Source organism: Arvicanthis niloticus, chromosome 10, assembly GCF_011762505.2.
Source record: "Arvicanthis niloticus isolate mArvNil1 chromosome 10, mArvNil1.pat.X, whole genome shotgun sequence".
Lineage (NCBI taxonomy): Eukaryota > Metazoa > Chordata > Mammalia > Rodentia > Muridae > Arvicanthis > Arvicanthis niloticus.
The window spans coordinates 48,481,055-49,561,157 of record NC_047667.1 but is presented as its reverse complement, the minus strand read 5'-3'; the positions used below and the strand labels follow the sequence as shown (position 1 = coordinate 49,561,157).

The 1,080,103-nt window shown below is 40.5% G+C and overlaps 9 protein-coding genes, 1 long non-coding RNA gene, 1 other non-coding gene and 4 pseudogenes across 40 annotated transcripts; 10 read left to right on the top strand and 5 right to left on the bottom strand.

Annotated features, from left to right (window-relative positions):
• The first annotated feature begins 45,935 nt into the window (after positions 1–45,935).
• Positions 45,936–114,812, top strand: Prrc2c (proline rich coiled-coil 2C). 13 transcript variants are annotated; one of them, XM_034512725.2, is made up of 36 exons: positions 45,936–46,180; positions 62,281–62,446; positions 63,903–64,080; positions 65,535–65,644; positions 66,478–66,603; positions 72,203–72,402; positions 74,772–74,854; positions 75,498–75,631; positions 75,734–75,821; positions 76,640–76,784; positions 77,694–77,747; positions 80,276–80,846; positions 81,624–81,796; positions 82,172–82,424; positions 83,218–83,425; positions 84,587–86,824; positions 88,882–89,090; positions 90,829–90,983; positions 91,535–92,369; positions 93,552–93,637; positions 94,858–95,046; positions 95,158–95,409; positions 96,649–96,741; positions 99,593–99,694; positions 102,919–103,120; positions 104,676–104,879; positions 105,584–105,696; positions 106,043–106,179; positions 106,987–107,218; positions 107,578–107,700; positions 108,843–109,061; positions 109,405–109,508; positions 109,808–109,934; positions 110,770–111,006; positions 112,456–112,508; positions 112,963–113,183. In XM_034512725.2, exons 2-36 carry the CDS (start codon positions 62,335–62,337, stop codon positions 113,033–113,035), a joined length of 8,418 nt encoding a protein of 2,805 aa, XP_034368616.1. In that variant the 5' UTR covers positions 45,936–46,180; positions 62,281–62,334; the 3' UTR covers positions 113,036–113,183. The 13 variants fall into 13 exon arrangements, with proteins under 13 accessions (XP_034368616.1, XP_076797595.1, XP_034368611.1 ...); XM_076941480.1 differs by lacking the exon at positions 112,456–112,508 and having other exon boundaries at positions 93,555–93,637; positions 112,963–114,812; XM_034512720.2 differs by lacking the exon at positions 112,456–112,508 and having other exon boundaries at positions 107,578–107,685; positions 112,963–114,812.
• Positions 114,813–133,273: 18,461 nt separating this feature from the next.
• Myoc (myocilin) lies at positions 133,274–145,264 on the bottom strand. The gene is made up of 3 exons (XM_034513709.2): positions 144,570–145,264; positions 135,849–135,974; positions 133,274–134,550 (listed from the first exon to the last, which is right to left on the bottom strand). Exons 1-3 carry the CDS (start codon positions 145,168–145,170, stop codon positions 133,766–133,768), a joined length of 1,512 nt encoding a protein of 503 aa, XP_034369600.1. The 5' UTR covers positions 145,171–145,264; the 3' UTR covers positions 133,274–133,765.
• Positions 145,265–178,154: 32,890 nt separating this feature from the next.
• Positions 178,155–206,300, bottom strand: Vamp4 (vesicle associated membrane protein 4). Of its 3 annotated transcripts, XR_013112912.1 has the most exons (9): positions 206,124–206,296; positions 202,431–202,549; positions 199,069–199,115; positions 197,027–197,077; positions 189,587–189,687; positions 188,307–188,386; positions 184,392–184,443; positions 182,352–182,500; positions 178,155–180,168 (listed from the first exon to the last, which is right to left on the bottom strand). XR_013112912.1 is itself a non-coding variant. In XM_034513033.2 (8 exons), the coding sequence occupies exons 2-8, from the start codon at positions 202,494–202,496 to the stop codon at positions 182,472–182,474; spliced, it is 426 nt and encodes a 141-aa protein (XP_034368924.1). In that variant the 5' UTR covers positions 202,497–202,549; positions 206,124–206,300; the 3' UTR covers positions 178,155–182,471. The 3 variants fall into 3 exon arrangements, 2 of the variants coding, with proteins under 2 accessions (XP_034368924.1, XP_034368925.1); XM_034513033.2 differs by having other exon boundaries at positions 178,155–182,500; positions 206,124–206,300; XM_034513034.2 differs by lacking the exon at positions 182,352–182,500 and having other exon boundaries at positions 206,124–206,300.
• An 8,854-nt stretch (positions 206,301–215,154) lies between these two features.
• LOC117716024 (eukaryotic initiation factor 4A-II-like) lies at positions 215,155–216,965 on the top strand (annotated as a pseudogene).
• Positions 216,966–230,181: 13,216 nt separating this feature from the next.
• On the top strand, positions 230,182–245,882 carry Mettl13 (methyltransferase 13, eEF1A N-terminus and K55). 2 transcript variants are annotated; one of them, XM_034513636.2, is made up of 8 exons: positions 230,182–230,554; positions 232,083–232,842; positions 234,173–234,372; positions 236,433–236,628; positions 239,865–240,032; positions 241,289–241,504; positions 243,308–243,439; positions 244,843–245,882. In XM_034513636.2, exons 1-8 carry the CDS (start codon positions 230,402–230,404, stop codon positions 245,115–245,117), a joined length of 2,100 nt encoding a protein of 699 aa, XP_034369527.1. In that variant the 5' UTR covers positions 230,182–230,401; the 3' UTR covers positions 245,118–245,882. The 2 variants fall into 2 exon arrangements, with proteins under 2 accessions (XP_034369527.1, XP_034369528.1); XM_034513637.2 differs by lacking the exon at positions 230,182–230,554 and adding an exon at positions 231,568–231,704 and having other exon boundaries at positions 244,843–245,261.
• A 61,709-nt stretch (positions 245,883–307,591) lies between these two features.
• Positions 307,592–765,126, top strand: Dnm3 (dynamin 3). Of its 5 annotated transcripts, none has more exons than XM_076941476.1 (21): positions 307,597–307,942; positions 377,132–377,205; positions 426,153–426,302; positions 427,320–427,523; positions 450,138–450,236; positions 450,807–450,967; positions 453,413–453,555; positions 457,669–457,804; positions 459,874–459,941; positions 463,351–463,489; positions 475,492–475,578; positions 483,632–483,702; positions 494,715–494,766; positions 495,619–495,648; positions 531,072–531,185; positions 626,210–626,319; positions 671,129–671,240; positions 728,061–728,225; positions 736,049–736,275; positions 736,857–737,093; positions 764,987–765,126. In XM_076941476.1, the coding sequence occupies exons 1-21, from the start codon at positions 307,782–307,784 to the stop codon at positions 765,021–765,023; spliced, it is 2,577 nt and encodes an 858-aa protein (XP_076797591.1). In that variant the 5' UTR covers positions 307,597–307,781; the 3' UTR covers positions 765,024–765,126. The 5 variants fall into 5 exon arrangements, with proteins under 5 accessions (XP_034369023.1, XP_034369025.1, XP_076797591.1 ...); XM_034513130.2 differs by lacking the exon at positions 764,987–765,126 and adding an exon at positions 755,792–760,584; XM_076941475.1 differs by lacking the exon at positions 764,987–765,126 and adding an exon at positions 741,584–741,895.
• LOC117716189 (large ribosomal subunit protein eL42-like) lies at positions 491,494–491,830 on the bottom strand (annotated as a pseudogene).
• Positions 684,967–742,820, bottom strand: LOC117716190 (uncharacterized). The gene is made up of 3 exons (XR_013112911.1): positions 742,739–742,820; positions 730,451–730,501; positions 684,967–685,181 (listed from the first exon to the last, which is right to left on the bottom strand). It is a non-coding gene; the product is annotated as an uncharacterized LOC117716190 (long non-coding RNA).
• Positions 765,127–767,627: 2,501 nt separating the features above from the next.
• C10H1orf105 (chromosome 10 C1orf105 homolog) lies at positions 767,628–809,482 on the top strand. The gene is made up of 7 exons (XM_034513141.2): positions 767,628–768,139; positions 782,056–782,141; positions 785,938–786,022; positions 793,274–793,357; positions 797,064–797,131; positions 799,907–799,965; positions 807,682–809,482. The coding sequence occupies exons 1-7, from the start codon at positions 768,119–768,121 to the stop codon at positions 807,825–807,827; spliced, it is 549 nt and encodes a 182-aa protein (XP_034369032.1). The 5' UTR covers positions 767,628–768,118; the 3' UTR covers positions 807,828–809,482.
• Pigc (phosphatidylinositol glycan anchor biosynthesis class C) lies at positions 778,445–781,158 on the bottom strand. Of its 6 annotated transcripts, none has more exons than XM_034513135.2 (2): positions 780,809–781,158; positions 778,445–779,816 (listed from the first exon to the last, which is right to left on the bottom strand). In XM_034513135.2, exon 2 carries the CDS (start codon positions 779,616–779,618, stop codon positions 778,725–778,727), a length of 894 nt encoding a protein of 297 aa, XP_034369026.1. In that variant the 5' UTR covers positions 779,619–779,816; positions 780,809–781,158; the 3' UTR covers positions 778,445–778,724. The 6 variants fall into 6 exon arrangements, with proteins under 6 accessions (XP_034369026.1, XP_034369028.1, XP_034369030.1 ...); XM_034513137.2 differs by having other exon boundaries at positions 780,730–781,130; XM_034513139.2 differs by having other exon boundaries at positions 778,445–779,765; positions 780,809–781,130.
• Positions 809,483–868,205: 58,723 nt separating the features above from the next.
• Positions 868,206–924,665, top strand: Suco (SUN domain containing ossification factor). Of its 5 annotated transcripts, XR_013112910.1 has the most exons (25): positions 868,206–868,572; positions 880,824–880,935; positions 882,320–882,430; positions 884,835–884,989; positions 886,703–886,840; positions 887,230–887,380; positions 889,955–890,078; positions 890,843–890,979; positions 891,430–891,497; positions 895,241–895,348; positions 896,158–896,263; positions 897,929–897,949; positions 898,157–898,212; positions 898,855–898,946; positions 899,677–899,742; positions 904,923–904,991; positions 905,940–906,030; positions 908,477–909,631; positions 910,104–910,191; positions 913,604–913,708; positions 914,634–914,788; positions 915,216–915,307; positions 915,566–915,663; positions 920,991–921,046; positions 922,678–924,665. XR_013112910.1 is itself a non-coding variant. In XM_034513012.2 (24 exons), the coding sequence occupies exons 1-24, from the start codon at positions 868,511–868,513 to the stop codon at positions 923,119–923,121; spliced, it is 3,750 nt and encodes a 1,249-aa protein (XP_034368903.1). In that variant the 5' UTR covers positions 868,206–868,510; the 3' UTR covers positions 923,122–924,665. The 5 variants fall into 5 exon arrangements, 4 of the variants coding, with proteins under 4 accessions (XP_034368903.1, XP_034368905.1, XP_034368901.1 ...); XM_034513012.2 differs by lacking the exon at positions 915,566–915,663 and having other exon boundaries at positions 890,855–890,979; XM_034513010.2 differs by lacking the exon at positions 915,566–915,663 and having other exon boundaries at positions 868,211–868,572.
• Positions 924,666–952,900: 28,235 nt separating this feature from the next.
• Positions 952,901–960,801, top strand: Faslg (Fas ligand). 2 transcript variants are annotated; one of them, XM_034513427.2, is made up of 4 exons: positions 952,901–953,474; positions 954,297–954,342; positions 958,399–958,455; positions 959,461–960,801. In XM_034513427.2, exons 1-4 carry the CDS (start codon positions 953,133–953,135, stop codon positions 959,853–959,855), a joined length of 840 nt encoding a protein of 279 aa, XP_034369318.1. In that variant the 5' UTR covers positions 952,901–953,132; the 3' UTR covers positions 959,856–960,801. The 2 variants fall into 2 exon arrangements, with proteins under 2 accessions (XP_034369318.1, XP_076797875.1); XM_076941760.1 differs by lacking the exons at positions 954,297–954,342; positions 959,461–960,801 and having other exon boundaries at positions 958,399–958,452.
• A 21,044-nt stretch (positions 960,802–981,845) lies between these two features.
• Positions 981,846–986,275, top strand: LOC117716023 (ubiquitin carboxyl-terminal hydrolase 54-like; annotated as a pseudogene).
• Positions 986,276–1,038,277: 52,002 nt separating this feature from the next.
• On the top strand, positions 1,038,278–1,038,384 carry LOC117716691 (U6 spliceosomal RNA). Its single transcript, XR_004607790.1, has one exon. It is a non-coding gene; the product is annotated as a U6 spliceosomal RNA (small nuclear RNA).
• A 7,586-nt stretch (positions 1,038,385–1,045,970) lies between these two features.
• On the top strand, positions 1,045,971–1,046,303 carry LOC117716299 (large ribosomal subunit protein eL33 pseudogene; annotated as a pseudogene).
• Positions 1,046,304–1,080,103: the final 33,800 nt, after the last annotated feature.

Here is a 1,080,103-nt window from a genome sequence, read left to right as displayed (position 1 = left end):
TGAGATGTGGAGGGGCACACATGCCATGGCACATATGTTGAGGCCAGAGGACAGCTTTGCACAGTGCATTATCTTCTACTTTTATGTGGGTTCAAGAGACAGGACATAGTATGCCAGGCTGGTAAGTCTTTACCTGCTGAGCCATCTCACCAGTCTATGAAGTTTTAATATAGAGATCATGTTAAAAAATGTGGAGGGGGGGATTATAGTGAAAAGCCTGCCTCCCAAGACTGGTAACAATGGATTTACTATCTTGGAACCTAAAAGAAGCAAAGGAAGAAAGCAATTATTAAAAAGGAAAATGCCTACATAAAAGAGCCACCTAACACTAGTCATAGCTTTCAGCCAAGTGATAAAGAAGACAAAACATGATGACCCCCCAAAAGTCAAACCCTTAAGGAATAGTCTTTCTTTGCTAATTAATCCCCTGACAATGTTATCCAGTAGCTGAATCCAACCAAAACACAGAGGGTAGGTCCTCCCACTAATATTGTCTAACACTCTCCTATGGTTATCTTACTGTGTATGGGCTTTTCTGAAACTCCAAGACACAGCAGATAACCTTAGCACAGAGATCACAGCTCACACACTACTCTATCATTACTCTTTTATTACTGTGATGTCCTAGTTATTTCTCTTCCTGGGATAAACGACCCTGTCAGAAATCAATTTAGAGGAGGGTTTGTTTTAACTCACAATTCCACATTACAATTTATAGCAGAAAAGTTAAGGTGGCAGAACTTAAAACACCTAGTCATATCACATCCACAGCCAGGTGCACAGAAAAATTAATGCAACCAAATTTCGTGTTCAGCTGGCTTTCTCTACTCTTGTACAGACCATGGCCCAGCCCATGGAATAATGCCACCCACATTTAGAGTGGGTCTTACCACCTCATAGACATACTTAGAAAAGTCCCTCACAGGCATGCCCATAGACCAACCTATTTAGAAAATTCCCCACTGAGAATCTATTCCAAGATGATTTTAAGTTGTGTAAGGCTGACAAATATAAATATTTATCATATATAGAATCACATGACTTTTTGTTTGAGGGAGTTTGGAGTTTTGTGGGGTTTGGTGTTTTGGGAGTATTTTTGTTTCGGTTTTGGTCTAAGATAGGGTTTCAGTATATGGCTTTGTCTGGCCTGGAACTCTTGATCTAGACTGGCCTTGAACTCTTAAACATCTTCCTACCTCTGCCTAACCGCTGTAATATAAAAAGTGTACCACCAAACCCAACTGTCACTTAATATTTTATATCTCATAATAAATGATGGATCCTTCTCAATTGTCATTATTTTATTTGAAGCAACACTTAATACAAAGCATATCTAAGTAAATATTTGATTATTGGATGAGTAAGTAGTGACTTCATTGACTAACATTTTTTCATCTGACTTCATCTGTCCTTATTCTCCTGACAACATAATGCCTCACCTCCAATTAACTTAGCCTTGTAAATAAACAAGGACACTCTACCAAGAGTTACTGTTTAAGTAAAAGACAATCCATGGGGCAATTAGAGGAACTGTAACTGCTGGGTCACTGTGACAAAAGTATGCTGCTTAGGATGACTAATTGGGAGGAATACGAACTAACTGGAACTAATGAGAAGGAGACCTGGATTTTGATCCCAGCTCTCTTATAAGCTCCCAGGCCTTGGCCAAATTCCTTAACCTCCATGATCTCATCTGGAAAATGGTGGCACTAACACCAGTCACCTTACGATGAGCACTACCTGAGGCATGCAGAATATGTCATTCAGAGTAAACTAACTGCAGGATGTTTCAAATATCCCATTCTCTGAATTAAAAAAATTAGAAAACTACCACTATTTCCCGATGCTGTTTTCCTGTGGTATAACCAGGAGGTGTGGCCTTTGCTTCCCATGAGTTCTCCATAGCAACACTTTCCAGCTTGTATTGCTGTCCTGTCCCTGGGTTCCCCATCACCATTCCCTACATGTGCCCTCCACCATGCAACAGCAAGAGAACATTAACAAGGGAAGAACTGTTCTCAAACATTAGAAGCATCCCTTCATTTACAGCTCGTTAATATGTCTAGGTTCTTACTGACAACTCCCCAGTACAAAGGGCACTTAATTTCAAACCTTCAAAACTAATTAAACCTGATCAGCCACAGACAAAAGTCTTTGTCTATGCTATTGATGTCTCTCACTGAGTCCCTTAGCAGAACTAAGATGTCTTTATCAGCTGACCATAACTTAGATATATAATAATATACTATATATTTTTTCCTATGTATAAACTTTTAAATAAGAAATCAAAGTGTCAGAGAAATAATTCTTCCTTGTTCACATAGCAAATAAGAGAGAACCCAGGGATCTGAACCCCTAAAGCCCGGGCTATCTCACTGGCTGTCTTGAGAGACAATGCCTTTGCCTCCAGCCACTTCAGCTTACCTGTCACTGAAGCCCCAACATGAGCGCTGTGGCACTGCCTCCTCCAGGAAGCCTTACTTATTCCTCCTCCTCCTTGCTACTTCTTCACTTTAAACTAATCTTTAAATGTTTCGGGTACCACCTGCCATGACTCCAGCGTTCAGGAAATAGCCATCACAATTGAATGCACCTTAAATGATAATCAGAATCTCATAATAAATAAAAGGCTTGATCAAGACTTCAACATTAGAAATGAAACTAAAAATTATGAAAATAAGTGTGCTTTGTCTTTTATTTAACAACAGTGTGATTGTAATGGGTAGTGCCTTGTGATAATGACACATGACAGCAACTTAGAACAATCTTCAGTCTCACACGACTTGTGATTTTTTTAAAAGCTTTTTTAAAAAGATGAGTGATTTTTTAAAAGCTTTTATTACATTTATTTATTGTGTGTGTGTATACATATGCCATGAGGCACGTGTGGAGGTCAAAGGACAACTTGTGGGAGATGACTCTCCTCATTGGCCATGCAGATTTTAAGGATCAAACTCAGGTCATTGGGCTTGGAGGCAAGCTCTTTACCTGCTGGGACATTTCTCTATCCCAAGATTAGTGACTTTTTTGTTTCTGCTTTTTAAATTTTATTTAATCATTTTTTTATAACCCAGACTTTATCTCCCTCACAGTCTACCCTCTGACTGTTCCACATCCCATTCCTCCTCCCCTGTCTCCACAAAGATGTCCCCACCTCCACACCCCACACCTCAGCAGAACTCCCCACTCCCTGGGGCCTCTAGTCTCTTGAGGGTTAGGTGCATCTTCTCTGACTGAGTCCAGACCCAGCAGTCCTCTGCTATATATGTGTCGGGGGCCTCATGTCAGCTGCTGTATGCTGCCTGGCTGGTGGTTCAGTGTCTGAGAGATCTCGGAGGTCCAGGTAAGTTGAGACTGCTGGTAATTTTAATAGTCAAAATTTGATTTTTTTTTTTTTGCCAAGTGACTCAAATTTTAACTACCTCATATTTTTGTCAATGTCTTTTGAAATGTCTTTCATGTTGGAATGCTTGCAAACTGACTCTATGCCACTTTTTTTTTTTCTATATGGAGTTTCATCCCAACTCTGTAACAGGAAACTCACTGTAGTCTCCCTTTCCTATCTGACCCTGGCCCCCCAAATCACAAAGATCTTCTGCCCCCAACTCATCCCATTATCCCAGCCTCTAGGACAAGCAGACATTCACTAGGAACACAACAGCTAAGCAGAACAGGCAAGCAGGAAAGCTAACTGAAGACCCTTATCACTCCCTCCTCCCTTCCAAATCCAATCCCTGTCTTATCCCCAGCTCTGCAGCAGAACAACCAAGGCAGCCTTCCCAGGTCTCCTGCCCACATTTCCTGTGGATTCCATAGTTCTTCTCTTTCTAACTCTCTCCCCCCTCAACTCACTGCTTTGTGCCAGAACCCCAACCACAGCAAAGATACCCTGAAACCCAAGAGCTACTCCCCCCAGGGCAACAAGTAGGTTCAAGGTGGACCCACACCTCTGCTACCGCTCCTGAAATTCAATCCTCCCAGCCCCATTCCCATCTCTGGAACAGGAAAACATCTGCTACCTCCCTTTTGTCTTTGACCTCATCCCCAGCAGATCACAAAGACCTTCTTCCCCAAGCTGTCTTCCCCCAATAGATGCCAGTCCAGACTACTATACCTAGAAAAGCTTTCAATCACCATAGAAGGAGAAAAAAAGATAAAAATCAAATCTAAACAATATTTATCTACAGATCTAGACTTCTTCTGGGTCTAGAAAGAAAATTGCAACCTACGGACGTTAACCACATACATCAAAGCACAGAAAATAAATAATTTCATAGCATCAAAATTAAAAGAAAGGAAGTGCACATGCATATGTGCAGGCACATGCACACACACCAGTATCACCACCACCAAGTACAACAAAAAAATAACAAAAATCAATAATCATTGGTCATTGATATCTCTCAATAGTGATTGTCTCAGTTCCCCAATAAAAAGAAACAGACTAACAATAATTGCAGAAATAAAATTCATCCTTCTGATGGATCCAAAAAACATGCCTCAACCTCAAGGATAAATATTACCTCGAGAAAGGGGTTAGAAAAGGATATTCCAAGCACACAAATCTAATAAGTAAGCTAGTGTGACTACTTTAATATCTAACAAAATAGACTTTAAGCCAAAACTAATCAAAATGGGTAGCAAAAAGGATACTACATACTCGTCAAAGAAAAAAATCCATCAAGATGACATTTCAATTCTATGTCCTAAATACAAGGGCACCCAAGTTTGTAAAAGAAATACTCCTGTAGCTCAAATCACTTATTGACCTGCATTACTTATAGTGTGAGATTTCAATCCTCCACTCTCACCAAAGACAGGTCATACCAAAAACCTAAACAGAAATACTGGACCTAACAAATGTATAAATCCAATGAACTTAACAGATGTTTACAGAGCTTTTCACCCAAACGCAAAAAAATATACCTTCTTCTCTGAACCTCATGGAACTTTCTCAAAAACTGACCACATACTTGGACACAAAGCAAATCTCAATAGATACAAGAAAACTGAAAGAACTTCCTGCATGCTATCAGATCAGCACCACGAATTAAAGTTGCATATCAACAACAATAGAAACAACAGAAAGCTTAAAAACTCATGGAAACTAAACAACTCTCTACTAGATGAAAAGTGGGTCAAGACAGAAATAAAGAATGAAAAGCTTTCTAGAATCCAATGAAAATGAATAGACAACATACTCAAGCTTATGGGACATGATGAAAGTGATGCTAAGAGAAAAGATCATAGATAGCACTAAGTGCCTTCATAAAGAAAGTAGTGAGATCTCATACTAGCAAATTAACAGCACATATGAAAGCTCTAGAACAAAAAGAAGCACACACGAAGAGTAAATGGCAGAAAACAAGCAAAATAAGGGGTGAAATAAATAAAACAGAAACAGAGGACAATACAAAGAATCAATGGAATGATGAGTTGGTCCTTTGAGAAAAATCATTAGACAAACCATTTTCCAATTTATCTAAAAGGCAGAGAGAAATACTCAAATTAACAAAATCAGAAACAAAAAGGGAAACATAACAACAGAGACCAAGGAAATCCAGAGAATCATAAGGACATACTTTAAAAATCTGTATTCCACCAAACTGAAAAATCTAAAAGACATGGATAATTTTCTTGATAGGTACCACTTACCAGAATTAAATCAAGATAAGACAAAGAATTTAAATAGATCTATAACCGTTGCAGTATATTTGATCATAGTGTGAACCCAAAAATTGTGTTATTTACTGAAACTACTTTAAGATTCCGTCTTACATCTGTCAGAATGGCTAAGTTCAATGACACAAGTTATTTATCATGATGATGAGGATGTGGAGCAAGGGCAATACTCCTATATTGCTAGAGAGAATGGAAATTTGTACAGCCACTATGGAAATCAATATGGTGGTTCCTCAGAGAGCTGAGTATTGACCTCAAGACCCAGCTATACAATTCTTGAGTATATACCCAAAGAAAGCACCATTCTACCACAGACAGTTGCTCAACCATGTTCACTGCAGCTTTATTTGTAAAGGCAAGAAAAGAACAGAAGAAGAGATAAAGAAAATGTGGTATATTTACACAATAAAGTAACTCAGCTATTTAAAACAGGTAATCACTTATAAATGGACATTAGCCTTTAAGTAAATGATAACCAATATATAATCTGTGTACCTAGAGAGGTTAGGTAAAGAAGGGTCTTCTAGAAGAAATACATCTATCTCTCTGGGAATAGGAAATAAAATAGATTTTACCAGTGGCCTGGGGACAGGTAGAGATAGGAGCAGGAGGGATCAGGCTGAAGGGGAGATGGGTTGGAGGGAGAGAGTACAGGGAGAAATGGCTATAAGTGGGAAGCATTTGGGAGGGGGGGCTGCAGTGTGAAAACCTAATGCAGTGGAAACTTCCTGGAATGTATGAAAGTAATCCCAATGAGGACTCAGTAATGGGGGAGACGTCTTACTCAGCTGGCCATCTCTTGTAGCCAGGCAAGCCTTCCAATGGAGGGAATGGGGTGCAATCAGTTGAGTTGTTGCCCAAAGGGGTCCCATGGAAATCACCAAACAACCCAGAGTGTTGCTAAGACAAAGGGTTGCTCTAGAAAAACTGACAGTGGGACCCCATTGCCAAGAACAACACCCATACAATTCATAGAACAAGAAGTCAAGCTGGTGCCTAGGTGGAGCCTTACCCCTTCTCCTTGGTGCAGGAAGATACTCTACAGGCTACCAAAAGAGAAACATGGATACCAACCTAGCCACAAAACATTTGATCTTCAATTTGTCATGCCTGCAAAATATGCTAGAGCAATGTTGGCACAGAACTTGTAGGAGTAGCCAACCAAAGCTTTATTTAACTTAAGGTTCCATGAGAGGGAACCCTCATATAGGTCTTCTGCATCTATATTATAGCTATTGGCTTAGCATTTTAATGGGACTCCTTACTGTGAGACTGAGTAGGTCTCTGACTTCTATGCCTGCCCTTGAGACTCCTCTCCTCTTCTCCACTGTGTCCAAGTTCAGTATAATAGTTTTTGCTTCATCTTATTGTGTTTTATTTTGTTATGTTTCTTAGAAGGTTGTTCATTTCTAATGAGACAGAAGTGGAGATGGCTCTAAAAGGGAGGGGAGGTGTGAGAGAACTGGGAGGAGGAAAGGGGGAGAAACAATAATCAGGATATACTGTGTGAGAAAAAGATTCTATTTTCAATAAAAATGGGGAAGCGTCTATGGTTTGCTTTTGCTAGATTTAAATTCACCAATGGCTTCACAGTTCTCCAATGTCACTGTCATCAATTTTATGAGCTCTTTTCTGTTTTGCTAGCTGTTCTGTGACACTTTGTCAGTGATTGACGTTGTCTTCATTGTCATGCAATCATGACAATGTCAGACACAGGTGACTGGTGAGATACTGAGGACCCAAATCCGTGGCTGTATTAGTAACTAACACAAAATAAATTGTATAGAATTCGCACACTCTCCCATATACTGTAAACCACCTCTGCATCATCTCTAATGCTTAATAAATGTAAGTGTTTTGGGGAAAAATTCTGTCATGAGAGTTGTCCTAAATCACAGACTAAGTCTAGTGTTGCTTTATTGCTTTTTTCCTCACTGCACTCTGACTTTGCATCAAAACCCTTCTTGTACTAACTTATAACCATCAGTTATTTAACTTTTATCACAACCAATAGTCTATAAAGTGCCACTAAGACAAACATCATATCTTTTTTCCTTTCTGATACATTAACAGAATCTGGTTCGGTGAACAAAGACTGAATAAATAGATGTTGAATTAATAAAGCAAATGTGCAACTGAAGATGAATGACGGACAGGCTGGTAAGTAGGTGGGGTGGGTGTCAGGTGGATGCATAAAGAGGTAGATGGACAAATGGAACTATAACATTGTCTTTCTTCCAAACTTCACTATTTTCTTTTTTTTTTTAAAGCAAGGTCTCACTGTGTAGTACTGGCAAGCCCAGAACTTACTATATAGACAGGGATGGCCTTGAACTGAGAACTTACAGAGAGCATCTGCCTTTGCCTCCCAAGTGCTTGTATTAAAAGCTTGCACCACCACACCCAGCTGCACTAAATTCTGACCTCTCCCTTGAACGCTTAGCAAAATTGGCCAAATCAGTATTTTGTAGAAGTAACACATTTGCATTATTCTGATGCAAGAAAACTACACTTGAAGGGCAGATTTCCTTGGTGGCAATCATCAATGAGCCAGATGTCCCAGAGCTTGCTGCTGTTTCAGATGAGTGACAGCTTGCTACTTATGCCTTGAGAGTCAGCCTCTGAAATGAAGACAGTTCTCCAGGGTTTACTTGCAAGCTTGGACCTGCATGCCAATTTTGTTTTCTTCTGCATATATTTCACATCACCAGTGGCACATACATAACGCCTTCTGTCCAAATTACTGAATAACTTGAATCAGTCTCCATGGGTTGGTTGTCATGAAGCAAGGCTGCTTCTTGTTTCATTACTTTTTTGTTCATGTATTTGCCCTTCCACCTTTCTACCATGTAATGGCAGCATTTACATGACTTAATTCTTCATGAAACATATTTTCATTTGTAACTAGAAATAGTTTCTCATAATCAAAATTAGCTTTATTATTATCTTCACATATATCTTTGCTGAGAGTGGATTTTAAAATATGAAAGTGATCTAAATATGTGCGGCATCTTATTATTTGTTAAGAACCTAAGACATCCCCCTCGTCACAGCTCTTTATAGAATTGACTTTAATTTACACAAATCTGAGAGGGGGAATTAAACAGACTAAGGTTGCAGCTCTGTAACAGAATTTTTGCTTAGGTTCTGTCCTAAGCAAGACTTAAGACCCAGGGATCCAATACTGAAACACAAGATAACCTTAAATAAAAGTAATCAGTATGTGGGAGCATCACGGAGACGGCTCGGTTAGTAAAGTGCTTCCCTTGAGTCCCAGGATCCATATTTTAAAACCCAGGAGTGGTGAGTGTTTGTAACGTGAGCACTAGGGTGGTGGAGACTGATGGAGCCAGGGGTCTTCCTCGTAGGCCACCTAGCCCACTTGGCAAGCTCCAAGCCATTATGAGATTCTGTCTTAGAGAAGTACATGAGAGCTCAGAAACAACATTCAAGGTCGTCATTAGACCTCCACACACATACACAACACATGCATGTGCACACACATGCCCCTGCACTCACACACGAAATAATAGAGAAAAAAAACAAAAACAAAAAAACAAAAACAAAACAAAACAAAACAAAACAAAAAAAAAAAACGTTATGAGAGGTCAATTAGATATACAGGCCCATCGCCTAAGTGCAAAGAGGAGAGTGAAGTGATAGGTTTGTAATTGTGCTGTCTGCTGGTGCAGAACTCTTCTGGCAGATTTTTCAATTTCAGACACTTACCACAATGACAAGTAAAGTGTGGCCTGCAGGCCATCTGCTGTCAACTTAAGCTTCAGATGCAGCTTAGGATCAAATTTCTGGAATCCTTTAATCCTAATAACTGAGAAATACTCTCTTAAAGAAACTCAGCTCAGCTCCAGCTGACCTTTGATGATCAAGTATTTCTGAACAGGCCTTGGAGACAGAAGTCAATCAGGCATGGATGCAGGATGTATAGTTCATTGGGAGAAGTTATTATCCAGTCTGAGAGTGAGCCTGGTCTTGGATGCTTATAAAAGATTAGAGAAGCAACTGTGAGCGCTCCCGTTTCCTCATTGAGAATGAAGACTCCCAAGATAATCCACAAACCCACTACTTTATTAAAACCACTTTGTCTCCTGTCAGTGATCACAGAATTCATATAGCTCAGCATAAAAGAATAGCTTAAATAAAATCATGCGCTATCAAGGAGACTAGGAGCCGAACCAGACTTTGGAAGATCACACTCAAGGAAATTAACATTAATCCAGTGTAAAAAAAAAAAAAAATCTCTTGCTCAATATCAAAATACATTCAAAGCAGAACCAAAATGGTTCTTGCAGAGCTCTCTGGTGCAGTTTCTGAAAATGTATCTGCTATAAAGGAAACCCTTCAAGTGAAGGGAAATTTTGTTTTTTAAAATATACTAAGCTTCAGATATTTCATTTTTACATATATATATATATATATATATATATCAATTTGAGAGGAAATAAATTCAGCTTGAAAGCATTTGTTTTTTTTTATCTTTCTGGGACTACACTCTTGCATAGTGGAACTACACATATGCATTCTAACATCTCAGTCTTCCAAACTGAGTTCACTGGATGTGTTCAAAGCAATTCCAGAATCTCTGTAGTAATAGTAATCACATTAGCATTACAGGAGAGACACAAAAATACACACATCTGCAAAAGAGGCACAAACTATACACACATTTACACACGAGTTCACCTGGAGTCATTGTACTTGTACCAGGCAAAGATGTTTCCTTCAGCAGTCTCAAAGAATTTTACCTGGCATGTGACAAGTAGTACAAAAGAAAGATCAAATGGCCCACTTGTGACAGCAAAAAGTACTCAGAGAAGAGGAACAACCAAGAGGAAAGACAGAGAGAAGCAAAGACTAAAAAGACTAAAACAATGGAAACCTCCTGGTCACACGGAAGAATTAAGCCCCTCTCAGTAAAACTTGAGAAACTCAGCAGCAAAAGCAATGCCTGAGGCCAGGTGTGCTGGTGCACATCTATGGTTCTAGTGCTTGGGAGATGGGGCAGAAAGACGAATTTCCGGGCTAACCTAGGCTACATAGTGAATATCAGAACAATCTGGGTTATATGAAATGCTGTGTCAAAGTAAAAGCAAACAAATGGAAACAATACATCGTTAACATCAAAAGAACTATGAGCTATGTATTCCGAGGGGAGTAATGTATCATTGCACAAAAAAAAAAAAAAAAAAAAGGAGAACAGAATGTTCCAAAAGAACAATAGAAAAGAAGCTCGCAGAAAATAAAAATGGGAATGAAAGAAAAGTTCAGGAATCCTACAGAAAGTGAGACCAAAGATAAAATGATGAATCATAAGAAAACGAAGAACTGGGTACCATCTGGGAAGCATAACATGGTTTTTAATTGTCTGTTTCATTTTGTCCTTGGTTTTGGTTGTGATGTGGCTCAAATCTGGAACCTCGCACACACTGGCTGACCTTTCATTTGATAACCTTGGAAATTGGACAGCTGAATAAGAGTTTCCAGAATGAGAATTGGACAGTCAGAATAAAATATAAAAGAAATAACACATCTTTTCCCCCCTCCATCCCCTCCCCAAAAAAAGCCCAGATTGCAAAGTCTTACTGAAAACCTTGCACAATGGGTGAGAAAAGTCTCAAGCTAGCATCCCTGGAGTTCTGTTTCAAACATATGAAGCTTCTAAGTCCCATGACAAGTAACAGTGAGGTGTCCAGTTACAAGAGTCCAGCTCAGAGAAGTCAGGGCTAGAGGTGTGAACTGGAAGATACTTGCATATGAAAAGTATTTGAAGCCAAACGCAACAACAGATGAAGAGTTATGCAGATACAATGGCTGATACCTGTGATCTCACACTTGGAAGACTGAGACAGGAGGATTGCTTTCACTACACAGTAAGTACTGGGCCAGCCTTGGGTTTTGCTTCCATATACTTCCTCCCACAGTCCCAGCACAAAGACTTTGTTCAGTGCTCAGGGCTAAATTTAAAAAAAAACAAAAAAACAAAAAAACAAAAAAACAAAAAAACAAAAAAACAAAAAACCAGGACAACATGTAGAACAGAGAACAAGAAAGGGTAAATATTAGGTGACATGGAAAGACTGAATGCAGGTGATGAATACTTGAATCATAGAATAGGATATAAAACTAATTATTTTTTCTGCTTTTAATTCTGCCAAGATTTTAATATTAGCAACATGAGCTATTCTGAAGGACAATTGGAAATGCCCCACTCAGACAGCACACGTGAACGTTAGCAAACAGCTCCCCCTGCTGGCCTGGTTTTTAATGATGCTCTTGAAAAGTCCTGAGACAGGCTTAATGGACAAGCCAAAAGAACCTCAGATGACTCCTCAAGGCAAAACAACTGTTCTATTCACAGACCGTGCTTATCCCCAGTAGATGTCTACTACTGGGGACTGTGTTACTGTGGAGATTGTTCAATATTTAAAGGGAAAACCCACTCTGCTTTCTGAAGATCATTCATCATGTGTAAGAGCTATATCAAGTCATGCTATTATTGGCACATTGATTGTTCCCAGATGAAATCACCTGAGAAATTAACTTCAGAAAAACTAATTTGGTATGTTCTATTTTGTGAGGCAAGACACAGATTCTTTGGGGAGAGATGCCCTCTAAATACTTAGAATAGTCAACTACCTAGTTTGTTGGAGAAAGTCATACTCTGCTAAAGATTTTTAAGACATCATTGCTACCAACTCTAATAGAAAAGGATTGACTGAGTGAATGTTGAAGGTACCTTGCTTACTGTCATCCCTGGTAATGTTTCCAAGGTCAGATAGCCCGCAGGCAGCTGGATATTCAAATGTGGAGCCCTTGAGAGAAACTGAATACATCAAGAAAGTAGGTGATGGTATACATCACTGAATGACTACAATAAATTTGTAACAGCAACATGCCTTATAATGTGGTTCTGTGTGTTGGCTTATGGCGTTAAGTCATTCAAAGTGATTCTAAGAACCAAAATAGCCCCGTGTGAGTAGACATGCACATGATGGGAAAACTGCTACAGAGCCCTCAGAAGTCTTCCCTGATGAGCTGGAGAGATGGCTCGAAGGTTAGGAGAGCTTGCTGCTCTTGAAGAGAACTGGAGTTTAGTTCCCAACCCCCACCTGATGGCTCACACCTGCCTGAAACCCCAACTCCGGGGACCCAACACTCTCCTCTGGCCTTTGCTGGCTCTTGCATGCATGTGGTACACACAAACTCGTGCAGCCACATAGATAAACACAAAAAGGAACAAGAAAGAGATCAGCCTTGAAAGTTACTCATCTTGGGTGAATGTTTGGGCTGAGTTTGTTCCCTCCAGATAAGTGGTCTGGGGGATCTATACACTGTGACAGTCATTTCTGAAGATGCACACAAAAGCATTTGGAGAACCGTGAGAGTCCAAATTCTCTCCTTTATGCTTTCCTGAAATATCTTAAGCCTGAAAGAGTCTCTGAGCTCAGGATTTCAATTTACTCAGCTACTAAGAATTAATGGAAGAAAAGGAAGAGGAGAAGGGATCTGAAAGGGAGGAGAAGAGACAAGAACTTCTGTGACGTGTTTTCATTTTTGCAATAGCAGTAATGTGGGGAACCCTTTTGAATACTCTAGTTTCTGCCTGTGAAGAGCCTACGTAAATAAAGTAACCTCTTTATTTAGTTTATATAAACCAGCCCAGAACCCATGAAGATGAATGTATGCAGTAAGCTCTATTCTCCTAGTGCGAATATTCAAGTGGAAAGATGAAAATTGAACACATCACCAGAACATAAATAATGACATGCGTGAGACAGGCTTTGAAGGGACCATCCAGCAGGGAACGATCCAATGAGCTAATTGAAGGCAGGGATGTGCTAAGGAATATGTTTGAGGAAGTGAGCCTTGAAACAGAGACAAAGGAGAGATAGCTGCTCTTCAGATATCGACTGGAGGAGTAAGGGTATTCCAAGCCAAGGACAGTAGGCAAGAAGTTCCTGAGCAAAAGATAGTGTGTCACATGGCTCAGGGGACAGGATAAAGAAGAGTGGAAGACCCAAGGTCAAAATCAAACAAGACTTTAGAGGCCCTGTTGCTTCTGACTTGATCTAAATGTAAAAGGAACATGATTTAATTCGTGTTTCTAAAATTTTAAATACTATGTAGAATTTTTTTAAAAAAAAAATCATACTAAGGTAGGCTTGATTTATGATAGAACTCACCCACTTGAGTATACACCCACTTAAGTATACAGTTCGACGCATTTTATAAATTGACTTTGTTGTCATTCGTCCGTGTAGTCACCTCAAAATGTGTCTGGAGTCTTGGTCACCTTTCTTTTCCTACACCTCTCCCAAAGCAACCACCAATTTGATTTTTAACTCCATGGACAGGGCTCAGAAGTAGCTTGCAGGATCCCAGTTTGGGAGTGTTGAAGTGTTGGAATGTTTGAGAAGTTGGGCTAGTAACTGGGAATAGATCATGAGGTCTTTGCCTCTGTGGATTTATCTCAGCAGTGGGTCGGGTGCATGTGCCCCTGGGAACATACAAAACCTTGCACACAAATATACGAAGATGGTGTGATAAATAAACATCAGATTACAACATTATAATTGGAACTTTGCTTCCCATCCATAAAATGTTAGTCTGAATGATATAATAGACTAGGCACACTCAGTAAGAGTATAATTCTCTAAGTATAGGATAGTAGGAAGAATTAGCACAATAACACCCTGAGGGGGAAAATGTTTCGAAATATTTATCTTACAACAAATTGAGAGAAACAAACGGGTAGATGGATATGAGAATAGTATCTACACTCAGGAAGGGGGCGACTTAAAGGCACTCTGCCATTCCCAGCCCACACTCAAAACCTCACTGTCTATTCTAAGAAACATTCTAACAACGCTGATAAAGTAGAATGTGTCAGTAGACAGTGACCCGGAATGGGAGGTAACAGGATATCACTTGCTCTAAAGAACATCAGGAGGAGCCTGAAAAGCAGAAAGCCTTTGTTCAGAGCTCCTAGTGAAACTGTCCCTTCAAAACCTCTGAAAACATACATATGAGTAACATTATTATATAACTGAGCAGGTTATACTTACAAACATATTTGTATATACATGTTCATATGTGCATGTCCAACAATTAGTGAAAAAGGAGGACATGAATAAGAAAGAAAGGAAGGAGGGAAGGAAAGAAGGAAGGGCAAGAAAGGGGGAGAAATTGAGGGAAGGAGGGAGGATAAAAGGAAAGAAAGAGAGAGAAAGAAAGAGAGAGAGAGAAAGAAAGAAAGAAAGAGAGAGAGAGGGAGGGAGGGAGGGAGGGAGGGAGGGAGGGAGGGAGGGAGGGAAGAAGAAAGGAAGGGAGAGAAAGGAAGGAAGGAACAAAGGAAGGAAAGGAGGGATACATGGAAGGTAGGTTGGAGGAGAAAAAGTGATAGGAGAAATTATGTAATTATATTATAATCAACAAAAAGAAAATCTGACCATCAGAAATTTCCTAGGAGTTCAACCCAAAGAATGAGCTACACAGGAAGTGATTATCCATGTTCTCCCAAAAGCTCTCAGGGCTACCATCATCTTAGTTGTTGAGCTTCTCAAGACAAAATGCAATACATCCTTGGTCCTTTCTGCATTCACCTCCCCCATCTATTTCAAGCTCTCCAGACTTATTGATCTCCATACCACTCCCACTTGAGCTAAGGCGTCTTTGCTTCTACTGTTGCCTCTTGAAACCCATGCTCCCTTCAGCCACCAAAAGCGTGCATGTCCCTGCTTAAAACATTAGCTTCCCCTTCCACGTACAATAAATCTGACTCTATCTATGGGACACTGGCCCCAAGACCCTGAGAAGCAGAGGTTGATGACTGAAAGGCATTGTGAGATTTAGAATATACCCAGTTTTCTCCATGTGGGCAGAGCCCATGCCAAGTCTACAGGAGCACCCCTGTGCATTTCCTTCTGGGTTTATACTCTTCTGGTCCCTAAGTTATCACATTTTGTTAATTTTCAGTCTATCAGGGAAATCAGATAATCTATTTGATAGAAACTCAAAACAATCAGGGTGGTTTATCACTAATGGAGCCTGGCACTTGTCCAATCTTTTTAGAATTATCTTTTTGTAAATTATATGAAGGTTTGTCTCTGCCCTACTTCACCTGCCTAAGGAACCTTCTGTTTTGGTTTAATAAAGAGCTGAACAGCCAATAGCTAGGCAGAGGAAGATAGGTGAGACAGCTGAACAGAGATAGGAACTCTGGGAGAGAATCAGGTGCTGGGGACTCGCCAGCCAAATACAGAGGAAAAAACAGGTACTGGGACTGACTGAGAGGAAACAAACAGGTCATGTGGCAGATGTGAACCACTATAAACGACTTAATTAAATTCCACAAGCTTGAGAACAAGCATAAGCTAAGACCTAAGTTTTCATTAATAAAAAGGTCTCCATGTCATTATTCTGGACTAGTGGGTCAAAACAGTTCTGCAATAACTTTCCCTAGTTTTTCCACTGCTGACCAACACTGAAATAGCAAAAGCATGGTGCTGTGTAATTTTTTTTTAATTTTTAAAAATTTTTTTTAATCTGAGTGCTTAAATTTACATTTTTTTCTATTCAGCGAGACCAGAAATTCAGTATATTGTATAGGCAGCAACCAAGATGCCATCTTTGCTTTTGCAAGAAATGACTTTAAGAGCTGGAGAGATGGCTCAGTGGTTAAGAGCACTGACTGCTCTTCCAGAGCTCCTGATTTCAAATCCCAGCAACCACATAGTGACTCACAACCATCTGTAATGAGATCTGATGCACTCTTATGGGGTGTCTGAAGACAGCTACTGTGTACTTACATCTAATAACGAGAAATAAATAAATAAATAAATAAATAAATAAACCTTAAAAAAAGAAGTGACTTTAAAAAAAATAAAAAGCAACATATGATGGTTTGTATATGCTTGGGCTAGGGAGAGTGGCACTATAGAAGGTGTGTCCTTATTGGAGTAGGTGTGTCATTGTGGGAGTGGGCTTTAATACCCTAGTCCTAGCTGCCTAGAAGTCAGTCTTCTCCTAGCTGCCTCCAGATGAAGGTGCAGAACTCTCAGCTCCTCCTGCACCATGTCTTCCTGGATGCTGCCATGTTCCTGCCTTGATGATAATGAACTGAAGCTCTGAGGCTGTAACCCAGTCCCAATTAAATATTGTCTTTATAAGAGTTGTCTTGGTCATGGTGTCTGTTCACAGCAGTAAAACCCTCTTTATGAGAGTTGTCTTGGTCATGGTGTCTGTTCACAGCAGCAAAACCCTAACACAGCACTAAGTTTGTGTCAGGTCTGAACTACATTTAAAGTGCTGGTGGCATGTTAGAGGAAGAGAATCAGAGAAATCTTCACAAAGCCAGGAGGGATCAGTCGCAGTTTTATAGGTGGCAAAGGAAGGGAAGAAATTCCAAGCTAGAGACAGCCAGAGAAAATTGAAAATCAAGTCTAAGATGACTGGGGTAGAGAAATATAAAAAGTTAAAAATAGATTGGCCTAAAAGCCAAATTCTGATTCTTCACCTATCTTGTTAAGCCCTTCTAGGGCTAAGGTAATTTCATTTCCTTATATCTTCAGTAGCTCTGGTACAATACTCGGCACACAGAAGCAGATGATTAAATATTTGTTACGTGAGAAATCAAATGTGCGACATCATACTCACCCGTGCTTGCTGAGTCAGGCGACCTAAATAACTTCGAGGAACCCTGACAGATGGAGGAGGCTGCAAGTCAGAAGGAAATTTGCATATGACTTCTGCTTGATGAGCTCACTAGATGATTCAGGCACTGTTTTCTCAATGTTCCTCTACAGAGTCAGATGGTGATAAAGGCAAAACTGATTTCCTTTAAATAAAAAAGAGGCAGTTATGAAAATAGAGTCTGTTCACTTCAGAAAACTCTGGACACACCTTGAAGCTATGATAACGAGTACTTAAGTCCCTGTGACTTCACCCACTAGTGATGTCACAGTACAGCAGTACCATTTCTCCCTTGTCTGAAACTATGACTGCAGTGATGTGGGTTTTCTACTGGTACATGTACCAATGTCCCTTCGTTAAACTGGACTTCTGTGGTTGGACTTGCAGACAGATGTCATATATTCACTCCACTTCTGTAAATGTACTTTTAATGCATCCCTAATGTGTCCCAGACTCAATGGTCCAAATTCAGTCTTTCAAACCCCATTAAAGACATAAAGAAGAAGGCTGGAAAAGATACACCACATTTATGTAAAATAGCTTACAAGTAGAAATCTCTACTTCTACAACTAACACATCTTCATCACATTCACAATATATTTTCCGTCAAAATTCAAACTGAATTTTGAGGAGTTTTAAGAAACTGCTTCTAATGCATACAAAAATAGTAAAGATTTTAAGTAGCTTATTGTTGGGGGCGGGCAGATATGTAGACATGAAAGTGGAAAAAGGCCACTTCAAAGAAATAACTGAAAGCTAGCGGGACACAAACAAATCACCGGAACAAAGGTAGTCCCAACAAGGCCTTAAGCACATAGTCTTCACATATCATAGGGGTGCTCTGAACTATTCAAGAGGGCAGATATTTAGTAAGGGATGCTAGAACTGGAACCAGGAGTCTTACTGCACCCTGGAAGTTGCAAAGTTAATTATAATCTGAGAGGGAAACCTCTGCAGCTAAGGGACAAGTTGAGAGAGTACCATCATGTACTTGGCAGAGATAAAGAGTCAGGAAAACAGCCTGAAAAGCACACTGTCAGCACAGAAATTTATAGGTTTAAAACAAAAAAACAGAAATTGTTTTTTAAAGGAGGATATCATAAAGCCAGCTGACAAGAGACAGCTGAGAAGAGTACATACAGTCTGCCAGTCACTTTGGAGACAGAGAAGGGAGGATCAGGAAGTCAAGGTTACCCTTGGCTACAAAGTAAGTTCTAGGCCAGACTGGATTACATGAGAGCCTGGCTCAGAAGAAGAAGAAAAAATCTGCCATATCTAAAATTCTATAGTTATATAGAAAATACAGAAAATTTCTGAAAATAAATAAATAAATAAATAAATAAATAAATAAATAAAACAGAAAAGGTAATGAAAATATTACACTGGGAAAATCACCGAAGAATCTGATATATCATCTATGAAAAATAATTTTTAGACACTCTAGTAACCAAAAGCATACAAGTTAAAATAGCAACCAGAGAATTTGGCCATGGTGGCACATACCTGTAATCCCAGCACAAGGAGGATGAAGCAGAAAGACCAGGAATTCAAAAACATCCTTGGCTAGGTCATAAGTTCCAGACTAGCTTGGAAAAAAATTAGCAATGAGATACCACCTCACAAACATTTAAAGCTTTCACACTGCTAAGGATTGTTAAGAATTTAGAAAAATGGGTACTGTCAATACTGTACTTCTAACTGGATGTGGTGGCTCACACCTTTTATATCAGCACCCTGGAGGGCAAAGGGAGGGGGGTGTCTATAAGTTTGAGACCAGCCTGGTCTACAGAGTGAGTTCCAGGACACCCAGGGCTATACAGAGAAACCCTGCATCAAAAACAAAAGAGGCCACTGTGGCTCATCCCAGTGTGAGTGATGTTACATTGGATATGTTTTAGATTTAGTTCACCAGTGTGTTTCTAAGACTGAGAATACCTGCTGACACATGTACTTTCTAAAAGACTCTGCTGGAAAAAGAACAAAATGACTTCAATTCTGTGGGGTTTAGGAAAAGCAAATAGGAGAGAGATGTAGTAAGAAGGTCAGTAGAGTATTAAGGTGACAAATTCCAGGTCTACACACTTTACACTTCAGACTCACAAATGTTATGCAGGTTGTATCAACTGATAATATCAATGCTATGAGTTTTCTAGACTCATGATAAGTTTTTCTTTTTCTTTTTCTTTTTCAGACAGTGTCCTAATGTGTAGCCCAGGCTGTCCTTGAACACTATTCCTTTCTCAGGCCTCCAAGTGGTTTTACAAGCATGTGTTACACCCCCAGCTTCATTGCACACTCGATAACACACCAAGCATATCTTTTAATGTTCCCGTTAGTAAGATGATAACTCAGTTTAAAATGATCCTGGTTCCTTGCAGGGTGGTGGCAATGGTGCAGGTGGATCTCTGTGAGTTCAAGACTAGCCTGGTCTACAGAGCAAGTTTCAGGGGGGGGAAGTCTCAAAAAACCAAACAACAAATAAAAGATCCTTATTCCTAAAAGGTTTTCCAAGTTTTTCAGGAGAAAATGACCTACAAAATATTCTAGAGAAGGCACAAAGTCTGTTTCTTAGAATGTCAACTTTCATTAACGTAAGACCATTAGAAACTACCTCTTACATAAATAAATATAATTGCTGTTTACCTCAAGAAATATATTATTTGATTAATGGTCTCATGTAGTTATAAAACAAACAATGTAAAAGCATGGTATATTCAATTAATAAACTAAGAGAATAGAAAAGCATAAAAACATTACATTTAAAAGTGTTATGAATCAAAAATGCAAATAATCAATTTTGATTTGCATTGGTGGCCCACCAATAATTACAATAAATGAAAAGAGAAAATTGTGTCAACTATTTGATTTAAGAGTACACTTTAAAGCAATACTAGGAGTGAACACTGTGTTTAATTTTAAATTAACTGTGTAACTAATGGTAGAGTTTAACCCTTCTTTAAAAGGTTTTTCTTTTCCACATTTTAACCTTTTCATTGAGTGATTTAAATTATCTTAGCTGTAAGCACCTTTTCTCCCAGCTTTCTATAATGAAAAACCAATAAAACCCAGCCTGAGTAAAGAAGTCTTTGGGGAGCAACATTTTAAGAGCTCAACCTTGGTGTTTTGGTTGTGAGCCTTTAAAAGCTGATGAATCTCTCCAGCCCAATATCTTTTCTTTTTAATGAGTTTCTAAGATGATTCCTTCAGACTAACAAGAGAGGTCTTTATCATATCCTCCTTGGGGTTTCCTTCCAGGAACAGAAAGAGACACACTCATTGGACAACAGTCGGTGGGATGCTGTGCTGGTTTTTCTCTTATGTGTGAACTTCTGTAGGGAAATACACTCATACATGCACTCAGAGACACAAAACACTCACACACACACATACACCCACACTTACATACACACATATTCACATATACATACTCATGTACACACTCACATACACACATATTCATACATACACACACTCACATGCTCACACATACACGCTCACACACACAGTCAGATGCTGCCTTCAATTTAGACATAAGCACCATCCTAACACTCACAGCATGCTATTTTTATACACAAACAGCCCACAGAACACACATAATGACATCCTCCTTCTCTCTCCTCCTACTCCCTCATAAGGGATGAAACACTGAGGAGAATTCCCAAGTAGATAAACCAGTTTAAGAAATTGTGGGTGAAGTTTGAGGTTGTTTAGGGATGCAAGATACCCAAACTATTAGACCCTCAAAATGGAAAACTGAGTCTTGTGTGAAAGTCATGGCACTTGGCATTGATGCCATATTCTTTAACGATGCTGTTAGTCCCTTTCCATCTGAGCATTCACATTGTCTCAGTCTGTAAGAAAGAAGGAGACTTTATTTTGGAAAATAATTAAATATAAATTATATTCCTAGATAAGAGCATCATTGAAACAAAGTGTTGTCTCAGCATCTAAGTGAGTCTTGTAAAGAAGGTTAATAATCATAGTAAATACAGGTCCTTGGGGATATCAAAGTCTGCGAATGTTCAAGTCTGTTATGTAAAATGATGTAGTATTCACATATAACCTGTGCAATTCTCCCACACATTCACAATCAACTCTTGATTTGATCGTCTACCACTCAACCCAATGTAAATGCTGTGTAAATAGGTGTTATGTGGTACAGTTTAAGGAATAATGGGAAGAGATGACATTTGTACACGTTCAATGCAAACACAATTTTTCTTCCAATATGTTGACAACCAAATGGTTGAAGCCACAGCTGCAGAACTCTCGGACACAAAGGGCTAGCCCTGTGTATGTAGTGAGGTTGGCTTGGCACTCAATACACTGCCATCTCAAAATATCTTTATACACGTTCACCTGTTTAGTATCTGCTTCCCACACTAGAATGAAAGATCAGGAACCTTGGGAATATTCTTGTGGCTTATTTCTTTTTCTGTTTTATGCACCGTATCTAGAACATAATAAGGGTTAACAAATGCCAGCTGAGTGACACATGTCACCTCAGCACTGCAGAGGCTGAAGCAAGAGTATCTGCAGGGTAACATTGTTCCAACTTAGCTCCTGATGCAGAGAAAGACATTTTTAAAGAACCACCAACTAGCCACACAATTTTCTCTTTCTCCTTCCTCTAGAAGAGCATTACTGCTCATCACAAAGCTGCCTTCCCCAGCTCTCGGCCCCATTACCTTCTGGAGAAGAAGCTGTAATTCGCTAATGAATTGCCTCGAAGGTAATGGGTGCAGTTTGTTTATGTCATCAAAGTTGTGTTCCTCCTTGGAGGCCTCACTGTACTTCCTAGAAACACATCTAAGACTTTTGCAAGAGGTGAGTTTAAGTTAGCTCATAACTCCTGGAAATTTTACAAATGTTGATGTTGATGGAGTCTATCTTGACTCTGACATAGACTGACTTTGCAACAAGAGCATCAACAGATGCACAGAAGTGCTGAGCTGAGCCTGTGCTTCTCAAAGCAAAGCCAGGCAGCAGCATCCTAAGATGCTCTGTAAAGAGAATTGGGTTATTTTGACACCTGCATTTCATCCTCTCACTGCCTGCACGGCGATTTGCAGAAGCAGGAACATTTCTGACACATAGTAATTAAGAGGACAATGGTTCTTATTTATCTAACCTGCCCATAAGCACCAAACTTTCTTTCTGCCATTAGGGATTCTCCTGCCTACAGACTTAGACTTCTGGGTGTTTCTATGATGAGACCAATGTTATTCTCTCCTGACCTCACTCAGATGGAGATGACAGTACTTTTCAGACTTACCTTGTTATAAAAATTCAGTGAATATCTGTTTTTAATTTCAACTTCCAACCATCAAAAGTAATCCTAGCTGGGCTGAAGAGATTGCCTCGTGGTTAAGAACACACGTGGCTTTTCCAGAGGACCTGAGTTCAGTTCCCAGCACCTTCATCAGCTAGCTCAAAACTGCTTGTAACTCCAGCTCCTAGGGGACCCAACACCTCTGGCCTTGGCAGGGACCAGCACTCGCATGCACAAACAGTCACACAGACATGCACACACATCCCTCTCAATGTAGTTAATAGAAGAATGGGTGCACCCTTGCTGGAGATGACTAAACAGGAAAGAAAAGCTGTTTTTTTTCTCATGAGAGTTTTGATTGTTTGATGGCATGTCCCCAATCACTGCTTTTCAATCAAGTCTGTGTGCTCCACTAGCAACGTGTTTTTTTTTTTACAATATCAGCAAAACCTTTGTCCCAGAAATTGAAGTTGAGTCTACTACTGCATGTATTCAGACTGAGCACTGAGTCTTCCTGAGCCCTCTTTATGTCTGAGCCACCTCAGAAAAATGCTGCTCTCTCGCCTCAGCTAATCCTGGGTGGGAATGCTGTTCCAGACTTCCCCGGGTGTGTACCTTAGTCAACTCCTGATCCAATCAAGATTTAAGCATCACACTGCTTTATAATAACACTTTTTAATAGCCAAGACTTCAAAGTAATGCCAAGTGAACAGTTACATTTTTAAAAAGTAAAGATGCCTTAACATTCCAGCATGACAAAAATAAGAACGCACTAGGTGTGGAGACGATGTTCTGCAGTGGGATCTGTGCTCCAAGAGAAACAATTACCACCCCTTGACATTTTGCCACACTTGGTGAAGCTGGAGAACAAAGTCAATTACACAGTAAATGTCTCAGCAACTGGCACTACCAAGGAACCAGGAGGACTTTGGAAGCAGTGACCACTTATGGTAGAAGTGCCTCAGGAAGAGTTAGATAGCAGTTGAAGGTTATGTGTCCTACAGGATCCACTGCAGATTATAGCATATGCCCAGAAACCTGCTTAATTCTTAGTTAGATCATAGTAACACTTGTCAATAAAAGCTTTACACTCTCAATAAGTTTGCAAAATGCATGGCACTCCAATCCTACATATGAAGTCTTAAACCTGGAAGTGGTACCAGGCACCTTACATTCCAGTACCCAGGAGGAAGAGACTGAGGCAGGAGGATCTCTACGAATTTGGTACCAGTTAGGGGCTACACAGTCAGATCCTGTCTCACAACCAAAATTGTTTTAAGCATTATCAGTTTGCCTTCAGGCAAGTTTTTTCCGTGCCATTCTATTCACTTAAAGGAAATTTGATACTGTGGAACCATCTAGGAGAAGCTAAAACCTAGCAGGTGATCTTCCTGCCCTGGTTCCACCATAGACTGTAAAGCCATGATGGATTTGCTCTTCTAGGCAAAGATAAAGAGATTACATTTGAGGAAAGATTCCTGCTATTATTAAATATATATAGCAATCACTAGGTATTAGCTCACCCTTTTGAGCAGATTTCTGCTGAACAATGAAGATGTGCTGTCTTGTAGTGATGCTATGTAGACAAACAGATCATTGCTTAATTCTTAATGAAGATGCTATAAGAATTCCTAAAATTATACTAGTGATTATTAAGCCTTTCATAATAGGACTGCTATTAAGTCCTGATATTAAAACTGCAATGAGAACTCTGTCAGCCTTCAAGTGTCATGGGCTAATTGCTTCTGAGAAAGAGGCATTTATAACTTAGAACACATTTCAAGAGGTTGTAAAGCGATTAATCAAAGATCATAAAAAGGGGAACTAACAATTTATTGTAGGTGCAAGGACAGAAGATATAATATTGACTGGGTTTATCTACACAAAAGTTCAATGATGACTTAGTTATGGTCTTAAACTGTCCATGAACCTATAGAACTGGTGATAGATAATGAACATCTAGTCTTAATGGATACATATGTAAACATTCTTTGTTGTAAATGTCTTATTCAATTTATGATTTGAATTTATGTTTAAACTTTTAGTGAACATGTGATCTACTCTCCTAGAAAAAAATATAAGAAACTAGGAACAATGACATTGCAAGGGCATTATCACATCAGATCAGAAGAGAGCAAGATAGGAAGGAAAGGGGGAAATTCAAAGGGAACTTAGAAATTAAGAGAACAATACACAGAATGCAGAGAGATGCATAAATATTGATTTTAAAACAGTGGTTCTCAACCTATAGGTCTTGACCCCTTTGGGGTTGTATATCAGTTATCCTGCGTATAGTATATTTATATTACAATTCATAACAGTAGCAAAATTACAGTTAAGAGGTAGCAATTAAATAATTGTATGGTTGGGGTCACCACAACTTGAGGAACTGTACTACAGGGTCGCAGCGTGAGAAAGATTAAGAATCACTAATTTAAAACTTCAGTGTTGCATACCTGTAGCTCCAGCTACCCAGGGAGCTGAAGCAAAAATGATTGTGAATTGAAGGCTAGCCTGTGCTACCTAGAAAAACTTGCCTAAGAAACGAAAAATAAATAAATAAGCTCAACTGCTTGAGTATTCATGGTGTCAGAAAAACATGCTGCCACAAAATATTTTGGTACTTTTTGGTCTTGTTATGCTGCTGAGGAAGAAGGATGCTCTTGAGGACTTCAGCCAGATGCATATGATAAAATATTTATGCCTGAAAAAAAGTTCTTGAAAAATTTTAATACTACTAAATATAATATAGGAATATCTTGATTTAGAAAAGTGTGACTCACACATTCATTTTATATTTTGATCACTCAAAATATAAATTTTGAGTACTGACTATATTTTCAGAAAAATAGCTATTGTAAGCAACATTAAGAAGTCTTCTTGGATAACTCAGTATGGAACAAGTTACAGTTTAATTAAATATTCTGAATAATAACTCTAACTGCTGTATTTCATGGTATCTGTTCTACATGCATCTGCTTAACTGCACTAGTGCACTTTAGCCTTTTGTTCATTACTACATCATGCTGCCAAAATTGCTATATTTGGTTAATATAACTATGAGACTGTTGCCTCGGGAAAGAAAGCTTGTATTGTTATATGAAGACATTAAATACCATTACCAGGTATTTGGTTAATATAACTATGAGACTGTTGTCTCGGGAAAAAAAAAGTCTGTATCTTTTATATGAAGAAATTATATAACTATATACCATTACCAGGGAAACTTGAAAGTAATTTTTCAGTCTCTCTCATAAAATGTATGCAGTTAGTGATTTAGGCAGTGGTGTTATTGTTTTGGTTTGGGCATTTGTAGCCTGAAACTCACTCTGTAGACAAATTTGACTTAGAATTCAGAGATCTGCCTGCCTGCCTCTTCCTCTTGAGAGCTGGGGTTAAACATGTGCATTGTTTGGGAGTTTGTTTAACCCCCTTGAGTATTCATGCTGTCAGAAAAACATGTAGCCTCCAAACTAAAATATATTCTTTGTATTTAAAAAAAACATAGAAAAGATCATACATCAACTTAAAATGCATATATAGTTGATTGGCTGGTTAGTTTAGCTTCCATTTTTGGCATTGTGATTTGAGAAAGGTCTTGCTTATGTAACCCAGGCTAGCTTCAAATGTTTGAGTTTCCTGCCTTATCCTCCCGAGAGCTTAGATTACAGTCCTGTGATACCATACCAAGACAGCAAAATCGTTTAATTATTCTACACAATCCGAACAGAAAGTTCATTATAGTTCTGGTTTCCAAGAAGCTAGACTTAGAGAGGAGTCCGCCTGGATGATTGCTGGGGTCATAGAGTCTGGTTTTCTCACTTTCCAATAAGGAAGTGGGAGATAAGAAATGGGTGTTGGCCTAAGGACTGGAGCTTACCGGTAGGGAGCTTGACTAAGACATAAAAGTTGGGTTCTATGCCCAGCACCACAAGAATAAAAGTAAAGAAATCTTAGAAATGTGACTTGCTTGTGGTCACCAGACCTTTTCTGAATTTTCTTTCATCAGCAGCAATTGCACTAAGTGCCAAGCATACATTATTTAATGAATGCATAATGGATTTATACTGTAAACAAAGAATGGAAAGGATATTGTTGTTTATATGCTACGTGCACTTCTAGAATAAGACATCACGCAGTGCCTGCTAAATATCACTTGTTAAAGCTGTAAGTAACTTCAATGTGGGAGAGCTTGACAGTGAATCTTGGAGAGGCAGTTAAGGAGCTGGTAGGAGCCTTGTGTGAGGATTAGGGCCCCATGAGAAGAACCATGTTCTCTCTTTCCCACATCACTTCAGACACCTGGTAGAAAGCTATCATCAGGAACTGAATTGATCTTTTGTTTTAAAGTTTACCTCATGTATATGAACGATTTACATGTATGTACATCACATACATGCCTGTTGAATCCCTCTGTAACTAGAGTTATGGGTGGTAGTGAGCCAGAGTGTGGGTACTGGAAATCAAACCCAGGTCCTCTCCAAGAACAAGTGCTCTTAACCACTGAGCCATGTCTCCAGCCCCCAGTATTGTTCTTATACTTTCTACCCTCTGAAACTGTGAGAAGTACTTGTCTGTTAATTAAACTTCTGTCTTCATTACAGTTTTATTGCTGTGAAGAGATTCCATGATCATAGCAACTCTTTCTTTTAATTGGATATTTTATTTACATTTCAGATGTTATCCCCTTTCACCATTCCCCCCAACCCAGAAACCCACTATCCCATCCCCCTCCTCCTGATTCTATAAGGATGTGCTCCCACCCACCCACCCACTTCCTACTTCCCACCCTCGAATTCCCCCACACTGGGGCATCTAGCCTTCACAGGACCAAGGACTTCCTCTCCCACCTATGCCTGACAGGGCCATCCTCCCCTGTATATGTAATACAGCTGGGGCCATGGGTCCCTCCCTATGTGCTCTCAGGCTGGTGGTTTAGGCCCTGGGAGCTCTGGTTAGTTGGTATTGTTGCTCTCCCCATGGGGCCACAAACCCCTTCAGCTCCTTCAGACTTCTCTCTAACATCTTGATCATGGCAACTCTTATAAAAAAAATATTGTATTGGGGCTGGCTTACAGTTCAGAGATTTGGTCCATTATCGTGGCAGCAAGCATGGCAGTGTGCAGGCAGACATGGTGCTGGAAAAGGAGCTGAGAGTTGTACACGTTGATGCTCAGACAGGAGAAGGAGACTGTGTGCCACACTGGGTGTAGCTCCAGCATATATGATGTCAAATCCTGCCTCCACAGTGACACACTTCCGCTAACAAGGCCACATCTCCCAATAGTGCCACGCCCTGAGAGCCAAGCATTCAAACACATGAATCTTTGTGAGCCATTCCTATTCAAACCACCACAACTATTCAGACTGTGATGTTTTGTTATGGCCGGCCAAGCTGACTAAGGCAGAAGGTTTATGAAAAGAAAAATTTCCAAAAGAAGGTGAAGAAAAAGTAAGTTGTGAAGTCACAAAGAAAAATATTTAAAATATGAAATTTTTTTAATTCATGAAATAAAGGAATATAATAAACTCACAAGCATTTGTAGGCCCACTTGGAACAATTATCAACATTCTAACATCTTATTTTATGTGTTTCTTTACTTAATTTTTTACTTTTATTTGGTTAGTGGAATTGAGTTTTTAGATTATTTTATCTTTAATTATGTATTTGTGTGTGTTGGGAGAGACATATTCACGTGAATGTGTGTGTTGGGGGAGGTATATGCACATGAATGTGTGGGGGGGTGGAATATATGCATGTGAATGCAGGAATCTGGGGAAAAAACAGAAAAGAACATCAGATCCTCTGAGCTGGAGTCAACAGGCAGATAGATGTAAGCTGTCCAATGGGTCATTGTTAGGAACCAAAAGAATCCTCTGCAAAAGCAGCACGTGTTCTTGACAGCCAAGCCATCATTTGGGACAAATGGGATAGTTTTATAGCAAAATCAAGGCACTACCATTTTACCTACAAACATTTCTGTAATTATCTCTGGGAAATAAAGATTTTTTTTTTTCTAAACAACATGCCCACGTGAACTTTGTCATACTTCATAAAATTTCAAAACTAAAATTTTCAACCTCCTTTTTCCTTCTGTTGTTCTGCAAATATAAATCTGGGTACTCACAGTCCGGAGAATAAAAATAGGTTGTGAATCAAAACCATTAATCATGCCCTGTTATTTTTAGTTATTTGTCTCTTCCTGAAATTTTAACTCAGCATCGGCTCAATATATTTCATCTTTTTTTTTTTTTTCTGGGGAAAAGTGTTTTTGCATCAATCATGGAAATTTTTAACCAAAAAGAAAAAAATTAATCTAAATCTGAACCTGAATGAGTTGTCAGATCCACATCCATTCCCTTGTTAGAGTGACTAGCTCATCATTAAGACCCTTCTATACTTAATAGGTGTGCAATAATATTTGTTAATTAAAGATGAAAGGGAGACAGTTCAGTAAATAAAGCACTTGCTGTGCAGGTATGAGGACCAGAGGTCAGATCCCTAGCGCCTACAAAAATGTTGGATGAGTATCATGGCCACTTTTAATCCCAGCACTCATGAGGTGGAGAAAAGGAGTTCCTCAAACAAGATGGCTTGCTATATTTGTTGAATTAGTATAAGCTAGGTAGAAGCAAAAAAAAAAAAAAAAATCCTGCCTCAAACTGGCCCTGACCCTCACTGAATGCAGCACTCTGGAGAGCTAGCCCCATCTGCTGCTGGCAGCACTTGGAGGAGTAAATAGCGGATCTGGGTCTTGCCAAGGCAACACAATGGAGCTGGCCCTGATGGCAGGTGGGATTGGGGGTTAGCAGGCCCCAAGTGTATGAGTGTGGGAAAGTTGACACCACCAGTCATCTGCCATGGGGTAATATAGGTGGAGAGGTGGTGCAACCCCCAACTCCTCACCGCCTCTGACAGTCAAGAAAGCTGCCCACACAGTGTCATGAGCGCAGAAGAGTTAGCCCTGCCCCTCACCAGCTACAGCACTCAGGAGAGAAAGCCCCACATCTCGAATAGGCTTCACAGTAGTGCTGACCCTGGACGAAGGGCACAGGTGAGCCAACCCTAAAGATGAGAGCAAAGAAGAACTGGCCCCACCATTCATCCACCATGAGGCAGCATGAGTGAAGGGGTCAAGCCCTCCCCCCATTATCCTTCACTATCTGAGCAGAAGGGAGATCTGTCACGAGGGTCATAAGAGCAGGTAAGCTGGCCCTGGCCCTCACCAACTGCAGCACTTGGTAGGGTGAGCCTTGTACCTTACCTGGGCAGCACAGCATTGCTGGCCTTGGTGGAGGAGGTGCCAGTGAGCTGATCCAAGGGTGAGAGCTCAAGAGAGCTGCCCCCCCCCATTCATCTGTCATGAGGTGTGGTAGTTATAAAGGTGATGCCTTTCCCTCTCCCCTCACCACCTGCAGTAGTCAGGAGAGCTGGTCCTGAGGAGATGAGTGCTCCCTCACTGGCTACAGCACGCAGGACAGTGGACCCTAAACTTCACCTAGGAATACAGTGGAGCTGGACCCGATGGTGAAGGCACTGGTGAGTTACCCCTAAGGATGTGAGAGCAGAAGAGCTGCCCCCCACCCCCCGCCTCACTGCTGCAGCACTTGGGAGAGTGGGCCCTGAACCTTGACTGAGCAGCACAGTGGAGCCAGCTCTGGAGGCTTGGGTGTGGGTAAGCACGAGGGCATGAGAGCAAGAGAGCTTACCTTGCCTTTTACTGACAGTAACATTGGGTGTCCTCACTGGAGCAGTGCTGTATAGCCCACCCCAGTGGTGCGGATAAGGAAGAGCCAGTGGGCTGACCAGCTCTGCTACCACCCAGACGTAGATCCATGGATCTGAGATGGCTCACCCCAAAATCTGTAACATCTGCAAACAGTTGGGATGCATGAAAGGGCCAGTCCTGCTGTTCTAAAGATACAGGATTTCCATGACACAGGGAAACAATAGGATAACTGGGAAAAGTCCCAGTGAGGATCCAATATTGATGGTGTCACAGAAGCCAGAGATCTTGAACCAGACCAGTGATTCATTGCAATGAACATTTGCCAGTGAAAATGTGTGGACAGAGGGATATGCTGTGGGTCACACTGTGACACGCTACGCCTTCCATGATGAGATATTTTCTAGCTTTGCTTTTTTATGTTTGCTCTCTCTCTCAATTTCTGTCTCTGTCTCTCTCTCAATCTCTCTTTCTCCCTTTCTGTGTGTGTGTGTATATTTTATTTGGGGGGAGTTGCAAGGGCAAAGGACAGATATAAGGGGACAGGAAGATGAGAGAGATATCCAGCTTTAGCCCTGTGCACACAGTTGTGTGCACGTGTGCACATGCACATCCACACACATGCACACATATACACATTTGTAACACATACACATAGTCATACAAAAAATAAATATACTTGTTGATTAGATTTAATGTTGAAACTAAATTTTTCAACAGAAAAAAATAAGTTTTCAGTTATGCAAAATGCAATTAACATTCATTATTCCACATTCTGGAACTGAAGAAGGAAACAACTTTGAGACATTTTTTATCTGTATTTGTCCGTTTCCTGCTGTTACAAATGTGTATGTACGTTTGTGTTCAGAATTTGTTAGTCTGCTTACCATCACTGTGACAAAATATCTGAAAAAGAAGTCAGAAGGAAAGAAAGGCTCATTTTGGCTCACAGACTGAGTGAGTTCAGTCAGGAAACCACTCTTGGCTTTATGGTAAGACAGCATGTTAACTGGAGTACACTTCAGAGAAGATTCTTGTCTCATGGTAACTAGAAATAAAAAGGAAGAAGTGAAGAAAAGAAGAGGAGAAGGAGAAGAAAGAGCCACCTCTAAAGTCTAAAGGTCTCTTTTTAAGAGCATGCCCCCAATAACCTAACCCTTTTCCACTAGGTCCTGCTCCTTAAGGGTTCTGTTACCTACCAATACCAACCACCATCTACTGGTAGATTTAACCAATGGCTGGGCTTCTAGGAGACAGACCCAGTTTATGGAAGCATTCATACTGCATTTATGTTTTCATGAATGGAGTCATCTTGTATCCTCCACCACAGCTGTTCTTTCCAGGAAGCCAGAGAACTGTTTACAAGGAAGATGAAGTCTAAGAATTTTCTTTATAGAGAGGTACTTCTCGATACGGTTTCATGTCAATGAGGTCTTGATTTTCTAGCCAGACAGCCTATTTGGCACATCTCTCTAAACCAATCCTATTTCGTCCTTTCTTGGCCAGTATTTCGGCCCTCTCCACTCCACGCTTGGCGGCCACTGTTTCCTGGCCCAAGTTGCCGCTCCAGTCTGTGGGTCAGGGTTCAGCAAGAGAGAGAGTGAGGACGAACTCGAAGAATGGAGACCAGACAGAGTGTGATTCAATCCCGTTTATTCTTCAGTCTCTCTTCCTAGTCCAAGTCCCAAGTCCTGAGTTCCTAGTTCCTAGTTGTACTCCTCCTAGTTCCTAGTTGTACTCAATAATTTCTTCTGTCTGTCTCTGCCTTTTATATGTCTCACTTCTAAGCCATGCCTCTAAGTCACACCTTTAATCATGCCCTTAGGTCTTGTCTCTAAATCTGATCTCTAAGTCACACTCTTAAGTCACACACCTTTAATCTCACACACCCAGGGGAAAATCCTGGGTATCTAAAGCAAGATGTCATCAGAGTGTGCTCAGCTGTTGTAGGCTATTGTAATCACATCTCTTATCAGGGTATATGGTTCAAGATGGCTGCAAAGCTGATAGCTGCTCTCTGCTATAAGTCAGCTCCCAACAGGCCAGAACCTCACTAGACCTAAGCAGGCTTTATGCCAGTCATGTATGCTTCCAATGGCAAACCAGCACACATACAAACACATTTTGTCAGCCCATGTATTTTTCTATTGGTAAAATTTTACTGCCATCAACAGAAGCACAAATAAAAATACCACTTGACCCTCCCTTTAAGTAGCATTTTGCAGGAGGATGATATGAGCAAATACATTCATGTCTGTCATCATCAGAAGTTTTTTTGATACATTTCTCTCTATGGAGTCCTGACAAATGCAGCTCAACTATGCTATGGTTGACCAAAGTGTGCGTGTCTTTAGCAAAGAATCCTTCATCATGTGTCCTTTCATGTGTTTGCTTTAGCAGAACATCCTCTCTCCTATATTTGCTTCAGTAAAACATTCTTTCACAAATCTGCCTTAGTCTTTCACCTGTGTCCACTTCAGGAAAATACTCCTTCACCTGTTTGCCCAGCAAAACACCATTCAACATAAGTGACTCTCCAAAGAATCCTTAAAGTTCCCACTTCAGTAATCCTATATAAATGCTTGATGAATGAGTATATAAATGTGTCAAAACCAGAAACTAACAACTCAATAAACTCTGACCACACCCAAGATCTGGCCCAGACGGAAGTTCACTCCCCTCCATCTATGTAGCCTCACTCCAATGTCTCTGCTCAGAAATGGTGGGGTTTTTTTCTCGTAAAGTGTTTTGCTTTATGTAGTCCTTGGCTTATAAAGGAAGGAGACTGCAACCATAAACCCTAGCCCCACAGAAATGCCTACTAATAATTCAACATAATCCTATAAGTATTAAGTAAGAGGCCAGGAAGGCTACAGCACATTGAGTCTTTGTGGAGGGAATAGACGCCAAGAACAATGTGGATAACAAGAGGAGTAAATGGAAACATTAGCTTCATCAGTCAGGAATCGATCCCTAGTGATAACCAGAGACCTTACCCATCATCGTCTGCCAACTAACCTCCTCCACTTCAACCAATCAAGTAGTTTCTTTTACTTGTTCCAACAAACTTTATGAAGGATTTCCTGTTGTGCCTCCTCTGAGGCTCGCTGAACTCCTGTGGTCAGGTGTCGCTTGGCTCATGAATCACAGCACACTCAATTAACCTTGTTAAAAACTCAACATGCCTGTTTGTTTTTTTAAACAAGTGTAAGTAAGGAAAAGTACATCTACTCTGTGACTCATCTACCCCACTTCTCTGTGTATATCAAAATCAAATGAAATGAAACCAGAGATACCCAGGCTCCCGTGTATACTGAAGCAGGTTCACAACTGCTAAGACATGGAGCCAGTCTTGCTGCCCATCAAGGGGCAAGTGGATAAAGAATACGATGCATACGTAATCACAAACATGTAATGTTATTCATCCATAAAGAAGTGTGAAGCCATGTCACCTGCTGCAAAATGATTGGAACTGATGTTAGAATGTTAAGTCAAATAAACCAGACACAAAGAGGCAAATATTGCATGTTCTCTCTCGTGTGTGCAAGCTAGAAAATTACTGCCCCAGATGTAGGATACTAATTACTAAAAGTTGGTAACAGATATGCCTGACATGGTGCTGCGCTCCTATGATCTCAGGATACTTAGGAGGTAAAGAAGGATTCTGAGTTCTAGGTCACTCTGAGTTACACATCAAGTCTCCTTCCTTAAAAGAAGAAGAAGAAATAATGGAAGGAGGATAATGATTACACTCGGTAGAAGGACCGAATCTGGGTGTTGCACAACAGAGCCAGATTGATTAGAGTTCAAAATAACCTGCTGTAAATTTTATAAGAGCTACAAGAGAATTCAAAAAGTGCCAAACAAGGAACTGACGCAGGGAGGGAAACATTAGTTACCAGATCTGAGCAGGGAATGCTCAATGGTGTTGAAATTCTACAGAAAGTCCAGTTAACGTGAAAATTAATACACATTAATAAAATATTATGTAAGCCAAGTATGTTGATATACATTTGCAATTCCACAGACCCAGAAGGCTGAGGCAGGAGAATTCTAAGTTTAAGGCTAGCTTGGGCAACTTTAACAAGATCCTCTCTCAGAGTGATTCAAAGAGCTGGGATGTAGTTTAATGGTAGAATATGTGAGGTCAAAGGAGGAAGGAAGAAAGAGAAAAGAGAAGAGAAAAGAAAAGAATTAAATCATTTTCTTTAGACGTGATCACATGTAGCCCATGCTGCCTTTAAACTCAACGATATGAGCACATGCTACATAGCATGTGCCCATTCAATATCCACACAAGAAGTATATGATATTCATGAGCTATGTCCTCGGTCCTGAGATAGATGCAAGACTCTTTCGATCTCTGTCTTCATACCATGTGAATGTCAAAGTTATATTTTAAGTTTTAATTACTGTGGCTAAGAGATTCATGAGACAAAAATGATTCTGGCCTGTAAGCCCCTTGCCCAAGGACAGATGCTTCCTGAAATCCTGGAGGCTGTTGTTTATGAGATAACAAGCCACAGGTTTTCACTTCCCTAAACAAGTTCGTTTCACTGAACTCCATTGGGTGTGCTTGATCACATGTGGGCGGGAGGCACATATGTAGGAGATATGTCAGCATATATGTGTGTCCCTCATTGGACCTCAAGGAAAGTAAATGCATGGAATTGTGGGTTTTGCCTTTTTAAGCCCCTGCAAACTGGCATTTTCCTGGGAACCCTGGTATGGACCTGTCCAGAGTGCATTCACCTGACCAATATATAACTAAAGCTTGCTTTAAATTTGGTTCTAAATTGTGATTGTGGTCTTATTCTGGACCAGTGGGATTACCAAGAGCTTCCAGTTTTATCAGGAAGGCAAAGCAATAACTACAATGAGGAAAACTAGGAGGTCATACACAGGAGCCTGAAAACAGGACCTTATCTTGGTCTGTTAAAGAGAACATTATCCGGACACTTGTTAAAGACAGTAAGACAGACTTAATTGAGATCTGTCATGATGATGGCACTAAGAGACAACAGCAACAAGGTCTTGGGCCATGGGAGAGAAAGAAGGCTCCACAGCATCCAACAGAGGAAAACAGGGATTCCAGAACAAGAGGAGACTGAATGGGAAACTTGCTGAGAAAAAAAGAAAAAAACTTGCAGATAAGGGGTTTCTAGCTTATCATCTAGATAGGTTTACTACGTAGTTGATGTCAGGCCAAGTGATAAGACTCAGGTACTAAGGAATGGGGGGCTAGCCTGGGTTAACAGAATTTTAACTTGAATTTATTTTGCAAAGACATGGAGGAAAGCCTATTCAAACAGAGGACTCAAGGAAAACTGACAACTGTAAAAGAAGCCTCTTGACAATTGGTAAGGGTTCAAAAGGCAGCTTGTTAAGTTTGTCTTTAACCTTGGGGCAAATGGCTGAGGTGCCTATTTAATCTAACAAAGCAGACCTGACCACCAAATTCTTCCAGCATCCCTCAGTCTCTACCTATTACAGAATATGGCTAGAATATCCTTCTTTCTACCCCTAAACTCTCCAGCCCAGGGGCTGTGCTGCCCTTCCTTCCCCCAGAGGCTCTTCCTTATATAGTCCATCCATTTTGCTCACCCACCCTCTCTTACCTTTCAACTTCTTATCTGCTGCACCCTATTCCCTCTTTTCCATCTCCCTTACCCTTTCCCATTTCCCCACATGGCTCAGGATCATGTCCACTCTGGACTCTCCTAGATGTCCATGCTTCTGACTATGTATCCTTTTATCTATAATAAACCTTCTCCTCCGCCATTACCAGGAGCACTCACGTCCTTTCCTCTTATTTCTTTTATAAAATTCACTGCCAAATCCCCAAAGCAGCGAGTTTACTTCCCACCTAGGTGGTTTGGGGAAAGTAATCATTTACTATCTGCAAATCAAGAGTGACAACATCAACTACAGTTTTATTAGGATTAAGAGAGACAGTACAAAACCCTGGTAAGAAGGGGGTATTTAATAAACTGATAAATATTTAAGTACACAAAAAACCCTGTCTCAACCTAAATAAATAAATAAATATAAAATATTAAATTCAAGATTTTTCCTGAAGAAAAGTTAGGAACATGGAAAATCAGGATTAGAAGAAATGGATTAAAGCCAAAGAGATAGATGGAGGCAAAGGGTCTGAGGCCCAAGAGGAAAGATACCTCTTAAGTTGTTTTGTTTTTGCATAATTCAGGTTATTGCTAAATAGAAAGCCTTGCTGGGGGAAAATTGTAAAGCTGGATAGGGGAACAAACTAAGCTCTGAGAAAACTTGTTTTCTTTATTCAAAGGTAACTGAAGTAGTCAAAGGAATTTAAGAAAGGAAGAAACTCATTTAGATTCTAATTTTAAGACTCTCTCCGCTGGGCGGTGGTGGCGGTGGTGCATGCCTTTAATCCCAGCACTTGGGAGGCAGAGGCAGGCGGATTTCTGAGTTTGAGGCCAACCTGGTTTACAGAGTGAGTTCCAGGACAGCCAGGACTACACAGAGAAACCCTGTCTCAAAAAAACAAACAAAACAACAACAACAACAACAAAAAAAGACTCTCCAAATGAGAAAGGAGGTACAATGTCCATTTTCACTCTTGTAGTGTATATGTGCAATGCACACAAATAGGTCTGTGATTATACATGTTCAACTGGCTTTAAGAATTTACAAAAATAATACTATACTACTGACAGAAACATTTGTTATCCTGAGTGTGGTGTCAGTTACACAGGTATACACACATGACAAGGTTTATCGTGTATACTTTAAACTTAGATGGTATACCATTAAATGCATCACAATAAATCCACAAAACTTAATAAAATTACAAGGAAAAGGCTCTTTCAAATAAAGGTAAAGATGGAAAGGCAAGCCCACGGGCACTCTAGTTGCTTTAGGTGACAGGCCATGGTGACTTGGATTACAGTCACTGCAAATGGAAGAGAAAAGCAAAGACCTGACTGTTAACTGCATGTGGGGGATACTCCATGTGGAGGGGAGAATGGAATCTGGGGGTTTCCCCAGATTTCTGGTCTGAACAAATTATGTAGATGGTGCTACTGCAGGTTGAGTTGCTAGGAAACAGAACTATGTACATGGAGCTTTGGAGAACACTAGCCCAAGGAGAGAAAAAGAAGCAGACTTAGGCTGAGAAGCAGACCTAACATCCAATGCCAGCCCATGAGAAACTCTGGAACAAAGGCAGGCTGTCAGACCTCTACACCGCCACCCCAACCAACAGTGTATATCTCTGGGAGATAAACCCAGAAAAGTCAGCTCCCTTTAAATAATGCCATCCTTTAAACAGGGCTCATAGCCCAGGGCCCTTCTCAACCTACACTCCAAATAGCTAACAAAATAAAACATTTCTTCTCAACAGAACACCTCTCTGCAACACATTCTACTGTTCCCACAACTAGTAGTGCTCTCATCCACACCCAGAACACTCCTTTCTTGAATCAATAATAATTGTATATGCTACAAATTCACAAGCATCAGCCAAGTAGTATACGGGTTTGTTAGGAACGACTGAACTATGACAGTGTATTAGTTACTTCTCTCTGCTGTGACAGAAACAACTAAAGAGAGGCTGGATTGGTTTTGGTTTACAGTGTATAGGGTCCACTGTACACATACATTTTTCACAGCCTATTTAAATAAGGGTTCAACCTCTCCTCTAGCCCACTACCCAGCAGAGGTAGTGGAGAGAAAGGGTATTAGGACACAGGGGAAGTAGACCTGTTTAAGAAATAGTTCTTTGAGGGCAAGTCCAATTCTTCGATGTCAGGATATCAGCAGCTCAGTCCCAAAGCAAACACCAAATATGAACCAGCAGCTGCAGTTCAATCCTGAAGAAGCTGCAAGACTCTCCAACCAGCCTAAGGCTGAGCAAGCAGCAAGAAGCCACGGGAACCTCACAAGAAGTTCTTTGGCAAGTTTCTCTCTGGTGTCACCACTTGTGGAGCTCGGCAATCGCAATGTAAGGTAAACCAATATATGTGTTTCATTGGCAAAGGATAACAAGGTGGAGCAAAGCAAACCAATGCTCAAGATGCCACCGTCTGTGGGGTCACATTAATACTCCTTCATCACACGTCCTTTCACACACCAGCTATAGCAAAACATCTTTTCACTTGTGTCTGCTTCAGGAAAATGTCAGCTGACTTTCCAAAGAAACCAGAAGTTTCCACTCAGTCCACCATGGCAGGGAAGGGTTGATGAAGATGCTTTAGATGATAATGGAAGTATAGAGTAGAGATTGCTCACATGGTGGCCAGACCAGGAACCAGAGAGTATACAGACAGGATCCAGGAACAATCTACTGTTCAGGACCTGCCATCAGTAACCTACTCAAAGTTTCCATATTGTCCTCCAAATATAGTGTACCCTGCTAGAGACCAAGAGTTCAATTTTAGGAAGGGGACATTTTAATCTACAAAGGAATTTTATTTTATTTTATTTTATTTTATTTTATTTTATTTTATTGAAATGGGTTTTTTTAATACAATATATTCTGATTAGGGTTAACCCTCCTGTCCTGGCTAGTTTTATGATAACTTGACACAAGCTAGAGGGAACCTCTATTGAGAAAATGCCTCCATAAGATCCAACTGTAAGGCATTTTCTTAATGAGGGAGGGCCCAGCCCATTGTGGGTGGAGCCACCCCTGAGCTGGTAGTTCTGGGTTCTATAAGAAAGCAGGCTGAGCAGGCCATGGGGAGCAAGCCATTAAGCAGCACCCCTCCATGACCTTTGCATCAGCTTCTGCCTCCGGGTTTCTGCCCTGTTTGAGTCCTATCCTGACCTCCTTCAGCGATGAACATGGGTATGAAAGTGTAAGCCAAATAAACCCAGTCTTCTCCGAGTTGCTTTGGTCATGGCAGTTCTTCAAAGCAACCATAAGCCTAACTAAAATGCCTCCCCCAACTCCTCCCAGATCCTCCCTACTTTCCCATCCACCCAAGTCCATATCCTTTCTTACTTTCAGAAAATAAGCAAGAATCTGATAATAATAGTAGCAATAAGAAAATAAAAACAAACCAGGCTGGGCAGTGGTGGCGCATGCCTTTAATCCCAGCACTTGGGAGGCAGAGGCAGGCAGATTTCTGAGTTTGAGGCCAGCCTGGTCTACATGGTGAGTTCCAGGACAGCCAGGGCTACACAGAGAAAACCAGAAAAAAAAATAAAAACAGAATAGGACAAACAAATGGGGAAAAACAGGCACATATACAGACACAAAGAGACACATGTCTATGCACACAGAAATCTCATAAAACACAAAACTGGAAGCCATAATATATAAGCAAAAGACTTGTAAGGTTAAAAAATGCCCATACAAAGCATTATGAGATAAAAGTCTCCAAAAATATCATTGAGTTTGTTTTGTGTTAGTCATCTACCACGGGGGCCTGCTCCTAAGTGTGGCAAGTATGTAAGTATATACAGTGAGACTCCATTGGAGATAACTAATTTTTCCTTTTGAGCAGTTACCAATTAGAGTTAGATTATGGCGGGGCATCTTCTCAGATTGGGTAGATATCATGGTTAAACATAAACTAATGTGTAGCATTATTTTATTTGATGCTATATTGAAATTTCCAAATTGCACGATTCATATAGGAACCAGTGTGATGGCTCAATAGGGAGAAGCACTTGCCAAGTCAACCTGGCAACCTGAGTGTGGTTTCCAGAACCCACTGTGGAAAGAAAGTACCGACCCCTCTTCTGATTTTCCCATATGTGCAATGACACATGATATTGTAAGAGTGTGTGTACGCATGCAGTGCACACGTGTAACAAGTAAACAATTTTTGTAAGTTTCATAATAGCAGTACTGACTACTGGAACAACTAGTTACAATTGAGTGTAATTTACCCAGGGTATTAGATACTTGCAAAGCTTTTAAATGTCTTTGTCCCCAATCCTATTTTCTCTTCTTTCTTCCGAGACTGTGTGCCACATGAAGTTAACAGTGGCACTGTGCTGAGCATTGAACTAATTCCCATTTGAAGCAATTATCTCAATGAGACTCTAATCAACTAGAAGAAGTACTTCTGAAATAACCATTTAATTAACCCCAGCAGAAATAAGAAGGAGAGTACAAAGAAACTGATAAACAAGGACTAAGCTAGGCGTGAGCTCCGCAGACTGTAGCACAGGAAATTCCCTCTTCCATAAGACCTTGCTCAAAATGCCTGGTTACCATGGAGCAAAAAATAAGATTTGAAACTGGGTAGCTTCGCTTGTGTACTGCATGTACAATAGGCTGGACAGGAAATAAATATAAAGGGTCCTTATACTTTGAAAAATGCTAGAAGTAACAGCCAGGCTTGTAACTTCAGAAATAATTGAGTATTGTAAGTACATTTGTCAGCATTATCTCAAATCTCTATTTTCCGGCCTAAAGATATTTAAAAAGCATTTTTTTTTTCTGTATCTCCAATTACCACCACTTACATTCCCTTTTAGCTGTTTTTCTTTTCTGCATTTGCTGCCCCTGAATCACTTCTTAGTGCACTGCCCACTCAGATCCCAGCCTTACGCTGTGACTCACTTCCTGGCTCAGGTGAACTCATTCAAGAACGCTTAAGGGAAAACTATGACCCAAGTCTTCTCCATCTCCCCTTTCTCTTCTTCCTCCCTTCCCTTCCTCCTCCAGACCTGAGTGAGTAAACATCCCAGATAATGTTCTCTGCTCTCTAACCACACTGCACCCTCTTGACTTGGCTCACCACTCTAAGAACTTAGCTTCTCTCAGCTTAGATGTTATGAATACTTTGAGTGGAGAGTAAATCACAATTACTCCAGAATTTATTAGCACATGACATGACAAAATTTAGTCAAAAGGTACCTTTTATTCAATTGTAAAAAGGGTTTTGATAATTAATAATAGATTGGAAAATAAAAATATCTTACCTTGCATATAATGAAAATGTTTGTTAAATATATATTGTAATATTTCACATAAGACATATGAGTTGACAAAAGGCAGTTTCTTTTTGCACTGTATCTTACTGCATGTGTGAGCATGTATGTTTCTGTGAGCCTGTGTATGCACAAATGTGCCACATGTGCTCTGGGTACTCTCAGTCTACAAGATCCTTAGGAGCTCACACCAAAGTGTATGAACTGTCTGATGTGGGTGCTATAAACATAACTTAGGTTCATTGGAGGTGAAGCAGGAACCCATGGGCCATCTCATCCAGCCCCATAGGTGGTTCCTTGAAGCAATGACAATATTGTTCTTGTCTTCATTTACAGACTTGCAGTATCTGTAGTCATTAATAAGGTTACATTTTCATATAGTTCTTGATTATTATGGCTTTCATTATATCCAATACATCATGTCTCACAGCCTTACTAAGCATGAGACATCCTGGTTTTGTTTGTTTGCTGAAGCTGAGTCTTTTTATAGAGCCCAAGCTAGCCTTCAACTTTCAGCCCTCCTTCCTGTCTCATCTTCCAAGTTTCCATGTGCTGGGCTTCCAACTCATTGTATTATTTTTTTATTTGTTTGCTTGTTTGTTTGAGTTGCTGTTTCTATAAATTGAGTTGTTGATTTGCTGTATGACCTTAGCTGGGACTTGCTACGCTAAGAATGGCTTTGAACTCACTGACAAATGAAACAATCAGTGAGACTGAGAGTACACCCCTTTAGTCCAAGCACTCTGATTGTTTCATTTGTAACCTAATGTCTTATACATTTTTTGTACCTCCAGCTTTCTGGAATCAAAGATAAAGTAAACATCTTAATTAATTAATTAGAATTTATTTATTTTTGTTTTTTGTTTTGTTTTGGTTTTTTTTTTTTTTTTGACAGGGTCTCTCTTTGTAGTACTAGCTGACCTGAAACTCTGTATGTAGGCCAAGCTGGCCTCAAACTCAACAGAGAGTCACCTGCCTCTGCCTCCCAAGTGCCATTAAAGGTTTATGCCACCATACCCAGCTAAGTAAATATTTTTATTTTAAAAACTCATTAGCAAATAACACTGAACAATCACAAAAAATAGATTATATTGTTTTGGGCGTCAGTTTGTTTTCAATTAAAAACTAATTTGCCTGGTTCCATACCACCAATTGCAAATCTAGTGATAGCCTAAAATTGTTGTTTAAACAGCCACAAGTTTTCCTTTTAATTTCCCATGAAAACATTCTTGCTGTGTCAAATTTATCTGGAGTATTGAGGTGTTTGGAGCTGTACAAGCAACTTAAGGCAAAGTAAAGTTTTTTATTTATGTGTATATATGTATACATATGTTGTACATGTATATACGTGTGTATGTGGTATGTGTATATGTATGTTCACATGCATGGACATGTGCACAAGTGTGTGGCATGGATGTGAAATTGTGATACTGACATCAGCGTTCTCAATTGCTCTCCAACTGAACCCAGAGCACACAGATATGGCTAACCTAACCAGTCAGCTTGGCTTTGGATCCTTGTGGATATCTTTTGAGTGTTGGGAACTACAAGTGGCTGTCATGCCTACTTGACAGTTATGTGGTGTCTTATTTAGGGTTTCCACTGCTGTGAAGAGGCCATGCATGTCCTAGGCAAGTCTTATAAAGGCAAACATTTAATTGGGGCTGGCTTACAGGTTCAGAGGTTTAATCCATTATCATCATAGCAGGAAGCATTGTAACATGCAGGCAGACATAGTGCTGGAGAAGGAGCTGCGAGTTCTGCATCTTGATTTGAAAGTAATTAGGAGACACTCTCTTCCACAGGTAGCCATGAGGGGATTGTCTTCTGCACTAGGTAGAGCTTGAACATAGAATGTCAAAGCCCACCTACACAGTGACCCTTTCTCTTCAACAAGTCACGCCTTATAAAAGTGCCACTTCCCATGGGCCAACCATATTCAAACCACCACATATGATTTGTGAGGATCCAAATTCCAATTCTAACTCTTGCATACCAAGTGCTTTACCCACTAAGTCATTAGGTCAGTGCAAAAAAGTGTCCAAAAAGGAACGTTTGCTCAAACAATTTTATTACATTGCATTTCTTCTTTTGTTTGTTTGGTTGGAACTCACTCTGTAGATCAGGCTGGCCTCGAACTCAGAAATCTGCCTGCCTCTGCCTCTGCCTCTGCCTCCCAAGTGCTGGGACTAAAGGCGTGCGCCACCACTGCCCGGCTTACATTGCATTTCTTTATTGTGTTCCTGCCTTTTGCACCCATGGAAAGGAGATGATAACTTGTGGGAACTGGTTCTCCACCATGAGCCCTAGGGACTGAACTCAGGCCATCAAGCTTGATGGCAAGCATCTTTACTCACTGAACCATCTCACCAGCACCAAAAGTAGTATTTGGGTTTGGACATGAAACTAACGCGTGAAGATTTTAGTTGGATTCTCCCTCCTCCCACCACCAAAATAAATGGGAAATAAGGAAAAGAAGACTGCCCTCTGAGAGTTAAACTGTAAGATTGCATTCAATGAGAACTAGTGGAAATGAGTAAACTTACCTTCAAAGCACAAACTGACCTGACTCCACTGTGATTTGATTTTTATTGAAAGAACATTGCTAAGAGGTAGCTATGGAAACAGAGGAAGGAACACGCAGGGACATTTCAGGGTAGGTGGCCATCCAAGTGCTGTCAAGGAGAAAAGAAGCCTAAATCAAAAGCATAGCAGGATGTCCCTGCTACATTGACAATCAATGTAGAAAACTGCAACCATTAGGAACTCAATATATATTTCAAAATCATCCTCTTGTGAAACCAGATAAAGCAAGAAATGTCCTCACATATAACTACTTGTTCTGAATCTATGCTCACCAGGCATCTTCTGACACCTTTCATTTCTTATAGAAAATGCTGTGTCCAGCCAGGAGCGGTGCCCATATCTTGAATCCCAGCATTTGGGAGGAAGAAATAGGCAGATCTCTGGCTCACCCTGGGTAGTGGCCCATACCTTTAATCCCAACATTGGAGGAGGAGTACCAAAATGGGTGGATCAAGACCAACCTAGTCTACATAGTGAGTTCCAGGACAGCCTTGAGCTGGAAGCCTATATAAGGACATTGAAGAAGGTAGCTTTTGCTATTTCCTTCTTGCTCTTGCCTCACTCACTACCAAGAGTCCATTTCTTTACTGGTATTAAAGCCTTCTTCTGTGGGACTCTGGTATATACTGAAGGCCAACTGAGAAATCTAGCCTTGTAGACTGAAAACCCTATTGAATTCTTGGACCTTCTGTTCATTGGCAGCCATTGTTGGATTAGCTGGACCAGAGTCCATAAGTCATTTTTAACAAAATCTTTTTCTATATATACACATATAGAGATTCGGTCTACAAATTCTGTTACTCTAGAGAACCCTAATGCACAACTCTTCAGAAACTCATGAATTCATATTCTGTTTGTACATGTCAGTCTCATAACTGAGCAGATGTTGGAGGTGTCTTACATTGCTCAAGAAAGATATTTCAATTCCAGGATACAGAAGACTGGGTTCTAATGAATTGTGGAAAAATAATCAAGGTGTTTTCTTGGTGAAAAGACAGGCGTTTCTCTGTACTGTTATATCAATCCCATTTTAAATGATCTCTGAAGGGGCTAAGGGTTATAGTTCAGCTGGATCAGCACTTGCTTAACATGTGGAAGGCTCTAGATTCAAGCCCCAGCAATTCAAAGCAAACAAAATTTAAAACAAATGATCACAACTGTCAGTTGGGGAAGAAGTTGCTCGTGGTTACTGCATCGTTATTTCATTCTAGGGTTGTTCTAACGTTGTGGTGTCATCCCATGAACACATACCAGTTACTATCAGAGAAGTTTACTCAGACCAGGATAAGTGACAAGAATCTTTGGATTCATTAAACGCTATAGATACTTCATAAAGTAGGCAAATATCACATACTCCTGATTTTCCTTCATTTGGGCAAAGGAAGATCAAATCTAGAGACTTGCACACATGTGGCAAGGTATTACATGGCACTGAGGTACTTGCTCAGCCCCCAGAAACAATATAATTTTCCTTCCTCACTTCGGGTACTTTCTTGTCTCTACTGTACACTTACCTATACACCTCTGTATAAGTGAATCTTAACTGTTAGTTTTCTGTTAGATAGTTGGTCCAAGAGGTAAACATTGCCAGAGAAGTCAGAAATGCCTTATTTTACACTAAAATTACAAATGCCCAAGGTGGTCTCAGCAAAGCACACCAGTCCCTTTGTTCCTAACACGCGGATAACTTTTTTTCACTCTGAGGTAACTTCAGTCTTCTCAAATTGCCACACCATGCCCTCTCACTTTGCCCCCTACTTAAGAACATTCTGTCAAAGAGCAGGCTGTAAATTTATATGCTCCTCCATCAGTTGTGTCAATGTACAAAGCGAGTCGTAATTTTGGACGACTCAAGACTTTTGGAATCTTTCCAGGTGAAAAGCTTTGTCTCCCAGAGATTGCTCTGATTGATGTAACTCCCTCCTTCCAGTAGGAGGTAGCGTTACCCTCCGCCGCAGTGGAGAGGCCGCGGAGGCTGTCACGTGATCCCGCAGCCTCAACCCCCGGAGGGCGGTCTTGCGGAGATTTGCTTTACGTACGCAACGTCATGACGTAGCACGTAGGGGCTGGCTAGCCGCCATCTTGCGTCTTTTTCTCGCTCGCTCTCACCCTCTCAGGAGGTAGCGAAAGTGCTTTGGCGGTTTGTACGGCCGTGGCTCGGGTTTTCTGGACCGAGCGGCCCTGCGGACGATCTGTCGAGGCTCCTTCCCCTCTCCTGCCCCTCATCTGTACCGGGCGAGCCCCTGGAAGCGCGCAGAGTTGGTTCTCACCCTGGCGGGTAAGGAGAGCGAGGGCGACCGGGCCGTGAGGAGGCCCGATGGAGGAGGTCGGGCGCGGGGCGCAAGGAGGGCCTGGGGGCCCGCGCCTCTACCTGGACTCCCGGCATCGTGGCGTCCGCGGAGATCTGGCGCGGGCCCGCCGCCCATGTGCGCGGCGTGTGCTGCGGCGGGGCGGCCGAGGTGGCCGAGGAAGCCTCCACCCGCGGGGCCTGCGCGCGCCGTTTTTCCACGGCGTGGAGGATGGTGCCCGTGGTACCTCCAAGGGCTCTTGCTGCCTGTGGATGCTCCTGTGATGATGCTGGCTTTTGCTGCGAGCGGTGTGTAGCCCAGGCCGGTCGTAAGAGGCTCTGCCAGGACCCGGGACCAACCCCACTTCCGCTAGGGACAAGCTGAACAACTTCTTGGAGGATTTGAGTAGTCTTTCCTCCCGCTAGGCCGCTCCAGCCCCGCATTTGTGGGAATATGGCTCGGCTGCTGCCTGATTTTCAGAGAGTGTTTAGTATCACTGGTTGCTAGGGTAGAGACCCTATTTAAAACTGAAGAAAATATCATGGGAGTCAGTGAGGACTCTTGCTTGGTTTTGCATTTAAGGACTGCTCTGATCCCTTTAAAGAGATGTATATGTGTTTGAAGTTTGTTCAAGATCTTTGGGGTGGGGGTCCAACTTGCCTAGTAATTCCTGACTCCTAAAACTACCCGGATTTCCGCATTGGCTCGTCTTCAGCCTCCGTTCATAAATTCATACCCCGGCAGGATACTTAGAATTTGTACAGTAAGCGGCTCTCCTTGATAGGGTTTCTCTTTGGAAATGCACCAGAAGAATCGGAAGATGCTTGATTTGTTGAGTGCTTAGTAGTCAGTTCCTGCAAATAGATGTTATAGATAGGGTGGTCTGAAGCGTCCACAACGTCTGACCTCCAGCGTTTTTTAAAAGTAGATTTGAGCTTCCATGTTGGTCATTAAGATGCTGCTTTGGCTGGAGCCATTTTTAGGTGTGTGTCACAGATGCACTGCAGCATCTTTCCTGGCTTGCCCCAAATGTGTTGATTCTCCAAAAATTAGAAATAGATTGAGTTTGTATATAGTAAAGTCGCTATTTGATTTTTCTGGGATGAATTTGTCAAAATAAGCTGTTTGAGTTTTTTTCTTTTTGGTGGAGGAGGTGGTCTGTAGGTGTGTGTGATGAACATAGAATGCAGGCTGCTCTCTCAGTACTTAACCTCTAACTGTATGATCACAAGACCTTCATATACATTATCCTTTTTGATTCCTTCCAGTCTTTGAGGAAGGTGCTCTTATACTTGGTTTATAGATGAGGACAAGATATTTGAGAGATCGAAATAATTTGATCAAGGTCACAAATTTGTAATGGTACTGTAATCAAAGCCATACTTTCTAAACCCAAAGGGGAAGCTCTGAACTATCAAAGTGCTCATTTGGTTTTATACTTATATAATTATTGCTAAAATAAGGCACATCATTAACTGGTATTTTTTCTCTAGCTTGCTTTGGGTGTTTGAACATTGTTACATGTGAAGGTTAAAATGTTCCGGATGTAAACGTGGGTTATATCTGTTTGGTGGCATAGGAAGACTAGGGGAAGACAGAGATGAGTTTGAGGCCAGCCTAGACTGTATAGTGAGACCTTGTGAATGTTTAGTTTTGTTTGAGAAATTATCGTGAGACCATCCCTTCAATGATAAACTAAAGATTATAATATCAGTACCTCTCAGGCTTGCTATAGAATTTAAGACTGTGTAATGGTCTTGTTACTATGGTTAGTGCATAGTAAAAGGACGGCTAAAAATGGAAGGAGAGCAGTAGAATACTGGAAGAAGAAACTAGTTTTCAAGCAGTAAAATCTGTGTTCTCAGAATAGCCTAAGTCATCTTAAGTAGTCATCTTTTTCCTCTTCCACTTCTTACATTTACATACTGAGCTTTATTTCATAAAAATTTCTTCTTTGTGCTCTATGTAGTAAATAACCCTGGACTCAGTTGTAGCTCAGAATGAAGTGCAGAATTTCTTCAGTGTCCTTGAGTATGATACTGTTTCTCTGAGTCTGTGCACTGCCTCCCAACCACCACTTCTGGTTAGGAGTTAGCTAGGTGATACCGTTTTATGCAATTTATGTCGTACTGGTATCTGTAAGAGTTCATCATTGATAAAATGTAAAAAAAGTCAATTACATACATGTTTAGGAAACTGAATTCTCTTGTTTTGGGGGGTGTTTGTTTTGAGACAAGGGCTCTCTACCAGATCCCTGGCTGTTCTGGATCTCTGTAGATCAGATTCTGGCCTCAAATTCAAGAGATCCTCCCACCTCTGACTCCTGGGTGCTGAGATTAAAAGTGAGTGCTACCATGCCCAACAGAAAACATCCTACAGTGAAAGTAGCCCTGCAGTTAATACCCAAGTTCTGACCAGAACACTGACTTCAGTAAAGTAAGACTTGTCTGTTGCTTTAGAGTGGAGTGACAACAGTGAATAGTCTGTTAATTGTTGCTAAGAAGTCTGAGTTAATGTTAGTTTCCCGAGTCATAGCATTTTTAGTTAAGTGGTACCATTGATGTATCAATCCGAGCATCTTTGTGGATCAAAGTATTCTTTAGAGGGCCTCTTGTGTTTTCCTTCTTAAAACTAACTATAAACTTGCCTTTGTGCCTCTTTCTTAGTGTTTTAGAGTTTAACAGGAAGACAGTCATGTTTAGGAGCCTGTGTCTTCCTATTTGCTAGAAGAACCAATCAAATGAGGGGTATTACTGAAGTTCAACAACAACTTTTGTTTCATTGGCAGACATTTTTGGCATATATTACCTAGGATACAAAAACTACTGCCAGGATTTTGGATTCACCCTTAGAAGCACTGCTGGGTGCTGAATATTAAAGTAAGGTACAACTAGCATATATAGAGAGAGCATTACTGTTATTTTAAAGACCTGTTATCTAGGAAGCGAGTTCATGGTAGCCATCCTAACACTCGGGAGGCAGAGGCAAGCTGAACTGTAAGAGTTCAAGGACATCCAGGGCTACACAAAGAAGCCCTGTCTCACAAAACTGCTATCTAGGAATTTTTGTTTTCCCAGTTCAGTCTTCCTTTACTGGGCCTTTTTCATTGTCCTCTCAGTATGGTGGGTGTCATAGTTTATTTACATTATTGAGTGGTTAAAAATGCCAAATAATACATCCACAAATAAGGTTAAGTGAGTCAGTACTTATTGTGAGGTTGATTTGCATCACGTTTTCTGGTTTATGTTTGTTTGAGACTGGTTCTAGCTGGCTTAGAAGTCATTTTGTAGACTAGGCTGCCCTTGAACTCACATATTGGCCTACTACCTCTGCCTCCCCAGTGCTGGAACTAAAGGCTTGTGGCCCCATACCTGGCTTAATTTTCAGAGGAGTGTGGCTTTGTTTCTTATTACCAAGATACTTAGTCTTAAAAATGAATGATTACCGTTGCCAAGAGCTGGGTACGGTGCCTTTAATACATACCTTTAATCCCAGCAGTTCCGAGGCTTGTCAGGGCTACATTAATAAGGTATGTGTTAGTGGGGGTTACCATAAAATTGGAGAGAGCTTTTTGTATGGCATCCACGAGGGCTGCTTAGGTTTGGTCCCCCAACACTGCCCTTCACACCACAAAAGTTCCCGTGTAGTCTTAGAATTAATAACTGAGGATAGAAATAAAGGCTTGTGACTAGAGAAAATTTGGTGTAGAAGAAAATTCACTCACAGAAAAATGTATCATATCTGGTTAATTACTATAAAGAAAAACATGATGACTAGAAGATAATTGTTGGACAGAAAAAGTGACTCACTATTTTAGAGTGCTTGCTGTGAAAGCAAGAGAACCTAGGTTCAAATCCCCAGCACTCATGAGCATGCATTGCTAACAGGCCTTTAACCCAGAGTAGTAAACTTCCAGTTCGGTTAGAGATTGTCTCAAAAACAAGGTGGAGAGTCTTAGAAGATTCCTGATATATTCTGGTCTCTGAGTCTCAGAGGTACATCCACACAAATATCATTAATTGTAATTTTCTTACTGTGTGTGTTTGTGTTTCCTTAAGTTTCACTCCATAGCTCAGTCTTGGCCTCAAACTCCTACCTCAGCCTCCCTGGTGCTAACATTACAGGCATTAGCTATCATCTTTGGCTGAGGTTTTGATTGTTGTGTTTGAGGCAGAGGCTCATTAGTAGCTAAACTGGTCTTTAATTCACATCCTCCTGCCTCAGCTTTTCAGGTACTGGAGTTTACAGGTGTATTCCAGAGTTATGGTTGGTTGGTCGGTTGGTCCAAGTTCTGGGGAGAATCTTCCACATGGCTGACAACTATACCTCTAAGCTATATCCCAAGCCCTATAACTTTAATATTTGTCAAGGATTCTACCCAGCCCTAGGCTAAGATTGTTTGGAAAGGGGGAGCACTATCTCTTTAAATCTGTACTACAGTAAACTTTAGCAGGGGATTCTTTTCTTCCATTACAACACTAGAAAGCTGCTTTTTTAAGTTGTTACTGTTAACCTGGCTAGTAAGTTTTGACTTTGTCTTTAACTCATGTGTTAATACTTAGTTCCCTATTGCTGCACCCCACCTGTGTCTCATTGTGTATTCAAGTTGCTTCAGATTTGTCACCCTGCTAGACTACAGCCTTCAGAGTACTGGAATTACAGGTGAATTTACTTTTAATTAAGTGAAATTGAAATTAAAATGTACATGATTATTTGACGATAGGGCTTGCTTTTTTTTTTTTTTTTTTTTTCCCATCTAATAAACTCCTAAATTCTAACCTGTGGCCACTTCAAATTAGCGTTCCACCAGTCTGCCTTTCCATCCTTGGAATATAACTGCTATAAAAAAAAATGAGTAAGATCATGCAACAGTTGCAGATAATGATGGCTGAAAGTGATTTAAAAGCCTAGAATGGAATGGATTCATGAAACAGGAAAAGACAGCCTTACAGAAAAGGATGCAGACTAGTCCTAAAAGGTGCTTGGCAACCGTACTAGGATGTAAGCAAGAAAATTACAAGAGTGGTTAAGCCAAGTTGCTACAGAAATGGGGCAGAAGGGCATACTATAAATGTAGGATTATTAAAGTTCAATGTAAGAAACATTTCTTAAATCTGGTAAACAGCCTCTGATTTAAATGACATATCCTTGGTGACCCCAAAAAACTCTTAAGTCAAGTACTGGGGGTGGAAGGTTAAGAGGCAGGGTAGTGGGGAAAAGACACCTTGAGTTTCAGTTGTTTCAATACTTGAACTCTGAACTATAAGTATTAGAATAGAACTTAGGTTTAGTTCTTTTCAGTTTGTATCAGCTGTCACTGTTCAGGTCTGGTCTCTTGACTTTACAAAGAGACCATTAATATTCTGCAGTGCCACATGTTATCAGTCTTGGCCTTTATTTATTTGCCTATTTTGGGGATTTTGAAGCAGGGTCTCCCGTAGCCATGACTGTCCTGGAGCTCACTTATGTTGACCAAGTTGGCCTCAGTCTCACAGAGATCTGCATGCCTCTTGTGTGCTGGGATCAAAGGTATGCAGATCTCTGCACTACCATGTCAAGCTTTAGTCAAACTAAAACACAATCATGGGAAAGAAAAAAAATTTGGAGATTGGATTAAAAAATCACTGTAGACTGCAGATGGGCAGGTGGTGCTCTGTGAGTTTAAGACCAGCCTGGTCTACACAGAGAGTTCCAGTTCAGCCATGGCATGCATATTGTGAGATCCTGTCTCAAGCAAGTCACTAAATTTGAGTCTGAAGAAAAGAGATAGTAATACATCTTCTTCCTCTTTCCAGCTGGTGATTTACAAATATAGGACTGCTGCTTGTGGTTCTATGTCAGTGCACTGCACAAAGGTACTAGGATGAAGAAGATAACAGGAACTAAAGTGTAGCCCATATCCCAGAGTTATGTACTCTTTTAGAGCCATCGGCTTAAAATTCCAGCCCCTACTGTAACTCTAGTTATTCCTAGAAAGATACATTTTCCTCAAGGCTTTGTAGAGGTCTTTAGACCATCAGGAACAGGCTGCAGAGATGGATCAGTGGCTAAGAACACTTGTACTCTTACAGAGAAACCAGGTTTGGTTCCCAGCATCTGCAAGTTGGCTCACAACTAAAACCTCAGTTCCATTTTTAATGCATTTTAAAGATATGTTTTAAGGCCAGGCACATGGTGGTGCACTCCTTTACTCCCAGAACTCTGGAGGTAGAGGCAGCCAATCTGAGTTTGAAGACAGCCAGGACACAGAGAAACCTTGTCTCCAAAAACCAAAACACACCCCCCCCCCAAAAAAGATGGGTATTATAACTTACTATAAATATTTTTAGTATAAATGAAAAATGGTGTATTAAATACCATGTCATTAAAGAGGTAAGAGCATTTTAAGATTTAGCCAGGCACTTGTGGCATGTCTTTAATCCTGGCACTCACGAGGCAGAGGTAGGCGAATGTCTATGGGTTTGAAGCCTTGTCTTTTAGTGAGTTCCCAGGACAGCCAGGGCAATGTGGAGAAACCTTGTCTGAAAAACAAAGCAGAAAGAGTCCTTATTTAATACAATTTTAACTTCAAGCATTTTGTTTGAATTAAAGTTTTGATTTTTCAAAATATGGCTGTTTTATGGTAGTCTGTAATTCAAGAATCTGCTTTGAGAATTAAATTTAAATTTTTTAGATCAAATCGAAGAATCATAATATGGGAGGTCTAGAATTACTGTTGAAAGTTAGGAAAGTGGATCATACAAGTTTTAGTTTAAAGTGGGAAAAGAAAGCTGAATGGTGCTGGGCAGTGGTGGTGCACGCACTTGGGAGGCAGAGGCAGGCGGATTTCTGAGTTCGAGGCCAGCCTGGTCTACAGAGTGGGTTCCAGGACAGCCAGAACTACACAGAGAAACCTTGTCTCAAAAAAAAAAAAAAAAAGAAAGAAAGAAAGAAAGAAAGAAAAGAAAGAAAGAAAGCTGAATGGTTCCTCATGCCTGGGAGAGTGAGTGAGTCAGGGAAATTGCTGCTGGTTTCAGGTCAGCCTGGGCTACTTAGTAACTTACTTTCTCTGAAAACAAAAATAAAAGAGCATTTCTGGTCAGAGGTGTGAAGTTTGCTTCTATTGCTGTATTAGTATTTATTAAATGATGTTGTGCTTTTGTTGTATGGTTTTGTGAGTCTAATGCTGAATTTGTGTATATTTACTTCAATTATGGTTAGGTTGTAGAACCATCTTCTAGCAAGCAAGATGAAAAAGGTGTTGTGTAATAAGTATGGCAAATTTGAACATGGAAAGAATGAAAATTAGCAAGTGTAAGGGAGGGGTGCACTCTTTAATGTTGGAAGACCAACATTTCAATGATACTGGAAGAGTTACTAATTTAGGGAAAGGATGCTATGCTTAAAATCCCAGCCTCTACTGTGACCCTTTGGTTATGTGGAAGATGAAGGAGGAGGAGCGGCTAGGAAAGAATTCTTTTCCCCCCATAACTTTCAACATTTTGGCCCTCCCTTACTTACTGAGATCATCTATCACTGACCTCATCAGGCCACTGTTTGACTAGCCAGAAAATTCCAGGGATCCTCCTTTCTGTCTCCTCAGCACTGGGATTTGAGGCACAAACAAACAGCTTCTCCACCTCACCCCACCTATGGTGCATCCTGTTCCTCATATTCTCATTCATGTTTGCAAAGTCCATTTTTTCATTAAACTGTCTCTCCAGCTCTTAGGATAGGGCCTTTTAACCTTTCTACATGCAACTTTGGGGGGGGGGGTCTATAGTTCTGGTATACGAAATATACAAATTAAATATTTAGTGATGATTATGAATTTATTTTAATACAATTCTTTTGGTACTTTACTTTTTAAAAATAAAGGCTTTACAGATGATAGCTTGTTTGTTTTTGCATGAATAATTAAGTTTTGTTTAAGTGTTTGATTTGCCCAATGTAAAGAACTTAAGCAATTTTCAGAGATTTACTGGTACAGTGCTGAGAATGACATCTTACATATCAGAAGTAGGTTAAGAACCGTCCTAGAAATTTGTAAGAATTGTATTGTAACTGGAATGAGCTTGACAAAGTCATCAACTTGAGAAGCAGTTTTAAAATCAAGCAGTATAGCATAATACAGTCCAAAAGTAAACTAATTGGATACAAGCTGAGGAATATTGTTTTCCGTAGTTAAACCATTACGTTTCCATGCAAGCAAAACACTATACGCACAGTAAAACACTGGAATTCATAGCACACAGGCTTTACCAATATTAACCAAGGTGTTACTGGCACATTGTTCCATGCTATAAGGGTATACACAGTGACGTTGTCCAAACAACATGGTTGAGTGCTGCCAGAAATACTTTGAATTCATTGTAGGATTACAAGTTGAGAAGCCTTTTATTGTTACCACATTTTATGTCATGACCTACATAAGAAGCTGACTCTGACTCTTTCAGCAGTGGTTTGGTTTTTTTGTTTGTTTGTTTTGTTTTTTGTACAAAAGATTTGCTAGCTAGATTGTTTTTCTAATTATAAGGGGCTTTCTCTATCCTGGAAACATAATTCCCTTATTTCCATTTCATTTTCATTTTATTTGTTTGAGATGTAGTCTCATAATCTAGATTGGCCTTGAACTCTTGATACTCCTGCCTCCTGTCTTAAGTGCTGGGATTATAGGCATGTACTACCATACACAGTAATGTTGTTTCTAATTATGGCCTGACAGTTATTTGTATTATATTGATGCTGTTTGTGGCTTTTTTAAAAAGGTGTTTATAGTTTGATTTTTTTTTAATATTTTCTATCAAAAATTGGTTTGTGGATTCTGTACTTAATTCATATCTTAAAAGTGATTTTCCACTGTTTATTTGTACTTGGGAGGTATTGTTAAGCCTGGTACTTGAGTAATGTTTCAAAAACAGACAAAAGATGAAAGAATTAAATAGCTTTTTAGAAAGTTTATATTTCATGAATACTGAATTCCTTGAAACTAGGATGGCTTGGGCTGGTGAATGTTTGGTCATAATTAAATTTTGACAATTTAATTAAAATTGTAGTAATAAAATACTGTGTTCTAAACTTAATACACCAGTCATTCCCTGCCCCCAATATAACTAGGTGGCTTAAACAACAGAAATTTATTTCTCAAAGCTATGGAGACTGGAAGTCTAAGATGCTCGCATGGTTTGTCTTGGTGAGGACTTGCTTCCCTTCTTACACATGAGCCCTTTTCATTGTTTTCCCATGGCAGACAGTGAGCTCTGTAGAGTCATGTCATCATCTAGACCTAATTACCTCTCAACTATGTTTCTAAATACCATCACCTCTGGGTTAGGGCTTCATAATTTCAGGTTACACAAATTCCTCTTATAATCTGTGGTGCTCATTATGTTATTATATTTGAAAATAACATTTCTATGCATGTGGTTATATTTAATGGAACCATCACTTTATTGCTCATAATGATTTATCTTTGGTGGTCTATATTATACATTATGAGGAATACATTACGAAGAAAACATCACCTATTTAGAATCTCCTTAACTTTAAATAACATGTTACTTAATTTAAAATGTGTATCTCCTTAATGAAAATTGTTAAAATTTTCTTGGACACTCTTTTGAGGCACATCTGAATTAATATTGATGCCACTGTTTTCTAGCTTTATGGGTATTTTTGATAATTTTCTTCATTTGTAAATTTTAATGATTTAGACTTTTATGTACTTCTGAGACTCAGTTGAGTATATTTTTTATTTTGCATGCCAAAACCTTAGTTTTTTGAAAGGTGGGTCCCAAAATACATTGCTAGATTAGAATATAATTTTTAAAATGTTTATAAGTATGAGAAATAAATACCAGGGGTGTTTTTAAGACTAAAGATAAGAGAAAATACTCTTAAAGAAATTGAAGGAGAAGAACTTATTTTGTGGAGAACATACCACCTTTTAAAAATTCTTACAATTTTTAAAGAGAGGAATAAACTTTGCCAAAGACCAGTTTCAACATGTCAGATACTGAGGGGGAATGTATGGAGTTGGTGACTAATCACTTAACAGACTTTTCTCTGAGGGAGCAAAACTTAATTCTCTGGGGCTATTGAAGATGGGGAAAACATACACACACTTGGTGGATGAAGCAAGGCTCCAACAACTTTTTTTTCTCTTACTCCTTTAAAGATCACCTTATAGCTACAAGTTACATATTCTCCAAAAGCAATCACCACACAAACATATTTTTCAAAAACATGAAAATCATTACACTAAGGGAAATTACATGATTATTAAGTAAAATATTCTTTTGAAACTCACACCTAACTAAACATTTTCCATCTATCTTTCCACAAATTCATCTTAACCTCAAAGCAATAATTCTTTAATTTTTCCCTATGCTAGCTGACAATAGTTTGTATTGACTAAGAAACCAATCATTTTTCTTATTTTTTAAAACCTTATATAAAGGTTTCAAACTGGCTAATCATCTATTCTCTCTTCTGCCTTCTTACGGTGCATACTAAAACCTGTGACCACATCTTTAGATCACAAGGTTAAGGAACTCAGACCCAACCTAGAACAAATGAACGTTTTCTTTGATCATTAACCTGTCTCAGACCTATTTTCCTTTCTACAAGTACCACTATGTGCTTGGTGCTTGGATTGCTTGTTTCCTGTGCTCCTTTACTAGCCTATACAGCCCTCACTACTCTACAAAGCGGGGGGGTGGGGGGGGGGGACGGGGGACACGACGTTCTACTCTTAGTTCTATCTCTGTTACTTCTTCCTGGCAAATCATCTTAAACCATCTCCTGAATCTTCCTTATCAATCCTACTAAATTTCTAAAAGTATTTAAATCAAGTCAGGAATTTTGTAAAATCAACTCATTTAAACAGCATTATTCTATAAAAGTTAATTGGCATTGATCTGCAGAAAATTTGCCCACTAGAATGGGCTATCTCTCATGAAGCAGTTGCAGGCAGTGGGGGTCTTTCCATGCGTATTCACACCATGCTTGATACAGGGCGAATATAGCAATGATAAACATGAAAAGGTGCAGCAGAAGCAAAAAGCAATTTGGGGACAACCCCCTGGAGGGGTACTTTGCCTCTTAGGTACATCCATCACAGTTTTGCAAACACAGTGGAGTGTTTCCAGGAAACTCACTTGCTCACCACAGCCCCTCCAGATGGCATCTGCCACCACTTATTTTTCTAGAAAGTTAAAAAATGGTGGAGAATGTCCATATTTCTTTATCCAGGTGTCCTGCCTGTAACTATTTTGTCTTACTTTCTTTGTCTTCTGTGCAAACATTTACCTCTGCACACACTGACACAGTTTCTTTTGCGCTTGCTTTTTAATGTCTAGGTATAAACACTGTAGTCTGAAAATCATACTCATGTCAATAATTTTCTGAGAGTAGTTCTTGAACTTGAGTTAGTAAATGAGCAAGACGCCCGTAAGTAAGCTTGATTCTCTGTACATAGTCTCTATATTCTTGATTCTCTTTCTTGTTACTGACTCAATATTGTTTGGTGACAGTTGCTGAAGTCACCAGTCTCCTTTACTTTCCTCTCTCTTTATTCCTTTCTGCTTTCATCGGTTAGTGCTGTTGTAACATGCCTGAGACCAAACTTTCTCCCAGTTGTAGTGGCTGGTAAGAGTAGCTGCTTTCAAATGGAGCTTGAACACTGTCTTCACTTGAAGTAATGGTAATGGTAGAAAGACAAAAGATGTTCACTGGTTAGCTTTTCTGTCTTAGAATTTGCTTTTTATACCTTTGCAATCTCAAATTTCTAAGGTCTTGTCTTTGTTTATCGAATGAGAACAATCTTATTTCCTGGTCACGATTTCTCTGTGGTATAAGGTAAGCACTGAGTCAATATTTGTAAGACTGTAAGGGGTAAAACATTTGAGCTTGAAGCTCTGTCTAGAAACTTACATGATATCTTAGTATATCAGCAATTAAAAATTGTCTCAAAGATTGTAGTTTGAAAGAAATTTGGGGCCACACCTTCTAATAGTTCCTTTCCCTGGCCAGGCATATTCAAACCACCACATTATTATTTTGTTTTTTAGATTTGTTTTATGTGTATGTTTGAGTGTTTCATCTGCATGCATGTCTGTGTACCATGTGTGCAGTGCCCATGGAGGCCAGAATAAGGAACGCTTCCTCTAGAACTACAGTTAAAAATGGTTATGAGTGCCGGAAGTCACACCTGGATCTTCTGCAATAGCAGCTTATGTGATTTTAATAGCTGAGACAGGCATCTTTTCAACCCCAACAGGTATAAATCTGTCTTTTTCAGGGGATTTTTCAGGAGATTTACATTGTTGTATAGGAATAATGAGAGGATGGTAAACATCTAGAAACCTTCATGACCAGAAATGTACTTCTGTTGCTTATTTAAATTGGGTAGATTGGATATTATTGAAATACAGGGATTTTTCTACATATACTAAATATTAAAGATTATTTAATGTTTACAGTATTAAAATCTAGGACTTTATACTTGATAAGCTGAGGGGACTTTAGACATAGCTAATCACTTTCCAGTATTAAGAAAGCACTTAAGTGTTTTTTATTTTCTGTATCAGCATTCTAGCTGAGTAGTCATGAAAAATGTCATTGTAGCATCCTTTCATCTCAAAAGGCTTATATTTATATTTTGACAAACTGCTTCCCAAATTTCATTTACATTTTTTGGGAACCAGCTACTTGCTTTAAAAACATTGGTTCACCACATACACTCCATTTATTGCCATATAAAATTTTAGGGTGTTTGTTTACTTTTGGCCAAAATCTGTTAGAAAATAATATACAGTTGTACAAAATCTAGAAAATGCATATGTACCATGTCTAATTTCAGTGAAAAATGCCATTTTTATTGTTTTTTTCTCAGTCGTAGCACCTCTAATTTTAGAGAGAATGATTATTTTTTAATTGGTAAAAGCAAGATTGGGGTGGGTAGCACTTATTTAAAAGATGTTTTTACAGATTAAGTTCTTCACATATTTAGGGACCTTAGTATGACTGATCATATATTGTTAATATACAATTATAGAGGCCTTTTTTAAAAATTATTTTTATTTTACGTGCATTGGTGTTTTGCCAGTGTGTATGTGTATAAGAGTGTTGGATCCCCTGAAGCTGGAGTTAGAGACAGTTGTGAGGTACTGTGTGGTTGCTAGGAATTGAACCCAGGTCCTCTAGAAGAGCAATCAGTGCTATTAACCACTGAGCCATCTCTCCAGTCCAGAGGCTTATTTTATTTTATTGAGAATTTCATATGTGAGTACTATATTTATATGATTTCCTCTCCCTCCAACTTCCCTTCATTCCCTTACAAATCATAGCTTCTTTAATTATTATTGTTACTCATATATAATTATAAGTAGAACCTGCTGAATTCCTTTAGTGCTGCTCCTATGTACGTGTGTTTAGCACTGACTACTTGGGATTGGATAACCTATCGGGGTCTTTGTCCCTGGAGAGGACACATTCCTTCACGTTGGCATGCCAGCTGGTGTTTTTATTGTTTCCGTCTTGTATAGATGATCATGTTTGATTTCCTGGATGCAGCTTTCCTGTCCTATGTAACAGACATTCTTGCAGGAGAGACCTTGGTCTTCTGGCTATTACAATCTTTCTGTCCTCTTGAAGAGGTGTTTTGAAGTTAGTAATGCTACAGATAGAGAATATATAGTGCTTTCAGTCACCATAATTGTGCTAATACATTTTTGAAGTCAGAAGTCAAAAGGCTGAAAACAAGTTTTTGAGCTTGCTGTTTGAAGGGTTTGGGTGATTGCTAATTACATTGTACTGGTTTGTTGAGATATTAATGTCAAATGCAGCCATATAATCACACGGCAGATAAACTAGTTTTCTTCTATTGGCCCTTGGCATGTAGAATAAACACAAGAGCAGTCTTGTCTACCTAGTGAGCTGATTTCTGTCTGCTTCAACTTCATCTACTTCCTTTCTCCTTTAGGCATGAATTTTACTGTTGGCCTTATACTTCTAGGATATATAATTCTGTGGTTTGTAACTGTGGCCATACTATAGAAACATATAGAGGATGGGATGTATTTTAAGGAATACTTTTACTTGGCCTGCTCCTAGCAATTCTGCATAAACTGGTAGTGAGAGGGAAAGGGGTGGGGGTGTTAATTTATGTACAAAGAAACTATTGAGGGGAGGACATTGTATCTTACTCCACACCTGGAGCTAAGTTAACAGGCAGCCAACACACCCTTTGCCCTCCCCTCTCCCCACCTCCACCTGTTAATGTTACAGACATACATGACTGTGTATTGATAATGTGTCATTTTGGTTTGTTTTTTAGTTTTGAGAAAAGATCTGGTATGTAGTATAGGCTGATCTGGATCAGCTTGATTCTACTTTAGCTTTCCAGTGCTGAGACACAAGTATAGTTCACTACTCCAACCATTTACTTTTAATGTTTGTTTTGATGTATTTTATGTCTATGATATTTGTGTTGATCATTACTTTGCTTCTTAGAAAAATTTTAGGTAGCCATATATCTTAGTTAGGGGTTTCTCTTGCTGTGATAAGACACCATGACAACTAAACATTTAATTGTCTGGCTTATGTAACTTCAGAGGTTCATTAGTTCATCGTCATCATTGTAGGAAGCATGCAACTATGGTTGTTAGAGAAGCTCAAAAGTTCTCCAACTTGATCCAACCCGAAGGTAGCAACAAGAGACTGTGCCACCTGGCCTACCTTGAGCATAGGAGAGAGACCTCAAAGCCCTCCACCACAATGACACACTTTCTCCAATGAGGCCACACCTCCTAATAGTGCCACTTTCTATGGGCCAGGCATTCAAACACATGAGTCTATGGGGGCCATACCTATTCAAATCACCATACCATGATTTTGTGATTCATTATAATGATTCAAAAATGAAACTAAATGTTGAGCTCTACCAGCAGCTGAGACAGATGCAGATACTTACATCCAACCATTGATCTGAGGTTGGGGATGCCTATGGAAGAGCTAGGGAAGGACTGAAAGAGCTGAAGTGGATGGCAACCTTGTAGGAGGAAGACCAACAGTGTCAGCTAACCTGGAACCCCAAGGAGCTATCAGCCAAAGAGCATACCCAGGCTGGTCCGATGTAGCAGGGCACTGACTGCCTTTTCTGGCCCCAGTGGGAAAGGATGCTCCTAATCCTATAGAGACTTGATGCCCCAGAGAAAGGGGGTAGGGTGGAGTGGGGTACATTTGGGATGTGAATTAAGTAAAATAATTCATTTAAAAAGCTTAAATCTAGCCGGATGGTGGTGGTGCACGCCTTTAATCCCAGGACTTGGGAGGCAGAGGTAGGCGGATTTCTGAGTTCGAGGCCAGCCTGGTCTACAGAGTGAGTTCCAGGACAGCCAGGACTACACAGAGAAATCCTGTCTCGAAAAACAAAAACAAACGAACAAAAAAAAAAAAAAAAGTCTGGTAAAAAGCTTAAATCTTGATGATACCTTTTTTGAGTTGAGTTCTGTCGGTGGCTGACTTTATTTCTGAACAAGTCAGTAGTATTCTCAAGTGCATGTTGTTTCAATAAAGTTTTTGACCTGATTGAAAATGGAAAGGTATTCCCCAAGCCTTTTTAGAAGCAAAACACTAGAAAGCAAGTAGGTACAATTCAACTTTAATTTTAACTAAACCGATTATTTATGGTGAGGTTGCCCTTTCTTACCTACTTTTCTTTTTTATGGCTGCAAATTATATGCTTTTAAATATTATATTTATACAAGGCCAGACATGGTGATACATACCTTTATCCTAGGCAGAGGCAAGAGGATCTCTGTAATTTCAGTGTTAGCCTGGTCTACATAGTGAGTACTAGGACTATATAGGGAAGCCCTTCTTAAATATTCCTTTATTCAGGCTGGGGAGCTCAGCCATTAAAGGCTATGCTTGCAACCAAAGATATTCCTATATTTTATGTAAATTTGAAAATTTGCTCAAAAGATAAATATAATTAGTCAGTGCAATCTTAAATAATTTATAGTTTTGGATGATCAGTTACTCTTAGAAGTAGCTAATACTAAAACTTTCTTACTTTTTTTTTTTTTTCCTTGTATGTATCACAAAGACTACTTTTAAAGGGTGTGTCAGGAGGTTTTGGACTAGATGAGTGTCCACCGAAATGTCGGAGAAGTCAGGCCAGAGCACAAAAGCAAAGGATGGGAAGAAGTATGCAACACTCAGTTTGTTTAATACTTACAAAGGAAAGTCCTTGGAAACACAGAAGACTACAGGTGAGTAGATCTAATAACCCAAGTTATGTGGTTTGTGGATTTGTTAATGTAGATGGCACTGTATCTAATGTTTAGATTAGAGGCTAGGATGAGCCTGTTTATATTATCCTTTTTGTATGTATTCACATAAATATTTTGCCTTTGAAAATTTGTTATTTTTAAATTATGTGTAGATGTTATAGGAGAGAGAGAGAGAGAATGTGTGTGTGTGTGTGTGTGTGTGTGTGTGTGTGTGTGTGTGTGTGTGTGTGTGTGTATGGGGACGTGAATGCAGGTGCCTGCAGATATTAGAGCTATGGTATATCCCCTTGGAGCTGAAGTTACAGATAGACTTGGAACTTAACATCTAGTGTTCTTAATCTCACAGCCCCTCACAGAACCTTATATATACACTTCTATATTCTCCCTGTGTCTATAGAAAAGAAACCATATTGAGACAAAAGAGCTGTGCATGTGTGTGTATACTACTTAGCTACAGAGAAAAAGAAATCCTGTCTTTTTAACTTGAGTCCCTTGTGCCAGTACATACAGTGAAAAGTAGAACATTTATAGTATTGTGAACATATTCAGGAACATTCTTTTGTTTGTAGGTTTTGTTTGTCTGCTTTAAGTTAGGAGGTATTGAGACAAAAGCTTGTTGCTGCGTATTTTAGTTAGGGTTTTACTGCTGTGAACAGACACTGTGACCAAGGCATCTCTTCTAAGGACAATATTTAATTGGGGCTGGCTTACAGATTCAGAGGTTCAGTCCAGTATCATCGGCAGGAGCATGGCAGCTTCCAGGCAAGCATGGTGCAGGAAAGAGCTGAGGGTTCTATATCTTCTTCTGAAGGCAAACAGGAGAAGACTGACTTCCAGGCAGCTAGGATGAGGGTATTAGAGCTCACACCCACAATGACACACTTGCTCCAACAAGGCCACACCTCCTAATAATGCCACTCCCTGGACTAAGCATATTTAAAGCATCATACTGTGTAACCCTAACTGGCTTAGAACTTAACTGTGGATCAGGCCAGCCTCCAACATAGAGCTATTTTCCCACTTTCACCTTCCAAGTTGTGTAGTTTGAACTTTCTTCTCTTAACATTTTAAGTTTTTACTTAGACTAGATTGCCTGAAAACATTTCAGAACTAGTATCCCCCTCCCCATACTCCCATGCCCATAGTATATAGTGTTCCATATTTAGAAGGTAGGGGGTTTTGGTGGGTGGGGTTTTTTGTTGTTTTTTTGAGACAAATTTTGCTGGGGTCCCAAGATGGCTTAATATATTGAGTGAATTGTTTACATTTTATCTTAAATTAATGTTGCAGGTTTATAAACTGAGTTCATAGAGCTCTACTTTAAGATTAGGGACAAGTCAGGGAGTCCATTGACTCCTGTTCATTTATATTATTTGAGAATAAAATGGATAATACAATAGATGTTCTAAGGAAAATGATGTTACTGATCTTTTAGTTGCAGCTCGACATGGGTTACAAAGTCTTGGAAAAGTTGGTATTTCACGGCGGATGCCCCCACCTGCTAACCTCCCAAGTCTCAAAGCAGAAAACAAAGGCAATGATCCTAATGTGAATATTGTGCCTAAAGATGGCACAGGATGGGCATCAAAGCAAGAGCAACATGAAGAAGAAAAGTGAGTCAAAATCTGTTAAAAGAGTAAAATACTTCTCTCATTGTAGGAAACTGTCACCACTGTGCACTAAGAGTTCAGCCAATGTTATAAAAACACTGACACAATTCAGAGAGCTCTTTTTCAGATGAAAACACGTCAGCTTACTCTTTCATGATCATCCGATGCCTTCTATCTATAAGAATAAAATCTTGTAACTCTCTTAACACTATTACTTAGCAAAAATATGAAAAATGAATCTAATATCCTAGGGACAAATCTACACGCCAGCCAACATCTACTGCAGACTTTATCTGAGGGTGGAACCCAGCATTCTGCTTTATTTTAATAAGTCCTTGATTAATTTGAAGAGTTAAAAAGATATAGTCTTTAGGCTCTTTTGAGTTGAGTGGCATTATCCATAGAACAGATGACAGAGTAGCTAATAAACAGGTTTATACTGCATAGCCTGTACCATACTGCCTCCTCTCCCACCCTGTTCACATCACATTCTCTTTCTAATGGGAGTAAGGAATCAAGTCAGAAAGAAATAATATAAAAAGAGGAAGAAACAAAAATAAGGAATTGGTTTTGTTGCCCAAATTCCATGATGCCTAAGAATTCTAACTCCAACATTTAAACTGCTTGGCTTGGGCATTATTTATAAAGTAAGTGAAAAACAAAAATTGGCACTGTCTGCCTAATTCAGTAAATATTTTGTCTTCTATTTGTTAAGATTTATACTGGATTATTAGTTGAGCTAAATACTGAATAGCTATTGGTCAGTTGGTAGAATTTATATTGTTTGCATAGATCTTATCAAGTTTCCATGTTTCTGCTTAATTTATACAGTATATATGACCTCCTTTATAGAAACTTTAGTTTGTTGGAAAATTATTTTATAATAGAAAGTGAACTAGGTCTGGGTGTACCAAAAGTAATACTGGCATTCTTTAGTTTGTTGGATAACTTTCATTTTTAAGTATTGCCATATTGCAAGGATTGCATAAAACTGCAGACTCTTTTTAATCATATTTTATTCATTAGAATGGATTAGACAGATTGTTATTACATGTTTGAACTGTAATGCAATGATAAATCTATCAACTAACATTGGAGTTTGCCTAGCCTTTGCCCCTAATTATCCCAGAGTAAACCAAATGTCTGCATATACTTACATTTCTGTTAATATGTATTTCTTTGAAATATTACTGGTAGCTATTTTAAGTATTAAGTTGTTTTTTTTTTTTTAAACAAAATGGAAAATAGGCAGCTGTCATCTCTGTTATTTAAAGGTATAGATGAATAGGAGAAAACAGACATAAAGGTAATGATACAGATGCAAAACCGCCTTTGAGAGATCTGTAATTTATAAGTATTAATAAATTTGTAGCCAAACTTAGCACACTTAATTTACATGCATTAAAATGTTTTTTAATGTGTAATATCTGAAATAATGGATTAATATTTTTTTAAAGAGCACCAGAAGTGTCACCAGCACAGCCCAAACCTGGGGTTGCAGCTCCCCCAGAAGTAGCACCTGCTCCCAAATCATGGGCCAGTAACAAGCAAGGTGGGCAAGGAGATGGTAAGTGGACATGAGCTGGGGGATCTGGTGAGGCTTAGTGGTTACTGAACAGCCATGAAGGAAGTAAGAGTAGAAAGCATTGCCAAACAATGTAGTCAAATTCTTGAACTCTATTAGGCTAGTTAAATTTCATTGTCAAAAGTCATATGTGAGCTAAGGAGAGTCTGTAAGTTATCCTCTGCCTTTAGAGAACTACTGTGAATTAAGACACAGTTCAACAGACATGGCTTGTACCCTTACCACTTCGATGAATACAAATACATTGTATATTGATACTGAATTCCTTTCCCTAATTGTTCTAAACGTCTTTTACATATCCTGTCAAGATTTCTGGGTAGTGAAAATTAGAAAAATGTTCATAAAGTACAATAGCTATAATATTTATTTAAAAAAAAATTGACACGTATTTAAATGTATAATGAGTTGTCCTTAGCTGTTTAGTGTTAAATCAAAGTAGTATATCAAATGAAAACATCTTAGCCTTGTTCGGGACTTGGTATTTAGTCAAAGTACATTTCAATAATCCAGTTTAAACTAGTTGTTAAAATATTTTAGCAGAGAAGTTGGTCTTCAGTAGTTCGAGTTATAATAGGAGAGAAACAAAGACTTGTGCAGCATATCTGGAAGGTTCCTCTCAGGTTTTTGTCTCCTCATGGCTGTTCAATAACTTTTCAAAGGCTTAGGTACAGTTCATGAGTTTTATTGATATAAATAATCATTGGATTGTGGAATAATTAATTCATCAGAAAGAAGCAAGAACTCTATCCTGGGAGGGTTGCTTGAATTATCTTCACTATAAAAGTTACCTTAATATGTTTTTGAAAAATGTTTAGGAATCCAAGTGACTAGTCAATTTCAGCAGGAGTTTCCCAGTCTGCAGGCAGCTGGAGATCAGGAAAAAAAAGAAAAAGAAGCAAATGATGAAAACTATGGACCCGGACCCAGTTTACGCCCACCAAGTGAGAATGCTTTCTACATGTTTTGTCTTAAATTGTCACCCCAAGTGTGCTCTCGTGTGCTTACCTGCTTTCCAGAGACTAAAGTTATATTCACTTAAAACATAGGATTTTTGTGCTAACAGTTATAGTACCACTGTAACTATAGAGCTTATTGAAAATGTATAATTATATTTGACTTAGTCAAAATTTGTAAGATACCCAGTTATTTTCTTTGCAATATTTGGTACTTTTGCCCTTATCTTTGTCCCCTGTCCATTCCGTATTCCTTTTCCTCCTCACATGCATGTATCCGCCTCGGCCTTCCAAGGTCTGGGGTTATAATTATAGTAGGCATATCCTCTGGAATTATAGGCATATGCTCTTGTGCCTAGCCGTGTGTGTGTGTGTGTGTGTTTGTGTGTGTGTGTGTGTTTACACATATGTATACATATATATGTGTATGTATGTATTCATGTATATATTGTGTTTAACATGTTTTTCTCATTGGGTAAGATCCTTTTTTTTTTTTTTTTTTAAACTTTTGTTTGTATTTCATGATTTCTTGCTTTCTGGACTCAAAATGAGGAACTATTTTCGATAATGAGGGATACTTTATTTGCATTATAAAGCAGAAACTAAAAATAGAAATGAAGTTTTTGAGACACATGTAAATGTTTTAGCTTCATATTGTCATCACTAAACATTTCAACAGAGACTATATCTATGAGATTTCTCTGACAAAATTTTATAGGTTTATATTTTAATATTTTACATTTTAGCCTATTTCCTGTCAAACCTAAATATAAAGTTTTGTTTAACCTTCATAACGTAATTAATTACTCATTAGTACTTAGGTCATCTCCACTATTTCTACAGTTGGTTAAATTTTGACCCAAAAGTTACATATTACCATCTAATAAATGTGGCAGCTTGAGTCAACAAACTGAACCCAATATATGACCTCCCACTGTTTCTGAAGCATAGCAATCCAAAAGAGGCCTAGTTAAACATGCTAAGTGCTGCCTCATGACATGCCTTCCCCAAAATAAGTGATAGAGAGAGGCTGATAGGAAAGATGGGACTGTTTTCTTTCTTTTTGTTTGTTTGGTTTTTGGGTTTTTGGGTTTTTTGTTTTTACTTATTCATATTTATTTTTAGTTAGTTAATACTTTTCTATTAGTAACTTCTTAAAAAATGTTAATCAAAGGCTTTATAAGTTTGGTAATGCTCAATAACAAGATGCCCCTACAATCAAAAGTGTAACCCAATGCCCAGCCTAGATATACCAACTACCTTTGACTGGCGGAGACATGTGAACATTTGCCTCCATGTTCCCTCCTCCCCCCACCCCCCTTGTCTCCTAGCTCCTCCTCTCCTAGCTCCTCCTCTCCTTACTCTTCTTCTCCTTACTCCTCCCACCTTAGATCCTCCTACATATCACTCTTCCTGTTAAAATTTAAAAAATCTTTTAAAATACAATTAGAGCATAACTATTCCAATTTGGGTCAGTAAGGTACAAGATAGACCTAATATTCAGTCCATCATTTTGTTGACTAAACAGAACCTCTGTCATCTCTCCTAACTAAACTTAACTAAAATATCCAGATTAGTTCTGAACCTGGCTTTTTTCTTGGCTTTAGAATGAATGTCAGCTGAAAAACATCCTCTCAAATCTTTTCTCTCAAAGTAAATAGCCAGGATTGGCTATGAGACTATAAATCTTCAACCCCATCAGAAATCCAGAATGACTGAATTAACTGAAATTATGGGAAACACAAAGCATAGCTTCTAAAACTTGCCAAACACCTAGACAGTCCCTATACTACAAGATGTTGGAGCATCCGATCTTCAGTCTTCTGGCCCAGGATCATCTGACAGACCTAGTAATGCAGAATTGTTAAGGGCTGATTACTCTGTCTTGGCAGATAAAATCAGTCGACTATTCTGCATGTGTGTCCTTTTCTGGACAGTGATTTGTCTGTAGATGGAAAGAGACAATTCTTGCCTAGAGGCTGTCTCACCACAACTGGAGTAACTCCAAAGATGCTCAATTTCTTCTTAGAATCCAAAGACAGGGAAGCTGACAGGGAGCAGACAGGTCTCTAATCAAAATGAATGTTTATACAGGAATGCTTGTAACATCAATTCTGTGGACTTCTGAGGTTTTGAAAACCAACTATCCATATAAGTCAATCTGGACTGTTTGTTAACTCCTCTCAGCTATTTCTAAATAAAATATAGAAAACACCCTAACAATAACTCAGAGCCATGAACTTGCTATAGGCCCTTAACTCACAGGCTAACCATCTCAAATCAGTTAAAAAATTAAAGAAGGACTGAGTCTAAGCCTTGTGTACCTAAATATGTTATATAGGCACAATGCCTATGAGAGTAACAATATTCATCTCACTTCTATATCAATGAGAAACTCATACCAATGAATACCTTAACTTTGAAATCAAAGGAAATTTTGTACCATTTAAGAAATTATAACTTCATTTTAATAACAATTATACATATTTCTACCAATAGGTTATGGCTATGCAATAACTCCTAGCTATTCCTTCCTGTTCCAACAAAACCACTACTTTTCCCTAGAAAGACAGCCCAATATTAACCACCTCAGTCCCCAAGCCCAGGGAATAGGGGCCCCGACTCTTCATTAACTTCTTCAAGCTGATTATGGGTGTTGAGATATTAGAAGAGGGGCAGGGGGAAGAGTAAATTAATAAGCCTCTGATATCTGTGTCTTCACTGCATCCAGCTGGAATTCCAGGACATCAGAGGTTCAAGCAGGTCTGCTTAGCTTGCTTGATATGTAGATACACCAACCAAGGCTGGGTATTCTGCAATATAGAATTCTCAAAACAGATTTTAGTATCAAGATAATTGTTTGTTTGAATTCTGGAATCTAGTCTTCTGGTGGCCTGCCTCTGTCATATCTAATCCATATAAATCTGGGAGTTTCTATGAGGGTGTGCTCCCACCATCCTCCCATTCTGTTCTCGAATTCCCCAACACTAGGGAATCTAAACTTTCAGGCACCAAGACCCTCCACTTCCACTGATGCCTGACAAGGCTACCTACAACTACCTATATGGGTGGAGCTATGAGTCCCTCCCTTTGTGTTCTAGGGCTGGAGGTTTTAGAATGGCTACCCCAGCTTCTTTCTTAGGACTATTTGCTTGAACAATTGTTTTCCAGCCTTTTACTCTAAGGTAGTGTCTGTCTTTGTCACTGAGGTGGGTTTCCTGTATGAAGCAAAATGCTGGGTCCTGTTTATGTATTCAGTCAACTAAGCCTATGTCTTTTAATTGGGGAATTGAGTCCGTTGATGTTAAGAGATATTTAAAAAAACAGTGATTGTTGCTTTCTGTTATTTTTGTTATTAGAGGTGAAATTATCTTTGTGTGGCTATCTTCTTTTGGATTTGTTGGAAGAGGATTACTTTCTTGTTCTTTCTAGGGTATAATTTCCCTCCTTGTATTGGAGCTTTCCCGCTATTATCCTTTGTAATGCTGGGTTTGTGGAAAGATATTGTGTAAATTTGCTTTTGTCATGGAATATTTTGGTTTCTCCATCTATGATAATTGAGAGTTTTGCTGGGTATAGTAGCCTGGGCTGGCATTTGTGGCATCTGGGCTGACAGATGGCATATGACATCTGTCCAGAATCTTCTTGCTTTTATAGTATTTGGTGAGAAGTCTGGTGTAATTCTGATAGGTCTGCCTTTATATATTACTTGGTCTTTTTCTCTTACTGCATTTAATATTCTTTCTTTGTTTTGTGCATTTGGTGTTTTGATTATTATGTGACGGGAGGTATTTCTTTTCTGGTCTAGTCTTATTTGGTGTTCTGTGGGCTTGTATGTTTATGTGCATTTCGTTCTTCAGGTCAGGGAAGTTTTCTTCTATAATTTTGTTGAAGATACTGGCCCTTTAAGTTGGGAATCTTCACTCTCAGCTATACCTATTATCCTTAGGTTTGGTCTTCTCATTGTGTTCTGGATTTCCTGGGTGTTTTATATTAAGAACTTTTTGCATTTTGCGTTTTCTTTGACAGTTGTGTCAATAATTTTCAATGGTATCTTCTGCACCTGAGATTCTCTCTTCTGTCTCTTGTATTCTGTTGATGATGCTTGCATCTATGACTCCTGACCTTTTCCCTAGGTTTTCTATCTCCAGGGTAGTCTCCCTTTGTGATTTCTTTATTGTTTTTACTTCTATTTTTATGTCCTGGATGGTTTTATTCAATTCCTTCACCTGTTTGGTTGTGTTCTCTTGTAATTCTTTAAGGGATTTTTGTGTTTCCTCTTTAAGGGCATCTACTTGTTTACCTGTGTTCTCTTCCAATTCTTTGAGAGTGTTATTTATGTCCTTCTTAAAGTCCTCTATCATCATCATTAGAAGTGATTTTAAATCTGAATCTTGCTTTCCTGGTGATATGGGGACTTCAGGACTTGCTATTATGTGAGAACTGGGTTCTAATGATGCGAGGTACCCTGGGTTGCTGATGCTTATGTTCTTGTGCTTGCCTTTCACCATCTGGATCTCCTTAGTGCTACATGTGCTCACTGTCTCTAACTGGAGCCTGTCTTTCCTATTATCTTGGTTGTATCAGAACTGGGGTGGGTGTTACTACTGGTGTTAGAGCTGGGTCCCAAGATCTGCTCAGTGTTCAAGCCCAGACCGGAAGGAACCAGTGCTCTGGGCCAGGAGTGGATTCCTGGGTCCTAGTGGGTCCCAGTTACTCCCTATTTGGGGCGGGTGTTGCTGACTCTTTCCTTACCTAAGATACTGCCAAGGTTAGAGCTCCTGTGAGGCCTGCTTCCTCTGGATTCTGTGAGATTGGGGCCAGAGCTGCTTCCTGGGACCTACCCAGTGCTTGGGCTCAGATCAGAAGCTGGACTGTTTTCTTAATAGTCTAAGATTTCCTTAAAACCAGAGTGGTTTTACTTGATTAAAGATTTAAACAAGATTATGTCACTGAATCTGCTCATTTCGTCCTATGTAACTTGTAATATTCGACTAGAAGTAAATGGATGTGAACATCTCCATCAGCTTTTCTAACTTGTAGAATTTCATCCATCTTCCTTCCCTCTAGATGCCTATCTGACAGACCAAGTGAGAGTAGTGATTTTTGAACCACTATAGAAGTACTGAGAAAGCTTTATACAAGATCTGGTAACCCTCCTTTGATGGGTTGTCATAGCTGCTTGATGGGTTGTCATAGCTGCCTGACATATAATAACCTTTCTGCTTTACAATCTTTGACTCTAGTCTGCTTTACGAGACTTAGCAGATCCTCACATTGAGTTTTTCCCACTCTTTTCTGTACTTGAGTGCATTTTCTTAAAATGTGCTGAGCTTGGTTTTGCTGTTATATCACTAATACTTTCTTTTTTTTTTTTTTTTTTTTTTTTTTTTTTTTTTTTTTTTTGGTTTTTCGAGACAGGGTTTCTCTGTGTAGCCCTGGCTGTCCTGGAACTCACTCTGTAGACCAGGCTGGCCTCGAACTCAGAAATCAGCCTGCCTCTGCCTCCCAAGTGCTGGGATTAAAGGCGTGCGCCACCACCACCCGGCTTCACTAATACTTTCTTAATCCTTGTCCTCCCTACCAGATGTTGCTTGCTGGAGAGATGGTGGTAAGTCTGCTGGGTCACCTTCCTCTGACCAGGATGAAAGCGCGGCTATAACATCAGAACAAAATGACATTCTCAAAGTGGTGGAAAAGAGGATAGCTTGTGGTCCTCCACAGGCCAAACTGAATGGACAGCAGCCTGGGCTTGCTTCTCAGTATAGAGCTATGATGCCTCCATATGTGAGTATTGTTAAACATGGCAAGCAGTCAAAAGAATTTTCTACTCTGGGACTCAAGAAAATTGGAATGGGGAAGATGTAGGTCTTTGGTCTCACTAACATCTAACTAGAAATTAATTTTGAATACAGTAAGGTAAATAAGTCACATGCCTCAGTTGTACAAGTAGCTTTATCATTAACAGAGACCATGTATTTTTACAGCATATTACATCCTTACTCTTAGGAGCCAAAAGCAGGTTGAGCACTATGAGTTTGAAGCCAGCCTTGTCTACATAGTTCCAGGCCAGCTGACTACATAGTGAGACCTTGTCTTAAAAACAAACACAAGCACAAATGTTAATTGCAATAGCACAACTTTTAATTATTGTGGAAATAAAATTTTAGTATAACAGATCTTTGTATTGTATTAGTGACTATTTTAGATTTTAGATTTAAAACTTTTTTATGATAAGTTTATTGGTTTGCTAAAGTGCCCAACTAATAATAGCTCATGACCAAAAAGTTAAAAAAAAAAAAAAACTAATTGTTAAGAACTGTTTAAATTCTAATTAAGTTTTAAAATCTATATTTTGCTCTTTTATGAGACATGGTCAGTTTGTAGTTTAAGTAGGTTTCAAGATTAATCCTATCTCAGGCTGTTGAGTGCTGAGGTTACGAGCATGCTCTGTTATGCCTACCTAAGTTAAGTTTTACAGAAGAATAGTGGTAAATGTTCATTCTCTATGATTTTAGGTTACTAAATCAGTCCTGGATACAATTTTTCATTTGTGGATATTTTTGGTTGTGTTTTAAAAGGAGAAAAGTACATAGCTCCATTAATGTGGCTAAAATTTTAAAGATGAATTCTTAAATGGTAGGGTCGAGGTAATAATAGACTCCTTAGGTAGGATCAGGTCATACTTCTTAGGGACCTTGTTACCTATATATAGATACCTCTATTACATTCTCTCTGTCTTTTTTTTTTTCTCTTTGAATTATTTGTTTCAAGTTGCTTGTGCTTTGTTCTTTCTTTCAGCCATGTTTTAACCTAGAAAAACAGAGGAAAATCAAAAAAAGAAAAGAAAACTTTATAAACTGACCTGGTCAGTTTGTAATTTTCAAATTGTGCTTCTAGATTTTTGAGCTCTCAGGATATTGGAAGGAGCATCAGAGCAAAGGGAAGCATCAAAGCAAAGGGCTTCAATACCAGCTGCTTCTATGATTCTGTTTGAAAAGGTGTTTTACTAAGTATCAAAACCAAACACCCATTAACACAAGTAAATATTGAGTATTTAGAGATAGTATCTGCAATTAACATTATGACAAACTCGAAATTTTCAGCCATAAACCACATAGAATTAACGTGTCAGAATAATTTAAGGGAGGAGCTAATGTAAACTAAAGACTGCATCTGATTTCACTCCTTCCAGTATAGGTGCTGGGGCCAACCCCAGATTTCCTCAATACTTGATAGTTGACCTTGAACTGGTGTTTAATTTGACCTTGCTTCCACCCTGTGTGGTAGAACAGCCTCTTTAGGCAATACAGTCACACAAAGAGTTCTTTCTAATGTGATTTCCTTATCTAAAAAGATTTTTGTTTGTGTTATAAGAACATTTTTTAGCAGAAGCAAATTATTTTCAGGCTTATGTGTCTGTAAAATGAATAAATACTTATTGAAACTGTCTCCATTCAGATCATAGTTGAATCCTTTAGTTTCCAGTGTTTTCATAATCTGCCCCCCACCCACTTTTAGGCTTGCCTTTTCAAAGGTGAGAGATCTCACAGAAATTACCTTGACTGGGGTTTTTTAGTACTTAATTCATGTCATCTGTATGGAAACTTGACTAAGCACATTTTCTATGTCATTCTTAACATTTTTCTGTGATCCGAAGTGAGTTCTTCTTTATCATTGAGTCTTTCTAGTTAGTTGTCTTACAAATTTGTGGTTTTTACATTGTCATTACATAAATTAAAATTATTGTGACATGGAGGGTCTTCAGTGTCCTAGTTAATATGTTTGTGTCATGATTTCTGAAGGTGGGGTATGAAGGCACATGTCTTTTAAGACAGGCAGATCCCCTGAGTTCACAACCAGCTATTTTTAGCAAATTGTAGGCCAACCAAGGCTACATAATGAGATTCCTGTCTTGAAAACAAAAAAGACTTCCTGAAAAGACTTCTGGAATCACTGTTCTGTAAATGGTTTGTTAGTGAGGATGAGTTAGTGTCAATCTATACTAGGAGATAAAGTTAAATTATTCATATTATTTGCTTCAATCATTCATACTTTATTATATTTTCAGAGCTACTCAGACTGAACTTGTATATCCTAAGTTACTAAATATCTTGGGTTTTGTGGATTTTGTTTTGTTTTGTTTTTTTATCCAGATGTTTCAGCAGTACCCAAGGATGGCATATCCTCCTCTACATGGCCCCATGAGATTCCCGCCTTCTTTATCAGAAACAAACAAGTAAGACAAAGCTACATGGGATGCGTGCTTATTGAGATGTTTTGAATATTGAGGGCTCATTTTTTTACTCTCAAAAGTATAATTGCTTACTTCTTGTAAGATAAAACTAAAACAGTAGCTAGGCAGTTTGGCACACGCCTTTAATCTCAGCATTCAGGAGGCAAAGGCAGGAAGATCTTTTGAGTTCAAGACCAACCTGGTCTACAAAGGAAGTTCCAGGACAGCCAGGGCTATACAAAGAGATCCTATCTAAAAAAAAAAAAAAAAAAAAAAAAAAACCTAAAATAGTTCAGTATTTTTAAAATGTAATTGGTATTTTTTTTTTAAAACAGGAAGTCATAATCCTAAAACCAGTGATAATTATTTTTCTTTTTCTTGCCATATTAATCACTCAATTCTTCTCTCGTCTTAATGTGAGAATTTTAGTATCCTCTTAAGTAATGGTTCTACTTATGTATTTTGAAATGAAAAAAATTTAAGCTACTAATTATATATTAATGATTTCTTTACAGTCATGTCATTGCCAGGATATATTTTGCCATAGAAAACACTAATGTTGAACTAAATTCCAATGTTTTAATACTCTCAACGCAATATAATTAAAACCTGTGCATTTTTTTTCCTCTGCCCTTCCATTAACTAGAGGCCTTCGAGGAAGAGGTCCTCCTCCTTCTTGGGCTTCTGAGCCTGAACGCCCATCCATCCTTAGTGCATCAGAATTGAAGGAGCTCGATAAGTTTGATAACCTAGATGCTGAAGCTGATGAAGGTTGGGCAGGTAAGAAACAGTTTGTTAAGCACTTTAAACTGGTTGAGGTTGAATTTGATGCAATTGGTGGTGTGTTTATGAGATCTATCTAAGTTTTCCTTCATTTAACAGGTGCTCAGATGGAAGTAGATTATACAGAACAGCTGAATTTCAGTGATGATGATGAGCAAGGAAGTACTAGTCCTAAAGAGAACAGCAGGTAATTTGTGACAGTTTTGCTATTGATAGCATGATTTTGTTGATAGAAAATGAGCCTTTGGTACAAAGATGCTTCATTCATAGACATTGTTTTACATAGAATGTCTTTGTTTTTCTTAGATTACTTAATTGTTTCAGGTTCTTGTTTTATTTCTACATTTACTTATTTTCATTTGTTACTCCCTAAAGGCTTAGTAGCAAGCAGCATTAGAGATTTGGGAAATGGAGCTTTTTATTTCTTTGTTACTTTTAGAAGGGTTTCCTAGTAAGGAGTATGTAGGATGATGTATAAGAAAACATTGGGCTTTTACATGCCCAAATTGTAATTTTTTCAGATATGGCATTATAATATGCTATAGTTTCATGATTGATCATCTGTGAGATACCTGTTATGTTGAGATTTTTTTATATATATACTAATGTATCTTTTCTGAACCAGAGTAAATTAGAATATAGTCAATAGTATTTAAAATATCACTTATTTAAATTTAGGTGATATTTTGAAAGGACAGGAAAGAAAAAATGGTATTAGATTTATTTACATCACAGATGAGTATCCAATTTGAGCAGCTGCCATACTGCTATTTTAGTTACACTTTGATAATGTGAACTAACTAGTCCCCAAGACACTACAGAAACATCGTGTAAATTACAGAATGAATTAACATCACTAAGTCACAAACCTGTCATTGATTGCTCTATACATTTTCTTCCCTTAAAATTACATGGAAAACATTATTTTACAGAGGAAAAGTCACTTGCTTGTTAAATACTTTTTGTTTCTTTGCTCCTTTGCCCTTTTCCATTTTGGTTCTTCAGTGAGGATCAAAATTCAAAAACACCTGAAAGCACAGAAAACCGAAAAGAAGTAGATGAAGCTTCCAGCACTAAATCATCTTCTCAGATACCTGCTCAGCCTCCAGTCACAAAAAGTCCTTATGGGAAGGGGCCGCCATTTAATCAGGTTTGTTGGGACTGTGCAGATCCTTATCATTACCAATACTAAGGATGAGTTGATCTTAGAATCAAAATTGGAGTGACTTGAGAAGGGGGTTGTGTGGTTTCAGGGATGCATGGGATGCTGCTTGTAGTTTTGAGTTAGTTTCTTTGAGACAAGGTCTATTGCTGGACTCAGACATAAGATCCTCCTGCTTCTCCTCTTCTGGGTGCTGAACTATCGGACATGTGATACAGTACTTGACTGGGATTGGGTCTTTCTTTGCTGTTTTTATTGCCTATTAAATGAGATTATTGATATGGTTGCTAAAATTATTAAGCCAAAACTGAAGATCAAGCCAGATCAAAGTAGAGGGATATTTTCTCAAAATAAAACAAGGTGCTTTACCATCTACTGAATGTTTTATACATCTTGGTACTTGTGTGGGGGAGAATACACAGTAGAGAAATCTTAATGTGAAGAAAATGGAGGCTTACCTGGCTATTCTGGGAAAGATAGTAACAGGAGAGAAATATATGGGGGAATTTATATTTTGATCTCATGAGTTGAGATTGTATAGCAGTAGCAACATTACAGACTGAAAGAGGCTGTAATTATGTAGGTAGCATTTGAGTTTGTACAAAACAGATGGAAGAACATACCTATTAGTAGGCTAAAAGGAGCAAGCTGGCAGACTTTGACAGGGAAAGGAAATTTTCACTGTTTGTAGTAGGTTTGCTTGTTGCCGTATGGCAGTGTGGTTCTGTACAAAGAAATTTCCCAGTCACTGATGAACTTTTACTAAAATTAAGACAGGCCTTATGGGTTGACTTTGAACAGTTTTCTGTTCTCATTGAGAAAATTAGTACACTGTGGTCATAAGTGTAGGGTAATTTTTTAAAATCTCATATATATATAATCTCTTGGTCTTTATAGGAACGTGGCCCATCTTCACACTTGCCACCACCTCCCAAGTTGCTTGCACAACAGGTAGATTTTAAATAAATGTTGGTGTATACTATGCTGTATTTGGCTTTGGCTTTGTTTAGTTTTCTTTTGTTGGAATGATGCTTTATGTTTATAATTTTAATTAACCAATTGCACACTGTTCACTCTGGCTTTTGCATGTTTTCCTTCTAGTTCATCATTCTTATCTAACAAGCACAGTGTGCATTTCACTAAGGAAAGAAGCACAGAGCTAATGGCTGCCACATTCATACTTGTAGTCTTCCAGCTGCCCTTGCTAAGAGCAGCCCTTTACTTGTTTCCTGAAGACAGGCAGTCCTGCTGCTTACTGCCTACAGAGCACCTGACCCTGCTCTTCATTCTCTTCCATCATTTGCTCTATTTCTTTGTTCTCCATCACAGCAAGATTCTTTTAATAAGTTAAACTAGCTGGATGAGTCATTACCACCACTCCCATGAGTAGTGTGTGAGCGCACATACACATCTATTGCCTCTTCTAATAAATTAGATTTCCAAATAGTAATCTAACAAAGAATTTGTACTAGATTAAGAAAAAACAATAATAAGGCACATAGTTCAGTAAAAATGATTTTTCGCTTCACAAAGGAAAATATGTGAATGTGGTCTAGGGAGATAGCCCAATGAGTAAAGTACTTGTTATGCAAGCATAAGGATATGAATATCCGAATACAGAATTCATAGGTGTTTATGGTGTGCACAGTAATGAACAACAGTGACACTTTAAGTTAAAGAGTAACACCTGAGGTTGTTTTCTAACCTCTTTACACTTATGTGTGTCGATATGTAATGAACACATTTATGTATAGAAAAATCATATACACACATTCATAAGGAAAAAATAGGAATGGTCAGTAGTAAGCATATGAGAAGGTATTCAGTATGTTTAATAACTGCTATTATCTAATAACCATGGTAATACAAATAAATCCCAGTGATACTTTCTTTGTATCCATCATTGCCCCATAGTAATAATATATAGGATAACATGTAGGAAAGCAACTTGGCAGTTTCTTGTTAAGGAAACATAATTGGTCACTGCCCCTATTCAAGAAGAAGGAAAATACGCAGATGTGTGCATTTATACCCCAAGATACACATGTGTCATTGTTTCCTGAACCTATAATGGAATACTAAATGGCAGTGAAATGGTGTAAGCCACCACAAAATAACCTCTGAAGTATTTCAGTGAGCCAAAGAGAATAGCACAAAAGACTCATCTGCATCAGCAAAATTCTGGGACAGGAAAAACAGTGTTAGGATTAAGGTATGTGAAGGTCATGGGTGAGAGCAGAAGTGATGTGATGCAAATGATCTTCGTGTAGATCATCCTCATGTGAAGTCATTTCTATCCTTTCAGCTCGTTTCTGAGGTATAGCTGAAGCCATGAAAAGATGTATGATTTTTAAGCCCTGGTATACATTTACTTTGTCACTGGTATTTGATTTCACTATGCTATCATTTTTCCTCTTTTGGAATTAACTGGACCATGTATGAGTCCCAATCTTTCTTTTGTTTCACTTTGTTATGATTTAGCACTTTGTGCCTTTTCTCATTCTTATCTTTGCATAGTTTCTAGAAGTGTTGCTAAACTTTTAGTGATTATTTGAAAATAATGAAAATAATATCGCTCACATGACCCTCTGAATCTTCATTGTGTTCTAAAAACAGTATAAATCTCTCTTCCTAGACTTAGTTTTGAGATTTCCTTTAAGGCAATTTATCTAGCAGCCATCTTGTTCCTTGCTTCTTACTCTGCTTCTTCTTTATTCATCTCCTTGGTACCCATAGGCTGTCATTTTACATATTTGGGCCTTGATTTTTCTCCTGAGGCATTTTCATTCTAAGGCATTCTGTCTACAAGCTACTACTAAAGCATGCACTTAAATTTCTGTTACCTCAGGTTGATATTTTATCTTAGTATAAACTGAGTGAGCAGTAATACCCAACACAATGAATGGGTATTTGTTCACTCAGTATTTGATGATCCAATTAATTTTTCTCTTCCTAAGTTAGTAAATTGTCTAGACTTAATAATTTAAGAGTCTTATGATGCACATAGCAGAGGTCAAAGTTCAAGATTGAGAAGTCAGTTCTCTATTTCTAAAATTCAGGACCTGGCATTAAACTCGGGTTGTCCAAGTTGGCAGTAGTTACTTGTACCCTTCATCACCATCTTGCTGGCCCTACATCTTTTTATTATCTTTTTTATGTTTTGACACAATTCCTTCTTTCTTTTTCCTTCCTTCTTTTCAACCCTTTTTCTCATCTCTCCATATTTTAAGCTACACAATATCAGTCACAGAAACTTATCAGGCTGATGATGGCTCAGGTGTTAAGGGTGCTTGCTGCCAAGCTTGACAACCTGAGTTCACTCTGGAGATTGCATATATTGGAATAGTAAGAGAGCTGACTCCCACAAGTGTACTCTGACCTCCACATGTATACACATGCACACACAAATAGATGTAAATGTAAAACAAATTATTCCAAATACCGAGTTCTTGTCTTCATCTGGTATCTTACTCCTTCAGCATCCCCCACCTCCAGATCGACAAATACCTGGAAGACAAGGCCCCTTTCCTTCAAAGCCTCCAGTACCTGATAACGATGAAATATGGAAGCAAAGACGAAAACAACAGTCTGAAATATCTGCAGCAGTGGAGCGTGCTCGGAAACGCCGTGAGGAGGAAGAGCGAAGGATGGAGGAACAGAGGAAGGCAGCATGTGCAGAAAAACTGAAACAGCTGGATGAGAAGCTTGGGATCATAGAAAAGCAACCGTCTCCAGAGGAACTTAGAGAAAGGGAGAGAGAGAAGGAACGCGAGCGAGAGAAAGAACTTGAAAAAGAAAAAGAACAGGAACGAGAGAGAGAGCGGGAGATTGAGAAAGAGCAGGAAAAGCAGAGAGAAATGGAGAGGGCAAGACAGCAAGAGAAAGAGTTAGAACAACAGAGAGAAAAAGAGCAGGAACTACAAAGACTGAGAGATCAGGAAAAGGAGAGCGAGCTGAAGGAAAAGGAAAGAGAGGAAAAAGTGGAACCCCAAGAGCCTGTTGTAGAGCCTGCGACTGAAAACCAAGAAAGTGAAAACAGCTGTAAGAAAGGTATGGTGCTCTGCCCACATTTCATAGTTAATTATGTGTTCTCCCTCATTTGTTATGGTGAACAGTGAAGTGAAGGCAGGGCCTTGCTTATATACTTGTGATGTGTCATCCTCTAGAATAGATGGACCTAGTTTTCCTCAGGATAGAAACAGTTATATCTGAAGGTTAGTGGGAATATTGTCCCCCTTATGAATAAATTTGTTTCAGCATAACTAGTGATCACTCTGAGGTTTTCATAATTTTTTTAGTTGGCATTGGTTTTTGTTTTAACAGGTCCTTGCCATGTAGCCCTGGCTGGCCTAAAATTGCTCTGTAGACCAGACTGGCCTCAAACTCAGAAATCTGACTGCCTCTATCTCCAGAGGTGGGGTTAAAGGCATGTGCTACCACACTTGACTTAATCTGTTGGTTTTTTTGTTTGTTTGTTTTGTTTTTTTAAACATACATAGATCACTTGGTCAGTTTCCCTTCCCCCCTCCCCCCCACCCCACCCCCCCCATAGATCATATCCTGTAAGTACTGAGTGTTAATATTTACTGAAGTAAATGGGAAGTATTAGAACCTTGGTTTTTTTGTCAAGTAAATACATTGTATGTAAATGAAGGATTTGAATCTGTGATCTCTATAGAGTCCAGTTTTATGAGAATCTGTTGATAATATAGTTATCTGTTATTGGTGGTTTCCATATTGGGTTACAAAATGAAGATTTGGAGTACTCTTTCCTCTTTAACATGATATTTGATAGAGTTATCTTTCACTTTTTTTTTTTTTTTTTAGCAGAAGAAGAACCAGTTTTCACTAGACAGGACAGCAATCGCAGTGAAAAGGAGACCACACAAGTGGTACAGGAATCAGAACCTGAATCAGGGTCTCAACCCCGACCTGCTGTATTACCTGGCTATTTCAAACAGTTCCAGAAATCATTGCCACCACGATTTCAGCGGCAGCAGGTAATACTAAAGCCAAAGATACTTTACCTCATATGTGTGATTGGAACTACTTAGCAATATAAAATACATAAAGCATAAAAACTTACCTTAGTTCTTTTTTTCTTTGTAGTACATTTGTTGAGAATTGGTTGTTTGAAGTTGACTTGCCCTGTCATGCCTTTTTTATCTTAAGCTTTACTCAGACACATCTACTATGATGAGGTGCTTAGGTAAATTATAGGAAAGTACTATAACTTGTTTGGTACTTTGTCTTTTGCCAAATCTGAGCTAGTTGTTTTTATCTTTAAATATGCCAAAACACCATTGTTTTCTAATATGATTACACTGATTGATTATAGAATAGAAATGCCAATAAGTGTGATTTTGGTTTTTCAGGAACAGATGAAACAGCAGCAGTGGCAGCAGCAGCAGCAACAGCAAGGCGTACTTCCACAGACTGTGCCTTCACAGCCATCTAATGGTTCAGTCCCTCCGCCTCCACACAGACCCCTTTACCAGCCAATGCAACCCCACCCTCAACATCTGGCTTCTATGGGTTTTGATCCAAGGTGGCTTATGATGCAGTCCTATATGGATCCTCGAATGATATCAGGAAGGCCTGCTATGGACATTCCACCCATTCATCCTGGTGCGTTGGTAGTGACTGTGTTACTACTTGCAGGTTTTAAAGTTGCCTTGTCCAGTCACCTCCTTTTTGTCTTAATTCCCTCAATAGCAGAAATCTAGTAAGAACTTAAAATAGAACCTCTAGGTCTTTATCAGGAAGTTAGAGCTTTTAGTGAAGACATTAGTGGCAGTCATTTAACTAAACCAAAGTACTGGCTCTTTCTTTATTGTTTAAAAATTTTAAATTTTTGAGATGCCAATTATTCTTGCTAAAATCTGTTACTAGTGTTTTCACTCTGCCAGATATTTCAAGATTTAAATTTTATCTTCACATATTTATTCTTTTTTATAATCTATTACTTATTATATATAACAACTTCAATTTTGTCATAGATTAACCAAAAAGTAAATGGGACCCATTTAAAATTAAGCACTGTGGAAGATTTAGGAGTGATTAAAAAACTATTCACAAATTGTAGCTCATTCAAAGCATAATGACATGTGCCCATAAACCCAGGACCTAGAAGAGATATCTTGGTTTATAAATCTCACTATTTGGATGCTGAAGATGAATAAAATTTGCTTTAAGAAATAATTTTTTCCAAAACTTAGCCTTGTTGGTATGATTCTGATCTTTATTTTTCTGGCTTTCTTTCTTTCTTTCTTTCTTTCTTTCTTTCTTTCTTTCTTTTAAAATAAAGTGAACCCCCATTTGCCCCTCTTGGTTTTTTTAGCACTCATTTTGTGTGTATTTATCATGGTTTTGTTTCTTTCACTTTCCCTAATTCTCTTTTGTGTGTGAACTTTTCTTACAGGAATGATTCCTCCTAAGCCGTTAATCAGAAGAGACCAGATGGAAGGGTCAGCTAATACCTCTGAGTCATTTGAGCATATAGCTAGATCTGCAAGAGATCACGGTATTTCGCTCTCTGAACCTCGAATGATGTGGGGCTCAGACCCCTATCATGCTGAACCTCAGCAGGCAGCTACTCCCAAATCTGTTGAAGAACCAGGGGATGCAAGGTGATAAATCATTCAAATCATTAAAAGATTAGTAGAATATTGCATCCCTAAAGATCATTCTGGGCGCCAACAGTATCACTCATGGACAAAGGTGTTTGCCATTAAGCCAGATGGCCAGAATTTGATGTTTGGAACCCGTATGGTGGAAGGAGAGAACCAATTCCCAAAGTTGTCCTCTGATCTCCACAGATGTATCATAACACAAGCTCCCATTCTATCAGCACACACACACATTATCACTTTTTAAAAGATCATTCTGATTTAATACCAAACCAGGGATTTGCTTCATTTTATCTTTGTGCATATTTTCTCTTTTTCTTGTATTATATTTTTAAATCAACTAGGGAAAATTACTTGTTAAAACAGGAATTTGCCTCCTTTTTATAGTCTGGCCAGTGGTCTGTCAGCATTCTTGTAGTGCTGAGAAGTGATTGATATGATCAGTCCTTAGAGAAGTTATGTAAGACCACAATTTAAAGCAAAATGATAGTTTATACTGGATAGTGGTGTGAACTCTTAATCTGTAGCCAGATGGCTAGTGTTTCTTTTATGGGATGTATTTTAATGACTATGTTGGATAGTGATTTGTAATTAACAAATAGATAGACTTGCTCTGGTATTAGTTATACTATTATATAAGTGGTCTAAACGTTTCTTGTTTAATTGAGGTTTCAACAGCCATTAAATAAGTATACAAGTCCATATTACTGACTGAAACTTTACCCACTATTTAGAAAAGTATCTCCACATTTCTGATTTCCCTAAGCCCTCTAGTATCTTCATTCTATATTCTGCTTGAATGAGGTTGGTTATTATATTTGCGCCCTTGATACAATTGGTACCTTTTCTACAGCAAAACATTTGTCTGTGTTAGTGTCTGACAGTTATCTTTTCTTATTTTCCCCGAGTAACACTGTCATATTTTCTTCATTTCCTTATATAGACATTTTATGTTCTCCTCTTTGCTAAGTTTTTTTTTTTTTTTTTTTTTAATTCAGGAATAATAGTGCTCTTTTTATACTTAGGATTCATTATTTTATATTCTATGCTTACTAAGTTTGGGGGGATTGTGTTGTGGAAGTAATGCTGCAGTGGTAAGGTATACGTACACATGGGTAAGGTTGTTTTGTTGGTAATACCTTTGACTTCTCATTATCACAGGCCTGAAACTGCAATGGACCACGAGCATATGACTGCTGCTTATCCTGTAGAACATAGTCAGTTGGAAACGCATTCAAAAACAGACGTTGGTAGAGACTCGGCTGAAACCGAAGGACAGAAGTTTTTAAGCAGATCAGTGGAAGATGTAAGACCGCACCATGTTGATACAAATAATCAGTCTGCTTGTTTTGATGTAATTGATCAAAAGAGCTTACCCACTCCTACAGAAGAGCGGATCTCGGCACTAGAAAGTCAACCTGCCCGAAAAAGAAGTGTTTCTCATGGCTCTAATCATGCTCAGAATGCAGAGGAACAAAGAAATGAGCCCTCTGTCAGCATATCTAAGGTTACCGGCAGATGTACTGATTCTAAAGAAACTGTAGAAAAGCCAGAGGAGAAGCCAAGAAAAGATGGCTTTCTGCGATCTTCTGAAGGATCTAAACCAGAGAAAGTCTATAAATCTAAATCAGAAACTCGGTGGGGTCCAAGACCAAGCTCCAACAGAAGAGAAGAAGGTAATGATAGGCCCGTGAGAAGGTCGGGTCCCATTAAAAAACCTGTACTTAGAGATATGAAAGAGGAACGGGAACAGAGGAAGGAGAAGGAAGGTGAAAAGGTTGAGAAGGTCATTGAAAAAGTTGTTAAAGCAGAAAAAACAGAAAAGAAAGATCTTCCTCTACCACCTCCAGCACCAGTTCAGCCACAGTCATTGGTCTCACCACCAGTACCACCAGAACCAGAGAAAGCACCATCAGCAGAAACATCAGCTTTGACTCAGAAGCCATCTCAAGATGAGAAACCTTTGGAACCTGTCAGTAGTGTTCAGGGAGAACCTCTAGTTAAACCTATAAACCAACAAAGTGTTGCAGCACCAACAGTCAAAGAAGAAAAGCCACCTGAGAAAGTCATCAACAAAGATGTTGGAGTAGAAAGACCTCGCCCAGATTCTAGACCAGCAGTTAAGAAAGAATCACCCTTACCCACTAGGACCTATTGGAAAGAAGCTAGAGATAGGGACTGGTTTCCAGACCAAGGATACAGAGGCAGAGGCAGAGGCGAGTATTACTCCAGAGGTCGAAGCTATAGAGGCTCTTATGGGGGTCGTGGCAGAGGTGGTAGAGGGCACACACGTGATTATCCTCAGTATAGAGACAATAAGCCAAGAACAGAACATGTGCCTTCAGGACCTCTCAGACAACGAGAAGAAAGCGAAACACGAAGTGAGAGTTCTGATTTTGAGGTTGTTCCAAAAAGAAGGCGACAGAGGGGTTCTGAGACTGACACAGACAGTGAAGTTCATGAAAGTGCAAGTGACAAGGATAGTTTAAGCAAAGGGAAACTTCCCAAAAGAGATGACCGGTCTGAAAACAAAAAACCTATCAAGCCTCAGTCTTTTAAGCCTGAAAACCATGTCCGAATAGATAATAGGCCTTTAGAGAAACCTTACATAAGAGATGAGGATAAATCTAAACCAGGTTTCCTTCCAAAAGGGGAGCCTACAAGGCGTGGCAGAGGGGGAACATTCAGACGAGGTGGAAGAGATCCTGGAGGCCGGCCCTCACGCCCTGCTACCTTAAGAAGACCTGCTTATCGGGACAATCAGTGGAACCCAAGGCAGGCAGAACCTCCTAAACCTGAAGATGGCGAGCCACCAAGAAGACATGAGCAGTTTATGCCTATACCTGCAGATAAACGACCTCCAAAATTTGAGAGAAAATTTGACCCAGCTAGAGAGAGGCCACGAAGGCAACGTCCTACCCGACCACCAAGGCAAGATAAGCCTCCTCGATTTAGACGGCTAAGAGAGAGAGAGGCTGCTTCAAAGACAAATGAGGTGTTGGTACCCACAAATGGCACAGTTAATAATGTTGTTCAAGAACCAGTTAATCCACCCGCGGACATTTCTGGAAATAAGACACCAGATTTGTCTAACCAGAACTCTTCAGATCAGGCAAATGAAGAATGGGAAACAGCCTCTGAAAGCAGTGATTTTAATGAGAGAAGAGAGAGGGACGAGAAAAAAAATGCTGACATGAGTTCACAGGCAGTTGTAAAGGCTGGAGAAAGTGTTTTGCCTCCAAAAAGGGAAATAGCAAAGAGAAGCTTTTCTAGTCAGAGACCTGGAGTTGATCGCCAGAATCGTCGTGGCAACAATGGCCCACCCAAATCAGGAAGGAATTTCTCAGGTCCTAGGAATGAAAGAAGAAATATCCCACCATCAAAAAGTGGGAAGAGAGGGTGAGTACTGTAATTTAGAATTAAAACATAACTTGAAAGAAGATACACAAGGTGCCAGACTAGATAAAAAGACCCTGTACTCTGTTATCTGTTATGCTAAGACACTTCTTCTAAAAGGACTTTCTTGGAAATTATATATGGAGCTTTAGCAGTTCTTGTACATTCAAAAATGAATGTACAGTTTCTTATTTGGTAAGTGCTCTTGTGCTGATGAGTAGCTCTCCATCCTTAGTTTCTCCAGGTGTGTTTTACAACTTGAATGTGTGAAAGCCACATAACTCCAGCACTTTGTGCTGTTATCTTAGAAATCCTTGGTGAATATAAATTATATTCCCTTCTGTAGTTATATTAGACCCAGAAAGCCAATCCCTGCCTATCCACCAGGCTCGAATGGCTAACATGAGTCCTCTGGCAGTGGGTATTAAGTAATTTTTAAAGAATTTTCATGCCTGGGGGTGTAGTAGCTTAGTTGACAGAAGTGTTTACCTAGCACTACATAAAACTAGGCATGCTGCTTATGTGTCATCTCAGCATTTGGGAAGGTAGGGAGCAGGGCAATCAGAAAGAAGTTCAAGATAATCCTTGACTAGATGGTTCAGAGACAACCTGGGAGATGAGAGACTCTGCTTCCCAAAAACAAATTTTATTAAAGTGTGCTAAGGGTGCTCTTTTATAATGTTAATATTGGTTTCAGTCTTAAGTAGATTAGCTCCATTCAGTTCTTTGACATGTTTATTGTAGAAGATGGAAGCTTTATATAATATGAAGAAAAATAAGAATATGGGATATTGTAGCACATGGTATACCATAAACATTCATGGGGTGATGGCTTATGAGGCTAAGAGCACTGATAGCTCTTCCAGAGGATCTGGGTTGATTCCCAGTACCCATATGGTAGCTAACTCCAGTTCTAGGGGATCCAACTTCCTCCTCTTGCCTCCCTGGGCAATGTACACAAGACTACAAATATAAATGCAAGCAAAACACCTGTACACATAAAATAAAAATAAATCTTAAAAGCATTGTTTAGGAATTAGCACAATATTGCTGGTAATGTCAATTTCTTAGTTGTATGTAATTAGTATTTTCAATCAAAATTTAAGAGTAATGGACCAAGTTTGTTTTCTGAATACCTGCTCAATGTAAGTTTTACTTTGAATGTTCAAGAGTCAGGGTAACAACAACAAAAGCAACACAGGAAGTATTTAGCCAGACTGAATTATTAGAATTTCAAGTACTACTTAAAATCTTGATCTGATTTTTGTGTGTAGATATGCCCTTAAACTTTAGAAATGCCAGTGGATGGTTGTAGTTACAACAGAGTTTGGAAGGGCCCATTTGGAAGGAATGAATTTATTCTCCAACTGTTGGGAGTCATGTCAGCCATTCAGTAATCCTTTATCTTGAGAAATTGTATAGACTAATAACAAAAATTAAACAGCAAGCCCGTTTTTATGTTATAGTTTCATCTGGGAATTTCTTAAAAATAAACCTGGAATTGTTATGTTAGGGAACAAAAACCAGGGATATATTTATTCCTTTGAAGTAAGTTTTCATATTAAAGGTGTTTCTAATATGTTTCCATCAGTACTGATTAAACTTTTATCTGATTCAACTTAAATCTGATTAAACTTTAACGTGTGTGTGTGTGTGTGTGTGTGTGTGTGTGTGTGTGTGTGTATGCCAAACAGTATAAACATTTAGAATGCTGTTTGTATGCTGCCCACATTAGGAGCAGATCTAGTTCTGACTCGATTACAGAAGTTCGTCTGCTATATCCATATTGCTCATTTATAAAATGCCGAACAAACAGATCCAGTTACCACCTGGGGATAATTAGAAGTCTAGACTTTTCATTGTTGGGGAGAACTTAAAAGAGCTGGGTTGCCATATTGGAACATTGGTTCTAATGAAGGTCGGGGGCTTCATTAATTAATAATGAATGACTGGGTCTGTAACGGTGCTGTTGATTCTTAGTTATGACTTTATAGACTGTCAGGAAACACACTTTGCATTTGTTGGAGTATGTCAAAATTATCTCAAATTATTTTCTTTAGGCCATTTGATGACCAGTCCTCAGGCACAGCTGGTGTTGACCCTGTCAGTGGTAACTCTGCACACCACCAGGAAGGTGTGCCTAATGTTACAGGACAAAAGAATTCTAAGGATGCTCCTGGGAAAAAGAGAGACGATACCAAACCAGGTCCTAAAAAACCAAAAGAGAAAGTAGATGCTCTGTCACAGTTTGATCTCAACAATTATGCAAGTATGTTTCAGATTCTTTTGTTTTACTTGGTATATTGAAGCAAATACTATGAAAACTTAAGGAAGGAGAATGTTATACATTTATGTTAGACATAGAGGCTGATCAAAATAATAACTTAAACTAAAAGGAACACTAGCCTTTAACATGTTACGAACATTATGGATACAATTTTTGTTAATGATACTCTAGGAAGATTTCTCTGTTCTCATTGGAAAGGGGTTGAAATTGATTAAACCAGTAAAATTGCAAAACATGCTTGAGAAAGCACAGGAAAACAAACATTAAGTGAAGATTATAAGTTAGAACTGAAGCGAATCTGAACATTTCTTATTTAAAAGAAATAAAAGTCAGTACAAGCAGAGAATAACAGTGGGAGGCAGTGTTATTGTAGGTAAATTAAGGAAGCTGTAAAATGAACACATTGAATATGATCAATAGTAAGCAATAAGGAAATACTGGGTGAAGAAATTAGTACAAATTATCCCAGATGATTTTACTTCTAATACTATATTTGTCATTCATTCAGATGAAACCAAAGCTAAACAGTGAATAAAACTGAGATTTCTTAATGCGGTAGTAATAATGGAAGGTTAGGTGAGGTAGTTATTCCAATATGAGATGTAAGTGTCTTTTCCTTGCTTCTAATTGTGTGTGGTATTTTGGTGTTTGTTTTTATTAAACCCTTATTTATTTGGACTCAGATCTCAGACATTATTTCTAGGCCAGTGGTTCTTGACTATTTGTCTTAGTAGGAAATTCAAATGCAAATTCTTACCTACCAAACTTATTGAATAGGAGAACTAGTATTTGTAATTCAAATGGGGGGAAGTGAGAAAGAGTAACTGAGTGTAATCACATGTTTAAGAATGTCTAGCTGGATTATTTAGAAAAGTGATTCTCCATATAAGTGATTTTCCACTCTGAGACATTTGACAGTTTTAGTTGTCAGAACCAGAGTGAAGTACTGCTTACATCTAGTGAATATAGAGGGACAGGGATGCCACTAAGAATTCTACAGTGTATAAACAAACAGCCAGACCATAGTGGGAAGTTAGAAGGATGCTACCTCTTCTCTCAAAATACCTTGTGTTTTCTTTCCCATTGTGCTGATGTGAGCTGGTTGAATGGTGAGGTGGAGCGGGTGTGCTGTTAGTTACTGCGCAAGACTTCTTCCATAGAGCATTGTGAGTGAGACCACTAGTTGGTCTGGTAAACAGCCACCGAGTAGTTCATGAACAACTGTTACCAATAACCTGAACAAAGAGATGACTTGAGCTTCAGGCAGGATGACATACGTTTTCACTGGATGATGAGTGAGCATTACACATTTCTGAGGCTGAAAAGGCATAATAATATACTTTTGGTTTGGTTACACATTGTAAGGGAGGAAAAAAGTTCTACTGGAAATGGTACCATGTATGTATAGTACCAATACTTGACAGGTAGAGGCAGGATCTGGAGTTCAAGGCCAGCCTTAGCTATACAAGTTTGAGACTAGTATGGGCTACATGAGACCCTGTTTCAAAAACCAAAAGGGTCTCTTCCAAAGCATGCCGTTTTAGATTGGTTTTTTCTTTCTTTCTTTTTTTCTTTCTTTCTTTCTTTCTTTTTTTTAAAATCTTGTCGATGAAACTTTTTCAGGAAGGTAAAATAACTTCAAAATTTGCTAGTCCGTTATGGGCCATCTTACAGGGTAGGAAATAAGTTATACTCTCAAAATCTTTTTCCATACCTGCAGGTGTGGTTATCATTGACGATCATCCTGAAGTAACTGTAATTGAAGACCCCCAGTCAAATTTGAATGATGATGGCTTTACTGAAGTTGTATCTAAAAAACAGCAAAAGCGGTTACAGGATGAGGAGCGCCGAAAGAAGGAAGAACAAGTCGTACAGGTTTAATTAAGCTCATCATTTTATTTCTAGCTTTTCATATTGATGTTCAGAACTTGTCAGCAAATGACCAAGGTTACTGTCTGCCCAGAACTTCAGTAATTTTAAAATGAGATATTACTATAGCTTGCTGTTTTCTTTAAAAGAGGCCATAGTTTATTTAATTCAATAATATATCTTATTTTTACTAATTTTTAGAATTCAGTTTGTTTTAAATTATGTTGTTAATTGAATAAACACAAGTGCCCTGATCCAAAAGTTACTTTTTCTTTTTTTTGGTGAAGGTATCAAATTTACTTACAATTTTATTAGTTATTTCATATTTTGGAAGGAAGAGTAAGCTTATATATAAAGTTATATTTGTCCATATTCTCCATTCTATCTTGACTTTTTCTAGTTTGTAGTCTCATTAGTACTGAGAGTGTCCAGTTTAGAAAACTGAAATAGCTAAGTTAGGAGCAGGAAGTTGTAGAAACAATAGGAAGTAGAAATTATATATTTGCACTGTTTCTTTGGGTAAATTAGTAACAAAATAAATGATCTGTTTTTTAAAGGTCTGGAATAAAAAAAATATAGGTGAAAAAGGAAGAAATCAGACTTCTAAGCTTCCTCCAAGGTTTGCTAAAAAACAAGCTACTGGGACTCAGCAAGTGCAAGCTCCACTCTCAGCGCCAGTCCCAGTCTCTTCCTCAGCTCCAGTCCAGACCTCCCCAGCAGCTGCAGTTCCTGCGTCCACCCCAGCTCCAGTGCCCATTCTGGCATCAGCCACAGCTCTAGTTCCAGTGTCAGCCCCAGCTCCAGTTCTAACTCCATGCCCAGCTCCAGTTCCAACCTCAGCCTCAGCTCCTGTTCCAGCATCTACTTCATCTCTAGTCACAGCGTCTTCCTCATCCCAACCCTCAGTCCCAGCTCCAACACCTATCCTGGCCTCAGCCTCAACTACAGTCTCTGTCCCTATTCTCACCTCAGCTTCAATTCCTATCCTTGCTTCAGCCCTAGCACCAGCTTCTGTTTCTTCTCCAACCCCAGCAGTCTCAACTACAGCTACTCCATCTATTTCAACAGCAGCTGCCCCAGCCTCAGCCCCAACAGCTTCAGTTCCACTTGCCCCAGCCTCAGCAGTATCAACTGCCTCACCCCCAGCCTCAACGGTGCAGACGCAGACACAGACCCACAAAACAGTCCAGAGTCCACTTCCACCTTCAACACTATCTTCAAAGCAGCCACCACCTTCAATTAGATTACCTTCAGCTCAGACATCTAATGGCACAGATTATGTAGCCACTGGGAAACCCATGCAGACTTCACAGTCACATGGCTCTCTAACAGCTGAGTTATGGGATAACAAAGTGGCTGCTCCAGCTGTGCTGAATGACATTTCTAAAAAATGTAAGTATGCACTAGAGAAGTATGGGTAGGAAAAGACATAGGAAGTACTGACACTTGTTTTCTATCTTACTTAAATATCTAATTAAGGCTCTCCTCGCCCCCAGTCATTTGTTTTTTTCTTAGTAGGAAGCAATAGTCTTAGCGTCCTTTATTTTAGTAGCTTAGTTTCCTTTCCTTTATTTCTCTAAAATAAACAGTTAACAGGATACTTTTGTAAATTGAGGTTTCATAGCACTTGAACTAGAATAGCTATTATCAGGAAAACCAACAAATGCCAGTTGAGGGGAAAGAAAAAAAAGAAACCGTTATATACAACTGATGAATTAGATTAGTCAGTGTGAACAGCAGTAAGGAGGTTTTTCAAAAAAACATAAAATAGAATTACCACAGGATCTACCTATTCCCTTTCTGGATGAATATCTGAAGGGATTTAGATTAGCAGAGAAGCTTGTACATTGATGTTAACAGTATGGACAATAACCAAGATAAGTAATCAGTCCAGATGCCCATTAACAGATAAATTAATAATGATTTAGTATAACACAGTGGAATGTTACTCAGTCATAAAGAATGATTTATGTCATTTACAGAGAAATAAATGGGAGTGGAAATCAACATGTTAAACAAAGTAGATTCACGAGAACAAGTATTTTATGTTTTTCTTCCTGTGATCTCTAGGTTGAGTCTGAAGGTAGGGTGCACACACAGGTGAAAATAAAGATAAAGGGGGAAACTAAGGTTAAAAGTGTGGTTTTCGCAAATGGAATCTAATTTGTGTATAAGGATAGGGAAAGAATCATTTAACGTAACTAGAAAGAAGGGCAACATAGGGAAATATGTGTGGAGCATGTGTTTTGTGGAGTAAAGAGTGGTAATAGGGATGTGTAAAACCCTTTGAATTGGGCTGCCTGTTGGGGCAGGCATTTAAGAATCTCGTAGCCAGGCAGTGGTAGCACACTTTTAATCCCAGTACTCAGGAAGCAGAGGCAGGCAGATCTAGAGAGCAAGTTGCAGGACCACTAGGGCTGTGCAAAGAAACCCTGTCTTAAGGGAAAAAAAGAAAAAGAATCTGTGATGTGGAGAATTGTTTGATTGTGTAGCCACCATTGTAGTAAAGGATTGAATGTACTAGTCTTCAGCGTCTAAACTGTAATGGACACATTTCCTCTGGCTTCTCTTTAGTAGGTCCTATTAGTCCACCCCAGCCACCTTCAGTCAGTGCATGGAATAAGCCCTTAACCTCATTCGGATCAGCAGCTTCATCAGAGGTAAGAATAGACTTACTGCATAGGTAGAGATTCAGTGACGTGTAGTATATCTATTATCTAGGACTAACTGAAACAGATTAAATTCATGCCCAGAATTTCTACTCTGTTGGGTGTGGGTTGGGTTTTGAGTACATTTTTATCAAGTACCCAGATGATACTGATGCTGCTAGTTCGCTACATTTACAGGCTGCTAAAGATTAAACATTTGTTTCATTCTAATATCCAGAAAGGACTTTGTAGAGAACATGATACAGTCACTATTTTCCAGGCTTGCCTCATATACCTATCTAATAAGATAATTATAAAAATTTTACAGCTTACTGTTCTATCATTTCTTAACCATCCACATATTGGTCAATGGTTATTCATTAAATGAATGAACATTTATGAAGTATTTTTGATGTGCCAGCTAGTCTCCTTTCTGAGTTTACAAAACTGGCACAGATAATAGAAGCAAAAGGTTTCATGGGAGAAATCAATAGTACACTTTTTTAATCAAGATGATAGCAAAGAATTTTCCCAAAGTATATGGAGGTAGCTTAAAGTGACCAAGATTGTAAAGGCCAAGAGATCCTACTTGTGTATCATTTGTTCATGGCAAAGCAAAAACAAAAAAACAAAGCTAGAAACAAAATCCAAATTTGCTTTGGTCTAAGAAATAAGTTGGTATTTCATATTATTTCTGGCATTGCTTTCCATTGGGGTTTACTCCTCTCCAGCTTTGCTCGGGAATGTCCTCCTTCTAGCACTTTTCTATCTTAGCTTTTCTCAATGGTCCCTATTGAACTTTGTGAAATTGCCTAGCACAGACTGTGTTCAGAAAATTAGCTTTTTAGTTGGTGACTTGACATCATGGGTATGTATATTACCTTTCTAGTCACACAGTACTTTGTTGAGGTTTTATTTTTAAGTTACTATCAGCAGACTTAAAAGAACCTTTGGCCATTTATAGGTTAAATTTAAAGTTGTTTTAATGAGGAAATAACTGGAAGCTTTTTTTTTTTTGTTTGTTTTTGGTTTTTTTTTTTTTTTTTTTTTTTTTTCTCATCACAAAACTAGGACTTTGAACACTTAAGCTGAAGTCTCAGAATATGTAGAATTGCTTTAAACATGCTTCTGTTGGGCTTCTTATATGTGGCGCTGCATAAATCTTTCAGTTAAGTCTGAACTTTGTTTACTGTGATATATCAAGTGTTAAAACACAAACATTATTTTATTAGGGAACAAGAAATGGTCAAGAGAGTGGTGTTGAAATTGGAATTGACACAATTCAGTTTGGTGCTCCAGCCTCAAATGGGAATGAAAATGAGGTGGTTCCTGTGCTTTCAGAGAAACCAACTGACAAAGTTCCTGAACCTAAAGAACAGCGCCAGAAACAGCCTCGGGCAGGGCCCATTAAAGCTCAGAAGGTAAGCACTATTTTTTAGGTAGATGTGATTCTGGAATGGACGGATTGCTCTAAAATTTACTTTTTAATAAACCTGTCATTGTGATATATTTTGTCATAACATTGACTTTAGCTTCCAGACTTGAGTCTGGTAGAAAACAAAGAACATAAACCTGGTCCCATTGGAAAAGAACGATCATTAAAAAACAGAAAAGTGAAAGATGCCCAACAGGTTGAGCCGGAAGGACAAGAGAAGCCAAGCCCAGCTGTGGTCAGAAGCACAGATCCTGGAACAGCAAAAGAAACCAAAGCAGTCTCAGAAATGTCTGCTGAAATAGGAGCAATGATCTCAGTGTCATCTGCAGAATATGGCACTGATGCAAAGGTAGGCATGCACTGACCTTTTATCTGATACACAAGTGAGGTCCAAAATGAATGACAGGGACATTAATAATGTACTCTTTATGCTGAACATTTGATTATAATGGTGGTTGTATCAAGCCCTTGTTGTTTTTTGTGGGTTTTTGTTTGTTTGGGTTTTTTTTGTTGTGGTGGCGTTTGGTTTGGTTTTTTTGGTTTTTGGTTTTTTTGGTTTTTTTTGGTGTTTTTTTTTTTTTTTTTTTTTTTTTTTTTTTTTTTTTTTTTTTTTTTTTTTTTTTTTTTTTTTTTTTTTTTGAGCCAGGGTTTCTTTGTGTCAGCCCCAGCTGGCTGGCTGTTGTAGAACTCACTCTGTAGACCAGACTGGTCTATAACTCAGATCCACCTGCTTCTGCCTCCCGAGGGCTAGGATTACTACTGCCTGTCATACAGCAAACTTACTTTGTGATGTTCTATCATATGATGTAAATATCTCTGCTGAATGGCTTAAATAGAAAACTGTAAAAGATGAGAATTCTTTCCCTTAAGTTTTTAAGCATTTCAAAGTTGTCTCTGTCTGGTATGGTTTTATTTTGCCTTCTACTATAATTCTGAACTTAAAATAAGACACACTTGGAGCAAATCACTGTTTCTGAGGTTGAACACTAAAAGTATTGACTTGTTTTTGGTTGCTACATTGAGTGAAAGACGTATGTCTTTTAAAATGCAGTCAGCTCTCTTATATCCATGAATTCAAATCTGGATCAAAAATATTCTCCCACAAAAATTGGAGATGTTTTGTTTGGGGTTTTTCTTTGTCCTCCTTAAACTATAGCATCCAGTGGCAGAACATTTCACTATATTATTACATGCTATTAGTGATTGAGAGAAAATACTGTAATTTTTTTATATAAGATTTAAGCATCCACATCTGCAGGCCCAGGATGTAACTAGATGTGCCTAGGAAGGCAGGTTATGTTAAGTGACTAGAAACAGATACTTGTGCTTATTTGGGGACATAACTCACAGAAATATTTCGTCCTGTTGAGAGCCTTCTACCTCGTGCAGTGAAAATACATTTTAAATATGAGTAAAAGTCTAGCAGCAATTGGAGGTAGGTCCATGCTTTTTCAGCCTACTGTTAGTTAGTGGATTGAAGTTTTAGGGCATAGTGGTTTATTATTTCCTTTCAAAACAGCTTTACTTGTATTAGACTGTCAAAAAGTGACCTATAAATTCAGCCTTGTTTTCTGTTACTTCTCCACAGGAGTCTGTAACAGACTACACTACACCTTCCTCTTCTCTGCCTAACACTGTGTCTACTAATACTGCAAAGATGGAGGATACTTTGGTTAATAATGTAAGTAATCAGAGATTAGCGGGTTTGGATAGGAACCTGACTCATCTTATACAGCCCTGTATCTTAAGCAAACTGTTGTGAACAATATTTGACTCTTAACAAGAAGTGAGTTGATAAGTTTGTATTTTGAGCAGTGTATAAGTATACATACTTTTAAAATCAAAGTTTAGGCTTCCCTCCTTTCCCCTCCCCTCCTATCCATCCCCACAGCCCTGTTTTAAGTTGTCAGCTTCCAAAGACTTAGGCTGGGACTTGGTTTTTATGAGCACTCATCCTGTTAACCTAGTTTGGTAAAAAGTTTTGGATTCACCTAAAACATTAACTATACAGACTATAATTATTTTAGTTAGGTAATTTTGTTCACAAATAAGACTTTATGATTCAGTGGAGCCATAGTCATTTAAAGTCAATAGAATAAAAAAACCTTCAAATTGAAATATGTAGACCTAGCCTTGCCAACATTGCTTTTGTGGAAATTGAGCTCTAATATGAACATATATATTCCATAATTTCTTAAATTACCTAATATTAGGTGATGTTAAAGTTGTATGGCAGTAAAGTTTTTTCTAGAGTGACCAGGTTATAATTGGATGTTTTACATCAGTACAGTTTATCATTTTGCCTAGTTCAGTATAAATGAAAAAACTAGTCTAAAAAGTAACTTGCTGTGGCCTCATACACAGCATAATTGTGACATTTAAAAGTTTCTTGTATGGTTCTTGCTTTTGAGAATAAGTAGGGAAAAACTGGGTCATCTGATCTCCCTTTTGAATATAAACTAATATAATCAAAAGCTATCATTCAAATGATGGTTGTTCTTTCCAAAAATACTTTTATAGCTTTAAAGATTTCTTCAATAGGACTATCATTTTCAGTATAAAAATCTTGATTTTTGTTTCACATTTTTCCCTCATGCTGTCTATCCATCCCCCTAGCATCAAGTATGTGGAATTTTAGAAAGGTGAGCTACATTGGGGGTCAGTTTATCAAATTATAATCAAATTAAAAGGTTTCTGTACAGCTGAGGAAAAGGAATGGAAAGGAGTCAGTTGTACATGATATTAAGAGCTGATTAGCTTGTCTTGTGTTTCGAACTTAAGGCTGCTTCATGCACCAAAGCCTGGGATAATCCACCACAAGTTTATGAGAAGAATTTCTTGTATAATAGGAAACTTAGGACAAAGAGACTTTACTGAGTTTAAATGCTGATTCCACTGCTAGCTTATCTGTAATGTTACAGTAAAGTATATGCTTTAATTGTGCTATCTTTTCTCATTTAAAAAACATTTGTAAAATGTCCCTTTTTCATTCCCTAAACTTGTAGCATTTTGTCATTGAAAAATATATATGCAGGTGAGCACTTGAGTAGTCTCTGTGTATTCCTAAGGCCAGTTAGCATGACTGTGTGCACTGACAGATATGAGGAAGAAGACATGTAGTCTCGTGTATATGTGAATGATCTTTGTTTGCTTATTAGCAGTATATGTAAGGCATCTATGAATGAAAAAAACAAAATCTAGGTTTGGGCATATTGTGCATTCAGTGTAGATTACGTCAATGTTGTTTCCTTGGGCCAAGTGTGGTAGTGATTCTGTGGTAACTACAAAGTCTTCTATGGAAAAACATTTTAAGGTCTTTTGAGATGTCTTTTCATTTGCCTCTTGGAAACTTTCATTTTAAAATGCAGAACGTTTGTCTTTAAAAATTCATATGTTAGGTTTATTTCTGTTGAAATTTCATATAGGCTTCTCTTTTTAAATGATGTGTTTATGTGTATATGTATGAGCTTGGGTGAGTTTATGTGCACAGCTCGCATACATAAGCCCCCAGAGCCAAAGAAAGCATGCTAGACAACACTTGAACAGTGAGTTACCAGGAACTAAATCTGAGTCCTTTGAAAAAGCAGTGTACTCTGAGCCACTGAGGCATCTCTCCAACCCCGGGATAGGCTTTTAAAATAAATATTCTAACTTGTGTGGTATTTAGTGTTATCCAGTATTAAAATTTTTTGTATTTTGAAGTTCCACAGCGTTAAGTACAAAAGACATTTTTTATTACTATGGTTTAGCTGTTGTCAAGATTTACTTTAAAATCTTTGTTATGTAGCATATGTTTTGACAGATCTCTATTCGATATGTAGTCCAAAGTATCTCAAAGTGGTTTTCTTAAAATCTGAACGCATCCCAGCCATTATTCCCTGAATAACTGAGTGAATCATTAGAAGCAAACATAGAGCAATGCACAGAGTAAGGTTACAACATCCAGGGACTGTGAGGTAGGAGGAATAGTGCATACCGCCTTAAAGTTTCTAACAGTGTTTGCTATAGTCATATCTTTACATAATAAAACAGTTTGGTGTGATGAGGTAAGGGTATATTCCATACTTCTCCCGAGATTACTTTGGTTTTTTAATCTAGTTCTAAGAGGCTGATTAGGGAAGAGGTTTGCACCGTTGAGTTAATACTTTCAAGATAGGAACCTGTACATACTCCATATATGCTAAAAGTTGTATTTCTTAGAACTTTAGAGCACAGAGTATGGCTCTTGTATCGGATCGGTAGTATTGTCATCACCCCACCCTTACCACCAGGAATTTATTTAAGATACAAGATTTCACTTCAAGTATAAAGAAAAGAGTGCTGCCTGGAGTACTATGTACTTTATAGTTGAGACAAGTTACTTTTTTCCTGATAATTTGTTCATATGCAAGTGGTTAGTGTTTCTCTTCAGAACTTTAACATAGTTATCAGCCTCTATAAGCATTGTAACTTAAGTTAGCAGATACTCCATTTTGGGCTGATGGGGCTTTTGTAGCAAACTTAAGATTGTGATATGTTGCCTGCCTTTTCAGGTGCCCCTGCCCAACACCCTTCCCCTCCCTAAGAGGGAGACTATACAGCAAAGCTCCAGCCTAACTTCAGTTCCTCCCACTACTTTCAGCCTCACCTTCAAGGTATGTACAACATCCATCTCTAAGGCTCCTTAATTGTTGCATGCAAGGAACGCCAAGTTCACAAGAATGGTTTCTTTCTCTCTCTCTCTCTCTCTCTCTCTCTCTCTCTCTCTCTCTCTCTCTCTCTCTCTTTCCCCCAGTGACATCAAACTGTACCTTGAAATTGATATTAGCTTTTAACACTGCTTGGCAATGACAAGGTCTATTGTGTGTATGCATTTTGTCATAAAAATAGAGTTACAGTTTATGATTTGTACTCAAATACAAAGTGTTAATTATAATAAGAATGTTCTTTTTTTCTTATAAGTCATTTATAAATGGATGCAGGAATATTTCATGAAAAGGCTGTTAAAACAGGCATACTTTATAAGCAAAACTGAGAATTTTTGGTTTGAAATTCTCAAGATCGAACTAGGCACCTCACATTTGAGGCAAGCACTTTACCAGGACATCCCAGTTTTTTGTTTATTTACACACAGCTTCTTTAAGTAGCCCAGGCTGGCTTTTAACTTCATTGTCCTTCTGCCTACTTAGATAGCAAAGGTTAAAGTCTGTCCTATACCACTAGCTGGCATTTGCTTTGTTTTTCTAGCGTCTTATTTTCCTGATTTTTGACCTATATTAATTCTTTTTCATAAGAAAATTACTTGAGATTATTATGTCTGATTCACCTTGGAGTTAGTAAGTTAATGGTTAAGGGGGAAAAAGTAGAATTGGGTTTTTCTGTGTCTTTATTAATGTTCTCTTTGTTCATAATCCTATTCAGCATGGTATTTAACATCTAAAGGCAGGTTTTCCTGATTGGATTATAGTAAACCTTTGATGTTTTAGTCATTTTGGCCAATGTCCATTTCTAGACTCTTTCTCTATGACCTCATCATTACCTCTGTATAAGAGTGTTAGTAAATGATGTACTGTGCTCAGTCCTTACTGGTCAGCATCAATTCTTGTTTGGCCTTGCTGATTTTCTACTCAGAGAACTGTATCAATCTTGGCTCATTACCTTGTTTTATAATTCAGATGGTTTTTATGATAATATTGATCAAATTTCACATAAGCAAATATGTATGCTTATTATTGAACCAGTTATTAATTCTTTAGAATATCTGTTGGGTTTGCTTTTTTGATTCGTTTTTAACATTCCAAAATTATCATACACAAAGTTAAAGTTAAATAAGCTTAACCTGTCATTTTTTTTACTTTTGTGTTTTCATTACACACACACACACACACACACACACACACACTCTTTCATCTTGGAAAAATATTTAATTGCAGAAAAGGTCTATATGGGCGTTATTGCCAGCATGTAAAATAGTTATATCTTTGAATTTCCAAAGACAGTTTTCTTGCTGGTTAAGAAGTGAAATCAAGCTAGATATATAAATAGATAATAATCTCTAACCTCAAAATGTCAGGTTACTGTTACAATGGTTAACATAACTTCTATTAAGTTCCCAACAAGATGTTTTGTTTAGATTTACAGTTATTATCAACAGACTAAAGATCAAAAGTTGGCATTTCCTAGATATGAGCCGTCTTCCATCTGAAGTTAAGCAGAAATGTCAGCTATTCTTTAAAGGATGGAGGTGATACCACAAACTTCTGGCTGTGGGTTCCATCCTTCAGAGCAACTGATGAACAACTCAGCTAAAATACCAGAGTTACATACATATCCTGAATAAGCTCAAAATAGAGGCCTCTGTGCAGGTGCTAGTCCAGGACTTGGGAAGGACCTTACAAATTGGGGGAATGCAGTTGTGGTTCCAGTCCCACCCTACCTTCCACAGCTTTTATTTTGAAATTAAATACACTTGAATGGCATAGTGAGTGTGAGAAATACATATTTGTTCTTAAACATAAGAGTCTTACAATTTGAGTGTTTAACTATGGTGGTCTGCATAGATGAAATGATGAGCAGTATGGATTTTGAAAAGGAAATGATGAGATACTTATTAAGGTAGGTTAAAAATTTAGAAATTGCCAGGTGATGGTGGCAGTGGCAAGCAGATCTTTGAATTTTAGGCCAGCTTGGTCTACAAAGTGTGTTCCAGGATTGCCAAGACTATACAGAGAAACTCTATCTTTAATGCCTCCCACCCCAAAAAATCTTTTAAAAACAAATTTAGAAATTAGTATTTAAAGGGTTAATAAATTTGTTTGTTATTGGTATTAAAGATGCTACCTAGGAAAAGTGCCGCCGTACAAATCATCTTAGAGATTATCTTGGGTTTACCTTTCATCACAATATTTTCTCTGGTAATACTAAGAACCTTTTTGCCTCCATATGTGGTAGAATCTTGCTCTGTTCTTCAATTCAGAAATCACTAGACACATAAAATTATTCAACATTTGAACAATAGTGGGTCTAAATTGAAATGTGATCTAAATTGAAGAGAAAATGAAAGAGATCTCCATCTGAAATTTTAATCTTAAAAACGGAAATTGATTAAGAAATAGGTGAGGTGACATCTGTGTAAATTTCAGAGATGAAGGCAAGAGTCAGTGTTCAAAGTCATCTTTCAGTGCACAGTGAGTTTAAGGCCAGTCTGTGCCACAGTGAAACAGTGAAAGCAAACTAGAGAAAACTGTCTTAGTGTTATATCAATTATTACTTCAGTTATAAATACATTGTTTTGAATTGTCTGTTAACCAAATTAATACTGCCTTTTTGTTTTTAGTTTTTTAAACATAACAGTTAGAAAAATGTAGTTGCGTGTATGGCGGGCATTATTGTTATCTGAAAGTCAGTGGACACTGCTGCTCCATTTTAAAGATCTAATTCTGTCTTTTAAGACATGAAAGTCCATGTGTAGCAGGGCCACAAATAAGATACTTGCCCTGTTACATCACCATGTGTGTTTGAGAAATAATGGTTTAAAAAGAAGGAACAGGAGGGGGGCAGTGCTTCCTAAGACCATTTCTGACAACAGGCAGAGCGTTAAGTCTGTCCCATGGAGGAACCATTCTTCTTTATTACACTGGAGGGAGGGAAGAGGGGGCCATTTGATTTTTGATAAGTGCTTCAGCTGTGTTTCAATGTGTATTTCCCAAAGCCTTCAGAAAGTTCTGTTTTAAAAAAAATAATAACCTTTTGGGTAGAAAGTTTGAAAACTCAAGCTGACACTATTTGGAATCTATCTACTGGGGTATAAAGGATGTGGTCTGTTGGTTTTTCTTATTTTTTACTTTGTTTGCTTTAACAGAAGTATATTTTATTGCAGATGGAGTCTGCACGAAAGGCATGGGAAAATTCTCCAAATTTAAGGGAAAAGGGGTCCCCAGTAACTTCTACAGCACCTCCGATTGTGAGTGGAGTCAGCAGCAGTGCCAGTGGACCAAGCACTGCTAGTTACAGCTCATTTTCCAGTGCATCAATGCCTCAGATCCCAGTTGCATCAGTCACTCCTACAGCATCGCTGTCAGGTAGCTTGCCTGGTATACCTTTTTGTTTGAGACACTGAGGAGTGAAGCTGGTTGCCTAATGTTTCCTAGACAATCACCATACCACTGAACTGCGCCACCAGCTTATGTGATCTGCTGTTCCCTAAGCAGAAGAAAAATACTTTATGAAAACTCCCCTTTTCTTACTTGTCCTTTTATTTGTGTCTCAGAATTTTAATAATATCTATTTTATTGATTGCTTAGTAGGAAAGATTTTGCCAAATCCTCCCTCATTGAGAAAAATTCTGTCTTCAAAATTTTTATATGAAGCTCACCCTTTTGTAATTTTACTATACCCCAGTAATTAAACACAGTTCAGAATATAAACTCCCATAGCTTTTAAATGATTCTTGTTCAGTTTGTCTGATTTAAAGGTATTAATGAATAAGTTATATTTTCTAATGATAAGTTAGGTAGATAGTGTAACTACTGTTTGAGTGGTGCCAGGGGAAATTTTGTCAAAGATTGGAGTTAGAAGAAACTGTCATTCCTTACTTAGAAGTTTGTAGTTCTTAAAGAATGACAAATGTTTTCAAATGCTTAACTTGTAGGAAGGTTCATCCCTTTCACTCATTACTTAACCATGTTCCTTCTGTTTAAAAACATATTTTATTTCAGGTTTTCACAGTGTTCCCTGAAAATACCTTTTCAGTGAATAGAAGTATACCTTGTTCAGAATTTACTTGCTTTGTTTATTTGGTGATTATGGTGTTGCTTTTGCATATTCTGCCATATTACACTAATTTGAAGAGTCTACCCCACCATTGGTGTTTGGGCTGTCCTGTAGCAGTTTTTCTATTACCTTTAATAGGTATATTTTAGATAGCCCCAAAGTGGGTATGGTAGTGTACACCCATAATCTCATCACTTGCTTGATTGAAGCAGGAAGATTGGAAATTTAAGGCCAGCCTAGACAATTATGAAGGCACTGTCTCAGAAAAGAAAATGAAAGTAAAAACCTTAGAGATGATTCCTGCATTGTAATGTCATACCAGATAGCGCCTTAATTACATTTTTTTTTCTCTAAAACTTGTCCAGTCATTCCCCACTGCCCATTTTTTAGACTAGCTTGAATTCCTCTACTTTAGTGGGAATTGGTCTAAAACAGGAGATCGGTAGGATGATTTGAAAAGTTTCTAGGTCTTTCTTTGGAATCCAGTGACCTGTTTTCAGGTCAAGCTAATTGTCTCCGGTGTATTGTTGACCAAACAGTGACAAGGATATTGACATGATTTTCTCCCCTTCCCTTTTCAAGACAAGGTTGCCTGTGTTCCTGGAACTCTATAGGTGAGAATAAGATTGCCTGTCCTGTACCTCCTGTGTATGGAGATTGCAGTAACATGGCTAGGATGACAGGCATTGCTACCATATCGCTTTATAATGCTAGCCCGAGACACTCCAACCCCCCTCAAATATTTTTGATCTTTGGCTACTTGAAGACTGAATATAGATAAAACCCATGAAAACCATAGAATCAGAAGACATAATAGGTATGAAGAATGAACATGCTATATTTTTCTCCTTTCTTCAAATACAGGAGCTGGTACTTACACTACCTCTTCATTGAGTACAAAATCTACAACCACATCGGACCCTCCTAATATTTGTAAAGTAAAACCCCAACAATTACAGACCAGCAGCCTACCTTCTGCAAGTCACTTTTCACAGTTAAGCTGTATGCCTTCCCTTATTGCACAGCAGCAGCAGAGTCCACAAGTTTATGTGTCTCAGTCCGCAGCAGGTAAGATTTCAAGGGTTGGTTATAGGAATTTAGAAAATGTACATTTGTGTGCTCTTTTCTTCTCTTCTCTTGACTCTTTCAGTGCTTAGATTTTTTTTTTTTTTTCCAAATGTACTTCTCTATGTTTGAATCCTTTCCATCCATGACAAGAATTCTGAGACTTTTAGAAGGGGTGTGTGTGTGTCTGTCTCCACTTTAATCTACTACATTTTTGACAAGTTTAATCTATATTGACTGTAATTATAGATAGGAATCTTGATTCTTATCTGCATCAAAATTGCTTGTTGAAAATGTGTAAAAATATGTTTAAAATCTATACCAAGCATTTTAATCACTAAATGCTAATTGTTTTCAGTGGTTTCCTACTCTACTCCATAGTTTAATATTGGAGTGGATTTGCTGGTTCAGGGGTCAGGTTCGTTTTGTGTGTGAAATGTTAGCAGTACATAGCTAATTGAGAATATATGAGAGCATTTATTTTGTATGACCCAGTGGCACGAAATTTACAATGTTTTATTTACATGCACTTTTCTACTAGAAATTTTGTATCTTTTTACAGTTATACTTTTTCAGTGACTTTCAGAATACTCACATTTAAAATCAACTAGAAAATCTTTTTTTTTTAACTGCTCTAAGTAATTTGGTTTATTGCTTGGAAAATTCTGAGACTTAGATAATACTGTTCGTTTTTCCTAATGGTCTAGCTCAAATCCCAGCCTTTTATATGGATACCAGTCATTTATTCAATACCCAGCATGCACGATTGGCTCCACCATCCCTGGCTCAGCAGCAGGGCTTCCAACCTGGTCTCTCGCAGGTAAACATCCTGATCCTGTATTTTTTGATACTTCTATGGCTTTTCTATCTTGGGCTTTAGTATTAGATAAACTTAAGTTAAAATCCACTTTGAATTACCTCGGATAGGCTATTATTAGCAAAACTCGGAGAAGTTTTTGATTCACGCATTACCAAGCTTAATATACCAATGTATATTGGCAGTAAGTCATAGGTTAAAAACAAAATTGGTTTTAAAGGGTTGCTGATACATACTTATAAATCTTATTTTTATGTCTGGAATCTGTTTTTATTTTTCCCAATCTTGTGATTTGTGTATATGAAGCTCGTGCCTATTTACATGTGCATTTTTTTTTATTACATTGCAGCCAACATCAGTTCAGCAGATTCCAATCCCTATCTATGCCCCACTGCAAGGGCAGCATCAAGCCCAGCTGAGTTTGGGGGCGGGGCCTGCTGTTTCCCAGGCTCAGGAATTATTCAGTTCTTCAATTCAACCATATAGGTAAATTGCCTTAAAAGTTATTTTTATAATTTTTAATAAAACATGAAAGATTATGTAGTATATAGTGCTAATTGCTTTTCCCCAAACCCTATTATTATATTACAAACTAATTAAGTGTGTACATTATAGTTTTCAAGCCTGTGCCTGGTGATTTCAACTATGCCTTGGTTTCTTTTGTTCTTGTACTTTGTTCAGATTAGAATTTTCATGACCCATGAACTATCTTAATTAGAGCTATTCTGTCTTGGTATGGTTACTCACACTTTGAGTCTTAGTTCTCAGGAGGCAGAGGCAAAAAGGATCACAAACAAAACTCTTCCTTTTTGTTGTTTCTGATTTTGGGGAGGGTTTCTCTGTGTAGAACATGCTGGCCTCTGAACTCGAGGTCCACCTGCTTGAACTGAGTTCAAGGCCATCCTGGGTCGTAAAGTGAAATCCTGCTCAAAACAATTAAACAAGAAGCTTTACTTTGTTCAATACTTGTATCAAGACTATATGTGTAATGTCACCAAAAATAAAACTAGGTTTGACTCAGTTTTGTAGAGAACATGTAAAATGTAAATAATTATAATAATTAAAAAGTAACATGTAAGCTATTCGTTGCCAAGAGTGGGCATTTCCCTCAAATGTTTGCATTTGGAGGCCTGTTGCAAACAGGAGTTAATCTAGAAACAAGTGATCAAAGACCTTGTCTTTCCTACCTAATTACTGATTTAAGAGTACTTGGTTATTTGGGGCATAAGATTTTCACATTCTAAATATAATTAATATATAACATGACCTTCTCCTGCTTTATACTTTCTGTAGATCGCAGCCAGCCTTTATGCAAAGCAGTCTTTCCCAGCCTTCTGTGGTTCTCTCTGGTACAGCTATCCACAACTTTCCAGCTGTCCAGCACCAGGAACTTGCCAAGGCACAATCGGGTCTTGCCTTTCAGCAGACTTCAAATACTCAGCCCATCCCTATACTATATGAACATCAGCTGGGACAGGCATCAGGACTAGGAAGTTCTCAGCTGATTGATACACATCTTCTTCAGGTAAGGCTGTGCTTACTTGTGGTGCTCTAAGTTTTTAAATCCAGATTCTTTTAGGCCCATAATTATAACTTACAAAGAAAAAAATCTGCACAAGGTAAATAGTAAAAGATATAATGGGGATAAAAAGCAAACAAAACTCTTCCTTTTTTGTTGTTTGTGGTTTTTTGAAGAGGGTTTCTCTGTGTAGACCATGCTGGCCTCTGAACTCGAGGTCCACCTGCTTCTGTCTCCTGAGTGCTGGGATTAAAGGTGTGTACCACCATGCCTGGCTATGAACTTCCCTTTTAAGATGATAATGTTGATACAAATTACATGGGACTTGCTTCTCAGTTTTTCTTGTTTCTTGTAAATTTTTCTAGGCAAGAGCAAATCTTACTCAAGCCTCAAATCTTTACTCTGGACAAGTACAGCAGCCTGGTCAGACAAATTTTTATAACACTGCCCAATCACCAAGTGCTCTCCAGCAGGTAAACTATGGCATGGTAAATTTCCTCAATTTTCTATATTATTCTTTGTATTGTTTTGTTATTTTGACGTTTATATAGAACCAAGATAAAGGAGGTGATTTTCGAATTTACACTGGCGTGTGCTGGGACTCCCGTTAGGTCTATTAGGAGTGGACGGTGCTTCCACTTGAAGCTGTGTAACAGCCAGCTCCTCCTCACTGTACGTCTGCCTCTAATTCATTCTAGTTTACTTAGTTTTCTTAGCTGGGTTTTTATATAAAAGGAATTCGTGAATATGGATATTTGAAACTCATATATTCAAAAATATAATACATGATATGCCCATGAGTGTTAGAAGTAAAGGTCGACTCTAAGGTGGTTACTGTAATGTAACACTAAGGCAGCATCTTAAATGCATGGGTACGACTGGACTTTGCAATGAAAAGTGAATGCTCTCTTCTGACATTATGTGTGATAGAAGGCTTAGAGAAGGGAAGCAAGCCATTAATCCTTTGGCTTGCTGTTATAAGGAATGATAGTTCCTAATATCATCTTATTGATAAGATGTAAGAGTTGTTTGTGTGAAAACTAAAAAAAGACCTTTTACTTGCAAAACCCCAATTTGACCAAACCTGTAAATAATATAGAAATATTGGTGAGGGGAACTTGAGCTATTTTAAGTGTATGTTTTCTGGTATTTGATTTGTGCTCTGGGTATCTTCAAAGTTAGTGACTATTTCAGTTATACAGTTTCTTCACTATAATTAACATAATGAAGCCACCAAATCCCACCTTTCTCCAGACAGACCTTTGCCTGTTAAGCTATGTAAAGCCACATATTGTTGTTATACCTCTAATACAAGAACAGATAGTTGGGGGGGGGGGGGGCTGGTCATACCTTTAATCCTATCACTTGGAAGCCAGAGGCAAATGAATCTCTGTGAGTTCAAACCAGTCAGGACTACATAGTGAGACCCTCTCCTAAAGGAGGGGTGGGGTGGGAAACAGAGCTAGTTACTTACATAAAGGTTGGTATATACTATATATTTTAAAGTATTTTACTTACATTTTTAATTTAAAAATTATTTGAAGATCTCTCTTGGTATATATGTAGATACATGCGCGCACACAATAATTACATGGAAATGGTTACAGGGTTTTTTTGCTGTCTTTTCTAGGTTACAGTACCTTTACCAGCATCCCAGCTTTCCTTGACTAATTTTGGATCTACAGGACAACCCCTGATTGCTCTGCCTCAGACACTTCAGCCCCAGTTACAGCACACAACCCCACAAGCTCAGGCTCAGAGCTTGAGCCGGCCTGCCCAAGTAAGCCAGCCTTTCAGAGGATTAATCCCTGCTGGAACACAGCATAGCATGATGGCAGCCACAGGAAAAGTAAGTGAGATTTGGTTAGTGTACATGAGGCTGTACAGCTGGTGGGTGTCCGATAATAGAGATAGATGTGTGTATGTTACATCTGTGTTGAAAGGGCTGTAAGATGGCTCATCAGGTAAAGTCACCCACTACCAAGACCTAAGACCTCAGTTTAATGTCAGGAAGCCACATGGAAGAAGGAGAGAACTGATTTGACCTCCATATTGAGGGTGAAGAAGTAACCATTATATATATGGCATTGATTAATCACACCACATTGCTGACAGAATTAGAGGAATGTTAACTTTACTTTATTGGGCTTTTTTTTTTTTTTTTTTTTTCCTTTTTCTTTTTCTTTTTTCAGATGTCTGAAATGGAACTAAAAGCCTTTGGGAGTGGCATTGATATCAAACCAGGAACACCTCCAATTGGTGGACGAAGCACCACACCAACATCTAGTCCATTCAGGTAAGGTGGACATTTAGATTTGCTTTGAAAATTATGGAATAATTTGAAATTTTTAAAATTCAGTTGTTAAAACCCTTAAGGTATTACCAAACCTATGTTAAGCAGAAGTTATTGAGACTTGTTACTTTTATCCAAGATGTTAGCACCGTATTTTAAGAATATTCTTTTGCCGCTCTTAATAGCATTACAATGTTCAGCCACTAAATGTGATGAAAATCCAAAAGTAAATAAATGACTTTGAAGTCTAACAGCATTGTTCACCTGGCACTACTTTACTAACCAGTGACTTCTTTTCCAAGGGCTACATCAACAAGTCCAAACAGCCAGTCTAGCAAAATGAACAGCATTGTTTATCAGAAACAGTTCCAGTCAGCCCCTGCCACAGTGAGAATGGCACAGCCGTTTCCTGCACAGTTTGCACCCCAGGTAGGCAGAACCGAGGGGGGTGAGGACAGTGTTTGTAAATGATGGCTAATCCCACTAAGGCTGTGGCTTTATAACCATAACGTAGGTGAGCAGTTATGGTGTACACCTTTGAGTGAAAACTTGTCTGGTCTTAAAAAGTGAATGTATGATGCTCAGATATAAATAGACAGATGCGATAGTGGCTCAGTTTCAAAGCAGACATTAGAAATACTCAAGATTCCCCACACAGCTCGACTGTTGAAGTCCCATTCCTCTTGTCCTTTTGGAAGAAGTTTGATTTTCAGTGAAGGGTCCCAGTGCTTAAGTCCCAGGCCCACAGTTGGGTTTTGTACCTGCACAGGTGAAGTAAGATTTTTCAGGATGTTTTAAATAATGTGTAGGTATATGTGTTTCGCCTCCCACTGCTGAATCATATTGAAGACTGGTTAAGATTAGTAACTCGCAGACTAGAATTGGTTCCTAAGGAACACATTTGTTGAGTTACTGTAACCGTACCTTCCGAGTATGTTTAGCATAGAAGTGTGCTTTTCTACAATTGTCCCTTTCTGTCTCACCCTTAGAGTTTCCACCTGAAGTGCCATAGCATGCTTTGCCTAATTTTTCTGTTAAACTTTGTAAGCATGGCCCATTTATTCTTTGTCCTTATTAATGGAATGGCACGATCCAAAAACTTTCACTGGCAAAATGGGCACAGATTTACTCTGGGATAAGCCAACCTGGTCTAGTTGGCTTTTTTCTTTTTCTTTCTTTTTTTTTTTTTCTTTTTTTTCTTTTTTTTTGTTTTTTTTTTTTTTTTTAACAGTTCAATGTTGTATGTTTTGTTTTTTTCACTCAGATTCTCTCTCAGCCTAACCTGGTCCCTCCATTGGTAAGAGCCCCACATACTAACACCTTCCCAGCGCCTGTACAGAGGCCACCAATGGCACTGGCCAGTCAGATGCCTCCTCCGCTGACCACAGGCCTCATGAGCCATGCTCGTTTGCCACATGTAGCCAGGGGTCCTTGTGGATCACTATCTGGAGTCAGAGGTAATCAGGCCCAGGCTGCGTTGAAGGCTGAACAAGATATGAAGGTTAGTACAGTGTTGATGGCCAACAGAGCAAGAGTCTGTCTCGAACCCTGTCTGAAATGCCTCTGGCCCACAGCCTTGTATCCAGGAGTTCGTTGTCTTTACCAGACTTAACCAAGCTAACTGCTTTTATTCGTCCCAGATCCCCATTTTTTTTCTCCCTCCATCCTTACCTTTTCCTCCTTTTTATGACCCCCCTCCCATTGCTTTGCCACTATAGTCAGAAAACAAATTAACATTTTAAACTATATTCAAATGAATTGCTTATGAAATAAGTATTTGAGGGAGAGCTGAGTTTGGATGTAGTATTTTTAAATACTAAAGAAAGTAATATGGATGGTTTATTACCAGATACCTTGTTTTTATTTTCTTTTTTTTTTTTTTTCATTCCTCCCTGCCCTCCCTCCCCCACCCAACTTAATACATAATCATAATTATGTGAATTCTGGAATTGGTTAAGACATGTTAGCTACCGTGATTTTTATTCCTTCAGAAATCATTTGAGTAATTTTCATCTTAAACTTTCCACATCCTTTTTTTGCCTGCCACCTGGGGTGGCTATAGTTCAGAATGCAATTATAGATGAAGAACTCAGAAAGGCACTTTGGGATCCTTCATGGTAAAAGGCACTAATAAACATGGGTTTGCTGAGGCCACCAGGAGTCTGTGTGGGGACAGTTCTTAGTATGATTCTCACCCGTCTGCCTATGCAACCAGCTGAGTTTGTTTCTGTATTTACTTTACGGTTGACTTTAAGAATCTTAGCAGTTTTACTTGTTTTATCACTACATATATTAGACTAGAACAGAGAAAAGCTTAGTGCTTACAAGCAGGGGAATATGCACAGTAATGCTTTACTCTGAATTAGAAACATACTTGTGATAATACTATTAAAGAATTTAGTTAACTAACTAAAGTTCCTTTGTGTTTCTAAAGCTGAGTAATCCAATTTAAAGGTTACCCTTTAAGGAGACCTCCTATGACATTTTGTTAGGCTGTGTGCCTAAGGTTTCCATCTGTTTGTTACTACTAAAAAGTACTAGCACTAAAAGCTTTGCAGATTGTGTAGCTAGCCATCTGCTCCTGGCTAATTGCCACTTGATTTTTAAACATTCTTAGGTTAAAAATGACATTAGAACATGATAATATTAATGGGGTGGGAGAGAATAAATTTCTTAAATTGTTTTAGATTTTTAGGTAGTAGAGGTTTACGTGTAGAACATGAAGGAGTTCTTGTGGTTTTTGTTATGTGCAAAAGGAGTAGAAAGTTAAGTTTAGTTGGATATAGTATAACACTATACTATAATGTACAGATTAACGTAAGTATATTCTTTGGGGCACATTGTCATTGAAACTGAGATTATTGACCAGCACAGAATGTGGTAGGAGCTATCAGAACTTAGTGATCAAGTGAAGTTGTAGTTACTAATTTCTGATGCTCTTCCCCTGCAGAAGAGAGCTGTGGGAAGAGGACTCAGCCACAAGACATTTGGTCCTAGGTGTTGGTAATGCCACAATATAAGTGCTTCCTTTTCATTTTATTGTAGACCACATATTGATAACTAGAAGTTTTAAGTATTACATGTATGTTTTCAGATTTTGCAAGCAGCCTCCCCGAATAAAGTTTGGGATTAGTGAGCTGTTCCCAAAACAGATAGGAACCAGCAGCAGTGTGTATTTTGTTGTTGATAAGAGAACAGAAGCTAGAAAGATGGAGGGGGGGTGGTCTTGTTTCAGGTTTCTTTTTTCTTTTTGTTTTTGTTTTTTAAATCACATAGAGTATTTTCAGAGCTAGGAAGAAGCCTATGCATTAAAAACTGAAAGATCAATGGGGCCAAACAAACTTAGGGAAAACTGATTTTTGTGATTGGTACAAAAATTTGAACTGAGATTGATTTGACAGGCTTTGGTAATGGTAATGTTGCAGTATTTTCAGTTCTTGTTTTCTTATTTTTAAAGGCAAAGCAGAGAGCAGAGGTTCTTCAGTCCACGCAGCGGTTCTTCTCTGAACAGCAACAGAGCAAACAGATAGGAGGCAAAGCCCAGAAAGTGGACAGTGATACAAGTAAACCTGAAACTCTGAGTGACCCTCCTGGCACCTGTCAGGAAAAAGTAGAAGAAAAGCCACCCCCTGCACCCACCATAACCACCAAACCTGTTAGAACTGGACCAATCAAACCTCAGGCGATCAAAACCGAAGAAACAAAATCATAAAGGTTGTGGTTTATTGGGGGGGTTGGGGGGGCAGGGAAAGTGAAGTCAAATAATGCCAGCAGCCACAAGGGTAAAGTGATCTGTGACATTATCCTGTGAGACACACAAGGGGCACAGAGCATTTTACATTGACAGAGCTGCTACACCAGTTTCAATGAGGCTCCACAGGCTCGCACCTCCTGTGTAACATTTGCATCTTCAGTCGGTTTATATACAACTGTGCGACCAGTCTGTTAAGTGCGTACAGTTTAGTCCTAAGGAGCAGGAAACACCAGAAGTGGAGGAGAGTGATACCACGGAGTAGCTCAGCTGGACACTGGGCGGTCCCATTAATACATCAGCTGTGGTTCTTTTGCTCCCTCGTGTTCTTTGGATGTGTCTGTGGCATTTCTAGGCTTGAAAGTAAAGTGATGCTAACTGGTGCTGGATAGAGGAGCCTTATTTTTTATTATGGCAGCTTGCTGTTTTTGTAACATGGTGATTTGGTTGAACACAATAAAGTACAGTAGTAACTGATCTCCCCTTCTTCCCGGATGAGTGAGCAGATGATTAAATATTGATGTCATCATTCTTTGAGTATATTCAGATGAGCAACATATGGCTTCTGCTTCTATTTAAAATGATGCTGTTTGATTGTGGTCCGGAGCTTTGAAGTCCTACTTGGCATCTCCTTCCTTGGAGGTCTCACCACATAACAGATTTGATAACGTGTTGGTAAGGTGAGGTCTAGCTCGTCTCCGCTAGGTCATCTTCACATGAATCCAGTGGTTATACAGTTTTGTTTTAGGGATATTTCATTTTTTAATAACGGTTTTTAGCTGACATTCATGGAGAGAATGAGTCCTTAGAACTGTGCCACTAGTGAAAGGAAATCCTATCTAAGAGTGTGTTTCTTCAGAGCTGTGTCACACCATCCTCTGGGCCCTCTGCTGGAAAAGTAGAATCAAGTCTCAAATAATGCCTTTTAAATTGTATCCTCTAGTATTATAGACGTAGGACAGTACTGTATCATACCTCTGTGAATGTAAAATAGCTTGTACCTGCTTTATGATACGTAGTAGTGACTGTGCTTTATCAAAGCTGTTTTTAATGATGTTGCTCAGAATGTTTTCTTTCCAGATGATGATTGAGAAACTAATTTAAAAAAAAAAAAAATGGTGCCAGGTACCACAAGAGTAACAGAACTGTGCTGTTTTCTGGGGTTTTGTTTTTTACTTTTTTTTTTTTTTAATGGAGTGTGCTGGATGTCTCTTCAATTTTGTTCAAATGACTGCAGAACCTTGAAAAGCTGTTGCTGCTATTGATGCATAACATACTGCTATTATTGGTCTTTTTATATAAATATAAATATATATATATACATATATAATTTGAATTTTTGGAAACTTTAGCTGTGCTGTCAACTTTGGAAAAAAGTATCCCAGTTTACTGTGTTGAGTTGGCATTGTACAGAAATTAACAGCCATATTGGTCTAGAAATGTTGAACTTAATTTTTTTTCCATTTGTACAGGGGTAACGCACTGTATTAAATATGTAAGGTCTTATCTACGTGGGTTTGATTACAAAAACTAATAAAGTATTCTCTAAATAATGAGTCTTGGAACTTTTAATTTATTTCAAAATCTGAAGCAAAGCCTGCTAATGTGCCAAAGGCCACGGCCAAGAGCTAAGGACTGCCCTGAGCTTAAGAACCTTAAAATGTGTTCAGTCAGAGGTGGTGTTGAGGAGGGTAGTATTTATGGCTCCTGTTCTCAGGATGATCAGACTTTGATTGCAAGATGGAAGCAGGAGGATGATCAGGAGTTAAAGGTCATTCTCAGCTAGGTAGCAAGTTTGAGGTCCATCTTGGACTGTGTGAGGCCTTGTCCTGGAGAAAACCTAGGGAGACACACATGATAGTGCATGCCTGTCATCCCAGGGGTTCTGGGCCATTGAATGGACAGCCAGGCCTACGCAGAGAAATCTGGGTTAGGGAGCAGCCTAGAATTGGAGAGTCCAATAAGAAAAATCTAAGATCAATCTTGTTTTAAACTGCCAATTGGAAGAACGTCTGAACATTCTTGGATATAAATGGAAAGACCAAAAGTAGACCTGAATGTGTATTTTTTAGTATTCTCATTAGCATGTTCATAGTCATTAACATTATTTACTGAGTTGGCAAAGCTCAGGGAGATTTTAATTGTTTACTCCTATATGTGAGACGGAAGTCTTCCAGTTTTAGGAGAGCCAGTCACTGCATCAATAATGTATGTATCTTTGGATGTATTGTGGTTCCTAAACATTCAAAGACATTGACTAAGCTTTTAGGTCTGTGGTTTTCTAAACGTTCTGGCTTATTCTCGGGAATAGGAGAAGTGATGAGAGGGTTAGAAACCCTGTTGAAGAGCTGTAGTCAATGTCACGTTGGTCTTAGTAAAAGTCACTTTAATCCAACTACTTTCTATATTCCAACCTTACATTTAAATTCTTGAGTTTTAGGTCATTAAAGATAGAAAGCCTATATAGTTTACATTGTCTCTGCATGCCAGTTACATACTATGCTGATGCTAAAATAACACACCACTGATACTTTTGCCTTGTCTGCAGTGGAAATGGTAACAAACGCCTATCCACCGGAAGTGAACCTGAAACTTCTTACCCAGCTCTGTGGTGTGGTAGAACACAGGCACAGGCAAGGAAAACAAGTAACTGAGAACTTGGAAGTAGAGAGTCTCCTTCAGGGCTTAAAGCATGGGAGAAAAATAAAGGGAGACTCAGCAGCTATACCCAGTCCTGGTCCTCTGCTAAAATGTAACTGATGATGAGTTAGTCTCCCTAGCTCACTGGTGCCATCTTAGATGTTACAGCCTCAAAGTGTTGAAGCGTGGGTCTGCACCTTTAATCCAGACTGTATCACCTGAGTCATGCAGTACCACTTGGAGCTCACAGTTTAAGCAGTCTACTGTGACCTCACAGCTCTGGTATCTGACCTAACACTTTGTCAAGTGCACTGTGACATACATACATACATACATACATACATACATACATACATACATACATACTTTATATCATGCAGAATAATGCTACCCCTCAAAGGTAGTAACGGGTCTTTCTTTGTTCTAAAGATTGATCCCAGGTTTCTCAGGATTGCTCAGGAAGAGACTTGCTGCTCTTGTCCCATCACCATCCCTCTTCGTGACCGCTCTCTCCTTAGCTCTCATTCCAACCCTGTCTTGAAAAAACAAAAGCAAAAAGAAAAATCCCATCACGTGTAAATACCCATGTACTATATGTCAGCTTCCCTTTCTAAGCAGACTGCTGCTGTTATCTATTTAACAGATATTTTACCCAAGGAAGTAGAACATACAGAAGCCTCAGCATTTTTATATGGGTTCTAAATCCAACTCTAAGGAATGGCCTCCCTGAAAAATCACTGCACCAAGTTGGAGCTTGAAAACAGCTCAGAACAATTAAGCAATGCAAGATGTGTCCTAGCACTGCAGAAGAAGCATTGTCCATCTGAGAACTGCAGCCCAACCTCTGAAATGGATCAGGAACAGCAGTGAATGACAGGTGGGCCATCAGTCTGGACTGCTTTCTGCATGTACCCTCAGACTAGCACAACTGCTTCCCTAGCATTTACAGCCACAGTATGTTCGCAGAGTGCATCTCTGTGAAGGGACAGCTCCCCTGGTGGGAACAGCTTAGAAGGAGTTCTGTACTCATCTGTGTATGGAACCCACTGGCAAGAATTCTGTCCAGCAGCTTTCATTGTGGCAGAGGGCTGGAAGGAAAGGCAGGACTGCTCCAAATAGCCCCTTCTTGCTGGCTAGTTTGTATCTAGCAGAGAAGATATTGTTTATCTCTCTGTTTCCCCCACAAGTAAACAAGCTAAGGATAAATTGTCGCTGATTGTTCTTCACTTTCATTTTTCTTCCTATACACTTTCCCTCTTTCCTATCTGCAGTTCCCCTTTTTCAGTTCCTAGTCTATCCAATAAATACTTTAGCTGTTTTTCTGTCCTTAGTGTGGGTATCATTGTTTGTATTTAAATGTCTGGAGTACTTTTTCAGTTCCTGTGTTAACAGTGGTTCATTTTCTTCTGAATAATAGTGAGCTTTGAAACCTCAAAGAAAGATATTGTGTGATACAGAAATACCAAGGATGGGCTGTAGATATGAAAGGCTTAAATGAGGCTGGGACAATGGAGGGTCCTTTCACTTACAAAAGGGGAGGGGAATTTGTGAAAAAGCCATATGGAGATCTACAAGTGAATAAGAGAGACTGGACTCTTCAACTTTCCACTAAAAAAAAAAAAAAAAAGGAGGTACCCATAAGTGCCTATCTTCCTGTGGAACTGGAGGCGTAAAGTTTGCTGGAGGGGATTGTTATTTCCTCTAGGGGAACTAGGCAGGAGGAAGAAGTTCAAAAGGAAAGGGAGGGTGTACCAGGCAGCAGTGGGTGTGTGTGAATACAATCAGCACCTTGCATAGGTGCATGAAGAGGGAGAGAGAGCACTTAGTAGAAAACTTTAGTTAAAAAGATTCCATATGAAGCCAAAAAAGATACCCCAAACAACATTTGAACAAATTAACAAAGAAACACAATACATTTGTAAAGGGGGGGAAAGGCAAAAATCATCCCTCCAAAAGTCTATGAGTTCAAGATCTGAATCTAAATATTGAACGAGTGAAATGTCAGTCAAGAATTCTGCCTAATTTAGAAGCTGACTACAGGGGAATGAGGAGTCAGTGGCTAAGGCCTATAGAGGTGAATGAGAAATGTATCAGAGAAAGACTTGGGAGGAAATGAACTCAAAAAATCAAGTTTAAAAGTCGGTGGATCATCTGGCAGGGTTGGTGCATGTCCTTAGCACTTCTGAGGCAGAGGCAAATGGACCTCTTAGTCTAGGGCCAGCCTGTTCTACAAAGTGAGTTCCTGGACAGCCAGGGCAACACACAGAGAAACTCTATCTCCAAGACAAATGAACAAACAAAAACCCTCAGTCGATCAAGTAGGATTGATGACAAGAATAAGGAATCACTGTGCTAGCAATAAAGGAAAGTTGTAACTGCAACTTTCAAGACCATGACTGAGAGAGACCAAGCCTGAGTCTTTGATATAGAAGAAAAACGTATTCAGCGAAATAGTAACAGAAAAACCTTCAAATCTAGGAAAACATGAATACTAAGAGGCATTAAAATCCCAAATAGGGGCAAGAACACTGGTTGCTTTTCCAGAGGTCCTGAATTCAATTCCCAGCAAACACATGGTGGCTCACGACCATCTATAAAAGGATCTGGTGCCCTCTTCTGGCATGTAGGTGTACATGCAGATAGAGCACTCCTACATTAAAAAACAAACTAAAAAAGGGACACTCCAAGCGGTCTCTATAAATTGGCTATGTTTTAGAAGTTATGCTTTGCGCTTCCCATAATCTTAGTTATCTCAGTCATTTTGGATTTCTGATGGGGTTGAAAACTTATAGTCTCATAGCCAATCCTTGCTATTTACTTTGAGAGAAAACATTTGAGAGGATGGTTTTCAGCTGACATTCATTCTAAAGCCAAGAAAAAAAAAAAAAAAAAAAAAAGCCAGGCTCAGAACTAAGTCTTTATTTAGGAGAGATGACAGAGGTTCTGCTTAGTCAACAAAATGATGGACTGGGTATTAGGTCTATCTTGCACCTTACTGACATAAATTGGTATAGTTATGCTCTAACTGTATTTTGAGAAAAGTTTTAACAGGAAGGGTGGTATGTAGGAGGAGCTAAGGTGGGAGGAGGAGTAAGGAGAAGAGGAGGAGAAGGAGAGGAGGAGCTAGGTGATGAGAGAGAAAGAGAGAGGGGGGCCAGACATGGAAGTGGATATTCACATGTCTCCGCCAGTCAAAGATAGTTGATATATCTAGATTGGGTATTAGGTTACACTTCTGATTGATATTGAGCATTACCAAACTTATAAAGCCTTTGGTTGACATTTTAAAAAATTGTATAAAAGCAAAAAGGAGAAGGGGGTATGGGATAGGGGTTTTCTAGGGAGGGGAAATGGGGAAAGGGGATGGCATCTGAAATGTAAATAAAATATCCAATTTAAAAAATAAATAAAATAAAATACTACAAAAGGGGGGGGGGACACTCCATGTTGCACAGTTAGAATTCTGTTGTAGTCCTGATAAGACCATTGAAACCTGCACAGAGATACAATAAGCTAACACAGGCAAATTCACTAGAATTACATTAGTACTTCAGTAGAAACCCTAAAAGTCAAGGACACATAGAATGATTGATTTTTAAGCTGTAAGAATAAGTAGCTGACAAGATTATCATACCCAACAAAGATATTTTGGAGTCTTTAGAAAATAAGAAAATTCCAAGAGAAGGACAAATTAAAGCAGCCCTTGATATCTAAAACCGCACGCAGGAGAGACTCTTGCTGGAAACCTAGACACAGATGAGGAAGAAAGCCCAGGTCATTAGCACTCAGAAAGGATAGATCTCATGAGAAGAATAACCCTAAGAATTAGAAAATAATCAATAAACTGGTAAAGCCAGTGTTTTAGTCAGGGTTCTTTAAATGAACAGAACTGAGAAAATGAATAAATAAATATACATTCATACACACACACAAATATATATATATGTATTTATATGTATATATATACATATATATATACATATATATATGTATAATTTATTAGACTGACTCACAGGGTGGCTCCAGGTAGTCTCACAATGGAAAGGCTAAGAATTTCATAGGTGTTCAGCATACATGATACTGGAGTCCTGGAGGAGTTCTGAAGAGCTCCAGTCTTCAATCTCTACCGGAATCCTGAAGAAGCTGGGTTTACTACCAGCAACACTCATATAAACGAACTTGCCAGAGAGGATAAAGGCAAGCACAAACTGGACTCCATGGCTTTAAAAGGAAAACATGAAGTTGGGAGGAGTTATGTGAATAGCAGAGGGTGAATAGGATTTTTTAAAATGTACATGTGTATGAAATTCTCAAAAACATAATAAAAATGTATAAACCAAGAGTTGATTTTTGAAACAGTGAACAATATTAGTAAACCCTTAACTAACTAACTAAGAGTCATTAATACAATTAGAAATAAACATAAATAAAAAGTCAGGATAAGGGGGAAAGGAAAGGGGATTATTTAAAAGAGCTTCAGAAACCCACACCAAGGAAGGAGGAGGAGGAAGAGAAGGAGGAGGAGGAGAGGAAGAAGAATGAGGAGGAAGAAGAAGAAGAAAAGGAGGAGAAGGAGAAGAATGAGGAGGAAGAAGAAGAAGAAAAGGAGGAGAAGGAGAAGAAGGAGAAAAGAAGAAGAAGGAGGAGGAGGAGGAAGAAGAAGAAGAAGAAAAGGAGGAGAAGGAGAAGGAAGAAGGAGAAGGAGAAAAGAAGAAGGAGGAGGAGGAGGAGGAGGAGGAAGAAGAAGAAGAAGAAGAAGAAGAAGAAGAAGAAGAAGAAGAAGAAGAAGAAGAAGAAGAAGAAGAAGAAGAAGAAGAAGAAAAGAAGAAGAAGAAGAAGAAGAAGAAGGGGAGAAAGAAAGAAAGAAAGTTATTGTTGAAAACTTCAGGGAAACAAAAGAGAGGCCCCAAAGAGAAGTGAACAGAACACAGCCAGCCCCAGCCAGCAGGCTCCCAGAATGCAGAAAGGGAACAGAAATCTCATTTAGAGGGTAAGCCTGGCAGCCTTGTGCAGTTCACCAGATGAGGCTCTGAATACACTTCAAACAGTTGCCGTGCTGCTGCGGAGCGTTCTTTCTGGCAGAATAGTCAACCGTGGAAGGGAGTTCTTGCTCGCAAGGCTGTGACCAGGTGTCATCTTGAAAGGCACCCTGTTGCTTCAAACTGAGCTATCCTAAGGACTTGAGACCAGGGAACAATCACAAGTAGGAAGCCTAAATTATACAGTCTGCCATAGCCTCAGTGTGAGACAGCTCGGAAACAGCTGGGGTTAGGGGTGCTGTGTGCTGACAAGAGGGAAAGTAGAAATCATAGGAAGTCAATTCGGTTTAGCAAGTGCAATGTTTAAGTCCCACCCTCAGTGCCTGGGATAAGACCTCATCCACTGAGAAAACTCTGGAGACTGATCATCCAGAGCTTGACATTAGCCCGTGGATCAGCTACTGGCGCCAGAGAACACTGAAGCTGCAACAGGTAACGTGACATCTTTAGGCCCATCCCTCTAGCAAGGTAAGTAATGCTTAGTGGGTTTTGAAACTACAAAGAAAAGTGTGTCTATCTGTATCTTGGTGCTGTAATGGCTTCTCTATTTCCCTCTCCCAAACCCCCAGGTGGAATGTTAGCTAGTGCTTGTGTCCCTCAAAGGAGGAAATCTACAGGAGGAAAAGGAAACCCAGCCCAGTCCACATACTGCAAAGCCATGTGTGACCAGCAGAGGCCACTAGTACATAAAGGAGGGAAGCTTAGTAAGGATTAGGCCTGTTGAGGCGGTTGTTGATTATTTACCCATTATAGGCCAAATTCAACAGACCCTCTTCCCGGCCCCGCCCCCACCACCACTTTAAATCCAGAAAGAACCCCAACGTTTCATCTGTTATTTTTTTGTTCCTTGTGTTTAAGATTTATTTTTATTTCATGTGTATGAATGCTTGCCTGCCTATATGTATGTGAATATTGTGTCTGCCTTGGTGCCCAAAGAGACTCCTGGAACTGGAGTTACAGATGGTTGTGTTGGTTGTTGGTGATGGGAACAAAAACATTGCTCCCCTAACAAGAGCAGCAGGTACTTTAACTAGTGTGCACCCCTTTCTGTCTCTGTCTGTCTCTGTCTCTGACTCTGTGTGTATGTGTGGGGTGGGGGTGTGGGGGTGTGGGGGTGTGTAAAGATTTCTCTGTGTAGCCCTGGCTGTCCAGGAACTCGATATGTAGACCTGTCTGGCTTCCAACTCAAAGATCCACCTGCGTTTACTGCCTCAGAGCTGGGATTAAAAGTGTGCACCACAGCACCTGGTATGAGCCATCTCTTAAGCACCCTGATAACACCAACACCAACACCAACACCATCATCATCATCTCTTAAGCACCATGATAACAACATCATCAACACCACCATCACCACCACCACCATCATATTTTAAAGGCTCTTATGTTTTCTTTTTATTTATCTTTATACATTTGTCTACTCATTAGTAGGCAAACGTTTTTATTGGTTGTTGTTGTTGTCATCGTCGTTGTTGGGCTTGCTTTTAGTACTATTGTGGCCTTGCCCCACTCTAGGCTTTTAAAATTTTGCTGTTTCTGTTTTGTATTCCCCTTCTTACATTTATGTAATTGAGATTATGGACTTCTCTCATTATTGGGAATTTTTAATTTTTTTTTTTTTGATGTCTTGAGGTTTTTTTTTTTTTTTTTTTTTTTACCATTAAGAGCTTTTTCCACTATGTCTTTTTCATGCATTTGCTTTGTTTCTTTTCCTCCTCTCCCTGCCAGGTTCATTTACATCGCCCATTTACTGGTTCTGTGTCATGTACAATTTGACCTCATTGCTTTTGAAGTCTATTAGGAGCTGACTTTTAGCAGAAAGCGGCTATCATCTTTCCAGCCATCTCAGGCCATACATATACCCTGACTAGAGACTTGTTTTTCAACAGCCTACAACAGCTGAAGTACACTCTGATAAACATCTTGTTTTTCTCACATATCTTGTTTTGCTGTTTAGTGCCCCCAGCTGCATGGTGCATGTGGTAAAGTGTCTTCAGCTGTGTTCCCCTGCTTGTGCTTATAAATACCCAGGATTTCCTTGCAAGAGGGGAGACAGTAAACTAGACTTGACTACACATCCTGTTCTGTGTCCATTCTTCGAGTCTCTTCCCCTTCTTCCTCCACTCTCTTTCTTGGTAGACCTTGACCCGCAGACTGGAGCAGCACAGCAGGCCAGGACATTTTTGCCTCCAAGTGTGGGGCAGCTCGGGTGGGACACAGTGGCGCCAAAGCCGGGCAGTGTGGGCCTCAACAGAAGTCAGTTTATTTCTCTACTCTCCTACTGGAGATTTACCTCTCAAGAGTAGAGTAGGCTACTCCGTAAGAAAAATGCCCAAAGAAGAATGAAGGATATAACCCAACCAACAGATGTGTGAACCACAGAAACACAAGAAAAGTCAGGGCAACACAGCTCCCACAGAAGACCATCATCTCTCTACTACTGAATGAAAGATGCTGAAATATTAAATACTATTGGGTGGGAGGTGAGGATTTCAAATATTTACCAGTGAGAGAGAGAGAGAGAGAGAGAGAGAGAGAGAGAGAGAGAGAGAGAGAACTGGGACTGGAGAAATGGCTCAGTTGTTAAGAGCACTGACTGTCTTCCAGAGGTTCTGAGTTCAGTTCCCAGCAACACATGGCTCACAGCCATCTGAAATGGGGTTTGATGCCCTCTTCTGGTGTGTCTGAAGACAGCTACAGTGTACTCATATACATATAAACAAATCTTTTAAAAAACTGAATAGTAACCTTAAAGTGGATGCAAACAAGAAGATGAATGAAGTCAGAGACATCAACCCAAGACCTGGAGAGGAAAGCCAGCAGAGGAAATCAGGACATGGATGATAAAAATCATCAATGTGGATGAAAAGACAGAAACCAAACAGAAAAACTCAGTGGTGAAACTGAGACATTTTGTTGAAAAACAAAAGAAATGTTGGCATCAAAACCCAACAACTTTAAAACACAACAAAACAAACAAACCACCACCAGCAGCAACCAAAACATGGCAGAACAAATCACCAATTGAGTCAATCAAGCAGAAAACAGAATATGGGGGATGGAGGAATACTAAATTCAAACTTCAATAAAGAAAAAAAGAACACAGAAAAAACTCTGAAATATGATCGAAAGGCCAAACCTAAGAACTCTTGGAGCAGAAGCTGAGATACAAGCTGAAGGCATAGAGGGTCAGTGAGATTAGAGCAGGAAAGTCCTCAAATTTAGAGAACAGGTGGACATCCGAACACTAGAAGCATTTGGAATCCCCAGGAGACATGACCAGAGAAGAACCTGTTGTCAGGATACTAAAACATATTGTTGTCAGGACACTAAAAACACAAAACAAAAGACAATATCAAAAGATGTAATGGAAAATGCTAACTTAGGTACAAAGGCAAATACAATAGAATAATACATTTTTCATCAGCAACTCTGAAAGCCAGGAGAGTATGACATCTTTTTATTCTCTTTCTCCTCTCTTTCTCTCTTTCTTCCCTCTCTCCTTTCCCTCTACTTCTCCATTCTCCTCTCCCTATTCCTCTCCTTTCTTCCCTCCCTCCCCTTCCTTTCTCCCTTCCTTTCCCTCTCCCTCTCCCTCTCTCACCCCTCTCCCTCTTCCTCCTCACCCCTCTCCCTCTTCCTCCTCACCCTTCTCTCTCTGTGTATGTTTGTATATGTGGAGGCCAGAGGTAAGCATCAGGTATCTTCCCCAGTTGCCCTTCACTTTATTTATTTGCTTAGTTTGAGACTATGTAGCCCTGGCTGGCCTGTATTTACAGACACTTGCCTGCTTCTGCCGTCTGGTATTGGAAGGCCCCTGGGATCTGGCTGTCTCCCCACCCGAGTCCCCAGAACTGGCATTCTAGACACATGCTACTGTGCCCAGCTTTGAAGTGGGTGCTGGAGATCCTGACTCAGGTCCTGATGCTTGACAGAGTTAGACAGTGAGTTCTGACAAAATCACGCCCTGCCACAGGTCTCTAGGTGATAGAGGCCAGAGGATAAGGAGTTCAAGGTCACCCTCTGGCACATCCATATCTAAAGGGAACAGTGGTGGTCATGAAGCCAGCACAGCTGCTTGACAAAGAGCCAGCAAAGCTGAGCCGAGTGATGCAATCACTGTCCTTCAGTCTTTCATTTTTCATCTTGGTCTCCGTGTGCTGCACACTGAGGGGCTTTCGATATTTGTACAGCTTTGAGATACTGGATTGATGAAAAATTTTTTTAATGAATCATTTACGCCTTCTCCCAGGAGTACTGCCCCTAAGCTTCCCCAGGAAAGTCCTGTGCATATTACCCCTCCCTCTTTTAGGGAGCTCTCCTTATCTGGCCCTGCTTGAAGGTTTTCCTTACACCCTGAAGGTTGGAACTCAAAAATAAACACACCAGAGATCTCCTTATGAAGCTCGGACTGCAAGATACTCTTGGAGCATCTGCTCGGACTCACTTAGGAACAAGATAATCAGAACAAAGTAAACTTATAAGGCCAACAAGATTCCGTGGACTAGAGGAGTTGGCAGCGGATCAGATTAAAAGCCTCTTCCTACTACACACTCTGAGCATTAAGGGTTAATAATATACTGCTTAGGGCAAGACAATGTGCCCAGGTTGGCTTGGAGATTTTCTTCTGTCTAATTCTCTTGAAAGCACAAGATTCTTAAATATTGGGTTACTCTTAAATATGGGGTTGATGTGAGAAAATAATTGTAAAAGACTATTCTTTTCTGTCAGTGTTTGTCAATGATGACTAAACTATAAACTAACAGCCAGTAATAAGTTAAAAACCCATGTCTGGGGACAAAAAAATGATACGGTCTATGTTTGGAACAACATGAATCTATCCCTGCCTACTGACTTCTGTATAAACAAAGCACTTTGACTGCCAGTCAGTTTGGCTGCAAGACTCCCAGAATCTTATGCCTGACTCCCTCCTCCCTCCCTGACTCCTTATCTCCTCGGCAGGACCTGGCATTGATGGGGCTGGGCCCTGGTAATCCTCATTTACATATTGAATTTGAAGTCAGCCTATTGAATTTGAGACCAGCCCAGTCAGGGATACAGGAGACCCTGTCAAATAAAAAGAAAAAGTAAATATAGAAAGAAGGCTAGGAAGAAAGATTGAGAAATCAGTCCAATTTCTTTGCCTTTCTGAAATTTGCATATAGCAATTGCTTCCAACTCCTTCAACCAAATGAAAATTAACCCCCCCCCCAAAAAAAAAAAAAAAATCCATGCTTTAGAAACTCTTCACATCGTAGATACATACACACTTGGGAAATCACCTGGTTAAAAGAAACAGACAGGAACACAGTGCTAGTTAAGATTCGTGGATTAGGGGATGGGAGTTTAGCTCAGTGGTAGGACACTTGCCTAGTGATCATAAGGCCCTGGGTCTAAGCCTTGCCTTAAAAACAAAACAAAACAAAACAAAACAAAACAAAACATGAAATTTCAAGATTCTGGCTCAGCTTAGTTGTTGCTGTCCCGTGAGTTCAGTTTTGCTAAGCTTTTGAGATACAAGGACGAAGCTGGGCTCCTGTTTTCAAAAATGTTTGAAGTTGTGTTTGGGAGGAAGCAGACTTATCCGTGGCAGTATAGGAGTGGAGATACCTGTATCCACATGTACACGTATTCATATCCACATTCCTTCCTTCATTCCTGCCTGGGCCGAACATGTCTTACATTAGAGCATTTGTTTAAGCATCTTTAAGATGGGAGGGATTTTTTTTAATTTACAAATATTTTCTTGATCTTTACAACTACCCTAGGAATGAGATGAAATTCTTTGATAGATAGGAAAATCAAAACCCAGAGGTTCAGTTACTTACCCAAGATCACTCGGCTCAGAAGAGGAAGCTGGGAATCCAAATGTTGACACCTGGCATCCCAGCAGAGAGAACTTGTTTGTTTGAAGCGGGATCTCACTCTGTAGTCTTGGCTGGCCTGGAGCTTGTTATGTAGACTATGCTAGCCTCGATCTCACAGAGATCTGCCTGCCTCTGCTTCCTAAGTCTGGCAGAGGTAATTTCAAGCAGAGAAAGAAGCACCGATTATCCTAGCTCTGGGGAGACAGATGTTTACGAACCTGCTTTTTAATGTATACTCAAGAGCTACAGATCAAGATCGTTTTTTCCTGGCCAGCTCACCATGGTCTAAGTTGGTGCCTTCCCTGATGCCCAAGTAACATACAGATAGTGTCCTTCTCTATGAAGAACCCCCAACTTCTGCCTGAAACAACCGGGGAGCATTTTGCAATCGGTAGACTCCTTTGGTAGGGAACATTGGTGTCAGCTGCTACGTGCTTCAGGTGCAAATGAATCCCATCAACTCAAGCTCTGGAGACAGAGAGACAGACTCACTCCAGGAGGATAAAAGAGCAAAGGAGATGACGATGCTGGGCATCTGTTGGCCCTTTCCTTCTCTGAGGAGATAGAGAAGCTGTTCTGTGGGTACTAAATGCAAAGCCATGAGCTGAGGTGTGGAGTGGCCATCCATCAGCAGATCTGGGATTCAGAGGTGAGTGCCTTGTTTATCTCTGCAGGAACCAACCTGTTCATCCAGAAGCCCAGGCTGTTGAGTTCAGGCCATTGAAATTCACACTGTAACCTTAGCGTGGAATCACTGGAGTGAGGCACGGTGCCATGTACAGACTCTCGTATTCCTTAAGGCGAGGCAAAACATGAGGGCAGAACCTGCAGGTTGTTTGCCTGTGTTGTAGAGGAAGCTGTCATTTATGACATCAGATAGACACAGGTTCAGGTTCTGTACATCCTGGCGAAGTCTCCTAGCTTCTCTCTTGTTCAGTTACCCCATTTGTCTTGTGGTGATTATGATGCATGAGAAATGATATCTATCAAATAAACACGTGGAACAGGCTGCCCTGTGGTGTAGTATTGGCATCCCATGAGTAGGATACAGTGCCAACCCTCTGGTGTCTAAGCTCTGTGTGCATTGGTGTAAATGACCTAACTCTGTGCCCCAGCTTTAAATCAGTCTTTTCCTGTCCCCTAGAATGCAAAGGCTCTGGGAAGAAAGGTCTACATGCTCCAAAGACCTCTGTGAGGAAAACTATTGCCCTGGACTGGTATCAATGAAACAGGGCCAGTGAACAACCTAAAAAGATTCAGTTCTCTTCTTCAGCCCCATGTTTCCTCTCCCTTACCAGGGCCAGTTATGGCTGATGTGCTTCTTCATTTAGTGGTTGCAATAAGCACACGTGTTTTTGTTTAAATAGTCAGTGAGACCTGGCCCCTTCCCTCATCCACTCCCAAGTTTGAGGGAATATCTGCCTCTTGACTAGGCTGCAGCGGGTAAACAAAGTCTTGAAGGTGTGGTAAATGTGCTTCAGAGCACAGCAAGTTAGACCCAGCTGAGTGGCCTGACACCTAGAACCCATTGCCTGCTTCCCAGGTTCAGCATATCTAAAATCCTCCACTGGACGGATTGAAGCTATGGTCCAGAAAAGCTCTGTGGACAAGATTGACTTCCTGAACATTGACCTGGTCTCTGAGGTGAACAATCGTAGAACAGCCATGGCCACGAGGTACCCAAAGGCTCTTCAGCTTGCTTGTTTGTTAGGTGGGAGAAGAGCAGCCGAGCCTCAGCTAGTTTGGCAGACGCTGTAGGAAGCAGGGGTCCTGTGGGTTTACTCATCCACTGCCCTCTTAGCTGCACCTGAGAGGCAAACGGACACACTTCCACCTACTGTACAGGTCAGAACTTCTTCACAGTTGCCTCAAGAGGTGATGGTATTCTGTGTTTGGCCTTCGTGTGGGTGGTGGAATGAGTTTCAAATCATTGGGGGCAGGAGATTGTATTTATTTATTTATTTTATTTTATTTTACAGTTTATTGTTTTGCATCCATATGTGCGTGCATGTGCCTGCTTGTCTGTCAGTCTGTTCTTAAGTCTGTCTATCTCTATTCTGGGGATTGAACTCAGGTGGTCAGGTCTGCGTAGTCAGCTCTATATCCTAAGTCACCTTGTCTTTGATGATGTGATAGAAGTGTTTCAGCCCTAACAGTCTTCATCTGCCAAGGAGCATTCTTCTGATGGTAGGTTTGGCACATAAAATACAGAAACCTCAGTTGCATTTGAGGTTTTAAGTTTAAATGCATCTGTGTGATTTACTACAAATTGGCCATTTATCTGAATTACATATTTAACTGGGCACCCTATTTTGGTCTGTTTGGTTTTTGTTGTTTGACACAGGGTTTTAGTATATAGCTCTGGCTATCCCGGAACTCACTATGTAGACCAGGCTGGCCTCAAGTTCACAGAGATCCCTCTGCCTCTATCTCCTATGTGCTGGGGATTAAAGATGTATGCTACCACACCCAGCTCTCTCTGCATTTTCGGTTACTTCATTTGGTATGCCTGTGATGTCAGCTTTGGGGGTGGCATGTCTGTGGGGGATGGTGGGACTCAACTGAAATTGCCACCCAGCTAGGCACAGTAGGCCCCATCGTACTGAAGTACAGTCAGTTTTCTCTATGCAAGGAGGAGAAAGAGTCCTTCATCTTTAGCAAATGATACTGTGTACGTTTGTTTAATGGGTTTATACGTTGTATGACCCTTAAAGGAGATGTGATCTAAAAGAAAATCCTTCCAAGAGGACTCAGGTTTAAATAATTCGGATATGGCAAAAAAAAAAAAAAAAAAAAGGGCAGCAGAGTTGGCACTTTGCCAGCAGCACTTCCCACGCTAGCTCTTTGACTGTTAGAAACCTGGACACCCTATTCTTGCTAAGTCTTACAAGATAACGGACCAAAGGAACAGACATTATTATGTTAGAAGGTAGCCTTCCATACAGTATTGTTCTCAGTGCACCTGTGCCCTTAGAAGAAAAGTATTTGTGAATTGATAAGTCTGTGTGCTTTCTGAGTATAGACACCTGTGGGTGTCAAGGACCTTGGCTGATAGATGTGCAGGCAATTGATGCCCGTGGTTTAGACCATAAGGAAGGTATTGTTTACAGAAGGTTGTGGTTATTATGCCCTGGTATCCACCTGAAAGGAGAAGTGCATATAAACAAATTCTGAGGCCTCCCTCTCACTACCAACCAGCCCTACTCATGTCCTGTCAGCAGCACGAGGAAGTTTTTATTAGGATCAGGTGCCCCAGGAAAATTGCCTTCTAGCTCAGCTTCTTTGGCAGATTTAAGATCTTATTGTGGGGGTGAAGTTTAGAATCTGCATGTAGCATGGGATTGAGTTCTAGTTCATAGCTAATTCTCATCCCTGGATGTAGTTAGTGTTCAGGGCACAGCAAAATTCCAATCTGTAATGGTTTAGTATGTCAATCCCATGCCCTTGCAGGCAGGGTTAGCCCAGACCTGAGAAGAATGGGAAAGCCCTAGTATACCTCAGTAGAGAAGGAGAAAGCCTAGCGGGTTGGGAGAGGGACAAGTCAGGTAGAAGGGAGATGAATTTGGAATGAACCCTAAGGAAGCTGGAGATTCAGTAAGAGTAGCCTGGAAGGGTAGAGAAAAGTAAGCAAAGAGATATTTTGCTTTTACCATCAGAGACTCTTCTGAGGAGGAGGAGAGTGAATTGAACCCCATTAGTTCTTGGGAACCAACAGGGACTCATGAGTTCATTCCAAGGAGGGCAGACTCATAAGTAATTATCTTATTTGTTTGCAAGTGGATAGCTATGATGGTATGAACATAGGATGTCCTGTAAAATTGTAAAATATTAAGTAGTTCTCTTTGGTATTGGCACCTGGGATCTGTTCTCTCTTTCCCTCCCTCCCTCTCACTCCCTCTCTCCATACCTCCCTTCCCCTCTCCCTCCCTCACTCCATTAAAAACAACCACTGCATTTCTGTGTGTGATACACACACACACATGCATCATGTTACTCATGTGGATATGAGAGGACAACTTTCAGGTGACAGTTCTGTCCTACCATCATGGGGGTTCTAAGGATTGAACTCAGATAATCAGACTTAGTGACAAGCTTTACCCGCTGAGCCATCTCACCAGGCCCTATCCTGTCTTTACTTGAATAGCATTTAATGTGTTATTCCTCCTAGAGATGAAACAATCACCAAGAAAAGTGGCAAAGGTGGGGAAGTGCTCCCCTGTGTGGGTGTGGAACAAGAGCCTCCCAGCAAAGCCCACCTCATGGTGCCTCCTGCTCCTCCTCCTTCTCCAGCTGATTCTGCAGATACAAGCAAGTACAAATTAAATTGTTTAATGGGCGTGGACATAGGTGCCAACACACAAACTCATTCAGGGTCTCTGGGCTTACTTTTGAAGAATGTTGTGGAAGTCTTGGGCTTCTCTTTTTGTGTTCTAGAGTCATCATTGAATGATGCTTGCCCTGTGTATTAGCTAACATTCCTCACTGCTGACAGAAGTCCCAACAGAAGAACTTACAGAAGGACTTAGGGTTTATTTGGGCTTATGCTCTGAAGTGATACAGTCTAGCATGGCATGTGTCAGGCATGAAAGGTGTGTCATCAGGTAGCTGGCTTCACAGTGTAGAAGTGTGGGACAGCTGCTTGTTCATCTCTCAGCAGACTAGACAAAACAGGCAGGGCAGGAAGCAGGGCCAGGCTAAACCTCAGGGCCTAGCACCCCAGTGATACTTCCTCTAGCAAAGTTCTATACTTCCAGCTAGATTCTATCTCCATAAGTCCCTACAGGCTCCCCACTAATGCCACCATCTGGAGGCCAAGTAGTGAGACACACGAGCCTGTGGGGGCACTTCATGTCCAAACTAGTGCCCCACTGACACACTTCAAGGTAATGGGTTTTCAGGATGAGCCTCTGAGATCGCAGTGTTTGGTTTTGTCTTTGATTTGGGCTACACCGTATAGAACATTGCTGGTTTATCAGCTGTATTTGAGTGTTTTTAAAACTGTTGGGTCTTGTTTATAATAAAGTCTTAGCCAGTTGAAAAATCTAGGCCTCTATGGCAGTGACTCTAAAGGTCTGAGATCTGGGGCTGGAGAGAGGGCTCAGTGGTTAAGAGCACTTGTGGCTGTTCCAGAGGTCCTGAGTTCTATTCCCAGAGGCTCACAACTGACAGTAACTCTAGATGATGAGGACTGAGTGCCTCTTCTACCTCCATAGGTATCCACATAACACTATCTATCTATCTATCTATCTATCTATACAAATACATGTAAATAATTACAAAAATAAATCTTTAAAAAAAAGAGAGAGAGATCTGTGGTCTAGAGAATGCTGAGATGTTTGAGACCCTTGTGATGGGCCTCACTAGGGCTGTGGAGTTTGAAAGTCATTGTCAGTATTTCAAAGTTTACTTGTAGGGGGTTGAAGTGATTTTTTTCAAACTCTGTAACAGAACACACTACCCTTGAAGAAAGGCAACTGTCTGGTGGAGACCAGTACACTTCTTGGATGTCTCACCCAGGCCCCTCGAGAGATCCTGCAGGGCCTCTAATGACTTAGAGGACTTCTCTGAGAGCTTTGAAGGCACTAGGAATGTGATTGGTCCGACTCACACGGGAGAGTGCTTATCTGGCATCATTTATTACATCTCCAGCTTCAAAAAGTTCTTTTTGTGTAAGTGTTTGGATCCTCCTACACAGTCATCCAGGCTGTCCTCTTCTGGGAACTTTGCCCCCCCCCCTCCCCCCGTGTTGGGCAGGGAGGGAGCATACACTTAAACCTGTCATTGCCATCAGAGTACTTGATATATGCCATCTCATTCTTGGTCAAGTGAGAAAATAGACCTTCAGTGTCCCATAATATAGCCATTTGCTATATGTGTGATCATTTGAATATAAGATTGTTCAAATAAGGTCACATTTCAATTGTTCAGTAGCTACCTGTGGCTAATGATTACCACATTTGGATCTTAAAGACAGTGTGTGACTCCTATAGAAATTTCGAGCATATACCACAGAGGTGAAGTGAAAGGTCCAAGGACACACTGCTAGCAGAGATAGGAACCAAGGAGGGGAGAGGGTTGGAAAGCCTCACTCCTGTGTTGGTTTCATTTCTTTTCTAAGCTGGTATCTGTAACAACAGGCAAAACTTAAAATGAATCTAAAAAATTGAGTAGACTGAGGGAAAGACACCAAAATTGCTCAGAAAGAGGCAAGAATACAATCAGATGGAGGTGGGAAGCCATGCAGCCCACTGTTGACCTATCACCATCATGGGCAAAACAGGAAAGGATGGGCACAAGGCCTCAGACAGACACACCCCTACCTGCACGCACGCGCACACACACACACACACACACACACACACACACACGCCTGTAACATCTTGCAGTCATATTAGCCAACCCAGAGGCAAGGCACACTCTGGAGTCTGTGCTTTTGAGCAAAGATTTCCATAGATCTCAAGGACAATAATGTCGTGTAAGAGAACTTTATTTCACAGGGCAAAGAGTAAGTTCTACCCAACTACATGCTTTATAGTAGCATGCTTTATATGTACGTTAGAAACCTGTTGGAGTAAATACACCTTCGGCAGGAGCAGTTCTCACCACAGGAGAGGTCCCCCGTGGAACTGCTGCTGCCTCTCAAGGCTTATGGTAAAGCTTGCAAAAGCAGTGGTTCTATGAAGAAACAACTTACTTCTAGTTTTTCTCTGGACTGCTGCACGATATGATTTTTAAAAGATGAACATCCCTTTGAAAGCTGACAGAAGAGAACAGAGTGTGTGCAACTGTACACGCCCCGAGGTCCTGTCCGTTAGGGGGTAACTGTACATTGACCTGGACAAACACAATCTTGAGAAGCAGGAGAAGCTCCCTGCATCTGGTTGCCTCTCCTTGCAGCTGCTTTACCTGGGAGCCCGGAACTTGACTTTTTTCCTGCCTTTGCTTGTAAGGGATAGAGGCTCCTCACATCTCAGAGAGCTTGATGTCATAGGTGACCATGTTGAAGTTGTCCCAGGCAAAGAGCTTCCTCTCCAGGGGGTTGTAGTCGATCATGCTGCTGTACTTGTAGCGATTCTTGAATGGGATGGTCAGGGTCTTGCTGACCCCGGTGTTAGTGTCATAGGCGAAGTTGACGGTTGCATGGGCTGAGGAGTAGCTGCTCACGGTGTACAGGATGCCACAGATAACAAAGGCATTGGCCACAGACTGTTTACGGATATTGGTCTCCCAGGTACGCTCGAGTTCCAGGTTCTCTGGGTTCAATTTGGAGAGGACTATGGCCCCTTTGGTTTCCTCTGTGCTATAGATGACCCAGAGGCCACTTTCATCCACAGCTAAGTCGATGTCTGTGTAGCCACCCCATGCATATGGGAACTGTCCGTGATAGCCAGCTCCAGGAATTTCCTTCTCTGCCTTCACCGTCTCAGTATTCAGTTCGTATCTGAGCACAGTTCTGGACTCAACGCCCTGGAAATAGAGACTCCCCGCATACACCACAGCACCGGTGCTTTCCAGTGCCCGCGGGAGCACGTGGACCTTTGAAGGGTAGCCCTGCTCAAACTGGTTTATCTGACTGTACTCAAACACCTGGCGGATGTTTGTGCCAACAGTGTCAATCCTCCAAGTGGTCTCCTGGGTGTAGGGGTGGGTAGGCTTGGGGTCTCTCATCCATACTCCATACTTGCCAGTGATTGTTTCAGCTGTCCTCAGGGTGACTGGCTCTCCTACCCAGACTAGTGCTCCACATCCTGATGAATTAAAAAAAAGTTGCCACGTATTTAATACCTATAAGTCTTCCAAATACAGACAGCGGGATGGTAGGAGCAAAGCAGAGAAGGCAGAGACAGAGTGGGTTGACATCTGAGCCCTGCTACCTACTTGACCATGTGACCAGTGAGGTATTTAGCTCTATGAGCCTTGACTTTCTCATTTGGTTTTGTTTTGTGTTCATTGGCTATTTGCCTGCATGTATGTCTGTGTGAGGGTGTCAGATCTCTTGGAACTGGAGTTACAGACAGTTGTAAGGTGCCATATGGGTGCTGGGAATTGAACCTGGGTCCTCTGGAAGGATAGCCAAGGCTTTTAACCACTGAGTCATCTCTCCCCTGGCTTTCTCATTTATAAAGGGGGATAAAGATTTGGGGTAATGAGGTTGTTGTCATTAGGGTAGTAATGAGGTAGAGGTGGTTAGACATGCCCAAGCGCTTTCTCTAGAGGAATGCACAGCAAACACCATGTAATAAGTCTGTGGAGTGAATGGATTGCTCACTCAGGAGGAAGAAGGCTGCACAGAGCTTTGACTCTGTCCAAACTCTCTCCTTGAGCTTAGTAGGGACTGTGGGTATGTATTCCATGGCACTTCATGACTTTCAAATTGAATTTATTTTGTTTAAAAAGAGAAATCTGCTCATTGTAAGTATAATCTATATGACAAAGTTTTTCAAGCTTTACTTGATGGGCCATATACTTGATGCATTCATTTAAATGTCATAAAAACAGAGTGTACTTTTTAATGTAATGAATAGATAGCTAAGAATTTTAGTTTAGTGAATTTAAAATAAATTTCTCTTCTTTCATGTATCTTTGATTTTCTCACAAAAGGCAACAGCGATGCGTATCCCTGAGGGAATCATACTTTAAATGCTTTGGGACACCCCATATACCCTTCAGTGTTAGCAGGGATTGCTAATAACACAGTCAATGTTATTTTCCTTAAACAGCAGCCATAGTCCATGGAACACTTTTTTTTTTTTTGAGGGACAAATGCACTTTTCCTTGATAGACAAAGGTCAGAAAAATACCTTTGTAACAGACGTGCTGAGCTGATTAAATAGTATATACCTAGCCCCTCCAAAGTTGGCTTCCTGTCTAGAAAGGGCAGCAGAGAGATTTCAGCTTCCCTCTCCCCAACTCTGCCTCTTGGGAGTCACCTGTTTTCTTTTCTGGATGAACAGTTGCTCTATCCAAACTGAACACAGAACAAGGGACACATGGGGGTGGGGGGAAGGGGCAGGTAGGCTTAAAAGGGAGAAGTCTAACTTCATACCTTTGTCTCCCTCTTTGCTCCTGGGTTGGCCAGATGGATTCTCCTTCAAGATCTGGGAAGCAGGAACCTCCGTTAACTCTGACTTCAGTTCTTGGAAGGCCAATGTGTCCAAATTCCACTGAGAGACTGTATTCAAAGAAACAAGTGGTACTTGGAGAAGAAAGGGCATAAGAATGGACTCTGTGGAGGGTGACGTTTGGTTTGTTCCCAAACACTTGATATCTGAAATTTGCTTTGGGGGGCCCAGAAAGGGAAGAGGTAACCACTTTGGTAGCTCATTGGAACTGGGGTGATGGCTTCACTGATATTCTTTCTCTTGGGGAATTTGAATAATTAAAAAGCTTACAAATAATATATTGCACAGCTCTCTGTTTAACACTTGGTTGAATATTCAGTACCAAATAAAGTACAATTAGAGTTTTATTTCATTTATATAAATTCCACTAGAGAAATTGATTGCTAGTAAAGTATGGCTTCCAGGAATAGAAGACAGTTATTAGCAAGCCCTTAAATGTTTGAGTTTCAACAGCTAAATATTCACTGCAATTTACGGGTTTTTCCTTCTCATATCATGTGAATATCTTATAAGAACAGATCAATTTTTTAACTATATTCCTATTTCATTTGACATCATTGTGTATACTGATGAGGTAAGGTGACATTTCTGTATACGTTTACATTGATTAGATATCAGCTCAAAATAACTACATATCCATTACCTTAGGTGTTTATTACTTCTTTGTATTGGAAACATTCACAATCTTTTGTAGTTATTTTGAAGTATTCAGGTAATTGTCAGTAACACATTAGGCTTTGCATGTAACCTTTCTGAAGTCAAGTTGCATAAGGAAGAACATGTTTGTGGTTCTTCTAGGAATTCCTAGAAAAGGGGAGAGGCCACCATACGAGGGTCACTATGAGCCATCTTTCCCTGGCATCACTTCTCTTCCTGTTTGTACCTGATAACAACCATTTCATATTTGATGGTAGGATGACTTACTGATGTGGTGTGTATTAAGAAAAGAACTGTACACACTTGTCACTCAGCAGGAAGAAAACAAGACACCCTCCTTATCTTCAGAGACAATAAAGTGGAAAGAAGAGTAGGAAGCTAGGAGTTTTCATGAATGACTTTCCTGAAGATAGCTGAAGTATTGACACAGATACCAAGAAGGGTGCATGTGTATACATGCATGCAGAAAGATGATTATCAGCTATCATTACCACTTTTTATAGTTTAAAAAAAACTACTTGTGCTGCCTCTAACATTTTGGAGACTAAAGTTGGGCTTTAGTACTGCCATCTGGCCTAGTGAGATGGAATTACTGTCTCCACTAACTTGTGCTCTGCCCTGTGTTTATCTCATGTCTCCACAACAGTCCTGAAAGTAACTACTATTCTCCTTATCAGCAAATGAGGAAAGCAAAGATCAGAAGGGGTGGGTAATCTACCAAGTTTTCACAGCTAGTAAGTGTTAAGGCTGGAAGTTGAACCACTGTCTTCTGAATTCTTGGCATTTGTGACCCTTCTGCTTTGGGATTAGGGGTTCTGTCACTACAAAGGAATGTCTTGGTTCTCACAGTCGGATGCTCCTTTCTACAAGCGCTCAGTAGAAGTGAGCACTGTCGAACTGTCCCAGTAGAGGGCGCTACAGCGACGTCGTGTGAGGAGGAAGGTCTGCAGTTCTTCCTTGGCTTCCTGTCACGTGTACTTGAGGACATCCAGAGATCCCTAACGTTGCAGGTGGCTCCTCTGAAATTTCAGCCTTGTGGTACACAGTCCATAAGGAAGTCAGAGCTGCTGCCTGGGGATCTTGATGTTCTGAATGTGCCCATCCTATCTGCTCAGGACTCTTCCATGAGTGCGCGGGTCCCCATTTGCACATGCCGCTGAGGCCAGGACAAACAGTACCTCCTGCTCTTGAAGAGGCAGAGTGTCCCTTCCCTAGTGAAGTCTTGAAGTCCTTCCAAGTCTGTCCGTCCTACCTCTCACCCTGTAGCCCCAGACTGCCATTCGGAGGTTACTTATATATGGAATTCGTTCTATTTGCTTTCTCACCATCATTAATAATTTTCTCTGTGGTTAGGTATAAAGGACTATCAGGGAGGAACAGATCTCCCTTGGGAGTGAAAGTAGAACGGATAGTTTTGGATGGATGGGAATAAAGGGTGTGGGAGAGTCAAAATGGGAGGGGAAGGGAAGAGGGGGTTAAAAAAGGAAATATAGGGGGGAAGAGACCCACTAAATTTAAAATTAACAGAATATTTAAATATTTTAAATATTAATTAAATATTTTAAATAAAAATAAGTATTCAATTAAATATTTAAAATGAACAGAACAGCCATTTGATGAGTTGTATTGGGAACCTAATACATCAGAAGCTTTCTAAATTACATATATATATGAAGGTGATCTAAATGAAATTATCAATCAGCAGGAGAGACAGAGCCCCTAGTGAAAATCTCACATCGCCAAATGAAGTTGTTGGTGAAAGGGATACCCTGTGAACACCCAAACAACTCAGACAGCTACACAAACTGATGACAAGGTCCTATTACTAAAAGTATTACTAAAAGAACAAGGAGAAGTTAAGCTGGTGCCTACCTAAAGCCTTCACCCCTACTGGCTAGTGTAAGGTACCAGAAGGTACTATGCACTCTACCAAAGGAGAACCATAAACACCAACCCAGCTACAGGCCTTTTGATTTACAATGATGTCCTACCTGCAAGATCTACTAGCCAATGGTAGCACAAAGCTTGTGGGAATAACCAACTAATATTTGATTTACAACCTACGCCATTAGATGGAACACATAACTGACTCGACTTAAGTGACCAAGAACCTGAGACTAGATAGCCCAGGGACCCAGGGGAAAACTAAACACTACTCTTCTACAAAAGGACCATAGCAGTAAAATGACTCCTAATGACAGTTTGCTATACTCATAGATCAGTGCCTCTCAGCCATCATCAGAGACACTTCCTCCTGCCAAGGTGGAAACAAATACAGAGACCCACAGCCAGACAATACGCAGAGAATGAGAAGTCTTGTAACATTTGGCCCTAAAGGGGATGTCTCCATCAAATCCCTTCCTTCAGGGTCCAGGAACCCTGTAGAAGAGGAGGCAGGAAGAATGTAAGAGTCAGAGAGGATGGAGGACACACACACACAAAAAACAAGGCCCATTAAGTCAAGAAGACTGACTCACATAGGAAGTCACAGAATCAGCATATGCACAAGGCAGCATGCTGGGGGGGGCCTGCACAGGTCTGCACCAGACGGAGTCCTGGAGCTGAGAAGTGGACCATGCCCCATCTCTAATGCAGAATCTCCAATTGAAAACCATTTGCAACTAAATAATTTTCTCCAAGGGAGTCTCACTGGGGAAACAAATCACTCTTAAGTGTAAGCCACATGCTCTGCAGTAGACAGACAGCCAACAGAAAAATGAGCTCAATGGTGTCTTTGCAGTTTCCTTGTCTCAAAATATCGCAGCAGGCCTCTTTCCCCTGTATATATTTTGCATATATTTTATGCCTTCCAACTATGTGGTGTTTTGGGGTTCACAAATGTTTCTGCATCTGTATTTATCTCTTGTGCCTTTTCTTGGGCTCTTTTCCTTCTGCTCTTTGTTTTGTCCTATCCTGATTTAGTTTTGTTTCGTTTTTTATTTTATTTTATTATTTTTTAGATACCTGTTTGTTCTCTAAAGAGAGACAAAAAGGAGATGATCTGGATGAGAGGGAAGGCAGGAAGGAACAAGGAGGAGGAATGGAAGGGAAAATCAGAATCGGAATACACTGTATAAAAATATCTGCCATCAGTAAAAAAAAAAAAAAAGATAATTCCTTCTGTTAAGCTTCCCTGGGTTGATATCCTGAGTGGCTTCTACATCTTCATTGGGCCCAGAGAGTGGCTAGAGGCTTCAGGAGAGTCAGTGCACTCCCTCCAGTGACCCTCTCCTGGGTTGGAGCTCAGGATGATGGCTCAGTGTACCTGCAGGGCACAGTTACCCATCAGATCTTCGGTCAGAGAGGCAGAGTCACAGGAGTATGGGATTGTGTTCTCATCCTGGTCCCACTGAGACCCATGCCAAGGTTCGGAACAGGAGACCTCAGCTCTGGCTCTCTTCCTGTCTTCCCTTGCTCTTCACCGGGAACCACACCTCATGCACTTTCCTTGTGGTAAACAAGAGCCTTGGTGACCGGGAACATCAAGGGAAGCCTTCCAGAGACCACTTGACTCAGTTCCACTTGGCAGGTGTGGTGGTTGGATTAGGAAACTCCTGGTGACTCCAGTCATCTCAGCCAGGAGCTGCTGGCAGCATTCGGATTCCCAGAGGAGAGCCATCTGGCAACATCTGCTGAAACAGGGAAGTCTGTGCAAAGGGGGCTGGGCTGAGCCAGAAGTTGTAGTTTCCTTCAGTTCCACTGTGTCCCAGCTATGGGACTTCGGGCAAATGAGTCAACCTCTTTGAACACCAGCATTCTGAGCTGTACAAACATGTCGGGTTGTTCTTTGAAGATTATATAGGTACCATGAGCAAATAATCTCAAATAGAGAAATGTCCAAACTCTGATTTTTCTGGAATGTTTAAAACCACTCACATTCAATTTTGAATATAGAAGGAAAACAAATGATTGTGGAAAATAATATCTGCATTGTAGCAGATATCTGAAGCTTTCATGCCTTTTGCTTATTTTGGTCTTAACAGTATCGAGATCCATTCCTCTATTATTAAAATATGTTGAGACTATGTGCCTGCTCTATCCTGAACCTCACACCATAGTGGAGCTGGGCCCATGGACCAGTTAAATCATTAACTAATCTGCATGCAAATGCAAGTGGCATTATAAAGATTTATGTAAATAATGTAAATACTTTCTATTACGGTGAAAAAGACAGAATTATTTAAATGGAGAGAATAGGTTAAAGCAATGCCATAATATTTCCAGGTTGACACAAACACTTCAGGAAAAAGAAAGCTTAGCTACTAGCCTGGTTGTCAGTTGTTCTGGGTACTATCTCTAGATCCAGTGTATGCTACAGAGACTTTATGTTAAGTGTGAGCCAAGGTTCTTGATGACTGCCTGACATTTGCACACAATGGTAGGACCCACCCGGAGGAAAACATTACAATTGCAGTCCATTACCTGGGTGGCCACTCTGTCAGAAGTGGCTCAGGCTGCTTCCTCCTCTCACTACTGCTCAGCATGATAACCCAGAGTCCTGCTGAACACTCTGGTGACTTCTTCCTGCCCATCTTTGCCTAGCAGTTGTTATAGCAACCCAACTCTTAGAGGTATCGACCACATATCAGCTTCCTGCCAAAGCTTCTCTGACTGTGAGGACCAGCCTGGCATCTTATTTCTCACAGATGAAGGACTATCAGATCCAGGGATAAGTGTTCCCCTGGAGATGAGCTTTTTTTTTTTTTCCCTCATGTGGCAATCTATCTGATGGCTCCTCCCCGTCTATTTTCATTCCCTGAATCACTCTCCTCTGTGTTCTATTTCTTTTCCTAGCCTCAGGGCCCATGTAAACCACTACCTCACAGGCCCTCTCTGATGTATGGGTCCTACTCAATCTCAGAGGAAACTGATGTTGCATTTTACCTTTAGGGTGAATAGCACGTTGTTTACATTTGTGTAGGTGTGCATGCTGGAATCCATATGCATACACACGAGTGATGGATTCTGAGGAGATTATTTTTCAATGTAACAATTACAGGCTAAAGTGGTGCTGTCAGTTTGGACTGTGTGGGGAGTAGGAAGAGACCTGCCTTCTCAGACTTGCCTTTATCTGCTGGGACTCATACCCTAGGCCTTCATAGCTCAGTTCTTGCCACTTGAGTTCCAGTCCCTCAGAGTACTACTGATCTCCAAGCCTGGGGCCTGGAGTTGGATTTCATCCCAGCTATTTCTACAGCTCTTTGACTTTTCTCCCTATACCCAACCTTAGACAAGGACTCTCTGTGTAGCACTGGCTGTCCTGGAACCTGCTCTGTGGACCAGGCTGGTCTTAAAGTCACTGTGATCCCCTACCCCTGCCTTCCAAGTGCTGGGGTTAAAGGCATGCATCACCACCACCTGGAGCTCTCTGTCATTTTTAAGGTCTATGAACTTGAAGACAGTAGGAGTCATGAATGTCATCAGCTCTTAGAAAAGGCAGAATTCTGGTTCTCATCATGCTATTAACAGACTAGGAGGGCACTGGCTGGCAGGCTTGCTGGCGTCAGTTTCCACATGTTCACAAATGAGCCCATGGCTGCAAGGTTCCTGTCTGGTTATCTGTTCTGTCCTTATGCAGTTTCTGGCCTGATGATGCTCCACTAGAGAAAGACTCCCACATTTGAAGTTCATTATAATGGGCTGTGGACCTATGTCAAAAGGAGAGTAGCTGGAAAGGAGGATGGAAATAAAATTAACACATCCAATCAATTCCCAAGGCCAAGCATTACCTTTAAACTAAAAGACCACAAGACAGTAAAAATATAAAGCATTGCCTCTATTTTCACATGTACACAAACACTCCAGGTATATAAAATTATATAGGTTTTTGTTGTTGTTGTTGTTGAGAGTGTAACTTCAAGTCTGAAATTTGCATATAACTTTTAGTGATGCTATTTCACCATTTGTCCTTTCAGAGACCAGATGAAGCCTTAGCCACCACTGGGCAGCTGAGCAGCCCCTGGTCCCTTAGCTGCTTAGAACCTCAACTTTTCTCTGTCGTCCAATTTGGAATTGGATTCCTTCCAGCTTAAATATAAATATTTAACTAGGTAACCATTAATGGGAGGAAGAGAGAGCGCGATAGAAGACACACGCTGGCTGTAAAAGCAGAAGCAGGCACCAGCAGGGAAGGTAGACATCAGGAGGGGCGCAGGAAGGGAGTAGGTCTTAAAAAGATCAGGTAAGTCCGTGATTTTGTATCCTAACTTCAGTTTCAATGACAGGAAGCATTGCCCCTCTGTCACGGTTGCTCATTTGGGCTCCACAAAAGTGATGACAGAGTGAATTCTTTGCCATGTTATGGATAAGGAAAAACAGGCAGAGAAGGAAATAGCTTGCCTCCTGCTGAGCTCAGTGTCAAGGCTGGGTCTGAAGCCTTACAGTCATGTAGATCTTACTTTTCAGGTAAGGATCTCTTTCAGAAAATATTGACTCCATCACTCCGTTTTGGAGGTTTTCAACCCCAAGAAGGTGGTAGGATACCTGAGATCATGCTACCCACACACTGTTTACTGGGATCCAGAGTTACTCCACGTTTAGTGTGGCCTCTCTTCCTCTCGCTCTCCGAGAGTAAACTGTATACATAGATCCTGACAGTTCAGCTCCAGGCACACTTGAGTACCTGCTCAGGATTGTCTCCCTCACAACTGCACTGTTCCCTGAGAAATGCAATGTAATATAACAACCTCTAATAGGTGCCATGTTCCCCAACCATCCCAACACCCCCTTCCGCACCTGTCACCTGACTGTGGAGAGCTGGTGGGGGATGCCCACGTGTCTGGTTACCAGGTTTCTTAAACTCCTCTGTTTAAAACGAACCCTTTCCCTCAATTTCCTTGGTACTTGTCATTGACACGTTTAAGGAGCCCAGACTAATTGTCCCACATCTGAATGTGTTTGTTCATGAAACAAGTGACTATTTGGGAACAAAACGCTCATCAAAAGTAGAACAAATACTGTTTTCTAACCACCAAAAATAATGTGTCCATCTCTCAATGTACTCAAAGATCCATCTCCAGGCAGGAGCTGGGACAAACAGAAAAGGCTGTTTGTCAGAAGGACCACTGCAGAGTTCTCTGGTGACCCAAAAGCAGACATTCTTTTTCTTTTTTGGTTTTTCGAGACAGGGTTTCTCCATGTAGCCCTGGCTGTCCTGGAACTCGCTCTGTAGACCAGGCTGGCCTCGAACTCAGAAATCCGCCTGCCTCTACCTCCCAAGTGCTGGGATTAAAGGCGTGCGCCACCACCACCCGGCACGTAGACATTCTTTGATTCGGCAACGAAAGACAAAATTTCCAAAGCTACGCACCAAGGGGCCTGAGAGAGAAATTGTTTCCTCTTTCTTTACCAAGGTGGGAGATTAAAAAAATAAAACACCACCAGGCATAGTGGTGCACGCCTTTAATTCTGGTGCTTGGGAGGCAGAGGCCGGCAGATCTTTGAGTTCAAGGCCAGTCTAGTCTACAGAGGGAGTTTCAGGACAGCCAGGACAACACAGAATAATCCTGTCTCGAAAAACCAAATACAGTAATAATAACAACAAGAGCAACAATAATAGTATAGCAGTTTTCATTGCACAAATCATTTCGCATCTCGTAAATAGGGGTCATTTTGGCAGGAATCACGATTTCTAAGCAAAGATTGAAAAAGAATGAATTACCCAAGGGCACAGCAGGCCATTTTCTCTTGATCATTTACCATAAGTATCTCCCATCTGGCCCTGTATTTCTCATTTGGTTATGGGCTGTGATGATTTTGTCATGAATGGGCACAAGAGCTCAGATCCACTGACCTAAACAAGGAGCCAACTTCTAGGAAACATGGAAAAGCGTTTGCTTTGCTCTCCTTAACGAAACAATTGCATACTGCATTTGCAGTTTCTGAGAGAAAAGACAAAACAGAATGAGAAGCCTGAGAGGTCTGTAATGGGGTCACAAGCAAACTCACTACCTTCTGGGTCAGGCAGCCCCTCCACCCTGCATTCTTACCTTCCCTGGAGCCTGGTAACATGTCCTGAGAGGGGTGCTGGGTTGAGGGACACTGGCCCCTCCTCAGCCTTGCTACCTCCTGGCTGCTGCCTTCTAGCCTCCTGGCCAAATCTTCATTCTCTTGTTCCAGCTGCCTCTTCTCTTCCTCTAAAGCTGACTTGTCTCGCAGGAGATTATTATAGGCTACCTCCAGATCCCTGGTTTGGGTCTCCAGCTGGTCCCGTTCTCTCCTCAGGGCACCCAGCTGGCCCTGCAGCCCCTCCTGGGCCTCCTGGGTCCCAGTAACTCTGCCCAAGGTCATCTGGTGGAGGAGACTCTCCAGGGATCTGACCCGGGCCTTGGTGGACTCTAGGTCTGCATGCTGGATGCTGCTGTCTCTCTGAAGGTCTTGGATGGCTGACATGGCCTGGTCTTCCCTTGGGCAGCTAGATTCATTGGGGCTGGCCACAGTGAAGGTGTACTGGCATCGGCCACTCCGATCATTGGCCTTTTGGAATTGTGCTGTCCTGGCCCCCATTCCCCACACCAGGCAGGCCAGAAGCAGAAGCTGGAGAATTGGCATCTTGGGACCACAGCTGCAGCAGGGTGTACAGAAGGACATCAGTGTGAAGGCTGAGCGAAGTTTCTTCTGGAAAGCTCTCCTGCAAGGGGTCTGGATGAGTGACCCTGCTGGCTCAAGTCTGAAGTCCAAAGAGGTTTATATATCCTGGGGAGCCAGCCCTGTGTGGAGGGAGGGAGAGGTGATCACATGAAGCTGGGTTGGACCAGCCATGGGGGGATAGGAGGATTGCACTCACACTGCCAGCAAGAGCTTTAAAAATAATAATAATAAAGTGCCAGAGGCTATTTTGAATTTACTTTTTTAAATGTGCATGTACCCCACATCCCAATAATAACCCCTAAGTTTCTAGCCTATTTGTATGTATGTGTGCACATATGCCCACCTTGTCTGGCAGGAGTAGCTGGTTGTGTGCTCATTGGAACAGGGATACAAGTCTGTTTTGTGTTTCATTGGACCCTGCTCTGGATCAGCCAGTGCACAAGGAATTGGGGAGACAGACATGCCTGAGCAGACGTGCCCTCTAGCAGAGACAAAGAAGAGCCTGAAGAAGAGGCCATTGTCCACAGGCTCCAGGCTGCTGCAGAGGGGCTGAGAATATGATGTGCACATCCTTAGGAAATCTCCCTAACTACAGCCTCTTGTCTCAGGAACCTGTGCCAATGTTCTGGACCAGGTTTTATGATGAGTATGCCCCCAAAAGTCTGCCGGTGAAACCTGCGCAGCCATCTCTGAAAGATAGGTCCAAATGCATAAAATGTAAAGAATCAAAAGAAACATATTATTAAGTTAGGGATATGAAAAATATTTAAACACCTGAAACATATGCTATATAAGATAGTCAACACAAGGTCTAATTTTAAAGTACTTTTGAATGTATTCAGTATTTCATGAAACCTTTATCAATTGTAGCACAGGAATGAAAAATACAGGTATTGTTAGCAGAACTTTAGGCTTAGGTAGATACCCATGATGAGATGAAATAACTGAGCGAGAAGACTGTGAGAACAGAGATTTAGTTTATTTACTAACTCAAATTCATGGGCTGTGACCTAATAATACCTGCTTTTCAAAGAGAGCCAACTACTTTGAATGTGACATAGGGGGATTGTTAAGTCTCAAAAAGATTTTAAGAACAACTGGACAATAGAATGAGACTTCTCTTAAAATAAGAAATGGTAAACAACAACAAAACACACACACACACACACACACACCCCTTCTTCCAAATTTAAAAAAAAAAAGAAAAAAGAAAAAAGAAAAAGAAAAAAAACCAAACAAACCGAGCAGGAGCACCAAGTGCCAAGGACGGTCAGAAGTTCACACAGGTCAGTGTGTAAGTGGAAGCCTCATGAGAGTCTTTAAAAATGTTTACTTATTGTTATATGTTCACGTGTGCCATGCATGCTGTGTGTGTGGAGGTCAGAGGACTACTTTTGGGGTCCAGTTCTCTCCTTGTGGCATGGGCTCTGGGGATCGAACTCGGTCTGTAAGGCTTGCACCTTCACCCTCTGAGCTGCCTCATTCCCCACTCACGAGAACCTTGAAGTGACATTTGCATTTGAACAAGTTTTGATTCTCAGATACTGGTAATAGCATTCTCGATATCTATGTAATAAATATCTCTGCTGTCCCCTAGCAGCTTCACCTGAAGACTGAACAAGCGCCTCTTGCTCTAAATCCATTCTGTTGTGAGTGGGGTATGTGTGCATCTGCGTTCATCTGGATGGGTGCACATGCACGTGTCAGCCAGAGGCTGGTGTCAGGTGCTGTCTTCTGTCAATCTTCACTTTGTTGTTTTAAGACAGATTCTCTCACTGAGCCTGGGGCTCACTGATTTGGTTAGATTGGCTAGCCAGCAAGTACCAGGTGTCCTTCAGTCTCTGCCTCCCCAAAGCTGGGATTACTGGTATGTCCCTGGCTTTCAATATTGGCACTGGCTATCAAACTAAAGTGGCCATGCTTGCATAGCAAGCAAGCCCTTACACAATGGAGTTATCCCCCTGCCTCCTAAGCTGTTATTGTTATTCAGGATTTCTAAAGTAAACCTGAGCCCGAGATGTCTGGGAATGACTTCTTGTTTGCTGCTGACTAAACAAGTGCTGTTCTCGTTTTTTGTAAATCGGGATTACTGAAAATGATTTAAAAAAAAAAAATCACACAGTCAGCGGGAGTGAGGTTCAAATCTATTTGCCTTTACTCTTAGGAAAATCTATTTCTTCTGAAAGGACTCCGATGATTCTTGTCCTGCCAGCTGCATAGAAGAAAAGAATTCTGGGAAAGAGAAACGTAAGCAAGAGGGACTGCTTTGCTTCTGAAGGAAGAACACAGTACTAGGGTAGGGCTCCTGACTTCAGTCAATTTTCCCTCCACAGCACAGGTTGGGACCCACCATCCATGCTTGCCCAGGCCTTTACAGTCAGCGGGCATTGCCCGTTTTTGATCTGTGCCTCTTTCACTCACCATCGATCTCTCTTCATCGCCTGTAAGCTATAGGCTAGTCTGCAATATCGCAGCCCCGTCCAGCTGTGTGGGTCCTGCCAGGGGTGAAATGAACAATGGTCCCTGGCATTTCCACCTCTCCAGCCCATTTGCGGATACCTAGCACAAACTACCCATCATTCTTTGCTCTCTTCCTAGTTTCTGGCAGGTGTGTATGCTTAGGGGAAGAACATGGGGGTTTCTCTTGTTACTGAGTATGCTTCTTCAGTCACTCCATCTCTCCCCCACCTACGATGGCAGGTAGGGACTGATGGAGCATCCACATTCTTCTGCCTCCATCAACCAACCGTCATCTCTTCGCAGCTCAGTGATGTGAACTCAGCTTCCTGCCAGCTTTCAGCTTCTCCTTCACACAGAACACTGGGGCTGCTGACCCTCTGAGGTGAGCAAAACTAAAGCCAGGGAAGGAGAGAGTCTTGCTCAGGGTCACGCAGCTAATGAATGGCACAGCCTGATGGAAAACCTCCTGATTCCCAAGTTTCACCTTTTCACACCAGCCAAGTCAGAGAAACTACCCACCACTTGCCTCGAAGTCATGAGACCCATCAGTCACTTCTTCCATGAGCCAGTGTGCTAGGGAATGAGCTTGCTTCCTCTATGCCCAGTAAATGAAAGTCTTCAGTGCCGGAAAACTTATAGCACCCTTGAGCTTTTAGCAAATGATTTCATGAAACTGCATCCTTTCATAAGATAGAACCATTCTTTTCTAAGCACAGAAAAGGGCTCTGTGGGAGAAACAGGAGCCTCCCTACTCCACCAACAGCCACGAACATCTGGTGAGATTTAGCCTACCCTTTTCACCTTCCTGTCATTCCTGGCAGGCCAGCGGCCCCACTCCCTGCAGTTCCCACCTCCTGGATTTCTGGACACAGAGACTGTTTTTCCCACTGAGGAAACACTGGCCACTCCAAATTTCAGTTAGACTATATTCCATCTCCATATCCTTTCTGGAGCCAGGAGCCAGGAGCCAGGAGTGAGGAGCCAGGAGCCAGGGAGTCTCCAGCTCAGATGTGCCAGGAAGATGCTCAAGGGGTGTGTCTGGTCAACTGCAGCCCAGTTATTATTGAAAAAGTTTGGAGAGTGCATGCCTGGAGAAGTGAAGGCAGAAGGCCCTCCAGGGAGGTGACATTATTCAGGGGTGTCTTGCACAACCACTCGAGGCTGTATTTGCTTCCCCTTCTTTAGCAGTGAATTTAGATTTGTTGGCTACTGATTTTGTCCATGGGTCTCCTCTAAGAAACAATAACCCCCCAAATGATACACCTACATGGCTGACTTTCTTTCTTTTCCTGTTGCTGATAAAACAGTTGGACAAAAGCAACTTAAGGGGAAAAAGGTCTAATTTAGCTTATGCTTTAAAGATATAGTTCTTCACGCTGAGGAAGTCAAGACAGAAGGAGTTTAAAGCAACTGAGCATAATACACCCACAATTGAGAAGCAGGGAACAGCTGAGCATGGTGATGCATGCTTCTAATCCCAGCAGTCAGGAGGCAGAGGCAGATGGATCTCTGTGCATTCTTAGATAGCCTGATATATATAATGAGTTCCAGGCTAGCCAGGTCTACCGATTGAGACATTGTCATAAATAAATAATAAATAAATACAAAGCAAAAGGAAAATTAAAGAACAATGAATGTTTGCTCATGCTTAGTTCACTTTCCTCTTTTTTATGGAGCCAGGATCTCAACCTGGGGAGTGGTACCACCAATGGTGGGCTTTCTCACTTCAGCCAGTCTAATCAAGATAATTCCCTATTGGCATGAGGCTAAGTCAATTTAGGTAATCCCTAAATTAAATTCATAGGTTTGCCTTGAAGCTTGTCTTCTAGATGATCCTAAATCCTGTATAGTTTGTAGCATTATCACGACTGGTTGCCCAATAAACTTCCAATGGCTACACTGTTGAATGAATGGATGTCAAAAGCCATCTAGGAAAGGCTATGGCAAGTAAGTGAGTTTTCTAGAGATGGCCCACCATTTTGCATGGCTGTGATGGGTGTGCTCTGAGATGCAGGGTCCTTAGAGACTTCATTTCAGGAATGCCTCTTGCTTCTGATATGACAAAGCCTAGTGATTTCCTGCCATTATCACATAGCCTAACAATTTCTGGCCATCAGCCCACACTATTTGGTAGATTTCCTGCAGATTGATATGAAGATGTACTTTCATGTAGTAATGCTGTATAGACGAATTGATGATTTTATAATTCCTGATAATGATTTTATAGAAGTCCTAAATTGATACAAGTAATCTCAAGCCCCCTATAGAATAAAAGCTGTAAATAGAGCTCTGTAAACCTTCATGTGACATGGGTTAATTGCACTAGAAAAAGAAAGCAGGCTTGGAACAAATTTATGATCAAGGAAAACATCCCTTCTAGGTTAGGAATGAGGCCACTATCTGATAACTAAAAGTCATAACTGGGAATGGGAACTTTATTGTAGGTACAAGGACAGAAAATAAATAATAGATTGGTTAATCTAAACAAGACTTCAAAATAATGAGTCATAAGGCAGATGATTTGTCTTGACAAAACTGTGCTAATTTATGAGATAAAAATTATTGCTTTAAACTTTTTTTTTTTTTTTTTTTTTTTTTTTTTTTTTTTTTTTTTTTTTTTTTTTTGGTTTTTCAAGACATGGTTTCTCTGTGTAGCCCTGGCTGTCCTGGAACTCACTCTGTAGACCAGGCTGGCCTCGAACTCAGAAATCCACCTGCCTCTGCCTCCCAAGTGCTGGGATTAAAGGTGTGCGCCACCACTGCCCGGCTATTGCTTTAAACTTATAATGAACTTATGAGGGAGCTAAAAACAGATAATGAAAGGTTAGGTACTAGTCTTAGTGAAAAGACATGTAGACAATTCTGTAACTCCTTAACTATTGCCTTAAGCTTACTATGAACTTATGGAATGTAAAAATGCTTTAAAAACCATGTGGTCAGTTATTTTGAGAAGGTATAAAAACTTTTTTTTCTCTCTGACTCAAAAGAGTTAACAAACTCCAAGTCTCTCACCTAGCCAGTGAGGGGTCACTAAGTCAAAAAGAAAAGAACCCAAATAACTAAGTTTCTTTTCTCCTGCTGCTATTAGCAGGCATTAATGGCCAGAAGCCATTAGCATTTGGCCTCTGAATAGCAGGAAAGAATCAAATTGCCAGAAGCCAAAAGCTTTTGGCTCTAGAATAGCAAGAAAGAGTTAAATGTCACCAAACCCCTCACTGCCTTCCTTAGGAACCTAACTGTCAGAGCAGGACCCTAGCAGACAGATGGATAGATGAATGGATAGATGGATGGAGGGAGGGAAGGATGGGTGGATAAGTTATGCAGACAGTGTGGTGGCCTATGTCTGTAATCCTAACACTCAGGAGGCTGAGGCAGAAGGACTGTAAACTGAAGGCCAGCCTGAGCTTCATAAAAGAACTTTGTCTCAAAAACCAAGATAACATGAGATGAAACAAGATGCGAAATAAAAACAGGCAGGCAGAGATAGAAAAGGGCCCCAAGGGATGAGAACAGGGTGTCAAGTGGTGACATCTTACAGGCTGGTAGGAACACTCTGGACCTCTCTGGTGTTACTTGTAGAGTTCCTGAAGCTGAGGAGGAAACGGAGGGCTTTACAGGGTGAAACACACATGCAATCTCAATACAGGGTGAGTGCCTCCAGCAAACACACATGCAATCTCAATACAGGGTGAGTGCCTCCTGCAAACACACATGCAATCTCAATACAGGGTGAGTGTCTCCAGCAAACACACATGCAATCTCAATACAGGGTGAGTGCTTCCTGCAAACACACATGCAATCTCAAGTGGAATGATTTCTTTTTTTCCTGCTTTTTTTCATGAAGGAGTAGCAAAAGGAGATTTACCATAGAAACCTGGTGAACATAATAGTAATTCAATACCATGGAAATTAGGGCCAGGAAGTAACGTGGCTTTGAACTGGAGTTCCTCTAGTCTATCTGGCAAAGCTCCCTGTGGATGATCACAACTTTCATCTGTCTCCTGGATGAATTAGGGCATCGTTTTTTAAAAAAAATTCAGGTGGTGCTTGGGGTTGGGACAAAGTATTTTTATATAGTCCAAGTTAGCATCAAAGTTATATTCCTCTTGCCTCAGGCTCCTTGGTGCTATTTTCAAGCTGTAACATTACATAAGACTGTTCGCCTAAAGTAAATGGCAGAGAAATCTAGAAGTGGGAGGCTGCCTTTAGACAACACAGGCTTTGAAGGGACAGTGCCATTTGCGATGGAACTGTTAAGATGGTACCAAGGCACTCCCCTTGGAGACTTGACTACAGGTCTACACTGGGCTCTCTACATCTAGGTTGTATCTAAGATCAAGAAATTCAGGGTCCTTTGCAGAGTAAACATGTACAGTATAATCACTGCTGGCTCCTGCCGCTGTAACCCTTTGATACTCTTGAGCCTGCTGCAGGAAGGAAAGGAGGGATTCAAACAAGAGAGTTTTGTACAATCTCATTGTACAAGTGTTTGTTCAGAGGCTACCTAGTGATGATCAGGGAGTCAGACCTGGTCCTGGGTATTGGATATCCTTCTCCTATCTGGAAAACAGAGAGGTTTGCAGAAGTTGAGCTCTGCAGCTGTGGGCACATTTACATAATCCAGAAGCATGATCCTGGTCCAAGAGGCAGGACATTGCAGGGCTGAGTGACTACAGCAAGGATCCTCTCGGCAGAACCCTGAGAGCTCAGATGTCAGGCTGGTACCTCGTCAAAGACAAATCTCACACATGTCATCCCAATGGCATGGCTGGCAACTTAAGGTCAGTGGTTTCTACCCTTCATTACATGAACATCCGAGAGAAGGCGTGTTATGTGGTGTGCTAAATGATATTTACTACAACTATGAATGGGATGTCCACAAGGCACACAGAGAAAAAAATGTCATTCAAAAGACTGAAAAAGGGAGCGCAAAGTTCAGAAAGAGAATCAGGTCCCTGTATGGAGGTCCTGAGGTGTCAGTCTAGAAAGGGTAGAGGGGAGATGACATGGCTTCTAATGATTTCTGGGGGCTGTAACACAGTGTAAAATAATTTTACAAAATTATTACCGCTACTAAATTGATAATGAATAATGTAATATTTATCTTGTACTTGAGATGATAACTGATTATTGTTTGAGAGTTTAATAAGACTCTAGGAAAATGTGGCTTACAGATGCCTTTGCCTCAAGGTCCCTGCAGACAGGCTCTGTTGATTTGGTTTGGTATAATTTCTAGTTGCCTTTTGAGTCTTTTGACTTATTCTGTTTTTTTTTTTTTTTTTTTTTGACCTTTTCTTTTAAAAGCCAGATGTCATCTAAGCATCTGTTTGTGTCTCCTGACAGGAGTGGCAGGTGCCCATGCAGCCATCTGTCCCCTTTGGTGACTAAAGCACCCAGCCACTGCATTGCCTGCCTTTGGATGTGCCGGTATTTTTGTCTCTGCTGACCTGGTCTTTCTCAGCTTTCCTTCTCCTAACAATCCCATATGGCTTTTTATTTTAATTTGTTTAATATATGTTTATATTTATGTGTTTGGGTGGATGTTTGGATATATGTGTGTATGCCATGTGCATGTCTGGTGCCTATTGGAACCAGGAGTGTCCAAAGGAACAGGAGCTGCAGGAGGTTATGAACCACCATGTGGGTGCTGAGACCTGGGTCTTCTGTAAGAGTAGCAGGTAATCCCAAGTAGCAAGTACTGCTCAGCCCTCTCTGTAGCTCCCCCCCCCTTTGGGGTCAATTGTTTGCCTAGTTAGTTTTTGTTAGTTGTTTGGTAGGTTGTGTTGTGTTGTTTTGTTTTGAGACAAAGTTTTACTCGATCACTCTTGCTTGCCTGGAAACTCTCTGTGTAGACCAAACTGGCCTCCAAGCTTATGGAGCTATGTCTGCCTCTGCCTCCCAAGTGCTGGAATTAAAGTTATGCAACATCACACCCAGATTGCCAGATGTGGGTTTTAAAACAGCGATTCAGGGGCTGGAGAGACGGCTCAGCAGTTAAGTACACTGGCTGTTCTTCCAGAGGGCCCAGGTATAATTCCCAGCACCCACAGGGATACTCACACTTGTCTGTAACCTCATTCCCAGGAAATCTGATGTCTTCTTCTGGCCTCCACAGTGCTGCACATATGTGGTGCACAGACATACATGATGCAGGCAAAACATCCATGCATATAAACAAATAAGATAAAGTGGTCCACTTTGGGACATGATCACATTAGATTTTGTATGGTTTACTCATTTTCCTTTCAAATTAGCGTGGAAGTCCCTTACTAAAGAATGGGTACTTGATTCTTGATCTTTTTCTCTGTGTGCTTTCCTCACCAGTGACTGTTGGCTCTCACTACCTATCTACCTATCTACCTACTTTATCTATCTATCTATCTATCTATCTATCTATCTATCTATCTATCTATCTATCTAATCTATTTGTTTACTGAAATTAAAAATAAGGGAAAGCCTTATTCATTCTTTTTAAAACACTATTAAAAAAAACTTTTTAGTGAGCTCAACATCATGCACCCCAGAGCCACTCATCTTCCTGTCCCTTCATATCTGCCCTTTGCCCTTGTAACCATCTCCATAAAATAAAACACACATACACACACACACACACAAGTTTAAAACTTTATCCCCAAACAATATTAAGTTTATACTGTTCTTTTTCTGGGGAGATAATTCATATAAATACTGTTTTCAAAGTGCTATTCATAAAAACCATATACTATAAATATTTAACACATTGCCCTTCCCTGCTTGGAGACAGGGTTTGCCATATAGGCTGGGCTCACTTCAACCTATCTTTGGGCTCCTGGTGCTAGAATTACAGGTGTTTGTTCATGCTAGACTAAAATACTCCTTTTTTCCCCCCTTTGAAGACAAGATCTCTCGCAAAGTTCAGTCTGGCCTTGAACTCACTTGTAGTTGAGAATGGCCCTGAGCTCCTACTACCTTATTACTTAAGTCCTGGGATTACAAGTATATACCACCATCTGCTGACATATATATATGTATATGTCATGTATATATGTATACATATATATATATACATATATATGACATATATATATATACCTTAAAAGTTGTTTTAGTTAATATTGAAGGATTAATAGTAATTTAATTATTATACAAATAATCAATCTGAAATTGTTTAAAGCAAATATTAAATAATTTATTTTAATTTCTTTTTTTTGAGGAATATTCTAGGCTTCTATTTGGTTCTTCCATTTTTTTCCCTTTCTTTCTATTCATGGCCAGCATATTAATTAGAAAAGAGACTCAGGTATCTCCACATCCTCTGCTCACTCCCTGTGTCACTAAAAGCACTGGCTGACTGGCCATGCCTCAGTTTCTCCACATCTAATATGCCTCAGAAAGTTCTCATGAAGGTCAGATGTCACCATTAGAGCTTTGAGAAGGATCAGGACTTTTTCTTACCTCACTTGCATCAGGCAAACAGGCTGAGAAAAAGCCCGGAATTCACTTCCCAAGCGCTGTGGGGTGGGGAGCAGGAGTCGAGAATTGCTCCCTGTTTGAGAATGTAGCTCAGTGAGGGAGAGATTGTCTAACGTGTAGAAGATCCTAGGCTTTCTGATAAAATACCCACTATTTATTTTTGCCTTTGTTAACATTGCTGGCTTTACACACACTGTTGATCATTCATAATAACAGGTGACCTGTGGCTTTCTCCATATTAGTCATAAAGAAACTCAGTTTCTGAGTTCCAAAGACATGTTGGTACGTATGACAGTTAAAATGGGAACAAGGAGTTCACAGCTTGAGCTACCTGAGTAATTCTTAAAGAAACCTTCCACAGACAACAGCAGTTCAGCATGACATGTATGGTAAGGGAAAGGACATCGCTTCTCTGGTATGTTCATCAGTTCATTTCCTCTCTTGGTTATTTAATTCTGCAGAGAATACAAAACCTTTCCCCACAGCTAAGTGACATAACACATTTTGGCAAGCATGACTCAAAGCATTTTAAATTAAGCATTATAACGTATTTTGTTTTTGAACAGAAATTATGACCTTTTACTAGCAAAGTCAGAGGACGAGAGACCTCCAGGGAGGCAGGTGCACACATTCAAAGTCTGGCTTTAAACAAGAACAGCTTGTCCTTCAAAAACCCAGTTCTGGGAGGTTACATCTAATTCTCAGCGGGGGAAATTGCCTTAACAGAAAAACTATCTTCTTTGTGGCCTTTTGGCCTGTGCAAAAGCAGAAAACATCAGATGTGGAAAACCTGATGTCTTTGTGTGACTCTGAAGCATCCTTCTGGGAATTCCACACACTGTGGGTTATCTGTGGATAAAACTCAGGTCCAGCCAGCTCCTAATAAATCTAATCTCCTAGCTACTTTACTGTGCATCGAGCCTGTGCCAGAGAGCTCAGATGATTTTAATACCTGCAACAGCTGGACTAAATTTAAAAGATAAATCTGCTGAAAATAAAACTAGACTCCAACAATACAGTACAGCTCAAATTAAGTAGTTTTTTTTTATTTAGTTGTGTTTGTTGTTTAAGCTTTTCATGATTTTTTTTTTTTTAATCATGACGGTTGGTTCTCCATTTCTTCTGAAATTCTGCCACACTCTTGTTGAAGCAGTACTGGTATTCCTGAGTCTTTAGTTGTTTCTCTGACTTAGTTCAGAGCATCTTTACTTCTGGTCTCTATTGGTGTGTGTCCCATGCTCTTTTCAAATCCATGCATTTCTCACGATATCTTAAGATTACTTGGGGAATTCACCCTTGGTCACCAGCCTCCAAGACAGCCCTTAAAGAATCCATGCAATCCTGCTTCCAATACCTGTGCCCTCTGTAAGTCACCCCTCATAACACACCGGGGCTGGGCTGCATGATGGACAACACTGGCAAGGAGTGAGAACATGCCACTCTGTGATGGGGGATTCGAGAGGCTGAGGCTTCTTTCTTGAACCCTGGGCTTTTCTCCTCCATTTCTGGCATTTGGTAAGCCATCCATGGAGGAACCTGTCTAGTAATGAAGCAACAATATACCATCACCAATGAGCTTGGACATGGGTCCTGCCATCCAGATACTGACTGTAACCTCCTGAGAGATTCCCAAGCCAGAGCCATCTGATCTAAGCCATTCTAGAATCTACAGGAACTATTCAATAAATGCTTGTTTTAATCAGCTAAGTTTTGAAATTTAACAGTAGACAAAAGCATATTGTCGATTCTGTCATTAACTACAACTTCCACATTTAATTTCCAGGTTGGAATTCCTCTTTGCCCTGGCATCCTGGCTTTGTAACTGCCAGGATAGTGCTGCCAAAATCATTTATTTTTCTGATCACTACCCATTCCCAACAGCTCTACTTAATCATTAATCAAACCTTCTCCTCCTTCAAAGTAGCCTACCTACTCTGTTACCAGTCACTTTTTGGGTACCTGAATAGAAATCGTACAATACAATAAGAGACTCTTCAGTCCGGTATCTATTGTGTTAGACAGTAACAAATGGCTGCAACAGAAAAATGAGAACAGCAGCAGGTTGTTGCTTTGTATAGTTCTGGAGTCAGAGATCCTACGTCTTGGGGTGAGGAGTGTTCTCAGGAAACTGGAACTCTCCATCTCTTGATAGCAGCTGGCATTGTAGCTCCGCGGTCTATGCCATCTTGGCTGGTGAGGTGGTGGCAGCAGCAGCAGCAACTTGGCCAATCCCTGGGCTGCTGCAGACCTCTTAGGCTGATTTCGTCGGGGCTGCTGCCCGTTGCTGTTGCTTCTCCATTGCTCTGTTCTGCTGCTGGGTGTACGGCTCTAGCTCTGCCTCTGTCAAGGCCACTGGCAGTTCCCACAGATGTATGTCTTGCTGCAGATGTCAGAGCTAGATCTCCTTTCCTCTTCACTGCCTCCATGGCTCAGCTGCTGGCCATTCGCTGTCTTCAGTGCCATGGCTTTTTTCTTCATCTTCCAGCTCAACCTACTCTGCTGAAAGCACACAGAAAAGGACAACAAACGAGAAGCCTTTGGTGGTGGTGGTGGGGGAGATCTAATGTTGCAATATGGACCTAGGGGCAGCTTGGGGCAAGGATAAAAGATGTCCTGCACACACACTTGACCCTAGGCTCTCTAAATACTCTGTAGATTTCAACTCAGACTGGTTTTGGCTTAGCACAGATATTCCTTCTGTGTCCTTGAGATAGTGACAAAATGGCTCTCATTCTGCTCAAGTCTTTCCTATGCTTGTCTTATCCCTCAACTAAGTTGTAAGCCACTGTGATCCTTATATTTTGTGGCAGCTATTTCTCTGCTCTTCTGTACCATATGGTACTATGCTACTTCTGCCTACAGTATGGTACTATGCCTTGTACTTTATGCTCCTTATCTGTTTAGACCCCACTGGGACCCTGCAAAGCAGATGTTTTTACCTCCTGTGTATTGGTGATGAAGCTGAGATTCAGAAATAACACGAATTGCCCCAAGTTAAATACTTAGGAAACCGTTAAGAGTGGAGGCCTCTGGCTCACACATTCATGCTCTTTCTTCGGTGCCATAGTCCTTGGCTTGGGGTGTGGTCAGGTGGTCATGACTGCCTCCTCGAGCATCATGCTACACTTCATATCTGTGGCTAAAGGCAAAGTGATGGATACGAGGGAAGAAAATGAAAAGAAAATGGCTATAAATAAAAGTAATTACTACAGGTCTATCACATTTTTTTAAAAGGGGGTATAAGAGATCATTTATTTTGAAGGTAAATAAAAGTGACAGGGCCAGGAATACAGATTTGAGTTATTACAAACTTGAGGTCCCTACTACATTAAAAAATTACTATTTGTACATATGTATGTTTTTGTGTGAGTATATGCTGTGTGTGTTTTGTTTTATAAAAGTCCGAGATATGTTTGGTAGAGGTACAGTATGGTGAGGTGAGAGGGGTGCCTTGGCGGGCCCATGCTGAGACATCCCTTCCCCCGAGGTACCAGCCATATGGGTCTAGTATAGAATAGACTTTATTTAGGGACATGGGAAGGGGAGTTGAGAAGGGAATGGAGGGAGGGAGGGAGGGAGGGAGAGAGAGAGAGAGAGAGAGAGAGAGAGAGAGAGAGAGAGAGAGAGACTGGACAGAAACGTGTGGAGAGAGGGGAAGGGGAGAGAGTGAGAAAGTGATTAGGGAGAACAAAGGGAATCAGAGAGAGAAAAGGGGCAGAGAGAGCAAGGAGGGACCAAACAGCCCCTTATATAGCAAGCCAGGCCTATCTGACTGTTGCCAGGTAACTGTTGAGCAGAGCCTAGAAGGAATGCCAACATTTCTCCATTTTGGTTTAAACAAGGAGAAACTAGAAAGAGGTGATGATGAAGCAGGAATAGGGTCATCGGGATCTTTAGATACTTCCTGCTGACTTTGGGGGCACTTGTCTCTGGGAAACCTAAGAAAATGGGGATGGGAATGTTGGTCCAGTCTTAGGACAGTTGGCTATTTTCTTCCTGTCCAGGTTCTGTAGAACCATCTGTGGGTAGAATGGAGCAGGTCTACTAGAAGCGTCTATGTCTGTGAGAGTAGGCTGGGGCATCTGTGGGTTGTTTCTCTAGAGCCGTCCTGGGTGTAGATTTTGAGTAAATGCCTGGACTTGACAAGATGATAAAAAATACACATATATGTTAGAGGTAAAATAAAGTTTAGTAGGTTTGGGAGAAAGATTTTTTTCTTAGACATACATTTGAAACTCTTAGGTCTTGTTGGTTGGGGTGAGGGGAGTCCCAATCCCAGGGAACAGGAGAGGAATCCCACCCTCACATCAGGTAATAGGTAGAAACTTAGGCTATTGACTGGCAGGTATACTTATTCAGAGGGATTCTGTTTGGTCCATGAGAGGTAGCTCTAAGTGCATTTCTTGGAGCTTATAGGTTTATAAAGTTGTTAACAACATGAACAGACTTTAAGGTGAGTTTAGGAAAGATAAAAACTTTTTGTGAAGCAGAAGGAACTATTTTGTCTAAAAGGCTGAAGATAGATAGATAGATAGATATGGCACAGTGAGAAGCATTTTGAAGTATACATTTAAAAGACAAAGGAAACTTGAAAATTTGATGACTTTGTGAATATGATAGTTGGTCACATAGTTTAGCATGAGAAATACCTTAAATCTATGGTTAAAAGATAACTAAAGGAAACTTAAAATTTGAACTTGTGATTAGAAGAGTAGATCGTATAGTGGAATGTTTTATTGCAGCTAGGCTAATTTAGAAGAACTATTTTGGTTAATATTAGGACAGTGGCATAATAAAGGGAGAAAATCTGAAGCATTTAGTTACTGGAAACTGAGTTTAGATAAGGAAGTAGCAGAAGGTTGCATCTGTAAAAGGTTACATATGAACTTGTGTGTTGGGGACCGCACTAGTCCCACGTTGGGGTGGCCAAAAAATGTCTCGGCCTGAGCAAAATGTTGAGGCCTGGGCCGACCCACGTTTGGGCGGCCACTGTATCCCGGCCCAAGCTGCTGCTCCAGTCTGCAGGTCGGGTTTCAGCAAGAGCGAGGGTGAGGGCAGATTTTATCTAATGTCTGATGTGTATGAATCTCTCTCTCTCGTCTGATGTCTGGTTCTGTCTTCTATAGTCTGATTCTAAGCCACGCCTCTAAGTTATACCTTTAATCATGCCCTTAGGTCTTGTCTCTAACTCTGATCTCTATACTTCTAAGTCATACTCTTAAGTCACACACCTTTAATCTCACACACCTTTAATCTCACGCACCTTTAATCTCAAGGTATCTAAACCAAGATTATCGGAGTGTTCTCAGCTGTTGTAGGCTATTGTAATTCAAGTCTCATGTCAGGGTATATGGCTCAAGATGGCTGCAAAGCTGACAGCCGCTTTCTGCTAAAAGTCGGCCCCCAACACTTGTGTATCTTTTATTGTGAGTAAGGCAAACCTGTCTGTCTTTTTGATAAGAGATTTGGCAGTTTTAGCTAGTTAACAGATTGACTAATGAGCTAAGAAGGTGATGGATTACCTGGAGGTAAGGAGCTTAAGGTCTGTTTTCTAGCTGTTAAGCTATAGTTAGCTTAGCTGCCAATGTAATCAGAAATCTGGGAAGAATAAATTATAATCTAGATGTCATATATTAATTAAAATGACAGAGGTTAGTCTATAGTCTGCCACCTAAACAATCCCTGTGGTCTCCATCACAACTTGGGTAGAGTCAGCCTGGCCACCAGGCCCAGAAGATGAGAAGCTTTTTCCTGTGGAGGAGGAACATGGGATAAATGACTTACCTTGTCATAGGCAATATGGGACATTTAACTCTCCAGGTATCCTCTGTTTGTCCAGTGCAAGCCAAGCCCTGGCAGTGGGCAAGACAATGGAGCAGTGTTTCTCAGTGGTTATCATACTACAATCCAGATAGTCTTTTGTTGCTATGCCCATATCTTCTTAGAGACATTGGGAAGGTCACTGTGGGGATTTGGGAGTCTCTCTCTGTCATAATATGCTTAAATATTTAACATTACATTTAGCAGATTTCTGACAAGATTGAGAGCTAGTATCTATTAAGCACATCTGAGTTAAACAATCTGTGTTTGTTTTTAATTACTTGTCCTGGATTGTATCTAGCAAACAAAGAGGGTATATTATAACCTAATGATAGTAGCAAAAACAAGGCTAAACATGTCTTTAAGGTAGTGATCTTTAACCTTTTTATTGCTGTAAATCTTTAAATTAATATTAAAATTATTTACCAAAGCAGGATAGAAAGCATATGAAAACCTTATCTTAAAAGTGTCTTTGGAGACTTTAAGTTGGATTGTTTTACAGTAAGAAGGCCATGATGTAGGAGCTGCCCATAACAAAAATGGCTGATAGTCATGAGACTGCCTTTAACCAAGATGGTGCTATAGCCAGCCATGTGACTCCCCTTAGCTAAGATGGCACTGAAGTGGTAGCTTATGAAAACCTTATCTGCCTATAACAAAGATGGCAGATAGTCTTGTGATTGCCTTTAACCAAGATGGTGCTGAAGCTGTTGCCAGCCATGTGACCACCCTTAGCTAAGATGACATTGAACCCATAGCTCCTCCTGGGAAGGAAAGTCAAGTGTTATACCTTGGAATGGAACAGCAGAAGTGTTGGCTATATATCAGCAGAGACAGACAGACACATTTTTATCTGGTGGATAGGAGGTCTCTCCCTGTCACCACAGGCGGCCTCTGTTGCTGTGTGTATAGGGTTCCCTTCTCCTGGCACACCTAGCTTAGAGCTGGTGCAGACCAGAATGGAAGGAAATCATGAAAATTTCCCAGAAAGTAGAACTTTAAGACTGTTGCCTGTTGGAGCAAACAGCTGGCAGCGGGTAATGGGGGGGGGGGGGGGGGGTACCGAAGGAGCGCAAGAACGGCAGGCAGAGAGAATTAAGTATAAAACAAGATCTGGAGAGTGCTATTAAAAGTCAGAGGGGAGCGAAGGAATAAAGCGGTTAGGATCAAAGGTTGGGGGAAAGCATACATAAAAATCTTTTCAATTTTGGATTGCTGGCAAGAGTTGTAAATGTTTTTTTGTTTTTGATTTTAAAAAAAGCTCTGTTAAGCAGCTTTTTAGAGTAATTATCTAGTGAGTATTGGGGCCAAATTTAGCCTGTGAATTTGGAAGCCTTTAAGACAGGAAGCATCTCAGTAGGAAGCCTGTAAGTAGTGGTGAAGGCACTTCCTTTGAGTGAGGATGCAGGCATCCCAGTGGGGAGCCTGGAGGTACAGACTAAGGCAAGATAGAGGATGTTAATGTTATCACTTTTGGTGTCCCGAGGATAAATCATAGCTAAGAAGAGCAGCCAGGCTAGATTTATCAGGTCATCAGGTGATGACTGAACTGCAAGACCAGCGCCCAAGCTGTAGGGGCAGAGCCCAAGGGAGAATGGTTTACCTGGGCCTAGGATTTTCCAGCAGCATGAGAGAGAAAACCCCAGAGAGAAATCATCTCTGAAATCATCTCTGAAACCATCTCGAGGAGAGAGAATGAGCTTACTCAAGGGCAGGGTCCTAAAATGAATATGGAAAGCTTACTAATTCTGCGAGAGGTTTTTGGATGGAGAGTTTTAGTGATCCAATGGCTGGAAAGTTCATGTGGTGGTGGTTGGGGGGGGGGGGGGGGAAGGTTAGGGTTAGTAACCTGCAAGTTTCTAAATCCGAGTCACAGTACCAAATGTTGTGTTTTATAAACAGACCAGAATGTGTTTTGTAGAGCATGCTATAGTGAGGTGGGAAGGGTGCTTTGGTGGGCCCATGCTGAAACATCCCTTCCCCCTGAGGTACCGGCCATATGATGGCTTTAATAAAGAATAGAGTTTATTTAGGGCATGGGAAGGGGAGTTGAGAAGGGAGTAGAGGCAGAGAAGAAGGGGAGCAGGGAGGAGAGAAAGAGAATAGTTTCTTTTATAGTAAGTCAAGCCTACCTGGTTGTTGCTAGGTAACTGCTGGGTGGAGCACAGAAGGAATGTTAACAGTTAACAGCATTTGTGGATGGCTATGGAACCCAAAAGAGGGCATCAGATTCTCTGAAGCTAGAGTAGCAGGCTGTTGTGAGCCATCTGACTAGAGTGCTGGGAAATGAACTCAGGTCTTGTACAATTGCGGCAGTACTCCTAACCACTGAGATGTCTCTCTAGCCCCAGACTATTCCATTTTTTTAAGATGGAAAAAAACGTAATGTGTTTAATATGCTAGGAGAAAGGGGCCAGCAGGGCAGATTATAGCAATAACAGTAGCCAGTATTTATTAGGCATTTCCTGTGCCAAGAGCCATGCTAAACAGTCTACCAGGATTGCCTCCCTAAGCTTCCACAGCATACTCACCAAGTAAATACTACTAATATTTTCATAATACTTTACAGATGAGGGAAGTTAGTCTTTGTCCAAGGTTATACAATGAGCAGTGATTTACAAATAGGAGTCTGAAACACCATGTCCCCAAATACAAAGGCATAGACTCCTTTCTTGGGTGGAAGCCAAGGCTCTGTTTATGAACACCCAGTATAAATAAATATGTGTGTGTGTGTGTGTGTGTGTGTGTGTGTGTGTGTGTGTATAGACCCATGTCAAAACTGGCAAAAATGAGATGGAATGGCTCTGAATTGTCCAAATTCTTTTTTTAACTAACCTTAAAATATATTTTAAAAAACTTTTTATATATCTTGACCATATTCTTTCCCCTTCCATAAATTCCCTAAGATTCTACCCAATTCATGTTTTGTCTAAAAACAAACAGACAAACAAGCAAAAAACCCAACACTGACAAACAAAACAAACCCTGAACCAAGTAGACTAAGATACCAAACCATAAGAAGAACAACGAAAAGAACACAGTAAAACACGGAGTCCACTTGGTGTTGGCCAACTACTCCTGAGCATGCACCCTGCACAGGAATGTGGTTGATATACTCGGTGACATTCCTTTGGGGAAAATGACTTTCTCTCTCCCTGCAGGTATCAGCTGCAAATAGCTTCACGGTTACGGGTGGGACTTTGTGCCTTTTCTGCTGGGATTTTGTGCAGGTCTTGTATATGGTGACTCAGTCTCTGTGAGTTCACAGGATCATCATCCCTGTTGTGTCTGGAAGACACTATTTCCTTGGAGTCACCCAGCACCTCTTGTTTTTATACTCCTTCTGCCTCCTCTTCCACCTAGCCCCCTGAGTCCTGAGGGGAGGGGTTTAGTAAAGGCATGCCATTTAGGACTGAGTGTTCCAGTCTCTCACTCTCTATCCAGTTGTGAGTCCCTGTGTTAATTCCCATCTATTGCAAGAAGAAGCTTCTCTGATGAGGTTGAGTGATGCTCTGATAGACGTTTTCCAAACTCATTACCTGCTATCTCTAAACAATAATATGGTACAAACCATAACCGACATCTTAGAAGAAATACTTGAAACCCTAAGGAAAAAAATATGATACTACCAAAAAATGGCAGCCATTTGGGGAAAGCATTGAAAAAAAAGAACTCTCAATGTATTACAAAGACAACATCACAGAGAAATTAAGAGACAGGAAATGTGACAGCACAGAGGGTCCTCAGAGACGAGTAAAATAACAGCACCATTAAAATGGGGCCTTTGAGTGTTCTTTTTCTTAATAGGTCGGGTCTATTATAAGTCAGGAAGTTCCTTTATCCATTTTCCAAAACCAAAAGAAAAAAGTCTTGGGAGATATTTGAGTCAGCAAATATAAGATGCAAAGATTCCCAACTAGGCAGAGGATACTTTTCCCGATTAAATCTTTCTTCTACTGAGAAATAAAGAGGACATTTGGATCTTAGCATGCATTTGTAATCCCAGTGCTAGGGAGGTGAGCCCACTCTGAAGAGTGAGTTCCAGGCCAGCAGAGACCTTGTATCATGAAACAAGGTAGATGGTACCAGAGGTTGTCCTCTGCCTCCACATGTATGCACACATGCATTCCATCACCACACACATCTGGACACAAATAAATATACTGGTAACACAAAAGGAATATCAGACGCAATCCTATGATTGTTATTACTTAATTAGAAAGTTAGAATGCCTGGAATGCCAGTTATATGCAGAACATGGCTGCTATGAAGACACACAGGGTACAAACAGAGCCATTTGGACACAGGATACCCAGCTTCAAAATGGAAGCAATTTTAAGAAGCTTTGTGAAGGATAGACAAGCCAAAAGCCAAATGGTAATGGTTAATTCTTGAACTTAAAGGAAGGAGACTTAGCTTTATATGAATGACAATATTTAGATCTGACTTCAAATACTTATTTATAGTAAGCCAACTGTTTAGGGGGAAATGGAAAAGTATGCTTTTCATTGTTAAGTCATGCTTCTGCCTTCAGTCACATCTGGAGTAGGTTTACAAATGGGTCTGCCGGAAGATGCAAGAACCTAATATTTACTTTTCAGTATCAACTACAATCATAAGTTAAAAGCAAAAAGGGAGGTATCAATCTCTTTACGGCTACTTGTGAATCCAATAAATACAGGATAGAGAACATCTCAGCACAAATTTCTTTTAGAACTAATATAGAATATAGAAAGATGGACAGAGGATGGAGATGCTGAGGACTGTAGACCAGAGAGCCCTCAGCAAGAGATAACTTGTTCACAAAACCATGCCTGACCTGAGGGAAGTCATTAAGCCCTGATGGCCTCCAATCCACCCTTTTTACAAAACAAAGAAGGAAGAATCCATCCAATTCTGAAAAGTAGTTGGGTTAGCATTTTAGCTGCATGCCTCTGGAAAGGCTATCCTCTCTCTTCCTAAGCTCCCCTTCAAGGAAGATAGGGCACGATGTTCAGAACCCAAAGTCCACTGGCCACATTCTTAGGATACTCAGTGAGTATCCTAAGATACTCTAGGCTCTAGAATGAGAGGCCTTGAAAGCTGATTAGTTTGGAAAACAGCGAAGAGAGAAAAAGAGCAGCTCTTAAGCAAAATGAATGGTCTTCAAACATAAACAGTGAGCTTGAAAGACCTGGAGTTTGCTCCTGGCACTAAAACATTTCCAGGCAACTTTAGGCACACACAGTACTAAGCCAAATTGGCTAGGTCCACTTGACAGTGGATCTGAAGAAAGCCAAGTATGAAAGCCATCAAGGAGTGGGCTCTGTCTGCAGGGGCTGGTGCAGACGAACAATATGGAGGGAGGGTGGCACAGTGCAGGTGGGTAGGATGTCAAGGGTTTAGGAAAGTAAGGGTAAAATTGACATTGCTTGAAGAAAAGATAGAGAATAAGAAAAAAATTAAATAAATTATATGGAATATAAGGTTAAATATCAGAAGTGGAAAAAAAGGTGTAGTGTTGTTGTTGGAGCTTGCTATTTGTTTAAAATAGAGAAATTTAAACTTTTCTTTCAAACCCGTTCTTTCTCAATCTGGAAGAAGCCCCTCATTTGGAGAAAGCAACATGAAGCTTTCGGTTAAGGGAGTGTAAACAGGTTTCAACTTAGGGTCAGTCAGCAACACTGGAGGTTAAAGATCAAAACATAAAAGAATGAAAATTTCCCAGTTCCCTTATAAAAAGAAGACACTGCCCATTGAGTCAATAACTTTTTATTTTTTTATTAAGGAGATGGTATTTTTACGATGCTAAACCATCTACTTTTCGTTCTTTGCGTGACAGAGGCTAAAAAGTACTTGGCTGTTTCTCTCAGTGCTCTGACACATGTTTCTGGTGATTTAGTTTGATGTATGATGTATGCGAAGTAAAGTTTTTCTTAGTGGCATACGGCTCCCATCCCTACAGAAGATCAGTTTATCTTAAGATTTATCAACCTGAGTCTGTCTGATGCTTTTGGCCAGATAATCCTTAACAAGGGGTCATTCTGTGCATGGCAGGCTGTTAGGAGCTTGAGCACCTAGAACCATCAGCAACTACACTACCAGTGCCTATGAGGACCAAAAATGTCTCCACACGCTGACATTCTATGGGTGTCAATCAGCCACTGACTTAACTTAAAAATGTTGAGATAAACTACTTAACATTTACTATCTGAACCAGGATAGAGTGGGGCCTGCCTGTGATCTCTGGAGGTGAAGGAAGGAGGGCATTTGAGGTCAGCTTGAGCTATACAACAAGACCCTGTCAAAACAATAAAATCAAAATATTTACCTTCTGGTTATAAAAGAAATCAGCGGGCTTGTTTAATAAATTAATTGTCCTTATTAGACTGCTTCTAACAAAGTAAGGGGCATTGGGATATATAAGTAAAGCACACCATTCCTTCAGCACTCAAAAACACTATGTTGTTGATGTTGTTGACGATGGAGATGGACAGGCATGGGGTAGAGGGTGGGGGTAGGGCAGAAAGAGGTGGCAGAGAAAGGAGAGAGCAGAACACAATGTCTGCTGGCCACATTCTTTTGTTTGTTTGTTTTTTGTTTTCTTTTTTGTTTTTCGAGACAGGGTTTCTCTGTATAGCCCTGGCTGTCCTGGAACTCACTCTGTAGACCAGGCTGGCCTCAAACTCAGAAATCCACCTGCCTCTGCCTCCCAAGTGCTGGGATTAAAGGCGTGCGCCACCACCGCCCGGCTACTGGCCATATTCTTGGGATATACAAGTTGGTGGCTCTAGAATGAGCTGCCTTGAAAACTGATTTAGTTTAGAAAAGGGTAAAGGGAGAGAAAAAAAAGAGCAGGTCTTAAGCAAAACAAATGGTCTTCAAATGTAAACAGTAAGCTTGAAAGGCCTGGAGTTTGTTCCTGGCACTAAAACATATTCAGGCAACTTTAGGCTTTCTATGGCTGCTTCTCACTCAGCAGTGGCTCAGAGCTTGTGAATAGGGAGGGTGGAGGAGAAAGAAGGAGTCACGGGGGATAAAGGGATTTGACTGGGTTTTCATCAGACTTTGCCTTTTGTTGGTCCAATTATTTCCAGGCCTTCATTCTTTAATACACAGGGCGTCTTCTGGTACCAATTAAGACCAACTTGGCCTTGTGAGAAGTACACACCCATCAGACAAATAGAATTTATTTCCAGGGAAGACAGAAAAGGAAGACAGCACATTACTTACAGGCTTGGTAATGCTTTCAAGTTTCTCATATTTCATCTAAAGTCAATGCAGTCCACATCCATTGTGCATATACAGTCAATAAATAATTGGTTACTACACTCAATAAGCAGGAACTGGGCAGACATTAATTAGGTTCTTTGCAGGAAATACTAAAAAGATTGTGAGGTAACCACTGCCCTCCACATCAGAGAGAAAATGTAAGACTCAGAAAGGATGAGTTCTCTGCCTGACAGTTTTCTCTAAACCGAAACATTCTCTCTAGGGGTAAAGGAGGTGGATCATAAGACTCAGGAGGTAAATAAATATCATACGCCCTGTGAGAAGCAGCCATAGAAAGCCTAAAGTTGCCTGAATATGTTTTAGTGCCAGGAACAAACTCTAGGTTATTTAATTGGGAAACATCTATAATTGTATGGGCATATTGTTATTAAGCATTACCAAATACATAAAGCCTTTGATTAATATTTAAGCTTTAGAGTCTCATTTCCTACCAGGCCCACGTGGATGGTGTGGGCATACCCCAGCTTTGTGGAGGCAGCGTGGAAGACTGGCAGAGCCATCTCCCACACTGGCATCTCGTGGGTGGCAGGGCAGGTGTCTCTGGCCGCCTGAGCAGGCCTTTGCTGAGCAGCAGTGGTACGCCACCTCAGCTCGTGGCCACAGGCCTAGGCTAGTCGGGAACATGGCAGCTGATTAAGAAAAGCCGGATTGGATGCAGCCGATTTAAATATCTCCCGCAACAGGGGGACCCTCGGAAGTGAAAGCGGGACATTGCCTTGAGCCAGACTCCTGTCAGCCATTGGCTCACATAAGCAGCTCTGCCAGTTATAAATTCTTGAACTCCATCCTTTTTGTTGGTAGTTAATTGCTGCTCCGAGTCCCGGAGAGACACGCCCTGGGGCTGGTGCCTAACAACCACCCCACCCTCTTGCTGCGCCACTTTAAAAAGAGTGTGAATACCACCCTGTCGGAGCTAGTGCTTCAACACTTCCATCTAAGGACCGAGTTCGGTGTACAAATATATTTCATTGAGCTCAAACGCCACACTGCCACACGTACCATGTTAAGGGGATACATGTACGAATCACAGAGTAAATGGTACTAAAAATGGGGAGACGTATAAGAGGAGTAGAGTGGAAATTTTGAAGGACTTTTTCTTTCATTTGATATTAAGGACAACCACCACCATTCCTCATTCTTGACCCACAGAGAAAGTAGAGTGGAGAAAGGAGATGGGAGACTTGAAGAGAAGCGAGTGCCCGGCAGAGATGGCTAGAACATATTACTGACTGACCACATGGCTTAATAAAGAGTAGAAAAACGGCCCCCATGCCTTTGTGAAGATTAAGATAACTAACACAACAGGATACAAAGGTGAATCAAACATTCACTTACTGACCAGAGGCTGCGAATTGACTTATTAGAGAAGGTTGGTACCTGAGAACCATCAGCACCAGGAACGGCCAGAAAGCATGTCAACGTTGTTTCACCGTAGCACTTTTTCAGACAGATTTTTGCTTCCCTTGTTTCTCTCCTCTTTTTCTCTTCCCATCCATTGGCTCCCTTCCCATTTTCATATTACATGTATCCCTTTGCCTGCCCTCTTCTTTCCTCAACATCTCCCTTCTGTGGTCTCTTACCTACTGCGGTGGTTTGAATATGCTTGGCCCAGGGAGTGGCAGTATTAGAAGGTGTGGTCTTGTTGGAGGAAATGTGTCACTATGGGGGTAGACTTTGAAATCCTCCTCCTAGCTGTTGGGAGCCGACTTTTAGCAGAAAGCGGCTATCAGCTTTGCAGCCATCTTGAGCCATATACCCTGACATGAGACTTGTTTTCTCAACAGCCTACAACAGCTGAAGCACACTCTGATATCCCACATATTTTGTTTTGCTGTTTACTGCCCCCAGCTGTAAGGCGCACGTGGTAGCCATGCCTGCAAGGCATGCAGTTCACGTGCTGTCCACGTGCTATCCATGCCATACATGCCTATAAGGTGCACGTGGTATCCACGCCTGTAAGGCTTACGTCATATCAACACCTGCAAGGCCACGAGCCTACAAGGCACGTGGCAAAAGCATATAAATACCCCAGATTTCCCTTCAATAAAGGAGACTTGAGACTTGATCAGAACCTCTGTCTTGTCTCCATTCTTCACATCTCTTCCTCTTTTCTCTCTCTCTCTCTCTCTCTCTCTCTCTCTCCCCTGACCTGAAGACCAGAGCGGCAGCTTGGGCCAGGGAAACAGTGGCTGCCAAGCATGGAGTGGAGAGGGCCGCAACACCTAGCTGCCTGGAAACCAGTCTTTTCCTGTTTGCCTTCAGAACAAGATATAGAACTCAGCTCCTCCAGCACCATGCCTGTCTGGAAGCTGCCATGTTTCCCGCCATGATTGATAATGGACTGAACCTCAGAAGCTGTAAGCCAGCCCCAATTAAATATTGTCCATTTTAAGAGTTGCCTTGGTCACGGTGTCTCTTTACAACAATGGGAACCCTATCTAAGACACATATTTCTTACACTGTGTTCACCCACCCCATTATCTAGATACACACTAACATTCAAAATTAGACTCTGTGTGCAAGAGGGTATTTGTATTTTTTTTCTGAGTTTCCCTCACCCCACAATGTAAGACTTTTCAGATCTATTTTCCTTGTAATTCCATAATTTCATTTTCATTTACAGTTAAGCATAATTCAATTGTGTCTGTGTGCCATGTTTTATTATCCATTCTTTAATTGATGAACATATAGCTTGCAATGTGAATAATTCACCAATAAACATGGATGTGCAGGTATCTCTGTGATAGGATACAGAGTTCTCTGGAGTTCAGGGTTTGGTATAGTTGAGCCACGTGGTGACTTTAAGTTTTCTGAAAGTTTCATACAGATTTCCATAAAGGCTTCACTAGTTCCTATCAGCAGTAAATAAAGTTCTTTGCCATATCCTCTCTAGTATTTATTTTCTTGATATTAGACATTCTGACACAGAGAAATGGAATCCCAAGTGATTTGAATTTGCATTTCCTGGTGGCTAAGGATGACGAACATTCAACTAATAACTAAAGTAATTGACTGTTTGCATTTCTTCTTTTGAGAACTATCTGTTCATTTCATTAGCCCACTTATTGATTGGCACTCGGGCTGTTTTCTTGTTGTTGTTGCTTAACTTCTGGAGTTCTTTATATATTTCTGATAACAAATCTCTCTGTCTGAGGTTTAGCTAGTAAAGAGTCTTCTCCCACTCTGTAGGCCATCTCTGCTGGCATATTCCTTTGCTGTACAGAAAGTTTTAACTCCATGTAGTCCTGTTTGTTGATTCTGGGGACCATGTCCTATGCTATAGGAGTGCCATACCTATAGTTTGAATTGTATTTTGCATGTTTTTCTCTAATAGTTTCAGGTTTTATTTCTCTTTTGGGGGTGGGTGGTTTAGACAGGGTCTTACTATGTCACCTGGAATTTACTATGTAGTGACTAGGCTGGCTTTGAACTGATAGAAATCCACCTGCTTTGCCACCCAAATGCTGGGGATTAAATACATGTGTTACCATGCTTGACTGTGACATCTTCCTTTATTGAAATTAGTTTTTAAAAGAGACTTGTTTTTAATTTGTGTGTATATATATGTGTGTGTGCGTTTGTGTATTTGTGTGTAGGTTTGTGTATTTGGGTGCAGATGCCTGCACAGACCAGAAGCATTGCATCCCCCTAAAGCTGGAGTTACAGCAGCTATGAGTTGCTTGCCATATGTGCTAGGCATTCTACAGGACCAGTATGTGCTCTTAGCTACTGAACCATCTCATTAGCCCCCAGTTTTAGGCTTTAAATTGAGGTGTTTGATCCATTTGGAACAATTTTGGGGGTGTGTGGATCTAATTTCATTCTTCTGCAGATAGAATTTCCAGCACCATTAATTACTGGTTTTTGTTCTTTGAAACACTGATTTATGTAGCCCAGGATAGCCTCAAACTTGAAATAGCACTCCTGCCTTAACCTCCCAACAGCTGGGATTATAGGTGTAGGCCCAGCCAATTGTAGGGGGTTAGCATGACACTGCTTACCTCTGGGTGGGGCCTGTCTTTTAGCATCCATGTTGAAAATCTGTAAATGCTTCAAGAGAGAAGTGTAGAGTCACAAAGAGCTGCTTAAGCTCTTTGTGGTGTCGGGTGGGGAGGGCTGTTAACAGCTCTGTCACTGTTGAATTCTTAATAATTGCTCCTTTAACTTGTGGTTTGCATGTGGCACCTAATGTGGAGCAGGGTGTGAGCAGAGGAGTCCATATGCCTATTCCACACTGCTGCTTGCACAATGCACTTGATCTTGTGTCTTGTCCAACTCCCCTCTGTGGATCCATCTGAATTCTGTGTGCTGTAACTCTCTCATCGGAACACGTGCTTAACCTACAGTGCTCTTTGTTTATTGACACCTGTTCCATGTGCACACATGAACAACATGTCAACAGCAGGGGCTGACAGGCCACAGGAAACCACACTTTCCAGCAGAAGCAGCATTTTCCTCAAACACAGAAGAAGGTATTGAGAATTGTACAAATCAGAAGACCTATTGGCTTATCGAAGCCATTCTTATTTCGGCAACTTCTATTCGTGACCCAATCACTTACACTGAAATTTCAATAGAAAGAGCAGAGAAGATAGGTATATCTATAGTTTTCATGTTACAAGGAGTGCCTTTGCATACTCATCACCAAGCCAAAGACAGGATGCATGCATAGAAAGGTGAAATAAGATGTGTACAGCATTATCAATGTTCTGATGATGAACACCTCATTTTTTGAACTAAAAAGCACAAAAATTTCTTGTAATTCGTCCTTGAAATTGATGAATGCTAAAATTTATTTCATTGTAAGTAAAAAATTTTAAAAATTTCCTCTACTTACAATGATAATTGCTCCTGTTAAACCATTAAAAAATTCCTGTTGTTGAGGCTGGAGAGATGGCACAGAGGCTAGGAGCAGTTACTGTTCTTGCAGAGGACTCAGGTTAAGTTCCTAGCACCCAGATGGTGGCTCATAACTATCCATAACTCCTGTCTCAGGGGATCCCATGCCTTCTGCCCTCTGAGGGCACCAAACATGAACATGCTACACGTATACATGCAGGCAAAACAGTCATACAAATAAAATAAAATCTTTAAACAATTATTACTGTTAACTATGGTAGAACTGACACAAGATTACCATTTTAACCATGAACTGTAGTTTTGTGGCATTACCATTTATTGTGCAGCCTTCACAACCATCCACTCTCCTAAATACCATCCTTCAGAACTGAAATTCTGTGCCCATCTGAACCAACCCTCCCACCAGTCATTGGTAACCAGAGTGCTGCTTTCTGCTGAGACTGAGTATTCTAGATTCCTCATAGGACTTAGGTCTTGTGTATTTTCCTTCTTACAGCTGGCTTATAGCACTTTACATAAAGTCCTCAAGATACATCATGTGGTTATGTGTTAAGAGTTCCCCTCCCTGCTTACAGGCAGCTCCACTCTGGACTCCTCTCTGTAGCAACTGTCATGGTCATATAACCTCATAGGGCAGGGCCCTATGAACCTTAAAATATTCCTGAGCCTCTTTTGTTTCAGGGGCTTCCTTGGTCCTATGAGCCTCTGTACTTTCTCCCAGAGGGGGCATTTTAGCTTTATGTGTATGAGTGTCTTGCTTGCATGTGTGTATGTGTAGCATGTGCATGCCTGGTGCCCACAGAGGCCAGAAGATGGCAACAGATCTGGAGTCACAGATGGTTGTGAGCCACTATGTGGGTGCTGGGAATTGAACCTGGGTCCTCTGGAAAAGCAGCAAGTGCTCTTAAGCACTGAGCTATCTCTCCAGCTCTAGGGAGAATTATTTTAATTCAGGAGAAATAGCTATACGATTGGATCATATGGTAATTCTATTTTTTAATTTTATGAGAATTGATTTAGTGTTCTATTTTTCAAAATTGCTATTGTCAATTTGCATTCCCATTAGCAGGGTACAAAGGTTTAATTCTTCAATGTCTCACTAACATGTGTTGTTGCTTTATGCTCATAGTTTATTGTGGTTTTGTGTTTCCCTAGGGATTATTATTGATGAGGCTGGTAGAATTTATAACTACTAACTAATAAAGAAAATGTTTTATATATTAGTACCTTAAGGTCCCTCTCTCCTTGCTCCTTGAGCAAAGTCCTCCCCATTTTAATTTCACACTGGGTGCTTGAAATGCTGTAGCCAGCTTTGCTAACAGGAATGCAGGAGCAAGATGAAAAGGTCCATGACCTGATCATTTGAACTTGTGATCATCCTCAGAGCTAGGGATATAATAGTGGTGCCATGATTAGAATGTATAAGGTCCTGGGTTCAAGCTTTAGCACCACAAAAACAAAGGATAAAATGTAAATCTGTGATCTAATGACACTTCTCCATCAGGAGATAGTGACCATCTGTTCCTCATCTCTACTGACAACAGAAATAGGCACCGAGAGAATTTGTGATTTATATGGGCAGCTGATCAGCCCATGTAAGTGTTGCAGCTTGAGGGAGCTGGTGCTTGCCTCCACTTTAGGTTTCAGTTTCACCTGGCATGCATCACACATGCAAGTGCTGGGAACATTGTTCAGTCTCTTGAACTTTGATTCCCAGTGATATCTTGGAAGGCATTTGCCTTGTCTGAGGCTTCTGCGGGGCTTTTTAATAAGCCAGAGGCAGGTGGAAAGTGGGACTTTCTTGTTCAGTAAGGGGGAGTTGAGCCAGTTGTACAGACTCTGGGGTTCTGAGAACACGAGGAGTGAAAATTCTCAGGGCCTTCTATTCAGATGTCCCTAGATCCCATTTTTGTCATTCTTTGAGCCCTGCCTGCTCCCTCATTAAGGTGTATATTGGGTGAGGTGAAAGCTAACAAGAGGGCTGACAACAGCTGAGGGAAACAAGACTGGAAGCCTAGTTTTACCATATGTACAATAAGAATCCATCACAGGATTTTCTGCAGAATAAAATGATTGTAACTATGTTTTTATCTCCCTTTTCCTGTAGCTACCGTTTTTCAAGTTATTTTTCCAAGGACAAAGACAGAATATTTCCTATTTTTGAACCTTTCTTTTTGTAGTCAGGATATGTGTACGAAATTCCATGGTGAGATCTTCTGAAAGCTCTATAGATGGTAGCCTAGTGATGTGTTGTCTAGAGACAGCTAAGACTTCAAGTTCCATATCTGTATTCTTGTAGGTACCCTCGGTGCTTATGGGATTTTCTCTTTGATGCTGAGACTCAGGACCTCACACGTGGCCAGTAAGTGCTCTTCCACTGAGCTACACATATTTGAAAAAAATCTTTTTATTTTGGACGATTTTCTCAAACTGAAGCTTTACTCAAAGGCAAACATGAAGCTTTCTTCTGTTCTGCTAGTTTTAGAACACTATATTATCCTCAGTAATTTTAAAGATCCAATTAGCACCCTTTCCATTTAGTTTTGATGTTTGTGGGAACTTCTAGAAGCCCTCTCTAACACCACTGACTTTCTCAAGCAATTCTATCCTCAGCTGCTTTCATGAAGGGCTTACTGTGCACGTTGCAGTTTGCTTTCTAACAAATGACTATTAGTGCATTGTCTGGCATGCATGTACTTGGTGTGTGTGTACATTGGGTATTTTTCTTTTTTGTTCTCCGAGTTATTTCAGACATGGTTTATTCAGGCTAGACTGATGGACCAGTGAGCTGTGGGGGTCCACTTGTCATTGCAATGCTGTGTTGTAAGTACTCATGTTTCCTGGCTTTTTTACATGGTTACTTGATCTTAGATCCTCATGATTGCAGGGTAGGTCTTCTTACTAAGACACTTCTCCAGCACCCTCTACCAAGTTTTGTTTCTCTTATAGCTGACATGAGTTGCTTTCATCATGTATTTAATGATATTTTTCCCTCTGCCTTTCTCTATGACTTTCTAAATCATGGAGACCACATCTTTCATCCTATTACTGACATAATCTAAAAGTCAATTAGACTCCTGTAGTACATCATTTTCAAAATTATGGCCTTCCTTTGTATCTTCAGGATAATGGAGCCATTCAGTCCAGCTATTACTGCTGTTATAGCAAATGATTTGGGAGATATTAGTGAACAAGAGACAAAAATCTTTTTTTTATGAAGGTTACATTTGGAATGAGGGGAAGAGAGGTAACAAGCATAAATAATTAGCTTCTATAAAACGTTAGATGAGTTAGAAGAATGGAGAAGTGCAGAGAATTGGTGACACACTGAAGGCAGCTTTGAGATTATGGGCATGTGCTAACACACTCGGCATCCGAATTGCACTTTGGGCATGTGCAAGGAAATGTGCAAGGAAAGATGCCAAATGGACTACTCCATGAGTCCAACTTCAAGAGGAAAAGGAGACATGAACTTGCGATATGCCAGAACAGAAATGTTTCATAATATTAGGTAAAATTACTAAGGGGATGTGTTCAGAGAGGAGCAAGAGTTGGATCCAGTATTATTATAATGTTAAGAGTTGTGGAGATGAGTACCAACCAGTAAAATTAAAAGGACTTTCAGAAATGGAGCCACAAACTGTATTTATTACATGCTGATATGCAAACATAAAGGTGGAATAGTGACCTCTGAATTTGTCAGCACAGAGGTCATTGGTGACCTTCATAAAACTAAGACTAGGTAGGTATGTACATAAAACTTGACTTAAGTACTTTAAGAGAATAAACAAAAGGCTCCACACAGAAAAGTTTTGGGTAGAAAGTGACAAGAGGGTTACAAAGATGATGGGGTTATGTATTTGTGTGGTGCCAGGATGTCAGTGTGTGGTTGCATGTGTACACAGTGGTCAGAGCAAGACCTCAGGTATCTTTCTCTGGTGTTACCTTATTGTTTTGAGACAGGATCTCTCAATAAACTTGATCTTTTTGTTTAGAGTGGCTGGCTAGTGAGCTTTTAGACCATGTGTCTTTGCTCCCCAGTGCAGGGGTTATAGATACATGTAGTTATGCCTGCTTTTTATGTGGGTCCTGGGGATGTAAATTCAGGTCCTCATGCTTGTAGGGCAAGCACTCTTACCCAATGAACAAATTCTCTGGCCTCAGTTTTTAAACGAAGCGAACAGCAAGCCTTTATGTTACAAGGATCAGTCTAGCACATCCTTCCTCCCAAGCTCAGTGTTACTTGTAGGCTTCATGTGCACCTCTTTATACACATACTTCAGTGAGATCTGGTCCACTCACACAACCGCCTAAGTGTGCTACCTTCCTTTGTACCTACTCTACAGCAGGAAAGTAGAGTGAATGCTGTCCAGCAGCGCTTAGCATCTAAGGGCATGTCTAAGTGTGACTGTTAGATTTACAGAAGACCTTCTGCACTGGCTCTCCCATAAGGTGAAATATTAGATTATATTAAATAGTGTCATTTTTAGAATTTACTTACAGTGAGTGTTTCCTATCTCTATTCCTGACCATAGCACTTTAAAATCCTCTTTGGAATAGTAAAGAGAAGACGCTGGAAACAATGGTCACTATTCAGACTGCTTGTAAAGAACAGCACCACACAGCTGAGGGACAGGTGCCAGGTGTTCTTGTTTGGAACAGTGTGTGTGTGTGTGGAGAGAGAGAGAGAGAGAGAGAGAGAGAGAGAGAGAGAGAGAGAGAGAGAGAGATCTTGTAGCCCAGGCAAACTTCAAGCTATGCAGTTTCAAGCTATGCAGTTCTTGAACTACTTCCTGATAGTCTGTCTCCACTTTCTGAGTGCTGGGATTATAAGCATATATACCACCATGCCTAGCTCTGACTAGGACTGAAGTATTAAAATTAAGTGGACTTTGTCCTCTTTTCTCTCTTTGAAATGGACACCATTGAGGATAAGCAAGAGTATCCCGATCGCTTCTCTGCAGCTGACACAGTGTTGTACATGAGACATTCTTTCTAGATAGGTGCTACTTTCCTCCACGTACTTTACTGGAAACAGGGAGCGATGAAATCGGGTACTTGTATAGGTGCTTTGTTTTGAAGTTAGGTCAATAGGTAACACACTGAACAAGCCACAGTGCTTACTTTTTATTTTCTACAAAACAGTTTATTTTGCTGTTTACTACGGAAAGGCTACAATACAATATCATATGAACACAAAGGACTGAACTTTGTAGCACTGTAAAACATATACCATCACAAGGAATTGAGAAGCCAGGAAATGGGGTGTGGCACCTACATTTTCTCATCTCCCATAATACTCCTTAAGTGTCAAAGGCACTTGCCGAAATGGTTAAATTAGGGATTATAGGATCTAAAATAATGACATACAACTAAGATATAAAAGCAATGTTTGAATTTTCTTATAGATTGATCTCTCACAGTTTAACTAAATCCTCAGACATAGGCAATTTACAGCTTTAAAATATGTGATTTTATTTCATATTCTTTTCAGTGAAAAGAACCGAATGCGACACTGTAAAGCCAGAATTGTTCTATACTAAATCCTAAGAACCCTTATCTCTAGGTTCGACTACTTCAATCCAGTTTCCTCAGCACACACTGGAAATTAACCCTCACTTAGACACCACCAGCACAGTGTGACTTCTGGGGCACAGCCACACACACAGGGACTTGTAGCTGAGAGACACAACATGGTGTGGTCCTTGCTTTATAAGCTTATCCCAACTGGATTAGCAGTTTTTCTTCTCATCCCACTTGTTCTAAGTAGCCTTGTAAGATAAAACAAGACAGAATAAAAGTGTGTTCCACCCTTATTCTGCTTGACATATCAAAATTAATATCCAAGTGAGACTAAGAGCAAGCTTAAAGAGAAGGCCCATCTGCACATGCTGGTGCCCACGTGTAGTCTTAGCTACTTCTAAGGCTAAGTTGGAAAGATCACTTGAGCCCAGGAATTCTTTGATCAAAAAGAAAAAGTCTGCAGGGTGTGGTGGCACATACCTCTAATCCCAGCACTTAGGAGGCCGATGGCTCTCTGTGCATCTGAGGCTAGTATGGGTCACACAGTGAGATCATGTCTCAAAAAAAAAAAAACCCCAAAATCAAAACCCAAACCCAAACCAACCAACCAACCAAAATACCAAGAAACACAAGATAAACTCAAACTCTGTCAGTCTAAGGGAGGGTGCATTTGCGTGTACTAAGATGGCCCCTTCCTGCTTCTTCTGAGCCATTGTCTTTATGCTGTTATTTGGCAAACGGCCCCCACCCCACCCCACCCCACCTGTTTAGACTGACTCATGTTCTTACTATCACTCACAGAAAAGTAAAACTGACTGATAACATTTCTATGTAAGAACACAAAGTCTGATTAGTAGTCCAGTCCCTAACTTAGTAACACTCAATACAACTAAGAACATCTAAACGACATTTGTTTTCAACACTAAAAAAACTTCTTGCATATTTTCTAGCCATAAAATATATATGAGATGTAAATACAAGTCTGTTTGGGCTACAGTGCCAACAGGACACAGAACAGATGTTAAGTGACAAGGACAGAGGTCAGGCTCTTGTCACATATGAGTCTCACCCTGTGTGTGCATTCGCATTTACAGGGCACCCACATGACATACAGAACAGAAAGGTGCTGGTTTCTGCTCTCAAAACGCCAACATTACTTTCTAAGACAGAACCCAGTAGTAAACTGTAGTGATAAGTCTACAGGAACACCATCACAGGTACCTCCGTACCTGATGTGTATTACCGTTTCTCCATTTTAAACAATGTTCTGTCATCAATACTGGCCTTTCTCTTAATCAATAAATTTTCCAGTTTATAAAATATTGGGACAATTCCCAATGAGTTTTGTTAGGAATCAAAAGACCACAAGCAACACTGGGTTATGATGGAGGAGGAACCCATTCATCACAAACTGCTGCAAGGGAAGAGGCTTCTGTTACAGACAAACCACAAGGGCACGCATCAGGCACAGCAGTGGTGACCTGATTTCACTGGGCATCAACTAACATTAGCAAAGCTACTTGAAAGTTTCTGTTGATCTTCACTGTTGTTAAATAATGATAGTTTTGATGGTGGTAAAACTTCATTTTTTCAAGTGCAGGATGATCTGAGCTGAATGAGAAAAAGAATGATTAAGGAGGGAATGAAGGCAGGCCTGGCATCAATCTGACAACTGTGTCTCTTCTGATTAGTTTGCTTGGTTGGTTTCTTTTTTTTGTTTTTTTTTTTTTGAGACAGGTTCTTACACTATAGCCCAGGCTGGTCCAGAACACACCATGAAGCCCAGGATGGCTTCAAAATCAGGAAAACCTTCCTAATTCAGTATTCATAGAGCAGGGATTACAGGTGTGACCCATCATACCTGGCTCTTCTCAGCTTCTTATTGTAGAAGCACCCACATTTCCAGTATTTCACACTAATGTCATTTTAAGTTTCAGGATTATATAAGATCAAAAAGGACAAAGCGATTAACTGGGATTGAAGCAATCACTGCTGTAAAATCCTCAGTCCCATGCCAACAGGGCTTCCTCAGAAGCAATAACTTTAAATACAAACAACTACATATATAAGTAGTTAAATAATATAAATTTTATACTTAATGTTTTAAAATTAATTTTATAATTCTATGGTTTATAATTGTTTCTTTAAAAGTGGAATACTTTATTAAAAGAAGATTGGAAATTTGGAGTCTTTTAAAGAAAAAACCCAACACTTCATCTTCACTAACAGATACTGAGTGAAAGCAGACTTCCACACCAAGCAGTGGAGCTAATGATTTGAGTACAGTTATAAGACAAACACACTGGGATCAGCTTTGCTGATTCAAGGAAACACCTCCATGCCTGACCCACCAGCTGCTGGGATTGAGAACACTCCTTGACCCATCTTTTTCAAAAGGATGTACCATCAGTTCAGATGCTATGCACAGGAACTGATGAGCAGAGTGAAAAGGTCAGAGTTGATTCTCCATAGTATGCAACAAACTGTAAACTCCAGCCATTATATTTCATCTAGGATATCACTTGCTTCCACTTTTTCAAATTTCTTTCCATTCTAAACATTTTGTCTGTTAGTATTCACCATTGTAGAATGAAACAAAGAAAAATCCAAATTGTTTCACACATTTTGAATTAAAATGATCACAAAAAGTAATATCTGTTATATAAGACCATTGCCTCCCACGCCCACCACCAAATACGAGCCACCCCTGTGAACTCTACTTCTAGCTTGAGATGTCCATATGAAGAAGTTCCTGTGGTCTGTCTTCCCCCTGCACACAGGAGGCATCTTCACTTTGACTTGTTTAAACAATAGTAAGAGGCCGGCACTCTTTACAATGAACATATCTTGTTGTAAGACCAGGCTGGAGTCAAGGGTGGTTCCTAAGCATCAGTTACTGAGTGATTGTGTGAGGCCACCTATGCTCCTGACAGTTGGCTACTGCTACTGGCTGTTTGAACATTGTAACATTTATCTCCTCAAGTATGTCAGAGAATACCAGAATACATTAGAAGCACATGACATGCTACCTTCAGCACTTCTGGCACAGGGTTAGTTAAAATCGAAGAGGGAAAACCACTAACAAAAATTAGGTCAAGAAAATAATTACCTGCAGATTACACTTACTCGAATCAGAATTAGTCCCTTTTTATTGTAGTTTAGCCGACAACCAACTGGACCAAGACTGAGAGCTACATATTGCTCGGTTTCAAACACTCCAATGATATTCTCCAATAATTTTATTATCTCCAGTTTTATGGTACCATATTATGATTTTCACACTATTTAAATTTCCCATTTTCAAAATTCAAATACCAAAAAATTACTATGTATTTTCTTATACAGTCAGAATAGATTTACTGGAATGTTTTCAGGTAGAGCTGAAGGCAGAAACATTTACAATGCTTAGCTTTTGTTAATCCATAAATATGGAAATTGCCTGCAAAGCAACTGCAATATGAAAAGAATGACATTCTTGCAAATACTGATAGGATGGTTATGCATCTCTTTCAGCAGTCAGGACTCTACACAGGCTTCCTGATCACCAGATTGACTCTCACTTTGATGTAATAGTGTTTTTAATGCCACTAAAACACGAGTACGGGGTATTGTCATCAGTATTTAACTATATATACAAATAACAAACTGGCAAGTATCTAGTTTCAAATTAGATCCTTGGAATAAAGCAAAATAGAGTTATTTTTGCATCAAATATAATCATTCAAAACACATTTTGATAGTTGGAAAGAGGATAATTAGATATTCTCAATGCTCCAATTTGAATTGGTACTTGCCTTTTAGTTTCTTGAAAAAGAAAATTTGAAAGTTATATACATAGGATTCATTTAAATTATGCAGCAATCTTTAAATATTATTGTCCCAGATCTTGTTTAATGAGGATGTCTGTCATCAAATCAAGTACGGAATTTCACAACTATAAGAACTGTAAGAGAAAAAAGTAAAACAAAAAAAGAAAATAGAAAAGAAAGAAGAAAAAAAAAAAGAAAAAGAATGCATCAAAATTAGAACCATATCACAGCTAAGTTAGAAGCACAACCCTAAGTGTAGGTTTTGGTCACTAAAGGAGAAATGAGGGCCAGACTTTGATCTAAAATAACAACTATGAAATAAGAAGAATGCAAAGATATCATAAACAACCTGGGTGTCTAGCACTGACCTCTTGAGCAAATAAACCATGACAAAATAGTAGCCCGTAGCTTCTAAAATATTATTACCATATTTAATGACATAGGAAAATAATGCATAAAATATTTATTAGAAATACTGATATGATCTTGGCTTTTGAAAATCATGCTTATGTACCAATAGAAAAAGACCAAAAGCATATACTTTTATTAATCTAGTTATATTAGTATAACAATTATATTGACAGCAGCTAGAGCCATAGTGAGAGTCCAGTGGACCTTATGGTCCTTTTTATGTTAGTCTGTATTTTGCATACTATCCACCTTGTTATGTGTTCTACAAAGTTATCATTAACACTGAGCTGGTGAATACTGAACCACTACTCCTAGGAAAAATACAGGGTTAAGTTCCCATGAGTCTTAATACACTTAATTCATACATAATCTTGTTTTAAGTGTTTCTGTTAAAAGACATTATATTTAATAGATATAATTAATTTTAAAAATCACTATGAAGGCAAGGCCAGTAACAATGTAGCTCATCCTTGAACACAGAACCTAGCCTCCATATTTTCTGCTAAGGTATTTCACAGCCAGCTGACACTTAGTAATGGGGACAGCATTTCTAGTTATCCTTGAGGTCCAGTTCAAACCATAAAGTCAGCATATGTGCAGACCATACAGTCTAGGAAAAAGACATGGGTTATGGAATGAAAGCTGAAATCAAAAGGCAGATCTCCATTTGACCCCAGCTAGAAACCAGTGGGTCAAAAGAGTCAAAACTCCTTTTGCTCTGAACACATCTGCACATGACTATGGCAGTAACATGAGCATTAATGCAGGGCTTACAAATACACTTCCCCTAGAAAGCAAATCCATACGACAGCCTAGGTAATGAGACTAGATTGTATTTCTTTATAAAATTCATTTTAAGTTTTAAAAAATAGTCATAAAAATTTTCAATTTTTTTGAGACCCTTTCTAGTTCTTCATAAAATCTCTGTAAACATAAGAGACCTTGAAGAAAGGTCCTTACAAAAAATGATCTGACTTTGAAAAGAATATTAAAACCAAAGAATGAGTTATACTTTCAGATCTAAAATTAAGTTCAAATCTAAATGCACACATATAAAATCATCTGGAGAAGTTAACTGGGTTTGTCTCTCAAATACAACAATAAACAGAAAATTATATTTTGGTCTTAAGTATAACACTTACCAGATTTAGCCAAAAAAAAAAAAAAAAAAAAAACCAAAAAACAAACCACCAAACCAGCTGAGTCCTATGCTGTGTCTGGGGTGTGGCTGAGGGGAAGGAGAGGGAGTATCTTTTGAGAATCTAACAAAAGATATAGACTCCCCACAGAAATGTGCACATGCATAATCACTCAGAAGGTTATACATTTTAAAAGCATTATTCAGAGATTGACAGATTCTAGGTAAAGGCTGGCTCCTTATTTAGGTCATGCCATTATTCAATGTTGACATTTCATACATTAGGTTAACTAAAATTAAACTGATTTTAACATAATACCCTAGCCAGAGGCCAACCTCAGCTACACAGTGGCATTTAGGACAGCCTGGGCTACATAGTGAGACTATGTCTCTGAAAAAAAAAATCAAGACCAAATCAAACCCTAAGCCTTACAAAACACAACAGCCCAAGAAACAGCGACCCAATAAATACTTACTGATAATCATTAGCAAAAGGATGGCTGCAGCCAAAGCCATGATGGCTTTTATCTAGAACACACAAGAGACAAATGAAAGATTTGACTTGTTAATAAACACAAGACGATCTGTCCTGCTATTTACTATTCTATACTACCTCATTAATAAACAGGCACATTCACTGAAGGGTGTCCAATTTGCTATTTCTCACAGGCACAGGATGGCTGTTCTGTACTCTTGTGTAAATAGCCAAAACTGTTGTGTTGGATGTTACTATCTAAGGCTGTACTATGCAGTAAGCAGTCACAATTGAAGCTTTCCCAGGGCTGGGCCTATTTCTAATGTGAGACACAAAACTGTACTTTCTGCAACTCTGTTCAGGACTGGATGGAAAACCACAGGCAGCTAGTCCATGTATTATTTATGTAAATGGTCCTATCTTATCTACAGAGTTATGTCCTTATAAATGTGCTCTAGCCCCATGAATGCCTGGACGGATCATACCAAGTCCTCCACATGGAGTTATCCCTATAAAGGCAACCTATGATAATAAACTGATGAATTATATACAAGAGACTAATAACCAACAGCAAAATGGAACGCATGTATAGCAAGGCAAAGTGAACTTGGTGTTTCTCTTTCAAGAGCCATAATAAATAGTCGGTTTCTTCAACCGTAGCTCACTGTGGACAATCAACAATATGGACAATATGGAAAACAACCATGGACCAGGGACTGCTATCAATATGGCAGCAGGCGCCATGGCAGTTTTCCCAGAGTACTCAAGAGTTGTTTTCTCACCTTACTTCCTTCACAATGTTTTAATCTCCATTTTAGAACTACATTTTCTTTATGAATAACATAATTTGAGAGTATTGTACAGTTTCAAGTGAGAAAGAGAAGCCTTAAGATCATGCTTTAGTCAGCCGCCTGACATTTTAAGCTCATGCTATCTTTCTATATGGAATTGCCACAATCACCATTCCATCACCTTTTAAATTCATAATTATATAAACTAATTTTATTGCCTTGATGAATCAAAAGCCTTGCTTTTATCAAACATTTTCATCATACATAACTAAAAAGGGCTGACTGCCAGGCATGAGTGATCATGCCTTTAATCCTAACACTAGGGAGACAGAGAACTCACTAGAAATCTCTGTGGGTTCAGGCCAGCCAGTGTTGGGAGCCGACTTTAGTAGAAAGCGGCTAGATCAACTTTGCAGCCATCTGGAACCATATACCCTGATGAAAGACTTGGTTGTCAAAAGCCTATAACAGCTGAAGCACACTCTGATAAATATATTGTTTATCCCACATAGCTTGTTTTGCTGTTTACTGCCCCCACCTACAAGGCGCACGTGGTAGTCACGCCTGCAAGGCATGCGGTTCACGTGCTGTCCACGTGCTATCCAGGCCATATGTGCCTGTAAGGCGCACGTGCTATCCAAGCTATAGACGCTTGTAAGGCTTACGTCATATCAACACCTGCAAGTCACGTGGTATCCACGTGCCTACAAGGCACGTGGCAAAAGCATATAAATACCTCAGAATTCCCTTAAATAAAAGAGACTTGACAAGAGACTTGAGACTTGATCAGACTTTCTGTCTTGTCTCCATTCTTCGCGTCTCTTCCCCTTTATCCTCTCTCTCTCTCTCTCTCTCTCTCTCTCTCTCTCTCTCTCTCTCTCTCTCTAGACCCTGACCCTCAGACTGGAGCAGCAGCTTGGGCCAAGACACAGTAGCTGCCAAGCGTGGAGGGGAACAGGCCGCAACATTTTGGCCCACAAAGCCGGGCAGTACGGGCCGAGACAAGCCAGGCTTTAAAAAAAAAAATCACTGTTGCTAGTGGATCAGTGCATAAAAATACACTAGACCATGAAAGTGTAAAGTCCAGTGTGAGCCTCCCTGGCATCAGAGCAGCTGTTCTAACTAGACAGAAGGCCATCAAGATATATTGGTTAATTTTGGTGTGTGATATTTTTTTTATTTACAAGATTCATTTCAAAAATTAAAAAAAAATCAGTATATTCAATATTATAAAGGGTTGATTCATTCTAGTGACAATTATAAATAGAAACAGGAATTAAATGTTTTAAACATAGAATGGCTGCTAACACTTCATGACATTGCAGCCATGATACCAACAAAGCCCAAGGAATATATAAAAAGCTTTGCAATTTGAACATAAAAGCCCGGGGCTTTAATTATGATAACTTAAAAATATAAAAATAGTCTTGAACCTGTACTAAAAAGTATGTCAACTCTATTTCACCTAAAAATATTTTCTAAATAATACGGAATTTAAGAGAAGCTTTCCTAAGACATGTATTAATTTGTCCTATTAATATAAAATTAGGCTGAAGTTTACAAAATTTAAATGGAAATATCAACCAAAGTGTAAAGAACCTGTATTGAAGAGAGTTTTCTTCCTTGGGTTTCCAATTTGGGGCAGGAACCATCTACCTAAAACTGTCATAGCCAAACACATTTCCATGGCTGCTCAAAGCTCCTTCGTCATCAGCTATAGCCTGTCACCACCCTACACCCTTCAGCCAGTGGCAGCCTCCTTGTTTAAACAGCCTTCCTGAATCACTACGATGAAGCTCAATCCAGAAAGTGGGGGCCTGGGAACCTCCCAGATGAACAGGGACACAATGTGGGACTCGCAGTGTAGGAAGAGATGGAAGAAACAGGACTCTGGGAAAGGGATAAGTGAGGTACTTGCTACTTACACAACAACCTTGTTTATTAGACGCTTGATGCTATTAGTGGTCCACAAAGGTAAACTGAGTCCTAGTCTCTTTAAAAAACAATCCTATGTATTTTTAAATCTCTTTAAGATATTAGAGGAGGAGGTAACGAAGAAATTAAAGAAAACACAAAATTTATTCTCTGAAGCAAACAAAAATAAATGGAAATAAGTTCCTTATGAAGGGGACAATGAAACTCATCTTTCTTCTATTTCCGGGAACAGAATATTTAACAGGAATTAAACAAAACTCAGTAAACCAAGACATCTCTTGGAAGAAATCCTTAACATATAGCAAATCCGGCTTTAGAAAATTATTGCTGCCAGGCAGTGGTGGCGCATGCCTTTAATCCCAGCACTTGGGAGGCAGAGGCAGGCGGATTTCTGAGTTCGAGGCCAGCCTGGTCTACAGAGTGAGTTCCAGGACAGCCAGGGCTACACAGAGAAACCCTGTCTTGAAACAAAACAAAACAAAGCAAAACAAACAAAAAAAATTATTGCTGAACCCTAAAATGAGGGGTTGAAAACAGTAAGTCCATGTTTAAGGATTTGGGCAAAATAAAAACACACCAAGATTCAAGAGGAAAAAGGAAATACTTACTTTCATAACAATTTTTTTGTAAAATCTTAAAAAATATTTTTTATGATTACTCATGTTTGACTTAAGAGAAAAATTCATTTCTGCAGAAATATTAGTACGTAGTGATTCCATTTGTCCTTATTAAAATTTAATAATGAAGGAATAAAATGGGATTTTTTTCCTTAATCTTTTGTTAGGAGAGTCTCTGGCATACAAACTGCTACTGTTGTTCCCACTATGAAAAAAATTACACTTTTCTCTAGTTTTTATTCTATTAAGAAAACAAAAAACAAAATCCAAACCCACTATGTACACAGTGAACTGTTCTCCAAGTGCTAGGAAGAAGTAGAAGTGGGTCTAAGAAGGGCAGTATGTTTGTCACCATGTTTGTCCAGATGTGTCCAGATGCTGACTCGCTGGCAATGTGAGCACTTTCATGGAGACAGCTGGGCACATCCTTTCACTCTGTTCCTTTAGATTTCCCAGGTGGAGGAAATCTTTAAGCAAGGCACTTAACAGGGGTTTGTCCTCACAATCTCAGAGACTAGCTGCCTCCTCTCTTCTCATCTTTCTCTGCCCCTCCCCCACCCCTCATTTACTTACTTTGCATCCACGCCACCACATTTGCCTTCGAAGCTGTTTGGATCTGTTGCTGAAAGCAGTTGCATTATCGGATAAGCTTTCTATATCACACAGGGTGGAGAGAAGGAATAAATGACACAGCAGAATTCTTTTATATAGTCATACAAAGATAAACATTAATTTCTACTTCTTAAAATTTGTTCCCACAAGTCTGTTAGTCTACATTAAAAAACAAAGGAAAACACAGTGGAAGGTCAGTTTGTCCAACCGACCCCACCCCACCCTGACATCCACTCAAGATTTCAAGAACCCTTCTTAGGGTCTCAATGCTTATACACAAACTTAATCCTGGTAAGAAAATAGAGTTTAAAAATAGATAGTCTTGGGGAGGCAGGATGGACTCGAAGCCTAAGGACCTTAGTTGGATACACAGGGACCCACGTGATGGAAGGAGAGAGTCAAGCCCCGAGCCCCACATGTATACATGTCCGTGTGCTCCACACAAACACATTCACACAAATTAATGTAATAAAAGTTCTTAAAATTAGGGGCTGGGGTTGCTGCTCATGGGCAGATCCCTGATGGTACACATTGAATCCCAGCACCAGAAACAAAATAAATACTTTGGCACATCTCTAGAAAAAATTTGCACATGGAAAAATTTAATTTTTAGGAAACAAAGATAACTGATTTTGAGTGAAAAAAATATCAAGCACATCTATCAAGAATGACTCTGGCATGCTATTCACCATTCACACAGCATGAATATGTGCCAAGAACCATTACAGACTCAAAGACCAACATCTGCCTGTAAACAAAAGTTGCTCAGTTTCCAGGGAAAGCTTAAGTCATCGTTCAAACAATACTTGACGTCCAAATATGTGCTAGGAATCATGGACACAGAGACTGAGATCTGTTGCAAAATAAAGACTACCTAAGTACCAGAGAAGACAAAATAAAAATAGCAGGCAAGTTTGAAAGGAATACTAAAAAATGGATTAGATTTTAACATCTTGATATCCTAAGAAACACAAAGCCTATCAATATGACAGGGCAAGAGAAAGGAGAGGATTTAACTTTTCAGCAACATTGTTTTAAATTCTCCATTCTTAACTTAGTAAGAAGTAAACAGTAGAGTAAGACCATTCACATTAATAGGCAGAGACTAAGCCAAGGAAATCAAGCTTAAGAACTGAATGTTAATCTCAGAAGCCAGGATTTCTAAACAATGATGAGACAAACGGAAGGCATGCATTAGCTATACACAGTCACAACATCAAGAAATAAGCAAGTGGCTGTACCTGATTTGTCCTGGAGTTCATCTAGCCTCTCTCCTCTTTCAATTACCTTTGTAATGTTCTCTTGCATTACATCAATAACTTCATCCACCTGATTCTGAACACTAGTTTGAAAAAAGATAACATTTATTCTTCTTTTAGAAATACCCACACTTTTAGAACTTTTACTAGATGTGGCAAATTCTCAGAGAACTAAGACATGTCATTAAACTTTAAAATTAAGCATTGTTCTTCCATTTCTGGATCTGAATACCCAAGTAATTAAGGACAATGGATACACTTTAAAGTAATACTTAACTGAAAGCTTATTTTTAGTCTTGATTCAGTCTTCAATGTAGCTCACAAGCAAACAAAACACTGACAGAATGCCCAGTGTGACTCTAAATGTTTCATACTCTTTCAGTAGACTGGTGAAACAGCAAGTACAACTAATAACCACAGTCCACCTTCCTTTGCAATGCATCTCAACCACAAGACTCACCACGGGGCTGATTAGGTTTACTGCAGGCTAATGGAAAATACCTTGTTTCCAAAATGGAAATGTACAGCACCCCTTTGAGGCACTAGTTACCCAATGGATGTAACTCTTCAGTGCTCATTAGTTTTCTCTTGAGCATAGGCAAGATTCAAGACAACCTGGAACACCCAGGAATATTGGGAAATGCCCACCAATAGGCAAAAATTAAAAAAAGCAATTCAGTCTTTAAATGAAGATGTTTTCCTCCTTATGTGATGGGAACCTCTTCTAATCAAACTCAGACTGTTCAATGAAAACTGAAGCTTAAGAATTAGTCAAATGTTCTCAGCTATCTACTGTCATTTAGGAATTACCTCCTATAAAAAAACAGAAATACTTGCATGTCTAGTATTCCTCTGATGTTCTAACTACAGACAAATACCTATCTTAAATTACTTTATATAATAAGTAATATTTAAATAAATATTAAATAAGAAATATTTAAAAAGAGAAATAAAGTGAATCTCTGGTCCTTATAACTCAAAAATGTTTAAAGCACAATGACTATTAGCAACTATATACACAGGAACCCACGTATATTTAAGTAAATAAGAATATATACTTGTCTTTGTGTGTGTGTGTAAGAAAGAGAGAGAGGGAGATAGAGAGGGAGAGGGGGAGGGAGAGGGAGGAGAGGGAGGGAGAGAGAGAGAGAGAGAGAGAGAGAGATCATCTGGGCTTTTAAAAAAATCCTAATACACACTTCTTTTCTGTTCTGTCCTACACTATTTCCTACAAATTAACTGAGTTATGTGCAATTATGAATTAACCTTTATTTGAGCTAGTCAAAGTGGGTGCTTTAAACAAAGTGAGGCCCACTGAGAAATAGGTGACTTAGATGTTGGGAGCCAACTTTTAGCAGACAGTGGCTATCAGCTTTGCAGCCATCTTGAGCCATATACCCTGACATGAGACTTGTTTTTCAACAGCCTACAACAGCTGAAGCACACTCTGATATCCCACATATTTTGTTTTGCTGTTTACTGCCCCCAGCTGCAAGGCACACGTGGTATCCAAGCCTGCAAGGCATGCAGTTCACATGCTGTCCATGTGCTATCCATGCTATACACACCTGTAAGGCTTACGTCATATCCACACCTGTAAGGCATGTGGCAAAAGCATATAAATACCCCAGATTTCCCTTCAATAAAAGAAACTTGATCAGAACCTCTGTCTTGTCTCCATTCTTCATGTCTCTTCCCCTTTATCCTCTTCCCCCCCCCCCTCTCTCTCTCTCTCTCTCTCTCTCTCTCTCTCTCTCGACCCTGACCCGCAGACCGGAGCAGCAGCTTGGGCCGGGAAACAGTGGCCACCAAGTGTGGAGTGGAGAGGGCCGCAACACTTAGAGGCAGTGCCATCGCATTTAGAAGCAATTACCATATCTGATGAACTCATCCTTCACCTGCGTTAGAGACAGTGCGCAGACCCGTGGATTATCTACAGTCTCCAGGACTCATCGGTTTCTCAGTTTCTCCATCCACACAGTATTCTACTGAAGGCTCTAAGACTGACTAACTCAACCAAGCACAGATATGCACAAAGATCTGACATGGCTGCTGAATCTTCAAGAGATGTTTTACTGTTAAGTCCTAGTTATCTAAGCAGAGGGCTAAAGATGTTTATCCTACTAAAGAACAGTGCATAAATATTTATATAACTACTCATATGTACAATTAACACACCTTATTAATCCTAAAGCTAAAATATAGCCAGCTCAGTCACACTTGTTTTTTCATTTAGGGACTAAACAGGAAGGGAGAGTGACTATAGATTTACCTACAACAGGCTTATGGCAGAGTATTTTAACTGTGATAGATAAGTTAACAATTAGGTTGTGTAAAGGTGACCTAGTATCTAGAGAGCTATAAAGCAATGATAGAAAACCCCTCTAACCATTAAAAAGAAAGCAAGTCTGTGTCACAACAAATGTTGGTGAGAATGCAGTAAGGCAAACCCTTATACTGTTGGTGGAAATGTAAATTAACACAACCAATACAGAAATCAACGTGGAAGTTCCTGAAAAAAAAGAAAAATATTCACAGGTATGTTGCTGTCCACCTATACCTAATACCTGAGGTGGCAGAGGAAGATGGGAGTTGAGGGTTGTCCTTAGCTACATGAGTCTGGGGCAAGCCTGCACAGTCTGGGCATTTTCAAGTAGTCATCTGTATGTTACACAAATGTTGACTGGCAGGACAGAAATGAATAAATGTACTATGGCTGCCACACACAATCAGACAGATTATAGTTATTATGGATGTTAATATGCCATACTACACATGATTTTAATATAAAGCCACAAGGTTGAAGAAATAGTCATGGGTCCAAACCGCTGTAAGCAAAAGACTCCATGCGTCAAGGCAGACTGGAGCAATCCCCTGACCCCCCCCCCCCACACACACACACAGAGTGAAATAGGTTTGGTTATGACAATCCCATCAGTGTACTCTGGGCATATCCATCCCCAGTACTGTCTGCTCTCAACCCCTCTCCCTGCCATCTCTCATTTAGTATCCTCCTCCTACCTATGTTCCTTTCACCCACCCCTCCCCCCACCAGACATCACATTTGGCCTTGTCTTTAGGAGGCTAGATGACTTTACTTAATAATCTCCAGTTCCCCCCACCTTTCCACATAAATGTAATTTGTTCTTCTTGACATCTGAATAAAAATTCATTTGCTGCCAGGCGTGGTAGCATGTGCCTTTAGTCCCAAGGCAGCAATAGGAGGGTCTCTGTGAATTCAGGCCAGCCTGGTCTACAGAGTGCATTCCAGCACAGCCAAGGCTACAAAAAGGAACTCTGCAAATCCACTTGCTGATGGGCACCTAGGCTGGTTCCTTAACTTTGCTCTTATGAAGGTTGTGATGAAAGGGTACCACATACTTCTCTGTGCTAAGCTGCCTTTGATTCTTTTCTTGGGGGAGGAGGGGAATTCACACCCAGAAGCACTATAGCTAGATCGTAAGATTTTTTCATAAAATTTTCAACTTTTAATTTTTTTTTTTTTTTGAGATAGGGTCTTAGGCAATCCAAGCTTGCCTCAAACTCAGAACTTATGTAGCTAAGGACAAGCCTGAACTCTGATTCTCCTGTCCTCACCTGCCCACTACTGGGTTGCAGGTGGGTGTCCAGATGTATAGAGTTACTTTTAACCCTACCCCCACCCCTCGCCCAGGAACTTCCAAAGTGATCTCTGTATTGGCTGGAGTAATTTACATTTCCACCAGCAGAATGTCAGGATTCCTTTTTTTCTGAATCCTCTTAAATATTTGTTGTTTCTTTTCCTTTGCAACAGCTATTCTGACTAGTCTGAAGGAATCCCCTCCCCACCTCCCCACCCCCCTGCTGTTGGAAGCCAAAGTCCTAGCAGAAAGCGGCTATCATCTTTGCAACCATCTCAGACCATATACCCTGACAAGAGACTTGTTTTCAACAGCCTACAACAGCTGAGCACACTCTGATAACATCTTGTTTATCCCACATAGCTTGTTTTGCTGTTTAGTGCCCCCAGCTGCAAGGCACATGTGGTAAAGTGTCTTCAGCTGTGTTCCCCTGCTTGTGCTTATAAATACCCAGGATTTCCTTTCAATCAATGGGACTTGATCAGACTCTCTGTCTTGTGGTCCTCCCCCCCCCCCCCCAGACCCTGTTGACTGACCCTCAGACTGGAGCACCTGGCTCCCAAATGTGGGGTAGCACAGACTGGGTCAACTGCTGTCCCCTCAAGCCCTCCCCACACCCCCAGACAAGGTTTCTCTGAGCACTCCTGACCATCCCAGAGGTCATTCTGTAGTCCAGGCTGGCCTCTAACTCAGGAATCCACCTGCCTCTACCTCCCAAGAGTTGGGATAATCACAAGTGCCACCACTGCCCAGCTGAGGTAAAATCTTAATGTAGTCTTAATTTACATTTCCTTGACAACGGAAGACGGTATACATTCATTTTGGGAAAGTACTGGCTATGTGCCCTTCTTCACATGTGTCCTTTAGTAACTAGCTCACCTGCCTTTCACTATTCCTTATTTAATGTGGCTACTAATCCCATACTGGAGGAGCAGCTGGCAAAGATCTTCTCCTATTCTGTTTTCTGCTCTCTGCTGCACGGTTCTTTGCTCTGATGAAAAGCCGTTAGTCCTAGCTTGCTCTGCACATGCTCCCACTGTATTTTTCTCTATCAGTTCCAAAGTCTCAGGTCTTACACACCAAGGTCTTTAGACTCATTTTTGAACTGACTTTTGTGCACAGTGGGAAAAAGGGATCTAGTTTCAGTCTAGCTATCAGCTTCCCCCAGCATCACTTATTAAAGAGGCAGCCATATCTCTAATGCATGTTTTGACACCTTTATTAAGAATGGGAGAAATGTGATTGTGTGGGGTTAATTTCTCTCTGGGTCTTCTGTTCCATTGGTATCTATGTGTCTGATTTTGTGTCAGCACAACGGTTATTGTGACTCTGTAGTACGATTTGAACTCATGAACTCATAAACTTGACTAAAGGTGGAAAAGACCCTATGAAACTCTAGCATGGAAGAACAGCTGTAGAAAACACCAGATAAAAAGAAGACTTCCTGTGTTCAGAGATTATTTGCCGTATTATCAAAGGCAATATATACAGAGCCAGTACAATCAATCCCCATCAAAATTCCAATGACATTCTTCATAAAAATAGAAAAAACATTTCTAAATTCATATGGAAATAAAGAAGCTAAATATCCAAGGCAATTTTGAGGGTAAAGAAAAAACTGGGGCAGGGGAGTGGCAGCTGAGATGGCTCAGCAGTTATGAGCACTTGTTATTTTTGCAAAGAACCCACGTTTGGTTCCCAGCACCAACCTAGTGGATCACAACTGTCCCTAACTTAAGTTCCAGGGGATCTAACACCCTCTTCTGAATTCTGCGGGCACTAGGTATGCATATGGTACATACACATTCATGCAGGCAAAACACTCATACACATAAAATATACTTTTAAATGTATTTTTTTTTTTTTTTTTAGAAAAGAATGAATTGGGCATAGTAAAGAACGTACTGGATTTATCTAGAGAATAAATCCAGTAAGAGGAAGGGTTATTTCAAGAACTAGGTGAACTGGATGTGGCTCGAAGAACTGGGGACAGCAAAGGGAAGAGGACTGTTAGATCAAGAATCTATGTAGCTGAGTGGGAGAAAGATATGGCCACAGCTTAAAGAAAATTAAGAAATTAAACAGCTCACAGGAGAGGTCAAACAGCTTCATGGTCTTAGGATTATACGGAACTAGAAAAGGACATCAGACACACAGAGAGGAAGAGGGTTTGACATTTTAAGCAGTCTGAAGCACCTGTGTTCTGTGAGGTCTCTATTCTAACGATTGCCGGGGATGCAGTTGGTGAACACAGGGCTCAGGTTCTACATCCAGGAAGAGCTGCCTTGCAGTTTACCTGTCACTTACTATGAATGTATGCTACTTGCAAGGAAGGCTCTTTCAACCTTGTATTTTCTCACCTTTAAAATGATGATAATTTGTCTCACTTGTGACAATTAAATGGGATAGTCTTTCAAACACCTTACATGGAACGCAATGCTTAGCCATGTACTTGATAATGTCAATGCTCTTCCATTAAAAAAAAAAAAATCCATGTTCTGCAACACACACAATCTTCCTTATTTTAGAGAGAAAACATGAATTTTCCATTAATACCCCCATCTTGTGGTCTTTTAAGGTACTGTTGACAAAAAGAGGGTTCTTTCGTAGTTTGTTTTTGGTTGCTTTTAATTATGTACTTTATGTATATCCAAACAATTACATAAATCCAAACAATGTTGCTGATCTATGTAGCTGAGAAATACTCCATTGAATTATTATAAATTAAGTGATAACAATGCATCTTAGTTGACTAAAATGACCGATTTGGTGTACTAATGTCAGGGAGTTTTCCTTAAGCATGCGCATGGCAAGTGTGTCAGGTTGTACACACTGGTGAATCCTGTCATGTGAGGTTAGTGTTCATGAGGCTCAGAACTCAACTTCCAATTGCTCATTTGATGACTGACTTCTAACTAAATCCAGCCAGCCTTCAGCTCTAGAGTAAGAGCCACTACATCACTCAATCATTTCTGTTTATTCAAAAATTCTGTGTTGTCAAAATTACAGTAATGGTTTCCATGTACATGTTATTTGTGTGTGGCTCTACAGACACACTGAGCCATATTCTATATTAGGCTCACTCTGTAGAAGCATTTCAGATGGAAACAAAGGATACTGGCTGAACAAAACACCCAGATGTGTCTCTAGATTCCTCTACTCCAGTGAGACTTTAGACATGAGAGATGGATAGATGATGTGGAAGGGTAGAGTCACTGACTCAGCAATGACATACAACTCTTGCAGGCACACTTATATGCAGAATGTCCTGGGAATCCATTAAAATCCTGAGATGATGGCTTGTGAGGCCAGCCTCACTCCACTCCACGTGTACTTTTCAAGACCATCATTACAAGACAGTTTCTTAAAACTTCTAGGTACTGATGAAGTATGCCGTTTCTGCTGGCTACGTATGTAGACTATAAAATCCACTTAGCTGAAGTCTAGTAACAATTCCCTTGTAACACAGAATTCTACAACTGGAATTGAAGTTTCTGGTGCCTTTTGGTATTATCGCTGCGGTAGGAGACAATGGTGCAGGACACTAGCACCTTTGGCCACTTTTTCTTTTCTATATAATATGAATCTAAAGGCATTTTGGGCTATATGATCTCTGCTATTGTAGTTAAGAAACAGCAATGGAGAAACACAAATGGATATAGCCTCAGTTCTAATAAAAAAAACCTTTGTTTATGAAAACAATAGGCAATCTGTTCACAGACTATAGTCTGATAGCTGTGATGTGATACAGTCACATAGAATAATGACAATTATTTAAACAAATGAGTATCTAGAAACTTACTGCTTAATTTTATCATTTCTAGGTCCAAATCTTGGTCCAGATGGTCCCCGTCTGAAAATAAAACATGCAGTACACATTTGTAATATCAGTATTTCACAAATATGAACTCAAGAATTACATCTATGTGTGCAATCGAGCTGGATTCTAAATATGGATCATCATTAATCATACAAAGCTTTATTTTATAGGTGTTAGTAGAACTGAATGATACATAATCATGTATGGACTTCATGATACATATCATTGGCCATAATCTAATTCTTCCAAGTGTTAAAACTTCCTGAGAAGGTACAGATTACATAATCCTAATCTGCGTATTTGTTTGTTTGAGATAGGGTTTCTCTGTGTAGCCTTGTCTGTCCTGCAACTTGCTCTGTAGTGCTGGATGCATGGAATATTCATAGCAGACTATGGGATATACGGTCTGGACCCATGGGTGGTGCCTGTTCACTGCAGCCATGAGTAGTATTCAGTGAAGACCTGCCCAGGGATCAGGAGGAAGCAGCCTTTTAAAGTATCCGTGAAACTAAGTGAACAACTGGATGAATTCCAAATTAAGTTCTTTCAGTAGGGCTGAAGATGGTCAATTTGTCTTGTCTGTCTGTCTGTCACTCTGTCTTTTTCTTACTCTTTTCCTCCCTTAGCTTCTCCCTCTCTTCCCTCTGTGAACTCGAGGAACACACTGTACTGGGGACCTTAAGAGTCACCCTGGGTGGCCTTGATGTGCTCCTTACCCAGGAGATTTGAACCAGGAGGCAGAGACCCCAAGTACTGGATATATGTATGTGACTCTTAAGGTCCCCCAGTAGTGTTTTCCTCAGAGCCCCAGAAGTTCACTGAGGGAGGAGAGGGAGAAGGAAAGGGAGGGAAACATGAGAAAGAAAAAGAGTGATAGACAGACAGAAGACAAGTTGACCATCTTGACCACTTGTCTTTACACCGCCCTGGCCAGAAGACTCCTACAGCAAAGCTGTCCTTCCTAAACACATACCTAGCCCTGAATGAGCAGTCTTCCTGACAACTACAGCCGGATACCAAGGTAACTCATCAGGAAAGAATAATCTCTTAATTAAATGGTTCTGGAACGATCAGATGGTCATATGTCAGGAAAAAAAATCCTTTATCCTTACTTCAGCAATGTACAAAGCTTAATTTAAAATGCCTAAAGGGTCAAAACTCAAAAGTCCATACTATAATGCTCCTACAAGAAAACATAAATTAAATCTACTATAGTGACATTATTTCTTCACTATAATATTTATGATAAAAGAAGTAATGAGGAAATAAAGGAAAGAGAAGGGGAGGGAAAGAGTAAGAAAAAGAAGAAAAAATGATAGTTAGGCAGACAGGTAATGACACACATCTATAATCCCAACATTTGGGAATCAGAGGCAAGGTGATAACTGAGTTTGAGGCCAGCCTGGGTTACAGAGTGAAACCCTATTGGAAGGATGGGAAGCAGGGAAGATACGTAAAAAAAAAAATTGATTTCAATTAAATCAAAGCTCTAATCGTCGTGTGGTCACCTTGGAACACAGATACAAGTGTGCAGCAGCCTTCACGCCAAGGGGTTTGGCCAAGAGAGATTAAGCCTTGTGTTCTCATAAACACCTCCACACAAGCATTTACAACAGTTTTATATGTATGAGCAAAAATCTAGAAACCACTTAAAACCTTCACACACAAGTGAGTGGATACCTGACCTACTGATCCACAGATGGATCTCAAAATAAGCAGGTTGTATAAATGAAGCCAGTTTTAAACATATAAAAAGATGTGTGTGTGTGGGAGGGGGCACGACATATAGTTTCATTTCTATCAAACTCTAGGAAACAAAATCTGCAGTGACAGGAAGGAGTGTAGCCCAGGAGAGCAGCGGCTTACAAAGAGCTGCAGCAAGGCTCTAGGGCAGCTGTGTGCTGGCTCTTTATTTTGATGATACTATAAAGATTTATTTTAGCACATGCCAAACTTACATGAACACTTTAACTAGATGTACTTCCTTGTATGTTAATTACAACTGGATAAAAAAATTAACTTACAGAAAAAAGTCTTCTTCTTCATCTGAATCATCTTCCAAAAGATTTCTCTGTCAAGAAATAAAAAGGCCTTGAGTGTTCAGATACAGAGGAATTGCAAAATCTCAGGGACAAGTTCTAGGCTGCTGACATTTTTTAAAAACAAGTTTCCAGAAAAAGGGAACAGTAAATTACAGATGCCTCCGTGGCAGGTAGAAGAAATGAAGCATTGTTTGTTGATCTTCCAGAGAAAATGCTTTCAATCCCAGAGTCCTATCATTCCCCCCCTGTCTCCACCTTCTCTGTTGGCAGCACTGAATTGTGAGGCCCAAGGGGCTATCCCAGAAGGAGTACAGGGTTGACCTTAGAGCACAGATAAAGGCTTTTCTAGATACTTATCCTGAAATAGTCATGCTAATTTCCAAAAGGTAACTTTACAGTTTCACATTAACAAACTGAGTCTCCCTAAAAGAAGAGCATGAGGTCCTAACAGGAGGTTAAAATTAAGCAAAATCTAGACCTTCACACACAGATAATATATATATTGTAGGCAGAGTAACAGTGCCCCAAAGATATCCAAGTCCCAATACCAAACCTGTGACTATTAACTTGTGAGGGAGGTGAAAGAGACTTGGCGGAGGTAACTGAGGAGTCTGGAGGTCCTCACTGATTACTCGTTTAAGCTACAACTAAGGAAAATGGTTTTTCCAAGAGAGGCATGAGGCAAGAAAGAGACACTATGAAACTGAGATTACAGATGGAGAAAGGGTATGAACCAAGAAAGGCAGGTAGCCTCTCTAGCAGCTTGTTTCAAAGAGCAATTTCCCCACAGAAGAATATAAAATAGTAGCTTTATCATGCTCTAACTTTGTGGTAATTTGCTTCTATAGAAATGGAAAATGAATCACGTATGTATCTTTTCTGAGGACATTGCTCCTCCAGGAATTAGACCAGCCACAAAGAATAAGCCTTAAGACACAGATGGATCTAATCAAAGGATCTAATCAAATGTATAGCCAGATTTCAATGTTTGATGAGGCCTGGGGAGGTGGCTCAGTAGGTAAAGTACTTGCTTCATAAGCATGAGGACCTGAATTTGGACTGTCAGCATCCATGTTAAAAAGCCAGGTGTGGCACCATGCATCTATCTGTATGCAGTGCTGAGGTATGGAAACAGGGGACCCTTGGTGCTCTCTGGCTAGCAAGCCTACTCAGTCAGCAAGTGCCAGGGTCAGAGAGAGACCTTGTCTCAAAAATGAGATGGAAGGCAACAGAGGAAGAGACCAATGTTCACCCGTAGTCTTCATACTTACACACACACATGCACATACATACACACACATTAAAATAAATGATCATCATGTCATTATGAACAATAAGTTAATAAAAAGTATAACATAAAAGAAGTCTCCTAGAGAGCTTAAGACTGTCCTATTAAAGTCCTGAGGTGGAGTGCGGGATGCGACGTGAGGAAGCAGGTGTGGACTGATGTGTTCATCCTGGTGAGCGGTGAGGGCAGGAAGGGGAAAAAAGTACACTAGTGAAGGTCGATCAGTTTATTTAAATATCACTGCTAAAATACTCGTTAATATTTAAAAACAGAGGGAAGAAAAAGAAAGGGAATAAATTCACTAAGGTGCCTAGTGACCCCAAGGACAGGTAAAAGATGAGGGGAAAAATAACCAATCAGGTACAAGTGTGAGGAGATAAAAGAAATGCAAATATGTATGATAGTTGTATGCCTATGTAAAATAATTAATATATAACACATACTAAAGAGTAAAAAAGGAAGGCTCTATGAAATGTTCATTAACAAATACTTGTTAATACTGAGCATTTAACATGTGAGCTGGGCTATGTCTCAACTCTCAAAGTAACGGGTGATCCTGAGAAAAATGCCATGAAGAGAATTCACACAGCGATGGGGCAGAAAGTGACAGATGACTACTTGGGATTTAGATTGTTGTGGAAAATCATTCTGAAGAGATGAAACTTAAACTGAAGTTCACATGACAGTAAAGAGTCAGCCAGAAATCAAACAGGGTATGTGCTGCCCACAGAGAGTGGCCAGCACAGAGGCAGTCCAATGCTCTTACTTACATTAGATACATGACTCTACTAAAAACAAAATCTTATACAACTGGAATGCCACAAAGTCTAGTCAATAGTTTTTTTTTTTTTTTCCTTCTTCAAGAAATTCACCTAAAATAAATGCCAAATAAAGAATAAGGTAGAATGTGGAGAAAAGATATACTGGTAAGTTTACACATAAAGAATATTAGTAATCTAAACTACTGAAAGACATAACCAAGTAAGACCTTTTATGAGACAATTATAAAATGTACCACCTACCAAGAAGCAATGAAAATGACAAAGGGACTGGTTAGATGGCACAGAGGTTAGAACACTGGCTGCTCTTCCAGAAAAGCCAGGTTTAATTCCCAGCACCTACATGATGGCTCATGATCATCTGTCACTCCAGTTTCAGGGGACGTAAAGCCCTCTATGGTTTTCTTGGGTACTGCACACACATGGTGCACAGACACCCATGCATGCGAGACACCTACATACATAAAATATTTAGAAAAAAAGAATATAAAGTACTAATACAATATTCACAAATTTTGAAAACATATGAGTCAAAGAAATCAACCACAATAAGATATACATCCTATGATTTCACTTGCAATGTTCAGACTAAGTCAAACTAGAGTTTTCATTGACTGTGGCTGAAGGAATGAATGGAACATGGATGAGTGGCAGAGAGGACAAAGTCTCCTTCAGAGATACTGATCTGTCTTAAAACTGACTGTGCTAGTAGCTGCCCAACTCTGAAATACCAAACTTCTCTGAACTGTATACAGCTAACTTAAATGGCCATAAAACCTGAAAATATTGCCCAGATTTCCCCTATCTTTTTACCTAGGAACTGATCATAAAAAACATTCTCTTACCCTGTTTGATGATAGGTCTATATCCAGCATGAAGGAACACAGGGGCCAAGGAGAAATGGGGAAACAGTTTCTTCCTCCTCCTTTCTCTGTGCTATTAGATCATACCCTTTTGTCCAATCATGTTTCTACACAGTCGTCCATGCTTCATTAAACCTTAGCATAAAAATGAGCCAGTTCATCCTGCTTTGGGGGTATTCAATCTAAAGGCCCACATGTCACATAAAATAAAAACATGATCAAATAAATAAGTTCTAGTTTGCCTCTGTTAACCTTTCTTTTATTATGGGGCATCAGGCATGACCATGAATGTGACCATAAAGGTGAACAGGAAAAGGATCGCCTCCTTTTCTGTTTCCATACATTTCAGATGCTCTTCCGTCATTTGCAGGGAATGCAACTTACATTCTTTAAAGCTTAAGATTCTAAACTTACCCTCTCACTTTTCACAGACCCAGTGACATCATCATCATTTAGGTGGCGCTTGAACTTGGGAGGCATACTTTCAGCTCACAAATACTCTTGTATTTCCCAACAGAATAAGTATTCACCACCTTAAGGGGAAAAAAAAAACAAAACAATTTATAGCCAATAAGTACACTCTACGTGTACTTCACCCCTCACTTAAATCTCATGTACGAAGCTTCTGTAGAAAGTTTTCTATTCAGTGGCCACCTATCATATGGGGAACTTTGGGGTAGGCTAATGTGCCTAACATTGTACAATGCCCTGTATGATAGGGTCTCCTCACTTCCAACTTTAACTACTCTTGCTCCATTCTACTGACTAAAGTCTATATTCTAGGTCTGAGATTGAAGACGTATTTAAAACCAGATTAAAAATGAATGTTATTCTCCTAAGGAAACATGTAGAGAATATGGTAAATTTGGGATTTTATAACATGAAAGAGCAGATACTGTCAAAGAGGGAGAAAATGGGAACAGTCCTAAATCTTGAAAACGCTTTATGCTTTTCACTTGCAGTCAGAAAACAGAGGCATACTTCTAGTCGCTGCACTTTTAATTGGTTGCTTAAGCAATGACTCAGTTCCTCATCTGTAAAATAGTGATTTCCACGACTCTGCATGAAGTTAGGTGGTCACATAAGATAACACATACAAAAACATTTATAAACTATGGTCCACTGGTGGTCCATGAGAATGGCTAGTTTATAAGTAGTAATGTGACAATCTGGTAATATCAATTTTATTTATATTTATATATTACTAAATATATGTACACACATATTCAAATGTGTGTATATGTACATGTTTTCTCTCTCTCACGTTCCCCTTTTTTCCTGACAGGTAGATCCTAAAGCCCCATACCCATGAGAGATAAGTGCTGAGTTTTTATGCTAATGAGATTGATAGGTCTTTGGCAGTCTATAAGCAGCTTCAGAATGGAGGCTATCACTGAAAAAAAAAAAAAAAAAAACAAGTCAGGATTAAAAGGCTGAGCTATTTCAGTCCACACCACTCCAACCTCTGAAGAAGGCAGAGGGCTAAAGGTGACGTGATTCCTGACAGCTGCTGTTGTAATCTCCTAGTCCCACAAATGAAGCTTCCATGAAAAGCCAAGTGGTCAGGACCCCAGACACAAAAATCCAAGAGGTCCAGATCCCTGGGAGCTTTGAAGTATAAACATGTGACTTTCCTAGAGGGTGAACACCTGGAGGGGCCAGGAGGGCTCTGGGTTCCTCCTATACTTTACCATCTATCCCATCTGATAATTAATCTGCACCCTTTACAACAGTCTTTAAAATAAACTTGCAAACTTAAGCAAAGTGTCTCCCTGCATTCTGTGAACCAGTCTAGAAAATTAATTGAAACCAACAAAGAGACTGTGACCATCACAATTTATAGTCAATCGGTACACTCTACGTGTACTTCACCGCTCACTTAAATCTCATGTACGAAGCTTCTGTAGAATGTTTTCTATTCAATGGCCACCTAAAGAAAGGACAGTTGTGGCTATTTCCTAGTGGTAGAAACAAACTAAGAGGACTGTCAACTGGTGTCAACTGGAGAATTTCTTGTTTTCTGAGGGAAAACATCCTCCTTGCTTTCTGGGTTTACAGACATTTTCTGAGAGAAAATGTGCTTTTTCATATATAAAAACCAAGAGGTTAAATAAAGCTGGGTTCCTGTGCAGTGGAAGCACCTCACAGCCTTTTGTATGTTAATGTGCACTGTGATTTTTCCAGGAAATACTTGAGCATGCAACATAACCAAATTTTTCTAGGGAAGTTGCTGTTATGCAAATTCACATTTCCAGCATTTTGGAGCAGGTGAAGGCTGACTAAAAATCGATAAAAGCCTAAGATGCTTAGTATGTGCGAAACACATAGATGCACCTTGAGAAACAGGAGCAGTTTTAGCATCCAGTGTTACATATGCACTGTCTTTTATTCTTGACACTTCTATAAAGAAAAGTTAGTAAGATAATGGTGTTATGTCATACCACTCAAACAGATCAATAAGTGGCTATGCACTATCAGTTTTAACATTCATTTGGTTATCATCATGTTTTAGAACTGTTTTAGTAAGACATACTTTCTTATAACAACCTACCATCTTCTATAAAAACATCTTTAAATAATTTAGATACTAGTTTACTGATTGTTAGGCACTAAGAGAAACCCAAATCAAAGTACTATCATTGAAATCAGCTTCCTGTTATTTGTGTTCAGACCAACAACTTCACTTATAACATAACTACTACCCATTCATGCCTGAGTGACAGCTCTGGGGTTCTTTATTCCACATTACTTCCGTTAGAATCATCTGACCCATTTTATTCCTTACATCTTAATCTCAGAATAAATTTCATGCAGAAATGCTGCAGAATGCACCGGAAAAAAAAAGTCGATAAAGCAAGAATTGGAGAAAATGAGATTTTTTTAACCGTATCTGGACTATATATTTATATCCTTGACAGCCCAAAAGAAACAACCGACAGAGAACAGGTACTCCAACTGATCTTAGCCAACAGGAAAGAGGGATCAAGCAAATTCACAAAATGTCTTTACAAGGTATGACACTAAACCTTAATGAGGCGTAAACCTCTTATTCAAGTTCTAAAATGCAAGCTATCAGTTTGAGAAAGGAAGCAAAGTCAGGCTAGACAAATAAACAAGCAAGCCACCAGCAAAACAGCAGACAGATAAACGAGCTACCCTTGATTAAACTACCCCCGCAACTAATGATATTTATAGATTAAAAATAAGTATCGGAAATAAACTGTTCTCAGAAGTTAGAGTTGACTACACTCTGCCTACAGTTCCTCCTACCAAAAATATTCTAGTCAGTTAACGCGTCTACGTAGTAAGAGTCATCATGATGTCTTTCCACGTCGTGGATGGAACACTGCGCGGTTCACTGAAGTGTCAACATCGCAAGACTCTTACGTGTACTTCCTCGCTCGCTTAAATCTCACGTATGCATCTTCTGTAGCACGTTCTCTCTTCAGTGGCTTTACACGTAATACACTTCTAACCTGTTGTTTAATCTACGTTGGCTTTTTTACTTGACAAAACAAGCTGTGTATTTCATTTTACTAAAACGCTCGAATCTAGCAGGGCACGGCTTTCCTTTGCTCAGCCTCCATTCCCTTGCCGGTTCTTCCTCATTTCTCATCTGCAGTCCTGGCTGGTGACAGTTCCACGCAATTCGTGACTGGAAACCTTACTCGCAAAACCTGTTACGTGTTAGGATTCACCTCCACCCTCGGTTCATCCTAAGCACAGCGGGGTTGCGCGCTTTCTCCGAACCCCCGAGGAAGGACCTCAGACGAGCCTCCTCGGCCAGTTCCTCGGCTCCCTTCCCCGCCGCCATCCCAGGCCCCGCACCCCGACATCTGCTCGGAACTCTGGCCCCCCACTCCCCGTACAGGTGCCCTCTCCGTAACAGCTCTTCCCCTGGAGGGCAACTCGATCCCAAAGCTCCTCGGCCGCCCCAGCCGCTCCCCAGTCCTCGCGCCCCTTCCTCAGGGTACCCTGGGCCCCAGCCTTCCCCACTCGCGACCCGGCCCTCGCGCAGGCCAGCTCCCAGCCCCAGCGGACGTTGGGGGCAGTAGGCAGGGGCGTCGCCTGGCTCCCTTCCTCCTCACGCGCGCCGGGGCGGGATACCTGAGGTCTCTGAAGAGCTCCCGGCAGCCGTCCCTGCTGGCAGCGCAGGGCGGGCGGGGGAGGGAGCGGGAAGCTGAGGAAGAAGGTGGGAGGGGGAAGGCCGAGGGCGCAGACCCGCCACCGCTCCGCTCTGCTGCAGCGCCCCCGCTCATCGAGCGACTCGGCGCTCCGCCGCCTGGCGCTGGGCAGAGGGGGCGGGCTCAGGCCGGGGAGATCGAACCGCTCGGTACTCCGAGGCTTGGAGAGGGCGGATGGGGGCGGGCTCGTGCAACGGAGATCGAGCCTCTCGGCGCTCCGGGTCTTGTCCTCTGGCGGTGGGGACCAGTTCAGGCAGTGGAGACACTGAGCAGGTCGATCGCCCCGGCCTTTCTTTATTCCCGGAAAATCCCCAGTGGTTGTGACATTCAGATCCAATGGAGGAGCACATGGGTTGTAAAGGGATGAATAGGGAACATTGAGAAGGAGTCTCTCAGAAACCGGCGCTGAAAGAGTGACTAGGATGTATGTGCCTTACTTTGCAGAATGTCTGAAGGAGCTGAGTAACTAAGGGGACACGTGTGATAAAATATCTGTCTGATACCATTTACAAAATTGGTAAGGGTTACTCAGTTTCATTTCCTTTGGTTGTAGCCTAAATGGCAGGATCCAGACATATGGATTCAGGCGGGAAACCACCCTTACACAGCCTTTCCGCCAATATATTCATCTCCTTCTCAGTCTCTGCTTGGCATATTTTTTTAAAATAAGTCTGGTGTCGCTAGACTTATTCCCAAAATGTAGAATTTTGTATTTATTTTGTCTATCTTCCTGTATGTCAGTTAAACAACGGTTATGAGTCCGTTGTTAATAATTTTTTTAACTGTGGGGAAATAAATTGCCAAGTATTTTATAGACACAAAAATAAGGAAAGATGTTCAGAAACCAGAAAACAATCAGGAGGAACATTCCAGGGGGGAAAACTCACTTATCACCTGGTCTGTAGTGTAGGGTTGATGTTGGACTCACTACTTGAGAGTGTACTCCTCCACAACTTGGTTGACTTGGACTGAAATGGCCTGCCCAGAGTGGAAGTATCTTAGTCTGTGTCTCTGGCAGGGCATGGTGGTGAGATTATCACAGAGTCCTTAAGACAGCCCAGATAAGTTTGTTTGTTTGTTTGTTTGTTTCTATTCATTTGATATTTTAAAAAGATTTATTGTTTTATGTGCATGAGTGGTTTTGGCCGCATGCATATGTGTGCCCTGTGCTCTTAAAGCCCAGATGAGGGCTTCAGATCCCCTGGGACTGGAGTTACAGACTGTTGCAAGCTGCCATGCCAGCGCTGGGAATTAAATCTGGGTCCTTAACAAGAACAATAAGTGCTTTTACTCAGAGCCGTCTTTCCAGTCCCTTCAGTCTTTATCTGATATTGATGTTTTTATCTGTATATTTGCTTACTTCCTTGCTTTGTTTCCTAAACTAGTTAATGCCCTTGTCTGTTGACAGCATAAGGAAATATGATCATAGAGCTACAGTAGACACTGTAACTTTAGCTTTAATGAATAATCTGTTAATTTTCTTTGCATTTAGCCATAATGCCTTAATTTGGCTAATTATTTTGATTGCGTTGGGGCCAGGAATGCCTCCACTCTTCTTTAGTAATGTGGAACAGCTCCTTTGACTATCACTAGCATTTGTGAAAACTTAGGAAATGTGACTTCTATGGTCAGTATGAGTCACTTTCTTATCCAATGTTCTTTTGCTGTGATGAGACACCATGACCACAGTAAATTTATAAAACATTTTTATTGGGGCTGGCTTACAGTTCATTTAGTCTAGTTCATTAAACTGCCACAATCACATCTTACCAGTAAGCATGGATAATTATAAATATCTCTGTAACAAGAACTTAAAAACCACTTTCATTAAAAAGCACTGATATTTGAGTCCTTACTTACTTGGGCCCACAGGTAAATCAAAGTAGTATGAAAGCAGGGTTTTGCTGTCTTCATTGTGTCTGTCTTCTTTACTTTGGCTCAGAATCCTGCTTGACTCTACATACACATGTTAATCACTTTAGCGGCTTTCACCTAGAGCAGTGGTTTTCAACCCATGGGTTGTGACCCCATTGGGAGGGGTGTCAGCAACCCTTTCACAGGGGTTACCCAAGACCGTGGGAAAACACAGATATTTACATTCTGATTCATAACAGTAGCAAAACTACAGTTATGAGGTAGCAATGAAATAATTTTATGGTTGGGGTCACCACAACATGAGGAACTGTGTTAAAGGGTCACAGAATTAGGGAGGCTGAGAAGCACTGCTCTAGAAGGTGAAAGGAAAGCACCATAAAGACTTTGGGCTTTGATTCTGGGTCTCACTATGTAGCCGTGGCTGTCCTGGAACTTACTATGTAGATCAATCAGGCTGGCCTCAGACTCACAGAGATCCATCCGCCTCTCTCTCTCTTAAATACTGGGATTAAAGGCATATGCTGCCATGTCTGGCCTGGACAATTAGTATTTCTAGTGGCTACATTAGAAACAGCAGACACAGCCGGAGGAGTAAAGGACACCACAAGACCTACTGAGTCAACTAACCACCTGCCAGAGAGCATACAGGGGCTGGACCTAGGACCGTTACACATTTGTAGCAGATGTGAAGCCTGCTTTTCATGTGGGTCCCCTTACAATTGGAGTGGGGGCTGTCTGTGACTCTGTTCCCTGCCTTTGGATCCCCTTTCTCTAGCTGGATTGCCTGATAGAGCTTCAGTGGAAGAAGCACTTAGTCTTGCTGAAACTTGATATCCCTGGGCCTGGTGGTGCCCAAGTGAGGCTTCCCCCTCTCCTAGAAGAAGGGGAGAGAGTCGTGGAGGGAGGGACTTTTGAGGGTGGGACTGGGAGGTAAGGAGGGAGGGGGTCTGTGACTGGGATGTAAAGTGAATAAGTAAAAATTAATGAAAAATAATACAAAACAAACAATAAAAACACGGCTGTGAGCCACGATGTGGGTGCTGGGAATTCAACCAGTTTTCCTGTGAGACCAGCCAGTGCTTTTAACCGCTGAGCCCCGTCTCCAGCCCCGAGTGTCAGATTCTCAAGTAGACTTTCCATTGTTTCTTTTAGTTTTAGCTCATCTCATGCTTTCTTCCAAAAACTCTCATTCCCATTCCAGAGCTGTATTTGAGGTTTGTGTGTGTAAATCAGGTTGTCTCATGGCCTGCTTAGGATTCCTATTTCTCCAGTCTGCTAAGGCAATTGCTACTTGATTTATTTACTTTCCAGCTTTCAATATTTTGTTGCTACTGTTTCCTAAGGGTAAAAAAAAATTATAAGGATGTGAATAAATGAGAAATAATAAAATGCTGAGTTCCATCTGTCAGCGAAGAGCAGAAGACAGCTCAGCAAGAAAATATGCTGCCTGTTCTTCCGTCATAGAGAAACACTCCTAAGACAGCACAGAAGAATGTGATTTTATAAATATAGAAATAGACTCCCTGGCAAACAAACTTAACAGTATTTGCTTACAGATCAGTTCATATGTGTGGAATTTCTTTAGCAACATGTCCCTGGGCTGAGATTACTTATGATAAGTACATCAGGAATCTGACTCAAAGGATATAAATTACTGGGAAATAGCAGTGTAAATTATGAATTAGCATGACAGTGTTTAACAGCAGTGTCATAGCTGAGTTAGCTCATTCTGTATTAGTAGGGTAACTATACATCTTGCTTAGAAAGCATATATATTTTCCTGGACAAAAAGTGTATCCAAGTCAGGAATTATCTAAGGAGTACTGCGAAGCAATCTAAACCTGTCCCTACTTTGTACTACTTAATCAAGTGAGTTATGTGGAGTGTGGCTTTAAAATACAAATTGACTATGATTTAAAAAACAATCATGTTTGTATTGTAGTGGGAACACCCTGATGACTTCCTCAGAAATCTTAAACATGACAGTATAAGAAAGGTTCATAGAGGCTGGGCAGTGGTGGCACACATCTTTAATCCCAGCCCTTGGGAGGCAGAGGTGGGTGGATTTCTGAGTTCGAGGTCAGCCTGGTCTACAGAGTGAGTTCCAGGACAGCCAGGGGGACACAGAGAAACTCTGTCTTGAAAAACCAAAAAAAGAAAGAAAGAAAGAAAGAAAGAAAGAAAGAAAGAAAGAAAGGTTCACAGAGATACTCTGTTTCTTCTCCAATTCTTTTTTTTTTTGTTATGTATAGACTATTACATAATAAGGAAATGCCTCTCCCTCAAGATGACATCAGAGAAACATATCTAGTTGTATTATATAAGTTTTAATTTACTGTTAAGGTAGAAATGGCCACCATTTGTCAAATGCCTGTCTTTAAGCACCATCCTCATAATAACACATGATATTACTGTACAACAACCTAGAGATAGTATCATTTTCATTGTCACCTTTAAAAGCATGATTCTGGATAAGATTGTGTAGTTTGTTTGGGGTTTAGAGAGTACATGTTAATAAATATTGCAGAAAGGGCTGGAGAGATGGCTCAATGGTTAAGAGCACTGACTGCTCTTTCAGAGGTATCAAGAGGTCCTGAGTTCAATTCCCAGCAACTGCATGGTGGCTCACAACCATCTGTAATGGGATCTGATGCCCTCTTCTGGTGTGTTTGAAGAAAGCGATAGTGTACTCACAAATAAAATAATTAAATCATAAATAAATAAATATTGCAGAGCTATAAGCTTACATTAAGGTGAAATAAATATTTTATCCAAATAGGTCACATGCTTCACCTAAAATAGAAATTAGGCAGTTCTTACTTTCTTAAAGGAGGGATAAAAATGTTTAATTGTGGAAGTGTATTGGTAAATTGAGTCCATTGCAGTGGTGAATAGACATTACATTAGTAAAATTAGGAATTTTTCAGATACTTCACTACTAAGTTCTTTAAAATTGTATAGAATTAACATGCCAGGATGCCATGATCACATAAAAGTAGACTGTGAGACACAGTGGTCATCACATATTTGTATTCAGAAGTCTAGGTGACCTACACTTTTAATCCCAGGACTCAGGAAGTGAAGCAAGTGGATCTTTTAGTGAGATGAGGGGAGGTGCACCGAGGTGCAAGTGTTTAGAATTTGTCTGAAAATGTCCCCTGTGCCAAGTTTCTTCCAATCTGATGAGCAAGCTCTTGGTTATTGACTCATGGTCTTATTTTTGTCTAACATTTATATCCTTTCTTTGATTTGATACCATATCAACAATGTCAGATGACAGGCCAACATAGAATTCTCTTAGTTTCTCCTCTTGCAGTTATCTGTCATTGATTCTTCTGTTTTATTTTTAGCAGAACCTCGGTCTGATCCTGTAGTGGTAGCTGTGGACTTCCTGCAGCCCATCCACTGTTAGTGGGGAAGCCACTCCCCCAGTTTGTTCTTAAACCATATAGAAGCAATCTTTTAAGCTTAGTACCTGGTGATGTTCCCACTTTAAGTAGGAGGCTTTAGTGTGCTTACGGTCAAACACAGCTTTCTTGCTGAAAGTGGTAGTGCTAATTTTGGGTGCAACATCAAAGTGAATCAGCTAATCTTTCAGATATATGTGACAGGTATTCTATTAAAGTTTAAGGATTCAAAAGTGGTGAACTATATACTGTCTTCCAAATACAGTCTTATATAGCAACACAATACTAAATATGTTAGCCTTCTGTTACGATGATAAAATGATTGTGTCGTAGTTTGAATAAGAATCTCCCCCATTGACTTAGGCATTTGACCTCTTGGTCCCCACTTGGTGCTGCTGTTTGGGTAGGTTTAAGAGCTTTGGCCCTGGCTGGAGGGAGTATGTCACTGGAGGTGGGCTTTGAGGTTTCAAAAGTCACAAACCTTGTCTAGTGTGCGTTTCTCTCTCTCTCTCTCTCTCTCTCTCTCTCTCCCTCTCCCTCTCCCTCTCCCTCTCCCTCTCCCTCTCCCTCTCCCTCTCCCTCTCTCTCTCTCTCTCTCTCTCTCTTTCTCTCCTTCCCTCCCTCTCTCTCCCTCTCTACCCCGCCCCTTGGTGTTTGTTGTGATTCAAGCTCCTTCCTTCTGTTGTCATGCCTTTGCTCCACCATCATGGACTCTTAACCCTTTGGAACCATAAGCCCATATGAATTCTTTCTTCTATAAGCTCTATAAGTTGGTTGTGGTGTTTTATTATAGCAATAGAAAAGTAACAAACACAGCATGAGATAGCATTTAAAAAGGAAAATCAATTGAATTAATGAGTCTCAGAGATTTTAGCTCATAACTTGGGCTCCTTGCTGTTGGTCCCCAAATGAGGGCACTTTGAGGAGCAAGCAGATCACTTGATAGTAGCTAGAGAAAAAGAGTCAAAGAGACTGAAGTCCCACAGTTCCTTCGGAGACAAAGTCTCCAGTGGCGTAAGACTTCCCAATAAGCCCATGTCCTGAAGTCTCTACTACCTCCCAATAGCACTGAAGGCTAAGGCCAAGCCTCCGATATATGGGTCTTTGAGGGATCTTTAAGATACAGACTGTAAAATAAGGAATAATTGAAAAGGAATATAGTCAGGTTTAGAGTCAAGTGGACAACGGGACGAATGTATTTGAGTTTAAGAGTAAACTAAACCACAGTAAAGTCAAGTGGGAGTGCTGTCATACCTTGGGGGTAGTAATAAGGGGAAGCCATTACTATGTCTTGGCATAGATCAAGAGTAGGCTCAGTAGGAGAAAGACAGAAATCATGGGTACAGGGGAAGGGTTTATGGTAGTGGCGTACAGCCATTGCTAATCCTGATCTATTTCTCTTTCCATTTCTCTTGCCAACTAAGTGGATTGTAGTAGAAGGCAGGAAGAAAGATTATGAAACCTCTCTTTTCTTCCTTATGCCTTTCTTTTTCAGGGTCATTTAGCATAGGGATCCTCCCAATTTCATCTCTAGGTGAGTCCAAGAAAGAATATTTACAAGAATGTATGTTTTCTATTGATGCATTGAGATATCAGAATTGGGTATTTTATTATTTTTTTTAAAATAATTTATTTATTTTTTTAAATGCATTGGTGTTTTGCCTGCATGTATGTATGTGTGAGGGTGTGGATTTCCTGAAACTGGAGTTACAGACAGTTGTGAGCTTCCATGTAGGTGCTGGGAATGGAATTTCAGAGGTGGGACCTCTGAAAGAGTAGTCAATGCTATTAACTATTGAGCCATCTCTCCATCCCCTGGAGTTGGGTGTTTTATAAGAGGTTCATTTAACTACTACATTTGGGAGGATGAAAATCCAAGATCAAATGGCCCCATCAGCTTGGCCTCTGGTCAGGGCCCGTGTCTACATCATATAGCAGATGGCCTCATGGAAGGAGCACATACAAGATGAAGAAAATAGAAAGGCACAGTGGAGAGAATCGAGTGTTGCTCTTATAACACTTACAAAGGCACTACCTCCAGGGACTTAGTTTCAAGTCTGTCTTCTTAGTCTCATCCATCATCTTGATATTTTGATGATCTAATTACCTTCCTCTAAGCTCCACTTGAAAATTCCACTACTGCCAGGCAGTGGTGGCCCACACCTTAATCCCAGCACTTGGGAGGCAGAGGCAGGCAGAGTTCTGAGTTCGAGGCCAGCCTGGTCTACAGAGTGAGTTCCAGGACAGCCAGGGCTACACAGAGAAACCCTGTCTCGAAAACAAACAAAGATGAGTTAGGCTTGTGGTACATCCCTGAAAATATCACAATACATGAGAGGCTACCAAAAAAGGTCATCACAATTGGTTAGCAAGAATTGACTCATTGGCACTTTTTGTTTGTTTTTATTTTTGTTCTTTTTTTTTGATATTTCAATAATATAAAAAGAAACATGGGGCTAGTGATGTGGCTCAGCTGGTAGAGGGTGTGGCAGGCAGCAAAGCTGATGTCCTGAGTTTCATCCTCAGGATCTATGTGGAATAAGGAGAGAACTGACAGTGTTCACTTGGAATGAATATATATATATATATTCATATATATATTCATATGCATAGTATATGTTGTGTGTCTGCTACTAAGTCATGAGCATAGTTCAAAATACATTATTGCTTTCACCATAGATTAAATTTCAAACAGAAATAAGTACATTAAATAATTATACATTGCCACGGATATTTAGGAAACAGTAAAACAATTATTGACAGTAAGACTAGAAGATAAGTTAATACAAAAGAAAACAAAAAGCTTTCTGAATGAGGTACCTTTGAGTAGGAAACATCTAAGAGGACTTGAACTATAAAAGGCTCCTGTCATGAAAAACAGGGGAGAGAATGTTCCAGGCAGAAGGACAGCAAAGACCACTAGGCAGGAAAGAATGTGGCATTCAAAAACTATTCTGACATTGTAGTTAAAAACACACAAACCCTTCCATCCTCATTATGTTGAAGTAGGTGGTTTTCAGTGTTAAGTACACTCACATGTTGGGCATCAGACCCCTGGCACCTTTATAGCTTGTGAAATTCAAATTGTGTACTTACTTACAACATCCCTTTTGTCCTCAGCTCCAACTGCTGGCAACCAGGATTCTATTTTCCTTTTCTGCCCTTCCTCAGCCCCAGCCCAGACTTCGAGACGGAATCTCATGCCACCAAACTAGCTTCAGACTTTCTATGTAGCTAAGGATGGCATTGAATTCCTGATCATTCTCCCAAGTCCTGAGACAACAGGCATGTGCCACCACCCCCTGCTCACAGGTCTGCCTTATATTTGTATGGGTTGTCAGATACATTATGTAGGTGGAATAATGCGGTATTTCACAGAGTGGTGTCTTTAAGCGTGTGTCAGGATTTCCTTTTTTAAGGCTGAATGCCATATCCTGCATTTTGTTTGTCCACTTACCCACTAGCACTCCACTGTAGATACCTGCCACTTTTGTTGCTTCTGTTAGGAACTCTTGTTTCTCTCTCTTGCCTCTTGAGACTGATGTTCCTGTGAACGCGATATGTAGGTACCTCTTCAGTATTTCCCTTTACTCAGGAGATGTCTCAGCAGGTGCAGAGGACCCAAGTTCAATGACCACTACTCATGTTTGGCAGATCACAATTATCATCTGTAAGTCTAATTCCAGGAAATCCAACACCATCAGCTCAGGGAACTCTCCCACATGTGGCATACACACACGCAGAAGCACATACACACAAGTAATAAGTATGTTTTTAAAAAGACTTTTCTTCTTTTTCAGTAGAGCGCTGAGCAAGTTTTTCAAATCACATCTGGTGGCCCCTCGGATTACAACAGAGAAGAACATGGCGGCCCAAAGGGAATGGACCCTGATGGTGTCATCGAGAGCAACTGGAATAAAATTGTTGATAACTTTGATGATATGAGTTTAAAGGAGTCCCTTCTTCGAGGAACCTATGCTTATGGTTTGGAGAAGCCTTCAGCTATTCAGCAGAGAGCTATTATCCCTTGTATTAAAGGGTATGATGTGATTGCTCAAGCTCAGTCAGGTACTGGCAAGACAGCCACATTTGCTATTTCCATCCTGCAACAGTTGGAGATTGAGTTCAAGGAGACCCAAGCACTAGTATTGGCCCCCACCAGAGAACTGGCTCAACAGATCCAAAAGGAAATTTTGGCTCTTGGAGATTACATGGGAGCAACTTGTTATATGGGATTACATGGGAACAAATGTTCAAAATGAAATGCAGAAGTTGCAGGCTGAAGCCCCTCATATTGTTGTTTTTGCTCCAGGAAAAGTGTTTGATATGCTAAACAGAAGATACCTTTCTCCAAAATGGATCAAAATGTTTGTTTTGGATGAAGCAGATGAAATGTTGAGCCAAGCGTTTAAGGATCAGATCTATGGGATTTTCCAAATACAAGCATTAAATGCAAGCATTCAGGTTGTGTTGCTTTCTGCCACAATGCCAACTGATGGGCTAGAAGAGACCAAGAAATTCATGAGAGATCCAATTCCAATTCTGGTGACGGAGGAAGAATTGACCCTTGAAGGAATTAAACAATTTTATATTAATGTTGAACAAGAGGGGTAGAAGCTGGATACTTTGTGACTTGTGTGAGATTTTGACCATCACACAAGCAGTTATTTTTCTTAATGCAAGGCGCAAGGTGGAGTGGCTCACGGAGAAAATGCATGCCAGAGACTTCACAGTTTCTGCCCTGCATGATGACATGGACCAGAAGGAAAGAGATGTCATCCTGAGGGAATTCTGATCAGGGTCAAGCCCTGTTCTGATCACTACTGACTTGTTGGCTCACGGGATTGACTTGCGACAATTGTCCTTGGTTATAAACTACAGTTTTCCTACCAATCATGAAAACTATATTCACAGAATTGGCAGAGGAGGTCGATTTGGGAAAAAAGATGTGGTTATAAACTTTGTTACTGAAGAAGACAAGAGGATTCTTCGTGACATTGAAACTCTATAATACTACATTAAAGGGAATGCCCATGATGTGGCTGACCTGATTTAACTCCTGGGACGAGGTGGTTTTAAATGCAGTGCTCGCTGTTGCTGAATAGGCGATCACAACCTGCACTGTGCGTCATTGAGAGTATTTGAATCTTGTCTCAGTGCTCATACTGGATCACAAACACAGATTCTGATAGCAAAGTGACTTTAGTCCTGAGCTCTTGTGAGGAGAGGCATTGACTTTATCCTCTTTAGAGTTAGGCTGTTGGGGGTGGGTATAAAAGATGGGGTCTGTAAAATCTTTTTTTCTTAGAAATTCATTTACTAGTTATGTAGAAATGGTTGTATTAGATGTTCTTTATCATTTAATAATATACTTGTGGATTAAAAGATGTAAGTGCTGTATAAAATCAGCCAATTATGTTAAACTAGCATATCTGCCTTTACAGTGTTTGTCATTAGCCTGACTAGAAAGGCCTTTAAAAGTGATTTTTTTCTAAAAAAAAAAATTGAATGCATTTTATTGGTATGGTGTTTATTCAATAAAGTATTTAATTAGTGCTAAAAATGACTTTTCTTTTCATACTTCTGTTCCCCCCTCCCTGCTTTTTTCTTTTCTTTTTTCCTTTTCCTTTCTTTCTTTCTTTCTTTCTTTCTTTCTTTCTTTCTTTTCTTTCTTTCTTCTTCTTTTTTTTTTTTGATATAGACCCTGGGATGAGCTTGCTGGATCACACAAAAACCGTTTTTTAAATTTTTGAGAAGTTTCCCTGACAAGACCATTTTGTATTTCTACTAAACAGTACAGATGGGTTTCAATTTTTCCACATCTGCGGTAGCACTCGGGATGTTGTTTTGATTTCCTGTGCTCATCCTATGGTATGTAATAGTTTTCAATTATTTTCTCTTAAGGTAGGCCTGATTCTTGACATCTTCCTTCTCTGCACTGGTTCCAGGTACGGTTTTGTAAGTTTGGTTTATATTTCCTTATAATAGCAATGTGTAGCAATGTGGATACCCAAGTCCTTTGTCTATTTTTACAGTAGCACTGATGGTGAAGTATATGAGTTGTTCATATGTTCTAGATAATAACCCTAATTAGTTATGATTTTTCTAGATAACCCTAATTGCTTATGATTTATCAGCATTGTATCCTGTCCTGTAGGTTGTCCGTTAACTTTTGTTGAATGATTGCTGTCATGTACAAGAAATTAGAGTTTGGTTTAATTGCTCTTGTCTATTTTTGCTTTTTTAGTTATATCTGAGAACTCCCTGCCAAACCCAATGCCATGTGTGAAGCCTTTCTCCTGTGCTTTGTAGGTTTTGATTCTTTCTTTATTTTGAGTTAAGTTTTGAACGTGGTTAAGATAGGAAACCAACTTCATTCTTTTACAGCTGGCTTCTCAGTTTCTCAATATGTAGGACTGTGATATTTAGGCGAAAAGAGGGGGTCGGCCAGTTGATTGGGGCGTAGTTAACAATGAGCGTAGCAGAATATGAGATTGAGTCATGAAGGCACTTTAAAGCAGCCTAAGAATTTAGCAACTGGAAAGCATCATGATCAGATTTATATCTGAGAAGAAAACCCGATACATTCCATATGGAATACCAAATCACATTAGCATTCTGTGACTTTTCAGAGAGATGATGCATTTGTTTTACTATTACTATTTTCTCTTCTTGCTTTGTTGTTGTTGAAATAATGTCTCTATATAGCCCAGACTGTCTTAGAACTAACTGTTATGCAGACCAGGCTGGCCTCAAACTTACAGAGACCTGCTTGCTCTGCCCAAGTGCACCAGCACTCCCAGCCTCCTCTTTGCTTCTTAGTCTTCTTTTCCTTTTGGCTATTAACTGTGTGAACCTCTTTTTGTTCTATGTAGTTTTACGTCTCTCCTGGCTTTTGGAGGATACTAAGTGCTGAATTTACAATTGGCCTTCTTGCCATAACCAATCTGTGTCCCTCTCTTTACTTCTCAGTCAGTGTTCATTGTGGTAGAGTTTTAGGATTTTCCTTATATAGTGTGTACTGGCGATGGAACAGATTGTAACAATGTCTTGAGAAAAAGTTCATGCCCTAACTTGCTTTACTGGACCAAGCCCATCAGATTTATTCTTTGAAATAATCATGAACACATGATCTAGCAGTCTCAATCCTAGACATAACTTTTTATAAAAAAAAAAAAAAAACAACAGACTTTCATGCAAATACTGCGTGTTAATGTTCACAGCAGCATTATTCATAATTGCCCAGAGTGGAAAGAGTTAACATCCATCTTATTCAGCCATAAAATAGAATGGAATACTAATACATGCTACATAAGGCATGAGCCTTGGAAACAAGCTAAGTGAAAGAAGCCAAACACAAGAAGCCACATGTTATAATTATATATATGCAGTGAAAGCTGGAGGATTTAATGACTTTGCAACTTTAGCTATCATTTTTGAACACTGCAAATCAAGGTACGTTCTATCGCGCCCCCCTAGAGCTTTGCATCCGCGGAGAAATCACGAGACGCAGAGATCAGGTAGTTACTGTAAACGAGGCTTTTTAATCTTTATCACCCACGTGGAGAAACGTGGAGAGACGCGGAAGGGTCGAGCTGAGGAAGGGGTCCCGCTTAAGTACAGTCTAGAGTGACGTATTCACTTTTGATTGGCTGTTCGCTCACCACCCAATATGCCTCGGGATTGGCAGTGACTAAGGAAGCCTATCTGCCTAGCAACTGCGCAGATAACAGCAGCTTCCTACAGTACGTGAGCTTTGTACTCCTTTGTACTGGAGAATGCCACTTTGATCTGCAGCTCCAGTACATACTCAGAATGTATGTATGACCTGAGACATTCAGGTTCAGTGATTCTCCTTCCTCAAAGCCTTCATGTGTACTGGTTTTTGTGGTACTGAGGATTGAACTTTGAGCTGTGTGCATACTAGGCAAACACTCTACAACCATCACAGACATCAGCAGCCCCGTTTCAGAGGCATGCAAGTCCACCATGTCAGGATAGAAGCATGGCAAGTGTTGTCAGCATGGCAGCAGCAGGAAGCCATGAGATAAAACCTTGAATAGCATGCTTGCATCACCTGCACCTGGAAGTCTTGTGATTATATTTTTATTACATGTACAGAGTATGTAAATCTATGGAGACAGAGAAGTTAGGGGGACAGATAGGAGTGAGGTAAGAAATGTCTATATTTTTGAGTTTGTTATATGGAATATATTTCAATTCTTAAAATGTCATTTTAAAAAAAAATATGTCTTTTTCTACAATATCCAGAGAGATGAAGATAAAGACACTATTCAAGCCAGGCCTAGGGGCTTATGCCTGCAATCCTAGCAGGAGGCATAATGTGATTATGGGGCAGGAGGATTGATGTGAGCCTGAAGCCAGTGTGGGCTGCACAGTGAGTTCTAGGCCAGCCAGGATGACAGAGTGAAACCTTGTTAAAAAAAACAAAGCAATAAACAAAGAAAACCAAACCAAAGACCCAACCAGCCAACAATTAATCAACTAAAAATGAACTATCCAGAGATGAGGACCATAAACAGCTTTGGCACCATAATTTGAGATTCTTCTTAGGGGAAGAGCTTCCTTGTGCCCCAGCCACAAGCTGAGCTCTTGCCACCTCATAGCAAGAGGAGTTTCCGCTTCAGAGGATTACGTTGCACTAGAGGGAATTTGGGGTTTATGTCTCTGAAGATGCTGGATCAGAAATTTAAGATGAGTATATTGGGTGGAGCATTTCAATGAATTTTATTTATTGACTTCTATTTTAAAACTGTTCCTTTGGTTGTGGAAAGTATTTTGTTATGAGCTGAGGACAGAGATCACCCCCTAAGATGAGACACTTGAGATCTCTTGGTTCAGAGTGCTGAGTGAGTTCTACAGTTATGGAGAAAAATAAGTTGTTTTTCAGGGTATTTTTTTCCCCTCGCACAGGAACTGGTTTATAATAAAATCGTAAGAGAAAACATTGTTACAGTCTGTCCTTACAATCTTCTCCCAATATCCACACAGCACATAGGATCCAAAAGAAGACGTGTGAGCCTTTCATGTAGGGGCCCCACGCACCAGCTGCATATCACTAACTAACCCTGGGGCCATTCCCTCCTCTCCCCACCTTCCTGATTTTCCTAAAGTTACTGCTCCAGACCTAATGGCAAATGATTTGCCTGTTTCCTTTATGCTGTACTTCCCCCATCATAATGGGTGGGGATGCTTTAGCAATCCATACGTATGAGGAAAATTGTACAGCAACAGATTCGGTTCCAGAAGAAAGGATGGGGAAAAAAAGAGAATCTGGGAGATGAATGGAATACCCATGACTGAACTCAATCAGACTCAAGTAGAATTTCCTTCATTTATTTTCAAGAAGTTGGAGCTTATTATCAATTATGTGCATATGGTTACCGATGTGTTACCATCTAGGATGATGTTAATTAACACCTAACAAGACTGACATGTTCTTCCAGCCAGAAGGGTCAGTTCTGCTAATGTAAAAATTAATGTAGCAGCTCAGAATTCTCTTTCCCATGATTTTAAACCATTGTATAAGAAAAACTCTTGGCAAACTACAAGAGCTTTTCAGACAGAACACAGTATTACTATGAGGAATCCAGTATTAGCTTGCGACTTACTTCTCAGGTCAACAATATCCTCAGGAAAGTGTCGACATCCACCTAATAAAGTGGTATGAAACCACTCCAGGTTGTTATGCCTGCCTTCCATTACTGCAAGACACAGGAGACCATTTAACTCCAGTGTAGAAAACAGGCCCATCTGCTAAGATGACCAGCATGAAATAGTTTCCCTATTACATGAGCCACTCCCTGTCCACCATGGAGAATTGTCTTTATCCAGTTTTATATCACACTGATGGGATGTTTCGGACCTTGGACCAGTGTCTTGCACTGGTTGCACCTAACTGTGAGAGGGCATCAGCTGAGATTGGCACGCGTATGTGTGTGTGTGTGTGGGGGGGTGTCCAGCTTTTGCTTCTCTTGCTCTAGGATTCAATAGCATTGGGGATCTTTTAGTTCCTTTCAAGGAACGGTTCTACAAATGATTTTCTAGTTCTCCAGGTGCTTTCTACAGACTAGTCCTTCATTTATCCAGGTGCCAATGTGGGTTTTGAGTCCCCTAGTCTTTTATTCCCTTCAAGTAAGTTGTAAGAGAAACGGTGGTGGCCATCTCTACGTAAACACTGGGGACCGTGCAGCCACAAAGGCATCTCCTGCTAATATAGTCCTCCTAATTGAGGACTGTATGAGAGACAAGGATTGCTGGTGCAGACAATGCCAACCAATTGGAAACTGCTGTTTAGAAGAGATGCTTTCTTGGGTGTCAGGGGCAGCCTTGCTTATACAGTGAAGGCCTAAAATCAGCAAATAGGCCTAAGTCAGCCTGCTAAAACAAAGTATTGGTCTCTGTGGAAAAACACTGAACAGATGGCTATAGGATCTTATAAACAAGCAGCCTTGGTGGAAATTTACCAGCCTATATAGTCACAGACCTTGTGGATAGGTCGCCTTGGTGGATAGTACCAACTTAGATAAGGACAAGTGAATCATAGGCAGAGTCATAGTAGCCTGTTTCCTGAAACTTCACCCAGCTGATACTCTGTTCTGGAAGATATCTGTACTCCCACTGAACACCTATGCTCCTGTGTCATCCCCTTCCCCACATCCTGCCTCTATGTGCATATAACCCCTGTGTGAAAGAAGTAAAATCAGCAGTTTGATCAGACTATAGACAAGCTGCTCGTTCTTTGTGTTTGCATTTTCCCCCATTCTCTCTTTCAGGTGATCTCCCTGGACCCTGTTCAATACCCTGCTGGACAGGACACTTGGGACCAATGGAGCACAGATGGAGGGTATTAAAGGAGCTTGCAGCAGCATTCAAATAAGCTTGCTACAGCATTTCTCACCTGCTCCTGGCATCTGTGTCATTGACTCTGAGCTACCTCACCTCCAACCCCTAAGGGCAGGTAGAGTCCAGCTGCCAGTAGTCCAGGGCACAGGCAGCAGTAAGCCATCAAACTCTTTGGTCCTTCCAAAGAATATTTCTCAGATCACTTCTTCCAAGCTTTCACGACTCTGGTTCTTTGTTAGCCTCTTGTAACCTGATAGGCTTGAGTTAAGGACTGAAACAGAAGATTCCTAAAGTTTGCTTTTAAACTCAGTTTCTAGTTTGACCTGCTGCTGCTTTCCTCCTGATGTAAACCCTTGCCCGAGGCATACAAGGTTCTCCCTCTCATATTTATGCTCTACTAGTTTTTCATTGCCTCTGCAATGAATGACCAAAATTTTCATTTAGTGTGGTGGACATAATGCAAATGTATTATCTTTCAGTTGCAAAGGTCAAAAACTTGACATGTATTTCTCTAGACCACAAGAAAAGTCAACAGGGCCTGTATTCCTTCTGCCCCCAACAGCCTAACTCTAAAGAGGATAAAGCCAATGCCTCTCCTCACAAGAGCTCAGGACTAAAGTCACTTTGCTATTAGAGTCTGCGTTTGTGATCCGGTATGAGCACTGAGACAAGATTCAAATACTCTCAATGACTCACAATGTACGTTGTGATCGCCTATTCAGCAACAGTGAGCACTGCATTCAAAACCACCTCGTCCCAGGAGTTAAATCAGGTCAGCCACATCATGGGCATTCCCTCCACTTACTTGGCTCCTGGATTCTTTATGTTCAAAGCCAGACAGTGGACTAGGTCCTGTCATGTTACCAGCATTTTGTGCTTGCTCTTTTGCTTTAAAGGGACGTTGGTTATTACCCTGGACCCACATGGATAATCTAGGCTAACCTGATTTTAATATCAGCTGATTAGCAACCTTAATTGTGTCTACCATCTTAACTTCTCTGTGCCAAGTAACTGATTTGCAGGTTCTGGAGCATTAGGATGCAGCCATCTTTAGGGGAACATTATTCTGCCTGCTACATACTCATCCATCCTTTACCTCCCCCCCACCGCCCCCCCCGCCATCCAGACAGTCAGAAGCACATTTAATTTATTTTTCTATTTTTCAGTTAATTGCTATAACAATCAAGTAGTTTTGAATATTGTCAGCAAATCCTCAAGTGTTTATTATAATTAAGTAAGAGTAACATGCAAATTATATATCCAGATATCTTGATTCCTATTTTTGTAAGTGAGCTCTACAGAGTTGAATGTGTTTTTTTTCTAAACCTAGTCTTTATTTTAATTTATTTTAGGTTTATTTATATCATATAGCTTAGTGTTTTATCTGCATGTATGTATGTGTACATATGTGCCTGGAGTCTATGAAGTCAGAAAAGGGCATCAGATCCCCTGGAACTGGAGTTATGGATGGCTACCATGTGGGTTGCTGGGAACTGACCCTGGGTTCTCTGTGAAAGGAGCAGTCACTCTTAACCGTTGAGCCATCTCTCCAGCCTTTCAGTTTTTATTCTAAGTCATTGAGGTAGTCAGTTTGGGAATCCTACTATAACAAAGCATTTTAGCATCTAACTTTAACTGTATTAATGATAGCACACACTTATTAATTATGTATTATAATTAAATCTTGCAAGAAATATTTCAAATAAGTAAAGACTAGTCAGAGTCTGAGCTACAGAATATTGTAAAATTTTTCTGCATTAATGATCTCATTTTAGCAAATGTCTACTACTCTGGCTGCTTTTGCTTTCTTTGGGCTAAAGAAGGGAGGCAGCACAGATGGTAGCAGGTAAGTTGCCTTTGTTTCTGGTGTGGAACATACTGTGAACAGTAATTCCCTTTTGGGGCAAGTATGTAAAGATCCAAGAGTTATACCTGAATAGATAGTACTTGTGTTGTTTTTTATGATGCCATGCCCTTGACAGAAAGAATCGTACAGTTACTGGGGAAAGAAGCAGCCAGAGTTCCTTGGAGAGGCCTCTAGATCAGTGTTTCTCAACCTATGGGTTTGTGACCCCTTTAGGGTCAAAGAGTCAATTTAATGGTGTTGCTTAAGTCCATTGGAAAACACAGATGTTTACATTTCGAGTCATAACAGTAGCAAGATTACAGTTACGAAGTAGCAATGAAAATAATTTTATGGCTGGGGGTCACCACAACATGAGGAACTGTATTAAAGGTTGAGAACCACTGATAAAGAGGGTGAACCACCTCCTTCTCATAATCTCCCTCTTTCTCCTTCTCCTCCTCTTCTTTCTTCTCCTTCTCTTCTTCCTCCTCCTCTACCTATGGCATGCTTTTATTGAAATAAAGTCCAGCATGTAGCACAGACAAAAGAATACTATAGATTCTTTCCACCCCTTTCCCAGGAAAGCTTTCTTTGCCTTCCTTAGACAAGAAAGATGTCTCAAAAGTATTTGCTATAAAATTGTTATATTTTCCTTTTTCCCTACCCTGATTGAAGATGTTTGCAACTGTTTAATGTCTTTCACGTAACTGTCATCTTGTTACTCATTTATATCTTTTAAAAATAGAGTTGTTTATTTATTTTATCTATATGAATACACTGTAGCTATCTTCAAACACACCAGAAGAGGACATCAGATCCTGTTACAGATGGTTGTGAGCCACTGGGTGGCTGCTGGGAATTGAACTCAGTACCTCCAGAAGAGCAGCTAGTGCTCTTAACTGCTGAGCCATCTCTCCAGCCCACTCATCTATATCTCAACCATGCCTACTATAAGTGATAGTTTACATTAGACATTCCGCATACTTTGTGAACTGACGAGGCCTCATGTTGGTGGGTGCTGTGTGTTTTGCTTCTTTGTAGTCTCATAGTATTTCAAGTATGAGTGATGTCTTTGATTCCTAATAAGGGCTTTATGAAAAGCCCCACTTCTCCCTTATTGGGAGCCTTGTGTGACAAAGTAGATAAAGTCATATCAAAGGCTCTTCAGTTTTTAGTTTGGGTAGAGAGGGAGTGACCCAAGAGAGTGAAACAGGAGACAAATAGTCCTTCATGATCCTTGTAGGGGATTTTTGGGTTAACCCTTTAAAATTGTGGAGCTAAAACTATCAGCAGCAGTGAGGAGACACATCCTGGGACTGCCACCAGTGGTCTGAGGAGTTTTGATCCTTAGGAACCCCCACTCAGGTAACACAGATTCTTGACTGCTCTGAAGAAAAGAATGCCAAGACAAGTCAGAGTGAGGCCAAATTAGTGCACTTATTATGCATAAGTGATAGATAGTGAACAAGTTAGATTTGAGTACTTGTTTTTAGAAAGAGATACCTAAGAAAAGACAAAATATACCTAAGTGTAGGTGTGACCTTCTCAAGAGAGTACCACTCAGGTGTCTTTACAATGGCTACACAATGTGACTTTATGGCTGCATTTCATCGCTCAGAGGATGTAATTTACAACAGGATCAACAATTAAGCAGAGCCATAGAATTATGTACAGAAATATAGTCTAGTTTGTTTATTCTCCTCATCTTAAACTTTTTTTTTTATCAAATAAATGAAATTGTTAAGGTAGCTTTATATGGTGTATTGTTTGGGCTTAGAGAAGAGAGAGGACCGCTGACACGGTTAAACCCAAGGCCCTGTGTGAGCAGTTTGTTGTTTTTCTGCATCATTGTTTGGCATTTTAAACAAAACATCTTTGTTTGATATATTTTTAGGAAAACTAGCACAATCTCTGTAGGCAATTCTGGACTTATCAGCTGTGTTAAGGTTGTTGTTGTTTTGTGTTGACTTTTAGCTAGTGGGAAACAGAACTACTTTCTAAGGGGTAGGGCTTCTTTTCCTTTTCTTGTCCCCTTAATTTGTCCCGCCTTTCTATTCCCATCTCACACCAGATCCATTTTCACTCATGACTCAATTACAGTTTATAGCAGTGGTTTTCAAAGTGCAGTCTTGTAGCAATATGACCACAAGGGACATGCCTGCAAGGATCTGGCAGGTGCTCAGGGGTAACATCAGTAAAGCATCACCTGGCGACATGTTAGAAACAGACCTCTGGGTCTCACCACTCAACTAAAGAATCAAAACTTTGCTAGGGGCTGGGGGTAGAGCAACTCATCTGTGGTGGTTTGTATATGCTTGGCCCAGTGACTGGCACTATTATGTGCGGCCCTGTTAGAGTAGGTGTGTCACTAGAGTCGGTGGATGTGGGCCTTAAGACTGTCATCCTAGCTGTCTGGAAGCCAGTATGCAGCCTTCAAATGAAGATATAGAACCCTTAGCTCTGCCTGCACCATGCCTGCCTGGACACTGCCATGCTCCTGCCTTGATGATAATGGACTGAACCTCTGAATCTGTAAGCCAGCCCCAATTAAACTTTGTTCTTTAGAAGACTTGCATTTGTCATGGTGTCTGTTCACAGCAGTAAAACCCTAACTAAGACATCATCAATCCACTGTTTTAAGAAAACTTACAGGGAGCCTTCACCCCAACTGACTAATGTTGAAGGTACTCTGCACACTGCTAGAGGAGAAAGGTAACCATCAACCCAGCTATAAACCCCACAGTCTACAATGGTGATCTGCTTGCAGAATATACTAGTGCACAAATATTGTGAGAGAAACCAAGCACTCTGTGATTAGATTTACGGCCTACTTCATGAGCGGAAACCCATGCCTGACACTGCTGGTGGCAATGAACCTTAGACTGGATAGGTCATGGACCTAAAGGAAAGCTAAATACAAGTTGTTCTGCTAAAGTAGCGTAGCAATAAAATGATTCCTACAGACATTCTGCTAACCATAGAGCAGTGCTTTGCTCAGCCACCGTCAGAGAAGCCTCCTCTTACAGTATATGGGAACTAACACAGAGACGCACAGCTAGACAATGAGCAGAGACAGAGATTTTGGACACTGAGGTGGTTTGAATAGGAAGAGCGCTCACAGACACATGTGTACTTGAGCCAATTCTTGGTGCAAGGAGACTGCACTATTAGGAGGTGTGGCTTTGCTGGAGTAAGTGTGGCCTTTTGGAAGAAGTGTGTCACTGTACTGGTGGGCTTTGAGATCTCATATACCCTAGCTATGCTCAGTGTGGCACACAGTCTTCTTTTGCTGCCTTCAGATCGAGATGTAGAACTCTCAGCTACTTCTCCAGCACCATGTCTGCCTACATACTGCCATGTTTCCTGCTGTGACAACAATGGGTAAACCTCTGAAACTGTAAGCCAGCCCAATTAAATATTTTTTTCTTTATAAGAGTTGCTGTGGTCATGGTGTCTCTTCACAGCAAGAAAATCCTAAGTAACACACAGACACTGAGTCCTAAATGGGATGACTTTATCAAACGCTTCCCCTCAAGAGTCAGGGAGCTAGGCAGAAGAGAAGGCAGACAGAATCTAAGGGCAGAAGGGATGGATGAGTCTAAGGAACCAGTGTATTCCAGACATAATGCAACCGATGCACATGTGAATGACCTCACAGAGACTGTGGCAGCATGCACAGAGCCTGTACAGGTCCGAGCCATGGGGGAGCCCAGTCCTGAAGGTGAGAGTGGGCACTGGCATCAATACCTAACCTAGAAGATACTTGTAATTGATAGCAGCTTGCAAATAAAAAGTTAATTTTCTTTCGATTTATTAACCACACTTAAGGTTAGGCCCCATGCCCAGCTATAGATGGCTAACACAAAACATACTCAAGGATATTTTTGTAAACTTTTAGTCTCATATTGCTTAGTTTGGACACGTTAGCCTTAATGGTCTTTTGCCTGTATATTATGGTTTTTAATCTTAATCTTGTTTTGTTGTTGTTTTGGTAGAAGTGATTTTTAAAAAAGATATTTATTTATTTATTGTATATGAGTACACTGCTGCTGTCTTCAGACACATCAGGAGAGGGCATTAGATCCCATTACAGACGGTTGTGAGACACCATGTGGTTGTTGGGAATTGAACTCAGGACCTCTGGAAGAGTAGTCAGTGCTCTTAACCACTGAGCCATCTCTCCAGTCCTAATCTTGCGTTTTGATGGGTAGTTTCTCTTCGTGTGTTTTTTCTTCATTCATTCATTTTTAAATTCTGTGTGTTTTGGTCTGGAGAGATGGCTCAGAGGTTAAGAGCACTGGGTGCTTTTCTGGAGGTCCTGAGTGTTCAATTGCCATCAACCACATGGTGGCTCATAACTATCTATAATGAGATCTGCTGCCCTCTTCTGGCATGTAGGCATACATGCAGGCAGAACTCTGTAAATATTATTATTATTATTATTATTATTATTATTGGCACAGGGCTTGTGTAATAAGCCCTGGCTGGCCTAGACTCCCTTCGTAGACCAGACTGGCCTCAAACTCAGAGATCCACCTGCTTCTGCTTCCCAAGTGCTGGTATTAAAGGTATGGGCCACCGTAACTGGCACAAATAAATAAATCTTAAAAAAAAATACTGTGTGTTTTATTTAGAGAGAAAGGTCATGGAGTTGAGGAGGTGGGGAAGAGCAGGGACAAGTTGGGAGAGGAGAAACCACGATTAGACTTTATCATATGAAACTTTTCTCAGTAAAAACAAGTCCAGTAGATGATTCTGAAATGTTTGAAGATTACTTTAAAACTTACATCTGTTCAGTGTCTGTGCTAGCACTGTGTGTGTAGGCTGCGAAAAAGAACCTCTGGAAAGGATCTATGTCCTCAAAGTCTCACTGATTGCAACTTCAATGATGTGAAGAGGTTGAAAGGTTGCAATTCCAGAGCCAAATTATCCTAGGACGTCTTCAGGCCCCTTAATAGTTATTTAGTGTCCTCCTCTGTACTTGGCAACATCTTTTGTGATCCTTAGGTAAGACCTTTGGAAAGTATGAATAGACCTCTAGTTTTTCCTGCTTGGTTGTAATCATCTTACAATATACTCACCAATGGATTTACAAGTGTCCCATTTTACTACTTTCTGTGTTGTTACTATAAAAATTTCATGCAATTGCTACCTCATGGGTGCATGGTATTTCAGGAACCTAAATCTGTGTTACTGGGCAATGGTCACTCATATTTGGGCTCCATCTCTTATTCCTTTATCGTGAGAGCTATTTCTTTCATCGTCTTTTCAAAAGCAGTTCTCCACTAGGAACTTCCTCGGCATATTTTCATAAAACGAACATTTAAAAGGATGGTATTGTTCATCAGACACGTAAAATGTGTCTTTACAACTGACATCAGAATGACAATTTTAAAATGAGCATCTTCATAATGGTTACTGTGTTTTGAGGGGCGAGGGAAGGGGAAAAGAGAGGCACTTCTTAATAATCGGTTGTCTTTCCTCCTGAAATTCACCGTTGTTACTGTCTTGATAGCAGAGCCCTGTATTTTGGAGCAGAAAAAGCAGTCAAGTCATTTTCCTCTGAATTGACCAAGAATGTTGGCAAAGTAAGTCCAGGGAGAGGAGATGAGCTCACGTTTTCCTGAACAAGAGATTCTGAGACCCCTGTTCCTGCGCAGGTCAGCTCCCATTGTCTACACGCCCTCATCTGGCGATAGAGCAAGGCCCACAGAGGCTGCGCGCGCAGCCGCTCCCGGCTCCCGGAAGTCATCGTCTTCCGCCCGGAGTCCGGTAGGACGTCCCGCCCACTCCTACCTCTTGGGTAGAGCGCGGCGCCTATGATCAAGTACCAGAGGCAGAGTCCCAGCCAATGAAGTGCCAGAAATGAGACGCAGTGACCAATGAGTTGCTGGCTTGGTTTGGGCACCTGACCAATCACAAGACCTTTTGCCCGGATATGGTTTTTGGGTTCTGAGAGTAGCTGCCGGAGCGTGGGACTGCTACACGTGGGGCACAGACTGAGGGTGCAAGAAGAGGGCGGCGCGTGGCAAGCTCAGTGCTACGTTCGTGCGTACGTATGCTGCACTGGGCCGTTCGGTTGGGATCTGAGTGCAGAACGAATCTATGGTGTCTGTAGTGGATAAGATTCCCGCTGCTGCATCCCGGTGCTTCCTGGGGTGATCTGTCACCAGGAGCAGTCTCGAAGACGCCGCTCACGGTGGGAACATGAATCTCTTGCCTAAAAGCTCCAAGGAGTTTGGCTCTGCTGACTACTGGGAGAAGTTCTTCCAGCAGCGAGGAAAGAAAGCTTTCGAATGGTATGGAACCTATCTGGAGCTGTGCGAGGTGCTGCACAAATACATCAAGCCCAAGGAAAAGGTAAGGCGTGAGGCCAGGCGGCTCTCTGTCGGGAAAGCAATCCTAAATTTAGGAGACAGGCAGGCGTGGGGACCCCACTCAGATCCATAATTTTAGGATTCTGTCTAGCATTTTGGCTAAATGACAACCTTAAAAATAGCCTTTTAAAGATTTTCAGTTAAAATTTCATCCTTAATCCGTTTGGAATGGTGACTTCGTCAGTAGAGTGAAAGGGTGTTGTGTCACGGTGCATAAGTGTGGAATAGGCAGCGTTGTGGGGCTTAATTGGTGTATATGTTTATTAAGTCACTGCAGCGTGCTCATCAAATGTCAGGCATTGTGCCTCCCCCCCCCCCCCCCCCCCGCCCGCAAGCTCCAGGAGCAGGAAGGCATAAACCTCACACACTCTGAAAGTGAAAAGTTTCAAGTTAAATTCCAAGTTAAATAGTAGGTGTGGGGGAGTTGTAGCAGCGGTAGGGAAGTCTGTTATGGGCAGGCCTTTTATTCTCGACAAATTCAGGTGGATATATATATATATATATATATATGAATATTGGAGGCCACACATGTAGTAGGTGGTCAAATGGAGATTTAAAAGCAGGTCTGTCTGGCCCCAGAGCTTACTCACTTCTCACAGAACTATGTTTTTCCTTCTAGAGATGCTAACAACAAAATTTTTGAAGGATAAATGGGAGAATGTGCCACAAAGAGAGACAACAATTTGTAGTTTAGGTTTGGCTTCAGAAAAATAGCTAAATAGCATGAGATGGAATCTGGGATGGGAGCAGGTTCAGAATCCTCACAAACTGTAGTTTATTGTCTGTGGAAATAGGAAGTCTGAGTGGTCGGAAAAACAAAGATTTCCTTATTTTATTTTGTAGATGTGTGTTTGCCTGCCTGGGTTTGTGTGCATCATGTGAGTACAGGAGGTTGTGGAGACCAGAAGAGGCCACCAAATTCCCTGGAAATGGAGTTCTAGGCAATCGTGAGCTGTGTCACGTGGGTGCTAAGAACTGAACTTGGGTCCTCTGCAAGAGCAGAAGTTGCTGTAACCTCCTGAGCCATCTCCCAAGTGGCACATTAAAGCTTTGAATAGTGCACATCACACAGCCTGTTCTCGTATGATCTATATTGTGGCAAAATACTGTTTGGAGTAGAGAATTCCTCTCAGGTGTGTCTGGCTTTTGACATTGCAAGAAGAGGTTGTCACCTATAAGACTCATGCAACCAAGTCACACACACACACACACACACACACACACACACGATTACCAAAATAAAAAAATAAAAAACCCTGCAGTATTTTAAGAACGTTTACCGTTTTGTTTTGGACTCTAGGCGTGGCTATGCTGGGTGCGGTGGATTGTGTGCTGCGCCCGCATTGCTAGTTTCAAGATGGCACCTAGAGTTAACTGGAGTGCTTCTTTCTCCTCACAGTAGTACCTCTGTCTTTGAAGAATATGAAATAGCCAAAGTGAGACTTTAGTCGTTGAGGTATCTGAAGCGCATTTCTTTGCCTTGGTCACTTTAATTTTTTTTTTCCCTCCAGGTGCTTGTGATTGGATGTGGCAACTCAGAGCTCAGTGAACAACTCTATGACGTGGGCTATCAGGATATAGTGAACATAGACATCAGCGAGGTTGTCATCAAGCAAATGAAAGAACGCAATGCCAGCCAACGGCCGCACATGAGTTTCTTGAAGATGGACATGACCCAGATGGAGTTTCCTGATGCCACGTTCCAGGTGGTGTTGGACAAGGGCACGCTGGACGCTGTCCTGACAGATGAGGAGGAGAAGACCCTGCGTCAGGTGGACAGGATGCTGGCTGAGGTTGGCCGTGTCCTGCAGGTGGGCGGTCGCTACCTCTGCATCTCCCTGGCTCAGGCTCACATCCTGAAGAAAGCAGTGGGTCACTTCTCTCGGGAGGGGTGGATGGTGAGGGTACACCAAGTGGCCAACAGCCAGGACCAGGTGTCTGAAGCAGAGCCTCGGTTCTCCCTGCCTGTCTTTGCCTTCGTCATGACCAAGTTCAGGCCAGTCCCTGGCTCTGCCCTTCAGATCTTTGAGCTGTGTACTCAGGAGCAGGGCAAGCCTGTACGGCTGGAGAGTGCCGATCAGCTGGCTGAGGCCGTGCAGGAGAGGCAGCACTATGCTTGGCTGTGTAGTCAGCTGCGCCGCAAAGCCGGGCTGGGGAGTGTGTCTCTGGACTTGTGCAGTGGGGACACGGGGGAGCCACGCTACACCCTCCACGTGGTGGACAACCCCACTGTGAAACCATCGCGGGACAATCATTTTGCCATTTTCATCAGTGAGTTGGGATTGCTCCGCCTCTTTCCCTGGAAGGGCTGTCTTAGTGGGGCTGGGGCTTGCTCCGCCTCTTTTCTCCCGGAAGGGCTGGCTTGCTGGGGCTGGGCTTGGGTATTGGTGAATGGGTATATCATTCCTGTTTTTATCTTAAGGTTAGATTAGCCAGAGTTTAATGAAGAGGGAGTAATAGCTCTCTGGAACCAACTTAGACTTGAACTTGTTCTTACAGTCCTTTCTAAAAGCTTAATGAAGTTTGAGAATGGAGGTTATAGGCGGGAGATGGCAAGTATAAATTTAGACCCATTACACATTACATAGCAAGGTTAGTTCCTTGGTGAAGTGGATTGATGGAGGCAAAGCTGGGCTGGTCGGTGCCAGCTGGGATATCTTGGCTAAGTTCTAGCTAGCATGTGTTCAGAAGGAAAGCCACTCTGCAGCCTTAAGGAGGCAGTATGAGGTAGCAGATGGAGCTCTGCGGCAGACTCTTGGGATCCAGTCCCAGTTTTAGGTACTTCCTGTCGATCTAACACAGCAAGAGTGACTATTTCCTGTGTGCCCTGTAAATGAAATGGAACTGTGACTCTTGTATAGTTGGGAAGTGTAAACTCTCTTAGAAGTGACGTTGGCCGTGTAATGGGTGCTGTATGAATGTCAGCTGTTGCTGTGTAAAGAAGCGAAGGTGCCAGAGGGATGGCGGGATGAGAAGAGTTGGAGAAGTGAAGAAACATGAACATTCTAGGTGAATGCAAGGCGTGGTTATGTTGGAAATCTGTTTCTTGAGAACTGAGCCACCTTTCCAAGTGTTTCATAATCCTTACTGTCCCACGTCAGTGAACAGAGGAGCGGATAGGAGTACGGCAATGGGCCAGACCCATCTGGTTTGAGTTGAGCTTTGCATCCACTAGCGGTATGAACTTAGACAAGTAGTTTAAGTTCCGTGCTTCTCTTTCCTCATTTTCAAAGATGGAAATAGTGCCACGTTCATCTTGGGCCATTGTGAGCATTCCATTATTTGTATTTGTAAACAGCTTGGAGTTAGGCCTGCATGGAAAAACAGCAGTTTTGTGTGTGTGCGTATGTGCCTGTGCCTGTGTGTGCGCGTGTGTGTTCTTTGCCTGTCTCCCCGCCCTTCAGACATACCCTCACATGTATTACCCTTAGTCCTGCTTCATGTTTGATGGGCTGCTTTGCTTTGAGAATTGCTAACCTCTCAGTGGATCACAGAAAGGGAGCTGGTCCTGAGCAGTGACTGGTTCTGCCATGTGGACGTAGTGATTGTGGGGCTTGAACATTTCACCAGCATTCCCTGGAACCAATTTTGTCTATTCCAGTACCCCAGGGTCGAGAGACTGAGTGGCTCTTTGGCATGGAAGAGGGCCGGAAGCAGCTGGCAGCCAGTGCGGGCTTCAGGAGGTTGGTCACAGTGGCTCTTCATCGAGGCCAGCAGTATGATGGCATGGAAAGCATTCAGGCAGAGTTGTCAACCAGAGTCATGGAGCTGGCCCCAGCTGGGATGCCTCCCCAGCAGCAGGTACTGAAACTTTGACAGCAGCTTTCACTGGTTTCTGTTACCCCAGGGAGGATAACAAATGAGAACAAAGTATAATGACGGAGATCATAAAGATCGTTTCATCATAATGATGAAACCCATTACTTTATATGCTAACATAGTTAATTAGAGGCTGGAGAGATGGCTCTATGGTTATGAGCACTGGCTGCTCTTCCAGAGGACCTGGGTTCAATTCCCAGCACCCACATGGCAGCTCACAACTGTTTATAACTCTAGTTCCAGGGGATCTAGCACCCTCATACAGACATATGCCAGCAGTTTATCAGTGCACATTAAATAATAGTAAATCATTATGAAAAAATTAAAGAATAAAATTAGGACTAGAATCTGACCATAGTCTGGAGAATCACTGTCAGGGATGAACCTGTCTAGATGTTGAGGTTGGGCCTGTGTTTATTTATTTATTTATTTATTTTACATTTTTCAAAAAAAGATTTAGTTACATATTTTATGTATATGGATCTTTCCTCTGCATGTATGTTAGCGGTAAATCTCCTGCCCATAGGAAGTCCATAGAAGAAAAGACACAAGTCAATAAATATCAAATGAATGCTGCATGCCTAGATTGGGCAGATTCACCATTAAACTACACTATTCCCCGGCTAAGAGAGCTCTTAACAACTTGCGGTTTCCTAGGTCAGGGTCTTCTTCGTCTTCTCTCTCTCCACCAACTGCCCTCTGCTTCCACCAACTGCCAACTCCCCCACTCCAACGGCTCTTCTCCTCTTATCTCCTTTCCCTGCCTCTGGCTCCTCCCACTCCTCTTCCACTGCCCAATCACTGGCTGTAGCCTTTATTTAACAAATTTGATTGGACAGAAGGTTTACAAGATTCACTCCTCCTTCGCAGCCCCTCCCAGGAGTGGAATTACCATGACAACAAGAGGCTAGGTCTATCCACCACACATGTATGCCTGTACACTATAAGAGAGCATCAGATCCCATTGGACTACAGTTATAGACAATTGCAATCTGCCATCTTGTGGGTACTGGGAACTGAGCCCAGGATTTCTAGAAGAGCAGCCTGTGCTCTTAACCACTGAGCCATCTTTCCAGCCCCTCCTCCCCACATTTGAAATGGTCTTCCCTGGTTGTTTTGTGTCTCAGAAGTATCACATGAGGATATAAAAGAGAGAGGACCCAACCAGTTCACTTCAGGATGTTAGCATTGCTGGAAAGGAAACAAAGTTCTACTAAGAAGTGGTGTTACCAGTTGGCGTCTGTCACCACAAAAAAAGACGGGTCTGCTGTAAGAACTGGCCTCTGGGGAAGTGCTTCCGAGGGTCAGCGTGGTAGTGATGTATCTCTTACGTTCCTAGCCTGTGGTCCTGCTCCACTGGGCTGCCCATGATTCTGATTTTTTTTTTTTTTTTTTTAATTGTCACACTGTGGGATTGTTATCAACTAGAGAGATTCATCTCATGAAGGTCTAGATTCTCTGGAGAGCTTCGCTCATCACTAGATCTGCAAGGGCAGGATTACTGACAGAAAATATGCCAATGATGAGGTCCTTAAGAGACAGAAGTAAGGGTGGGAGGGAGCAAGTTTAGGGGATCTACTCTTCTCCTGAGTGGTGGACAGATGGGCCAAAGATGACACTGAGTTAGGGAATGGAAGGGCTGTTGTTTCCCCAGAGCTTTTGTTTTTCTGTTCTTGTCCAGATTCCTTCTCACACATTACAGCTCCTTCTCCATAGTTCCCTCTCACTCGTTACTGTCCTGGGCTGGGGGGAATCCATGTGCTTACTGATGAAAACCTTACTTCCTTCTTGGGCAGCACCAGGTACAGGTCTGTGGTGGTTAGGGGATGGATCTCTATGTGTTCATCTGAGTTTCTAAAGTAGAGCAGACCTCTCGAGCTCCATCGAAAGGCCCAGGAGGGCACTGGAGTGGAAAGGCAAGTCTTTGGAGCTGTGCTGTCCTTGGCGTGGGGAAGTCCCCATGCTTACACTGAAGCAGGGTGGATAACATTACATGCTTGTTAACTGAGCTGATGTTTTTGTCACATCTCTGTCTCCTTTAGGTGCCTTTCCTGTCTGTGGGCGGGGACATTGGGGTCCGGACTGTTCAGCACCAAGACCACAGTGCCTTGAGTGGTGACTATGTCGTTGAGGATGTGCAAGGGGAAGACAGGCGGTACTTTCGGCGGCTCATCTTCCTGAGCAACAGGAACGTGGTGCAGTCGGAAGCCAGGCTGCTGAAGGATGTGTCTCACAGAGGTAAGGTCTGACAGAAGTGAGGTAGTGCAGATATGAGGTCTGACAGAGGTGAGGTCTGACAGAGGTGAGGTCTGACAGAGGTGAGGTCTGACAGAGGTGAGGTCTCGCAGATGTGAGGTCTCACAGAGGTGAGGTAGCGCAGATGTCATCATGGAACCCAGCTGGATGAGTTTTCAAAAGAACTGAGAACTGAGCCAAGGTGGAGGACAGGCCTGGCTGTGTGACTGGAGGCCCCGGGCTCTTCGGGTTCTACTCTCTCCCCATCAGGGCAGGGTACTAGTGGAGATAAGCAAACAGAAGTGCTGTTTGTGTCTTGAGCACGCCTAGCTTAGAGACGATGGGGAGCAGAGATGGTGAGGCTGAGTAAGCGTGGTAATGGCTTTAGTGCCTGGGGTGAAGGGACTCTGTCCTATAAGCTGCTCCGTGTCCATCCTTTTGTGCCTCTGTAAGATGAAGGAGGGAGGTGCCTTAGCTGCCATCTAGCCCAGCACTGTGAAACTGTGGGCTACGAAGAAAATGCTTACCTTCTGAGCTTCCAGTAACCCCGAATTACGAATGGCTGCAGAGCACGTGGAATGTGGTTGGTGTCACTGATGTCTTTTAAAAATTGGTTCTTGCATGTATTTTATTTTTAAGATAGTGGCACTCTTGAGGGTGGTCTTGAACTTTCAGTATTCCCGCCTGTCTCCTAAGCTGGAATTACAGGCAGAAGCCACCACACTGGCTTGAATTTGAATTTACTTTATATTTTAATGAATGTGGCCACAGCTGTCTAATGTTTCAGTGTTGGCCAGTGAGAGCCAGACTTCCCTCAGGTGCATTCATTTTCTTTTTCTATTATTTTGTTTTTAAGTAAAAAAGTTTTTTTGTGTGTGTGTTTGTATGTGTGCACACATGTGCACACTTGCATGCTTGTGATACAGGTACCTGTGGAGGCCCAAAGAAAGCATTAGGTCCCTGAGCTAGAGTTAACAGGCAGCTATGAGCTGTCTGGTATGGGTGCTGGGACCCGAACTCTGTTCCTTTATAAGAGCAGCCGGTGTTCTTAACCACTGAGGAGAACTCTTAAGTATGTCTATGATGTTACACAAATATCTCACCAATAGAGGAGTCACTAGTTTGTTTTACCTACCCTTGTTCCCTGCTGTGTCTGTTTGTATTATTGTCGCCTGCCTGCCTGCCTGTCTACCTATCTATCTAGTGACCAGTTTAAAATCATACATTGAGAGTAGACAAACCTGGCCTTGATGGTTTATTGCATTAATCCCAGTGCTCAGAAGGCAGAGGATCATTGCAGGCCAGCTTGGCTACAAAGCAGTTTCCACGCTAGACAGGACTACAGAATGAGGTTTGTCTAAAAAAGTTACCTTAGATTAAAAAGTAAATGTTCCTGTTCTCCTCAAGTATAGCTTTATTTTGGTCACAGAGAAATCTGAAATTGGGTGCCTTGATTCCCAGTCATTGCTTTTGCTTGACCCTGCTGTCCTCTCCGCAAGGCTGGAAGAAGTTGGAGGGAGAATTCAGACTCCCAAGGTTCAGGGTTCACCTGTGTCCAGTACTGTTAGAATGGTTTGCCTTTAGAGCTTGTTCCATGCTTGCAGGCTCACACCTGTCATTTGGTAATTCTGCCTGCAGCTTATGATAATCTTGTCCTGTACCTCAAATTGCTGAAGAAAAAAATTTGTTCTTTTCAGTTTGAGTTTCATGTTTTTTCAGATTGTCAAGTTTCTGGGCTTTTTTTGTTTTTTGAGGCTGGCTTTCTAATATGTAGCCCTGGTTTTCCTGGAACTCACTGTGTAGATCAGGCTGCCCTGGAACTCAGAGATCCTTCTGCCTCCTCTTCCTGAGTGTTGGAATTAAAGGTGTACACCACCACTGCCCAACATTGTCACACATTGAACCCCACACATTAATAGTGGGTGACTTCAACATAGCACTCTCACCAATGGACAGGTCATCGAGACAGAAACTAAAGAGAGATAATGAAGCTAACAGATATCTATAGAACATTTCACCCAAACACAAAAGAATATACCTTCTTCTCAGCACCTCATGGAACCTTCTCCAAAACTGACCTTATAATCGGTCACAAAACAAACCTCAGTAGATACAAGAAGATTGAAATAACTCTTTGCATCATATCAGATCACCATGGATTAAAGCTAGACTTCAACAACTCAAAGCCTATGTATCCATGGAAACCAAACAACTCTCTACTTAGTGATCACTGGGTCAGGGAACAAATAAAGACATTAAAGACTTTCTAGAATTCAATGAAAATGAAGGCACAACATGCCTAAAATGAAGGCACAACATGCCTAAACATATGAGATACCGTGAAAGCAGTACAAAGAGTAAAGTTCATAACACACTAAGTGCCTTCTTAAAGACATTGGAGAGTTCTCATACTAATGAATTAAAAGTACAACTGAAAGATCTAGAAAAAACAAGCAAACACACCCAGGAGGAGTAGATAGGAGGAAATAAACTCAGGGCTGAAATCAATCAATTGGCAACAAAGAGAACAATACAATACAAAGAATCAAGAAACCAAGAGCTGGTTCTTTGAGAAAACCAGCAAGATAGGTTTTTATTGATTTCTGTTTTGATGGGCTGGTGTTGTGTGCTGTCTGGGAGATAGTAGGAAGGTGATAGACACGGGAGACAAGCAGTCCCGAGTTCATGTCTTAGCTGCACCACCCAATGACTGGGTACTTTATTGAATACTGGAGATGCTCAGTTTCTTCACAGGCAAAGAAGTGGAAGCAGTGATGAGAGGCGCCAAGAGTAAGCACTGGTGGTATAGTTAACCAGTGTTGAGGAGGTAGTAGTGACTTTACATTTTTGTAAAAGAATGATGAGCCAACTTCCCTCTTGTCCCTGGCCCCACAGCTGCAGAAGGAAGGTCCTTTAATGAATTATTCCAGGTTTTGAATGTGCCTTTGCTGTGCACCTTTTCTGGCCCCTTGGTATGCAGTGTTATGGTGAATGTTAATACAGCTGTGTCTTTGTGGGATGGTCTGATTTATAGAACTTGCCAGTTTCTATGATATAAATATTTCCTCAGTATCCAATTTCAGGCCTTCTGTATGATGTCAACCAATCTGCTTTCTTTAGAATTGGCTCTTTCAGTCTGTTTAAAGCTGTTGCAGCACCCTGTTGCTACTATTACCCTTGATTTCCAAGGACTAGCCTTGGTAGCATGGGACTTCAGTAACGAGACTCTCCTTTTTTAGCCCAGAAGAAACGGAAAAAGGACAAGAAGAAACAGCGGCCTGCTGATATTTCTGAGGATGCCCCGCCTGCCCCAGGGCAGTCCATTGATAAGAGTTACCTCTGTTGTGAACACCATAAAGCCATGATTGCTGGCCTTGCCCTGCTGAGAAACCCAGAGCTGCTCTTAGGTAAGATGCCACTGCCTTCCACAATCAGGGTATGTAAGCCTGCAGAAGTAAGCATGTTGCTTTGTAGCTTAAGCAGACACTACAGACCAACAGATGCCATAGGTTCCCATCCTCCCTCATCTTGGCCGCGGTCCCCATTAATAAGCTTGGAGGTAACTTGTCTCTTGCCATCTTGAAATAGCTGCCCTTGTTGGGTTATAAGGTTTTTTTTTCCCCCTATTATTTTGCTTTAAAATTAAAGTGTAAAATATATTCAGTAAGATACGTGAAGCTTACAGATTTTAAGTTAGCCATAAAATTTTAAGTTATTTGTGAATTTTCACATGTGTATATAATTATGTTAAGTGGATGGCATATTTATCTCATCTCACTTCCAACGGCATTGGGAATTATATGGCTTTTCAATAGTGCCTTATTTGAGCACAAAATGTAATTCTTTTGTTTGGTTGGTTTTTTTTTTTTTTTTCTTTTGTGAGACAGGATTTCTCTGTGGAACCTGTTCCACAGAGTGTAACTCACTCTGTCCTAGGACCCCTAGGCTAGACTTGAACACAGAGAGATCCGACTCTCTCTGTCTCCCAAGTACTGGGTTTTAAAGGTGTGCACCACCAGCATCTGACTCAAAATCTAAATCTTAATTATAGTTAAAATGATAACTTTGTCATTAAGAAGAAGCTTGATGTGTTCACTCACAGGCGTGCGTGTTCACCTGAATTCCCTAACTGTGCTGATTTAGTCTTGGGGTCTAGCCCCTTTAGTTGCCTTGTGTGTTTTCTTTCTTTGGTACTCTTGTGGTTACTGTGGTTCTCTGTGCTTAGGGCTTGGATTTAGGTGTTTATTTTCTGTGTTTTAAAGAACTTGAATGGATTATTTTTACTTTGTTAGGGTGTCTGAAAAGGTAGTTATGGCCCCTTGAGTTACGTTCATAGTGCTTTATGTCTCTGAGTAAGATTGTGCCTCGGTTTCTAGGATGGGAGTAGACCCAGTAACTCTCAAGGAGCTCTTGCCAGTGTGTCAGCCAATTACATAGCACATGCTTCATTGTCCTGACCTGGTCAAAATGAGGCCAGGGTGGAAAGGTCAATGGGAAGGTCAAATATCTGGAGACTTCTCAGGTTCTAGGATGAGGCAGGAAGGCTAGGTCCTTGCGTTTATCATTGGGCAGAACTACAATCATAACTCCCTTTTTTTGTTCTCCCTGTACAGAACTTTTCTATAACCAGATTACAAAATGAAATTCTCTTCTTTTATTACAGAGACTCCTCTGGCATTGTTGGTTGTGGGCCTGGGTGGGGGTAGCCTCCCTCTCTTCGTTCATGATCATTTCCCGAAGTCCCGGATCGACGCTGTTGAGATTGACCCCTCCATGTTGGAAGTGGCCACCCAGTGGTTTGGCTTCTCACAGAGTGACCGGATGAAGGTTCACATTGCAGATGGTCTTGACTACATTACCAGCCTGGCAGGAGGAGAAGGTACTGCTGAGAGCATGTGGAGGAGTGTTAGCTACAGAATGATAATCCAAGGTTGCCAGGCCTGCAGGGGTCTCTCAAGTTCATCTCCAGGAGGGGTCATTCACATCTTGTCAGCCCTTCACCTGTCTGCTCATTTGGCTATGGATTTAGCTTTTCTGGGGGTGTGGCAACCAATAAAACAGACCATTAGTCCTCCCTCTGACCTTGTAACCTTGCCACTTCCTGCCATTTCAAGGAAGTTGGAGTCTGGGGAAGACCAAAGTGTAGGTGCTTCAGTCCTTAGAAGGAGTAACAAAATACTCATGGGAGCAAATATGGAGACAGAGCGTGGGACAGAAACTGAAGGAGGGGCCGTCTGGAGACTGTCCCACCTGGGTATCCATCCCATGTGCAGTCACCAAAGGCAGACACTGATGTGGATACCAGGAAGTGCATGCTGACAGGAGCCTGATATAGCTGTCTCCTTAGAGGCTCTGCCAGAGCCTGACATATACAGAGGTGGATGCTCACAGCTAACCATTGAACTGATCATGGGGTTCCCAATGGAGGAGTGAGAGAGAAGACTGAAGGAGCTGAAAGGGTTTGCAACCCCATAGGGAGAGCAACAATACCAACCAGCCAGAGCTCCCAGGGTCTAAACCACCAGCCTGGGAGCAGATAGGGAGGGACCCATGGCTCCAGCTGTATATGTAGTGGAGGATGGCCTTGGTGGGCATAGGTGGGAGAGGAGGTCCTTGGTCCTGTAAAGGCTGGATGCCCCAATTCGAGGGTGGGGAGGTGAGAGTGGGTGGGTGGGTAGGGGCACATTCTCATAGCAGTAGGAGGAGAGGGGATGGGGTAGGGGATTTCTGGTGGGGGAGAATGGGGAAAGGGGATGTCTGAAGTGTAAATAAAATATCCAGTTTAAAAAAAGAAGAAGAAAAAGGAAGAAAAAGATAGGGCATACGTTGAGATTTTCTTTTCTTTTTTAAATAAATCATTCAGCTGTAAGTGAAGTCAAAAATAGAGTAAAACTGCATTTGCACGAGTCAGTGACTTCCAGCCTCAGGGACATTTGGCAAGATCTGCCAAGAGGGTTGTCACAAATTGGAGGGAAGGTTACTGCCACTTTGGACAGAAAACCTTCTGTTCATAATGTCAGTCATGTGAGGGTGTGGAATGCTCGTGCAGTGTTTCCTTACTCTGTACCTTAGACCTAGGATGAAGTACACATTACTTTTCTAAGTGCTAGATTCTATAGGTCTCTTATTCCTTCTGCAACTTTATCTAGGATCCTGTGATGCTGCGTACAGTAATTGTATGCTTGGTCAGCCCTTAAAGGCCTAGAGCTGCTTTGGCTAGGTGACTGGGTCTCAGTTTCAGTTATCCTTTGAGATTTACCTAGTGAGCCAGCAAAAATACCACAGGCTCCTCAGCTCCTCTCATGTCTTCTTGCCCCACCCTGGGGGTGCAGCCTACATTCTCCAAGTATGTAGAAACTGCCCAAGGTGATACTTATCCCTTCAGCATTAAAAACCTCAAGCGTAGCCTGTATCATTCATGTTGGAATGAGCCTAGTAATATCTGTCTTTGGAAGACGCTTCTAGATTCAGAAGAACGCTCATCTGTACTGTATGATACTTGGAGTTTTGATGAGAAAGACTGGTCTAAACCATGACATTCATGTCTTCAGCAGGCAGAGTACTCACGTCATCTTTCAGACCTAGCTTCTCACAACAGGTTTCAGAGCAGGGTGTGTATAGAACCGCAAATGATGTGGTGTTATCCTTCAAAGACAAGGGTTCACTTTCTTCTCTTTCCCAGCACGACCTCACTATGATGTGATAATGTTTGACGTAGACAGTAAGGATCCAACACTGGGGATGAGCTGTCCTCCCCCAGCATTTGTGGACCAACTTTTCCTGCAGAAAGTCAAAAGCATCCTATCTCATGAAGGTAAGGAACACTAGAGATTGGAAGGGAAAGAAGGAAGGGTCCTTTGAAAACAAATTATGTGGGCTGGAGAGTTAGCACAGCGTTAAAAGCATTTGCTGCTCTCACAGAGGACTCAGGCTCCTGGCACCCACATCAGCTGCCTCCAATTCCAGCTGCAAGGATTGAGGTCCTCTTCTGGATGCCAGGTGTCTGCACTAACAACATGCACTTTCCCCACATACATGTATGCACATAAAAAAAATAAAACATGAATTATTCTTTAATAAAAAATGCATTTAAATATGTGCTTTGCTTAGTTTTCCCAAACTGATTATCTACCAGCACCAAACACAGATGCTTCCCAGATGTTTCTGGGAGTCTACCTCCTAATCTCCTCAGTAACTCTTCCTCTCTAAAGGGTTAGTCTTAAACTAACTGTCATTCTAGCTTAGTTTATGTCCTTGATATAGACAGAGTCATATGTATTATATTCTTAAAAGTGTCTGCTCCCTTTCACTCAGCCTAAGGTTTGTGAGATTCAGTAATGGCATTGTGTTTGTATTGTCCATTTTTACTGCTAGCTGGGATCATGTGACTATGCTAGAGTTCATTTGTCCAGCACCACTGTTTGGGGGTGATATAAGTAGTTTTGCCAGTAATAGTCTAGAATGTGCTACTTGGTAACCGTGTTTGCAGGTGTCTTAGGTAACTGCATAGGGCTGGAGCTGTGCAGGGTTTGTGGGAGTACTTAGCTTTTGTAGATCACGCCAGCCAGTTCACATGGTGAGTGTAGTGGTTCACACTGAAGCAGCCTGGTGACTTGCTAGCACTCGGTTGGTTTCCAGATACCCTGAACTTGGCTTTTTGTTTTTTTAGTATTCACAGAAGCCCACTTTCAGATGAGGGAACTTAGGTTGAGTGACTTGAAAGGGGACAGAGCTGGAGCTCCAGTTCTTTGTCACGTGAAACCTCTGTCCTCACCCCCCTAGGTATCTGGCATTTCTAAAGGCCTCTGGTGTACAGGGTTGATTAGAACCTTGACTGCCAGAAGTCAGGATAACCTTGGCCTTCTCACTGGATAGCAAATACTCATATGGTGTGTGTGTGTGTTTGTCAAGAATATAACATCCTTGTAGAATTGATAAGTTTATCTTTTCTGGAAGGTATTAATTACTTTTTTATGAAAAGATTTCTTAGGCCTGGAGAATATTAAAATATGGTAATACTGTGGAAAACGTCAAGAAATGAGGCTGAAGTTTTCTTACACTTCATGTATTCACAATCTTCATGCTTTTGTGTGCTGTATCTCAGCAAGATTTACTGGCTTTCTTCATTCACCCACCTCCCTGTTCCAGGACTTTGTATTCTCCTTGATGCATGTCTCTGGATCTTGCTCAGTCTTTTCTTCTTTGCCTACTCTACAGGTGTCTTTATCCTTAACCTTGTGTGTCGGGACTTGGGGCTAAAGGACTCAGTGCTGGCTGGACTCAAGGCCGCCTTCCCTCTCCTGTATGTCCGGCGAATTGAAGGTGAAGTGAATGAGATCCTGTTTTGTCAGCTGCATCCAGAACAGAAACTTGCTACACCAGAGCTCCTGGAAATGGCCCAGGCTTTGGAGCGGACCCTGAGGAAGCCTGGACAGGGTTGGGATGACACCTATGTTCTGTCAGATATGCTGAAGACTGTGAAGATTGTGTGAACCCTGGGGCCAGGCAACTCTCAGCTTTCTGTCCAAACTGACTCGAACTCCTGGGCTGCTGGAAGCTAAAGCCCGATACTTTTAGACCTCATGTTTTTCTTGGTCGCATAGTCAGCTACATGCTTCCCACCTTTGAGATGGGAGGCAGCACCTGGGGTGATAGTTTTAATTTTTTGTAAAGTCCTATTATGAAAGCCAGGTGGTGGTAGCACAGGCCTTTAATCCCAGCACTTGAGCGGCAGAGGGCAGAGGCAGATGGATCTTTATAAGTTCAAGGCCAGTCTGATCCACAGAGTGAGTTCAGGACAGCCAAGGCTACACAGAGAAACCCTGTTTTTGAAAAACAAAACAAAAAGTCTGATTATGGCAACAGAGTAGGGTTGGTCACCTCTGCTTCTGGAGGCTGAGGGAAGACCAAGGACAAGTTAGAGTTGAGCACTGGGGAGTTGTGGATATTTAGTGTCTTCCCAAAGGTCACATGTTGAAAGCCGGCTCCCCAGGCCCTGTGGCTCCTTTGGAAGGTGGTAGAACTTTGAGGAGGGACTTTGTAGAAGGAAATTGGGTCACTGGTGTGTCCTGGAAGGAGCCTTTGGGACACTGGCCTGCCTCTTGGCCTTTTGGCTGCTGTCAAGTGAAGAGTTCATACCATCAAATCTTCCCCTTCATGATGCCCTGCTTTACCGTAGGCACAAGGACAGCAAGTGGGTCTGCTCACTGGTAGCCTGGAACCTCCACACTAAGCCAAATAAACTTTCTTCCTTGAAAGTTGGTTTATCTCAAGTATTTTTATAGTAACTGAAAGAGCTTCATTTCCCACACAACGGAAATGTGTACCACTGAGGACCATTGTGCTCCCCAGCTCCTGGCCTTGTACCCAATCTCTTATCTGAGTCCCTGGACACTCACTAGCTTTTGCAGAGAAGGTTTTATGTCATATCTTTCCCACTAAAGAATGGTTTGCTGCTGGCCATGGTGCCACACACGGTTAGTCCCAGTGCTTCAGAGGCAGAGGCAGAGGCAGGTGGATCTCCATGAGTTTGAGTCTAGCCTGGTCTACAGAGTGAGTTGCAGGACAGCCAAGGCACAGAGACACGTTTGTCTCAACAAACAAACAAAACAAGGATGATTTGTTTTTACATTGATGTCAGGCAAATGACTCTCTGTGAATTTTAAAAAACTCGATTCTTTACCTACACATATAATGTTCTTTGATGATATTTCCCCAGCCCATTATTCTCTCATCTTCCCTCTGAACAAACCTGTTTTTCCTAACAAAACTTTCTTCTTCTTCTTTTTTTTTTAGTAGACTACTGCAATTAATTTGTGTTGCTTGCATGACCATGAGTGTGAGTTATTTACTTGAGCAACAGCAACTTAGAATGGTTTCAGCACTGTGGGGCATTATTCCCACCCCCAATCCCACAAACATTAACTGTATAGCTTCTGCAGAGTGGGTGGGTCCTTCTGAGCCCTTCCCCTCTTTGTAAGAATTGTGCCTGACTTTGGGCATAGCAAATGCTGGGGAAGGAAAGTTGTGAACTGAAGACCATTAACAAATTGAAGTGATTTAGGCATAAAACAAATGCTAAGGGAAACACATAGACAAACCAGAGGAGAAACACCATGCAATGGCGCCTGTAGTTCTTGGAGCCCTGTAGATCCTCAGAAAGGTGTCCCTAGTGTGCCTAGGTTTTTACGATGTGTCCTGTAATTCAGAAATCCAAAAATGGATCTCACTGGCTAAAACTGAGTTGTCAGCAGAGTTGCATACAGCAGCGCTGGAAGCCGAAGAGCAGAGAGCCTCATTCTGGTGAGGCCCTGATTACTTTCCTTACATTTCTTAGCTTCCAAAGGCCAACTGAATTACAGAACTGTATGGTAATGTCTGAGCTAATCTAAGCTCGGAGTAGCATGCCACACACAGCCCTAGGAAGCTAAGCTGGGCAGGTTTAAAGGTCACTGAAGTTGAAGACTACTCTGATTGGACATACTCTGGGAACCAGGAACACGGGCAGCGGTCAGCATTTTTACTGGCTGGTTGTATGTCAACTTGACATAAGCTAAGAGTCATCAGAAGGGAGCCTTTGTTGAGGAAATGCCTCAATGAAATTCATCTGGAAAGCATTTTCTCAATTAGTGATCAATAGGAGAGGTCCCAGCCCATTGTAGATGGTACCATCCCTAGGCTGGTTTTCCTGGGTTCTATAAAAAAGCAAGCTGAACAAACCATTTCAAGCAAGCCAGTCAACAGCACCCCTCCATGTTAGCTCCTGCCTCCAGGTTCCTGCTCTGAGTTCCTGTACTGACTTTCTTTGGTGATGAACAGCAATGTGGAAGTTTAAGCTGAATAAACCCTTTTCTCACCAACTTGCTTTTTTGTGGTGCTTTGTCACAGCAATAGAAACAAACCATAACTAAGACAAGTTGGTACCAGCATGATGGGGTATTGGCTGAGACAGGCTTGACCAGTTTGGAGGAGGATTATGGAAGGACTTTAGAACTTTGGGTTAGCAAAGCCATTGAGTGTTGAGATCTCCATGGGATGTTCTTTTAGGAGCTTGGAAGATAAGAATATTGAAAGCTGGGGCTTGAGAGATGGCTCAGTGGTTAAATGTCTGTCCTTCCAGAGGTCCCAAGTCAATTCTCAGCAACCACATGATGGCTCACAACCATCTGTACTGGGATCTAGTGCCCTATTCTGGCATGCAGGTGTACATGCAGATAGAACACTAAACATTAAATAGTTAAAAGAAAAAAAAAGCCTCTGTGGACTGTAAAAAAAATAAACATTAATCTTGTAAAAAAAAAAAATGAGGGTAGTGCAGAAGATGGAGGCCTGGCTTGTGAAATAGTAGAGGAAAATTTAAAGACTATTAGGGCCATTTGCTCTTTTGAATAGAGATTGTGTCATTCTTGTCAGCTGGAACTGAAGAGTCCGTCACAATTAACAAGAGAACAGCACCATTGAAGTGAAACCTTTGCATTACCGGAACAATTGAAGCTGGTCAGAAGTAGCTAAGAAATTAGCAGTGATTGAGAAGAGACCAGAATCACTGAGGTGAAATCTGGGAAGTGTTCTTGGAGCACAGAGAAGCTGCTTCGGTAGCAGCCAAGGTGTATCTCATGTTTGCAGCCAGACTTGGTAATATGTAAGAGTTATCCAGGTAGTACTGGGTTTGAAGGCATGAAGGGAGTCATGGAGAACAGCTGAGACTTGACACTGTGAGAGGCCATTGGTGAAGGTGGAGCCTCAGTGGCACTTGAAGGCCCTGGACTGAAGGGGTTATGTAGAGAAGTTGCGGCTTGGCACAATGAAAAGGCCTAGGAGAGGCTATTGGTGAAAGTGCAGGGCAGTTGCAGCAGAAGACCCCAGTGTTTTGGACATGCCAGTATCACAGGATGACCACCAGGAATAGCAGCAGAGGTGGAGAGAACCCAGTTGGAGCCTATAAGACAAGCTATGTGTGGGGGCTGGAGAAGTGACCCAAGCCCTTTAGAGTCCAGAAGATCCCAGAGTGGATTCCAGACATTGGATGGTTGGAGTTTGGTTTTGCTCTGATTTGATTGTGACTGTGCCCTGATTTTTCCCTCTTGAAGTAAGAAAGTATTTGATTTATTTCTTTTATTTTACTGGGGAGACTGGATTTTAAAAGAAATTGGCTATTTTATTTAAAGGGACTGAATGTTAATGTGTTTGAATTTGTAAAGACTGTGGGACTTTTAAAAAGTTATTTATGTTTTTAATGTGGAATTTGGGGATGAATAAGAAAGGAAGGGTTGAGGCTTCATAGTGATGCTTGTGTGTCAAGTTGACAAGAGGTCAGTTGTACTGGCTGGTTTTGTGTGTCAACCTGACACAAGCTAAGAGTTGTTAGAAAAGAACCTTTGTTGAGGAAATGCCTCCATGAGATCCAGCTGTAAGGCGTTTTCTCAATTAGTGATCAATGGGGGAGGGCACAGCCCATTGTGGGTGGTGCCATCCCTGGGCTGGTGGCTATGAGTTCTATAATGAAGCAGGTTGAGCAAGACATGGGGAACAAGCCAGTAAGCAGAACTCCCCCATGGCCTCTGCATCAGCTCTTGCTTCCAGGTTCCTGTCCTGTTTGGATTCCTGTCCTGACTTCTGATGATGAACAGCAGTGTGGAAGTGTGGGCCAAATCAAACCTTTCCTCCCCAAGCGGCTTTTTGGTCGTGGTGTTTTGCTGTAGCAATGGAAACCCTGACGGAGACAGCCTCCTCCTCAGTTCTTTGCCTGGAGTAGCTGTCCTTTGAGTCAGCTAAGGTCTCGAGCTTTCTGAAGAGGGGCATTTCCTCTGTGAGCAAGCAGCTCCTGCCCCACCATAACGGAACAGCGAGCACATTGTCTGCTTAATGGAGCTCCAGGCTTCTAGAAAACCACTGTCAGTTCACTTTCTCTCTCGTGGCTTGCCTTGCTGATTGGTTCCTACAGATTTGTTAAATCGTGGATAAGAAATAGGATTGGCAAATTGAGTTTCCCCTTTTCATGTTCATTAGGGATTTGTTTGTTTCTTTGTTTGTTGGAAAGGATTTCCCATGCTGTCACGATACAGATATGTAAAGGGAAGAGACATCAGCTCCTGTGGAGAGAGTGGAGCAACTGATAACTTACATGGATGGGTCCTGGAACCAAATGGTCTAGATCCTTTCCTAGGAGTCTCTTAGAGACTCATTAGGACAGGCAGAAAAGGAGCCAGTCTCAAGAAAAGCTGCCTCCTTAAAGTGACTCATTTGTCCCTGCCTTCTGTCCCCCCAACTCCAGACTTTGCTGGTCCCCATGCTTCCCAGTAGATGGCACTAGAGATCACATTTAAGTTCCGTGCTGTCTATAACATTCCTGGTGGAAGAGTAAAACTCAAGACAGTTTCATTTGAACAGTATTTCTGATTCTTCTAGCTTTGAGGACATTCTCCTACCGTGTCCACATACCTCTTGAGTCTTCAAATGCTCTGCCCACTCTCCTCTGGCCTCCCTTTCCCCCCCTTACCCTGTACATGGAGACAGTATATTTGTTTTAGTCAGCCTCTAATCGCGCAAATCTGGGCTATCTCTTTGCTCCACACCTTTGATTTTAGAAGGCAGAGTCATGGGGGGAATGCCAGTAAGAAAAGAAGGAGCCTAAAGTGAAAGCAATGTAAGAAACAAAGCAACACAGGAGGGTCCAAGCTGATGTAACTGCACGATTCTTGCCAAGATGAAAGGCATTTCGTTTTTTAAATGGATATATTATACATATTTATGGGGTACATTATGGTAATTTGATAGTGTGTAATAGGTTGTTAGGTAACCATACTTTTTGGCTACTTTATCGGATTCTTATATCTACCACCCTTCTCCACCCCAGTCCCTTCCAGTCCCCAACAACAAAGACTTGGCAGGCGAGAAAGAAGGTTAGAGGAGAAAGGGGGCATAGATCTCTTTTTAAAGATTTGTTTATGTTTATGAATGCTCTATATGGATGTATGCCTGCATGCCAGAAGAAGGCATCAGATCCCAGGATAGATGGTTCTGAGCCACCATGTGGTTGCTGGGAATTGAACTCAGGATGCCTGGAAGATTAGACAGTGCTTTTAACCCTCGGAGTCATCACTCCAGCATAGATCTCTTTAGATTTACTTCCTTCTGATTATGGGCATTGAGTTCCCTGGGGTAAGTCCAGTTTTCATTGTCAGGATAGCTCCAACCAGCAATCCAGCAAACAGCCAAAGCAATCAGCAACTAGCAATCTAGTGAACACCAAAAGCAGCAGCAGGAACAAGCAGCAGGGGGAAGCAGCCGCTGTTGTCACCGCTTGGGTCTCTGGCATTATTATATCCTCTCAAGAATTCCACGAATTCCAAGTGTAAACTATTTTCAGCTCACAGAATCACACCCCTGCCTGAGCATGTAATAAATCATAGTTAGCTGCTGTGGGACAATCTGAAGTAGCCCCACATCCCACTCCTGGGGTTAAAATAAAAACATATTCATATAACTAGCCTTTTATTTATTTATTTATTATCTATTTATACATTTTATTTCTGCATTTAAAAAGAATGGTTTATTTGATTTAAATTTTTTTTGCTTGCTTGACATCATGTACATAGAATTTAAAGAATACAAATTTACCCGTTTTGTTCCCATTTTAAGAGTAACATTGTACAGCCTCAGCAGTTACACAATACTATTATTCTAAGTAAAATTTCAGTAGCTCATCTAGGCTGAAAATTAAGCAAAATTAAAGCACAAAGAAAAAATATAACTATGGGGCATTTGCTTCCTTGTGATAATTTGGCAAAGTCACACAAAAGCAAAATAGTGATTACAACACTTATTGTCATTCTTTTTTTTATTGGATATTTTATTTACATTTCACATGCCATCCCCTTTCCCCAATTCCCCTCCCTAGAAAACTCCTATCCCATACCCCCTTCTCCCTTTTGCTTTTATACAATTTTTTTAATGTCAACCAAAGGCTTTATAAGTTTGGTAATGCTCAATATCAATCAGAAGTGTAACCTAATACCCATCTAGATATATCAACTATCTTTGATTGGCAGAGGCATGTGAGCATCCACCTCCATGTCTGGCCCCCCTCTCTCTTTCTCTCTCATCACCTAGCTCCTCCTCTCCTTCTCCTCCTCCTCTCCTTACTCCTCCTCTCTTTACTCCTCCCACCTTAACTCCTCCTACATATCACCCTTCCTGTTAAAATAAAACTTTTCTCTCAAAATACAGTTAGAGCATAACTATACCAATTTATGTCAGTAAGGTGCAAGATAGACCTAATACCCAGTCCATCATTTTGTTGACTAAGCAGAACCTCTGTCATCTCTCCTAAATAAAAGACTTAGTTCTGAACCTGGCTTTTTTTTCTTGGCTTTAGAATAAATGTCAGCTGAAAACTATCTTCTCAAATCTTTTCTCTCAAAGTAAATAGCAAGGATTGGCTATGAGACTATAAGGTTTCAACCCCATCAGAAATCCAGAATGACTGAGTTAACTGAAATTATGGGAAGCACAAAGCATAGCTTCTAAAACATAGCCAATTTATAGAGACTGCTGAACACCTGCACAGTCCCTATACTACAGAACATTGGAGCATCCGATCTTCAGCCTTTTGGCCCAGGATCATCTGACAGACCTAGTGATGCAGAATTATTAAGGGCTGATTACTCTGTCTTGGCAGATATAATCAGTCACTATTCTGCATGTGTGTCCTTTTCTGGACAGTGATTTGTTTGTAGATGGAAAGAGGCAATTCTTGCCTAGTGGCTGTTTCACCACAACTGGAATAACTCCAAAGATGCTCAATTTCTTCTTAGAATCCAAGACAGGAAGCTGTCAGGAGCAGACAGGTCTCTAATAAAAATGAACATTAATACGGAAATATTTGTAACATCAATTCTGTGGATTTCTGATGTTTTGAAAACCAACTATTTATGTAAGGCAATCTGGACTGTTGTCTGTTAACTCCTCTCAGCTATTTCTAAATAAAATATAGAAAACATCCTAACAATAAACTCAAAGCCATGAATTTTCTATAGGCCCTTAACTCACAGGCTAACCATCTCAAATAAGTTAAAAAATTTAAAGAAGGACTGGGTCTAAGCCTTGTATTTCTAAATGTGTTATACAGGTGCAATGCCTATGATAGTAACAATAGTCATCTCACTTTTATATTAATAAGAAGCTCGTAACAATGAAAACCTTAAATTTGAAATCAAAGTAAATTTTGTACCATTTAAGAAATTATAACTTCATCTTAATAACAATTATACATATTTCTACCAATAGGTTATGGCTATGTAATAAATCCTAGCTAATCCTCCCTGTTCCACCAAAACCACTACTTTTCCCTAGAAAGACAGCCCAATATTAACCACCTCAGTCCCCAAGCCCAGGGAATAGGGGCCCCGACTCTTCATTAACTTCTTCAAGCTGATTATGGGTGTTGAGATATTAGAAGAGGGGCAGGGGGAAGAGTAAATTGATAAGCCTCTGACGCTGTGTCTTCACTGCATCCAGCTGGAATTCCAGGACATCAGAGGTTTGAGCAGGTGTGCTCAGCTTGCCTGATGAGTAGATACACCAAGGCTATGTATTCTGCAGTATACAATTCTCAAAACAAATTTTAGTATCAAGATAATTGTTTGTTTGAATTCTGGAATCTAGTCTTCTGGTGGCCTGCCTCTGTCATGTCTAATCCATATAATTCTGGGAGTTTCTATGAGGATGTGCTCCCACCATCCTCCCATTTTTGCCTTCCTGCTCTCAAATTTCCCAACATCAGGGAATTCAAACTTTCGGGCACCTAGGCCCTCCACTTCCACTGATGCCTAACCCCTTACCCCATTCCCCTCTTCCAATTACTGTGAGGGTGTGCTCCCAACATCCTCTCATTCCTGCCTCCCTGCTCTTGCAATTTTCCAACACTAGGGAATCCAAACTTTCAGGTACCAAGGCTGTCCACTTCCACTGATGCCTGGCAAGGCCACCATCAACTACCTATACAGGTGGAGCCATGAGTTCCCCCATTTGTGTTCTCGAGCTAGAGATTTTAGAATGGCTACTCCAGCTTGTTTCTTAGGACCGTTTGCTTGAAAAATTGTTTTCTAGCCTTTTACACTAAGGTAAAGTCTGTCTTTGCACTTAGGTGGGTTTCCTGTATGCAGCAAAATGCTGGGTCCTGTTTATGTATCCAGTCAATTAGCCTATATCTTTTAATTGGGGAACTGAGTCCATTGATGTTAAGAGATATTAAGGAACAGTGATTGTTGTCTCCTGTTATTTTTGTTATTAGAGGTGAAGTTATCTGTGTGGTTATCTTCTTTTGGATTTCTTGGAAGAGGGTTACTTTCTTGCTCTTTCTAGGGTATAATTTCCCTCCTTGTATTGGAGCTTTCCCACTATTATCCTTTGTAATGCTGGGTTTGTGGAAAGATGTTGTATAAATTTGGTTTTGTCATGGAATATCTTGATTTCTTCATCTATGGTAATTGAGAGTTTTGCTGGGTATAGTAGTCTGGGCTGGCATTTGTGTTCTCTTAGCATCTGTATGTCATTTGTCCAGCATCTTCTAGCTTTAAAGTATCTGGTGAGAAGTCTGGTGTAATTCTGATAGGTCTGCCTTTATATGTTACTTGGCCTTTCTCCCTTACTGCATTTAATATTCTTTCTTTGTTTTGTGCACTTGGTGTTTTGATTATTATGTGACGGGAGGTATTTCTTTTCTGGTCTAGTCTATTTGGTGTTCTATAGGCTTCTTGCATGTTTATGGGCATCTTGTTATTTAGCTTAGGGAGGTTTTCTTTTATAATTTTGTTGAAGATATTTATTGGCCCTTTAAGTTGGGAATCTTCACTCTCATCTATACCTATTATCCTTAGGTTTGGTCTCTTCATTGTGTCCTGGATTTCCTGGGTATTTTGTGTTAAGAACTTTTTGCATTTTGCATTTTCTTTGACAGTTGTGTCAATGTTTTCTGTGGTATCTTTTGCACCTGAGATTCTCTCTTCTATCTTTTGTATTCTGTTGGTGATGCTTGTGTCTATGACTCCTGATTTCTTTCCTAGGTTTTCTATCTCCAGCGTAGTCTCCCTTTGTGATTTCTTTATTGTTTCTACTTCCATTTTTATGTCCTTGATGGTTTTGTTCAATTCCTTTACCTGTTTGGTTGTGTTCTCTTGTAATTCTTTAAGGGATTTTTGTGTTTCCTCTTTAAGGGCTTCTACCTGTTTACCTGTGTTCTCCTCAAATTCTTTGAGAGGGTTATTTATGTCCTTCTTAAAGTCCTCTATCATCATCATTAGAAGTGACTTTAAATCTGAATCTTGCTTTCCTGGTGATATGGGGAATTCAGGACTTTCTAGTGTGGGAGAACTAGGTTCTAATGATGCCAAGTACCCTGGGTTACTGATGCCTATGTTCTTCTGCTTGCCTTTTGCCATCTGTATCTCCTTAGTGCTACCTGCCCTGTCCCTGACTGGAGCCTGTCTTTCATATTATCTTGGTTGTATCAGAACGTTGTGGGGTGGGGTTTAACTACTGGGCTAAGTTCTGGGGCCCAAAATCTGCTCAGTGCTCAAGCACAGACAAGATGCTTCCTAGGTTAGAGCTCTGGGAGCCCCGTTTCCTCTGGGTTCTTAGAGATTGGGGGCAGAGCTGCTGCCCAAGATCTGCTCAGTGCTCTGGCCCAGACCAAAGGGAACCAGTGCTCTGGGCTGGGAGTGACTTCCTGAGTCCTTGTGGGTCCCAGTTACTCCCTGTTTGGGGTGGGTCTTGTTGTCTGCTTACCTAAGATACTGCCCGGGTTAGAGTTCCTGGGAGCCCTACTTCCTCTGGGTTCTTAGAGATTGGGGGCAGAGCTGCCACCCAAGATCTGCTCAGTGCTATGGCCCAGACTGGAAGGATAACTAGCCTTTTAAAGAAACAAAATTCTCATTGTAAGGGTGTTAAAAAAATCAGGGGTTCTATGTTTCATTCTACTTGCCTATGTATAACTCTATGTAGTACCATGCTGTGCTGGTTAGGATAGCTTTGTAGTGTATTCTCAAGTCAGCTTTGTGTGCCTCTGACTTTGTTTTACTGGGCATCACCTGTATCAGCCCAAGTTCTCTAGAAAAGCAGAAATAGTAGAATGATTATGTGTTATAAAAAGTTTATTAGATTGGCTTACACAGTAGGGGCTGGGTAGCTCAGCAGTGGCTGTTTGCTGGGCAGAGAACCTGGCAGAGAACCCAGTCCCTGAAGCTGGGTGCCCCAGCAGTTCCAATAGAAGATTTTTAGAGATTTGCTGATCTTCAGTCCATGCTAGAAGACCGAAGAAACTGAGTTCTAGTGTCAGCAAAGATAGCTGCAGCATGGACCGAGTCACTACCAGGTCCCCAGTGTCTACAACTCATGTTATAGGTTGTTTCAAAACAGTGTAAGGCTAGAATAGTCTTTTTGATGTGACATTGAGGTCAGTTTTCTGCTAGTATTTTGTTGAGGATTTTTGTGTCCCTTCTCGTCATATTTCTGTCTGCAGTTAAGGAAAAAAGTTTATCTTGACTTAAAATATTTATATTTTGAGACAGGCTGTCATGTATCCCAGGGTATTCTCCAACTCCTTCTGTTGTGGAGGATGACCTTGAGATCATGATCTTCCTGTGTCCACCTCCAAGTGTGGAGATGGCAGGGATGCACCCCCACCCCCAGCTTTTGTCTGTTTTTGTGTCCGGGGTTATACTAGCCTTCTAAAAACTACATTTAGTAAAACACACACACACACACACACACACACACACACGAAAACAAAAAAAAAAAAAAAAGAAAAAAGAAAAAGCATTTCAATTTTAATAGGAATTAATTCTTTAAATATTTTTGGATTTCAAAACTAAATTTTCTTTTCTTTGAGATGGGAGATTTTAAATTATTGCTTTGATTTCAGCATTCATAGTTTTTCTCTTCTTGATTCTGTTTTGTGTGTTCAGGAACTTACACATTTATTCGAGGCAATCTGCTGTCTTCTGTTTGAACCACTTTGTGCTCCATCAAGCTGCTATGTATTTCAGTTCATCCATTTTTATTGCCGGAAGCTTCGCACCGTGTGGCTATTCCACACATTCTTTACCCATCTAAATTTTGGTGAGTATGTAGGTCATTTTCAGATTTGGACCATTACAAGTAGGGCAGTTATGAATATTCATGACCACATTTTGCATGGCTATATACTTTGCTTTCTTTAGGTAAATACCTAACATGGCAATGAAAATGTCCTATGGTGTATGTTTACCTTTTAAAGATTTTGCCAAAGAGCTTTCCCAAGGGCATGTGTCATCATCCATGCGTGTCTATCACTGTCATTTGTGCGTGCTTACCTGTCTGTTGCCTCCTTTTGTCTCCCAACCTCATTTCGGTCCTCTTCTCTCCTCAGAGCAGTCCACTTCTGTTGTCATATTTGTATTTAAATCTGGATTCTGCGTGTGGTAACATGTGATATTACTGTCTCTTATCCTTCTTTCCTCTCCCTTCGAATTGTCATCCTCGAATGTAGACCCCTCACGGGTGACAGAGGGTCTTTGATTTTTAAGGATTCCATTGTAACTTTTTCTAATGTAATATGTTTAGCTGAAACTATGGTTTAAATATTTACCTTAGATGTTTTCCTAGGCTAGTGAGCGAGCATAGTGTCACCACGCTGCTCACAGTGAGCCACACTATCACAGGGTCAATTACCACCAACCCCTAGTGCACCGTCTCGTTGATCTGTGATGTTAGGGGTTCAAATCCATCTCTAGCTACAAGAACTTGATCAGGATGTAACTCCATCACAAGCTCGGGAGCATCTGCATAACGTTTATAATTTTCATCAAATATGAATTTTCCCCACTGTTTCATCAAGTAATTTTGTTTTGCTCTTTTCGTTTCTCATTCTCTGCTCTTTTGATTGCACACACCATAGGATTCTACAGCTCTATAGCTCATTTGTGTTCTATGCATGTTTTCTTATCTTTTCTCCCCACATTTCATTTTATATTTCTGTTGTGTTCTTAAAGTTACTTGTGTTTTCTTCTGCAATGTTTAATCTGCCATTAATCTTATCACTTGTCTGTTTTTTTTCAATTGTATACTTAAAAACCTTGTATCTTTATGTTTTTAAGATTTTTAAAATTATGTACATATGTGTATGTTGGGGGGGGGGGTATGTGCACATGTGTGCAGGTGCCAGCACAGCACAGAACAAAGCATTAGCTAGCTCTCCAGGAGTTGGAGTTACAGGCAGTTGTGAGCCACCCAGCACAGGTTCTGGGAATGTAACTTGGATCTGCTGGAAGAGTATTTCAATACCTACTCTTAAGCTCTGAGCCATCTCTTTAGCCCCTGTTTGTTTTTTATTTGTTTTTTTTGTTGTTGTTGTTTTAAATTTCTAGTATTATAGTTGTCTCCTATCTAGAAGGATTGTGTTATGTATGTAGCAGCTTCCTAGAGATTAAAACATTCCATTTCCCAGGGAAGCTCCTTAAGACAGACTGTGCACAACTCAAAATAGCTTCAGGAAGTCCCTGAAACAGATCAGATTCACTAGGCCCCTCATTCCCAAGAGTAAACAATAAGGGCTGATGAGAGTCACTCTCAGAGGAGCCAAACTGCAAAGAAGATTCTCAGATAAACTGTGTTGATTAGTTTTATGTAAACGTGACTCAAGCTAGAGTTATGTGAAAGGAGGAAACCTCAATTGAGAACATACCTCTATAACATCTGGCTGTAGGACATTTTCTTAATTAGTGATTGATGGGAGAGGGCTAGGTCCATTGTGGGAGGTGCCATCCCAGGGCTGGTGGTCATGAATTCTATAAGAGTAAGCCATGAGAAACAAACCAGTAAGCAGCACCCCTCCATGGTCTCTGCATCAGCCTCTACCTCCAGGTTCCTGCCCTTCTTGAGTTCCTATCTTGACTTCTTTTGATGACGAACTATGATGTGGAAACATAAGACAAATAAAGACTTCCTTCTGCAAGTTGCTTTGGTCATGGTGTTTTATTACAGCAATAGAAGCCATAACTGAGACACAAGGCCAGCTGCCTGGAAGAGACTCAGACCAATTGAACCATCTTCCCCTTGTTGAGAATATTCTTCCCTTTGTTGAGCTGCCTGCAGGCTGTGCGGGTGTTCTGGGTTCTTAGCTTCTGTGAGCTAGAAACAGCATGCTGGGGGCAGGGGGGAGGGTCTTCAGCAGTGAAGCTATCTTTGAGTCCTCTTGTTTTGTAGTCATCCCCACCCACGTTCCTATAGTGACCCCAATAAAACTCATTGGTGCACTAAGTTGGACTTTGGTGATATCTGTATTTTGGTCTGTTACAGGTTCTCTATCTGGGGTGAGTAGATTGTGTGTATGTGTGCTTGTGCGTGTGTGTCTGTGTGCATGTGTGTGTGTGAGATTGTGTGTGTGTCTGTGTGTGTGTGTGTTGCATGTGTCTCCTCAGGAAAAGCGTCACACAATAGTTAGTCATAGATACCTCACCCATGTTCAGTCTTTAGCATATTACACAGTTACAACCATGACTTCAATACCCATCTTCTACTAATTCTGTCAGCCATGTCTTGTGTTTGGTGTTGAATTTTCTTCTCTTTATGGATACTTCTCTTTCTTATGTTTGATATACTTTTTATTATTGATTAGATACTGAATATTGTGCACTCGATATCATTGGATGCTAGATATGTGTGTGTGTGCCTCTGAATAGTCTTGAGCTTTGTCCCAAGGTATAGATCAGGTACTGAAAAATAGTTTAACCCTTCAGGGTCTTGTTCATGAATTTTGCTAGATGGAAATAGGAAGCAGTGTGTAAAGTCAACTTTGCCCCACTTTTGTAGTAAAAACTTAACTTCATTACCTTATGCCTCATGAGGTTTTCCAGTCAGGACAAAAGAGCTACTCCTGACCCTATGTCAACTCTTGGGATTATATTAGTCTCTTCAGGCAGAACAGAAAACTTGGGACCAAAAATTCTAGTTGATTTCCTTGGATGTTCAGTTATGTCTCTTCACCTTATGGTGTCTGCCAGGCCTTGTGTCTGTTCCTATCTCAGGGCCATTGCCTGCAAGCTCATGAGGCACTAAAGCTACCTCGATCACATGACTCCTCTCCCCCATCTATCTCCCATGATTATTGTGTTGTACTTTATTGCCAAATGTATTGTCTTTTATTTCACCTGGGAGAGAAATGTATTGTCCCTGACACTACATATTTCTTGGAAATAAAGTTCACATCATGAAACTTAATCTAGAAAAGAATCCAATTTTACTATGACCATTTTTGTTCTCACTTTTCCTTTGTGATCATGGCTTGTAAAACCGTAGTTTTAAGCTAACTGAGGGAAATACATTCTAAGGAGTCTTTCTTTCCTAAATCTGAGCTTCATCAGAAAAGTATGTAAAGCTGGACACTAGGCCAGTTTCAAATTTCAAAGATCAGTATGATTCTAGTCAAGGCATGTGGTTTCCTATGCCAGGGAACTCCTAAGAATCTTTCAGTTGCTATCTGGTACCTGCTTTTGCAAACCATGGCTGTTTTCTCTTATTCTTTCTTAAGTAATGTAAATTGAGCCCAGTTTTTCATTCCTTCTAAAGACTATTATCTTTTTTCTTTTCTTTTCTTTTCTTTTCTTCCCCTCCCCTCCCCTCCCCTCCCCTCCCCTCCCCTCCCCTCTCCTTTCCTTTCCTTCAAGATAGGGTTTTTATGTGCAGCCCTGGCTGTCCTGGAACCCACTCAGTAGACCAGGCTGGCCTCAAGCTCACAGAGATCCTTCTGCTTCTGCCTCCACAGTGCTGGGATTAAAGGCGTGCCAGCACCACCTGGAATGGATTATTTCCCCTAAAGTCTGCCACCTCCAAGTACTTAGTTCAGGGTTTGGCAAGCAAAATGCTCTTGATAAATAATTAAGCAAGTACCTGAATGGCCAGTTACTGTAAGGTTTTGTTCCTTTTCTGACTTTCTCAAAGAACTCAGCAGCAAAGTCCCACACTTCTGAAATCTCTGAACACCACCGACATTCTATCAGAGATCCAGTGTCTTGCTCCGCCTGTTCCAGCAGGACTCGAAGTTTGGAGACTCTTAATCTCACCACCTTCATAGTATTTTTACATTTAAAAGAACTTCTGGGAAAATCACCATCCCTGACCTCAAGCTGTATTACAGAGCAATAGTGATAAAAAAAAAACTGCATGGTATTGGTACAGAGACAGGCAGGTAGATCAATGGAATAGAATTGAAGATCCAGAAATGAACTCACTCACCTGTGATCACTTGCTCTTTAACAAAGGAGCTAAAACCATCCAGTGGAAATAAAGACCGCATTTTCAACAAATAGTTCTGGTTCAACTGGAGGTCTGCATGTAGAAGAATGCAAATTGACCCATTCTTATCTCCTTGTGCAAAGCTCAAGTCCAAGTTGATCAAGGACCTCCACATAAAACCAGATACACTGAATTTAATAGAGGAGAAAGTTGGGAAGAGCCTCGAACACATGAAACCAGGGGAAAAGTTCCTGAACAGGACACCAATGGCTTATGCTCTAAGATCAAGAATTGACAAATGGGACCTCATAAAATTGCAAAGCTTCTGTAAGAAAAAGGACTCTGTCAATAGGACAAAATGACAACCAACAGACTGGGAAAAGATTTTTACGAATTCTGCATCTGATAGAGGGCTAATATGCAATATATACAAAGAACTCAAGAAGTTAGATTCCAGAGAATCAAATAACCCTATTAAAAATAGGTACAGAACTAAACAAAGAATTCTCAACTGAGGAATACCAAATGGCCGAGAAGCCCCTAAAGAAATGTTCAACATCCTTAGTAATCAGGGAAATGCAAATCAAAAGAATCCTGAGACTCTACCTCACACCAGTCAGAATGCCTAAGATCAAAAACTCAGGTGACAGCGGATGCTGGTGAGGATGTGGAGAAAGAGGAACACTCCTCCATTGTTGGTGGGATTGTAAGCTGGTACAACCACTCTGGAAATCAGTCTGACGGTTCCTCAGAAAATTAGACATAGTATTACCTGAGGACCCAGCTATACCACTCCTGGGCATATACCCAAAAGATTCTTCAACATATAACAAGTACACATGCTCCACTGTGTTTATAGCAGCCTTACATATAATAGCCAGAAGCTGGAAAGAACCCAGATGTCCTGCAACAGAGGAATGGATACAGAAAATGTGGTACATTTACACAATGGAGTACTACTCAGCTATTAAAAACAATGAATTCATGAAATTCTTAGGCAAATGGATGAACTAAAGGTAACCCAATCACAAAAGAGCACACATGGTATGCACTCACTGATAAGTGGATATTATCCCAAATGTTCAGAATACCCAAGATACAATTCACAGACCACATGAATCTCAAGAAGAAGGAAGACCAAAGTGTGGGTGTTTGGTTCTTAGAAAGGGGAACAAAATACTCATGAGAGCAAATATGGAGACAAGGTGTGGAGCAGAGACTGAAGGAAAGGCCATCCAAAGGCTGCCCCACTTGGGGAGCCATCCCATATAAAGTCAGCAAATCCAGACACTATTGTGGATGCCAAGAAGTGCATGCTGACAGGAGCCTGATATAGCTGTTTCCTGAGAGGCTCTGCTAGAGCCTGATAAATACAGAGGCAGATGCTTACAGCCAATCATTGGACTGAGCATGTGGTCCCCAATGGAGGAGTTAGAGAATGGACTGAAGGAGCTGAAGGGGTTTACAACGCCATAGGAAGAACAACAATATCAACCAACCAGACCCACCCCCAGAGCTCCCAGGGACTAAACCACCAACCAAGAGTGCACATGGAGGGACCCATGGCTCCAGCTGCATATGTAGCAGAGAATGGCCTTGTCCGGTATCAGTGGTATCAGAGGCCCTTGGTCCTGGGAAGGCTAGATGTCCCAGTGTAGTAGAAAGCCAGGGCAATGAGGCAGGAGTGGGTGGGTGGGTGAGGGAACACCCTCATAAAAGCAGGAGGTGGGGATGGGATAGGGGACTTGTGTGTGTGTGGGGGACCAGGAAAGGGGATAATGTTTGAAATGTAAATAAAGAAAATATCCAATAAAAAATAATAGAAAAGAAAGACTTTGGGCAAAAAGTAATAACTATAGCTACATCAATAGTAGGTGGCAATTACTCTGTTCCCTGAAGTCAGAAACCTAACTTGGAAGTTCTAATCAGAACTAGTTTTGAACTATAAATGTCATTAGGTAGGAAAAAGCCATAAAACTATTAGAAAGAACTTTTCCCCCTTAAGAGGGATCCATGGCATCCATTGCTCCTGCTGACCAGATGGGATGATTAAAGGTCTCTCCCTAAAACAGCCATCATGAAGAGACTCAAGCTCCTTCTTCCCAGGAGGCCCTCTGTAGCCCAGTGAACTATGGAACAAACGGTCAGAACAGAAAGGTGGTCTCTGGACACACATTTCAGGGACAGCCACACCTTTTGTTGCCCTGATCCACATAATGATGCTTCTGAGGCTAGCCTCTACAGGTAAGTGAACTCAGCTAAGTTTTACTTCTGTTTGTGGAACATATACTGAATGTTCAGGTTGGGGCTCTTCTAGAGGCAGTCCTTAGTGTCCTGTCTGGTGAGAGTCATGCCTTTTTACCTGAAAGAACACTCAGGGTTAACATTTTTGGGCCAGGAGGGTATTTTTTTTTTAACCTGTATTTTACCTGCTGTGGTGGTTAGAATATGTTTGGCCCAGGGAGTGGCATTATTAGGGGGTGTGGCCTTGTTGGAGGAGGTGTGGCTTTGTTGGAGGAAGTGTGTCACTATTGGGGGTGGGCTTTGAGACCCTCTTCCTAGCTGCCCAGAAGAGAGTCTGCACCTGGCTTCCTTTTTAAGATTAGAAGAATCATTTAATCTCAATACAAAAAGAAAATCTTTTTTTCCATCTTTTCTTGGGCCTTTGCTTTGGGGTGATGATGCTGGAAACAGATATGGACGAGTAATATATCCTAATTCTAAGAAGCTGGTGTAGACAGGTGATAATAGTTTATTTATAGTTAGACTAGAAACTTTAGCAGCTAAGTCCTCTTTCATCCATAATAGTTTCAAGGTTAAGTTCTGAGCTTTTTCTTCCTGGGGTTGCTTAAGGGAGCATGGGTACCTTACCAATGGCTACACCACTGAAGAAAATCTTTCTTCCTCTTCCAGAAACCATTAACTGATTATAAATACTCATTTAAGAGAAGACCCCTTTTGCACTGGAAGGGGGAGACAGACAACATAACTTGAAAATACTGTGTTTGGGGAATCCTAATATTGGGTTAGTTTATGTAACAGACACAATCATGTGGTAGTTCTAGGGTGAGGGCACATGAGTTCTAGTCATGTGGCAGATGTTTCTTGTTATCATTTCTAAGTTCATCCTCTTTTGTCTATGAGAAATTTTATTATTATTAATTTACAATTTAAGATATACAGCTTGGAAATACAGATGTCTCTGTGATACAGTTCTGGTCAGTAAAATGTGAGATCAGGTTTCCATCCAAGTGGCTTTCTGAGAAAGCCCATTCAGTAGACGGAGTCATCTCTTAAGTGACTTTTTAGCTTTCACCCTCATTTTCATTTTCTGCTAGGAACACAGTGATGATTCCTGGAGGTAGGCTGAACATTTGTGATAAAATAACCTGCTAAGGATGTCAGTCAGTACACACACACACACACACACACACACACACACACACAGAGAGAGAGAGAGAGAGAGAGAGAGACAGAGACAGAGACAGAGACAGAGACAGAGAGAGAGACAGAGAGACAGAGAGACAGAGAGAGAGAGGTGCAACTGTGGAGCCTCTTAGTCTAGATTTCATATATCAGGCACTTCTGTTATTAAAAATATAAGCCACTCTTTAGTTAAGTCACAGAAGCTGGATTTCTTTGCATACAGTTGCAGAAGCTCATGACCAATATACAGAACATGACAAAAAACTCACGAGGCCTCCACTAAAACTCTTTTTTCATCATTTATTTCTGCGAGGCATTAGGCAAAAATTTTAAATCTCACTTCTGTAAGCATTATTAATAATTCTCTGTCTTCAGTCTGTTTTGTATTATGTTTAAAGCACTCCTCCACTCTCTGGGTGTGCAGTGCTATGATTACAGCTCTTCTGGAGTAATGTTTCAGAGGCCGTCCATTTCCTACTGGGCATTGCTCTGATGGGGATTCTGCATAGTGGCTCCATTCTTGTTACATGTTTCTATGGGAGTCTCTGGATAACATCCTCAGAATTCTAGAAATAGGTACTATGCCTCCAAAGTCCTTGCATATTGCAGAATAATTTTTCATGTGGACATAGGCAAGGCTTAATGTGTGGCCCTATAGGGCTATGAGCTGTATCTGTGCACACTTGAGCGCATCTGGGACATCCAGGAGGTTTGGTGTCAAGGATTGGAGAACAGACACTTGAGGCAGCCCAGGAAAGTGACTGCTGAGGTCCCAAGAATGTCTGCCTGAAACTCTTGTTCCTTTTTTTCCTTCACTTTACATCTGGATCGCTGCCTCCCCCCCCCATCTTCCTCTCACTCAGTCTCTCCCCTCGTCCCCCATCCCCTTCTCCTCTGAGAGGGTGGAGCCCCCCCCCCCCCCCAGTATCACTCCACTCTGGCACATCAAGTATCTGCAGGGCTAGGCATATCCTCTCCCACTGAGGCCAGGCAAGGCAGCCCAGTTAGGGGAACAGACTCCACAGACAACAGCTTTAGAGATAGTCCCTGCTCCTGTTGTTTGGGGACTCACATGAAGACCAAGCTGCACATCTGTTACATATGTGCAGGGTGAGGGGGGAGCTAGGTCCAGCCTGGGTATGCTCTTTGGATGGTGGCTCAGCCTCTGAGAGCCCCCAAGGGTCCAGGTTAGTTGACTCTGTCTTCCTGTGGAGTTCCTATCTCTTTCAGAACCCTCAGTTCTTCTACCAATTCTTCCATAAGAGTTCCCTAGTTCAATTCAATGTTTGGCAGTGGGGCTATGCATCTGTTTCAATCAACTGCTGAGTGGAGCCCCTCTAAAGACAGTTATGCTAGGCTCCTGTCTGTAAGCATAGCCGAGTATAATTAACAGTGTCAGAGACTGGTTATGGAGCATGGGGAACATGCCTTGTTGCTGGTGAGAGTGCAAACTTGTACAACCACTTTGGACATCAACTTGACAGTTTTTCAGAAAACTGGGACTAGTTCTACCTCAAGATCCAATCTATACTACTCCTAGGCATATACCCAAAAGATGCCCCACTATACCACAGGGACACTTGCTCAACTATGTTCATGGCAGCTTTATTCATAATAGCCAGAAACTGAAAACAACCTGTATAGATGTCCCTCAACTGAAGAATGGATAAAGAAAATGTGGTACTTCTATACAGTGGAATACTATCCAGCTATTAAAAACAAAGCCATCATGAATTTTGCGAGCAAATGGATAGAACTTGAGAATATCCTCCTGAGTGAGGTAACCCAGACCCAAAAGGACATCATACATGGTATGTACTTACTTGTAAGTGGCTATTAGCCATAAAATACAGGATACTCACTACATTCCACAGACCCAGCAAGACTAAGAAAGAAGGAAGGCCCAAGTGAAGATGCTTGAATCTAACCTAGAAAAGGAAATAAAATGTCATAGAAGGCAGATGGAGGGTGGGAACAGAGTGAGAGAGGGGACAGAGAGAGAATTGGGAGGGGGTTCAGGATCAGATGTGTGGAGAGACAGGAGAGAGGGCCAGAGTGCCAAGAGAATAAATGGAAGTCTGCAGTGTGGTGCTTGGACATGCTAGAGACATGCTAGAGATCTGGGATGGGGGAGGCTCCCAGGAATCAATGGGGGTGACCTAAGCTGAAACTCACAGCAGTGGGGATGTGGAACCTAAAGAGGCCACCTCCTGTAGCCAGGCAGGAACCCCAGTGGAGTGATAGGGACACCAATGCAACCACAAAACTTTTGACCCAGAATTTATCCTGTCTATAAGAAACCCTTGTTCTTAAGACAGAGCTCTAGCCCAGATGCTGCAGGCAGTTCTCCCTCCCCACTAAAATCTGAGATACAGCTCTAGGGTCTTCTATTCTGGGGTGGTTGTTTTTTTCTTTTCTTTTATTGGATATTTTCTTTATTTACATTTCAAATGTTATTCCCTTTCTCTGTTTCCCCTCTGGAAACCCCCTATCCCATCCCCGCCCCTGCTTCTATGAGGATGCTCCCTCACCAACCACCGACTCCTACCTCCCCACCCTGGCATTCCCCTACACTGGGGCATCGAGCCTTCCCAGGACCAAGGGCCTCTCCTTCCACTGATGCCCGACAAGGCCATCTTCTGCTACATATGCAGCTGGAGCCATGGGTCCCTCCATGTGTACTCTTGGTTGGTGGTTTAGTCCCTGGGAGCTCTGGGGGCAGGTCTGGTTGATTGATATTGTTGTTCTTCCTATGGGGTTGCAAACCCCTTCAGCTCCTTCAGTCCTTTCTCTAATTCCTCCATTGGGGACCCCATGTTTAGTCCAATGGTTGGCTGCATGCATCTGCCTCTATATTTGTCAGGCTCTGGCAGAGCCAGAGATAGGTTTTTTTTTTTTTGGGGGTTTTGAGACGGGGTTTCTCTGTGTAGCCCTGGCTGTCCTGGAACTCACTCTGTAGACCAGGCTGGCCTTGAACTCAGAAATCTGCCTGCTTCTGCCTCCCAAGTGTTGGGATTAAAGGCGTGCCCCACCACCGCCCAGCGGTATTTTATTTTTTGTTTCTTTCTTTCACTAATTCTTCCTTCTTGTAATTTAATCAAGTGTTTCTTGAGCATGAATGTTGAAATGCCAGTGATATGTCGCAATGTCCAAAGGTTGGACATAGTTGCTAGAACATGAACACTGTTCTGGCATGTTCTTTGCTCCTTTATGACCAAGGTCATTTTTACTTGTTTTTTATAGTGTATTCCTTTTCACTTGACAACATACCAGCTTGCCCTTTACTGTCCACAGTTCTACCAACATTCTGATCACGTCACATATGATATTCACAGATACTTGCTGAAGTTTTAAAGTTGGACATCTTCCTACATGAAGCCGTTGAGAATGTTTCATCTAGAGGCACTCACTCTCCATGCTTGGGCTGAACACTGAAGCATACTTGGGAGGAACCCTCACCAGTGCAGCTAGACAATATTATAGATTATCTTTATATTTATTTTCATCTTACATTTATGCATAATATAATTTAAAAGTTCAGCAAGGTACGATCGTGCATAACTTTGATCTCAGCACCAGAAGGCAGAGCAGGTGAATCACGGTTAACTTTGAAGTCGGCTTGGTCTATATAGTGAGTTTCAGGCCAGCCAAGGATATATAATGAGACCCTGTGTTGAGAAATAAATTCAAACATAAATATATAGCAAAAAGGACTTGAAGACAACTTTAAACATTACCTGCACCCTCCTTCTCCTCCTTCTTCTCTTCTCCTTTTCCTCTTCCTCCCCAACATAGATGCTTGTTAGGAAAGCAACTCTGGAGTCCAGAAGGTGTGGAGTCCAGAAGGTGTGACGGCTGCAGGAATGACCCTTACACACAGACTCTTAGGATCAATAACTAGAGGAAATGCTCCTGTAGTAGTAATTTCACCTAGGGTCCAGGGTCTTAATATAGGATTTCCTTCTTCGCAACATATAGTAGCATAACAGTAGTCAGCGCTTGATTAATAATAAAAGTTATTCAGCTTAAAACTCCACTTACATCTATTTGAGTCTAGACCTGCTGAAAGCAAAGTTGGGAAGTTGGTAAAAGTTGTCTTAATTTTTGAGTCAACTAATTCTGCTTTTCCTGAAAGTTCCCTGCACCCTCATAATGACTGGGGTCATAGAGGAGCCTCTTTTTTTCCCCCCTCTCTTTCCTTTCCTTTTCTTTTTCTTTATTTTCTTTCTTTCCTTAAGAGAAATATTTATTTATTTTATGTATTAAAAAGTTATATTTCAATGTGGGTTTTTTGAGATTAAAATAGAGGTACATTATTTTTTCTTTCTCCAGACACTATAAAATACCTCTCTTTACCTTTTTCAAATTTATTTATTGCTTCTTTTTTATTAACTGTTGTTACATGTGTGTTTGCGTATCTATCTATCTATCTATCTATCTATCTATCTATCTATCTATCTATCAATCTATCTGTGTGTGTTCTAAATACCTAAATACAACTTGCTTAGTCTATATAATGTTACTCAGGGCTGACCATTTGGTATCAGACAATCAGTTGGTGTGCTGAAAGGCTGTTTCTCTAGCCCTCAGTTGTCTGTAAGCTGAAGCCTAGTGGGCTTTCCCTGTCCACGAGCGTTTGTCTGTTAGTGTTGTCCTTAGCAGTTCATACTTAGGCAGTCATGTTGGTGAGAATTTATGAGTGTAGCTTCTGGCTCTGTTTCTCTGGCTCCTAAAGTCTTTTTTTTTTTTTTTTTTTTTTTTTTTTTTTTTTTTTTTTTTTTCAGTTGGGACTGACTTTACAATTCTATGTTTTGATTGGTTACAGTTTTCTATAAGGGTCTCTACCAGAACCTTTCCTGATTCATATTGAGGTTAGACCATATCCTCAAAATACAAGTAATTCTTTTCATATTTATGAGCCTTGTGGAACCGTACTAGTGGTAATACTGGTATTTAGGGAGACAACCTGAAACAATGGATAAAAACAGCTTGGGATTTAGAGTCATTCATGTAATAAGTACTCAGAAGCACAAACCAAAGTCTTCTTACATCATCAATACCGTCTTAAGGACCGTGGACCTGAAATTAGAGGGGGAGAGCAGTTTTTACATGGAAAGAAGACGAAGTTTAAGACAGAGAAACACAACCCATTAGATAGATGACAGTTGTAATATGGATATTGTCTTTATATTGTCTATTGATATAAAAGAACATTTCTTCCTGGGTTATCAAGAAAACAAGTTGATTTATCACAGTTCTCAAGTCTGTGAGAGTCTGTCCTTGCTCTTTTTCATGTGACACTCTGCAGTCCTGAAGTCTGATACTGGGTGTAGCATCAAGACAGAACAGCTATGTTAGAGAGAGTTTATTTTACAATAAAGTCCCACTCTTGATAACTCATTATGTTATGAATGAATTAATCTTAGTGATTAATTAGTGATGAATGAGTTAATCTTAGTGCAAGGACTCTGCCAGTCATCTCTCACTGACATATGAATTGGGGGAACAGACATTTAAACTGTATGAGATCCAGGCAACTCATAGGAAAAAAGGGTCTGTCTCTGCTTGGGGAAGACAAGAAAGGGTTTCTAGAAAATCAAGTACATGATTTGGAGGACAAGCTGTTAGCTGAGAAGGGTGAGTATTTTGGACAAATCAGCTTGGCAAAGACTCAGAATGTGAAAGAGCTGGAGAGTTCTAGAAAATTGAATTTTTGTTTTGCTTTGTTTTTATTTGTGGTGGGAGGCTAATAAATATGTCTGGGGACCAGCCATACAAACATGTCTGATGTCTACATTTATATGTTATATATCTGTATTATATCTATATATTTATACCTATTCTTAGAAACTGAGAACCATGAAGAATTTTGAGGCAGAAAGACACCCAAGATTTATGTGTTAAGTCATTCCAGCAGAATGGAGACAGAGTAGAGGCAACAACAGCCTGAAGAGGAGAGGGGAGAGAGAGAGAGAGAGAGAGAGAGAGAGAGAGAGAGAGAGAGAGAGAGAGAAAGAGAGAAAGAGAGAGAGAGAAAGAGAGAGAGAACGCACAATATTGACCAGGTGAGGGATACTGAGAGCCACAGGGCTGGTAATGGGGGTGAAGAGAAGAGGATAGGTTTGAAAAATAGGCACCTCGAATCAGAAAGAGTTGGTGATTGACTGGAGATGAGGAGAGAAAGACTTGAATTTCCAGCTTTAGTCATCAGGTGAATGGTAGGACCTCTTCTCTGAAACAGAGAACTAAGTCATCACTTGACCTTTTCAAGTCTCACTTCCTTGTTTATAAGATGGAAGTACACTGCATCCCAGAGGCAGCCCATTCATGAAGACTAACAAACAAGAACAGCAACCCAAGAAAATCATTCTTCTAAAATATTACAATGCGCAGTTTATTTCCCCAAGTAACACGATGATGAAGACTGCATGGATCTTCAGAGCACACAGAGCCCTGGGGACCATGTTCTGAGGAAGCATAAGCACCCTTTGTAGCCCTCTAAGGGCTGAGGATGGGAGTGTGGGGTGTGAGGAGAGGGAGGGTGTGGGAAAGGGAGGCTGGGGATAGGCATGGGAATATGATTTTCAACACATTTCCTATTTTTATTTTTAAAATTTTCTACCACATCTATATTACTTTAAAGCATTGAATTAAAAAGGCTACATCTCTGGCTGACTTTAATAGTGTAAACTTAGGTACATGTTCAATGGTTCCCACGTAAAGTCTTGAGGTTCTTTTTACCTCCATTCCTGTATATAACTCATGTCCGTTTTTTTTTTTTTTTTTTTTTTTTTTTTTTTTTTTTTTTTTCTGGAAATTTCTTCCCAACTGTCTCCCTTGGCTAATTCTCAGTAATTTTTGAACTACTTACTATCTTCTTCCTATCATACCCTGATCTTTCCGCACTACCCCCATTCATGAATTCTCCTCTCTTGTCTTCTCATGGGCTGTTATAATCGATGCTATGATGTTCTCCTGTTGAGCTATAAACATCTAATTACTTGTCTGACTCTCTCCCCTTTGCACCATTTATAGCCCAGCTGTGTTCAAGAAATGTTTGTTTAATGAATGATCCCTGCTATGAGGAGCAGTAACTTATGCCCCAGACTTTTGGAAATAATTTCTCTTTCAAACTTTTGTATCCTTAAGCTCTGGTCAGGTTATTGTACTGACTTTTTCTCTTTGCTTGACCAATTTTTCCATAAGTGTACCTACAACTGTTCATGTGTTTGGGTCTTAGAGTAAGAAGCAGAAGTCCCTCAGCTTTGATATTTTATATGATATATAAATATTATATACATAATATTTTATATGATCCCAGGTTCCAGAGGAAATCAGTTGCTTTAAAAGAAATTGGTTAGCTTTTCCTCTAATCAGGATGGGAGCTTCTGGAAGAAGAGAACTTCCAGTTTTGTGCTCCTGGTATCTGCACAGCAATCAGTGTATAGTATGTGTTCAGTAAATAAGTGCTAAGCTTAAGTGCCAAAAAATAATAGAGTATATTAATTTGTGATGAAGGGTTCTATCTACAGTTGTAGATATCTGAAATTTAAGTGATTAAACATGTGTAGAAGTGGAGTAATAGCTAAGTGTATAGGTAGGTAAACCTGAACTGAAATTTCTTTTCACTGTTAATCATATGACTGTAGCTAAACCCTTGTCTGAGCCTGTCCTCTTTGGTAAACTATACACATATGTGCTGTCTGCCAGAGTTATTAAGACAATTCAATGAATAAGCAAAAGCCCAGTATATGATAGACACCTGATATATGCACAGTGTTATCTCATTGAACATGCTATGCTCAACATATTATGTGACTCTCACACTCAAAAGCTTGCAAGGCTAGGTCAGTGGTAAGGCTGTTAAATTTGCTAAAGCTGAAGGAGGCTTAACCAAGAGAGGAAGGAACTCAGGATCAAGCTGGATGAAAAGCCAGCTGAGGGGACTTGCCTCTCAAATTGAGTTTCTTGTTAGAGCTAAAATGGAAAGATGGAGAAGTAAAGCTTCAGAGGCGTGGGTACCAAGTACCATAAAATGATTAAAGTAAAGTGGCTGGCTGGCAGGCTGGTGGCCTGTGCTCCTTATCTCAGAAATGCAGCCCTTGTGATTCTCTATCTGATTCATTTTCAGAAATGTCTTTTTTTTTTTTTTTTTTTTTTTTTTTTTTTTTTTTTTTTTTTTTTTTTTTTTGTAGTTGGGGAGAAAAGGAGGGTAACAAAGGAAGCTTGGAGGATTTGAAGGACTGGGTATTTGGGGAGTGGGGAGTGGGGGTGGGGGAAGTGGGGGAGGTGGGGGAACTTCGCATAAGCTTTTATTCTCAGTATTTTTTTTTTTTAACTACTTGATTGCCAGGGACTCACATGAGGCGAAGTGTTGGTTTAGTTTTTATTCAGATCAGTGCTTTGTTGACAGCAGAATCTGTCTGACTCACAGGAGGGTCAAGTGACTTTCAGCCTCTCTGATGACTCATTGCATTGTCTGGCTTCTACTAATGTCCCAGCAGCTGGAGCAGACTTGTTTACTGAGGGAAAGCTGGAGCTGTCTGCAGGTACAGACGTCTGAGCTCACTGGCAGAGTGCAGCAGCCTTGATTCCGGGAGATTTTCTGGGAATTTTGCAACCCTTTACATGCATCAATTAGCAGGAACTGTGGGGCATAATGAGAAGATGGTTCTCTCTTCTAATTTGGTATCAGGACTAGCAAGTATTTGGAGTTGGAGGTCAAATGATGGGGCAAGAGCTAGAAGGCAGAATCAAGACTAACATAGCCCTCAGCATTCCAGCAAGACAGATGGTGTATCTATTATGGGCAATTAAAGAGTACTTGGTTGAAAGAGTATTCACAAAGATAAGTTTTGGGGAGTCAACAAGGAATGGTATGGTGCCCTGGTCCGAGGGGATTTGACGAAACCCTAGGGAAGGGGGCGAAGAATGAAGGGACAAGAGACACAAAGGAGGAGAGCAAGTCTGGGGTTCTGATCAAGCTCTGCAACTTTAATTTCAGGAGGCAGGTTATAAAGACACAGCAAAACAGGAAGTTTAGGCAAGGGTCATTGCTTAGGGCTGTCCCACTATTGAATCCTCATTGTCTAAGACCATCCCACTGTGGTATCCAGCTCCCAGGAAATACCAGACGTTCTTTAAGTTCCTGGAACCTGAGACCCTAGAATGTCCTTTCTTAACCTTGTCTGACTAGGCTTTCCAGTATGGCAAGTAAATTCACAAGGTTCTCTTAGAACAGCAGGTAATTTCATGGGTTTGGCTCCTGGCAGTATGGGGTCTCAGAAAACGCTGGTGAATAGTCGAACAGGCGACGGGTGCTGATGGTGGCTATGTGGGTCAGTCTCTTAGGGAGAAGAGCATAGTGGAGAAAAAAAAGTCTAGTATAAGTTACTAGGTAGGCAGGTAGGCTGCTTGTCATTCTCAATTTTTCCAATAGTAAAGTGGGAACAACCCTCTATTATTTCAGTGTTAAGAGCACCTCACATGGGCAGCACAGTAGAGCTGTCCCTGGTGGCATAGGGATGGGGGATATGGCCCTGCCTCTCACCTTAGCAGGATAGGAGAGCTGGCCCCGCCTCTCAAAAGCTTCAGCACCCTGGAGAGTGGGCCTGCACCTCATCAGGGCAGCATAGAGCTGGTCCTGATGATGTGGGCACTACAGAGCTAGTGCTTAGGGCATGAGAGCAGGAGAGCTTGCCCTTGTCCTGTCCTTCCTAGGACAGGGCTAGAAAGCTGACCTAATGGCTCTGGTGGGCTGACTAACTCTATGTTACTAACTTCACAAAAAATCAATGAGAAATTGAGAGAGAGAGAGAGAGAGAGAGAGAGAGAGAGAGAGAGAGATGAAGGATTTGAAGAGCTCAGAAAGATTTTGCAAATATGGGTTGTGAAGATGCAGAATAGATACTTAGATACTTCTCTTCAAGGAGGGGAGGTACAGTACTGATTACCAGTATAAACTGCTCACATCCCATTTGCCTCACCAGCTGTTCTGGAGACCCTGCTAAGTATGCAGGCCATGTCTTATGCTGTGAGAGGTGGGAATCATAGTGACTGAAGATGGGTGGACTCCACAAAGCAAGGCAGGCAGCACAAATACCATATTCATTTTTACTGATCCAATAACAAATATTTCTTTAGGACCTTTAGAATACATAAAAAGAATAAGGAGTGAAGTTGACATGGGCAAGGCATAGCCACCACTTCCTTCTTCAAAGGCTTGCCATCTGCTTACAAAGAAAGATACGTGTAGTTTACAGATTCCCTATGTCAGTATATGAAAGGAATGTAAGATTCAGAATATCTTTCTACAAAAGGCACCTGTGATAGGGGCTGTGAACAGAAATGTGAGGAAGGATAGAGGTTTGCATTGGAAACCCAGTCTCCAGGCACCTACCATTCTGTTGAGTTGTTATTATCTATTCAGGTTTAGGAATAACTTTCAAAATGAAGGTAAGCTATTGCAGTGCATCCTTTGAGTTAGTATCTATAAGATCTGCATAAGGCTTAGTATTTTAGTAATATCTATACTTAAATACTAAGTTGCTTAATCACTAAATACTTATTACTTAAATTACCGAGAAAACTTAATAATTTCAAGATAGAGCATGACTTTCCCTTAGAGGACATTTGGTTTCTTAAGAATATGTGGCAATGCCAGGAAGTTTTTGTCCTTTGATTTCTGAAGATAAGAAGAAGAAATAGGAGGAGGAGGAGGAGGAGGAAGAAGAAGAGGAGGAGGAAGAGGATGAGGAAGAAGAAGAAGAGGAGGAAGAGGAGGAGAAGGAGGAGGAGGAGAAGGAGGAGGAAGAGGAGGAGGAGGAGGAGGAGGAGGAGGAGGAGGAGGAGGAGGAGGAGGAGGAGAAGGAGAAGGAGAAGGAGAAGAAGAAGAAGCAGAAGAAGAAGACAACAGATATGCTGATAGTCTCCTCCTCAGATAATTGTCATGCATTACAAAGTTTAGAAATAGTGTTTAGCACCAAAGACTTGCATAAATGTTGGTAGTCTAGGCCAGTGGTTCTTAATCCTCCTAATGCTGCAACCTTTTAATACAGTTCTTCATGTCATGGTGAGCCCCACAACAATAAAATTATTTTGTTGCTAGTTTATAACTGTAATTTTGCTACTGTTATGAATCATATGTAGATATTCTTTTTTAAAATTAATTTATTTTATGTATATGAGTACCCTGTGGCTATTTTCAGACACACCAGAAGAGGGCATCAGATCCCATTACAGATGGTTGTGAGCCACCATGTGGTTGCTGGGAATTGAACTTAGGACCTCTGGAAGAGCAGTCTGTGCTCTTAACTGCTGAGCTATCTCTCCAGCCCATGTGTAAACATCTTATATGTCTGATATATATATATCTGATATGTGACCCCCACCACCAAAGGGGTGGTGACCCACAGGTTGAGAACCACTGGCCTAGCTAAAGGGAAAATTAAAGTGATATCATCCAGTTTCTTTGGGTGAATATTGGTGGAAATGATCCCATCTGGGACACTAAAACACTGATGCATGCTCACGTTTCTGGCCTGAGCTCACTGGGCCCAGTTCAGAAGTCAGAGCCCTGTAGACATCACAGACTTCACATTATTTGAGATACATGTCAGTTTGGTAGGTAGCTTGGAATTGATTGGAGTCAGCTGAGCACAAACAACCCCCATCTGAAGACCAAACATATTTGGCCAAATTTCATTCTTGCTACATTGTAGTTTAACTGAAAAAAAAAAAAAAAAAACAAAACAAAAACAACAACAACAACAACAACAAAAACCCAAACTGATGTCCCTTTGTGGTTGAGTAGCAGGATGGAGATGGTGGGCTGTCATATGTCAGCTTTGCTCTCTCTCTCTGAGTCACATGGAGTTGGCTACTACTTCCAAACAGAGCAAAATAAACACCCACAGGAGATGTTGTGAATGTGCAAATAGATGGCGTTTTCTGGAGGCAATATTTATGAAAACTATGCTATTAATGGAACATTTAATTTTTTTTTTGTTCTGAGGTTTTATTTTAAAGCCTGCCCTAGAAGAACAGATGAGACAAGTGGAGTTCCCACACCCCACGTAGGACTCAGCATCTCTTAAAGTGCTTCACCAAAATTCTGTCTTTTCAATCCTGACTTTGTTTCTAAGGAACCTCTGACCTTTGACACCTCTCCCAACTTGTCTTCTGCATTATGATGGCCCTCTCTGCTTGATTTCCATAGCATAGGCTTGGAAGAGGAGGAGCGAGTGTGGAGATTAAAAAAGAAATCTACAAAGAAGCTCGTACTGGATTCCTCCTTCAGTGAAGTCATGACCTCTTTCTGACTCTGGCCTCTCAAGGCAAATGGACGGTAATGTGTGTCCTGTTGGAAAGAAAGAAAACTGGACACCCGCAGAATAGTCTCATATCATAGTTAGGTTTTAGAGCTACAGAAATAGAACTATAATAAAACAGAAATGTGGGAAACAATATGAAACCAGAAACTGCATTGTTTGATACCTTTCTAAATACGTAGGCTGCCTCTCCAGAGTGTCAAGTTTAGTTAGATTCAGAAAATAAACATAGCATTGAGGTGTTTTGCCAAAGTGAGGTTTCCAGTAGAACCCAGGTCAGACTTCCTGATAGTCACATTTTTTTATTTCCTCATTTCTCCCCAATAATTAACCTTTCCTCTAATAATGGGGAACATTCTGAAATGCTTTTGAGAGCCAAGGCTAAAACTTGATTCAAGGAAACTTTCAATTCTATTTATCCAAACTGATAGTTTTAGGACCCAGTCAATCAATCAATCACACTCAGTGTTTCCTGAGTTAGTCACCAATTACTTCTGGCTTAGCTGGAGTCATCTGGTAGCCTGGGAGGTTGTGAGCCTGGATGGAAACAGTCAGACTCACTATTGTTCCTGGAAATAACGTGATGTTAAAATTATTATCATGGTAGGGGAAGTAGACATTGAAGAGGGTTGATAGCTTCCAGGTGGAAAGTTTGAGGGGTCTTCACACCTGCTCTCTCTACCATCTATCTCCTCTCTGCATCATGTGAGGTCAAGAATTTTGCCAGAGAGTAAATGAGGTCAACAAATAATCACCAAATGAATCCACTTGTGATGTTTAAATGGTGCTTTTCTGTGAACAAGTTATAAGTCCTTCCAGATGTGGTCATTGTCTTTAGCTGGACTAGAGATGCCATTGCTTACCTTTCTCAGTGGTTTGTTGCATTTGTGTTTTATAAGCAGATCTTTCCATTCCTTTTTGAATTTATTGGTGCACTCTGCAGTCTTGCTGATTTTGAGTCATTACTAGTTTTGAGCATTCTGAAATGGGTGCTCTCCTAATCTGTTTTGAGCAGCTGTAACGGAGTAATACAGCCTGTGTGATTTATATATAATCAAGATCTATTCCTTACAGTTCTGAAGGCTGGGCATTCAGTATCAAGGTTCCCCTAATTTGTCAAGGGCCTTCTTGCTGTGTCATCTTATGCTGAACAGTGAGATGGCGACAGAGGGCTGAACATGAATTTGTGACAAACTTATTTTTTTTAATAATGAGCCAACTCCCATGATAATAGCATAATCCATTCACAAGGGCTCTGTTCTCATGACCTAATTGCTTCTTAAGGCTTGCACATCTCAACATCATTAGCATTGGAGATTAAGTGTCCAAACATGAGCCTTGTACGATCCATTCAAACTGTACCAGATGCTGTCAAAAGACTGGGATATTGTGATGGTAAATGTTGCCAGCTTGACCGGATCTAGACCAGTGGTTCTCAACCTTCCTAATGCTGCAACCCTTTAATCCAGTTCCTCATTTTGTGGTGACCCCCAACTATAACATTATTTTTGTTACTTCTTTATAACTGTAATTTTTCTATTGTTATGAATCATAATATAAATATCTGTCTTTTCCAATGGCTTTAGGTGACCCCTTTGAAAGTTAAAGGACCCTTTCAAAGGGGTCACAGCCAGCAGTTTGAGAACTACTAATCTAGATTTGCCTAGGAGACAAATATCTGGGCAGGTCTATAAAGCAATTTCTAGAGGTTAGTTGAGGTAGAAGACTCACCCAAAATGTAGATGCCATTACCCCATTGGCTAGAGTCTTGGACTGCATACGAGGGAGAGAGATGAGTACCTAGCTTCATCTTGCTCTGCTCCTGACTGAGTGTGCAGTGGGAACAGCTGCCTCATGCTCCTGTTATCAGTCCATCCTCCCAAGATGGGCTGTAACCTCAACTGTGGACCCGGATAAACCCTGTCTTTCTTAATTTGCTTTGGATAGGTATTTTGATGTTGACAATAAAAAAGTAATTAATACAGACATATTAAAAATATGTAGTGAGGGGGTTGAAGAGTTGGCTCATGCGAAAAATACTTACTGCTTTTGAAGGGAAACCAAGTTTAGTTCCTAGCACCCACATGGCAACTTAAAACTACCTGGAACTCCACTTCCAAGTGGGCTGATACCCTCTTCTGGTCTCTGTGAGCTCCTACATGCATGTGGTACAATTAACTCATGCGGGAACACACACACACACACGCACACACCCCACACGCATGCGCACACACCCCACACGCATGCGCATGCGCACACACTAATATATAAAGTTTCGAATAAAGGACATGTAGCAGTGCTGCTTGTGCCCTGGACTACTTGCTGCCCAACCCAACCTGCCCTTAGGGGTTGGAGGTAAGGTGGCTCAGAGTCAATGACACAGACTCCAGGAGCAAGTGAGAAATGCTGTAGCAAGCTCATCTGAATGCTTCTGCAAGCTCCTTTAATACCCTCCACCTGTGCCCCATTGGTCCCAAGAAAGCATCTCTTCTAAATGGCAGCTCCTGATTGGCTGGCATTGTCTGCCTCAGCAATCCTTGGTCTCTCAAGCAGTCCTCAATTAGATCCTCCGGCAGGAGATAACTTTGCAGCTGCACAGCCCCCAGCATTTACATAGTGGTAGCTACCCCAGATCTTCCTACATAGTGGGACCTCATTCCTCTTTATTTGAACATTCAACAAATATGAATATTCCTAACACATATGAATATTCAACAGAAATGTTATTTTCTTTTAGATAGAATTTCCTGTTTTACATTTTTCAAAGCTCTGGCAATCTTACTTCCTGGACACATAGCTGACTACACTTCCCAGTGTCCCTTACTGGTGGATATGGTCATGTGATCTAGTTAGTTCTTGTTGGGCCTAACATGAGGTCTAATCTCCATTCCACCTTCACCACCCTTCAGTCACATACACAGGTGGAGGGCACGAACAGGCCCCTAGAGAGATTTACATACTAATGAGGTACCTGAAGGCCAGAGGTAGAGCCAATTAAACATTCCTCTCCAGCCCCTCCCCCTTTCTCCCCTCCCCTTTTAACTCAGGTCGATCCTGGGTTTTAGGGGATATGCATCCAGATCCATTCACCATCCGCCATGTGAATAAACCAGTTTTGGAAACCCAAGGGCTTCCTCGTGTGTTGGGGCCGCGCCGCTATGAGGAACCGTGAGGAGCTGGGGAGAGGCTTTTAGTTAATGAGCAGCCGGGCCCAACTTCCAGCTGGAGGAACCGGAAGCGTTCCCAGCCGAGTACCCACAGCATGGCGGGAGGAACCCTGGGATCCCCAAACCTTCTTTTTCCCAACAAGTTCTAATAATGCAATGTTTATGAAATGATTGGTCACTTCTAGGATTATCCCATATAAACTTTCTAAGTGTGCTCCTGAATGTTTATCTCCTCTTTTGGTCAGTTAGAATAAAGAAAACTTTCATGGTGACTTTGGAAACTACATGTTGAAGATAACAATGTATCTCTGGACTATTCTACACACTGCATGGATGAAGATCACAGTGCTGAGCAGTTTTATTTTTATTTAATTTTACTTTTGGCCATTTGACATAGCTAGAGTCATCTGAGAGGAGGGAACCTCTGCTGTCATCATACCTTCTTAAGACTGGGTCACAGGCAAACCTGTATGGCACCTTCTTTATTAATAGTTGATGTAGGAGGGCACAAATTACTGTGGGTGATGCTACCCCTTAGGCAGGTGGTCCTGAAGTAGATGAGAAAACAAACTGAGCAAGATAGGAGGAGCAAGCAGGTAAGCCGCACTCCTCCATGGCCTCTGCATCATCTTCTGCCTCCGTGTTCTCATCTCGAGTTCCTACACTGACTTTCCTAAGTAATGGAGCAGGACCTGTGAGTTAAAGCTGAAATACACCCGTTCCTCCACAAGCTGATGTTTTATCACAGCAATAGAAATCCTAAGAAAACCACTCACTGTCCATGTGTTTATTATTATGTGAGCAAAGAATATGCTTCACTTCTTATAATGTGTTGTGCATTTTATTATCTATATATCTGCTATATAGGTGGCCTATTCAACTGATGGAGATTGAAGTATTTTATTGATGGCTAAATCACTGGGAGGTGTTGAAGATCTAACTCACTAAGATGGGAATTGTTCATAATTTCTGAAAGTCATGTTATAAGGATGTGCTAACAGGCTTTTGCTATGTAATAAGTGACATTGAAACCTACTGTCTTAAAACAAAATCATCTGGTTATCTCTTAGGTTTGTGAGGGCTCTGTGGTCAGGATAATATCTACAGTACAGATCAGTTCCATAGACATGCAATGTGTATGATGGTTAGTTTCTCTTGTAGGCTTGACACTACGTAGAATCACTTAGGGAGTTTCCGTGAAGAATTGCCTGGGCTAGGTTGGCCTATGGACATACTGGTGAAGGATTTTCTTAACTGGCTTAACTGACATGGAAGGACCTACTCACTGATAGGTGGAATCCTTTTCTAGGAAGTGAGACCTGGACTGTGTAAGTGGAGAGAGCTAGCTGAGCACTAACACGCGTATATTAATTAGTTATTAAATGTTAATTTTTCTTTACTCTTGACTATGGATGTGACATGATGAGCTGCTTTAGGTTCTTGTCCCTTTGACTCTCCTGCAATGATGAAATTGTAACATGGAATTTTGAGCCAAATAGGCCTTTTCTCACTAAAATTGCTTTGGTCAGGATATTTTTATCACAGCAACAGGAGAGGAAACTATGATGACATGGAAGGCGATCTTTATGATTTGTGCGGTGGAAGGATGCAGGGAGTTATGATTGGCTACTAAGAAGCTTGTGGTACTGCTAGATCAGGTACACGATAATAGAGACTATTGGTGGTAAAGTGGTGAGTGTAGCTACTGGCCAAGATAATGTAGATCACCTAGCTGAGCTGTTAAGAGTGTCTATCAAAAATTTGATGTCTGTTATATGATAAATACTTACTAGTCACTGGCACTATTGATATGAATCAATCAATTTTCTTTTGATTTCTTTATGGTGTCTGTAGGGAAGAGGCAAAACTTGAAGTTATGCAGGATATTAGAAGGTGAGGGTTATGAAGAAAGACATAATGAAGAACACCAAGTACTGTGACAGTACAGTTTTAAGTGGTGGGTTTAAGTAAAATGTCCCCAAGAAACCAATATTTTGGAAAACACAAAACCTTAAGGGGGTGGTGAGAGCACAGGGCTCATAGCCACCATGGACATCTGAAGGAAGAATGTTTCCTGAAGAGGGAGGAGTGGTGAAAAGCCTTGTAGAGAATGTTCTAGACTTTCCCAGGAGTAAGAAGGAAAGGGGTGGTGGTGGTGGCTATAACAAAATGGATGACCAGCAGAGCTGGAGTGAGTCATAGGGGAACAGGATAAGGGTGAAAAAAGAAGTAGGGAAAGGCCTTATCAGTTTCTGTGTTGACTCTGAGCAAGTGAGGCAAGCACTGCAGGTCTTTGTGGAGAGAGCTAACACGGTGGACGTATGCTCACACATCACTTTGCTTACTGCATGGGGCAGTGAAGGTAGATGCATGGAGGCCAGGTAGGAGACCACTGTCTTAATCTAAATACTAGATGCTATTTGTCTAGACTCATATATAGTAGCAGGACAGCTGAGGAGCAACTGGGTTTTGGAAGTAAAACCAGCACGATTCCTTGGTGGGCTGTTTATTTGGCGTGAAAGAAAGAGAAGTCAAGAATGACCATGTGGGACTAAGGGCACAGGCCTCAGGATGACCCAAACCACGGGACCACTGGCTAGGAAGATCCTTAGAGGAGTTTCAGTAGCTGAACTTGTGGGCATTTTTGGAGCTTAATTTTTGTTTAAAAAGATGAACTCGAGCCAATATTTCAAGCAAATGAGTGAGAAAATTCCCTTCATTTTGCAAGCTCATTACAGATCCATTGAACAGTATTGAATTATGTAGTTAGACTGACATCAAGGAAAATATTTGGAGAGGAAAGATTAAGGCCGGCCATCATGTTCAGTTTCCTATCTCAGCTGTTTGAAACCTCTGAGGAAAGAAGAAAACTGAATTTATCTCACTGTAGACACTAGACTTTGAGGAAGTCCTACTGAGTGTAACTGCAACTTTATGTCTGTGTGGCCTGAAACTTCCCATCCATTGTACAAATGTATTGTTATGCTCTCGTGTTTGCAGTATAAGGTGAGTATTTTTACAATTCAGAGAATATGGAAGAATATTCCCACCTTTCTCCTCCCAGGAACTATACCCAATGCAGTAGCCAAAGTGATGCTTTTTAAAGACTTTTTATTAATACTTAATAATAAAAACTAATAATTATTAATATCAGAAATAATTTAAAAACTTCAATCATGTAAGAATAACTTTTAGCAAACCCATATTTAAAAAAGTAACCAGACTCTCTAAGAAAATAAATTTGCAGTTTATACTTTCTGTGTATGTGGTTTAGACACTTTTAAATCCTATGTGCACTCCAGAGGAGAGATGAAGAAGCTATTTTTTCTTCTAGGTTGTAGGGTAGCAATAAAAGGTCTTAAAAAATACCATCTTTAAAATCAAGGTTACTTTGTATTTCCTTTGTGGTAGTCAGGGTTGAATCTAGTGCCTTGGTGTATGATAGACAAGCTTTCTGTTACTAATAGATTTCTACAGGCAGATACCATTTTAAAAACTTCAATTATAAATTCTGTTAACCTGGTAGTGCATACTTGTAACCCTATTGGTAAGTTATTTCTCTTCTGCCTAAATGAGCCAATTCAAGCCAAATCAAAAGTATAAAGGCCAGTGAAGTTGCCATAGGGAAGGAGAGATGGGAGGGGGAAGAGAAAGAGAGAAAGTGTGCACACAGAGAGATGACAGATGAGAGGTGAGAGACTGAGACAGAGACAGAGACAGAGAGACAGTGAGACATTCAGATACACAGAGTAAGGGGTGGGGAGGACTTGACCATGACACCAAAATGGGGAAAGGCACCCCAACCTGGGCTGGAAAGTTCAGGGTTAGGGGGCAGGGTATACTAAGACTGAGGGATGCTGGGAGAACCTGGTGTCCAACTCTGCTTTGGTGTGTAAAATATGCATCTCAGCTCCTTGTTTGGTGTCTGAAACCAACCACCGATTACTTTGGAGGTAGAGATCAAGAATTCAAAGGTGAGTCTTGGTTACATGGCAAGTTTAAACTAGCTTGGCCTACAAGGAGACCCTGTAAAAATAACAGAAAACAAGCCAAAAAAAAAAAAAATCTGGTTGTTTACTTGCATTATCTTTGTTAGATATAGCATTCAAGCCAATATTACAAAACTTAGGTTCCATATTTTCATCCAGTAAATGGGCAAACTTTAAAAAGCAGAGTGGGAAAGTTATTAGAAAGCTTGGAAAGAATGCAGAACAACTACCATCTTAACTTCGGATACCAGCTTGCCTCCTCACTGGGGATTCCTTTTTGGCTGAAGTCATTGAAAGTATCTACAGCCCCCACAGTCCTAAAAAAATGTGCCTCAATCATTCAATTATAAATCTAATGATTTTGAAAAATGTTGAGTCTCTCAACATGATTTTCTCTAATATATAGTTGAGCACACCACTATGTTAGTCATCTTTTAACACTTTAAGGCAGCAGGCACCCAAAGAAATAAAATGTAAGAGCAAGCACATGGAATTCATTGAAGAACTTTTCAGATGACAGGCTTGCATGCTTGACTTTTCAGATTCAGTCACTGGGCGGAGTTTATCCGCATGAGAAATTCAACAATGTTAGGCAAGATTAAAATCCCAATGTTGACAAGAATGGAGTTTGTAATATTTGAAGCAAAATATGAATTGACAGGTTTCATTCTCTGGGCTTGAAAAAGTTGATTGGAGTACTGTTTATTATGTTATCAAATGAGCTTTTATTATACTGCTGAAGATAATGTATTTATTAAAAACTAAAAAAAGAAGAAAACCAACCAAACAAAAAACAAAAATCAATGACCACATGTGTTTTGGCTTCAACAACTGGGAGAATTATTTTCATCAATGGTGACAGGGAAGAAAAGTAAGAGACAATGTGCTTGGGAGGGTAGTACGCTGGTGTGCAGTGGTACACTTGTGTGCAATGGTACACTGGTATGCAGTGGTACACTTGTGTGCAGTGGTACATGTGTATGCAGTGGTACACTTGTGTGCAGTGGAACAATCCAATGAGAGGGAAGAGTTGGCAGGAAGAAGGAACTAGTTGTACATATGAGGGAGTTAGCCTTAGGAGATGGGGTAGTCCACTTGCAGAAACACTGGACCAAGAAGAGAAGGTGCCACAGTAGTTGGTAAATCATCATTTGAAAGGATAGGAACCAAAAGAATTTATCTTCCAGTTGTTTCTATTTTTCATCATTTGAGAAGAAGAATGAAGAAAGGCACTGGAAGTTTGAGGAGAGAGGAAAAGTAGGAAATTACCATCTAGGAGTCTAAGAGGACATGGATGTGGGATTGCAGTAGTTTTAGGTCCATTTGAAGTTCAGAGCTCTTCAGGCAAACAATTCCTGTCAACATGAATGACTGAATTTGGGCTGAAAAAGAAACAAGAAGTTGAGGCTGTGTGCAAAAGTTTTCATAATGATAGACCATGGCTCTAAAAGAGGGTGAAGCAAGTCAGAGCTTGAAGGGATGAAGGACAAAGAGCAAATGATAGAATTAATGGAGCAGGTCCTTGTGGGCAAAGACTTTGGTGCAGAGGGGAACTGTAGGGAGTGAACTGGAAGGAGCAGATTGAGAGCTGAGCATAGGATGTTTGAGGTGACATATGGTTGTGCATCTTGGAAGGGACAGGACTGGAGGTGGACCATGGGAAGACTAGCAGAGGTGGCGTTAACAAGAATCCATTGGAGGGGAGGACACCAAAGACTGGTGAAGGCAGTGTTCAGTGCATCATCAATATGGAGCTGAAATCAACAGGAACGAAGAAGCATTTTCTTAGTGAGTAGCAGTGAATCGTGAGCTGAAAAGTCTCTGAGACATAAGGAGAGTGACTATGGGGTTGACAGAGTTCTGCAACGAGAAGAGGCAGGAATGATGATAAGGATGATGAGGTTCAAAGCTGGGACATTTTAGGTAAAAGGAGTGAGAATGAGCTAAAAGCAGCAGTGAGGAGCAGATAGGAGCACAGCCCATCAGTTCTGGCCTAGTAGCTTGGGAGGCAGGAGAGAGGTAATAGATGCTACTTGAGACACTCCCAGCAGAAACAAGATTCAGGGCAGAACCAGTTTCTGCTGACTTTGCAGAAGAGCTGGGTATAAAAGAAATCTCTCTCCTCTCCTCTCCTCTCCTCTCCTCTCCTCTCCTCTCCTCTCCTCTCCTCTCCTCTCCTCTCCTCTCCCCTCCTCTTCTCCCCTCCCCTCTCCTTCTCCCCTCTTTTACTTTTCTTATAAATAAATCTTTTGGTGACAGGAGACATACACACAATCTTTAAACCTTAGTACACACACACACACACACACACACACACACACACACACCCCTCACATGTCCATTGACAAATTCACCTCCAAGATATTTGACATCTCCAAATCAACAGCTCCTGAAGCAGACCAGCAGCAGGAAGACAAGTATGAAGCTGCTTATCTCAAATAGCTGGTTTATCTCTCCTTATAAAAACATATTTTCTCCCCATAAGAATCCCCAAACAACTCAGGCTGTTGCCATGCCTAGGTTGTTCTCCACAAACTGACAGCAAGGCCCTGTTACTGAAGACAACACCTATGTAGCTCATTGAACATGGAAAAGTTGAGCTGGGGCCTACACACTGTCTCCACCCCTATGCTCTAGTGTCTTTGGTATAGGAAGGTGCTCTGCAGCTGCCAAAGGGGAAATTTAAACACCAAACCAGCCACAAACACTTTATCTATAATGGTGTGGCATGCTAGATATACTAGGGTAGTGATGGCACAAAGCCCGTGGGAGTAGCCAACCAATAACTGATTGACTTGAGGCCCACTCCATAAGAGGCAAACCATGCCTGACACTGCTTGGGTGACCAAGAGCTTGAGACTAAATAGCCCAGGGACCTAGAGGAAAACCAGATAATACTGGTCTAAAAAAAAATTAAAAGAAATGTAGCAATAAAATGGCTCCTAATAATATTCTGCTACACTCATAGGCCAGTGCCTTGTTCAGCCATCAGCAGAGCTTCCTCCTGCAGCACTTGGGATCAAATATAAAGATCCACAGCCAGGCACTATGCAGACAGTTAGAGACCTTGGGACACTCAGCCATAAGTGAGGTGTCTCTTCCGTTTAATCCCTCCCTTCAGAGTACAAGGAACCCTGTAGGAAAGGAGGTGAAAAAAGTGTAAGCACTAGCGAAGGTGGGGGACATCAGAAAAACAAACCATTAAATCAACATGATCAAAGCTCATCAGAATTCACAGAGACTGAGGCAGCAAGCACAGGGCCTGCCCAGGCCTAAACCAGGGCCTCTGTGTGTATATCATGGCTTCCTGTTTAGTGTTTTTATAAGATTCCTGAGTGAATGAATGAATGAGTCTGACTCTTGTGCCTTCTCTTGGGATCTTTTCCTTCTGATGGTTTGTCTTGTCCTAATCTGAATTCAATAGTTTTTACCTTGTTATGTTTTCTTTTGTTATTTTTTTATAGAATGAATGAATGAATGAATGAATAAAAACCCAACCTCTAGGATAAAGTTTAGCATCTGAACTGCCACTTATACCTGCTGAGAGAGGGGAAACCAGTTTTCTCCAATAGACTCACTGGATATGTCAACCACTCCAGGACAGACTGTATGTTCTGGGTATGCATATGTAATTGCCAACATATAATAGACTCCAAGTTTTCTGTGTGTTTTTATTTGGTTAAAGTTCGGTGATTCTTTTCTTCTTTGGTATAGTTTTATTTTATTTTCTTGTCTGGAGGATATTTGGTTTTGTTTTTTGTTTTTGTTTTTGAAAAAGAACTTAAAGTTGGGTGAGTTGTGGGGAGAGGATCTAGAAGGACTTGGGGGAAGGGCAATATGATCAAAATATATTTAAATTTAAAAGTTATTTTAAATAACCAAAAATGCTGTTGTAAAAAAATATGTTTTCTTTCTTTTTTGCAGGTCTGTAGCTCACGCATGGGCGTGGGTCTTCTTGGGCTGTGTTGTGGTTCCCGAATGTCTGCCATGGCTTAGGGAGGCAGAAGCACGGAAACTTGACTGACTTTCTTCCACATGGCATGGGCCGATGCTAAGCCATGGGGCTCCCCCAGGCGTGGAGAGATCTCAGTCTGAAGTCCTGAGGGGGCAGAGCTCCTGAGTGGGAGTCTCCGGACCGAAGTGGCTGACTGGGAGACTGGTGGTCTCTGTTCTTGGGCTCCCAGATGCTTCTGGGAGCCGCAGAAGAACTGAGACAAAGTGGGCATATAGACTGAACCGGCCTGCAGCCTAGAGGGATGAGGGAGAAGCTCTGGCAGTGACCCGCAGGGTAGAAGACTCTTGGTTATGGCACTCGCTTGGCTGGGTCAGCTAGCTTGCTTGAGTTGGCTGGGCGCGGTGGCTGGAACATAGAGAAGTCTTCTCGTGGGAGATTAAGCAGCAGCTCGGTAGTCAAAGCCCTGCTCCGCGGTTCCCCACGGTGGGGTCCCAAAGACACAAGGAAGTCCATGGTTTTAAAAGGTTTATTGTCATGGTGAAAAGTGGATGAAGCCTACCTCACCCCCTGCACCCCCAGGGTGAGCCTTTGGATAAGTTTGAAAGGAGGAGGGTCTGGGAAGGAATGCTTTAATTGGCTATGCCCTCTGGCCTTTAGGTATCTCATTAATATGGAGATCTCTTGAGGTTCTGAGGCCTACAGTCATGCCCTCTACCTGTGCTAGGTGACACAAACCTCTTTCTTGGGAGGGGCTGTAGGGGCATTGCCCTACGTGACTGAAAGGTGCCAAAGTCTGGGAGTGTGGCAAAATGTATGCCGTCCCTTGCAGGGTGGGTCTCCGGTAATCTCTAGCCAGTGCTCCACCAGAAACCAAGCTATCCTTTCACGGTCCCACACTTTTCCTCTTTGGCTTTTTAAAGAGCTGTTTCTGTTCATGAGCTGGAGAGGTAGCTTGGGTCTCTATCCATGGGCATAATCTCCTTTGCTACAGGAGCTGGGAACTGCAGTAAGACGAGAAATTTTCCTCTTGCCATGTCTTCCATCCAATAGACATGAGCTTTTCAAAGATGTGTATTTCTTACTCCCAGAGGTGCACAATGTCTTGATCTGAACGGGGGGGGGGGGGCGGGGGGGGATGAGAAAATTCTCTCTCAGAGCAGCTAGCACTAGATTGCCTGACGATAGATTTAAACCCGCAGTGCTGAACATTATTGTCTTCCATTTGACTCAGGAACTGGTTCAATTTAAAAGTAAACTGGGACACATTTGCTACAAGAAAACAGTCACTGAAAGCAAGAGAAAGAATTTTCTTACACCACAATCAACAGTCCCCACCTTACCCATGAAGCCTTTGTCATTTTCTTAAAGTTCTGCTGAGGGTCTGCCATACTCCAGACACCACTCCACTGTGCCTTCCATGCCCTGTGTTAGTTACATAAGAAGTGCATGTGATCCCAGCACTTAGAGGTTTTGGCAGGAAGATTACCGCGAGTCCATGGTCAGTCTGGGATACATAGTAAAACCCTGTCAAAGGAAGGAAAGGAGGAAGGGAAGGAAGGAGATAGGGAGGGAGAGGGGCAGAGAGGAAGGGAGGGAGGCAGGGAAAGAAAAGAGAGAAGAGGGGAGGGGAGAGGAGAGGAGAGGAGAGGAGAGGAGAGGAGAGGAGAGGAGAGGAGAGGAGAGGAGAGGAGAGGAGAGGAGAGGAGAGGAGAAAGAGAAGAGGAGAGGAAGAAGTTCCAGAAGTAGGTATTTGGAGGTGCTGTTTATGTTTAAAAGGTGGGTCAGAATGGGAAGATACTAGGTCTTAATGTAGTTCTCATGGACTCTTGTTCTTGAGAAGGCTGTTATGGAAGTAGCTCCTTCTTCTATCTTCTCTATTATTGTTGGAGATAGGACCAATTGCTTCTAATACATTTTTTTTTTTTCTTATTTTTTTGAGGGGAAAGCAGAATTGCCACTCTCCATACAGTCACTGGAAGCCAGAACAATGGGACCTCATCCAATCTTGGGCTTTGAGCCTTTAAAACCGTGTGCTAAATGCCATTTCTTTGCAAATACCCCGAGCTGAGTGTATTGTTACAGCAGGAAAAGCTGCCAGTAGAACGTACGTATGTGACCAGTTCTCACTCTGCAGCATGGTGTATCTGTGGGGTGCCTAATGGAGTCAGAGTTATCTATCTACCCCTGGATCTGGGGCTTAGTCTCCTTAGTTCTGTTTTGGTTTTCAGAACCTGTCTCTTCAACAATAGTTATTTTTGACAGTTTTCATAATAAAATAAATTGAAAAGACGGAGTCAAACGTGTTTACAACCTTTTAAATGCATTTTCTCTTCCTATATTCTCAGGAGCTGTCTGCTGGCATTTATCCTGCTGTAGCAAAGTTGTATGGGGACAGAGGAAAAAGAGAAAACTAAATGATTTCTTGGAGTAACTTTAGAGTAAGGAGATTTTGAAGGCCATAAAGGGGATAGCAGAGACCCTTCCATTACACAGGATAACTGCTGCATCCAATATTTGTGTGGTGCTAACATTTAGGAAGGTTTGAGATGGTGCCTTGTTGCAATGAGTTAACAAATTTGCTAAAGGACCACTTCTTCCAAGTGGAGGCAAGGAGGCTGGTAGGAGAAGAAGCAAGATGCTGAGGGAAACAGAAGAAGGAGGCAGAGGCAGGTAGATTGATGTGAGCTCAAGGCCAGCCTGGTCTACACAGTGAGTTCCAGAATAATGAGACAACGTCTCAAAAAGAAAAACTAATTGAAGGGCTAGAGAAATGGTTCAGTGGTTAAGCACACTTGCTGCTCTTTCTCTTGCAAAGAAACCAGGTTGGCTCCCACCATTCATATGGCTCACAAGGGCCTCTAACTCCAGTTCTAGGGCATCTAATACTCTCTTCTGACCCCTGTGGGCACCTGTGTGTATGTGATGTGTCCACATATCCTTGAGCGCACACACAGAAGATAAAACACATTTTAAAGAAGAACAAAAATTATAATTACTATAGAAAAATCCTTTTGATAATTGATAACATATACTTATAATTCCTGTACAAATTTGGATTATTATGAGTAAATAATAACTTGATAACTTGCAGTAAATGGACTATTTGGTATTCATTACTTATTTGATTTCTCAGTAGTTGTAGGAATTAAGACATACCAACTTTGTAGGTGAGATTAAGGTCTAGGAGAGCAACACATATAACCAGTGAGAATTTGAGTTTCAGTGTCCCAATTCCAAGACTTGGAAATTGAAATAATTTATGTAAAGATAAAACCTGACCCTTATTCATATTTTCAGCACAATAATTTACTATGCATTTTCAACTTTTCATAACAGAGATTGGTTATGAAATGCAGTCTTTTACCAGGTTCAAGGTTTCCCTGTGAAGATGATCTGAATACAGCCCATTGACAAGTATCAGGGAGTATCTCTGAGCGGTCTTCAGTGTACAGTGTTTGCTTCTATCTCCGATCTCTTGGTTTTCCTGTCTATGAAACAGGAATGATGATAGTTCCCACCTCCGTTAGTGACACACAAAGGCCACTGAGTTTACCTAATGACACAGAAGGTGGTTTGTGGATGTAAAGAAGCACCTAACAGCTGTCAGCGTCCTTCACCACCATCCTTGGTCACAGGTCTAGAATGGAAGAGTTGAGTTTAGGGAGGCCTCGCATGGGTGTGCAGGAATGAGTTTCTCTAGCATTTTGAGTCTGAGTTGGAACAGAAGAGATCTTTTTTTTTTTTTTTTTAATTTTTTCTTATTCACTTTACATCCTGCTCACTGTGCTCCTCCCACTCACCCTCTCCCACAATCTTCCCCTCTCCTCTTTCCCTTTGAATGGACAGGAGCCTCCTGGGTATCTTCTCCACCCTGGCACTTCAAATCTCTGCGAGGCTCTGTTCTTACTCTCCCACTGTGGCCAGACAAGGCAGCCCAGCTAGTAGAACACATCCCATGTACAGGTAACAGCTTTTGGGATAGCCCCTGCTCCAGTTGTTCAGGGCCCGCATGAAGCTTAAGCTGTATATCTGCTACATATGAGTGGGGATGCCTAGGTCCATCCCGTGTACGTTCTTTCGTTAGTGATTAACGACTCTGAGAGCTCCAAGGTTGGTTGACTCTGTTGGCCTTCCTGTGGAGTACCTATCTTCTTTGGGCCCCACAATCCTTCTTCCAATTTTTCCATAAGAGACTCTAAGCTCCTCTACTGTTTGACTATGGGTGTCTGTACGTGTCTGAGTCAGCTGCTGGGTGGAGCCTCTCAGAGGACAACATGCTCCTGTCTGCAAGTATAACAAAGTATCATTAATAGTGTTAGGGATTGGTGCTTGCCCATGGGATGGGTCTCAGGTTGGGCTGGTATTGGTTGGCTATTCCCCCAGTCTCTGCTCCATCCCCAGTGCCTGCATTACTTGTAGACAGGATAAATTTGGGGTTGAAAGTTTTGTGGATGGGTTGGTGTTTCTATCGATCCACTGAGGTTCCTGTCTGGATACAGGAGGTGGCCTCTTCAGGCTCCATGTTCCCAATGTAATGAGTCATAGCTAAGGTTACCTCCACTGATTCTTGGGCACCTCCTTTGACCCAGGCCATGTCTCATCCTGGAGATGCCCTGACCTCCCGAACAGGCAGATCTAATGAACCAGTCACAGCTCACCTGAAGATACTCTTTACACTGGATCCTGCACTCATGTACCTGTGTCCACACAGAGACATTCCTTCCATAGATGGCACTGCTCAAAAGTAATTTCTTCTTAGAGAAATTAGAGGATTGTTTGAGTACTTACTCCATTCCTTTGCAAATAATGTTTTGCTGGGAATGTTTAAAGTTTAAAACTTTGATAGGTGTAGCTCAGTACTGGTAGAATTTCGAAGTCATAATAATCTTTTGAAGAGAGGTGGATTTTTCATGCTATGGTTCTTTTTTTGTTGTTGTTTTTTGTTTTTCGAGATAGGGTTTCTCTGTGTAGCCCTGGCTGTCCTGGAACTCACTCTGTAGACCAGGCTGGCCTTGAATTCAGAAATCTGCCTGCCTTTGCCTCCCAAGGGCTGGTATTAAAGGCGTGCGCCACCACCGCCCGGCAAGAGGTGAATTTTTGTTTCAGATTCTCGAAACAGTAGAATTTTAGCTGTTCATTATCAAGTTTGATACTGTCAACCCATATATTACCAGTACATATTATACTAGAGTTTATCTTAAATGCTATAGAATCTTTATTTTTATTAAAGTATGATTTACACAAAATAAAATATAACATTCAAAGTGGATAGTTCAATGAGTTTTGGCACACATGTGAAACCACACTACCATCAATACAGTGAAGATACAGTTTCCATGTATTCTCTTGTAGGTAATCTACTGTCTCCACCCTTTGCTTATTTCTTGTATGAAGAACGCACTTATGAGTCATTTGCAGTTTAGTGAGATGAATCTTAACCACAATCTGTGTGACTGGGCACATGGCATGTCTATTCCTTGAGTCAGAAAGAAATGTCCCAACTTACCATCTTGATTATCTTTTATTAGCTGACAAGTTTATGTGCTCCCCTGACTCTTTGTATTGGTAAGTTATTTTAACTTCATGGAACACTTCTTTTTTTTAAAAAAATTATTTATTTGATGTATATGAATGAGTACACTGTAGCTGTCTTCAGACTCACTAGAAAACGGCATCAGATCCCATTACAGATGGTTGTGAGCCACCATGTGGTTGCTGGGAATTGAACTCAGGACCTCTGGAAGAGTAGTTAGTATTCTTAACCGCTGAGTCATCTCTCCAGCCCAATGGAACACTTCTTTGAAGCTTCTGTTATGAGACTATTATGGCTCAATTGAACTTTCTGAATTATAAAAGGTAAAAAGTCTAATGAATAAAAGAAAAAGGACAATGAAATTCTCTACATTGGATCTCACAGATAATCCTAGTTGTGCAATTATTCATGATTCCTAAATGCAGTGTTTAATATACACATGAAATGTGATTTTTATCTCGTTTTTCATTTAACAGTTTTTTACCTTTGATGAATGTTTATTTTGCATAGCATTCATCTTATGAAGATAAAAATGCCATTGAATGTATACAATAACGTATAAAGTCAAACCTTATAAACGAAAGTCAAATTCATCAGCTTTTATAGTTCTATTAATTTTTATCTTTCATTTATATGAACATTTATGAAACTTTCAAAATGGCTAGTTAAAGCAAGCATAAGTATTATATATATATGTATGTGTGTATATATAATATATAATATATATTTTATATATTGTAATATATAATATAGTATATAGTATATAGTATATAGTATATAGTATATAGTATATAGTATATAGTATATAGTATATAATATAGTATAAAATATAATATATAATATATTATATATATATTATAGTATATAATATAGTATAAAATATAATATATAATATAATATATTATATTATATATATTAATATATATTTATATATAATATATAATATATATAATTATACATATATAACATATAACATATAACATATAACATATAATATATTATATATTATATATTAATTATATGTATTATTATATATAATATATTACATATATATTATATATATAGCATTTGCCTGTTTGTATTAAATTCCAGATATAAAATGTGACTTTATCAAGTAAACAAAACAGAATAAGGATGTGGAGATGTTCCACTTTCACAAAGTTTATGGCTTTATTAGATCAATAGGTCGAACAATTCAATTTATAACATAAGAGAATTGACCCTCTATGACTATAGACAGCTCTGTGGAGTCAGCCAACCACTGCATGCTTCTCACCACCTAGACTTCACATTCAGGCCCACTCTGGTTGGTTTTTTTTTTTTTTTTTTTTTTTTTTTTTTTTTGCTTAATACAGATTATTTTGTCATTATTTCCAGTTACTTGCATGACATTTTCTTTGTACTAGATATTGAAAGTAATGTAAAGACAATTTAAAGTATACCAGAGGGTTTATGTAGGCTTTATGAAAATATTCTTCCATGCACAGAATCTGAATATCTACAGATTTTGGTATCCCCAGGAGTCCTGGAAGCAGTTGCCTTCAGACACTAAGGAGTGATTTATTGGTGAAAATTGCTAAGATAATCATAAAATTGATAGTCTACATGTTTAAAGTTCAAAGTTTTCACACAACACAGATTATTTATATGCTCAAATTTAAATAACTTTAAAATAATTTCAATATTTTGAACATAAAGGGTACTGATTTGAGTATGGTAAATTTAATATATATATTTTTATAAAAACCACAAAGAAAAAATGAATGGAGAAGAAAGCAATAATCTTGTCAGAATCCTATGCTAATGAGAAGGATACATAAAAGTTACTTGTGGGATGTGTTTATTTATTGAGATCATTGGAGAGTTAATAATACCGATCTATGTTGTGGGACACTGTTAAATAGTCAAGCTCTTCCCTGTTGACTTTACACTTTTGGTCAGTGTACGCTCCTGGAAGTAAAGCTGGCCACTGTCTTATCCAGTGCCTTTACATCCAGGTTACTGGCCTGACCACTTCACTTTACATTGTACTTGCACTACTGTTTGACTTTTTGCCCTGACCACACCCATGAGGATACCAGTATGTACTTTCTCTTCCCATGAGAGCTTGGCAGCACCAAGTTAGGATGAGACTTTCTCAGAGCATGGTGCCCAATTCAAGGGAAGCTATGCTGCTTTTGAGTTGTGGGGAACAAATTAAGTTTTTTGTTTGTTTTTGGCTTTGATTTTTCTTTTATTGGAAATAGATTATTTTCTCTCACAATATATTCTGATTATAGTTTTCTCTTGTTCTATTCTTCCCAGTTCCTCCCAACTTCTCCTCCTCTCTAGATCCACTCCCTTTCTGTCTCTCATTAGAAAAAAACAGACTTCTAAGAGAGAACAACCAAACACAACAAAATAAAATATGAGATGAAACAAAAACTATCATATCACAGTTGGACATGGCAACCCAACAAGAGGAAAAGGGTTCCAAGGGCAGGCACAGGAGTCTGAGACCACTTGTTCTCATAGTCAGGAGTCCCATTAAAATACTGAGCTAATAGCTATAATACATACACAGAGGACATGGTGTAGACCTATATAGACTCTGTTCTTGCTGTTTTACTCTTTGTGTGCTCATATTCACTTTGCTTAGTTGATTCAGAAGACTGTGTTCTCCTAGTGTCCTCCATCCCCTTTGTCTCTTATGATCTTTCTGCTTCCTCTTCTACTAGATTCCCTGAGATCTGAGAGGAGAGATTTGATGGAGACCTCCAATTTAGACTCTCGTGGCACAATATCTGGCTATAGGTCTCTGCATCTATTTCCATCTGCGCCTGGTCTATGAGTATAGCAGAATGTCATTAGAAAACATTTTATTGATTTTTTTTTTCAGACTGGTAGTATTTGGTTTTACACTAGGTCTCTGGGCTATCTTGGTTACCTAAGCACTGTCAGGTATGGAGTCTTTCTTGTGGAGTGAGCCTTAAATCAAATCAGACATTGGTTGGTTATTCCTACAAGTTCTGTGCCACCATTGCCCTAGCATGTTTTGCATGCAGGACAGATTGTCAGTCAAGGTTTTGTGGCTGGGTTAGTGTCCCTGTTTCTCTCTTAGTAGCCCACTGAGTACCTTCCTGCATCAAAGAAACTAGAACATAGAGGCGAGATGAGCAATTTTTGGGTATATGCCCAAGCATAGTATAGCTGGGTCTTGAGGTAGATCAGTCCCCCAACTTTCTAGGAACTGCCATATTGATTTCTATAGTGACTATATAAATTTGCACTCTTACTAGCAATGGTCGCGTGTTCTAGCTCATGCTCCTCGCCAGCATAAGCTGTCACTTGTGTTGATCTTTGCAATTCTGACAATGTAAGATGGAATCTCAAAGCACTTTTGATTTGCATTTCTCTGATGGCTAAAAATGTTAAACATTTCTTTAAGTGTTTCTCAGCCATTCAAGATTCTTATATTGAGAATTCTGTTCCGACCCCATTTTTAATTGGATTATTTGTTTTTTGATAACTAGTTTTTTGAGTTTTAAAATATATTTTGGGTATGTGACAACTATCAGATGTAGATGTAAAAATCAATAGGCTACCACTTTGAATGACAGTGTATTTTGCCTTACGGAAACGTTTTAGTTTTCATAAGGCCACACTTATTAGTTGTTTAACTTAGTGTCTGCCCTGTGAGCGGAGTATTCAGAAAGTCATCTCCTGTGCACTCAAGGCTATTCCACACTTTCTCTTCTATCAGGTCAAGTATGTATGGTTTTGTGTTGGTGTCTTTGATCTACTTGGACTTGAGTTTTGTGCAGAGTGATAAATATGGATTTATTTACATTCTTCTACATGCAGACATTCAGTTTGACCAACTTCACTTGTTGAAGATGCTTTTTTCCCCAGTGTGTTTATGGTTCCTTTATAAAAAAATTGGATGTTCATGTATTTAGATTTATGTTTAGAATTTCAGTTAGATTCAGTTTAATTAATGTGTCTGTTTTTATGCCAGTATCATGAGGTTTTTTAAAATTATACCTCTGTAGTACTTGAAATCAGAGATGATGATACCTCCAGCAGTTTTTTTCAACATTGTTTTAGCCATCCTGTTGTTATTGCTATTTAAATTTGACTATATCATGTAATATCTTTTTTTTTAATCTATGGTAATTGAAAGTTTTGCTGGGTATAGTCTGGGCTGACATCTGTGCTTTCTTAGAGTCTACAGCTCATCTGTCCAGGCCCTTCTGGCATTTAGAGTCTCCACTGAGAAGTCAGGTTTAATTTTAATAGATTTGCCTTTATATGTTACTTGGTCTTTCCCCCTTACATTGTTTAAAACTCTTTCTTCTGTATGTTAAGTGTTTTGATTATTCTGTGACAAGGGACTTTCTTTTCTGGTCCAATCTATTTGGTGTTCTGCATGCTTCTTATACCTTTATCATATTGGCATTGCCTTCTTTAGGTTAGGAAAGTTTTCTTTTATGATTTTGGTTGAAGATATTTTCTGGGTCTTTGAACTGGGTTTCTTTTCTTTTCTCTATTTCTATTGTTGTTATCTTAGGTCTTTTCATAGTGTCCCAGAGTTCATGGATGCTTTGGGTCAGGAGTTATTTGATTTACCATTTTCTTTGATTTACCATTTTCTTCTATTGTATCTTTAACTCCTGAGATTCTCTCTACCATCTTTGTATTCTGTTGGTAATGCTTGGTATTGTAGTTCTTGTTCAAATTTCTAAAGTTTCTAGAATTCCTTTAGTTTGTGTTTTCTTTATTGCTTCTGTTTCCATTTTCTGGTCTTTAAGAGTGCTATTCACTTCCATCAAGTGTTTGTGTTTTCTTGGCTTTCTTTAAGAGATTTATTCTTTTTCTCCAATTATTGGTGTTTTCCTGTATTTCTTTAAGGGATTTATTCATTTCCTCTTTAAAGCATCTCTACCATCTTCATGCAGTTAGTGTCAAGGTCCTTTTCTGTCCTTCAGCAACGTTGGAATATTCAGAGCCTGCTGATGGCTCGATTTAGTGGAGACATATTGTCCTGGCTGTTATTGATTTTGTTTTTATGCTGGTGTCTAGGCATCTGGGTTCGGCGTGATTATATATCTGAGTGGTGATTTATGGATTTGTCTTTGTTGTTTAGGTGTTTTGTTTCTTGGTTTCTGTTTCCTTTTTGGATTTTTGCAGAGTGTTATACCTTTGTGTTGCCTGGTAGGATTTCTTTGGATTTGATAGTTGTGGCCCCTGGGGGTTTCAGATAAAATGTGTTTTTGGGTATTGTATGACATCAGGAATAGAGATAGGCTGGGGCTCTGAAGGGATTCAAAGGAGAGAGAAGAGGGCTTGTTTTGTTTTGTTTTTAAATCAGGATCTGCTTATTTTGTCTCCTTGGACAGTGAAGAGAGGCCACCCCAAAGGGTCTGTTAAAGCTCTGGGGAATGAAACTGGGGTTTAGATCTAGGGAACAGAAGGAGAATGGAAAAATCTGCAGATTGGCAGGAGTATTCTATGGGTTAGGAGGGAGTGCCTGCTGCTGTTGGAGGCTGGGACCAAGTATCAAGTAGGAAAAGGAAGGTTAGAAGGGGAAGCCCTGTGGAATTCACAGGAGATGGGAGCAGGGGACAGGGAAGGTTGCCAAGGGTGTGCTGCTAAGTTGGGGATGAGATTTGGGGATTGGGTCTAGGGAAAGAGAGAGGAGGTCAGTCTCCAGTCAACCTAGTTTTCTGATGGACATGACCTGTGGTTTAGCAGGGGTGCCTGCTAGAGTTGGGGGCTGGGACTAGTGAGAATGGAGTTGGGGTTAGGAGGGTATGAGCTGTGGCATCCACAGTGAGACATGGGTATGGGGAAATGGAAGCTGTAGGTGGTGTTCTGTTGTATCACTAGGGAAGAGACTGAGGGACTGGGTCTGGAGGAACTTAGAGAGACTCATTTAACATTTTGATCATCTTTCTGTGTCATTGAAAATTTCATAAACGTAATTTAAATGGGACTTTATTGTTGCGGTAAATCTTTTGCCCATAGGGAGTCCAGAGAATAACGACACAAGTCAATAAGTATCAAATGAATGCTGCATGCCTAGATTGGGCAGATTTACCATTAAACTACACTATTCCCCGGCTATGAGAGCTCTTAACAACTTGCGGTTTCCTAGGTCAAGGCCTTCTTCGTCTTCTCTCTCTCCACCAACTGCCCTCTAGCTTCGACCAACTGCCAACCTGCGCCACGCCGTCTTCTTCTTTTTCTTCGCTCTCCTCGTCTTCTCCTTTTCCTGCCTCTGGCTCCTCCCACTCCTCTTCTACTGCCCAATCACTGGCTGTAGCCTTTATTTAACAGATTTGATTGGACAGAAGGTTTACAAGATTTTATAGCTTCACATACACAAAGACACACAAACACATACACACATAGTATTTACAGGGAGGTCAATTCAACAATTCAATTGTAAATTGTGAAGATACACCTTAATAAGGTTTTGAATCTTTAGGAATTACCAGGAAAGTAGTGACAACATAAATATGAGAGCCATGGAGTGGAACCTACCATCTATCACTGGGGTTGAGACAGGTTGAGGTGACTGTATGTACATTCAAGAGCAGACTCCCCTCCTCAGCTTTTATACATATTGGAAAGGTAGACATTGGCTTTCTAAGTGAGATTTAAAGCACGAAATAGCATTTCTTTCAGAGTGATTCTAGGTGATTTCAGTTGAACACATGTAGACCTGCGTGGCAGAAGGAAGAACAGACAGTGTGCTAAATCATACATGTGAAACGCAGACTGTTGTTCTTCTTGACCTTGCTTTCTCAGTGCTTTAAGCTTGCTCACCACTGTTCTCTGTCCAGCATACATGTCAATTTGACCATGTTTTGAGGAGACTACTGGTGAGTGTCCATCTGTCAGATCTCAAATGAACAGAAGCCGTTGGAGCAGGAACCTGGAGTGGATCTTCCACAGTTGTTTTGATTCCTGGCAGTAGATGAGGAGCATGGGGTAGGGATGCCATACCTTCTTATCAGCTCAATAAGCCAAAGGAGAGAAAGGATGATGTCAGTGTCACACAGAATGACTGCAGCTTGGACAGTCTGCCTGTTTAAATGCTCATTGTGTTTAACAAGCTTGAAAAGACTTCTGCAGTGAGTCTGATTTTCAGAAAGGTCTAAAATCTGTGCAAGAGGAAGAAAAAAAAAAACCTTTGGAGAAAGAAGTGAAGAGCCCAAATAGATCCTAAATAGTATTTGGAGCAGTAGTGTTATTATATTATCCAGCTATTAAATGGATAGCATGGCAAATGCTTACAAGTTTGGTTCAGCTCTGCTTCATAAAAATTTTTTAAATGTTGTGCTGGGCACTATGGGAAATAAACAAGATATGAGTTTGTAATAATGTGGTGGATTTTTAAGAACATGAATTCCTAAAGCCATATATTCAAGTCTGTGATTTTTTGTGAATTTACATATTTTTTCTAGGCATATTTTCATTACTGAAAAAAATTTCTCTCAGGGCATGTTTTCATTCTGAAGTATATTTAAAATACATATCTGTGTGTATACATATATATTTATTATTTATAGATTTAATTTTGGAAATAGCCAGGCTGTGTGGAACTAAGTCCTATAAACAAGGGAGGTGATCAAAATGGAGAAAATTCTGTTTATCTAAAGTGAAGTGTGACTGTGTTTCATGAAGTGTGACTTTTTGGTTTTTTGTTTTTGTTTTTTGAGTTTTTTCCAAAATTTCTTTTTGGTTAGGAATATCTTTTTAAATTTATTTTGTATTGAATATTTTATTTACATTTCAGATGTCATCCCCTTTCTCCATTTCCCCTCCCTAGAAACCCCTATCCCATGACCCCTTCTCCTTTTTGCTTTTATATAATTTTTTAAAATGTTAATCAAAGGCTTTATAAGTTTGGTAATGCTCAATATCAATCAGAAGTGTAACCCAATGCCCAACCTAGATATATCAACTATTTTTGACTGGCAGAGACACCAGAACATCTGCCTTCATGGTCCCTCCCCCACCCTTCTCTCTCATCACCTAGCTCCTCCTCTCCTCCTCTCCTTACTCTTCTCTTTCTCTCTGTACTCCTCCCACCTTAGCTCCTCTTACATATCACCCTTCCTGTTAAAATAAAACTTTTCTCTCAAAATAAAATTAGATATATATAACTATATCAATTAGTGTCAGTAAGGTACAAGGTAGATCTAATACCCAGTCCATTATTTTGTTGACTAACCAGAACCTCTGTCATCTCTCCTAACTAAAAGACTTAGTTCTGAACCTGGCTTTTTTCTTGGCTTTAGAATGAATGTCAGCTGAAAACCACCCTCTGAAATCTTTTCTCTCAAAGTAAATAGCCAGGATTGGCTATGAGATTATAAGTTTTCAACCCCATCAGAAATCCAGAATGACTGAGTTAACTGAAATTATGGGAAGCACAAAGCATAGCTTCTAAAACATAGCCAATTTATAGAGACCGCTGAACACCTGGACAGTCCCTATACTACAAAACATTGGAGCATCCAATCTTCAGCCTTCTGGCCCAGGATCATCTGACAGACAGATGCAGAATTAGTAAGGGCTGATTACTCTGTCTTGGCAGATATAATCAGTTGACTATTCCTCAAGTGTGTTCTTTTCTGGACAGTAATTTGTCTGTAGATGAAAAGAGGCAATTCTTGCCTAGTGGCTGTCTCACCACAACTGGAGTAACTCCAAAGATGCTCAATTTCTTCTTAGAATCCAAGACAGGAAGCTGTCAGGAGCAGACAGGTCTCTAATCAAAATGGACATTAATACAGAAATGTTTGTAACATCAATTCTGTGGACTTCTGAGGTTTTGAAAACCAACTATCCATGTAAGGCAATCTGGACTGTTGTCTGTTAACTCCTCTCAGCTATTTCTAAAGAAAATATAGAAAACATCCTAACAATAAACTCAGAGCCATGAACTTGCTATAGGCCCTTAACTCACAGGCTAACCATCTCAAATCAGTTAAAAAAAAAAAACTTAAGGAAGGACTGGGTCTAAGCCTTGTATTCTTAAATGTGTTATACAGGCACAATGCCTATGATAGTAACAATATTCATCTCACTTTTATATCAATAAGAAGCAATGAAAACCTTAAATTTGAAATCAAAGTAAATTTTGTACCATTTAAGAAATTATAACTTCATCTTAATAACAATTATACATATTTCTACCAATAGGTTATGGCTATGCAATAAATCCTAGCTAATCTTCCCTGCTCCAACAAAACCACCACTTTTCTCTAGAAAGACAGCCCAATATTAACCATCTCAGTCCCCAAGCACACGAATAGGGGCTCTTCATTAACTTCTTCAAGCTGATTATGGGCATTGAGATATTAGAAGAGGGGCAGGGGAAAGAGTAAATGGATAAGCCTCTGATGCTGTGTCTTCACTGCATCCAGCTGGAATTCCAGGACATCAGAGGTTTGAGCAGGTCTGCTCAGCTTGCTTGATGAGTAGATACACCAAGGCTGTGTATTCTGCAATATACAATTCTCAAAAAAAATTTTAGTATCAAGATAATTTTTTTTTGTTTGAATTCTGGAATCCAGTCTTCTAGCAGCCTGCCTCTGTCATGTCTAATCCATATAATTCTGGGAGTTTCTATGAGGGTGTGCTCCCACCATCCTCCCTGCTCTCAAATTCCCCAACACTAGGGAATCCAAAGTTTCAGGCACCAAGGCTGTCCACTTCCACCGATGCCTAACCCCTTACCCCCTACCCCCTCCTCCAGTTTCTATGAGGGTGTGCTCCCACCATCCTCCCATTCCCACCTCCCTGCTCTTGAAATTCCCCAACACTAGGGAATCCAAACTTTCAGGCACCAAGGTTGGCCACTTCCACTGATTCCTGCAAGGTCACCCTCAACTACTTATACAGGTGGAGCCACGAGTCCCTCCCTTTGTGTTCTTGGGCTGGAGATTTTAGAATGGCTACTTCAGCTTGTTTCTTAGGACCATTTGCTTGAAAAATTGTTTTCCAACCTTTTACTCTAAGGTAGAGTCTGTCTTTGTCACTGAGGTGGGTTTCCTGTATGCAGCAAAATGCTGGGGCCTGTTCACGTATCCAATCAATTAGCCTATGTCTTTTAATTGGGGAATTGAGTCCATTGATGTTAAGAGATATTAAGAAACGGTGATTGTTGTTTCCTGTTACTTTTGTTATTAGAGGTGGAGGTATCTTTGTGTGGTCATCTTCTTTTGGATTTGTTGTTCTTTTGGTTACTTTCTTGCTCTTTCTAGGGTATAATTTCCCTCCTTGTATTGGAGCTTTCCCACTATTATCCTTTGTAATGCTAGGTTTGTGGAAAGATATTATGTAAATTTTGTTTTGCCATGGAATATCTAGGTTTCTCCATCTATGGTAATTGAGAGTTTTGCTGGGTATAGTAGCCTGGGCTGGCATTTGTGTTCTCTTAGGGTCTGTATGACATCTGTCCAGCATCTTCTAGCTTTTATAGTATTTGGTGAGAAGTCTGGTGTAATTCTGATAGGTCTGCCTTTATATGTTACTTGGCCTTTTTCCCTTACTGCATTTAATATTTTGTCTTTGTTTTGAGCACTTGGTGTTTTGATTATTATGTGATGGGAGGTGTTTCTTTTCTGGTCTAGTCTATTTGGCATTCTATAGGCTTCTTGTATGTTTATGGGCATCTTGTTTTTTAGATTAGTGAAGTTTTCTTCTATAATTTTGTTGAAGATATTTATTGGCCCTTTATGTTGGGAATCTTCACTGTCATCTATACCTATTATCCGTAGGTTCGGTCTCCTCATTGTGTCCTGGATTTCCTGGATGTTTTGTGTTAAGAAGTTTTTGCATTTTGCATTTTCTTTGACAGTTGTATCAATATTTTTTATGGCATCTTCTGCACCTGAGATTCTCTCTTCTATCTCTTGTATTCTGTTGGTGATGCTTATGTCTATGACTCCTGATTTCTTTCCTAGGTTTTCTATCTCCAGACTAGTCTCCCGTTGTGATTTCTTGATTGTTTCTACTTCCATTTTTATGTCCTGGATGGTTTTGTTCAATTCCTTTACCTGTTTGGTTGTGTTTTCTTGTAATTCTTTAAGGAATTTTTATGTTTCCTCTTTAAGGGCTTCTACCTGTTTACCTGTGTTCTCTTCAAATTCTTTGAGAGGGTTATTTATGTCCTTCTTAAAGTCCTGTATCATCATCATTAGAAGTGATTTTAAATCTGAATCTTGCTTTCCTAGTGATATGGGGGAATTTAGGACTTTCTCCTGTGGGAGAACTAGATTCTAATGATGCCAAGTACCCTGGGTTGCTGATGCTTATGTTCTTGTGCTTGCCTTTCACCATCTGAATCTACTTAGTGCTACCTGCCCTGTCTCTGACTGGATCCTGTCTTTCCTATTATCTTGGTTGTATCAGAACTGTGTGGGGTGGGTGTTACTACTGAGGTTAGAGCTGGGGCCCAAAATCTGCTCAGTGCCCAGGGGCAGACAGGAAGAAACCAGTGCTCCACGCCAGGAGTGACTTCCTGGGTCCTAGTGGGTCCCAGTTACTCCCTGCTTTGGGAGGGTGTTGCTGTCTGCCTACCTAAGATACTGCCCGGGTTAGAGCTCCTAGGAGGCCTGTTTCCTCTGGGTTCTGTGAGATTGGGGGCAAAGGTGCCTACTGGGATCTGCTCAGTGCTCGGGCCCAGACTGGAAGGAACCAGTGCTAGGGCCAGGTGTCGGAGTGTGACTTTTATGGGAGTGCCATATCTGTTTCAAAAAAGTTCCTCTCAGTTTGTGTGGTATTCTCTCATTAAGATCATCTCTTAAAATGACCATGAAGTAAAATACACACTTACATATCAGTGTTCTTATGGGCTTACCAAAGTACTAACTTCTAACACACAGAAGCTGGAAAGGGTTTTAAATCTTTAGGAACTATCAGGAAAGTAGGGGCAACATAAATATTAGAGCTAGGGAGTGGAACCTGCCATCCATCACTGGGGTTGGGACAGGTGGAGGTGAGTGTGTGATACATTCAAGAAACTGGACACTGAGCAGACTCCCCTCCTCAGCTTTCATACACATTGGAAAGGGAGATATTGGCTTTCTATGGTATTATCCCATCTGTTTTTCCATTTCATATTTCTGTTTCCTATTTGTTTTACCTGATTAACTTATGAGTAGAAATCTATGCCTCTGAAGGACCTTGGTTATTTCTGTGTGCCTTCAGCTTCTCTTGCCACCGCGTTACTGCAGAATAATCTAGAAAGGGGAAGTAAAGACGAAAAGTGAGTGGTAAGAGTAATTCTGATTGGTTTCTTGAACTAAGTGAACAGGACTGACTAGAGGTTTCTAATAGCTGATATATTTTCTTTCTAATTCCCAATATCATCATCAGCTTCTACAGTAGAGCTCAAAAGACTTTGGACACAGGCTAGTGTACTCAGCTTACACAGCATGGAGTGGTATGCAATAGGAACCCAGCAAGAGCCATGTCTTCTCAGAAGCTATCTATGACCCTTTGCAGATAGAGTCGTTGCTCCCTGATTTCCATCCCAGGTTCCTTTAAATGAACCCAACATCTGTAGTAAGCTTGGGTTGTATAACAAAATGCCATTGTGTGCATAACTTTAAAAGATATTTTTATCCTGTGTTTTCAGGCCTACAAAGTTTAAGGTCAAGATGTCTGTTGATCTGTTCTAGTGAGGGCCATCTTTCTGTTTGGAAGATGACTGCCTTCTTGTTGTGTCTTCATATGGCAGATGGGGCTGGGTCTCTGGCGTCTCTTATTACAGGAACTCTAGCTCTTTCAAACTAGAATTCTACCACAATGACTTCATTTAACCATAATCGTTTCCTTCTATCAAATACATTGACCTTGGAAGGCTATGACTTGTGATGGTTAATATTGACTGTTAACTTGGCAGGATCTAGAATTACCATGGAAACAAACCTTTGGTCATGTCTTTAAAAGATTATTTAGGTTAGGTTCATTAAGGTGGGACTACTCCACATGTTGGGATTTCGGAGCTTTCTGACTGCATAGGAAGGAAAAAGGTAGCCAATGATCAGCATTTGCTTCTCTCTGCCTTTTGACTATGGATGCAATACAGCAGCCTCTACCCACTTCTGTCATAGGCGTCCCTGCTACCAGCTCCTGGGAAGCAGTTGCCGAGAAAAATATTTCCTCAGGGTCAGTGCTCAGAGGTTGCTGCAACAGTGGTTTAAAGTTTCCACCCCAAACTGGCAGCAAAACATGGCACTGTATGCCTAAAAATCGCAAGAGTTACTTGTCAGGAAATCAGAAAGCCACTGAGTCTAGACAATGTGAGGCTGGGTCAGACTCTGTTCACTGTTGTCCTAGAGGGGCAATAATGCGAAAGTGATGCCTAAGTGACAGTGAAGACCCCAGGCTGCTGGAGATGCAACGAGCTTTCCAATGTAGTCTCTAGCCTTTATGTAACTTAAAGCCATTGGTCAATCATCAGATGGAGGATGTGTGAGACAAGTAAATTCTGCACATTAAATGTGAGAGGTGTCAGTATTCAAAACGCACAGGAAAGAGGACCACTGTAAGGAGGTGAAGAAGCATGGCCATTTATCTTTGTGTCTCCATCACCGGGCACATAATCTTCTCAGTGTGCTAAATTTAACGGACCGAGTGCAGACTGCATGGCTCCACAGCCAATCTCTTTGTCCTGTGTAGGAGCTAAAAGGACAGCTAGTTCAGGCAAAGAATCCCAAAAGCCAGAAAGAGTATGGTAGGAGTAGAGAACACAAAGTTCAAGGAAGTACACTTTAGCTTACAGGAGGTCGAGTAGGACAGACTGGTAGTGTTGAGTACTTCAATAAGGTCAGATAACCCAGTTCTCCAATGGAGAAGAATTGTCTCCAAAAGGTCAGCTTATCTCTGCCTCCCACAGCAATCTGGGGTTTTAGAGTAGAGGGTGAAATGTGAGATTTCCTTTTGGGAAATGTATTCTGATTCGTACAAAGACGGTAGTGGTGCATGGTGAAGCTGATGTCAACGTGCTGTTAGCTGATGGTAGGTAGTAGTGCTTTTCATTGGGCTTCCGTCCGTCTGTGTGATGTAGCTCCTTCAAAAGGAACAGCAATTCCTCTTGGGTGTGATTTTAGGCTATTCCTTGACCAAGTGCAGTACCCTGCCTTTTAGCCTGGGCGGTGGCATCTGGCTGAAGCTGGGTGCGCTGCTCCACTAGGCCAGTAAGGTTGGAAACTGTACGGAGGAGCAGGCGAGGGGCGTGGTGTGGGCGTGGCCATCTCAGGACAAGGCCACGCCTCCTTCGCCTTTCTCGGCTGCGCAGGCGCGCTGTTGGCTGTGAGCTGTCAGGAGCCTAGCAGCGGGAGGCAGGGATCGGACAGCGGTGCGGGGACTTAGCCGTGTGAGCCCCGCGCAGCGACAACCGGGACAAGTGCTGCGAGGCCCGGGCTGCCTGCCAGGTCACAGAGTCGAGCGGGGACCTGTGGGGTAGTTGGCCGCACAAGCAAGATGGGGAACCGGGAGATGGAAGAGCTGATCCCTCTGGTGAACCGTCTGCAGGACGCTTTCTCGGCTCTGGGACAGAGCTGTCTGCTGGAGCTGCCGCAGATCGCCGTGGTGGGCGGCCAGAGCGCCGGGAAGAGCTCAGTGCTCGAGAACTTCGTGGGCAGGTGAGCGCACCGGGAGCGCGGTGGGGGCGCGTCCGTGGTAGCCCTGTGCTTCAGGCCGTTGGAACGTGGAACGGTGTGGGGAGCCCGAGGGTGCACTAGAGGCTGCAGCGGATTGGGGGCAGAGCAGTTGTGTCTCTGGAGCAGGCAGGGTCCTCCTTGCTCTGGCCATCCTTCGTCTCACCATTCTCTACCCGGTGGTGACCCCCGGTCTGCCTTTCATCCTGCCATACAAAGCCATTTCCTCCCCACCCTTGGTGGAGGAGTCGGGGTACGCCCTGGGATCCACTTCCCTCACTGGCTTGGTGCGCGCCAGCCCCTGGCAGCCTGGAAGCGCAGCCCGGTGCTTTCCAGTCCCCAGCTCTCTTTCTCCAGCTCAACATCCCTCTCCTTTCCCTGTCATTCTCCCGGAGGCTCTCAGTTCGGCAGCGGGGATGCACCCCTCCTCCTTCATCACCCCCACCGTCCCCCATCCTCTGGCCCTGGCTCTCCGATCTTCTCAGATGTCTACTGTTTGAGACAGTCATCGCCTGCCCCGAGCAGGAGAGGCGGGGTGTGTGAACCCAGAAATCCCGAGGTGTAGGCTTATCTGGAGATGCTTGCCCACCATTCGCCTTGGGAGCCGAAGAATAAACGGTGGTGTGTTTATGATTGTGCACCCATTCACTGCTCAGGCATGACTGAAAACCCGAGACCTCCAGGGGTGACCGTGGACTTGCGATGTTCCTGTGCCGTGTCATTCCTGCACCATCTCAGAACTGACCAGCATCTTTCTCGCACTCTCTCTATGCCCCCTCCCCCAGCATCCTCTTGCGTTCCTTAAGCTCTTGTTTATCAGCAGGTCTTCAAGCTAACATCCAGAATCCAAATTGTAGTTATAGCTTCATATCTCCCAATTAAAAAAAATAAAGAATTGTTATTGTTTTAAGTCGGGAATCAACGTTTTTTTTTTTTTTTTTTCTTTCTGCGAACAATTCAGGAAGGATTGAGTTACCTTAATGGCCTTGCATGAAGAGTGCATCCTGAAGGCTGGAATCTGTTTCCAGTAGTAAACCAGGTAGAAGGCGCAGCAATGAAAACGGTGGGCTGGAGGGGGCAATCTGAAATTGCACTTCATTCTTTTATTTGGCTGGTGAGCGGCTTGTGATGCACAGGGTTCCTGCTGCGGTTCTCCATCCCCTTCTTTCTTTTTGCTATTGCTTGGCAATGTGTAAACTGTACCGCCGACTATTCTCACATTTTTGGGTGTGAGCGCTGCAAAGTGCGTTTCCCTTTTTCTCGGATGAGGCTCCATCTCTCAGGAGATACTCTTTCATTTTTCTCGCTTCAGTGTGAACTAGGAAGATAAAACCGTTGTAATTGCTCGCAATTGGCAGCTACCCTTGCGTAGTTAGTTCCCTTGATCATTTCTCCTTGGTTTTATAATTAATTTTTGCTCAATAGGAAAAGCAATAGCAAAGCATTTTGCCTACGTCATCTCAGAGCTCTGGTCTAAGGCAAGAAGTTACTTAATGATAGTCATTCCTAAGGATTAAAATTATGTTTAAAAAGCAACAGCCATGCACTCATGCATTTTCCTTATAATTTACTTGGATGAGCATATATTTAAGCATGTTTTGTTCAATGCCCTTGAATTCAATGTAAAGTGTGTGCCCATAGCTCAGTTCTGCCCTCCAGGTCGGCAAATCAGAACAATCTTCTTAATGGTATAACACAAGTGTGTACTTTTCCCCTCATTAGCTAAATTCTTCTTTAAAGAGAATAAAACAGAGGCACAGGAAAGTAACATAGTTAATTCTGAGTATTCTCCCATAATAAAATGAAAGAAAGGGACTATAAAAATCAGAGCACCTATCAGAATGTGTTAGTAATTTCTCCTACTTTATAAAGTTTTACCAATAGTGACTGAAGGGATGATAAGAAAATAATAAACCTAGAAGAATATGTTCATTAAGTACATAAAACCTTTATTAGCTCAGAGTAGCTCTGTCTAGCACAACTTATATATTAAGGAAGAAACTTAATTAGAAGAAGGTCATTTGACTTTAATAAAGATTTTAGTCATTGAATGATTGAGGAATCTAATTTCTAATTATAACTCAACCTTAGGGGAGAAAAAAAAAAAAAAAAAAAAAACCCGTCATTTTCAGAAGTGAATCAACCCAGGTTGAAAAAGAAAAGGTTTTTGTGTTTTAGTGGGATCTTTTAACTTTTATTAAGCAGGAGCTTTATAACCAATATAAAGTTCTTTAAAAGGCAGTCTTTCTCCTCGGCTCATAGTTGTTCTTATTCAATGCTTGACCAATTGTGTAGTGACCTAGTACAGTCAAGCACCAGGATCTTCACTTGTGTTAACAGTTTGCTTCTCAATTAAGCTCGTTCTCTTTGAAATACTGTTGTGTTTGTTTACTGGTTTATTTACCACTTAATCCACCATTAGTAGCTGACCATATCTTTCCATTAAAAATAGTTTGCATATATATATATATATATATATATATATATATATATATTAAATACCATTGAATGTATCCAGATGTGAATGTGTTTATTTAACTGTATCTGTAAAACCAATTTTCGGGTGACAAGTTTGTTATGAATAAAATGTATCATGAATGAACTACTTGTTTGTGATTTTCTTGCTGAAGCGATGGATTTGCATATTAATGTGATATAGTGTGAGTAGCTAGATTGTTGTGATTGTTCAAGGCGAGCCTATATGCTGGCAGAGAGAAGCTGTTTATGGTCTAATACCCAGAAAGTAAAACCCATGGGTTGAAGGAAGACGGGTTCACGACCAGGCTTGCATCTGTCCATTGGCCTGGTTTGTAAATGGAAGAATTGAATTTATTCAGCTGCTTTCTTATTTGTGTATTTATATGAACGTTTGTGCCCTCCCCTCTAGTTGAACTCAGGGCCTTGTGTATGCCAGGCAAGTGCTCCACCACTTAGCCACATTTCCAGCTCATTTTGTCCCCCTCCCCCTACCATAGACCAGAATCATCCTGTATCCTAGACAGTCATTGAACTTGTGATTGTCCTCTCTCAGCTGCTGTTGTAGTTGGGATTACAGGCCTGAGTCACCTGCACACATAGAAAAGATTTTGAGGCCTGGTTCTAAATTTGTATATTTAGAAGGATATATATATATATATATATATATATATATATATATATATATATATCTCAATGGCTAATAGTTACTGAGTGCTTACTACATCTTGGATACTATCTCAGTTCCTTTATATGAATAATCTCATTTAATCTTTATAAAACTCTGAAGACGTAGGTACACTTATTCATTTCATTTTACCTAATAGTAAATTAAAATGTAATGAGCTCAAACAAGTCACTCATGGCTAATTTGAGTTAATGTAAAAACTTCAGTTCAACCTGAGGCATTTGAACTCCTTAATCCAGTCTTCAGAACCTAGGTGCTGTACTGCCCTTCCGAATGGACGTTTATCAGTCCTTTTGGTTAAATACTGGCAGTATCATTCTTTTTGGTCTTCTAACTCTGGGCACTATATTGATAATTTTATTTCCACTATGTTGTGTTCATCTACTGTCTCAGAAGTGTTAATGAAAAGATACACACTTTTATTTATGAGACATTCCTGAAGATAGCTATGAAATGTAATTGGGTTGTTTCCTTAAGTGTGTGTTTAGAGAGCATATAACTTATTTATTGAGGTGCTAAGTGAAAACTGTACAAGCTGCTAATGTGTAAATGTTTGTTAATGATACACTTGTTAGCAGCATTAGTTGCTCAGTGCTAATTATATAGGCAGAAGATTTCATGTTATTTTTTTTTTCCAGTCTGAATGGTAAACAGACCCCTGATTCTAAACAAGTAGAGAAGATTTTGTGGTTACTGGAAACCAGATGAAAGATTTCTAAACAATGACTATTCTGATGGGAGTTTATTTCAGTGTGAAACATCTCAATGATATGTATTTATTTATGAGGTTTATGAAGATGTTGGCCATCTTGTTTGAGAGGAAACTGAGTCATTTGGTGATGCTATTGGAGACGATCAGAGAATTAAGCCTAAAATTTATATTGCTCAAGGACTAACCAACTCAACTCCTTGATGAATTTCATGAACATGTTTCAAAGTGAGTAAGAGTCCTCTAATTGTGAACGAGATTAAAACTTACCAAGCCAGATATGTTTGTATCGAGGAGAACGATTTTGTTAAAATATCAAGGCATGTAAGTTATTGGATTTTTTAAAAAAGAAATGGCTTCTAAGATTATAGTTATTAGGTTAATGGTTGCTAACAATTAAGATGGGATAACTTTTGAAAATTATGCTTAGAAATCTTCAAGGAACTATTCAGTAAAAGATGAAAACCCTGAACTGTTCTTTATTTAATGAGTTGGTAGAACCTGAAATTATGAAGACATTTGTGCTGAATCAGCATTATATAATGCCTTTTAAGGTTATTACAGGTTCACAGTAGGATTTATTCACCACAACCAATATCCTTTATTTAAATACCAGTAATGTCTAAAAAGAAATATGGCTCAGTGGTCTGGTTTCGACTGAATGTCTTTGTTTTGGTTTTACTTATGATTAACCAATATTAAAAAAATATTCTTAATGTTTTAAAGAATGAAGTTGAGGGACTGAGAAGATGGTTCAATGATTAAGAATGCTTGCTTTGCAAGCTCTCACACTATGGTATTAGGTATGGCCTTAGGCGACTGTAACCCCAGAAATAGGTGGATCCCAGGAACTTGCTAGCCAGCCAACCTAGTCAGAACAACAAGCATCAGGTTTAGTGCGAGATGCCATCTCAAAAACTAAGATGGAGAGCAATAGGAGAAGACACCAGACATCTTGCCTTCCTCTGGCATGCACCTGCAACACTTGTCCCACCAACCACAAACCACCACCACGATACCACAACTAAAATTGTCGGGCAGGCAGTCTTCCATAATCTCAGAGGAATGGAAACAATATTAGGCACGTTAGAAAGTAGGGTATTTGGCTCTCTATCAATGAGATATAATATTTGATTTATGTATTAGTATGCTTTTTATTGCTACAGCGAAATAGTGGAGAATGGGTAATTTTATAAAGAAATGAGGTTTATTTAGCTCAAAGTTTTTAGACGCTGGAACTCAAACAGCATTGTATGGTTCTGGTGAAGCTTCCTGGTGGGAGTTTGTATGAAAGAGGTACAGGTCTCATGGCCAAATGGGAAGTCTGAGAGACAAAAAGGAGGGGGATTTCTCGTATAACAACCATCTGGAGAATTTATTGAAGTCCTACAGATGTGCATCAATTACTCCAGAGATCAAAGACCCCAGTGATCTCAGTTATCCTTCTCAAGATCTCTTAAAAGTTCTCTGACCCCTTACCACTGCTGTTAGAACCCAAGCTTCTCAGAAAAACCCTATCCACAACAGAGCAGTGTGAGGCTTTCTGTAGACCTCACCTTTTGCTGTGGCTATTTTTTAAGTAGAGTTAAATCATAAGGTTTTACTTATTATGATGGTCTTATTTATTTTTAAGAGGACCAGAGGCAGGCAGGAAATGGGGACTTTTTCCTCTCCTAGTAGGGTCAAATTAAGAGGGCTGAAAGCTAATGTATTGCATAGAATATCCAATTTAATATTCTATATCAAAACTTTAAATATTTAATGTTCTATATGGACAGAGTTCTTCCATTTCCCCATCTAAGTCTACTTTGCATTGTCTCATGTTATCAACATTGATATAAAAACCACAAATAATTATGACATAGTACTCTTGTTTCAATATTTTTAAAAGGAAGGGCAGACCAACATTTGTTTAGGCCTTACTGAGTATGTAGGCCTGGACTCTTTGACAGAGTCCCCATATCTCTCAGTTCTTATGGTTTTCACATCCAAATGCCAGTGGGGATAAAACTCAGAGGCAGAGAGGAAAGTTATTTGTTTAGATCTCATGGCCAGTAAGCAGCCTAACCTTGACTAAACCTTGGACAAGACTCGTATTGGAATCCTTGAGAAATACAGAAGTAACATTAATGAATATCTATCGAATTCTAAGCTTAGTGGGCATATAAAACATCCAAAAGCTTATATATGTATATATACATATACATATACGTGTGTGTGTGTGTGTGTGCATGTACATATGTGTGTGTGTGTGTGTGTGTGTATGAGGTATGTACACAGAGAGAACTGCCAAGCTCACCAGGTACCTCAGCAGGGAAAGAGGTATGCTCTCTTAGCTTAATGACCTGGCTATTCATGGAATCTATATAAATCTGCTCTCTGACTACCACATAGTACCACGGAACATGTACCCTCCCACTAGTAATTCGTAATTAAAATCAGAACACCAACAGAATAAAGTATTAGACCATAATTTTCAAATGAATATATAAGATAAAAGCTGCCAAATGCACTGTCAATTAACTGGGATAAAAATTTATAGCACATTGCTTTTTAAAATAAAACAGCCCTCCCCAAGCTGCAGCTCTGAAATCGATCTAGGATTTAAGTGGAAAGCAGACAATATATGGGTTACCAGTGTCATTTTAGCTCAAGGCTACATGTTCTAAAGTATCAATGTCAAGCCAGGGAGGTGGTGATCTGTGTCTCAGTGTCTGGCTTGACAACAAGCTATTGAATTTAGACTGTCTTTTTAATCACAAAGAGATACTGTACATTGAAGAGAGGAAGAGAAAAAAAGATACTGGAGAGATTAAAAATACAACTGAGGGTTGATGGGAGTCACATGTACAACCCTGTGTATGCGTGCACGCACGTGTGCGCGCGCACACACACACACACACATACACACACACACACACACACACACACACACACACACACACTTCTGAGGCACTAATTCTGAAGAGGAATTCTATTTTCTTATTTCAAAATGAAGCACTTAAAGTTTTGAAATAAATTGGATCCAAAAATGTTAGAGAACATTTTCTATGGGCAAACCTAAAAACACTGTCTTGTTCAGGAAGTATGAGAGGAAAGAGAAGAGGCTGGCTTTAAATAATGTATATTGCTGGACGTGGTGGCCTTAACCCCAGCACTCCAGAGGCAGAGGCAGGTAAATCTTTGTAAGTTTGGGACTAGCCTAGTCTTCATGTGAAGTCCCAGATTAGCCTGAAGTATAAAATGAGAATGTGTCTTAATACATAAATAAAAATAGTGTGTTTTTCAGAAATCATTTTCAACAAATGAGAGTGTTTATAAATAGTACACTAACGGCACTTTGCACTTGCGTGGCTGTGAATAGTCTAAACTTTTCTTCCTTTACCAGAAGCAAGGACTTTGGCATCAAACAAGATGGATGTAAGAAACCTCCCTCTGGTTTAATTTACACTCATTTCCTGGAGTTAGGATACAGAGAATCCAAGAGATTTGTTCAAGGTCAGGAAAAGTCAGAGAGCTGGCTTTGGAACTTGATGTTCAGAACTCGTAGCCTTGGGTTTGGTTTCATTGTCTGCTTTCCCTCCTCCTATTGTTTTTGAGAGCCTCCCTCTCATCCCCCACCCTGCCTCCTCCTTTTCCCACTCCTTTGTGGTATTAGACCAGACCTTCTTGACACTTTCCTGAATTATTATTCTTGCTAGCACCGACAGTACATTGTTCCCCCCAGCCCGCATACAGGATGGTAGATGGAGACAGGGAATAGAGTTCCTCTAAGATTTAGACCAGACAATTTTCTGAGACGGTAACCCCCTGAGTAAAGTATGAGATTCAGAAGGTCCAAATGACACACTGGATGGGCATCAGCTAGAAGCGGAGCCTGTTATAGTCACTGCCTGTTCTCAAACCAAGCATGCTTCTGAAAAACTGTATATAAATAAATAAGACCAAAAGGGCCACTCCTTAAAGAAAGGGACGAGTTTTTAGGTTAAAACCAAATGCATTTGTGTAGCAAATGATATCCTTCAGTTTGCCTGGTTCATATTCTTGCTTTTATTGTGTTTGCGGTCTTCAAGTGAATTGAGAAGCATTAAGCATCATCAATATCATTATATAAGTTATTTCAATTCCCAGTTTTAAACAAGCCTTAATATTGCTTTAAGTCTTTCATGTTGGAGAGCGATCCCATCACTGACTCCTTATGACAGTATGTCATGTCTCCGCTTTAAGGAAACTATGGAGCTCTGAGTTGCGTATTTAAGCATATTAGAAATGGGGTTTCTGTAGCACCCCTTTGTCTATTGTTTCAGTGGTCTGGAATAAAAAAGATAGATATACTTAAATAAGTTGATGGGTGGCTGTCTTACGGTTACCATTGTTTCAACAAAACACCATGACTAAAGCAACTTGAGGAAGAAAGGGTTTATTTGGCTTATACTTCCACAGTACTGTTCATCATCAAAGGAAGTCAGGGCAGGAAAACTCAAACAGGGAAGGAACTTGGAGGCAGGAGCTGATACAGAGGCCATGGAGGGTTGCTGCTTACTGTCTTGTTCCCTTAGCTTGCTTAGCCTGCTTTCTTAAAGGGACAGCACCACCTACATTGAGCTGAGCCCTCCCTCATCCACCACTGGTTAAAAAGACCCCCCCCCCCCCCCACAGGCCTGCCTACAGCCTAATCTTATGGAGGATTTTTCTTAATTGAGGGTTTCCCCCTCTTCGATGATTTTAGCTTGTGTTTAAGTTGACATAAAACCATCCAGAACAATGACCTATCTTTCCTGTGGTTTGTGGTTTTTATTCAGAGACCCCTGGAGAGCAGCTCTTGAAAAGGGGTTATCCCTCCCATTATAGTGATGGGGCTCCTGCTTGGCTGACTGGAGTAGGTGTTCCATCTCTGACTTTCACTTGTGTAGTAAGGGAACTAGCCTCTTTGGGCTTTAGTTTACACACTGACTTCATATTTGGGGTGTGTGTGGGTGTGTGTGTGTGCGCGAGAAAGACACACACAGAGAGAGAGAGAGAGAGAGAGAGAGAGAGAGAGAGAGAGAGAGAGAGAGAGAGAGATTTCTAAGAAGGTGTCTTGTATCTGGCCCAAAAGATACATTCAATAAAAGATGACACTTTGCTTAAATCTTTTATTTAGGCTAGATGGTTTTTGAATATTAAAAAAGTAAGCCTAGAATGGTTGGGAAGCTGAGGCAGGAGGATTTCCATGAAATTCATGTGCCTGGTTAAGATGGTGAGTTCCATCCAGGCCAATGTGAGACACAGTTCCTGATCCAGATCAAAACAAACAAAACTAAAAATACATGAAAACAAAACAAAACCAAAAACAAACCAAGCCAACAAAAAACAACCCATCCTAAAGAAAAGAAAATGTAGGAGTGACAACGTATAGTTGTAGTCTGGTGTGTGTGTGTGTGTGTGTATGTCTGTCTATATGTATTACAAAATTACAGTTGTATCGAAGTGCACTTTTAAAAAGACCTGACTTAGTGCACATTTGTGACTTCCTGAGAGAAGCATTGGGTGGTGTTACGATGTAACCATTTTCTTTCAATAGATATGTACACAGGGGTATTACAATGTAACCATTGTCTTTCAGTAGATACATACACAGAAACTGAGTTTACATTACTTCTCCCTTCCAGCAGTTTCGAAGCACTTTTTGGTTTATTAATTCATTAATCTCTACATGTTCCCCCAGAGAGTAGTAAAGCATATTTTGCTAATTTATAAATGAAAAGTATTAAGTTGAAAAAAAAATTAAGTGGCGCATAAGGAGTCTCAAGATGAATCCTAGAGACTATGAATGCAGTAGAAACAGAAATAATAGAATGAATTTTGCAGACATTCTTAGCCATTCTAGAGGGTAGATTTTTTTTTTTTAAATCAGGAATCTGACATTAGATTAGAACAAAGAAGTAATTTCAGGTAGGAGTCTAAATATTAGGCCAGAACAAAGAAGTAATTTCAGACAGGATTCTAAATTTTAGGCTAGAACAAGGAAGTAGGCTTCAGACATGAAAATGACTTTGGTCTAGGACAGGGAAGTAGGCTCAGATACTTTGGTCATCCTGATAAGCCTTTAGAAACAGTGATCATGGGAGTGTTCACGTAATTGTGTTTAAGGCCTTGCTTTTTCTTTGACTATTTGTGTTTATTGTATTGCTTGTTCCTCGACTATTTGCATCTATTGTATTGCTAGAGCCTCAACCTAGAACTGACCTTATTAAATGCATGTAATCAAAATGGTATAAAAGCATAAAGGAAGAGAGGGGTGGGATAGGGGGTTCTAGGGAGGGGAAATGGGGAAAGGAGATGACATCTGTACTGTAAATAAATAAAATATCCAATAAAAATTATTTATTTTGTGTGTGCACAAGTATGTGCATGTGTGTGCATGCATGCTTACATATGTTGGTGCTCACGCCACATAGGTCAGAGGACAACTTGTGCAGTTAGTTCTTTTTTTCCACCATGTGGTTCCCAGAGATGGAGCTCAGGTCGTGAAGGTTGGCAGCAGGCTCCTTTCCCCACTGGCTGGCCGGGGAATAGGTTTAAGGGAGGCATTTGACTCTATTATATAAAGCATGCCATTTTAGGGTGTAATTTTTTGTTTGGGTCTCTCTCTCTCTCTCTCTGACACACACACACACACAGAGAGAGAGAGAGAGAGAGAGAGAGAGAGAGAGAGAGAGAGAGAGAGAGAGAAAGAGAGAGAGAAGATGAGAATATGGTAAGTGTCTATCTTTCTGGCCTGACCAGATGTCTAACTGCCATGAGAATTAGGAGCGTCTCTAAGTGTGTTTATGGATTTTGTTTATACTGGTGGCAGGTCCTTCCTGGGTATATGTTGAAGAAATGTCCCAGGTAAGGTGAGGTAGCACATTGGTGTCCTCTACTGCTGCCCTGTCTTCCTCAGGGCCTACCTCCAGTGCCCATGTCTCTGCAGAGTTCACACTATGTAATTGGTTCCCTGCCGATTTTCCCAAGTATTTGCAGCTTCCTGCATACCTGTTATTTTCTATAAAGCAATGCTGGCATACAGCAGGAAATAAGTGTTTTAGCTACCTGATCCTTTACAAGCCATTTATCTAAACCGAAATATACTCTTCATTTACAAAAAATGGTTGTGAGTGGGTGAGGGGAGCATGGGACGACATTAGAGCTTTTCAGAGTATGGGTTGAGTAGAGGTTGGTTTTCCATTGCTGTGCTATCAAAGGCAACCTAAGGGAGAAAAAGGGGCTTATTTTGGATCACAGCTTGATCCATCATGGTGGAGAAGCCATGGCAACAGGAGCTTTTGGAAGCTGGTCACACTGTATCTACAGCTTAGCTAGCCTCTTGCTTTGTATGCAGCCTGGTACACAAGCCTAGGGAGCCTTGCTTTCCTCTTCTAGGGTGGGTCTTCCCACCATAGTTAAAGTCACCAAGATGATTCCCTCATAGGTGTACCTGAAGGCTTGTCTCCAAGGTAACTCCAGATCGTGTTGACAGTAAACTTTAGCCACAAAGGTTACAACCTATTAGTGGGCCATGGTGTCTGAGTAGTTGGTTGTGATAGCCTTAAATAAGGCACTCAGTTACACCTCAGGTAGCAATGACAGACATTTGAAAACATAGGCCAGGCAGCATTAGCCTTTACTTTGGTTCTTCTTAAAGCTGTCGAGTGCATCTGTACCATTTTAAAGCTAATGCTTCTCCAGTCCTTTGTTGATTCTGCATTTAAATGGATAAATTTATCTTTTCCTTATAGTAGGCACAATGCTCTCATTACACCACACTGTCCTATGAAGATGAATTAAAACAGAGACCATTTTAGTATGTTGGAAAAGTAGAATATGTATGTAACAAAATTCAGCCACTCTAAGTGAATATGTAATAAAAACTGCCACTGAGGCTTCTTAAGATATTTCATGTACCTTTGTGACTGCTAGATTGTTTCTGGACTTATGTTTTCCCTGTATGTTCACATGTGTATGTGTGTGCACATGTGGGAAGACCAAAGTTCAGTAATCTATGTATGTCTTTTTAAAATTTATTGTACATTTGTGAGTACATTGTGACTCTCTTCAGACACACCAGAAGAGGGCATCAGATCCCATTACAGATGGTTATGAGCCACCATGTAGTTTCTGAGAATTGAACTCAGGACCTCTGGAAGAACAGTCAGTACTCTTAATTGCTAAGTTATCTCTCCAGCCCTACAGTGTTTTTCTTAATTGCTTTCCATCTTAATCTTTGAGTGAGGGTCTCTCTCGGAACCTAGAGCTCACTGATGTGACTGGATAGCCAATGAGCCTCAGGGGTTTTGCGGTCTCCATCTCTTTAGCACTGTTTACAGACATCTAAACTCGGGTCCTTATGCTTGTTTGGCACACGTTTTTCTGGTTGAACTACTTATCCAGCCTGGAGTTTATATTTTCATTATGTGAAATTTAATTTTGAGGGCAGAGAGACTTTAATACACTTGTTTGTAGGTAGCTGACAAGTACAATGGCGAGTTCTGCCTGAAAACTGTTAGCGGATAGGTTTCTTTGGCAGCTGAGTCCCTTCCTTAAGAATCATGTTTTTTAGAGTCCACTGCACTTTAGAATGGTGGGAAGCTCTATGGGTGTAGTCACCTCATCAGAAATTTGGTACCCAGTAGACTCTGATATACATGGTACTGCTACTATTTGGGTAAGCATGCGATGGAATCTTCATTATCAACTTGATAGGATTGAGAATCACCGAAGTAACATGCCTCGAGGCATGGCTGAGGGTGTTTTCAGAGCCGCTTAGCTGAGAAGGGAAGTGAAGCACTAGGGCTTCACATGGATGGAAACGAGGAGGTGAGGGGAGTGTGGGCCTCCATCTCTCTCTCTCTCTCTGCTTCCTTGCTTCAGAAACGGTGTGACCGGCTGCCCCCACGCTCTTGCTCCCACATCTTCCTGGCCATGATGGGATGGACTGTACTCCCAAACTATGAGCCGGAACGAACAAGTCTTTCTATCCTCTTTGCTTTTGTAAAGTTATTTTGTCCTAGAATGAAAACTGTAATCGATATACCATGCTATCAATCCTTAGGAGAATTGGTTAGAAAACAGTTGTTCTTGGCAGATATTGTGATGTTATTAGCTGAAAGAGGGTTACTCTGGTGCTGACTATCTCTAGTTGGAACAAATGGCCTAAACTTTTGGTGGATACTTCATATCTAAACCATGAGGTAAACAGCGTTTAAAATTATTATTGATGAGTACAGGGATGCAGGAAGACTTTGGCCTCACCTATAGACTTTCAGCATTTCATGTAGAATCCAAGAAGGATTTCACGGGGAAGGGCTGTGATTTAAGATGCATATCAAAGTGTATGAATCTGATAAATCAAGATGGGGTCAGAGGTACCAGGTGAGAATGTTTTTATGGAACAGAGACTTTTTCATCCAGCCTGGATGGGGACTGGTGGGAGATACCTGGCAGGATGAATTGGATCCTATTTCAGGTTGCTAAAATGAGAAACCAGTCTTTAACCCAAGAAGCAGTGAGACCTATGAATACTTAGGAGAGATACTCTGGAGCCAGGTTTTAGGGCGAGTAGCTGACCACACACTGTAATCCTGCACAGATGAAGGAGGTATCAGGGGTACTGCTGAAAATGACCAGTATAATAATAATGTCAGGTAATTGTTTTCCTTTAGTAGAAACAGAATAAAAAGGCTGGTGAGATGGCTCAGCGGTTAAGAGCACTGACTGTTCTTTCAGAGGTCCTAAGTTCAAATCCCAGCAACCACATGGTGGCTCACAGCCATCTGTAATGAAATCTGATGCCCTCTTAGGGGATGTCTGAAGATAGCTACATTGAATGAATGAATGAATGAATGAATGAATGAATGAATAAATAAATAAATAAATACCTTTGGGCCAGAGTGAGAGGGAGAAGGGAAGGGGGGTGGGTGGGAGAAGAAACAGAAAAAAAAGATCATTTCAGAGATAGTCTGTGATTACTCATGTTAAATGAGGAAAAATCAAAGACAGGAACCCCAAATAATTTTGAACTTTGACTGGGCCCCTGCAGGAGTGTTAGTGTAATTTATTCAGATAAGTATATGCGCTGAAGGAAGGAATACATCCTCCCTCTATTCCAACTGATTGAATCTCTCACTGTAGCTGGGCCCGATGGCTAGGCCAATTAGTAATCCCAGCCATCTGGGAAACAGCATACTGGGGATTACAAAGTCAGGTCAACCTGGTTTATATAGCAAGTTAAGGCTTTTCCCGTCTCAAAATTAAAAAAAAAAAAAAAAAAAAGAAAGAAAGAAAGAAAGAAAGAAAGAAAGAAAAGAAAAGAAAAGAAAAGAAAGGAAAATAAGAGAAAGCACGTGGCTGGGTTTATAGCTCTGTGTTCAGTTGTTTGCCTAGCAGGCATGAGGCTGATCCCAATAGTACAAGATAAATAAATATCTGACTCTATTCCATGTTCAGGCTCATCCACCAAGCGCCTTCTCTGACCACCCTGGCTATACTGAGTGTGATCTCCAACAACCCTCCCCTGCTCGCTGCTCACACCGTTCAGCAGTTGACTGTTTCATGTGTCGGCTCAACATCAGTTCCAGGCCACGGAGGTGGCCTGAAGACCTTTAGTTAGCATCTGGTACAGAATCTTGTGTCTTGGATACTACTATTTTAGGTACTGTGATAGACTGGATGTTTGGAATCCCTGGAACTCATACAGAAGTCAGAATCTGCAACGTGACTGTGTTGGAGACGGGTCTGTAAGGAAGTAATTAAGAGGTCATACACGTGGGGTCTTGTGCTAAAATGCTTAGAGATGGTGATTCTCAACCTTCCTAATGCCATGACTCTATACAGTTGCTCATGTGCTGACCCCCAACCATAAAATTATTTTGTTGTTACTCATAACTAATATTGCTACTGTTATGAATCATAATGAAAATATCTGATATGCAGATGGTCTTAGGTGACCCCTGTGAAGGGGTCATTTGACCACCCCACCTGGGGGGGTCTCTACCTACACATTGAGAACCCCTGCCTTAAAAGGCGAGTCATCAGAGACTCTCTTTGCTTCTGTGGGCTCAAGAAGACAAGGTCCAGAAGGAAGCAGCCACCTACAAGCCAGGAGGAGTGCCTCGACCTTGCTCTTAGATTTCTAGCTTCTGCAATAGTCAAGAAATAAATTAGTGTTTTTTAAGCTACCATGCCTGCGGCATTTTGTTACGGAAGCCTGAGCAGACTAATGCAGCTATTTAATCCTTATTGAATTTTCGCTAGTTAAATTGGTGATGTGACTTAAATGGATTGGTACTGAGAGTGAAGACCCTGGCTTTAAGGAAGAGCTCTGGTTTTTTTTTGTTTGTTTGTTTGTTTGTTTTTTTTTTTCCAAAAGAAAATTGGCTCATGAACTCTTGCTCTTGACAAACTAAAGCCCTTAGTCTGTGTTCTGTAGAGTCATCCCTCCTCTGGCCTGAATTTCCTTCTCCTTTTTCTGGATGATACAGACCTAACTCTGAGTGTACTGTTCTAGCCTTTGCCTGCTTCAGTTGTTGGCTTAGTTTTACCCCACCCCTCACCCCACCCCCATGCCCCTTTGCAGCCTCCACACTGATTTGAGTGACAGGGGAAAGTACTACTTAAAAGACAGTCCATCCCAGGACTCCCTCCCCCAAGGCCAGTACATATATATGTACCCAAGGAGCTTATCGATTAATGGCTCCTGGGCTCCCCCCATGGAGGCTGGTGCACTGGCTCTGGAACCAAGCCAGAGCAAGTTGTATTTTTCCAAAGCTCTCTTTGGAAGTGTTTCTGGTAAACAGCCAGATATGAGAGATGCTAACCACCATTTCTATAATTCTCATTATTTCTACAGCTGTGGAAAAGCAATATAATATGTCTTTTCCTCCCAATCTTTACACCAAAATGGCTCTTGTTAGGGGTTAGGGTCACTGATCATCTATAGTAACCTGATTTCCAAATATGTCTGTGCCTAATTATGACTTCCTACTGACTGAGTCAAAGTGACCATCTGAACTATAGTTATGGACTCATAGTTTCTTCTCTATGTGTAATCCTCCAACCTAGCCTCCATACAGTCACACACGATTGAAATGTACCATAGTTTAGATCTGAGGTGTCCTCGAGATGCTCATGTATTCAAGTCTTGGTGGTATTAAAGCCTGGGCACTATTGGGAGGTAGAACCTTTAGAACGTGAGGCCTTATAGAAGAAGCTGAGCCACTGGTGGCAAACCTTGGGTGGAGTATGTATTAGTTACTTTTCTGTGGCTGTGATAAAACAGCATGAGCAAGGCACCCTAAACAAAAAAGACAGCATTTAATTGGGCTCATGGCTCCTGAAGGTTAGAGTCCATGATGATACAGGGAAGGCATGGCAGCAAGAACAATTGAAAGCTTACACCTTGAATTGAAAGCAGGAGTCAGAGTGTGTGGGAATGAGGGAAGCTTTTGAAGCCTCAAAGCTGAATCCTGTGACACAACAAGGCTGATCCTTCCCGAACAGTTCCACCAACCGGGAACCAATTATTCGGACATATGTACCTATGGAGTGGCATCTTTGTTATGGTTAGTATTGCTGTGTTGATACACCATGACCAAAAGCAGCTTAGGTAGGAAAGGGTTGTTTTTTGTTACATATCTTGAGTCACAGTCTATTGAGAGAAGAAGCCAAGGTAGGGCAGGAACCTGGAGGCAGGAGCTGAAGAGGCCATGTAGGAGTGCTGTTTACTGGCTTGTTCCCTGTGAGGTGCTCAGGCTGCTTTCTTATAGAACCCAGGACCACCAGCCCAGGTTGGTACCACCCACAATAGTCTGGGCCCTCCCACATCAATCACCAATTAAGAAAATGCCCTACAGGCTCAGTTACAACCCAATCCTATGGACACATTTTCTTAATCAAGGTTCTCTCCTCTCAGATGACTATAGTTCAGGCCAAGCTGACATAAAAAACTTGCTGACACTGGGAGGTACTCACATTCAAACAACCACAGGCTATATTAGGACCTCATTTTGTTTATTTCCTGGTCATCATGAGATGAACAGGTTTTTTTCTTTCTTCTTTTGTTAGGATATGATGCCTTGATACAGGTCCCCAAAGCAATGGGGCCAAGTGACCATGAACAGAAGCTCTGTAAGTGTGAGCCAAGGCAAACCTTTCCTCCATGGCATTGACTTGAATCAGGCATTTTGTTCATAGTCATGAAAAGCTGCAATGACACAGTAAAAAATTCAAATCAAGTGACACTACGGTAGGTATTTAGATAGCAAGTTTCTTGGCATATCATATAAGTCCTTGAGTGGCTTGGCCTTTCAAGGTCATCTGCTGGTATTCTCGATTGGTTACACCCTGAGCACACTCACCGGCTCTCTTGCTTTTATTCATGTGGATCTCTTTATAGAAATAAAATTATAGCTACTGGCCAATTTATTCTCTACTTAACTCAAATCTTTTTTTTTCTCTAGGAAGCCTCAGTGGCCTCTCACACCCTGTTTCCTGGGTAATTTGTCTCTCTCCTGGGCATCCGAAATTCTCTCTGTGTTTCTTTAATGTTATACTCACTATATTACATCAAATTATGTTTATTGCTTCTACTACTCAATTGTAAAGTCCTTAAGGGCAGAATCTCTTATATTTGTTTATCTTGATTTCCAGTGCCTGGCAACTTCTAAATAAATACTGACTGAATTAACCAAAAAGCAGCATGGAGAGGTTTCTGACACTTCTGATGCTTTATGACACTTGATTTCTTTGCAACGCATTATTCGGGCATTTGGGCATCCCGGAGCTTCAGTCCCCATCTTAAGCATCGGAAAGACTTGAATAAGTAAACGGAACATATTTTTTTTGTGTGTGTTTGTTTTAAAATCAGGGTGTTTTCTGTCTAACAGAGATCTTGAGTTATCAAGTAAATGGGTACTAAGAGGTGGGAGAAACATGTCAGGGAAAGGTGGCAGAAGGAAGTTAGGTAGGCTTTAGTGGAGCTCAGATAGGGTTAGAGTTTATCTAGAGCATTGTGATAAGCACAGAAGGGAGGCTTTTAATCAGGACAATGACATAATCTGATGTACGTTCTAGAAAGAGCACACTAGGTCGGTGTTATTGAAGATAGCAGCAGCTTCAGACCCCAAGGTGCCACTGTAGTTAACATGCCCGAAAAACTGAAATTGCAATTGTACATAATTTTAATAACTTCTTGCCGGCAGTTAGAAGCAATAGATTTAGCTTTGCAAAACAAGAGTGTGATTTGGCACATCAAGCTTCTTTTCCAACTGTAGACTTTATAAATGTTCAGTATCAATCCAGGACACACACACACACACACACACACACACACACACACACACACACACACTTTATGAATGATGCATGTTGGTAAGGACCTATGGAAATTGGAATCCTTACAAATTGCTGTTTGGAGCAGTAGAATTTTGTAGAGCATCTTTTATTTGGTGGGAGGTGTTTGTTTGATTGTGGGAATGATCCAGAAGGGGAAGACATGAATGCAAGAGGGGAGGGTAGCAGAAAGAAGAGAGAGTGTGATGGGATGGGATTCAGGGGTTCTGTGGAGAGATGCCTCATGCGTCCACAGTGCCTGAAAGGCTTAGGTTGTTGAGGGTGAGAGATGTGGTGTGGAGTGTGTGTGCCTGTGTGTGTGTCTGTCCATGGTGTTCAGGGTAGCTCCAGTTTGAGGAGGCAACAGGGAAGGAGAAAAAGGTAAAGTTCAAAGCATGCAATGATGTCCAGGGAAATGGAAATGTGAGCCATAGAGAAAAGTATTGAAAATGTGTGTGAAATTCTTCCTTTTCTAAGTAAAAATATTCACTAGTCTTTCTGAAATGCAGGTTGTATTAGACAGGCTTCCAAAGAGGAAAAGACCTAATAGAATCTACAGATGTTTGTGTGCGTGCTTGCATGTGTATGTATGCATGTGTGTGTGTGATACAGACATATGTGTATAGATCCACATATACATACAACACACACATGCACATGTGCACACACACATAATCAAAGAGGATTTGCTAGGTTGGGTTCATTACACAATCACAGCCAGGGCTGAGTTTGACAACACAGACTTTATGCACAATGGAAGGACAAGGGGCTGGATGCTTCTTCAGTCCCCACCTAGTACTGAAGGCCTGGAGCTCCTTGGAAAACCACTGATCTTCGGTCCATGTCAGACAGCTAGAGAAGCTAGGGTGTGTCAGCAAAGTGTGGCAGTCACAGAGACAGATGCTCTTGCTTTAGAGGAAGCAAAGACAAGCAGGCACCACGGCTCTTCCCTTGAATCTCTTTCTATCTGGGCTGCCTGGTGGGAGGTACTGCCACCCATTTTGCCGGCAGGACTTCTCACCTCTGGAAACGCTACCATAGACATGCTCAGAGTCATGTCTTCAGCTGAGTCTACATTTCTTCTAGTTGTCAGTCAAGACTCACATCACACATGTTGTATTAAGCTTCTCTATAGTCCCCATTCTGCATCTTCTCAGCATGATGCTGTTCTCTTCAGGATCTGCCATCGGCCTCTGTCCATCCGCCTCTCTGTCCATCATCTGCTTTTCTGTCCACAGTCCTGCCTCTCTGTCCTTCTGCCTTTCTGTCCACCCTTCTGCCTTTCTGTCCACATTCCCTCCCACTTACCATAGTGTTCATCCCCCTTGAACTAGAGTTCAGAGAATGTGCTCGCCTTTGTGTGGCTAACTCTACTTACCTCTGAACATACAGCTGTAGGCTCTTCTAGGAAGCCTTCAGGTAGGACTAAATGCCGTCCACAAGACTGCAGGTTCTTAGAGTTCTGTCAAAGGGATGCACTGTTTGAAGGCAGAATCATGTAGAGGTGCACTGGTGTATGTGAAAGACGCAGACAACACAAGAAGCCATGGACTCCTGCATTGTTGTGACTTTCGGAATCTGCAGAACAGAGATAATATATACTTTGTTAATTGCCTTTTCAGTCCAACATGTGAGTGTACAGTAGCTATAGTCCTTAATAAATGATAGGTTAAAAATAATACTAACACAAACATTTGCATGCCCCTCACTGCAAGAACACCAGTTCTATTTAGAGAATTGCATATTCTCATATAATATTTAAGACAAATAATGAAAACCTGTCACTGAAGGCCTTTGATCTTTGATTTCCTGCTTTGGATCTGTGGATGGCAAATGGAGGGACCATTTAGTTTGGAAGGAAAAGGCTGAGATCTGCCTGTACCATCTTCACCCAGGTCTCCATCTTCCTGGGCACCGAGGACCATTGCCAGTGATGGGGAACAAGGCCTAGTAACTGGTTAAATCAAGCTAGCGGAGCTTGGGATGAGGTCTGCCAAGCTGCCAGACAAACTCACAGTTGTCTAGTGAACAGATAGGACTTGTGGAAGCAACGTGTGTTTAGTGGGAGCCCCTGTGCTGAGAGAAGGAGCCTCAGTCTTAAGCTGGAACCACGAGATGCACAAAGAGCTTACAGTATGTACATCTAACAGACATCCCTGTTTGGGATGGGGCGTGTCGTTATCATTGTACTGTCTGTTCTATAGTATCTCCCCCTTAAAACTGCATATGAATCAAATGCTTGCCAGAAATGCTTTCTCACTGTTTTGTGTAATTAGATTAGAGATACTTTAATTTCCAGTTTTGGTTGCCAAAAGTTTCATATTTTTGATTAAATTTCTTTTTCGGTTGTAGAGCTTGGCATTCCTAATTTAGAATGAGAATATCTCTCTCTCTCTCTCTCTCTCTCTCTCTCTCTCTCTCTCTCTCTCTCTCTCTCTCTCTGTGTGTGTGTGTGTGTGTGTGTGTGTGTGTATGCATGTGGGGGCTGGAGATTGGACCCAGCTCCATACAGTTGCTAAGTGTGTGCTGTGTGAATGAGTTTGTATCCTCAGCCCCTATCTTTTTCTTATTGGATATTTTATTTACATTTCAGATGCCATCCCCTTTCCCCATTTCCCCTCCCTAGAAAACCCCTATCCCATTTCCCCTTCTCCTTTTTGCTTTTATACATTTTTTTAAATGTTAGTCAAAGGCTTTATAAGTTTGGTAATGCTCAATAACAAGATGCCCATACAATCAGAAGTGTAACCCAATACCCAACCTAGATATATCAACTATCTTTGACTGGCAGAGACAAGAGAACATCTGCCTCCATGGTCACCCCCCCCCCCCCCTTCTCTCTCATCACCTAGCTCCTCCTCTTTCTCCTCCTCTCCTTACTCTTCCTCTTCTTACTCCTCCCACCTTAGCTCCTTCCTGTTAAAATACAACTTTTCTCTCACAATTAGAGCATAACTATACCAATTTGTGCCAGTAAGGTATAAGATAGACCTAATACCCAGTCCGTCATTTCGTTGACTAACCAGAACCTCTGTCATCTTTCCTAACTAAAAGACTTAGTTCTGAATCTGTTTGTTTGTTTGGTTGGTTGTTTTTTTTTGGCTTTAGAATGAATGTCAGCTGAAAACTATTCTCTCAAATCTTTTCTCTCAAAGTAAATAGCCAGGGTTGGCTATGAGACTATAAGTCTTCAACCCCATTGGAAATCCAGAATGAATGAGCTAACTGAAATTATGGGAAGCACAAAGCATAGCTTCTAAAACTTAGCCAATTTATAGAGACCGCTGAGCACCTGGACAGTCCCTATACTACAAAACATTGGAGCATCCGATCTTCAGCCTTCTGGCCCAGTATCATCTGACAGACCTAGTGATGCAGAATTATTAAGGGATGATTACTCTATCTTGGCAGATAAAATCAGTCAACTATTCCTCAAGTGTGTCCTTTTCTGGACAGTAATTTGTCTGTAGATGAAAAGAGGTAATTCTTGCCTAGTGGCTGTCTCACCACAACTAGAGTAACTCCAAAGATGTTCAATTTCTTCTTAGAATCCAAGATAGGAGGCTGTCAGGAACAGACAGGTCTCTAATCAAAATGAACATTACTACAGAAATGTTTGTAAAATCAATTCTGTGGACTTCTGAGGTTTTGAAAACCAACTATCCATATAAGGCAATCTGGACTGTTGTCTGTTAACTCCTCTCAGTTATTTCTAAAGAAAATATAGAAAACATCCTAACAATAAACTCAGAGCCATGAACTTGCTATAGGCCCTTAACTCACAGGCTAACCATCTCAAATCAGTTAAAAAAGTTAAAGAAGGACTGGGTCTAAGCCTTGTATTCCTAAATGTGTTATACAGGCACAATGTCCATGAGAGTATCAATAGTCATCTCACTTTTATATCAAGAAACTCTTACCAATGAAAAGCTTAAATTTGAAATCAAAGTAAAATTTGTACCATTTAAGAAATTATAACTTCATCTTAATAACAATTATACAAACTTCTACCAATAGGTTATGGCTATGCAATAAATCCTAACTAATCCTCCCTGTTCCACCAAACCCCACTATTTTTCCCTAGAAAGACAGTCCAATATTAACCATCTCAGTCCCCAGCCCAGGGAATAGGGGCGCTGACTCTTCATTAACTTCTTCAAGCTGATTATGGGTGTTGAGATATTAGAAGAGGGGCGGGAGGAAGAGTAAATTGATAAGCCTTTGACACTGTGTCTTCACTGCATCCAGCTGGAATTCCAGGACATCAGAGGTTTGAGCAGTTCTGCTCAGCTTGCTTGATGAGTAGATACACCAAGGCTGTGTATTCTGCAATATACAATTCTCAAAACAAATTTTAGTATCAAGATAAATTTTTTTGTTTGAATTCTGGAATCTAGTCTTCTGGTGGTCTGCCTCTGTCATGTCTAATCCATATAATTCTGGGAGTTTTTATGAGAGTGTGCTCCCACCATCCTCCCATTCCTGCCTCCCTGCTCTCAAAATTGCCCAACATTAGGGTATCCAAATTTTCACGCACCAAGGCCGTCCACTTCCACTGATGCCTGGCAAGGCTACCCTCAACTATCTATACAGGTGAAGTCATGAGTCCCTCCCTTTGTGTTCTTGGGCTGGAGATTTTAGAAAGGCTACTCCAGCTTATTTCTTAGGACCATTTGCTTGAAAAATTGTTTTCCAGCCTTTTACTCTAAGGTAGAGTCTGTCTCTGTCACTGAGGTGGGTTTCCTGTATGCAGCAAAATGCTGGGGCCTGTTCACGTATCCAATCAATTAGCCTATGTTTTTAAATTGGGGAATCGAGTTCATTGACGTTAAGAGATATTAAAGAACAGTGATTGTTGCTTCCTGTTATTTTTTTGTTATTAGAGGTGGAGTTATTTTTGTGTGGCTATCTTCTTTTGGATTGTTTGGAAGAGGATTACTTTCTTGCTCTTTCTAGGATATAATTTCCCTCCTAGTATTGGAGTTTTCCTGCTATTATCCTTTGTAATGCTGGGTTTGTAGAAATTTGGTTTTGTCACGGAATATCTAGGTTTCTTTATCTATAGTAATTGAGAGTTTTGCAGGGTATAGTAGCCTGGGCTGGCATTTGTGTTCTCTTAGGGTCTGTATGACATCTGTCCAGCATTTTCTAGCTTTTATAGTATCTGGTGAGAAGTCTAGCATAATTCTGATAGGTCTGCCTTCATATGTTACTCGGCCTTTCTCCCTTACTGCATTTAATATTTTGTCTTTGTTTTGAGCACTTGGTGTTTTGATTATTATGTGATGGGAGGTGTTTCTTTTCTTGTCTAGTCTATTTGGCATTCTATAGGCTTCTTGTATGTTTATGGGCATCTTGTTTTTTAGATTAGTGAAGTTTTCTTCTATAATTTTGTTGAAGATATTTATTGGCCCTTTATGTTGGGAATCTTCACTCTCATCTATACCTATTATCCTTAGGTTTGGTCTCCTCATTGTGTCCTGGATTTCCTGGATGTTTTGTGTTAAGAACCTTTTGCATTTTGTGTTTTCTTTGACAGTTGTGTCAATATTTTCTATGGTATCTTCTGCACCTGAGATTCTCTCTTCTATCTCTTGTATTCTGTTGGTGATGCTTGCATCTATGACTCCTGATTTCTTTCCTAGGTTTTCTATCTCCAGACTAGTCTCCCGTTGTGATTTCTTTATTGTTTCTACTTCCATTTTTATGTCCTGGACGGTTTTGTTCAATTCCTTCACCTGTTTGGTTGTGTTCTCTTGTAATTCTTTAAGGAATTTTTGTGTTTCTTCTTTAAGGGCTTCTTTCTGTTTACCTGTGTTCTCCTCAAATTCTTTGAGAGGGTTATTTATGTCCTTCTTAAAATCCTCTATCATCATCATTAGAAATAATTTTAAATCTGAATCTTGCTTTCCTAGTGATACAGGGAATTCAGGACTTTCTCCTGTGGGAGAACTAGGTTCTAATGATGCCAAGTACCCTGGGTTGCTGATGCTTATGTTCTTGCGCTTGCCTTTTGCCATCTGAATCTCCTTAGTGCTACCTGCCCTGTCTCTGACTGGAGCCTGTCTTTCCTATTATCTTGGTTGTATCAGAACTGTGTGGGGTGGGTGTTACTACTGGGGTTAGAGCTGGGGCCCAAGATCTGCTCAGTGCTCAGGGGCAGACAGGAAGAAACCAGTGCTCCAGGCCAGGAGTGACTTCCTGGGTCCCAGTGGGTCCCAGTTACTTCATGTTTGGGGTGGGCATTTTTGTCTCCTTACCTAAGATACTGCCTGGGTTAGAGCTCCTGGGAGGCCCCTCCTCAGCTCCTATCTTAAGATTAAAATTTGTGGCCTGGTTTTATGCAAAGGATTTTCGATGGCTCCTCCCAAACCTTTTTCACTGGTGCATTTTCAGCAACCACTAATGGGTGCATAAGGTGAAGTGATAAAGGGAAACAGAAGTGAAGCACAGGACCAAGATGAGCAAGTGATGAATGTAAGACCAAGAAAAGGAAAATAGAAAACTTCCCGAACAGCGACGTCATCATAGTCAAGGCAGCGAACACACATAAGCACTCTGGTGGTACAGGGAAAGTGGGACATGGTTACCTTATTCTGTCATCAGCCTCCTCTGCAGGCCAGTAATGAAGAGGAAGGGCCTCTGTTCTCCGTGACCTCACTCCTTACCAGGTAGGGCTCAGGTGGGCCAGTTGACTGTGATCTTGAGTATTACCATCCATTCTTCCCATGTTGAAGATGAGTATTGAGACTTCAACATAAATGTTTATAATTTCACTAATAGAATCACCATCTCTCCTAATAAGTAATTTCCTATCTCTGTGCCTGTGGCTGGACTTCATTGTTGTATTGTCTTCCCTGTCTTCCCAACTTCTAAACTGTGGGTGCTGCATGAGCGGGCCTTTGTTGTGTTTTCCCATGCATGTCGCTGTGGGTCTGTTCTGATGTTTTCTCCGTCTTGCTCCATATGCTCGGCTACTTATCACATAGGTTAGTTCTCCAGTGTTAATGTACTGCCTAACCACGCTGAGTGCATCGGGCTCTACTCTGAGCATTTTCTTTCCCTGCATAAGAAATCCTAGCTTCTTAGCATGACATTTAAAGCTTGCTACTGTCTGGCTGCCAGCCTCCAGCTACTTTCTAGGGAATCCGCTCCTCCCGCTCACACAGCACTGGCAAGGGTCCTCGAAACATTCCTGGGGTTTTTCTTTTTAGTGTGTGCCGTTCCTCACAGGATTTCCTCACCACATAGAATGCTTTCTGCTCTTTCCCATTTCTCCAATTGTCATTCATTCCATGGAACTTTTCTTCAGTGTTTGCTGTGTGCCTAAGGAGGCAGGTAAAATTGGTTCAAAGATGAGGAAAAACCCCAACCCAGCCCAACCCAACCCAACCCAACCCAACCCAACCCAGCCCAATCCAACACAACCCAGCCCAACCCAACCCAACCCAACCCAACCCAACCAAACCTGTCCAAAGAGCTCACAAGGTATTTGGAGGAACTGGTTAGCTGAAATTTACATATTGCTTTTTCATTTATTTTACCAGCTTAATTTACTTTTTTCATCTCTTTTAAAGCTCTCACTTGTACTTTTCAGCTAGGGTAATGGAGGTCCTAGCTGTGGACTCCATGGTTTGGATAAGTGTCCCCCTAAAATGCTCAGATGCTGAAGACTTTCTGCTATGAACTAGGGGACTCTTTAGCATGTGGGGGAAGTGGATGAAAGCCAGGCTCTTGGGGACATGTCCTGGGAGAGGGTATTGTGTGTCCATTGTTTCCTGTCTTTCTCTTTGCTCTCTACTAGTTGTCTCTCCCTCACCACAGAACCCAACGCAACAGGTCCATTTGACCATGGCTTGAAACCCTCTAACCCTTCCTCCTTATAAGTTGTTCATGTATTTTCTAGCCAGTGGTGACAAAGCCAGCACATGACTTCTTAACACACACCATCTTTCCAGGGCTTTCCTCAGCTTTAGCCATTTCTCTAGTCCCCGAACTTTCAAGTGATATGTGTAACTGTACAGGGAGTATAACCTTTAGCTCACCCAGGGTTCCGCAGATGGGGTACAGAAGAGCTTAGAGTGGCTAGGTGGGTATGAGAGACAGATCTTGTGTCTGGTGTCTATAAGGAACAGAGGAACCAAAGGGAAGGCTGTAAGCAGCTTTAAAATAAACTTGTATCAATGTGGAAGGTGATTGACAAAAACTTCAATATCGTTTTGGTTAGTCCATTTAGAAATGGCTACTGGTTATCAATACTCCTTTTATTGGCCTCACCATAATCAATCCTTCCCCCATTAAAATCGTATATGTCCAAGGATGTTCATGTTTCAGGTCTTGAACATTTGGCATATAGTAGGCTACACTCGTGGTTCATCCAGTTTATAGAATTTCTTTAATAGATAGGCAAGCAACATGTCTTGGGGAGTTGCAAAGAACATGGGGTTACTTTCATATAGTTAATTCTACACTTAGGTTAGATGTATTGAGACCACTTTTTATGTGCTTATGGTATTTACTTTTACTTAGGTTTCTCTATCTTTTTACAACTGCTTTGTGTGTGAGTGTGTGTGTGTATGTGCGTGTATACAAGTGGACATAGAGCTCAGAGAACAATCTTGGGAATCTTTTTGAGAAAGGGTTTCTCACTGGCTGGAACTTGACAAGATGACTGAGCTGTTCATCAAGCCCCAGGAATCTGCCTGTCTGTGTTTCTCCAGTGCAAGGGTTAAAGGTGTGGGCCACTGTTACTGGCAAAAGTTCCATGAGTTCTGGGGATTGAACTCAGGTCATTCTTGCAAGTTAAGCACTTTACCCATTTATCTATCCCCATCCTTAGATCTGTTTTCATTCAAATATAATTCCACCTTGGAATAACGAATGTGTCATATTTAGTGTCTGTTTTGATTGGTAGGCTCAGGACCTACATACTTGGGCACCAGAGTATTTGCCTCCTATGGGTTTGACTTTTGTGTGTAGTGTAGTTCTTTTAGTTACATGTCACACATTTGGTATGTCTATTTAATATCTATATATCTACATATACATTTATATATACACATATCTATATCTATATAAAACATTGTCATAACCTACCATATTTTACCTATCAAAAATACCACAATTTTAGGATATATACTATCTTATATTCAGTTAAAAAATTACTGTCAGCTCAAATAAGACATAATTTTTCCTTAACATTTGAAATTTTAGGTTTATATGAATTGGAAAAACTCTCAGATTATTATTGAATTTATAAAGTATAAGATAAAAATGAAATCAGCTATAGCCAGAATCTCCTCACATTGAATCACTTTTATACATTATGCTTTAGCTCAAAGGGAATATTTATTTTGTCAGACTGTAGAGACTCTCAGTGGAGAAGCACATCTAATTGGAGGGCTTACTTTCCCTTATGTCCTGGCAGCTTCTGCCTTGCCAGGCATCCATCTTCTGTGTGGTTTGCTCAGGCCAATGGTAGAAACCAAGCCTCCCTGAAAGCACTTGGTATCAGGCCAAGTGATTTTTTCCCCCTGTTTTCATCCTCAATGCTGAAACATGTACATTGTATGAATGAGTGGAAAATTTTAAGCAAGAAATAGCTTCATGACAGGGTTGTTTGGAATGCTAGGCCCACCTATCCCATGGCATCTCCTCAGCCATGTGTGACAGAGTTAGAGATGGCGCAGTGTAGGCAACTCTGACAGCACCATTTTTTTTTCTGTCTCTGAAGGAAGCTGTGTGAACACCCCTGGCATGTAGCCTACGCACCGTTTCCTTCGCCCTTCTGATCTGGAGCTTCCTTCTCAGTCCCTAGGCCCTGTCACCTGCTGCCCCCCAGCTTAGCCATGAAGAACCTCAGCAGAGCTCAGCTGTCCTAAGGTGTCTAGTGTGTAGGCTGCATTCATCCAGAGGCATTGTCTTTATGACAGAACCAGGAAGTGAAGCCTGTCACTGTTTGCTGTTAAACAGTGAGGATTTTACTCTGGAATTCTTCCCCTCTAGTTTATAAATCATTCTCCTCCACCCCACACCCTCATGGCACTCGTATCTACAAAGGACTTAAATTCTTGAGCTGAAAATTCCTGACTTTTCACTCATTTTTTATTTTCCCATTCACTTAGTCACAAATAAACTCAAGACATGACTGGTGGTTATAGTTTTCATTGAGATATGATGCTGGGTCACTGTTGCTAAGATAGTTCACTGTTCTGCCTTACTATTGCTTCAAGATTAAACGTGTGCTTACAGGCAATGGGCATTTCCTGTCACCTTAAGGTTACCAATGACTTTCAGTTTAACCTTTTGTGAACTAAAGGTGGAGACTAAGTTCTGGGCAGACTCAAGGTAATTTTTAAATATGGAAAGCTCAAGCATACTCTGTAGCTTTAATTACAGTTCACCACATTAGATATGTACTTCATCCACTAACTCTTTGGGTTGTAGAGCTGTGGTTTTGGGGCCATTGTTAAGAACTATTAGAAGGGCAGAGCTGGTGCAGGTAACACAGGGGCCTGAAGAGCTAGCTGTAACTATGTCTGATGGTTTCCTTTAGGAGTCACTCAAACACTAGGTCCTCTGTTTTACATCTGTTGCTCTGAAAACATTATCAAATAATGGTATCTGCTTGGCATAAATGGCTCTTTAGATTCCTGACTAATTTAAAATAAAATTGTTCCCTCATTTCATGGGTCCTGTGTATATCTTAATGAATAATAGATTACTAAGGGGTCTCACTGGTTAAAAGCACTAGCTGCTCTAGCAGAGGATTTGGGTTCAGTTCCCAGCACCCACATAGTGCTTCACTACTGTTTGTAACTCCAATTTTAGGGGATCTGATACTCCTTATGGCTAAAGCATACTCTGTAGCTTTAATTATAGCAAGGACAACAGGCACATATATGATCTATCTATCTATCTATCTATCTCTATCTATCTATCTATATCTATATATATATCATATATATACATATATACATGTATATGTATATATGTATATCTCATATATATACACATACATATATATGTATATATATATCAAATATTTACACACATAAAATAGAAATATTTATGAAAAAAGAGGGCTGAAGAGATGGCCTTGAGGTTAAGAGCACTTGCTGCTCTTGGAAAGGACCTGGGTTCAGTTTCAGCACATATGCAGTGGCTTACAAACACTCATAACTACAGTTCCAGGGTACCAGATGCCCTCTTCTGACCTACAGGGGCACAATGCATGCATATGGTGCATAGACATAAATGTAGAAAAAACACCTGCACACATAAACTAAAATAATAAGTCTAAACAAGAAGAACACTACTGAAGGTAGGTTTCATGTGAAACCAGATAAAAACTAATATTTGTCTGTTTTCATTGTGATCTGATAACCAGCAAATCTTGCTCATTTGGGACCCCTGAAGTCTGCCATATTATTTTCTTTTTTGGAAAGGGATGACCACAGTTCTTTAAAATATAAAGTCAAGGGCTGACTTTTAATTGAATGCTTATAATCATATCACTTTGTGAAATAGATTATATGTCGAAACAGGCATAGAATGTTCCCCTGTACTCGAAATTCTATCCTTTGGAGAAATCTGAAGTACAGAGTGATGAGCAAACACTACAAGGTCCTGGAAGTAAAACACTAAGCTGAATATAACCAGGCACCCAAGAAGCTTTATATGATTCAGGCATTCAAAATGATACCATCGGCTTTGGAGGGTGGTGCCTAGGGGGTAGTCTTAACTCAAGGGGCACCAGAGGTATCCTTGGAAGTGACAGGGGTTGGGCAAATAGAAAGGTGGAAGGTGTGTGTGTGTGTCTAGGAAAGAAATAGCTTGAATAAACACTTGAAGATATGAGAGAAAAGCCTGTGCTTTTAAGGTATGTGTTAAGCAGGTGAGATTTTAAACGTGCTCAAATGTGCTGTGTCAGAAAATGTCAGAGGACATTGTTAGAAGGATGGCATCAGAGAGGGAGAGGGAGGGAAAGGGGGAGGGAGAGGGGGACAGGGAGGCATGGGGGACGAGGGAGAGGGAGAAAGGAGGTGGGGTGGGGGATGGGATGGAGGACCCACCACACATGGGAGCAAGAGACACCGTGTACAACTTAGTACTTGTTGCTTGCCCCACTAGAGCCTCAAGAGCAGGCATGCTATTCTGGCAGGTCAAATTCCCAAAGCGGCATTTCTGTCATGAACCAGATTTTCGGACATGTTAAACAGTTCTTCATAGTGCTCCAGACGAAACAAAGTACAGTTTTCCCTGCGATTTATGTGACTGTATCATCCCTAGCAAATTCAGTACATTGCCGAAATCCTTGGCATTTAGTTATAAAACAGAGTTTGGCTACAGCTCAGATCATTTGCTCTATATGAATATGCAGCAAAATGTGGGGAAACTGTTCCTATGGGCTATGAAATAACTGTTCAGTGCACAGGGCTGCAGGGCGTTTAGCATTCTTGGCGCCATATCATCACCATTGATCTCTATTCCTCTTCCCCACGACCAGTGCCCTACTGGTATTTCAGATATTGTAAATTATATATCCTAACCCCACCCCCTTTTGTTAAAATTTAGTGGTGGTTTTGTTTATTTTTTCTGCCAAAACAACAACAGCAGCAGCAGCAGCAACAACAACAACAACAACAACAACTTTTAAAGTATTTTCTCTAGGAAGACAGGTTCTATGCAGCTAAGAGTTAGTGAAGTCTTTATTTCTTCAGTTTATCCAACAATTGCTAAGCCCCTTCTGTCTGCCAGGCAAAATACAGGTCAAAGCTTTGGCCTCTGGGCTCTGTAGCCAACTGATAACTTATCTGCAAAGGTATGTGATAAGGTGTGTTGGAAAAATTTGAGAAGCATGACAAAGCACTGCAGAGGGGCAAGGAAAGGCCAGGGAGAAGGATAAAGCATATCACATTTGAGTTAGAGTCTGAAGGATGCTGTTAAGGTAACAGTAGTGCAGGAATGCACTACTTTATGACAGAAAGTCTTCAAGACCCAAATCCCAGAACTTTGCTTGGCTTTAGGCCCCAAAGTCAAAGAAAGCAATGAAAATAATGAGAATTGTGGCCATGCTCCGCTTCTATCATAAAGATAAAATTTTATTTAGGTGTTTTTAAAAGCATCATATAAAAAGCACATTTTAGGAAGTTGAATATTTTAAATAAAAAGGTGGATTAGGTGACCTTTAATCTCATTTTTATTCTTTAATTTTTTAAAAAAATATTTATTTTATGTGCATGAATATTTTGTATTTACATATGTATGTATATATGTATGTATATGTGTATGTATGTATGTATGTATGTATGTATAGCATGTGCATGCCTTGTGCCCATAGAGTCCAAAAGAGGTTATCAGATGGCATGGAACTGGAGTTATAGATGGTTGTCAGCTGTCATATACGTGGGTGATGGGAACTGTACTTGGGACCTCTGGAAGATCACCAAGTGCCCTGAACTGCTAAGCTTCACTTTTATTCCTGGCAGAGGTGCGGCTTTTCTAGAGAAGTAGTTAAGAGATGATGCTAAAAACAAAAAGTGTAATCTGTGAACTAAGTGATCAAGTTCTTGACAAGTCAAAAGCAGGATAATGTGGTCTGAAACCATTTCGCCGTGACTCTTATTTGCCATGGAGACTAAAATAATGCCCCTGCCTCTGATTTCTCCCTAGCTCCAACCCAGCTCCGCTGCCGCCCCAGTGGCATGTTCTCGTTAACCCAATTCCTTGACCTTTAGCTACTGCACTGAAGAATTCAGACTCCCAAACTGTGAATCGCCTCATTCATATCTGCAGGGTTCAGACTGCACTCGAGTTTTAGGTGGGGTGTCTGATTATGAAAGACTACAAGGGAGAGTGGGTGTTCTGCGAATGTACTGACCACTGTTGTCTTAATTACTCACCGAGAGTTCGCAGCAATCAGGGCAGGGATATTCAGCCCAGTCCTCGTTACAGGTCATACCGCCTTTGGTTGGTGAATAGGACTCTTGAGAGAATCTGGAAGCTAAAGTGACACTTTCATCTATGAACATGGTGTGGAGAAGTAGGAAGGAGAATGGGGGCTTGATCATTAAAGATACGGTGCTCAACACGCTTCCAAAAAACGAGGACCAGTGACACCTGGTGAAGCTTGCATGAAATTCTTTTCAATAGAAATTGAAAAAAAAAAAAATAGTGAGCTGTTTTCTCCTTTAAATCCTATTCCTTAGAGACAACAGCCTCATTTCCTAATCTTTTGTATTTCTCCATGGTAATTAATGAAGGGCTCTCCACAAATTGAATAATCCAGAAAGATTAATTTAAAATTCTTTTCTTTGATGTTGGGGGAAAAACTCAATCTGTTGAGAAACTGACCTCTTACATCTTGGTTAGACTGGGAATTTATTCAGGGAAAAAATGTCTGTAACTTACTCCCTTTCTTCAAATGCCTAACAGCTCTGGTAGAAGGGTCTGCTGAACTGCTGCTTTCTTCAGAGTTGGAGAGCAGACATTTGCTGTGACAGAAATGGAGGCATCTTACTGCTCTGCTGCTTTTCTTCATAGCTGTGAAACCAGATTTATCCATTCTTCATCAAAGAGTAACATGGCCATGCGTTTCTTTGTCCTCCCTCCCTCCCTTCTTCCCTCCCTCTGTGCCCCACCACACTCCATCTCTGTGTGTGTAGAAACCAAGGATAACTTTGGGTATTATTTCTCAGGTCCCATCCACCTCACTCCTTAAGACAGGTTCTCTCATTGGATTGTAGCTCTCTAAGTAGACTAGGCTGGCTGGCCAGTGAGTCCCAGGGGTATTGCCTGTCTCTGCTTCTCCAGCACTGGAAATTTGAGCACACAACACCATGCCCGGCTTTTTCTGTAGGCTCTGGGGTATTTAACTCAGAACCTCATGCTTGAATGGTAAGCACTTTACCAGCTGACTTACCACCTGAGCTCTGTTTTCTTTTTCTATCTCAGCTTTACACATCTGCAAAGATTTATTATTAATTTGACTAGGGCCTCTGATTTGTCTTCAGAAATAGTGATATTGTTGGGACCTTGGTCAAGCAGATCCTATAACCTTGATGAATATATTCCTCACATTTAAGGTCAGGTTTTTTTTTTTTTTTTTTCAATATTTTGATGGGAAACTGTAGGAGGAGCTAAGGTGGGAGGAGTAAGAAGAGGAAGAGGAGGAGTAAAAGAGGAGGAGTAAAAGAGGAGGAGGAGAAGGAAGAGGAAGAGCTAAGGGTGAGACAGAGAATGAGAGAGGGGGACATGGAGGCTGATGGTCCCTTGTCTGTAGCAGTCAAAGGTAGTTGGTATATCTAGGTTGGGTATTGGGTTACACCTCTGATTGTAAGGGCATCTTGTTATTGACCATTACCAAATATATAAGCCTTTGATTAATCTTTAAGCACTAGAGTCTCATTTTTCTACGGGGCCTGCATGGTTAGCGGGATGGTCTGGGCAATGCCCAGCCTTGGAGAGACGATGTGGAAGATAGGCAGAGCCATCTCCCACGTTGGCATCTCGTGGGTGGCAGGGCTGGTGTTTCTGGCTGGCTGTTTCTAACTGTGGCATGCACGTGGCCTCTGGCCATGTGGTTGAGCTAGGCAGAGCCGCAGCAGCTTAGATAGTTGGCTTGACCAGTGGCTGCTTTTTAAATAATTACTGCAACAGGAAACAAATACATGGAAAGCTGGAAATATTCAGAGGAAATCATGTATCCGATTGGATCTCTGATGTCATGGAAAGTTATCATACCAGTTCAGCTTTTATAACATGTTTGTGAAATTTCAACACTGAGCCTCCTGCCTTCTGCTAAGTGTGTGTAGTCCTGGAGTAAAATAAATGACTTTTGTGTTACTGACTTTAATTTCCTGGAACATCTTCCTAGTTCAACCTGTGAGTCCTGGTTCAATCAAACATGGCTTCAGCTTACCTACTGGCTTGAATGATCTCTTCTGTCCCAACTCAGTCCATCTAGTGCATAGGCAAAGTCTACCAAGTGGAAAATTCTGCTTTAGTTGCTTAAAGAAGGGAGGGCTAGAGACCAGAGATTCTCCAGAGATTTCTCAAATGCCAAATCATCATAGGTTTGTTTTTAAAATCATTTCAGCATTGAGTATCTGTGTTCCAAGAATCCTTTCTGCTACTGTTTAGAGAAAGAACTAAGAATTGGCTATACAATGTATTTCCATCAGGGCCACTTTAGATTGCTCTGTGTGTTTTAAGGCACAGAAGTATTCAGGTAGTTGAACACTGCCAGGCAATCTTTTTAATAATGCATCATTCAAAGTTCATTTACAGATAATGGGGGAATACTGTAACTATTCAAGAAAAAATAGAATATAAATACAAACATGTTCCATAATGAATTAGGTGCTTACTAAGTAACTGTTAATATAGTTATTTTAAAAGAGGATCAGCTCCTAAGCTGGGCCTCCAGGTGTGCATTTCAGAAAGACATTGTAGAGTCAGAAGAACTGATGCCTTCTTTGCCACCTTTAAGAGGCTGGGGAGTCTGGAAATCTGGACGACAGCTACTAGCTTAAAGATGGCTCCACTTGAGCTATGACTAGAGGCCAGGAGGCAACAGTGGTCTTCTGGAATGTTCTGTCAGCTGTGATTGAGGGATGGCACAGCTATGAGCACTAGGGGCTTTAGAGCACTCCCCCAGCTGCTCATTGCTGATGCCCGAGTGCCTCTTTTCTCTCACTTAATTTAACTCTAAATCTAGATCTCCTGGAAATGCCTCTAATGGGGAAGACTAAACTGTAATCTACCCTCACAGGAGTGCATCTATGGTGAGACCTAAATTGCATCAAGAATGCTAGTTTCAGGGGAGTCTGGGAAAAGAGCATTTTAGTGGTCTAAGCTCTGGAGTGTAAGAAGGCAAATTGAAAGATTAAGAAAAGTTGAGACATTTTGTTCCAATATTGTTCCCCCTGATGGCCAGAAAATACACTTAGAATTTGGCTAAGTGAAGGAAACAATGATCAGATATAAAACGTCTGTGTTATATAGGCCTCTAATTAAGAGTTTTTTCATGTTGGGGTTTGAGCCCAGGGCCATATAAATTTCAGAGAGCTGCTTTACTGTTAGGGTGTTTCTCCTGCCCTCCAAGTCGGGTCTTAAGATAGATTTTGTTTTTGTTTACATTATCTAAGTCTCTAGAAGAACATCTAGAGCCTGTAATTGCACAGGCAGATGTGGCATCTGGAATAGCTCAGGTTTTTCAATGTATTCATGGTCTGAATCCTATCTCTTCAAACTTGGCTATCTTTTCCCACTGGTAATATGCTAGTGTGTTTAACTGAGATTTTTTTGGAACAGAGAGCAGTAAGTAGAGTAAGTGAAGCACAGCAATTTTAGTTTTGTAGTCTGTGAAGTTTAGCTAGCACACTCCTGAGTGTTCTATGGAGTAAAATGACCCCTTTCTGGTGCACATAGTTCTGACAACAAGGCTGATCCAAGGTCTGGAAGGCAGAATAAACCAGGAGAAAGCAGGCATGTGAGGTACACACATCTTCCTGTTCACATCCTGATTTCTGAGGCCATGTTGGCACCTGTATTTTTAGGTTACTCGATTAGGTTCTTATATTTTGACCTCCCTTCTAATCCTTATTCCATCTCAGTCTCTTCCAACTCCCAACACTAGGTAAGGGAGAAAGAAGCTTAGAGGGAAAAGGAGACATAGACCTCCACAGGCTACTTCCAGAGGTGTTGTGTTTTTTGGGGGCCAGTCTAATCTTCATCGTCAGGTTATTTCATTTCTTCTTGTCTCTGCACACAGGCCACTTGTCAAACTGCAACAGCAGCACACAGGAGCAGCAGTCTTCTCAGAGCTCACCTTCGGGGTTCTCACATTTATATCCTAGAAAAAGCTCCTAGAATTCCAAAGTAAACTATCTGCAGCCGGACAAAACCACACCCCTGCTAGTACACATGGTAAATTATAATCACTTGCTGTGAAAGCAGCCTCCTATTCCACACATCTGGGACTAAAAACATATTCACATAACATGACTGTTTTTTTTAAAGAGACCAAAATTTTCACTGCAGCCATGCATTGAATGTCTTCTGTATAGGTGAAAAATTCATTCATTCCATTTCCTTGAAGAACAACTGAGAAGTTTTACTATTATTATTTTTTTTTCTAAAATTGCAGTTTTTTCTAGGATTATGTTCTATGGACTAGATTTAATATACTAGTGTTTACTGCAACTCTCTCTCTCTCTCTCTGTGTGTGTGTGTGTGTATAAGCTGTATATAGAGCTTTTGTCATGTTCATTGTCTTAGAACCTAGACCACAACTTGGCACATAGAGAGCGCTCGATATTTGGATAAATAGATGGATACGCAGATAATGAATGGCAATTGAGTGGAACTCAGGGTATCAGCACTGCAATTCAGCAGGAAGTCAACTGCCTTCTGCATAAGCCCTGTGTGCTCCTTGACAGAAGTCATGCTGGTGCTTCATAGCAAGGCTGACACCCAACACATACATGATTTTCCATAATCTGTGGAATAAATTGACTTACTGTAAATCCGGCCATCTCATGCTTCTGATTTTCAGTTTAAGCTGGAGAGGGAGAACTGGATACCTTTAAGCCTCTTTTAGGTAAGAGCAAAGCACATGGTGAGGTCAGTTTTGTTTAAGATTTATTACTTATAAATTATATATGTGTGTGTCCACATATATATGTATGTGCACATGGATGTAGGTACCTATAGAATCCAGAGGAGGAAGGCAGATCCTCTGGAGTTGTAGATGCAAGTAGTCATGAGCTCTCCTCCCCTTCTTGCATCATGTGAGTGGTGGGAATCGAAATCTGGTCCTCCTCAAGAGCAGTACCCACTCTAAAATTCTTTACAGAGTTATCACCCGTTTTTATTTTATGTGTATGAGTGTTTTATGCATGTGTGTACCACACTTATGCCTGGTACCCATGAAAGTCAGAAGAGGGCATCAGATACCCTGAAACAGGAGTTGTGAACAACATTGTTGTGAACAACCCAGAGGGTGCTGGGTACTGAACCTTGATCCTCTGGAAATGCAGTAAATGCTACTAGCTGCCGAGCTGTCTCTCTAGCCCCTATGGGTGGTTTTAGGTACTATAGAAGGGTTTTTTGTGGTTTGTTCTGTTGAGCAAGATAAGCATTTCTTTATGCATTTGTACATTTGTTATGGACAAAACTTTCCTTTATCTAGGAAAGTTGATAGGAGCAGTGAGACAGTATTTTATTTTCCTTTATAAACATAATTTATTATATAGAATAATATTAGCCACTGTATAGTGTATAGGATTTCTTGTGTACAGAATCACAGAGAAAAGAATGATTTATTGTGCTGTGTGATGTGGCCCCATTCCAGCTGCATTAGAGCTGGTTGAGGATTATTGCCTCAAGGCTGGAGGAAAGCTATTCGTGGCTGTCAAGTCCAGATGTGCCTGCTGTTGGAGGCTCTCTGTGTGTAACAAAGGAGCACTGGAAAATCTGCTCTGGAAAATAACCATCAATATCTGTGTATTTATTAATAGAGTTGTATACGTTAGAAGGCAACAGAAGCAAGCTAAATGTCAAACATTTGGAACATCTCAAAACAGGCTAATCTACAGCCTGTAAACCTGATGGTGAAGAGGTGTGTTTATTGCCAAGAGACAGCTTTATACAGCTAAGTTAGCAATACAAGCTACAAAACCATATGTCGAGTGCGGCAATATTTTTATGAAGATGTGTGAGTAAACATGTCTGGAGAGGTCTAAGACAAAATATTCATGTTGACAATCGATTGGTAGGAGAGATATAGTTTAGTTTTTTGGTTTAGTTATATTAATCTTTAGAATCCAATGAGCTCATAGTACTTTTATGATAAAAGAATGATTACTGTACATTGTCTCTTTTAGTTTTGCAACTAAGATATTATTAAAACATCTGTCCAAAATACAGAGCAAAACATGAATAGTAAAGCAAGAACAGGAAACCAACCAATCAAGTCAATGATACTATGCTGTTTGTTTTTAATTTCTGAGTTTCCATACATTTTTACAATGGGCCCATAATATTTTGTGTAGTTCATTCTAAAGTAGGTTTGGTTGTGAATAGAACTAAGTTTGCTGGCACATGCTCCAAATCTTGAGACACAAGAATACTTATTTTAGCAAGGGTACTTGTGATACTGTCCCGTGACTTGTTTTGTATATAAAAAGTTTTGATCATGTTCTATTAATCTGCCTATTTGCCATTTTAATCAATTACATGTGAAAATTTTCTGGCTTCACTGATTCCTTGCTTGAACCACAAATAACTACTTACAGAGAGGTGAACTTTATGATGGGACTCTTTGAATATCATTAAAACTCTTTATTATGATCATGCTTTTGAATGCACATTAACTCTGATATAGACCAGACTTGAGATAGTCTTTGTCCTTTCAGTAGCTTGAATTGCAGAGATGGACAGTAACTGATGGTACCAAGGAGGAGGGTTGTTCTGCCTGGCTTTGTCTTTCCTTGTTAGACCTGTGTAGAGGGCCTGGGAGGTATGGCTCCCTGTCATTATTGGAGACAGTTTCAGGACTGAAGTTCTCTGGCTCTAGGCAGAAGGCCAGGCCAAGCCAAGTGGCATCTGTCAGTCAGGGTTTGATGGCTAGGGAGGAGGTAGGATGAAATCATTAGTAAGGTATTATTCTAGGTTCTCTGCCACAGGTGTGGACAGGTTCATGCAGAATGGAACTACAAATATCAACACTCAAGACCAGGCCCCAGTATGCTACAGGCACCTTTGACCCCCCAGGGGCTGCTGAGGGGGAGAGTTCCCAGCCTCAGTCCAGAAACCTAGCAGAGAAACAGGGTTCATGAAAGGATTTGTCTTACTTAAGTTCTCTCAGGAAGGGTTAACCAGCCAGCACAGAAATGTTCTAGAACATTTCAGATCCAAATCTTCAAAATGGTGCATTTATAATAACCAAGGAAGTCTTCTTCTTAAGATGAATTCTTACCAGAGTAGAAGAACTATTTTCTATTTTTATTTTGAGGTAGTTTCAAGCTGCCAAAAGTTTGTAAGAACAGTATTAAAACAAATTCTGGTTCGTTAGAATTTTCTTCATCGTTCCATTTCTGTCCCTTCTGATCTCTGACCATTTGACAGCCAGGGACCAGTATCACACCCTTTACTAATAACTGTGTCAGTGTGCATTTCCTAAGAACAGCTATGTCGTCTTGTATAACCACAGAGATGATGTGAAGTCCATGTTCAAAATGTTCCTTTTATCTCAATAGTATTTTGTAGATAACACTTCTTGCCTAAGGGAGTCACAGCCACACATTATGTTTTACTGTAATGTCTATTAATACTTTTATTTAGAATAATTTTTTAGCCTTTGCTTTTTGTTTAATATATATGTATATATATATATGTATATATATATGTATATATATACATATATATACATATATATATATATATATATTTAAATGCTTTAATTAGTTCTTTGAGAAGGAGTGTTGATCATATTCATTCCCTTCCTCAATCCCTCCCAGATCCACTGAATCTTCCCTACCCACTCAACCCTGTTGGGATTGTTCTGTATGTATAATTCTTAATCCAATTTCTGAAATTTTCTTTGAAAAGCATATTTTTATAGCTTTTCACTTTTAAATCACAGTTAAACTATTGTAAAATAGATATTCTTACCATTGAACATCTATTTTCTATCAAAAATAACATTGTAAGGATAAATGCTTTTCACTCAATAAATTACTATTTGATACCTTCTTTACCTTAAAATGACACACGCTCATGCTTTTAACACATAAAACTTACGGTATTGGGAGGCAGAGGCAGGCAGATTTCTGAGTTCAAGGCCAGCCTGGTCTACAGAGTGAGTTGTGAGTTCCAGGACAGCCAATACAGAGAAACTCTGTCTTGAAACAAACAAACAAACAAACAAACAAACAACCTCCCCCCGAAAAAAAACCCAAAAAAAAAAAAAAAAAAAAAAAAAAAGACTTATAGTAGATCTGATACTAAACCAGCAATTAAAGGTGTGTAGGTGTGTGTGTGTTCGAGATCGCACAAATATGCATGTGTGTATGAAGTGAAGTTTATCTCCCAGTTTGACTTTGGGGGCTTTTCTCTAGGTACAGCTTTATTGTACTCAAATGAGGCTGCTGTTCAGCTCAGTGTGCTTGTCACACCATTCACAGTGACAGTGTGTTGTCGTTTTCTCATCCTGACTACTGTGGGACCACAGGATGCTGACTACAGTTCAGTTGACCATTTCTTCAAGGTCTAGGCTGATTCTGGTGCTGATAAACTTCTTGGACTCTGGGAAAGGGTGTGGGCTTTTGATTCAAGGGATAGCTTACAGTTTCCCAGTGGGAAGTAGACTTCTATTTGGTCCCACCATTCTCTTTGGAGACTTGTAGCAAGACTGGTAGCAGGAAGTTTGTTTCCTCTTGGAGTAGTTCCTTGTCCCAGGACACAGCATTATCTCCTATGTGATGCTCTGTCCATCTGTTCATCCGTTCTGTCTTTAGACATGTTATTACTTTGCTTACATTAATTCCTTAGTATTAATTACTAAGTGGCTTCCCAGAAGGCTTTACACTTTCTATCTGTTAGAACTGGTCGCCTTGTGACAAACTACTCCAAACATAGCGCCTATTAATTTGGCTCATGATTCTGTGCGATCAGCAGTTCAGGCTGGGCTCAGCGGGGTTCAGCTGAATCCTGCTGAGAGTCACTCACATGCACAGCTGCTAGGTCAGCTGGGTGCCTGACTAATTCCTGGGCCAGCTCAGTTGTGCTTTCCTGGACTCCTGGTCTAGCTTACACGCATCATGTGATATTGCCAGCAGGGATCCCAAGACCACCAAGAGGGCAAATTCTCTAAGGTACAATGACTTTTCAGGTTTCTGTATCTGCAAAATGAGATACATCTGCTTCTGTCCTATTGTCCAGAGAGAAATCAGGTGGCCACGCCCAGGGTCAGTGTGTGAAGGCTAGGGTCATATCTTACCCATCTCCTTGATCTTCTCATGATGTTTGTCATGGGCTTGGTGCTGTGAGAATGTTGACAGTGTTATCTGGCTTTCTTTAGCACCTCTCAGCCAAAGCTTGGGTCATCTCTGGTGCACAGAGAAGGCATGGAAGGACCACTGTAGCTGTGCTGAGTTAGAAGATGCTTCACGCTCACCTGCTGATGAGAAAAGTCTATATCGAGGACATGGATATAACCCTCAGTTAAAACTGTCAGGAGATTGCTTAGAAGCCCATAATGGTTTCTATTCAAGAACAGTTCTAGTCAAGAACATACCTATGCTGACTATTATGCTGTATCTTCCTTTTTTTCTACATGATGCCCCTATTTATTTTAGTTCAATTTTATTCCCAGACAAGTAGGGAGAGAGCACAAGACCCACCCTAGCAGTCAAGACCTCTGATGAGATCATTGTAAAATGTCACATGACCAGGAACAGCGGCACCTTTGGACTTCCGTCATAGTGTTTTTAAGAGTGCTCTGCTCTGTCTTCTTTGGCTTATGCCTCCTCATGTGGCTAGGTACTGGGGTACGGTAGGTCAAGCTTGTGCCAGGATAGGTCTCCATCTGGATTTCAGGCATTTTATGAAAGCTGGACCTCACAGCTATCTCTAAATAGCCAGCTGCTTTCTGGAAATGTGTGTAACACTGCTTTTCTCCTACAGGTGTGCTCTGTCATGTGACCCTTCCAGCCCCAGAGGCTGAGGAGTAACTGATACATGCTGGGGGCTGCTAGGAAAGGGATGGAGCATGAGTTTTGGTGAGGGGTACTCTAACCTTTCTCTAGATGTCCCAGTAAGAGCAGGTTAGAGCTGGGATTAGGATGAGATATTGACAGGTCTTATGGGAGAGGCTACTGTACCCAGAGCTGCAAAGGTTGGTGAGAGCCTGATGAAGATTCCCACAAGCTATCGAGAGGGCCGGCATTTCTCCAGAGAACGATTTGTTCCAACTTATATTTTTAATGTTTTGCTAAGGCGAGAATGGCTTCTGGAATGCAATGAGCTAAAAAGTGCAGCGTGTGCTCTTCTCTCCCTGGGTCTCCAGGTGAGAAAGTAGATTTGGTTACCATGCTGTGAGAGTATAAACGGAGATGTTGGCTGCTAATGCATGGGAAGAAAAAGTGAACTCAAGGTAGCTTTAAGAAATTAAAGTTGTCAAGATTTCCATAAATAGGTTCTAATAAATAGGTGCCAAGTCCATATGAATTTAATCCTCAAGTAAGGTGGCATCTTAATGAGTATGTGGTTTGGGGCCCAGAATAGGGAATTGTGAGGGGCTGGCACAAGGTAGTGAATGCAGACATATGACCAGAAAGAACTGATAGGTAGTAGAGGTGCTGTAGTTAACACATGTTTTACACATTGTTTTCCTGTCCCTCTGTCACCTCTGTGTAAAGAATGTGTCTGGAATAATTATCCTGGTAAATTACCTTTGGGTTGGTTATTTACACTACTCTTAGGAATTTTAGGATGGTCTGGGAATCTATACTAGAATTAGAATCAGAGCTTATGATTGGTTGGCTATGGTTTGAATTTGGTGTAAGATGGAACAGAATGATGTCTTATTTTTTCTAGCCCGAGTGTTAAGCCAGGAAGTGATTGGTAATGAATGCATGTTTAGTGATTTCGTTTCCAAGGCGTCTGATTAATGAGCACCCTATCAGCATTACTTCAGATGCATGCAGATCTCTGAAAGGAATTTTTTTTTAACCCCACACAGGGCTGTCTTTATTTTCTCCTCCTTCTTGTGAGCTTAATGTTTGAAAGAGGCACCGCACATCTCTTTGCAAAATGTTATTTCTTTTTCTTATTATAGAACTGTATTCTAATGTGATGTGTGATTGAGGACTAAGGTTCTCCTCAAGTACAAGGACAGAAGAAGGTCAATTTGTCAGGCTGCTTAATTATCAGGAAAACCATTGCTCTGTGAAGGGGAAATCAGTTACCTGCTAGATGTGGGTGGGGTGCCTTCTGCAGGGCTCAGAACAGCCCCCATTAGAGATTCAGAGCATTAGAAATGGTGCCCTTACCCTTAAAGTTATGGGATTCAGTGACTGTTTCTTTGCATTTTAAGATTCCTACAGCCAGGCTACATTCCTCTGACTTACAAGTTTTCATTTCTCACTTTTGATATTTTTCTTCTTCTGTTACCTATAGTTGGAAATCAGTTTGTTTATTACAATATAGTATCTAGGCAAAACTAAGTAGTAGAAAATTATGTTTTACTTTATCACTAAAGAATTTACTTGTGAAGTGTATTGAAAAATAAGAAGGGCAGCATTGTATTTACAATGAGTTTGGGAGCCAGATCGCAGGTTATACAATGGACATGAAATGGAAATAGGCATGAAATCATTCTGTTAGGGAATTCTCTGCTAGGGAAAGAGGAAATATTATTTTCCTAGAGAACAAACTCTGCAGCTATTTGAAATACTTAAAAAGGTTTCCCAATATACACAGAGCTGGTGCAGATACAGGGAATGGTGGTGGTGGTGGGGGGGGGGAGGTCTTTTAGCACCCTGACATTAGCTGGAAAGAATTCTGCTGTAAGGAGGAGGCAGTCCATTGACAAGTGGGAGGGGGGGCTCCTGCTACCTCTCTACTTGACCTTCTGACCTGAAGTAATTCATTTAGCTGTTTTCAGCATTGGGGGTAATAAGGCTGCTCCTTGCAAACTTGTCAGATTCCATGAGGATCAAATGTGATAACACAGAGTGTTGTATGCATGAAAGTTAGCCAGATGCCAGAACATCTGGCAGCAACATTTTTCATAAGTGGAGAGAATCACAGTTTTCTATCTTTTAAGGGATATCAACAATATCTTGGTGATGTGGTTTCAGGAGGAGTTCTAGGGAACAGTGGCCACATTAGAGTCCACCTTAATACGAAAATCACAGGCATAGCACAGTGAACCTGTGGAGGTCAGAGGACAACTTGTGGGAGTTGGTTCTCTCCATCATTTGGGTCCCGGAGATAAAACTCAAGTCATCAGACTTGGTGGCAAGTACTCTCCCTGCTGAGTCATCTCACTAGCTCCTGGGCATATATTTTTTTTAAAAGTCATTTGAAAGAAGTTTAATAAAAAGTAGCTATTTTAATAGGCTGTGAGTAGTGAGGATGGTCTATAATAAAAAAATGAAAATATAAAATCAAAGTCCACTATATACAAATAGGAAAATGTCATAAGAGATTATATTGGTTTGTTCAAGTGACATACACTAAGCCCCAGGAAATCTAATAATTTACTTATGTATGATCTAAATAGGAGAGAATGTCACACAAACAAGAACATTTATTTAAAAAAGCTAGTATATTTATTTAAATATTCTTCATATTTACATAAAATGCAGTGACTTTCTAGTAGAAAAACTAGGCTCTAATTTATGCATTTAATAGGACATACTTTAAAATTTGAAGAATAGGTAGCTACTCCTACAGGTTCACAGAAAAAGAACTTAAACATTTTGGCAGTATGGTGCCAGAAGCAGAGAATTAGTGAAGATGGTGAGAAGATTAGGAGATGACAAACATGAGAAGTTAAAACAAGGAGAAAGAGAAAAAGCTCTTTGTTTTCTTCTCGAAAGCACTAGGCTACATCTCTTTATTGAAGACAGACGGAGATAAGGCCACTGTCTCCCGAAGATGGAAAGATCTTTTAAAAATCGATTCTCTATTGGAAATATTTTTAGTAGAGACTGGCTGAACACTCATCTGGGCTAATCAAAGACGCTAAAAGATAGGACGTTGTCTGACCTGGTGTTAATAGTTTCTATATTTAACGTCACTGACGTGCTTCATGGATGTAGGTGGATGTGCTGTGTCATAGTTAGCTTCAGCTGTCAACTGGAGACACCCCAGAGTCACCTGGGAAGAAGGGTCCTCAACTGAGAATGTGCCTAGCTGGAGGTGGGCCTGGGCTGGCTACGAGAGCTTAGCTGAGCAAGTCAGTGAGCAGCATATGGTTTCTGCATCAGGCTCCTGCCTTGAGTTCCTGTCTAGGCTTCATTCTGTCATGGACTGTAACCTCCCAGCTAAAATAAACCTTCACCTCCCCCAATTATTTTTGGTCATGGTGTTCATTAGAGCAAAATAAAGCAAACTGAGATTTTCTGCAAACTCATTTGGCTTGCTCTGGCTCTGACTTTGAAGCCAGGTCTTTAGATTTGAGATGATACCCAGAGTGCTAAGAATTGGGGTAGAAGGAGTTAGGGGAAAAAAGAATTTGCGTGTCTCAGCTTCTAGGGCAATTCTCTTTATTTATCACAGGATGAGTGAGTCAAACGATGATCTTGGGGCCTGCCACTCAAAGGTCCAGGAAATCAGGGGTTGGGGGTCGGCAGGTGAACACTGGCATCACCTTAGAGCCTGTCTGGGAGCCATTTCAGACTTTAAACCCCAGCTCATTCATTGTACTGTGAGAAAGGGACTAAGAATAACTTTCATAGTGAATCTGTTTTCTGGTTTTATTTTAAGACCTAGCTTTTTCAAGCTTCTCCATTCTTGTGAGACAAGCTTATTCTGTAAATCTATGTAGACGTAATATTTCTAGCCAAGCAGAAAAACAAACCAAAAAAAAAAAAAAAAAAAAAAAGATTAGTTCATTTTCCTAGAGAAAAACCAGATGCTTTCCTAGAGCTAAAATGTGATCAAATTCATGCAAACTCGAATTAGTAACCTCTCAGGTGAAGTTAATTTCAAATTGTGAATTTAATGGAATGTATTTACAAGAAGGTAGATGATACACCTACTCCCCAACTCTCTGAATGAAAAAGGAATCCATAGGACGTATTGGATGTCAATGTAATTAGCTTGAAAGCAACTTTCACTGGGGAAAGATATCCTTAGGTTGATCCTTTGAGTACTGCCCCTATGGATGTGTTTGGGAATCATAATAGTCGTAGTTCATGATGGTAGAGTAATAATAATGTTCAGTTCTGTATATGTGGTCTTGTTTATTAGAGGTCAGTGTCAGCCACAATAGTGTAAGCAATTGGACACCAGGACCTCAGGGAAGACAGTGCTGACCACGCCCCTTCATGACTATCTGGCCACGCCCCTTCATGACTATCTGGTCACGCCCCCTTCATGACTATCAAGATGTCTGCTCTGTTCTAGGAGACAGCACTCTCACAGCAGATATCCTGGTCCTCTGGCTCGAACAATCTTTTCACCCTATTTTCAGCGATGCTTCTGGAGCCTTAGGTGCAGGAGTCGTGCTAGCTGTAACTCTAGTAGGCATGTCAATGTGGAAGGAGGAAATCTCACAGGGCCTCTCCCCAGGACAAAGAACTAGAGGAAGCTAAGGAACACTGAAAGCAGGAGGATTAGGTTTCCTCAGAGATGAGACCCTTAATTGATTATCCACTACCAAGTGGTCAGCCCTGAATCTTACATATACAAGCAGCACTCAATGGATTCTTCAGGCTGTATTTATATATTTATGCAAATATATGTGTATATATGTAACAATAATAATAGAAGAAAAGGAAGCCAGAAACTTGAGAGCGAGTAGGAGGGGAAAGGGGGGAAAGAGAAGGGGGAGATATGGTGTCTGTTTTAAGAGTAATTGATTTCTGAAAAAAATTCCCATATAGTTACCATTTAATTAAAAAGTTTTTTTTTTAAATCTTTTTTTGAGACATGGTCTCCTTGTATTGCTTAAGCTGTCTGTGGACTCATGATACCCCTGCTCCAGTCCCAAGTTCTTGGATTGCAGACATGCTAATATCATACCTGGTTGCATCTGCCTCTTAGGTTTTCTTCAACAAAGCTGTTCTTGGATGGGTGCAGCCAACTGAAAACAGGGAGAGGATAAGAATGAAAAGGCCATAATGGCCTCCTCATCAGGTCTGAGCCTCCCTTAGGGAGTGCTCTCAGAGGTGAACTTGGCAGCTATTGGAGTACTTACCCCTTATCTCTTTCTGAGTCATCTTTTAAATAAATACCTTTTTTTTTCCAAGAACAGTTTTAGATTTATACAAAAAAGGGAGAAGTCCTATTCCTCACGTCTGCTCCACTGATTCTTAGGACTTTGCACTGGGGTGGGAATGGACCACTCAATGCATTTTCTTGAGTTGAAGCACATATTTATTTAGGTTTCCATGGATTCTGGCCTTCTTTCTTTCTCTATTTCATATACAGGTGACCACATCACACTTTGGCATTGTGTCCCTTCTGACTTCTCTTAGATGTGACAGTTCCTCAGACATACCTTGTTTTGGAAAATCTTTCAGCAGTTTTGGGAGTCTTGTTTGGACATCTTGGGGAATGCCCCTTAAATGAGATTTTTCTGATTTGTGTGTGTGTGTGTGTGTTAGAGAGAGAGAGAGAGAGAGAGAGAGAGAGAGAGAGAGAGAGAGAGAGGTAGACACGCAGAGACAGACAGACAGACAGATCATCTATGTCTGTGTTAAGCCAATCATCACTTGATACTGTTGCCTCCAGCTCTAATCTATTAACACATCAGTAATTCTAGCCACCTCCTCTTCCTTACCAGAGACTCCCCATTCTGCCAGTGGCAAGCTTGGCTTCTACAAGTCACTATTTTATTTATCTCCTTAATTTATTTATTCTTATATAGGCACACAAAGCTTATTAAGGTTAACTTGTACCCTCACAGGTAATGGCTGTATCAACTGGAGCACAGCAGCTTTGCCTCGGGACTCACCGGTTTTAGGCCTTTGCACTTACTTGACCAGCATTCTCTTACGCTTAAGGTCCTTCAGTGAGGTCATTTCGTGCATTTATAACAGATTTAGATTGTGTTAGTTTTTTTTTATATGTAACATCCTATTCTGAGATCCTCTGATATCCTTAAGGACTTTATAAAAATCGTATAGCTAAAGTGTACCCTTTGTACTCTAAAGCTTTCTAGATTTTGATAATGCACACTGTCATGTGTTCACAGAAAAACTGCCCCAATTACTGAATACTTTTGACCTAGTAATCTCATATAACAAACATAATTTGAGGACTAAGCCTATGTTTTATTTACATATAGCAGTGGTTCTCAACCCGAGGGTCTCGATTCCCTTAGGGGGTTGCATATCAGATATCCTGCATATCTGATATTTACATTCTGATTCATAACAGTAGCAAAATTACAATTATGAAGTAGCAATGAAATAATTTCATGGTTGGAGGACATCACAACCTGAGGAATTGTATTAAAGGGTCGCAGCATTGGGAAGGTTGAGAATCAATGACAAATAAGAACAAATAGTTAAAACTTTTATGTTTATAAACATTTTGTCATCTTAATTATATAGTCACATTTTACATACTTAGTGACCACTCTGACAAAAATTCCTGCAATTTTTTTTTCTGATAAAATACTTACTTTGAAAGTCACATTCCTTTCTCCTCTCCAGATTATTTACATTTTCAAAGTAGAGTACATGTTAGTTCAAACGTATCTGACCTGTGCTGGGCTCTGCCACTCTGAGCTATGAATTAGAAAATTGTAGGTAACAGAGTGAAACTTTGTTTTCTCAAGTGGCCTCCCTTACTTGTGCCTTAATGAATCCCTTCTTCTGGTTTGGTTTTGAACCTCTGAACACTTTAAATATTTTGAGTCATTTTAAAGTGAACTTCTAGCCAGCTACTTCTTCTACATGAAATAGGGTTATGTTTCTTCATTCAACAAATATATTTTTTTGTATCATCCTTTGCATGTGTGACATAGAATTAGGATCTAGAACCTTAAATTAACCATCTTGGGCTTTGACCTCAATGTCAGCCAGCTTTTGGATGGCTAAAATGATCTCAGGACTCATGGCTTCTGACTAGCTGATTTTTATGGACTAGTTTATGTAGCCTTTTTGAATCCAGTTTTACTTGAAGCCTTTTTTTCTTAACAGACTTTAACTATTATAGGATAGACCTTTCTTTAATAAGAAGAACAAATGTCAGGGGTTTGACAGTGATGGATAATCATGTCTGTCCCTTGTCAGTCTTTTGATTTTAGATAAAAAAAAAAACCCACTGTGGAGAATGACTTCTTTGGTTGATGAGTGTATTCTATGCTTTAGTGAATGGATGTGTACTGTACTGGGTAGTTTAATGTCAACTTGCACAAGCTATAGTCATTTTAGAAGAGGGAGCCGCATGTCCTCACCTATATAGGTCCATGGGCTAGCCTGTGGTACATCTTCTTGATAATTGATGAGGGAGGGCCCAGCGTAGTGTTGTGTTGCCAGTCTCTGGGCTGGCAATCCTGAATGACATACGAAAGCAAGCTAAACTAGCAGTGAAGAACAGTTCTTCCATGGCCTCCGCATCAGCTACTGTCTCCTAGTTCCTGTCCTGGTTGAGTTCCTACCTTGATTTCCCTCAGGGATGGACTGTGATGTAGAACTGTAATGAAACTTTTCCTCTCCAAGTTGCTTTTAGTCACGGTGTTTTATCATCACACAGTAATAGAAACCATGACTAAGACACCAGGCAAATGAGTTAAAAACACAAATCTTTCCAAATAATCCCAGCCATTCATGAGATTACGTAAAATCCAGCATGTGTCAGTAACCCTGAGCTTTTGGAAGCCCTTCAGTGGTGAGTCCTACCTGTCTCCATTGTTCTTCCCCTGGTTTGTCTCCAACTGTACCTGAGGGCTGAATATTGTTTTTGTTCATTTTGGCTGGTGAAAACCAACTAGATGAACAGAGAAATACAACCACATAGTTGGATTGTTATTGTTATTTTTTTTGTTGTTGTTGTTCACTAACTGCTGTTGTACCGGACTAACAGAGCTCTGTGCAACTTTCTGTGGATGAATACTTCTGTTTGCATTTTTTATTGACATTCTCATGTGTTTTCTGTAACGTTTTCAGGTAGAGAAGGGCTCAACCCTCCTGAATCTTCACAAGGCAGGTCATGGGCCCATGGCATATGGGAAATAGCTGGAAATTATTTTGCTTCTGCTAAGAACTTCACTTAACATTGCTAATCTGACTTTTCTCCAGTAGACAAAGATATGATATGATATGATATGATATGATATATTCACCCCGATTGGCTAGTATTAACATTTCCTCTTGGTTAACTGACTTTGCTTTAGAAAACTTCTTGATAGGAAAAATAAAAATAATTCTCATTCTTGTTTTCATTTTAACCTGGTTTCTGGAGCTTTAAATTCAATATCTGAAGGTGTCGTGCTGCTGACATACTATTCTATAACTCTTATGGTCGCTCCCATAAACATCAGTAAGACTCATGTAAACATTATTCTGAGCCATCAGAATGTAAACAAAAATGAAATATACGTATAAAAACCTACAGACTCAGGATCTTGTCAGGAGACCGATTTACTTAAAAACCATTATTCTTAAAAATAAACGGTTTTGAAAGAACATTTAGAAAAAGATGTATAAAATACAAGGAAAAGCAAGTCAGCTATAATCCAATCCACTGAAATTTAGCCGCCTTTAACATTCTGGTGTTTTATTATGTTAGACTATAATAGTATATGGTTTAAAGGTGTGTATATATCTACGTGTGTGTGCTTGTGTGTGTGTGTGTGTATTTACATCCTCTATCCATCCATCTATCTACCCTATTGTGATGTCACACTGCACATTTGGATTTTGTTAACTTACCTTTTCAATTGCAAGCATTTTTCCCTTGAGAATTATTCATTTGCCTCTTTCTTGATGATTAATCTTGATTTGGGTGAGAGGGCTCTCCTTTTGGATGTCTATTTGACTTCTAATAACAATTTTATTTTAGTGATAATTGGTCAGGAGGCTATATTTTATCTCTTGAAGAGAAAGGGACCTGAGTGGTATTTGATGGTAATGGGAGCTGGCAGAGCATGGCCACCCTTGGATCGTCCCCCCCGCCCCCCCGGGAGGTTCTGAGCCTTTGGGGGGGGGGGGGCTGCATGAGTCCTGTTGCATGAGAGGCTTATTTCTCTCCAAGCTGAGAGCAGTGGCCTTGCCTCAGTAGAGTCAGCAGGAACACAGCGGGTGGGCTTCATCTCTGTTTTGTCCTGCCTGGTGCAGGGATGCATTTTCCTCAGCGCTGCCATGTGATGGCTCATGAGAAACACCACACAGGGATCTGTAAGGCCTTTTGAAAGCTCTATTGTGGGCTGCTGCCCTGTTTAAATGGAGGGGAGGTTTATGCTGTGTGGGGCTTTTCCTTTCTTCCAAATGTGAATCTGCCTTCCTAGAGAGAGTCCTAGGTGAGCAAAGGACAGGTTCCAAGAGAAATGACAGATGAATTTCCCCTTTCTTCCTGTGTCCCCAGTAGATTAGCAGTATAAAAGTAAGCACCTGCCTTTCCCTCACTGCTTTGCAATTAGGTTAATCATCAGAGGAGAGAGCAGGGATGGGATTGGGGAAGCATTCCTAAGAGAGACAGCATCTGAGGAAAGCGCTCAGTGGACAACGGGTGTTACAGAGGCTCGGTTTGCTCATTTGTGAAAAAAACAAAAACCAGCAGCAACAACAACAACAAAAAACCCCATAAAAACCATTAATCAGAGACTATGATGGATCAGGACATTTACTAGGCTTCAGAAAATCTAGAATGAAGTACACATGGTCCCTGTTCCCTGGGAGTCTGGTTGGGAAAAGAAACAAATAATGCATAATAAAGATGGCTATAACAATGTGGGTATGCAGCATAGAGACATTGTAGACCATCTTAGGTGGATAAAAGATGTCTTAGTGGGGACTGAGGCTGTAGCTGTCTTAAAGGAAAATTGAGCAACTACTTGATCCAGTGGTGGCTATGTTTGCAAAGGCAAGGAGCCCAAGGGGATGCCAGTTGTGGGAGCTGTGAGGAGATCAGTGTGTAGCAAAAGAGGGGACAAAAACGGGTGAGAACTGGCAACAGATGTGTGAGGAGGTTTCAGCTGGGCCAGTAAGGGTTGGGAGGAAGATCAGACTCAAATTTAGTGAGCGAGTGGCCGGGATGCCTTTCACAACCACAGCAACAAACAAGGAGGGCTAGACTCAGAGAGGAAAGAGTATGAGATCCAGTGAGTGTTGGATGCCTGTGATGCCGTGTGGGCTGAACAGGTTTTGTTGACTTGACCGGAAATAATTACTAACAAAGAGGGAACCACAATTGTGTAATCACTTCCATCAAGTTAGCCTGTGGGCAAGTCTGTGGGGCTTTGTCTTTGATTAATGATTGACATTGGAGGGCCCAGCCTGCGGTGATGGTGCTGCCATCCTGGGATGTATAAAAAAGCAGGCTGAGCTTTGGAGCTTCAGCGTGGGGGGAGTCAGCTGGTAAGCAGTGGTCCGCCATGGTCTCTGCTTCAGTTCCTGCCACCAGGTTCCTGTCTCAAGATTCTGCACTGACTCCCCTCAACCATGGACTGTAAACTGTAAGCTGATATAAATCCTCACTCCATCCAAGTAGCTTATGGGAACGTGGTTAGACATCTGGGAGACTGGGGCTGCAGTAACCATGATCAGGGAGGGGGTGAGGGGGAAGATGTAGAAAGCTGAAGAAAACTCCTAGAAGAAAGGAAGAGACAATTGGCTGGGGACAAAAAGTGCCATTGAGGGAGAGGGAGAGGGGGAGGGGGAGGGGAAGGGGGAAGAAGAAGATGAGGAAGAGGATGAAGAGGAAGAGAGAGACAAAGAGACACAGAGACAGAGAGACTGACAGAGATACAGACTGACAGAGGGGGCAATGACTTAACATATTATTTAAAGAAGTGAGATACATTCTAGCCTCCTCCTCCTCCTCCTCTTCTTCCTCTTCTTCTTCCTCCTCCTCCTCCTCCTTCTTCTTCTTCTTGTTCTTCTTCTACCAAGTTTGGAGCGTTATGGAATCAGGAAGGGAGGTGTAGTATTTTAAAATCTTTCATTTGGAGTTCACTGTGGGGGAAGGGTGAGGAGTGGTTGCAGGTGCAGGAGTACCGCCATGCCACAAGGGTGGCCGATGGCCTTTGTTTAGAAGTCAGAAAGCTGGAAAACACACACACACACACACACACACACACACACACACACACACACACAAGAAAAACACCAAAGAGAAAAGGTTGGAAACGGTGAAGAGGTGAAGAGAGTCAGAGTGTGGAAATGACTGGCTGGAGGAGGCTCCCAGAGAGGAGGAGGTGTTAAGTACTGGGATTCTGGGCACAGATGAATAACTGTATTGAGGTCCCTGAAAGGCCTCAGAAAGTGGCACTACCTCTAAATATAGCAGTTTGTAGACTGTGCTCTAATGGGGCCGCATCCTCGTTAATGCTACAGTGTAAGCCATGGGCTTGTGTCTGAGCCACAACTTTTTTATTTCCAAGTAAAAGTGTAAGGTCCCTCGCATTCCAGATCTCTTCTCTCTAGTTTAATACATGATCTACACAAATACTTTTTCCCAATGGAAAAGAATCAACTTCTAGGTAATGGGGGCAGAGGATATCCCTGACACACCCCCTTAAGTCAGTGGGGGCATGCTATTTCCTGATGGGAGACACTTCTTTGGAAAGCATTTCTTTCTTAGAAAAAGAGAGGGGGTGAAAACCAGGATGTCAGGCTCCAGCTCAAACTCTGTACTAATGAGCAGAGGTGTAGAGCGAGTCCCTTGACTCTTTCCAGTCTTACCCCACTTTTGACAGGGGAGTAGTAAGAACCATTATACCTGACTCTTTTACAGCCCAGAGAACTAATATTGATAATGTGTGCATATGATAAATGCTTTGAAATGCCTTGAGTCCTCAGGAAGCTGACACGATTGCAGTCATATTTTACCTAGCTAGAATTGAGAAAGCCAAGCTTTCTGTAATTTTAACAGTTAGAGCATTATGCATTATGTCATGGAAATTGTTTTTACATTTGCAATGTTTCCACATAACCTGAGAAGAGAGCCCTAAAAGGCAGGAAGCGAATAAAGTGGGCACAGAGCAATGGAGATGCTGTGCCAGAATCCTAGTGATGGACTGCTGTCAAGAGAACACTTCTGGCTATTTGCCAGAGTCCAGCCATTCCTAAATAACTCTCAGAGGCCACAGCCATTACCAGAGAGGAGCTGATGACCAGGGGTGAAGAAGGAAAGTGTGATGCCTGGGAGAAGTGGTACCCAAAATGAAGACAGCTTAAGAAGGGTTGGAGAGACGGCCAAATGCCTCCAAAGGAGATAGCAATGGTAGCATAAACTCTACAGGGTTATCAGGCACAGAAGACATCCCTATGCTTTAACATCATTCAGTAACTGGCTTTTCATTCAAGTGAAAAGTCTATCAAGGAATGCTTAAACTCCTCGCATACTACATTTAAATAATGCCAACAATGAAATACTGGCTGCAACCTGTCTTTTCCCAAAGGGTCTCCCTTCGATTTGTTTGCAGGATGCCCACGTCTTGGCGCTCCTTATATAAATTACTGGTAGCAGGTATCGTCAACCTGTTTATAGATGAAGAGGAGACGACTGTCTAGACATCACTGAAGCTTCCATTTCCACAGTGCATCTTCGGTCAGTCTTGTCCTCTGGGGTGATAAGAAGATTTATAAGTAGTCAGAGTATTAATAATAAAACAGCCCTATTCCAGACTCTATTCTGACACTGTAAAGCAAAATATTTAGCTTCGGAGCAGCAAAGACTCACCATTTTTTTTCCCATTGTAAAGCACAGTGTCATTTCCTTTCGGTGTCTATAGTCTAAGAGGCAATCTGTGGCAGAGATTGTTTAAAACCAAATACGAGAGGCCTGCAGTGTCTCTTTCACCTTTGAAAAGGAACAAGTGTTTTAGTTGCTCTTTGGTAATTGCCAATGAACAGAGCTAAACTTCTATGAAATGAAAATAAGAGTGCTCCTGAGTGAGTGGCAGCGACTCTGCTCACACTCAGGCAGGACTAGCTTTGAAACCTTCCAAGACGGTGAATTCTGGCCCTGAGAAATGCTTTTGTCCTTTACAAGCCAGAGTCTGAACTCCAGACAATGGCTTCAAATCAAAGTAGTAGCCTGGAGTGTTGTTGATGCTGCAGAAATGTGTTCCCAAGTGATAATCTTTGTTGAAAAGGAGAGAGAGAGTTTTTATTTAATTGATCAAAGACTTTAGTTATTTTTATTCCCAGTTTGGATAGTGAGTACTTGAGAGAGAGCAGCAGTGTTTGTCTTTTGGTGACTGGCTTATTTCACTTAACATAATCTCCTCCTCCTCTTCCTCCTCCTCTTCCTCCTCCTCCTCCTCTTCCTCCTCCTCCTCTTCTTCCTCCTCCTCCTCCTCCTCTTCTTCTTCCTCTTCCTCCTCCTCCTCTTCCTCCTCCTCCTCCTCTTCCTCCTCCTCTTCCTCCTCCTCCTCCTCTTGTCCATAGTTAAGGCTAGAATTCTCTTGAAGAGGCGCCTGGAGGTATCTGAAGTGGTAATGGCTATGTGGGCATTAAAGGGAGCTGTTTGCCAGGGGAGATACTCATTGCCAGCTCAGCAGAGAGGATAAGCAAAGGATATCACCAATGGAACAAAATCACCTCTAACCAGGCCCTAAGCTACAGACAGTGAACATCCTTAGTGGGGGCTACCACAGACAAGATTTCCTTCTTTTTTTTCATTGTAACACCCTTGAGGTTCTAATACAGTCAGATGGGTCAAAGAATGTAATCTTAGACTTCTAAGCTAAATCTTAGTCTTAGGTATACATTGAATTAAAATTGACAAAAAAAGTGATGTGATATTTTTTACATCTTAACTCTAGTGGGGCAGTTTATATAACCTCATATACATGCATTCTTACCTATGCACATATACATAAACATATACATAATATACATATATACATATTTATATATGTACACAAACACACACACACACACACACATTTTAAATACCTCCCCAGTCTTTAGGCATTCATTCCAGAATGTTCTCAGCCTTACCTGACAACCTGGAAAAGCTTCTTTATCATTCAAAATTCATGTCTCTCTTTTGTATAAGCAGTGATTAGGGAGTCTAAAAATAATTCTCATTTCTTAATTGGCCAAGTGCAGAAAGTCCTACCCTGTTTGAATCAGGTTGGCTGTGTGGACCGAATTAAATCACCTACATTAAAGAGAAGGAATGCAGGGTTCCATTAGCAATCACCATGGAACAGAGGAATCTGGTACACAGGAGACATGTCTTGAGAAAGCTGAGGTTATTTATGGTGTGGAGGAAAAACAGTTTATTATGTCCTCAACATGATCTTGGAGTTAGAGAAAGGTTCTTATAAATTAGAAAGAGGACTTCTTATCTAATGCAATGACTATCAGAAAATTGTCCCTCTCCCCCAAGTGGCAAGGGAGGTACTTTAAGAATATTTTACTTGGACTGATTAAAAACTACCTTTATTATAGGACAAAGAGCCTGGCTAGACAGGACTTGGAGACAGACTGTGAACTTGGAGCAAGTAGATGGTGAAGGGCAGGCACGAGTGGGATTAAAGTGACTGAAGCATGCAACAGACTGTTGGGAAGGTTTAGTTCTAAGGAGGAGCCCGTGGCTGATGTAGGTGGAGTGGGATCTTAGCATGGGAAGGACTGATGCACACAACTATGTGCTTTTTAAGGGAAGGGGCTGTTGCTGGGGTCCTTGACCTCTTCTCTATCTCTAACGCTCAAAGATATGCTAGAGAGATGCTTGTCAAATGTTAGCATGATACACACACACACACACACACACACACACACACGCACACACGTAGTTCTTTGTTTAAAAACACATTCAATTCTTCCTTATTAAACAACTTTTTAAATAACCTATCACAAAGGCCCACAGCTTCTTGTCCCTGAGACCTGTTCTTCATGTCCCACTGCAAATTAGGATTACGACTGAGATGAACCAGTGAGGTAACTTTAGCAAAAATTCTCATTAGTAGTTTACTTTAATTTGAAGAGTCTAATACAATGCTTCATTTACTTTTTTTTTTTAAGTTGAAATGCATTAAAATCTTGCAAGCACCTCATTTGTTCTGGCAACATTATTTTCACCAAAAGATTCTAAATTTTCAGGAAATGTTTATTTGTTGTTGTTTCCCAGGCCTTTTGTACTGTGAATATGTCTCTAATTCATAATTACAGTAACAGAGAAAAGGCTTCTGTTTATGTGTTTTATGCAGGCCATTCGGTTGAAAGGTTCACAGACCTTCAGAGAAATGAGAAACTTCTTCCCCGGATAAGCCCAGACTGTGAACTTTGACTGTAAACACAGCCAGGGTCTGTGAGCAGCAGACTCTACTCTTTCTGAGACTGGTTGCTCTTGTCCTGTTATATTGCATGCGAAGGCAGACACAGTTTTCAACGGTTTCTGCTTTAAAATATATCCTGACCCCGACCATCTCCACCCACTCTGTGGACCACCTCCATCGCTCCTCCTGTGGCCCCAAGTTCTGCACTCTGTTACTCTCACATTTCTAACTTGTTTCTTCTGCCTTCTTCTTGGACTTCAATAGTGTATTCTTACTAGCTGCCACCATCCTTTTAAACTGTAGTTCAGGTCATGTCACCTTCCGCACAAAGTATTTCAGTTTCTCTCCAATTCATAAATAGAAAGCCCGACCCCTTCGATGGCCCATGCTCTCTCTTTTCTCTTTATCTCTCTCATCTAATCCCTAGTTTTTTCCACCCACTATTCCTTCTAGCAGGCGACGTCTTCTACGTCATCACGCAGATCTTATTTTCTCATCGACGCTAACCTTGAACCACTATTTGAAACTTTAGCTCCCGTAGGGCTTATGGTGCCATCGCTTAGGAATGTAAAGCCTTTGATAAAAACAAACAGACAGACAAACAAACAAACAAAACAATTTTAAACCTCTAAAACTCTCTGTTTCTTTCTTCAGGGGTAACCTCTTTATGTTGAAATACAAAATTGGAATAGATGTAAAATACCACAACATATATTTATTCACAAGTGGTATGGACTGAAGTTTTCCAGAGACTTTTAAAAAATGATAAATAATATGTTCTCTGTGATCCTAGGTTTCCACGGGACTTTTTCAAAAGGTCTTAAGGGTCAATTATTCCCTCCTTGTATTTCCCTTCTCTTCCTCTCCTCCCATTCCTGACCTGTCAAACCCTTTCTGCCCTCACTATTCCACCTTTGTCCACTGTGACCCTCCAATGTGTATGAATGCAAAATGGAAACCAAATTCTACAAAATACACAGCTTGTATATGTGTGTGCATATGTGTATATGTTTGTATGTATATGTGTGTATGTGTTTGTGTATGTGCATATGTGTATATGTGTATGTGTGTATGTATATGTGTATATATGTATATGTGTATGTCTGTGTGTGTATGTGTGTATATATGTATGTCTGTGTGTATGTATGTGTATATGTGTGTGTATATGTGTATATGTGTGTACATGTTTATATGTGTGTGTGTTTGCATATGTTTGTGTGTATGTTTGTCTGTGTGCATGTGTGTGTGTACACATGTATGTGTGATGTGCTTGTACGCTTCCAGTGCAGTCTGCTGGTTTTGTATTATAAAACTATGTTGGCCATGATCAATAAAACTGGTCTCATAATTTACTTATTGCCTACGATCCCAAACTTAGAAGATATGGATGTTTTGGATGTTTGTTTTTCAAATTCTCTGAACTCAGAGGATAAGATAGGAATCTTAAGTGTTAACTTCCAGAACACAACTCATGGAGGGTGATGACTGGAATTTATGCCTCCTGAGGTACTGGCACGTGGCTTCTGATGAGAACTGTACATTTGCATTCATCATAACAAAGGTGATTAAATTGTGCAGATAGGTAATTAATTTGACACTCTTAAATTTTGTTGAGTCAATTTGTTAATATTAGAATTCTTGAATGAGGAATATTTCATCCCACATGCTGTGTCAGAAGGTTTTTGTTTTTTCTACCAAATTTCAGGAGTTTTAATTTTCAGTTAATTGGTGTTTATTTTCCTTCAGAGATTGTATTAGTCAGGGTTTTCTAGAGTCACAGAACTTATGGAATGTCTCTGTCTATTAAGGGAATTTGTTGTGATGTCTTATAGTCTGCAGTCCAACTAACCCAACAATGGGCAGCTGTGGATGGGAAGTCCAAGAATCTAAATAGTTGCTCAGTTTTACGAGGCTGGTTGTTTCAGCTGGTCTTCTAGAGAAGTGGATTCCAACAGACGTGCTGGCTAATAAGTGCAAGCAAGCAAAGAGTGAGTCTTCCTCCAATGTCTCCAGCAGAAGGTGTGGCCCAGGTTAAAGGTGTGCACCACCACACCTGGATCTGAGACTTGCTTTGTCCCAAGCTGAACTTGAACTCAGAGATCTCCTTGCCTTAGTTTTCTGGGATTAAAGGGGTGTACTACCTTTCCTGGGCCTAAGCTTTTCATGGCCACTATGGCTCAAGAGCTCCATGCCGACCAAGATCCAGGTCAGAAACTTGTGTCTTCCAGCCTCAAGATTTGGATCACAGGTGAGCCCTCCAATTCTGGGTTGTAGTTCATTCCAGATAAAGTCAGGTTGACAACCAGGAATTGCTATTACAGAGTTACTAAGTATTATCAGTGTAGGAAATTGTGTCGGTTTGAAAAAATGATTTGTGCATCATGATTTTGAAGTAATACACCATTAATTCATTACCCTATATAGATACATAGTTAAAATTTTAAAACATTTTAAATATATGAGCACAGAAAAGACAAAATCAGTAGTAGGAAGCCACAAGATTACTTAGAAAGTACAGTTGGATTCTGAGTATCTTGACTGACGGCCAGCCCCAGAGACGGAAAGAGTGTTAGAATTGATGAGGGTATTAAATGCTATTCCTCTAGTCCTTACATTTTAGAGAGACAGAAACTTGGTGTCTTACAGATTCAAGGGTGTGGTGAGTTCACAGCTGGCACCCAAGCTGACTTCTTGCCCAACGCTTCTTGCCCACACTACCTCCTCCCTCTCTGTTGTGATATTGCCTGTTGTGCACTTACTCATGTGTGTGTGTGTGTGTGGTTTATGCTGTAAGACCCCTTCTCACAATGCACACATTGAACTACACACTTTTACCATTACGGGCTTTCTTTTACTTGCAGTTATAATTGGAACAATTAGAGATGCGTCAGTGGAAAGGCAATGAAAGAAGTCCATTAAGGGGTAATAAATGCCTCTCCTCATGGGAATGGAGACCTTTTCTTTTCTAAGAATCTGAGCTCTTTGCTGTGGTGCTTTTAAGTGGCTAGAAATAACACTTGCCGCACGCGTGTGGAATATTCTGGATACCAGGAGGTTTGGTTCATTCTGTGTTTGAATCAAGCACACTGTGGTTGGAATGTGTGCTGAGGCTTTTGCTAGTTTTCAAGATTATTCCATGTTTTGAATTAACCCTTTATTGTAGGAGGAGGTAGAATGATCTAGAGAGTTCTCAGGAAATGATGTCTTTAGGTAGCTAGGGACTTTCAAGGATGCAGGCAAAATGATTAAAGGTCTATTTTGATTGACTTTTCTTTCACGCTATGCACAAACTTACACACACTGTAAATAACTAGATGCAACTTACCCTTAACCCAAATGCTTGTGGTAGCAAGAGCAGATCACCTTTTACTGATGTGGAGAGATATATGTTTTTAGAAATATGACCAAACAATTACTAAATAAACATCAAGACAACTTATCATGCTTCTGTAAAAACAACCCAGTAATGGCTGTGATGCTGAGTTAACTTTTTCTGACCTCTTGTTGTTTGCTATGTGTTACTATGAGTACTTACATCTCTTCAACAATTTTAAATATGCCGAGTACTGTTAAAAAACAAATACTATTTTTGTAACACATTTAGTAAAACTTACATTATCCAGAACTCATCTATTGGCAAACGCCACCTCAGTGACAAAGGGCCACTCAGTTTGTGTTTATCTCTCTTAGTGAGTATCCATGTTTTGCTACCGAAATACTGACATGTTTGGCACCAGGTGTCATTGCAGATGTATTCACTGCAAGTTTTTATTTTTCCTCCTCCTCCTCCTCCCCTTCCTCCTCATCTTTCCTTTTTATTCTCCCCTCTCCCTCTCTTCCTCCTCTTCTTCCTCCTTCTGTGTGTGTGCATATGCACACATGTATATTTACAACATATGTATGAATATTTACAAACAAATGCAGATATTCACAAATGTGTGTGTGTATGGGGGGGGGGGTCTGAGGTTGGTATAAAAATATCTTCCTCAACCATTTTTTCACATAATTCACTGAGACAGGTTCTTTACTGGAGCTTGCCAATTTGGCTCCAGCCAGCTGGCTCCACAGATTTCCTATCCCTGTTCTCCAAGGCTGGAATTATAGGTGAGCTGCCATGCTCACTTAGAATTTTCATGTGTTCTAGGGACCTGGACTTCAGCCTTTACACTTATTTATTAAGTAGCCAGAAAGAACTATATCTTTTTATTCTGGTATGTTCTATCAGTTACTATTAGTATACTTCAGAGTTTGAAGGTATTGGTAATAGTTTCCAAACACATTCACTTAGAACATAGTTTCATGGATAACAATGATAAATAGTAAAATGCTTATAAATATCTCTGTTATACACACATACATATCTACTAGATACTGAGCTAGCTCCCCCTCTTTTATTCTTTCCTTCTTTAAAATACCAGTAAATGATAAAAGATTATGAAGTAAAAAAATATATGAGATGAATACTTTTAAGGAAAGAAAATAGATAAGTGATTATTATTGTCAATTTCATTGGACTGAGAGATACCTGGGAGATGGTTAAAGTGCACCTTTGGGGGTATCTGAGAGTGTTTATACTGTGATTAACTATCAAGCAATGAAGAGCCACCTGTATGTGTTTGGCATCAGTAATCTTGTGGTCCAGAGGGGATAAAGGGGAAGAAGGAAGATGCTCCATACTCTTCTGCTGTAAGGAGCAGCTCTGCTCCATCACGGACTTCCCACCACAATGCTCTGCTTTACCTGAACCCCAAAGCAGTGGATCCGATCAGCTATGTACCAAGACTTCTGAAACCATGAGCCAAAGTAAACTTTTCCTCTCTCAGGGTCCCTTCTCCCAGATGTTTGCCACAGTTTGGAAAAGCCTGACTAATACAATATACACGAAACAGCTTCCTTCCTTCCTTCCTTCCTTCCTTCCTTCCTTCCTTCCTTCCTTCCTTCCTTCTTCTCCTTTCCTCTCTCTCTCTCTTTCTTTTTTAACCAACTTAATCCTATAAAGTTTATCTCTCTAGTGAAGTTACCAGTTTTGTATGGAGTTGATTGGTTTGCCAAGTCTGTGGCAGGTTATGATATGCTAGACAGTCCTGCCCTAAGAGAGTGTGTCTAGGGAGGAATGTGCTGGAGGAATCTTGGAACCTTGAGAACAGAAGGAAAAAACATCTGGTTATGCTGGCATATCTAGAGATATTTACCATGAGAGGGAGAATCTGGTGAAGAAGGGGACATTGGAGAAGGGCTTCTGTGATAAGCATCAACACTGAAGACATCAGAGCAGCCTGAAATCACTTGAGAGACTGACCTTCTAATGACAAGTTTGAGGAAATAATGGCTGGAGCTTCCAGAGAGGAAGGGCTAGGTCCGAGAACTCACAGGAAAATTAGAAAGTCATTCCCAGTCTTTATAAATAAGCAGGATGTGTGTTCCATCCTGTGGTACTCTGTTCCGTATTTTAATGGTAAAATTAATCTGTGCTGTCCTGGCTTTTAATAGTATATGTCACTTTTCTTTTAAAGTCTTAGAGAAGTAAGAACAAAAATTGCACAGTATAGGCCAGGGAAGTTAGCTCACTTCTGCTTTCTCCTATGTACCTCGCTTCCAGTCCTATTACAAGGAACAGTGATGGACCTTCAGAACCAATGACAGATATTGGGCTACTAAGCCTTTCCATGGAGGGGAAAGGATGTAGTGGGTGCCTGCACCACTCTGCCCGGTCACCCTGTGAATGCTCTTGTGTCCTTGTATCTTCTCACTGACTGGTTTGAATTGGTCCAGGTGGGTTTTGTTAGTCATCACACTGTGGGAATACAAAGGCTTGTGATCTTGGTTTCACTGAAAAAGGGCAATAGAGTTCTGTTAGTCTGCCTACTTTATAGGATAGGTACAGGGTTCATTTCATTCTGTCCATCTTTCCAGTCTTGGAAATGAAATCCATTGGGTTCAAGGCAAAAGCTGGTGGACTTTGCCTTCTCCATATTTATCTCTTTGGGATCTCTGCAGGAAAACATGGCTCGAGGGACTGAATGCTAAATAATCTCAGTTCTCTTATTTTCTGGCCCATAAAATATTATTGATAGGCCTGGTATTTCTCCTGAGGAGGTTAAAATTGTTTTTTTTGAGGAATCTTCTATTTAAGTTTAAAAAACGAATACGTACATCAAATCTTCAGATAAATTTATGATATCAGATTTGCCAAGGGAAACTGTGAGGAGGTAAAACAATCAAGCAATGTTTTCATAAGGAGGCAGCAATGAAAAGCAAATTGCAAACACGAGTCTAAAGCATTTCTTGTTCCCTCTCCTTCCCAGGAAGCGTCAGGTTGGCTCCACTGACTGTTATCAGTGTCCTAGGTTTTCTGTGGTGCATTCTCTCTGTTGTCCTGGGCACACGGCTTCTATCCACAGGATCGCCTTGCCTCACTGTGTGGAGATGGTCACTGCAGCACTGCAATCACAGATAACTGACAGGCAGAGGAAAGAAGAGGAAGGGCAAAGAGTATGTTTGGGTGAAACCAGAGTGTGTTAGGGAAACCACTGGATGGCACTCAGCAATCTCCAAAGACATCTTAGCATGCAGAACACAGTGAGGGGCATGGCTTTTGCAAGGAAGTCTGAGGGATCATGGTTACTATGTTTATTAATGTTAGGGATGTTGCGATCCCCATTGAAGTTTGGGCTGTGTTAATAAGAAAGGAAACATGGACATCGGCTAGGCAACCAGCAGCCAACTTAATAGTCTCTCTTGCAATTTATTTTCATGTTAGTTAAAGAGAGTAAAGTATAATGTGAGATTTCGGGGGAAAGTGATGTATTTCTATTTTGTACCAAGACTCATTGATCCCGTGCTAAAAATTTATAAATAAGCTAATTTTGTAGCTGAGTGTATTCTGGTGGATACAGCATAGTATTTGAAAACTGAGGACTGTCTCCATTCAATTTATAGATCTTGGATACAGAAACTTTACATTCTAAATGCTTTGGTGGGAACTATTGATCATGATTAATTTGGTTGCTTAGAAATTTTGTTTTGTGGGTGGATGTCACTGTTTTCGGATGTATAAAAGCAGCGAGTTTTCTGTCATTATGATCTTGTACTTCCCAAGTGATGTCAGTAACGATCACTTTATAGAGTGGCTGGTGTCAACAACATGTGATCTTTTACAAATAAATAAATGTTAATATCCTTAATGTGGCCAATACGTATGTGGCAGACGGAAACTGCAGTGGAAATTTCCCAAAGAATCAGAGGCTCTTGGTGTTATGACTTCCTCCAGCTGAAGTGGCAGTGTAGGCTGCTGAGGCTCAGGGTTCCTACATGAGAGCACAGAGGCATTTAACAGCACATTCTGTTCAGCAGTAGAATGAGACGCAGGGCCCCAGCACTCCCTGGGGCAGGGCAGGCAGTATTTAGTACTTACCTGCTTTTCTTTGCTTCTGTCCCTGTCTCTTACCTCCCTCACTTTCTTGTGAGGTGTTTTGAGATGTTACCACCACAGGGATTATTCTACAGTACAGAAAATTATACTCGAAGCAATAATTTTAAGAGATTCATTTTTTTAAATGTAAAGACTAATTTTTAGAAGTATGATTTTTCTTGGATTAAAAAAAAATTATTTTCTTCAAATTCTATTCCACGTCTTTGTAGAAGGAGTAATACAGATCAACACTGTGTTCCATACTTCATACTTTGGCGAATGCTTTTTTTTTTTTTTATCTTAAATAAGCATATTAAAATAGCAAATTCAATGATTTCAGCCAATGTTTGATAAATTGCAAGATCCACTGTTCTTTTATCTGTTTAATGCCACTTAGCTGTTTTCCAGTTGAAGAGGCAAATTCAAGACTGCTTCTCATGTGTGTTAAAGACTCTAACAAGCAACCAGGAGCCTCCCTGAAAGGGGAGGTAGACATTTAATGAAATACTTGGACATCAAATTGGCCCTGGAGGAGCACATAGGTCTGAGGAGAAATCTATGAACAGACCAGTGTTTGTTGAGAGCTTAGACAGAGGTTTATTTGGGGGAGCTAAGGAAGGAAGACAGAGTTAACTGCCGAAGTTCTAGTAGGAGCTGGCCAGAGGAAGCTGCTGGGACAGGAGTTCCAAGCACAGGTCATGAGTATGCTTGCCAAAGCACCAAGATCATCTGGTTAATGGGCACTTACCTCTCTGTTGAAGCAAGACATTTCTATACTTATTTGCTGTGCAGAAGGAAATCCTGTGTACCTTTTTGGAGACAGCAGCTGCATTCTCCTGATGGGGATTCCAAAGTCCAACCATTTCCTACTGGAGCAAAAATACTATTTCTTGGCAACCAAATCTGAAAAGGCCAGTAAGAAATGCTACAAATTCCATTCTTTCTATAGGATGATAGAAATTATTTTTTTCCTTTTCCCTTAGGAATTATGAAAGTAGGAAAAGCATGTACTTATTGTCTGAAAAACTCATGCTTAGACTGGAATGACAGGTGCTTTCTTGGTTGGTTGCTTGCATTATTATGTGTGTGTGTGTGTGTGTGTGTGTGTTTTAAATGGGACCTCTGCTCCCTCTTATCTCTTTATGTATGTGAATTAGACTATAATAAAGAAAACATATGTATTAAATTAAAACTACTAAGGTACAGACATTAGCTCTCCTACTTTAATGTAGAAAACTCACTTCCCCATAAGACATGCTGACGTGAGACAAAAAGCCAACTGTCTACTGAGCAGAAGAGATGAAAATCAAGTGGATGATTGCACTCAGTGGCTAATGAATTATTCAAGATTGTTTGTGTCAGTGCCTGGCTTGGGGTGGATGGAGCAGGGATAACAAGCCGAGCATTCCAAACCTCTGCAGCTGGCCTGCACCAAGAGGGTATTTCAAACAGGGTCTGCAGCCCCTCAGCTCAGATTCGATTCATAAAGTGCTAACGTTTTGTAACTAGGGACTTAGAACGTTTATTGCAAGAGACTAGTACAATATTAGGGGGGCACATTATGAGCACAGTGCAGCAATAATTATGACAATATGGATGTGCATTTTTATGGAGCCTGGGTTTTTAACGGGTTGCCATATGCTGCATTTCATTTGAGCCATATGATCCGTGTTTTAGTTAGAATCACTGAAACACATTTAGAGAGAATTTTGCCTGTGCAGCGAAGGAGCTGGTATTGAAACCGGTGATCTTTGTCTCTCCTTTGAGGTCCTCTGCCCCCAGCTCACACAGTGGGCAGGAAGGTTCTGGACATATGGTTCCAATTTTGCTGGGTCATCAGAAGGAGGTGTGTTTTCTGGGGGGCCAGATTGAGCACCTACTTCTTTATTAGAGAGAGATTTCTCTCCAGTGGTTTGTCTTATAGTAGAGGCTCCTGTGAAACGGAAGAGAATTCCAGGCAGCCAAATTCCATCACCCAATGTCTTTATGCTTGGTGAGAGTATGTGCTAGAGGCAGGCTGTGAATAAGGAAGAGGACGGATGTCTGCTCACAATGCAGGGTTCTTTTCTTGCTTGGTGGAGAAAAGCATTAAAATACAGGTTTCAGCCAGATGCCTAAAACCTGTTAGTTGTTGAAAGTATTATTTATGTTTTATGTCAATCATATCCAGTTGGAGTTGCTGCTAAGACTGTATCATGTAAATGTCAGTCGCAAACACAAGCTGAAACAGGCTACTGCATCAGGGTATAAAGTCACCAAGTCTCTTCACCCCCCTTCACTTCCTTTTCCTCTATCCGTCTTTTATTGGAGAACATTTCAGTTTTTAAATGGCAGTATTCAGGCATTTAAGACCCTGCATTTCTCTTTGGCATCTATAAAGCCTCAAACTTGATTCACAGAAACACAGATTTTTTTTTTTCAGCTTTCTACTCTGGTGTTTAGCTTTCCCTTCATTCATTTTGACTTTCAAATGAACTCCTTCCCTTTTGGTTGTAGGCACAGAACATAGCTGCTCTGTTCTGTGTTTTTGTTTCTTTGTTTGAGACAGAGTCTCACTGTGTAGCTTAGCTGGCCTTGAACTCAGGATTCTCCTGCCTCACCTCTCTGAGTGTTGGGGTTACAGATGTACACCACCATGCTCAGTCAAGACAATTTTATTTATGAATAAAAATACTATTTATTTAGGAGGCATTTTATTTTTTTAGTTCAAACACAAACATCTTTTCTCATTCTTCTGTATTTCAACAGCATGTAGTAATTTCTACATGGTTCTTGGCCCTTGGGACTAAGGAACCATCAGCTTAGTTTAGGGACTGTTCCTTATAATGAACTCTTTCAGAATATATTTTAGTACTTGCAAAATAATGTTTATAGAGGAAACTTTGCTTAATTTTATCTTTGTGACTCTCCACTGAGAACATCAGTGTCTCTTATGGTTCATGCTTTGAAACATTTCATCTGAACTGTGTTTATTTAATAAGCTGTTATGTGTTGAAATTTCATTCTTTTGAAGCTCTTTTTGAAGCCTCTGGATTTCTCATATACCAGTGTGACCATGGAGTTGATGAGCAAACCCTGGCAAATGTTAGGGTCTCCTGGGAGTTTACCCCTCCCATCAAGTGTGAGTGTTCACCACTAAGGCTGGGTACTGGGTGTCTCAAATTCTAACTTTTACATGGTCTTCAAACTCTGTTTTGAGACACATCACCACTGAGTCATTGAGTCAAAGGTTTATTTTGAATAGAATTCTGTCACATTCTCTCTATAATTTCAAGGCATAGTAAATATGCTTTAAAACTATGATATAAGCAGGGCCTGAGGCCAGAGGTTTGCAAGTTCAAGACCTGTCAGGGCTACAGAGTAAGTTCAAATTAGTTTGAGCAATGTAGTGAGATCCTATTACAAAATAAAAAGTCACAAGAAGGATGCAGATATATGTATATGATGTATATGTATATGATGTATATGTATATGATGTATATGATGTATATGTACATGTATATGTAATGTATATATGTATATGATGTATATGTGTATATGTATACTTATGTATGTCAGCAGGAAAGTGCTTAGACAATCCACCACTGCCCTCTAAGTTCAATTCCCAATACACAGCAACAATAAGAGAAAATACTAACACAGACAAAAAGCTGATACAAGTGCTTATGACGTTTTTGACATTGTAGAATCAATAATGATGCATGTGATACCGCCTATATAATTTAATGCAATACTTCCTTTGCTGCAGGTTTATTGGTGTGGTTTAGCCTATGTTAACATGTTATTTTCAACACAATTTTTCTTGAAAGTCTCCCACCTGACAGGAACTAAGGACAGCTGAAGTTGCAATATTCTTTCCAGTGTTAATTTCTATGATTTAATGACTGCTCACATTCAAGACCACATTCTGTGAGTCTTTTTATTGGAGAAAAAAATTTAGAAGATTTAGGAAATACACTATCATCCAACCTCTTCATAATGGCCAGATCTTTGGTGGTGCTAATATTGATGTTGAAGCCAAAGCTAATACTGATTTTGTAGTTATCAGAAGTTCTGGGATTAATTTCAGTATCAGACCATTTTAAAAATTCAGATTCTCTAAAAGTGAAAACAAAATCCAGATTCTCTGAAAGTGAAAATGAAAAGGCAACCCCGGGAAACTTAAGCAAGCCTACCTAGGTAAATGACTGGTGTCTTTTGTTGAGGAAACTATGCAATAAGAGATCAGTTGCTCATACAAGCTATATTTCATTTTGAACTTTGCAAGAGCCCCTTTCAAAGATGGGTCTAGTTGTTTTGAGACAGAGAATACATTGAAAGATTGGAGACTTGAAGAATTACCATGGAGCCAGTTTACAATCCCATAATGCCTTCATCTCTTGTTTCTTGTTTGTTTTCAGGGACTTCCTTCCTCGAGGCTCAGGCATTGTAACCAGAAGACCTCTTGTACTCCAGCTTGTCACCTCTAAAGCAGGTAGGTAATTAGTGAGGATGTTTACTGGGTGGATGGCACACCACATGGCAATTGTCATGCTCATTTCTGGGTACTAGAGTCACCAACAAACCACTTCTAAAACCACTGTGAGCAGCTGCCTGCATTTCTCTCTAGAATGCTCTTTGTTCTTTTGATTTCTTTGATTACAGTGAAGAGGAAGTCTTACATTCACATTTATCACTAGTTTCTTCTGTCAAGAAAATATTTGTTTATTGTAATCCACCTATATAAGTTCATAGCACTAAATAATCATAAACGCTCCTTTGGTGTGTACTCTTTCTGCAAGTATGTATATTATATGTGTGACTAATTTGTCATAAAATTAAAGCATTGAGGGAACTAGAAAGATAGCTCTAGTGGTTAAAAAGTACTTCCTCATCTTTCAGAGGACCTGAGCTCATTTCCCAGCACCTAAATCAGGTGGCTCCAACCACCTGCACCTTCAGGTCCAGGGGATCTAATAGCTTCTTCTGGCCTTTGTGACCACTGTATTCATGTGCCCATACTCAGGCACATATGTGCATATAGTTAAAATTTAAATATTATGTAAGGTCCAAGTGCAGTTTCTACTTATAGATAACCAACCAACCAACCAATTGCTGGGCACCATGTGTCTAAAAGACTATTCTTTGTGCCTCATATGTTCTTAGAATCCTTGACAAAATGTTTTTGACTGTAGCTATGTGGGCTTATATTTGGAGTCTCAGGTCTCTACTTCCATCTTTTTACTAATACCACGTTGCTTAAAATACCTTTGTTCTGTGATATATGTTTAGAAAGTGGTACTTCTATTTTATTCTTTTGTTTCAAGACCATTTTAGCTACCCTGAATTCCAAATTCCTTAAGAATCTAGAAATCTATCATTTTGTTTTATCCAAAAAATGTGAGATTATAGTTTTCTCAGTTAATGTAATAGTGCATTGTGTCAATAGGGTTAAAATGAACAAAACCCACAGGATTGTCTTAGTAGGCTCAGTAGAGGGGTGACTCCTCAGCCTAACACATGTGAAAACCCCTCAGCTAACACACCTAACGGTAAAAAAGGAGTGCTTTCTAAGACAGTGCTTCTCAACCTTCCTAATGGTATGACTCTTTGATACAGTTCCTCATGTTATGGTGACCCTAACCACAAAATCACTCTTGTTGCTACTTCATAACTGTAGTTTTGCTACTGTTACGGATTACAATGTAAACATTTTTGGAAATGGAGATTTGTCAAGGCATTCATGACCCACAGGTTGAGAACCACTGCTCTAAGATGAAGATAATCATGTTTGCTCCTTTCAATTCTATTCTATATTTTCTTGAAAGTTTTAGCGAAAGAGACTTGAGAACAGAAAGAAAGAAAAGACTTTTAGATTAGAAAGGATGAAGTAAAATGATGTCTATTTACAGATAGTCCGTGATGTATATGGAAAATATGAAGGAATCACTAATATGCTATTAGAACTAGTAAATGAGATCCAGACATTGCAAATTTCAAGATCAATATGTCAAGCTCAATTATAGTATATCTACTTACAATGAACAATCTACAAATAAAGATGTACCAGTTCCATTTACACTAGCACCAAAAGAGTACATCACTCAAGAATGCATTGAACAAAAGAAATGCAAAAGGGGTTAGGGAGATGGCTCACTGAGTAAGAGTGTTTGCTTTGCAGACAGGAGAACCTGAGTTCAAATCCATAGTACCCATATAAATACTGGGCATGGCTACATTGACCAGGGAGACAGAGGCAGGTGACTCTCATGGTCAATCTCAAGGTGAATCTCTTTCAACAGATGTTCTTCTTAAAGAACAATGTGTGCCACCAGGCAAACTTCACTCCACTGTGGAACTTTCCATGTCAAAATAAGTTCATAGAATGTTAGATAACAAGAAAAAAAAAAGTGATTAGCACTTAGGAGGGAGAGGCAAGCTTGAGGCCAGCTTAATCTATGTAGTGAGTTTTAGTTCAGCCATGGGGACATAGCAAGAGCCTAGCTCAGTGAACAGAAACAGAAGCAAAACAAAGCAACTAACAGAAGTCAAAGAGGAGAAGAAGGTGGAGAAGGAGGAAGAGGAGGAGGAGGAGGAAAAGGAGGAGGAGAGACAGAAAAGAAAGCAAGGGAAGAGAGCGGGCATGCAGTCATGCAGTCATGCAGCCTATGTGCTTGGAGTTTAACTGGCAGGGGTGGGGTCAGTAGGTGTGGAGGTGCAGGGAACTTTGGAGAAGGGCAAGAGGGAATGCAGTAACGACACAGTGCTGCTGCAATAGTCAGAAAGAAGACTGCTGGGGAGAGGGACATCCTTGGCCAGAGGCTGCTCATCAGAGCACAACAGGAAGATTAGAACTTTAAGCAGAGGCCAGGGCTAGAATGACTGAGGAATGGAAGGTGGACTAAGAGAGAACTCCGCATGTGGGCAAGAAGCAGGAACTTCTGCAGTGGGTGGTGGGGGGATGGGGTGGTGGGAACATCGAAGTGTGGAGAGAGGGCAAGCCTGTACTTGGACTGAGTTCAGAGACTCCTTCAATGATCTTCTTGTCATCCGTTTGTTGTCTTCAGGAAGAGGCCAGGCATTTGTTGGTAATCAAAATCTTGTATTCCTAGTTCCCGTAGCTGTGACTTGTGTTCTTTTCAACCATACGCTGCTCCCATTTGTGACAAAGACATGTCCTATGTTTAACTATATATGTATTGTTTACTGCTTGTCCTGGCAGGGAATATATTATTTCTAATTTTAAACAATGAGTAGACATGATTTGTTGTATTCTATTTAATCATTCATTGTGACAGTCATTTAACAACACATACGACCATCCTGTCATGTTTCACCATCTTTCTGTTCCTACCCGACATCTGGTTAGGACTCTTTGCCCCATTGAATGAATTCTACTGATTTATTTATGTTTCTTTCCCTATTCATCTCTTGTTGTCAAGTAACTGAATGAACAACAGACTGATAAAACGAATCCTTGATCTCTCTTGACTTTCTTCTATTGGATTTTAAAATTCTGAGAACTCCAATGATAGATTTTAGTGTTTCCAAATAATGAACAAAACTGACCTCATTTTTTATAGCCTTAGACACAGGGTGCTGAGCTAGCCAGCACAGGTGGGGAAAGTTGGGTAAGATCAGGGCTCGGATTGCACTGGCCCTGCTGGCCAATGGCATGGAACACCAGAGCATTCTGGGAGTTTCCTGACCTATCTGTGCTTGCCATCCTAATGGGGGACTATAAAAGCTACCACTATGAAAACTCTTGGATGGGATTGGTTTGCCCCAGACAGGTGCTCTGCAGAAAACTGTTAGTGACTAACCTTTCTTTTTCCCAAGCCCCTTTCTGCTCTGGACATTTTGATATTTATCACCTAACCTTTACAAGAGAGTTTCTGAGGTAGAACTTTGATTCCAAGTTTGAAAAAAAGAGACTCAGTGAAGTGAAACAGTCTCTCCACAACCCCAGTGCTAGCTGGGGTGCAAATTGTGAATATTCATAGGATAGTATAATCTCAGTGTTTACCAAATGCTGTGATGAAAATCCCTACATACAGTTAACGTACGTTCAAATACAATGCAAAACTAAAGGCATGGGGGGGAGGGGTGTTAGTGCTTGCTTTTTTATTCTAGAACATACCATATATTCGACCGCATATAACATACCATACATTTCATATATTATGTGAAAAGCATAAATATGTAAATATGAAATCGCTTAGCTAATTTATAAGTTCCTTCTAGTTTCTAACATGCTGTCCATTAAGTAACATTTAGCTTCCCGTCTCCGCCAACTGCTGTACTAGTTACTAAACCAGACAACTAATTAGTGTTGTAATCTGTCCTGCATGTCATTTGCTCGAGGACACTTGGTGCTCAGCACAGAAGAGCATTTAGAGAAATCATATACTATGTGGCAAAAGCTAAGAAAAGGACGGCCTGCCCCTTATTCATAAAGGTGAAGATGTGAAGGGGCAGGTCACTGCAAAGCACTGTAGGAGTGTTTCTAAGGTGTGACTCAGGAGGCTGAGAGCCCGGAAAGATATTGATGAGCGTCAGACAAGGACTTCATTGTCAGCTGGGAGGGAGACAACAGGCCACTAGTCACCACCCTGCAAAATCGGAGTATTTTCCAGCCCCACTGCTCTACTCGATCCTGACATCCGACCTTACTGTTTGCTGGCTCACTCGAGTGCCAAACCCTAAGAACAAATGCTTTGGATGATCAATTTAGAGCATGGAACATGTTCCAGTGCCTTTGCTTCCAGACGGAGTCATTTGGAATTTAATATTCTCTGCTCCAACCTGATGCAGAAAGTGGCTTCTTAAGATGTCCGAATCCGACTCATTCTGTGTTAAAGGCTCCTGTAAAGGCCTTGAAAAATAAATTCTGTTGATCATTGGGACAAATGACTGCTTAAGGACCTTTCTATGAAAAATGCCTCTCAGAATGCTGTTATATTGTTTATTCTGCTTTATTTCAATATTAGTATAAAAAATTAAAAGTTGGCAATTACAAAGATGAGTTGACAGCTACTGTTTGCAATATAGAAATATTCTTTCCTTTGTGAGAAACCTCCTGGCTGTGTTCAGCTTTTATGTACTTTAAACATAAAATCTATCAAAAGTTGACCCACCATCTTCAAATTTCAGGTGCTGTACAGTATAAAATGTATCTGTGAAGTCTGGTTTTAATATTTTCTCACAAACTAGAATCACCTGGGTAGGGAGCTGTACCAGAGGAGTTGTGTTGATTACCTTAATGTAGGGAGCCCAACCCACTTTGGGCTGTGCCATCCCTTGGCCTGTGGGCCTGAGCTGTATGAGAAAGCTAGCTGAGCCAGGTGATGGTGGCACATGCCTTTAATCCTGGCACTTAGGAGGCAGAGGCAGGTGGAACTCTGTGAGTTTTCTAGGGCAGCCTAGTCTATACAATGAGTTCCAGGATAGCCAGGGCTGTACAGTGAAACTATCTTAGTTAGAGTTTCTCTTGCTGTGAAGAGACAGCATGACCACAGAAAATCTTATAAAGGACAACATTTAACTGGGGTTGACTAACAATTAAGAGATTTACTTAATATCATCATGGCGGAGAGCTTGGTGGTGTGCACGAAGACATGGTGCCAGAGGGAGCTAAGAGTCAATCTGCAGGCAGCAGAAGGAGACTGTAAGCTATACTGGGCATAGCTTGAGCAGGTGAGACCTCAAAGCCCTCCCCCATAGTGACACACTTTCTCCAACAAAACCACATATTCTAATAGTGCCACTCCCTATGGGCCAAGCATCCACAAACAGGAGTCTTTGTGGACATACCTATTCAAAACATCACACAACACAAACTCTGTCTCCAAAACCAACTAACCAACCAACCAACCAACCAACCAACCAACCAGCCAATCAACACACACATGAAAGAAAGGAAGGAAGGAAGGAAGGAAGGAAGGGAGAGAGAGAGAGAGAGAGAGAGAGAGAGAGAGAGAGAGAGAGATTTGAACAAGCCGAGGGAGAAAGCCAGTTAACAAAGCCAGTTGACATGCATTTCTGAGAACACTTTTTTAACCTCAGCCCTGACCTGATCTCACCCATGAGTTTCTGTGATGGCTTTCCTCAGTGACAGACATAAACTAAAGCTAAATAAAATAAGCCATTTGTTTTTCCAAGTTAGCTTTGGTCAGTGTTAGCGACAGAAAGCGAACCAGGACAACAGCATCCATGTTCAAATAAGTTGTATATGGCTTATAGTTTGTTACAGAATAGGTGCCAGTCAATGTTTTGTATTCTTGGTTGGAGCTGCTATACACATTTTAATAAGAACGGTAAAGGGATTTGAAGCCTATGTTAGAGGCTGATGGAGAGGTGATGTGCTGACTGCATGCAGGGGCTCTAGGAACAGCAGGCCGCCATTGGGAAGATGAGTCACCCTTTTTTGCTCTCAGGCAGGAGTTCTCCTTTGGGCCAGAGGGCATTGTGGTTGGGGTGGTACTGAATAAGGTTTGTTTGTGAGGGTTGCCAAAGGAATCACTACATCTGAGACAAAGCTGGGCCTCCCAAGGCTGCCTGGGGGGACATTGTTAGCCCAGCCTGACTTTGAGCTCGATTTGTTTACAGTGACCAGGAATTTTTATTCTAGTTTCATAAATTAGATGTGAGCAATAGAAATATTAGGGTGACATCACTGAAAATATTTGAAAACTTCGTATCTCAGTACATGTTTAAACATCTGAGTCTGATTGAAGTCGGCCTTCTGGAGCAAGACAACCTGCTTTCTACAAAGGACAGAATGCTAGTTTTTTTTTTTTTTTTTTTTTTTTTTTTTTTCCAGTAACAAATTAACCTCATGGGAAAATAAAACAAAACAAACCATGCATTTCCGAGAACATTCTTTCTTAAGAGCAGCTCTGACCTTGTTGAGCTTCCCGCTGGCTCTGTTGCTCTTCACATGAAGTGCAGGTTACAATTCCCTCCACTGTGGATATTTTTAAAATTCAGTGCACACAGATGCCCTGGGGAGCATCTTTAAGATGTTCAGAGTTTTAATTCACTGGATCAGGGTAGGGCTCAGGAGCTATATTTTATACAGTCACCTTTAGGTGCTTAGAAGCGTATTCTAGGACTCCTGGCAGTTTTGCCCAATCTCTGAGTTCTGATCTTCTCTTCACTTAGATGGCTTCCCCTTTCCCCTTCAATAGGATCATTTTCTTGGGACATACCATATTGTTCTCTTGAAATATGTCTTCCATGTTTGGTCCTGAAATCCACATAGGAATTTCTGCCTATGCGGTAGTGTGGCAGGTGCTCATTCTGTGAGGATCTGGACCCTCCTGCCTCTCAGATGGACAGTTTATACAAGGGCATCCTGACTCAGCATTTAAAGACTCTACGGGCTTCATAGTCTATCAGAGGTTGGGATCCTAAAAGCCCCAAGTTGAGCTGCTTTGGAGTGGATATATGGAGTGGATTAACTGTATAGGGGTAAATGCAGAGGCGAGAGCCATGCTATGGGATCTGCAGCTAATTTGCCTCCATGAGCTAAACTCTGCATCCTTTATTCTTAAACATCCAGAATCTCCAGTGGCCCCTGAGTATCTCATGGATATCAAATATAAAACTTTGTTTCTGGGAAATTTAACTAGGAAAAATAAACCAGAAAATATATTGTGGAGGAATTAAACAGGGAACAACAGTTGAGTTTTCAAAAAGAAATGGAGGCCTATTGGCATAAAAGGAATCAAAGGTGTTCATCTTTTGGAGAGAGCTTTGGAATATTTTCTTTGAATATTGGATACCATGAAGATAAATAAATTCCCAAAGGTTTTTGATGAGAGAACATACTTGTTAAATGTAGAGAGATGTGCGGGCTATACTCACGCTTGTCAGAATATTCTCTTTCATATTTCAAACCCACTTCACTGCTGTCAAAACAATTCTCTTCTGTGAAATATTTCATAAATCTGTATTTTTATTTATGATTATGTGCGTGTATGCTACATTTGTGTAGGTGCCCTTAGAGGTCAGAAGAGGGCATTGGATCTCCTAGAGCTGGAGTTATCTGTAAGGAGCTGACAGAAGGCGGCTATCATCCTTGCAGCCATCTTGAGCCATATACCCTGACCAGAGACTTGATTGCATTAGCCTACAATAGCTGAGCACACTCTGATAACATCTTGCTTTAGATACCCAGGATTTTCCCTTGGGTGTGTGAGACTTAAAGGTGTGTGACTTAAGGGCGTGACTTAGAGATCAGATTTAGAGACAAGACCTAAGGGCATAATTAAAGGTGTGACTTAGAGGCGTGGCTTAAAAGTGAGACATATAAAAGTCGAGAGGCAGACAGGAGAGTGCAGAACAATTTGGAGTGACAGAGAATCAGACACAACTTAAGAGTACAATTTGGAGTACAACTTGGAGTAGGCACTTGAGACTCGAGACAGGCAATTATTATTAGGTAGTAGGCACTTAGCACTTGGAGAAAGAACTTGAAACTTGGAGGCACTAGGGACTAGGAGCTAGGAAGTAGGGACTAGGAACTCAAGACTTGGGACTCGAACAGAAGAGAGACTGAAGATTAAATGGGATTGAATCACACTCTGTCTGGTCTCCATTCTTTGAGTCCGTCCTCACTCTCTCTCTTGCTGAACCCAGACTCGTGGACTGGAGCAACTTGGGGCAGTGCTGGCTCTAATGATTTAGCCCCGAAGGCTTTGTCAGTGCGGGTTCAAACATTGACAGAGTGGTCCGAGATATTTTGGCCCCCAAATGTGGGATAGAGCGGCTCTCAACATTTTTGACACCCAACGTGGGGCAGCTCAGGCCGCAACAGTTATCGGCGGGTGTACTACTGTGGACCCAACGGTAGTCTTCTGAAAGAACAGGAAGTACTCTTGACCACTGGGCTATCTCTCCATGCCCTTTCATAGAATCCTATAAAACTTGTTTATGAGAGTTGGTGTTATTTAGGACTCCTATCCAGATGTACCTTAAATCTGGTTTGACCATGTCATTCTTGTCATTAGTTTTTTAAATATTTGCATTAAGTCAATAAATTCAAAAAGACTTTATTTTGTGCTTGATCTTCCTGTGAATGTCTCCTATATCATGCCCCTCTCCTCCTCCCTCCCTTTTCCCCATCCCTCCTTCCTCTTACGATGTTCTGAAACTGATATTTATACACATTTTATTTTGTTACCTGTTTTCTGGGCTTTCGAACTGCTTACCCATTAGTAGACTTGGAATTTCTAGTAGCCACGGGCCTTCTGACATAAAGTCAACAGCAGTATTTGCCAAACTGTAAGGATTTTCAGACAAGCCAATAAGCCTTTGTAATCGGACAGGCCCAGATCTCACTTGCTCAGACTGAGAAGACTGCCCCTTAACACTTAGTGCATTTCCTTTTAGGGGAGCAATGATTAAGCTAAAGGTATTTTTCCCTAACGAAAATAAAGGAATTAGATACTTTGATAGTCCAGCTGCCCGTGATTGTGAAGTCGAAGGCGCTTTGAATTGGTAATAATTCGTCTCTTCCTGCTTCCCCCTGTTCTCCTGTAGGAGAGAGCACTGATGGTTCCAGCTGTCTTGAGTTTCTACCCTGGACATTCTGTTTCTATGGACCTCTTTGGCCCATGTACTGTTTACTCCAGAACTCCATCAGCTTAAAGTGATTGGAGGGGAGGAGGAATAAGCAACTTAATGTTAGGGATTTCCTTTTCTTTCCACTCTCTTTTCTACTCCCACTGAGACATTAGGTTGTCTTGTAACAATCAGCGTCTCAGAGGTCTAAAATGTATGCTGTCAAGGGGTCAGAAGTATTTAAGCGTGAAAGAAGAGGCATGGGATTTGCTCCTACAGTGAGCAAGAGCACACGGCCATGTCTTCACTTCCCATCATCACCCTCCACACCACCCCTGTTCATCAGTGTTTCTTGTGTCTCAAGTCACGGAAGTCACAGTCCATGGTGCTGCTGGGTTTGCATGTGCTGGATGTGTTGGGAAGCAAGAAATGTGTTTTTTTGGTCGTTTATTTCTTGATGTGTTGGTTTTGTCACAGTCTGCATCCTGTTTCCTAGGAAGCACACACACACACACACACACACACAGAGAGAGAGAGAGAGAGAGAGAGAGAGAGAGAGAGAGAGAGAGACACACAAACACCCACATACAGAGGTATATTTTATGTTATATATATTAATAAAAGATGTAACAAATAAGAGTAGAATCTTGAAAATTTATCTACACAGATTATTATTTTGTGATTTATTTTATTTTAAATTTTATATGTATATGTATATATATATATGTATATATATACATATATATACATATATATATATAAATATAAAACATATAAATATATGTTGAGTATGTGTATTGTGTGGGAACTTGCAGAGTTCAGAGGTATTGGGTGTGCCTGGGGATATAGTTAAAGGCAGTGATAAGCCAACTGAACATGAGTAGTGGGATCTGAACTCAGATCCTCTGTAAGAATAGCATACTCTCTTAAGCCCGGAGCCATCTATCCAGTCCCTACACTCTTTATTGTAGTCTAGATTTATGTTTGCTTAAACACATTTTAAAATTATTTTGTATCTGAGGCAAAGCTGGGCATTCGTAGAGGCAAATGAATTAACATGCTTGGCGATTGCTTATGGATCCCCTTTATTCGCAGGAAAGCTATTTCTTGAGTGTTGCAAATGTATGCATAAGACACAATTCCTATACCAACTCCTGTAGTGTTCAACAGAGGAGAATATGTTTGATTTAAGGATGGCCACATATTCAAAAATGGATATTGAGTTTAGAAGTGGTGGCTTGAGTATTCATTTTTTTCTTTGGGACAATAAGTTTAACCCCTTCAGTGGTTTTATATATAGGGGTAATATGAAGAAGTTATCTGAGCAAGGAAGACAGGTGTAAAGAAACAGCAAAGTGAATAAGGGGGATGGCTGTTTAGTGATATGGCTTGGGGCGTAGTCTGGAATATGAACATTTTAAGCTTATCTCTGACTAGCTTACACATAAATGAGACTCGGACTATGGTTTATTTTATTTGGCTTTGACAATTATTAGGGTCAACCCTAATCTACTTTTCTAACTGCTGGCCTGGCTACCTCCCCAGTGGTATACACCAGATACTTGCTTTCCTCTCCTCTCATGGTAGCTTCCTCCAGAAATTAGACAAATAGGGATAGATTATTAAATTTACTCTTAAACAAATAATTTTATAGCCATGATCTTACATTGGCAGAAATCTAGAATTAGAGTTATATTTTCTTACATTGGTACAGAATTTGCATATTGATACAGGTTTAAAGTTTTCACTAGTATAAATCTTTGTACATTGATATAAAATTTAAAATTTTGTTACTTTAAATAGGTATTGTGCTTATACAACTCATTTAAGAGTGCAAGACTTAGATCCAGTCCCTTAAATAGCTGCTATTACAAACTTTACAATAATTAAGTAATGCAAGTTAATAATCAGTCAAACTCATGGTCTTATTAGATACTAATTTAATTATTTACAATAAAATGTTTTCAAGGTTATTAAAATAGTAAATCCCTAAAAAAATCAATGTTTAACAATTCAGTTATAATATATATATATATATTATATATATATATGTATATATATACATATATACATATATATAATATATATATAGTCTTCAAAAGCATCAGAGATCCACAGAATATGGCATTTAATGTTATTTCATTATTAAAAGATCTTTTGACTACTAGACATGTCTGCTCCTGACAGCACCTCCATTCCTCTTCAAGGAAGGTGATAAGCATCAGTACCCCCATGTGGAGTTGCTTCAATGGTGGCAAGCTAGCCACTATGCAAGAAATGCCCTAATTTTATCTGCAGACAGAATGCTGTTGAGAAAGAATAAATGAATGCAGGATAGTCAACTGCCAAGCTCTACTAAGGCAAGGTAAGCTAGTCCTTCATAATTCTGGCTTCATTCCAAAATTTTGGAAGCTATGTTCCCACTCACTCAAATATATATTTCTTCTTAAATCTCTGATGGAGTTGAAGACTAGTTATAGTCTCACAATTGAACTTAAGTTGTTTAGCATTAAAGAAAATGTTCTAGATTTAAAAAGATGGTTTACAGATGGTAATGCAAGTTAAAATCAAGCATGATTGAGATAAGAAATTATAACCTCATTAAGTTAGGATAGACAATATAATATTTTATTTAAATTGCCAAATATATTAGATAGATATCATAAATATATATCATACCTTATAATTTACATAATTGTTATAATTGTATTTTAATTTATATCTGAGAGAAAAGAGTCTTTTATTGGCTTAAAAAGGGGAATTGATGGGTTTGCTTTTTTGCTGTCTATTGTAATGCTAGGTGCAAACCTTCAAGACCTGGTTGTCCCAGAGATGAGAGTCCACACGTAAGACGCTAAGTGATCCTGCCCCCAAGTTATTTCTGATTAAGAAAAAAATGATACCAACAGCTAATAGCTGAGTAGAAGAGACATAGGTGGGGTTTAGGTTTGGCAGGCTTGTGGTCAGAGGAGAACCAGGAGGGGGAAGAAGACACAGGAGAGGGAGGAGAAGGCACCTTGGGTTAGGAGTCAAGAGATTGTGGCCCTGAGGGCTGGCCAATTGGAGTTAAGAGCAACTCAGATGAAACATAGTAAGTAGTAAATAATATTTGGGGACTATCAATAGGGAAGTATATTCTAATAGCATAGAGAGTAGATATCTGCCCACTCTGTTTAAGACTTATTGTAAATATAAAGGCTGAATGTATTTTTCACCCAGGAACTAAGTGGTAAAAGGCAGGGTAGAAACCCCTGGTTGAGATTTAAATATTTCTACAATGGTAGTCCCCAAGGACAGCTAGCCCTTCTCTTCTTTGTGCTGGCCCACCGTTTATGTGGCTGTATGTCACAGGGTTGATCTTGGTCTATTGTAAACTGGAGTATCTGTGTCTTATCCTACTAAGATGTCTGTTCTCCAGTGTCTGAGACCAAGAGCACAACACCGATATCCTTGCTCACAGAGACTGCACTTGACATAGTCTTTGTTTTGCTATCATACTAATTAGGAAGGAAAATGATTCTGTTGAATGAATCCCTTGCTATCAACACACATTTCCTCTTTTCATGCCAGCATTGTGTGTTTTTCTAATTATCTCCAGGAATAGTGACTTGTAAATATGCATATAACAAAGCCGAGTTTCTATGGCTAAAGAAAAGCCTGAATATATAAACACACACACAGGTTTGTAGTTCGAATTTTGGGGTTTTTTTCTTTTTTTGTATTACAGTGGGCAAATTATTTATATATTTGTTACAAGAGATATTTGTATTGTTAATGTTTGGATTGAAGAAGGATAGGAAGTTTTACATGACACACTATTGAAGGAGCCATGGCTGTCTATTAAGATGTTTGAGTTCCTCTGGATGAGATGCTTTGAAGTTCTGTTCCAATATCTGAAGTCAAGAAAGACATATACTATGCATTTAAAATAGAGTAAAATCAAACATTGTCATCTGAAATCATCACCTTAAGGCAAAGGCATCAATGGCAATGTTAGAGATATATACAAACCTTTGGGCAAAGAAGTGTGCAAATTGAAAGGCCTTTACAATTATGCAAGCAATACAACTTTAATTATGAAATAATGGTGTCAATCTAAGGATAACTATTATCATTAGATGTTGACTGAAACTTTCATTCATTTATGTATTCATTCACTCTGCAAATATTGGTGGTTTGCATGTATGGTCCATAATGATCAAAATAAGGCAGTCTGTCTTGACTCTAGGATGGACTGACATAAGCAAGATTAAGTAATTCATGTGGTATATTATAGAATGTTAAATTATTTGGAATAATAAAGAGTGGGCTTAAAAGGCCTGATTGCATTTTTATGTAGTTTGTTAATGTCATACAATCTTTGAGGAACTGAAAGGGTGATCCTGGTGGCTCTCTCAAAGAATAAAATTCACAAAGAGGCAAGAGCCATTTCAGAGTGTTCAGTCATTTTATTGTAATTTATTTTTACTTTAAACTTACAGAAAATGTTATCTACTACTGTGTATCATGTGAGGGTTTTTTGGCATATATGTAGTGTAGTGTTTAAATCATGTTAAACATAACCCACCTCATCTATCATCTACCATCTCTCCACAGTGAACATGTCCAACATCTTTTCTTTTATCTTTCTTTTGGATGGTCTGCACATACATATTATATGTAGTCATGACCATTCTGCCCTGGTGTGTCTGTGTCAGCCTATGCTGGTGTCTATTCCCCCACCCACCGCTCTCCTCTTTCCAGCCTCTGGTAACAGTCATTCCTCTCTCAAGTTCTATGCTTCCACTGGTTTTAATCTCCACATATGAGTGAGATCATGGTGTACTTGTCTATCTGTGCCTCTGAAGTCGAGATAATTGGCCCAGCAGATGTGCCAGGCTCAACATAGGAGCACAAGAGATAGAAGAAAACAAGAAAACACGACAAGAAGCAGTGCTCCTGATGTTGCCTGATGAACAATTTGAAAAGGATGATTGTGAGGAGGTTCGTCATATGTGCAGTTTATCACTGGACATGTCATACTTGTGCGTGCGTGTGTGTGTGTGTGTGTGTGTGTGTGTGTGAGAGAGAGAGAGAGAGAGAGAGAGAGAGAGAGAGAGAGAGAGAGAGAGAGCACATGCACAGACCCCTGCATGTGCACACATGCACATGTGGACATAGATATCTAATAATTTCTTCATCTGTGATTTTTATGTTTCCTACTGGTTGGATTTTATTCTGTTTATAGGTCATATTTCACTTTTTTGCATGCCTGGTAATTTTGATTTGGCTACTCGGCCACCATAGATTTTATATTGCTCTGGAGTTTGTTTTAATAATTTGGGACTTTGTTGTTAAATTTTTGAAGCTTTTAACATTTATTAAAGCAGTCTTGCATGTGGAGTGAATCTGACTGACAGATCTTGTTTGAAACCCTAGTAGCAGAGATGTTTCTCTTTGGTCATGGACTACCTTGAGCCTGCCATGACCCCTCGGTTTCATTTCTCCTACTCTCTCTGGAGAATCTTTGCACCACACCAACAGTGTTCTCAGACACTAGATGAGGGTCATTCAGAGACTTTTCTAAATGCCTGTCTCTAGAACGTTCTCTCAGAGTAGCTCCTTTCTCTTCAGCACTGTGCTTCACAAAAGAGTCAGAATTCTGACTCGTCCCCTTTGGAGGATCACTGAGATCTGTTTGGCTCACCCTCCATTTGCCAGGAGATTGACTGACATCTCTCTAGAATCTGTGGGAAGAGCTGAAGCTGCCAGCTCCCTTGCCACTCTCTTGTGTTGCCTGTTTGAAAACAATTCTTTCATAAATCTGTTTTTTCCTTTGTTGTTTGGGATGAGAGAGTGAATATTACTTTTGATATTCAATCATAGCTGGAAATAAGGGTGAGACCAGATTAACCTTTAACCCTATTTGTTAATGGTTCCACATTGAAGATCACTTGTCTTTCCGGGTCAGCTCATGAAAATGTTGCTAGGATTGTTTTTGACATTACTTTGTGTCTGTGGTGGTAACATTAACCACAGACTTACCTTCAGTAAAGTTTCTGAGTTGTTTCCTTTTGCTTTTTCCTTTCTTTCATCTATCTGCTCTCATAGGCCACTGAAAAGTACCATAGAATACTGACTGTGTGAGGCATTTTATTCAAGTTAAACTCCAAAATTGCCCAAACCAAACCAAATCAAATCAACTCAAAACAAAACCATGAGAGAAAGAGGGGGAGGAAGGGGAAGAGGGAGAGGTAGGGGGAGGGGAAAGGAGAAGGAGAGAGAGAAAGAGGGGGAGAGGGAGACAGAGAGGGAGGGGGGAGGAGAAGGGGGGAGAGGAAAAGGGGGAGGGGGAGGGGAAAAGGAAGGGGGAGGGGAGGAAGAAGGAGAAGAAGGAGAGAACCTCTATCTGGACTTTAAGCTCACTATTGGCTAGATTGGCCAGCCAGTGAGCTTCCAGGATCCTCTTGTTTGTGTCTCCTGTGCTGGGTTACAGGCATGTGTTGCCACAACTAGCTTTTAAAGTAGGCACTGGGCATTCAAACTGGGTTCTTAAGATTGCACAAAAAGCATTTACCCACGGAGCCATCTCCCTCTCTTATACAAATCAACCTCGAGATGTTTCTGAACTACCTACAGGATGTGGAGCCCAGATACATTAAGGGACAGAGAGATGAGATGGGAGAGAGTTGAAACTGGGAATGGACTTAGGTTTGTGGTTGTCCAGCTCAGACAACTTAAAAATGTACCCGTGCTAGTTCATGGCATGGCTGCCTCCATGTGGTAATTTTTGTCAGGTGGATGGACAATCAGTCTTGAGACCTTATCAGAATTGCTGACTGTTGCTTGCTTTACTGGAGTTTGGCTGTTGCAAAGGCCATCCTAAAACTGGTCTTCTAACAATAATAACAGAGGCAGTAGAAAAAAAGGCAAATTACCAATACATCTACTTTGTCAGGCTAGTTTTACCCCTGAAATTTGTGCCTTGCTCTCAACTCTCCTAATTGGAGTGGGAATTGGATTGTAGAGGAAGCCTCAACCAAGAACTCCACGAGAGTATTTGTTTAAAAGTAAAAACACATCACACAAATATGTGGTTTAGGTCCATAATTTTAAATTAAGAATTAAATTATGTTAAGTACCTTTAAATAACTGAGGAAGTAGTTATGTGGTAGTAGAGAAGGAAGTGAAGGTCCCTGTAGGCCTCAGAAGAGCGCTCTGTGGCCTGGGAGCTGTGCTTTTGGAAGGATGATAAAGTCATTATGAGCATGAGAGAAGTGTGTGTAAAGAGATGTTTACACACACATGCTCCATGTTAGGAAGTTTGTTACATGTAACTTTAATTGGTAGCAGTCATGAGAAGACAGCAATGGCAGCTATCAGAGTAGGATAAGAAGCCAGACATGGTGGCTTATGTATAGAATCACAGTTCTCAGGAGTCTGAGGTAGGAGGATTGGTGTGAGTTTGGGCTGTATAGTGAGAATGTCTTAAAATACACAACATGCACACACATCATATATACTCACCTCATACACACATGTTGTTGCGCGTGCCTCCCGTGTCCCCTTTTCACCCGTGGAAGAGAAATACGAGAGGCAGAATTCGGGTATCACCACAGCGAGGCTTTAATCTGTATCAGCAGACGTGAAAGACGCGGAAGGGCCAAAGACAGGAAGAGGCACAGCTTAAATACACCCTAGAGTGACGTATTCACTTCTGATTGGCTGTTCACTCATCACCCCATATTACGCCCCGGGATGGGCAGTGACTTTTGGCGCGCTTTTGCCTTTTTGCATCTGCACAGTTACTTGTTTACTAGTGGAGAGGACACGATGTCCGCGCCATCTTGGAATGGCGAATATATCACCGCTGACCACGGCTTCCTACAATACATACCACACATATGCATACTCTCTCAACACATTCCAACCCCCCACACCACACACACATATACATACCATATACACACACCATACATACATACATACATACATACACACATACATACCACACACACACACACAATATGCACAAGTAAGATAAGAACAGAGAGACGGGGAGGGGAAGGGGGAGAGGGAAAGGGAGAGGGAGAGAGAGAGAGGGAGGGGGAGGAGAGGTTACTCTGTTGGCAGCTTGGCCATAGGGTTTGTGGTTCCTGTGAATAGGGATTTCACATAACAAACAATTTTTTATTTTTAAGTATATTTTTATTTTTGAAATTAAAATACAATTGCTTCATTTCTTCCTTCCATTCTTCCCACTAACCCCCATCATTTGTGTGTGTGTGTATATTTAATTTGTAGCACATATATATGTATAATATAATACATGTGTATATATGTAAATTCCTAAATTTATAAATGCAACTTGCTTAGTTCATAAACTGTTACTTGTATGTATATGATTTCAGATCTGACCATTTGGTATTGGATAACCCAATCTTTCCTGAGGAAGACTATTTCCCCACTGTCTGCATTCCTTAGATGCTATGGGTCTTTTTCTAGGGGTAGGGCCCTGTGAGCTTATCCCTTCCATGTGACATGTCTATTAGTGTTAGATGGGGGCTTCAATCCTCCTGTTTCTTTTCTGTTCTCTGTGGTTCCTACTGATGAAAACTCAAACTCTTTTTGGTTTCAAAAGTTGAGTTTGAGTTTTAAACAATAGGACTGTCTGTCTGTGTGTCAGTGTTCCTGTCTCTCTCTCTCTCTCTCTGTATGTATGTATGTATGTATGTGTGTCTGTTGAGTGTTTCTCTTTCTGCGTATGTCTTTCTCTTTGTGTGTCTTGGTATGTGTGTATGTATGCCCATATGTGTTTGTGTGTGTGTCTGTTTCTTTCTCTGTATGTATCTCTCTGTGTATCTCTGTGTGTAACTATACATGTGTATCTATGTATAATTATATGTGTATGTGTCTCTGTATGTGTGTGTTCAGGCATGCATGTGTAATATCTGCTATGCTTTCTGTTGGTTACTGTCCTTTGGCAGGTTTGATGTCTATATACGTTAAAAAAGGGATTGTACATCATTCATTGTGGTTCTAAATTGGTATGAATTATGTTTTTTATACATGATTTAAATTTTTTAACATCTCATGAAGGCTGAGGAGAATTCAGTATTGCACAGCAAGTATTGGCATTCTTTTACCTTGATTTTAGCCTCAAAAGCATGTTAGTAATAACTTTATGGTTATGAATAACAATAGATTTCCTTAGTATTTATAAAAAAAAGTCAAGATCCCTATAAAATAAGACCATAAGTTAACTGAGCAAATTAGATTTGTTTCCTAGGATCCCATCCAGTCTTTTCTGCTACATTTCTTACTCAGTCCCTTCCTCTCTCTCTCTGGTGCCTGGTTTTACATCTTCTGTCTTGAAAGCCTTTCCAAGGCATCTGCTGAGTTTATTCACACTCAGTAGAAAGGAACGAGAGGCTCCCCTTACCTGGCACAGGGAATAATGTCTTCCCATGGAGCTTCCTGCAAAGAAAGGACCATTTCATATTTGTTTGTTTTGGTTTGATTTTTTTTTGATTGTTGCTGTTTTTTTTTAAATGTGTAGAGGCCTTCAAAAATGATTTTTAAGTCACCCTGCCCAGGTGACTAGAGCTCTGCTTCTATCCAAGGCTGGCACCTCAAAGTAATTCCATTCCTTCTCTGTGCAGCGTGCCTTATGAATTATTTCTGGCATTTAAAGAACTCGTTCTGCTGTGAGCAGAGGACAATCTAGTCTGTTTGGCAGCTGATGAGACAAACACACATTTTAGAGAAGGAAGTCAACACATTTGAAAACACTTTGAAAAGTATTAGTCTGTGATACAAATACAAAGGATTCTTTGCCAGTTTGTGTAAGATCTGACAGTTTAAGCCAGTCCGCTAAATGTTTAATCAAGGAACTAATTTATAATGGATAAGGAAAGGAGAAGAACTTCTTACTGAGGTGTTGGAAGAGTGAGCTATGGTAAGAATGCCAAAATGTAACACACAGACACACACCACACACACTTATATGTTTATATATGTATATATTTATGTGTATATATATATATACACACACTATATATATACATACATACATACATGCATATATACATAATACATATATGGATATACACATATACACACAAATACACATGTATACACATGTATATTTTTATGTATGTATATATGTATATACTTATGTATACATATATGTATATACTTATGTATACATATATACACTATACGCATACATGTGGATACACACACACAATTATTAGCATTCTGGGTGCAGAGGGTGAGATGACAGGTCAATAGGCAATGCCAAGGTAAAACTGCCCACACTGTATATATCAGCTCCCAGATGAACAAGGTCTGATAGGTCTGATCATGTCAGAGACAAAAAGGAAGGCAGTTCTTCTCTGATAAGACAGTAATCGAAAGAAGAGTTGCCAAGGAAAACAGCTACAGCCCTGTCACTTGGACCCTGTTGACATAGTTCTTCCAACAGGCATTTCCTGCAAGAGCCAAGTTCCTACACTATAGCCCACAGAGAGCCTTGAACAACGCTCGTGGTTGAGACCGAATCCAGGTAGAGGAAGTCCTAAGGTCAAGATTTGTAAGCTACAACTGAATTACAAAAATGATTCTACTTCCTAGTATTCAGGCACTCAGGAGTCCTGAGAAAAGTGCCATTATGTGACTTCCCTAATTATGTAATAATTTATTTAGGTATATTGGTCAGGAAGCAAAAATGAAACTGCCGTAGTGACAAAAAGCACACCACTGGTTTGGGGTAGCATGGAAAGACAATCTGAAGGAAGAGGAGATGGCCAGGGAGTATGGGGAAGCTGTGGAGGTGGCCAGCATGTTTTCCATCTTGATTATGGTGATGGTGTACACATCTGTGTACACATTAAGCTCTGTACTTTAAATATGCTCATTTTGTTCTATATCAATCATATCCACGTAAAACCACTACAATGTTATGCATCCTTCTACCTAAGTGCTGTGTGTTTGGATCTCAGTCAGTTGCAGATGCTGCTGTGTTTTCTCTATTTATTTTTCCCAGGAGCGAAGTGGAGGAAGGGAGATGGGCTGTGCCGCCAGCCATGTTGTGATTTCTAAACTCTGGGTTTCCCAGAGACATTGGGCAATCTCTGCTTGGTCTCTGTCTGTTTCTGTCTCTCTGTCTCTGTCTCGGTATGTTTCTGCCTGTCTCTGTCTCTCTGCCTCTCTCTCTCTCTCTCTCTCTCTCTCTCTCTCTCTCTCTGTCTCTCTCTCTCTCTCTCTCTCTCTCTCTCTCTCTCTCTGTGTGTGTGTGTGTGTGTGTGTGTGTGTGTATGCACATCTATCTCCTCTGACACACATTTTCCTAAGGTTATGTTCCTTTCTGATATTGTGAACCAGACAACTCTATATTTGTTGACTCCTTAGTGGAAGCCAGTGTTGAATTCTGAGTTCTAAGGGTGCCGCTGGTTTATATAATGCCCTTCATTTAAAATAGGAAGATTATGTTGATAGAGATTATGCTTTTTAATCTCAAGGCAGAAAAATATTGCTGATCTCCTGTCCCTAGTACTTTGCATGAATGTGACTTGGCACCTATTTGCTTATCAAGTAGGAGAAGTGTTAAAATATTTTACTGCAATGCTTTGCATTATAAAGACTGTATTTATCACGTACTTGCCCTTCCATGCTTATGTCTTCCAGAAGCACCCCTATTCTCTAAAAGATTTATTTGTAAAGAACTATGCTTCTGCATACGCATATTTCTGAAGAGGCAGATTTTTCGCTCAGGGAGCAAATGAGTACAAGAACATGGTTTTGCTGATTTACTGTGTGACCTTGGCCAGTGCATAGCGTAGTTGGTGTTTACTTATTTTTTCTCTGAAGTGTGGCTGATGGTATACACGTAAGGAAGAATAAGTTGACATTTTAAACCAGGAATCAGTAAATTCCCAAAGGATGCTTTAACCCAGTGGTTCTCATCCTTCCTATTGCTTTAACACAGTTTCTCATGTTGTGGTGACTCCCAACTATAAAATTATTTTATTGCTACTTTGTAACTGTAATTTTGATATTGTTATGAATTATAATGTAAATATCTGATATTTAGGCTATCTGATATGTGACCCTAGGGTTATTGGACCCTAATAGGGATCATAACCCACAGATTGAGAACCACTGCTGATTCCTGGTGAGATTATGCATATAGTCAACTCTTTATTTCTAGTTGGTTTAGTTTCCCCGAAGAAAGGATCTTGTGGGCCCCAGGCTGGCCTGGTCCTTACTGTATTACTGAGGATGACTTTGAACTTCTCCATCCTTTTGCCCAGTGCTAAGATGTTAAGTATGTGTCACTACTATGCCCAATTTATGTGATGCTAGGGATCAAACCCAGAGCCCGTGTGTACTGGGCCAGTTGTCTACCCACTAAGGTGCATCCCCAACTCAGCCCAAACCACCTATCACCCTTTCTTCCAGACATTTTCCTGTCAAGGCAGCTGCGGGTCAGGTGCCATTTCCCCTGTAAGTCTTCTGGGCCAGCTTCTCATCCTTGTGCTGCCTTGTGCTTCTGTACTTCCTACAGGCTTCTCTAGTCACCTGTTCTATCTACTGTTCCATGACTTATCGTTTAGGGCTTGGTCTGATTATTTATTATAGTGTATTTCTTAAGTTTAAGGGCCATACCTTGTTTATATTTGTGTTTCAAGTCCTGTGGTATGGCTCCTGGGAAGGGACAAACAAGCACTGTTGTATCCTTGTCTTCAATGAATGGATTCCATCTCCATCACGGTTTGAATCTAAGATGTTGTTCACAAATTCCTAAGTTAAGCTTTCATGAGCACAAATAGAATCAAAATTTGTATTCCACAAAATTTAATGGCATGAAAAATTTACACAAGACTTAATAAACTGCTTGGCTGTGGTTAGTACCATTGTTTCTCACTGTGAATCACTGGAAAACTATCGGAGCTGCCTCTGCTGCTGTGGGAATCTGTGAACAAATCAAGAAGCACATTTATATTTTTAAAGGATGATTCTTAGGGAGCTGGTATTTTATATTTCTCATCATTAATAGCACAGATCTTATTGCCAACATCTGAATAAAACTCTCTCCTCCTTACATTGTTTCAATATCTCAATTCAGATAGGTAGTTATTATATCATGACTTTGGTAAGAAATGGATGATAATTCTAGTCGTTTACATAATAGTCTATTCTGGGGCGAGAAGGACTTCAAAGCTTTATGATGCTTAAATTCTAACTACTTAAAAACTCTCAAGTGGTGGGAGAGCGAGAATAGAGGGAGAACAGACAATGGGCTCCAAAACAGAGTTACATTAGAGGAATATAAGTTCTACTGTCTTACATTGTCTCACGGTGAATGTAGTTCACAACAACTTACATTTCTTAAAAGTAATAGGAAAGAAGAAATTTAGGATTCTTAATGTAAATAATTAATTAATGCTTAACAAAGAGAATGCTAGCTACCCTTATTATACATGTTATATATATTAAACATTCATAGTCTATCTCATAAATATATATAATTATTATATCAGTTAAAACATTAATAGAATATAGTTTTGGGGGGCCAGTGAGTGAAATGGTTTTGTGAGTAGAGGTGCTTGCTGTGGAAATCTGGTGGCCCGAGTTTGCTCTCTGGGACCTGTGTAAAGGGGGAAGGAGAGAACTGGCTTCATTGTGTTCTGTGTGCTCTGACCCTCCTCCCCAACACATACTGTGTTGTTTTCAATTGCTGTGATAAAATACCATGACCAAAAGTGACTTACAGAAAAAAAAGTTGAGTTTGGCTTCCAGTTTGAGACTAAGCATCCATGATGGTAAAAAGACATGGCAACAGACAGCCAGAGAAGGTAACTGACCAAGATCACAGTTTATCGGCACACTGAAACTAGCACGGGAGGTGCGGTGAGATATACACTGAGATATACACTCTTCAAGCCCATCCTCAGTGTCTATTGCCTCCAGCAAAGCTGTCTCTCCAAAAGGTTCCATAATCTCCCCAAACAGTGCAGCCAACTGAGGACCACATAGTGTTCAAATGCAGAGCCTACAGGGAGCATCTTTATTTTTTGTTGGCCCTCCCCGAACCAGTTTCTCTATTTTCCTATTCCTGCTCATCCCCCCTTAAATGTTTTCACCCCTAGTATACTTTGTGTCTACTTTCTTTCTTTCTTTTCTTTTTCCTTTTTTTCTTTTTGGTTTTTCAAAAGACAGGGTTTGTGTGTGTGTGTGTGTGTGTGTGTGTGTGTGTGTGTGTGTGTGTGTAGTCCTGGCTGTCCTGGAACTCACTCTGTAGACCAGGCTGACCTTGAACTCAGAAATCCGACTGCCTCTGCCTCCCAAGTGCTGGGATTAAAGGCGTGCGCCACCACTGCCTGGCTGTGTCTACTTTCAGATCACAGGTGTTTTACTCTGCCATGGGGAACTTCAGAGGCCCTCCTCTCAGCTCTCATGGGTCCTTTCTTGCTACCTGGCCTCTATTGACATCTTGTTCCAACGTAAACACAGCCTTTGAAAATCCAAGACCAAAATGCATATGAAAGCGAACATATGATATTTGTCTTTCTGGGTCTGTGTTCACTTAAAAATCTATATCTCTATATCTATCATCTGTCTATCTAATCTATATCTCTTTATATAATATCTATACATCTATCATCTACCTAATCTATATCTATCACCCATCAGTCTATTGTGTATATGTATTCAGTTCTGTTTTACTGAGAATTTTGTAATTTCACTTTTTTACAGAGCTGAATAGAATCCCTTGGTGTATCATTTTTATATACTTCAGCTGGTGGATAGCTAGGCCAATCCCATTTCCTTGCTATTGTGAAGATGGTAAAAATGATATAGAGTCAGGACTGAGTGATCCCAAGACTGAATTTCAAGCATTACTTAGCTGTCCCCCAAACAATCAAGCTGGGTTAATGACAAACAGAGACCTCAGTGTCCACAAAACACAGATGAGCTTGAAACTTATATCACAATGTATAGTGATCAAAAGATGCACACATCTCTTTGTAAAAATACAGGCACCATGCAAAAACAAGTCACCACATCTCTTCCAGAGATCACCCATCCAATAGTGATGGAGTCCAATGAGAGCAACATAAACAAAATTCCAGACAAAGGACTCTAAAGGAGAATTATAAATATGTTCAAAGACTTAATAAAAACACAGATAAACACTTATTATGCTTTTGTTTTAGTTTGTGATAGGTGTAGGAGGAGCTAAGGTGGGAGGAGTAAGGAGAGGAAGAGGAGTAAGGAGAGGAACAGGAAGAGGAGGAGCTAGGGAGAGCAGAGATGTGGGAGCATGGAGAATCACTCAGGTATGGAGAGCAGTCTTGGGTAACCTTTCATTTAGGTTAGCTAATTGGGAAACAACTCTCTTTGTATGGGCATATTGTTATTGAGCGTTACCAAACATATAAAGCCTTTGGATAATCTGCATTAGAGTCTCATCTGTACTGAGCCCCTGTGGTTGGTGGGATGGTCCAGGCACTGCCCAGCCTTGCAGAGACAGTGTGGAAGATTGGCAGAGCCATCACCCACACTGGTGTCTCGAGGGTGGCAGGGCTGGTGTTTCTGGCTGGCAGTTTCTAGCTGCGGTGCGCACTTGGCCTCTGGCCACAGAACATGGCAGCTGAGCTAGGCAGAGCCACCGCAGCTTAGTCAGTTGGCTTGACCAGAGGCCGTTTTTAAATAATTACTTCAACAGATAGGAACACTTGAGATGTAGACTTCATTTCCCCAGTATTGTCATCATTGACAATATTCACTAGTGTTGATTGTACTTTGCTGTCTTCACAGGATTTCATTTCCATTTTGACATCAAGAAACAATACACTGGCATGTAGAAATCAAAGAAGGGCCACTTGTCATGAAACAATTGATATGTGTACATTCAGCACTTCAGGCGGGTGTGCAGTCTCTACCCAGCACAGACCAGAAGACTGTTGAAGCTTGAGGTCTGGACAGGAGCCTCTCATTAATGTAGTCTTACATTACAAGATATTTGATTATTGATAGTTTATTATTGAATAATAACAAGCTTATAGTCAACCACAGTTGACAAATAGTTGTTTTGTTTTTCTCACGGTTGAACTTTGACAGCCCCTTGAAGTGGCTTTAGTCCTTGATTCCCCTTTACAACTTGGTTGCAGCACCTCTCCTATGGTCTTAATCTTACCATGGTTGTCCAAATTGTTGGGGTGGGATGGCAAACACTAGTATTCAGAATAGAGTGGTGGGTTTTCTTGAGTAGTGGTGGGCAGCAGCTTGTCCATTCTCACCCAGTTCTGTGATGTTGAAATGAAAATACAACAGCCTTAAGAAGGTAAACTGTCAACCTCAGTGCTCTTAATTGACTACTTCTTGAGGCTAATAAGCCAGTTCCCCTAGACAGTGACATCTTATATCCGATCACACTATGCTTCAGTTAGGACGCTTCCTCATCTCTACAAGGAGCCTAGTTGTTCCTATCAAGTCCAGAAAATTCCAGACCACAGCAGTGGGAAGTGCTGCCAGAGGGAGGATGAGTATTTAATGAAAGCGTGCTTTCACGTGGTGGCCTTTCAGTAGATGGAGAATTGTGAAACTAGGACAGCACTTGGTTATGCAATTTTTCCTGAGAAAGCTAAAAATACGTTGTCAGTGGAGAATTAATGAATTATAGTGACTTGATGCTAAGAAATTTAAATTAGGGATATTTAACTTCCTAATGAAATTTCACCACAGTGTGAAAGTAGAGATAGATATCTTGTTAGAATAGGTTAGGTTGATTAGCTCACTTTAAAATATGTGGCTTGGAGTGCTAACATAAAAAACTGAAGCACACAGAACAGTACTATGATAGACCCTTCTACCTTATACCTCTGGATGGGCAGCCTCTTTCTTTTTATTCTCTTTTGAGTGAGCTATTGGAGAAGTGTTATCTTTTTGCCAGAGAGTTAGGCACCATTCTAACTGCCTGCATGAATATAATGAATAAGGAACTGGCTAATGACATTAAAGCTATGCAAAGCTGTATTTTATAATATCTGACTGATGACTATATATTTACAAAACAAGCTAAAATAGTAACTTTACTTTCATGATGTCTTAGTTAGGGTTTTATGGCTTTGAACAGACACCATGACCAAGGCAGCTGTTAGAAGGACAACATTTAATTGTAGCTGTCTTACAGATTTAGAGTTTTAGTCCATTATCATTAAGGTGGGAGCATGGCAACACCTAGGTAGGCATGGTGCAGGAGGAGCTGAAATTTCAACATCTTGTTCTGAAGGCAAACAGGAGAAGACTGACTTTTAGGTAGCTAGGATGAGGGTTTTAAAGCCCATGCCCATGGTGACACACTTCAATAAGGCCACACCTACTCCAACAAGGCCACACCTCCTAATAGTGCCACCCCCCTGGGCCAAGCATATTTCAAACACCACACATGGATATACAGAATAATCACCCAATAAATATGTCACATTCTTTGTTTCAAGTGCCATGCAGGTAGAGGTCACAGATGGATATGAAATAATTTGGCTTTATAGGAACTCATGAACTGGAAAGTAACTCAGAGGCAAGAACAGTTCAGTGTAGCCAATAAAATCATAAAGCAATTACCTACATTCATACACTCATTCTTGTTTTCCCTTCCCATAGCCATAACCATAGTTACCTCTATGATGGGACTCTTGTTGGAGGTGCACATGATACACAGATGATTCTGTGTTGAGGTGTTTAGACTGAGTCTTAATGAGCAGAAGCTATCCGTATCAAGATACGTGTGTGTATGTGCATATGTGTGTGTGTGGTGGTATCTGTGTATTTGCAGGAACAAAGAAAATGGGAGGGATATTCCTGGAAATAAGTGCAGTTAAAAACCTGGAGGGAAGATAGCCAATGAGACTATATACTGTCTTGTGAATGTGAGATGGAGGCACCTGTCTTGGGGAATATGAGATAGAGGTGCAATGCAAAGCCCACCTTCAAAGGGGACCTATCAAAGCTTTGGAGTGAAGGGCTGGTCCAGGCATTGCTTCATGCTGTTGGATTGCTGTGATGGTGATGAGAGAATAGACTGAACAGAGTTAGTTGGTCAGAATGCAACCATGAAAGAAGATGCCCAGATGAGAGGGTACAAGAGCTTTTCTTGATGGGTGGTTGTGAGAGTGACTTAGAAGGGAAACAGGAAAGCTTAAGGAAGTATAGTCAAAGAGTTAGACCTAGTTATATACAGTTTGTTGGGTTTATATTGTGTGCTATAAAGCTTATCCTAATATTCTCTCTCTCTATATATATATATCATATATATATATCATGTATACATATGATATATATACATATGTATATATATGATATATACATATATCATATGTATATGTATATATACATATACACATATATATGTATATATATATTTAAAAATAGTTTCTCTAGTTAATTATCATAGTATATTATAATAACATTCAAACTCATAAACTGTAGCCATATACATTAACATGGATAAATATTTGAAACATAATGCTTAGTGTTGACTTAGAGTAGGTCCCAGGTGAATTTTTCATTTTTACAAATTTCCAAAGAAGCAAAAGAGATGGTATATGGCTTTGAGATACCTATGTATATAAACCTATGTATATAAGCAATTAATATGGGAAGAGAAGTCATAAAACAAAGGAAAATAATCAAGTTTCATGAGGAGAGGAATAAGGAAAGAGATACAGAAGTGGTGATGGGTTTGGGTGGGGGAGTACCCTTCAGGGGCAAAGGGAATGGGAGATAGAACTCTTGGAGGGGGAATTGGGACAGCGGTCAACATTTGGAATGTAAATAAATAAAACAGTTTTTTTTAAAGTCACCTTTCTGCAAATGGAAAGGAGAAGCAGAGACTGGAGTGCTGAATTCTTAAGACAAGAAACAGCATGGGTTGTTGGCAACCACCTATAGCTAAGAGGATGGCCTGGGGCATATTCTTCTCTAGAACCTTCAGAGAAATGATGGCCTTGCCAACATCTTAATTTTGGACTGCTAGACTACAGAATTGTAAAAAAACATAAAATAAAAGTGTCTATAGTCTTACTCAAGTCAGATTGTAATTCAGCTCCCAGGAAACACATGTAAGCATTATTTACAATAAGTTTTAGCTAGTATGTGATTAGATAAAGGGACTGTATTGTTCAGAGGATGATAAGGCAGTTTATTTTTCAGGATACTGAAGGAATTAAGAGAGGGAGACAACATTAAGATACCCGAGGTACTAAGAAGAGGACAGACTGAAATCAGTTATTTGGATTTGAAATAAAAACACTGTAGTCTGAAGAAATACAGAAAGTTTGAGTGAGACATGAGTTACATTTGTAGGTAAGAGAAAGATCAGTAAGTTAAAAAAAAAAAGAGCATCCTAGATGCTTGTCAAAAGGCTCGTCACAAAGTGATTTCTACTGAGGATGATGATGAAGAGAAAGTTGAGTTAGAAGCAGTGGAAACTTGGAGTATTTACTAAGGACTAGGAAAATGACCAGAGACCACATATGGTTGACAATTAGTACTAGGACTCTCCCAAGTCTGAAAACTGGTAATAGGTATAAAACAATGGGGGTATTATATCTCCAGGGAGCATTCAGACGTATGGATTAATATCAGAAAAAGTGGTTTCTAGAGTTGAGCTAAGGATGTGCAGTGAAGAAATGGTACAAGAGAGAAGAGATGATGTGTATGATCAGGGGTGCTCTCCAAATGATATGTTACATTTCAACATATCAAGCAAGCAAGCAAACAAACAGACAGATAAGCAAACAGAAAAACAACTCGAACATAAGACCCAGCAGTAGGCTGCCCTCTTCTGCTTTCCTTTCAGCTGCTCTTAGAAGACAGACTAGAGAGTAAGCCACAAAGTGAAACAAAGACTGGATGTTAACAATGTAGCAATGTAGGCTCAGCAATCCAGCAAGGCTACCACCATGTTGACGCACAACTGGGGCTAGGATTATATGGGAAATCTCTACATTTGCCCTTCAATTTTTCTGTGGATCTAAAAATGATCAAAATTATAAATCATACACATATAGTATGCCAATACCATAAACATGTAAATCATGTACAATACATGATTATATAGCAAAAAATTCCCAAACCATATTTTCTTCAAAGTTGCTTGCTTTGTTCAAGTCCTCTGATCCATAACATTATGTCAAGCAATTATGAACTGCACTTTGCACTTTTGAACATGTTTCAAGTGTGAGCAGTAAGTAGACGAAGCAGGTTTCAGAAAGGAAGGGGAGGCTCCATTGCAATCGGCCCCTCAGTGATTTCTCAGCCTGGGGAAGTTGCGCGGTGGCACTCTATGCATAACTCACTTCTGTTTATTCTGATTAATGGAAAAGATTTCTGTTTCTACATGGCTTTTTTTTTTGAACAAGGTGAAGTTGAAATATATGAAAAGATTTTGATATAGATCGAACCATCAGCATTAAGGGAGAAAAAAAAAGATATGTAGGAAAAGGATAGTACATTCCAAAAATATTTCTCCAGGCTCTCAAGAGGGAGACAAGGGCTCACACCACGTTTCTTTTCTTTCTTTTTTTCTTTTTTGGCATCAAAGGTGTATATTTTCCATGCTAAACTATTTTTCAATTCTCTGTGGACAGCAGTTGGGTGGTCTCTAATTTAATTCTATCCTGACATGATCTGAATTTACAATGGACTCCAGGGTTAAGGCCTTTATCTCACAAGACTGACCTCAGTTCTGACACCAATCTCCACTACTGGGTCCCAGGTAACATGATTTGGCTTAATGATTTTTTTCCTTAAGAGTTCATAAAATCCAGGGAAAGATTTTGTCTACCTTTACTGGTGATTAGGAAGCACACAAATGACTGGGGTTAGCCGAGGGAAGAGGAGGCACACAGGCCAGGAGTTACTGACTCCATGTAGCTGACACGTCCCACCCTCCCCTCACATGGATGGATTCTCCAATTTTGTAGTCTTCCGACCCCTTTGATTAGGATTATAGTGGAAGTTCTGTCCCATTGGTACTATTGATAAATCACTGGCCCTTGATGATCAATATTAAGATCCATCTCGAAATGTATAGGAGTCCATTAATAAAGTTTCCCCTGCAGCACAAACTTATATATAATAAAAAGAGACTGTTGTGAATAACACTATGTATTCCTCTCATCCTGAGAGACATAATACTATACCAAGGACTTCAGAGTCTACGGCAGGAACTGTGGGCTGATGTGTATTTCTTAGGATGTTTCATTGATTGACCAATCTATATAGATATTGCCCGTGAAGTCTTCATGCTCTCCCAGGTGGACTTCCTGAGCAAGATTTAAGTGTTTTTTCCTGTGTGACCATGTGACTTGATGTTGAGGGTGTGCAGATTGGGCAGGCTCTTACTGTGAGCTGGTGCCTTTTCTAGCTTCAGTGTCTGTCAGCTGCAGGGTTGGAGGCTTTTTGGAAGGTTGCTCACTGAATATCTCCCTGCCCTTTCTCTGTATGATCAGAGACCCTCAGGCTTCACAAATGCTTACTTTCCCCGAGCCTTTTATTGTTATGATCTCAGAGAAGTTACGGGGGTTCAAAGGGTAGGCAAATTGGTTCTTAGATGTTTGCTCTGCTAATTCTAGGTATGGTGCCCATCATGTATGATAGACGTCCCCTGTAACTCAAATGCGCTTCCATGAAGATGTAGTCTGGCATGGTGAAATGACCCAGCCTCATGTTTTCTCCTGTATGTAGTTAGAAAGAATTCATTTCTTATTCCTGTCAATTTCCATGTAAGGCTTTTGAAGCTTGAACAAGACAGAGTGTGGTGGTTAAAATGAAAATGGCCTCCACAGACTCATATGTTTGTATGTGTTGTTCCCAGTTGATGAAGTGTTGGGAAAGGATTAGGATGTGTAGCCTTACTGGAGAAGATGTGTCCCTGGGAGTGGGTTTGAATGTGCCCATGCTAGGACCAGTGCCTCTCTGCCCATTACCTGCAGAGTAGGATATAAAGCTCTTAGCTCCTGCTCTAGCACCGTGCCTGCCTGCTTTCCATCAGGATCATGGACTAACTCTCTAAAACTATAAGCAAGTCCCAATGAAATGCTTTCTCTTCTAAGAGCTGCCTTGGCCATGGTGCCTTTCACAGGGACACTACACTGACACACAATGGGAATGTGGGAATGAAAGAATGTTGGATGTTACATATGTGCTAAACTCAGTTCAAAATTTTTTTTTCTGGTGTTGAAGATTCTAAGAGACATGCTTTTGTGGTCATAGTAACAGAGAATTTTTTTTCCTCTGTCCCTAAAAATGTTGGTTACAAACGATTTTTATAGTGGGAGTGGAAGGCCAGTCTTGTGTTAATATATTTTCTGAGCTATGCTGTGGAAAAAAAATAGGATCACATTTATGGTTATGGCTTATTTTTTTTTCATGAGAACAAACAAACGATCACTACATCAAGGGAAATTTCAAATACCTCAAGCAAAATTATAGTGTCATGTTGTCCAAGTGAGAACTATGGTAGCCAGAGCTGATGTTTGTAGAAATGTCAGAGTCTGCCTTCATTTGAATCGTTATTTCTTTATTTTGAGAAAAGCTGTGGCAGGTTTTGTCCTTAACAGTTAGCTTTATACAACGGTGGCTTTGTTTACTTGTATTTCATGTGCATTGGTGTTTTACCTGCACACGTCTGTGTGATGGTGTCAGACCCCCTGAAACTGGAGTTACCAATGGTTGTGAGCAGCGATGTAGGTGCTGGGAATTGAACCTGGGTCCTGTGGCACAGCAGCCAGTGCTCTTAACTGCTGAGCCACCTCTTGAGCTCCATGTAGCTGGCTGGCTTCTACATGACCACTTGGTACTCACCAAAGCTCTTTGTTAATGCAGACTTGCCTAATCCAAGGCAGATGATGATGATGATGATGATGATGATGATGATGATGATGATTCTCATATAGAAGAGACTGAGGAATAGAAAATTTGTGTCACCCAGGATAATAACAAATATTTATGAAATAATGTGTGTCTATGAATAAAAGCTTGGCATCTAACAGATTTTTAGTCATTTAAACTTTACTGTAAAGTTCAAGGGTTAGTTATTATGGAAGTCAATATGACTTCTGTAAAATCACAGAGAAAATGAGAATGCATTTAAATATTTCAAATAAATATTTAAATAAGAATTAAATGTATTTAAATAAGAATATATTTAAAATAGTAAATTTTTTTTGCATTATACTCCTAATTTTACTTTTATATGAACTATTTTGAAGCACCACAGAAATCATGGCTTAGAGTGTGTTTTAAACAATAACAAACTCATAACTATTAAAGAACAATAAAGGGGAGACCACATATAATAAGCATTCGTAGCTGTGGTGGTTAGTTAGTGTTCTTTGTTAGATGATAGAATGTAGAGCCAACTGACTGATGAGTCTCTGGGCACAGTGCTAGGGGTTATCCTGACTGACCTGAGGGGGGAAGCCCTGCTTGTGGTGGGTTACACCATTCTCTGGCTATGGTTCTGGGCTGTATAAATGGAAGGGAATTAGCAGCAAGCATGCATCTATTCCTTTTTGTTTCTGATCATGATTATGATGTGACCAGCTGCTGCAAGTTCACGCTGCCTTGAATTCCCCTCATGATTAACCCGTCCTTGAGCTGTGAGTTAAGATAAACTCCTCTCTGAGTTGCTTTTGTCAGAAAATTTTTGTCACAGAGACTAGAAAAGGACAGAAGTCCGCACAGAGTAGAGGGGCCTTGCTATGATAGAGCTGACCATGTGGTTCTTAAGTCTTGGAGACATCTGTGGCTGAAATGTAGAAGAGTTTGGTATTATGGGCTAGAAATATTTTAGTGCGTTAGAGGCAGAGATTAACGGGCCAATCCTGGAATTACCTTGGAAGATACTAATGCTGAGAGAATACATAATGGAGGCTTGGCTCATGAGGTTTCAAAAAAGAACATGGATTCTAATCAGAAACTGTAATAGGGGCTATTTATGTGATAGTTTAGATAAGAATATGGCTTTAATCTGCCCCTATCTTGAGAGCATGAATGAAGCCAAATTTAAAGATAATGGATTAACTTCTTTGGCACAGGAAATTTCAAGACAGGAGAATAATAGTCATTTAGTGTTGAGAAAGTAACTGTAATTGTTAAAGAAAACAGTACCACAGAACATAAATTTCTTGTGCTTCACTGAAACACTAGGAAATGTGCCCTGAAGGTAAGATCCCACCCACTGGAGGCTTCCCATCAAGAAGACCCAACTTCATCTAAAGGAAGAAAGCCTAGATGCGAGGGTTCCCTATTTCAGTGAGCACAACTGCTTAGCAAAGTATGTCCCCATATTTAAAATATAGAAGCTGCTACAGTTGTTGCCTAAGAGAGGAGCCTTCATCTTGATAGTGATGTCTGTATGATACTAGTTTAGAAGGCATGGAAGTGGCATGAAAACTATGGAGCTATGTGTGACGCTGTCCTTGAAAAGAGACTCTGAGAGACCATTGCATGAAGCACTGAAGGTGAAGCTCAAGTTGCATTGAGATTCTGGAATATCGGAGATGGCAGAACTCTGAGACATCCATCAAGGAAAGCTTTGGGCATGGAGTTTAGCTGGCTCAGGAGAGATGGATGTATGAGTAGGGCTGGACAGGTGAGGCTATCCACATTGGGAACTGGACTTTTCAAGTGTTGGAATTGTTGAAGACTATGTAGACTTGTAAAGTTGGTCATAATTCATCTTATACTGTGGTAATGATCCTGTGGGGACAAAGGTAGAAAGTTATGGTTTCAGAGTGATGTGTTTATGTGTCAAGATGACAAAGGGTAGAGTTATGACAGAGTCTAGAGTCTCCTGTGAGATGGTCCTCTGGCATGTCTTTGCTGGAGATTATCTTGATTGCTTTAGGTAAGCTGGGAAGACTTATCACTGTGGGTGCTTCCATTCCCCCCAGCTGGGGACCTGAAATATAAATATAAATATAGTATATATAAATATGTATATATATATGAAATATGTGTATGTGTGTGTATGCAACCATGCATCCAATTCCTCTCTGCTTCTGACTGTGAATACAATATGATCAGTTGCTTCAAGCTCCTGCCGCCTTGACTGCCCCATCATGATGGACTGTCTTAAGTTGTTTTTGTCATAGTATTTTATTGTAGGAACAGGAAAAGAAACAAAGGCAAAGACAATGCTTTTGGAAAACACTGTTACTTTTAAGATGTTACATTTTTGCTCATTTCATAGAGGAGGAAACTGGGACACACAGAAGTTACAACAGCCAGGATAAGAATACTCCAGGATTTTGTGGATGTTAACATGAGACAATGTATGGCAAGCTACGCCATGACTTATGGAACAAATGCACCTTAAGAATGTGTGCATAGGACTCTTCTTTAAAGTAATCTTGGGTGATCTTTGAAATGATTGGCTACTCTCTTGACCCAGAAAACCTTACAATATCATGAGTATCAAGAGTTCAAATTTTCATGTTCACTTTAAGAGCACCTTTAAAACAAGGTGTGCATACTTAAAAAGCCACTGAAAGATATCACTTTAAGGACACAGTGTGTGCCATTCTGCTGATATAATATCGGAGCAGGTAGGTGAGCCCAAGCTAAACTGTGGGGCTGGGTGTAGGGTTGAAGGACCCCCAAAGAGTACTGAATTTTTTATCCATGCTTACAAATGTGGAGAATAATATTGATCTTAAAGGCTTGGATGCTGGGTCCTTAGTCAGCGCACATCTCCAAGTGAAGCAAAGACTTGGAATGCACTGCTGGATTACAGCACTCACAGTCAGGGTACCCAACACAGGAGCTGCGCTGCCACACTGGAGTGACCTCTCTGAAAAGGAATCAGTTCTTCCTGGAGAAGAAGAGGCTGTGCAGGAGAAAAAGATAACCTCAGAGGAAACTGGAGAAGCAAAAAGAAAGCACAGGAATAACCTTAGCCAAAAACAGTGCAGATAAAAATAGGTGCTAACTCAGTACTATGATTCCAGTACTCAGGAGCCTGATGCAGAAGGATTGCCATGAGTTTAAGACCAGCCTGGACTACATAGTGAGTTTCAGGCTAGCTGAGCTATAATGTGATATCCTATCTTAAAAAAAAAAAAAAAAAAGAAAAAAGAAAGGAGAAAATGTGCATAAAATAAAACATAAAATTATTCATATTTGTTTGGAATGTGATTTGTGGAACAGTTTTTTGTAAGCTGTGTAATCACTCTCTAAATTATGTTTGGAATGGACTTGAATTTTTTTTTGCATGCAGTGCTTTCTGTCTTATGAGATGACTGCATTTAAAATCAGGAGTATTCACTCTGGGGTCATGAAGGGCAGTGCAGCATCTATGGGTAGGTAACTACCATCCATTCTAAATCTCCCTCCTCGCTGTTTATTAATGACCCCCCAATTAGCTCTTCAACTTGTTCTTTTACGGCATTAACAAAGAAGAATCTGGCAGCTTTTGTCACAATTCAGCTTTTTTCCCCTTCTACAGTAAACTTTTTCATAATAGTTTCTAGCAATCAAATGAAGTGCCAGTCAGACCCCAGCGCTTTCTTTAAGGTTGATCGTTTAGAAACAGTGGCCTCCATGTTTCACATTCACGTACGAATAGGAGATATTGGCTTAAGTGCCTTATCTCATGACATGAAGTGCATTATCTCATGAGGAGTGGCCAGCCCGCCTCTTATGCTCCTGCACAAGGCCTTGTGCCTTCATTTACCCACACCTGCAGCTTTCCTACGATGCTGTTGTTTACTCACTTGGTTTGCTCACAATTCACTTGCTGTTTGTTGCAGATGATTTGATGAGTGACTAACTTATAATATCGAATGCTCTCTTTTCTCTCCTCGCTTCTTTCTCTTTTTAAACTGTGGTGATTTCTGTCTGTGCAGCTCAGGCTGGCATTGAATTCCCAATCCTTTTGACTCAGCTTCCTGAGTGCTAGATTACAGGCACGAGTCACTACACCCAACTTCTCATTTTGGCTCCTCCCTGTTCTGAGTAGCCTCTTGCTTCTAGTCCAGACTCTCCCCTTTCCATAAATCCTGCATAGACCATTTCAGCTTCAGGTGACCTCTCCACTTTGAAAACCTACATAAACACCACACCACATGATCCAACTGTCAGTTACAGCAGTGGCTTGGTTTTTGTCAGACTATATTTAAACCATTGTTAATTACCACAGATTTGTTTTCTTACCCCAACCTGTGACAGTTCTTCAGTGTCACAAAATGGTTTGTACTCCTAGAGTTGTAGCTTCTTAGTAGTTACAGATTTCCATATGGCCAGAAATTTCAGCTCTCAATGAAAAAGAACATTAAATCACAGCATGGAGAACAGCATGAGTTCTGAAAACTTACGTTGTGTTATGTATGATGGAAGGCTTGCTGCTCACCAAGAAAATGCAAAACCATGCTGAAAAAGGCAGAGCAAGCATGTTTTAGAAGACTGGGAATATTTTGTGGATATTAAACTTCTGACTGCAGAGAGCCAGAATGTACTCAGGGGAGTCTCTAGTTAGCTGATAACCAATTGGTCCAGATGGGGAGGAGAAAGCATCCGCTCCTAAAAGGAAGCTTATTGAAAATGTTTTGCTCCAGAGTGTTGTTTTACACCCAACAAAAAAACAAAATTCAGTGTACCTGGAGAACATCCCGAAGGAATATTTAAGATGTCAGAATCTTTGAAAAAAGCAGCAAGCAGCTTGGGTTTATTTGGAAGCACCCACTCATCTGCTCTTTCAATTAACCCTGAGTGCAGAAGGATTGCTGATTTGAAATGTGTCCATCTGACTCTCTGGACACATACAGTACTGGCTACCCATCTGTGGAAAGCGTAAGCGTGTTGTCTAACATTCTCAAACATATATGTAGCTTCCTAGGATTTAATTACCTTATCTATATAAAATGAGAACACTAGCTATAACAAGATTTTTGACGTAGTTTCTACCTATCTAATTACATACATGGTATATTTGCAAAGTTCTGAAAAATTAAGAACAGAAAAGCATTCCTCGTAGTGGAGTGACAGGAGGGTTTTGACAACAATGGCATGTGAGTTGGCCTTTGCTACATTAGCTTTGGTCATGACTGTGACAGTGATTATGTTCTTTCGAGAAGGCATTGGAATGGCGTTGTCTGTGAAGACCCTCAAATTATTTGTAAAATTTTGAGTAAGTGCAAGTTTGTATTTTTTTTTTTTTTTTTTTTTTTTTGCAGTGAAAGGCGTCATTGTTTTGACTTAGTCATCCATGACCCTAGAAATATGACATGGTTTGGAGACCAGGACATGTGCCTCCTCCATAGAGACCAGAACATATGCCTCCTTTACATCTGCAAATGCTCTGGTTTGGGGGGGTGGGTGGAGGGAAGAAGCAACAGTGGGGAACAGAGCTGTGAAGAGATAAAAATTGGAAGCTAAGGATGGAGGGGCATCGAGAATCGAGGATCGGGGGATATAGGGAGGGTCATCTTGTCCTTGAGAACCAGAGTGTTTGCCTTTAAATCTTGGACCTGTGCCCAGAGATGACTTCTGTAACTTCCTTGAGATCAAAGGGTTTGCTATATAGATTTTTCCATGTGTGTTTTAAGCTTTCTTTTTGTCTGTCTGTCTGTCTGTCTGTCTGTCTGTCTGCCTGCCTGCCTGCCTGCCTGTTTATCTTTGTTTTTTTTTTTTTTTGAGACAGGGTTTCTCTGTGCTATTCTGGAATTCACTCTGTAGACCAGTCTAATTTTGAACTCATGAAGATCTACCTGCCTCCCAGTGCTGAGATCAAAGGCTTGTGCCACCATTGCCTGGCCCTTAAGCTTCCTTTTTAAATGAGGGACTTCTTAAAAGTTTTTACTTGTTTATTTGATGTAGTATAAATTTGTTGAGGTCCTGTCAGTAGTCACTGGCTACCTCTGGTGACTGGAGCAGACAAGCATGTTCTGTGCTCACAGCAGCCTGGGAAAGAGACATCAGTTTCCCAGTGAGAGCTGCAGCTTGCAGAAGTTAAAATGACTTTACAAGCTATGTGTTGAAGAAACAGCACTATAATTATGAGGTTGACTCTCAAGCCCAGGCCACTGTAGAACATAGTACAAGTTTGAGTGATGCTTTGAGGAAGGAGAAACCTACTTTTATTTAGGAATGGTTTATGTATACATCAATGTACATCTGGGAGAAATACAATACCAATATTAAATAATAGTCATTAAGTAATAGAGTATATTTCCAATTAATTTTTATATGATGACATATTTAGATGGCAGGAGAGTTACTCCAGTGTTATTGTGCTTCTGTTTTCATTATTACCCACAAGATACACATTAAACTATTTTATTTTTAATTATGAATATATGTGTGAGTATGTGAGCCTTTGTACGAATATGCAGAGAGGCTGGAGGGGCCCTGTCTGATCCCTCAAAGCTCTAATTACAGGCATCTGTGAGCTGCCCAGTGTGAGTGCTGGGAACCAGACTTTGGTCATCCACAGGAGCGGTATATGGTTTTAACTTCTGAGCTATCCTTCTAGCCCAAGACACCATTTTAAAACATGTTCTAAGTTAAGTGCCCTTATTGCAAACAAGATAATATTTTTTCTCATCTTTTCTACTCTTTATCTTTTTTCCAACTTCTATAATTTTTTGTAGTTTGCAAAAGATATTGATTGCTTCCTGTGCTGGAATCTCCTTTAAAGGAGATAAAAAAAAACTCATATTTTTTTCTACTAAGTTTTCATGAAAAACAAAGCAAAACAAAACCAAACAAAACGGGTGACTGTTGTAGCTAAGGACCAATATCCATGCAAGCTGATTTAGAAAACAGTAACACTAAACATCAGATCATGACTTCAGATTGCTTTCACATATTGCTGCGTCACTGCTGTTACAAGCATCATATAACCTGATTTTCATATATATTTTTTCATGCATATATATTAAAAATTAAGTTATATGATATGCATATATCATATAACTTAATTTTTATATAATTTTAACCATATATATGATCTATCTATCTATCTATCTATCTATCTATCATCTATCATGTTTTTACTGAGTACCAGGTATTTTTACAAAAATGTTTTGGAATAAAAAGAACAATAAAACCAACAAAACCAAAACAAGAACTTTAAATAAAAGCCCCAATGGCTAAGTAAGGGAGACTTTAAAGCATTATAAATTTATGTATTTCTATCTAGATGTTTCATATACGTATTGATAGGTCCCACTGAGCTTTGTTGTCCCTGGCCAATACTTAGCTTTTCCTTTTATTTAAAAAAAACTTTTCAAGAAATGGTTCAGTAGGATTTGTGGTCTGAGTCATAAATAATTTTGTTATCTATGAAGCAAAGACATTTGTCAAAATAAGGTTCTTTACATTTTAGGTTTATTCAAGTAATTTCAAATATTCTCAAGAAATTACAAGACAAAATATTTGTATTCTTTTCTTACAAAAATATGTACTCTCATTATCAAGGTATTTTACCTTGACTAGCTAGCTAGTATACAGGGCATAATTGATGAAATATGTCTTCATAAGACCCCGCAACACTGAAGTGGTGGCGCTACTGGGACAGAGTATAGAGGAAGTATAAGGTTTTCTTTTGGAGGCAGGGTCTCATGTAGTCTCGGATAGCCTCAAACTATCAATTTAACTAAAGATAATTTTAATGTTCTGATCATCCTGCCTTTGTGAAGTTCTGCGATTGCAGGCTTGTGTACCACACCACTTATGTGGTGAATACAGTTAAACTCAGTGCTTGATACATGCTAAGCATGCACACCCTGCTAACTAAGATACTTCCCCAGACTAGGATAGTTTTTTAAAATTTAATATATCTTTTAGAAAAGATATTTGCCAAAAAGCCTTATGCTTTTAGCTAACCATCTCCATCCTCCCCTACCCCTGCTAACCACCATGTGCCTCTTAGGCCAGAGAAGGAAACCTTTTCTGAATGTTTTTATGGGTAAAAATTATTTTTTTTTCATAAAAACTGAGAGGCTGATTCTAAAATTTATGTGGAAAAACAAAAAACTCAAAATAATTGAAACACCTTTGCAAAACAACAGTAAAGCTGAAGAGTCAACGTTTGATTTCAAGACTAATAAAGCTATAATAATCAGTAACATGGCATTTGCATGATGATACATAGATCAAAGGACTGGAGTTAAGAATGTATCTACACAGATTTAGTTAAATGCTTTACAACAAAAGTACAAAGGCAATTCACTGGTGATTTTTCAATCAATGATACTGGATAAAGAGACATTTACAATGCAAAACACCCAAACTTCCACTCATATCCTATAACTTTCAGAAAGAAGCAACTTGACTGTATTTTCAGTTAATAGTAACTTCCTGAAATTTATCCTGAAGATACTTGAGGGTCTTATTAAGTATACTGAAGATCTTTACTTAGATGGAATGCTGTTAATTGTGTATAAAATAGAAAAATGGAAGTGTGTGTATGTGAATGTGTGTATGTGTACGTGAATGTGTATGTGTGGGTGTGTGTATGTGAGTGTGTGTATATGTGTATGTGAGTGTGTGTATATGTGTATGTGTGTGTATGTGAATGTGGATGTGTGTAAAACATTTGAGGAATTAAGATATATCCAGCAACTTCCAGGCATGGTGGTACACTCCTTTAGTTCTAGTACTAAGGGAGCAGAGACAGATTTCCAGCCAGGGCTACAGAATAAGATTATATTTCAGCATCATTTATCTATATTCCAGCTGTGCACACTCCACCTCATTATCCTAAGAAATATTTTGACTACATAAGTATAAACTGTTCTGGTTTGACTGCTCCTTAGTCTCAGATATTAACTTTCTTTCTTTCTTTCTTTCTTTCTTTCTTTCTTTCTTTCTTTTCTTTCTTTTTAAAGATTTATTTATTTTATGTATGTGAGTACACTGTCATTGTCTTCAGACACGCTAGAAGAGGGCATCAGATCCCATTACAAATGGTTGTGAGCCACCATGTGGTTGCTGGGAATTGAACTCAGGACCTCTGGCAGAGCAGTCAGTGCTCTTAACCGCTGAGCCAACTCTCCAGCACCCATTAACTTTATTTCTTGCATCTAAGATTTTTTTGGTGAGGTAGTGCTTTCACTTTTCAATCATCATAGTTTCTGTTGTATTTTCTGTCTTAATATCTGATTACTTATTTTCAGGATAGTCTTATTTCACTTTTAATCACTCTACAGATCTGACAGGTCACTTCCTGCTTTGTTAAGAAGCAGCATTGAATCCTTTGCTGCTTCTGAATTTGCACATTCAGTTATTCATGAATAGGGCTTGAATAACCTACTTCCTCAGAACCTTCCTCTTGATTTTCTCAGTTTTAAAATTGAGCTGATGATCGGAAGAAGAAAGAAGACCCATAGGGAGCCAGAAACACAGACATGTCGTAGTCTAAACCTCACAAGTGTGAGAGCATTGGCCTGCCTTTGTGCTCTAGCGTTCTTATTTTAGACTCAGGTCACACACCTTGTTGTGTTAGCTTTCTCGGTATAGAGTAAAATACAGTTAAAATGGGAATAGGGCTTAAAAAAATCAAAGCACTATGGCTTAAGAAATGGCTCAATTTACGCGTACTGATTACTCTCGCAGAGAACTGGGGAGTTCCATGGTGACAAACATTGGTTGTTTTCATGTTTGGCCTCTCCATCAGCTTTGTGAACACATTATCTTCCACCTGACCTGAAGGTTGCATCTGCCCAAGGCTCTTTCTGGAGTCATTTCCTATTCTTCTTTGACAGCCATTGCCATTCTGTGGCTTCAGGACACGTGGCTCTCACAGTCATGGCTCTTGGGCTAAAACGTCAACCCTTATTTCTCATTGAATCCTTAAAAGTCTACTTGGATATTTCAAAAACAACTCCGTCTCAATATACTAGAAGACACATTTGAGACTGCTTTTTCATCTACAACCACCTTCAGCTTTGTCCCACATTTGTTGATTGATTCATTTGATTGATTCATTCACTGATTTGCTCTGTTTATCCATCAATTCAACAAATACATATGTATGTATGTATGTATGTATGTATGTATATGGTGACTTAGACGTATTTCACTAGGAGAAGAGAACAGATAAGACAATGTTTCTAGTTCTCTTGGAGCTTATATTGTAGTAGATGAAGACACTGAGTAGAAACAAACAGACAAACAAACCAAACCACTTCATGTAATGACCAAGTGCACCTAGAAGATAAGTTGGATGAAGTGATAAATATTCAGGCCAGGAAAATCTGCCTAAAGGATTAATATTTTGGATGAGAAACAAATGACAGCAAGGAACCATATATGAATAGGTCTATGGGAAGAGCATTCCCGAAGAGGAGCAACTTGTAGAGAGGCCCTGATCTCCAGATGTTGGGTTTGAATGGATTGAGTGGAACAGGAGTGAGATCAGGAGTATAATTAGGGCTTCTGCATATATGCATGTATGTATCTGTCTCTGTCTGTCTGTGCATGCATGGATGTATGCATTCATGTATGTGCATTTCCATTCTCTCTCCCCTGCTTTCCCTATACCTGATTCCCCCTTCCCATCCTCTCTCCTGCCCAGTTGACTCCCTCTATCCCCTTCAACATCTGAAGTTTTCCTTTTATAAAACTGGCATTCCTCAATGGTATGTGCGAAGTAGATTCCTTTAGAGAAGAAGGAATCCTGCAGATGCTCCTTAACGACCTATAGGAGGCATCAGGGAAGGACAGGCGCATACAATGTAGCCTCTGCCTTTGGGGAAATATGTTTAAAAACACAGTCATACAAAAATAGTCTTTACAACCAGAAAAGAAAGCTAATCGTGTCATGAATGCCCCCTGCGTATGTGATAAACGCATTCTGTTTTCATTGGAGCCCTTTGCTCAGAAAACAGCACTATCAAAACATTTCAAAACCAAGGCTACAGATAAAATGCTGAGCACACAGACCTCGAACAAAGACTGGTGAGTGATTGTATACTGGTTCTCCATAATCGCCGCTTTCTAGTTAATCTTGAGTAATTGAAACATATATATGTTTCCCCTTGGGGGGAGTGCATATTGGAAACATTTAAACTCTTATGGTCATGCTGTGCTTTTCCCAGATAATTGGAACCATGCCCAGGAATCCACCTCGTCACCCTTTCCCCACACCGTTTGTCGGTTGTTTAACCTAGCATAATCTGGTTTTTTTCCTAGCGATCAAAATGATAGTGTGAATTGATGTACAGGGAACTAAAACAAAAAGAGCAGAGGCTCTGTTTTTAAGAATGTTCTCCCATTATTAGTATTATCTGCTATAAATTGAGTCTTATTGTTGCGTTAGTACAGGCTAGTCTACCATTAAGAAAACACGAAAGGTATTGAAAACTAAGGGCTCTGTTTTGTGAAACTGAAGACATACTGCCCCAAATTAGAATTTCATGATGCATTCCCAGGGTTTCAGGCTTATGCACACACAGCCTTCATCCTTTATCTCAGCTCGTGACTAAGACATTGAATATATTGTTCAGATCGATCCTGGGCTGAAGCCTGGCATTGTTGGAGAAAGAGACTAGTTCATGTGACCGCATTTGGAGCTAAAAAGAACATGGGGGATGTAGCAAAAGACTGCGATTTTCTATGAGAACGCATCTCAAAATCATAACACGAGATTGTGCCTCATCGGTCTTCAAGCAAAATAGATTACCATTGTAAACAAGTTGCAGCAGGCACACTTTCTCCAGGCCTTTAAAAAACGCCTCACTATCCAGTGCCTCAAAAACCTGTTCTATGGAGGAGTACAGCTTAGAATCAGTGTTAGAATTTCCTTCACACCCAGACTCACAAACCTTCTCTCCCCGTGTGGTGCATTACTTTTGTGATAACCCTCTCTGAGCTTTTCATGCACTCGTACTGAACAGCAGGGAGGTAAACACGATCCTTTAAGCTCTGCATCACCTGTGAAGATTCACTTGAGAATTGTGACGCCTGATGCTGGCTGATGTGATGTCGATCACACCAGTGGTCAAGTGCACAAAAACGTTCACGCTGCTGCCTCTGCTCTCCACTTACACCTGGTCTTCCTGCTAGGGACAGACATCTTTTAACAGCACTGGGTTTGCTGCTAGAGGAACTCAGCTGCTGAGCAGGCTAACCCTATGGCTACGGACTGTAAGAAAGTGGGACACACGTCTGTCAGTTTTCACCGTATGGTTAGACACAGAGGGGTCCAGACCTGTGAGTCTCAGATTAAGTAGAGGACAGATTATAGACAGCTTCTCTCTGTCAACTCGGGTTTGATGGGTTTAACCAAATATTGCAAATGGTAAAGCATCCTTTTTACCCCCATCCTGTAAAGTTTGACTCCACAGGAAAACCCCCATCCTGTCAGTTTTCCTAAAATGCTAGGCAAATCTGAGCCCAGAGGTAGATATAGGTTAAGCCCAAATCGACATGCTTGCTGTGGTTATTTTGGGTGCTCATTTTGACTTCTACAGCTAACTCTCTCTCTTTCGGTAATTTATGTTGTAGTAGAAATACTATAACTGTGCAATTAATAACCAATGAAAATATATGCAAGCATTTTTATTTTTTTCAATTTAGTTCCATTTAATTTTTAATTCTAAGTTTTATTTTTATTTTATGTGTATGAATATTTTGCCCGCATACATGTACATGCAACATCAATGCTTGTAGAGGCCAGAAGAAGGCACTGAATCCCTGGGAACTAGAGTTAGATAAATGAGTTGCCATGTATGTGTGTATGTGCTGGGAACTGAACCCTGGTCCTCTGCAAGAGCAATAAGTATTCTTAATTACTGAGCCATCTCTCTAGCCAAACCAAACAATTATTTTACATTTATTTCATAATGAGTGTGCATGTGTTCTTGTGTTTGTATTTTTCTGTGTGTGTGTTCTTGCGTGTGTGTATGTGTGTGTGTGGGGGGGGGGAGGAAGAGAGAGGATAATTTGAAGGTGTAGGTTCTCTCCTGCCGTACGGGTTCCAGGATCAAGTTCAGGTCATCAGGCTTAGCAGTACTGAATCATCTTGCTGGCTTCAGAAATGTTTTTAGTCATTGACTTGAGGCAAGCATGACAAGTTCTCACCCTCAAGGGTGCCACACACCCCTATCAGCCTCACTCCATCTTGTTCTGTTTCTTCCTGTTTTACAGGTGAGCTGCTGGGGTTGTCTTGTTCTTTCTGACCTCTCACTGCCTCTCCCCTGAGACACAGCTTCAGCATCTCATGCTTCTTGCTCTTACCTCGTCACCTCTCCTGTGATGCAGGACAGAAGCTGTCAGTGTTAGCTTGTTACATGAACACGCTGTTTGTTTGCGTGTATCACAGGGAGCGCTCTTGACTTCACATTCTGCCCCAGACTCCTGCCATGCTTCTCTTGCTTACACACACACACACACACACACACACACACACACACACACAACCAAAAAACCAAAACAACAAAAAAACCTCCTTAAAAGTGTTGCTGATCAGTGGTCTCTAGTTCCTGGCTTTCTCCCACATCTCCACTGTGACTGACTGTTCTTACTAACTTCCTAAAGGGCCTGGAAGGTCTTCACCTTTCTCTTGGGACTTTAGCTCACCTCTCTTGAGTTTTCTCTCAGCCCTCCATCTCTGTTCCTGATTACCATACTGGGGGCCCAGCATCCTGAGCCTTTCTGCCTGAATGTAACAAGTTCCAAATATATATGTTTATCCAGCTCAGACTTCTCCCTGCATGACAGACCCCAGGAATGTAGCCCAGAGGCATTTCTATGCTAATTAGAAAAAGACTTTTTTTTTTTTTTTTTTTTGGCTGCAAGCACTTGACTGCCATCTTCTGGGGGAGTCTGCAGCATCCACACACACCAGATTAAACTGAATCAACTGCATTGGTACAACCCTCATCAGGAGCAGATAGATGTCGTGTGTGTGTGTGTGTGTGTGTGTGTGTGTGTGTGTGTGTGTGTGTGTGTGTACATGTACGCGCTCGCGTGTGTCCAGAAGTGAATTTAAATCAAAATTGAAAACCTCAGTGGTTTTACAACTTTCTGGAAGGACATCAGTTGGTTTCCTGCAGAGAGAGCAAGTAGGTGCCATCTAGTGGTGACCAAGGAAATCCACTTTGTGCTATGCAATTGTCAACAGTATATTTTTTATTAATTTAGCTGACAATTTGACACAACTGTATAATGTATACTAAACATATTCAATCCTTATGGCTCTCTTTTATCTCCTCATACACCTAAAGAAACTACTCTCCTCAGCCAGTCCTTGTGCTTTAATGTCTTCATTTTACATGTAGGTCTTGTGCATCTACCCTAGCTGCTGGGCTTCACGACTCCGTCAGCCATGCCCCTCCCCCAGCTTCTATGGACTTTCCTCTCTGCTTTTCCGTGATGCCCTAGGTCTTAGAGGGTGTGATACAGGTTTTTCATCTAGAGCCAAGCCTTCAATGGTCATTTATTCTCTGCATTTTGACCAGTTTTTCTACTGAAATTTATTAACAGGCGAAAATGTGGCCACAATCGAGACCCTACGAGCTTTCTCATAGTAATAACTAGGATAGTGCCAAGTCCTATTGGGTGCATTTCCCACAGACTATACCTGACTGGAAAATAAAGGGTTTTATTTTTTTTTAATTACTTTCTTCCCACTTCTTCACTGTTTGGGGTGGGGGTCGCGTATCAAACTCAGGGCCTTGTCTACGCTCAACATCCATACATCACTGAGCCAGGTCCTGGACCATTTCTAATATTAATATTTATTTTTTATTTGAGATCTGATTTTCTTTTTTCTTTTCCTGTTTGTGGGCCTTATACTTACCTTGAAATGCTAACAGTCCTGAAAGTTGAAAGGATAATGAAGTGAAGGCTCCATCTTCTGGAGAGTTCTATTCTGATACTAATGTCAGGTGGTAGAGTAAAGCTGTAGGAAAAACAAAGTGATCTCTCCAGGACAGATGCCCAAACCCTATGAACCCTTACTGTGTGTTTGCCAGCATCCAAAAGATGTGTTGTCTGAGCTAGCTCAGTATTTTGCAGAGAGCTAAATAATTATCATATGGAGAAACAAAGAAGAGGATAGAAATTCTGTCTGTACATCTTGACAGGAAAGACAATATTTCTGCTAGGTTGTGACTGTCACTCTAGCATTTGGGAAGCAAGGTCATTTCAGAACATTGGTGGCTTGAAGCAGAACTCCTTAGTCCTTGTTTTCACTCCCCTTGTTGGGGGAAGAGATGGGAACCGTTTGTCTGTTGATAGGGGGCGGGAACAGTGGTCAGATAAGCCAGGGCAGGTGACAAGAGTCCCAGGAAGGAGGTGACCTCTGAAAGTGGACATTCAGATTAGTCCCTGGACTTTCCACATACCAGGCCCCTGTCTGTTCAGCACTAGAAAGCAAGGGTTGAAACAATGGAATGAGACAAGGAAGCTGATGTATGTCAGCATAAAGAATTATTTTCCAATTAAAACTGGTTTTTAAGCCTTCAAATTAGAGGCCAAACCTTTAGTTCATCCTCAGTGAACAGATCCAGACAGAAGCCTCTGCCAGAGATTTGTTGACGTAATTAAGACTCCAAACTTCTTCCCACACTTCAGTTGTTCCTGCTCCACTTCTTGACCTTTCCCACATCTCTATACCCGCATGTCCTAGCATTTAAAGTGCAGACTTGTGCCTCCTCCACAAAGCCTGTGTTAGCTTTATCATATTACTGTGGCTTCTGAAGTCTATGCTAAAGTGCTTGATGAAGAGGGACCACATTCTAAAACAACCTTCCCACTGGCTTTGGCCCGTTTTATTAGTTGAATTTTCAATGTTTCTGGCAAAAAAAAAAAAAAAAAAAAAAATGCAGAAAAGCTGCCTCTCCTTGACTCAACTCTCCGTTGGCCCCAAGATGGCTGGCATTATTATATGTTTGATGGAACAGTTCTTTAGCTTGGAGACATGAAAATATCTTCTAAGATTTATTTACTATTATGACTATTGTAAAGGTTTGTTCTCATAGATATCTCTAGAAGTGGGTATCAAAATTGCTAGTACAGCAGTTGGGAAGTGTTGGCATGCCTCTGTAATTCCAGTACTTAGGAGGCTGAGGTAGGAGTTTGAGACCATCTTGGGCTACATAGCAAATTTTAGACCAGCTTGGACTGTATAGCCAGACGTTGCTTCAGAAAACATAGAATTAAAAAATTAAAACAAAACAAAAAAGACAAACAACTAATCAATCAAACAACCAACTAATCAAATAACCCCTCTATTTTTTGTTATTTATATAGTTTTTGAAAGAATTCTTTCTTTTGCCTACATAATATTTTTTGACTGCACGTAAATATTTTTGATGTAATACTTTGCCTATATTTTTCTTGAGAAAACTTCTACGTATACAAATTGATATGGTATTTTGAATAGTATATTGCTAAATCTAAAATAACACATTTAAAAAGAGTTGAGAAAATACTGTTTCTAAGTCACCTAGCTCCTGAAGTTGTGTTTGTGTAACAGCATTCCATCCTAATGGGATGGTGATGTTGAAAAAGGAGATGCCAGTAAGTAATCCAGTGTTAGTAAGGAGGCCTTGCGTGCACCCCAGATCTAAAGATATTAATAGCAGGGTGCCATGTTTTTGTTTGGTCTCTCATTCAGGCAGCCACGATTATTTCTTACCATTTGTTAGGCTTGATGGCTCAGGGACTTGGTACAGGACTTAACTGTTGTGTGGTAATTAGCCAATTTGCCATCCTTTAGAGCATCATCATTCTTAGTGGCTGCTGAGTTGTTTTGATAGCTGAGGAACAACATCAGTAATTTGATATTTACTTAAATAAGGCATTGTTGGCTTGATGTAATCCTGACATAAATACATGCATATCTCTGGGTTTTTGTTTGTTTGTTTGTTTTAGAATATGCGGAGTTTCTACATTGCAAAGGAAAAAAATTTACAGATTTCGATGAAGTTCGCCATGAGATTGAGGCAGAAACGGACCGAGTGACGGGAATGAATAAAGGCATCTCTTCTATACCCATTAACCTCCGAGTCTACTCTCCCCACGGTAAGGGCGACTTCCGAACGTGAATGATTCTCCTCAAACTTTCTTCACTAGACCAATTCACATTCATTGCAGAGTAAACAGCAAACAGTCTCTGGGATGTCTGTGCCCTGATGCCTGCTGTACAGTTGAAAGAGCTCAGACTGTCTAGAGAGACAGGGAGGGGCTGACAACATTGTAATTGACTTGGGAATTGAAAAAAGAATCCCTTTATTTTTTTTATTAAAAACTTTCAGAAGTCAGAGATTTCAAGGTGGGCAACTGAAAACTTCTTTTAAAATTATTACCATATTCAGTCTGTGCCAAAAACTTTTAGAGGTATGTGGCTGAATCCTTCCCAGCTGCTCTCCCCACAGTGCTTTTATATTTTATTTATTTCATTCCTGAGGAATCAAGTGTGATTTTTATCCCTAGACTGTCTGCATGAATTCCCATAAGGACTCAGTAACCACATGGAGGAGACAGTGGTCAGGTTGGACTGGAGTCACCTTGCCATTGACTGATTTACAGCACACTTGTTCCATTCAAAGCAACACAAACATGTCATAGCTCCCACAGAGGCAAAATGGCTAGCCCTCTGCAAATAGCATATAATGCTTTAGAAGGGAAGGGCTATTGCTACCCTGAAAGTTTTTAAACCCCTTGAAGGCAATGCACAAGACTGGCAGACAGCATATGCATTTATTGTTTGGTGTTTTAATTATAGCTGCCTAGTTATGACAGCTGGGTATGAAAGCTCTCTAAACAAACTGGTAGGCATGTAAATCAATGCCGTTCAGATTATGTTAAGATGAATGTCTAGCTTAGCACAATCATGTAAAAATAGAGAAAACTAGTGCACTCATTTTGTATCCAATGCTTTCCCTTCTCCACCCTTGTGATGGATTTATTCACAGACACAATATGTAAAGCTGAGCTGAGTGGTAGATGACGCCGTCACCTATGGTGTCTTTTAGATCACCTTGTGGTTGTCTTTTGGATGACGGGTATCGGTTAGACTCTCCCATTCTTTCCCCACAGTGTTAAATCTAACCCTAATCGACCTACCTGGAATAACGAAAGTGCCCGTGGGAGACCAGCCGCCAGATATTGAGTATCAGATCAGAGATATGATTATGCAGTTCATCACGAGGGAGAACTGTCTGATTTTGGCTGTCACACCAGCCAACACCGATCTCGCGAACTCAGATGCACTGAAGCTAGCCAAAGAAGTTGATCCTCAAGGTAAGTGTGTGACCATTCTGATGAAAAAGAATCATTGCAAGGATCTAAGAGTTTTGGTCACACGGCTAGGTGGGCCAAATTCTCATGACTTGATTTCATAAAATTCTGCAAGGTCAATGTTGGTAAATATCTTATAGTCCAGATGCTGATAGATGAATAACTAGGAAAAAACAGTCAAATACTACATAATTAAAAATAACATTAAATGAAAGACAGGAACATAGACACTGTCAAACCTCATGGAGCGCTTAGTTTTAAAGGTTAATAAGATAAACTGTAACAGAAGGATTGTGCTTACTTAGTCATTGTGGGAGTTTGCCAAATGTGCCGGTTAGAACACTTTCTATTGACTTTGTTCACTGTTCACTGAAAGCAGGACATATAAATAACCAAGTGCACAACAGGGTATTTAGTTTGTATTTATTTGATGTATATCTTAACATCAGAGACTTTTTTTCTTGTTATTATAGATCAGAACCCAGAAAAGTCTCTTCCTTTTGCTGGTGTTTACATTTTTCCTTTCTCTGAGCTGAGAAATGACCGTCTTCAGTTGCACACCCTGGTGCGTGCGTGTCTAAAGTAATGAAAGACTCTCGGAGATGTGCGCTCTCAACACGGAGATGTGTGGTCCTCAATTCTGGGACTTTCAGTTTTTGTTCTGGTTAATCCTCCCCTTTTATTTATTGTCTTTGTTTTTAATTCTTACTATTTCTTCTCTTCTCTGAACTGTTCCTCTTCTAATGTACACGCTTCAGTCTTCGTGCTTCACACTTGCATGATTTACTCAATTAGTTCTTCTCTAATTAATTTCTTATTGGTGATATTTCTGAGGTTCCAAGAGCATCTTCTTATTTTATGCATGTTATTTTTATGTCTTACACATAGCAGGTTGCTCTTGCTTTCCCGAGTGCAGTGATTAAGGATTTTAATTAGAACCTTTTCAAAAAAAATTTTTTTTAAATAAGCACTTAAGCATTGTATTCTGGTGGCCTTGGTCTCTGTCTTAGATGCTTTTGTCAAATATGTGATGACTTTCTGCCACCTGTTCCTTGCTGAGGGTGAAACACTGAAAAGCTGATGCATGTGCAGGATTGGAATCCATTGGTTAGTAAACTTTGCACACAGCAACTGGGCTGTGACCTGGTCACGTTTTCTTTTCTGATATTGACTCTGTTTACAGGTGATAGTAATTCATATTATTCTTGCTGTCACCCTCATGATTAACACAAATATAGTAAAAGAAAATACAATGACAAATTATATGTTCCCTGTGCTGTTGTTGGGTTATATGTTCCATGAATGTTTGTTAGGTCTAGTTAGGTTTTGGGTTTTACGATTTAGGATTGTTTAGATTTGCTATTTTCTTGTTGATCTTCTGTGTGATGTTCTCTTATGGAAAGGATGGCATTAAATAATATCTCCATCATTGTTAAATCATTTATTATTTTTCTTTATGTTAGTCTCTCCCCAGGGGAGGGTTGTTATGTTTTTAGATGCATTTCTAATAGTCATTTCTTCTTAATCTTTTATCATCATGTGATGTCCTTGAGAAACTTCTATTTTGTGTCATATTGGTAACCTTCCAGTTCTCATGTGGCTGATGTTTGAGTGGCATATCCTGTCCATTATTTAAATTCATTTGTTTTAGTTATTTTGAAACCAAATATGTCTATTGAAGACAGTACACAGTTGGATCACATATTTTATTTTATTTTTTTTAACAAATGTAGCTTCTTAATATATTAAACATGCTTTATTAGTCAGGGTTCCATAGAGTCCCAGAACTTATGGAATGTCTCTGTATAGTAAGAGAAATTATTGAACTGGCAGTCCAACTAACCCAACAACGGGCATCTGTGAATGGGAAGTCCAAGGATCCAGTAGTTGCTCAGACCCATGAGGCTAAGTGTTTCAGCTGGTCTTTTTTATAAGCCAGAATCCTGAAGAAGTGGGTTCCAATAGATGTGCTGCAAATAAGTACAAGCAGGCAGAGAAGAAGAAAGCCTTCCTTCTTCCACTGTCTGATGTCTTCAGGAATAATTTTTATTAGCCAGTTATTTTCATTTGTATGAGTCACAATTTCTTCATATATATTTTTATTATTGTTGAGTAGTATGTTTGGGCAGATTCTGTCCCCACCCCTATTCATGCCTCTCCTCAAACCCAAAAGTTTTATTTTTTTAAACAGATGTTGTTACTTGCTTGGTTAGCACTTTTCTTGAACCAACATTCTCTGCTGTATGCAGCCTCTCCAGTCTTGTTCAGTTCCCTTCCCAGATGCTAATAACTCTACAGCAATTTCCTTATATCAGAGTCAACAGCTCTCCCAGCGTTTACTGGAGCCCCATTGTAAATGGCACTAATGCTCCAAGTTTACAGCCCCACCTCCGCCTTCACCTTCTGCTAATACAGAGCCCAAGTAGGCGAAAATTTGGGGTTCTCCTATGCCTGTTCTGATTATGCTTATGTATAACATTTTAAAGGCCTTTGTGAACTCCTCATTCCAAACTTCTCTCTCTCTCTCTCTCTCTCTCTCTCTCTCTCTCTCTCTCTCTCTCTCTCTCTCTTTTGGCTTAGATGTTTCTTTGTCACATTTGTTCTCAGTGCCCAAAGCAGCTACAGTTTTAAATAATTGCCATTGATTATTTTTGACAAATACTCCCCAGGGTAGAGGTCTTCCGTACCAAGTAGGCTCTCAGTCAGGTTAAATAGGGAAAAGGTACAGGAAGGCAGCTTTTAGGGAATTGGTCTATAGGTTAAATAATACCAATTGTTTTAAAATTGTATTTCCGGTACTTCCCAGCCCCATCTGCTTTGTCCAGACTAACCAAGAAGCCAGCTTTTACCCTGGTGGCAGAGGTTGAACAAGGATGAATAGAGATCAGGGGGCTTGAGAGGGCAGCAGGACTGGTCCATATACCACCCAGCCTGTTGTTTTTATTGAGATTAATCTGTTTTTCTGGGATAAATTCCCTTCAGATCATTGCAAGACTGTCTTTAATTATGCAGCTTTGAAAAAGTTGATTTTGGCATTTTTGGCCATGTTGTTTCTCAGTGCTTCAGGGAAAAATGGCCTTTTCAAAGGTATTTACTCCAGCATTCCCACAGACATCCTTCACACTGTACAATTGCCATAGCCAGGAGCTTTCCATGTGAATACATGAGTTACATGGTGAGGACAGTCTAGCTGTGACATCTGTTCCCTTGGCCCTCAGGGTTGATTTGCCTGGTCTCTCTTCACCATGCCACATATATCTTTTCTAAAAATTTTCCCTTGGCTAACTAGAAATGTTGACCTATTTAGACTGCAAGAGAGTATTCTCTATTCAAGGGTATATGAACTAAAATTATATTCACCAAGACACCAAATTATACATTTTTTTGAGAGGTAGTCTATTTTAGAAGTTCTACTTCATACTGAACTAAGACTACATGATATAGAGAAGCCATTTTCATCAAAATATGACTGGAGGATATTAGGATATTCAAATATATAATTGGTTAGAAAGTTTATGTTGAAAAGTTAATTATAAATTATGTGCATTATTCTGTTTTAAAAAGACACATCTGGAAAAGAAACACGCTAAGTAGTATGCATAGTTAAGGTGTTATTAAGGATCTTGAGACAATCTTGGGTTTAGGATAGGCGCCGAATGGCAATGACTTGTATCTTTATAGACAAACAAAGAGAAGGATATTTGAGACACAGAGTCAGAATGTTGCCACAAGCAAAAGAATGACTAATGCCATGAGGAATTGGAAGAGACAAGAAAAGATCCTTCCCCTGTTGTAGAAAATATTTTATCTCAACAGGGGTTTCTACTCTACCTTTGATTATCCAGTTCCAATATAAAGGACATAAAATGTTTATTTTTATAATAAAATTTTAAAGCACTAGAGCTGGGCAGATATCTACCCTGTATGCTATTATGTCTGTTACCCTGCCAATATGACTTTCCATGTTCTGCCTTGGCTGCTTTTACTCTGAGTAGCCAGCCCTCATGGCCAGTTCTCATGATTAATCACTTACCCCGTTTGCATCTTTTCTCTCTACTTTCTCACTCCTCTCCTTGCTGGTCCTGCCTTAGTCCCCAAGCCTGGGAATTGAAACTCTACCTACCTCTCTTCTGCCCAGCAATAGGCTGTAGGCATTTTTATTCAATCAATAGTTTTAAATTAAGGAGCAAGATCACATAGCATCACTTGGTGTACATGAGGATCTCCTCATCCCTGGAGGCAACTAGACTTTGGGGGCCAGTATTTACGATTACAACACGTATCGAAAGAGCAAATGTCAACATTCCCTAGAGAGTTTGGAGGGAATGTGGCATAATTAGCATCTTGGCTTTTGACTTAAGTTTTCCAGAGTTTCAGGACAATAAATTCTTGTTGTTTTAAGCCACCAGTTTGTTTCAACAGGCCTCACAAATGGATTTAGGTAATATCTAGAGTCTTGAGCTTTCAGTTGTGATAATTTAGGGCATGAATGTACTTAGAGAAAAGAGGAGGGCCAGAGAAGTAGCCTGGAAGACCTCTAGTGACAGGAGAGAAATAGAAGTCATGGAGAAGTGGCAGAGAACCAAGTAGGCACTATATTCTAGAAGCTAAGACAAAGAGATCTTTAAGAAGGATAATGTTATTGGTTTTGCCAAAATCTATAGCAAGGTTAAGAGTGACATTGTAGATAGGTCAACCAGGTCTACAGCTCAGAACCTCTAAAAAAAAAAAAGCACAACAACAGAGTCAGAAGGAGAGCAGGGGTGCTGGTGGCTATAGAATAATGACATTCTTTTATGATATAATGAAGTGGCCTACATTCATCTAACGACATAAAAGGGAGGGTACCATATTTCTTTGCTTCTCTTCTTTAGCCAAGTCTTCACGGTCTATTTTCAACCTTGGACCAAAACTGCCTAGAAGTGCTGTGAAGCTGATTCTACATGTGAGTGCCCTTATCACTGGATTCATTCCCACTGATAGGCTTAGATGACCCAGTGGTAAACAGAAAGAAAGAGACATTGGAATGGCCTGGTGTCTCACTACTTCTAATTTTGGTGCATATAGCAGAACTTTAGGTTCTCTGCTAATGGAGAAGGGACAGGAGAGTTGGCCATTGAATTTGGCACATAAAAGTCCTTGGTGGTATTAACCAGGAGGGTGTGGTAAGAAAACACTCATGAAATATTCAACATGAGGAAATAGAGACAAGAACTACAGTTAACATTTTTAAGTTTCACCAAAGACAAAAGGAATTTCTCAGTGGCAATGGTAGTAAAAGATTAAGAGGACATTTTAAAGATGTTACAACTTCCTTGTGTATTGATGATGGGAATAGTTGACAAGAGAGAGTTAAACCCAGAGAAGATAAAGAGAAGACAAGTAGACAAGGTAGATAACTGACTTAAGAAGTAGGGGCATGGTACAGTAGCATATCTGTGCAAGTCCTGGTTACAGAAGATTGTATTGTTTTACATCTTAACAATGTGAAAGGTGAGATCTGGAGATAAACCATAGAGGCTCAAAGATTGATTAGTAGGGAGATTCCTTTAAAAGCCACATTAAGTTTATTTATGATAGCTCAAGGGCCACCTCTCTTTGTAGGCTTTAATGGTTGTGTAATAGTGACAGTATGTTTACCTTTCAGCTCAGTGTAGGTTCACAGTGGACATCTGTGCTTTATAGGTTCAGCTAGACCTTAAGTGGGACAATTCATCATGAACAGGCACTCACATTTTGTGTTGGGTATTGATTTATTACTTGGACACAAGTTCATTACCCAGGAAGACTGTCACTGTGCCTTTTTAATCTTTGGAGGACAGCAGTATTTTAGCATTACCCATCAAGCTTGTCATCCACAACAGAGGGCTGTTCAAAGGCCTTGCTGGGAGGTAGATGGGTCTGGAGACTCCTTTCATGTTGATTTATTTCACAGACAAATGAATTTTGTTTCTAAATTTACCATAGCCACACATCTTCCTGGAGTGTAAAATCAGCCCATGAAGAATGTTAGACCTCTGGCTGGCAAAGAGGGAGCCATTTTCCCTTGAGATAATTTGTGAATTGGGCAAGAATTGACCTTACTTAGCTACTTAGCAGGAGGCTAGTTCCCCCCCCCCCCCCGTCTTCTTTTTTAATCTGGCAAAGCTGAATTCCATGGGTGTTGTAAGCCGACATGGCCCTCAGCATTATTTAGCAGGCGTCTCCTCTGTTGTCTCATCACAGAGAACCTTGGAGTGCTAAGCTGAGAAGACACTTCCTGTATCTGGGAATTCAGTCAACCGTCATGATAGAATGAATATATTTATAAGCAACAAATATAGGAATGTTCTAAGCAGAAAACACATCTATTTTCAGGCACTGTGTTTGTTTCTGCATCAATTCTTTCCTTAAAATTTGATTCCCATCTTTACCATGAGATTTTGCCTTAATTATATGATCAAATTATAGACATAAAGACAATAGATATGCCAAACTTGATAGAGGAAAGCCCACGAGGCTTCAGCTCTATATAAAGAACTACAAGCAACTAAAGAATTCTGAGAGTAGCAGAGATCATCTTCCCCTGGCAGGAAGATACCAATCCGTTATCCAATACTAAATGATCACCTGAAGCAGACGTACAAAAAACATTATGTAGTCTGAGTAGGTTTACTAAGGAAACACACACATGAGCGCACACACACACACACACATACACACACCACCACCACCACCACCACCAATTAATGAAAAAAAAGAGGCCATGAATTTGAAAGAGAGCAAGGAGAGGTATATGGAAGGCTTTGGAGGGAGGCAAGGGAAAAGAGGAGTAATCAGATTGTAATTTCAAAAGGAAAAGGAAAATTTAATAAAAATTAATTAGAGTAAGCTGAATATAAATAACACTGATATTAAATTAATAAGTATGAATATGTTTGCTTTTAAGGAGAAATACTGTGTGTAGTATATTGTCGCTTTAGGAATTCACTTTTGAACTTATTTCTAACATGGATGCAAATTATAAAGTCTGATTTTTTTTCTTTTACAAATGAAGAAAGTGCTAAGAATATTGGTTTAAATCAAAAGATTTGTTGTTTTTGAAAAATTGCCTCTATCACTTCTGTCCAGTTACTCATCTTTTTACATTGAGCATTTACCAGGTTTGGTCAAGGCTTTGAAGAAGTCAGGTGTCTCTCTACTCTATAGACATCAAGGGCCACAAACACATAAGGTCTTACATTCCCATGGGAATTTGCATAGGAAGTGGATGGGTTATATCAATGTTATACTCCAAAGTCAGAGTCATGTGACATCTCAATGCATGCTACTACTTTACACTTTACTACTTTATACTTTATTTTTCATGTTTTATTCATGTTATTTGGGTTTTATGTCTATACAATTCAAGTAGATTTATTCAATCTGATATTATCAGTTGACACCTTTACAAAGAGGTAGATCATCTCCCACATAAACAGGCTTGCCTAAGAGCAGGTAAGAACTTTCATCTCAGTCTCAGGAAAACACAACTTCAGGTCCAGCAAGATAGCCCGTTCTCTGCTGTTCCTCAAACCCAAGATGAAATGAGAGAGCCAGTTCTCAAAAGCTGCCTCTGACCTCCCACTTGCACACTATGACGTATGTGTGCACATGTGCATGCACACGCAAACACGCGCACACATGCACACACACACACACACACACACTCACATTCACAACAATGATCCATTTTTTGTTCTGCCCACATTTCTTTCTATCCATTCTAACATCCAGAGGCCCATTCTGTTTTTATGTGCTGCTGTGGAAGACTCATTAGGTGTTTCCTTATCTCTGTTAAAACCAAATATCGATTTTATTAAGTCCTTCCTCGTAAGGGCATTATTATTCAACTAACCAGTTTATTATGTTAATTCTTCATTTCATTTTTCTTTCAATATCAAGTCCAGTCTCCTTAACTGGGCACTCATGGACTTCCTATGCCTTGGACTTTTTCCAGCTCATTGCATTTCTACAATTGCTTCAATAATCAGTAATTCTCCTATTATGGAAGCTGATCTGCCTCTTAATATTTTTCTTATTTGTTTTGGGAACAAGTCAGGGTTAAGAAAGGACAAAGAATGTAATTTGGATATTATTTAGATCATGTCCAGTCTTCATTGTGCACTTGGCACACTTGTGAAAAGGGAGTCTCAACTGAGTGGCTGCCTCCCTCATGGCCTGCAGATGTGCCTGTGGGCATTTCCTTCATTGCCAAGTGGTATAGGAGTGGCCAGCTCACTGCAGGAAGTATTGTATCTAGGCAGGTAACCCAGGGCCAGAAAAGGCAGGTCTCCTTGAGCCTGAGAGCATACCAGTAGGCAGTGTTCCTCAATGGTTCTCTTTCAAGCTCCTGCCTTGCCTTCCTTGCCACGGTTTCTCTTGATGATGGTCTGTAAGTTTTAAACTCAAATAAACACTTTCCTCCTTAAGTCAGTGTTTTATTGCAGCAGCAGCAAGCAAGCTAAGATGTATCATAATAGAGTTTTCCTCAGTGATCCAAATAATGATACATATTCTGTGCATATTCTATTTTTGGTTGGGGGAGTGTGTGTGTGTGTGTGTGTGTGTGTGTGTGTGTATAAGAGAGAGAGAGAGAGAGAGAGAGAGAGAGAGAGAGAGAGAGAGAGAGAGAGAGAGAGAGATTTGGATGATTTTAAAAACTAGAACAAAGAAGCAAAATTTGAGAATGTAAATGTGCTGTTAAAATGAAACTTGTTGTTATTGTCAGTGTAGGAGGACAAGAAGATGTGGGTCACCTACACCAATATATTCATTCATTCCTTTGCCACTGGGGGTCACTGTAAAGACGTGGCTTGAAGAAGTTTAAACCTTCCTTGAGCTGCTTTGTGGAATTAGAATCTAGAAACAATGTGGGAAAAGAAACCCTATTCACAGAAATGACTAAAAGAAAAGAAAAAAAAAAAAAAGAAAAGAAAGCTTAAAATATATTCCTTCTATTTCTGTTGATTTAATTGCAAATTAGTAACATGAATATTTTCTCAGAGCTTACCTTTACCATAATGTAAGTTACAGCAAACTGAAAACACTTAATTAAGGTGACCTTAGTATTGCAGAATAAATGTGCTGTCAGGGATTTTTTTTTCAAAATTCAAATTAAAAATACAGCTAAAACTGGGTCTGGTTTCACAGGCAGGTAAGCCCAACTGATTGGAGGCTCAGGCAAGAGGATCATGTAAGTTCAAGACCTGCCTGGGTGACAGAATGAACTAAAGGCCAGCCAGCTGGTGGAGCTTAGCGAGACTCTGTTTAAAAGTGACAAAGAAAAGGGAAGGGAAGGGAAGGGAAGGGAAGGGAAGGGAAGGGAAGGGAAGGGAAGGGAAGGGAAGGGAAGGGAAGGGAAGGGAAGGAGAGCTGGGGGTATTGCTTAGTGAGTGTATAATATATAACTTGCCTGAGGCCATAGGTTCAACAGCACTGCAAACACACACACACACACACACACACACACACACACACACACACACACACACACGTGTGTGTGTGTGTGTGTATGTGTGGGGTTGTGGAGGAGATAAAAACCAAGAGAAACAGAAAAAGTGCTAATAGTTATCTATGCACGTATGTCTTACTATTGGATAGGAATGTTTGTTTTTAACATTTCTATTAATATACAAACTTTTAAAAATGTTTCTATGGAAACAGTCTGCAAGCCATTTCCTAAATATATAACATAAGTAAATCTACACAGTTGTTTATTCGCAGTATAAATAAAACATGATCCAGACCAACCAAATGAAACCCCACAACTCTTTCCTCTCTGCCTCCTTCCCTCCCTCCCTCCCTCCCTCCCTCCCTCCCTCCCTCCCTCCCTCCAGCCCTCTCTCCCTTCCTCCCTCCCATTCTGTTCACTCTTGTTTATATTCCCAACATTTATTGAGTGCTTGCTGTATGCTGTGGATAATATGGATAGTAAAACTCTAGTTTTTTCCAACTAAGACAAGTGAAGTAAGAGAGCATGTGTGCAGCTATGTCCCTAAATCCTTACTATAAGTATCTGGAAAGATTGTAAATTTAAAATCGGGGTTGAGGGTGGGACCGTAGGATGGACAAGAGGGAGGTGGGTAGTGTAGGCATCTGAGGAGAACTATTTTGAATCCTTCGAGGATATCCTAAAAGTAGTTTGAGAAGTGGACTATGGAAGAAAGGAGGGTATTAAAAACAAAATAAGACCCGTAAATTTTAGGGAAATGAAGTGTTTCAGGGTTGGGGTTCTGGATAAGAGGGGACAATGGCAGTACATTTCTCTAAAGAACACAGGAACTGGAAACTAGGAACTGGGGTTAGAGCTTTTGCTTTATACCTAGGACAAATAATTCCAGGTTTTAACAATATAGGATGTGGTTGTGCAAGGGGGAACTGCCAACAGGGCGTGCAGGTGAAGCATGGGCATAAGGGCTCAGGGATGGAACAGCAGAGAAATGCATACACATTGTCTGCATACATACCAGCTCTGCCTGGGGAGCAGTGCAGTTAAGGGTAGTGAGGAGTACTAGGGTGTTAAAACAGCCTCAGTAAGTGTATGTGCGCATCTGTGTGTGCGTGCATGCATGCATGCATGTGTGCATTTGTGTGTGTGTGTGTGTGTGTAACAGCTAGGCCAGACTAGGAAGCAGCTGCAAGCAGGAACAAAAGCACAAGCTGTTCTGCTAAAATAGCAGACACATTCCCAGGAAACTTTGCCTTAATAAGAGTTTACATTAACGAAACTGTAACAACCCAAGCATTACATATTGAAGCAGAGTGGTTAATAGCACAAACCAAGGAGCCATGCTGCCAGAGTCTGAGTTTTGGCTCTCCCACTTAGTAGCTATGTGAACTTGGTCAAAAAACAAAACAAAACAAAAATCCCAACCAAACCAAGAAAACCCAAACAAACAAACAGACAAACAAAGAAATGAAATGACCTCTGGGAGTCTCTTCCGTGCTCATTTTCCTTTATGTCATAGCTGAAGTAGAAATCGGGATTCTTGCCCTTCTTGAGAGAAATGTAGCTTTCAGTTTCTGCCTACTTCTCATACAAAGGTGAGGCATTAAGTGTGCTTTTAAGGCTCAGTCTTTTTAGGCCTTTTCTTCCTTAACTATCTGCTTCTCATTACTTCTACACATAAACATCTGTGCCTAGAGATTTCTCTTAGACTTAGCTCTTAAATCTGTTTTATTCTGTGTTCATTTGATATAAATGCAACACCTCTACCATCCACCTCTGTCTCTCTCTCTGTCTCTGCCTTTCTGCCTCTGTCTCTCTGTCTCTCTCTGCCTCTCTCTATCTGTCTGTCTGTCTCTCTGTCTTTCTCTGTCTGTCTCTCTGTCTCTCTGTCTCTCTGTCTCTCTGTCTCTCTGTCTCTCTCTCTCTCCACCCTCCCACACCTTGGTTAGCTAAGACTACTGTAGACCAGAGCCTCACACAGAGGTGTGTACATTGTTATTCGTGAAGTCGGAGTCCTCGTTCTGTCTGCCACAACTGAGTTTGAGAACATTTCCATCACCCACAAAGATTCTCTTGAACTAACTCTCAAGCCAGTCTCGACCAGTACACCACACCCTTGGCCTCAGGAAGTCAGGGAAACCTTTTTCTGTCTTTGTACATTTGTACTTTCTGGAGATTTGCTGAAGTGGGGCAGTATATGAACACTCATTATGCCTGGCTTTCTCTTGAGATCCCTCCACTACTGCAGGCCTGGCCAGTCATGTTCCTGGGCTAATTGACTTGCATTTTCCTGTGTCTGCACCATGTTTTGGCGATGCACTTACCTGTGAAGACCGTGTTAGGCTATCTCTAGTTTTGAATAATCACCAATAAAGCTGGCACAACTATCAACGTGAGTGGTTTTTCTATTCATACGTGTTATTCCACTTGGGAAAACAATCAAGAAAGGGGTGTGCGTATGAACACACATTAACATCTGGAGAGCCCCACTAAATGGATATCCAGTTAGAGGCTGCACAGTATTTATCACCAGTATCAGTAGCTGAGTGTCTTGGAGATTGCACATGCTGGCAGACATTACTAGTTTCTGTTGCTATCATTTGGATGCCCTGTGGTGGTATTGCCTTGCCTTTCTCTGGTGTGCAACTCTGACAGTTGTTCTGTGTCACCATTTGTCATTTGCATGTACTGTTTTGTGAAATGTCTATTTAAGCCTTTTGCCTACTTATTTATTTCTCCCCTTTCCCTATTTATGTATTTCGTGTCGCTGGGGATTAAAATGCACATTTTCTAAGCAAATTCTCTCTCCCTGAGCTATATTATTAACCCCTTTACCTATTTTTAAATTAAACTATTGTCTTCTTAGAATTAAGGTAGGTTTTCAAAATAGTTTTTTTTTTTCCTGGAAATTCTTCATCCTACATTGTGAACGTGTTCTCTCACTTTGTAGCTTACTGTTTTTATATTCATGAACCTTAACTCTAGAAGAACACATTTTAATTTTGATGTTCAACTCACCAGTTTCCCTTATGCAGTGCATCCTTCCTTGAATTTTTTCTGCATTTACAGAAACTTTTTTCCTTGCTTTTCCTCTAGAAGTTTTGGCTTAAATTTGTGATCCTTCTCTGTCTCTGTCTCTGTCTCTCTCGTTCTCTTTGTGTGTGTGTTGTGTATACAGTGAAAGGTCAGAGACTCAGTTCTGGGATCATTTGTATATTAAACAAATTACCTCTTCTCTGTTGAATTACACAAATATCTTTGACCAAAACCAATTATACATGTATGTATATGCATATTCATGTATTATATGTTTGATATTTTATTGATAAATTATTATATCTCTATCTATGATTCCAAATTCTCTGTGTTATTCCATTAGTCTGTCTAACTATCCCTGAATTACACTGTTGTGATTACAAGAGCTTTGTAGCAAGGCTTGAAAGACTATATTTACATATAGTCTTAGCTTAGTTTTCATTGCTATGAAGAGACACCATGACCAAGGCAACGCTTATAAAGGACAACATTTAATTGGGGCTGGATTACAGTTTCAGAGGTTTAGTCCATTATCATCATGTCAGGAAGCATGGCAGCGACCAGGCAGACATGTGGCTGGAAAAGGAGCTGAGAGTTCTACATCTTGATTTGACGGTAACCAGGAGAAACTGACTTCCAGGCAGCTAGGAGGAAGCTCTCTTCCATAAAGGGTAGAGTGTGAGCTTACGAGAAGACTTCAAAGCAAACCCCAACAGGGACAGTCTTCTTTCAACAACGCCACCCCTCTTAACAGTACTACTTTCTGTGGGCCAAGCATATCCAAGCCATCATATATACATACATACACACACACATATATTATGATATATAATAAATAGGCTGTGGGTTTTTCAGTTTCTACAAAAAATTTACTAGGTTTTTGTTTGGAATAACATTAACTCTATAGCTCCTACTATCTTATATGTTATCGTCTATCTACATGAGGCTATTAAATTTTAAATTAGTTTAAAGTAAATAAAATTTCAAAATTAGGTCCTTCATCACAGTACTGTATTTTGGTACTCAGTTTCATATGGCTAATAGCTTCTCTATAGGAAAATCTCACACATGGGGAGCATTTTTTTATTATTACAATAAGTTTTATTGGGTTGCACAATGACATATTAATGTAGAAAAATAATCTTAACACTATTGAATGTTCCAATCAACACCTGTGGGGTTTTTTTTATTTAAGTCTTTCTAGCATATATAATTTTCAGTTTATATTTTCCATATGAAATTCATTAAGTGTATCCCTAGTATTTTATATTTTTTTGATTGCTAGTATAAACAAGTGTATAAGTTCTTTTTGTACATTGGTCTTATTTTTGCAGTTTAAGAAACTTACTTGTTTGGCTCTCACAGATTTGTTGGCTCTTTGAAATATTCTACAGAATCATGTTGGGTGTAAATTTTTTTTCTTTCATCTAAAACAAACAAACAGTCCTCCCTTTTCTTCACAACTGTATGCATTCAATTTTCCCCTCTTGCTTTGGCTGATAACTCCAGTAAAAGTTGAGTTAAAGAGTAAAAATAAACAACGTAACTGATCTTTTAAAAACAATGAGCTTTTGGATTTAGTTGATTATTTTTGTTACTTCCTTACACCCTATTCCATTCACTTACACTCTTCATTACTAATGACTCTTACTTTGGATTTAATTTTTCTTCCTCTAATTTCTTAAGATAGAAGCTTAGATTGGCGTTTTTAAAACCTTCATTAGTTGGTGATAGCATTTGGAACCTTCTAAGCTCTAGTGTGGCTACATACCAAGCATTTTGATATGGTGAGCTGTTGTTTTATCCAGTTTAGAGTGCAGATGATTCTTCACATCTAATAAAGCTGCAAACATAACCAGCACAAGTTGAAAATACCATAAAATTTAAAATGTCATCAATATACTTAATATATAGAATAGCAGCATAGCTTAGCATCAAGATATACTGCCAAGAACTGGTTGTTTACTTCTTGGCAAGCTGAACTACAGACTTCTATCACTGATTAGTATCATAGGCCCATATATTGTACCACAGATATCTAGTGCAGAAAAGGATCAAAAATGTAAAATTCAGAATATGGGTGGCGGTGTCTTGCTTTATACTATCAAAGAGTCCAAACATCCTTGGGTTGGTGAGATGGTTCAGTGGGTAAGGATACCTGTTGCCCAGCCCGATGACCCCGGGATCCCTGAGACCCACATGGAGAAAGGAGAGAAATGACACTTGAAGGTTTTTCTGTTACCTCCACATGTGTGTTGTGGACTTTGTGTACATGCCCATATACATACATACAAGTTTACACAAATAAATAATATTTTAAAATCATTCTAAGTTGAACCATAGTAAATAGAGGATTGTCTGTGCTCTAAACTTTCCTTGTGACCTCTTTTATAGACCACAGACCATGGTTATTTCAAGACCTATTGCATAATTTCAAAATAGTTTGGGATTGTATAAAAAGCTTTCTGATATGAGTTTATGTGTGATGTATTTTTTAAAAATGTAGTTTTTAAAAGTATGTGTATGTGTGTGCATCTGTATAGGAATATGTGCATATGAATGTGGTACCCATGGAGGCCAGAAGAGGGCATTGGATCTCCTAGAGCTAATTCTGAACTGCCTGATATAGGTGCTGAAATCTAAACTTGAGTCCTCCACATGGGGAGCAAGCACTTTTAAGCACTGAGCACTGAGCCATCTCCCCACCCCTAAATGTTAGATATTTTGAATTTTACTTTATTGAGTTCTGAGTTTTAGCGTGTGTGTGTGTGTGTGTGTGTGTGTGTGTTTTAATGTGCTGGACTTGGTTTTAGAAAGTAGCTACATTACCTGAAGATCAGTTTGTTTGTTTGTTGTTGATTGCATGATTTTCATGTTTTCAAAGTCTTAGTGTACAGTAGTGTTTCCTGAGGTTTGGCCCATCTGGGGCCTCTTGTTTCTCATCTTCCAGGTTCCATCTGTGTTTGCTGGTAGGATCTTAAATGATTCCCATTCCTATGAAAGCTCTGGGAAATAGTTGCCTTAGAGCATCCTAGATATTTTCTTTTGTCTGCCAGCCACATGGAGTTTTTAACCTAATGTGCCCCTCTGTTTACAGAGACTTGAAGAACCCCTATGAAAATTTCTGGAGCTTTCTTTTCTTGTCTCTTTCTTACCTGGTATTCTGCAAAGCCTAACATCTCAGTGTCCTCAAATGGTAGCCCGTGTCTCATGAACTAAGCTTGACTAATGGTGTATCCTTAGATGACATTCTCCTATTCACAGCCTGAAAAGTGGCACCAGGTAGAGAGTGGCTCTGAAGGTTATTTTGTTTTTCTCCTTTCTCTATCACAGTTCTGTGAAACATGTTGCTCAGTGTCTGAAACTGTTTTCATATTAATGCATGTCGAGTTTCCTAATGTTTATAAAAGAGAAGTGTGACTATGGCTGGGGAGATATACCTCAGTGAATAAAGTGCTCTACATGCAAACATGAGGACCAGAGATGAGATCCCTGGTACCCACATAAATGTCAGGTGGGTGTGATTACCAGTCCACAATCCCAGCACATGGGAGGTAGAGGCAGGAGATACTTTGAGAAGGCTGACTAGCAAATTAGCTAATTCTGGGTTCAAGTGAAAGATGCTGCCTCAGTATATATGGTGGAGAGTGATGGAGGAAGATGCGTGGCCTCAACCTATGATCTCTACATGCATGTGATACATGTGTTTATATATGCTTTCTGACATGTGCACCCATAGACATGACCACACACACACACACACACACACACACACACACACACAGAGACAGATATACACAGATACACATTGCACATTCACCCAAGATGGATATGTTTGAATTCCATTATTATTATGGCTTGAGGCAGAAATTACTGATGATTTACTTACTGAAACATTCTTAATTGACTTTTGTTTCTTCTATTATTTGAGTCATAAGTAATGTGAGATTTTAAAAAATCAACAGGTTTAACTTAAGAGATTTTTTTGAATCTCTTATTTCTATTTACAAAATGATAAATTTCTTGAATGACTAATATGTTTTTGGAACATTTTGTTTCAAGTGGCAAGGAACAATCAAGACAAATGAGCACTCTGGATATCTCCAGTAGTAGCTTTCACAAGTTATCATGTGCTTCCAGACTGCAATCATTTTAGAAAACAGATGAGCTTTCTAACTGACCTGCAGGAATTGTTTCTCTGCCTCCCAGCCTTTCTCTATCATGTGTTCATTACACGGCAGCTCTCCTAGAGGTCTGCCAGAGCCTGACATATACAGAGGTGGATGCTCACAGCTAACCGTTGAACTGATCCCGGGGTTCCCAATAGAGGAGTAAGAGAGAAGATCTGAAAGGGTTTTCAGCTCCATGGGGAGAGCAACAATACCAAGCAACCAGAGCTCCCAGGGTCTAAACCACAAGCCTGGGAGCACATAGGGAGAGACCCATGGCTCCAACTGTATATGTAGGGAAGAATGGCCCTATCAGGCATAGGTGGGAGAGGAGATCCTTGGTACCATGGAGGCTGGATGGCCCAATGTGGTGGAATTTGAAGGTGGGGAAGTGTGAGTGGTTGGGTGGGTGGGGGCACATCATAGAAGTAGGAGGACGGGGAATGAGATAGGGTGTTCCTGGGTGGGTGGGTGGGGGAAATGGGGAAAGAGGATATCATCTGAAATGTAAATAAAATGTCCAATAAAAAAATAAAGATGGAACCTCACATATCAATGCACAGTATTAGTCTGACTCAGGCATAAGTGTAGTCAGCCTAGATGTGCTGCCCTTCTCCATGCTGTCATTCACAGATCCAGGCTCTTTCCATCTTGCCACCTTAACGACCTCATGATCTGTTAGGACTCCATCCAGCAAGGCAAAAGGGAAAGGGACATTTAGGGACAGACGTGGGAGATGCTAGTTCTGTGTATATCCCTTTAGCTTGATCTTAACCACAGGACATAAGACACATTGCTACTCCCTTGTAAATGAGACTTGGATGCTAAATTTAGCCCCATGCCAGGGGAGAAGAGGGAAACCTGGGCAGCTGACACACAGCAGGAGGCTCAGGTGGGGGGGGGGGGACAATTTTCTCTTTTATGCCTCAGTTCTGTTTTGGAGTAAACCGGTCTCAATGTATGCAGATTTTCTTGTTTTTGTTTTTTGTTTTTTTTTTTTTTTTGAAGTAATCCTTTGTTCTTTCTCTCTCCCATTCCCCCTTTCTCATATTTCTCCCACTCTCCTTTTTAGACATCACAATTTCCCAATACCTGACTTTTTCTCTGGACTATTCTAGTGAACAGGAACAACAAACATAGCGTCTCTGCTGCCAGCCTAGATTTTCAATACTTTATACTATGTACTTAACATCTTACTCAATAACACATGAAATAATGTTAACCGATGACTTTGAAAATAAGAACTGTTTTCAGTAGAGTTTGAAGTAAAAAGAAAATAAAACTCATGGAAACCTTATGGAAAAAAATAGGTTAAACCCTTCCTACTCACCACTGGTTGCTTTCAGAAATAAAATATTCAATAACCGTTGCCAAACAGAAAGAGCTACAGTTATTTCACCCCCCGACCTCGCCTAAACCTAAACCATGCACGAACTGAAGGACATATAATTTAATAAGTATGTTTTTAATTTTTCTGTGTATATTTTTGTATTCCTTCTATAATGGCTATTTTTTATTGTTGTTATTTAACTGTGTACTCTGTTCCAGATTGCTTTCCCGGCAACTGATAATGTTGGCTCCGTTCTGTTCCAGTTCTTAATTAGATGTTTAGTAGCACACATGAATGGAAGAAATGACAGCATCCTCGTAATAAATCACTGTGTACTGGCAGTGAGCCTAGGTGGCATGGAAGAATTTTATCATGGAACTACTTCTCTAGAACTTGTATTTCAACTTCTGTATGATCCTGATAAAAATAGATAACTTTGCATTTTCATTAAGTTATTTGGCTCATAAACTAAATTCCCACTGTGTTTACCACCTATATGAGTGACTTAATACACACATATATGCACGTATGCATATGTACATGCATGCACACATATGCATGCCTACAGTGTGAAGCTGTCTTGCTCTGAACTCGTGTGGTTTCTACACTGAAGTACATCGAGCAGTGTTCACCTTTTTCTGCTTCAACACTGAACGGTAGTTTACTCATCTATTGGGGCATCAGTTGGGAAACCAAACTTTATTGTCCTGGGATAATAACAACATTCCCTTTAGCACCCCAAGGATTGCCTTATGGAAGCACACACTAGGTTTCCCCACTTTAAGTCTGATTTCCAAGGAGGTCTCCCGTAAGTGTCTACTTTTGTAAAGTGGAAGTGTTGTTTCTTCACCCAATTCGACAAAACTATTTGGCAGTATCATTCACCGGGATCTTACATCTGACAGATGTGCAAGGAGTTGTTGCCAGGCTTGGCCATTTGTGCTTCTACCTGTTGTGAAGATGGGTCTGAGACGGTTGTCCGCCAGGCTAAACTTCTGCTATTCTAAGTTAGATTACAGAGTCATTATCTTCTCCTTTTTCTGTGATGAGCCAGGCTGCACATAAAACTTCTTTAGAAAGGCTATCTCTTGAGAGTTGGCAAGGAGTGTGTGCTTTCCGGTCCTGGAAAGCAGGGAGCTGTGGTATGTGGCTCCCCAGCTGACAGATTCAGTTTTCTCCTGAGGAAGAAATTAGCCCAGAGCTGAGAAGGGACAAGAGGTCCCTTCTGAAGTCAGTGCACCGAGCCTCCTGACTACCTAAGTAGCAGATTTAGAGATGTCTGTGCCCTCTCAAGTTCAAGCCCAGGGTCACTGGTTCTTAGCATTGTGGCTATCCTTTATTGGAGAAATGCACAGCAGAGACATGATAGTGAAAATTTAAACAGCTCTGAACTTTTTGTTTTATCAAGAGGGTAAGGAGTGTTCTTAACCTGTAACCAGCTCTTCCTTCACCACTAAAGACACCTCTCCATCTCCAGAATTCTGACTTGTAGCTAACTCCTTGTCCTACGCATAGAGAAGTGGGAGTTGATGTAAACTGTTGAAGGACACAACTATTACTTAGAGAATCCGAGAACTGAGGTGCAGAAGAATTAGTCTGATTAAACATGGAACCAGGTTGTTGGATTTAGCAAACTCCAGCTTCACATGTAAAGGCTGTGACCCTCCAGGCAAGTGTATTTTCCTCTCATTCCTCCTCAACCTGTGTCATTGTACCTCATATGGTTTTCGTTTTGAGTTCCTAATGAGACTGGCACAGGATCAGGGATCAACAATGTGTTTTGTTTTATGCAGGTCTTTAAATTCCCAGGGGCATGCCTCGAAAGCCTTTGAAATCTCTCTGACAATGGCTTTTTGAGAGCCATCAATGCAGGCCTTGGTTCTGCCAGCAGGAGTTCATTCATTGATTATTTTAAGCTGCCTATTTGTGGAACCAAATGTGAAGAAAAAGAAAATAGGCCCCTTCTCCATTTCTGGTACACCACCTCACTAAGAAAGGACTTGGCTGACTTTTCAGAAATACAGTAGGAAAGAGATGCTTTATGACAAGTTTTTGATTTAAAAATTAAAATTCTACATATATATTCCTTAAAGTCACACACACATATACACATTTAAGATATAATTTAAGATATATATATATATATATATATATATATATATATATATATATATATGTATGTATTTGACTCCATCCCTTATGATTCCTGATTCCCTGTTTCCTGAAGTACCCACTCAACCTCAGTAGCTGTTGCAGTTGTATTTGCCTCCCTGTCTCTATATAATAGGTTTATACGGCTATCTTCTCTTTGGATTTTTATTTGACTTTGTAGTGCAGAGGAAGAAAACTTAAATGTCCTTACTTACATCACTCTCTCATATTCACATGCACGTAAACAAAGATGCAGATTTGATTCTAAACCCAGATGGAGAGGGAAGAGGAGGGATAAATAACACTATGGGTGTTTGATAAAACCATAGTGAATTATTTTATATTTACATAAAATTACACATAAAACATGCATATATATTTAATTAAAATTATACCACTTGAGAGGACATTGCTCCTCCCCAAAACTATAGACTATCTAACAAAAACCTCAGTGGCAGGCACGAAAAATTCTCTGAGCCACTGGACGGGGAGTTTAAGAGACGCCTCCCCCCAAACAATATAGGCTTTTGCCATTGGCCTTGGTGCCTCCCATAAAAAGGGGGTGCAACCCTACTGCTGAAGATACCACATAGCTCCTAGTTCTCATTTCTTCTTCAAATTACCCCCTTATTTTATAGGGTACACACTTTTCTAGATACCTAAAAATATAAAAGGAGCTTAAATATTCTGGGATTTTGTAAGACTGTAGTAAGCTTTTTTTTTTTTTTCTTCTGTCATATTTATTGATAAATTAGAATCTAGGTTACTTTTTTTCCTTCTGAATTTTGAAACAATTTCTCTGCTGCTTTTGGGTTTCCAGTTTGCTTCTGGGAAGGCTGAGATGGCTGTGACTCCCAGCCGTTTCCATGCGGCTTCCTTTTTAAATGCATCTGGCAGAATTTCTGGAACATTCTGTTTCTAGTGGTCTGAAATCTGACACTGATGTGACAAATTGCTTCTGTTCTCACTTTGTGCTGGGCACTCCCTGAGTTCATCCAACTTCTAAAATCATACCTTTCACTTCTGGGACATTCTTCTTGAATAGGATCTTCTCAATCCCAGACTGTCTCTGCATGGGCTCTCCCCTCTGGGGCACGAATTGTTCAGGCATTATATCTTCATAGGCATTTATTTGGTTTTTAAAGGTATTTTTCTGCAGATTCATCAACCTCATCTTCTGACCACGATGTCACCTCTGCTTTATCTGAGTGTTTCTATGATGTTCGAGTCTTTACAAATCGCAGACTTCTTTTACAGCAAGGATAGTAATAAAAACAATGAAAATTTCTTCCTCTTTCATCCTTTGCTTTGTTTGTGTAATTTGTACAGTTATAAATGCTATATGATAACTTTGTCATTTATGGCGAGATGCATATGTATGATAGTGGTCTCGTGAGATCATTATGGAACTTAAAAATTCTTAGAACCCAGTGACATCATTGACTTCAAAACGCCACAGTGAAACTCCTTCCTCAAGTTTGTGGTGATACTGCTGTGTCACTCCTCTGTCAGTGAAAGGAAGGTATTACACGTTCAATCACGTATTCACATAAAGCTTGGTAATGGTAATAGATGACTGTGTTATTGGTTTATTTACTAAGGCCTATTTTCTTTCTCCTCCTAGTCATAAAAAATGCCAAGGGACTGGGTGACAGTTCAGTTGGTAGGGTACATGCCTTGCCTTACAATTCCTGAGTTTGAGCTCCAAAACTCACATGCAAAAAACCAGGCATTGTATGGTGTGCTTACAACCCCAGTGTTGAGAAAACAGAGATAAATGAATTCCTGGGTCTTGCGGACTGACTAGCTTAGCCTACTTAGTTCTAGGCCAACAAGAGAGCTTATTGGTAGAGAAAAAGAGGGGAGGGTCAATGGTCCCCTAAGAGCAATACCTGGGGTTGTTTCTGGATGTCCACATGCATGAACACACATGAATGTGCATACCCCTACACACATGTGCATGCACACATATCACACATAAAACCTTATCCAGTTTTAGGCTGGCTGCAGTCTCATATCTCAGGCTAGTTGTATCTCTTGCTTACACCAGGAGGCCCCATTGAGACACTGCACTGTGCCACTTACTTTATATAAATGCACTCTATGATGATCGCATAGTGCAGTGATGAATTGTACACATAACGCATCTCTCAGAATGCGTCATTATGATTAAGTAAAATCTGGCTGTATTTAGAAGTACTTTTGTGATATGGCTGATTTTCTCTCTTGGATGGAAAATTATCTCCTGGATAAGTGGATTTGTAAGCACCTTCCCTTATTACACAGATAATCAGCAGACTTGTGTGACCACAGACTGGAAGCCAAGAGAGCTGCAAAGAAAGAGGGATGAGAAGGGCCTGAATTATGAGCCTTACATGTAGTGCTGATACACTTAAGCCCCTAGAATTGGTTAGACTTTTTGCAAACTTGTGTAGTGAGAAATGTGTTTGTTTATGATACAGGTCTGAGGACCATTGGCGTCATCACCAAGCTGGATCTCATGGATGAAGGAACGGATGCCAGGGATGTGCTAGAGAACAAGCTGCTGCCTCTTCGCAGGGGTAATGTACTGTGGTTTCTCCGGGCCTGCCTTTTATAACATGGCAGAGAAATGACTGGCAAGCCACAGGGAGGCTTGGCTTTACTTCTTCCTCTGTTAAAAGGGAATGATTTATTATTAGCTATACTTTATATGGAATGGCACACTGCTCCCAAGTGTTGTATTAAAGAACATTTCAAGAAGAGAACTATGTCTTAAAATAACAGGAATAGGAAAACAGGGAAAGGAAGGAGCTCAGAGGAAGGTTATAAATATTCATCACGGGCTACATAAATATACACCGTTCTGTTTTAAGTCTGATGTTTACTTGCCTGCTATATGATACAACAGTTGAGATACAGTTTCTTAAAGTGTGTAGAGCTATAGAAGGATACTATTCTATTGATGTCAATGATCTATCAATAGCCAAACCAGTGGCATTTATTGAACAGTGAGGTCTTAGATGGAAAGTTGTAAGAAGATGCAGGCTTTAGGCCTTAAAACTATTTTTGCCTGTTAGAGAGCCTTGATGTTTCTCTACAATAAATGGCAGGAAGTGTGCCAAACCTCATGGGTTTGTGTTTCGTTTCAGGCTACGTGGGGGTGGTCAACAGAAGCCAGAAGGACATAGATGGAAAGAAAGACATCAAGGCGGCTATGCTGGCAGAAAGGAAATTTTTTCTTTCTCACCCGGCGTATAGACACATTGCTGATCGTATGGGGACCCCTCACCTCCAGAAGGTCCTGAATCAGGTAAAACTACCCTTTTAAGCAGTAAGTATAATTATGAAAGGAATAGATTACCAGAATGAACATTTCTTATTATAAAACTTTATTTTGCCCAGGTAAGACTCATTCTGCTTTTGATAATAATTTTTAACATTAATTGTTTAGATCCACACCCTTACCATTCTCATTGAAATGAATCCACATCAGTATTGTCGATAGACTCCAAAGGAAAACCACACTCTGATTTAGGAACAGTGAACAGAAGACACGTGTGTGAGCATGCACTCACTCACAGTATGCAGTATCTTAAGTTAAACTTACACAGCCCTGACAAGGTCGTCTCTTAGGATCTGTTTCAAATGTCCAGCCGTGATGGTTATGTTAGATTCTTCCATTAACTGTTTTATGGTTTTATTAAATCTTTATTGGTTTCTTAATTTAAAATATTGAAACAATAAATCTTGATGAAGTAATCATCGATTTTCCACTAACCTAAAACATCTTTTCCAGATAACACACTCACTCAAAATAAATAGATTTGAAATTGGCATTCAGCCTACCCTCTCCTGTGCATCACATGCATCATTCCCAGAAGGCCTCAGTGCACTTACTTACATATCTTCTTTCCATAAGGGAGTTGAACATCTTGGCAAGCATGGGTAGTCATTGAATACAGGCTTCCTTCCTGAGTTTCCATTGCATTGACTTGCACTGTGAGTAGCATCTGTCACAAATATCATAACAGTTTCTATTTGAATTCTTCTTTACAAATGTGGTCTGCCAATGAGTCAGTCATGAATGACCTAATGTTGGCTCCTTGAAGGAATCAGAGAAGTTGTCATGGTAACAGTAGCTGATACTGTATCTGAACTACTTGGACAAAACAACTGAGGAGGTTTTAGAAAATAAAGACCAACAGTATACTTTAAGTGATGTAACAGACTACCATAGAATTCATGCTTTTTAATCAAGGGAAAGTGAGCATTTAGAAGCCACAGGGCAGCATTTGGCTGTATCACTTAAGACACCAACACATTTTAAACACAAGTCGGTCATGTAAGAACCACAGTATTCTTCTACCAGTGGAGCCAGTGCTAGTAACTCTTCCTAAATTACTGCTTCCATGCCTGTATTGGCCTAAATAAACTATAAACAGATTGAAAGTTATCTTAAGGAAAATTCACTAATATGCCTAGAAACATAAAGTTAGAAATAAAGTCGGTTTTGAAGAGTAGAAAACCTGAAGGGCACAATTCCGCTATTTAGGTTGCCAGTGATCAATCAGTAAGTTAGGACATAACTGGATTCTTGTTGGATGAAATTTGACTGGATTTTGTACTGAAGGTTTTTCCTTTCCTATACAAGCACCCTCTGTTACTTCAAATATCTTCACTTTGTTAAAAATTAGGATAACCCTTATTAGTGATTTAATGCCGTGACCCCAAAGAACGGTTGGTATGGGAGAAATGGAACATAGCATGGTATTTTTGATGGTTTGAGAGGACCACCATCATGGCCGGAAGACACGGAGAGCAGGTATCAGTGGAAAGAGACAAAGTTGGGAAGGCAGACAGTGGCTAGGGCCTCTAATGTTCACAAGTGTGAGTTAAGAACTTTTGTTATTATCCCAAGCAGAGAGACTGGTTTAGGAGACCTGATAAAAATAACAAAGGGGTCAGGTTGGTGAGTTTAAAGGAATATTCAAATCACAGGCAGGAAGATTAATGTTACACCATGCAGGATTAAAATTGGGGAGATCAGTTAATAAGAAGGTGAAAAAAATGTGCTAGCTTGGTCTTTGTCAGGGCTAGTAGCTTTGAGAGATGCTGACGAGAGCGGAGAACTTAGTGACACAATAAAGCTTGTGATGGGTGACCAAAATCTTAGGTGAGTAACTAGGTAACTAGATTAACTCTCACGTTCCCAGATTATTGGGAAGTTGGACACCTGCAGGAGAAGTCGGGTGTGCTAGTTATCTTTCACAGATATGAGAAAATACCCTAAACAAACAACTTACAAGTAAAAGAGACTAATTTTGGCTTCTCTTTTTGGAGTTCGGTCCATGGTTATCGGATTCTACTGTGCTGGGTCTTCATAGCAGTGAAGGCTGAAGAGGGAACCAGAGTTTCAAGGGAATGATTCCTGCAACCTAACTTCTTCCCACTAACCCGATATCCTAAGTGTTCTAATGACCTCCCAAAAGTCCAGCAGGCTGGTGACCAAACTTTTGGGTATTTGAAGATAACCACAGATTCAAACTGTAACAATCAGGTAGTTAATTTGGGTGAGTTAAGGCTGGGATGTAATTTATGGATCCAGAAGGAGATGGCTGAATGTGTATGCCCACAGCAGAGACAGGAAGTCCTGTTTGGACTCGGATGATGAGGGCCAGCAGTGGAGGCTGAGGCTTACCCTATGCACTGATCTCCATGCTTAAACGCATGTCTGATTTTGCTGTGTTTTATTTAGCAACTTACCAACCATATCCGAGACACCCTACCCAACTTCAGGAACAAGCTACAGGGGCAGTTGCTCTCCATAGAACACGAAGTAGAAGCCTTCAAAAACTTCAAGCCAGAAGACCCCACAAGGAAGACCAAAGCGCTGCTGCAGTGAGTCGCCTCTCTCTTCCTCTGTTCATTTGAAACTGCTTGCCTGGCCTGCGTATGCTCATGTGTTGTTGTGGGCATGCATGTGTGTGAGGGTCTGTGTGTGTAGGTCAGAGGTTAGCATTAGATGTTTTCTTTAATTGCTCTCTACCTTAATTTTTGAGACAGTATCTTTCACTGAACCAGGAGCTCATCAATTTAACTAGACTAGCTAATAAGCCCAAGAGAGACTCCTCTCTTCCCTGCTCCAATAGTGGGATTGTAGGTACATGGTACTGGGCCTGGCTTTTTATGTAGGTGCTAGGAGTCTGAACTCAGGTCCTCTTACTTGCATGGAAACATTTTAACAACAAAACCATATCCCTGGCTGATTTTGTGGCACCTTTATTTCTTGCATCCCAAAGCAAAATTTAATTTCTTTATTTTTCATTCAACCACTCTGTAGTTGTAATATTCCTTTCTTCCTGCATCTTCACTGTGTGTGTGTGTATGTGCCTGTAAGCTTCATGGCTGGCAATAAGGAAAGACAAGAATTAAACTTGGTCCAGTCTGACTTATTTAGTGTTGTTGGGCCAAACTTCATGGAAACTCATTTCAAAGTATATATTATCTATGGCCTTTCCCATAAAGACGAGTTCTGTCGAGTCAGGAACACTGCTCAAGATAAGGATAAGGGTCTGGGAATGACTGAGTTAAGCACAATGCCCGTGGGAGTCCACATTAGGCTGGCCCTAAGATAACAGAAGTTACCCAGGCTGTATTGTTGTTGGGAACTACAAGTGACATCTCTCATATGGGTTTTATGAGCTGAGAAGCAATGCTTAAGATTTAGGAGCAGTGGGAAGTCTGGGATAAACACACATAATATTTGGGTGAAGCCTGGCCCTACAGATAGCAAAAGATCACCAGGTCATAAACTAAATCCTTTCCCAGCATTCTGTGTGGAATGGCAAACATGGCCTTCCTTTGAAGAGACAAGCCTTTATGGTTAACTTTCCTGGCTTTCCCAGTCCTTATCTGTGTGCACAAGGACCTCTGAGCCACTACACTTCCCAATAGTTTCTTTCTTATATTTGTCTGATTTCTTCCTTACTTGGTGAGATTTGGCTTCCTGTTCGAGCAACTTTTTTCCACTGTTGTCTAGTTTTAGCCTGGTGATAACAGCCTCCTGGGGTGAGAACCCACATAGACAGCGATGCCATTAGCACTTTTCTGCTGTACCCACTCAGTGAAGGTGACCTATTTCTTCTTGTAAACTTGGGCTACTTTTCCAACCTAATGACTTCTGTATGGTCCTCCTACAACTCAAGCTTCATCGTCCTTTCAGACAGGCATAGATCTAACATGACACTACCATCACAGCTCTTTGGAAAGAGTAGGGGACACAATCTTCCTTCAAATGTGAAAGGATGCATCGAAATGCATACTATGGTTCTTGCTTAGGTCAGAAGTCATAACTGGAAGTCATTGAACTGGTGATTTTTTCAGTCTCTTAAAAAACAGATTTCCAGACATTCAAATACTTTCAGTGGCATCTTAACTACACCATGCTGTCTTTCACTTAAAATAATACCATGACAAAGGTGAATTTTTTTTTAAAAGAATAGAATGGCATCCAAGTTTGTTTGTTTCTTCTTGCCTTCAGTTAAAAAAATTCTTCAAATTATATAGAAAAGAAATGTATTTATATTGAGGTCATACATCATTATCTCTACATTTATCTGAAGCTAGGATGCAAAGACTGGTCCTTGCCTCTGTCATTTCATGGATCTTGACTGCAGAATATTCTACCATTAGATTGTTGACTAGCCTGTTGATTTGTCTTCTTTCTGCGTGTGCTCCTGTCTTTCCTGACACGTTTATTTGTTTCTTCTTTCTGCTATCTTTCCATGCACTGTACTCAGACTCTGGTTCTGCATCACCTACCATGCAGTCAACAATGAACATGACACTTTGCACTTAGGAAGAGGATCATCAGGATAAGCATATAAATGATGAGTTGTGTTAGACACTGTAGGACACTAATGAATGCTGTTTATCATAAGTAGAGAATGTTGGAGCCCAGAAGGGGGTTAGGTACATGTGAAGAGAGGTATTAATTCTTAGATAGAAGTGGTGCTCAAGGCCATGAAGTATGAGGGGGTGTATGTTAGGTTTAAGGAGGAAGATAAGAAATAGAGTGGACTCTTCAGGGAACGCTTATTTCAATACCACCAAGTGGAGGGTATGGGAAGAATTAACAGAGGTGAAGTTTGTAAACATTTCTAGTGTTTTAATGCATATACCACAGCTTTCTAGGCATTTAACAAAAACCATTAAAAATAGCAGATACTTGAGCACGGCTAAATAATTTGTGATTACTATAACCCACTGTATCCTATCCTATCAATTTTTGACAATAAAAATATACAAGTTTCAGAAGACCTGAAAATATTTTTCTATTAGATTTTGAATTTGAAAGTAGTAGTTCTAGTATGTCAGAATTAGAATCTCTAAACCAAGTGATCATCACAAATGGGATTTTTTTCTCTCTTTTATTTTCACCAGTTGGCTTAAGATAGTTAATTGATTCACAGGACAAATATTTATTAAGCATTTCTTATATGTTGCCCTACAGTGCATGCCCTCGACCTCCAGGGAGTGACTGACAGGGAAGCAAGCAGCGGTGATGTGGTCTGATAAGTATTTTGTTAGAAATAGACTGAAGAGGCAGAGGACCCCTTCATCTGGGCAGTGGTGGATGGAGGTGGGAGCCGAGGATCACTGATCATGATAGGTTTCTCAGAAGAATTAATACTTGAGCTGAGTCTTGAGAACAGAAGGAAATTAGCCAGGCAGGGGATGGAGTCAGTGGTGCTGTAAGTACTCAAAGTACATAGGAAAATACGGGGACATAGTACATTTGGGGACTGAAGAGTAGATTCTTTGTGTTTGGATTGGATGGTGCATGTCGCTGAACAGAGATCAGCCTCAAGAACAGCCAGGACCACAGCACAAAGAACCCTACAATGATGGGTTAAACCGAACCGAGGGAACCCACTGAAAAGCAAATCAGAACTGGTTTAGAGGCATCTGTGATGGCAGGTTTGTGTGGCTGTGTCAATGTAGGGTCTGTCCTGGACAGAATCCTCGAATCAGGATGGAAGCCTAGAGGTACCTTAGTAATCCAAGAAGGGGTTTCTGAGGGCTGAGCTGAGGTGAGGGAATCAACAGGCTCCAGATTGAGAGAAGGGAAACAGCTTCAGCAGTTCACATTTCAGGTGTTTTGTTCTGAGACAGCTAAGAGAAAATATATGTCCAGCACACGATTGACTATGCTGGCCAGGAACTCCCATGGACTGTGGCATATGAAGGTGGGGGAAACTATATCTTAATGACTTTTGAAGCTCTGGCCACCCTTAGAACACCCAGCACACAGCTGTAGGATGAGGAGGACTGAGGCACCATATTGGAGGGAGAGAAGGAGCCTGTGTGCTCACTCTGTCTGTCTGTCTGTCTGTCTGTCTCTCTGTCTCTGTCTCTGTCTCTGTCTCTGTCTCTGTCTCTGTCTGTCTCTCTCTCTCTCTCTCTCTCTCTCTCTCTCTCTCTCTCTCTCTTTCTCTCTGTGTGTGTGTGTGTGTATGTGCCGTTGGGTGGGTAGATTTGTATGTTGGTGTGTAGCTCTGCTGTGTGTGTGGGGGAGTTGGGTGGGTAGATGTTCATGTAGCTGTGTGGCTGTACTTGGGTGTGGGTGTTTCAGAGGCAGGAGCTGGGAGTAGGCAGGTATGATGTCACAGGAGTGGAGTCTCACTTGACTATTCTACTTAAGATTTATTATATAACTTTTTAAATCCAACTGTTCCTTAGATACTATTTCATGTTATAATCACAATGGATAGAACACATTTAAAGAGAACTTAAAATATTTACTCTAGTTAAAATGTGTAAAATAAATCTGTTCCTGCAACAGCCTTGTTACAGCCGAATGATGCACAGTGCTAACTTAACCAGTAGGTGTCACTAAGAACACCAGGAAAGGAGTCTGAGCAACTCCCTTGGTGAAATCAGGCAAGGGCAGGAGAGCCCTGTGAACTAACTGCTTTTTAACTCCGGTTTATTTCTCTTTCTCAATTCTAGGATGGTCCAACAGTTCGCTGTAGACTTTGAGAAGAGAATCGAAGGGTCGGGGGATCAAGTAGACACGTTAGAGCTCTCTGGCGGTGCTAAGATCAATCGCATTTTCCACGAACGCTTTCCTTTTGAGATAGTGAAGGTTTGTAACCAATGCTCTTTTCTCCTTTGTCCCACCTCATTCCCTGTTCTCCCTTGAAGCTCTCTTGATATACTGTGATGTATCACAGGACCATCAGAGTCCTTGGAACAGAATCCTTTGTACTCGAAATAAGTCTTTTCTGATTTCGGTAAGTTCATAGGGATTACTTCAAGAAACAATACTTCAGTTTTTCATGATCTTTATCAGTTGTCTAATTTAAAATATTTCTGAGACTCTCCTATGGGCCAAAGGTTCCAGCGACCAAGATAGAAAAGGGCCGAATTTATCCAGTGAGGAAAATGAAAAAAGTAGACAACATGAGAAAAATTCAAGTGTTGTTATGGTGACATGATACAGAGATTTCATTTCATGGGATATTTAGATAGGTTCCCTCTGAGCGAAGGGCATAATATCCATGTCCAGCACAGCACAGAGACATCAGTGTTATGAAAAGTCCTGTGAGAGGCTCACTTAGGGAAGAAGCTGTGCATCCATCCAGGGCTATCCTGGCTGCAGTTGTGCACGGTTCACAAAGGAAAGCAAGAGGAGGGCTTTACACAGGGGTTTGTTATCTAATCGGGCTGCTCATCTCCAAAGAGAACTGTGCCTGCTGGATCACCAAGGGGCAAGCAATGGATGTGGTGAAGAAGAGGAGAGCCTGACCAGAGATGGATGGACCATGTTTTCTGCCCGAAACCTCTGTAATCTTGGAAGTCCATTAGAGACAAAGAAAGCAAAATTACAAACACATGGTTGGGCATGTGGTCTTGGAAGGGATCTTGTACAAAGAGGAAGCTCTGAAATGTACATTTTTTAAAGCTTCTCAGTCAAAATGATGTAACGAGGAAGAATGGAGAGAAACAGACGACTGTGGGAATTTAGGGCTAAGGTTGACAGGTTTGGATCGATTCAAGAGACAGAGACCAGAAGGTTCAAAATTACTCACCAAGGCTTGTCTCTTGCCATTGAGTGAATGATGGTGTCCATCAGATGAGGGAACTGAGGGAAAGTATCAGTGTGTAGGAAGGAAACCAGAGTTGTTTGCATTTGCTAAGACTGATCGCTCAGTAAGGCAGCTGAGTAGCTTAGGGGCTGTGCCACTCGCCTCGATATGAGGAGGCGGATGTTTATGTATTGGTGTGGGAAGAAGGTGGATAAATAGATCATTTTATTAAAATGTGCTAAGTAAAGTGACAAACTTCAGCACAGGGCGCTATGGAAACACCACCCACAGGCATGAATCCCAGCCCAAGTATGCAAGGGAGCCAGCCGTCTGAGCTGAGTTTGGAAGGATGGGTAGCTAGTTAAGCAGGAAGAGGTGGGAAAGAAGGTGCAAACGTTCATGACACAAAGAAAGGAATGACAAAGGCTCTGAACCCTGAAGCCACAGCATATGACAGAGGCTTGAGGAAAGTCATTTCTCTGAAACAAGGAGAAGGACAGAGAGCAAGGACGAAATGGCTGCATCCCCGGCAAAGCTGGAGCCGGTGCTCTCTGGATGTGCCTTTCGGGACTAAGTTCCATGACACTTTGATCCCATTTCCAAGTAGATTTGTCGTGCCTAGGACTTCTGGGAAATATTTATATAGCAGTGCATCCTGTGTTGGCTTCGCAAGCTATTATTAATTTCCTCTTATAAAGAGTTCTCATGGTTAGGTGGTTAAAATGTCCAGAAGGAAAAGACAGCTGTGTTGTGGCCACCCATCAGAAGATACTCTCACTTATGCATTCTCCTGTGGCCTCCACTTTAGCCCATTCAGCAAAAAGAATTCTATGTTTCAAACGAGTGGCTGGGTTTATGTCCAGGAGGTATTCCTTATACACAGCACTCCTCATATATAACAGAGTTAAAAAAGAACCTCTGATCCACAGGAACTTCCAGAAATCCCCAGTGTTCCATGTGGCCTTGAACTCCATATAAACAGATGTTTTGACCATCTGGGTTTAGCTTACAAAAGACATGAGTACCCATTTATTAATAACAGTCAGGTTATCCTCATTCTATACTATTCAATAATATTATCCGAAAGAATTAAGTGTCATAACCATGGCTCACTTTGCATCTGCAGATGGAGTTCAATGAGAAAGAACTGAGGAGAGAAATAAGCTATGCAATCAAAAACATACATGGGATCAGGCAAGTGACCCACAGTTTTTCCTGTCTTCAAGCTACCCAAAGAAAATGAGCATTTCCAAATGGCTAGTACTTTTTCATCATAAGAAGAAAGGAAAGTAGAGAGGTAGAAGTCAGAAAAAGAAAATCTTGGTTTTTGACTTAGTGCTAATTTTCTATATTGCTAGAGAGTTTTTAAATAATAGTAATAATAGTAATAATAACAACTTTTCTATACCCATGGCCTATACTTTTCCCAATAAGAGCTCAGCATTCTACTTATCTCTGAGTAGTGAACAAGACTCTGTTTGTGCTCGAGCTGGGGAGGACTTGCTTATGCAAGATGCTCATAGCCATGGAGAACTGGCAGAATAATGTGGGGTTGTGGAGAGAAATGGGAAATGATTAAGAAGAGTATTTTTCAGTGGAACCATTCCTATGTAATGTATAATTTCGATCACAGTGTGTCGTATGCCTATATTTGTGTAAGTGTGACTGTGTGTGTGTGTGTAAGCATGCAGATATATAGGCACATGTTATAAAGAATTTGTGCAGTGGGCCTGAAGGGCACAGTATTGAGGAAGGAATAGTGACAGAAGTCAAGCAGAGAGATGGCTGGGTGCATCTGGTCTTAGTGAAGCTGGGCTTTATGTTTTGGCTGTTGTGGGTAGTGTGGTCGGGAGACTGGAGTGACAGGGGCACGTTTATATGACCCGGAGTGAGCTACAATTTCCCCTCATGGAGAATCCATTCTTAGGCTTTAGATAACAAGTCTTCACAGATGGAGTAGCTTACCAACAATGAAATCTGTCTCTCATGGTTCTGGAGGCTGAAATCACATGTTTAGAGTTCCCTAGCTTGACCTGTTCAGGTGAGGGGCTTCTTCCAGTTTGTATACCACTCAACTCTCAAAGTGCCTGTCGGTGATTGAAGGAGGACCAGCAAGCTCTCTGTTCTCTTTCCATGACACACTAATCTAGTTCCTGAAAGTCTCACTCTTACAATCTCGTTTCTTTTGGATATTTTTATTTATTTACATTTCAAATGTTACCCCCTTTCCTGTTCTCCCCTCTGCAATCCCCTATCCCATTCCCCCTCCTCCTGCTTCTATGAGGGTCTGCCAGAGCCTGGCAAGTAGAGATGTGGAAGCTCGCAGCCAGCCATTGAACTGAGCATGGGGTCCCTAATGGAGGAGTTAGAGAAAGGACTGAAGGAGCTGAAGGGGTTTGCAACCCCGTAGGAAGAACAACAATCTAGTTTCTTGCCAAAGGCCTTACATCATAATCCGGTGATAGCAAGTATACAGATTTTTAACATATAGATCTTAGGGGAAACATGAACATTCAGCCCATAGTGGTATAGTCTAGAATTATGATATCAGTTATTTTAAAACACATTTGTTGAGCCCATGTAGAGTAGGCTAATCCCACAGAGGTTGCTGGTTCATGGTTCATAGGTTACCTTAAATGAAGGAGGGGTCCTCCTGTTGGTGGCCAGTTGTGGATAAGCTTCAGACACATGGCCAGGATGAGATTATGTTGGGAAGGATTCTGAGAAGGACCTTCCCTCATCTCCACCCGCTCCCCATGCTGGGATTATAGACACACACCAGCATCCGTAGCTTCTTAGACACTAGGATTGAGTTGAGACCTGGATATTGGTATGTCAAGTACTTAACAGTGGCACCGCACAGCTGCATTTCCCATTGTTTATAAAACACACATCACTTCTTCTACCTGTGTATTTGCTTCCTTGATTTCCTGTTTCACAAGAGCAAAGCATTATTATGACATCAAATTTGAATTAATTACAGATAAAAAGAAGATTTTGGTTATTCTTTTTATTGATTGATTTTGTAAATTCATCATTTAGGCATTGTGCATCTCTTCCTTCAGCACCCAGGGACTTTGAGCTGAGAGCCAGCTACCTCTCTGTAGTACAGAGGCCTTGCTGGAAAGAGCAGATTCTGAGGCCCCACTGTTTCACCATGCAAAAGGGAAGGCTTACTTGTTAGGAGAGGGCTGCTTTTGGAATCCTTTAGGGATGGTAAACGAAAACTTAGTAAATCACCTCTTGAAATCTACTGGGTGTTGGTCCCAGGACTCCCCAGAGACAGCCAGTCCACAGATGCACATTCTCATAGAAAATAGCACTCTATGTACACATAGCTTTCTCTAGGTTTCCAATTATCTCTAGATTTCTCAAAATACCTAATGCTATATGAAAATAGTTGTTACGTGGCAGTTTTGGAAGCATAATGTCAAAAAATACTTTCTGTAGTATTCTGTATACACAATTTTTTTTTTCTGAAAATTTTCAGACAATGGTTGAATCTACAGGGAAGACGGTGTTAGGGAGGCCTGCTTATGTTTGTTCCTTTGTGTTATTTAAATAGTGAGTTGAGACAAATTACAGTTAACATTACTTTGTAAGTTATGAAAACATGCATGACTGTTTTGTGTGCTGTGCAAGGCATCGAGCCCAGTGCTTGGCTGAGGCTGGGCAAATGCTGTCCTTTGTAATGCTTAGGCATGGCTGTTAGATGGGAACTTGTATCTTAGGGTTATTAAAGGTAGTATTATATATGTGTGTGTATGTGTGTGTGTGTGTGTATATGTATGTATTGTGTGTATATGGATATATACATGTTTCTGTGTGTATGTGTGCCAAGGTGTGTGTGTGTGTGTGCATACAAGTGTGTATACCCAAGTGCATGCATAAGCACTTGAATATGTTTGTGTGCTAGTGTATATATGATGTATGCTGGGGTATGTTTGTGTGCTAGTGTGTGTGTATGTGTGGTGTGTGCTGCTGTGTGTGTGTGTGTGTGTGTGTGGCATGTTCTGGGGTATGTTTGTATGCTAGTGTGTATGTATATGCGTGGGGTATGTGCTGGAGTATGTTTGTGTGCTATTGTTTGTATATGTGAGTATGTGTGTGTATGGTGTGCTGGCATGTGAGCTTGTGTGCTGGTGTGTTGCCAGCGTATGGGTGTGGTGTAGGTGTACTGGTGCACCTCCACATGGAGGGCAGGGGTCAGCCTCAGCTATCATTCTTCTGGATCCATCTACCTTTGATTTTGAAATGGGATCTCTTATTAGCCCTACGCTTTCCAAGCGGGCTATGGAGGCTAAGCAGTGAGCCTCAGAGACCCATTCCTATCTTCCTTCCCTCCTCTGGGATCACAGGCTTGTACCTACAGTCTTGTCTTTTGTGTGGGGGGGGGTGCTGGGGCTCAAATTCAGGTCCTCATGCTTGCAAGGCTAGTACTTTAATGACTGATGTGTCACTTCAGCTACTGCTATGAGGTTAAAACTTGGTAGTAGACTACATGCTTGATTTAGGTTGCATGTCAATTTAAACACCTTTTAAGGGCTATTGGCTACTACTTGACTACTGAAACCTAATCTGCTGCTCTCTTTCTTACATTCAGGACAGGGCTGTTTACCCCAGACATGGCATTTGAGGCAATAGTCAAGAAGCAGATAGTTAAGCTGAAAGGGCCTTCCCTGAAGAGTGTGGACCTGGTAATGCAGGAACTAATCAACACTGTGAAGAAGTGTACCAAGCGAGTAAGTCTGGATTATTTAACTTCCCAGGAAGTTGATTCATTCACCTTTCCTGTCCCATTACATGGCTCTATTTCCCTAGCCCCACTTTGTTAAAGACATTTTGTGTCTGTGCAAGGAGGAAGACTGGCAAATTATAGTGGAAGCTGCCTTTTCAGTAAGCAGAGCCTTTTCTTCCATTGTGCTCTGCACTAACTTTGCTTAGCTCAGAAGGTGTATCTTTTAGCCACCTAATATTTTTCTTTGTTGTCTGAAACAGATAAATATCACCTTAAGACAATTTGATGAATTCCCTAAACTAATTCCTATGGTCTGTGGTTGAAGGTAATTATTAGGGAAGAACATCATTGACTTTGTGTGTATAAATAAAAAGCAAATTCTTATAAATTATTAGTAATTCCACTCTAGCCTGGTATTCTGAAAACAAACACTATATTGGTTAAGAGCCCAGCCTCTGAGGTCTGATGACCCAGATTCAAATATAACTTCTGACTTCTGCCGGTAGGCATCTTCTGATGGATATGCGAAGATATCTGTCTCAACTGCCATTCCTCCGCCCTCCGTGTGCGTGTTTTGCATATTTACAGCAGCATTGTGTCAGGCATCTGGAGACTTCCGGCATTATACTTCTCACTGTTGTGAGTTATCATTTGCATAAACCGATCTCACACATTAGCGTGCGTTGGTGGTATACTGGGAAGCACAGTTGCCTTCCCATATCATACATTAATTAATAAGCCAGATGAAGTAAGTATGATACCTGAGATTACAGAGGAGTAAACAGAATGATGCCTCTGTGGTCTTACAGACATCTAACACACAAAGGCCTCAACAAATGATGGCTGATCCCCAAGTGGCCATTTCCACAGTGGTCTGCACGCTGTACTCTGCTTATATACTGACTCTATGGAGAGCAGTTGAGGAAAGACTTACCAGTTTGTATGGCATCTCACTAAAGAATATGGAGAAAATGCTCTAAATTGCTAAGACCACTAGAAGGCTATTTTGGGGGGAGAGTTCGATAGATGGCTCAGCAGTTAAGAGCGCTCACTGCTCTTGTGGAGGACTGAAGTTTGATTCCTAGTGTGACGTGCGGTAACTCATCACTGCTTGTAATTCTGGCTCAAGAGAGCTGAGGTGTTCTTCTGGCTTCCACAGGAACTTATATGCATGTATGTGCATACAGATAATAAATTTTAAAAACTAAACTTATTTTTATTTCCTCTCTCTCCCCCTCTCTCTTCCCCCCTCCCCCCTCTCTCTCTCTCCATTTCTTTTTGTAGCAGGGTCTCTCTGTGTAGTCGTGGCTAGCCTGGAGCTTGCTATGTTTATCAGGCCAGCCTTGGACTTGCAGAGATCAGCCTCTCTTTGACTCATGAGTGCCAGAATTAAAGGTGTGCCCCACCAGAAAAAAAAATTAAAGAAATCTTTTGTACTGGAAAAGAGAGTTAGTGGTGGTGTTTAGGTGAACGAACTAGTATTTAGGAGAAAGCAGGACTAACCCCTGACAATTGGTGCTGGGATCATAAGCATTTCTGGAAACCATGGTTTTGTTTCTGTTGCCCTTTGCTTTATGTGAGGTCCCTGGCAGTGATTGGTCGGAAGGATGTGAATGTTGGTTTCAGTCTCCTGCAAGAGAAGCTCAGATGAAGAGGATCTGTACATAGCGGATAAGTCAAATGAGTGAGACTTCTAGCTATGAATTCTGAATGAAAAGAAGCAAGGAAAGTAACATGGTATCTTGAAGCTGAGAAGCAACTTTTGAAATGTCCTCTGCTCTTCTGGAAGCCTTGTTATCCAAATCCCATCTCTTCTCCCAAACAAGAGCCCAAAGGGATAGGTCCTGGGCGTAGTGGGGCAGAGGAAGCACACTGGGAAGAAAGCCATCTCTTAAACAGCAGCATTCATTGCCACAGAAGCCAGTGAATAAATACTCCACAAACCCTGCCTTGTTGCCTGTGTGTCTAAAGCACTCTTGATTGGCTTCTTAACTGAGGTGTAGGATTACCTATTTCTGCACCCTGCTCTATCCACCTGGCCTACTAGCTTCAGCATGAAGATGTGACCTGTGGAAAGCCTTCAAACAAAGAGCAGTGGAATTGCACTGATCCCCAGACCCCAGCTCGATTTGATTTTACAGAATGTACTCTGATCAAATGCAAAAAAAAAAAAAAAAAAAGTTTTTTGGTTTCTCTGAAAACTGAGCTGAAGGCTGTGCAAAGCCTCAGTAAATTGATAGCTGTGAGTGCATGCTACTGGTGATGTGTGGGCAGGATAATAGTAAAACAGTGTGTGCTGTGGCTGGCTGCTTGCAAAAATGTGGGGTGTTTCTGCATTCAGATTCTGCATTCAGATTATTTAACAAGTGCGCTCAGGTTCTCCCCCATTAAGGAGAGCCACGCTGGCAAGTGTAGATGAAGGATGCGGTTTATGTAATACAGAAGAGACATAACTCTAATCAGTGGATTCATAAGCAGAGAGTAGGCCCTGGCCTGACATCAAAAGATTGGCATATATGTGTACATTTATGTTTTCAGTTATGTAAAGTGTTTATGGTATGTATGAATCTTTATTTATTTATTTTTGTATCGTTTCCCATTTTAACTGACTTACTGGAAAAGCAACAATCAGCCTGGGACAAGACATCGTGTTCCCAGATACTCTCTGGCTTTTATTCTTACACCTTTCCCACTTCCCATTATACTTTCTGGATCAATCTCCTGTGTATTTTTACTGTCTTCTCAGAACATTCTATATTTTGCTCTAAATAAAATAAAGTAAAGCAAAGAAAGCCCAGATTTTTCTGCTAGGTTGTTTACCCTGGAGATTTCTTTAACGGATGGAAGTTTATTGGTACAATTCTAAAGAAATATCCAAGGGTCTAAGATTAGGCCCTGAGTTTGCTTACCTCTCCTGTCATGGGCCCTACATATACTTTTACCACTCTCCTCAAAAAGACTTCCATTAAGGCCCAAACGGCATCAGTACACTCCTCCAACCCTTACTGCCATTACCAGCAGCCCCTGTCTCCTCCCACGATGCATCAGGATTCTTAGAAGTTGGCTTACATTTTAGTCCCTCACTCACAATTCACCATTGGTGTCCAGTGTCTGTGCAGAGCTCATGTGTAACAGTCAACAGCTACTGTTCTTTGATGTTGTTGATTCCCAGGTCCCTCTATTCAGTCCCTGCTATCCTGCTACCTTGCTCCCCCCGACTTCTTGTGGTCCTTGGCATCATCAGCAGATGTCTTAGAGGATGCAGCCCCTAAGTCTATGGCACTCAGAACACATGCCACCCCTTGGACTTCCATTAAGAATTAATGCAAGAGCTCAGAGGGTATTTGTAAGCCACTGTCGTCTTTGCCTCTGAGATGTAGGTTCAAAAACATAGAGTGGGGACTTTTGATCAGAGAGCCCACTGTCTTGGGGACACATGGGTGAGTGAGACCCTCTTGATTTGCTGACCAGTTACCTAATTTCTGACTGTTTTAACTTTTCTACCAGCTGAAGCTCAAAGGATGGTGAAAGTGGCCATTTGTCTTTACCATAGTTTCCCCAGAAGCTTGGAAACCATGTCCCCCTTTCTGAATGGATGCTGAAGAGCACTGAGTCTTGCACTTTAGAACTACTGAGTAACACTCCTCCTGTTCTTCTTCTACAGGGATGCCAGATTTAACACTCTTCTTCACAGTTTCATAGGACTGTAAAACTGGAGTCTGGCATCTTGTCTTCTAGTCCTCAAACTTTTCTGCACTGAGTGTTTCCCCTACCTTACCTTGAGAAGACACTGGCCCTGGCCCTACATTCCTGCCTCTACTCTCACTTCATAAGAAAATTTACTCTTAGGAGTGAGCATTTTGTTTTCTGCAGGATCACATTCTCTGTCACATCCCTAAGGCTGGCATACACCCATAACTCAGAAAAAAAAAAACAAAAAACAAAAAAAACATTTTGAGCCTATCAACTCCTCCCCTCTCCTTCTCAAGTTAATTCTTCAACTTTTATCTAGCCTGCACTCCTCCACTTTATGGAGACACTCACAACCAATATCAGCTGGGGCCTGACTGCCATAACTAATAGGTCCTCTTATTCCTGAATGTGTCACTCTTGTTGTAATGTGACTAGGTCTCCCTCTTACAGCCCCTCTTCCGCTTTTGTGCGCTCTCCCCCCTGTTCTCAGTGACTGTCCACCTCTGCCAGCCTGCAAACCCTGGGATCCTATCAAGCCTGCTCATAGGCTTTCTTCTCTTGTAGTTCTAGTTGGCAGATCATGTCTTCTATCATTCAACTACCCTTTAAACCTTAAAACGTGGGTGATTCCCAAATCTACCCCCCTCCCCAATAAGCCTTCTGAAATGATCTGTATTAGTAGATTGATGAGAAAAAGTTCTATTCAGCTCATGGTTTTTAGGGAAGATTTGGGTTTTCATGGCCGAGAAAGTGTATGGTGCGGGGCACGTGAAGCAGCTGTTGAGATTACATAAACCAGGCAGCAGAGACTCTGGCTAGAACCCATGGCACATATAACTTTGAGAGAGATCTGTGTCTAACCACTTGGTTCCTCTAGTCAGACCTCATTGCTTCAAAGATACATAGCCTTCAAAATGGTGGTACAAACTAAGAACTGATGGTTTCCAACAGTCTTTGGACAAACATTACAGATTCAATCCAGTACACTGTCTCCCGACTGCTACAACTACATCATATCCTTGCAGAACGTCTGAGGATTCTGCTGGTAGCCTGCTGATCCTTTGACCTCTAAGCTCAATGCCCTCAAATTCACACTGTTATCAAAGTAGCCTTTCTAAATTCAGACATATATTTTTGTCTGTTTTATTAAAATGAATGCCCTTTCAAGCCTTGAGCATAAAGTTTAAATCTCTCAGGTTTGCACTTCACCGTCTAATTTCCAAGTACTTGCTTAGCTATGTTTATTGTCAAACTGCTGGTTACGGCCACTGTTCACTCCCCTCTAAGATTTTTCTTGTCTTTGGCAGTTGTACACGTGATTCTCTTTGTCTGGAATGTCTCCCTTTCCTCTCCCGTCTTTCTCAGTCATTCGTCATTTATAAAGACCCAGGACACTCTTCATCTTTTCCTAACTGCTTTCCTGGAGGGCCTTTGCGAGTCCTTTCCCGGCCCCTTTCTGTACGCCTTTCTCCCCGCTCCAGTTGCTAACTTATGTCTGTTTCTCTCATCATGCCTGAGATGGGGTGTGGGAATTTGTATGTGTTCATTTGTTCCTGCAAGCTCTCCCCTCTTGCTGATAGTAAGTTTGTTTATAACAAAGCTGTGTTCATTTGTCTTTCAAACCCTAGAACCATCTGCAATGACTGTAACTCCCTAGGAGAGATTCTGTAGAAATCCTTGTGAAAAACATGCATGTTCTTAAATTTCCTTGATGCCGAAGAAATACGCACCTCTTTTTGAAAGAGCATTTTAATAGTTTCTTCGAAAATGATGACATATGGACAGGGTTCAAACACCTGTCTTTCTTTATGCCTTGTCTTGATACCCAAAACTTCTGGCCTTACGTCTACCATCAAACTCTTGTTTTAAACCTAGTCTAATTAAAATTAAAAGGTTTTCTTTTTTCAGGTAAGAATTCTAATTAGTGCTACATATGCTAACACTTCATTATTTGACCCCTTTGAGCACATGGCATTGAGAAAGTGACTATATAATTTATCGTTCAGCACAGGACATTCTTGAGAGTTAAAGGGAGCTATTAATACTTTCACCATAATCTGGAGAGTAAAATAAGACTGCTCCAGGCAATGTAAAGTGGATAGTTATTCTGGCTACATTGGAGTTTCATACTTAAAAGCCTTGTTTTTATTTATACCCCTCACATTGATTGCTTCACATATAAAATTCTTTAAAGTTTCCCTCCCCCTTATACCACATAAACATATATTAGCTTAAAACATATGGGGTCTCTGTGTGCGAACACCACAGGGCAAAGCTGTTCCCCTGCCACCCCCCCCGGGGCATGTATTTCTTCCAGATACTTTCTCACTGTTGTCTCTGGGGCACAGGATAACATGACAGCTCTTTATGAGCTATTTGGCCTCTCTCAGGAACATCTCAACTTTGGAATTTTTCTGGTGGGCATCAGTTTTCATCTGCCTTCCTTTATTCCTCTCCTCTGGTGCATCGTCTCAAGGTCCTGAAGCTCTTTGCAGGAAACACAGGGAGGAACAACTTGTTTTTTTGACCACAGTTTAGCAACTGTGTCATTTAATGACCTCTTGGGAAACCACATTTTTGGATCGTATGATACCAATTAATTGATTCCCCCTCCCCCACCGCTTAGAATAAAAAATTTGCCATAAAAAGGATATCTTACTTTAGTTTTCTGTAAGAAACCCAGGCAAGAACTTTGCAATAAAAAAGTACTGTTTGAAGAAATGCCCAATTCTGCGGTATGTTAGGTCAGTCAATACCTGGCCCTGAGTCCATATAAACTAAAGAAGAAACTCTAAAGTCCTGACTGCGGTGTCAATGCCCTATGTAACCTTGCTCCCCTTTTGCCTCTAAATTCACCTTCTCCCTTCTCTTCTCTCCACTGCTGTGCTTGTTTTGTTACTGTGCTGAAGACACAGCACAGAAGAAACTTTGCTTTTCTTTTTGTTCCTTGAGGTAGCTGCAAAGATCAAAACTTTACTTGCTTCAGGTCTGTGTTCGAAGGCCTTATGAGCAGAGTATCTTGAATTTTCTGCCTATAATTTCATAATCTTTCCAATCCCAAATACTCAGGAGACTCTCCCTGTCTTCATCTTACCCCGCTTCTTTTCTTCGTGGCACGCATGCCTGTGTGAATTATACCCCGTATATGTCTCTTGTTGTTAGGCACTGAAGGGACCCTGAGAATATAAGCTCTGACAGTGGGGGCTTGATTTATTGAGCTCAGTTCTATTTCCAACCCTATTCTGTCCCTTTTCCACAATAGTAGCTTTGAATGCATAAATGGAGGGATACTGAAATCACATCTTGTTGATGTTGCAGGTGACAGTCAACATGGCTGAAGCAGGGTGGAAGGAAAAGCCACAAAACATGGAACAGGTTCAGCGTGGCCTATGTCGATGCACTGTGGCTTCTACTCTGTGTAAAAGACTTGAGTTTCCATTTCTCTACATCCAGCTGGTTATTGTTTGAAGCTTTTATTGGATACTGTAGGAAATCTAGGCCCTATGCTTAGCTCTTCCCCCATCTTCTCTTTTTCTTCCTTTCCAACTTAAATGCTCATTAATGTGTCTACCAAAGATAAACCCGGGGTGGCAAAGGAGACAAAAACCCGACTAAGACCTTCAGGTACTGTTTTGACACAGTGTCAACCCACTCTGACCTGTTTGAATGTCTTCTGCATTCCTTCAGAGACCAAGTGCATGCTTTTACTGACAGCCTTTCGGCTTTATTCCATCTGAGGTTGGCCCTTGAAATTTCAATTCCTTAGCATTTGCTGGATAACATGAAAGTTCTCTTTATTTCTCTGTTTGAAAGTTTTACCATCATGCACCTCATCATTTCTCCCTCCAGTTGCAGAAAGCATTTGAGGTTTAGCGATTTGGAATTCGCCCACTTGGAGGAGGGCAGCTAACACATTTCTTGCTTGGTACTCACTTTATCCAAGTTAGCCAGGAGCTGTCTCCTTTCTCTTGCCCCCACTGGCTTTGTAGATTTCCCAAATGCCATTTGTAAAACAGAAAGTATTTCTGTGCCACGAGGAGGAGCCTCACCATTTCCCCACAACTCTGGACTGAAATCACTCCTCACTTCCAGTCCTTTGTGAACGTGGGTAAATGCAGCTCCTCTTCCTTCACAACACTTTCTTTCTTATCTCTTGAATAAATCAAGCAAGACACCACACATGTATAATGGTGGTGATTACCCAACAACCTGAGTTTTTGCTTGAGGCTTCAGACTAGTTACTCTTGAGGCCATAGAAACATTGGCTGGCTCATGCTTATCTCAGGACAAACTGAACAGCCTGCCTCCTATAATCCAATCAATTAATGTTTAGTAAGTTTTATAAGTGTGTGAGTTTTGTTTTATTGGATGGAAATACTTCTTAAGTATTTCTTTTACCTCCAGAGAAAAATGTGGGTTAATACTGAAATTTTTATATAGAGGTTCCCCAAAATAATTATACACAACACTAAATAACACTTAAACTATTGGGCATAATTAAGATGTAGTTTTGTACCTTTTCATTATAATGCTACTTTCTCTCAGAACATGGTTAATTAAAATTTTTCTCAGAGCCAAACACTCAAGGGTTGGATTCTGAGAAAAAGATAAGTTGTATTATTTCATTATTGAATCTTTATTATTTAAGAAAAGTCAAGTGATTTAAGCAAGAAGGAATTTGGAATTAATTTGCCATTTAATCAATGTATAGTGTGACTGGGAGTTTCAGCCTCATTATGAGGGCATTAAATCCTGAGGCATTCTTAGGAAAGATTTAACTATTGGTTTCTTTGTGTTCTCTCTCTTGCTTTTTGAGAACATTTCCCTTGTGTAACTATGCATTTATGCAGTTAATCAGCCACTCCAGATGGTAAGATTCAGTATCAGGTGCTCTGACACATCAGGGAGCATAGAACCAGTAGATGCCAGTTGCCTAGTGAGTGACTGCTATGATACAAATCAAGAAATATAACGTTTCTATAACCAGTAGCAAAATTGTCCTTCCCTGATTCCTTATGAGTAATTTATAGAATATAAGTAATTAATGGGGAATTGAGGTCCAAATATGGTGCTTTGTTGATCAACATTATTTAGGCAGACATGATTAGAATTCTTTGCAATGTACCCTTTTAATTGAACACCTTAAGAGTTATAAGGATTTAAATGACTGTAGAAATTGTAATTGCACCTTAAACAAGAGATATGGCAGTGAGGCAGAGCTGGCAATCAGGACAGAGGATGTTTGAGAGTGGGAAGGAGAGCCACACAAACATGCAGAAATTCCTACTGAGTGAGCTGACAGAGGAATCAGAACCCAATCAGAGATCATCTTAAATGTCAGAGGACTTTGATGCCCCCTTTCCTGTGTGCATCATAAAAACTAGAGCACCACATGTGTAAACCCACCAACATTTTGGCATATTACGCCCTCAGAATTCTTTACAGATCAGGCACATAGCTAATGTAATTGTTTCATTGATGTCTTTCAGTGATTCTCATGGCTAGTGTTGCCTGGTCTTGTTTCTAGTCCTCCACCCATCCCCCATCCCCATACACATGTGAGGTCAGGGCTTTTCTTTCTTTCTTTCTTTCTTTCTTTCTTTCTTTCTTTCTTTCTTTCTTTCTGTTTTCTTTCTTTCTTTTCTTCTTTCTTTCTTTTCTTCTTTCTGTTTTCTTTCTTTCTTTTCTTCTTTCTTTCTTTCTTTCTTTCTTTCTTTCTTTCTGTTTTCTTTCTTTCTTTCTTTCCTTCTTTCTTTTTTTCCTTTTCAGTTTTTTGTTTTGTTTCCTTATAATTAATTTAGTATATTTGTTTTGTGTCAGTTGTTGGTACAAAACTACATGCTGCTCTCATGATAAAATTGTGCTCAGTGGGTAGCAAGCTTAGAAAGATGAGCACACACATACATGCATGCACACATACACATGCACACATGTATACATGCACAAATACACATGTGTACATGAATACAATACCCTTCCCTTTCTTCTCTCTTAGCTCTCCACCACTCTCCTTTGTTCCCTCTCAAACTGATGGCCTCTTTTTCTTTGATTATAAGCCTCATAAAAGATATGCTATAGCATTCTCAAAGTGTCAGAGGATGGTTTGGCTGATAGGCTCTCTGATAGAGTGTTTCTGAAATGGGAAATTTACTTGTATCTTGCCAATAACCCATGAAGTAAGATTTTAAAAAAGTATACATCTCAAGATTCAGATAAGAATGAATTAGTACTTCTCTGTCTCATTTTGTCTATCTCTCTGTCACATCCCCCCCCCCTGTGTGTGTTCATGCATATATGGTATGCATATATGGAGAGGTCAGAGGACAACCTCAGATACTGCCCACTTTATTTTTTTGAGACAGGATCTCTTATTGGCCTGGGACTTGTCATGTAGTCTGCCCTTACTGGCCAATGAGGCTCAGAGCCCCTCCTTTTTCAACCTTCTCAGGAATGAGATAACACATGTGTAGCCACACATGGATTTTGTTTTTTACACATGTTTCCAAGACATCAGACTTGGTCTCCATGCTTGTACAGCAAGTGATTTTTCTTACTAGGTTATGGAAATAGTTGGCTTTCTGTATTTTTTGATAGCTGTATAAATGACTCTACTATAGAAACCTCTGCAAAGGAGTAAATGTATATATATTATATATATAAATATATATATATATATATATTTAAAATAGTCGCTACTGTTAGTATTATATCACGTTTGCTCAGCTTTCTCTGTTCATAGACAGTAGACTTGCAAATGTTTGAAACCCCAGCTCTGAGGACTATAGAGACTTGCTGCAGCTCACTGGCTTCCAGTCTAGCCAAGAGTAAGCCCTAGGTTCAGGGAGTCAGTTTGCTTCAAAGAAATGGGAAGAGTTACTGAAAAGGCACCGACTCTCTGTTCTAGCCTCCAGGCATGTTCAGGTGTGAACATACCCATCCATGCATAAGTACATACAGTTAGTCACATAAGCATACATACATATACAAAAATAAGTTCAAATAAATACATTAATTACAAACATAATTTGTAATGGCCACTTATAAGCGGGTCCACTTTGATTTGTTTACTATCATTGGATACTTAGGGATTAAGTTCCTGTTTGTCTCATCTTGACATTCTGACTAATTTTGAAATAAAAGTCTTTATGATTTTATCTTGGGTTCTGGCAGGTTGTTATATTAAAATGTGTGTATGTGTGTGTTTGTGTGTGTGAAAGAGAGAGAGAGACAGACACAAAGGCAAAAAGGGACATTGTGTATAATTTGAAGTTCTTGACAAATATTTCCAACATTTTCCTCAGGGAGTCTTCCTTCACTGACTCTCAGCTAAACCACATGGGTCTTAGTCTAACTTCACCTGTTGTCTTACAAAAATAATAGCAGCAACTTGACAACATAGTATCTACCGTTTTCCTCTGCAGCATCACTAAGTCAGTTTAATGTTTTCCTCACCCTATGGACTGCTACATATTTACTACTCGAATCTTGTTTTTGCCCATGTGTATTGTGCTATTTTGTTACTATTAAGATGTACATGTTTTCTTATAATTGAAATTCATCATTTACTTGGAATAGCTATCTGCCTGTCCACTCTCTTCTATTGCCTTATATTTCTGTCTCTGTCAAAGCCACTGTTTCTTTCAATAGCCAAAATGTCTTGACAAACCTCTATGCGTTTGCCTGGAGCCTTAGGGTTTCATTTGCTGTGGTAAAAAGCCATGACCAAAAGCAGCTTGTAGGGAAAAGTGTTTGTTTCAGCTTATACTTTCACATTATAGGCCATCACTGAAGGAAGTCAGGGCAGGAACTCAATCAAGGCAGGAACCTGGAGGCAGGAATTGGAACAAAACCATGGAGAAGTGCTGCTTACTGGCTTGCTCCCCATGACTGGATCAGCCTGCTTTCTTATATACCCACAAAGTAACTGCCCATGCGTGAACCCGCCCACAATGGGCTGGGCTCACACATCAATCATTAATTAAGAAATGCACTACTCAGTTGCCTGCAGGCAAATCTTACACAGGTATTTTCTATATTAAGAGCCCCTTTCCCAAATAACTTCAGCATTTGTCCAGTTGATAATAATCTATCCAGGACACTGAGTTTCTGCTTTATTTCTAGAGAACAGCTGTGCTGGGTTTGCGGCGTCTCCTCATAGTTAACAGGGCTGCTGGGTTTTTCTCCTTCAGAAGTTCATGTCTCTCTTTTGCTCTCAGAAAGAGCAGCCTCTGCAATAACACCACACTTCTCTGTTTCTGTTTCTGTGGTACAATCTTTGTGTGGTATTAATACCCAGACGTGTTTTCTTGACAGCTGGCAAACTTCCCCAGACTTTGTGAAGAAACAGAAAGGATTGTTGCTAACCACATCCGTGAGCGAGAAGGGAGGACAAAGGACCAGGTGAGTGAGACCTTGCCTGGTGGCCGGGTCCTTTGTGGGGAGTGGAAGGATTTTACCAAGGTGTTGGCTTTAGTCCTCCATGACAGAACAGTGAAGCATATAACAACTTCATATTTACCTTTTATAAATTATATATGTTACTACTATACTGATACCTCATGCATGCTAAAATATAAACAAGAATCCAATCTAGAAGTCTTAACCGTTTTAAATCAATAGTAGAATTTCAGAGCCAAGTATAGGGGTTCACACACAATTTCAGCTCTTGAGAGGCAGAGGCAGAGGGATTGCTGCAAGTCTGAGACCAGCATGAGCTGCAATATAAGACTGTGTCTCAGTGAACAAATCAACAACTTGTCTCCCAAATAGTAAGCTCTCTTATTTTCCCCTTCACCTTCTATGATCATCATATACATATCATATATATGTATATATATACATATATATGATATATATATGTATATATATATATGTATATATATATATACACACACACACACACACACACACAGAGCTCATAGATAACCAGGAATCCAGAAACATAATGAATTTTTTCTTTTATATGGATTTTCACATATTAGTAGGTGTGCATATGTGTTCCAGTGCTTAATGTTTTACTTATAGGTTGCTATGAACTTTCCTGTGAAATGTACATTGAAGGAAGATGTTTAGGAATGAATCTTTTAAGTATTCAGAACCATCTTGCAAATTCACATGGCTTGTAAGGCATGGCCTTGAAAGCATCTTCTAACCCTAGCTCTCTGCCTCGGAAAGATTATTTTTAAGGGAGGATGCTTATTTGAGAAAAGAATAACAAATTCTTATGTCAAGATGGCTTTTTCTTAGTTACTTATCAACACGATAGTGGAAAATACTGGCTTTCAAACGTCCCTCCACGACACAGCTGCAAGCATCGTGTGGAGGAAACACTGGACTTAGGCCATGTGTTCTCTCTCAAATAACAGCATGTTCTTGTGAAAATCACCTCTTAGAACTGTTGTTTGTGGTTTTCCCCCTGGGCAGAACTGGGATGCCATTCTATATGGTCTCTGAGTGCCTCTGAAAGTATTCCAAGAGTTTTGTGATGGTCAGATGAGTAGAGGAAAGGAACAAAAAGAAAATGAGGAGGAAAACTAAAGAGTAGAAATCACAAGAAGAGAGACATGGCTCTCGAATAGTCAGTGCAGATGGGGGGAGGTGGAAGCAGGAAGTTGAGGGGACAGTGTCAGAAGCTTAGCAGGCTGTGACATTTGCGAGAGACCCCAGTGAAAACCATTTTTCTGCTTAAGCTCAGGACTCATTGTTACTACTTTTTATCAGTGTGCTTTGAAAATTAACTGCCCCACTATTTATAATTTCCACTTGTTTTCCAACTTTTACAATCTTGGAGAGCAGCCCAAAGCAGAGAATAGAGGTATTGTAACTTAGCCAGCATTAACTCACGAGCCAGTGAAACGAAGCCAGGGACCAGATATATAGTCCCAAGCTAGAGGTTCCCTCTCCCCATGTAATGAACCAATAAAATCTAATGCACATGCCTGTAATTGCAGCACTTAGGAAGCAGAGACAAGAGAATTAGGAATTCAAGTTCATTCTCTATTATGCAGCCAGTTCAAGGCTAGGCTGGGCTACATGAAGGCATGTCCCAATTTCATTTACTTTGCTGTGTTAAAATAAGCCAATTGAAAAGCAGCTCAGGAGAGAAAGGATTTCTTTTGGCTTACAGTTCCAGCCAATAGTCTTATCACTGCAGAACTCCCAAGGTGCCTGGGACTGGAAGCAGCTTGTTACATCATGACCACAGTCAAGGAGACAGAGAAATGGCTATGTGTCTCTTCCTTGCTCAGTCTCACTAATCTGATCAGGACCCCAACTCTGAAATGTCCATGCTCAGAGTGAGTCTTTCCACCTCCAATAACCAAGAAATAAATCCCTCACAGACATGGCCACAGGACAACCTGATATATATAGTCCTTCACTGAGACTCTCTCTCTGGGTGACATGAGGTTATGTCAAGTTGACAGTGAAAACTACTCATTGCAGACCTGATCCCAAAGGAATCAACTATACATGTGATCATAAATAAATAAGATACTACTATAACTTGTGTTTTTATCATTTAGTATTCAAATGATAGTATTTAAACTTAATTCATGGGATCCTAAGGAAAAACAATATTGAGAAAAAAGCAATATATTGTTTTAACCATTTTTGTGACTTTACATAGGTCAGGTGTTGACATTTTCACATTGACTCTTTTCATTCTTTCATTTCTTTTTCTGTTTTGCTCAAATGACATGTTCAGTTCAACATTTGTTCTGGAATAACCAGGTCTTAGTGTCTAAGAGCCAACCCCAAAGTTCATGAAATGGAAGACTGAGCAGACAGATCGGTGACTACACAGACTTAAGTTTATACCAGATTTTCTGACTGGAGCATGTCCTGGCTTGCAGTGCCATAAGGTGGAGCTAAGGATTTACATCAGAAGACATAAGCTTCTAAAGTGACCAGGACAAAAGGCACTACTCTGACTGCAATATGCTTACCTTATGCTATGCAAACATCAAAGAGTCAGACACAGTATTGACATTGGAGTCTGGTCCTAATAAGACTAGCTGCCTGATAGTGCTGTGTATTTTGTGTATTTATAACATGCTGAGAAGCTACGTGAGAGTGTGGGGGGTGTAGTCTAGGGTGACTGTAGTGATTATGATTCAAAAAGGCTATGGTTGAGTCAAGGAGAGTCCCTGTGTCATTGTTGTGAAGTATGCCAGGCTCACCCCTTATGACACTGGAGCTCTAATTGTTGTTAAGATAGTGGACTCTGAGCTTAAACTATGTGGACATCAAGTCCAAGCTCTCTTACTTTCTATGTAACACCTTATAAGTTATTTGCATTCTTTTAAACTACTTACTATGTGCATGTGTGTGTGCACGTGTGCTTGTGTGCATGTGTGTGTGCATGTGTACTTGTGTGCATGTGTGCATGTGGGTGCATGTTTGCCATGACATATGTCAGAAGACAATCTGTGATAATCAGTTCTTTCCATTATGTTCGTTGTAAAGATCAAGTTCAGTCTTGATGGCAAGAGTTTTTACCTGATGAGTTGTTTTGGTATCCCAATTTGCATTCTTCATATACATACATACATACATACATACATACATACATACATACACATTTCTGTCAATTTCCTCACCCTGTGGGCTAAACAATAGCAGTTTTAACTTGTGGGCATTTGTAAAGATGAAGTGAAGTAATCCACACACAGCTCTTTGTTCTGGCTACTTACCTTTGCATCACTGTGAACATAATACACAACAGAAACAACTCAAGGGAGGAAACTTGTATTGTTCACTCCCCCCTCCACCTACAGTCCCAATGACAAACCAAGTTACAATTCTACCAAAGTTCACTCTGGGGAACCAGTGAGTTTATTAGGCTTTCTTACAGAGTAGTGGCTCAGTAGCTTTAGGCAGGAGAATGGGTAACCTTAAAGCAGCCACTATAGAAGGTCTTTACCCATTGTGGATGGTGACGCCTCCATGGTTGCATAGATGGAGTCCTGTCCCCTAACCCTTCCCTAGATGTAGCCTTTAGCCCAGTGGTTCTCAAACTATGGATCATGACCCCTTTGAGGTTGAATGACCCTTTCACAGGGGTCATCTAAGGCCATCGAAAAACATAGACATTTATATTACAATAGAAAAAATTACAATTATGAAGTAGCAACAAAAAGAATTTTGTGGTTGGGCATCACCACAACATGAGGAACTGAATAAAAGGCCATGTGCAATTAGTTCAGAGTTGCATACAACTGATTGGAAGGGTTGGCAGGATACTCAGGTAGGGTACCTATGACTCTCCCCACCATCCTTCTAAGAGGGAAAGCCAATAGTCAACAAACCCAGCTGTAATGATCTTTGGTGAGCAGGCACAACCTAAATTCTGAAAACGCAGTGGTTTCGCTCAGAGGGCAGCGCTGCACAACACATGGTCATAACTTTCAAAGATTCACCCAAGGTGACACACTCTTTCCAGCCAGGATCCACCTCCAAAGTTTCAGCAGTCTTCCACAATAGCACCATTATCTGGGGAACAAGCATTCTAAGCATAAGTCCATGGGAGACATTTCAAACCCAAACTGCAGCATTTTAAGGACAATGCCAAGGTGTACCATCTGGCCTGAAGAGTCGTCAGACTCTCTTCGGCTGTGGTTGTAGTGACCTCTGGTCACCTAGGTGGCTGAATCTGGGGAACACTTTCGAATGTGGCCCTTTGTGAGCAGGATGGTCTGGAGGTGATCGCTGTTTATCAAGGAGAAGTATTCTTGAGTTTGAAGTTTTATAGATGGGATCTCTGATGGGTGGGATCTGACCAATACCCAAAATATTCTTGAGGCTCTACTGTTATCTTGTGCAAGCACTTGGATTTTCTCTAAGGGCTCTAAAGACTTTAACAGCGACAGCTGTTTATCTGCCAATGTAAGTGAGCTCATCTCCTTCCTCCAAAGCATTTTGTCACATGTTTTGCTTTTCTTGCTCATGATTCTTTCTGTGAATCTTACTAAAAGCAGCTAGCAATAAACCATACCACATGCCTGAATTCTATGCTGTCTCGTTCCCTCATTAAATAATCAATTGGTCCATTTTTTAATTCAGCCTTAAAATTTTCAAGACACAGGCCAAACATAGACAAATTCTTTGCTCGAATATAATAATCATACAGTGTAAAACATTTGAAGATTTTTTAAAAATCCCGTATCTCTATATTTTCAAATCCCTCCTGCAAACCAGCCCCAAAGGTTGAGGAACTACATGGTCAGTTGAGTCACAATGACTGTATGTCCCTAGTACCTATCTGTGCTCATTACTTTTGCATTATCGAGACTACAGCATCTGAATGAACAACCTAAGGAAGGGATAGGTTAGTTTCAATGGGTTCCAGTTCATCATGATGGGAAGATATGGGGAAGCCTCACAGTTTGGTAGCAGGAGCATGGGGCCGAGTCTGTTCACATGTTAACAAACCAGGAAGCGAGGAGTGAAACTGGACCCAGGGTTGGTTATAACTGTCAAGGGCCCACCCCTAGTGACTCCTGCCAGCTAGTTCTACAGCAAGGTTCCAGAACTTCCCCAATAGCACCATGAAATAAGGGCAAAGATTTGAAGCATGATTGTGTGAGTAGCATTTTCAGGTTAAAACCATAGAATTAACTTGAGCTGTTATTCACTTCTTGAGGCATGGGAAAGGTGGGAAACCATGGCCTGTTCTTACTTCAGGGGAACCTTCCATCTGTGTCTCTGATGTACTAGTTAATCCATTCTCCATGAGGGAGTTTAGAGATGGGATAGGTGTCTCACTCTTTTTTAAAAGTATTTATTTATTTATTTACTTATTTACTTACTTGCTTATATGTGAGAGTGTATAAGCACATGTGTGAGTATATATGCAAGTGTGTGTACAAGTATGTGAATATCTATCTGCATTTACGCAGAGACTAGAGGGGAGAATTAAATATTCTAATGTATTACTCTCTACTTGTTCTTCAGAGGTTCATCTTTAGACCTTTACAAGACTTTCAGAAGTTTCTGAATAGGAGGCTAGTGCAGTGGTTCTCAACCTGTGGGCCATGACCCCTTTAGGGTTGAATGACCCTCTCACAGTGGTTGCTTATCAGATACCCTGCATATCAGATGTTTACATTATGATCTATAACAGTAGAAAATTACAGCTACGAAGTATCAATAAAATGGTTGGGGGTGGGGGGAGTCACCACAGCATGAGGAACTGTATTAAAGGGTCATAACATTGGGAAAGTTGAGAACCATTGGACTAATGCTTTCTTGGCTAGGCTAGAAGGCAACAAGCATCAGTGACCCCCCACCCCCTTCAAGCTGGGTTACAGGCATATGTTGGGTTCCCAGCTAATTATGGGTACTGGGATCCAGATACCAGTCTTCATGATTATGCAGCAAGTGCTCTTAACCATTGAACCCTCTGTCTAGTTTCAAGTTTTCCTCTTAAAAGAATAACCTGAGTGCCTGTTCTGATATTCAGTCACTATCTCTAGGAGTTTGTGGTCTCTCCCAGTTTAGGTTTAACAGGAGAAACACATTTTGGAATCATAATCATGCCATTTGGATAGACACCCATTTACACGCTGGGCTATGTGCTGTCTTGAGCCTCTGTGCTGTTGAAATATCTCATGAGAGCACCCCATTCCCTCAAGTCTCCATGTCTCTGTAATACTTTGAGATATTCCTACCATCTACTTTCTTTAAAAAAAATTTTTAATGGAAGTATTAACCACTCCTGCCCAGGAAACATTGAGGGTGGGGAAGGAATCCTCAAATTAAACACAAGAACTCATAAATCTGTAAGTTTTGTTCTTAAAGGTCTTTAAAACATCTTATGCACCAGCTAGTCTTCTAGCTGTTTCTATACGCCCAACTGCATGTCAAAGCAGTTGTCTTTGTGAGTCACTGCTGCTCTAAGGAGCAGATTTGTTTTTCTTTAAGCATTATTCAGTAACTGGGTAAAACCACAGAGAGAAACTCTGAGAAAGTGAAGGAAAAAAAGTGAGGAAAAAAATGTACCGTTTTCTTCATCCCCCACATGCAACCTGGCCGTTATCCTGGAGTGAACCCAGACTCCCAATTTCCAGGAATATGAATGAGAAGAACCATGGCTTTTATTTTTCTACTCTTTTCCAAACTGCAGTCCAAGTTACTGTGTATCTCTGCCCAGGGTGCTCACAGTAGCTGTGGGTTATGCTGGTAAATATGTGGATATTTCACTCTCTATGGCAGAATAATTTATTTGTACTTAAATGTTATACTTTATAGGTGTGGAATCTTGGCAAATATGTCTGGAGAATATAATATCTAGGAGAATCTTACTTGATTTGTGGGTGAATAGAGGTAACACTATAGGTAAATTAATAATCATTCCTCAGTAGTTTTCAAGAGATAAAATCAGTTTGTGTCTGATATGGAATTTTTTTTTTCATGAACATAACAACGTTGCTGGCCTAACAGTCCCTGGGCTCTAGCTTAATTTTTGAGTAGCAGAATAGACCCAGAGTGATGTTTAAAATCCATCTTTGTCAGGCCCCTTTGTAATTCTCAGCAAGATCTGGTCACATGACTACTTGAGATTAGTCACAAAAGCAAAGCCTCAGGGCCCACGGTGTTAGGTACTGGGTACTACGTACTAATACGGCCATAACTGGCCATGTACTAATTATATGGAAAGAGATTGCTCACATTAAAACATACCATTCTTTTAGCTTCATAGATAGTTTTTAAAAAACCCTAAAACCACAAGCATTTATTTGCCATCTATTTTACATGTCATGCTCAGTTCTGGGGGTAAGAGGAATAAAACAAACATTGTCCCTGCTTCTAAAGACATTGGATGCATTTAGGGTGGTATGGCTGAAGACTGTACCTACTACTGTTGAGAAAAATCACCAAACCAAAAGGTGATGCAAACAATTCATTACATTTGTGGCAAACACATACAATAGGTGTTACAGTGATGTATAGTGCCTGTGTATTCTAGAATCAAATCATGGTGTAATGGGGGGAGGGATTTGTGAGGGTGGACTGAGAGGAGTAAGGGGGATTGTAATCAGGATGCAAAGTGAATAAATAAATTAATGAGGTCTTAAAAAAAGAAAGAGATGGAAAAGGCTAAGAAAACCAAAGAGTAATATTGCTTATATACACCTGCCTTTCTTAGAACAAAGCCTCTGCTTTAGAAGAACAGAATAATCCTAGGTTTTGTGCTATGGCAGCGAGCAGAACCTGTCTGTAAACTACAATGCTATTCTCATCACATGATACTCTGATTTACCCGCCACATAGTGTTTTAACTAACATAGTTAGAGTGCAAAGGACTCCAAAAGGGAAAAACCTTTGTGTTCTTTTAAGCAAAAGATCACTTTTAAAAACCAAATACTGATAAATAACACAAGCAATGACTGAATTTAATTTATGAGAATTTCAAAGATGGGTCATCGTGACAGCGATTCTCTCTGTCTTTTAGGTCCTGCTATTGATTGACATTCAAGTCTCTTACATTAACACCAATCATGAGGACTTCATCGGCTTTGCAAAGTACGTGAGATAACTGATCGTCGTATGTGTTCCTACTGTTGGTTTGTTTTTTTTTTTTAAAAAAAAAAAAAAAACCACACGTTATTAATTTCTACCACAGCAATACTTTGTTTTGAAAGGATAGTCTGGGTCAGGGTAATTCTGAGTCCATCTACCGTAGAGCTTCGTAATTATGGAGCAGGGGAATTTATTATTCTCTTGAGAAAACACGGTAGTTGGGTCTCTTGTACAGTCATGTGTCTTCAATACTTATTATTTTTGGAAAATGATCTTCTTCAGTTTGTACTTGAAGTACCATAGATGAGTAACAATAATCACACATTAAAATTTTAGGGTAATATTCTTTCTTCTATTAATACCAAATACAATTCAAAATGTATCCTATATCAAATAATATCAACTACACTTCAAGGTGGGTGTGGTGGTTCCCATTTGTAATCATAGCATTTGGAAGGTTGAGTCAGGAGGATTGTTGTGAGCTGGATTCTACCAGCTTGAGCTCCAGAGTCAGAGCCTGTCTCAAAATGCAATAGACCAAGCCATATAAAAAAATGCAAACAAACAACCCATAAGATCCAAAATAGTAAGCTGTTTGGACTTCCCTATACCACAATAAAGGAGCCTTAAAATTTCTTTTAAAATTCAGATGTGATCTGTTGGATTGACCATACTACTTTTTATAAAATACATATGATTTACATACCCTCATTTATATATTACTATTCTTCACAGGTCATGCATACAGATAGTTGTTCATTATGTTACATTTTAAGATTCTGAATTTGCTAATTTTTTTTTGCTTGTCAATGGTACCAATATTTGTTATGTTTTAAAAATCTCTATTCTAGCTCTAAGATGGCAAGCAAGTTGTTACAACCTAAAGAGTACAAAGTAGAGCCTATTTTATATTAAGTATAAAATGAAAGAGTTTATGTGCTTTTACTTAAATTGCGTATCCAAGAACAGGGACAAAGGAAAATAAGACACACAAGAGTATCAACCCAATTTATTTTATTACACCTAGAATTAGAAGAAACACACACAGACCATGTGATCTAAACTAAGTAGTGGCCCAGGAGATTTGTAGGTTCATTTTAGGCAGGAGAATCTCAATTACCCAAAGGAAAGCATCTCAATCTAATTTAAGCTGTAGCTTTCATGGCTGAAGTAATGGTGTCAGTCGTTCTTCATCCAGTGGCTCTTACAGTTTCCTGTTTCCTGGCCATTCTTATCAGCCTGATACGGGTGAACATTTCAGAGCTATGTGATAAACATGTTTCCTTACCCAGTTGTCCTTTCAGCTACACTGGCCACTCCTACTTTTATGTGTGTCTACCACATGAGCCTTTCCTGTAGACCTGTGCTCTCCCTTTTGGTCCCATGGGTCCTCCCCATTTTCTTTTCATTTCATTCTGTAAAATCACTTAGCCTTCAGAATGTATGTCACCCTCCTTGGTCTAGAAGGAGATCTGAGAATTTCTCAGTTCTCCCTTCAGTCAGTCAACCCCAGGCAGCTCTGTTCTAATTCAAATAGTGGAGAGATAAAGACAGAGAAATGATCAACTGCCTTACAGGGGGACAGGTATGTAAGACCTTAAAAGGGCAAACTCTTCAATTGTCTCACTGGCTTCTCTGAGGAGTTTAAAAGATGAATGTTAACTTTACATCATTAGAAATAGCAGGAATGCTGCCTTAGATGTTGGTTTCTGAGATGGGAAAACACCAGTTAGGATCTTACAAACATGTGGTATCTATGTAAGTAAGCTAGATGCAGTATGCCAAAAACGAAAAGGTTGTTATGTTGCTACCTCAAGGCATACCCCAAGTCAAGAAGATGGACCAATGCCTTTTGGAAAGACTCAAGGCTTAAAAGTATCACAGAAGCCGGGCGGTGGTGGCGCACGCCTTTAATCCCAGCACTTGGGAGGCAGAGGCAGGCGGATTTCTGAGTTCGAGGCCAGCCTGGTCTACAGAGTGAGTTCCAGGACAGCCAAGGCTATACAGAAAAACCCTGTCTTGAAAAACCAAAAAAAAAAAAAAAAAAAAAAAAAAAAAAAAGTATCACAGAACCATTGTTACAATTTAAACTTTACTGAACATTGTGGGGTTTTTTTCCCCTCCTTGAGATATGGTCTCATTTAGTCCATGTTAGCCTCAGACTCTTTATGTAGCCAAAGATAGACTTGCACTCTTGATCTTCCTGCCTCTGCTTCACCAGCACTGAGATTATAGGTGTGTGCAACCCTATCTAGTTTTACCCCCTTTTCCCAGATCAAAGGCTACCTACCTACCCACCCACCTACCTACCCACCTACCCATCTACCTATTAACCCACCTGCCCGCCTACTTACCCACCCACCTACCTACCTACTTCTCTGTCTTTCAATCTACCAATCACTCTCTGTTCTTTACTTTCTTTCTTTTGATAGGCTAGAGTTTATATATTTTTCCAATAAATTTTAGTATATTTTGCCCCAGAGGCTGCAGGGATACATTATTATAATGATTTTTAGGTTTTCTTTGGTACGGCGTCTCTGTGATCCAGGGGTTCCGCTTGCCAGCGAGTTAGGCTGTATTTTGTTGAGGGAAAAGAAGAAGTGTTGTTAAAACTTTCCCAGGAGATTGGAATGCTGCATGGTTCTCCCCCAAACTTTCTTTTAAAGAACTGGTCTGGGAGACAGCAGCTGGGCCGTTTTTTTTGTTTGTTTGTTTGTTTGTTTGTTTTTGTTTTTTTGTTTTTTTTCCCTTCCTCTTACTGATTTAACAAACAGAGCAGGGAATAGCCTCTATCTTATGTCCCTCTGAGAATTGTCAGATGATAAATCAATGAAATTAGAAATTAGATGGAAATGTGTTAGAAAACTATGGTATAGTCTGTCAAGTTAAGTTTTTCTCTATATGTATCTTCTCTCTCTCCTTCCCTCTCTTCTGCCCCTTCTATCATTCTCTCTGCCTCCCTCCTCTACTTCTCTGTCTGTCCTGTTCTCCTCTCCTGGCTTTCCCTTCCCATACATAAAAACAAAATAACTTGATCACAAGACTCACCGTTCTTTTTTAAAATGTGTGTGTGTAGTACATGTCTGTATGTATATATGTGGCATATAGTGTATTGTGTACATGTGGGACCATGTGCCCATGCACACATATGCAATGCCAGAGGATGAACTTGTCTGTCTTCTATCACTCTGTGACTTACTCTTTTTTCAGACTTGGTGTCTGAACTGGGAGCTTACCATTTCTGCTAGGCTGGCTGACCAGTGAGTTCCAGGGACTCATCATCTGTTGTTGACTCCCAGTGCTGGGGTTACTGGCACCTACAGCCATGAGTGGTTGTGTGAGGTGGCTGAGGATTTGAACTGAAGTCCCCGAGCTTGCATGGCAGTACAGTTGCCCACTGAATAGCTCCCCAGCCATATGGTTTTATTTTGTATTTAAGTTTATAATAACTTATGTATGATTGCCTCCGGAATATGTTTTAGGTGCTAATTTCATTACTCCAAAGACAATACTTAATTTTTCATTAATATGCGTTAACTACGTAGTAATGGATCTCAGCACGCTAGTTCAATACACGCACACAGCACGCTTGATCAGATTTAAATAGCCCCTGTTTATCCCGTCCCTTGTTTTTCTAGTAATGCCATCAAAGATAGTGTTTTGCGCTAAGAATCAAAGGTAAATGTTCTTTCCATTTCAGTGTGATGTGAGGTAATCATGAAGATGGGGAAATGGTCATTTCAAAATCACTTTGAAGGATTGTGGTATTTTCTGTGCTTTTAAAAATTAAAAAAATATGGTTGTAGCTATAAATTTTAAAGTTGGCAGGAGTGCTGTTTCCATCAAGGAAGAAAAACCAAGCCATATTTGAAGATAATTATGTAAGTATTTCTTAGTTCCAAAGATAGAAAAGAAAAGTCTAGGACTGAAGAAAATAGGCTTCTGGTTCCTCAGAGTTTCAGTGAATTATCACGAGAGTACCAGCCCTCAGGTTTGTGGGGCAGCAACATATGTAGGCACGTGCAATGTTTGCAATGGAGCTGACTTTTTGATCTAAAAGGTTTTTTGTATGTTTTTTAAGGAAAAACAAATGCTAAAATTAGACTAACAGAATCTTTACTTATAGATTAGTGATTAGGACATCTCAGGGTTCTTTCTGCAACAGAATCTATTCTCCACTGAATGGTTTTCTTCTCCACCTCACAGTTGTTTGTTAACTGTGGGGCATAAAATATGTGCCATGTGCAATAAGCCTCAGTAAGCTCTGCTGAAGGCTGGCCTTGGAATTTCCTGACTTCTAAAACTTGGTATTTCAACAATATAATTTCTGAACCTAAAAGTTCAACATTTCAGATGAAAATATCAACTTTCTTCATGACTTAAGAGATTAAAAATGTGTCCTTCTTCCTGGTCAGAGGGGAAAAAAATCTCCTAAATTATATTTTCTTAGGTAACCTACCTCGTCTTTGCTATTTGAGAAAATAAGGCCTGGGCCAGTTGTCTGTCAGTTTCTGGCATTCCCAGCAGTCACACTGTTTGAACATAAGGGCAAATGCCTTCGCTGAATGACTTGGGAAGTGAAAGTTCAAATTCTTGTGCCCTTCTTGGATTCGTTCTTGGACACAAATTGCCTCTTGAGTCCCTGAGATTTATGCTGTCCATGGTTTAAGAGAACCAAAGCTCCAGTCATGGACCATTAAAGACACATCCCCCCACTGCAAGCAGCAGACCCCAAGGTCAGTTTAGCTTCCCGTCTGCTGAGGAGATCTGAACACCTGTTTTCTCACACTTGAAATGATACAGTGAGCTTACTTCAGATCTTGTTATGTGAGCAGCATGAAAATGCTGGGGCCTGGGACCCTCACTGTGTCTCTTTCCTGATCCCGAGGAATGCCTCTCCTGCCGTTGATCAAAGGCAGTGAGTTTAAACCTTCCACTAAACACCAGAGCCAGCAGGGCAGGGCCTTTCCTGCTACATTCTTCTTTCATGTTTCCCTACAGCAAAAATAACTCCTAGAGCAAGTATATTCCTTGTCCCTCTCTGCACAAAAGTGTCCCCTCTCCCGTGCAGCCTGAGCTTGGATACTAGGGGATAATAGAAAGGTTTTTGTTGTTGTTGTTTTGGGGTTTTGTTTTGCTGTGATTTTTTCCTTCCATCCTTCCTTTCTTCCTTCCTTCCTTCCTTCCTTCCTTCCTTCCTTCCTTCCTTCCTTTCTTTCCTCTTTTTTCTTTTGACTCATATATAAGTTTAGGAATAAAATATTTGAATGTTTGGTCCCTGACTGGGATGGTTGTCAGACTGAACTCTAAAGTTTGGGCAAATTGAGAAGATATTGAAAGTATCACTACTCTACTTTAGCATAAAGAATACAGAGAGTGGGAGACAGAGCCTTCCTTAAGGAAGAACATACTGATTGGTCACCCAATACCTAATGATCAGCCCTGAAAACACACACACAAATAACATTATGCACATTGAGCAGGTTGTATTTATGTATTTAGAAATATATATGTATGTATATATGTATACACACATTATATATATACATATATATATACACACACACATATATAATATATGACAACAATAATTAAAAAGAGGTCATGAATTTGCAAGAGAGCAAAGAGGGGTTAATGAATGGTTCAGAAGGAGGAAAGGAAAGAAGAAAATGATGTAATTATGTTACAATCACCCCCAAATAAATAATTTTTTAAAAATAAAAATGCATTCCCCATTCAAGTGAGTAATGAAGTCCAATGTTCCAAGCACCATTTTAAAGATAAGTGGGTTTTTATTCTGAAGCCTGTTTTAAAATTTAAATTTTTTATATTATTGAGAATTCTGTATGAGCACTGTATATCATTTCCACCCACCCTTCTGTCCTCCCCAACTCGTCCTGTGCTCCCCAACTCCCTCTCAAACTCATGACCTCTTCAATTGTTTTATACACACGCCCACACTCTTATAGAGTCCTTTCTTCAGCCATTGATGCTTTACCAAAGCTTTTCTTCTCTCACTTGGGTTGCTACACAAGTTTCCCTGCCACTTGTCCTGATCATCTTCACTCTTGTGGGGATTCTCCATTGCTTTCAGGACAGAGTCTGAATTAATTAGCATGACTTCCAAAGTCTTCTATACCTGTCTTCTGCTTATAACCTTAGCTTGGTACATGGTCATCAGCCCTCAACTTTATATTCCAGAAAGTTTGAACTTTTTGTAGTCCCCAAATAAATATTCCTTTACTACATGACTATAATTACGGTTCTTCAGAGTATTTAAACTTCTTTTTGCAGCTAAACATTGATAGTTTGGTAATACATAAACATGCCATAAAAATAAAATACCAAAAATGTTTCTTAAGAAATTGGCAAGATGGCTCAGTAGGTAAAGCTGCTACTGCCAAGCCTGACAACCCGAGTTTAATCCCTAGGACCACATGGTGATAGGAGAGAAGTAAGTCTTACAAATTGTCCTCTGACCACTACACATGCACAGTGGCACAGGGGCAGTCACATCCATTCCTCAGACAAACAAACACACCAACAATGCGGTTCTTAAGAAACTACCTTCAACGTTGTATTTGGTATTATCAATGGAACACTGGTAGAAGAAATAAACGGTATACAGTGCACCATCTGCCATCAAAGTGCCGACATTGCTGGAAAAGCAATAAAGACCTGCCTGTGACACCAGCCTGGTTATCCAGTATGGGCACAAACAGAAGGCTTTAGGGCTCGTGGCAAGGAGAGATAACTGGAGGCTTCTCAGAAGACAGACTCCATAAAGGGAACTTGATTTGATTGTGAATGCTGAGGAGAACTCCAACATCTGAAGAGATGGTCTGGGCTGGCTGCCCCCTCTCTTTCTGGCTTAGGAATCACTACTACTCATTTTGGGGAAGTAATTTTTATGAAAGCAATTCTTTGGCCATACTATTTTCTGGCTTAGAAACACTGAATGCTATCTGCTGTTTTTTGATGGCTAAATTCTCTGTAACTGGCCCCAACATAAACTTATTGGTCTAGAAGGTTTTTAAGGTCATTTACAAATTGAGTCCATGAATTCACCATCAAAGTTTTATGTGCAGCTTCCCTGAATCCTCCCCTCTCCATACCCTGGCTTTGATTAAAAAACCCTCTTTGAGGAATATAGTGGATGTGTTCTTGTGTTACAATTCACATTTTAAATTTTCTATAGAAGTCTCAGGAGAGCAGACTGAAATAGTACTCCTGGTCTCTAGATGTTGCGAGCAGTCCCCATGTACAGGACTTGGCTGATGGGTGGTCATGCACATCCTTGGCACAGTCTTCTGTCTCTGTGCTGTTCATGGAGGAGGACATGAAGGAAGAAGTGACATTATAGCTTTTTTTGTTTAGATGGCTTCTAATGGGCTCTTAAATTTTATAAAAATTTCAATTTCCTATTATTTACTTTAAAAATCATTATGTCTTGAGCATAAGTATAATAGACTGAATATGGTTTTATGCTTCAGTTTCTGGCAAAACTTTGCACAGTGAAAGAAACATTCCCACACATAATAGGAGCTGAGGTAATTTTATTCCAAATCTGAAAACAGGACTCTTTTTTTCTAATATATTCTCTTGTTTTAATAAAGCTTCCTCTTTATTTGTTGTGTTTTGTATTACATATATATGTAAACATATATATTACACACAAATACATACACACACATCTTTTTTTTCAGTTTCTGAAAGCTTTAATTTATTCCCTCCCCAAAGACAATCAAAGAGGGTGAAAGCTCAAGATTTTATTGTCTTCATAACAAAATTGGCTTAGAACTGGATCACTTGGCCCTTTTTCTTCTTGTCGCCTCCCAGTTCAAAATGATTGCACCTCTTTAATAGCCAGCATCCTCTTAGACCTGCAGCTGGACTCAATGCACTCCAGTCACAGCACAAGCTTCTTTGCAGTTTTAGCCTTTTTGCGAAAAATAGGCTTAGTCTGCCCACCATAGCCACTCTGTTTCCTGTCATAACGCCGCTTTCCCTGGGCATACAAAGAATCCTTGCCCTTCATGTACTGGGTCACCTTGTGGGGTTGGTGCTTCCCACATTTCTTGCAGAATGTCCATCGGTTCTTAGGAACGTTCACCATGTTCGCAGGAGCGCTATCAGCTCAGAAAAAGCCACACACATCTTTACTTGAACTCATACTTTTGGTTATAAGGACCATACCTGATTCATTTCTACTTCTTCTTCTTCAAGGTTGCTGCACTAAAAATTTTTGATTTATGTCAAATCAGAACACTGTATGTGAGCATATTTTCTATGATAGCTGAGATAACCAAGTATGTATCCATATCCAAGAATATATCTCAAGACTCAAATTAACTTAAATTATTCACATGTTCTATTATGAACACAGTGTTAAATCATTCAGCAACTTACCAAGAATTACGATAATGAGTGTGTTTTAATTAAATAACTTACTTACTTTTTTATTATTTATGGAACAACTGTGTGAACCCAAGTATGTAATTATCAGCCATTTGTTTGAGTTTATGGGGGAAGTTGCCGGAAAAAAAAAAAAAAGGTATTCATTAGGTACAAAGTAGTGTTAGATAGGACTTATTCTAACACTGGTACTTTAGATTGGCTCATAAACAAATGTTTTCCTCTGAGTAAATGGTAGTAGTTAGCAAGCATTGTTCCCTACAGGAACCCTGTTAGCAGAAAAACCTTTTATCTGACATTGCTAATAAGCCCTGAGAGAAATGTTGGGGCTCAAAGGCATTTGGATCTAGAAGGAGCCTAAGATGGCTGTGCGTGTAAATCAGCAGAAGCCTCCCTGCCTACCACGTAGAAAGTCTTAGGTTCAATCTCTAACACTGTAGATAACCCCAATCAGAAACCAAAACTAACCACCCAGACAGACAAAACCTTGAGTCCAAGAGACAGCTCATCCCGTTCACCTTCCTTCTCTGTCTGAGTCACCCACACCTGAGATGATTCATACCTTCACACTTTGCCACTGAGACCCTGTGGTCCCATGAGGTCACACTCAGCCTAAGGTTAGATTCTGTCCTAAATTCTGCTTCCTTCCTTTTCCCGGTGTTATTTTAAGTGAATCTATACACATCATAAAGTCCACGAGAATTTATCAAAAAAAAAAAAAAAAACTCACTTCTGGGTCTGTTGTAGCTTCTAAGTGATCATGCTCACTCGAGGTTTCTTAAAGGTGTGGCCCCTTAAAACACAAGCACATGTTGGAAGTTGGCCGCAGCCAAGGCCAAGGTCACATTGCAGAAGACATTTTCCTGTTTATTCCTAGAAGATGGGTGAGCCCAGGAGGCCCCTGGAAAGGGGATTTTTGGAGAGACAACGTAGGACAGGGAAGCTCAAGCTCGAGAAGAGTGGTATTTGAGACATCCACTGTGCCAGGATTGGTGGGCAGCCAGAGGGCAGTGTGGGCACGTGGGATCCTGGCCAGACACAAGCTGGCTTTTCCATGGGTGCTTACAAAACACTGAGTACTTTGGGCTAATATTCCTTAAAGGAATGGTTGAAAAGAAAGGAGGGGACTGGTCATTCAGCTAAGAGTGACCAAACTAAGCCAAAGGCAAGAAAGAAACTAAAGTTAGTACATTAGAAGTGAAAAGCAAAAGCACACGAAAAAATATCTCCAGCAACCAGAAATACAGTGTTACTTCTCAGCACCCACTCTGCTCTACCTCAGCCCAATACAGTGTGTGGATTTTATGAGTTTGAGCAGAGGCAAGCAGCTTAAATATGTCAGGGGAGATTGTGAAAATCTGCTGTTTTGAACAACTGTTCTAAGTGGGTTTTTGATTTCTATCTTGCTACTGAACTATAACATCCAATCACTTTAAGCAGACAGCTTGTGGCTTTAATCTATCTCTTCTGTGTTTCAGATCATTCCACTGTTCTCTGAACATAGACTTTAGATGAGCTGACAGAGGGTAGGCAATCGCTACTCCTGCCAGAGTACCTGAGATGAGCTATGCTTTCTTATGATAGATCTACGGATCCATGGAGCCAAAGCCTTCATTCTTCTGAGAGCTAGAATATCATCACACTTAACAGTGTAGGCTCAGGGGCTAAGTTGTTAAGAGTGACAACCGACGTTAACCCTCCCCAGTCTCGAGAAACTTTTCACTCAATAGATAACCTGCTGCCATGTTTGTTACTGGCCCTCTGTAAGCCCTGGGGATAGAACAGTAAGCAAAACAGACACAGAGTCTCCTGTCTTCCAGTTTGATGTGGAAGGGTGTGTGTGGAGAAACAGACACAAAACAAACTTTAGCAGATTGGAAGGTGAAATATCACAGTGAGAATGATAGTGAGGACACAGGGGTGTCTCTGGAGGAAAGCATGGACCCACTTTTATGTAGTGACCAACTTAGGCTTCACTGTAAAGACAAATTCAGGCTAGCACTTGAAAAGACATTAGGGACCTTGCAGAAGTATAGGAGCAATATCTTTAGAGCAGTAAGCCACTACAAAACCTCTTGTGCAGGGCTATGCCAAGTGGCAGGGAGTGGCCATCAGTGGAGTGGGGCCTTGAAACCTATGGCAAGGACCTTGGTTTTGACCTTTGAATAGAATAGTGCTGATGAAAGTAGAGGGTAATGAACAAGAAAATAATACATGTTACACACTGTGTGAATGAAAGTTGCTAGTGCATAGAAAACTCCATAAGCATTATCGGATGCCCAGTCTCCTTATTGTGCACACTGTGAGAAGTCTCCGTAGCCATCACCACATCAGCCGACCCATTGTTACTAATGTAGGTTTTTTTTTTCCCCACATGAGTAATTATAGTTTTTGTTTCTGGTTGCTAATTGCTGCAAGAAATCCAACTGGGTTGTTTTATCTTCCAGAATTAGACGGACCTGGCTTGATGCTGTTACTTCTGCCTCAAGGGTGTTTTGTTTTGTTTTGTTTTGTTAAATGTGTAATGTATTTTAGTATCTGTTACTTGTTCAGAAAAAAGTCTGAGTTTCTTCAGTGCTACTCTCCTTTGCTTTTCTCAGTGCTCAGCAGAGGAGCAGTCAGGTTCACAAGAAAAGCACAATTGGAAACCAGGTAGGAACCATGTAAGCAACCCAGTGCATGCATGCCCCAAAGCATTGGAGCTAAACTGCTTGACTGACAGCTTTTTTATATATATATATAAATGAAAATTAATCATATGTAGGTTTTGCTTAAGGTGCAGCTTTTTGTTTTACTTTTGCTTTTCAAGTTTTTGGAGCGAATTTTGCATTTCATTTTGGCTATTTTTGCAGTTAACCCTACCGCCTCACCTTACGTAAACTCCCGCTACTTGCTGTGCATTTCGTATTAGACTCTTCGTGTCCTCTTTTGCTTGCTTCCAGTTACCACCGAACTTAATTTAACCTTGAACCCCAAGGCAGTTCAAGGTTAAAAATACGGTGAGTAGTTGCATGGGCTTCCAGGTGCTGCTGGCTAGTTCACACATTTGCACAGCTTGGTAACAGTGAAGGGACAGCTCAGAAAGAAGGCAGTGTTGGGTTTAATCTCTGCCACGCCAACTTTCTATTGGCTAAGGATGGTGTTAATTGCTAATGTGATCTGCTCACTTGAGTTTTTTGAGCTTTGGGGCTGACCAGCTGTCTCTGACTAACAGCGCTCGCTCTGCAGAGATTGCATTAACTCCGACAGTTTGCTGTCTCTTCTGTGTTTTATGTGATAATGAATATTTGCATTGTTATTTCTTTTCAAGTCAAAACAATGATGATCTCTTTTAAAGCTTTTTTTTTTTTTTTAACGAAGAGGTACAATTATTGAACAAATTGAAACCTCTGCTCTAGACGATTTTTTTCCCATTGTTTTGAAAGGAGAAGATGTAATAACAGACTTTATTTTAAAACCTTTCTCTTTTTTTGAACTAAAGCATATAATTCTTTGCTATTTCAGGGAACCAATCTTCCGCCTTCAAGGCAAATTGTACGAGCTAAGTTCTGTAAGCTTTACTGTTGCTTTTTTCTTTAGCTTCCCAAGGGCACAGTTTGTCTTTAACTGATTAACTCAACTAGCGCCTGCTACTAATTTTTTTTTAAACTTAGATTGTCTTGTTATTAACACTCTAGCACTGAAATAAAACTCTTCTTTAGAGGGTCATCCTTCACTGCTAATAACTCGCTGTGGTTGAAACGTATGGGCTAGTAAACCCTACAATGCTGTAATAATAAACCCTTCACCTGGTGGGTGCCTGGATGTTTCTCTAATTTTAATGGGCCCTTAAAATCATTAAAATCATTAACGGTCTCCCCCTCTATCCCTTTCTGCTTTATTGTTCTGAGACATAAGCCTTTCTCTTTCCTACATATAATAATTTCAATAAATGTACCTGATGCTTCAAAAAGGTGGGTGAACATTGATTATCTGACTTTGATATAGTTATTTGTCATTTTGCCCAATTTCAATTATTTGTATTTTTAAAGAATAAATCCCAGAGCAAAATTATACTGTTTTTTTAGAATATGGCTGCAGAGTTGAATCTTTTAATATTAGATGGTCTCTCTACTTTTTACAGAAGCATGACCACAGAGGAATTTAGAAAGAAACTGTGTTCTCATTTATGCTATGAAAGAAATAGGCTTGTCCTTCCAGCTGCACAGATGGAGAAGGAGATTTGTGTGGGCCAGTTATTTGCCCCTACTATTTAGGAAAACACAAGTTTTGGTGTTTCTGAGTTCAACTTTAATCATGTTCCTTCGCAACCACAGAGCTTTATCCAAAATGATCCCAAGTTTGCTCAAATGTGTGACAGGAAGAACAGAATGCATCTCTGGAAAGTTATTTATGGGGAGGCATGCAGGAGCATGAGACAGAGGACTATCAAGAGTCAAAGGTCAGCCTGGCCTACATAGTGAGAGCCAGTCCAACTGGGCTACAAAAGAGAATCTCTACCAGGTAATTGTGGATGTCAGAAACAATATGCATAAAGATACTTCCACAGCCAAATACAAGATACATGCACACCCCAGAAAGAGTAAAATCCTTGCTCCCAGAAGCCATGTGCTACTTGGAACTTATATATGAAAACATATAAAGTTTGAGAAAGTTATAGATGTTATAAGATGGAGATAAGGGGGCTAGAGAGATGGCTCAGTGGTTAAGAGCACTGACTTCCAGAGGTCCTGAGTTCAATTTCCAGTAACCACATGGAGGCTCACAGCCATCTACAATGGGGTCTGATGCCCTCTTCTGGTGCCTCTGAAGAGAGCAATGGTGAATACATAAAATAAATAGATAAATCTTAAAAAAGAAAAAGATGGGACTACAGAACTATTTGGAAAATTAGAAGTTACAACAATTACTCCAATACCCACAATGTCTAGATTATAACTTGGTGTGGCAGGGGTTACCTATAAATGTCCCCTCATGGTCAGTAGACACTGGTAGGAAAAACAATAGTGTAGTGGCCTGGAAGCCTATTTTAAATTAGATTTGAAATATTGAAAGCTTGGAATTATTCTCAGTTAGAAAATCTCGAAATGCTGAGATCATAGCTGTGTTTCTGTTGACTTCATTTTTTGCCAAGAACATCGAATCCCACACATAATGGAGGTTTTATAACCCAAAATAACAGAATTGGGTGCATGTTGGAAAACAGTACTCTAAACTTTTAGGGTCACTCAAGTGTTGAAAGTCAAAGTAATGTTAGCTTTAGAAAAAGTTTTAGCTTTATCAGAACTAAGTCTTTTAATTAGGAAGGATGACAGAGGTTCTGTTTAGTCAACAAAATGATGGACTGAGTATTAGGTCTATCTTGTACCTTATTGACACAAATTGGTATAGTTATGCTCTAATTGTATTTTAAGAGAAAAGTTTTATTTTAACAGGAAGGGTGTTATGTAGGAGGAGCTAAGGTGGGAGGAGTAAGGAGAGGAGGAGGAGTAAGGAGAGGAGGAGGAGAAGGTGACAAGAGTGGGGGGGGGGTCGGACATGGAGGTGGATGTTTGCATGTCTCCACCAGTCAAAGATAGTTGATATATCTAGGTTGGGTATTGCGTTACACTTCTGATTGTATGGGCATCATGTTATTGAGCATTACCAAACTTATAAAGGCTTTGATTAACATTTAAAAAAATAGTATAAAAGCAAAAAGTAGAAGCGAGGATGGGGTAGGGGTTTTCTAGGGATGGGAAATGGGGAAACGGGATGGCATCTGAAATGTAAATAAAATATCCAATAAAGAAAAAAAAAAGAAAAACAGTATTTATATAATGTCATGCAGGACCCTACATTCTCTGTGTCCTTCCACCCAACATAATTTATTTATGTACTGAAACAATAGGCCCAGCAGGTAGACTAACTGAAAGTGGTAAATCTCTAATTTCAGGCTAGATTTTGTTATCATTTAAAAGAGTACTGTCAATTTGCAAATATTAGCTTATGAATCTCAATAACTTACTTTCCAGAATCAAATACTACCATTTATAACATATGACCATGTATTTAAGAGGATCCTTTGTGGTTTTTCTGCTTAGCAGATATATACCACCACAACTTAAAAGTTGTTTTCTTTAGAATCTGAGTGTTTTATGTTCACTTGGATCTATGTACAAATAGTCTGCCTAGGAAAAAGTGCAGCGCCTGGGACCTTAGTTCCCAGCCTTCCCACGGCTGCTGCATGCACGATAAAGCTGAAAGGTGCTGCAGCCTCTCTCAAGGGATACATCCACTCTGAAGTCCCCTTAAGGCTCTGAGGTATGAGGTAAACTTGGTAACCTCCATGCAACAGAAATAACACAGGATGCTACCCCACTCGTTTTCATCTGCCTTGACATTTTAGGAGTCCTACAAATCAATGCCAACATGTGCCACCTAAAATTACAATCATGCAATTTGCATAAAGTTGGGCTTTTCACCATTTAAATGGAAGCTTCAGTCATCTCTCTACTCATTTAACATGTATTTAAAATCTAAATGTGCCAAAGACCTGTGGCAATATGTAGGGCAGTAAGATGTATTGATAGTACAGTTGGGGATATTGGTAAGCAAGCACCCCGTGTTTTGTACTAATTCTAGATACGTTTGCTCACCCAAGTCATACTGAAATACCACTTCTAGCTCTGTCCTGTGTGTCTGACTACTTTCCCTCCTTAGGGTCTTACACCATCTCATTTAACTGTTCGAGTTTTCCTTACGACGTTTTGCCTGCCGTTACGAGGATCGGAGTTCCAGCAAAGCTTTTTTAGTTTGCTAAGAGCAAACACTGAGTTCTTAGCACAACCCCACGAACATTTTAGAAGCATCCTGCTGGTTTTGGAATCAGGGGTGGCTTTGGACAGGAGGCAAGGTAGAAAGAGACTAGTTAAGACCTTTTGGATAAGAAATTATGGATATTTCTGAGTTAGTGGAAATGCTGATAAATTTGTAAGTTCAGAAGCTCTGGGGATGAACTGGATACTAGGAAGAGGGTTCAGGACTCCATTGCTCTCAAACTTCTGATTTGGGCACAGGAAAGGAACAAGGAAGGTTAGGTTTTGATTCAGACACAAAGCGCTGGCAGATCTGTTGAATGTGAGTCTATATTCACAACTTGGGAAGCCAGCTAGGAAACTAGATGTGTCTTGATTCAGAAGAGACAGGGACCTTCTTTAAAGTCACAGGAGAGCTACTGATAGGTTTCCAATAGGGAAGGGATATTAGCTGACTTTTGTATCAGGAAAGTCTACAGAATGGTTTGGAAGAGCACAAGTATAGATCCAGGAATTAATGGTGATTTTGAGTAATTTGTGTTAAAGATGCAAATATTGGTATCAGAGAGCAAATAAAAGAAAGAGATTCAAACCAGTTTTAGTCAGGCTTATGGCTCAGAGGATCCACTGACAAAGGAAGGCAGGAAAAGGAGCATGTTAGAGTGGGTGGAAAAGAGTGTGAGAGTTGTCTGTCTCTACCAGAGATATCATTATGGCTTGGAGCTTGGGAGTCATGTAGAATGGAGGGATATGTTTTACAGTTGCTGATCTATAAAGCAGTGATCAAAATAATAGGACAGATGAGATTAACTCCAAAGGCTGACACCATAAGAAGAAATACAGGGTCCAAAGAATGGTGGAGAAAGAACTAGAGCACACGAGAAACTGAAAAGAGGATCAAGAAGTGGTAAGAGAGACTGGACAACCTGGAAAGGAGTGGAATAGAAGACAAAGGCAGAGAACTTTCCAAGGAAGAACAGTCAATGGTAGTGGATGGTCCTCTGAAATGGGGGTCCCAGGAAGCACAGGGGATGTTGTTAGGAGGTAAGGCATCATCTGAAACCTAGTGATATCAGCAGTCCTATTGGCCTTACAGACTGCTTTTCTAGTCTGTAATTCAAAGTCGACATCAAGCTGAAGAAACATAAAACTGAATTGTTATGATCTGAGATTTTCACAGAGTCAGCATGAAAGGGCAGGAGAAAATTCACATTGCAGTTTTGCAGAGAGATAAGTGTGGCAAGACACTGCCTTTTTGGAGTGGTTTGAATTGAGTATAACCTAGGAAACATTAACCAAGCAGCAAACAGCCCCCGAATCTTAGCAGCCATTACAGTGAAAGCCTTATGTAGTGAAATGTGACAGCCCCAAGAAGTCAGGAAGATGAAGACTCTCAAGATGAAGACTCATGTCAGTTTGACCAGATGCTTGAGAGAAACAACTTAAGGAAGTGAGTGTGACTTTGCCTCATGGTTCCCGTCCATACATTGCTGGCTTCATTCTTTTTCACTGTCCTGAGCTGGGACATCTGGTGGAAGAAAGCATAGTGAAGCAAGCTGCTCACCTTGTGCCAGCCATGAAGCTGAGACCAAGGAAGCGTCGGACAGAAGATGCACCTTTCCAAGGGCATCAAGGACACACACTGACCTACTAATGTCATCCAATTATGTATGCATTGTTATACATTGATCTAGCAAGTACCTCAAAACTCTCATGGTCCAGTGGTTTTCTCAGAACTTACCAGCTGGCAACCAGGCCTTGATCCTTGGAGCCCCAAGGGACATTTCATATTAAACAATAACATGACAGCCAGACTTGAGAATACCCTCAGTTGTTTGGGCTCACTGGAAGGCTAGCGCTCCTTGGGGAAGCATGGAGAGGCATGGTGGAGCCTTGTTTGTCTTAAGATGTGGGTAGCTAAAGAGGACAGGGATGAGATTTTCTAGACTTGAGTGTGTTAAAGGAAAAGAGGGATGATTGACATTTAAGTGACCAATAAGTCACATATCAGCCTCTCTGGTGTAGGACAGAGAAGCACCCAGACTGTGCTCACCTACAGCTGTGTGAGTATGAGGATGTCCTCCTGAGGAGAGAGGAAAGCAGCTGCTTGTGTGGGCCACCAGCGTCCCTCAGAGCTGCAGACTATCATTTTTGCATTTCATAGCAATGTGCTCGCTACTGCTCCAATGGTAGATTGGATCGTGACTTCCCAACCTGTGCTGTAAATATTCAGGTAACTGGCTTATTAGTCTTCTGTCCTATAAGCTCCAAGCAGCGAAGATCCTTTGTTTCCAAACAGGATTCCTCCTCCTTTTACTTTTTTGAAAATTTAATTAACATTTTTTCTTAGACTCTCCTTCATGTCTCAAAAAAAAAAAAAAAAAAAAAAATAATTCACACTATCCAATCCTCAAGTTTGGGGGCCAAGGTTCCCATTCTCCAGCTGCTATGGTACACAGCTTGAGTGAAGTATAGCCAGGGTTTAATTTCGTTATTTTAGAACTAGGTTACAATGACTGCCAGGTCCCTAGCTGAAGAAGCTTGTAGCCGTCTCTTCATTTTAATCCCCTTTATCCTGACACTTAACTGATTTCCTGATACCAATATTTACATCAGTTTGGATTCTTTCAGTAAATTTCAGAAAACTCAACTGAAGAGACTGGAAAAATGGATTTATTAATGTATGTAATTGAGATAAGGGGGTAGTAGAATTGTGGATTTTATAATTCATGACGTGGACTGGCCCCTTCCATATTTTTGGTTCCATTTGTTGCTGTTGGGCTCCACTCCAGGGCCCCAAGTGTGACTGCTACCATCACTCAGGGCATTTCCTACCTAGCTGGCATCCAGCAAGGATAGAAGAACCCAGGGTTTTCAGAAAAACCTCTGGAATTTTACTTTGATCAGACTCCTGGAGCATGCGCCCATACACAGCCACTGTGACTGGATAGCAAACTATACTTAACTGGCCTAGGCCTGGAAATGTGAGCACAGAGCTGGCTCCTCACCTGACCAGAAGGCCTGGAGGTGGGGATGGGCCTTCTCACCTGAAACTCAGAGCTGCTGTTCAAAGAAGAGAGCCCAGCCACTCCCGGAGGTACACCAGAGGCTGGTAGGCATTTGCTGAATGTTTGTCATTTGGACAATTCCATCTGGAGAAGTAGATGCTTGGGAGAGTCACCTTCTCAAAGTCATAACAGTGGTTCAACTCCTCCTATTAGAACTCCATAGCTACCTGATGGACTAATTTAATGATTTTTCCCTAATCTATTATCATAATTCCACTCCCTGCTTTCCCTTTCCTTTAAAAATAATTCTGTAGATTAGTGCAAGATTGAGAAGCAGCATCATATGGTTATGAAAATGTAAAGTCACCGTGTAAGCAGAAGCACATTGTTCCTGAGTATCGAATCTGAAATGAGATAACAAGAGTTGCTGCTTCCAAGGACTTTGTAAATATTAAATGAGATAGATAGTAAGAAGTAAATGTGTAAACATAGAAGTGGTTTCAGGTATTCGTGTGTGTGTGTGTTAGAGAGAGAGAGAGAGAGACAGAGAGAGACAGAGAGAGACAGAGAGAGACAGAGAGAGACAGAGAGAGACAGAGAGAGAGACAGAGAGAGACAGAGAGAGACAGAGAGAGACAGAGAGACAGAGAGACAGAGAGCTTGTTAATTCACCCCTGAGATAATCACCCCTATTACTTTGGTATTACCAGTCACACAGCTGAGGCAGAGTTATTGCACCCTGACTCACACAGATTATCAATGAGGTTTCCAAGATTCAAATCCAGGTTATTTGAGTGTAAGCTTGTTCTTTTAAAAAATAAATTTATTTATTTTTGTTTAATTTCTATCTAGAAATTTACATTAAAGAACATACAGAGTTTATTAATTGTACTGAAGTAAGATGGATCTATTCAAACCAGGAAATGAAGACATGAAATAAAATATCACCGTTTTTCAAATAATACAAAAAGTTCCTACCATACATTTAGACCATATTCACCCCTTCTTCCAACTCCTCTCAGATCCACCCCCATTTTTTATTCACCTAGCCCCCCCGAGTTTTCTTTCTTCCTGTTTCTTTTTAAAACCCATTGATTCCACTTTGTGTGGCCTAACTGCTTTTGGGACCAGGGCCTGTCCTGTAGTGTCATCAACCTACTCAGGGTCACACCAGTAAAGAAAACTGATACTGTGTCCCCATAGTCATCAAATGGCAGTGGCTCCAAAACTAGTGGAGGTCCTTCTGGCCTCCCCCTTCCTTCCCTCTCCATGCCAGGCTCTTGTCTGGCTTGAGCTTGTGCGGGTCTCGTGTGTGCTGTCACAATCACTGTGAGTTCATATGTGCAGCTGCACTGCTGTGTTCAGAAAACAATCACTGAAGCCATCTACCGCCTCTGGCTCTGACATCCTCTCTGGCCCCACTTCCATAGATCCCTGAGCCTTGGCGTAAGGAATGTATTGTGAATGTCCCATTTATAACTCTCTAGCTTCTTCTTCTCTCCATGTTGCAGTTGTCCATGTTAGCTGCCATCTACTACGAAAAGAAGCTTTTCTGATGGGGCTCGAGAGATGCACTGGTCTATGGGTATAGTATTATAGTTATTAGCAGATGTTATGGGTAGGTTCTTCCCTAGGGCTGATGACCCATTTAGACATGTTTTCTTAGTCCCATTAATGGTGTCAGGTACGAGTTCCATCTCATGGAATGTTTCTCACAGTCACTCAGCAAGTGGTTGAGCTACATTGTTGCATTTCATAATTTCCATCCATGCCACCATTGTTCCAGTGGACATAGCTTGTGAGGTCAGCCATTACAGTTGTTCACCAGGTTCACAGATGAGTAAGAGTGATGACTGCTTGTATTTCCTGGTAGTGTGAACAGCACCTTCTAACAATGTGGAAGCTAGCCAGTGGAGATGACGCCTGTAGGTCAGAATCCCCTTGATTTCTCCATGTTTTATAACTCAAGTATATAGTGTCTCCAACAAGAAGGTCCTACTGTGAAATTCTGAAGGGAAACTAAGAACAGTGACAATATTCAGTAATGTCTGAGGGAACTTAAGGGACTCATTGGCCAATGACTCAAAAAGAGGTAGCCCATTTCTGATGCTAGGTTTATTTGTTCGCACGGGGTATATTGTTGGGGTATTGATTTCCTGTTATAGGGTGAGTCTATTTAATCACTTTTTATATAAGTGTATGTGTATATATTTAGGATACTTCCACAGTAGTAAGTTTACATATGGCTATTATTAAAATATCAGTACTTCCATCACCCATTCATCAGTTAACAGGCATCTGGGCTGCTCTCATTTCCTAGCTGTCGTGAGGAGAGCAGCAGTGGACATGGAAGGACAAGTGACCATTGGCCTTCTCATAATCCTAGGCTTCCATTGCTTCCCATAGTTGATGAATTACAAGAATCTCACGCCATAGTCTGAATCCCTGCAAACCATCATTATATTTATTTGCTATTATTTCTATTTCCGATGCTTTTCTTACTGCAATGTTTTCTGGAAACAATGAATTTAAGCGATATATAAGTCAATCTAATCAACACTGAGGAAGCAACAGCCATTTGAATTCCTCTTTTATCTCTAAACTCTATAAATTATTCCAAAGGGGCCAGTCAATACCTCTTAAGATGTGAAAAGAATTACTTTACTAAGGAGAGAGAATGGAGACCATGAGACCAGTAGAAAGATGGTTCTTTGTGCAGTTATGTATCTTTTAAATTTAGAATTTTGCTTGGAATATGACTTACTACGTAGCAATTGTGTTTTTCTCTAGATGAGACAAAAAATATGCTTGCCATACTTTTAGAGCCAACTTAAGTCTTAATTAAAGACTTACATGTCATAAAAAGTCAAAGAGAATTCTGTTTATTCAAATTATCTCAAAAACTTCAGTAAACAGAATCTAGCCTACCCCTGGGCTGCAGCTTCCCTTTGGTCAGTAGAAGTCTGGCCTCAGTGGCCACCCATCTCTTCCTGTTCCTCTTTTTCCCCTGCCCTGTCTTTTCCTCCCTTCCTTCATCTGATGGCCTCTTTGTTTTTGTTTGTTTGTGTTTTTTGTTTTCATCTATAAGCAAGGTGAGTTTGATTCCTTACCTGAGTGGCTCTAGCATTTCCTGGAACTTATATAACTTTTTTTTTTTTAAATTTAGCATCTCCCACTAAAGAAGCCATTTTATTAATTGTGATTTTCAGACCCAAGCACTTCTCTGCATCAATGAATGAGTGGCTTCTTAAGATGTTCCAGTCTGTGACTTTAGTATTCATGGACATTGGGATTGTATCAGCTGTTTGATCCCAGAGTATCAAGTCTTGACTCCATATCTTGGAGAAGCTTTTGCTATATGGCACTCAGGCACCTGCAAGGTGAAACACTCTGAGATTGTTGTTCTAGCCAACACCAAAGTCTGCTGCTTATATCTTTCTGATTGGTCCATCATATGCCCAGTCCAATGCCTTGCTCACCCTATACCACCCACCCCTTATGGATTCCTACTTTATCCATCAGGAATACCAGTTTCACTGAAGTTTCACTGTGATTTGATGCTTGTGTTTCTATCCTAACCACCTACCATGAAATAGTCTTTGATGTTTCCATTGCATAGTTGCTATTCTTCCAAAATTGCTGCACTGGTCAACAGACCAACAGTGATACACATACAAGGTTCTAAACCCCAGTTCCAAATAAGTCTACTTTAAATAGGTTTTGATAGTCTGATGCAAAGAGTAATACATTGATGTTTTGACTTTTTTTTCTTTTGCTGGCTTTGAAGCAGCTTTTCACTTTTGTATTCAAAGCTGCTTTTAGATTTTTCTGGCTTTTGAAATGTCTGGTGCGTCCTTTAACCTTCTGCAGGGCACTCGATTTATTTTTGTATTGACTTTTAAGCTTTTTAAAATAATTTAGATATTTTTCATATGTTATAAAGCATTTTCCGCCTCTTTAACTTTTTAAATTATAAAATAATAGGTACTAATTTTGTTTGGATAATTTAAAAAAACATATATTTTGTCTTACTTCTTGTATATGTTTTTTTCCATAGTAGTTTTCTGGATTTGTACTTAAGTGTATGGAAATGATTTTTTTGTCTAGGTCACATGCTTCTGTCCTCTGAAGCTGTGAGAAGTATTTCATGTTTACTGATGAGTATTTTTTTCTAAATGAACTGTTCTTGCCTTCCCTTACTGTTTTTGAATTTTTAAAATATTTTTGCTTCATAACTTAATTTTATATGGTATTTTTGACCTTTTGTATTGAACTTTTATTTCATTTACTAATAGTTTTATTTACTTGTACTTTTTAACTTTTGTAATGTTTTGGTAAGGATTTTTAAAATTATAGTGATATCCGTTATTCTTTTTCTTTTTAACCTTTATTAAAGATATAATATCTATTTTTTTCTACATAGTAAAGTATTTCTGAGGTACAATCTGAAATTCAAATATACGTACACAGTGTATAATGATCAGATTTGTGTAATTGGTACATGTACCTCCTTAGAGGACTGTTTCTTTGTGTTGAAGGCATTCAGAAATACTACTTTGAAATACTGGACATCAGTCATACCTATCCTCCTGTGCTATGAAAAATCTGAAGCTCTTCCTCGCCTCTGCGCCACCCTGCCACAGCACCGGTCCTTACTTCCCTCACTCTTTTCACATGCCTGGTGCCTCTGTGCCACCCCTACTTTGAAATCTGGCAATGCCTTGCTCTTTTTCTTTCCTTTTTTCCACAACATTTATCATTAGAAAGGAAGTTTCCACCCCAAGAGCAGTAAACTATCCACCCATATGCTCATCATATTTAAAAATGATTTTTATTACTTAAAACAATTTTTAATTTCACACATATTTTGAACATAGTCTTCCCCTTCCCCAAGTTTATGAAGTCATTCTGGGCATCTGGCTCTGTAGCCCACCTAGGTAGGGCTCATCCCAGCACACGGTACAAAGTGGGGGACAACTTACAGAGCAGAATGTGGACATTCTGAACATGGATTCTGTAGCCTAGCTGCCAGGTATCTGTCTATGGCTCTGCCCTCACCAGCAGCAGGTATCACCTAGCACCCCATTTCTGTCTCTTCTTTTGTCCAAGGGACACGATTAATGAATCTGTCTCTGAGAGGCTGTTGTAAAGGAGATACAGTTGTGGCATCTAATTCAATTACTACTGCCACCTATCCCATGCACCTGTGCAACTGCACGCATGATGTATTCTATCGCCACTGGTTTGCAATACCCTTGTTCATACATTAACTTCATCTGTGACAGTGTAGTGATCAGAACACACACTGTTCACCACTTCCTGTGTAGCCTAGGCTGCTGCTGGGTTCCCAGTCCTTTTGCCTAAACCCTCTAGCACTGGGCTTCACAGGTTCGTGCCACCACACCTAGCTCCAATTCACACTTCTCAAACACTTTTGCAGGCAGCCGTTGCTTGAAGTATGCTTCTTACATTAATGCATCCGGATCATCAGCAACCCTTGAAGCAGGGGCCATCACTGTTTCTTCTCTTTTATGAGTCATGTAAGTGGTCTTTGGAAAAGCACTACCCTAGGTAGTACAATTGTAGACAAGTGGTGGATCCTGGCCCCAGGCCCAGTCAAGGGTGAGCCTTTGAACATGGCATCTTTACTTAGGTGATTCATCGTGTCCCTCCGTCTGCTGACTTTTGTATAGTGCTGTGTTTCTTAACTACTTCAGCTCTCTCGTTTATTTTAGCCTCTGCCAGCCATTTCCTTTCATTGCCATCCTTTTTCAAACATTCTTTTTTTTATTCTCCTGTAAATTGCTCACTCTTAGTCGAAGATTAAAATCTTGTTATATTCCAACCAGAACATTATTTAAATTGCAACTGGGGAGCTTGCAAAGCTTATAAAATTAATCCAGGACAAAACCTCTTTTGTTCATATGCTGTTCCTCCTTCTGATCAGATGATTGTTTATTCTGTTGATTATATTTTCCATTTTCCTTAACATAGGTACATTCACACTTCTTTCTGAGATGTAATTATAAATGGGATGTTTTGAATTATGTTTTCTAATGATTGGTGTGTGAGAATACTGAATAAGGACATTCTATATTAGGATTTACAGGATTCTCTGGTAGCTTTTTTTCCACATAATTTTAATTTTTTAACTCTTTGCATACTTCTATCTTCTGTTTCTACTTTGATATGTTATTCCTCTCAGAATACTATAAACCAGTAATGGGTTTTATTAACTGTTTTTTTTTTTAATTTTTAATGAAAGTAATCTTTTTATCTTTAATTTTTAATGAAAGTAATCTTTTAATCTGTTAGTATCAGTTTTGAAATTGGGGTTTGATTTAAGAATGTATACAATGATGATAAAAGTACTTCTCCAGGCTTCAGAGACACCATTAGAAAGGATGTTTGATTTCCAGTTACATGATCATGTTCTTCCACCTCAATCAAACCCTGCAACATCATCTACTAATATCTTCACCAAGTATCTGTATTTTCCCAGCATAAGATCTCTAGCTTCTGGGGCAAAGCAACCACTTATAAATCGAATTCATTCTCCTAGTATTCAATTTCAGAGTAGCATATTTTGCTGTTGAAATAAAATTATCATTTGTAGAAAAGGGTATATATATATATATATATATATATATATATATATATATATATATATATTGCTTACCTGCTTGGTATGCCTGGTAGGGAGACAGTAAGACACCCCAGCGCTGTGTGAAGTGCTAGACACCCCAGCTCTGTGTGAAGTGCTAGGCCTTTCAAGCTTTTCACTGATGAGGGAAAAGGGGAGCTTTCAGCTGTTGGTTGGCTGAGAACTTCACCCCCAGTTCATGGGCTGAGAACCCATCACAGTGATGCCAACTTTATAGTCATTAGAAGACCCCAGTCCTTTTAATTCAGTAATTGAAGGGATTAGCAAAAGACACACTGTCAAGCATCATTGATTATAAAGGGACCCAGGGATCCTTCTTAGTGATGACACCCAGGTTCTGTACCAGAATTCTGTCTCTAGGGCAGGAGGCCACTGGCTTGTCAGGACAGTGAAAAGAACAGCCAGTAAAAGCCAAGGCACACTCACATTTTCAGCAGAAGACTTGTGTTCATTCTTGACCATTGCTTCTCATATTGAAATCCAACCCACCAATTGTAAATATTCCCAAATTCACTATGACTGAGGCACATTGCCCTTTCTTTTCCCAGAGCATGGATTTTTTTTCACACCTAGCACAATAGCATCATTGACACCTTTCCTGTATTAGTGTGTTTGACTTGGGAGCATCCAAAGAGGCCATCTTTAACTCAGTCCTTAATTCACCACAATTAGAGAGTTTCACCAAATGTATTCATGGGAAAGGAGCTTCATGCAAAACCCATAATAATAAGGGAGGACCTCTTGTTTAGCCTCATGGGTTTCATTCTTAGCTTCACTGGAATTGCCACTGCTCTAAGGAGTCTCTGGCCAGGTATCTACATGTCAATACATTAATGTCAGTGTAAACCTTGCAAAAATTTAAATATTTTCTAATATGGCAATCCTAATTGAAAACAAGAGCTTGCAGATCCCCCATATGGTAGCTCTGGGGATCAGTCTAGAATTCTATGTGTTATAATTTCCCTGCCTTTCATAGAGCCTCTCTCTCCTCCTTCCCCCAAATATTTGCAATGAACAGGCCCCTCACAGTTTCTGTGGGCTCATGTTTCCTTTTGCGGAAGTCCTGTGATGCAGCGAAATCACGACCTCCCTAGAGTAGTCTGGGTTACTCAAGAGTTAATGCTGCTCTGAGATTTAAATCTAGGAAGACCAAAGTGGCTTTATTTGTCTAGTAGTATGCATTTTTTAATTATGTAAGTTTAGAAAAGAAGCATAGCTTTTAGATAAACTTTTGAACAAAATGTAAATATGTAGTTCTTCAGCAAAACGAAGGAATGAAATGCTCAACCTCAAAATTACTATGAAATGTCTTTGATTCAGAAACCAGCCCTTTTCCACCCCGTGGGATTCCGTTAGGTTAACCTCTCCAGGATGAATGTTCCCCATTCAGGAAATGAGCGCCCTGGTTTTATAATCACATCTTGGTTCCCTGAAGCCCGGCACCAAACCCCCTCCTTACTAAGTAATTGGCTGAAACGTTTGTCCTGCATTCTGGTGACGTTATTTACACAGAGCTTGTGATGGATGGCCCCTGTGGGCAGATTACTAGATCTGCTGCCACTTAGACTGCTTGGATGGATGGAGCAGAGTCTTGGAAATGGTGCACAGAAATACACATGAAAATGAGCCCGAGCAAGACAGATAATAATAGCGTCTTATCACAGTGCAATTCATTTTTAGTGGCCTCTGGTTATTCTTTTGTTCATATGATAATATGCACTCTTTAAGTCCCGAATCTCTGACATATTTTATGGAAAGAACTAGAACATTGGATTAGTAATAGGATTTTTTTATTATTTCCTTCCCTATTTTGCTAAAAAATGACTTTCTTCATTAAGGTAAGGAATTTCCAGTTTACAATTATGTTTTTAGCCATCCTCCCCCCACCTTCAGAAACCTTTTTATTTTTCTAGCATTCTGGCCTTCCTGTTGACCTGTTGTCAAGCGGAGGAGGGGATGGGGAAAAGGAGGATGTGTTTTTGAGAACGCAGCCATCTATAACAACTTCCTCTTGTTTGGTACATCTCCTTGTGGATTTTCATTTTCAGATGTCTGGTTGCAGAATCCATGTCCTGGAGGAAGGAACTGTGTCATCCCTCACTCATCCTGTGCACACAGCCCAGACAGAGCCCAGCCACTCTCAGGATTATCTCCTATCTCTTCTGCCGTTTCTTCTGCTTCTTCTCTTCCTGGGCCTCATAATTCATGTCAGTGATTTCCGGTGCATGTGGAGTCAAGTTTTAGAAACATGAGACAATTTTAAAATTACAGATGCAAAATTCTGGCTGTTTGAGCCAACATCTGCAACTAGTTTAGGGGATTAACAAAATAGCTGTTCTGGATGACTGATATTTGCCAGGACCTCTCCATTTCCCACAGAAATCAAAATGCCTGTTACTTACAGGGGCTTTAGTTTCCAATCGAAATCACAATTTCATCTGCTACATACCTTATTAGGTTTCCTCATGGATTCTCTTGAGTTAGAGCCAAACTTCAATTAGCCATGATTATGGAGGTCAGGGAGAACATGGGTAATTAACATCCACAAGTAAGGGAAAGACTGACTTTAACCAGAAACTCCAACACTCTCCCCTGAAACCCATTGCTAACACTGCAAACAAGGGAAGTACTTGATGTGTTTTTATCATTTTGTTTCACTGAGAGCATGAACAAGAACATGGCCCTCTTAGCTTATAGCCGTTCCCAAAACACTTCTTCATATTTAGGATAAAGTCCAAATTCTGATGTCCATGGCCTCTAATCCTGCCCAGTGCCTGGTCTTTCCTTTGTCCTGCCTCTCGAGGTTCGGTGCTCTGAAAAACACTGGTCTTTAGATAACTTAGCCAATGGCCTAGGCCAGTCATTCTCAACCTGTGGATTGTGACCCCACAGGGGTCAGATGTCAGATATCCTGAATATCAGATGTTTATATTACAATTCATAACCAGAAAAATTACAGTTATGATGGAGCGACAAAAATAATTTTATGCTTAGGGTCAGCGTTATATTAAGGGGTCACAGCCTTAGGAAGGTTGAGAACAACTGGTCTAGGCTCTTTTCCTCCTGGGATTTTGTGTGTGTGTGTGTGTGTGTGTGTGTGTGTGTGTGTGTGTGTCCCTGTTCTTCTGTATGGAGTATCACCATTTTCATTTCTGCCTGAATAGCATCTCTTCATTCCCTTCTACGTAAATAGCTCACCTCTGAGAGCACTGTCACTGACTCCTATACTATCTTCAGTCTATACTCTACGTTGCCATAGAAACCTGTCTCTCTAGGACTGCTTTAATACATAGTGGTAAATGTCCATCTCCTGCAGTTACCCATGGGCTTCGTTAGGTTCAAGGCAGTTGCTGCCACTTTAACTGCTATATTCTCTGCATCTAGCACAAAAATCACTCTAGTCAATGTCAAATAGATGTTGACTAGATAGAAGAGACAGAGCTTTCAACATCTGGAATTAAACGGCCAGATAAGTAAACCATCTATAAAATGGTAGTTTTAACATTCACATTTAGAAGGGAAACTCTCGTGTCTACTTAAGCTCTAAAGTTCTGAACTAGTAAGTTACTTTTCTGTGACTCAAGGTAATAAAGTTGTCTCTTAGAGATTAATATCCTTACACACCGTTCATGTGGAGCTTTCCCATGGTCATTGCTTAAAGTTCTCATCTACATATATCATCACAACATTTTATTTCCCTGCTCTGAAATGCACTTTATGAATATAGTAAATACCACTATTATAAGGACGCTAACTTATGTCTGACAATTAGAATGAGTTATCTTTGAACTCTGACAGATGTTATTGTCATCTTAAATAGCCAAGCTTTTCACTTACCATCTTGAGTTCCTGGACAGTGAGACAAAACAATGTGTCTTTTGTGCATTTACAAATAGCCCTGAGGGTTGGGAATACCCCCCCGACACCCCCCCCCCCCCCGACTTAGAACTGTTATAGCAATCATTGATCAACCTGGGTCTGGGGAGGTAGCTCCATACCTGGGGAGGTAGCTCCATACCTGGGGAGGTAGCTCCATTTGTACAGGGCTTACCTGCTTTCAAGCACTACACTGCAAGCTTTTTTTGGAAGATGGGCGCCCAGACAACCTAACTGCAAGTAAGTGAAGAAAGGAGAAGATGTAAGTACAAAATTCAATGAGCACAACAAATATTCAGAGAGAAAAGAGCCACGTGGGCTACTGAACTGCTTTGCTATTCATGACAGTTATGCCAGAGGTGGGCTCCTTTGTTTTTTACTACGTGGTTATATTACCCAGAATTGTCCATATACTTTTGTGTGTACCTACCACTTTCTACAATATTTTGTTTTCTAATAATCACACTCATAACAATAGCCCCAGCTTATTACTTGGCCATTTTGTATGAGGCAGTGTGTTTGCCCTTTAGTCTCCTGCCAGCCACACAGGGTCATGGTGTCATCTCCATTTTGCCAGATAATGACAGCAGCTAGAATGTATTAAGAACTTACTATATAATGTCCTGCTCCAAGTACTTTTCCACTTTTTTTTTCTTGAATCCTCACAATGCCCAGAAGGTAAGGGTGGCATTGGCTCCATGACTATTTGGTTAGCCAAGGCTCCAAGAAGTTGGGTGACTTGTTTGAGGTAACAGTTATAGTATATGCTAACGCTTGGATTTGAACCCATAAACTCCAACACTGGAGCTGGCATCCAAAGCTGTTCTGCTTTCTTCAAATGATACAGTGGACCTGTGAAGCCTTGGTCCTTCACCCTCTTTAGTTTTCTGACTTTTAAATTGGAGTGACTTTTTCATCCTTGTGACATTGGCCTTGGTCTCTGTGATCTTTCTTTTTTCTTACAGGTTTAACCTATTAAAACATTCAGTTCTTGTGTAAGTTAAAGGTTAGTTTTTATTCCAGGTGGAAGAAAAATATATCCAGGACATATTTTGTGGAAAGAAAAATGTACTGGGGATATAGTTTGTCCCGAAACATAGACTTGGAACCCAAGAAGATGTTGGTTTCAACTTGTCACTTGCGAGTTGAATCTTACATGTCATAAAGTTAGCCTCTTTCTCTGCCTCATGATAGTCAAAGATGAAATAAGAAGAGAGCCACACACACACTGGGTAGGGACAGTGAGGAGATGAAGAAGATGATCCACTGTTCATGGGGAATCTTTACAAGGAATGAGTGTCACTTCCACTACCATTATTAATGAAGCTGTGCTCTTGAATTCCTAGAATTTTGCTCTAAAGTTCTAATTCAACCAATAGCTCTTCTAAGTGGATAATATTAGCAGTTTGAAATACTTCTCTGTCTGGATGAATTAATGCATAATCTACTGTTTACTGAGTATGTGTACTTGGTTGTACAATTTGATGATTAAAGGTGGAAAAGGGGTTTCTTAGCAAGCATGGTCTTATTGATAGAAAGGAGCTCAAAATAATAAGAAGAAAATAAGTTACAAGAACAACCAACGTTACTTAATGGTTTCTCTTGACCAAAGGCCAAACAGCTAATATTATTTAACTCCCTACTCCGTGCCAGGCATTTTCTCCTAGACTGTCTTATTGAGTTTTTACAATTCTTCATGGGGATATACTATAGCCATCTCTTTCTGTTCTATGCTTTCATATTCTTTTTCTCTTTTTGTAGTTGAAGATCAAATATCTTAGTAAGACCCTTGAAGTCCATCTTCCTTAAAATAAGCTTCTAAGCTCCTTCATCAAAATTAACCTACAAAAATGCCCAAAGATTTTACTACCAGTTGTTCAGTGCTTCCTGAGTCACACAGAGTCACTGGTGTACTCAAGCACACTCAAAGTCCCTGGGCTGGTCTGTATCAGGCATCAACAGATCTTCTGAGTCCAGCCTTGTTGAGGAGAATCAGTATTTGTTCATCTTCTTCAGATTAGTTCTCGTCCTCATGACAGTTACAGTCTAGTGATGACTGAGACAGCATAAGAACAAGAAGATGAACAAGGAAAAGGGCAGTTACTATAGTAGTGGAAGGTAGATACAGAAAGAATGAATTGTCAGGACATGTTGGGAAGAGGGAAAGGCAGAGCCTCTTTGAAGAGGAGTGAAGTTCAGAGTGGCAGAGAGGGCAGCCTGTAACCTGGGCAAGAAACACAATCCCGCCCATAGGCAAGGGCAAAGCCAGGAAAAAACAAAACAAAACAAAACAAAACAAAACAAAACAAAACAAAACCCTGGCTTTATAGACACAGAAATTATCTGGTGTTGTGAAGCTCAGTAGTAAAGAAGCAGAAAGGGATAGCCCATGTCCTGTACCATTCCCTTCTTAGTGTGAATAAGAGAATTAGAAGATTGCTTTTTGCCAGTTTCTTGCTCCCAGTAAAGATTCTTTAATTACCAGAATTCCTAAGATTTATGCAGATTTATGTATCTGCCCTACACAGCAATGTGGCAAAATGCAGATGGGGTAGGATGCCAGTTTTAGTGATGAGCAGGGTTCTTTGCTCCTTTACGCACTTGTGCTCGGTCTCCCCTACTGACGCTGCCCTTTATTATGGCTCACTGTGGAGTAAGGAGACGTGTGGTGCTGCGTGTTCTCTGCTTTATCCTTTGTCCTCTGGAACAGATACTACCATCTTCACTAATGGATGGAGGCTCCAAGAGGATCTCTCCTTAAGGGATAGAGCCGGGTCTGGGAGGCTCACAGACCTGGTCTCACCGTGGCATGGGTGGATCATGGACAAGTTTTTTGATACCTTGGAAGCCACGGACATCTTGGAGTCAGTCCAATACTTCATTTTACATTTTATGCACTTCTGCCCACCTATAGGCTAGAAAGTAGAAAAAAATCGTCATAAACGTTATTTAGAAGATAAACCTATTTAAACCACATTAGCAGTAATTCTTATCAAAATGATGTCATCCTCACAATAGAGTCTACAAATGAGAGAAATAGATGGTCACTTTGTTTACCTTGAGTCTGTGTGCATGTGGAATGTGCTTTCCTGTAGTGTTTAATCTACAGCAGTGGCAAAATAGAACTAGATGCATGGGGGGGGGGGTATAAAAAGAGTTATAGGACAATGTTCCTGTACTCTCAGACAGGGGGATCCTGCTTCTGGATCCAGTCAGCCTTCAGGGGGCTCTCATTCATTACACCTTCTTCACAAATCCCATCATGTCTGGAACTGATCGCTTCTCTGTCCACCCATCAATCCTGCCTGACTTGAAGCACTTACTGTCTTTTACCTGGGTTATGAGTCTGTCTGTATCTCTTGGTACACGTCTGTGTTTCAGAAGAGCAGCCAGAGACAGATTTTATTTATTTTTTTATTACACACATGCTTATTTATTTTTAATTATTTACACACACACACACACACACACACACACACACACACACACACACACACACACGTGGGTGTAAAGGCCTAAAGTCAGTTCCTGGGGCCTTTCATCCCTTAGGGCCCCATCCACACCTTTATTTTGAGACTGGCCTGGAACTCACTGGGTAGGCTAGACTGGCTAGTCCAGGACCCCCTAGTGTCTATTTCCCCAGTGTGGAATCACAAGCCTGTGCCTTTTTCACATGGGCTCTAGGTAGTGAGCTCAGATCCTTGTGCTTTAATGGTAAGCCCTTTCTGGACTGAGCCATCTCCCCAGCCCTCAAAAGTCACCGTAAAACAGTCTGATATAATCACTTCTCCATTTACCCTCTCTAATGATGCCCATCTGGATAAGTTTGTCTACCTAATTAGACCTCATAGACATTAAAGCACACCCAGGACCACTCAGTCATGAGGGCTCTGATCAGTAGATACTTCGTGGATACATTCAAAATCTGGGTAGATTATTAGGACTCAGCCTAACTCCAGATAATGGGGCCCAGTTGTCAAAAAGCAGTTGGTGGGTTGGGGGAGTTGGGGGGATGACTTCGAAGGCTACTTCTCATATCTCTGTCCTGGCCTCTTCTTGCTGCTCAGCTTACTAGATGCTGTGAGGTAAGTTAAACATCCTCTTCCCACATACACTTCAGTGGCTGTGATCTTTTGCCTTGCTACAAGTCCACTGACAAAGGGCAAGAGAACCACGGACTGAAATGTTCATAAACAAAGTGCCAGAGAACTGTGGGCTGAGATCTCTGAAACCAAAACCCCAAAGCAAGCCTTTCCTCACTTTCTCAAGTATTTGCTAAAGTGAAGAAAACCCAAACAAAATCCAAACCAACTCACCATCTTACTGAGAAGCCTGAAGATCTCCCAGTGGCATTCCAATCTTACCTGCTTCCTCCTGACCCGGTCCCCTCCCACTGCTCTGAGTCCATTAGCTATTGTATCTTCTGCTAATTACAACACGGGCACTGGGCACTCTTGATGTTCCCACCTCAGGATTTTGATACTTGTTATTTCCTCCCGCTGAAGTGTATTCCCCACCTCCCTACCCCCTCCCCACACTGTTCACGAAGTTTATTCTTTACAATTCTTCAGCTGGGGGTGGAGAAATGGCTCAGCAGTTAAGAACACCTGAGGTTCTTCCCAAAGACCCAGGCTGTTCCCAGCATCCACATGGTGTCTTACAAACTGTCTGCAACCCCCTGTTCTAGGGGATCGGACATTCCCCTTCTGACCTCTGCCAAAACCAGAAGTTTACAAGGTACACATATGTACATGCAGAAAAACACATTCGGGGGGAAAAAAACCTCAAACAAAAATGTCTTCAGCTTTAGGTCTCTGCTGAAACATGATTTTATTATAGAAATTACCAGACTAAGGGGACTCAGTGCTTCCACACCAATTATTGCACTCATTAGATTGCTTTGCGGCCTTTGATACTTATATCTATATAATTATCTGTTTACTTTTTGTTTCTGATGTCTACCCATCTCCCTCCAACATGAGAACTAGGTTACAGAGCTTAGAAACCCTGAGCATATAATCAGGTCGAGAAGTAATGGTTCAAAGTTCAATACAGAGGCACACTATCTATCCCTAGTCTCCTGACTTCACTGATGCTCGCTTCTGAAGCATTGTCAACGTTTGATTCTGTCTGGACTAATTTTTATTGAATGTTGTGTGCCATTCCCGTGATCACTTTTATATAATAATGAATATTTGTATTCTTAGGGAGAGATGGTAAAGCTTTATAGGAGTTGTAGAATTTGTTTAAATTGATTTTTGTGTCTGTCTGAACTAGCATTTCTAATATTAGGATATTCCTATGTAGTCCTGGATTGAGGCCATCTACTACCTCTACGTGTCTCCTGAGGCCCAATGTCTTGTTGTCTTTAAAGCATAGAGTAACTCTAAGTTTTCCTCAGCATGTACAATGTTCTTACATTTCTGTGACCCTGATTCCCATAGGGACCATGTTCGCTCTATATTTAAAAGGTTAAACAGTAAGCTAAGGTGAATTTGGGTATGAGGAAAGAGGAAAAGGTTGTTCACAGGGAGAGGGTTCATCATTTTCTCCCCTTATAGTGAGTAACAGAAAATTCCTTAAAGAATGCTAAGAGGAGATGGAGGGTGTGCTCTTTTTTTCTAGCATTCCATGGTGGAAAGAACTGTATCAGATATAAGTGATTGTGGCACCACTCAGGGAAGATCATAAGCTATGCCCTTGGGTAGTGAGTGGTTCTCAACCTGTGGGTTACCACCCCCTTGGGGGTTGAATGGCCCTTTCACAGGGGTCCCATGTCAGATATCCTGCATATCTGATATTTACGTTATAGTTCATAACAGTAGCAAAATGAAGTAGCAACAAAATGAAATAATTTTATGGTTGGGAGGGTCACCACAACATGAAGAACTGTTTTAAAGGGCCTAGGTCTTGTGTGGCTGGCATGATTGAGCAGATGAAGACTGACTCTATAGTTTTATAAAAGAAGACAATCCTAATAACAGAAAGCTGTTGGCCTTCATGCTATAGATGTTTTAATAGCCTACCCTGACATAATTCATAGAACATTTAATCTCTAAAATGTGAGAAACTAAGGTCTCTAATCTTATGTTGGAAGAAATGAAAAACCAAAATTCTCTGCTGGGTTAACTGATATCTTCCTCAGAGTCCCGGTACCTGTGATGGGACATTATCATCATCAATATATTCTGCTAGTATTCATTTAATACCTGGATTCACTGAGAATCTCCAAGAGTTATGTACTCTTCCAAGATACTATAGAATAAATAGTTTTTTGTAGCTGGACTGGCAACCTCAGCCCTTGGGCTTTGTTAGCAAATTCTCATTACTTAATATTAATCAATTAATGTCTGAGTTCCACCTGAATGTCTGACAGCTAATCTTGTTCGTTGCCTGTAGGGACCACTGTTTCCAGGAACTTCTTTTTAAAACCCATAATATGATCAAAACAGGTTATATCAAACTTTAAAAGAATTAATTTGAAAAGGGGGGAGGGAGGGGAGGAGAGGGGAAGGCAGAGGGGAGAGAAGAGAGAGAGGATATTGGGACAGAACTGACTTACCATATGTGACCACAGCAGTATGGGCAAACGTCAGTTCTATTGTTTACTCTTCTGTCTACCTGCCCCTTAAAGGCACAGAAACATTAGCCAGTGTAGCAAGGTCAACATGTTAACAGAATACATGGTTCTTATGTTGAACACTTTTATATCACTTCTAATGTATCCTTGCTGTCATTAGAGACACTAAGTCCTGTCTTAGAATCTAATCCCTCTGTGCAGAAGTTAAAGAAAGGATAGCGGGCAGACACAGCAGGAGCTTCCAGCGCCCTTAGCTCCTCTACCCACGATTGCCCAGGCTGATGCCCTACTAGAGTAGATATCATCTCTTTGACAGCTTCTGTGTTACCCAAACCAATGAAAATGTTTTCTTTTAATTTGACTTTCCCTCACAGTGACACTGGACTTTTTGATCGCTTCAGTAAAGCATTCTCTTCCAATCAGCTTTGGCACCTGCAATATTCTCTTTCTTCTCTCACCTTCCAACCACCCCTCCCTCACATGTTCATCCTCTTCACCCAGCATGCTTCCTGTCCTGAAGGCTCAGACCAGGGTCATTCTCTGGTCCAGACTCCCGTTTTATCCCCACCACCCCGGATACCTACAGCTTAGTCACTTCTACAAACCAATGGTTTACCAGTCTGTAGACCTACTTACTCTAGGCTACTTTACAGCCATTCTGTTCTGCACATTCCTACTGGGACATGTCGAGACAGAACCCTTGACTCATTCCTTCCTCAAGCACACACTCCTCTCCCTCTGTAGACGTGCCTCTCGGGTCTGCTCAATTTCACAGACTGAACCTCTGGGAGCCATCCCTGACACCTCACCCTCTCTCATCCAGTCTATCTAATTCATCATTGCCATACTGATTTTTCTCCTGGAACATTTCTCTGATCCGTCTACATCCCCAGATGTCCAACTCCCAATGTGCCTGTCAAAGTTATCATCTGTTGCTCTGGGCTCTGCAGCACTCAGCTCTCTCTGTCTCCCACTCTCCTCGATCCTTTTCTGTAATCTCTTCACCAAACTGGAGCTGAAAGGGGATCTTTTATGTGAAGTAAATCTTACATGACTGCTTTCCTTTAAAAGCTCCTCAAAGGATACAAAGCAAATGTTTTTCACATGAGTCGCAGAGCTAAGCGTAGCTAGCCTTCTCTGCTGGCTCATACACAACCCCTTCTTGCTTGATGGCCACACTGTGTGCCACCCCAAACCCCATGTTCTCTTAACTTCCCTCAGATTTTAACTCATGTTCTAAAAGCCTTAAGCATGCTTTTTCTAAAGATCACATGACCACCATTTTTTTTTTCAAGTACCTGCAGCCGTTGGGACTTTGATGTGCTCTCCTGCGTGCTCACTGTCCGTTCCCTTGTTTATCTGAAAGCTCCTCATTAAGATCAAGAATTGGGGCCATTTTTTCTAATTTCATTGTTATTATCTCAGCTAATTCTTAAGTTTACCATATCCATTCTAACACGTATAAGATGCTAACTAGTAGACTATTAAATAATTTCCTATCTGCTAAATTCATTTTTTTTTCTGGACTATTTTTAGTAACATGTCCACACTTTATTCAGGCCCTGCTAATTTTGAGTATCCCTTCTCCTCTGCGTATATGTAGTTTTGTCTTCAAATGTAGAGAAATAGATGCCAGGCTTAGTTCCCACTCTGTTTTGTACCACATTGAGGGCCCAGCAACTTCAAAGGAAACTCTGCACATGGAAAAGATACACGGGAGAAAAACACATGAATGAGAGTGGAGCCGTGATTTTCCATCATAGTTAATGGCCCAAATCTCAGAGAGGTTGAGCTGAGTAAAATATGAGAATAAACAGCTTCAAACAGCAGTGCCTGGGGCAGGAGTGATGCCAAAATGAGCTCCTCAGAATAGCAAGAAAGGAAGAAATTCCCCAGCTGCAACTGTGACTCTAGATAATGCAAAAGCTGAGTGAGCCTCAAAGGTTGAAAAAAACACCTCCTGACCTGGGAAAATCCACAGGAGTATCAGATACCTCCGTAGGGCAGAGTGGGTGAGAGGAATGGAGGCTCCATAACAGCTGTCCTAGGAGATGAGGATATTCCAGAAAATAAAAATGGGAATGGTTGCTTCCCTCATCAGGTGAGATCATCCTATGGAATAGCCACTTGGGTTTCTGCCTGACAGTGAGCTTTATTTATCTATTTACGATGGTAATTTACACCCCTTTAGTGAAGTAGAGGTTGGTAAGGTTTTGGGGAGAAGCCACAGTGTTATCCTTCTGGCAGCTGGGGGTGTTCAAATAAAAGGGAGAGTTGATATGCTTGCGATTGGTTCCTTATTTCCAGCTAGCTTTGACTGCATTGTATTGGTATGTTTTCAGTCAATCAAGTTAGATCTGTATTTAACAGTCAAGTTGCTTTCATCCTGGGACTTTCCCAGTGACAACCCCGGGACCATTTCTTTTTATGTTGTGTGCTTGGGTTTATTTCCACTGTCAGGTTATTTTTAATCCTGCATCAGTTTTTCAACATACTTTGTTCACTGCATACTTAGGACTTCAAGTCAGGGCCTGCACTAAACAAGCATTAGCAGATGTCAGCTTAGATTTTTAATATTATTCATATTATTGGAAAGTAGAGGGGGAGATGCAGGGAAACTGAGGAATAAAGAAAAAATTATATCTTACCACCAATTTACAATTACAATACAATACAATTGCTTCTTTCTATTCTCACGTTAACAAACACAATGGAAACAATCCCATACATACAGCATATATTGCTAGTAGGTATTGATCTAAATCCTTACCATACACTAATTCACATGAGTCTCAACAGCTTTATGCTATGGGTCCTATTATTCCAGATTATATACAAGGCAAACACAGGTCAAGTAAGCCCGGTGCCACCCAGGGTAGCAATGATTGGAAATAGATGTTTTCCCTGACAGTTCGGTGTGGTTTTGATGACTGTTTGTTGTTACCATTGTTAAAATCCATACTGTAGCCAACATCTTCATCTGTGCTGTGGCTTGAGGAATGAATGAACGGGCTCTGGGGCTGAACTAGCAGGGAGAGTTTATTTCAGTGACAGGTTAAAAATATACTTTTCCAAGTAGAGCAAATGGCACATGGCATACAGGCCCTGCAAAGGAGGCCTGCTGGTTAGTAGCTGGTTAGTAGCATAGGCTTGGCCATCAGGAAGGAGCCAGAACTCTGTCTCTTCCTCTGCCACATAAGGAACATATTACCTTCCTCCTAAGATCATTATGTGGATTAAAGGAAGTATCAGGGGATGTGTGGAGCTGTTAGCTCAGTTCCTGGCACAGAGTAAATGCTGGCTGCAGTTGTTGTCCTTGGGTTCCTAGAAATGGGGTCAGAGTTATACTCTGCCTTCCTAGAAAGTTAAAGCCATGAAGGGACACCCAAACACACAAGTGTTGCATAGCCAAGTCCTTCGGAGTGGTGACAGATGTTCCAGTCTGGAACAAAAGGACATCTCCGCAAATATTTCATGTTCCATCTTAATTGGGCTATTAGGCATTTTTATATATGCTTTGCCTCAGTTGTGAGGTTAGACCGTCAGACATTAAAACTGCTTTTGTAAATAGTAAGTCAGTCACTGTTAAGACTTCCCTGGGCCCGGTGTGAACCTTGCTTCAAGGCACCTTGACAGTGTCTGGTTCTTCTATAGGTGTCCAGAAACCCCTGCTCAGCTGACTCAAAGTGAGATATATCCTTGGACTCTTTCCTCTCTTGAACTTGTCTCTCATAGTGGTATTTTCCACAGAAAACAGGGGCAAAGGAAAAGAAGAGAAAGGTGTGGACCACACTTCCCCGTCCCTCTTCCTGCGTGTGCCAGTGTGAACAGTCACTTTGTTCTTACTGGGAGAGCAAATGAGTCAGTTCTTCTACCCCCTAACCCTCAAGGTTCCTCCTCACACTGCTCCTGTCTTCTGTTTCATTGACTTTAACCATCAAGCTGGAGAGGTACTAGTGGCTTGGGTCTTCTTTGAGGAAAGAGGCCAACATTTTACTAGTCTTGAAAACCACTCCTAGTGTGGCTCCCATGTACACCCTCTTAAGACTCTTCAATCATTCAAACAGCACAATGGTCAAAACTCACTCTGAGGCTGTCTTTGCTCAACATTGGATGTTCATTCCTTCAGTGTAGATTCCTAGTCTATTTGTTTCAAATTATATTCCAGCAGTTTTTTTTCATGACCTGTCAGAGATTCTGCAATAGTCAAATGACATCATAGACGTGTTAGAAGATGTTACACATCAATAATAAAGCATCAACTAATAGTCATGTCCTGGATGTGACTATAAACTCCTTCTTAGTTCAAAGTTCTCCATACTTAAAGCCAAAAGATTATATTTCAAAAGGAGTTTACAAAGCCCAGGTATTTGTAGAACAATGAATTAATGATGTCTGTCAATACCTGTTCAACAGGCAGCCTCAGCCACAGGGGCTCTCTCATCCAGGTGACCTCTCTTCAGCAGCTGTACACTGAATGGATCTCCACAGCTAACTTGTTTTTCCTCCACATTTGACATTGAAATATCCCCCTGCTTCTCATTAAGTTACTCAACTTCCCATTGCTATAATGAAATGCTCAAAGCAGTAAATTATCACAAGAAAAAGGTTATTTGGCTCATAATTCTGATAGTTCTATTCCAAGACATTGGGCTCCTGGTGATGGTAGCATAGTGGAACAAACTACTTTTAAGAATACTGATCTAATCCCTCCTACCTAGAGCAAGCCTTAATATGGCTAAACTCTAACTAGTATTCTGTGCACCATGACTCTCAGATGTCATTCAGTATCAACGTGATAAATCCTCTTTCACATGTTGCATCCAGATGCCTGTACATTGGAAAACACTTTTCCCTTATCAGACCTCAGGCACACCTGCTGGAAATATCTCTGCCAGGCAGATTCTGAACAATTGTCAGGGTGACTGGCTTGACTTACAGCTTGGCTGGATCCAGTAAGCTCCCACCGTCTGGCCAGGTAGGCCCTGCAGAGTGTGAACTGTCCTTAGGATGAGGTACTCATCTATGGGGAAATGATGTTCGGGAGCTTTTGTAATCCACTGAGGCCAAACTATTGAATAGCCAGTGTTCTGCAGCCACTTCCCAAGCTGCAGCAGTAAAAGACAGCTGCATAGCTGGAAAAAGAAAAAGAAAAAGAAAGAAAAAGAAAAAGAAAAAGAAAAAGAAAAAGAAAAAGAAAAAGCTTGCATTAGTCTTCCATAAGCAAGGCCAAGGTCAAAACTCCTTGTTCACAAATAAAATTTAAGTCCTTGACCACACTGGAACGTTTCCTTGTGGGCTTTTTTTTTTCTCTCCCAAAAATTTAATTCCTTTTATCATCTAGTGTGCTGACCAGATGTTGGGCTCTGAATGTAGGCCCTTAACATGCAGAGTTTGCCAACCCTGGCAATGTCTGCTTCTTACTGCATTCAAGAATCCCAGTAGAACTCTCTTAGGGTAGGCTTCCATGAGGGGCCAGGGTAAGGCTGGTCCAGTCTCTTGACTGATGATCCTGTGGGTGCTTTCAAACTTTCTGCATTTGCCAAGAATAGCTTGGGAGATACTTGTAGTAGTAAATTTTTTTAAAAAAGTAAAAGAAGAAGTCTCCAGCTAAACAAATGAGAACATGCCCTCTCCACTCCCGAGGTCCCTGCAGTCTAGTAATGAAGGGGCTGCTTGCACTTGTTTACTTGGTAACTCATGACAGGATTTGATGCTCACACACTAAGAGGCATAAGTGGTTATTGCGCTGATTGCTTCTTGTCTCTTGCAGCCTCAAACCGGAATACGAAAGGACGTTGTAGCTCTTCCGATTTCCTTTGCATTCTATTCAAATTCTGTTTATTTTTTTCTTCCTTTCTCCATTAGTACCCTCTGGTTGCTTTCTTACTGATTTTCCCTTTGTATGCATATCCCTTGTGCTCTGAACTTTTTTTGGCTTGTTTTGTTTATTGTCTGAAGCAGGATCTCCTTCACCCCATGGCCCAGGTCGACTTTGAACTTGTGGATGTCTTCTGCCTCAGCCTCTGGAGTGCAGGGATGATGGAGATGAAGTCACCAGGCTTGGTTTGGTCTGCCCATTTTAACAGGACCTTTTCCTATGTCGCTCCCCTATCTTACCTTGATTCCTGGCTTCTCCCTCAGTTTCTCCGTGAAAAGCAATGTCAGAAACAGTTATTTTCCAAACCTGCACGTTTAACCGATTGTCATCTGTGGGCAATGTGTTTGCGTCTCTTTGTAAAGGATAAACCCTCGTGTGTCTCTGTGTAGTGCTGTCAGAGTTCAGTGCTGAGGACAGTGCCATGAGTTCCCCAAGCAGTGACAAGGGATGTGTGTGCCCCAAAGCAGCTACATTCCTCATGTGCTTTTCTCTAAATTAGAAAATCTACTGGGATAGAAATGACAGTAGTGTCATCATCGAGACAATAGTTAATCCATCTTATTTATCTTTGTTTCATGCCTTTGTAATATGCGTCTCTGTGTGTGTATGTATGAGAATATGTCTGTGTGTGTGTATGCATTTATGTGTGTGTGCGTGAGTGTGTATGAGTGTGTGTGAGTGTGTATGAGTGGGTGAGAGTGTGTATGAGTGTGTGTGAGTGTAAGTGTGTATCTGTGTGTGTATTTGTGTGTATGACTGTATGTGTGAGTGTGTGTGAGAGAGTGTCTGTGAGTATATGAGTATGTATGTGAGAGAGTCTGTGAGAGCATGTTGTGTGTGTATGTATCTGTGTATGTCTCTCTGTGTATATCTTTCTGTGTGTGTATATGTGTGAGTGTGTATGTGTGTGAGTATGTGTGTCTGTGTGTGAGAGAGTGTCAGTATCTCTTTCTGTGTATGTGTGTGTGGGAGAGAGTGTGTGTCTGTGTGTGTGTGTGTGAGAGAGTATCTATGTGAAAGTGTGTGTGAGAGAGTCTTGTGAGAGTGTGTTGTGAGTGTGTGTATGTGTCTGTGTGTCTCTCTGTGTGTGTCTCTGTGTGGTGTGTATGTATGTGAGTGTGTGTGTCTGTATGTGAGAGAGTATCAGTATCTCTTTGTGTGTGTATGTATGTGTATGTGTGTGTATGTGTGTGTATGTGTGTGTGTGTGTGTGTGTGTGTGTGTGAGAGAGAGAGAGAGAGAGAGAGAGAGAGAGAGAGAGAGAGAGAGAGAGAGAGAGTATAATGCTGGGGATCCTAAGGTGCCTTACACATGAGGGGTAATTACTCTACCACTCACATTTTCACCATTCTTAGTAACTCATGTTTTTTAAGTAGCTCAATTGACTATATCCACCAGACTAAACAATGTTTAGTAAACACTGTTTCAGCCATAACATTAAATGCGTCTGGAAACAGTGGCGCATGCTTGAGTGATGAATCCAATGGTGCCGGTAACAGCAGGCAATTTATTGCTTCACATCATCTTACAAGTCTAAGCTCTGCTCTTGCCTTCTACTACATCACTGGTCCTTAAGCTTCTTAATGTGTGAGCCTTTAATGTACAGCTCCTCATGTTCCCCAGCATCAAATTCTTTTTGTTGCTACTTCATGACTGTAATCTTGCTACTGTTGTGAATCCTAATGTAAGTTTTCTGAGGTAGGGGTTTTCTAAAGGGGTTACAACCCACAGTACCATACTGAATGAGAACCACTGTCTGCAAACCTCCCTGGATTCTTGAGTTCCCTTTCTTCTCGTTTTCTGTCTCTGTTGGTTGTCCCACCTCCATCCTGGTCCCAGCTTTTCTGCCAGGGCTATTCTATGTGCTTGATCCAGACCTAGTGTCTCATCCCATGTGAGGTATCCACAGAGCCTCTGGGACACAGTAGTACAGCAGTGCTACTGTCCCTGCACATCTGCTTCTTTAGGCTCAGCTTTCACCCTGACCTGCCTGAACCACTTCTATCATCATGCTCACTCTCCTCTGTGACTCAGTGTCACCATTCCAGAGACCTTCCTTTCAACTTCCTGTCCTCACTTCTCTGTCATTGACCAAGACTCTGCTTTAATGGAGGAAAAGATCAAATATGACCTCCATAGGCTTTGAGGAGTTTCCTGTAGGAAGGATGACATGGACCCTTACCGTCTTCCCCTTACTCTTTCTGCCATCCTTCCTGAGGCTCACAAAGGAAGGCAGCCCTATTCAAGGCCAGCCCCTCTCCCAACTCCTCCTCTCCCCCACTCCCATTTTCCTTGTTCGTTGTATCTTCTAGTACCACCAACCCATCTCTCTGATAATTATTTTCTTTTAAACAGTTGCCTAGGTGAAAAGAAAAAAACCACCCCCCGCCCCGTCCAGTCCCTTGATGGCAGGACCTATGCTGGTTTTAACATCTCTGGATGATCTTCAGCTCTTTTATCCATTTTTATTCTTTGTTCTTTCCATCCCAGTGAGCTCTCCCTCCCCATCCCACGACCACACTGAAATGGGCATACCTAAAATCCAAGCATTGGACATCAATGCCCTCTCTATAATGAGCTTGATAAGTTTGAGATTCTATGTGTCTTCTAAAGTATCTCAAATTCTACATGGTCTTGAAGAAGTCACCATCACTCCTACTTTCTAAAATTTGGATCCCTACCTCTGTTCTCCTGAATTTTACTGTGGTTGGCGCTGAAAGAACGTAGAGGCAAACATTTCAGAACCATTCTGCAATGCCACAACCCAATCCCTATCCTTTCCAGTAGCCATGTTAAACTATAAAACAGATGAGTTAATTAGAAATAGATTTTATTTAACCTAATTTATACCAAGTGGTTTTTTATAAGTATTTACATGTTAATCAGGTATTTTCAATTCTTTTTAAAGTCTTGAAATCTAGAGTATATTTTGCTATGCCACATCTCAATTGAAACTGCTCATTGGAATTGGAACCTCATCTGTCTGTGGCGAGTGACTATTGGCTATTCACTGCCACCTCCACAAATCTCCATCTAGCTGTAACCCTGCAAGTCCTTTTCAACTTTCCACATCCTGACTAGTGCACTAGTTATTTCTCATTTGGGGTATTGCAGTGGCTCATAAGAACTCGTTTTAACTAGACCTGGATGGCACTGGCCTATAAATCCAAACTGTTTGGGACTGAGGCAGGAGGCTCACAATTTCAAGGCCTACCTTGCTTATAAGAGTCAGAGTAAGTTCAAGGCTAACTTGGACAGTTTAGTGAAACTTGTTTCAAAATAAAAACTAAAACCAAGACCAAGGCCATGGGTTATTAGTGTAATGTTTGCTGAGCATGTAAGAGCCCTTAAAAGGTGAACAAATAAACCAGACATGGTGCTTTCTCTGTTCGTTGGAATGATGGACAGAGTGAAACATCTACTTATATCTAGAGAATAAGGAAACATCCCAGAGTCATTAACTGTATTTACTACACACATTGAAGCCATCATCCTTGAACTGGGTATCTAAGAGGTCAGCAATAAAATGATCAATATTAAGAAGTTGGTACATATCTCATACAATGTTTCCAAGACAGCTAAAAATATTCTTCATTGCCACATCATAGTTTCAAATTTATTTCTAAGCAGTTTTGATATAATTCATATAATTGATGAATACAATAGTCATATATATAATTTTTTAAAATATCACCTTTATTTATTTATGTACATGAGCAGAGGCCAGAGGACAAATTAAATTATAGGAGTATGTCCTCTCCTTATACTGTAAGTCAGGTCTGGAAGCAAGTGCCTTTATCCACTGAGAAATCTGGTGAGCCCAAGAATTTAAAAATGAGAATACTTGTATCAGAGATATATATACACGTGGGATTTACTTCTGGCGTTTGCAGAGAAGTGAAATAGAAAAAGCATCCTGCCTTAGTTTCAGCCTACCTCCCTTTCTAGCCTTCACTCTTTCTTCTTTCTTTTTAAATGGATTTTATAGAGAGAGATTATACAAGAGCCCTGCCATATATATATACACATATATACATACACATAACATGCACACACATACATCATATACATCATATACATATACATTTTATATATATATATATATATATAAAATATATATGTATATATCATATACATATACATATACAATTGTCTTCTATGGAAAACGAACCAACAAACTAGGTGACCCAATTTTTGGACCCAATTTCTGAATCACCTTCCAGCTCCTCTTTTGGAACCTTCTTCTCAGGGAAAGCTAGCATGCCCTCCTAAATACCCTTTATGTTGGTAAACATCTCTTACTATATGATTATATGGAAACTATGTCTTCCTGGATTTGCCTTACCTGCTGAACTACAAGATCCCTAAGGACACAATGGGACCCTTGTGCTACTTTCATTTTAAACAAGCAAACAAACAAAAAAATTCTTTAAAAAAATTTATAGAATGAAATTCATGGCTCAGCTTGTTGGAGCCAGCCTGTTCTAATAGGTAAAGTAGTCATTTGTTATTGTAGACCTGGAAGACTTTCTATATTCAACGATACTGGAAAAAGTGAAATAATTGCAGTGCTTTCCATGGATAGATTTTAGGCCCTGATAGAATGACACAGTATTAGGGTCAAAATCTTTTAATCTGTTTTACTGAAACCTCGCCATGACCATTTCCTGTAAAGAAAACAGCTTCAAATTTATGTGTTGTATGGACGTGTTCAACAGTCTTCAATCTGAAGTAGGAGTAAGGGTCTCCTTGGAAATATATTAAAATGCAGTTCCCTTAACGTCGTGTGTGTGTGTTCTGATTTACTCAGAGAATATGTAGACTCAGATTCTATGGTGTCTTTTTAGAAAGCATCTGAATGACTTTCATGTGTCCAGTAGGAATTGCACTTTGAAGTACATTGTCTTCTTCCTATAGTAGAGCATAGGAGAAGGAGCTGAAAAATCACCTCAGCGTGGGCTAGGATTGGTGCTCTCTGGGGATATGTAAAGCTAACAAGGCCTTGAAGAGTGAGTTGCACAGCACAGATGTTGAAACAAGGCATCACATATTGCCTGGATGGCAAATGTGCAGGGAAATTTGAAAAATCAGCAGCGAGAATCTTGGTGTATTTCATAATTTTCCCATGGCATTTCTTAAGATTCAAAGTAAAATTTAATAGAAATATAAAACCTTATTATTAGAGTATATTAATCTACCTTCAGGAACCAATAGTCATTCAACAAATAATTAAACCTTTTAGGGGTGTCTAGGACAGTGACTATTTTTAAAATAAGACACGTTTTTTTTAACTTTAAGGTCATGTAAAGTTCCATATAGAATTGCATTTCTGGTTCAGAGACGATAAAACCATCTAGCATACAGGATATGGGAAAGTATTCCATGTGTGGAATAAGTTAACTTTATAACCACTGTGAGGAAAAATGCATTTTCCCCTTAAATTCCACTTTTTAAGTTCTTGTCAAATTTGTTGCCCAGTTGTTAACGTTTTAGAATTTGAAAATCATTGAATAATTTTTCTAAGATGCTTCTGATTTTACTCTATGGCAAGTAACACCCAGAAGGAGGTGGTGGGATAAATCAAGACCATTCAAAGGCCCCAGACTTCCTTTTAGTTCATTGTTTCAGCTTTCTTCCTCAATCAGCCTTATTCAAGACCCTTAACAAAGATCTCATTGGTTGGCTTGAGCTTCTGGTTTTTTTTTACCATTTGCTGACCAGTGTCTGCTACTAGTTTTAATGAGCTTCAAGCAAGGCAGACAAGTGGACCAGTAGCCTGGAAGGAGCGATGAAATAGTGGGCATGGAGAGTCTATTTAATCAATCAACAAAATATGTTTTAATTGTAGCAACACTGCAATAAATAGTCTGGTACAAGTCTGCCGGGCTGCCTCATCTCATTATTGTCTAGTTCAGTCAACTCTGCTTCTGTCAGCCATATGAGTCCAAGATTTTTGTTTTTGCTCACGGATAAGTAAGACCTCCCTCTAGCCATCTAAATTTTTGGAAGATGCGCTTCCTCAGACAGCTCGGTGGAAGCTGAGTGTGTGGGGCCGGGCAATGCCGTTCTTACCACCGTTTGTATCTTGCCTTTACTTCTGCTCCTCATCTACTTGCACTCAATGCTTCTGCTGATGTCTGCTTTTTTGCAGGTGATTCGTAAGGGCTGGCTGACCGTCAGTAACATTGGCATCATGAAAGGAGGCTCGAAGGGCTACTGGTTTGTCCTCACTGCAGAAAGCTTGTCCTGGTACAAAGACGATGAGGTAAGCCACGGAGAATGACGTTCCCCCAAAGTGTTTCTAAAGTAAAATTAGCAGATACTTTGGGATGCTCAGTTCCAGACACCAGTGAGGTCTGTCTGTAAATACTGCTTTAAAGAAGCCCCAGGTTTCCTTTCTTCTTACAGGTCTTTAGTTTTACAAAGTTCCCATTGAATTTCCTTTCCTGCTTATTTCTTAAATATAGTCCTATTTTGCTGACCAAAAGAAATGAATTTCTGGGTCTGGAGTTGGAAACTCTCTCCCTTATATTAATATCAAGTCACTGGTAAAACTTAATGAAAGTAATTTTTAAAAAAAAAAAAATTAATGTGTTGAAAAGATGTAAGGTAATAGGAAAACTGCTCTCAGTAAGGCATGTGGAATCGTTGCTATGGTAACCGCCTCACATGAAAGGCTAGAGGCATGGTGAGATTTCTGGTCTTCACGTTAGTATTAGATCATTACACACATTTTCTTCTTTGAGAATTTGATATGTCTGTAAAAACATAAATGACGATAATCATGGTGTTCTGGCTCTCCTTCAGCATCAATAACGTCACCCTGTGACGGATTGCTTATTTAAATCTGATAGCAACATAGAAAAGTAACATTAGTCTCATACAGCCATTTAGGCATCATAAAATCTTAGAGCCAGATTCAGGAGGACATGGGTTGAAATTGAACTGTGTTTTGTAAATTTTAATAGCCATGTTTTAACCAGTGAAGTCATTGGTGATTGTAATACAGCACACAAGCATTAAGTAAGCGTCCTCTTTGAGAGGAGAACCATGAACAGGTGAGATCACCTTGTTCTCATTGGCTACAAAAGACACATGTGTCAGAGTTAAAAATCCCTCCTACTGTAGCTTGATTGCTTTTGAAAGCATCAAAAGATGCTTTTGTCATTTCTTGGAAGAAAAGCTTTGTAGCTCAGGATTCTTTCCGTTGCTCCGTGTCTTCTGCCTAACAGTGTGTTGGAAAGTATTGGACAATGGCCTGATTCCCATGAAAGATTCTGTGATATGGAAACACAAATTCCATAGAAATGTTAGAACAAAATTTGCCATTCAAGGTACAATTTTCAGATTTTTTCATGTCACCGACCTCAGTAAAAAGTAATATTGGTCATTCTGGTGGTTTGAATCAGAATGGCCCCATATGCTCATCTCTTTTGACTCCTTAGTCAGCAGGGAGAGGTATTTGAAAGGATGAGAAGAATTGGAAGGTGTGCCCTTGCTGAAGTAGTTGTAGCCTCATTGGAGGAAATGCATCACTGTGGGGGGGGGGGGGGAGGGAGGGAGGTTTGAGGTTTGAAAAGCCCATGCCAGCCTCAGGCCCAGGGTCCTCTCTCTGTTTCCCAGCATACAAATTAGAATGTAGCTCTCACCTGCCTGCATGCTGCCATGTCTCCTGCCGTGGTAATAATGTACTAAACCTCTGAAACTGTAAACAAAGCCCCAATTAGATGCCTTCTTTTCTAAGAGTTGCCTTGGTCATAGTGTCCAACCCAAGGATGGTGACCATCTCCAAGGAGTTGGTGTTAGTGGTGCAGAACCCTCTCCGGCATCCTTCATTCTCAGCCCACTACACCTCGGCAGCCACCACTGCCCTTCTCTACCCTGCTCACGGGCTTCCCAGGCCAGAGCTGCCGGCCTCTGCAGATCATTTCTGAGTGTGCAGTCAGGGCTAAGGAGAGGGGGATAGCACTGCTCCTTGTCCTTTGGGAGAGGATCAACAAGTGGTAGTGTCAGCTGGGAGCTGGAGTAGGAAGGAGGGTAAAAGATACAGGAAGTAGGAGGAACATGGGGCTGAGCAGCACACCTCGGACCTTTAGAACCTGCATGGTACTTATCGGGGGCATCACTGTTGTGAATGATGCTTAGGTTTTGAAGGGGCTTGCCCCCAAAGCTCAACTACAGGTTGGCTGAAGGTGACTCTATTGACAACCTTTTAAAAAAATCCCCCAAGTATAGAATATTGCTGTGTGGGGAAAAAAAAGCCATCATTCTACCTTAATTTGTGGATCTAATTTTTTGGTGAGTGGAGTCCTTAGACTGACCCTATATGTACATCAGCACTAACATACGGTGGAAGCCCGATTCAGAAGTTATTATCATCATCATCATCATCACTATTGTCAAATATATGTGACAAGGGAAAGAGTCTTGGATTAGTTTTGTATTCATTAATTTGTTTAATGATAACATATTTACATTTTCATAGAGGATCTCTGTATTATGATTTTTTTTGTCACCATCACATCATGCTTTCTTTTGTAATTAGGCAAGTATATGGTTTCACTGTCACCTCAATAAATAGATTATGTCCTGTGAAAATACATGGTCTTATTTAACTTTTGATAGATTTAGTGGTGGAGGGAGTGTTAAAGATAAATGACTTAAGAAATATACCCACGATTAAGAAACAAGTCCAAAGCTGTTTTCCAGGATGACACTAATGGAACACAAGGCTGTGCAGAGCTGGTGCTATGGATGAGTATGGGCTGGGGATGTGGGTTGGTCATGGCTGCCTATACTGGGTCAAGCCACTCCATTCTTCTGAGCCTCAGTCTTTTCACTGAGCTGTGAGGACCATTGCTGACCCAACTACCTCAGAGGGATTTCATGATTTCCCAGAAAGCTTTCATAAACTATGTGTGAGCCAGAGGCCTTGCTACCAAACTAATATGTTTACTTGTGCTATTGAAAAGTATCAGCCCAGACGCCCTGAGTAGGTAATATCATTCCTTGACTAACATGTCTTCTGATTCCCCATTCACTTTGATTATTTCATGTTATGACACCAAGTATATGGGATCTGGGTTTTCTTAATGAAGAATGGCAAGGCTCGGGTAACAAAGGGAAACTCACGGCTATTAGATTTGCTCACTTAGGTTTTGCACACTGTCTATCTTCTAGCATATGGATGGAGTCTCCTATGTCTTAACCAAAAATTAGGAGTGATGTTATCTAACTGACTCCTTTCCGAGCTGGCACGGCAAGTACAGGACAACCGAAGGGATGAGTATGACTATAGCAACATCGTTTCCTGTTTTCTTCTTGTTCAGAACAGATAGGCACACCCTGCTCTTAAGTTTCACTGGATCTATAAATGAAACCCCCCCCCACACACACACACAAAAGATCCATTGATAGTTTTTGAACCTGTACTTTAACTGTTCAATATACTAACAGTTCACTCATGCCACAGATATATGACTTTAACAGAAAGGTTTCTGCCTGTGTTCCAGCTAACATAATTTCACCATATTATCTTCTTAGGGTTATTATAGTGCAGTGTCTTACAACTGACAGAGTTTATCCACTTAACAATATCTTAGTCTCTAACAAACTCCAAGACTGGAGCTTGTGCAATGTGAAAGGTCATGATTCATCTTTCAGAGTACAACAGTTTCTAAGTCCTTCCTAGGGTGTTTCCTTGGGTCTTTTACTGCTAGATCCTGCAGAAGAACCCCGGACCTGGAGTTTCCTATGCAAATGGTCACAAACATACTTTTTAATTGGTTGCATACGCCCGTTTATGACGTGTCTTTTCCATGTCCCTCTGACAGTGTATGCATGCCAAGGCCTGCAGGATTAGGGGCATCCACTTATTAGGGTGAGCTTAGAGCTCAGACATTCAGACTTGGGATCTGAGATGACTGGCACATAGCTCTTTGAATTCTATCAAAACAATAACATAAGGGTGGTTATAGCACTTGTCTTTGCTGAGTACTCACAGGAGAAATACAGCAACTTTAACAATGTCATGTAAAATATTGTGTCCCTCACTATAGCAGTTATATCAGTGGGTACTCTATGCTGATATGCTTTTGGAAGCCTTAGCCTCTTTGGGCCCATCCCCAGAACATCACACTGGCTTCTGTCTTTCTCTTTACCTTGCTATTTAACCCTTTAATGGTGTCCATCTGGAATAACCCATTTAAAGTTCTTCTTTATATGTATTATATGTGTGAGCACATATACTCTCTATTATGACTCTATATATTGTATATTCATATATCAACACCAGTCCAGCCAAAAAGGTCAAAGTCTTTGACAAACAAATGCCAATTGGCTTTAGAAACGAGGACACTGCCAAGTTAGTCGTGGCAATGGTAAATAGCACTTCGTGTTGCCATCCCAGTTGCTTAAATGCCAGGCCTGCTCTCCCTCCCTGGACTTTCCTGGTGGTGATTGTTTTCATCGTTCTGGGTACCATTTGTGTATTTGCAATGTCCCAGGTGTTGAGTTCAATGAGAGCTTTATGTTTAGAGACCTCTGAGAACAAGGGACTTAGCCAGCCGTGACATGTGAGTGTCACGCCCTTCAGCACCTCAGCATTCCCAAGCGTGTATGTTTTGCAGCCTTGTTATATGTGAGGTACTGCTGTGGTCACTCAGGATAAAACTATTAACAAAGAGGCCATGGTGCCTGACCTTTTGAGGGGATAGTCTGAATAAAGAACACACATAAACAAAACACAAAGCTTGCCCGGTGCTGATTATGGTCCATGAAAAGAATCAAGCCAGTGATGCGTGTGACATGAACAGTGTCTGAGGTGAAGCGATCACAGGAGGCAGAAGCTTTGAGTGATCAGAGAAGGCCATACTAGTGTCCGGGGGCAGAACTGAACTGGAGTTGGAGTGACTGGGACAAAAGAAAAAGTGACTCTAGAGATGAAAAATTTCAACTGCCAGGGTAACAGGAGCCTTGGAAATTTTTCTTAATTGAAGGTCACATGATCAGACTCTATCTATCTATCTATCTATCTATCTATCTATCTATCTATCTCTACATGTACACCTATATATCTATATCTATATGTCTATCTCTATATGTATATCTATCTATTTATCTCTACATATACATCTATCTATCTATCTATCTATCTATCTATCTATCTATCTATCTATCTGAGAATTGATTAGAAGAGGGAAAAACTGGACTGGGGGTTAGAAGTTGTTACCATGACTACATGAGAGGCCATGGCATCCTAGGCTGGCCTGAGCTGATGGTGAGAATTGGTAGACACAATGTAAGAGCTGTTTTGGAAGATGAAAGCTGACAAGGCAACTTGGCGCATGAGGACTGTAAGCACTGTGCACCTAGGGGCTGTTGTTATATTCGCTTCCTGCCACCCATAGATCCAAGAATGAAAAGAACAGATCAAATACTAATGAATGAACATCTGAGATAGTGAGAGGGTGACTAGCTAAGCTATAGTAGAATTTCATCATGTGATCATATTATCAAGGACCACAGGAGAATTATTGAATCATAGAATTTTGTTTATTTTTATCATTGGTTACTGGGTTTTGGTCTCCTGACTATGCATGGCTTCCTGGACTTGAGACCATTTGAGCAAAAGCTGAATTTCTTATTATTAGTTTCCACATATAAATTCTTAGGGAATTTAGTCAAGATAAAAGAATAAAAGAAAAACTCATTTAAAAATTAGTTCTGATAAATTTATACTAATACTTCAATGGCAAACTTTCTTGACAATATTTCTAAGGTGTACATTTTGAGAGAAAGGAATACTTGGATTCAAGAGAAGAAGCTTTCATTTTTCTTAATATCCTCAAGAAACAGGCAAATAGATGGACATCTGAATGTGCAGGATTTCCCAGAGTTACATTAGCCAAAGAGAAGCAACTACTCATTCATATCTAGTGAAGTTCGTTGCCAATTCTTATTCTACATCTGTGGCTCAGCATAGAGATTGAAATAGTAACAGAAACTGGAGTCAGGGAAACAGTGTTTCTAGCAGAACTATACTAACCCTGCCCAACCAAAGGAAATCAAATTCTGCATTGAAACAGGACATTCTTTGGACTCTTAAGAAATTACAGGCCTCATTTTTGTGGGCTGAAATGTTTGGATAGCTTGATAAGGAGATTATATCATCCCCTTATAGGGATGCTTATTTGGCATTGCTTTTATTGTGTAGCTCTAGCAGATGACAAATATAACTTTGAGAATAGGAAAGAAAATGATAGTTGCAGGCTTGGATGTGCAAAACTAGGAGACCAAAGTCACAGTGATGCGTAGCCCAGGGATTTGGAACCCAGGGATGCAGAACTCAGGGATGCAGAGCCCAGGGATGCGGAGCCCAGGGATGCAGAGCCCAGGGATGCAGAGCTCAGGGATGCTGATCTCTCCACCTCTTCATGTAACACTTTCTAATTGTGCCTACCTGAGACAGGAGGAGTGGGCCCCAGTGATGAAGGAGGTCACCCAGACCACTGAACGCTGCACATTCCTTGTCAAAATCTTTCACTCAGCCCAGACTTAGCTATTTTCATTTTTTAAAAGTCCAAATAAACATCAAACACCAACTTATATAACTTAAAAGTCTTCATCTTTATAGTTGTATTTTTTTTTTACTCGTATAGAAAGTAACTTACATTGTGCTTTTAAATATGAGATGGATTATTTTCACATCCTGGCATTCTCCAAAGATTTATGATTTAGGAAATAAAGTAAGTGTTATTTAATACACTGTAATGGTCAGTGCTATTTCAAAGTTATTCAAAGTACCCTTTAACTCCAAACCGACTACTACTGTTTGTTGTTTCCAAAATCTAATGTTGGAAAGTCCACATTCTTTATATGCGCTGTTCCCAGAAGAATGAAAACTCAAGTGTGTCTTATTTTATGAATTTAAAGTGCATATAAAACAGTCAAGACTTTTGAAAGCAGAGTCAGAAATGTTTTAAGGTTTTTTTTTTATGATTTACGGAAAAATTATTTGATACATTATGCTGGATATCTCTGTTAACCCCCAGTTCCTTCACGTTCTGACTGGCACACTGTGTCACCCTGAGAGGGGTACATTCATGTCCTGGAAGGGTACAAAAGAATAATTCCTCACGAGAACTCTTGTAGTGTCTGCTGCAGTTCATGTAAAGCATTTAAAGTTGGGTGGGACTATGCAAATAGCCTCATGAACAGTTTATACTTCCTATTTATACTTCACGTTTTGTGAAGTAGCATTCAACATTCTGTTGAGTGGTCATGGGAGTTTCCTCTAAGGCAAAAAGCCCTGTAATTCTTCACGAGTTTCATAGAGGAGAAAGGAGAAACAGACATGTGTGTGTGTGTGTGTGTGTGCGTGCGTGTGTGTGTGTGTGATATAGTTTCTGTGAGTGCAGATTGTTTACATGCAAGAAATTTAACTTTATTCATATTTTCATGGCACAGTTTTGTCTATGACTTAGGCCTATTTTCTCTCTTAAAGAAAGTATAGTGTCAGATTTAGTACAAATACCATAAAATTCAAAAAATTTAGAAACTGTGGGCTCTTAGCCTTAAGATTAAATCTTACATTTTAAAAATGAAACGCCTGTGGGCAAGGCAGTTTGCTTGAGACTATTATTCCAACCATTGCAAAATAGTTTGGGGCAGCCTCAAATTATAATTTTAAACTTTGATCAGAATATAAGAAAAAGTTAAATTTGAAACATTGATAGGTAAAATATGTTTATAAACCAGGTTAAAATAGAACAATTTTTCTAAATTTACCCATCTGTACATGTTATCCTTATTTGTTTTGTTAAAATGCTCATATACAAAGCTAGCCCTGGCCACTTCTCCAGTTTGTATCAGTACACAAACTTTGAAATTTCCTCAAAAATTAGGGCAAAATACGTCATGCAGGCCTATCTTTGCCCTTTTGAAATTATCAACAGGCCTGAAAATCTTGGGTTAAGAGTTTACGTGACCAGAAACATGGATCCCAAGTAAGAGAATCAGATTTCTATATTTTATCCCTATGGCTGAACTAGAAAAGCTTCCTTAGTTAACCAGCAACATGGTGGCCTATCTGTGTGTACCATGGCACCCAGAGATATTGATGGTTCAATATTCTTGTTTATTATAAGAATAGAAACAATTATTCGAATGTGAGTGAAAAGTCTATTGGAAATATTCCAAAATATCTTTTACCCAGACCAGACTGGCAGTTTGTTAACCTGAAATACTTGATCCTTCAGAATATATTGTTACTTCTTTACTCTGTCCCCTCTCTCCATACTTTCCTTTCCCCTCCCCCACTGCCCCATTTAAAAGTTACAGTACATAAAAACAATCATTTATAGACAAGACCCAGCAGAGTAATTTCTTCTCCAACAAACATCCAACTGGAGCTAAACGGTTTTGTTGAGTTGATTTTCCTGTCAGTGTCAGGAGGCAGCAAAGCTGCAGACAATGAATGGCGAGAGTGTGGTAGAGGAAAGAGGACCATGTCAGACACAGGAACATTTTCAAAAACAAGCTTTATTAGGTTTCATAGGCACCACTCACTTTACTTCAGGTAGGTTTTAATATGCGAATCAAAATAAAAGGATTACATACGAGTTTTTTTTTTTTTTTTAAATAAGCCAACAATTTAAAACCCCAGGCCCCCAAACCCCTCATAGTGGCTGTAGCTCTCGGTGTAGATGCTATGGTGTGAGGACAGCTTTCTTTCAATGGCTGGTTGTCATTCAGGCTGGGTTGTCATGTGACTGCCTGTCTGTGCCTGCTGTACAGGTGAGCGGATGTTCTGCACAGCAAGTGTAGACAGGCAGACACATGACAACTCTGTCCAGCCAGGCCCTTGGGTGCTTCAGGTTTCCTTTGCTCATGGACAGATACAATCAGCCTGTTTTCCAGATTTGGTGATATGGGGGGGTGGGGGGGGAGGGATAAAGGGAAAGGAGAAAAACACACAATAGAATTAAACATTAAAACATTATGGAACTAAAAAGAAGTTAGACGTTTGACTTTATTCAGGAAGTACACTCATACATTTGGTCCAAATGTTGCTAACAAGGATACTTGTCAAAAACAGAAAATTTACATAATTTTAAAGAAAAAAAATAACATAAGGCAATTTTGTTAAAACCCAATTCCTATTATTACTGGCCCTCATGCAGAATTTAGAGTAATTGAACTAGATGTTTTTTCTCTTCACAAGAACTCTGCTTCCCTTAAGAGTGAAGTTAAAGAGTAAAGCTTATACATGTTTCTTACAGTAGGTAAGTACCATAGCCTTGCCCACGAAAAAGTACATTGTCATTTACATGGTAACAGCAGCCATTTTCAAATTATTAATGAGCCTAAAGTGTCTGGCAATTCAGCCAACAGACTTTTAGAGATAAATATATGTCTCCAAACAACAGAAAGATATTCAAACTTTTATTCTTCTTTTACAGTATCCACAGGAAAACCAAACAGTTCGTGAGCTTATATTTACTTGATTAACAAGCAGGCGAGGCCATAAATCAAAGGCATGATCTAGAATGTTCTTTCCCACACTAGTGCTCTGAATGTGTGTGTGATGTTGTTAATACTATATCACTATAGAGCAGGACCTAAACACAGGAAAGGAAGGTTAACTTCCTACCCAAAATGAAAATCTGGATCAATGGTGTTAAGCATACAGATGTAAACTGCAATCCTGTTGAGTCAGGAACTCTGGCTACTTTAATATACTTGGTCAATTCTCATATGCAGAAATATTTAACAACTTCCCTGTCGTTTTAAACACAAAACAGCCAAAGAGTTGAAAGTCTAAAAAGTGGAATTTCTTTAAAAAACAAAACACACTATTATCCGAGAAGTGCACATTAGAGATTAACTTTCAAGAAAGCAAATACTTTATTATTTACCTTTAATTGGAAAAAAAATCTAAAAAGAAAAAAAAGCAGATAGAAGTTTTATGAACAATAAAAATCTTTTTTGAGAACGAGAAGAATAGTTTTACTGCACATTTGAATTTCTGTGCAGTGCCTAGAGATGGTATCCGTTTAACACAGTTGATGAGTGCAATTATATCTGGACTTATTTAACTTCAGGAAAATAAATGTGCTGCTGTCCAGCCCTTCAGATCACAGGAGCTTGGCTGCTATTCAAGTCGTTACAGAGTCAAGTGTAGAAAAATGGAATACCTTGAAATACTATCTGGTTTGTTGTTTCACTCAGCACAACAGAAAACCATAATAGAGTGATTCACTTACAAAGAATGTATTAGCAGCAATTAAAAGTTACTCTAATTCTGCATTCCTTTCCCCTCTCCCATAAGTAATTTGATCCAGTTTACTCTGCTCAATTAAAGGAACGGTACAGCCTGAAAAATACAAAGAAAGGTGAGTCCACGTGTTATCGTCAGTATGAAACAGTTTTATTTATATCATGCTACCCAAAATGTTTGAGCCTGGACGATCATAATGGTTTCTCTGAAGAGAAATAGAAATCAAAATAAGGTTGAGAAGATAATTATTTTATTCATGAGATTTGAAGACATCTTATTTATTTTTCGATAGATTAAAAATATTTATAGTAAATATGTAGCACCATCATAATTTATAACTATTTAAATCTGCTCCAGACACGTTAAAAAAAAAATCAGAAAGACTTCCCTGACCCTGCGTCCCAAGTCATACTTACCTGATTACTACTTAAAAGTCTTGATCTAAAAGATGAAAATACTACCATGTAGTTGTCAAATTAATGTGTTTATGGTGCCGTGTCTCAAGACAGAAATGTAAGAAAAGAAATATATTCTAAATCTCTAGCAGGAAAATTGAACCATAGCAACCTTAGTAAAACAGCTATCATAGTAAGTCAGAAGATACAAAGTAAAGACTTGATTATTTTCCTTAACTTATAGATGATTTAAAAAAAAATAGAAAACTCAGTGTTAAGTCCTTTGAAAAGAGGCTAAACATTTATATCTACATCATCTGCAGGACACCAAGGTAAAAAACAGATTTGGGAGGTTTCTGCCTTTACTTGCCTCAGGCTAGAGTCTGGCCTCCCAGTTATTTCAAACTGGGATCTCTATATGATGGTCTCATAGTTACTATTTGGACATCCTGGTGGTGGGTGGGCTATTGTCCTGAGGTAAGAGAAAAGGTTGATTTTAAAGAGGGTTCCCTTACAGGCCCACTGGGAACTTCAGCTACCTTTACTGACAATGGGCATTTGTGGGTGAGTGACTCTTTTAACTTCTTCAACAACTTGTAGTTTCTTCTTCCCATATCAGCTTTAGACTCCAACCCGGGTTGGGGTAGGGCATTATTTTCGTGGTATCTTTTATGCCTAAGCTTTCTCTTTCCCATAGAGTAAAATACTTGGGTGGTCCATAGGCAAAAGGTGAGGGGAGATTGTCTTTTAAAAACAAACGCATTCTCCAAGCCAAAGGCTCAGTGGCAAGCAGGAAGGAGGGTTAGCATGTTAACTAATTGGACGAGAGCAATCCGTGACACACTCTGTCCCTGTACAAACAAACTTTCTTTGATTTTGAGATCTATGGTTTTTGAAAAAAAAAAATGTTTTGAGAAATTAAACAGACTCTAAAGTGACAGTGTTGAGGCTGTAGCTCAGAATTTCCTTTCTCTTTGATGGTTAAAAAGATCCTTTTGACTTCAGTACCTAGCCTAGCTTATCAATCATCCACTCTGAAATAAGAAACAAGGACACAATTTTCACTAAAGTGAAAGTTGGACAGACCCTGCAGACAGTTTCCTTTTTATGAGCACCTACAATGTTTCAGTTTTCTATTTAGACTTACCATAGTGTCCCGTGGAAGATGCTTGCTGCTGGTTACTCTCTTCTGCACTAGATTCTGTAATCCCTAAAATATTTGTATATCCTCTTTGGAAGTAATATTGGAATAAAATTAGACATTATTCTAATTATTTTGGGACTGATATGGCTATTTGTATCCTAATGTGTCTGTAAGGGCTATATCCACCAGCAAACAGACTTAACACCCTGTCTTCATTCAGTAGAGGGTTATCAAACAATTTTTTTTTGCATTTTTAATGTAACTCATACATTTAAAATTAAGTACTACTCCCCTTCATTCATTTAGAATTTTCCTTGCAAATGGCGTGTTAGAACTTCACCCAAGTACAGTCAGGGACTCCGGGTTTACAAAGAAATTGTTACTTTTTACTGTTGAACTTACAGGAGAATCACCCTTAAGACCTTTATATCTTCGGATTAAAAAGTGTCCCCTGGGAGACATAGGTAAGGAACCTGTAAAGAAAGGTTATTCTTCTTGAAATTAAAAAAAAAAAAAAAAAAAAAAGACATTTAATATGGAAAGAAAATTTTAAATTAAATATACATTAAATAAAAACAAGTTATACAATTCAATTATTTCTAGAGTAAAATAGACCCTCAAAATTAGAGAAATATTAAATAAGACCCACGTGCTTCTTGTCTGTCCTCTTTTGTGATGCATTTAGTCAGGAAAGTGTGTTTCCTGAAACAAACAAACTTCTATAAGTGAACTAATAGTAGTTTTAGCTTTCTGTGTAAACAAAGTGAGATTTTTTTTTTGAAATCTCAACTCTTCTTTTAAAAATAATTAAGATGAGATTCTTCAACTCTCACAGAACAATGAAAGGTGCTTTGCTTGTTTCACCTAAGTGACGAACAGCTAAGTGTCCCCGCTATTTTTCTTACTTAATTACCATAATTCATCGAAAAATTTTTATGACCAAGACACCAGTTTGAGGATGATCTGAAGTATAATTTTAGAAAAAAAAAAGGTTAAAAGAAAACCCAGAGATGCAGCTATGATACAATATTTCACTAAAGAGAGTTTGTACTGGTCTTTGGGTGGTTATTGGAGAATGTGTAACTTAGACAAAGGTTCACACTTTAAAAGACAAAAGAGACTGTATTCGTTTTTCACAGAAAGCTCAAAGAGCAGGTGATATTTCATTCCATGGAATGTGGAATGAAATTTTTTAGGGGTAGAAATAAATGAAAGGTGAGATTTTATGGGTACAGCAGCATTTTCCCCCAGAACTTTCTTTAATGGAGCCGCCGCTGATCCTCAATACAAATCTCCAAGCTTACTTAGCCACCCAGATTCTTCTAGTATTTTCTCTTTCAGTCTTTCATTCAGCCCGAGGAAGGTTTTTTTTTTTTTTTTTTTTTTTTTTTTTTTTTCTTTCCATCTGCTACCTCCCCCACTCTCCTTCACCTCCAGGACAGCTGGAAACTGACCAAAGAAAACTTTTGCCTTCGTTTACAAATTCCTGTTTTATCAGCATCTTTCTAGACGACGGTGCCTTATCATTTCAAAGACCCAGGACAAGTGAGAGCCTTGTAAAAAAAAAAAAAAAAAAAGATGGGCTAGAGGGCTCAGCTGACAAGCAAGTACCAACCATTCTTGGATTTTAAAAGAACAATTTCAATGCATCTAGTCAGCCCTCTAAAGATAGAGCGCTAGTCCCCTGGCCTGCTGAGTTGCTGAGTCAGTAAGTTGTGGCTTTGGCTCTTCGGCCCTCATCTCTGGCTAAGTCCGTCTGCATTGTCTGATAGTAAAAAAACAAAACAAAACAAAAATCAAAAAACAAAACACTGACTGCCTCTTCTTTTATTGTTAGGTACTATTATTTCTGGTGTTTCTATTATATAGGTAAACAGAAAAACTCCCTGTTCATACAGGAATTTTGAAAATTACATGTTTTTTTTTTTCTTTAGGGCAATGTGCATTCATTCCTGGGGTGTTAGAGGTTGCATGCATAGCGCTCATTCATACCCGAGTTTAAGTCTCTGAATTATCAGTTTCAACCATTCAAAATTAAGTCTCCTTCAGTTATTGTTATTTGTCTGGAGTGAGGTTTTTTTTTTTTTTTTTTTTTTTTAATTTTTCATTTTGAAGTGGAAGACCTTTACATTTAAGAAGGCATTTGAACAATCAACATTTAGACTTTTAAAAAAGATACAGAAAGTCACTCTTTACCATCCGACCTTGCTCTTTTGAAAGTTAAGTTCACGGGTATCTGTCATGCAGCTCAGTGCCTCCAGCATCTTCACACAGATGATGGGATCCCTATCTAGCCCCCAATCACAGACCAGGTACGCAATCCCCGAGGCCTTACCCGCTGGTCTTCCCCGGAGCAGTCCTCTCCCCTGGCAGAGTCCCTGAGGGCTTCTTGGTCCCTAGTTTGCAAAACCTGTGAAGAGAAACACTGGATATGAGATTCAACAAAGGAGCACCCAGCTGTCCTCTCCTCGGAAACAGCACATTTTGTCCCCAGCCGTCCATGGCGTTGCTGGCCCTTGCCCAGTCTAACCAATGTGCAGACTACTGTACAACGGCATTGTCCTGAACAGGTAGTCTGAACACTGGGGCGACGGAGCAGGATCTCCAGAAGCTTCCATCCGTGTGTGGAAAATCCTGTCCCAGGGCTGGGGAGAGCCTGTCTTCCTGCACCAGGGTCTCGTTCAGCTTCCCCCCTGAATTCTGTCTGCTGCATTGACTGAGACACACTAAAGGGCTGTGATTTCCAGTCTTGACGTGGCACATTTGCTGCAGACTAGGGAACTGGCAATGAATTTAGGACCAGGAAAAGGGGGAGGGCTGGGCTGGAGAGTCCATATATGGGATGATGTCACCCTGGGGAGGTTTGGGTATGCGCTGTGCCGCTGGAGAGACCGCTAGAATCGCCTGCTCTCAGACATGGGTCTGTGCATAAAATGGTACCAGATGTTTTCGTGTAATGTTAAGCAGTCATTTCATCTTCAGGCCAGATTTTTTTCCTCAACTGGGCAGGAAGTGGGCCCCAGTATGGAAAAGCTGTAAAAAAAAAAAAAAAAAAAAAATCAAGATGTACAGTTCTGCTGTGACCAACTGAAAGTGAGCTGAGAGTAGAAGTACAAATTTGCTGCCTGATCCTGGCTGAAGAAGTAATTTGAAGATAGAGAGATGATAAAACAATAAACAGAAAGTTGAACACTGTTAAGCAGGCAAACTTTGAGGCCTTTTTTTTTTTTTTTTTAAACTTTCCTGTGATACTTTGTTTTCTTGTATTTTACTCCTTAGTGAGGTCAGATAAGTTGGGGTTCCCCCTTTCTCCTCCTCCTCCTCCTCCTCCTCCTCCTCCTCCTCCTCCTCCTCCTCCTCCTCCTCCTCCTCCTCCTCCTCCTCCTCCTCCTCCTCCTCCTCTGCTGGACCTGTCAACGGCTTGCAGGCTGCTCTAGACTTGAGCAGTAATTACAGCAACTTCCTGAAAGTGAAGCCCCCATGAAAAGTCTGGAGAAATGCTCTTTGTCATGGCCTCTCCATGAGTAATTAGTTCCATATGTGGCCTTCCTAGACTCCTTCAGCTATTTTGGCTGGCTCTCTGCTTGCCGTTCTATAGCTTTACCTACGGAAACGTTTAAAAAGTTTAGATTTCAAGCACCCGCAATGCTGTGCTGGCTCTGTTCTGAAAACGTCCCTCTGATAGAGCCACACTGTTATGTACAGTATTGTTTCATCCCACTGGTTACTCCCAATTCTGTTTGAATACTTTTGTTTTGTTTACATGGTATTCTGATGACCAGTTTTATCTCTGGTTAAGTAAATCTGTTGAAACTGGCCAAGCAAAGCTTGACCAGGTTACAAGCTATCAGCTCACTGGCCTCTAGTCCTCTCTCCCAGTTGTTAACTGTTTCAGATTATGTATGCTGTTGAATGTTGTGAACGTGGAGTGCTGCTCTGACTTGTTTTCCACTGAATTCTGATTGATATTAGATTCTCAAATGAGAGCTTTATCAGTTGGCCTTACAGAGATCACAATGTGGGAGATTTTCTAAATTTAATTTAACTAACAGGATGATGGGATGCAGTATTGTTTTAAGAATTAGAGCCCAGACAACTCATTTGTACCTGCCTTCTGGGATACTTTTGAGATGTACAAAACTATATTTGCTGTTTCAAAATGCATCAAGTGAGAACTACCTTAACTTATCTATTTTTTCCCTAACATGGTTTCTTTTAAATTGACATACCACAATGAGTTCAAAAGTGGTCGCAAGCTCTTATGGAGAAGATTAAGTGTGAGTACATTATCTAGAAGCTTATGATAGAGGGAAGAGGTTTATGCCAGGTTAAATACACCAGGTTGACATAGGATTAAATAGTTGATGCAAGCCAGTGAAGATGCTTCCTATCAGTGTCTTCTTACCGACCTCCTTCTTTAGGGATTATTTGAGAGGGATTGGGAGAGCTCAGTGTGACTCAGCTACCATGTGTTTACTGGAAGTGATGGAAGGGTGACTAAGTGTGACCTAATGGTCTGATTGCAGAAGGATGCTGCTGTATCCTCAGCATGTCTGTCACACTAAGTCCTACAGAAGGCATGAGCTGGTGAGAGATGGTTCACTCGGAACCCATCCCTCCGGTTTAGCGGTTTAGCAGTTTAGGCTTGCTCCTGCTACACAGAGTGAAGGCCTTCTGCCCACTTCACTTTCTGTCAGTGGAACAGGACTTGGCAAATGAAAAGTGGTTCTGACCAGACTGCTCCACGATTTCATCTCGGTTTACACAGCTAGGCCTTCCCAATAGTTCTACCTACACCAAATAAAGATTTTACACTGTTTCCGTAAGGGCTTAAATGTATGCTTTTAGTTAAGGCTTTTTAAAAGCATCATAAGTGATTTTCTTCAGAAATTCTTACAAAAATGCATTCCCCATCTACTTGAGCTTCCAGTTGTTTGTGAGTTGTCTTCACTGCAGAGAGCTGGGGTGGGGGTGGGGGAGTCCTTTCTGCTTGTGCACTTGCCCAGTAGCAAGGACTAGGCATAGAAAGGGAAGGAGCTTGGAGGACCACCTCCTTTTACCCCACATATGTTAGCCATGTTAGTGCTCTCACTCAGTGAGAAAAGGCTTCGTGCTATTATAGGAACTCCTGCTTTGGGATTGGCTTGAGGACTTTTCCGTGCCTGTAAAATTACCAGTCAAATACCTGAGATGTAAGGGCCCAGATGGCAAAGCAAGTCATTTATACTGACCTTCTGCAGGATGTTTTAACAGCAGTTACTCAGTCTCCTTGTTTCAAAAGCCATTTGTCTGAGCCATTCACTACCTTAATAGGTCACTTTGAGTGACTATGAAATTTACACAACTTTAAAGTGTCATGGAAAGGGTCCTATTGGTTATCATTCCCGAGATTGGCTAATTGTAATAACTTGAAAGTCTTAGATGCAAAGTAGGTGTCCCTGTACTTGGAACCGAGCAGTTCCTCGTGTTCACAATTACTTTTGTTTGTGATATCTAGACATGCATACCTCAACTATATATGACTTAGCTTGAAATTATTTTATTAGAGAACTTGTGTACAAGTTAGCCAAGGGGATTGATTAGCCCTACAGCTTCAAGCACAAGCACGTAAGGTAAATGCTCTCCCACATGCTCCAGCTTCAAGCTAATAACTCTAATACAGACATGTAAATAAAGCCTATCATCTGAGACTTCCACCTCCTCACCTTGTCTGCCTTTCCACATAAATGGTGTGAGTCTTTCCACTGCCTTTGCAGTGGTCACCTTGTAGTGTCTGTGCAGGTTACAATGTCCTTTCACACAACATGCATTAGTTCGTTAATACACCCTTGAAGTGCAGATGTTATCATTTCACTGATGATTAAATCACGACTCAGATAAGAAGCTTACTTTGTGATCACACTAAATGCCAGAGAACTCAGGTTGTTTTTTTTTTTTTCCACTTCACACACACACAAAAGCATATCTTACAAAATATTTATAATTTTTATATTCCATGCTAATAAAATATCAGCTGTCTGGTGCTCTGTCATAGATTTTTACTGGACTGTTTGCACATACTTCTCTCCCTTCAAGAATATAATCTAGGTGAAGGTAGAGACATCACTTTTATGTTGGGTTTGACCAACACCATGCTAGGTTCTTCAGCAAAGTTTTGATGCAGCAACCAAAAGCTATGGATGGGGTATAAACAAAGTTTCTGACCAAATTTTTTCCATGACAATAGCTTGAGAATTGAAGCTTAGAAAGCATAGTGTGATTCTAGGATTTATGTATGTGTGTACTGTAGCTGTGAGCCACATGACCCTGGTGCTTTTGGAATGTATATGAACATGAGAGCAACCATATTTATTTTGCTTATTTTTTGGCCTTTTAATCTGGAATTACAACTGTGCAGCCATCGGCCCTACAATCTTGTGTTAAAAGAACTTAACCAGGCTGTGGTGTTTCCTTCCCAGTGTGTAGCTGAGATAAAAATCTAGTTGACCTCAGTTCCTTGGAAATGAAGGAAGATAGCCAGACTTAGTCAGGCTTTATGTTGTGCAAATTAGCACTTTGCACAGAGAGAGTTGGAGGTCTAGGATCCTCTAATCTCTATTCTGTTAGGGCTCAAAGCTCTTTACTCTTTCTTTGCCTGACTCCTAAATGAAGTGCCTCTTTCTAATCACTGTACCCAAGTGCCTTTGCAGGCCTGGAAGGTCACTGGTCTCTAAGAAAGTACAGAATATTCAGGAGAATTCAGGTATTCCAGAAGTGACTGAAAACAGAGTTAAATCAGAACAGCTATACATCATAAACTTAATGCAGCCGAATCTGCAGTCTCTTGAGAGCTTATAAAAGGCTAAGATTGTGAGTTGATTTTAAAACATACATTCATGAATGCATGTCTTGTTTAGCCTGTTTCTAGAATTTCCACGGCTGGGTCTGTTTATTTAGAAATCAACCCCTAACCAAAAGCAGTATATATTTTATGAACATTCTTTCCTCAAATCAATTGAGAGAGATAATGTTACATCTTTGAGCTCTACCACTGGCGTGCAAAAGCAGCCATTTCTATATCCCAGTAACACAATACATCCGGCAGGCAAACCTGGAAAGACTGGCTGCCTGGAAACCAGTCCCACGAAGGTAAATATGTGATTCAGAATGCCAGTATATTTGAAGCTCTGTCTTGAAAACCTGTTGCTGGCTTTCTCAGGCAGATTTCAAATGAGAATGTATACTAGGGACGCAATTTGGTGCCTGCTCCAAGCCAAGAGAACTAAGGAGTAGCATGTGAATGCTATGTGCTGTGAAGTCTCCTTGAATTCCATGTTAAAATGAGGCTTCAGAATGAGCACTGACTTTCTTAGACAAGAGAAATGTGGTGTCTCTTGGGTCATGCAGAGTTTGAGAATATTGATTCCTGATATCTTTTGGTATCAGTGTTTTTTATTTTATTTTTTTTTGTTTTGTTTTTTGGTTTGCTTAGTGCTACTCAATAGTGAGCATGCATGAAAACCTAAAAGGGAGGGATTCTTTTAATGTGCGTATGCAAACACACGTGCGCGTGCAGGTATGAGTGTATGGCTATGTACACCCCTGCAAATGTGGAAGCCAAGGCAGGACTGTGAGTGTCTCTCTACATCATTGTTTTGGGATAGGGTCTGTTACTGAACTGAAGCTAGGCTGGTTGGCCCATGGACTCTCAGGTTCTGCCTTCCTATCTCTGCCTCCCAATGCTGGGCTTCCAGACATGGGCAGGTCCTAGCATTTTGCAGGGATTGTGAACATTTGAACTTAGGTCTTCATGCTTGCAGCGACGTGTTCTTACCCAATGAACCATCTCCCTAGTTCCCAGTGATGGCAGTGGTGGTGGTGGGGAATCTATATGTGTATTTTATAAACACTCAGAAGGACACCCCCCTCCCCAAGGCTAAAGTCATCTTCTGCTGCTGAGAATGTATGAGAAACATATTGGCCATGAGGAAAAGAGTATGTAAATCCTGCTTTACCCAGGATCCGTGAGAGTATAGTTGCTCCCTGCAGCGATGCTGCATCTTTAAACAATGGAAACTTATACAAGCATGTTTATCATTTGTATAATACATGGTGTGTTGTTTTTAAGATTTATGATCTTTTGCCATATGCAAAATGCAAAGTACAAACTGCATTTCTAAAAGGCTTTGAGCCAGCATAAGCATATTTAGCTGTGTGCACTATATAGATGCTTTGCCTGGTTTCTTAATTCTGTCCAATCTCCAGAGAATCTATTTAAATTTTCATGTTTTCATTAGTCCATAATAATGCACACCATAGTAATCTGCATAATATACCCTGAGAAACCACTTGGTATACAAACTACATCATATCTACAGATATTCTCTGTGTTATAAATGTGAATGAGGTATGTATCTTTATAAACAGTAAAATTATTTGAATATTAATCCACCAAAAATGGCTTCAGAAGGCCTTGCTAAGTCATAAGTCAGATCATGTTACTTCATTGATGCTCAGGATATCAGCCTGAAAGTAGCCAGAAGGAAAGGCCAGACCTCCACTTTCATATTTAGAGACTTATTTTGTTTCGTTAATGCTTTGATTCATGAATGTATTTTATGCCAGACTCTTTCTAGTGTTTCCCACACAGAGTAAAAATTCAATATCCTTGAAAAGCAGGGTTCTCTGTGGCTTCAGATAAGGGACCGAGGCTTTAGGAAGTAGCGGGGAGGGGGGTGCGGAGCAAGACTGTGTGTGGCTCAAATCCCAAGCTATACTGTTGATCAAGCTGCCTCGGCACATTATTGAACTGTTCTGAGCTCTGGCTTCCTTGGAGGTGATCAGTTTTACTGTTGTTGTTTCTTTGGGGGGAAACTGAATTAATGTATGTAGAACTAAGATCAGGGCCCACAGCTGGGCTGCATGCAGGCAGGCTGCTGCTTGTGGGAGTGCATCAGGCACCTATTTCATCTTGTCACTGACCCTGGGCAACTCTGAGCAACTGTCTAAAGCAGCAACAGAGAGTATAGCTCTTAAAGTCCCACCCCTAATTTTTATAATCTCCAACAGTGAATATACCATCAGTGTGCAAAACAAGCCAAGGGACAAGAAAGTGCTTCATTCTGTAAGAAAGATAATGGGCATCTTAAAACTGCTGTATGGAAATTGTCTACATAAGATGATATCTTGGAAAATCCTTAAATAAAAGTAACAGCCTTCTTTCTGAGTTTATATGCCCTTAAGATATGTGTGTATATATGTGTGTGTGTGTAGGTATATATTATGTATTTATAGTGTATATATATATGTGTGTGTGTGTATATATATATATATATATGTACAATCTATTCACATATTTCAAATGGGTATTAATCACATATCTTTATAAGATATATATATATAGATAGATAGATAGATATAAAACTGTCAGTATATGAATACATATTGGTGTGATTATATGTATATATGCAAATCTAGGCATAGGAACATCTCTGTATGAAAACAACTAGTATCAACATAAAGTCTTTTTTAGTAGCTTTTATGACAATGTCTCATGGTTTGAGATTATAATGCTTTTAAGGGTAAATTACACACATTGGCCTTAGAAACTAGTTTCAGGGTGTGCACATTTTAGCCTCCTGCTTCTGTTTGTGCTGATCAGAGCTTCCCTGCAGGAGTTGAAGGTTAACAAAAGGAATGTAGACAAGCGGCAGCATTCTAATATTGTAAATGTAACAGTTGTTAACTTTTGAGAGATGCTGGCCTCAAACTCTCAACCTCTGCTTCCCAGGCAGCTGGAATCTCAGGCAAGTTCCTTGTTGCCTACAGATGCAACAAAGTAAGCAGACAGGTTTCTCCACAGTGGCATTACCACGGAGGGCTGCAGATGTACACTTACACTGCTGGGGTCCTTTTGTTTGGGGAGCACTCACTGTGGTCCTTTGCCCCCCAATCTCATTACCTCCATTCCCTTTTGTACTTTAATTTTTTTTGATAGAAGTGCTAGTGTTAGATTTCATTGGCTGAATGAATGAATTATTATTTCTTTGGAATTATTTTTTTCTGGAATGCCTCTGTGTGTGTGTGTGTGTGTGTGTGTGTGTGTGTGTGTGTGTGTGTATCCATTCTGTAAGAGAAGCTGCTTTGGATTTACCTTGCCTGCTCTGGCATTTTTCAGAACCCTTTGGAGTTATTACTGAGAAACTCAGTAATTGTTTGAGTTTGTCTTCAAGCTTTCTATCAAAAGAAAAATGAATGTCCATGATCTAAGGTGCTTTTGGACCAGGGGAAACATTTTGAGGACAGTGGACTTTCTTTTCACATGATTCTAGGCTGCAAACTTTTAGCACAGCATTTCAACTGGTTGACTTTTAAAAAGATGAATCTGTTTTTTCTTTCTTTTTTTTTTTTTCTTTTTCAAATTTCAGCAAAGAAAAAGAAAGCCAGCAGGAGTTGATCTCCAGAGATTCTGGCCCTCTGTTTTAGAAATCAACCTTAATTCTGTTCCATGTGAGCCTTTGCATTGTAAATAGCTGGCAGAGGCCTCTGCAGCACTGACACTGCTCAGACAGAGCGAGCCTCACCTGAGCTAAGGTTGAGCCCAGCTATTTCATTCTTTCATTATTACATTGCTTTTGTTTAGATTATCTGTTGTAGCTACGCACGAATGGAGAGGAAGAGCACAGTTGTTATATTCCCTTGCTCTCTCATTGTCTGTACATCTACTCTGTGCGTGTCAACACAACAGTCACAGAGGATATTCACTTGCCATTTGTACCTGCCGTTCTCTCAGTACCCATGTCCTGTCCCCTTCATAGTCAGTGCGTGAGGGTTTCAATGAGTTTTCCTGTGTATGTGGACGTTGACAGAAATGGAGGAGGAAGGCCAGTTAGACACCCTTTTTAACTGTGTAAGGTTTTCATGCTATATGCCTCCTTGGCTTAGCAGTGTACTACATGATTGTAAAATAGAAGTTTTGAATAAACATTCTTAGGAAGAACCCAGAGGCCAGATCTATCAGTGCCTAGCGTAGAGATAATTTCCCATTTGCGTATCCTTAGCTGCTTGGATTTAATGTTAAAAGTTTTTCTCTCTTGACCAGTTTTTATTTCTCTGAGGTTAAATGAATCTCACACTTTCCTGAATTTGACAGAGAGATACAGAGTTGCAGGAGTGGTGTAAGTCACCTCCGCCATTTTATCATCTCTAGTAGATGTAGTGTAGAGACGCCTTCCACATCGGTAGTTGGCAGGCCTGACCAGGTGATATCGATGAAGTGAACTCTGAGGCTTTTGAAAATGACTTGTAACTGCTCTCACGGCAGTCACTTACTGAGCAGTTGTGGCGGTGCCTTGGTGCCAAGAAGTTTCTCAGTAACTTTTGTAGAAGACTAAAAAGTTGTCAAAGGGCAGTGATTGTGTCAGTGTCTGATCCTGGATATCCTAGGTACCTTCATGTCACATCTGTAACCATACACCTGGCAGAGTCAACTTATAGGATGGGTGATTTGGTTTGGATACATTCTACTTTGACAGAGAAGGCATGATGACTTCCAGCTATAAAGGAACATGAGGTGGCTGTTCACATTCTGACTGCCAACCAGAAATCAGGGACCTGCCTAGAAGGCTAGAAGTGGGGCTAGACTCTAGCCCTCTGGATCTGCAATTCCCACCAGTGGCCTTCAGCAACCAGCTAGGCCCTAGACTGCAAAGGTACTAAAACAATCCCAGCAGCTGGAGCCATTTTTCAAACATAGAGGTCTAGGAGGGACATCTGATATTCAAACAACCTTCGGAACAGACCAGAAAGCATTCAGGAAAATAGGTTGCTATTTTGTTCCTTTCCACTATTGTATCCTTCCTTTCAGTCTTTCCATCTTCCTCTCCCTTCTCCCCAGCCCCTACTCATTTGGGTTTCTTCTTTAAAACTTGAAGTGGACTTGCCAGTGAAGTGCTTGTTACACTGTCTAAGAGTTTATGTTTTGGGTTCCATTTTTAGTCAGATAATTGTAACATTGCCTATGCATTATTTGAAAATAAATAACTCCCAAATGATATGAAATTGCTTTTACCCCCTTACAGTAATACAGTAATTCCTTTATGAGCCCACTCCTCCCTCCCTTCCTCCTCTCCCTCTTTTTCCTTGGTGGTGGTGGTGGTGGTGGTGGTGGTGGTGGTGGTGGTATGTGTGTGTGTTTAAAAGAGAGAAGAGGGGTAAGGGGAAGACAGTAAATGCTTTTACAAAGGCGAGAGAATGGTAGGTGTGTATAGTGATTACACCATTTTAGTTTAAGTCAGCTCCAAAAAATACTGTGCAAATATTTCCAGGCGCCTTTCCTAAACCTGACATCTTTTTCATATATTTGCTGCCTATACTATTTAGAATCCTTTTAAACTGCCTTTACTTTTAAAAAACAACAAAACAAACAAATAAAAAACCCTGTTCAGGCTTTTATATCTAACCTTTTCACATTTATTTTTTATTCCTAGATGGCAGAAGTAGCTATAATTTCTGAATGCTCCACAATGGTTTCCAAATGGAGTCTGCAAATAAATATCTATTAGTTAACACGAGACTTTCCTGCATGAGAAAATTCAAAGAAAGGGGATTTCTTAATCAAGGTCACTTTTTAGACTATACAGTACTCCCCGACCCCTTACAAAGGACTTTGCAGCTCCAGAGCAAGGTCCTAAGCGGTGCATGCAGCTTTAGTGCAGTTAGAAGTAGGCTGAAAATGTGCCACAGAAAGCTCCAGATCCCATCTTCCTAACAAATCACTCAAGCAGGAATTTTTTTAGATGAATGTCTGCCGGGAAACCGACGCCAGGAGAAATGGGGAAACCACATGAAGTTCACTGAGTAGAGAAATCTGGTTCCCATTTCGGCATGGCGTTTTGTGCTCACGGGAGGAAGATAAACAATCTGTTTAAAGCCAAAGCAATGGCCAGGGGATTAAATGTTAAAATCCTATATCGTAAATGTATTTTGGAGTTTGGGAAACCTAATCCATCACATAGGGTCCTCTGAGAAGGCATGCTGAGTCTTCTCGGCTTAGGTATCTCTGTGGACCGATGAGTCATCTTGCTTCCTGTTGATGCTCAGTCATGCAGTTTAAGGTTTGTGTCTACTGACACTCAACTGAAAACAAAGGTCTGCTTCCAGGCTGTGGTAGGCAGACACTGATCCGAGAAGAAGGAAGCAAGAAAATATGTTTTGTTTTTGTTGTTGATGATGGTGATGATGTTTTTGGTTACTTTTAGATGGCCCCTTCTAGGGATAGGGAAAAAAATTAACCTAGTATTTTAATGTAGCTATTTAAAACTCTGTATATGAAAACGTCATATGGGTGGAGTTGGAAAATGGTTGAGCTGTTTTGATTTTCAGAAAAATATTCTGAAAGTTTGTTTTCTTTGAAGTTCACCATTTAATGACTCTTTTGCAGTTTAAATATGTCACGAGGCAGGCATTTAAAGTATAGAGTAAGCCCAAGTAAGAGAAAATGTATTTTGAGCAATACATTTTTGATTTGAAGCACAAAGACCACTCACTCAATTGGGGATTTATTTTATTTATTTATTTATTTATTTATTTATTTATTTATTTATTTTACAAACAGGATTGGGTCGTCCAGGCCCATGCTCAGAGTCAATGGACATGTGTTTCTGAATTCAGAAGGCCTTGTGCTTTGAGAAAGCCAGTGAGATGAAGCAGATTATAAAATTAAGTTGATTATATACTTAAGTAGACTTAAGCTTTCCTTCCATAAATTGATTTTCTGTCCCAGTTTATGGTAGAGAAAAGAGGCTGAGTTAACCAAGGTTTGTTTTATGTACTCTAATTTAGCACGTTTTCACCTATTTTATCTCCTAATCTAAAAACTCTGAACTGCCTACACTTAATAATACACGATTTGTCCAAGCCTAGATTCACAGCCCAGGGATCTAATATCCTTGGCAACTGCCATTTTTCTTAGAAGATAAAAAAGTAAACCTCTAGTCATCCATTCTTTTATTATATCTTCATTTGCTCACATCACAAGCATCAAACACACCAGGAACGCTCTTCCATGGATATACAAAGGTAAACACAACCTGCCTGCAGAAAGTTGCATGGAAATGGCTTATCCCCAAACAGTTGTTAGGAAGGAAGATAATGATGTTGACTAATCTTTTGGATAAATAGGAATTTACACAGAAGTTCATGTTGCTCTAAAAGTATCCTTTTGCCTGTTTAAACATGGCTAACCAGTTTCTGCTGTGGTTGAATTGTCTGTATTGTTGCCTGGTGTGGTTGTTGTCTTCAGGCCCAGGGTGAAGAGGTCCAGGACAAAGGCTATGCTTTGAGTCACCCCTGGCTCTGTTGTTATCTGGGGAGTGCTACTTGCTACTTCTTACTTTTCATCTAAAGAGGGAGGGAGTAAACATTAAGAAGCTCAGGAATTACTAGCTTCAAGAATGTTTTTTAAGATATTCAATGACCAGAAAAGCAGGGAACCAACCAGTACAGACTGCTGTTGGGTCTGAAAACCTTCTTTGTCCCCCGACCCCCAGTGTGTATGGTGTAGCCATCAGGCCAGTGTACCACCACTGCAGACCAGTATAGCGCCACTGCAGCTGCTCTTACCACAGACAATTTGGGTACCAGATCTAGCCCCATCCTGTGGTGTGCAACTTCAGCCAGTCTGCCTCACGGAGCATGGGCTTTTAGACACTTAAACTTCTCTTTAATTTTATCTAACTGGTTTTAATAGACTGAGTTTAATGTTCTAAATAGTTACGTGTTTTTATTGGCTAATAACATTTAGGAAGACACTAGAGACAAGTTTGACTTTTCTGTTTATTTTCCCCAATGTTGGTTAATAACTATAGTCTTTCTCCTTTTTTCTTTGTCCTCCCTTCCCTTCCCTTCCTTTCTGCCTCCTCTCCCCTTACCACCTCTCCTCCTCTTTTTCTCCCTTCATTCTCCTTTTCTTTCTTCTGATAAGAGGAAGATAATATCTAAAGCTAATTGCCTCAATTTTTTTTTTTAAAGATTGTATTCTATGAATTAATTCTTTGCTGTTACTAGCTAGTACTTTGTGGTGACAAGGGGGAGTTCAAAGACAGGAGAGATGCAAAAGATGCCGTGCCTTCTAGTCAGAAGACTTGGTTCCCAGCAGTGGCACTGATAAGCCATCTAACCTGGGTTCATTCATCCACTCTGTGTCTCCATTTATAGACTCATAATCGTCACACTTCTCCCAGTGAAATCAGGGCTTGATGGGCACTCTGCAAAGGTTCCAGGTTCCTGTGTCTTGGAACAAATAGGTAAACATTTGGCACACAGGGACAAAAGCAGGAAGGTCATTAGGACATTAGAAAAAAGATTCACTTTCATGGGAAGAAGAAATGGCTAGAACAGAGGGAGGGTCAAGCAGCTCCCGTGGCCATGCTGTATAAAAGGCAGGGCTTCTATGTCAAGCAGCATGGGGCCAGAGGGCTCATTTGCACAGCACAGGCTTCACTGTGTATGCTCGTCTGCCACATATAACTCTATATACAGTTTCATGGGTCATTAGCATCTTTAATATCTACCCAAGGGTATACAGTTTGGCAGTTTGGGTATTATAATGAGCCATAGGTCCCCTTTGACCACTCTAGGGTATTTGTCCCTGCATCAGTGGCTAGCTGCAGTTGGCCTTGGCTGGGGGTTTGCCAGCCTTCCTCCTTGCCAGATGTGGTGTGAACAGTGCCATCAGCAGTCTAGTCCTTGTTGGCCAGCTTTAGGCTTGTGATCAAGCTTTACATGTAAGGACCATTCTCACTCTGTTTTAACTTTGTATTTGTTCTTTGTGAATTTCACATCATAAACCTCAATCTCAATTATCTCCCTGTCCCCTCCTAAATGCCCTCCGCCCTTACAACCTCCCCTACAACAGAGAAAGAAGTAATAGTGGAAACTGTAGTGCGGCACAGTGTGTCCCACCGTGTTCCCTTTTGTTCACACTTCTTCACTTGCAAATGCTCACTGCAGTGACTTGTTGGTTGGCTGGGTACCAGCCCTCAGGCTTCTGCTACCGCTATCAATGCTGAAACCTCACTGAGACTCCTTTTAGATTTCTTGTTGCCCTGTGTTGTGGAGATCCTGTAGTTTTGGATCTGTAGGATTGGCCCCTGCAGATACTGTAGCAGTACCCCAGCGGGTTGTCACTAATGTACCATGCAAAGTGGCATGTGACTAAGTGGCAGGGACACTCACCTGGCATGAACTGGAGAACTTCTTTCTCAGCACTGAAGGTGAAATAAAACAAGGATCAAATAGATAAGAACAAACGACATTGCAGCATTTAAGAATCTGTTTGAAAGTTTATCACGAGTCTAAAATCTACAAACTATAACAATGGTCAGCCTCCGAATATATCCCCAATAGTGTGATAGTGGCCATATTATCTTAGAGGTAACCAACAGCTGTTTAATTAGATACGAGGCCCACTTAATTGAAGGGATTATGCCTGGTATTATAAACCTAGCTGACTATTTGTGGCTGGAGAGGTTTTAGACCCTAGAGGAAAATCTACCACTGTTATTTTCTTGATTCAATTTAATTTCTAACTATATTCTAAATACTTATTTTTCTATGCACACATATGAACAATGATGATTAGAGAAGAAGCCATGAATATGAGAGGGATTCTGGTACATAAAGAAGTTGGAAAAGGACAGAGAGAGGGGTAGAAATTATATCACTACAGTGTTCATGTGTGAAATTCTCAAAACAATCAAAAAATTAATTATTATGTAATTGGGATACAAATAAATACATTGAATGTTTCTGGAATAGGGTAAAGATATGATATAATAAAATTAAGATTAATGGATCTCCCCTGCTTGGCATTGGTTTAGTTAGTGAGCTATGAGCCCATTTCTGCATTCACATTTTACCAGAGAGGTGAAATCGGAAAAGTGTCACAAATGAGCAACAAGATAGCTCTAAATCTGGAGTGTGAGGTGCATGTGGCAGAAGGAGGGGTGCCACCGAAGGTCGAAGGTCGAAGGTCGAGAGACAAAAGGAGGTGCTTCAACTGTGGATGAGGGAAACTTAATATTGACCTAACTGCAATTAATGGTGTTAGATTTCAGAGTAAGGAGAATGGTCAGCAGAGAACAAGCAGAGTGAATTGGTGTAAACTGCTATCAAGGAAAGACTGAGCAAAAAAAAAAAAACGAACCTGTATTGATCACCATGATGCTCCAGGAAGTCTCCTCTCTCTAGCCGCAGACTTGTACTGATTATCTTTGAAACAATGAGATTTACCCTCAGGGCCTGGGTGACGTGTTGTGTTATCTTATTTTCTAAGCATCATTCGCTGAGGCCATAGTTTAGCTAAAGCATATTTACAAGGGAATTGTGAAACCCGGCTGTCATTTGTTAATTCTCATGGCTTTGTGTACTTCAAAACATTTCTACAAAGTATACATTTGTCATGGGACCTTTGTGAGCAGATGTTTTCACAGTGGTGAGAAACAGGCAGTCTGTGCTCTTATTGTCATTGAAAAGCAGCCCGTAATGTTACCCTTAAGCCCTGTGATTGCCTGTCTAGAGCTTTCCATAATGAAAATACTCCAAACCCAGTATAATGTAATGGCATAGCTGTTGTTTTGATGATCAATTTTGAGATTTGCCTTAAAAAATTCATGATTTACAAAGGTCAAAAACTATTCCCCGTCATTTTGGGTTAAATAATACTCATGAGGGCTGCCTTCCAAACATTTGGCAATAAATCCTGGCCTCTTGATTAATGTTAGGTAGCTTCATGTGAGATGTTGTCATGGCGATACTTGCTCAGAAACAAACACACAAAGCAGATTTTAGAGGAAGAGAGAGAGATGGCTTCCTCATGTATTTCTGAAGCTTTAAAAATATTAATCAGAGGTGATAAAGATGGTTTTCCCTTGCATATCTTTTTGCATCTTCTGAATTTTGAAGTACGAATACATTGCTTATTTTAAAATATATAGAATCATATTAAAAAGTTTTAGTTGCTCATTTTGCTTTATTAAAAAAAAAACTTTTAAAAAACTTGACTAAAAATTAGGTTTCCCAGAATTATTTTTCCCAATAATTTCCAAAATAATAACTTGTGCTCAAGTCATTATGAGTGTTTTATAATGAATCCTGTTGGTTCAAGGTTCCTCACAAAGTGACTTCAATAACATATACAGGAATATTTCAAAGTATTTTTAAAATATTTAATCAATGCAGGAGCCTATATTCAGTTCAATATGACATATAATCAGATGCTGGATACACATGTGGACCAATCTTCTCAATAAAGCAAAGGTGTCCCTCGCTTTACACAATTGCCTTTCTCTGCGTATCCTAAGAATTCTTGTCCAGTTCTCTCTCAGCAGCCATTAGATGCTTGTAGCTCTTCATCTTAGAGGTATTCAATCCCAACCGGTCAGCCTTAAATACATACACATATGTGCAGCTCTAAAGGGGCTTGGCAGGCTTATAAATCTATAAATCTATATGTGTATGTGTGTGTAACAATAATAATTAAGAAATAAGCCATGATCCATGAACTGAGAGGGAGAGGAAAACTTGGAAAGGGTTAAAGATCAGGATATATATATATATATATATATATATATATATATATATATACATATACATATACATATACATATACATATATATATGTATATATATATGTGTATATATATTCATGTAGCCACTAAAATATAAATTCAAAGAAGGAACCTCCACTTCACCAATAACACACATACGTACATATATGTAGATTTTGTAAATACAGCAAACACAGGCTTGAGACCTTATGACAATTCTGTGCATCTCCAAAAAAGCAAAGAGGACCTCACTTTTTGTAGTGCTAACACACAGAGCAGTTCATTAATGTTCACTTTATATGTCTCGAGGTTCCAGAACCTGGAAAAGTCCAGTCACAGGTCTTGTCACGACACCACAGGCATGAGGAGGAAAGGCATGAGGAGCTGAGAGGGAGCAGAAGCCAGGAGAGAAAAAAGGTGGGGGGAGGGGGAGAGTCCAGTTCATCTTTTATTAGGGATGTGCCCTCTGGCTACTAACCTACTGCTAAGCCTTGTAAGCAACACTACTCAGTTGCCCGGCCCAGGAGTTCTTCCAGTCACAGACAAAGAGAATGTAAGCTCTGCCGTGGACCTGGATAACAAAAGAGCTGCTCCAGGCACTCCACATGTGAAGGGCTGTCTTGAGGTTCTGGTGCTGTTGTTTGACATGACAGCTTAGATATACCCAAGTCTCCTCACCCAACACCTGCCTACAAGGAAGGCTGGCTGGCTGGCTGGGGTAGACCACCTACCTGGACAGTGGCTTCTAAGACCCTGAGGCCCTTTTCTGGGCCGGGGTACTACCTGAGCCCTTGAGTCTTGGCAAACTTCAACTACATGTTAGAAAGAAGCAAGAAAGGAATGTGTTTGGTCTTCGAGGGTCATGAGTCTTGTCGCTAAAGTACAACCCACTGGAAGATCAGCATACTGGTGAACTGGTCTTTCCCTGTTAACTCCTATTGTAGGAGTGATCCAACTACCAAGCCATCCCCACTCTCTTGGGGGCAGGGATGATGGTGGTGGAATACAGACTCATTGCGTGAGGAAAGTCAGAGGGGTGGGCGGGGGGGGATGACCTAGAAGTTTCTCTCTCCTAAGGGCAACAGCTCAGTGATCCTGGGACCTTCAGAAGCAGATGCACTGCTGCAGTCTTGCTAGGCTCTTGTTTGAAAGCCTGAAGCACAAATCCATCACGCTTATCTGAATGTCACACACGTTGCTGTCCTGAGGCTGAGTACTTGGCACAAAGGCAACCTGTCATTTTAGCCAAGTTTACAAGAGTTTCTCCAGATCTAGTTTCGGTAATTGTCCACTTTAAGTCTATCTATAGAAGCAATCTGAGCGAATTTGCTTAAAGTATGTATGTGTTACAGACCCAACTGTTCTTTAACCCGATTAATCTTTTAAAAATACAGCTTTATTGGGTAATGAGCAAACAGAAATTCTCTGTATTGCTTCTCTAATGCTTTCAGTAAAACTTAAATTAAGTTTTTGTTTGCTTGTTTTTTAAAGTGGGAAATGACTCCGTGGGTAATATTACTTGCTATGTAATGACCAGGACTTGAATTCAAGTCTCAAGCACCTATGCTAAAAAGCCAGACAAGACTGAGCTTCCCGCTCAGTATTCAGGCAGAGACTGGGAGTCCATAGATTGCTCTGGTCAGCTAGCCTAGCTGAAACCACAAGCTTCTGGCTCAATGAGAGACCCTGTCTCAAGGAGTAACACAGCCAGCATCTACTCTGACCTCCACATGCACACACATGGGTGTACATACCCACACACTCATGGGCACGCATCACACACAGCACAAGCACACAAAGCGGGGGAAAGGAATAATGAAAGTCTTACATATTTAACACATGCACACAAATTTAACCTTTATTTTACCACATTACCCTAAAACTCTTACTGATTTGCTATAATTCATAAAATACAGTTTGAGTTCAGTAACTTTGAGTTTAAAAATCTCATAAGTAGAGACCTGTGCTACCTTCCCCGTGTGATAGGGTTCCACTGCCCTGCTCCAAATGTCTAGCCTGATTGTGTCCTCTCCAACCTACAAAGAGATTTCCAACTCTAGGCCAAGAAGTACCTCATTCTTCTGTACTCTTAAAGCAAATATTGCACAAAGCCTTTGGTGTGCACAACATTTCTGTGCACATAATACTCTTCATGCAAATACTGTGTATGTGCCTTCAGTATTTATTGGAAGCCTGTATTATTTTCTTAGTGTTCATAAGACTATCATTGTGCTGTTTGTGTACATATATCATTGTATATATATACACATATACACATATACACATATACACATATACATATACATATACATATACATATATATATATATACACACACACACATATATCATTGCTCTAATTTCCCTTACAGTCCTCCTAGGTCCCCCATCCCACTTCTGTTGTTCTTCTTCCTCCAAAACTAGTCTTCTTTCTGTTTTCTTAATATACATTTCTTGACATTTTGCACATCGGAGGAAGTTTGTGATATTCTTTCTGTCAATTACCCTGTATTGTTCTCTCCTCCCCCTCCCTTTTAGGACCCCCTCTACTATTGGCATGTGATGTGTGCATAAGTCTAGATTCTGCGTACAAGATAAAATATGATATTTTTCTGAATCTGCCTATTTCACCCACTATAGCAAGATCTACCTCCATCCATTTTCTTGAAAATGACTTAATTTCATTCTTTTTTCTGGTTAAATGTAATTCTCTGTGTGTGTTTGTGCCAGGGTGCCTTTATCCCTTTCCTCATCTGTTGATCTGTGTTTGTAACTTTGAGCTCCTCAGCGTTAAGAAAGTGTATATTGTCTGAATTTTTCCCATCGCTTAGAATACATTGTGGTTCCATGAAGCGTCATCAGTTTTCTTTCTTTCTTTCTTTTTTTTTTTTTTTTCTTCATCAGACACTATGCTGACAGCCTGGAATATAAAAACTAGTGCAAAGACTGCTTTAATATAAGATTTACTTTATGTATGTGTTTGTATGCATATCCATGGGAGAATATGTCATGTATGTGCCACAAGTGAGAAGATGCCCACAGAGACAAGAAGAGGGTGTTGGAACACCTGGAGCTTGATCATGGTGCAGGTGATGTTTAGCTGCTAAGTGTGAGTGATGAGGTCATCTGGAAGAGCAGTAGTTGACTCTGATAAGCTATCCCTCCAGTCCCACGCAAAGATGTCTTAAGGAAGACTTCCTTGTTTCCCTCTGGGCAGCTTAGACGCCTCCCTGGCTCTTTTGCATCCTGTCCTTTCTGCTCTTACTTAGAGGTGACATATTGTTGGATGCTATGTCTGTCTCCTCCGGATTTTATTATCTTTGGACACTGATACTTGTTCCTTTCTCCTTGAATTCCCAGGATTTAGAAGCGAGCATGCAGGAATGCAAAGGGCATGCAGGCTGAATGAGTCAAATGTTTAAAAACGATAAAACTGAGCTGCAGTTGAAGGCTGTGGTTAATTTGGTGGAATCCTCGTGGCTGAGGCCCTCACCTAAATGGCTCATTAGCTTTTAAGCAAGATGCTTGCAAATCACATTCTGGTGGTTTCATATTCTCTCATCTGCTTTAATCAGTGGATTTTCAAATCACTAAAGTGTTTCCTGACACACAGTTCACATATGCTTTCCTCGGATTGCATGTGCCACATGGCAATCACTAGCATGGCTTCTACAAGGGTTTCAAATTCCAGGGATAGGCATGTCCTGCCAGCTCCTTATCTCCCTCCAGCAGTGAATATGGAGGCACAGATAGGTTAGAACAGAGTCCCTTGAAGGCAAGTGACCCATTTTTGGCTCGCAAGTATTCAAACACCCAGAAGAACCTTGTATGCATAATAAATACCTGTGTGGTTGATGTGAATAATTGTGATTTCTTTTCACACCCAGCATCTCCTCCCCCTCCTAGTCACTGTAGTATCTTATGGTTTTATCAGATACAGGAAATGGACCTTTCTGGTTTGTGTTTTCTGATACTATTCTTGCCCGTTTCACTCTAAAGTTCTGAAATGGTGAAGAGGGTGGGGGAGCTAAGGCTAAAGGGATAACAAAGACTTACACCCCTGGAAGTTGGTTCTCAGGTTTATTCAGACAGAAAACAAGTAACAAGGAAAAGTGCATGAAGTTTTTTTATTAGATCACTGAGGTCTCTACTGAATTTCTTGGAGCAAACAGGTACATAAGCTTGGCGACAAAAAATTGATCTAAACCAGTGTATTGAAAACGGAGATCCAGCTACAATCGCTTTGACTACTCTGCTCTGAAATATCACAGAAAAGAGCTGGAAGGGCAGACACACACATCTGTGTCTTTAACCTCTGCCTTGATAGCTCATCATGCTACAGAAACTCTTTCTTTCCAGTGCAGTTTCCTGCCAAGTGGAGATTAATCCCCGATGATTTGAGGGTTTAGGTTTAGATAAAAGGCCACCAAGGGAAAGCTTGGACATTTCTTTTCCGGCAGTAATTATGCTCTTTACGTTTCATAGTGATTACGCTGTGTCCCTGAAGAGGAGTACAGCTTTGTTTTCTTTCAGAGTAAAATAAGTATCCTCTGATGCTATAAGTACCCAGATCATAGTTCACCCTGCAATAATTCACGCTGGCTGCTCCACTGGCCGATTCTTGGTTATGAGCAAATGCATGTGCGTTATCAGTTGTTCAGCAGAATCTCCCTAAATTTGTTTCTCAGCCTTTGCCTGCAGTGTTAACTACACTGCAATGAAAGAAAATAAAGGCATACACTGTCTGTGTCTTCATCCTGACCCATCTTTTCTTCCTGTGTATGTTAACAGTGAAGTCAAGATAAAAACGGACCTTGTAGATTACAACAAAAGGCGCGGTGCTCATGGCCGGGTGGATGCTTTAAGTGGGGCTGAGTACTGCAATAGTTTCATTGCGAAGACAATTGCATGATTGAGAGCAGCCCTCTGGAAGCGCTCCAAGTTTGTGTCTGAATTACCACAGGGTGCTGGAATGATTAGAAATGCCCACAAGCAGCCACATGCCATGGCCTGTCTCCACTAAGCAGTCAGAGTGCATGGGATCCCTGGGAGATGCTACATTAGTTAAAAGTATTCTCTTCCCCATCTTGCCTTCTTTTCCTCCTTGGAAGGTCTCTGTATGGGAAGCCCTATGGCAGGCCTTAAATTGACAATGCACCCCTGGCTAGCCCCAGGTGAGATGAGCCCCTCACACAGATATCTTGCTTATAGGAACAGCGCTGCTGCACGCTTGTAGACATTTTAAATTTAGGTTGAGCTCTTTGGAGTCTACATGATGAACAGCAAGAAATCAAAGGCAAACAAACTCACAAAGAACTTCAGGCCATCGTTCTAAGAGACGAAGCTCTGCCTCTGCCAACATTTTTGAGCTGAACATCATTCTTTTGTGTCCAAGCTCTCAAAGGTGCAAAGGTTGACAGGTGACTGTTAAAAAAAAGGCAAGGATAATGAAATGATAGCATTTGGATACGTAGGTTAACTGTCTTCTTTAAAGGTTGCTCGTGTAGCTTTGTGTAGCTCGGGGTTCACATTAGGGCCTTAATGTTCCATTATTGTTTCTACATGCTTCCACCCTTGCTAAGGGATTATCCTTTCCTGTTTCTGCAATCTACCCAGGAGGAAACTGACTTCCATTTTCTTCACTACAGATGCTTTTATTCATTTGTTGCGCAGGAAATTAACCCAGGGCTCTACAATGTGTGCTAAGCACCGAGCCGCCTTTCCACAGTTGAGCATTTCTTACTTGCTCCCCAAGTCTAATCTTACCAGTTGTATTCCTTCGCCTGCTATTTTTATTTTCAGAACAAAGTAATTAATTGTTTCATTTTCAGTGCGCCCATAACCTCTTCTTTGTCTCATCTTGGCTTCAAATCTTAAGAAAAATAGCATTTTGCCTACAGATAGGCAGCATTCAAATGGTCAAGCTATCTCATGACTCGTTGGCTTCTGGTCTCCCTCAGTGTGACCAGCGATTTCCCTGATCTTTGATTTAATTCTCCTTTGACTTATGCTTGGTTGCTTGGTGTAGTGGTGCATGCCTTTAATCCCAGAGTTTAGGAAGCAGAGGCAGGCAGATCTCTGAGTTGAGGCCAGCCTGGTTTACAGAGTAAGTTCCAGGGCAACCATGGATATACAGAGAATTCCTGACTTGAAAAACAAGCAAAAGTAAATATATATATATATACTGGGTAGCTTGGGTCTTTGAACTCAAGGACATGGGAAAGCCTTGGGAAGATCTAGCATAATTTTAGAGAAAGCTTCATAAATTAAGCCAGGCCAACTAGGAAGAGATGTTTGCCGTTATAGATAGAAGCTTGTAATATTCCTCTTACTGAATGGGTGAGGCTTGACTAAGTTGCTGCCTGAAATGAACATAAGTTTCTGAGATGGTGAAATGCTTCATTGTGATGTTTAAATGAATTCTACATTACTTTATTTCTTCCTTCGAAGAAGTTTTACTTTCTGTTTAAATAGCTCATAACCAAATGATAAATGTTTCAGTGTGTGAATAAATCCTTTGTAGGTCTGGTCTGCTGGTAAATGTCACTGCATTTTTTCCTAAGTGTGCTTAAGAAAGAGAGGTGAAAGAAAAACTTCTGTGCACTCTAAGACATTGGTATTTATATGACAGTATGTGACAGTATTTATTAGATTCATTTAAGCATTATTAATTTTTTGATCATGTTAAGTAGAGTTGATTTCTTATGACAAAGTATATAGAACAATGCCCCCAAATCCCATAAATAGAAATTCTCCTTCCCTCCTTCCCAAGTTCCCTCTTTTCCTCCTCCTCCTCCTCTTCCTCCTCCTCTTCCTCCTCCTCCTCCTCCTCCTCCTCCTCCTCCTCCTCCTCCTCCTCCTCCTCCTCCTCCTCCTCCTCCTCCTCCTCCTCTTCTTCTTCTTCTTCTTCTTCTTCTTCTTCTTCTTCTTCCTTTCTTCCTTTCTTCCTTTCTTCCTTTCTTCCTCTCTCTCCCTCCCTCTCCCTCCTCTCACCTTTCCTCCCTCCCCCTGTCTCTCATCTTTCTTTTCTTCATTAATTGCTTGCTTGCTTGCTTGCTTCCTCGAGACCCTTTAGGTGTCTTCCATATACTAGGCAAGCATTCCATAGCTTAGTTACATCCTAGCTTTAATTGCATTTCTTTGAGTCTTTATATTCTCCGTTGTAGGTAAAGGCTGAGAGAAGTGGTAAGGAGCTGTGTTCCAGATACAAGAAATCTGTATGATACAGGCCTTGGGTCACAGTACAGTCTGCACTGTGCTGTGCTCAGCGACCTGCCCTTATGCTCGAATGGGATGAAAAAAAAAAATAGCGCATGTAGTTTGCTGGAGGAGTGACTAATTGTTGGAAGACTCAGCGGGCTGCCATGGTAAGAGCTGTGGTGTATGTGTCTAGCAAGGTAGAGAGCCTGCTGAAGAGTTGATACTCAGATAAACCATTCACACCTGAGCTGGTGCTGCCTTGCAAGGAAACACAATTACTTCATTCTTGCCCCTTCAGTCCTTCCTCTTCGTTACAACTGTGAATATCTACTCTTGTGCCGATGTCTGGTAGCCTCGTGCTAGCTTGGGGGATCTTGTGAGCAATAGAGACAGACATAACTCTTTGCCAATCAAGATAAGAAGGAAGATGCAATGTGATGGGAAATTAACTATAGGACAGTTGGATTTAGGGTTATCAATTGATGTACCTTTCTGTATGGGGCAAGAGAACCCATGTAGGTGGGAAGCATTCCTTTTCACCTGGGGAGTGACTCCTTGCTAAAAAGCTACAGATTTTAGAAGAGTGCACAGGCATTTCCTGCTTCTAAAACTCGGCACTTTTAACCAATTAATGTCTTATAATAATTGCACTTATCCTTTTGACTGTACATATTGAAAAATGGGGCTCTACCGTATCAGGTGGTGAAGAACGTCTGTCTACACAGCTTTCTCGTAGTGGCAGGAGGACATACTGGAAGAGTAAAGATGGAGACAGAGCAATGTGACAGAAGTAACTACTGTTTGTGGGGAACAGAGTTGACACCAGCCTGAAGGCGACAGCCAAGATGGTGGAGAGAGCCTGCTGGTGAGGGAGAGCGCTGATGTCACACAGTGACAAACTGCTGTAGACCATTGTAGGAGCATTTGGCTTCAGCACCATCTTCAAAGCTTGAAATCCTTGAACTCAGGAAAAGTCTAATCCCATGGCATTGGGATAAATTAAAAAGTAGATAAAAGGGTGGAGATGTAGCTCACTGATAGGGTGTTTGCCTAAGATACTCAAAGCTGTGGGATTGATCCTGATGATGTATGCTTGTAAGCCTAGCATGTGGGGAGTGGAGGCAGGTTGATCTGAAGTTCAAGGTGATCTTCAGCTAGCTAATGGGGCCAGAAAAAAGAAGGGTGTGTGTGAGAGAATAAACTTACAGTTAGACTTACTTGCGATTAAAAATCTTAAAGATTGGTATGAAGCATTTTGGTTCTTCTTAGCTTTCATGTCTTTCCTTTCTAAGATTTATTGAAGGTTAATTTTACTGGACTTAACAATTTTGTATTTACAAAGTGGATGTGCAGCCATGGCCAAGACTACAATAGCACAGGACTCATTAGGGGCCACCCGAGAGGGAGGAGATCAGCATCTTTGGTGCTGAGCTTGAACAGATTTTGAGACCACAATTGTATTTCCAAAACACAAAACAACTGCCAATCTTCTGCTTTTATTGATTTGCAAGTACTTAAACGTGGCACATTTTTATACAATGTGCTCACTTGGAAGTGGAGGTGAACATGTTTTTGAATGTTGAAGGCTGTTTCTCAAAAGCGTTGTAGCTGTCCCTTTAGTGATCATCCTTTTTCCTCAGCCATCAACCCAGGAAGGAAACGTAAGTTAGTAAAACGTAAGGTGAAAGCTAAACCCAGGTTTATGCCTCCCACACAGCTGTGGCTTCATTTTGAGTACACTTTGCTCTGAACTAAGCATATCCATCATAGATTTCAGATCCAACCTACTTTTTCCTTGATAGTATCTAAGGCTTGGATGGCTCTTGAGTTTTGCAGTTTGGTTTAGGAAAGACCAACAGGTTATAACGTGGTGCAATATCCTCCTTGGCCAACACTGTGCACAAATACCCTAGTGTTATGTTGAGAGTTGGGGTTGATCTTCATGTCTACTTTTCTAACTGTTTCACATTCCATGTGTGATGGGGTTGGCAGAAATGGACTCCTGTGTCTAGAAAAGCAGCACTAGTCATGTATTCAGACTAAAAGTCAGGAATGAACCTGTAAACAGAGGTTCTTCTATCATGCGAAGTTTGCTTGGCCTCTTTACTTTTTAAGGTGATTATAATAAATTGATATAATGGGAAAACAGAGTTCAGAGCTCTAAGCCCAAGTTATGAGTTATTTGTTAACAATGCTGGCCACTAACAGCTGTAGGTTGGGCCACAGGAACACAGACATAGGTTATGCAGAGAGTGAAAGACACTATCCTTTTTCTTTTTCCTGATGATGGACTATATCAGACAGAGGAGTCATTGTCTATGTTTGACTTCAGTGACTACAGAAATGTGCTGTTGGCTTGATGTTGTGTATCAAATAAACACAAATAAAAGACAAGAGGACAAACAGTCCTCTGAGATCTAACAACATGGAAGAAGGCTATGGGAGCTGAATTACACTTTTCTCTCACATTTGGTTGTGAAAACTCTCAAACATTCAAGCATGGAAAAAATCTTACAGCAAATACCAGCATATCTGGAGCCACACTATCAACATAAACAAGACCTGCTTTATCACATGAGGTATAGACTGCTAAAGCATGAAACTTAACAAGTCTAACTAGAAGGATCAAAGTGTGCACAAGGCTGGGAAAGGGTTGAAGATAGGAATGAAGTAGCAGCCGGCATCCTTGTGTAATCTCTTTTCATGTTTACCAGGGTTGGTGGGAAAGAATGTAGTTGGCTAACTAGCATCCTCCCCAACCCTCCCAAAGATGACTAATCCACGACACCTAATAGTTCTTGTATGGCTGACGTGACTGGACATGTTTTATGACTAAGTGCACGACTTTAAAGTGGGCATTTGTGACTGTGGGGTCCTCTAAGAGAGAAGCAGTAGATTTAGAAAGTGCAAGGTCTGAAGCAGAAATCAGGACCGAGGGGAAAAAAATGTTACATTGCTAGATTTTTGAGTTGGAGGAAAAGACCACAAAGGTAGCTTCTAGAAACCAGAAAGTGAAGGAAATAGATTCTGTCTCAGAACCTCTAAAAGGAATCTAACTCTGCAGACCCATTTCTAAGCTTCCTATCTCTAGAATTTGAGAGTTATAAATTTGTGTTGCTTTCAGCCACAGAATAGATGGTAATTTGTTACAGCAGCAATGGGAAACTAATATATTCATCCAGTTGAAAAGACAGGCTGGGGATGGATAGTTCAGACTTTGTATGCTAGACTAATTGAGTTCTTGTAGGAAACCCTTCAGCGTGTTTGATATCATAATTGAATGATTTGTCCACTGTATATCAGAGGAAGATAAGATTGTAGAGAATAAAATAGGTACAATAATATTGATAGTAATATTTGCTATAACATTTCCAGTCACTGTGAGGATAGGAGGAGAGAGAAAACAGTGGAGAAGTTTACAAAGGAAACACAGCAGCGTGCTAGGTAGGTTTCAGTGGTTAAAATCTTGCCTAAAATGTGTGGGTTTTATTCTAACCACTGTGCTCCCCCACCTCCCTGCAAAGAAAAAGAAAGAAAGAAAGAAATGAACAAAAACCATACAGAAAGCATAACAAAATAAAACATAAAACCCAACTAACCAACCAACCTACCCAAACCAAAAAAAAAAAAAAGTACCCTACCATCATAGGACTTGAACTCAATGACTGAATGTACTCAAAAGAAATTCAAGCAACAAAAATCTTGAATATAACAGATTTTGTGTTTGACAGAAAATATTGTATGATTCTCATAATGAAATATTTGTTGGAGGAACACATGTTTAAATTTTTTTCTTATTCTTTTTGACATTGAGATGAACGAGTGAAAATATTCTGAAAGGGGTTTATAATAAAGCATTCACCATCTGCCCCATGGGACCTTAGGTTAAAAAATAAAACCGAGAATTAAGATGGGAAGAGTAGGGAATACACCGTTAGAATTCCATAACTGCACATTTGAAAGCTCCTATATATATATGTGTTGGTTCTGAATGTACTCACAGCCACCCTAGAGGAAAAACTGATGCTCTATGGTTTGGGTGTCAATGAGACAATGACCCTGAGAGCAATGTCTCTAGTGGATGTCCCAAAAGGTACCCTTGTTCTTAGAATTGTTCTTTATTAAATCCCATAATTAGCTCCCTTGGATATGTTTCTTGATTTTATTCTTCCTTTCTCAATGTATTCAGTAAGATGGTTAGATAAGAATAAAATCAACCCAATTCCTACTCCAAAATACTGCTTTAAAAAATTACATTAAACCTAAGTCTTGGGAGAGCATAAACCCTGAGATAGTATCCACAATTTGACACAGTCACTGAGAGTCAATGACTCAATTATAAGCATTTGCTGATTATTTTCTTATGTGTGTGGGTCTGTGGGTGATCCTGGGACAGTGACAGGTGTGTATGTATACATTTGTGTACACATGTGTGCATCTCCTATTGAAGTGAAGAGGAAGGGGAGGAAAGATCATTTCACTGAGATCGTTGAAGAAAGTGATAGAAATTAGTGATGATGAAGCAATTGGGAAAGCAAAATAGTGAGACAGAACATGCCCTGGTGATAAAAACAGAAAGGAGAAAGAGATGGAGGAGAAGAAAGAAGAGGAGGAAGAGGCGGCAGTGGAGGAGGAAGAAGAGGAGGAGGAGGAGGCAGAGGAGATAGAAACATACAAGGGAGTGGAGAGTGAGAATGTGCCTGTACTAATTGTAATGTCAAATAGATTGATAAGGATATTAATGAACAGAATGACAATTTGCTGAGTCTCTTCATCAGTTGCCCATCAGCAATCTTCAGGATTCCTTTGTCAGTGTGATCAGACAGAAGTAGGACTGTGGTGGGTGGAGCAGTTACCTTCATGGGTCAGGCAGAGTTAGTGGAATGAATGTCACCATCCCACCTCCAGGGACTTGATTACAGCACTTTCTGTCTCAGTTCATGAAACAACATGAAAACCGATTTCCTTCGACCCAGAAACATGAGGACTATGCTGGGTTTCTCAGAAGGGTAGCTGTCAATCTGGATGGCATAAGGGCTGCTGGATGATTAATTTTCCATATTAATGGAAATCATTCTGTGGCCTTGTGTCCAATTGTCATTCATAACTTTTAGATCTTGAGTGATGAGTGAGAATCCATAACAGAGCTTTTCTGACTAACCCCGACACATCATTTGCACCAAGTTTTCTGCTCTTATAATTACACACTGAGTTCAAAATAGCAGTTCTTTCACGAAAGCAAATAACCAAGATGAACATTAATATGACCATTGTCAACATGGCTGAATATTACTTTATTAAAATTACATTGAAGCTACTGGATTTAAGGTGCCATTGGGTATTAGAGGTATCTTCTGTGCTGGCGGACTTCAGCCTGTGTAATTCATAGGAAATATTCAAGAAATGTGTATGCAGAGGTAATTGTTACAGAAATGCATATGTTTGAGTAATTCACTGTTTGATCGTTCATGTGGAGCACTTGAAACCTTATTTAATTCTGGGTGTGATTTCTCAGTTTCATTTGGGGACTGAGGATTAGGCAGTAACTGTAGGGTGACCACCAAATGAGAAAATTGTCTTTTTTATTTTACCTTTTAATTCTCATAATGACTTGGTTAAAGCAGAAGTAGTGACCTTCTCATACACAGTGAAACCAGGCCTACATAGCAAGGATTTCAGCCACCATCAGTAGATAATCAACTCAAGCAAGACAAAAGTGAATTGGCAGGATAAAGCATAATTGTATCAGTGAACATGTTGCTAGAATCATGTGTCAAAGTCAATGCTGTATTTTCTTTTTTGCAGTCTTGTTGCTTCTGTTCCTGACCACTCTTATCTGACTTTGGCATGAACACATGGTCTTTGCTACTAGCAATCAATCTAGACTAAGCGGACTTCTTAGGATACTTCCGGTTAGTCTCAAGATTAGTAACTTAGTGGAGGAACAAACTTTCCTTTTGTACCTTGCCCTTTTACCATTTCAGACCATAAGGCGCCTGCGATGTTTCTCAGGAGTTCAGCATTTGTTCATGTTTTGTGGCTTCCCTGTTGCCTGAACATTTGTTATTATCATCCATTTAAACCCTAGTGTCATCTTATGGAATCCATAGGGCTGACATGATTTTTCTCATTTTGCAGAAGATAAAGCCAAGACCAATGGATGGTGTGTGTGTGTGTGTGTGTGTGTGTGTGTGTGTGTGTGTGTTGTGGTGTGTTTAAATTAGCAGCCTTCAAATATATCTACTTGAGAAAAGATTCTAAGAGTTAAACAGGTTAAAGACAGCAAGTTGACCAATAGGATAACAATGTTTCTTATAGTTCAGCGGCGCTAGATTATGGTTTGACTTGGGTTAAATCTCCCATCACGTAGCACACTTCAAGAAACATAGGAAGTTTCTCTCTTCCTTGTTCTGCAGAGCCAGCATACCAACTATTTGAATCATAATTATTTCCCAGAGGAGTGAGCAACACTTTTCCAAGAGCTGCATGTTTTTGTGTTTGTGCAGAGGGTAAGAGGAGAAGTCCAGTTTCCTTCCCTTGATGATGTCCTTAGTCCTCAGACCTTTGTCTACAACACCCAGCTATTTGTGTACGTGGACATGCAGAGTCTTCTTTTAGAAACACCACAACACACAGCAGGCGTGCTTCCCAGCCATTGATGTAATACACACCAGTATCAACTGAGAATGGACTGCCTGCTTACACAAATTTACAGACCAGTCTTTCCATTGTTAGATGGTGTTTTCAGGGTATCTACCAAGTGTAGGTCCCTTTCTGGGTTCCAGGGGAAACAGCTTGAACCTTCATAGAGATGAGGCTGAGAGGTCTCCACACACCTAGACAAGCAGGTATTAAGTTTCCCTCTTTATATAGCAAGCAGTTTTTTAAGTATAGTAGACTTCTCAAAATACAGCCTAAAACAAGGTTCCTTTTCCACCACTTCTGAGCTGAGTTTGTTTCCTTTCACAGAAGTGATTTTAATTGTTGGCTTGATTCCAGGATGAAGAGAAAGCCTTACAATTCTCAGAACCATCAGATGAAAACAATAAACCTAAATGCTCAGCCCTGGAGTCTCTATTACAGCTCGTGATAAATCCTTTCTTGTATTTGAAACACACACACACACACACACACACACACACACACACACACAGAGGCCTCACTAGTTGGATGTATGTACAGACAGTACTATTTTCTTACATCCACAGTCAGTGCCACAATATTAAACAGAAGTGAACCTCAGGCCCATGCTTTCTTACTTTTTTTTTTCCTAAGTGAATTTATTTCTCCACAGAGGAGTTTTGTAGCTGTCTCGCTAGAGAAGTGGTGCCCAGCTCCAGGCCTGCAGACTGCCGACACACAATTAATCTCACAAATTTATGAATGCCAAAGCAAGCACCAAAATGAAAACAACTGGGGGAATATGTTTAAGGGAAATAACTGGACTGTGTCCAGATGTGCGCATGTGTAAGACATCACCCCTTAGCTCCGCCTCCATATCCTGTCTGAGGAGAGGATTTTTTTTTCCCCCCTCAAAAATAAACTGGGGTTATTTGAAAGAAGTTGTGGTCTCTGACTGAAACCGAATAAGCAAAGCCAGGCCAGTCATGAGTGTGTGTGTGTGTTCCTGGTGCCTTTGTTTCTTAATTAACTCAGGGTACTGATGAATCAGGCTGCCTTGTGGCTGTTCTTGGTAGCTGTCATTCCAAGCAGAGGTACCACATTTCATGGTTGCAGACATAAGTGCTTCTTTCTTGAGTTTTTGGTTGTTATAGACTACAACCTTATACCACAAGAAATGAGCAACATTAACCTGTATAATGTGGGAAAGGTCTTTAAGGCAAGCAGTGCAAGCCAGTCAGAAGTTAGGAGAAATGGTAAAAGCATTTAAAGAAGCTTTTAATACAGTTCCCAGATAGTCCAGGGAGGTAGATGGAGAGATATTTCTTTTTAAGAAGCTTAGTTTAGTGGATAAAGCATACAAATGATGTCAGCCTTGTGTGCATGGAATGAACTTTTGATGTCTGTCACTGCTTATGAGAACCTGTAGGCTATGAGTTGTCATAAAGACTTGCTTTTTGCTTGCTGTACACATGAACAAAAATAAATAGTAAATTAAATGACAGTGGGCCTGCTAAAGCATCTTCCTAAGTGGAGCATAGGACAATCCCGTGGCCTGAGTGCCGGTACCCCTCTTTGCATGTGTGGTCACCAAAACTTCCCCTAGGAATTAAAATTCTATGCCTCCTCAGGCCAGAGTTCTAAGATTAGATTTGTGATGGTGCTAATCATGGCCCTGACGCCTGTTTCATGGACCACAGGCTGGCTTTGAACTTACCATGAAGCCAAGGATCGCCTTAAACCTCTGATCATCCTGCATTTACCATTGTAATGCACGAATTAAGGCATGTGCTGCCCTATCTGGCTCAGGGATTGCTAAGGTTCAGACCCAGAACTTTGTGCACACCAGGCAAGCACTCACCAACTGACCCACGTTTCCAACCACGGACAACAACACAGAGGACTTTGAATACCCAATGTTTCATTTTTGTTTAAGGAAGGCTTATGAGGCCTTATTGCCAATGGCCCAATAGTTTCTGGCTGATGACTGTCATAAAGCATCAGTATTGGAATAGTAATCCCAACTGCACTTTGAGAATGAGTTGACTTTTTTGTATCATTCTAACTGAGCAGGTATTAATTTAATTAAAACTTAACTTTAGTATCACAATCTATGGTTTTATAAAAAAAAAAAAAGTGTCAGGAAAAGATAGTGTCCCATGGCAAGTATTCAGAGTGGGAAAGGCATAAACATATGTTCATATGTGTATATATGCACATGAATGTATATGTACATAAACATATACACAATGAAGAATAGCACTATGTATGTATTGTGTCTATTATTCTCTTCTACATTGTTTCCAGACACTCCCTAGAGAGATTTAATTCAGTTAGAGCTAGGGGCAGGTAGGAGCAGACCATGGTGCGCTGTCGAAAGGTCTGCCTGGGAGGGTTCATGGTAGGTCCGTTGCCATTTATTTATATTTCAAACATAATCATCATTCTGGAAAATTTAAATATATTGATATTTACCCACCATATGAACATGTAACTCTTTGATGTTGAAAACACTTCACGTTATCCAGCTTAGAAAACTGTTAGTATAAATTAAATTTTACTCTCATAAGTAAAGATTTGGTAAGTAAGTACTTAAAATTATTTGTATGGTGGCTTATGAAATATACAGCGATTCTGGGCCTCAAACATGTGTCTAGTCTGTTGCATGGGTAAGACATTGGTTGCTTAAAATGATATACTATATGGTAAGTACATTCAGATGTTTTCTTGTTAGAGAATTAACAATGTAATATATTAGCTCTACTAATAATGAAACATCAGCCATAGTAATAATAGCCATGTCTGGGCCATTGGCTCAGTTGCATCACGTGGTTTAACTAATTCACTTGTGGTGCATCAACTTTCCCCTGTAAAATATGGTCGGTATTGTTCTCTCATTCTTCTGAAAGGTATGGAAAGCATTGTCTTTGTTGCTATATCCTGTAATCACTGTTCACAAGTACCCACTCCTTCCACCCTTCAAAATCAGTTCTTGCTCTAGTGTTCTGCAGCTGAGAACCCGCCTCCATCTATAGAACAGCCAGATGCCTAGGAGGAATCCTTGGTCCTCTCTTTATGTTACACTTTTCAATAATTTCTCAAGGCACGTTGGCTCTTGTATCTCAGGCTCACAGACCCTTTCTTTTGTTTCCCCAGTCCTGTGCCTGGCCTGAGCAGCAGCAGGGACCTCTCACTGTCCCCTTCTCTCCTCAACCCTTACCCTTCAGGCTTTGTCACAAGCAGCTTTCAAGACAGTCTTAAAGGATGACAGATCCTGTTACTCTCTTGCTTAAATCTGCCAGAAGCTGTAGTTGCACGGGGGTTCAGTGTAGTCTTTAATTTGACTCCCACAGCCCAGCCCTTCTCCCACTGCTTCATTCAGGCCAGCTCTTTCCCACCGAGGGCCTACACACTCTCAGCTCGAAGATATAACACAATTAGAACATTTTTTCCCCTGAATGTTCAGAATTCCCCTTCTAGCCCGAAGTCAGACCACTCCTGGAATACTCCCTCATGGCACCTTCTGATTTTCCCTTGGAACACTGATTCCAGTATGTAATCACTTATGTATCTAGGCATCTGCTCCTTAGTGTAAGCCCCAGGAGGCCAGGAGCTTTACTCTCATTGTTCACTACCGACTCCAGAGAGACACACGTATTGCCTGGAATGCATAAGGTTCAAAAAATGGCGCCACGCCAAGCACTGGGAATGCAAAGCTAATTTTACCCAAGTCCCTGGTCTATGTGAACTCACAGTCATTTAATGAGAAAAAAGTATGGACAAGAATTGCTTGGAACCACTCCACAGCTCAGAAAGGGCTTTCAAAGATGACTTATAAAGATCAAGGAGGATAATTTATTTTTCTCCAAGTCGTCCATAGGAAAGTAGCATCAGGACTTAAAAATCTCTCAGTTGGACAGACTGCTCACACACCAGGATTCCATTACCACTGGCATTTGCAGGAACCCTGATAGAGATTTAGAATTGTGTCAACCATTAGAACAGAAAAGTTGCTAGTTAGTTTTAAGACCTGACCCACCACTCCCTGCGCTCTCTCTCTCTCTCTCTCTCTCTCTCTCTCTCTCTCTCTCTCTTTCTCTGTGTGTGTGTATGTGTGTGTGTGTGTGTATGTGTGTGAATTCTTCCTAGACAATAACTTCTTGATACAGAAAAAAATGTGCCCTTAGAGAAAATCCTCACTCTCAGTATACTTGAAGAGGACAAGGGGATGCCAAGTTTAAGAGATACTGAAATCTTCTCTGGATATAGACATAGATGAAAGAGATGGTACTTCCAGCATCAAGCAGGCAGCACACATTGCTCTGTGATAACTTCTGAAATCTTCCTATCAAGGATGTTAAGAACAATTAAGAACCCAAACAATTCCAAGCATAGGGAAGTAGGATTTATACCTGTAGTCTGTATTTAACATCTCATAGTAAGATTTATTAAACAGGGAAAGATAATTGCTTCTTGGTGAAAAGGGTTAGTATATTTTCAACTATTCATATTTCATAGCTTTTCTAAGATGTATTCACCAGATAGACTAGATCACATCTGTAAGGGAATAGTAGTGTTTCTGCAGCTGGGAAAGGGAAAATAAAAAAAAATAAAAATAAAAAAATAAAAAAAAAAAGGAATCTAGAGTTTGTTTAGAACAGTGGTCCTCAACCTGTGGGTCGCCACTCCCTTTGGGGTCAAATGACCCTCCCACAGGTGTTACCTAAGAACATTGGAAAACACAGAAATTTACATTAGAATTTCTAACAGTAGCAAATTACAGTTATGAAGTAGCAATGAAAATAATGTTATGGTTGGGGGTCACCACAGCATGAGGAACTGTTTTAAAGGGTCGCAGCATTAGGAAGACTGGGATCCACTGGTTTAGAAGTTGAAACCTTTTCATTATCACTTTTAAATAATTGCCCCCAACAGCAGTTAAATTAAATAGTAAAATGGAGAGAGTAAAGTCTGACCCCGAGGGGAGTCTGAACCACCCCTTTAAATGAGTTTCACTGGTTTTGTTGGGCATTCCTCTTTTCGCCTTGTAAAGTTTAAAAAGACATTGTTTTGGAAAGTGGAAGCCAGGCATAAGCAAGGATGAAGAAATCAACATAGATTTTACGAAGCACGGGATCTAGGCTTTGGACTTAGTATGTATCTTCCTCTATCTTTAGTGTCCCCTATTTTACAAATATAGGCTCCAAGTTCCTCTCTCTGTAACCTTCCCTAATTTCTTCATGAGTAAATAGACTATGGCACTGAGATGCAGTCTCCCCTTGTCATCTTTCCTTTGCACACTCAAGTAGTCCTTGTCATCTTTCCTTTGCACACTCAAGACCTCACAGGAAATTAATCTATGCACAGCCTTCCTCTCAATAACAGAACAGCCAGAGAAGGCTAAGTATCTGCATTAAAAATAGAGGTGATAAGAGTACCAGAGGGGACAAGGGAGGGAAGAGAAGAGACTGGAAGCTTTGCCAGTCTACACGTGGAGCAGATCTCCGTGTGAAGCGTCCTGGGTCCTAGAGCCGTAAGTTCTGCTTTCCTCCTCCAGAGGCTTTGGTACCAAGGCTAATGTGGAACTGCAAGCCTCACATGGCCTTATGTGTGTAGAAGGCAAGATTGACAGGTCCCCCTCCTGCTCTGAATGCTTAACATGAAGGTTCCTACTATGTGCCTGAGCTCTTTGCTTTGAATGTCTTGCTTCCACTTGTCCCAACTCGATTCTCTCTTTTGGGAAGTTGAATCAGAAGGAACAGAAAAGGGAAGTGTAGAGGACAGAGGAAGAGAAATTCAGGTTTGAAAGAACCCGTTTGCATTTAGGATGAACTGTGGGTTTAAAACATTCAGCTTTCAGTTGGAACCACCGTGGGTAGGGTAAGTTTGTAACTGGGTTTCACCTAATTCATTCTATATGCTTGGCAGAGGCAAGTCTGAAACAAGAGCCAAATTCCAAAGGGTCTCTAAGGGGAGCGAGGTCACAATGTATTGAGAATTAGATAGTAACCTGGTTTGAACAAAAGGGTTTGTTTTTTTAATGTATTGTACTTAGGAATCATTCCTCTGGAATTCTGTAATTGTTTAGCTATTTCAGGAGGGTCTAGTGTAAATATATTGCAAGCGCTACATTATAACTAGATAAGAAAGACTGCTAAGTAATTTAATCAAGTTAACTAAGTTGGTTTTACAGCTTGTTTTGAAACTAGAAATAAAATAATATAGAGACGTTTATTGATTAGTTTCACTATGATAATAAGCTTTCAGAAATGACTAAGGCATATTTTGACTCCTTTCCCCCCCTCATCTGAGGAATTTGGCCCATCCTTAAATAAAAATGGTTCTTTAATTCCAAGCAGTCTTATTGTAAACAGTTGTTAAATTTTCACATTGTTTTACAAATGGCTTTGCTGCTTAATACAATTTAATAGTTTAAAAAAAAAAACTACAAGAAGCAAGAAACTAAGTATCATTAATCAGTGGGGACAATAAAAATAGGAATGAACAGAGATGCCACTTAGGTTACTTTTCTGGGAAGATTCAAGAATTTGAGGTCTTCTGGGTGCTCAGGGCCCAAGGGGAGCAAGGGCTGCAGACTTTTGAAGTTGTTTTTGCTTACAACCAACATTACCTCAAAGTGCAGAGTGCACAAGAGTTAATTTAAATGTCGGTTACAAGTTCCAAGAAATGTGGAGATATAAACCAGAAAGACAGCGTGACCCAGAGAGCTGAGCAAGGCTTTGGGAATGTGGACTCTGGGGCTGACCTGGTGTCAGATTTTTTTTTTTTTTTTTTTTTTTTTAGCTTTGTCGTGATGAAATGCAGTTTCTGCTTGCCTAAGCAGTGTAAAGCAATGCCAAATGCAGGTAGAAAGGAGCTTACTTTCTCCTATCTGGGGAGGGAAATAGTAAAAACTGCAATGGGACACCCCCCTTCCCTCCAAAGATGGCATATAGGGTTAGTACAGGGTTTTCTTCTTTGTGAGTGGCCTGAGACATAGGCATACGGCAGTTCTGAGCTGAAAGGTGCTGTTTCTTGTTCCTTCGAGGGAAGCCTTACCCTTTCCCCATGGCCATCCCAGCAACCCTAGTGTGTACTCTGTTGACACCTGCAAGCTTTCAGAGCTGTGTAACATTGAGAGTCACAGACACTTTCTCCAAAAATGGTGTAAATTTGCAAAATGACTTCCTAAGGTCCTTAATACGGAGGACTGTCTGTGGCTCATGGTTACAAACCACAGTTTCACAGGACATGTGTCTGAAAGCAGTGACATCCAGCTTGTCTCTGTGTGAAAAGCCACTCCCCATTGGCCAGGTGACCTTGTGGAGAGGAAACATCTGTAGAAAATAACAAGTCCTCCTCTGGTCCCGCCTTTCTCTGCCCCTGCTTTCAGGCGTCAACAGAGCTCACCCAGAGGCTCTCGCAACTTACTGTCAGTGTGCTTCCTAAAGTCACATGAGAGGTTTAAAAAGGTTTCTTTTTCTTTCTGACTTGCCCACAGGAAAACCCTACCCATCCCCAGAGCCCACTGCACTCTCCTCTCACCCCTGTGCATCACTGTAGCCGAATGTTTAGAAGAGCAGTCACTGACCTTGTTGAAGGTTAGACACTGAGACTCACTAGACTGCCGGTAATTCTTTTACCAATTCCTCATCAGCCTAAGTGACAGTAATGTGAACTGAGGCTCAGAAGGCAACGGGGACTTCTAGTCACTGCTAGTAACTAATACATGCAGTAGCAGTGATGACATCGTGTAGTTTTATGCCACTTACTTGGTATTGAGACGTATCTAAGCATTTCACACGCATTCATTTACCATTTTAATCTGTGGCATAAACTAACAGCTTCACCGATGAAGAAACCCAATGCATAAATAAAGCTAAGTAACTTTCTTAAAGTCCATCAGCTACCAGACGATGCTGATGAAGGTACAGGAGGTAAAACACGTCTGCTGCCAACATGCACCATGTTTTTGATTTGTTGAGTTCCTCCCACCCCCAGATATGAGTCAAGTCTTCAAAGCTGGTGTCTTTTTTCTTACGCTTCTGGAATCTCCTGCAAAAAATAACTCAGACTCTTCTGTAAAAATAATTCATAAACATTTGTTTAGCTATAAAATATCCAGTTAATTTTAGAGGTTAATTTGAATTGCATGGAAAACTGGCTCACCCTTCAAAATCTTAGGAGATTCTTACTCTCATGGTGTCTTGAGCCCCTTCCCTGCTCTCCCCAAGAGTTGACCAATCTTTAAATAGTCTGTGCTTTTCTAGTTCTAACTCTCCCATGGATTTTTCATTTTTGGTTGTAGATAAATGCATGAAAGTATATTCTACAATCAAGGTATATAATCCAATGTGAAGATCCACAGCTTCTATTCTGAATGTCTACACTAATTGTGTAGTTTATTGAGTTGTATACTTTGGTTAGTGTGATTTTTTACCTGTAAATTTTTATAATACAGCTTAAAATAAATAAAATTTAAAATATATTCTAGTGCTGGGCTAAGTATATGACTCAGTGGTTCAAACACTTGTTGCACAAAAGTGAGGACTAGCGTTTGGATCCTTAGCTATACTGTAAAACTGCGTACTTGTAACCACAGTGTTCTAGAGGTGGAGTGGATTCCTTGAACAAGATGGCTAGCTACACTTGCCAAACTGGGGAGCACAGGGTTCAGTAGGAGACCCCCACTGCAGTAACTAAAGTAGAGGGGGCCTAAAAAAGTCACCTAGTGTCAACCTCTGGTCTTCACATTCACATACATGCACACACACACACACATACACACGCACATGCATCTGTACACACTCGCAAAAAAAAATGTGTATATTTATGTCATGTACCCACATACCCACACACCAAAATCAATTTTTAAAAAATCAGCACTGGAATATATGTTTATACAAACTTACTAGACATTTTGGACAGCTTTAATCTATTAAAAACCTTGGGCAGATGCTGTAGAACCCATTTACTTACAAAGATTGCATCTAAAGTTCCACCATGTCTTTTTGTGGCTTTGTAGCCCCTTCCCTTTTCATTGATGAATAACATTCCACTCTCTAGATGAACCACAGTTTATTTATACATTTCCCCGCACTGGGGCATCTGGATTGCTTACTGTATTTGGGCAACTATGAAAAAAGTTGCTATAAACATTTGTAGGCATGTTTTTGTATGAGCTCATTTGGGTAACAGGAAGAGTACAATGACTAGCTTTTGCGGAGACATCAATTAGACTTGTACAGAAGTGTCAGAGTCTCCTCATGAGTAGCTGTGCCACTGTTCGTCCCCGCCAGAAATAACTGTGTGCTCTTCTTGTTGCCCCTGCCCTTGCTTCTTCAGTGTTACCAGTTTTTCAGCTCCTGGTCATTCTCACTGGTACATCCTGGTATCTCACTGTAGTAGCATCTTGTTTAAATTTGTAGTTCCCCTAGTGATGTTTCATGTTGAGGTCCAGTCATTGGCCCACATGCCATTTCTTTTACTTTCTGCTCATATCTTTATTCAGACTTATTAAGATACTTTCTACATGTATATAAGGTGCTTTGATCATATCCACCCTGTCCTGTTAACCTCTCTTGTCACCTTCCTTCCCATTGATTCTTTTCCTACTCCCAACTACTTTCACATATTTTTAATATTTTTTGATGACCTGAAGATTTCCCTTAGAGTTGCTTATAGAAGTAGAGACAAGGTATCGTTACAAGAGTGTCAATACCCTTGCCAGTACCACTGAAGAAAATGTCTTTCCCTCCCACTGACCATTAGCTGTAACCAAATCTTAAGGAGTGGTGGTGTCTTGGGAACTGATCATGATGGGATGTTGGCGAGCCCAATTCTGTGCAAGTCTTGCACAGGTAACCATAGCCACTTTGAGGTCAAGAGTGCAATGGCTATGTCATGCTCTGAACTGTGTAGCCCAGCACTCCCTACCTTCCTTCACCTCTGACACCCTTATTGCCCCCTCTACCAAGATGTTCCCTAAGCCTTGGGGGAAATAAAATAGGCATCCCATTTTTTTAAATTGGAATCCAGTTGTTTGATTTTGTATTGTTAAAATAATAATGTGTGTGTGTGTATGTGTGTGTGTGTGTGTGTGTGTGTGTGTGTGTGTGTGTGTGTGTGTGTGTGTGTTTATATTTATGTGTTCTTTATTGGATTGGCATTTTCCAAACATTGTTTCCTACGCCAGGTTTTGACTTTTCATTTTCTTGACGGTGATATCGTGATCATTTTCAACTTGTCACAATCTAGAATCACCTAGGAGACAAGTTTCTATGTACACCTATGAGAGATTCTCCTGGTTAAGTTAGCCTCAGGTCATGCCTGTGAGGGATTTCTTTGATTTGGTTCATTGAGTGGTAAGACCTCTCCTTAAACTTGGATCCTGAAATGTATCAAAAGGGGAAAACAAGCTGAACATGAGCAGCGCTTTCTTCTTCCTGTCTGAGGATGTAATGTACAACCAGCTGCTTCAAACTCCTGCTGCTTCGACTCCCACACCATGATGAATTATACCTTATATTGTGATCCAAACACATTCTTCTATCCTTAAGTTGCTTTTGCCAGGGAATTCTAGCATAGCAGTAGAAAAGTAAGTTTTTAAAGCAGAAGTTTTTAGTGAAATGAAATCTGGCATTGTCATTCATGGACTGTGATTGTTACTAGAGTATTTAAATGTTTACCATCAAATCCAAGTTCTCCTAGATTTTCTTCCTAGGTTATTTTCTAAAATTTATTTTGTGAAGACTTTTTTGTCTTGCAACAAATGATCCAATTTTAATTATTTGTGTGTGTGTGTGTGTAAAATGTTAAGTCGGGGCTGGAGAGTTGCTTCAGCAGTTAAGAGTATTTTCTACTTTTGCAGAGGACATGGATTTGATTCCTGGTTTTAAAATTCCAGTTTTAGGGGACCATCTACAGGAACCAGACATGCACATGGACCATAGAATGGATGCAAGCAAAATACTCATACACAGGAATTAAAAATAAATACTTTTTTAGAAAATAAGAAAAGTGTAAGGTACATACAGCTCTCCCCTCTTGCATTTTCATGCACATTTTAAGAATGTTTATAAAAAGACTATCAGTTTCCCCATTGGATTCTATTTGTCAATCATCATTTAGCAAGTTCTGTGGTCCATTTCTCTCTCTCTCTCTCTCTCTCTCTCTCTCTCTCTGTCTCTTTCTTTCTCTCTCTGTCTCTCTCTCTCTCCCCTCCTCCTTCTTCTTCTTCCTCTTCTTCTTTGTGTTCTTTCATCAGTATCATACCATCCTATTTCTAGAAAGCTTTTAAGCAGAGTAGTGTCAGTCCTTCTATTTTTCAGTATTAGTGTTGACTGTTCTGGCTGTCTTTGTCTATGTTTACAGCACTTTGTCAATATCTACAGGACAACTCCATGTGTTGTGAGAGTGATTGGCCTGAATCTACAAATCAAGACAGGGCATGTTGACAGCCAAATACAGTCAAGCCTTTCTTTCTATGAGCAGGAAGCCCCCATATATTTTTCTGTTATTTCTTGCTATCAGCTTATTTCCCTCATACACATCTCGTGCAACATTTGTAAAGAATGTTCTGATTTTCCTCTTTGATGCTAATGTAAATGGTGTGATATTTTAGCCTCACTTTCAGATTATTCATTATTGATATAAGAAGACATAGACTTTGGTTTGTTAACATTCGTTTTAATCTTACAGGTTTTAATATGTACTAGTTTCAGGAGTTTATTTTTCATCTTTTAATCTTTGAGATTTTCTACATAAACAATTATGTCATCTTTGAACAAGCACAGGTTATACAATTCCTCTGTCTCATACAGGCATAACATGCACACACTTTACTTTCTTTTTGTTATTGTTTTGCATCAGCTAGAATCTCCACAATGATGCTGAATAGGAGCTGTGAGAATGGACATCCCTGTCTTGTTTCTAGTCTTAAGGAGAATAATCGAGTTCTCTCTCTCTCTCTCTCTCTCTCTCTCTCTCTCTCTCTCTCTCTCTCTCATTAAGTCCTCAACTATGATGTAAGCTTTAGATGTTTCTATAGATGTCCATTATTGAGTTTAAGAAGTTTTCTCTACACCTAGTTTCCAGAGAGATAGTTTTATATCATTGATGTTAGATTTTATCAATTGCTCATTCTACAAATGCTGACAAAAATTATATAATAAAGGGATTCAGTAATTGATTTTTTATAGTTGAACTAGCCTTATTTATCTAAAGTAAATCATGCTTGGTTTTGATATGTAATTCTTGTCATACATGGTTATATTAGTTTACTGATATGTGGTTGGCAATATTTTTATCCATGTTAACAAATCATACTGGCTTTTAATTTTCATGTTTTCTAATGGCTTTATCAGTTTTTCTTTTAGAGTAAAAAAGTCTTGTAAGTCAGGAGCGTATCCTTGCTTTCATTTTCTGGAAAAGATCACAGAGAACAAATGCAGCCTCTTTATCTATCAAAACTCACTAAGCCCCAAGATGCTCACTCCAGACACTGTTTTAGATTACTCTGAGATAAAGATTACTTCTTTATCTGTCAAAACCATGCATGTCTAGTGTTTTATTCTTGAAGGGTGTTTACTATTGATTTTATTGAATAGATATGGGTCTACTCAAATTATTTCTTTTTCTTTATGCAAGTTTTAGTAGATTGTATCTTCCAAAGAACTATTTAATCCATCTTTTAAAAAATCTGTTTCTGAAGAATTTATCTATTTTATATACCATATTTCCATGCTTTATACTTAACATATTTCCCTTTTACTAAACTGTTTCTTCAAGTACAGATCAGGTTTTCAATCTTTATGTCCCTGTTATTTAACACCATGACTAAGATATTTCAATGAATGTTGAGTGAAATACATTCTTCTACTATATCAACTGGACAAAAGAACTATACCAGAAATACCATAATTGTAATGTGGAAGATATGAGATTATTATTTGTATCATAAGCTTTTAACTTCTAAAAAAGCTTTTCTTGTCTTGTTAATTTAGGACAGGCTCTCACTATGTTGTCTGGGCTAGCTTCAAACTCACCATCTTCTTTATGTATACCCTTCCAAGTGTGTGTGTGGCGGGGGGGGGGAGGGGACCATAGCTGTCCAGAAAACCTTTTACACTTTACAAGGATCTAAGTAATTTCTTCCAACAAGTTAAGTTCTGCACTACATTTCTATTGTTTAAGAGTAGGCTGGCAGACAATGAATAAGGAGAATCTAATCCTACAGAAGAGTTAGTTTTTATCCAAAGTGCAGTATTCATAGAATTATAAACATGTGAGTCACCTCTTTCTCAGTGTCTAGAAATTATCTGTTGCATAAAACAGAACACACCTGAGCAGACACATAGACAAGATAACCATAGAATCCAAACTCTACCGGGGTCAACTGATCATTAAAAATTACAAAACAGGAAGTTAGACTTATAATTTAAGTTTCTGCTTAGTCTTTGGCTATGATTAAATATTATGTTCAGGACAAAGAATGAGCTGGAGGGTCTTTTTAATCTCTGCTCTGATCTGTTAACTGCTATTGTGCAATTGTGGTACCCTGTGTTCCCAGAGGATGAGCCACAAGCTGCTCGCTCCAGACACTGTGTTTAGATTACTCGTGAGCCCTCAAGTGCTACATCCGCTGAGGCTTGGTGTTGCGTTTCATAGATATGTTTGGGCCCTTTTGGTCTGAGAAACTGACGCATAAACATTGTGCTGACAAGTTAGGGTTGAGGAATGCTTTTTGGTCACCCAAGCATGTTTCTAAGGAACTGTTGTTAGTGGCAGCGGCAGCAGCAGGCTTTTTATGACATCTGATCCCCACCATTTTGCATAGGTTCAATGCTACGTGCATCTACGTTTGAAATTTGTGATCACAGTAAAGAACCCAATTTCCTTGTGACTTTGGTTCTTGTATTATTTCTCACAGAATTGATCATCTTACTTATCTGGATTTCTTTGCTGTAGTCTATGAAGTTTGCTTTTGTGTAACTATTTTTAGAGTAGGCAACAAGAGATCTCTGCTGTGTGTCTTTAAAATATTTAACGATGTTCTGAATGGGTTGGTCCTAGAATAAGATGCATGTCATTTTTTAGTTGTAGCTGTATAAGGTACAATGGGCAATTCTAATCAATGTTTGATGGCTGGGTTGTTTATTTACGTAGTATATGGTATCTGTAAGATCAACTTGTTTCTTAAGTTCCATAACTATAAAGAGAGTAAAACTTTGTTACAATTTCTTTACTTTCTTTTTACTTTTTATTGGTTCTTTGTGAATTTCACATCATACACCTCAATCCCACTTATCTCCCCCCCCCACCCTCAACCCTTGCAACCTCCCCCGCAAAAGAGAAAAAATCTAATAGTAGAAGCTGTAGTATATCACACGGTGTCCCACAGTGTTCCCTTTTGCCCATACTTCTTTACTTGCAAATACTCATCGCAGTGACTCGTTGGTTTGTTTCAAGGCCTCTGGCTTCTGCTACATTATCAGTACTGACACCTCACTGGGACTCCTCTTAGATTTCTTGTTGTTGCCTGGTATTACAGAGATCCCGTAGTTTGGGATCTTGGCCCCTTCATGTACTCTAACAGTTCGTTGTTGGGACAAACTTTGGAGCGGGCCAATTCAAATCTCTGGATCTTGGCCTGAGAGGTATCTGAGTTAGTTAGCCTACCAGCTGTCCTCTCACACCCTCGAGACTGGCTCACTCACAAATCCTGCAGCCAGGGCTGGCTCTGCTGCGCTGCCTAGGCAAGGTGCAAGGGCCCAGTGTTCTGAGTGCTGCAGCAGGTGAGGGACAGGGCCAGCTCTCCTGCTCTCATGACCTCAAGGCCAGATCTCTTGCCTGCTGTGGGTGGCAAGGGGCAATGATGGAAGTAGACAAGTTGTGAGGCCAGCTCTCCCATTCTTACACATTCAGGGCTGGCTCACCCACATCCCCTGCCACCAGGGTCAGTCCTACTGCGCTGCCCAAACAAGATGTAGAGCCTGATCTTCTGAGTGCTGCAGCTGCCGAGGGGCAGGTACAGCTCTCTCAGGATGCCCAAGGTGAGGGGTTAGGCCAGTTCTACACAGCCCTCAGATATCAACATGTCCCTGGGTAGTCACCCAGACCGAGGATGTCTTTCTGGTCTTTAGTGGTAACAGACTACTGCTGTTGCAGGGCTACAGACCCAGACATGGTGCTGGGTAGCAGCGCAGGCCAGGACCCCACCATGGTCCTAGGTAGCATCACTAGCTATTCACATCAGCAGTTCCTCATTACCCTTGCCTGTCCAGTTCTAGCTCTTTTCATTGTGCCTACATCTTTCTGTTTGTCTTTGCCTTCCATTTCTCTGTCACTTGCTTGCTTCTCTTAGTGGCACCTGGGGTATCTGAGTGTCTGGGGTCATCTCAGGATTGCTATGCTCTATGCGTGCATTATTGAGCCAGGCAGATAGCTCCCTGTCTGGGTCCCATGGTGCAGGTTTGGTTACCTGGACCCACCCAAGTAGCCTCATGTGAGGGTCATCCATCTTGGGCTCACTCTCACCTGAGGCCCACAGTCCCAACCAGGGTTCTTCATGTCTCCAGTTCACTCCCTGCCCTGGGAATAGTGATAGTGATAGTGATAGTGATAGTGATAGTGATAGTGATAGTGATAGTAATAGTCTCAACAGAAGATGTAAGGGACTGATACAGGTGTTCTAGAATAGATATAAAGATGAATCTATCATTTTCTCTGCATTTTTGACTTGAATTCTATTTATTCCAATATAATCAAATTAATAGTCCTCTCTTAGGCATCACTAGAGTATCTTGCAGGCTTCTACAACTCAGACCATCCAGAACTCATCATAGTTCAAGTGTGTGATTGTCACCTTTACCTCCATGTGTGGTTGTCATCGTTATCTCCACACCCTATGTGCCTATGGTTCTCATGTATGGTCTTTCTTTAGTTAACGGCCTTAACAGCTATACAATAGACTTGCAGGTAGCATGGTGCATACCTATAATCTCTGCACTCACTAGGGAGATGGAGGAAGCCTGGTTAGTTAGTGAAGGATATGAGTTTAAAGATAGTCTGTGCTACCTGAGACCCCGTCTAAAAAGGAAAAAGAAAAACAGCTCAACTTGGTTATAAAAGTGTTTCTGTTTGATGCAACCATTGTGGTCCAATGTGGAGAGGCATTTTGTGTGCACTGCCCTTTTTATTGTATAAAAAGTTAAAAGGATATCTGTTAAAAATTAATATCATATCCTGCTTTGTACAGGATCGGATTAGGTAGAGGTTTTTTATTTTCCCTTTACCACAAATATCTGCCATGGAAGACTTCAATCACCAGGATAGGCTGGTGCCACTGCTCTCCTGACATGTGCTCGGGTGGCTACAGTTTTATCTACCCGTTCTGCACCATCCATAGAAATGTTCCTTATATCTATGAGAATACAACCAATGAATGCACTAGCAGTCTTCATATGGGCCTTACATGTAGGTCCCAGAAATGGTCATGCTGATTTCCAAAGATATGTAGCCACACTTTGACACTGCTGACCTGAAGTAACTCCTTACACCTATTTTGCAGGTGCTTTGTTCTGCCTCCTTGTGTTCTCCAGCTTAGTGTGCCCATCTTCCTGTGCCCACCATTACTCATGTTTTGCTTTGTTCATTATGCACTGCTAATGAGGGCTGACACTCATTTCTGAGTGCCTACAGTGCTGGCAGACACTCAGGATGCGCAGAGAGCAGAGGTCTCTTCATTCTGGCTACATGCTTGCTTCATGCTAGTCTCTCTTGAGTCTATACTGAATTTTCTAGAGAAAGGAGAAATATCTTACTTACATTTTCTTAAACTACTCATGCTTCAGAAACCACTGACATGGTATTTAAGACACCAGGTCTGTATATGAAGTTGATTCCATAACCCTGATGCAGATAATATAAAAATTAACTTCTGCTCACTGTGTACGTATTTCCCTTGTAATACATTGAAATGAGTATTAATAAGTAGGATGAAGAATCAAATTAGGTAATTCCATACTAACTGAAGATATTATTAGGTCTGCTACTTTCAAATCAGATGATTTGATAGGACTTTATCAAATATATTTAAATTTCTACTTCTTATGTAGAAGAAAATATTTAGATTTGACTTTCAGATTGTATTGCTTTGTTTGCTATAACTAAATTTGGTAAGTTATTTTTTGGTTTTTTTTTTTAAGAGTCAATTACATAAATGACAACTTGGAGTATACAAATTGTCTTAGATAGGGTCACTTGATCATCTTCTTGCCTTTCCTTTACCTTACCGCTGCTTATTGTCTTATATTCATCCAAGGGACAAGATGCCGTGTGTGTCTCCCTGCTTCTCAGACTGTCAGGCCTAGGCTCATAGAAACCAAGATAATATCACATTTAAGACCACAGACCACACTTAAAAGCATCTGCATCCATGTACAATTACCTGTTTCTGAAGATATACTTAGAAGTAATGAGGACTCAGATCCACCTGACAAAGAGAGTTGTTGAACTGTGTGACCCTAGAAGAGAAGAGTAACTGATGAAAGAAATAACAGAATAAAGAATTGAGAAAAGGGTCCCAATAGAGGCTGTACCATGCTCTACCCACAAACTGGTACAGCAAAGCTTAGCCCGCAGCACCTCAAGGTACAATTATAGCGTTTCAAGATGTGACTGCTTAAAATGAGGAGACATGGTCTATTGTCTTCTATTGTTATGAGGAAGGGAGATTTAGACCTAGAGAGGGAAGAGCATTGAGGAATCAATGACAAGGGGACCGACCGACTGCCTTCAGGCCAAGGGAGGAGGATTCAAAGGACACCAAGGCTGGCAACAACATGATCTTAGACTTTTAATTTTCAGAGCTGTAGGAAAATACATCACTGTCATTGAGGCCGCCTAGTCTAGGGTGCTGACTGCAGCTGTATGAAGTACATGCAGCAGCATGGCAAACGCTGGTGCCCACTAAACTTTACATAGTGCCAGATATCCCCATTTACCCGATTTACAGCAAGCAAGTGAATTGCAAGAACTGACTTGCAGGGCTGGAGTGATGGCTCAGTGATGAAGAAAGCTTGGCCAAAAGCCAGGAGGACTAGAGTTTGGATCTCAGCACCAGTATAACAAGCCAGGATCCTGCAAATGCCTGTAACTTCAACTCCTAATGGCCTGTTCCAACTTCTGCACATCACAGGCCCACACCCTTACACCTATGTACTTGCTTATGTGTACATTCACACACATACACACACATATACACACGTATGTATACACACACACACACACACACACACACACACACACACGGAACAAACCAGCTGTTCTCTGATTAGTTTAAAAGAGGTTATGGTGACTTTTGCTATTTGTGTTAAAGAAGGGCACAGACCCCTGTGTCAGTTCATGCCAGTTCATGCACGTGTCAACAAATCCAGCTCTGGACAACTCATATCACCTTAGTCTGCCACCTATCATTACAACAGAATTCTGGACACTGGTGACTTATAAATAGCAGAATTGTATTTTAGTTCACAATTCTAGAGGCTGCGAAATCCAAAAGCATGCTTCTAGAATCCATGGCTTCTAGGGAAGGGCTCACACTGCTTCAACTCACGGGGAGGTTACAAGCAGAAGACACGGAGCATGAGGCACATTTTCAATTTATAACAACCTGCTCTCCAGTAACTAGCCCAGTCCTGAGAGAAAAGGATTAATTCCTAAACATCTCCTAGAGAGACGGCACAGTGGGTAAGTTCCTAGCTATGAGAGTGTAAGGATCAAGATCCAGAACTCCAGTATTCAAGCAAATGCCAACTGGACGGGCCGTGGCAGTCTCCCTGTGGTCTCAGCAGAGACAAAGGATCCCCAGAGCAAACTGGCTAGTGAGGCTAACTGAGTTAGAGAGCACCAGGCTCATGGCGTCTCACTGATCTAGTGAGAGAGACTCACAGAGATACCTAGTATGACCCTCCTCCACCATACCTATCCCCGTGCTTGTCCACACACATGTGAATATACACACGTCAACACCACACAGACACACTTGCGAAAATAGATTTACAGAGTCAATCTGAAAAAGACTTTACATTATGGATAGTAAGATACGATCATCAAAAATGTACCAGCTATACAATACAATCATTGTTTGTTTGGGGTTTGCCATTTTAAGAATAATAATTATATGATAATATAATTGTATGGTAATAATACTATACATAACACTACAATATAGTAGTAATTTTCATCTGCAGGGGACACATTCTAAGACTCTCAGTGGAAGCCTGAAATCATGTATAGTTTTAAATCCCACCTGTATTGTGTTTTTATCCTATGCACATATATCTATGATAGCTTATAAAATAAGCACAATTAAAGATTAACAGTAATAATCATGACCACCCGCTATAACAAAAGTTACACGAATATGGGTTTTCCCGCCTCAAAATTTTCTTCTCTTAATTTACTTATCTGCCTCCTCGTGCTGATGTGTGGTGACATGAAGCCTGCATGTCAAGAAGTGTTGTGACTGCAACAGGCGTTGCCACAGGTGATAGGTGATTACAGAAGGGTCACTGAGCACGAACACAATGGTACCTCAACAGTTACGTGATGACCCAGATGACTCAGAGTCGGTCACTGGTAGGTAGTAGGTATAGTATAGATACTCTGCACAGAGGATGGTTGACATCTTGGGAAGACAGGATGCAGAAAGTCAGGGCATGATCTCATTGTGCTGTTTTAAATGGCATGTAGTTTGAAACTTTTAAATTGATTGTCTCTGGAATTTTCCATTTAATGTTTTTGGAATGTAGTTTATGGCAAATAACTGAAACCATGAAAATGATACCTCAGACGAGGTAGGACTACTTTAGTGTAAACTCTCTGCCAAACACAATTACTTGTAATAGTTTTGCTGATGTTAACCGGGTATCTTCCTGACTCAGACTATCTCATTTGTAAAAATGTGAGTTCAGCGAGGCGAGCAAGGACGCCCATGGTTGCAGAGGCGGAGATTAAGGCTCAGGAAATTTTGATGACTTTTCTCAGTGTGGCACAATCTAGTGCTTTAGATTCTAGAATTAATGGGGTTGTTTTCAAACCACTCTTTCTTATAAATGACATCAAATAGTGTGTGTGTGTGTGTGTGTGTGTGTGCGCGCGCGCGCGCGCGCGCGCGTGTGTACACATGCGCTCGTGTGCACATATACACACGCGTGCATGCAAGAGAGGAAGACAGAGACAGACAGAAAGAGACAGAGAGAGAATGGGAGAGGAAGAGGGAGACAAATGGAGACAGAGATGGAGATGGAGACAGAGATGAAGACAGAGATGGAGACAGACAGAGAGGAAAAGCATGCTTCTCTTTCTCTTTAGGTTCTAAACAAAGAAATGTCAGAATCAGTAAGATTAGGAGAGTGCTTGTCATTCTTCTCCCGAGTGGGCCACTACCTCTCAGTGGTTCAGGAAGTGTTGGGAGTGATGGATGGAGTTGGAAGCACAGCCCTTCGGCCTCTGGGTGCCTTGTATGTGGGAAACAGGAGGAAGTTGGGCAGCAATTTAAGATGCCCAAAGAGCAAAAAGGGAATATTAAGTCAATAAGAGAGCAAGAAGATACGAAGTTCAACATGAGCCAATCAGAAAGATTTTCTTAAAGGGAATCAAGACACAACATGGAGCAAAAATACTTGGGGAGAAACCATTGTCTTTCATTTAATTTCTTTCATATACATGGTGAATTAGAAAGGTAAAATGTATATAAAAAGAAAGTTTTGGATTTGTGAGAGAAGAAAGCAATAATCCTAAGACTTGAGCACACATTAGCTCATCCTTTAAGACACAAAGTCCATCGTTTTCTCTCTGCAGATTTTACTTGTACCCACAGGCACACCCAAAGGGAGGGGAGGGCTTAGAGCTGAACAGGATAAAGGGGGTGCCCGCCTCTGGAGCACTTGCACACCCAGCGGTTTCTGCCATCCCCTTTCCTCAAAGCCCAACTGTGGACAAATTGAAGGTTGCTATTATAAGAATACAGAAGTGAGCAGCCACAGCCATATATTTTATTGTTTCCAAACACTGAAAATTGCTATCATAATTCCTCTGGACTTCAGCCCCTGATATAGGAAAAAATCTACCCTTCTGCAAACCAACCAACCAACAAACAAACAAACACCAATCTCCCCCCAAAATATACTCATGTGAGAAACAAGGGAGGATCTTAACTGGTTAGGTTTTCAGAACAGGGGGTTTGGGAGACAAACGAGTTGGGGGACCTTTCAGATTATCGTCACTCCATAGTTACTAGCTTTTTCCAGAACCAGGGCAACTCGGCTGTCTAAGAAACAAATTCCAGCTGAAACTGAACCTTCAAAAGTTTTCCTTCTCTGATGTTTTTAAGGCCTCAAGCAGGATCCCTGTCACCCTCACATCCCTCCTGGATGTCTGGAAAAAGTCTGATAATCTGGGAGGCAGCCCAAAATATGTGCGTGGCCTTCACCACAGGCCTGGACTCCTTAATGTGTTTTGCAGAAGTGTCTGCCGTGGTGAAATTGATGACTGTCTGAAAGGATTTTTTTCCCTCCCTTTCAAGAGAGAGAGAGAGAGAGAGAGAGAGAGAGAGCACAGTTAGCTGATGCTCTTAAGTTTTATCATATTTTTAACTACTTCACATGGGCTAAGTGTAACTGGAGGAGGTTGCCACTCTGGTTTTGATATATAGTGTCTAGTGTAAACCATCATTTTAAAAGATATGATTCATATGAGTGTAAAAGGGAAAGCAAATCCTTTCCACTCACGGTGATTACACATACAAAATTGTTACCGATGACTAAAAACCAAGTTCTGTGCAGTCCTACTGCCAAAGAAACTGACAACAAGCCCAAGAATAAGTGCGATACAATCCATTTGCTTTTATCAGGCACTGGAACTGGAGAGCAAAGCCTAGGTAAACCCGTCTCCAGCAGATGGCATTTACCAGGATGGAGAGGGAGTTGAAGGTTTATTGGTTTTAAGATCAATTTGTTCTTTAGTGGATCTACTCATTGTTGGCATTATGGGAGTGAGCCTATAGCTAGAGGGTGGTGACTTATCCAATGCACATAAATGTAGCAGGGCCACACCAGGATTTCCTGGTGAGCTAGAGAGGCTAAGTGCACCGAAGAAGGATCAGTCAAATAGCAGAGTAAGGGACATCAATTATGTGATTTCCAAATTCTCTCTTCCCTAGCACTTTCCATATCCTTGCTGGAAGCTGGCAAGCCACTCTGTGCCTGGTATCAGTGCCATCTCAGCTAGATGGCACGTCCAGGTCAGCCACTGCTGCTGGGAGACTTCTTCCTGCACTGAGTCAGATGAGCTAAGCAGTCAGGAGTTCTGAAATTCCCCGTAAAGCTGATGTGTGTCTCTTGCTGTTGTGCGGTCACACTTCATGTGGTAGGAAATGAAGACTTTTTCTATCTTCACTCTGCAGAAGAGAGAAGCTGTTCCTCATCTTAGAACTGGGCTCCTCTCCAAAGTGACGTGGCCATTTGTGAGCACCCCATTTCCTAAGTGGTCCATAGCTTATGTGTGAGGGCAGTGAATGGCATGCAGGTTGCCATGGGGACAAGGGAAAGGATGTTGTTTAAGGACATCAAGCCTTTTGCTTTGTGTTGTCCAAAGGGTCTAGAAAGGAGGCAATTGTGTATTTATATTCTGGTTTTAGGAGTAGTTTTCTTTTAACACTGCAAGCTGATTTTCTTTTATTAGCACAGATATTCATAAAGTCCATGGTCAACATAGGATGGATTCCAGACCAGAAATAAGAAAGAGAAAAGTGTAGTCTCCTAGTCAGAATGGTGGAAAGAGAACCCACCCTTAACCTCCTTCATGCTTGTCTTTCCCCTGTACACACACTCATGCTGCCATCTGAAAGTGACACCCCAGCCTTGGAACAAGCCTGAGAAATCCTATAGTCTGTCATCAACTTTCTCCTAGATGAGGAGATCAAGGGCCAGAAAGGAGAGCTAAGTTTTCCAGGGCCAGAGAGCTGTGAAGAGGAAGAGACTCTGAATCCCCAAACAGGCTTTGCAGCTGGCCAAGTGTGACCTTGTATGTTCTCCTCCTACCCACTGTCCTTTCCACTTACTTTGTGCCCCCCAGATACAAGAAAGCCACCAGTAAGGCAAGGCAAGGATCTTCCTTTAGAGGGAAGCTCTGCATACAAACCTAAGTTTTAGGCCAGTGGAGCTTGAAAGCACAGGCCAGCCTTTGCTAAACACCTGCTTCAGAAGCTATTGTTCTGTAGAAATAACAGCAATCAATTAAAGGACATTGTTTAAAGGCAGGTCAGGTGTAGGGGAACTGGCATGGAATCACGCATTGAGTTTGAAACCAGCCTGGGTTACATAGTGATCTCAAGGGGAAGGAATTACATGCTGCTGGCCTTGCCCTAGTCTTCATTCGAATATGTGATACATGAGGACATTCAACTTGTGCAAAGTCCGGAGGCTGTGCATTCCCAGATGCTTTAACAAAACATTAAAAATACAGAACAATTAAAGGCCACTGTTTAGGAGAGCATGTGGCACCAACAAAGTCAAACACCTGTAGATTTTCTAAGCATATTTAATTAAAACAGAAATCATTAACTAAGCATCCTTGTTCCATCACTGTTTGACATGAACAGAGGGTTTTTTGTTTGGTTGGTTGGTTTGGTTAGGTTTTTGTTTTTTGTTTTTTTTTTTTTTTGCTGTTGTTCTTTTTTTTGTTTTGTTTTGTTTTTGTTTGTTTTTACTGTAAAGTGAATTTAACCTGTTCCCCTAAGTGAGAAGTTTGTTTTAGATGCATGGCTCTTCCTTGACACTATGTAACTGATGAAAAGTCACTCAAAAGCAAAAGCTATTACTTGCTTATTGCATTGCATTCTTGGAATGATTCTAAATTAGAGATAGCACAAAGATTTTTTCCCTCTAAATTTCATTAGATTTTTAAATTTGTATCTAAGTACTTTAGAAATGTATTTCAGAATTTCATGGTAACCTGATAGAATCCCTATAGAGAAAAATTAAGTGTGGACATAAATTAAATTGAAAAGTATGTTTTCCTAGCTACTTCACTACTGCTTCAATCCAAGAAGACTCTCTCTGTGTCTCTCATGTACATATATACAAAAGACAAAAGGCAAAAAGGAGGTCTTCGGCATGAGCTGCCTGAGTAACAGACCTTGATCTAATAAAAGCTTGCCTTCCTTGAGATGAGTTAGAAAACAGCTGCCAATTTCTTAATTGGCACACATCTAAAGTTGAAGATAATTGATAAATGTGTTCATAGAACATTTTAGAGTGGTTCTAACAATAATATTGGCTAATATATGTGGACTCTTTTAGTGATACTTATTGCCTAGCCAATCAGGCATGACATGTATCTGCTGTAGTTGAGAGTAGAAAGTTTGAATCATTTGACCTTTAGGACACATGAAATAATGGTATTCTGTAGAATAATACGCTGGCACCTGCTCACTGTAGCTCCGATTTAAATTCTTGGTTTTAAATAGTATATGCATCTGGCCCAGGGTTCTCTCACACAGACAATTGAAGGTATGCTTCCTGGGAAACATGCGGTCTCTGAATAGGCATGACCTCAGGGGATGGCGTGAGCTCAGGGATGTTTTCACCTGCCTGTCTCTATTAAATATGTGTGTTTCTGATTAAGAAACGACCCAAAAGTTGAAACTCGGGATAGTAATTATACCAAAACAAAGTTTGGAAGATTAAAGAACGGGTTAAGTAAAAGCAAATGGCACAGAGTAATAGCAGAAATGATATTTTAAGATGAGTAAGACTGGAAATCCAACCTTTAAATTGTCCATATCCATCAGTCGGGCCAAGTACATAGCCATCTTCTAGTACTACAGCTAAGATTTAGTCTCCAGAACTGCCTGTGAGCTGAGCCAGCTGACCACCCCTTGGCTGGAGAAGCCCACAGCTGACTTCTAACCTTTGAGAACATTGGCTGAGTGTGCTCCTGGACCCTTGCCTCTAGCCCTTACAAGCCAACTGGTAATTTATATATAACACTTACTTTTTCAAGAAAGGAGTCAGCATGGGGTTCAGCTTTGGAGGGGCACAAACCTGAAAGCTTACTTTTCAAACGCCCCATCAATAAAATCGGAGCCATAAAAGAACGTGAGGAAAATCAGGAAATTTGCTTATAAAATGAGATGGAGAATTTCTGACCTAGTTCCCAAGTGGAGTCTCCATTCAAAGAGATGATCCCCACAGGATATTCATACACACGACCCACAACCTACCTTTAAAATGTTTAGAGGAGTATGTGTAAAATGAAGGCGCTCTGACGTCTCCCTTTAGTGACCACGAGCCACATTAACTGGTGGCCAGTCCTGGAAACCTCAGCTCCGTATGGAAAAAGAACAAAATCAGAACCCTGGCTCCCTCATTTGTTATGGGTCTAATGCCTTGAGCAGACAAAGAGCTTCCATTTATCAGGATTCTGAAACCCAAAACCACTTGTTAGTCTCCAGCTTCAAAAGGTCATAGTTTCTTCAACATGCTTACAGTAGATCAGAGACACATGATGAATTCTTTCTAAGGTTTATTTCCTATAAGCGGAATTTACTCCTTGTGAAAATATAACATACTTCTTACTTCTAAAATTACCCAAGATTGTCTAGGATAAATTTAGATAATAAGGCAGTGTGGGAAGGCAGACCCATTTTATGTGTGCGTATCTGTGCATATGTCTATATATGTACATATATTATGTATATAAGCATAACTTTTAATATCAAGTCAACCACCCAAAGAATTTGTTGAATATGTCTGTAACCTTTGTTTATAGTATAATTTTAAGGTCATGATAAGGCAAAGTTTCCCCCCTAGATATTTATAATTATTTAGACAGATATTTAGATGTCTATTACAGCAGTGAATTCTGAAGACATTAAAACTTGATTTTAATGATTAACAATCTACAATTTCTGACTTTCTTCACTGGATCATTCAAAGCTTCACAAAACCCTTCTCTTGAAGTATCTATGATTATTTTTATAATAGAAACATATTTCTTAGAAAAATAATGTTCTAACTCTAATTACAGCTCATAGCAATAAGACTTATATAGTGATACTTGGACAGCGCCGATTATCTCAGTCTCCCAAGGCCTTGAGCTCTAACATCCCCACTGGCCCCTGGCACTGCCCCCTGGCATGTGGAGAGGTACATACTTGTTTCTGAGCTTGGGAACATGGCTGACTTCCTCCCTGGCTATGACCATTGTCTCTAAGTAGAGCTCAGAGAGCTGCCTGCAGAAGGGCATCCAGTGTAGTTCAGGAAACCCTGTGAGTGGCTGGGAAGGCCATGTACTCCTGTTCAGTCCTTTACCCTCTAACATACTTTATGGTCCCTCAGCACCCCAATTACACAGAAGGGAATGAAGATCTAATGGGGCAAAGCGTCAGTTGGGCCGGGGAAGCACTGAGCGCAAGGTAGCTTCTGGGCATTATACCATTGTACTTTGCTGCCTTTTCTGCTCAGTACCTCATATAAAAATTACTTGATCTGCTCTCATTCTTTTTCTCCCCTTCTGGCCAATATTATTTCTGAAACAGTAACTCTGTTTTCTAATAAACAATAGCGTTCCAGTCTCCCTTGCATTTTTTTACTCCTAGTTTATCAACTGAACTTTATAGTCTACTTTCTCTTGGGAAACAGACTGAAACTGACCAAACTCTGTAGAGACATGTATCGTGTTTTGCATGAGAACAGCCCTGAATTATCTCAAGCTAGTTTTGTAGTAAATAACATTTTGTAATTTTTTTGACACTTTTAGATAATGAGGTACAGACTGTTTCCAGAGTATTTTTATTCCTACTGAAACTGTGGACTATTGTAGCTACTAACTGAAATGTCTCCTGAGTGTTTGAGAGCTCTGGAAATAACCCCAATTTCCAAGCCTTGTCTATGGACTTGATCTCAGTAGCATTCCCTTACAGGGAGGGACTTCAATGAGTGACTGTAGAGAAGAAAATTGAAAAGCTACTAGCAGCTGGCATAGTGGTCACACCTGTAATAGGTCCTAGCACTGAGGGTGCCAAGGCAGGGGGATCATGAGTTCAAGGTTAGCCGGGCCTACATAATGAAATCCTGTCTCAAAATAAACAGTTGGGTTTGGTAGTCTGTACCTTTAATCCCAGAACTCAGGCAGCAAATTAGGTGGATCTCAGTGGTTGGGGCCAGTCTGATCTACTTAGTGAGTTCCAGGCCAGTCAGGGCTGCATAGTGAAACACTCACAGACAGACAGACAGACAAAGACAGGTGTATAAGCTAATTACAAATTTCACTGAATTCTTATGAAAAACAGCTAGGAGAGAATAGCTGTGGAGCCTGGTCAGAGTTAAACAGTAGAACCAAGAAAAACTAAATCACTGTGCAGTTTGAGTTTAGAGGATGTGAAGTGAAAGTTTTAAATGTGAAAGGCAATGCATGTTGTTATTTTGGCAGCACTGAAAGCACCTTAGTCAGGGTATGGAGCCTAAGCCACTGAGTCACTTAAAACCCTTCTCCACATTTCTGTTAAGTATAATGTTACATGTGGGTCTGAAAGAAGCCAAAGAAGACAACTTTTGACAAGGTTTTACCAGCAAACCACTTACCTGGGTGTGTAGCACACAACACACACATATTACCTTTGTAAATTCTGAAAACATTTTGAATTCACATGCATACATATTTCCAAGATTGAAAGAGAATTATGGGGCCCTATCACTGTTAGTTATTGGAAGGGGGGTTGCTGTAAGATGCACTGTAAGCAGCTAAAACCTCCTTGTGAGTAGAACTCAGCAGTCATACCTAACGTAATTAGGTCAGAAAAAATACCACATAGAGTTGTGGACCAGAGGACCAGAGAAATTATGAAGAATTTTCTCTTAAGTAGAGAGCTTCAGAATAAAGGAATAGCCTCTTATCGTGCTCACTTCAGAATTCTTTTGAACTGTTATCACATGCATGCATGACTTAGTTGTAAAAGTCAACTAACCAATTTGACTTGAGTTTTTTAATAATATGCTTAGGCACTGTATCTGGCAATGTAATCAAGTCCTGAAGAGTTCAAATATGGAAAAATAAACTTGCATGTGAAAATCTAATGTGCACAAACCATAAGCGCCTGTCTAGAATTATGAGCAGACAAGAGAGGGGTGGCTATTTCCCAGCTAAGTGAAAGTATATACTCATATGTATGTGCAGGTGATGGCCCTGGCAAACTGGGACAAGGATGAGTGGGGGGTGGGGGGCAGCCAGGACTCTTCCTGGTGTTAGACTTGTCAGAAAAGCTCTGACTCCAACTGAGGCAAGAGGAAGGTGGAAAGAGAGGAACGACCTGGAGTGACGATGAAACTTTTTACCATGCAGTCGGGGAAAACAGCCTTCAAAACAAGAAGGTGTTCAGATGTTTGCCCCACTCCCTTTGGGAGTGAAATAAAAGAACATTTTTACCTAGGGAATTTATATTTAATCTCTACTCTCAACAAGGAAGACTGTGAGAAAATACACACGAGCAGGCAGTGCTTTACAGATGTTCGGTATAACATTCGCTCTTTTGTTGTTGTTGTTTTAGATTGCAAGTGAAATATATGGGGTGAGTGAAGCATGAGTCATCGGACCAGGGTCCCAAAGTATCAAGCTAACTAATCTCACAGGTGGTCTTCAAGGGGGCCCTAATCCAGATTGAATCTTCTAAAGGCGTGTACAAATACGATGAGGTCATTGTTTGCTTTATACTCATCTTAGCAGCTGTAGCAGCTGCACTGTCTCTTCAAACACCCAGATTATAGGTTTAACCCTAGGGTTGATCTGTGGAGGCTTAGTAGACAGAAGGAGGTTTCTTGAAACACCACACTTTGATAGATAGGTCAGAACTTATGGCGTGGGAGCTATATGCAAAGAAATTTCAATGAAATGAGGCCAGATACATTACAATTAAATACCACATATGAGAAGTTAATAGAAAGATACACAGAGAATGAGAAGAAAAAAAAAAGCCCCGAAGGGGACCCAATATTCAGTACTTGGAGTCAGTGTCAGATTTAGAGTACAGGGGCAGTGAAACTTGTAACAGGTGGCTGGGAGAGTCAGTTGACAGATGAGTTGATATTCCATGCAAACTCCATCCCTACCTCACTTTACAAAAGTACATGGGAGTGGGACAATCATCAGAAACAGCAGTGCTTTTCGGGGAAGATAAAATTGTAGAGATGGGGACTGTATTACCAAATGAGACAGGAGAGAGTACATGGGGCTAGATGGGACATTGTTCGAAAGCAGCAGACACGAAGTAGTCACGGCACAGTCACTGGCGTCTCATCACTTGAGGACAGCGATGAATGCTTTTTTTTACATGTTAATAATATTGTGCAGTAGAAGAGAAGAAAATTAAATATCTTATTAAAATATTTTCATTACATTCTGTTTATGTGCACATGGGCACCACAACATGATTGCGTGGAGCTGGTTCTCTCCTTCCACCAAGTAGGTCCTGGGAATTGAACTCAAGTTGTTAGGTTTGGCAGAAGGTGCTTTTCCCAGGTGGGTCATCTCATTGACTCTAAACTTTTTCTTTCTGGATACATATTTTATTCTACTTTTTAGTTGGTGGGAGGTTGGAGCTATCATCATACCATATTAGAGAGAACTAAGGTTCAGAGAGGTGTAAGATTATTGGAAATTTGATTGAATGATGTAATAGTGTCACGTATCTAGCCCCTGCCCCTTTCAGTTCTTCTATTCCCCTTATTTCTTCATTTTTATTTTCATAGGCATAAGTGGATGTAATGAAAACTTAACACCAGTATGCAGTGGAAAAGTCTTTACTGTTGCAGGAACACTATTATTACATAAATGTTTATTCGGTAAGAGAGCATAAATGCAGGAGTGGTATTCAGTTACATTTCTGACCCACATAGTAAAAATTCCTTAACCAAAGAACTGGAGTTTGGAAGTAGAAGGTCTGATCTCTGTCTCTGAGGAGCTCCACAGTAGCTCCAGCACTTCAGGCTTCTCTAGCTAGCTGTCTCCTTTTATGGCTTAGAAATACTGGTAATGACATCATGGGTAGGCAGGTGTCCCAGTAAAAGCAAATAGTGTTACAGTAACAATGTGAAGACAAGGATGCCACTCAGAACAGAACCACTTTGATAAAGAAAGCCTCCATACAGAAATGTCTCTTCTACAAATGCTAATAAAGCCCCTGTCATTTCCTGTGTCTAGAAAACACCTTTACCTCATCTGCATCACTTGCCTCTTTGCCTTTCTTAGGTCTTCCCCCAGTCATTGGCCACTTCATTTACTATTTAAAATTGTGTGAGACCCCTGAGCACAAACTCAGTTCAGCAAACACACAAGAGCCTAAAAACACACAGCCTTTCTGTGGCCTTGTAGCCCCTCTTTATGTTTCTCTGTAATACTTAAAACTTTCAAATACTTTAAAATTTTACATATTCATTTTTATGCCTCCCATTTGAAAGCAAAAATCTTGTAGGCTTTTTTTTTTTTCAACACATAAAATAGGCTTCATCATGTAGAAGGGCCTCTTTAGTGCTGTTCAATCTGGATTATCAAGTTCTCAAGGAATTCTAAACTGACGGTTAATATTTTACTAAAGCAGAAAGCTCCAGAAGCCATGGATCCAACATCAGTGATTTTAAAGCATCCTGAGCAACTGGGTTCCTGTTTCATCTGGAAATTTATGTAGAAGCCATATAGAAAACGGTGATTTGCAAATTTAGTTTAGATGAAATGGGCAAAAGGAATATGAACCAGTTTGGTGTTTTTTCCTGTCTTTGAAATGAGTGGAATGGAGTTCCCAAAGAGATTGGACACAGTTTTTCTCAAATTTGCTTAATTACTGGTTAACAACATAAACTCCCTGGCTAGGTTTGTGGAAAGAAGAGAGAATACAGCAATATATTGGTGAATAGACAGATCAGAGAGAGTATCAGAGAGAGTGCCAATAAATAACTGAGAAGGTAAGAAGCACTGTGGGTAACTGAGTAGAGAGACAGGTTGGTAGAAGGATACAGAGTATACTGGCTGAGGTCCTCTTAACGGTGGTCAGTCAATTACACTTGTCATCCACATAAGACACAGCAATTGCATCTTGGTTTGGACTAAGAATCAGATATGTTTAAAAAGAGAAAAACTAAACCCTATTTAGGGGTTTGTTTTGTTGAATTGTATTATTGGCAATGGCGCCAAAGTACCAACATCCAACCACTTGAACTAAATAGAACATTAGCAGAGTTCTAAACATCCAAGCATGTGATGAAGAGAAAAATCCACTGGCCAAAATCTCAAAAGAGGCATCACTTGTTCATTGAGGGTTGGTCCACAAACGATGTCAGTAAAGATATGTTTGTATCTCACATTCGTTCACATAAGTATCCACTCTGCTTTCTGTATATTCTGTGAGACATAACGAAGCAACATTACCAACATAGGCCTGTGAAAATATCCCCACCTGGCATGTCGTTTTACACATTGCTGTTACAGGCCTGTTCATCCACTGACATTTATCTTTCCTCTCAAAATACCACACATTCAAACCATTTCAAACATAGACTGCCTTTTGAGTGATTCCTGTGTCCCTTTTAAAAACCCGCTGTTTCTCCCTGACTGTAAGTTACTACATGACTTACCTGCATCTGTTACTGCCTATCTCAGTGGCATCATCTCCATACCACCTGTCACATGGTTTTCAGGTACACATAACTTCATCTACTCTCCAATCAACTTAGTCTAAGCTACCACCATCGACTGTCTTCTCCCCAGACTGTTTTACTAGCTTCTCACCCACTTTTTTATGACCTCTAGCCATTCTCTTGAGTTCTTGGATTTCAGCTCCAGGTATACTCCTCATCAACCACACCCTTGACCTTCCCACTACAAGCCTACTTCATCACTTTTTATTACTAGGCCACTGGGGCATCCTGCATTTGTACTGTTGGCTCACCTTTGGGTCTGTGCTATCTTCCATTTACACAATATTTTAATTTTAATACCACCTCGATGTCCATGAAACATACATATTTTCCAACAAATGTGCTGCTGCTTGTATTCCATCTGAACTTCTTAGTGTCTCATCACCAGATGTGCCCTCTCCCCTATATCACACCAATCAACATCTCAAGACCTTTTCTCACCTCTTTTGATGCTGATGGTGCCTTCTTATCTTTTGAACTTACATAGGATAACTTGCCTTCTTACTGAAGAGTGTAGAAAGTTTTGCAAGCAAAGGCTTCCCCGCTCTCATTCACTAGACCATGTCTTGCACTGCCCCTAGCAAACAGTAATTCCTTGGTATATTTAATGAATTTTAGTACATTTTATTTGAATGTGTTTTATAGACTTGGAATCTCAGAGGAGAGCTTAGTCATCAAGTTCATTTCAGTATCCTAGAATTCTATATTAATAAAATGAAAACCACCCAGCATATGAAAGCGTAATCATAACTCTGTGTTATTTCAAAGTAAGCCAGGTCCTTTTACTACCAGAGGAGAGGAAAGGGGATTAAGCTGAAATTACTGTTTTGATGAGGACGAGGCAGATGGTAACTAACTGGAGGGAAACAACACCAATAACAGAAAACCTTGCCACATGATTGCAAGCAGATTCCTCGTGCCTGATGTGCAGCAACTTGGAAATTCTCCTCAGGGCACACTGCATTTCCTCTGCCTACTCACATATATTTCAGACCATAGATGAATTTCAGAACAAGAACTTAAAGCAATAAGAAACCCAGCATCAGCTCAGCATGCAGTTCTCGAACTTTCCTCCCTCTTCTTCTGTGCTTGTAAGCATTAGAACCCTTCATTTGCTCACAGTCCCCTATGGAATCCCATGACACGAAATAATTAACAGTAAGGTTGCTTTGGGTAAAGCAGGGTGGAGTCCAGCAATCAGCCCTTCTCACTCCAGGGCTCTGTAGTTTCTGTGTTGGCCTTTGAAGCACATTCAGAGATGCTCTGGTAACTAGAAGGGCCTAGACTCCCTCCGGTTCCTAACAGGGACAACCTATTTCAGTGAAGGCATAAGACATACTTAGACCATGGAAATGGACTGAAGTATGGCCAACAACAAGACTGCTGACTTGTGGCTGATCTAATGTTCTCTTCCATTACTTCCTGCTCTTGTCATTGGTGCTGTGTGCTTCTCTCTGGTCACATCAACTCATGTGCCTCTGAACATTTTGAGTGTTTTGGTAGAATATTTAAAGTGGCCTCTGAACATTTTGAGTGTTTTGGTAGAATATTTAAACTCTAGATTGAACAATGGCTGCATTTTCTGCCACAATCCTTTAGCCCAGTGGTTCTCAACCTTCCTAATGCTGTGAGCCTTTAATACAGTTCCTCATGTTGTGCTGACCCCCAACCATAACATTATTTTGTTGCTACTCATAACTGTAAGTTTGCTACTGTTGTAAATCATAATGTATTGAATGTCTGATGTGCAAGATATCTGATATGTGATCCCCTCCCCCAAAGGAGGTTATGACCCACAGGTTGAAAACTACTGCCCAGCCCATCTATGAATTCTAAACTTTCCTACAAAAATGCATTAACACAAGAGAGATAGATTTTTTTCTGTGCAATTCTAAGAACTTCATTTTATCCTAGTGTCTTACATTTCCCATTGCTGTGATAAAATACCATGACCAAAGCAACTTTGGGAGGAAAGGGTTCATTTGACTTACACTACCATATTACTGTTCACTGCTGAAGGAAGTCAGGACAGGAATTCTGGGCAGGACCCTGAAAGCAGGAGCTGATGCAGACACCATGGATAGGGTGCTGCTTACTGGCTTGCTCCTCATGGCTTACTTGGCCTGCTTTCTCATAGAACCCAGGACCCCTGGCCCAGGGATGCCTCCACCCACAATGGGCTGGACACACCGCCATCAATCACTAAGGAAAATGCCTCACGGGCTTGCCTGCTACTTGGTTTTATGAAGCATTTTCTCAGTTGAGGTTCCCTCCTCTGCAAAGATTTTAGCCTGTGTCAAGCTGACCGAAAACTAGCCAACACACCTAGCCTTCAGGAAAACTTACAATAATTAAAAAAGAAGAGATAAGAATGTTATTTTGAGGCCAGAATAGACAGGTTTAAAATGAGAAGATTCATAGTTCATAGTCACAGGAGCTAGATTGCTCACTTGTTAGAACATTGTAAGATTTACCAAATTCACATTTCCCAGAACGAAAAGGTCTTTTATAAGAAACTTTTCTAAGAAACATCTACAGTAGAAAGTTTCGAAACACTTCAACACTTCTCAATTCAGAGAAAACCAGTATTAATCGGTTGTGTTCCCTAAGTTTGGTCTGTCAACTCCTTCACAAGGTGAAGCTGTAAACGCTACTCCCGCTCAACTGTAGCTGATGACGACACTGCCACAATGTTCTCTGACAGGCTTATGTTGTGAGAACTTTGGGGACACTGTGCTCTGTCCTCTGCGAGACAAACCAGGAGCTATTATTTTGTGGAGTCAAAGTTCCTAATTGGAACAAAATTAAAAATGTGTTTTTCTCCCCTGGGTGGAATTAGGAGTTCGAGAACACACTTGTAAGTCCATTAGCTCACAGCCCTCTCTGCCTCCTGTGGCAGACGTCCAGAGTGTTACTGTTCAACGCAGTCACTTTAGAATTCTACTAAAACTCTGGCTTCTTCCATCTTCCCACAATATGCCAGGAGTTACAAAGGTCTGTATGCTACTTCAGAGGAAGCTATTGCTTCACGGAATATTGTGCAGTAGAGACTCTAGGAAACCTCTACAGTTGCTATCTCAGAGAACAGGAAGAAGAAGGAAAAGTCAGTGTATCCTTGTTTATTTTAGCAACATCAGACTATTCAAGTGAATGCTGTTTCTTACTTGAAGTTTCTTTTTAACTGAAGCTGGAGGTAGAGGTTCCAGGGGGTGCCTCTCCATACTATGTGGTTTGTGTTCCTCTGTTCTCATTCTCTACGTAACTCGGTTAAAACCACTTCCACTTCCATGCTCACCCCCTCCACAGAACACTGCTGATAGTGCTCAGGATTCCACAGCCTAGTGTGGCAGTGCCTACGTTTTAATCTACATCATGGACATTACAAGAACATTCTCCATCGTAACTTCCAATATATCTCATATCTCTCCTCCTCTTCTTTCTCCTCTTCCTCTTCCTCTTTCTCCTCCTCCTCCCCCTCACTCTGCTGCTTCTGCCTTCCTTTCTAGTCCCTCACTCTTCTCCCATACTTGTAGAGGTTAGAATGACCTAGATTTTTCCTTCTCTGTGTCACACTCTCTCTTGACTCCTCTGTCCCTCATCTACATGCCATTGTTACGATATGATGCTACAACTGCATCCTCTACTCTGAACTCTCTCCTTGGCTTCATCTTCCTTACTAACTTTCTGAAACAAATCCACCCACACACCCACACTCTTCTGTAGGCTTAGATTTTTCTCTAATCCTACTTTATTTAGTGTTTGTATGCACTTCAACATCCCTTCTAGCCACTGACCAGAGGTAGGGGAGGAAGGTTAATAGGGAAAGGGGCTTGTGGACCTGTATAGTAGTAGTTCTTTGGGGGAAATTCTACCCTTCGTTGTCAGGGTACCAGCAGTCCCTTTCAATAGTAAACTCCAAGCATGAGTCAGTAATGGAGGCATGATCCAGCAGAAATTCCAAGGCTCTACTGAAAAAGCAGCCAGAATCAGCTAGAATACCATGAGAAGTTCTTTTTTTTCTTTTACTGGATATTATATTTACATTTACATTTACATTTCATTTACATTACATTTACATTACATTTACATTTCAGATTTTATCTACTTACCCCATTCCCCCACACACACCCAGGAACCCCCTATTTCATCCCCTTCCTCCTGCTTATACAAGGATGTGCCCACACCTACCCCCCCCCACTCCCACCTCCTCACCCTCGAATTTCCCCCACTTGGTGTCCAGCCTTCACTGAACCAAGGACCTCCTCTCCCACCTATGCCCAACAAGGCCATCCCCCCCTACATATACAGCTGGAGTCATGGGGTCCCTCCCTATGTGCTCCCAGGCTGGTGGTTTATTTGTATTGTTGCTCTGGTTGATTTGTATTGTTGCTCTCCTCATGGGGCCACAAACCCTCTCAGCTCCTTTAGTCCTCTCTCTAACTCCTCCATTGGGAACCCCTTGATGAGATCAATGGTTAGCTGTGAGCATCTGCCTCTGAATATGTCAGACTCTGGCAGACCTCTAAGGAGACAGCTATATCAGGCTCTTGTCAGCATGCACTTCCTGACATCCTCATCAGCATCTACCTTTGGTGACTGCACATGGGATGGATACCCAGGTGGAATGTTCTGCAGACAGGCCCTCCTTCAGTTTCTGTCCCACACTTTGTTGCCATATTTGCTCTCTTGAGTATTTTGTTACTCCTTCTAAGTAGGATTGAAGCACCCACACTTGGTCTTCCTTCTTCATGAGCTTCGTGTGGTCTGTGAGTTGAATCTTGGCTATTTCAAGCTTTTGGGCTAATATCCAGTTATCAGTGAGTAAATACCCTGTGTGTTCTTTTGTGATTGGGTTACCTCACTCAGGATGATATTTTCTAGTTCCATCCATTTACCTAAGAATTTCTTGAATTCATTATTTTTAATAGCTGAGTCATGCTCCATTGTGTATAGGACAAAATGGCAACCAACAGATTGGGAAGCATACATCTAATAGAGGGCTACTATCCAATATATACAAAGAACTCAAGAAATTAGACTCCAGATAATCAAATAACCCTATTAAAAAAATGGGTTACTGAGCTAAACAGAATTCACAATTGAGGAAACTAATGGCTGAGAAGCACCTTAAGAAATGCTCAGCATCCTTAGTCATCAGGGAAATGCAAATCCAAACAACCCTGAGATACCACCTCACACCAGTCAGAATGGCTAAGATCAAAAACTCTGGTGATAGTAGATGCTGGTAAGGATGTGGAGAAAGAGGAACACTCCTCCGTTGTTGGTGGGATTGTAAGCTGGTACAACCACTCTGGAAATCAGTCTGTTGGTTCCTCAGAAAATTGGACATAGCATTACCTGAGGACCCAGCTATACCACTCCTGGGCATATACCCAGAAGATGTTCCAACATATAACAAGGACATATGCTCCACTATGTTCATAGCAGCCTTATGTATAATAGCCAGAAGCTGGAGAGAAGTTCTTTGATGCATTTCTCTCTACTGAAGTGAAGACCAGCAAAGACCAGTAAAAAAGCAGCGAGACCAGAAAAGTGATGCTTGGTGGTGTAATGCAAGAGCCACCTCTCATTGTCTATGGGGTTCCATTTATAATCTTTCCAAACGTTATGCACTCCCCCAAGTGTCTACTCCAGCAAAACATCACATGCCCTCTAATGTGTCTGGTTCAGCAAAACATCCTCTCACAAGACAGCTTCCAGAAAACATCACATGACACAACTGAGTTTCCTAAGAAACCATAAATTTCTACTTCAGTCTCCTCTGCCTTAGTAAGGGACTCTACCATTGAACTGAAAGCCTATAAGTCCACTCTAGAGGGGTGGGTCTTCCTTTTTTCAGCCCCCCACTGTCACACAACCCATTTTCTTCCTCATTATCCTACAATATGATGCTCTACAGTTGAGACTTTCTTTTGAGCTTTCCTTATCTAACCATGCTCTCAGCAGGTCCCTTTTGAAGCAATGATTCTCACCCTTCCTAATGCTGCAACCCTTTAATACAGTTCCTCATGTTGTGGTGACCCCCAACCGTAACATTATTTTCACTGTTACTTCATGACTATAATTTTGAATTGTAATGTAAGTATCTGTATTTTTCAATGGTCTTGGTGACCCTTGTGAAAGGGTCACTGCCCCCAAACAGGTTGTATCCCATAGGTTGTCATTGCTTTAAAGGAAGGCAATCTCTCATTCTGATCGCAGGCATATTATTTTCGTTCACTATGTCACTAAAGTACATACAAATAGAAAACAAACTTATTTTACATACCTTTGAACATTCAAATACTTTATAGTTATTGTTCAATATAAAAAAAAACAAAATTACAGGTGGAAATCAGCAAAGCAGTACTGTTTAGAAACTTCAGCTGACCGATTATTATGAGAGATGGTGTTCTTTCAGGGAACTGAATCAGCTAACAAGGAGAAAAGTGTTTCAACTGCCTGTCATATGGTGTTTCGAGCTTTGCATGCCTGGCTACCCTGATCTGGCAACCCCACCATCCTCCTGCTACTACTGCAATGAAACCTCAGTCTACCAGGGAGCTGCAGTGCCACTGGAGGAGAGTAGATAACCAATGTATTGATGTCTACCAGGGAGATGCAATGCCACTGGAGGAGAGTAGATAACCGATGTATTGGTGTCTACCAGGGAGATGCAATGCCACTGGGGGAGAGTAGGTAACCGATGTATTGGGGTCTGTTTTGCACCTTTCCTTATCTACATAAGTGAGTTACTAGTTCTCGATCAATGCAAACACATAGACTGACATTGGACAGCAGCACTGAATCATAAAATAACCCCCCTGACAATCCAGGAAGTACTTTATACAAGCTTTATACGCCAACATAAAATTTACTCTAAATGTATTCTAAATTATCACAAGAATTTACAGATTGTGGGAATCAGGGACCATAGTTAAAGAAACACTGACTCAAATGTCTTCCTTTGCTTAAGGCTTGGAAGCACATCAGAATTTTGTAAGCCTAGCCTTGGACTAGGCAGCTCCTTAGCATTGAATGACCTAAGGGTGATGCAAGCCACAGGTCTTGCTTCTTTATCTCCTTATTAAATTTCTTGAACTAGTCAATGCTTTTGTAGGTAGTGTTAGCATTTTGTCTAAGCTCTGCCCCACAGTTACCTGGCAACAACTAGGTGTGCCTGACTCACTATAAAAGGGGCTGCTGGCCCCCTTGCTCTCCTCTCTCTTTTTCTTGCATTCTTGTTCTCCCTCTGTCTTCTCACCCCTTCTCCTCTCTCTCCCCATTCCCCTCCCCCCTCCATGTGCTCATTGCTGGTCTCTCTCTCTCTCTCTCTCTCTCTCTTCCTTTTTCTGTCTCTACTTCCCTCTCAACTCCCCTCCTTATGTCATGAATGAACTCTATTCTATACTATACATGTGGCTGGTTCCTTGGGCTGGGGGGAGGAATGCCTCAGCATGAGCCCTCAGATGCACCCTTTTCTCCCATACCTGACTACATGCCCACCAACCATATTTCTTCTCCCCTTATGTTTGTATAAAACACAACAGGTAGAAGGAAGGATTAAAGAACCCAAAAGCAGGGTATATACAGTATCAGGAAATACTAGTTATTGGCGGTGAATTGTCTAGAATATATTAATACATGACTAGTAAACAACACAGTTATATGTGAACCAAAGCTTGGAGACATGAGGCACAGGGAGCATCCTACAGCAGCATGCACTGAAGCACCTACTGCTATTGGAGCTCCACAGAAGAAAGAACATGGCCCCCACTCAGGCTGCATCAGATCTTGCTGGTACTTCAGAGTAAACAAAGTGTGAAAGTGTGAGAAGAAACCTCTGAGGACACAGCGGGAGAACTCAGAACAAGGCAACAACAGGCGCCTATACAGTCCAGCTTTGAGGGCAGCAGAAATATAAGACCTTCCCAGTCTGCATTGAGACTCTTGTGCACCATCCTTTATGTGTGTGTGTGTGAACATCTCTCTCAGAAAAGGTAGATAATTCTCTAATTATGGAATTATGTTTCATGCCTTTTAAGAGCTTGTCCCCAGGTCCTTTCTTTGATCTCTTCTAGGAGCAAGGGGGATGGTAATTATACCAGACTTAATGTTCTCACTCCTTCACTGTGGCTGTAACCCAGTCCATAGTTCTAGAGTTTTCCCACACCCTCCCAGAAACATGAGGCACTTTTAGGTGAATTGTGGCAATGACTTAGCTGCTTTGTACACTTCTGGCTTGACACTGTTCATGTTTGATGTATATTTATATCTGAACCTGGACTTGACTTTCTGTCCTTGCCTCCTAGTGCAATAGCTTACAAGTATACTGTCATAAATATGTTTGTGGATACTAAATTTCTACGTGCCAAGATGAGTTTTAAAATTTTTTTATTTTTCTCCAAGGAAGGGAAAATTAACATATGTCAGGAGTCCCTAAGTATGCAGCCTACCCCGTGATCTGATTGACCTCATCCCGTTCCTGACACATGAGTTACACACTAGACAGTGATTGGTGAACTAAGTGACTTGGGGATTCACACAGCTGGGATCACTACAAACCACGGATCATTTCTTCTTTGCCCTATCCGTCATGAGGATCCCCTTCCTGTGTACTTGGGCCTCAGAAGTTGAGGATGGATTAGCCCACCTGAGCATGCATGGGAAACAGAGCAGCAGCTCTTCCCCAAGAATACAGCTTTGCTCTTCTGCTCATACTTCTGCCTTTCTTCTGTTCTTTCCTGAGTTTCTGGAGTTTGAGTGTGTGTGTGTGTGTGTGTGTGTGTGTGTGTGTGTGTGTGTGTGTGTGTGTTTCATTCCCCTCATCCCCAAAGCAGTAGGTAGGCTAGCCGTCATCATTAGAGTTGTCAAAGGAGAAGCATCCTGGTTCTTGTCCCCCTTTTCCAAGCCTGCTCTTTGTGGAAACAGGCTTGACCCAGTATTGGTGCAGAGCGAACCAGCTCTCTCGGAACAATCCAGCCAATTGTCCTCTAATGTCCAGGGCCGTATCTTAGAAGGCACTTACAGGGGCTCCTCTTCCCCTGTTCATGAGTCTGACTCCCTTGGAGAAGGGCTCTTAAATACCTTGCCAGGGACAAAGGATGTGGGGCTCACTCAACTCTGCCTTTCCCTCTCAGAAGACATCTCTTCAAATTATGTTAGTATCAGCAGACCAAAAAGCAGACAGTTAAGCACAAAATGGGTAGATTGCAGCCACAAAGCACTTAGAAAGACTTGGTTAGTTTGGATGCCCGCCCCAGCCCTCCCTTTTCTCCTTAGTGTTGCCCCCACCCCCTTTTTAATGTCTCTATGCTAAAATGATAGAGGAGAGGGGGAAAGGAAGCTTTGATGTTTGTTTGCAGCTTGCTGACAAATGATGGAGGAAAATTTCAAACCATTCATCTACTGAGCTCTGGGAATCGTCAGAAGATTTTATTTGTACTATGCCTTCCTGACCCACATTTTCTCAGAGATGTAAAAGAAAAAAAAATGGGCTGGATTTGTAAACAGAGCACTTTTATTAAGCTGTGCTTTTACAAATGTATGGTGCACTCAGCCAAAATAACACTTTTATTTAATACAAGGACCCCAAGGACTGTGTATGAAGAATGTTGTATGGTTACTATGCACTCTGAGCTGCTACGGAGTAAGCATAATTTCAGCTCTTGTGGCCTCTATTACATTCACATGTGATTTAACATGCAGCCACAATAGTCAACATTGAAGTATACTTGTCTTTGAGTTGTAACGCCAGGAATCTGAATCATGTCGGGTACTTTTTCTAGTAAGACCATCACTGTTCCAAACTTAAAAGTTTTTCTTTTAAAAAAAAAAATGTAAATTGCCTTGCCTTAGAACACAGAAAAAAAATGAAAAAAAAAAAAAAAAAAACCAGCAAGCATCTGAAACATGCTAATTTAAAGGGCTTGCAGCATATGGAGCCATGATGTCTAAAAAACTACTTTCCTTCCCAGTAACTAAAAACAAACACAAAGCTCTAAGCTTGGTGCTTAAGCTTGGCTTTAGAAAGTTAACTTACAAGGTTCACTGCTGCTATGGATAGCCTGGCGCTTACGGATGTGCAAGGCTGGGCGTTTTCTCCCTTCCTTATTCATAAGTGTTGTCTTTGGTTGTTTCTTCCTTCCTTTCTTTTCTTTTCTTTTCTTTTTTTTTTTTTTTTCTTTTTTTTTTTTTTTTTTTCATAGCTGGGCAAGTGCTAGCCCTCTCCCTCATACCTTGGATTACAAATCTCAAATACAAGAAGCATGCAAAGACTCTGAGTGGAAAGTCTAGGAAATTAAAAACCATGTGAGCATATGGTACGCACACATGTTAGCATTGCATCATGTAAGTCGTTGTTACTTGTGAAGGATTTGCTTTACTGTCTGTTTTTGCTAAAGCACAAAAATAGAAATTGACTAGATATGGCTAGTATATTTTCAGAATGCTTACTTCCTAACTAGAACCTTCTCTAGTTAATTCAAATACAAAAAAAAAAAATTATTAAGGGGATAAATTGCTCTGTGGACAGCTATAAAGGGGAAAAATTATAGAGGCTAGTTTGAATTTCCAGGAAAGGATCCCCACAGTGAAATCTGGAATAAGGCTCCACCAGTTTAAAGGTGGTGTGTCAGATCGGCCTGATGGACTTCTTGGAGGGAGTAGAGAGGGAGACACATTCTGAACCAGGAGCAAGGCACTCCAGCTAGGGTGGGAGGTGACAGGAGCCGCCGACTTTCTTTGTCTTACCAATGTTGATACACTATGTGTAGTTCTAGTCTAGACTCCAAGTAAGTACAGGTGTGGCCCCAGTGGCCCCAAACCCGATAGCCCAGACACTGCAGCGTTTCCTAGGAGACCCATTCATTTTCCATGGATAGTTTCTTCAGCATCAGAGAATAAATCTAAAGAAGTACATTTAGCAACCCCCTGGTTGACAGATGTTTCTTACCAGTCAAAGTGTAGTTCTGATTAAAACAAGGAATTAAAGTCCATATAAAAAGACAGGCAGTTTATATTATGCACTTCATACTTGTACATCTCTATAATTGCAACTTCTTCAATAGCAATAAACACTAGGTTCTGGTTTTCAACAGCATGTGAAAGCAGCATTTTGGTATTCTCAATATTTTTATAGCCTCCTTTTCTTCCTTTGGTACTTTGAGTGTTTTATAAGTCGGTCATTACTTCTGAGTCCTTACTCTGAGCTAAGCACTGAGCCAGCCCTGAGGGGACTGCTCCTGTGTTTAACCGGCAAGTGTTTGCTGGATATCTGCTACATCACCAACAATAATGAAGTGTTCTCTCTCTCTCTCTCTCTCTCTCTCTCTCTCTCTCTCTCTCTCTCTCTCTCTCTCTCTGAACACACAAATGGCACAGCAGCAAAGCTAGAGAAATAGAGAAGGACAGATGGCAGTGACAGCAGGCTTCGCTCCTCCCTACATGAGTCGATGTCATAGTTAAAAGAAGAATGTGTACACACTTAGACAAAGCATTTGGATACTTAGAACGTAAGAGAGAAGTACAACATAACACACAGTAGAGACCAAGAATGCTAATGCTGCTAAGAGGTCAGACTTAGATACACAAGGAGTCCTGGAAGCAGCTGAGGATGGAAGGCCTGACAGCTGCCTGCTTTCTCCTTCGTCACCAGCATTTCTTGCCTTCATGAGGTCTTAGCAAGTGCATTGAAGTGCCCGATCAGGTAGGCAAGACGTAAGATGGGTAGCTTGAACTTGAGGGTCTGGTGAATAGTCTCTGGAGCTCTGGCAGGGACAGGTGGGCATGTATTTACATAGTCAGAGGTTAGGGCCAGCTTCATAGAGCCATTTCAGTGGAAGGTCTGAAGGGAAGAGTCAAAATTCCTAGAATCTAAAGGGCAGGGGAAGAGTTCTGCTCCCATGACCTAGAGAAATAAGACTGGCAGGCCAGCCAGACTGAGAAGGAAGTGTGCAGAAATCCAGGCGATGTCATGTTCTAGAGGCATTCATAAGAACATCTAAAAGTCAACATCAGAGTGATGAGATGAATATAAAGGATGAATCTTCTCATGACATCAGCTCTGCTAAGGGCAGGGCTTCTCCACTTTTAAACCAATTAATATATTAAACATCAGTGATGGAATCTTTTTCTTGATTGGATTCCAGCCATTAAAAAAGTAAGTCTGTCAGTGAAATGAGGAAAGGACACCTATGATATTGTTAGAAAAACTGTAAGTCAAATCTGAACTCAATGGGATAATGTTTTGTAACACTTTCAAGTCAAATGGAAGCTGAGGGTGACAATTACGGAAATAAATCCCTACTTGGAAAAAATAGTGTTACGGGTGTCCAATTTTTTGACACTGCAAGAGGATGTTGCCATTTACAAGGGTATCAGGCTACATTCCTGGCTATCCTGGGATATATCCAGCCCATGGGCTGCAGGTTGAACATCCTTATATACAAAGACTCAAGAAGATACGATTGGCTATATTGTGCATAGAAAGTGAAAACATTTCATTTGAAGACATTATTGACTACCCTGTAAAGACCATCCTTGGAGATGGTGCAGTGGACTAGGCAAAGAGCTTTGATTCACTGTGACAAGTATAGAATGTCCTTTTCAATATGTGATGGATGGTAGGGAAAGGGTGTGATGAATATGCATGCTTACTCTGTGTTAGTCAATCAAAGCCAGAAGGCTTGGGTTAACACAACTTACCCTGATACCCAGGATAATGTCACTTACATTCTGGCTACAGTGCAACAAAGAAAAAAAAGAAAACTTCACTAGAAAAAAAATATTGATCAACATTATTACATCTTGAGCAGCATGCAAATTGATGTGCCATGGTATCTTATGAGTTTCTAGAATTCTGGAAATTTATTTATTTTGTTAGTTTTGGGATAAAGACTATCTCAACTTGTATAATCTAGGAGCTACTGGCCTGTTTTTGGACCAAGTGCTTGGTGGGACGACTACCTTGTTTTTGGCTGACACAATACTACCACCTCTTCAGTCCCCACTTACTACTGGTGTTTGGTAAGGCCCTGTCGTTGGAATGTCCCACTCATCACCAGTGAAAGGTACAATACTTAGAGAGGACAGATACATATCAGTCTCCCAAGAGGAGAAGGCAAAGGTAAGGATGGTGACAGACACACAGGGACAGTTGCTATGTGAGTCTGAGAAAGAGATAGATGTACTAGAAACTTCTATATCAACGAAGCACTGCTCTTCTCAGCAGCTTGAGATATTCCCCATAAGTCTTGTTCAGACAGCCATATTGTTGAGATTTCGTGGGCTCAGCATACCCTGTGCCTAGAAGACTCTCTGGTCCGTTTGTTCTCACATCTTTTGGGCTCTTCCTGGATGTTCCCTGAGCCTCGGATGTGGAAATGCTACTGTAGATGTACCAACTGAACCTGGGTACCCATAACCACTTATTTTCTGCACTTTAGTCAGTTGTGGATCTCTGTGGTAGCTTCCATATGCTGCAAAAAGAGAAGCTTCTTTGATCAGGGGTGAAAGCTACACTTATATGAGAATATAAAGTTATTTAGAATTCAGTTAGAATTCATTGATTTAGGAAAATGGCACTAGTACATTTTCACCTAGGATCTATCAGGAAACTGGCATTTTTTTAAAGAGCAGAGTCCTCGGGGTCCTTTCATTTTTGCATTTTTATCAAGTTTATTTGGATTGTCATGTGTGGAAGTCATGAGACTTGGGTGAATCAAACTAGGTATATTGATCTAGGTTGGTTAAAACTTCATGTAATAAATTATATATGCCTAGAATAATGTAAAGCCAGTTAAAAATCAGTCTTTGAAGTACCACAAATAAGTGTGAATATCACACCTGAAGAAATGCATTTTAACATAATGGTGTAAGTAGATTAACCAGGTTGAAACTTTATTTGTGACGTATCACCAAGAATCAAGTGTTGACTCAGCAGCATCTGAACACACAGCGATGTGACAGCTACTGAGCACAAACACAAACTAAGTCCTTGTCCTCAAGGGGCGTCACTATACCTACAGAGACAAGATGAACACCAAAAATACTGATAGTCTAGATAGTCCATGACCACTGTGGGAAATGAGAGCGCTAAAGAAAGAAGCATGTTCTGTCATCAGAATTGGCTTTATGAGGAAGGTGGTATTTGGCGAGCTCTTCAGTGCCTCAAGCACCCGTTTCTTTTCAGAAAAGGAGGCATCACTAGCAAATCAAAGCAATGCAGACATGAACAAGGAAATAAACACAGCCTGTCAACCTAAACTTAGTTATAGATTTAGTGGTCAAAAGCCGTGCCAGCCAGGCATCTGCGCTGAGTCTTGATTACTTACCTTGTGTGACTGAGAAGCCTAGGGATGATTAGGGAGGCATGCTTCTGGGTATATCTGTGAGGGCGTTTTCAGAGAAGGTTTACTAAGAGGAAGTGGGAGACCCACCCTGGAGATAGCCTGGATGTCAGAATGAAACAAAGAGAGAAGAAAGAGGAGATCTAGTAGCAGCATGCTTTCTGGCTGTCCCACTGTGAACTTTTGCACTGTGTACTCTCTACCACGATGTACTGATACCTCTGAAACCACGGACCCACCTAAGACTTCTCTTTGAATTATTTTTGGTCAGGCATTTTTGTCAAAGCAACCAGAAGCTAAAACCATACCTTACACCAGTTTTAAAGATAGATTTTTATTTAATTCTTAAATATACGTGACTGTCAAAAAATAAGCACTTACTTACCTTTGTTAACTAACATTTTAAAATCAATTTGACGCTATTATATTATATATGTGAATGTGTTGTGTTCAGTTTTTTTTTTTTTCGAAGCACTGGACAGGAGTGAGAAAGAGATCACAGTCTCCAGTCAATCTCCAGGAAGAGTTTTATTGCCTTATGAGTAAGAAAATCAAACTAAAGCCATTCAAATAGTTTCCAAGTCATGAAGCTTGGTTTGTATAAATGGCTAGGTAAATGCACAGTTCCTCATACTCTGCATAATAGGAACTATTCTTCCACACACAGTCCTCTGCCTGTACCCACTGTATCCCCCTCTAGCAACCAACCAAATGGTGCTTTGCTAGCTAGGGGCCACAACGGGGCACTTAGCAAGCCCACTGATTCCAAGCTCAGGGATTAGGTAGTATGGCCACCCTATAATCTCCACCTCTCTTCATTGTAGTCCCTCTGGGACCACTCACCCTCACTTACTTGCACCTCAGGCCACTCTCTCACAAGAGATAATCTACTTTGGGCCTCTCCTATGTCTTCAAGAGCTTTTGCCCGGTTACTGGGATAGAACACTAGGTCTCCTATGCTCTCTTTCACTTTGAACAAATCATCTCCCTCATCCTGGATACTTCATACAAATAATGCTAGTGACCCTCCTGTGCTAAGAAAATAAAATAAAAAGTACTGTTAAGTATGAAAAAAGAATGATGTCACCAATGTGAAACAGTCCCAGAAGCTTTTGAACCAACATTCGAGAAGCTTCTTTAAGAGTTGGCATTAAAATAAATCTCTAAAATTTTTATATATGCTTCTACCTCAAAATGCCCAATAATGACATTTAAATTTATCAAGTTTTAAGTGCCTTTTATAGCAAAAGTATTCTTTATTTTGCTTTGTACAGGAAGCACATTTGAATAATATAAAGGTTGGATATTCTGAATTCTAAATGAGCCTTACACTAATTTTTAATATAATGTGTTTATAAAATCTCATATAGGATATACTTGCTTGAAATGAATGGAATAAGTAAAAGCTTCTGTAGCCACTGAAACAGGAGAGAAGAGGAGGTGACAGACAGCTATAAACTAATGAACTTCACAGAATAGGACTTGATGTGAATGGTAAATACCATGACTACGGTAGAAAGGAGTTGAAAGGGGAACTGAGGCTGTGTAATCTTGGTGGTGGTGGACTTGATAGCATTGGAATTTGTTGTTGCCTGTGGTCATTAACACGGGATCTCGTTACATCATCCCAGGTTTTGTGGAACTCACAGTGTAGATCTGGTTAATCCCAAATTCTCACTGATACTCCAGCCTCTGCTTCCCAAATGGTGGGATTGCAGATTTTTCTTTAAGAAATTTCTTAAAGAAAGTCAAGCAATCTTTTGATAAATTAGGATGTGGCCAAATTCTAGGTGTTTAACAGTGTCACATCAGTTCAGTGGATGTCCTCCTATAAATAAAGGAAAGCTATTGAAAACTTGGAAGAACTAAATCCTTACCCTGGAGACAATAAAGAAACTAAAGGACAGAGAGAGACAGAGTGTTTCTGAGATGCCAAAGACCTGGGACAGCATGGAAATGGACAAATGAAACAGTAAGAGATGTTTTGAGTTGTGCAATGTGGGAGCCGAGAGAAGAGGGCACACCAGAAAGGTGCTGAGCTTGAGTGGATGGGAGTCAGGAAGGGCAGGGTGAGTGCACGGGGCTCAGAGCTGTTAAAAGAAACTTCATGTGAGCCACATGTCATTTGTATTTGTCTAGCAGCCACCTTCAAAGGAAAAGAAGCAGGAGACAGTATGTTTAATAATACCCTGACATATTCGTATCATTTCAGCTTAATACAAAGATATTGAGGAGATTATACAATTTTCATTTGTTAAAAGTACTAATGAGATGGTTGATTAAAATTATTACTGGTAGGCTGGAGATATGGCTCATTAGGCAAGAGCACTGGCTGCTCTTCCAGAGGACCGAGGTTTAGTTCCCAGTACCAGCAGGGTGGCTTACAACTGTTTATAAACTATAGTTCCACGGGATCTGATGGTCTTGGCTGGCCTCCATGGTATGCATGTGATGGACAGACATACATGAAGCCACAACACCCATACACATAAAAACTTTTAAAATAAATAAGCATGTAAGTAATTATTATTCTTATTACTTTATATCAAATCTTTGGAATCAGGTGTCGGCCTTGCATTTACACATATTGCAATTTTACTAGCTACGTTTCCAGTGGTTTCATGGTGGCCTGTAGTTGGTGGCTATCATGTTGGATAGTGGGTTATCAGAACTGACAGGTTGCATACCAAGTTTCTTAATTAAGATGGTGCTAGCTGTCTCTACATTTTAGAAATTAGAGTTCTACATATTTCTCCCTCCCCCAGCCTTTTGTTTAAGCTATTTGAGATTCAAGATTCTTGCTGTTGTTGTTTTTGAACCACAGCCCCGGAACCACCAAGATTTTTCAGACATACTCATGACCTATCGTTTCATGACTTGGTATTACTGCCCTATTTAGTTCTGTTTAACCTACAATTTAATTACCCAAGCCAGTCAGAAGAAACTGTCTTCTTTGTCAGTCTTAAACTGTGTGATTACGAAATAATCTATTACCATGTCCTCAAAACCCTTAAATAAATATGCCGTTTAATTCTCCTTCTTCAGGAGTGAAGCCTGTACTCTTTTCCCCTTCCCAGTCTGCATCTGAATGTTTTCCCCCAGAGTTTAAAAGCTGATGTAAACTCACAGGATTGTCAGTCTTCCCTATATGCTGAAGAATGCAGTACAAAGGGGGGCCTGCCTCTATAGAACACAAGCCAAGGACATTGTGTTCCATCTTTACAATGAAATGCAGATTTCCTATTAAAAAGGCCAATCCATCATTTCAAAAGGTTGAATAGGATGGTGCATAAAAAAAATAAAAAAATAAAAAAATAAAACCCCAGCTGCTTAAATTTAGGGCATTGAAAACCATCCAATTTAAAAAAAAAAAAATGTTCTCTGGGTCTCAAGCATTTTCATTTGATTATGTATTGGAGAGGGTTTTATTCAATCTAGTCTGGCCTCTTAGAATTCTGCCCTAAAATAGTTTGACAAATGTTTTAACGAAGTTGGACTCTGCCCTGATACCTCATTTACTTGAGTTATATATTTTGCTATTTAGCATATCCATGCATTTATGAATAAATTATTAATTTCACACAGGAAATAGTGGAATGGGCTCACAGTGCTCTGCCCATGCACGCTTTTTTCCTAAGCCGCCTCTACTCCCACTGAGCTCGTGTTATCTTTTTTCAATGCTTTGAAGGCTTTGTTTGCCAGGTCAGCCATTTTGTTTTCCAGCCCCTTCCTCCAACTTTTTGCAGTGGTTCTCTTTTCAAGCTCTTAGTTTTGTGGTTAAGTACAGAGTCTTTTTTTTTTTGGGGGGGGGGGGGAACGGCGTGTTACTCTGATGTACTCTGCTCACTTTTTTTAGGTGCAGAAAATAGCAAGACCAGTGACATCCCTGCAATCCAACACTACACACGCTGTGTGCTCCTGAGCCATGAGCTTTCAAGCAGCCCATATGCTGTAGGAGCAGCCAAGCCCCTGGCAAACATGGGTGTGTGGGGCACGGTTCCCATAGGCAACGATAGATGTGTGTGAGAATTAGAGCTACGAGTACCCTCCACTGCGCTGAGAGATGTCTAGTTCTTCCTCATATAGGGGATTACTGTCTAACAAAAGCCATGCTAATGCGACCTGCTCATAGGTTTTTACTGCGCTTCCTGAACTGAGTATTTGCCTCTTGCCTGTTATATAAGTTAATCTCAGCATTTATACATTGTCCCTGGGCCAGTCTTTAAAAGTGGTCGTGGTAACTCTTTGGCATCGTTTTACCAGTGTGTTTGGTTATACTCTCAACCCTTACCTTTCCAATATTCATATTCTTTATAAAGAATTGTCTGTTTTAAAAGAGAAGTTATGCTAATTAATATCAATCTAATCTTAACAGTTTTTTCTTCTCCAGCGAGCTGGAGCTTTTAAGAGCTGTGTAGAAGGACCCTTTTGTGGACCTATACTTTATCTTAGACCCAAGTGAAGGAAAAGTTTTCTGTGCTTTATCTCAGTTTATGGGGTATTTCATACCAGGGTCCTTGTGCTTCCACACACTCCCCTGCCAATGCTGGCTATCAAAACTGCTTAGGCTGCAAATAAAATGTGAAATGAAATCCATCTGGCATTTCTCATTGAATTAGGACCAGAACATTTTTGTTAAATATTAACAGATGGCTAAATTCTTAATATCAAACTAACATTTCAAAACATCTAAGGGGACCCACATGAGGGGGCAAGGAGAGAGGAGCATGTGTTTTTTCCATCTGAGTCTTTCCCGTACACTCCCCTCCCCCACCCCATGTGCTGAGAAGCCCTGGACTCTCCTGTCTCAGATAACTTGTCTTCCTCAGGAGGTGGTGTAAAAGTAGTGTTTGACAGTATCAAGGTAATGTAATCAAATGTTATTAAGTGATAGCTGTTGCAGACGATGTGTTGCCATTGGTGTGATGTTCTATTAACACCCCCTCTCTCACCTCTGTATACCAGGAGAAAGAGAAGAAATACATGCTTCCACTGGACAACCTGAAAGTCCGGGATGTGGAGAAGGGCTTCATGTCCAGCAAACATGTCTTTGCACTCTTCAACACAGAACAAAGGTAAGAGTGCAGCAACTTTTATGTTAAGAGTTTTTCTCTCACATTTTTAAATTCTTTTTTCTAGTCAGGATATCAGGTACCTCAGGCTAGGCTGGAATTCATTCTATAGCCAAGGCTGGCCTTGAACTCTTCAATCTGTCTGCCTCAACCTCCTGAGTGTTGGGATTACAGGCAAGTGCCACGACACTGGCTTTCCTTAGACTTCGTTTTGTATTTTTAACATCCACCATAGGTTAAGGCTTCAAAAGACCAAAACACAAGTCAGGAAAATCTTCAAATCCTGGTTTCCCAGCAGGCACTAGAATCTTGCCAAATCTTTTCTTAAAAGTACATTTTACTCCCTATGGTCCTCCATACCAGGATTTACTGTTCACAAACTTATAAATCTTCTCTTTTGCTTGTTCGTTCCTTCCTTCCTTTCTCTTTCTTTCTTCCTTTCTTTCTTTCTTTCTTTTTTCTTTTTTTTTTTTTTTTTTGACTGAGGAGTGGGGAATTGAACCAATTGCACAGAAGGTTAAAAAAATAGAGTCTGTGGGTGACCATTTTGTAAGTTAGAAAGCACTGTCTCCATGTTTTTTTGACTTTCTTAAGATCACTTAGGGCAGACCTGGACCCAGAGGTAGCAGCTGCATTTGGGACTTTGACCTCCTCCCCCTTCCTTCCATATTCCTCATGAGGATTTTGTAATCTCTCCCTTCATTGCTGCTGAAGAGCATCAAGTTTTGATTTAAGTGCCTACCACAGACCATCACCAGGAGCTGTGATGTTCACTAAGCCTAATCAGTGGGATTGAACAAATGACACATGGAATTGCGCTATAGTCAGACAAAAATAATGAAGGGAGGGGGTGTCTTTATTTTTCTTCAATTGGAAATGTTACAGGAAAAAAATCTAATTTGTAAATTAACAAGAAGTGAGTCATCTGGTGGCAGGGTCTAATTTTAACCCGTGTTTCCAGGCTACATTATATCTTGATTTAGCAATGAATGAAGTAACTTGATTGGGTTCAGTGAGAAGCCCAGGGTCAATCAGACAGTTAATCAAAACAGCAAAAGGAGACTTCTTCCTACATTCCCAGTCAGTTGCTCAGAGTGACTCAGAATACAAAAATACTTGGAAAAACCACAAGAACAAACCATTTAAAGAATCAAGGGGAAAGAAAATGAAATACCACTCTACAATAAAATATTAAAATGGAATTTCCCCCACTGTAGAGGACATGGTGTTATTTGAAAGTCCCTGTGCAGAAGAAAACAAAACAAAGCAAAACAACAACCAAATCCAAACAGACAAACACCACTGAAAATGATAACGAATAAAAAGACTTGTCAGAACAGTCACGATCCTCTGGAGCCGAGCTCAGTGCAGTCCTAGGTTCTTCTTGGGTCCTAGAGAATCTGAAGAACCCAAGAGTGTGCTCTGTGGGAATTCCGTCATACCGGAAGTCCAACAAATGGTACCGCTCCGCCCACCCGGAAGGTTCAGTTGTTATTAAAGGCTTTGGAACAGAAAAAACTACAACATAGGTATTAGAAAGTACAAGAATCAGCAAAGTAAGAATATTCTAGGTTTTAGAAAACCTGGATCTTCTATCTTCTGGAATCCTTGAATTCTAAAAAGACTGTGAGTTCTGTCGCTTCCCCCAGAGACCTCTGCCAGGACACAGACACCCCCAAACTCTTTATTTGCCATCGTCTTTTTTTCTTGAAATCTTGAGCCCTTTGAATGGATTTTGTGCTGTCTGAGTCTTCCAGGACAGTGTCAATCGTAAGCAGGTATCCCTATTCTGTTTCTGATTTTGAGGAGAATTATTTAAAAGGTTATAGAAAAACTTTCGATATCCTTTGAGGAACAAAACATTCTTCATGTTCCCCGTTACAGGGGATTTGGTGTATGCTTTCAAATCAAGGCAGACGGATCAATTTTATCAATATCTCCATCTAGAAGACTATTTGATTTTTTTTCCCTCTACAATCTGCTTGTGTGGTGAGACACGCTGTTAGGTTTTCTAATGATGAGCCATCCTTGATCTCCTACAGTCAAGGTGAAGCATATGTACCATGTATTCTTGGCTTAAAATTACTAGTGTTTTATTGAAGCTTTTGTAATTATGTTCACAAGGAAGACTGAGCAAGAAATATTCTTTGTGTATCACCCCTAGGCACAGGCAGCTTTGGATATCAAGGTTCTTAGCCTCATACAATCATGTGCCATTAAACTGTAATTGTTATTTGTATCAATTTTGTTTAAAACTGGGATTAACCTGTAATTGGATGTTTGATGGAAGTCACTGCTAAAATCATCTGTATTTTACATCACAAGGATTTTAGCCTGGAAGGTGTTTTTCTTTAAAAAAAAATTTATATATATATATATATATAAAGTCTTAGAGAATTTCATGTAAGTGTTTGGCTGCCCCTATTCAAGTGGGTATGGGGCCGTCTGCTGGAGCATAGTCAACCTACCAGAGGCCACACTTACAAAAACACCTTGTTGTTCTTCCCCCAGAAGCCATCAACTGTCAATAGCTCCTCAGCTGGGATGGGGGCTAAGGAACTACCACCACCAAAAGGTGTTTTTGGCAAGTGGATGTTTAATTCTGACTTAATCTATTTAATTATTGTACATTATAGAGATATTCTATATTTTATTTGGATCAGTTTAGGTAAATTATACCTTTTCTAGCAAATTCGTCAATCTAGTTATTTTAAAATAAATCAGCCCCAAATATCTTACTGTTTTCTTATTTTTAACATCTCTGGTGTATCTGAGATTTGGCATCTTTTATCTCTAATATTAAGCCTCACTTCTTTTCACTTGCTGATCACACTTGTCAGAGTTTTGAGTTATTTTCAAAGGAACAGCTCATGATGTTCTTATTTTTTATTGTGTATATTTTATCTACTTCAATAGTCTCCTTTTCATTTCCTGTCATATATCTTCTTGGTGTTTATGTTGTCAGCTCTCATTTGTATGTACAGTTCATCACCTTGTGCCCTTATTGTCTTCGGCTGCTTGCCACAAATATTGGTTATAATAATTTCACCAGTCTTTGGTTCTGTTGCTAAGTCTCCTTTATGTTTTTCCCTTCCCTTTGAGTTACTCCGAAATGTGTTTCACGTTTTATAACACATAGAGTTTTATTGTCTTGTTGTTGTTTACTTCTAACTTAATTGTATTGTGGTCAGAAAATGTGGTCTGGCACATTCTGAATTTTCTTTAGTATGCCATGCATGTTTGAGAGCATGTCTTTACACGTTAGAAGTGGAGGTCTCTGGGTCACGCTTGTTGATTGCATTATCTGGTCTCTGTTGCTACTATCTTGTTTTCATCTTGACTAATTCAAACACTCAACAAGTGCATTAGGCAGCCACTGTGTATCCTGTTCCTCTAAGCTTTAAAATATAACTGTGAATGAAACTGACAGAGAAGCTTGAAGGTAGAATAATTCCAGATAGAGACTTGACCAGGGAAACAGTTGAAAAGTTAAACCGGGCAGTGGTGGTGCACACCTTTAATCCCAGCACTTGGGAGGCAGAGGCAGAGGCAGGCAGATTTCTGAGTTCGAGGCCAACCTGGTCTACAGAGTGAATTCCAGGACAGCCAGGGCTACATAGAAGAACCCTGTCTCAAAAAACCAAAAAAAAAAAAAAAAAAAAAAAAAAAAAAAAAAGAAAGAAAGAAAGAAAGAAAGAAAAGTTATAAACTAAACAACTACCTACACTTTCCCCTCTTTGTTATGAGTTTGAATAGTTTAACAAGTCTTTCAAATGTCGTTTTATGTGTTTTGAGGATAACCCATGCTTTTATGCATTAAAACTTAAAACTCCTCGTGTGAGAGTGGTTGCTCAGTGGGTAAGAGTACCTATGGCTTTTATAGCCAACATCCATGTCAGGTGGCTCACAACTGCCTGTAACTCTGGCTCTGGCAGATCTGGCACCTTATTCTAGCCTTCATGGACACTGCAGTCATGTGTACAAATTCACACAGAGATACACATATGCACATTCACATAGTTAAAATAAAAACAAGATCGTGACAAACACACTTAGAATGCCTAGTGATTTTAAGGAACGGTTTTGTAATAGTTTTTATTTCTCATAATGGTTTTTATTTCTCATTTATTTCTTAGGATTTGCTTTGTCTGATGTCAATATAGTATATCTTCTGGTTAGTTCTTTCTCAATGTGCCTTTCACTTCTTTTTAGCAGCATATATCTGGATTTCTTTATTTTAAATGTATATAAAAATCATTAGGGGGAGCCTTAGTAATGTTAGCCCATTTATATTTTGTAACCATCACTGAGTTATTCGAATTTAATTTGAATGTCATTTTTAGTCTTCACTGTGCCTTGCTATATAGCGCCCCCCCCCCCCCACTCCCTGACCTCTTGGTTTACTTTTCCTAAGTCTGGTAGTTACACCCTGTGTTTATTCCCTCTTACATTCTTCATACTCTGATATCCTATTCATCTTTAAAGTTTAAGTTAGTCTTTTTATCCTCTTTCTAAAATATCCTGAGACGTTTTGATTCCAATACAACTCTTCTGATTTCTACATTGTTGGGCGAGGATTTGAATTCCACCTTGATTTCCCTACTACTTTAGTCAATAAAACATACCACAAACGTAAATGTGACAAGTGCTTAGATTTACTGGTGTAATTACCAAGCTACTTGTTCGCCTTTATTTTTCTGCATTAAACCTATGTTTTGTTTTCATTGTTCTTCACATGGAAGTACAACCTGAAGAAATCCTGTCTGTAGTTGCTTCTTAGTTAAAATCCTCAGATTGCTATTCTTTTCAGAGTGACTTTTAAGCACTGACTTTGTCAGGTGTTTATACCTATACTGGTGTTCTAAGTGAAATAGAGGTTGTGATTATGTTTTGATGACATTTGCATAGAACCATTGAGTGTACTATAGATTCATTTCCCACTGGTAAGTTAAAAAAAAAAAAAAACAGGAAGAAAAATGTAGTCTAGTTAAGAGACCATTTAGTACATGAAACCAATGGACTGAAATGTTTCTAGTCACATTTAACAAGAGTAAATGACAGTATGCACTCTACTCTGGTGCTTACATGGCAGCGCTGGAACACAGGATGGACTCACAATCAATACCATCAGCATCATTGGCATGGCTCACACCCTGAAGGGGTACAGAGGAAACAGAAAAAGACCGTCCCAAAGAGGGAGTAGCATGGGTCAAAGCAATTGATGAGAGATGCTGATAGTCCACTGCCCACGTTTTCTGGATAGGAAGAAGCTAAACTCAAAGGAAAGGGAGCAATGTGAGGAGATGTGAACATTCCTCGTTTGTTTCTGTAGGGTTTGTGATTGACTTGGGCCTACCTTATAAGCATCTGGGTTTTGATACTCCAGACAAAGCAGAAGCCATGTATTTATTGAAGTCATCTTCATAGACAACTCTTATCAAACACTCTTTGGTCATCTTTTCCCACTTGTAATGATGTTGTGCTGCCAAGCTTGCTTTTTTCTGAAGCAAGACCTCACCACAACGGGAGTGTTCTTTTTTCTTGTCTTTAGATGAATAACTTGGCTAATTTGGAGGAAGGTCTTCTAAGCCCCTCTCTTGTTTTCTATTTTTTTTTTCATCCCTGTTTTCCATGACAGCAGACCACAGAAGGCTTGGGGTTTAGTAGTCCCCTTGGAATGTCAAAGTTAGCAACAGGACAGATGTACTAAAATATTGTGACTTACTAGAGTTTCCTGCGGTTTAGGGATAAGCTTGTTTGTCCTCTTTTCTTCCTCATTAGGTTAAAGATCTAAAATCCATATTAAGATGCTCTGTGATAAGGGAACCACACCCCCAAGTCCAATATCTCCTTGCTTCTGACACTGTAGTTTAAATGTGGGAATGAATTGGAATCCCATCGATGCCTTAACCAGACTTGTCCATGAAGGAAAACAGTGAAAGGTTTTTATCTTCTTGTACAAGCTCTGCAGTTTTCTCTCAGCTCTTACACATTTCCATGGAATGCTTTTAGTCTCAGTTTTAAAGCCCTGTGTGGAGCTGACCCACCTTCCTGCTACAGAGTTCCTGAAAAACCGCTTTAGCCTTTGCTGTTTGTGTTGTGGCGTGATTGCTAGGAGCTCATTCACTTGCTATTTCAGCTTTCCACTGTAAAGTTTAAAACTGTTTCTCTGTGGTCCCACACCATCAGGTGTGTGGGAATTGATACCTTTAACATCCCTTTTTTAAAAGCCTCCAGTGTCCTAGTGAATTAATATGATCTTTATGAGTCTGCTGAGCAGATTTTAGAGCCATTCTAAACGGGGCTCCAGTGCTAAGAGTTTTATAAATGGAAGGATTTGTTTCTGGTCGCAGTGACTTCAGTGCTTGAGGAGAGCAAAATTCACACCCAGGCTGGTTTAATCTACCTAAGCTACAGGTAAGAATATGCAGTTCCCAGCCATCCTGTGGCTCTTTCAAACATGGCATCTCAAATACCTGGGGTCTAGATCCACCCTGTGTCTCATAGGATTTTGGTCTCTCATTGACTGTCTCAGCATGTATTACAAGTTAAATCTGAGTTAGAGGATTCCTGAACTTCATTGTGGCATACTCTAAACCGTGCATTGGAATGTCCCCCCAGGTTTTATTCCACTTGATTTTGCTAGGAATGCCACGCTTCCTCTCAGGGGGAAGTGTGTCTGCATAATGGCCTCACTGTGCTGGTCTTTGCCCTCTCCAGACAGGCCTTCAGCTTGAAGGTCACGCTAAGGCCCATTTGGTCCCAGGTATGTCAGCTTTGGTAGCCAGATGAGATCCATTTCTGTCTAAGGGGTTGGTAGGGCAGCCACGGGGTATTTTCTGAACACGCCTTGGGGTTGTCAAGTTTTGTTTTCTTTTAAAATAAGGCATTCTTTCTTTGACACTGCTTTGTAGCTTGAGTTCAGGATATGGTTTGTTAATAACACCAAATAGTTCCATTCGATTCCCCCTGCCCCCCCCACCCAGCTTTTCCTATAGAAAGCCATTTTTTAGGACGTCTTACTGTTCCACCTTGTCCCCAGCTTGTCGCTGACACTCAATAAATGTCAAAGAATGTTGTCCTGTGGTTAACCGCATACTCTTTAGGTGTTCTGAATAGAATAGGTCTTTATTCTCATTGTTGGATGGTATATTTTTCCACTTGTTAGTTGAAAATGATGTCGGGGTCAGGTTTACCCCATTTTATACCTTTTTGGCTGTGTTTCTGTATTAAGCATGCTTCGGGTTTAAGTTGCTTGTGAAAATGCTAAATTAAACAAATATGCTGGGCAAAAAATGATACCCAATGCCATCCCTAAAAGATTGTGTTCCACGTGGACATGGAAAATATATTAGAATATATGTTAGAATCATATATATATATATATATATATATATATATATATATATGTATGTATATATACATATATATATATATATATGTATATATATAGTCAAACATGATACCATTTGACCTCTGATGTTTCCTCCAGGAGAGAACACTAGTACACACAGTGGTAGTAGTCAGGTGTCAGATGTATCCCTATAAGATATGTTTAAAATCTGGGGAGTCTGAGTAGATATTTTAGCATATGGCACTTCTTTCTGATTTTAAGACAAATGACACAATAAAGTAATTAAAATATTGTTATAGATTTTGTAACTGCCTTCACCTCTAAGCTACTCTCTATAGAAAGGCTGACTGTCTTATTGATTTGATCCTAGGGCTTAGAGCAATCCCTGGTCATTTGGGTGATCAATAGCATGAAGGAATTAATGGATGGGTGCTGTACAGTCCTCTCCTCTTATATGGAGAAGACACAAATGTTGCTACTTGCTAATAAAGAATTCTGTAGGTCAAAAAGCCAGAACTCTAAAAGCCCAAACCTTAGACCCTAGTACACTGAAAATAGAAATGTTGCTTTATACTCTGATAGGAAGTATTATACTTTGAAGACAAAGGTAAATAGTTCTTTTAAACAAAAAATTGGGGCATTTTCAGTTACATGCCATAGAACTGATGTTCGAACCCAAACAAAATCCTAAGATAGTGCCTTAAAAAAAATCCTCACAGTATAGAAGATGTATTATATAAGTTGTCTCAATCCTATTCTTATCACTCTACTTTATTAATCAAAACCGATCTATAAATATTAACATCTAGATGATGAAATATAAAAATTCCTCATTTAAATCTAACCCAGTAGCAAACCTAAGGTTTTCTCTTCTCAAACCCACCACCCTGCGCCTTCCCCTGGGCAGTGCCAGGGATTGAATCTAGAGCCCTGTACACATTAGGCAAGTGCTCTACCACTGAGATACCCTTCCAGCCCTGACGTTTTCTTTTGTCTTTAGAATTTTTAAAGTTTTAGAAGATACCCAAAAGACGGACTTTTCCTTCTCTGACCCTAAACTTTCCCTTCTGCTTTCTGCTGTGACAGTTGAGGCATGAGGCAGAGGGTTTTGCAAACTGTCAGGCTGTGGATGTTGTGAGTGGTCACAATTTCACTGTCAACCTAGAAAGATGAATTCGATGTTTTCTCTTGGTGGGAGTTAGTAACAGTATGAGTGGGAGTTTATAATGGTATAAGCCATCATCCCTTCAAGCCATCAATTCACCCCCACACTCAACACAACTGAGAGCACATGAACTCTGGTCCTGTGCTTTATCATAGTTTCCCAGGTTTTGTTACCACAAAAAGTCCCTTTATGAGTGTGTCTCCGGTTGTGATACTGCATCATTAGGAATTCTAGGTACAGCAGAGGTGGGAGGAAGAGGTTTCAAAGGGGAGCCACCAGAGAGATGAGAGAACCAAAATTAACTGTTCACTTGATATATTCGGTTTACCAACTACCCTAACACAAAAATCAGATAGGATCTGCTGTTATTTTTATGAACCAAGCTGGTGGCAACTGATTTCACAGCTAAGATGAATCCTCACATAAAGTTCCATAATTGCTTGAGTGTGAAATGCCCCTGGCTTGAAGCAATCAATTTAAATTCTTCTCTTATTGGTTTTTAAATTAAAGCCTGAAATAAAATGGGAATATGATCTTCCACTTGGTAACCGTTTCTGCCTTTACTGGGGGGTGGGGAGGATAGTAAGTTTGCACTTTAAGGCTTTTCAAAATGTCATCAGAATGCTTTGGAAGGGTTCTTTGTGCCCGAGACACCTGTGAGTAGTCTGTACCTATTTTTCTAGGGAACTAAGCATTATTTTCCTCTATAGGCACTCTTGTTTCAAACAAAAGAATTGATAGAATCAAATCAGCAACTTAGAATCAGTCTATTTCTCCCAAGGACTTAGAATGGACTTGTTCCTTAAGCTGCTGGAGCCCCAGTGGGGTTTAGGTTGGTGTCTGAGGTACTGACTCTCAGAGGGTTTTCTCCCAAGGGTGGGGTAATGGATGAGCCCAACATGGTTGTGGGACGTTCAAGAACAACAACAAATTATGTCCTTCACAGCAAGTTTGCTTTTCTTCTATAGTTTCAGAACACACTGCCCTCTCCCCACCTCAACTCCCACCCCTCTACCCAAACTCTGCCATCTTCTTCAGATCAGCACTGTGACATGGGACTGGAGTGTCTCTACTTAAGCATAAAACAAGCACCAACCAATGTTTATTAATGATAGGAGAACAATCGCTCGTACACACAGTACAGACTAGTATATGTATGGTTCTAAAATACAGCCTTGACATGGACTGATGTCACTGGAAGCTTCCTTTGAGAGAAAGTCCAGAAGGAAATCATCCCACCTTGAAAGAAATCAATACAGAAGGACCAATCTTTAAACAGGTGACTGTTCATAAATAACACTAGATTCCTAATATTTGTTAAAGATTTAGCCATTGCCACTGCTGCCGCCTCCTCCTCCCCCTTCTCCTCTTTTTCTTGAAAACTCATGAGTCATTCTAAAGGAAAAGAAAAGTCGGTGGAGGGGCGTCCAGGTCTGAACTGACTCTCCTGACTTGTCTTGGACTTTTATTTTAAATAATAAGTCTGCATTCTGGTCATTCATGAGAAGGATGGATTTAAAAGAACTTGTGTGCAGGAGTTTCCTTTCAGGCAGCATGGGTTTGTTGCAGCATGGCATCCCCAGACTAAAGCTGAGGAGTCAAGGTGTTTGAGTCAGTGCTCTGGGCAAAATTAATGGTAAGATTCAAAACATTCCCAAGCTGGGTTGAGCCTGAAGGAATTTTCTTTGAACACCCAAGTCCTTTAGTAATCTCAAAGGCCTCCCAACTAAGGGCATATTTTAGTGACAATTGGAATAATTGGGTTTTGAAGATGACCTGCAGAATACTGTCAAACAGTCCGCCTGTCAATGAGAAGGAAATGGTGTCAAACAGTGGAATAAGCACAAAAGGCCCAAGGAGGGTTATTCTTCAAGACTGCTGCCATTTAAATCCAGTGGCAAGTGAATTATGAGTCCATGGCACTTCTGGCAGACACAGCATTTCCCCTTCTCTCCAGTGTGGCCACATACTGCCCTGGCCTCAATAAGGCCCACACTCGTGCAGGACTCTCCAGTGTAAAAAGAGTAAACAGGATTATCTAAGTCCAGAGTCTGACTTAGATACACAGGGGTGTGTGGGGATCAATGGGCAACCCCCCAGTAAAGTACTTGTTGTAAGCCCAACTTTAAAAACGGCAGTTTGCAAGCCATGGTTCTTTTCCATCATTAACATTTCACATGCAGTCTATTTGATTTTCTGTCAGCTACTTTGTGGTAGAGTCAACATATCCATAAACAACATTCTTAGAGACTATACCTTCTGAAAAAAAAAAAAAAAAACTATGGAAATCCCAACCATATATGTTGCTTAAATGATTATCTTCTGCTTCAGTTTGCTGAATTCTGAGAGTAACCCTTGGCATGTGTAATTAATTTTAGTTAACACAGAGAGCCTCAGCGAAGGCAACTGACATGGCGCACACATACTTTAGTAGAAAATGTTAGTCACATTTTGCAGTTAACTCCGAGCAGATGCATGAAGGTCTCATAAAGAAAATATTTACAAAGTCTAGCTGAAGCGAGCGTTTCCTCCTCTTTTCTTTTTCAGATTTTGAAACTGCCTGTGTTTATTTCTTAGATTCTGGGGAAAGTGCTCTGCACATACGGGAGGACGTTGACACCCCCCCTCCCAATTTTAACACTGAAGAGGAGCTTTGATTATTCAGATCTCAGCACATTTACTTTCAGTGTCAATGTTAAAACCATATCGCACTTACAGGCCAAAGTGTGCCTGATATGGAGTTTATACAACTAGATAACCAACTGGAGCCCTTGAAATATTAAAAAATGGTGCTTTAGAGAGTATTAAAGTGCTTGCAATGTGTGTATCTAAGTCTATGGTGTGTGTGTGTGTGTGTGTGTGTGTGTGAACCAGTGGACTAACTTAGGTTTTTCAGTGTGCTTGATGAATATAAGATGATTAAAAACAAGATCTGTATCAATAATGCCTCAGTGTTTGGTCTGGGGACCTTTTCTCACTCAAAGTTTATTAATGACGCCAAAGGGCTTTTGTTTGTACTTTATGACTTATATCAGGAATACTGTGAGCCTACTGCTTTCACATTGTTACTTGACATTGACCATTGCACACAGTAGGAACATTACATAGCAGATTTGGCAGATGCTGCTAACCCCGGAAGGTCAGTTGACAAACTTCTATCAACACACCATCAGTTATAGCCATCATTAGGAAATAAAAATGAGAAAAATTTAAAATACTTACTAGTTCACTTAAAAGTAGCCATTTGTGTTAACACAACCAGTATGCTTTTAATGGAAAAATATTTTTAAAATTAGTGAGAAAAAGTGGCATTGTTTTTACAATCCTGGAAACCTCTTTAATGTGTAGCTTAATCTAATACAGCTGGAACCTTGTATCTGATTCTGCTTTCAATCTGTTACAATATGTTGTTTCGGTTGAAATATATGGAGAAAATCTGGCCTGATATAAATCTATAGTTGGAAAGTGAGAGAATATTTTAATAACTTTTCCAGATATTTGCCGGTTTTCCACTTTGATACTGTACCAAAAACTCAACAAGTGGTACTTTCTCAAGTTAGTAGCATGGTAGAGTTTGAAATTTCATCAGTGCATTCTGCCTTGTTCTCTGTATCCACCACGTCCATCAGCCTGCCCTGCAATCTAAGCTGATGCTGTGCTTGGGTGTGATTCTGTCATTTCATACACAGCTGTTGCTTGGACAACACCGGCCCACCAGCTTATACACACCCTTCAGGTGTTCACACTTTTTGTCGTACTATATTTAAGAATCCTATTCGTTATCATCTCTGCTGATCTCATCAGTAATGGGGAAGCTGTCAGGCTGTGGTGATAGCTATCAGGTTTCCAACATTTTGATGCCAAACCTTATCACTAGCCACAGATGGTGTTGGGAATTTTCCTTTAAATGACAGACTGATTTTGTTTATTTTTAAAATAATGACTGCCTGTCCCAAGTTCAAGTTTTAAAAATCACGAGTGGGCAGTTAGTATTCTGGGCAAAAAAATGGAAGCTTATCAATAAAGCAGCTTGTCCTGTCTAGTCCAGTCCCACAAGTGCCTTACTGGGGACAATGGGGACACAAGGAGCACTTATTATACACCTAACCCATTTTGTGAAATTTAGTATCACATTTAATCTACAGGACAGATTAACATATCAGTCTAGACATACGAATTCATATAGTTACTAAACTGAATTGTTATTTAGAGTATGTTAATATATTCAATCTATTGATTTGATAGTGGTGAAGTTTTCATCAGAATATCCTTAAGCAAAACTGGGATTCGTGCTATGGCATCCATTATTTTCAACCTAATACAAATGTTACTACATTTGTTGATCAATAAGCCATCACTAACAAAAAACAAAAAAAAAATACAAAAACAAAACAAAAAAATAAACAAACCAACACCTCTACCCTTTGAATATAGGATGTGTGAGTCTTGATGTGCTTTCTCATAAAGGAAGATCTTTAAGTGTTGGTGAGTGAGCAAACTAAGCAGCCATCTTCAAGGTCTGTTCATTTTCAGAGGAAAGTACAATTCTGTAAGGAATACTTTAACTTGCATTTCATGGTAGCACCTAAGTCTCTAATTAGACAACTCAAACTATATTATTAGAAAGTGATGGCGACATCTTCATACTGACCTTTTTTCTTTCTTTCTTTTTCTTTGTTTAATCCAGCAGACACTTAGCTACCCGACAAAGCTTCCTTGGAATGTCAGTTGTAGTGGGCACTTGCCAGCCACCTCACCCACTCTGGCTGGCCCTTTAAGTTCTCTCCCAGTTTTTTCCTTTCCCCTTTACCAAGCCACGTTTGTCATTCAGGTGACATGGCTATGCCTACAATATCTGATTGCTTTATAAAACATGATCTTAGAAGGTCAGCTTCAAAATGATCCTGCAATTTAACGCATCGTAGTAATGTTCGGCAACGTAGGGCAGGGTAAATTAACAACATCTGTGACTCCAAGAGATTCGTAAGGGAACCTGTCCAGGTGCCTTGATCTCGGTTTTGTGTTAGATTGGTGTGTTGGTCCTATTTCTTTTAATATATATTTCCTCTTCAGAAGCAAAGAAATGTTAGGTGAACTGGTCTCCTTTTTAGCATCTTCAGGGGAAGCTGTGGCCACCCAGGGTAGAGAAAACTAGTCTTCACATTATCTTCCCATTTTTAAGCCAGTGAGCCATCATCTTTCAAAGAAAATAAGAAAGTCATAATTTTTATAAAGATGTGAAGAGTAGGGGTTTTAGGTTGAGGTAACACAAAACTAGACAAGAACACAAGCTTCCTGTGTTTCCACACATGCACAAAAGAACTTGTGGAAGGTCACAGGATTTCTCAGATGATCATGAAGTATAAAAGTTGTGGCAAGTACAGCAAAAGTAGCTGTCAAAAGCAGCACAAGTAATACAGGTGAGTCAACCTCTAACACTGTGCAAGCCCATCCTGAAAAGTCCTAGACTTTCAGAGAGTAAGCTTACCTTCTACTGATTGCTCAAGTATGACATCATCACATGCCATATAGCTTTGAGAAAAGTCCCTCATCCACTTAAACAAACAAACAAAAAAGTGAAAAAGCAAACTAAGACTATGCAAAGTCCCCTGATCTTGAAAACCCATGAAAAGGCTTTAGAGAGTCTAGGGAGAGTCAAAGAACTGTTAATCTGTGTTACTATGAAGTGGCACTTGGGCAATCTGTGACATAATGACTTAGTGTCACATCCTTTTAACAATTATCTTCATGTCTTTAAGGGACAGGAAGCGTATTGCATAAGTTAGTCTGGTTTTATTTCTTTTAGTTTTGAAAACTTAAGAATGCATTGGTTACCAAATTGGCCTTTAATGTGTCCCCTAAAGCAGATGGTGAAGTCAGAACACATCTGGAAAATCAGGCAAAGTAGTAGAGGGGTTTATCTTAGCAACCAAAAGCTGATGTTCAAACTCTCCCACTCATCCCCAAACCACCAAACAACGATAGACTTCTCAGAGCCCTTGCTTTCTCTCTTACTTACCACTAGTTACAGTATAATGGGCTCCACAGGCAGAATAACTCAAACAATACACTGTATCTTCCTATAACTGATAGAACTAAATTATTGATGAATTTAGTAAGTATAATTAAATCATACTTAATTATACCCCTGGTTTAAACAAAATCCTTATTTGTGTGAGCAGAGAACTATGGCATGAAAACTTGGAGTTTGTCACTAAAATTATTTTATCAATAGTTATTTTCAAGTGAATTTCATCTTCTTACGATCCATGGGAATATTTGCATTTTTCTGCTGTGACCATGTCCAAGCCATTCGTGAATGAGAACAAAACAATTAAGAAGGCCATGTTACTGATATTCCATCACTCGTGTTCTACAGTCATCTTGCCCTGCTGACTTCTCTCGCCTCTCATCACGGAGCAACTGGTGTTTCCTCTCTAGAGTGTGGCTGGTCTAAAACTCATAAAAGCAAATATCAGTTTCCAACTGAAATCCAAAGAGCACAATGAAGGCAAAAGAGCAGAGAAAGACGAGGGTTATGTTCATCATGGAAAAGGCAGACAGTTGGGAAACTCAATACTCATCACGACAGACCAGGGAGCAGAGAGTGAGGCAGCAGCCAGGAGCCACATAAACCTCCACAGGCTTCCTAAGGACCTACCTCTGTCAACTTGTTCCCACTTCTTAAAGATTCCACACCCTCCAAAAAACAGTGTTGCCATCAGGGAACCGAACATTCAAAACATGAGCTTCTTGGGTTATTTTAGGTTAAAAATATTTCAGGTTTTTTTTTTTAATTGGCTTGGAAATTATCTTGGAGAAAATAAATAGGTTGGAGGTCAAAATTCTGCAGCATCTGAGAGCTTGACTGGCTTGCCTGTCATATCTGAGGATATGCAGTTGAGGATGCTATATCCAGTAAATGCTCCTTACCCTCTGCCTTTATAGCTTGAAGGGTAGAGGAGAAAAATCTGCCTATCAATGATGTGCTACAACAAATGAGATTTCTTAAGACCCCAGTTTCCTAGAATCCCAGTGCTCAGCCCTAGTCTTAACATCTGTGTGAATCATCAGAAATACATCACACAGAGTCCAGCCTTGCAGCTCTGACTCACTTGGGCAGTGAAAAGCAGCCTTGGAGGTTTCACAGGACTTTAGCCGTGATTAGGAAAAATTGCAGAGTAATTTCAAAGGGGAAAACATGAGGTGCCCCATGAGTTCTGTGGAGAGCAATCCAACCTCTTTTTTTTTTTTCTTTTATAGACCCTTGGATTCTGGTCAAGAGAATCCAAGTTCTGGTGTGTTTCGGAAAGGTCTCTAGAATCTCTATAGGCTATCCTTGAGAGAATGTAAGCAACATGGCCAGATAGACATCACCAAAAATAGAAAACCTCAACTTCTGAATGGAAACACTGTGTTTTACAACTTAGGACATTGAACATTAAAGATTTGTCAATCAATTACAATGATAAAAATGATGATGATGATGACGATGATGATAGATATTCTACATAAAGTCATTACATAAAAAATTACAAAGCTAATTGATAAAATAAAATTACCTTCTTGTGTTCTTAGCAGGAAGACTAAAATATCTCATTCTGAAAAGATAAGGCATTTTCAACATGCTAACGTCACTGGATTATGTTATGGTGTTTTGCCCCCCTACGAGATTGTAAACTCCTAGGAGGAAATGTACCTTAGATAAAAATAGAGGCTGTACTGTAGTTCTACCGATTATGGACTTAGAGTGCACTCAGCTGGAGGGTGGTCCAGATAGTACCACGCAGTGTGTTTGAAATGACGGTTGCGGCAGAAGTCGGCCCGATATTGAAGGAAAACGTCTCTGAGTTCAGAGGCTGAGGCCAAGATAAACCTCTTGGCCTTCTCCTTCAGATGTAGAATACAACCGGAGTGATCCCTAGACTGATGTAGAATTAAAATGACAAGGGTTTCCTGAGGAACACTATACAGCCCATTTTCCCCTGGCATGAAATAGCCCTTTCTCCAAAGTCAAGATTCCAAAAAAAAAAAAAAAAAAAAATTACAGATGCTAAGTACTGATGAGGGATTACGGTTTCCAGCAGACCTCATGGTGTTGAGTTGCCTTCAGTGTGGCACTTACCACCCACTCTCCCACAAGCCACAGCAGGGCCCATGATTCACCAAGCCCTTCTCCTTAGGAGCACTCCTCCTGCACCCTGCCTTCAGCATCAGTCGGGAGTCACAGCATGTGACTTGTTACATAAGCATGCAGTCAAAGCCTGTGTCCCCACTGCCTACTGCCTTCCAGCCTGTGGAGCAGTGTTTCTACAACAGAGCCCGCACATGCTGACTGGAGGGGAACCCAGCAGACCACAGTGATCGCTCTAATTTGGAGGTTAAACTGTTCTTTCCCTGGTAGTCTCTGTTGTCACTGTGACTTTTCCCAGGAAGTGAGATCTGTCTGCCTCTGCTTAAGCCATGGAGTTGGGCCAGTTTCTTCTTTTTCTTTTCTTTCCCCCTCTGTTGCTAATTTTTGGTTTGCTTATTTTCACTAGCTGTCTAGTTTTATAAACATTATCCTGCCTGACTGCAGCTCACCCATCCCCCCCACACACACACCTTTAGTGAGGAAATCATGTATGTTATGAAAGAATAGGAACTTTATCACCTTTTAAAGGTACGATCTCTTTGTGAGAAAGCTTGGACTCACAAGGCATTGAAAGCTGATGGAGGATGTTTCAATGTTCTTTTAATATATGTTTATATCAAAAGCTTATATGTTTGAAATGTACAAACTTTAAAAAGTATTTAACTGAGTAGGGAGTAGAATATTCCACCTGACGTGTAGGGTTTTATGTGTGGACATGCATAGAATATGCTAGTGTGTCTGTGTGTTTGCCCTTGAAGAATTCTCACATCAGCACAAGTTAACCAGAAAACACATGTGCCTGGGTGTTCTCATTGTTGCTGTCAGTCTTTGCTTTAAGTCGGTTCCCATATACCCTGTTGAGCAGTGTTGTCATAGAAACATTACAAGAATGTCCTTCCTACACTGGTGTGCTAATGGTCTAACATGTATCCAGCTAATTCTGATAGTGTATTGGTATCTGGGGTGCAACAAATGAGATGTCTCAGAATCTAAGTTACTTTCTCCTAGGTATGAAATTTCTGTCTACCTAAGCTCAGCTTAACTCTGAACCCTGAGTTCCCTGCCCAGATATAATTCTCCTACATTCTCTGAGTCACTCAGACCAAATACATCCAGGTACTTCTTGAGTCCACTCTTTCCCTCCTGTTCCATAGCCAGTTTCTCAGAACTATGCACTGGCTGTCCTTTGGAGTACTTACTTGCTTAGTAATCAACTTTGTCTTTTCATCCCATCTCCCTCCTCATTCTGTTCCTCCCTAGCTGAGTCCTTTCTATATTCTCTGCTCTCCACAGTCACAGTGTTTTTCACCCAACAGTCACAGAGATACTTCCAGAATGCACTGGACTTCATCACACCACTCTCTGCCTGCATCCCTGCAGAGTCTCCACCCCAAGCTCCAGACAAAAGGCAACTCCTTCTCATGTGCTGCATGCTCTCCACATCTGCTTCTCTGAGTTCTCTTCTAACCACTCCATATGTTTCTCCCTACTCCAGGGACGCCCTCCGCTTTGTTTCTTGGATATGCTGAGCCTGACTCTGTCTGGGGACTTCTGTAATTGTCAGGAATGTTCTTTCTTAAAACATTCATGGGTTGTAACCCTCTCCCTTCAGTTCATGTCTCTTTTCAAGTGTCACTGCTTCATGTTTTAAGTAAATATCCCAACATTCTTTCTTACTCCATATTATTCATAACACTACTTATTAATACTGTTGTCATTGTTCACTGTTATATCTTCAGGACCTAGTGCAGTGCTTAAAATGTAGTAGAATAAATAAGCAGGTGAGAACACAAAGTTTGATATCCTGAAGTAGTATCTTAATGGATTTTCCCCTCTTCATCTTAAGCTTCTGCCAACATATTTCAAAGATAGGCCCATGTTATGTAAAGGTATTTATTTTAAAAACTGGTAGCAAATACCATGTAGCACTTCATGTGTTACATTGCAAGTCTAGATACATGTGTGTGTTAAATGTGCAAGAAGTCACCCTGTTGTTAATTACCTGTTAATAACAGGTTACAAGACAATATTTATGAAATCATATAATAAGAGTGATTGAAACTCAGAATCATAAAGTTAACAAGATCTGTGTTTTATGTACACACAATGTGTAAGGGAGAAAGAAGAAGGAGAAGAAGAAGAAGAAGAAGAAGAAGAAGAAGAAGAAGAAGAAGAAGAAGAAGAAGAAGAAGAAGAAAGCACTAAAATGAGCAGTTCAAGCCAAACATCAACAATTAAGTTACCCTGAGGAGTTGCTGTGGAGGCAGGAAGGCTAGGTTAAGAATGAGATCCCACATCTGGAGATTGGAGTAAGGGAGGCCATAGTTAGATAAAAAAGAAAATTTGAAAAATGGCAAGTTTGGTTTTCATGGAAATCAATTATTCAAAACTGAAAATTATGAGAAATGAGTGTAGTAATTGTGTTTGGGGGAGGGGGGATAAGTCTGCAGCTTGACAGTATGGGAAAACTTAAAGCCAAGCGATAGGAAGCCTCTCAGGTTTTAGAAGGGAGCTGACGGTTCTATGGAGAACAGCGTGTTTTTGAACTGGAAGGATGAAGGTAAAGCACACGAGAGAAGCCTGGGAATCCGATGAAATGTCCTTAGAGATGGAAATGTGATGCATTCCGGAACCATCCATTTGAAATTGGTTTCTTTCCTACATGGCTCACAAATTAATCAGCGTAATGCCAGTCTCAAGAGGAAAATCATCAGGAAGGGTCTTTCCCAGTAAACATTGTGTAACATGAGAGCCAATATCCCCTATTTCCTTAGTATACATATGCTCAAAGCATGTTCAACCGGGGTGGAAGGTTGGACACTCACAGGCCGGCTCTTTGCCTCCACAAAGTCCTTCAGAGCCCAAAGTATTGGCATATCATATCATTTTTCTCTATGGATTATTTTGTAGGCAGTAGTTATAAGTAGTAAGTTTTAGATACTTAGCATCATCAAAGGTCATTTTAGGATTTTCTTAATGATCCATACTGGTTGAAGAACAAACTGTCATTTGAAGTTCTGTTTCTGGTGTGAACACTTGTGTTTGATAGTACTATACTTCTCTCTCGATGATGCCCTGAAACATGAAAATACTTTTTGGTAATCCAAGTCCTTTCATTTGAAGTTTCAGAACTCTATAATATCAAAATGGAAAGATTCCAAGAGATGTTACATTTCACCTGTTGGCCAGACCAGTACATAAAATATCAACAAGAAGACAATCTAGCCTGTTTACTTCCGAGATTCCTTATCCCAGCGTTTTAGCCAAGCTTGGAGAAGAGCAGAGAGGACCTAACATTTGTGCTTGGGTGTGTCTACTGCTCTTCTCCGATGCTCAGTCTGCTTACCTCTTCACTCTTCAGTTACAGCCTTTAGAATCTGGCCACGCAAGTTAACATTCCTGTAGAAACACTTGCACTTTGCTAATACCCATCGCTGGACAGTATGTGTATATAATTTCAAATCCTTGCAGCAACTCTTACAGATAGTGTGTCACTACCAGAGAGTGAGTTTCTGAGAATGTGAGGAATTTCCTCCATACTCAAGACTAACTGGCATGTATTTAACAAGTGTGGAGAGGGTTTGAGCACCTCCATCTGATGCCAAAGTGCATGTTCCTTCCATTATATTTTGCTCATTCTGAAGCCCAAAGTTCACAAGACTTAAAAGGATGAAATTGCCAGAAATAACCAGGTACTTACTTAACTGGCTGGTAAGAACTTTGATGGCTGATAAGAACATTTCAGATGGGATCCAACCATTCATCCACTTCTTATATCCAATGTCCTGTGACTTCAGGAAGCATCTATTTTTTAAGACCACTGTGATGCTGATCCTAGGAGAGAGTTTTGAGGCTGGCCTCAAAGTCCATATTTTCCTGCCTCAGCCTCCCCAGCGCTAGGATTATAGCTGTCCATCTCCATACCCTCTTCTCTAGATCATCTCTCTCATCTGGTAACAGAAGCCCAAGCAAAAAGTCACACCTATCCTAATATGAGAAAAGAGTTAGGACAGCGTTCCTGCTCAGGCCTTTGCACAGCAGATGCAACCCAACTGTGTCACACTCCAGGTTTCAGCTGTGATTAACAGCTTTATGGCCTCACAGTTCCAGGGAGACGCTTATCTCCCCTGTGGAGTGTTCCTCCTCAGGCCTAGACAGCCACTGATTATTTTCTAGTGTGACTGTCAGATGCTCAGTGTTATCAAGATCTTCATCATATCCCATTGCCCATTTCTGCCTTTCTTCTGCATTTTCCAGCAAGGTCAACAGCTGAAGTGCAAGAGGCTCTGTAAAAGGATCCATCATAGGTAGCACTGTGCCTGCTACATTCATAGCACATTATTTCTATTAAATAGCGGCTTCATAGTGGCTTTTTCAAAAATGTATACACTTAGACTATCTCCCCTTCAACTCACTTCTTGTCCCCATCCCCACTGTTATCCCTCCCCTCTCTCTCTCCCTCTGCCCTTCCTTCCCTTTCCTCCCCTCCCTCCCTCCTTCCTTCCCTCTCTCCCTCCCTCCCTCTCTCCTTCCCTTCTACTTTTGTGACTTTAAAATCTAGCTACAAGGTAATAAAAAGATGCACAGTGTTTGTCTGGCTTAATATATAGATATATAATTTCATCCACTTTCTAGAAAGTGGCATGGCTTTGTTTGTTTTGGTGGAATAATGTCCTGCTGTGTATGATGCATTTCTTTATGTATTCCCCTGTTGATGGGGGACCTAGGCTGGTTCTATTAACCCAGCTGTTGTGAATGGTGCAGCGGGGAATATGAGAGTCTACGGGTAGCTCTGCTGTGTGCTGACTACATTCCTTCAGGTACATACCCAAGAGTGGAATTGGAATAGCAAGACTATATTATACTTCTAGTTTTAAGGTTGGGGGGGTGTTTTTATCTCTCTCTCTCTGTCTCTCTCTCTCTCTCTCTCTCTCTCTCTCTCTCTCTCTCTCTCTGTGTGTGTGTGTGTGTGTGTGTGTGTGTGTGTTTGCTCCTTTGCCTTTATTTTGAGGCATTTAAAACTGACTTCTATTGTGGCTCAACTAACTTATATTGATACCAACATTATGTAAAGATTTCTACCCTTTCCTCAACACACACACACACACACACACACACTCCCTGACAAGAATTTTTAATTGGTAGTTTCCTTAGTAACAGCTATACTGATTGGGGAAAAAAATTTTTAGACTTATATGTCTTTTATTGCTAAAGATATTGAACATTTTTTCAACATCATGTATTTTTCAGCCATTTGTAGTAGTTTTTTCCTTTTTTATTGGATATTATATTTACATTTCAGATTTTATCCCCTTATCCCATTCCCCCCACTACCCAGGAACCCCCTATCCCATCCCCCCTCCTCCTGCTTCTATGAGGATGTGCTACCCCCCACTCCCACCTCCTTACCCTCAAATTCACCCCCACTCAGTGTCCAGCCTTCATGGTACCAAGGATCTCCTCTCTCACCTATGCCCGACAAGGCCATCCTCCCCTACATATACAGATGGAGTCATGGGTCCCTCCCTATGTACTCCCAGGCTGGTGATTTAGACCATGGGGAGCTCTGGTTGGTTGGTATTGTTGCTCTCCTCGTGAGGTCACAAACCCGTTCAGCTCCTTCAGTCTTCTAACTCCTCCATTGGGAACCCCTTGATCAGATCAATGGTTAGCTGTGAGCATCTGCCTCTGAAATAAGTCAGACTCTGGAAGGCCTCTAAGGAGACAGCTATATCAGGCTCTTCTCAACATGCACTTCCTGAGATCCACATCAGCTCTACCTTTGGTGACTGCACATGGGATGGATACCCAGGTGGAATGGTCTCCAGATGGCCCTTCCTTCAGTTTCTGTCGGACACTTTGTCTCCATATTTGCTCCCTTGAGTATTTTGTTACTCCTTCTAAGTAGGACTGAGGCATCCACACTTGGTCTTCCTTCATGAGCTTCATGTGGTCTATGAGTTGAGTCTTGGCTATTCCAAGTTTTTGGACTAATATCCAGTTATCAGTGAGTGAAAAGCATGTGTGTTCTTTTGTGATTGGGTTACCTCACTCAGGATGATATTTTCTAGTTCCATCCATTTACCTAAGAATATCTCAAATTCATTATTTTTAATAGCTGAGTAATATTCCATTGTGTGAATGTACCACATTGTTTGTATCCATTCCTCTGTTGAAGGACATCTGGGTTCTTTCCAACTTCTGGCTATTATAAATAAGGCTGCTATGAACATAGTGGAGCATATGTCCTTGTTATATGTTGGAGCAACTTCTAGGTATTTGCCCAGGAGTGATATAGCTGGATCCTCAGGTAATGCTAAGTCCAATTTCTGAGGAACCGCCAGACTGATTTCCAGAGTGGTTGTACCAGCTTGCAATCCCACCAACAACACCTCTTTCTCCACATCCTCTCCAGCATCCACTATCACCTGAGTTTTTGATCTTAGCCATTCTGACTGGTGTGAGGTGGTATCTCAGTGTTGTTTTGATTCGCATTTTCCTGATGACTAAGGATGTTGAGCATTTCTTAAGGTGCTTCTCAGCCATTAGTTTCCTCAATTGTGAATTCTGTTTAGCTCAGTAACCCATTTTTTTAATAGGGTTATTTGGTTGTCTGGAGTCTAATTTCTTGAGTTCTTTGTATACATTGGATATTAGCCCTCTATCAGATGTAGGCTTGGTAAAGATTTTTTCCCAATCAGTTGGTTGCCATTTTGTCCTATTGACAGTGTCCTTTGCCTTACAGAAGCTTTGCAATTTTATGAGGTCCTATTTGTCAATTCTTGATCTTAGAGCATAAGCCATTGGTGTTCTGTTCAGGAACTTTTCCCCTGTGCCTAGGTATTCGAGGGTCTTTTCCACCTTCTCTTCTATTAGTTTCAGTGTATCTGGTTTTATGTCAAGGTCTTTTATCCACTTGGACTTGAGCTTTGTACAAGGAGATAAGAATGGATTGATTTGCATCCTTCTACATGCTAACCTCCAGTTGAACCAGCACCATTTGCTGAAAATGCTGTCCTTTTTTCCACTGGATGGTTTTAGCTCTTTTGTCAAAGATCAAGTGATCATAGGTGTGTGGGTTCATTTCTGGATCTTCAATTCTATTCCATTGATCTTCCTGCCTGTCCATATACCAATATCATGCAGTTTTTATCACTGTTGCTCTGTAGTACAGTTTGAGGTCAGGGATGGTAATTCCCCCAGAAGTTCTTTTATTGTTGAGAATAGTTCTCGCTATCCTGGGTTTTTGTTATTCCAAATGAATTTGCAAATTGCTCTTTCTATCTCTATGAAGAATTGATTTGGAATTTTGATGGGGATTGCATTGAATCTGTAGATTGCTTTTGGCAAGATGGCCATTTTTACTAAATTAATCCTGCCAATCCACGAGCATGGGAGATCGTTCCATCTTCTGAGATCTTCTACAATTTCTTTCTTCAGACATTTCAAGTTCTTGTCATACAGATCTTTCACTTGCTTGGTTAGATTTACTCCAAGATATTTTATTTTATTTGTGACTATTGTGGAGGATGTCATTTCCCTAATTTCTTTCTCATCCTGATTATCCTTTGAGTAGAGGAAGGCTATTGATTTGTTTGAGTTGATTTTATATCCAGCCACTTTGCTGAAGTTGTTTATCAGGTTTAGTAGTTCTCTGATAGAAGTTTTAGGGTCACTTAAGTATACTATCATATCAACTGCAAATAGTGAAATTTTAACTTCTTCCTTTCCTATTTGTACTCCTTTGACTTCCTTTTGTTGTCTAATCGCTCTGGCTAGGATTTCCAGTACTATGTTGAATAGGTAGGATGAGAGTGGGCAGCCTTGTCTAGTCCCTGATCTTAGAGGGATTGCTTCAAGTTTCTCTCCATTTAGTTAGCTACTGGCTAACTATATTGCTTTTACTATGTTTAGGTATGGGCCTTGAATTCTTGATCTTTCCAAGACTTTTAACATAAAGGCTGTTGAATTTTGTCAAATGCTTTCTCAGCATCTAGTGAGATGATCATGTGTTTTTTTTTTTTCTTTGAGTTTGTTTATATAGTGGATTACATTGATGGATTTCTGAATATTGAACCATCCCTGCATTCCTGGGATAAAGCCTACTTGATCATGATGGATGATTGTTTTGATGTGTTCTTGTATTCAGTTTGCGAGAATTTTATTGAGTATTTTTGCATCAATATTTATAAGAGAGATTGGTCTGAAGTTCTTTTTCTTTGTTGGGTCTTTGTGAAGTTTAGGTATGAGTGTAATTGTAGCTTCATAGAATGAATTGGATAGTGTCCCTTCTGTTTCTATTCTGTGGAATAGTTTGAAGAGAATCGGTATTAGGTCTTCCTTGAAGGTCTGATGGAATTCTGAATTAAAAATGTCTGGTCCTGCACTTTTTTGGTGGGGAGACTTTTAATAACTGCTTCTATTTCTTTAGGGGTTATGGAACTGTTTAGATGGTTTATCTGCTCCTGATTTAATTTTGATATTTGGTATCTGTCTAGAAAATTGTCCATTTCATCCAGATTTTCCAATTTTGTTGAGTATAGGCCTTTGTAGTAGGATCTGATGATTTTTTTTAATTTCCTCAGTTTCTGTTGTTATGTCTCCCTTTTCAGTTCTGATTTTATTAATTTGGATACTGTCTCTGTGCCCTTTGGTTAGTCTGGCTAAGGGTTTATCTATCGTGTTGATTTTTTCAAAGAACCAGCTCCTGGTTTTGTTGATATTTTATATAGTTCTTTATTTCCTGCCGTCTACTCCTCTTAGGTGTATTTGCTTCTTTTTGTTCTAAAGCTTTTGGGTGTGTTGTCAAGTTGTTAGTGACAGTTTCTTTTTGTAGACACTTAGAGCTATGAGTTTTCCTCTTATTACTGCTTTCATGGAGTCCCACAAATTTTGGTATGATGTGTCCTCATTTTCATTAAATTCTAAAATGTCTTTAATTTCTTTCTTTATTTCTCCCTTGATCAAGTCATCATTGAGTAGAATGTTGTTCAGTTTCCACAAGTATGTGGGCTTTCCATTGTTTTTGTCATTATTAAAAACCAGCCTTAGTCCATGGTGTCTGCCCCAGCCACAAGGACCAAGCAAGGGGCAGAAGGGGCATAGTAGTTCTTTTTATGACTTGTTTGATTTATATTGTTTGATTTTTAATTTTTTGATATTAGGTTTTCTTGAGTCATTTATATATTCATGAGTCACTTGCTCATCAAATACATAGCTGACAAAGATTTTCTTGCATACTGTAGGCTGTCTCTTCATCCTGGCATTTTTCCCTTCTGTGGTAACATTTTTATTGCAAGCAATCCTGTTTGTTGGTTCTTGGTAACATGCCCTGCTGTGTTGGAGTTCCATTAAAAAAATATGCTGCCTCTTCCTTTGTCTTGAGGGGTTTTCCATCAGCACTTTTAAGATTTTGGGTCTCATGTTAAGACCTTTGAACCAATTGATTTGGCTTCTGAATGGAGTAATAGATCTATCTGTGTTCTACCTGTGGATAGCCAGGTCTTCCTGCTGTTTTGCGTTATGCGCAACTCTCCATGGCCTTCTAGAATCATTTACCCCACTTTAGTTATCCCAAGGCATGGTCTGTTTCCCTCCCTCATGAGAACCATCTTATGCCTTGGCACTCTGACATCAGCACTGTGGTTGGATGAATTTTGCCTTATGTACACTCCAAGGCAGAGATTATTTGCATTCTTAATCTGAGTTGATTCTCTATGCTTCTTCCAGAAGCCCTTTCAGTCTCTCCTTGGGTATTCCCATTCCTGTTAAAATCAGAGTCAGTGTGGATTTGATTGATATGTGGGAAGATCCGTTTCTAAGCATGGCAGGGACAAGGTTAAGTGTCATTGGGAAAGTGTCATGTTGTCCCTTTCATCAGATATTTTTCACTAAAGGTTTCCTTTGTGTTTTCTTTGTGGTTTAAAATGTACTGTTGCTTATTATGCGATAATTTTGGTTCTAGGTTGCATACAATTTTCTCATATATATTTATTTTTCACTTAAAATTAAGTCCAGTAAAATTCAAAAGAAAGAGAAGTGAACAACTCTCACAGCTGCTGGCTTTTCCTGGAAGGCAAAGACATCTCAATTTTAAAGTTAGTTTGAAGACATGAAATCATTGTTGTTTGAAACAGCTGCCTGGTCAAAGACTCTTTTGTAGTGTACATATTTAAAAAACAATTTTTTAAAAAATCCACCTGGGGCTTTGTAAAGAAGTCCTTTATCTGAGTCATGAATTATTTTCAGTCTTTTGAGTAACTACTGAGATGATGAAGTTTACTGGAATAAAACAGATGTCTGGTTTCTGTCTCATTTTAGGGGGAAGAGGGATATGTCAATGGGATTTACTTGGTACCTTGACAGCAAAGTCTAAATAAATAATTAGTATCAGCATTCCACTCACTATGGAGCCTCTACCTAAAGCCATTATATATGATTCATGAGAACAAGGAACTTGTCTCTCTTAATCAACAGGTATCCCTCTGGACCTAACATGGTAATGCCTGGTGCACAGTTTCCCAACAAATGTTTATTAAATTAACCAAGAGATAGATAGCATAGCATCTATTATACAGAACATGTCATATAATTAGATGCACAATGTATCCATTCTTCTATTATTTTTTTACAAAGACACTTGGCATGGAAGATCCTTTTAATAGAGACTTTCAGGATGAAGAGATGAGCTGCTATTCCTTTTTATTGGTTCACAATAGATATTTCATCTATAACTTTATATCTCAACTCTAGTCTTTCTCATATGTTCACCAACTTGAGAAAAAAAGATCAACTAAGTAGAAGGTAGTGCAACTCAAGGAGATATATGAGCAAGGCATCAAAAGTACAGAGCAGAGAGAATCATTCATGCAGTTCTTGCTAACTGGGAAAGATGCAGAGGGAAGGGAATTTGAGTGGTCATTGTGAGGGTGGGTAGAGGCTTGCCAAATAGTGAGCTCAGAGAAAGGAGTAAATAGTGCACACAAAGGTTTGAAGGAATTAAAGGCTGTGCCATGGCACTCCTGACTACAAAGCCCCACCACCATCACCAGTGCCTCCAGCACCTGCCTCACAAGACCTTCTGTTTGTTGACATATCATTCATTATACAAAATACAGGTCACCATGGAAATGCTTATTTGGTTGTTGGTGTGTGTGTGTGTGTGTGTTTTTTTTTTTTTAATTAGAGTATGGTTTCTTTCTCTGTCCACTCCCCCCACTTTTTTTTCTGGACCCATTTCCACTTCCATTATATTGAAAACTGGCACACAAAGTGAATTCTCCCCATCACAAATGTTACTACATAGCCAGGCTTCCTGAAGATCCAATTTTACTCAACTATTTGGAGTAAACTTACCAGCAGGTGTGAACAGATGTTGAGCTCTACACAGGCTTGTGTTTTCAGTGTGACATGTTCACCTTCACCCTGGTCTCACTGGTGCTTAGCAGTTGCAATGTGACTCGAAGAGGCCATGGGTCTGACATTCCACATCTGGACACGTGCTAGGCAGCATAGCTATGTATAAAGCTATATAAAAACATACCTCTATATAAAGCTATGTAATGTAAGATCCCTTGGTGCCGTATGTCTTTTAGTAGCCATTCAAGCAGTGATATAAGAATCTATTTTTCCAGGTGATAAGAACTTACAGAAATTTCCAAACTGAGCTCAGACAGCTAACTTTAACAAGAGTTTGACATGATCTCAAGTAATAACAGCATCAAGAATGAATATTTTTTAAAGACTGGTTTTATGGGGAACCATTGAATAAAACCACATATCTCATAACACTGCCAGTCCTGTTCATTCTTTAACAGTGTCTCACACAGACATTTTCTGCAAGCTCTGGGCTCCAAGAATGCTTATCTAACTCTCTTTCTAGGTATTTGGGAGTGAAAAATTAACCCAGACTGTCCATATCGTTTTGAGATTGGCTTTGCTTTATTTTATTTTGTGTTATTGGCTTTTTGACCTATAGTACACTGACTGGGAGATGTGTGATGATTCTTCTCCTTTATTGGTGGTTCTCCATAATTCCCATTCTCTAGAAGCTTTTAATGAGTCATCTTTTGTGCTTACATAATAGTTGCTGTTATTAGTTAGTCATTAACACAAATGGAAGGTGACATAAAAAGCTATCCTCAAATATAACAAATGTGGAAGGGAAGGGACCAGGCAAGCACACCCTGCACTGCACTTTTTCCTAACATGTGATAAAACATGGCTGGCATGAGCCCACGGCCACTCCTCACTTATTCCTCAGATTCTAAAAATTCTCTGCTTAAGCAGGCCATTACGGCGACCTTTTATGACCTAATAAATGAGGCAGACTGTGAATAATTGTGGTTCTTTCTCTGCTTTCTTCACCAGTTGCCTTTATTCCTTTCTAATGTCTCTTGTTGCTCTGAGCTAAATGAAGTTCGGATTGCGACAACGATTTTTTTTATGATATTGTAATATTGGTTAATTTGCCTGCTATTGGTTATGCCCAAGCAGACACATGACCTGTGGCTGTTTGGCTTGTCCTCCAATGGGGAAATAACTTAATGAAGCTAATAAGCTCTATTAAAATAAAATAAACAAATTCACATGGCACCCAGCACTACAGCCACATGCAGTGTGGTTATTGTTTATTAGCCTGAAACACCGGCCCCACATCCCCAACTGCCTACTGGGCATCTTTGCTAAGAAAGCCTTCTATTGCTTCTTCTTTAACCCCTCTGAAACCACAGCCATCAATAATTTTCCCATTAAAGCCCTATCTCCCATGTGGCGTTCCGGGGATGGACCACTTTATCACCTCCTCAACTTCTGTCTCTAATGAAAATCATGGCTGATGCCAGTTTTAGAAGCAGTCAGTATAAAGGGAGCAAACAGATATGGCGTGAGACAAATGGCCTGAGTTTGAAGGCCAAATTTCTTGTTCATACTTGAGCTCTCAATGATCACAACCACAGCTGAGCAACCACAAGCTCTGCCAGAGGCCAGACTCACCAGGACATCTGGAAATGGGAGAGAATGCCTGTGTCCTGCAGGCACAGCTTGCTCAATTTCTCCTTCATAAGTCACCAATCAAACCAGCCAGCTTCCCTCCTCTTGAGAAGAGGAAACAATGAAGACTGAGGGAAAGGCCCAGAAGATCAAGTTCCCACCCATTAGCTACTCCCAGCTTTTCTATTTTTATTTTGGTACCTTCTTAGGACATGAGATTAGCATTTGAGTTTGGGGAAGAATATTTGAATACTAAGCATTTTCTATCATGAGAATTTCTAACAGTTAAACTGTGAAACCTACCTACGTTTCAATCCCCAGTTACAAACTAGACCCATACCCCCAGTTCTTCAGTGATGACTCTGATTAACACTGGCATGGGCAGGCACCATGGCAACAGAAGCCCGAGCAGGTCAGGGCCAGCAGTGACTCATTGACATTGCAGCTCCACTTAGAGTAAATGTGATTTGTGAAGGTTTCCGATTTTAAAACCTTGTCCACAAATTTGATTTTTTTTATTTTATTTAAGAATGTTTTATTATTTATTCATTTATTCATCCTCTTTTGCTTTTATTTTTCACTTATGTCAAGGAAAAAGATATAGTGCTAGTTATATATCAAATCAACTTACACCAAACAAATTTGTCTCAAAGACAATGAACAATGAATCATGATGCTTTTAGACAAAGGTACACAGATGGCCTTGTTACAGAACTAAGAAAGTGACCTTTACCAGTGATATTGAGAAATAAGGAAAATGTGTTTCAAAGGGAACAAGGCTAAGGTAACTCAGACTCCTGTGATCACTGCAGTCTGCCATTTATGAGAGGAAGTTGTTCACTGAACAATAATGCTGTACTACAGTTCCATCAACAAGACAAACATGTTCCCCACTTCCCGGAAATGAGTTATATAATGAGGGACATTAACAGCCAAAAATGGCCATTTAATTACATCTGTTAATTACAGTTTGTACAAGAATTCATAACAGAGAGGCCTCTCCATTCTGAGAATCTAGGGACAGTTAAAATTAACACTAGAAGAATATGTGGAAACAGACCATTACCCTGGGCACCGATGACCCACAAGCCACACAAAGGTTGTTTATTGTCTTGGTCCTAATACCATAAGAATCCACTGAAAGTGCAAAACAGAGTAGAGGTGGATCAAGTACAGAAGTTGAGGTTTTTGCTGTGTTCATGATGTCACACTAGACTAAAGAGATGGAGGAGAGGCTGGGCATCACAAAGGAATTCCTAGGGTGAGGTAGGGGACAGACACGTGGAGAGTGATACCTTGGCATCCAGTACAGATATCTAGGACAATTTGCTAAAGCATGAATCTTGGAGAGAGGAGAAAGCTGAAGGACACCAAGATTTTTTGGACAGGACACATCAAGAAGGCGGCTATAGCTATGAGAAGTCTGACACTGCTGAGTGGTGTGCCAAATGCTGATACCAAGGCACATAGATGGCCTTGTCACAGAACTGTTCAAGCACGTGCACAAGCACAAGCCTGTACATGGTATCAGAGGTTCCTTTCCTGGGATTCATAGAGCACTCTTAGGAAAAATCATAGTTGGTAGCTGTTGGGACAGCAAAGGCAGGCTGATCTCTGTGAGTTCAAGCCAGCCTGGACTATATAACAAGCTATAGGCTAGCTGGGGCTACATAGTGAAATATTCTCTCAAAAATAAAATCATATCTCCATTGAAAGTGACCTTAGGAAAACACCCACTATCTCTGTTGGCAATTTTGGCTTTATAAGTTGTACTGAAGCTTCTTGAATCTCAGCCAGCAGGGAAGACAAAGGCAAGTCCAGAACTAGAGGCGTCTTCCCTCTCATGTCCCCTTACTCTTTCCCATGCTTCTGTCCCTCCACATGTCTGAGAATTAGTGCATAAAAGAAGCTTTCCTGGTACACACACACACACACACACACACACACGCAGACACATGTGCACGTACACACACATATGTGGGGAGGGGTGGAAAGATATAAAACTCTGAGACAAGAACTGCTTTGAATAGTTTTTTCCAATTTATACTCTAGGTTTAATCTCATGATTTTATTATTTTAATTTATGTATGGTTCTTAGAAACCTTGTCCATAATTGACATAATTGATGCTTATAAATTTCCTATCATAAAAGTAGACGTGGCATCTCTGAATCTTCTGTTGAGTTGAATGTCTCATTTCTAATTTTACTTTCTCATCTTTTACACCCCAGTGTTGTTTCATTGCCTGATTCATCCAAGACAGGCTCCTAAGATTTCCCAGGACCTATTTGGTGTTCATAATTAATTCCTGATTTTATAAAGCCCTATATTCTTCTTGTATAGTTTTGTAATCTTCTAACTGGTTAACCTCAATGGTGCCAGTGTAGCCTGTTGTTGTTTTCATGGTTTGTAATAAGATATCCACAGCTACGGATTTTGTTCCTAGATGGAGTTTGGTCGCATGTACTGAGTTCCAATCCAGAGTGTAATGTTTATTTGTTTGTTTAGTAAGTAGTGCATAATTACCATTTTGAGTTGGCATTTGCCATTTTTTTTTTGTTTTGTCTTGTTTTGGTTTTGAGTTATACCTTAATTGATGTGGATTGGTGGTCCTTTTCTGGTTAACTTTTGATCACAATTTCTCATTTAACTGTACTGTTGTTTCCATTGCTATGTGAAATGGGAAATAGTGTCTTAAAAGATAAAAAAGTAATTATTGTCCCAAGCTCATTAAATTTACATTATCGATAGCATAGGTTTAATTTTTTAATTGGTAGCAATTAAGACTATTGTATCACTGATGTAGATGAATGCTACAAAGAGAATGAATAGTGAGAAAACTGAAAATTGTTGGGGGGTGGTCAATGGGTGATCTCAATATAAGTTACAGCAGTGAACTTCAGGGATGGACAGAGTATCATGCAAGAAAAAAGTAATGGCACCTGTGCATCCTGATGAATAGGCAGACCAGTGTGGATGGGGCCATGTGAGCAAGGAAAGAGTGGGGGAGATAAGGATAAAAGAGAGAGCCCAGACTTTTCTAGTCACAGAATGAGGACTCTCAAATAGTCAACTGTGGCTTCTGTGTGGAGAGTGGATCAGGAAAAATGTAAAGGGAAGTAAAGAGCCACCATCATCACCCAGGGGAGAGAAGAGCAGCCTGGTGTCTGGGTTCGTGATAGAGAACTAGAGTTATCTACATGTCAGTGTTTGCCGCCATGTAGCCTCTGGTCACATCAAAAAACAGGCTGTATAGAGAGAAACTGACCAGGGACAGAGTTGGGGGTGGTTTCCAAATTTTTCAATCAAAACAGTTGGAAAAAACAGCAAAAGAGATAACAAAGGTATTGTCAGGGAGGAAAAAGGCAGGATTCTGAAAATGACACACACATACACACATACAAACACACAGAGAGAGAGACAGAGAGACAGAGAGACAGAGAGACAGAGAAATGACTCACAGGAGTCTTGAGAAAATTATCCTCGAAGAGAGAGACAGTTACCAAAATGGCAGTGCTGTGGTACAGCCAGGCAACAGAAGTCAACGGGTTGGCACTTGCTTTGGCATAGATGTAGATGTAGATGATATGGATGGATGGATAGATAGATAGATAGATAGATAGATAGATAGATAGATAGACAGATGAAATATAGAGACATAGAGATATAGAGGTATAAATAAACCCATGACTTGGATGAGAGCTGTATTACAGAGAAGCAGGATCATTTTACTCGTGGCAGTGGGATAAGGGTGGGGGGCAACACCAAGGGAGAAATGGGGAGAGAAAATGGAGGAAAGCATTCAGGGGTCTTTGCTGTAAATTTGTTATAAATAGGGGAGTTCTGGGGAGTGGAGGGGACAGAGAATATGCTTTATGATGGTTGTCTTTAAGGCATGTGAGCATGCTATGCTAGTGATGGAGGAGCACAAAGAAGCAGCTGTTCAGTGGAGATAAAGTGAACAATTATAGGAAGAAAGATAATGTGTGGCAGTAGGCATTAGGATAGGTGGCTCACAGAGCACAAGCCAATGGTTTGGCCATTTCATCATCTAAACTCTGTCATCCGGCAGAGTCTGCAGCTGCAAATGAAAGTGATTGGTGGATTTGTTGGAAAGAGTGGCGATCAGTTTTATCGATAGGTTATATGTTCCTCATAAGGTATGGAGCAAGGTAATCAATTAAGTATGAACAGTGAAAAGTCGCAGGCAAGAAAAGCTGTGAATTGATGATCCTCTGGGACATGGAAAATATCTAGTGCAGAATTATGGCGAGATGTCTGCAAAGGCTGGTGCCAACTTGATAATTGAAAATGTAAGTTTGGAGGGAAGCTAACAGTGTAATTCTGTTTTGTTTTGTTTTTTTACTTGTACATTTAGCACCATAGATGCATTAGTTGAATAAAATAGTATTTGTTTGATGTTTTATTAAAAAAAAATAGTGAAAGGAAACATGAGAGAGGGCGTTGAGGTCTACCAAGGTTGTATCGAGTGTGTGCAGAGACTCAGTTGTAAAGGAAGCAATGACCACTAGGAAGCTTCTAGAATCAGTGATCAGTGAAACCCACACTGAGTTCTCCAGGTTTTATCTTATCTTATCTTATCTTATCTTATCTTATTTTATACTATTTTATTTTATTTTCAAGACAGGATATTTGTGTAGCCTTGGCTGTCCTGGAAATTACTCTGTAGACCAGGCTGGCCTTAAACTCAGAGATCCACTGCCTCTTCCTCCCTAAATGGAGGGATTAAAGGCGTGAGCCACCATCTACCAGCCTGCATTGTCCACATTTTCAAAACGAAGACAAAATTAAATTTCTCACTGGTGATTTCGTTGGTATAAAAATGTACTGTTAGGTAAATGTGTACCTAAGCGGTAAGCTCTGGATTCCGGGAGAGACCATGTTTCAAAAAAGAAGTGGAGGGTGTGGAGAGTAACAGAGGAAGATGCATGATATTTTCACAGACAACATGAGCACACACACACACACACACACACAAGTGAACAGTGCTGACTAGATTGTTAACCAATGTTCATGGCCCTTGCTGTATTCCACTCTGTTATATATTACTGTGTTTACCAAGCTTGTATTAAGAAAAGTATACTGTCAAGAAAATGGTTTTAAACAATTGCATCAAATGCCTTTATTGCATATGTGTGATATTTCATTGAGAAGTTTGCGACAGTTGTTTGCATCTCACTTTCAGAAAGCCATATGAAAGCATAGCAAGTGCACTGAGCCAAGAATGCTACACTGTCTAGAAAATACATCTAAGACATGTTGGAAGAGACTGACTAAAGAGTTGGCTTGGAGACTGAAAGGCTTGGGACACATGGACACACACACACACACACACACACACACACACACACATTTTCTTGGCTTCCAAAGTTTGCTAGATGTGCTTATGAAGCCGTGAATTCTTCTAGTCAGTCTCACAGTGTAGCCCAGGCTGGCCTCAAACTCATGATCCTCCTGCCTCCGTCTTCCATGTACTGATATTGCAGATCTTTTGCTGCCATGCCCATCTTAAGTCAAGTTTTTAAATAATAAATTAAACTTGTCTTAAATTCAGTAGAAAGGTCTATAGTTTACAAGGTTATGTAATGTATGTCTTGTGAACCCTTAAAACCAAAAACTAACAAACACATGACAATATGGTCCAACTTTGCTAGGGGCCAAGAATTGCCAATTAGTCAGCTAGACAACCTGACTGACCTTTCAGAATCATAGATACTGGAAGGAATAGTTATAGCTGGTGGCAAAGAGGAAGCTTGCCTCATTCCTCCCCATGCTAGTCTGTGCAGCCTGCCTGGGACCAGCATGGTGCTGTGTGTTAAATGCCAGCATTATCTGGAGACCTTGGGTCCCAGCAAAATTCTACTCTTAAAAGCATTTATTTTATCAAATAACTCCAAAATTATAAAAAAAAAAAAAAAAGAATCTGTTAAGAGATTATTTTGGAACATCATTCTTAATTGTTTAATAGCTGGTGTTAGATCATTGAAGAGACATGAAAAAGAAATAAGGGAATTAAACTTTATATATTTTTTTTTACAGCCAGAACCTTTCTTTTGACATGTAAGAACATTTTTTTTTTCACATCTAATCAAAACATAAGCACATCCTGCGGTCTTGTTCACTTCAGCAAAGCACTTGAAAAGCCTTTTACCTAAGGGCTGGGCCTCTCTCTCCCTTGCTTTTCAGCACCACAACAGCTTTTCAATTCTTCGAGCTGTGAGATGCATAACTTGGTTTCAGAGCAGAGTCATTCAGAAGCTCATGTCTGCATGATTGCAGCTGAAATAGACTAAACAGAAAATGCAGCCTGTACAAATTGCTGTGGGTTATCTATACAGCTACAGCATGTGGTGAGAACCTGGAAGCTTCCTGGGCAGAATTTATGAGCCTTCCAGTAAATCAGCCCAGCTCAGTGTTTCAGACCTGTGTCCAACTCGCCTTGGCTGTCTAGACACGGCCTAGGATGAGGCTTCAGAAACGGGTAGAGACTAAGCTGCCAAAGCCACCAGAAGCCTTTGACCTTCTTCTAATGTTTCAACCAGATAATTATTTTCCCTCTCAAGAATTTGGCTGTCCTTTAAGGGGGAAAAAATAAGATTTTCCGTGTGAAGAACCCCTGAAAGAAAATACCCTGGAGAAAGGTCAGTGTGATGGAGCCAGAGCTGGATTCCTCAGAGCCGCTCGGAGAATGTGGAAAGTCTGTGCGGACTCTGCTTCTCCTGCTTTCCAGCTGGCCAAGGGCTCTCCAGACAATGGCGTCCAGCTCTGCTCACCCCACACCTTTACATCTGGAAGGAGCCTTGGCAGTGTAGTGGAAAGAGCTCCAAATGGAAGCCTGTGCAGTTAAATTGGAGAAACAGTAGAGGCTTAATTAGATCCTTTAAAAGCCATGTATTCTTTTATTCTCTTTAAATAAACTATCACCCTTTCTGCCCAGGAGCAAAGGTCTAGCCTTTCTAATTTTCCAACAATGAACTTTTATCCTTGGACATGGACAGTATATTTTCTTGAGCTGTATCACAGCCTATTTAAAATTACTCACCCTACTTTATGGCTTATCTTTTCAATGTTTTATATTCTGTGTTTTCTATAAAAGTCAAGATCTGGTCAAAAAATAAAAACAAAAAACTACATGATTTTAAACATAAACGCTCTGTCCAAGTCTGCTCCACCGTGTTTCCATCCATTGGTGCATTTCTTCACCCATACAGCTGCTACATAGACATCATATGCCAAGGACTGTGGGAGCTTCTGGGTCTACTGGTTTGTTGGCCTGTGATTCAGGGAAAATCCCCCAGCTCTCTCTGAATCTGTTTCTTTATCTATGAAAGCAGCTCTTTGACCCAATTTTCAGAGTTGCCTTAGAGGTCTAGTGGGATAGCCTGTCTCATAAGATGGTTAAAAAGAGAGAGGGGGGAGGGAGGGAAAAAGAGAGAGACAGAGAGATACAGAGAGAGACAGACAGACAGAGACAGAGAAAAGTTTTTCTTTGGCTTTTCTCCATCAATTGCTGTACCCCAATAGCCAAAAACACCAGAGATGTCAGTCAACTGCTCGTAAAACTCATAAGCTGAACTGAATTAAAATATATACCAATGACCCATGCATGCTAGCAAGAATGACCTAAAGAAGCCTTGATGGCCCGGCCCACCACTTCATCTGGGAAACAGCAGGTGTTGTGCCCTCCAGAATCTAGACGTCCAGCTATGTTGAAAGAAATGAGTCTGAGGGAAAATGTTCTAAATGGGGAAATCCTGACAATAAATATTTCCTCAAGATAAATATAAAGTTTCTCCCCAAACACTGCTTAAATGGAAAAGAAAAAATAACAGAAGTAAAAATACAGTCAAATGTTTAAAAGACACAGCAGCAGTACTTAAGCCATCTAGGTCGACACAGAGCCAGTGCCCTGCAGTAAAGAGGCAGCTTTAAAATACCTTGCTAAGTCAGGGGTTATTATTTAGTTTATAGATTTATTTGATGTGTATGGGCCTGAATGTATGCCTGGTGCTGACACAGGCCAGAAGATGGCACTAGATCCCCTTAAACTGGAGTTACACACAGTTGTGAGCCACCAAGTGGGTACTGGAAATCAACCCAGGTCCTCTGGAAGAGCAGCCAGTGCTCTTAACATCTGAGCCACCTCTCCAACCCCAAGGAGTAGTTTTATTACTGAATGTCACATATACAAAAATGAACTCAAGATGTGCAAACTGGAAGATGATCAATTTTGCCTAGAACTGAGAACTGCTGACAAACGTCAAAGCCAAAAAGGCCGCTTATTTCTCAACACAAACAAAGGAAATAGTAAAATAAAGGTTTTGGGTTTTTTTTTTTTTTTTTTGCCATGTGCATCTCAGCATGACAAACCCAAAAACCCAAAAGCAAACATACAGCCATGGCAAGAAACAAACATCAGAGAGACTTCTATTCAGAAGTGATAGTTTTTCAGCTTGGGATAAAAAATGAAATCCAATTTGCTATTGGGATTTTTTTTTTCAAAAATAGGTGTTTTGAAAAACAAAATAGGTAAAAGTTGGGGGTAAAAAGCCAAAGAAGAAGAAATGGGAATGTTGGGTAAATGTAAATAAAAGTGAGAAGCCATTGGAGTGATATATAATAAGATGCTGGAATCTGTTTTATACTGTCAATAACAACTTCAAGACAAAGAGCATCCACAAGGTTAACAAAAAGATGATCAATCTCTTTATTGAAAAACAAATTTTAAGGATTTGATGGAGAGGCACTTAGAAATCCACAGAACTATTTAAAGGTGTTGTTTGGTACCTCTGGGTGTTACTGTCTACAGAATGCCTACACACACTAACTTGCCACAGCTTTGGGTACCGCATAATCAAATTAATTATTTCCACACATTTTAAAGGCTTTATTCCTAATATAAATTACATTTCCATTTCAATTTCTATGCTATTGTGAAAATCTGTTGATTTTTGTATATCCTGCCTTTTACGCAGTGACTCATTTAATTATAGTTTATGTATGTGTGTATATAGGTATGTATGCATGCATGATGCATATATGTATTATGTATATATGTATGTATGTATAAGCATGCATGTGTGTGGGGACATGTGATTGCCATGGTGTGCATGTGGAGGTGAGAGGATGTTTTTCTGTAGCTGACTCTCTCCTACCATGTGGATTTAACCTTGGGTCACCAAGCTTGCTAGTAAGTGCCTTTACTCTTTAAGCCATTTCACTGGCCTGTAGTATATGTTTTGTTGTGGTTTTGGATAGTCTAGTTCTGAGTAAATTTCAACAATGCTTATTATTAGAATGTTACTAATTTCTTTCACACTATGATATCTCACAGGTTGCTTAAAACATATGGTCTAGATATTTTCTCAGTTTCTCTTATATTTGTTGCTATGGACCCTCTCTTCTTTGGTAGGGGGCTAATCTTGCACATTTCTTTTCCCCTTCCCCCAGGTTTGGGATTATGTATAGTAGCTAATGGGATAACTAAATACCTGTGGATATGCTTATGTATCCTTTGTGTCATTTTTTGTCTTGGCTGTTTCCTTTTAACCTACATGAATTATCTGCTTTGATTTCTCAATCTTTTAGGATTTCCTAGAGACATTGACTCTTCCTTCCTTCCTTTCTTCCTTTCCTAAGTAGTAAAGACATCTAGGGTCATCCAGTCTCTTGGAGCTTTCCCACTGCCCCACTGTGTAGATGGGAAGTATTTAGACACTGTATTACCTTCTACATAAGTCACATTCTTGCTTCGTTTGGGATATAAGGACCATCCATGATTATATGGTTCATTTGCTTTTTCATCTCTGTATTTTTTGAGACAGGACTTCAATGTACAGCTGTCTTGGAACTCACTCTGTAGACCAGGCTGGCCTCAAACTCGGAGATCCACCTGGTTTTGCCTCCTGAGTGCTGGGATTAAAAGCGCAGGCCATCCATTATGCCTGGCTTGTACACTTCTCTTTAGAAACTCCTTCTTCTTTCTTCTCTTTTCCCTCTTCTTCCTACCATCATTTGTATGTGAGCAAAGAATATGATTTTTCAAGTGTGTCAAGTCTAGCATTGTGTATGTGTTGTCACCTAAATGTTAACTGATTTTGTATATAATGGGAAAATATTTTCAAACATTCTATTTGTTAACGTATCCCACCTCCCCTTTTCTCCATCTATGTTGCTCTCCCTCTCCCATATCCAGGTAAATCTTCCTCCCATCTTTCCCATTTCCCCCTTCAAAGCACCTGTACCTGTCCTTCTATTCCTATCTCTAGAGCTCCCCATCCCCATGTCATGGTCCTTTTTTATTTCCATGGTGTCTTCAGTTACTCCAAGTGATATACTGGCATATGAAGATGCAGAGACAGGATCCACAAGAGAAAGAGCAGCACTTGCCTTTCTGCTCTGGGTAACCTCAGTTTAATATTTTCTGGTTCTATTCATTGCCTCACAAGTTTCATGTCTTCATTATTCTTTGAATAATACACCACTGTGGATATGTACCAATTTCCATTATCCATGTATCAGCTGAGGGACATTTAGGTTGTTTCCATCACTGGATCTTCAAAACTGCGGATTCTAATCTTGGAAGAGATCCATCCTTCTTTCTTGCAGTACCTATTCAACATCTAAACCATCTATATCACAACTTCAGGAAGTCCATCCATGTACCTTGTCAAGTCCTTTTTATTCTTCTGTTTTCTACTTTCCCCAAAGCAGAAAGCATCTTCCTTCTGATGCCTTCCTTCATTCTTTCTCTGACTGTCAGATCCTTTTGTGCTTCTGTTTTCATTTGTTCATTGTGGCAGAGGTTCAGATACGGGTGCTTTGAGCAAACTGTTCCCATGAACATGGAAAGGCAGAGGCAACACCTCATTCACCACGGATGAGAAATAGTCTATGCGCCATCACTCTACGGAGACACAGGGTGGGAGGTGTGTCTTCTGCATTTAAGTAGAGAAATCTTGTTCCCTAAGCCTGGGTCCTTAAAGGCAGAGGATCGAGCACACTGAACATCTGCCATCATTTAAGGGGCAGTACTACTGAAGGTCTGCTCTGTGCTTGCCCTGGAGCACTGGTGTGAGCACAACGCTCTTGTCCAGCTCAGAGTAAGAAAACTCACCCACTCACACACCATTCTCCTGCGCATACACCAATCCTGATGTTGGCATGACTTGAGAACAGCAGATATAGTTCACTTCAGTGGAGAGTGAAGAGAAAAACAGAATAAAATTAAGCCACAAACTTCAAAATCCTCTGGGGAAGTAAAATAATGAGCATAGACATGATGCACTCACCGTCTTCATGATGTGTACTGGATCAATAAAAACAGATGTTCATCAGAATAAATAAAAAAAGATGGTGTTATGAATAATTCTGGGTGTGGGGGGAGCAGGGAGGAAGGAAAGGACAAAGGTTGGAGGAGAGAAAAAAGTTAATTCTGAAATCAGAACTTTGATAAGAAGTAGGAAATAAAAGGAGGTTGAGTAGGATGTGAAAATGCATGATAAAGGGACTGACCATGCAGGGACGTTGAGGAGCTGATGCCTGTGCACATACGGGCTGAGCTGAACCCCCCCCTCATAAAAGGCAACTGCTGTGCAAAGAGAGGTGCAGAAATCAGTATGTGCAGGTCTGTTTGTAGGCTCAGCAGATCTCACACTTTCCAGAAACCTAAAGAGGCATTGTAGCTAGAGAAGGAAGAACAAAGGCAACTCCCAGCTAGGTTTTGTGAGCCAACATAATACCTGTGGTGGTCTGAATGAAAATGGACCCCATAGGCTCACAGGGAATGGCGCTATTAGGAGGTGTGGCCTTGCTGGAGTAGATGTGGCAGGGGTTTTTTTGGAGGAAGTGTGTCACTAGAGGGTGAGCTTTGAGATTTCAGAAGCTCAAGTCAGCCCCACTGGCTCAGTCGCCTTCTCCTGCTTGCTGATCCAGATATACAACTCTTGGCTCCTTTTCCAGCACCATGTCTACCCGTGTGCCGCCATGCTTCCCGCCATGATGGCGATGAACTAAACCTCTTAACTGTAAGCCAGCCCCAGTTAAATGCTTTCCATTATAAGAATTGCGGTGGTTGTGGCATCTCTTCACAGCAATAAAACCGTAAGACAACTCCTGCAGTCTTTATTCCTAAATGCAGATAGCCATTTCAGCAAAACAGCTGAGCCACATTTTAGGAAGCCATGTGGCTGAGTATGTAGAGTGAATGCAAAGGGAAATATGATGCTGGAAGACAGATGAGGAGACCAATGAGGAGGCTGATGACATGGTGGTGACCGATCTCAAAGGAAGGTGCTCGTGGGCGGTAAAATGGAAGTATGGCATGGAAGATATCAAAAGTGTGGTGTGAAGATATCAAAAATATCTGCATCATATCCGGGTTGTGCCATGGCTGCCTGGTTGTGCCATGGGAATGGTAGAGAAAGCCAATCTGAAAATCAGCAGTTGAGTTGTTCAAAATAATGCTTCTCTGAGGTACTCAAGTGGAGAAGCCAACAGGGAGTGTAATACCGGGGAAGCTCTGAACAGGGGATACAAACATGAGCACCTTCTGGGGTTGCTGGAAATGGGGCTGTTAAGCTCAAATGAAAGCAAATCAAACAAGAGTAAGCAGAAACAAAAACAGAAAACCAGTGCTAGGATCCATTGGAATTGAAGTATTTCTGAAAACATGACATAGTATCACTAAGTGTCATCATCAAATTATCATGAGTTTCGATTCTGTAACTGTAGAAATCCTTCTTCAAAAACAAACAAACAAAAAAGAGCAGTAACAGTAATTGTGACCATCATGGGCGACACATCATTATGATGGCAAAAGCAAAAATAGAATGATTTCATTACCCTAGAAGGTTAAGCAAATCATTATACATTCATATCGATGAATGCTATGCCATCATAATTCTATAATACATGGCATAATAAAGATTTAATGCCATGTAAATGGCCATGTGTAACAGTAAGTGAAAAAGAGGAACATAAAATTAATAGAGCATGTACTGGCTACTTTTGTCTCAATTTGATGCAAACTAGAGTCATTTGAGCAGGGGAACCCAAGTTAAGAACTTGCCTACATGAGATCGGACTGTGGGTAAGCCTGTAGGGAATTTTCTTAATTAGTGATTGATGGGGAGGGCTGAGTCCATTGTGGGTGGTGCCATTTCTGAACTGATAGTCCTAGGTTCTAGGCTGGAGTGGAGAAAGTAGCCTGAGCAAGCCATAGGGAGAAAGCCAATAGCCAGTTTTAATGGCCTCTGCATCAGCTTCTGCCTGGCTCCTGCCCTGCTTGAGTTCCTGACCTAACTTCTTTCAATGGTGGACTGCTACCTGGAGTGTAACTTGCTCCCCAAGTTGCTTTTTGTCCTAGTGTTTCATCACACTGACAGAAATCCTATGACAGAACTTGGATTGTCAGGTGCTGCTGTGACAGACCTGACCAGTGTAACTTGCTCCCCAAGTTGCTTTTTGTCCTAGTGTTTCATCACACTGACAGAAATCCTATGACAGAACTTGGATTGTCAGGTGCTGCTGTGACAGACCTGACCATATTGTTTGGGGGAGGATTTATGGAAGGACTTCGAAACTTTGGGTTAGAAAAGCTGCCTGTAAGAGGTTAGCAGATGGCGCTGAAAGAAATGCAAATGATAGAGGCCTGGCCTGTGGAAGAGGCAAGGGGGAGGCAAGGTCTCCATTGGGGGCATTTGATATTTAAGTTAAGACTATGTGGTTCTGGTCAGCTGGGGCTGAAGAATCAGTTATTAACCAGAGCTGTTTTACTAGGGACAGTTATTGATGGTTAGCTAAAGTGGAGAAATTAGTAGTGATTAAAAAGAGACCAACATCACTGAGGTGAAATCTTTTAGAGCTCTTTCCTCAGAGTCAGCACATAGACGCTGTGCTCAAGAGGCAGCCAGGAGTGTACCTTGTGCTGACAGCTGAGCTTTATAGTGTTAGTCTCTCAGGTGATACTGGTTTGAAGCCATGAATGAGTCTGGGAGAGCAGCTGAGGCTTCGTGCTGTGAGAGGCCAAAGCAATGGGAGAAGGTGCAGCCTCAGTAGCTGTTGAAGCCCCGGACTGAAAGGGTCATGCGGAGAGTTGGATCTTGGCGTTGTGAAGAGAGCCCTGAAGAGACTTCTGGTGAAAGTGAAAGTACAGCCCAATTGCAGCAGGAGACCCCCAGCATTCTGGAGACCCCAGTGCCACAAGACTAAGATGGTGCTAGAAAGGAAAGGAGTAAGAGTGAATTTCAGCTGCATCAGAAATGTTCAGAATAGAAAATTATAAAAAACAAGATCATCCGTAAGTAGTGGAACCTGGATGGTTATCATTTTCGTTCTTTTTGTCTAGTTCCAAAATTTCACGTATTGGAATTTATTATGTACTATGTGTTGTTTTGTCATCCAGAAGACAGTATAAAACTCCAGCATTGTCCTAGTTATAAATTGACAACAAGAGGCACCTTGCCTGTCACCACAAGTGACCATGCATGCTTTCTTTTCACACCCTGAGGAGCATCTGTCCTCCGAATCCAGCAAGTTGTAGGGATTGTTTCTTGTTTTTTTTTTTTTTTTTCATGTTTTTTTTAGATTATAGGATCATTACTGTACTTTTCCAAGTTTTCTAAGCTATCTAGTCAACTAGATTTTTATAAGAGCTTACAAAATTGATCTAATCACTGGGCAATGGCAAGTGCTTTTTCCAGAGCACAGCTGCCCGTCAGCACACAGCCCCAGCATCTCCTGTGTGTCTTTGTAAATCTAGGAATGGAACACAAGGTCTCTCTCATGCTGGGTCAGTGTCCTAGCACGGAGCTCTTCCCTCTGCATGCTTGGACCAGGAGAAAGATTTTATTTTCATTTAAAAATTTGATGTTCTCTTTCTACAGACTCTTTAGCTTTAAACCTCAGCCCTGTTAACTAACTGTGAGATCTCCGCTATATGATTTATTTAAAAAGAATCCTGTGAGAAGTACACAGCAGAGCTCATTTGTTATTTTAAAATACAGTGAGTCATTTGCGCTCGCATCTAGTGGTTTTCAGAGAACTACCCCTCCGAACTGTCATCTGCGTCTGCAGCAATCTGAGATCATTTTGAATTTAGCTCTTAGCTAAATGCATATTTGGTTCTTTTTTTTTTTTTTTAACTCTAGGAATGTATACAAAGACTATCGTTTCCTGGAGCTGGCCTGTGATTCCCAGGAAGACGTTGACAGCTGGAAAGCATCTCTGCTCAGAGCTGGGGTCTATCCAGACAAATCTTTAGTAAGTTGGATCTATTTCTTATCTGAAAGAAATTACTACACACTATGTTGAAGAAAATTCACCAGTTTCTGTTAGTGAAGCAAGTATTCTCTTTGTCTTAATTTGTCGCCCTTTAAAGATGCTTCACTGTTCTTTTTCACATCGATACTTTTATGCTTTATTTCTCAATCAGACTTCTTCAAAAGCTAATAAGTATACTTGTTAAAGAAAACTATTTCATTCTTAGTCAACATATGTGCTCTTAGACCAAGAGAAATATTTTAATTTTATTTAAAAAGTTGTCCTCTATACATTATCCTACGGCTGATAAATAGTATGAGCATACCAGCAGTCATCATAATAGCATTTTATATTTATATTTACATTTCAGAGCATACTTATTTCTCTAAAAGCTTCTTTTACTATGTCAGTATTACTTGTATCCATAGTTCTGTCTGATTCAGACTCTGGATACTGTCACTATGAGTGTGAAGAACAGAAAAAATACACAGCTCTCCCACTTATCTTTACTAATATTCTTCAAGTGTCTGGGAGACACTTCTTTCCTTCAAGTTAATAAACAGACCTTGTCTTCATACTCTTCACAAAATGTAATGTTGCACAGGCGCCTTTGAAATTAGACTTCTTAAGTCCCTCCACTGTCTTTGCTCACACCAACCAACATAGTATGCCAACCTTCACATTCTCTCTCTCTGTCTCTCTCTCTGTCCTATCTCTCTCTGTCTCTCTGTCTCTGTGTATCTCTGTCTCTCCCTTTCCAGTCCCCAGGCCACTCCTCTCTCTGTCTCCCTTCCTTTCTCCCTCCTGCCCTCCCTACCCACATGCTGCTCTTTAAATCGTGCCATGATCTGTGTCTCTTCTCAGACCTAACCTGCTAAGGTTGATCCCTGAGGGTTTATTACATACAGCATGGCCTTCACAGTGTCTACTTGGCACTCTGCTTCTCGGGCTAATCGTGCACAATAGGATTTCTCCTATGCTCCCAGTAGTCTTCCAAGACAAAGTCTGACATATAGATGCAATGAGGGACACTTGGAACAGTCAGCATATAGGGGAACTTCATATCCATGGGGTCACACTGGAACTTAATGAAGTTCCAGGGTCAGAATCATGATTTGTACAAAAAAATGTGTTCCCCTTCTATTTTAGCTGAAACTTAGATGCCCCCCTCAATTCTACACCTCTCTAGTTAGAACCTAAAGCAATGAATCTTTTTTTTTTTTCAAGACAGGGTTTCTCTGTGTAGTCCTGGCTGGCCTGGAACTCCCTCTGTAGACCAGGCTGGCCTCGAACTCAGAAATCCGCCTGCCTCTGCCTCCCAAGTGCTAGGATTAAAGGCGTGCGCCACCACTGCCCGACGCAATGAATCTTTCAAACAAGCTCTGTGCCCTCAACAGGGAAATTAAATCTGACAATTTCTTGTCAACAAGGTACCCAGGTATGTCTATGTCATTTTCTGTTGTCCAATTATTTTCATGTGTACACATACAGATTCCCATAGGCAGATCCTTCCCCCAAGATTCTTACATCAACACTCTTCAAAGCTCTGAGTGACACTTGTCTAGATTTCAAATCATTATACTTCCATACACACTGATTGTAGTATGTTTACTTACATAAATATTTTGTATTAAAGTGCACTTTTACTTAATACTTTTAAAACAAAAAATTAGATGCACCAAAGGTTCCAAGCCCATGACTTTCATCATCCTAAGCATCAGGAAGATAGTTGAGCCATAAGGTGTACATATTTGGCATGATTGTACAGCATTATTTAAGTGGGTGGTGAGTTCTGTTTGAAGTAAGTGAGCTACCATGCACCTGCATCTTGAGCTATTTGTGAGGCTGATGCCAGAAAATAGAAAATCTACATTCTTCCCTGGACTACTGGACAAGTTCAAGGACAATCAGTAACTTAGTGAGATCCTGTCTCAACAATGTTAAAATTGAAGACATGGTTGGGGACAATCAAATTCAAAGAAAATCCAGTAAGAGAGAGAAGCTTTACTTCAGAAAAGTACGGCTTTAGTTTACTTTAGCTCTACTTTAGAAAAGAGTAAGATTTCTTTATGCAGGCTCCTTGGGGAAGAAGAGGGAGTAAGTGCTGTGGAGAGAATTTTTGGCAGAGGCAGAACAAATGCCAAGCCAACCATAATGTCACAGAGGAGAAGGAGGATGGGTGCATGTGCCTTGGGCACTCTGAGGAAAGCACACAGTAGCAGCTGGCTTACAAGAGGGTGCTCAGGGACCAGATGATATAGCCCTGAAGTAATGGTGAACAGCTTGGATGTCACTCTAAGGTGAGAAGCCATGAGAGGATATCAGTCCCAATAATGACACAGCATATGACAATAATGACGTATCCTTAAGAGCCCAGTATGGCTGGGTGTAAGAAGCAGGGCATGTAATTCAAGCACAGGCACTAAATGTCAAACCACCTTTGTGTAAATTTCAGACACTCATAAACTTTGAGCGTGGCAAAGTACTTCCCCTGTTTATCTTCCCTGAGTTTCATTTCTAAAACAAAGGTCCCCTAAAGTGTGGTCAGTAAAGCACAGTGAAATGGTGCATAGAAACACAAAATGAGGCAGACACATGCGAGCATTCTTATTTTCATGTAAAAAAATGATTATTACAATCTTTATCATTTTCATTATAAACTTCTGTCTTTAGCAGCTAACAAAGGTTCAAATATTGTATGAGGGCCTGGGAAGACTGTTTAGTAGAGTATGTGCGCCTGAATTAAAATCTCCAGAATCTACATAAAAGCCACTCTTGGTGTTCTGCACCTGTAATTTCACTGTTAGGGAACATGAACATGGCAGGATCCCAGGGGATTTCTGGCCAGCCAGTCTAGCCAAATTGGCAAGTTGCCGGTTCAGTTAGATACCCTGTCTCAAAAAATAAGGCTGAAAGCAACCATAGAAGATACTTGACATCAACCTCTGACCTACACACACATACAGGAACCCACACATGAACATGTACACATACACATGTGTACACACACTGTAAATATTATAGCTTCATGACATTGTAATATTTTTTGTTGATTTTTATTTTCTAGATATAGTTGGTGGCTTATCCAATGTTTGCATGTTTGTATGTCTGCGTGTATATTTTCCTTACACCTAAGTACGTTTTATATTAAGACTTCGTAAATTATAGCCCTTTTAAGTGAAATAAGTATATACTTAGATCATATAATACATGCTTGTGGGGGAAAAAACAATCATGGAAAAGAAAAGTTATTTATCTACCCCCCCATGTACTACTTTGTAAAATCTGATATTTTTATGAGCTCATCCATAGCTATACAACAAGAAAGCAATCTAAGAAACATCTTCTAAGTTTTCTCCTAATCCCCCACCTCAGAGTTGTGCTATGCAGTTTGTTTTGACTCTTTGTGTGGAATGTTCATGTGCTTATCAGTGCACACTTATGACAATCATGTAGGAGATGGAAACAAATAGATCTTTACAGTGGATCAGAAAACAGAACGGGAAACTAAAGTCAGCAGTGCGCTCCAACTGGGGTTTTTCTCAGCCTTCTTCCAGAACAGAGTCGATGTTTCCTGTGCGTTGTGTGGTCCCTCAGGTTGTCTGGAGGTCAATGTCTAATGATAGCCAATTGTTGAGATCCATCAAGGCGGCTGGCTGTTCAGCTATAGATTTCATTTTGTAAACACTCTCAGTTACATCTAGAAGTGATGGTTCTCAGTAGTTCTCCAAAACAGAAAAATTGGATGACATCAGCTTAACCCAAAGACTGATGTCATTAAGAAAAATTTTAGGACTTATGAACAGTGTGTTTCGCTTTCATATCTACAATCATTGACTCCCTAACAAATCAGTTAGTTGGTCCACTAGTAAAGAAAAGTTCTGCTTTCTATACAGGCATCTAAAGTTGACTTAAGGGGAAATCCTTATTTTTAAGCTGTGGAGGGCCTATATGTGGCTGGATAGATATGTGCATTTGTGAGTATATGTGTGTACATGGTGTACATGTATGTATGTACATAGTGTGTCTGTGTAAGTCAGAGGACAACATGGGGAGCCGAACCTCAGATGCCTCCCTCCCTGTCTATGACAGAACACTCATTGGCCTGGTTCGCCAATTAGACCAAGCTAGCTGGCTCTGAGCCACCAGCAGTCTGTCTGTCTCTGCCTTCCATCTTGTCTTGCTAGATTACAGACATGTGTGATACCAGACCTGGTTGTTTACTTGGGTTCTGAGAGATCTGAACTCAGATCCTCATGGTCGTGAGGCAGGTATTTATGACTGAGTCATCAAGCTCCCCAGCCTGGAAAAAAAAATATTTTTCTATTTCCATCATTTTTAAAGAACTGTCTAAGTTTGATATCATTTAGTTAAGCACCTATCACTCAATCTAAATGAAATGATGTTTTGTGGCCGGTTAGTTTATCTATTAAGATTTTGCAAGTACATTTGAAATAACCTTACCACTGTGTTTTCTGTTGCCTCCATATAATAAATTATTTTCTGTCCCTCACATCAAAATGTTCTGGGACCCTGTTTCTTGTCTCCTAAATAGTGGCTCTTGGAATTTTCTTTTTTAAACTATCCTTTTTGATTCCTTTCCTTTCCTAACCACCTTTTGTTCTTCAGAACTTACTAACTTATCTACACTAGCTGGCTCAGTCACTCTTAGGGATCCTCCTGTCTTCACTTCTCCATCTTGGGAATCATAGGGCTATACCACCATACCCCTGTACACCATACCCAGGTAGCACCACACCCCTGTACACTATATCCAGGTAGCACCACACTCCTGTACACCATACCCAGGTAGCACCACACCCCTGTACACCATACCCAGGTAGCACCACACCCCTGTACACCATACCCAGGTAGCACCACACCAACCTTTTACATGGGTGCTTGGAACCTGAACTTAGGTCATCATGCAAACATGGCAAGTATTTTGCCAACAAAGCATTCTCCTTGGCCCCTATTTCTTATAATTCTTCTTCCTTTAGCCATTAAATTGAAGTTATCACCACTCTAAAATTCCATGTTGCTGAGTATACAGGGCTTTGCACAGTTTCAAAATAAAGATTATTTTTAGTGCAATCTCTAGTTAACTGTTCAAAATAAGATATGAATTGCTAATGTGTACCAATGCTTAGGACCTATTAAAACTTTCAAAAGACTATTTACCAACACATGTGTATAAACGTTCCTCCTAAATTTATTATAACTAAGTATGAATCTGATCTGATGTGCATGATATGATAAACATGGCTTTTGAATACCAATCATTGGTTTTCAACACGACATTAAGGAATTCTAAATTCAAACTCTTTGACCCATGAAGGGTGCAGCGGAATAAGGTAGACATGGGAGCAAATCAATTTTTTGTTTAAACCCTGACACTGCTGTGTCCTGTGACTTAGGCAACTTGACTACCTCTCCAGTCACCTCTACTTCTTTCTCTAAGCTTGATTAGCTTCTTCCACAGAGAAAAGGTTCTGGTGCACCACCACAGGCTTCTTGTCTTCAACCGGTGACTGTGCTCAGGGCTCAGCCTTCGTTGGCATCCTGAATGTGCATACAAGGCTGCAATTCTCAGTTGTATGGTTAAATATTCCTTGGAAATTATTAGTCAGATTTGACAGCATCAGAGAGAAGTTTCTTATCTGTTGTCTGGGAAGCCTAGTTGTTTAGAGGGAGTCCTAAGAGTTACTGTGTGACAGGCCATGCTTGAAGGTTGAAAATGGAGGAAAGGACTTAGCCCATGGGCTGTGAGGCAACCCAAAAGTCTCACGCCTGCCTTTAGAAGCTGGCCCTCCAGCCATGGAAAAAGGCAATGTGAGATCCAGGCATGCCCTGGAAATGATTTGGTGTGAAGTCAGTTAAGAAACCTCAGAGCATTTTAAGAGGTTTCTGTTCCCTGCAAAACACCACACACACACACACACACACACACACACACACACACACACACACACACGTCTATACAGAAAGGTTTCTGTTACATATCTTCCTCCTCCAGTGTGAACCAGTATAAACTGCTTCTTCAAAAGCTTAACCTAATGGGACAAAACAAAACAGCTCTGACACCCAGCTTTTCCTGTGAACTCCAGATGCTGCAGCTATAACCGACCTGGGATGAAACCATCTTCTCCTGAGGTCCCTTTGGTACCTCAGAAATGTTATTTTTAGAAGACTCTACAGTGCCTTTTCCTTTGCATCAAGAAAAAAAAAAGTTAAAAGAAAGGGTTCCTATGTTTTCCCAAATGGGAAAAAAAAGGAATGGTCATGAACTTTTGAAAACATTTACTAATACAATTGAATGGGGGAAAAATAAATAACAAAATGAGAGGCTATGAGAGCACTTTGGTATGGCAGAGAAGAGAGTTTATTGTACATAAAAAGGAGACATAGTCAGAGGCAGGCACATCTGGGAGAGTCCAGAGTGGATGTGACCATAATGAGCTGGACCATGTGAAGAGAGGGGAGAGGAGAGAGCAGCTGAGGACCAAGACAGGCAGCCTGGACCAAGAGACTCGTCAGGAGAGTAGACGAGAAAGACCAGGTCACCAAACTACCTGGATAATATAGGGAAGGGCAGCCCAATCCTGGGCTAGAGAAGTTTAGGGTAGGGTGTGATGTATGCTAGCCACGAGGGCCCTGTAGCAGGTAGAAACAGAGATACAGGGAGAACCTGACAGCCAACCGTCTGTGTAGGCATGCGAGGGTCTGAGACTCCACTGCAACCACTACTACAGCAATGCTTTTCCCAGAACTTTGAGCAGCTGTGTGTTCAGTTCCAAAGGTCTTAGTTATCCTTCTGTGGAAAAACACTTCCAAGGATTTAGACATAAGCTATTGTCAACAAGAGTAGTGGAAGGCATTATAAAACATTATCCACCACTCAGAACTGCCATCCATGGCTGCCACCAAATAGATGATTGGGAACTGACTGACTGAAACGGCAACTGGCCAGGCCACACCACGCTCTCTGCTTCCACTGTGTCTTTCGTTTAAGGATCAGGGCATCCTACACAGTGACATCATTGTTGCCGCTACATGAGCCATCTGCCACTGAGCGCGGGGAAGCTAGTCATTCCCGAGTGTAGAGAAATACTTGGTTGAACTCCTGAAACTGATTTGCTAGATCAAAAGCTGCTCTGCTGTGGAATGCAATAAACTCCATCTGTCTGAGGTATTTCCAGCAATATTGTTCTTCTTAGGAGAACCAGCATCCCATTATTCTCGAAAATGGTCTTTTACCCATAGTAAAATCCCCAGTGGGGCCTTTACTGCCTTACTAACAGTTGGCATCCTCTCTAAGAAGGATTCCTTTGGGGTTTTGTTTTATTTTTTTTTTCTTCATTCATTCTTGTGTCATTATTTATGCATCTGATAAACTGGTATGCGAACTGGTGGGCTGCCACGGTGCCTAAGAAACCTCTCTATAGGATTTTATCAATACTTTTATACTTCTCTTGTTAAATACAATGGCTTCAGTGATCCCTAGGAGAGATGGTTTTCTTAAGGTCAGCAGCCAGCATGGAGCTCAAGGAAACCCTCTCTTCAAGGAAACCCTCTCCTGAAGGAAACCCTCTCCCAGGGTCAGCACCTTCCCACTCTCTCAGAATGTTTCCTTGTGTGTTTTCTCCCCTCACACCCTCAACTTAGATGTAAACGGCAGGCCTCTAGGCTGGCCCGGTCCTGCTGCCAGGCTTTCCTCCTGATGCACACACTTGTCTCACAGCTCTCTGCAAACCTCACATCTCAGTGAGGCATTTCTTCTGGGTCCCTGTGAGGAGCAGCTCAGATCCATTCTGGGCTCACATCCATCCCATCACGTCTGCCCCACAGGAACTGACCTCGCAAGGACTCGGCTGCTCTGGGAGCAGTGAATCACCGTTTTATTTTTTTAGGCCATATGTGATTTAGATTGTTTGATGTAAATCATACTCTCCCAGCTTCGGTTCACAACAGGAGAGTCCACTGGCTGCCACTCGCCACTAACCGCCCTGTCTCCCATACACAGTATTGCGTTTAGAAATGTCGACGTTTTTGTGACTAACCTTTCCAGATCCATGTTGCTGAGTGTGGAGTACTGTTTATTTTGGCTGAAGTCCCACTCTACAGTCTTGACTTCCCATGCCAACCCAAGACAGAAACTCATAACTTACCAAAGAAAAGAAAGGCTCAGACGGAGACTGTAACTCGGTCTGCTTCCTCTGTTGCCCCAAACCACCCACTCAGCGCCTCAGTACTTGCTTCTTTTCTTTAGAGAGAGAGAGAGAGAGAGAGAGAGAGAGAGAGAGAGAGAGAGAGAATTTAATTCCACCTTCTTTGAAACCAAGAATGCAGTGCTTGTTTAAAAAAAAAAAAAAAGTAATGGCTGATGAAATTTTCCAGTCCTTGGCGTGTTGGAGGAGGGGCTGTTGGGAAAGACAAGCCAGCACACCAACTTCTCTGCCTTTTATGCTAGCAGTTCACTTATTACTGATTCAAACCAATTCTTTCTGGCTTGGTTCCCATACCCCAAATATTGTGAGTAGAAAGGAAGGGGGAATATTGCCACACTCTTGTAAACGCATGACTTCACTCATCCTACCTACATGGATTCCCTGACTTAGGCATGAGCCCTGGATGTACACAATGAGAAGTCATCAAAGGGTCCGGCTATTCATTCAGATTCTGATATAGCAGGAAAAACCTCATAATTTTGAAATAAATTTGTGTTTAACATATTTCTCTCTTTTCCTTCCTTGTGGCTGCATGCACAGGGGAGCAACAAAGTAAGTTCTCTGTCCCATTGCCGCTCTTCTGTCTCTCCTGTCTCCCCAGCCCCTGCTCCTGCATGCGACTTGACAAGCTTGATTCTGTGCATGTTGGGATGGCCACCCTTTGCTAGCCATTACATGGATTATATGGGGCATGCAAATGTCGGGGGCAATGTGTGTGGATGGCCATGGTGGCTGCTCTGTTTTGACCTTTTGGAAGGGAAATAAGTTATGTTTTCAGAGCCGGTTATGGGACATGTCAGAGGGGTCACTCAAAAGAAAAAGACCAACTCCAAGAGCAAAAGAATGGTGACAATCTGTCACAGAAGGGTTCGCCAGACTGATGGAACTCTGTGTAGCTGAAGATTTGACTCTAAATCAAAGCTTGCACAGTTATAAAAACCCCAAACTGGGGCCTTAAAGGGCAGTATGGCAGGCTTTGTTGGCAAAACTGAAGTAGATCCATGCACTGGCTTTGAAGGGGCCTTAAAATGGGGAAGGAGGGTGGGGTCAACCTTTGACTTGGCTCTTATATAGTTGATGGATTCCAGCTGCCTGGAAGCATGTGAGTGTGGGGAGGCTGGGGGGAGGCTGACCGTCTGTATAACAGGCAACACACAGGGACGGTGAAAGTTGTTTGAACGCTCTTGTTACAATAGATAATGGGGAAGATGCTGCTTCATGGCGTCCCTAGTTTGGTTAAATTTTCATGTAACTTTCCCAAAAGCTTCTTCCCATTTACTTAGAGATGTAAGAGTAATATAGTTGGGGAAACTTTAGCTTTACATTAGGCAGGCTGATTTTCCTTATTGTTGTTTTGGGGTTTCTTGTTTTGTTTCTCCTTCATGTAACGGTCGTTTATCCTACCAGGTGGCCCGCTTGAAATGGCCCTCAGTGGATACAATAGGAATGGAAAGGAATCTGTTATATAAGAGTTGGCCTGCATAGCTAAAGCAGCTGGAATTCATCAAAATTGCTATTCATAAGCCATATGTATAGAATGTAAAACAAATGTGGGAAATATTTTGCAGTTTAATTTGGTGGAATGTGTTATTATGGAGTAAATTGACAGAGATGGCTGGCACTAAAAAATGTGTCACTTCATAAATTTATACTCTGATATAACTGCTCACGACCCAGGCAATGCTATTTAATAATGTTAAAATATTGCCAGAAATGTAAAAGACCAGCATCTGTGGAGAAGGAAAGAGGTGAACTTACATCATTTATAGTACACTTTTAAAAGAAAATAGCAGGTAACTTACAAAAAATTAAAGGCTTCTTCCACAAAGTGAAATATAGACTCTTAGGAACAAATATTTGGATAAAATGTGAAACTCATGTTTTAATTCTTATAGTATTTCAGTTCTTGAATTGGAAGTGTTTTATCCTGATCGTTTGTGCCACAGTAGACCTCTGTCTGAAACTTCATGTGTTGTATATGTTACTTGAAAACAAAACAGCCAACCATCCAATCCAACCATCATCAATGCCCTGGGTTAATTGTGCACACACTAATAGGGAGCCAGCTGCTGACATTTGGAGAGGGGCTAACTCTGCTCACTAGAGGAACATCCATGATTTGTCTCTTTCTCAAGCAGTTCATGGACGGCTTAAGTGCTTATAAAATCACATACATGTCCCCCCACACACACATATATATATATATATATATATATATATATATATATATATATATACATATACATACACACACACACACACACACACACACACACACACACCATGGCAAGAGTCACCATTTGTCATATCTAGTTTTGAGAAGCTCTTTTTGGCACATGGCTGCTACAGTGGATACAGTTCGCTGTTTTTTCAACTCATTAGATTAAGGGATTGAGAAAATATAAAAAAGAAAATTGGGGCTGGAGTAGGGTGGTTCAGTCTGTAAAATGCTTGCCTTGCAGGCACAAATACCTGAGTTCAATCCCTAAAACCTGTGTAAAAAGTTGGACATGGTGGTATGTTTGTAATTCCAACACTCAGGACATAGAGACAGGCAGATCCCTGGGGCTCTTTGGACAGGAGCCTAGTTTACCTGTTGAGAACAGGCCAATGAGAGGCTCTGTCTCAATAACTAAAATGGATGGTGCCTAAGCAATTATATCCAAAGTTGTCCTTTTGGTTTCTACATGTATACATATACATGTACATATGCTACCTACATGCGTATATACATATACACATACCCACACACATGTGCACACATATAGTCTAACACATACACACACACCTCAAAAATTGTACTGTTGTTCATTAAACCTTCTAGAATAGGGCTGCTGCAGGACCTCAGGGCCTCCACAGTCAGCCATGAACAGAATGAATACCAGGTATGGCAGTGTGGAGGAAGCTGGTTGAAAGTAAGGCTCTCAAAAACAAAAGTGCTCACTGCTTTCATTTGTACTTGAAGGTTAGATACTTCAGTGGTGTTGGTCTTTATTACCCCATGCCTTACTTTTTAATTGTTTATACTATGCATAAGTGGTAGTTTGTGAAAAATACGCTAATACTTTTAAAATGCGGTCATACTCCTGACCAGAGACTCTGGCATGAAGCGAGTCTCCTCAAATCACAAGCAGCACATCTGTAGGCTATTTTCCTGTAGCCTAGAATTTCAGTGTAAATGGAAAACACTGCAAGCCAAGCTGCACTGTCTCCAGAGTATAGATCTGGATTCTTTAGAAGGAGAATGTGAGATTTGTCTTTCCCGTTCTCATGTTGGAATGACTGCTCTGGGTTGTCCCTAAGGCAACATACCTGCCATATAGGGGAGCCAGCTGTAAAGTATGGCTCATTTCAGATGTGAGAAGGCTGATTGTTTACTGAGTGCATGACATTTTAGCATTCAGATGTTAACCAGATCCTAAGGGAAGTAAACTCTTTTTAATTAACTCTCTTTATGAGCACAATGGACTCATATCCCTACACACAGTAAGTGTGGCACATACCCATCTCCATGCCCACATAGAATCCCCCCAAATACCTACATAGAACCCCCAACATGCCCACATACAACCCAGCGTGTTTGGAACATCCCTGATGCTCACTTTCTCCGTGACAGATTTGCCCCATTCATCTTTAATTAATGCTTACAGTTTGGGAGCTTATCCTCCATACTGTATCCATATGTAGATCACCAGTTCCCATGAGAGAAACACATATAGCTTACATTTGGGGCACGTGATAGAACAAAACAGTGATACTTATGTTCCTCATTGGATAGAGGTAATATTTCCCTTTATCAGAAAGTCGTAGTTACTCTGGGGAAAATATTCTCTTTTGAATATTACTTATTTTTCCTTTGGAAAATATTCATCTTTGGCACTGTGATATTCTAAATTGCTCAAGGTAGAGTCTCTTTTCCCTTTAGACAAGTTTCTCTTGACCACAGAAGTTCATGTCTTCATTAGGAAGGCCAGAATCCAGGACATGAGTCAGCTTGCAGAATGTGGACAAACAGCAGGTAGTATGTGAGACAGGCTAAAATAGCTTGTTTTGGGTTTGTTCAACTTGTTTGTTGAATACAAATATCAACCAGAAATACCATCTGCAAACCTGGGGTCTTCAGGTAAAATTAATCTCCATGCTCAGTCCTAGAGAAAAGACATTTAATTTCCCTACATAATTTAATTTCTCTCTGAAAGGACATTTCTAGAGATTTGTAAACTTTAAATATCATTTCTTTATCAAAGAGTTTGGTAAAGCATCTCTGTTAAATTTGGAGAATTCAAGGTAGAAAAATTTTAAACGTAAGAAATAAAACATAACAAATGGTGAGAGTTTTTTTAAATGATATTGGTGCAAAAAAATCAAATGGAAATATAGAGAGTTCTAGACCCAATATTAACACTTCTAAAAGTTTTACATTATAGACAAAAAAAGCTTATTGCCCTTTGAAAGAAAAATATTCACTTTACTTTTATTTTAACTTCAGTCTTTTTAAATTAAAGGTGTCTTACACTTCCCCAGGAAGAGTATAGGATTGACGACATTTCATTTGAAAAGGAGAAATTGAATAATATATCTCAATATCAGAATTTTATGTCTGTAGTGTCTGTATTGAGCTCTAGCACAACAAAATGCAGTAACTTCCCACATACTAAAGAGCCTGGATGTGCAAGAAAAGAGAGGAAGGAGAGTCACATCCAAGCACCTGCTCGTTCCACCATTCAACAATACCTTGTCCAGCGATCCCTGGATGCTTGCAGCAAGGCTGATGGACTTGGCCAGCCCCTGTCAATAGGGGAGGTGGTTATCCATCAGGTTGCCTGTTTTGTGAAACTCTGGTTTCTACTGGTCAGTTTTCATGATAGAATTCCCCAACTGAATGGCACCAGGATCTATATTGAGGAACATAGATATTGATTGAAATCAAGCTGGTTCACTTTACCTTCTTCTGAGAGGCCTTTAATCCTTTGTTGTTTCTACCACAGTGAGAGATCATTGGTTGCCACTGAAACTCCATCCTTGTGGCCAGCAGTGTCTGCTTGACAGTGTGTGTTATATTTATTGGTTGATTGAAGGAGAATGGCTGAAAGAACACTCTGAGCTGTTTAGAGAACACCTTCCTCCACTGAGGTTTTTTTTTCAAGTAATGTGTATGATTTCCCTAGTTTTCTGAGGAGCTTGATAATATATTTCTTTGGGATTTCCAGAGAGCATCCACCCAGTTGACTAACCTTATGCATAAGCCAATAAGGATGTCATTAAACTTAAAGGAAGGGATGAAAACCCAAGTGGCCTCTAAGTATTACTCCAGTTCCATGTGACTATGAAAACCCATCCTAAGGTGCCACGACACCACAAAACGTTTGGATTTCCTCTGGCAAAATGACATTAGAAGAAAACCATCAATGCCTAGAGTCTGAGTCTACCAACTTTAATCATAACCAGTTGGAAGAGAGAACAGTCCAGTTGGGGGTAGAACACTTTGAAACGTGATTTAGATTTTTTATTGTGTTTCTGAATGTTTTGATCTTGCCAAATAAACTCTAGAGTTACATAAGACTGGACATTGTTGAAGAACGTAGACACATAGGCAACAGCAACTGCCATCTTCAGAAATTCTAGCTTCCTTTGGAGATGGGATCTTTTACTGGCTTGGAATTCATCATCTGGGTCAGGCCTCTTCATCAGCAAGCTTCAGGGAATCTTTTGTCTAAGAAAAACAGTAGTGGTAATGGGGTGGGCTTCTGAGGGGTCAGGAGGTTATATCGTTATGTTTTCATTTTCTTCTGATGTGTTCAAGATAAAATGATTTCTCTCTAGTGAATGAAATCTCATGTTTCAGACATCAGAACTGTTTTGACATGTTTTTCTCTCTTTGGTATGATTCATGGTAGTTTATAAATGGGGCACTTTAACACTTCTTAAAACATAAAAGCATCTCGTTGTTTCCTAGTAGACACAGGGACTTAACACAGGCTCTAGATGTGAGAGAAACCCTGTGCCGATGACATACCCCTCCATCCAAAATGCAGTTCTTTCAAAATACACCTATTTTGAAAGCATTTTATCATTGGCTATGATTTTGGAGATAACACTGTGAAGAGTATTCTTTTTGAACTAGAAAATAGGCATTTATATTTCTGGCTGATTTACCTTAATGAGGTTATCAAATTATGCAGCAAACACACAACACCACTATAGTAGTCAGAGTTTAAAACCTTTCCCATTGTCTTTGCTCATCCTCTGAACAAAAAAATAAAGGAGATGTACAATTGGTATAATAATTTTGATTCAAAATACATGTAACTCAGTCCCTCATATCTTCAAATTCAGTTACCTATGGCAACCTATGGCAACAGCAACCTAAAAATATTCAGTGGAAGATTTTAGAAATAAATACTTTCCCTCTATATAGCATGATAAAACAGAGTAGCAGCACACTGTTCTTCCTGGTACATAAGTCACTCCTTTATCCAATGTATCCACTGGATACATAGTGTATCCACACTATGTATGCTGACTTCCCATTAGTTACTTAGTAGCCATCAAGTTTATCAGATTATCTGACATCTTATTGCAAGGTATGTTCAAGGATGAGAATGATAATACTCCCAATTCAGGTATACCAAAGACAAGTTATAAAATGCTTCATTTAAGTGGGAAAAGGTTGGTCTGGGGAGACAGCTCATTTGGTAAGGTACTCACCACACAAGCATAGGACCTGAATTTGATCCCCAAAATCCAAATTGAAAATCCAGGCATGGGTTTGTGTGTTGGTAATCCCAGTGTTAGGAAGGAGGCCAAAAGGTTCCCTGAAGCTTGCTGACCAACCAGCCTGACCCAGATGATGAGTTCCAAGCCAGCTTGGAAAGATCCCATTTCAAAAGGAGAACCACATTTCTGAGGATGGCACCTGATGTTGGCCTCTGGCCTCCATATGCAAATGTGTGAATGTGCCTTCCTGTGGCAGTCTGGACAATCTGCCGGGAAGCTAGTTTGTGATGCATGTTCAATGCTGGGGTTAGGCTTTAGACCTTGGAGCCCGGCTATGCCTCTCCTAAACATTTATTTTTATGAATTTTTTTCAACATTTATCCCAAAGAACTTGTCTGAAACTCTTTTGACACATTGTTCATAATTACCAGTGTTCAAAAACAATACCAATGGCCCTCAAAGATAATTGGTTACATAGAATGCTGGGAAGGAAATTAAAGTGTAGTGTATATGGAAATGTAGATTTTTTTCCCCCCATGGGAAATAAAAGAATAAGAGATGTGCTCACCCTGAAGAACACAGCTCTGCTTTTGCTTTGCACTCTTTATATGGGTTGAAGGTGTTTACGTATAGAAATTAGAGAAGCTATTCCATTAGGGTTAGTAGCCTCCGCACTTTCTGTTTTTTGAGACAGGGTTTCTCTGTGTAGCTCTGGTTGTCCTCAAAGTTTACTCGTGTGTCACATTCTCATTTTCCTATGATAACTGCCTTTTGCACAACTTTTAAAGAAAAAGTCTTAAAAAGGCATAAACAAATGTAAATGGATGTTATTTAAATGGAGGCTGGTGAGGAGAAATAAAAACATTTTTTTAAAATCGAATATCCAGGAAGGAAAATATGTAACATAAGAATTAAAGTTCTTAAGAAAATAGACTGTCTGGAGGAAGTCGAAGATGATTGTGGGAAATGAAATAGGAATCGTGATACCAATGGAAGAGTGTCTGGGACTGTAGACTTGACATTAGCATGCAATCCTGCTGATTACAAATATTTTGCAACGATTATGCAGGCTTCAACCCTTAATCCTGCCTGTGCAGATATGTTATTCTCCTCACTGAACGGCCCTGAAAGACCCCTTTGTAACTCAGAAAGGTTGCAGTTCCTCCTTGGCTCTGGGTACCAATAGTGTCATTGTTTCAAATCCCCAGGTTCCAGGGTTCAAAGCCTCCCCCCTTCCCATTTCTGGTCCAATCACTCTTCCTTAAATTCCAGATCTCTACCTGTCAGCAGTGCCTTTGTTCATGATGGCTGTGCCATCCTGGTCTATGAACTATTATATACGTATTATCTGAGGGTTATCAGGAAGCCATTTCATGGCAGCTTATCTTATAGGTGAGTTCTTGTAGGACTGAGAAAAGAACCTTACTCTGTTCAGACTCCAAACTCTGACTGCAGCCCATGCTGCAGTCATGCTACAGTGCCCATTTCATCTGAGAGTAATCTTGATTTTTTTTAACATGTTTGGGCATGGTATATGTGGTGTGCACATGATCGCAGGTGTGCACACCAGTAGAAGCCAGAGGTCAGTGTTAGGTGTCTTCCTTAATCTTGCTCCACCTTATGTGTAAGACAGGGTCTCTCAATGAACCTGAAGCTCTCAGGTAAGTTAGACTGGCTGGCTGGCAAGCTCCTGGGTTCTACCTGTTTCTATGCCTCCTCCCCTAGTTACTGGAATACCAAGGCTCTACTGGTTTCACATGGGTGCTGGATCTGAACTCAAGTTTTTTCTTGCTTGCAAAGCAAGCAATTTAACTAGTGAGCTGCCTCCTCACCCTACAACCCACCCTTTGTTTGGTTATTTTGTCTTGGAAAGGATGACAATAACCATACAAAATTTCCCACTCAGGCGGACATACTTGCATGAGGATTTAAGGGTCAAAGTCTACGAACGTTATAAGGAACCGCCTTTACCAACATGTTTTATGAACATGTGTCTTCTATTAAAAGAGGGGGGGAAAGCAATTTTTGTAAATTTGGATAACTTTTATGTGCTTTCACTAAAAGCCTACTTCAAAATTAGTATTCCATGAAAAAAAGGGAAAAAACACTACGATTTTTCTGTATTTGAGTATTAGAACACACTATAAAAATAGATGCATGAAGGGGCAGCTAATATCTGAATCTTTATCAAGAAAACTTGTTCTAGTTTTCCAGCCTTCCACCATCAATCAATCTTCACTTTCCAGGAGGCTCAGCAGCCCAACTCATGGGTCGCCAGACTGATAACTTTTCTTACTAAGATACAAAATGTATTCTTTGCCAATCATCTATTTGAATATCGTCAATGAGGCCTGGACAGTTGAGACAAGGCTGAAAGATAAAGCCATCCTCATTGATTTGCTCATCTCGACCAGAGGTCAGCTTTTCAAACAAAGCAGCAAAACCTTGATGTTTTGACTTCCTTCAAACGTAACAGAATTCCTGAAGTCTGCTACAGCAGCCGAGCTTACAAAGTCCGTTAATGCCTTTATGCTTCTAATTCACACAAAGTACCGAGAGAATTATGATTCCAAGAGGCTACAGAAGGGAAACAAGTATAAAACTCATACCATTATAGATTTATAGGCTACAAATGGTCGGCATGGATGTGTAAAAAGGTAGCTGCAGCCCAAGGACTGGTCATTAATAGAGAGAGTAGCTACAACTGCCCAACAAGTAGGAAGGCCTCCCACACAGCAAACGGCAGTGTTTAACATTTTAGAGTCGATCAGGGAATAATGAGTGTTAGATTTAGATCGAAACGGAATTTTCTACGCTGGTTGTAACCGTGTTGTTCCCTCAACTGATAATGTTTGAGTTAGTTTGCCTGTCCTATGTCTTTTTAGCTGTGTCTCACACTCTGTGAAGACAAGTCTTGCTCCCTCTAGTTCTGTTAACTTATTATACACCTAGAGATTGGTATATAATAAGGATATTCATGAAACAATCCAATGAGTTAATGTAGTGGGAAGAATGAGCTGTGAACTATGAATCTGCACATAGTCCAAGGATGATGGTTTTGGGCAGCAGCATGAAGGCTAGAAGTCGGGGGACGGGACAGAAAGGAGAAATAAGGAGGCTGAAGCAGGACAAGAAAGCAGACATTTGCCTGCTCAACAAAATTGACTTACTTGAAATTACTCCTACCAGTTGTCTGATGTACATGAAAAGTTTTGTATTTCCAGAATATTAATAATACATCCTTTGTCACGGCTAGGCATCATACAATGTAAATTACTAGGTTTTGTTTGGTTGTTTTCAGGACATGGAACTTAAGTCTGATGGCACTTTATTCTGAGTTCAGTCAGTACAGTCTATAACATAGGAATAAAAAAGAACGTGTGTGTGTGTGTGTGTGTGTGTGTGTGTGTGTGTGTGTGTGTGTTTTGCTTGCTTGCTTGCTTGCTTGCTTGCTTGCTTGCTTGCTTGCTTTCATGCCTTTGAAGCTCTCTGAAAGCTTCATACATGATTTTGGACCATAAAGTTACTCTGACTCCCGTTGGCATCCCCATTCTCCAAATATCTTGTTTCCAAATGCACCAGCAGGTTCATGATGGCCATCAGCTGGGCTTCCTATTACCAAGTAGTGACTTGGCTCTCCCATCCAGGATGGCTCATGCTCTGCCTGCTGTGCCTCCCTTAGCACAATGTTCTCAAATACCCTCCTATTAACCCATCCCCAACCCTGATGGCAAGAGGTCAAATCCCTAGAAACTACACTAAAGCTAAATGCAATAGCGTGTGTGTGTGTGTGTGTGTGTGTGTGTGTGTGTGTGTGTGTGATTTCAGTATAGCCCTACCAGGATACAGGAAGCAGAGAGAGAATGCTGGCCTGTGGATCACGTATAAAACCAAGCAAGTTGTTGAGGAAGGTAAGGACTGACACCCAAAGATGTCTTCTGACCTACATAAACATCATGACACACAGTGTGTCCATACTTAAATATGAACAGACATGCACACATACACAAATGCATACCAGAAAATTATATTATAATTCTCTTACTACTTGTGCTAGCTATTTTTTGTCAATTTGACACAAAGTAGAATAACCTGGATAACCTGGAAAGAGGAAGACTGGACTAATGAATTACTTTCATCAAACTAGATTGTGGGCATAACTGTGGACTATTATTATTATTATTATTATTATTATTATTATTAATCAATGTGGAAATGCCCAGCCCACTATGGGTAGTGCCATATAAGACAGGTGATCCTGGGTTGTATATGAAAGCAAACTGAGCAAACCATGGAGAACAAGCCAGTAAGCAATTTCCCCCCATGGTTCCTGCTTCTGTTTCTGTTGAGTCCCTGTCCCTCAACAGTGTCCTGTGCTATGGATATGCCAAATAAACCCTTTCCTCTGCCAGTTGCTTTTTGGTGTTTATCACAACAGAAAAAAAAAAAAAAAAAAAAAAAAAAAAAAAAAAAAAAAAAAAAAACTATGACACTGCTATTCTAAGTACTGACAGTGACCAAAAGATAGGTTACAAGAACTGTCTGATTGCCTTTGAGACCATTTAGGTCTCAACCTTTTTGTTCTGTTTTACTGCTCCTAGTAAATGATATGATAGTAAGAACTGTCCCAAGTCCAACTAACCAGGAAATTCAGTGTTTGAATTTTGTCCCTCCCAAGTCACGGCCAGCTGTGAGCAACAGCAGATCGTCATGCTAGTAGCTCAGTAGACTGTGAATGGGCTCTGTTCACAGCTGGGACACTGACGGTGGAGAGCCATTCTGCTTTCTCATTAAAGATGACAGTTGGCAGTCCCCAGGCTGAGAGAATAGTCTAGAGAAGTCTAATGCATTTTCTCATGGCACGGGATCAGAGCATCCTCGGCCCACCGGGTCTGCCCCTGCAGCTCATACCAGTTCACCCTTTCTTATATTTGTTTTCTCAGAGAAGCCATTATCATAACTCTTTGTACTTTTTGCACTAAGCGACACTCTGAAAACATACGTGGAGTTTTTCAGATGAGCCTCAGTGTATAACCAATACTTCATTATGGTTTTAAATGTAGAATAACTGCATCCGTTCTTGATATGTGTAAATAAGCAGAAAGTTAGTCTGTGCTCTTGCTTTTCTTTCTTCCAGCACTTGAATTTTTATTATTTTGTGGAATAATATTAACCTGTTTAAGAAGGTTTCGTCCCATTTTTCTCATTGGTAATCTCCATACTTTCCTTCAAGCCAAGGGCGGCCATAATGTTTATTTTACCAAATAGGAAATAAATTTTAACTCATTTTGAAGGAGAGTCAAGGAGAAACTCTGGTTGTGAAATAGTTGTTGGTGGTTGCTATACTAAGTCATTCCTTTTCAAAGTGTTCCTCTGTCACCTTTAAATTATGTCTGAGTCTACGTCTATGTGAGCTGTCAGTTTGACTTCTGAAGGTACTGGAAGAGAACTCAATGAAAATGTTCTTCTTTAAATGTTCTTCTTTTTATCCAAACCGCCTTGTCTATTTCTACTTATTTCTCTTTGCCAGTCTGCTAGGACATTTATGTCAGCTTATATTGCTTTGGGAAACTCACATCTGCTGACACCAGCATCCAAGAATCAGTCACCTGCCTAGGAGTCAATGGTATAATGCCCTAAGAGACAGACTATCTACTCCATCAGAGTGGTACCTTTTGATTTAGATGTTGCCATTCTGTGATTAGAGACCAAAGCCCTCAGCCATTTATCAAATGCTTAGTTTGCTCAGCCATACTGTAGGTCAACATATTCCTGAACTTTCCCCCAACTGGAGGATCCAAAAATGCTTCCTAGGTACCCCTAAGTAACCTCCCAATCTCTGATAGTTAAAGATATGGAAGTCTGGGAACTAGTCTTATCTCCTGCATCATTTCTGCCTTCTCTGTTTGATATATTGCTTGTCTAACCACTTCAATTCAGTTAGACAAGCTTTTATAGAGTGCCTACTGTACGTAAGAATTCAGTGAACTTACTGAATTACTGAACTTAATTCTTACTGGATATAAGAATTAAGCTGGCCATTTTTTTTCTTTTGGAGCTACCAATAAACTTAGAAGAATATGGTGTGCTTGGGTTTTCATAGCTCATGAAGGAGAAATGCCTGGTGCTCAGTGGGATGGGACAGATATCCCAGTGGATGAACCCTGACTCACTGAAACACAAATCATGTTAAGTGCTTCCTGAGAATTAATTTATGGTTGAAGCAGATGCTGACTCGCACATCTGTGTAGCGCTTCCCAAATCTCCTTCCAATTTTATGTCTTTCTACTTCAATTACCTGTGTCAACTATGGTTTAAAAATTTACACAGGAAAAATTGAAAAGTTGAAAATATCTTTTATAAATAATTTATTATACTATATTGTTGCAGTTCTTTTTTATTAGTTTTTATTAACCTCTTATTGTATCTAAGTTACAAATTAATTTGTTATAGGTGTGTATGTATTGAGAAAAGATCATATAAATGAAATCTGGTACTACCTGTGGTTTTAGATATCCACAAAGGGTCTTGAAACACATCCTTTAAGGACTGAATTGTCCTTGTGAGTTGACATCTTCTCCTCATATGGGAAAAACTTTGTGGCTTTCATTGTTTGTTCCTGTCTCCCTTATTGGTCCCCTGCCCAAGTCCCGCTGAGCAGATCTGCTGAGTTCGCCTTGGCCATTTGTGCTGTTAATAGCCACTGACAAAAATGGAATACAGTACAAATAGCATTGTGTCACTATAATGAAAAACCCAGGGCAATTAATAAATACAGAAAAGAAGTTACAACTTAGCTCACAGTTTATAGGTTCAAATCCAAGATTTAAGCCTATTGGCTCAACCTCTGATTGGGTCAACAGAAAATAGTGATGGGAACATGTCAGAGAGAATATTTATATAACAAGAGAAGGAAAGGAGGGAGGGAAGGAGGGACAGACAGACAGACAGATGGACAAATGGATGGAGGAAATGAAAATGGAGGTTCAAGGAGTGGAGAAGGGAATCTCTTCAAGGGTCCTCCCCCAGAGCTTTAGGACCTTCAACTGGACCCTATCTCTTAAAGGTCCACAGAACCTGTGGCCCAGAGATCATGGGCCATGGCCCATGGACTTTTACGGGACACTCAAACAAGAGCAAGAACTCACTGTCAATCCACAGTCAAATGAGAAAAAGTGGAAAATATATTCCCCAGTTTTTATTGATTCTGGACAGTTTCCTATTCACTAAACCAGTACAAGGAAACATTTCTATAGTTTGAAATGTACACGTGGAGCCAGAAGGTGGTTTGGAGAGTAAAGGTGCTTGCTACCAAGGCTAAGGACTCGAGTTTGATTTCAGCATCCACATAATGAAAGGAGAGAACTGACTCTTGAAAGTGATCCTCTGACCTCCACATGCTGTGCATGCATGCGTACGCACACACACATGTGCACACACACACTTTGAAATAAGCATGTTACAGAAATGGGGTGTATCTTATTTTATCTTTCATTGCTTAGTAACCTAGGAGGCAATGTTTTCAACAGAAGTCAGATCCTCTATTTCCTGTTAAATTTCTTCTGTTTTATTCCTATATCCATTTTTTGGGGAGGAGAGAATATCTAAAAGTGGGTAATTGTTAAAGAAACCTATAAGTACATTTTATCCATTGAGAGAGAAAAGAAAAAAAGAAAACCTCCTGCCCTCAATGGTAATAAAGTAATAAACTTAGTTTAAAGCAGTCAGTCTGGTTTTATCAGAGATCAATCCTGCCCACAGCAAGGGAGTGTAGCCAGTAATCTGGGCAGCCTTTGAAGCCCCATACAGATGCAGACTTTCACCTCTGGGACTAACCATAAGTTTAATTAACATAAAGTAATCTAAAGGCATGTTGGTTAGACGCCTGCCCGCCCAGTGCCTGAACAAAGCATTCTAGGCAGAGGCTGCGAAATAGGGAAGCTTGCCTAGTCCTCTTTCCTAAAAACAAGGCTTTCTTTAATCAGGCAGAGAAGATTTTTATTATGCCTAACCTTTTTTTTTTGTTTTTGTTTTTCATTGTACAATGTTCTTAGAGACCAAAAAAACAACAGAATTCCAAAAAGCTTTTGTTAATTAAAAAGAGCAGAGCTGAAACCGTTACAGATTATGTCAGTTTAGCCCCGCATTTTAAAAGCACAGGGCTCCAGATCGACTTTAAAGTACATGATTTACACCATATTCCAGTAAACCGTTGCAGGCGGAGACTTTTCATTCACTCTTGTGTGTCATGTGGAACACACTAAAAGCTGTTGGTTCTCCCCAGGACAGGGCAGAGAGAATTAACTCCAGCCAGCATCGCTTCTAATCTGTGGCTTTGACTTTCAGAGCAATGGAGTACAGTGGGAATCATAGAAGCAACTGGCTGAGAAAATACTCAAGGCCCTCACAGGAAGCAGGCTTCTTTCCATATTCCTTCCAAGAGTTTTCTTTCACATGCAAGTCCAAGACACAAAATCTTCTGGAAAAAAAAAAAATCATCAGGAAGCCACAGTACTTCTTACTGTTTGGGGATTTCCCAGGGAGAACAGTTGTATACACACACACACACACACACACACACACACACACACACACACACACGAGTTTGATTATGTGATCTAAATAGCTGAGAGAAACAGACAATACCATCTCCATTTTATTGTACATGCTATTTACTGAGTTTCCTTAAAGAAAGCTTAAGAATCCTTGCCTTGTGAGTCACTGTGTGTGTGTGTGTGTGTGTGTGTGTGTGTGTGTGTGTGTGTGTGTGTTTAAATATAAACTTTCCTGTCTCTGGTCAGTTTGGAACACAATCATCTCATCCTCTCTTCTCTTCAAGCTTCTTCGCCTTCATCTGTCAATGATCACATCTGAGGCCAAATCAAGCAGCTTGGGTGGAGCCGATTTTTTTTCCCCTTAAATATTTAAGCTTAAGAAATGAACAGTCTGTCCAGGCAAGATTCAAAGAACTCCATCCTCTGAGTATGACCTACATAATTACATTTTCATTGCCTGGCAAAATACATCTCCTTGGTTTAATAGGAGGGAAACTGTATGCTTTTTTTCCCCCCAAGAATCAGTGGTGGTTGCAAATGCTTAGGGTAAGGTCCCTTTCACCGTTAGGCATGGGAGGGAAGGGGCTCTCCATCTGTATCTTACCAAAGAGGGGCCACAAAGGTGGTCTTCCAGAGTAGCCAGGCATGGTAATTTAAATACTCACACCCTGACAGATGTCTCCATACAGATATTAATTATAGTTTTCCCTCCATGAAAAAGGCCCTATAATTGCAATCATCCATTCTGAGGGAGCACTGTTGCTTTACACAGCAATTCCGAACCCACTTTCCCAGTGGCTATAAGAAGCCTGCTGCTGCCAACTGAGTGGTCTAGAGTCCTCGCTAATTACCAGCTTCCACAAGCATTTGATTCTGAGCCCAACTGATGGCGCCAGACACTGAACCACAGGCAGATCTGTAGGCTCTGGATTTGCCAAATGGAATCTATGCAATTTGTTTCCTTTTCTTGGTGTTTTTATGATGATTCTCAGCTCAGACTGACTAGACTAGAATTGCTTCAAAGTACTAATGGCTGAAGATTTAAATATTGAGGAAAATTATCATGAGAAGTCTATGCCCTGTGTGTGTGTATGTCTGTGTGTATGTCTCTCTCTCTCTCTCTCTCTCTCTCTCTCTCTCTCTCTCTCTCTCTCTCTGTGTGTGTGTGTGTGTGTGTGTGTGTGTGTGTAAATCAATGTCAGATGTCTTCCTCAGTCACTCTCCAACTTATACAGGGGCTCTCACTGAACCTGAAGTTCTTAGATTCTGTTAGACCTCTGGGAATCCTCCCATCTCTACTTCCCATTTCTAGGATTACAGGCACACACCAGTGTGTCTGCCATTTTTAAATGGGTGTTAGAGGTGGGCTTTAGGCCATCATGCTATGCAAGACTCTACTGACTGAATCATACCATCCTTGCTCTCTGGATATGCTAAGCTGTCAACTAGAGTTGTGCTAGTTGATTCATTTAAATGGACAGACATTAAGTTAGCACCTTCTGTTTACTCAACATTACATTTGGGAAATAATACATGAAATTATCTCCCATCGTATTATAAAAGACCAACAAAAATATTATGTATAAAATATTTATGTAGTTCAAGGCCTTGTTTTATAATGATGTCAGGAAATAGTCTTTAAAAATAGGCACTTAGAAATGCCTATTATTTTCCATTCAAAGTTGAGGTCTAAAAAATACTTTGTAAAGGGTTTTAAGATGATATTGAAGAGTGTACATAGAATTCAGGAGGAAGGTTTATGAAAATGGAATGGACACCAAGCACAGCAGCTGTCTGATACTGTTGCTACATCAGTGTGCACAGCAGCTGTCTAACTGATACTGTTGCTACATCAGTGTACACAGCAGCTGTCTAACTGATACTGTTGCTACATCAGTGTGCACAGCAGCAGTCTAACGGATACTGTTGCTACATCAGTGTTTGAGGGAAGCTGGGGACACAACCGTAGTTATGTAACACTTGTGAAGATGCATGGAAGAGACTGAGAGGCAAGAAGTTAGAGGAAATCCTGCTGAATCTTATACGCTCTGGTCAAAAGGATTCCTATCCTAAGGGCTATAAAGGCACCAAAGCAAATAAAAACTGCAATCATCTTTACATCCCATCAAGAATAAACAATAAGATAGAGGACTGAACGTTAAGTAGCCTAAGAAATCAGGAGTAAGTTTTAAATGGGGACAGATAGGGCTCTTCTTTGCAACAGAATGGCAGGGCGGATGCCCCTATAAATTGTCACACATAATTAAAATATTGAATGAACCCATAATGATAGCTAAAAAGGATCCCAAGAAATAGAGATAAAGTTTAGGATGCTCGCATCCTACAACTTGGCCTAAGAAGCTCTGAGAAACAAACAGCAATGTCCACAAGGAGGCATCAAAAGAATTACTTTGTGTTGGTCAGGGCATTGGGGGAGTAAAGGTGGCTGTCTTTAAGCCCACATTTGAGTTTAAGATCTGGTTGATGCAGTATGTGAGTTAAGAACCTCATGGACAAACTGGGCCTGGTGGCACATGCTAAAAATCTCAGGAAGGAGGGTCAGGAGTTCAAGGCCAGCCCCAGCTTACATGCCATTTTGGAGGCCAGTCTGGTCTGCATGAGATCCAGTGAAAAATTCAATTCAACCTGGGTCTGTGGTACCTCTGGAAGAACCAGCAGAAGCCATATAACCCTTGAGGTCCACCTAGACCTCTTCTCTCCTAGTTCTCTAAAGAAAAATACCTTGAAGGGAACAAAATAAGGAGAAGAAAAAGAAGCGAGCCACACCTGAGAATATGAGAAACAGTGTTCAGCGAAATCAGTCCTCTAAAGATGGTAGAGACATAAATCATCGAAGTAAAGTTAAAACATTTAATATAGATAAAGAAGTGTAACAGCAAAAGCAATGGAGAGCAAACAGATTTAGAAAACGCTAACTTCTATAAATGACGCTTGGTCACAGAAGTGAAAAAGTACATCAAGAGAGCCAGTGAAGTCGGCTAAAGAATTAGTGAACCAGAGTCAGTGAGATGGCTCAGCAGCTAAAGAAACTTGGCGCACAAGCCTGAAGACCTGAGTTCAATTCCCAGAACACACACAAAAGTAGAAGAAGAAATTGATGCCATAAAGTTGTCCTCTGACTTCCACATGTACACTATAGCACACATGTACACACACACACACACACACAACACAACACACATGTGGAAGGAGGGTAGGGAACAATAATATAAAGTTAGTAAAGTGGAAAGCTGTGGTGAGATGAATTAACTGACCCAGAAAGCACCAACCAGAATAAAACACCAGAAGAGATACTCTAATATCTCGGAGCAGCCTGCGGGCTCACACATTTTTAATCAGAATTGAAGAGATGAGAGAGAATGTGGAAGATGGTGTGCAGAGAAGAGCAAGCACAGTTTTTCTAGAATGTGGTCACAACAGTAAAAACCTAGCAACAGCAGCCTAATTTGCCCTTATGGAGTGAATAAATTATATTCATTTGCATGTTAGAGTTGTATACAGTGTTCCAAATAAGTGAACTCCAGTATATCCAATAGTACTTTGAATTATCAAGACAAGTAACCCAAGTACATTCAATAATGTAAGTGTAAAGATATACCATATCTTTATTATTAAACTAAATATTTAAGTGCATATAAATACACTAAAACTATTCAGAAAATCAAGGAATGATGATTGGTCTCACAGATGGTTACATCAGGTGAAAGAGGCAGGGAAATTATTCCTGGATAGTACCATGTGAGAAGACCAGGTTGTTTTGAAAAGTCCTAGCTTTATTGTAATGAATTCACATGTACTGAACAGATTATGAAATTGGTGGATTAAAATATTAATAAATAAAAAAGACCCATTTATCTCCCAGTGATGATAATGTACTATGAACTAAAAATTATGTCTAATTTTATATTCTCAAAGTACACAGAGAAGGAGTTACAAGGGGGGAAAAAAGAGATATTGACAATTTTTCTAAATTTTCCAATTGACATAGCCACAAAACTCAGCAAATTCCAGATAGTGTCATCATCATCATCTTCTTATCAGCATCATCTTATCAGCATCCTAGGCACAGCACAGTGAAAGCACAGAACCCCAAAGAAAAGAAATAGTAAAAGAATCCAGGAAAATAGGTCACTTAAAATATTAGTCAGTTTCCTCTTGCTGTGATAAAATACCATGACAGAAAGCAACTTATACTCTCATGGCTCCGAGTCCATAACGGCAGGGACAGCCTGGCAACAAGGAGGCTTTATTGGCAGGCGCGGGAAGCTGAAACGTCACATTTCAACCACACACTGAGAACAGAGAATGCAAACTGGAAGTGGAGAGAATCTGCAAACTCCCAAATCAAGACTCCAGCAAGGCACTACATCCTCAGCATTCCATAACTCCCAGAATAGCGCCCCCAACTGGAGACCGACTTTTCAAACACATGAGCCTATAAGAGCCTGTGGAAGATGGTCCTCATTCGGATTACCAGGACCACTCACAGAGGAATACAGCTTAGTTGTTGATCTTTTGAACTCTGTGGAATTATTTAGTGCATAGATGGAGCCAATACCAAGATCCATGCCTTGTCTTATTTTTATGCCTGTGTTCTTAGTTCCACCAAAGTTTTATCATATGTCCTGGTACAGGGGCATTTGTGCACAGAAATGAATGCAAGTCTGAAAAATAGGCAAACTGGAAAATCTGGAAGGAAAGTTAACCACCATCTGCTTGGCATATGAAAAACATGTCAAAACATATTTAGATACAGAAGAAACAAGACAAGTGACATTTTGGTAATTTCTCAATACAGGCCAGGAATAGTGCTGGCACTTAAAATACAACAACAACAAAAAAAAAAAAAAAAAACCCAACAACTTTCTTCTACAGCTAATATTTATTGGTTGGAGTTCTTATTTCCATTTTATGGATCCAGAGACAGATGCTGGGGAGAGTAGATAATTTACCTGGTCTTTTTTTTTTGTTGTTTTTTTTTTTTTTTTTTTTTTTTTTGTTTTTGTTTTTCAAGACAGGGTTTCTCTGTATAGCCGTGGCTGTCCTGGAACTCACTCTGTAGACCAGGCTGGCCTCGAACTCAGAAATCCACCTGCCTCTGCCTCCCAAGTGCTGGGATTAAAGGCGTGCGCCACCACTGCCCGGCTTACCTGGTCTTATAGAGCAGGTAAATGATAAGTTCAAATTCTAGAGGAATGCAGCCAGGACCACCATACCTACTATATTCCCATCAGCATAGTCAACAAATGAATGATGTAAGAGACGTGTGGAGGTTGTCTGCACACACAACACTTTGTGGGTAAACCTGACCCTGCCACTCTTGATGGCAGGGGGTCCAAGGAATATGGAGGAAGATCCATGCTGCACCTCTTTCCTGTTGGGGGTTGGGGGAGTGGCTATCTTACCAATTCATCTACCACTACCTCCCCTATAGTCCATTCAGAGTATTCTATATTTTAGTGTTGAGAGGTTTTAATCCTATATCATAGACGTAAGGACAAATTACCACCTCCAGTAAAGTTTCAATTTCATCTCATGCAAACTGGGATACCAGGGGGATCGTTAAAAGGCTTTACCGAAAAAAGTAATCAATAAAGTTCTTACTTCAGCCTCTGGCACTGAGATTTTCTCAGTAAGTAACTGACTGCTCTGCTATTATTAGACCTTTTACAGCATAGAGAATTTTTATAGCTGGGGTATTCATTGCCCCTTCCTACTTTGCCTAAGAAAAAGTGAGCCATCTCTATTTGGTTCATTGTTGTGAAATGATGTAGTTTGCTGGAGTCTGGTTACCATTCATTTTAACTCATCTTAATAGAAAAATAATTATACTCTGGCCTGACTTTTATATCTAAATAATATGAATATAGCAATTAATTACTAACCAGCCACTTTATAAAATGAAATTTAAAAAAAAATTCTCACTTATCCCCTGAATTAAAGTTACTACAATGTTCTCTAAGCCTCTGAAGCAGGGTTGTCAAACTGTGGGTCGCAGCCTGTTGGGACTCACATATCAGATATTTGCATTAGTATTCATAACAGTAGCAAAATTACAGTTATGAGGAGCAATAAAATGATTTTATGGTTGGGGTCAGCACAACTTGAAGAACTGTATTAAGGGCTCTCAGAGTCAGGAAGGTTAAGAACCACTGCGATCCATATGTTATTTGGGTCAGTTTGACTGGAGTATCTTGGCCTTCTTTGGGATGTATTATTTTGAACTAAGGGATTCTGTGAGGTTTTATGTAAGTTCTCATGAGACAATGATTGTGAGAGTTGCTGTAGTGCTGGGGTCAGAAGCACAGAAGATGACAATCCTTCTGTATGGAGACAATGTTTCCAATCCATCCAATCCAAAAGGAGTGAGGCAGAGAAGTAAACATGACCCTCAGTCAGCACGCGTGCACTGTGCAGTGTGAGCCCATGTGAAGTGGTAATGTGGTACAGATTCCTCAACATAAAAATGACTACAATTATTCCAGATTCATTGGTTTAATATACCTAATAAGCAGGGGGTTATAACATACTATATTTTACCTTCCAATTAATTAGTATTTTTTTAAAAAAATGCTAATAAGCAAAAGCTCCATCAGCAATCTTCCTTCTGGGTGATGAAGGCAGTCTGTCTTCAGGCGCAGTGAGAGCATAGCCACTCACATCTGTCATACTCTTCCATTTTATCTCATGTGTATTTCTTGTAGGCTACTTCTCTGACAATGGTTAAATGTGATTCTGGAGCACTCGGTTTTCTTTTGTGAGCCAGCTATAGACACCTCTTGTTTGCTTCAACAGCATTTGGATTTTTAGAAGATAATGCTTACATATTAAGTTATCATGAGCAGAAGAAAGGAAGTAGCTCACTTCAGGAGGAAACAATTCTTCCAGGAGCCTAGCTATGCAGTAAAACCTCTAGATAATCTTTTTAAAAACCAGCAATAACCGAAAAGGAAAGAGAAAGGTCATGTAAAAAATAGAGTCTGCTCTCTTTTTATACTAGACACAATTCATAACCTCTTTTTGTAACAGCAGGGAACCCTTGTATATGCACATATGTGGAGAGCTCAGCTGTTAACAGAATAGTGTAACACTCCTAAACAGTCTAGTATGCAGAGATAGAGAATATCATTCAATCATTCCAAACTGAAAAAAGCATCAGAAATGTAAACAGGCTGACTAGAATTATCCAAAATGAAGCCTGTCTGAAATTCTAAGTCTTGCAGAGACAAAAGTACCATTCACCTCTTTTTCCTTCTTATAGTAAAACTCATTTGCATCCACTGACATCCTTTGAATTATTACCCTCCCAGGAAAGCGCTCAACCCCTGTAGAGCACTTAAAACATTCCATCGTTTCTGATCCATCGTGTGTTGTCATCCATCCCCTGACTCAGACTTTGGAGCATAGGTAAAGAAAACCCACTGTTAGAAATATATCAAGGTCCGACGTTACATTCCTCTAACAGTTTGGGGGATTCACATTTCACTTTATGCTTTAAATATCTATCATTATTCCGGAAGTCTGACCCTTACTTGACCTTTTAGAGGTGTAAGTCAAGCACATGTCTTGTGTCTCAACAAAAATGCAAAATTAGAAATTAGGAATTTCTGAAGCCTGCACTACAGAGTAATTGGTGGCTTTTTCCTCCAAATATCTGTTAAAATGTTAATAAAATGGATGTTAGGGTTTCTCTTAAAGTAAAACTATTTGGCGACAAGAGTTTAGCATTTTACAAAGCAGCCACGTGGTCTGTTGCCCAGGACTCCCTGAGCAGACAGCCTTGTGAGGCTGGTCAACATCTGTCAGCGTCTTTAGCATACACCATCAGCCCCAAGCATTCTTCAGGCTGAAATTTGAGCTATCAGGTCTCAGCTCAGGAGGTTTTGTGTGCTTTCAGGAAAATGAGATCTGGTTTTTTTTTTTTTTTTTTTTTTTTTTTTTTTGGTGAAAGCCATAATAGAGGAAATGTGATCATAGCATTTCAAGACAACCTTCTGCTCTATACACTGGTAAAGGCAAAACCAGCCTCAACTCAACTGAAAGGGACAGAAAATACCCAAACAAGCTGAGTGTGGTGAAGTTTTCTTCGCACTGCGTTCCTGAAGCAGAATGTCTTCATCCGAGCAGTGTGACCACATGCTTAGCGGGACGGTGTATGGAACTTGGCCCAACTGTAATACCAGAGGTCAGGATGTGTTCACCTCTCAGCAGCTGTGGATGAAGGGCTTAAGTGACAAATTCCGATCCTCCAGCTTCCCAGATATCATACAGGCACAGGAAACTAATATAGCAAACAGTAGTTTGCCAAAAGGTGTCATATCCACTAGTGGATTGTGGTTTTGCACAGTTTCGACATACATACCCCAGTGTCTAAAATTACTTCTCAGAGTACATCTGTCTTTGCAATACCACTGGCTGCTCCCATATAGCCCACTGAACAATAGGGATATACTTTTGAATCTAATGCTGTCACTATCAGTCTCACTGTGGGTGCTAAAAATTCACAGAGTGTTCCAGTTTATTCTTTGTGCAAGAACTTGACTTTAAAGTCAGAGAGATTGGATCTTGAAATTGCCAATCCATTCAAGATGGAAAGATCATTTCTGTGAATGAGGTTCAGATAGCTTTGAGTTCACAACAGAGGCCTCCCAGTCACATAACTATGGCATAAGTTTAATAATGCACTCAGTAGAAACCATACTTGGAATTATGAATTGCACGATTCTCTCAGGCTAGAAGTATGCACTAGGATACACCCCCGTGATATTGGGCAGTGGCAGCAAGCAAGCTCCCCATCACCCACACAAGAGGAAACTGTGATGTGAAGGTTGGGCACATTCTATGAGGCTTGTCTCTATAATTTGAGTTTATTGGGATGTAACCCAATCACAAGCTGAGTAACAGCTATATTTATCACATGAACATCTTTTTCCTTCACACAGGAATACTTATTAGAGATGAAGAGGCAACCTCTAGTCAGTCCTCTGTCCCAGTTGTTTGCATAGAACTTTGCTGAACTTAAGACTCCAGTTCAAATCAGCAAAATCTCAAGCTGCTAGACACCTTGCAACACAGGCCAGTTGTAGCTCACATAATAGTCTAGCCAATAAGGGTGTGTGTTCATGAGGCTATAGAGAGAACTCATCTGGGTGACTCAACTCCAGTTACAGAGGTAAAGAAAACAGTGTTGCCTTTGTCCTTCAGAAGACACTGGCAGAAGCAAACCATACCCTGGTCCTCTGGCTCCTAGTGGACCTGCTCCTGCATTAGACCCCAGGACTCGACCGTTTGTCTTCTCTCTGAACTTGTAGTGATGCCAATCCTTTGAGGGAGTTAAATGAATCAAAGTTAAATGTTGATCAAATAATCTTGATCAAATCTTCTAATCAATACAAGAAATCAGGGAGGAAATAAGGGAGGGAGGGAAAACAAAGCAGGGGACAAAGTAGTGATCTGGCCATTTGACTTCCCTAAAAATGTCCCATGTCTTGTTGGGCAACATAGCAGAGAAGACCTTTAAGATGAGTCTGTTTCTGAAGTAAGCCCCCGCTTAGTCCATTTCTGCTCACCTTCTACTGCCTGCAGTTCTGATTCTCAAACTACCCAGCAGTGGCCGCCACCACCCCAAACCACACATGCATCAGATTCTGTGCCAAGAGGTTTGACTCCATTGTCACCAACTGAACATAAACACACAATCCAACACTGAAAAAAAAATCACAAGTAAGTCAAGATACCAACACATGCTAGAGAAACTGTAGACTCAGCTTTAATGTTTGAAGACATAATTTACCTATCACTATATTTTAAAGGCATATTTTATGAACAATCAAATGAACCTTTTAGAAAGAGAAAAGCAATCATTAAAATTAAAACTATGAATAAATGGAAAATCTGAATAGAATATAAATGAAATGGGTTATGTAGAATGATGTACTGATAGATGTTAACTCTCTATAAGGGGAATAATTACACAAGATTTACAGTGTCAGCCATCTCACCATGAGTGAATTATAGTTACCAAGGCAACGTCGGTTATCACAGTTCTTCTGGGGGGGGGGGGGTGAGTGGAATAAACAAAATCCTCCATGAGAGAGTGAGTAAGAGAAGAGAGGGGAAAAGCAGGTGATAGATAGATAGTAGATGATAGATAATAGATAGATTGATAGATGAATATATAGATGATACATACATACATACATACATACATAGATGAATGATAGGTAGATAGATAATACTCCAGTGCAATATACTTGAGCAAACTACTCAAAAGCAATATAAAACATAAATAGACAGAGATAAAAAAGTATATATGAGGCATAAAGGATAGGAAGGGAAAGTCTAGTATATTTTTAATTATTATTTAAACTATCAGAAGAAAATGAGAACATGGCAGTTTTTCCATAACAGATTATATTTGTTAAAAGTAAAACTCCAGTTCTACTTTTATTCCTACCTATCCTACTTCCTCCCTAGAAGTCCTTTTCCCACATGTGTGTCCTTTTGTTTTGTCTGGTGACTTTGGCCAGAGCTGTCTGTATATCCGTGGGTGTGGAACTGTTCAGTGGGGCCCGAAGGGCTCAATAGCAGGTATACAAACTGAAGATGGCTCAGCCTCTTCCAGTGTCCATCAGTAGCCAGTCACTTCCCATGGCTCCACCACGAGTCCCCGCCCAATCCATGACTGACGGCCGACCAACCCTATCATGTGTAGGCCAAACACAAGCCACCAAGTGTAGCTGCTGTGGATTCATGATTGCACCGGCTGTGTTAGGCATAGAAGATGGCCTTTCATAGCCCTCTCCCTACCACTGAATTCTTTAATTCTTTCCACCCCCTCCTTCCTTGATGCTCCCTGAGCCTCAGAAGATGATGAAGTTATTTCTTGTTTTGTTTTTATGTTTGAACATCCGGGTTTTGCTGTGTAGGCTAGACTGGCACTCTGGCAGCAATTGTTCTCCCTCTACCTCCTGGTTGCTTGGAATACAGATGTTTGCTCCCGTACCCATACTGGGACTAACGTTTATGGCTGTAAAAATGTTTACCTAAAAACACTGAAAGTTCAGGGTCCTTACCCCCCCCCCCCCGCCCCCGGGCCAATACTAGTATCTTTTTGTTTTCTACTGGGAGGATTAAGTACTCACTGTGACTCACAGGAAAAGATAAGATTATTTTATCTTAGTCTCCAATAAAAGAAACCAGCAGTCCTTGGAGACATTCCAAGAGTGGAGCTGAAGAGTACAAGACCGGCCTGGACTATCTCACAATCCCAGAAAACAAGGAAGTGCTCAAACATTTACAGGAGAACACGTGAAAAGGATACCAGAGTCAAACTTGAAGAGGGTTCCTAGTGACTAGATCTGGGATGACTTTATTAGCAAGGTCGCCGTTGCTGTGGATTATGACCCAGCAGCTGTAAGCATAAGCAGCCGTGTAAACAAAGCAGCTGACAATGAAATAGTGGAAGGGAAAGCTCCTGGTCACCAAGGATAGTCCACTTCATAGACTTAGAGAAGTTTAAGAATTCTCATTTGCAACATATCGAAGTTATTAACCATGGATATTAAAATGAGGAGGTGAAAGTTGAATAAGAAACGGGATATTCATACTCTCAAAATATGACCCATAAGATAAGTTTCAAAGAGAGACAAAACAGAAACTTGATAGGGGATAAAACTTGGAAGGCGCCATCTTAACAAAATCACTAACGTTCCTGGTAGTAGCAGGACAGATGGACACCACATCTCCTGACACAGCACTGAGAAGGACAGGTAATTTATTTTCTCAACAACAAAAATACAATTATATAACTTGAAATTAGTACTAACTAAATTCCAACCAAGGGGCACTGTACAAAACAGATGATCAGTCCTCTTCCCAAGTGTGAGTGCAGTGAACAGACACTGAGGAATAGCCACAAATTAAACAGGTATAACATGAGTGGACACCCAGACCAGATCCTAAGTGAAGGTCAGTCAGAACATCAGTTTCCTGTGGGAGCTCTATAAGATGCTCACATTTGGAAAGATGCACAGAAACTGTGGGTTTTGGAGACCATCGATAGGACTGAAGTACTCCAAATGTTTGTTTGCTCGATCGCTTGCTTGTTTACAAATCAAGGTTACCACACTTTCCCACAGCCTCTCCGTCATCCCTCTCAGGAAAGCCAGTTGTTGACTTACTGCCTCTCCAGATCTATCCAGAGACCTCAGCGCATGGCTTCTGTACACAGCCAAGTCAAGGCTTAAGAGGGAGGAAACCGTTGAGTTTCAGTCTGAAACACAAGGTTCCTACTGTGTTGAATGAGTGGGCCAGAGGCTATTAAAAGGCCATCTTTTTCTCCCTCCCACTTCTCTCCTCCCTCAGCTTTCTGCCCACATCCTAGACTGCTTTTAATCTTATTGAGAGGGTACACAGGGAGAAAGAAAGAAAAAAACAATAATGAATTGCTATGTTCCTTGGCATGTGAATAACAGTTCCTTTCCAGGGATTCAGGACTATAAATGAGGGGTTTTAAATCTTGCTAACTTGTGTGTGTGTGTGCGTGCATGCGTGCGTGCGTGTGTGCGTGTGTCCTCTCTTTTCCTCTCCTCTTACACATCACCAGAAAAACTAAAGTTATTTTGACATGTGACATAGCGTTCTTCCCACAGATCTTTCTGCCAAACCAGACACATCCTTCAGGTGTGTGCTTAAAACTGAATTTGCTCTGTAGATCAGGCTGGCTTCAAACTCAGAGCTTCCCCTGCCTCTGCCTCCTGAGTGCTGAGGTTAAAAGCAATTCTCCTTTTCATCTGTTGCCTTTTCCCACCCCTTACCCACCAGCACATCCATCCTAACTTGCTCATCCTACTAAGGGGAGAGCGTGGATAGAGTTCCACTCAAAACAGGAGGCTACACTAAGTACCACATTCAGAGAGTCCTAGCAGAGGTGATGTTTCTGCATCTGCACCAATCACGGGGGGGGGGGTGAGGGGGACCCTCGGAAGTGAAAGTGGGACATTGCCTTGAGCCAGACTCCTGTCAGCCAGTGGCTCACATGAGCAGCTCTGCCAGTTGTAAATTCTTGAACTCCATCCTTTTCGTTGGTAGTTATTTGCTGCTCAGAGTCCCGGAGAGCCACACCCTGGGGCCGGTGTCTAACAACCACCCCACCCTCTTGCTGCGCCACTTTAAGTGTGAATACCACCCTGTTGGAGCTAGTGCTTCAACACTTCCATCTAAGGACCGAGTTCCATGTACAAATATATTTCATTGAGCTCACACACCACACTGCCACATGTACCATGTTAAGGGGATACATGTACGAATCACAGAGTAAATGGTAGTAAAAACAGGAAGCGGTAACACTGCAAGCTGCCACTTTAGAAGGACGATACCAATTTTTAAAAATCTATTAACATAAAAGAAATGATTATTCCTGAATGAACTGTTTCAGGAGCCAGTGAGAAGAGGGGGAAAGAGCCAAGATGCTTGTTTTGTATTATTTTGTTTTGTTTTGTTTTGTTTTGTTTTGTTTTGTTTTGTAGGAAATGCTTTTTGTAGCAAACTCTGAAAAGGTGAGCTTGACTGCCAAGACCGGTTCAGCATTGTCCAAGCTATCTCACAGGATGTGATTGGGTTTAGCTGTGTAATACAGCTTTGTACTTTTATTCTGGCCAAATGTCTGTGTGATTCTCAGGCAGTTCCCTCCCCACACCAGAAAGCAGCAGGCAACAACCTGCGAGACCACACTGCCCTAGGCAGGCCGAGACATTGGCAGGAAGCCTGTCACCATTCAGCCTTGCTTTTAACAGGGAGTCTCTCACACTTGGATTCGTGGTTTCTCACAAGCAGCTCCAGACTGCCTTTATAAGATAACACAAGTCTTAGGAGTGAGAACGGAATCAAACTATCTGTAGCTCCTTCTTTGATATAAAAATAAATAAGAATTTCCACACTCATATCCTCGTTGGGTCCCTTATCCCAACCCAACCCCAACACATACTTCGGAAATGGTGAAAGAGATCCCAGATAGAGCAGTGGGGGTTGAACTCGGGGCTCATGATTCACTGCCTACTGCTTTCATCCCCAGTCTATCTTCTAGACAAGCCTGGCCTCCTGTCACTCCCATTAATCACAGGGCCCAAGCAGAGTCCAGCAGGGTGCCCCTCTTATGGCTCAGGCAGGGTCTGGGGCATCACAAGATTCCCATTAAAAGCGAGATGGGGGTCTTGACTTCTCATTCATTCCCACAATGCACTTCATCAGCATCCAGCTACACACTCCTTCTGTGAGCAACTGGCGCTGCTGGGTGTTGATGTTGGTTTTGGCTTGCTGCCTCCTAGAGCAGCCAGCCGTTGTGTAAGCAAGTCTGTCTGAATCGCTCTGGGGCTAACTGCCTTCTTAGAAGTCCTCTTGCCGCTCATTATTTAGCCAGCGAGCCATTACTATTATTAGCTTTGAATTCCTCTGTCTATACTTTCTGTTCACCAAGATATTGAAGTGTGGACAATCATCGCCCAACCAATTGTTAAATGCCTTTCCCCACCCCTGCTCCCTTTCTATTATTTGGGTTGATTTTCAAAACTAGTATAAAACTCAGGAGCTTCAAAGTGGGATTTGGGAGGGAGGGTTAGTAACTAAACTCCTTCTTGGGTTCTTTCAGAAACCTCTAGGGTATACGCCATCTTACTTTGTGTGCACCATATAGTTTATTCAGAAAAATTAAAAAAGAAAGAAAAATGAACTGCATTAGCTAGTTCTTGGCAGCCGGTGGAAGCCAGCGTTGCAGGGAAGATGTTTAAAAGTCTTTTCAGTGAAGCCATTTGTACAAGCAGCAACTGTGCATTTCTCATGATCAGGGAGGGCTGTTTGCACAGTCTTTCATGGAAATATTTCTAGACAGTTTCTGTGGCTCTCCTCCCTGAGCTCATGTATTTGCTTCTGCTTCAGAGCAGGGCGATTTAATGAGCAGTTTTATAGCCCAACCTGAGCCCCACACATTCTACGGGACTAGATTCCTGCCGCATGTAACCTTTGCCCTATTCACCATTAAAGCACAAGACTTTCCTATAACCAGCTTTATACTATTACCGGGTGTGGGGTGGGGGAGAGGTATGCAACTGATACAGCAGTCCACCCTTCAGCCCATTTCTATCAATGTTTTAAAAATGCTGTTACTTTATACTTTTAAAAATAGGGCACATATTAACATTATGATATTACAAAAGACGCCCCCTCCTTTTGTAAGGTGTTTATTTCATGTCTCATCCTTTGACCTAGACCAAAATGATCACATACTTCAGAGCAAATAACTCATTTGGCCTCACTTCGAGTCCAGAGAGGCATGTTCAAAGATAAACCTCAAATTATTTCAGAAATAGAAACTTAACAAAAAATAAGAGACATCATTTTCTGTCTCCAGTCTTACTGATGATTGTCAGGCCTGAAAAATCCTCTGTGTTTCTGTTTTAAGACATAGGGTCCTATATAGTCTCAAATGAAATAAATATCTAATTGTAAACAAAAAAAAAAAAATCCAAATTTGCCTTATTTTTCCTGTGGGTTCTGCTTTTGGTGTTCCGTTGTTTTTCTTGCTATCTGTTAAACATTTAAACTCTCCCTTTCATTTGAGCTGTGGAGCCCCAAACAGGAAGCAGGGACCCCTGGCTGGGTCTGAGCAGGAGAACAACTGAGCCATTGTCCAGACAAATACCTCCCTCCTGGCCTTGCAATCCCTGCCTCTGCCATTTTTAACTACACTATGGATTTAAGGTAGTCTGCAGTTGCTCAGACACCTGGCTCTTTTTCTGCCCTACTTACTTCAGCCAATCTGTCCTCATCTCATAATCCTGTTTACTTTCTCTTCTTAAGGACAAGGAGGGTACTCTTTAAAACAGAGTGAAGTAAGTTCAGGGCAAACGAAAGGAAATGTACTTCATACAGGCAGGTTATAAACTGGCGGAACTCATTAGTTTCAGAAGGTGGGACTGGCAGGAAGCATAAAGGAATTCAAAAACATTTTAGCCAGATTTATGAAAAAGAGCCATAAATGGCTACTAAGAATACCAGGGCTGTGACCAGCTTTTACAACTGAAATCCCACAGCTGCCTCAAGCCCTCCCATCGTCATCTCTGGAGATGGACTGGAATGGCTGAACTCTGATGCAGCCCACAGCGGGGGGCTTCCTAAGCTCCCTGTGTCTTCTTAGCACTAGTTCTCAGTCTCACTGGATCTTAGAGAGACCACCACCCTACACATGTGCGCACGCATACACACACAGAGAACTGTTCTGAAGAAGGTAACTTTCTTTTTAGAGGAAAGCTTGGTGATTTTTCCTTTTCTGTTTGGTCATCTGCTACCACAGTGCCAAGGTTGACTGTCTGGGAATGGTGACGCCTGTACAGTGGAAACTAGCTGAGATCACATTTGGATCTTAAACCATACATACTAACTTTTATGTTAACTCAGACCCTTCTTTTTCCTGGGGATTTTTTTTTTTCTTCTTTGGCCCAAGACCATAAACAGCAATTTTTATTCCACCCTACACAAAATCTTCAGCAGAACCTCCAGTCACTTAAGCTCTTCCCAGGCTGTCTCCTTACTATTGAGGTTCTCAAACTGGAGCACTTTTTAAAACTGCAGATGTCCCAGGTTTCCTCCGGGCCAGTTAGCACAGCCTCTGTGGATAGAGCTCCGGTATCCTGTTTTCTTCAAAAATCATCTGGGTAATTCTCCCAAAAGCAAAGTTGAGATCCTGGTCTGACAGGTGTTAGGGTTTCGCTCAGAATATCTTGACAGGTCATGGCCAAGGTATGCCAAAAAGATCACACCACACAACAGATTCACTAGGGTTGGGGTGGGGGTTGACCTCAGTGGGATAATAGAGATACAGAGACAGACAGATAGAGCAAGATCGAGAAAATAAGAGAGCAGTCTGTGGTGGCAGGAACCTTTTAAAGGGCATTTGTCAACTGGTGATGATGTAGCTGCTGGGGCTGAGTCACTGAAGGCAGCCTGGGGAGCACGTGATTTCTAACAACAGATAGTTATGACAGTTCCTCAGAAAGCTCCCCACCCTTCCTGGGTCTCAGTGCCATCTGGGGTACCCTTCTCTTCTTGTGTTGAATACTTGCTAGAGATTATGGTGAGGCTTCTTGTGCCTATCAACAATGTTAGGTCTGTATACTGTCTGCTTTCTCTATCCTATGAAAACCCAGTATAGGAAAACTTCCTATGAATACTAACTCATTCCGAAGTCATGGTATCCCATGCTTATAGAACATTTGCTGGCTTCCGTATGCCTATTGGTCATCTGGTCTGTGACCTGCTCCATATACAGCCTTCAATCATGTCAGTTTCTTACTTCCCTTCCAAGAAGGCATGGCATCTACTAGGAAGAACTGAAGCCAAACAGAAGAAACGTACCTGATAGCCTTACGATCACTTCCACTGTGCATTTGGTTTGTTTGTTCATTTGTTTGTTTGTTTTTTCTCAGCACCCTTCACGTGAGACTCATGCATGTTGTTCAGGTACCATTAAGCTATGTCCTGGCTCCTGTGTTTGCTTTTGTTTTTTAAGTTAGAGTCTTAGTCTAATCTTGAACTTACAATTATCCTGCCTCAACTCCCAGGTACTGAAATTATATATACATAGCACTATGCCCGGTCCCACTATGCATTCCTGTACCATTCTCTCCTGATTCCTCCTTTAGGTCTTTATGAAGAAAAACGCTACTGCTACATAAATATGATTGAGTACTATCGCTGTTTGAATATGTCTCCCAAAAGTTTATATGTTGGAGATTCCATCTCCAAATTTAAATGTTAATAGTATTGAAGGATAGAGCTTTTAGGAGATCATTAAGATTATATATATTTGTGGCCCTTGATAGCACTAGTCAACTTATTCTTTTAAAGGTAGAGAACTGGGCTAGTACACTTTCTCTGCCACATCATGAGTTGACTTCTGCCATGTACTTATGTACCAAGAAGGCCCCCACCAGACACTAGGTGCATGCTTTTGAACTGCCCAGCCTCCAGAACCTTGAACTAAACAAAACTCTATAAATGGCCCAGACTATGGCAGTCAGTTTTAGGAACAGAGTATGGACTAAGTCAAATACTGTGTGAAATGTGTTAAAATGTAATCAAAAGGGACCCATTAGAAAGTTAGTGACAAGAAAAGAACATAACTTCCTAATGACAAAAGGAAATGAATGTGCTAAGTATTGAGGAAGGAGAGAGAGATCAGTTCTGGCTTATCTTACTAGAAAAGGCAGTCACGTTGGCCAGATCGTGAATAATGGAAAGATTTCAATAACTACTAGATAACAGGTCATTCAGATTTAAAGGACAAACATGGCCCAAAGTGACAGGTTGTGGTGCATGTAGTTTGATTATGGATAGACCATGTCCTGATGTTATTGGAAAGCGGCATAGGAAGCAAATTCTTGTAACTCCCTCTTCCTAAGCAGCACACTGACAAGTTTTTCATACTGTGTTGGGAGTCTTTACTCTTTTGTCTATTGTAGCCTCTTTGAACTTCATAAGGCATAGATTCCTCACCTAAAAAATTCTTGACCCCAGTATCATGGTATCTGCATGTCCCATGACAACTAAATCAAACCTCACCAATCTTCTTGATAATTGCCTCCTCGTCTGTTTCCTGAAACTTCTAGAGTTCCCTCTAGAGCTCTCTCTCCTCTCTTGGAAAACCAGTTACACCACCCACACTCCTTGTCACTCTTTACTCACTGACCTCATGGTATGTTGCTTTTTTCACCTGTTGATAATCTCCTCCCAAAACAGATGGGAAAACCTGTGCTCGGTTCCCTCCTTTAATCTTCCAGGAAACCTATAGCATATAAAACGTTGAACACAAAGCAAACGTTAGCTGTAATAAAATCTGATGTTCAATAAATTGATTTATACCAAGATAGACTTTACAAGGACAACAGAAAATTCTGTTTCTATGAGATCACCTAGGACTATATTTTTGCCCTACAACATTAGTGGAAGGCTACACTGAAAGATAACCAAAGGAAACAGCAAGGCAAGTCCTGGTGGAGTGATGAAATAGTATGTAATCAATAAAACAAATCATTCTCTCACTGAAAAAAAAAGGTATTTGTGCACCATTGCAGAGTACATTATAAATAACTTAGTATATACATGCAATGTGTTGTGATTTGCATTTCTCTAATGATCAGTGTGGTTAGAGATGGATAGAGATAGATAGATAGATAGATAGATAGATAGATAGATAGATAGATACTTAGCCACTGTCTGTGAATTATTTCAGAAGTTTTATTTAGAATCATTTAAAAATAAGATTTATTGATGTATATTCAAAGAAATAACTATGAGTTGCATAAAGATAGTTTCAGCTTAGTGCTGAATGTCATCATGGGTGATGGCCATGTTCACGCTGTGTACTCCCTTCTCTCTACCTGACTCCTCCTGCTAGAAGTCCTCTCCCCTCCGTCTTTCTTTTGCTTTCATGTTTTGTGAGTGTGTGCATGTGAAAGTGTGTGTCTGTGTAAGACTAATCTACTATATAAAATTTGAGAAAATGTGATGTATTTGTCTAAGCCTGACTTATTTTGTTTAATATGAACTCCAGTTGTGTATATCTCCTAGTAAATTATATAACTTTATTCTTTATTCTTTTTTATGGCTAAATAAAAACTCTATCATGTATACATAACACATTCCTTTTTAACTTTTATTTTATTAATTTATTTTAAATAACTTTATTTTACACATTTTTAATTAAAATATGATAGCATCACTCACTTCTTCCTTCCCTCCTTCAAGCCTCCTCCTTCTAACCCCTCCTTTATTATTGTTACACATATACACACAAATATATACGCACATACACAGAGAGAGAAAGAGAGAGAGAGGGAGGGAGGGAGGAAGGGAGGGAGAGAGAGAGAGAGAGACAGAGAGAGAGAGAGAGATAATATAGCCTTCTGAGTCCATTTTTGTTGTTTGTGTGTATATGGCTTCAGGGCTGACTATTTTGTATTCGATAAACCAGTCAGGCTTGTCCCAGGAAGAGGCCAATTGTCCTCTCTAGGTAGTCATTAGTTTCCTGCAGTTCTCTATGAGTGAGACCTTGTGAGACGCCCACCTCCACGTTAGCATGTCTGCTGATATTGTCAATGTTCAGGTCTTGTTTGGACAGCCCGCTCTAAGAGAGACAGACACACAGTAGAGCTCCCAGACTCTTTCCACCTCTTCCACACGGTTTCCTTTGCCATCACTGAAGATGCTGTGCTATACAGGTATATGTTGGGGCTGGATTCCCCACAATCCACTGATCTTTGCATTCTGTCCAGTTGTGGGGTTTTGTTGTTGTTTTCTCATAGTCGCCATTTGCTGTTTAGCGACATTTCTTTGACATGGTGTGATAATTATATGTCAGGGGCATCTCTGTCTATATACTAAAGGCCTGGAATCAGCCATAGGCCTGAAGACAGTGGTCTTCATAGGCCTAACATGCATGCCTCCTAGCACAAAGTCTTGGTCTCTGTGTAAAAACCTTGAAACAGATGGCTAGAAGCTATTGTAAACAAGCAACTTTGGTGGATAGTTGCCAGGCTCTAGCCATAGACCTTGTAGATAAGTAACCTCGATGGATTGTTGTTGTTATATTATTATTATTATTATTATCATCATCATCATCCCTAACTTAGATAGGGACAAGTGAATCATAGGTGGAGTTGGAGTGACCTGTCCCCTGAAGCTTCACCCAGCTGATACTCTGTTCTGGAAGATATCTGTATTCCCTCTAAACACTTATGCTCCTGCGTCATCCCCTTTCCCCACATCCTGCCTTTTTTGTGTATATAACCCCTGTGTGGAAAAGTAAAACTTGTGATCTGATCAGCCTATAGTCAGGTGATCTCCCCGGACCCCTGTTTGATGCCCTGCTGGACAGGACACTTATACTTACTTGAGGGTGTAAGGATAAGACTTAAAATGTAGATAAGGGATTCTACTGGTCTAGTGAAGTGATGGTAGTAGATTCTCTTCTGAGATCCATGACCTCACTAGTCCCAGGCTGATGGCTAGCTTTCTAATACCAGGCATAGTTTCTCACCTGTCGAGTGGGCCCTAAATCCATTTAGATAGCTGTTGGCTGCCACCACCACGTGAGCGATGGCATTGTACCTTTATGGACATCTTGTCATACCATAGGTCATTGTGATTCATAGGTGTCACAGCTGGGCAGGACAACTTATTGCTCCCCCTACCTTTTCTACTTACATAGTACTTGCTGGTACTGTGGAACCTAGACCCCTGGAAGGATGCTTTCAGGCTAGGTACAGCTTGAATAATCCAAGTCCTCTGTCCTAAGTACATGGTATTTTTAGTAATATGGGCTTACCTTCAACCCTTCTGTCCCCTCTTTGAGGCCATCCAAGGACAACAATAGCCTGTATTGTTTTGAGAGTCATTTGGATCTCTCTGACCAACCACTCCAAAGGCGGTTTCCCATGACTGGTAGTTAGGGGTTTTGTTAGTCTATGGTTCTTGTGGAAGCATTGTCAGGCCAAATGTCTGCCATATATTCTGTATTCTTTCATCTACTGGTTCAATATTGTCTGTTGTGAATAGCGCTGCAATAAACACAGATGTGCAAGGTCTCTGTGGCATGTTCAATTTACAGTCCTTTTTGGCATTTATCTAGGATAGTGGCTAGACATATAATACTTCAGTTTTTGTTTTTTGAGGAAACTTCATACTGATTTTCACAATGGCAACGCCAGCTTACATCCCCACCAACACTGTGCAAGTATCTCTTCCCCCTGCACACTCACCAACATTTCCTCTTACTCGGTTTTAAATGATACTCATTCTGACTGGGATGACATGGAATTTCAGTGTAATTTTAATTACATTTCCTTGATGATACAGATGTTGAACTCTTTTGTTTTTCTTGGCCACATGTACTTTATCCTTTGTAAATGGTCTGTTCTTGTCATTGGGCCTTTTATTGGTTGCACTGTTTGGGGCTTTTAGTATCTAGTTGTATCATTTAGGTAGTCTTGCTGTTAACACCCTGCCAGATATATAGCTAGCAAAGAGTTTTTGTCTCACTCTGCAGGCTGACTCTCCATCCCTTGATTGTCCCCTTTTCTTTGCAGAAGCTTCAATTATTGATTTAACCTCCCAAATCACTAAAAGTCTTTTCAGAAACTCCTCCCCTATCTCTATATCGTGAAGTGTTTTTCTCTACCAGTTTCAGATTTTCAAGACTCACATTAAAATCTTTGATCCATTTGAATTGATATTAGCTCTAGGTGAGAGACAGCAGTGTGGTTTCATTTTTCTACAAGTAAATTCTCAGTTTTCCCAGCACCATTTGTAGAAGAGGCTGTCTTTTCTCAAAGATGTGTGTTTGTCATCTTTGTCAAAAATTAGGTGGCCCTAGCTATCTGGGTTTAACTCTGGGTCCTCAACTCTAGTTCATTGATCTATGTATCTGGCTTTAGTATTGTGATTCTGTAGTATAACTTGAAGTCAGATAAGGGAAATACCTTTACCATTGTTCCTTTTACTAAGAATTATTTTGGATCCAGGGCCTTTCATGAGACCATATAAATTTTAGACCCCTTTCCTATTTTTATGAAGAATGTTTTAGGATGTTGATGGAGACCATACAGAAACTGTAGGTCAGTTTGGTGCTAGCACCACTTTCCCAATACTAATTCTGCCAATCAATGAGTACAGGAGGCCTCTCCGTCTACCAGCTTCATCTTCAAACTCTTGATTTGGTGTTTTAAACATATTGCAGCACAGGAGTCATTTACTTGCTTAATTAGATGCATTCCTACACTGCATGGTTTTTAAGCTATTATGAATGGGCTTATTTTCCTGATGTCTTTCTTAGCAAGTTCATTGTTGATGTAAAGACTCATTTTTGCATGTTGTTTTTACATTCTGATGCTTTGTTGAAAGCATGTATCAGTGTTAAGAGATTTCTGGTGCAGTCTTTAGGGCTTGTATACAAGATAATAGTATCTGTAAACAGCAATAACTGACTCCTTCCTTTGCTGTTTTAATCCCTTTTAGTGTTTACATAGTTTATGTAGATCCAGAGATTCATAGTTATAGCCTTTGGGTGTGCCAATGTTTGGGTGCATATGTTGAGACCTATAGTACTTTCTGGATTAAACCTTCCATCAATATGAATTCACCTTAGGTAGTTCACTAATTTTGGTCTGAATTCTATTTTAACACATATCAATCTAGTTAGAACCTATAGCTCTTGGGGTTCATGTTCTTGGAGTTGTAGGACAGAGGAGCCTTTCCACCAACTCTGAGAATAAAGAGCAAGAGGAACTGGAGCTTGTAGTTTTGATATCTGCTGTCCTAGAGCTGTAAGTGATAGATAATGGAACCCCTCATTTCTAGGGATAAGCATGGATGATGCCAGGTCTTTTTGGCCTCTATCTGCTTTATTCCCAAGAACTTGAGCTAGCAAAGAGTGCCTACCCCTACACCCACTCCCGTGGTGCAAAGGTAGATAGCGATGGGTTAGGCTTACTGACAGCTACATTGTAGAGATAAAGCACATGAATAGAAACTTCCTACCACAAGACAGATCTGAGTAAGCCAGAGCTTTGTTCCACAAGCAGCTTTAGTGACAAGGCTATGGGCTAGGCAGGGGGCTTTCTGTAATTCCAGGTGAGTACCAGTAGAATTGGAGACTTCAACATCTACTAGCCATATCCCTAGATCTTCGAGGTGTGGTTAGGACCATCCCCAACCCTCTAGATAAAGGCAGATCCTTTGGGATCTTCGTGTTTATGACTTTGTACACTGTGTTTTCACACATGGAATTGACTTTACTCCCCTCAAATGATAAAAATGAGAAACATCTCCTGAACACACACTATATGTAGGCATTACATTAAGTGCCTCCAATACAGTATTTAGTTATAGCTCACTTGTTCTGCATAAAATGTGCATGATGCTATTGTAACTCCTTCCCGCAGGCGCAGAAATTAATGCCCAGAGAAGCTAAGTAATTCTTAGTGTTAACTTCTTTAAAGTCACAAAATTTATTAGGGACAAAGCTATGATAGGTTGTCTGATTTTATTTTTCATACCCTATTCTGAATTTTCCTCAAATGAAAGTGGTTCGGACACTCAAGGTTGTTCATCCCAGATGATTCTGGTTGTAGATTTTCCTAAAGCTAGACTTTAAACACATATCTGAAGCATATCTAATGTTTTCCATTTTATAAGTATTCTAATACGTGAGTAGCTTGAAGTCAGAGCTGTAGCTGGATGCTGCATCTCCTGGATGCTGCATCTCCTTTGGATTCAGTGTGGACATCGGTGTGTTACGACCATGCAGTATGACTGATTTGTTATTTTTAAAAAGTGACATTTCTAAAAAAAAAAAATGAACCTAATTTTTCATTTCTCTTTACTTCATAAATCATTTTATTTAGTTTGAATGTATTTATATAAACTCATTATACAAGCTGGAAAAGGGAAAATCATAGCATTCATTAATAATGATACATCTAGGATTCTTAAAGCTTTGCTCAGGGAAAGAGAAAACCTTAGACTTATAAATATATGCAAATACATATTTTTTCTTAGCAACATCTGCATCCTTTTTTTTTTCTAGGACACCATCTCAAATAGACCAGGCTAGCCTTGAACTCACATGTAGACAAAATGACCTTGAATGTCTTATCCCCATGTTTCCATCTCCTAGGTGTTAGGATTACCGGGATCACACACACACACACACACATACACACACACACACACACCTGGTTTAAGTGTACCTTGCTCATAATAGACAAGTGCTTTATCCACTGAGTTATCTAGCCCTGCATTTGTACCTTTAACATTCCCCAGTTACTTTTTTAAAAGTCCTGATCTTGGCCATAACTAATTATTTAGAATTATAAACTCAATATTTGTTACAAGTTACAATCTGTTTCTGCTTCTAAACAGCCAGGACTACATAAGAAAACTAATATACTTTTCTCTTATGCTTTTCAAGTACTTCATTCTTCAAAAGAAAATTAAGATGGGGGTCTCGTCATGTAGGCAAGACTTACCCGGAACCTACTATGTGACTTTTGAAAAACTTTCACCATTTTTTATGAGATTTTAAAAACATTTGAAAATTTCATACATATATACAGTGGTCTTTAATCATACCAATCCCTGATGCCATGCCCTGCTTCTTCTGGACCACCTCTTCCAACACCCCACACTGAACTTTAAATATAAATAAATAAATAAAAATATATAACTTAGCAGCATTTACATCCTTATCTTTTTTTTTTCTGAGACAGCATCTCGAATAGGCCTTAAATGTCTTTTCCTTTATAATTGAATCTAACTAGTGCTGACCATATGTCCACAGGTGTAGGACATCATCTTCTGGAGCATGGGCCACCCAGGAGAGGCCAAGCCACTGAAGCAAACTGACTCTCCCTCCCCTAGTAGCCATCAACTGCCAATAACTCCTCAGCCAGGGGTGGGGCCTCTGAAGACCCTCCCTTGTTGGGGTGTTTACTGACTAGATCTTGTACAGGACTTGTGCAGAGAATCAGCATGTGTTGTGAGTTCATGGGTGCCATGGCCCATCATGGCTTAAAGACACCATTGTAGAAGTCCTTCCCAGCTTCTGGCTCTTACAGTCTTTATGCCACATCTTCCATGATGTTCTCAGAACCTTGGAGAAAGGGATGTATTTCAGACATTTTATTTAGGACTGTGGCATTGACATTCTTTTCTACAATTTAGAGAAAAGTGACTCCATGCCATTATGTATTTTCAATGCATTGCTTTTGAAAAAAAAAAAGTTTACTTTGTCATTTATTCACATCGAAGTCTGAAAAGTAATCTACCTTATAAGGGAAGCAGGAAGTACTACCGACTGCATAGTTCAGCACTGTTTTACCACAGCTCATTCATCATGAGCTCCCATGCTGCTTTCAGAATATTCAGGCTTGTTGTCCTTTCTCTACCTTAAGTTTATGATTAAGTAATGTACATGTCTTAACAGACAAATCAGTTATCAGCTATCAGGCTTTCTTCTACAGCTTATGATTTTTTTCCTTCATTTGCTCACCTTTCAGACTTGGTAACAAGACTGGCTTTTCACTGTACAAAATTATAGCCCCTGAAACCAATTTCTTGATGAGGTTTAAGAACACCTGCTAGCTGGGCAGAGTGGCATACTTAGGAGGTGGAGGCAGGAAAATCAGGAGTTCAAGATCAACCTGGGCACTGTGGGCTATATAACATAATCTTGTCTCAAAAAAAACAAGTGTGTGTGTGTGTGTGTGTGTGTGTGTGTGTGTGTGTGTGTGTGTGTGTGTGTTGAAGAGCATAATGCATCATAATTTAAATTTTTCCTACAATTAAGCATTTTAGATAAAGATGTTGAGGGTAAATTCTTAAAGCACTTGACCACAGTTATTTATTGTTTGTATGACAAGATGTTAATTTGTGGTAAACAAAGTCAGTTCATAAGGACTGATATCATCCCAAAATAAATATTTTCAACTTAAAATACTTGGCATGAGAGTCTGGAGATAAGACTCTGGAGTTAAAAGCACTTGTTCTTCCAGAAGACTGCAGTTGGTCGCAGTACCTGCTTCAGGTGGCTCACAGCTGCTTGAAACTCTAGCTTCAACAGGTCTAGCACACGCACACAGAAATTAAAATTTAAAAAAAAAAAAAAAGCTTGACATGAATTTTTATATCCATGAGCTTATTGAATAAGGCAATAGAAATTTTCAGCTAGATCAGCAGTTCTCAACCTACAGGTTGACCCCTTTAAGGTCAAATGACCCTTTCACAGGGTCACATATCCGATACCCTGTACATCAGATATTTACATTACAATTCAACAGTGGTAAAATTACAGTTATGAAACAACCAAATCATTCTATGGTTGGAGGTCACGATAACATGAGGAGCTGCACTAAAGGGTCGCAGTGTTAGGAAGGTTGAGAACCACTGAGCTAGATTGAAGGGTCTATGGGAATTATATCTAGAAGACCTTCAGGATCCGTTGTATAAGATTTTTAGATTGTCCCAGGACCCCTCATCTCTACCTTTTACTTATAAAAGCAATTTTATTGATTTTCAATGTGAAGGCCATTATAAGCCAAACGCTTCTACCTTACTCCCTCCAGCCCCAATGAGTCACTTCAGCTGTCATCTAAGCTGCCTATGAGACATATCTGCTGGCAGAACACAGAATCAAATATAGTCAAATCAAATCCAATCAAATCAAAAAATCAGGAAGCCTTGGCCTGGAGAGAGTTAAGAAAAAGACACAAAGCTGCTTCTCAGTTTAAAATGTCTCATTATCATTTGTTACTGTTGTTTTCAATTGAATGAATTGAAAATCCCAAAGGATTTTAATTAGCAGTTTCATTCAATCACATAGTTTTATCATTTTTATCATGATGTTACTTAGAAATGTGTTAAAAATTACACAGAGAATAAAAACTAATATTCAGGTAACGTAACTGAAAAGTCTAAGAAGAATGGAAAAGACAGTGGCTGAACCCACAGAGCTTGGCCCAGCCTGCCTTCGAGGATGAGCTGGGTAACATGAGTCACATTAGGCTAGGGTTTTCCCTCCTGTATTGGGGAATGCTTCTTGCAGTCCCAAGTCCCCCCTGCTGCTAGGTGTTTTGACCACAACCACAATTCAAACCTGGGGGCACCTTCAGTTGTAGTCAAGATGCTTGGTTAGCTAAATGTATCATTGGATCTCCGTGGTTTTTTATCTTGTCCACGAAGGGCTCAACAGGAAGAACTCAGTTACAGGAATGCAAAGGTTTGCCTTCATTCCCAACATGCTGACACCCAGCCATTCCAGGCTGTGTCTCAAGACTCTTCTGAAACAAAAGCCCAGTTCCTCAGGAAAAGGCCGAAATGTTCATTAAGCCCCTGCAAAAAAAAACTAGAGGGATAATGATGGCCATGCCCCTGCTGTCACAGTGTTTGAAACCTCACCCAAGTTCTGAGATCATTTTCAAATGTTCTCATCCATAGAGATACCCTATGCCCTAAGCCGCTGTCGCAAACCCTTGGTTGCAGGCTCATAATTTTCTTTATGTCCTGCCTACTTACAGCTCACATGTGGGTCTCTGCTTTTGTACTTTATCCCTTTCACAGCTCCATGCCACACACTAAATGTTCCCTGGTACAGGTCACATTGCCAGACTGACACCTAGACCACCCTCCAAGGCTCTCTGGACTGTGGGTTTTTGCACAGTATGGTTGCATAACTTTAGAGCCTTAACAACTTAAGGGCAATTGATTGGAAGCAGGAAAAGTTTTCAGTGAAAATATTTTCAATAATGCGGGGCTGGAAAAATCCGAAAGTGCATTACCATGGTAACAGTGTTTTCATAATGTTGACTGGGTTCACTAACGACAGGTCCAATCATATAATTTTTGCTTATTGTTTATAGTAATAGTGAACTGTATAACCATATTAAATGTTTTAAAGAGAGCAACTTGGTTATTTGGAACTAAGTGTATATAGATCTATAGGATATTATCCTATGTTCTCCAGTGCTGAGAAAAGACACCATGAGCCCCACGCCTTAGTATCTTTATGTACATATTACTGTTTAATATGTACATATTGCTGTCACCATTACTTTCTGAATGGTTCCAATGGTCCTCAGGCTTATCAAACAATTTAGAAATTTTTCTAAGGAAAATAAAAAGACATGAAAAATAGGTGCTGAGTCACACTCAGCGTTCTATAATGGAGTCTTCAAGATTTAATGAAAATTATCTACCATTTAATATTTCACTTTCTCATCTGTTAGGGTAGTATACTTTACAAGTTTTATATGAATAATTAGGGAGGGAGGCACTAAGATAGCTCAAAAGTTAAAAGTGTTTACCACCAAGCCTGACAACCCAAATTTAATCCCTGGGACTCACGGAGTGGAAGGGAAAGCTGGACTCCTGAAAGATGCCCACACACAGCCCCTAAGATACAGAAATACGTAAACATTTCTTTAGTTAAAAAAAAAAAAGAAAAGAAAGAACAAAACAGTCTGTTTCTTAAATACTGTGTGACTAATTCATTAGAAAGTTATTTAAACTCCATATTTATAGGGTTGTTTTTATTGCTTTAGTTAGATTTCTCAAAAGCTATGTAGAAAAAAAAAAACATGCAGCAAGATGGCCTATCCATTGTGTTTTTTCAGGAAAAAAAAATATGAGTCTCTACAGTATTATTCACATTTTGTAAACAGCATCAATGAACCCGCACATAAAAGGTTAAATGTTTGCAGACCGCTCTTTTTTTGCCCCAAAGATCAGAGACAAATTACTATTTTTATTTTACATTCCCTTGATGAGGATAATGACAAACAGCTGTCACTTCAGCGCTCTGACTGCAAAGAATCCAATCGCCATCCTATAATTTAAACAAAGGGGGAAATACACGTGCTCGTGCACGGCACACAGCTAGAACGAGCGAGAGGGTTTGAGGTGAGGTTGGGAACAGAGAAAGGAGCATTTTCTCGCTGCAAGTTCAATTCTTCCACCTAAGACTCCTTCCTCTTCACCAGACAAACTAGAAAGAACAGATACTGCTTCGGTGTAAAAGCAAGGATGTCGAATTTGCATTCTGGTTTCCATGGTCCCCCTATTGTGACCATGGCATGCCCAGTGTAGCTACAGTTTGTGTGACATCACAAGTCTACCAGATTTCCAAAAGCTAAGTAGAATTCAAGTTGTCTGATTGGCCGTTCTGGAATGCCTTTAACTCTATGTTTCCAGTTTGACTATTTTTTTTTTTTTATCCATGTATTATTTACCATGCAAAATAATCGATTTCATAATGTCCTGTTTAAGTATATCATACACTTTGGCCATGCTTACTCCCTCAACTCCTCTCCTATCCCCTACCCTTCTCTTCCTCTTAATAGTCTCGTGTGTGTGTGTGTGTGTGTGTGTGTGTGTGTGTGTGCCTGTGTGTAAAACTTAGGGTTCTCATGAAAGAAAACGTTTGCCTGGTGGTGTCTGGTTTTACTTCACTTAATGGGGTGTACAATCCCATCCATTTTCCTGCAAAGAGCATAACTTGATTCTATACAATGGAATAAAATATCCATCACATTTTCTCCATGCTGTCCCTTGTTGAGAGACACTGAGGTAAATTCCATAGCTGACCTGCAGTGAGAGATGTTGCATTAAACATGGTTGGGTGGGTATCTCTTTGTTAAAGTGATTTACATTCTTGAGAGTCTATCCCCAGGAGTGGCATAGCTGGCAAGCATGGTAGTTTGTTTTTTAAGGAACTTCCATCCTGATATCCACAGCTACTGATCTTAATTTTATTCCCAGCAGCAGTGTGCAGGTGTCCCTGCTCGTCCTCACCAGTATCTATTGCTGTGGGCTTCGTTGTTGTTGTTTTAAGGACAGCCTTTATGGTTTTAGTCTCGGAGTGGTTTTGACTTACCTTTCCTTGATGGCCAAGGATGTTGAATTTTTCATTTGTGTATCATTTACTTGCACTCTGTTGTTTTAGAAATATCTTCTTCATTTGATGAAGTATTTTAGTATTTGATTTTCTTAGTTCTTTATAGAGTCTAGATATCAATACCCTGTCTGATGTATATAGCTGGCAAAAAATTTTCTGTTTTGCAGGCTGTTGCTTTCCTCTCGCCCCTTTCTGCCCAGAAGCTTTCTTCACATCATGCAATCCCACTTGTTAATTCTTGGTTTTCTCCCATGGGTTCCTGGGGTCCTTCTTGCAACGTCCTAGCCTACCCTCTATCCTGGGGGTTTTCTCTACTCAACCAGTGTCTGTTGCTCATCCTGACACTATATTGCTCCAGAAAGTACAAAGCCATTTTGATAAGCAAGTGTAAATAAAGCAAGGCTAAATCTTAGAGAGTGTGGAATGGGGAGTTATGAAATCAAATAATGTAGTTCCCCTCCCCAGAGGTTCAATGTGGCTCATCGATTCAGCTTTCCTCCTTTGATTCAGTCATTTAATTCTTGAGAATATCAGTGTTTTAACGGCATTTTCCTAGAAACTCTTTTTAAACTCACTACTTCGTGTATACAAATGAATTGGTATAATGTAGTTATTTCATTGTTTTAGAAACCACCTCATTTTACCTCAGTTGGGTGAACTTGAGCACTCCGAGCCCTGTCGGCTCCTATATGGGGTACAGTAACCCCGGTGCCGCTTCTTAGCACTGAGGTGCAGGTCTCCTATACCAACTGCTTATAATGGTATCTGAAACAACAATGAGTGCTGAAAATAGGCTTTGCGAGAGGAAACAGGTTGATATTGAAATGCCATCATGCTCCATTGCTAAATACAATTGTACAAAAGTCTACAATTTTTTTAGGCCAGAGAAACAAATTGGATTGGCCTGTCAGCATTGTGGAGGCTCATGCTCATATTATTTCACATAGAAAAAAAAATTTCTCCATAAAATTCTAGGTTTTGTGCATTAGGACAGTTTTGTAGACTCAGGTAAAGCCATTTGTAGCATGAATCACCTCCCCGTCTCTCTCCCCCTCCTCTGATAATACTGAGATCTGTGCTAAGAATAGAGAGATACAGTCCTAGAGTCTCATAAGAGGGCGAATTTCAGATTAATGGTAGATACAGAAGCAAGTGCAAGAAGGAGTTCAGAGGAAGTGAGGGGGCCTTCAGGGGCAGAAGAAGCTTGTCTGGAAGAGGTAAAGGTAAAGCAGGTTTGAAATATGAAGGGGTCTACATGAGGAACGGTGGGAGGGAGGGAGGGCATCTGGAAAGGGGCTGATGCAGATAAAGAGGGGTGTGTGTAGTAGCAGTAGAAGTAGTAGTAGTACTTTTGCATTTTAAATAAGGTTTTAACTAGAAATGTTTTAGATTCTTTTTTCATCTAAAATATGTGTTTGTCACAAGCCTGTTAAAAAAGGAAAGAACAAAAAGAACAGAACTATTATACCAGACGTAATTCTTTTAGTGACCCAAGACCACTGAAAAAAAGAAAGAAAGAAAAATAACAGAACAGCAGAACCACTAAGATTCTGAGTATCCCAGCCTTCTGCTTTGCTATTGTACCTGGCTATCCCAGAGATCCCCTTATTCTGATAGCCCACAGCAAAGCCTGGGGCTACATTCTCAGGCTAGAAACGGACCACTGATTTTTAAAGTGAGTATATATTTTCAAAGAGACCCTTCTGATACAGAAATGCTTATACATTTTATTGATGATTTTGTAGCCTAAAAAATATGTGGCTTTTATACATGTATGTCAATTCAAAGAAAAGACTCCTCGTCTACAGATCCAGTCAGTTAGCACAGTGCTTTGCCTGGAGCTGATTGAAAACCTGGCAGATCAAAGTACATACATTTCCAAAGGAAAGTACTTCATGCCAATGTCAGAAGCAATAAATTATCCTCCCCCCTTTACATTCATAATTAAATCTTTCCAAATATGAGAAAGTAGCCAGACCACTAACAATATCTGTATGATGTTTTGAGGTTTAGATGCTTCAACCTGACTTGAAATAAAGACCATTTGTTCTAAATTGATTTCAATGCCAAGCCAATAGGTCAGCTCTTAATGATGAAGATGCCATTCCAGCCCAGCCTCTGGGTGGATAAGCCAAAATTAATTAACTCAAGTCGTATAGTATAGAAAACAGATGCCTTGCTCATGTTGCACAAATAAATTCTTTGTGTATGAAAGGGTTCTGCTTTATTCAAAGAATAACACATTGGAAGTTAAAATGGCCCGTTTTTTTGCAATGGAGCCAGTCTTCAATGGTGACGACAGAAGCATGAATTTACACAGCAAATTCCAGCAAGTGCATGAAAGAATGAATTATCTTCCAGATCTCAAATTTGGACTCCTGGCCAGTCCTAGGGGACTGAGTTTTGAGTCTGGGCTGATCCAATCCAGAGCAGAGCCAGCAGTGCCAGAACTACATCAAGGTCACTGTAATCTATAGGGTCCCTGGAGACTCCTCCCAGAGAGAGGCTCGCATCTGCATCATCTGTTTGGACTCAGGCCTCAGGCCAGCTTACAAATGGCTTAACATTAGGTTGTTCTCTTGAGGTGTGTTGTTAGGTGCACTGTTTATTTGATTATTCATCTCAACGTTTATTCGGAATCAGAATGTTTACTTTTGCTAGAACATGGTAAGTTCAAAGTAGGAAGACAGTTGCAAGGTTCTGACTGACTATCCTAAGTGGAAACCAACCATTTGATGTTTGGTATTTTTATTCTGAGAGAGAATATGAGATAATCCACATTTTCTTTCCATTCTATCAGACTGAAAATGATGAAAATGGACAAGCAGAAAACTTTTCCATGGACCCACAGTTGGAGAGGCAAGTGGAGACCATACGAAACCTAGTGGACTCCTACATGTCAATAATCAACAAATGCATCCGAGACCTAATTCCAAAAACAATAATGCATCTTATGATCAATAACGTAAGTGATTATAAACTCTGTCCTTTTAGCCTCTAACCCTCCCATGTCTGGAAAGAGAGCACCTTTTTCTTGAGTGTCGCTGTGATATTTTCTGAATAACTGAAGCACTTACTGCCCAGTATGTAGTTCTGCTTTTATAAGTGAGTGACTAATGCGGAGAGATCATAGAGGAAATTTCCAGCCACAGCATTGATTTGCATCTAACTGGCTGTCTTCTGGAAGGGAGCAAAGACTACCATGTTCATGGCCTTGCAAAGCAAGCAATGAAATCAGATGCCAGTGCTCCTAGGTCTTGAGTTTAAGTCCTACTGTATATGTTAATATGATCATTTTTATCATCTATAAACTATGGAATGTGCTTTTCACCTAGGAAGAGACATCTTACCTTAATCCATGACTTTGTAGTCAGTCATACTGTTTTTTAAAGGGCAGTTTCTTTGAGACATGGTTTTATTGTGTAGCTTGGGATTACCTAGAACTCAAGATAGCCTTTCTGACTCAGCCTCCCAAGTGCTGGGATTCCTGGTGTGAGCCACTATGTCCATCTCAGCCTGGCTTCCTAAGGTAAAGATGCTACAACTGCCAATCTTTCAGAGTTCTACTACTGTAGCCATCCAAACACTATTGGTTTTGTTTGGCTCTTTCCTTCTTTGGTTGGTGGCAGTTTGGATGTGGTACTTTTTGTAAAAAGAAAAAAAAAAAAAAGACAAATTGTGCAGGTTAAGTTCAATTGGCAAAAACAGTTATTAAAGAAAGTGGCTTTTCTGAATCCTGATAAAGGGGAACCAACCATTTTAGTTATATGTATCTTCTCATGACATGTTTTGCTTTAAATATGTTCTGAACATAGCTTGTGATAATTCAAAAATCAAATTGTCAAACTGAAAAGTACCCTAAACTAGAATTCAGGAGAAGCCTGTTTTCTAAGCCTGGTGGCCTGATATGACCAATTGGCTGCTATGGGTTTGTGTCCTCCATATGTAAACCACTCGTAGTAGTAAGTATATCTGTCTTGAAGATTTGTTCTAAAAGAACAGGGTGTGTCAAGGTACTGTGATAAATGTAAGCAATTAATATGGCTATTGGTTTCAAGATTTCTTTCTAAAGTTCATGACAATCTGCTTGTCTATAACCTCTGGAGTTGTATACTCCTTGATGTTAAGAAGCCCTGAGTCATATGACCAAACTTGTTTTTGATTATGTTTGTGTATCCAAGTAAGATAAACATGATGCTTTGAAGTCTATGCAGCAGGTAAGCAATGAGCTAGAAAAGTCAGAACTATAAATATCACTGTGGTTGGTCAGTGGTCAGCTCTCTGACCTGAAGTGAAGCCTGTAGCCCCTCTGAGTTCAAGTCGGTCATTTCTGGAACTTCAGCGGGAATGTGAAGGGACCTCACAGGCCTGTCAGAATGTGACAGATGTGGCTGCAAGCCATTTAGACAAATCTGAAGTACCAAGCAAATAGTCTGTGTGTCTTCAAAATTACCCTCTTAACTTTCCGTCAATAGATTCAGGTTGTTTTGCTGTGGTATATCAGGCACTTGCTTATTTAAACATTTTCCTGATTAAGGGATCATTTATCTTTCCACCGTTTTACCTAGAGTCATTACTCCTGCCTTCGGTTCAAGCTCTGCTTTGCTCTGCGTTATATTAAATCATCAGCACAGGAAATCAGACTTCCTGTCTGTGGCTCTGAGAAGTAGCTTGATACAAATTAGTTAAAAGGAAAGAAAAAAAATCCTACTACACAATCTATTCTACTTTCACTTCCAAAATTAAACAAAACCAGATAACACACATGGATTACTGTGGTCTCCCTAGCTCCTTAGGGCTGGAATCGACTTGCTTTAATGAAATGTCCAAACACCCACCTAACAGAATATTATTCTTAGAGGAGAAGCTCTGCCAGTTATTTTGAGAAAGACCTCACACACAAGTCATGGGAAAGGAGACTTCAATTAAGACCTGATCTCCAGGGTCAGACGGTAAAGCAGAGACTAACAGAACCGTGGAGGAAACCAACCACGCTGCATTCTTCTGAAGTGGCAGTCTGTGCTAGAAAAGTGACTCTTGCCTCCACCAGAAATGAGTTAGATACCTACAGTGATAACTTTTCTTGAGTATTATTACTTTGCTTCTATTTGCTTGTATATAAAAAACATTTCATGTGTATATTATATATTTTTTAAATAGAGTGAAATCTTTTTAAAACAAGGTACTCACATTCTCATGGCATCTCAATGCCTGAGCCTTTCTGTCTGTTCCAGATGTATCCTGTTAAATACAAAGAAACAGACCTAATAAATCAATGAGCCTCTACCATCCAGGGAAGCTGGTTTTAAAAAAAAAAAAAAAAAAAAAAAAAAAAAAAAAAAAAAAAACGAAAAGAAAAAGAAAAAATCTGATTTGAATTGATAAAATGAGAAAATTAGTAACAGAGTCACAACTAAGAAAAGAAGTTTGAATTCCACCTATTCTGCAAACTGCTATTCCTTCAGAATGAGTAAATACTGAAGCTGGCTTCTCTGTCTTCTTAGCCATGGCCTTTCACCCTTGAAGCGGGAATGGCAATCCAGCCTCCTGAAAAGGAATATGTTTCAGCCAGCTTTTCATAAAGTTCGGGAATCGGTGGGCAGTTTCCTTTGAAAGTTTACATTAAGTGTTCTGCCACTCAGCTCGCCATATGGAATTGTTTAAGAAGTTTAAAGCCAGGCAATAAATGCCTGGCCTCAGACATACTGTAAGCCTTTGTCTATTGAAACACAGCAGCTGTTTCGTTACTTAAACACACGAGGTAACAGCAGCACAAAGGAACTGTGAGTTTATGACAGGCGGCTACAGGTTCAAGTCAAAGCACCAAAGCCCTGTGTGGGACTTTAAGACCAGCACACATAACGGCCCATGGCATGCCCCTAGACTTCACCCCACCACAGAATGAAAGAATCCAGCTTTATTTTAAAATACCATGTATGGTAGATGTGGGGGGTTTTTTGTTTGTTTGTTTGCACCCCCTGGACATTTTTTTTTCTCTTCCACTCTTTTCTCTCTTATACATGGAGAACTGGAACACTGAAGAGTGACTTGCCCAAGATGGCACAGCTGTGAGTGTCAGAGTCAAAACTATACTGAGAGGCTTATTCTCGGTCTGATGCAATCTCAAACTCAGCAGCAGATAAGGGCCTGGGGTTGGGAGTGAGAGGAATTCTAAGTCAGCCCTTGCAACCCTGAGGGCTTCTTCCCCCACCCAGTATAACCACAGGGTTATCTCCCCAGAGTTCATAGGACTCAAAGATTTAATTAGCATTGTTCATTTGAACATGAGAAATAGTGTCTCGGTGTCTTCAATTTTAAAACATTCTGACTCACATTCAAACAAACTCACAGAACACAAAGTGAGATGCAAAAATTCTTATAAATTCTTTAAAAAATTAAAAACAAAGTAAACAAAAACCATGAAACCCAAAGGCATTAAACACTTGCAGTGGTACTGCTAGGTCCACAATGGGCCCTCCTGGTCATCCTCTCTTTGGTGGTACATGGCAGCATGTGCCATAGTTTCAAACATATTGTGCAACCTTAAAGAGAATGAAGTAAATTTTTTTTTATTTTCAATGTTTCGGTGAAAAATATGTCTTGATTGCCAGACTGTTATTCTAATCTTTAAACCATGATCTGTTTGTATCAGGCAAACACAGCATATGCCCCAAAAAACTTCCTAAGAGGCTCCCCCATCTCCACCTCCAACCAAGGAACACTCCACTCCCACTCATATTTTGCTCACTGCTGAACTTTGGTTGTTACAACATGTGTACTTATTCCCCTGGCCTCCTTTGTCCAGCATTGTGAGTCCATGGAAGTTGCATTTTGTGAGTCTGTGGAAGTTGTATTTTGCAGAAGGAAAACAACAAAATTAAATCAGCCAGGGAAGAACAGGAGTAGGGAGGACAATGGCCTAACTGTCACATCTCCAGATGAACAAAATGAAATTATTCAGTGAAAATGCTGTACACATGAATGAGCCACACTGCCATTTCCCATGGTGACTACCCCTCAGAGACAGAGATTTTGGGGAACCAGTCTCCCAAGCAACCAAACTGTCTCTCAGTGAAGGTTTTAAAACGGGGCTCAGTCATACCAAGGTTTTAAGAGGCAAGCATCTTTCAGGGGACTAGCGAAGGGTTAAAAGTTGGGAGGAAAACATGTGGAACACTTTTAATGACCTCACATTCCTTTACACTGAGCAGTGGGACATGGTGTAGTAATGCCTGTTTATTTAGCCTGCAGAGTTGGAGGTGGAATGGGATTCTGTGTGTGAGAATTTTTGTGAGCCACACAAAGACGTATAGGTTATAAGGTGTTATAATTAAAAGCATAAATATTGCTCCAAATCTCCCGTTCAAGCATAATTGGTCTGTTCTGTTCTGTTCACCTAAGAGGAGACCCACTGGTGTGTGTGTGTGTGTGTGTGTGTGTGTGTGTGTGTGTGTGTGTGTGTGTGTGTGTGTTGCAGAATCCTTGATTTAAATATTTGTGCCACCGACACCCAAATGGCTCAGAAAGCCCCTAAAGTGTCTGGAAATTCCCCTAAATGTCCCCACCCCTATCAACTGGGGCTGTTGTTCCAAACTCCAGTTGTAGCACTGAAAGATTAGGCTAGGCTAGCCAGAAGACAGCCTAAACTCTTCTTACATTGAAAATAAAATATTAACCCATGCGGGGTCTTTAAGTATGTATCTTGACAACTACACTTTTGCAATAGGTCTCTGTAATCCCCTGCCGCTGCCTACCTACCTAATGCCAATTTAGTCCACTTCCAGGAAAAATGATACAACATGTCTTTCCTCCTCCTATCAACCCTCACACTCTTTCAGAACATTGCCAAATGAACACAGAGTGGACAGCAGGTAAGTTCAGTATGTAATTTCAGGACCCATTATTTCATCCCGTAGTTGAACCATTGATTTCTAATTCAGATCTGCTTTAGAACTATTCTTGGATCTTTCTTTTAAAATCGTATTTAATAGCTCCTGAGTGATACTCCAGCAAGATGTAAAGCTTCAAAAGGGCTCAACCCAACTGATGATCAATGTCAAAGAAACCGGCTGGTTTTGAGTTTTAAGATGCACTTCGTATCCAAGTGCACACACAGATAAATACAAACGCCCAACAATGGAAGGTCTGTGCAGATGTCTCTGCTTCCATGGGTACCTGCATGTGTGTTTAGAAGTGAATAGCTCCTTCTAAGATCATAAAATATTCCCAAGGCTGCATTTCCTACCTTCCCTGAAAATCTGACTTTCTCCTTTGCCATTTAATTTTCAATTCTCCAGCTCAGCCAGATATCAACTCCAGAGACACCTTTCTTTCAACTGTTTTTTTTTTTTTTCTTTCTCATCCTTTTCTATAGACACCACAAGATGACTTTTCTTCTGTAGGGTTTGTTCACATGGATGCATCTTTTCCATTCTTCTGTGGCATTGAGAAACTTCCATCATTCCATGAATAATAGTAAACAATAGCCTCCTATTGGGTCCGTGTCTACTACTAAGCTTGCAAGTTTTTTTTTACCAATTAAAACCAGATTGGTTTTCCTAATGACCTTGTCCACTCACTTGTGAAAAGTCTTTTGTGGTGTCATATTGCCAAGTGAATAAAGTTTAAACAGTTCTCATTAGTACCAGAGTTCTCATATTTTGTCCTACACTTGCTGACCAAATTTACCTTGCACACCCACCAGACAATCCCCTGAATATAGTGTGCATGACATCTCTCCCATGTTTGAATCACTCTTGGCTTACAGAACTGCGTACAGGGGACTGATGATTTCACAAGACTGATCCAACTGATGTTTATACAAATAGAGTTTTTTACATATTTGAAACCTTTACCAAAACAAACGAAACTGGTCCTGTCTCCTGTCTCCCCTTCCCTCCTCTGTCAAGATCTTATTTCAGATCTACCAGTTCTCCCGACTAGCCTTTAGTCCCTGCTCATTCTGGGCAAATAGTGAGGTCAACCAGTTATCTGTCTTCCCAGTTTGGGCTGTGGTTTGTGTGTTTACCCACAATGCTCCAGAGATCTCACCAGAGAACAATGTGCAAGGAATCAGAGTCCTTGCTGTCCATTCCTTATGTGGACCCAGGGATCAAACACAGGTGCTGAGACTTGGCAGCAACTGTCTTTATCTACTATCTTGAAGGTTGTCAACACATATTCTGGGTCAGTCTGTCTGTACAAATCCCCAAACTGCCCTGGAAATTATAAAGGGCAGGCTGGAACAGCACCGTAGAGCTGCACGCAACCCAGCCCACTGTGAGCCTAGCCTCGAACCAGGACTACAAGTTATATTCACAGTGTCTCATGTTAACATCTGATTATTATATACTAGATAAACTGGGTACCTTCCTTCCCATATGAACTACATACCCAAGGGCTACACAAAAAGAACATAGAAGCCCTCCCATCCCCTTGGCCCCGAGACCAATTGACTCCACCTACAGGTACTAACCTACCTGGAGCCCTACTCTCTGCCCTCTTCCAGTGTAAAAAAAAAAAAAAAAAAAAAAAAAAAAAAAAAAAAAAAAAAAAACAAACTCCATTAAAAAAAATGAGACCGTGTTTTAGAGCCTTCTCATTTGAGTAAAAATCTGAGCTACAATCCAAGAATTTTAACTGACAGGTATCCTGTCATCCTTCTGAAGTTTAAACAAATATTCTTGCTTTGGCATTTTATCTAGATCTAAGTAATCCAGATAAGCTTTCTCAAATTACAGAGGAACTGAAAACTTCCAATAGGTTTATTTTCCTTGGTTTAAACTAATTATCATACTTGCTAGCTGCTCTAAACTATCAATGTTAAGCTCAATGGTGCTTTAGCTCAATGGTGGCGTGTATACTTATACAAAAGGCCCTGGGTTACCAGTGCAATGATAAGAGGACAAAGGGAATAAAAGAAGAAGGGATGTAAATTGTCTTTTCTAGCCATTTATATGCATGACATGTTTTCAGCAAATTGAATTAGCACTGGTTAGAAGATTCTAGGTTGATTCCACAGCTGTGTGATCTCTGAATTTGTTTCTGCATTGTGAGGTTTTAATTTTATTTCACCACTATGTGGTGAATTCGATCAGATAACTTTTGAAGTTGGGGTATATATATTTCATTGATTTGTACATTCATTTTCTCACATTTAGTATGAACATGTACTTGCACTTAATGATATCTGGCTATCATTAACTGATATGTTCTCCATAGTTATATAAAGTGGCTGGCTGATGCTTAGATCTGATAAAGTGTGGGGACTGGTCTTCACTCAACTTGCATAGTTTTATACATATATAGTTGTGATCAATATCTTATATCCACTTATACTTACTAATTCTGCCTTTACCATACCTTTAAAACTTTGAGTGGATAATGTTTGATTATTTGGCAACTATCTAGCTAAAGGACTAGGAATGCACAGGAACAGAAAACCTGAACTGCAAACCTTCCTTTGCATCGCCGTGACCTTGTATTCAACACACTGTGAAAAATTACCTCCTGGGGCCTTCCTGTTATATAAACCAAGTGGCCACTGAGAACTTTATAAGGCATCCCCATAGCTGCTGAGCCATATGCTGAGGGTAGCAAAGACTGACCGTTCTTCAGTTACCTCTACATCATTTCTTTGAGGGACAGAAGGCAGAGGGAAAGCTGTTCTCTGTACCAGAAAGGTGGCAAAAACCAAGCAGTCGTGTGGTACTTCCCTTTCCTTGGGGAGGACCTTCCACGATTTTCATGGAGTCTGTGCTTTGACCTCTCATCTGGTTTTTCTTACAGGTTAAAGACTTCATCAACTCTGAACTCCTAGCGCAGCTCTACTCTTCTGAGGACCAGAACACTCTGATGGAAGAGTCCGCGGAGCAGGCTCAGCGCCGGGATGAGATGCTCCGAATGTACCAAGCCCTGAAAGAAGCCCTTGCGATCATCGGTGACATCAACACGGCCACTGTGTCCACCCCAGCCCCACCTCCAGTAGATGACTCCTGGCTCCAGCATTCCAGAAGGTTAGGGAGGAAGCCCAGCAGCCCCTAATCTCCTCTAATGTCAACTTCTAAGGATGATTTCCCAAGACAATGCGGACCCAAAGGGAAAGAGCGGTCAAAGTGCACCAACTCTTTTCATGAACAAGCTTAATGCATCCTTAGAATGAAACTTGATAGTCGTTAAAACAGTAAAATAGTGCCAAGTGTCCCAAATAGAAAGATGAGCTTAACACAAAGGAGTGTGTCAGCTATCATACATATATGCATACATATATACATACATGCATGCATGCACGCATACATACATACATGACAAAATATTCACATACCTATGTTTAAGAAGAAATACCACCAATTGTTATTGTTTCCAGAGGGTGGAATGAGGGAAGGAAACTGAAATATCAACATTTATCTTTTTATGCCTCTAAACATCTTATAACATGTATCTAAGTTATATAGCCAAAAGAGAAATTATTTTAGTTAATTAATTTTAATTAGTTCACTAATTTTAGAAAGCAACCAGGAAGTTACAAAACTTTTATTTTTAAATTAATTTAGACAAGGAGTGAAGTAATTAATGAAAACTTTGTCTTCTTTCTCAGGTCGCCTCCACCAAGCCCCACCACCCAAAGAAGGCTGACTCTAAGTGCGCCCCTCACGAGGCCCACATCCGGCCGTGGACCAGCTCCCGCTATTCCCTCTCCAGGCCCCCACTCGGGGGCTCCCCCAGTCCCATTCCGTCCTGGCCCATTACCTCCTTTTCCCAACAGCAGTGACTCCTTTGGAACCCCTCCGCAAGTTCCGTCCAGGCCCACCAGGGCACCCCCCAGTGTTCCAAGGTAAGCAAGCAGCACTGCATAAGTCCCCTCAAGATCCTCCTTGGCTCTCCTCTCAGAGTATAACAGACAACATTTATTTGAAAAAAATCAAAACAAAACAACAACAAAAAATAAAATAAAAATTTGCAAGCATCTTCCCATCCATGTTTGCAGATTCCACATTGGCAGTGGAAACAGCGGGCACAGGACAAATTGCTGTGCCTAGGCTCACTAAGACCCCGTGTGACCATGGGATCCTCTCCTTTACCAACTGGCACAGATCTGAATGTCTCCTTTGCGTGCCCCAAAGCCAATAGGACCGAGTAAATGGCACTTTCAAAGGCCTGGGTCAGACTCTAGCAACAGGCTAGGAAAGAAAGAGCTGCCGCTGGGTCGTGGCAAGCTGTGTGTAGGTCGTGAGGAGCCCATGAGTCTTGCCTTCTCCATTACCCAAAGAACCTAGAAAACCATTGACACGAGGCACATTATCCATCTGCTCTTTGCACTATGACCCCAGTATCACTAACTTTAACGTAAGCTAAGTAACATCTAGCCAACTAATCTGCAACTGTTTTAACATCCACAGAGATTACAATGTAGACATAAGGATTACATATCAGATAGACAGCTGCTCCATTGACTAATTTTGACAATTATAAGCAGATTTTCTGGCCTAATTGTCACACGATATAAACTTATCAGCAATGAAACTTGAAACATACTAAAGTAAAGCTATATGCTTTCCTTCATTCATGTGGTCGACATACAGTTGGTTTTTTTTTTTTTTTTTCCTTTTTAAAGGATATAAGTTATTGTGGAGTTTTAACCCCTACAAAAATCAGAAAATTTAAAGACAATGAAAATTATCTCCTACGTGAAGATAAGCTTTAATTCACAGAATTGGAATATCCATGTGCCCCACCGGGCAAAACTTGTCTACATCATCACACGCCCGGCTGTTCACACTCCATAGCACCTGTAGGGCTGCGGGGCTCGTATTTTGATCTTTAAAGTGTTAGGGGTAATGGAGAGAGGAAGGAGAGCCCCAGGCTGGCAAACAAAGTGTATACAATAACTTGATTTCGAAGTCACAAGAGCAGGATGACTCATTCACCTCCAAGATATAAGTTCCCCATCTAGGAAACAAAGGAAATCACTTGCAGTATTATCCTCCAGATCTTGAGATGAGACATTACTATTACCGCCATTTTAGTCCTACTCAGAGAACATGGAAATACTCAGTCCCGTTTTTTTTTTCCCTCTTTCTAAATTCAACTTAGCTGAAACTGAGCTAAATTTCTAATAATGTTGCTCTCAATGTTAAATGTTGTCCTAAGATACACACACACACACATTTTTAAGGTTCATGAGTCCAATAAAATAGGCTACCATCTACATGTTACAGATAGACAATAAGGTTAACAGCCTGCCCACTGCCAATCCACTGGCCTCTAATCCCTAGCACCCAGATCTAGGGCCCAGGTTCAGCCACCACAGTAGGGGCCCCCAGCGTCTGACATTTCTGCTATGGCTGGCTCTCCTGTGCACTTGGGGATGATTAACAGCATCCCTGGCCTCCCATCACTAGCTGTCAGTTATATCATCCCTCACATTGTGATCTTCAAGAATACAGACGTGGCTGCTGTCCCTTAGGAAAGTAAAGCCATACTCTACCGGGCAACCACGGCGCTGCAGTGTTCATAAGAATTTCCTTTCCACATCAAAAACGTACATTTCAACATTGAATGTTGCTACAGGCAAGATCAAGTTTATTGTTTTAGAAAACCTCAAATTGACTGGGAAAGTGTCTGCCGCTGTGCCAGGATGGTATGGAGGCTGTGAGAGAAAAGGGGGTGGGGTGGGGGATGTGAGAGTGGGAAGGCAAAGTGCCAGGGGAGCCTTGAACTCTGTTGTTTTGTCTGTTTTGCTCTGAGAAGGAGCCAAAGGGACCTGTGGCTGTGCCGCGCTCAGGAATGAGTGTGCACGTCTTGCCTGCTCGCTTCACTGCTTTTCCTGCTGGTCTCCAATAAGCTAGCTTGCCAACACTCTTCAGAAAAATCAGCTTTCGGATGCTAAACTGATTTGCTAAGCAGGGTGGAGTTAGCTTTGGTATTTTTGAGCTTGCACGCAGGCAGAAGGGTGGGAGTCAGTAAGTAACCCATGTGAATTTGCCAGGGCAAGGACTGAAAAAGCAGGAAGGGGGAGCCACCAGGTTGGGGAATTTGTAGGACAACAGTTGAGCTATTCAAAATCTTTAGAATGCTCTCTCTCTCTCTCTCTCTCTCTCTCTCTCTCTCTCTCTCTCTCTCTCTCGTTAAAACCAGACTTCACTTGATCTGGCTTTGTGTACTACCCTGAATTTAAAACAGAAACAAAGAGTTTGAAATGAAAGAGAGAAAGCTGGTTGTTTTGTGCTGAGCCCTCAATCTCGAGGGCCAGCAGAGCAGGCAAAGAGGGAATCCCTGTGGCGGGGAGGGGGGGGGGGTCACCTGAGCAGAGCTGGAGGCCGGTCAGGGTCCTGATGCCTATTAAAGACTTGCTTTAGATGGAAGATTCTAAACTCACAACGTCTGTTTTTAATAAAAGCCAGAACAGGAATCCAACCAAATGCAAGCCAGAAATGGGGTTTAAGATTTCAAAAAGAGAGAAAGAGAGAGAGAGAGAGAGAGAGAGAGAGAGAGAGAGAGAGAGAGAGAGAGAAGAAAGAAAGAGAAAGAAAGAGAGAGAGAGAGAGAGAAATAGAAAGGAGAGAAAATGAAGAAAGCTCTTATTGAGACAACACCATGTTCCATTTGTTTATATATTCTTTCCCTTCCATGATTTGCTTCCATTTTCTCTATTAAAAACTAAATAATCAAGATGCCCTATCCATCATATCCTGGAAAACAGTGTTTGGCTTCTCCCCAAAGTTCTTTGCTTTGTTAAGGGACCTTCCTCCCTTTGCAATCTGAATCTAGAGGACCTCCCAGGACAACCTGGCACAAAGGGTTTCTATCCCTCTGGGTTCCCTGCAGAGCAACAGCAGAACTTCTAGAGCAGAAGATTTTCTAAGCAACCCTAGTGTGTGCCTGTCCAGTTGTCCTCCCGATACTCTGAGCTAATTAGCAACCAGTGATCACGACTTTTCTTTCCTCCCTATTCCAAGGTCGGCAAAGCGCTCGGCATGGCCCCGGGACCTTGAGTGTTCCCGTCTTTTTAACCAGAATCTTTACCATATCTTTCCATTTCAAATATACAGAGGTGGGGCAAGGTGTCATTTTTGACTCAGCTTTGCCCAGCCACTCGGCTGTTCTGGTGTCTGTGTTTTGGAGCCTTTGGGTGGTGAGAGCAGGAAACACTGCAACCTGCACATCCGTTTTAATGACTTCCACCCGAACTAAGGAGCATCCCAGAGAGACCCATGAACATGGATACTCCTGTCATTAGTAAGCTGGGTATACACAAATCTGTGATCTTTGGAACATTGTCCCCCCATGGTTTGACTATCTGGACTGTCCCATGTTTGAGAGTCCACCCAGCCTTGGCTCTGTTTAGAAGGATGGCCTCGAGCAGACACTGCCTGGTTCTCTCCATTGCAGCTCCCAGTCCTCATCATCAGACACCAACCTCAGAGTTAGCTCAGCTATTTTCAGTTACCACTTCTTGAAATTAGATAATTGGCAAGTGTAGGCTTTGACATTAACAGAACAAATTAGCTGAATCCAAGTGTGTTTTTCCTGGCACTAGCTAAGTCTGGCACTGTTTCTCTTATTTGTCCTTACGCGCCCCCCTTACCCCCGGCCCCTTCCCTAGGACAAAGCTCTTTTGCAATGGTCAAAAGGGATAAGGATGGGAAGAAGGGTCTCTAGCCAAGGGAGAGCAGACTTCACCTACCTCATCACTCAATATTCCACTTTAAAAAAAGTTGAACTAGAGAAGAACTTTCTCCAACCCACCCTTATTCACCATCTCTGATAGTTTCTTTTTAAAATGGCCGAGCCTGGGTCATTCCATTTGGCTTTTGCTTTATCTCAACCCAGCTGACCGAAATCAAGAACTGGTCCTTTAATCGATGTTCTTATGAGCCCTGCAAGGAAGACAAAGCCCCCACATGTGTACACAGCCCCAGGGCAGCACCAAGACTTTGTCCAGAGTTCCTCAATGGTGTCTTCCATGGTTTCTTTGACTTACTAGAACACACAGCTATGCAGAAAGACATGCATGCCCCTTTCCAAAACAATTGATGCCCCATATTACAAAAGTTAAGGCCAATTGGTTTTCATCATAATCTCATTTTAAATGTTTGGTCTCTGATCTTGATAGCCTTGCATTGTCTAACCGTAACCCCGCCTCTTTCATACATTTTATTTGTTGTAACTTACAGTTAGTACAGCATTCTTTCTATTTGGGATATTAAGTCTCCTTGTTTTATTTGAGGTTTTTGTTTGTCTTTGTTAGCCAGTTCTCTAAATTTCAAGGCAAGACAAACCACCAACCCATCATTCTTTTATCTTTGCATCCCTCACATCAAGGTTTGGTGCCATGAAGGAGGAAGCTGTCGAGCCTTGAAGTCGTGGGGCTCAGAGTTCATGGAAATTAAGCAACCCGTGTGACTAGCCTTGGGTGTCATTCCCCTGCGGTCACGCATGGAAACATCCTGACTTACCCTCTCCTCTCCTCAACAGCCCTCTAAAACTGTGCTGTTTTTAGCAGCCAAGTGTCATTTGGACAAAGGGTGAAATCACCTTGTGATTTGTGATGTCAGCTGTGGGCCAGCTCTCTGTTCTCCTGACTATCCAGCCTTCTTTACAGAAAAAATAAAAATCATACTCAGACATTCTGGATTGTCAGGGAACTGTTTTTATTTTTTAGCAACTAGATTTAAAAGTAAAAAAAAAAAAAAAAAAAAAAGAAACTATATTATAGCTCAAAAATATAATTGCTAAAAACAGAACAACTTTAAGTTCTTACAAATTCTTACATTCAAGGCATCTCCTGAGGCAACCATATTATTAAAAATAAATTGGCGCTGAAACCTCCAAATGTAATTAATAATTTGCTGCAGGTTCAACATGAGTTGTTATGAAACTAAAATTTCAACCACTGTTCTCTAAAAAAAAAAAAAAAAGTGTCCACTTTAATTTAAGGTCCTCTATTAAATATACCTCCAGAAGTTCATTCTATCTACATGATGGTTCTTATTCCAGTACACTGTCTCAATTCTTATGACAATGTACTGCTGAAAGGAAGCAATGGTTAATGTCAAAGGTTTTCTTTCACTCTTCAGGTCCTGTTTTCAATATGGTCTAAGTAAAAGTCAAATTATTTTGGTGGTTTCCTCCTTGAGTCTAGCAAAGTAGGGTCGATTTTACACAGACACTCCCATTCAGCCACCGTCCAGATGCCTGGCGATCTGTTTAGGCCAGGCCCACATACAGCACCAGTGTCCCTAAGATCAGAATCTGTGTACTCTGTGGCAGCATGTAGGTAGACCCACGTTTGCCTTTCTCTTTTCATCATGTCTGAATCTTTCCCACATATCCTATGTTACAGGAAAGTAAAAGCGAAAAGGGAAATTCAGCAAGATTCCCATCATGCAAAAAAAAAAAAAAAAAAAAAAAAAAAAAAAAAAAAAAAAAAAAAAAACGCAAATAACATAAATGCAGACAGGAGACAGCTCCTCCTACCGTACGCTGCAGTTAGCCAGGCAGCGGGTGGCGGGCCTTCAGTTAAGCAAACACAACTGCTTCCGTGTCTCGTGTGTCAAGAACGAGTAGCTCTGACATTGTTCCCTTCGGAGCTCTTTAGTCGCTAAGCTCACTGCAGGACAAACCCTTTTGCATTTCAGGGTGCCCAGTTCTGCCCTGGGGTTCACCTGACTGATCGAGGAGGACAGCCAAGGCAGAGGCCCTGGCCAGGGAAAACGCATAGTTGGTGCTGATTATTTTTCCTATGGCCAGTCAGCAGCAAACTGTCACCAGCTGTAATCCACCAAGTGTTCCTATATGCAAGCTGGTGTCAGCTCAGAGAAAAGGGGAAAATACTCTACCACGTGTAAATAGACATCCAGACTTATGGACGCACATAAGCTAGCTAGGGCTCAAGTTTCACCACCCAGCCCTCTCGCTCATCTCACTGGAAGGACAGAGCTATTTTCAAAGAGGCCTTCACGCTCAGGCATTCCTGGTTAGACGATATATTTATCAAAGGCCTCGGAGACTCACGGTGTAAGAATTGCACCTCTTTCATGTCTAATTTGTACCCAAGCAGTGAACTCTTAAGAATAGGCTGCCAGAGGCTCTTTCCCCCTTTTCTTTTCTCCAACTCGCCAGCTACTATGAGAGATTAAAAAGTGAGACTCAGAAAAACCTAACAATACAGACAGAAAATTTGCAATAAAATTGCCAGTGCAGCATCTCCCTCTGTGGATGTGCCTGGGACGCCTAACCGCAAGCAGCAGAGGAAAGGAGGTAGGGAGTTAGCTGAGCCCTTGATGGCTCTGCCTGCTCATCATGCATTTATCACAGCTTGAACATAGAATTTTTAAATGCTTGGCATTGACATTCCTTAGCTTGCCCATGCTAACATATTGGAAGCATTGTCTGGGGAAACCTCTGAACTAAACACATATTTACACCCTTTAGTTGCCAAATGGTTTCCATCTGGCTCACCAATGCTGTTGCCAAAAGGATATTAAACTTCTGGTCAAGCTAGAATTGTCAGTGCCAGAGTAGGGGTTTCTGGGAAGGCTCTGGGCCTGAGAGGCACTACATGTTTATAGATGCCACATTACTTGAGCAGTTACATGTTTAGATCACATGGCAACCCTAGCCCGAAATAGAACTCCAACATAGGGCAGCGTCAACAGCCGTGGGGTATTCAGGAACTCTCTTCATGCCACGGCTCATTCTTTGCATCTGTCTCCTCCTCAGGCTTCAGGGCCACATGATAGGCAAAATCACAAATACCAAATGCTCTAATTTCTTATTTTTAAAGCATTCCCAACAAGCACTGAGAAATATCCACTCTTTGTTTTTTTCTGTCAAAATAGTCAGTTCACATGAATTACATAAACTCATTCCATTCACAAACCCCAGGGTTTGGGGGGGGGGGGGGGGGGGGAGGAGCATAATCAAAATGGCAATTAGCCAAATTCTCCACATCTTGGCATCAGTGGTAGTGTAGAGCCTCTTGATTTCAATTGCTCAGAGAGAGGAAATTGCCCACACAGAGAGTGATCTAAGCACCAGAAAATGAGACAAGGCATAGTTACTCTCCTCAGTGCTCTTATGGAAACCCCATAGATGCACAGGTCAACATAAGGGTCACCGATAAGCAGCATCCTCTCCGGTCTCTTTGGTGAGAAGGCTGATATAGAAACTGAGAGAGAAGAAAATGAAGACTAACCAACCTAGATACTCTACCACAACATACGCAAGGGAACAAGGCTTCAAGGGAAGATCTGAAAACCAAGAGAAGCTAAAATAAAGATGGACATGATGATAGCTACCTACAGCCCCATAAACTCGGGAGGCCGAGCCAGGAGGATCATGAATTTAAGGCCAGCCTTGGCTACAAAGTGAGTTCAGGTCATTATGAGGTACATAGTAAAATCTTGAATCATCTCCATCACTCTCCCTCTAAAAACAGTGCTCAGGGTGAGAAGGCCTCAAGTGACTTTCAGTATAATCAGGGAACATGGTCTTAGTCTGCAACCAAATATCCCTTCTGCCTCCACCATATAAACATTCAAATTTGGTTTTAGATATTCCGAAGCAGCAGCATCTAGATGTGCCCTTCATCTGCATACCTCAGCATAACATTAATTTGCAGGCACTTATCTTGATTGTTTGGCTGTTTTGTTTTGTTCTTAGTTTTTGTGTCAAAGTCTCGAATAGTCTACTGTGTCCTTGAACTTACTATATAGCCACCTCCAGCCTTGAACCCCTAACCTCCATGTTTCTACCTCCCAACTGTTCAGATTACAGGTGTATACTATATTGTCCAATGAAAAAAAACATATAAGGCATTTTATAATCCTTCAGGTTGCTTGCTTGACAATGAATACTTGCATAAGACAAATTCTGGACCATGTGTATTCTTTTAAGTTCATAGTGTGATCTCAAAGATAATTTTAGGACTGAATAAAATTTTTCCTTCAAGTAAACCTTCCTGTTAGTATCATGCCCCAGGTCCTATGCCACAAGATGCCCTTACTTTCTGCCACTACAGTTACATTCACAAGGAAAAGCTGTAAAAATATCTAAGCCAAACATCCACTGGTTTTTTAAAATATTCCCTATAGTGTTGGAAACTGTTTTAATAACTAAAATAATATAACTTCATGTCAGACAAGTTCTATAATATCTTAATTATTGGCTTTGGGGTGAAAAAATAGGGAGACATTAGGAGACGTGTTAACTAGACAAACTATGGCAGGACTTTCTCTCCAAATATCTAGGCCTGACACCAAAATAAAACCCAAGCTCTACAAACCATTAGCAGGAAAGCCAACTTAAAGCTTTAGAACTAACTAATAAATAGGAGCACTCAAAAAAAAAAAAGAAAAGAAAAGAAAAGTCTCTGTAACTTCAGCGGGACACTCCCAATAACCTAACCACATGCTCTTCAGTTCAGTTCAGGAATCCATAGTGAACAGATGTTGATACAACTGTTTGTCCATGGAAGTACAACAGTTAGCGTTCTGCCCTGCAATATATTTAAGTTGCCTTAATTTTTCCAATACTCTAAATGACTCTATCCACATCTTAATATTTCACATTTGAAAGCCAGTATAAGAATTTTTAATCTTTAAAACACGATTGTCTTTGAAAAAGCATATGGATGATGCTTCTTGGTTTTTCTTAAAATCACAATCTTACAGCCTTTCTCTGTGTGTCTGTCCGGCACATACTGTTAATTTGCAGTCTTCTAGGTGAGGGGACAGTACCTGGAGGCACTCCTGCTGGTGCCACTTACCAATCATACTGTACTGTTCCCCAGGCCCCTTCCCTGCAGAGCAGGGAATTTCACTAAAATAGTGTAGAGAGCCACAAGGAGCCTTGGCAGTGTTCAGGAGCTTCATGCTCTCCCTAACCCTTCGTAGTTTTCATTTGATATGCTATTTGGTGGTAGGGGTCATGGTAATTTGCATATTTTACTTTTACTATTTTTCCTCTGCAGAATCTATACCATTGGCTAAAAGTAAAGTGTATCTTCAAGTGAAATGGTGAGAGTAGGGAAGATAGAATTGCTGTCTCTTGTTCAGAAGGCAATGTAAAATTGAAAAACCGGGGCTTAGGACCAGTCCTCTTTACTGCAACCTCCTTTGGAGCCCCCCTCCTTTATTCATCTCTGTCCTGACTTCCTTTGTCTCTCTGGCCCCCCACACACCATTCTATAGAGCAGTCTTCCGCTAGTTACTTATGGTGGACACCTGCCTCTTAGCTGTGTTTGGCAGGCCAGCAGGATGAGGTAATAATCAGAAGAGAATGTTCTGGTTCTTTGGCCACATCCACGTACAGCTTTACTCAAAACAGCTCTCTGCGGGTGAGAACAGAGCGGCTTTGAGATCCCTCTGTCTGACATTCTGTGGAAGCCTGGAAGAACAATGGAAATATAAATGATATCTACCTTGGCCCATCCTTTTAATACTGTTTACGCACAGATGTGCAGGGAAAGGAGGGCATCGTATTTGTAAACATTTTTTGCTCTATTTTCTCTGAGTCCGGCCATCCTCTTAAGCACTCCTCTCCCCATGCCTCTGTAACACTGTTTTTTCCTACGTGTATATTTTCTGAAAGATTTCTCCAGGGCGATGGCAGTCTTTGTAAGACAGACGCCTGAAGGACATATGGTTCCCATACATTTTCTGTCTAGACTGGCTTTACTTAGTGACTCTCAGTCTGAACTGGTCTAGTTAAAGTTTCTGCAGGAACTTGTATAAAACTTTTAGATGTGGGCATACCATCAAGGTGTAAAACAGAAACTTTGCCTTCATATTGGCAAGAGAATGGAAGGGGTCACTGGCTGCTTTTCTTTAGGTGAAGTTGTTCTGATCCTGTTGAACTCCACTCACCCATTGCACCTCCAAACACTGCTCAGAATAGAGGGTAACTCTTAGTCTGTAAACTTTTCACTGTTTTCTTGAGTAAATTCTTTGTGCTCTCTCTCTCTCTCTCTCTCTCTCTCTCTCTCTCTCTCTCTCTCTCTCTCTGTGTGTGTGTGTGTGTGTGTGTGTGTGTGTGTGTGTGTGTGTGTGTGTTTGAAAGCTCTAATTCCTTCTTTACATGGCCCAGGGGACCTATGATTTCTTGCCCTTTTAGCACCAATTTTTACAAACACAGCATTTTTTTTCTGACTTGAAGGAGAAGAAAACCACCCAACAAGCCACTGACTAAGGGACTTAGCCATTTGGCATTTCGGTAGCTCCTTCAACCAACAATGAAAATTCTGTTTTAAAATGTGGTTTCTGAGCCAGTGTTCAAGGCTGCTCTAGAAACAATAAGATCCTTTCAGAGGGAAAGAATAACTTCTAGGCTTGCCCAGAAGTCAGCTTTGCTCCCTCTTTTGTGAGAGCCCCAGCCCTATTTAACTGCTTCACAGCTATGGATGGGCTCATGCAAAGGAGACACTGTGGGCCACTCTGCACGTGTCCCTCCTCCCCCAAGTGCTGTCGCTTGGCCTCTGAGCATTTAATTGGTCTTCCTCACATATTTGTTCACTGGCATGGCAGCCCAAAAGACACAATGCCTCTCTGTTTTTCTGTTTGCTTTAACTTTTTTTTTTCTTTTGTTTTTTAAAAATGTTGAGCTTCAAAGGCATATTAGCGCTCCCCCTGCTGGATGTTTTTGAGAACACTGTTGTGTAAGCCCGCGGTACACGGCAATTCTTTGTCTCCATTTTTGCCACATAAAGGACAAAAAAGTACTGTGTGGTGCATTTTAAACTGGCCTTTTGACTCAGCAGGTGTCATTTGGCACAAGGGAAATGTTGGTGCAGCCTTGTCCTTTCTGAATCTTCAGATTCTGTGTATTTACTTTGTAACAGTAAAACAATTTTTCAAAAAGAATTTGCTTGCTCAAGGTTTCCCTCTCTGAAACAGTTACACAGTTACCCTCTCTGAAAGTCCCCCTTCTTTGTCCTATACTTATGCCTGCAAGAAGGTCTCTCTCATCCTTCCTAAAGTGGAAGTGAGTTCTACTGTCTCACAGAGGTGCAGACTACTGTCTTTTCCTTCCCTGCTCCTGCCCTTTCTTTTCTGTGACTTCAGATGACAGGGAACTGCGTACTCTGGAAGTAGAAGCCTCCACTTGGGATAGCTGCTTCTGGGTACCTCCTTGAGAACCTCACTTCCTTCTTCAGATTTTAAAGTCAAATCCTCCTTCTCCTGGAGCCTGAGGTAGAAGGGAGCTGAGGGCCAGGAAGAAAAAAGGAAGAGGAGACAGAGAATCAGAGAGAATCAGAGGGAAGGATTTTAGTCCCCTACTGTTAATGGGAGTGGGCTCTACAGTACAAAGTCCCAAAGGGAGATCTATTTTTAGTGGAAGGAAAGATAGGCGGGGGGGGGGGGGGGGGGGGCGGAATTCTAAGGAACATGGGGAAATATGAGGATGGGAGGGAGGGAGGGAGGGAGGGAGGGAGGGAGGGAGGGAGGGAGGGAAGGAATTTACTGGAAGGAATGCCATGCCACCTGACTTAATCCAATGGTCATATGCTGCAGATCTCTGGAAAGCCAGGTCCTACCCTTGTTTTCTCAGGCTCTGTTCTTAAGTCCACTTCTCTTCACCTTCATCAGCCCCTTCCTCTCCTCACCTTACCTGTTGTTAGTGATGCAGTACAAAGGCCATTGTAGAAAATAGACTATCACATCTAGTCTTGCAAACATAACAGTTTCATACAACTAAACGTTCTCTAGGTCGTTTCCTCATTTTATCAGGTCCAAACAAGTCATTTGCTACTTGTGACAAAGGGTGGGTGATGCTTGATTTTCTAAACAGCATCACTTGTCCTGGCTTGGTTTCTTTATAGGCATATCCATTCCTATTCCTTGAATGCCAGACCCTCAACTTCCCCTATGCTCTAGAGTCATGCTCTCTCTCTCTCTCTCTCTCTCTCTCTCTCTCTCTCTGTCTCTCTCTCTCTCTCTCTCTCTCTCTCTCTCTCTCCCCCCCCCCCCCCCCCTCTCTCTCTCTCACACACACACACACACACACACACACACACACACACACTAGGCTAGGACTCCAGGTATCCCTGCTACTGTCCTAGCAGAGCTCTATGTGAGCATTTACCTGCTGCTGTCACTGCTAACCTGACTCTGTCCTAACAAGAAAGCCTTCCAGAAAGTGATAATCTGTATTTCCCTATCTTGGTTAACATCATACCCTGTAATACATACAGAGAAAGAAAAACATGCAAAATGAGTTGACCTGAAATGCTTAATCAAAGCTTACTTTGGACACTGGCCCCCAAGCAGTGTATTTTACAAACCAATATGAATTCATTTGTTTTCAGTCTACTGAAAGAATCTAAGTCAATGTTGTAAAATCCCTTTCTGACGTCCTCAATTGAGACAGAGTTAGTGTGACCTATCATTGAAAATCTGGGTAGGATTTGTTGTTGTTGTAGGGATATTGGCATCATACCTGTCAGGGAAACCTAGATCAGATCTATAGAGCAATCTAAATAAACTTTAGCATAGTATATTTTATTTCTATTTACCCCAGAGACTAAAGTATTCAAGTTAGTATATGCTTATGTCATCAAATAAAGATTGTGAACAATTTTCTCCTCATGTTCTCATTTCAAGTCCCACAAGTCGATCCATGTTTTTCATATATATTAGTATATATTCGCATTAATATTATAAAATCAAGTGTTTATTCTTATGGGGGGACTATCTGTCACTTCTTATATTTAGTGAGTTATATTATCTTTAGACCCTTCAAATAGACTCCAGTTTTATATATTTCCAGACATCTACCACAAACTCTTCTTGGATAACAAGGAGCTTGATAACATTCTTTAAGCCACAAAAGGAAAAAAATGCCAGAGAGTAAGCACCTTTGTTATTGTTTATAATAAAATTATAAAATATCTTCCATTTGAACAAAATCATGAGCATCACAATGTTTTTTGAGTTGAGCCCAACTCCATTTAAATATATAATACCTATTTTAAAAATTACCAAAATAAGAATCAAAATATGAGTGGATTACCTACACCGGAAACACTGCATCCTGCAGCTGCTCTCTAGAGTGGACATTCAGAAGAGGAAGTGAGCCTCTGCTCTGTCACTGCCTTTCCGTTTTCCTCAGAGCTATGCTCCTGTCTATTAGATTCAGGCACACACACTCACTCACGGTCGTGATCGCCAAATCTTTGCCCTGTCCCCATCAAGTGCCACATAGTGCTATGAGAAAAAGTGTAAGAGGAGCGCTCACTCCAGGGGAGATGTAGACGAGTGTTCGGACAGAGGGCTGTGGAGAAGGCTCAGTAAAGTGCTTACCAGAGCAAGGATGAGAAACTGCTTCTGGATACCTAGCACCTACACTTAAAAAAGAAAAAAAAGAAAAGAAAAAGAAAAACCAAGCATGGTGGGTAGTGTGAGCCTATAATACCAGTGTTGGAAAGAGGAGACAGGGGGATCCTGGGGCTTACTGGCCAGCCAGTCTAGCAAACTCAAGAAGCTCCCTGTCTCAAAAATAAAGTGAAAGTGATTGAGAAAGACTTCAACACCAACTTCTGACCTGACTACACACACACATACACACGCACACACTCACATACATATATACACACACACACACATACATTCACATAACACACAATTACATACACAAACACAGACACACACACACACACACCACCCCAAAGCTTATAAACAATCCAGTCTGTCCTGGTGGAGCCTCCCCAAACCCATTACAACTGGCCTCACATCATGAACACTCAAGGCTAGATAACAGAAAGATGAACAGATGGAATTAGACTTCTATTCTTAAAAGACAATTGTGTGAGAGAAGGAAACAAATGGTGGCTTCTCAACCTTATCAGTGAAGCCAGCTTCTGCCCCCCCCCCAATGCCACCCACCCAGCAGGAGCATGGAACGTTCTTGCAAAAACTGTCATTGTCCAAAATCCTGTAAATGGGCTATCCCTGCAGCCACAACTTCAAGTCTTACATCTTTCCCTTTGATTTGAAAACAGAAATATGGGTCTTCTATCATAACCATAAACCGCCCACACACAACACAGTGTTTCAATAAATGTTTAAACAATACAAGATGCTCCATTTCAATGTAATGGATTACTTAATGAAGCCCATCGCTTAACAAAGCAACTGAGGAAAATTTGGTACAAAACAAAGTTTGCCCCCAAACAAACTGTCTTGTGAGGTGAATGTCTTTGGCAATAGGAATGGTTAGGAGTTGGGCCAATGAAATAAATTTGAGCAGAAAACCTTTAATACCTTCTTAGTGTTGAAGTTGGCAAACAGCTTGGGTTGTTTAAAAAAAAAAAAAATCACCCTCAACAACTTAGGATCTGTCTTGAGTTGTTTTTTTTTTTCCCCCAAGCACTGTTTTTACAATATGGTTTACTTTTCTTATTGTTTTAGAAATAAAATAATGTTCACCTCTTCCAAAAGAGTAAGTGGGTCAAGGCTCTTTGGGATTTTTTTTAATTGCACATACTACACATATATGGATTCCTTTAATCTGAAAGTGAACATATTCCAAAGATGCCTTAGTCATTCTGAGAGAACACCATGGTGTCTTATCCTTCCGTCTTTCCCTCTGTCATTAATTCACCACACGGGCTACGCAACGGTGTTTTCTGTGTACACCCCTCCCTAGGGACACCCTTAACAAGCTCAACAAAAGTGAAGAGGTTTAACTATGAAAAGAAAAGACTTGCTGTGAACCAAGAGCATATGCTAAATTCCGAGGTACAGTAAACAAAACGTATACCAGGCCTGACCGCTAGTAAAAATGTCTCCGTAGTCCTCTTCTCTGCCTTTGCCCACTACTGTTCATCACTCACCCTGGTTCAAGATTGAAGAGATCAGTGAGAATCTGCTCTTCCACCAAAGTATTCAGTTTTTGTTGCACTCTCCATTCCCACCTCGGAGCTTTCCCTCTGGCACTCATCTAATTCCTTTACATTTCTAGTCCTTTTTGGTTGGCGTAGGTCTACGTTTCCCGACTGTCTGCAAGCCTTGTTACGTAGTACTGAAAACTGTAACCGCACCGTCGCATTTTTCAAGCTTTGTTGGGGTGTACGCCCAGCTGATGAATTGTAGAGCTTCACCCCATTATTCCACATTTAAAATGTAGTGCCATAGTAAAAAACCACTTGGACATTTGTCTTAGGTCCCCTGTCTTGCCACTCAAGCATAGACTTCAGGCTTCTTTTTGTTGTTCTTGTTGTTGGGCGTTTGTTTGTTTAAGACAGGGTTTCTCTGTATAGCCCTGGCTGTCTTGGAACTCACTCTATAGACCAGGCTGGCCTCAAAGTCGACTTCAGGCTTCTTAAAGCCACCTGGCACAATGCATCCCACATGGTAGCATTTGGTGAACAGTGCACAAATACATGAATAAGCCTTGCTACAGCCTCTGCCTGAGTTACAAATGAGAAAAACAAACCTAGAGACATTCAGTAAGAGAAAAAAAATCCCTGCATAATCTAGCAATTAGACCTATATTTGATGTCTTTTTTAACTTCTACACCAGGACTCTTTCTATATGAACATACAGTCTCAGACATAAGCTTCTAACTCAAAAGTGTTATACGCATGGCCTGATAGAACCCACTTACCCTGACTCAGCTTGGATGCCAGCCTTAATGGATGTCTTGCTTAGGCACTTTTCTATATCACTCACTCACCTGTCTATTAATCAGCAAATATTCACTCACTGCTCCTGAAGCTAAATGAACTAAATACTGAACACACCACAAAGCAACATGTGCATCCTCTATTCTCCAGCAGCTTGTGCATCTATGGAGAGTTCAGGCAATAAAGTGTTGGGCAGTGATATTTAAGACAAGAACAAATGGATGAGGAGAGCCTAGGTGCACTCCTTTGTCTCTGGGCTGCAAGCCTTTGTATAACCAATGATATTTGCATAGGACAATTTCCAATCGACCCTGCCCTTCTGTATCCTGAGTCTCCCTCAGTTCACAGCCCTGATGTCCACTCATCCTCTAACCCAGCATGTTACTATGCCCTGGTAGAGTTTCCCTCCATCAAGTTCAAATTCTGGCTCTCAACCCCCATCTCATGACTGTTTAATTACTCAAAATACATCTCCATAGGTTATGCACTTTTCCAACTCCCTGGAGACAGGATGCTATTGTTTAGTACCATTCCAAACACTAAAGAACTAAATAAGAAATCATAGGAATAATCTCCACATCTCAATCCTATACACACATGTATATATACACATACATATGAAATATGGAGGAAGGGGCTGGAAAGAGAGCACAGTGATTGAGAGTACATACTGCTACTCCACAGGACCCAAGTTCTGTTTCCAACATCCACATCAGGTGGCTCACAACTGATTTAACTTCAGCTCTAAGAAACCCAACCCCCACCTCTGGCCTCTTCTAGTACCTACATTCATGTACATACATGTACAGGTACAGGTATGTGAGTGCATGCATGCATGTACACACACAACTTAAATAATAAAATCTAAAAGACAATTTGAAAAAAAATGTGTGCCACAGTCATGGTTAACAAACACCCTTTTTATATAAGACCAATGGATATCACAGCATCATCAGGTGTTTCCCACTTCCAGGATTATTTTTTAATTTACTTAGTTGTTAAACACTCCCTCACTGGAGCGTAAGCAGTAGACCAGGCACTGCAGGAGTACTGATATGAGTAAAAGAGCCCATTTCTAGTCAGTAAAGATGAGACTGTGAGCCTAATCCGAATCCAGTGTGATGACTGACCATATTGTCACTGAAGCAGCTATATCAGGAAGGTCAGAGAAGGCTCACTTCATTGAGAAGTGTCTAGAAAAATAAAAAGTCATTGAGAACAGTACTTTATGTAACACCACGCTAAGCACTGAATGACACAAGTATGACCTCTGACCTCTCTATCAAATGGGAAACTGGTAAAGTTTCAAGACTTGGGATATAAGCTAAAGGAATATGGACAGGTAAGAATATAGTCACAAAAGATAAATCATCTCTGTATAGTCAGAAAAAAAAATATTACTTTTTCCCAGTGGAGAATTGCCTAACAGTTCTGGTAGTCACAGAAGTCTTTCTGCAAAAAGGATGTGTTCACTGAACAACTAGCGTTGATTGTCTGTCCCTTTGTCAATAAGTATCTCTATGCATCCCTTTAAAATCCAGTCACTGCTAAATAGTAAAACTAGTATAGCACATTAAGTTAGAACCTACTATTGTTTCTTAGCCACTTTTCGGGTATAGGAGGCAGAAAGGACTTTCTGTGACTTCATGTTAAAGTGGTCAGTAGTCTTACCATTAATGGTCAGTAGTCAGTCTTACCATTAAATCAGCAATGGTTCTTCTGCTCTGAGTTTTCTCTTGTCTTTGAATTTTATCGTGTAGCTTGTGATTTTTGTTTGGGTTACTTAAATAAGAAAGAAACCTAGGCCTTCACAGTGACAGTATCAACTCTAGCCACCGGGAAACAGGGTGTGGTTTTGAGACACTCCATCACTGTTTTGTGCAACCTTTCCAACGGTGCTGCATCATCCCAGAGAATGGGTATCCAATCTGACCAGCTTAGTGCTTCCAGGTCAGAAAGTGGACTACAGTTCTACAAAGGGTCTTTTGAAAAAAATTTCTGCTGAAAATATTGGTCAATAATATTTCCATTTAGGTTATATGTTGGATTAACAAGTTATAAAAACCATTCCTAAGGTAGCTGTGTATAGAGTCCACACAGAGAAAGCTCATTAACATATTTGTGACATAAATGTATTTCAAGGGATAAATAATGTGCCTTAATAATGTTGAACTTCTCAAGTACAGTAACACTGAATCACGTGGATGGCTTTCAGAAACACCATGGCCAACCAGATAGTGGCCCATACTACTATTCATCTTGGTGAACCCTGAAAGACTCCAGACAGCTGCTGTCATGTAGTTCACCAGGAAACTCACATCCATTGAGCCTGTTCATAACCACTGCAAAAAAAATTTAAAAACAAGACTCTAAAAGCCTTGACTTCTGGTTTTTAATAGTCTGCATTAGAAGCCAAAGGAAGAATGATTGGGAAAAGCCACTGCTAAAGGCAATGAGAAGTGGTCATTCTCATTGGCAGAGACAGGGAAAGGTTGAAAACCAAAGTTGAGACTCAATACACCTTCTTAGTTCCTGGAGTAGGTATACCGAAGTACATTAACTCTCTATAACCATTGTGCTTAACTGTCACAGATCCGTGCAGCATGTTTTACAGTGCCCTCCAAGTCATTCCATATTTGCACTAGTATTGGGGGGGGGGGGGAGAATCTCTTTAGTTTTCCTAAAGATTTGCATAATGAAAAAAATACACAATTTCCCCTGAAAACTGGGTTACCTGGATGACTCAAAGAGGAGAGTCTTAGAATCACTGCAGAGTATGACCACTCTTGCTGGCCCGATTTGCATGTGCATGCGCATGCGCATGATGGCTCTATGGCAGTGTCCTGAAGAAGCAACTACTGCTACTACACCTGTTCCTTTACCTGTCTCTTTCTCTTTTTTCTAGCCGGAGGCCACCCCCATCACCAACTCGCCCCACTATAATCCGTCCGCTAGAATCCTCACTGTTAGACTAAACGAAGTGTCCGGCATGGCAATTAACCACTAATGATTTATGCAAACGCAGCACATTCGGTAACCTTTGCAGCCATGAGTAGTCGCATGTATGGACCTCCATAGGCAAGTAGCCAGTCTCACTAACGTGTACACCACTCATCTTCATTGCTCATGGTATGTCAGACCTTTGGGGTTTGATTCTGAAAACCTGCACCCCTGTAGAGAGGCTTAATATGTTGTATTGACCAAGGTAGTTTTATATAGCAGTTTTATATACTTTGGTACCACTTATCTAACCAACATATGTGGGAAGTTGCTTTGGAGGAGTTTTCTAAGATGTCTACAGAGAAGCTTGTGATGCTTCTTAACAGATACAAGAGTGTGAGCTTGGAACCACACCGACTTTTCCCACATTCTGTTTAGGGCAGCAGAAACTCTGCTGTCCGATAATTAAAGCCACCACTCAGTCTGCAGCTGCTTATTTAGGCTTCTTTCCCTCCTTATTTCATAGGACTGCTAAAAAAGCGAGGTTTAGGATTGCTTAAGATGGAAGCTTTTCAGGAGCGTGAGGCAGTGTGCAAAGGGAAAGTCTCCAGGGTTTGCCCTGGGGAGCTTCTCCTAGTGCCTGTGTGTTTTGCTTCATGCTAGAAACACAAGCAACATCAAGGCAAAGCTTGGGTGGGGGGGGGTGGTAATCAGTTGATAGATTTGGCTACTTTAAGAGTTCAAAGAAGAAGCAAAAGTAAATTACCATTCTAAAAGTGTTTGAGAAAAAAGAATTTATTATCTTATTATTTACCCCTTGTGGGCTATGATGAAGGCTGACACTGAAAGTGTTTAATTTTCCAATTGATTGTGGGGCATGGGTAACTAACTTCATTTGGTTATTATGATTATTATTTTGGCTGGAGAAAATTTAAATCTATGCTAGCACATGATTTCTATGGTTTACATATAAATGATTATACAAAAATCCTTTTAAAATGACTTTAATGTCTCTACCCATTCCAGACTCTCTTAAATCTTGCAATTTACTCTGACACAATTGCATGGGAAGTGTGGCCCCTGGTATGGTGGGAAGGCAATCTATCAGAGATGCCATGATTTAAGAGCACAGCTCACATGTTTACAGATGCCTTGCTCCAGCTTGCTCCTGAAATACCACGTCTTTGCCATATTGAGCTGCAGAACAAGTTTGCAGTTTCTAGGATCTCTAAACTTTACAAGAGCATCCTAGACTAGAGGTTATTAGTTCAGCCTTGAGGCTAAGTTTTGAACTACCTATGACCAGATGGTTAGCATGTAGGAAACAGCTAAAGGCCAAATGGAATTCTGTCTGCTAACTGCACCCAGACAGCAGAGCAGGCTTTCACTGAATTGTAGCATCCTGAGACATTATTTCATAATCACAAAGGTAGATCAGGTTTTACTAACTGCAGCATCTCCTGTTGAAGGCAGTCAACATGATTTGTATGCAAACTTCACTTTCATTTCCTGTGCAGTTTCTACCCAAAGCAAGTGGCTATAAAGTATGATGTAAAACCCTTTAACCATTATTTTAAAAAGTTTTTCCCCAAGTGAAATGCCACTGCATTGAACATATTATAATGGGTTAGATCCCACTTATAATTGGCAAAAATTAGAGAATATGAAACATACAGATGGGGTATTTTTCAACCTTTAAGTGACATAGAATAGCTCTAACATCTCTAGTTTTTTTCCCTGTTGAAAAAAAAATATTTGTGAATAGAACTCATGTAAAACAGGCACACTGTCTTTGAAAACAGTGTCCCAGCTAAATGGAAAAATATCAAGCAAACGTTTATAATCAAACAACTAATAGGCAGTGAGGTCCTCCTACAATACCCTTCCTTTCAGTGGCCCCTTTTACATCTTCCTAAAGTACTCTAAAATAGGCAGATACAGAATTAGATACTTCAGGGTTTGCCTTTGTTCTTCCTGTGGTTTTGCGTCTTGCTGTATTTCAAATTTTTCCTTCTGTTGGAGGAAACTGTTGGAGAAAACCACTGGTGTGTTCTCAAATCAACACAAACCAATGTCAAGGAAAACTGGGGATTTGTCTCTCCAAATTTCTTCCCACTGATCCTAGATGGTCGTAAACAATGCTCTCGTCATCTTTAGCTTTTGCTTCTTGATCCACAGATTCCATGTCCCAAATGTCTCCCTTTGTCAGGACAGTTTTGTTCTCTTTGCTACTGTGTTATATCTGGTGGCAGCCAGAATCCCCTACTCCACCACCCCCCTCCAGCATTTTGACACTGGCACCCCAGAATATTTTCAGATTGCTGCAGTTAGAAGGGTTTGCACTCTGTTAACAGGAGACACCAACATGAATGAAGCCTGAAGTTTCACTGGAGTGTTTGGAGTACATGTCAGGCCATGAGATAGGAATGTAAGCTTGAAGGGCCTTCTGCTTCCCACCCCATTTCTAATCTCTCAGTCAACCTCCTGGTAGATGATGCCAATGTTGTCAGCACAATAGACATAGCTTTATCTTGTCTAGCATAATAATAACTTTAAAAAGTGTTTTTAGGATTTGAAAAGGTAATTGTACATGGTTGATAAGTAAAGCCAGTTTTTCTGTCACATGCTAAATTTTGCATGCAGATTGGCTAACTGGAATAACCAACCATTTGTGGATGGACTGTGAAACAGTATTGATTTAGAACAGATTTATTTCCAAAAATCATCTACCAAGAATACCTTCTTGAATATTGCCTTTAGGTGTGTTTTACAACGTAGATGAGCAGTGGGGTCTATTTATTGGCAATTTCTCTGTTTGTGCAGACACATACTCCATCTATCCGAAAGTGTAACCAAACAGTTCCTGTGATATAAGCATTCTAAATTTAGAATTAAGAAGTAGCAACATAGATTTGTGATTTTCTTAGACTGTAGCCATACTCTAAACTATGAAATGGGACCTGACACCAGTATGTGACAAGTGTTGTTTTCTGTGCACTCATTTTCTCTGCATGCCTCTAGGAAGACACTATGTACATAGTGACCATGTATTTTGTGTCCTTTTGAGTAAGTAGGTTCAAAAGCAATTACTAAAATGCCATTAAGCATGAATGTGATTTTATGTGCACCATATATATATGAATATAAATATCAGTGTAAACCTGTGCTCAGTATGTAAGAGTATGAATATATTTTTAACTGTGCTAATATATGATACATGTTGGGAGGAGCTGCCATAACATGATTATGGTAGTTCATTTCTCATAACATACATGAGAAACACAAGATCTCCTAACTCATACTGTATATATTCTGAGGGGCACAACGCTTATGACAACTGTGATGATCACCATAATTATAACCATGGCAAGGTAGAGTAATGTCTATGATCATCTGTATTGAAGCCCACAGCACTGCTACCTAAGAAGGCATTACTTTTTGGGTGATACTTTGATTTAAAAAAAAAAAAGATTTGGAAGCTTTTATCCAGGGTCTCTAGTTAGAATTGTATTATCTGGGGATTGAGTGGACTCTAAAAAAAAAAAAAAAAAAAAAAAAGCTAAGCTAATCTGTATAGTCGTGAGTTCTCTTCAGTAAAGGTTAAAAGAATAAAAAGTCAGCAGCACAATGAAAGTTATAGGTCATTCTGAACAAAACTGTTAAAACACACAGGGGACAGGATACTCAGTTCCTTGCAGGTATGTTTTCTACACTGTCAGGTAAACCTTTGACATTTGGAAAACTGTGCAATTACTTTAAATTGATGAGAATCTCTGTAGGATGAGTAACAAAGCCTAAACAGACCTCCTAGCTGTCTTAATTCAGTGAGAGATGTCTGTGTGTAAGACTGAAGCGTGAGCTTTGTCGTTTCACCTAGCACTGGTAGCTGTGAACGCAAGAGTTCCTACGATTGAAGCCAATTTTAGAGAAATAACGGATAGTTCACCAGATCCTTTAGTCTTTTCTAAAGAACTCAGTTTGTCTTCTAGATAATAATAGGCCATCTGTCTAGCTGATGTGTTTTAAATTATGTGGTGCTCTGTATGTGAAACTTTTAACAATATTTTTGAAGTATATATAGTCTATGCATCTCTAGCTGTGTATATATACATACATGTAATAATATCTGTGTGTGTGGAGAGCAAGAGACAGGAACCTCAAGGAATCTCCTGTTTAAGACCCGTTAGTACTAGCAGACTGGTGAGACTCCTCATTCCACTGCTCAAGGGCTTCCCGTGTGGCTCAGCTCAAGGCATTCATTTCCTTATGACCCTTTACCTTTAAATCCCTTAAACTTTCCCCATAATGTTTTCAATGTACACAAAAAACAACCCACTGTCTTGTACTGACTGCTGCCAATCTGTGAAAATGACTCCTCACAAACCAGAAACACTATAACCTTGTATGTCTGATTTCATATGTGTACTGCTTTTGTTTCGTGGGCTTGTATGTGTTCCTCTTCTCTCCCAGTTCTGAATCAAACTTCATTTTGCTTTTGTGTGAATGATTGAGTACATAGACGTCAAACCTTGTTTTCTCTGTTGATTCTTTAACGTGAGCCGGAATACTTCCCACTGTCGTTTTTACCACTTTGGGGATTTCTTAATGCTGGATTAATATGGATTCTGTGAATGGGATTTTTGAAGCAAATTCCTAAAGCCTGTATCATCCTTGAAGGTCATGTACCTATTGTGAAAAAAATGTGAAACTGTATTTCTGAACCTGAAATAAATTATTACATTTGAAGGAATCCCCCAATTCCTCATCCTTGTATATATTTGAGTCTGTGCATTTCACTAACACCTGAGAGTAAAGTCCCATTGTCCCTTGGCTCAAATTGGCCCAGTATTACTAAAGCAGGGAATGATAGCATTCTGCACTTCTGTCCTTAAGTTGTGAGAAAAGGATACAGAGAGAGAGAGAGAGAGAGAGAGAGAGAGAGAGAGAGAGAGAGAGAGAGAGAAATCAGGTAATTCCAAAGAAGACAATGGGAGGAGACATTGCCTCTAATTTAAAATAATTGTAGTACTAGAGCCTCAGGCATCAGGATGGTATGACCTTTACCAGGAAGCAATGGGACAGTTTGCCCCTGAGAAGGAAGAATTTGTGGGAATATCTGGGAGTGGGAAGGAGGGATAGTCTGTTTACACATTAGGTCAACAGAAGACAAACACTGCACACTAATCCATCACTGTCACCTGATCGTGGGCATAGAAGAGGAAACGCACCAAGCTGTCCACTAATAAGAAAGTAGAAATGTTCAGTGTGTACAAACAACCCTTTTTTTCTAATTGCGTTTTAGAGAATAAACTATGCCATCTAAATGCAGACAATAGGCAGTAAGATGGGAAGGATATTGGTTTAATTTTCCACGCACAGCCAGGATATATAATTATGGGAAGAAAAGCTGAGCATACTTCCTTCACTGTGCATTTCCCACAAGTGGAGAACCTATGTACTCAATGGAGCCATTGTGGATAGAAATCATGCTGGTCACTTGTTTTGTTTTAATCACATGATTCTAATGAATGGGAATAATATTCAGAATCAATTCTAATGAAAATTATTTAAAAAATTAAAAATAAGACAAAGGACAATGTTGTCTCTCTTTGGAGACTTTCCCCCTGTGCTTTTAAAACACTTCTGCCATCTTTGTAAATCTCCACTTGATTTGTTCTCAAGACTCCCATCTTTCCACTGCAACCTTTTGATTGCACTTTGAGAAATTCATCCAGCACCTGGTTTCACCTACACTCTTCAACCAACTCTTGATAATGTCACATTTTGGGCTATCTATTGGTGCTCATTCATACTGTAGTGACATAATAATCAGAATATATGCAAGAGATATTGACTAAAATCACTGCCTTAATTCAAAGCCTTCCAAAGTGCATCACTTGAGATTGGAATGAGTGTACTCACAGAGACACCAAGAGGTCATTTTATCAGTATACTTGGGAAATGCCAGCTATAATTTAAATGTCTTTTATCAAAGGAAAGTAAATCAAATTATATTGGGAATCTTTGAGAGTGATAGTGTCCAGACTTCCCAGATTTCTTTCATCATAAAAGTTTCATTCATGCAATATTCCACAGAACTGGTGGTTCCAAGGTACCTGCTTTAGGACACATTGCTTTGGGGGACATTAGGCAAGAGGGAAAGCCAATTGTACATGTTTACTTTAGAGTAAACTGTCACTACCAAAAATCTGTGAGACACGTTCAAGTGTAAGAGCAAGATGAACTCCCAACTCAGTCAGGACAGACATCCAGAAGCACTGGTGGCTTTGTGACAATAGCATCTGAGTTCCCTGGAAAAAGATCTTCTAAGATCAGGCACATGGGAGCAGATGACTCTTATCAAACCTTGGTGAGACTCATTGTCTCCTACCTTAATTTCTTTTCTTCACTTCAAAAAAAAAAAAAAAAAAAAAAACCCACAAAACTCCATTGGATCAATAATTTCATTACACTTGTGAGGTGATTGCGAATGAAGAGATTAGGTCTGTTTAAAAATTAAACCTCAGCAGAGAAGAGCTGAGAACACACCCTTCCTGCTGTGTTTCCTTCCCCACTTTCCCACACTTCAGACTCACTCCCCTGCTGTGGGGTGGTAAGCTGCCTACAGGATGGACAAAGCAAGCCAGCAGAACTTGTTTAGTGAAATTTTCACAGGAAAGAAAAAAACACAGAAGGAAAACCTTCCAAGAATTCATTCCATGGCAAGGTCACCACAGACTAAATGCAAAAATGATAGAGAGCTGAGAATGTGTATATAATTCATTCTTAATAACTGAGTCCTAATAATTTTTCATCTCAGAGTTTGGATAAAATTGTATCTATGAAGTTATTTCTCTGAACATTTGAGAAAACAGAACCTGGATGGACATAATCCTGACTACATTAAGCATAGGTGTCTATGAATGCCAGTCTGTTGAGCTTTAAAATTGGTTAACTTGGTACTCCATCCAGTACCTTTGTAGTTTTTACATGTGTAAAGCCTACATATGTTCAGCACTTGCCTTCAAGCACTGTATAAATCATGTCGAATTCTGAAAAGGGAATAGCAAAGGCCCAAACTGTCAGATCCGTAGTGGAACAAACAGGTCTACTGAATGCAGTTATTGTCAAAGCAGCTTTTCTGGCAACAACAGGAATGCTAGATACAGGGTACGTGGAGATGAGAAGGAAGGAGTTGACTGAGGGAACGTCACCACGCTGTTTGAAGCAGTTTCTTGCTGTCAGTGAAATATATTTTAGGACATAATGTGTCTGGATCCTGTTTCTGAATTGGAACACCAAACTAGCTCCCATGGGAAGGTGTTTTTGGCATGTGCTCGCAGAATGTCCCTTCAGCACTGTGGGCTTGCTGTTCATTTTAATGGCTCACCTCCCCACCATGCTGAGGTAATTAAAGTGTTCTAAAGCCCCTTCAGAACTTGAAAATAGTTTCTGTTTGCTAGGCAGGTGATAAATCTCATTCAGCCTGACAGAAATGTAATTACACTTTCTTCATGAAAACACCAGGGATACCATTACCTGGATCTCACAAAGCTCAAGGCTTGCAGACCCCCCACAGTTGAAAGGTCAGGAACTAAGAACAAGTTTTTTCGTCATTTATATACATGGGAGGCCTCCTTAGCTTAGCTAGATTAAATTGAACTGGAGAAAAATTGGTTTAAGACTTTGGAAAAGGCAAGGGTTTTTTTGTTGTTTTTTAGTTTTGGTTTTGGTTTCGGGTTTGGGTTTTGTTTGTTTGTTTGTTTTGTTGTTGTTGTTGTTACCACTGCTCAGAAAAAGCCAAGTCCATTTGGACCCATTAACATCTCACAGAAGATTTAAAAAAGAAAAGTAAAGTTTGGGGTTTTGCTTTTTATAAAGCCAACTGTAGTCTTAGCAAGACAGAGGTGGAAGTATGTTGCTGGACATCTGGGCAGGTGGCTCAGAGTGAAATCCCACAGAGAGGAAGGCTTCTGATGGCCTCAGTGCCATGAGAGTCAGCTCACAGTTAGAAAGAGGGAATTAAAATGCAGACTTCTGCTGGAATCCACTGGCCAGTCTCCCTTTGGCCTGCTGTCTGCTGCTGCACAGCAGTTCCCAGCAGAGTGAAGGTTACCCTACCTTCTGGAGAAGGGAATCAATTCAAATTCTAAAGGCTGATGTCAAGCGGCCACACAGCTCTATTCCTGACTCCACACTCCATGGGCCAGTGAGACACAAACCAGGCTAGGGATTTGGAGACTGATCCAGAGAACCAAGTCTCTGTACCCTGGACCCACTTACCAATAAATCAGGATTTTCATTGCTCCTTACTCTAAGACAGAGGAGATTCTTACAAACCCTGGGGCAATCAAGGACCAGTTCTGGCCTGATATTTTTCCTAGACTTGAGTCTACCCTGCTGGCTGCTGTACCACACAATTACTCACCTCAAACAGATCCTTAGTTATGACTCCAACGCTGTGGATTAACCCCCTGAGGTTTACTGTGTTAGGATGACATTGTTCATTTGATCTTGATACCTTTTAATGTCCTCACTTTGGAAAAAAAAAAAGAAAAAACTTTGCTAGACATGATAACATGTTGACTAAGGTAATAAACTGAGATTTCCTTCAACGGAATTCTCCAAAAGTTCTTTTTCCCTTGAGTCACATCATTCACTTAAGACTTTGGAAAAAATCTGGGATCAGAAAATTAGAGTTCAGAATCAACTATGCAAGTCCAAAAAGTATCTGTAATACTGACCCTAATTCACCCAAATTTGATTGCAAGAATATATACTTCCATGGTGCATTGTGGTAATATTTTTGAGTGGGCACTAATGTCTCAGCATGCTGCTGGTGCCCAGGTGGTGGGCAGGTCCTAGTGGCTACTAACTTTGCCTCCTGGTGTACTTTCATTTCTCCTGCATGCATGCCTAAGTCCTTTGCTTTGTTTTGGGGTTATTTGTTTGATTGGTTGGTTGGTTGGTTGGTCGTTTTTTTTTTTTTTTTTTTTTTGTTTTTGTTTTCTGATTTGAATTAGACTTTTGTGGGATTTTTTTCATGCTATTATTTGGACTTATTTTATAATTTAAACATCGTCTTCTTCCTCTACATCTGTGTTTTTCTTTTGTTGTTGTTTTTTTTTTTTTTTTTTTTGCTTTGTTTTGTTTTCACTAGGAGACCCCCTCCTGCAGTTCCAGGCCGACCATCCTAACCCCATCTCCTTTTGTTTAACAACATGTCTACCCATGGTATTTTTAAAAGCCTTCTGTTTGCACTATATGTCACGTGTACATAAAAACTTTTATTTTTGATCTGTGTCTTTAATTAAAAAATAAAGTTTATTCTATATTTTAAAAATTACATGTGTTCTATTTCTTTTCCTATAGAATAATGACCCAAATTAAAAATAATTTACTTACACTAATGCCAGGTAAGGTGAAATGCATTTGTCTAGCCTTTCTTATTTCTAATGAATATTTAAATACAGGGTTTCATATAGCCAAGGCTGGCCTTGAACTGATCTTGTATCTACCCACAAAGTGCTGAAGTTAGCATGTAACACCATACACAGCTCCTGAAAAATGTACAGTTTAATATATTAGGACTGAAAGGGAAAGTCTTACATTATTAGACCACTGTGATTTCAGATACAGAGACTGATACTGTACTGAATTAAACAATAAGCTAATAAAATTTCTTTCAACAGAATACAAAGAAAGAAAGAAAGAAAGAAAGAAAGAAAGAGAAACATCTAGAATCTAGAAAGGACACAGAAGTCTGAATCCTTTCAATCTGCCTCCAGAAATCTTATCGATAGTTATTATTGCACCAAAATATGTTGTTATTTTTCTAAAACAAATATAGAAGATTTTTTAAAACCAGAATTATTACAGAAGAAACTGCAAGTCTGAAACACATAAGCTCACATATTTGGTTTGACAAATTTAGGGGTATAAAGAAAAATCATACTGCTTAAAATACATGCACAGTAAAGAACAGAAATGTTGGCACCTCAGGCAGTTTCTTCAAGACATCAGTAAAGTGCCAAAGAAAGTAGATAAGTCGAAGCTTGGGGGAAGAGGGAACTTTTTAATGCATCTGTCCTTAAAATAATAGCAATATTAAAATTTTAGACCATAGGAATGTTTTTAACTGTTGCCCCCACCCACAGGAAATTAATACAAATAGATGCTTACTTTTAAAGTAATATAGTGCATTCTGCCAGATGTGTGGTAGCTTTGCCAATGGCTTTTTATTTAATTTGTGATTTTCTGTTTTAGAGATGTACTTGGACCGAGTTTGGATTGAAAAGTAGCTATCTCTTCTCGGATGGGGGCCCTTGTGAAAACGCCTCATTTCATTCTTTAAAATAGAACACTACACATCGAGAGAGCAAGTCAGTCTCTGGGACTCTGTGCTCCATGTACTTTACTAGGATTCCATTTACATCTGACCTGGGGGAGTCCTGGCAAAGGAAGGCATGAAGACAAGCTGGGCAGGACTTCCTTTTTCTAAAAAGAAGACCCCATCATTAAAACCATCTTCTTTGGATCATGAAAACCACTTAAATCATTTTTAAGAATTAAATTCTCCACTCAAAAATGTAAGCCAGCTTCTCAGGTTTCAAGTTGCATACCCTGGGTTACCTCCCTTCTGCTGTATCCAAGGTTGGTTAATGAACAGGGTTACTGGAAAAGAAGTTCAAGACTGCAAACCAGGGCATGCAGCTGGCTGTCCTGTAACCCAGGGTGACAGGGCTAGTGTGAAATAATACAGACTGTGCTCCTTTTGCCTCTCCCTTACCCTCAGTCATCATTTGATATGTATGTATGTATATATGTACGTATGTACGTATGTACATGCTTGCATCTGTGCATCTGTGTATGAGCTCTCAGAAGCCAGAGGACATCCTAATATTCCTCTCTATCACTCTACACCTTATTCCTTCCAGTCACGGCTTCTCACTAAACTTGGAGCTAGGCTGGTGGCCAACAAGGCCCAAAAATCCTCCCATCTCTGCTCTACCCAGCACTGGGGTTCCAGGCAAACATGTGGCCACACTTAACTTTTCACATTGGTGCTGAGATAGGACCTCATGTTCACGTGTTTCTGCAGCAAATACTGTTGGACATTGAACCATCTTTCCAGCCCCTTGAATTTTACAATATTCTTTGCTAGATAGATCCTTACACCAGCAGGCACAATAAATAGTCCACAAGTGTTTTATAACCCTTTGCCAAGCAAAATGTTGCCAGTGCAAGCAAGGTTTTGCTTCTAACTTTCTTCAAGTCCTTGGTTTTTTTTTTCACTTTGTCTAAAATTAAAATGCACACTTACTTTTACATGATGTTTATGTAAGTTGGACATTGACAATTTGAATTGACCTCATCAACAAGAAGAAAGTAGAATTCCAACTATATCAAAATGAAATGGCCTCAGTCTCCTGAAGTGTGTTCTCTTATAAGCAGAAGAAAAAGGGAGGGAGTCTGTGGTAGGAGAAGAGCCTAGAATAAAAGTAGATGCTATGATGATACAGTGGCCTGTGGTTACATTACCACATTACTGTACATGGTTTTCATTTCTTTCATAATATAGTCTTCCTCAACTATCGATAACTTTCTTTCCTCACCTCTACCTTCATCCTCCACGTCATAGAAGAGGAAAGGTATTACAGTCTTCAAGATAAGCTATAACTCGGGATGGTCAAGAAGACAGTTTTCAAGATGGACTATAACTCAGGATGGTCAAGAGGAGTCGGTACTTCTTTTAAAAACCACAATATTCCTCGCATAGTCATCTCACTATGTATCAGATGTCTCTGGGATTCATAATAGTATCTTAGTCAGCAGGAGCATCAGAGAAGTGACAGAATAAGAAGCAGCTTGCAAAATAACCAAATAAGCAGTTATCACATATTGTTATGATAAAAGAAAGGGATTGGTCATCTTCCTAGGGAAAAGCATTAATGATTCAAGTGCTGATACAGCTGAGATCTTGACAGCATTCATCCCTTTGCTCCAACCATGACCTAATATTCCAGAAGGTGGCAATTGTGACTTTGGACAAAGGGACAATGGAATACATTCCAGCCAATCAAAACCCAAAGTTCTCATTCCTAGTAGAATACATGCTGCAAGATTCTAAGTCAACTGTTGGAGACAGGCATACTGGTGTTGAAAGTATGGAGGGGTCTCCTGCTTGTTTTGGTGCCTAACCAAGAGGTACTGTAGTAGTCTCCTCTTGACAGCACAGAGAGGTGCCTGTGTTCTCCAGTTTCCAGATCAAAAAACTAAGAACGTCTGAGAGATGGAAAAAAGAGAGCTAAAGGTAGGAAAAATCAGAACTTCTGATAGCAATAGTTCTCCTGGAGTTTCACCACCAAATAAATGTGTGTCAACCTTGGGAAACATGTGCAAACATGGAAAGGATTGGGTCCAGTCTTGGGTGAATCAGTCCAAGCTTGGGTGAATCCATTGCTCTGGGCCTGAGTTGAGGCAAGACAGCATTAAACTATGCTAAGGCTTGTTAATGTGTCTATACTGTTAATAGTATGTAGGTGTATCATAAGACACACTTCCTCAACTAACTCGCTAATTCTTCATTCCAACCTTCATCTCCCAATGTGGAGACCAGGAAGCAAAGAGGAGGAGGCAGAGGTAGCAGCATATGTCTCTTCATGGTATGTCCCACGATTCCCTCCCTCCTACTCTTCATAACCTTCTATAAGACCATCAGTTAGGAACCTTTCAAGAATTAGCTCAGGATCCAATTATGTCTTCAAATCCCATGACATCCTGGCATGGGATCTCACATGAGCCTGGAGGGAAACTTTCTGTTCAAACCACAACAAAGACTATGAGGAAAACACCGCTAAGCATGTACAGGCTAGAACATTTTAATGAATGTTATAGACTCCAAGGCTTCTTTTTTTCATGGCTTGAAAATAATATTGTCCTCGCCAATATATATCTTATAACACAACAAATAAGGATGATAGAAGTAAGGATGGATGCTTGCCCAACTATAAATCCATTCTTTAGATGAGCCACACAGGGTGTTAAGATTGCTAAAAATGGAGGCCAGGAAAGACGCTGTGCAAACATGATCACTACACTTCTAGTCCTCACAACCCACGTGAAAAAAAAAAAAGATCCAGAATCCCAGCCAGCATAAAGGAAGCAGCAACACCTCTGGGGCTTGCAGGCCAGTCAGTCCAGCCAACTTTTAAGCTCTAGATCAGTGAGAAACCTGCTTTAAAAGAAGGTGAGAGCCAACAGGCAGCAGTGGCACATACCTTTAATCCTGGTGCTGAGGAAACAGAAGCAGGAGAATCATCTACAGAGCAAGTTCCAGGGCAGCCAGGGCTACACAGAGAAAGCCTGTCTCGAAAATAATGAGGATAGTGGTAATAATAATAATAATGTGTGAGAGAGAGAAAGACAGCTAACATTGAGCCTGGGCCTCCACATGCTCATGGAGCATACACACACACACACAAAGATGACTGGAAACCAATTCTGCACTCTCCATATCTTAACTGGAGTCGGCGTGTGAGGAAACCTCAGTGAACTTAGACCACTGCACCATGAAATGAGCCCTGCATTAGAAGGGCACAACCAGCCGCCTTCACACCATACGATGCACCTGCTCATGGGTGCCGTGCAAGCCACTATCACATTTCAGTATCATCAACACCTTAAGAGCAAACAAAAGTTAAGGCAATCAACAGGTGGCCGGCTACAGATGAGCTAAAACTACACACTGCCACGTCCGTTCTTTTTTTTTTTTTTTTTTTTTTAAATCAAATTTCATGGTACTTTATATCAGATCCAGTTTTAGGCTCCAATAACAGCTTCAATGAAACTCATGCTTGTCAGTCATGAGCAAATGCAAGGAAGTCATCACTGAGCACTTGAAGCATGAAAGACAGTCACCAAGAAGACGCTGAGGAGGGTCTGCCTGTGCACGTTTTAAAAAGTGCCATTTTGAATTGCTGTACACTACTGAAAGTTAATCGTTCACTCTTTGGCTCAGGGTTTTCTTCTCCTGCGTGAACACTGTAGAAAGCAACAGAGTGCAAGTGCAAGCCAAGAGACAGTTTCTTCTCTTTTTCTCTTTTAAACATAAAAAGAGTATTTTCAGCTATGTACACAAAGGCTGCCTGAGGCCTCAAGGATCTGTTTATTTGGTAATTTTAAAAGAGTGGGAGGCCCACAGAGTTCTCACCAGAGTCCAAATATGACTTGGGCCCAGCACGAGGCCACAGGCCATCCCAGGGTGGTGAGCAGCTAGCCAGCAAGCTTGGGAAAGCAGAAGCAGCTTTTAAGTGGCCCCAAGAGACTATGTCTTTTTCAGCCCTCGGGAAAATCATGACCAGTATGGGCAAAGAAAACCTCAGGGTAGAAAACCTCAGACTGCTCCTGGATGCTCTGTGAAGCAAGGTGCCCACTGCTTTTCTAAGGTTCCTCTTTTCTTACCTCTCCACTGTGGGGTGAGAGAGCAGAGCCAGGCCTGGGGAGGGGGCTGTGCACATGCTAGGTCATTGGGAAACAGCTGCTTCAATGAGGCTCTAGCTTTCGGCAATCCTCGGTTCACACACAAACGCACGTGAGACAAAAGTGGCGCTCTCATTAGATTGGTAACTGCTGCTGTTTCCCAAAGTAAACCAACATTGATGACACCTGGGAGTTGAGGGCTGAAAAGGGAGCCAAAAGCGCTGGCCGTGGCCTAAGCATATCCCAGCAGACCTTCTGCTGGTTCCAATATGCCACTCCCTGCCGCCCAGCTTGCCTGTGCCCTCCCAGTGATAGAAGAAATGTGTTTCCTCGGGCCCTGTGGTCCAAGGTTCTTCATCAAACCTTGCCTTTCAGCAAAGCTCGGCTCCCTTGCCAGAATCAAGGCTTCTTTAACTGTCAAAAACACTGCTACTGATTTTTTTCACAGTTCTTAGGACGTCTTGGTGCTTAGAGCCAAAGGGCTCTAGTCAAAAATGCATGTCACCCAGAAAAACTAGCCCATAAGTCCCGTTAGTGAGCCAGCATAACATCTCCTTAATATAATCGGAAACTGGACCTGCTTCAGTATGAAGAGAAGGCCCCAGAATCCAGCCCTAGCCCAACACCCTTAGCACAGCATCTACTTGAGATATTTGTACCATTTGCCTTTACTCCGCTTGATCTCAGAAGTCCTAGACACCTAGGTCAACCCGCACTGTAACCTCCATAGGCTTCCATACATTCTTTGTCCCAAACTTTGAAGATTACCGTGCTGTGCCCTAGCACCTAACTCACTGCCTAGGCAATACAACTGGGAGTCTGTGCAGCCTGTTCTCCAGGACATGGCCTCCAATGAGCTTACTTTACATGGGTTTTCTCTATGAGCACTACACCCCGGCAACCTGTCCCCCAAAAGCAGCAGCATGCCCCCTGCACCTCTCCTACAGCTAAGCAGGCAGGCATTCTTCCTTCCTCTTCCTGAGCTTGGAAACCTCAGGATTTTAGCACATCTCAGTGTACACACTGTAACTGTCCATCTCCAGCCCAGCCTCCCTTATTTCACAATGACTTCAGCTCCTGGCTCATGGCTGTCCTCTTTAGTGTCATTTCTGTCTTAATTCTGGGGCCTTTGCATAGATGTGTACGTAATCCACCCCATCCCGCCTCTCATTTTATTGGGCTTCACTCTTCCATCAACCTTGAACTTCACCCTACCTCAGACACTAGTCCTGTAATTTTAACCTTGTCTGCCGATAGGCTAATACTTCTCCTCCCTAGCTACCTCTAGTGTAACTTCTTGGATCTCAGTCTACTGCCTTTCTCTACCACCCTGCAGCCTCTGTCTCTCATTCTACCCTGAGATTCATTTAACTAATCTACCACTCTGGGTAAAACCAACTCTTTACCTACCCTCATTTGCACCATGCAACTGAACATGACCTGGGAAATACAAACAAGTGCACAGAGTGGAAGCTGGCTTTAATTTACATTCCTCACCACCATACCGAAAAGACTTACCGTTCTACTGCTGTGACCAAACAGCATGACCAAAGCAGCTTATAAAAGTATCTATGTGGGATCTTGCTTACAGTTTCAGAGAGTTCGTCCACAATCATCACAGGGGGAAAACATGGTGACAGGCTGGCAGGGAGGGCTCTGGAGCAGTGTCTGAGGGATTCACAGGCAGGAAGCAGGAAGCAGGAGAGGAGAGGAAGATTGACTGGGTGGCATGAAAGGAGCTTTAGAAACCCCACCCCCCAGTGACACACCTCCTCCAGCAAGGGCACACCTCCTAATCCTTCCTAAACCGTCCAGCAAATGGCACAAAGCATTCAAACATATGAGCCTCTGGGGAACCATGCTCTCTCAGACAACAGCGGGAGCACTTCATAGTACCAGGATAACTGGTGCAATCTGCCCTCCCAGTTCCCTCAGCTGTCCCCGTGTGCTCCACTCCTTCATCCTCTTCCTCACTCATAATTCTCACCTGACTCCTTCCTCCGTTCTCTCTAGAAAACTGAAGCAGCTGAGAAAGAATTTTCTCACTTCAGCTTCCGAATCCAACAGCTGTATCCGTGTACCCTACCTCCCCACTTGTTAACGATCGCTCAACTCTCTCTGTCCGACCTTCCCTTTGGGTATCCCAACCCATCTCCTCTCGCCTACTCAAGAATACCGCTCCAGTCGCTGCTCCCGGTCGAGGAGCCTCACCGCACAGCATTGTTTGCTTTCTTAACTTTGCCCTCCTTTTCAGTACCAGTCCTTGGCTGACCTTCGAAGCAAAACTTCCAATAAGCTTCGCTACTACAGTTTCTCTATTTCCAACCCAAATAAGTCATTACTCCATCCACCACGCTAAAGTCCTACTCTGTTCAAGGATGTGGCCTCCTCCCATGCGCGTCCAACGGTGTGCTCGCCACCCTTAGAGTCTGACTGATCACAGCTGCTCAGCCTTTGCCCTTGATTTCTAAGGCAAGCTACCCTCTTGGTTTTCCTCTTGCCTTCCTGGTTTTGCCATCGGAAAGGCTGCCATTCACCATTTCACAGCTGGGGTTGCTTTCTGTTTATATCCATTGTCTGTCTCCTCCTGCTGAACCGTACTAGGCTAAGGCTCTTCATATCGCTATATCCCAGGCACATATAACAATACTTGTCATATAGTAAATGCAAAAAAAAAAAAAAAAAAAAAGTATTTGTTGGCTGAATAAATAAATTCCTAAGGCAAACATAAAATACTAATGGGGAAAAGTGATTAGAGACCATGTCAGTAGGCATTAAATATCTTATTAGATATTGAGGGAAAGGAATATAGGCTACAAGGGATGATGAGGGATTTGAAGCATCCGAAGCAGCTGTCTACTAGCCTTTAACCCTTGAAGCAACTCAGCTGTCAGAAAGGCAGGACATTGGCCTGACCTGTCAACGTTGCCTCAGAAAATTGCCTGCCTCCACTCTGATCTTCCGGCTCCTAAACTGGAAACTGGAAACAACCTCCCTTACAGGATCGTTATGATAATGCATAGCGTAGTGACTGGAACACACAACACGTGCTGTGCCTCTAAGACCTGGATATTGTTATTAATCACGCTCCCGTTTACTATTTGTTTTCTGAATTTATTCAGGAGAGCTCAGACTTATTTCTTGATTCACAAGTCAGTAAGAATTTCAACTCACAAACGCTACTGCAAAAAGGAATAACTTTAACTTCCACAAGAGGGCACTGTGGCCCAGGCCTACTTCAAGGATTTGAAATACCTCATAATTGTGTAACTGATGCCCTCTGCTGACCTGTTTACTTTTTCTTGCTGTTGCGACTTTCTTTGGCTTGGAAGATGTAAATGATAGCCTTGCACCAGTCCTCGTGTTCGCTCAGCATGAACTCTGAAACCCAGAGCTTCCCAAAAGCTTTCTGAGAAGTCCACAGTACTTACGGGCTCATCCAAAGCCAGCAGACACAAACTCACTTTCCACAGGGAGCCCTCATGCTGCTGCAAACACACCTGTGTCTTCTCGCTCTCTGCTTGGTGTAACTAGGCTGCACCACAGCACAAGATTAGCCATCTTTTGTCAACCCTGCAGCCCTGCCCCTCCTTGATCCTCTCCACCTCAACACCAAAGCCTGACACCTGTGTTAGTTTTCCATGGCTGGAAGAAAAAAAAAAAAATCCTCTTGGACTCCGTTTCAGAGGGTGCAGCCCGTGGGTGGTTGGCCCTTTTGCATGGGTGAAGCATGGGGCAGGGAGCCCATGGAGAAACAACTCTGCTCATTTCAAGTCCCTGGGAAACAGAAAGGGTCAGGCCCAACAGGCCTTCAAAGGCATACTCTTAGAGACTTACTGCCACACCTTTAGTTCTCTGAAGGTTCTAGCACTGCCCAGTAGGATTAGGCACTTGGTATGTGAGCCTTTGACTTACAGAGAAGATCTAAACTATACCAGCTACCAGTTCCTTTTGGGCAAGGTACGTAAAACTGCTTCCTCCTCCTCTCCTCCCTCCTCTTCTTCTTCCTCCTTCCCTCCCTCCTCCCCTCCTCTTTTTCCTCCTCCTCCTCCCCTTCCTCCTCTTCCTCCTCCTCCCTCATTCCCTCCCTCCTTTTCCTCCTCCTCCCTCCTCCCCTCCCTCACCCCCTCCCTCCTCCTTTTCCTCCTCCTCCCCTTCCTCCTCTTCCTTTTTCTCCCCTCCTTCATTCCCTCCCCCTCCTCCTCTCCCTCCCCCTCCCCCTCCCCCTCCCCCTCCTCTCTTTGCTCTCACTTACACCATCCATGTAACTTAGAACAAATGACAAGCAGAGCTCAAGAAGTGACATGAAATGGCTGAAGGGCGGTAGCTTTTTCTGTAAACAAGTAATTGACAGGTTGAAATATAATTACAATACTTTTGAACTCTTTCCCCTGGTGTTTCCTCCCAATTACAATATTTACTTTAGAAATCCAAGTCATTAATACGCTGCCCACACCATTCCGGTGGCTTTAAAGCTGAGACTGGCTAGAAAGCTGAATTTAAGTGGTAAACAGTCGTCCCAGCAACTGCCAGACCTGATTAGATGAATCCTTTTCTCCTTGTGAATTCCAATCAATCACAAGCCAGTGAGGCATAGGCGAGTCTTACCATCCTAATAGCAACAGGGAAGAAAGAGCTCAGAATTTCTCAGTATTGAAAAACAAAACATGACTTTTGGTTTCATTCTCCCTAAACTTCTGCAGAATCCATTTCTAATGCTGGCCTGTGAGATTTTTTTTCCCCTGGAGAAAATGCAGAAATTCCAGTAAAATTATATTTTCATTTGGTCCAAACTTACACTGATGCTACTTCAACATTTTGTCTACTGTAAGACATAGTCTAATGAACAAATGGATGTTTGCTTTTACCCTCTGACTTTTTTTTTTCAGAGCTTGAAAAACATTTGGAAATTCCTCTTCTAGTAAACTGTATAGCCCTACCTTTAGTAATGTATAGGCCATGGTCACATGTCCTGAGTCTGCCTGAGTCTGGGCTGAGTTCTAGTATCTACTCCATTTTTTAGAAGGCTGCTTCCTGCCCCTTTGATTTCTATCATTTGGGTTATTCAATATGTCATTCTGTCACCTATTTTTAATTCCTCTGCTGCCTAGTTGTGAGGCAACTAAAGTAAACACACACACACACACACAAAAAAAAAAAAAAAAAAAAAAAAAAAAAAAAAAAAAAAAAAAACCAAGGCCAAATACAACCACACCCTGCACCGTTATGCTTAGACTTTGGGGCCAATGTGCTCTGAGCTCAGGGTGTGGAGCTCATCCTCAGCCCAATCGTAAACCTAGCCCATTGACATTATTTGTTCCCCGCCCTGCACTCATTAGCTAATTCAGGCAGAGTTAATAAACATACAAGTCCATTCACGCTAGAACATCTGCAGCCATCCTGTTTTCCTGCTTCCTCTTCTTTCTCTCTACATCAGTGGTCCTTGGCCCTCCTAATGCTGCAACTTTTTAATACACTTCCTCGTCTGTGCTGATCCCCCAACTATAAATTTATTTTGTCGCTACTTTATAACTGTAATTTTGCTACTGTTATGAATCTGAATCGGAATGTGCATATTCGATATGTGACCCCTGTGAAAGGGTCATTCAGCACCCAAGGGGTCAAGGCCCACAGGTTGAGAATCTCTGCTCTACATGAGATTAGCAAATTCCCTGAAAATTACTATCAATCCACAGGTCCCCCTGCCCACTGCCTACTCTCCATCCAGACCCTCACTTTTCTCCAGTATTGCCCACCAGCACTCTCCATGCTCAGCCTCAAAACTACTACCAGTCTTTAGACTTCACTTGTACATAAGGTTCTGTAATATTATTATACAGTGGCTTAGCTTCTCTCTTTAAAGTCCCTGAGTTTGCCACTGAGGGCAAGATACTGTAACACAAAGTACTCAGCTCTCTGCGACCCATAATCTATTTACCTCATGCTTCTGTTCCTCACTAGGATGCATTAGGTCCCTTTGGAACACACATTGCCATCCACTCTGGATCCTGCTTGTGGTACCCTTCCTCCTCCAGCTCCCTTAGTATCCAAACACACTGCTGCTGTACCTTCCCCCCTCAAACTCAAGTGCATCTTACAACTCCCCATCTCCCCCACCCCCATCACTTCCACACTGACCTTCTAGAATCACAAATATGACTGAGTTAGAGGGTGACTCCAGATAAAAGTGATAGAAAAAAGCTGGAGAGAACAGCAGTCATATTCATTTGCCCCATCATTCTTAAAAGTGGTTCAACACTTCTGGAACACTCTGCTCACTGGCAATGAGTTTTCTAAAGTCGACAACTAGAAACCCACTCAGATAAGGCAATGTAATAAAACATGGAAAATAAAAAACAAACCCCACAACTTTTTTACAATACGTTGTTACATCCAACTGCCATCCGTTGATGTAGACAATAGAATAATTCATGCTACTCTAGAGACACAGCATCCATCGCAGGCAGCAGTGGGTGGATGCTTCCGATCCACAAGGCAGTTTCCTTGTCTTTTTTTCCCCTATTACCAAGTGCCCTTGGGTTTGAGAAAGCAGGGTAAGAGATCTTGGAGAACAATAACCCACCTTTTTTTTTTAATCAGGAAAATCTTCTTCAATAACAGGAAACATTAAAAATGACATTAGTTCAAAATCCTAGTCAAGACGTTTATGAGAAATCAGAAAAAATAAAAAGCATTACTTCACAGCATACTACCCCCTTGATAGTTCTAATTTGAAGTTACAACAAGCAGAGGACAGTATCACTTTCACTGATGGAACCAGCCACTGGGGAAAATACCTCATTCATTTTGTGCCATGGCCTTCCTCAAATTTAACCTACATTCCAATTGTTATGATACATCCAATGTCCCTCATCCCTTAGGACCAAAAACATTTTTTTTTTATTTTTTCCCTGAGATTTTGAAATTTTTACGTAAAGGGATAGCTTGAGAATAGGACCCATCTAAATGCAAGATTTACTTATTTCATATACACCTTATACACAGTATTAAGACAACTTTATATTTCTTAAATAGTTTTGCACATGAAGATTTCATGGTATAGAGTGTGGGATTTTAACAGGGTGTATAGCATGTGCTCAGAATCTTTTGGAGTGAATTCTGGATCCTTTTGTATTTGAGACGATCAGCACTGACCCTGTGCTTCAGGTCAGGCATTCTTACAGATGCCTCACACAGCTTATTAAGATTAAAGGTGAAAACTGAGAACTGAACAATTAGGTAATTCAAGACTTCACAATCTGTCCCATCTTTAGACAAGCTGGATTGTTCATCTCCAGCAACAGACCCCAATTACTGGATCAATAGAGAGCAGAACCGTGACTCAAGCTCCCACTCTTTTTCCTCTCCCAGAGCTCAGTGACCAAATCCCCAATCACTTTCCCATCTTTGTGCTGTGACTGTATCATATGTAATCACATCTTGCCTGCAAATGTGTTTGTAACCTGGATTAAATTTGAGACAGTTTACAAAGTATATTCATATTAAAAATCAGATTCACAGCTACTGTAATACTTTCTCTGAAATGCCACCGATATGAATCCCAAACTGAGTAAAACCAATCATTTTTGGAGTGGCAACAGCTGCCCTCAGTGCGCACACTTGCTTGCTCCATAGTTTTCTATTCCTATTAGTACTACCTATCTGGTTCTCAAAGCCTTTCACAAGCTACCTTCCAAGAGTAAATTAAATGTCATCTCTAGCTTCCTAATTGCTTGAATGTGTCTACAATATATAACTCTCCTTGAGTAAACACTTCTGTGGTATTGAACAACAAACTGGATGCCACCATCCAGGATTCTCAAATTTGGGCTCCAGATATATAAATGTGTCCCTTAGTACACACAGAAAAGACCAAACAACTGATTACACACACACACACATACATATGTGCACATACACCTTCATACTACCTTTGTGTTATGCTCTCATAAAAATCATGAGGCAGGGCCAATGTGATGGCTCAGCTGGTAAAGGCTTGATGCCAAGGCTCGAGTTTGATGTGTGGGACATACATACTGGAGATAGACTACCCGCTCTCTCACACACACATAAATAAAGGTTTTTTTTTTGTTTTTTTTTTTTGTTTTTTTTTTTTTTAAAGTAAGAGACAATGCAATGGATGTTACTTTTTTAATAAGCAGAACCCGCATTACACCATTTGTTATAGGGAATAGAGAACAATAATTCATAATAGCACCAGAAAGCTTTTTCATTCGCAAAATAACTGAAGGACAAACACCTTCCCCTAAGCCCTTGGTTAAATGTTTACTCCTGATCTTAGCTCTACCTCCCAGATCAGCCTGCTGCTTTGAGAGTGGAACCCTGCCTTTAAATGTTACACAGGTTAGGTTCTAAGTCTTTTAACTTGTCTTAATAATGCAATGAAGGTCCCTAGCTTAGCTAAGGAACCTAGACAAATCTTCCTTGATTTCAGCTTCATCCCAAGGCCCATGAATATTTTCCTTAAAAAGCTGCAGGTGAATGAGGTAGTAAGGGCAGAGACAGGAAATGGAAAAGAGCAGAAGAGCAAAGAGTATGGCTCCCACGGCACTAATGGACAAAAGACCTCCAAAAGCTGAAAAGGCAAAGAGCAGAGTGACCCCTACATAGCTTCGTGGTGTATATGCCTTCAGTTTCTTCTGTAACATGGGCCACAGTGCAAAGATCTGGATGGCAAACGTCACCATAATGAAGGCGTGTAGTGACCGGGGGAGGCGTGAGGCCAGGCAAACAGAAGCAAAGATGGCCATGTTCAAGGACAGCGTGCTGGATACGATAGCAGCATTGGCACCATAATCAAAGAAGATGAGATGGCCTAACAGCATAAAAACTGACATGGCGTAGATGGTGTCGGTACTGACAGACTCTGTCAGGGTCTTTAGCACTGGTGAAAAACCATACGTGAAAGTAATGAAGACCAGAGTACTCTTCAGGTCGGCCCACCGGGTCCGCCCACTCTTCTTCCGTCCATCACCTCCATCAATAAGATCAAATAACACATACCCAACCAAGGAAGATGCCAATCCAGTCCCAAAAAGCCACTGGGGAGCCAGAAGACCCTCATCCATGTACCACCAGATTACTACAAAAACACAGACACTACACAGCTGCTGTATCACCACACTGGACTCAAATACCACAGCCCAGTATTGGTATTTCCGGGCATAGATGTTTTTCCGGAGTTCTTCCAGGAACCTTTGGTCAACATAGTTATCAGGGAACGGCTGCCGCTCATATAAAACCTTCTGCCACTTGACTTCTTGGGTGTCCATTACACGTTGAGCACACATTATCTCATTCTTTCCTCAATCCAAATGGGCTCAATCTCCCTCAAAGACGTCCATGGGGTTCTGGTTCTTGATAAAGTTGTAGATTAAGACCTCTCTGGAAATGCCATGGTGATACCCTACAGAACTTCCTTGTTTACAAAGCTAAGCCTGCAACAGATATGAGTTTGTTCTGTGAATCAGGACAACACAGCTAAATTCCTAGAGAGAGAGAGAGAGAGAGAGAGAGAGAGAGAGAGAGAGAGAGAACGGTAAATATATGAAAGCTGGGGAACGTCTTGAATAAGCATCAGTTACAACAAAACAACTCGGCTTACTGAAAGCCTAAATAGATTGTGCCTGGTGACATAATGAGGCATTAAACATTCACATTTTAAAGTATAATCTTAATCATTGATATCTGCATGGCACCACTGACTCAGAATGTTAAATGTCTTATGCACCTTCTTTAACTGTCACAGCCTTACAAGTTAATACCAGTCCCACTTTACCTAATAAGACATCTGAGTTTCAAAACAGTAGAGTAGGTCTCAAGATAACCCAGTGGAGCCTGACCTCCAATAAAAGTCTAGTGTCAAAGTCTGTGCTTCTGGTCATCCTTCTCTAAGCCGGTCTTAATTTGGGCGTTCATACACCCTAAGATATGTACTATTTTTGCATGATTATATTTGCAACTTATGCAAATTGATAGGAACAGAATCCATCCATAGCCGTTACCTGGTTCCTAAAGGTAACTGAATAAGTTATCGGTCTAATGACAACAATAATCTGCACCATACAGAAGGGTATAATCTCTACAGTTTTAGCCCAAACCAACAACTCAAATCTTTTTTGTTCATTAGCTGTGCTCACCATCTTTTAAAGTGCTATATCATCCTAATGAACTGCAACAGCAAAACTTTAGCGCAGGATCAAGAAAACAACCATCCTATCTTCAGAATGGGAAAGTCAAAGTCAGAAACATAAAGGTCATTCAGCAAATTTGAGAAAGAACTTCCGGCTCGTGAAGGGTTTAAAAAGCCATACGCCCTGGAATCGGCCCTCATGCACTGGGACCCCTGAAATTGAAAGGTCCGCATCACTGGGCGGGAAAGGGTCTTGATCTACCACTCACCCAGCCGGCCTGCCCCGCCCGCCGCCGCCCCTCTCCTAGCCTTGGCTCAGCCGAAACGGCGAAGAACACCGGAACCCACCTGCACCAGGCTCTTTAGGTTGTGCACGACCGAGAAGAGCGGCCGCCCAGCTATTTCTACATCCGGGACTCAGGATTGGAGGGGGACTACCGTGGAGGAGCACTTCCGGATGCACCACTCGCCGGCCAAAGCGTCCCGCCCCGAGACGCCACACCGCGATGTCGCTGCTGCCCTCTACTGGTTGCTCCTCTCTTGAACATCTGCTCGAAGTGGAATGCTCTAAGCCTGGGAAGCAAATCCCTCAGTGGCATTTCCTTCACAGGGTGTGGAAGGCAGGAGAAGGTAGAAAGAGATGCGGAGCTGGTGGAAAGTGGTAACAGGAAGGTGGTTGAGCATGTGTTGTCAGGCTCTCAGCCAAGGGACTTTCCACGCATTCAAGCCCTCCTCCTGTAGGTGCCAAACCAGGTTTCTGGTAATCACCAGAAAGAGGGGTAAAAAAAAAAAAAAAAAAATCCCAGATCTCATGTAGCGTTCTGCGCATTGACTTCCACAGAGACGATGCGATCGTTAGTTTGTATTTGTCCAAAGTCAGGCGGCTAGCTGGTGATTGCAAGTAGATCAAAAATATCCAAATGTGGGTGGCTCCAAAGCTAGATTCTTTCCTAGACTTTGCCACCTAAAAGGGATGAGGGTTGAGGGACTTTGGAACAAGAGATTGCTGACTTTGAACTGGGGTCATGTCACGGGGTTTATAAATAGATGGAAGTTCAAAGAACTGAAAATATAGAGAATATTAAATAGAGTGGACAGAAAAGCAGAAAGCATAAACCCGTTTATTAATATGCACACTATCTGTGCTTTGAATTCTTCATCTGTAAAAGAGAGAAGGCACTTAACTTGTTCTTGGCCACTTTATGGAATAGCTGAAGGACTCACGTGTAAAAATATTTTGCAATGTATTGATTGCTTTGTGGTTGCTATGAGCTTACTTCGGTTATTGTAATACCAGCACTGGTCAAGTGTTGTAACTCTTTTTGTAATATTTGTTTTTAATTATATCTACACATGTGCTCCTAAATACAGGTGCCTTGTGGAGGCCAGAAGAAGGTGCTGGATCCCTCATAGGTATAGTTACAGGCAGTCAGGAGCTGACATATGGGTGCTGTGAACTAAACTTGGGTTTTCTCAAAGAGGAAGGAGTGCGTTTAACCACTGAGGCATCTCTCTGGCCCTCTGACTCCCTTTCAGATTTATTTTTCATAAGTGCGATAAACTCTGCAGAATGATCTCTTTCCATTTCTTTTTAGGCTTTTGTTCCAAAATTTGACAAGATTCCTTGGCTTAGCGAGGCCAGCCTGGTAAACAAGCCGCTGGTACTCAGCATCCCTAGAAGGTAATTTCCCAGCTTCTGAGGACAAAACATTTGAGAAAGAGCTCCGTGGTTGCGCTCTCATGGAAGAGAGGTGCATGTGACCTATTGAAAAACCAAGTCGAGTGCACAAAAAATAAGAAATGCCCCCGTGTTTCTCAGACAACGGTTGTGCTGTGTAAGGCCTTGCTAGAAGAAATGAGACCCACCATTACCTTCGTTTCTGCATGAACTGTTCAACCCCAGACACTGTAACTCGGAACACTTCCATAGCTTACCCCTCCCCCACCCCATCCCCTCTTTAGTTTCTAGTTTTTGAATTTGAACTATCAAAAGTCTAGAACTACAACATGCCATCTTACTAGACTAGCAATTGCTGTATTTCATGTGGGGCCTCCTCCGGTTTCATGGGTCCCTCCCCGCCCCCCCAAAGTCAACAGAGAACACATTTCTGTTTTTGAAAACTGAGGATTTATATGTAAGGGCATTTCAGCTTCCACTTAAAATAATTATGTTCTTCATTCAACACCCCCCCCCCTTTTAGTAATTAAGATGTCCCTGGGTGTGGTAGTAAGTCTTCTCTGGAGGAAAGGTAGGTTGTGAGATGATGGGGGAAGTAAGGAATCAGGGGACAAGCAAGGAAGGTCCAGAGGCAGTTCCATAGGCTTGTCATAGTCTGGGAATGGTTGACAGAAAGAGCATACTCTAAGAGTTTCTTTTCCTGTTGATAATCGTCATGCATCCTTAGGTCTGTGAGCAGATGACTACATTAGGGGTATCCATACCTGGATAACATGTCTGCTTTGTCTGCACTTTAAAACAGTTCGCAAAAGGCTGATAGATGGTTTTGTGTATTTTCAAAGCAAACATTTGAGTGCCTGTTGTTCAGTTGTGTGTGTGTGAGAGAGAGAGAGAGTATGTGTGTGTATGTGAGAGAGATGTTGTTCAGTTGTGTGTGTGTGTGAGAGAGAGAGAGAGTATGTGTGTGTGTGAGAGAGAGTGTGTGTATGTGTGTATGTGTGTGTGAGAGTGTGTGTGTGACAGAGTGTGTGTGTATGTGTGTGTATTGAGAGAGTGTGTGTGTGTGCATGTGAGAGAGTGTGTGTGTATGTGAGAGTGTATGTGTGTATGTGAGAGTGTGTATGTGTGAGAGTGTGTGTGTGTGTGCATGTGTGTGTGTGTGAGAGAGAGTGTGTGTGTATGTGAGAGTGTGTATGTGTGTGAAAGAGTGTGTGTGTGCATGTGTGTGAGAGAGAGAGTGTGTGTATGTGAGAGTGTGTGTGTATGTGACAGAGAAAGTGTATGTGTGTATGTGAGGGTGTATGTATGTGTGAATGTGAGAGTGTATATATGTGTGTGAGAGAGTGTGTGTATGTGTGTATGTGAGGGTGTATGTATGTGTGAATGTGAGAGTGTATATATGTGTGTGAGAGAGTGTGTGTATGTGTGTATGTGAGTGAGTGTGTGTGTGTGTGTGTGTGTGTGTGTGTGTGTGTCTGGCATGAGCAACCAGAGGTTCAATAAACTCAAAGGTTTGCTTAGGAAGTAACAAAGTAATATACCCATTAAGAGTTGATAATGCCTCAGGAATCATCGTGAGTAATGATAACTTAGCATCTTTTTAAAAATTCAACTTAGGTCATAAGCTCACATGCTGGTGGCGGTCAGATGGAAGCCACTGCTAAGGTTGGTCAGATGCAGGTGTCAGTGAATGGGAGAGCTGAGCAAAGGTGACACCCCTCTGCCTCAGTCAGTGTGGCTGCAGATGTCTGAGTCTGGGGCCAAGTCTGCTCGGTCTTCTAATAGAAACAGGGACATTTTCAACTGCTAATGCCTGACATTAATAAGCTGGCCACCACCACCCCGCAGTACGCTCTGCCTATTAGCTGTGCCTGTGAACCCGGGGCAAAGCATCCCAGTGCATGCTCATCTTGCCTCCAGCTCCCCTGTTCTCTGTCCAAGCCTCTGTGAAAGGTAGGGAGTAGAGAGCAAAGCAGGGTTTGAGAGAGGCAAGCTTAGTACTCAGCTGGACAGTCATGGTACCTGTTTGTTCAGAGTCAGGATCGGGGTAGTCAGGGAGACTGGTCTATCTGCAGCATCTGGAAAGGCATGCAGTAACACACACACACAGAGAGAGGGAGAGAGAGAGAGAGAGAGAGAGAGAGAGAGAGAGATAGTAGAGAGAGAGAGAGAGAGAGGAGAGAGAGAGAGCTGACAGAGAGAGAGAGAGAGAGAGAGAGAGAGAGACCCACTGGCCAAATTTAGGCTAGTGATGAGAAATTACTTAAGGTAGTAAAATTCTTCCCAATGAAACGCTAAGACTGAGGGAGCAATCTTGGTGTCTGGTTGGAAAAATAAACCTACTTACCTCATAAAACTCATGAGATGACTAAATGGTACCTGTGGAGTACCCTCTCAGAGGGCAGGATAGAAATACAGCTTACTGGGAAAGGAAAGGAAAAAGGAAAAAAAGGGAAAAGGAAAAAAGGAAAAGAAAAAAAGGGAATGATTTATTTATAGCTTTTTTTTTTTAAGGACAAAATGCATTTGTCCAGAGTTCTAGGTCCCAAACTCTTTGTTTGGCAGTAACTTCCCTCAGCTCTTAGGGGATAGTTTAATGCACTCAAAGTGTTACATGCTCTTGGGCAAGCAGATCTAATAGAATGGTCTTGAAAAGGTAAAGGGATGTTTAGTGGAATATGTCTCAGAATATCCCAGCTTCAAACAAGCTCTGGAAACACAGCTGTGGGGATGGAGGTGAGACCACACACACACACACACACACACACACACACACACACACACACACACACACATCCCGCCCCAGGAAGTAACATGGAAGTGCCTGTATGAAGCTTCCAGAAGCACTTTCCCAGCTTGGCCAAACTGTACTGAAACCACACCTGTTAGTGAGAGGTTTCTCGGGAGCAGAACTAAACCAGACTTCTTGCCTTTCCTGGTCGGTTTTGGTAGAATAAATCTGAGGTAGCCCATTCCCATAACCGAGAAGCTTGTGAAGGAATTTACATCCTCCTCAGCTTCCTAGGACCCAGGGAAGTGGCAAGAGAAACGAAACAATAAATCCTTCATGAACACCACAGTCCTTTCCCATGAACAATGAACAATGAAATCCCTTCTCACTAAAGTGGAGAGGTGTTCTTGGCAGAAGATCAGCATTCCGTGTCTCCATCTCTTTGATGGCAGGGATATGCTCAGTGTCTCGCCACCCCTACACCAAGGCCTCAGCCCCGCATTCTTTAACTGAATGATCTTCAGTGGGAGGCTGGGTTATGCTGTGGAGACAACTGGCGTTGCCCTTATCATATCTTCATGTTTCCCAACAACCGGGGAGAGAATGTTCCAGTGAAAGGTGTTCTGTGTGGGAGGACAGAGGTGAGTTCCTTGAGTGTGCAGGGGCATAAAGTCTAGGAAATCCAGCCAGGCATGAAAGGATGGGTTCTTGGTAAGTGTTAAAGCATCCACTGCAGGTGCTTTGATGAAGAAATCCAAGGAGCTTTTCACTCTGTGCACCTCTTCTTTCAGGAGCAGCCCTTTACCCTGACTTACTTGTATCTCATCCAAGATTCTCATTGGTTAGTTGAAAGAAAGGAAAGAAATGGAAAGAAAAGAAAAGAAAAGGAAGGAAGAGAAAAGCCAAGGTGGCATGAGGGGAGCCTAGCCATAAGCCTGGGCTGTGCAGAGCTGGAGAGGAGGCGGTGGGAGTGCCCCAGGCCTTCCCTGGAACAGGGTGGGGGTGGGGAGGGCTGGCTCTCTCAGCCCAAGGTTGGGGTTCTAACTTCCCTTTGCATTGACTGCCTAGGTATCACTCCTCCATTGTTCTGCCTTCATACAAGAAGGACGTGTATTTGCCACACGTGCTTGAAGATCCAGATGTCATATTGAAGGTACTCAGAAAGCTTTCATTGACCCCAGCTGTTAATTCTCTTGCTTCAAGAAAGTAGGATGTTTTGTAGACATTATATCTTTTTTTCCTTTGTCCCTAATAGAGAATGGAGATGTTATTTTCTAGCCTCTTAACTGTGAGTCTGTGTCTGGCACATCATCATAGTTCAGTGAATATTTATTTGTTCAATTAAATGAATTTGTATCTCCACCATAAAACCAGGTTCTACTTGTCCTTACCATGACTCAAGTATTTTAGTGCCCCAGTATATCATCACTAAACCTAAATAATGTTAGAAATACCAAAAGGAGAAAATGGAAGTTAATTTTGGAAGAGTCTGTCAAAATCCTTCAAAGACAGTTTCTTAGCTTGTAGCTGAACCGGTCCTTGTTTCCAGAGACATTAAACCAGCTTCTTCCTCAACCCCATGAATTACTTACGTCTCCTACAGACAAATCCCTACTCCTGTGGAACCTTCCATTTAAAAATCCCACTCTTCCCATCCTGCTTACGGAAATCCAATACAACTGGTTGCTGGTGGCCCCTGGAGGCACTATGTGGCACCTAGGCATCTGAGAAAGGTGCTTGAGCTGTTAGCACTTGTGAAGGGAGGGAAAGGAGGGACACACGAGTGATATTCATGATATTTTTCACTTGTAAAACATAGGGATTCCTGGAGCTGTTGCAAGGCAGCGCCTGAAAAAGAGTTCCCAGGGCACTTGACCCAGTGCCCAACGCGCAGAGCCTGCGTGCCCCCTTTCCATTCATTCTAACACAGTGCAGAAATGAGTAACTCAACTGCAGCCCACACAAACAGAGTGGGGCAAACTGGATGGACAAGACCGGTGATAACCACAGAAATATCAGAGATTGGGGCAAAGTACTTGAGAAGATGGGAGGGAAGGTCATTACAGGTGGGGGAGGGGTGAGAAGCAAAGGAAGACATGGCACCTGGTTGGCTTGAAGGTAACACCTATAATCCAGAGGAGGCAGTTGAGAGAAAGAGCAAAAAGAGACTCAGTCAAAAAAAGGAATGTCAGCCAAGACATGGAACCTGAAGGTACAGGAAATGCTTGAAGAATGTCCAAGGGTCAGAGCCCATAAAGCGATGAATGGTGAGCAGACATACCACTTTCGGGGGGTGGGGGGGAGGCAGGGCGTCAGGGACCAAGCTGGCCTAAGTGTCAGCACATTAGTGTCCCTCACAGCCTGAAGAAGCAAGTTCCTGTGGGAGGCTACCATGATGCATACCAGGTGACTGGGAGAAGGAAAACTGGCCACAGAGGCAAAAAGCTTTCAATCATTAAATATCTAAAATTTTTAGCCAAGCCCTCATCTGCTGTCAAATGTCTGCTGCCAGCGGTGTGTCCTGGGTCTCAGTGCACTGTGGCAGCCTAGACACTAAAACACCAAAGCATCCTGTCATCAACAGCCGAGGCTTTGCTTTTTTATTGGATTTCAGATGTTATCCCCTTACCCCATTCCTCCTGCCCAGGAAACCTCTATCCTATCCCCCATCCTCCTGCTTCTATGAGGATGTGCCCCCACCCACCCATCCACTCCCACCTCCCCACCCTCGAATTCCCCCACACTGGGCCATCCAGCTTCCATGGGACCAAGCATCTCCTCGCCCACCTATGCCCAACAAGGCCATCCTCCCCTATCTATACAACTGGAGCCATGGGTCCCTCCCTATGTGCTCCCAGACTGGTGGTTTAGCTCTGGTTGGTTGGTATTGTTGCTCTCTTCATGGGGCCACAAACCCCTTCAGCTCCCTCAGATTTTCTAAAGACTGTTTAGAAGCCTTCCTCTAGAAGCACTTAGCTTTTTGTGACTGCAGTGCCTGAGGCTGGCCACTAGATAGCAGTTAGGAGCAACAGCTTCCAGAGGCCGGACCAATAGTGGGCGTGAAAAAACAGTCTCTGGGGTAGAACTAAGAGAAACCCCAGATGCACTGCTCTTAGCAAGAAGGAGAAATCCATGAACTGTACCCTCATTTTTCTCTTCCTAGGAACTGCTCCTCCACTGGTGTGTGTCTGTGTGTGTGTGTGTGTGTGTGTGTGTGTGTGTCTGTCTGTCTGTCTGTCTGTCTGCTAGGCACCACGCTGTGCCTCAAGTCAGATCCTTAACTGTCACAGCAGACCTCCACAGTATGCTATGAGCTGTGAGTCCTTGCCACATATATGCTGTGAGGTAAACAGGCTCAGCTGCTGCTCCTTTCAGAAAGAAACTATGTCACACCTCAAGGGAGTGGAATGTTTTGTGGATACTCTATCTCTTTCTTTATCCCTAAACTCGGGACCTGCCAAGAAACTGCTAACCATCCTACAGCCAACTGAACACTCGATAGGTGCAAAGGTCCGGACACCTGGCTAGCTCCTCTTCACCATCAGCAGTCAAAGGGCACAATCTGAACTGTCACATTCCACAGTAACATTCCTCATGTGCCCTGGAGGGGCCTTGCAGCAGCTGCAGGTAGCAAGTGTGCCTGGGGCAGACAGAGGACAAAGAAAGACACTGGTCTGGGAGAGGAAGGCAGACAACGAGAGTAGGCTGCATGGAGGGGTCTAAAATGATACCCACCAGGGGAGGAGGCTGCTGGAGGCCCAGAGATGGTGAAGAAAACTACTGAATGGAGGCAAGAAACAAAGCCTAAACATTTCCTCAAATGCGCACTGAGCAGAGACTTTTCACTAGCAATGCTCTTAAGTAGAAATTGGCCTCATGAATGTTCCGGGAACGTTATTTATTCCACGGAGAGGGAAAAGGAGAACATGGGTGGCCTAGGGAACTACACCTAGAGGCTCTAAACCTCCTTTGGCAACCTGTGGGGCTGAGTATAAACCAGTCAGGACTCGCAGGCTATGCACTGATTATGGGTTTCTCAATCCCTGTCCAGACCCGCTCTTCACTCTCTCTGATCTGATTTTGGTTTTCTGGATCTAATGAAGTCACAGTAAACATGACAGCGTTATTTATTTGGCCCTTAGTAGTCCTGTGACAAGAAGCTTTGGCTGAAGACATTGTTCAGCTTGGAAACAATACAAGATGAATCCCATTTTCTCGCCACTAAGAACTCTTTAGCTAATTATTTCTCATAGATTCTAAATTTTGAAAGTCGTGACCACGTAAAACTACCTCATATGCTCCTAAGCCCTTTTTCTGTTTATATTTATCAACTATATACAATTATAAAAATAATTTTATAATGATGGGTATGATTGTTTTAAAATTATTATGGTCACAGAACTTAAGTTTAATAAATCTGGATGGTAGATGCCTGGTTCTTTTGAGTATGCTTAATATTTTTCCTAGCTAATAGGAGGACTTTTGAAACCATATTCACATTTATTCTTTGACTGAAATCATTGATATTTTCAGATAGGAGGAAGCCTCTATGTTATTAATTCTACATAATTGCTTTATGAATTTTCTGGAATAGTGAACATAGTCCCCTGACTACCCTTTCAGTCTTTAAAGGGTAAAGGGTTAACTATGTCCTCAAGTGGACCCTTAAGGATCCTCTTTTTCCCTGACGGGCTGGGGTTATCTGCCTCTGACCTTTTTATAAAAACAAAGTAAGACAAAAGAATTCTCATCTCAGTAAAGCTAAATGGGTATATTACCAGGCAAGCCTCTTAGTCTTTCAGGGAAACACCCAGTGTTTTCTCACTGGGTTAATTGAGAAAGGAAACCAGGAAGATCTCTGTCAGCTCAGTCAGGAGTAGAACAGGGAAAGGGAAAGACATGGCAAAGGACAGAAATGGCATAGGCAAATTCTCAGTTACAATCAAGTCAAGGTTGTGTGGTCTGTTTTTAAAATTGCCATTTGGTATAGTTTTTGCTATGTAAATGTGTGCGTGCGTGCGTGCGTGTGTGTGTGTGTGTGTGTGTGTGTGTGTGTGTGTGTGTGTTTGAAGAATTAAGTAAACTTTAGGTTCTTTATTAAGCATTTTAAAAAGTCTAAATCTTGGGCCATGAACCAGCTCTTAGGAACTTCAGAAAATACTGTCCTAAAATAAGATCTTCCAGCTGTGAAATATAAAGAGGACCCCTCAACATCTAGGGACTGGTTGACATCTGGTTACACCTCTGCTAGGTCTTCAACAGGTTGCTGTCATTACTACTTGGATCTGCCATCTTGAAAACAGCTGCTTGAGAAATAAGAGACACATTAATGTTTCAGTGTCTCTAGATGGAGAGATAGGAGCTTAGCTATGAGCCTGGCCAGTTTTTGCTGCTGCTGCTGCTGCTGCTGCTGCTGCTGCTGCTATGCTAGCTGTAGGGAAAGAGGGTAGGTAAGGTGGGAATGGTATAGGCAGAATAGACCTTGGTTCCATGGCTGGGAAAGGAAGAAGGATCAGAAGGGGAAAGGACCAGAACCCTACTGAACATGGAATCCAAAATGATTTACACTAACTTTAGATCTGCTATTGCAGCAGCCTTCTGTAACTCTGAGCCTACTTACGCTCCAAATAAAGAGGAATAGAGCAGCTCTCCTTAAAAACAAGACTGGCTGACTGTGAGGCTGAGCTGCAGTATGGCCAAGATTAGGTTCTGCTCACTGGGAGACTGGCCTTTGTCCACTGTATTAATTAAGATGGGAACATCTGTCAATTGTGGGTGGCACTATTTCCTGGGGAGGGGATCCTGAACTGAGCACTAGCTTGCAAGCATTCCTTGAACTGCTTCTTGACTATAATGCCATGTGACCAACTGCTTCATTTCCTGCCACCTTAACTTCTCCGCTATAATTGACTGTGTACCTTGGAACTGTGAGCCAGAGAAAACCACTTAAATTGCTTTAGTCAGTGTATTTTATCACAGCACAGCAATAGGGAAAGGAAAACTGTCTCTTAGAGGATAATGAGTTAGCAAGGACAGATTAAGAATCTAAAGAATATTTTTATCCTTTTTATGCCAAAGGATGGTAGCCACCATTATTATTGGACTATATAAGCATTGCCAGAGTGGTTAATAACTGTACTTTGGAGATTTCACTAATATATTTGCCCCTCAAAAATACGGGTAATGGATGGAGAGTAGGCTACCCCTAGAGAGCCTGGGAAGACATGGCAAAGAGTTGGTTCAGCTCAAACCTAAGGGACATACACAGAAAGCCCTCTTTTCATACAAGCCCTCCTCCCACCAAAAAATCTAGATATTCCAATCACCAGAGGATGGTTTGCTTGCTTATTCTCCCAGGTTATTGCATACTATTTTCTGGACCTGGGACTCCCTCCCATCCTCTTGTTCACACACACACACACACACACACACACACACACACACGCACACACACACACAAGCCTATCTACACATCTCTTGCCATTTTACTCTTCTCAGACCCTGTCCTCTGTTCATTACTCCCAGTGAACTCAGCAATGCGCCTTAACTTTGGCGGTCCCCAGCAGTTATAGTACCTTCAACACTGTTAGAGTCTGAATCCAAAAATGACCCCACAGAAGTCTGTTTTGAGCATGTCATCTGCAGCTATGGTACCAAATGGAAAGCTGTGGGGCCTTTAGAAGGTCAGGCCCAGCTGGAAATAAAAACACTTGGGCCTGGACTTTGAGAGTTATTCCTACTCCTGCTTCTGCATGAGTCTTCAACCTCCTGGTCCACATGCTGCTGCTATCAGCTCTGGCTGCCATGGATCAAATGACACTACCTCCCCCACCAGATGGACTGAATCCCTGAAACCGTAAGCCAGAATAAACCGTTCCCTCCTTGTTTCTGTTGAGTATTTTGTCACAGAACAGAGAAAGGTAGCTAATACAAGTCATGCTCTTGAGATTCAGATTGCTGGATAGTGAGCAGCTTGACATGAGGAGTTGTGTCTCATTTACCTCAGTGTACCTAAAGAATAGACAAGTGAATGAATTTGCACTGGTTTCATATCTTTCTGAGAGCTTTGTCTTATTCAGAGACCCTTAGGGCACCACCTCATATATGGTGGCCACATAGTAAATGCTGGTTGTTAAGTTACCAAATCTACTCATTCACATGCTTATACTTGCCAAACCTCAACAATAACACTGAGTTGATTTTTTTTGTCGTGTCCTATAAAAATGAAGTGTATTTTAACTATTTGTCAGAAGAGTTCAACTTTTGTCAGTATTCAGTCATCAAACTCCAAACACCATGTATCTCACAGAGGATGAAACTACTTGCAGATCAATGTGGCAAAGGTCACCTTCAGTGCACACTAATCATACCAGGTAGACGTGTTCAACCTCTCCTGTCTCCCATACCTCCCAGGGCAACAGGAATGAGTCAGGGCACACATGGGTCAACTGGAAGGAGAAAGCTAAGTTGATAGTCATTGTCTGTTTGCCACTGTAGTGTTCTTGCCTGTGTTCTACATTTTCTGTGGGTGTATCAGATTACTCTGATGTCAGTGTGCATGACAAGGTGTTAGATAAAATCTCCAAATGTAATTCTAGATTCAAGTTCTCATCTCCCTCCTAAGGAATCCTCTGCCAGAGATGTACATTAGAGCCTTCTGTTCCAGGTATACATTCTCTGAGTCTCTCTCCCATTTTGTACAGATGAAGAAAAAAAAAGCAGACCTTACAGTGGACAGAAGGGAGCCCCATCCTTTTTCCAAGCTGTTGCTTTGTCATGGTTGGCACAGCCCTTCTTCCCCAAAGGAGGGGGGCTCAAAAGACATATACCAGCTCTAGTTCAGCTATGGCTTAATGCACGATGTACAGAAGGGCCAGGTTTTGGTGGACCATGGATGCTAGGGAGCCAACGTTGAATAGAGCTAAGTAATTGATACTACCTGGAAGAACCTCCTGAAAGACTTAGAGAAAAGTCTTCATTGACTCAAAGGTTCTCAGGCCATTTGGTGGAACTTATTTGAAAATGGAGGAAACCTATGGGAAATACAGCCCGTCTGCCATGTATGCTCAGCTCAGTGACAGAGATCTTACTGGATTTTAGTCTCTTGTTTCCTTAGCTAGCTGTTCTTGTATATCACTGTATACAGCAGTACTGAGATCATCACCCTGTCTACAGTTGTCCCCTCCTGCTTAATCCCTTTCAGAACCTATAAATGGCAGCAAATCCCAGATTCAGCAACCACCCGGGAGAGCTAAAATCAGAGTATCCATTTTATTTTTGTGAAAGAAAAAAAAAAAAAATATATATATATATATATATATATATATATTGCCTATTTTTAACCTCTCCCATGCCCTGGGTATCGTACCCTCTCCTCATCCATCTCTGTTCCCTTTCCCCATAGGTTAGAAAGAATGAGCGTGAAAACCTGTCACCCAGAAACAAGCAACTGTGCTCCACATGTCGAGGATGTCAAGAAGTGAGAACGGTAGGCAAAGGGCAGCAGACAGGCATATGTGCATTCCCGGGTACAGCGCTGCTCTGTCTCCCCAGGAGCTCTGTGCAAAGAAATAGTGATGGAGCTCTTTACAAAAAAAGCTCTGACAAAGCCTGTAAATGAGGACATGGGTCCTGAGAGCAGCATCTATTGATATAATGTAAGCATCCTTCTCCATTCCAAGGAGCCAAAAACAAGCCAGGGTTGGTGGACCAGAGGTAAAGAGATGAGATGAGCCACTTTGAGGCTTGTTATTAGCTACATACTTAGAGAAATTCCAAGAGCTATGGGGCTTCTTCTGTCACCATGACATCTCCACAAAATACACACACACCAAGTCTTCTCCATTATTATAATTATGAAACAAGTTGCTTCCTTTGGAGTTTGTCATTAATTCAGTCTAAGCCTCAGTAAAAAAGCTGCGGAGAGGTCCTATAGTAGTTTACAGCCAGGAGTGTCCCTTGACCTGGATAACTATAATTTGTAATAGAACATATTAATAAGCCAGGCGGTTGTGGCGCACGCCTTTAATCCCAGCACTTGGGAGGCAGAGGCAGGTGGATTTCTGAGTTCGAGGTCAGCCTGGTCTACAGCGTGAGTTCCAGGACAGCCAGGGCTACATGGAGAAACTCTGTCTCGAAAAACCAAAAAAAAAAAAAAAAAAAAAAAAAAAAAAGAAAAGAAAGAAATAAAGAAAGAAAGAAAGAAAAAAAGAACATATTAATAAGGAGGAATGTTGTGGAAAAAGAAGTCTCTTCGAAGATCTGGAAGGAACAAGGACACAGCACTGCCACATGTCAGAATCACTACAGAAAAGAGGCCTGTTTTAGGGGAGATCACAGGTCATAATGAAGACAGGGGTTAATTTAAGGATTAGGGTAGCATGGCACTAAGGTTAGAGTAAGGGTTAAGAGTGACTTAGCTAATGGTTAAGTACAGGTGATGAAGAACTGCTTTAAGTCTGATATCCACTGAATCTCCTTGGACTTGAGGAGACTGGACAAAGGGTTAATGGATGAGGAAGCTTGGGGACCATTAGATAAGGAGGAGGCTGAGCTGTGTGATCAGTGAAGGCGAACTGAGTGAATTCTGGCAAAAGCTGCCCTCAGTGTTGCCGTCTGTTGGTTTTCTACACAGCAGGGACCACAGTGTTCATTGTGAACATGGTCTGTGGTCTAGACTGGGATCACATGCAGGATACTCTGACCTTGGGGATAAGCTGGCCACAGCCAACAGGCACACTTGGGACTTGAGAAGATCCTTTCTCAAGACCTCTTCCTTGACCTTTGCCCTAGCTCAGGCGTGACAGGAATAGACAAGAAAAACCTGGCTCTTCTTACCTTCCAAAACCAGAGACTAGATCAGTAACCTACTAGAAAGACATGGGAAACATACTTGAGATATTTATATAGGCTGTGATTTGGAGGAGAGAATAAGACACCCAAAGAATAGAAAACAAAAAATATAAATGCATGAGATTATGTGACAAGCTAAAAACCCAAACAACAAAAGAGCAAAGTGAAGAGACAGACATAGAAGGGGCAGGTTGTGAACTACTTTTTTACAGAGGGCTAATGTCTAGAATATATAAGGGACTTAAGTTTTCAATAATTAAAAAAAAAAAAACCCATATATAGAATGAGCAAATGTTATAAGCAGTCACTTCTCAGAGGGAGAAATTCAAATGAGCAAATTTCCGGGGGTGGGGGGGACTCTGTACTTCAGTAGGAAGTTAAGCACACAATTGTCTTCTGATTAGAATAGTTATTATCAAAAAATCCCTAAATAACAGATACTGGCAAAATCTGTGAGGAAATATTTGCATATTGGTGGTAAGGGGAGGGAATTAGTTATTATGGAGAACAGCACAGTGTTTTGGCTCCTAGAATACTCCAAATAGGACCATGTGACCCAACCATCCATCTTCTATTATATAGCCAAAGGAACTGATGCCAGTGTATCAACAAAGCATTTGAGCACATGCGCTGATTACCGTATTATTCACAATAGCTAAGATACAGATCCAACCTTGAGGCCTTCAAGGCGATGAGAGGATAGAGGATGGGTGGAGAATGCATAATGGAATATTACTCAGCAACATAAAGAATAGTATCTTTTCATCGGCAACAAAAATCTTATACAGCCTGATGTCACCGTGCTAATTAAGTGAGATAAGTCGGGTACCAAAGCACACATATTACCTATATATAGATTTTTCTACAAAGGCTGATCAAGATATATAATAGAGATCATTAAAAGCTGGGGGCGGCAAAGGATAAAGTTGACTAGCGGGTACCATAGCATAGCTAGCAGGAATGAGTCCTATGAGTCTTTAGCACAGTGGGATGACTGCAGTTTACGGTAACCTATTATTTTATGTGTCAGTAGAAGCAAGGAACTGAAGAACCACAAATACAAACCAATAATTTGGAAAGTGTCAAGTGTCAAAGTGAGCACCCTGTGCTAAATAAATTAGTACAAACATGTGTTTGTCACATTTTAAAAACTTGCTTAAGGACAGGGAGATAGTTAACTACTCTGATTTAATTATCACACTATACACATATATCAAATTATGACCATAAGTCTGTACTCTCAAAGTTTAAGAAAATCAATAAAGGTGGGAAGAGAATGACGAAGTTCACCCTGATGCAGTTTGTCTCAGAAACAAAAAATGCTCTTGTTGGCAGCTTTGGTCTGTGCAATTCCTAGACCCATCCTTGTGCATAAAATACTACCAGCTGAGGGAGGGGCTTTAAAACAAGGCTCATGCTACTTAGCCAGAGGTCAACAGTTCTGTCCTGCCCTCTTTGGAGCACAGCCAACTCTAGATGACATTTTGGAAAATGACAAGGTCTTTTTCTGGCATCTTCTCTCCCCTTTCATGTGTCTACAAATCTCTCCCCTAGGTTCTCATTGAAGTTTTTGCTGCCCCCCTTTCTCAGGTACTTCTGGTCTCCTGGTCATCTCACCCCCCATTTCCCCCATTTTCCCCATCTTACCTCAGCCAGTGATTCAGAAGAAGAACAATCTGACTAAAAATGGTAGAGCTGACTTTGACTTTTTCCATTTTCAGGCACCTCTAGAGGTGCTGGGCACAGAACAATTTGCAATTGTTTTGGCAAGTAGGCCAAGGGAACACCTGGGAGGGGGAGGTGCTGCGTGAACGTGCACTCTCCTTAAGGAGCCAGTCTGGAGTGCTGGGGTCAAGTCTAAAGAAGCTTAGGGTGTGGTATTTCCTAGCTAGAGAAGTCGTGGCTTCATACCAATTCTAGCCTGGGTGAAAGGCACTCATTTTCAAACATGCTTCAAACTGTCATCATTTGCTAGGTGATTTAATTTTGAAAATGTCTTAAATGGGCAGTGTAGGAGCTAGAAAAACGAGCATAGCAGTGTAGACCTGTATGTGGCACATGTCCTCGTGAAGATGAATGTTGAACAGGAAAGCCAGACATCATTAAGCAAGGAAGTGCACCAAGGTTTTATGAGTGTTCTGAAAGCAGGTCTTTAGACCAGAGACAGAGAAGCACCAGGAGTCACCGCCTGTGGAAGGCACTGATGGCCACCCTGAGAGGGGGAGTGGAGAGTCCCCAGAGGATACTGAATAGTATCAGACACAACTCGGGGTTGCTAAGATCTGTTGTGTAGATCAGAATGTAGTTACAGCCAATGTACTGAATCAGGCTTTCTTTCTCAGGTACAGCCAAAAATTTTCATAATACCCGACCACCAGAAATTATCCTTCCAGAATTCTCTGAATCACAGGTGAGCCGAAGATGTAAGCTGCTCTATGATGTAAGTTCTGGTTCTAACTCTTCAGTACACAGGATTGGAACTTAAAGGACAGTAAACAAAACACCCTGGGCATGAACTTCATAGTGGCTTTATCTTCTGTTGAAACAAAGGAGTCATACTTTGTAAAGAAGTTAGTTCACTTCCTTACATGAATAACTATTTAAGTTACCATTAGCACAACCTTCCTTTCCACCAACCTAAGAACAATCCAAGGAGTAGAGGAGGACATTTCTTCATCACCCTCAGGCAGATAACAATTCTCCTGTAGATGATATATATCTAATTCACAAAATATGAGTGACAGCACACAATTTGTCCCGACTTTCAGGCATCCTCTGTCACCTTCCATCAACTCAAATTCCATTTATCCATTTGATTGTTGTTTGCTACAATGAAACAGAAATATAACAGAATACAACCAATACCACAGAAGTAAAATCTAGTCAAATTCTGGGTTGTGAGGTGTTTAAACCTTTTTCCTGTGTTTGACTATTAACAGTAAAGAATTTACTTCTTACTTTATCTTTTAAAACTCTAGGAAGAACATGGAAGGAGTTGGGGACATGTGTGTGTCTGTGTATGTCTGTGTGTCTGTGTGTATGTGCAAATATAATGTTCTCATTATGAAAATGTCAATTTACAAAAAAACCTCCAGGCCCAAATACAGTGTTATCCATGTATGAAAACATCATAGTGAAACTCCTTGTTTTGTATCCAAAACAACAGCAGTAACAACGATAGCAAACAGGTACTCTCTCTGGCTAAGGCATCAGTGTCTGGAGGCCTTGTGGAATGTAAGCGTAAAGTCACCTTCACAAGGGTGATATATAGGATCCCAAGGCAACACTGAATTCTCTCCCTTATATAAAGAGAAAGGTGAGAGAAACTAATTGGTCTTTCTTATCTAATATGGCTCAGAAGCAAGTGTTCTGATTGATTTTACGACATCATGGCCTTTTGTTCCAGACTACAACACAGTCTGGTGCACTGACACCATGTACCAGTACTGGCTTGGGTACACAAAGGTCACGGAGGAAACTCGTGTCCCAGCAGTTCAAGTTCCAACACTAATCACATTTACTCATACTTTTTTTTTAAAATCATGATTAAAGTAATTCTGATAAACATTCTTTGCAAACTCAAAAAAAAAAATAGAAATCTTTTTGAATCAAGGCTTTCTGAGCAAAAGTGAATTCTTCTGTGAAAGAGACTTTGAAACCTATTACCCTGGTTTATTTAAAATGTTTTGTACTTTGAGTAAAGCACTTAATCCACAAATCATTAATTGCTTTTATTTTAAGCAAATCTCTATTCCTCAGTTCCTTTAAACTGTGGCTAAGAATTGATTAATCTTAAAATTCTCCCGAACCTTTGGTTTTGGTTTCATTTTCAACACAATGAAAGAAAGCCTACCACTTCTGTTTGATGCCTCTTTAGAGTGTAGAACATGGATTTGGCTGTTTGCTGCTTATAAAATCTTCTCTACACTTTTTAGCTCTCACCACACATATAGGCAAAGACATTGTCCCCATCAAAACAATTCCCTTTGCCCTATTAAAAAGATGTATTTTACCTTCATTTTTGTGTATGTCATGGTGGGGGTGTACCTGCAGTGACGAAAAAGGCATCAGATGGTCTGGAACCAAAGTACAGGCAGTTGTGAGCCAAACACAAAAACAGGGAACTGAACTCAGGTCCTTTGGAAGAAACAAACCTTAATCACCAAGCCTTCTCCTCAGCCCTCTCACTTCTAAGTAATTTTAATTAGAGCCGCCACAAGAGCTAATGGTTTATGAATGTCAGAAATGAAGGAGAGAGGAAGAGAGAAAGGATGGAAGCACATGGACTTACTTGTTGAATGGTAGAAAACAAAGATCTTAAACCATTCATTCCTGAAGATACTGCCGATTGTTTGCACAGCATGGATAATAGATTGATTTGCTTCCTCTTTTCTCCACCTCAATGAGACCTCCAGTGACAAGTGAATTAAACTTGTCTAGATCAGCCATATATTTTGGTAACAAAGCAACCTCAGAAGATCTATTTGGAAGTATACACATTAAAATGTGTAGATAGCCTTTCTCGGTGCTTCTCAACCTTCCCTTTAACACAGTTCCTCGGGTTGTGGTGATTTGCAACCATAAAATGAATTCATTTTGCTACTGTTATGAATTGTAGTGAAGATATTCAAAATGCAGGATATCTAATATGCCATCCCCAAAGAGGTCATGACCCATAGGTTAAGAAACATTGCTAGCTAGTTCATCAAATGGTAACAACTTATAATTCTTGAGGAATTAAGCACTTTAGATTGATCTAGGATGTTTTGGAATTAAATGTATTTGGAGCGAGGGTCACCCCCACAGCCTTGGCAGAATGGAGGAACGGAGATGTCACAAAGTCTCTAACTAAAACATTTCCTCTGTTTTGCTTTTCAAGGCAAATTGACTGACTTGGAAGATTTCTTGCTTTTTTTATGAAAATTAAAGAAATATTTCCTTAATCCTCACTAGTTTTAGACTCTACATGTTCTTATAGTAGAATAAAATATGTTTAAATAAAGGTTTTATCAAAACTCATGAGGACACTACTGAGGAAAAGCACCTGAGGTTAGTGGTGTTCGGACAGCTTACTCTCTCACCCTGCCGCAAGGCCACAGTGTAGCTCACCCTGCTCTGTATAAAGACCCAGTCCTCTTTCACTAGGCTCTAACCGACTCATGTGTTTTCTTGATTCTTTCATCAGAGAGGCAAGCCTTCATTCACAAGTGCAGCAGTTACATTCCTGCAATGATATTCCAACAGGTATGTTGTCTTTTAGAGTACTTCCAGTGTGGTACATACTGTGCTTGGAGGCAGAGAATAGAAAATGTAGTTTCTATGATCCCTCTAAATATTTCTAAGCAAATTCCATTCGTTTTTTATTTTGCATATTGTCTTTCGATGTGTTGTGATTATTACACAGCCTTTTCCTCCTCCTCCTCTTTCTCCTCCTCCTCTTCCTCCTCCTCTTCCTCCCCCTCCCCCTCCCCTCCTCCTCCTCCTCTTCCTCCTCCTCCTCTTCCTCCTTTTTCTTCTTCTTCTTCTTCTTCTTCTTCTTCTTCTTCTTCTTCTTCTTCTTCTTCTTCTTCTTCTTCTTCTTCTTCTTCCTCCTCCTCCTCCTCCTCTTCCTCCTCTTCCTCCTCCTTTTTTCTTTTTCTTCTTCTTCCTCCTCCTCCTCCTCTTCCTCCTCTTCCTCCTCCTCCTCCAGCTCATTCTCTCTCTTCTGAGGATCTCATATGTTTTTATGTGTTTGTTGGCCAAGGCCCCTTTAGGTCACACAGTCCCTCCTCCCAGAGTTATTGCCCCATCCTCCCTCCCCTTTGCCTCTGAGATGGGACCTCCTACCCAAAGTATCTCCCCACCCTGGGACATCAAGTCTCTACAGGATTAGGCACATCCTATCCCACTGAGGTCAGACAAGGCAGTCCTCTGCTACATATATGCTGGGAGCTTCAGACCAGCTCTTTGGCTGGTGGCTCAGTCTCTGGGAGTTCCCAGGGTCCAAGTTAGTTGACACAGTTGCACTTTCTATGGGGTTGCCATCCCCTTCAGTTCCTTCAATCCTTCCACTAACTCTTCCATAGAGGTCCCAGTCTACATCCAATTCTTAGTTGTAAGTATCTGCATCTGCCTCAGTCAGCTGCTGGATAGAGCCTCTCAGAAGACAACCATGCTAGGCTCCTGTGTACAAACACAACATAGCATTAGTGATAGTGTTAAGGATTGGCACCTGCCCATGGGATGGATCCCAAATTGGGCCAATCACTAGTCAGACATTCCTTCATTCTCTGCTCCATTTTTGACCCTGTACTTTTTTTTTTTTTTTTTTTTTTTTTGTAGGTGGGTTGTTATCCACATCCCTTCACTGGGGGTCCTGTATGGCTACTGGAGGTGGTCTCTTTAAGTTTCATATCCCCACGGTTGGGCATTTTGGTTAAGGTCACCCACATTGAATCCTGGGAGCCTTCTCACATCCCAAGTCTCTGGGATTTCCTAGCGATTCCCCCCATCTCCCACCCCTGGTAGCTGTGTTTCCTTTAGTTTTCCTGGCCCTCTGGGCCTCTCTCCTGTCTCTCCCCATACCTGGTCCTGTCCCCTATTCCCCTCCCCATCCCCACTCACACCCAGGTCCTTCCCTCCCTCTGTCTCCCATGACTATTTTGTTTCTCCTTCTAAGTGGGATTTAAGCATCCTCGCTTGGGCCTTCTTTCTTGTTTAACTTCTTAGGGTCTGCGGGGTGTGTCATGAGTATTCTGTACATTTTGGCCAATATCCACCTATCAGTGAGTACACACCATGCATGTCCTTTTGGGTCTGCATTACCTCACTCAGGATGATATTTTCTAGTTTCATTCATTTGCCCGCAAAATTCATGATGTCCTTGTTTTTAATAGCTGAGAATTGCATTGTGTAAATGAGCCACATTCTCTGTATCCATTCTTTGGTTGAGGACTATCTAGGTTCCTTCTAGTTTCTGGCTGTTATGGATAAGGCTGCTATGAATATAGTGGAACATGTGTCCTTGTGATATAGTGGAGAATCTTTTGGGAATATGCCCAGGAACAATGGAGCTAGATGTGTAGGTAGAACTATTTCTAATTTTCTGAGGTATTGCCAAATTGATTTCCAGAGTAGTTGTACAAGTTTGCAGTCTCACCAGCAACAGAGGATTGTTTCCCTTTCTCCATATCCTCACCAGTATATGCTGTCCCTTAAGTTTTTGATCTTAGCTATTCTGATTGGTATAAGGTGGAATCTCAGGGTCATTTTGATTTGCATTTCCCTGATGACTAAATATACTGAACAATTCTTTAAGTGCTTCTCTGCCATTCAAGATTGCTCTATTAAGAAGTCTCTTGGGTTATTTGGTTTATTGAAGTCTAACTTTCTGAGTTCTTTATATATTTTGGATATTAGCCCTCTGTCAGTTGTAGGGTTAGTGAAGAACTTTTCCCAATCTATAGGCTGGCATTTTGACTTATTGACATTGTCCTTAGCCTTACAGAAGACTTTAAGTTCAAGAGGTCCCAATTTATCATTTGATGATCTTAAAGCCTGAGCCATTAGTATTATGACCAGAAAATTTTCTCCTGTGCCAATGCATTCGAGGCTGTTTCCCACTTTCTCCTCTATTAAATTCAGTGTATCTGGTTTTATGTTGAGGTCCTGAATCCACTTGGACTTGGTTCAGGGTGATAAATATGGATCTATTTGCATTTTTCTACATACAGACCACCAGTTAGACCAGGTTCATTTGCTGAAGATGTTTTTTCTCCTCTGTACAGTGTTGGCTTCTTTGTCAAAACTTGAGTGTCCACAGGTATGTGGATTTATTTCATGGTCTTTGATTCTATTCCATTGATCGACCTGTCTGTTTCTGTACCAATACCGTGTTTTTTATTTTTTATTTTTATTTTTTTTATTACTATTGCTCTGTAGTACAGCTTGAGGTCAGGGATAGTGATTCCCCGAGAAGTTCTTTTATTATTTTAGCTATCCTGGTTTATTTATCCTGGTTTTTCTATGTAAAATTGAAAATTGCTTTTCTGATGTCTGTAAAAAAATTATGTTGGAATTTTGATGGGAATTGCGTTGAATCTGTAGATTGCTTTTGATAAAATGGCCATTTTTAACTGTTAATCCTACCAATCCATGAGCATTGGAGATCTTTCTATCTTCTGAAGTCTTCTCAGATCTCTTTCTTCAGGGACTTGAAGTTCTTGTCATACAGATCTTTCACTTGCTTAGTTAGATCACACCAAGATATTTTATATTATTTGTGGCAATTGTGAAGAATGTTGTTTCCATAATTTCTTTCTCAGCCTGCTTATCATTTGTATAAACTCATTTCCTTGAGTTAATTTTATATCCAGCCAGTTTGCTAAAGTTGTTTATCAGCTGTAGAAGTTCTCTGGTAAAATTTTGGGGGTCACTTATGTATACTATTATATCATCCAAATATAGTGATACCTCAACTTCTTCCTTTCCAATTCGCATTCCGTTGATCTCCTTTTTTGTTATCTTATTGTTCTAGCTAGAACTTCAAGTACTGTATTGGATAGATAAGAGGAGAGTGGGCAGCTTTATCTTGTCCCTGATTTTAGTAGGATTACTTCAAGTTCCTCTCCATTTAATTTGATGTTGGCTACTGGCTTGCTGTATATTGCTTTTATTATGTTTAGGTATGTGCCTTGAATTCCCGATCTCTCCAACACTTTTAACAGGAGGAGGTGTTGGATTTTGTTAAAGACTTTTTCAGCATCTAATGAGAAGATCATATGATTTTTTTTCCTTTGAGTTTGTTTATACAGTAGATTACATTGATGGATTTTTATATATTGAACCATCCCTGCATCCCTGGGATGAAGCCTACTTGATCGTGGTGAATGATGTTTTTGATGTGTTCTTGGATTAGGTTTCTGAGAATTTTATTGAGTATTTCTACATCAATGTTCATAAGTGCATTTTGTCTGAGGTTCTCTTTCTTTGTTGGGTCTTTGTGTGGTTTAGGTATCAGGGTAATGTGGCCTCATAGAATGAATTAGGTAGTGTTTCTTCTGTTTCTTGTGGAATAGATTGCAGAGTACTGGTATTAGCTCTTCTTTTAAAGTCTGGTCGAATTATGCACTAAAACCATCTGGCCCTAGGCTTTTTTTGATTGGGGAGGTTTTAACAATTGCTTCTATTCCTTAGAGGTTATAGGACTGTTTAGTTTATCTGATCTGGATTTAACTTTGGTGCATAGTATATAGTATATGTCCAGAAAATAACCTATTTTGTTTAGATTTTTCAGTTTTGTTCAGTACAAGCTTTTGTAATAAGACCTGGCAATTTTTTTTTCTGTTATGTTTCCCTTTTCGTTTTTGATTTTGTTCATTTGGATGCTGTCTCTGTACCTTTTAGTAAATTTGGCTAAGAATTAGTCTATCTAGGTGATTTTCTCAAGGAACCAGCTCTTGGTTTTGTTGATTCTTTGTATTGTTCTCTTTGTTTCTAATTGGTTGATTTCAACCATGAGTAACACTATTTCCTGTTGTCTACTCCTCTTGGGCTTGCTTGCTTCTTTTTGTTGTAGAGCTTTTAGGTGTACTATTGAGTTGCTAGTATGAGATCTCTCCAATTTCTTTTATCATCATCATCATTCTTTAATCATTTTTTTTTTACAGTCCAGACTCTATCCCCCATCCCAGTCCACCCTCTGACTGTTCCACATTTCACACCTCCTCCCCTGCCCCCAGGCTCCAAGAGAATGTCCACCCACCACCCCACCAGACCTCTCCACTCCCTGGGACCCCAAGTCTCTCAAGGGTTAGGTGTATCCTCTCTGAGTCCAGACCTGACAGTCCTCTGCTGCATTTGTGTTTGGGACCTCATATTAGCTGGTATATGCTGCCTGGTTGGTGGCTCAGAGTTTAAGAGATCCTGGAAGTCCAGGTTAGTTGAGACAGTTGGTCCTCCTATGGGGTCACCCTCCTCCTCAGCTTCTTTCAGCTTGTCCCTATTTCAACTACAGGGGTCACCAGCTTTTATCCATTGAGATTACTCCAATTTCTTTATGAAGGCAAAATTATTTATTAATTTCCTCTTAACACTATTTTCATTGTGTCCATAAGTTTGGGTATCTTGTGCCTTCATTTTCATTGAACTCTAGAAACTCTTTAATTTCTTTATTTCTTTTCTGACCAAGTTATTATTTAATAGAGAGTTGTTCAGTTTCCATGAGTATGTGGGCTTTCTGATGTGTCTGTTGTTGCTGAAGTAGAGCCTTAGTCCATGATGATCTGATAGAATGCAAGTTATTTCAATCTTCTTCTGTCTGTTAAGGGTTGCTTTGTGTCCAATTATAAGCTCAATTATGGAGAAGGTTCCCTGAGGTGCTGAGAGGAATGTGTATTCTTTTGTTTTGGGGTGAAATGTTCTATAGATATCTGTTAAATCCATTTGGTTTATAACTTCTGTTAGTTTCACTGTGTCTCTGTTTAGTTTCTGTTTTGATGATGTGTTCATTGGTGAGAGTGGGACCTTTGAAGTCTCCCACTATTATTATGTGGAGTTCAGTGTGTGTTTTGAACTCTAGTAAGATTTTGCTTATAAATTTGGGTGTCTTTGTATTTGGGGCATAGATGTTCAGAATTAAGACTTGATCTTGGTGAATTTTTCCTTTGGTAAGTATGAAATGTCCTCCTTCATCTCTTTTGATTACTTTTGGTTGTCTATTTTATTAGATATTAGAATGGCTACTCCAGCTTGTTTCTTGGGATTATTTGCTTGGAAAACGATTTTCCAACCCTTTACTCTAAGGTAGTGTCTATCTTTGTTGATGAGGTGTGTTTCTTGTATACAACAGAATGATGGATCCTGTTTATATATCCAGTCTGCTAGTCTGTGTTGTTTTATTGGTGAACTGAGTCCAATGATGTTGAGAGATATTAATGACCAATGATTATTAGTTCTTGTTATTTTGTTGTTGGAAGTGGTAGTGTGTGTGTGTGTGTGTGTGTGTGTGTGTGTGTGTGTGTTTCTCTTCTTTTTGGGATTGTTGTGAAATGATTAATTTCTTGTGTTTTCCTGGGTATAGTTACCCTCCTTGTGTTGGAGTGTTTAACTTCTAGTATCCTCTGTAGGGCTGGATTAGTAGAAATAAAGTATTTAAATTTGGTTTTGCATGGAAGGAATATCTTGGTTTCTTCACCCATGATGATTGACAGTTTTGCTGGGTATAGTAGTCTGGACTGACATCTGTGGTCTTCTAGGATTTGCAAGACTTGCAGGGTCTTTTGACTTTTAGGGTCTCTGCTGAGAAGTCAGATGTAATTCTGATAGGTATGCCTTTATATGTTATTTGGCTGGGTTTTTTTTTTCCTTTTAATATTCTTTCTTTTTTCTGTATATTTAGTCTTTTAATTATTATGTGGTGGGAGGATTTTCTTTTCTGGTACATTCCATTTGGTGTTTTGTAGGCTTCTTGTACGTTTATAGCCATTTTTTTAGGTGAGGAAGTTTCCCTCTATGATTTTGTTGAAGATGTTTTTTGGCCCTTTGAACTTGGAATCTTCACCCCTTCTATTCATATTATTCTTAGGTTTGGTTTTTTCATTTTATCTCAAAATTCTTTGATGTTTTGTGTTAGGAACTTTATATACTTGGCATTTTCTTTGACTGGTGTATCAGTTTTCTCTATGGTATCTTCTATGCCTGAGATTCTCTCTTCCATCTCTTGTATTCTGTTGATGATGCTTGTGTCTGTAATTCCTGTTCTCTTTTCTAGGTATTTCATCTCCAGGATTGCCTCCATTTGTCTTTTCTTTATTGCTTCTATTTCCTTCTTAGGTCTTGAACCAGTTTGTTCATTTTCTTTACCTGTTTTGACTGTGTTTTCCTGTATTTCTTTAAGGGATTTGTTTCTTCTTTAAGGGCTTCTACTTGTTTGACTATGTTTTTCTGTGTTTCTTTAAGGGAATTATATTGTCTTTAAAGGCCTCTATCATCTTCATGAGATGGGATTTAAGGTCAGAATCTTGATCTTCACATACGTTAGGATATTCAGGGCTTGATGTAGTAGGAGAGCTGTATTCTGATGAAGCCAAATTATATTGGCTTCTGTTGATTATGTTCTTGTGCTTGCCTTTCGCCATCTGGTTGTCTCTGGTGTTAACTGGTCTGGGTGTCCTGGATTGGAACAGGCCTCCCAGGAGGCAGGTGGAGCTGTGTGTCCTGGGTTAGAATAGGCCTCTGGGAGGCAGGCATCTGTGGGGGTGGGGGTGGGGGAATGGGAGAGCTAATACATGGAAAATGCAGGTGGAGGTTCAGACCAGAAGGGAGATAGGCTACAACAGGGCACAGGACAGAGCTCACATCTGCTGGGTTCTGTGGGATCCCAGTGGGTATGGGGGTTGGGGTGAGGGTCTCACCTGTGTTTCTGGTAAGAGCAGTCCTGGGAGGTAGGAAAGGCTGTGAGATGTAGGGAGCAGCAATGTAAACCTTTTTTTTTTTTTTTTTTATAAAAATCAAATCATGTTTGAAGAAGAGGTCAAGATGATAAAGACTTAAGAATTATTCACAACATGAAGTATCTTTTGAAATATTAAACTCTTTCCCTTTTTGTAAGATCATGGCTGTTGTTTTTTTTTATAAGGACAGACCTATGTATTCATGTGTCTTGGAACAGTTTCCTCAAAACTGAACCCTCTTTTCCCTTGAGCTAATGTTACAATTTCAAATATATTTTATTTTCAATTTAAATTTAATTGGCAATATTTTTAACACTTGGGTGTTATTTCTAAATTCCACTTGGCATCTTCGATCAGATTTATAAAAGTCTAAATGTTGTTGCCATGAGATGGTTCTATTAAAGGAAATTCTTATGTGAATTTTGAGTATGATAAGGCTAGACGAGTCTTTGGTGGCCCTTGGTTATTTTGTGTATTCATGAGAACAGTGTTTAAGCCTTTATTCTCTGTTCTTCACACTGTCTTCCAGAGAGCATTCGCTACAGACTGCCTATTTTAGGCCCCAGGACTGCTGTCTTCCACAGGCTGCTGTCAGGTGCCTACGAATCTCCTCAGGATACTCAACACTGTGCCTTTCCCAGAAAGAAAGGAATGAGCAAGACAGTGAAGCAGTAAGTGAGTGGCCAGAGCTCATTACTCCCAAACTCTCAGGGCAAAGGCTACCTCTCCAAGCCAGGCTCTGACACTGGTACCTTCCCCTAATCTTGTATCTCCCGGAAGCTGAGTCACTTTTCCTTCCTTCTGCTGCTTTTCTAGCTCTTACCACTTTCTGCTAAAGACAGAATGGTTTAATTTACATAACTATGAAGATATATTAACACAGAGAATGCTAAGTGTACCTCATGTTGTTTTGCTGAAAATTTTAATGCATGCTATATTACAATAAATGGCAGCCTCCTTCTTATAAGTCATAGGTTTTCCATGTAAGTCATTTAGCCCATTTCTTCAGGTAGGAAGATCAGGGGTGGCTCCTTGAGCCCTCTGTGACTTCATCTTATTCACAATAAGGGAGAAAAGGAAGAAAAATCACCTTTTCTTTTTCTTCTCTCAGTTCATTTTATAGCAAAAGGGGGCACTATAATGTAATAACTAGAAAGTGACAAATAATTACTTATTGCAATCTGTGGTCACAGGAACTATACCCCACACTGCCTTTTTTACTTTCTTACATATTGATCAGGTATTTAGCTAATATTTGCTTAATCATATCCACGCCACGCTTGAATTTTATGATGAAGTTATTTTTATATGATAATGCATGCTTTCTGGTCTATGTTGATCTGTATGTACATCTGTGGAATACAAAGAAAAATTCCAAGTTTGCAAATATTACATATTTGGTCATATATTCTCTGAGACAAATTTCAAGAGGTTTTGTCAAAACAAACAAACAAATGCCCTTCTGTTTCTTAGGAAGCAACTGCCTAGTGGAACCCCAGACCCTAAGTAGATACTAGACCAACCTATAAGATAGCCTCTGTGCTAACTGTTTTTTAAAGAATGGAGTTAAGAAATCTCAGATCAATGACAATGAACTAGTGTCCAAATTTAACTCCACAAAAACAAAGAAACAACAGACAAAACCTGATTTGTCATCTTCTGTCTGCGGCCGGCTATGATTCTTGTTTTCACTGCAATCTGAGTTCCAGAACCTCAAAAACAGTCCCCATGACTCCTATCATTTCAGACAATCGACTAGCATAGACAAGCTTTCTTCTGTTGTTGTTTGTTTATGCATACTTCAGTGAAAGGACTTGGGGGTGCCTACACTCCTGAATTAGGGGAATTACACTCCTCATGCACAGTTATTTGAGGTAATATAAATATTATGTAGCTTAGGAGATAAAGTGCTTCTGAAATCTCATTAAGATGGCCTTATCTAGAATACCCCCAAACTACATCATTAAGAATACCATTTTGGTATTTGCCAGTATTTTGACAGTGGATGTTATGGTTTAGATCCTAAATCCTCATAATGGCCACATAGTAAAGGCTTGATCACTAGCTCACGACACCACCAAGGGGTAGGATAATCTTTAAGAAATGGAGCCAAGAATAGGTGATAGGTGACTCACCTCACCTATATCATACTTTGTTTCCATTCCACTGCACTGTGGAAAGTTATATCATTTGGAGACTTGCCTTGAGTGGGACAATGGGACTCTGTCCTATTCTCCCCTCCTCTCCCTATCCCTTTCTTTCTCTCCCTCTTTCTCCCTCTCTGCATGTGTCTTACACTATTTGGTCTTAGGAACATTTTACATTCTTTAATAATTAAGAACCCTAAAGAATATATAAATGGGAGTATATTTACTGATATCTACCACATTAGAAATTAAATAATTTTCAAAAACACTTTTAAAAATAAATTTTGAAGCACATACATTTGATGTCAGAATATTAAAATTATCACATGCCATTTAGTCTTGGGGAAATTCCTACCATATTTCAGGAAGAAGAATAAGTTGTGTATGTGTGTGTGTGTGTGTGTGTGTGTGTGTGTGTGTGTGTTTGTGTGTAATTATGAACTTGAGAGCTCAAAAGGACTTCAAAGGCTGAAGAGTTTCAATTCTACATTTTAAGACTTCAAGTCTGCAATATATTCTTGAATCTCCAGATCTCCAGGAAAGGGATTGTATTTAACTCATGCCCAAAGTGATATGGTTCCTTGGTAGATGGTTTCGAGAGAAGGCAATGCTAGGTTAGCTTTTAGCAACAGCTTCCCTTTACTACATATGACCTTTGTAATTTTTCTCAGCTAGTGTCCCAGTGAGAACAGAAGTCTGGCTCCCACAGCACTGTCATGTTTCAATTTGAATATGAATGTTAGCTGATTTACATTTTAGTTTGTAGGAAATTTCCCGGGACCTACAGGCCAAACCTGATATCTTATGGCCTCAGCATACTAGTGATGACCTCAGCAGTATTGCTAAGTAGTCAACCAAGAAGAGTTTCCTTGTTACTTTGTACCTACAATCAAATCCCGGAGAGTAATGGCACGGAGGGCAGAATGCCCCAGATTGGGATTCCACCTCTAACACATCTCCATGCATGACTAACCCACTGCTACCATTTTAATTCAAACCTGCAAAGAGATATACTTTGTGGTGGCTTTTCTATGTCAGTAGTAAACTTATTTAAAATAAATCATCTCGCCTGTATCATACTTTGTTTCCACTGTATTGCGGGAGGCAAACGGTTGATAACATCCCTGTTGGCTCAGTTGCCTCTCTCTCCCTTAGAAGTAGTAAATTGAGCCTGTTGTTATTTCACCTCCTGACCATTCTAAAGTGTCATTCAAAAAGCTATCATGAATAGGCCAAGCAATGTCTTCACTTGAAGTAATGTTATTCCTATGCCAAAGTTGTGTGCAGTTCAGATTAAATTTGAAAAATGGATAATCTTGGGCAGGTGTTTTTATTTCAGAGCAAAAGCTTGATTTTGCTTTTTAAAAAAAACTCAATTAAGTTAAAAAAATCTACAGATGTTAGTCATAGCCATTTCTCCTCTCTTACCTTCTCTCACTCCAACAGGGAATTTAAAAACCAATCAATCTGCATAATTCCCTTATGTTAGGAATGGAAAGAAATGCCGCATTTGGTAAAATCCATGCTATGCTTTCTATCCTGTTGTGTTTTATGTAATGCACGGCCATGGTCATGTCTGGTCCCAATATTAATTCTAGGAAGTTGGACAGGCTTCCACTGTTGTGTTCTCTTGTCAGAGTCACTTGTATTTTTCTCTTGATCAAAACCATTGGGTACTGGGTACGGAGAGGGAGAAGGAGGGGGAGTGGTGGCTGAAACTGTTAGCAAGCTGCTGGCTCCTCAAGCCTAATGGTCTTCCACATAGGCCAGCTTCTGTTCATTATTTTAAACATGTACAACACCAGGTAGTCTCAAAGGTGTTCTGTTTAGGTTTCACTTGGTGCAGTTGTTCAGAGTTGGTACTGCCCAACACAGGAAGAACCATGGGATTGCTATCTCTAAATAAACCTAAGGACAGAACTACTGAGAATCAAGATTCAGGGGGTTGAGAAGCTAGTAAAGTGCTTGACTTGAAAAGATTAGGGTGGCAGCCCCCCAAAAAGCTAGCTGTAGCAACGTGAAGCTATCCTGGTACTGTTCTAGAACTTCCTAATGCTGGGAAGGTGAAGACAGGCAGATCCTTGGGGGGTTGTTGGCCAGTCAGTCTAGCCTAATCAGTGAGTTCCAGACCAGTGAGAGACACTCTCACAAAACAAGGCAGATGCCACCTGGATATGCACCTACACATACACAAACTGAGAGGCCGGGGAAGGAGAAAAAATTATCAAGATTTAAGTAAATTATCATACAGGAGGCCATGGGTTCAACCTTGAGGATGGGGAGGAGGAAGACAGTGAAAGAAAGAATAAACTAACCCCTAGAGAAAATTGGGGTGATCAAGCACGTCTTCAACTGTATTCTACTTAAAACCAACTTAATTCAGCATTAGATTACACAGCTCTCTTATAATTGTAATTGTAAATCTGTGCTTTTTCTTCCTTTCTTTTTATGTGTAACCTAATAAGGATAAGAACATCTCATGCTGCACTGTGTCCCTGCAGGAACAACTCAGCTATTTGAGATATATTTCAAATAAAGGCAAGTCTATCCCTAGGTTTACTAACTAATCTGTAAAACCACAAACTAAGATCCATAAATTTGGAGGTTTGAAAGCAGACTTTGTTAGGTATTAGGATTCTGCCTTTGAAGGGGTTATCATTTCATTTAGCGAAACATACACGGATGTGCACTTACCACACACACACACACACACACACACAGAGTGCATGGAACAGGAATTACAAAAAGGAACACCCTTGGGAGTCGGGATTTAGCTCAGTGGTAGAGCGCTTGCCTAGCCAAGTGCAAGGCCTTGGGTTCAGTCCTCAGCTCTGAAGGAAAAAAAAAAAAAAAGGAACACCCAGCAACTTCTGCAATAACACTCTCCGTATCACCAGCTACTCTGCTGTCTGGACAGAAACAAAGAAGCAATTATTGAATCTCATCAGCAAGGCTGATGGGAAAGAAATAGCTATGTGTTATCACTTGTTCTTTGTAAAGCCTTTGGCAAGACATTTTGTCACCTGGTCAGCAAAGTGCAGAAAAGCCAGGTGAGGCATGGGTGGATAATGGCTTTTTCAGGGAACATTAACTGGGTTCATCAGCTAGTAAGAGCCATCCAGTGGGGATTCCAAGCTGGGAAAAAAAGCGACAAATCTTATTCCCTAGATTCGAGAAAAATGAATAAAGAGTACAAAATGTGTAAAACCAAGAAAAAGATCGTGGTAACATTGGTTAGCTCTAAAAAGGCAAACGGAGTGGAGTGGCTGGAGAGCAGAAATGGCAGAGAGGTCTCTGCACACTCCACTCTGACTTTCCTTTTGAACTGTGAACTACTTCAGTGTTTCACTGACTCAAAAACAGAGCCTGGTGAAACAAAAGGCCTTTCTGAAAGTGCCAAGAAGCTAATCTAGCTTTGACATTGGAAACCCAATAAACTATCTGCATAATTGTCTTGCTGACACTCCTGTGGACGTAAACCTTGAGTTCTATCAAGTTCAGGCAAGTGTCCAGTCCAAAGAATACATTTTATCTCTGGCCTTCAGGAAGTTTTGCCATTGAAAGGCAAGTTCTGTCACCCAACAAAAAAATGATTCATGCTAATGCAGCATTTTATAATTGCTTGTTTCCTCTCTCTCTCTCTCTCTCTCTCTCTCTCTCTCTCTCTCTCTCTCTCTCTCTCTCCCTCCCTCCCTCCCTCCCTCAACTCTGCATCTTGCTCTCTTAACGTTGAACAGGAATTACTCATTCATCCTTCCCTAGGGCACTTTACAAAAATTCTTGATTCGCTGACATGGGCATGCCTGATTTTGTTTGCTTTTTTGTCACTGCTGTTGGCTACATGGTTATGGCTAGTGATATGACTCCAGACATCCCATGTGCACTCGGCCCACCATGCCATTCAGGGTGAAATCTACATCCCAGGCTGTGGCTGTGAGAACCAGACACCCTCATTCTAGACATCATACTCCCTGAAGCATGGGATGAAATTGCATTTTTTTTCCCTCACAATGGTCAAATCCCTGATTCAGTCTCTGCCATAACCTTGTCACCAACGGAAGACATCTGTCATTCTAGTGAGAACTGTGGTTCTTACAGTTTTCCTCTGCAGCTACATGTGTGCTTTGAGACAGGGTCTCACTGTGCAGCCCTGGATGGTCTGGAAATCAAAAGAGATCATCTACCTGCCTTTTTATCCCCACGTGCAGGGACTAAAGGCATGCAACACCATAACCAGTGTACTATACTTTTTGAAGGCCTAGGCATGAGCTTGTATTATTCTTTAGCTAGATTCCAGGCAGTATCCATCATTCCGAATCTGAACTTTGTCACTCACTAATCCATGTTTGATTACTTGATCTTCTTTCTCTGTGTGTTACATTCATGGAAAAGAATAGAATCAGAAACTAAACCCTATGATTCACTTCACGGCACTCCTGTTAGATCAAGGATCCCAAAGGCTTTGTGCTTAACCTACATTTAATTATAAAAAAATTTACATATACAGAGAAGCAGAAATAACACATGAGCACTGATCTATTCCCCTACTGGAACCCGCACTACACTTTGTTACATCTACTCCAACTGCCCTGCTTGCTACCCTGTTAGACACTGACGTTTTACACTGAGTGGTACAACTCAAGGCTCCAAAACTAATTCCTTTAGCACATAACACCCTTGTCTTAAGAATTATAAACCAGCCTGTGTTATCTCTCCTTGATCTATATTCAGATTCTTCAATGTGATTATTACACGTGTTGTTAAATTTCCTTTTCTTGGAAAAGTATAAACAGTATCTACCCCCTCTTATTAAGGCCCCAAACCTCAAACCTAGGTATGAGTCCACAAAATTCACTCTGGAGAACCAATGAGTTAGTTTATTAGGCTTCCTTTCCAGAGCAGTGAGTGAGGGGTTTTGGGCAGGACTTGGGTGCCCTTGAAGCAGCCACACTGGAAGATCTGCACCAGGTCTCGATGATGACTCCCCCATGACTGCAGAAGGAGGCCACGCTCCAGGCCTTGGCAGCCTATTCTTCTAGCCACATGTGCACTTAGGTAGAATTATAGAAACCTGGGTGGAAGGAGTGGCTAGCTACTCAGCTGGGGGTCCCAGGACCCTCACTGCCCTTCCCCATGAGGGAGCATCAGTTGTCATCAAACTGGCTTTGATTACCTTTCCAGCTGAACTCCTGAAGACATTAAATGTCTGACATGAAAGATAATCCTTTATAACCGGTATCTTCTTTAAAGTCAGATCAAATTGAAGATGATACATAGTGTATTTGCCTCATTTAATCTAGAACTGTACCCCCTTTCCTTTCCTTGACATTGACTTGTAGAAGAGATCAAGACAATTGTTCTGTAAAATGCTTATGAGAGAGAGATGGGTCATGGAGTACAAGTGCTTGTCCCTCTAGCCTGACTGCCCAAGTTTGATACCTGGAACCAACAGTGGAAAGAAAAATAACTCCCTAAAGTTGTCCTCTGTCCTCCACACACATACATGGCATGCTTCTATCTGCATGTGTGTGTATGCGCACACGAGCATACACACACACACACACACACAAATAATGCTAAAGACCTCTTTAAATAGTACCTTTCTTCATGTGACTATAAAGTTATATATAACTACCAATTAGAACTTCCACAGTGTATGAAACAACATTCTGATAATGAGTTAACACAGTCACAAGGATAACACCACAGTTGTGACTCCTCTTCCTTCTGTGGGATAAAACTGACCACACACCAAAGCAAGCCAAGTCTCATCTTGTTGGTTTTCCCCTGGGTGGGAAACACCACATGCTTGCTGCAGGCAGGCAGAAACCTCCCTGTTCGCTCAGCCTCTTAGATACTCAGGCTTATTGGAATATCTCATGTTTTCGCAATGTGAAGGCAGGGAGGTTAAAGGAAGCCATTGGCATGGTAATTGTCGTTACATTAGACAAGCCTTGAGAGGGGAAATAGGGACTAAGATGGCCAACAAAATGCCAGAGTTAGCTATCATGTCTTTGACCAGTCAGTCAGCTAAGCTTCAGGACTCAAACAGAGTGGAAGGAACATGTGACAACTATGTACATGTGCACTTGAAAGCATGAACAGCAGGAGTTTATAATCTATATACTCCAACTGCCCTGCTTGCTACCCTGTTAGACACTGACGTTTTACACTGAGTGGTGCAACTCAAGGCTCCAAAACTAATTCCTTTAGCACATAACACCCTTGTCTTAAGAATTATAAACCAGCCTGTGTTATCTCTCCTTGATCCATATTAAAATTCTTCAATGTGATGGTAATATATATATATATATATATATATATATAATTTACCTGTAGTATAACCCAGTGTCTGGACAGACTTCAAAAAGGTGGATACTGCCTGGGGTGAGGAGTCTGCTAACGCTAAATAGGAAGCCCAGGGGTTCTTAGTAGGACCATGTCATGATCTATAGGGAAGGACCACATACACACAGTTGTTATGTTCAATGTAAAAATATTTACATACATACTTAAAATTTAGTTCTCATGTTTGTCATATAAAATTATGAAAGTAGCACTTGGGAGGCAGAGGCAGGTAGATTTCTGAGTTCGAGGCCAGCCTGGTCTACAGAGTGAGTTCCAGGACAGCCAGGGCTATACAAAGAAATCCTGTCTCAAAAAACCAAAAAAAAAAAAAAAAAAGTAAATTTGAACAAATTAGTTTTAGCTAGTAAAATGTACAGAAAATGAATTAGAGCTAAAAACTATTAATTGCCGGGCGGTGGCAGTGCACGCCTTTAATCCCAGCACTTGGGAGGCAGAGGCAGGCGGATTTCTGAGTTCAAGGCCAGCCTGGTCTACAGAGTGAGTTCCAGGACAGCCAGGGTAAAAAAAAAAAAACCTATTAATTATTTTTACATAGTAGTATTTTTAAGTGACCTGTGAATATTTTAAAATAACTCATTCAGTTGCAATATTCAGAAACCTTTGATGAGAATAAAGGAAAGCTGACCTAGTTGTCACAAAGGATTTTAGTCTAGAGTTTTTCTCCACCTTAGTTAATTCAGCATTAACTGAAAACCCACTAAACAAGAGGCGTTGTACTGTTGCCATTGGACAATAATGAACGCAGACATTTTCTACCCTCGAGAAGTGTGTGGTTTAATTGGACAATAAAGGTGTATTAGCAGAGAGTCATAATTATATAAGAACTGGCATAATCAAGGCAATGCAGGGCCCTAGAAAGCACTGTCTAACCTGTGTGCAAGGATTAAGGAAAGCAGAACAGATTTCCTGGAAATCCATAAACAAATTTTAAAGAGTACTTGTATTGGATCTGGCTCAAAGGAGCAAGCTATTCAGGGCTGGTGAGCCACACTGGCTACAAGTTTGGGCTCTGTGCTCATGCTAGCTAAACTTTTGTCTAGATAGTTTACTCTTAGGCCAACAACACACATATTGCCTTCATCTATAACATCAAGATGGCAATATAATACCTAGCTCACAGGATTACTGTGAGGATTAAACAAAATGAGTATTTAAAATTTAACGTTTCCATTGTCATGACCAATACCTTGACTCCAACATAACGAAAGAAAAGTTCACTTTGGCTTATGGTTTCAGAAGTTTCTATGGTCACTTGGTCCTCCTTCCTGTGGAGAGACAAAGCATCAAAGTGGATAAAAACTGTCCATCTCATGGTAGCCAGTGTCATGTCCCTAGTAACCTCACTTCCTCCAAGCAGACTCTATGTGCTAAAGGTTTCTGCTAGATCCCAGCAGCCTAGAGAAAAGCCTTCACTTAATCCACAGATCTCTGGGAGAAGTTCTAGATCCAAGCTGTACAGGACTTTAGTACACAACTCTAAATTAATATAAATTATTCACTTTAAATATTCTTTTTTCTGATGTATCTGAAATTGTATTTGGAGGGAACTTAACTGTGATGTCCCTATGCTTAGATCCCCTTCCTGGGTTGGTACCAGGCTTTTAATCTCTTCCTCTACAGGCTACTAGACCACAGGCGGTGTTTTAAAATTTGTCTGGTAACATGTCTTCTTTTTTTTTTAATTGAAAAATAAAACCTGCACAATATATTTTGATCATGATTTTTTTCTCTGAAATCTTCTTCATCTCCCTGCCCATTCAGGTTTATGTTTTGTCCTCTTTTTCTTAGAAAAATACATATACATATGCATACATACAAACCCACAAAACTTAAGGAAAAGATCAACAAGACAGATGCCCCCCCCCCAAGCAAAATGAGACCAAAAGTCTAGGGCCCACCCTGATGTGTACCCAATAAGACCCAGAGAAAATGGATTTTTCTTTGCCAATGGGTATCAACTACAGATAGCTTCTTGGTTAGGAGTGAGACCTCATGTTCACTCCCCTTCTCAATGCTGGGACCCCATCTGGCTTGAAGCTATGTAGGCATTTTTTGATATAGAGTCTCACTCTTTAGGCTAGGCTAGCCTGGAATTTACTATGAAGTTCAAGCTAACCTCAGACTCATGACAATCCTTCCTTGGTCTCCAAAGGGCTTAGGTTATGAACATGAACCACTATTCCTAGCTACATGTTTGTTTTGGTGTGTGTGTGTGTGTGTGTGTGTGTGTGTGTGTTTTAAAGAATCTCTAGCTTTCACCAAAAACCTATTAAGCAACGGGCATTGCATTGGCTGCTATTGAAATTATACGATAAAGAACACAACCATGTTCTATACTTCAGAAGTTGTGTTCTAATGGAACAGGTTAACAAATTGCCACAGTGAAATGGAAGCACTGTGATCAAGGCAGTACAGGGTACTAGGAGAACCTTCTAGCCTGTGCTCTCATTCATTCATTTACTCATTCAGTCAGCATTTGAGTTCCTCAGATATACCAGACATTGCTTCATGGTGGGCCTACAAAGACAATCTTCACGTAATGTTTTTCCTTCGCAGCTGATAGCCTAATGAGAGACATATGATGTGTTACAACATAGACAATATATGAGTGCTTAAATGCTTTGAGAACCCTCCCAGATATGATTAACACTGACAATGAAACTGGCAAGGTTTTATTAAGGTAACCTTCTAGCTAGGCCTTAGGGAAAAAATTCCTAAGCTGTCACCAGTAGGGTGGGAAAATTCCAGAAAGAGGAGGCTGTTGACATAAAGACCGGAAGTACTCATCAAGAACAATATATTCAGGGCAAAAGGCACAGAGACTGGTTTGATTTTATTTTGTAAAGACTTATTTTTTCTGACTTAAGAGTCTTATTCATAGCATGCCCATAGATAGGTTTCAGGAACCAGGAAGGAATGAAGCCAAGCCTGCCCTTTTAGCTCTTGGCATTCCAGCTCCTGTGCCTTACTCATCAGCTTCCCTCTTTCCTGACCCACTTGGCAGCTCTGCTGACTTGGCTTCTGCTTCTAGTATCTCCAGAGGCTTGGACTAGTCCTCATTCAGGCAATAAGTCAGCCAATAAGCATTGGCATGCGTATCAGTCGAATCAGATTCTCCTTCCTTTGTAAGATGGTCTTCTTCCATGTTTCTCTCTCCAGTGAGTTCTCCTCCCTTACCCGTGGCTTTCTTTCTATGTATCCATCTTGCCTTTCATACAAAATGCCCTGCTTTCCCATTAATTACCATGTATTGCTCAATCTAGTATACTGTCAATTAAAACAGGCAGCATTATTTTATGTGCTAATGAAGAAAATGTCCAAGATGAGAAATCTAACGAAAGATCCTAAGTAAAGCTTTAAAAAAAAATCAGAATTCTACACATAATATATAGCCATATATGGATATAATTCCAGAGAGAAACTCAACAGAGGACAGAAAATAACATTTTGTATGTCTCCACCTTGGCATTAGGAGAGAAGGAGGGGAAAAATCGTTTGAGCATTTAAGTTACAAGCTGTCACTCATGGGATAAAGATGGAGCTCAGTAGTAGAATGCCTACCTAGTGTGTTCAAGGCCCTAGGTCTGACTGCTGGCCTAGCAAAACCAAGAGGAAAAAACATCTGGACATTCATGTGGATGGTAAAGTTTATTGTTAGTCTAGGCTACACATCTTCAGTTTGATTTAAAGTGGTCTCAGAATGATGGGCAGACACAAAAGCAAGTCTTCAAAACAAAGGTTTGCATTACCCAAACCATAAATAAACTCCTTCCATTAGCTATAGGCAAAGCCTTTCATGTTTAACACAGCCAACGATACCAGCCATCCATGACACTTCATTGTGGAGAGGTTTAGACTATAATCTCTCTTTTGTGTATTTAAGTTATGAGAACAAAACATTGTCTAGTATGAGCATTCCAAAGCTCTAAAGATCAAAGAATGGAGGTTTAGACATTAACAAATCAACCAGAACACTGGTTTAGTGCTCCCCAGAGCCATCTCTAATTCCCTGACAGGCCAGAACTCTTGTCTGGCAGGTTAGGATCACCCTTCCTGGATGGTAGCATTCAGTAAATGCCATCCTGGCATCTACAGATATGGTCATAAACTGCTGGAGAGATGAGCCTTGAATCCAGACAGAACCATCTGAGAGTGCCTAGGCTAGATCTGGGCTTTGTAACTGGCATTTACAAATTGGCTGGACGTGGCAGTGCACATCTTTAATAGCAATTGGGAAACAAAGGCAAGAAGCTATCTGTGAGTTTGAAGCCAGCCTGACTTGCCTATAGAGGGAGTTCCAGGGCAGCCAGAGCTATATAGTGAGATTCTGTCTCCAAAAAAACTAACAAATTAAACTAAAAAATTAAATGTTGCTGAAGATTTTGAGACCTAGATGAGAAGTATAAAATTCTAGATTTTTTTTATGTAGGAACCCCAAGGACTCTCCAGGAAAGTTCTGGTGACTATCTGGAAGGACTATGAACTCTTTTTATGTGAACATAGCTCATCCCCTTGCATAACTCAGGTACCAGTTACAGTCTCCTCAGAGAAGCCAACTGTCAGCTTTGTTTATAATAGCCCACCCACCTCGAATGCTTCATCCTGTATTCAACTTCTTTTAGTCATAGCATTTATCCCTAAAGCTGCCTGAAGTCAGCAGCTAATTGTTAACTTGCTTCTCAACTTTACCTTGCTCAGCTCTATGAACCTAGTCAAAATAGTGCCTGACCCCAACGAATAGCACAAGAATGGGAACCTTAATTGTTTTAATTTCAGAGAAGCCAAATCTCATGATGTGACATTTACAACCATGATTTCTTGGGTAATTCTTTTTCTCCAAGGGACTGGTGCAAATGCTCTAGTGGCATAGCTGTCAGCCTTCTGCCTACTGTATACACAGCCCTCAGTACACTTGTGCACTCATAGCTCTCAGCCTTCTGCCTGCTGTATACACAGCTCTCAGTACACTTGTGCACTATGGGGATGTCACTGTGCCTTTTATGTCCCTTTATAATCTTCCACTCTGGGGAAAGTGATGTGCCATCATTAGGAGACCTGTGTAATTATTATTCAAAACTAAAGAGAAAGAGAAATAAAAGAGATTAATGATTTAAGGCAATATTTCTCTAAGGGAGAAGGGGGAAGTACACTATTACCACCATTTGGGGTCACTTGTGCTACCAGACCTCAAGCACTAGAAGATAGCTGCTATGATTTGAAAATGCACCTACCACCAAGCAATCTGCTTTGACCTTCCAAAGCTCTGATGGGTGAAGTGGCACACAGTTTTGGATGGAACTGTGTGAGGCTGAGCAGTCAGTACTACATCATGGCCTGGCACTTGTTTGGAAACAGATGAGACAAAGATGACTAAAGCTTTGTCCTGTAAAACAAAAGTGTCATGGCTGCTGCCCCATGCAAAAATGCTGTAAACGGTCTCTTCAGAAAGTCCGAAGGATTCTAGTTTAAGAGCAGCTGAGATTGGCATCTCCCTTTGTAAAGGCTGCCCTCATTTCCTTTGTAAAAGGTACATCCTGTCTTTCCAGTTCAGGGTGACCTGTTACTTAGGGGTTAGTAATGACTGTGGTGCAGGTGACAGTCAAGGAACTGGTTTACTGACTCTTGGGATTATGGAAAAGAGGTCAGTATTACACTCTTGGAGGTGAGCAGAAGGAGGTAGGAAACCAGATGAGTGAATAAGTAGAGAGAAGAAAAGGAAGAAAGGAGATAAAGAACAGAGGAAGGATGTCGTCAATGAAGTCCATGGGGAATTAACTGTGAATCTCACTTCCTTGTGACTCTCCTCGTACTCCTCCACCTAGGAATGAGAAAGCCAGGCTCTGACATTCAGAGAGAACAGACCCCTTGGTGTCTGACACTAGTCACAGCTTCTTCCATCTCCTCTGGCCGTGTCCACTCACTTCTTTCTCTCCTATAGTCATCATTTTGGAAGTGTGGTCTCATTTTATTTATAAAAAAAATGCCTGTTTGGAAATGACTATCTGACTGAGTGAGGGATTTACACCCTCACTTTATTTCCACAACGACTTACCCTCAGGCGTGTTACCTGAGCCCTGAATGTATAAAATCCTAAGAGAAACTCTTAGGTGTGCAGAACAGATGGCACTGGGTCATGAACAAATAATAGACTTTTCAGAGAATCTCTAAAACACTGACATTTCTTTTCGAAATATTTCTGTTCCTGGTTCTTTAAGCACTATAATTCTTCTGAGATCGTGAGAAGCAAAGCTGCTTCCCTTCGATGAGGCAAATTTCCACAGTTCTATAACTCCCAAATAGACCTGCAACAATATGGGCCAGAGAAAGCCTAGTCATTTGTTAGTCAAAGGGGGAGCAGGAGGAAGTGATAAACTGGGAACAAATTGCCCCAGCCAGGTAACCTAAGAACCACATCTCTTTTCTCAGAATGAAAGTAGCTGGCTAGCTGGCACTGGAGGATGTCAAGGGAAATGGTGTTTTTAGGTTACCTACAAGTTGGACTGGCAAAATGGCTTAGCTGGTAAAGGTACTTGCCTCCAAGCCTGATGACCTGAGTTCAGTCTTTGGAATCTACATGTGGAATTGATTCCTGAAAGCTGTCCTATGACCTACACATGTGTGCCCAATAATAGCCCCACCCCCACCCCAACTCACACATTATTCACGGGCACAGATGCGTGGACATGAACATGCACACACACATACACAAATGTAGTATAGAAAATTACCTATAAGTTGACAACCATGGGAAAATGGAAATGTTCAGACTGATAAAATCATTACACACCTGCATTATAAGAATCCCAGTGACATCGAACTTCTCCATTTGGCTGAACTGGAGCTCCCAAGGCTTAATCATGCTTCTGTCTCTAACTAGCAAGGCACCTGGCACATAGCAGGTGTTTGGGCAAATTATCACTGAGTGATTGAATAAAAACATTTGAAATGTGTGACTGTATCTCAGGAGCTAAGGATATCTTTGTGCTTTCTAATGGTGTGGAATGTGCCCTCCAGGAATACAAATCCTTATTTACTTTTTAATGAGCTCTCATTTTAACCGCGATTTGATTTTTCTGAGTTGTGCTTCATATTACCTGGAAATTTACTTCAAAACAACTCGCTCCAAGTGAGATGATATTATTTTTCTATTTCGTTGCCCTCTAAAGGAAAAAGTGTTTATTCTGGGATCTGGAGACTAGGCCTACCTAGGGACACTAGCTGATCCCAAGCAAAGGTTGATGTTGAAGCAAAGGGAAGTGTTAGTATTCTGTCTAAACTCCACCTCCACAGTTGCCTGGCATCAGCCAGGTATGCTCCTCCCCATAGTTACCTGGCAACCGCCAGGTAGATAATCCACTATAAAAGGGGCTGCTTGCCCCCTCCTCACTCTCTTACTCTTATTCTCTTACTCTTACTCTCTTACTCTCTTATTCTCTCTCTCTTACCCTCTTGCCTCTCTGTCCCCTCCCCCACCTTCCTCTCTCTCCACGTGGTCATGGCCGGCCTCCACTTCTCTTCTCTCTTATCTTTCCACCTTATTCTCCCCACCTTTGCCCTATCTCCTGAATAAACCTCCTCCCCCTTGGAACCGAATGGTCTGGAGTGGTCTGTTCTGAACTGCGGTCGGACTCCTTAAAAGAACTAACAGTAAGTACCTTTCAGGGTTAGCCTCCTCAAAGGACCACACCACTGTCACTGAAGGACACAAATGAATTCAGCTCATAAGGAATTTTCTATGCCTTCCAGACACAGAGACTTGAAACCTGGGGGAGAAGGGGATTGCAAAGTCATAGCTCTAGTTTAGGCATGAGAGTTTCTAAACAAAGTAGGTAAAAACTGAAAGACAATAGGAAAGAGGTCAACCCTGGGAATTAGCATTTGCTTGTGAGAAAGCACAACAGGAGACATGCAGACAGATATGCTGGGATGTTTATAGCTTAGTGGTTGAGAGCAAGGTTGGTGGTGGAAGTCTGATGTGGTTTGTACCTTGCTTGCTCTCATACCTCAGTACTACTATGGCTTGGAGCAAGGCTTCTGTGACACAACACATCTTACAATAGGAAAAATGTCTAAAACATTGCCTGGTATGTAAGAAGTGCACAATGAATAGCAACTTCTGTTACTATTTTGAATGTCCTCTCAAGTTCTAACAGGGCTAATATTTGCTTAAAAGACTTCAGTAGTTCCTCATTTGCACACCAGCCCCAAGAACTTCAAGTTCCTTAGCACAGCCCACAGGGGGATTCCAGTCTGTCCCCAGCTCACCATGTCACCCTGATCAAATTCCTTCTCTGATCAGGTTCCAGCTTCATTTAGTGTTCTTTGCAGTACTTTCTCTTACGTCACTAAACACATTCTCTTCCTTTGGAGGGAAATATCCTTCTCTCCATTTACCTGGATAATCCTACTAGTCCATGGGCCAGCTCAGATATTATCTCTCCCAAGAGTCTCCCCTAAGCCGGCTGGTAGTGGCGCACGCCTTTGATCCCAGCACTTGGGAGGCAGAGGCAGGCAGATTTCTGAGTTCGAGGCCAGCCTGGTCTACAGAGTGAGTTCCAGGACAGCCAGGGCTACACAGAGAAACCCTGTCTTGGGGAAAAAAAAAAAAGAGTCTCCCCTAAAATGACCAGGTTAGCTTAGGGACTGTCATGGTTTGTATATGATTGTCCCAGGAGTGGTACTATTAGAAGTTGTGGCACTATTAGAAGTTGTGGCCCTGTTGGAGTAGGTGTGTCACTGTGGGCATGCATGGGCTTTAAGACCCTCATCCTAGCTGCCTGGAAGTCAGTCTTCCACTAGTAGCCTTGTAAAGTGAAAAATTATAAGACCATTTTATGAAATATATGTAGACTTTTTCTTTGCCCTTAGACCTGAGCAGAAAAAGTGCAAGTTCCAGAACGCAGAACTGAAAATAAGATTTCAGGTCTTCACTGCCCTGGGACACATTCCGGGTGGAGGACATTATCCCTGAATCAGAGGACACTTGCTAGATTAACATTCCTCAAGCCTCAGGGAAGAAAAATAGTTAATCTGAAATAGTTGGTAAATGACACGGTGGGGCACAGTGGCGTGGTAAAGCTACATTCTTGAGAGGAATGAGTGTGCAGAGTGATTTTCACATGACTCTGGATCATTTGGGCTGGATTCCTCTGGAATGTTCCACTGTTCTTGGTTACCCCTCCCTCCCTTGGTCTTCCCAGTGGTATGTTCAAAATTTGTAAAACAACCAATCATGTGTAACTGCGCAAAAATTCATTCCTTTCCCCACCCCATGCTATATGGAAAAAAAAAAAAAAAACCCTCAGCTTGCTGGCCTTTTGTCAAAATTCTGTTCCTGCATGGACGAGCAGTTTTGACTGTTGACTAGCCAACTCTCCCCAATAAACCTCTGTTGATTGCATCCAGGTATGGTTTCTTGTGATTTTTGGGTGGTCGTGATTTCTTGAGACTTGAGGAAGGGTCTCCCGAGTTTGGGGGTCTTCAGCCTTCAGATGAAGATGTAGAACTCTCAGCTCTGTCTGCACTGTGCTTGCCTGGATGCTGCCATGTTCCCACCTTGGTGATAATGGATTGAACCTCTGAACCTGTAAGCCAGCCCCAATTAAATGCTGTCCTTATAAGAGTTGCTTTGGTCATGGTGTCTGTTCACAGCAATAAAACCCTAAGACAGGGACTCTCTCCACAGGCTCTAACCTGCTGTGTTCCTTATTTAACTCTGCCCACATGCTTTCCTTCTCTTTTATCCCTATGTCATCTTTCTTTTCTTCAGTAAACATCAAGAGACATGATGTAAAAACAAATTCTTGGACTTTTAGAAACTTAAAATGAAAGCTTAAAAATGAGGAGGCTTTAGAATTCAAGGACAAGGCCAGAGAGATGGCTTAGTGGATAAAGCACTTGCCTGGAAAGCATGAAGGACCAGCGTTCAAATCTCCACATAAAAACTGTCATCCTGGTGGTACGAGGGCTGGAGGGCTGACCAACTCAGCTATGACCCAGACCCAGGGCTTTGGGTTGGCCCACCTCTACATACCTCATCTATGAACTGCTGCTGGTCCTGCAGATCCAAGGCTGCAGATCCGAATAATACAGAGCAACACAGATTATCCTAGAGAAGTCTGGTGAGGATCCAGTATTGAAGGAGCCAGAGGCCTTGAATCAGATCAATGACGCATTGTAATGAACATTTGCAAGTAAAGAAGTAAAGGACAAAAGGGTATTATATACTGTTATATACTGTGGGACACACTGTGACACACCATAGCTTTGTTTTGTTTACTTTTTTGTTGTTGTTGTTGGAGGGGAAGTTGCAAGGGCAGAGAGCAGATCTGAAGAGATGGGGACAGGGTGGAATTGGGGCGCATGATCTAAGAATCAATAAATTTAAAAAAAAAAAAAAAAAAGCTGCATAGGCATGGCAGCCACCTATAAACCCAACGTTTAAGAGACAGGATTCAGGGGAATCCCTGAAGCAAGCTGGCTGGCGAGGCTACCCCATTAGTGAACTCTGGGTTTAACTAAGAGACTATGCCTAGATAAACAAAGCTTTTGATGAAGATACTGGATGTTGCCCTCATACTTCCACACCGATGGGCACACGTGTAGCATAAACTCTCTTACATATACACTTGTACTTGCACACAGGTGAGCACACCATATGCACACACACAAATTTAACAATCAATTTTTTAAAACTGAAAGGTCTTAAAAAACGAAGTATCCTATAAGGATCAGTAAACGTAAAGAAATGAGGCCCAAATAAAAACCTTCTGGGCTTTGTGTCCCACCTCGACCCTCTCCAGAGCCCCTCCCCCAAGCAATGGCCTAGGTCTCACTTCCTTTCTACTTTTCTCCCCAACCGCCCACCCTTGCTGAGCTCTTCTGCAGGGAGTAAAAGACTGTGGTGACCTCGGTTTTGCGGCTGTTACCTGATCCTACTGCCTTTCCTGTGAGCACCCACAGAGTCTGATCTTCAACAGGAAATTCTGAGTAGTCAAGATTTCAGGTCCTAAGAGGTTTAGGATTCTCAGAGGAAAGTGATTCCAGGGTTGTCCATGACCTTGACAATGCAGAGCCTGTCAGACTAGCAGGCTGAGATTACTGTGCCCATTGTCTTTCCCATCCCTCAGTGTCCCACAGGGCCCCAGGTAATCCTTTTAAGTACTTCCATAGATGGAAATGCCAATAAACTACACACTGACTGGAAACAGGATAGTTCAAGGTCAGTATGCACCTCAAGGGCAGAATTAGGAACTCAAGAGCTCCAGCCTACGGGGTGCTGGGGTCACAGATGCTAACAAGCTGCTGCAGAGCAGTTGTCTCCTCCTCCTGTCTCCTCCTCTTTATGTGTGTTTTGCATTCTGACCACAGGCTGAAAATCAAAAGTGAATCAATAAGCCAGCGGAAAAACAGAAATCACATATCTGAATGAGATTTGGCAATAAAGAAGTCATGAGAGGCCTTCATAAAATCTTTGTGAGCGTGTTCCTACAAACTGCCAATCACTTAGCACAAACAGATGCCCCGAATAATCCAAGGGAATCCCCGTTTCTTTCCTTGGCATTTGAAACCCCCTTAAAAAGTCCAGAATTAATATTAGGATAAAAAAAGAGGAAGGAAAAAATCCAAAAAGGTGTTAGGAGGGTGTCTCAGTCAGTCAGTAAACTGCTTGTCCCACAAGCACAAGGACATGGGTTTCGATCTCTATAGCCACATGAAAAGTGAGGTGGTGCATACCTGCTGTCCTATCGATGGAGACGGAGATTAGAGACAAGCAGATAGACCATCACACACACACACACACACACACACACACTCACACAGACTGGTACCCATATATATGAAAACAGAGAGGATTACATTTCCTGAACACTTAGTCATACCAGGAACACTTTGTTTTTTGGTTTTTTTTTTTTTTTTTTTTTTTTTTTTTTTTTGGCCTGGATGGGGCTATAAACATAAGATCATCATTTCTACCCTCCCGCAGTTTTACATCATCCATTAGTTTCAGAAAACAAACAAACAAACAAAAAAGTGTCCATGCATCATGCTGCTAAAGGAATCAGGCTCCTGCTCTGGGATGTTTAGGAAGAATGTATTCTGTGGCATGTGTTCTTGTGAGATACCTTTCAGTGTAGTATGATTCCTTTATACCAGCACATCCTGGATAAACCCAGAGCCCGACAGCCTGTTGTGCTGGCTGTAGATGTCAAGACCACACTGGGGCCTAGATTCTGTTAGTCGTCCGACTGCAGCTCAGAACAGACCACACGGTTCCAAGTTGGGGGAGGTTTATTCAGGAGATAGGGCAAAGGTGGGGGTAAGAAGATGGAAGAAGAATAGAAGAAGAGGAAGAAGAGAAGTAGAGGCCGGCCATGACCACGTGGAGAGAGAGGAACAGGAACGTGGAGAGAGAGGAAGAGAAGGGGGAGGGAAGAGGGGACAGAGAAGCTAGAGGCAAGAGAGTAAGTGGGCAAGAGATTAAGAGAGTAAGAGAATAAGAGAGAGAGGAGGGGGCAAGCAGCCCCTTTTATAGTGGACCAGGCCTACCTGGCTGTTGCCAGGTAACTGTGGAGGTGGAGTTTAGACAGAATACTAACAGATTCCTCCTCAAGCATGTGTTGTGGTTCCTCCTCTGGTAATGCCATCTCTGAAAGGTAAGAGTTTTGCTTAGGGAGGAGTTAGGGGGAGGAGATCGTAACTAGGCCAGCACCTACTCTACTGCACTGACAGGACTGGTATAAAGGCAGGTCTCAGCCTTGTCTTCCACGGATACACTTACTTCTGTACCACTCATTCTGCTGTTCACATGTCCTTGAGCCTTGCTTTTCCTAATGTTCCCTTTGCTAATGGTCCCCCACTCGTTTTTAAAGCTTATTCTTTGGAGTTTCCCAACCGTGTTTGCTTTCCCTCCCTGCCTTGGATTGGCCTCAAACAGTTAGAGGGAAGAGTTGACAACGTCATCTGGTAAGTCAGGTGGTCTAGCTTTGTGCCTTGACTCCCATTGCTGGCTAAATGACATTTAGAAAGTGAACTTGTAAGATTCTGGCAAGCCTTAGCTTACTGGGGACCCCCTGAGTGAACCATGTGGAGCCAGGAATGGATGCAAAAAGCAAGAGGAATTTATTGTTCCAAGGTGTTGGGATAGTCCTGCAGAATGTGTCCCCATCGGCAGGTTGGTTCCCCCTGTGCTCTGAGGAATGTTAATTAGCCTCTCCCTTCCAGAGGGGCAAGTGGTCCATGACCTTTCCACAGTTTCTGAGCTGACCTCTTCAAACTGACCTCTCTAACCTCACCTTCTACATCTACAAGATGAGGTTGCTATGAGTACCTAGCCTGCAAGTATTTGAAAATAACATGTTCTCAGACAATGTCTCTATGATAGACACTTTAATATATTAGCTTTCTACAATGCTACTTTTGTCGTCGATATTATTATCAGTATCAGTAGAAGTGGAGCTCCCATGGCACAATTTTACATCAAGGAACATGGGTGATATGACAACTCTAGCCCCAGCCCATCTGTACCTCCCATGATCCCACAGTTAAGGTCCCTTAATAAAGTATAATGTATAACAAGATACTGAAGAAAATACTGTTAAACCTGCCTCCTAGAAAATAGAACTATGCAATAATTTTTTCTTGTTCCTTGAGATATCCTACAAGTTTGCCTTAGTTAAACAAATCTTTAATGATTTGTTTTCTTTACCTGTTTGAGACCGGGTATTTCTATGTATCATCTGGAATTCATGATCCTCCTGCCTTTGCCTCCTCAGTGCTAGTATTCCAGGCATGCCTCCCATGTCTGGCTCTAATGCCATCTTTAAAATTCTGCTTACTGTATGTTTTGTTACTCTTGCTGACGTGGAGATACGTATAGAAAGTATACATCTTTTCCATTTATATTTGGTAGTTATCAATTGGTTGGCCTTTAGAAATGAATAATAGCCATAGAGATTGTTATGTTAATAAAGTGGCTTTATAGTTTATTTTACCTCTAAGGAGCTAATCCAGAGTCTGGTAAGATGGCCTCTTGCACCTCTTATAATTGAAGATCAGCCTGGAATCATCGAACACTCTGCATTTCTCATTTTTCTCCATGTGTGCTAGGGAAATAACTAAACCCCTAAAATAGGGTAGATGCCATCCATATATTTCATATCTAGGTGTCCTTTAAGAATGCAGACAGACTCATTTGTCAAGATCAAAGGTTTAAGCTTATTTTCAAGGTCAAAAAATGACTTTGACTTCTTCAAGATGCCAGGAATGATGTCTCATTTATGCAATTATGTTTTATCCCACACTTCAGAGGACAAAGCCATGCTTTAGGCTCTCTGAAAATGGACTTCAGAAGCATTCAAGAAATATGAGAAAGGCAAGACACAGGCAGAAATAAAGATCTAGTTTAAGCAGGAGTATGTCAAACATATCCTCAATCCAGTGTTTACCGTAACTGCTGACTGGTCTATGTTTCCTGTTTTTTCCTTTGCCTCAGAAATCAGTTCTTCCACATGCAGAGGCCATAGGCAATCAACAGAATAGCCAAGGCAGGTTGGGCATGCATAAAATACTAATCAAATTTATCGATAGCTTGTTCATGAGGCACTATGTTTGACAGTGGGAAATCGGAAAAGAATATGAAGTTTGTCACTTCTTACTGAGTAAGAAGGAAAATAGATAATCAGACCTTAAGGAAACAATGAGACTTAGAAAGTGGGAGCTATGAGACCAATTTCAGAGCATCTATTCCATCCTGGCTGGGGATGGGGTTGGGTGAGGGAAACTAGAACCTATCTAGGGGCTATAATATACCCAGGGCTTGGCAAGTGCTTACTGATCCAAAGCAAAGAAAGGCACAGCGTGGAGACCTACAGGAGGTCCAGCAGCCACAGTGAAAAGGCTTGGAGGAGAATAGATGGTTGGAACTGAATAATCCCTGTATAAATATTTTACTTTCAGATAGAAATTTACTGTTGGCTACTAAATATCAATTAGTTTATGGGACGTTTACCATTGGCCCTCTGTCCTAGTCTATTAAAAAAAAGAAAACCATACAGAAAAAGCATCAAATGTGTCAAGGTCAGAAAGAGTACTAGCCAAGGCCCTACCCCTGGCTCTCTAGCTCAGATGGAAAAACAAAGGCCACCAGCAAGTGTCAATCATGCAGGAATGTGCTGGTGCAGCTCTAGGGCTGGGCAGTCTCCCAGCTCTCTTCTTTTTTGGTCTAGTGAGTTCCCACACTGCCTGCTTTCTCTTGAGATGTCAGGTCTCATACCCAGCTCCCAGTTTAACCAAGCGCAAGCAGAGCTTCGATTTCACACGCCTTCCTCCCCAGTACATTCTCTCTGCCCCACCCATGATGCCCCGAGGCCCTTAGAACTGCACAGCTCTTTGGAGACAGAAAGTCCCAGAAGGGAGTCCATCTCTGAGGTGGAAGGGTGGGGTTGGGGGAAAGACTGATAGATTTGTTTTCCTCATAAGCTTTAGAAGGAAAAAGATAATTCATCATTTTAGGTAATTCCTTGAAAATTTTCCTGTGAAGAGAGGAGACTTTCAGATCCTTGTTCACATAGAAAGTAAATGACATTCTTAGATGTTCAAGTTAACACTTAGCACACAGATGATATCATCTAATTCACACATCAGTCTTAGAGTTCATTATTGTTCCTCTCTCCCTCTCTTGAGTTTTCTCACTGTAGCACCTATCAGTCATGTAGATCAACAATAATAAATATATTGGTTCTGTGAGTTGCCCATATTAAGGTCTGAGAAAAGGTTATAATTTTTTATCCAAAATTATGGACCACACAAAAGTTAGGAAGTTTTGCCAGCAAAACATAATGAAAAACAAAACTGCAATTAACAGGCTGGTGCTCACATATAACCCCAGCATTCTGGAGGCCGATAAAGGCAATTCTCTGAGTTCAAGGCCAGCCTGGCCTATAGGACAGCCAGGGCTACACAGAGAAACCCTGTCTTGAAAAACTAAAAAAAAAAAAAAAAAAAAAAAAAAAAAGATTTAAAAGAAGGGGGGAAAAAAGGAGAGGAGAGGAGGGAGGGGAGGGGAGGAGAGGGGAGGAGAGGGGAAGAGGGGAGGAGGGGAGGAGGGGAAGAAGAGAGGAGGGAGGGGAGGAGGGGAGGAGGAGAGGAGAGGAATCTGGCCAGAGTCACACAGCAGGTCAAATGAGGCCAAGACTGAATTTAGATATTTGGATCTCAGAATTGGCTTTCCTAATAGCAGCTTTCCCCCATACACCTGCACTACTTTACAAGAGAAACCAAATAGGAACAAGGAACCAATGAGTTTAGGTTGCTAGAGGGACACCAAGGAACCAATGAGTTTGGGTTGCTAGAGGGTCACCTGGGAATCCCTCTGTCTTGGCAAGCCCTCTGGCTCATGTAACCACCGATTCTTCAAATGTGTCTCCTAGTAACATCCCAGGAGCTAGTTAGAAATGTTTGTGCCTAGACTCTACCCAGAGACACAGGTTCCTCCATGTTTCAATCTACCGTGGATTAATGAGCCACCAGGTGAGTCTGAGGAACAGTAATTACCAGAAAGCCCTGGTCCAGGCTTGCCACTCTCTACTTCCTGCTGACCTCACATGAGACTCCACAGGTGGATGTGGTTCTCAGGTTTGTATCCACTGCTTTGTTACTGCCTTCAACCCATCCTCCCTCTGCTTTGGTAAAGGTATCAAAAGGGCTGACAGAGGGCTGACCTCTACTGCTCTGAGTCTTGCTTTGGGAAGCCCCATCAGCCATTGGCTCTTAGGACCCTCAGTTTTTGTTTGTTTTCCATTTATGTATTTATTTACTCACTTTACATCCCCATCCCAGCCCTACCCCTCATAGGGCTCCTCCTTCCATTCCTCCTCAGCCTCCATCTCTTAGAGTGGGAAGGTCTTCCCTGGGTATCAAGCCACCTGGTAACTCAAGTCACTGCAGGACTAGGCTAATTCGTTCCCTCTGAGGCCAGATAAGACAGCCCACTTAGGAGAACAGGATCCACAGACAGGCAACAGAATCAGAATCAGAATCAGAGTAAGTCTCCACTCCAGTTGTTGGGGGATCTGAATGAAGACAAAGCTGCATATCTGCTACATATGTGTGAGGGGCCTAGGTCCAGCCTTTGTATGCTTATTTTGGTTGGTGCTTCAGTCTCCAAGAGCCCCTAAGGGTCCAGGGTAGTTGACTCTATTGGTCTTTTTGTGGAGTCCATATCCCCTCCAGGTAGGAACCCTCAGTTTTTATTAGCCCTTTCCCAGAGACCTCACCAGGGCTGTGTCCAGCCTGGTAAAAGGAACCATTTATATGGATAGAAGTAAGGAGCTTTTTTTCTTCAGACCTTGGTCCAGGCTACAAGAGTCCTTTGTATCCTTACCAGTTTTATTAGACTATCAAACAGGGAAATACATGACTTTTTCCTTCACATATTTAGTTTTTAAAAAATGGCTTAGTGTTGATCGATGAGGAGGAGTTTCATTGCCCAGGGATACAAGTGACCCATGGTTGGTATTTCCACCATTCAGAAAGCAACCAGAGTGATCATGGGTCATGAATCCCCTGTATACCACGAGGTACCCTGAGATCAAGGTCATATGCATAGTCTGCCCCCTCTTCGAAGCACTGACGCAAAGTTCTTATTCTGTAAAGTATGAGAGTCGTTCCTTGTTCTCCACAGACACACACCTTGCTGAAGCAAGATCTGATGTCACCTAAGAACAATTTGCTCTTAGGCAATTTGCCTCTAATCAGTAGTACTTCCACTTGTCAGGGGAGGTGAGCTGGCAGCTTTCTGGAAACTTTGACATTTGCCTTCAAGTCTCCCAGGGAGAAACATAATGACCCTGATAAACCTCCTCCCAAGGAAAACCAGAATCCTCCTTCCCTTTGTAAAATGCCCAAAAGGAAAGACTTGGTGGGTAGCCTCTGATTGTGTGCCAGGAAAGGGTGGAGCAGGTTATACCTGCCTACCCAGCCTCCACAGATGAAATGTCAGCCAGAAAATGAAATACCCCTCCCTGAAGCCACAGGTCATGTTTGGTGCCCATTTCCTCTTGAGAAGGAAGGCAGCCAGAGCCTGAGTCAACTCCCCAGGACCAGTGGGGCTCTGCAATGACTGGATGTGGCTTTGTTTTCTTCTTTGAAATTTATACATTTATACATAACATGTTGATCCATTTACCCGCTGCTACCTAATGCCTTTACCTTATCTCCCTCCCAGTTTCCTGCTCGTCCTTTCTTTTGTTCTTTCTTTCTCTTTTCCTTCCCTTTTTTAGGGTTGGGGGTTGTTATTAATCACAGAGTCTGTGTTCAGTCCTGGCCCTTAGCCTCTGTCTGGGTTAGCGTGTAACAGTGCTGGGAGACTGGACTTTGCCACCTGTCTCTCTGGATGTTCCCTTGCAAAGGACTGAATGTGTCATTGTCACCTGATGGATGGGAAAGCAGTAGGTGCCAAACTCCACCTGGAAGTCCAATGTGGCAGTGTTTGGCTGAGTCAGTGGTGCAAAGTGTCTGGTCATAGAATGAAGAATCACCGTGTGTTGCTGATCAATTGCTCCCGGCAGCCACTCTCTCTTTTCCCTGGATATATGTGGACATCAACCAACCTCACCACCTGTGGACATCCTCCAGCTCTAACACTTGAGAGCATTTGATCCCTTGGAAAAACTTAGTCTCTGAACTACTCAGTGCCTCAATTGCCTTACATCCATCTTTAATGGGATGCAAATAATCTATGGGAATTAAGACAATTAACAAAGGCAAATGAATCATTCCTGGTGTGAGGTTTGTGGTAGGTATACAGCAGTATTAATGACAGTAACACTTCTTACAGTCCTCGGAATGTGCATGTTGCAGACTGAAGAGGAAGAAACACTATAGTAAGAGCAAGGTGCTGAAGGAAGCTATTTAACTGGTTTCTACTCCCATCCACGGCTCAACCTTGCCCCTCTCTGTCATAAAGAGATTGTGTCACTTTTGTAAATATCTTTACTAAATCGCAGAATTGTTTCTGAACACTGTGGCTACCTCACCTCCCCAGTGGGTGAGCTTTGGCGGCCTTGCCTTTGCCACTGCCCAGCACACTCCCATAGCTACACCTCTAAGGGCACAATCCATTTGGTCATTTTAGAATTAGCTTCTTTGGCCTTTGAGCTATGCTTTCCATGTATTTCAGGGGAGTTAATCAGCATACAAAACAAAACAAAACAAAAACCCTAGATGCCAAATCTGTGTTCTCTGTCGGTGACTTAGTGTTTCAGAAAACCAAGGCTTCTACATGTCCACAGGGGCAAAAGTTAATCCGCCTTTGTAGGTATCTAGGAATACCAGTGAAGATAGTGCCCCAAAAGGCTCTACCAACATCTTGATGCTCTGTGGTGCAGGAACACTTGTCTCTGTCCTTGACATAATTGGGCATTTGTGTGGTTAAAATGACATGCATTGTAGAAAGGAATATGCACAGTAAAAAAACATTACACAACAATCTGCCAATCAAATTAGTGAACTGCCAGCACTATGCCTCACCTCATGCAACCAAATTCTACCTTCTCTTAAACCCCATCAAAGAAAGTCCCCGACTATAATCGCAGTACCTTCACTCACATGGCTTACTGTCACTCTAGCTAACCTGTACTATTACTTCACCCTGAATAAGGTTTTCCTGCTACTTTGAAATCCATATGAGCCAGCTGGGCGGTGGTGGCGCATGCCTTTAATCCCAGCACTTGGGAGGCAGAGGCAGGCGGATTTCTGAGTTCGAGGCCAGTCTGGTCTATAGAGTGAGTTCCAGGACAGCCAGGGCTACACAGAGAAACCCTGTCTCGAAAAAAACAAAAAACAAACAAAAAAAATAAGCAAAAAACAAAAAAGAAATCCATATGAGCTTTTATTTAATTCTTAAATAAAATGCCAAGAATCTAGAAACACTGGGCCCAGACCCTGACCACCACTAAGCAAAATATTCCTTCTTACTGAATAAGAAAACCGTATATCCTGTGTAGTAAAACTCAAACCTACCTGCCATGTGGATAGTAAAAGCTAGTTAATAAGCAAGCAAGTAGGAGGAGAGACTACAGAAGTGCCAGGGAGTGTCCCTAAATCATGAAACCAGGCCAAAGACAAATTCTGAACAGAATAATATGATGACAAAAAGCACAAGTCAAGTCTTTGGAGCAAACTGTTAGAGAATCTATCTGTGTAATGTGGAAACAGTCTAATGGAAATCTGGAACTATTTAGGGGGAAGTTAATGGCTACTAGTTGGAAAGTTAACTTTAGGAGAGAATAGAATAGAGCCCTTTAACTCACTAATGCTAAGTCATTTTATTTTCCATAAATCTTAGGTGATTTTTAGTTGTGAGATTTAGTTGTATCGCACTAAAACAGATCCTTATAGATTTCCTGAGTTACTGTGAAACAGGGTCTTGTCTAACTTCAAGGGGGGAAAAAGTAGGTGGAAAAGAGGTATTTTAGATAATCTTTCCACTCTGTACGAGCTGTACCTCTATCCCAAAGATCAGCTTTTCTTCTGAAGTCTAAGGCCCACAAAGGTACTCTATTACAAGAGCAGCAATGCGTGTGGTATGCCTCCTTTCAGTTCTGACTCTTGAACTGAGGTAGCAAGAGAGCGTGTGTGAGTCATTTTCTATCAAAATCATCTTGAAGTATGGGTTCTCTTTCAGGTTGACAGCTTCAAAATGACCTGAGGCAAAGCCTAGCACTGGCCAACATTTCTGAGGCTGAACACAATGCAGTTGGAGACTGCTGCATTTAGGGAACTGGAGATGCAGGAACAGCTAAACGCAGGCAGAACATTGAGTGGTTGAGTTGTTGTTTATTTGTAAGACTCTTGTGTTGAGACCTTAATTCCTACAGCTTATGTCTTGAAGGTGTGGTCCCCAACAGAGCAGTGTTCAGACATAGGGCCTTTGGAAAGTAGCTAGATCACCAATGTTTCCATTACTGTGAAGAGAGACTATGACCAAGACAACTCTTATAAAGGGCAACATTTAATTGGGCTTGGCTTACAGGTTCAGAGGTTCAGTCCATTATCATCATGACAGGACACATGGCAGCATCTAGTGCTGGAGGAGATGAGAGTTCTACTATCTTCATCCAAAGGAAGCCAGGAGCAAACTGTCTCCAGGCAGCTAGGAGGAGGGTCTCAAAGCCTATCCACACTTCCTCCAACAAGGCCAGACCTCTTAATAGTGTCACTCCCTGGGACAAGCATAATCAAACCACCTCAGACTCTGACCTCATTATATGCTTCTGCTATGGCATCCTACCTCACTTTAGGCCCAGAGCTTCTGGTATCCCTGTGTTAAAGCAGGTATTTCTCAGGGTGTTTTGTCACTGCAACAGACAGCTGGTGAACACAGACATATTCCTCAACATAGCCGAATCTTTCTAATGCCCGCTGTGAGAGTTCTAAGAGAACACTTGAGTAAGGCTTTGGCCTCCTGCTAAGGAAAATGCTGAACAAACAGAATGTTATTATCAACATGACTGACAGTCCTTTGAACAGTTCCTTGTGAATGGCGAAAAGAACTAGCTTTGAACCAGATAGGGCTGTGAACTCTCCAGCCACAAAAGGTGAAGGGACTCCTCTAACTAACAAGCAGCCTCAGCCACAGCTCTCTGCAGTTATGGTTAGCTAAGCATAGTTATGGTGATCTCATTAAGAGGTCTGGTTACCAGTAAGTTGGGATCCTCCCTCCTCTACCTGAGTGCCCATCACAGAGTTTTCCAGCAATGACCCAGTGGGAAGTTCTACCCCTCAGAGGTTAGAGAAAAAGAACACAAGGAATACATTTGATCCCAGTTTATTTCATTAACTTCACAGATTGTTAAAAATAAAAAAGTTTTTTTTTAAAAAATTGATTATGGCATTTGGATTAAAGAATGAGTTGAGGCTCCTCGTAAGTGTCAAAATTTGCCTTGTGGACTTCAGTGAATCTCAGTGTGGGAGAGGGGAAGGAAAGAACTGAGTCACTAATAAGGAATGACTTATTATAAGTTTCTGGGTGTGGGACTGTTAAGATTCAAACTCTTATATTAATTGTCTTTTCATTACTAGAGCAGATGCCTGAAATAATCAGTGTGAAAAGTTATCTTGGTGGTTCTGTAGTTGATTGGCCCCTGTTCCTTCTGGGCCTCTGGTGAAGCCGTATAGCATGGGCTAGAACACACATCAGAGCAAAACTACTCATCTCATTGCCAGGAAGCACAAGTGTGGCGGAAGGGTCGGGAGGCCTTTTTCCTGCCCAGGGGCACATCCCTCAGTGACCTCAAGGCCTCTCATTAGACCCCACTTTTCAATGTCTCTGGAGACCAGCCCTTTAACAAACAGGCCTTCGTGGGGCATTTACAATTGAAGCTACAGTACTCTCTCCATGGACACTTGCTGCTGTCAGCAGCTTTGTTCATGGGTCAACCTTTACCTGTTTTCTAGAACATTCACTCTTATCTCATTCCTATGGGACACTAACTGGAATAATAGTATCCTAAAGCTTCTCCTGGGGTAGAAAAGACAAAAAAGACTTGATTCTACAGCCTAAGAGGGATGCAGGGGTTGAGGGGGTAGATGTACAGAACAAGGTCAAGCAGGAACATGATGCATCCACGTCTTGTTGTTTATTTTTAAACCACTTGCTCTAACGTTAAAAGGAAACCTAGCTGTGAGAACAACACTATTAAGATGTGGTGGCCCGCCGGGCAGTGGTGATGCACGCCTTTAATCCCAGCACTTGGGAGGCAGAGGCAGGCGGATTTCTGAGTTCAAGGCCAGCCTGGTCTACAGAGTGAATTTCAGGACAGCCAAGGCTATTCAGAGAAACCCTGTCTCGAAACCCACCCCCCCCCAAAAAAAAAAAAAAGAATTAGCCTATGTCCTTCTTAAAAGCATAAGCAAATTTTTTTTTTTCTTTTCGAGACAGGACCACCCAGCAGCAATAATCTTTTCAATGACTGTATCCCGACAGTGTCTGAATACATGTAGGTCTTCAAGAGTTATTTGTTGATAATGTTTGCTGAATAAGGAAAGCCAAAAGTCGTCTACCTCTTTAAGAATAGGAAAAGTGGAGGAAGAGAAAGAGGAAGACCGTGCCAGGGCTCTGACATAATCACAGAATCAAAGGTCAGGATACTTTGGTCTTATAGTGAACTGGAGGTTCCGTGAGCTGGTGGATCTCCAGATTAACTAATGTTAGTACAGAGAGAAATTAAGGAAGGAGATGTTGGCCAGAAGTTAATGTCAAAATGACCAGCAAGATTCTCCAAGCATGAGTTTTCTATGATAAGGTTATCAAGTAATAATGTCAAAATCATATACTTGCACAGTGTGTGTGTTGGGGGGTGTGGGGGGAGTTTCATTTATTTTAAGGGCCTCAATCCAGATTTTAAAAATTTTTATTTTTATGTGTATAAGTATTCATATATGTAGTAAGTGTACCACATGCATGCAGTGAGTTTGGAACTTAGAACAGGGTACTGGATTCCCCTAGAACTGGAGGTATGGAGTGTTGTGAGCCACTATATGGGTGCTGTGCATTGAACTTGGGTCCTCTACAAGAGCAGCAGGTACTCTTAACTGCTAAGCCATCTCTCCTGGCCTTCAATCCATATTTTTATTATATACTTTTCATCTCAGACATGTTGTGAGGCAGGGACAGAGAGGCAGCAGTATCTTCACTTAATCGAAGGTGGTGAAATTTCTTAATTTGACTTCCCTGTAGTGAGCCAAGTTGGGCACTTGGTCCGAAATGAAGTTACTCTATTTATGCTTCTTCTAGAGTCAATTATTCTTGTAAACATGTAGAGAGGGTCCCAATTCTTACTCAGTATAACTATAGGTGTTTATCTTTTTAAAAACACTTTTAAATTGTATTTTATTTATTTAGTTATTCTATATAGGAGTGGCTCAAGTGCCACTGTTCCTGAGTGGCAATCAGAAGACAACTTCTGGGAGTCACTTCTCTTGCAACATGTGGGCACCAGAGATTGATTTCATACCACAAGGTTGATGGCAGATGCTGTGACACGTTGAGCCATCCTCTTGACCTCTAAGTATTTATCTCTTGCAGGAAATTAAGTGTGATAGATTCAGTCAAGTCATTATCTCATCCCTTGGGAAGGTGGACTGGTTATATGTTATTTTGTGTGTGTGTGTGTGTGTGTGTGTGTGTGTGTGTGTGTCTTGAGTGTTTCTCATGATGCCTAAAATTAAAACAAGTTTAATTCTTAAGAACTGTTTAACAATGAAGACAGAGCCAAATGATACCTACATATTAAAATGGATTTCTATTACAGTACAGATTCATTACTTATTGAAGTTTTCTGACTTTGAGTTACACTAATCTAAGATACTGATTATCAAATCTGTCAAAGGTAGCTGGGCAAGATGGCTTGGTGATTATAGTTGCTTGCTCTGCAAGCTTGACAACCTGTGTTTAGAACCAAGATAAAGATGGAAGGAGAGAGTCAGCTTTTCGAAGTTGTCCTGCATCCTCATGTACACACACACACACACACACACACACACACACACACACACACAGTTTGTTCGTTCGTTTGAATCTGGTGAAGGTAACTGAATGTCTTACAAGATCCTTTAGCTTCTAGCTATTGCCTCTTTACTTCATAGTCTGTTTGGGCTATGAAGTTTGGTAGGAACCTCCTACCTCTGAACTTAGTCTAAGGGCAGACTCAAGACACTTTCCTGGTTTCTCCTGACATGCCAGAACAGTGTTGAAAGGCAGACCAAGAGCTGATCCCTTGAGGAACAGCTAAGATGGTCATAATCCATCCTTGGCAAAGCTAATATTGACTCTAATTGACAGGATGAAGACCTCCTTTGTGTCCAGGCCATTCACATTAAGTCAACAAGCTGTGGTATACAGATATACAATATCACAAAAAAGCACAGTCTCTGGACCCGAGTTTCTCACTGTGAACAGCAAAAACATGTTCAATTATTACCTACAAACTTTGAGTTCATGGAAACATAAAACACAGCAGTAAGTTCAATGCTTCTCTTTCAAGCTATAGGTAGATCAAGACTATTAAGAAGAGACCCCAGCCATAGAAATATAACCTACAGTATAATGGCTACTAGTGTATATATGACCTACTAAAGTCTAATGTCTTTCTTCCTTTGGCTTCTACTAAACACAAGAGCCTCTTTCTGTCTCATGGCATCCTCTCTGTAGTTGAATGATCCTATAGACTTGTCTGGTAGTAGATGCTAGGTAACATTTCTCAGGGGAAATGCTGAAAGAGCCCATCAGAATCTTGTTCTCCCTCATATCTACAGCAGTATGAGAAAGAATGGAAAACTGATGGAGATGGTCCCTAAGGGCTATGGACCACCCAGTTACTTAGACAGGGAGGACATGGTAGAAATACAGCTAGGCAGGCTCTGTGGCCACTGCAAAGATAACGGCACAGCCTCCCCTTCCTCTCTTGTTCTTCTAACTCTTCCTACTTTCTTCCCAAGATACAGACTTACCAATGTCTTTACCATGTGCCCTCAGCATGCTCAGTATTTCTTTTGTACATGCTGTTATTTTATCTTTCTACAATGTCTTTGCCATTTCTGCTCTCAACCCTTCTGGTCCCAGCTGGGTATCAATCTCTTATCTTGTTTAAGTCTTCTTCCTCTTCACGATCACACAGAAGGCCGACCTCCATCCTCAGATGAAACATGTGATATTGTGATGTCATCACTCCCCCTACCCCCCACCACATGATGACAGTGATGATGAATTCTTACCACATTCCAGATATGATACTTAGAACATTAGTTCTCATATCCACGTTGTAAAGGAGTGCTATTATTCCCATTTTATATATGTGATAAAGGAAGCTTAGAAAGGATTTGTATAGGCTTATAATGAATAAAAGTCAGGTTCAAAATTAGAGTTCAGATCTGACTTTAAGTCTGTGATTCTTGCTGACATGTCATAGAACTTTTCTTTCCTCCAATTATGCTGTGTGTGCTGCTCAAAGACAGAGATAACATCTTTTATTTCTGTATTTCAGAGTCCAGCATTGTGCCTAGAATGTATTGGTTAGTAGGTATACAGCACTGTGCTTGAGGATAAGAAATAAGTCAGTGGAGCTGGAGAGGTGGTTCAGGGGTTAAGAGCAATGGTTACTCTTATAGATGCCCTGAGTTTCATTGCCAGCATCCACATGATATCCCGTAACCATTTATAGAATTCCAGTTCCAGGGGAATCTGACATCCACTTCTGAACTCCTCCATGAGGCATCAGGCACACACATGGTGCACATATATACATCTAAAAATAATAAAATTATTTTTAAGAGGTAATAGTAATGAATTGCCACACTTAATCATAAGACTCTCAATGCATCGTTGTTGGCTTTGATGTCTGTTTGGGAGGATTGATTAAGCCTGAAATGGAAAGATAATTTCAAGATGCCAGCAAGGGGATATCCTGGAACTTGCCTGTAACCATAGCAGACATGATTAGATGGGGCTAAATTACTACACTCTCCAAAGAACAGCCATTCAAAAGCAGGTCATACGCCCAGTGGAAAAAATAGACAAATTGTTTTTACTCCCAGGAACTCCCACTAAGGCCTTAACAGTAGTTTAATATTCCACTGGGGTCTGTTTAGACAAATAGGTTGATCTGTTTACAAAGTAAACAAATGATTCCAGTGTGAACTTCCTTGCCAGGCAGGGCTTGCTTAGAAAGCAGGTCTGGACTCAGAACAAGGTGGAAACAGTTCTCTGTGGAGGTGGGAGGGAAGAACAGGCTGCTTTTGATGGCAAAGATAAGGCCAGGGAGAAATTATTAACCCATCCCTGGGCCATAGGCTCAGAAAGGCATAATCCATGCTAGAAGCAGTCAGCTCCTCAAGTGTTCTCCTCACCTTCCTGGGGGCTGTCCTCAGCCGTAGGAGCAGACTACAAGGACCTAGGTTCTTCTCCAGGCCTCTTTTGTGAGCAGTCGAATAAGAGATGCTTCCTTTTGCTCCTGGGGCAAATTTCTCTTACAAAAAAGAAATAAGCTTGTGTTGGTTTGCATGAAATTTGTATTTCCTACGATGGCTGGGGCACGAGTCTCATTTTCAACACCAACTTCTATAAACATCAAGTGCAAATAGAGCCTAACCCAACTCGTAAAAGTGTCATCCCCCTAACCCCCTTGCAAAGCAGGACAACTAGAATGGTCTCACTCTTCTAGGGCAGAAAACACATACTAATAATCTCACAGCTCTCTCCAACTGCCACAGTACCTGCCCTCTCTCTCTTCTCTCTCAGTGGACACTTCTCTGATTTAACGGAAGCATTCTTTATGTTTTCTTATCAGAACTGGGCCTACATGTACCTGTGCCATTGTCTTTAGCAGGTTTACTCTTCTTGTTGTTCTAACCCCAAAGTGCCAGGCTTGACATTGGATCGCTCAGCCTTTCTGCATTACATTACCGTAGTCTTCTATGTGGGTTCCGGGATGACAGGCAATAGTAGAACTTGGCTTGAAGTTGCTAAAGTAGTTAACGGGTGGATCTGTGGGAAGTGGGTGTCTGTAGACAGTTGAAATTGCTCACTTCTTTGCTCAGTATTTACTAAATCTGCAGGATGTACTAGACAGAGTTTAGGGAAACTAAGACTAGATACGGAAGATATATCTATCAAGGAAGGCAATTGTCTGTCTGAGAAGTTTGTAGTTTTAAGATGAGGCCTCTAAATCAGAATAGGTCTAACCACAGTGGTTGACTACTTGTGGGATCCAATTGCTGTTGTGGGGTTTGGACACAAAGGCTTTTATATTAATAAGCCAACTCAGGTCTGAATTTCAGGGAAATTAGGCATCAATTACTGAGGTGTAGAGTGAATATTGTCAGGCAAGCATATCTATTTATGGGGAAGATTGCTTGCTGAGTGGCAGAGCTGGTACCCTGATGGTTCATTTCTGTGCTGAAAGTGGATAATGTAAGAGAAAGTTCCTTTCTGTCTGTTGTTACTCATGGACCTAAAGAGAGCTGCTGTACTCTAAACTCTCTGACCGTGGCAACTCCAGATATCCACAACAGAATATGAGCCAGGAGCCCTGACTGCTAAGATTTTTTTCAGCCACTATCAGAAATACCTCTCAGAATTCTCTTGATCTTTTAAGCTTTAGGTTTCTCTGTTAATAAAATATGTTGTATCTAATGCACTTACCTCACACAGTGGCATAAACCTGCCAGATGACTGGTTGTGGGAGTTACGAAGAATCTGGCAATAAGAAAAGGTCTCTGAATTTGAGAAAACCAAAAACGAAGTCAAGCATGTAATGAGTCTAAGGTGTCTTTGGTGGCACTCACCTCTGTTGCCGCGTGTGCTGTCACTCCAGCCTTGGTTCTGAACACACATTTTGAGCACTGTGTCCTGTGCATGCTGACACGATATACAATAGTTAGGCTGATTGGCTCAGATTTAAGACTCTGGTGGTTATGAATCACAATTTTTTATTGTTTATAATGTTTTAATAAAAGTTATTAATGACAGAAAATGAGTTAATATTTTCTGTCATTCCTCTATATATAAGTATCAGAAATTTTGGACTGTATCATGTTTGTGGGTTCTTAAATTTTCTGTTGGAGTTGTTAAAAAGCTAACTAAAAAAAATAATTAAATAAAAATTGAGTTGAAATTAAGATATAATTTCCAAGAATTTCTGAAGTAGCCATAAAAACTATGTCTGACAGTTTGCATGATGCATCATGTAAAATCACAGCATTTTCAGTGTTGATGATAATAAAATTGAAATCCTCATCAACTCTGAAAAAATGTTGTTCTTAGAGGGCCATATATCCAGTCAAGATTTAATTCTTCATGTAAAAATAAACAAGTACATCCATGTTATTTGTTGTACAAATTTGACTTCATTTTAATAAACTGTAGAATGAAATGTATACCAATTATTTTAAAATAAGTTTATTTATGGTCCATTTTCAGAAAATCTTTGATTTGTATCCCTATTTTAGATACTTGGTACTGTATAAAAATCATTGGGCTGAAGGGGTTACAAGGCTGGGGCGATAGTATAGTTGGTAAAGTATTTGCTTTGCCAGAACAAGGACATGATCCAATTGCTAGAATCCATATTTTAAAGAATAAGCCAGGCATTATGGCATATGCTTCTAATCTGAGAAGGTGGAGACAAGCAGATCCTTTGGGTCTTATTGGAGTGTGTGGTAAGATACTTTGGGGCTAGTCTAGAGTGCTTGTTGTACTGGCTGGTTTTGTGTGTCAACTTGACACAAGCTGCAGTTATCACAGAGAAAGGAGCTTCAGTTGAGTAATTGCCTCTATGAGATCCAGCTGTAAGGCATTTTCTCAATTAGTGATCAAAGGGGTAGGGCCCATTGTGGGTGGTGCCATCCCTGGGCTGGTAGTTCTGGGTTCTATAAGAAAGCAAGCTGAGCAAGCCAGAGGAAGCAAGTCAGTAAGTAACATCCCTCCATGGCTTCTGCATCAGCTCCTGCCTCCAAGTTCCTACCCTGTGTGAGTTTCAGTCCTGACTTCCTTTGATGAAAGGAAATGTGAAAGTGTAAGCTGAGTAAAACTCTTTCCCCACCCAGCCCCAACTTGCTTCTTGGTTATGATGTTTGTGCAGGAATAGAAACCCTGACCAACACACTTAATAAGCTCCAAAGCAGTCTCAAAAGAAAAAAAAAAAAAAAAGAAAGAAAGAAAAAAGGTGGATGGTGCTTGAGACATGGCCCTCAAGGTTGTTTTCAATGCACATGTTCATACTCATGTGCATCTGTATTCATACATGTATATGTACATATGCATACACAGATACACAGTCAAAGGTGTCAGAAGTGGAACAAATTTAAGAAGACCTGGTATAACGTACCACACGAGATAATGAGAATTGAAAATAGTCACTCTTTTCATCCTATCCCAACATTGCAAAACCATTACCAGGATCCCATTTCACAAAGCACATGCTCAGAGAACGTAAAGTGTCAGGAAGGAGGCTTCTCTGCCCAGGAGAACTGCTGTGAAGAAAGAGGAAGGTGAGGTCGGCTTTGGTTTCATCAGCTCAGAGTCCCTCTGCATTGAAGTGGCTCTCTCACCTTTGTTACAATGGAAGCAGGTTTTTCTCAGAATCTCTAAAGCATATATTCCCACTTCAGCCTAGAACTTAAACCATTCATTGTCTACTTCATGAAAGACACTGATTTCAAAGATGAAAAGGCATAGTTTATGTCTATAAGATGGTTCAGGAAGGAATAGATAGATCATGAAATAAAGGAGAGCTTTATTGGTTACTTGTATCAGGACCAACATAAATCAAGAACATTAGAAGTCATGTGTGAACCAAGGCAGAAGTGTTATCCTAACACCCAGCAAGAGGTATCAGGTGACATTTCCTATAGGTGGGAAAAACAGACCACCTAGTGTGGTAGAGACCCTTGGCTACTTTGGAGATGTCTGAAATTTTTCTTTCCAAACTTTCTCAGATGTGAGTTTTTTTGTTGTGACTTCAAGATTTAGGGTGTGAATAACCGAGATTGCAGTGAGATAGAAATAAAACTAAGATTGTAGTGAGAACTAGAAAAAATAAAAACAGATTAATATGAAATCACCGGGTAGTTTATAATTAAAGAAACATAATAAGTGACTATAGAAACTAAAAAATACAACATAAATTCACTTTGGTGCAAAAACTGTCTACCTCTAGTATGGGAAAAACATACAGTTCTCGTTATCAACCAGGAACTGTTCATCTCTTCTTAATATTGTTTCAAAAGTGACAGTTTTTTTCTTTATCTTGGCTAGCTCCCAAATAAATGAGACAGATTATTAGATTTATTTAATAAGCTTGATGGCACAATAACTGAGCAGTTATTGATCTATTCTAATCCTCTAAACTAATCTGGCTACCTCTGAGCCAAAATCCTCTAGATACTTGCATTTTAGTATTGATCTGGCTCTCTCTGCTCCACGCCTCATCTCATGATGTCTCCTGGACCCTCTTCTCTTGGTAAACCTTCTATTCCTCTCTCTTTCCCCTTCCCCTTTCTGGGATTGGAAGTCCAGCCTAATTTCTCCTCTGCTCAGTCATTGGCTGATCAGATTTTTACTGATTAGAGAATCTTTACAATCTGGGAATAACAATAACATTATGCCTACAATCTCTGATTACATGGTACAGGCACTTACCACCCAGTCCCATCAACCTGAATCCAATCACTGAAATCCAAATAGTGGAAGACAATAGTTAGTGACTAGATTATGAACATGACCTTACAAAATCTTGCAAGAAGCTAACATTGGGATGCCTATCAAGTTTTGGTCAATATATCATCAAACGTGAATCTTCTTTTATAATGCCTTACTATAATTTTATCTAATAATATTGACTGCTAAATGGATAAACCCCTTTAGCCCTTTATTCCATCTGTCTTTGAGCCTTGAAAAAAAGTTGGCTTCCTTGGTGACAGTGCTATGGTCCAAACTCTCCCTTCCCTGAACCTGTCATGTATACTTGGGTTCTAGATACAACTGATTTCAGACCCTACTCTCCAATGAAGAAGAGAACCAATGTGGTACCCAAGTGCCCTTAGAGGAATAAGCAGAGAAGAGTTAGATGAGAGATAGAGAATGACAGAGAGAGGGGAAAAGAAGGGAAGCCAAAGGAAAAAAGTAATGCTCACAGAGTTGATGCTGAGTTATGAGGCCAAATGATGAAGATTGCACTTGGACAACTGAGAAGAATTGGTGATCTAGGAAGAATGGGGTAAAAGAGAACTAAAGTAGCATGCTAAAGAAAAGAGCAGTCAAAGAGGAACATAGAGTTATAGTAACAATGGCGGCTGAGGGTATTCATAGTAGCAGTGATGGTTAAGGGTATTTATTGAGATTAGTTGTTTGTCTAATATTCCACTAAACACTGACAAGCATATTATTTTATAGAGACCCCATTAAGTATGTACAATAATAACAATTTTATATTTAATAATAAGTATCTTTGTACTGGTAATTATTAGTTTACAGATTTGTGAATTTCAATCCACACTAGCCAGTAGTTTACAAAGGTTAACTTACTACATTACACAACTAGAATTGATAAGAGTTGGATTCTGAGTTGGATCTGTTCAACAAATCAGTAGATTGTTAATTCTTTTTGGAAGATGCTTATCTGGGCAACAGAAAAAAATAAGTTTATCTTTATTTCATAAGGAGAATGCTGTTAAGGCAGTTTCTTTTAAGACAAAGAAGATAAGAGGATGCATGTGAGCGGAAGAGAATGCAGTGGTGGCAAAGGAGTTAGAAGATCTGAAAAGATCAGTTCTGGTTTGATGGAAACGTCTGATTGGGGAGATAGAATTTCCCAAGGAACTGAAAAGGCTTCCGTTGCTGCCACAGAAAGTGAACTTGTAACACAAAAGGAGGAAGAAAATATCACTGGACTTGATGATTAGGACATAATATTGTTTGAAAAGGAAGTCAGTTATTAACAAATGCTCCGTTGTTCTTGTCATGAGTTTCTTACATGCCCTGTCAGGTGGAGTCAGCAGCACACATTTGTCATTTCTGGTTATTCTATGGAGACTGATCTAACATAGAAAAACAGTCTGCCCCTATTATGGACAGAAAGTGAACCGTGTTCTCTTTTGATGAGGAAATGATTACCTATGAATAGTTATATAACTAGTCACTCTTTATATAAGAGTCAGGATAGGAACTTGAGCTAACTCAGGCAAAGGGGGACACACAGCAGATCCCCAGGTTGGGTAATCTCGGGGAAATGGTGAACCAAACACTTAACTACTGCACACACAAGCACAGTTACTGGTTTTTCAGTTGGGGGAAGTGAAGCATGGGGATGTTAGAAAGTTAATACACAGGCTGTGAGATGGCTCCATGGGTAAAGGCACTTGCTACCAAACCTGAGGCCCTTAATCCAATCTCTGGAACCTACAAGATGGAAGGAGAGAACCAACCCCACAAATTGTTCCCATCATTGTATGTCTTCACACACAGACACACAATAAATCTCTCTCTCTCTCTCTCTCTCTCTCTCTCTCTCTCTCTCTCTCTCTCTCTCTTTTAACAAAAATTACCTCAAAGAGACTTTGAGTCAGACTGATAATAGTCTCAGATTGTTTTTTCAACTTCAGGCCTAAATAGTTCTATGCTAAATGCTCCGTGTTAAAAACAGGATTCAGTTGTAATTGTTGCTGGTTTCCAGTTTGGCTTCTCTGTAAACAGAGGCATCTGATTACAAGGTCATTGGTGATTATACCCTCAAGGAACCGTCCAGGCAGCTCTGACTATATGTTTAAGAGCCAACTTAACCTCTTCTCATATAAAGCAATAGGAAAAACTCACAGCAAATTCACCTTGGGCCAGCAAGTCTCTGCTTGCCACCAACCTGTCTTCACCTGGATTCTTCATTGTGATCTCAGTGAAAACCCCTCCTGTAGTGTCATAATGAGTGAGCAGAAGCAGAGGAATTCGCTGACACAAACCTCTGCTCTATCATTTCCCCTTCCATGCTTGATTAAACAAAGGACCTGCTTCCTCTGTAGCCAGAAGGAAGAATATAGACATCGCTATACATTAACAGATAAAGAGATAGTTTTGCTCTGCATCTCTCAGCTTTAAATTTTGTAAAGGCATTTCTGGGAGTGTGATGGTCAACATCTGGAAACTCAAAACTTAGGAAGGTTGAGGTAGTAGGTGTGCTGTTGAGTTCCAGTCCAGCCTGGACTATAGCGAGAGACTATGTCTCAAAACTGACAAAGCAAAAGCATACAAGAAGAGTAGTCACATAGCTGACATAATGTAAGCACCGTTTTCTCTTTGTTCATGGAGTTTGAAAAAGTAACGGCTGAATGTTTGGATGTAAAGCAGAATTATGGACTTCATCACAGACAGGGGTCTTGGCTATGTGTATAGATGGAAGGAAAGAAATATAAAGAATAACATACATTTTATTATATATGTGCAGATCTTAGCCTAAGGTACTGAGTGGGTTTCTGATTGAGAAAAACTCCTAAGTGAGAACTTAACTACTGGACCCCAGAGTGATGGGCACAGCTTCTAGACACTCGCCTCAGTGAGAATTTATTATTTGACAAAACTAGTCCCATGTTCATTTTCCAGGCAACCATGTTCTCTTCCTCCTCATGAATTTGGAATGAGCCCTTTATTCATTGGCCTGCTCTGTTCTGTCCTGTGTTCTAGATACTGCTATTCCCTCCCTCCCTCCCTCCCTCCCTCCCTCCCTCCCTCCCTCCCTCCCTCCCTCCCTCGAGTCTTCAGCCCCATAGCCATCTCACTAGTCTCCTTTGACAGTCCTAGAGAATCTAGAGAATCTAAGCATTTCCCCAAGGTCACAGAAGTGTGGAGTAGCCAACCTGGGTTCTGGAAATGCTAGTCTGCCATTTAAAAGTCTTGTTACTGTGATTGCATGTATGTATGTATGTGTGTATGTATGTATGTATGTATGTGTCTTAATATGTGCCGTCTTTCTTTTCTGATAGCATGATCTGAGTTCCTTCCACTAACCCTGCTCTTGCCATCTGTCAATCAAAGAGCTGCACCAGAATTCAATAATAAATGACAATAGAGTGGAGAGTGGAGAGAATAGTGTTTTTTCATTGTTTTGATTTTATAAACAGAAAAATTATATACCGTGCCTAGAAATAATAGAGAATGAAGAATCCATAATTGAAGTTGCCGTGAGACAAGATAAATAAAATTTTCTGTTCCCTCTGATGTGTGTGTGTGTGTGTGTTAGTGTAAGCAAGCTCACTGCATTGCAGAAAAACACAAACAGTAAAACGCACTAGTTCTAATTGCAGGATGTACAGGGGCAGCTGAGTTCTCAGCCCTTGGAACTTTGTTTACTCACTGAAAGCTTTATGCGACATGTGTCTGAAAGCAGATTTATCTTGGAAGAAGCACTCATACCAGTGATGTCAGAGTGTCCTGTAGCCGTGTGGGACTTAGAGATAAGCGTTTGGAAACCTTTGCAAAGCTGGTTGAAACCAAGAGCTGTTTGTTAACTTCATGTGAAATATCCTTTTGGCAAACATAAAGTTCTTTGAAAGAAACAGGGTAAAAAACGTGAGAATTGTAACCCAAAATTGAAATAAAGAGGGGTTGTGAAAGAGAAACCAGTAATCAACTATATCTGAACTCATTGCTTTAATAATAAGGCTAATGTCACTTATGTATAGCTGCTTCCCAGAGACATCACTGCCTGGCGTTGATCACTTAAGTCTCTTCTGATAAGTGACCAGAAGGGTTGGCCTGCCTGGCCTTCCACTTTATTTTTAGGACAGTGGCACTCAGTAGCATGACTGTCTTATGCAGCCCCCATGACATTTTAAACAAGCACACATAGACTAGAGGAGCACTTCTCTCTACCTCTGTGATACCCAGTCAGTTTCAGTGCACAAGGAAGAAGGGAGATGTTGCTTCCTGACCCTGCATTTTCAGTTTCTCAAGCAACTGTAACAGGAAGGCCTGAGACCACACTTTATTTCCTAGGATGTGTTGCTTGGTTTCTATCTGCTAATTATTCTTGTCACAATTCAGTTTCTTTCTCGTTTAGGTATTTTGGGTTTTTTTCTAATTGAAAATAGATTTTTTTCATATGAGATATTACAATTACAATTTTCTGTCTCGCAACTCCTTCCTAGGCACCCCTCTTTAAAATAAAAGGTAAATAAGTAAATATATATATATATATATATATATATATATATAAATGTTCACACAAAACTGTCTATTGATTTCTGCCTGCCAAATCCATGGTGACAGAAAACATAGGTAGCTTTTCCGTTGTTTATTGGGCTCCCTTCTGCTTTTCTTCAAGGACCATTCATCTGAGTACATGAATAAAGACAGGGAAATGGCTCCCAGGTCTCTGTTAAACACAAAGCTTGAGGCTTGCCATGTTCATTTCCACAGCTCAGCCATATCTTGTCTTTATTTCCTGTTCATATTCCCCCCTTCCCACTCTCTTTGTATTCTTTCATCTCAATAGATTTCTGGTGTTGTATGAATACTAAGAAATAACATCTGAGCATTCTGACGATCTTCCTAGAAGGATTTCTTTGGGTTTCGGATGATTAATTTCCTCTGCAAAACAATGTGTTCTTTGGACAGGCAACGTGGCTCTTCTCTAGAATTGTGAGCATCCATCAGACATCAGGAGGTAGCATTAGGTATTTCTGGCAGGATTAAAGACTCTGGATTGGTTCCTTGCTAGAGCATAGGGGTGTCATCCCAGGACAAGGAGGAGAGCAGAATTAGTGGGGGTGGTGACATGGAGAGAGGGTAATGGGGTTTTGGGGACCTTTTGTAAAATAACCCCAAATGATTTTTTTTTTTTTCAGCCATGCCCTCTACAACCCGCTGGCACATGGGTAATCTTTTCTTAAACTCATAGCTCACGGTAAATAGATTTTCTTTCTATCCCTTTAGTAAATGGGGTTCTGTCCCCATGTCTTGGCGTGCGTGTTCTTCTCAACTCACTATGCACACGTACGCTGTCTCAGGGAAATGCACCTAGCCATTGAGACTATGTATGAAAGACAGAAAGGGGGTGGATCTGAAGGGGAGGGAGTGGGAAAGAACTGGTAGGAGTAGAGGGAGGGGAAACTGTAATCAGCATATATTATTCGAGAAAAACTATCTATTTTTAACACAAGGGGGGAAAGACTCAGTTGTAGGCCTTCCTCTTCCTCAGCCCTTTTTAGAGTTCAGCTTCCTCTGCCCCTGCTCTCTCTTCTGAGCTTTGTAGCATATACACTGTCAGACACGAGTTAACCTCCTCTGTGAAAACAGATATGATGCAGAAGATAACATTCTCCAGGCTTGGAAGAATAGCCTGTTTGTACGTGTGTGTGAGTGTGTGTGAGTGTGTGTGTGTGTGTGTGTATCTGGAAGCAGAAAGTAGATGATCTGCATGGCAGAAAGGGTCTTGAGAAAAGTTGACAAACACAGAGAAAATCGTTAGAGAAAACCGATGGAAATAAGATGTTACCTTCTGGAAATGACCTCTTATTTCAGAAAAGTCTGTTTTTACTGGCTCTTTCACATGACAATTATCACGTAGTATTTGGCCCTCATCTTCCAGCTATTAACTGATCTTAGATATTAGTCAAGACCTCAAATTTCACTTCAGCAGTTTTGAAATAGTGTGTTTTAGAAGAGACCAACCCCCTATACAAAGAGAGAGAGACACAGAGAGAACTATAGGAGGAGCAGGAGACAGAGAGGAAAGGCACAAAGACAAAAAGTGAAAAGAAAGAGATGAAGGGAGGAAAGGGAGAGAGGGAGGGGAGGGGGAAGGGAAGGGGAGGGGAAGGGGAGGGAGGGGAGGAGGAGTGGAGAGGGGAGGAGGAGGGGAGAGGGGAGGAGAGGAGAGGGGAGAGGGGAGAAGAGGGGAGATGGGAGGAGGGGGAGGCAGGGGGATGTGGACGGGAGAGAGGTAGGGAGGGAGGGTGCGGGCGGGAGGGAGGGAGAGAGAGAGAGAGAGAGAGAGAGAGAGAGAGAGAGAGAGAGAGAGAGAGACTATACTTTCAGTGCCCAGCTGGCTATAGTGTTGGTCAGCTTTCAATTATTGCAACAAAATACCTGAGGCAATCAACACAAGAGGAAAGGTTTCTTTTGTCTCAGGGTTTCAATCCATGGCAGGCAGACCCTGTAGCTTATGGGTCTCTGGTAAGGCAGAACTTTATAGTTGGGAATTCATGATGTAGCCAGCTGCTCTCCTTCAGACAACTGCAAAGGAAAAGGAATAGGAAGGCCTAAGACCATCAAAGCTCCTCCCATGGAGGCCTCCTCTTTTCAAAAGCCTCTTCCACCTTCAACAACATTGACCCTGGAGGACCTAAACCACAGTGTCGACTAACATCCTTTAACCGTATGAATGATGCTGTTTCCATTTCTATTTACATACTTCTGGCTAAAACAATAATCAGAATAGCTTACCCTGAATGTATGTTCTGATCTCCAACCCACTCAAACAAGCCCCATGTCCATGTGTAGACTGCAGCACACCAGACGCCAACCAAATCCCAAAATATTTATTTTTATTTAGCCTCTGTTTTCTTGTCATGTGTGTGTGTGTGTGTGTGTGTGTGTGTGTGTGTATGGTCTCACAGGAGAGTAATGGTACAACCTATAAATAAAATGTGTGTCTGAAAAACAGATTTGAGTATCTAATTTTTCTTCCCTGATAGATTTGGGATCACACAAAAAAATGTAGGCCTTTCAATACCTTTTCCAGACAAAACCCTAAAAATATTTATATTTATTTTTTGATATATTTATACATATTTATTTATAATATATTCATGTAACAAAAATATTTATACATATTTTTATATATTTCTGGCCAGACACACATCACACTTATGACATCTGATAACTTGTGGTTTTTAGATTATAGGACTTTGACATAAACCCAGAAAGTATAGGAAGTTAAGTCTTCCTTCTTTCTCTCTGTTCATTTCTCCCTTCTTCCTTTTTGTTTCTTCTTCAATTAGCTGTCTTTCAAAAAATATCATCTGAAAATCATCATATACATGTACATGTATATTTGACTGTGTAGGTGTCTGGAGGGCCACAGTCCCAGAGCTGTGTCCTGGTACATGGAAAAGCACCTAGGCTCAGGGATACCATGTATGGTATAAATGGCTCTCGTACTAAAGAGAAGTCCAGGTTTATTTTTTAAATAGGACAGTTTATAGCCCAGGGCCTACTGTTTATTTTATTAACATTATGACCAGCATCAGAAAGCTCTGCGGGAGTCTCTGCCTCATTGAAGTTTACATTCTAGGTTGTATATTATAAGCACAGACAGAAAGCTTTTGCATCCAAAAGGGCAGAAACACAGACCAGGGTCCACAGAGGGAGTTAGGAAAAAAGAGCAGAGACAAGAGAGACATAAGACTATAAGGAGAGGGGCTTGGTGGGAGGAGCTTCCTGATAATGTCCTCACCCATTGCTAAGTGAGAAACAGGAGCATTGCTACCTGCTTCTGGGTGGACTGAAGACAATCCAGGCAATCACACAAGGAAAGGCTGTGTCTGTATCATTACTCTAGGCTTCTTACATTTTAACTTATTCACATTCAGTACCATGCAGTTTACATCTATTATGGACCTGTGAGAAGCACAGGTGAACCAGAAAGTGAGTATCTGGCCTAGGACTTTACTTGATGGGGGGATAGACCCAGTAGAATAGCTAGATGGTATAAATATTACAAGACAGTATCATCTAATCTATAATTATGTAAAATCTATATCATGATATGTACTATGTATTATCACAATTTTACCAGATGTTATAATTCCCACAGTAGCATACACTGTGTTCTACTTTTTCACATCAGAATGGAAATACAAACATCCACATTCATGATGGTGACAGAGCTTAAACATTAACTAGCAGAATATAAATTTTTTTTTTTTTTTACCAAATTTCTTACAGCCACACCTTGAATGAAGTGCAAGAGAAATATTTTATTTCCTCTTGTAAGACTAATGCATCAAGGAGCTGGGGAAGAATGTTCTAGAGCAGTTTCTAAACATATCCAACAACAGCAACAACAAAAGGTACAGATCTCAGAATGCTTTCTGGAAATGCTCATTCTGTGGTTACAGTGTAAGAGTAAGAATCTGCATGTGACGATGGATTTGACCTGAAGGGAAATTTTGGGAAAGATGTATTTAGGAGAAGTGCTCTGTGATCATGGGGAGGTGAAAATACAAAGAACACTATATGTGAAGACAAAAGACAATATGATGCTTTGTGTACCTTTCACAATCCAGGCCATGTTGGCAACATTGCAGAGTAGTATGATTTAAAATTTTTAAATATCCTGCCCATTTAGGAAAATATTTCCAGCAGCTGTGTTTGACTTAAAAGCAGACACAGTGAATTACAATTACACAGATACATGTATCATATTTAATTTCTCAGCGTATAAGTAGACCCGGAAAGTGGTGAAATTAAAAACACACCCAAGGTTTAAAATTAGCCAACATGATCTAAAAGACAAATTAGGACTAAAAATTCCATTCCAACTAGAGGGGGCTGGAGAGATGGCTGAGAGCATTTCCTGCTTTTCCAGAGGAGCTGAGTGTGGTTCGCAGCACCTGCATGGTTGGAGGCGGGCGCAACTAACCTGTAACTCCAGTTCAGAGGGATCTGATACCTTCTCCTGGCTTCTGGGAGATCCCTTACTTATGTGGCATGTACGTCAACAGACACATATACATACATAGAATTGAAAGAACTAAGTTATGACTAGAAAGGAAGCTATTATGAAAGGGAGAATGAGGTGCTGAGGAAGCAGAAGTGGGGTGCACATGGTGACAGGAGAGTGGAAAGGAGGAGAGGAGGGCTTGGAAGAGAAGCAACAAACGCACATTCGCTTGAAAGTTGTAGGGCCGTGGGCTGTGAGAAGCAGCTGTGTGCTTGGTCGAGAAATGAGCTTGGAACCCCGGACCATTATTAGACGGCAGTAGTTCCCTCTGCTCCCAGGCCCTGGTTCTTTTCATTTAGCTTCAGCCCTCCAACAACCACTCCCACAGAGAGGTCTATGGGCTAACTGACTGGAGGAACAGGCCTCAGGCCCTAGAGAGATTTACATACTAATGAGGTACCTGAAGGCCAGAGGGTGGAGCCAATTAAGCATTCTTCCCCAGCCCCTCCCCCCTGCTATTTAACTCAGGACTGCCCAGGGTTTTAGGGGATGGGGGAGTGGTTGCGTCCAGATCCAGCCACCACCCACCATGACATTAAAGCCTGTAAAAACCCATGGACTTTCTCATGTGTCATTGGGGCTGTGCCGTGAGGAACTATGGAGCCACAGCAGCCGTGCCTAACTTCACCCTGGAGGAACCCTCTCTGCGATTTCCCTAGCCAATTACCTACAAAAAGCGTCAGCAAAATATAGTACTGTGCGTGGTAATTAAAATTTAAGTTCTGTTTAGTGTTACTAAGTCTCATTCTCATCCTTATACTTCAGTAAAAAAACATTTAATATTTAATTTTTCATTCTGTTTTCTTTTAGGTTTTCTTCTTCTTCTTCTTCTTCTTCTTCTTCTTCTTCTTCTTCTTCTTCTTCTTCTTCTTCTTCCTCTTCCTCTTCCTCTTCCTCTTCCTCTTCCTCTTCCTCTTCTTCTTCTTTTTTTTTTCTTCTTCTTCTTCTGTTTTTGCACCAAGTCTCACACTGTTGCTTACACTGGTCTGAAACTCGCGATGCAACTGAGGCTGGTCCTGAACTTACGGCCATCTTTCTGCCTCCATCTCCTGAGTACTCGGAACTTGAAAACCTCTTCGAATGTTATTTGCTTTCCAATATTATCTTGGAAGATGAAACTAAGTACTGGCAATCATAAGACAAGCCACATGTTTCTGAAAAGTTTGATTTTGCTGTTCCACTTTACAAACAATACAATGGAGATCTTATTGCTTAGCTGAGCTTTTCACTTTCAGTACACTTTAAGGGTACACAAAGTTCTGATGTTATATAGCATATGCTTAAGACACAAACTCATGCCACTTCCTAGATTGCTATCATTGGTATGCTCCTTCTAAGCTTGGTTGGATGCCCCTTTATGGCAGGGATAATGCAAAGCACTGTGGGGAATATAGAGGTGGCTCTACAATCCCTGCCATTCTAGTGAATGTGATGACGTCTCATGGTATGGAAGCTCCCAAAGTAGAGGGACTATAAAGGAGAGCTCTGTCAGAAAAGAAGACCTTCTGGAGAGAGTGGCCATTGAGCTGGCTTGCAAATACCTCCTATAAAAATGCTGTATTATCAACAGCCGCTAACCTTGCTTGGGAGCGTCTCTCTTACTCTTGGCCAATTATTCAGTGATGAGAGATAATTAGTGTGTAATGCTTTCCTATGGAATAGACCTACCCAATGAAATCAATTAAGTTGTTTGAGTCATTTATGTGTGAGTAAAGGATGGCTGTACGGTGGAGGGAAATTGCAAAGTAACTCAATACCAGTTGGCCTTGAATATCCTTTAACGTAGGCGTGGGGACGATTTACAGATGGGCATGCTTTAATACCACATTATCTTCCCGTGAAAAAAGATGAGATGAAATGACTCGATCCATGTAATGATGTTCACAACTCAGGCCTCAAACCATGATAATGACAAAATGACTAGAGTGGAGTGAGTTTTCCTCAATCACTACTAGCTAAGTACTTATGTGTTAGGAAGATATCTGAGATGGTCTCACAGATAATAAGCAAGAAAGGAAACTTGAGGCCAGCAGCAAAAGTTACGTTTTTAAAGTTTGGAAAGTGCACACACAGCAGTGAGAATTCTGTGTCCTAAAATACAAAAGAATGCTTTGGGAAATGTTTTTCATTTACTTCACATCTCTTCTTCATATATATATGTGTGTGTGTGTGTGTATATATGTGTATATATGCATATATATGTATATATACATATATGTGTATATATATGCATATATACGTATATATACATATATATACATATATGCATATATGTATATATATGCATATATATACACATATATGTGTATATATACATATATGTGTGTGTGGTTTAACATATGAACTTATTGTGCCATAAATAGTAAGTACCTGATGACTGTGACCTTAGGCATTTTCCTAAATTCAGTTATATATACACACAAGAATCAAATGTTTTCAGTTAAATTATAAAAATAAATTTCAGACCCTCCCCCCACATCTCCCTGTTCAACTGCTTCCATCTCTTACAGCCAATAATTCTGTGGTATTTACTCCACATCTTACATGGCATGCTTATTATTTCTTGTTTTTATGTTTTGAATTGTAGGCACTTGAATGGAGGCTAAGGATTTGCTTTTTCCTTCATGGACTAGTCCTATGCAATCTAACACTCTCCTCCATCCCCTGCTTTCTTGATGTAGTTATATCACACTTTTGATGCATTTTCAGTGTTTATATTGTGTTGCAGAGTTTGGAGTTTGCCCAGCTGGTTTCCTGTCTTGCTTTAGGGATTACAGCTAAGTGATCGGATGGAATCCCAGAAGAGACTTTGAACTTTTAACATTGTTCAGACTGTTATAGACTATGGGGACTTTTGAAGTTGGATTAAATGTATTTTGCATTATGCTATGTTTAGGTGTGGCCCCCATAGACTTACATGTTTGGACAAGCCTATGGGGGCCAGGGAGTGGAATGTGATGGTTTGTATATGCTCGGCCCAGGGAGCACTATTAGAAGGTATGACTCTGTTGGAGTAGGTGTGTCACTGTGGGCATGGGCTTTAAGACCCTCCCTCATCCTAGCTGCCTGGAAGTCAGTATTCTTCTAGCAGCCTTAAAATGAAGATGTAGAACTCTCAGCTCATTCTGCACCATGTCTGCCTAGATGCTGCCATGCTTCCTGCCTTGATGATAATGGACTGAACCTGTGGATCTGTAAGCCATCCCCAATTAAATGTTGTCCTTTATAAGACTTGCTATGGTCATGGTGTCTGTTCACAGCAATAAAACCCTATCTAAAACAAGTATGTTGTTGCTTTTCACAGACAAACCTTTAGTGCATAGCTGCTTTTGAGATTATGTCTGTTTTCTAAATAGCTACCTGAGTTATCTAAATGTTTTGTTTCCCATTCCATGCTTAGATTTTGAATTCCTAGTCTTCAAGATGATAGTATTTGTAGATGGTTCAATAGAAAGCGATTAGATTTGTTTGTTTCCTTTGGGGGGAAAAAATCTCTTTTCATGGGTGTTGTGTTGCCACTATTCGTGAGAAGAGGTGAGCAAAGATCTATTCACCCAAGAAAAGAAGCCAACGACATGCCAATGAAAGGAGATCACCAGAGTCCAACGTGGTCAGCCAATGGGTTTTATTAGAGTTACTTACAGAATGGTATCAGTGAGGAGTTACTTACAGGAGCAGAAATGACCTAATGACAATGGTGTCACCAAAAGCCCACCCACTATAAAACATGGAATCTTGGAGAGAAGTGAAGAGTTGTCAGGCAGCTCCATGGTTGGAGAGTGTCCTGCCCAGGCAATTCTACCAGTCAGAGACTCTTGTTGGCAGCTTGGCAGGTCTGAAAGTTTAGTCAGCTGGGCTCCTCCAGGTGTGTCAGTGGTACTTAGTGCTTATATTTGCTTGGGAAGGGAGAGCCCTTGTGAACCCAAAAATCAGTAAAAATGCTCTTTGAGTAAATGTGTAACATTTGAATATGATCTCCTCTAGAGAGTGAATAACATCAGATCTCCATGACTCCGTTTGTCTAGCAATGATCATTCTTTCCCAGATAAGACTCTCAATTTCCAACGTAGTCCATGAGTCTGACTACTGATGAAAGATGGTGCTCATCTCCACGAACTTGATGGACATGTAGAGGTCAGAGGAAAACTTTTCTCTTGATGCCTTTATATGGGCTTTAAATTCAGGTCCTCAGACTTGTATAACAAGCACCTTTAGCTGCTCAGCCATCTCCCACCTCCTACAGTCACTAAGACGAGGAGATCTACTAATTACACACACACACACACACACACACACACACACACACACCCCTTTACTCTCTCACGTGCTGACTTTAATCCTGCTATTTTCTAAACTGGTTTTGTGAAGATTTCATGCCACATATTGGATCAAATTTTGTTATGTGCTATTGATAACTTGGAGCTCTGCTTTCGAGTGTCTACTGTGTTGAAGATGACTATATTACTTATTGTGCAAGCCAGAGCATATTTGAAAGTAAAAGTTGGCACCGTTTCTAATTATGTTGGAATTATTAATGGGGTGAAGCAGGCTTGCCAGAGCAGTAGATGGACATTTTAGGGAATCTCCATTTCCTAGTTGTCGTCCTGTTTCAAGGTTTTATTTTTATGGTCCCTTCACCTGATTTTCCAGCCTTGGAACCTCATGGATTAAAAAGCAAAACTCTCCTGTAGTTTTGTGGAGCTTGTGAGTAAACATACTTGCACAGGTTCAATTAAGGCATTTCCCAAGCTTAATTGTCTTTAACTTACTTTGATTTCTTCCTAACTCCTGCATTTTTTAAAAATTTAAATGTTCTTGTCTAGTCTACTAGAAGATGACGTCTTTAAAATCTTCCCATGACCTAAAGTGCACAACAAATAGTTAATCAGAGTTCACCAGCACTAAGTTTTCCCAAACATAAAGTACCAAATAAGTAGCAGGGAAACTAGAATTAAGTCATGTGATCTAGATTATTGATGTTACTTTTTAGTAGGTTTTAGGGCTGACTGTCCCCAGTGTCTAAGACACTGTGTCCTTATCTCTTTGAAAATCCTCTCTCTCTCCCCCAACCATTGTGTGTGTGTGTGTGTGTGTGTGTGTGTGTGTGTGTGTGTGTGTGTCTGTATGTGTGTCTGTGTGTATGTGTGCAGAAGCCAAAGAACAACTTTGGATGTACTTAATTTGGTTCCATAACCATTAAACAAAACAAATAAACCAAAACCAAAACGAAAACCAAAAAGCAATAGAACTTCTCACTGGTCTGAAGACAAGTAGGCCAGGCTCTAATAACATACTGCCCATGCTTTTCCAGTGCTGGATGACAAGCCAGGCCTTACAACTAGTTACTTTAAAAAACATGGGTTGGGGGAGGACGGCATATTCATCCTCATGCTTGAAGGCAAGCACATTCATTACCTGACTTCCTGTATCTTCAGCCTTTCATCATCTCGTAAGGACTATCTCAAATGTATATCTACTTTTCCCCTCAAATACAAAGTGACTTCATTTTCCCCTTAATCTTGTGGTACACGCTATTAATATCATTTGGCCTTTATTCAATATGTCTTGCACATCTCCTTTCTCCTACTGAAGATGCTTTCACGTTATTTTAGTGCAACCCATATTTAGACACATTCTTACACTGCAACCCAATTTCATGAAAAAAAAAAAAAATATATATATATATATATATAACAGAACACACACATGCACACACACAACTGAAATAGGAGTGCCAAGAAAAATCATCCCCATTTATTTATTTTTTTTATTTTTTTTTATTTTTTTTTTTTGGTTTTTCAGGACAGGGTTTCTCTGTGTAGTCCTGGCTGTCCTGGAACTCACTCTGTAGACCAGGCTGGCCTCGAACTCAGAAATCCTCCTGCCTCTGCCTCCCAAGTGCTGGGACTAAAGGCGTGTGCCACCACTGCCCAGCCAATTTTCTGAGATTTAACATCACTGTCCAGAAATATGTTAAGACTCCCTCTCTATGAGTAGCTATCTGTCTCAGTACATTTTACATAAGGAAAAATCAGTAAATATTTTTTAAACAACTTATTTTTCCACGTTACACAAGAGTAACTGGAACTCAGAACAATCAAGTCAGACACAAGTAATATTATACAACTAAATCTTCCTGTGGTCATTAGTAGTAAAAGAGATAGTTGGCTAGGTAGAGCCTCTAGGAATTAGTAACATGTTACTATTTCTAAGAATTTTAGCAGCAGAGAAGAGTATACTAATTTAGTATGATTAGAGCAATGAAGCAGTTAAATAAAAAAAAAAAACGACTTCTTGTACCATTGTTAAAAAAGTTATTGCATTATAAAATGCATGATCTCATAAATTAATGTACTGTTTGTGAAGTCAGAACACAAACAAATGAACTTGAAATAAGGGCCAAGTATTTCAGGACACAGAAAGCAGTTTGCTTTGGTGAGAAATTGAGTTGTGAAAGAAAAAAAAAGGGTAGATAAATCTTGCCTATATGAGATTTTTTTTTTTTTTTTTTTTTAAATCAAAGCCGGAGCAGGATGGAGGCAGTGTTTTAGGAAGTATTTTAGGAAGCTATTACCAGATAGTGTTGTACAGGATCCTTCCTAGAATCATCGGTTGATCCTTGGTCCTCCCTAAGTCATCAATTGATCTTGGATCCTCCCTAGAGTCATTGATTAAAATTGGTCTTCCCTAGAGGATTAATCTTAGACATAACTAGATTTCTAATCTTTTTTTTTTTTTTTTTTTTTTTTTGTTTTTTTGAGACAGGGTTTCTCTGTGTAGCCCTGGCTGTCCTGGAACTCACTCTGTAGACCAGGCTAGCCTTGAACTCAGAAATCCTCCTGCCTCTGCCTCCCAAGTGCTTCCAAATAATTGACACAAAGATCTAGAAAATTTATTAATAAGTTTGAAGCACTATGAGTGGGCAAGTAAGCACCTATTCTAAGCCTCTAGGTTATCTAATACTCAGCCATGTGGTTATCTTCAGTCTGAGTCTCACCCTGTTGCTCTGTCTGTATGTGTTCTCATGTCTCTCCCACTGTGACCTCATAGCAGATCTCTTGGTGACCTGCTCATCATGACTCCTTCTAGACCCGCTGCCTCATGCTTTCTCCACATGCTCTCTCTACCTTCTTTCCTCATGGTCTTTCTCTTACTTTTCTTTGTACCTGGGACCCCTGGCTGGGATCTGAAGTCCAGCCTTCCTATTTCCTCTGCCTAGTCATAGGCTGAATCAGCTCTTTATTGACCAATCAGAGATGATGGAAAACAGTTTTTACATAACATTGAGGCCAGAGATTGTTGACCATGCAATCTTCAGGACCATAGATGTCTGAGCATACAAATCAGTATCTGAGTACACAGTGCACAAGACCAACCCCCAACAAACAAATATCTTCAATTTAAGTAAAAAATACTAAGTATAAAGTATCCTGTTAGAGAAGCCCAAAATTAATGCAGATAAATGGAAATTTCTGACTTTTGCATCCATGTAATTAATGATCCATATTCCCCTAGAAGTTAGGCATCAATTTCTCCTTCTCCATTTTTAGATTTCTTCTACTTACACTATGAGCTTACTAAACCTAGTCAAAAAAAAAAAAAAAAAAAAAAAAAAAAAAAAAAAAAAAAAAAGACATCCCCGTGTTAAACTTGTGATTAAAAGTATAAATTTGGGATCACAAACCAAAAGTATAGATTTGAGGTAGGATGTTGCTATGTGGTTCCAGCTGATTTGATACTCGTAATTCCCCCTGCTTCAGTTTCCCGGGTTTTAGAATTTATAAGCATGCACCACACTTGCAAGGTCATTTGAAAGCTAGGAGTGATTTTGTTATTTGAATTATAAACAGGATTCTATAAGATAGCATTCCCCTACCCAATGAAAAAATGAAATGAGTTCCCAGCTGGCTGGAAATAGAATTGCTTGTCTTATCCCCTTCTCAGTTCTACCTCTTCCTCCCCAAATAGCCAAATGATACATGATGCTAAGGTAGACTTGCAAAGTAATTTTCTTTTTTCTTTTTTAATAGAAAAAGTAGCTAAATAAAAAAGGTACATTAGGGAAAAAAATTAGGTGGGGACAAACAGTAAATTCAGTTGTACTGACTCAAACTCTCTCAACATTTTGTTATCAATAAAAGAAGCAGATACGATTTTAAGTAAATCAAAATACGTCGAAGTCTGCTAATCAAAAAAACACCTCCTTAAATTAGACAAGTAGTTCTCTTCTTGAGTTTCTTAGGTACCATTTATATGGGAGATAAAGGACAAAAGAGATGGCCAGAGGTGCTGGCTGCCTTTCTGAGATCAGCCTGTTCTTTCTTACCAGCAGTAAAGGCTTTCTGATCTTTATCAGGCCCGGGCCTGACCCCTACATAGTTTCTGTGCAGTTAACCTTTCAGGAATGGCTGAGGTTTTGCTCACTGTGCATGCTGTCCCTTTGTAACTTCCAGAATAACCCAAATACCTGCAGGGAACATCAGTCACCGTGTGTAGGTGTGTGGCTAGAGGTTGGAGGTTTTCTTGAATTGAGAGATTTCTGTTGTAGCAGATTCTCTTTCAAAAACAAACAAAACAATAGGCAATCCAATTAAGAGACAAGCGAAGACCTAATAGACATTTCTCAAAAGAAGATATACAATAACTATATGAAAAATTACCATCACAATTTCTTTTTTTTTTTTTTTTTTTTTTTTTTTTTTTGGGTTTTTTTTTGTTTGTTTGTTTGTTTGTTTTTTGGTTTTTCAAGACAGGGTTTCTCTGTGTAGCCTTGGCTGTCCTGGAACTCACTCTGTAGACCAGGCTGGCCTCGAACTCAGAAATCTGCCTGTCTCTGCCTCCCAAGTGCTGGGATTACAGGTGTGTGCCACCACCGCCCAGCTACCATCACAATTTCTTAGGGAAATGCAGATTAAAAAATAACATTATGTAATCTTACTCCAGTTAGAATGACTACTATAAAAAAGACTCCCCCTCCCCCCCAAAAATCTGGTGAGGGTAGAGAAAAATGGGAACTCTTCTATGCTTTTCATGGGAATCTAAGTTAATATAGTTATGTGCTGTCTTAGAGACAGACTGTGGGACTATACAAAGTTGCAATGTTGTATATTGTTATAAAGGTCTTCAAATGAGATCTTGAAGATAAACAAGGAAAGTTTCAGTTGACTAGTGGTGTGTTTGTGTGTCAAAATGGCAAGAAATCAATTGTCCTGGTTTTTTGTCAGCTTGACATAAGCTAGAATTATCTGCGCCAAGGAAGCTCAATAAAGAAAATGTCTCCATCAGATTGCATGTAGAGAAGTTTGTAGGGCATTTCTTAATTAATGATTGAGGAGGGAATGCTCAGCTCACTGTATGGGGTGCTAATCCTGGCCTGGTAGTCCTGAGTTGTATAAGAAAGCCGGCTGATGGACTGATGGATTGGGTCAGTGGTTAAGAGCATTTGCTATTCTTTTTTTTTTTTTTTTTTCCAAGACAGGGTTTCTCTGTGTAGCCCTGGCTGTCCTGGAACTCACTCTGTAGACCAGGCTGGCCTTGAACTCAGAAATCCGCCTGCCTCTGCCTCCCAAGTGCTGGGACTAAAGGCGTGCGCCACCACTGCCTAGCATTTGCTATTCTTGCAAAGAACTTGGGTTCAATTTCTAACACCCAGATAGCAGCTGGACACCTCCCAAAACTATGGGAAAACCCCGTTAATTAAGGTCGAAATCTACCATTGCCCGGAAGGCCTTCTGGACTCAGCACAAAGTGTAGGACTCCCTTTACTAGCAGGGCTTCCCCTTCTCTAGCCTTGACCGTCCTCCCTCGTACCTCTACCTGCAGAATATCACATCACCTTGGTTAAGGTTACAGGTAGAGACTGAGATGGAAGAATTCGGGAGAACCTAGCAGCCAGGTCTGCTTTGATATGTTAAATAGGCACATTAGCCAGCCATTTGTCCTGGGGTTGGGATCCAACAGGAACTACCACTATTTATGGCACTTTAGGAAAACTATAGCTAACAACAACTCATTGATCTTTATTTATTTTAAAAAGTTGATTTGTTTCAAATGTCCGAGTCTTTTGCCTGAACATATGTATGTGTCTACATTTTGTAGTAGTTGATAAGGGTATAGAGGGTCCCTTGGAACTGTAGTTACAGATTCTTGTGAGCCCCATGTAGGTGCTGGCAACTGAACCCTGGTCCTCTGGATGATGAGTACTCTTAACTGCCAAACCATTTCTCCAGCACCAGACTTTTCAAATACTTGATTTCTTCTCCAAGTACAGAGGGTTTTAAATGTACTCCACACAAAGAAATGATATATCCTTTAGATGATAGGTATGCTAGTTACCCCACATGATCATTATATATTATAGACTTGTATTGAAATATCATAGTGTATCCCATAAATATGCATAATTACTATATGCCAAATAGAAATAATTTTGAAAAAAAATGGACTGACTTGTTATTTTGGGATGAGGCAGTTAGAAGGTAGGACAGTAAAATTGATATTTTCCAAGGCTCGAAATGCTTGTGCACACTAAGGAATCTTCCTTGGCTGCAGTCTTTTGAGGATTAGCAGAGGCATAACAGTTCCCTAGTATAGCTCCTTGACTAAGAAAACAAGGAGCAAATGGTGGCGCATGTCTGGGATCTCAGTACTCATGAGGGAGAAAGTGGAGTTCAAGGCTAGCCTGTGCTACATCTCAAACCAAAGCATAATCATTTGGTTATGTTCTTCAGGTAAATGCTGGTCTGCAGTGGGGAGTAGACAAAAGGTTTTTATTATCATATAACTAAACAAATGGCATCAGGTGATTTGAACTGTTAACTGTTTAATTGACAGATAAAAGTTTAGGGCGAACTCTTCCGAGGACCACATTAGCATCTTTGGTAGAATTTCTAACATTCGATTGTATTATTTCCAAGAATTACTCTGTAGGTTATTTTGTTCCCCATGAACTTAACAACTCATTCAACTTAGATTCTTCAGGAAAACACCACGTCTCAAAACCTGGTATTTTCTTAGTAGTTTCCTTGTGTTTTTTTTTTTTTTTTGATGATGGCATGAGTAATTATCGCCACTTTACCCCCGACGCCCGAACACGCACTTTCTTGAACAACTTTCTTGAGAAAGTAGTTTCCAGTCTCATAGGAGGAAAAGGCAATAAGATCAGCACAATTGAGTTGCATATTTGTATTTTGTATCCAGTAAAATATCCGTCAGTAACAACTAGTTTCTGTAAGTGTTAAGAGTCTGCCCCTAGAGACCAGAGGAACGAAGGGCCAAAATGCCTTATCTCTTCCAATTGCTGTCTTTCAGGTTCACACCAACGCTCCCTAAATTAGGATTCTGGGCCTCAGCTTTTTACAGATTTGGGGGTCTCCATGTTGTGAACACCAAACACTTTTTTTCCTGTCCACAGCAAGAGTGTGTAGGAAGTCACTTTCTCTGCTTTAGGACGCGGAGAGTCCGCAGTGTCCTTTCTTCCTTGCAGCAGCAAACCTATAGCCTGAAATTAAAAGAACAAAAAAGAATCCTAAAGCTCTATCTCAGGAATCCCGCGAGCAGGTAGGAATTCTCACTTCAGTGAAAGAAAAGCTCAGGCTCTCAACCCCAGCCAATCATATGAGAGGAAATGTAGACACGCCTCTTTCTACTCTGCATCTGCCTCAGTAAGCCCGACCCACTGCCTCGGTTAGACCGACTTTTAAATTACATTAGCATGCTTTCTTCTGATCCTCCCCAGTCATTCCAGGCCATTCCATGATTGTGCTCCAAGGAAGAAATACGGACGTAACAATGACAAATGACAAAGCCAGTCAGTCCGGATGTGAAAAGTGAAACTATAAAAATTCTAGAATCAAACCCGCAGGTTCTAAGGAGGGAAGAAAAAAAAAAAGGCGGGTTCCGGTAGGAGGACTACAAGCCCCAGATAGCCGTGCGTGGAGGCAGCGCGCGCCAGCGAGAGGGGGCGGGCTATTGAAAGGCGGAAGGCCGAAGGTTACAGGACTTCCTGTTTGAGCGCCAGCAAGTAGGTGGGATCTGCGCAGGCTGGGCGGTGGTTGTGGCGTTTCGGAGCTTTGTCAGCGGAGGGGGCGTGGCCCGCGCTGAGACTGGTAGAGTGCGAGCCGAGAGGGACGTGGGTGACGCGTCTCCTTCCACCCAGCTCAGTGGAGTGTGAGGTGCCCTGGCCAGGCCGGCGATTGGCTGTTGAGAGGCGAGTACGCGGCGGCCGTTGGTCGCTGGCAGCACGGAGCGAGGGCCCGGGCGGGCGGGGCGGGCATGGGGAGGCAGTGGCGGCGAAGGCCGGAGGAGGCGGGCGCGGGCGAGCGGGCGGACACGGCAGCGGCGGCAGTCTCTGGAGCGCTCCTGTGAAGCGTCCCTATTCCCGCTGCTGTGGGCCTCTCGGGGAGGCCGTCCGGGACGCGCGCCGCCGCGGAGCCGCTCCCCCAGCCCTACAGCCCTTCGGACTCTCGGTCCCATCCTCGCGTTCCTGCTCCGGCTCCTCCATCTTGGCCTCGGTAGTAGCTGCTACGGGGAGGATGTGCCGCCTCCTGGCAGGGGGAAGAAGGAGGAGAAGATGAAGAAGTACCGGCGGGCCTTGGCCCTGGTCTCCTGCCTCTCTCTCTGCTCTCTAGTCTGGTGAGTAGGGGCCGGCCTCTGGGGACTTTCCGTGGGGATGAAAGATGGAGTAGGTCGGGTCACACCCCCAAGTCATCTCGGCTTTTTGGGTTGCTGGTGCTTCTGCCCCAAGCAAGGGACACGGCGGCCACCCAGCTCTTCCTCTTGAGGTTTACCGAGTTGTGTTTTGGAATTTGCAGAGTCCAGCAGGGAGAGAAGGGAATCTTGGGGATCACTTTTTGCCTTTGTACTCAGGTACTTCATCACCGCAGTTGGGGCAGTTTGGGTAGTAGTGTTCAGAAAGCTGGCGATTGAGTTACTCAGTTTTACTGGCAGTTCATTTGCTGTGGTTATGGGGTAAGGGCATGGGCGAGTCAGGTGTGATGTGTTCCGGACCTGTGATTTTGAAAACGTGAGTCGTCATGAGGGTAAGAGTAATGTATAAACAGTTGTTCTTCTGGTCAGTTCTTGCACAATCTTAACCAATAGTATTTTTGGAGCTGCTGTTCTTGAAACACGGCGGCGTGGGGCAGAGGGATCCCTTATAAAGTCCTTTTTCGGTTAGCTTGATGGAGAGGGTTATCCCAGATGTAGTGTCAACCATAGTTTTGGGGTATGTCCTTTGGTACTGGAAAGTAAACCATTTTGCGACCTTTTCTGTCCTTTTTCTTTATGGAGTTCAAGTTAATTTTAAGTACATCTCTGGTTTTTGAGGAGTAGAAATAGCTTGGGCGCCAAAGGATTGCTAAATGTGTACTTGGAAAAGCCATTCTTTCTGAAGGAATTCTGATTTTGCTGCTTATATTAAAATGTAAACAAACTTTCTTATTTTGCTTATGTCTTCAAAGTGCCAATAATAATTCCCATTTTTATGGGTGTGTAATAGAGTCCAGAGGCACTGACTTGTAGAGTTGTTGCTCACAGAGAGTAATATATTAATATGGGTGAAAGAAAACACTTGTCTGAGCAAATCTGACTGGAAGGACTGTATTTTGGAGGACAAAATGCTTGGTCTCATGTCATTCTGAATCCTTTAAATACTCTATAAGGGAAATGGGTGCCTGAAACCAGTGTAGGATTAGACAGCTATTTCTTAGAGTTGGTCAGCTTCTCTTACTGGCCTTTTCTTTCTTCCCCTCATTCAGAAATTATCTCCAGATTTTGCTACCCACTTCTGTTTTGTAGATTGAGTGTTCTATGTTCATATTATAATCAGTTTCTAGGGTTTACCCCCTAACCCTATTAATATTACTAGTACAGTTTAGTTTGATCTTAAACTGTCATAGTTGATAGATTGCGATAAAGCCTTTTTGCCTTTGTCTTTCCTGCCTAGTGCTATATAGATTTACCTTAACAGAAAAACAAAATGCATCCTATCCATCTGATTCATTCTGATTGCTATTATTATTATTATTGTGCCCTGCTAATCACAATTCTTAATCAAGTAGTACAGTATATTCTAGGTGTAATTGTAGCATAGCTACAGAACAGCAGTGGTAGCTAATATTTATTGTCATTTGTGGCAAGCATGTGGCATGTGTATGTTTTAGCATCTTTGTCAGTAAGGTCCTCTTAGGTAGGTATTATAAATTGCATTTTGTATTTTATAGATGAATAAGTAGAGAGGCTAAAGTTAGGCTTGTAACAGCAGCATGGCTAAGGTTAAGCAGCTGCTGCATTCTGGAGTTTAGATTTGAACCTAAGCAGCTTGTAATACAGGCTCCTCACTACAGTGGTCCTTTGATTATAGGTTAAATAAGGCCTATGTTATTAGATACAGTACCATTACTTACTAGATATGTCTACTTGGATATGTTATATAACTCTTTTGAACTTTAGTTCTTAGAGCCTCAGTATGATAAAATTGATCCATTCATACCAAAGTTATTTAAAAGCAAATGAGATAACACATAGACTACACTTTGTAAAACAGGAAGAGCATGCTATCTATGTCTTTCATTATAGAAACATTCAAAGGTGTTATTCTTATGTTTACTGTGTATTGAACATTGTGACTCTTGAAAACTTGAGTGGGCAGCCTCTCTTTTTTTTAGTATTGAAATTACTGTGACTAAGAAGCCCCCTTGTGAGTTCCTACTGCTGCTATATAACAAATTACCAGCGATCCAGTGACTTAAACATACATAGTTGTTTTATAGTTGTAGAGTGTGTGTGCAGGCATCCAGAATCAGTCTGACTGGACCAAAGTGTTAAGGTGGCATGGCTGCTTCATTCTGGAGGCCTGAGGAGAGACTCTGGTTCTTTGACTTTTTCAGCTTCTAGGTGTTGCATGTATTCTCTCCTGCCTCACATCACTTCAACCTCTCTCTTTGGCCCTCATCTGCTTATGCCTGCCTTTTTCTTTTTCCTTCAAGGACAGGACTTATTATAGTAGGTTTACCCTTGGTCAGTCTCCATGTCTTAAAACTCCTAATTTGCTGAGGTCTTCAGAGTCTTAGTATATAAAGTACACTATTCAGAAGCTGAAGGTGCAGAATTCTCTCAGTCATTGGCAGTGGGGAGTTGGTCATCACACTGAGGTGGACGATGTGATCTGTGCCTTTCAACAGTTATTCTGAGTATGTTCCCTAATAGTAAAACTTGGTGTGTGTGCATTTAAAGTGTGTCTTAATTATTTGTAAGTTATCTACATGGACCAATATGGCATCAGTATTAGTACATATAATTACATAATTTAGTTGTTTAGGAAAGATAAAAAGTATTTTGTTAATATTACCATTTGTTATCATTAAAGTAGTAATTTTCAGTGAGAACTGTATGATTGAAGAGATTATTTTGTATCAAATGTGGATGAGTGGTTTATAATGGTTACTCTTCTTAGCCTTGCTATTTTGTTACTGGCTTGTGCTTGTAATATTATCTTTGTTAGCTATTTTTTTTTAAATACATGTAGTAAGGGTTTGTTTAGTTAAAACAAAATAATCTCTTCATCTTAGCTGGACATGTGTAAACCACAGTGGATCAAGGTATGCTGGAGGTGAACCCACTGCTTGAGAACTCTGGGCTTCCTTTGCATATCTGGCTTTAGTTCTTGCAGTTTTTGATATGTCTTCAGCTAACCCTTAAGAACAATAAATCCTTACATTAATTTTTTTTTTTTTTTCGAGACAGGGTTTCTCTGTGTAGTCCTAGTTGTCCTGGTACTCACTCTGTAGACCAGGCTGGCCTCGAACTCAGAAATCCGCCTGCCTCTGCCTCCCAAGGGCTGGGATTTAAGGCGTGCGCCACCACCGCTCGGCTACATTAATCTTAATAAAGGCTAATTTTTTAAAAATAGTAGAGGAGCTAATATTTAGACTAATGAGAAAGACTTGAGGTTAAACAACTCTGATCTATATGACATACAATAAAGGTACTTAAAAGGACATTAGATACATCTAATGAAGGATTTGTATTTTAGAGTCTCCTGTCCTCCATTTATCAATCATATGCCTTTGGGTCAATTATTTCTGTGAACATTAGTTCTCATCTATTAATGGTTTTTAGGGTGAATAGTCAAGGTGGGACTTGTGTTACAAGCAGAGGGAACATTTTTGTGGGGTTATTTGGAGTGTTTAGTCGGGGTGGAGAAGAGATGAACAGGATAGGGTTTTGAAGAGAATTGATTATTGTCTAGGCGAACTCTTATTTTAGCAAGATAGAAGATGAACAAGTGAAATAAGTTAAATAAGAATGAAAGAGGCAGGCCGTATAAAGATAGAATGGATTGCCTGACAGATTCTGGAGGTGGTCGGTCATAAGTGGAGATGCAGTAGGAGAGAACTGGGAGCTGTGTAAATCAAGATGATGACCTTTTTTGACCTTAGTCTAGTTTTTATAGATCTTTCCCTCCTTGAGTTGTGGTTTTATTTCTGTATTATTAGTTTTTTTCTCTGATAATCTTTCTAACTTCTTTTGTTAGTTAATATATGAGTAGAAAAACAAGAAGCAAACTATATAAAAACTTTCTTTTTAATTATGAAAGGATTAAAAATTCTTATTCTGTCTTTTACCTGGAAAGTGTGTGTGTATACATATATATATACATATGCTTATGTATATGCATATATATGACTATTGCTTCTGTAAAGACTTTTTGAAAATATGAGTTTATTTTCTGAATAAAATGATATTCAAAATAAATAATGAAATAATCATACTTTCCACGTCATTTGATAACTTTTGTCATTTTTGGAATTTAGTATGAAGAGACTGGGAAAAAATTCAGATTTGCTGAGATGTTTATTCAAAGGATAGCATCTGGTGCCTGGAATGAGTATAGGTGTCATTATGAACAGTACCAGATCCCTTCACATCAGCTGGGTGAACTAGGTTGTTTTAGTGTGAAGAGATCCTTGAAAGAAGGTGGCTTGTATTTATGAAAATCTGCTGTCTGTATCCACACACCAAAAGGCAGGGATGATTCTTTGTACTATCCTTTGAATTGTTTTAGGAACTGGAGATGTGGCTCATGTTGTCCTTTAATGTTTAATGTATTTGAATATGTTTTTGAATGTAAGTAAAAATAGACTTGGAAGACAATAAAAAAAAAAAAAAGACATTAACAGTTAACTCTCTTTGAGCACTATTATCTCATAATTTTGTTATTTGTGACTAGTAAATCATTCTTCCACTTCTCAATCTGAGCAGAGAAATAAATATGTATAGTTAACTTTACACTTGTAATGAAAAGAAATTTTAAAAAGTATTTAATTGCTTTTTGTCTCTCAAGTCATTTTCAGCTATGAACATTATATGTATTAATGCTATGTATACCCCTGTTTAATAGTTTGTGCATATATGGAAATAAATAAAACACCTTACTTGGAACAATGATTTATGTATTTCAGATTTTTCTTTAGTGCCAGCTATATAACACATAGAGCAGAAAGCACAATTTTTACATGCATTACTTGTTTTTTTTTCAAGACCGTATAATATTATAAAGTGTTTTCACAAAGTATAATTTCATATGTCACAAGGGAATGGGAAATTGCTTTTGCATATTTACAGTATAAAAATATCCCTTGGGATATACTTATTTCATAAATTGAGTGCTTTTTACATTTTTTAAAGGTTCATTTGCTTTTGAAGGGCTTGTCTTCCTTCCCTTTTTGAGTGTTGGATATAGAACCTAGGGCTTTATTCTACTATGATCTACGCCCCAGACTCAGAACATTTTTTGTTTTAAGACTGGGTTTCTTTGTGTAGCCCTGGATGTCTTAGCACTCTATCTGTAGACCAGGCTGGCCTTGAACTCACAGAGATCTGCCTGCTTCTTCCTCCTGAGTGCTGGGATTAAAGGCAGTGTTGAGATTAAAGGCAGTGCTGGGATTAAAGGCAGTGTTGGGATTAAAGGCTTATGCTACCTCCACCCAACTTCAGAACTTTGTTTTTAAAATGAATTGCTAGTGAAGTGATTTTTGTATTTTATATAAAAGTATTCAATGTATATAAATATATTCAGTCTTTTATAGTGTTGGCATGGTTCTTAGGTACTAAGCTCATAATATAGTTAAGTGCTATTATATACATTTTGATTCATTCACTCTGGGTACTTTGGCAGCTTATAGAGTAAAGTAGGAAAGGCTATAAGGGTTTATAATAATGTACAATTTATTTTTATAAATTTATTTCTAATATTACTCAGTTACCCACGATGCATTTGATACAGAGAAGGAAACAGTAAGTGTGGGACTGGAGCCTTGTGTGCAAGTTCCTTGTCATAATACAGATAGGTATATCTGTATTAGAAAGGGTCCAGTAGTCATTTTATGATCATTATAACTCTTGTGAAATATACACCCCTTTTAATATAGATTCCTTCATTTAAAGATGAAGAAGAAAGACACATAGACACTAAGCATCTTACAGGGATGGATCCAGAACGTAGGTAGTTTCTGAGCTTGTGTTCTTTTAATCACTGTGTTCTGCCTGTATGCCAGTTGATATCCTTGGGCTAGATTTCTCATTTGAAAATGGTGGGGCCTGGATGAGCCAAGGAAGGATTTAACAGCAAGAGTTAACAACCGGAAGCTTTTCAAGGATTCCTACCTCAAAGAGATTATATTTTTGGATATTTAAAATTTTTTTTTGTATTTAATTTAGTGTTACTGGATTAGATGAAGTCAACTATTTTTATACAGCCAACATTCTAGAAATATGATTAGAATGCTAATGAATCATTCAGAGAGCTGGGTTTCATACTACTTATTAATGGAGAAAACTGGCCTGGAGTTGCGGGAAGGCTTGAAGTGTATGTGCCAGCTATGAACTCTCTGGTGGAAACAGGTGCTGCGCGAGCTGAAGTAAGATGCACTGTTGCTGCTAATATGAGTGATGGCTGTGTCTGTATGTATGTGTCTTGCTGCCTGCAGTGAGCAGATGGCATTTTGTTATCAAGAGGAAAGAGTATGAGTACATCAATGAATAGATAGAAGTGGTAATAAGTAGTTAAACTTAAGAAAAAGTAGCAGATAGGAGATTATGGTTCATTTTATAAGTGAAGCCAAAGCACTAGATGATAAATTTCCAGCAAGGGAAGTTGTTTTGAGAAGGTTATGTTGACATCATTGTTCTAGATGTGTTTCTGAGAAGAGAGACAGACTTACAGAGACAAATACTTGGAAACAGTCAGAGTAATTGAGTTTGCCACAAAAAGAATGTGGTTTTAGAAATGGAGAAAGTAAGACCGTTAAGCACAAACTTTATGGAAGTAAACGATCTGGTTTTATAATAATAGGTTATGGAGTTGGCCTGTAGTGCAGCGGTAGCGCAAAGGTACAGCATTAAGCTAGGACTCACAAGAGCTGTTTAGTTTGTCTCCGGCCTGTTCTTGTCAGCACTGCTTCTCTTATTCATCATCAACAGATCTAGCATGGCTCCTGTGCTGTGTGGTACATTTTTTGTAGGATTCTGCCAAACAAGGAAAGGTAGATACTTTCTTAGACCATACTGCAGATGAGACTATAAATTCTTGTATATTAAATTATCAATTTGTGAAATAGGTTCAAAGAGAGAGAAAATGGTGTTCTTACCTTGTGTTAATAGTGTACAAAAAATGGAAGAGTTTTAAAGAAATGAAAGATGAATGACCTTAGAGTTGGAGGGGGATGGAATATGAGAGCCCAAAATTATATAGATTGTATAGGACTTAGAAGTGTGGGCTTGAGAGATAAGATACTGAAATTTTCTTCAGAGGGAATTTTTGAAGGAGAATGTTTGACTTTTGAGACAGAGCATCGAGTTTCTGCAGATGTTAGGAATCAAGAAAGATGACAAAGAAAGAAAGCTTTGAAGACCTGGTATGCTTCTGCATTTCTGTAATCCCGGCACTTGGCAGGAGGAGGGAGAGGAATTCAAGGCCAGCCTCTGCTACATAGAGGGCAGTCTTAGCTACATGAGACACAGTACAAGGATAGAAAGGAGGGAACTGGAAATAAAGATGGAAAGGTATTTAGAATTACTTTGTCAGTGGTGTAGAGAGTCTGATAGGGTTGAAGCATTTGAAAACAGAAATAATGATTTTTAGAGGGAAGTGTTGATAAGTCATTGTAGTTGAAATAGATGTTTGGGAGGTGGCAGGCATGCACCCTTGCACGGTTGTTTGGCAACCTAGAGGAAAAAAAATACTTACAATAAGAAAGTTAATGGCTATAGTAGCCTTATACTTTTTAATTTTTAAAAAGATTATCTTAAAAGTTGTATATGTCTGCAAGCCTCTGTGTGGATATGTGTATCTGAATGCTGGTGCTTATGGAGACCAAAAGAACTTTGGATCTCCTGGATTTAGAGGCTGTCTGTTGTAAGCTACCTGACTCTAATGCTGGTAACCAAACTCTAGTACTTTTTGTTTTTTTTTTTTTTTTTTTGAGATAGGGTTTCTCTGAGTATCCCTGGCTGTCCTGGAACTCACTCTGTAGACCAGGCTGGCCCCGAACTCAGAAATCCGCCTGCCTCTGCCTCCCAAGTGCTGGGATTAAAGGCATGCGCCACCACCGCACGGCTAACTCTAGTACTCTTGAAAAGTAGTATGTACTCTTAACCACTGAGCCATCTCTCCAGCCCCATACTTTTGATTTTTGTCAGTTTCTTAATGAAATTCTTTTAGATGATCCTGGTTGCCTAAGGATAAAAATCTGAAGGCTTAGTCTCTAACCTACTTTTGCGGGATAACTTTTCATTGTTGAATATGTGGATTTCTGTTTACCCAGACTATATGGTTAGCCTACACTAATTTATTTGAGAACTTTATTTGTATTTTGAACTGAAAATTGCTATAGAAAAAGCACTATGGTTTGAGTTTTTTAGGATAAATACATCTTACACAATTTTTAAAAATATGCCATTTTAAGTAAGATTGGTATATGATTATTTCCAGCAGCTTTAAGGACAGATTTTATTGGCAAAATTAGTAATGGTAGATTGACAGACAAAGCATTGCCTTCATGATGGATCATTGAAATTATTGGCCAGTTTTTAGTGATTAGTCATTGAATAGAAATTGATATGTGGAGTATGGTGGCTGAGAATATCCAAGACCCAGTGTATGTGAGTGACTAGTAATGATCTGAACTACTAAATTGAGAGGTTTGATTATCGGCAATCAATAGGGCTTTCTCGGTGAGACTGAAAGGACACATTGTGCTCTTACTAAGAGACCAAGGAGAAGCAAAGCAGCTTTTAAAAGCTCCAAATTATAAGGTTAAGAAGTTTATATCTATATCTATATATTATTGTTATCAGAAGATTTTTTTTTTTTTGTTTTTTTGTTTTTTTTTTTTGTTTTTCAAGACAGAGTTTCTCTGTGTAGCCCTGGCTGTCCTGGAACTCACCCTGTAGACCAGGCTGGCCTCGAACTCAGAAGTCCGCCTGCCTCTCAGAAGAATTCTTTACTGCTGAAATAATTTCTTTATTATGTTAACTACTGTTCTACTTATTTTAGATGATTAGATTCCTTTACATGCTGCTAATACAGTCATGTCATAGTTTGGTTTAGATTGCTATTTAGTTTTTATATTACTATGGGTAATAGTAGTTACAGCCAAATCATGTTTTACAATTTGCTTCCTTTTCTCTATAGTTTTCCCAGAAGTATTGACTTGCTTTTACTAAATTTGCTTATTTTTTTCTTTAAGTACAAAAATTTTTCGGTTATGTATATTTCAAAGACTGATCAATTTTATAAGTTTCACCTTTTATCAGGCCCATGGACTTGTGATAACCTTCATCTAGACTGGTTGCCCTGTTTGCCCTTGTTTCTAGCTGTTGTGTTTGATCCTCCTGTTTCAGAATTGCTGTAATTGTAGCTTCACACAGTTTTAATCGGTCCCGTATGCATTAGAACCGTCTTTACTATCTCTAGCCTACTTTCTCTCCCTCTTTTTCTCCCTCCCTCTCTCCCTCTCTGCATTTATTTGTTTATCTATTTATCTTCTGGACAGGTTTTTCTGTGTAGCCTTGGCTGTCCTGGAACTTACTATGTAGACCAGGCTGGCCTTGAACTCACAGAGATATGCCCGACTCTGTCTTTCAAGTGCTAGAATAAAAGGCCTGTGCCACCACTGCCCAGCTCTACTTTTATTTTTTTAAAAAACCAAAAGATGGTTTTCAAGTTTTCCTTACACGTCAATATCTTGAGTTGTGTTAAGATGACATTTTTAAAAAGTAAAGTGATTGACTAATATTGGCAGTCTCAAATAGTTTTTATGTTAAGTCTGAATCTCTTATTGCAAATAAGGAGTTATATAACATTTTATAACCAGGAATGTAATTGTTGGTTTTGTTTTGTTTTTTCGAGATACGGTTTCTCTGTGCAGCAGAGCCCTGGCTGTCCTGGACTCAGTTTATAGATCAGGCTGGCTTCTAACTCACAAAGATCTGCGTGCCTCCTGAATTCTGGGATTTAAAAGGCATGTGCCACCATGCCTGCAATTTTTATATCTAACTTATAATAGTTAATATCTTTACATTTTACACTTACAGTTTATCTTTAACACAGATAAGCTCATTTGTAACATAATTTTGCTGTTTTACTTTTCCACTTTGATAACCTTTTTAAATTGAAAATAGATTTTTTTTCACACAAAATTTCTAATTACGGTTTCCCTTCTTTTCCTTCCCAACTCCCCACCCACCCTAATCCACACTTTTTTCTCTTTCTCATTAGAATGCAGTCATACTTCTAAAAAATAATAAAGATAAAATACAAAACAAGCAAGCCAGAATATGATGAAGCAAACAGATTAACAGAAGAGTCAAAGAGAAGCACAAGAAGCACATACAGAGACACACATGTTCACACATACACAGAGGGAGGGAGGGAGGGAGGGAGGGAGGGACGGAGAGAGAGAGAGAGAGAGAGAGAGAGAGAGAGAGAGAGAGAGAGAGAGAGAGAGAGAGAGAGAAAACGCAAGAGAAATCCCAGAAAAACATAACACCAGAAACTGTAATATGTATGCAGGAGACCTGTAAGGAAATAATAATGCAAAGCATTATGAGACAAAGAACCTCCAAAAAAGCCATTGAGTTAATTTTGTGTCGACTATCTACTGCTGGGCATAGAGTCTGTCCTTAAAAGTCGTTTGTATAATTAGTGAGACTCCATTGGGGAAAACAATTTTTTCCTTTAGGAGCAGTTATCAATCAGAGATACCCTCTGGGTTAGGGATGGCAGCTTGTGTTCACTTCCTCTCTCAGTGCTGGGATCCCCATCTTGGCTTAGATCCATGTAGGCCCAGTATGTGCTACCACAGTCTGTTGAGTTCACATGTGCTTCAGTCCCGCTGGTGTTTAGAAGGCCTTGTTTCCTTGGTGTTCTTCACCCCTTCTGACTCTTAGAATCCTTCCATCTCCTCTTCCAATAGGGTTCCCTGAGCTCTGAGGGGAGGGATTTGAAGGCAGCATCCCATTTAGGACTGAGTATTCCTCGATCTCCTACTCTGCACATTTTCCTGTTGTGGGAATCCTTTTTTTGTCCTTAATCCTTAGCATATGATACTACTTACAGTATGCTGATCTAGTTTCAGAATTACATGGGTTATTTTAAAGAAACATTGACTTTTTAAATAGATAAAGAGAAGCACAAGAAGCACATACAGAGACACACATGTTCACACACAGGGAGGGAGGGAGGGACGGAAGGGGAGAGAGAGAGAGAGAGAGAGAGAGAGAGAGAGAGAGAGAGAGAGAGAGAGAGAGAGAGGAAAGAGAAGAAAGAGAAAGAATCTGAATCTATTGATCCCAGCACTAAGGATGCAGAGGCAGATAGATCTCTGAGTGTGAGGCCAGCTTGGTCTACAAAGTGAGTTCTAGGGCAGCCAGGGCTACATTGATAGAGAAATCCTGTCTTAAAACAACAACAAAGACTTTTAGGATTAAATAGCATATATTCCACATTTGTGTGTGTGTGTGTGTGTATGTGTGTGTGTGTAATATGTTTTATTCATTAGAAGAATCTTTATAGCTATGTAATGTATTCAGATGTCATTAGTAGGTGCGGTAATGGAATTCATGACATGTGTTACGAATAAAATAGATTTATATTCAAGCCAGTTTCGATAGCCTGCTTTTTAAGACTGTTAATTTAGAATGAAAGACACTTGAGAAGTACTAGGCTACAAACTTGTGGAGATTTCTGTTTTGTTATATTATGAGGAACTGCTGAGGTAATTTTGACATTAAAATAGTTCATAGATATTTGTATTTATATTTTTGTTGCTTGTTGTTTTGAGCTAAACAATCATGAGGAATTCTGTTCTTCCTTTGTTAAATTTGCAGAGAGGTTTTTGGCCTAGAAAAGTTACATTCTATTTCAGAGTACTATCTGCCTGGAGTGTTTGTGCTTGTAGAGTTTGTTACTTCAGGCTTTCAGTGTCCTTTATGTAAGAATAGCTTACAAGCTTTACTTCCATGCTTTGAAATAGTTCCAGCGGTTTTAGAATTATCTTTAAATATTTGTAAATGTCTTTGGCATCTGGACACTTTCTCAGGAGGCTAACTCTGACAACTTTCTATATCTTCTGTGATAATTATCATGTGTTGCTTCTGTTGGTTTGTTGTACCTTCCAGAAATTTATGTATTACATGATATTGATAGTAATAGAATGATTATCAACTTTTTCCCCTCCTAAGATACCAATACTCTAAAGTTGTGTTCTTGAGCATATTAGGAAAAGAACTTACATTTTATTGCCTGAGGTTGTAGCCCATAAAAAGGATATTTACTTAATTTCCTTCTCTTGTTCACTGTTGCTGGTGGTGGGTGTCTGCAGGCTTCCAAGTTGGCATGTATGCTGTAAAGAGAGTTCTTCAGCTTCAACATCATACTATTCTCAAGATGATAATTGTGCAGTAGGAAGTGAAGACACACAGTTCCAGAAAAAGGTACCTTAAATGGAATTGACAGCCTGTCTTCTAAGACTGTCTTAATTTAGAGTGAAAGTAACTAGAGAAATACTAGGCTACAAATTTGTGGAGATTTCTGTTTTATTGCTATGAGGGCTATGGAAGTAATTCTGATATTAAGATAACTCAGATATTTGTATATTTTTGTTGCTTGTATTTCAAATACTATTTGCTAAGTATAATGTATACTCAATAAAAATTGCTCCTTTATTGCTGCAAAGAATTCTGTTCTTAAAAATTAAAAGCTATCAGCAATGAGGATTGCATGGAGGATTTGCAGTTGGAGTCTTTGTAGTTCCTAAGATATAATTAGGTACAGTAAATAGACATAAAACACCCAGTAGTTTTGATAAAGGTAAGTGCTGATTTGTATTTGTCTTTCCTCTCCAACTTTCTATATTTTAAATTACAGAAATAATTTTGGCTGACTATAAAACAATTTTCTTTGTATATACTTTTCCCATCCCCAAAGGAGCCATGTTTACTGCTGCTTCTTAGTGTTCAAATGTTTTCCTGTCGGTATAGGTACACTTTTAAATAGGAACACAAATTAATATTTTGATTTCCATTACAGTAACATAAAAGTGTTCCACAAAGTGATTTCCTTTCTTCACAAGGATATATGCACATGACCTTTAGTATACAGATAAAGCAGGATGTATTTTTCCCTTGTGAGATTTTTGGGTTGTTCCTTAGCTGTGTGCATGTGCATCATGACAGACTTTTATTTACATGTTTGGAGGTTTGAGATACAATATTTGGAGTGGATTATTTAATTTTTGAGTTGTATAGAATTTATATCTGAGATGGAAGATATAAACTTTTGAAAATTTGTTTAAATGTTTCTTTAAAAAGAAATCATAAAATGTAATGCTTTTATCCACAGTCAGTAAAATTTGTCTCTTTTTCCTTGATGAGATATTTACATACCAAATATTACAAAAAATTTTAAGTAAACAGTTTACTAAGTGGGGAAATTCAGCAAGCATGTCAGTATTTCGTGTGTGCTAGATAAGCTCAGGCTATAAAACGGTGAGTGTGAGCTTTGCTCTTATGAAATGGATACTTTAGGAAACGCAGTTGAAGACACAGGTATAGAAAATATTAATGAGTATGTGTCAAAACATAGATGAAACAAACCATATATTCTAAGTAATAATGGAAGTCTCACTTGGTGTCTGCTACATAATACTTCATATAGGATGTGCTTATTAAGCTATCAGATGAAAATAAACATGTAAATTAAGTTGAGAATCAATTGGTTTATAGCAAAGAAGGAGATAGTTTTGCTAACTGCATTTATTTATTTACTTACTTATTTATATAAAATAATTTTACCATTCATTTCTTTGTCACCATGTAGAATGAAAGAGAGGAACCTAGTAATGCTGAGTTATCAGGAAAATCAAATTCCTATTTAACTCTATCTCCAGAAGAAGATAAATTAAGAGATGACTACACTGTGGATGTAAAAGTAAGCTATATACTGCCTTTGCTGTTAATAATATACCTTATGACTTTCTTTTTGCACAGTATTGATGCCTTTGTTTAGTCAACATGTTATATGTTGTTATATTTTCTTCACCATAAAGTACCATATAATGGAATGTAAAATTATTTGCATGTTAATAGTAGTACAGATTTTACGAAGATTTAAAATAAGAGCTTTAATAATAAATATGGCTATTTTTTTAGAGGTAAAATTTGAGTGCAAATATTTCTTTCTAAGTTCTGTGTTTTTTTTTTTTTTGGTTCATTATAATATATGTTTTTTGATTTTTAGGTACTATATCATGTTTTGATCTGCTTTATTTTGCAACAGGAGTAGTTGTATGTAGCACATAAAGCATTTTTGAAACCAGTATTTAAATTTACATAGGTTATGAAGTTAAAAGACTACATTAAAGTGGTTTGCCCTTTTTCTTCATTCTAAATATTGTTTTCTATTTTATGCACCTGAAATATGGCAGTTATTAAAATTGTGAATAAATACTATAAACTTAGTAGAATGCTGATACATCTGGAAACCATTTAATCTAAGAGCTTGAAAGAACTAAGGATATTTGATATGGAGACAGACTAAGAAAAAACAAAACAATTTACAGATTAATAATGTTCATCTTGGGGCTGGAGAGATGGCTCAGTGGTTGATATCATTGACTCCTCTTCCAGAGGTCAGAATTCAATTCCCAGCAACATGGTGGCTCACAACCATTTGTAATGGGATCCAGTGCCCTCTTGTGGTGTGTCTGAAGACAGCTACAGCATACTCATATACATAAAATAAATAATTATTTAAAAAATGTTTATCTCAGAATGAAGGAGTTTCATTTTACTAGATTTTGGAAAATATTTGCCAAAGATTTAGATATAGACTAAAAAACTGTTCTCTGTCGCCTTTCCAATTACACAGCTACCTTGAAGCTCACGTAATTGAAGTCTAGAACAATGGTTCTCAGCCTTGGGTTTGATCCCCACAGGGGCTGCATATAAGATATTTATTATGATTCATAACAGCAAAATTACAGTTATGAAGTAGTAGCAAAATAATTTTATGGTTGGGGGGTGGCCACCAAACCATGAAGAACTGTATTGAAGGGTTATAGCATTAGGTATATTGAGAACCACTGGTCTAGAAGCTTTTATCGCAAATGTTTTGAAATCTTGTGGAATCTCTTACTCCTATGTTGTTTAGCATAGTAGTCATTAGGCTCTTTGGTTACTGAGTATTTGAAATGTGACTGGTAAGATTTATTGTTAAGTACAAAATACATGTTGAATTTTAAGGACTTAGGTTTAAAAAATGTAAAATACTGCATTTTAAAATTTTGAATATATGCTGAAATAATACAGTATTTGATAATGTCCTTTCCTAAAGATTTTCTACCTTTTAAAAAAAAGCCATTGTTATTTGTAAAAATTTTACTGCTACTAGTTCTCCAAATGATCACTCTTTGAATACTGTTGACATTGTTGTGTGTCTTCTTTTTGCTCCAAAACCAGCTTACCTATTTTTCAAGGCCCATCTCATCTAGTCTGTAATAGTTCATAGGTTTTTTTTTTCCTTGAACTTGGTGTAAATTTTTCTCACTTGTTATTCTTTGTTAGATTTTTAAGTGCATTGTGTGCTAAATACTGGGACTATTAAAATCAAGAGAACATTCTCCTTATTTAATACATTTATATTATAATTGAAAACAAGAGGAAGACAGATAATACCAGTTGAGTATAGTGGATGCTGTGATGAGGCTGGAGAGAATAGTATAAGCAGAAAGGAAGGGAGCAAGCGAATTCTATTATCACCGGAACTGATAAAGGTTTTCAGATCTGAGTAGGCATTTAGTTGATTTCTGAGCGGTGAATGACCTAGAACATTTAGGATTGAAAGAAAAGCAAATTCTTTATTGTGTTGTAATACTTGTACATATCTTATATTGTTATTTGTTGATACACACTTTTCTATAAACTCTTTAGAGATAAAAGAACTGTATCATACCATTTTATATACTCCTTAGTTACTAATAGTACAGTATTAAATAGAAGTGGAATTACTTGTAGGACCTGATACAGCTGTGTCTGCTTTGTATGAAAAATGTGCAAGTTCTGTATTAGAATATAAAATAAAATTCTAAGGGTAGTAATGTTAGAAGAAAGGATTTTGTGTGTGTGTGTGTGTAAAAGTATTTAATTTTCTTTCTTTAGTGCTGGAGAATTAAACCCAGGATTGCAGTCTATGTATATTAATCACTTTGCCATTGGACTAAATACCCTCAGATTATAAACATCATGTAGTCATTTTTCAGCTTTCTATGAATGTCTGCCCATCAGAAGAAGTAAATTATTAATCTTAACCTTTAATATAAACTTTTAAAAAACAGAATTTGGAAACAACGAAGTTAAGCCTACCTGTGGTTGAAGCACTCCCTACAGTTGATATGCATGAAGATTCTTCCAGTGTAGTTGTAGGCAGTGAAAACATCGAAAATAGTTCCAGTTCATCTACCTCAGAAACGACTCCAGTCCCAAAGCTTGAGTAAGTCATTATGAAGGGGGAATAAATAGAGTGGGAGTAAAAGCAAACACAGCAAATTAGAAACATTCTTAATAAAACACCTTAATATACTCACATTTGATATTTGGGCTAGATAGTGGTTATAATTGATTGTATCAATGTCTTATTTGTGTATGTTGAAAATAATCTTAATAGTGATCTTATTTATTCAGCTCAGTAGATGAATAGATTATGGCCTAGCAATGAATCTCTGCATTGCATAGGTTCTACTTAGGAGAAATTGTACATTAAAAAAAATGATCTATATAGTTATTCAAAAAATTAAATGTCAATTTATTTCCATCAAGTATTACTAGCATTCTAGTAATAGTCATGTTTTCGTGTGACTAGCTTTCTTTTTGTAATTTAATAACATTTGAAATACTTAAGTTATCCTTAGTTCTCTCAGTGCTGTGCTTCTGAGTTCCTTAAGTTGTAATGAAGAGAGCAAAGTCAAACATCCTGTCTTAATACTCATTAAGAGTTTACTTTATTATGAGAATTAATAATAGTAAGCATGTAAAAGAGTATTTGACTCAGAGTAAGAATAAGCGCTGCCTTATTGCCACTTTTAGAAATCTTTACTGCGGCAGTCAGGTTTTAAATATCTGTATTCCTCCAGAATGTAAGGGATGGGTTAATGGAGTTTTGCACAAAGATGATATCATTTGGGAATGTTGCTCAGTTACGGAAAAGGGAACAGAAAGCATGTTGAGAAAAGTCAAGATAGTATTTCAGAAACTAGCTAAGATCAGAATACTATTTATCTGAACAGTATGTTCTTATTCTCCCATTTTGTTAAAAATTATTGATTGGAAAAATTAAATTAAATTTTAGAAAAAGCCTGAAAAACTGGAGTGGGGGTTATCCTAAAAGCTGTTAACTGTATGTGGAATATGTTCTACTAGCTGGGCTGCTTTGTCTGGCCTCCACAGGAAAGGAAAATTACCTAGCTTTGCAGAGACTCTCTTTGCAGAGAGCTTTGCAGTATCCCTCAGGTTCAGGGGGATACCCAAAGGGGCCTCTGCTGCTCAGAGGAGAAGTCGGAAGGAGGAAGGGGGAAAGATTGTGTGGGGGAGCGACTGGGAGGGGAGCAGTGAGTGAGATGTAAAGTGAATAAGTAAAAAAATAAAACTAAATAAAAATAATACTGGTAAATTATAAGTAAAGGTAGGAAAATATTGAAATATTGGCACATTTTTAATAGTAAAATTTTAAAAGTGCAGTAAAGCTTCACTGAAATGGCTTGAAATAATTGGTAGATTTTGCTGATTACAACAGTGTTAGATTCAATAGCAGCAGAAATTAAATGTTACAGAAGATACACTTAGAAAAAAAGTTTTTACTTTTAGCAGGCCAAATATTCATTTAATATTTTGTTATAAAATTCTGTAGTGTTTTAGGTGAAGGGATACCCTTAGATCAGTCAACAGTTGATTGTTCATGATTTAAAGTAAATAGCCTAGACTAGTCATGACCTCTCAGTCCTCCTGTTTGGCCTCTTAGATACTGGGAGTAAAAGCATGTTCCATTGTGCCCTATTTAAAAATAATTTTTGAAAACATTCTGTAGATCTTCAAACATTCTTTTTTTTCTTGGGCTTAGGTTATGTTTCAACATCATTATTAGAATTTAAATATATATATATTAAGTCTATTAAGTCATTAGATTATAATTTTTTCTTTCCTCATTTAGTGAAATCGAAAAATCTGGTACTTTATCTATAGCCAAGTCGGGTGAAACAGAGCAGCCTGAAGCTGACTGTGATGCTGGGGAGGCTACTGATGCAGATACTTCAGTGGAACAACCTGCTTTTGTCAGTTCACCAGAGAGGTGGGTATGAATAATTCTTTTAACTGTGGTTCTTTTGGTCTTTATATCATGACAGTATCTTTTTTGTGTAGATCACCCAGGCTAACCTGGAACTTTATGGGTAACCCAGGCTTGCCTCAATCACAGGCTCCTCCTGCCTCAGTCTTCCAAGTGCTGGGAATAGAGGCCTGCACTACTACATCTGATTAGTGATAAGATTCTATAATAACCACAGTGTAATTTTTTTTTAAAAAAGGTGTTTGGTGCAAACTTCACTCTACTTTTATTACTGGAATTTTATCTCATTGTGTTTCTGTTTAGGTGTTTCTTGTGTGTGGTAATCATAACAATTGTATAAAAACTTGCTATCCAGCTAAAATATGTTTACTATATCTTTTGCTTTTAAATAGCCTTGTTGGTCAGCATATAGAGAATGTGTCATCTTCACATGGCAAAGAAAAAGTAACGAAATCAGAATTTGAATCAAAAGTTTCAGTGAGTGAACAAGATGGCAGTGATCCAAAGTCTGCATTGAATGCTTCAGATACTTTAAAAAATGAGGTTAGTATGTGACTTTGGCTGGCTAGTCAGTACTCTGTTATGTTACGTACTTTAGTAGTGCAATCTTGAAAAGAATTGCTAAATATATTTGTTATAAAATTAGGGGTATTGGGCTGGAGAGATGGCTCAGTGGTTCAGAGCATCAACTGCTCTTCCAGAAGTTCTGAGTTTAATTCCCAGCAACCACATGGTGGCTCACAACCATCTGTAACGGGATCTGATGCCCTCTTCTGGTGTGTCTGAAGACAGCTACAGTGTACTCATATAAATAAATAAATCTTTTAAAAAAAAAAAATAGGGGTATTAGTCAAAACTGATGAACCTTGCTTCTATGTATAGTAAATAGTTACTTTGTGATATTCTGACTAGTGTTTATGTATAAAGGTGTTCTGGAATGGATTCTCCTGCGTTTTATATATAATTACAGGACTTTCTGCCCACCATCAGATCTTTGGGACAATATAAGTCAAAGCCTGCTTAAGCAGTGTTTTTGATCTATATAGATGCTACAACCATTAAATTGAAGAATAACATTTAATTCAGTGAGAACAAATACATGCTGCTCAACTAGAATATTATAAGGGCACATTTTTGGTTTCGTTATTTACATGCAAGGTACAACTGGATGCTAAACTACTGTCTTGAAATTATTCTTACAATAAAGATGGACTTTATTATAGTGAAGCAGTATACTTACTCTTTCTGAAATCTACTTTAACTGTATAAAGGAGCCCAGTAAAAAATTGTTGAGGAACTGTTACCCAGTAATTTACGATTTCCCCTCAGGTAAGAAATAACTAAGTGAACGATGTTTTTCATCAACTCGAAAGCAAAATAAATAGAATGAAAGAGTAATTTAAAATGCTAAGCACACCTTTTTATTTATTCCTTTTAGTTTGGGATGTTCTGTTGTTCTTAGTGAATTTTCACTTAAACTTCCTAACTTGTATTACAGAGCTTTATACTATGCATAGGACTAGCTGTATGTGTTGTGGGCTCCCTAGACACACGGGGACTCAGTGTTTTGTAGTCTGGTATTTTAAAAAGACTCATTTTTATTTTCCCAGTTATCTAGCTCAAGAGTTTTTAAGGTTCAGTTGTCAGATATCACACCTGTAAGTAAAAGTAGACAAAATTTAAAACATGTCTCCTTTGGAGCTCTTTAAGTCTCAAATATGAATTGAAGCTTGGCAGCCAGCCAGCTCTGTCTTAAATTTACTTGTTTTCAACTAATAGCCAAGTACAGAACACAAGGCCTTAGACTGTGAGCCTGTGCTACTAAGTAGAAGAATGAAACTTTAATTAAATGTATAATTCCTGAATAAATTAATCTCCCAAAAAGGTTGTTAGAAATAACACATGAGTATCCAGTTCAGAATAAATAATTCTGCCCAGTTAAGTTCGTGTACACAGTACTTTTCAGAATACTTCCATTTGTAGCAGTAAATTGGTTTTATGGGTTTGTTTAGATGTCTTAATTCGTGAGAAAACTTTGTTACCTGGATCTTAGAGTTCTATGTTATTTTCTTTTGTTTTGGGAGGGATCTTTATTATCTCAACCAAGTGAACTTTTGTAATTACTAAATTATTTACCAGAGTTAGTTCTGTAAACAAACGTTATTAATAAACATATTAAGTTATTGTTTTGTTTTTGTAATGTACAAATTGTTGAACCATGAATGAATAGGTAAGTAAATTATTCTGCTTAAGAAAAAAAAAACAGTGTAGCTAGTTAGAGCTCCTCTTCAGACAATGCTGTCATGCATTTGGTGATTTTAAAAAAATGTCTATTTTAGGACTTTGAAACAGTCTATAATGACATTCATGTCTTCATTTAGCTTTTTATTCAGTGTTGACTCAAGAGATTTGTTTTGTTAGTGCTGGATATAGTTATTCTCTTACAATTAATCATTTGAAGAATATTTAAGTTTCTGATTTCTCTATATTAGAAGTAGTGCTGCTTCTACATTATTATTATTACATTATACATTTTTACTGACATTGCACATGGTATGGAATTAGTGGGTGTGTACATCTTACTAATACTGTATTATAAGACTCCTTCAGCAGTAAATCTTAGATTTATTTTAAGGTAGTTGTGCCGCAAGTATACTCACACACACTCTTTCTCTCTGAGTAATGAATTTGATTAGGTATAGCATTTTGTTTGCTTTAAAAATAAGTTATGTTTATATTACTAACAATTTTGTAGTGTTTAGAAGTTTCAGTTCTGCCGGGCAGTGGTGGCGCACGCCTTTAATCCCAGCACTTGGGAGGCAGAGGCAGGAGGATTTCTGAGTTCGAGGCCAGCCTGGTCTACAGAGTGAGTTCCAGGACAGCCAGGACTACACAGAGAAACCCTGTCTCGAAAAACCAAAAAACAAACAAACAAAACAAAACAAAACAAAAAGTTTCAGTTCTTTTATGTAAACTTAAATCAATATTTCACTTTAAATAGTACTCATAAAATTAAATTTTTATTTAGTATTAAAGAAGCATTTGTGCTCACCTTCATTATTAATTTTTTTACAAGATTGAAATCTGTTCTTTTTGGTGGGGGGACATTTCTTTCAGAGCTCTGATTTTACAAAGCCAGGAGAAACTGACCCTACATCTGTCACAAGTTCCAAAGATCCAGAAGATATACCAACATTTGATGAGTGGAAGAAGAAAGTTATGGAAGTAGAAAAAGAAAAAAGTAAGAAAGCATTGGGATTCTTTTAATTTTTTTAAAAAATTATTTGAGGGGGTGGTTTAAATATGTGTTTTCTCTTTCTAATTATAAAATAACATTTCTAAAAACTTCATCAGAGAATTATTACATTGTTGCTGATTACACTACCAGTGGAATCTAGTGGTGTACAGTTTTAATATTAAAATCTATTGTTGGACATTATCTACTAATAGTAAAATCAGAAAGAGTAATAATATCACTCCCAATGTGTGGGGAAAAACTTGGACATGGAAAGTTCAGTCAGAAAGCTTTAAACTTTTTGCATAAAAATTTTGAGATAAGAATTCTTGATGTTGGGGTTAGAAGTAGAAAAAAAACATGAAACCAATAAGGCTGTATTCTCGTGGAATATCTTTATGTTCTGTTATTCCTTACCTCAGGAGATGTGAATTTTTATTCTAGATATTTTAAAGCATTTTGAAAATTTAGTTTATTAGTTTTGAGATAGAATCTTTGTATGTAACTTTGGTTGGCCTTGAGCTGTGAATACAAACTCACAGCTGGCTTCAAACTCATGGCAATCCTCTATGCATGGCATCTCAAATGCTGGGATTATGAGCATGTGCCACCATATCTGTCCGGATTTCTCATGTATTTTAAAGCTATATTTTTAGAAATTAAAACTTGTTCTTTTCTGGGAAGTAGCCTGTTACTTTTGGGATGATTGTGTTGCTAGGGGCCGAGGGTGTACTTTCAATCATAATCATCATATATGTGTTTATAATAAGGTTTGTCTACAGGTCAGTCGTTGCATCCGTCTTCTAATGGAGGTTCACATGCCACCAAAAAGGTCCAGAAAAATAGAAATAATTATGCCTCTGTAGAATGTGGTGCCAAAATTTTGGCAGCTAATCCAGAAGCCAAGGTACTTAAAGTATATGTTTTTGGTTTTTTTTTTAAAGAAAATTTAAGAAACTAATGACTTTATTAAAAGCAGACATTAGTGTGACAGTAACTATTACATTGTGAATTTTTTTAACTTTACTAATTAATACAAGATTATGCTTTTAAATATTTTATAGTGTCAATTTTTTGTTATATTAGTTGATAAGATTATACCTTTAAAAATAATTTAATAATCTGTATGGAGCTTTAAAAATAGCTAATGAAAAGTTATAATGGCATTGTAAGTTTTAAAAGGACAAATTGATGTAAGGCTAATATAATGCTATGGCCTCAACTGGTAAATTTTATTTTTTTCCCCACAAGTATTCTATCTTAGGCTCATTTTAAAAGTCAAAGTGCAGGAATTCCACCACATTTTAGAACTGAAATATTTTTAAACTGCTTTTATTTTTTTTGCCACTTGAAATAGAGCACATCTGCTATTCTTATAGAAAATATGGACCTTTATATGTTGAATCCTTGCAGCACTAAAATTTGGTAAGTAATTAAAATTTTACAAAGTATATTTTATATGTGAACATCTTTATTGTGGTAAGATTGATATATTTCTGTAATTTAATAAGCTTTTATGATTGATGAATATTGATATTACTCCCAAATTAAGAACAAGATGCCTTTTCTTTTAAGGAGATAGAAGGGCTGACAGTTACAGGTCTGGTCAGAAATACTGGTGGATGGATTGTCTACAAAGAGCTTGATATAAAGGAGAATCCTTAGAAGAGGTTATTTCTGGTCTGAATCTTAAAGGACACATAAGAAGTAGCAGATGATGGAGTCACTACATTTTAAGGACCATATTTCTTCTGGATGACTGTGTAGAAGCAGTTTAGTTGTGACAAGAAGGTACAATTAGAATAGTGAGATGATGAGGCTGGAGCAGTAATCTAGCTGTCTAGCTACAATAAGACCATTTGACACCGTAGGTACTCAGCTTGACAATGTGCGTGCATCTCTCTCCTCCCTCCCTCCCTCCCTCCTTCCCCCCCCCCCCCTCTCTCTCTCTCTCTCTCTCTCACACACACACACACACACACACACACACACATGCGCGCGCAGGATGTGCTTGTATGTGGAGTACATGTTTGCTTGTGTGGATGGAGGCCTGATGTGTCTTCTTTGAGCACTCTCCATTTTCCATATTGAGGCAGCGTCTCTCAACTGAACCCAGAGTTTGCTGATTCCACTAGTCCAGGAATTTTCTGGGATTACTGGCAGCTACTGTACTCACTCAGCTTCTACCTTGGTGCTGGGGATCTAAATAGTTGTCCTCAAACTTGCCTAGCAAGCACTTTCCAGTTGAATGTTCTCCAGTTTTACAGTTTTGTTTTAAAGTAGTCTAGCATTTATGAAGAAGTGACATTATCTCATTAGCATTTCAAGAAAGCTTGTCTCCAAAGAATGACCTCTACAAGAAAATGCAGTTGAAGCAGAGAAATGAGATGGAAGACTATTGTCATAGCTTCAGTCTGATATCATGACCTTGAGCTAAATATTTTCAGTTTGGGTACAGAAGAGAGGAATATATCTGAAAGAGATTTAAACAGGTAAAAATGACAGTGCTCAGTAATTAGGAATGTAGAAGAGAAAGACATCTAAGAAATACTGTATTATTTTGGTTTCACTGCTTTATAAGTCTTAGACTAATGAATTCTATAGACATAGGAACAATTTATGGGGGAATTAATACACTTTTATTACACTGTTTTATTGTTCAAAAGTTCATGTTTAAAAGCCAGTTGAGGGAGCTGGAGAGCTAGCTCAGAGGTTAGGAGTGCTTACTGTATTTTCAGAAGACCCAGGTTTGGTTTCCAGCACCTACCTGACAGCTCACAAACATCTGTAACTCCTTTTTGGACTCTGTGGTAAACAGGCAAATAATAGTGCACATACGTATATGTAGGCTTATATACATGTTTGTGTTGCAAGCCCTTTACCAACTAAGCCATCCGCAACTTCTTTATAGTGTCTTTTAATAAAACTTTTAACTTGATTTTGGTATCTCTGGATTTTTTTGTTTTGTTTTGTTTTTTTGTTTTTTTAACATTGTGTGTTAAGAATTCATTTCCATTTGGTGGTTTTCCTGTTGGGGTAATTTTTTATTCAGTAATTCATTCTGTTTCTTTCTTAACTTAAAAACCTTTATTACAAAGTTTCCTTTCATGCACTTTTGTTACAATGCTGCTCTTCATTGGCCAGTTTATTATTATTTGTGTCAGTGCCACAATTTAGTTTTTACAGACTTTCGTATCTAGTAGGATAAATTTTTGTACATTAGAACTTTTTGATTTTTTTTTTGCCTCTGATTGATTATTGTTATTTTTAGACTGTTGCATTTCTGATTTCCATATGGAGATTTTATTTGAGATTGTTTTGAATCTTTAAATGACAGATACTGAGTTTTATTTCCAGTAAAATAAGGTTCATCCTTATTAACATACTTAACCTTTTTCATGTATCTTTTCTGAAATGTATTCCTCAGCAGTTTTTTATGACTGTTGTAAGCACTTCTTTCAAACTGTTACATATAGAGATGCATTTGACTTATACATTTATATGTATTTATGTAGATGTGTAATGCATATATAGAGAGAGCTCCCTCTTTGTATTTTTTATTGCTAATAATTTAGAAGCCAAGTGGCTTCTATGTGGGAATTCTATACAGTGTTTTTATAAAATAATACTTCAAAAGTTTCTAATTCTCCTTATCACATTTACCTTCTCATCAACCTGGTGATCTGTCCTTGAAAACTGTCGAGTAAAAGAATGACATTTTCAACTCATTACATAATTTAAAGACAATGCTAACTTTGCACCTTTATTATTATTGTTGTTGCTGTTGTTATTGTTATTATTATTATTAAAGTTTTTTTATGTATGTTTTGCCTGCATGTATGTCTGTGTACCACATATGTGCTAGGTATCCTAAGTAAGGCCAGAATTGATCTCTTAGAACTAGAGTTAACCTGAAAGTTACAGTTGACAGTTGTGGTTACAACTCATTATCTAAAACCATAAAATATAAAGTCTGTGATAGAAAACCATATTTTAGCTACAGCTTACACGGTTCTGTTATTAAAAGAAAAAAGCGTAAAATACTCAATTAGTATCTGTTAAGTGATTCTGTAGAGATAATATCCTTTGTAGTTTTTGAGGACAGATGTAATTGTCTAATAAAGTATCTGAGCCAGAGTAAGCATTTGATAAATATTACTTGGCTTTCTTCTTCACCTTTTCTGAAGCCTGATTGGTTTTTTGTTTTGTTTGTTTGTTTGTTCTATTTTTCTCCAAAATTAGACAGTTACTTTTAATATTTTTGATTTTATTTGGCTCTGGCAGTATCACTCAGCATGTCAAGAAAGCACTTGTCAAGCATGATAACCTGAGTTCAGACTCAGGAGCCAACATGGTCAAAGGGGAGACCTAACTCTCCTTCCTGCAAGTTGCCCTCGAACTGCCACACACATAACGCACACTGAATGAATCAATGAATGAAAATTACATTTGATAAAAAAATTATTTAAAACAGATTGGAGTGCTGTCCATGAGTTTCTTTTTTCATAAATGTGATGCTATATGCAGTTTTTATGTCTGTGGAAACATTGTTATTATAATATTTTTTCCTAAGTGGTCATATGTGACAACATCTTACATTAGTAGAGTTCACACATAATTTTGTCTGTCTGTCTGTCTGTCTGTCTGTCTGTTGTCTTTTTCTTTAAGTGATAGGAATTGAACTATGGGCCTTAATCTTAATGGACATTAGTTGTTTCATTGTCTGGAAAGACAATTTTTAATCCTTTTGGATGAATATATAAATTGACATTTTTGCTTTTTCTTAGTAATTTTTGCAAAATGTTAATACTGGGCTGGACATTTGGGACAGTTGTCAGATACTTTTAAAGAGATATTTTCATAGTCACTAAGTATAAAGATTCTTTTTGGTATATAACATAGGATGTTTTTAGTAAAATCATTTTATTAAGAAAAGAAAGGTATCATTAAGAAAAGAAAACATCATAGGAACAACTATCAATGTTCTTTTCTTGCCACTAGATAATGCTTGTCTTGATCAAGGCGTTTTATCAGTAGATATGTTAGATTACAAACACTACTCCTTTGTTACATTTTAGTAACTTGTGGATGTCTAGTTTATACAGATGCTTTAATATGAAGTGCTTTGGTTGGTTTATGTAAGTAATTATCTTATTTTCTTTTTGAAGGTTTGTTATTGAACTTTGTGAGCCAATTCAAGTGAAACAATTTGATATTGCAAATTATGAATTATTTTCTTCTACTCCCAAAGACTTTCTGGTTTCTATCAGTGACAGGTAAATTCTTATTTTTTTTTTTTTTTTTTATAAAACTGTTTTATATAAAGTCCATGATAGAATATCAGAGTAAAAATTAAGCTCACATGCCAATCTGTTGTCTTCTATCGTTTTAGTTTTTAATATCAGTTTGTTATAACATTTGGATTATGGGCTCTTGTTAATCACTTATCTTAGCTCCTGTAATACTTAAACATCACAACTATGCTGTTATTCTCTTATAAACTAAAGACACAGTTAGGGAATTAGCTTGTGTAAGTCACATGATTTATTGTTTGGGAGAAACAGGATTCCAATCTAGAACTATATGACTTTGCAGTTATTCTAATCATGCTTGTTGTTTTCAGACAGTTCTTTTAAATGTATTAAAAATGTTCATATATATGTGTAAGTGCTTCGTTTTATATCACAATGTATGTTTTTGGTGAAGTGTTTTAAAAACTTGTTTTACTTGCATGATTGAATCCTAGATTTCCTTTTAAAGGAATTAGCTATGGAAGATGTCTGTTTAAATGTGGTCATGTGTTTTCTAGCCTGCTTTCTACTAGTACTGTATTCATGTCTTTCCTCATCACATCCTGTCACTGCTTGTGTGTAACAGTCTCTTTGTCTTTCTCCCGGTGTCTCATGGCTACTTTTGTTCCTCAAACCCTTGAAGCTGCCTTGCTCCTGCTTTTCTCTTTCCTTGTCTTCTGCTTGTTAATGTGATTTTTCAAGTAAGTCTCTCCTAGTAAAGTGGAACTCAAGGCCTGTTGTATTTAAATGAGAAGAAAAACTGTACATGATAAATTTATTTTTACATTTTCTAGATATCCCACAAATAAATGGATTAAGCTGGGTACTTTCCATGGTAGAGATGAGCGGACTGTCCAAAGTTTCCCTCTGGATGAACAGATGTATGCAAAATATGTGAAGGTAATCTTTATACATATAAGACTATGTTCTGTAATGAAACTATTCTAGTTATTCACCCTGCTCACTTAGGAATCAGAAACTAAGAGTCCTAGCATAACACTAATTAAATACTTCTTACTAGGCTATTTTATAGACAACTGTTATTCTGGCATATTTGTATCTAGACCAAACTATTTATTTTTGGTTCTGATAAACCCCAAGTTACAAGTCTTGTTTTTGAGTTTTGCTCCTTTTTTTGACACAGAGTCTTAGGTAGCTCACCCTGGCCTAACTCAGAAGGTACCACTGCCTCTGTGTGTGAAGTAGTGGTGCAGCACCATGCTCAGTATGCCTTAGAGCTGTAAATTGCCATCTACCTGCTAGTGTGTTCTGTTTTGAAACAAAACATTGCTGCCATCAGAATCTTTTAAGTAGGTCTGATTTTTTTTTAACTCATTAAAATCTTATTCCTAGATAATTGATTCAATTTTATTATCCATTTACTTAGGACTCTCCCTTTTTATAATTAAATGAAACATTATACCCATTTAGCAATTTCAGATAAAACTTTAGAAACTTTAAATATTCCCATTGCTTACTTCACCAACTATTACTCAAGTTGAATTTCTGTGAATAATAATCTATGGAAGTTTCTGTGCCTCTTTTCTAAGCCTTTTTTTCTTTAATAGAAAATAATAGACACATCTTAAAGTATCATGCTGTTAATAATAAGACCTTTTGGAATTGCAGAACTTCTAATTTCTGTGCTTTTTTTAAGTTGTAAGAATTTATAGCTACTTGATTTTGTCTTCTGGGATTTTACTCTCTCTTTTTAAAGCATGAATTAAATTGATTTCTACAAATGGGTAAACTTGTAGTATTCCTAATTTCAGTATTGAAGTGCTGGATTCTATAATGAAAAAATGCAGTTGATATTCTCAATGGAAAAATTGCCATGTAAAACTCCCCACTTGTTTCTCTTATGGAGGGAATCCATAGAATGTTTATGAAGTGCTTTATTTGGGAAAACCCACTTTAGTAGAGACATGTCAAAAAGCTACTTGCTTGTAGTAATGAATGCTATATGTGCATACAAATTCTTACCTGGGTATCTGCTCACCTAAAGTAGCTAAATATAAATATACAAATTACTTTTTAAAACATGTATTTTGTAAGTAAAGTATCTTTCAGTTGTATTAGTTATATATGAAATAATAGAAGACCAGAACTTATGCCTTCCCTGAAACACATTGGATACAATATTTTAAAACTACCAGAAAAACTTAATAAACTAATTTGTTTATTAATATATACATTTATCTGTACATAAATACACTTTGCATGGCTGTAATGTTTAACATAAAACATGGTTTCTGGAAACCATCGTTTTAGAATCTTTTTTTATCTAACAGATGGAAAATAATAAATGCATTTAAAGATTATTCCATTTTATTAGCTTAAAGCTAATCTATTACATGTATTTAGATTGTGCTTTTCAGTTGTTATGGTAAAAAAATGGGAATTACGGTTTTTGGTTTTGCAAAGAATTAGGAGTACTACAATCTTATCTGTCACAGCGTGTTGCTTCTACACTTCATACATGTGGGTTGCAGATACTTGTTACTTATGGCATGTGATCCAGACTTTGCAACTGATTCCTTTTTCTTTTCCTTTCTCCTGCTTCAGATGTTCATCAAGTACATAAAGGTTAGCAACCTTCTCTTTTGCAATATTGAATAACAGACCATGGCATATTAATGCATTGCAAAGATAAAAAAACCAGTCCCAAAGCTTTTTAAGTATTGATTTTGGGGGCAATGATTGTGTCTTTAGAAATGCTATACTGAGAAGACTGAGTCTGTTAACCTTACAGGTGCCCTGCCGACTTCGAGTTCATGTACTTCTGTTTTTCAGGTGGAACTGGTATCACATTTTGGATCAGAGCACTTTTGTCCTTTAAGCCTAATAAGGTAATACAAAACGAGTACTTCCTGCTGTTTATTTTACAAGTGACACAGAAAACCTCATTATTTATTTATTTATTTATTTTTATTTTTCGAGACAGGGTTTTTCTGTGTAGCCCTGGCTGTCCTGGAACTCACTCTGTAGACCAGGCTGGCCTCAAACTCAGAAATCCACCTGCCTCTGCCTCCCAAGTGCTGGGATTAAAGGCGTGCGCCACCACCACCCAGCTACCTCAGTATTTTTAAAGTGAAGAGAGAATTTTCTCTTATGTGAAGTTAATGCTGTAGAAATATAAGGTATTAAGCCTCCAATTTAAATGTGTTTTGAAAAAAAATGTCAAGATAGTTTGAAACATAAACCTTATATTTTAATGTTCTTTTAGCTTACTTTCTGTTTTATGGTATTAATAATACATAGAAGCACAGATGGATAGAAAATTGGTCATTATATTTCTAAATACTTTAAGTTAATTATATTTATGGACGTAGTGAAAAAATAAATGTAAGAAATACTTGTTTTGAAGGGCAAAAGCTAGTGGTCCATAAAACATTACCCTGATTGATGTGACATTTTTGGTCATGTATTGTGAAGAGATGAGACTTAGTAACCTTATATTTTAATGAAACCTGTAATGAAATTGTTACTAGGGTTTTTGGTACTAGCATGGTGGAAGAATATGAAGAAATTGCTGACTCCCAGTATCAGTCAGAACGTCAGGAACTCTTGGATGAGGACTATGGTAAGTGATTTTAAGCAGGTGACTATCAGGGTTTTTTTTGGGGGGAGGGGGGGAGGGTAATCTAATAGTAATTGGTGAGTCATGGGTGGTTTAGCCTGTTTTAAAAATGTATTTTCTAGTATGAGTGCTTTGTAACTTAAATTGTTTCCCAAGCCTGTCTGTGAATTCTTTGTAACTGGAACTCTTCTTTTGTAATACCAATGCTATAAATTATGACTATATCCCAAATCTGGGTCCAACAATCTGTTAAACTCAGAAGATACTGAAACAACAGAAGAGAATATTGATTCTATTGATTTGCCTTGAGACTTGGATCAAGCACATGAAAACCTGAGTCTTTTAAAAGCTCCTTTGAGTCAGAAGGGAGGGGGGTAGTTTTATGCTGGCTTCTTTATTTGATCAAAATGGTATAAACCATAGCTTTAAGAATTAAAGTTGGGTTTTTTTTTTTTTTTTTTTTTTTGGTTTTGTTTTTTGTCACTTTGCTACCAAATATATAAAGATATTTGCTAAGGTTTGGGAAAATATATAGTTTAATATTTTTGGTTAGCATTAATATATTGTCCTTGATTTATACCTGTAAGGCTTCTGAGCCTCCTTATGTAAATGTGTTTTAGGTTTATAGTCAATATTTACTATATAATGTTTTATATGTCAGTTGACTGACAAAATACAGGAACTTTTAAATGCTGTTATTGGAAATCAAAATTTTTTTCTTCTCTTAAAACAGATTATCCCCTGGATTATAATACTGTGGAGGATAAATCCTCAAAAAATCTTCTTGGTTCTGCTACAAGTGAGTATTTGGGGATTTCCTATTTATACTGCTAAAGTCTCAGTCTCTTGTTCTCTTTCTAACAGCTATTTGTTGTAGTATAGTTACACTATAACTATAACATAAGATGCTTATACTCCTAGTATTGACCTGTGGTAGCTTTGAAAGGTGCTTATGTGGAATGGAATACAGTAGGTAGAAAGTAGGAAAATGTAAGCATGGGATGGAATCAGGTTTGTACAGTGTGATCAGTCTCTTTGCAGTAAAGACAGGCCTATGAGTTTCTTGGGGGAAAAATTAAGAATCACATGAGTAAATTCGTTGTGAATGAAGACTTGGTAATTTGTGCATATGCTTAGTTTTCTGTTTAATGATAAAATATTAAAGCTGTTTCCAGAGTGCTAACAGTACCAATACAATAAACTGTTGGTGGTTTAGTTTGTTTTTCTTCCAAACTAGTGTGAATATAGGGGTATGCTGGCTAAAGATAATTCTAGAAAAATACTACCCAACAGGAACATTATTTATTTTTTTTGTTAATACAAAATTAACTAAGTGTTTTCTTTGTATTTAGAGATTAATAACTGAATAACTAGAGGTTATACAAGTGTGTGTATATAAACTAACTGTCACCATGTATGTGTAACTGAGTCACTTTCTTTTTATTGTCTCTTTTCTCCATCTCTTTTCTTCTCCATGGAGGATTATAAGTTTTAGCAGCCTCCTGGAAATGAGAATAAGAGTGTTAAAGTACCCGCTAGAGGAGAACCCGTTATATAATGGTCATTTCTTATTAGTTCATTATACTTGATTTATACTCACTGATTTTGTTTTCTTTCATATGTTAGGCAAGCACTGTAGCACTCAGCTACAACCCAAGTCCCTGTTGCTAATTTTTGGCTTTTTAAATTTGGACAACTACTTTTAGTTAGGACCTGTTGTTATTTTTATTGCTGATATAAAAATAGTGCTGTGGTGAAAAAAATGAGATTTTGTGTTATATATCTGGATTTTGCTATTATTTTCTTAAGTATATATTTTTATATGTTAGATAATAATCATTATTCTTAATGACATTGAGCTAGTTCTAAGGAAACACTTTCTTTTCTTTTTTTTACATGGAATTAGATCCAGACTAAACTGTCTTTAGTTTCTAATGGTTACCAGAAAGGAGAGGACACAAAAGGGAGGTAGTTTCTTACCATAGATTTAGATAAGGAAAAGTCCTGTTAATATTCTGCATTTTACTTTCTTCCTATGAGATTAGTTTATAGATGCTGTTAAAACATAATTATATGTCACTGTAGGACATTTCCCTACTTGCAGTCTTTTTTTCTGACTGTATACTGTTATATAATATATACAGAGGATTACTTTGGTCCAAGTATTTCTTGTCTTTCTCCTTGAGAAATGTGTTTTTTGCTAACACCTTTTTCTTTTTTTCTTTTATGGGTTTTGATGGGCAATCCATTTACCTTTGAGTGTTCTGCGTATTGAAAGAATTTGCATAGAGAAATGATGGGGACAGGGAGATGTTACTTGCTCTATAGTATGGAAAATAGCTTTTGAAATGACATATATCTCTTTTTTATGATACCTGTTTTTTTTATTTACTTATTTATCGATATGCCTCTTAAGGTTTCAAAACAAGAGGTAGTAAGAAGAAAGCATTACTTTGCTGTCATGAAGTTTGCTGATCTGACCTATATAGTCTTCTAAAAATTAGTGGTTGCTTTTGAACTTGACTTAGCCGCATTGTCTGAGATAAGATAACTAATAGTGTAAGGAATGCATACATGTGTAGAATTAGTCTAAATAACCAATGTCTGACCATAGAATGTCCAAGTTTGGCAGTTCAAAATGAGCTTGACATTGGGCTCCTTTGGAACCCAGCACATCGTACTGGAAAGCAGGTCTAGGGCAAGCCCTCTGTTACTGCACTGTTGTTCCCGCTTTTTAGGTGTTTGAAACATCTGTGTAGGCCAGGTAGCTTCAAACTTATCATTCTCTTGCCTCCACTTCTAAGTGTTGTGATTAGAGGTATATATCAACACAAACTTTGCCTTTTATAAAATTGTGTGCATAGTCTACAAGACAGAATTTTGTAATTTTAATCTTAATAAAAACTTTTCCCTTTTTCTATTGGGAATGTATTTAGTATCTTTTAATTGATATTATTGGAGCCAGAAATATTCAATAATTTATATTTCAGAATATTTGCATATGCATAATGAGACATCTTGAGGATGAGATACAAGTTTAAACATGAAAAGTCTCATTTCATAATTTATACACATAGCTTGGAGGTATTTTTTTAATTTAATTTTATTTTTTACTTATTGATTTTGCATGCTTGAAGATAATTATATACAGTATTTTTAGTGTGCCTGAATTTTGACTTATAATCTATCATATGAGGTCATATTTAAAATTTTGTACTTGTGGAACTGTTAGTGCTCAAAAAGTGTATTTTGGAGCATTTTGGCTTTCATGTCAGGTGGTAGAATTATGTAACTTTTTAGAGTAATTTTTTTTAGAGTTTTATAGCTTAACCTATAGTTAGTATTCACAGGAAGTATACATCACCAGAATGTATACATACATACATACATACATACATACCATACATATATGCATGCATACATACATCTAGACATGCTTGTTCCTATGTAATTTAACTATCACCAAAGGAGATAGAGCTGTCTTACAGCAGAATGTGTGCATGCCTGTTCAGTCTTCTGACTCTTGCTTACGTTCTTGAACTAAAACATGTAAATCTTTTTCATCAATAGGAATTCTCCCTATCACTTCTGCTTCACTTGGATTTTGTCTTGTGGAATTTTCAGATGGCTATCTACTTTGATATTCTTATAAGTTTGTCTTTTCTTTTAGATACATGTTTAAGACAAATGCAGTTTTTAAATCAACATATTTTTAGAAAAATAATATATATGTAGTATGTGGTCCTACAGATAGAAAGTAGAAATGATTATCCAGAGGGAGCTGAGAACACATAGAAGGGGTGGTATTTTGGTTGGTTTATCTTGGTATATTGAAACATAGACAAAAACTCTTCCATCTCTGCATCCTAGACAACTAATGTTTTCTGTAGCCCAAGTGCCATTGGTGTACTGAAAGACTTCACTGTAGCATAAAGATGTTTGATTCCTAGGAGTCTTTCTTTCCAGAGGAATAATGTGAGATGAGTAACTTTCTCCACTCAGAGAAATGAGGAAATACTTAATCCAGTGTGGAGTTGTGTTTGACATTACTATTTACCCATTCTAAAGGGATTTTAGTGGCTGTGATGATAAGCTTCCCCACATTTGGCTGTGAATGCAGAACTGTCAGAATAGACTGTTCACAAAGTTGCTTTGTCTCAAAAGACCAAAAAGAAAAAAATTATCTTCTATGAACTAAGGAAATTGTTTCTTTTCATTGGATGAACTAAGAAAATAGAAATCTTCCAAATTTTGCTTTTGTTACCAAACCATCACCTAAAATGATGACAAATAGGTTTTTTAGATATAGAATATTATGTCTTCTTACTGTTGACCTAGTTGCAAAATTAAGTTTCAAATAACACATAAGACAAGTTCTTTGTACAGATTAACATAGGTTTTGGTTCATTGAATAATGATGACTTAAATCTGAAATCTGAAGTACAAGTTTACTTTGAATACAAGAGAATATAAACTATAGATGAAAAGTTTTGAGTTTTGTAAAGCAGGCAGCTTTGCCTGAACTTTATTTAGATGGTAGTATAAGCAGAAGATCATGTCCAGTAGGGTGGTATTATTGGCATTCAGAGTAGGCTTATAAAGAAGCAGTTTCCATTCCTGATTTGCAGGTTTGTGAAGTGATTGCCGTTACTGTTCCTGTCATTACCTCAGGTGAAACATCTCAGCCTGAGTAAAAATCCAGGCTTGTACTTCTCTGTTCATCAGATTGTCACATCTAAGGGCAAGACGTTTGACAGTGGCAGCTTTTGTATTATTCTGATGACTCTAAACGAAGTACTGAAATTATCATATTCAGTAAAACCACAGTTACGTGCATTTCAAAATTACTGTACTTGGAGTCCTCTTTCAAACAGAGAAATTCCCCTACTCTACACACATTTACAGCGCTGGGCCTGTGCTTTGCATTTACATCTTCGTTTTCCACTGAAAGTGTCATGCAAAGTCTATGAAACAGTTTTATCTGGAAACTAAGACAGGGGTAACTTGGGAGGCTTGCAATACAGCCTCTGCCCATTCTTAGTGCTTTAATACAAATGTGTGATAATGAAAAATTGATGTCAAATGACAGTTCAAGGTAGACTGAGGAAACTCTCTGAAATTATAATATATTACTAGGATATCCCCCTCAACTCCCATCCCATGGATTTCTGCCATTCTGTGATTCTTATGTATTTGTAGATGTCTATATAGAAATGGAGGCTTTTACCTTTGTTAGTTAAATGTCTCCACTGGGTGCAAAAAACCAAACAAAACCAAACAAACAAAAAACTCAAAACAACCAAGTTTCAAATTGTTCTACCTATTAACCCCAGTTTTGACTTTGACTTTAAAAAAATCTCTTACCCACAAAAAGATATTGGGCGTTATATAACCCACAATATACTGTTTGCCTAATTAGTTTTAAACATCAAGGAAATTTAATTATGTGTGTTACCAATTTATGTGACTGATAGATATTATATGACAATATAATACTATACAATTAATAGTAGAATTTTTCTACTTTTCTTTGGGTACTAATCTCCCCATTTTATTTTTATCTATAACCACTCACTTAGAAAATTGTTTTGTCTAATATAATTTGATTTTTTTGTTTTAAACTATAGAACCTTCTTAAAGAAAAACTAGAAATATGAATTTTGATCATCTTATGTCCTCCATATTCTAGTCCAGGCTATATGTTAAACTATAATTGAATTTTGTAGTGTGTTAAAGACAGTATTTAGTAAAAGGTAGGAGGAAGTTTTATTTAAAAAAAAAAAAAAGAACTATTCAAAATTCCCTCTGAACCTTAGAATTTCCACTTACTCTGGCTAAAATCTATATCCTGTATTAGACTTTGATAGTCAAAAGAAAATGTCTACAAGACCTTTATGGGTCTTTTAAAAACTACATTAATTATTTTAATGATACTCTTTAGGTATATTGGTATTGTTTTCTGATTGAACTTTGTTTTAGATGCCATTCTAAATATGGTGAATATTGCCGCTAATATTCTGGGAGCAAAAACTGAAGACTTGACAGAAGGTACCTAATCATTTTATGGGTCTTTAAAATAGCTGGTCTTTAAAATAGATGGAACCTTTAAGTTAGAAAAAGGGGGAAAAAAATCTAACAAAATAGACTTTTTGTTTAGAAATGAAGAGACCATTGAAAAGAACTTAGCAACCTTGTATTAGCTATTGTTTATTGAATTTCACACATTTTTTTTAAATGAAAGAACTTCATCTACATAAATTTCATGAATTGATCCTTGTCCCTCCAGATGCCTCTCCCGACCTGGTAGAATTGATTCAACCCAGGATATCATATGTGATATATATAAGTGCTCTTTTTTTATTTTCAATCAAGGTCTCATGAAGTTGCCATGCTGGCCTTGAACTTAACAGTACTCCTATATTAATCTTGTTAGTAGTTAGTATCTGTGTGGGAACAGGTGCTCCCGCCAGCCCTGCTTGATTCTTCCTAGCCATGACAGTAATGATTCTATGCCCTTATCTTTTTACTGAGAATTTAAAGTCCTAGTGGTGCTTTATATTAGCTTTCCTTTTGTGTAACAAATATATCAATATATTAGGCCATTTTATTTTCTTTGAGAATGGCAAATATCAATTAATAAAGAGTAACAAATGATGCCTTTTAGTTTTTGAAAACCACTAAGCCAAGTGTACGCTTCAAAGTTACCCATTTTACTTCCTCATTTTACAGTAACTTTTTGGTCTAGAAGCATATTAATCTTCTAATATTATGTAAAATTTATACTACCAAATAAGGAATAATGTTCATTCTTATTATGATCATGTGCAGTCATATCTTTCTAAGAGAACTTAGATTTAAAAGAAAAAACTCCTCATGAGCAAATGTATTTGACCTTTTCCTTCTGCCCTGAGAGACTAAAGCACTTTGTTATAGTAAAATACTTTATGGTACAGTTTTTAAACATTGAACTCAATGTGGGCATCTTTCTTAAAATAGGAAATAAAAGTATATCTGAGAATGCCACTGCCACAACTGAACCTAAAATGCCTGAATCAACTCGTGTTTCAACTCCTGTTTCATCACCTGAGTAAGTTCTGCTGCGACAATAGATTTTTGTTACAACAGAGCAGAGTGTATTAGAAATAGAAAGAAAAGAGCTTGCCATCTGTATATAGTCATCTTTAGGAGAGCCCAAATCATAGGACAGACATTCCTACAGCTGCTCTGGACACTTTTCAGTTGCTTCTTCTCTTTTGTGTATATGTATATTAAAAACATACTATTCTAGACCACCCATTTGTTGTTTTATATATTACTATCACATATTGAATCTTTTCTAAAGAAAAATATTTCCTTATAGTGAGTGATTACTCTAGGCTTGGCATCAGATTTCAAAAGATTCTTACTGAGTTTAGGTTTGAAAGCATTGCATATGTATATATAAAGTTCCTTGAAAGCCACAGAGGGTACCCAAAATACCTAGTACATTGATTCTTGAGTTGTGTTGTCACACAGCAAACTAACTTGTTTCCTTTCTCGAACTGATTTCTATAGATTTTTTTTTTTTGTATTGGCACACATTGGGCAGTATTTTGTATATAGGTAAATAACATACAATATCTTCATTTTCTGGGTGTTTTCTTACCAAAGGCATTTATATCACAGATACATGTTATCTATAATAGACAATAAACTCAGTGATTTGGCTGATGAGTTATGGTTATTGTGTAAAATTTTAAAATCTTTTTTGTCTCTGAGGACCTTCTGATAGAGAGGATATTTGAATTTGAACTATTTTACAATAGTAGGAAATCAAAATTGTAGTAAGTATGCTTTAAACTGTAATCCCCAATTAGCATACTAATTAAAAAGTAGTTTTGTGCTTTCAAAAGTAGAGTGAGATATTTATATTCTGAAAGTGACTGTGAAGATATTTATTGGGTGGTGAGAGTGAGAAATATAGCATATATGTTACTGATTCTTAAAAGGACTTAAAATATGTATTAGTGATAAAGACATCCTTAGTGTTTCTAATTATCTTGATGTTTACTATTTTTGATTTTATAACTAGGCTGCTTCAGTTAACATAGTTTTTTTTTAAGCAAACTAAGCAAGCTAATTTTATTTATACACACATAGACATGCACACATGCAATTGTGAATATTTTGAAAGAGGACTTCTTTGAGACAGAATCTTCCTAGTCTAGCCCTAAACTTACGCTCTTCCTGTCTCTTTCTCTCACATGCCACCACATTGGGCAAAATCATTGAACAATTTTTACTTAAAGTTTCTTTATTTACTTGTAAGTTTTTAAAATGACTATATAGCAGTCATCTGGTAAGATAATAAAAGTGCAGGACTCCATATTCAAAATCACTAAATGTATAGAAAGCTGTTACTTTCTTTTCCTAAGTGTAACAGACTAGAGTATGTATAACAGTATGTAACTTCATATTTACCAGATTTTTATCTTCTCCTTCCTTTCTTCATATACTGCTCCTATTTACTGTCACAGTTTGTTCTGTAACCAATAGTTGACATGCCACTAGAATATTTAAGAAAGATAATTAGGTTCTAAATGGATCTATGTGGCTATAGATAGCTATCTGTTAAGAGACTCATGACTTAATTGGTTTTTATTTTGTTTTCAGCAAAAATGAAAATCTGCTTAGATGCCCTTTGACTTTGCTTTTGTCATTGTGGCAGACATCTCTACTTGTAAACATTTTTCTGGTAGTAATTTTTAAGGAAATTTTGCATATAAAGATAATTCAGTTTTGGTATTCATATTACCTGAGTTTTTCATTCAGGTTTTTCTTTGTCCTTTAAGATTGTATTCAGAAATTGTCTTTATCTCAGACAGAAGCACAGACATCGTAATTTATAATCCAGTGTCTGCTACTCCACCCCAATCTAGACTCTACCACACAGACCTTCTGTAGAGCTAGTGGTGAGACAGACAGGTTTATGACGCATCAGGATGTTTTATTAAAGTGGTCAAGCATTTGTCTTTTAATAAGAAAACTAGCTCAGATGATGTTAAAGTAGATAGTATGCTATATAGGAATTCCTCACAGCATCTACAGAAATATGCTTTAGAACTTTAGCTGCCTTCTGCAGATGATACTAGCAATCCTGGGTTCTAGGTCAGGCTCTTGGGTATCCTAGTTTCTAATCTGAAAGAGTGGAGGTGAGACTCGCAATGAGTTAGTAAATGTTATGGAAACAAAGGTACAATGTATATACAGGGAAGAGAAGTAATCACAAATTTGATGTAAAATACAGTGGTTTCAGCTATTTGGTTACTTGGTAAGTGGACTTGTGCTGCCATTTCTGACTTAAGTACTCTCCATATAAAATGGAAAAATGTTCTATAGGGAAAACTGATTAAACATATTTGTGTACAGCTTTGTACTCAGCATTTCTTCTGTAATCCCAATCTTTATGTTGTGCCTAATACATTTTCCTTAAGCTTATTTTAACATTAGGTTTCTACCTTAAGTGATATGTAATCATGTATATGTATTTCTAGATATGTAATCAAGGAAGTCTATACACATGATACAGAATCATCAACCTCAGATCCTCCAAAAGAGAGTCCGATTGTACAACTAGTTCAGGAGGAAGAAGAGGAAGCGAGTCCATCTACAGTGACCCTTTTGGGCAGTGGAGAGCAGGAGGATGAGTCGTCATCCTGGTTTGAGTCTGAGGCACAAATGCTTTGTAGTGAACTGACTTCAATTTGTTGTATTTCTAGTTTTTCGGAGTATATCTATAAATGGTGCTCAGTTAGAATTGCTCTTTATCGACAACGCAGCAGGACTGTGAGTAAAGGAAAAGATTCTATGTCACCTCAGCCATCATTACTTCCTGTAGAATCAGTAGAGGTTTCAGTACTGCAGCCTCCCAATGGAGATGTGGATAACGAGAACATGGAAAGAGAAGCTGAAACTGTTGTTCTGGATGATTTAAGTAGTGTGCTCCAGGGTCATTTGATGAATCACACAGTGGATACAATTGAACTTGAACCAAGCTACCCTCAAACTCTTTCTCAGTCTCTTCTCTTAGATGTTACTCCAGAAATCAATTCACTGTCTAGAGTAGAAGAATCTGAGTCTGTTAAATCTGAGGGAGGATATATACTATCACAAGTGATGCCCCGAGAGAGTTCTGTTGAATTTCATGATGAAATGGAAAAAAAGCCTGAGAGCTTTAGTTCTGTTGAGAAGCTCTCTGTTATTTATGAAGCAAGTAAAGTTAATGAGGTAATGGACAGTACTCTGAAAGAAGACATATTCTCCACAGAAGTTGTCACCAAGTTTCCTGAAACAATAGTATCGCCACCTATAAACACAGCCACTGTGCCAGAGAATGAAGGTGTGGAAAGCAAACCTAGTATAGCTGATACACTGAAGCATACAGTAACTCCAGTTATGGACCCTTCATTGCCTGAAGTGAAAGAGGATGAGCAGTCTCCAGAAGATGCCCTTTTAAGAGGCTTGCAGAGGACAGCTACAGATTTCTATGCTGAATTACAAAATTCTACAGATCTGGGATATGGTAATGGAAATCTTGTGCATGGATCAAATCAGAAGGAGTCAGTATTTATGAGACTTAATAATCGTATTAAAGCCTTAGAAGTTAACATGTCTCTCAGTGGTCGCTATCTGGAGGAACTTAGTCAAAGGTAGGTACAATCCATTTTACACCATAAGTTTAGCAGCTGAGTATGATCTGCAAAGACTGTGATGATGTAAGAAGCCAATTTTAACTGAAAAAGATGATGTTCAAAGCTTCCCAGAATTGCTAATTTTTTTCTGTTTTTGTAAATACTTAGTGACATTCAATTATTGGGCTAATACATTTTCTGTGTCTTGTTTTCTCCTTTATAATTTTTGTGTTCTTACCATGTTGCTGAGATTAGTGTGACCTCATTGTCACCATCTTAACTGGCAGTGTAGGCCTGTGCTAATATGTCCAGCTTCATTTCTCTTGATGTCCAGGAACTATTTGGTTATACCTTCTGTATTTGTTACTGTATTGCACAGTACTGAATAGATCATTTTAAGAAAATGCAGATTGTCCAGTCTTAAAATCAGAATTATTTTCCAGTACATAATGAATGAGAAAGTGGACTTAAAGCAATTCTTACTTTGTAGGTACCGAAAACAAATGGAAGAAATGCAAAAGGCTTTCAATAAGACAATAGTTAAGCTTCAGAATACTTCACGGATAGCAGAAGAACAGGTTGGTTTCTTTATTGTATATGTACTTTTCACACTGAGGCATGATACTCATCTTTGTGGAGTGTATTGTAGTTAATGTGCATCTACAGTGTGTAATAGGGTAGTAAGTCATTTCAGCCATTGTTAGGATACTCTGATTTCAAGAATATCATAAATTGTTTTAGATGATAAAAATTTTATTTTACTTCTTATTTCTGATTTTGTTAATCAACGAAGACTACAACAAAATTCTTTTTTAATGAAGTGTATTACTTAGATAATGTAATTTATAGGATATTTTACATTTTTTAGACAGTACCATGTGGCTGAAATGTAGCTTCTCCAGTATCACATATGCCATTTCATACATTTTAAATAGACTGATGGTTTGTTTTATGTGAATATTTAATATTTAGTTTATGGTAACTATAGAAATATTTTTATGTATGAGTACACATGTATTCTTTTGTGGAATACAATTATTCTCTCTGGAGTTACTCACAGAAGTATGTCTACAGTTGCTATTTCTATGTAATTATTGGTAATTTTCTCTAGTTTTCTCATCAGAGAAGAGTGCTAGCCCATACATTTCCTAGTGTTTTGACAACATAACTATCTTCTCATTTCCCTGGTGTCACTTCTGTGGCTGACCTGTATCTTCCTACTCCAACATGGTTAATACCTCTACAGCCTGTCGTTCTTCCCTTAAGGACCCGTTTGGACACTGTCTTGTGTAAAATTTGATGTTACTAAATTATTTATTTACATTCTAGCTTTTGCTCCTCTCCCAGTCCCCCTTCCACAGTTCCTCATCCCACTCCTCCTCCACCTTGCCTTCAAGAGGGTGCCCCCACACTAGGGCCCCCCCGCCTGGGTTAGGTGCATCTCCCACTGAAGCTGGACCAGGCAGTCCTCTGATACGTATGTGCCTGGGGCCTTGGACCATTCTGTGTATGCTGCCTGGTTGGTGGCTCAGTGTCTGGTAGCTCTCTGGGCTCTGGGTTAGTTGAGATTGCTGGTCTTCCTATGAGATTGGCCTCCTCTTCAGCTTCTTAAATCCTTCCCCTATTCAACCATAGTGGTCCCCGATTTCAGTTCAATGGTTGGATGTAAGTATCTGCATCTGTCTCAGATAGCTGCTGGTAGAGCCTCTCAGAGGTCAGTCATGCTAGGCCCCTATCTTAAGTCTCTTCTCCATTTTTGTCCCTGCAGTTCTTTTAGACAGAAACATTTCTGGGTCAGAAATTTTGACTTAGTAACCCCATCCCTCCCCCTTGAGACCCTGTCTATCTGCTAGAGGTGGACTCTCCCCATTGTTGGGTATTTTCTCTAAGGTCACTTCCAGTGAGTCCTGAGAGTCTCTCACCTCCCAGTACTTTCTAGATGGTTCCCCCATCTGCCACTCCCTAGGCTACATATTTTCATTCATTCTCCTGTCCCTCTGAGCTTCTCTTCAGCTCTCCCCCTCATACCTGATCTTATTTCCCTTTTCCCTTCCCTTTCCCCCTCCCACCCAGATACCTCCCTCCCTTTGCCTCTTGTGATTATTTTCATCCCCCTTCTAGTGGGATTGAAGCATCCTCCCTTGTGCCTTCCTTCTTGTTTAGCTTCTTTGGGTCTGCAGAGTGTAACATAGTACCTGTATTTTATGGCTAATATCCACTTTAAAGTGAATACATATCATGCATGTCCTTTTGGGTCTGGGTTACTTCACTCAGGATATTTTCTAGTTCCATCCATTTGCCTGCAAAATTCATGATGTCCTTGTTCTTATGGCTGAATAGTATACCATTGTGTAAATGAACTACATTGTCTGTATCCATTCTACGGTTGAGGGACATCTGGGTTGTTTCCAGCTTCTGGCTATTACAAATAAGGCTGCTGTGAACATAGTGGTATGGTGGAGCATCTTTTGGGTATATGCTCAAGAGTGGTAGGTACAGCTGGGTGTTCAGGTAGATCTATTTCCAATTTTCTGAGCTACTGCCAGATTGATTTCCAGAGTGGTTTTTCCAGTTTGCAATCCCACCAGCAATGGCAGAGTTTTAACTAGTAGTTTTCCACTGTACTAGTGAAGAAATAGAAAACATTTTGCACTTTATTGTGGTGCCCTTTATTGAACTTCTTTTCATCTTTTCACTTTGCTGTCGTTCTGCATAGATTGACTTAATAGATTTCTGCAAATGGGTGAAAATATATGGTCCAGGACTTTCTGTGTGTAGTTCATTTCATTTGAAGTAATAGCCTGTAGTACTCTTGTTGATTATAGAAAAGAACGGCTTTGTTTCTTTTCGATCCTTCCATCTTTTTCTATTTATTTATTGCTTGTCCAGATGTAGATAAGGATAACAGTATGACTAGTAATAAGTTCACTCCTCTGTCTTAATGAAAAATTTTCCAGTATTACACTTTTAAATATGATGTGTGTGCTTTATTTTCTCTATGCTTTATCTATAGTATCTGTATCTTATGTCTCAAAGACCTATATAAGTACTTTTCATGTTCTTGTAATCTGAACAAAAATAAATGTAGTGATTAAAAGTGTCAGCCAGTTTAAGCTAGCTTGTCTTTAGTTGTTTGTAACTACCACAGGCAAATTAGTGTTGTATGTGAGGTGGCTTTCAAAGGAAGTGATTCAGTAAGTCATTGACTTAGCATTTTTAAAAGGTGAACTATATTAGAAAGAGCCAAAGGTTTTTAGTAATAAACCCCATTGTTAGTTTTATACACCCTTATCCCTCACACACAATTGAGGCTTGAAACACTTAGATCTAGAATAATAGAGGGTTATGTAGTTTCTATCAGGTCTTAAGTTAGAGTTTTCAAGTTCTTGAACTTTCTGCCTTTTTTTCTTTCTTCCTTCCTAGATTTATTAATAGACTCAAATTTTAGTATCGTTTGCCTAATACCCAATGAAGGTGACTTTGGTGGCCTTCTTTTCATTGGTAGTAGTGTAGCATCAATTGGATGACATAGGTATGACTTCCTGCATTCCATTGTATTTTGCCACGAAAGGAAAGAGTATAATTTTTTTATATTAAAATCCCTTATACCTAGAAACTAACTTCAAAAAAAATTTCAGCATGTCTTTCTACTGATAAATGCTTTGCTTTAAAAACACTTGGTCAGAGTAGCATGTATGTATCTAGTGATATACTAGTTCACTAGTAAGTTGAAAAGCAGTTCATTAGCTTCTATTGACATGACATTCTACATCCTGGCAGGAAGTGGCAGAAGGAAGATCGAGCACAATCCTAGATTCCTATGTATTATGTTTTTTAAAAACTTTTAATCAAAGTTTGTGCTTCTCTGTTAAGATCTTTGCAAAAATACATTTTGAAAGAACTTAGTGGTTTTTCCAAATCACATGTTTTACTTAAATTTACAATTTAATGTACAGATGAAATATAAAGAAAAGTGATCTTTTGTTATAGGATCAGCGGCAAACTGAAGCCATCCACTTGCTCCAGGCACAACTGACCAACATGACACAGCTTGTTTCAAACTTGTCAGCAACTGTAGCAGAATTAAAACGGGAGGTAATTGTTCAACTACCTGTAAGACAGTGTTCCTTGGAAGGTTGTCAGAAGGCCAAACTTGTAAATATGAACATGACAGTTCAAAGCTCAAATCAAACAAAACTGTTACTTAGGTAGAACTTTCTTAAAACACCAAAATGCATTATTTTATTGTTTGGGAGCTGTGTTGTTGAGAGTTTTGTAAAGCTTGGCTTTCATGATTTGGCCACCCTGTAAGGCAGGTATTATGTGAATTCTGTCAAGTCTTTTGGAAAAAGCTGATTTTTATTCTGAACATTGCAAATCATTGGAAATTACTAAGCAAAGAAACTGTCTGGATCATTTCAATGATGTTTAACATATTGAGAAATTCCTCATTTGCTATTCTGCTGAGAATTATCTGTTTAGGGCAAGAGCAGAAACAAGAAGGAAACTTAGGAGGAGGCATTTGCAGTAACTTGGGTGAAGTTAACTAAGATTTTAGAAGTAGAAAATAGTAGGATGTTAATTGAATTAAATATATATTTAAAGAGGTAGAAAGATAAGCCTTAATGAACTATCGGGTATGTGAGATAAGAAGTGAAGGCTGAGTCTGAGGGGCTTGATACCTGACTATTTGAGTTGTATATGGTTAGAAAGCCTATGTGGTAGTATACTATTCCTAAGGGATAGAGTGCAGATGGAAAGACAGACTAGATATCAGCAGAATGTTCAGTGGTGAGCGCCAATCTAAGGCATAATGTGCTTACTGCACTCACTGCTTTTATATTTCAAGAAAGAATTAGATGGGGAGAGAACAGGAAAAGAACAAATGTCCATAGTTTGTTTTCAAGCAGCATGCTCTGTATTTATGGTTTCAGAGCACTTGGTTTAAAATTACTTGTTTGAATTTTAGGTTCCACTGTCTATTCTTTAAAGTAGTTTGTAATTATGTTTATCTTTTTAGGTTTCAGATCGTCAGAGTTACCTTGTCATGTCTTTGGTCTTATGTGTTGTCTTGGGACTGATGCTCTGTATGCAACGTTGCCGAAATACTTCTCAATTTGATGGAGATTACATTTCAAAACTTCCTAAAAGTAATCAGTACCCAAGCCCTAAAAGGTGAGGTTAACTTTATACTTCACAGTTTTCTTCTATTTTCACCACTATTTTATTTTATTTTATTTTGTTTTTCTCAAAGAAATGCTGAGCAGATAAAGGGACATGAAACCAAAATATTAAAAACATCTTTGTAGCAAGATGGTAACTATACATGGAGATAGTGCTATTGAATAATCAAGAGAAATATGCATCAAACCTTTGAATTATTTTGGTTGAGAAAGATGTTCAAATGTGGAATTCAAAAGTGGAAGAGAAGTAACATTGTAAGATAAGATCTTTGGAGAAGATTTGTTTTATATTAGCAGTAATTATGCTAACTTGGGCTTGTTCTGTATGTTATGCAGGTCTCAAATCCTCCATTTAAATAGGCTACACAGTAAGTTAGATCCCGTAGATTCACTCCTATGTGATGCTGTTTTCTTATTAGGTGTTTCTCTTCCTATGATGACATGAATTTGAAAAGAAGAACATCATTCCCCCTCATCAGATCCAAATCTCTGCAGTTTACTGGCAAAGAAGGTAGATTTTTATGGATATGATCTATGTGTACAAACTGGCTTCTCAAATAAGTATAATGTTCATGCTGTGTTTTCATCTGCAACCAAAAAATGAAGCAGTTATCTTTGTGTTTGTGTTAGTCAAAGCCACTTTATCATTTTCATGCTTTAAAACTCTTCATTCCTTTGAAAGCCCAAAGGGTGGGGAGGGGGACTTAGTGTTGATTAGCATGAGTAGTGTTGTTTGCACATGCTCCTGTTTAGAAGTATTTCTTTTTAGAAAGGGATGTTTGAGAAAGTTCAACAGCTATGGAAAACCCGAATGCTCAATGTGCTCTCATAGCATCCTGTGCTTTTCTGCCTCCTCTTCTTGTGCAGGTAGGACCCTTTTTTATCTCTAGTTTAGGACTTTCGAGGCACTTTCATAGCCCCAGAGTTTATAATTGGGTTCCATTCAATACATGTTAACATTTGGATAAACAGATATATGTTAAGTGACTATTTTCCTATTTTAGTTCCTTTGTAACTAGTGCTTATTAAACTTAAAATTTTATTCTTATAGCAATAGTAAAATAATTATATATTTCATTTAAGGGTGCTTTCTATATAACTAGCTATTTTCCCTTTCCTTAGGATTTTAGTAATTAAGCCAAATGTTTCTGTTATGTCCTTCAGATAGTCTTTCCTGAGTCTCACTAGTATAAGTTTTCATTCCATGTGCCTTTACTAAGCTTTGAGAATTTTTATAAACTCAATATGCCTGTGTAACTCACATCCTAATTAAAAAGTAGAATGCAGTCTAGCACCTCAAAACCTGTTTTGTGTTTTCCTCTCCCAGTGTAGGCAGTATTTTAACATGTAATTATTGTGAGTCATATGCCACTTACCCAGACTCTAGTCCATCTCTCCACTGTGCAAGTGCTGCTCATGAGCACGTTCACCTGTGGCCTGTTACATGTCTTTAAGATACGCGTGCACCTGCCAACAGGAATGGAAGAGGGCGCGCTGGGCCATAGCATGTATGGCGGCCTTAGTGAATACCAACACATGCTTTTCTGTGAATGACCTCCATCAGCTTTGGGTGCTTCCCCCCAGCTTTGTCAGGTGTTCCACATCCTAGTAAACATTTTAGTAATTTGGGTCTTGCAGTCATTCTGATTAATATGTGTGCATTTCTTCTTTGAGGTATATTCATATAGTTGTGAGGTATGTTGAGATTGTTTTTGTTTTTATCAGTTCTCTTATTTTAAATTAAGTGAACTAACATATTTTATTATTTTTCCTCTAACTCTTTAAAGGCATATAGAATAGGCTCCCCGACCCCCGACCCCCGACCCCCAACCCCCCACCCCATATAGAATCGCTTCTGTTTTAGACAATGATCTGATCTTGACTTAACCTTGCTTTTCAAGAAAGCTGAGAACAATAAATAGGGACAGTAAGTAGGAAGAAATTGACTTCAGTCCTGATTCTATCCTTCCTTCCTTCCTTCCGTCTATCTGTCTGTCCTTCCGTCTGTCCTTCCTTCCTTCCTTCCTTCCTTCCTTCCTTCCTTCCTTCCTTCCTTCCTTCCTTTTCTTCTTTTCTTCCTCCTTTCCTTCCTTCCTTTCTTTTAAAATTAAAGTTCTTCTTGGAGCAGTGTTCTTGCTCTGCCTTAAATTTTCCTACCTTGTTGGTATTTTCAGTTCTTAACTTAGAAGGAAGGAACCATGTTAGATTGTTCTTTTTTTTTTAAGCAACAACTAAAAACTTTAAAAAAGGTAGCAGGTGCCTTTTCCCAGTGATCCATCTCATCAGCCTTCTGTTCATCTTTTGATGAGATTTAAGTAGCATCTCCTCTCTGTCCTTCTGCATGTATAAATGAAAATGGGATAGCTAGGTCATGCGACAGTATTATTTTTCTTTGTGTAATCTCCATATTTTCCAAGTTACTGTACTGCTTTACGAGCCTAGCAACAGTGTTCCATTGTTTCCATATCTGCATGTATATTAGTTTTTTCTTTTCTTTCTAATTATAGCTATTCTAATATCTGTGGGATAACCTACTGTGACTTTGATTTGCATTTCTCTAATTGTGTGTGTGTATGCGTGCATGTATGTGTACATGTGAGTATACATACATAAATATAGATGCATACATGTACATATAAATACACATATGCATACACTAGCATATAAAAGTAAATGTAATGCATAATTGATAGGTCTTCCTTTCTGCACATAGCATTTTCACTATCCATTTTGTTTTGTTGTCTGTATTTTCTCTGTCTTATATAGGAAGTCTTTGTGAAGTCTAGAGTCCTAAAACTTACGTTTTTTTTTTCTCCTAGTTTTATAGGTTTAGATCTGTACTGTATTTGGAGTTAAGTTTTGTGTATGACATAAGGGTCCATTTATCTCTGTACAATTTGACTAGATTATCTATTTGTCATTGAGAGTAGTCTAAGCATCCTTGTAAGAAAAAAAATCACTTGACCATATCTCTACATACTGTATTGCCCTATTGTTAAATATGTTAAATGCGTATGACTTTATGATTATTATGTTTTCTTGGAGTATTGTAGTCCAATAATCATTATGTAATTTTGTTCCATGTCTTAAAGTCTCTGTCTCAAATGAGTGTAGCTGTTCTTTCTTTTGCATTTAAATGAATTTTTTTTTTTAGGTGATATATAGTTGGATCTCATTACCTGATTGACAGGTAGACTCCTTAAATTAGTTTATTTAGTCTACTGAGTTTAAAGATTGTTTTGATATAATTAGAATATTATAATATTACTATTTTCTATTTGTTAATTTTTTTGGTTTTTTTGTCCTCTATATTACTTATTTTTACTCTTTTTGATTATAATTATTTTATCTGATTTTTTGTTAGCATATCCAACATAATTCTTTGTAGAGTTAATCTAATTATTGCTTGTTTACCATTTACATTAACAACGATCCTACCTCCACTTTCAAATAAAGCCATACCTTTCCCCAGGTTTGGTTATAGCAGCAAGGTAATTAATATTAAATCCTGCCCATTGCATGCAATATTGTTATCATTTATTCTGTTTATACATATACATACATAGCTTTTACACACATACAAAACCATGTAGATATTAATTTGAATAAACTTATCCGTTAACAAGTTAAGGATAAGAAAAGAATTGTTTTCTTTTTTCTTATTTCTTTTTGAATTATTATTTTTTTTCAAGGCAGGTCTATGGACATAGGATTCACTCAATCTTGCTTATTTATGAAAGTCTATTTCTTCTCTTTTAAAGAATACATAAGCAAGATAAGAATTATATCTGATTTTCCCCCTCAAAAAACCAGAACTTTAGGAAGAAATTTACATCTTACAGTTTCAGATGTCACTCCTGTTTTTTTGTTTGTTTTGTTTCTGTTTTTGTTTTTCTTTTCATTTTCTGTTCTTCCTAAGTTTGTTTATCCTGTTGATATCTGCCATAGTTATGGATTATGGGCTTGCTTTTGAATTAGTAAAACTACATGGGTATAGAATTTTCTTTGTAAGAGTAATTTAGGGTCTTTAGTGTAAGTTGTAGGAATTAAGTTTTCTGGTAATGTTAATTACAATTCCAAAAATTACCCATTTCCCCTTAAATGCTAGAGTGTATTAACACTTAGCCCATCATCTGAACTTTGGCAGAGTTTTGCATTTGATGTAACAGCAGTCTGCGGTGCTCTCCTTCTTCATTGTGTAGTTCAAGTCTTTTTGTTTGGATGAAGGAGATATTCATTTCCCTATTATAATGCTTAGATTGGGAGTTATACACAGTCATTGGTCTTTATTGGTCACTTAAGGAAGGTACAATTACTTACTAATCTAAAGAAGCATTTGTGCCTCTTTCAGAACCAATACAATGATCTTATTAAAGCCTTTTGCTTATTCTGTTTAATTTACATGGTTTACTTATATTCATTTTTATGTTGTTTTGCTTCAGTTGTATTTTTTTTGGCTTAATTCTAACTCAAGATATTATATTTTATATTTATTATTTCTTTAAATTTGTCTGCATATTTACTGAGTTCTTTGGTATGTCTTAAATCTTTTTTTCTAAGATCTTTCATTATATCTCTAAGCCTCTGAATTCCATTTTTTTTGTTTTGTTTTGGTTTTTGTTTGTTTGTTTTGGTTTTTGTTTTTGTTTTTTTGGAGACAAGTTCTCTCTGTGGCCCTGGCTGTACTGGAACTCACTGTGTCACTGTATACTATAGATCAGTCTGGTCTCATGATTCACAGAGATCTACCTGCTTTTGCTGGGATTAGAGGTGTATGCTACCATACCAGCTCCTTGAACTACTATTTTTAATTTACTTTAATCCTGTGTTAGATTTAATGGGTTCTTTAGATATCTAGATAGATATCTTTTAAGTAATGGAAAATTGTAGCTGATAATTTTCCTAGATACATTATCTATCTTGAGTCCTCCATCTCTTAAGTCTCAAATTCCATAAATGTATTAATTCATCTTCATGTGTCCTCTTTATCTTGTAAAGTTTCTGTCTTTTTCTTTTAAAATTGTTTGTGTGGTTGTGTGAATGCAAACGGAAGTGCCTTTGGAAGCCAGCTCATCCCTGGAGTTGTGATCTCTGAGCTGCCTGGCATGGGTGCTGTAAAGCAGACTCAGTCCTCTGCAGGAGCAGCATATGCTGTTAATCCAATCCGCTTTTGCTTCCTTATATAGTTTTCAGTGCTTGTTTTTTCCTAAGCCACAGAGTTTACAGCTGTATCTAATCTGTTCTTAAATTTATCCATTGAATTTTATATTTTACTTACCACATTTTTTGTTCCTAGGAGACCTTTGTGTTTTGTTAAAGTCTTGTTTTGTATTTCTTGAGATATTTTCCAACTTTTTAATATTTAAACACACCTAAATATAGTGTCTTTGTTGCCCATGTTTGAGATCAAAATAATAATACAAGTTGTAATTGATGGGGTCATGTTATTAATATGTTTCTGGTATGTATTGCTTTGTGATAAATTAGTCTGTGTCAGAATACAAGTTGTTTTAACAAGTTGCATAGGGCTGAAGTTCAATAGCTCTGTTTAGAGATCTGTGCTTGTCATTCTCTGAATGTGTTTTTGAGTAACAGAGTTTTTAAAACTTAGAGGTGAATTTTTAGATCTGATTTCCTCATCACCTCAGAATGTTTTTCATGAGTTTGTGCCACATGTACCATGTTCAAACTATTTCTATAGTTTAGAGTTAATAGTTTTAATCAGAGCTATAAAAGATAAGAAAAAAAAATCCTAAATCCCACTTTATGTTCTTCTAACTGACATCTATAATTCCAACACATCATAATGTGCCTGTCTGACACCACTCAACAACACCTGTAGGCTTAGTGATGGTTTGCCCAATAATACCATTTTTCTCATCAGATGGGGAATGAATCTGGTCCCAAAGAACGACCCTTCCTGTATTAATTGATAATTGTTCATTCAAAATGTAAAATGGAAATATACTTATGTAAATGTTGGTTGTCTTCAGCATTGATAACCAATCTTCAAATAACTTTGACCAAATTCAAATTTAGAGCCCAGCATTCTGGCTTACTAATTTTCCACGTAGAAAATAATAGCTATCCTGATACCTGTCATCCGTTTCACTAATAATCACTAATTTTTTTATGGGTGTGTTTAGTCAAAGCATAGTCTACTTTTCATTTTACACCCCTTTTTTTACTTATAGTAGATCCGAATGATTTGTACATCGTAGAACCCCTCAAGTTCTCTCCAGAGAAAAAGGTAATATTCTTTTTCTTTTCAATTCTATTTTAAGCTGGGTGGTCATAATTGAAAAACAAATATTGAAATGTTAATGTTTATTCCTTGGCATTTTGTTTATTTTAATTTTTTGTTTTTCTTTTTAGTTGTTTTGGGTGGTTGTTGATAGTTTTACATTTATTTAGTGTGTCAGTGCCAAAAGTGTAACTTGTAGGAGTTACTACTACACCCTGTGAGTTCTTAGTACCAAGTGTCTTTTCCTGCTATGCCATCTTGTTGGCTCTGCTTTTTGTTCTTTGTTTTTGTTTTTGTTTTTTGGGACAAGGTCTCACACAGACTGTAGCTTAGGCTTGCCTGGACTACAGAATGCAGCCCAGGCTGGCATCAACTCTCCGAAGTCCTGCCTCAGTCTTCCAAGGGCTGGGATAATGGATGGGAGCCATCCTATCCAACCATAGTGTTGGTTTTCTCCCCGCGCCCCTTGGTTTTTTTTGTTTGAGATAAAGTCTTATGTATGCCAGGATGCCTAAACATGCTGCATCCTGAGAATGACTTTGAGCTTCTGTTTGCACCTTCTAAGTACAGGTGCTAGGATTGTAGGCAGATATCCCCCATCCAGTTTTATGCAGTACTCAGGGTCAGACCTGGGGCTTCATGCCAATGGTACAAGCCTTTTACTGACTGAATTGTATTCCTAGGTCCCATTTTCAGTGGTGATAAGGTATAAATAAATGTTTATTTATACCTGTTATCTATTTTGTATGAAATAGGAACCAAGAAGTATATTCCTATTTTTAAAGGTTTGCAGAATAAAACTAAGAATTTATTAAAGAGACATTCATGAGACCTGCAAAGCCTTAAATATTATTCAACCCTTTAAAGAAAAAAGCTTGCTGATCCTTGGATGATAGTCATTATTTATGAGCTGCTGATGCATGCCAGGCACAGTGTAAGCACTGCCTATATAATCCTCTCTGTAACCTAGCAGTGGTAATAGCTCCATTTAAAAAATGAGGACACAAACAGAGGCTGTACCATTAGATAGTAGGCACTGCTTTGTATCTTCCTAGCATTTCCCACCCCGACTCCCTGGCTATAAAGTCTGATTTTCTTTTTTAACTCTCAGATTATATAATATTTATTTTCATTAGCAATAATTGTCTGTAGTAGAATTTCAGATTAGTGCAAAGTAGTTTTGGATTTAATCCTAATTTCAATATTTACTATTTTGTAATTTAGGCAATGAGCCAAATCTTTAAAGTTTGATATATATATTTTTTTTCATGTAGGAGCCAAGGGCAAACTTCTCAGGGTTAACATATATGAAAGTAACCAGTATAACATCTGACGCATAGAGGTATTCAGATATTAGCTGTCTCTACCTAAACTCTATGCACAAGTTGCTGTAAGCTATTGAAACATTGAGTTGAGTAGCGTTTACAAAGGGGGATGTCAGAGATACTATCTATTCACAGCAGTTTTGTGTGTGTGTGTGTGTGTGTGTGTGTGTGTGAGAGAGAGAGAGAGAGAGAGAGAGAGAGAGAGAGAGAGAGAGAGAGACACCTAGTTTTACTTCCCATAAGCAATGCTACTTTCCTAATACATCTCATATCTAATGAGGAATAATTTCTGTGTTTTTATTTCTGTTATAGAAGAAACGTTGCAAGTACAAAACGGAAAAAATTGAGACAATAAAGCCTGCAGATCCATTGCAACCTATAGCAAATGGAGATATAAAAGGAAGAAAGCCCTTTACGAACCAGAGAGATTTTTCTAATATGGGAGAAGTTTACCACTCTTCTTACAAAGGCCCTCCATCTGAGGGAAGCTCAGAAACTTCATCACAGTCAGAAGAGTCCTATTTTTGTGGCATTTCAGCTTGTACAAGTCTGTGCAATGGACAGACCCAAAAGACAAAAACTGAGAAGAGGGCTCTAAAACGGAGGCGATCTAAAGTCCAAGACCAAGGAAAGTTAATAAAAGCTCTTATACAGACTAAGTCAGGGTCATTGCCGAGCCTGCATGACATAATCAAAGGAAACAAGGAGATCACCGTGGGAGCATTTGGGGTTACAGCAGTCTCGGGACATATCTAAAAGGAGCTGAACATTTATACTGAGGACTTTTTTGTTGTTCTTTAAAGAACAGACTGTGGTATTTGAAGGGTTCATGGGGAGGGATAAAATATTAGGGAAAGTATTCAGAAATTATGGTTTTGGGTTTTTGAGGTTTTTTTTTTTTTTGTTTTTTTTTTCCTTTTAAAAAAGTATACAGGATTGTGTCAGTCTTGGCTGATGAAGTACAGTTTTACAAGGCTGATCTCTTCCTATAAGGATGATGATAGACATTTTATAAAGATGTGTTTTCACAGATAATTACTGGGACAAAAGTAATTTGGAAGCCCAGTTCCTTGGGTGGATAGGAATGAAAGCCTAAACCCCTCCTTCAGCTTGGTTCCCGTTTCTTGCACCTTCCCATATTTATGTGCCTTTTGTCTATTTATAATGCCACTGGAAGAGGAGGGAGAACTTTTTCTGTCATTTGATTTGTTTTGTAATTTTATTAGGTTTTTGAAGCTGCAAACACTACAAAGCTTTAAGGTGGTCCATGCCTGAAGCTCAACAATGTGGGTCATTTGCATAAAGATCCTAAAGACTTCCAACTTAGAATCACTCAGTAGTCTCACTGGAAATAAACACTTGCTGAAGTTTTATAAAGGCCTTTCAGATAAAAGGTGATGATTTTACTCTTGGTCTCATTTAATTTAGTTGGATTGGGTTATTTTCTTTTTCCCCCCTGAGTTATTAACTCAGTAAAATGGTAAAATATTTTCTTGAAATTGACAGGTATTTGAAACAAATTTATTATAAATTCACCTTTAAACACACTTAACTATTTGTGATAATTTTCTTTACATTGCTCTAAATGTTCACAGTAAACACTAATCCTCCAAATTTTCACATCACCGAGACCAGGTTTTCCATGGTCCAGTCACTGCCTTTGTACATAGTCACAGAACCAGCCAGTGAGCATGTCAGACCTGATTCAGTCTAATTGGCAAAGTCTAGTAGGATTATGATTCCTTCATGTTTGCTTTTATTGGCTACAATGTGCAGATATGTATATATGTGGTGTCAATGTCTGTCTTCATTTGTTTTTTTCCCCCTTAAGTAATTGGCAGTATCTGTCTGAGTAAATTGATTTCTTGATGTGTGATTGCCCAGGGATGAGTGAAAGTGATATGTGTTTTTGAGAGAGATTTGACCATTTTATGTTGTAAAATTTAAGTTATAACTTATTGAGCACTTTTGTTAATAATTGTTTTTAAATTTGTCTAATACCTTTTTTGGTATTGTTTGTAATGTGATTTATTTAAGGCCTTTTTTGTTTAAGTTGCTGCTTTAGGTTAACAGTATGTTTTAGGAAATGAATTTTCCCCCTTCCAGTCTGCACAATTAGCCATTCAGAGCAATATAGCCTGATGGTCCAGCAGGCCCTTGAGAAGTCCAGATGTGGGCAGAGCTAGAGTGGGAAGTCACTGTGTGTTGTGAAAAGAGGGTTTTAAATATGTAACTACAGAGCTGTAGTACCATTAGAAACTGTGAATTTCCAAATAAATCTGAACACTTGTCTTTATTAATTACTGGCTCTTCTGTCCTTTCAAAGATTGCAAAAATGTATTACTAACTTCTGATTATAGATTTAAGGGTGTTTTGTTTTTTGGCAACATTCAGGCTAAGTATGTGAGCATTGCTCACGTTTCAGGCAGCCACAGTCTACTCTTGCACCTGAACGGTGTATTCACTAATAGTCAGTTTACCTTAGCAGACTTGAAACAGACAGTTCTAATGGTTAATAAAATGCATATCTACCTAGAGAATTATAGCTTTAGTCTTGAATTTTATTTCTCTTCCAGATTATAACTACATGTAAGAGGGAGAAAAAACTAAGCAACAAAAACTCAAACCTCTAATGAGTGAAGATTCTTGCCAGGAGGAGATTTTTGGTTTTAAAAAGTTACAATCAAAACCCAAGGGCTGTAAAATCCTAAACTGAGTTATTGCTCAGTTTTTTAGAGGATTTGGATTTTTAGAGGATAGCATTTTGATTTTAGATTTTGGAACTAAGGATGCCTACCCAACAAATATTATTAACAAAATCCAAAAAATCTTCAAATACTTTTCCCAAGTGTTTCATGTAAGACATACTCAAACCTGTATGTAAAACTAAAGGATTTTCAACACTCCATGGTAGCCAACCTTATCTTATTTGTAGTGTTAAGTAAGATATTCAACCAGAATGAAATAAAACTTACTCAACTCAAGCAAAGCCAGTTCTTTGTATTCTTAATGTATCTGTGGAGGTTTATATATGCATATGATTTGAGCAATTAAATGGTTTCCACAAAGACTGTACACAGATACATTTTCTCCCTCACCTTTCACTGTCCACCATACATTCATCCTGGCTGCATCCATTTTCAGTTCTGTATTTCAAATTTCTGTACTTGTGCCTTATGATGACATTTTTAGTTTTAGATGCATGTCCTATTTGAACACAGACAGACATAAAACATGCTTTTACTCAACTGGTAATCTGAAGAGATTCAGAATTATGGAAAAGTTGAACACTCATGCAACATTACCTGTATTTACTAGTTGTTAATATTTTTAGTTTATATATGTTTACATGTATGTCTGCATATATATATATACACACATGTGTAGTATATATTATAGGTATATAGGAGTATGTGCATATATAAGATATTTGGTAGATGAACATGCTAGGTCATCATGACCCTTCCACCTTGAATAAATTCCTGTACTTTCCTAGAATAAAGATATTTACCTTACATCCTTATATGACTATATTAGTCCGGAGTTCTCTAGAGTAACAGAACTTACCAAATGAATCTCTGCATTTTGGGGATTTCTTAGAATGACTTACAGGCTGAAGACTAGCTAATCTAACAATGGCTGCCTATGAACAGAAGGTCCAAGAATCTAGCAGTTCTTCAGTCCACAAAGCTGGATATCTTAGCTGCTCTTCAGTATAGACTGGAATCCTGAGGAAGTAGGCTCTAATGCCAGTGAAGGGATGACTTGGTAGTGAGCAAAAGCAAACAGGCAAAGACCAAAAGCTTTCTTCTACCATGTCCTGAGGTTTCCAGCAGAAGGCATGGCCCAAATTAGAGGTAGGTCTTCCCAGCGCAAATGATCTAATTTAAAGATGTGTCTTCCCACCCACCTTAAAGATCCATATTAGAAGTGAATCTTCCTACTTCAAATTAAAAAAATCTCTCACACATGTGCCTCTCCCTTTGTGGGTTATAGTTAATTCCAGATGTCAAGTTGACAACCAAGAATAGCTATTGTAAGTTCACCCCTTGTAAACTTTTTGTCATGATTATCAATTTCCAAATTAAAACAATAACTAGGTCATTATTACAGCTAAACATAATAGAACTACCCCAAATAAAGTTGCAGACATTGACATATTTAACCAAATCATACCTAACATGATATAACTATTCCTCATAAAACTATAAATACACTATAAATTTAGACTAAGTAGCAGTGTCCCTTGAGGAATTCTTTTAGTATCTCAAAGCTTAGATAATGATAACCATTGATATTCTCCTAATTGATGTTACATCACATGATAAATTGAGGAAAGAAAACATAAATATCTATTGCAACGCATTCTTAACAAAACACACCAGAAACACCCATCAATTTTAAGCCTCATTTCTACAACTGGTCATATGGCCTTAGTATTTATAACCACCTTTCTCTACAACTTGGGTTTATGTAGCCTAGACCCATTTTTTTTTTTTTTTTTAAGCTTTCATGGTATCCATGATTGTACTTCTATAGTAGCTACATCTGGACACAACCTGGTGTGACCAGTGTGGTGTGGCTCATGTACCAAATGGCTCTTTGCACAGAAAATCCCACATAGGTTTCTGGTTTGTTTTGATCATTCTCTTAAGATGAATAGGATCTATTGGGTTTTGTTTTGGTTTTAAGATTTACTCTGTGTGTGTGTGTGTGTGTGTGTGTGTGTGTGTGTGTGTGTGTGTGTGTGTGTGTGTGTGTGACACTGTCAGAGAGTGTATGAAAAGGCCAGAAGAGGCATTGGATCCTCTGGTGCTGGGGTTACAGGCAGTTGTGAGCCATGCAGTGTGTGAGCTGGAAGCAAACCTGACAGAAGTCCTCTGACAGAGCTGCAGGTGCTCTTAACTGCTGAGCCACACCCTCAAGCCCGTGTGACCCAGAACATATTCTCCCGAGCTCACTGTCTTAATGACTGGTGTGTAACTATGACTAAAAATGTTTGTGATAGTTTGTAGATCCAAATGAATATATTTATATTACAAAATTACTTTTGTCAAATTCCTAAGACTTCCTTTTGGACTTTTAATTAAAATGTAAAAATCAATATGTAGTAAAATGTTTATTTGAAATGTTTAATATTAAAACTAATTCTCTTAGGATTGCTGTAATTTGCAATTCTCATACTTTTATATATTGTTGCTATTATGAATGAGGTACTTCTAATATATTTTCTAACAACTTTCTGATAATATGATAAAAGACATGTTTTATTTAAACATTTTATCATTTTACCTTATTAGATTCTATTTTTTCTCAGTTGATTCTTTTCTAGGAAGTTGACCTACATCTCATTTTCTATTCCTTTACTTCTACCTTTATTTAGAGTTTACCAGGACTCCCTAAACAGTACTAAGCAGGGGTGCTAGCAGGCATAATTTTCCTTTACATAAATTAGAAATTGTACAATGGTTATAATTAATAATAGTGATTAGTTCTAGATGGATACTGTGATTTGGCCACTGTGGCTCATGATAGAATCGTAGCACTTGGTGGGCTGATAGAGAATTGCTGTGGGTGTGAGGTGAGCCTGGGTTATATAGAGACCCTATCAAAAAGCAAAACAACATCTTCATAGTAAGTTCAAATACATTAAACAGAGCATGTCCCATGAAAGTTTTTATTTTTTATTATTTTGGAATACATAGTAGATTTTATTAAAATATTTTCAGCAACAAATGAATTAGCACTTTTTCTGTGATATGTCTTGTGAAATGAAATATTTAATAACAGGTTGTTCGGTATCAAATCCTCCATATTATTTGGAGGAATCAACTTGGCTTTGAATCTGTTATTATGTATTGGCTCTGTTAGTTGGCTAGGGTAAGCAATATTTTTTCATAACAAATCAAATCTGAAAGCTAACACATGAAATGTACTGTCACTTATGTAATGTCTGATAGAGCCTGTTGGCCTTTGTCTGTTAGACTATCTGGAGCACACAGTCTCAAAAACTTAGGCGAAAAAAATCACAGAGACAGCACACCTGTGGGAACACCTCAAATGTGGAATGAAATGTTATTTGTATTCTTACTTCAGTGCTGAAGCCAGTGACATTCCCTCAGGCTAGGAAAACTTGGGAGGTCTTTCTGTTTCTCTACCTAATATCTTTTACCATAATTTTTAATAGTAGAGGGAAAAGGAAGAGGTTTGCTTTAAACATTTTAAACAACTTACCTTACTAAATTCTATTCAGTGGGAGGGACTGTGGTCAACCTTCTTAACTGTCTGTGCTACGGGCTCTGAAACGCTTCCCGTCATCTGTCTTCCTGTTTGTATAGAACGCTTCCATGCCGTGTCCATGGCAGTTTACTGAGGTGCTGCGTTGGGCATTATTTGCCTAAACATTATTTGCATCTGCATCTTTACGGTGCTCCTTCTCTGCAGGTTGTTAGATGTATCTCTCATTTCTGCCGTGTAAGAGAAGGTGTGTCCAGAACTGGTTGTTGGGGATGTTTTCATTGTGTTTGGCACTTCGCTTCACTGTTGACAATGTGTTTCTCTTAAGACTGTGGCTTAGTCTAGCTCTCAAGGCCTTTCGCCACTATTCTTGCCTACCATTTTCCTTCGAGCTACCCGTGTCTTTATTTTACTGCCTGTGTTAACTGATGTCTTTGAACCAATGGAACATGTAATTGTTTTTAATTTCATGATTCAGGATTTACTGCAGGCTTCCTTTCTCTGCTTTTGTCTATATTAATTGTAGGGGCTTTATATTATAGAATGCAGTATCTGTGTACTTCATGTCCACTTATCTCCTGGGACATGCTCTGTTTAATGTATTTGAAAAATCCCCCAAAGCAGCTGCATGACAAAGCTGCCTATTCTATCTCCTGACTAGTATTCTGTCTGAGCCCTGGGACATATAATGCATGATTCACAAGGTACATTTTAATCTTTGTTCTTTCCTTACATAATCTTGTTTCATGGTTCCTATCCACCTAGATGGCAGTAAGACCCCATCTTGCATCCCCTCCTCTCTCCACGTGTGTGTGTGTGTGTGTGTGTATCTTTGGATTCTGATAGTTTATTCAGAGTTATACATCCATACCTATGCATACACATGTATGTACATGTGTATATATAAACATATGATAGTTTATATATAATGTGCATATTGTGATGGTTAATCTCAATTTTATTTTCAACGTAATGAGATCTAGAATCAGATCTAGAATCCTGGAAGACAGGACTCTCTGGGGGGATTATCCTAGGTTAAATGAGGTGAAAAGAACTGCTCCCTAGGAAGGACCTTGAACCATTTGAAAAGGAGAAAATGGGCTGAGTGCAGACATCTGATGTTCTTCTTCTTTCTTATGGATGCTTTAAGCTCTGGCTGGCTTTGACTTTCCAACTATGATGGACTGTGCCTTGAGCTGTAAGCCAGAATAAAATGCTTTTGTATGTTATATGACCAAAGAGGCAACTTGGGGAAAGAAGAATTTGTTTTGGCTCATAATTTCACAGAGAAGTTCTATAGCATAGAAAGGATGTGGCAAAGGCTTGTTTACAGAGCAGCTGTGAACCAGGAAACAGTGGGACCAGAATCTGTCAGGGTATATCCCTCAAAGATCCACCCCTAGTGGCCCATTTCCATTGGCCAGAATCTGTGTCATAAAGGTTCTACAGCTTCTCCAAACAGCGCTATCACATGAGGCCAGGATTTTAAATACATGAGCCTGTGGGGGACATTCTAGATCCAAAACACATTTATATATACACAAAAGCTATCTGTATATGTAATAATATATGTATAACTATTTCTGTATTATGTTTGGTCAGAAACTAATACTTACTCCCATAACTCAAACTGTGTGTGTGTGTATCTACAGCATTTCTGCTGTTTCTTGTGAAGTTATAAATTTAAGTAGCATGTTTAACAAGAAGAACTAGAAATGCAGTCATTGGCCTCTTGGTGGGACTAGTTCTGCCAGTATTTCTGTATTAATGTATGGTTAGAACTCTGTTGTTATAGGTACCATAAGCTATAAAACAGCCTCAAAACTACCATGTAGAGCATCCAGTCCTACCTAGATGAAAGGTAAATACCATTTTATTGAGCTACTCTCTTCCCTTGACAGGGCTGAGATGGGTTAGAACCTGGGTGGCAGGGCTCACAGTGTCTCTTGACCATTGGTTCTCCTTTTCTCCTTTTGTTGGTTGAGTTGAAGAAATCTGTAGGTTGGAATGGGAGGGCAGGGTGAAGAGAACAAGAAAGTTCTAACCTGGTGCTGTGGTGAGACAGGCTTCTGGGTCTGGATGCATTTAAAGATGCACATAAAGATTATCATGCACACTGTTGAGTTTTGGGAGGAAGCTCAAGCTAAATTTTTCTCATCTTCATTTCTGGAAGATACTGGTGACAGACATCTTGCCCATCAGCCTATTCCTGTCCAGCTCCAAGGATCTAGTACTGCTGTGTTAGTCAGGCTTCCCTGGGGGAGCAGAACCAATAGAGTAGCTATATAGTAAAGTGTGATTTATTAGATTGCCTTATCAGATACTATCTGGGTAGTCCAACAATGGCTGACTTAATGCTGGAGAAGCCAAGAACCTATAGATTCGTAGTCCATGGAGCTAGACATGTCAGTAGTCCAAATATTGTCCTAAAGCCTTAGGGGGATTTTGGGAAGCTGCTGGGAAGAAATGCAGCAGTGGCAGTAACAACATAGATGAACTTGTCAGAATGAGAGAAGGCAGGCAGGCAGGCAGGCAGGCAATCTTCTATTTCGCTTCTATCTGATTTGTCACTGGAAGGTGTCATTCACATTTAGGATGGGTCTTTCTACTTCAGATAATCTAATTAAGAAATGAGGAATCACAGAATTCCTGGTAGCTTTCCTTTTAGTTCATTCCAGATCCAGTTAACAGCCAAATAGAACAAACACTGCCTCTAGCCCTTCCCTTTTCTTTCTGGCAGTGTAATTGGAAAGCGCCCAACTAAACTGCCAATAAACTCTACTAGAAAGCTCTTTGTGGAATTGGCATTTTTGTCTTCAGAAGAATGTTTAGTTTTGATACACAAAAATCTGAGAATGCAACCCAATAGCAAACCTTCCTTTTTTTTTTTTTTTTTTTTTGATTTATCCTCTTTAGGGATGGAACTCTGTCCTTTGTGCTATTGTACCTTGGGAATGCAAAATGTTCTTTCTGATACTATAAGGAATCATACTTAAGAGTCTTCCTGGAGTCTCAGGAACTTTAAAAAATGTATTAATTTTTTTTTGAATATTGGAACTTTAAAAACCTATTTATTTTTACTTTCTAAAATTAAAATATAATATCATTTTCCCCTTCCCTTTCCCCCAAACCCAGAAAATATACCTTACACCCCTCAATCCCTTTCATATTTATGGCATCCTTTGTTAAGATGTTTCTTAACATCTTTGTTGTTGTTACATATATGTATAAACATATAAATATAAACTGTTGAATCTGTTTAGTGTTGCTTGTATGTATGTGATTTAAGGACTGACCTTTTGGAATTGGGTAGTCAATTAGGGGATTCATCCCTGAACACAACTAATTCTTCTCTTGGCTGTCATTACTTGATACAGTTCTTTGACTAAGGGTGGGGTCCTGTGAGATTTCTTTCTTTGATGATAACAGCCATATTGTTGAGGTGTCATGGGTATGGCTCCCCTGGCATTTCCAAAAGATGTGATCTTAGCAGACTTCCTGGTCTGCTGGCTCTTACAAGCATTCTTTCCTCTCTTCTGTGATGCTCCCTGAGCTTGGGCTCCAGGATCAGTTGTTCTCGGTATTGAACCAGTGTGGTTTTCTATAACGGTCTCTGTCTGCTGCAAAGAGAAACTTCTTTGATGAGGAATAAGCGCTGTGCTTGCCTTTGGGTATGAAGCTAAGCATTTAGAATGTAGTTAGGAACCATGCTTGTTTAGAAAGTAGTGGTATAAGTTTTCCTCTAGAATATATTCAAGAGACTAGCTCAATGTGTGAAATATCTGGACACGTTTGTCAGCAGGATAGGTGGTAATGGTGTAGGTCACTGTTCCTGACTCATGCCATACAGTCCCATGCATTTCAGAGCTTTCCTTTTAGAAAGGCTGTGAAAAAAAAAAAAAAAAACAAGAAAAAAATCGAGATAAAAATAATATTGAAAGAGCTTTTGAAAGTGGAGCTAGAGGGCCATGACAAAAGGCAGACCTTGGGAGAGTCCAGCTGCTTCCTGGAACTTGAACTTTGGTTTCTTAAACTTTTGACCATAGACATCTGGAATGACCAATTACAGTTTACCCAGAAGCTCAAGATTCATATCAAGAGGTCACTGGACACTTTGTTTTATGACATTTCCATGTTTATACAATGTTGGTTTTAAACCTTCTATGAGTTACTTGCTCCTATTTTTCACATTTCATTAAGAGTTTTCTACAAAGAAATCACTTATCTTTATAGGTCGCTTTCTTTGGAACAATTATTGAAAGACAATCTGGACTGTATCCTCGTGTGGTGTGAGTCAGGAGTGAGCAGCCTTACATGGTACTGTGGCCAGATCCTTCCTTTATAGCCCACAGCTGGAAAAGCAAGCAAACATCAGAATAAGGCTCTAATTACTAGTCAGAGGCAAGGGACCCATATCATCTCTCTCATCCTTGAAGAACATGTGAGATACTGAAAGTCATTAATGGGTGACAGCCCAGCTCCCAAGAGCCCTAGAAGTACTGTACAGCAGGAGGATTTCTGAAAGGAACACACACAGAATTGGTTCTAAGGCTCCTGGCATCCTTAACACCTTTATATAAAACAGCATATTGTTTGCAGGTAGCCTATGCTTCACCTCATACTTACAGTCACTTGTAATATCAGTACGATGTAAATGCTGTGTGAATTCTATTCTAATGTTTAGGGATAACATAAAGGAAAATTATCTGTACATGTTCGGTATTCCATGGCATTTTTGTTTTCAAATATTTTTGAGATGTGGTTAAACCATGGCATTTTTGTTTTCAAATATTTTTGAGATGTGGTTAGTTGAATGGTAAGTGGTTGCTATTTCTAAATCCCTGTTTCTTGTATACATCTATCTGTCCTTCTGTGTCTGTCTGTACATCCATCCATCTGCCCACCTACCTACTTACCTACCTACCTATCTCTTTATTGATTAGTTATTATCTACCTGTTGACTCTTATCAGTATGTGGCACATGGTAAAATATTTATCAACATGTACTTCATTTTAATTCTAGGCACATAGGTTGCTCACACATGCACTTGCCCTTACCTTGCTCTAGCTAGTGAATCACGAAGAGAAGGGATACCTTCTGGATTTGTAGTAGCATTTAAAAGCAAATCATCTGTATTTATATCTTGTCTTCTCTCTGCAGTGACTAGCAATGTAAATAGTGGCTCCTCAGCTGTTCAGGGTACCCCAATGAAGACCCTGTAGTTTACCTATGGTAGACCTCGTAGGAACAAAACTACACAGTTACTGTGGTAAGCCAGTGAGGTTTTGGGATTGATCCTCACTCTAATTTAAGCTTATGAATACACTGTCTTGCCTTGTCCCAAAACAATCTCTAAGAAGTATTAGCACAATAGGATAAGAGAGGGAATCAGTGCCTGACAGGGTTATATACACCTCTCAGCACTGAGAGGTGGATGCCAGAGACTCAGGAGTGTGATGCCAGATTGGGTTTCAAAGGTAAGATCCAGGCCAGCCTTGGCTACATAGTGAGACCCCGTTTCATAAGACAACAATAAAAATGAGTAAGGATAATGTATAATGACATTTGCCTTAGTGAGTTATTGGGGAGAAACATACTGTGTGAATGGGGACCAATATCTATAACAATATAAGACACTGCCTTTTGTGTCTTGGCTCCTCGGTATGTACAACTGATGCTTTGTCTCTACTCAGACACACCTCTCTTCCTTGTGTAACAGGGAAAGCCTTCTTCAGCTTACCTCCTTACAATTACAGCCTGCTTCCCTCTAGTCATCCTCACTCCCACCATTATTTTTGTTTCCCCATCACACCTATCACCTTGGACCAAAACTCTGCGTTTGTAATGTCCCCTTCTGTCTGTTCCCTAACACTAAATTGGAAGCTTCATGCAAGGTATGAGTATCTTTATGTATTGCCACATCTCTAGCATAGAGAACATGACATGTTGTGTCAATCAGTGTTCCATACATAGTTTTAAATAAATTGTGGGTTCATAAATTATGATTTGGTAGAGGCATCTTAGTACAGGATACCAATGGGGTGAGTAGCCACTTGGCTAGAACCTGACTTGGAGATATAGAAACATACACACCATATGAAGAACACTTTTCTCGAACCTAATCTTGCTGAATCTTCTGTCTTTATCCTTTTTTTCCCCGCCTAAATCCCTGACTTAGCTATGCTTCCCACTGAATAAGCTTCAGCAGCCACAATAACGAGAGTCACATAAAAGAATGGTAATCGTGGAGCATTTATGATTTATTGATCCTACTTGGTCTGGCTTCAAGGCTACTTCCATTTATGATCTAATATGAATTTTAATAATCTCTGTAGTCAGTGCTACTGTGATTGAACCTCATTTGTATGAAAAACTGTGCACAGAGGCATACAGATGGTGTGTATGGGTAAGGGCTCATCTTGTAAGTCTTGTCAGTTGCACAGGAACCCTTTAGATTCCATAAACACTTACTGGAGGCATGGCTCATCAGGAGATAACTTCAGAGGCTCGTTATTATGGTGGAATTTTCAAACCTCATGTTCTAAATCCAGGCCTGAAGTTGTAAGCTCTCTTTGTCCACTAGGGATGAGAAAGTGATGCGTGTAGAAGGACAACCTGAAGCAAGACGATCAGGTCTAAGGCAGACTACGGTGACCTGGAAAGCACAGACTATAGTTATGAGACGCTGGTATCTCATCCCAGGACTTTACACCTTCAAGGCTATCAGCTTCATAGTACTGCATCCTCTGAAATTTTAAGGAAACTCATCAATCTAGTCTTTATATAAAACATTCTAGTTTGGAAATATGATATTGGTCAAACAAAACACCCCCTTGACTGACGCATGGGTTGCCAGCTTGTAAACACTGCTTTCCATGCCCAAAGTTATGCTGACATGACACAGCACACAAGGCCCTGGTGACCTGTGGCAGCTATCTCACCTACTCACTCAGGCTCATTCACTCTTCATGTCTACATATTTTTGCAAATGATTACGGATTCTTCCTCTGTGACAGGCAATGTTTTAGGTGTGTAGATACAGCACAGAACAAAACAGAGTCTTTGCCATCAGAGAGCTTATATTCTACATGGGGAGACAGCAAACAAAATTATAGTGTCAGATGACACCAAATACCATAGAGAATTAAGGATGGCTGGGTTCCGGTGTGAATAGCAGAACATTTCTTTCAGCTCTATCATGCTCTTTGTCTACTTTAAATAACCCTTCTTTCCCCCAAGGCTTAGCTGTCTCCTACTCTTTCTTTGCACTGTAGCTTGACTGTCCCATCCACTGAAATGTGTTCTGCCTCCATTTTGCCAGTGCAGGACTGGTGACCTTTCTTCTTGCTTCCAAGTGCCTGTTCCTACACATTCCCCATGGATATAACTTTTAAAAGTTAATGCTTACATTCTATTTAAGTGAGAGTAACTTAAAGAAATCTGAATTTCCTTTTCTGTCTTTCTTGATGGAAAGGACATCTTTCTAAACATGTTCAGGAAGGGCGCCCCTTAACTTGGAGAGAAACTCTGCTGAATTGTTTTCTTCTTTCTTGTCTCCCTAAAGGAAAGTTCTTCCTTCTATTGTTTCAACCCTGCACATTTGGTGATTTGGAAAACCAACTTGACAGCCATTGTGTGTGACCCTCATTTTAGGGAAGGTTCTTCATGAGAGTGAAATCTTGTCTTATTTCTAGTCTATCAGTGGAGCCTACAGTACTGTTACCTGGTTGTGAGATATCAAATGCATGATCATATATATACCATGCACACAAACATGTTAAGCATGTGGCCAATTCATCTAAACATCAGAACTTCATTATGTGCACTTACATTTATGAACTTAGACAAACAGGATGCATTTTTACCACAACAGGAAAGTATAAAAACTTCTCCCTGTACAGTTCTATCCTTGTTCAGTGTCTGCCTGTGCACTGTGGCTTGGTCTGACTCTGGCTGCCTGTATGTCCACAAGTTAAGCCTTCCTAATAGTCTGAGATACCTGGAGACTAGCTTCTAGTTTTCTAGAAGACTGGAGGCCGAGGCTCTGTGGCCTTGTGTGTTGCCACTCCATGGAACAAGATGAAGCTGAATTTCTGTTGTTCTGTGGGGTACGCACATGTTCCACTGTATGCTGGAACACTTGAGCTTTTGAACTAGACCACAGAGTGCTGTGGGCAGATATGCCTTTGATCTCTCTCACCTCTGGAAACCTTGACTTTTAGGCTACTCTGAGCTCCTCTAAAAGAAAGTGGCCAGGGTTGGTTGAACTCTGTTCTAGGACAGCAGTTGCCTCAGGCTACAATTGCCTAGCTGCCTGGGAAGTCTGTGGCCTGAAAGGGTGGCTGGGAAAGAATTAATGGCCAAAAGGTATCTTTATGTACCTTTCCTTGGAAGAGAGGGGTTGTAGGTAGTACAGGATAGTCAAGTGAGCAGGCCAAGCCAGGCTGGCAAGGTTACTCAAATATCACTTACCAGATGCTACACTTACTACAACTTCTGTTCAAGTTTATTTTCTTCCTATAGTCTTTTCAATGTATTGAGTCAAAAGTGTTTGTTGTGGTTGTTGTTGTTGTTGTTTAAACAATTAGAGCTGATGCTTTTCTGTCTTGGAAACAGGGTCTCTCTATGTGGTCCTAGCTGTCCTCAAACTTGCTATGTAGACCAGTCTGGCCTCAAACTCAGAGATCCTTTGCTTTCCATGTGCTAGGATTAAAGACATGTCCACCACACCTGGTGAGATTATGTTTTAAAAGTACCATCTCACGTGTGAATTCCTCCATGAAATGTTTCTTTAGCTTCCAACTTTGTCCATTCCTCCAGGCTTCAGTACAAATATGTTCTTTTCTCTCTACCTAATACTAGCCTGGTGGTTTCTTAGAGTGTTGTTGTTTTTTTTCACTCTAAGTTAGTCTTACAATAATAGTTACTGGCACATGGCTACTTTCCAGCTTTAATGCTGTGGAGAACCCGAGTCCAAAGGTTTGTCTTCTACCTCCTCTAGTGGCTGATGTAGAGCACATCTTAGAAGCACTCAATGGTCAATAATAGGACCATGAGACTTAGCCTCTGGTGGCTACCATTTTGTCTCCTCAGGGACTGTTGTCCCATGTTTGTCATATGCTGGGAAGGAAAAGCCAAGCAGCTCTTCTTGTACCTTTCAATCATGGAGCACATGGTAGGACACAAACTTCAGAAATGTGTGATGGCCTCACTGCCCATGATCCTCATAACTATTTTATGATCAAGGAGCTTCAGATAAAACTTCAGTAATGGTTTTCCAAATAAATTCCTTAAGGATAGGCTGCTTTGCATTCCATTATATTTCCATAGTGGCACATGGGGGCTCAGTAGTCAGTGAGATGACTACGTGAGCATCTTGGCTTTGCAAAGGCCCATCTATGTGTAGTTTGTAGCACCCACCCTCAACCATAGTTGACTAGGATAGACGAAATGATTAGCACAAATCACCCAGGAAATGGCATACAGCATTAAAATATCTACTCATAATAATCCATGAACGTCCAATGCTGTGCCTTGGTTAAAGGGCTGGAGTCTTTCCTGCTTGTGGGTGGGTGAACACGGGAGGGAGGCAGCCACATAGCAAGATAGGCCTTCAGATCAGGCTTGTCCTCACAAATGGAAAAAAAACTCAGGTTTCAGTGATACAGAAAGTATAACTGGCGGTGAACTACAATTCCAGGCATTTTAAAGTGTCTCGAAATTAAAAGCTGTATTCTAAGGACCCAGAAAGCATGGTGGGAATCAAGCAAGCAAGCAAGGCCTCATTAAGAGTTTCATACTCGCACATTAAAACTCAGGGGAGTAGTAGGTGGATGTAGGACTAGGTGTCAGAGGACATGATCCCTCCTCCTGTGGAGGAACTCTGCTATGCTACTGGGGTCTCCTGTTTAGGAACAAGCACCCCATTTTAATGGAGCCAACTTTCTGAGGAACTTATCAGAGATCCCGTCACCTGCCCTTTCACTGAAATCTGTTCAAGCATCCCCAGGGTATTGTTGGTATGTATTGGATGGGTATGTATTGAATCTCTCTCTCATTCATTCTCTCTCTCTCTCTCTCTCTCTCTCTCTCTCTCTCTCTCTCTCTCTCTCTCCCTGCCCAAAAAATCATAGGAAGCCAATTCAAATTGACTTGTGATAAAAAAAAAATAGAAAATTTTATGACTTTCACAATTTATAAAATTGAGGAATAGACTTCTCAAATTGGAATCTGATACCCCAAAGAGATCCATGACTCTTTGTTTCTCTACAGTCTTCAGACTCTCCCACAGAAGTAGTTAGAAGAAGCAGTCCAAGTCTTTGCATCTGCACTATCAACAAGCCCAGAAGCAAAAGATCTTGTTTTCTAGGCTACCCTCACTCTAGGTACCAAAATGGCTCCCTAACGGACCATCTTATGGCACGTGACATTATTGGTGTTCCTAATGATTTGAACACAATGAGTCCTGTGCTTGTGACTGGAGTTAGATGGAAATCATGTTGGGTCATTAGCAACTAGATCACAAGGGAAGGAAAACTGGACTGTTGTTACCAAAGATGGGGTTGTGGTTACAGGACAAATTTATATTACAATGAACATATTCAACCACTCAATAAAGATCTCAACTAAGAGTTTAACAGTATTTCTCTGGGAACATTCATTCTCTTTATCTGATCTTTAAAAGCTGGGTTCTTAAAGTTAGGTCTTACCTTCCCTCTGCCATACAAAAGTAGATTTAATAAAAGATGGGCATGTTCTTGTTGGGAGCAATCATCAACAGGAAAAGCCATTTAATTCTTTTTCAGTCCAGAAAATTAAGAAGTATAATCTCTATGTGTTAACTAAAGAAAACATGTGCCGGGCGGTGGTAGCGCATGCCTTTAATCCCAGCACTTGGGAGGCAGAGGCAGGTGGATTTCTGAGTTCGAGGCCAGCCTGGTCTACAGAGTGAGTTCCAGGACAGCCAGGGCTACACAGAGAAACCCTGTCTCGAAAAACAAAAAAAAAAAAAAAAAAAAAAACAAAAAAAAAAACAAAAAAATAAAAAAGGAAAGAAAAAAAAAAGAAAGAAAAAGAAAGAAAGAAAACATGTAAGTTTCTAAGGCCAGTTATCAGAACAAAATTATTTCCTATAGTTTTAGAACAGAAGCAAAATGCATGTAGTTTGAGGCCTGTCTCCAGCCAGGCAAGGTTCTTGGAATTCCTTTGGACAGTATGTGGTCTTGATGTTGGAAGACTGGAGGTTTGAATTCTTTGTGTCTCTTCACCTGGATTTGTCTGAGTCATCCACTTTCCCCTACTGAGTTTCAGTTTTCTCATCTATAGTATTGTTTTGAACTTCCACTCTTTCCAGTGTAGTACATTTCTTTTCTATATCATTTCATTGTTATTGTCATTGATGACAATAACAGTATTGGCTGCATTGCCAGCCTTCTTACCTCCTCTATGTTCATAAGCAGGGAATCTTAATGCTATAAGGATTCAGTAACAAATATAAAAGGAAAACATGTTTAGTTGACTCAGAGAGATGAGTCTACCAGTGACAGACAACCCTTGCTTCCAGAAAGAAATATTCCTAGCATGTTGTGATCCAATGAAGACCGTACTTGGTTCCTGAGGCGCTATTAACCACCAGAGTCTGCTGATGCTGTGACATGACACTGCTGTGGGGATTTGGATAAGAATGGCCATAGAATTGAATGTTTAGTCACCAGGGAGTGGCACTATTTGAAAGGATTAGGAGGTGTGGCCTTGTTGGAGGAAGTGTGTCACTGGAGGTAGGCAGTGAGATTTCAAAAGCTTATGCCAAATTTAGAGTCTGTCTATCTGTCTCTGTCTCTGTGTCTTTCTCTCTCCTCTTTCTCTGTGCATGGATTAGGATGTAGCTAGCTCTCAGCTACATCTCCAGCACCATGTCTGCCATGAATGTTGCCATGTGCCCTGCCATGATGCTAATGGACTCAGCCTCTGAAACTGTAGCAAGCCCTCAGATAAATGCTTTCCTTATAAGAGTTGCCTTGGTCATGATATTTCTTCATAACCATAGGATTGTAACCGAGACAACTGCTCACCAAAAATGAGCCAATATCCTTAGAATTCTGGAATTCTGGAGGACAGGAAGTAAAAAAGGAGAGATCTGTACACAGAGACACAAAAACCAAATAAGTTTAATGCTTACTATTTTCCTGTTTCACTGAGACATTTCACTGTTGGGGTCAATGAGCAACTGAGCTATAGTGGTAGGTACAGTTTGGGAAGGTAGTTTCATTTCAGATTATCACCTGGATAATGAAAAAGTTATAGTAGCTGATCTTACTGTTGAGATCTAAAAGCAGGTCCTACTCTTAGCACAGTGATGCATTATATTCTCACAGCAAATAAGTGAGTGAGTGAGTGAATGAATGAATGAATGGCCATGTGACCGAATTCTGTGAAGTGGAAAGAAAATGTATACTGCAGAAGAGATTTCTCATGGAGACGCCATGTCACTCACCTTCTGCCCCCAAAGGCTTCTGTGAAAGGAAATGCCTGGTGCCACCTCTTTGACCACTTCCTCACTAACCCACCAACCTTCTGGTGCCCCTGCTTCAGTCTTTGGAGGTGGAACCCAAAGAGGATCATCTGAAAGAGTTAAGGGAAGTGAAATTTGTTCCTTACATATTTTTATTTTCTGTTCTTCTCCATCCCTTCTGTGCGAGCGAGGTGTTGGTTAGGGGTTTTTGAAGCAGGGCAGGCCACACAAGATGTGTGCAAAGGGGCGGATTGGAGATCAGCAGGGACGGGGGAGTGGGGGGAAAGGAGCGATGAGAGGAGTGTGTGTGTGTGGAGCAGTGTTGCAGGGATACAGAAAGTGTAGCACTATGACAGAGATAATTAAGAGGAAAAGGAAACCTCAGCACAGTTGCTCCTGCTGAATCCCATGTCAGAGGAGTGATGGGCTTCAGAGCCAAGGTCTCCTCATTTTTATGATCAAATATGCTTGATATGTGAGAAATTTGAGGCCAAAGGAGGAAATGCATTGCTGGATTCTAGAGTTATTTATCTTTGATGAAGTTATTTATCTGGCTCATCCTGCTGGCAATCATCTTGGGAATAAATTCTGGTGTCTCAATATACGTTCCAAAAGTTTCCAACCAGGGAAGATGGACCGCAGGTAGACAGTAAGTTTTAAACATTCACCTGTGTGGTGATAATGCCTGCGGGTTTCTGATGCTGGCAAGGAAAGTCCAGCAGGCTGACCTCCATATGGCCGCAGAGGACAGCAGGGAGGTAACTTGAGACTGTGACAAGGCATCTCTTAGGGTGTTGCATCAGTAAACTCGGGCAGTAGGTGGTAGAGACTCAGCACGGGTAGGAGGCTCTAGGTCAGAAGACCAGCGTTTGGAAGACTGACAAAGTAAGCTGGGCCCAGTCTCAGGAAAGAGCAGGTGAACAAGGCTTCATAGCAATAAGGAAACAGGATTCTGCTTCTGGGTGGCAGTGTTATGGATGCCAGGGTCAGCCAGGCTGTTTTGTGTTTTGGTTTTTGTCATTTTGACACAACTGAGGGTCATATAAGAAGAGGGAACCTCAGTTGGGAAAATGCACCCATCAGATTGGTCTGAAGGGCATGTTCTTGACTAGTGATTGATGTAGCAGGAGGGCCCAGCCAACTGTAGGAGGCGCCATTCCTGGGCAGGTGGTCATGGGTTTTATAAGAAAGTAGTCTGAGCAAACCACGGAACAAGCTAGTAAGAAGTATTCCTCCAAGGTTTCCCCTTTCAAGTCCCTAGTTCTAGGTTCCTGCCTTGACCTCCTTCCCTGGCTTCAATCTGCAATGGACCCTTAACTGTAAGATGTAACAAGCTCTTTCTTTCTCATGCTGCTTTTGATTTTAGTGCTCACTGAAGCAACAACAAGCAAACGAAGATACCAGGAATTAAATCTTTTTTAAAAAATCATTTTATTTTGTGTGTATGTATATGTGTGTGTGGGGGGGGGTGGGGGGGTGAGGAGGAGCCACATGGATCATGGTGTTCTTGTGGAGGTCAGAGGACAGCTTGAGAGAGTTCTCTCCTTATGCCATGTGGATCCCAGGGATTGAAACTAGACCCTCAGGCTTCGCGTCAAGGACTTCTAACCATTTAGCCTTCTCGCATGCCAGCCTGGGTTTGTGTCCATACTCTGCCATTTGATAGTCGCCTGATAACTTTGTAAAAGTTACTGGACCTTTTGGAGCCCACCCCTCTTCCGCTGAGCAGGGCATTTACAGAATGTGCTGCACTGGTTTATTCTCAAAATTTAACATGACAGTCCAGTGTGAAGGATGGGACTCAGTATCTAGCACTCATGTAAGCCTTGTAACCATTCCTGGAAGCACTGATGGATACTTGGTAAGCACCCGAGTGTGGAGTTGGACCAGGATGGACGACAAAGGTAATCTTCCTGCAGGTTCCTCTTTCTCTGCATAGGTGTTATACTGGTCCCTAGGCATGGGATGGCCTGTGTCTGTGGTAACTTCACATCACCGGACTGTCAGTTGTCCTGAGAATCAATTCTGGTGGCTCGGTGTGTGTTATAAAAGATTCTAATGGGGAGGCTAGACTTGGCGTGTATGGTTAGTTGCAAGGTTCACCTTTGTAGTGACAATGTAGATGGGTTTCCCATGCTGGTAATCAAGTACAGCAAGCCGGCCTCCACTGCATCGATGGAGGTGCCTGAGGACAGTGGCAGAAAATGTGGTAAGCTCTGAGAAAAGAGGGAGTGAGGGTATGCAGCCAGTGCATCCCCACAGCTGGGGGGAGGCAGTTACTTTATCACATTGTTTTTTTTTTTTTTTTTGAGGGCTCCTGCTTCTAAATGGTTAGCTTAGGGTTGGTTAGGGTATGACACACAGAAATAGACTAGGAAGGAATCTTGGGGTGTTCCTACGGGGGGGGGGGGTTACCTGTGTCAAGCTTACTTTCTTTGCACTTTGGTTCCTGTTTGGGTGGGGAAGCCATTATATCTCTTTAGGACTGTCATGTAGTAGCAACATCTCACAGACTCCAGCTTCACTGCCGTGACTTTGTGCCATGGGCTAGAGAGACCCAGGAACCTGATCATTCCCCGTGAGCAACTATTTAGAGGAAGGAGATGGTGAACCCCATTGTCCAACTGTTTTCTTGCCGAAGACCAGCCTCAGTTGTTTTGAGGGTCTGGAGAATGGGAGGATTAGATCGGTGTAAAATCAGAATCTCCGGCAAGGTTACAGGTGGAAGCTGACAGAGGACTCATTCTGAAGCTACACTCAGAGACAACTTTCAGGTTTTCTCTGAGTTCACCTCAGTCTTGTATTGGTCACACACTTCCTTATTATACAATAATACACAATCAAAAGCCTTTTCATTATTTTCCTCAAACCCATTATTTTTTCTCAGAAAACCCCATGTAACTATATCACCAGAAAGCACAGTGCACACATAAAATCACAATTCAGTGCCTGCAAAAGCAAGTTATACATTAACTTTTAACTCTCAGGAAAGCTTCCACATCACAGGTCATCTGGGCATGAACTTGAAGTTACAGCATTAAGCATGAGAACAAAAAGTGCTAGCAGGTCAGAGTAATGTTAATATTTTTAGCTTGTCTAAATTTGCAGAATCTCTTTCTCCGGTTTATTGGACTCATTCAAATTTCTACTTCTACAGTGCTTTTCAAACCCTTTTTCATATGCAATATTAATTCCTCTTTCAGCTTCATCAAGGACTCCTTTACTAGCCTGAATTCTATCGCTTATAATTTGTACTCTAGTTTTTCTAGGCAGGCAATGCCAGGGAGTCAAATCAGTATGTTCCAGTCTTTCCAGGAAAGTCAGCTCAATAATCCAATGGCCTCCTCATGGGGTCTAAACTCTTTTAACCATCCTTTAATATTTATTATTATACGTATATCTTCCAATTTTTCCCAATAATATATTTTTGGATCAGGCTTCCCACTATTAGAGAGATTCTCTCATGGGGGTCCTCACCATTGCTCGCTAATCCAGTAGACCCTGCTATTTTTTCCTCTATCTTGTCCCTTGTTATTCTATGGCCATCTCTGTCCTCAGTGACCCAGGCCCAGTGTTCCTTTTCCTTAAGGGTCTCCAATTCTCTTAACTATGAAAAGTTCAAGTTTCTTAAAACCATTTCCTGCTTCAAATATTTCCTGGTCAACTTAATCATCATGAGTTGGCTAAGATTTCTCAGAGAACAATTAAGGCCACCATCCTTCACATCCAGAACCCCTTGTCCTGTTCTGCTTGGGTTGACTACTTGAGTGGCCAGGGCCAGAGCAGTTTGTTCCTACTAGACATCAGAGAAGTTTTCTTCTCTAATAATGCCCTCAAATCCTTTCCCAGAAAAAAAAATTTTTTTTTACCAGAGTTATATGTGAGAACAAATATGATATGGAAAAAGGCAAGACAGGCAAGCATACAAAAAAAGAGCATAGCCATCTGTATCCCAGAAAGCCAGAGATGCACTATTCAGGTTGATGGCGCTCCGGCAGCCGAAACCATGCAGCCATGTTCCCTACCATGTTGCACCTGACATTTTCTCTTCTCCAATTACCTTTCAATCTCCACTTTTCAATGCCTCTTTCCTCAGTGACTCATCTTTTCTCCTTCTTGGACCTCTTTTCCTTCCATCCACTGCATCTTTTGCATCTTCTACTCACCCTTTACTCATCCTCTCCCCCAACATGGAACCGTAGTCTTTGGAGATGGCAGGGATATCAGAGACCTTTTGTGCAGTTCTGTGCCCTGAACCTTGTCGAACCACAACATCTATGGTCCTTGGCATGTGTGGGACATGGATTGCTCAGGGCAGCTCATTCTCTGTGTGTCATTCTTTGATGACAGTCACAGTGGAGACCCAGTGACAGAAGCTGTATTTCTCCCAGCCCTCAAGTAACTCAGTCTAGTGGAGCTGCCTTTGCAGTCTGGTTCTATAGCTCTATTCATAGCGTCTGTACAAGCCAACAGTGAGTGATAAGTTGTTAGACCTCAGCCAAGGGCTGAGAACAGATCTCAGGAAGCCCTTGTTGGGGATTTCCTGTGAACCAGCCTGCAAGAGATGACAGATTCTAAAATCCACACCTTGAAGCATTCCCCAGGAAGATGCTTGAGTTTAAAAAGGAGAAGAGAGTTCCAGTTACTTTGGGGGTGAGACTGTGGGGCCTTTGAAGTGGAATGTTCTGGAGGAGGTGGTTCACTGTGGGGCAGAGCTTTCATAACCTTGCTCATCTTTCTTGTCTATTCTGTGTTTTTCTGACCGCAAATGTAATGTGACCAACCGCTGTCACCTCTGCCAGGATGGTCTATATCTAACTGTAAGCCCCAAACAAACACAACCAAAACCCGTCTTCTCTTAGGTTGTTTCTGGTCAGGTGTTTGGTAACAGTAAGGAAAGTAGGCAATACTTGGGGAGCTTTACTTTTGCAGGCACCCTGAGAAGATGTGAGACTCTGCAGGGACGAGAAGACAGGCATGAGAAGATGAAGTTAATGGGTGCAATGAGGTCTGCTACAGAGCCCCGAATTCCTATCCAAATCCATCTATCTCATGAATTCTTTAACTTTCCTGAATTATTTGCAAAGTGAGGATAATTACACTTACCCTTGAAGTCTGCTAGAGAGTCAAAGTTGCTGTATATTGTTCCTAGAAAACTTGGTGTGTGGTAGGCACCAAATAAATGTGTCTTTCCACGTTTTCTCTCAATCCAGTCTAAAAGAACATGGCGTTCGTATTTGATCATGAAAACCACAGATGGTCAGGAGAAGTGGAGAGAGTGAGGATGATAGCAGGGACAGGAGCCACTCCAAGCTCCTTAAGACCCTGGGTCTGTCCTGCCTGTCCTTTCACCCTTCGTGGGGGCTTGAGCATTCATCCTAGATGCTGAACACACACGTGGGTGGACTTGAACAGAGAGCAGCTGTTGGGGGTTTTCATTTACAGATATCTCTGATTTTGTGGAAAGGCACCAAGAGACAGGCCAGGTTCTCTTCCTGATTCTTACACTGTCTGCCTGTGGGATCTTGGAATCTTAGGGAAAACTGCTTACGTTTCGGAAGCCCAGTGACCATCTTTGTGAAATAAGGGGCAAGGCAAAGAGGGACTCAGTAGGCAGAACCCACCTGCTATGGTACCCTGACCTTGGACTTCTGGTCTACCGAACTAGGAGGAAATGTGTTCCTATTGCTTAAGTCACCAAGTCTATGTTTTAATCTACAATAGCAGTAATGGCAATAATTTTGAAATTTGGCTACTGGGAGGGATCTTATTTATAAAACAACCAACTACTAAAAAAAGCTCTAGTTTCCCTATTCTTCCAAGGTCTGTAACAAACAGCAAGTAAACCTGTGAAAGAAAGATTAAATGTGTGCTTACAAGTGATTTCTCATGATATTACCCTAAGGTTGGGAAGGTCTTGAAGCATCCAGCTTTATACCCTACACAATATCTGCAAAGTATTCAGAGGAAACAGTGGGTGCCAGAAGCAACGACCTTGACATTTAAGTCAGCCTCTGGTGAGTATGCTTTCCCACAAGCTCACTGTGACTTGTGTTTTTCTAACGAAGAACTTCAAACATCAAAAGGAGTCCCAAAGAAAGGTCCCTCAAAATAGGCAAGTGGGGTGGCACAGGTATGTCATCCCAGCACTTGGGATGTGGATGTGGGGGAAATGGGAATTCAGAGTTACTCTTGACCACATATGTAGTGAGTTTAAGGCCAGTCGGGGGTACATGAAGCACTATCTCAAAAATGGGTGCCCACAAGACCTACATATTTCCAGTTTCACTATATACTTGTGAAGTGTGCTTCATCCCCTGTCTCACTTCCTTACTACTCTAGAGGTACCAGACTCTTCACCCTTGAGAAGCACTTGAGAACAGTGTGTATGAACTAGTCTTAAATATTCTTATGATCATTCTCACATTAGACCCTCTCTGGGCTATAATTTTGGCTCAACTGTCAACTTATGGTGTGACTGAAGCCTAGATATTCCAGGGCCATGTAAGTAAAGAAATTCCAATAAATATAGGGTTCATATTTTATCCTAAGATCAACAAGAAGCCGATGATATGCTATTTGAGATGGTACAGTGACAAGGTATTAAAATTATAAAAGTAACAGAATCATATGAAGCATCTTAGTGAAAGGAAGGGAAAGGTCATGAGGCTCCCCCAGGGAAGCTACCAGGCAACTCCAAACATCTACAGTGCCAATAGGCATGTGGAACACATAGCATTTTTGGCTGATATCCTGTTCCTCACAGGGGACTCTCTTGCCTTCACCAATCAGCCAGGATCTAATCATGAATTCAGTGGTGATGAATAAAAAAATACACAGCACAGCATGCAATTTGTTAATCCTCAGGGACATCTCCATCCTCCCCACCTCTCCCCCACTTCCCCCCCCATTCTCTTCTCCCCCTCCCCCCCCCGCCCCCGCTCCAGGAGGGTAGGGCCAGAGATGACAACCATCATTCCTCTTCTCCATTACAGGTAGGATACTGAGTAGAGTTCACTGGGAAGTGACAACTGAGTGGGGGCTAGAAGATGGAAGGAGAGGCTGCTGCTGTTGACAGTAGCTCATGGGGGACAGGCGAACATAGCAGAGGCCACTGTGGGTGTTTTCCTATAGTCTTGGAGCGCCCTAACTATCACTAGTCTCAATGCTGTTAGGAACTGGAAGTTTTGGTTATAACAAGAGCTCTATCCTTTAAATGGTTTAAAAGTTGGCCTTCATAACCTTAAAAAAAATACTCAACCTTTCATTACATTGTCTTCCATTTTTCCTCATACTAAGAGTAACTTCCATTTCCCTGACCAGCCCTGACTGATATCCATGGGTGCAGAAGGAAAGCAAATAGTTCTGAGATCACAACAGTACTGTCGCATGTGTTATCAAGGTGGAAGAATAATTTCTACCCATCGCCACTGTCAGCACAGCCCTCTTCAGTATGGTGTGATAAGAGAAAAGTTACACTCACCACACCCTCTCTCTTTTTGAAGACCAAACCTATCAAATTTAAAGTAAGACAAGGTCTAGATATTCACCTAATAAGTTGCAGCAAACAGTGTTCTCTGTCTAGTAAATTTTCCTGAACCAATTGGATCATGATGGTGGAAGTAAAGAGGAACCTTACAGCAAACAGTAACAGAAAGATTACCGTGTCACTGGGAAATGATACCCTTGGCATGAGTGAGTTCCATCTCTATCACCAGGATTCTCTTGTCTCTCTGGCTCATCTGAGAAGAAAATACAATCATCTCTGTAGGACCACTGCTCATATTTTAACAATCACAACAATACACTTCTTTGTACAACACTTCTCTCTCTCAGGTTACAGTTACTAGTCTGTGGGATGTTTTTTCAAATATGACTGTTTTTTTCTGCTAACACATGTGGAAGATTAAATATACACAAATAGTTGTTTTTTTTTTTCTTTTAAGAGCAAAGAGAAAGATTTCACCTGACTGTCAAACAGTCAAGACATCTGTAAAGTTGCTGGGCGTGGTGGTGATCATCTGTAATTCCAGAATTTAAGAAGAGGGGGTAGAGGGATTTCTACAAGTAGGATCAGCTTGGTACATACTGAGTTGGGAGTCAGTTTGGGTACGTAGAGACACTCTGACTCTGTAAAGGGGGGGAAAACCCACATCTACAATGCCATGACTATGAGGACTGCATAATTTTCTTACCAAGATAGATGGATAGACAGATCAAACAAAAATCAGACCTGTACGATGTTATCAGTGGAAACCGTGGTAACTACGCCACTGTAATTCAGTAGAAGAAATGAGGGATCGAGTTGAGGAAATTGGTTTATACATAGTACAAAGTTTGCACTTTGGAAACTTTTCCTTCTTATTTTTAAGTATGTACATGCATATGTGTCTTATGTATAGGCATGTGCTTGTGAGTGTAGCTACCTGTACCTGTGGAGTCCAGAAGAGGGCACTGGACACTGGGAGCTGTAGGTAGTTCTGTAGGTAGTTGTGAGCTGCCTGAGGTGGGTGCTGGGACTGAAGTCAGGTCCTCAGCAAGAGCAGGACATGCTCTGAACTGCTGAGCCATCTTTCTGGCTCCTGGTTTGTTTCCTTAGAGCTCAAGCATTCAAGGCATGGTCTCCAAAGCAAGGGGGCCTCTAGGAGCCAGGCAATGGGATCATTAGGATTCTGATCTCATGAACTGACGGGATTCTGATCTCATGAACTGACGAATCCACATATGCCTAATAGGTTTGTGCAAAGGAGCTTTGTTATAAAGGCAAGCCCAGTGCTGGCTGGCCACCATGAGGTGATCAGCTCTGCTCTACAATAAACCCCCTGCTATGATGTTCACCAACCAGGCACTGAACCCTCTCATGTCATGGGCAAAATCAATCTTCTGTCTTTTAAACAGGTTTCTCTCAGTTCTTCTGTTACATACACAGATACAAAAATATAAAGAGAGACTCCGAACTCATAAGCAAAAGTGAGGTCAAGATCTATTAAAACCCAAATGTGATAACTGTATGGGTATGGGATAAGACATTTGCAGTGCCTGAAAGCAGCCATGGGTTTGCATTATGCATATAGTGTGTGTATGTGTGTGTGTGTATGTATATGAAGTATAAGATGATCCTGAAAATCCATATGGAGGAATGTGAGGTTTGAATTGGTTTGTCTCCTATAGATTCATGTGTTTTAATGCTTGACCATAGGGAGTGGCACTATTAGGTGATGTGACCTTATTAGAGGAGGTATGACCTTATTGGAGGAAGTGTGTCATTGTGTAGATGGGCTTTGAGGCCTTCTATGCTCAGGCTTTACCCAGTGATCCTCCTGGCTGCCTTCAGATCAAGATTTAGAACTCTCAGCTCCTCCTGCACCATGTCTGCCTGTATGCTGCTATGCTTTCCACCAAAATAATAATGGGCTGAACCTTTGAACCTGAAGCCAGCCCCAATTAAATGTTTGGCTTTATAAGAGTTGCCTTGGTCACGGTGTCTCTTCACAACAATGAAACCCTAACCATGACAAGGAGGTAAACAACTTTTAAGTGGCAAACAGAAAGATACACATAACAGGAAAGTGGATTGCCCAACAAATATATGACTGATGTTCAAACTCGCAAGAAACAAGTGAGAAAGCAATTCATAGACAGTGAGGTTATTTTCATAGGTATAATGCTGGCAAAAATTGGAAAGGTAGGTGGCATTTTACAAAGCAGAGTTAAAAGCAGAGGCTAGGATGTTCTTGTAACTGCTAGTGGTGTTGGGGGATTGAACTGCTAACTGAGCATCCTGGAGGTACTTAGAGAAGTTGAATGAGTGGGCTTATGTTTGTAAGCACACAAACTCTCAAACTTGGAGTGCACTGTGGTCTTTGTTCTCATTTGATAAATTCCTGTCTAATCTATCTGTCTACTTGGTAGATTGCCTTGGAGGGCTTCCCTAGGCTCATTAAGGTTAAATAGCAGGTTTTCTGGCTATGTGTCACCCTCTGCTGCTCCTCAGTCACCTCTGGAGCTCTGGCCTGTAGTCTATTGAGTCAACTTTAAGGCTGATTCTGTGAGATCATAGGAGTAGGAGGCCGAGAGGACTCAGTGTGAAGTTCCAGGATGCAGGGGCCACCAGCCTGTTGTCTCTTGCACTTCTTTTTCCTTCAGCAGCTACAGAGCTAAGTTCTACATTGAGTGGAAGATTTCTTTTCATTAATAAGGTTCCAGTACCAATACAATGTGTCCCTGACTGTTCACAGGGGTGTTTATTCTCTCTCAGTCTTACCATTACTGCTCAGTATCACTACCAAACTCCAGCCCAGTTTCCAGAAGTTTCTCTCTTGTCTCTTTCAGCTAGGACTCTCTCCCTTTGATCGGTGGACAGTAGGGGTTAGATATTTTGAATCCTCTATGAAAAAAAAAATGAATCAAAAGAAGAAGGACAAAAAGATGTGGAAGACAGAATGGATAGTTACTGAAGAATGCTGGGAGTTGAGTAGAAAAGCCAAAAGAGACTCATCTGAAACAGGGAGAGGAGCCATGGGAATAGGGAAGGAGGGGGAGAGGCAAGAAAAAGCAGGCCCGGATGACCAGGGGCAAAAGGAAAGAGCAGCCTGAGGTTGTCAGCAGAGTAACTTCTGGAGAATTAGCAGCTGGGGTGTGTCAGGATGAAGGCAGCATAAAAATAACACTTTGGCAGTTGTTTGGCATAGGTGAGAGAAGTAAGATGTTTATCCCAGAAATCCCAAAGCATGAGATAAAAAAATAAAACCACTTAAAAATTAGAGTCTGCCAAAAAGGTGGAATATAGGAACTTATTGGGATTTATATGGTTTACATGAGAAAGTGATGGGAACTGAGGTTGCGTTCTTTAAGGTTATTAGACATAAATGCTGTGTGTGTGTGTGGCCCGAAGACTGAAATCAAACCAGGCAGAGTGATCAGTTTTAAGAAATGCATAAGATATACGGTTAAATTTGCTGTAAATGTTGAATAATGTTTTAGTCTGTTCTGTGTGATGGTTAAGGCACACTTGCTTTAAAAAATATTATTTATTGCTTATTCCAAACTCTTCTGAATCAGGCACCTCAGGTTTCATCTGGTGACCAGAACAGAACTTGCAAAGTTAAATGATTGCAGAGTAGAAAGGCCACTTCCCCAGGGGAAGTGGGATAGGAGGCAGGCACAGTGGGGGCAGGGCAGCCTGGAACACCTGCAACACATTCCTGGAGGCAGCTGGCTGACATTCAGGGGATCTGTAATATTCTTCTCTTCCCAAAGTGAACAGAAGTATGCATTTTTAGTGCGTGTGATCTCAATTTTGAAAGTGGGCAACTAATGGAACTAAAATCATTGTTGATAGGAAAGCAGTCCTGTGGTATCACAAGATATATGGGCCCGGTGGTTTGTAACCTCTGATCAATCTGTGGAATGGGAGGGGCGACTTTTACCCTCTCAATTATGAAATGGTGGCGAACTCCAAGGCTATATGGTAGGTAGTATTCGGTAGAGGGAAGGGACGGTGGCAACAGAGGATTAAATTCCCTGTGCTCAGATGTGGAGATAGCTTCCGTAGCCAAACTCCTTGGTTTTTTCCCAGTGCCTCAGCACCAACAGGACTCACAGGACACACCCCACAGTGCAGGCCTTGCAGCTGCGGAATAGCTAATGTCCTCAAGGGGTATCCAGTGCTGTCTTGCTGAGTTGGGACCTCAGGCAGGTAAGCCTGGTTTACCAGCCTTGTCAGTTAGCACAGAGACACCAATTGGAACTTCGAAGACTTTTCGTCAGAAATTTGTGGGCGGAAACTTCCTGGGGTTGCTGTGAGCTTTTTGAGGCTTCTCAGCTTCAGATCAAAGTGAGTGGGTGTCTCACGGAGAAGCAAAGAGAAGAGAACAGGAGAGAGGTGTTTCCCATGACTGTGGAAACTTTATAAAGAAAACTCACCTTCTCTGGAGCAGTCAGCGTCAGAGTCCTGTTCTTGACACTTCAGTCTCCACAAGACTGAGAGAAGGAAAGCCTTTCCTGGGGCTGGGTGCCATGCAGCAGCCCATGAATTACCCATGTCCCCAGATCTACTGGGTAGACAGCAGTGCCACTTCTCCTTGGACTCCTCCAGGGTCAGTTTTTCCCTGTCCATCCTCTGTGCCTGGAAAGCCAGAGCAAAGGAGACCGCCACCTCCACCACCACCTCCGTCACCACTACCACCGCCTTCACAACCACCCCCATTGCTGCCACTGACCCCTCTAAGGAAGAAGGAACACAACACAGATCTGTGGCTACCAGTGATATTTTTCATGGTTCTGGTGGCTCTGGTTGGAATGGGGTTAGGAATGTATCAGCTCTTCCATCTGCAGAAGGAACTGGCAGAACTCCGTGAGGTAAGCCTAGCACATGGGTTAATACGCTCTCGAGTTCCTGGCTGCCACACGACTCTGCTGCGTGGGAGTAGGGACTTGCTTATGGCCCATGTGGGCCACTGTGTTGCTTGCAATGATTTGGTTTTGTTGTTGTTGTTTTGTTTTGCTTTTTAATGGCAAAGATCTTTTTTAATCCCCTCTATTCCAGAAAAGAGTTGTTATTGTGTCTTTTTTTAGAGTTGGAGAATCAGGTGCTCACTCCCTCAAAGAGAGTCGTTCTCAACCTGTGGGTCATGACCCTTTAATGGGGGTGGGGGGCGTCAAACAACTATTTTATGAGGGTTGCATATCAGATATCCTGCATCTGAGATATTTACATTATGATTTGTAACCATAGCAAAGTTACAGTCATGAGGTAGCAATGAAATAATTTCATGGTTGGGGGTTGCCATAACGTGAGGGACTGTATTAAAGAGCTGCAGTGTCAGAAAGGTTGAGAACCACTGCTCACAGGAAGTTATTTTCCATCTTCTAGAGAATTCGAAGCAAATAATTATTCCTCTCTCAATTGTCAAGGGTGTTTGATGAACTTCCTACTGTTTCATATTTAGTGATTCAAGGAAGAAAATCAGTTTTGAACCTTGTTCAGAAGTGTAAAGAAACTAAATCTCTTTGAAAAGACTCAGAAGTCCTACTACTACTCCAGATACAATGGTGTGGCTAAACTCTAACTCAGGCTAGGCGCTGACATACTTGAGTCCTCTTTCTATGGACCGCTGTGACTTCTGCCTCTTTGGCTTAAATGACTTTACATTTATTCTGTGACTCTTTTTCTTTCACTAGTTCACCAACCAAAGCCTTAAAGAATCATCTCTTGAAAAGCAAATAGGTAAGTACTTTTACGTCTGTCTTTGGAGTTCCCAAGGATGGTCTTCAACACTCAGCAAAGTTGGGGGGATGCCTGGGATTCTGTTTCATTCTTGGGCTTATGATTCCTAGGCATGAAATCCTGAGGAACTTTTGAGTCTTTGTTCAGTGTGGTTCTGCAAACTGTGTGAAAATATTGACTGTAGTTTATTGCTCAGTATCAGTGTATCTGAATGAACATTGCACACAACTCAAATGAATTTGGACCTGACTTTGGAAAGAGACACATACAGCTCTGGACCTTTTCCCTTGGCTCCTTCCATGGGCATCTTGGTTCCATCTTTCATTGTGGTGGCTGTCACTCCTAGGGACAGAAGGAGAGTAGAGGCAAAAATACTAGATGCAAAATACTAGACCAGTTAGGTCCAGTGCCCAAGTCTCCTGGTATGAAACTGGGGCTAGGAGCACAGTCCCCTAATGCCTTGCTACCTATTAGGACTTCCCAGTGCATAGAGAAACTTCCACCTCTCAATAATGGCCCAGAAATGAGAAGTAAATACAAAGCTGGTTTTCTTTGCAAGGGCAACATGACCATCTTATCCTAATAACTTTGAAGAAAACCAGACCATCCATAGAAAGAAGAGCTTTCTGTATACTTAGTCAGCTTGGTCTTCATGCAGGTCCTTGAATCTCTTGCCTTCCTGTGGACCCCATTCCCCTAATTAGGCTGCCTTGTTTGGCCTCAGTGGGAGAGGATGTGCCTAGTCCTGAGTAACATGATGTGCTAGAGTGGATTGACCCGAGGAGGAGAAGAGGAGGAGGAGGGACTGTATGTGAGGAGGATGGGGGAGGGGCTTGAGATCCAGCTGTAAAGTGCATAAATAAATTAATTAATGGAAAGAAAGAAGGAAGGAAGGAAGGAAGAAAAGGAAAGGAAAGGAAAGGAAAGGAAAAGAAAAGAAAAGAAAAGAAAAGAAAAGAAAAGAAAAGAAAAGAAAGTGACCAGTCAGCTCCTGCATGAGGATATAAGCTCTTTCAGGGGTCACTGTGGTGAGCTCTGGTTTTCAGCTCTGCATTCAAGTTTCTAAGGACCAGTGCCCACATTACACAGGCACAGTGGAAATAACTTGTTAGAAAAACAAAACCTCTCAGGATTTCTAAAGTGAAATCATTTTGAAAATCAGTGGAGTGTGGCTTGTGAAGCAGATGGTGATCACTCATTTTCACCCACTGGATGGAATCATTTCAGTGAATAGAAGTCAAACGAACAGATGAGTCAAGTCTCCTACCCTAGTGGTTATCTTCAGAAACTGATTAACCATCCCAGAAAGAAGGTCAAGATGGTAACTTTACGATCAAGAGGAGCTGATATAAGGAAAGGAATATTTATTTTTTCCATCAAATTCATAAAAAGAAATAAAAACCAAAGATTATCAAATATGCGAGAGAAAAAAAAGCCACATTTGCCACAAGTTTCATCCAACATGCATAGAAATTGCTGTAAGAATCCTGAAGAACACTAGAAAAGCTCATATCAAGGTCTTGAACTGGTAGTCTACCTTGTAATTGCATTACCAAAGAATTCTTTTAGTTGGGAATATATATGCATATATATATTCCCAACTAAAAGAATATATATATAAGAATATATATACATATATATCTCATATATATGTAATATATATGTGTGTGTATGTGTCTGTGTGTGTCTGTCTGTGTGTTCATCACTTTCTTATAAAACAACAACAGTTTGGAAGAAACTGTACTCTCAGAATAAAGATGAATTGAATACACCATGACACATCAATAGGGGAACATCATGAACAGCAACCAAAGCCACCTTGTGAGACTTTTAATGCCATGAATCTTGTGCACTTAATGCTGTTAGATAAACAGAAAAGTTATCAAAGGCCATTTTCAGTTTAATACTCATTATAAAAGTACATGTGGATGTTTTTAAATTTCTAACAAAATACTTTTTCAAGCATTTATTTATTTTATTGTGTGTTCATATACACATGCACACACATGTGTGTGCCAAAGCTTGTGTGTAGAGGTCAGAGACCGACTTGTGGGAATAAGTTCTCTCCTTCTACCTGTGGGTTCCAGGGATCAAATGCAGGTGCTCAGGCTTGGCAGCAAGTGCCCTTTCTCACTCAGCCATCTGCCCAGCCCTATTTCTTTTTATACTGCTACCTTCCCCATAGTTAGCTAACTGGACATCCTATTTATATACAAGGTCTTTAGAGAGCCTTCCATGACAGAGGCTGAGTCTTGGTTGGTGATTGAGGATGAGAGAGAAAGATAGATGCCTCTTCTTAGCAAGTGTACAACACAGTGGAGAAGAGGGAAAAAAAAACCAAACCAACAATACAATTTCAATCTGTACTAAGAATGATACACAGTAGTGTGCTAATACACAAGGGATCAATCAGATACCTCTTGGTGAGAAGAGGTGTGTATAGGTCAGGGAGCAGGGAGGACATTCCACACTTCACATGCAAGGAGCCTGAGACAGAAGAGGTCTTTCCTTGTATTTCTAGATATTGCTAGAACCTATTGAGCAGATATTTATAGGAGTATATTTTATGAGAATAACATTATGCTAGACTGTATGAGGAATATAAAGATGTGGTTCTCTGCTCCATTTCCTGTTAGTGCATGGCAGAATGCCAGGTCAGCTGCTCAGGTGGTTTGTGGTATATAAAAGGTCTAGTCTTTCCTGTCCTGTTCACTCACTTTTTTCAAGGGGGGCTTGTCCTAGGTGCTAGAGAGGACATGATTGTTTCTACGATGATCTCAATAGATTGGGGCTATTTTCACATCCAGGGTGTGTGTTTTATACTCTGCTTCCAAGCCTGAGGTGGACAAGTCCCTTCCTATAAATATATTTTTTAATGTACCAGTTAGCTGAATTTATGAAGCCCAGTAATAGATTTCTACCTTAGCTGAAATATTTGAATTTAGAGAAATGGTGTTTATTTTTAAGAATATTATCCATTTTAATTATGTCAATGTAATTTACTGATGCTACACTAAACAAGGCTAAATGCTCTTGTGACTTTAGCATATTGTAAAATGCCATTAGGGAAAGACTTGGTGGCCAGGCTCTCAAAGCCCAGCAGTGTTAGTACTAGTTTATTCATAAAGTGTTTATTCCAGAAAGGTACAGTTTTCCTGGACAAGAAGGAAGCAAAGAATTTTTTTTTTATAGTTGCCCCCCAGGCAGGAGAAGCCAGAAGTATCAAGAAAGAAAAACTCAGAGGGACTTTAGGTTTCAAAGGTTAAAGGGTCATAGTTGACTAAAAGTGCAGAAGGGTTTCCCAATGGAAGAGCAGTGAAGATGGTCATTAGAGAATTGGCAGGAATTTAACACAGAGATCTCACTGGGAGGGTGTTATAGACAGAATGAGGAAAGGCCCAGGGGCAGGGAAGAAGGAGGCAAAATCAGGTTATACGACTCATGCTGTGCCCAAGGGCTTAGTGTGATGGAGGAGAGGAAGTAAGGCAAAAGCAACTTGATGGAGTAAAAATCTGGGCAGCCTCGTGATCTGTGAGGAGGTCTTAATAGAGTCGATTTGGGAATAGACTATAGCATGATGCCCAGAAGGTGAATCAATCTTTTCTAGACTCTTATCAGGCAGCAGAATCAGGGTAACGGTCTGGTGTACACTGGTTGTACACTGATTGTCTCCACCATTATGGTCAGTCAGCTTCTAATATCTTTTTGCCGACCATAATTAGGGTAGTAATCTTGACCTAAAGGGGCCAAGGCAAGTTCTAAATGGAGTAACAGAAATAGCAGTCTTGTGCAGCAATGTTTGTATTCACTGTTTTATTACAATGTCATTTGTGTATATACCCGTCTTTCCTTATCTTGTCTTTTAAAACTGTTTTTGAAATACACACTCCTGTGAGTCCCACAGCTTAGATTTTCTCGGTCAGTGTGTACTAGACTATTTCATCTTATGCTCTAAAAATCTTATATTTAAATGAAGGGATTTAGAGTTTCCATCAAGATAGTAGATGGCTTTCATCATAATAATTTTCACATGTTTTTTATCTCTCTATTATGCAGCCAACCCCAGTACACCCTCTGATAAAAAAGAGCCGAGGAGTGTGGCCCATTTAACAGGTTTGTGTCTGGAAGGAGTGGGTGGGGACAAAAAGCCTTTGGAAAACTGTGGACCAACTGCTAAATTTCCATTGCAGCTCTTGGAAAGTATTACTGACAACTGTAGCCATTATTTAAGATCATTCTTATGTCTTAGATTTCATGACCCTAATTTGACAAAATCTGATGCAATAGAATTATGTATGGTTTGATCTTGCCCATGCAAAGCATACTCTTTTCAACTATTATAAGGTCTACAGGGGGAACTGTGACATAGGTCCAACAGGAGTGCCAGAGGGTGAAATGATGAGCTATTTTGAGTAACAAGAGACAGTCTTGTCATTTGTGGGCTTTCAGCCTAAGATTATAAAGTGAAGAAGTGGTTTAGTGTAATACAGTATGAGCACCTTCACTTAGAAATAAACGTCAAAAATGTGGGTAAATATCACAATAAGAGGTCTGCCAGCTCCTGTAATCACTTGGAGACTGTAGAAAAGTTCATCTGGGTCCATAAACATTTATTGAGTACTTGCTGTGTGTAGGTACAATCCTGTGTGAATACAAAGGAAGGGGATTGGCCCAAAAGAAGAGGCCAATGAACCCAAACTAAATGAGGAGATGGACCACATAATCATGAGACTTTGTTCAGATGTAGAACTCCAGAGACCCCCCCTTTTTTTTTTTATGGAGAAGTACCCAAGCCCAGAAGTGTTAGTACTAGTTTAGATTATAAAGTGTTTATTATAGAGAGCTGAAATTATCCTAATAATCTTCCCCAAGTTTTACCTGAGGCACACACTAAATTTGTCCCAGTTACATGGATGATTAAAATGAGGTGGGGAATTTGACAAACACGTTGAAGAAACTCAGTGGTGAACCATGTTTTACCTCCTCAGCCACTTTTGCATCAGCTGTCATTCCGGATAGAATTTGTGTTAAGGGAGGCCCCACAGTTTTGTCTTGGAAGCTTAGCATGTCAGATGTGTGAGCTTTTTTGGCTGAACGCTCCTCTCTGGTTTATTACAGGGAACCCCCACTCAAGGTCCATCCCTCTGGAGTGGGAAGACACATATGGAACTGCTCTGATCTCTGGAGTGAAGTATAAGAAAGGTGGCCTTGTGATCAATGAAGCTGGGTTGTACTTTGTATATTCCAAAGTATACTTCCGGGGTCAGTCTTGCAACAGCCAGCCCCTAAGCCACAAGGTCTATATGAGGAACTCTAAGTATCCTGGAGACCTGGTGCTGATGGAGGAGAAGAAATTGAACTACTGCACTACTGGCAAGACATGGGCCCACAGCAGCTACCTGGGAGCAGTATTTAATCTTACCAGTGCTGACCATTTATATGTCAACATATCTCAACTCTCTCTGATCAATTTTGAGGAGTCTAAGACCTTTTTTGGCTTATATAAGCTTTAAAAGAAAAAGCATTTAAGAATGATCTATTATTCTTTATCATGGGCACCAGGAATATTGTCTTGAATGAGAGTCTTCTTAAGACCAATTGAGATTACTTAAGACTACACGAGCCACAAGGACCTCATGATCACAAGGTCCAACAGGTCAGCTATCCTTCACTTTCTAGAGGTCCATGGAGTGGTCCTTAATGCCTGCATCGTGAGCCAGATGGGAAGACTGTGACTGAGGAACATAAAGCTTTGGGCTGCTGTGTGACAATGCAGAGGCCCAGAGAAAGAACTGATGTTAAATGGCCAAGAGCATTTTAGCCATTGAAGACGACACCTTTAAACTCACCTACCAGGGTGGGTCTACTTGCTACCTCACAGGAGGCCGTCTGTTAGACACTTAGTTGTGGTATGAAAATATACAAGGGTAAGAAAGGAGGCTAGGTTTAACTGATAAGCTAGAGACTGAACAAAGCCAGTGTCCCATTGGCACCACCTTTACTGTTACCTGATGTTTTCTGAGCCCACCTTTGATGCTAACAGAGAAATAAGAGAGATGTTTGAGGCACAAATCATTCTCTACATAGCATGTGTACCTCCAGTGCAATGATGTCTGTGTGTGTTTGTGTGTATGAGAGCAAACAGATTCTAAAGGGTCATATAAATACAATGTGTACATTATGGAGTACATATTAGAAACATATGTGTTACATTTGATGCTAGATATCTGAATGTTTCTTGGCAATAAACTCTAATAGTCTTCAAAATTCTTTTATTATCAGCTACTGATGCTGTTTTCCTTTAATACTAGTATTTATGTTCTGTGCATCTTAATGAAGAAAAGACAAATAAAATTATGTTATAGATTATAGAAATGCATTAAGGACATAGACTTTGGAAATCTGTGAGATGTGCTTATTGTTTCTTTTCTCTGTGGTTTCTTCATTCATAATGACTTTGGAGCACTCTGAGAAGAATTTGCAAAGGTGAGTAGAACCCTGTGACAAATTCTCCCATCTTCGTTGGTTTCTCTTCTCTCCAGTTTCTTTCCTCTGGACCTCACTTTACCCTGAGTTTTGTTTATCAGCATCATGACTAATGTTAAGCAGATCCAACTTTTCATATATTCAATGGCAGCTCATATTTTCCTGGGACAAAGCTATGTCAAAGTGGAAAGGACACATGCTTTCAGCTAAAAGGCTGGAGTTGAGTCTTTGTCCTTTCTTTTAGCTCACTTTGGTTGACCTCTGCTTTGCAGGAAAGAACTGATATACATGTAACATTAGCCCCTTTAATATGTGTGTTTAATAGAACTTTGTATAGATTACAGAATGGGAGTTTGAAGCAACATGTGGGAGAAAAAGTTAAAAAGGAAACAGACACAAGAAACATACACCAATCCATAACACCAGATACAAGAATGATATCATTAAATATCTGATACGTCCAGGAGTTAAATAGGGGAGGAAGAACAGACAGTACAAGACAACAGAGCCCAAGATCTCATCTGAAAGACAATAAATGTTTTCTGAATGAACTGAAGGACAAAACCAAAGGCTCAGGTTGGAAGACCTCAACAGATCTTTCTCAAATTCTGCTGTCATATGCTTTGGGTGGTTTGGTTCCTTCATGGAGAATATCTGAGAGAATTTGGTCTTTTGGTTATAGATTTGTCTTTACAACCATTGTGATGAAACCCTCCTTGGCTTTTTCCTTATCTTTTGATCTCAACATCAAAGAAGCCTACTCCAAGGGTCACAGGACGTTTTCTGGATATTTTTATTTTCTTGGTCAATGGTTATTTCTAGATAATCATACTGCAGCAAAGAAGTAAGTACGGGACAGAGGCATCTTGGGATTGGTGTGTGTTATAACCCAGCAACCAACTACTCTTATATCCATCTCTCTAAGATGACTCTGGAGTTATATTAATTGCTCACTACACTTGAAGTATTCTGATTCTTGGCCTTTTGGTGAAGATCAAATATAGTATTAGTTCTAGTGAAGAGACCTTAAAAATACCTTTAGAAACCTTGAGGTATTTTTCCTTAACTTAAAACATAAGTAATGTGAAAATCAAAACACCTTTGAATGTATTTGTTGAGAATGGGAACACCCATTGTTTCTTAGCGAAAGATGATTAAGCACAAATTTGAACATAGGCCTACACAGAAGTCACTTCTTGTTCAGTAGTTTGAGGTTTTGTTTTCTAACATCTAACACCCATTCTTTTCTTAGCCCCTCAGAGTGGTGGCTTTGTGTTCTCTGAAGTAGGTTTTAACTTACCACTGCTTAACAGGAAAGAGCTCTCCTGTGGCTATCATCTGAAGAGTGTCTCATCTGAGATGCTTTCAGAAGAGGGAAGTGGAGGGGGAAACCTGGCCCCTCAAAACCAAAGTAGATGCTTGCCTTTATGGGCTAAGGCTTAGACATCCCCTGGTCCTTATCAAAGAAGCACAGAGGCTGTGTGTGTGTGTGTGTGTGTGTGTGTGTGTGTGTGTATGTGTGTGTGTGTGTATGTGTGTGTGTGTGTGTATGTGTGTGTGTGTATGTGTGTATGTGTGTGTGTGTATGTGTGTGTGTGTGTATGTGTGTGTGTGTATGTGTGTGTGTATGTGTGTATGTGTGTGTGTATGTGTGTGTGTGTGTATGTGTGTGTGTATGTGTGTGTGTGTGTATGTGTGTGTGTGTATGTGTGTGTGTGTATGTGTGTGTATGTGTGTGTGTGTGTGTGTATGTGTGTGTGTATGTGTGTGTGTGTGTGTGTATGTGTGTGTGTATGTGTGTGTGTGTGTATGTGTGTGTGTGTGTATGTGTGTGTGTATGTGTGTGTGTGTGTGTGTGTGTGTGTGTGTGTGTGTGTGTGTGTGTGTGTAAAGGTACCTGGATAGAATTTCTACATTTTTTCCTAGTCTTCCCTAATGTCATGGGTCATGAGTGATTTAGAAGTTGAGAGGCAGAACACATCACTTATGGGTTCAGCAGTGAGCCCAACTGAGTAGCAATACAGCCTTTGGTAGTGCCAAGGGCCTTCAGGATTCATCTGGAAACCTGCTAGTCATGTAAGTGGCTAAGCAGGCATCTTGTTTCTTAAAGTTCTTTTAGAAGGCAGAAGAATGTCATCTCAATGCAGACCTGCTCACTTCTACCCCAAAGTCTGCCAGAGTGTGACAATTCTCCATGCTTCTGAAAATGCATCTTCAGACTAAGGCAATACAGCTTTCATTCTGTCCCATTCAGAGGTTTCCCCAGAGCCATAGGGTCACCCTTTCTTCTAATTCTATGAAACCATGATGTGAAACTCATGCTCACATTCTATAGGAGCGTCAGTCTTCACATTGTCTAAGACTGTCAATGAGACCCTTATTCTCTGTAAATGGACAGTTGCCTATTATAGGTTTCCTGGCTCTCATTAGAATTCTGTGGATGCTCTCCCAGAGCACTTGCCACTCCCACAGTAAAGTAATTTATTGCCTTCAAGGCATCCCTAAAACACTGTGCATAAACAAATTTTGCTGAAAGTTTAGAGTAATGGTGTGTGTGTGTGTGTGTGTGTGTGTGTGTGTGTGTGTGTGTGAGAGAGAGAGAGAGAGAGAGAGAGAGAGAGAGAGAGAGAGAGAGGATACACACAGTATAGCTACATGTGAAACAGTATTAGAACTCACCATTTACAAGTTCACATAGATCTCCTTGAGTGGGCACTCAAAATGCTGGTATTTAAACATAAAGACATTTGTTCTCCAAGTGGCTTTTAAAAATGTCTTTACTGACAGCCATTTAGATAATTCCATGCACATATTATATGTATGACAATTATTTTCTCCTCTACACTCTTCTTTCCAATCTCCCTTACCCCTCACCAGTCCCTTTCTAAGAAATGTGACTTTTGGTTTTGTTTTGTGACTTATTTAGTTTAACCCAGGTCATCTATGTGAACAATTAGATTTTATCTGTTTGAGCCTTGGTGGGATCATCAGTGGGCACACAACTGAAGGCAATTACTACCTCTCTGTAGCAGGAGGTATTAGAAAAAAGGGAACTGTCTGCCTATCTCCCTGCCTGACCGCCATGTTCCTGCTCTAAGCCCATTTGCCTCGGCAAGCTCTCCAGCAGGACCGGAGCTCCCGAGCTGGTTTCACCAGGCTGCTCTCTCTAGCTTGCTCCAGGAGTGACCAGTCGCTGTGTTTCCAGCTCTGGTTTGCTCATCCCTGGAGCTGCTAGTTCCTTCACAGCCATAACCTTCATAACCACCTGGTTGTCAGAGGACCTACCTCCCGGTAACCCAGGAAAGTAAAACTCTAAAGCTTACAGATTAGCCAATGGGTTTATATTTCAGCAAACTCTCAACACACAAGATGCCCACACAATTAGAATTGTTATCCCAATTACCTAACCTTGATATGAATAACTACTTGAGACTGCTAGAGCCAAGATGGTGACATCCGCAGCCATCTTGCCTCCCCTCCTGTCCTCCTCCTCTCTCCTGGTTTATCTCTCCTCTCAACTCTCAGCTCCGCCTCCCTCTTCCCTGTCCAATGACAGAGCTCTGCTACAAATACATTGGGCAGGAAATTTCTGCCGCACCTCTCTCCATGAGTCTATCAGTGGCAAATAGTTTATCAGTGAAGGGCAGGAACCTATGAGGCACTCCTCTATCCATGTTTGACTTTTATTGATGGGCCTGTTCTTGTGCAGCCCCGGTGCAAACATCTGCAGCTATTTGTGAGTCTGTGATTGCAAATGGCCATGTCTTACCAGATGCTAGCATTTTGGAGCCCTTCTCTCTACTGGCCCTTACATTCTTTCTAGTTCCTCTTTCATAACATTCTCTGGGCCTTAAGGGTATGGTATAAATGTCTTGTTTAGAGCCAAGCACCCATCATCAAAGTTCTCTGCACTTTGTATACATGAGTCTCTGCACTCAATACCTTTCATCAAGAAAAAAAAAGGCTTCTTTGATTAAGAATGAGAGCAACATTTATCTACAGGTAAGATATAAATAGTTACAAGACAGTTGCTGCTATGAACATTTAGCTAGACCATAATATCAAAGTTCCCCTGCTAGAGTTTATGATTTCCCACCAGCAAGGATTTTTTTTTTTTTTTTTTGGACCAGATTATACCAGCAAGTCTCAAATTTAACTGACAAGGTGTTTGTCACACCTAGAACAAAAGTGCCACTATAACACTAGTGGGAACATCTTCCCTGGAAGTTAGCAAGTGTGTAAAAGAAACTTTCGTAGAGGATACAATAATAGGGTCCTTTGTGGAGTTCATTTCACTGGCAAAGTGGAAAACAGGCAATAAAAAATAATTTTAAAAATATATAGGTACATACCTGTTATTTTTATACTTACTAGACTAAGGTAGATAGATTGCAGGTTTGAGGTCAGTCTGGGTTACATGAGTTTCTCTTTTCCAGAAGGATGCAAACACATATGTAATGTCATGTAGTAGTAAGCGTCATGAAGAAAATTAGGTTAGGTGGCAGGGAGGGATGGGAAAATGGCTACTGAAAGGGTAAAAAGCAAGACATACAGATGTCTAGGGCAGAGCACCTCAAGCAGAGAAACTGCCAGTTCCAAGCCTTAGGATGGAAAGTTGTTGGGTTTTATTCTAGCATAATATGGATTCATATGTTGTAAACATAATCCTTGAAGTTTGGGGACGTGGGACCTAAGAGGTGACTAGGTCATGAAACCGAGTCCTCGTGAGTGGAATTATTTTATTTTATTAAGGACTAGGCTAACAATCTGCCCACTATGTTTTTTGGCTTTGCTTTTTAAAACACGTGTTTTTGTCCTCTCACTTTCTGCCAATTTATGAACCAGTTCAAAGACAATCATCAAATGCCGTCACTGTGTCCTGGCCACAGCTAAACCCATGTTATGCCCACAGACTTCCCAGCCCTTACAAGTCCTCACTTGTAAACTATTCAGTCTGTGGTATTGTGATATAGCAATAGAGATCAGAGTTAGAGTCACCCTATACATAGAGATCACAGGGTCCCAGAGGTGTCCATGATTTTCTCTAGCTTCTTCCTGAGAACTGTGAACTCTCTGCTTCCATCTGAACTTCCAGAGCTGCCGCTCTGCTGTCTATGGCAGCTCAGTTGTCTTGAAGTAAGAAAGTGATTGAAGCCAGGGTGAGAAGGCCTGAGTGAGTTCAGCCACTGCTACTTGCTTAACTACGTGTGTGACTTTAAGTCCCACAAACATTGCGAAATTCCTTTTTATAGTCCTCTGTAGAAAAGCTGTGGGTGCCATGAAAAGGAATAGTTCATGACTTGGAAAGACTGCTGGAGGAGGAACAGTGGACTTGTTTTTCTCAATAAGTTTCCTGGTCATTATGTTTAGATAAATTCCTGGGTGAGTGAGATGGCTTGGCAGGCAGAGGCACTTGCAGATGACCTGAGGTCAATTCCCCAGAAAGCATGTAAAGGTGGGAAGAGAAAACTGACTCCACAAAGTTGTCTTCTGACTTCTACACATGTGCTGTGACATATATGCCTACACACACACACACACACACACACACGCACATGCACATGCACCATGCATTTATGTATTATACACACATGTACAAAGTCTACTATGATTAGCCATATTTTAATTAGCATAGAAACTCACATGAGGGGACTCATAACATATCCATACATTCATATCATGTACTTTGCTTATATTAATTTCCAGTTACTATTTCATGTTTCACTCTCTCCTTTCCTGCTGGTCCCCTTACCTCCTTTTGTTTTCTATTCATAAGTATGTACATATATTTAAATCTATGTTCTCAGTCTGAAATGAAACATTATAGTTGCCTATTTGACTTTCTGAGTCTGGTTTATTTTGCTTACCATGATAGCCTACAGTGTATTCCTTTTCCTCCAGATATGATTAGCCATCCTGATGACTGTGTCTTTTCTTTCTGAAATACAATCTTAAGAGATGATATTTAAATACTTAATTTCAGTAAAAGGACATTTTAAGCTTAGTGCTATTTTTGATGGTAGCTGCTTTTTTTTTTTTTCATTAAACCTGGGATCACTTCAGGAGATGAGAACTGCCAAGGGGATCCCCCTCTTTCCAGTACAGCCTGTCATAGAGGGACTAGAACCTCTTCATTCTCATGTTGCAGCCCCACTTTCTGTGGGTGAACCACTTCAAAGACTATGTGAAGCTTTGGTAAGAGACACCCTCGATGCTATCAAGATTTAAAGTGTTCAAATATGTGAGGTATGCAAGACAAGAACCATCGCCAAGGAGACAACGGCCACTTGTGGGAGGCTCTATGGCCTCTATGGGCAGTGGTAGATCTTCTGAGTTCATTTGTTCTAGAGCTTATACTCCATCCTGCTTCAACCCAACTCTGCTCTTGCTCCACTTCCAGTCTGTAGAAGAAAACGCAGACAAATTTTTTTGGAAGGGAATGTTCTAAACGTTGTCTCTCATTGAAAGAGAAGGTCCATGGGAGGAGGTTCATGGAGCTATCAAGAGACTATCTCTGGCCTCAAGTAGATGAATAAGATGCTAGATCTTTACCATAGAGGTTAACGTCTAGACTGAAGTGACCTTAGATTCACTGAGAAGAGACAACGCCCTTTAGACGGCGAGAAAGAGACACAGAGGTGTTAAACAGAACTCTGAAGTGTGAGCTCAAATGGAAGAATTATCTCAACCTCAGCATCCTCTTTGCATCGTTTAGGTGGCCGTATTCTGGTTTCTAAGAAATTCAGAAGCTTTCTGCAGAGGTCTGGACAGGGTGATGAAAAGAAGAAACCAGCAAGGGTTGATTCTGCTAAAGCTTCTTTTAGAGTTGTGCTCTTGGGCCCTGTTGTTGCTGACTAGGCTGGCCAGCCAGCTTTTCCAGCCTGTCCAGTGAATATGAAGATTACTTCTGTTTGTAGCTGAGAAGGTATCCAGGAGTAGAGGTGAGCACATAATAGATCCACATTTAATTAGGAATGCTTTTTCTGCCTTACAGCCAAATTTGTGTTTACGGTTCACTGAATGGTTAAGTATATCACCTTTTAATTTAAAAGTGGTATAACATTTACCACCAGACTTACTATATATTGCCCTCAAATCATGACGTATGTACATAGCAAGATTGCATTGCCTCCCTTTGAAAAAGAGTTACAGAAAGTGCCTGTATTTAGGTCAGGTCATAACCATGACAACCCCCTTAGCCAAACATTACTGACTCCATCTTGTGAGAAAGCTGAGAAGTGGCAACTTCTCAGTGGCCATGGAGTATCAGTTAGGATACTCCAGACTAGGTTTGTCAGATCTGAAGACTGTTAGTCACATATCAGTTTACCTCATGCCTCATTATAATTACCAGTATTCAGCTGTTTAACAACCATTTGTTAAGTACATGCCAGGAGTCAAGCATTGTTTGGAGGATGGAATGGCGAACACAATGTGTGATTATTCTTTTATTAATTTGTATTTTGGGTCCTGGGGAGCAAACCCAGCTCTGCACATTTGCTAGGCAAGTATTCTTTTTTTGTTTGTTTGTTTTTCGAGACAAGGTTTCTCTGTGTAGCCCTGGCTGTCCTGGAACTCACTCTGTAGACCAGGCTGGCCTCGAACTCAGAAATCCGCCTGCCTCTGCCTCCCAAGTGCTGGGATTAAAGTCATGCGCCACCACTGCCAGGCTAGGCAGGTATTCTTATCACTAAGTACATCCACACATTCTCATTCATTCTTATGAAACTTATTCGTAAATGGGGTTCCAAAAATGTGTTTTAAAAAAACTAAACAAGAAAATAAACACATAATCTCAGAAACTGTTAGGCAATGATAAGTCTTATTTTGAGAATTAAAATGGAAAATAAGCTAAAAAGAGACTGGATAATGACATCACATAAAAGACTCTCTGAGGGTGGAAGATAATGGGCCTGTACGTGAGCACAGTCAAAAAGAATGATGTGGATGCACTGAAATGCCTTCATGAAACCCTTTTGTATAGTCAGTATATGCTAGTGATTATGATACAGTATCATTTAAAAGAACAGTTCAAGGATGAAGATGTAGCTGAGAGGAAGAATGCCTGCAGGAGGGTTCCCTCCCTCGCAGTACCATAGTAACAATACTATAAGATATAATAAAAATAAAATAGCAATACAATCACTAGGTAGTGATCACTCTAGAGAACAGACTCTTTTGGACCTGTTTTCAGTATTTTGGATCAAACAATACATTATGGCAGGGGACTGTACAGCACATGGCAATATGCTTTGGAGAGCACCCCTAAGGTTTAGGTAGCAGTGCTTCCACCTTGTCACTGGGACATCAAACATCTGTCCTCATTTCCAGACTCCCCACTGGAGGTGCCTTTCTCTTCTCTTCTCCCTGAAAGCCACTAGGTGATGGATCTAAAACAAGAGTGTGCTTCGTGTGTGTAGGATGAATAGAATGAAGGACGATGTCACTGGACTCCTGGGGATGACAAGAGATGGATGCTGGAGACAGATGTAAGCAGGGTTACAGTTGGGCAGGGTTCTGGAAGCTGCGGTGAGAACTTTCAACATTATTGCTAGGACTAAAGGAAGCTTCAGGAAAGAGTCATCGAAATGGAATGGAAGAGAAATGGAAAATGTTGGTACACATTGTGAGAGCAGGGCTTTCATGTCTCATGATTAGGTGTTGGAAAGAAATGAATCAAGGATTACGCCTACCCTTTCTCTGTTTCCTTTATAGCACTTACCATAATTATTTCCTAGACTTATTTTTCTATATGTCTGTTTCTCCAATTAGATCCATAACTGTTTCTATTCTGGTGCTACAATGAAGTGCCTCAATTAAACAAAACAATAAAAATATCTCCTCTCCACAAAACCAGAGCTTCCTTCACCTTAAAGACTACACAGGCCTTCACACCATCCATCATTTCCCTAATGGTACTTAGGTTGTTGCAAAGTTTTGCTCTTTCAAAAAAATGCTGCAGTGATTATGTTTATGTATCCACATTTCCGCTAGTCTTTCCCTAGGAAAGGAAGAATTAAAAGGGTTAAGCACACGCTGTCTACTCCAACTCCTGATATGTTTGTCAAATTATTATTTAATACGTTGTATCAGTTCATACTGTTACACCCACCACCTGAGAGTGTTTCTTCACTATCCTGTTTTATCATTAGTAAAAAAGAAGAAATTGAAACGGCCAGGTTAAATTAGAATTAGAGTTTACATTTCACAAATATTTGGGAAAATTTGGATTTGTTTTTGTTTTTCTAGTGAATTAGCCAATATAATTTGATCTTTAAAAAAAATTAGGCCATTATGTTTTCTTCAGTGGTACATGACAATTCTTCACATGTTAGTAGAGCATATAGCATCTGTTATATGTGTTTCAGATATTTCCTTCCAGTGTGTCACCTGTCTGTTAATTTTTTTCCATGTAGAAATGTTTAAGTTTTAAAAACACATCTCTTTTGCCTTCCATAGCTCCTGCCCACTCATTCTTAGACTCACCTTGTTTTATAAGTATGTCTTTTCCAATATAGAATTTTTGCTGATTTTTTTTTTTTTAGCCCCATGATGCCTTTAAAGTCTGCAGGGATATGGTGTGTTGGGAGAAATGAACTAGCTTTTCAGAGCACTCAGTTGAACACAGCAGGACCATCTTTGCATCTTCTGCTTTGACACACAGTGACTTAGTCTCCCCTTCCCTTGATGCTGATATCTGGTCTTCCTGTTCTCTTGGCCTCCTTGCACTACTGACTCAGAGATGCGTCTAATTGCAACACATTGGGGAAAAAAAAATCTATCAATGTCTTTTGCACTATCTTTCTTTCAAGGAAAATGTGGTGTAATGGTTCAGCATTTATTTATGTGCCCCCCTCCTCTTTGGGGGAAGTGTTCATATGGATTTTGTTTGATTCTTAATGTTTTTATTAAGATTTTTTATAGTTGTATTTTTATGATCTAAAACAAGTTTAAATTTATTTTGATGCTAGTCTTTCCCTTCCCCAAGTCCTTCCAGATTCTCTCCCCATCCCTATGCACTCAACTTCAAGTTTTTCTCAAAAATCAAACAAAAACTCAATATAACAACAAAACCAAGACATCAAAATATCCAACCCAAGAAAAATACAAACGAAAGCATAAAACTGTAATCAAATAAAAACACACACAAAAAAACCTGTGGAGCCCATTATCTATTGGTCAATTACTCCTGAACATGAGGCCTGTCCAGGAGTAGTAGATAGACCCAATGTCACTCTATTAGCGACAACTGATTTTTCCAGGTTTAAATAACAGTTCAGTTGGTAACCTTTATCCCAGTGGCTGGGTTTCTATTCATTCATCTGCTAGTTCATTCATTCATTTACTTATTCATTCATTTTAAAAATATAATAATAAAAATATAACAAAAACTATCACATCGAAGTTGGACAAGACGAACAAACAAACAGGGTCCAAGAGAAGGCACAAGAATCAGAGACACACTCATTCACACACTCAGGAATCTCATAAAAATTATGGTTTTATATAGGTCACTTTACATGAACCTCTTATTCAACATATTCTATACTTAAACCCTTAGATCTTCATATTTTCCCGAGTATACCTTCTGTATCCTTGACCTCAAACCATCTAGTTCTGCTTCCTCAGGAGCTCGGACTTTCAGTTTGCTGAGGTTACAAATGTGTAATCAAACATTAGCCGTTAGGTAAGATGCTGGTCCCATGGGAAGGGACTTAGTGGGGGCAATTATTTCTCACTCCCCTTGCCTTCAAGTCCAGTGCTTACATCCCTCTGCTCTTTCTCGCCTGCTCTACTGTGCTCACCAGGTTCAGAGGCTTTAGAGGGTGATGGTGGGGAGATGGCAGGTGGAGAAAGCAGTCAAGTGCCTCCAGCCCTTTCCTTCTTGACTCACTTCGCTGCACCAAAGCAGTGAGTCTGTGTTCCAGGTATTTTCCAGAAGCCTTTTGCTATCAGTAATAAGACCCCAATTCATTGCCATTCTGGCTGGTGCTGTCACCATCGCTCATTAACTTCTGTATTCTGTGGTCAGAAGTACAAACATTTGTTCTTTCTTTTTTTATTGGTTATTTTATTTATTGACATTTCAAATGTTGTCCCTCTTCCCAGTTCCCCCTCTGCAAACCCCCTATCTTATCCCTCTATCCTCCTGCTTCTATGAGGGTGCTTACCCACCCACCCACCCACTCCCACCTCACCACTCTAGCATTTTACCCTACCCTGGGGCATTGAGCCTCCACAGGACCAAGGGCCTCTCCTCCCACTGATGCCAGATAATCCTATCCTCTGCTACCTATGCAGCCAGAGCTGTAAGTCCCTCTATGTGTACTCTTTGGTTGGTGGTTTAATCCCTGGGAGCTCTGGGGAGGGGGTCTAGTTGGTTGATATAGTTCTTCCTATGGGGTTGTAAACCCCTTCAGCTCCTTCAGTTCCTTCCCTAACTCCTGCATTGGGGTCCCCATGCTCAGTTCAATGGTTGGCTGGGAGCATCTGCCTCTGTATTTGTCTCCTGACAGGGTCTCTCAGGAGACAGCTATCCCAGGCTCCTGTCAACAAACACTTCTTGGCATCAGCAATAGTGTCTGGGTTTGGTGTCTGCAGATGGGATGGATCCCAAAATGAGGCAGTCTCTGGATTGACTTTCCTTCAATTTCTGCTCCACTCTTTGTCCCTGCATTTCCTTTAGACAGGAGCAATTCTGGGTTAATAGTTTTGAGGTGGGTGGGTGGCCCCAGTCCTCAACCAGGGTGGATCATTTGTTATTTCAAACCCTAGAGTGGTGCCCTTTTTCCTGGTTCATTGAAAATATGTCTTTTCAAATGTGTTGAATTGAGGCAGACATTGAGTAAATCTTACAAAAAGTTTCAAAATATGAGGTGTGGGAGATTTTCAGGTAAGAGATGTGAGGTGACAATGTGGAGGGGAGGAAGGCAATTGCTTAGGCAGTGGGGGAAGAGAGACCCACAGTAATTTAGCACATGGTTTCTAATGGTGGCCATCCTATGTACCTACTAACCACAACGTGTTTGGCAGTCATTGCTTCAACATACAGCTGAGCAGCTCACAGGGTAAGGTTGCTCAGGAAGAGGAACACCATGATAGACCTGCCTACAAAACATCCCTGCTCACCAGAGAGTTTTGCATCTGAAAGGTAAAGAAATGAACAAACTTTGAATCTCATCAATATAATGATGAGATTGGCATCACACACTGCTCCTCTCCTCCAACCTCACAATGTTCTCAAAATGAAGCACTTCCAAGGATCCAGTGTAGCTTTTTATGCTACTGCTCACTGTGACTTTCAATGGACTGTAAAACCTTAACTATGACTATGAAGTTATGTCTCCTGATATCAGTGGTGGGAACCTGGTGTTTTCTGGGAAAATTATTCACTTATATTTGCTTTATCTTTTAAAACATAAGAATGTTATTCTTCACCCATTCGCAGTGAGAATCATTAGAAGTATGTTCTGTGGGGTAGGGTTTTCAGAGGGTCACATGCAGGATGTAGGTATTGGTGGTTGACACCCCCATCCGCCCCCCCTCCCCCCCCCATGAAGTTTGAGCAACATTATGTAACTCCAGCTAACGGGGACTTTTCTGGTATTCAGCTGTGGGAAGGTGAGGTTGAAATTCAATTTTTGTTTCTTTGTAAAGATCTTAGAGATTTTAACTTTTAAATTTAAGCACCCTTCATTTTAAGTTTCCTTCCATGTATTCTATTCTCATAAATTCACAGTTGTGGAAGCAGACTATAAGGACCACCACATAAGAAGCTTCATTAGTATCTGTTATTCTTCACAGATTTAAAAGATGATCTGAATTAGCATATCTGTCTTAAGCATGAAACCAACATGCAGGATGCAAGCCTTGCTCTGTGCTGACTTTGCAGTTCAGAAGCTCTCTGCTAATGTGAAAGGAAAAGCAGACTTATCTCCAAATTCATGGTGACTGAATATTTACATTAACTGTTAGATTTCTCTTTAAGAAGGAAATAGTGTCCTGTGCTCACCCAGGAGTGATTTTTTTAAACATGGATATATATATATATATATATATATATATATATATATATATATATCATATATCATATATCATATATGGTGCAGGTTAAACTGAAAGCACTGACAGCTGATGTGAAATTGAATAGAAACATGTAGCAGTGGGGGATGGGGAACTGGGGGTAGCCACTAGAAAGTCCCAGACTCCAGGGAAGTGAGAGGCTTCCAGGAGCCAATGGAGATGACTTTAGCCGAAATAGCCAACAAAGAGGAGATAGAACCTGTAGAGACCACCTCCAGTAGATAAGCATGGCCCCCAGTTGAGGGATGGGGGCCATCCACTCATCTCAAAATTTTGAACCCAGAAATGTTCCTGTCCAAAGGAGAGACAGGGACAAAAATTGGAACAGAGACTGAAGGAAAGGCCATCCAGAGACTGCCCCACCAAGGGATCCATCCCATCTGCAGACACCAAACCCAGACACTATTGCGGATGCCAAGAAGCACTTGCTGACAGGAGCCTAACATGGCTGACCCCTAAGAGGTTCTACCAGCATCTGAGTAATACAGATGCAGATTCTCACAGCCAGCCATCAGATTGAGCACAGGGGTCCCAATGGAGGAGTTAGGGGAAGGACTGAAGGAGCTGAAGGGGATTGTAGCCCCATAAGAAGAACAATATCAATTAACTGGACCACTCAGAACTCCCAGGGACTAAACCACCAACCAGAGTATATATACATGGAGAGAGACAGGACTCCAGTTACATATGTAGCAGAGGATAGCCTTATCTGACATCAATGGGAAGGGAGGGAGGCTTCATACCTCAGTGTACTGGGATGCTAGAGGGGTGAGGTGGGAGTGGGTGAATGGGCAGAGGAGCACCTTTATAGAGTCAAAGGGGAAGGGGTGAAGGAGGATGGGATGTGGGGGTTGTGGAGGGGTAACTTGGAAGGTGGATATCATTTGAAATGTAAATGGATAAAATGATCAATAAAAAAGTAAAAAATAATAATAACTGATTACAGTTTATCTGGGTGTTTGCAGCTTTGAGAGAAGATGGGGGTCATGGACTGGAAAAAACAGGAGGCTGAGGACTGAACCTTGGATTATACCAGATCTGGCAAGATGATGGACTAAAGTCAATGAAAGAGAAAGCGTATGCAGCTGGAGAGTTGTGACAGTATAGCCACCTTCATGCAAAGGACAGACAGAATTCTGGGAAGGAAAGCGTCATTATGAGAATGCCTGGGGCTGAAGAGAAGGCAGCAGCCTGAGGGGGGGAGTAGAAGTCATGTGACTAGGTGACACAGGCCTCAGAGTCATATGAGATAGTTTCAGTAAGAGGGCGTAGATGGGGAATGAGCACTTAGGATTAGGAAGTGGTTCTAAAGTCGGGGAATGGGAGATAAGAACAGACACTATTTTGAAACATAGGCAGGAACCGAAGAGTGAAAAGACGTCTAGAACACAGGCACTGTGAGCCCGGATAGAAGCTTTGGAGTTTCTCACTGCTCCGGGTCTGCACTTCGTGGTATTTGTGGTATGATCAGGTTTTATTTTTAAAGCGTGCATTGTTACAATTTTTTGTTCTATAATGTTCCAGTGATGCTCGTTTCTATTTACGATTTTCATGTTACACTTTTGTCTTCACTTTTTTCCCTGAAAGTTGATGCCCGAGTTGGCCTAGAACACAGGATCAGCTGACGAGACAGGTGAAGAATTGAAGCTGAGCCCTTGCAGGCTTTTCTGCAGAGTGTGGAAAGGTGCCGGTGACGTCAGGGGTGGGCGTGGCTGCCCCACTGTAGCATGTCTGATCAGTGACTCACAGGAAGCATGTCTGATCACTGACTCACTGTGTGGCCAGCTCTTCCTGTGCTGTAGTTTCCTCTTACTAAGAAAGGTGAAAAGAACTAAAAAGAGCCCTGGGAACTCATACTAAACAAAATAACCCCATAACACTGGTGCTGAGTAAAAACCTTCTGTGGTTTCTATGTTAATAAGCTTGGGCTAAAGTAAAACAAACAGATTAACTGCAAAGCTATTAAGTAAGCAAACAGGCAAGTCTGGTTAGTAAAATCCTTCCTCTCTCTTTCTTCCCCTACTTCTCTCCCTCTCTCTCTCTCTCTTTTTTTTTTTCTGAGGATTGTCATTGAAAGAAATAATTTCTTGAAGGAAAATCAGAAGTAAGCCTCGGGATCACTCACTGCCATGTGGAAACGGAATTAGTTAGACATCCTTTGTACTAGAAATATTGTATTGAAGAACAAATATTGGTTCTGCCGCTCAAGCTGACATGTACCGAGTACCGACCACGAGCTGGTCTCTTGATAGTGCTTAGATCGCAGAGCTGACAAAGGTATATTCAGTTTCAAAACAAGCGAGAGGGGCGAAAGGTACACAGAGTAGTGACTGCACGAGGTGGAGGCTCTGTGTGACAGAAGTAGATTGTAGGTGCGCTGTGAATAAACAGGCCACGGGAGCACAGACGCCGGTGCAGGAAGCTGGCTGGTGCAGCAGCTTCTAGCAGAACTGAGTGAGCAGGTTCTTAGGCACAGACTGCCCGATAGGAAGACACAGAGAAGCAATACACGCCTCTCCTCAAGTCAGACTATTCAAATGACAATCTTGGCTGTGGATTTATCTTTACAAATCTCAGGGACTTTCTCCAGACTTTTCTCCACTGGGAGCCCCAACCAACATCTCTGCTCAATCCTTTTCCTTGTGTAAAATAACTCAATGGCTTGCCATTGATTGTGGATGTGCAAAATGTTCACCAATTTGTGGGCTATGAAGACTTGGGTGTTTGTCACTTGCCCTCAGTTTCCATTCACCCACTTCACCTACAATTGTCCTGTGACTCCTGCTCTCTGGGCATCTGTGTAAAGCCCTCTTTTTGGAGGGTCTGTGTTGGCCAGCTTATCTAGGTACATTTTTCATATTTCACTAAAGTGTTGTCTGTCATTTGTATCCTGCTACTAAAATGCCATTTCAATTGTTATTGAATGCTACTGTGTGTATGGCATTATGCTCATTTTGTAAGTATTGCCTTATTTGGTCTTCATACAAATCTTATTATGTAAGTTCTATTATTGTTATTCTTGCTGCACAGATGAGGAAACTGAAACACAAGAGAGGCCTAGGAAACTGGACCAGGAAACACAGCACCATAACGACAAGCTTAGAAGTCAGAAGGCCTGATCTTAGAATCTGTACTGTTAAAGTACTGTGCTGGCTAGTTTTATGTCAACTTGACACAAGCTAGAGTCATCTTAAAGGAGGGTACCTTAATTGAGAAAATGCCTCTCTAAAGATCTAGCTATAGGGCATTATCCTAATTGTTGATTGACAGGGCAGGCCCCAGTTCATTGTGGGTGGTGCCATCCCTGGGTTGGTGGACCTGGGTGCTGAGTAAGCCATAGGAGTAGTAAGGCAGTAAGCATGAGCCCTCCATGCCTCTGCATCCACTCCTGCCTCCAGGTCTACCTTGCTTGAGCTCCTGTCCTGATGGATTACAATGTGGAAGTAGAAACCAAATAAATCCCTTCCTCTCCAAGTTGTCTTTGGCCATGGTGTCCATCACAGCAGTAGGCACCCAAAACAGGACACACACCCAGCTAATTGCAAATGCTGCCCTCTGAATGTGTTTAATTTTTCAAGGTGTTTAGCAAGTGACTATGCAGTTCTCTCAGCCCAGAGTTGTATTTCCAAATTTTTAAGTGATCTGAAATATTAACCTGGAATTTTTCAAATCACATTCCCTGTTATCACCCATGATATCAGATCCTGGGTCTTTAGTCAAAGAGAAGCCTAAAAGGCTTTCTTGCTGTTTCACTCATCAAATAAAGACATCTAAAGACAGTGTGATACAGTCCCTTCCACTCTGCCAGGACCTCATCCGTCCCCACATTTACTCAGAACTGATGGCCAACTACTATAGTCTCTTACACACCCAGGATTCCAACTGGATCGATTTAATCATTGCTTCCTTTGTATTTGTATTCTTGGATTATTGCTTTTTATAATGGGTTACTAGAATAGAAAGTGAATCTGTTCACTAAACAGTTTAAAGATTGGTGCTGATATGGGGACCATTCAAGGGTAAGCTCTGATTAACACTGTGACCTTGGGCAAATCACATCCCATTTAGAACCAAGGCAGCCCTGGCCTCCCTACGTGCCACATAATCTTCCTGATCAGCCCTGAGCTGGGCTATAGTGTGGGATTCTGTGTGGTACAAGATGGCGCTCTCTTTCTGGATTGGGGGTGTGGGTGAAGACTCCCTTGAAAGAGGGAGGGAAATGATGGACTTGGCAGAGATATTTTAATCAAGGCTCAAGAACCATAATGCTCTCAGATTGTGAAAGAACCAATAGACTGGCCCTTCTGTCTTCAGAGCTGAGCAAGTATTTGATAGACAGAGAAGCTTAGAAAACAAGTTATAAGTGAACAAATCATTTTGAAATCTTATTTTGGTCAATAAAATCAGTTGGTCATTGATTTTTCAACTCAATGAACCTTTGATATTGGGTCACTAAGGGAAAAAAAAAACCAAGAAATTGTTCATCATCTTAACACTCAGTACCCACACTCCTCTGATCCTATATTGTTCTTACAAGGAAGGCATGCACATCATGCAGAGAAAGGAGAGGGCACATAGAACTACTTAGATAGGTGGGCCAGAGTGTTGGCAGGCTACTGTAATTTTAAGAGATTGCTCCTTAGACATTAGCCCTGTCTTCCCGGTTTAACCTGGATCCAGAAGAAAGAAATATTTTTGTAGGTGAGACAAATGTGTAAATGCTTCCACACATTAAGATGCATGTACCATCTTTCAACTTCTGTAGTCTTAAAGTTTGCATAAGAAGAAGAAACAAGAGAAACTTGGTAGATTTCCCACTTCAGAATCACTCAGGCTATTCATAGGTTAGGGGTGTGTGTGTCCCCAAAGCAGAGAAATGTGGTGACAGTGTTCATTGCCCCATCTCCTTGGCCTCTCTAGCACTCTCTTAGTGACCACTTGCTACCCCCTTCCAAGTACACTGTAGATTCCCATCCAGGAAGTCACTACAGGCAAGCAAGCACTGTTTACCCAAAATGAGGAACTGTCACTCATCAAAATCATCCTGGAGGTCTTGAGCTCCCATCCCAGTCTGTCTTTCAGAGCTCTTATTCTATACTGGAAGATAAACAATCCTTTGCTCCCTGAATAAAAGGAGTCTGTAGCAGCAGTCATGTGAGCGTTCCTTAAGACAAGATGCCTCTGGGCAGAGTACTGTGGTTCTGTCTAAGAGTGGGCATTGGTTGAGGTTTAAAAAGTTTTCATACTGGCCAAAGGTGGTGAGTTAGGAAGGCTTAGACCAATGTGGTAAACAGACATGGAGTGAGGGATGATTTATGCCAACATGTCCTGTTGTCATTTTACAACAGTTAGGAGAGATTATGCAAAAGTAGGAAGGCATCACAGATTATTGGAGAAGTCAAATATGAAAACCTTCACCATCTTATTAGGTAGAAAACATGGTTAATTTCGCCATTCTGCAGTGAACATGTATTTAAAACAAATTCTATACAGTAACAATATGAATGTTGTCAATTAAAAACAATTACATACATTTATTAATTCTTTTGAGAATTTTGTACAGTGCTTTTTCATTGTATTCACCATTTCTTCCCCAATTCTTCCCAGGTCTACACCCCACTCCATACTCATCCAAATCTGTGTCTCCACCCCCAACCCCACCACAGCCAATTTGTGCTATCCAAATATTCTTAGAGGTGTAGCCTTTTACTGAAGCATGGTTGAGTTATCATTTGCTACATCCTAACTAACGTTCTCTCTCCCAGCTGCTAAAAATTGTCAATAACTCCATAGGTCTAACTCCCTGCTTTAGGATGTGATTTGGTCTAGCCTGGGCTTGCACAGGTCTTGTCCATGCTGTCACAACTACTGTGAGTCCATAGGTGCAGCTTCCCCTACTGTGTCCAAGAGACATTTTTTTTTTAAAGGATATGTTTTATGTTCTATTTATTTTGATAGATTTCTTTTCCTACCAAGTCATCTACATATATTGTGCTCTTCATCCAGTCCACAACAGAAAGAGAAAGACTACAAAACAAAACAAAATCCTGGACTCTCTCCCCTTAATGTAGAAAATCCCATTAAATTCCAAACCTTGTGTCCCATAAGCAAAGGATGTTCTCTGGAATCCTGAGATACTTTCACATGGTTGGTGGCTGTTTTTACTTTTCAAGGAGACTGTAATCAAGACCATTGGCTTGTGTCTTATATGTGGTGACTATTAGGAATTCAATATTTTTTGTTTGTTTTGTTTTTGTTTTTTCGAGACAGGGTTTCTCTGTGTACCCATGGCTGTCCTGGAACTCACTCTGTAGACCAGACTGGCCTCCAACTCAGAAATCTGCCTGCCTCTGCCTCCCAAGTGCTGGGATCAAAGGCGTGCACCACTACTGCCGGGCAATATGTTTAATAGAGAATATAAACAAATAATTTTCCCTAAGAGGACACATATGATTGGTTGATTGGTTGGTTGGTTGGTTGGTTGGTTGGTTGGTTGGTTGGTTAATTTTGAGGTACTGAAAATCAAATCCTAGGCCTCCCACATGCTGGTTCAATGCTCTACCACTGAGGTCCGTGATAGGCCTATTTACTTTTTTGAGGCACAATTTTACTACTCTGCCCAGGCTAGCCTCCAATTCATGATTTACCTGCCTTGGCCTTTGTAAAATTTGGGTTACAAGAGAATGCCACCATGCCCAGCTCAATCATGTTACTTAATCATGACTAGTGACACACCTACATCGACATGTGAAGAATCTGTGTGAATTTCTGTTGTGTTGTTGCTGCTGTTCCCTTCTGTGTAAAGCTGAATTCTAGGACCAATGAAAGGCTCTGTGCTGAAGTGTCTGTCTGTCTTTTGTGTCCTAGAATAAGCAGACAGTGTGACTTCCATGGAGAGAAATAACCTGAAATGGACAAGTCTGGACAGTGAGGAGAAAAACAGCCTGTTGTGTCTCAGAAAAGCCAATAAATAAGTAAATAAATAAAAATAAAATTCATACATTCCATTTTGAAACAATATTATGATTACTGTCAATCACATACAATCAGTGCCTAGCATTTGTCTCTGAATTAATCTATTCTACGTCTGAATTTAAATGCCCTATCAGAGTCTTGTGGCTTAAGAGACAAATTTTCTTTTTCTATTTTCTGTATTCTGTGAGAATAATAATAAGGCTTCAGATTATTTTCTATGATGAAATATTTAAACTAAAAGGTATCTATGCAATAGCAGCCACAGTGGTTAAGGATACAACAGTGGGAACACTCTCTGGCACATTCTGGTCTCATGGTCTCAGAAGAAAGGAGAAGAGACTTTCTGAAGATCTGGTAGAAAGGACAGAAGAAATTTGGAATACAATTAAAAGGTACTGCAAGGAACATCCACAGCAATCCTACTGAGAACCCAGACAATCTTCTTGACTTCGTGGTGACTTTTCAGTTGTTCAGAGCTTGAGTTTCCCTAGAGGATGATGAGATGAGGCACTAAGAGGTCAAGGAGGAGTGTGCTGGGTTCCCGCCGCTTCCTCCAGTCTTCAGTCCACAAGAAGCATTGTAAAGAGGGCTGAAGAACAAGCTTGGCTTGGTCCTGGATACTATTGACTTGAAAATTCCATCTGTTTCCCCAGGACTTTAGGGAGGCAGTTTCAGCAGTATAGAAGGAAGCAATACTTAAGGACTTTTCTGCATTGGTCATGGGCCAAGGTACATTTTGAACAGTGGGGCAGGTGAAGGACGGCTTTGGCACCTGGATCTAGGCAGACACCTGAATTCCCTGAGTTTACAGATGTGATGTTTGGGAAGCTATAAACTCAGCCTTTCAACCTGAACAGTTTTCTGGATTCATTTTTTTTGAGGACTTCTAGACACAGTTTCCTTACCAAAAAGATATAAAGTCCCCCTTTCCCCCCCACTTTGGGTTAATGTGAACAATAATGTCTTGGAAAAGAAATTACTTTTCTGGAAGCCGAGGTAGTGTTCAAGGGATGTTTGCACCTCGGAGCTCAATGTCTATCGCCCCCAGCAAAGGCCTCAGCAATGAGCCAGGGCAGAACAGCTGCTTCCTCAACAGCACCCTGAAAGTTTTGTGCCACTTGGACATCTTCCACCATAGCTTTCGGCAGCTTACAACTCCCAAGTGCATGGGTGATTCCTGTATCTTCTGTGCTCTCAAGGGCATCTTCAACCAGTTTCAGTGTAGTAGTGAAAAAGTGTTTCCTTCTGACGCTCTCCACAGTGCACTGGCAAAGACTTTCTGGGATAAACATGCTTCCAGCTGGGGATTATGAATGCTGCTGCAGAATGCTTTTGTTTTGCCTGCATGCTGTCTCTACATCACATGCATGTTTGATGCCCACGGAAATCAGAAAAGACTATCAGAGTCCCTGGAACTGGAGTTACAGGCAGTTGTGAGCTACTATATGGGTGCTGGGAATCAAACCCAGGAAAACCTCCTGATGAGAATTCACTCCTATATTGTGGATGAAACCAAAGGGGATATGTGTACTGTTGAATACTGCATTTCCTGGCAGAAATTTGCAATGACATTGTTTGAGCAGTGTGTGTGTACTATACCTGTGGTGCCACTTCTGACCCACTGCTTTTCATCTAGATGGTGCATTACACCTCTACTATGTCCCTTTGTAACCAGGCTATTTGGATCCTGGGAAAGCCAGAGAAACCTTCAGAATGCCAGCACCATGGGAGACCTGTGGAACTATCTGAGCAACTGTGGGGAGAGAATCTGGATGTGTGCTGATGAATGCACCACAGATTATCACAATTGGGCTGGTTTGGGACTCAGACCATTCAGACTTGGCAAAGGATGTCATCCACAGTCTGGGTACCTGCCTTAAGCTGGGTGATCTGTTTTTCAGAATAACAGATGACTGGGCCAAGCAGTCTGAAGTATACTTAGTAGGAATGATCTGTTACTATGGCAAGCATTATTCTACAATCTTTTTCCAAACAAAGATCCAAAAATGAATATATTTTGATGATGCTCGTGTCAAGGAGATTGGTCCAAAGTGGAAGGATGTGGTCACCAAATGCATTAAAGGGCATTATCAGCCCTTGCTGCTGCTCTATGCAGATCCCCAGGGTACTCCAGTGTCTGCCCAGGACCTGCCTCCCCACGCTCAGTTCCTGCCATACACCAAGACATGCTACGACAGTGAAGATTCAGGACACCTGACTGATAGTGAATGTAATCAGAAACATGCATCGAAGAAAGGGTCCCTGGTAGAATGCAGGAGGAGCTCTGGCTGTGTTCAGAGGAAAGGCGATGAGCCACAGGCCTCAGGGTACCACAGTGAAGGAGAAACACTGAAAGAGAAGCAGGCTCCTAGGGATGCCTCCAAATCCAGCAGCACCAATAGGTTAAAGGATTTCAAAGAGACAATGCGCAGTGTGATCCACAGCAGGCCTTCCTTGGCTCTTAGACCAATGCAGGATCTCCCCATGTAGGCAGGGCAGGAGACCAGCTAGACAAGATACCACCAAGGAACTTCCCTTTACACTCTTGGGGCTGGGAAATGAAGAATACCAGTAGTGAGGCAAAAATCGAGTTCTGAATATTGGCAGCATTTTTAGTAGAAAGGAAACATCATGGCTAAACCCAGCTTAGGACCTTTCCTGAAGATTCAGCTAAAGAATTTACCCCAGATGAAATAAGCAAGCCAGCTGCTAACGACATTAAAGGTGGTGGACCAAGCTCACAGCATAAACTCTGGGGAACAGCCTGGCCAGGCTCTCATCTTTTAGAGTAGCATCCAGCGGATGGAATCTGGCTATGAAAGCAGCGAGAGGAATAGCAGCAGCTCTGTCAGTTTGGATGCTGCCCTGCCCGAGAGCTTGAATGTCTACCGGGATCAAAGCACAAAGAGACCTGTTGGGTTTGTTTGTCCCTTCTTGGTGTCATATTTCAGCACTCATGACCGGCTGGACAAAGACTCAACCTCTCTCAGATGGGGAGACCACCTCTAAAAGTGAGTTGGATGAACTGCAGGAAGAAGAGGCCAAGCGGGCCCAGGAACAGGAACTTTGAGAAGGAATCAGAGGCTGCCAAAGGGTTTAATCCTCATCCCAGCCAATACATTGACTTGGATGAACGACAGAGTCAGGTGCTGGCCCTTTCAGGGAGGAGTGACGAAAGGTCCTTGCAGGAGGCAAATTCAGTATTTGAAGAGTCACTGCATCCGGAACAAAAGGGAGACTGTGCTGCAGCTCTGGCGCTCTGTAAGGAAGCTATTTCTAAACTAAGACTTACCCTGCATGATGCCAGCTCTAGCACGCACAGCAGAGCCCTAGTCGGTAAGAAGTTGCAAATCGATATTCAATAAGCACGAAGCCTGCAGGAACACAGGCAGCAACGGCCATCATTGCGGTAGCCAGTGCAGCCCTCAGCCTCTCTCCCATCACTGGGGGTACCCTCCCTCAGCCAACAAGTGAACAGCCTATCCTGCTCCAAGTGTTGTTGAGCCAGGAGGCACAGCTGGAACCCTGCAAGGATATAGAGCTTGGGGCCACTTCCTCTTTGTTCCACTCACCTGCTTCCTGCCCTGAGTTACACTCATCACTCATCCCACACTCACCTGCTTCATCTGTTCCACAGCACAGTCCCCCTAGGAGATCTCTCTTCAAGCTTCGGATATCTTTTGAGATATCAATCGCTCTGCATTCCACAGCCAGGATTTACCTAAAGCAACAGGTAGAACGGAGATGAATTCTCAACATGAATGCCTGCCATTCAATGCTCCTGGAGACAGGTTCCAAGGTCACAGGGAGGACAGCAGCTGTTGCAGCAAATTCCCACCACAAGAAGGAAGAGGCATAGCTCAAGATCAGCTGTTCGGAGAAAAAAAAAGAATCCTGTTGATATATCCATGGGGATGCCTTGGTCACATTCAACAGGAGAAGCCACTTCTGAGAGAGTTATACATAGCCTAAACAGTCCTTCAAGTTCATCAGCTCAGCCTAGTATTCCCCCTTACAGTGCCTGCCATCCCATAATGTGTGCTGCTGCTTCACCTGTGCTTCATGCTACTGACCCCAGGCAGAAACTTAACCACATCTCCAAGCCCAAAGTCTCCAAACTTCATTGACTTCAAAAGTGGTCAGAGGCAGTGAGGAGCCCTATAGGCCAGAGTTCCCCAGTACAAAAGGACTTGTCCGCTCATTGGCAGAGCAGTTCCAGAAGATTCCGAATACTTCCATGAGAGATGTTATAGGTTCCCAGGATCCAAGTTTGCCAAATGGTCTAAGGAAGAGCTCTTCTCCTTCTGACTTTATGCCTCCATTATCCCAGGGTCCAGGAAAAGAACACTGTTGCTGGGTAAAACAACCCCCTTCTCCAGATGACAGGGAAAGACTGGGAAGAACCTGCGGGTCATCCTTTTCTTTCCATGGACTCTGGGCTTCCTAATGGTGAAACCTCGAAGAGAAGACAGCCCAGGTTGGCTGAGCCAGATATATATCAAGGAAAGCTGCCCCAAGTAACAGATATTAGGCCCAAGGAGCTGGGTACTAGTGTCAACCTGGAGACTTCTTTGCCTTTGGATTCTTAGGTAAATGTCACAAGGCTCTGTAATTCTCAGGTTAAACACAGGGCCCCTGGGCCAGGAGTCAAGTCCTCCTCCCATGATTCCCATCCACGTGTAACCTACCCAGAAAGAAATCATATCTTTTTGTATTCACACTGGAACCAAGACACAGAGCAGGAGACCTCTGAACTGGAGTCTTTCTACCAAGCCAGTCTTCAGGCCTCTTCTCATACTGGCCATTCTGATTGGAGGTTACAGGATATGTGGCAGCCACTTAGCCTAACAGGCTCTGCAGATGGCGTGGGGAGAAGACTGCACTCTGCCCCTGGTCTTAATCTCTCAAAGACGCCGACAGCAGAAATGGAGCATGGTCTTTATGAACCGAGCACAGTGCCTGTCTCTCAGGATTCATCGAACATGAGGAAAAAGACTTTGGAAACCGGGCACCATTCTTCCAGCTCCTCTTCCCTCCCTGTCATCCATGATCCTCCTGTATTTCTCCTTGATCCTAAACTCTACCCTCCTCAACTACAGTTCCTGTCCCCAGATGTCCTGATGCCCAGCGTGGCAGAGGAGCCCTAGAGACCCCAGGAACTTTATGTACCCCTTAGGTCAGCTTGGAATTCTGTTCCTGTTCTGGGGTCCTGGACACCTGGCCCTCAAAGAATAGATATGCCCCCAGATAGCAACTGGAGACAGAGAAGTTATCCTTCCCAGTATAGACATAGAAGGACAGGAGAGCAAAGAATTATGTTCGTTCTATCAAATGTTGCTGGCAGAGAGCAGAACAGGGTGAGATTTTTTTACAGCACAGAAGGTGGTAAGGGTTACTCTAACCTGTCCTGGAGCCACACCTTTCTCCTTAGAACTGTGCGATGCCACAGTGACACTTTTCATCCTGCCAGTTATGCTACTCTCATCTCAACATAGACTTGGCCATTTCAGTCCAGGCATCATGTGCCTGTAATCTCAGCAGTTGGGAGGTAGAGGCTGGAGAATCAGCATTTCAAGGCCGGAGACTCTGGGGTAAAAAGAGACTGGGTTTTTTGTTTGTTTGTTTGTGGTTTTTGTTTTTTAACAATAGAACCACCAAAACAAACAAACAAACAAAAAAGACACTGATTTTTTTTCTCCTAAGGGTGTTTGTTTCTTTGAGAGGGAATATTTGAAATTCCAGCTTTAGAGTTGGGGATGTAGCTCAATTGGCAAGAGTGTTTTCCTAATATGCACATAACCCATGGTTATATCTTTAGCAGTATGTGAAACTGGGCATGGTGGTGCACAACTGTCATCCCAGCACTTGGGAGATGGAGGTAGGAGCATCAGAAGTTCAGGTTCATCCTTGGCTACATAGCAACTTCTAGCCTCGTCTGGGCTACTTTATTTCTGGATACTTTTAGCTCCCATCTCCACCACAACCCTCATCTTCTGGTTGGTCCTACTATATTTCCAACTTATACTCTTTGTTTATCTTTGTTTATATATCTTTGTTTAACTCTCTCCCTTCCCTATCTCCTATCAATGGAGAGGGGTATTTATCCCTGTAGTCAGTATTCCGACCATGTCCTTAAGGGAAGCCCAGCTGCCCGGGTATTGTGGCCTGTCAACCTTCCTTGTGACTCAGACTTTAGGCCTTAGAATGTGGAGCTGCCAATATAATATTTGCCCTTCTGAAGAGATGGAGTTGGGCATACCAACACACCTTCCTGTCCTCAGTAGCAGAACCACTACTGCCACTTGCTCATTCACCATTGTAAACTCTCAAGAGTCAGCTTAACTATTTTAGGGCAAAGCATACTGTTTTTGTAAAGTATTTCTCATTAATAAATCTATAAGATAGTTTTTTTTTTAAAAAAAGGAACTATGCATATATGAGACAAGAGGAGGCAGGGAGAGAAGACGACCTTAGCAGTAAAAACAATGGCTAATATTGGGCCTTCACTCAACTGGATTGAGAATGTCTGGGCAAGAACAGATTCAAATGAACAAGGCCCTGGCTTGGGCTTAGCAGGTTTAGAGAGTTTCTTGGCAGAGGTGTGGAACTCAGGTTCCACTGTGGCTTTATTCAAGCTCGGCTCTACCTGCCTCTTTCCCTGCTTCATTTGACTTCAATGTTGTTTCTTCGTTTTCTTCATCATTATTTTTAAACAAGTAAGTGCTGTAAAGACTGGTGGGAATCCTCTGTTTCTTGGCAAGTAAAACTCTTTCCCCCTGAGTGGGAGGTGGGCATTCCCTTGCTCAGCTACAGTGTCTAAGTGAGAAGACCTGCTTCAGCTGACAGGTTGGAGCACACTGAACAGCTGGAGCCTTTTCCTTTGATCTCTCCCCTTGTGCGGTGCTTCCCCACCCCAGGTCTGCTGAACACTGATTTCCACCGCAGATAGGAGGCTTCTGGGCCCCATCACCGTTTCCCCTTATTTGTCAACTTTTACTTTTTGTTTAATCAGGCAACCCCGTGGGGGTGGGATTCATCCATTGTTCCTATGAGTGCACAATAGACCGACTTGAGGTTTTCTGTCTTTGGTGCACAGGATAGATTGGTATCTGGGCCCCTCAGCTTAGCTCATGATCGGTGTTTTCCAGGTGAGCCCTATAGACTGAGCTGCCTCCCCTTTGTGAGGTGAGGCAAATGAGGTGTGGGGGAAGTTGAGAAAGGGCTTTTCCTTCTTTGCTTACCTTAGCGTTTTCTGCTTAAGATACTTGTGAAATGCCTCTGCAGGTGTTCTGACTGTGGGTCTTGTCCTCTTGTCTGGCCTCTTCTCATCCCATACTCCCTGATTCTGAGTGAATCAGTGCAGGGGCCAGGCTGAGAGGATAATTCCTTTTTCATCCTACTTCTTTGAAAGCCCCTCTAGAAGCGTTTTACATTTCAACACTAAAGGCTGTATTTTGTTACTATGCAAGTCGCTGAGTAATTCTCTCTTCTGGTTAAAGAATAAAATTAAATGGCTGGTAAAAGCCCCGCCCATTTCAATGAGTAGAGAACTACCTTTGCTTTCCATTCCCCACTCAAGACTATAAGATTGGCGTGGTAGAGTAAAATTGATATACACAGTTGAAAAATTAAATCCAATCTTAAATATGTTCATAGCTACTAAGGGAGAAACCACATCACAAAATACTTGGGCCCCATCAGTCCATCTTTCTCCAGCATCAGGATGATCTCTTTAAGACATCAGTGCAATCTTATCACTCCAATGTATTATGTGCGACACGCTACCTCGCCGATAAGGAGCACGTCACATTCAAGATTCTTCTGACAGCGTCTTTTATTGTTACAGCTCTTTTAGTTAGAAGGATGTAAGATGGAGAACAAAGGAAGGACCCCAAGCCCCAGAATGTACTGACTTATATATTATCAAAGAGACATGATCTGTCCTCATTGGCTTACAGACTGGGGTCTCATTTACATATCCACTGATAGTACTATCAGCGGGAAAATTCACACCTACGCGTGCGCACAGCTGCAGACACCAAGGCCAAGAAGAACCAGGAACAGGAAGCCAGCACCATCTTCTAATGGCGAGCATATAGCTATTTTAGCAAACGCAGCATGGCTCCTAACAATTATGTTTCTTTATTCCAAGACTAAGAGCATCCTCTGGACCCCATTGGCCAGCTTACCCTGTGTCCTTCCATCTTGCCTGCCTCCCCAACCTTGTCAGATGCCAGCTTCCCCTGCACTCACAGCCACAAGGGAACTACCCTATGACTGCACATTCAGCTCCTGTTTCTTGGAGTGCAGCTCCTCATTGGTATGCTTGTATCTCTCACCTTTTGTGTTCAGCCCATCTTCTTTTTTTTATTCGATATTTTATTTATTTACATTTCAGATGCCTTCCCCCTTTCCCATTCCCCCCACCCATTAATCCCCTATCCCATCCCTCCTTTTTCTTTTTTGCCTTTATACTGTTTAAATTACATGTAAGTATTAAGGTCAGTTCTAGGTTGAGGAACTAACAATACAATCGATGCAAATAGTACAAGAACAAGGAAGACAATAAACCCAGATAATCAAAGAACATGCACAACAATAAACAGAACCCTGTGATCACTCCTGTGATCACTATTTCTAAGGGCTTATCAAGATGATCAAAATATCTGAGCCTACTTCCCTGTCCTAGCCCAAAGTCATTTTCATGCCTGAAGCCTAATTCTTTGTTCTAGTTTAAGATTTAGATTTCTGCCTATAATTACTTCTTTGTTCTAGCCTAAGATTTAGATTCCTGCCTGAAATTTCTTCTTTGTTCTAACCTAGGATTTAGATTTTTGCCTGAAATTACTTCTTTGTTCCATCCAGCCCAATGTCAGATTCCTGCCTGCAGTTCATTTCTTTGTCCTTGGCCTATGTCAGATTCCTTCCAAGCAGCCCATTTCCTTGTCCTTGGCCAATGACAGATTCCTGCCAGGCAGCCTCAAAAGCTCTTCACATCTCCTCCTTTTTATTGCATAAACCAGACTAAGCCTGTCTTAGGTCATTCTGACAAGAAAACCTTCCTTACCTGTCATGGAATATTCAGTCCATCTTCTAAGAAAGGCCTTCTAGTACACTAAAGAGTCTTCCTTATTCTCCTGTGCCCTCATTTGATCATACAATTTATGTTTCAATAATGTTTGTTATCAATTTGTTCATGCACTTCTGGTCTTGCTCTGTCGGCCAACAAAGCCTATCTCTAGTATTTTTTCTTCTTTGTCTATCAGTCTGTCTCTTCTTGTGTAATTTACCTACAATAAAAAAAGAAAGGTTTTTACATGTTTAGAAGCCTTTGATCCCAAGTGAGTTTTCCCATCATTCTCATACAAGTTCCCTCAACTTAGTCTCCAGCTAGTTATTCACACAGGTACCCTGACTAACTTAGGACACTGTACATCACTTTGGCCTGGGCTTGTCTTCTCTCTGCTAACACTTCACTCATGTTGATCTCCATGCCTGAGATCCATTCCTTTTCCTTTCAGTGTATGAATACATCAAAACAATCTCTCCTCAATTCTATGTTCTTGAAACTTGGATCATTCCTTTTTTCTTTTTTAATTATCATGGGAAGGTTGTTATGAAAGTTTGTGTATAAGTCCTTTTGAACATAGCCATTCGTTTGTCTTGGGCAAGTATCTAATAGTGGAATTTCCCAGTTACAGGATAGATGTGTATCTAGCCGTATTTTTAAAAATGACTAAAACATGTTCAGGTTTAATATAGTCATGAAACATTCTTAGTTTCTATTTCGAGATTTGATACACAGTTTTTGACTGTCTTTCTGAGGAATGAGCTAATGCACCAGCTTTGACTGTCATGATCTCTAAGAGCATGACAAAAAAGAGGCATTTGCCAGTTTTTCCTCTTGAATTTTTTTTTTTTTTTTTTTTTTTTGGTAGAAATCATGACTCTAACATAAAACTCAAGCATTTTTTTTTTTTGCTGTATTTTGTTTCCTCCCCATCCTCTCCTTTCTTTTCCTCATCCTTTTGCTATTTTGTAGGTTGAAAGCTTTTTATTTTTTGTATATGCATATATGTGAACATGTATCTGTTTGAGTGTGCATGTCTGTATGCATTTCTGGCTGTGTATGCATGTGAGTGTGTCTGAGTGTATGTGCATGCATGTTTGAGTGTGTGCATGTGTGTCTGAGAGTGTGTGCAAGTGTGTGTGCATGTGTATTTGAGTGTGTACATGTGCATCTGAGTGTGAGTACATGTGTTTGCATGTGTGTCTGAGAGTGTGTGCATGTGTATTTGAGTATGTGTGCACACGTGTGTTTGAGTATGTGTATATATATATGGGGAAGATCAAACTCAGGTGTTGCATGGCAAACACTTTACCAACTAAACTATGTCCCCAGCCTCCATAAAGCCTTTTCTTTTAAAATCTCTCTCTCTCTCTCTCTCTCTCTCTCTCTCTCTCTCTCTCTCTCTGTGTATGTACATGTACATGTGAGTGCAAGTACCCAAAGAAGTCAGAAGAGGGTGTCAGATTCACTGGAGCAAGAGTTACAGTTACAGGCAGTTATAAGCCTTCTCATGGGTACTGGGAACCCAATTTGGGTCCTCTGCAAGAGCAGTAAACATCTCTCCAGCCCCACCAGAAAGCCTTTTCTATTCTTTTACCTTTGGTTCTGTAAGCTTAGTTTCATGTTGATTGTGGGCGTAGCTTTAATTCCCAAAAGGTCAGAGTTCTTTGCAGGAACTTATCTAGCACTTAGGAAACTGCTAAGTAAAACATCCCACAGCTCTACTAGAAGGTCGAGGGCAGAGCTAAAGTTACAGCACTCAGCTCTCCTTATTCTCATTGGGAACTATGAAAACTCATTACTCTCTCACAACTGAGCTATGTCCCCAGCCTTCATAAGCGCTCTCTCTCTCTCTCTCTCTCTCTCTCTCTCTCTCTCTCTCTCTCTCTCTTGCTCACTCTCTCTCTCCTCCTCCTTCCCCTCTCCCTCTCCCTGCCTCCCTGTGTGTGTGTGTGTGTGTGTGTGTGTGTGTGTGTGTGTGTAGTGGGTGCTTTTTGAGGGTGAAGACTCCAGCAACCTCATTCCTGGTTTGATGTTACCCGTAGGAATTATCAGTTCTTTGGTTTTTTGATTTTCTTTGAAAATCTTCCAGAAGTGTCTGGAGGTTCTATTAGATGAGTGACCATGGATAATGGAGAGATGGAAACGAGGTTGGCTGTGGGAGGAAGAAGGTGGAGTGTGGTTAGCAATTACACTTATTTTTAAACACCAGTTGTTGGTGTCATCAGTAACTCCTTAAAAGGCTAAGTCCTCCTGTCTCTCAAAAATATTTGCATAACTGTTAATTAATGCTTGGGAGGACTGAATCATCGGAATGTCATGGGGGCTAGTTATTTCTATTAAGCTTGGTGGAATCTTGTGGTGGGCATAGCTTGTAATATCTGGGTGCAGAGGCTCTTTGCTTGAGGTTGATTAGAATTAGAGTGTTTCTGAGCACTAATGACTCAGAAACTTGTAGCAGTTATATGGGGAAGGGGAGATCCTTTGATTTCCTTTCCTAGGATGGGGGAAGCTTGGACAATATGGAGACAGAAAGGCTTTGATACTGCTTAAAATGTTTTTTCCCCCCAAATCCTCACATTTTCTATTTTTAAAAGTATTTAAAACTATGATTTTTCAAGAGGTAAAAAAAAATATAACAGAAACTGTGGGGAAGGGAGAATTTTATAGTCAAACTAAGAAGATGCTGTTAATAGCACCAAGACCACGGCATGGATTTTACTGGGCAGCTTTAGCCAAACAACCCACGGAACATCAATAAATGAGTGAATAAATAAATAAATAAATAGAATAAATAGAATAAAAGATACAAAAGATGACGTCATTCTTGTTATTTGGTAGAGGGGTTTATAAAAATAAAAGGATGAAATGATGGATACACACACACACATACTCATCACACACAATGTACACATATGGAATTGGTTTTGTGAGAGAAAGTAACTTTGTGAATTTCCTTGTAAGAGAGGAATAAAGAAGTAGACAATGTCTACAAAGGTGCCCTATGATCCTATGGTAGATATCTCTTACATTCTGATGATTTCAAATCTAAAAGGTTGATCTGCATGGGTTTATCCTTACATTTTAGTCTCTTTGGCTTAAGAAGGCATGCTCCAGGTTACAGAAGGAGAAACCTGGACACCAACCCAGCCACAAAGCCTTCGACTTACAATCTATCCAGCCTGCAAGATATGCTAGGGCAATGGTGCACAGAACTGGGGATGGCCAGCCAATGTTTGGTTTAACTTGAGGCTTATGCCACAAGTGAGAACCCGTGCCCTATACTGCCCAGATGGTCAGAAACAAGTGACTGGATAGCCCAGAGACCTATGAGAGATCCAAACATGTAACAGGAAAAAAAGTCAATGAAATGATTCCTAATGATATTCTGCTGTATTCATAGTTGGTTCCTTGTCTATTCATTATCAGGGATAAGAGAGGCTTCCTCCAGCAGCAGATGGAAGCCTGCACATAGACCTACGGTCAGACATTATAAGGAGAGAGTCTAACTTGGAGGTTGTGGGGCAGAAATCTTGCGGGCGGGGGGAAGGGAATCTGGCGACAGAGTCTCAGGGCGGTCCTGCACCAGGGCTTCCCGCGCCGCCAGCGGAGGATGCCACATTCACACAGCTGTTGGTGGGCGGGCCAGCGGCTGCATCGGCAAGGTTCCAGGGTTCCAAAAGCTGGGAATCAGGCGGAGAGGCCATGGACACGTGGAGTCCGGTTTTCCAAAGCTTTTATTGTTCATGGCATGGTGAATGGGCACAACTGGTACACACTTCCCCCGACAAAAGTCAGGGGAGACCAGTCTTATAGGGAAGGGAGAAAGGGGAGGGAACAACTTAATTAGCTATGCCCCTGGCCTTTTGATAATTCATTAATATTTAAATCTCTGGAGGTGGAGACTTGTTAGTCACACACTCTACCTGTCCTACGTGACTGAAGGTAACAAGTTAAATGGAGTTACCTCATCCAAGGCCCAACAGGAGGTCTCCATCAGGTCCCTTCCCTCATAGACTGGGATCCCCACTGAAGAGGGGGAGGAAAGATTGTATGAGTCAGAGATGGAGGACAAAGGGGAGCATGGTCCACTGAATCAACTAAGCAGGGCTCAGATGGGCTCGAAGAGACTGAAGCAGGCAAGCATGGGGCCTGCATGGGTCTGCACAAGGTCCTCCGCAGATATATTGTGCTGTTAGCTTGTGGTTTTGTGGAGCTCTTGTCAGTGGGAGTGGGTGTATCTCTGACCCCTTTGCCTGCTCTTGAGACACTTTTCCTCCTATTGGGTTGACTTGTCCAGCCTTGATACGAAGGCTTTTACCTTGTCTTATTGTATCTTGTTTTGTCCTGTTTGGCTGTTGTCTCTTGGAGGCCTACTTTTTCTGAAGTGGAAACTGAGGGGGAGTGCGGAGTGAGTCTGGGGGGGAGGGGGAGTTGGGAGAGGAGCTGGCGGAGTTGAAGGAGGGAAATTTGTGATTGGGATATATGAGAGTCAAATCTATTTTCAATTAAAAAGCAATAAAAAATTTAAAAATAAATCCAAGATATACAGTGCTAAGTTATTCTCACTGGGGAATTTTAATAGGTGCTAAGTACTAGATTTTTGTTTGGAGATTATCTGATTTGATGCTTTATAGACATTTGTGAACTTATAGCTAGAATTTTTTCTCATGCTATGGCCCTCTGTTTTTGTTTTTGTTTTTTTTTTTTTTTTGTAGCTAATTATACAATCTACCATATTAAATTAATGCCAATCATTTTATATTTAAAAATAGCATCTCTACATGAAAATAAATATAATGTATTAGAATTAGTGAAGATATATATATATATATGTGTGTGTGTGTGTCTGTGTGTGTCTCTCTCTCTGTGTGTGTGTGTGTGTTTCCTTAAATTTAAGTTCCTGAATTGCTGGTATCAACCAGTGAACTTTTGGGATCTATGGATAGCAGTCAAGAAGCAAGGCCTTAGATGGGTGGAAGTATGTAAGGCAATGCATCTTCATTTGTTTCTGTTAAGAGCTTTTAGGAGCCAGTCCAGCATAGTGGCACCACCCACTGTAGTTTAGCATACATAGTACAGAGTGGTGTGTCATGGTCATGTGGTTCTCTGGGAGCTGGGGATCATTACATTGATGCTCACTCTGCATTTTGAGAAGATATTTGATTATAATGCTATGACCAAAGCATAAAAGAACTGCTTCAAAGCTTGAAGAATAATACTGCCAACTGTTGCTTTCGCATCGTCTTTGAGTAGAAAAATGTTCAGCTGAACCTCTTTTAGACCATGGCCATGTATTGACATGGGCCGTTGATTAAGTAAAGACTTTGTTATGAATAGCGAGTGATCGGCCTTAGATAACAGGAAATAAGGTTGCTGTGACATGGGAATTCACGTTTTATCTCTTTTCTTGCTTTTAAATTGCTTCTTAAACAATTCTTTGTGTTTGTATAGGTACACATGTGTGTGGACACTTATCCTTAAGCACGAATGCCAAGGCCAGGGGAGGAGATCCAGTGTGCTTCTCTGTCACTCTCTAATTTACTCCCTTGAGACAGAGTCTGTCCCTGAACCTGAAGCAGGCTGGTAGCTGCATTGGCCTCAATGATCCTCCTGTCTCTGCCTCCCACACTGTTGGGGTTACAGGTATATACATGGCCACATCTAGCTTTTCTGTGGCTGCTGGGAATTTGAACTCAGAATCTCATGCTTGGACAGCAAGTGATCTTATCTTCAGAGCCATCCCTCTAGCCCCCTTCGCCTCACCCCAACGATTCCTTAATAGCAACAACACCCATTTTACTTCATTTTATCTCATGTCTTCACCAAAAGTATAGCTGTTGCTATTTGAATAAGTGAAAGGAGGGAATGGATTTGTCCTCAGGGTCCATGAATTTTAGCTTTACTTCTCCAATAAAGCTTTCCTTGAGCTGCTGACAAGGAATAAGTAAAATTCATTGGTTTGACTTTTCTCTTTTCCATATCTCCAATCTAACTTATGATGGAGATTTCAATACTTTAAGCAATGCTAAAGGTCATGGATCTGTATAACAGGGGTTTTGCATCATCTGTAAAAAGAACATCATCAAAGAGTTACTTAGTATTAAGAAAGTAAGACAAGTAAGCCTTTTTCTTCTGCCCTCCTTTATCTTTTTCATGATCATAGCCAAAAACGAAACGAGAGGAAGAAACCGTGGGAAAGGGGAAGGCAGAAAGGGTGTCGAGATGAGAGAAACACACTTGAGAGACAAGGAGTGGGAGGGACGAAGGGGGCAAGGAGCCTTCCTTTGTGGTGATGAGATACTGTTGCTCTTCATTCTTCAGGATTTTCTGTTCACATTGACTGTAGGGAGCTATGTGGACTTCTAAACCCATATATGTCAAAGCATGGACTGAAGACTACCTATGATAATTGTTCTAAATGGAGATTTTCAGGACCCCCCCCCCAATATCTATCAGGCTCCCTGTGGGACTTGATACTGTACATTTGAATTAACTTGGGAAGTTGAACTAACCACCGACCCTTATGAGAAGAAAAACTCCAGCTAAGACAAAGTGTATCTAATGTCCTTCCCATGTGCAAGAAAGAAAACCATCCCCCTTAACCCACATATACCCAACTGTATGAGAACTGGGAGTTTTGAGAGCATGCTAAATGTCAGATGATGTTTGTGTTAGCCTATGATCTGTTAGCAGACATGGTGAGCAGCACAGTTAACGCACAGGGCTTTGTGTTCTCCTCCTTAGCTTCTACAAAAGTAAGGGATAGGTAAAGGGACAGAGATCTATAATCCCAACACTTGGGAAACTGAGGCAGGGGAATCATGAGTTACAGGTCATCCTGGACTACATATAAAGTTCCAGGCAACTCTAGATTTACAGAGTGAAATCATATTGAATGAATGAATGTAAAAGAAGCAAGCTCTCTTGCTGGCATCAAATCTCCGTGTTATTATTTTTGCCAGTCACTCTCAGACAAAGGGCTTCAGATGTAGAAATCAATATAATGAAATATATGAATATTATTTTCTAGGCAAAACCAGACTGTAATGACAGGTCCTTTCAATAGCATACTTGATTTCAAAAGCTTGGCCTCTGTTGAATTGCTTTTGTTTTGCTCTTACTCACAGTCTACTCTGTGCCACTTGGCTGAGGGCAGCCTTTGTCTCCTGTAGAAATTACCCAAGGCACGTGTCCTTCTAGTTTTTAGTCCCCATATTTCTTTACATCTCAGAAATCACCACACGACACTGAAAGGATCTCTTCCTATCCAGGCCTGTATGCAAATCTATGAGAATATTTTCCTGATTACTGTTTGGTGTGGGAGGGCTCTGCCCTTTGTGGGTCTTGGCTGGTATAAGAAAACAAGCTGAGCAAGCCATGGAAAGCAAGCCAGTAAGCAGCGTCCCTTTACACTGTCTACTTCAGTCTCTGCCTCCAGGTTCTTGCCTAGAGTTACCGCCTTGTCTTCCCTCAGCAATGGACAGTGAAGTGTAAGCTGAAATAAATGCTTTCCTATTTCAAGTTATTTTGGGTCATTTTATTGCACTAACAGAAAATGAAACTAGGATTAGAATGGTACCAGTCTAAATGTACAAAATTCAAAGAGAAGATGTGAATGATCAAATTTCTTCTAATAAAAAAATGGTATTTAAAAAGATAACCCCATCCTTTGCTGTTCTTTTGAAGCCAAAAAAAAGTGACTGTTGCAGTGTTTTCCCTTGATCTTCTTTTCACCTACAAAGTAAGCTCTTGAAATGACCCAGGGCTGGATTTCTCCATCTGCAATCTATCGTCTTCCATGGATTCTCCATATGAAAGTATGTTCTCTGATAGACGCTCAGAGATGGCTGGAGAGCATGAAACACAGGCATTCACCACTCCTGGTTCTCTTGGGACCATTTTGATTTACAGAAAAGGTTTTGGTTAGAATCACCTGTTTCAGAATGACGATGTCTTTGTATCTATCATCCCAATGACCTTCTTTGGTGCTTTTATAGATCAGACTGTGTGCTAAGAACAAGCTTGTCTCCCTGTCTACTGACCTGCTCTGCTGTGGACTTCACAACACAGCAACACTTCTAGAAGAGGGTCTAGTTTTGCATCCATATGGTTCCAGGAGCCAATCTAAGGACCCCAGATGTAAATTGCAGATAGATTTATCTTAAGTATAAGGAAGAAATATGTTTTAATTAAAAAAATATTTTACATATATGGGTGTTCTGCCTGCATACGTGACTATGTACCATGTGTGTGCCTGGTACCTGCCAAAAGAGGCCACCAGCCTGGAACTGGAGTTACAGACAGTTTCGAGCTGCCACATGGGTGTGGGTAATCAGAACTGGGTCCCCTAGAAGAGCAGCAAGAGCCTCTGACTGCCGAGCCTCTTGCTAGCCCAAGAAATATTTTTGACCAATTCTTTGTATACAGAACATTTTGCTTTGGAAGGAAGGCAGTGGGTTCTGTCGGCAGCAGTGAAAATGTATGCTGCAGAAGCAGTTCAATCCAGAGACATGTGATCTGTGTACCTTTAGATTTCTAGTCCAAACCTTGAGATCCTGTCTGAGGAAGTTTAATCTTGTATTTGTGGAAATCTTCCCACATTGGTTAAAGGGAGCGAGCTGTAATAGAGAAACGGTTGGCATAAGTTTTGTTCCTTGGTTCATTAATGCCTGAGCCATAGGTCTCAAGTATAACCAGTAACAACCTCAGCAAAGGAGGGCTCTGGACAGACATGAGACAAGGCCAGCAGAGAAGGTCCCCTGGCAGACACAGGCGAGGCTGATCTGATGGTTGTCACAAAAATTATTGTTCAGATGGTCTGATCTGCCCACATTCCAAATGATAAAGTTCGTAATGGCTTGAGAATTTTATACAGGCATAGCATGGATTCTGGTCCAGTCTGCTGCTTCTCTTCTCCCATCTCCTTCTGCCTCATCCTTTTCCTTCCCAACTTCATAGACTCTATTAGAAACAACAGCAACAATCCGGAGCATTGCAGGGGCTACATCTTCCCCAGCAGCCAGTAGCTCCTCAGCTAGCGGTGGGACTTTAGGCAAAAGCCACTTTGCAAAGAATGTCACTGATTTGAGGATTAAATTCCTGATAAGACCTTTGGACTTTACCCTCAGAGCCATAGCTGAAGTCCAGAGGTTTTCTCCCCCTCTTGTCCTGAGCTATGGTGGAGGCACGTGGAGCGTTACCTCCGGTCTTCCTCCACTGGTGCCTCCATCTCATCCTCCCGCCTCCTCTCCATCTGAAATTTTCTGTCACGTGATGGAAGGAGGCAGCAGAGACATATCATGTTGTGCCATTCTCCTGGGAGACTTAAAGAACAAACAGAAAATCAGTCTGATAAAAAAACATAGTTGAAACTGGCTTGAAAAGCACGAAGAAAGCCAAGCAGCCCAGACCACATCAAAAACCCAGCTGTTGGGGTATACCTTTCAAATTCCACTAGATGCAGAGGCCACATAAGGGGCCCACAGAGTGGAGGCGGTTTTGAAGAAAGACAAAAGGTCAGGGAGATTTTTTTTTTTTAAGAGCTTGAATAACAAGCTTGGGGTGGGGGAGTGAGCGCACTGAAACTCCCCTTCAGTGTTCAAGAAGTGATTTCTTTTCTCTGCTAATTTTACTTCACGAGAAGACACTTTTGCGCTCTCTCTCTCTCTCTCTCTCTCTCTCTCTCTCTGTATCTGTGTGTGAGCTTTTGATTGGTGGATATTTTGATGGCTTTTCCCAACTCCATCTCTGCTCCATTTGTCCTCTTCTTTCCCATCATCCCTCTCTTCCTCTCTCATTAAATCACATCCGCCGTTCCACTCGCGGGCACACTGGTTCTATGGATTTGGCTAAGTTTCTAACAGGAGCAGTGAGCAACTTGGTTATGGTGGAGGGTGGGGGATCTGTTTGGGCCTTTTCCATGTGGACTTTGAGAGGAGAGGGAGTGGTTCTGAATTGGCATTGAGCAGGCACTTTGACAATGCAGTAGTCCCTGGGTCGTCGCCTCCTCACCCTCTTGGCAAGTGTGCTGTAAACAATGTCATTACAAGGCCATTGCCACACTGTTAGCTTTGACTGCCTTGCTGGGCAGTGTCAGTGACTAGACAATATTTTCTGTGATGTCACCAAGGTTCCAAGAATGACTACTGCTAAGCACAGCAGACAAACATTGAAGTCACCTGACTGGATGCTGGGTTTTGAATTATCCTAATAGTTCACACCTGAAAACCATTCTATTCTCATGAGCCCAAACCATTAGAGTACCGTTCGGCAGTTCCGTGGATCTGTGGAGAAGGCTGCTTAAGGGAGTTTCCATAGAAGGCCGGAGAAGTCCCAGGGGAAAGAGGCTAAGCATCAAGTACCTAAAGCCAGAGGGAACAAGAAGCTTCCTTTTTTTTTTTTTTTTTTTTTTTTTGAAAGATATGAAAGTAATCATTTGTGGTTTATAGTTTAGGTTTGAACCTGGCCATGCTGGTGCATGCCTGTACACCTAGTGAAAAACAAACAGACCAACAACAGCAGCAACAACAACAGAAAATATACTTTGGGGCCCGATTTTTCTGGAAAAAAACTTATTTTTACAATTAGTTGGACTTAAGAAAGTTTTTAGATTTTTTTTCATGCTGGTATACACACACACACACACACACACACACACACACACACACACACACACACACACAATTAGTCAAGATATCTTTGGCTCTCAGGAATGGAAACTTTAACTCCAGCTAGCTTAAAGAAGAACTTGGTGGAATTCTGAGCTACACTGAGTGAGCCTCAGGCTTTGTCTGATCCAGAATCTCTAAGAACTCCTGTTATTAGTTTGTTTGTTTTCTCTGGCTGTGGCATCCTTGTTTTGGCTCTGTCATGGGGCTGCTTGGCCCCAGAGAAGTGACAGTGGTCCTGGACTGTACATCCTTACAGGTAGGGGACTTTTCCTCCTGGTAGGAGGAAGAAGTGTCTTGTGATGACTAATATTGTCACTATAGCAGGATGTAGAATGACCCAGAAGATAAACCTCTGGGCATGTCTATGAGGAAGTACCTAGTTTGAGTTAGTTGAGATGGTAAGATCCCTAAATGTGTGACTCCCTGCTCCCCAAGTCCCTGGTCTGTGATCTGGGACTGAGTACAGAATACTAGAATGAGAACTAATCACAAACATTCACTTTTGTCTGGTTCTCATAAATAACATATGGCCAGCTGCTTCCTACTGCCACTGCCTGGCTTCTCTTCCACCGACCCTCAAACTATGAGCTAAGCAAACCTTCCTTTCCTTAGTCTGTCCTTGTCAGTTGTTTTGACAGGGCAAGGCATAAAACAATTAATACATGCGTTGCCTCTAAGAAGCCCTCAGCAAACTCATCTTTGTGTTTCAGGTCCCTGATTTTGCTTTGAATCTAACTCTAAGGGCTCATCCAGTTCCTAGATCTGAGGGTGGAGGTAAGTGCACACAGACCACTTTGTTAAGGGTTTAGGAAAGGTACTTCCTCAAAAGCAAATGTGGTATTCCAGGAAAAAGGCTGGAAAGAAATGATGTCATCAGCAAATACCACCCATGCCCATGGGGTCAGCATCAGGGCTTAGCAGCGAGCCTGATTAGATAAACATCTCTGTGTCCTGAAGACACTGGACTCAGCACCTACCTTCTCTTAACCTTTCACCTCAATGCCTCTACCACATCTGCAGAACCAGATCCTAGCCCCAGCCCTGTGCTGGTTTGCTGGGTGATCAAATCAAGTCCTTTTCTTCCTGCTCACCAGAAAAGAACTTTGGTTGAAATGGGAGCCAGAGTGTCCTTTTTGAGATAAAGTGGCTCTTTTCTTTTTTAGGCTCCCCAGGAAGTGTCACATAAAATAGGTCATTTAATAGCTGAAGGTTTTGAAGTCAGGCAGATTTGGATTTCAACTGTAGATCTATTTGTGGGGAAGTCGAGCTGAGCCTTGGTACCTTTGCATTGCAAAGAAATAAGTGGTGCATATAATGTAATATGTAAATGTCCAGGGTGACATAAACGAACTCAGCAGAGCCCAGGTGAGGCACAAGCTGAGGTGTATGTGACAGAAAAACATAGGATAGGGACTTGTGCTTAAACACATGTGTTGGTGATTTCATCTCCCGTGTTCGATGTCTTATAATTTGATGTCTTACTTTTTCTTCGTTTAATAAGGAGGATATGCATAGATGCCTTATGATGAGGAATCCCAGGGAGCAGTCCTCCCTCCCTCAGCCCCCACCAAGCTGGTGGTGCTCAGCCTATAGACGGTTGTTAAGAACACGTAAGACTGCAACCAGTGTTGCTTATATTCACCCATCCATCTAACCACCTTCCTTTCCTCTCTTCTCCTCTCCTCTCCTCTCCTCTCCTCTCCTCTCCTCTCCTCTCCTCTCCTCTCCTCTCCTCTCCTCTCCCTCTCCCTCTCCCTCCCTCCCTCCCTCCCTCCCTCCCTCCCTCCCTCCCTTCCTTCCTTCCTTCCTTCCTTCCTTCCTTCCTTCCTGCCTTTCTTTCTTCCATCTATCAATCTACCACATCCATCTGTCCACCCATGGATCCATTCACTCACCCATCAACTGTCTACTCACCCATCCAACTAACCATCCACCACCTCTATCCCTTTTCTTCTGTTTCCTTTTCCTCTCCATCATTGAACACACTTCTGGCTCACTGATGCTACCTAGTGACAATTGTAGGCATCACTCAGGCTCAATCTTGGTATCAGTCTTTAAAGGATACTGTAACAGTTTCATGGATTGAGATTCTGCATTAGGAATGGAGGAATTCAAGAGAAACCTGTACCAATAGCCAGTGGTTGATTTTCCTGACACTAGGAAGCTTGGTGAGAAAACCAGATTTCATTCCTGGGGTTGGAAATTTTGTAAAAGTATATCATCAGCCATACCGTAACACACTGAGTTGTGGGTCTGATGATCTGAGGGGAGAAGAGGTGGCTAGCAAGGACTACTGAGCAGGTAGATTTGACTGAGAAGTAGTTGCACTCTCCATGTTGCTGCAGTTGAATAGTCTTTCTATCTCCCTGGCAGCAGCTGTGTGAGTTCCTCACTAGCCACTCCAGTGCTATGGATTCTCAAATGAAACACACACACACACACAGAGAGAGAGAGAGAGAGAGAGACAGAGAGAGAGAGAGAGAGAGAGAGAGAGAGAGAGAGAGCCTCTCCCTCAATACTCCTGAGATATTACTTTCTAAAATCTATATTCCATCTTTGCTACCCCAGACTCAATTTGGGGGGCGCTCTTCCCCAGCTTTTACACGGCTGGCACCCTGTCTTCTGCTGCTCTCAACCCTGCATTTTATCCCCCTCCTCCCCCTGGCAATGGCGATCCTCCTCTTTCTCCTGCATTCCTTTCCCAGGAACCTAAAAGTTCCGCCTCTGTCTCCCTGCCCAACCACCGGCCACTGGCAACTTTATTTATTAATCAAAGATGTCTGGGGCAAGGACCCTCAGCATCTTACATGCAGACATGCAGGTTGCCGTGTAATTTTGGGAGCCCAATTAACACAAGTAGCATTAGAACCAATCTACAACTTCCTCAGTCTTGGAGTGGACATCACTATAAAGATCCTCAAAAGGAGACCTCAGGTTTAGAAAGTAGGTCATGCTATGTTGACATAAACCATGACTAATGTATTAAACCTCCACTGACTTGGGATAATACTTACCCATGGCATCTCTGTCAGTCAAGGAACAGGGACAAATCTGAGCACTTCTGTAAGGCAGCTCTGGTTTTAGAGACAACACTTCTTTGCTTTCTAAGTGGTAATTCCAAGGGAGATGGGTGTTCCGCAGACCCTTTGGCCTGGAATTAATTGTTGTTTTGATGTCGTTCACTTGGTAGAGGTCTGAAGCCAACTGATAATTAAAGTATTGAAACTAGAGATTTGGAGCAGTTTTAATCTGTTTTTCATATTTGACAGCAATGAGGTTGCTGATTTGTGTGATTTCCTGTCAGACTAATCATGTCATGTCATGCCACCTTCAGAGGGCTCTGCTGGTGACAAAACAGGGATATGCCCATATGAAAAGAAACTACAAAAGCCTCCAGTTGAAAAACATCACCTTGGCCTTTCTGGTTCCAAGTAGTTCCATGCACTTGTCCCTGGATAAAGTACATCCAGTCATGTCCCTCAGAGGGAAGACACTAGGATTCTGTACCCTATGTCTCTGCACACTCTTCCTGTTGTCATGGGACCTAAGGTTGTATTGCTCACATCCTGGTGGAGAACTCAGGAGGCAGAAATTAGAATAAGGAGAGATTTGTTCACAGCTGGCCTTGAGAAAGAAGTTGTCTCAGTTCTCCATCTTGGGGGATTCAGGAACACAAAGGAGATGTATGAGACATATACAGGGGAAACAACAGGCAAAGTACAGAGAAACTACAGGCAGAATATTCCTAAGCTGGTGTACTTTATCTTCCCAGTGTGTGGTCTCCTTTGCCCTCTTCTCCTCATTTGTAATAGGACTGGGATTGATTGCATCTGCATTTTCTTCCTAGACTTGTCGGAAAGTGATTTCATATTTACTGGGAATGAGACAAGCATTGCAAAAGCCTTTCTGTAGAGTTAAGTAATTTCAGGCAGGAATCTAAATCTTAGGCTAGAACAAGGAAGTAGACTTCAGACATGAAAATGGGCTAGGACAGGGAAGTAGGCTCAGATATTTTGGTCATCCTGATTACAAACAGTGATCATGAGAGTGTTCACTTAATTGGGTTAATGCCTTGCTTTTTCTTTGACTATTATCATTAAGGTGGGAGCATATCAGTATCCAGGCAGGCATGGCTCAGGAGGAGCTGAGAGTTCTACATCTTAATCCAAAGACTGCCAAGAAAAGACTGTCTCCCAAACACCTAGGAGAAAGGTCTCAAAGCCCACCCCCACAGTGACACATTTCCTCCAGCACAGCCACGCACGCCTACTCCAATAAGGCCACACCTCCTAACAGTACAATTCCCTGGCCAAGCATTTTCAAACCACCACACCACATATACATAAAGATAAAAATAGCAAATTTACTCAGTTTTAATATTATGGTTTAATAGGCCTGAAGAAGGATTTCCAGAAATAGATGTCACTAACTATGTAGATGAGCTGCAAATGTCAGAAAATTCAGGGAATCAAAGCTGTATCAGACTGCATTGAACATCAGGTTCAGGTGTATGAACATACAAGACTGAAAATTTTTCCCAGGAAGGAAAATATTTGGCTTGACATCGGAAGAACCAGAACTTCAGAACGCAAGTCACCTGAGAAGCAGCTTCAAGTATTAATGGCTCAAACTAAAGGCCCGGGACAGTCTCAAGAAAGTTAATCAAGGCATTTAGACGGTGTTGAATCTTGATATTTACTTTTAAGTCCAATCAGCAATTATGTTTATTTCATTTTACTCTTAATCATAAATGTAAATCAGACAAGAAGCTCTCAGAACTTGAATGAACAGGTTAATCAAAAATAAGATATTATGTTATCCTTCTTCCATTTTAGCTTGTTTTTTCTCACACACCTATTATCGTGTGAGGAGAAGGGAGGTGCCTAATCTGTACTTGACAGTCAGTTGGGAGACATACACGCATATTGCCTTGTCCATTTTATCCTAGCAGACATGTGGTGAAGGAGCTCTCAAACCCACCTACACAGTGACACACTTCCTCCAAGAAAGCCACACCTACTCCTAGAAGGCCACACCTCCTAATAGTTTCACTTCCCATGGGCCAAGCATATTCAAACCACCACACTAATACACATAGTTGAATCACTAAATACGCCAGAATCAAAAGGACAATGTTCCCACTAAGGATGTGGTGTCTGGCTAACTAAGAATCTACATCTCAGCTATAGGATGTCTGGGTATACCAGGGCAGGTGGAAACGTTTCTTTTTGCTGGCCTTTTCCTTGACTCAGAAATGAAGGTAACAAACTAAAGGTGCAGAGGTATAAGCCTTTGCCAGACCAGAACAGATGTAGAAAAGATTTATTAAAAGAAAGCATAAGGAGAGACAGATATTTAGAGAGAGAAACAGAGACAGAGAGACAGACAGACAGACAGACAGACAGAAATAAAAACAGAGAGACAGAGACATTTCTGAGATGGAATCAGTCCTTTTGTAATGGTTAAAAGCTATTACTTAGTCTTACCTCCTGTGCCATTTCCGCAATAAATAAGCAGGCATCTTGCTATCCCATTACAGAGTAAGTGTTACTACATCAGCTGCCTTTCTTCAGTCAGGCTATTGAAGGTAAAGGCCATGGGTCGTTACTAATGAAATTCTATGTTTTGTATGTAGCATCACAAGTCATTCAGGTCAGTGTCTAAGTCAGGGGATAACTCTTAAAGATTGGAAATTCCTGCTTTTATTTGGGGCCTTTTGTCTCTACACCTCATCCCTTTAGGCAACTCCTGTCTTTGATGTGTCATTCTGTTTTTTTTTTTTAATTAATTTTTTTTATTTTTTACTGGATATTTTACTTAGTTACATTTTAGATGTCATCCCCTTTCCTCATTTCCCCTCCCTAGAAACCCCCTGTCCCATCTCCCCTCCTCCATTTTGCTTTTATACCATTTTAATTATATGCAAGTATTAAGGTCAGTTCTAGGTTTAGGAACTAGCAATACAATAGATGCAAATAGTCAAGGAACAAACAAGACAATAAACACAAATAGTCAAAGAACAAGTAAGGCAATAAACAAAGTTCTGTGATCACTGTTTCTAAGCATGTATCTTTGAAGACCCAAAGTTGATGTCTGTGTCTTCTGTACTCTGTCTCTTCTTTATTTATGGAGGTGGAGTCTCTTGCTGAACCTAGAGGTGGCCAAATCTTGCAGATCTAAGTGGCCCCTTTCCCTAAGGAAACCCATCTCTATCTCCCAATTGTTGGGATTATAGGTGACCTTCAAACCTACTTGGTTTTGATACGGTTTATCGATATTTCAACTCTAGTACTCAGACCTGTGTAGCAAGTGCTTTACACACGGAGGCACCTCTTGAATAAATACATTAATGATAAATGATTTACGATAGAAAGTACACCCAACACACATTTATTTTTAATACTGGATTCTGATGGAAGTTGTTATGATTATGTAAAGGCTACACATGCATTGTGATCTATTATATTTCAAGGTCCTACAAATATGTAGTAATTTTGGATCACATGATGCTTTGTCAGAAGGATGTGCTGATATCCTCTGCAAATTTTGTTCAAATAAAAGAAGGAATTCCTCAAATAACCTTTGAAAAAATTCTACAGCAGTAACTAGTCATGTGGAAGCACCCTTATGGTTCCTTTGGGCATGTAATTACACAGGTTCTGCTCTGTACAATAAAGATAGATAGCTCTGTTAACAACTTTGTTGTATTTACTTTATCCAAAGTGGTGATGTGTCTTCTTTATCATGTTATCAGTAAAGAAATGGATCATTGATGAGTTTGATATGTCTTCCCACATAGGACTTTTATAACAAATATATCACAAGGTAATTTCAGAGCTGAGATGAACTGTAGTGGCCATGTATTTAAACAAGATTATTTTATTTGATAATGTCTAAGTCCCTCCAAATAGTTTCTAATGATTGGAAACCTCAGTAAATGTAATTATGCTCAACCATACTTTCTTCACTCACGTTTATATTTGCACACATTAAAATTCCCTCCATGTATATGCTGTTCTGAATGTTGGCGAATGCATAGTTAAAGAATTACCACCACAATCAAGTTACAGAATTGTCCTATTACCACCCCCATTGTTCATTTATGGTCAACTTCTTCCATTCCATCTAACACCACCATGCTGTTCTTTTAAGTCTGTACTAAATTACACCGAGATTTGTTAGTTGGGTGAATGAGCAACTGAATAAAAAGAATAACAATGAATGATAGAAAGGAATTAAAAATAGGCAAGAATGAGCTTTAGGCATAATTCTAATATTGGTCACTAGGTGGCAGTAGAAGCCAATACCCGTTTAGAAACCCTTCAAAAATAAAGGCTGCGTTTTTTTGGATAACCTGTTATGGGAAAGACACTTTATTAATGGTCTATCGAGGTGGGAGTGAGGAAGGTTTTTATATAATCTAAAGATAAATGAGAGGAAACCTGTGAGTTCCAACAATTCCCAAGATAACAAGAATTACAAGAATAGAAAGGCTGCCCCTACTATAAACCTGAGTGTAGCAATGCTGTTATAGTCTGTCCACTAAGGACAAAGTCTCAAAGTATTTGGACTTCAGAAAGGAGGACTAAGCAATTGCCATGGGTGAGCATCTTTCCAGGTACTGCCTTTTTGAAGTGCCTGGATGAGCTCAGTGTGTTATCAGGTGGTGACACAGGCCCAACATGACCTTTTTCTTCCTGCTTTTAAAGAGAAGCCCAAAATACAGACTTTAGTAAAGTCTACAGGATTGTTTTTATAAGTCTGTCTACTGTCTACATAAACAAAAAGCAAAAACCAGAAAGTCAGATTAAGATAGCTGCTCAAACAAGCTCTTCCCAACCCCCGAGTCTGTACCTCTCAGTGAACTTCCTGTACAGTTTGAACAGTGAGTCAGAAGCCCTAAGCTTTGTGTCACATTTCATACTTTTCCTGGCTTTTAAAACATAGGCATTTTCATGGTTTAAAAAGTGATGGATGAAGGTTGGAGAGATGGCTCCATGGTTAAGAGCACTTGTTGCTCTTGCAAGTGTCCTGGTTTGGTTCCCAGCCTCACCCCCATGACAAAGGGCTCACAACTGCTTGTAACTCCAGTACCAAGGGATCTGATACCTTTTTTTCTGGACTCAGTTTCTCTCTCTCTCTCTCTCTCTCTCTCTCTCTCTCTCTCTCTCTCTCCCTCTCTCCCTTTCTCTCTTACACACACAGATACATACACTAAATAAATAGATGATAGATATGACAGATAATAGATATAGATGATAGGTAGATAGATAATAGATAGATATAGGTAGATAGATAGTAGATAGATAGATAGATAGATAGATAGATAGATAGATAGATGGTAGATACATAGATGGTAGATACATAGATGGTAGATAGATAGATGATAGGTAGATAGAGAGATGATAGATAGGTAGATAGGTGATAGATAGATAGATAGATAGATAGATAGATAGATAGTAGATAGATGATAAAGAGATAGATGCAAACAAGCAACAAATGAACCAGACAAAGCATCTGAGGCTATAGTGGGCTCTTTGGCTGCCACTTGGTCTGTGTTCCAGAAAGTCATCTGTGACTTTTATTTCTGACTATGTATGACCCGTGACAATTTTACTTAGGAACCTCCACACTAATTCTAATATTGTTTTATTGGTCGGACCAAAAGGGAATTCAGATTTGCATTTTGCTTTCTGATTCCTTCTTATAGCTACCCAGATTAAAGAAGAGGGTGTTCCTTGAGGCCACAGAAGCTGGGCATCTGGTTTGATGGAGCTAGGGTACATGGAAGTGTGGCACTGCATAGCACTCTGGCACCAGTAGTCAATGGGAGGATTCTTGACTTCTTTCCCTGGTTCATTGCTTCAGGCGGCACAGGAGAGTCAGGAGAACAAACCCCTGTGGGGACCTTTTCTCCTGAGGTTCATCTCTTCCCCACAACAGTGGTGCCTTTGCACATGGACACATGGTTTAGCTTTTCTTCACCTTCATTTTTCTCCCCTCTCATTTGTGAAATGAGGAAATACACATACATTTTCTTGGGGAGGGGTTGGAAACGGGAAGATGTTAGTCAAAGACTGTAAAGTTCTAGTTTTAGTAACCTGTTGCACTGCTCAGTGGACCACAGTAGGGATGTACTGTGTCTTTCAAATGTGCTAAAGAACCAGTTTTTACATATCTAGACGCTGTAGCAAGCAACAGGGATTGGGAGAGGCAGAAGATGGGAGAGTAGGTAAGGGCCATCCTACAAGGTGATAGATATGTTCATCAACTTAACTGAGTCTTTCTACAATACATTTTATCCCGTAAATAATATGCATAATTATATACTTACCTAATTATAATATCCACACACTCATAGAGCCATTTGGAAGATTATATTAAATATATGTCCTAATATAAGTAGAAAGTAATCAGCTATGTCTTTAATTTTTTAAATTAAATTTATTTATCTATTTATTGATGTGTGTGTGTGTGTGTGTATGTATGTGTGTGTGTTGTACTCTGGTGTGCATTTGAAACTTGGAGAAATCTTTCTCCCATGAGGGTCTGAGAAATCATATAGGTTCTCAGGTTGGTGGTAAGTGCCTTTACCTATGAAGCCATCTCACTGGCCCTCACGTGTCTTGGACATTGTATTTTTTCATTCTTTTCTTCCTAGATAGAGTCTTGAGCTGTAGCGTGGGCTTGCTCACAATCCTGGCCTCCTGAGGGTTGGGATTACAGTTGTCTACCACCAACTTGCCTTGGATCCACTTCTCAAGACCAACTATAGACAGAAGTATAGGGAAAGAATGTGACTTCCATCTGTTCCGACCTCAGTGAGTTTGCCATAGTTCTTCTAGAGGTCCAGACCCTTTCTTGTCTGATTCCCTCTGCAGTTTCTGGAGGTGCATAGAGAAGGGCTGGGTTCTCCTCTATCACAAGTCTTTCCTTTGTAGTAACTATCTAGGCTAAGCAGACACAGGAGAAAGAAGAAAGGTAAGGATTATCCTGTAATCTTGCCACCAGGCTTCCTCTGGGGGGTCCAGATGCTTATAGAGTGGTCATGGACCTGCCATTTTGTCTTTGAATGATTCCCCATGTGTCAGCCTGAGGACGACAGAAATTTAGTCTGCTAAAACTCTAGTTCTCAACCTATGGGTCATCCCCCCTTGTGGGGGGGGGGGGGTTGTCACACATCGGATATCCTACATATCAGGTATTTACATTACAATTCACAAAGTAGCAAGATTTATGAAATGGCAACGAAATACATTTATGGTTGGCGGGGGTGGGGAGGGGCGGGTCGGGGGTGGGGGGGCACCACAATGTGGGAAACTGTACTAAAGGGTCTCAGCATTAGGAAGGTTGAGAACCACTGCTTAGTGGTGTTTGGTTGTAAGTCATCACCAGGTGGCAGCAGAAAACTGTGAAATGACAAGATTCATACTTCCGCTCCCTGAGTCTTGGAAGGGAAGGGGTACGTGGAGTGGGGTGGATAGTCAAGAGGCATCCATTACCCTTCTTGTTAATATAAATGATTCCTGCTATTTCGCCAATGAAAGCATCAGCCGGGGTTTGTTTTCCACACAATTATAGAATAAAATTATTAAAACATCCTATTGGAATCCGGAAAGGACCCGATCCAGAGCAAAGTTCCATTCGGAATCCCCGCATATCAGCTAGCACAACCTAAGTGAGCAACATGCATTTAGATGTGAGGTGGATATTTGGGGAAGAAAATGTCAAGAAAAGGGGAAGAAACAATAAAACCAAAGCCGCGCTGCTTCCTGGAGGAGCCTTGGGAGGATCACTGTCTCCTGTTTTCAGTAACAGAAGCCGGAGGCCCAGCCTACACTGGCTGCCGAAATCTGTTCTTTGCTCCCAGTCTCTTAGCAAAGAAGCCTGTGAGTTTTCCGGAGGGTGAAGTGTGGAGAAATGCGGATGAGTTTTTTGGCCCACTGACTCTTTCCTTCCTGAGCTGCTGAAGAATTCTGATGTGGTTTTTGTGGTTTTACAGTAAGCGTCCCGGCTCTTGTGGACACAGTACGCTTTCAGTTTCTGCAAGTGAGTCAGATCGACTTTCCTCTTAGGAGTAAGAGTGACCCTTGCTCAAAAGGGCACTATCTCTAGAAAGACGAAGCAGCAGAGGCCACCGGTGCCGCAGCACTTCCCATTGTAGCACTCGCTGGTTTCTGGGTCTCATGTGTAATTTTTTTTTAAAGGTGAACTGTTGAGATCTTTTCACCCATCGTTGCGAGTGATACTGTTGATGCCTTCTAGAAATGGACTCAGAGCTTCATTTGATTAGCTAGCCATGACAAGGATGTTTCTAAGTGGGTTTTTTGCTCTCATTATGTTTTGAAGTCTCACGCCTATTAGAAAGCTCATGATGCCGAGCCAGTTGACCAGAACTGGAAAAATCTTAGAGACCCACTGAGTATAAAAACGGAGCCTGTGAAGAGCCAGCCAGTAAACAGAAGGTGTTTCTTGGGGTCTAGCTCTCTTTCATGGTCCCCTTCCATTGATTTTTTTTCATGAAAATACGTAGGCATCACCTCCTCCTCTGGTAGCTGCTGTGCTTTCCTCCTTTCCTCAGGCATATAAGTGACATGTTATGACATGTGTCGTCACTTCCATAGCCTTGATGAGCAGTGTCAGTTCACTGTGGCATTTCTTCATGTTGAGATTCTTCTCATTCTACATTATGGCCAGGCCAGTGACTCCCACCACACAGGGATGCTGGGCACTCCAGATGAAGCCTCTTTGCATGTCTGTTCTAGAATTTCAGTTTAACTTTGCTCCTTGGAGTCTGAGTCATGGCAGGGCCCCATTGGGCAGACGGTGATTCTCTCTTTAATAGTTAAACCCAACCGACTCTGACTGAAAAGGAGCAAAGGTAAGTACGGTCCATCTTTCCAGCCCGGGTGCAGTCTTTGCTGCCTATGCCTTGCAAAGCCGTGGTGGAAGGGAAGAGGATGGCAAGAGCAGCCCAGTGGGAGAGGAAGACACAGTAAGCAATCACCCAGCTATTCCAGACGTCTACCTTTTATAAGGGTATAAAACTTGCTCCCACCTCACAAAGGAGAAGTTCCCATTACTTTTAGATACTCGGCCCGCCATAAACAGTTCCTATGAACTACACAGTAGCGCATGCTAGAGCACGCTAGTTTCAGCAGAGAGACAGACGGAACCGCTGTGACGTGTGAGATCCAGGATGTGCTAGTTCCTTAAGCCTCTTTATTGTATAAGCACCTGGTATGTGTTGTTTTAGGTGGGAGTCTTGGTTGCCAGGTATGGCATGAACTCTAGATTACAAGCATGAGCAAGGGACTTCCTGGGGAGAGTCTAGAGTAGCTGTGAGATGTGACCAAAAGGCTAGAAAATTTCTAGAAAAATCTAGTCACTAAAATTGTGTCAAGCTGGCCAGGAACTGTGGGCAATGGGATGAAGCCCACAAACCGTTTCTCAGAACAGTGTCACATATAGAGCAAAAGTGCAGGTTTACAAAGGAACCAGTTATACTGAAATACAGTTTATAAAATATCCACGACATATATCTCGTTAGTGCATTAAACAGTGACGGGTGAGTTGAATGCTTGTTGTGACTTCAGTGGTGAGCACAAGTGGATCTTCAACATTATTTGCAAGGATTACAAAACATGGATGAGCGCTGGAGAGGCGCCTCAGAGGTTAAGAGCACAGAGTTCACGAATTCAAATCTCAGCACCACATGATGGCTCACAACCATCCGTAATGAGATCTGATACCATCGTATGTGTGTCTGAAGCCAGCTACAGTGGACTTTGGGCCAGAGCAAAAGGGAGAAGGCGAGGGGGACACCTGAATTTGAGTCCTAGAAAATCATGTAAAAATAAAGTCTTCGTTGTGGGCAGCTAATAATTGTAGTCCCAGCCCTGGGGCGGTAGAGACAGGCAGACATCTGTGACTTGCTTGCTAGCCAGCTTAGCTTACGTTGCAAGCTCCAGGCCAGGGAAAGTCTCAAAAATTTGTCCAAATCCTGAGATCTGAGGTTGTCTTCTGGCTTTCACATGCATGTGTGTGCACATATGTGCACACACAAGAATGAATACAGTTTTTAACTCAGAAAATTAAGCCCCAAACTTATTGTATCATGACTCCATCTATTCATACACACACCTTTTAAATTATTATTATTATTATTAATATTATTAATATTATTATTATTGTTGTTCAGGTACAGAGAACCAATGCTAAAGAGACCTGTGGAGTTGAAACTATACTGAAGATTTGATCGCGGTATCTGTCCAGGCACATCAGGAGCCATAGCCCTCCTAAGCAGAAAAGGAGAGTCCCAAAAGCTGAAATGACTTGGTAGAAGTCACATATTTGAGGTTGACACAAAACTAGGCCTCTGGACTTCTGATTTTTTGTTCAAGTGTTTGTATCAAGGTCAGGTGTGAGTCTGTTTGCACAGTAAAGTAACTCTTAGATCGGTCTTCTATAGTCTCCTTTCAGTTAAAATTCTTAGCATTTATAAAACCAGCAATTTGCCAGGCAGTGGTGGCACACGCCTTTAATCCCAGCACTTGGGAGGTAGAGACAGGCAGATTTCTGAGTTCAAGGCCAGCCTGGTCTACAGAGTGAGTTCCAGGACAGCCAGAGTTACACAGAGAAACCCTGTCTCTAAAAACAAAAAACAACAAAACAAAAAAAACCCCAGCAGTTTTTCTACTGTTAATTTGATTTATTTTTCTGGGAATGAGCGTGAGAGAGAAGCCAGTCTTGCCTGGGCCAGCTGTTTCTAAGACTGGCACTTTAGACATTCTGCAAAAGTGGGCACAGACTTCTCTTCGCCTCTGGTGACTCTATAATTCACCTCAACCAGATTGTCTTTCTAAGGCATTCCCATGTAGGTTTGCTAAGTATTTACTGAGTAGGTGAGACTTGCAGGGTTTAAGCTTTTGTTTATTCCCGGGAGATGTATATATAACACACACACACACACACACACACACACACACACACACACACACTACTTTAATCTTATTATCTTCTTTCCATTAACTTCTTTGTCCCCTTCTCATGTCCCTTCCTCTAACCAGCAAGTTCCCTTCTACCTTCATTTCCTACCATTTTTTTCTTAATTCTCTTGGTATCCCACTACATTTAATTAGGGATGCCTGCATGAGCACAGGGGGGCAATTATTTATTCAACTAAGGGCAACTCAGCAGGGCTACACCATTGAGGAATAGGATTCTTCATTTCCCAGTAACCCTTAACTTCTCAGAGCGCCTCAGGGAGGGGCGGGGCCTATTGAGCCCCTCCCCTGTCCCAGGGCGCTGGTCTTGGGTAGAAGTATAAGTTGGCCCACTGCAGCTCCTGTACCTTGTCAGAGTGTGGTTTTGGTTCTTTCCAGTGACTGTGAGCACACATGCATCGAATGGCTTGTCTTTTGGAAGTAACTGTTTGAACATAAAGAAAAATTGCCTTTTGCGTCCCCCTTTTCACCGCCCCTCCTCCATCACATTCTCTCTTTCCGATATTTGTTTCATTTTCCTAAGAACATTGAGCCCAGACCTAGTCAAGGAACAGACGCGCTCCTTGGATCTGATGTGAATATAACATGTATGTTGCATGAAGGACATAACTTACAGTGTTTGCGTGAAGAACATAATTTCACAGCAATAAGGATTCAGCGCCACAGGATTCAGCGGCAGTGCAAAGTGGGAGGATACTGTAGTGGTTAAGGGAGGCTTACTAAGTGGCTAAAATCAGACCTGGACTTGGAGAATGTTTTTTAAGAGTTTGACGTGGCTTTGCTCACTTATACCTGCAAATCAAAGTTTCCATTCCTCCCCCCCCCCCAGCCAAGAAATGATGACAGATGTCGTGTAGCTGAGCCTTAACCAGACTGCGGCCAGCGGGGCAGGGTGGGGATGTAAGCACAGAGAATCAGACAGTGATAGAGAAACCGGCTCTGTCTCTGGAACACCGCCACTATGAAAATGACCACGCTGTTTCCTCTTTGGTGAACTGAGGTGCTAGTGGGAGTTCTTGATACCCAGTCTCCACCAAACAGCCATTAAGGTTCTCTTTCTCAGTGGGGGGCAACAACTCAGATCTGAAATTGGTAGTTAAACCACAGCTTCGGCTACTCAGCCCCCCAAGACTCTAATCACTCTTGTTAGCTCCCTTTCCTCCCACACAGAAGCTGCCCTTTTTGGGCTGTGTGATGCCAGTAAACTCACCTCTCACGGGACCGGTCGGAATGGGCTCAGAGCCCTGTGAGATTAAAAAGGTATGTGGGGGTGGTGGTGGCCCCCACTGATGCTATGTTCTACGCTATGCCAGCAGGACCTATACCACCCTAGCTTCACCCAAATAGTAGTTTCTTCTCGAATTCACTTGCTGTAAATGCCTATTTATTAGCATACAACTGAACAGTTGATTAAGTTTTGGAGAAATCACACTTTTGGAAAAAAGAGTCAAATGACACAATAAAACTTTTAGGAAATCAGTGCTGAATAAATCCAGTTTCCCCGACTGTCTATTCCTGTACGTGTGTTCATATATGTGATTATGGAGGCTCTGATGGATAATCTGAAAAAAGTGAGCATTGATTTGCTTTATAGTCTTAGATGCTAAAGATATTAAAGAAATAAGAATTAAAGTGGAAAGTGGATTACTATAGCTTAACCATAAAGGGTGTTTGCATTAGTTGTTCTCTTATCGTAAAAATCTTCCCAAAGATTTTATTTAGTTATCTAAAATGAAAAATTTAATTTTTATTACATATGTGTGCATGTGTATGTATGTGTATGTGTCTATGTGTATGTGTGTGCATGTTTATGTGTGCGTATGTGTTTATATGTGTGTGTATGTATGTTTGTGTGTGTTTATGTGTATGCCTATCAGGTATGGAGTGTGGAGGACAATTTAATGCAATTATTTCTCCCCTTCACTGTGTGGGTCCCAGACATCAAAATCTTGTGGTCAGAGGTGGCAGCAAATGCCTTTACCCACTGAACCATCTTTTGCTAGTCCAAAATTTGAAAATTAACTCCCCAAACTGGAAATTATAGAAGCCTTGTTACATGTCCCTAAAGAAAATTTATTCAGCAAGAACAGATATGAATGAAGTCATAATTTAAATTTATTTTCTTGCTAGCTTTTTTACATTGTGTGTGTATGTCCGTGTGCACGTGCATGTGTGCACATGTATGTGAACGTGTGTGTGCATTCATACATGTATGTGTGTGTGTGTGCGCGCGCGTGCGTGCGTGCGTTGTATGGGATAGGCGTGTGACATGCATCAGTATGGACGTCATTGTACAACCTGAGTGATCGATCTCCTTCCACAAGTACATTGCTTCACACCTGCTTATTCCAAAACAAACATCAAGAATTCAGAGGTGGTGCCTAACAAGGCCTCAGTAGCGGGTAAATTCTGGACTAGCAAGGCTAATGCTAAAGAGACACCCCTAGGGGAAGAGGTGCTGCTGGGCCCTGCGTGGCATATAGGAGCTGTGGCAAGGCTAGTTGAGTGGTTCACCGTTTGTTCTGGTTCTTAGGAACAAAGCAGCATTTTGAGGATGAGACTATTTGCTTTTTTGCCTTCTATCCTTTTTCCTCCCTACCCTCCCTCCTTCCCTCCATCCCTCCCTTTCTTCCTCCCTCTCCCAAACTCTTCTCTCTCTTTCTTCCCTCCTCTCTTCCTTTCTCTTTGCTCCCTCTCATTTCTCTCTCTCTCCCATTTCTTTCCAAGGCTTCATTTTGTAGTTTGCTGGCCTGAAGCTCTCGGTTGACCAGACTAGCTTTGATCTTGCAGCCACTCTGCCTCCTAAGTGCTCGAGTAACAGGTGTGAGGCCACCATGCCTAGCTTAAGAGATGAGACTTAATATTTTGCCTGGTCATTCTCTTGACTCTAAACAAGGTCTCACTAGGGGCCTCCTAGAAATGCATGAAACTTGTGAGAGAGGTTGATGGTCCTTTCTCAAATGGTCGCACTTCACCTCTCATTGAAAGGTCGAGTCGCAGTTTCTGTCTTTGGCACTTTTACATAGGACAAAGACCAGCGGCAGCCAAGAGGTACCCAGCTCTCTGTCCGTCTATTTCACTCCTGCACCAGCCAGTCTGAGAGCACTCTAACTGTGGTGTTGTCTCACTTCTTTGCTTCTCAGACTTGGAGGAAATTCCCCAATGTCCCACTCGTCCCTCTTGTCTCCCCTGCACTCGATGTGTAGCTGTCCAGGGCTTCGATTGCTTCCTCTTCTTCCTTCCCTGTTTCTGCAAACACTGTAACACAATGATGGCCCCTCTCCTTTCATGAAACCACATAAAGTAATAATGAGCAAATGGTGACGCTCCAGTGCGAACACCACAAGTCTTTTCTTTTTCTGTGACGTGGTATGGGGGAATAGACATTTAACTTGAATTGCGTTTCTGGTTGGAGCCATGTGATCTCTAGGCATTTATTTATTTATTTATTTATTTATTTATTTATTTATTGTGGTAGAGCTACTTCCTGGACACCAGTGAGAGGTTTTTTTTTTTTTTTTTTTTGGGGGGGGGTGAGGGAAAAAGGAAATAAGTATTTACAAAAGACAGTTCTTTTTTTTTTTAAATGTCTTTAGAAAGAACAACCTTTGTCTTCACGATTATGTCCTTAAAAAAAAAAATCTCCTATCACTGAGATCAAATTTACTCTAGTTTGGAATCGTAAAGTTATTAGGAGACTAAATAAGTATGAAAAAGATGCACTTGTCATAAGCAGAAATTTGAAATTATATGCAACTTTAGGGCTGTTCTTAAAAGTAGAGGCTGGTCTCAGATTAAAGAGAAATTAAACTTGACTAAACGTCAGCAAAACTTTCATTAAGTACACATAGTTACTGACAAGGTCAGGCCTGGATAAACAAGGTAGGATGTATCTATATAGCTGTGCATTTATACGCACTAGTAACAACAATAATCATAGAGAAAGAGGTCATGAAGTTAAGAGGGATTATGGGGGTTATGGGAGAGACTGAAGAAGAAAGAGGAGGAGGAGGATATGGGAGCTGTTTGAGGGAGGAAAGAGAAATGATATAATTATAGTTTAACTAAATATACACCCATCTATAGTCTCAGATGACTAGTTACTGAACTTAGTAAAAAGTTTAACTTGGCATAATACTTTTCAAATTAATCCACTTTATCTTTTAGAGTGCTTTTAGGTTTATAGAAAAATTAAGAAGGCATATGTACATCACTCTCCATCACTCACACATACGCAATCCCGCTTGTTATCAATAATGTTTTATATTGCTGTGGGATATTTATTACATAATAGAGTGGCAAAACACTGTAGTTTTTGTTGTAGATTTTTATGACTTTTGAGAAGTTCATAATGTCACATATTCATTGTTAAAGTATGGTTGTACTGCCTGAAAATTGCCCCGAGTCCTACCTCATCATCCATCTTTCCCGAATCTACAGTACCCACTGACTCTGTCACTAAGTGTAGCTTTGCCTTTTCTAGAGTGTCATGTAGCTAGAATCATATCATTTTAGCTTTTTCAGATGGGCTTCTTTCTTTTATGAAAAAAGCTATGAGATTTAATAGTTCATTTCTTTTCATTACTGGGAAGTATTCTACTTCATGAATATTCTCTGGTTTCTTTATCTATCCATCCATGGCAAGACACCTTGGTTGTTTCCAATTCTGAATAAGATTTCCAAAGAGGCATGGAAAAATTTGTATGTGGCCATAGTATTCAGTGTATTTGGATAATGGCCCATGAGCGCAATTGCTGGGTTATAGTACATGACTATTTGGAGTTTGTCCAGAGATATCAAGCTGTTTTCCAAAATATCTGTGTTTTCCTCCCCTCATTTTCACAAGCTAAGAGTAAACTTTGCCGTGGTTTTCCGTGTTCACTGGCTTTTGATGTTTTTACGTACTAGATGTTTCCTATGTAATTAGTGTGCAGTATTAGCTCATTGTAACTTGCAATTCTCCAGGGACATGATAATCGACATCTTTTCATGTATTTTTCACCTGTTTATCTTCTTTGGGAGAGTATCTGTTCAGATCTTTTGCCCATTTAAAAAATCTGACTTGTTATATCTAGGTCGGTCAGTGGGTTACACCTCTGATTGAACAATTTCAAACTTATAACGCTTATGATTAACATTATTTTTAAAAAATGTATAAATGCAAAAAGGAAAAGGGGGCATGGGATAGGGGTTTTCTAAGGGGGGGAATGGGGAAAGGGGATGGCATCTGAAGTGTAAATAAAATATCTAATAAAAAAAAAGTAAAAAAAAAAATCTGACTTGTTTTTTATTGCCGAAACTTTGGGGGGGGGGTAGTGATGTATTTTGAATGTGATTTTTTTTATTATATTCTTGCTTTTGCATATCTTTTCTTCCTGTCTATGCCTTGCTTCTTCATCTCTCTAATGGACCATTCTTTTAAAATGAAATGTGTTTTACATGTGTTTCTTCATCCCTGAGAATATCCCAGTATAAAATAGTACATGAACAAATCAAGGACACTTAAAATTAAGTTCTCTGGCTTGTCTCATTGCTTGTCTTACAACTTACATTGCTAGTCTCAGCACTGAAGAGGCAGAAGCAGAAAAATCTCTGAGTTTGAGGCTGGCCTGCTCTTGCCAGCTAGTCAGAGACACTCAGTAAGACTCTGTTCAAAAACACACAGAAAAATTCTCTTAATTATGAGAATGCAAAGTGAATTGTTTCTTAGACTAGGGAAAAATTACCAGGACTTAAAAATGTGGATTACCATGTATGTTGTGGGCTTGCTAAGTGTCTTAAGCCCTCCCTCCTTGTAGCCCCACACAGGTTTGCCGCTTCTAATCTTTTAGCCTGATAACCTTTCTGTCTTCTTTCTCCCTCCTTTCTTTAAATGTCCTTCGATCATGAGACATTTTTTTCTTCTATTCATATCTCTAGCCGATCTCTTTCTATGTATTTATGAACTTGAGGCTTACATGCTAGGTAGACTGGGACTCGGTTCTCAATTCTATAGTTTATGGACAATTGGGGGATCTGTTAGCATCTTGGGATATATAAAGATTCAGCATATTGTCTGGCACTGATGAACAGCAAATGCTATTTTTTTTTCTTTTCCTTTCTGCTCTCTCTACATTTACAGCCAATGGCCTTTGCTGTTCTTCTTGGATTTCCAGTTTTCTTGGTTTGAGGCTAACTATCTCCCCTTGGGAGCAGTGATCTTCTTCCCCCACACCCCTGTTTTCCTCTCCCTTAAACATCCCGTGCTCAGTCCCACGTGTCTTTTCTGCTCTCCCCGTGAGTCTTTCCTACAGATATAAGTGAGATTATGTTAGACCAAAGCTTCCCCTTTCCCTCTAATCTTTGCTACTTTTTATACTTCTGTTGATAGGCTATAGAAGCCCTAAAATCAGGAATTTGTAATGTTAGGAAGCACTCAATGATGAGTGTTCCCTTTATTGTGACATGCTCAAGTGACTCAAAGGAAGTCAATAATAGGAATCCTCTTTAAGTAGACTGACTGCCTACTTAGGGAGAACACAAATTCAGCATGACAGAGAGTATGTGGGCAGGTTAGGCAGTCAGAATGCAAGCTACTGGTCTATGGGATTCATTTTCATGTGGCACTCCCATGGTCACTGTTCAGACCTGGACCCCAAGGTCTGACAAAGAGAGACAGATTCCAGCTAAAAGAGTTCAGGGAAATGGACATGGCGTTACTGTGAGACAATGAAGACGATGGTTCAGTGTGGGAGTGGGCTAGGGGCAGGGAAGGCTGGTGACTGCTGGAGGGTTATTAATCAGAAAGCCTAACCATGAGGCACAGGCTCCCAGAACAGGAAACCTCTTTCTCTTCCTTCTTTCTTCCTGTCAGCTTACTACCTGTTTTACAGTCATAGACACATGGTCTAGTGAGAACTGTGTTTGACATAGTATTTAACAGTTTTCTTTGTATTTAAATATTTGAAAATATTCAATGTTCTTTCAAAGAGGATGTAAGCAAGCTATAATAAAGCTTGAATCAAGAAGTAATTGACTAGAAACAACACAAACATGAAAAATTAAGAATGGGCTCCTGAAGAGGGTCCAGGAGTGGAGGCAGAACACAAAATTCATGTTACAAAGGTTGTTGATGTTAAAAAGTTGGGTCTGTTTAGGGACTGAAAAGAGAAGCAAACATTTTTTTAAAAATAATATTTCTAGAATGTCAAAAAACAAACTGATGTAGTAGAAGGCAACCAGTTTTGATGCAAATAAGAAGTAAGGTTGGCACAAGGGGTTAATCCATGAGTGGAACTTACTTCCATCAAAGGTACAGATCTATATTTTAGCATTACTGACTTGTTATTTTAATCTCAATGAAGAATAACTGTGCTTGCTTTCAGACAGTGTACTCACAAGGTCTTCCAAGGAGATGCAGTTGTAGTTGAGACAGGCAAAACAAAAGGACAACAAGAACAACAACAAAGCCAGTCTCATGGAGAGGACTAGGCAGATTCTTAGGTCCTGAAGAATAAGTGTCAGGACTTGTAGAACATTGTGAGCAGGGGCAGGAGTAGAGGTTGCTGAGAAAGGTCAGGGCCAGAGACTGCAGTGTCTGGGGAAAGAATTTCAAGCAGGGAAGTATTGAATTGTGATTTTGAAATCACCATGCTGTAAGGAGAATGTGGATTGAGATCAAGAGAGTGAAAGCATGTCAGTAGGCATGAATGTTGTTTCAGACATTCAGTGTGTTTATTCTGTCTGTCTGTCTGTCTGTCTCTCTGTAGTTAAAAAAGAACATTAAACAAAAATCTGTTGGGCAGTGGGCTGTGAGAGACAGCTGGGTACCTGGTTGAACAGGCTTTGAACCCTGGAGACCCTCAGAGACAGTAGGATTATAGCCTTGCTCCTGGGCCCCTGGCTCCTTTCACATAGCTACAGCCTCCCATAAAGGGGTTTGTGGTCATCGGGTAGCACAGGTAGAGGGCATGACTACAGGCTGCAGATCCTCAAGACAGATCTTCATACTAATGAGATACCTAAAGGCCAAAGGGTGTAGCCAATTAAGCATTCCTTCACAGACCCTCCTCTTTACAAAAGGTATTTAACCTCAGACCTGCCCAGAGAATATGGAGTATAGCTTCATCCATTTTCTGCCATGAGAATAAATACCTTAAGACCATGGACTATCTCTCTTCTTTGGGGCTCACCGTGGGGAACCGTGAAGGTCTTCAACTAAAGAGCTTTGTCTAATTGTCCGGTGATGATCTCTCTACATTCCAGCCATGGAAATCCAGCCACATAAGTCATTGTTACCAAGAGTCTTATCCTTGCGGGATGCAGCCAGAGCACCTCCCACTCCCCCTCAGCTGCGGGTCAATGCAGCCCGTACGCCCCGCCCTCAGCCTTTCCTAAGCCTCTCAGCAGCGCCTGAGAGCCCAAGGGCCAGAGAACCAGTGGGTTCCCTGCTGCCTTAGTCTGGGGACCCCCAACCCGAGATCTCCAGCCCCTGTGGGACCCCAGACTGTGTTCTCTCCACCTCCAGAGCAGAGTCTCACAGCTTCTCACAGCCTGACATGTGCCCTGCACTGGTGTGGAGTAAACACAGCCAAATTTCCTCTGCCTCTCTGAGCCATGGCCCTAGCCCCTTGGAGGTGGCAGATGTGGGACCCAGAATTCAATCCAACAGGACCCATGCCCCCACACACACCACACCCCAACAAAATCTACTGAAGACCCCCATACTCCGGAGACCCTTCCTCAAGCCTCCGGAATCGCGACCACCCAAAAATCACAAGAAACCATACCTGGATGCAATCAGCAGAGGTTTATTAGGGGAGGAGCCGGCGGTCAAAAACGACAAGCTCTTTAGCTCCAAGAGCAGGGTTTTTGGCCACGTGTGGTGGGATAAAGGGTCTTTTATAGCATGGGGTGGGGGAAGGAAGGCATTTTCGCGCGCTTACACATGATTGGTTGTTTTACAAATTTTGAACATAGCACTGGGAAGACCAAGGGAGGGGTAACCAAGAACAGTGGAACATTTCAGAGAATCTAGCTCAAATGATCTAGAGTCATGTGAGATCACTCTGCACACTCATTCTTCTCAAAAATGTGGTTTTCACCATGCTATTGTGTCCTATTCTGCCATTTCAGATTACTATCTTTACTTTTTCCGGCTATAGGGCTATGGTCCCACCTAGGTGGTAGCATCTTTATCTGTAATCAGGAATGCCTTCCTGCCTTGGGCGAGGCTTGGGGAATGTAATCCAGCAAGTGTCCTTCACCTGGAATGTGAAGGCCTGAAATCTTATTTTCAGTTCCGAGTTCTGTAAGGCGGAAAAAATCTACACATATTTCATAAAATGGCCTTTATAATTTTTCACTCTACACTACTACGGTCCTTTCTATGTTTTTTTTTTTTCTCCCTAACTATGATATAAATCCATGTTAAACAAATATGTTTTGCTTAGAAAAAAAATCACCATAATGAGCCCTTTGTTGGGCCTAACAAGAGGTCTAATCTCCATTCCACCTTCACCCTTCAGTCATGTATACAGGTGGAGGGCTCCAACAGGCCCTAGAGAGATTTACATACTAATGAGGTACCTGAAGGCCAGAGGTGGAGCCGATTAAACATTCCTCTCCAGCCCCTCCCCCTTTCTCCCCTCCCCTTTTAACTCAGGTCGATCCTGGGGTTGGGGGGTATGCATCCAGATCCATCCACCGTCTGCCATGTGAATAAACCGGTTTTGGAAACCCAAGGACTTCCTCGTGTGTTGGGGCCGCGCCGCCATGAGGAACCGTGAGGAGCCGGGGAGAGGCTTTTAGTTAATGAGCAGCCAGGGCCAACTTCCAGCTGGAGGAACCCAGAGCGTTCCCAGCAGACTACCCACAGCATGGTGGGAGGAACCCTGGGATCCCCAGCCTTATTTTTTTCCCTACAGCCCTTTTGCTCAGAAAGTAGAACACATGGAGAGAAGTGACTGACTCTATGTGGTACAGTGTTAAAACTCCACTCACATGGAGAGCCCAAAGGAGAGCATTGAAAAGTGAAAGGTGGGGCACCAGTGCAGAGCTGCTCAGGAGGCAGCAGAGGAGCCCTGGAGCACATGGGGGGTGTTCTGTGTGGTGAAGATGGTCAGTAAACTTGAGGATGGCAGTGACTAATACTCCCATGAGTCTGTTAGCTTTTCCAAAATCCCGCTTGAACTTCCCTTTAAAAAAAAAAGATTCACTTTAATTTTTTTTATTTAACAGTGCGTGTGCGTGTGTGAGTATTCCATATGTGCATGGGTGGACATGAAGGACAGAAGAGGGTGTCACATCCCTTGCAGCTAGTGTCATAGGAGGTTGTGACATGCTGCTCACAGTTGCTGGGATCTGAACTTGGGTCTTCTGAAAGAGCAGTAGACACTCTTCCCTGAACTATCTCGCTAGCTCCCTTATAAACTTCCATTAGAATTCTGGTAGGTGCAAAAGCTTAACACTAGTGGTGTTTTAGGGAATGACAGAAAGGTTGTGGAAAAGGCAGTGTTGGAAGGGGAGCACAGGCCCCAAATCTGGCAGTTAAGGAGTCAGAGAGTGACACTACTGATGGAGGGGATGTAGGCACTATTGTCCCAACCTATGTGAAGGAATTAACTCAGTTTGGAGTTGTGGTTTGTATCTTTTTATTTCATTTCACAAGTCTGAAGTGTTTAGGGATATATCCAGGTAGCAAAATGTGATGTGGTATGTGTGTGTGTGTGTGTGTGTGTGTGTGTGTGTGTGTGTGAGAGAGAGAGAGAGAGAGGTGATTGTATACATATATTTGTGTATATATTTGTACATATATGTATAAATGCATGTTCAATCATTGAAAAGTCTTCCTGTGTATTTCCAGTATAGATAATTATGTCTATAGCTGCAAACGTCCCTGGAAGTTTTTTTTAGTAGGTTTCTAAGTATGGAATAACATTCTTGGGAGAAGTTTCTGGGCTATCAGTCATGGTTGCTTCAGCATTTTAAGGGTGGCAATATCCCTGGTGAGTTATGATGGTGAATGTGGAGGCTATCACTCCTTGGAATTTCAGTCTCAATTTACCAAAAAACAAAAACACAAAAAACAAGAACTGGCAAATTGTTACATGGCATTTAAAGTTAGATTTTTTTCTTTTATTCTTTTCAATTGTTGCAATTTATTCATTTGATTTTTTTTAAAAGGTCACTGGAAACTAAGAGTTTAGAAGATGTAGTGTTGAAACTGGAAAAAAAAGGTGCTTTAATCAATTTCTATTCAAACCAAGATTCCTTCTTGCAGTTGTTTCCCCTGTGAAGAGGTTGTACGGTAGAGAGAAGTGGGGAACAAGGAGGTTATTGTTTTTGTGAAACTCTTTGGTTTTAAGTATGACCTTTATCTTACATAGAAGGTAGGATGTTCTGTATTAAGTGGAAGAAATTTGTGGTGAAGAAGTAGAAGAATTGTAGCTTGGGGAAGCTCAGCTGTAAAGGAGGTGAGACCCTACAAAGGCTAGCAAGATCCATAAGCCTACATGTAAAGACTCTTGAGTAGGGCTGGAGAGTGACTGGGTGGTTGCAGCGTTTGTCATTCCTGGGGTGTTTCATAAGCTTGAGAAAGCCAATGTGTCTGGTCAGCTTTCATCAATTCTGCTTTCTCGCCTCTCAACAAATCCTCTTGTGCCCTGTGTCACCAGTTCAGAAGATGATGGCATCTTTGGATACTTGCATTAAAATCAAAACCGCAACAATATAAAAATCAAGTGTGATTAATTAAGTCTGGGCATAGCTGAAGCCTCCTAAAATATGCCTGTTTCACAAGGTCTCCTGTACTGATAGAAGCATAGGAAGATATATGAAAGGTTTTAAGGTCACGTCTCACCCCCAGGGTTATTTATCAAGCTGAAATTTTGCATAGGTAACAAAAAAGTGTGGCTCTCTTCTAGGTTCTAACCTCGGAAAATTTCTGAAGTATTTAGGAGTGTTTTTATATATAATGAAGAATCCTTTGGCATTGGGGGAACTTAATTACTCTGAAACTTTGCTGTAAAATTACCCCAGTCTACCATTGCTCTTTTGATATCCCATTATAGTTTATTAATCTAGGTTCTTTAGTTGCATGCTGGATAATGCAGTTATTTCAGCTCTTTTTTTTTTTTTTTTTTTCCTGGAAAACTTTACTGCACAGGTTGCCTTAGAACAGCAGTTTGTCCTTGAAAGTAATGATTCTGGCAACTTGTCAGAAGGGAAAACCAAATAACCAAGTGAAACATGGTTTTCCCTTTCCTTCAAGCTCAGATTGTCCCTGTGCCTCCCTGAATCCACTGAAGGCTTTGTAAGGTGCTGCCCTTGGTGCAAACTGGGGAATTCCTTGGTTTTTTCCAATTAATATGTTTTTCTAAGAACTGTCAGCACCCTGTGCAGTAATCTAGAGCATTCCAACACTGTGATGTTCAGTGGTTTGCCGGTTTGACAAATATAGAGCCACTTGAAGACTGTAGTAGTGTCTTCTTCAACTCTTCATTTCCAGGGCTAGCACAGAGTGCAGGAAGGCTAAGCACAATGCCTGGAAGTTTTATTTGCATATTGTTTTTAGAAAATCTGCTATAGTAGGAAGGGCCAGGAGTGCTGTTTGCATTAGGGTCACTGGGGCTAATTGGAGACAGACATTGTAGGATTAGTATTCCTGAACAGAGTTCAGACAAAGGAATATAATAGAAAGAAAATAGGAGGGGCCATATTGTTGGGTATTGGCGAGGAGCATCACTGAGGTAGAATTATGGTGACTTAGATGCCTGCTCACAGTCATCAGGTGGGTCACTTTTAGATCGATCCAATTACAACATCACTCTAATGAGCCATAGCTGAGTTGGGGGGAAATATATACCTTAAGATTTCCTATCTTAAGAAGTGATGCATGGAAGGCTTTAAGATCATTTGCCTTTTATTTTCCCAGGCTTACATTGCATATAAATAATAAAAACGTAATTGGATTATCTTCTTGGTTTAATAGTTGACTAAGAGACATTACCAATGAACTTTAGAGTTTTTCCCTAAAACAAAAACAAAAGACAAAGGTGGGAGAGGAGGTCCTTGGTCACATGAAGGCTGGATGCCCCAGTGTGGGGGAATTTGAGGGCAGGGAGTTGGGAGTGGGTGGGTGGGTGGGGACACATCCTCATAGAAGCAGGAGGAGGGGGATTGGATAGGGGGTTTCTGGGTGGGGGGAGAAATGGGAAAAGGGGATGACATCTGAAATGTAACTAAATAAAATATCTAATTAAAAAAAAGAAATAATACTAGTTCATTTAAAAAAGGACCTACTTATTCTATAAATGTGAATGTAAATGTTATCGACCCATGTGGTCTGTGACTTAAGAAAGAAACTGATTTTCTCATTTTATTTGTTGGAATCATAATTCTCCATGCACAGTTATGGGTTGGACTGAATTTTAGGAATAAATAGAAATCTGTGTAAAAAACAAAAACAAACAAACCCAACCGCCCCCCCCCCCCCAAATAAAATAAAAACACCCAAACAAAACACTATACATTAAAATACTAATCCTTCTTTAGGAATAAACCTGGAACAAAAAATCTGTAACACCAGGGATGGAAGAGCAGCAGTCATTATAGTTGAGGGCCTTGTAGCTGCCATGGGAGCTACTTGTGTGGTGTGCATAGGGCCTTACAGTTAGGTGGTTCTCTTAATATCTGTGTGGGATGAGCAACAGCCCTAAGGCTAGAGATCCTAGTTAAATAGGTCCTCATCCATTCAGCAGAGCAGGAGGCCCTGCAATGCTAGAGAAAGAGTCTTAGGGCCTCTGGCGGCCATGTCAGTGCAGTCCAGCAGTTGAGTTAATCAGAGATATCATGGTTACTATTCCTCTTGGGCCAGAGAGCTAGAGTTACAGGTAGATCCCTGTAATAATGACAAAGCCCTTGGGTTACTTGATTTGATATATAAAGTAACAGTTGGCTTTCTCAACAAGTCCCTGTTGCTTCTCTTTTACTAAAAGAAAATAATCTTAGCATTGCCAAGGGAAAAATCATGCTTTGGGTCAGAGAAGCCATCTTTTCTCATGAAGGAGGCGTGTTTGAGCCAGTGTCATCTCTGTGTAAAAGACCTTCTCAGATTAAATCAGATATAACTTGGGGTTTGCGTAGGGGCAACTCACAGGTGAGAAGCACCTCATTTGGTTTTGCGTTTGAGTGGGCTGAGCAAGCGGGGAAGGTTGTGGGGAGCCCAACAGGCTTTAGAACATCAGTTTCAGTCCCGTGTGACTGCTTGGCTGGGTGCCCACCTTTTGCTCCATTGGTAACGAAGTTCCACATTCGACCTCTGAGAGTATTCTCACATACAGACCCTGTTTACATAAGAACTTTGATCAGACACCCACAGTCACACGAGAACTTTAAATGTGTCCTGGAAGGGTGTCCTCCAGACACACTTGTTTATTACTATTTGCAACAAAAATCTTGCTCTGTTTTCAAGACCCTGAATTTCTAAAACGAATTCAGCTCACACTAAAATTCATTATTTAGTGTGCCATGCAGGGGCCAGCTAAACTGTTTTGTATTGCTGCAAGATTTGGTGTTAGTGATTAAACATAAATTTTAATCAAAAAGTAGAATTAGTAAAAGTATATTACTGACTTTTCTACATCAGAATTCTTGCCTTTTTCTTTCGATCTGTAGCCATTTCTATATTCTTCTTTACAAAACCAGAATGAAGTGTTCAACACATTTCTTATTCAAAAATGGGCATGGTGGTTTTCTTTTTCTTTTTTCTTTTCCCTTAATTCCTTTGCTAGACCAGCTGCATGTTTTACTTTGAAGCTCTCCACTTAAAATCCCCAAGAATTCCAGAGTTTACGTGGCACAGAGAAGGACACAACCCTTCACCAGTGCTAAATATAGAAACCACTGGAGTTCACTTCCTCACATCACCACTTGCATGCAGGGAGATTGGGCCTGAACATCTTCCTAGCAGTGTTCATTTGTCCCTTATAGCAGTCGTGTCCATGAGCTCCGGTTTTCTGCAGCATTTTTTTTTTTTTTTTTTTTTTTTTTTTTTTTTTTTTGCCTGTGTTTGGTCCCACTATCTCTAACAGAAAGCTCTTTGGGTTTTTAGGTTCCCACGCACAGCACATCCTGTGGCAGTAGCTTAACAAGGTTGCGATCTGCTTGTATTCTAACTTATCTCCCTCAAAGACTGGACTTCCTATTCCTGTTTATACATGTGCCCATTACCGCCTAAGTGGCTGCACTATCCTTTTCACGTCTTGTCTTTTATGTCTTTTTTTTTTCCCTATAAAAGTATAGCTGTGGAAGATAAAATATTGCTGGTGAAACCATTTTCCTTTTTTTCTGGTTAAGGGAAGTTCTGTTCTCCACCCTTCCTTGTGTCTGGGGATGATAGTGAAGAGATATATATGGAACACATGGGGCCTCATGCCTTACTTTTACCTGGCCTGGCACAGGAAGAGCTCCTGTAAGATCTTCCATGTATTCGTCATGAGGTTGAAAGTGCAGGATTAAAGCATGGTAGTATCACAAGTTAAGTCCATGCTGAACCCTGAGCCATTGTATAGAGTTAAGCTATCTGATCAACCTACCTTGGATCTGTGTAGATGAGAAATGAGTTTTTATTTTGTGAGTTTCTGAGATTGAGGATCCAGCTACTATTATGGCATAGTCTGAATTTTCTATACGAATACACTTATTACTCAAGGCAATTTTCCATCCCTACACAATGCCCTGTAAGTTTCTTCTGCATTTCCAAGTAGACTCTTTTATATGTGTCCAAGTTCATAGAAAGATGTTTGCTTCTGAAAGGCTTGTTTACCACATCCTCATTGTTAAAGAGGTTGCCATGTGCAATAACACCTGTATCAATCCCTTTAGCTAAGTTATGTTTTGGTAACAAATGACACTCATCCTTAAAGTAACTTGAACTCTAGTAGGAGTTTTTATTCAAGTTACATGCCCATTACGGCTCAGGTGAAGTTTTGCTCCAGGTCCTCATTGAGTAATCTAGGGTGACAATGTAGTTTCTACTTGGAGTACAGATAAGGGAAACTGAGCCCAGTGACTGCATGTTGTCTCTTAAAACTACTGCTTGTAAGTGACAAATGTCAATTATGCTTCCGTGTAGTAATATAAAGCAAGCCACTTGGCTAAAGCATGGTATATAAACCTCTGAATGGAGGGATATCACGGAAAGGAGAGCAGCCAGGATATTTTAAAGAATACCCATGTCATCTGTCACAATCCTCTGCAGACATTTCTCTGGCTACTTCTTAAAGATGGAGACCAACTTTATATCTGAATACTCAGCACATTCTCACAGTGCCAGGTGGTAGACCAGATGTTTGTTTTTTTTTTTTTTTTTTTCTGATTTGTTGCTACTCTGGATATAATTGTTAATAAACAAAATAGGTTCAATCGGTCTAACTTGTTTACATTAAGACCTGTATCAGATCTAGAAGTGCCTTTTAAGTAGCCAGTTTCACTTAGTTCAGAGAAATGTCCATCTCAAGATGCTTTAAACCTTTCTTGAATCCATTGTCCTCAGCCTATCATGGAGTACCAGTCCTGAAAAATGAAGTGAAGATGCTTGCATGTTGCTTATTAGTACCAAGCATGAAAGTGTGATGGTTTCTGAAATTGATAATAAAAAAAGTCATGTGGATTCTAATGGGAAATCTCGTTTCACCCTCATTCACATGAAAGGGAAGCCCCGTCTCTCCTTCCATTCTTTCTGGGAAGCACCCAAGGGACATTTTCTTGTTTCTTCCCATTTCACACATATTTCCTACTAAGGGAGGAATAGTTAATTTATGCGTAAGAGTCTGTTATTCTCTGGGATGGGTCCTTTTCCTAGAAGATAAGATAGACATTAAATGAGGGGTTAGAATTCAGTAGAAGGGTGCTTGTCTACTATGTAAGAGGGTGTTGGTTTGGTCCCTGACACCACAAAGAATAAAAGAAATACAACCAGACCTCAGGGTTTTTCCTCTTGTGCTGGCTCTGAAATAGATAAAGAGTGTATAGTCTCTTCTTTTTTGTACAATGGTTGCTGATAGTTAAAGTTTTATATAAAGGTCCTTGTCCTCCTTTTGGTGAACATGAAGCAGCCAGCTGGGCAGGAATTCTTGGATCTTGGCAGATTTAATGCCCCTGCTCTTGACTTAGGAAAACCAGTCTGGCTTCAGGTCCATGCCGAATACTTTAGTAAGTACCTCAGTAATTCCATAGTGTGGTTGAGCCTCCATTAGTCTAGTGAGTCCTCAGTTAGTAATACGGATTACTCTGGATTTACTGAGAGTTTCAGCCTTGAGGAGAGTTGGGGAAAGCGATTAGGCCCATCTTTGTGGGGATTATGTGTAGTCCTATAGTTTCAGAGTACCAGGATTTTTTTTTTTTTTTTTTTTTTTTTATTTTAAAGGGCATGCTGTAAAGGAATTCACACAGGAAAAATGATTTGGCTTTTCTATTAGCTAGACTACTAATCTTCATAGTATTAAAGTTATCCTCTGTATGACAGAATGGAAAACATTTGAAATAGGCAAAATTGTTTAAAAGACTATGTACTGCTAATACATCAAAGAAGCAGGTGAAGAAAATTACTGTTACTCTTCTAATGATATCCTTAGATGATGTGATATGATTCTGTGGCTTTAAGTGCCACTCCAGATGAGGACAATCTCAAGTTTTTATCTCTGGTTCTAATGTTTCTTTAGGGCCCTGGATTTGCATATGCATCTCTTACTGGCATCTCTTCTATAGGGGCAAGTAGTTTTTAAGAAGACAGTTCTATATTTAGAAAAGAACAAATGATGCTTCTGACATTCCCCAGACCTGCTTCTTCTTCCCAGTAGCATTCTCTGGGTGTTTAAAACACTAACCAAAGAATAGCTGTGTCTTGGCTCTCCCTGCCCTTACATACCACACATTCTTCTGAGCCTCACATCTGTATTTCTGGAACCTATCTTCTTTTTTCTTTTGGGCAACTTGCCTAGATTTTCACCACTTCTCCCTCTGTTCTCCCCTGACCCAATTCGTTCTTGTTATATTTATTTGGAGAACATGATTGGAACGATGTGATTGCCCGATTACGGTTTCAGTGTTTCTCTGTTTCATCTGTGGCATTAATTCTAAAGCAGAGACAGATCTGTGTCCAGGTGACACTTGGTGGCAACAGTGTTGCTACAGTGAGGTAGCATGGAAGAGCCAGGCCTCTGCTGGTGTCTCCTAGGCAGAGTTCATGGAGGCTTCTAAAGCCCTGTAATACACTTTACATCATAGGATTATTTGATAAGAAGTGTTAATAGTGCTGAGGTGAAGACTCTGACAGAAAGACCAACTCTATGTCTTCAGCCTTGGGAATACCCACTGCTCCACTTCCTATTCTGTCTCCTTTTCTTTCCCACATTCTTTCTACACGTGAAGAACACTTCTAGAACATGGTGGGTTGCTCCCTTTCCTGGTTATCAATTGTTCATGCCTCATCTTTTTTTTTTTCTTATCATTTTTATCTTCTATAATTTTCTTTTCTTTAAAACATAAAAGAAAAAAGATTTTTTATTTGTTTTTCCAGGGATGACTCAACAAAGTACTACAGACAGGGTAAATAACAGAAATTAATTTTCTCATACTTTGGGAGTTAAAAGTTGGGTATTAATGTGTTGGCATGCTTGGATTCTCTCTGATGTCTCTCCTTGAAATGTGGACAGCTAACTTTTCTCTGTCTTCTTACCGTCTTCCTTCTGTATTGGAGTCTAAATTTTCTCTTCTTATAAAGACACTAGCAATACTAGATTAGGGTCCACCCTAAAGGCTTTATCTTGTCTTTGCAAAAATCCTATCTCTAAAAAAAGTTATATTATTCTGTGCTGAGGGTTAGGATTTCAACATACAGGGAAGAACACAATTCAAAGTTGAACATTCTACTACTAAATGGACACTAGGCTTTGTCTATTTAATTCAATGCTGTATCTAAAGCACTTAGATTGATACTAGGCATATAGATAATACTACATACACAATAAATCAGTCCAATCAGATAGTAACAATGTCTATAGCATTTGGTGGCCAAAGAGTTTTATGGATGGCTTGATGGTTCTTCTTTGGTAGGAGAAGCCCCTAAAGTGGACTCCTTTTCCTTTTGGTGTCATGAAGCTAATGAAACTAAAACTGAGCAATGAGAGTCTACAGTGCACACTCACTCAAATGCCAAAGGATGGAGAAGAGGGAAATCATTGGTAAATCATGGTGTTGGCTCCAAGTCCTTAAGGACTCTCAGGAATAGTGAGAATAACAAGGGAGAGGCCATTGTGAGCAGGGAGAGAACTTGGCATACCTTTTCTTGGAGTACATTGAGATCTTCCTGGAACTCAAGTCTTACCACCCCTTTTATGGTCTAGTGTTTTCTGTCCTGTTGAGGTTTTTTTTTTTTTTCCTTTCTTAGGGAGGAAGAGAAACCAGATGAAAAGATGAGACCTAGTCAATTTGACCTTATTATGGCTCCAGAAAAATTCAAATTATCAAATTATCAACATACCTAAATAAACAACTGTGTTATAAGCTGGTCTCTAAAGGTTCATATAGTCAAGGAGACACAAAGCATAAAAGCAGAGATGCTAAACAATTTAATTTTATTTCAGTTACCCCTTGGACATTTGCATGCTAAATCAAGAGTTGATGTTGTCAATATAATGTGTCTTTGAATTCTTGAAAAGTAATCTAGATAACAGATATTATCATAAGCTGTACATCAGATAATTCATGAACACACACACACATGCACACATGCACACATGCACACATGCACACATACACACACACACACACACACACCTTTTTAAATAGAGTCTCACTATGTAGCACTGGCTGGCTTAGAATTTACTATGTAGACTACGCTGACCTCAAACTTGTGGTATTTCTGCCTTTGAGTCTATATTTTCTTAGAATATCCCCAGTAGTGGAAGATAACCACAAAACACTTTATTTTTGATTCTTCTGCTTATGTTTTTAAAACAGGGAAGCTCTTGACTCTTGGGAGAAAACAGCCTACTCCCAACGTGTCACAAAAGTCACTGCCTTTCAGGAGAAAAGTCTATCGAGGAAATGGTCCATTTGTGGAGCTGCTGAACCACTTATGGTTATAGAATCAAAAGGCCACACAGACCAAATGCTTAATGGAGGATTCTGGACTACAAGCAAAATATTCGAGATGGTCTTATCCACTGGGGAATGAAGGAGGTTGCCCAGAAAAGGTATGCATGCTTTTAATCTTTAGAATGCCACATAAGGAAGAGACAGCAGAGGGAAATTAACTGGGAGGAAGTAAACAGATCCACTGGATTGATCATGGAAGGTTAGGATTAAGAGTAGGCAGAATGGGAAATAACTGCATGAGAGATACAGAGGAATGAAAATCTGTGTGTGAAGAATGAAATGGATGGATGGAAGGTAAATTTGGGGATGTTCTAAGGAACACATGCCTAGGCGGTGACTGAGGTGAGGCGAGGTCCTGTGGTGCAGATTCAGGAGGGTACAAAGTGGGAGGCACAGAGCCATGGCAGTGAGGTGGACTGAAGAGAAATCAAGATCTTTCCATAGCAGGAGGCAAGTGAAGATTCCAAAAGCACGTGGCATGGTGACTGCAGAGTTAAGGAGACAGCTGGCTCCATCTACCCTTGGAGAGATGGCTATGTGTTGAGGTTCTTGTATTCTTCTAAGACTATCTCAGACTGGATGGCTTCATTTCAGGGTAATGTCAACTGCTGAGGGTGCAGAACCCGAACCTCTGTATGTCTGCATTGCACTGGCTCTGTGGTCAAAGTTATTGGTAGTCAACCTTGTACTAGAACAGTTAGTTGAGGTCTTTGCTTATAAAGATCCTCAATTCCTGGCATCATAAACAGAGCAATTATAAAACAAAAACAAACAGAAAAACAAAAACAAACAAACCCCCCACATCATCAGCTAGACTCAAACGCCTCTGTGTTCTCCTTGAGGATTTCGATAAACTTGGTTGGAGGTGAGGATTGCATTCTTGTTTCTATGTGTCCTGTGGAGTGAATGGAGATAAGAAATTGAAAACAGAGAATGGGAGATACTGGTTGTTGTTATGTTGAGCTAAAGGATTGAGCAGGGAACCAATGAGCAGGAGAAAGGAGGAAAGAACAGAACTGTACTTCCCTTCTGAGTCTCTAAACTGAGAGCCCCAAATGAGAGGATTAGCAGGTCATGTGTATGAAAAATAAAGACTGGTAAGACGCAGGCTAGGTCATGGTTGTTAGGGATAAAATAGGGGAGAGCCTGGTAACACAGCTTCTAGTTGTTTGGTAGCTACAGTTTTGCTTTTTTTTTTTTTTTTTTTTTTTGTGCAGAAGCTATGCAAGTCACAAAAAGAAGACAAGAGCAACAAAGAACAGAAGAAAACAACCAAACCACCCAAAACGTGCTATTTTGAATAATTAAGGCTAGGCAACCTTCAGCTGGAGAGATGACCCTGAGTAACCTTAGTCTAGGGAACTCTGACACAGCCAGGTCAAATGATCTCTGACATGTAACAGTTCTACGACTATAATGCCTTTGCTATTTTCTAATTCCAATCCCAGATATTCTCCCCTAATGCTCAGAATTCTGTTTAGAGGCCCAGGTTATACTAAATAGTTCTTATATTTAGGTCAGGCTAGCCCTGTGTGTTTGTTTCCTTTCTAACATTCTGAATTAAAGTCTCTGCAGCTCTTTGGGGGGAGGAATTGTGCATGTATCTTTCTGGAAATCACAAGTGACCTAGTTTCTCTAGAATGAAACGTTACCACATTGTTTATATTTTGTTTGTTTGTTACCAGGCAATAGAGGGGAAGAGTCCTAGGATGCTGTGTCAGATGTCCCTTGTACCTTTAGTGCATCTGCAGAGGGAAGAGTGTAAACACTGCTCTGGAGAGCAGACGTGACTCTAAGGGAATAAACAGTAAAGACGGAGAAGCAAGATGGCAGTGGTGGAAAGGGAACGGAGGAGGCCTTGGTGGTGCAGAGGAGAATCAGAGAGTCTGCTCTCTGCTTATGAAGAGTAGAAGACAATAGTAGCATCCAGCTGATTGTGTCCAGGCCCAGCAACAGCAGACCACACAGCACCTGACTCCTTCCAAATGGTGAGCTTCACAAACGTATGTTTCTATGATCTGGATATTGTACACCCAGCAGATAGATGCCATAAGCATTTCTTGGCAGAAACTTCCTTAACGTAAGATCTAATAGCCTTTAGTGGGGTGCTTCACACACCTGATCCTATGTGCTTTTATCTGCAAGCTAAGCTGGATTTAGACAAGGCTTTGAAGGGTACATTTTTGTTGTTGTTGCTGTTGTTGTTTTCCCCTTGAGAGTTGACTTGGACTGTGTAAACTATTTTCTTCTTGTTTCTTCATTGCCACATGCTTAATTTCTGTCACAAGATGCCTTTTCACTGGATGTCCTGTATGGACAGAAAACAAATCCAGATATAAACCTCAGTATTATTGATGCCATGATGTCATTATAAGATGGCTATCTTATAATGATTAATCTTTATTTCTTGGCAGTAGACACACACACACACACACACACACACACACACACACACAACGTGCATGAGGGAGAGAGGGAGGAGGAGAGGAAGAGAGGGAGAGGGAAAGTGAGAGGGAGGGAGACAGAGACAAAGTTAAACAGAGACAGACAGAGACAGAGGGACAGAGACAGACTTCATAATATAAAAGGATCTTATATTTATAGAAGGATTTGTTATATTTTTTCCCCTGCTTCCTTCATTTCCTTTTTGTAAGATGAAAAAAAAATGACTCTAGGAAATCAGAAGAATGCATTTGACTTTAACTGGCTATTCCTGGGGAACATTTGTACATGCCAGCTTTCAACATGTAATAAAACCTTTCATTATTATATATGTGTATCAGTCCGCTTCATTGAAGAACCGTCTTCTCAGAGGACACCTCTTGTTGGGAAGTCTTTAGGCTGTGATTGTTTTGTAGAAGGGACTGAAGACTGACTATGACTTGTGGGGAGAGAAATCAGAGAAGATTGTAGCCTTTAAAAGATAGAAATAATCTAATAAGGAGAACATAAACTTTACTTCAGGTTGGGGCTATCAATATTTTGTACATTTCTGTGTAATTTTATGATGTTTCTGTGTATTTATTACTACCCGTAATAAATCATTAAGATCCAATGATGTTGCCTATTGTTAACAATGGCCAGGAAAAAATTTTTCATCTGTAAATAATTCTTCAAAATGGAATATTTGGGGAATAATTCTTAGTCAGAGCTGGCCCTTTGACAGTCACTGCTAAGGCCATGATGAATTCAATTCTGTGTCAGGCTCATAAAATTGTTCAAGGTTCATGTTGGGTAAGAACTTTTTCATTTAAGAATTGATATAGGTACCTCAATGATTGATATATAGATTACCAGGCACTATCACTAAATTTCAAAAGAGGTTGCTTGTTACATTTATTTTAACCTAGTAAATATTGTCATTATTATCCAAATTAAAAAAATCATTTGTTATTTTTCTCCCTCTCTTAAAGGCTCAGTGACAATTAAAACATAATTAATCTGCTTAAAATCTCCTTGACCTAAAGAGACCTTCCCTTCTGCATATAGAAATGAAATTCCCCGTGCTCGCTTTGGCAGCACATATACTAAAATTGGAACGATACAGAGAAGATTAGCATGGCCCCTGTGCAAGGATGACACGCAAATTCGTGAAGCGTTCCATATTTTTTGAAGTGTAAATAAAATATCTAATAAAAAAAAAAAAAAGAAATGAAATTCCCAGGCCTAAGGAAGAGGGAACAAAATTATGTTTGGATTTCAAAACTCCAAATGAAAGAAGTCTCTGAGGAATCCAGGAGCTGATCAGAGGCCTTTCTATGATTTTTCAGGCATGACCACAGGCAGTTAGTGTGATTTTTAACTGGAAGGCTTCCAGGGAAAAGCTGCATTCCCCGGCCCCACTTGGGGCCCATTTAATACATCATAGTTTCTGAAGGGCATTTCTGTCAAGGACTCTGCTCCTCCCCAGACCCCACCCTTCACATCACACTTTTTCATCCTTATCTGGGAGCTTTGTTGCCTCCTGAGGCTCAGGCTGGGGAGTTAGGGTTAGTTCTTACCTCTATACTGTAATCTGTTTACAGGATCTGGGAGGGAACCTTAAAGGTAGATTTCCCATCTGACTTGGAACCCTGTATGTGTTTATTCCCAGCTCTTTCTTCTCTTGCCCCTCCCCTCTCTGGGGCTCCTTTTTATCAGTAAGGAAATGAAGCTCATGCTGATGGTGATCCCTCTGTCCCTCAGAGGTGTGTCCCTTCATGAGCACAAAAGAGCAGGGAGGTATCACTTTGCCCACTTTTTGCTTCCTCCTCTTATGTCCCAGCAGGAGGTTTGACTTAACTGACAGGTAATTGTGACACCATGAGTCTTTCTGACCTCTGAATTCCTATGGTTCTACTTTGGTTGTTTGGTTGAGTGATCGATCCTACATGAATTAAGTTTAAGTTTTCTGAGCTTCCATTTCACTGAAAATTGGGACTATACTACTTGTCCCATGAAGTTGTTGTGAAGATAATACATAATGCTGATAGAAAATACCCTAGCCAGCAGGCTGCAACTCAGTTAAGCAGTCACAGAACCTGAAATGCAGAGCAGACCTGTGACCACTTCTCTTGTGCTGTTTAAGCAGAAGTCAGGAGTGTTTCATGGCAAAGCACTTTAAACATCTGTGAAATCCAAGGCTATTAATGACATCTTACTGTCTGATTACTTTCTTTGCTACCATTTTCTAATTAGTTATGGGAGAGAGATGTTGTCTGTCTACCTTAGTGGCTCTCACCTTTCCTAATGCTGTGGCCCTTTACTACAATGCTGTGGTGACCCCCCAACCATAAAATTATTTCATTGCTACTTTATTACTGTAATTTTGCCACTGATATGAATCATAAGGTAAATATCTGATATGTAACCCTAAAGGGGGTTGTAACCCACAAGTTGAGAACTACTGGTCTACCCGATAGACCTTTTCTTTTGACGCTTCTTGCTGGCTCCCTTTTTCTGTGAGAACTGTATCCTGGGGACACTGGTTCAGTTGAACACACTTAGTCACACATGCATTGATCCATCCTTCCTTGACTTTTCTTATCCGTTCTCCACATTTTCTCATAGGACTGAGACAACTTCTCAAATATATTGCCTTCACCTGAGAACTTGATTTTGTGTCTGACTTTGAAAAACTTTAAAAAATATATAATCTTTACATTTTCTCTTTTAATTTTTAAATTTTTTTAAATTATAGCAGCATATGGACTGAGTAGGTTGTATTTATGTATTTAGGAATGCACATGTTTATAATTTGTGTATAGCAACAACTAAAGAAAAAGTCATCAAAAGAGATGAAAATCAACATAACAATGTGATAATACCACTTGAAAACAAAATCAGTGCATTTCTTTTTTTGGCTGGGAGTGGGAGTTGGTAAGAAGAAAAAAAATCATAAATAAAACCCAAAGTTAGATAAATCCTAAATGGTAATTGAATAACACAACCCTGCCCTGATTCAGATTGGTCTAACCAAGTAGAAAACAACAAGTAAAACACTTACTGAAACACAAAGCAAGAAAATAAAATTTCCATATTCTAGGATAGAAATGGTAAGTTAGAAGTTATTGTGAACTGTAGTTGATCGTTTGAGCAGCTTGACTTATGTCTGCAATTCAGGCATTTGGGAAGTTGTGTAAGGAAGATTACTGTGAGTTTGAGGCCAGCATACAAAGTGAGAACACATACACATTATACATTATATATTATACATTATACATATTTAAAAATGAATATGACTAATGAAAAAACCAAGATGTATTGATTCAATCCTGGGGAGATTCAGTACAGTAAACTAACACCATTAAAGTCTGATATGTGAATGTCTCAGTGCTTGTGCCTTGGAGACTGTAAATGGAAATTCACGCTCAGGGTATTATTGTCTTCAGACTGACTGAAGGAATGGCCATGAGTAAAACTGATGGCCATGGAGAAACATATTGTTGTAGAAACAGTCTGGATTTTATTTTTGATAATTAAAAAAAATGAATTAATTTTTGAGTATCATTGTTTATCAACGTTGATAATATTAATTTTGAAACTCCTATCAAAATCAATTCTGATTTAACCAAGAGTATGAAAAGACCTGGAAATGTAACATTGTGTATAGGTATAATAACTTGTTTGATTTAGAGGGGTAGGTATAATAGATATGATCTCTCCCGAGCTGCCTTAGATGCTGAAAGTGCTTCCTGCGGAAGTGCATTTACACAGTGTTAACCAATAGCTCCCTTCCAGCTGTATCAATAGCTTAGTTTATACCTACACTTATTATTCTTGGGCAAATAAGTGCCTTATTTGATGAATCTGATGTCCAAGTGCCTTTCCATACAGCCATCTCCAAATACATACACTGTTTTGTTTCAGGATGGCTCAGTAAAACAAACACTTATATTCTCCAAATTGTGAAGAAAAATTCTTTAAGTTTCCCCTCAAGGCATATTGTTTTTTTTTTTTTTTTTTTTTTTTTTTGATTTTTCGAGACAGGGTTTCTCTGTATAGCCTTGGCTGTCCTGGAACTCACTCGGTAGACCAGGTTGGCCTCAAACTCAGAAATCCACCTGCCTCTGCCCCCCAAGTGCTGGGATTAAAAGCGTGTGCCACCACCACCTGGCCTAAGGCATATTGTTTTTAACTTGATTTTTCTATGTGATCCTTGATGCTAAATTCATATAATATAGTCAGAATTATGAAATCATTAAATTATTGCAACAGAATTTTGAAGGAGTTGCTTTTCTAAAAGAGATAATAGTTTAAGTGAGAGAAGGTAAATGTACCTAGGAAATTAACAGACACAATGTGAGTTTGTACTAATTTAGATACCTGTGGACACTCTATTGGCATAGTTTAGATATTCTGTAAGAAAAGTATAACAACGGTTACCCTGAGTGCTACAAAATAGTAACTCAAGTAATTATGGGGACCAGAGCTGTTACTATTATTGAGTGACATATCTAAAAACTATATTTTTTTCAATCATCAGATAGAGTGGAATGATACCACAAATACTGGCCCCTCCACATTCTTCCTTTTCTTCTATACCACAGCAAGGAATTCCCCATCTCCAAATTTCACAAAAATGCCTGTGGAATAATCTAGTAGCATGTCTGAGATTGTGACCCAACCTTGTGTTTCACTGGTATGTTTCTTGACCACACATCAAAGTCATTTCTGTATCTAGACAAGTATGTGGTTTCCTATCCCAAGGCTACTCTTCGGAGAGAGAGAGAAAGTATAACTGGTTTCTCCTGAGGAAAGTACCCTCTGAGGAATGGATTCGGTGGGGATGATGGATGGAGAAAGTATAGGAAAGCCCGAAGGCCAGCCATCCTGTTCATCTAGAAGCCCTCCCACTGGCCCCTGGCTCTCTCAAGGATGGCTCTTTAGTGAACGGCTCTTGTTCTAGATGAACTAGTGAGTTCTGAAGAAGGACAGTGAATCATGGTGGTGTAAAAAAAAGGAACTTTTGGTCACCCTGTGTAGAATGGATGCTATCTGTTTAGTGTATCATATTAATTGACACGGGAGGATGGTTGCTAAGAAACCTTTATTGACTGACAGCTATCTTTACAGTATGTTTTCATGGGGTGGCAGGGGAATTTTTGAGGGTCATGGGGGAGATAGGTTGGGATGACTAGGTTGGGGAGATTTGCTGGTTATCATTTTCCAAGTGGTGCATCTTGGGAGATGACACAGGGACAGTTTGATGCCAGAACACAATATTCTTTAGTCAATTTAGTGCAGAGACTATTTTTTAAAAAGAACCTGGTAATTTTTCTTTATCTCTTTATGCTCGGAAGGGATCTTAGGTTATATTCTATTAGGTAATTTTCTCTACCTTATGAGAGTATACAGTGATGGTTATTTTGAGATATGGAGCAAGGAAGGAAGTTCTAAAACCTGTTTTTGACCATTAACTAGCAGGGGACTGGGAAGTGTTTGCTCATCTATGTTAGAAACATTAAAAGCATCTGTCTTAGAGTATCAGAGGAATTAAAATGAGTTAAAAGATGGAATGACAAAAAGTCTACTCAATTTAATAATTCTTTCCCACAAGCATGCTGTGCACTCAGATGGAGAGCCCAGCAAAGACAGCACATGGACCTTGCTGTTAAGATGGACATGGAAGCTATCTACCTGTGTTGCATGATATGTACTCTGGGATAAGCTATTTAACTGTCATATTTGCAAATTGGGATCATAGTGACATTTACTTCATAATTCATTCTGAGAAATAAAAAGTGGGTAATGCTTCATGCAGTGTCTGGCATGGGATAATTTTTTAAATCTTTACTTCTTTCTTCCTTTAAAAACAATCTGTTCAAAACAATTACAAATGGGCAGTAGATGTGTGAAAAAAAAATTTCAACATTTTTAGCTATCAAAGAAATGCAAGTGGCAACTACATTGAGTTTCTCTCTCATCCCAATCAGAATGATCGTCATCAATACAAATGGTGTTGAGGATGTGGAATGGAGAAATCTGTATGCACTGTTAAAGATTGGTGCACTCACAATGAGATCTGTATGGAAGTTCTTTTAAAAATCAAGTAGAACTACCATATAATTCAGATATTCTAATCCTAATTCGGATCACCTGAAGTAATCACTAAGGCTTCGTAGTACAGAGTTACCTGCACACATATGTTTATCTGCACACACATGCTTATCTTGGGACTATTCACAACCAAATCACAGTGTCCTTCAGTGTATGAATGGGTAAAAAAAATGTGGTAAACATAAAAAGAAGCTGAAAATCTTGTATCTTTCAAAATCATGACCACAAACTAGTTACTTACGTGTTTTGGGGGGATATACCCTCTTCAGCTTCCCTTGGCTTCCATCTTGTTAGCCTCTGTCCAGAGCAGTATCAAGAGCAGGAGCCAAACAAAACCCATAGAAAACATGCTACAAAATCCAGGAGCTTGGTAGGCAGAAGAACCAAGCTGACATATGTACACCCTTCTTTGTGAGTGTGTGTATGTGTGCACATGCATGTCTGTGTCTCTGTCAGTGTGCCTGTGTGTTGTGGTATAGGCAAAGAATAGAGGTTCACATTAGGCATCTTATTTTTGAGACAGAGTCTCTCATTGAATCTGGGGCTCCCTGACTGACATTGACTAGATTGGTCAGCCATTGAGCTCTAGGGATCTGGCTGTCTCTGCATCTCCAGTGCTGGGTTTACAAGTACACACGGCCAATCATGCATGGCTTTTTAATGTGGTTTCAGGAAGGAAACCAGTCCTCGTGTTTGCCTGGCTCACACTTTACTGACTCAGTCACCTCTACAGTGCCTGTGTGCACACTCCATCTTTTTCTGGATGTCAGCTGAATAGTACAGTTGTTGGATGAAGGGCAAAATGAAAGTTAAGGATACCCAGTTTAGAATTGTGGGAGCAGAGTATAGTGGGATTCCAAGCCCATGGCCTTGGTGACTGGCAAAGACTACATGCCTGTGAAGATGGTCCAGCTGCCAATCCTGGGGCAGCAGATTACAAGATTGCTTCTATTTCTGATGTGAAGCCACCTTGGTTATTCTTTACATCTTAAAGCTGAGGTGACAGAGGTGAGCCATGTTCATTTACTGCTGGCCATAAGCAACACTCTGCTCCTGGAAGCCCAAAGCCTGGAAATATGAGATGTTAGAAGGAGCCCCACCCCTACTCTCTGGGGATGGAGACTTTTGGGGCGCTCTAAAGTTACTCTGTTCCCTTCCATGGATGCTGGGTTGCTGATCTCACAGCATCCGTGGTTTCAAAATTGTAGAATTTTGAGGTTATTATGGGAATTAGAAAAGGGGAGTGAGAACAGGGAAAAATCAAATGTCACAAGAGTAGATGGCCTGACTCATGGGAACAACAAAATCCTAAAGTCACTGAGGGACTTCAGTTAGCTTCCACAGATCTGGGAAGGTTGATTTTAGCATCTCTCAACACTACATATTGCTTTTGTGGAGAGACAAAAATTTGGTGGTTCTAATATTATTGTTCTGGAAGGTTCCTTTTCCCAAATACTTCAAAGCTCCCCCCACCCCTGGTTATAGAAGAAAACTTAGAAAAATCATAAACATTCCCAGAAGTGAAATAAGACCTATCATGTAAAAGGTTACCACCACTTGGAATATCATTCTGCTAGTTTGTTTTCTGCCTTTCCATGGCCTTTGCTGATGTCTCTCTGACTGCAGTAGCCACATAGTGTGAGGACTATACAGTAAGTTTGTTGAGGGGTATTGTACTCAATGTCTAACAAGAAGATAGATTTAGAGCAAACAAGTCTGAGGTAGAAAATGTACAATAATGTAAAAATAAAAGTTAAGGAAACTTTTAATTTCACTCTCTAGAAAAAATACTTGTGGTACAAACCCAGGACATTTTCTTTTCACTTTTCTAAGAATTCTGTATATTACACACTGTATTTGCAGTTACATATATATGTACACTTTATACCTATATATGAGTATATTTTTAATTAAATATCTGTCATATGTTGACTATATTCTTTTTAACATATAAAGACTAATTTTTCATGTTTATAACATTCAGAAGTGCAATATTCCATTAAATATATTTATATATATATAATTTTTTAATTTTATAAACTTCAAAAAAGGTTATATTTTAATCTAGGGTAGCTATGCTATTTCCAACATAATACCAAAAATAATATTACCTCAACTATCCCTGTAAAGACTTTGCATCTCTGATCAGTTAACTGAGATTCTTTGCTGAAAGTCTTTTATAATTTTAAGTTTTAAGGTTTGTAATAAATATGTGCACTTTATACAATGATCAGTACGAAGTTGGAAACCGAAGTATCTAGACATAGTTTCCCTATTTTCATTATAGAAAGAAAATTTGTAACATTGTTTGTTAGATAAAGTATACAAATCACAAGATTGGTAAATTTTCAAACACTGAGTATACTGGTGTGGCCATCATGCTAATCAAGGTCAAGGTGAGGTAGAAAATAATGATAACACAACACTACTGTTCTACTCTTTGTATACCGAGTGAACCTCAAGCTTCTGACACTCCTGTCACAACCAGGTGTGCTATGATTATAGGTACCACCATGCCTATTATAGTAGCTGAGTTAACCAGGATGTACTCTATGAAAAACCATTAAATGTCTAATATTGGGCTTTTTTCATCATCTTGGTGCCTGTGGAGGCCTGCTGGGAGCAGGACTTCTTAAAAAAAAAAAAAAAAAAGCAAGTATGTCTGGAAGACTATGGGGCAAGGCCATTTTTGCTGGCTACAAGCGAGATCTCAGGAACCAAAGAGGGTACATGGCTCTTCTTAAAATTAAAGGTGTTTATGCCCGAGATGAAACTGAGTTCTACTTAGGCAAGAGATGTGCTTATGTGCACAAAGCAAAAAACAATACAGTGACTCCTGGAGGCAAACGAAACAAAACCAGAGTGATCTGGGGAAAGGAAACTTGAGCCCATGGAAATAGTGCTATGGTTCATGCCAAATTCTGCAGCAATCTTCCTGCAAAGGCCATTGGACACAGAATCAGTGTGGTGCTGTACTCGTCCCAGATTTAAACCAGTGGAGAGTAAATAAATAAGAGTGGATTTGTGTTCTTTTAAAAACAATATCTAACGTTAGAGTTGGTCCTGTGCAGAAGGGAAAACCAGGTCACTGAAGTCAGATTCTCCTGAGATTTTCAGTTCTCCCATTTTCTGTCTGGAGCTATGATCAAAAGTACAATATTTACATTTGAGAAGGGTAGCTCAAGTTCCTCATTCCTAAAACTAAAAACAGCAGGGAGTACTTCTCAGTGTAAAATGAGTTGAGCAGAGAGAAGAATGCCCACAACACAGTGAATACCACTTTATTTCTCCCGACGTGACAGGACTCTTTCTTCAAGATGTAGTAAGAGAACAAGGGTTTCAGCAAGTAAAGACCATGCATGCTTAAGTACAGAGTGATACAAAATGGAGAAGAAAAATACAGCTTAGTCTCCATGTGCTGTATTTTTACTTATGAAAAAACATTATTCATGTGTCAGTCATATTTAAAATATATAGTATATCTAAATTAGTATACTATATGTCAAGATCTATGGATCTCTTCAATTTTATAAATGAGACAATTGTTCTTAAGAGACCACCATTAAGTTCTATTTGGTTTATAAATAAACATGGGAATGATTTTGTTCTGTATTGTACTATTCTGTTTGTTGTGACTATAACACAATACCTAGAGACGGGTACTTGTCAATGGAAAGGGTCTATTTAGCTCATGGTTTTGGAGGTTGAAAGTTCAGTATTAGGTAGACACATCTGTTTGGGCTTTGACAAGGGTTCACTTGGCTACAATACATGTTAGAGGAGAGGGAAGAAACAGCACCATGTGGAAGAGTTTAAAGCACAGAGTGGCCTTGCCTGCTCTCTTGAGTCTTTATAAAACTACATCCATCTCTTCTGAAGGACACACATAGTGATCTAATCACTTTCAGTAGGCTCCACTCTTAAAGCTCAACATTCTATTACTGTTAGACTGGGAATCGAGTTTCTAGCTCAGGAATCCTGACTCAGACAATATCCAAGTCGTAGCATGATTTTTTTTCAAAGTGTTATGTCTTTCCTGGATCCAATTTAACCCCATAGCTTCCTCCAGGGACAGTATAAATGTATCAATGTTCTGTTAAACTTTTATTAATATTTATAGAGCAATTATTAGATAGAAGCAATAGTCTTGAGACTATTATTGATCTCTTTCTTCTATTTGTCCCCTTGATTTTTAAGGCACTATGGCCAATACACACCAAAATATTTGTAAAATTTTTATGCATGTTAAAGTGTAGCCATTATTTATAAACAATAAACCCTTATATAGCCACTAAATGTCAGAATACGAGTGGTATAAAATGAATAACATTTTCAAAAGAGATTCCCTCTGGGTCAGGAAAACACAAGGAAAGAACATGTTGAACATTTCATATCTGCTGTCCCTCTAAGAGGCTACAGTATATACATTTTCCTTTCCTGGAATGAAGAAAGTTTGCAGGTGGGGGAAAGAGGCTTGCAACAAAGAGGAAATGCTATCTATAAAAATAGGCATGCTTTCAAAGAATGTGGAACAAAATCTGAGACTGTGTGCTACGGCTATTCAAGAATTATTGTATTTTCTTTTTGTGTAAGAATTTAGAAGTTAAGCCTTATGTAATTCAAGAAGGGCAGAAAGACAACACAACTTAGAAGAAGAAAAGACTGAGACTCTGGAAGAGGAGACGAGGCAGAAAAAGATAAGGGGTGGAAAGATGTCAGGAAGAAATTCAGAAAAATAGGGGTAATTCCACAAAGGGACCGCACAAAGGGCGAGGCTGAACGAGTAAAAAAGAAGCATGAGTGTAGGAAATTGAGACAGGACAGGAAATGTGTGGACCAGGAGCAATAGAAGAGTCAGGGTGGGGTGGAGTGAGAGCACTGGGCTTTGAGGTGATGGTTTAGGACAGAGAAGTTAAGCTCTGTAACTGAAGGAAAACTGTTAGGCATTGAGCTGCAGTGGCTAACAGAGAAAGTGGGCCTTTGACTTTGAGACAGCTCAAGAAAAATTATGTTTGCTTGTTTAGTTGTCAATGTATGACAGGGCTATCCAAGGGAGGAGGCTGAGGATACCTAGTCTCGACCCTGTTGCAGTTCCTTTGGGATCTCTGTTTTACCTAAAGATATGAGTTCTTTCTTCCTGTGTTCTGTAGCATGGATCTGTTACCTTTCTTCTACCGGTCCTGTGCAGCTGGGTACTTGTGGAAGAGAGTATCTTGTAAGAAAGTGGTACATATCTATAGATTGATACATAGCACCTGAGGATAATTTACACAGGGAAAGACCTGGGAGATCTGGGATGGGGTATGAGAAAGCACAATATGAAAAGCTAGGAAGTAACTTTGTTGCCTCTCCTTCTCCTTCTCCTTCTCCTTCTCCTTCTCCTTCTCCTTCTCCTTCTCCTTCTCCTTCTCCTCCTTCTCCTTCTCCTTCTCCTTCTCCTTCTCCTTCTCCTTCTCCTTCTCCTTCTCCTTCTCCTTCTCCTTCTCCTTCTCCTTCTCCTTCTCCTTCTCCTTCTTTTTCTTTTTCTTCTTCATTTGTGTTTTTCATTTGTTTTGTTTGTTTGTTTGTTTGTTTGTTTGTTTTTTCCAGACAGGATTTCTCTGTGTATCCCTAACAGTCCTACAGTCATGGAACTTGTTCTGTAAACCAGGCTGGCCTCAAATTCACAGAGATCTGTCTGCCTCTGCTTCCCAAGTGCTGAGGTTAAAAGCACCACCACCACCTTTAAGAAAAAAACTTCTTAAAATCCATTCTTGTGTTCTGTTTCTTCTCACATTTTACCCAAATATTATGAAAAACTTAAGTTTTTAAAATACTTGTTACCCATCTTACCTACTCCATTTAATATGTTGATTAATACACATGTACTCCTGGTAATAAAATATGAAAATAGAATCTGTATCCCCTCCTGAAATTTGTATGTCTTTCTTCATACAATGAGGGAATTTGGGAGCTGGGAAGAGGCTGTGGTGGTAAAGGAAGGAAAGTGTCCAATGAGGATGCCTCATTGTCCCATATTTTGATACAGTTTGGGTTAAAACATTTCTGATCTGGCAAAATGTGTAAATAGTGGCCCACAGGACTCTGTGTTTGGATGAGGTGTCTAAGAACACTAAGAACACATGTAACCAGATCAACCAAGAGAAGAAATGAAAATACTGCAGAAAGAGCAGCCATCACCATTCCTCGTTGGGTTATTCTCAGTAAGACATGCTTCCTTGAGTGACTGCTCCGTAGTTTCCCCACTCACTAGTTCACTGGGAGAGAGCAGAGTCCTCCTGTGTTTGCAGGTCTGTAGTGTTCATCTTCTCTGCATCATTCCCTTTGGTTTCCAGTGCTTTCCTGTTAACTAAAGTGGTTGTGGTTGCCACAGGTGTTCATTGAAATAGGGTTAAATATTTTGCAACAAAACTTAGCTTAGAGGTTGGGGCCCAGGGGTACCCAGGATGGTGCCTTGTGGAGTACCATAGGTGCAGATTCGGTTTGACTTTTGTGTTGGTAACTAGCCCTCTCCCAAGTTTCAACTGAGTGGGGACTGAACTGTAACAGATTTGGTTTGGGGTGGCATTTGTTACTTGTTGCTGGCTCACTGTTTCTGTGGGGGAAGTGTCATGCTAAAGTCTGCAGGGGTAGCAGACTGTGCCCCCCTTTGACATTATTACTCATTTCTTGAGTGGAGAATGTCATCTGGTGTCACTTCCCCCATTTTTCGATGTATTGGAGCTGGCTATGTCTTTGCTGTTGGCCAAGCAGAAAGTAGAGACTTCACAGACTCCAAGATAGGGTTGGGAGGGTAGTGGGGTGTTGGGTTTCCTCTTCCCTTTCTTTTCAGTATTTCTTTTGGGATGTGAGACCCTCAACCTGCCTGATGCTTCAAACAGCCAGGCCAACTTGTTTTTGTCTCAGCTTCATGGCAAGAGACCTCTTTATTTGAAATGTTTGAAATCTTACAGGACCTTTGGGCCCCAGAAGAATGCATCAACATAAAGACTTAATGGTTTCAGTTTCTGCCTGTTACGCTGTGACACTAAGGCACAGGGTAAAACATCTCAGATTTGTTTTTATGGGTCTAGGGTCTCCTTGTCTTTCTCCTTGCACTTTCATACATGAGACAATTTTCCATCTGCATTTTATTTGATCCTCTATGTTAGCTTGGTGTTTTGGTTATAATTGGGAGGGACTTTGAATGAGCTATCCATTTTGTTTCTGAGAGTGGTGGCATGCCTCATCACAGACTCAGGTTCCCTATCGCCTATGCTGTCAGGGAGCAAATGGTCTCGTAACCTTCGTGACCTGTAACTGCGAGGTTACAGTTAACGGGAACAAAGATGTTTGCAGTTTTTGTTAAAAAATTTTCTTCTGCTAGTCACTTAAAACACCTATGCACTATTGAGTACTGCACATGCCAGGGCTATGTGTGGGATACTGCAGGCTAAGTCCTCTCACACACAATGGCAAACACCAGCTTCCCTTTCGTTGTGTGGCATGCCTTGGGCCTAGCGTGCTAAAGAACTCATTCTGGGACGGGCTGTCTAGGATAAAGACTCCATGACTTTTCAGATCCATAACTTGGAAAACAATTTAAAGAGAGGTTCTGCTTTGTCTCTTTGTGTTCTGCTCACAGGGGCAACATGGCTACTGTGACCCATTCCATTCACCATCCTCGTGCTGAGAACAGATCTTAAAGCCAGAGTTGCTGTCAGACTCAGTCACAGCTGGTGCCTAGTGAGAGGAGGGTCCTATCACCTGGTGTCCTGTCTGCCTCCAATACTCCAAGCCTTCAAACTCAACTGTTTCTTCCCAGTGAAGCTTATGACAATGGCATTATCTAAAATTGAACACAGCATCCTCCATACTCACAACATGCCAGGCCCCTTTTCTCCACAGACTTACTTGTATAGATTTACTGCTTCTGCATCTATTTGTTTTGTTTCTTCCCCTCATCCCTTTGGATTATAAAGACTACAAAGGCAAGGACTTAAAAAAAATAATTGTTGTGTTCTAAATGTCAATAAATGATCTGGCACAGAATAAATGCTTGCTACATGAATGTCATTTGTTGAACAAATATGCATATCCATCACACTACTGATTTTATAATTAAGGGCAACACACTCGGGTGTTGTGAAATAGCTTATGGTGACAGCTATGGGGCTTTCAGTCTGAGCCCAGATCTTGACAAGTTGCCTTCGCCACTGTCATCACCTAATTCTGCTGGGGGTTTTCAAGGGATGTTTCCCGTGTACTTACAAAAAAATTCCCATTCTCTTTGGGAAGCAGGATGGGTACCTGGTGGGTCCTTAGATGGCAGAGCTGGGGTCATTCAATATGGAGACATCTGCTTTCCCGATGATATGCAGATTCAGACAAGTCTAGACAGGTGCCATCTCTACTTTTCTCTTGCCCAGTGTGTCACCATCTCTAGTGCTGCTTCCAGCTCCATGTACCATGGTGATGGGGAGGTCTTGATTGCTTTTACCTCTTTGTTTTATCATTCATGTTGTGTGTGTAAATTCCTAAGGCAGTTTGTGTCTTTGCCTTTAGACTCCGAGTGGATAAACATAGATACTGTAGTCTGTGGGAAGCATGTCATTGTCTCAGTTACAAGATCTTCACAGATGTCAAGCCTAACAGTCTCTAGGGTACAGTCAGGAATTAATTTTCCTAAGAGTTTACGAATTCCCTGAGAGAATTCAGTGGACAAGAGAGATTGCAGCCGAGAAACAGGAGTCTCCATAGTTGGGGTACTGGCAGGGCTACCCTGTGGGTCAGGCTCTAAGTAGCCAATGAGATTGATAGAGAACCTGCTTTGTGTTTTTCTATTTCCTCTTTGTATCATCTCCCTGCAGCTTTTAGGAGTCAGACAAAGAGAGAGTCTTTGGTCTGAAGGAACCTCCTCAGCTAGTCTAAGCTGAAGGGATGGAAGAGACCCTACAAATATCACTCAGCAGAAAATTAGAGAAAGGTAATGATAATAAGAGTTGTATCTGGCTCAACAATGTAATCCACACTCAAGTTAAAAGGCTCAGAGCTGGGCACAGTGACTCACGTCTGTAATCCTAGCTGAAGCAGGAGGTTCATAAGATGTTTGAGGACAGTTTGGACTGCATAATGAATTTCAGGTCAGCCTAGGCTGAAAGTGATATCCTGTCTCAAAAGACAAAACAATATAACAAAAGAGGCCAGCTCAGTTGAGTCAATAGTCTTAGATAAACCATCTCTGAACTTATCTCTGACATCCCAATGCTTCAGGTCAGTCTGCTTAGTTAGATTCTCGATTCGAAAGTAATGGTCTATCTGCACATGTTGTCATGGCAGCATAGTGGGGAAGATGGCAACATTCTGACATCTTCAGCGTTCATTAAGTACCGTCCTTCCTCATTGCTGGGTCAGCTTGTAACACACGTAGGTGTGCTTTGAGATCCAGAGAGCTTTATGCTATCCTTTTCAGAGAACAAATTACATGTCAGGGTGGGGCATGAATTGTGGGGAAGACAAGGAGTTCAGAGATTCCAAACTTTCCCTGAAGCTGTTCACTCAGCCCTTATTTCAGATAAGCCCTTCACCCTTAATTCCGGAGACAGTGGCACCTCCAGGGTCTCTAGGCAATGATCCTGAGAATGTTGAAGATTCTATGGTGTTGAGTTCATTCTTCGTCAGGTGTGTCCACTGTCCAAGTGAGATTCGGTTCTCTCAGATATCCAGTTATGTAGGAATTGTCTATCTTGTTCAGGCTTCTGCATTAAGTGGCTTTTCTTTCTTTCTTTTTTTTCTCTTGTTCTACCATTCTGAGGATTTGTTATTGAAGGCACTCTTCACTGTACATATGGTTTTAAGGAGTGAAAGAGATGAATATATGAAATTTGCCACTTCATCCTGGACCTTCTAAGGAAGTCAGATCTTTTTTCTCTAGAAGATTCATGATATTTTCCCAGGAGATTCATCTGTTAATTGGGGGCGGGGAGGGATGACATTTTCAACCTGTTTTAAATGAGTTATATCTGATCATTTAATCTGTCACTTTATATAATGCTGTGTCTCTCTAGAAAATAAAACTAGATTAATGATCTCTGACCACTTCTTTCTGTTTCTATGTTTCTACTTTATGCAATATACGTAAATCTTGATAAGCAGATTTGAGTAAAGGACTTTGGGCCCATGTTTTCTAGAGTCATGTGATATTTGTGTTTTTCTGGCTGCTGTTTGCCTTGCTGGCCAAGCAAGTTTAAGGGAGCTGGTACCTTGATCTGAATTGCTCAGGATCTGTTAGTGTGGCTTTCACTGGCCATGATCTCTGGGGTGTCCACCATTTTCTCCAGTGAATCCTCTTGTCTACAGGTCTACCTCAGTCTCTGACACAATGCCATTGCTAATGTGAAACCAGTGGGTGGTCTGTTGGAGTTGTATTCCTCTCTGATACTCCCAGGGAAGGGAAGGGAGCTTTAGAAGCAGAATTGGAGATATTCTCTCCACACTGAGTGTTCTAATTGTGTGGGCCGCATACTGTGTGGATATGAGTATTCTGCAGATAGCTTAGTAGGGAGGAGGCAACAGGCAGGCTGTGTTGTGCTTCATGTCACTCTCTATGTACCTCCTCTACTGTGGACAGAAACCCGGAATGCAGGCAACGGGAACCCACACAATAACAGTATTGCTCTCCTGCTGCCCCAGCATTTTCTCCTTTGTAAAAATGAGAGAATGGATATTTCCAGGATCATATCTACCGATGATCTCAGAGCAAAAAGCTCAACTGGTTATTTGTCCCAGGCTCTGCATTTCCATTTCTGAGAATGAGAACCTTGACGAGGATATAATGGAGTTTGGAAAGACTGTCTTTCCAAACAATACAATAATATTTTTTTAAATGTATCTGTTTGTATTTCAGAGGTTAGATATTAGGTAATTTTCTCTTTGCAGTCTTTTAGATAAAATATCGTCGTCTTTTCTGCCCCCCATAAAAGTATGGACACATGTGTCTGATGTATTTAACAGAGAGGGGTAAGTAAAAAGATATCCGAGTGCTATTTGACTCAGCCCTGATGGAATAACATGAATATAAATGGAGAAGAATGAAAAAGCTGTATCCCATGAAGCACTTGGCACTTGAACAATGTATTGGAGTAGGGATTCTAGCTATAGAAGCTGAGACAACCATAGGGGTCAGGGTGGAACTTAACTATCTGAGAATTAGCCCTGTGAAGGAGGGTCATTATTTAACAACCTCTATCTATATAATGAACTTTAGATATTTTCACCCCTCATCCTCCTCTTCTATTTCCCTTCTAATGAGACCTTTCTTCTCAGCAAACACTTCACATCTGATTTTCATATGTGGCCACTGGATTTAATTAGGGGTTCATGCCCCTGCATGGATGGGAGGTTGTTTACTGGAGCATGGGCAACATGTCAGTGTTACTGTACCAAGGGAATGGCATTCCCTCCTCCAGCAACTACTAACTGCCAAGATAAACATCTCTGCAGTGAGTCAGAAGTGCCACGGCTTTGTCATGCTCAGAAGACATTCAGAAAACTTAACTAATTATATACATACATACATGCATACATACATATCTAGGTACATATGTACATACATATGTATACCTGTTTGATATTTTAGTAAAACATTTAAAAGAATTGAATGTATCAAAATATTAAGACACACTAATGTGTCTTGTGGAATTTTGAGTGATTTCATCTCTCTCCCTCCACAAGAAATTCATACATTTTCTTTAATTGCATCTATTATTTTTTGAGAAAGAAAAGAAAAGAAAACAATAAAACAATCAAAGGAGAAAAGCAAAATAGCAAAGGAATTAAAGTGTTGATTTTCTCAAAAAATATTATTTAATTGTCACTCAGACAGTGTGTCAAACAGCCAAGGTTACCTGTGTTACTAGTGGATTCAGATGTGAGGGGTTTGATTGCTGGTGTATTTGGAATCTCACAGCAGCTAATCAGCACATTCTAATTCTATCATTGGGCTGACTCTTAATTCTTGTTTTGCCATTGTGTTTGAGCTTGCATTCGTGTAAAATTGTTATTTTATCATAACTCAGATTAAAACAGGACATCGTGTCTCTCTCACAACAGAATGATTGTTGCTGAAGACTAAGTAGAGATCAAAGATTTGCCTCTCTCTGCATTTAGTCAACACACTGTACTTAAGACAATGCTACAGTGGGTCTCAATGAGAACATCAGATGTTCCAAAGGTCAGGGGGGTTGTTATAAGGGGCAAGGATTCATAGAGCTTGAAGGGAGATGAGGAACATTATAGAAGTAAAGACATCAGAATGCATCAAACTCGTGCATGAAATCAACAGAGAACAAACCTAATAAAAATATAAAGCTGTAAGACTTTGTATATGCTTTCATATGTGTAATCACTTAGAGGAGCCTACAGTATCCAAGAGGGTAAAATACAAAATTTGAAAAACTAAGCAAGGCTAAAAACCAAGCTTCTCTGTTCTCACTGCAAAATAAAGGGTATTTTAAAATCTCAGCCTCAGAATTCGGTAATTCAACACAGTAGCCAGCTTCTAGGGCAGTGGTTTTCAACATGTGTGTCACAACCCTGTGTGTGTGTGTGTGTGTGTGTGTGTGTGTCTTGGGTGTTGAATGACCCCTTCATAGGGTTCATCTAAGACCATCGGAAAAGACAGTTATTTACATTACAATTCATAACAGTAGCAAAATTACAGTTGTAAAATAACAATGAAAGTAATTTTATGGCTGGGGTCAACACAACATGAGGAACTATAGGGTCCCAAAGGAATGTGGAGAACCACTGTACTCGGAGAAACTGCTAGTTCCGAGGATGGCCACGTGGTGGCGCAGTGACACCTCGAAAAAGTGGCTCTCAGCTAATTCAGAAGCAAAAGATTAGATCCCTAAAGGAAGGTCTTCACCAACTCCAGGGGACCCCAGAGAGAGGGGATGATCCTTTGTGTTTCTGGCTTACAGGAACAGATTCATATGGTTGTTCCAATATTTCTGCTGAAAATGCCGTTGGTCTTCTTCCAGAGGCATGCATGAAACTTTTTCTTCTGGTCTTCTGTGTGAAAGAGACACCCTTGTCTTTGTATCTTTGTAGTTACTTGGTTTTTATTTGGTTAGGAATTGAATTTCTTTAAGAATCCACTAGTTTACTGTGTGCTTCTGCCCTCCTTATGCCTTTGGCTTAAGTTGGGTTTCCCGTGGGTCTACCTCGCCTCTACCCAATCAAAATTATCATTTCAGCTGCGTTATGTGTCATGATTGTAATTCATTTATTATTCAGCTCATGGGGGGTTGGTGTTCAGCCTCACTTTCTAAAGGTCACTGGTGAATTTCACACCACTGAGTGGTGGGTGGCTTTCTCAGTCTTTCTCTGTGTCTTCACTTGACCTTGCTGACTGTAATCTCTCCTGGCACCCTTCTTACTTAACAAATTTTATGACATTTATTGTTCTTTAATATGCACGTACGTTTGGTGGGAGGAGGAAAGACATGTGCCACAGTGTTTGTGTGGAAGTCAGAGAACAACTTTCAAGAGTTCTTTTTTTGTTTTTTTTTGTTTGACTTTTGAGATTATACACTAATTTTCATTTCACCCTTCCTTTTTCTCTTTTCAAGCCCTCCTATGTAATCCCCTCTGCTCTTCTTAAAGTTCATGGCCTTTTTTTTTTTGATTAACTGCATGCATGTATGTATATGTACACACAAATATATTCTTAAAAGTAACCTGTTCAGCTTGTATAATATTATCTGTATATGTGTACTAAGGAATGGTCATTTGGCACCAGACATCCAATTGAAGTGCTCTTCCCTGAGGAAGGACCACTTACCAGATTTCTTTTACCCAGGGATCAAACTCAGGTCCTCAGGGCTGACTGCAAGCACTGTTACCCACTGAGCCATATTGCTGGTCCCCTCATACATCTTTAGCCATTTATCTCCAGCTTTTATGAGTTTTCCCATTTTCTCTGTCTGTTAGCTACTGGTGTACCCCAAGATTCTTCTATCCTTGCCCCCACAGTCTTTGTTTATCTTTGCATCACTGATATTGTTAGGAGACTGTTGGTGCACACAGGAGGCTATGAGCAGAGAGTAGCAAGAAGAAAGTTTTAATTTATGTTAAATTTGAGGTCTCTGTGGAATATGTGGAGCTAATGATTACATATACAGTCAAGGTTCAAAGACGGTTTAGATCACCACTGCTAACGTCCCATTTAGCTGCCCAGGCCAGAGATAATAGAATCTCGCAGAACTTGTTTGTCTGTCAATCAGAGAGGTTTATTGGTTTGGGCTCTTGATGATTTTTGAATCTGTCTTTGGGGCCCTTCTCCCTACCAGTGCTCTGCCCTTCTCTTTCTGGCTTGAAACATTGTTTGTCATAGCCTCCTTTCTCCTGGCTTGAGTCCCTGGAGTATGTTTTCTACACAGTAGAGAAAATACTGCGTTGAAGGCAAAAGTAAATCATTTTACTTTTTTTCTCAAACACTTTTAGTCATTCTAGATTAGAGCGTGAAATTCATAATATCGTTGCCCAAATCCTGCTTGCTTGGCTGACGTCTTCTCATCACTTCCTGCCTCATCTCTTACCAATTCTTCGTGTTTTACAACATTGTCTAATGGTTCTCAGATGCTCACAGCTCCTTGTGGTTTTGTTTCTAGTTTTATTTATTTTGTGTCCTTTGCCTCAAATTCTTTTCCAAATGTCCTTCATCTTAGAGTTGTTTTTTTTTTTTTTTTTTTTTTTTTTTTTTTTTTTTTTTTTTTTTTTTTTTTAACTCACCTCTCACTATCTTCATCAAATGGTATCTTTTCTAAGGTTTCCCTCAGTTTCTAATTGAAATGACTGTTCTCTTTTGAGTCCACTGGGTTTGGACTAGTAGAGAGAAATGGAGTCTAATTAGGAAGAATTGTGTGAGTATGGAGGATAATGGAGAAACAGAGCCGAAGACACTTCAGGTTTCCGAGCAAAGTAGCAGAGGCTCAGGCTGGAGCCCAGCTCATTAGAAATTTCTGGTGAGGGGCTGGTGGACATGAGGCCTGTTCTTAGAGGGAGGTTGTAGAGATCCTTGGATGGAGAGATGGCATTTCCATAGTGGCAGAAGGGTGTGACACAGCCTGGGGAAGAGGGAGAGCTGATGTAAAAAACGGATGGAATCAGTGAGGCTGGCAGGAAGAAATCACAGGTGGAGAGATGTCAGACCAGAACAGCAGCTCTGTGAGGAAAACAGAAAAAGCTGATTTTCTTCTGGTGGACCTTCCTGAGGGAACATTAGCAGGGACTGTGATTATTCGTGAGAACACCCAGAGAGAGGTAGAAAAATTTAGAGAAAGCACAGTAGGAAGTAGGAGTGTGATTTTTGTTTTTTTGTTTTTTGGTTTTTTTTGTTTGTTTGTTTGTTTTTTGATTTTTTTGAGACAGGGTTTCTCTGTGTAGTCCTGGCTGTCCTGGAACTCATTCTGTAGACAAGGCTGGCCTCAAACTCAGAAATCCACCTGCCTCAGCCTCCCAAGAGCTGGGATTAAAGGCGTGCGCCACCACCGCCCGGCTAGGGGTGTGATTTTAAAGCCTGTGTGTGGTAGTGGGGAACGAAGGGAGGAATGGATGAGGGAGACAACTTTGGCTTGAAATCTTTGAATTTGAGGTGCTGAGATACAATATTTCATATCTAAGAGATATTCTTATGGGCACTATACATTTTAGATGGATGGATGGATAAATAGAATCTGGGTCTATCTGCCAGTAAACCCACAGTACTAGCTTATAGGGTAGACTGAGTCATGACGATTCAGAAATTGTTAGCTCAGCATTTTGAAAATTGGGAGAACATGGACATCTCAAGGAAGAGATGAAAGGAGTGAATGGTGAGGGCTCAGAGCTATGAGCCTTGGGGAGAGAGGGTGAGACTTTTATTTTGGAGGAAAACAGAAGTGCCACTGTCAGTAAGTCAATCAACGTGTAAGCTCAGCTGTCATGGATCTGCTGTTTGGAATCTTAGTAGATTGCTTCTCAAACATAGAAGGGCTGTTTGAGATTATATATTACCTTATCTATGTTACCATATAGATAATATACGTGTATGCAGGACTAGAGAGACGGCTCAGAAGTTAAAAACACTGGCTACTCTTCCAGAAGACCTGGATTCAATTCACAGCATTCATATGGTGCCTCACAATCAACTGTAACTTCAATCCTAGGTATTCCGATGCCCTCTTCTGGCCTCCACTGACACCAGGCACACACATGGAAACACAGACATCCACGCAGGCCAAAGACCCATACACATAAACACATTGAAAAGAAAATGTCCAATCATGATAAATATTTTAACACATATGGTAAAAATATCTGGAATGTATGACAATTTTGTTGGTCAGAAAGCTAAAACTGGAGGCTGGGGAGATGGCTCTGCTGGTGAAATATTTGCTTCATTTAGTTTATAACTTAAGTACTCATGTAAAAGACTAGGTGTAGTGGCCTGTACATATTTATAATCCCAGAGCTGGGAAGCCAGAGACAAGCGCATTCCTGGGCTGCTTGTCCAGTTAGTCCAGCCAATTGGAGAACATCAGGCAAAATAAGAGATCCTGTAAACAAATAACAAACTAAATAAATAGCCTGGGCAACAGATACTTGATAGAAAAGTAAATCCATATTACGATGAAAAGGTGATGGCTTGAAAAAAAAAACTGGAAGATTTCAAATTGACTATTGGCTTCCATGTGCTTGAATACACATGTATATATGTACTCACACATGTGCACACATACAAAGAAACATGCATATGCAAACAAAAACTAACCATAAAATATGCAAAAAATGTATTCCACTTTACTTAGGGAAGCTAAAATAATATGATCTTCTTGTTTAGTAAACTGGAAATTTTTACATTTCAAATCAGTACTTGTGCTGGAGATACAGTTCAGTTGATGGATTGCTTATGTAACATGTGTGAGCTCTGGGTTCAGTCTCTAGTGTCATATAAACCAGGCGTGATGACGTTCATCTGGCTTACAGTAGAAGTGGAGACATGAGCATTCAGAGTTCAAGGCCAGCTTCAGCTACATATTAGTGCAAGACCAAAGTAGACTGTTTAGGACTCTGTTAAAAAACAAGCAAATAAACAGAAAAACAAAGTAAACAAATAACAAAGTAAACAAACAGTCTGGGAAACAGATACTTGATAGAAAAGTAAATTCATATAAACCCTCTAAGAATTTGACATTATATTTGATTTGATAAGTTCTTGTAAGTTATCTTAGAGAAATATTTTCTTGGCACCAATATTCAATTATGAACATGTTTATTGCAGTTTTACATATCAGCTATTCGAAGCAAGGCAGGGACTTGAGTGATCTGAATAGTCATTTGTAACACTGGCACCGGTATTGGATTGGGCTTAGCTGTCCCCTCTGTATATCTCTTACCAAAGCTGTCATAGTAGTAACATTTTTTTTTGTGTTGTGATTTTTGCACATTTTCACAGTTCTTCCTATAATCTAATCTATGGCATTTATCTCACTTCTTTTACAATCACACAAACCCTCCTTCCAGATTCTCTGCTTCGTTGTTGTGGCGTTGCATTTGCATGGAGTAGATTATCTGGGGGCCTTTTCTCTGAGTTTCCTGTATCCATCTTTCACAGTTCCTCAAAGTGTCTTGCCTTCCAGTTGACTGATACTGAATGAACTATTTTTACATTCCTTTAAACTCTAAAATCTTTTTTAAAACAGCTACTAGTAGTTCCAAAAATGCATGGAGTACTTGAAGTAAGTAAATTGTCATTATAAATACATTCATTTTTCCCTAAATCTTTTAACACTCTATTTTTTAAAAGTTAAAATGTTTAGAATTCTAACTCCAGTTTTTTTTAAAAAGACTTAATTTATTTAAAAAGATTATGTGTATGGGTGTGTGTGTGTGTCTGTGGCTATGTGCACATGAGTACAGGTGCCTGTATAGGCCAGATTTCCATGGAGCTGGAGCTACAGATGTGAGATCTGGCATGGATACTGGGAACTTGGATCCTCTGGAAGAGCATTATGCTCTCTTAGCACTAAAGTATCTCTCCAACCCTATAACTCTAGTTGTTAAAAACATTATGTGCACACTTAAAGGCTTAGATGATTTCTACAAATAACAAGAGTCCATCAACAACTTTGGTCATCAGTTATAAATAAATTAGTAAACTTTAGCTTTTATTTTTGTAGAGTCCCACTATATCAGCTAGGCTGGTCTCAAACTCTAGACTCTCCTTGGGTGTGCCCTTGAATGCTGGAATTCAGGTGTGAGCCACCACGTCTGGCTTTAGTATCTAGCTGGGTGATTATTTGCAATCCATGCCTGTCTGATTCCTGGGAAGTGGTCTTATGTGTCTTCTAGTTAGACAGACAGGCAGATTAATGGGTAGGATATATTAGAGAAAAATACACAGCTGGAAAACAATTAAAAATAATGTGGAGCTGGTTCAACAGTAAAGTCAATTATTTCACTTCTTAGCTCACATAGAAAGAAGTGGGTCGCCGCCATTATTAGTCATTGCTTGTTTGAGCATGCCTCCTTCAGTGCTGCTAAGAACTAGGACTGACATGCCAGACATGTAGTTCTGAGATGGTAGGCATAGCTGAGCTTATTAAATCCTCAGGCTCAGTTTAGATTATAGAAGTTCTCATGGGACTTCTCTTTTCTACTAAGCGTGTTTTCTCTCCCTATAGCAATCATGTGCATTGAGTATATTGCTAATACGTCTGTAAAGCACTCGCAACATTTTTTGTGCTGATACTGGCAACAGAGCTGCCTTATAACTTATGGAAATGTTTTGTATATCATAAATGTACACAGAAAGGATGGAGAACCACCATTTAATGACACTACAATGATACACTGAACACTCCTAGTCATATATATAGAAGTCTACAAAGGGCATAGAAAATACCTTGAAGTTCTGTCCAGTACTGTCCCCAGGGCCACCCTACCTTTTCCATAGACATAGATATACAGATATTCATTCCATGGTTGGTCAGTTTTTCTATTTGTAAAATGATGCTATTCTTGGTCTGTTTGTTATGTGGGTAATTCTAACATGTTAGTTAGCAAAAGTAATACAGAACTGAACACTCTCACATTCTAGATAGAGCCAGAGAAATCCAAATAAAGCACATCTGTATTCTATGACTTTCTATGGCTTTAAATATAGCCTCTCTCCTAAGCCATATGGTGTATTCATTAAGTTTACATCACTTTCTATGGCTTTCTCCTAAGCAATATGGAGTTCATCCATTTCCCCGTTGCTCAGCACCAGCTGAAAGTAAGCCCTATGACTGACACTTTCCTAGCTCCATTCAGCCTTGGCTTCTGTGTAAGTCTATTCTTAGAACCAGAAGGAGCAAATCTGAGTAGGTATAAGCTGCAGGATGTCTCTGAGGGTCCAGCATAGCCATAGTTTAGTCTGTAAGCCACAGGTAGCATCCTAGAGAGATATCACAAATTGTAGCATGGGCTTTATTTGTTTGTTTGTTTATTGGTTACATAAGACACTCTGGTCCTGGGCGTTTGAGATCTATTAATGCTTCTGAACCACACACACACATACACACACCATTGTTTGTGGAAAGATTCTGAAATTTTACCATCCTTAAGAGACAGGATGGAAATAGGTTAGCACAGTGGTCATGAAAGCTGATGCTGATGCCTAACTGTGTGGGTTTAAATTGTGATTCTATCACATCAAGTGTTAGTGAAGTTACTTAATGATTCTGTTTCTCTGTTTTCTTATCTATGATATGTGGATTACGTGATTCATAAGAATTACTTAATGGTGAATAGTTGCTTTTGGAATGTACTGAAAGTAATAATGTCATGATAATCCAGCATTGTCATCTCATGGTTCAATCAGATGAGATGTGATCATGTCCAAAGTGTCCCCTGCGTGTTAGTGACATCATCATAGGTTTGACTGTTTCTTTAAAAACTCATGTTCATAATCAACTAATCTTGTAGAAAGTCAACATATTATGTTATAATGCAAGCTATTATGGCCTAGAGATTTAGAAAGATTGCTTTGCTTAGTTCTTCCCATTCACATAGAAAAAGCAAACGGGGAAAGAAGTCAAACTGTAATAAAAAACTAATAGAAAACATGATACTTGATTATGAGGAGGGTCTGTGAGCTGGGGCTCACCTCTAAGAATAAACCTACAGATTGGCAAGACAACCACACTTATTACTGAAGGCATAAGGAAAACAGAGCCTTGGGCTTCTCTGGCTTGGAGAAGTGTGTTTCCTTTCCTGCCCACAGGCACCACTCTGAGAAAGAATCAGCCCTGGGGGTTTACAGACTTTATGTTTTACATTTGAATCTTGTTCCCCGACTTGCTATTGGCCTGATTCAACATGGAGGGCCACAGAACTCAGACACAGTTACAGATACTTGTGTAAAACAGAATTGTGGCTCTGTGTACAGGCTGTTGCTTTTCTCTGTCACTATCCCAAGGCTTCCCTGGCTCTTGTTGGGATGTCTATGAATGCTGGGTGTTTAAGCTGGGAAAAGTTACATAAACTAAGTGGCCTGGTGTGCATTAGTAACTCCTTACTGAATACATTCTGCTGACTTCTGGCTGTGTGGATTATGGGAAGAATGGATACCAACGTGATAACTATAATTTAAAGCATGTGTATTTGTCTCTTGATAATGAGCTCTCTTGTTAATTCACTGATATTTTCTGTTGTCTGATGCAGAGTGCCATTCCTGACAAGAGGCTCTTTTTAGCCTCTCCTCTAGCTTTTCCAGAGGCTAACCCCCTGTGGCTTTGAGCACACTGTCAAAGTATATTTTTTCATGTCACAACCTCTGTTTTAAGCCAGATTATCTGGATCATATCCTTCGTTCTCAGTGGAGAAAGAAAAATCTGTTTACAATTTTTACTTGATGGGGTAGTAAATGGGCAGATTACATTTGCTTTATTTACAAAGGTTAATTTTTGATGCTGTTGAATCTCAATCGCCATAATAATTCTTATTTTATGGACATGCATATGTATATATATGGGGATGTAAAGGCTGAGAGAGAGCCTCGGGTGTCATCCTTAGGATCACTGTCCCCCTTCCTTGAGGCAGAGTCTTATTGGCCTGCAGGTTACCAAGTAGGCTAGACTTGCTAAGCAGAGAGTACCAAGGGGTCTCTGTCCCACTGCCAGCACTACCTACCACAAGTGTGTGTCCCTGCAGCTGGCTTTTTTTTTTTTTTTTTTTTTTTTTTTTTTTTTTTTTTTTTGGTTTTTCGAGACAGGGTTTCTCTGTATAGCCCTGGCTGTCCTGGAACTCACTCTGTAGACCAGGCTGGCCTCGAACTCAGAAATCCGCCTGCCTCTGCCTCCCAAGTGCTGGGATTAAAGGCGTGCGCCACCACCGCCCGGCTTGCAGCTGGCATTTTTACATAGCTTCAAGGGATAAAACTCATGTTTGCAAAGCAACTGCCCAGTAATTACTAGTTTTTGAGCACCTAGTTTGTATCTTGAACATTGTATGCTTTCTGTACATTCCCTTCTTTAACCACTAAACAAACAAATAAACAAACAAAACCCCAAAGTGAGGTTCAACTAAGTTACAATAACAATGTAACTACCCACCCCCAAGTTGTTGAGCAAAGCAAATAATTATCATCTACCAAAAGTCCTAGGTTGGTCATCAAGGGTTCTTCATCTTATAAACTCAAATCTTAGTTGCATCTAAGCCTCAGTTTATAAAGCTGGCTGGTTAGTGTTGACATAAAGGGACCAATGTGATTAAAAAAATAAAAGTTATTGGTTCTCAGTTTTCCTGTAGTGGGAGATGTGATTCATGACAAGGGCCACATGGTACCTAAGCCAGTCATCAGGTAGAATTTGAAGCAACAGGAAAACACAGGTCAGGGGTCTTCATGACATTTTCTGAGGAATCGGTGCAGTAGCGGTGCAGTAGGTCAGAGTCAACAGATCAGTCTTGACTAGCTTGGGAAGGGTTGGTCTTGGGACTGGTGGTCTCTAGTTGTTCGTTTCGTGGTCCTGGTGGTTTAAAGACAGGATATTGGCTCTGTATGAGAGAGTTAGACATAGGAGGTGATGGGAATATGGACTCAAGGGTTAGTTGCCTCAGAATGTGGTTTCTATGGTGCACTTTTCAAAGCTAACTTGCCTAAGAGATAGAAACAACTTTGGTTGTTAATTTGGTGCTGTGATTAATGGCTGCTCCATGGACAAATATAGACTCTAAGACAATAGAACATTTCAGAACTGGGCCTCTGAGTTTAGCATGGCCAAACTGAAGGAAAGAAAGCTGAGCTCCCTGTGAGGAGTTTACAAATGTCAAATCTGTCTGTCTATAATCAAGGTCTTATGGCTGGGGTCATCACAAGACCTAAAGGAAACGACTTCTGATGTTTATTAAATGGAGAGGCCATCAAAGTGCCTTCCGCATATTAATGTTTATGGCCATAGACTAGGGCCTCTCTCAGCTGTGGCCAGAGAAGCTTTCTTTTACAGTGGGTGCTGAGGTAAATGCAGAGGCTCTTTACTAGCTGAAGGACTGAGAAAGGAGTGACTGTTAAATGCTCAGGTCTAAATGTGACATGTTCACCACCGTGTTCTAGGCTTAGGTAATGAAACATTATAGTAGAGAGAACATAAAGACTGTAAGACTGAGAGGAAAGGAGGAGTGTTTGGTGAAACACTGTCTTCTGGATATGTCATGACCATCACAATTATGAGTACACAGTGGCTGTGGCTACCACACAGAACTTACCAAAAACAAAACAAAACCAAAAGTGAAACGGGGACTAAGTGGCATAAGAGGCTCATCAGGAGTGGGAGAGAGATGAGAGCGTAATGGTGTAGGAGATATAATCATAGCGCATTTTATATATGTATAAAATTATTAAGATTTAGGGGTGAGCATTCTGTAAGGACAAGCTATAGTTCCTGTGTTAACTTTTATCTATTGCAAGAGGCGTCTTTTGTGACAAGAACAAGGGAACACACTGACCTATGGGTATAAAGACATGAATTTACAGGCCAGTTTGATACTACATCCATTTACCAAGATTATAGCAGTAGGTTTTCCCTGGGGCTTACAACCCATGTAGCTTCAGGTTTTTGGCTCTTGTGATGGTGCCAGGTGTTAAAGTTGAAAGTGGCGCTGACTTCATAATCTTATGAGTATGGTATACAAAAGACCATCAACTTGTATTAGTGTGTACATTGTATCCTATGAGTAGTATTATTTATCAATAAAGATTTTATTTTAAAAAATGAGATGGTTCAGCTAAGAGCTTAGGAGTCAGGTGGGTTCTGTTGTGATATGAGGGAAAGTCCCTGACTTTGCAGTTCTGTTGTCAAGCTTTAAGCAATAGCAGCCTTGATAGACCCATATGACCTGGAAAATAATCTGACAAAGTTTTTTGACTTTTTTGTCTTTGAAAATAGAGATATAAAGAACATGCTTGTCACCAGCAGGTACTTTTTGGTGTGACAGTTCAGTGAGAATCTGGTCTGGCATCTCCAGGTCCACCATACCACATTCCTGCCAGAGATAGCTACCTCAGTAACACATTTGCAGAATCATCTTCAAGACAACGATGAGAACAGGAGAGGTGCAGCCCAACACTGTGGTGCAGAAAGTCCCTGCTGAACACCACGGTGAGTTCCTGGAAACTGTGTCATACAGCAGGCCACTGTGCGATACCTCTCATAGTGACAGACAAGCAATAACTCTACGCCAAATATGTGGTACGCAACTATCAAATACAACTAAGTCAAGCATAACTCAGAATAAATTTGAAAGCAAAGATATATACACTATAAACCCCATTACAATTTTAGAACAAAAATAACACCAATTTCTAGATTTTCTATAGGAAATGCAAGCACTGAGTCTACTTTGAATCTGAATGGCAGTTTAGTGTAGCATGAAGCATAGCTCATACATCATATCTCTACTGCTTCATAACTGTGGCTTCAAACACAATCTGTTCATTGTAGTGATTGATCATTCTATTTCAAACTTTAGAATGTAAGATTTTAATACTACCCAGATTGTTCAGGTCTCTTGGAGAACTGTGTGAGGAAGTCTAACAGGTATGTGTGCAACGTGTGTGTGTGTGTGTGTTGTGTTTTATAGTTTTCTAAACATTAAATATAGATTCATTGTATGCAAGAAGAAGTATATGAGAAAACAATATGCATGTGTACAAGAGCGAGCGACACATATACCTGTCCAGAGTAGGGACTGCTCTCTCCAGCAAGAATTGTCTATTACAGGAAAATGGTAAATGGTGACTCTGGGCTTAGCCAGTTCAAGAAAGATGGGCAAGTCCCTCCCTTAGGCTTGGCAGTGGTATCTAATAGACAGATACTCTTTCAATTACTGTACCCCAGCTCTCTTACTTTGTAACAAATTCTGTACAAACTCCCATGTTTACACATGAAATTTCATTTGTTAATGACCCAGCAGCTATATTTATAGATATGTAATCAGGAGAAATGAAAAAAAATCACAAAAACATATTCATGAATGTTCATATCAGCATGACTGATAAGAGCCCAAATCAACTCAAAAATGCCTAAATAAATGTGTGGATAAAATATGATTTTATATATACTGTTAAAATTTGCCATGAAAGAATTAGGTACTGATATATGTAATAACATAGAGGAATTCTTTTAAAAGCTGTATTTTATTTAGGTTGAGTGGGAGTGTGTGTACGTGTGTGTATATACGGGTACCAAGCACTCTAGGGGAGACCCGAGGGCAACCCGTAGGAGGCAGTTCTCTCCCTCCATCATATGTGTCCTGGGGCTCAGGAGGTCAGGCTTGTGGCAGACACTTTTCCCAATGAGTTATCTCAGCAGCCGTCATGGATGAATCTCAAGATCATAACTCTCAGTGTCATTAACATAGTGAAGCTAGACACAAAGAACTAAATATTGTGTGAAAAAATCCCCATCTACAGAGACAGGCAGATGAGTGGTTGCCAGAGGCTGGTGAACAAGGCAGATGAACATGGAGACCGGGATAAAAGGATCTGAGGTTTCATAGAATGGAGAATGTTTTAAAATGTATTGGCAAAATAGTGAGCCACTAAGTTATACACTTCAGATGAGTCAGTTATGTTGTATGTGAATTATATTCTGTGAGTTATGTCTCAATAGGGTTGAAATATAACTTCAATTGTATTTCAATAACAAAAAGATCTCCATCTGCCACGGCTGACTACCCAAGAGTCAATACACAAGGAATTTCCACATTATATCTTCTGATTTCAGAAACAAATACAGGCTCTGTACGACCACACTTGTCACTCTGGTGTCAGGGAGGGAAATATAGTTAACTAGTCTCAGTAAACATAGGCCTCATTTTTGTGGAGGCAAAATTAACCCAAGAACCACAAAGGGATTAGTTTACCACTTGGTACTATTGTTGCAAATTTTATTTGTTTGGGTTTCATTTACATGTTGTTAAATCATATTTTTCAAGGTAATTCATTTTTATATATTGATTTCCTAGACCTCATTAAGTACATGATAAATCCCCAAACACTATACATATAAAGAATCACTGCTTTTTCATCTTCAATTTTCTCCTTCATGGTCCAGAGGAATAGAGATTATGAAGTTATAAAACCATCACTTTCAGGGGTGTTGATGGGTGACAGAAAGGGCTCCTTGGTGAGAAGGAGATTGGTTGGTGTATGGTTGTTGTTGGATTTGTTGCCTTAGGCCATTCTTTTACCTTTGAACCATAGTTTGATCTTCTGTTTAAAAGGGGGCAAGCTGAGGATGTAGTTCAGTTGGCAAGGTTCCTACCCAGCATGCACAAAGCATTGGGTTTGATCCCTGGTATCACAAAACTGGGCCAGACTGGGGTGTACCTCTAGCCCTGGTGCTTGAGAGGTTGAAGCAGGAGAAGGTCATGGGTAGGTCAGTATTTTAGCTATGTTCCAAGGAAATTTAGTAATTCTATTTATGAAATGTTTTCTTCTTTCTGTTGTTGAAGGGAAGAAAATCAAGTGTATCTTAAAAGAGAACCCTCCTTTTATATTTTCTTAGGTAAATAGTATCCCTTTGCCATGGCGATCTGAGACTCAAGGTTTTGTGGTGAACAGTTGTTTCCTTTCCGCCAACATGACACATGTGTCAGTAAATCACTAGTGTCTGCAACAAACACTGCTGGGAAAGAAATATCTACTTATTCCCAGGAATTCTCAGGACTGCATCCTTTACCTGCTGTGCTAAAATTTATTTATAGTTTTGTGAAGAAGAAAATTAATAATGAAACTTGAATTATCACCCATAATGTTACTGGTTTCCATATGCCCTAAGACTCATTTTATCTCTTGCCATCTCTTGGCATTTGATCAAAACTGGAGGATGCAAAAATGAGTCATGTCTTCGTGAGTCTTACTTTCTCTATCTGTACCCTGTACCTCCACAGCTGTGAGTGAGAGAAGGTGTGTCATACCCAAACCTGCTCTTAGCCAGTAACAGAGGAAGTGAAGGGAGCTCTTCAAAGCCCAGGGCAAGAGTATGTATTTGTTGTGGTGACTAGCATGGAAAATGAAAGTTTGACGCTGTTTATCTCTGATGGTTTAGTTAGGTTCTCCAATGCCATCTCCTAAGAGGCAAAGCAAGAAGTGCAGGGTAGTTTGTACAGAATCTCTGAGATGATGAGAAGGCTGCGCATCCCATGCATTCTCAAGACATTTACTTTGGTGCCCTTGTATTACAGCAGTGTGTATGTGTGTGTGTCCATTGTGTGTGCATTGTGTGAGTTATGTGTGTATTTGTACATAAGTTTGTGTATATATATGTGTGTTTGTATGTGAGTATATGTCCATTATGTGTATGTTTGTGAGTGTGTGTTTGTATGTGAGTGTATGTCTATTATGTGCATGTTTGTGTGTTTGTATGTGTGTGTATGAATGCGTGTTTTTGTATGAGTTATGTGTATATGAGTCTGTATTTGTATATGAGTGTATGTGTGTTTGTATGTGTGTGTGTGTGTGTGTGTGTGTGTGCTATAGAGGGGAACCAGCAGACTCTTCCTTCTGTAATGATGGCTGTGTTCCAATCTGGAGCAGATGACAAGACTGCTCTTCGGAATCAGAACCAGGAAAATCCATCTTATAGAAAATGTGAATGGCAACACAGACGCGTCCTTAAGAGTCTGAATCACAGATACACAGATATGGATGGAAAGAATAATTTATTACTTAATATCATTTTTATTTCATAGTTAAAGAGATTCAGTAAGGTAATATGATTTCTCCAAGGTCCCACAACCAATAATTGGATCTTGATCTTGTGAAACTAAATTCCATATTATCCACAGAGAATTACGTACAGTGAAAGTGTGTGTGTGTGTGGTGTAGTACATAACTGTTACTCAACAGTTATGTGCTTTTTCACTCTAAAGCATAGTAACAAAAAGAATTATCCCCTTGACTAGTGTAGAAATAGTATAGGCAGAGACTCATACAACTGCATTATCTTAGTCTTCAATGGCTATATCTGAAAACTGGAGGTGAGGTCAGGGAGATGCCACAGTGTGTGAAGGTGTTAATTAAGGAAAACACCAAAGCTGACAACCTGAGTTTGATCCCTGTGTTCCAGGTGGTGATAAGAGAGAACTGAGCCCAGCAAATTGTCCTCTAACTTCCACACATACATTGTGGCATGCATGTATGCTACCACATACATGTACATGTATACACATGTACACACACTAATAAGTAAAAAGTACAAGCTCCCACATACATGTATGTGTATACATAGGTACATGTGTATACACTAATAAGTACTAAAAGATTGAAAACCAAAGATGCCAGTATCTTTTGTGGTAGGGTTATTTATTATGGCAGATGAAAATAGCTGTATATTCTTTGACAGTTTTCCAATCGAGAGCCACAGTCTATTTCTCCTCATTTTGAATTTGGTTCTGAGCCACAGCTGCACTGGCCAAAAGCATGACATGGTAGCAATGGCTGACCAGCTTTACACCTACCTCTGAAGTGACGAGGCAGATTCTTCCTTGGGGTGGATCTCTGAGCTTTCATATGAGAAGGCCAGCTACTTTCTGGAAATTCTGCATGGAACTGGTGAGGAAGAAAGGGTCAGAAGCCATTTTGTAGCCATGACATCCTGCTAGAAACCATCCTGGCCTCTCCAACCTGCGAAACTGCCAGCTGGAAATTAAATATGCTCCATGAAGAACAGGCAGATATCCCACGCCAGGCTCCCAGATTCCTGAACTAGGTAATTGTGAGGCACAAGTGGCTTTGGATTTTAAATTTGAGGATAGTTAATCATGCTACAATTCTATAACCATGGTAATAGTAAGTCAGTCAGTCAGTCAGTCAGTCAGTCAGTCAGTCAGTATATGCACAAAATGCATTTAAGCAGAGCATGGTTAGCTGATAGCTTCCCTTCTGTGTTCTCCCTCCCTTTCTTCTTCCTTCCATCTCCCTCCCCTTTCTCTTCTTCTTTCTCATACCTTTTCAAATTTTAAAATTACTTGGTGAATCCCGAAGGTCTTTCCAGCTGAGACTCATTGTCTTTGCCCTGTGATAACATCACATTAGCATTAGAAGCCTCATTTCCTGGTATATTTCATAGATTTGTACTTTTTTCCTGTCTCACTAAGCCAAAGGCAGCAGATAAGCCACTCTGACACATAAGACTTCAGTATGACATATTACTTATGAGATCTTTATTCCCATTTATCTCAGCACTATCCTAATCTAGAAACTGTTATATTTTTACAGAGCAGGAGTAGATTCCATCAGTCCTGCTACCAGGGAAAGCAAGTAGAGTAGGGATAATGTGATAGAGAAAGGACCAATCAGAACTATTTCACAGGGAAGTGTCACAGAGGCTGGAGTCATGCTGTGAAAGTGGAGAAGGATCCATTTTAGATAGCAAGGTCAGGGAAGGCTTACCCAAGACATGACCTACATTAAGACACTGACAGACACAGTGGAAACACCATGAGATGAATCTGGAGTGTCCTGCTAGGTGGAGAGGGGACTGGGTGGTGTGGGGTCCTGTTGGGAAGGAAAGAGAATCTGATAGCTTGGAGTGTAGATATGGGGGAGCAGATCTACAGTCGGGTGGTGATGCCTACCTCTGGATCCATGAGGAGACGGCAAGCTGGAAATCCTGCAGTAGTGAGTGCCCATGTGGGTTCTCTGTTCCCTGCTTTAGACTCTGAAGGTGGCTCCTGTTAGATGTGCTGGAGCCCTCAGGGGATAAAACAAGGCCTGTGTCTTCTCAAAACTTATTCCTAGCTCTTCAAGTAGAGGTTATTTTTTTTCTCTGTGGAAAATATTAGATCCCCCCAAAAAGTTATCGTTTTTATGAAACCAGGTTTCACACTGATGTAGCCCTGGCTGTCCTGGAATTCACTAGTTCAGGCTGGCCTCAAACTCAGAGATGTGCCTGTTCCCACCACCACCCCACAAGGGCTGGAATTAAAGACATGTGCCCTGTGCTCTGCTTGAAAAAATGCTTACACATGACATTATTTGACCTCTTGTTTAGCCTTAGAGTTTACTTCTGTGCATTTCAGTATAGTATTTTTAAGACTTTTTGGGGATTTGAACTGTGTCTGACTCACAAGGTTTAGGACATAGGTGTGCAAATGTCCTAAACCTTGTTAAAAATAAACAACAGTGAGGAGAACTAATACAAGCTGCATGTGCACTGTGAGAATTCCCAAAGGTACCCCTCTTCCCCGAGGACACTAGCCTGGAAGATGCTGAGACGGTTACCATGGTGAGCCAGTACCATAAGTGGAAGTGCACTTTATTCCTAAGAATGTTTTGAAAGAGTTGAGAATCTTGGTTCTATGAAGTAATAATTAACACTTGTTATATTTGACTAAGAACAATTATATTGCCATGATATTTCAAAATTATAGGCATATAGACATTTTAAGCAATAGTAACATTAAATAATTGCAAATACATGAAAATGATAGGCAGCCATATCAAGTAAAAGTAGGTGCAAAGCAAATTAACTACAATTATATGAAATTGTATATTAAATGCCAAGAGTTGGAAAACAAACTACATATATATGTATGTATATATATATGTATATACATGTATATATATATATATATATATATATATATATATATATATATATATATACACACACACACACATATGTGTGTGTGTGTGTTTGGTTAAAATATAGTTTTCTTAAGAATGTAAAAAGTCTCAGTGTGTCTTTAAGTAACTTCTGTATAACGTTAATACTCTAGATGAAACAGGACTCCTTTGTTAGTCTTTGGAGTTCCTTCAATCCCATCTGGAGGGAGGGAGGGAGGGAGGGAGGGAGGGAGGGAGGGAGGGAGGGAAGAAAGAAAGAAAGAAAGAAAGAAAGAAAGAAAGAAAGAAAGAAAGGAAGGATGGAGGAAGAAAAGAAGGAAGAGAGAAAGGAAGGAAGGAAGGAAGGAAGAAAGGAAGGAAGGAAGGAAGGAAGGAAGGAAGGAAGGAAGGAAGGAGAAACAGATTGGGGAAGAGGAAAGAGAAATGGAGAGGAGACAAAGGGAGGCGTTGCACTTTTATAGAAAAGTTCTAATAATAAACGTCTTTACCCTGATCATAGTTTCATAACAGAAAATGGTGTGCTATGGTTCGTGGTTCCATACATACTACCTTCATCAATGTACATACATTCACGGGTCTCATGGGGAAGTGGAGGAGGTTTCATAGGATTCCATCTAGTAGAATTTTTCCTTATGTGTGTGTGTGGAGCATATGTAATTGTACAAGGCTGAATGTACTGCACGTATACATATGCATGCATGAAGAAGCCAGAGTTTGCTGTCAGGCGACTTCTGCAACTGATTTCCATCTTACATTTTAAGTCAGGGTCTCTCTCACTGAAGCTGGGCTCACTTCCAGGAATCCTCCTGTCTCTACCTCTACAACCCAGAATTACAGGTAGGAACTGTCTCACACAGATTTTTATGTGGATGCTGAGAGTACAAACTTGAGTCCTCATGCTGCCATGGAGAGTCCTTTACTGGCATCTCCCTGGTCCCCTGCATCTATCTAGTCTTACAATGATACTGTGATCTGTGAGAGGTATGTCTCCAATCCTGTCTCCTCTTATTTCCTTATACAACTCTAAATAATGGGCTTGCGGGGTTTCTCAGTGCCTAAGAAAACCTTATATACATCATAAGTAACTGAATCTGGATCTCCAGCACCCGCCATTTATGTTTTTGTTGTTGGGGGTGATGGTGGTTGTTTGCGTTTCTTGTTGGTTGTCTGAGTTTTGTTTTTAAAGCCAGGCATAACCTCTAATTAATTTCGGTGTTCTAGTTCTAGTGAATGGTGACAGGAGCCTCATTACTAATAGCTGGTTGGCTACTTGAGCATAAAAGGCAAGCTCCAGGTCAGCTTCAGACTGCCTCAAAGGAATAAGGCTGAGAACAAAGGAGCAGGATAGCCCACATTCTTCCTCTGGCCTCCACACATGTGCATATGTGCACACATATGTGCATAAAACATGTGAACACACATAGACACAGAAATGAAAAATGGAGCGTAACCCAAGGTGAACCTAAAGACCCCTGGCGATCCTCTCTAGTCCTTGTGCGTATGAGTGCATGGTCCTGCTTTAGCGTCTTTGCTCAGGGTGACTCTCCCAACCTCTTCCCTGTCTTCTGTATCTTTCCCTTTCTTCAAAGCAAAGCCATGAGATCATGGAGCTGCTCCCTGTACAGTGTCTCTGTTTCCTATTTATTTTCTGACAAGCTCCTTCAGCGTTATAGTGAGGCACTCCAGGCACCTAATATGAACACTATATTCTAGCTTTTTACTCTGCCTAACCCCCGGTGTTGTTTCTGAGCACCTCTGATAAAACTTTCAAACCCTGGACATGTCCCTGCCCTCACCACTGGTAATCCCCTGGACCCTGGAGTGTGGTTTGGAATGCCCACACACTGATCTTCTGCCCTACTTCTGGATTTTACAGTAAATCGCTTAGCAGCTGGGGGTGCTGACTTGTAGAAAGACCCCGTGGGTTTGCTTTTGACAATGTTCAGATCATTTCAAAGTTGTTGAGCATTTTCTATTGAAGAAGCTCTTTCAGCTCAAATTCTTGATTTGTCCCTCCTGGATTTTTGCCTCTTCCTGTCCCCTATCTCTTTGTTTCTCTTAGCCCATGTACACTTCTTTCTCCCACCATCTCCCCTGGTGGCTCCATTGCCTACTTCTATTGGTTAAATAGCTTCTTGGGGAATAAAACTTCATTTAGTGTAATTTCTAAATTTTGTACTGACTTCATTTCTAATCTGAACACAAGCTCTAGAGTCAGCCTATCGGACACAGTTTGTCCATGTCACCTGATTTTGTGGAGTACTGCTTTCTCTATTAGTGAGAGTACAGAATCATTTTGCCCCTGTTCCTATCTGCCTTCCGTCTCCACCCCTTCTTCATAGAGACAGAGATCACTATGCTGATCTTTGGTAAATGACTTTAACCATTTCAGCTCTATCTTCTCTTATAGAAACATGACAATTTTATAGCTCTTGGGAGCGAATAAGGTGTCATAACTATCACTCTCCTGATTCTATTTCAGACTGTTTTTTTCTTGAGGAAGCCATTCTATTTCTGTCTTGGTAGCTTTATCCTTATTCCTTCATTGAGTAAATGTTTGAGCGCATATTGTGTGGCAGGCACTGAGGTGATACTGGGAAGTCAGAAATGAAATGCATTAGATAACATTACAAAGCTTACGGTCTGATGGGAGAGTCAGATAAGCAAGCCTTCATCTCTCCACTTTCGTCATGCCTCATCAGGAGAAACTCTCAGAGAATGTGCTCCTCCACACCAGGTGCTGTGATTGCCTCTGTCTGGTGTGTGTGGTAGATAGAATGGGTGTGTGGATGTAGAACTTGCATTTCTGGAATGGTTTGATAGTGAAAACATAGTGTTGAGAAGAGCCTCCCTGAAGAGCGAGCCCCTGAAGAGACTGCTGCATGTACAAGGGGCTTAAGGAGTATGTCAGAATGAGCAGCATTCCTGGAAAAAAATTGGCTACTTGATATTGTGGTTGCCCTGGGTAGTTATAGATCTTCAAAGCAGTTAGTTCTGCCTGCTGCTGTGTAATCTCCGAAGAAAGGAGTGGTAAAGAGAGTACTGGGTAGTCATGAGAGGCTGTGGATGAGAGGGCTTATTATAAGGTGGCATTTAAATAGGGGTCTGAATACAATGATGGAATAATCATGTGAGTGTTTGGAATAAGAACATTCAGAGTATGTTGGGTAGGACTTGGGGGTTTACTTACATATTAGAAAACCATTTGTCTTAGTTAAGCTTTACTGCTGTGAGCAGACACCATGACCAAGGCAACTCTTATGAGGACAACATTTAATTGGGGCTGGCTTACAGGTTTAGCGGTTCAATCCATTATCATCAAGGCAGAAACATGGCAGCATCCAGGCAGGCATGGTGCAGGAGGAGCTGAGAGTTCTACATCTTCATCTGAAGGCTGCTAGCAGAATACTGGCTTCCAGGCAACTAGGATGAGGATCTTAAAGCCCATACTACAGTGACACATCTATTCCAACAAGGCAATACCTACTCCAACAGGGCCACAACCTCTAATAGTGCCACTTCCTGGGCTGAAGTCACACCATTAAAGGGTTTAAAATAGAGGGGAGAGATTCTTGGTCTGATATTTGCACAGGGCCACCATATGTAATGCAAGGAAGGAGGAAGCTATTACAGCAACAGCTGTATCAAGCTACAGCAGGACAGGGGCAATAGTTTTGGTTCTATGAATTGTCTGAACTTTGACTCACGCATCAGTTTGAACAGATGAAACTGGTGGCTCAATGAATATGGGGCATGAAAGTGACAAAGATGTTAAAGGTGACTATAAAAGTTTTGACCCAGGGAATGAGAGGCACATAGTTGTATCTAAGGAGAAAAGAGGAGCAGGTTGGACAGGTGTGTGGGAGCACCAGGTGTTCAGACTTGCTATGATTAGTTTGAGGGACATGATGAGCATCCAAATTTGTGTATCAACTCAGAAGCTGGATATAGCTAGATCTGGAGTCTTGGCAGGCAGCCAAGTGCCTTTGAAGATGCAAATTTGACTTATAAATCATTAGCACAGTAGTGCCATGCAAAAGCGTGACATAGAATGAAGTCACTTAGAGCAATGGTCTCAAAGCTCTTGGACAACAGGAAGACATTTCTGTCATGTGACAAGGTGAGACACCACCTCCTGATTAAAAATATTAAAGGAAAGATCTCCCATGCTCCATGCTTGTAGATTGGCAGGATTAATATAGTAAAAATGGCCATTTTACCGAAAGCAATCTACAGATTCAATGCAATCCCCAGCAAAATTTCAACTCAATTCTTCATAGAGTTAGAAAGAGCAATTTGCAAATTCATTTGGAACAACAAAATTCTAGGATATTGAAAACTATTCTCAACAATAAAATAACTTCTGGGGGAATCACCAACCCTGAACTCAAGCTGTACTACAGAGCAATAGTGATAAAAAAAACTGTATGATATTGGTATAGAGACAGGCAGGAAGATCAATGGAATAGAATTGAAGACCCAGAAATAAACCCAAACATCATGGTCACTTGATCTTTGACAAAGGAGCTAAAATCGTCTAGTGAAAAAAGGACAGCATTTTCAACAAATGGTGCTGGTTCAACTGGCAGTCAACAAGTAGAAAAATGCAAATTGATCCATTCTTATCTCCCTGTCCAAAGCTCAAGTCCAAGTGGATCGAGGACCTCCATATAAAACCAGATACACTGAAACTAATAGAAGAGAAAGTGGGGAAGAGCCTTGAACACATGGGCACAGGGGAAATTCTCCGGAACAGAATACCAATGGCTTATGTTCTAAGATCAACAATAGACAAATGCAACCTCATAAAATTGCAAAGCTTCTGTAAGGCAAAGGACATTGTCGATAGAACAAAATGGCAACCAACAAATTGGGAAAAGATCTTTACCAATCCTACAACTGAAAGAGGGCTAATATCCAACATAGACAAAGAACTCAAGAAGTTAGACTTCAGAGAATCAAAAAAAAAAAAAAAAAAAAAACCCTATTAAAAAATGAGGTACAGAGCTAAACAAAGAATTCTCAACTGAGGAAACTCGAATGGCTGAGAAGCACCTGAAGAAATGTTCAATGTCCTTAGTCATCAGGGAAATGCAAATCAAAACAACCCTGAGATTCTATCTCACACTAGTCAGAATGGCTTAGATCAAAAACTCAGGTGACAGCAGATGCTGGTGAGGATGTGGAGAAAGGACACTTCTCCATTGTTGGTGGGATTGCAAGTTGGTACAACCACTCTGGAAATCAGTCTGGTGGTTCCTCAGAAAATTGGACATAGTATTATCTGAGTACCCAGCTATACCACTCCTGGGCATATACCCAGAAGATGCTCCAACATATAACAAGGACACATGCTCCACTATGTTCATAGCAGCCTTATTTATAATAGCCTGAATCTGGAAAAAAAAAAACAGATGTCCTTCAACAGAGGAATGTATACAGAAAATGTGGTACGTTTACACAATAGAGTACTACCCGGCTATTAAAACAATGACTTCATGAAATTCTTAGGCAAACGGATGAAACTAGAAAATATCATCCTGAGTGAGGTAATCCAATTGCAAAAGAACACACATGGTATGCACTCACTGATAAGTGGATATCAGCCCAAAAGCTTAGAATACCCAAGATACAATTCACAGACCACATGAAATTCAAGAAGAAGGAAGACTGAAGTGTGGATACTTCGATCCTTCTTAGAAGGGGGAACAAAATACTCATGGGAGCAAATATGGAGACAAAGTATGGGGCAGAGACTGAAGGAAAGGCCACCCAAAGCCTGCCCCACCTGAGGATTCATCAGATATACAGTTACCAAATGCAGATACTTTTTTTGGATGCTAAGAAGTGCTTGCTGACAGGAGCTTGGCATAGCTGTCTCCTGAGAGGCTCTACCAGAGCCTGACAAATATGGAGGTGGATGCTCACAGCCAACCATTGGACTGAGCAGGAGGTCTCCAATGGAGGAATTAGAGAAAGGACTGAAGGAGCTAAAGGGGTTTGCAACCCCATAGGAAGAACAACAATATCAACCAACCAGACCCCCCAGAACTCCCAGGGACTAAACCACCAACCAAACAGTACACAGAAGGACCCATGGCTCCAGCTGCATATGTAGCAGAGGGTGGCCTTTGGTCCCGTGAAGGCACAATGCCTCAGTGTAGAGGAATGCTAGGGTGGGGAGGCAGGAGGAGGGGAGATTTGGTAGGGGGTTTGGGGGGACTGAAAAAGGGGATAACATTTGCTCATAGAAGCAGGAGGAGGGGAGATTTGGTAGGGGGGTTTGGGGGGACTGGGAAAGGGGATAACATTTGAAATGTAAGTAAAGAAAATACCCATTTTTTTTTCAAGGAACAAAATCTGACTGCATAAATGTTATGCACTGACATTTTAAAGTTTATTTTGTTTTATAATACTGGTTGCAACTTTCTAAACAGAACATAAGAACACACTAATGTTTGCAAACCACATTTTGAAAAAATTAGGAAACCAGGAGAGGTCTGAGTCCTGAGTCCTGGGGCCAAACTAGTTTGTGGATTTCTAATGTTAATTTTGAAATACCCAAGCTAAGGAATGTTATTATCATAGTTAAAACTATTATATACGTATATGAAATTTTAAAGTAAGGCAAAAGCATTTTAAATAAATATATGAG

Bases quoted from the DNA above. Each gene is read 5' to 3' on its own strand.
- Prrc2c (XM_034512717.2), top strand. From the start codon at position 62,335: ATGTCGGAGAAGTCAGGCCAGAGCACAAAAGCAAAGGATGGGAAGAAG. The intron at 103,121-104,675 runs GTAGCTTGCCTG...CTTCAAATACAG, and splicing joins TCCTACAGCATCGCTGTCAG to GAGCTGGTACTTACACTACC. The intron at 111,007-112,962 runs GTTAGTACAGTG...TTATTTTTAAAG, and splicing joins AGGCTGAACAAGATATGAAG to GCAAAGCAGAGAGCAGAGGT.
- Myoc (XM_034513709.2), bottom strand. From the start codon at position 145,170: ATGTCCTTCTGTACACCCTGCTGCAGCTGTGGTCCCAAGATGCCAATT. The intron at 135,975-144,569 runs GTAAGAATGCAG...CTTTGAATACAG, and splicing joins GTTACCAGGCTCCAGGGAAG to TCTCTCAGTGGAATTTGGAC. The intron at 134,551-135,848 runs GTATGAAGTTAG...TTAATTCATCAG, and splicing joins GAGCAAAGAGGGAGACAAAG to GATGTGGAGCACTAGTCTGG.
- Vamp4 (XM_034513033.2), bottom strand. From the start codon at position 202,496: ATGCCTCCCAAGTTCAAGCGCCACCTAAATGATGATGATGTCACTGGG. The intron at 197,078-199,068 runs GTAAGTTAATTT...TTTTATTTTCAG, and splicing joins GAAGAAGAAGACTTTTTTCT to ACGGGGACCATCTGGACCAA. The intron at 188,387-189,586 runs GTACAGCCACTT...TGTGTGATATAG, and splicing joins TGAACTCCAGGACAAATCAG to AAAGCTTATCCGATAATGCA.
- Mettl13 (XM_034513636.2), top strand. From the start codon at position 230,402: ATGAATCTCTTGCCTAAAAGCTCCAAGGAGTTTGGCTCTGCTGACTAC. The intron at 232,843-234,172 runs GTGAGTTGGGAT...TGTCTATTCCAG, and splicing joins TCATTTTGCCATTTTCATCA to TACCCCAGGGTCGAGAGACT. The intron at 241,505-243,307 runs GTACTGCTGAGA...TCTCTTTCCCAG, and splicing joins CAGCCTGGCAGGAGGAGAAG to CACGACCTCACTATGATGTG.
- Dnm3 (XM_034513130.2), top strand. From the start codon at position 307,782: ATGGGGAACCGGGAGATGGAAGAGCTGATCCCTCTGGTGAACCGTCTG. The intron at 307,943-377,131 runs GTGAGCGCACCG...GTTTGTTTTCAG, and splicing joins CTCGAGAACTTCGTGGGCAG to GGACTTCCTTCCTCGAGGCT. The intron at 457,805-459,873 runs GTTTGTAACCAA...TTGCATCTGCAG, and splicing joins TTCCTTTTGAGATAGTGAAG to ATGGAGTTCAATGAGAAAGA.
- C10H1orf105 (XM_034513141.2), top strand. From the start codon at position 768,119: ATGGAAAAAAGAGAGCTAAAG. The intron at 793,358-797,063 runs GTAGGCAAAGGG...TTTCTTTCTCAG, and splicing joins GATGTCAAGAAGTGAGAACG to GTACAGCCAAAAATTTTCAT. The intron at 797,132-799,906 runs GTGAGCCGAAGA...TTCTTTCATCAG, and splicing joins CAGAATTCTCTGAATCACAG to AGAGGCAAGCCTTCATTCAC.
- Pigc (XM_034513135.2), bottom strand. From the start codon at position 779,618: ATGTGTGCTCAACGTGTAATGGACACCCAAGAAGTCAAGTGGCAGAAG.
- Suco (XM_034513010.2), top strand. From the start codon at position 868,511: ATGAAGAAGTACCGGCGGGCCTTGGCCCTGGTCTCCTGCCTCTCTCTC. The intron at 890,980-891,429 runs GTACTTAAAGTA...CACTTGAAATAG, and splicing joins CAGCTAATCCAGAAGCCAAG to AGCACATCTGCTATTCTTAT. The intron at 898,947-899,676 runs GTAAGTGATTTT...CTCTTAAAACAG, and splicing joins ACTCTTGGATGAGGACTATG to ATTATCCCCTGGATTATAAT.
- Faslg (XM_034513427.2), top strand. From the start codon at position 953,133: ATGCAGCAGCCCATGAATTACCCATGTCCCCAGATCTACTGGGTAGAC. The intron at 954,343-958,398 runs GTAAGTACTTTT...TCTATTATGCAG, and splicing joins ATCTCTTGAAAAGCAAATAG to CCAACCCCAGTACACCCTCT. The intron at 958,456-959,460 runs GTTTGTGTCTGG...GGTTTATTACAG, and splicing joins GAGTGTGGCCCATTTAACAG to GGAACCCCCACTCAAGGTCC.